General features: G+C 41.2%; 1 protein-coding gene across 12 annotated transcripts; it reads right to left on the reverse strand.

Moving 5' to 3' along the window:
* Nucleotides 1–13,626: 13,626 nt before the first annotated feature.
* NRG1 (neuregulin 1) lies at nt 13,627–958,523 on the reverse strand. Of its 12 annotated transcripts, none has more exons than XM_040325327.1 (13): nt 957,573–958,523; nt 147,553–147,739; nt 145,528–145,646; nt 73,575–73,640; nt 67,746–67,748; nt 49,450–49,564; nt 44,222–44,289; nt 40,104–40,127; nt 28,903–29,005; nt 25,346–25,466; nt 24,413–24,543; nt 20,023–20,223; nt 13,627–17,808 (listed from the first exon to the last, which is right to left on the reverse strand). In XM_040325327.1, exons 1-13 carry the CDS (start codon nt 958,480–958,482, stop codon nt 17,136–17,138), a joined length of 2,721 nt encoding a protein of 906 aa, XP_040181261.1. In that variant the 5' UTR covers nt 958,483–958,523; the 3' UTR covers nt 13,627–17,135. The 12 variants fall into 12 exon arrangements, with proteins under 12 accessions (XP_040181261.1, XP_040181262.1, XP_040181259.1 ...); XM_040325328.1 differs by lacking the exon at nt 44,222–44,289 and adding an exon at nt 43,751–43,809 and having other exon boundaries at nt 25,340–25,466; nt 957,573–958,522; XM_040325325.1 differs by having other exon boundaries at nt 25,340–25,466; nt 957,573–958,522.
* Between the last annotated feature and the right edge of the window lie 194,910 nt (nt 958,524–1,153,433).

A 1,153,433-nucleotide genomic window follows, 5' to 3' on the forward strand; every position in this document is an offset into this window, starting at 1 on the left:
GATCCATGTTGGGGAAAAAAACAGATCCTCCTGCAAACCCTTTAAGAATGTGACTGATAAACTGGGAAACATGCAGTTGTAAGCCAGCACAAATAATGAAGTATCTTGGAGCATGAACAGGAGTTTGGTTGAGTTACCAAAGGAGAAGATCCCATTGATATTGATGAAAGTGAAGAATGCACTGGTAAACAATTACATCTCAAAATTCCAATGTGTAAACTTTTTAGGCACTCTTTCTTCTGTGATACCAATGGTGATTGGTGGCTTGAACCTTTCTAGAGAGGCTTTTAGGATCAGTGGAGGTGTAGTCTCTCTGAGCTGGTTTTAGTAACATTGTCCATGAAGAATCTGTTTTGGTGGTGGGCGCAGCCACAAAACTAGAACAACCACCTAGAGATAAACGACATATACTGGATCACAACTACTGCAGCACCAGTTGACAAGACAGGGGGGCACATCTTCTAGACATCTAGATTAAGACAAATGGGGATTTAACACCCAGAGCATGTTCTGGAGCTGGGGGTAGTATGTAGGGCAGTGTACAGAGGTCAGTAGTATGTAGGGCAGTGTACAGAGGTCAGTAGTATGTAGGACAGTGTGCAGAGGTCAGTAGGATGTAGGGCAGTAAATAAAGGTCAGTAGGATTTACGACAGTATATTGAGATCATAAATATATAGGGCAGAGGTTAGTAGGATGTAGGGAAGTGTACAGAGGTCAGTAATATGTTGGGCAGTATGTAGAGATCATTAGGATATATGGCAGAGAACAGGTGTAAGCATGTCAGGGGTTAGCATGGCAGAGGACAGGATGGTCAGGAAGACATGGTGCAGGGGGTCAGGAGGGTGCGGTGCAGAAGGGGTCAGGAGTGTGCGGTGCAGAAGGGTTCAGGAGGGTAAAGTGCAGGGGAGTCAGAAATGTGCAGTGCAGGGGGTCAGGAGGGTGTGGTGCAGGGAGGTCAGAAAGACATGGTGCAGGGCAGTCAGGAAGGTGCAGAACAAGGGGTCGGGAGGGTGCAGGACAGGGGTGTCAGGAGGGTGCAGGGGGTAAAGAAGGTGCTGTGCAGAGGGTCAGGAGGGTGCAGGGGGGTCAGGAGGGTTCAGTGCAGGGAGGGTCAGGAGGGTGCAGTGCAGCGGGGTCAGGAGGGTGCGGTGCAGAGGGGTCAGGAGGATGTGGTGCAGGTCAGTCAGGAAGACATGGTGCTGGCGGTTAGGAGGGTGCGGTGTGATGAGAGCCTACCATACTATGACTGATGATCTTCACATCACTTGTTCCTGCAACTTTGTAGGAATGTGGTTAATGGGGAGGAGATCCAAGGTCCAAAATTCATTGGAGTAAGAGCTTGATTGTGTTAAGGGAAGATCCCGAACACACCCAAGCTATTCCGGAGGCAGCACCCACCCCTTTGCATACATTTGGCTGCGGGTGGGGGCTGCCTCTACAGCAAAGGATTGGCTGACCATGCACCTGATCCGTTCAGCACCTCTAGGGGAAAACACTTGTAGTTAGATTCACAAAGAGTTAGGCCGGCTTATCAGTAGATAAGCCGACCTAACTCTGAATCTACGCCGGCGTTTGTTTAAGCGTATGTTCAAACAGAGATACGCTTAAACAAAGCTAAGATAGGCCGGCTTGCGCCGTTCTATCTTAGCTTGCAATGTTTCTGATGGCCGCTAGATGGCGCTTCCATTGCGGCTGGCGTAGATTATGTAAATGAGGGGATACGCCGATTCACGAACGTACGCCAGGCCTACGCCGTCGAATTACGAAGTTTCCGTAAGGGATAGGCCGCCTAAAGTTAGAGCTATGCTCTAGTGGCCTAGCCAATGTTAAGTATGGCCGCCGTTCCCGACCGCAAAATTCGAAATGTTAACGTCGTTTGCGTATGTCATCTGCGAATCGGGATTTACGTCGTTTACGTCCACGTCAAAATCAATAGGCCCGTACGGCGTACTTAGCCGCAATGCGCACTGGGAAATGTAGTCGCCCGGTGCATGCGCAGTGTCAAAAAACGTAAAAAAAAACGTGAGGTCAAGCCTTATTTCCATACAACACGCCCCCCTCCAAGTCATTTGAATTAGGCGCCCTTACGCCCGCTCGTTTGAGGCTACGCCGCCGTAGATTAGCAGGTAAGTGGTTTGAAAATCACTACTAGCCTAACTAATTTACGGCGGTGTAGCCTAAACAGGCTAGGCTAGGCCGTCCTAAACATAAGCCTTTCTACGTGAATCTACCTAGAGGTCAGCAAGTCAGGGACCTGTTCAACTTCCCACAGTCAACCAGTAGATCGCAATCGATGGGTTTGCGACCCCGGGCCTAGAGTAAGGCATTAGCAGAAGTTATTTAAAGGTGTCTGCTCTAAAAGACATCAAATGGGCATCAAACCATCTAGTGGTAAGAGTTATAAATGCATCAAGGTCATCAAGAAAGCAAACATTCTCAAAATTATTGCGTTCCTTTTAAACAGGCCATTTTATCTTCCCAGCAAACTTCTATTTGAATCCTGACAGTAAAGACTGCCATTATGCTGGTGGTATCTTCAGCCAAGCATGTAGTGTAGATCCAAAACTTCAGCTGTCGATAGGGCTCTTTTTGGTAGGGAAGTAATCTTAACACCTCTTCTTGGCAGGGGAGTAATCTTTAGGCCCCGTACACACGTCCGAGAAACTCGACGGGCAAAACACATCGTTTTGCTCGTCGAGTTCCTTGTTCGGCTGTCAGAAAACTTGTCAAGCCAAATGTTCCCATTGCCCAACGAGGAAATAGAGAACATGCTCTCTTTTTGGCTCGACGGGTTTCCCGACGGGTTTCTCGGTGAAAAGTGTACACACGACCGGTTTTCTCGGCAGAATATGTCTCCCATCGAGTTTCTTGCTGAATTCTGCCGAGAAAACTGGTCGTGTGTACGGGGCCTAAGACCTGTGACAGACTTTTTACTGAAAGTGCTTTCAATGTTCCATATCACTCTGGGGATAGTTCTTCCAATCATGTTTTTTTTTAGGAAGTTCTCCATATTTTGGATTTAATGAAAATCCTGAAGCATTTTTTTAAAATCGCATTGTTGTTTAGGGCATTCAAGAGACTTTTTTAATACCCCTCAGTGTGAGGAAGGGGCAGCAGGCCTTCAATCAGAACAATTCCTTCCTGAATTGTTAAAACAATCCAGAAAGTCTATCTATCTTTTCCAGAAGATCTAAGGGCTCACTCTATCAACATCAAGGGCAGCTTCACTATAAATACCATTTAAAACCATAGGCAAAGTTGTAACTTGGACATCAGAAAGTACCTTTATAACCCATTATAGGAATAATACAGAGTGTCTAACTAAAGAAAAACGTTTCCATTAATTTGTGTATATTTGTCATTACAATTTTTGTCTCACTACAGCAAACTCTGTGCATGTTAGTCCCCATCATATACTGCAATGATGCTCTGGGAAAATGGAAAATGTTATACTTACCTTTCCATAATTTTTTTCCTGGTGCCTCTTTATAACTGTATGCTTGTTTCTCACCCTTAAGGTGATCATTACAAAAATAAGATACTTTGAGTAAGCTATAAACTCTATACACATTCAGTTCAGTGAGTGGAGTGGAGTCGAGACACAAACCGTCATATGCTGCAATGAAGGTGCGCCAGGATGGACAAATTTGGTGAGTATAGAACTTTCCTTTTTTTTCCTAGTAAGAATAAGTTACAAATGTAACACGTGCCAGTGAACAGGATTATAAAGAGAGGGCTTTACATATCTATAAGCTCAGGTATTTATTGATGACCTAGCTCTAAAAATGTAATTCCTGCCACTGACTCTTCATTTTCTTTTAACAATCCCACATTCGGATCCTTGAAAACCACACAGCTGGTAAACAAAAAAAACAGTTTACTGTAAAAGTTCATATATATTCAAGTATTACCTTAAGCAGAAGATAGCTCTGTGTGTGGCCAAGCATAAGGCCACATGGGCTGAGCTACTGTATGTAGGGGTTTCTTAGGGTGTGAAAGCATGTGCTTCTAGTTATCGTCAGAAATGTTTCAAATTTTGGCATGTATGCTTCTCAATTTCCTCTGTGCATGGAGGTATAAATCAATCTGTGATGAAATAACAGATTAAAGTGGTTGTAAACCCTTACACACCACTTTTAGTTAAAGGTAAGCCTATAATAAGGCTTACCTGTAGGTACCGGAAATATCTCCTGAACCTAGGAGATATTTACCATATAAGCTTTCACCAATGTCATCGCATGTGCACTGAAGAAAGGGCGCGATCGTGCCGTTTCTATAGGGCCCATGATGTAACCGTCGGCTCTGGCCACCCACAGAGCCGGTCCATGGCCGGTCCATGGCCCCAGAAGGAAGAGGGGTGAAGATGGATGTGGCTACCAGCGGGGACATTGTGGGCTTCTTTTGCAGGTAAGTGCAACATAATGGGCTAGTATGCTACGCATATTAGCCCATTATGCTTTTACTTTGCAGGGGAATAAAAAGGAAGTAAAACCCATCAGGGTTTACTTCCTCTTTAAGGCTCCATGCACACTAGCGTTTTTCATAAGCTCAAAAAAAGGTACCGTGTTTCCCCCGAAAATAAGACCGGGTCTTATAGTAATTTTGGCAAAAAGACACAGTATGGCTTATTTTTGGGGTAGGTCTTACCATATAATGTGCTGTCTTCTCTCCCTGCCTGACAGGAATCCCCACTGCGAGCTCAGATAAAATGCTTGTAAAATCCTATAATGCACTCTATTACAGTGTATAATGTACAATGTGTGAGTTTCTGTAATATAATTGTGCCAAATACCTTCATTATAGCGCCGCAATGTGCTTGTGTGACCCGCCGGGGCTCTCTTCCCCGCAATTATATTACAGAAACATACTCATTGTACATTATGTACTATTGTAATAGAGTGGATTATAGGATTTTACAAGCATTTTAAACTAGGGCTTATTTATGGAGTAGGGCTTATATTGCAGCTCTCCTGGAAAATAACGATAGGCCTTATTTTCAGGGTAGGTCTTATTTTTGGGGAAACATGGTAGGAAAAACGCTGGGTGAGAAATACTGATAATAGCATTTTTTCTACCAGCTTCTAGTAGAATTTTAGTAGATTTTAGAAGCATTTAGGAGCATTAGCATTTTATCAGCATTTTCCCACTACATGAAGACAAAAATGCTAACAGCCTAAAGTAGAGTTTATGGACACAGGATAATACTATTTAGCCTCTAATACTAATAATGCAATAATGCTAATAACAGCTTATAGGAGCTTAAAAAATGCTAGTGTGCATGGAGCCTGAGGCTCCATGCAACCTAGATTAAAAAACACCAGTGCTCTTGGCAGAAAAATACTAATGTTGAAAAAAAGGTTGTACTAGTGTTTAGGTACGTTTAATGTTTTTTTCTGACAGAAATCCCCCTTAAAAAGTTTTCTTTCCTCCTCTAAACACTGAGCTTAAAATATACTTCTAGATGCCCCAATGTGCATAGACACATACATTAGCTGCTTCTAAGGCAAAACACTAAACTCCTCTAGAAGTGTGCATGGACCCTAAATAATTGAAAGTTGTCCCAGGAGCCAGGTAGACACTAGTTAGTGGGAGATATGAGGAGCCCTCATCATTTCAGCGTCAATTGACACATACGTGACAAAGCCAAGTAAAGGGAGAACTTGGGGTATAACTATAAAGCCCCGTACACACGATCTGAATTTCTGATGGAAAAAGTCAGACAGACATTTTCCATCGGAAATTCCGACCGTGTCTATGCCCCATCGGAGTAATTCCATCGAAAATTCAGATGAATTCCATCGGAGTTTAGCTAGAGAACATGTTCTCTTTTACTCCGATGGAATATCATCGGAATTCCGATGTGATTTTGGTCAGACAACGGTCCGATCGTGTGTATGGGGCTTTAGGGACAGATGCAGATAAAGACAGATATACACAACTTCTTGTTAAGGTTTAATAGATGAATGAACTGACAGATGTGTCTAGTACAGTGAAAAGTTGCTGCAGTAACAATACAGCACAGCTGCTAAGAAAATAGCAATTTTAGAATAATGTGAATTGTTAACATTCTTGTAACATTCAATATTATTTTGAATGTCAAACATTACAAGCATGTCACTCTATATTTCTTATGGAACACTAACGGGCATGCTTTTCAGACAGAAGCACATGTGTATTATTAGTCACATTTTTAAGTGGCCAAAGTTTATCAATGAATATTTTAAACAATCTAAAAAACAGCCATGCTGCACACATACATTGCAAATCAATACCAACAGTTGTTTTATTCTATTTTTTAAAGCTTAATGTTTTATAACTGTAATGCTTGTGTTGGGGTTTCCAGTTGGATACTCTTGGAACCTTTGGATTGCACGAGGCTGAGAATTTCTTGTACAGTCATACTGTACTATGTGTTGTCTTTACAATATTATACTTTACAATAGTAGATTTTTTTTCTTGCTTGAAGTGATTGAAATAAAAAGAGATTAGGTTTGTGTGTGGCAGTTTTTCAAGGAATGAACATTTTGGAAACGCAACTATTAGGCTGGGACCCATTTACAGGAGGAAGGCTTGAAAGAAAGAAACTGAAGATGTACTTATGGACAGAAATATTTGTCTTAAGTGAGGGGAAAATGAAAAGAATAACTATAAAATGGCGAGAGTAGATAGTTGCTGGAAGAAGCAGCAAAGCAGAAGTACTATGTATAGTAAAATAGGAATGTTTGTAGTAAAAAAAGCGTAGACCGTCTGTTGTAGCCTGGCCTCCTACTCCTCTAAAGCACCACTTCGTCCCCGTATGTTGTGGAGATAGGGATATCGCAAGTATACTGATGTTTTGGCCAGGCATACACTTTAACCTGAATTGTAACGTATAAACAGCAACCTAGTACCAGTAAGCTAGAGCACAAGGTCTATTGTAAAAGTTTATTTGCAGATGGATATTGTCTTATTCACTTAAATTTCTGTATTTTAATGAGTGGATTTTTAAGACTTATTGGTTGTCCTTTTGGTTTCCAGTTACTGGCTGCCTCGGAGGCTGATTTCCACTGTAAGCTGTTCAGCTGTTTGCATTGTTTTAGCTATGAGGGGTAGTAATGACCCGTAAAGTTGGTTGAAAAGCTGTTGTGACATGTTGCTGGAGACATTTTGGAGAACCCTACTCCCTTTAATAAGCACAGTGTAATAAACGCATTGTGCAGAACAGAATAATGGGTACATAATAAACAAAAATGTCTTTTGTTTGCAAAGTATGGCAAGTTGTAAAGTGCTAGAGAAAATGGGTGGGCTGTGAAGGCTTGTAATTGAGTTGGAATTAGGTAAATATAGAACACGCATGAAGCACAGACATTAAAGCTAACCATAGACATTTCACAGTAGTAACCTGTAGCTGTCCACCTGATTTACTCACACCAGGGAGTGCTTTAATTCCAGGTAAAAAGTAATGTATTTGAGCTGACAGGATATCCTTCAATACAAAGAGGCATACAGGACTACACATGAAAAAGGTAAAAATATTTTGCAGTAAGCCCAAGTTTCAAGAATATCCCATTGAAGAACATACATATCCCCATGGAGATAATGTTATAAAAATAGAAATGCATTGACAACAAAGCCTTTGGCATTAATGATTTAATATACATTCAGTGATCCTGGAATGGAGCACAGCATGCTTGGTCCAATCATCACATCTTCCATTAGATGTATTTTTTATTTTCAAATTTGCAGTTTAGAGAAACTATGATTCCAGATGAAATTACCTTTGTGTTATCTTTTCCAGTCTTTCAATTCTAAGTCCTTTTTACCTATCTTAGTAGAAAGGTTGCAAAATGACTGGTCTCAGGAAACACATCTACAGTACATGCTGATCATAAACAGTGTCATTAACTACTAAATTCCTTAATGTAGCTTTCTATTAATATCCTAATGACACTAGTTATGTCTTTTACGTTTTTTCAAGAATGAAATTCCAAAAAGACACTGAAAGTACAGCTGCAGTGATTTAATTTAAAACACATGTGGTCATATTGTAGCAAAAAAGTTGCTATATATCAACATTTCTGGTTCTATTATTACCATTGGTAATTGCTGATTAAATGGAAAGTGGCCTTCATATTAGTTTACCCAGATACTTTTGCATAAAGTTTTATGCCACCTGTTGTATTATGAGTTTATGTGAAATCTCCATTAATAGCTGTAAAATATTGTAATTATGAATATAGTTCAACTAGCTTTGTATCTATGTAACAGAGCCACCAAAAAGGTTAGACTAAGCAGACTGCATATCATTATTTTTTGTGATAGTTCACATTTTACTTTTATCATGTTGTCAGCGTGGAGGTTAATCTTCTATAAAATGTGACGTTGTAATGACATGAAACAAATCCGTGATATATGCTCCACAGAAGATTTGTTCATCCCTAGACTATATCCTAATTTTTAGATCCCATTATTTTGAATGTGCAATAGAGTAAAAACAGTTAGGCCTCGTACACACGATAGGTTAACCAGAGGACAATGGTCTGAAGGACCGTTGTCATAGGTTAACCTATGAAGCTGACTGATGGTCCGTCGTGCCTACACACCATCAGTTAAAAAAACGATCGTGTCAGAACGCGGTGACGTAAAACACAACGACGTGCTGAAAAAAACAAAGTTCAATGTTTCCAAGCATGCATTGACTTGATTCTGAGCATGCGTGGATTTTTAACCGATGGACGTGCCTACTAACGAAATTTTTTTTCCCATCGGTTAGGATTCCATAGGTTAATTTCAAAGCAAGTTGGCTTTTTTTTAACCTAAGGTTAAATAACTTATGGGGCCTACACACGATTGGTTTGGACCGATGAAAACGGTCCATCAGACCGTTGTCCTTTGGTTAACCTATCGAGTGTACGAGGCCTTAACAGACTAGAAGCAAAGACTTTGCAGGTCAGCCTATTTCATGTGACGATAGGTTGCCTTGGTTTTTCTTAAATCTTAGCTTTGGATGTAACAGTTGAGTTCCCCTTTCTACCCACACCCCACCTACTTGATTAATGGTTATCTTCAGGAAATTGGAGAGACTGGATCCAAGTTCAACTCTCACTAAAAATATCACCATTTGCATATAACTTTGAATCTGCTTTTTTGACCTGTGACTTTTATTGAAGGTGGACAAAGATGCGACTTTAAAAGAAGGAAATTGGTAATATAGATACAACAGTGACTATGTTAATCCTTCTGTTCCCTTCAATGATTCCCTACTGCTACATTATCTGCATTTGAACCTCTACTAGAATTTACTATAGAGGCCCATACACACGATCTGATATTCCAACAACAATTGTCCGATGGACGTGTTTTGTCTCATAATCCGACCATCCGTATGCTCCCTCAGACAATTGTTGTCGGAATTTCCAACAACAAATGTTGGATGGTCATGCTCTCAAATTGTCTGACAACAAATGTGTTCCGTTGGATTATCCAATCGTGTGTACACAAATCCGTCGGACTAAAATCCAAAGTACAAACACGCAAGACTCACACGGGAAGAGTGAATTATCCATGGGAAAAGGGGCAGAAAAAAAGCAATACTCATAGGTAAGGCCTCTGTAGACTACATTTTAAATCAGTAAGAGTTTTAAACTTAAGACACTCCATCTTCACTAATGTTTGCATCCCAGAATACAATGCTAATTTGTACCATACCTCCAAAATAAAACCTGACAAATCACATTCTGTAGAAATTGTGTTCATATCATCCTCTATTTTTTATCTTTCTCAATCTACTTATGTAAAAGAATTTGTTTCTCCCTCTAGGTTTCAAGTGGATAACTACCTCAATATTACTATAAAAATAAAGTAACTAATGTACAATAATATTCTGACTAAGAAATTACATTTTGCCGCTAATTATTTTGAATTTTTTAGGGCAGGCAGAATTTAATTGGTGGCTGAGAGGACATAAGGCCAATTCTAGTACAGATGCATTGATGCACATTCTAAATTATTTTAGTACATATTTCATTATCAACAAGGACTGCGGCTATTTTACTTGAATGTGATATATATATATATAGCTGTATAATGCTCTAGCTGTATAATGCTCTAGCTGTATAATGCTCTAGTATTGTGCTTAGCTGAAGTGACCATGGAACGATGCAATTTGTATTGGTAACTAGTAATCCATATTATGTATATATTTCCAAGGTGATAGATTGTCCAGTGAAACTAGAGGGTCTCACATTCTTTTGCAGCAGCCCCTTGTCATCTCTAGCACATTTTTAACCAGAAAAATAAACAATGATTGTCACATCTATTAACCTTAAGTGGAGAAGTTAAAAAATAAAATATATAAACATCTAAATTGTGTATTTACATTCACATAACTAATGAACACTATTAAAATAATAATAAACATAAATAACGGAACTCGTTGCTTTTGAGTTATTATTAGGAAATTATCCTGTATATACATTTTAAACAGTCTTGACAACAATGTAATGCACATAGTATATGCTACATGCACAGTTATTTTACATTTTGCAGTTTTAACAATATTGACCATGCCATTGCAGGTAAAAATCTGTCTGCTTTTTCTGTTTTAGGTTGCCTCACTGCATTTTTTCATTGGAAAAAAGCCAAATGACATTGAAACTACCTTTGTGCATACACAGTCTTAGGTCATTTATAGTTCAATACTCAGTCATAGCTGTAATAGTATCATATTCACAGACTCTCTAAGAAAAATATGTAACCATTGTCTGTGCAATAGCCTTTTAAAATTTAAAGGAGTTGTAAAGGATTTTTTTCCACCTTAATGCAATCTATGCATTAAGGTGAAAAAACATCTGATGATGCCGCCCCCCCCCCCCGAGCCCCCGTTTTACTTACCTGACCCGTCAAAAGTCCCGCGCTTGGTCCCGAGGTCCTCTTCGCCGCTATTTGGCTAGAGCGGATGGATTGAGAGCAGCGCAGCCATTGGCTGGCGCTGCTGTCAATCACATCCAGTGATGCGGTGCGCCGAGGGGCGGGGCCGAGTGATACAGTGAGCGGCTATGGCCGCTCGATGTATCACAGGAGCGCGCCCGCAAGGACTCATCACCATGCGAGCTCTCTCGCATGAATGTGGTGAGTTCTTGCGGGGAGGACCAGAGACATCCGCCGAGGGACCCCAAAAGATGTGGATCAGGGCCACTCTGTGCAAAACGAACTGCACAGTGGAGGTAAGTATAACATGTTTGTTATTTTAAAGAAAAAATAAATTTACCTTTAGTAACCCTTTGAAATAAAGTTTAAAAAATGTGACAATAATAAAAAAAGGGAATTTATATTTGCATGAGGGAAGACAAATATTTATTTTACACTTTTTATGTTCAAATTAAATGAAACAATTGGGGTAATGCATTTTACTGCACATTACTGCACTGCAAATTAATGCACAAACTGTGGTGCCATTAAAGAAACTTCTACAGTAGCAGGTAATGTACCTGCACTGTACTGCAGCACAACACTGATGCCATACTTTCTGGCATACCATGGAAAAAAGGGACATGTCCATTTCTTCATGGGATAAGGTGTGCTGTCAGTCCATTCAAAATGAATCTAGTAACTTCCCTTAATGCACGATAACATTTTGTGTTAACAAACATGCATTACTACAACACGTTAGACCCAAAAGGACATTTTGAAGAGTCTTATGCCCCATACACACGATCTGAAAATTGTACGAAAAATTCCGCTTTCGAATTGATCGTACGATAATCGGATCGTTAGTACAGAGCTTTCGAGAGCTGGTCAGGAAAGTTCATCTGATATTATTCTATCAGACATGCATGGAAATTGTTTTCGTACAATGCCAGATCGTACAATTTTCATTTAATTAGTACAGCTGTCGTTCGAAAATGCAATAGAAATGCACTACAACACATTACATCACTTCCGAATTTTTATTCTGACGTACGAGAATTTTCGTGATTTTAGTGAACTCATCAGATTGGACATGAGATTAGCATGCAAAAAAAAACAGACGATCATTCGTCCAATAATTGGATCGTGTGTACCGGGCATTAATCTAACGTGATATTTTGGTAGATAATAGAACCTTTGTTAGACTCACATCACCTAAAAGAAAAAGCATTTGGACATGGAGCCAAAATCTGTCAAGTGTGTTATTTAATCTGTATGGACAGATTTTCAATAACTCTGTATGTCTAACTGCAGTTCAGTCATTCAGAAAATAATGTTTTATAGGTCTCTTAAAGAGGACCAGGCCAGTCAGGAAGATGCACAGTCCTTTCTCAGGGCCTGTCTCACCTTTTTTGTTGCTTTAGGTGGATTGTTGTATTCCGTCGTCTATAGGAATGCAAAACCCATCTTAAACAGACCAGTGCACATTAAAAGGATGTTAACTGCAGGTCAAATGCACCAGTCAGAGAATTCTGAATGGTATGAATAGCATCTCAAACTGATGCAATCAACACAGGCCCAAAGCCCACCAACACAGGTCCTTACTCACGTTGATCTCTTTTAAAAGATTGCCCTGTAGTTGTGAGTTACAAAAACACACAAAAATGACTACATGACTAGGCCCAATTACTAGATTTTTCAGACTGTGTCCTTGTAAGTGACTCCAACTTAAAGTGTTTGTTAACCCACTTTGACAACATTACACAATCCTCCTTCTACCCTAATGACAGCTGCTCCTGTCTGTGTGTTTTATAAAAAAAAGCCTTATTTACCGTACTTCATACCGGTTTTCCCACAATCACGTGACACTGACAGATGCAGCAGGCAGGGCCGAGATTCCCCCGCTGACATCAGCCAGGATGTGAGGAGGAGAGGAGAGAGAGAGCCTGCGGGTCACATGATCACAGGGAGACGCTCTAAAATTCTGTAAATAAGGCATGTTTTTCAAAAAACACAGATAGGAGCAGCTATCATTAGGGAAGAAGGATTATGTAAAATTTTAAGTGTTATGAGAGCAGCAGAAGTTGCAGGGGCAGGCACTCTCACAAGATTCGACAGGCAGGGAGGGAGGGGGGAGAGAGCACAGAGGAAGAAAGGAAGGCTGTGATGACGGAGGCACGTAGTCCTGACATAAACTGTTAGGACTAAGCATCCCTGATCCCGTGGTCAGTTTACCAAGGGGAGGACAGAAAGTGGCAGGATCAGCCAGGTATTACAGATGTTACAGGGGGCAAAAGGACACAACACAAGCACTGTGCTGTATAAAATGCTTTAAAGGAGCAGGATCCTTTTTTCTTTTTTTTTTTTGGGGGGGGGGGGGGGTGGGATAACAAATGCTTTAATGCATATCGCTGATTTATAGTTTCTGCAGGTAATGTACTGCAAGGACTAGGCAGTGCTTGGGCTTTTTGTTAGCATATATGGTATTGCCTTTAATAAATGCCATATATATATATATATATATATATATATATATATATATATATATATATATATATATATATATATATATATATATATATATATATATATGTAAAATTTCATTCTCAGAAAGGTAGTTATCCAGTCATTTGCCTTTAAGAAGAGCAAAAAAAAAACTTCTAAAAGAGAAAACAAAATGTATTCAGACAGATTTTCACGTACAAGGTGTGTACAAATTAGAAGAGATTCACAGCATGACCAGAATATTTAGGCAGAGGGAAAGCCATTTTTATTAATATCTACTGAAAATCTGAATCACGGTGGTCATTTCATTTGGTCATGTCAGTTGGCTCTCACAAAATTCTGTAGTGTATATGGTAGTACTTTATTGCATCAGCAGCTTGTTTGCAGAAAGGAATTACAACCCAAAATATATATCAACAATTGCTTATTGCTTAGTTGTTGGGATAATAAATTCTTTAGTATTTTTTCAGTACCTTTCTATCTTTAACTTTTCATTCATCAATTTTCTTTACATTCTCCTGAACAATAAATTACTTAAAATGAAAAAAGGAGAATACATTACATTCTCATAAAAAAAAAAAAAAAAAAAAAATTAAAATAATAATATAATCATGTAGGACTTTAAAAACAGTTCAAACATTTAACATAAAATTGTATGAAATATCTCTCCTAGCTTAGTGGCCTAAATATAAATAAAAGAATTTATTTTATACTAATTTAACTTTATACACATATAACCAGTAAAGGGCTAGTGACACAAAACATATAATGAACAGTAACTGCATAAGTAAAATATCTATGAATATGTATTTACACAAAAAAAAAACATAAAACATATATATTGGACCTTGTGATATGTGCCAGTTGTGTTGTTACTATAACTTTGCAGTGTTTGTTAATAAAGTACATTTTTACTATTAGCCAATATGGCCTAAAGGCAGAGGCAGGCGTTACTACTATGCATGGGATACGCTTTGAAAACTAGAGGTGCAGGTTATTCAACAAGCAAAATATTTTAATCCATATCAGTTTTGCAGAGTGTCCCACAAATGCAAGTGTAACATATTCTCTTTCGTGGCATAAAAAAACACAAAATATAAAAAGAAATGTGTAAAATAAAAAAAAAAAGCTTTTGTTTTTAGCAGATTTAAAGCAAAGCAACAGACTGACAAAAGTTATTAACAGAAAACGCAAATGTTCTTTCAAAAGCTCAGGCATTCAAAACTTTTTATTCACACCCTTACATCAAGTTTGTTCTGGTAATGTTCGCAACAATTTTAGAACCAGAGAGTGTTAACTGTGTTTTTTTCATTCAATTAGGAAGCCATTTTCTTACATTTTTAGAGGGGAGAAAAGGCTGTGTTGAAATGGCTTCTGTAATTGAGACCAGAAAGGAAATCTCTAGTGTTTAGAAGGCATTAAAAGATGTAAACTGAACAGCATCATTCCCCAAGAAATCACAGTGAAAATGGTAACTATGAAATCTATCTCATGAAACCTTTTTGTTGTATAACAGAAACAGAAGGTAACTATATACAAAACAAATGGACACACATTGAGTTCTTCTTTCCAGTATTTGTAATATATTGTTTTACATTGCATATGGAAGACCATGTTTTAAGCTGTCCCAAAAATTAGGTAGTTTAAAGGTAGAATCATGCTCAACCCATAACGTAGGAAAACTAGACGGGAAGAAAAAAAAGGACCGTTCTCATTGTAAAAGGTGCAATATTTCCAACATGGATCCAAAACTACTTAAACTACTAACAGTCACTGAGTCTTATTTAATCACTGTGTCATGCACATTCCTACCAGGTGCTCATGCAGTTTATCAGCCTGTAAAATGCAAACGTGCTTTTCAAATAAATACATTTTCTTTATATCAAACTAGGATGCCCACTTATCTTTCTAACTGGAAATGAAATTACTTCACCTTTCATATTCGTCCTACAACAAAAAATAAAAAATAAAACATCGAAATAATCCCCTTCATCAAAAGGGTATTGACTATTCTAAGTAAAAAACTTGTTAGCTCATAAATAATCTATAGTGTTCATGTGTCTTATGTAAACCCTGTATAATACACAATAAAAAATAACAATACACTTTTAAAACAATCAAAAAATGGTCAAAAATGATTGCACCTTTATTTTTTTATTTCCTTCTTAAACTTTCTGGAATATATTTTCTTGTGATATTTCTGTCTTATAGCAAACCTGTCATTAATATAAGCTTTGTCATTTAACCTTACAGTGTGATAGAAGGTACTATTACATGTTGTTGTGTGTACTGTCAGCTTCTTAAATTGACCCCGTCCCCTCAGCATCACTTCTCAATAGGTGGCAGCCTATAAAAAGAGCAAATATACATATGCTTCTAGTGGCTTGTGTATTGTAAGGCTGTCACTTTGCTGCTCCCTTGTAACTGAATGTATTTCACAGTTTGATGTGTGTAAATACCTGTTTCCCTTCATGCTGTGGTACCTCCAACTTGATCACACATTACTATAGGACATACAAGCTGTCAAGGGGAATGTGTGTGGCAGGGGTAGCAGGTATTGAACCCACCCAAGTGATTTAATACTTACAGTGCCTCGGTTGCAGCTAAGTGGTGCACTTTAAACACATTTGCAGTCTAAAAAAGTAGATATATTAAATATTTTTTTATGAGTTGTCTTCAGTTTAGAAGGGACCCTGTGGTGACAAGGCCACTTTAACACTCCAAAGCCAGGAAAATTAAGGTCAAATATTGATTTTCATATATATTGAGGTTAAGGAACACCTTCAAAGCTTTCCGTAATGCAATACAGGCACCTCTGAGACCTTTTAATGAAATTATGCAGTTCATACTGCATGCCCTCATGGTTTCCAGGTTCCTAGGTCATGCAAGAGCCATGTTTTAAGAGGCCGGTGGTATACTAAGGCCTTCTGTCACTCTGCAAGGTTAGTTTACAAAGTTTATTCTAAGCTTGCCAGTTCTGGAAAGTTTTACATGGTGGGAGGGATGTTGACTTGTGATTATTAAGGACCCAGCATTATAACTATACCAGTTGAGTTTATGATGGTAGTTTTCCACAGAAGTTACTTTTCTAATCATTTATTAGGTATGTCACAGCAGCATTTGCATTTCCAATAAGTGTTGAACATTGTGTATTTGCATTCTGTATCCTGCTTTGATTAATAGTAGCATGCTGTTCAATCTACTATTAGATCAGTGCCTTGTAAAGCAAAGCTTTAGCTGGCAAACAGCGGACATAAATTGGTTTGTATATGAATAGCAATAGAATTCCTCTTATAAAAGTAAACAGTATTTTTTTATGAGTACTGCATTACAGGGACAGATAGTCAGGAATTTACAGTACCACAAACAAACAGTTGATTGCTGTAACTCTTGCAAATCATACATTCAGTCGACACCATTAATGCAATGCACAAAAAGCCAAGAAAAAAATGAAGGATAAAGCAGTCTGCAAAAATACTGTGGGACAGCAATCACTGGGACATACAAAAACCGTTGTCAACATAACATAACATAAAGGCACCATTGATGTCTTTCTTATTTTGAAATACTGTAAAAAATTGCTACATATGGCACATAACACATTTTTACATATACTTAATTTATAAAATGTTTCCTGTTTTCTACTTGCGGAACTGTTAAAATAAAATAAATTGTTTAATTTAAGGTGGAATACTTCATATATAAAATAAAGTTTTACAGGTGAATCTATGTTTTATTTGTTTTATACAGCAATAGGGTCTTGGTTAGCTATTACACTGGACAGCCTTGCTTGTAACTCTTCTTGCGTTGAGAATCGGCTATTTGGGTTAGTCCTACTTTCTGCAAGTCGGTATGAACTGGCTGACTCTATGCTGGTCGCCAGGGGATTTTGTATACTCAGGAAAGGTGTATCCTCGCCTATTCTTTCATCTTCTGTCTCACTCTCAGATGTACTGCTCTCAGAGCTTGTGTCAGTGTCCAGTTCTAATCTATTGGAAATGTGGCCATTGGGTTTTGTTCTTTTTGCCCTCCGGCTGTTGACTAGTTTCTTTACAGGCTCCATGGCTGGCTCATACTCTTGTGTGGTTTCATATTCCTCATCCTCCACTATTCTTAAAGGACTTGGTGGCAGGCTGCTGCTATCATGAGCAGGGTTGTGATGATAGGAATTGTACTGCTGGTTATAGTGGTGATGGTGGTAATATAAGTCATATCTCTTGTCCCGTAACCTTGGAGGTGACACCAAAAGCAATGGTCTTTCTTCTTCAATAAATGGACTGACAGCCACAGAGGGAACTGATACAGCTAAACTAGATATTGGTGGAGACATCTCCAATGAAGGTGATTTCGGAGATATTGGAGTCTGGAAGTCCACTGGTGACATGCGAGCTGGAGTGGTCATTGCTGAAACATATCTAAGGCATAAAATTAATAAAATAAGTTGTTGTATCATGAAAAATCTACATTTAGGTGAAATTCATAATTATCAATTAATATATCATGTTGACTACTTTATTTCTTAATCCAGGAAATAAGGTTACTAATAAAACATACATGTTGTCTTTAAAGATATCTTGTTTTCACCAAATATGCATAGTCAAGACCAGTATTTAAGCTATCGAGGCTGAAGCCACTCCTAGGCAAAAGTCTAAATGAAGAATGACTTACTAACACTCAGCAGGAAGACATTATTATGTTGTGGCTATAATACCTTTACCTTGATTCCAGGACCTTATGAAAAAATTTGGATGCAAAATGGTAAATTAACTTCCTTCATGCTGACGATGACACAATAGGGGTTGATTTACTAAAGAGTAGCAGCTATTGTTTATGCAGCAGTATGAATGGTCACTTTAAAAAAATGGTCACTTTTCAAGTTGAACATTTACCATACTTAGTAAATAAGGTGAAATCTGTGTTCAATTTGAATACTCAATCCCATATGCCATGGACAGTGTTGAATGCTGAAGAATCTAGTGAAGGCTACAGGCGCTGGAGTGTAGCAAAGGCAGGAGACATGGAGAAGTAAGCATAATTTCAGCTGGATTTATTGGAGATAGGACTTGGTAAATCTTAACTCCAATAAATGGAGGGAATCCCTTTTCTGTTTGCAGCCTGACTCTTGCTGCATCTTTCTTTTACATTTATATACAGTATATACACTGTAAAAGGGGTGAATTCTGCACCAAAAACAATAAAAAGAAATATAAATCCCTCTATATAACAAATTAAAATAAATAACAACAGCTGCTCCTCAAAACAGTAATACTGTGAATAGTGGGAAAAAAGGGTGATAAGTGGGCGCTCTAGTACGTGCATAAAACTACTTATTGGCTTACCACAACCTGGAATAAATATACATGTACAACAATAACATTAATATAATTAAGAGATAGCAATGGTTTGCCACCAATTAAGTGATTCAGTCCGTGAATGACTAATTGAATAAAAGAGTCCCAATAGAAAGTGAAGTGCAAATTCAGCAGAAATTCTTCAATTACTCTGCACAATTATTTCCAAAATAGTAACGTGTTCCTTCACCAAGATAAGATATGTCATCTTCACCCGAAGTGCTCAGACAAAATAATGCACTTACCACATGGACATGACTACTTTACTGAAAAAGATAGTCATAAAGCTTGAGCAGGATTGTGCCTGCACACGTTGTGGAAGAGCCTGGATCTAGGATAATTGCCTCATAATTGGAATGTAGATGGAAACAGAAAACAAAAAGCGCCCATAGCGTAATAAAGTTTTAATTCAAAAACTGAATATAAAAAAGGCATCAATGCCCCATGATGACGTAAACACTACGAAACGTACGTCGGCGGCAATACCTGGTCACGTGTATACTCACGCCATCCCCGGGATGTGGAGCTATCATCAGTGGAGGGAGTGGATGCCGTGGCTGGGAAGCCTAAGCGAGCGGGATCCCCCAAGATTTTCTTATCTTACATGTCTGCAGCCCCAGTGCCAGGTCGGCACTTTTTAATGTAAGAGGCCATTTGGCTACCTTTTTTATATTCAATTTTTAAATTAAAACTTTATTAAGCTATGGGCGCTTTTTGTTTTCTGTTTCCATCTACATTCCAATTATGAGGCAATTATCCTAGATCCAGGCTCTTCTGCAACGTGTGCAGGCACAATCCTGCTCAAGCTTTATATAACTATCTTTTTCAGTAAAGTAGTCATGTCCATGTGGTAAGTGCATTATTTTGTCTGAGCACTTCGGGTGAAGATGACATATCTTATCTTGGTGAAGGAACACGTTACTATTTTGGAAATAATTGTGCAGAGTAATTGAAGAATTTCTGCTGAATTTACACTTCACTTTCTATTGGGACTCTTTTATTCAATTAGTCATTCACGGACTGAATCACTTAATTGGTGGTAAGCCATTGCTATCTCTTAATTATATAAATTTTATTGTTGTACATGTATATTTATTCCAGGTTGTGTTAAGCCAATAAGTAGTTTTATGCACGTACTAGAGCGCCCTCTTATCACCCTTTTTTCCCACAGTATATACACTATACACGTAAAACTAGTCACAGTTTTTCAAATGCTCTACTTTTGGTACGTTTTTATTCCTATAAGGGAACCTCATAAAACCCCAAAAAATGACTTACCTTTCACTGTGTGGTGAATCTCTATATGAATCGGGTGTGTCTCTAGCATGTCTAAGATAGCTGCAGTCTCTAGGACATCCAATACCATTCAATCGCCCCCTTGGTCCTGTAGGACTTGTATGTCTACTATTTTCTACTGAAGATGTCACAATCACCGAGTGACTTTCTGAAATAATGCTTTCTGACTGGCCATTACTCCAGCTATGAATAAAACAGACACACATTTTAGATAAGCACCTTTAATTTGCATACTGTAATTAAAAAGAAGGTGTCCCTCGCGCTACTAATGAGTAGATATGAATGTGCAGAGGTTAAAGCAAAATAGCTGCTAGATCTAATAGTGTTTACTGTACACATAACTGAATAAATAACTCTTAAAATAATCTTGCGCTAAAGATAACTAAACAAACAAATATGTGCAAGCTGCAAAAAATAAAGTTGCAAAAGGTGCAACAATGCACACAATGTGAAAAATGGTTCAATATTGCAATATGGATGAAATAAATGAAAATAAAGTTCTAGAGCGTCCCATGTATTTGTCAGGGGGAAAAAATCCTCCAATATCTCCAAAATCTTGATGTAAATATTCCCTTAATTGGAGTATTGAACCATGATGACTTTCCTTCACCAGTCTCCCAGAACTCTCACCTTACAGATATATTATAACAGGCACATCAACTTTTTTCAATCTTCTTTGTTATTGGATAATGGGGTTGTTCGCTACTTCTCTCCTTTCTCCCCTTCAATCTCACTATCCTGTAGGAAATAACAGGAGGAGGGGGGAGTGGGACTCCAGCCCATGCCCAGGAATAAGCAAAGAGGAGAGGAAACTCCAATAGTGTAGTGGTTTAGATAAAACTTTAATAAGCACACACGTAAAACTGGATTCTTACAATAAATAAAATGGTAGCAAGCTTGTTAGGGTAAATCTCCAGCGTGTATACGCTGTCTTACTGTTTCCCCTGCTCCTTCCGGTCTGCGGTGGCCTCAATCTCCGCAGACCGCAGACCGGAAGGAGCAGAGGGAACAGTAAGACAGTGTTTACACGCTGCAGATTTACCCTAACAAGCTTGCTACCATTTTATTTATTGTAAGAGTCCATTTTTACGTGTGTGCTTATTAAAGTTTTATCTAAACTACTACACTATTGGAGTTTCCTCTCCTCCTTGCTTATTCCTGGGCACGGGCTGGCGTTCCCCCTTCTCCTGTTATTTCCTACAGGATAGTGAGATTGAAGAGGAGAAAGGAGAGAAGTAGTGAACAACCCCATTATCTAATAACAAAGAAGATTGAAAAAAGTTGATGTGCCTGTTATAATATATATGTAAGGTGAGAGTTCTGGGAGACTGGTGAAGGATAGTCATCATGGTTCAATACTCCAATTAAGGAAATACTCACATCAAGATTTTGGAGATATTGGAGGATTTGTCCCCCTGACAAATACATGGGACGCTCTAGAACTTTATTTTCATCTATTTCATTCATATTGCAATATTGAACCATTTTCACATTGTGTGCATCGTTGCACCGTTTGCACTTTTTGCACTGTTGTCATTTTTTGCTATTCTTTGCACTTTTTTGCTTATTTGCACAGTGTCACTTTATGTATTGATCACCCTTTGATGTTGTATGATATTAATATTATTATTTTGGTGGACTAGCAAGTGTATTACACTATACACTGTATATTAGCTGTCCTGGTATACATCATATAGCACTTTATTTTTTGCAGTTTGCACATATTTGCTTGTTTACTTATCTTTAGTATATACTGTAATTACCATACTGTCAATTAAGCAAGTTGGTTACTTCATGACCTGTGAGTTTTCACATTTTTAGCCCCATTTTCCCTGTTGTGTTGTAGTCACATGCTATGCACGCCAGTGTGCGGCAGTGCCATTTTTTTGAATGGTACCACAGTGCACCTTTTTCCAATGCACTGGCATTGGAAGCACGACAATTTACAGTAATGTACTACTTTGCGATGTGGTACACTGCATGGCTAAAAATGTTTCTGTTTATTTTGGTGTATTAGACCTTGGTTGTCTTAACACAAGTTAACATGCAACATAACATGCATGTTGTGCATTAACACACCACGAAAATGTAATGGGTCTTTAACCACTTCCCGCCCAGTCAATAGACAATTGACGTCCGGGAAGTGGTTCAGTTATCCTGACTGGACGTCTATTGACGTTCAGCTGGATAACATGCCGGCGCGAGCCCGTGGGGGCGCGCAGCGGGACGATCGGTGATGCGAAGTGTCAGTCTGACACCCTGCATCTGCGACCCCGGTAAAGAGCCTCCGGTGGAGGCTCTTTACCACGTGATCAGCCGTGTCCAATCACGGCTGATCATGTTGTAAACAGGATCGGCTCTTCCTCACTCGCATCTGACAGACATGAGTAGAGGAGAGCCGGTCGGCGGCTCTCCTGACATGGGGGGTATACGCTGATTGTTTATCAGTGTAGCCCCCCATGTATGCTCACACTGGACCATCAGGGAAGCCACCAGGACCACCAGGGAAGGGGGAAACATGTGGATGGCCAGGTATGTACCCCATGGCCATCAACATGTTTAAAAAATCTTCGCAATAGATGTCAATCAGTGCCCACAAATGGGAACTGACTTGCAACATGGGCACAACATAAAAAAAAGTGATGCCCAGCAATACCACCATCAGTATCAGTGCCACCCCTCAGTGTCCATCAGTGCTACCTCTGAGTGCCCATCCATGCCCACCAGTGCCCATCTGTGCCACCTATCAGTGCCACCCATAAGTGCCGCCTATGAGTGCCCATCAGTGCTGCCTATGAGTGCCCATCAGTACCAGCGCCACCTATAAGTTCTCATCAGTGCCGCCTATCAGTGACCATCAGTGCCACCTATCAGTGACCATCATCAGTGCCACCTCATTGGTGCCACCTCATTGGTGGCACCTCATCGGTGCCCATCAGTGGCGCCTTATCAGTGCCCATAATTGAAGAAGAAAATGTACTTATTTACAAAAAAATGTAACAGAAAAAAATAAAAACTTTATTTTTTTTCCAAATTTTCTGCCTTTTTTTAGTTCTTGCGCAAAAAATAAAAATCGCATAGGTGATCAAATACCACCAAAAGAAAGCTCTATTTCTGTGAACAAAATGATAAAAATTTCATTTGGGTATAGTGTAGCACGGCCGCGCAATTGTCATTCAAATTGCGACAGCGCTGAAAGCTAAAAATTGGCTTGGGCAGGAAGGTGCATAAGTGCCTGGTATTGAAGTGGTTAACCACAAAACATGTTATATCTTACTTTGTAGCAGAATTTTAAAAATACAGTTTAAAATACCTTTGGAAAATAAAGAAAAAACAGGGATAGTAATACGATTTGTTAAATCATTGAAGCCCTTATAAGTAGGGGCTAATAATTTATACAGGCCTTTTTTCTTACCCATACACTCCACTTTGTCAATAAATCTCTTTGATTCATAGGGTTTAAATCACCCAAGAAGTAGAGACCGTTTACCTTCACTAAAATGTGAAGTTGACATCAAAATAGCTTGCACATGATTGGACGATTCAAGTGAAACAACTTCACCTTACTAAGTTTAGTGAACATTTACCTTGTTTGAGAGAACAGTCTGTAATCCTATAGTAAATTTTTTAAACTGACTGCATAAACTAGTAAACATTTTTGAGTGAAAAAGCTACACAATATATAATAAAAGTGGTTATAAAGCTTTTTTTTAATTAAAATACCAAACATGTCTATACTTACCTGCTCTGTGCAATGATTTTGCACAGAGAAGCCCAGATCCTCTTCTTCTGGGGTCCCCCGCCAGCGCTCCAGGCTCCTCCTCTTCATCGGGGTGCCCCCACGGAAAGCCACTTTCCATAGGGGCACTCTTAAGGACTAGTTTCCGAGTCCCACTGCTGCGTCCATTGACACAGACAGTGAGACTCTGTTCCGCCCCCAACTCCCGTGTCACAGAATTTAATTGACAGCAGTGGGAGCCAATGGCTCCTGCTGGTATCAATCTGTTTAATGAGGAAAGAGACTATGGCTGGAGCAGCTGCAATCGTACGCACCGCTGGATCGGATCTGACTCTGCAGCGCAGAAGATTTTTCACTCTAGGAGGGAGGGGCCAGGAGCAGTGAAGAGAGACCTGAGAAGAGGAGGATCCAGGCTGCTCTGTGCAAAACCATTGCATAGAGCAGGTAAGTATGATATGTCTGTTATTTAAAAAAATAAATAAGACTTTACAATCACTTTAAGGCTTTACAACCACTTTAATTGTTCCAAATGTGGTGTCATTCTCTTGAATTTGTTTTTCACAATTGGAAGTCTCAGGTCTATATGGTGTTTTAAAAATGTGTTCATGGATGGTGAACAGAAAGCACACAAACCTGTGGCTTGGTGTTTGCGTAACTGTCGTTGAATGGTGTGTTGTTGACGTATAATGACTTGTAGAAAACGATGTTTCTGTTTCCCGTTCTATCACGTGTTCACTGGATATAACATTTTTGGAAACATATTGCTGTATAAAATAAACAAACACAAAAAGTCATTACTTAACTGTACTTTTTGATTTACATATAAAAAGTATCTTTTAAAAAAGGAATTTATCAAATACAAGTTTTTAAATATAGAACGGGTATACAAAGATTTTTTTTTTTTTTCTAACAAAGTTCCTATAAAAAAAACTGGTCGCAATTTAACATACAACAATTGTACATGCTAAAAAATGTAAAATGCATGAGGAGCAGTATCTACTGACCACTTGCACTTTTATTACTGGGCAGCCAGTCTTCGACATTTGGGGCACCATAGTATATGGGTATAGAGCCTGGCAGGTAAAATTTTGAAGAATTTAGGCAGAAATAGGTAGGGAATGCACCTTAGGTTAACAATAGTGGTAATATTTTCTACTAGGCACATTTCTTATTTCCTTTGTTCTTCAGGTATATATCCTTAATTTTATGACGTTTTATTTTGATATGTTGCAGGCTCTAATTATTGTTTTTATTTACTTTGGTCGGATGGCTAGAATTATTTCTGTATTGTTTTGTTTTTTATATCGTAACATAGATATATTCCTTCTCTTGATACTGTCTATATTGTTTGTATCTTTTGTTATAACTGGAAAAAAATGTTTAATAAAGAATTATATTTAAAAGAAATATATTCATGTTAAATCACATGCAGGGATTGTGATCATTCACTTTTAACAATAACACTGTTATATTTTGCCTTTGTTTTGTTCCTAGTCCAACCCAAAGCTCCAGCTTATGTGCTACAGTGATAAGTATTACAGTTGCTTTACATAAACCTACATTTACCAGCTGGACATTTTCTGGTTGCGGATTTGGATGATGTGGACCATTTGCCATGTTCACCATATTGTTCCGTTCTGAGCGAAGACTTTGTCTAAGACGATCGTGCAACTTTTTTCTCTGTTTCCTAAAAGTGAGTTTAAAATGAACAGTTTAGTAATACTGGGTAGTAAACAAGGCCATTGTTTTATTTGTTAAATAAATATCACTTATAGCAGACTGCGGAGAGCTGACAAGTGTGTATTCATAACATTTCTAGCAGTTCTTTGAAGGAAAAAAAAGTCCCTGTAGTAAAAATTCTCAGAATGTAAGCCAGTATGTATGTATGAAGTATTTTATAATAGGATAATACCAGTCTTACAGTAGGCTACATGTACAAGGGTGATTTGACTTCTGAGTCTCAAAAGCGTAATTTTGAGTGCCCAGCAAGGCATAGGTACATTGTCTAGCCCTGCTGCCAGCAGCCTGTCAAAATCTATGACAGGCTGAAATATGGAGTGAATAGACATCTAGGATGTATGCGTGCAGGGGCATATGGCCCAATAGTCAGCTAGATCTACAGATTATTCTTTATCAAGTTAAACTAAACTCTTATGCAAGGACCAAGCAATACTTGCATGAGATCCTAGTTAACTTGATAATGACCCATTTGTAAATCCAACTAACTTTAAATACAGTGGGTAAAATAAGTATTGAACGCCAGTTTTCTAGGTAAATATATTTCTAAAGGTGCTATTGACATGAATTATTCACCATACGTCGGTAACAACCCATGTAATCCATACATACAAATAAACTAAAATAAACACGTCCAGAAATTAAGTTATGCGTAAAAAAAAATGGAATGACACAGGGAAAAATTATTGAATACATGACGAAAGGGAGGTGCAAAAAGGCATGGAAAGCCGAGACACCAGCTGAAATCTATCAGTAATTAGAAAGCAATCCTGCCTCTTGTCAGTGCAAATTAATGTCAGCTGGTTCAGTCTCAACTGATGGCCTATAAAAAGTCTCATTACCAAGGTGTCACACAAGAAACATTTCATGATAGGTAAAAGCAAAGAGCTCTCTCAAGACCTTCGCAACTTTACGGTTTGCAAAACATACTGATGGTATTGGTTACAGAATGCATTCTAAACTTATGAATATTATATTGAGCACTGTTGGGGCCATAATCTGGAAGTGGAAAGAACATAATTTCACCATAAACCGGCAACGAACAGGTGCTCCTCGCAAGATTTCTGACAGAGGGGTGAAAATATTTAAGAAGAGTTGTCCAAAACCAAGGACCACGTGTGGAAAGCTTCAAAAATCTGGAATTAGCTATAATGCACTCAACCGCCATGACCAGTGTACATGCTCACTTCTCCATTGCTGAAGAAAAAGCATGTTAAAGTTTGCTGCACAACATTTATACAAGCCTATGAAATACGGGGAGAATATAGTCTTGTCAGATGAGACCAAAATTGAATAATACACACCATGTTTGGAGGTCAAATGGCACATCACCACAAAAACACCATACCAACAAGTGAAGTTTGGAGGTGGGATTACTGTGGTGTGGGGTTGTTTTTCAGCATACGGTACTGGCAAACTTCATATCATTGAAGCAAGGATGAATGGAAAAATGTACCAAGACATTCTTTATAAAAATCTGATGCCATCTACCAGGATGATGAAGATGAAACGAGGGTGGATATTTCAGCAAGACAATGATGTCAAACATAAAGCCAAGGAAACTCTAAATTGGTTTTAAAGAAGGAAAATAAAGATGCTAGAATGGCAAATTCAATCACCTGACTTGAATCTAAAAGAACATCTATGGAAAGAACTAAAGTTGAGAGTTCATAGAAGAGGCCCACAGAACCGTCAAGATTTGAAGACTGTTTGTGTGGAAGAGTGGGCCAAAATAACACCTGAGCAATGCATGCAACTAGTTACTCCATACAGGAGGCGTCTTGAAGCTGTCATTACCAACACAATTAAATACATTTCAGTTAGTGTGTTCAGTACCTTTTCCCTGTGTCATTCTATTTTATTACACATAACTTAATTTCTGAACGCATTTGTTTTGTTTTCTTTGTATGCATGGATTGCATGGGTTGTTACCAACATGTGGTGAACATTGCATGTCAATAGCACCTTTAGAAATATATTTACCTAGAAAAATGGTTACATGTTCAATAGTTATTTTACCCACTGCATAGAACCCATTGCATAACACGTTGCAATGTTTAATTATTTTTTGTAAATATAGGTAACTATAGAAGCACTCATTTTGATAACATTTTACAACAAAAGGGTGACATTGTAAGTAACTGTCAGATATAAAAATCATACACATTAGATATAAAGAGATTATTTAGTGCAGTGAGGGATTGAAAAAAACACAATGGAATTGCTTTACAAAAGATTTAGAGAATGTTCACTTTGCTTAACCCCCCTGACGGTAAACCCGAGCGTGTCTCGGGGTTGGTTTTACATGTTAGGATCGGCAAACCCGAGACACGCTCGGGCTGGACGGGCTTACCTTTCGCTGGATCCACAGGCTTGGTTTACTCACCTTGTCCCTGGATCCAGCGATGCCACCCGCTGTGTGAGCGAGCGGGACCTCCTCGCTCGATTCACAGTCCCCGTGTGCCGCCGATCTCCGTTCCCTGCGACGTTACGACGCACGGGGGCGGAGAACGGCGCCAAATTCAAAAAAGTAAACAAACACATTACATACAGTATACTGTAATCTTATAGATTACAGTACTGTATGTAAAAAATACACACCCCCCTTGTCCCTAGTGGTCTGCCCAGTGTCCTACATGTACTTTTATATAATAAAAAATGTAATTTCTGCCTAAAAACTGTAGATTGTCCAAAAGTGTCCCTTTATGTCAAAAATGGTTTTAGATCAGCTAGAAAACAGCGATAATAAATTATAATCACTTGCAGAAATGTGCGATAGCGATTTGCGGGGAAATTCGTCATAAAAAAAATAAAATAATGACAGCGACAATTCTGCAACTGCAAATTTCAGTGATTTTGAGTTGATTACATTATTGAATAATTTTTATTATAATTATATTATTATTTGTTATAATTATTTATAATTATTTATTATATTATAATTTATAATTTTGTTTTAAAAAAAAAATCATACCCGGGATGCCTACAAGACTCTTGCTTGGTCAGATTTAAGTGAGTTATTTCTAAAAATTACAGGCCTACAGTATAAAACGCCAATTTCCTTGCAAAATAAATGTACCGCTTTTGGTACGTAATTCCAGACAGAATCATACCGCCAGGGAGGTTAACTTAGTTAACAAAATGAAGTTTTTTTTACCCAAACGTGCATAGAAACATATACAACTTGCTTGTACTTAATTGAAAGACTGAAATTAACGTAACTTCATTCTATTCACAAAGCTAAGAACATTTAGATTGCAAAGTGAAATTTCACTAGACTTTTAGTAAATCAAGTATATATATATCATGATTGTCGAGCATTTGAACAAACATGTTAAACCTTATTTTTGTGTTAACAAATAATATTAGATTAGATGAAGGTTTACTTTGTTTTGCAGTAGGCCACAACACACATGATGCCCACTACAAGCAGGGCAATGCAGATGCCGGTAATGGTCAGCACTCGTTTCTGGTACAATTCTTCAGCTTCTAGAAAGGTAAAAATAAAAAAAAGAACTACTCAAACGTCAAGTTCAACAAATAACAAAAGTCCCAAATAATTTTACTATATTGTCCCCATGAAATTGTTAATTTAAATGTAAGTAAAAATTAGGAAATAATCTAAATATTGGTTAAATATTTGTATTTCATAAATACAATTCTCTGGAGCCCCAAGAGTCGAGAAACAAAAAAATGCTGAGATGTGTATCTAGATAAATTCATCATAAATGTATCTACATTATAATAAGTATTTTAATTATTTACTACCCCTGACAGTGGTGCTTGTGACATAACATTTTTGTCGCAGATTATGTGAAGGCAACTTACAAAATGTTATAGATCATCTGCTTAAATGATCATATGGAAAATTTTATAATTGTGAAATATTAAGAAATGTATTAAGTACATAATAAATATGGCGTAGGTGTATGCCTGTGTTAACACTTAACTGTAAGATGACAAACTAGCTAGTAAAAGAAAAATCTAATATTTTCATCTTACATTGTTATTTTTTTATTACTTTATTGTCATTATGATTTGATATTTTTCTTATCATTATATAATAAGTTTGTTGCCTTCACTATACACTATCAAAGAAACAGACATATATACACATTTGAATTTGGCTTGCAAAAAAGTGAAAGATACAAATAAAAGCAAGAGAAGTTAAAGTATATATATATATAAAACATTTTTCAGTTATTAAGTGCACTGTATCTTAAATAAATTATTAAAATTAATATGATTTAGAAGGTACCGTATTTTCCGGCGTATAAGACGACTTTCTGGATGCAAAAAAATGCATCCAAAGTCGGGGGTCGTCTTATACGCCGGGTACAGTCTCAGTACTCACTTTTTTCCCCCAGCGCTGACAGTGTCCCATGCTGCGATCGCGATCGTGAAGGATTTCAAAGCCGTGCCTTCACTGCAGAGTGTTCTGTGATAGGATGAACAAAAATCTTCCCAGCAGCGCCTCTGTTCTTTGTTCCTCCTATCACAGATGCCTTCTCATCCTCGGACGAGATGAGAAGACGTCCGTGATAGGCGGGAAACATAACAGAGGCGCTGCTGGGAAGATTTTTGTTCATCCTATCACAGAACACTCTGCAGTGAAGGCGCGGCTTTGAAATCCTTCACGATCGCGATCGCAGCATGGGACACTGTCAGCGCTGGGGGAAAAAGTGAGTGTTATTGCACTGGGGGGGCAACAAGTTCAGGCACAGTGGGGGCAAGTGATGGCACAATGGCAATGTGAGGGGCAAGTGATGGCAATGTGGGGGCATGTAATGGCACAATGGCAATGTGGGGGCATGTAATGGCACAATGGCAATGTGGGGGCATGTAATGGCACAATGGCACAGTCTGGGCATGTAATGTAATGGCACAGTCTGGGCATGTAATGTAATGGCACAGTGAGTAATGTAATGGCACAGTCTGGGCATGTAATGTAATGGCACAGTGAGTAATGTAATGGCACAGTCTGGGCATGTAATGTAATGGCACAGTGAGGAATGTAATGTAATGGCACAGTGAGATTTGAAAAAGCCTGTTTCTGTCAGCGGTTCTGGCTCCCCCTCAGCTTCCAGAAAGACAGTAAGAAGGGGGTAGTCTTATACAGTGAGTATATCCCAAAATCAATTTTTTTCCTGGAAAATTAGGGGGTCGTCTTATACGCCGGGTCGTCTTATACGCCGGAAAATACGGTATCTTAAAAAGGAATGTACCAACCTGTGGTTTGTTTAAGTTCATAATCCCGTTACTTTTAATTTCATTAATGTTGACTACGAGTTTGAGATGAACACAGATATAATGGGCTGTTATACACATTGCCCCTTTAGTAAGACACCTTCTAAATGGATACTACATCCTGAGTAAAGAGGCAGAAAAAATGTTTAAAATGTTGATGCTGTCTTAGTATTTTTGTTTAATGAAAACCTCTCATTGCAAAAACAGAATTTATTGTCAAACATCATAAGGTGCCAGGTAGTCCATAATGTAGTCATTTAGCCCAGGTGCCCTTACAAGTAGCTTTTTCATTTCACCTTTAGCTGTAACCACTGCTGTCAGTGTGCAAAAGCCAATTTACAACCTAAGAATGTTTCTTCCTGCATTCACAGCACAATTCTAATGTTTCAGCTTCCTATTGAAATGCACTATAATGGCACTGCAAGATGTGGGAAACATTTATGGGTTCGACCTTTCAAGGTTAGTCAAATACTCAAGTCAATATATGTGTACTGACAACAAGGGCTGCTTATGCTGCATACACTTAAGCCTCGTACACACGACCGAGGAACTCGACGGGCAAAACACATCATTTTTCTCGTCAAGTTCCTTGTTAGGCTGTCGAGGAACTCGACAAGGTAAGTTTCTCCATTCCCGTCGAGGAAATAGAGAACTTGCTCTCTTTTTGTCTCATCGAGTTTCTCGACAGTTTCCTCGATGAAAATGTACACCCGACCGGTTTCCTCGGCAAAAAAATATCTCCCTGTCAAGTTTCTATCAAGTATAGAACAAGTAAAGGACTAACCAGCCAGTCATTTAGAAGTGACTTTTGATAAAGCAAGAACAAATACAAACATGTATATAGTATGTACTTGCTGCTGGCACTTTTTTCATACTGGGGAGTGTGGCTTACCCCTACCAGGACTGTGCACCATCTTGGAAGACTATGGAGGTATTACTACAACTTTTAAGATTTTTTTTGCCAAAGCATGTTATTGAAATAAATAAATTAGTGAATTGGGTCATTACAAATTCATGAAACGTTGTATCTCTAGGTAAGATAAAATCTAAAATAAATGTTATGCTAAACTTTATATGCAAAAGGATTATCAGTTATACTGCCTTCCTTTTTTTGTCTTCTACAGACAGTGCACAGAAGAACAATGATAATTTGCCCTCCCTGCCCCCACTTCCTTAAAATAATTTCAGTTTGTAGCGTAATTTTGTTAGACTGTACAAAAAGGTCAAGCATTAATCAAGGTAAAATAACCCAGCAGTGATGTGATTTCCGAGCACAGAATTTAAACGGTCAGATCAATCTTCCTTTATATCTGGAAAACACTAAGTTAATCTTTAGGCAAGTGAAGATTTTGTGCGCTGACTTACAGAAAGCTTACAAAATCAAATATGAAAGTAGTTTAAACTATTATTTGCATGCTTGACATCGGTTGATGCGTTTTTTTGCAAGTAAGCCTAATGCAAATGAATGTGTGAAAGGGTATTATGTGACACATAAAAAAGAACTGTATGCTCTTACTTTTTTTATCCTACCCACATAAATGATTCTACACTAATAAATCAGATCAAGATAACTATGTAGAAATTAGTAAATTAGTTTTGTTTATGATAATTCTGAAAAAAAATCATAAATCGTATATAAATTTATTTTACAAATAATTACACCTAACTGGACCTTTACTTTAAATCAGCTAAATACATTATTGGTGCATCAAAACAAAAGGTGTGCAAACTCATACAATTCTTTAGAAAACAGCCACAGTCTGAGTAGAAAAGCCTGTCTACTGCCAGTATACCATAGAGAAGAACCCATGGCACTCTGTATGGTGTAGTCTCTCTAGAGAGTTCGAACACATCCCCTGCTGAGTCAGAGGTTTCCAGTCAACAAGGAATGTGAACTATGCTGATTGCAGAGCTATAGGTCTAACATAACAGGGTGTGTTGGACCTCTGCAGAGAGACTGCTGCTTCAACAGAAAGAGCAATGGTCTTCTGTCTACATCATGTTAGTAAGAGACAGACATCTCTACCCAGATTGCACAAACTAAGTGTAAACACCTTTTGTTTTGATGTGCCTTCAATGTATTTAGCTGATTTAAACTGAACATTAAATTAAGCTTTAAACCATGAAGAAAACAATATGAAACCTGATGTTATGTGCCAATGGCACGATATATTAGATGTGCCTTCTGCTTCACAGTTTACTTTTATCTAGATTGTAACTGTATGGTCTTTAGTAATATTTTAAATAAATATTAACGATTGAAAGGAAAATTTATTTGCACTTACCTTATAGAAATTTTATCAGAAATATATATTAATTATAAAAAATTTAATACATCTGTAATCGATTAGCAATGCCATAACTTAAAAAAAAAAATATTTTTAGCTTTTTTCAAAAAGAGGACAGCGGTATAAAAAACATTTCTACCTTTTCTAGCCTTACCCATGAAACAACAAAATTAGATTATCAATAGGTATTATAATTGGGAGAAAATAAAGCAGTAGAAAAAAAAATTGTCTTTCAACATATTTAATTCCCATGGCCCATATTTCCTAAATAGCCTGCAGGCATTAAAATACCTTAAAGATATGTATGAAAAAGTTAGCAAAAGCGGTAAAAGTTATTCTCTTGTGTAACACTAAATTTGTATGATTCTAAAGTTTAGGAATTTAATGTGTTTAATATATGCAAAAAGGAGAAGTAGAAGGAGAGAAGTCTACATAAACTATGACATCTTAACATTGTTCTAAAGTATTATTTACACAGACTGCTATCATTTTAGTGTAAAACTTAAAGTAGGACCCCTTCTTCTTCCCCTTAAGAAAATATTTTTTAACCTTTGATGGAGCCAAATGCAACTTGCTATTATAGGCTTAGTTTGAAATGAGTTAAACAGAATTCTGATATTTTAGTGTTTCTTTCTTGCCCTTCCAAATCATAAAGGTTAAAGAAAGCTTGGCATATACTCCCAATATTTGACTTAATTGCAATATGGCTTCACCATTGGTATAATTGCTAAATACATATTAAACCTTCAACAATGTATGAAAGTGAGTTAAGCAATTTTTTAGCATGTAAGTACAATTCCTGATCAATAATATTTTAAGATACAGTGCACCTTTTAGCATGAAAATGAAGATCTTGCAAGCCAAAGTCATGATCATGAAATATACAGTTAACAGTTATGAACATTGTCAAACAAAAATGAACAGCAAAGATTATTAATAAGGTGAAAGAAGTCAGCTTTTACTAAGGGAAAGCTGCACTGATAACGAAAAATTAAATATAGAGAAAGAATTAGAGGGAGGAAAATCATGAAGGACAGGCAGAGTTAGAGTGGGATTGTACAGAGGAAAATATAAGGTTAAGGGATACAGGTTAAGGAGTCAACTGTAGGCCTGGCACAGCATGCTTGATACTGGAAAAAACAAAGTGAGGAAATGCTTGAAAAAAAGACTGAAGCAGAGTTTGAAGGGATTTCTCATACAGCATAACACCTGCACTATTTTTGGTGAGGTCTGGTTTATAACTATATCATAAACTTATGCTCAATTCACATGACTGGCATAGACGTTTTCAGGTAATCACACCTAAAGGTAAATTAAATATATTGCTCACACTCTAAACTGAAGAAAAACTGGCATGTTTGTTGAACTGATAAACCCAGTACTTCAAAATTGAATTGATCCTGCAGCTCCTTGTCAGAATTAATTTAATAAGGGATAGTTGTGAAATGATATAAAAAAGGTGTAGCATTGACTACCTATATTATCATGTATTAATATGTGTGTTCAGTAGCTCAATCAAGAGATTAATTCTGGACAACGTATACTGTGTCCAAGTATATACTATTATAGCAAAAACAAGAGTGGAACGTGGGGGACAATAGATATTTCAAGAAACCGTAGAAGCATAAGGAAGCAAGATAGGTTATTAATTTTATGTTTATCAGGTTTAATTTGGTTAGCAACATAAAACTGGGTTTTCCAATTAGGTTTTACTTTTTTTTTTTCCTCTACAATGAAATGCATAAGGCTAAATGCATGTGCTATTGTGTGACTTGAATATTACTGAATGAACAATTTTCAATGTGCTCCCCAAATTGTCATAGCAACAGGTTATTTTCAATGCTCCCTTCCCAAAAGCCAATGCTTACACTGCAAGGAAGAAAGAAAAAATGGCTAATGGCATCCTATGCCATTTGATATGGCTTGCCCATTCACCAAGCACCAGTGCTGTTACATGGAGTTAGTTACAGCTCTTCCATACCCATATTTCTACCAGCAGCTGGGAGAAGTAATAGGGGATTGAAGGAATTAAATGAAATTCTAATGAAGGGGGAGAGGGCATTAAAGCTAATCTGCTGCTTTGTACTTCATAGACGATATACATATTTTCTTTAAACTCGATAGAGCATATTAATACAAAATATCTACAAAGCATTCATCTTCATATCTAGCGGTAGAGTTGGCTGTCAAACCGGCAAACACCATTACCATTTGTTAAAGTATCCACCTAAAAATACATCTCATCACCTCCAGAGATCAGGTATGAAAAAGCTATGTTTGTGAAGCAGTAGCAATGCCATTAATGGCATTTCACCTTTTTAGCTTTGTGTGCACACTTTTTTGGAGGAGAAGACAAATGTATAAAATAATGTATATTTAAGAAGGTAATGTGGTAGTATATATACTTTGGACATAATGTATTTTTATATAGATACTTCTGGGATTGAATGGGTCATGTATGGGTGGGGGGAGGTAATGCAGATACATGTTGATTGTGGAGGATGATGCATATAGATAGGGAAGGATGATGCATTTACATGTTAATGTGTGATGTATACACATGGGAATGTACATTACCTAAATGCAAAAGATCTGTTGTTTTTACTAATTTTCATAAATCATGTTTTATTAATTTTTTATCATATCTGTTTTAAACTTTTGCTCAACTGTAGTTTTCCAGTTTTTTACTTTAAATCTGATCAGTGGTTGTATGTCAATACGTAGAAAATAAAACTTGTGAATATTTTCTACCTGGGTCACTGCTGACATCAACAGAGGTCTGTACCATGGGTGGGTATCTCTTTGAAACAAAACGTTTGTCATGTGAATACAATGTCCATAGCATGCAAATGATACAAAGGAATGTAGCTATTAAAATATGGGTCCTAAAGCCACACCCATATATCACTGTGATGCACGTCATGCATTATTTGTGCTGCCCTTAGGTGTCACAGGTTGTTTTGAATCTTAAAAATGTACCTGATATCTAGCAATTAACAACAAAACCTAAATTCTGCAACTGGAGCACTTGAAAGAAAATAGCTAAATAATTCAGTGTGCTCAAGATCAGTTTTTGTTATAAAAGATTTACATGCATAAAATTAACTAAACAGAACTACGGGATACAAAATCAAAGCTTTCATTCAGTGGTGGTAGGACTGCTGTGGTACCCAGAAACAAACGCTTGTTTTTAAAAAGATTAACAATTTATTACAAAAAAATATAACTACAAAAGTACAAAACTAGGAAGTCACGAAAGTGACAACACACACAAAATTAAAAACATTTAATAAAAACAGTGGCCATGAAACATGTCGAGGATACGTCACTATTCACATCATTATTTCGCCTCTACCTATCTGTGGAGTTTGTAAATGTGTGTCTTGTCACTTTCGTGACTTCCTAGTTTTGTACTTTTGTAATTATATTTTTTTTAATAAATTTGTTAATCTTTTTATAAATAACCGTTTGTTTCTGGGTACCGCAACAGTCCTACCACCACTGGCGATTAGGGCCCCTTTAGGAGTAGTCCCTGATATATCTCTGTCTTCCTTCTTCAATTACTATAGGATGATGGTACCCACCCCTAATGAGGCAATCCCTTTAAAGCTTTCATTCAGGCATCATTGTGGGATTTTTTGATGTGCCTTTTACCACACACAATAGCTGATTTTTCAAAATTGCACACTAATTTCTAATAATATAAGCAAATATGTAGAGCCAGATCAAGTCCAGCAGATCTCATCTCATTTTAGTTTCATGATGTGTTTACTACTTTTATGCAACATACAAAACAATTTTAAATGAATATAGAAAATAACTTGGCAATAATCGTACTGATTAATTTTTGAAGCCAACTGTCAGTTGGGAACATGGCCAGGTTATTCATCTCAAGTATGCTATTAGCAGAATTAGGATAGATTTAAAACTATAGCTGAGATATTTGGCATGTAAATTTAATTAAAATAAGATTTTGATCCCTGATTTGCTTTATTTTACTTTGGGTCAGATCTACGCTACTTCACAATTAAGGTGCCAGTAACACATACTGATTATCTAATCAATTTACTTATAAACAGCCAGTAATTCTCCTGCACTATTTCTTTATATTATGGGATGGCATAAAGCAGATGTATTGTGAGGTGCTGTATATGTGCTTTTGGGTGCCAATCAAAATAAATGACACATTGACACATGTGCAAATGTAGCCTAAAAGGCCAAATCTGTCAGATCTGGTTATATGCATCATTGGCTAAATTCCAATGAATAAACCTTGATACCAACAAATGCCTACACCCTACATAACCTATATTCCTAACTGTAAAATGTACTATGTGTGATAAAATAGAAATGATCAGCTTATGCTAGTCAAATACACAAATGGAGGAAGAATGAAAGCAGGAAAATAGTTTGTAACATGGATAGAAGAGGCAGTTACTTACAGAGAAACTGTTATCCAAGAACCCCACAAAATAACAAAGTGAACTGATCCTATTAAATTGTAACTCCCACCCCCTACATTTTCTGTGGTGCCTTGGGAACAATAAAGACACTACAGTGCAATGCTCCAATTTATGGAAGCAATTTAGACAAGAGATCCCATACCTGTATGTAAAATATGAACATAGAAGAAAATACAGTGAAATGTTCAGAAGCATAAATTATTAAGGAAGTGTGTGTGTGTGTGTATATATATATATATATATATATATATATATATATATATATATATATATATATATATATATATATATATATATATATATTATATAATTATATATATATATATATATATATATATATATAGTAAAACATATGAAAACCCTGTTTTGGTATTAGAAAAGTATGATATGATAATAGTAGATATTTTAAAAATAAAAAATAAATGTTTGTGTTTTTAAATTCTAAAGGCTGAATATTAATCTGTTTGTGGGCATTCCTTGTGCTATGTGGGCTATTACTAAAATGTAAAGATCATTATTTATAGGGAATATAGAGTGATTTTGTATATACTTTCTTTCCTTCTTTTATTATTATCCAGACTAAAAAAATTGACTTTAAATTTTTTTGGTCAGGTAAAAATAATATTACATATTATTAATTTCCATTTTTTGATCCTGATTTAGAAGCTCCACCTTGGGAGCTTTTTACTTATTTTCCAGAAGCTCATTAACACCTGTTAAAAACTGTATATGAAGATCAATAGATTAAGCAACAAATTAAATACACAACTGAATAAGTCATACAAGTGACTCATCCCTTATTGGACAGCCTCGTCCAAGATTTCAATCAGACAAAGCCAGCCAACCGGTAGGTTGCTACTGCTGTGCTGGAATTTCAGATAACCCAGAGAGCTCTAAAAGTTCTTTGCCATGTATTTCATGTTTATTTGTAAAACACAGCTGATAACATTTGGGAGGTTTTCACCCACAGCTTGAAATCTCTGGTTTACACAATGGATAAATATTAACCATATATACATTTAATGTTGTATACATCAATCAGATAGATTTGCATATTTGCTATATGAAGGCATGCCCCAGGCCTTTCCACGTAAAGTGAACTCATAATGGGGTACTTGAGACTCTGTGAGTAAGGTTTCACTACCCTCACTCACTAACCTCTGTTAATAGTGTGAATGAACCACATGTCACTTTGTGGGCAAGATTCCTGTGTTGTCATCTCACTCATTTGCTGGGAGAAAATCAACAGAAATTCAGTTTTAATAGTTACAGTGCATTATGGATGATATTCTCTGTACAATCCTCTTCACAGTTTTTGTATACTGTTTCATTTAAAGCATAATTCCACGCTAAAACTAAAATCCCTGCACCTATAGACAACCGCAATCTAACACTAACCTATCTAGTAGCCCTGTAAAAAAAAATTGTATACATACCTTTTCTGAAGCTGATCTGACCCGATCTCCAGCGGTGGAAGCTCTGCAGAGGACACGGCCGACAATGGCTGTAAAATGAATGGGAAGTGACGTTACCCATAGAGTTACTATGGGGCTACCATTGTTGGAAGTGTCCTCTGCACCCTCCTCCACAGAAAAGCCATGGCTGACAGCTTAGCATGTGAATGTTTTGGATCAGCTTCAGAAAAGGTATGTATACTGATATTTTCTTTACAGGGCATGATAGGTTAGTGTTGGATCGCAGGTGTCTATAGATGCAGGGATTTTATTTTAGCATAAAATTCCTCTTTAATTGAAATTCCTTCATTTTAACAGAAATTAAAGGCTGAGATTATAGCAAGGGAACCTCACCCCATAACTACCATTTAATAAGCCATTTACACAGAGAACTTCTACAATTTTTTTTCACTTTTTGACTGGAGGTCCAAGAGTGGGGTAACAGTAGAACCTTCATTCCATAATTCCCATACCATCATTAATTTTTTAGTAAGGCTCAGGTTAATACAAAGGCAGAAACTCTATGACCTTGCAGATGCTGCAGTGATCTGATGACCAATTTACATTTAACTACCAGGAAAAGGTGGTAGGTAAAAAAAATTGAACTATAAAGTGGTGGATGGAGGATAAGAAAGACTACCAACAAAAATGATGTATAATTATTTCAATACTATTGATGGCAAAAATGGTTCATGTGTTAATACCATTACATCGTCCTTTAAATATCCAGCAGATTCAGATTTATATGTTTTTATTTTACCCAATTTTTTCTATAATTTTTGTATTGTGATTATTAATATACAGCTGCTCAGTAAAGAATGTATGGGTACACAGTTCAATGTTCCAAACATCACCTAAGCAATTAGTAAAATATACTTGGTGTAACTATACATCATATCAGTTTAGTAAAAGTGCAAGCAAGTTCTACAGGGATTTGAATCTATTCTAATTTTAAACATTATATGGTATTTATTATGAACAGATGAATCTGAACATCTAACCCACAATTGCGTTATAGCTGTATGATCCCTTCCAAAGCATAAGGAAATTGGTTAGGAATTGAAGGAAAAAAAAGAAGGTTTTAAAGCTTTTAGGCTCTAATATCTGCAGGCTAAAAGGAATGATTGGTCCATACCCATAAATTCAATTCCAAGATGCTCTGCCAATGCAGAAAGTTGACAAAAAGAAAGAAAAGGGAAAAAGTTTCAGAAAAGAGCAATACACTGTACTCCAAAACAAATTATACATGAATACCATGGCTACTCTATGTCTGCACATTTAAACAAGACATGTGATGCATGGTAAATGGTCAATTTAAGTGTCCATGTCTGATTTTAAAGTGTAAACACAGACATTGTATATCAATATGAATAGAGGAAGAAATCTGAATGTATAAATTTTAGCTTTCGTAAATATATTCAATATTGTGTTATAAAACATTTAAAATTATTCTAAGTTATGACAATGTATCACTAGCAAAACTACCATCATTTATATATTTGCTAGTATTCAATATAAATTTATACAACTATACTGTCAGTTAACTTCAATACCCAATACTGTTTATAATTGCACTATACACCATTAATGCAAACTAGAACTATATTACACATGAGAGGCTAACCAGTTAACTTTTATATGCAAAATAATCATCCTATCTATAATAACTATTAATTATAATGAGAATAAACCATATGGTATTACAAAGGCATACGTATTATGACCATAACAATACATATAAGTTGTTTAGTAACTATGCTAACAACCAATGGAAGATGGCTGAGATATATAAACATGTACTGCAACTAATAAAGTTGAAGCCAAATGTAACAACAACAAATAAAAAATAATATAAAATGACTGATGACTTAGAACTGTTGGACTTCAATCAGTAACACTTCAAGGGAATACAGTGATTCAAATAGCATCCATCCAGATTTCTTCCAAAGACAGCCATTAATAAGAGGTTACATTGACGTTGCTAATTAGACATTAGTTGCACAAAAGCTTGGTTAGTGGCATGCCCATGCATACATATTATTGCATTTATTTAATTTTTAGGCAGGAAGTTAAGCCTGTTAGGTTAATTTTCAGAAGAAGTCATTATGCAGTTTCCATCTGAAATTAATCAATCTGAGATGATCTACATAAGTAGAGTGTGAATTGGCTGTGTGGCTTAACAAGATAACATGCTGAGAGAACATGCATTGTTTCTTTAAAATTTACTCTAGGGAACATTGAATTATTCACCACTACACTTTTATTTTTTGGTCATGGCACAGAGCTTAGCTAAGAATTTGCTTATAATGCAGTGATAAGAAATATATGTCTGCACTGCCTCTAGTAAGCAAAATAATTTTCTTCATTTTCAAAACGGCTTCAATCTGATAAGACTACAAAAACATTTCCTTCTTCCAAAAATATGTTTTTAAGCTTTATTTATCTAAATTATTGGCAGTGATTATATTGTTGATGAACTTTATTTAGGCATATGGATGTTACATTTATTTAACATTATTGCAAATGTGAATATTAATATATTGTTAAATGATTATGGTAGATTTATATGAAGATGAAAAAAATTAGTAAAGTATTGTTCATTATATATTTGATTAAACTAAATTCAGCTTCACTGGCTCTGTTTCTTTCTAGGTTTTTCTTTTGTAAGAATTTGTTTTATGTCTCATTAATTAGCCAGTAAATGAATTGTAAATGTCAATATATCTGAAATTTAAAATAAATATCCAGGAAAATGTAAACATTATGTAACAGATATTTGGTTCCAAGAATGATTCCATTACTCTAGAATTAATAAAATGCTTTCTTTTATGTAAAACATTTACAAATGATAAAGTACATCACACGTGAGGGATCTAGGTGAGCTTTAAACTTTGTTAGTCTCATTGATTTTCTGTCTGGGTTACACAGTTGAACACCAAGGACCAGATGGTGACAGATAATCAGTTCAGAAGGTAACAGCTAACAAAACTAGCCTATTATTATTTATCTTCAAAATATATCAAATTAAATAAATTAAATAAATATTATAATGATAATTTGCAATTAAGAATAGGGTTTTTAAATATATTTCTAAATATGCTTAGTGTAAAAAAAATGTTTTGTAAAATAAACATACTGTGCTCAATTATTTAAAATGCTTTTGGAATTACAGGGTGGTATTTACTGTACAAATGTAAGGCTACAGGACTGTTTTATAATTTTTTTTTTTTTTTTGCATCAGTTATGTTGTAATTGTTGCATCTGTGTAATTTGATCACATTAACTAATTTGTCATTAAAACAACTCTGCACTTGTCCTGTAACTTGTGCAATTGTTTTTGCTCTGTTGCAGTGTTTAAGTTGGCAACGAATAAGCTTACACTTCGAAGGTGCCACAGGTAAGCATTAACCTTTTTCTTTTCACCTAGCTACAGAATCACTTTACCAATATTAGATCATGTGGAAGTGCCCATGAAATTAAGATCAATTCACAAATATTTAACACAAGAATGAAGCTCTTTAATTTAGCCATGTGACTGTAACTTTCAAATCATGTTGGATTGGAACTGTCTCTTTTTTGGAAATAAGTATACTTCTGGTGTGTTCACTTTGTGAATTGAGCCTATTGCCTGTATACAACAGGCCTTGTCAGGTTTTTATAGTGAAGTGGAAAAAAGAGAAGAAGACATAAAGAAAAAAACACAGAACATGTGCATTTTTCTTTGCTGTTAATCATGCTGCATGCAGAAACACAAAATCAGGCATTCGATTCTGCCCACAATTAATTGTTAAAATGATAGAATAAGCGACCACTCCACTTATCTAGTCACATCAAGCTGCAACATAATTATTGTTACAAATTATAACGATGAGTGAGCTAGGGTTTATCCAGTTTGGGTTAAGGTGATTTTTTTTTTTTTTTGCAGATGTGCCAGCATTTCAGAAAGAAAGGAGCTAGGAGGTGATGTTAGAACATCTTTATCACTTGGGGTGGTGTTGCATAAAACATAGGAACTTCTGCGGTAATGCTGCTGTCTTAAAGGGCAATCATTATTGGTACTGATGTACCTGCAGAAGTTTGAATCTACTCAGAACTAATTAGGTGGATCTTAAAGTAATGATGTATTTGTCATCAGTTTGGAAGTCATGATGTATGTACAATCAGAGCTTAAATTAAGAATTATTTACATGTGCTTTAGAAGCTGCAATATATCTAGAAACAGTGCTGAGAGTAGTCCAGTACAAGTGCTGGAGGAAGATTTGCCTATTAATGCAGCATGATGATGAAATAGGATTAGGAAAGAACTGTTAGTTACAGGACTTTAGCTACTGTAGTTATTAATGTGATTATGTTGTTTAAGTGTAACTATATATATTTTAATGAAAGAAATAAGAATTGAATTTTGACTGTTTTCCTTAATTTATTCAGCCATATATAATTAAAAAAGAAAACCAAAATGTTAGAATTTCTACATTTGGTATCCTGCATCTTATAGTTTTCTTACCTTTGTCAAGGCTACAATCTCTTATAATATTCTATGCTAACATTACATGCATGCCCATCCACACCAGTGCATCAAAAGGATATCAAGATACCAATAATAATAATAATATCCATTATTATTATTTTTGCCATGCTACAGGCAGAGCAAACAGTACTGAGCCTAGTAGAGAACAACAAATCAAGTACTAGGTGAGATCTGAAGAGAGATTCAGCAACGAGAAAGCAGCACCGATTGAACATGCTCCTATTCAGGCAGAGACAGAAAGGAAGTAGACGTACTGTAGAAGCTGGCCATTACGTAGTTTTGGCAGCGATCACCAGTAAATTCATTTGGGCACCTGAGAGGAAAGACAAAAAAAGGTAGAGAAAACAGAGAAAAGAAAAGAGTTGAATATATGCCAGAAAGAAGAACCTTAAGTGTAAACTGATTGTTTTTGGAATGCCACCATCAAAGATCGTGTCTCAATTTTTGTACTGGCATGACTTGTAGATAATTTTTTTTACTTACTTGTGGGATTTTTATTTGAAACATGTATATAACACAAGCACAAACTGATAATTATATCAAACAATGATTGATTGATTTTAAAATGTCTTGATTGAATGGTTGATTGAACAAGTCATGTGTGCTACAAAAAAGAAAATCATCTCTGATCATTGACATCATGAAGCATAAGAGCTAATCATTTTTTTTATTTGTTGCTGCATTTGGGGGATAAAAAAGTCAAATATCAGAGTACTGGGACATACTTTCTGCTCTTATGACTCTCAGAGGATCAGTCGCAGTACATCGTGCTCCCATGAATCCTGGTTTGCACCTAAAGGGTAAAAACGTGATGAGCAAAATAAAAAAAATAAAAATAAAGGTATCCACCTGAACTTGTATTCCTGTAGGATATGTGAGAGAAGCATTCATTTTGTCAACATATTATAGTGATCATCCATGCAATCTAAAACTCAAGCTTAAACACAGTTCACAAAGATCATATATTATATACAGTAACACAAACTGGTACCTTTATAGTGACAAGAATGATATAAACAGTATGCTCAGTACCAGCACTGTATATGATACATACAAGTTTGTTCCAAGCAGCCACAACATTTACGGTCCTTGATGTACTTAAGGAGAAGAACGTTAACTTAAACAAGAGAGAATGGGGTTGATTTACTAAAGACTGTTCACTGCAAGTTCACTTGAAAGTGCAGTCATGAAGATCTATGGGGAAGATCTGAAATGAGGGGGCGCTCTGCTGATTTCTATCATCCAATCATTTGCTGGCAAAAATGCTGTTTTTTATTTCCCTTCCCTTTTTATTTCCCTCCTCAGATCTACAGCGACTGCACTTGCAGTGCACTTGTAGTGCACAGTGGATTTGCCTTTAGTAAATAACCCCCAATGTGTGCACTTCATCCACTCATCTGCAAATTGGGTGTTTTTTTTACAAAAGGCAAATCCACTTTGCACTACAAGTGCACTTGCAAGTTCAGTCGCTGTAGATCTGATGGGAAGATCTGAAATGTGTGGAAGCTCTGCTGATTTTATCATCCAATCATGTGCAAGCTAAAATTCTGTTTTTTATTTTCCTTGCATGTCCCTCTTAGATCTACAGTGACTGAACGTCCAAGTGCACTTTCAGTGCACCTACAAGTGCACTAATGCCGCGTACACACGATTGGACATTCCGACAACAAAACCGTGGATTGTTTTCCGACAGAATGTTGGTTCAAACTTCTGTTGCATACACACGGTCACACAAATATTGTCGAAAATTCCGAACGTCAAGAAAGCGGTGCCTTACAACACCCACCACGAGCCGAGAAAAATTAAGTTCAATAGCCAGTGTGGCTCTTCTGCTTGATTCCGAGCATGCATGGATTTTTGTGCATCGGAATTGCATACACGCAATCGGAATTTTCCAAAAAGAACTTTTGTTGTTGGAAAAATTGAAAACCAGCTCTCAAACATTTGTTGTTGGAAATTCCGACTTCTAGTGCAAAGTGGATTTGCCTTTTGTAAATAACCCCCTAAGTGTCTTTCTTTTAATTCTTGGACACATGACTAAGGGGTTGATTTGCTAAAGGGAAATAGTCTGTGCACTGCAAGTGCACCCACAAGTGCAGTTGCTCTAGATCTAAGAGGAACATGCAAGAAAAATAAAAAACAGCATTTTTGCTTGTACATGATTGGATGGTAGAGCTTCTCCTCATTTCAGAGCTCCCCCTCAGATCTAGAGCAACTGCACTCCAAAGTGTACTTGCCGTGCACTTGTAGTGCACAGTATATTTTTCTTTAGGAAATCAACCTATAAGTATTTGAAGTGCACTCTATTCCACTAAAGCTACACTTTTAGGAAATCATCCATTTAGGGACACAAAAAAAATAGATTTTAGATTGTATCCAAAAGCAAACAAACAGGGTAGCGTGACCAGTAAAATTGAACTTGGCATGTATGGATGCTTTGAAAAAAACTAAACTGCTCTGATTCATCATATTTTAAACTCTCTGCAAGCTCCAATACAGAAGCTGAATGTAATCTCCCAGCCTACACACAGAAAAACATGGTTGAACTTTGGCTGTATAGAAAAAAAATTCAAAACCTCTAAAACCCAACCAAGATGTTTTTTTTTTCTTTTGGACAGAGTAGAGAATGACTGAAACCCCTGTTGATGTTTTCTTTTAACATCTGTGTCCCACTGGAGAAATTTCCTTTCGCTTTCAGTCCTGTAGACCCAATGAGAAGTGAGAGGAATACTATCCAAAGCGAGTGAAATAGCATCTAAGATGTCATTAAAATGGGTGCCCCCAGTTGCATTTGTCTATATCTCTTTTGGTAATGAAAATATATGTATTTTCCTTAACTTTCAGTCCTGATGACAATGGTCACCAGTACAAATAGACTAAATCTAAATGGGACACAGGGGTTCTAATCATTCCCTATATCCAAATCAAAAAATTCTCAGTTAAGCATTTGTTAGGATCAGTTCTGAGACAATAGTTAGCACTTAAGTTATTCTCTTAAAACTGTATGACAAATAAGACAATGAGATAAAAAAAATGTTTCAAGATATTCTTCCCTCTAAGTAAAGTATATTTATGAAATATGACTAATGTAGTGTGGTACTGGAACACATTGAATACATGTTATTATCACTTGCATTAACACTTTTACAGGGTGTTCTGGCTGAAATTCAAAAGACATCACTGCTAAAACTGCAAACATCTTGAAGGTTCATTGTTTACAAAGATGCAAACTGGCCACTTGTTTGTGCTCTATTCTCTGCTCTGGTATTAGCTCCAATCTGCACTGAATATTGCCTACTAATAAAAATTCCACCTTTCTCATATAAGAATAAAAAAATTAAGCCAATGGGAAGCTTCCAGATTATAAATTCATAATTTTTATGTTTGTTTCTGTTTTTTTCACTGTCAGCCAAAAGCTTTTGAAAAACTGGGCCACTTGATATTACCTTTTTTACAATCAAGGTATTTCATTATTGGATATTATACAGACTAATATATCCAAAGCTTTATCAACATTACAGGTTTGACAGCACGATCATCAAATAAAATGCAGGGATTTAATAACAATGTGTTTTCAATGCTGTAATGTGATACAAGTGCAATATTCCATACCTGTAATATGATAAAAAAAAATAAGTTTTATAACAGTAAATCAGATTTTAGTTTATCAAAGTCAGATCAGTGAAAGCTAAATTCTGAATGGATGCTACAGTTTACATTGCATTACTCTTTGCTTTCTTGGATGCACTCGTATGCCTCTGTTCCTTCTTTTTATACTATGACTTTTGGATTAGCTCTCTTTCTTTTTGGTGACAGATGTGAGGTATAATAAAGAGACCCATTCAGGGCAAAGTGACAGTGTTTACCAAAGGCCCCCTCCACACCCCAAATCCCTGATACCCTGATCTTGCCAGTATCCTCTACTTTCCCTTCATCTGTTGCAGCTGGCAACAAAATTCACAGTGTTGGCTGGTGTTGGAGGTGATAGGAGTGGTGACATAACTTCCTCTCTCAGTGCTTGGGCTTAGTGATTAGTGGCTAGACCTAAGCACTGTCTCCTGGGAGGGGGTCACATATTCCCCAACACCTGAATGTATTGTGTGATGTCTCTGCCTGTGGCAGAAAAAAAGGAATGATGGGGAAACACTGGCAAGGTAAGTATCAGTGGGTAGGCGTTGCAAAGACATTGTAATTTTGCCCTGAATGGGTATAAAGATAACGCCTCTGTAAAAATATTATTAACCACTTCCGTACCGAGTCATAGTAAAATGACGTCGGCGGGAACCTTTCGTCCTTTAGAGTGCACGTCATATGACGTCCTTGCATTCCCGGCCGCTAGGGAGCGCGCATGCACCCCCACCGCATTTCTCGGGACCTGGTGCGCATACCTGGCGGCCGCGATGTCCGCCGGACACCCGCGATTGCCCGAAATCACGGCAGGACCATGGATCTGTGTGTGTAAACACACAGATCCATGTCCTGTCAGCGGTGAGGAGACTGATGTGTGTTCCCAGTACAGAGGAACACACATCAATCTCCTCCCCTTGTGAGTCCCCCTCCCCCTACAGTTAGAACACACTTCAGGGACCATATTTAACCCCTTCAGCACCCCCTAGTGTTAACCCCTTCCCTGCCAGTCACATTTACACAGTAATCAGTGCAGTTTTATAGCACTAATCGCTGTGTAAATGTGAATGGTCCCAAAAATGTGTCAAAAGTGTCCGATATGTCCGCCGCAATGTCACGGTCACAATAAAAATTGCAAATCGCCGCCATTACTAGTAAAAAAATAAAAATAAATAAAAATGCCAGAATTCTATTCCCTATTTTGTAGACGCTAGAACTTTTGCGCAAACCGATCAAATACGCTTATTGCGATTTTGTTACAAAAAAAATGTAGAATAATACGTATCGATCTAAACTGAGGAAAATTATTATTATTTTTTTTTTTTAATTATGATATTTATTAAATCAAAATGTAAAAGATATTGTGTTTTTTTCAAAATTGTCGCTCTTCTTTTGTTTATAGCGCAAAAAATACCACCAAAAGAAAGCTCTATTTGTGGGAAAATAGGGCGTCAATTTTGTTTGGGAGCCACATCGCACGATCACGCAATTGTCATTCAAAATGCCCTGTATGGCAGTGGTTAATAATTACAACAAAAAAAAGTATAACATCCTATCACTAAATGTAAATCCCTGAAATTGTTCAAATAACAAATATTCTAATTGGTTTACTAAAACTAGAGAGTGCACAATCTAGTGCAGCTGTGCATGATAGCCAATCAGCTTCTAACTTCAGCTTGTTTAATTAAGCTTTGACAAAACAAATTGGTTTCTATGCAGAGCTGCAGTAGATTTTGCACTCTCCAGTTTTAGTAAATCAGCCCCAATGTGTGTGTGTGTGTATGTCACACAAAAAAATGTGGATTGTATATGCACAGAAAAAATTCTAATATACAAATGTGACACTATATCACACTATATAAAAAGGACAACTGCATACATAACAACAAAGCGAAAACACTGAACAACTGACTTGTTATACAAAGTTAATAGCCAAAGCCATAAAGTTATGTGTTTATGATATATTCTTATTCAATTACCTTATGTACTAGTCTAAAAGTCTAAAAAAAAGTACAACTCTATTATGTTGAGGGGTAGTCCAAGCCTTCAACATGAATATCATGTTCTTTTTTCCATGGTATTCTCCATTATACATAGTGAGCACAATACATTTGAAAGCTATATGATATCATGATTAGCTGTAATGTCAAATAATGTTGTGGAAACCATTGTTACAATAGAAGACTATACATTTACCTAAATCTCTTACCAATGGCATAGTTTAGTATTTCTACTCTGGTTTCACAAACACAAGTCTTATGGCTAGATACTACTTTGAATAGCAACCCCATCGCAGGAAAAAGTCTTATAAGTGAAGATTTCTTACTTGCACATGTATTTTGTTGTGCCACTGCTTGTGATGCCTTTGATCACGTAGCATTCACCTCCGTTGACACAATACGTCTTCTCTTTTTCTGAACATTTGGATAAGTGACTTGTTGCTGTAATGAAAAACAAGTAAATGTTTAATGTTAACTAGTTTAATGTTACATCTAACAGTATAGATGTTATACAATACCTTAATACATGCATAATATAAAATTCAGTCATAAAGAGTAACTGGTATCAATTATGACAGATGAAAATGTGATACTAGAATATGTCCAATTTCAAATGATCATACTGGGGCATGCCCCAAAGTCTACAGTGGACATTATGTTGCATTATGGTTAATGCTGAAATGCAAACGTTGATACTCTCAAATTGTCCAAACTCACCATGACTGAGAGCTGGAATCTACCCCCACCCCCAACCACAACTTCAAACAGCCCACACAAGTTGCTCAAACCTCTGGCCAGCAGAAATCGTATTGCATATGTATGTAATGGTGACTACAAACATCTGAATTAAAATTTGTATAGTAAATACAATACACTTAAATTACCAAATTTGGTATTAGCTGTGACTGATGTTATTATTATTTGGATAATAATTGAACTTCACGTTCATCAAAAATTATAGTTCAAAAAGCATTTTTACTGCAGTAATACATTATTCCTTTTTTGGTTTGCTTTTTCTCTGTCTTTTTGATGATGTTTTTGTTGTTTAGAGTTAGAAACAAGTTCCAAGTATCTAATTCCAAACAACTGTAAAATATCTGAGTCACATGTAAACTGGATTATTAGGATCCAGGCTAGTTGAACTTCCGATATCACAGAGCTTAGCCCTGACTATTATTGCCCTTTTGAAAAAAAGCAGCTTGCGGATCAAGAGCTGATTGCTTACTATTTTCAAAGCAGTGATTATTGCAGTCCCTTGCTGATGTTAGAAAGTGAGCTATGATGGACTACAGCTGCTCCCAATTGCCATGGATGAGAACACATTGTGGTTGTCACACAAAACTGTGATACCCATATAACATGCGGAATGTTCCTCTGCTTTGACCTGACACATGTTTATACTGTCAACTGGCATTTGATAAGAAAGTAAGGGAATGTTATCTTTTTGATCTTGCATTTTGACAATCCCCAAGCAGGAAAGCAGAAATCCCATCCACTGTGCTTAACTATGGAGTTTTTCATATCAGAACCCCCAGTAATCATTTTGGCAACCTTTGACTTTGAAAACCAAATGTTAGATAAAGTAAGTAGTAGTAAGTACTGTATCTAAGTTTTTATAGAAAAAAATATGTATTGTAAATATAGACATTTAACTAGGTGTACTAAATTGTCAGTGTTGTAACTGATACATGTGCATTCTTGTGTACCAGAATACAGGATGTGCAAAGCTCACCTAGAATCTATTAAGGAACCACCATGCAAAAATGCAAACTCTAGGATGAAAAACAACAAAGACAGCCAGCCATAATTATTCATAATAAAAAAATTAATCAAACTATTCTCAGATTGTTTCCTTATAGGTGTTTTTGTCAGAGCTAAAATATCAAAAATTGCACTGGTACATAGTGGTATATATGTATATGAGCTAATATGATGATTTGTGTGTAATCATTTATACAAGCAAATTATTTAACAGTGTTCACAGTACATTTCCAAGGACAAGAGACAACACAAATGATGGGGACAAAGCAATGGTAGTTGTGAAGCTGCTGTTCACCTTTGTCTCTGCTTAAATATTTTGTTTTACCATACTGCAAAGGGATTTACAGTAGCCCATAATAAAATACAAATAAAGGCTCCCATTTGACAAGCTAAAGAATCGAACCCAGTTACTATGCGATGTGAAGCCCCAAGATGTAAACAAAAAAACTGCCTTTACCTTTTCTAACTGAGCCAAAACCAGTTGTATTTGTGTTTTATACTCTCTCCCTCTCAGAGTTCAGAGGCAACTGTCAATCCAGAAATCAGTGGGCAGGACTGGGCTTGGCCAGCTACTGATTGACCAGCTACATACTTGTCAACCAGCAGTGACAATGCCGACAGCCAGTCTGCTTAACACATTTTTTTCATCCAACATGAGTGCCCACTGAGAGTGTCAACTCTGTTCTGAATTCAAGAATAGTGCAGCATTGTTGCAACACCATCAAAGGACACTGCATTAGGTGGTATTCACTGGCAGGATCAACAAGTATTTGTGAAACTTTACAGGGGGGCTAAGAGAAAATTACGTATGTACAGATGCACATATAATTAAGTTCTACAACACATGTTTTTGAATGGAAAGTCATAGTTCTACTTTAAACTTTATATACATACATTATTACAGACATAAAAGTCTATAAGATAAAAACTGTAATTAATAAACAATATTTTGTATATTAAAGAAGTGAAAATGCAGTGTACAGTATATGGCAAATGACATCCAATTTACTTTATTCAAATACGTTCCCAGAAAAAATGATGTCCGTAACAACAGCAGCTGTGTTCAAATATTTTGCCGGATACCCTATGTGACTTCACAAAGACAAGTTAAATCGCCTTAGGGAACAGGACACGTTCATTCCATGACAATTTTTAACAAACGTCCATCACTAATTATGATGTGGAAGAACATAACTGATCCATGAAAAATGTTCTAATTCTCAAATCTTCGATGACAACATAATACTGTTTTATCTAATTTGAAACATGCTAGCAACAAAAAAAATTAGCATATAAAATCCCGTGACACAGAGTTGGTGAATGAGAAAGCACAGTTGGCTAGAGCGCATTTTTTCATATACAATGACGCGTTGCTACCATAAGCAGTAAAAAACTTTCAAGTAATTAAGAACAACTAGAAATTAATCTTGCTCTGATGTCATTTCTGCTCATGAGATAGTTTATATGTGTTACAGCATGTCTAACATCAAGCTTGGCCTTTTCACTGCCATGTTAAATAATCTATGAAATCACATTGGCTGGAACCTTGATCATAATTCTTCAAAAGGCATTATCTGCATAAGTTTGCTACAACATACTATACTGTATATATATATATATATATCTATATATATATATATATATATATATATATATATATATATATATATATATATGGCACAGTATGTCTTTGACCTATGAGAGGTAACTCAACTAGGCACCGGAAACTCAGGGCAATTCCATGCAAATAAGGTCCTGCAACTAGAATTAATTAAAGAAAAATAAAGGAATGTGAATACAAGACCACATCCATAGTAAGTACTTGGTTGGCTGACACCTAATATGAAAAAGTTGAACTATCAGGCCCCGTACACACGACCGAGTTTCTCGGCAGAATTTAGCCAGAAACTCGGTTCAGAGCTGAATTCTGCCGAGAAACCCGGCCGTGTGTACACTTTCGGCCGAGGAAGCCGACGAGGACCTCGGCGAGGAAATAGAGAACATGTTCTCTATTTCCTCGTTGTTCAATGGCAAATTTTGGCTCGCCGAGATCCTCGGCGGCTTCACAAGGAATTTGACGGGCAAAACGATGTGTTTTGCCCGTCGAGTTCCTCGGACGTGTGTACGGGGCTTAAAGGTATATTCACTATAATGGCCTGATCTTGCTCCCAGTTCAATGATTGATACACTGTTTATGCATGCATTGTCCTTTACCTGAATTTTAACTGAATTAAAGACCTTCACCCTAACTGTGAAGTTGTCCTTCCCTGTCTCCTCTCCCTCCCTATTTTATCAAAAGGATATTCCCCTTTTTTTTAAAGGGCTTTTTTTGTGCTGCAAAGCACTTCCACTCTTTTAGACTAGACTTTGTCACAGCCTTCGCCCCCCCCCCCCCCGGTGCATCTGCAGATGTGCTATAGGGCTTGTATTCCGAGAGAGTCCTGTGGTACATCTGCATGTGCATTGGGGTACTCAGTATCTGTGCATGCATGGGTTTTACTGAACACACTCAAAGACCACTAATAGGGTAATATGAATACCATGCCTGTCTTTGTGCATGTGCAGCATTTCCATCGCATGTGCGCAAATGCATTGATGGGCTCTGCTAGGACCCAAAGGCTGGGCAGAGCCATTGGATGCATCTGCGCACTCATCATAATGGTGGAACCCAGGGGGCATAGACACTTAAGGAGGTGGGCTGAAGTTCTGCTTTACCTTTTTCTAAAGCACTGTGTATCATAAATACTTGATTTTGTTTACCAAAATATAGTTGCATATCAGTGCAGCCCCTTTCTGTCTATTTGCACTACAGTGATGGCTGCATAGAATCATAGTGGATCATCCTGTGTAATGTGTGTTTCAATGGTCACTGGTACACTCATTGCAGTCCCTTGTTACATCAGGTGCACGTGGCTTCTCTATCAGAAGCCCATGTGACAGGGAGAAAAACAGGTGCGCAACTGGGATAAAATGATGGATAAAGAGATGGAGCATTATTACCCAATAACAGGAAGAGCCTGAATAAGGGCACCCATGGTAGGAATGACAAATATTGTAATAATGAGTGCTACAGATTTAAATATATTGAAATTACTTTTAAATTACATTCACATGTTAAAGCTTATATCTCATTTTAGTTATGAATATTACATCTACTTTAGGTTCATAAAGTATGCTGCATGATTAACGACAGCAAGTCCCAGTCCTACAGACAGCAGGCTGGCCTAATACTAATTATCTTTGAAAAAATTCATTCAAATTCAAGATATTAATAAATAATGTTAGTATGTATGTATCACATTTTTTTTTAGAAAAGACTTTAAATGGAAGCCACAGATGAAGAGTCGTAAGAAAATGCTGTTTGCATTTACTCTTCTTTTTCCCCTCAAAGAATGAGCACAGCACAAGCCTTAGATAACCTATCCGCAGGACAAACACTGAGTAGATAATATTGGACAATGTACTTCCTGGAAGCATGTCCAAGAGGGAGAAAACACAGATTGAAAGTGACTTTATTGTATTTAGAGATAATAGCATACCAGATATTTCAAAGTGTGGTTTCCTGATAAAATAACATGCAGGATAATATATATGTATGATAGCATATATGTTAAATTGAAGTAGGAAAAATATACCTGAAGCAGCTCTAAACATTTTTTCTAAAACAATATTCTTGTGTCATGGCATAGGCATATTGCTTACTAAGAAGCATTGAGTTTGCTTAATGCATTGGGTTTTTTTTTTTTTGCATTGGGCATACAGTAGGCCATACTGGAGGAGGGATAATAGCATCTTAAGGCTGTATCACTTTTAGAGTATCTTCATACTTGTTCAAGTTAATTAAAGCACACAAGTTTCATAATAGGGTTATAATTTTTTTTTGCCACTTGTGCCTCTCTTTGCTGGTGACAACTGCCCTCCATATACCATGTATAGGTGTCACAGGTACAGGATGTGAAAGAAAATGTTCATAATTGGTTCACAGACAGAAACAGAAATCTGCCGACGATTTGAACCTCTTCAATGCTTGCTTTAGCAAAAACATATAATTTAATTAGACAAGTAAGTTGCATTAACCTTTATCTTTTTAGGCAGACAACCCTGCATTAAGACCTCTAGTGGTCATGTGTATATATATATATATATATATATATATATATATATATATATATATATATATATATATATATATATATATATATATATATATATATAAATATATATATATATATATATATTAAGTTTGATTGTCAGACTACTACTAATTTTCCTTTTATTAGAAAAACTATCCTGCACAGGTGCAATTCAAGTTCAAACCACAGGATGTAAAACACAGCTACAATATTTCAAGTCTGGATGGACAGGTTTGACATCTGCTTTAACCAGTGACTTCTGTGAGTACAGATTAGCCAAATCATTATCGCAGGATTTCCTGAGCAAATTCTACTTCTCGGGCCAGTCACTATGCAGATACACACTGTTATTATAAAGACTGAGGCATTCTTTGGCAGGTTCAGCTTGGCAGGTATGAATGAGCTTTACAAGAATATATTTCAGAATGGGAGCCACATAATTTCCTGACATGTGACGATTAGGTAATTTGATGTTTAACATTTTAAGTTTCCAAGAAAAAAAGTATTCAGAACAGTCACTGATTAAGCAGTTGCACAAAACATCCCCACTCAAAGGGCCATGTCACAGAGTTGATCCTGACACTGACAACAACTTATCAGTATCAGAATCACTAAGAGACCATCCCTATGGAAGAGCTCTCTTAGCCAACTCTTGTTGCCCATGTGATTTCAGGCTTATTTATTTTTTAATTGCTCTTTTTTTTTTTACCTACAGGTAAGCCTATAATAAGGATAAGTAAAAATAATATTGCCTAAATAATTAAAATTAATATCTCTTAAATATGGACCATTTAGGAGATATTTACCCTGGATGCAACCAATGACATCACCGGCGCAATCGCTCTGAAGGCCCGGCATACCTTGCCAAAACTTCAAAGCTTTGTGCCGGAACTGAAGGCTTCCCTTACACTCCGGCATGCTGCAAAAAGACTGGGGCAAGATGTCAGCCCTCTCAGTGGTGACAGTGTGCCACAGGAGGGCTTTGTTCTAAGGCAAGTATTTCATAATGTGCTAGTATACGATGCAGGTTTTATTTTCTTAACCAGCCGTGGTTAACAACCGCTTTAAAATTGAGCTTGTGTGAAAAATAACGGGATCAAAATGGGTGCCCATAAATACCAATCTATGTTTGCAAACCTAGTCTCATAAAATCTCTCTGTTGGTCTTTAACCTCCCTGGCGGTGTTCCCGAGACTGACTCGGGGTTAGATTTTCCTGCTACGATTGGTAACCCCGAGTCAGTCTCGGGCTTGCCTCGCTAGATCCACAGGCACTTTTTACTTACCTTGTCCCTGGATCCAGCGATGCCACCGCGCTGTGTGAGCGAGCGGGACCTCGCTCGATTCACATAGTGCCTCAGTGTGACGCCGATCTCCGTTCCCTGCGACGTTACGACGCACGGGGACGGAGAACGGCGCCAAATTCAAAAATGTAAACAAACACTATACATACAGTATACCGTAATCTTATATATTACAGTACTGTATGTAAAAAAAACACACCCCCCCTGTCCCTAGTGGTCTGTCCTGTGTCATGCATGTCATTTTATATAATAAAAACGTTTCTTTCTCCCTGCAAACTGTAGATTGTCCATAGCAACCAAAAGTATCCCTTTATGTCAAAAATAGTTTTAGATCAGCTAAAAAACAGCGATAATAAATTATAATCACTTGCAGAATTGTGCGATAGCGATTTGTGGGGAAATTCGTCATAAAAAAAAAAAATAATGACAGCAACAATTCTGCAACTGAGCAAATTTCAGTGATTTTAATTTGATTACATTATTGAATAATTTTTATTATAATTATATTATTATTTGTTATAATTATTTATAATTATTTATTATATTATAATTTATAATTTTGTTTTTAAAAAAATGTCATACCCGTGATGCCTATTAAAATCTTGTTTGGTCAAGATTTAAGTGAGTTATTTCTAAAAATTACAGACCTACAATATAAAACGCCAAATTTCCTTGCAAATAATGGTACCGCTTTCAGCATGTTTTTTCGGAAAGAATCATACCGCCAGGGAGGTTAATGTTACTGACAAACTATTTTTCTTGCAGAGCTAACTGTGCCAATGTAAACTAAGAGGCACTGGCCAAAAACATGCAGATTCAGCAACCTGATTAAAGCTTCAGACATCTGGATCTTTAACAAATCAGAATATATTTGCATATTCCAAAAAATGTCAGAGTTTTAATTTAAAATAGGGATGGATGCATAGAATTACAACACACATATGCCATATGTGGTCAGGATAAACCCACAGGTATCATTACAATAATTTCACAATGTATAAAACTTGCACCTGCGGGAATTTTTAGGCTAAAACTACCTAGGAAAATACTGGTACTCTGTACTCCTTCAAATTTTGTTCTATATCTAACAGCAAACTTCAATATAACCTTGTTACATAATTGTTTATTGAATGCACTGTTTTTAGCTTGCTTACTGTACTTTCTGCAAGAGGATACATCTGTATTTAACTACTTGCCGTCCGCCCACCTTTTACGGCGGCAAGTCGGCTCTTGCGCAGGCCACTAGGGGCGCGTGCCGCCCCCGACTCCCGTGCGCATGCCCGGCGGGCACGATCACCGCCGGGCACACGCGATCTCTCATTACAGAGCGGGGACCGGGAGCTGTGTGTGTAAACACACAGCTCCCAGTCCTGTCAGGGGGAGAAATGTTGATGTATGATGTATACAATGTATGAACAGAAGATCAGTAATTTCCCCTAGTGAGGCCACCCCCCCTACAGTTAGAACACACCCAGGGAACATACTTAACCCCTTCCCCGCCCCTAGTGTTAACCCCTTCACTGCCAGTGGCATTTTTATAGAAATCAAATGCATTTTTATAGCACTGATCGCTATAAAAATGCCAATGGTCCCAAAAATGTGTCAAAAGTGTCCGAAGTGTCCGCCATAATGTCGCAGTACCGAAAAAAAACGCTGATCGCCGCCAATACTAGTAAAAAAAATATTAATAAAAATGCCATAAAAATACCCCCTATTTTGTAAACGCTATAACTTTTGCGCAAACCAATCAATAGACGCTTATTGTGATTTTTTTTTACGAAAAATATGTAGAAGAATACGTATCGGCCAAAAACTGAGGAAAAATTTTTTTTTTTATATATTTTTGGGGGATATTTATTATAGCAAAAAGTAAAAAATATTATTTTTTTTCAAAATTGTCGCTCTTTTTTTGTTTATAGCGCAAAAACTAAAAACTAAAAACCGCAGAGGTGATCAAATACCACCAAAAGAAAGCTCTATTTGTGTGGAAAAAAGGACGCCAATTTTGTTTGGGAGCCACGTCGCACAACCGCGCAATTGTCAGTTAAAGCGACGCAGTGCCGAATCGCAAAAAGTTCTCTGGTCTTTGGGCAGCAATATGGTCCGAGGGTTAAGTGGTTAATTTTTCTAAATCTTTCCTTAACCTCCTGGGCGGTGTTCCCGAGTCTGACTCGGGGTGAGATTTTTGGGCTAGGATCGGTAACCCCGAGTCAGACTCGGGCTCGCCTCGCTGGATGTACAGGGAGTTTTACTTACCTTGTCCCTGGATCCAGCGATGCCACCGCGCTGTGTGAGCGAGCAGGTCCTCGCTCGATTCACACAGTGCCTCCGTGTGACGCCGATCTCCGTTCCCTGCGACGTTACGACGCACGGGGACGGAGAACGGCGCCAAATTCAAAAAAGTAAACAAACACTATACATACAGTATACTGTAATCTTATAGATTACAGTACTGTATGTAAAAAAAACACACCCCCCTTGTCCCTAGTGGTCTGCCCAGTGTCATGCATGTCATTTTGTATAATAAAAACGTTTCTTTCTCCCTGCAAACTGTAGATTGTCCATAGCAACCAAAAGTGTCCCTTTATGTCAAAAATAGTTTTAGATCAGCTAAAAACCAGCGATAATAAATTATAATCACTTGCAGAATTGTGCGATAGCGATTTGTAGGGAAATTCGTCATAAAAAAAAAAAAATAATGACAGCAACAATTCTGCAACTGAGCAAATTTCAGTGATTTTGATTTGATTACATTATTGAATATTTTTTATTATAATTATATTATTATTTGTTATAATTATTTATAATTATTTATTATATTATAATTTATAATTTTGTTTTTAAAAAAATGTCATACCCGGGATGCCTATTAGAAGCTTGTTTGGTCAGATTTAAGTGAGTTATTTCTAAAAATGACAGACCTACAATATAAAACGCCAAATTTCCTTGCAAATAATGGTACCGCTTTCAGCATGTTTTTTCTGAAAGAATCATACCGCCAGGGAGGTTAATAATCACACAATAATGGAATTTGGGAGAAAATATATTTCATAGTACCACACACAAAATACAAATGTTTTTATATTTCATTGGGGCTGATTTATATTGGAAGTGCTGAAGTTTTATCTTTAGTTTCTTTTCAAATACTCAAGAGACCACTAATATTTAGAAACACTCATTAAAATATGTTGTAAATTAGGGGATATACTACTTGACAGAACTCCAGAAATAATTAGCAGTGACTAAAGATTATTCCATAATTTTTTTAATTTTTTTTTAACTAAATGGAGTTTCGTCTTTTTTTTTTAAATCTGACTTAGTAACCATGTAAAGATGAGTTAGCAGCTCACTTTTAATATAAGGACACTTACCTGTCCTGGGCGCCTGCAATGTCGGCACCTGAAGCCGATCTGTCCCTTGGCTCTCAGGTGCTGCCGTCGCCATCTTCGTTAAGGGATTTAGAAAGTGAAGCCTTGCGGCTTTACTTCCTGCTTCCCTACTGTGCTGTGCACGAGTCGCGCTGCGCGATCCCACTGGTCCCTGCTGTCTTCTGAGACCTGTGTGTTTCCTAGAAGGCAGCAGGGGGGATGAAGAAGGCACCCAGAAGTGGGAGCAAATACCTGTATTACACAGGTATCTTCTCCCTCCTCCCCCCTGAAAGATGCCAAATGTGACACCTGAGGGGGGGGAGGGGGGTCCGAAAAGCGGAAGTTCCATTTTTGGGTGGAACTCGGCTTTACCATCTGGTTCACTTGTTATTTTTTTTTGCAATCTGTTTCCACAATCCAATCCACCAGGTTTTCATCCACCTGATCTTTAACAGTTTTTTACAGTTTGTTTAAATTCATTTAATATAAAAAAAGCTAACATTCGTGTAACCTTCTCATAAACAATTTTGAGCATGGCTCTTAAAGTATTCATTCAGTATGTTGGGAAGGGTTCAATTGTTAGAGGTGTTCACACCCCTTCATTCATAGTGATTCCTGGTGTTTTGGATAAGTACTATTTAGAGAAAGATAGCAATTCTGAATTAGTTTAAATGTTGTTTAAATAAAAAAAAAAAGTTTATAGAGAATTTTCGAGGGATAAGACATATCTATTGCCTGTGTATGGCTCTTATTTGCTAATCACCAAGGTGCAATGTTATTGGACTGACTCCAGGTGGAACTGAAAGCTGATAATATTTAAAAGGTATCCTGAAGGAAGGAATCTTGTGACTCCCAGTGGCAAATCAGATGGGAGAGCTGAGGTGGTTTAGATATTTAGATATGGTTTAACCATTAAAATGTGAACATTTGTCTTAAAGCGGTGGTTCACCCTCCCCAACAACAGTACAGCACTACATTCGGCACAGCAGCGCGAGCCACAGCATGCCCGACCGCATCCCCCTACCCCCGCACCCACAGCGCCACCGCACATCCAGGACTCCGACTCCCGCGGGGAATCGGCGTGCCCATGGAGAGGGTGGGTGACCGCCGGCCCCGGCACGCCACGCCCCCCGAAGACAGCCGGAGCAGGCCCACGGCGCCCGCGCACAGGCTATGCACAGGCGCCGCGAAGAGCCAAGCCCACCCCGGCCATCCCCGGAGAGGCGCGATGCAACACGGCCGGCCGCCAACCCCCACCGGAACGCCCACCCCCCGGAACCCCCAATGCACAACAGCACAGCGAGCACCGGGACAAAAAAAGAAAAAAAAAAAAAAAAAAAAAAAGATGTGACCAAAACTATGATATATGATATAATGTAATTGAATGGACTTTAAATGTTGGGTGATTATTACATTGGATATTGGCTAGTTGTAGGGGTTGGGGGAGGGGGGAGGGGGGGAAGATAGGAATGAGTTGGTACAATGATATAGTAATAATATTAATAATTCTAATAATTGGTAGGGGGAGGGCGGGGGTAGGCCACTAAGGGATAAATCACAGCACATTATGAAGCACCCCTTTTTTTTTTCTTTTTTGGTTTGGTTGAGATTTGGGGATAAGAAATGGGAATATGTCCCTATTGGGAGATTTACCTCGAAATGGGAGGGTAGGGAGGGGTGGGGGGTGGGGGGTCTGGTAGGTGGGAGGGGGGAGATATACTATTGGGGGAGGGTGGGAGGGGGGCAATGATGTTATTGTACACTATCACAGGACACTGGACACAAGTGGGTACTAAAGGGCGTAGAGGAGACCCCCCCACCTAGCTGGTAAGAGTGAGGGGGGAGGTACACGATAGATAGATAGATGAGGGGAGGGAGGAGTAGGGGATTGTGATGTTATTTGAACACGGACACTGGAAATAATTAGGTCACATGGGGGATTAGGGGGGACCCCTCTAACTGGCTAAATGTAAATGGTAAGATAGCCCTTTTTTTTTTTTTTACACTGTGAGGAGATGGAGTCACAGGAATAGGAATAGTACTCAGAGGATGGTTAAGAAATATGGGTAATGAGAGATATGAGAGGCAGGTGGAGAGAGGAGGGGGAGGAGGAGAGGGGGAGGGGGGCGGAGGGTGATGAGAGGGGGGAGGGAGGAGAGGGGGAGGGGAAATTAGGGGAGACGAGAGGAAAAGGAGGCGTATGATTTAATGAAGATATTGGGACTTTTCCCCCTGAGGGGGTTTTCCTTTTTTTTTTTTTTTTTTTTTTTTTTTGTTTGTTGTTTGATGGGACAGAATGAATAATGCTATTAAATTGTTTATATATATATAAATAGGTGGGCTACGGACGGAGAGTCCGCTCTGACTCAGCTGCTCTCTACCCTAACCCCTCAATAGGCCAACACTCAATTATAGGTTGGGAATTGAGTGTATAAAGCAAGAAGCTTTACTGACTTGTGCGGCCAAGTAGGGGTTGGTTGTCGAGTTATTAGGGGATTTTTTTTTTTTTTTAGGGTTTTTTTTTTTTTTTTTTTTTTGTGTTTGTGTTTTTTTTTTTTTTTTTTTTTTTTTTTTTCCTTTGGGGGGGGAGGGGTTGGTATTTTTTTGGGGGGGGGTTCTCTCCCCCTTTTTTTTTTTTTTTTTTTTTTTTCTCTCTCATTCTTCGTTTCCACTTTCTCTCCCTTCCCCTCAACGTCGGAGATGGAGGGATTAAAAATAACCTCCCTGAACGCAAAGGGACTTAATGTCCCAGAAAAACGCAGGATGTTGCTGAACGATTTGCGACATTCAGAGACAGATATTGCCTACATACAGGAGACTCACTTTAGGACGGGGGGGCTCCCACTATTGCAAAATAGGTTCTTCCCTTCGGCCTACCACGCAGGGAACCAGGAAGCAAAATCCAAGGGGGTCTCTATTTTGATTTCTAATAGGATCCCATGGACATTAGAAAATTGCTATCGAGACCCAAAAGGGAGATACCTTTTTTTAAAAGGGAAGATAGGAGAAACAAAAGTGACTTTAGCTACAGTGTATGTGCCTAATGTACATCAAGATACCTTTATGAGGAAGACTCTCAAAGAATTGATGGTGTTTTCAGAAGGCAAATTGATTTTGGGGGGGGATTTTAATATCCCCCTGAATCCAAAGATAGATACCTCAAGGGGAACTTCGTCTATCACAGAGGGGGTCAGACGGGAGGTCCTACGTAGACTGTATGAAATTCAGCTGGTGGATGCATGGAGGATGTTACATGGGGAAGAGAGGGACTACACCTTTTTCTCCAATCCCCACCAGGTGTACTCCAGGATAGATCTCTTCATGATACCTCACTATCTGATCTCCTCTGTGAAGGAGGTGTCCATTGGTAGTATTACATGGTCGGATCATGCCCCAGTTAGCCTGCGTATCTCACTATCTGGCATAGGGCTTGCACAGGAGAGAAGGTGGCGTCTAAATGAAAGCCTCTTGCAGAATAGGGAAGTGAGAGAAGATGTTGCTCGGGAAATCACAGAATATTTCCAAATGAATGCTACCCCCGGGAGTAATCTAGGGATGGTGTGGGAAGCGCACAAAGCGGTGATCAGGGGGGTCCTTATCAGACATGGATCGATTCTAAAAAGGAAGCGAGAACAGCAGGTTAAAAATTTACTAACAGAGATCCAGGAATTAGAACTACAACATAAAAAGACACATACCCCTCAAACAGGCAGAGAATTGAGCCACCTGAGAAGGCAGTTGACAGAGATCCTACGCTATAAGGCCAAAGCAATAATAAAAAGGGGAAGGAAAATAAATTACGAATTTGGAGACAAGTGTAGTAAACTACTAGCTGGGAAATTGAAAGAGAAAAGTCAACAAACGTATGTCCCGCAAGTCAAGGGGAAGGAGGGACAATTAAAACGTACGCCAAAGGAGATAGTGGAGGAGTTTGGGAGATATTATTCCTCTCTATATAATTTGGCACAGCTACCAGTAGCCCCACCCAAAATAGAAGAATATCTTTCAGCAATGGACTTAGCTAGGTTACCATCAATAGCTCAGGCCAGTTTAGACACCCCCATCTCGATAGAAGAAATAGAGGCAACGTTAAAAACTATGAAGGAAGGGAAAGCCCCGGGACCGGATGGCTATACGATAAGATACTATAAAGAATTTGTAACACTACTGAGAGGGCAGTTAGCAGAGTTTCTCAATGCAGTAGGCCAGACGGCTGGGTTCCCGCCGGACGCATTACTAGCTCAAATTATAGTCATTCCCAAAGATGGGAAAGATCCGGCGGAGTGCGGCAGCTATAGGCCGATTTCATTGTTAAACTCCGATTTAAAACTCTTTACGAAGTTACTAGCAAGACGGATCCAAGTATGGTTACCCGAGCTAGTCGATATGGATCAAGTCGGATTCGTACCTACACGGGAGGCAAGAGATGGTACAATAAGGGTTCTTAATCTGGTGCAGGAGGCCACTGACGGGGACATCCCTTGCGTGTTCCTAAATACTGATGCCGAGAAGGCTTTTGATAGAGTGAGCTGGAATTTCCTGTTCTCAGTACTGAGACACGTGGGCCTGGGGGAGAATATGTTAAGGTGGATAGGAAGTGTTTATACAGACCCACGTGCCTCAGTGAGAGTTAACGGGATGTTCTCTAAAACTTTCCAAATCACAAACGGAACGCGCCAGGGATGTCCCCTGTCACCGCTACTATTTGTGCTATCTTTGGAGCCCTTATTAAATAAAATACGCCAAAATCCGGATATACAGGGTATACAGATAGGGGGGAGAAGGCATAAAATAACCGCATTTGCAGATGACTTGCTGTTTACTATATCAAACCCTCACGTATCTCTTCCCAATCTCGTCAAAGAAATCGCTAAATTCGGAGAGCTCTCCAACCTAAAAATAAACCAAGCAAAATCTGAAGCAATGAGTGTGTCAATGACACCCCAGAAACAGTCAATTATACAACAAAACTTTGGTTTTAAGTGGAAGACTGCGCTAAAATACTTGGGTACCCTGATTCCAGCAAACATAAAAGAAATTTTTAAAATAAATTTTCCACCTCTTCTTACTTCAATAAGAATGCTACTAGAGAAATGGCAACATGGATTACATTCATGGTTCGGCAGAAATAATATAGTCAAGATGAGCATCTTGCCAAAGATTACGTATTTGTTTCAAACACTGCCGATATTGATACCATCGGCCTTCCTACGGCAAATTAGTGCCCTCCTGATGAAATTCATCTGGGCAGGGAAAAAGGCAAGAATTAAGAAAGAGGTGATGAGGTTACCCAAGTGTTTTGGGGGGATGGCAGTCCCGGATATTGTCAAATATTATCAAGCGGCACATTTGACGAGATTGATAGACTGGTGTAGAAACGGACACTATAAAAGGTGGGTTGAGGTAGAACAGCAGACCTGTCCAATAGCACTAAGTAGAGCCCCTTGGTGTTATAAGTTATTGCCAAGTAAGATGAAGAAACATCCCATAATTGGCCCAACGTTGTCAATCGCAGCTAAAATATGTAAAAATCCAAAATTCTCATCGAAGTGTTCTCCCCTGTTCCCTATATTAGGGAACCCAGGCTTCATACCAGGTACAGCAGGAGCAGTTTTTAATAAATTAAAACAAAGGGGTAAAGTACAGGTATCACATTTTCTGCAAACTGGTATGTGGCCATCATTGGAGGCCCTAACAAAGAGAGGAGGGAATTATGAGTTATCCTTTTGGCAAGCATTTCAAATAAGCAACTTTTTAAGATCCCTGGGACAACCATCTAATTTTCGGCGACAACTAACAAAATTTGAACAATACTGCGACGAGGAGGAACCAATACAAAGAGTGAGCTCAAAGATGTATAGACTATTGAATTCCCCTCAGGAGGATTTTGAGTTGCCGGGACTGGGGAAATGGGAAAGAGATCTGGGGAGAAATTTCTCACAGACTCAACGTAAACACATAATTCACTTAGCACTAAACTCCTCAATATCTACGCGAATACAGGAATCCAATTATAAATTATTGTTCCAATGGTATTATACACCAGTAAGGTTACATAAATTTTCTAAAGGCTACTCAGAGTATTGTTGGAGATGTGGTGTGGAGCAGGGAACTTTGCTGCATATATTTTGGTCCTGTGCAAAAGTAAGAGATTACTGGAAGGAAGTCCAGAGAATTGTTCAAAAATTTACGGAGCACCAGATTCAGGAGGATCCAGCTTTTTTTCTGCTCCATTGCTCACAAATCCCAGTGCGAGAGTACAAAAAGATGGTGATATGTCACATGATAAATACTGCCAGAAATGGAATAACATTACAATGGAGAGACAGTAGATCACCCTCTATTGCGAGATGGCTCAATAGAGTGAGAGAGACTGGAGCTATAGAAGACCTGATCCTCTCAGCCCGGAACAAAAGGGAACAGTATGTAGAAACTTGGACAGGTTGGAATCAGTTTATGAGTACGGAAGAGGGGAAGAGATTACTGGTGGAATAGATAGGGGAGAGAAGATTCCTTTTTGGGTAGAAGTGAAAAGGGAGAGGCCGAAGGGATGAAGTAAGGGAGGATCCGTCCGTCTCCGGCGAGGTAGGGGAGGGAGAGGAGGGGAGGGGGTTGGCGGGGTTTTCTCTTTTTTTTTTTTTTTTTTTTTTTTGTTGGTTGTTGTTTTGTTGAGGATTATGTTGATTCTAGGTTTAAGGGGGGGTTAGGTGGGGTATAGGAATGGACAAGGGAACAGAGGGGAGGAAGAAGTGTGAGGTCAATACAGTGGTACTAGGAAACGGGAAAAGAAGTTACTGATAAAAGGCAGGCGGGCTTGGGAATAGAGCAAGAGGACCGGGGAGGTACTGCTTTTGGTTTATTCTTCTTAAGTTTCTGAATCCCCACCTGTTTATTTGCTAGCCCATCATAAGTGTGTAGTGATAAGAACTATATGATTATGTATCCATTGTATAAGATATGTTAACCTTCTGTGAACCTTACCATAAAAGAAAAATAAAATAAAAGATTTAAATATGAAAAAAAAAAAATGTGAACATTTGTAAAAATATAATTTCCATATAATCATAATACTTAATACATTGTATAAACCAAGCAAATGTTTTGTATTTAATCATGGTCTCGGACTGATAATGCAGTCAAGATAGGTTCAAAGTTTCCTCGTTTAGCAAACGCTCAGAAACACATGGTATCTTTCTCTGATTTCACACAGTAAAGGGTTTTGAGTGAGTTAAACTGTTATGTGCTTTGTCTTTGAGCAAATCCAGATTTAACAGGATTATTCCAGGCAAAGTGCAATCTTGGGGTCAGTCACATTTACATGTTGTTTCATGTTATTCACAAACCTTCTTTCCAGTTTTCACATGCTATGCATACAGCACTAAGTGATAAGCATTCGTTTACTTCTGTAGCAGTACACTTTTAACGACACAAATTTGCAAATCGTATATATTTAATCAATATTTAAATATACATGGTTATAGCTGTATAGATCCTTTATGGTATGTGATTTGATGGGGGGGGGGTCAATAGTTTCAATGTCAGTCAGTATCTGTATCAATCAGTAGTCTGTTTGAAATCTTGCGCAACTTCTATCAGGAAAATCTGAATTTCATAAAAGATTACTCTAATCTAAGCAAGGGGTAGTCAAACATGATCAAAACAGTTACATTATCTAGAATATGGTGGTGTAAACATGTTGCCCACTCTCTAAATAGAAGACTATCAAAGGAATTTGAATGTTGGCATGAATATACAATGGATATCACAAGCACGTCAGTTTATTGCACTCCTGCAGTCACAAACATTAATTGATGGTCGGATACCGATGTCTTTGCAGACATTTTCACCCCAATAAAAATAATGCTCTATCACCAGAAGGAGCGACATGTAGGCAGGTAATCTCAGGAAAAAATGATAGTTACTGGGCAAAGTTTTCTAACATGCCCAAATACTTTGCCTCTCAAGAGTGGCTGTTGCATTCCACTCTGCAAATATCTAATGAGTGCTGTCACATGGTCGGGAGTGAAACAGTGATAGTGCACATAACCCTGTGTAAACTTGCTCAGCAACTCAAAACTTACACAGGAGTCCTAGCTGGTTTGGCCATGGTTCCCCCAAGGGAAAGTAAGCACACACTGCTTATGGGCCCTATAAAGTGAACCTGTTCTTTTCACATTAAGAATATGATGCCAAAGGTTAATGGTGTCCTATAAAGTTTTTTTTTGTCCTTCCAAACAACACCGTTGATTACTGTCTGTGATCCTTTTTTGTTTGCACTAGCAGTTTTCAGGAGAAATAAACTGAACTTGTTTTTATCATTTTCAGAACAAGCTTTTGTAGATTTACCCCTTTCTTCTCTGTCTAAGCAGTACCGATACACAAAAAATTACCAAAATGTTAAGAAAAAAAACTGCTATGAAAACACTATCTGGTAACAAAAAACAACATACAGTGGGTAATACAAGGGAAAAGGTTGGTCAGATAGAGTAGAGAAGAATTATGATTTAAGTTTAAAGGCATTACTGAGTATTTATAAAGTTCCCATTAAGAACAAAAACATTCATGTCTTCCAAAAAGCAGTCTGATTGTGAGAAATTATGTCTCACAGACTGTCAGATCTGAACCAGGGACCTGTGTGGGATCTGGCTGTGGTTCTCTATGACACATGAAATGCTGGACAGGTCCCTGTTGAGCACTTGGAGATTCCGGCTTCATAGCTTGTCAGTGTTGAACATTGAACTCCTTGCTCCTCCCATGAACGTCCTTGCACTTCCTGTTTGACAGAATATTGTGCTCTCTCCAGCCAATATTGTTCTCCTTGCTCTCCTGTTACCATTCGTATCTTCACTACCACTTGTTACCAACTTTTGGCTTGTTCTTTAGCTATGCTTCCACTTGGTCCCAACCTGAAACCATGTGTTACTGACCTTTGGCTCGTTCCTCTACAACACTGCTGCTTATTCTTGACCTACTGCATTTTTTGCCAGACCTCGGCTTGCTCACCTTCTGATAGGACAACCCTAAGGACCGTGACCTGGCACTAACACTCTGTGTAACCCATCTCCACCATCAGGAACTAGTGAAGACTAGTTTGTGCTTTGGCCCCAGAGGTGAGCCTGTGTCATCAACCAGGGTGACCTGTTTGTATATTTATCTTGCTGGTCTGTGTGAACATTTCTAATGCTATAGCTCCTGGTCTCCCAGCCTGATCCCAGACAATTTGTTATCATCTTTTTTATGTTCTTATATAATGTACATTCACATTATTTTTATCTTGTTTCACAAGTGTAACATCCCTGGCTGCACTTGTTGTCTCCATCCTTTTTTATGAAGGGGTGCAGCTCATGGATTATCTTTCTTATCTCTTCTAGTGCTGGATTGTATGTGGCTACTTGAGGGAATCTACTTGAGGTAACTTTTAAATTTTGAATCGAGTAAGGGAGGGTTATTTTTTTTTATTTTTTTTGCCATATGGTTCCCATTGGTGATATTTTTTTTTAACTTCCTATTCCATAGGTAAAACAGAGGGAGAGATCCCCCAAAGATAGTGAATCCCTGGTTATCACTAGGGTCATCAGAAATAGTGTCCTTACTGGAAAATTTCTCCTCTATTACTGTCACAGAGGACAACCCAAAGTTTGGGATTTTCCTTTACTTTCTCTTGCGTTAACAGTAAACAGGGCAATTAGAGAGAGGGTGAATCTCCTTAACAGGTACAGCAATAAAACCTGACAGCGGTTCTAATCTTATGGGGGCATGACCGAAAAAAGGTTTGCTGATCGGCGTTTGATCAGCTCTCTCAGCAAATGGCTGAGAGCTTTAATTGGTGTCTTCTGGTGGCCATTCCTAGGTCAGAACACAATAGCTCAGTGGGGGAGATCGCTGGACTAACATTGGATAGTTAGTACAGCGGTTTCTCCTCAGTTCTTCCGCTACTTCAGTACTAAGCTTTATACTTTAAAGACAGCCTTTATGAAGGTTTCCACTAGTACTCTGACATATTTATTTATGTCTTCTCGGTCAAAGCATATCCAGTAGTATCTACTGGTCTTGCTGTGCACAATGTCTCATTTGGTGTGTTTCTTCCATATTTGCCTTGAAAACACTGGATATATTTGTTTATGACTATCACCAACTCCACTTTAATGGCATTATTTAGACTTTAAGGTCTTCCAGGGGTCATTTTCTCAAGAAAGCAAACACCAGGATACTCAGGTCATTTGCAGACGACATAGCACTGGCAGCAAAAAGAGAGGTTATGGTCATGTAATTAGTACTAATTCTTTAAACAGAAAATGGCAGATGGTAGGAGTCAAAGCTCTGGGCTTATATAATGTTTAGTATTCTAATCAGTTAAGTATAATAAGGCCATTCTGATGAATAGAATGTGCTGGTGGCCCGTATACCACTTATAAATAAATAATAGGCTTGCTCTATGTTTTTACATATCTGTGCTCTGCATATTTAAGTATTTGCGATGTATGTAATTAGTCATTATTTTAGAATGCTAAAGTTGCAATTTTAAATAGCCAGCACATTTGTTCATTTAGATCAGTTGGTAAAATAAATAAATTTACAATTACTAAAATCACCAATCCCATGCACATATACAGTAAATATATATATTTTTATTTCCATTGCACAGGTTTGGGTATTCAAAATAAAAACAATGTCACCATGTTTACCAAGGTAAATAGACATTCACTTTACAAAGTGAGTTTTCTCTACTCCTTTAGTAACTCAAACCCCATAGGATTTGATTTACTAAAGACAAATACGTTGTTTACTTTGCAAGGGGTTTTGCACTAAGTGATTTTCTCTTAGCTTAGAGAATAAGTTAAAGCTCTACTGACTCTCATTATCATCCAATCATAGGCAAGCATAAATACAGATTTTTTTTATTTTCCTTGCTTGTGATTGAATACTTTATGCAAAGTTGATTTTTACCACAATCACTAAGTTAACCTGCCTGGCGGTATTCCCGAGTCTGACTCGGGGTTAGATTTTCCTGCTGCGAGCGGTAACCCAGAGTCAGACTCGGGCTTGCCTCGCTGGATGCACAGGGAGTGTTTACTTACCTTGTCCCTGGATCCAGCGATGCCACCGCGCTGTGTGAGCGAGCGGGACCTCGCTCGATTCACACAGCGTCCTCCTGTGCCGCCGATCTCCGTTCCCTGTGACATTACGACGCACGGGGACGGAGAACGGCGCCAAATTCAAAAAAGTAAACAAACACATTACATACAGTATACTGTAATCTTATAGATTACAGTACTGTATGTAAAAAAAAACACACCCCCCTTGTCCCTAGTGGTCTGCCCAGTGCCCTGCATGTACTTTTATAAAATAAAAACGTTTCTTTCTCCCTGCAAACTGTAGATTGTCCATAGCAACCAAAAGTGTCCCTTTATGTCAAAAATAGTTTTAGATCAGCTAAAAAACAGCGATAATAAATTATAATCACTTGCAGAATTGTGCGATAGCGATTTGTGGGGAAATTCGTCATAAAAAAATAATAATAATGACAGCGACAATTCTGCAACTGAGCAAATTTCAGTGATTTTGATTTGATTACATTATTGAATAATTTTTATTATAATTATATTATTATTTGTTATAATTATTTATAATTATTTATTATATTATAATTTATAATTTTGTTTTAAAAAAAATGTCATACCCGGGATGCCTATTAGAATCTTGTTTGGTCAGATTTAAGTGAGTTATTTCTAAAAATTACAGACCTACAATATAAAACGCCAAATTTCCTTGCAAATAATGGTACCGCGTTCAGCATGTTTTTTCTGAAAGAATCATACCGCCAGGGAGGTTAAGGGAAAATTCCCTTTGCAAAGTGACCAGCCTATTTGCATTAGTAAACCAACCCTATGGCCTCTAGTCTAATATGTACAGAGCTTCAGCAATAATCTTTATGTTACATGAAAACAGGCAATCTGTTTAATGTTTCAAATTGCTGCCATATATCAGATTGTTCTAGTACATCATTATATGTTTACAGTTCAAACTAAGTCACCTCCAAACTATATTAACTGTAATCAGTGTGTGGTAGACCAGCAACTGTCTTAGCTCAATTTCATTGTAGGGGAACTGCTTTAAGTGAGCCATGAAGGTATTTAAAATTCAACAAGTTAGGCAGTTCACAGTTCACTGGAAATGTGCTAGGCCAGCATCCAAGCCTAGTATATCTTCAATCTTCTTTTTCATCTCTTCAAATCTGCTGCAGGTTGGAAATATTTCATCTCCATTTCTAATGTGAGATTGCACTGAAGTAGATCATGACTTTGTAAATAATGAGAACAAGATACAAATTCCTGCTTCAATCTAGAGACATAAATAGTTCATGGTCATGGTCTGCTGGCCACAAAGAAAAATAGTTGAAGTAACAAATTCATTAGCTTAAGTTCTGATTTTACCATTATTATATATTATAGGGGTAAGTCATCACTCACTGAGGAGTTATGAAAACAAAGAACTACTTTACTATTATTATTCTTTTCAGCACTAAACTTTTATTATTCCTTTCAACACTAAACCATGGTGCTTAACATAGATCAATGGTTTATTTAACTAACCCTAGAAAAATGACTAATATAGTTGTAATACAAACCTGGCTTCATCATTTAATCATTAGTCTTATTTGTCTTGAAGAATAACTTTCTTAAACAGCTTTGGTCTCCGGGTTCACAAAATGTACATATTTCTAATGTATGAATGCTTGTAATGAATTTATATTCTAGTGAAAAATGCTTAACATCTTTATTGGAATTTAATTATACAGCAAATTCATAAAGTATTTAAAGGTATTTTAATAGGCGGATCTGCTGTCCACAGGCTGCAAATGTAGGAAATATATGAAGGATAAATATACAATACTTATATTCTGACTGCTTGTCTCAGAGAATATTGCACTTTTCCTTATAAAACAGTGTTCAAGAAAAAACCTATTGGCCACATGGGTTGACTCCATGCTGGCAAGTGTCAATCAAGGATTGTACAATAAAAATCATAATCTGATCAGGTGAAGATATATTTCTGCATACAGATGAACCAGTTTCAGTGATTAATACTGTTTTTGAAATGGGTCCTCTTACCCTACCTGTCCATTGAGCCAAATGTACAACATTCATCTGCTGTTCAACTTTATTTTAACCAAAGAAATAAGTTAATGAATAAGGGTGATGTTAAAGCGGCATTAAACCCAGTAATATGAAAGTAGTTCATCTGTCCACCCACAGTGCCCACATCTTATAAATCTTATTTTTACATTAAAATACTGCCACTATATACCTTTTTGGCTGATCTGTATACCACGGTCATATGGTAACCTGCAGAGTTTGTCCAGAGCTGTGTGTTCAGGTGGAAGGAGATTTCCACTACAGTCTGTATACACACACACATGTGTGATGTCAATATCATGTGACCTGGCTAGCTCATGTTCTCTCACAAGGACACGTTCTCTCCAGCATAAATGACACAACTGAGCATGTGCAGGTCGGCTACCCTGCCTGTGTTAGCTGGCCTTATCCAGATACATAGTGCAGGAGGGGAGGATCTACATACAGGATCAAAGAGCCTTTTTACACAGAGCAGAGGATTAACCACATAAGTTCCACAGTGAGTATAACAAGCTTGCTATTCTGCATATACAGACTGATTTTAATGTTGTGGGTTTAGTAACACTTTAATATACAGATGTTCCAGTAAATGTTCTGGGAGTGACTCACATTTGTAGGCTTTCTTAAAAGTAACCACAACTCAAGTCTATATTCTTGGGAAATAGATTTTAGAGTTGTATAATTGTATCCCATCTTTGAAATACAGAAGCAAAATCAACACTATTTTCTGCTATTCCTTTTGTTTTCTTACATGATTCTGACTTCCTCCTCATGTTTGGCTTGCCTCTTTCTATCTCTGGCCCTTTACCTTCTTCACCTAATAAAGTAAAAAAGGGAACAAAAAAAGAATCAGAGCAGTGATAACTACAGGGTATTCTAGTCAAAAGAAAAAATCATTGGTTCCTTTTTGTTAGACCCGATCAATGCTAATTTCTCATTAATCCATCTATACCCTTTAACAATTTTTCCTGGGTTTGGTGATAACAATTTCAACTTTTAGTAAATAACCTCTTAAGTCTTCATTCTATATAAAATATTTACTATTAGGATATATGTGTTTTGTAAGGTAGTAATTAATGGGTTACACCATTGTCATAGTGGAAACTCATAAAAAGATTGAACCATTTAGGGCTAACCTAGAGGTGAAAGACAAATGATTTCACTATTTCTCAAATGCAATGGTCATTTAGGGCAACCCCAGGAGGATGCAAGCACCCTCTGCCATCAAATAGCTTGTTAGGAGATCTTTCATCTTCTTAATGAAAAGTGTGGCTTTGGTCATATTTCAGGCCTCGTACACACGACCAAGTTTCTCGGCAAAAACCAGCAAGAAACTTGCTGGGAGATATTTTTTTGCCGAGGAAACCGGTCGTGTGTACATTTTCGTCGAGGAAACCGTGGAGAAACTCGACGAGCCAAAAAGAAAGCATGTTCTCTATTTCCTTGACGGGAATGGAGAAATTTGGCTTGTCGAGTTTCTCGACGGCTTCACAAGGAACTCGACGAGCAAAACGATGTGTTTCGTCCGTCGAGTTTCTCGGTCGTGTGTACGAGGCCTGAGTGTTTGTGTATGTTGAGCAAGTTGCACAAGAAACAGTGGTGGTGTATGTGGCTACAATAAAAAAAGGGGGCTATATCTCAGTTCACTCTTCACAGGGGAACATCTCCCTTCTCAGGTCAGTTAAAGCAAAGTTCCACCCGGAAATGGAACTTCCGCTTATCCGGTTCCCCCCACCTCCGGTGTCACATTTAGCACCTTTTAGTTATGAAGGGGGGAGCAGATACCTGTTTAATACAGGTATTTGCTCCCACTTACCTCGAAAGATCGCTGCAGTATCTGTGGCGATCTTTGCCATGTCTGGCCCCTCCTCTCCCCCCCTGCTGTCTTCTGGGAGACACACAGGTCCCTGAAAACCGCAGGGACCAGTCAGAATGCGCAGCACGACTCGCGCATGCGCAGTAGGGAAACTTCAATTCCTGATTCCCTTACTTAAGAGGCCGGCGCCTCCATCTGGAGCCGAGGGGCGGGTCAGCTTCGGGTGAGGATATCGAGGGCGCCCTGGACAGGTAAGTGTTCTTTTTTTAAAGTCAGCAGCTGCAGTATTTGTAGCTGCTGACTTTTAAAAATTAATTTGCAGTCGGAACTCCGCTTTAACATAACGAAAACATAAATATTACATAACAATTACAAGAAATAAAAATGTTACATAGCATTCCTTTTTCCTAAACTCTTACATGGTATAATCATTTATCATTTGATTTTCTGATAGAAAAAAACAACATCAAGGTCAAGCTACATACAGTATACTGTGCTGAAGAAGGCAATACAAAAATAGACTTTGTCTTTATTTGGTGTATTTTATTACAATCCATTAGAGCTGACTCATGCCTTTTCCTTCCACACTAAGGGCACTGAAATCAATGTAGAAATCCTTACAAATTACTGAAGCTTAACGTGGAAATCAAGGACAATGGTAGCTGCTGATATGCGTGCAGTGATATTCACTAACTGCATACAGAGCTTTGGGACAAAATAAGATTATATTAGTTAGATTGTTTAACACACACTATATTCAAATTTGTAATCTGCCATAGTGTATGTGTTGGGGGGGATAATATTATTAGTTAAGCACTTTTGCCAGGCATTATTGGTTGGAAAATTACAATTGGTATATGCAAGATAATAATTATTTTACTATATCTAAAGCTCAGTTGCATATGTTTAGTTACTATAGCTCTGAATCTACTTTGACCATAATGAGGCCTGTGTGCCTATCCCTGCCAAAAAAAATAAAAATCTAGTGCTGAGATTTTGTATCCCAAAAAATAGAGACCTCTATACTTACAGCTGAATTCTAATTCCCTCCACTCCAGAAGTGCAATGTCTACAAGCTCCCTTGCTGGACTGACATCTTCTCCCATGCATTTTGCATGTTTAGGATGTTTGGCCATCTTCACAGGGCTGGCCTGGATTGTGTAACTCCTGCACATGCGCACAGAAGTGCATTCATGCCAGCATTGAAATATGCTGAAAATTCATATTATACAAAAGTTTGCAAATAGCAAGGTAAGAGTGCTTTATTTAATGTATGTTTCTTTTGCCATTAAACGCCTGCCTGCTTGACATTTTTACATTTAAACTATAACTAAAGGCAAAACTTTTTTTTAGCCTTGGATAGAGTGGAGATGGATTACAACACCTGTCAGTTTATATTGCTGTCTGTGCCCCCATTGAGGACGTTCCCCCTCTCTATTTATCCTATTTACCATTATCATTGACAGTAAAAATTAAAAGAAATCCCACATTTTGGGTTGTCCCCAGAAAAGTAATAGAGGGGAAATCTTCCCATGAAGACACTAGTTCTGGTAAACTGGGGGTCCCAAAGGATTTCCCTTTATTTTCATGGATTTCATCTCACTTCGTGTTTGGCTATAGGACAAAAAGTGAAGGGAAATCTTTGCAATGGGACAGTGATGGCAAAAAATATATTTTTGTTATATATTACAGGGGTTATAACCCTCCCTTACTCTATCCAAAATGGAAAAAAAAAAGTTTTGCCTATAGTTCTACTTTAAAAGTTAAGTTTCATTTTACCCAGGAACTTTTTGGTTTACCCCTATACAGTATGCTTCCCCAGGGTCAGACAAATGCTCACACTTTACATTTGGCCACATTTCCAGTGGAAGGTAGGCAAACAAAAGCAGTAAACTTTTTAAGTAGTTTTTTTTATATATAAACATGTCTCTTCCTAGCACTGAACATAATATGATGTAGCATTGTTAACTTGCCAATGTGTGAAATTGTTAAGCTACAGCTACAGTCCTGACCTACAGATCAATAAAAATAAGGCTGGCGTCTACCAGTGAATGATTTTCATTTCTAGTAGACCAGCATGACCTTGTCTACTTTCTTTTATGAAATAACGTCTATTAGTTACAATAATTTCTTATTCTCCCTTACTATAAATCTTATTTATATGGTCAATAAAATGCTTTTGATTTTACTCTAAGTTCTAGTGTCAGATCTGTTTTTAATGCCATAACAATGCAAAAACATGACAAAACAGAACTGTCATTGTTTTAAACTGAATAGACCGATGGACTGTTTTCATCGGACAAACCGATCGTGTGTGGGCCCCATCGATTTGTGAAAAAAATAGAACATGTTTTAAATTTTTCCTATGGATTAAAAACCGATAGAAAAAAACGATCGTCTGTGTGGAAGTCCATCGGTTAAAAATCCATGCACGCTCAGAATCAAGTCGACGCATGCTTGGAAGCATTGAACTTCATTTTTCTCAGCAAGTCGTAGTGTTTTACGTCACCGCGTTTTGGCACGGTTAGATTTTTGACTGATGGTGTGTAGGCAAGACTAATGAAAGTCAGCTTCATCGGATATCCAATGAAAAAATCCAATGGATTAGATTCCATCAATTATCCGATTGTGTGTACGAGGCTTAAGGGTTTTTCTATGGACCTTTTGAAATACATTTGACAAGGTTTAACGTTAAAGTGGTTGCAAACCTGAGTGATGGTTTGCACCAATATAGGTAGGTAATTTACTTCCAAAAAAAAGCAACAGGCAGTTTTAAAATTAATTTAACAACTTTTCTTTGCTGCCTATCTCCATGTCACAAAACCTTCGTTGCTGCTTTTCTGTACTCTAAATGACCCAAATAGTGGGCAGAACCAAGCCCCAGAGCCTCACAGTGGCATGCATGATATAAACGCAGTCTACTCTTTCGTGAATACCAATGACAGCATGGCTGTAGAGCCAATGTCAATCAAAGCTCCTTTAGGCTTATTTGATTTTACACTCCAAAAGTGTCAGACCTATTATCATGACATAGCTTGAATAGGTATAAAGCTAGCACTCATGTTTGAAATTTGCATCAACTAGCATTTAAATTTACGCAAGGATGTAACCTGGAAAAAGTAAGGGGCAAAGGAAAGCAATTAAAAAAATCTCAGGGGTAAATGTTTAATTATGGGGATAAAGACCCTGCGAAACTAGTTGGAAATATTTAATTTATTTATTATGTAAGCTGGGATCTAGTATATATCTCACAGTATATTATGAACCAGCCTAGCAGCCTGTCATTTTTTTCCTTCTAAAACGTTATATTTCTGGTTACTTAACAAGTGCTAAAGAATAGAGATTTTGTAAACCCCAATTTAAATCGAGCCATAACTTTTAACTGGTTGGTATGCACTACAGCTCCATATTTTTACAGCGCTGCTATCAATCTGTTATATTATAGTACATAGTAGCAGTATGAGTTTGTCTACTTATGTCTGGGTTTTTATATAAAAAAGAAACTAGCTACAATTGCATCTCAGCTGCACTGGGTTTTTTTTTTTAGTGTATTTTTGTGCGTGTACTCGAGAGAGGAGCCGGACTGCAGGAGTTGGGAGTAGGCAGGCCTCCCCCAGAGGCAATCTGCCACCTTTCTCCATGCCCCGGGTGGCAGTGGCGTGTGTGTGAGGGGGTCCTCCCACACAGCCCGCCCTACCTGCTCCGATTTGAAGCTCAACGGGACAGAGGGACTCCCTATAAGGGAATGAGAGGATTTTTCCCGCTCAACCAGCCCCGTTAGTCCTTTGCCTCTCTTTTTTAGAGACCGTGTGGTCAAAGTGTGTGCATGTTAACCCAATTTCGAGTGCGTGTAAGTGTGGTGGTTTTTGTGGAAGGGGGGTGGGCGTACTAAGCGCAGGCTTACCTCGCATAGCACACCCACCGGGAGCTGGGCTGAGATCACCAAACTCAATTCACATGTAGCCGAGACTGGGATCCGAACCCCTAGCTGCAGAGGTGAATGGCTTATCAGCGCAGTGCCAATCGCGTTGAGCCACCGCAGCTCCCTATCTCTGCACTGGGTTTTAATCCAACCCTATTCAAAGTTACAATTTTAAAAAATCTGCTTAAAACATGTAATATCACTAAAATAATTGACAACTTACTGCATGTATTCTTTTCTATGAAACTATAAAGTTGCTTAAGGACAAGATATACATTAAAGCCAAATTAATTGTCACAAAATAGCAAGCTGTTCACTTAATCTGTATATGGGTTTTTACAACTGGCCTAATTTAATGATTCAATTTTGTGCCATCAGGGTCATGGAGAAACACTCCATCAATGTCACATACAGACCAGAAGGAAGTGGACCAGTTCCATTTTTAATGATTACTTAATTAGCCTAAGTGGCTAAGGAACAAGAGTTTCATTAATGCAAAGAATCCTAGTTTACATAAGTTATAAGTAGAGGATGTACACCCGATTCACGCACTGCCTAAAACAATGCAAATTAAACCGTAAAATTATAATCAGACAAAGAGGGATGCTCGTATCTAATCTATAGAAGAGAAGAAAAAAACATGCATAAACTACAATATATTTGAATTAATCTTTTACCAATCTGACTTCAATAAAGTAGAACAACTGATCGCAGTGGGTTATTACGTACTTTGCACACCATTACTTCTGTTTACACTAGATGGCCTTCTAGAAGCCTTCTAGATTTTAGAAGTCTTCAAAAGCAGTCTGACAATTTGTAAACTGAGAACTACATTAATGTGCCCCTATTTTGAGCACCACTCAAAAATGTTGGTGGTGTCAATGGATCCTTCCAGGATGACAGCTCTGCAAGTCAGGCTTGAACTAATGAACCCAAATATGTTTAATACATGTTTAATATCATAGCGCTATGCTCAAGTTAAAATGGAAAAACATAATTATGGAACAAAAAATAAAGATTGTTAATAAGCTTTTGTCAAGCATTTTGATAATATGTTGATATGATTTTTACCTTATTTTACATAGGACTGAAACTCATCAACCACATGCTGACTGGCTGCTGATGTTCTGGATGGAATAGTACATTCCTTACATACAACACTGATTCGCTGTATACTGATAAAGAGGATTTTGACTGGGTGTTTGGTACAGATATGGAGTATCATGAGATGCAGAAACTGCTTAAAGTGAACCTAAATTTCCACTGTGCTGTTTGCTTTACAAGAGTAACCATAGGGAGTTGGCATCTTCTCTGCTTACCCACTCACTGACCCTACCTAATTTTTGAAAATGTTATAAATACTTGGTATAAATGAAGTACTTGGTACTTACAGGCATAAGAGAGCATAACAACCCTGCTGCTGCACAATGCAGCATTTCGTGGGTGTGTGTACATCTCTGTGAAACTTTCAAGAATCTTGGAAAGTCTGGTAATAGATTGGAGCAGCGGGGAAAGGTGGAAAAGCTAAGCAATGAGTGCTTATGGTCTTTCTTTTAAAGTAAACATATTTATTTGCCTTGTTTGGGAAAAATACAGGTTTACTTTGAGATCCTGATTTGCCAGTAATTCCTTTCCACTTTTTAGTAATCTAAGGGCAGAATTTAGGGTTGGTATAAATGTAAAACTAAGCTGTCCAGTCTAAATCATGTAGAGATTGGGCAGATTTTGCTTTGATACAGATGTCTTTTGATACGCAACATGCCTATAGTCAAAGTTTTAGGATGCTGATGTTAAGTATCTCTAATACCCTTTAGGAACACAGGGGAAAAAGGAAACAATTTTATAATTAGATCTGAAATTATACAATATGATGAGTGAAAGGATTTTTGTGATATTGGAAAGTGATCTGTACCAATGACAGACCTAATCACTTGGTGATATACAGTAAGTCTGAAACAACTAAAGCTGTTAGCTAATTAGTCAAAATGTTCCAATAAAATGAGCCATCAACAGACTTGTCTGACAGTCAATTTTTACTTTGATCAGTTATCTTGTGTTAGGGCAAGATCGGATGGCATTATTCAAACAATCCTCTGCTAAAAAAAAATGTTCATTAGAAGAGGGGAGCAATGGTAACAAATATATTTCTCTAGTTCTCCTAAAAGCAGACTGTTATCTCCTAGATCAGTGATGGCGAACCGTGGAACCCCAGATGTTTTGGAACTACATTTCCCTTGATGCTCAACTACACTGCATGAGCATCATGGGATGCCAAGGTTTTCCATCACTGCCCTAGATCATCTAAGAATGCATGCACTGAAAGCCCACCCCCCACCCCCCACAATACAAGTTGCCAAGTTTTTTGTCTCTTCACTTTAAAAAAAACTGCTATGCCTAGCCTTAACCACCCCCCCCCCCCAACACCATTTTCATCTAGGCAAAAATGGGGTGACCCTGCAGCCTCAGTCTCCTGGGATTCCATGTCACATATACCAAGAGGCTGCAGCAATAGGGATTCTGGCCAGTGAGTGGAGCTGTGGTCTTCATCGGAGGCTGGCTGCATAAACCCAGAAGAGGCAGTCGGCTTCTGATAACTCAATAAGACCAAGATAGTGGTGTGGGACACAGGCTGCAGCACCTGATCAGCAGACTACAGCAGGACAAAGCTAGATTTGCTGGGGAGTTAAGCATCTGAACCCAGGACAATACTTCATAAAATATCCTATTTGCAGAACTAATAGTTTGTAGAACAACAGATCTGGCCATTCCATCTAAAAATCCTGATTTTATTTTCACTGTGATTATGACAACATACTGTATATGAATATTTACTGACTTGCTTAACTGATTGCCATGCGCGCATGTTGGAATGTTCTTTTGGATATAACCTTAGGCATGGCAAGAAAAGCAAACCATTCATAAATATGCTGCCGCAGGAGAAATACTATTTCTGTAAAATGAATGGCTCTATTTAACTCTGAAAAAAAAAAACTTTAGCAATCAGAAATGCTGAAGATTGCTGACTCACAACGTGGAAAGGCACAGACTGCCTGCTAACAAGCTTATACACCTGGCTTTACTTTTCTGCTTCTAGCACTATGCAAAATAAAGAATGAAATGTTTGCTTATGATACATATCCTTAGGAAGTAATAAGGAAAATAACACAAGTATATTAGGATATCTAATGTAAAAGTAATTGCATGGAACCATCAGGGTTATATAAATGGACAGTTCAAACAGCAATAAAAATGAAGATTTAACAGTAACCCTTAGCCATTTTCAACCAATCAAATTTCATAAAAGTCAAAGCAGTGAAAGATGATCACTAACTGCTAACCTAGATTGTAAGCTCTAATGAGCAGGGCCCTCTGATTCCTCCCGTATTGAATTGTATTGTAACTGTACTGCCTGTTCTCATGTTGTAAAGGGCTGTGCAAACTGTTGGTGCCATATAAATCTTGTATAATAATAATAATAATAAATAAAAAGTCACTGTGCTTTGCATTTTACTGTCCTATTAAATAGAGCATACATGTTCTTTACTATTTGTGAAGCCATCCTGTAGATATACTAAAGCAATTACCGGTACATTTTTTCCATCTTAAGCCAGTAACTCAGCACAGGATAGGAAAAAAATCATTCATAGAGATAGATTGCTGTAGAAACACATGTAAAAGGTTGCATGGATCTTTAAGAGACTTGGGCAGCAGAAGAATTCACTCCAGGTTACTGGTATAGGAACCGCAAGCATAGAGGGTTGCCGTGAGCATCCGCTGCAAAGAATGAACTTACCTAACATCAATCATTGAAGTAAAGAAGCTCCAGAGGCAGCATATGTCTGCAGGAGTGACCACTTCACTGCAAGCCTTAGGGCCACTGTATTTATATATTGCGTTTTAACAGAAAACATAAGTGGAAGGAATGGAAGTACAAATGCAGAAATTCAGCACCCTAACATGCAGTCCACATAGGCACACGTTCAAAAAAAATGTACTGTATTTATTGGCATTTATAAAACGCACCCTAACTTTATGAGGGAAGTTTCAGGGAAAAAAACTTCCACAACCCCCTGCGTATAACACGCAAGTACAGTTTGCCCTCTATTTTCATGGTAATAAAGTGAGTGTTATATGCTAATAAATACAGTAATTACTGCTGCTCAACAAACTGAAAATCTCCATTCCAATGAAAGCACATATTTGGGAAGACACAGTCTGCTATAGTAATTACTTTACATCTATCTAAGTGGTAACATTCTTCATTTTCTGCACCTTTCTCAGAAAAATAACACATTTACTGTTTCACATAAGTTGTATGAATTATAAGAAATCCTGCTTGTGTATTGAATTAATACCTCTTGCAAGGTAAGTACTCACAATTAAAACTAGAATCTGCAAAATTCTACATTTTCTAAAAGGGGATACAGAAGAGTAAAAAATGACTGATAACTGAAGAAATGTATCCACATAATACTTCACTGTGCTAGAATTGTTTAACCCTCTGAAAAAGACCTTAAAACTCAAAACACTACACATTTTTCTTCTGAACAATACATGGTTCCAGTTTCTCAGATAAATATCTCAGATCATGCTTGACAGCAATACTAGGCAAGAAATTCACATGAAAGAAAATCATGTGCCATCACCCAGAGTGACTTTGCTTAAAGGCTGAATGAAATTGACTCACACACAATCCATTAGGCAACTGGCAGGAAGCCAACCTGCTAGTAAATAACTGCACACAGTAGATACTGAGGATAACTGCAGGAGCTAACTATGTTGTAGCATAAAATGTTATGCTACAATACAAGTTACTATACATCCGAAATTTCCACGCATGAAATATCACCCAAATGATACCTATACATCCAATTAGTGAGGCCCCATACACACCATAGAATCTATCCGCAGATAAATCCCATCAAATGGGTTTCTGCGGATAGATCCTATGGTGTGTACACGCCAACGGATATTTATCCGCAGAGAAATCTCCCCTGGGATGGATTTCCAGCAGATGGATATTTGCTGACATGCACAACAAATCCATCTGCTGGAATCCATTCCAACGGATGGATCCGCTCGTCTGTACAGACTTACCGGATCCATCCGTCCAAAGGGATTCCCCGCACGCGTCGTAATGATTTGACGCATGCGTGGAATTCCTTATATGACAGCGTCGCGCCCGTCGCCGCGTCATAATAGCGGCGACGGCGCGACACGTCATCGGCAGAGGATTTCAGCGCGGATTTCAATGCGATGGTGTGTACACGCCATCGCATAGAAATCCTCTGAAATCCTCGAGAGGATTTATCCGCGGATACGGTCCGCTGGACCGTATCTGCGGATAAATCCTCTCGTGTGTATGGGGCCTTAGTCTTTGTTGTCTCACAACACAATTCAACAAATTTACAGAAAGTAGCAGCAAATACATAGCTGAACTCTAGGCAGATATAATAGGCACACATGAATGCATCTCAGTTATTATTAATATATTATTAAAAGTATAACTACAAAAGGTAGTCATCTTGTTTTAAGGGTATCTCATTCCATATATATTACTCTCTTCCAAAAAAAACTGTTTGTTTTGGACTTTACTGGTACCAGAGAGAGGCGGTCACACAGATTATAAAATCATATATTTATTACAAATTTCTAATAAAAAAGTTACTCCCGAAATTTGTTTTTATTTATTTTGTTTTTTGTTAAAAATTGCATTCGTCCAAAAATCCGAATTAATTGGTAGAATCTGTCATTGAAGGCTTATGGTGTCTGTCGAATGTTCAAAGAAGATTCGACGGAGCAGCTAAACTGCTCGACGCCGCAATCGTACATTTCCGGTCGAATGTTCCGCCTACAAGCTATAGAAGAATTCTAATGTTGTATGACTAGTAATAATTATATTTATAAATTATTATTACTAGTCAACCAACAATAGAATTTTTCCATAGCCTATGGGCCGAGCATTTGACCGGAAATGTACGATTGCAGCTTCGTACAATTTAGCTGCTCCATCGAATCTTCTTAGAACTTTCGACAGACACCATAAGCCTTCAATGACAGATTCAACGTTTTTTATGTTTTTCGCTGGTTTGTCGAATCTTCGTCGTTCATGTTGAATTGTCTACCCCAACAGTCAGTCGACTTTCACATTCATTTCTCCAAGTGCAAACTTCTAGCTATTTTACTGCTCCTCCTCGTTGGTTACATTTAGCCAATAACATTCATCATCATCATCATCATTATTTTTATTTTACTTCCCCCACCCAATTCCAGCAGCGATCTTTTCTCTCTATGTCAAATCTTTTCTCTCTATGTCAAATCTTTTCTCTCTATAATGTCGAATCTTTTCTCTCTATGTCAAATCTTTTCTCTCTATAATGTCGAATATTTTCTCTCTATGTAGAATAAGCTTGTACTAATAGAGTTAAGGTTAGGCACATTCGACCACAGGTTCGATAGATACAGATTGTTATTGTCAGCGTCATGTTGAATCTCCTATCTATATCGAACTGTTGTCACAACGAAAATGAGAATAAAGCATTTGTTTATGTCAGATCTTTTCGGTTTTCGGATTCTGCGCTTTCATTATCTTTTGTTAAAACGATAACGAAAATACCTGAAATTCGGACGAAAATGCATCCGGACTAAAACTAATGCACATGTCTACTAAATATCACATGAAAAGGCAGAATATGTGTTCCCCTTTAAGGGTGCATTACTCACTTTCATATGGGGTCTCCTGTCAATACCTAATATTATTAAAAGTATTTTAATGCATGCAGTGCAAGGACTGGAATTTCACTTGGTATCAGCCTTTTGCTGTCATTCTATAGCAGAACTGGAGTGGGAGAGGAATAAGCACAGAAAGAGCCAATCGGTCAATCTTGTGACAAGGAGCATTCTGATAGGTGGAGGGTCAGAGTGACAGAGAAATGAGCTCATCATAGTGCTGCTTCTGCTTTCACTGTCCAAACATAGGCTGGGGCAGGACAGTCTAAGCTCACAAGAAATTGGTTGAATGATGCTGCCATCAGACTGAGGGCATCTTGATGCATTAAAAAAGATCTGCCAAGGAGTGTTTTGTATTAAACATGTTGCAACAAATGCATTTTATTTTATTTTTTTGTGATGAGCTGTTTATTTATTTCTTGTTATTTTTGCCTGCAGTTCCTCTTTAATTGCAACCACTAATTTTGTCGTTGTGTTAAAATGAATGCAATCCAGGAAAGGAGGTTAGTGCAAATCTCTCTTACTGGGACACAGACAGCAATACACATATGACAAAGGCTCTAATCCTTCCCAACTTTATAATAAATGAAAAAAAGGAGTGTTGGATGGCGTTCCACTTCAATCGTGCATCAAGTTATCTACTGCTCATCTGGAGATCTTCAGCATAAGGCAGACAGAGAACAAGCAGATATATTTATCCTGAGAAATAGGAAACACTGTGTACTTTAAATTGCACTCATGCTGCCATAAAAAGACACTATCGGAGCACAGGAATGCCAGAGAAATGCAGACATTAAAAATAATATAGTAGACTGTGATCTTATCAAGTTGCTCACAAAAAATGTTTATTTAATGACTAAAAGAAGCAAAAACCAGACTTCTGTGGTTGCGTGAAAGATTTTTTTAATATGTGTTAATCCCTCATTAGGATTCAAGATCTATTCGATTAAATATCTGCTGTAAGAGTAAATGTTTGGCAGGACCGACTTAAAAATTTAACAAACATCCCTACCAAATTGTTAGTAACCAATAGAAAATAAAATAAAATAAATAAAAAATAAATGTAGGAAATATATCCTTTTTTGGAATAGAAAATCAAGAGTGGCTATCACAGTAGATGACATATTTGTAACAACTTCTGAAACCCACTACAGAGCCTTTCATTTAATGCAGCTGAGGCAGGGGACCCCTAAATAAAAACTGTGTTGCTCCATAGCAATTAGACTCTTCCTTCTGCAATACCACTTAGTGGGGAAAAAAAAGAACTGGATGTCAATGGAAACACCATGGGGTTGATTTACTAAAACTGGAGAGTGCCAAATCTGGTGCAGCTCTGCATGGTAGCCAATCAGCTTCTAACTTCAGCTTGTTAACCACTTAAGACCCGGACCTTTAGGCAGGTAAAGGACCTGGCCAGTTTTTGCGGTTCGGCACTGCGTCGCTTTACCTGACAATTGTGCGGTCGTGCGAAGTGGCTCCCAAACAAAATTGGCGTCCTTTTTTCCCACAAATAGAGCTTTCTTTTGGTGGTATTTGATCACCTCTGCGGTTTTTATTTTTTGCGCTATAAACCAAAATAGAGTGACAATTTTGAAAAAAATGCAATATATTTTACTTTTTGCTATAATAAATATCCCCCAAAAATATATAAAAAAATATATTTTTCCTCAGTTTAGGCCGATACGTATTCTTCTACCTATTTTTGTTAAAAAAAAAACGCAATAAGCGTTTATCGATTGGTTTGCGCAAAATTTATAGCGTTTACAAAATAGGGGGTAGTTTTATTGCATTTTTATTAATTATTTTTTTCGTGACTGCGACATTATGGCGGACACATCGGACAATTTTGACACATTTTTGGGATCATTGTCATTTTCACAGCAAAAAATGCATTAAAAATGCACTGTTTACTGTGAAAATGACAATTGCAGTTTGGGAGTTAACCACAAGGGGGCGCTGAAGGAGTTAAGTGTGACCTCATCTGTGTTTCTAACTGTAGGGGGCGGGGCTAGACGTGTGACGTCATTGACCGTGTTTCCCTATATCAGGGAACACACGATCAATGACAGTGCCACAGTGAAGAACGGGGAAGCTGTGTTTACACACAGCTCTCCCCGTTCTTCAGCTCCGGGGAGCGATCGCGGCACTCCAGCGGCAATCGGGTCCACGGGTCCCGCGGCCGCGGTCACGGAGCCTGCGGGACCCCCACATGCGCCCTCGACCCACGGCTGGGCACTTAAAGGGGACATACAGGTACGTGCTTGTGCCCAGCCGTGCCATTCTGCCGACGTATATCTGCAGGAGGCGGTCCTTAAGTGGTTAAATTAAGCTTTGACAAAAAAGAAGCTGATTGGTTTCTATTCAGAGCTGCATCAGATTTAGCATTCTCCAGTTTTAGTAAATCAACCCCAATGATTCTCATTTTAGATAATTTAATGAGTATTTCTAATATAATTTTGAAAAAAATTACTAAACTTCAAAAACATTAAAAATGACAGCCACCAACTGTATTGATTTTCTTAAAGAGCAAAAAAGCATTGCCTATATAATGTGGGAAATGACCTACAAATGTATTTATGCAAATAGGATCAGTTCATATTGTAATTTTTTTTTTTTTTAAGTATATCATTTTATTGGGCTCTTTAACCACTTCCATACCACGCCAATTCTGGCACTTCACTCCTTCATGTAAAAATCATATATTTTTTGCTAGAAAATTACTCAGAACCCCCAAACATTATATATATATATATTTTTTACCAGACACCCTAGGGAATAAAGTGGCGGTCATTGCAACTTTTTAGCTCGCATGGTATTTGCGCAATAATTTTTCAAACGCCTTTTTTTGGGAAAAAACGGTTTCATGAATTAAAAAATAACAAAACAGTAAAGTTAGCCCATTTTTTTTGTATACCGTGAAAGATGATGTTACGCCGAGTAAATAGATACCTAACTTGTCACGCTTTAAAATTGCGCACACTCATTGAATGGTGCCAAACTTCGGTGCTTAAAAATCTCCATAGGCGACACTTTCATTTTTTTTACAGATGAGCTGTAGTGCTAAAGTTATTGGTCTCCCTCTAACGCACGTGGCGATACTTCACATGTGTGGTTTGACTTACGTGCACGTTCGATTCTGAGCGCGAGCTACTGAGGACAGGGGCGTTTTAATTTTTATTTTGTTTTTTACATTTTTTTTATCACTTTTAATCCTATTACAAGGAATGTAAACAAACCCTTGTAATATAAATAGTGTGTGATAGGTCCTCTTAATGGAGAGATGCGGGGTCAATAAGACCCACATCTATCCTCCAGGCTGGAAAGCATGAGATCGGGATTTTTTTTTACCGATCTCATGCTTACAGCCGCGATTGTCGCTTTGTTTACTTCCGGGTACCCAGTCATAATGTCACCGAAAATCTCTACGCTCTTCATTCGGCGTGGCCGATTCGTTCTCCGGGCCTCCGATGGCACTGTAGAGCCTGGAGAAGCACCGGATGGCGGTGGGCGGGGTTGTCCCCTCCCACCGCCTATAAGAACGATCAAGCAGTGGAACCGCCGCTATGATCATTCTTATGGTGCGCAGAATTGCCGCCTGAAAAGAAGGATATCTGAATGATGCATGTAGCTGCAGGCATCATTCAGATATCCCCCACTGAATCCAGGACATCATATGACGTCCTACGGTACGGAAGTGGTTAAAAATGTTATTGTTTTGGTAATTCACCCCTTATATATTCTGTTTATTTTTTTATTTTCACTAAAGGCTATAATTGTGCCCAACAACTAAATAGTTAAGGAAACAAAAAGCATCTCTAATCCTGATTAGGAAGGAACACAGAGAAACAGTGGTCTTTCAGGACTGCCCAGACGCAGAGTAGGATGACCTGCCAAAGGCCATAATAAAGTAACTGCACTATACTAAACACATCCCATAATTAAATAAATGTGAATAAAAGGCTTAGCTAAAAATGGCAATTAGGCAGTTCACTGATACATGGAAAGCAAATATGACATTCTGAATATTTAAAAGCCAACTACTACTAAAAACGGTATAGATAATCAATGCCGGCTTTATGGCTTTGCCCATGCATCTTGCTATATTTTAAGGGCAGGACTGTAATGAATTGTAAGTACGTACTCAAACATTTTCTTTTTTTTTCTTTTAGTATGCACATCAGACATTCAAGCTGTGTCTGCTGTTAAGTGGTGAGTCAGCAAAGACAATATAAATCTCCGGTTATTAAGGAAACTTGACAGCATCTCATTGACCTCCTGCATCACCACCAAGGATAAATGGAAGATACGTATCCCTTTTTTAACAAAGCATGTTTTCTTGATTTAAAGTTTATATAAACCCTAACAATTAATTTTCTTTTAATCCATTTTGGTCTGTTAAAGTGGAACTTTATTTTTTTTTTTTAATTGTGAACAGGCAGGTTTTTTTTAATACACAAGACTCTCTTATCCTTGAAAGTATTCTTAGCTGCCTATAAATTTGATATCTGCTGAGATGAATGAACTGGGTGGGAGCGGCATCGCCTCGGCCCAGCCAGTCAAAAACACTAAAGATTGGAACCTGGAGAAACTTGCCAGAGATGTCAGCAGCCAACCACAGAGGGCCAAATTCTCAAAAACTCTGCGTAACTTAAATTTCAGCAGTTAAGTTACACTGACTTAAAATTTCTACCTAAGTGCCTGATCGTCAAAGCACTTAGGTAGAAATTACACGCTGTGTAACTTAAGTGCCGCCGTCGTAAGGCGGTCCTCCTCTCCTGGGGGCGTTTAAAATTTAAATGAGGCGCGCTCCCGCGCCGGCCGTACTGCGCATGCGTGTGACGTCATTTTCCCGACGTGCAGCGCGCGAACGTAATTAACGCTGTGCGGCTTTGAGAATTTCGACGGGACACTAAAGTTGCGACGGGTGAAAAAAAAAGACGCGCCGGGAAAACAAATAATTATAAAAAAAATGACAGCGTCGCTCAGCATGCATTCCTGAGAGGGAGAACTCCATGCCAATTTTCAAAGAAAAAAACGGCATGGGTTCCCCCCCCAGGAGCATACCAGGCCCTTAGGTCTGGTATGGGTTGTAAGGAGACCCCCCCCCACGCCGAAAAATTGACGTAGGGGGTCCCCCTACAATCCATACCAGACCCGTATCCAAAGCACGCTACCCGGCCGGCCAGGAATGGGAGTGGGGACGAGCGAGCGCCCCCCCCCCCCTCCTGAGCCGTGCCAGGCCGCATGCCCTCAACATGGGGGGGTTGGGTGCTCTGGGGCAGGGGGGCGCACTGCGGGCCCCCCCACCCCAGAGCACCCTGTCCCCATGTCGATGAGGACAGGACCTCTTCCCGACAACCCTTGCCATTGGTTGTCGGGGTCTGCGGGCGGAGGCTTATCGGAATCTGGGAGTCCCCTCAAATAAGGGGGCCCCCAGATACCGGCCCCCCCACCCTAAGTGAATGGATATGGGGTACATCGTACCCCTATCCATTCACCTGGAGGCAAAAAGTAAAATGTAGTAAACACACAACACAAGGCTTTTTAAAATATTTTATTATTCTGCTCCGGAGGCCCCCCCTGTCTTCGTTATTAGCTCAATTACCAGGGGGGGCTTCTTCTTCCACTCTCCGGGGGTCTTCTCCGCTCTCCGGGGGTCTTCTCCGCTCTCCGGGGGGGCTTCTCCGGACTCCGGGGGGCTTCTTCCATCTTCTCCCCTCTTCCGCTCTTGACTCGGCGAACCCCGGTTCTTCTGCAGCTCTCCGGTGCCTTCTTCTTCAGCGCTGGCTGCCTGCTATGTTTGTGTGTTAGCTCGATTTCAAACAGGCAGCCGGCGCGGTCTTCTGTGACGCCAGGGTCTTCTGGTCTTCTGTTCTTCCGATGTTGCCTCGTCGCCTGTTGTCGCTGTAATGATGGAAGCGCGCCTTGCATCACATTTATATAGGCATCACCGTCCCATCATGCTCCGGTAGGTACCCACGTGGTGGGTGCCTACCCACGTGCACCCACCACGTGGGTACCTACCGGAGCATGATGGGACGGTGATGCCTATATAAATGGGATGCAAGGCGCGCTTCCATCATTACAGCGACAACAGGCGACGAGGCAACATCGGAAGAACAGAAGACCAGAAGACCCTGGCGTCACAGAAGACCGCGCCGGCTGCCTGTTTGAAATCGAGCTAACACACAAACATAGCAGGCAGCCAGCGCTGAAGAAGAAGGCACCGGAGAGCTGCAGAAGAACCGGGGTTCGCCGAGTCAAGAGCGGAAGAGGGGAGAAGATGGAAGAAGCCCCCCGGAGTCCGGAGAAGCCCCCCCGGAGAGCGGAGAAGACCCCCGGAGAGCGGAAAAGACCCCCGGAGAGCGGAGAAGACCCCCGGAGAGTGGAAGAAGAAGCCCCCCCTGGTAATTGAGCTAATAACGAAGACAGGGGGGGCCTCCGGAGCAGAATAATAAAATATTTTAAAAAGCCTTGTGTTGTGTGTTTACTACATTTTACTTTTTGCCTACAGGTGAATGGATAGGGGTACGATGTACCCCATATCCATTCACTTAGGGTGGGGGGCCGGTATCTGGGGGCCCCCTTATTTGAGGGGACTCCCAGATTCCGATAAGCCTCCGCCCGCAGACCCCGACAACCAATGGCAAGGGTTGTCGGGAAGAGGTCCTGTCCTCATCGACATGGGGACAGGGTGCTCTGGGGTGGGGGGGCCCGCAGTGCGCCCCCCTGCCCCAGAGCACCCAACCCCCCCATGTTGAGGGCACGCGGCCTGGCACGGCTCAGGAGGGGGGGGGGCGCTCGCTCGTCCCCACTCCCATTCCTGGCCGGCCGGGTAGCGTGCTTTGGATACGGGTCTGGTATGGATTGTAGGGGGACCCCCTACGTAAATTTTTCGGCGTGGGGGGGGTCTCCTTACAACCCATACCAGACCTAAGGGCCTGGTATGCTCCTGGGGGGGAACCCATGCCGGTTTTGAATTTAAAAATTGCCGTGGAGTTCTCCCTCAGGAATGCATACCAAATGCCGTCGCTGGAATGGGCCTTTACAAGGTTTGGCTAACTTTCCACATTGTAAAACCAGCCCTAATTTTGCGCCGGCAAATTCGGAACTTAGGCAGAAATCACAGTGATGAAATGCTTTGAAAATCTGCTTAAGTCCTCATTTGCATACGCAAAGCTGGATTTCAATGAGAAATGCCCCCAGTGGCGGATGCGGTACTGCATCCTAAAATCTGACCGTGTAAGTGTTTTACACATGTCAGATTTTCTGCCTAACTTTGGAAAAAGCCTTTTGAGAATCGTTTCCAAAGTTAGGCACAGAGATACGCAGGCTGAACAGCAGTTAAGTCTGCGTATCTCTTTTGAGAATTTGGCCCAGAGCTCCTGGATACCACATCTCTGGAGTGGAGGTGAGTAGTTCCACTTTAAATATAATATTAAAGGTGTTTTACTATCTGTTTGGTAAGTGAAAAAACAAACAAAAAACAATTGTTAATCCTGCTTTTCATCTGGCAAGTTTATATATTCCAGTATGTTCTGCCTCTGCAAGCTGCAAGCTGCAAGCTGTTCATTTACATTGTTTCCAGCTATCTATGTATTCTACACAACACCTCCCTATGTTATGGAGACAGTGAGGGGGGAGGTGTTCTGTAATCATGGCCTAGTGTAAGAACACTACACCTTCACATATATAGTACAGTGAGTAAACATTGTCACCCTAGGATGCAGGTGTCAAACACAAGGCCCGCTGGCCGAATCCAGCCCTCTAGGCCATTTTATGTGGCCCTTGCTCCTCTCCTGCAGCTGCCGGAGAGCTCCAGCCCTCCACTGGTCCTTACTTTCTGCTTTCAAGCAATGCATCTTCCCAGCAGCAGCATAAGGAAAGTGGGAGACTCAACTTCTAAAGGTGGGGTGGCTCTTGACATCTAATGTAAGGTGAAGGGATGCGCTGGACATGTAATCTTACAGATACAACCAGCCCTTTTGAGGGCAATCATAATGCTGATGTGGCCCACGATGAAATTGAGTTTGACATCCTTGCCCTAGGACAAGAAGTGTGTTAAAGGCAGGATCACACAGTGAAAAAAACATAAAAGAAAAGGTTTGAAAAAAATTCAGCCACCACATCCAAAAACTGGTTAGCTGCAGTATAAAAAGTTTTTTTGGGTTTAGATACTCAACATTATGACACAAAAAAGGCAGAAAACACAGGTATAAATACAAGCACAGTGAAGTAGACAGCCATACGATTCAGAGCAACTAAGCATACATTAATATTTGCAACATTATTGATTTCATTTTGCACATCCTGCCATGTATTTTCTTATTGTAGAAGCAGAAAATATGGAGCATCCATTGCTAGGAAAAACTTGATCCTTCCCCAGAGTCCAGGAGCTTGTTTGACATGATCCACCAGCTGGAGCAGCTATATGAACACTTTATTGGTCTGTGGGGAGATGCATGATGTCAGTTCCCCAGATACTACATATGTCTTTCTTTGTAAGGGGCTGATTTACTAAGGAAGTCATTTTCACCCAAGCCTTTATGCTCATCTAATACCCAATCAAAATCAGAAGAAATTTGTATTACCTAAAATAGCTGGCAACTCTGTAAGTATAAGATTGCAAGACAGGGTGTATAATCTGTAGGGCTCCCCTTGATGTGTCACATAGTCAATACCTATACATCTTTGTAAGTTTGTCTAAATGTGTCTAGCTAAACCTATTCTTATTTACTACAGTACAGATGATTTACTATGGAATATTAGAAGAAGTCACATTACCTTACAGAGTAGTAAGGTACATAACACTGGAGAACACATACCATTGGGTAAGCATCAGACACATGTAGCAAAATTTCAAAGACAGGATAGCCATCTAATAAATGTTCAGGAAAGTGGAAAGATAGCGCTAGACCCATAGGGTTATCAAAAGTGATATAAATGATCTGGTTCCCGGACAGGCTGCTTCTACAGCCAGAGGATCTCCAGTTTCCTTGACTTTTGATGTAATGTGACAAAAATGTTATCTGAAGGACCACACCACTGTTAAAAGGTCCAGATACAACTTTATTCAGATAGAGGTCAAGGGTACAGTCCAAAAAGTAGCCAATACCTTTCAAGGGTCCAAGAGTGCCCCCCCCCCTTCATCAGGGCTAGAAGGATATCAATACAATATCCCCCCATGGGGTCATATTTAAAACCAAATTTGGCTACATGGTTTAGTTGCTATATACTTAGGGTTCACTGCTATGTTACGGGTTTGCAAATTTGTGTTCAATTATTCTGCAAGCGAGTGAGCGAGAAACTTATATAGCGCAGCACATGCAAACTGAATCGCCTCAGGGTGCTTAGTATCAATTCCTTACTGTATTTTTTGCCTTCAGAATAGATGGGTCCAACAAACCAAACTTTGCTTGGTTTGCTCATCACTACTCTGGGGGCAACAGTATCTATTCAAGGCAAGATGGAAGCACCTTTTACCCAAATAAATAACTGAATTTAGTAATGGAGGAGATTTGGTTGGAGGTCTACATTTAAGCTTTTTTTTTCATACCATAAAATAGATAACATTTACCACATTAAAAATAAAAGACAAAGATTTCCTCATTAGATTACTGTCAAGTTTCAAGTAGAATGGGTATTCTAACCTATACTGTTCTCATGAATTACCGACTTGTTTGTGATGCCTAAAATTAAGAATAAAATACAAATGCACACTCAATCATGCATGAGGGTGCCAAGGAGTCCTAATATAGATGCAAAAATAGGTTGCCACACCTTCTTATTTACGTTTTATACACATTGTATAATCTGTTTGCTGTTGGTGATGTGGCTCTGTTTAAACTATTCCAAGGTTTCACTATGTTAATTGCTGTAAAACAGGATTAGAGCATTAAAATTACTAAAGATAAGCTGGTATGTACAATTAGCTCTGTTAGTGCTGTAAACTGATATTATCTTTCTTAACCGTGCAGGTGTGAAGATTGTATTTAGCGCCTAATATTGTAATAAAGTTAGCATAGGCAGCAATACAAATAGTAATCTGTATTGATGTCCTACCTAAAACTGAACTCCAGGTAGATATAAAAGACACAAATTGAGGCAGATCATTAATATCTTATATATATTTTTTTTATTAATGCAGTGTAGGTACATACAATTGGCTTGATATCAGCCTTTTGCAATTCCCTGTACAGCAGAGTTTAGAGAGGGTAAGGAGATTAAAGGTGCCATGCAATACAAGGAGCATGCTGATAGAAGGCGAGAGACGAATGACAGAAAAATGCGATCATCAGTGTGCTACTACTCTTTTCACAGTCCAATCACAAGGACATCAGTTGAACCTGCCTGCACAATCTGTATTGGCATGGCCACTTACAGTCTACATATGAAGCGCATGTGACAGAGTGACAACACGGGAGAGCACTGGGAGACAGGGACAGAGAGTACGTTTCCACTATAGAAGCACCTGAATGAGGGCCTTGTTCTGGTGACAAATTTAGAATTTACCCTCAATTTCAGTCACAGTGACAATATTCACCACCAGCACAAATACAGAGGCTGAAACTACCTAGCATGGGAACAGATAGCATTTTTGACATTTGTTCTGTTCCATCGATACACAATCCAAAACTAAAAACTAAAAAATAATGTTTTTGGCTAGACGCTTTAGCGCTTATATCAGATTTTAGTGATATGGTATACATACTTTAATAAAATATGCAAAATTAAAAAGCAACAGATGTACAGCTCATATATTGCTGGGATATTTGTTATTTGTTTGGAGCAAGTTATTATATAACACAAAGTATATTTTAAATAAGAGGAAGAATTAAAATAATGGAGGATCACAGAGAAACAAACACCACCTAGGATTCTACATGTCAATGCATACATGAAAAAGTTTATTTTTCGTTCAACTTAAAAGGGAAAAAATATATTCTTAACGTGTGCTGCAAATGTAAAAAAAAAATGTACAAGTTAGCAGCTGTAAGCAGTAAAATAAGATGCAATTGAGTGTAAGAAATCGTGTAATTACTGTATGTCTAGGGAAGAAGTCAGCACTGCAATAAAAGGCAAACAGTCTGTAAATCCGTTTTTAGCTCATGATGTATGGCTTGATAACATTCCAGTTATGTTCGGTGTAAGGAGAAATGCTGTATCAAATACGCACCATCACCTACACATAGAAGAGACAGTTATCTGGCAGACATGGTAAGTACTCATGACAATGTTGCCACAATTACCGTATATACTCGAGAATAAGCCGACCCAAATATAAGCCAAGGCACCTAATTTTACCACAAAAAAATGGTAAAACTTATTGACTCGAGTATAAGCCTAGGGTGCCTGCATGCCTCGCTGTGTCCATGTGCATGCCTTACTGTGTCCATGCCTCACTGTGTCCATGCCTCACTGTGCCAATGTCTCACTGTGCCCATGCCTCACTGTGCCCATGCCTCACTGTGTCCATGACTAGACTGACCTTTAACATGGGAGTCTACGAAAGGGGTGCCGGCTTAGAAAAATACAGTGCTCCCCAGCCGTGGGTGCCCCAGACAACAAACTTTTCACAATTGTAGAGGAGAAATGGGGCTACATGTGTACCAAGTTCTGGATCCAGGGGACCTACTACCGGCCAGTACCGGGTCCCCAAATTTACCGTAGAAATGGCCATTTAACATGGGAGTCTAAAGAAGGGGTGCCTGGCTTTGAAAAATCAGTGCTCCCCAGCCTTAGGTTCCCCAGACAACAAACTTTGCACACTTGTAGAGGAAGAGTGGGGCTACATGGGGTCCAGGGGACTTACGGCCAGCTGGTACCAGGTCCACAATGTCCGGGAGATCAGGCGCAAAAAGGTGACTCGAGTACAAGCCGGGGGGGGGGGGGTTATTTTCAGCAAAAAAAATGTGCTGAAAAACTAGGCTTATACCTGAGTATATACAGTAATTGCTTTGGATTAAATGTTTTAATTTTGCCCACCAAAAAACAATTAGATTCTCCCTTTGATTCCTATACTGTACTTTTCAATAAAAGAAAGAATACCGGGCCAAATTCTCAAAAGAGATACGCAGACTTAACTGCTGTTCAGCCTGCGTATCTCTGTGCCTAACTTTGGAAACGATTCTCAAAAGGCTTTTTCCAAAGTTAGGCAGAAAATCTGACATGTGTAAGACACTTACACGGTCAGATTTTAGGATGCAGTACCGCATCCGCCACTGGGGGCATTTCTCATTGAAATCCAGCTTTGCGTATGCAAATGAGGACTTAAGCAGATTTTCAAAGCATTTCAGCACTTTGATTTCTGCCTAAGTTCCGAATTTGCCGGCGCAAAATTAGGGCTGGTTTTACAATGTGGAAAGTTAGCCAAACCTTGTAAAGGCCCATTCCAGCGACGACATTTGGTATGCATTCCTGAGGGAGAACTCCACGGCAATTTTTAAATTCAAAACCGGCATGGGTTCCCCCCCAGGAGCATACCAGGCCCTTAGGTCTGGTATGGGTTGTAAGGAGACCCCCCCCACGCCGAAAAATCGACGTAGGGGGTCCCCCTACAATCCATACCAGACCCGTATCCAAAGCACGCTACCCGGCCGGCCAGGAATGGGAGTGGGGACGAGCGAGCGTCCCCCCCCCTCCTGAGCCGTGCCAGGCCGCGTGCCCTCAACATGGGGGGGTTGGGTGCTCTGGGGCAGGGGGGCGCACTGCGGGCCCCCCCACCCCAGAGCACCCTGTCCCCATGTCGATGAGGACAGGACCTCTTCCCGACAACCCTTGCCATTGGTTGTCGGGGTCTGCGGGCGGAGGCTTATCGGAATCTGGGAGTCCCCTCAAATAAGGGGGCCCTCAGATACCGGCCCCCCACCCTAAGTGAATGGATATGGGGTACATCGTACCCCTATCCATTCACCTGTAGGCAAAAAGTAAAATGTAGTAAACACACAACACAAGGCTTTTTAAAATATTTTATTATTCTGCTCCGGAGGCACCCCCCTGTCTTCGTTATTAGCTCAATTACCAGGGGGGGCTTCTTCTTCCACTCTCCGGGGGTCTTCTCCGCTCTCCGGGGGTCTTCTCTGCAGAGGCGTCTCTAGGGGGGGGCCAGAGGGGGCCCTGACCCCCCCAACATTATGCTGTGCCCCACCATGTGCCCCCCCAAAAAAAAAAAAATTTTTTTTTTTTTTGCTTTTTTTTTTTTTTTTTTTCGGGCCGCCGCTGGAGTAACAGTCTCTCCTGAGAGGGAGAGCGTTCCCAGTCAGCTCTGCGGGGCATTCCTCCCCCTCCCTCTGCTCGCTGACACTGCATAATGCGAGCGTTCACACAACCACAGCCGCCCGATCTGCTCCTTCCCCTGCATCCTCATTGGCACGGAGAAGAGCGAGTTGCAGAAAGGACTCCATGAGCACTGTGGGGGAGGGGGGCCCAAGCCTTCATCTCAGTTACTGAAAAAACAGACTGATTTCTCCCGTCCTTAGGACAGGAGAACCAGCCTGTAAATTCCGAGAGTGGTGACTGCAAGCTGAGCCAAGTGTCAGTCTATGACACTCTTTTACAGCCCAGCGAGTCTAGCCACCCCCCCACTCTCCTCACATATGAGCAGGGAGGAATAAAGCTCCTCCTCCTTCTCCTTTCAGTCCCGCCCACACTATCTCGGTGTGCTGTATCTGAAGAGAGGGGATGTGTGTTCAGGAAATATGAAAATCAGCAGCATGTGTGTGAATGATGCCTGAGATTCTAGCCTGGACCGTGGGTATGTGTGTGCACTGCAGACTGCAGTACACTGTAATCACTGAACTGCATTATCTCCATCCCTTCTCTCCCCCATCTGTCTCCCTCCCCCTCACCTGTTCTTTCAAGACATTCACAATTTACTTTCTGTAACGGTCACCACCGTTTACGATATTCCAATCCATCGCCCCATGACAGGTTATCCGACAGACATCAGACACGACCCATTTCATTTCCCAGAATAAACGAGACAAAACAAGCTCTGGTACTGGCTCCAAAATGAATGAATGAATCCTTTAATGGTAACTTAGCTTTGTTATATACAGTACAAGCATGTTACAGTTAATCACAGGGACAAAGACACACTCCACCCACACATCACACATTACACATTATTTTAGATAATAACATTCCGATGAGTTAATTACTACTTATTATCCAGACGGTCTGGCTCCGCATTTAGAGGGGTTAATTACTACAGCTTGACACATTCACATTCCACATCTTAACAGTGTCATTAGCATACACAATGAACAGGTCTTAGGAGAAGACCTAATTAGCACAATGGACACAAAACAGTATTAGCATCACACAAAGGAATGTCTAGGAGCAGACTCAATTAACACCTCAAAAGCATGTGTCCCCCCCATTGAATGAAAACACTCTATTGACCTGTCGGAGTCAGACTTTAACAACTTGTAATATTTCAAGATATCCTGCAATACATGAATTATCAGTAATGTCCCATCTCATGTAATTTATAATTATCATTTCTCAGTCACCCTATGCCCAAAAGGGCATAGTGACGCTGGCACAGGAGTAAACCCCATCCTTCAAAAGTCTCTGGGTGTCACGGGCCATTCTGTTACACTTTCACTTTCAGTTAGGCAGGTAATATACAATGCAATTTTTTTTCCTACATCCACAGATTGCAGGAAAGAAACTTGCATGATTCCCCCATCAACACAAACAGTGCTGACGGGAATATCCCTCCTGCCCAGGAATTGTATTCTATACAGCAACCACTGGTGATAATCATAAGAGAATCTGCTCATTAATGGTTCAAATCTCAGGCAGTTCCTGCTGAACCAGCTGAGATTTAAAATGTCTATGGATGGTCTTAGCTCTTAGGCAGCCCATACATTGATCACTATTTTTCATTCAACTATTAGGTTGAATAAAAAAAAAAAAGAAATGATCCAATTCCCCCATCTACACATTATAGGTGGATGGGGGAATCGTCCCAGTGTGGACCAGTGCTGGAACAACCAGAGTTACTGTCCTGTCCCGGCTATTCACAGCACTGGTCTCTGTCTCCATGGCAGCGGCGGCAGGACATTGGAACCCAGAGCTGGTTACTTTATGGGGCTGATGTACAGGAGGGCCAGCACAATTTGTTGTTAGAGATGGGCTGGGCATGTTCAAAATTCCACATGCCAGAGCCTGCCAGGAAGCCCACACTGCACAGCGCTAATCACAGGCAGTGAGACATTTCTCGGTCCGCAGCTGCACAGATCAGGAAATGTCTCACTGCCTGTGATTAGCGATGTGGAGTGTCGGCTTCCTGGCGGGATCGGGCATGTGGGATTTCAAACACACCCGAGCCCATCTCTATTGGTTGTAGACAGTTGAGCTCCCTGCAGGTTGCTTAGCAGCAGTGGACCCTTCTCTGACATGCTGATCGTGATGCAATCCAGGTGATGCTCTTAGTCAAATCCTAGTGTTAAATATCAGAGATTTTATTGATCAAAGCCCACAATTTACAGGCATAGAGCCCACACGGCTGCGGAACATACGTTTGATTATATATATATATATGTGGTTGTACTCTTGATGCTAATAAATATTGTGTTTATTAGATCTGACTGGGAGCATCACCTGGATCACATGCCGATCAGCATGTCAACAGAGAAGGTTATACAGCATTACTGCTGCTAGGTGACCAGCTGGGGGCTCAGTTCTCTATAACCAATAGTGCCAGCCTTCCCCTGCATGCACCCATAATGTCACCAGCACTAGGACCTAATAGACTGCCGCCGCTGCCAAGGAGACAGATGCCAGACCAGCTCTGTAAATAGCAGGGACAGGACAGCTGGGGAACCCCACAGTGGCAGAACACCAGGGCCCGGTGGCAAGACAACCTTTGCAACCCTGAAAGTTCTCCCACTGCTTTGGACCCTTATATTTTCTTGGTGTGCTGGTGACATATATCTCTTGTTTTCTGCCACCCTGGGGGGCCCCAGTATAGTAGGAAGGGAGCTCACGACAGAACATGTAAAAGGGCCCGTTGTGGGATCGTAGTAAAGGGCCCCAGGAGATTTTATATATATATACTGTATATATATAAAATTGCATTTTATAGTTGGCCCCCCTACTTTTTTCCCTGTCCCCCCATGTGCCCCCCCTAAATATGAAAGCTGGAGACGCCACTGCTTCTCTGCTCTCCGGGGGGGCTTCTCCGCTCTCCGGGGGTCTTCTTCCATCTTCTCCCCTCTTCCGCTCTTGACTCGGCGAACCCCGGTTCTTCTGCAGCTCTCCGGTGCCTTCTTCTTCAGCGCCTTCTTCTTCTCGTCGCCTGTTGTCGCTGTAATGATGGAAGCGCGCCTTGCATCCCATTTATATAGGCATCACCGTCCCATCATGCTCCGGTAGGTACCCACGTGGTGGGTGCACGTGGGCATGGAGTTCTCCCTCTCAGGAATGCATGCTGAGCGACGCTGTCATTTTTTTTTAAAATTAATTGTTTTCCCGGCGCGTCTTTTTTTTTCACCCGTCGCAACTTTAGTGTCCCGTCGAAATTCTCAAAGCCGACCGGCGTTAATTACGTTCGCGCGCTGCACGTCGGGAAAATGACGTCACACGCATGCGCAGTACGGCCGGCGCGGGAGCGCGCCTCATTTAAATTTTAAACGCCCCCAGGAGAGGAGGACCGCCTTACGACGGCGGCACTTAAGTTACACAGCGTGTAATTTCTACCTAAGTGCTTTGACGATCAGGCACTTAGGTAGAAATTTTAAGTCAGTGTAACTTAACTGCTGAAATTTAAGTTACGCACAGTTTTTGAGAATTTGGCCCACCATTTGTAACTTTGGGCAAAGCAAACAATTCTTCACCCTGACACCTTAATAAATCAATCACAAAACGTTGTCCAGAGTAAAGCCTAGTACAACCGGGCCAAATGTCGGGCAGAATTGGCAAGTTCAATAGAAACCAGCGACATTCAGCCCGTGTGTACTGAAGTCAGTCCGACAGAGGGCGGCCGTTTGGTCAGCGTCTGTTGAAGGGGCATAAACAAAAAAGGTCTGTCGATCGGCTTCCATATTCTGGCGGGGGGATTCCACTGTCAGAACACAACAGAACAGCAGGGGAGATCACTGTACTAAATTTGTCTCTTCCTGAGCTGTCAGTTTTTTTTAAGTTCGGCCCTACTGAGTTGAACAGAAAAGGCTGCATTCACACTTCAGCTGTCATTTTGCAGGCTTTCATGTATTTGTTTCATTTCATTTGTACAGGTGTTTCTGAGGGTGTCTGATACTTGACCATGTTTTATTATTATTATTAATATTATGTTTAACCAATGAAATGCTAGTTACAAAAAAATAAGAAAGGGATTCTTTCAAAATGTTTGTGTATTTTTAAGCATTTTTTCAGGGGATCCCTTTGGTGCCCCTCTGGGTGGCACAAATTCTTGAATCTTGTAGCTTAAAATAAGCTAATGTACTTTTCTGAGCTACAAGTGACCCTACACTCAGGTGTGAAGAGGCACAATCTGTAAGCCATAGGATTTTGCATAGAATACAATGTAAATTCAAGTTTTCAAGTTTGGGTATACCAAACTTTGGTTGCTAGCAGCCACAAGTGTTGTTACAGTGCAGATTCACTACACTAGGCAGAGGATTTTGCATGCTGAGTGTTTTTGGAGCTTTGAGCTACAAAACACTCAGGTTTAAATAGGGCTTAAATCATATACTAGTCAATCAAAGTCTGCAATGCAGTAAAAAAGGAAATGATTACATAATGAAAGTATATACAATATACCATCATGCTGAATAACAATAGATTTGAAACAAATGCTCACACTCATGCAGGTTCTGCAAGCCACAATGAGCTAATAAAGTTGTTATTTGCAATTGCTGTATATAGCTAAGGGCAGAAAAGTTCCATAATAACACATTTGCTACCAGATATACTGGAAAATGAGAGCGGTCAAAATTTGAAACAACATTCTGCCAAAAATTAAAACAAAAGAAGAAAAAGGATACGTATTTAATGGATAAATGTAAAGCCTTGTACACACGACCGAGGAACTCGACGGGCGAAACACATCGTTTTCCTCGTCGAGTTCCTTGTTAGGCTGTCGAGGAACTCGACAAGACAAGTTTCTCCATTCCCGTCGAGGAAAAATAAGACATGCTCTTTTTTTGGCTCGACGGGATCCTCGACAGTTTCCTCGTCGAAAAATGTACACACAACCGGTTTCCTCGGCAAAAAAAAAATCCCAGCTAGTTGCTGTTTTTTGCCGAGAAACTCGGTCGTGTGTACGAGGCCTAAGACTTAGCTATCTGAAGCATTTGTTGTTAAATGTTACTAGACCTTCCTACCTTCCTCCACACATCAGATATTTTTTGGTTCCTTTTTAGTTTATTAAAAAAAAAAAAAAAAAAATGGACTGCATCTCAAAGAATCCTATCTGTTAAAACAAAGTAAATGAAAACGCCATATGGTATAGTTTTTGGACAACAAGGGCCACAAAAATAAAGGATAAGATACTGCTACTGGAGTGTGATATGCAACAACAAGGTATTCTAATGCCTCAGTCACACCTGAATGTTTTGTAGCTCAAAGCTCCAAAAAGCTCAACATACAAAAATCCCATGGTTTTCTATTGTGCCTGTTCACACCTGAGCATATTGTTACTTGAAGCTTGAAAAAGAACACAAGCTTCTTTGAGCTACAAGCTCTTTCTTGGCCTCAACAGAATTCAATGGGAGCATTTAAACAAATGCACGAAAAACATGCAAAAATGCATGCATTGCACATTTTTCCCCCTAGAAACTAGCTTTCCAATGGCTTAAAGTAATAAAAAAAACACTCAAGCCTCAAAAACTTGCAAAAACATTAAAAAAAGTACTGACCAAAGAAAACTTACAAAAGACCAAAGACCCTTAGCTCAAGTGCGAATGAAAGGAGACACTTATTTGCTAAAAATAGAGAAAGGCTACATTTAACATCTCTGATGATCACATGATCATATTAGGATAAAAACCTATTCCAATAAATTAGTTTCCTGTATGTGCATCCAAACGTATTACATATTTTAGTCATGTAAGAAATGCTTATTTTTTAATCTACATGATTAAATGCCAGTCTTTTGTGGCTCTAGATTTGAGTAATTACATTTCCAGGAGAGTATAATAAATCTTTATATAACTATACTGCTTGTCATTCTACTAGTCAACATTACATGTATATTGCAAGATGATAACATGGAAATCTGTATGCAACTCAGATGTGTCTGCATTTTGTGTCCTTGTTTTGTCCTGATGTGTGCTATCTATAGAAGACAAAACAAGGAACCATCAATTCGTGGCATTCACTGACACATATAATATTTCATAACACACACACACATACTTGCTTTGCTATTCATAATGCAAGAAATGCCTAATGCTGGGAACATCCTTTTAGGCAGTTGCAAAATTTCTGATTGCCATAAATTTGCCGGAAAATGTGGAAACATTTTATTTTCTGTTTCCGCTGTTTTTTAGGATGTTTAGCCTAGCTAATATAATGGGGTTGATTTACTAAAGGCAAATAGACTGTGCACTTTGCAAAGTACAGTCCCCTATGGAGATTTTTAAGGGTAAAAGTTTGTCGCCATTCCACGAGCGGGCACAATTTTGAAGCGTGACATGTTGGGTATCAATTTACTTGATGCAACATTATCTTTCACAATATAAAAAAAATTGGTCTAACTTTATTGTTGTCTTATTTTGTAATTCAAAAAAGTGTATTTTTTTCACAAAAAGTGCGCTTTTAAGACCGCTGCGTAAATATGGTGTGACAGAGAGTATTGCAATGACTGCCATTTTGTTCTCTAGGGTGTTAGAAAAAATAATTTATAATGTTTGGCGGCTCTAAGTAAATGATGTCATCTGCACATGCGCTGTGATGCTCCCATGTGCATGCGCAAGAGTGACATCACGCAACTCCGGCCAGCCCCGGAAGGAAGAGGAGCAAAGATGGATGCGGTCTCCAGCAGGGACAGCGCAGGCTTCGTTTACAGGTAAGTGCCACATATTGGGCTAGGATGTGATGCATACTAGCCCATTAGGCTTTTACTTTGCAGGGAACCCCTCTTTAAGAGTGTATCTTGGTAATGGGTGTAGAATAAAGGTTGTAGCTTAATCATAATGGAGAATAAACCCAGCAAAGATTTACTACTGTATTTCTTTGGACATTATCTGTGGGTATAGGTAAAAAATCATTGAAATTAGGGAAGATGTACTTTCTTATGTTCTCTGCATTCTGCTTGGGAAGAAGTTCCTCACTTCCTGGCTTAGTGACAGTCATTGCCAAGACAGGAAGTGGGGAGAAAGTATTATTATTATGCAGGATTTATATAGCGCCAACAGTTTAAGCAGCACTTACCAATATAAAGGGGGACAGTACAATACAGAAGGAGTAGGAGGGACCTTATCATGGAGCTTACAATCTAAAGGGAGGGGGAGGTGGTACAAAAGGTAATAGCTTCAGGGGATTATATGATGGAGGTGACTCAAGTACAGTTCTTAGGAGGAGGTGGAGTAAGCTACCCTGAATAAGTGAGTTTTCAAGGATCTCCTAAAGGTGGACAGGGTAGGAAGTGACCGGACATACTGGGGCAGTGAGTTTGAGAGGATGGGAGAGGCTCTGGAGAAGTCCTGGAGGCGAGCATTCTCCTAGAGAAGTCCTGGAGGTGAGAAATCTCCCCAATGGAGACAAAGACAGCAATAACAAAATTGTCTAACTTGTCTATTCCAAAAAAAAATGATAAAAAATAAAAAAATTAAAAATATTAATTGCAAAAAACACTATTTATTATATTAAGAAAAAATACAATCTTACTATCCACTGGTAGTAATAGCTGTAGATGTTGCAGTAATAGTAGTGGAATAAATTCTCACAGTTTCATTGCTCTTTGACCTAACAAATGACTTGGAGCAAATTGGTTGAAATGTGTAGTCATAGCGCTTGTTTTCATAAGTAAGAGTCATCATGCTTATTCCATCTACAGTATTTTTACTATGTCAGGGAACAATATTTACACAGAGAAGCATGCTTTTTTTTTAATCATCCATGAACGACTGTAGAGGTGGATGTCAATGGTCCATAAATTACCAAATGAAGAAATAATTAAATGAATCATGCAGGTTAAAGTGCTTGATTAAAACCATCACATTAATTTTACTAACTGTTAATTGTATTGTCTTCTGAGTTTGGGATGGGTGGGCTCTGAATTTTGTGCTTTATAACTTTTAGACAATCACATGTAAGCATTCATACCTAAATTTTCCGAACAAATATAATTTCTATGACCTCGAGGGAGTACACTAGATATTTTATCTGATTAATGATGCAGCCGATGGGACTTGGGAGGCAAATCTTCTAACCTTTGTTAAAGAAGATCTGTTTATACATGTACAATGTATTGAAGAGCCATTTCGAAGAGTTCATCAACACATAAACAAGTAAAATGCTATATGGACACTTTTTGAGCACAATATTATATGTCTTGCACAGCTTTCAGTCTAAAAATTTAAACAGAGGCCTAGATGCCATTCTATGCTTCTTTTTAAACAGTACTGACCATACAGTATCTAGGCACATAATGCAGATTGATTCATTCCCTTATATACACATCAATGCACAAAGGTATTTAGGTAGTAATAGGCATACAGCTTAGACCTACAGTGGTGCACAATGAAAGAAATAAGAAAAATAATATGCCCATAACTTAAAATTATTGAACTTGAACTTTTTTTTTTAATTTCCTCATGAACATGTGCTGTACCGGCCTCAAAACACGTGTGTGAATGAGCTCTAAACCATGTTTCAGCTTAGAAATATCCACTGTGTGTTTATCCTAGACAGCTGACCCTGCCAAGATTCTGCTCTCACTTTTTCTCTTCCTGTGTTGTCAACTTTCAGAATGAATTTCTCTACAAAGCTTATAGATGCAGAGGTGATCAAGATCTTAATTTAAAACAAAACTTTGTTTATACTTGGATAGAGTGGTATGGGTTAAAACCATTTCCAGATGTTTTATTGCTGCTTGGATCCCTGTTGTCCTGATCATCAGAAATGGAAAAAAAGGTTAATTTCAAAAAGTTGCCACAAGAAAAGGAAATTAGGGAAACTCCTTTAATGGGGAGACTTGTCCCCAAGAAAACTGTGCATTCTAATAGCAAAAAAAAAGTGATTTTAAACATCCGTTCCTACACAAATAATTTGCTTTAGATACTCAAAAAAAAAAACTCAATCTACTTGGAAAAATAAATCCCCAGTGAAATGCATTGTACTTATGATATAATAATAATAATAATAATTTACACTGTCTAGTAGCCACTTATCACCTGCCATATTAAACTGATGGAAAGTTAACGCTTGGTACAAACACGCAGTTGTCTTCTGAACAGACATCCAGCTGTCTACTAGGAAACAGGTAGTTAATCATAAGGGAACAGAACTAATTAAAGCCTGAAACTTGTAACAGAAGGGAGGCAGGGCCTTCAATGGCTTTGTTGACAACAAGCACCTAATAAATCAGTGGCAAAGGGCACCAGGATTCAAAGAATGCTTGTATCTGTTATGTACCACAGTACACACAGGTCACACATCATAATACAAAGAACATATGTGGAAGGCATAGAAACAGAGTACAATGTATAAATATATCATATATGTATAAAATCCAACAAAAAATGTGTAATGTTACAAGCAAATGGTTGAAAATCACAGAGTAATTTATTGAACCTGTTATAATGTAACAATATTGCTATACTCAATACAGCTTCAGGCTTTAGGGGGAAAAAAATTATATAGGTAGTGTAATATATTTGGCTGTTCACTATGCATACAGCAATGTACATGAAGTATGTGGTAGGCTTTAACAGCCAATCAACTTTGTTTCTGGTTTCTATAAACTAATATATAGTGACATGTCATTTGATGCTTTGGGTTACTGAACTTTAAAGTGGTATTAACCCCCCCAAATAAATAAATATATATTATATTGCAGCTTACCAATTCCTAGATGTGCTGGCTACATTATTTTTTTTATTATGGCCCTTTCACACAGGCGGACCGTATGTCCGCTTTTTCATCCAGCCGTGTACGGATGAAAAAGGGACATACATTGGCCCTTATGAGATCGTGGGTGTCAGCGGATGAACATCCGCTGACTCTCGATCTCGCCCGGTTCCGCATTCCTCCGATTCTGCAGACTAAGGAAAACCCAAATTTTTCCATCTGTCTGCGGATCGGATGAACACAGACAGACGGTCCATGTTCATCCGATCCCCCCATAGAGGAGAGCGGATAAAAGACAGGGCGGTCCCTGCACAGTTTGCGGGGACCACCCTGTCATCCGCCGGTTCAGCGGGGATCAACGGAGCGATTCCCGCTGAGCAAGCGGAGGTTCACAGGGCGGATCATTACTGATCCGCCCTGTGTGAAAGGGCCCTTAGGCTTCTTTTTCTTTATATTCACCTGTTGGCCTGGCCAGTAAGTCCCAGTTTAATTCATTAGTCAAGTCCACCTTATTCTACTAGTACATCTTACACTACCCTCCCCCCAGAGTGACAATGCTGTTGTCCAAAGGTGTCTGTCTCCAAAGCTCTTTCATCCTGAGTGGAGGCAAACTAAGAAGGGAAGTGTTATTGGCTACCTCCCATCCGCTGCCCCTTTTGAGGAGGCGGGGGAGCGTGTACCTGGTTTTAAAAGGCACCCGATCCCACTTCCGACTAAGTCCACTGAAATGGGGTCCCCTTCCCCCACAGCTGGCTCATTCACAGAGTGCAGCGTGCTTTACTCATGTGCAGTAGGGTACCCTTGGTCTTCACTAGTAGGGATGGCGGCGGCAGCACCCGATAGCCAACTGAAAAATCATCTCGGTTAAAGACATCGCTGAATTCCTGGACAGGTAAGTGTATTTGTATTTGTAGCTGCTGACTCTTACTTTTTTTTCTGCAGGAGCCTGGAGCTCCTCTTTAAGGACTGGCAAGCTGTAATATATACATTTTTGTTTTTGCGTTTAGATACACTTTAACCACATCAATACTGGGCACATTCGCCCCCTTGCTTCCCAGGCCAATTTTCAGCTTTCATCGCTCTCGCATTTAACGCTGTACCCAAATGAAATTTTTATCATTTTGTTCACACAAATAGAGCTTTCTTTTGGTGGTATTTATTCATGACTTTTTTTTTTTCCGATATAAGCGAAAAAAGAGCGGAAATTTGGAAAAAATATATATTTTCTTTATTCTATTTTAAAAGAAATCCAATAAAATCGAATTTTGGCATAAATTTAAGCCAAAATGTATTCTGTTACATGTCTTTGGTAAAAAAAAATCTGTTACGTGTATAATAATTGCTTCGTGTGATCACAGACATATGTATGCAGGTGATCATGTACAGATGTGCGCAGGTGATCACGGACATACAGTATGTGTGTAGCTGATCATTGGGACATATGATTTTACTGTTACATATGTAGGGGAAAGGTGTTTTTACTATGTGGGGACATGTGTGGGGACATGTGTTTTGGGGACATCGTGTGGGGACATGTGTGTTTTACATTGTGCGTTACTAGGCTGGTGATCAGTGTGTAAAAAAACAGCTCATATACACTGATCACCAGCCAGCTGCAGCGATCCGCTCTCTTCTCCTCACTGACAACTAATGTGTGAGGGGAGGTGAGCCGATAGCCTTGCAATCGGCTCTCTGTTTACATCACATGATGGCTGTGATTGGACACGGGCGTCATGTGAGCAGGAGGGCCAATCACAGAGTCCTCCTGCCGATCTGAGATGCGCCGTGTCCGGATGACATGAGCACATCAGGATCGCGCCGCTGCGCCAGGCCCGTGCGCATGATCCCCCTCCTTCTGAGGGATGTTTCTTAACGTCCACTCAGAAGGAGAGAGCGCCCACCCGGCCGTACACATGCAGTGGCCGGGTGGGAAGTGGTTAAACATTATCAGTGTTAGGCTCGGTTCACACTTGTGCGATGTAGGAACCAGCGCGATTCCTGTGCGGGTTCTCGCATTGCACCTGATTAGGCGGCGATTCATACTGACATCTGTGAACCGCTGCGGGTGTCAATGTAAAGTCACCCGCAGTGCGAACTGTGAATTGGTGCAGGAATGGGATTGCATAGGTGTCCGATTGCATCCGATTCCAGTACGAACAAAAAAAAGTGTTCTGCACTATTCTGGTGCGAATGCAATTCAATTTTAGCCATACAGTTTGTGTGCTCTGCACAGCAATGCGGTTCGAATCACATGGGTAGACTGATCGTACAAATGTGAACCAGCGCATTGAGGCACGTGTGTAAGACTGCGCTGTTGTTTTACAAGCATTTTAATAAATAAATAAATAACCCAGCCTTACAACTTGATTACTTTAGTCTTTTCATGCTAGAAAATAAAATGTGCTGCACAACATTTTTTTTTTACAGTTTTTCCCTAGCAAACAATACTGTCATCTCTCTCAGTGTTCATATGGATAGGACTGCTGAACTGAGAGGAGACGCTCACATGACAGGTGTACTTTAACACATGAAACAGCTCTCTGAGGACAATAAGCCAGTGTCTGCCTCTGATTGGCTGAGAGGGGCCAGCCCCCATTAGCTGAGCACTGGAGGAAAACCGGGCAGCGGGCCAACTCAGGGAGAAAGGCTCTAGTTCTTTCATGCTGACAATGAGAATAATATTTACTATACATCTTTTTACTTTGGTACCTGCAAAGCATTATGACTGCAAAATATTGTAGAGTGTAAGCAATGTATCCAGTGCTGCATGGTGTGCTTTTAAAGAGGTTCAAAGTAACTATAAGTGTTTCATTCACTAAACGTGGCCACTCTCCTATTCAGATAGCCAACCATGATCCTTTATTGTGATTAAGGCCTCATTCACATGACTGATTAAGGCTCTACACCGCCAAGAATCAGCATGTAGGTGTGGCAGAGATCAAGGAGGGGTTTGGGATTAGCTGAGGCTGGCAGGCACTGCTGCTGTTCGCATGTAAACAACTATCTGCATGTGATTAGGGGCAGATGAGTAGCCCTGGACACTAGGGGGCAGATTTTAGAAAGATCGGCGTAATTTTCGGCGGGCGTAGCGCATCTCATATGCGCTACGCCGCCGTAACTTAGAGAGGCGAGTACCGTATTCAGAAAGAACTTGCGCTCTAAGTTACGGCGGCGTAGTGTAAATGGGCCGGCGTAAGCCCGTCTAATTCAAATGATCAAGGCAGTGGGCGCATTGTATTACAATGAGCCTTGACCTCATGTAAATGAGGGGCCGAAAGAAAGGCGCATACTCAGAGTCACGTCGCAAATACTCCCTAAGATACGTCGGCTCAATGCTTTGTCGACCTGAACGTAACCTACGCCCATCCCCATTCACGTACGACTTACGCAAACGACGTAAAATACGACGCTGTTTCGACGTTTCCGACGTCCATACCTTAACATGACTTACCCCTGCCTTATTGAGGGGTAAACTTACGCCGGACATACGCCTTATGTAAACGGCGTAGCTAAATCCGACGGGCGCAAGTACGTTTCTGAATCAGCGTATCTTGCTCATTTGCATATTCGACGCGTAAATCAACGGAAGCGCCCCTAGCGGCCAGCGTAAATATGCACCTAAGATACGACGGCGTAAGAGACTTACGACAGTCGTATCTTGGACAAATTCTGGCGTATCTGATTCTTTGAATCAGGCGCATAGATACGACGCCTCATATTCGAACTTACGACGGCGTATCTGGAGATACGCCGTCGTAAATCCTTTGTGAATCCAGGCCAAAGGGGTTAATTTTTCTAAAAGTTAAGCTAAATGCAAAATCTGGTGCAGATCTGCATAGAAACCAATCAGCTTCCAGGTTTGAAGTTAGGAGCTGATTGGCTACCAAGCACAGCTGCACCATATTTCCAATTGATACCACATGTGTTGCATAATTCGCTACTTTAATCAATGATGAAGCAATTGCTTGTGATGGTTCATCCTAACTAGATTATTTACAAATGGATACATAGAGGTCCACCTTAAAGCAGTTTACGCTATGTTCACATTATTTACCCAATCAATCACAAATCTTTTTTTTTTTTCATTTCCCTTACACAGGATTACATATTTAAAATGACCACAGCTTCATCTTACTTGCTAAGAGAACAAAGTGAACATGCGTTACTTCCTACTGTGTTCATCTCCATGACATTCGAGTGTGCTATTTTGAGAGGTGTGCCTGCTGCAATTAACTGTATGTAAGCTATTAAAGGAGAAGTACAGCCAAAACTTGTTTGGCTGTACTTTTCCTGTGGATTACAGGAGTGCAGGTCATTCTGCAGTCCTGTGACCTATTTTCAGCAGACAGCAGGCTAAAGAACGCTGTCTGTTGAGATCACAAAACCTGTTCAGGCTCATGAAATATTGCGACCATATGGTCAGGATCTGCCCACATGCCTGGACCAGCACCCCAGCCCAGCCTCTCAGCAATCCGCAGAGAGGCTGAGCCGGCCGCTCCCGCCCCCTCCACAGGCCAGCATGCCAGTGAGTGTGTGGGAAGGGGGGCAGAGAAGAGAGCAGTGACTGACAGTCACCAGCTCTCTGCTCAGGGAGCTGTGAGAACTGAGCAATCGGCAGTGTTTCATCCCTTGGTTCTCAGTCTTGGAGCCAGCGGGGCACAGATCTAGGTACAGTACAGTAAGTATGATTCTACAATAAAACAAAACCCATACTTCTCTTTTAACTCTTTGTTAAACTGATGGCAAAATAACCATTATCTTTAAATGATGACTGATAGTGTACATTATAGCCCTTATTTTTGACATTTGTTGTTAGTAGCCATTTCCACAGTTGTAGTGTTAACCTCCATTCACACCTAGTAAGCACGTGTACATGTGTTTGTTTTAGCATTGATATGTGTGAATATACAGTAGTTGTTGCTTTGTTAAGTGTTTTGCAAGCCTTTGTGCAAGTCTTTGTGCAAGTGTATGTATGCAAGCTTTTGGGTAGGAGGAGAGGCTAAACAGAACAGAGAACAGTTGTTCAGATGCAAAAACTCATGCAAAAAATGCTTGGGTCTTGTCATTTACAGGTTCTTCCATTCAAGTCTATAGGGCCAAAAACACTTGGTACAGCCAGCTACTATAAAAAGCTCATGTGACTTTTTGAGCTTAGTGAGTGTAGTGATGTGAACAGTCTGTATTGAAAAGAATGAGGTTCCTATTATTGCTGAGCGTTGTCACATGTAGGCTTAGGCCCAAAAACATATGCAAAAACTCTCAGATGCGAAAGGGGGCTTAATGCATGGATCTGAAATATACTTACATACATGGTTCAGGATCATGGTGTACTAATTTATTAACGTAAATCACCTAACCCCATGGTTATAACAATCTGTCAGTTGAGAAAAAATTCTCTTGTCTTACAGAAGCAGAATAGATTTACTTATTTGATACTTTATCGCAGCCTTTCTCAACAAGAATTCTGTAAAAGGTTGCAAGCGGGGTGAGGGGGAGTTGAAGAAAGAAGTTGCTGTAATCGTTGTGAAATCTTCAAGTGTATTGATCTAAAAGTACCTATATATTTTCACTGCCAACGTCACAGGGAAGACCCAGCAAATCTCTCCTCCCATCCAATGAAATGTGCCCTTTCTCCAATTGACTTCCAAAATAAAAGCACATTTTTTCTACTGGTTACACCACTCCAGACCTGCACCTCATGTAGTCTCTGTAGGCGTCTAGGGTGCTCGCTTATTTCCACTCGTAACTTAAACATACATGGATAAGAGCTACACTGCAAGTATCTCTTCCATTTAAAGATCTTTTATTGAGTCATCAGTGGTATAGCTGCTTCTATAGTGTCCCTTACAGAAGGATCACCTTTCAGTGAACTGCATCAAGAAAAGGCGATCCTTGGGCAAGGGACACCATGGAAGCATATGTACCACTGATGATTCGATAAAGGCTCTTTATAAGTAAGAGATTTTTGGCGTGCAGCTTTTATCCATCTATGTGTAATAGGGCATTCTGACTACCATTGTAATAGTACATTCCTTCTACTCACTACCAATGTACCAATGATCATCTAATACCTTAAGCCCACCTTAACCAAACGCAATTCTCTACGCCAAACTATAATCTTAAACCTAGCTTTAACTTGAACCCTTACATTAATGGCTTAGTTTACCCCTCTTTTTTTTTTTAGAACATCTTTATCCAGTCCAAAAAGTAGCAGTGCTTAATCCTAACATTCCTATGCCAAATGCCCAATCCAACTACAGTGGAACCTCGGATTGCGAGTAACGCGGTTAACGATCATTTCACAATTTTCAAATTTTTTGGGTTTGCGAGTGTTGTCTCGCAAAACGAGCAGGATTCAAGCCAAAGTGGTGTGCAATACCACGTTTGGCCTGAGGTTTGGGAGCAGCTGATCGGCGCCTTTCGGAGTCATTCGGAAATGCTCAGAAAATCTCGGAAATACTTTGTTCACTAGCCTTTCCGAGGTTTTCAGAGTTCAGCCGAGGTGTCCTCTGGCCTTTCTGAGTGATTCCGAGGCTCTCCGGTGCCCCCCACCTCTGGCCGCATGCGCTATTGCATGCCATTGAAGTCAATGCGGAAACAAATTATTTTCATTTCCATTGACTTCAATGGGGAAACTCCCTTTGATATGCGAGTACTTTGAATTACGAACATTCTCCTGGAACGGATTATGCTCGTAATCCAAAGTTCCACTGTACTTCATAATGTAAGCAGTGCAGCCAAGTCTGCCAAGAGGGACCCGCAGCTTGTTAACTATGCTCCTGAAACTTGCTGGCTAAGTTTCTATGAAAAGTCTGCTGTAGTTGTGAATATGTTTTAAAAAGCCCCACTCCATTAAATAAATAAAGCAAACAATGAGTATTAGCCCCCCCCCAAAAAAAATAGAAGAATCCACTGAATCCACTGTATAGCTGTAGGCCTTGTGGCTGTCATCCTGACCCTGGCTTGTCTTCCACAATGAAGAAACAAACACGCACCAAGGGAATTCTTTAAAAGTCTAAACTTATTCTATATGGTGTCCCAGGACAGGAACACACTAATTGTTGAAGCCATTTTCAGGATTGCCTTGGAGCCTGCATCTTTAAATCTCAGTCAACAATGGCAGCTGTCATATTTCTATTCTCATGAGCTTCCTTTAAATGCATTTTGTTGTTGTGTACCATTATCTGTCTATTTAATACATGGGAGAAAATATTTAAACCTTATATTTATCCCCAAAAAAAAATGATTTTTAAAATAACTGTTTGTTTAAATGCTTTTGAAATAGTCCTATATATGAACATTACTATCATTAAACCATTGGGATGAAAATAGTTCAGGAGTAAATTGAGCTATTCATGTTTTTTTTTAACAGAATGCCTACAGTAAGTTATGCCCCAGAGGTTGACCGCTGAGCATGGCCGTGATCACCCATGCAAAACCCACATGCGTGTGCTCAAGACTATATGAATAAGTCAGCTACATTTTCTCAGGAAGAGAGTATAAACATCTCAGAACATCACTTTGGAAAGTCAGACCCTAATGGAATATATATATATACGATACTCTAGCAAAATTTTTAATAATATATTATCATTTGTCTGCTGCAGGAACAGAACATAATAAATGCCCTTTCCCATATTTGTCACAATGGAAAATCTGAGTCACTGCGGATACAATACACCATCCACGGACAATGATGCCTCTCATATGCATTGTTCTAACTATTGCTACTTATGTATTAAGACCAGCTGTCTCACCTAATCAATATTGATTTTGCATTGAATTTCTGAAACAAAAACCTTCCTAGTTTATTTTGCCTACAATGCAAGACAAATGGTTGTCTCTAAAGCTCTCATTTGTACTCAGGAAAAATATGATGGCTTGTGTTATTATATTATATACATGCTTTTAACTAGCCTATGCTAATTTTGAATAGCTGGACAGTAAATTGTATAACTAGAATGATTTTTAACCTATCATGTGATTACAGAAATGCTATCAAGGATATGGAAGCTTAACCATTGTATCATTAAGGTCAATGCTTTTAAAGGGAACTAAGCTGACATGGGAACCAGACACTCCCATATATTGGCAAAGGAAGTGCTTTAGGAAAGCAATATCAGACTTCTTTGTCTGTTCATCTTCTTTAATGGGTAAAAACTCTATTGTCCAGTCGGTAGTCAGTGGCTTTTTGTCTTGTACTGTTTATTATTGAAATGGTCCCAATGAGCATGCACCAAGAAAATAATTCAGTTCATCAATAATCTTAAATCAAGTCTTGTGCCAAGTATCCACAACTTTTTTTTAGGGAAAAAAGAGAACAAAAAGCACAAACACTATAGTGTAGACAACAGGAAGCTCAGCTATGACTTGCAATGTTTTTCTCTGCATTCCACTCAGCTTATTAATAATGCACACAGAAGCATTAGGCAGACAGGAAAAAAAAAACAGAAAGTACATTGAGATATTATATTTAATCTGCTCATTGAGGTGCATAGCACCGGCCTCAAAATTGCTAGCGCATTGCACAAAGCAGAACTGTGTAATAGCTCAAAAAAGCAAAGCCATCAAATGTGTTCATCAGCTTTCACCTCTCATACCTTGTTTGAATTCATTTTCAGTTTCCTACCCATCTCCCTCCCCCAGTTGCAACGATAAAGTAAAACCAATTATACATTACCGGGCTATGACCTTGAAAGATATATTTACAAAGGACCTGCTAACTATATACAGATACATCCAGTATATAGCAGCAGCACAAGTATGCATATAGGAGTGCTTTGTGAAAACGTTGTCAGTTCATAGTTTTTGTAAAGCCACGTGCTTTATTTTATATTGCACTTTGTTAATGACAAGGCTGAAAGAAATGTACAATATGCAGTAGGCCCGCACACAATAACCAATCATCTTTCATTGGTCTTACCCTTGAATCCCGAAGAAAGGCAAAAGATGATTGGCTCGTATAGGCCTACTACACTTTGCACGTGTGCATTACTCTTTATACTGTCTAATTAAACAAGACTGATGTAGCGGATGTTTAACAAGTGAACTGGATTGCACTGTAATCTTGTAAAAAAAAATGTTATCTTGCAAAGCAGGCTAGCGGTACATCATTGCTCACAAAAATATGATATATTTGCTTTTGCACAATGGCAATCAATAACACTTAACACATATGGCTCCTATTTTTTGTTAAGCACAACAGGCATTTTTTAGTAGTCAAACTGAAACAACGGGAAAACTATTATATAAACCAAGCAATGATGTTTGCATGAGAAAACAAAAGCAATTTGTCAATTTTGTTGCCAGCTTTTAAATGGAATTGAGACTACAACAAGCATCCAAGAAGGATAGATGCTGCCCTTGAAATTCAGGCCTTGACAAAATGGAACCAAACGGAATACCAAAATGGCTTATTAGCTTGTTCCTTGGCATCGTGACTGTAGGAATGACAAGTCAAGAGCATTTGCCCCCTTCTAAAGAATGTCAGATGTTATTAGGTTCACTTACTACCAACCTTTATTTTGCTAAACTGACTCCCATTAAGAAAATCTGATTGGCTGCTATAGGTATCGGTGGTTTGCACCTTATCATCACTCTCTGTACAGCCTGTTGAATGCTACAAATGTTATTGCACACAAATGAAATGTAAGCCTTAGTAACACACAAGAGTGATGTCAACACTGAACAGTACGTAGGCCTGGGACATTTACAAGCACAATTCGGGAGTTATTAACTTAATCAGATGGTGAGAGATTACAAGTAGAAGATGCAGCCTTTTTTTTTTATGAATGTTCATCTCCAGCACTTCCAAAGATTAAAACTTCCCACATCATTTTTACTGCAATATTAATCAGCAGCTACACGTAAAGTCTGTTACAAAATTAATGACCCCCCTGGTGGCTTTAAAGGCTAGAGATAGGGAGCCGTTTGCTGAATTACAGGAAGCCAGGAAAAGGGTACCATTTATCTTGATGGCTGGAGACAAAAAATAGGGCCCTGTGCTCTAAGTGGTGTTTTTTTTTTTTTTTCACGTTATAACCCAGTTGACGATGATGCACTTTTTTGCACTGGTATCTAGTTTGTACTAAGGCTTTTCATAGTAGATTATTTTCAGTGGCATGCAAAATTCTTTTATATGACTTATGTTGAATTACACAATATCAATTCAATAGTAAACATACTTACATAATTAAGTAGTGGTGATACACAAAGTAGAAAAAGGTAGAATGGCTTATCTAATATATTAGTCAGTTCATATGTTTATTACAAAGATAATCATGAATAACTGAACGGCAAGGGTGTGAAAATTGCAGTAATCCTTCACACCCAATCAGGTTTAATCTAGCATCAAGTCAAGGCAGTTGGCCTAATTTTAGATGAACTCAGATTGGTTGATATGTGGTACTCCATGCTGTACATTGTGCTGGGAGGTATGCTGCTACTGCTTTCATCCTTTTGTAAATGCAAACTGCCTGGCTGGGTAGCTTATCCAATGACCTTGGTTCTTTCAGTGACCTAAAACAGTATGCAGATCACTCGCTCTGACCTGACACTGGGGTTGATTTACTTAAACTGGAGAGTGCAAAACCTGGTGCAGTTCTGCACAGAAACAAATCACTTCCAGGTTTTTTAGCTCCTCGAGTTTAGCAATCTGAAGTTAGAAGATGATTGGCTGCCACGCACAGCTGCACCAGATTTCAGCCTCTCTAGTTTTAGTAAACTAACCCCTCTGACTTGCTGCATGCTGGTTTTGGGTCAGTGATTTAAAAAGCATTGAAGCCAAAGACAGCCAAGAAACTATCATTTTCAGAATAAGGTCAACAACAACCACCTGCATTTTATTTTACTGCACATGATTCTTTTAAATGCACACAATAATGTGGTTTTCCATTTTTTTATACAACAGTTAACCATAAATGTCTACAGCCTTTAGCAAAGAAATCTTCTGAGACATTTAAAATTGAAGCATTAGCTGAAGCTATACTTACCTTTTTTTATAGTGACTGCGGTACTAGATTCTGAAACTCCTAAAGTGTTTATTGTAGAAGGCTGATATATTTTTTCCACTGAAGTAACTTTTGGTGAATTATTATCAGTAGTTATTGACTGAAAAGTAGGCTCTGTAGGCACGAGGGATGATCCAACTTCCACTGAAACCTGGATATTAGTTTTAGTAGTAGGAATAAGGAAAGGCAGCGTATATACAGAAGGTAGCATTGTATTTGGTGCAGAGTTAGCATATATGATACGATCTCCGTCTATCCTCACGGGATCCAAATGTGTCGGGGAGTCATATTCGAATATTTTGTCTACAAACACCCACTTAAGGCCAGCGATACAAAGACAGAGACTTATCAGACAAGCCAGTATGGGAAGGATACAGATCTTTTCTGAGTTAAGGCAGATTCTCAGCCTGTCTGCCTCCAGGCACACACAGCAGGTAATAGCAAGGCCTGCTATCCCTTGGGTAGTTCCATCCTCAGCTTGAGTCTCTGGCACGCTTCCTTCATCTTGAAGTTCAGCGGAGGGGGGGTGTGAGCTCTGCTCAAAGCACTGATTCTGAAAACCTTCTGCAGTATCCCCAGACATCTTAAAGGCATAAATCTCAATCACCTTGCCTCAGTGAAGTATAGATTTGCACATGGTCCATTACCAGAACAAGAGGGGCATAGAGTAAAAAACTATGTAGCATGTTATATTGTAAATCAATAGAGTCTAAGTAGAAGAAGATCATTACCAGGAAAGCAAAGAAAATAGAATTCTTTAGTCAAAGAAGGTGGTGGATATTGAAACATTTCATGCTCTTCTTTGCCATGATAGTGCCCGACGTTTATGCTTCTCGATCCCTGACTTGTTAGTTAGTTAGGTAAGCCAATAGCCAAGAGTGAATTGCTGTGTTCTCACCTGGAGCATAGGGTGGTGGTGCCTGCTTGGTAGAATACAGCTGTCATGAGGCAGCAACCACAAGAAAAGCAGTAGGACCGGCAAGAGGAGCAGCAGCAGCAGATGAGGCAGCAGTGACAGCAGCAATATCATCCTGTTGTGTTAAAGCTACGAGTGAAAGAGGCTGAATCATTACAGAGCAGCAGGTGCTTGTTCTGGGAGCATGACGGCACACAGTATTATCACAGGCTGTGACTTGACAGGAAGGACAGTGAGAGCTGGTTGGTTACTCCCTTCTCTTCTTTTGCTTAGTCGTCTTCAGCATCCTTGTTCTGGCTTTCCCTTTTGTAAAACAAGACGTTCTTTTTTTTTTCTTTCCCTATCCACTTTACCAGTCACGTACCTTATCACTTAGATTCTCCTTTCTCTTCTCGTCTCCCCCACCCACTGCAGGGCTGGTCTGAATAAAATCTGTGCATCCAGCAACACAGTACTAACAGTGACTTCCTACTTTATCCAATTAGAAGGAATGAAGGCCATCAAATCAAAGAGGAGACAGCAGGCAGCATTTATGATCTTTCTTTCACTCTCCTTCGGCTTCTTTTTTTTTTTTTTCACCCTTCTTCTACTGTTTGGTTAGGGAAAGGCGCAGCAATCGATTATAGCAATCTTGCCAGGCTACAATGGGGAGGAGATGGGAGATGGTAGCCGTAGAGGCAGGACCCAAAGCCTGCAGGTCTGATATTCGAATCCTCCCTAGAGAGGCACTTTTTTTCTAACTGCTGTTTCCTCCAGCCTGCTACTCCTGTAAGTTTATCTCTCGGTGAAACAGAAATGTGGGAGACTGAAATAGTGCAATCCATTTTCTGACATTAGCTCTTTTTTTTAAAAAGCACCCATGATGTACGATATAATTCATTAAATTAATTAGTCGCAGTATGTGCTAGTAATTCATTTAATCGCCAAATCACACACAGAAAGCTAAGTAAACTTAGTCTCATTAAACCAGAAGGGATTAAACAAATTCTGTTAAACTTAATTACAGAGGACAAAAAGGTGTGAATATTTAAATACACGTTACTGTAGGTCTGCAGATGATAATGATATCTAGGTTAAAGCTGTCACCATTGAAACGTCTGAGGCAGCAGGCAGGAGATTCTTTTTGTTTAAATTCTGCAGGCTAATAGGTGTGGCACTGATATTGCCAAATCATGTTGCAATGCTGGAATATTTAGGTAGACTTCTTTTTCAAGGAACTTAGACTCATATCTATGATACCAGATAAGCCACTACAGCTCTGCAATATATATATATATATATAAATGAATAAAGACTATTAATAATATGTTAATAAAATGTGCAAGGAATGCTGGAGTTGTTGCATTGCAGCAATTACTTTTCAGCCCATGCTGGCGCAGGCATTTTAATGATTGGGCCCATGAACAAGTCCCTGCTCCCCGACACGTATGCCTCATAAAACCTAAAGAGGCACTGTCAGCTTGCCAAGGGACACCTCCGACCTTACCAGTGATCCCTCATCACTCGCTTCTCTTATACAATTCTCCCAATACAGTTACAAAACCTGGACTTCTGTTTCTGTGTATGACCTGCTCTCATGCGACAGTCCTCGAGTTTAGCAGCCAATCAGTTAGGCCAAAGCTTTGTCACATGAATAGGGGTTTAGGGTCACAGACACTGCTCATTCTAATAGAGGATTAATAGGAGAAAGGATGAGTGAGGGATCGTGGGTGAGTATGTGGGTATCAGGAAGGGCCTTTCCAGAGACAATCTCACTTTCTCTTAAAGCAATAGTAAAGCCCCGTTTGTGATTTATACCTGCAGGTAGGCCTATAATAATGCTTACCTGTAGGTAAGACGAACACCGAAATACATCACAGGTGATATCATTTGCTGCTCAGTGATTGCAGTATTCTAGTCTGCATCTCCCCAAGGTAATACATTAAATCTTGCCTATTAGTGGGCCCTGAGGACAGGGTTGATGACCCCTGGTTTAGGAGATATTCACCCTGAATGCAGCCACTGACGTCACCGGCGATTGGGCTCTGAAGGTCGGGCATGCCGTACTGGACCTTCAGAGCTCCGAGGGCTCCTGTGCGCACAGCTAGCTAGCGCACTGGAGTGATGTCTTCATGGCTTCAGCCACTCACAGCCCGGAGACCGCGCCCCCGAAAGAATACTAGCACATTATACAATTGTCTTACCTTACAGGTGTTTTTTTTTGTTGTTTTTTTATTCTGCAATTGTTTACTACCGCTTTAAAATAAATAAGACAAATGCAGTTCCTTTTGTTTTTAAAATGGTAGTTCCCTAGCTGCTCCTGTCCCTTGCTCCACTTGACCACATCACTTACCCTATACCTGTTGGGGATCAGTGATTTAGAGGGGTAGATATACTAAACAAATATATTGTTCATTTAGGAAAATGAAGGTTCACCTAATACATAAGGTGAAGCTGTGTCTACATCAATCATCCAATCAGGTGCAAGCAAAAATCCCTGACACAATTGAGTATTCAAAGAGAAATCAACTTTCATTATTTACTAAGGTAAGTGGAAACGGACTTGATAAGTCAACAGCCTTCTGTAATATGCAGTAGCATCCTGAGCAATAGCAGCCTACAGTACATACTTTTTTTTATGACAGAACTCTTTTCATAACTTTAATTTGACTAAGAATATCAGATTCAATGTCTTGCATTCAAGACTTGTGCACGTGCTGGTATTCCAACTGTGCAATTCAAATAAAATATACCAACAAAATATACCATCAAAATGCTGAAGCAATAAATGCTGCTGATTTGCACTAGCTTATATTTAGGCACTGAGAACTGTCCCTGGCCATACATGGGTAATTTTTTTCCTTCAACCGGTGGAACACAATAGTGCAGTGGTGAGGATTCTCTCATCCACACAATCAAGGTGGATTGAAGAATCCTCCCCGCTGCACTATTGTGTTCTGACAGTGGGGAGACTCCCCTGCTGTCAGAATACACAAATCAGTACTTCAGCCATTGGCTGCAGCTGCTGATCGGACAGCCTTTATTTGACAGGGTGGTTGAACAGAAGTCTACTTCTGTTCAACTACAGGGGTCACAAATGGATCAAAATGTGGACAGTCCCCGATGAACCAGACAAATTTCATTTCAATCCATCTATAGCCACCTTGCAAAAATAAATTGGCCAAAGCACAAGTTCACTTTTAGACCTCAATTTATTAAAGCATACTGTACTTCTTATTAAAAAAGTGAGAACATTCAAATAGTGCCTGCACTAACCTCCACATAAATAATACAGCCTCTTCTGCAACCACCTAGACATAGCAAGCAGTTGACCCTTGCAGTGTATTTTTTGTTTTGAGCATGGAGTTCTATTTTAAGTCAAGAAGCAATATGTGAAACCACTTTTTATTGCTCTGAGTATAATAAACGACTAAATTCTAAAGCTTATGGTTTCCCTACGCACTATGTACTATGTCAGGAATGTAACTAATGTGTACAAACACATGTACTTGCTCTGATATGTCTGAAACTCCCATGACATCACTGACATTTAGACTACCTAAGTCAATGGGTTAATGTTTGCCAGGGAAAAATTACCTCTACTATTTCCTAATAAACCTACAGCTTAAATGGCAAAGAAGAAAGTACCAAATTTTCACAACACTGTTATCCTCTTATGTAAACCAGTCAATACAAACAAATATTACGCTAGAAACAGTGGCTTGCAAGAGACATAAAGTAACTGCAGGTTTAGGTTTTATGTATATTTAGCCATCATATCATTAGAAGATCGGTTGTTTTCTTTTGTGCTGCATAAAGCCTGACTACAAAAGTAAAAAATACATATGCATAAATCATGCTCCTGTGCCACACTGAGACACTTGCAGTTTCTTTACATTCGCAGAGTAGAGATGGGGCAATCCTCCTTATTACTGTCACAAAACACAGTGCCTGGTGACTAAGCGACCTATCAAGAGGCCTGAGTATTGTCAAATGGGGGGGGGGAGGGGGGCTTAAAGAATTTGTTACCCAAACACTTTGTATTCCTGATATGTGCCATCTGAACCATGTACTTGTATGAGAAAGTCTCCTGTTCTCTTTGTATTGCTCCCTTTGTGTGAAATCCCTGGTGATCCTGAGCCAGTCCCTCTGCCTTTCTAGAAAAAACTGACCACACTAAGCAGGAGAGCACACCATGTTCAGTTCTCTAGCTGTGCTGGGAACTTAGGATCAGACTTGTGCTGACACGCCCCCACTGCACAGCCATTCACTAAGAAGCTCAGTGTGCTGCTGCTTCTCCTATGCAGCTGAGAACGGAGGGAATGTGATCCATTATAAAAAAGGGGAAAAAAGTATGTATAATGTTTTTTTTATATCTATACAAAAATGTTTCACCTTTCATTTCTATTTTTAACAGAATGGTTTGTATTTTTCAAGGTGATTGTTTACAATCACTGTAAGAGAACTGTGACTTTGAGAAAGTCATTATTTGCATAGCTAGTTTTAGAGGCTCCTTGAAGTGTTTGGGCAAGGTTCTACAGCAAGACACGTATGCTGTCACCTACACGATCCTGCTGTTTATTGTGTAATTTGTTCATATGTTAATTTTAGACAGATGCATATATTCTTTCAGTCTTATGGCAATAGGGGAGGAGATGCCAAACTGCCTTGGTTAGCCAAGACATTCCCCTTTTTGTGCTCAGTATCTAATCTCCAAACCCTTAGCCCCCAGCTGATTTAAAGGTAACACTCTGAAGAAAAGTTTACCAAAACGTTGTCGTCAATGACGGGTAGGTGAGTGAAATTTGTCAAAAAAGGGTCTCCATTTAATGTATTCTGAACACAAGTGAAGGCTACCTATATGTTAAACCAGCGGTATTAAAAATGCTTATGATGTAATTTACATCTTTCTAGATGCTGAGTGTTACATTCCACAGACCAGCTGCAGTGCACAGTGTTCACATCTAGCATAGGCACTGTAAAGGAAAAACCACCCGTTAACACAGTCTGACTTACAAATTAATACACCCACATAAATTTCACATCCTTTTCACATGGGACTGAAATAGACACTGGTGTTATTACCACCTGTAGGTAGAAAATCTCTGCACTAAACAAGTGGAATTCAAAAGAAAAACCTGACATTAGACCATGAATATCAGAAGATTTGGATCCATTTTAACACGACTGCCCACCCACGATGCTAAAGAAAACTGAAGGAATGTGTTGGAATGAAGGAAAGCAATTACAATCTGAATTACATAGTTACATTTAAAGCATGTTATAGAATAAAAGCCATTCTTAAAGTGTATCTGTGGTCAAAAATAAAAATCCAGTATGTAATGAGAAATTTAGTTCCCGTGTGTTATAGTTGCATAGTCGTTCAAAATACAATGCTCTCCAAGTTGCAAAACAACATTCCCACGGTAACAACTTCCTTCATTGCCTTGGCACAAAATAGCCATTCCCTGTGAATGGGCGCAGCTATGTCTCCCACTGAGGAGTGCTTTGCACTGGAACGAAAACTGAACATGAGAATGTTGTATGAGTCAAGACGTTAAGGTGCAATATTATTTATAACCCCCCCCTTAAGATTGCCCAATCTGAAGAAGCACAGTGAAAAAGAAATCACACCTCCTTCTTTGACATCATCAGTAGTGGCCACGTGTGAAATGTAGCATTCACAACACATATGGCCTTCTCATGATGCGACCAGCAAGGCATCGCAAATAACAGAGGTAAAATAGTGGTTTATAGACAAGAATTCAACATTAAGAGTCATTTGTGAATATAAGGTAGGTATATTTATGATGTAATCATACAGTGGTTTGATAGGTACCATTGTCCTGATTTCCCATCAGCAAACCTCATATTTTGACGTTAGATCTTCTTTGATGCAATGCACAGCTGAATGTAGACCAACACCAGTAAAACTCCTACTAGATTATTTAATAACAAATTCCAAAGACCAATTGCATTCATCCCCATCAACCATTCCGAATCATATTGCATTGTTGGTCCAAATTTTTCACCCTAATGATACTGATGCCAAAGTTATTTGTATTCAAAAAACTAAATTCAATAGCTCAAAACCAATAGGATTTCAGTCTCACTACTACAAATTGAAATTGGTTTGTAGGGTTTCTAGGTACTCCGCTATGTGTGTCATTATTGCTCACAAAACTGCCGTACTGAAAAAGTCTATATGGATATTATATTAGCATATTTCTTTAAAGTAGGATATCTAAAATATTAAAGGGTAATGGTGATGTTATTTTATCAATTGGGTTGAGAACTGACTTGTAAACTGAAGTTGCCAATAAAGAATAAGAAAACATGTTCAGTATTTCTAAAAAGTAGATATATATTCGTAACTTTGCTTTCATGTACTGTATTTATTGGCATATAACACTCACTTTATTACCCTGAAAATAGAGGGTAAACTGTGCCTGCGTGTTATTCGCAGGGGGCTGTGTACAATGTTTTTCCCTGAAACCTCCCTCTTAGGCCCCGTACACACGACCGAGTTTCTCGGCAGAATTCAGCCAGAAACTCGGTCAGAGCTGGATTCTGCCGAGAAACTCGGTCGTGTGTACACTTTTCAGCGAGGAACCCATCTAGGAACTCGTCGGGCCGAAAAGAGAACATGTTCTCTATTTCCTCGTTGTTCAATGAGGAAAGTCGGCCCGCCGAGCTCCTCGGCGGCTTCCACACTGAACTCGACGAGGAACTCGATGTGTTTGGCACGTCGAGTTCCTCGGTCGTGTGTACGGGGCCTGAAAGTTAGGGTGCGTGTTATACGCCTGTGCGTGTTATATGTCGATAAATACGATAATACTAAAATATATGTCCAGGGCTCTCTGTAAAGTGTTCTAAGCAATTTTCACCTTGGCAATTTTGCTTTTGTTGGTTTTGACATTTTTTGAGGGTATCATTACTATCAGGTTTTGCTAGGATTGATGCAGCTAGAGAAAGAGTAGCTCAAACTTTATGCAAGCAATACAAGGTACAGTGTGAAAACATTTTAAGGGCTCATCTTAATATTAGGCATTCAGTGGTGGTTTGTTCAGTCTCTTACAATATGCCTAAAGCATTTTCCAGCTTCTAGGGGTGTGTTTAGAATGCACTTAAAAAGCCATCAGAATGTCATAAGAAAGTATCCCAAATGCTGGAATGTGCGCAATCAATTATGAGTGGCCATCGGCAATGGAACACTGGCCTATTATAAACCACTTGAATGTGCATAGTCCCAGTTGCTTGCAATTCAGACTGGTGCAATAATAGGTTGGCAGCCTGGCAAGCCTGCTTGAAAAATAGTGCAGAATTGGTAATAATTTGAAAAGTACATTACGGTTTCAGAAGTAAAGCCTTTCATATTTGCAGTCTCAGCTGATGTACGTTTTCTTGGGCAGAATTTTGTCAGACCTGGCACCAAAGATGCCTTCATAGCTTCAATAAATATATCCCTGCAGTATGCTGTATCTGTTGTTTGACAAAGCTAATGCCTCTTTTTAATTCCAAGGAACATTCACATTGGAAACTAAACATTGTTATGCAACTTGATAATAAAACAATGATTTGAGTCTCACTTAATAGACATTGAGGTACTTCTCAGCCAGTATGCAGTGTTTGTTTGTTTTTTAACAAGAAACTGACAGGATGTCATTAATTACAAATAGTTTTTATGTACTATACGGTTCCTAGTGCATGTTACTGTTATAAATCACTGTTATTGATATTGATAACAGTAGTTAATCATGGATGCGGCAGAATATAAATTGACAGGGGTTTTAAAAATATCCTACTTAAAATGAAAAAAAAAAAAAAAAGTTTTGGCTTTACATAACACTTTGGAAAACCAAACTAGGTAGGCTGGTAAGAAAATACCACCTGTGCATAATGCCTTTAATGTGGTTGATTTGGTTAAGTGAAGCAAGACAGTCAGGCAACTAGCATTTGCACAACAAGAAGTCACCAATTTGTGTACCTCTTTGGAAAGATCTACTTTCAGTGTGCTTAATGTAAGATGATCCAGCAATCACTATATAACCAGTCATTGTAAAAAGATACTGAAATTTAACTACTCCATGTTCACATTGCCCAACTGCCCAAGCAGTGCCCAACAAATGACAAATACAACCATACAAATCTGAATAAAATTCTGGATTAGCTATGTTTTGCCTCCTAACCAAAAGAACATAAGAGGTAACGTTAGATAAAGAATGAACATTATAAAAATATATAATGTTCCAATACACAGCAATACATTTATAGCCAAGGGCCTGCATTGTAATATAATACACTGATATTGCAGGTTTTTCAGGAAATTGCACAGTAACCACACACCAGGCCCAAGAGTTGCATAAGACCATATCACAGCATATACTACAGGCAACTATAAATCAGATAACAGTAATGTATTAATATTCCAACTGCAATTATAAAATGTGTTGACCTCAGCAAAATAAGTATGATAGATTTCATCCAATTTACTAGTCAAGGCGATGAAAGCATAACGTGCATAGATAAAAAAAAGTGTCTGTAGGGAAAAAAAAAAAAAAATTTATGAAGAAATAAGTTCTCCTTGGAACTAATAAGTGGCTAGGGCCCAAAGAAACAAACAAACTTTTATAAAGGATAAAAATCACTTGCTGAATGCTTTCATCCGAAATATACATTTATTTAGTTACTCCCGAAATTCGTTTTTATTTATTTTGTTTCGTTAAAAAATGCATTCGTCCGAAAATCCGAATTAATTAAGGTGGAATCTGTCATTGAAGGCTTATGGTGTCTGTCGAATGTCCTAAGAAGATTCGACGGAGCAGCTAAACTGTACGACACCACAATTGTACATTTCCGGTCGAATGTTCCGCCTACAAGCTATAGAAGAATTCTAATGTTGTATGACACTAGTAATAATTATATTTATAAATTATTACTACTAGTCAACCAATATTCAAATTCTTCTATAGTCCAGAAATGTATAATTGCGGCGTTGTACAGTTTAGCTGCTTGTTGAATCTTCTTAAAACTTTCGACAGACACCATAAGGCCCCATACACACGAGAGAATTTATCCGCGAATACGGTCCAGCGGACCGTTTCCACGGATAAATCCTCTCGAGGATTTCCACGGATTTCTATGCGATGGAGTGTACACACCATCGCATTGAAATCCGCGCCGAAATCCTCTGGCGATGACGTGACGCGCCGTCGCCGCGATTATGACGCGGCGACCTGCGCGACGCTGTCATATAAGGAATTCCACGCATGCGTCGAATCATTACGACGCATGCGGGGGATCCCTTCGGACGGATGGATCCGGTGAGTCTATACAGACCAGCGGATCCATCCGTTGGGATGGATTCCAGCAGATGGATTTGCTTGGCATGTCAGCAAATATTCGATCTGCTGGAATCCATCCCAGGGGAGAAATATCCACGGAAACAGATCCGCTGGCGTGTACACACCATAGGATCTATCCGCTGAAACCCATCTGCTGGGATTTTTCAGCGGATGGATTCTATGGTGTGTACGGGGCCTAAGCCTTCAATGACAGATTCGACGTTTGTATGTTTTTCGCTGCTTCGTCGAATCTTCGTCGTTCATGTCGAATGGTCTACCCCAACACTGTCTCTATAATGTCTAATCTTTCCTCTCTATGTAGAATAATCTTCGACTAATAGAGTTAAGGTTGGGCACATTCGATCACAGGTTCGATAGACACAGATTGATATTGTCAGCGTCATGTCGAATCTCCTATCTATATCAAACTTCTGTAGCAACGAAAACGAAAATAAAGCATTTTTTTATGTCGGATCTTTTGGATTTCGAATTCTGCACGTTCGTTTTTGTTTGTTAAAACGATAACCAAAATACCCGAAATTCGGACGAAAACTTATGCACATGTCTACTTGCCACTGACATTTGTGGAACTGACACTTAAAGGGGTTGATTTAATACAGGCATATAGACTGTGCACTTTGCAAAGTGCATTTGCACTTTGCAAATGCAGGTGCTCCACAGCTACGTAAATGAGAAGAAGCTCTGCTGACTTCCATCATCCAATCATGTGCAAGCAAAAATGCTGTTTTTGTCTTTTTTTCCTTGCACATGATTGGGTATTTTTTTGCAAAGCAAAGCTTTACTTCATTTACTATGTCCTGAAGCAACTGCACTTGCAGAGTGCAACTGCACTTTGCAAAGTGCACAGTCTATTTGCGTTTAGTGAATCAACCCCAACTGGAAATACTTTTTTTCCTTCCTGTACTCTGCTAAAAACGTTTTTGTATTATTTCTGTTTCTTTTGGAGGTTTACCCCCACTTTATATGTGTAGAAACTGTTTATCTATGTAACAAAGCATTTAATTTGCATCAGGGGTTCAAAACCTTTTTCACAAAATAAAAAAAAAGCTTTGGATGGACATAGACTTTAATTATGGGAGATTTAGGGAGGCAACGAGAGATAGGGATCTTGACCCACTGCTGTTGACTTCCTGCACTCTGTCCAGATGAGATCCTGTCCTGGACAACTATGACACGATACATCATTTGGGGATATTTAGGGGCAGGGTGTACAAACAGATAGATATCTCTTCATTAATGATGGGTAGGAGATATCTGCTTATAACTATGTGAGATGTGTAAATACAGATGTGCATGTGCAAATGAACTTAAAACCTTCATGTGTGATAAAAAAGCAAGTGCAACAGCCTGAGGCATTTGGTAAGCCCCTCTAGTTCTTTAGAAACGACCAATTATCACAATCAATGGGATCGGATTGTTAATGTGCAGTGCAAGGTGAAAGGATACAGAAGCTTTCCATTATTTCAAAGGGTCAAATGTCATTCATACAAAAAATAACACATTTCTAGGTCTGGATGATATACCAGGAATTTCGTTTTTTTGTATTCCTTATTCTAATTTATCTTGTTTTATATATCAAATGTAACATTGCTGAGTATATTTAGTCGCATGTACGAAAAAATATTGTTTATCTTTTTCCCCAAAAATATTTTTTTCTACATGTGACTCTGCAATATTACATTTGATAAAAGAAGCAATAGATAAATCAGATTAACACATGAAAAAGAAAAGGAATTTGTATTTTTACTCTGTTATTACTCCAAATACCAGAAATAAATATTACTAGATATTTCTTATACCACAATACATACTGATCGTTTCTATAGCCTTCAATAAAAAAAATTCTAATCAGCCTGCAAGCTCATGTAGTTACAGGAAGTGGGATGCATAATTTAAATAGCTGCAGAGGCTATCTTACTTACTACTGCAGTGGCGAGATCCAGCTATTGGCAGTAGGAATCTTGCCAGTGCATTAGGAGATGGAATAGTGCAGAATTATGCCAAAAAATAGGACAGTAATAACAGTTATTAAAACAAAAAAAACAAAAAAAACTCTCACCTGCAGTATATGCCAGCACAATGCAGTTAAATGTGCAAGTCATTGTTAAGTATAAATCATTCTAAAAGCTGATAATTAATATGGGCAGTAAAATGTGTCATTTTTATGTGTGGGCAAGGGGCATATGAGAATGCAAAAATATATATATTATAAAGATACTGCTACAGTTCCCATGGCTGGTAAGGTGAAGGCTCTCACGCACCCTACACCCATACTACTGAATCAAACGCACAGCATGTGTCAGGTCCTTAGATTTAAATGAGAAGCAATGATGCTGTGGGGCGTTGCATGACGATGCTGACATCCTTACTCTGGATTACATTCCTAAATGCACAACATATAACTGTATACTAGCATTAATAGGTAATAACATCAGGGGTAGTTGATCCAGGGAATAGCCAATAGCCTCCTAGAGGATCAGGAAGGATTTTTTCCCCCCTACTAGAGAAAATTGGATAATTAATTATTAGATTTTTATTTATTTTTTGCTTTCCTCTCTGAATCAACTGTGGGTAGAGGCCTGTGTATATCAAAGTTTTCTTTTTTTCCTACTGGTTGAACTACATGGACTACATGGTGTCTTTTTTAACCCGACTAATGTAAATATGTACTCTGGATAACAATATTCTTTACAAAGGTATTCAAAGGACAAAAGGTGCTACTCTGGCAAATCAACTGAATTGCTATGTGGCTACTTCCTGGGCACATATCACCTATAATAAGTGATTTAAAGTGTTACTAAGTAAAATCAATCTGTATATGCAGTAAAGCATGCTTGTTATACTCACTGTGGAACCTAAAGCCTCGTACACACGATCAGTCCATCCAATGAGAACGGTCTGAAGGACCGTTGTCATAGGTTAACCGATGAAGCTGACTGATGGTCCGTCGTGCCTACACACCATCGGTTAGAAAACCGATCGTGTCAGAACGTGGTGAAGTAAAACACAACGACGTGCTGAAAAAAACGAAGTTCAATGCTTCCAAGCATGCGTCGACTTGATTCTGAGCATGCATGGATTTTTAACCGATGGTTGTGCCTACTAACGATCGTTTTTTCCCAACGGTTAGGAATCCATAGGTTAATTTAAAAAGCAAGTTGGCTTTTTTTTAACCTATGGTTAAAAAAATCTATTTGGACCGATGAAAACGGTCCATCAGACCGTTGTCCTCTGGTTAACCTATCATGTGTACGAGGCCTAAGGGTTAATCCTCTGCATTGTGTTATGCCGCGTACACACAATCAGAAAATCCGACAAGAAAACCGTGGATTTTTTTCAGACGGAATTCCGGCTCAAACTTGTGTTGCATACACACGGTCACACCAAATTCCACCTGTCAAGAACGCTGTGACGTACAACACTACGACGAGCCAAGAAAAATGAAGTTCAATGCTTCCAAGCATGTGTCAACTTAATTCCGAGCATGCATAGGATTTTTCTCCGTCGGAATTGCATACAGATGATCGGGATTTCCGTCAAGAACTTTTCCCGTCGAAAATTTTGAGAACCAGCTCTCAATTTTTTCTTGGCAGAAATTCCGACAGAAAAAATTCAGATGAAGCCTACACACAGTTGGAAATTCCCACCAAAAGCTCACATCGGGACTTTTCCTGTTGGAATTTCCGATCGTGTGTACGCGGCATAAGAAGGCTGTTTTATCCTGTATGCACAGATCCTCCCTTTCTTGAATCTTCCCCAAAACATGTCCGGATAATACAGGATTAGTGGACTCAGTCTGCACATGCTCAGTTTGGTGTGTAATGCTAAAGAGTTTATTTATTTATTTATCTTGGGAGAGTGCATGTGATTAGCACAGGGCCAATCAGCACTTTCCAGACAGAGAGTCAGAGGTCCTGCATCCTGCATAGGACAGCCAGTGCAGTATGAAAACTCCTCCTACACGCTTTAACCAGGAATAACAAGGATGTATTTCTGGACAGCCGCACTCTTGAACAATAGTTGCCTTTATTAAAATTGGGACAGCACTACAAGCCACAGCAAACAAAACTTGGACAGCTGACGCATTTCACACTATATCTAGTGTTTAGTCTTTAACCAGGCACTGATAGAAGTCACAAGACTGCTATATACTGCTGATAAGAAAAGATATTTAGCAGTTTATATTTATTAAAACCATTGCATTTCCATGTTCTATGTACTGTGGGAGACCAGATATAGTGAATGCAGGGTCGTGGGTTTAGTAACACGTTATGCTTGAAGTGACTTGGTAAAGTGCAGGTATTCATTCAAGCTGACTGAATATACAATGCAGATCAAACTTGTTTGCTTTTCAAAATTGTAATTGTAAGCATAAATGCACAATCTAGTTTTCTTTAGGTATTTTTTACTTATAATTACCAAAAAATATATATATGATTTTTTTTTTAAACAGCTAATATACAGTATATTATAGTGCACTAAACTGGCTATAAAAATAAAATTCATCCTGTTCTGCATTTGTTCAGGCACATGGGCAGAAATGTGCAGGTTTCAAAATGATTAGTCGAGATACCGTAAGTAAAGCTGCATAATCATTTAACCTGCTGAATGCATGTCTTATAACAAGTCCTGCTTTGCTTCATTCATTACCACAGCACACAGATTAGAGAGAACAGTGGCAGCAAATAGAGGCAGGGCTGCATACAAACGATAACACAGATGTGCTAATTATACTCCTGCATTAGAAAATTGAACCTGCCAAGTCCATGAAATGAATGAGGAAACATGTTTTACACTGACACTAAGTGGTCACGTTCATTGGCAAGTATCAGCTTGCTCCCCCCCCCTCCTGTTATCTAAGTAAAATGGGTATGCCGACAGGAAGAGAAGTAGCCACAAATCTGCAGGTGGCTCCATGTGCCCCAAGTGGCCATCAATAAAAGTCAACGTTTTGAGGACTATTGTTCAGCAGATCCTTTGTAGAAATGTTTCAGCACCACGCTGATGAACAGCGCCCTGCTGACCTAGATATCTTGTTACTATTACTTGATAGAACTATTAATGGGGAGGGGATGGATTTTATTCTTCGAACATTGACTGCTGCACAATTGTGCCTGACCATGTAGGATGAGTCTTCCTTTTATGAAAGCCTGATGAACTACAGCATATAAAGTACACTAAAAACAATGGGGTTGATTTACTAAAACTAAAGGGGCAGATCCACAGAGATCTGCACCCGCGCAGCGTATCAGAGATACGCTACGCCGCCGTATCTAACCTGGATTTAGTTCGAATCCTGGAAGATTTTGCGCCGAGTTACGACGGCGTAGTCTATCTCTGGCGGCGGAATTCAAATCGGCGATTAGGGGGCGTGTTTCATTTAAATGAAGCGCGTCCCCGCGCCGAATGAACTGCGCATGCTCCGTTTCTAAATTTCCCGCCGTGCATTGCGCTAAATGATGTCGCAACGACGTCATTTTTTTAAAACTTCGACGTGAATTACGTCCATCCCGATTCACGAACGACTTACGAAAAAAAAATAAAAAATTCAAAATAAACGCGGGAATGACGGCCATACTTAGCATGGCAGGTCTAACTATATGTGACGAAATACCAGCTTTAACTATACGCCGGAAAAAGCCGACTAGAGATGCCGTAAAAAAATGCGCTGGCCGCTTGTACGTTCGTGGATTGACGGAAATAGCTAATTTGCATACCCGACGTGGAAAACTACGTGAGCGCCACCCAGCGGACGCCAAAGTATTGCATCTTAGATCCAAAAGCGTACGAGGACGTATACCTGTCGGATCTAACCCAGATGCCGTTGTATCTTGGTTTGAGGATTCAAACCAAAGATACGACGCGGGTGATTTGAAATTAGGCCGGCGTATCAGTAGCCGGCGTACTCGCTCTGTGGATCTGCCCAAGAGAGCGCAAAATCTGGTGCAGCTGTGCATGGTAGCCAATCAGCTTCTAACTTCTGCTTGTTCAATTAAGCTTTGACAAAGTAAAAAAAAATTTAAGCTGATTCGTTTTCATACAGAGCTGCACTGTATTTTGCGTTCTCCGGTTTTGGGAACTCAACGCCAATGTGTCACAATAAGCTATACCTATAGAAAGCAGAATACAGTGCCTTGAAAAAGTATTCATACCCCTTGAAAGTTTACACATTTGTTACAACCAAAAATATTATTTTCTTTTTTGGGGGGGATTTTATGTGATAGACCAAAAATTTATGTGACAAAGTGGCACATAAATGTAAAGTAGAAGGAAAATGATAAATGGTTTTCAATTTTTTTTACAAATAAATATGTGAAAAGTGTGGCGTGCATTTGTATTCATTGTCCTGCTGGAAGGTGAACCTCCGCCCCAGTCTCAAGTCTCAAGTCTATAGCAGACTCTAAAGCTGCGTACACACGATGGAATTTTTAGTCGGATATTCCGATGAAGCTGACTTCCATCAGTCTTGCATACACACTGTCAGACTAAATTCCGACCGTCCAAAACGCGGTGACGTAAAACACTACGAAGAGCCGAGAAAAATGAAGTTCAATGCTTCCAAGAATGCGTCGACTTGATTCTGAGCATGCGTGGGTTTTTTCTCCATCGGAGTTGCACACAGACCATAGGAATTTCATATCGTTTTTTTTTCCATCGGAAAAAAATAAAACATGTTCTATTTCTAAACACAGACGGAAAAAAAAAATGTATCGGAAATTCCGATTGTGTGTACGCGGCATAACAGGTTTTCTTCTAAGATGGCCCTGTATTTGGCTTCATCCATCTTCCCATCAACTCTGACCAGCTTCCCTGTCCCTGCTGAAGAAAAGCATGCAACCTCCATATTTCACGGTGGTGATGGTGTGTTCAGGGTGATGTGCAGTGTTAGTTTTCTGCCGCATTTTGAATTTTGGCCAAAAAGTTCATATTTGGTCTCATCTCACCAGAGCACCTTCTTCCACATGTTTGCCGAGTCCCCCACATGGTTTCTCACAAACTGCAAACCAGACTTCTTATGGTTTTCTTTCAACAATGGCTTTCTTCTTGCCACTCTTTCATAAAGACCAGATTTGTGGAGTGCACGGCTAATAGTTGTCCTGTGGACAGATTCTCCCACCTGAGCTGTGGATCTCTGCAGCTCCTCCAGAGTTACCATGGGCCTCTTGGCTGCTTCTCTGATAAATGCTCTCCTTGCCCGGCCTGTCAGTTTAGATGGACGGCCATGTCTTGGTAGGTTTCCAGTTGTGCCATGCTCTTTGCATTTTCGGATGATGGATTGAACAGTACTCCATAAGATGTTCAAAGCTTGGGATGTTTTTTATAACCTAACCCTGCTTTAAACTTCTCCACAACTTTATCCCTGACCTGTCTGGTGGGTTCCTTGGTCTTCATGATGCTGTTTGTTTACTAAAGGCTTCACAGAACAGCTGTATTTATCCTGAGATTAAATTACACACAGGTGGACTCTATTTACGTGATTGGTCTATCACATAAAATCCCAATAAAATACATTTACATTTTTGGTTGTAACATGACAAAATGTGGAAAATTGTAAGGTGTACAAATACTTTTTCAAGACACTGTATATCGTATGGTAAGATTGCATCTGGCATATTTCTAAAAATGGGTAACCTGTTTGAAAATGCCTACAGTATGTGCTTTAAATGATGAAGCCTACATCAACATGCAAAAGTGCTGGACAATAAATAAAGATTATTAATAACTCTAGCTTTTTGTAGTTTTAGGGATAAGTTCACATGGGCTTTAAATTTTAAAAGCCTTTGACATGCATTAACACTCCTATAGGGTTTATGAGCATTTTGGACATTCAGGTCGCATCTAGCTGTGCTCCTTAAATGTCCTATGAATTCTCTTTTTTTAATTATTATTAAATGTATGTGGTTGCAAAGTGCCAATGCCTGACAATGTCGGCAGGTAGTGTTATTTTTGCCTGACCACAACCTATGGCAAAGCTAAGGCTGCCATTTGTATACCTTCATTCACTTCCTGTTTTAAAAATTGTGAGTGGCATTGATAGGCGGTTGGGAAGCAAAACATGACTTAAAGTGGTTGTAAACCTCAGACATATGAACAAAGCATAGCCTTCTACAGTGAGTACTTTTCACAATTAAAAGCACTGAGTGTCATTTCTGTCTGCTGTGTTGCAAGAGTTCCTGACACCAAGAGAAAAAAGGTGACATGGGAGGGATCGCCAGCTGATTGAGAGCCTCAGCTCTGTTTGTGTGTACTGTGTGAAAGGGGGAGGGGGTGTCACTTCCCTCCAATCAGCTCTCAGAGCTATCCTTACTGAGCTCTGCAGAGTGTGACTTTAGCTCTCTGCCCCCTTTTTTTTTTAAGTCTTATGCCGCGTACACACGATCGGTTAAACCGATGAGAATGGTCTGATGGACCGTTTTCATTGGTCAAAACCGATCGTGTGTGGGCGCCATCGGTTATTTAACCATCGGTTAAAAAAAGGCAACTTGTTTTAAAATTAACCGATGGATTCCTAACCGATAAGACAAACCCGATCGTTAGTAGGCACGACCATCGGTTAAAAATCCATGATTCTCAGGATCAAGTCGACGCATGCTTGGAAGCATTGAACTTAGTTTTTTTCAGCACGTCATTGTGTTTTACGTCACCGCGTTCTGACACGATCGTTTTTTTAACCGATGGTGTGTAGGCACGACGGACCATCAGTCAGCCTCATCGGTTAATCGATAAAACCGATCGATCGGTCCGTTCTCATCGGATTGACTGATCGTGTGTACGTGGCATTAGACAAGCTTATAAATTCAGCACTTTGAATGGATGTAGAGAAGACTGCAGATAGACAGGTACAACTTATGTAGGAGGATTTATTTCATCTCTGTATATAACCTGAGGATAATTAATGGTTTACAACTACTTTAACTGCCAATTTTCATAACCTGTGTGAATGAAGTCTAATGCCTTGTACACATTACTAGTTTTTTTCGTACAACCCGCTGGGCTCAAGTCGGAGCTGCTGTACTAACAATCTGATGTTAGTAAAGCGATCTCTCCTGCTGAGCTATTGTGTTCTGACAGGGGGACAGCCCCCCGCCAAAACACTCAAGTCAGCGCTCTGAGGCCCCGTACACACGTTCGAGAAACTCGACGAGCAAAACACATCGTTTTGCTCGTCGAGTTCCTTGTGAAGCCGCCGAGGATCTCATGTTCTCTATTTGGCCCGACGAGATCCTCGTCGGTTTCCTCTGCCAAAAGTGTACACACGACCGGTTTCCTCTGCAGAATACGGCTCCGATTGAGTTTCTGGCTGAATTCTGCCGAGAAACTCGGTCGTGTGTACGGGGCCTCAGAAATTGACTGAGAGCGCTGATCGGGAGCTGGTCGGCAGACCATTTTTGGTCAGGAGCCTTTGACAGAAGTCGGCTTTTGTCGGACTGTCTGCTGTACACACAGGCCGAATGTCGGCCGGTTTCTATAGATTTACCAACAGGAGGAAATTGAGTTATCTTTCCTTGTGCAAATGTTTCAGAAACATATTTAGGTACTATTAAAAATCGTCTACATTATCACTGAATCTGTTACTAAAACTGACCTGTGTTTCCATTCACAAGACAATTACTAAAAAGGGAAATGCGAGTTACTACATTGCATTTTTTCAGGCTGTCTATGCTTACTTAGGAGTCTTTACTGTCTGTACTGTGGTGACACTGATTGTAATGCATTAGGAGTCTTATCATCTCATTTTCCTGATTGGTTTCAGAAATGCTTGTGTCTCGTCAAGGTCACATTGTAGATGATGCTGCAGTTTGGCAAGTCTCTGGTTACTCAGCAGCATCACCAGGTCCAAGGAGCTTTGTGCATAATAAATTACATTCTATCTTGAGAGTGAGCCAGATTAAAAACAAAAATCATTTTCAGTATATAGTAGCTAAATGTCTATAATGTAATAAAAACCTCTGTATAAGAATGCATGGGGTTTTTGAGCACTGAGATTAAACAAATGTAAAAAAAAAAAAGCCTGGATAGAGGTTTTAGGCAACATACAAAAACACCCCAAGCAGATTGCTAGTCTTATTTTATAATGTAATAATAACTGGTTTTACTGCTCCCTACACTCCACCACAGCTGTCCACAACAATGTTAGGGTCTTGCTACTAGTAAAGCTGTCCATAGACAATGAGGTTGAACGTGCAAGCACAAACCAATTGCCCTTAGGCATTTACCGTATGAAAGTTAGCACTTGTCTTAACTTGACCAGCTGTTCAAGTTTATGTCTATGGAGAAAAGCAGGAAAAGCATGCTACAGACATAGTGTCAGTCTTATCTGAAAAATATATGCGTGGTGCTACCCCAGTCTTCCAGACAGACAAGCAGCTCCTCCCACTGCTTAGTTTTCTGAAACTGGTTAAATAGAAAGGGAAGTACTTTCTTAAAGTGGAACTAACGTTCCCCTGTTGTTTGCTGCATGTCTCTTCTGCACAGGGGCGGACTGACCATTTGGGCACTCGGGCACTGCCCGAGGTCCCCATGATACTAGGGGGCCCCATCAGGGTAGCCAGCCTCAGTAAAACGGGGACAGTATGTAAAAATATGTGTTTTTTTTTTAAATCCCAAGATTATAGCTGCCCCACCTCTCCAGTACCTTTTCAGTGTGTGTATGTATACTGTGTATGTATGCTGTATGTGTGTGTGTGTATACTGTGTGGGACCATAATCTATTGCCTGTGGGCCCCATAGTCTCCTATTGCCCGGGGGCCCCATAATCTCCTATTGCCCGGGGGCCCCATAATCTCCTATTGCCCGGGGGGCCCCATGAGTTGTCAGTCTGCCCCTGCTTCTGCAATAAAACTGCAATAAAACTATACTTGCCTGTTTGCAGCGTCCCCGGCATGTAAACTGAGCTGCACATGAGCTGCAGGAAGGGTTTCACTAGGGTGTTAGAAAAAATATATATAATGTTTGGGGGTTTTAAGTAATTTTCTAGCAAAAAAAATTGTTTTAGTCTTGTAAACGCTGAATCTGAAAAACAGGCTTGGGGCTTAAGTGGTTAATATCAGTAACAGCCATATGACAATCATGCAATTTCTTTTTTGAACTTTTAGTAGCTTTTAAAAGCTTGGCAGAATATTTTGCTGTATATAATCAGGTGTAGTAGAGGTGTAGTAGAGGGAGTAGTGTTAAAGCATTTCCCCTTTATACCTCATAGCTTCTTCCCATTGACATGGTGTTTACTTCTGTACCTTTGTGAGTATGCATTTTTTTAGCTTTATTGTTTTTCATTAAAACACCTTTGTACTCGGGCAATGCATCAGGTGTTTGCACCTTCCCCTTTTTTGTTTCTGTAGTTCTACATTGGATACCCCTATTCCAGGAGGGCTGCATACACCAAGCATTAGGCCATGTATGTGATGTGTCACCTGTACCATCCCTCTGAGGAGGACCAATGAGCGCTGGGAGTGTTTGTTTTAATTTCCAGGTGTAGTAGAGCCTGACTTCCCATGCTAAGTTCTAGAATTGCATAACTAAGTACTCCAGACTTAAACACTGCACATTGAATATTGCAGCAGCTGTGTAATAAATCTCATTGTAAGTTGAAGACCTGGATGCGTGGAAATGAAACATAGACGAGGCCTAGTTATCCATCTTGATAATATCAAGACGGAGGGCAGCCTGCCCATTGGTACATCACATCATATTTTCTTAATTTAGGTCTTTAGAAACAAAAAATAAGGAATTACCATGCCACGTCACATGTTGAATGTACTTATTTATAACACTAAACGTACAGAGAACTGTGTGGCCCAAATGGTTTTTGGTTATGAGAGGACAAAATGAAAGGAAGTTGAGGGGCAGACAATTGCCTTATATTATGGTTTGGGTTTTTTCTAATGAAATAAGCACAGAAGAGGCCTTGTATTGTATTGCCCAGCCATTGCCTGTCAGGCAATCTTCTAAGGTCACTTTGGTACTCCAAGAAAAAGAAAAATGACTTCCTCTCCCTATCATCTACTAGGTGCTTAATGTTGACCTCGGCAGCTCTTACTAATGATTGCAGGAAGGGTTTCACTTACTGGAGATGTGTTCTCTCCTTCACTGAATCAGGAAAGGAAATATTTTCTCACAGACATACAGAGAAGACAAATCAATAATCTTTTTGTTTCTAATAGCCAGTGGAAGCAATGATCTGGCAACCGGTATGCTGATATTAGTGAGGTCTTCATGCATGCAGGTTTAAGCACCATCATTAATTACATACGAGAATGCAAATTCTGTAAATACTGAGCCATGTGGAAAACTTGTATTAATAACGTGGAAGGAAATAAATTAATCTGCCACTGATCTACAACATAACTGTTAGCTGTATACGTTAAAACAATGTCTGAACAGCATGTAACCAAATCATGTTGTGTAAGACAGCACTGCAGTGCCTCTTACAGCCCTATCTTTATACGTCCAAACAAATCTGCCATCTTCTGGGCAGATATAAATTTTCTTGAGCATCTCTCTCAGCATTCTGTACAGTCATATTACTGCCAACTATCCCTAATGTCCAAAAACAGTCCCCTTTTTCAAAGTTTAATACTGGAATTCTTTTTTAGGCTAATCTGTTTTTCTAATAAATCTTAATGTTAAAAGTTACTGTTAAAAATTATTTTCCAGGCCACACTAATTTGCTATTAACAAATTTTGCTAATGCCTACAATAATATTTTAAAACAGGTTATGCAATATTTATTAATTTACAGACAAATATAACATAAGGTGGTAAGTGCAACTATGCAAAATCTTTTACAAGTACAACTGTAGGAAACTTTAAAGTTATCCTTTGAACCTGCATTGCAAGGGTTAACTGATCATTCGGTCTAGGGAAGAGAAGAAGCTTCCCTGGGCAGGGCCGTCTTATTAGCATCATGGGCCCCTGGGCAAAGTAATGCTCTGGGGCCCCTACAATGATGACAGTGCAGGTAAACAGACATCAAGTAGGTAGGAGGCAGACTGCCTCCCCTTTGCACCTATCACTCTCAGTGCCATCACGGGGCCCCCAAATTCAGGGCAGCATGGGCTCAAGGACCAGCTGCTTTGGGGAAAGTGCAGGGGCCCCCCATGTAGCTGGTAAGATAGCACAGGGGGCTAATGCTCCTTTGCAGCAGTCTGTGATTGCTTGTGTCCCAAGGGTTGCAGGTTAGATCCCGGCGGGGTCCACTCAGCCTTTCATCCTTCCGAGGTTGGTAAAATGAGTACCATTGAGTTGGGTAATAATGACAACCATTATCAGCGCTTAGACACAGCGGCATTGCTGTTATTGGCGCTATATAAGTGTAAGTATTATTATTATGTAGCTGGGGCCCCTGGACAGTGCCCAGGTGTACCCTCTCATTAATACAGCCCTGTCCCTGGGCTCCGGTAGTGGCCTGTCCTTGAGCGTTCTCATGTCCCTAGACCTGCATTGGTCTTTATAGCGTTAGACCGCTGCGGCGTGGGGGAAAAGACGCTGTGGGCACCGGTCTAGCAGCACGAAAAAGCAGAGGATCGGGTAAATCCATTTTTGTTTCTGTTTCACCCAGGCCTAAATGAGTAATTAACCCTTGCAGTGCAGGTACATTTCCACTGCAAGGGATATTTTTTAATGGCTTTCCCAGAGTTGTGCTATAATAAATCATTTAATAAATGACAAAGCATTCCTTTGGGAGAGCAAAGCTCCTCCAGTCTTTATCCTTTATAATGAGGCTGCTAAGCAGCCACAAAATGATTCTTCACTGAGAATCACTATAGTCTTGCTGGACCGTACAATGACTGTAGATTCCCACAGTCAAGTTTCACTACGCTGATTAGCTAGTTCATTTATTTAGTAGGAGCTGCAGTAGTTCTTACTTTACAAATGAGCTAATTAGCCTTGACAGCATGGAAATAAGAATTACCTATGAATCCAGTTTTGTTCGGCTATATTCAGAATAAAGAATTATTCAGTAGCTTCTTACCAACCATACTGTAAAGCCTCGTACACACGACCGGGTTTCTCTGCAAAAAACAGCAAGAAAACTGCTTCTTGCCAAGATTTCTGTTCGTGTGTACGAGGAATTCAGGTTTCTCGTCTGGAAATCTGGCCAGAATCTTGACGAGAAAAAAAGAGAACCTGCTCGAAATGACTTTGATGCATCCACGGTAGCTTCCGCGGCATAGGCAGGGTGAAGCAAGATGGCGGCAACGGCATCGAATGTGACAAGCGCATGCTCGTCGTACGCGATGATGTCACTGCGTTCTTTCCTTTTGAAATGAAAGTCAGTACACTCGGGCGGCAAGAGTTTCTTGCCAAGAATCTCGTCAGGGAAAACGACTGTTTTTTCCTGACGAGATTCTCGGTCGTGTGTACGAGGCCTAAGAATTACCCACGAATCCAGTTTTCTTTGGCTATATTCAGAATACAGACTCAATTAGTAGCTAATAACCAACCATACTTCAAAGATTAAGACCCCTTTCACACTGGGGCCACGCCACGTCAACAGTAAAATGCTGCTAGTTTTAGCTGCGATTTACCGTTGTTTTTGCCATCTCTTCTCGGCTGCTAGTGGGGCGCTTTTAAACCCCGCTAGTGGCTGAACAAAGGGATAAAAGCGCCAGTGTTGCATTAATTTCAATGGGTAGGGCAATTTGGGAGCGGTGTATACACTCTGGCTTTCACACTGGGGAGGCTAGGGAGGCTTGAGAGGCGCTTTTCAGGTGCTTTACAGGCCCTATTTTTTTTAGCTAAAACGCCTGAAAAGCACCTTCAGTGTTCAGGGGTCTTAAGCTAACTAAATTTTTTTCACCCATTTTAAAAGACTAAAATGTTTTTATTATTACCGGGATTTTTAGCATTTCTCTGTATTTTAGCATTTCTCTGGAATTGCAGTACCTTTCATGGTGTGCAACCTTTCCACTGAGCTATGCTTCAAAATGGTCTGCAGGGGAGCAATAAGGGAAACAAATCTGTCAAATACATGTCAGCAGTTTCTGGCCACGGTGTCCTCCTCGGCCAGTACCTTAATAGAGGTAAAGTGGTGGGACATAGGGAAGTGGACTTACTAAAGTTGTTGAGAATCTTCATTCAATAAAATGAATGCTGCTGTCAGACTTATACACCTTTCAGAAACCACTCAGTGTCTGCTACCCCTCTCTGCCAATCCCTCTATTGGCTGCTTCTCACCCAAAAAATGTAATTCAAAATACTAACAATAACTTACAAAGCCATCCACAACTTGGCCCCCCAGCTACTTGCAGGTGAATGGGTAGGGGTACGATGTACCCCATACTCATTCACTTAGACATCGTCGCGGCGACGGCGCGGCCACGTCACCGCGTATCGTGTCCACGCGGATTTCTGTCTGATGGTGTGTACAACCATCAGACAGAAATCTTTCAGCGGACATGTCCGCTGAAAACGGTCCGCCGGACCGTTTTCAGCGGACAGTCCGTCCGTGTGTATGAGGCCTTACAGTTACTTAGGTAAGGACCTCACTACATACTATATGTGACACTGCATGTAAAAGCTTATGACCAAAGCACAGGAAACTAGTTTAAAGTTATTCCACTCTATAATATCCTGTACTTGTGCTGTTTCCTGTATTGGGTTTACGACTAAATGTGGCCATCAAACACAGTTGAGAACAAAGTGTAGCAATCAAATACAACCTATTATATTTCAGTCTAATATAATCAGATCAGCAAAGGAAGAATTGCTATGGGACATTGTGGGCTATTGCACTTTGCTGTTTGCATTACTAAATAAAACTGTATATGTTTTTGTATTGACAATTGGCTATAGCACATCCGAAAAATATGTTTTATTTGATTAGCACCACATATTCTGTAAAACAAGCAACATGTTTTTTTCTGAAAACTCATCAAATCAGTGTGTATTATATCATTACATATGTGAAGCCTTCATATAAAAAATATTAAATATATTTTCTTACGTTGTGTTATGGTGACGTTGACTCTCATGCTGTCATTTCCCAGCTGGTTTGACACGATACATTTATATTCTCCAGCATCAGCATCTGACGCTGATGTAATATGGAGCTCTGAGGATTTTCTGTGGAATCCAAAATTTTACATTAATTTGCCATGAAAAAATCTTATAATAATATAGCAGATAAAGTAAGGGATACACATAATTTCACACATTTCATATACCCTAAATCATTCTTTGTGTATGATTTATTGATAACAGTATCTCCAATTCATATGTGGGTAATGAAGGTTAATAAAATATGAACAGGAACAGATGCCAGACATGGTTGGTAAATTAGTGCATATGCCTGAAAATAATCTTTTAGTTGTGTAAAAAGGGCCAAGTCTGATCCAGTTATTTGACCAATGTAAATTAGTTGACTAGAATAGACTGTCAAATGTACAGTGGCCTTGATGCAGCAAAATATGTCACCGGACCACAGATACATTATTAGCAATACGACTATCTCTGTACATTGAAGCTGTGAAAAGCTAACATTTCTAATATGGCGGTGGAGATGATGATAGGAGGGGTAGATAATGAAAAAGCACACCATAAGTACTGCTTTGTAGGAGAGCATGTTGCATTAATTTCCTTTGGACCTATTGCTTTTACAGGGAAAAAGGACATTTTTAAATGTGTGAATAAGACAACGATAACAAAATCTTGCACCAGTTTCTGTGCAAAGTTTTGAAGATTGATCCCATACTGTGCCAATTTCATTTTTTTCCACTTCATGTTTAAAAAAAAACAGAAAGTAGGCACTTTTTGATTGAACATATTCTGTAATTAATTTTGCTTAAAGGGGTTGTAAAGTGAGAAATTCAGACAAAGAAAACTCAGAAAAAATTTTTTTAGAAGGGAAATTTAAAGCGGGGGTTCTCCCTAAAAAAAAACATTTTTCTAGCATGTCATTCAGCATAGTAGCGTGAGCTACAGTATGCCTTTATATTTTTTTTGGCGCCGTACTCACTGTTTAATCGCGTAGTAAAGTTTCAGGGGAATGGGCGTTCCTATGCAGAGGGCTCGTGATTGACGGCCGGCTATGGCGCGTCACGCTTGACGGAAATAGCCGAAATAGGAGTTTGCTCTTCACGGCGCCTGCGCAGTCAGCTCCGATGTCTGTGCGCAGGCGCCGTATAGCGCCGCGAAGAGCCGAGACCTACTCCGGCTATTTCCGTGAAGCGTGACGCGCCATAGCCGGCCGTCAATCACGAGCCCTCTGCATAGGAACGCCCATTCCCCGCGGGGAGTCTGAAACTTTACTACGCGATTAAACAGTGAGTACGGCGGCAAAAAAAAATATAAAGGCATACTGTAGCTTGCGCTACTATGCTGAATGACATGCTAGAAAGTTGTTTTTTAGGGTGAAACACCGCTTTAAGGAAAAGTTAAGTGAACCTACAATGCACTACCTTAAAGTAACTTATTTAGAAACAAAAAAACCTTTACAACCCCTTTAAAGTTTAGAAACTAGAGCTGTGTATCCACAATAATGGTCAATGAGAAGAAATGGCAGCTGTGCATAAATGATAATATAGCATCCCATGTTAATATGTAGGTGTTATGTTCGCAATTAGGTTCCAACAAGATCTTTTTAACAGTCTTGGAAACTAATGTAAGGTTTAGAATTCCTGGACAGAAAAGCATCTACATAAACATTTCAGACATTAAAATATGACACACTTGACATAATTCTTGTAGATGTGCTTGTAGATTTGTACTTGGGTACAAAACAGGCCCACTAAAAAATACATCAACTCTTATTGTGAAAAGATGTTGTTTTATTGCTTCCAGTGAAATAATACTTAGAACACTTTCTGTCCAAGGAATATAACAGTATCCTGCCATTATGTAGCACTTAGATCATTCATTACACTTCATTATCACTTTTATTTCATGTCGACACTGTGAAGAGTCCAAACATCTCAGTATTATCTCCCCATATACTCAACAAGAGAAAAGAAAGAAACACAAGTAAACTTACTTTTTCTTCCGTATCTTGATATTGACTGGCTTGCTCTCTGCTTTATTTTTTCCTCCAATTTCTTTATCTTCTTTGAACCACTTAAATTTCAGACCCGGCTGATCTGATACCACTTCACACTTGAGTACTAGCTTTTCTCCTTCCGTTACAGTTTGACTTTTTATCTCTTTTAGTCTTGGAGGTGAAGCTGTGAATGTGAAAAAACAGACTGAATCAATATCATGGAAAGGAGTTAAACAGAAATACAACTATAATTACATAGACCGCATTCTAAGCAGCTCATTTTCTGTTTCAAATAAATACGCATATAAATATTTCTAGCTACTCATTAGGCGTAAGTATATTTATTGCCTATAAAAGACCATTCAAAACCACTGGACATAAATAAAACCGATACACTGTCTGGTAATGCCAGGTTTTAGGATTACCTAAAGCTAGCTCTTTCACCGGAATCAAAGAGAATGACAGGTTCTATCTCTATCTCTATGTATAGAGATCTGGGATTCTTAACAGATTTAATCTGTTTGCTACACTGACAGATTAAAGAAAGAGATCATAATCATCAATGTGATTATCCGCACAGCCATAACACAGTGACTACCAATCATAATAAGCCTGTATCATATGCCTATACAGTCATTATCATCTTATACTGTATCTCCGGATAAGAAGCTCACAACCACATTTTTATATCCATCTCACTGAAAGACTAAACTCAGAAATAACAAACCAATGTACAAACGTTATATTATTTCACGATTCGACCCGCACAAGTAAACTGTCGCTTTTCATTTACAGTTGGTAGTAATGAGTGAATAAGCATAATAATATGTATACTAACTATACATCAGAATATATGACGCCAAAAAAGACAAAAGGCACTACAAGTATGGTACCCTCACATGATACTGTATTCCAGAACATATGTGGCTGCCAGTGCCGAAAACTAAAACTATCCAAAGTATAACATAGTATAATATACGTAGCAGTCACCCAACAATGTAACAGAAATGGAAGAATGTAAAGAGTGTTTGAATATTCCGTTGCAAGCTGATTGGCCTAATTTTTGAAAACAGACTGGAAGAGCTTGAGAACACATTCTTCTCCTGATTGTAATGAACATTTTGCATCTCAATGGCTGATTGGCTGATCAACCCAACTCTCTGCAACTTTGCCACATACAGAATGAAGAATTATTATCTATATTGATGGGTATGTCAAGTATTGTTTCTAGTTGAATGGGGCTCTTTTAGAGGGACTTACCTTCACTTACTGTAAATCTCTCTGAAGCCCTGTACACACACTTTCTATCGGTGTAAAAAAATAGAACATGTTTTAAATGTTTCCTATGGATAAAAAAACGATAGAACAATCCGATCGTCTGTATGGAACTCCATCGGTCAAAAATCCATGCATGCTGAGAATCAAGTCGACGCATGCTTGGAAGCATTGGACTTCATTTTTTTCGGCTCGTCGTAGTGTTGTACGTCACCGCATTTGGACACGATCGCATTTTTGACTGATTGTGTGTAGGCAAGACTGATGAAAGTCAGCTTCATCGGATATCCAATGAAAAAATCCATCGTATTAGATTCTATCAGATATCCGATCGTGTGTACAGGGCTTAACAGAGCCCCAGATAGTAGTGAAATCATACAAGGATTCTACTCCTTCCCAACTCCATACAAAAGTAAGAAAAAAAGCTACAGGTAACCTTCAACTGTGTGAATGGTCCAAGTGTTCCAATAGAAGCCAAAGACCACTACTGTGCAATGATATACAGTTATGAATGCGTGGAACACCCATGTATGCAGTCTAAAGATGACTGTTAACATGGGAATAGCAAAAAGTGTTTTAGAAAAGAAACTGAATCAGTTCTGTAACCGCATTGGTTGTTAGTTTACATGATATAGGTTCAGCCCCAAGGTATAAACTGATGTCTGCTTAAATAAAACCTATGTTTAACATTTGTAACTGAAATAGCTGTTCAGACGGGACCGAGCACATTGCAGATCTAAGAAATCCATAGCATAATACTATTTTATTGCGTGTATACCTTTAGTTTCCATTAGGGAGAATTAAAAAAAAGGAAGAGGAAAACCTCAGCATAATGTGATCTGCTGTTGGCCATCATTTCAGAGACAGACAGGAGAAAAATTCTTGGTCAGTGGTAATTCAGTGTGATTTGTATCCTTTTACGGAAATGCTGCCTCTAGGGAAAAAGTGCCTCCTATACAGCTAGTTTTCTTGTCTGCATTTTTTTTTTTAAACAATGACATTATCAAAAGAGAATAAGCTTTGGAACTCACTGCTATATCTACTTTCTAAGCTTACAAAGAGGAATGTTGTGATAATGTTATAGTTAAATATGACTGACACACCTAGGAGGGATTCCTGTTGAGTGCCAATCAGGTTCCCTGCTAACCTTCCCTGGGCTCCACTGTAAGGCCTCGTACACACGGCCGAGTTTCTCGGCAAAAACCAGCAAGAAGCTTGCTGGGTTTTTTTTTTTGCCGAGGAAACCGGTCGTGTGTACACTTTTCGACGAGGAAACCGACGATCTCATCGGGCCAAAAAGAGAACATGTTCTCTATTTCCTTGACAGCAATGGGAAAATTTGGCTCGCCGAGATCCTCGGCGGCTTCACAAGGAACTCGACGAGCAAAACAATGTGTTTTGCCCGTCGAGTTTCTCGGCCGTGTGTACGAGGCCTAAGACGTGCACAAAGGCTTGTGAAAGCACTTCATTATTCATAATAACTATGCCTAAATAAACGCCTAGTTGGATAGCCTCTTATAGATAGCAAACAATTCAAGATGCTTCTACTAGTGTAAGACTGAAAGAAGAATTCTTAAATCCAAATCATAACCATATTTAAAAGAAAAGTATGACAAAAGCTTGTTTGGTCATACTTGTGGGTCACAGGAAAGCAGTTACTTGTGTTCATAACTTGTGTTTTTTACACAGGATCTGTCTGCCAGCATGATCCCACACATAAACATCAGTAAATTATGATGTCCATGTGCAAGAGGCCTTAAACTTTTTTCCATCATATTTAGGATATGTTCCAGATTGCAATTATGTGAGCACTATTAGTTTAAACAGAATCTGGTACTGTGACAATGGTATACTATAAAATGCATTAAGTCACGAGGCATAATTCCAAATTCAGATTTCTGTACAAGTAACCCATCACCTTCTCAAGCAGAACACACTTGCTCAATGGGAAGATCGATCCCAAGGACAAGACAGGAACCCACAATTTGTGCTGAAAAGACAATTTGCCAAATCAAAGGGTGTCTGTAGGAAGACCTCCAGTGTCACCATGGCACTATTAACTTCTGTATAAACAAAAGCTATTGGAATTTTACCATAAGGGTTAGTTTACACTTGCTTCAAACCCTGGCTTTGGCTACGCTTTGTTTCTCTGAACGCCAATCAAATCTCCTGTCACTAAATAAAATGGTTAGCTAACAGTCCTGTTTACACCTGCTTTTGCTTGGTGCTTTGATGAGGCTTCGGTGGGGCTTCAGTAGGGCTTCAATGAGGCTTTGGTTGGGCTTCAGTGGGGCTTCAAGCGAGCTTTGCCATAGATTTCTATGGAGGCTTTGAAGATGCTTTGAAGCACCACTGAAGCTACATGGGGTATCATTTTTGAAGCGAAGCCGAAGCAAAGCAAAGCAAAAGCAAGGTGTAAACAGGACTATAAGCCAATCATCTTATTTGGTGACAGGAGCTTTCACTAGCGTTCAGTGAGCTTTAACAAAGCCTGTCCGAAGCCTTGTTGAAGCCGAAGCGTAAATGAGCCCTAATTCAAAACACAATTTTTTTTATATTACTACAAAAAAGAGACTTTAACTAGGTGGTCACCTATGTCACTCATAACAGTTTATATATTTATGGCAACTAAAAGATAACAAAAGCCAAGTATTTGTTATTTTCAAGCATCAGCTAGTATGTCCTAATAACTAACTTTGGTCATTGGTGAGCCATGGGAATTATGAGAGAAGAATAGCACATCAAACACTACTTCAAACTCTGTTTTATAATTACAGGTGACACAACTGTTTTGCCATATGTATTTTTAGAAAGTAACTTGGGTTTAACTAAACAAATTAAATAAACTGTTTTCTAACAAGAGCTTTTGTAATTACTGAACACAGGTTAACATTTTTACCTCTTTTGCCCTGTACACACGTGCAGTAAAGTTCCCGTCAGAAATCCTGAGGGGAAAGCCGAGAACCTGCTAGGTCAGTCTTTCCCCCTACACACGAGAGGTTTTCCCGACAGGGAATCCTGGCCGTGTGTATGCTCCATCGCAGTTTTTCCCATAGGAAAACTGCCAAAAACTGCCGGGGCAAAAGGTCGCCGGTTTTCCTGGCGGGAAAAAAGAGTGCTGGTTCTCTTTTTTTGTCCGGTGTTTTTTGGGCAGTTTTCCCATCGGAAAAGCTGCAAGGAGCATACGCACGGCCGGGATTCCCAGCCAAAAGCTCTCCTTGCAGTGTTCCCATCGGGAAAACCGGCCGTGTGTACGAGGCTTTACTCAAGTAACTGAAATCCTCCATACACTGGCACTTCAGGGTTTTTTTTTTCAACATCTGTGTTGCAATGTTCCATTGCAGAGATTTCCCTTCACTTTCTGTCCCTTAACCAAACTGGAAGTAGGAGGAAATCTCTGCAAATTAAGGGAATTCCTTGGGGACCCCCAATGTCCCCATTGGAAGATTTCCCCATTATCACTTTTCTGGGGACAGCCCAAAATATAGGATTTTCTTTTACTTTCACTTTCAATGACAATGGTAAGTGGGACAAATAGGGTGAATCTCCTTAACGGGGACACAGAAAGCAATAAAAACCTGCAAAGCTTTGCACTCTGTCCAAAACTTGAAAAAAAAAATAACGTTTTGACTTTGGATATAATTTAAGTATAGAAAGGGGCATTTTTTATTTTATAATAGTAATGCCGCGTATACACAATGTTTTTCACGATGTGAAAAATTTCTTTTTTTTTATGTCATTAAAAACGATCGTGTGTGGGCTCCAGAGTTTTTCACGTTGTAGTTTTTAACGTAAAAAATGGTCGTGTGCAGGCTTTAACGAAGTGAAAAAAACGCGCATGCACAGAAACAAGTTATGAGACGGGAGCGCTCGTTCTGGTAAAACTAGCGTTCGTAATGGAGATGGCACATTCATCACGCTGTAACAGACTGAAAAGCGCAAATCGTCTCTCACCAAACTTTTACTAACACAAAATCAGCAAAAGCAGCCCCAAGGGTGGCACCATCCAAATGGTACTTCCCCTTTATAGTGCTGTTGTATGTGTTGTACGTCACCGTGCTTTGCTAGAGCATTTTTTTTCACGATCGTGTGTAGGCAAGGCAGGCTTAACAAGAATCGGGTTGAAAAAAACTTTGTTTTTTCTAGACCATTAAAAATGGTTGTGTGTACGCAGCATAAGAGTTTCTACTTTCTGAAACTGCATGGAGATTATGTTGTGAAGCTATTCTACAAAAAGATGCTGCTTAGCAGATCTTTTTCTTAAAGTTATCATGTACAAGGATGTTTAACCCTCCTATCCCAGCTGCCCCATGGGCATATAGAGTAACAGTTGTTAACACTTACTTGATCTGAAAAAACAGCTGTCCTAGGCTTACCTACAGATAGCTCTTGTGACCCACTGGTAGTAAAAGCCAAGAGTATGGGTTTCTTCAGGACAGGTATATAAATCACATAGTCATTTTTACTGGGTGCTCAGGCAGTATAAGTATAAGTATATAAAGTCTTAAAGAAGATTGTCAGGTGTGAATATTTTTTTACATTAGTCCACCCTGAACCAATGTAACTATGTATATACTTTACCTAGCCGATGTTACTGGAAGATAAAAATCACTGAAGCAGACACCCACTACTTGCTTCTGGGACCTGTCCTGAGCGGCTGCCCTTGCAGCATTGTAAATACACAAGGTCAGCTGTTGGGCATGGGCACCATATCGAGAATGCTTTGCATTTCCTAAATGAATGCAAAGCATTCTGTGATTGGATGAGGTGGAAAGCATGACGTTGCCACCCACCTGGTGAGGTGGTTGGCGACCTCATGCTTTCCACCTCATCCAATCATTTAGGAAATGCAAAGCATTCTCGATCAATCAAAGAACGCTTTGCAGCCATTGAGATAATGCAAAGTCATCTCTGAAAGGTGCCTGTGCCAAGTAGGCAATCTCCTGTGGTCAGAAAGCAGCAGGACAGCCATTCAGCACAAGTCCTGAAAGCTAGTGACGATCACTGGTGTGGTAGTATCTACTACAGTGATTTCCAGCTTCAAGAAGGATTTCACAAGTATGGTATATGTATAATTATATTAGTCCAAGCTGGACCAATGTAACTATGTAAAAATATCCATACCTGGAATTCTACTGTAAAGATGCAAGTAATATCACTAGATGTTCCAACTTTGGTATAACTAAGATTAGTTAAGGTGCAATGTATCAACCTTTTTTTTTTATACATTTGTATACACGGTCATACCACACATGTCATTTACGATGTATATTCAGCTGTTAGTACGTGTGATAATATCCTTGTTTCGTCAAAGATGGAAACATTTCAGAATGTAATAATATATAAACATCTTTGCCTGTGCATTATTAACACCTCGGTAAGTGAAAATGCAAATGTTGGGAGGTGTTATTACTAGTAAGCCAGGTGAAATGTTACTATTGCTCAAGTCTGACACAACTCCTGTTATTCTTTTTAACCAATCCTTTGGTTACCAATGCCTCTTACTAAAATCATAAAGAGGGCATATGACACTCTGATCTTTTTCTTGCTTTGGGCTTAGCATCTTGTATGTCTAACACGATGGATTTGTGTCAAATTAACATTAGTATGCTTGTACTGTCACTGCTCCTAATTGCAGTTCAGTTAGGGCAGGGATAGACAACCTTGGGCCCCCCAGCAGTTGAGGTACTACATTTCCCACGAGGCATTTCAAGGCTGGTAGTTACAATTACTCCCAGAGGCATGATGGGACGTGTAGTTCTGCAACAGCTGGAGGGCCCCAGGTTGCCTACACCTGAGTTAGGGTATGCAATAACCACAAATCACTACAGTGATTGTAATCTATATAACCGTAATGTGCAGAAAACGAGACATAGGGGATAATCCAATTTTTAGCTCACCTCGTTTCCACAAATACACATTCAGATACATAATACATACATTGCTACTTGACTTTCTACATAATCATAACATTTCCTGTAAAGTAATCAATAAAGTTTACTCTCAGCATCTATGTAATAATTTCGTTCTGGAAGTTCTGCAAAATTTCTCAGCAGGGGAACAAACTTGGCAAAGGCATTTATTTATGTAGCTTTAAGGGGTTTTATATCTCTAACATCAGTGCACATCAGCGGAAAGCAGATTTGATCAAGTGATAAAAGGTCAAGTTTAGCTGTCAAACTGTACATCAAAGAATTCAGTATAAGGCATGCCTGACTGCTGCTTCCCCTGTTCAAATGCTAAGTGCATAGACCTGAAAGGCATGCTATATAACACATAAATTCAGCATGTATGACACTCACAAAGTGTGAAACGTAAACTCAATGAGCTTTTAATCTTGAAGTCTCTTGTAAAAAAAAAAAAAAGGTAAAGCAGCTGTCTCTTTCTTTTGATTATGTACTATTTCATGACACAAAAAGTTGAAAGCAAAGGAGGACTTGTTTCAATGCTGTGCTGCAGGCACTAAAAATCCTACGTGACAACTAACAAAGAAAGAGCATGCAACAGAAACAAACCCAATGTAAAATTTCTGTCGAGCCAAAAATCATCAGAAAACTTGCAAACTATGTTAATGAGGACTGGTACTATGGAAGCCCTGCAATCAGAGGCCAAAGACTAGTCAACAGTATTTCCGGGAAGGCTCCCTGCAGCTGATCTTTCCTCTACTACTAACCTAGTTGCACATAACTCTTATTACGACTATTACTTTTTAATGCCAAAAAAGGCTATAGGCAACTCCAAACTCTCCCTGATTTTGAGGGACTGTCCCTGATTTGGAACAAAGTCCCTCTGCTTTTGTTTCTTCCTTATTTGTCCCTCATCTTGGTCTGATCTATATAGTTATATATAAAATGCACTCTTTATCTTTCAAAAAGTGTCTCCCAGTTCTAAGTCTTTAATACAATTTCTACATTTCTACATTTGTAAATTCCAAAGGCCAATACAAAAACACTTGTTGATTTAACCAATCTTTTTTTGTATAGTTCTCCTTTAAGGGGGCGTGGCAGGGGGTGTACCTTATGCTTACAAACTTTTGCTAATAGGTGCCCCTCATTCCAATTTCAGAAAGTTGGAAGGTATGCTAAAGCAATTCAATGGAAATTACACGACTCTCCTAGCCTGGCATATGGGCAGCACAGTGGCTAAGTAGTAAGCACTTCCACCTGGCAGTGCTAGGTTTGCTGGTTTAAATGCCAACCACGCCACTACCTGCCTGGAGTTTGCATATTATCCCTGTGTCTGTGTGGGCCACCTACCGCACTCCAAAGACATGCTGGTAGGTTAATTGGCTTCTGTCTAAATTGGCCCTGGTATGTGTATGAATGTGAGTTAGAGACCTTAGATTTAAGCTTCTTGAGGGCGGGGACTGATGTGAATGTACGATATATAAGTAAAGCACTGTGTAAATTGATGGCGCTATTTAAGTACCTGTAAATAAATAAATAAAATATATATGAGGCTTGAAGATGCCCCATAAATAATAAAAAAAAAACTTGGGTCTACCTAGCTGGAATTGCAGTCCACGCTACTGCTTAATTAACTTGTTAAACTACTTATGAATATATAGGAGTGGAAGCCTAAATGGTGTCTGAATTTTAGCTGATAAACCTTTATCATAGATTGATTTGTGATGATATATGTGATTGTTTAATGCTTTAGTGTATAGAACTACAGCATTAAGTGGACATGAGTTAAAGTGGTTGTAAACCTCAGACATGAAATATGAACAAGGCATATCCCTCTATTGTATAATTTCTGTGTCGAGTAGGAGCACTAAGTGTCATTTCTGATAATTTTTTCTGACACCAAGAGAAAAATGGTGACAGGGAAGGGAAATTTAGCTAATAAACAGCCTCAGATCTGTTCATGTGTGCTGTATGAAGGAGGGTCCCTTCCCTCCAATCAGCTCTCTTCACTGAGCACTGCAAAGTGTAACTTTAGTTCTCCGCCCCCTTTTTTTGACAGCTCACACAAGCTGGGCTTTGAACAGTTGTAGAAAGAAAAAGACGGCAGATAAACAGGTACAGCCTATGTAGGAGAATGTATTTAATCTCTGTGTATCACCTGAGATTAGTCACTTCACTGGGTATATGGAAGGGTTTACAACCACTTTAAATGTGATGTCTTCTTTATCAACATGTGCTGTACAAATTTTCTTATACTCATGTAAAACAATAAAACGTTCTTTAAAAAAGAATTCTATTCTGCACTGAGTGACGTTGGCCATTTTGGAAGAGGCGGGGCCTTGATTCCTATGGGCCTATTTCTACTTGCTTTGCCTTGTGTTGAGGGCATCCATTTCAGATACATTTGAGAAGACATCATTCACAATTCATTGACAGGTGCATTAGACCCACAGTTGACCTCCTTCTGACCTGCTGCAAGCAGGTTTTGCTTTCCCATAGATATATATTGTATGGTAATGCAAAACCTGCCCGAAGCAAAACAAAAACACAGGTCTTTAGATTAGAACTTCCCCCTCTTAAAGTGGAGCTCCACCCAAAAGGGGAAGCTTCACTTGTTCGCACCCCCCTCCACTGCAACATTTGGCACTTTCTGGGGGGAATGGGTACCTGGTTTTGACAGGTATCCGCTCCCATTTCCAGGTAAGATTGCTGCAACGCTCAACAAGGATTTTCGACCCCTCCTTCTCCCCCCGCTGCCTTCTGGGAAACACACAGGTCCCAGAAGACAGCGGGACCATTCAGAAAGTGCAGCACAGGAAGGGGAAGTGAGTCAGACGGACTTTTTCCATTGGAAATTCCGACCGTGTGTATGCCCCATTGGAGAAGTTCCATCGGAAACTCCAATTAATTCCATCGGAGATTACATAGAGAACATGTTCTCTTTTCCTCCAATGGAATTCCGTCGGAATTCCGATGTGAATTTGGTCGGACAAAAGTCCGATCGTGTGTACGGGGCATTAGAGGAAAAGTTTAGTATAGCAGGCACTTGAAAACTATTAGCATACTAGTATAGCTTTATTGTATGGCCACACAGTATTTTTTTTCAATATAACACATTTTTTTTATTGAAGTATTGACATGCACACAATACAAAAATGTCTATTTTTCAACACAGAATGTGCAATCAGAAAAAAGATTTGTGGCACCAATAGCAATACAGTTTGAAATTCAACTTTTAACTGAACTCTTTTAGGCAGGTTATTATTATATTGTACAGGATTTTTATAGCGCCAACAGGTTACAAGTACATCCTTCCAGCTGTAGTTTGTCAGCCTTGTACAGTTGCTCACAAGAAAAAATCCCAAGGACTGAGAACCCTAATTTCTAGATGAGACCTTACAAACAAAATACACCAAAGTTTACCTCAGGAGACAATACATAATTTTATACTTGGAGTAGCCTATATAGGACTGGTTGCGGAGAAGCAAGCCTAGGGGTTTCTTTCAAGCCTATCCTGCCATATATTCAAAAATGTCTTTGGTGACCTATGGCCAGCGCTGTTTGTGTGCCATATATAAAGGTCTCAACAGTGCTATCAGCATGGCTGGTTGATATGTTTTTGTGTCTAATGTATCAAGGTGATATGCTGAAGGATCTTGAAGTATGGCCATACAGTGGGTGACAATGCTTACCCGATGCATTATATCTGCGAAGAAGCAGCATTGTCACCCAAAGATCAGAAGTGTGTGTTGGACTACCAAGCACCTTTTCCTTTCTTCATCTCTATTACATTGGAGGAATATGGTTTGTTGTTCATGGAAGATTAACATTGCTTGATACATAAGTTCAGTGCATAGAAATGTCTGATTGCTTTTGACGGCACTCAAAGTTGAGGCAAGAGCATATCCCAGTATCCCAGAACATGGGGTGCAGGCTTGTCCTAATACCAATCAAGGGGGTTAGTAAATGTAAAGAGGAAAGGATCACCGCTACTCCCGACCAGCCCCGATAAATAAACATTAAAGAACGGCCTCAGCCTACTACAGGTTTCCACCACAACTCCACATGTGGTTTGGTGGAGACATGTAGCCTTTTGCCTCGTACACACGACCAGTTTTCCCATCAGGAAAACTGCCATGACAGCTTTTGGCCGTGAAAAAAAGCCGTGTGTATGCTCCACGGCCGTTTTCCCGACAGGAAAACCGCAGGGAATCCCGGCGGGAAAAATGAGAACATGAAATCTCTTTTTTCCTGCCGCAATTCCTGGCGGTCTTTTTCCCAGCAGTTTTCCTATGGGAAACACTGCGGTGGAGCATACACACTGCCAGGTTTCCTGGCCAAAGCTATCATGGCATTTTTCCTGCCAGGAAAACCGGCCGTGTGTAAGGCCCCGTACACACGACCAGTTTCCTCGGCAGAATTCAGCTTCCGACCGAGTTTCTGGCTGAATTCTGCCGAGGAAACTGGTCGTGTGTACACTTTCGGCCGAGGAAGCCGACGAGGAGCTCGGCGAGGAAATAGAGAACATGTTCTCTATTTCCTCGTTGTTCTATGGGAGCTCTCGTCCCGCCGAGCTCCTCGGCAGCTTCAGGGCTGAACTGGCCGAGGAACTCGATGTGTTTGGCACGTCGAGTTCCTCGGCCGTGTGTACGAGGCTTCAGGGAAAATCTGCCGAGCCGATTCTCGGCTTTCCCCTCGGGTTTCCCGGCAGTAAAAAGTCCGCTAGGAAACCCGTACGTGTGTGGCTGCTATTTATCGCTTTTTTACCAGGACTGGTCAGGAGTAGCGGCAATCCTTTCCTCTTTATATTCAGGGCACAGAAAGTTACAAACACACTGGATTTCCAAAAATCTAAAAAAAATACATGAAAAAGGAAAACTAATGCATTCACAACTAAAAACTAGTAAACCACACTTTATTTTATTTTTGTTTCAGGGTTATATACTCTTTAGTCTAACCACTCTGCTAAACCTTGGTTTATTTCATTGGTCACTCCCCACACGCCGTATTAGCATTATATACTATTAATACACTACACTATATACAATCATTTCACACATTTTCTTGGAAACTAGCTGTCATATAATTTCAGATACCACATAGTTTAATGTATTTTTATATATAAAAAAAAAAGTTTAGATATATTGTATGTTCTATTACTAGCTTAGATGGTAAATAAAGAATTAATGGGTTATTGGCTGCTTGTGTGTTTTCTTTATTAAGTTCCGTGTACTAAATCAATTAAAATGATCTTCCTGGATGCTCGCCCTAGATAAAAGGGTAAGCATTTAGAGGTATTGATTTTTTGCTTGTATTAAATGGAGCCGTAGATGATATATTACAAAAGCTCAGCTACTTATTCTTTTGATGTGCTACTTTTGCAAAGAGAATGTACACTAGGACGACAAATTTAAGGCAGTGCTTTATATTTAAAGGCCCAAAGCCTGAATAGGCATGGACGGATCCATCTTGATTCATATTCCTGGAACAACAAAACACGACCAGATGACTAATTTTAACTATAAACATCTATATGGTTGCTCAGAAGGTCCTCTAACATCTCTAACAATACCAATAAATTCTCTGTTGTGGTTTACAAGCCAATAACTTCAACAGATGTAAAATAAAATGGACTGTATTATTTGACCTATTGCTCTAAATGTCCCATTGTTGATGGTATAACTGGTATTTCTGTAAGAATGTGCGACTTTGAGTACCTTACCATACAGTCATTTACACACAGATGTTTAAAATACTAATGCTATTAGTACATATCTTTCACCAACTCTAACAAATGATCTCACCAACTCTAACAAATGATCTGAGACCCGATTGCTCTCAAATATTAATGCTACTTCCTTCCTCCCAAGAGTAATGCCGCATACACACGATCGGAAATTCCGACAAGAAAACCGTGGATTTTTTTCTGACGTAATTTTGGCTCAAACTTGTGTTGCATACACACGGTCACACAAAATTCCCACCATCAAGAACACAGTGACGTACAACACTACAACGAGCCGAGAAAAATTAAGATTTCGAGCATGCATCAAATTGATTCCGAGCATGGGCGTTTTTTTGCACGTTGGAACTGCATACAGATGATCGGAATTTCAGACAAGAACTTTTTACATCAGAAAATTGGAGAACCAGCTCTCCAATTTTTGCGATGGGGCCTACACACGGTCGGAATTTCTGACCAAAAGCTCACATTGAATTCTTCTTGACGGAAATTTTCGATCGTGTGTACGTGGCATTAGTTCACTAAATTAAGGACATACTGGGAATTTGCTGCTTCTAAACACTTATTTCTATAAAAGGAACTCCAGCGGCAAAGCATTTTTTGGTTTTAGATTGGTATGAGATGGGAAAGAACCTGAGTAAGGTTTTTTTTATGGCTTGCCCTTATTGGAGAGATGTCTTCTCTTTTCATGCCCTGGTGACACAACAGGGGAGTAAGGGAACACTTCCTAATGGAGACAGACAACAACAGAAAGGACCTGACAAAGGTTCTATTCCTTCACCGCTCTACTACAAAAGGGTACTATGCCCCCACTGGAGAGACTTCCCATAACTTCTTGACCAAGAGGCATGGCAGGAAGAGAGAGAGTAATTTCCAACAAGGACACAAAATACAACAACTGGATACATTTTCTTATTCTTCCCCACTGTCCAAAGCATAAAAGCGAAGGGAGTGGAGTTCCATGTCAAGGCCACCTTCAATAAACCCTACGGAGACCTCAGGCTTCTTCTGGTAAGCTACCAGATCCGAAATGAGTTGATATAATGGCAACCTATTTCCAGATCAACACCTGTAGCATTCACAAGTCCACATATAAAGATATATATAGACACAATAGTTCCTCTACATAAAGACTACTTGGATCTGAAAAATTCTTTTAAACGGGAATGAAAAGGCAGAAATCAAACAATGGGCCTTGTGAGTCAAGTGAAAAAAAAAAGATAAGTAAAGATATTTATTTTTACACTACAGTTGGCTAGTCAAGAACATAGTATATCATCAAACGCTAGAAACATGTTGAGAAATATTCGCTCTGACACATTTACATCCAAGGCAACAAAAAGACTGTTGATCTATGCAAGGGAAGCATGAATGACTAATATTACGTCTGTTACATTTATGTACTTTTATGTCATCGCCTCAAAAAGTGCTTCACACTCCATTTTCATTCAATAGTTAATGACTTTTTGCCATCTGCAGGTTTCCATTTGCAAACTCTGCCATTTATGACCCATTGATATTGTCAAAGTTCACGCTCCTACTTTGGAATCTCTTTTGCTGCTTTTTTGTTCTAGTAACTTAAGGAATCGTCAGATTAAATGTAGATTTAATGACTGTGGTCAACATAAGGCCCCTTTCACACTTATGGGACCTGTTGTACCCCTTGTTTTCCAATGAGTACCGTACTGTAAGTGTCAAATGTCCGGTGACGAGACAGCTGTAGTACACTGATCATAGAAGGTTGCACATTCCCCCATACCATGAGGCTTATTATGGGGGCACTTACTCAGCAGAGAGGAACTAGAAGCGCTGGTGGGGGACCAGAAAAGAGGAGGATCAGAGCTGCTCTGTGCAGAACCAACTGTACAAAGCGGGTATTTATATTTAAATACAAAAATATTTGAACCGTTACAATCACTTTGAGTGACTAGTATATTTAACACTATAACACCCATACCCTCAAATGTATTCATTCTCTAAATACTACACTCAACATTTACCTATTGATTGCCAATAATCAATAACTACTTCAAGTAAAAGCAGAAATTATCCTTCTGGTTTATTGCAGGGCTGTGACCATGGGGTTGATTTACTAATGAGGTAAGCTGCACCGATGTAAGTATCAATAAAGATCATACCTGGAATCCAGCTTTAGACTAGGTTCAGACTATTGCAGGAACCAGCACGATTCCAGTGCCTGTTCCCGCATTGCTCATCTCCTGCCTTCTGCGAACCACTGTGGGTGTCAATACATTGTTAATGACACCCCCAGATCGGTTCAAAGATCGCAGTGCTAACTCTGAACTTGCACAGGAATTGGATCGCATAGATGAGAACACCCATGCGATCCGATTTCAGTGCGGGGGAAAAAGTCCCCGCACTTTTTTCCTGCAAATTTAATGCAAGTTCACCCATACAACTACATGGCTGAGCTCCCATCTCACAGACATCGCATGCGTTCGGCACCTGTAGTGCGGTTGCAAATCACAAGCAATGTCTAAGATCGTGCTTGTGTGAACCTGGGCTTAAGGACACATTCAAAATGACTGAGCTGCCTTACCACACATGTGGGGGGACCATGAAAACGCATGCATTATATTGTGTGCATAGGTGTGAATAGAGTCTAAGGCAGGCCATAGATGGTTCGAATATTGGCCGGTTCAGCAGGAACCAGCCAAGATTTGAACTTGTGTGGGCAGGCTGAATGTACCAAGTTGATTGATCGATAATTTCGTGTTTGGTGAGCATTGATTTCAAGCATGCGTGTTTGAACTTTCGATTTTGTGTGATGGATTTGTGTACTGACCATCAGAAAATCTGACAACAGACCGTTGTCCACCAAAAATTTACTAGCATGTCATCCATTTGTTGGCCGAAAGTTGGACTACAATTGTCAAAAGGAGCATACTAACGGTAAGATTTTAGGACAACAATCTGTCAACAATCTGATCGTATTTACGAGGCTTTAGTGTAGCCTTCCTGTACAGTAATACCTCGGATTGCGAGTAACGCAGTTAATGAGCATTTCGCAATATGAGCTATGACTTTTTTTAAATTCTGACTTGGTTTGCAAGCGTTGTCTCGCAAAACGAGCAATTCAAGCCTCTGCGGTGTGCAGTACCGCATTTTTCCAGAGGTGGCGGGCACCGGTGACAGAGTGTCTCCGAACCTCTCTGAGCCGTTTTCTGACTGTTTCCGGCGCCCTGTCACCTCTGGCCACATACAGTACTGCATACAATAGTTCTATTGACTCCTATGGGGAAACTCGCTTTGATATGCAAGTGTTTGGATTACAAGCATTCTCCTGGAACGGATTATGCTCGTAATACAAGGTTCCTCTGTACCTTTTAAGATTTTATTTACTAGCGACGCAGTGCAGAAGGCCACTAATCAGCTTTCATTTATTCATCTTACTATATGGATGCTATAGTGTATAACTATACTATAGGGTACAACATTCACACCTTTGCAACACATCTACTGGAATCTCCAATACATATTTTCTATCCCGGCCAAAGAGATGTCTTGTATTGCGCCAATGGAAAGAGAAACCCAACTACAAACCACATCTTAGAAAAGTTGGCGCAGGCGAAAGCTAATTTTGTCCCTGTTAACTAGAAACGGAAAACACAAACAACACATGTGTTTTATTATTATGTTTTATAGCTTTCTACTGTTCAAAGTGCACAGTTATTAGATTTGTAATGGTAGCTTTCTACAATTATGCTTGTCTTTACGTTTAAGCCTATTAAAACAAGGCTTTAATCAATGCTGAAAATGATGCTGTCATGTACAGATTGAAATGCCTTGGAAGAAGACAAAAAAAAAAGGCCTCATACATACTGGACAAACTCCCTTAGAATGGCGCGCTTGCTAGTGAAATCAAATCAGTCTCATATGTCCACAAACTGTGAGGCTGCAAGACACTCGGATGACTTTCACAAAATGTTGTGAAAGACCATCTGGGACTAATGACTCCGGGATATGTACATGTGGCATAATTAGGCAAATTGGGTCTTTATGCCAAAACGAATTGAATGTGATGCAATAAGTTATGCAGCAAAATGTATTCATTGTAACTTTGCATGCTGGAAAAGCATACCTCTATGTAACAAAATACAAGCTTTCCTTAGGCTATATAAGAAAATTGTGAGCAAAAATCATTAGTCATAGTTTAGGAAGATCATTGACATACCCACACAGCCTCTTTCTATAAAGAAAGTAAAAACAAAACGTATTTTAGATTGCAAAGTTTTATATTTGGTAGGCATTCCAATGGCCATACTATCCCTGAACGGAAAGCCAGATTTATCCTAAGGGAAACTGTCTTCCCATGCCCGAAAAATTATTTATCCACCATTTAGATGTAAAAAGGGCCTGTGCCAATAATAAGAAACCTGTCATAGAGAATAGTAGACAAGATACATATATTCCGCTGCAGACACTAATCCCCATCCCGCCACTAATCAAAGGAACTGCTTTCCTGTAGTCGTCGGCCACTCCAAAAAAGGCCTCACGGCCTCAAAAGCCTCCAATCGATTTATTGATCCATCCAGTAAACAGAACACGCCATGTAGTGCACAAACCACATAATGCATTTCACTTGGTTACTCTATAAGTAAGCTCCTAACCAAGTGAAACGCGTGAGCTGCTTGTGCTCTAGATGGAGTGGTCTATTTACCAAATTGATTTGATAATTTGGCAAGTAGTCCCCTTTCTGTCTTTTGGAGCTTTTCCGCTGCCTTGGACAATGTCCTGTTTCCCTATCGATTTGGGACAACCTACAGCCATTATGCATCCAACAATGAATTCTTGTTTGCATCTGGCTCAGTTAGAGAACGTTGCCTTCTGCAGTTATGAAGAGCTTTCCAACATTAAAGGGGTTGTAAAGGTAAAAAAATAAATCCCTAAATAGCTTCCTTCACTTACCTCATCCTTCCATTTTGCTTTTAAATGTCCTTATTTCTTCTGAGAAATCCTCACTTCCTGTTCTTCTGTCTGTAACTACACACCGTAATGCAAGGCTTTACGAGCAGGAGAGTCAGGACGCCCACTAACACACAGGTTCTTTTCTCTATCTGCAAAGTAGAGAGTGTCCTGACCCTCCTTGCCCCCCCCCCCTAAAAAAAAGGCTTTCTCCACACCAGGGAGAAAGCCTTGCATTACTGTGTGGAGTTAGAGACAGAAGAACAGGAAGTGAGGATTTCTCAGAAGAAATAAGGACATTTAAAAGCAAAATTGAAGGATGAGGTAAGTGAAGGAGGGCTGCACTAAGGTAAAGGAAGCTATTTAGGGAAAACTATTTTTACCTTTACAACACCTTTAATTAAAAGTGGTCCTGCAGTACCAGAAAAAAAGCACCAGGTACAACCTGGTAGCTTATAAATTTAGAGGTAGAGTTCCCTAGAGAGCTATGTCAGATAACTCAATCCTATCTAATCGATGAGCTACTAATGCATTCACATTGTAGCCATGCTCACATAAGAATTGTTTCAGATTTACCTTAATCTGAGTTTTCTGTAACCAGTTGAATCCACATTACACAGAGATCACCTCAAAGGGTCAGTATGGACGTATTTTAGGAAACCAATGCCGTATATCATCCTCTGTCTCTGCTTTCAGAACCACCAATCACAGTCAAACTGGTATGGTAGATTTGAATTTCATTTGTTGCTGAGGATGTCAATCGCCTGGTTTGTACTGGAGAGCCATATCACGGATCACATGAGATGGTTTTGGATTGAGGCAAGTGAAAACATGCAACCATTACTCTTCAGCTGATCTGTACCTATTCACGAAAGAACTAGTAATCACAGTAAAAACAGAAGGTCCCCATGAACATCCCAAAAGCAGAGGCATGATGGGGCACTGTCTTGTTTGAGCAATATATGACAGTGAGAATTGTATTAGCTTTAGGCAAACATTTATCTTTTTTTTCTTAGGAAATATCCATGCATCCAATTATTCCAAAGAAAGATATATTGTCATGCCATGCAGAAAAGGTGGTATGACTGAGTCTGTAGCTCTCAGTGTCATTATTACTTGTGTGTACATTATGTTACACTGTTGCGTTTTGACACATGCATTACAACATGCTTATGTGGCAAACTTCCCCATACTAAAACAGTGCTTATTCCCATATATGTGCTGCAGTGCTATGCGTTTTTCAAAATACATGTTCATTTTAATCTGCATTTTTGTGGGAGGCCCAAAGAAGATGCATTTTGACGCATTGGCAACAAATATTAACAAGCCTTGGACAATATGTGGGGTAAGACACCACTGAAAACCGACCAAGTGCTTCAGATGTGAATACGGCTGTGCATGGCCTCAGCTAATGCTGAGTCGGAGCAGCTCTGGGTGAGTCCATACACAGCCATGTTCACATCTGAAGCACTGGGTCAGTTTTGAGTGGCGTCTCAGGCCTCGTACACATGACCGTTTTCCTTGACAGAATCCATCAAGAAACTTGGTGGCAGAGCTTTTTTGCAGAGGAAAACGGTCGTGTGTATGCTTTTCATCGAGAAAACTGTCGAGGAACTCGACGAGGAAAAAAGAGAACAAGTTCTCTTTTTCCTCGAGGGGAGTCTCAATTTCCTCGTCGTGTTCCTCGTCGGGCTGGTTTTCGACGAGAAACATGTTCGTGTGTATGCTTAGAAACCCGCGCATGCGCAGAATAAAGTATGAGACGGGAGCGCACCTTCGGTAAAAGTAGCGTTTGTAATGGAGATAGCACATTTGTCACGCTGTAACAGACTTAAAAGTGCAAATTGTCTCTTACCAAACTTTTAGTTAACACACAGTAACATGAGATTAGCAAAAGAAGCCCCAAGGGTTGTGCCAGTGGAATCGAACTTCCCCTGCTGTTGAATGTGTTGTACGTCACCGCGTTTGAGAACGAGGAGATTTGGTCTTGACTGTGTGTACGCAAAGAAAGCTTGTCGAGTTTCTCGACAAGCCTAACAAGGAACTCGTCGAGGAAAACGATTTGTCTTTTCCGACGAGTTCCTCGGTCGTGTGTACGAGGCCTTACTCATACATCCACGCTACTGAATTAGTGCCTGATGCCTGTTCCTACATTCTGAATACCGGTAGGGACATCTGTTATCCTCGAGCTTTGAGCGGCGCTCTAAGCCTACACGTGTTTGAATCCTTGGACAATAGCGATTAACTTGATCCACTCCAAATCCTTCATTTAAAGGCACATTGGAAATATGCATCACATCCATTAATATAACAAGCCAACACAACAAAGGAACACACGCTAATGCGTGACAAGACACCTGCCTAATGCTACAAAAAAGCACCTTTACTTGCACGCATAGATGTAAATGGGCCAAATTCTCCTATCCATATGTACATAATTAAGCCAAAATTTCCCTGTAAAGTAGATAAGTAACTACAGAATGACATTTAGCAGTCATATATTAGGATATGCAATAGACATGTGCTAGCATTTTGAATATTGCTCTTTCCTGTTAGGCCATATGCTTCCATTTTTGTCCACTGGTACTGAAACATTTTTCCAAAAGTGAATGCAGGAATATATTGTTGCAAACATAACCACCCAAGATGAGAACAAAATCTTCAGGGACAAGAGGAGGACAAAAAAAAGTGGAAAGCCAACATGATACCGAGCTCTACCCAATTCAGGAAACCTGAAATCCTAGAGTTCTCCTTTATAATATTGCTATATAAATAAATGGGTTACTTGGTTACTTCATCATACTACATAGTTGTTGGCAAATCTAAAGGAGATTATACAGACATTGTACAACCAAATAAAGTATCTATCACCAGAATAAGACTAATGGCGCGTACACAAGACTGTTTTTTCCATCGGAATAAACTCAGGCGGTTTTTGCTAACGGAATTCCGCTCAAGCTGTCTTGCATACACACGGTCACACCAAATTCCGACTGCCAAAAAGGCAGCGACAATCATCACTACGACGAGCTGAGAAAATGTAAGTTCAATGCTTCCAAGCATGCGTTGAATTGTTTCCGAGCATGCGTGTTTTTTCTCAGTCGGAATTCCATACAGACAAATGGAATTTCCATCGGAAAAAAAGAGAACATGTTCTTTTTCTAAGTCCGTCGGAATTTCCGATGGAAAAAGTCAGATGGGGCATACACACGGCCGGAATATCCGATAAAAAAATTCCGTCTGACTTTTTCCTAAGAGGATTGGGCAATAATAGTGCCTAGGGGTGTCCTCGCAATGCCAGCCCTGGTATCCATGGAATGCTAGAAAATGGGTATGAAGGCAGTCAGGCTCTATCATTATCTTTATTTAATATATATGCTTTTTAAATAAATACTGTATTTATTGGAATATAACACTCACCTTTTTTACCATGAAAATAGAGGTTAAACTGTGCCTGCGTGTTATACGCAGGGGGCTGCGGAAAGTTTTTTCCCTGAAACTTCCCTCTTAAAGTTAGGGTGTGTGTTATACACCTGTGTGTGTTATACGCCGATAAATATGGTATATAGAAGAGTTTGATAGATTTTTTTGTAATATCTAATCGCATTTTAGCTTTTAGTTGCAGACCCATCTTAGGCCCCGTACACACGGTCGGTTTGGTCCGATGAGAATGAACCGAAGTTCATTTTCATCGGACCAAACCGACCGTGTGTATAGGCTATCGGTCTGTTTTCCTTCCGTCCAAAATTTTAAAACATGCTTCAAAACCGAACCGATGGACCGCTGCCCCATCAGACCAAACTGATGGTTAGTACACAAAAGCATCGGTTAAAAACCCGTGCATGCTCAGAATCAAGTCGACGCATGCTTGGAAGCATTGAACTTAGTTTTTTTTCAGCACGTCGTGTGTTTTACGTCACCGCGTTCTGACCAGATTGGATTTTGAACTGATGGTGTGTACACACATCACACCATCAGGCCACTTCAGCGGTGAACCGATGAAAACGGTCCGTCGGACCATTCTCATCGGTTTTGTCCAACCGTGTGTACGGGGCCTTAGAGGGAAGACTCAAGAGCTGAACCCCCCAAAATCCATTGGTTTACAGAACATGTTTTATAATTTAAAAGGGTTTTAATTGAATTAAATAATATAATTGATTTAATAAAAGATCCAGCGTGACTCTCACTGATTATCTGTTTCTCTAGAAATTAAGAAGATTAAAAGGCCTCTACCGTCTTGGAATGGTTCTAAAGTTGCTGGTAAAAACAGGGGGGGGGGGTCCATGGCTTGGCTTATCTTCCCCACTCAAGTAGAAAACCCTTCATCAAAATGAATCTACACCTTAAATAGAAGACATTGTAGGGTACAAGCAATGTTGATTGCTCATTTAATAATGTTTGAACTTTTGCTCTCCTCCCTTAACCAGTTACGTAATGTTGTCTGGCAATGTTTAGTTCCAGGTTTTGTCACAAATAAATATCAAAACCTAAGGGAAAATCGTGACACTGATTAACAAAGTTGAAAAACTCCCAAGCCAATGAAGTATTATTTTTGAAGCTCCACTGACACGTTCAAGGCAGCCTATGACCCTGTTAGAATTCTCAATGTGCTTTGCTTTCTCACAGGCCTTCTGTTGATTGCAACTCTATCCAGAATCTGTGCCATCCAGCTGCTCCGAAATTTCACAGCACCCCTCCCTGAGGACAATTGATCTTAGAATTTTCTGAATGCCTATGACGCTACGAAATAAAAAAAAAAAAAAAATGGCTGAAAATCACAGATCGTGTTACTGTACATGAACACTTCCTGGTCTAAGTAGCTCTAAGATGTAATGATATAACTGAGATTACATCACTAATCAAAAGAGAAAACGTCTTATACTTTCTATTATTGATTGTCACTATGGATGTTGATTTTCTTTTTCAATAACTGTCAAAATGTAGCTGTGATTTATAATCTGGGTCTAACAACTGGTGGCCCACAGGATGTTACGACTCAAAAGACTTGTGTATGGCCTACAGCCCTCCTGAGATTTTGATAGCTTTTAGTATACTGCATTAAAACACATAAAAAAGATTTACTCTGCTATCCTAGTCAATCGGGTGCTTGGAAACATCTCCTGCTAAAGCATTTTTTAGATGTACATACACAACACTATACTGTTATTCACGCGTCCTTAAAAATGTAAGGCAACCCACTTATGTTAAAGAATCAAAGCCGTGTTTACCTGTCAACAGGCACTGCGAATATGTATATATATATATATATATATATATATATATATATATATATATATATATATATATGCAAGAACAATTATTGCATAGAGCTATCAAGAATACAAAGGCAACTGATGACATGTAAATGGTACTCCATGCCAAAGTTACAACACTAGTACGTAGTAAAATAAAGGCTGCCTTCACTGTAATATTGCTGCACCTTAAAGCGTATTAAAGCTCATATCAAGCCAACATTTTAAAAAATATAGGGCCAAATTCTCAAAAACTGTGCGTAACTTAAATTTCAGCAGTTAAGTTACACTGACTTAAAATTTCTACCTAAGTACCTGATCGTCAAAGCACTTAGGTAGAAATTACACGCAGTGTAACTTAAGTGCCGCCGTCGTAAGGCGGTCCTCCTCTCCTGGGGGCGTTTAAAATTTAAATGAGGCGCGCTCCCGCGCCGGCCGTACTGCGCATGCGTGTGACGTCATTTTCCCGACGTGCAGCGCGCGAACGTAATTAACGCCGGTCGGCTTTGAGAATTTCGACGGGACACTAAAGTTGCGACGGGTGAAAAAAAAAGACGCGCCGGGAAAACAAATAATTATAAAAAAAAATGACAGCGTCGCTCAGCATGCATTCCTGAGAGGGTGAACTCCATGCCAATTTTCAAAGAAAAAACCGGCATGGGTTCCCCCCCAGGAGCATACCAGGCCCTTAGGTCTGGTATGGGTTGTAAGGAGACCCCCCCACGCCGAAAAATTGACGTAGGGGGTCCCCCTACAATCCATACCAGACCCGTATCCAAAGCACGCTACCCGGCCGGCCAGGAATGGGAGTGGGGACGAGCGAGCGTCCCCCCCCCTCCTGAGCCGTGCCAGGCCGCATGCCCTCAACATGGGGGGGTTGGGTGCTCTGGGGCAGGGGGGCGCACTGCGGGCCCCCCCACCCCAGAGCACCCTGTCCCCATGTTGATGAGGACAGGACCTCTTCCCGACAACCCTTGCCATTGGTTGTCGGGGTCTGCGGGCGGAGGCTTATCGGAATCTGGGAGTCCCCTTTAATAAGGGGGCCCCCAGATACCGGCCCCCCACCCTAAGTGAATGGATATGGGGTACATCGTACCCCTATCCATTCACCTGGAGGCAAAAAGTAAAATGTAGTAAACACACAACACAAGGCTTTTTAAAATATTTTATTATTCTGCTCCGGATGCCCCCCCTGTCTTCGTTATTAGCTCTATTTCCAGGGGGGGCTTCTTCTTCCGCTCTCCGGGGGTCTTCTCCGCTCTCCGGGGGTCTTCTCCGCTCTCCGGGGGGGCTTCTCCGCTCTCCGGGGGGGCTTCTCCGGACTCCGGGGGGCTTCTTCCATCTTCTCCCCTCTTCCGCTCTTGACTCGGCGAACCCCGGTTCTTCTGCAGCTCTCCGGTGCCTTCTTCTTCAGCGCTGGCTGCCTGCTATGTTTGTGTGTTAGCTCGATTTCAAACAGGCAGCCGGCGCGGTCTTCTGTGGCGTCAGGGTCTTCTGGTCTTCTGTTCTTCCGATGTTGCCTCGTCGCCGGTTGTCGCTGTAATGATGGAAGCGCGCCTTGCATCCCATTTATATAGGCATCACCATCCCATCATGCTCCGGTAGGTACCCACGTGGTGGGTGCCTACCCACGTGCACCCACCACGTGGGTACCTGCCGGAGCATGATGGGACGGTGATGCCTATATAAATGGGATGCAAGGCGCGCTTCCATCATTACAGCGACAACAGGCGACGAGGCAACATCGGAAGAACAGAAGACCAGAAGACCCTGACGCCACAGAAGACCGCGCCGGCTGCCTGTTTGAAATCGAGCTAACACACAAACATAGCAGGCAGCCAGCGCTGAAGAAGAAGGCACCGGAGAGCTGCAGAAGAACCGGGGTTCGCCGAGTCAAGAGCGGAAGAGGGGAGAAGATGGAAGAAGCCCCCCGGAGTCCGGAGAAGCCCCCCCGGAGAGCGGAGAAGCCCCCCGGAGAGCGGAGAAGACCCCCGGAGAGCGGAAGAAGAAGCCCCCCCTGGAAATAGAGCTAATAACGAAGACAGGGGGGCATCCGGAGCAGAATAATAAAATATTTTAAAAAGCCTTGTGTTGTGTGTTTACTACATTTTACTTTTTGCCTCCAGGTGAATGGATAGGGGTACGATGTACCCCATATCCATTCACTTAGGGTGGGGGGCCGGTATCTGGGGGCCCCCTTATTAAAGGGGACTCCCAGATTCCGATAAGCCTCCGCCCGCAGACCCCGACAACCAATGGCAAGGGTTGTCGGGAAGAGGTCCTGTCCTCATCAACATGGGGACAGGGTGCTCTGGGGTGGGGGGGCCCGCAGTGCGCCCCCCTGCCCCAGAGCACCCAACCCCCCCATGTTGAGGGCATGCGGCCTGGCACGGCTCAGGAGGGGGGGGGACGCTCGCTCGTCCCCACTCCCATTCCTGGCCGGCCGGGTAGCGTGCTTTGGATACGGGTCTGGTATGGATTGTAGGGGGACCCCCTACGTCAATTTTTCGGCGTGGGGGGGTCTCCTTACAACCCATACCAGACCTAAGGGCCTGGTATGCTCCTGGGGGGGAACCCATGCCGGTTTTGAATTTAAAAATTGCCGTGGAGTTCTCCCTCAGGAATGCATACCAAATGCCGTCGCTGAAATGGGCCTTTACAAGGTTTGGCTAACTTTCCACATTGTAAACCCAGCCCTAATTTTGCGCCGGCAAATTCGGAACTTAGGCAGAAATCAAAGTGCTGAAATGCTTTGAAAATCTACTTAAGTCCTCATTTGCATACGCAAAGCTGGATTTCAATGAGAAATGCCCCCAGTGGCGGATGCGGTACTGCATCCTAAAATCTGACCGTGTAAGTGTCTTACACATGCCGGATTTTCTGCCTAACTTTGGAAAAAGCCTTTTGAGAATCGTTTCCAAAGTTAGGCACAGAGATACGCAGGCTGAACAGCAGTTAAGTCTGCGTATCTCTTTTGAGAATTTGGCCCATATAGTCTATACAAATCCACAATATATTTACATTACGCCCATGTTTTATGTATTTAAAGGGGTTGTAAAGGTTTGTTTTTTATTTTCTAAATAGGTTCCTTTAAGCTAGTGCATTGTTGGTTCACTTACCTTTTCCTTCAATTTTCCTTCTAAATGTTTTTTTTTCTTTGTCCGAAATTCTCACTTCCTGTTTCTCCTTAGTAAGCTTGCCCCTATCATCTGGCTGGGGGTTAGTCAGCCAGAACAGCTTACTGAGGAGGAACAGGAAGTGAGAAATTCAGACAAAGAAAACAAAGAAAAAAAACATTTAGAAGGGAAATTGAAGGAAAAAGGTAAGTGAACCAACAATGCACTAGCTTAAAGGAACCTATTTGGAAAATAAAAAACAAACCTTTACAACCCCTTTAAACATGCTGCAAGTACAGGAAAATGACTGCCAATATTCCAGATTTTTAGTGCAAACCTAACTTCTATTTTGACATGACAACACAGTCAAATTTTTACTCTGAATTTCATTCTGTTGTCAGCCCTGCCTACTTAATTTCTGATAAATTAGAAAGAACATAAGATTTTTGGTAAATGAACCTCCATGGTGGGTATCAGGATATCAGGAGATCAGTGAACACACGTTTGCTGATGTCCCCAGGTAGAATGACCCCAGAAGCACTCTGAGCACTTCTAGATTCAAAGCTGTGCACGCAAATTCAGGAGCAAACACATATGTTTATGATCATATATATGATCATCATCTCAGTTTAGAGAAATGTCTCTCTTCGATAGAAAACTGGATGATTAAGAGTTATCTTAAACTCAATAGTTCCAAAACAGAACTTCTTATGTTTCACGCCAGCCGAAAGAGTCAACTGGCAACAACCTGGACACCGCCGCCCATTCTGGGCCAAATCATCACCCCTAGCTCCAAAGTCAAAAGTCTAGGAGTCATTTTTGACACCTTCATGACAATGGACGCACAAATAGGGTCAGTAGTCAGCGGATCGCACCATTTGTTGCGCCTACTACGCAGACTTATTCCATTTATCCCCAAAGAAGACGTAGCAGTCGTGGTGGGAACAATCGTGAATTCCAGACTGGACTATGCAAATGCCCTTTACCTCGGACTCCCAAAGGACCAAATCGCTCGTCTGCAGGTCGTACAAAATACGGCCGCCAGACTGGTGACTGGGAAAAAAAAATGGGAATCAATCTCACCTTCGCTGAGAACCCTTCACTGGTTGCCAGTAAAAGACAGAATTGCATTTAAAGCACTCTGTCTGACACATAAGTGCATCCATGGGAAGGCTCCGCAATATCTTTGCGACAAGATAGAACCTCACAATTCTAATCGCGTTCTGCGATCCACTGACCAAAATCTGGTCAAGGTTCCAAAAACCAAATACAAGTCCAAAGGAGAAAGAAGGTTTGCTTTTCAAGGTCCGAGACTATGGAACGCTTTGCCAACCAGCGTTCGGTTGGAGGAAAACCACCTGACTTTCAGAAGACAGATTAAAACTCTGCTCTTTTGATGTCATGAGACACGAAACATCAAGCGCCCAGAGGCGATTCAGTTCGCATGTGCCGCGCTATATACGTTTTTCATTCATTCATTCATTCATATGAAAATGACAACTGCACCACACATATTAGGTAACGCTGCACATGCTGGACAATGAGCAATAATTCTAGGGCCATCATTCACTGTTACCTCTAAACCAGTGGTCTCCAAACTGCAGCCTAGAGGTCCTTCTCTTTCCTTTATCTGGCCCTTGGGACACTATTCCATCCTCTGATATGAGACACTATTCTGCCACCTGACATTAACAATGGGGCACTATTCCTCCTAATGATACCAATGATGGGGCACTATTCCTCCCAATGATACCAATGATGGGGCACTATTCCTCATAATAATACCAATGATGAGGCACTATTCTCCCCAATAATACCAATGACGGGGCACTATTTCTTCCAATGATACCAACAATGGGGTACTGTTTCTCTCCCTAATACCAAATGTGCTGATGCTTCCACTGATGCAAGGAACATTTTCACTCCCACTGGCCACAGTCAGGCCCTCCTAAAGTCTGAAGGACAATAAACTGGCCCTTTGTTTAGAAAGTTTGGAAACCCCTCCTCTTGTCCCTGAAGATTTTGTTCTCATCTTGGGTGGTTATGTTTGCAACAATATATTCCGCGTTGATTTCCGCGTAGAATATGCAAATGAGCTAGATACGCCGATTCAGAAACGTACGTGCGCCTGGCGCATTGATTTACGTAATTTACGTAAGGCTTTTTTCTGCGTAAAGTTACCCCTGCTATATGAGGCGTAGCCAATGTTAAGTATGGACGTCGGAACAGCGTAGAATTTTGCGCAGTTTACGTCGTTTGCGTAAGTCGTACGCGAATAGGGCTGTGCGTAAGTTACGTTCACGTCTAAAGCATTGACTATTTGCGGCGTAATTTGGAGCATGCGCACTGGGATACTTTCACGGACGGCGCAAGCGCCGTTCGTTAGGAGCGTCAATTACGTGGGGTCACAAGTCATTAGCATACAACACGCCCACTACATGCCTACTTTGAATTAGGCGGGCTTACGCCGGACCAGTTAAACAACGCCGCGGTAACTTAGAGCGCAAGTTCTTTCTGAATACGGGACCTCTAAGTTACGACGGCGTAGTGTATCTGAGATATGCTACGCCTGCCAAAACTTACGCAATTCTATCTGAATCTGGCCCATAATGTTTTTTGGGTTTGAAGTAATCCTCAAGCCTAAAAAATTTTATTTTACTGTGTGCACAAAATTAAAAAAAATAGATAAACGGCTGAAAGGACCATTTACCATTTGTATGGCAATTTTTTTTTTGAAGGTTCACCCTTGGATCTTGATACTTACTATTAAGATATGCTAGGGATCTGCCGATAACTTTGGATAGGGGAATGTACTTACAACTGTATAGGGCTAAGGATCTGCTTACAAGTGAAAGTGAATTTTATCAGGTTGTTTCCAGTTAGCAGCGTGGATATCTGTGTGGTCCAAAGCTCAGCTGCTTTAGTTATTCAGCTGGGCAGAGAGAATAGAAAAAAATTGTGTTCTGGCTTATCCAGTAACAGTGTTTCTTCTCTATCTATACTTTGCTAAATAATTCAGACAGCTAAGCGCCAGTCCAGCCAAACATCCAGTCTGTCGAACAGAAGAAAGTTGTGCTGAAGCACATAGTCTTGGGGTGCACTGCTCCAGCAGCCGATCTTTGGCTCCGAGGCCACCTTGGTCATTAACAGCTTGTTGGGAAACAATTAACGTGATATTAAACTCTCAGGGGGTTTTAAAGCACTTTCAGCAGCTGATTAAATCTCTTAGGCCTCGTACACACGACCGTTTTCCTCGGCAGAATCCATCAAGAAACTTGGTGGGAGAGATTTTTTGCCGAGTAAACCGGTCGTGTATACATTTTTCATCGAGGAAACTGTCGAGGAACTCGTCGAGCCATAAAAAGAGCATGTTCTCTTTTTCCTCGACGGGAATGGAGAAAATTGGCTCGTCGAGTTCCTCGACAAGCCTTACAATAACTCGACGAGGAAAACGATGTGTTTCGCCCGCCGAGTTCCTCGGTCGTGTGTACAAGGCCTGAGTATGCTGCTTCTTCATACTTTAGTCTTTGTCCATGTTCCTGTTAGGCAGGTACCCTGATTGCTGTCCCAGGTTTCCTGTTTTAGGGTGGCTCCTTTCTCTTGCAGCATTCTATGAAGCCACCCTTTCATACAGGGACTAGACTTGTGTTTTCCTGCACTGTGTCCATCAATAGGAACACACAGGCACATAGTCAAGACACTCCCCTGCTCCTCCTCCTTTCTCCAAGCTAAAAGACTGAATTGAGACTGTACTGTCCACTGTTAACGCTTTCCAGTGAAAACTGGAACTTCAAGAAAGTAGCAATGAGAGAGCAGGAGCCAGAAGCTTGGAAAATAATTTTAACAAACAGATTTCTGGGTAATGTTTATTTTATTATGCTCAATGTGTTTAACCACTCAAGCCCCGGAAGGATTCACCCACATCCCGACCAGGCCATTTTTTGTGATAAGGCACTGTGTCACCTTAACTGACAATTGCGAGGCCGTGCAATGCTGTACACAAATAAAAGGAATGCACTTTTTTTTATCCTGGCCGTGTGTATGCTCCACCTGAGTGTTTCCCATAGGGAAACTGCCAGGAAAAAGACCGCCGGGAATGGCGGCAGGAAAAATGAGAACATGTTCTAATTTTTCCTGCCACGATTCCTGGCGGGTTTCCTGACGGGAAAACTGCCATGGAGCATACACACGGACAGTTTTCCCGGCCAAAAGCTATTCGGGAAAACTGTTCGTGTGTACGAGGCATTTGAGTTTAATATTACTTTAACTTCATCATGAGCCAAAATCTATAGAGCCTTGGGGTTTAATATCATAGGTGAAGAAAGAGAAGAGGTTAGCCTTCTTAAGCAACAATTTCCTGTATGACTGAATTTAAGAGAAAACTTTGCAATGTCACATTTATTGGCTCATAAAGGGAACATGGAAAGTACAGAAATGAACAGCATCTGTAATTCAATTGACATTGTTCAAATTGCTCTATACTTGACAAATGATAAGATCTGATTGTTTGCTGTGGATAATCTTAACATAACAGCAGGGAGAAAATGCAAACTTAATCCTGTATCTGCTAAACATGGCTATCTAAGTGTCCATACACCTACCAAAAGCTAGACGGCATTTATATGGTGTGCATATATAAGCACGGTAGAGTTACTGGCTGTGTTACAAATGCTGTGTGGGTGTGATTAACATCAATTCTTATTCAGCAGATCCCAAATATGCAGTATTACTAGATTTTGCTGCACTGCAGTAAGTCGGCACTGTACATGAGCCACACCACTATGTGCTATCATACTGCTGATAATGCAGCAAGCCAACACAGAAGTTCCCTGTTCACGTCACGGCTGCTGCTTCTCAGTAACACTGCATTGCAAAGCACATCACTCCGTTCAGTCATCAGCTAACAAATGGAAGAAATTTTCCATTGCTGTCAATACACTAATCAAGTGGTGCAACAGAAACAAGCTGTGATAGTAAGGCACTATGGGTTTGATTTACCAAAACTGAAGAGTGCAAAATCTGGTGCAGCTCTACATGGTAGCCAATCAGCTTTTAACTTCAGCTTGTTCAATTAAGCTTCGGCATTAAAATCTGGAAACTGATTGGTTTCTATGCAGAGCTGCACCAGATTTTGCACTCTACAATTTTAGTAAATCAACCCCTATGGGTAGATTTATATGTGCATCTAAATGTCCCTTTACTCGAAATCCCGATCTGCTAGAGAGGCTATAAGAAAGCAATGTGACTGACGCCTTCTCATCGCCTGTTTTAACCACAGTTCTGCCAAAAAACATGGAACAATGTGCGTGGTTGCAGGGCGTTTGTGGCACTTCGCCATTTGCTAGAGTGTGTAGGGTTCAGGGAGAATGCTGCTCACCAATCGCTATATGTCTGGTAAACTTTGCACAAAGCATCGTGACCATGGCATGTGAACACCTCCATCTGCTGCCTTTTGCAGCTTAAAGGTGGGGGAAGCAAAAATGCACAGTTGACCCCCCCCCCCTCCTCCTCCTCGACCACAACGTCAAAAAGAAGCCTAAAAGTGGTAAACTAAACACAATAATGTTAATGTAGAGGGAGCATAATGGTATTGTTACATTGGGTGTTGAGTCACGTGACCCCGAGCCACCCCCATCAAATCATTCCCTGCATCTATTACCTTTTGTACCACCACCACCTCCCTTTAGAATGTAAGCTCTACGAGCAGGGCCCTTCTGTCCCTTCTGTATTGAACTGTACTGTAATTGTGCTGTCCCCCATCTACATTGTAAAGCGCTGCGCAAACTGTTGGCACTATATAAATAGTGTATAATAATAATAATATTAATAATTATCCACTTCTTCACTTGGTCGTACACATAGGATTATCACAACATACTAATAGTATGGCTGTATGAAGCCTCAGCAAGCCTGTCTGGGAAATTACAAAGCTTCTTCCATGGAAGTAGATAACTCAGCATGGGCCTCATTCCATTTCAAAGGTCCCTGTGACTACTAGGATTCTGCAACTGCTTATAGCAAGCCCTTTCGGCAAATGCCACAGTTACCAAGCTACCATTATACAAGCGATAATATAGGTTTAGCAAGAGTTTGGGTAGGTTTTGGGGGAGTCAAAAGGGTTTGATCTGCTGCCTTAATTTCCATTATGTCGTAGACAGCCGATAGGGAATTTCAATTCACAGCAGAGGCTACTGCTTCCCTGAACTTATGGTCTTCATAGGAAAGACTTAATGATGGACAGTGTAGTCTCAGGCCAATTTGTTAGCTTGAAGAAATGAGGGGGCGGTGAGGGGTGGTAAGGAGGAAGGAGGCTATGCCTCCCCATTGATACATTCAGTGTAGGAGGACACAACTTTATTTCCTGCATGCAAGGGCGCCCCCATAGGATGCTGCAGGAAAAAAGGAGCCACCCTAAAACAGGAAACCTGGGGCAATGGTCATGGCACCAGCTTAAACTAAAGCATTGACAAAGTTTAAAAGATATTGAAGCTGTATACTTAGTAAGCTTAACATGCTTATAAAAACTGATAATGATTTTAAATGCCCAATTAACAAAACTTCAGATGAAACAAAACATTAGCCTTGCAGTGGGGCTCCCCGTGCACTGCACCAGACTTCTCATTTATGCCAAGGGTACCCAGAAAGCGTACTTTTCCTTACCTAATCCCTTGCTCCTGCAGGCTCTCTTCAATGCTACCAGGCCCCTTGGCCTCATTTCCCTTACACTCTGGCAGTCGCAGGCACTGTGAGATCATCGAGTACAATGCAGGGCCAATATACCTGCATTGGGTGAGGGTGCCAAGGAACCACCCACAGACCAAGCCTAAGGTAAAAAAAATTAGCACCACCAACTGCTGGAGCAAGGGATTAGGTACCGAATGTGCATGTGTCTCATAGGCAAAAAATGTGCATTTAAAGCTTGCAGTACGGGGGTAATCCAATTGCAAAATAGGAGTTTTTTTGTTTTTCCTGGAGACAGGCTTTAAAAGGGAATGGTATGCTAATTGTTATCTTAGGCAAGCTAGACAGTCATTTCTATGAATGAAAGCTTAGCTATTAATGTGGATACAAGTTTTATTGGAAGATTTATTGAAGACTATTAAGCTGTGTTTGCAGACATAATAAAGAATTGTATATTAAAGCATCAAAGTAATACATTTTAATGGTTTTAACTGATACACCACTAGATGATGTTGTCAGAACCTCAGTAAAATGTATAAAGTATTACAGGACGGAGCTATGGGAATCACCAAATATAACAATATCACATTTTTGTTTTCTGTTCTTGCAGCAGGGAGGTATGGGGGTTGCCATACATGTTTCTATAAATCATTGATTTCTATTTTGATCAATCACTTCTCATAGGAATAATCAATCTATAGCCAAAATCTCCAACCACGTCACTTTCGGATACCCTCCAGCAGCTATAATTGTAGATTTCGATGAGTTGGCTGTTTTGACAGAACACTGGCAGTGTATACACTACGGCACATGGCGAGTTGGCTGTTTTCACAGAACACCGGGTAAGGAGGAAAAAAGTTGTCGCCGCCTTGGAGGCGCCAAGGTTGTTGATTAGTAACGGGCAGACAAGCAATGTCCACTCATTATATTGTGTACCGTAGTGTATACGCTGCCGGTGTTCTGTTAAATCAGCCAAGTCATCCAAATGTCCAATTACTGATGCTGGAGAGTCACCGGAAGTGACGTAGTTGAACAAAGCGAGTTGGAGTTTTCGGCAGAACACCCACCAGCACACGTATGGAAGTGGATTTTAATCAACAGTTAAGCCGCCAGTCACTGCACGATCGCCATTAGAAATGGCACTCTAAGTGCACCTGCGCCCTTGTCTGCGGGCGGCGATCAGTGCCTGTCTTTTTGCAAATATCTCCTAAGCCATGTAGGTTTAGGAAATATTTCTTGCACCTACAGGTAAGCCTTAATCTAGGCTTACCTGTAGGTAAAAGTGGTCTGTAAGGGTTTACAACCACTTTAAAGTATAACTAAAAGCAAAACTTTTTTTTGTTTGTTTTGGATAGAGTGGAGATTGATTAGAACGTGTTTGCCATTATCAGTGAAAGTGAAAGTAAAAGAAAATCCAACATGTTAGGCTGTCCCCAGAAAAGTAATACAGGGGGACATCTTCAAATGGGGGCACTAGTTATGGTGACCTGGAGGTCCCCAGAGTATTCCCTTCATTTGCAGGGATTCCCTCTCACTTCATGTTTGGCCATGGAACAGGAAGTGAAGGAAAATGTCCGTAATAGGACACAAATGTTGAAACAAAATCTGACAGGGGTTATAACCCTTCCTTGCTCTATCCAAAACTAAAATATTTTTTTTTTCCCGATAGCTTTACTTTAAGATACGCTCAAAATTTAAGTGTAAGTTATTGAACACATCTCTGTTTCCACCATGTAATCTCAGAATTTCAGATTGATTGAAATATGACTGAATTCACAAACAATTGATTTATAAATTTCCACCCTGGGCGATTGACTCTGCCCGATTCCAATCTAAACCTATGGGAAGAGAAGTTATGCCTATTCGATTTTTTTTTTTTTTTTGCAGATTACATTTTTTCATTGAATCATGCATTGATCGGATAACAAAATGGTGCATGACCACCATAAGTGTCCGATCTTTAGATGCAAAGAGTGCAGAGTCCGTCCTTAAAAATAATCAGTTGTCATCATCATCAATTGACAAGTCAAACCTTTCAAAAAATTCCTCTTCCAAAAACAATGATGGGGGCATATTGTATGGCAGGAAAGAAATTCCTGCTTGCTGCGATGTTACCGACACAGACTTATCACAGACACACATTGACACGTCGCGATTGTATAAACGGATGCTGGACGTTCAAGAAGAGGATGTCAGACTTTGGATAGACAAATCTCTAAGGAGTTTGCAGACTGATAAGTTCAGTGATCTTGAAGTACACACGCTGAATTGAGTAGCACAGCAGGAAAAAAAATCACCTTCTACAAACATTACATAACGTGCAAGAACAAAATAGTTTCTAAGCATAATAAGGTCTGTTTTAAGATAACCGAAGTACAGTTTGTTCCAGGTCATTTAATATCCAGAAACAGTAAAATTCCAAACACTGGTTTAATCAAGTGTAGGGCTGGTTTAAAGTGACCACGGATAGCACACCTTGTATAAGAAGAGGCTCTTGACTTCTCTTTTTTGGCGGCCCCTGTTGAAATGACGCTGCTTCACTTCACTGCGTAAAATCCACATTAAAAGGGGTTGAAAAGGTACAATTTTTTTTCTCTAAATAGCTTCCTTTACCTTAGTGCAGTCCTCCTTCACTTACCATCAATTTACGCAGCACTTTACATATGTATTATTCCTCGTACACACGATCGTAATTTCCAATTACTTTTTCCATCGAAAATTCCAACCATGTGTATGCCCATCAGAGTTTTTCCATCGGACATATTGAGGAATTCCATCGGAGTTTACATAGAGAACATGTTCTCTTTTCCTCCGATGGAATTCTGTCGGAATTCCGATGTGAGTTTGGTCGGGCAACAGCCTGATCGTGTGTACAAGGCATTATACATTCACATCAGTGCCTGCCCTCAAGGAGCTTACAATCTATGGTCCCTAACTCACATTCATACACATACCAGGGCCAATTACCCTACCAGCGTGTCTTTGGAGTGTGGGAGGAAACTGGAGTACCTGGGGCGAAAGCCGTGCAGGCACAGGAAAAACATACAAACTCCAGGCAGGTAGTGCCATGTTTGGGATTCAAACCGACGACCGAAATGTTAACCACTTTATTGGTTTATACTAAAAAACATCAGGGCCTCAGTTAAAATAAGAACCTTAAATTAATTTAAAATAGATCTTCCCGCGTGAATCTCTGTAGGGAAGCTAATTGCTGGATCAGGATGGTTACTGGCCAGCAGTATACGTATGAGAAATCAAGATAACGACTTCTTGATCTTGATCTTATTAGTATTTTATGTTAACCGAAGCCCTAATAAAGGGGGGGGGGGGTTCAAACCCCAGAAACACATTAGCTGATTTTTAGTATAAATCAATAAATACATTTTGACTCTTTTATCCTTTAGTCTGGCGCTCCTTCTATTGGCGCACACTTTAAAATGGTTGCAAACCCTTTTTAACAACTTTACGCTAAAGGTAAGCCTATATTAAGGCTTACCTGTAGCTACCCAGGATATCTCTTAAACCTGCACGGTTTAGGAGATATCCCATGTCCCCTGCATGTGCTGATGTCATCGTCACATGCGCACTGGGGCAAACTGGAGCAATGGCACCTATGTACCGATGCTCCAGTCTATGTGCCGTTACCAGCGGCTCCCGCACGCGGAGCCGCGATACCCAGAAGTAACTCCGGGACGACATTTCGGCGGCCAGAGAGGGGGGCGTAAACCGCTGCGGGGGCTTCTATTTGAGGTAAGTAATACATAATGAGCTAGTATGCTATGCATACTAGCCTGTTATGCCTTTGTCTTGCAGGGTTTTTTAGTATTTTTTCAGAGGGTTTACTTCCTCTTCAAGGCTAAACATCAGGCAAACAGCTAATTAAATATACACTATATTGTCAAAAGTATTGGGGTGCCTGCCTTTAGACTCACACAAACTTTATTGGCATCCCAGTCTTAGTTTGTAGGGTTCAATATTGAGTTGGCCCACCCTTTGCACCTATAACAGCTTCATCTCTTCTGGGAAGGCTGTCCACATGCTTTAGGAGTGTATCTATGGGAATGTTTAACCATTCTTCCAGAAGCGCATTTGTGAGGTCAGGCACTGATGTTAGACGACAAGGCCTGGCTCACAGTCTCCACTCTAATTCATCTGAAAGGTGTTCTATCTGGTTGAGGTTTAGGACTCTGTGCAGGCCAGTTAATTTCCTTCATCCCAAACTCACTCATCCATATCTTTATGGACCTTGCTTTGTGCACTGGTGTGCAGTCATGTTGGAAAAGGAAGTGGCCATTCCCAAACTGTTCCCACAAAGTTCTGAATTTGGACCTAGAGAGTTAGTGGGTCTATTAAGACTCCTACAGGGACTCAGAGTATCTTGGATTTGGATTTGGGCAGGACGCGACCTGGTATTATTACACCAGAAGGACCTGAGCGCTTTTACTCCCTATCCCTCTGGGCTTGAGGCACGCTCAGACGCAACCCTATCTCTATATATTCCTTCAGCCAGGAAAGGTCTATATCCACGAAATGACTTGGTTCATGTAAAAAGAACCACGATTGTGGCCCCTGATGACGGTCTATTACCAGAAACACGTCGGGCATTTATGAATCATCAACCAGGAGAGTTTTTGTCTATCTGCCACTTTTTGTGGCATATGTGCTGTTTTATTGTTGTGTTCTTGTATATATGTTTTTTTTATATGCACATTGGGTGCTTGTTGCGTGTAATATTATCAAGTGCCATTGTGTGTACTCATTTCTAATATTTTTTTTTTATATTTCAACACTTTGTTTGGCCTTTAAAGTCCCACCCAGGGGGAGATACTCTCTTTTTTGTTTCCACAAAGTTGGGAACATGAAATTGTCAAAAATATCTTGGTATGCTGACGCCTTAAGAGTTCCCTTCACTGGAACAAAGGGGCCAAGCCCAACCCCTGAAAAACAAACCCACACCATAATCCCTCCTCCACCAAATGATTTGGACCAGTGCACAAAGCAAGGTCTATAAAGACATAGATGAGTGAGTTTGGGGTGGAGGAACCTGACTGGCCTGCACAGAGTCCTGACCTCAACCCGATAGAATACCTTTGGGATGAATTAGAGCGGGGACTGTGAGCCAAGTCTTCATACTGCCACTTCTGCATTCAGGAAAAAAAGTTGTACGCACATGGTTACTGCATCTGCATCTACGGCTCTTCAGTCGTGGGAAAAAGCTGAGTTTTCATGCTCGGCATATTTAATGCCTATATACATTTATATGCATTAGCCCTTACAATGCAACAATAGAGCTCTCAAGCATCCCAGAGACCTCATTATATCCCTCATGTTCATATGGAGGCTTACGATTATATTTCCCTTGCACTTCAAATATATCTAGAGGCTCTTGCACTGGTCATGCCATCCCCAGGTTAAGTTTAATAATATTCTTTACACCTTGAACTCATAATTCTGGAAAATTAAAATAATAATAGTAAGATAATGCTGCATGTCTAAGTAAGCAACTCCATGAGTAAATTGACTCTGGCATGTGTAAATTGACTTTTAAAAGGTTAGTGCCTGGCAGCGGTACTTCACATATTCCGGAAGGAATGTAAATATATTGACACAGTTGTAGCCGTAACCAGACCTCCCTTAGCACACATATATGTAGTTCTGCAAGTGTCCATAATTGATAAATTAGGGTGACGCAGACCTTGTACGTGTATAATCTGCAATTGTTGCTACAGGTGTTGTGCCAATGACATGTTACTGCAATTTTTAAACATTTAGAAACATGCACAAATTTCATGAAAGGTTGTGGGACCCGGAAAAAAGGTTAATTGATATTGGCAAGTAGCTTTCAGCTCTGGGAGATCTCGCTGAGAACTGCTATTCTCTGGGGTAGAGCTCCAGGCTCGGAGAGCAATGCCTAAGGCCACCATTCTCATGAACCTTCCTTGTAACCCTAAAGAGACACTAAGCAATATTCTTATTCTCCAAACATCATCTGTACCCAGTCATGTGCACTGCTCTATGCACACTAGAAATCCTACAGTCCATCTCTAGAGGGAGAAAGAGAGGGAGGTTGCATTCCTACATAAAGTGGGACAATGGAGAATGAACCAAGTTGGATCACAGCAAAAAAAAAATATTTGGAGATTTAGAGGACGCCGAAAGCAACAGATTTTTGGGGGAAAATGGGAGTGAGTTCCTGGCTTTGACAGTTACCTGCTCCCACTTCCGCTCGGAACGCCTAGGAAGTTCTCTTCCCACAGTCTTCTAGGAGCTGTCAAAGACTGCAAAACCATTTACAATGTGCAGTGGGCAGCAGGCTGTAAAGCCGCAGCTGTCACAGCCAGGTGTTCACAGGTAAAGTGTCGGGGGCTGAAGACGGTCCTTGCCCCCCCCCCGGGTGAGCGCAGCGCTGGATCCTGAGACAGGTAAGTGTCTGTTTATGTAAAGTCAGCAGCTACAGTTTTTGTAGCTACTGCCTTAATTTTCTTAGGCGCCTTCAAAAAAAAATTAAAGTCAGCAGCTAAAAATACTGTAACTGTTGACTTTTAATATTAGAACACTTACCTGTCCATGAATCCAGCAGTCTCTTCAACCAAAACGATTTTTCAGTTGGCTCTCGGGTGCTGCCGCTGCCATTTTGTCTAAGGCTGCATTCACATTCTAACGCCGTGTACGCAGCGTATTTTGCCGCGATTTGTTTACTTTTTTTTTTACAGATAATTTCCATTGATATCTATGCCCGAACGCCAATGCCGCCTGAAAAAAAGGGTCCGGGACTTGTTTTCAGGCGGCAGGCGTACAGCGTTTCGGCGTTCGGCGTGAGATGTGAACCATCTCATAGACATCAATGGAAATTCGCCCCTCCAGCGGCACGAGCGTCGCGCTTCAGGCGTATGTACGCCGAGGTGTGAATGCAGCCTTAGGGAAACTGGCAGTAAAGCCTTGTGGCAGTTCCCTACTACGCTTTGTGAATGGCCGGAGGCGGGTAAAGGAGGAGGAAGGCTGAACTTCCGGGCAAAGTGAGACAAGTGGGAGTGTGTACCTGTCAAAACCAGGTACCTGCTCCTCCCTCCTGCAAGGTTCCAAATGTGGCAGCGGAGGGGGGAGGTTGCAAACAAGCCAAACTTTTCTCTTTTGGGTAGAGCTCGACTTTAAATACGACTGGAGTGCCGCTTTAACATACTTGAGAAGAATTTTTAGTTTAAAACTTTAACAATAATATGAACTAATTAATTTTGGTAACAATAGGGTCTTGTTACATGCGTAACTTTGCAGCAGTGATCTGTAGAACCTGCAGATCATTCTAGTTGGTTACAGGGTTGTGACTGTAGCTGGCTACAATACACATTGCTGCTAACAGCTCCCCTGTTTAACATTAGCAGTAGGGATGAGCTTCGAGTTCGAGTCGAACTCGTGTTCGACTCGAACATTGCCTGTTCGCCTGTTCGACGAACAATGAACAATTAGGGGTGTTCGCGGCAAATTCGAAAAGCCGCGGAACACCCTGTTAAAGTCTATGGGAGAAATCTAAAGTGTTAATTTTAAAGGCTTATTATATGCAAGTTATTGTCCTAAAAAGTGTTTGGGGACCTGGGTTCTGTCCCAGGGGACATGTATCAATGCAAAAAAAAGTTTTAAAAACAGCCGTTTTTTCGGGAGCAGTGAATTTAATAATGATAAAAGTGAAACAACAAAAGTGAAATATTACTTTAAATTTCGTACCTGGGGGGGTGTAAAGTTAGCATGTGAAATATTGCATGTTTCCCGTACATAGAACTGTCACTGCACAAAGTTTAATTTCTGAAAGGAAAAAAAGTCTTTTAAAACTGGACTTGCGGCTCTAATGAATTGTCGGCTCTGGCAATTCAGAGAGAATTCATTCATTAAAAAAAAAAAAAAAGTATGGGGGTCCCCCCAAATTCCATTACCAGGCCCTTCAGGTCTGGAATGGATATTAAGGGGAACCCTGCCGTCAATTAAAAAAAAAATGACGTGGGGTTCCCCCCAAATATCCATTCCAGACCCTTCAGGTCTGGTGTGGATTTTAAGGGGAACTCCACCCCAAATTTAAAAAAAAATGGCGTGGAGTTCCCCCAAATATTCACACCAGACCCCTTATCTGAGCACGTTAACCTGGCTGGCCGCAGAAAAGGGGGGGGGACAGAGTGTGCCCCCCCTCTCCTGAACTGTACCAGGCCACATGCGCTCAACATGGGGAGGATGTCCCCATGTTGATGGGGACAAGGGCCTCATCCCCACAACCTTTGCCCGGTGGTTGTGGGGGTCTGCGGGCGGGGGGCTTATCAGAATCTGGAAGACCCCTTTAACAAAGGGGACCCCCAGATCCTGGCCTCCCCCCTATGTGAATTGGTAATGGGGTACATTGTACACCTACCATTTCACGAAGGAAGTGTAAATAGTTGGAAAAAAAACACACACACACCGTAGAAAAAAGTCCTTTATTAATAAAAAATATTTAAAAAAAACAGCGGTGGTAATCTACTCGGTCCCAGCTCCCTGCTCCAACGTTGTCTGTATCCAGCGACGGTTGATCTCCGGTCCAGCGATGAGAAGATCCATCCATCCAGAGCGCAGCCACGCCGACCTCCTCTCTCCGCTGGACACAGCCCTTGCTGGGCTTCCCTAGTGACGTCAGAGGGGGCGGGGTCACGTGACAGGTGGCCCCGCCTCCCCTATATAAGAAATGTCAAAGCTGTGTCCAGCGGAGAGAGGAGGTCGGCGTGGCTGCGCTCTGGATGGATGGATCTTCTCATCGCTGGACCGGAGATCAACCGTCGCTGGATACAGACAACGTTGGAGCTGGGACCGAGTAGATTACCACCGCTGGATTTTTTTATTAATAAAGGACTTTTTTCTACGGTGTGTGTGTGTTTTTTCCAACTATTTACACTTCCAGTTGTTTGTCAAACACCCTCTGAAAAATTATTCACGCATATTGCTTTTCAGAGGGTAACACAAGTATAAGCACACCGTGGAGGTTATTTACGGAAGGCAAATCCACTTTGCACTGAAATCTGAGGGGTAGATCTGAAATGAGGGGAAGCTCTGCTGATTTTATTATCCAATCATGTACAAGATAAAGTGCTGTTTTTTTTTTATTTCGTTGCATGTCCCCCTCGGATCTACAGTGACTGCACTTCCAAGTGCACTTTGCACTTGTAGTTTATACTTGTAGTGTAAAGTGGATTTGCCTTTAGTAAATAACCCCCACGTCTTTTTCGCCTTTGACTTACCCAAACAGTATTACAAAGATTAAAGCTGACATATCTTCAGCTATTCAGAACAACTAAACACAGCATTCTAACGGTCAGAGTGCAAAGAATAGGGGGGGGGGGGGGGTGTAAAAAATGCATATTTCTCACTGCCGCAGACAGATCACTGCATTTTGCACAGTTTTGTTGCTGTCTATGCACTCTTGTACTAAGCATCCTATTGGTTTCAAATAGAAACCCTTACCTATTACCTAAAACCAAAATATAAATAGTAAAAGAGGCCAAAGAGCTCACTTTTACTGTGTCATTTTTCCTTTCGGCACCAAAGGATTTAACACTTTGAAATCACACTAATCAGCGTGTTTTCAAAGTTGTTATGCTGCAATTACTCATGGTGCATTTCAATATACTTAAGGTGCTAAAAAAATAGCTTCTCTCCCACATATCAGCGCATAAAGATCAACAGCTGTCTGAAGTGAGCAGCTGCATGTGCTAGCTGTGAAATGAAAAAGTTCTGGGAACTCCGAGAAACTTTCCTGCATCATCAATTCCATGTGAAGGTACGAAAGCTCTGGGGTCAAAGAAAAAAAGTTGTAGTGTGACATAATATCTAGGAGTTCTGAGATACTAGGCCTGATTTACTAAAATAAATAACCAGAGCAAGAAGACGTCATTGCAGCATACTTGTATCCAGTGGCGGCTGGTGCTCAAAATGTTTTGGGGGGCGCAAACAAACGAAAAAAAAAAGCAATTGCAGCCTCACTGTGACCATCAAATGCAGCTACTGTGCCCATCAATTGCAATCACTGTGCGCATTAAAGGCAGCCACTGTGCCCATCAAATGCAGCCACTGTGCCCATCAAATGCAGCCACTGTGCCCATCAAATGCAGCCACTGTGCCATCAATTGTCACCACTGTGCCATCAATTGTCGCTAATGTGCCATCAATTGTCGCCACTGTGCCACCAATTGTCGCCACTGTGCCATGCCATCAAATGCAGCCACTGTGCCATCAAATGTTACCACTGTGCCATCAATTGTCACCACTGTGCCCAGCAATTGGCACTACTATGCCATGCCATCAAACGCAGCCACTGTGCCATCAATTGTCACCACTGTGCCATCAATTGTCACCACTATGCCCAGCAATTTTCACCACTGTGCCCATCAATTGTCGCCACTGTGCCCAGCAATTGTCGCCACTGTGCCATCAATTGTCACCACTGTGCCATCAATTGTCGCCACTGTCCCCAGCAATTGTCGCCCCTGTGCCCAGCAATTGTAGCCACTGTGCCCATCAATTGTAGCCACTGTGCCCAGCAATTGTAGCCACTGTGCCCAGCAATTGTAGCCACTGTGCCCATCAATTTTCGCCACTGTGCCCATCAATTTTCGCCACTGTGCCCAGCAATATTGTAGCCACTGTGCCCAGCAATTGTCACCACTGTGCCATCAATTGTCGCCACTGTGCCCAGCAATTGTCGCCACTGCGCTTGAAAGATTGAGGATGCGAGGTATGGAGGACATCAGAGGATTGAATATGTCAACTAAAGCACCAGCCAGTAGCATACAAAGACATTGGAGACAATAGTGCTATTCCAATCTTGTGGCAATGCTTGGGGGAAGGTTCTTTTCTGATTTCCCCATAAATTTCCCATTCACAAGCCAGCTCCATATAGACGTAGTTTGGTACAGAGAAATACCCTATTGAAAACCTTTAAGGTGAAGTGACCTCACAAAGACTTTTTTGGCTGAATGTGTACAAATTTCCACAGGCATACTCCAAAATCTTGTGGAAAGACACCCCAGTAGAGTGAAGGCTATTATAGCTGCAAAGCAAGGTGGCAATGCCATATGAATGACTACAGTTTTGGAATGTGGTGTCCAACAAGCTGATGTTGGCCTAACAGCCAGGCCTTCACAATTTTTTGGCCATGTAGCGCACCTGCTTATTCACCAGATATTGGATTGTCATATTCAGGGGTATGCTGCCAATAGGGCAAAGTGAGGCGATTGCCTCAGGTGGCACTTGATAGAAAGTAAAAACTGAGGCCTTACTGTCTATAGTACTGAGCTGCAGTGAGGATGAAGTGTTCGGTATAGACTCTATACCAAGCACTTCATCCTCACAGTTCAGTAGCACAGTATAAGCAGGTTGCTAGGAAGCTGGTGGCGGAACTACAGCATCATTGGTTGCTAGGATACTGGTGGCAGAACTACAGTATCATTGGTGCTAGGATGCTGGTGGCAGAACTACAGCATCATCGGTTGCTAGGATGCTGGTGGCTGAACTACAGCATCATTGGTGCTAGGATGCTGGTGGCTGAACTACAGCATTCTTGGTTGCTAGGATGCTGGTGGCTGAACTACAGCATCATTGGTGCTAGGATGCTGGTGGCTGAACTACAGCATTCTTGGTTGCTAGGATGCTGGTGGCTGAACTACAGCATCATTGGTGCTAGGATGCTGGTGGTGGAACTACAGCATCATTGGTTGCTAGGATGCTGGTGGCTGAACTACAGCATCATTGGTTGCGAAGCAAGCTGCCAACTTGATAGGGGCGACAAAAATGGGCACCTCAAGCGTATATTTAACCTAGGCATGCAATACAGTTAGATAATGTCTCAAAACTTTGAAAACTTATCTTAGGATTTTGTTTTACCTGACCCCTGGGCCACCATACATATAAATAAACTTGGCAAATTGTTTTAATAATGGCTAGGAGATTTAAGATTTGATCAACACTGAAGGACCTATGTATAAAGTAGTCAATGTGACATTCACTAATCTGTCACTGATGGTGAATCAACCACTGTCATTTAAAAGACATATACCATGAAGAATTATCTGCAGTGAGTGTCAGATTGACTGGTAAATAAATGCGCTCCTTAGCGTTCAATCCTAAAGCATCATTAGCACATATTTGAAAGTTCCCTTTATGGAGTGGATCTATGCACACATGTGATGTAATGAACACCTATATTGCTTTTCTAGTCTGGAAAATAATAGGAGTTTCCACTAAAAAGCATGATTCATGCTACAGAGGAGAAACTAGTAAAGTCAACATACTCAACCACATCACACGATGCAGAACTTCTTTTTTATGATTGCAGGAATGTGATAAGCTGGAATATTCCCAGATGAATATTAAAATGTACTTTTGTACTGTGAGGCAAAATCTGGGAATGAGCTTCCAGAGATGGCATGGGTCCATGCTGTCAGTGTGGGCTGGAATAGCAAGTCCTTCTCTAGATGCTCTAAGGATGCCAATAATTAAATGTCACACTATAATTTCAATTAGATGACCTCAGCATTTTTAAGATGTGCATTATTGGATTGTATTTAGAGGTCAGCTCCCCCCAAAAATAGTTTTGGCACCACCCCCTCCCTCATGTCCAAAATTAGGGTGTCACTCTCTCTGAGCTAGACTCCAAACTTAAAGGGGTTGTAAAGGTTTGTCTTTTATTTTCTAAATAGGTTCCTTTAAGCTAGTGCATTGTTGGTTCACTTACCGTTTCCTTCTATTTCCCTTTTAAATGTTTTTTTTCTTTGTTTGAATTTCTCACTTCCTGTTTCTCCTCAGTAAGCTTTCCACCATCATCCGAGCGGTGGAAAGTCAGTCAGAACAGATTACTGAACACCTTACTAAGGAGGAACAGGAAGTGAGAAATTCAGACAAAGAAAACAAAGAAAAACTTTTTTTAGAAGGGAAATGGAAGGAAAAGGTAAGTGAACCAACAATGCACTAGCTTAAAGTAACCTATTTAGAAAATAAAAAACAAACCTTTACAACCCCTTTAAATGTATTGTATATTATGGATATAAAATGTAAAGAAAAAGCCCTTTTAAAATGCATTATTATGCATACAAGCGCCACTTTGAAGCTGAACTTCTGGAAGTTATAAAAGACACAAATGAATGCATAAATTAATGAGCCAGCTTTCTAGTAACCAAAGTGAGGCTGCAAAAATAGGATGGGGCATTGGGTGAAGAAGCGTTGGGGTGGTGGTAATGTTTTTTTTTTTTTTTAAAGAAGTGTAAGTACCTAATTTGACTTCAGCCTCTGCAGTCCCTATACAGCAGAGCTCAGATTGGAGGAGGGAGAAGCAGTATAATCAGTTGTGTTGTAGTGCAAAAAGCCTGGGAGAGACAGGAGTAACAAAAAAGAAGAGTCCCTTGATATCCTTTCACTGTCCAGGACAGTGTGGAGAAGACCTGTAAGTACTGTATTACTATAACTGCAGAGAAAAGTCTCCTGTTCTGCCAAATAGGACTGTGTTATGTGGTAGAGCTGTATAAATCCCAGGGCTGAATGGATATAAATACAAATTCTTTGACAGGTAAAACAGCTCCCATATATTTTCACTTAAAGCCATGTGACACCAGTGGTGAATCTACCCCAAAAGTTAATTTTTTTTCTGGTGAAGCTATATAGTTGTATTTCAGTACCTCATTACATAACTCTGCCATTTTTGGGACGCTAATTAGTTCCATATATTACATAAAATCACCTGTCCTGGGAGTAGGTCTTGGAAAAACGATTACAACTACCAACGTTTTCTTTTCTTAAGCCGCCCATAGATGGACCAAATTGAGGCCTCTCAGCAGGAACAGGCTGAATTTTGATCTATCTATTGGCAGGTTGGTTGTAATAAAGTCCATGCATCAATTGACTTCAGTACAGCCAGGCAGTTGGGTTTTTTCTTTTGAAAAATATAGCCACCAGCAATAATCTTTGTATTCTGATGGCGGGGGAAACCTTCCACTGTCAGAATACAATAGCATAGTGGGATGGATTCACAGTCAGATTTGAGTGGGGAATCGATGGTTGAAAATTGGGTTTCCTCTGGGTACTCTGAACCATGGTTAAAGGAAAGAACATTGGGTTTCCTCTGGGTACTCCGACCCATGGTTGAAGGAAAGAAAATTGGTTGAAGGAAAGAAAATTGGGTTTCCTCTGGGTACTCCGACCCATGGTTGAAGGAAAGAAAATTGGGTTTCCTCTGGGTACTCCGACCCATGGTTAAGGAAAGAAAATTGGGTTTCCTCTGGGTACTCCAAACCATGGTTGAAGGAAAGAAAATTGGGTTTCCTCTGGGTACTCTGACCCATGGTTGAAGGAAAGAAAATTGGGTTTCCTCTGGGTACTCCGACCCATGGTTGAAGGAAAGAAAATTGGGTTTCCTCTGGGTACTCCGACCAATCGTTGAAGGAAAGAAAATTGGGTTTCCTCTGGGTACTCCGACCCATGGTTGAAGGAAAGAAAATTGGGTTTCCTCTGGGTACTCTGACCAATTGTTGAAGGAAAGAAAATTGGGTTTCCTCTGGGTATTCTGACCCATGGTTGAAGGAAAGAAAATTGGGTTTCCTCTGGGTACTCTGACCCATGGTTGAAGGAAAGAAAATTGAGTTTCCTCTGGGTTATCCGTTTTCCTCCCACAGTCCAAAGACATGCTTGTAAGTTTAATTGGATCCTATCTAAATTGGCCCTAGTGTATAAGGCCTGGTTCACACCTATGCATTCTTTGTGCTTTTTGCATTTTGCAGATTTGCACTACAGTCCATTTAACATGGTTTTCTTATAGAACACGTTCTGTAGTGCAAATCTGCAAAATGCAAAAAGCACTAAAAATGCATAGGTGTGAATCCAGGCATTTGTGCGTTTTACGTTTTGCAGAAACAGACTACAGTCCAATTAACATGGTTTTCTATGGATGTAGTTCATATCTGTGCATTTTATGGAAAGGGCCAGGGACTTTATTCTGTTTTTTCGTTCCGTAGACTTCAATGGATCAAAAACGTGTATTAAAAAACGCAAAATGCACCTGGAATATGCAAGCTGCAAAATGCATAGGTGTGAACCAGGCTTTAATGTGAGTTGGGGATCGTAGATTGTAAGGTTGTTGAGGGTAGGAACTGATGTGAATGTACAATATATATGTAAATCGACGGCGCTAGAAAGAAAGAAAGTTGCATAATGTATGCCTGCCTTAGTCTTTTCCATTGTTCTAAATGTTTTATTTTGTCGAAACCCTTTCTATTTATTTATATATATATATATATATATATATATATATATATATATATATATATATATATATGTAAGTTATACAACGTGGTAGAAGATCTGCATTTGCAAATTTATAAGACATGGGAAAACTTTGGTCAGCAAGATTGAGCTGCCTTCTGCTATATGTGACCTAAGTCACATCTACAGAAGTGATGTCAAGAAATAAAACACTTCCACATAATCTTCTGCCAGGCAGTCACTTCATTGACCAAAGAACAACCCACAAGGGGTGAAGATCACACATGTGCAGTGTTTTACATTTGTTGGAGTAACTGAGCCTTGGAGACCATGATAAGCTATTCAGAGCACCGTAAGCTATGAATGCATCTCATTATATGTGCTCTTCAGAGATATAAGCTTTATCCTCTTTCCAATTAAACAATACTAAATGTGTAAATCCTATATGGCAATAAAAAAAATATGAGGGATAAGGGAAGTGTCGTATGGCCCAAATGTATACTCCAAACAGCTTGAACAGCTCACACGTAATACTGACACATGGTTTGTTTTCCTGTACCATAACGGAACATGATAAAGTATCAGCGTTGTTAAAGCTGTAGTCAATCCTGTTCCTTTTGGAATGCTAACAAAACATCAGATTGGTAACACGTTTTGGCCTTTGCAGCCCTTTTGGACTATCTCTTATAATTTTATTTTATTTTATTTTTTCGAGTTTAGGCCAATTTTACACACCTTCGTTCAATATTGACTAAGATCCACCCATCAAAATCATAAAAAAAAAATGGGTTACAGAATGAAATATCAACAAAATATATCATTAATTTAAAGACTTTAAATGTACCAAAGAGTAAGAATTTTTTATTATTATTATTTATTTATAGGTTACAGAATGGATGGTGAATACAAAAAAGCAACGTGCAAAAATGACCCTTCGTCACAACGTAGTTACCATCAATCTGATACCAATGAGTGCGGCAAAATTAGCTACTAAATAGTACAATAAAATCTCCCTAGCCAGTGTCCTCCCTTGTAAAGAATCTTCCACAACAAATAAAATCATATGGCCACAGGGGTTTATGGCAGCTAAAGTAAAGTAAACAGCAACTTGTTTATTGCTGCGTGGCTAGTTCTGGCATGACTTGGAACTAGGCGCGTAATTCCTACAAGGGGTTTTTTTTTTTTCAGTGAAACAGATTTGGGCGAGTATTCACAAACCTTTTTGCAAGTTAGATGGGCTTCAAGGGAAATTCTGCTTTTACGGCAAAAATATAGCAAATAATAAAAAATAAAGCATTCACAATTGCAACATAAGTCATATTGTAAATTAAAGAAGATTGAGAGAAAAAAAAAATTAAAAGTCAGCAGCTATAAATACTGTAGCTGCTGACTTTTAACTAAAGGACATTTACCTGTCCAAGGATCCAGCACCATCCTCACCTGAGTCAGTTCTTTGCCGGTTTCAAGCCCCTGGAACAAACATGTTTACAAAGGGAAGTCAGCCTTGGGGCTTCAGACTCCTTGGGGCTTCCCAATGCATATGCAAAAGCCACTCTATGCTTTGAGAATGGTCCCACAGCCTTCTTGGACCTGTGATGTGTCCCAGAAGGCTGCAGGCAAAGAGAGGATGGGCCAAACATCTGCTTGGATTGATTCTGTGATCTGAGCAGAAGTGGGAGCTGGTACTCGAGTATCAGGTGTAGTTCTGCTTTATTGTTCTTAAAAATTACCTGTTCATTTCGCTCTGCTGTAATTTACTGTAAAATTCAATGCAATACGGCAACCTGGGGGTTCTGTACACACTTGGTGTACAAAATTTCCTGCTTGCGTGATTGGATTCTAGAAGTCTGGGCTAAGATACAAGTCAAACTTTAGGCATCCTCTACAAAAAAAAAAAAAAAAAAATTTGATGAGATACTCCCTAAGGTGTACTTACTTTTAAAGGGATGCTGACACTGCAACCTTTCTAATCAGAACACTGAACATGTTCCAGTTGATTAATATACCAGTCACCCCCTGTCAGAATCTGTATGTACAGGACATGGTCAAACAAACAGCTACAGTACTTCTTCAGAACAGAAACGGGTAGGAATCTGAAGCAAAGTTTGCTAAAATCCTTGCAATATACATGTATTACTCAACAAAGTTTTTTGCTGTACAAATATCACACTGGCTAATTTGCTAAATCACTGCAAATAACACAAAAAATATTCAAGTGGTATTTAAATAATTTCCAAATCCTCAAATCGTATGTAAAAGACAATGTGCAAAAGGTTACTGTACAGGTTTTTTCCTTAAAATGCAGCTAGCTTCTCTTTGGCAGCAAATCTGAGATTGCATCAAGTGTTTGTATAGAAGAGCTGAAAATCAAGCCATTTGATGAGGAGATAAGATAAGGTTTCCAGTGAAAAAATACCAATTAAACAGGTAAAATAACTCAGCAAGCTAATCCTTTAATGTAATAGTGCTAAAATATAGCAAAAAAAAAAAAATTGCTAAAACTGTATATCTGTCCGTCTGTTATCAGCGACAGCCAATATGGGTGCCAAACATATGCAGAGGTTTCTGTGCTCAACTGAGTCTTTCAAGCACAGAGTCAGAGCTATCAAAGACAGCTCTCAGTCTGCACTAATGTTCGAGAACCACCGGGATCAGCTCCTAGACATATGACCACTGTGACAGCCAATTACATGATTAGGCAGACCTTTCCCCCCCCTGGGCATACAAGCCCAGTTAAAGGGAGGTGAAGGTGAGCCGGAATGGGATGAAGAAACAAGGGGGGGGGGAGTCGATATCGTCTGATTATCGGTGCGACCGATATTCACTTTTCGAACTTACACATTTTACCGATATTGCTTTAAGGGGCTCCAGCGCCCCCCCACCCCAGGCCAAACGCGTTACTGCACACTGAAGCAGGGATCAACCCAGTACCATTCTTTAGAGCGGATGGTTAATTTTCTTGTAATAACAACCGATGCAACTCAGCAGTCACTTGGCTGTTATTACAAGCAGCAAGAGGGAACGTCCCCCCGTCCCGCCACCTTCCGTTGCTCCGCGGGGGTCTCCCATCCCACCGGGAGGCCAGAGCGACCAGCTGGCACGACAGAGACATGAAAAAAGCCAGATCGGCTTTGTTCAGGTCTCGGATCTAGTAACCCGGAAGCATGTCATGACATCACTTCCGGATTACTGGCATCCTAAAGGCGCCAGTTTTAAAAAAATAGAAAGTATTCAAAAATGCCGTTCTTGGCGTTTTGAAATTTTTCAAGTGCAGAGGAGAGGTTTGGGGTCTTATAGACCCCCGACCCCTCCATAAAGAGTACCTGCCACCGCCTATTACTGTCACAAGGAATGTTAACAAATACAAAAAATAAAATAAAAGGATAGTGTAAAAATAAAAAGTTTAAATCTACAGAATATCGGCACCTAAATATCGGGAGCCGAAAAATCAGTAAAGGCCCTGAAAAAATGATATTGGTCGACCTTTAAGCTATAGTACAGTATGTGGCGTCAACGCAAGTTGTGATCTTGAAGGACACAGCAGCAATAACACAGCAAAGGTAACTGTTGTATGCACACCTAATATTATAAAAAACTGCTTGAAATTCTGCTTTCAGTAAGGCAAGTATTGCTAAGCTTAAAGCCCAACTCCAAGAATTTGAAAAAAATCTGCCCATGCAGTGGGACCCCCTAGCACTGCAATGGTTAAATGCTCTTTATATCTACAGGTAGAGAAATAGGCAGAATTAGTTGCCTTAACCCCCCTGTTCTGGCCGGTATCAATCAATGCTACCCTCTTCTCACTGAAGCTGATATTTTCACATACAATGCAGGGCTACTAGCCCTGCACTGTACGCGGTGGAGGCGAGTGTGCCATGTAGCTGTGAGGGGACTCTGCTGAAGTGCGGAATAAGGCAAGTATTTTATTTTTCACTTATTCCAACACCCCTAGACGTAACAAGCATTTAACCCTTGCAGTGATGGGGGGGACTAGAAGGGTAGGTTTTTGTTTCCAATTCCTGGAGCTTTAACAATCCTACGATAAATTGCCAAATACATATCCCGCAACCACAAATCATCGTTTCGTCTATTGGTCCAGTCAAGCTGCTAAAATATTTCTGGTTCTCATAGCCACAGAGCATCATTGTTCTTGGCACAAAATGATTAAATAATCTGTCACTTTGTATTCTTTAAGAGTGAACAAAACAGCGTTTAGAGAAATGAGTCATATTTGTCAAAGTGACATGCAGTCCAGTAATCAAAACTGTAAGCTGTAGAAGAAATCTGGAAAAAGTGACAGTATGGTCACTCTTCAGTGTATGCCATGACCATAACACAATATGCACCATAGAATTGTAAAGTAAAGCCAAAAATTACTCTGCTGGTGTCCTAGGAGGCAAGCCAAAAATATCAATCAACTTTTTTTTTTGTGAAAATTTTATTTAGCATAGTAGCTTCATGATGTCATGTGGAGAGCCTGCTGTCGCTTTCCAGCAATTTGTAATACTAGCTCTCAGTTTTTCCACCACCTGTACTTGCAGCCTCCTTAAGTACCTTATGGAATGAAGATACAAAAGTTATGGAGCTAGGACAAGCAAGATAAAACTGATTCGTTCCACATCATTTGTAAGTGGGAAATAGAGTTCCTCTCCAGGGATTCCGTCTTAAGCTATAGAACCCAGCAACCTAATCACCAAAGTGTTCCTGCTAACATTTCATTCTTTAACAAGCTCTGAAGAACAACGCATTAGAAAAATGTCCTTTCTATTCCCTCCATACATCTGTTTTATACAGCATTTATAGACCTACAGAAGCCAGAAATCTAAATTTGAAAGAAGATTTTGGAGATTTGATTTTATGAAACTTAGCCACAAGATGGCAGCGGTCAACAAACTTTAATAGACAAATCTTTCAGCAAACCTATTACTTTGGCTCAAGTAAGTAGACCATATAAAGCCCCAAGATCAGAACGTCTATAGCAGTAGCTGTCAACTTACTTGATATAAGGAGGCTTAAGTGTGGCCCCTGACATCACCAAAGAGTCACACATAATATTAAGTATATGGATTGCATCAAAAACCTGTCAGAGGTGGCAGACATACAACTGGAGATGATCAGAGGCTACAGGCATGCTACAAGAGATGGTCAGAGGCTACAGGCATGCTACAAGAGATGGCCAGAGACTACAGGCATGCTACAAGAGATGGCCAGAGACTACAGGCATGCTACAAGAGATGGTGAGAGGCTACAGGCATGCTACAAGAGATGGTCAGGCTACAGGCATGCTACAAGAGATGTTAGAGACTACAGGCATGCTAAAAGAGATGGTCAGAGGCTACAGGCATGCTACAAGAGATGGCCAGAGACTACAGGCATGCTACAAGAGATGTTAGAGACTCAGGCATGCTACAAGAGATGGTCAGAGGCTACAGGCATGCTACAAGAGATGTTAGAGACTACAGGCATGCTACAAGACATGGTCAGAGGCTACAGGCATGCTGCAAGAGATGGCCAAAGACTACAGGCATGCTACAAGAGATGGTTAGAAACTACAGGCATGCTACAAGAGATGGTTAGAAACTACAGGCATGCTACAAGAGATGGTTAGAGACTACAGGCATGTTACAAGAGATGGTCAGAGACTACAGGCATGCTACAAGAGATGGTCAGAGACTACAGGCATGCTTCAGGAGATGATTGGGGACCACGTCATACTTCAAGAGATGGTTGGGGACTACGGCATGCTTTAAGAGATAGTTGAGGACTATTGGTGTGCTTCAAGAGATGATTGGGGGCTACAGGAGTGCTTCAAGACATGGTTGGGGACTAGAGGCATGCTTCAAAAGATGCTTGAGGACTACGGGTGATTGGAGGCTACAGGGGTGCTTCAAGAGATGGTTGGGGACTACATGGCATGCTTCAAGAGATGATTTGAGAATGGAGTTCATAAACAGAGTCGCATGGGACTCTACAATTACAGGGCAATGAAAGAACACTACTGCTGTCTGGAGGGGCCCCGGGTCTCAAGTTGGGCACTGCGGATCTAAGGTCTCAGCAAATCACAGTACAAACCAATTCAGAGAGTATAGAAAAAACACAAGGATATCAAGGGATAACCATTCTCAGCAGCATACAGTATATGTATCATAAAAGGAATATTGCTCTGAATTTTGTTAAAGCAGAACTCCAGCCTAAGGCCCCGTACACACGGCCGAGGAACTCGACGTGCCAAACACATCGAGTTCCTCGGCCAGTTCAGCCCTGAAGCCGCCGAGGAGCTCGGCGGGCCGAGAGCTCCCATAGAACAACGAGGAAATAGAGAACATGTTCTCTATTTCCTCGTCGAGCTCCTCGTCGGCTTCCTCGGCCGAAAGTGTACACACGGCCGGGTTTCTCGGCAGAATTCAGCCAGAAACTCGGTCGGAAGCTGAATTCTGCCGAGGAAACTGGTCGTGTGTACGGGGCCTTAGCTTAAACAAGTCTAGAATAGGACACTGTCCTGTTCTCCACAATGCATATATAATCTTATGGGAAGATTTTTTTGCTCAAATGAAATCTGGTGATAGGGACTCTTTAAAGTCAACCTGTCATAAGAGAAACATGGCTGCTTTTCCTGACCTCTCCTTCTGGCTGTCATACCGGCCCTCTTACTCCCATACTTTCGGAGTTACTGACTTAGAACAAGCATGCAGATAAAGACATTCTGACATTTTCTAACATTCCTGATCTGCATATTTGTTCCGCGTCAGTGATTTGGAAGTATTGAAGCATTGGGTCAAGATAACAGTAAGGCAACCAACATTTATTTAGAAGCAGGTCAGCAATGATAGCTTCCATATTTCCCTTATGATAGGTTTACTTTAAATGAAGTGTGAGCATAGTCTGGTAACATGTAACAAGTGGTCAGTAATCCTTTTTCACCACTGAAAAATTAAATCAGAAGGGTTTCTATGCTCAGCTACATGCCATCATTAAAGTGGAATACGGATATACACATATACATGGAAAATGGTGACACTTACTGTAATGCTTCTTTTTTTATTCTCTTTGTAAATACGCATTAAAAAGCCTATTACAACTGCTTGGCTCACCGATACTTTTATCAACAGGCGTTACCAGTTAAATGCTTGAAAGGACTTTTCTTAATTAGACAGCAGCAATTTTACTTTGAAACCTGTTAGATGTTTCCTTTAAACCTTGATGCTATTTTTATGTTTTATGACCTGTAATGAGGGGGTGGATGTTTCCCATTGTGTCCAATGCACATCACTGTGGAGCTACCAGGAAGATGAGGGCCAACAAGTTCTAAAACCTAACAGTAAACCAAATGTCTGAATTTTATATTTTGCTACACATCAGGTTTCATTGTGGAATGCATTTATGACCAATAAAACACTATATTTGATGCAACATCTAACGTAAATGTCATAATTTACTAGTCCGGTTGGCAGCATTTGCAGGCACAATACCATAGGAAACAGCTGAATATTAGATGATTTAGGTCATATACCGATGAGAAGATATGGGTCTATTGGCAGCATTTTTACAAGCTCATTTATTAATTAATCATTTTCCTTTACTAAAGCTGGCCATAGGCCTCATTCACAAACAGTATTGTACACCTGTGCGGGGTCATCTTTACTCACATAAGGATGTACAGGTTTTCGTTTGTCAATGTATAAAACCTTGTTCCCACTGGAAATGCAATGTCATATACCCATGCAAGGCCATGTTTACCCACATAGGGATGCAAAGGTGTTCCGTGCATGTCTATTGAGACACAGCGACTGCACAGACACTATGTGGAATCAAAGTAACCAATCAGCTTCTAACTTCAGCTTGTTCAATTAAGCTTTGACAATAAAACCTAGAAGCTAATTGGTTACTATGCACAGCTGCACCAGATTCTATGTGCACCAGTTTAAGTAAATCTCCCCATATGTGTCCATGCACACATAGAAGTTAAGAGGCATGCGTGTTTAGAGGCAAAACAAAAAAAAAAACATGACTTGCACATTTAGATGAGAAGAGTTCCAGCAGAAAAAAAAAAAAAAACATGCATAAATACGTCTACAAACATCTACGGCCCCTTTCACACGGACGGACCTGAACACCGCTCGATGGAGCGTCGGATGGAGCGTCGGATCTCAGCGGAGATATGTCCGCTGACACCCGACCCGATCCGCTAAAAACAGACGTATGGGGATACGTCCCCATCCCCATCCATCCATTCATGTGGGAGTGATTGCATTGTAAACTTGAAAAAAACGGAAAATTGTATACTCACCTTCCGTAATTTTCCTTTCCTGACGCATCTTCATGGCAGCACACACTGGGTTGTGACTCCGCCCCCACAACCTGTGACGGATCGGATCGGGTAAGATCTGATGAAAACAGACATGCTGTCCGTTTTCTTCAGATCGCTCCTTAGGAGACAGCGGCGCCCGACAAGCCCCTCCCTGCTCAGTGAGCAGAGAGGAGCTTGTCATCCGTCGGCTCAGCGGAGATCTGTGGACAGATTTCCCGCTGAGCTGGCGGGAGTAGGCGGACTCAACGGAGTCCGCCTAGTGTGAAAGGACCCTAAGTGTTAGGCACGTGTTAGCGCTTGAACAAAAAAAATGTAAAAAATATTATGGCCAATGAAATAAAATAAATAATATCACAAAGGCAGAAAATATATCACACCATAGAGAGATAAGTAGAGTTGCTACCACCTATATGTGCAATCCTTATACACATGAAAAACAATCAACCAGATAAAAGTGAAGCACTCCACTCCAGAAACATTAAAATAGATATAAGACAACAATATACAATAATGCAGGTCCTAAATAAAGGCCCAAAGGTCACACATGTGAAATATGAAGTGATTAAGTAGAAATCCCATACACAGTTCAATTAAAATCTTTTAGCAATCTTGAATTCACAAATTTAGGTAACTCCACGCTACAAATGTAAAAGTAAATACGAAACGGCAAAATAATACAATAATGCAAATACAAACGAGTCCTAAATAGAGTCCCAAATGTCACACATGTGAAATATGAAGTGACTAAGTGAAAGTCCCATATGCAGTCCAATTTCAATCTTTAAGCAGATCTTGATCTGGCAAATAATCCGTGAACTTCAGCAATTCTTCAGTGTATACAAACGTGTGCAAAACCCTGGACAACAGTGACCCCCACCGCTTAGACCGAGGAGACATCTTCACTGTGAGCGATGGTGTCACTGTTGTCTTGATTAAATCAATTACAAATATGAGTATTAAAACATCTGCATGACAGCCTGGCAAATGAAATTTTCTGAAAAAAAGACAACAGAACTAGCAATCGTACACATTTCTCTCACGACAACGTTCCTTGTTCACAACTGCTAGTGTGTGCGACATTTGTTTCAGTTCTATTGGCCCCAACTTGACTTCTGTACAACCATGCTGTTGGGTTCTTCCCGATCGATCTGTGCCACAGGCTATAGCCGGCATTGCTGATCAGTATATTCTAATGGTGGGAAGGTCTCCCAACTGTCTGAGTACAATAGCTCTGCAGGAGTGATTCCCACATCCGCATTTGAGTGTTTTTTTCCGTTCAATCCATTGGTTGAATAAAAACAATGATTATTTTATTGAAAGAAACATGTGCATTGCCAAGAGCCACCGTCCAAATGTCTGCACCAACAGGCTTTTCTTTTCCTTTAGGTCCTGCACATGACATTCAGTCAGCTATTCTTGTTTTTGCTGTGCGTTCTCGGTAATTCTTTGACGCAAGATACACACCGTAATGCCAAAAGGCTTAATGAATAACAGAGAAACCTGAGAAATGTCTTCTTTTGGACATTTATACCACAAGATTAACAAGTTCATTGGGTTCATCATTTGCTGAAACCTCTCAGAAGGCAAGCAACACAAGGAAAACAAACAACCAACACAGCCGTGATGTGGGGGCCTCATCCCTACCTGACCCTGCGAAACGGAGAACTTCTACAGAGTTAAGTGATAAGAACAAGCTGTTTGTGCTTCCATCACCTTGTACGTGAAGGGTGGTCTGCTAAGGACTACACAAGCTTCCATTATTCTATCTGGCCAATGTGCAATTTGATCAAAATAACTGAATCTGCATATAACCGAATAGCCATAACTTCCCTTCTGATTGATTTAAACTCAGTTTTGAACTAATTTAACTGATCGTCCAGGGTGGAAAATTATTCTTCACTTTGCATCAATTGGCAAAACTGAGATCATATCCTAAAAGGAGAAGCTATACTTATTTACACCCCCCACATACATTTGGCACTTGGGGGGGGGGGGCTGGTACCTGATTTTGACAGGTAATCGCTCCGACTTCTGGTGAGATCGCTGTGGTGATCCGAGCAGAAGTATGGGCCCTTCCTCCTACCCCTGCAGCCCCCTGGGACACATCACAGGTCCCGAAAGACTGCGGGACCTGTCACAAAGTGCAGCGTGAGAAACCGGCTTTAAAGCCACAAGGCTTCACTGCCAGTTTCCATTAGTCAAGATGCCAGCGCTTGGACCCAAAGCTGATTAAAGGATAGGCTTGGGTGAGGACAAAACTGGATCCTTAGTCAGGTAATTTTCCTTATATTAAAAATCAGCAGCTCCAGTATTTGTAGCTGCTGACTTTTAATTTTTTGGGGGGAGAATGGAGCTCCTCTTTAACTATTGATTAAAATCCATTTGACTGTATGTGGCATATCATTTAAATGGGTTGTTGACTATCGGAAAATAAATTGATCATTTATCAAAGCGTGTATAGCCACCATAAAATAAACATTCAGCATTCGGATTTTTTATGCACCCGGTAAAGGCTAGTATGTATTAGTATGATGTTGCGAAAACTTGACAAGCCGGTTGGAGAAAAGTCTATCATTAGTTTCATATATTTTTTTTTTTCATTTTCCTGGCACATGATTGGGTATTTTTCAGAATGATGTGTTGGTATGTTGTCCACTCATTTACTGACCAACGATCATCCTGTAAATTCCTATTCTCAGTATCTGATTCCTTTATTTTGGCTAATGGCCAAAAGTTCAGTAACTCTGTCTGGGGGCCATGGATTTTCTAAGGAATGAAAAGGATTTTATGATCACACAATAAAACTGTAGCTTCCAAAGAGAAGATAAGCCGATCCATGCCCAGCTTTTAAATTGCTGGAAAACAAATCCTTCCACAAGTTAGGGAAAGCACAAAAACAATGCAATTAGAATGGATTCTGTATCTGTCTCCCTTGTGTTCAGTAAGCAGGTCATTGTCCACTGGAATGCCAGCCCTGGAGGCTTCAACTCATGTTTTGTCCTGAATTCAGAGCCGACAAGATCTGAGATCATTCTGATAAGCCATTGAAAATGTGCAGTTGGCTTCCCTCAAGGAAGTGATATCTTGAATGGAGAAGGAAAAGTAAAGATTGTAGTGTAACACGCATGCTAGAAAAGGACAACTATGGGTCGTTTCCCAAACTGAAAAGTGTTTAAGGTCAACAAACTCTTATATGCAGGTTTTTAGTTCCACAGCTGATTGAATAAGCACCTAGAAATTCAGCTTCGTAGATCTGTAGATTTATCAAGATCATTTTAATTTTCCTGTCTGAATTTTACAATGCGGCTGGATTCGTTTTTTATATGTTAGAGGCCACTTAGGCAATTAGATTTATAGAAATATGTTATTCCACAATTTCCTTATTTTATAGTATTTTAGCTTTACTTACTAGATGTTTTGTATAATTGATGGAGTGTGTGATTGATCTTTGTTATTCTAGGGTAAGTCTTAGATTGGAAGATCTTGTAGGTCTTTGACAGGATTGCCTTTGTGCTGATTGATATATACCCCCATGCAGACAACATTATTTTGGGTAAATACACAGTGCAGGAGGATTTCGTACCTTTCTTATGAGAAAGTCAAATGCCGTACAATGCATTTGTTGGTTTAGGTCTTCTACCTGGTCCATTTGCCAGCTAAAGTTGATTCCTTAAACAAAATTGTGCATTGTATAGCAAAAACTTAATAAGAATTTTAATCAAATATATACACAGATACTCATTTACTTTACTCATTGCCCAAGTAATGTCTTGTGTTCTCTATTACCTTATAGGACCCATAAATGCCCCAATAAATAGGTGCTCACTTACAAAGATAAGCAACGTACTTGCTTCACCCTTCTTTGCTACAACATTTTCTCCAAGCGATAAAAACTGAAAAATGTTGATGTTGCTGCAAACTCAAAATAATAAGGAAAATTAGAATGACTAAAGCCCTGTACACACGATCGGTTTGTACAATGAAAACAGACCGATGGACTGTTTTCATTGGACAAACCAATCATGTGTGGTCCCCATCGGTTTTTTTTTCCATCTGTGAAAAAAATAAAATATGTTTTACATTTTTCCTATGGATAAAAAAACAATAGAAAAAAAACGATCGTCTGTGTGGAAGTCCATCGGTCAAAAATCTACGCATGCTCAGAATCAAGTCAACGCATGCTCGGAAGCATTGAACTTCATTTTTCTCAGCACGTCGTAGTGTTTTACGTCACCACGTTTTGGCACGGTCAGATTTTTGACTGATTGTGTGTAGGCAAGACTGATGAAAGTCAGCTTCATCGGATATCCGACGAAAAAATCTATCGGATTAGATTCCATCAGATATCCGATCGTGTGTACAGGGCTTTAGTAAAAAATTGCCAAAATTAGGTGAAATTATGTCAGTTCCTCTCTAGCTTTCCTCTATTTAATCTAATTTATTTTTTAAAAATGGTATAAAGTCCTATTAATTAGTACGTGTTCTGATTAATTATTGAATCAAGATAACCACCTCTATCCAAAAAAAACAGGAAAACAATAAAACTGACCAATCGAATACTGGAGACACTTTTTCTGGCTGTATAGTGTGGTAAAGTCTTCAACAGAGAGTACACTATAAACAAGGTTCCATAAGCTTACATTGTGCAAGCAACAATGATGGGCAGTAACTCATGGTAAGCAATCACTTATAGGTACTGTATATTGTAAACTGTTAGCATGTGATTGATTGCCAAGGATTACAGTACTGCGCTACAACATCAGCCGATGAATCAAGAAGACAACATAGCTCTAAAGTAAATCCTGTCAGATTCTATTAAGTGATTCAGTTGCTGTAGATGCTGCAAAAAGTTGCATAAACATGTGTGACTATAATAAATAGAATGATCATATGGTCAACACAAGACCATTGCCTTATTTCATTTGTCAAAAGCTCCAGCAGCCTTTCTCAACTTTTTTAAGACCGAGGAACCCTTGAGATAACTTGGTCTCAGGGAACCCTTGCTGTATCTACAGATACCTGTTTATAAGTGGGATAGTCAGTGTGAAGATTTCTCCTTATATTTGTGGTCCGTGGGAAGAATCTCTCTTAAAATAGCTAAAAGAATCATTAGGGTCTATGGGAACTCATCTGAGAGGTTGAAATTTCTGATTGATCAAGGAACCCCTAGCAACCTCTGGAGGAAGTCCACAACACAAAGTATGCACCCAATGAGGTGCAATATCCCTCCAGGTTCTCGCCCCGGCTCACCACCGTAACTGGATGTGCAGAAGAAAACAAGTGGACGCGCACTGGAACAAGAAGTTTGCTTGACAGGAATCTTTATTGTCGAATGCCAACTTCTTGTTCCAGTGTGCAGACATGTTCTTTCTTCTACGCAACCTCTGGAGGAACCCAAGGGTTCTACGAAACCCTCGCTAAGACAGGCTGGACTACAGTCCCCTTTAGCTCTGCCTCCTCCGGCTATTGCAGGAGAAATTCACTCGGAAATGATAAGACCCTTTGTAATTAGGGTTGCACCAATACTGTTTTTTACCAGCGGTACGAGTACCAATACTTTTGGTCAAGTACTCGTCGATACAGAGAACCGATACCTTTGCAGTGCGATTCGAGCCCATACACAATTAATGGGCTCAAATCACACTAAAAAGAATTACAATGCAGTGCAATTCCTGTCCAAAACGCATGCGATTTCCCACACAGCTCCTGTGTGAACCCTGGCTGAAGTCACTATGACAAATTCTGGGTTCACACAGGAGCGGTGGGGGAAACCTGCATGTGATTCAGACAGCAATCGCATATCGCATTCCAGTTCAAATCACATGCGATTCTTTACAATTTTTCTCAACTTTCTTAAATTACACCGCAAAGGTATCAGTACTCGGTATCGGAGCATTTGCTTAGCAAGGCTTAGTATCAGCACCAATGCCAATATTGGTATAGGTGCAAGCCTACTTATAATGCTTCTGGCAGGAGGGCAGAAATAAAGACGGAAGCACAAAAAATCTTTCTAACAGACTCCAAGAGGGATAAAAAAAGCCGCTGTAGGTGATTCAACTAATTTCCTTCTTTGTAGCCAGGGTGCGTCAGTGAAAATGATTAAGTTAAATAGCGTCACCACAATCAGAAACATTCCAGAAATTTTAGACGATGACACGAGATTCAGTGAAACGAAAGAATCGTATTCCCAGAGGCGCTTTACAGCTTGGCAGGTACGTCTGAACACATCATGGACTGCAGCCTGGCACAAACCTCACGAACATAACACATTCTCCACCAATCATCCAATAAATAAATGCCAGCTTTTTTTTCCTAGTGTTTCCTTTTCAATAAATAGCCAAAATACCTGCATAGCAATAAGGAAACAACTAAAGCAAAAACATTATGCAAATGTAAACTCATAACATATAAATGGTTAATGGTAAGGTAGGGACAAAGCTTTAAGAACGGGGACTGTTCTTGCAAATTCGACACAGTTGGGAACTGCAGAACATGAAGCTCTGTCTCTCTTATTAAGAAAAGAGGATTACAACGCAGGGTTGCCTCAGTCTGTCTCAGTAAACCTCTCCCTTTAAGGGATAACGTTTTTTTTTTGGAGCTTATAAATCCATCACTCAATAAGTAGCAAGAGTGTTTAAAGACTGATCTAAACGCAAATCACATTGCATGAAGCACTACAACCAAAAAAGTGAACCCAACATAGAACAAAATCAGGTGATCTGTTCTCCAGTTCAAGTTTTTACTGTCAAATGCATTGTACTTCACCCATCTTCATGTGTATTTTACTGAGAACGTGGTCATAAACATATTCTAATGTCAATTTAACGTTTTTTTTTTTTTACGCCATCTGTGTCCCATTGTGGAGATTTCCCTTCACTTCCTGTGCCATAGCCAACCAGGAAGTGAGAGGAAATCCCTCCAAATTAAGGGAATCCCTACACATGAACTAGTGTCCACCTCTATTACTTTTCTAGAAGAAGCCGGCACTCCAAATTCTTAGTTAATGGTTTATTAGGTACACATAAAAGGTTACAAGGGTCTACTTTTCTAGGGAATTTGGGATTTTCTTTTACTTTCACTTTCAAGTAGAGAGGGTGAATCTCTAAGGCCGTGTACACACGGTCGTTCCAAACCGATGAGAATGGTCCAACGGGCCATTTCCATTGGTTCACCGCTGAAGTGGCCTGATGGTCTGATGTGCGTACACACCATCGTTCCAAAAACCGATCGGGTCAGAACGCGATGACGTCAAACACACGACGTGCTGAATAAAACAAAGTTCAATGCTTCCAAGCATGCGTCGACTTGATTCTGAGCATGCGCGGGTTTTGAACCGATGCTTTCTGTACTAACCATCGGTTTGGACCGATCGGGCAGCGGGCCATCGGTTCGATTTTGAAGCATGTTTTAAAATTTTGGACCGAAGGACAACAGACCGATGGGCTATACACACGGTCGGTTTGGACCGATGAAACTGAACCTCGGTCCATTCTCATCGGTTTTGTCCGACCGTGTGTACGCGGCCTTAGGTGACACAGACAGCAATAAAAACCTGACAGGAGTTCTAATCCCTCTCCATTCTATCCAAAAAAAAAAAAAACACTTTTGATTTTAGTTACAGGGTCAAACACACTGGATCTCACACAAATTACTCATTCACATGAGTGTATACATCCGTACCTCTGTGCAAAGGTTTGTGTTTATGTGCCTGGGGAATGACAGGTGCTGTCAAAATTTATGACACACCGAGAGGCGCAGCGGCTGTATGGATCTTAACGCACATGCCACTGTTTACATCCATACTGGAAAGACGCACAACTCCAGATGTAAGAGCTGTGCGTCTGTCCCTGTATGAAAACACTGGCATGAGCGTTAAGATCCATGCGGCAGCTGCATCTCCCAAGCGTGTGTGCGATTTTAACAGGCTGACTTCACGGAACGCCTGTCATTCTCCCGGGCACATAAACACAAACCTCCACACAGAGATACGGGTCTGTGCATGGAGCAAAGTCTGTGTGGTAACCCATAGAACCCAGTAAAATATAATATTAGGCCTGGTTTACACCTGAGGGATTTGAAGTGATTTTCTTAAAGTGACTTCAGGGTTCAGATTGTAACCTATGGTGCTCTTCACATCTGAGTCTAGTGAAGCTTGTCACTCAAAGCTCGAAAAAGTACATGAGCTTCTGTGGGGCCGAGGCACATCTTTTTGTCTACAGTATATATATATATATATATATGTGGGTGCAGGTCCCTGAACGCAAACAGTGTGCATTTGGGGACCCACACCCGCATGGATGTCAAATTGGGAGCATCAGCTGTGTCCGTGCAGCATTGACATGAATGGGACTACCTGCACGGGATGCACAGAGCGCCTGTACATCCCCGTTCGGGCAAGCATGGTACACAGTGTGGGCAAGGCCTTAAACCTACATTCGCACCTATGCATTTTGTAGTTCAAATCTAAAAAACGAGCCGCAAGCCAAATCCCCTGCGTTTCAATTGGCCCTGTTGACATTTGAGTGCTCATCGTTCATTTGAAGATCCAAAAGGTACATGAATTATTATTTTTGGCCCCTTTGACTTCAATGTAAGTGGGTGAAAAAAACACAGAAAATGTGCATTACGTATGTTTTTTAGGCTCTTCCAAAATAAAAGGGTTAATGGGTTTAAAAACGCATGATAATGGGCAAATAAAAGTTTTGGTACAGCACTTCAATTCTAAAAATGCTTGAAAAAAACATGCACAAAAGAAAAACTCAATATAACCTACATACGCTGCGCTCAATTGTGAATGAGGGCTTAGCCTGGTTGAATAAGCATGTGAGAGAAATTATGTAACTATAATTCGCCAGAAAACATAATTCGGCTATCATTTTGTACTTAATGTTGCATTTGCCAGCACAATCTAAAAAAGTTGTATATGCGTATTCATATGTAGGTCAGCTGTCAGTTCCCTACTGAAATAACATTACATTAATTTCCATCAATATCATATAGGCTTTTCCTACAGACAAACAAGGTATCCATTTGGACTTTCTCCACATATAAAGGAACAAAGGAAAGCTTTATTGTACAGACATCTCATCTTTCAATTGCTAACATTCTACAAGTTGTTCTTGGCTACAAAAAACTTGTTAATCATGATGGATCTGATTTTTTAACACAGATATGTGCTGCCCCTTCTGGCTCAGGTTAACCAGAGGTGGAAAGGCACTCAGGTAAGACACTGCACATGTAAGTCTCCTATGTCATGTCAGCAGCCACATGGTGGCCATATAATATGCAATTTTCCTTCATAATGTGACAAAACAGAAACACACAAGGTGTAGACAATGAGTTTGAAATTGTGAACAAGTGACATTCTCTGTAATCTGCTCAGCACTTCTCACTGATCACAGAGTGGCCAGATGTTCCACAACCTGGGGTAGCAGAACAGGCACACTCAGTAGGAGAATTCAGTAGGTGGTCTAGGGGAGGGGAGACCTGTGGCAATCAGTAGGAGAACTGGGGCACTCAAAAGGAAACCTGAGGTAGTAGACCTGGGGCATGCACTAGGAAACCTGGGACAGTCAGTAGAAAACCTGGGGCACTCAGTAGGAAAACAGGAAAAAGAGGACCTGGGCTAGGAGACCAGGAAAATTCAGTAGGAGACCTAGGGCACCTAGTAGAAGACACAGGCCAATAAGAAGGAAACCTTAGATAAGAGACCTAGGGCACTCAGTAGAAGACCTAGGGCAATCAGTAGAAGACATTGGGCAACCAGAAGGAGACCAAGGGTAAGACACCTAAGCACTCAGTAGAAGAACTTGTGTAATCAGTAGAAGACCTGAGGCACTCAATAAAAGACTTGGGGAACTCAGTAGGAGAGCCGTGTTGCTCAGAAGGAGACCTGGGGCACTCAGTAAAAGACCTGGGGTGGGATATTTGCAGCAACTTGTAAAAGACCTAGGGCAACCAGTAGAAGACCTAAGGTGGGTTACCTGGGGCACTCAGTAGAAAACCTGGGGTTGGATACTGGCGGGAACTAGTAAAAGGTCTAGGCCAGCCAGTAGAGGACCTTGGGTGGGATACCTGGGACACAGTAGAAGACCTAGGGTGGGATATCTGTGGCAATTAGTGAAATACCTTGGGCACTCAGTAGAAGACCTGGGGTGGGATACCTGAGGCACTCAGAAAAAGACCTGGGTTTGGATACCAGCAGCAACTAGTAAAATACCTGAGGCAACCAGAAGACCTGCGGTGGGATACCTTGGGCACTCAGTAGAAGACCTGGGGTGGGATACTGGTGGCAACTAGTAAAAGATCTGGGGCAATCAGTAGAAGACCTGGGGTGGGATACCTGCAGCAATTAATAAACTACCTGGGGAACTCATTAGAAGACCTGGGGTGGGATACTGGTGGCAAATAGTAAAAGACATGGTAGTAGAAGACCTGAGGTGGGATAGCTGGGGCACTCAGTAAAGATCTAGGGTGGAATACCTGAGGCAACTAGCAAAAGACTTGGGCAATCAGTAGAGGACCTGAGGTGGGATACCTGAGGCAATCAGTAGAAGACTTGGGGTGGGATACCTGAGGCAATCAGTAGAAGACTTGGGGTGGGATACCTAAGGGAATCAGTAGAAGACTTGAGGTGGGATACCTGAGGCAATCAGTAGAAGACCTGAGGTGGGATACCTGAGGCAATTGGTAGAAGACCTGAGGTGGGATACCTGAGGCAATCAGTAGAAGACTTGGGGTGGGATACCTGAGGCAATCAGTAGAAGATTTGGGGTGGGATACCTGAGGCAATCAGTAGAAGACCTGAGGTGGGATACCTGAGGCAATCGGTAGAAGACCTGAGGTGGGATACCTGAGGCAATCGGTAGAAGACCTGAGGCAATCAGTAGAAGACCTGAGGTGGGATACCTGAGGCAATCGGTAGAAGACCTGAGGTAGGATACCTGAAGCAATCAGTAGAAGACCTGGGTAAGATACCAGTGGAAACTAGTAAAAGACATAGGGCAACTAGTAAAAGACCTGGGGCAACCAGTAGAAGACCTGAGGTGGGATACCAGTGGCAACATGTAAAATATCTGGGCAATCAGAAAACCATTGCTGGGATACCTGCAGAAACTAGTAAAATATCTGCGCAATCAGTAAAGATCTAGGGTAGAATACTTGGCAATCCGTATAGGATATCTGAGGCAACTAGTAAAAGACCTGGGCAGTCAGGAGAAGACTTAGGGTGGGATACCTGAGGCAATCAGTAGAAGACCTGAGGTGGGATACCTGAGGCAACTAGTAAAAGACCTGGGCAGTCAGGAGAAGACTTAGGGTGGGATACCTGAGGCAATCAGTAGAAGACCTGAGGTGGGATACCTGAGGCAACTAGTAAAAGACCTGGGCAGTCAGGAGAAGACATGGGTGGGATACCTGAGGCAATCAGTAGAAGACCTGAGGTGGGATACCTGAGGCAATCAGTAGAAGACCTGAGGTGGGATACCTGAGGCAACTAATAAAAGACCTGGGCAGTCAGGAGAAGACTTAGGGTGGGATACCTGAGGCAATCAGTAGAAGACCTGAGGTGGGATACCTGAGGCAACTAGTAAAAGACCCGGGCAATCATTACAGAGTTTTGGTAGCATTTGTCACTCAGTAAGAGCCCCGGGACACGTGCCCTGTGTACCAGAGTCTTGCAATAGCCGTACCCAGCACGGGTGACTCCAGGCACGTCTAATGTCATACGGTGACAGCTGCAGGTAATGCTCATGACGTCAGCGGCATGCTCAGTGGGTCTTTCCGCCGCTGGGAAATGCTGAAATGACGGCGGCGGCGGCTCTTTGCAGGGAATCCCCTCCGCCTATACTCATATGTGACCACTGGAGGGCAGCTTAGGAAAGCAGATGGAGCCCGGTGACCGTGGTTAGCCGGCAGCCCGTTGATGTAAAGCGAGGAGCTGTCAGTAATGATCCCGGAGGAAAGCATGGATCGGGAGAAGTGCCCGATCAGTAAATGAGATCGGTGTGATCGGTAAATGAGATCCCTGACACTACACGTACAGCCCAGCCTGTCATCACCGCTGATAAGAGGAGATCACTCACTTGGAATGTCATCAGTACGAGGGGGTTCCTTCTTATCCTTCTTGTCCTTCTTGTCCTTTTTGCCTTTGCCCTTTTTCCCCTTTGGCTCCTTAGCCTCCTTCTTTTTCTCGGCCATGTCCAGAGATCGGATCCCTGTAGGTGGTAAGGTGTGATGTATCCAATCCAGAGTGGGTCTTGTGGAGGGTCGCTGTGCCACACTTCTGTCCTCAGATCCACCAATCACAAGTTATGGGGACAGAGCCAAACACTCATCCAGATCGTGTACAAAGCTGATGATCAGGTTAATAAATAAAAAATAAAAAGTGTATTAAAGGTAAAAAAAACAAAAAAAGAATAAAAATAATAATAAAAAATCCTTTTGCATGCAATGTTTAGTCCCTTGCACTGGTCCCAGGGTTGGAAGCTTCTCACTCAGAGTGGAGGAAACTTTCTCTCTCCCATTCCTGGGAGTTTGCAGGAGTTTTTGTAGTCAGCACCCACCTACACTGGAACGTATGTCACTGGACGGCCCCTAGGTGGAGCTATGCTAATTCACAGCTGGGGACACCTAGTGCCTCCTGATCAGAGCACAGCTCATAGACATGTACTGACAACACTGCTCACTGCTGGCCTCACACCACTCTGCACATTACACATGATCACTGATCTCCTATCAGTGATCATTATATTACTATCCCATACATGTACTGACACCACTCTGCACACTACACATGATCACTGATCTCCCATGGTCATACATTGTATTACTATCCCATACATGTACTGATACCAATCTGCACACTACACATGATCACTGATCTCCCATGGTCATACATTGTATTATTATCCCATACATGTACTGACACCACTCTGCACATTACACATGATCACTGATCTCCCATGGTCATACATTGTATTATTATCCCATACATGTACTGACACCACTCTGCACATTACACATGATCACTGATCTCCCATGGTCCTACATTGTATTATTATCCCATACATGTACTGACACCACTCTGCACATTACACATGATCACTGATCTCCCATGGTCATACATTGTATTACTATCCCATACATGTACTGATACCAATCTGCACACTACACATGATCACTGATCTCCCATGGTCATACATTATATTACTATCCCTTACATGTACTGACACTACACATGATCACTGATCTCCCATGGTCATACATTGTATTACTATCCCATACATGTACTGACACCACTCTGCACATTACACATGATCACTGATCTCCCATGGTCATACATTGTATTACTATCCCATACATGTACTGACACCACTCTGCACATTACACATGATCACTGATCTCCCATGGTCCTACATTGTATTACTATCCCATACATGTACTGACACCACTCTGCACACTACACATGATCACTGATCTCCCATGGTCCTACATTGTATTATTATCCCATACATGTACTGACACCACTCTGCACATTACACATGATCACTGATCTCCCATGGTCATACATTGTATTACTATCCCATACATGTACTGATACCAATCTGCACACTACACATGATCACTGATCTCCCATGGTCATACATTGTATTACTATCCCATACATGTACTGACACCACTCTGCACATTACACATGATCACTGATCTCCCATGGTCATACATTGTATTACTATCCCATACATGTACTGACACCACTCTGCACATTACACATGATGATCACTGATCTCCCATGGTCATACATTATATTACTATCCCTTACATGTACTGACACTACACATGATCACTGATCTCCCATGGTCATACATTGTATTACTATCCCATACATGTACTGACACCACTCTGAACACAGCACATGATCACTGATCTCCCATGGTCATACATTGTATTACTATCCCATACATGTACTGACACCACTCTGCACATTACACATGATCACTGATCTCCCATGGTCATACATTGTATTACTATCCCATACATGTACTGATACCAATCTGCACACTACACATGATCACTGATCTCCCATGGTCATACATTGTATTACTATCCCATACATGTACTGACACCACTCTGCACATTACACATGATCACTGATCTCCCATGGTCATACATTGTATTACTATCCCATACATGTACTGACACCACTCTGCACACTACACATGATCACTGATCTCCCATGGTCATACATTGTATTACTATCCCATACATGTACTGACACCACTCTGCACATTACACATGATCACTGATCTCCCATGGTCATACATTGTATTACTATCCCATACATGTACTGACACCACTCTGCACATTACACAGGATCACTGATCTCCCATGGTCATACATTATATTACTATCCCATACATGTACTGACACCACTCTGCACATCACACATGATCACTGATCTCCCATGGTCATACATTGTATTACTATCCCATACATGTACTGACAACACTCTGCATACTACACGTGATCACTGATCTCCCATGGTCATACAATGTATTACTATCCCATACATGTACTGACACCACACATGATCACTGATCTCCCATGGTCATACAATGTATTACTATCCCATACATGTACTGACAACACTCTGCATACTACACATGATCACTGATCTCCCATGGTCATACATTGTATTACTATCCCATACATGTACTGACACCACTCTGCACATTACACATGATCACTGATCTCCCATTGTATTACTATCCCATACATGTACTGACACCACTCTGCACATTACACATGATCACTGATCTCCCATTGTATTACTATCCCATACATGTACTGACAACACTCTGCATACTACACATGATCACTGATCTCCCATGGTCATACATTATATTACTATCCCATACATGTACTGACACCACTCTGCACACAGCACATGATCACTGATCTCCCATGGTCATACATTGTATTACTATCCCATACATGTACTGACACCACTCTGCACATTACACAGGATCACTGATCTCCCATGGTCATACATTATATTACTATCCCATACATGTACTGACACCACTCTGCACATTACACATGATCACTGATCTCCCATGGTCATACATTGTATTACTATCCCATACATGTACTGACACCACTCTGCACATTACACATGATCACTGATCTCCCATGGTCATACATTATATTACTATCCCATACATGTACTGACACCACTCTGCACATTACACATGATCACTGATCTCCCATGGTCATACATTATATTACTATCCCATACATGTACTGACACCACTCTGCACACAGCACATGATCACTGATCTCCCATGGTCATACATTGTATTACTATCCCATACATGTACTGACACCACTCTGCACATTACACATGATCACTGATCTCCCATGGTCATACATTATATTACTATCCCATACATGTACTGACACCACTCTGCACATTACACATGATCACTGATCTCCCATGGTCATACATTGTATTACTATCCCATACATGTACTGACACCACTCTGCACATTACACATGATCACTGATCTCCCATGTTCATACATTGTATTACTATCCCATACATGTACTGACACCACTCTGCACATTACACATGATCACTGATCTCCCATGGTCATACATTGTATTACTATCCCATACATGTACTGACACCACTCTGCACATTACACATGATCACTGATCTCCCATGGTCATACATTGTATTACTATCCCATACATGTACTGACACCACTCTGCACATTACACATGATCACTGATCTCCCATGGTCATACATTGTATTACTATCCCATACATGTACTGACACCACTCTGCACATTACACATGATCACTGATCTCCCATGGTCATACATTGTATTACTATCCCATACATGTACTGACACCACTCTGCACATTACACAGGATCACTGATCTCCCATGTTCATACATTGTATTACTATCCCATACATGTACTGACACCACTCTGCACATTACACATGATCACTGATCTCCCATGGTCATACATTGTATTACTATCCCATACATGTACTGACACCACTCTGCACATTACACATGATCACTGATCTCCCATGGTCATACATTATATTACTATCCCATACATGTACTGACACCACTCTGCACATTACACATGATCACTGATCTCCCATGGTCATACATTGTATTACTATCCCATACATGTACTGACACCACTCTGCACATTACACATGATCACTGATCTCCCATGGTCATACATTGTATTACTATCCCATACATGTACTGACACCACTCTGCACATTACACAGGATCACTGATCTCCCATGTTCATACATTGTATTACTATCCCATACATGTACTGACACCACTCTGCACATTACACATGATCACTGATCTCCCATGGTCATACATTATATAACTATCCCATTACTATCCCATATGCAAGCAGTCATGGTGACCACATACACTTTGATTTATTTATTTTATCCAATCGATGTGTGATCCAATCTGTGAACAGCCATCACTTTCTTCGATCAGACAGGGTGGAATATTATCAATAGTTTTGTAGTAGCACTGTGGATACAATCGTATTTCGATCACATTATAGCACACGATCACTAATTATTAATCGAAATCCACTGCCCCATGTTATCCACATTGACTGAATTGGTTGTCACCTATAGATTGATTATTCCTATTGGTAGAGATCAAAAGGAAGACTAAAAATCAAAGCATGTATGGCTACCATAAGACTCCATTTGGATTGGATTCAATCAAACTGAGTCGATCAGGCAGGGTGGAATATTATCAATCGTTTTGTAGTAGCACTTTGCATACAATCGTATTTCAATCAGATTATGACAAGCGATCAATAAGTATTGATCAAAATCCACTTCTCCATGTGTGCCACATTGACTGAATGGGTTGTCATCTATAGATTGATTATTATCGAAAGAGATCGATCGGGAAAAAGGAATCAATCGTTTGTCAAAGCGTGTATGGCCACAATAAGACTCAATTTAGCTTGGATTCAATCTGAGTCGATCAGGCAGGGTGGAAAGTTGCAGCGATTAGCAGCACTGATGCTTGTTCAATAATTCGATCCTATTTTGATCAATCTGATTATGAGATCAAGCAGTGAAAACAGATATACAGTCAATCATTTTCAATCGTATTTTCCACTATCAAGTGAAATCCACTTTCCCATGTGTGTCATATCGATCAAATGGGTTGTCACCTATAGACTGATTATTCCTATCGGAAATGATCGATCGGAGAAGAAAGTAATCATTTGTCAGTGTGTATGGTGACCATAATATTCCATTTAGATTGGACTCAATCAAACTGAGTCGATCGGGCAGAATTGGAAAGTTGCAGCGATTAGCACCACTGATGCTTGTCCATTAATTAGATCCTTTTTCGATCAATCCGATTATGAGATCACACAGGGAAAACAGACATACGATCAATCATTTTCGATCGTATTTTCCACTATCAAGTGAAATCCACTTCCCCATGTCTGTCATATCGATCGAATGGGTTGTCACCTATAGATTGATTATTCCTATTGGAAGAGATCGATCAGGATAATAAATCAGTCATTTGCCAAAGCATGTATGGCGACCATAAGACTCCATTTAGATTGGATTAGATCAAACTGAGTAAATCAGGCAGGGTGGAAGATTATCGATCGTTTTGTATGCGCAGCTGTTTATCAAACACACATTTTCAGGAAAAAATAAATATTTTAATGAGTTTTAGTAAACACAAACCAAATATAATTTTTGGTAAAACATAAAAGACGATGTTATGCCAAGTAAAGAGATACCAAACATGTCACAGTCATGCTTTAAAATAATGTACAACTGTAGAATGGCGCCAAACGACAGTACCCAAAAATCTCCATAGGCGATGCTTTATAAGCCTTTACAGGTTACCAGTCTAGAGCTACACAGGAGGTCTGGTGCCAGAATTATTGCTCTTGCTCTGACATGTGTGGGGATCAGTGGTGGTGCGTCCATAGTGGGCGCAGGAGCGCCGCCCCCTCTCTCCTGCACCGTCACTCAACAATACATAGATTCATACATTGCATGAATCTATGTATTGTCGCCGCTGCCGTCCACTATTCAGGTGGCCCCCTGTTGAGTGATGGCCATCTGAATAACAGCGGTGGGTGTGTTTTGGAAGTGTCTATCAGAGCCAGCAGCTCTGATAGGCTTCCCGATAACAGCCTGTGGGCTCTAATCGGCTTCCAAGCGGTTAACCAGAGGGCGCACAAGGTGTGCGTTCCCTGGTTAACACTGACACGCGTCTCAGCCAATTAGGTTTACAGGGTCTGGTTACCGGTCACCTGATTGGCTGAAGCGACATCGAGGGCGGGAGAAGACACAGAGGGATCGTGGAGGATAGCTGACCCGAGAAAGGTAAGTGCCGGGTGGGGGGTCAATCTGGTGGTATTTTGGGGCAATCTGGCGGCATTTTATGGAGCAAACTGGCGGCATTTTATGGGGCAAACTGGCAACATTTTACGAGGGGCAAACTGGCCGCAATTGATGGGCACAGTGGCGACAATTGATGGGCACAGTGGCGACAATTGATGGCACAGTGGCTGCGCTTGATGGCACAGTGGCGACAATTGATGGGCACAGTGGCGACAATTGATGGGCACAGTGGCGACAATTGATGGCACAGTGGCTGCGCTTGATGGCACAGTGGCGACAATTGATGGCACAGTGGCTGCGTTTGATGGCACAGTGGCTGCGTTTGATGGAACAGTGGCGACAATTGATGGCACAGTGGCTGCGTTTGATTGCACAGTAGCTGCGTTTGATGGCACAGTGGTGACAATTAATGGCACAGTGGCTGCGTTTGATGGCACAGTGGCTGCGTTTGATGGCACAGTTGCTGCATTTGATGGGCACAGTGACAACAATTGATGGCACACTGGCTGCGTGTGATGGCACAGTGGCTGTGCTTGATGGCACAGTGGCTGTGCTTGATGGCACAGTGGCTGTGCTTGATGGCACAGTGGCGACAATTAATGGCACAGTGGCTGCGTTTGATGGCACAATGGCGACAATTGATGGCACAGTGGCGATAATTGATGGCACAGTGGTGACAATTGATGGCACAGTGGCTGTGTTTGATGGCACAGTGGTAACAATTGATGGGCACAGCGAGGCTGAAATTTATGTTTTTTTTTTTGTTTGTTTGCACCCCCCCAAATATTTTGAGCACCAGCTGCCACTGGTGGTGATACCTCATATGTGAGGTGCGAACATTGCCTAAATATGCACGTAGAACCTACATGCGTGTTCGCATTGGTGCATGAGCCCAGAGGATGGGGCGTTTTACTTTTTTTTCTTTTTAACTTGTACCTTAATTTTTTTTTGCTGCAACTTTTATTGCTATCACAAGGGATGAACAACATCCCTTGTGATAGCATGGGCCATCACAGGTCCTCTTTACGAAGAGATCCTGGGTCTGTTGTTAGACCCCATATCTCTCTTCTGTCCTCCCAACCATCTGAACAAACTGAGATTGGTGTGATAGGACACTTGTTCAATCTGATAACAGCTTTGTTTAAATAAGACTGAAACCAGAAGTGATAAAATTCTTGTTGCTTCAAGTGTCTGACATCACAGAGAATCGCTGGCTGAAAAAAAAATAGACATGATCCTGGTATAACCACTTCAACCTTAGGTCATTTATAAATGGCCTAAGAAGGAAAAAAAAAACAAGCGGTGTGAAACATTGTAACAACACGGCCCCTTCACAACATAAACATGTGGCATGGGCTTGTCTGGATGAGCCCTTAACCCCTTGCTGACTGCACAGTAGTCATCATTTCTGCCAGCCAGTCATATGATGTCCTCCTGTGATCACTGTGTCACTAGGACATAGCTGATCACAGAGCGGGGTAAAGGGCAAATCACAGTGGCCTTTTACCACATGATCAGCAGTGTCCAATCACAGCTGATCACAATGTAAACACAAGCCAGTTATCGGCTGTCGGTAATCGAGAGCCAATAACTGGTTTGCAATATGCCTTGTACACACAATCAAAATTTTCGATGGAAAAAGTCTGACTGACTTTTTCCATCGGATATTCCGATCGTGTGTAGCCCCATCTGAGTTTTTTCATCGGAAATTCCAATGAATTCCATCAGAGTTTAGATATAGAACATGTTCTATTTTTCTGGCTTCATCCGACCGACGTAAGTCTCCTACGCTGTCGTATCTTGGGTGCATATTTACGCTGGCCGCTAGGGGCGCTTCCATTGCTTTACGCGTTGAATATGTAAATGACCTAGATACGCCGATTCACGAACGTACTTATGCCCGTCGCAGTAAGCTACGCCGTTTACGTAAGGCGTACGTCCGGCGTATAGTTATCCCTCATAAAGCAGGGGTAAGTCATGTAGGGTATGGACGTCAGAACAGCCGTCGGATTTTACGTCGTTTGCGTAAGTCGTACATGAATGGGGCTGGGCGTAGGTTACGTTCACATCGAAAGCATTGAGCCGCCGTATCTTAGGGAGTATATGCGACGTGATTCTGAGCATGCGTGCGCATGCGCCGTTCGTTCGGAAATTCATTTACATGGGGTCACGGCTAATTTTAATACAACACGCCCACTACCTTCGTAATTTGAATTAGGCGGGCTTACGCCGACCCATTTACGCTACTCCAACGTAACTTAGGGAACAAGTGCTTTGTGAATACTGGCCTTGCCTCTCTATGTTATGTTGGCGTAGTGCATATGAGATGCGCAATGCCCGCACAAAAATACACCGCTGTCTCTGAATCCTGGCCTTTGTGTGGTGGAAAACTAACACTGCACATCACCCTGAACACACCATCCTCACCGTGAAACATGGTGGTGGCAGCATCATGTGGGGATGCTTTTCTTCAGCAGGGTCAGGGAAGCTGGTCAGAGTTGATGGGAAGATGGATGAAGCCAAATACAGGGCAATTTTAAAAGAAAACCTGTTAGAGTCTGCAAAAGAATTGAGACTGGGGCAGAGGTTCATCTTCCAGCAGGACAAGGGCCCTAAACATACAGCCAGAGCTACAATAAAATGGTTTAGATCAAAGCTTATTCATGTGTTAGAATGGCCCAGTCAAAGTCCAGACCTAAATCCAATTGAGAATCTGTGGCAAGACTTGAAAATTGCTGCTTGCTGACGCTCTCCATCCATTCTGACAGAGCTTGAGCTATTTTGAAAAGAATAGAAGAATGGGCAAACATGTCACTCTCTAGATGTGCAAAGCTGGTAGAGACATCCCCCAAAAAGATTTTCGGCTGTAATTGTAGCGAAAGGTGGTTCTACATCTACAAAGTATTGACTATTATTATTTATTTGTAAAAAAAAAATTGAAAACCATTTATCATTTTCCTTCCACTTCACAATGGAGTCCCAGTCAGTCCCTGGTGGAGTGATATATGCACACTGCCTCTCACATGCTTGCTGTAGGAGAACTTGGTTATTGGGAAGCAGGTACAGCAAAACCTTGGTTTGAGAGTAACTTGGTTTGAGAGTTACAAGACAAGCAAAATATTTTAATACATTTTGCCTTGATATAGAAGCAATGTCTTGATATAAGAGTAACGTCATGTCACAACTGAGTATACAAGAGAAGAAAGGCACCTCTAAGTGTAGCAATATGGTTACATTTAACCACTTCAGATCCGCGCTATTGACAAAAGACGTCAACAGCGCGGCTCTCAAGTGCCGGGTGGACGTCTTTGGACGTCTTTTCAAAAGCATTACCCGCGCGCGCCACTGGGTGGCGCGCAGCGGGTAAACACTGTCGCGGCGCATCGATGAAGAGCCGATGCGTGTACCTGGCGGCCGCGATGTCCGCCGGGTACACGCGATCGGCGGTGACACAGCAGGTGACAGCAGGGATGTGGAGCTCTGTGTGTAAACACAGAGCTCCACGTGCTGTCAGAGGAGAGGAGACCGATCTGTGTCCCTTGTACATAGGGACACAGCATCGGTCACCTCCCCCAGTCAGTCCCCTCCCCCCACACAGTTAGAACACACCCAGGGAATACATTTAACCCCTTCCTCACCCCCTAGTGTTAACCCCTTCCCTGCCAGTCACATTTATACAGTAATTAGTGCATTTTTATAGCACTGATCGCTGTATAAATGTGAATGGTCCCAAATTTGTGTCAAAAGTGTCCGATATGTCCGACGCAATATCGCAGTCCCAATAAAAATCTCAGATCGCCGCCATTACTAGTAAAAAATAATAAAAAATAATAATAATTATGTCCCCTATTTTGTAGGCACTATAACTTTTGCGCAAACCAGTCGCTTATTGCAATTTTTTTCTTCCAAAAATACGTAGAAAAATACGTATCGGCCTTAACTGAGAACATTTGAAAAAAAAAATGGGATATTTATTATAGCAACAAGTAAAAAATATATATATTTTTTTTAAATTCTCGCTCTTTTTTTGTTTATAGCGCAAAAAATAAAAACCGCAGAGGTGATCAAATACCACCAAAATAAAGCTCTATTTGTGGGGAAAAAAGGACGTCAATTTTGTTTGGGAGCCACGTCGCACGACCGCGCAAATGTCAGTTAAAGCGACGCAGTGCCGGAAGCTGAAATTTCGCCTGGGAACGAAGGGGGTTTATGTGCCCAGTAATCAAGTGGTTAATGAAGGTACAACATTTAGAAACTTATTGCTACACTTAGAGGTGCCTCTCTTCTCTTTTATATCCTGATATACAAGTGCTTTGGATTACACGCATGTTTCTGGAACGAATTATGCTTGCAGACCAAGGTTGTACGTTCTTCCACTGGACAAGGTCCGTGTTATCTAACTCCTTCTGCTGCTCTAACTCTGCTTTATCTCACCAAACGATTGCTACATACATGCCTGGTAATCCCTCTCCTTCCTCACAGAGCTCTCTCCACTGCCATTGACTCGCTCCCTCCTGCTGGACACTACACCTCTGTCTACACTTCTAGTGCGCAGTAATTTCAACGCTTTCACACAATATGTCCGATCTCCCCGCACTGATTACATTATGTATTTTCTTCTGTTATGGGCTCTCCCCTCCATAAATGTACACTACAAACATCACTGCAGCCTCAGATCTCTTCACAAGTCCACACTCCACACATGTCTGTCTTGCACCCTTTCCATCCCAGCTCACTTTTTATCTCTGCCAATTGTCCTGTTGCCTAAAACGTTTTCTGCAACTCTTCAAGCTGCCCATAGATAAGTGTTTTTTTTTCCTTCAGCCAGCAGTCTGAATGAAGAACAGATTCCCTCATCCACGCAATGTCCGCACCAGCACATTGTATTCTGACATCAAGGCCTGGCAATATCAGAATACACTTATCATCAGCTGCACTTAAAATGGTAGTAAGCTCTCATTTTTTTTTATCTACAGGTATCTACATAAAGCTTACCTGGAGGAAAATTATATTGGCCAGATTCAGAGAGAGTTACACTGGCGTATCAGTAGATACGCCGACGTAACTCTGAATCTGCGCCGTCGTAAGTTGAAGTGTATTCTCAAACTGAGATACACTTAAACCTAGCTAAGATACGACAGCCTGCGCCGTCGTATCTTAGGGTGCAATATTTAGGCTGGCCGCTAGGTGGCGCTTCAGTTGAGTTCGGCATAGAATATGTAAATGACTAGATACGCCTATTCACGAACGTACGTGTGCCCGTCGCAGTAAAGATATGCCGTTTACGTAAGGCGTTTTCAGGCGTAAAGTTATTCCATCAAATAGCTGGACTAGTCAATGTTAAGTATGGCCGTCGTTCTCGTGTCGAAATTTGAAAATTTTATGTCGTTAGCGTAAGTCGTCCGTGAATAGGGCTGGACGTAATTTACGTTCACGTCGAAACCAAAACGTCCTTGCGGCGTACTTTGGAGCAATGCACACTGGGATATGTACACGGACGGCGCATGCGTAAAAAACGTCAATCACGTCGGGTCACCCCCCATTAACATAAAACACGCCCCCTCATCCTAATTTGAATTAGGCGCGCTTACGCCGGCTCCATTTACGCTACGCCGCCGTAAGTTAGGAGGCAAGTACTTTGTGAATACAGTATTTGCCTCTCGGACTTAAGGCGGCGTAGCGTAAATACGATACCCTACGCCGCCTTAAAGTTGCGGCGCTGTCTCTGAATCCAGCTATATATCTCCTAAACATGCACCATTTAGGAGATATTCTATCAAGCAGCAGACAGTGATATCAGAGCGCGTGCACTGGTCATATGTGTGCCACAGACAAGACATCATTGCGGCTCGGCCGATCAAGTGGCCGCAGCCCACGAGCACAGAAGGAAGACCAGGGGAAGATGGAAGTCTCTGTAGCGTGGACAACATACCACTGGAGGGCTTCATTTTAAGGTAGGTCCCTCATAATGTGTTAGTATGCAGCGCATACTAGCATATTATACATTTGCCTTGCAGGGGGAAACACATGATTGCCGCAAAGTAGGTCAGCATTTTCAGGGTTAACATACCACTCCCTCAATGCCTGTCGAAACCAGCAATGACAGCTGCACATCTCAGCAAGCCTTTACAGCACCCTTTAAGCCCCTCTTCCTCCCTCAGAGCCCCCCTACATCCCTTTAGTTCCCTGCACCAACTCATTCCTAACTGGAGAACGTGTTTCCTCATTCCCTTTCTCTATCTCAAAAGTGAGACATCAGGGGTCTGTTTAAACCCCTGATATTTCACCAAAGACTCCCCAACAGCATTGTGAAAAACATGTAATATGTTATAAGTAAAAGCCACACCCAATAAGTATCATATTTCATTGCTCCCAACTGTCCCTCATTCCTCCTCATTTGTCGATCATTTTAGTCAGATCTATATAGATGTATAAAAAAGGCACGTTTTATCTATCAAAAAGTGTTTTCTAGCACTAAACCTTTCATCTGATTTCTAAATTGCCTCATTTGTAAATTCCAAAATCCAATTTAAAAGAAATAGTAGTGGTTAAAAAAAGCACTTGTGGGTTCAACTAATATTGTTTTTTATACAATTCTCTTTTAAGGGGGCGTGGCCAGGGGTGTGTCCTATGCCTGCATACTTTTGCTGACAGGTGTCCCTCATGCTCATCTCAAAAAGTTGGGAGGTATGTATTTTAGCCCCACCCACTGTTTGCCAAGGTCACCATCTCCCTTATAAGGGCCCTATGTCATTACTTTGCCCAGAGGCCTATGATGATATGAAAGTGGTTGTATACCCCTTTAGCACATTTTCACCTACAGGTAAGCCTTATTATATTAATTAATTAATATCTCTTAAACATGTACAGTTTAGGAGATATTCACCTTGCATGCAGCCGCTGATGTCATTGGCGCAAGCGCTCTGAAGGTCCGGCGGACCCTGCTGGAAAATCAGAGCTCCTTGCTGGAAAGAAGACTCCGGGGAGTGACGTCATCGCGGCTCCGGCCACTCACAGCACTGGAGCCGTGAACCCAGCAGAATGTGGTGCATACTAGCTCATTATGCCTTTGCCTTATATTTTTTTTTTTTTCCTTTTGGGTATACAACCAATTTAAGATGGCACTGACATCTCAGCACAATAAAAAGCACACCCAGTTTTTACTGCAGTACGCTGCACACGCCTCACTTTCTTGTTCTTGCTCAGGGCCCAACATATGGTTCTGCACACAGGCCCAATTACTTTCAAAATCACTATTAACACATATTTTACTTCGGGATAGAATGCTGAATGCTACACGTTTCAGTGCAGCGTGCTGCATTCCACACCCTACTCTCCCAACCAACCCTCCCCCTAAAGTTGGTGGCATATTCACCCTGACATGACCTTGCCCCGCTATGGGCACCAAACTGAGTTTTTGCCCCGGGTGACAGAATTTCTAGCTTTGCCACTGGTTTGTAATGCAAGTCTTTATGATTCAATGTGATCAGGGGTGCGGCAAGGGTGAGCCCTTTATTAAAACATTTTATGCTAAAAGGAGTTCCTTGATGTGATCTGATAAAGTTGGAAAGTGCGCTCTTAAAAGGTGATTAGCACGACAGTTCCTGGATTTCTTTCAACACACCTTTCCTTAAGGGCCCATTCACACCAAGTGCACTGGGCTTCCCAGTACAGTCCCGATGCTTACACAAGAAAAATGTCTTTATGTCCGATGTGTTTGGTTCACATCATTGCACTGCAGTGCTGTACACTTAAAAAAATAGAACATGCTGTATTTTAGTCACAGCGCCATGTGGCAACGCACTACCCTGCATCACAATGCGCTGGGGTGAATAAACATGAATGTCATTTTATTACTATGGCCGCCGCTGTATCACGGGAGCGCGCTCGCAAAAGCTTTCCACCATGCGAGCTCAATCGCATGAAGGTAGAAAGCTTTTGCGAGGAGGAGCCGAGACAGCCGCCGAGGGACCCCCAGAAGACAGGATTCGGGTCCACTCTGTGCAAAACGAGCTGCACAGTGGAGGTAAGTATAACATGTTTGTTATTTAAAAAAAAAAAAAAATCTGCCTTTAGTGTTCCTTTAACTCCAGTGATACTATGGGCCAGATTCACGTAGGAGAGCGTATATTTCTGCGGGCGTAGCGTATCCTATTTACGCTACGCCTCCGCAAATTAGCCAGGCAAGTGCTGTATTCACAAAGCACTTGCTCTGTAAGTTGCGGCGGCGTAGCAAAAATTGGCCAGCGTAAGCCCGTGTAATTCAAATGTGGACGAGGTGGGCGTGTTTTATTAAAATGAGCCGTGACCCCATGCAAATGAAGCGCCGATCGTACGGCGCATGCGCGCGCATTCTCAGTATCACGTCAAATTGACTCCCTAAGATACGCCGGCTCAATGCCTGTGATGTGAACGTAACCTACGCACATCCCCATTCACGTACAACTTAAGTAAACGACGTAAAAAGATACGCTTGTTCCGACGTCCATACTTTGCATTGGCTGCGCCTCATTTAGCAGGGGTAACTTTACACCGGACGTAAGCCGTAAAACGTAAACGGCGTAGCAGGCACAAGTACGTTCGTAAATCGGTGTATCTACCTAATTTACATATTCGACGCGTAAATCTACGGAAGCGCCCCTTGCGGCCAGCGTAAATATGCACCCAAGATACGACGGCGTAGGAGGCTTACGCCGCTCGTATCTTGGCCAAATTAATGCGTAACTGATTCTAAGAATCAGGCACATAGATACGACGGCTCACATTCGGACTTACGACGGCGTACGTGGAGATACGCCGTCGTAAGTCCTTTGTGAATCTGGCCCTTTGACTTTAAACAGTGAATTTGGACCAAGCTGGACCAAATTAATTATTTCCTTTACTAATCAATGCAGTGGCTGTCATTGTTGTATAAACTTTAAGTAGGTGGGTCAGCCTGGTCCAAACAAATAGGTAGATTCAGGTACGGCCGTGCAATCTTAAGACGGCGTAGCCTAGCGTGTTTACACTACGCCGCCTTAAGTAAGAGAGGCAAGTACATGATTCTCAAAGCACCTACCTCCTTACTTAGGGCGGCGTAGTGTAATCGCGGCGGGCGTAAGGGCGCCTAATTTAAATTGGTTGGAGGGGGGCGTGTTGTATGGAAATGAGGCTTGACCTCATGTTTTTTGACGTTTTTTGACATTTTTTGCTACTGCGCATGCGCCGGGCGCCTACATTTCCCAGTGCGCATTGCGGCTAAGTACGCCGTACGGGCCTATTGATTTAGACGTGGACGTAAACGACGTAACTCCCGATTCGCGGACGACTTACGCAAACGACGTAAAAAAATCGAACCTTGCGGCGGGAACGGCGGCCATACTTTAACATTGTTATTCCACTTCATAGGTGGAATAACTTTAGGCCGCCTAAGGCCTTACGGAAACGACGTAATTCGACTGCAGCGGCTACTGATAAGCCGGCCTAACTTTCTGAATCTACCTAAAACTATTTAAAGTCATGGGGCCAGATTCACAAAAGAGATACGATGGAGTATCTCAGATACACCATCGTATCTCGGATTTTTACTAGTCCTATCTATGCACCTGATTCATAGAATCAGATACGCATAGATAGGGCTGAGATCCGACAGTGTCACACTGTGTTACACTGTCGGATCTTTTTTTTGATTTAAAAATGGCGCCGGGGGCGTTCCCGCTGATTTACACTGAATAATATGTAAATCAGCGAGATACGCGAAATTCACGACCGTACGCGGACCCGACGCGGTGTTCTTACGTCGTTTCCGTAGCGCGGTACCCGTCGTATACTTACCCATGCTAAAAGCAGGGGTAAGTATTGTTAAGTATGGCCGTCGTTCCCGCGTCGATTTTGAAATTCCCTACGTCGTTTGCGTACGCCGATTCACGAACACGCGCGTCGCAAGTCCCGCTCACGTAGCAACCACTGACGTCCTATTGACGTCAGTGGGAGCAATCACGCCGGGAAATTCCCCGGACGACGCATGCGTATTTAAATCGGCGCGGGAGCGCGCCTGATTTAAATATGACACTCCCCTAGCCGCGGAATTTGAATTCCGCTGGGGGAGTTAGGATCCGCCGTCGCAAGTTTGGAGGTAAGTGTTTTGTGAATTTGACACTTTCCTCACAAACTTGCGAGGGCGGATCTTAATTCACATAGGTTACACGGATCTAAAGATCCGCTAACCTTTGTGAATCTGGCCCATAATATTCCTGGAGTTAGGCTTTAATGGGTAAAATACAGGGACAGTGGGAGTATAGCGATCTCCGATGAGGGTAGTATATACCTAAAAGACATTAAAGTTTGGTTTGAAATAACTAAAGCTGTATGAAGCTCATTGGAACAAATACATTACAATTATGATTATAATTATCATACTTTTTTGTCATGATTTTCACTGCAGAGTCTTTTGCCCTGTACACACGATCGGTTCGTCTGATGAAAACGAACCGATGGATTTTTTCATCAGATATCCGATGAAGCTGACTTTCATCAGTCTTGCCTACACACCATCGGTTAAAAATCCGATCGTGTCCAACGCGATGACGTAAAACACAATGACGTGCAGAGAAAAATGAAGTTCAATGCTTCGAGCATGCGTCGACTTGATTCTAAGCATGCGTGGATTTTTGACCGATGGATTTCCCCACAGACGATTTTTTTCTATCGTTTTTTTAACCATACCAAAATTTTAAAACAGGTTCTATTTTTTTTCACCGATGGGAAAAAAACTGATGGGGCCCACATCCGTTCGTCCGATGATAACAGTCCATCGGTCCGTTTTCATCAGACGAACCGATCGTGTGTACAGGGCATTAGGATTTTCATAAAATGATGCTAGTCATTAACAATTTTGAGAAAGTTACAATTTAAAAATGGTCCATTGTTGCCTATTGCATAATTTTATTTTAAAACGTTTACTGTATTAGTACAAAAGGCAATAATGAGGTTGTCTATTCACCAGTCTCACATGCTAGATAACCGCTTTCTGCCCACGCTATAGCTGAAAGACAGCTATAACGTGGGCCTCCAGTTCTGGGAGAATGTCCATGGACGTCATCTCACGTATGAGCTTTTACACACCCCCTGGGACATGCATCAGGTGCGCACTGTGACCGTTGTGACCTTTGGACACAGCTGACCACAGAGCGGGGTAAAGGGTCAATCACAGCGGCCCTTTACCATCTGATCAGCAGGGTACAATCACAGCTGGTCACATGTAAACTGACTTGCCAGTTATCGACTCTCCTTTGCTCACAGGAGGAAAGGAGAGCTGATTTGACAGGGCACAGTGGATACAGTGGGCCAGATTCAGATAGATTAGCGGATCTTTAGATCCACGTAATCTATCTGATTTACGATCCGCCGGCGCAATTTTGAGAGGCTAGTGCAGTATTCACAAAGCACTTACCTCGAAACTTGCACCGGCGGATCGTAACTCCCCCGGCGGAATTCAAATTCCGCGGCTAGGGGGAGTGTAGTATTTAAATCAGGCGCGTCCCCGCGCCGATTTAAATGCGCATGCGCCGCCGGCTAAATTTCCCGGCGTGCATTGCTCACACTGACGTCGCTAGGACGTCATTGTTTTCAGCGTGAGTGTAACCTGCGTCGGGCCGAATTCTGAATCGACGTACGCAAACGACGTTAAAATGTAAAACTCGGCGCGGGAACGGCGGCCATACTAAACAAAGGAAACGCTGCAGTTACCCCTGCTATAGCAGGGGTAACTATCCGCCGGAAAAAGCCGAACGCAAACGATGTGAAAAAAAAGCGACGGGCAGGCGTTCGTTACTGAATTGGCGGTTCTCCTCATTTGCATATCCGACGCGTAAAAAACCGAGGCGACACCTAGGCCGGCGGGAGATTGCAGCCTAAGATCCGACGGTGTAAGTCACTTACACCAGTCGGATCTAAGGGAGATCTATGCGGAACTGATTCTTATGAATCAGTCGCATAGATCCGACCGTCGGATCTCAGAGATACGACGGCGGATCAGGAGATACGCCGTCGTATCTCTTGATGAATCTGGCCCACTGTTTACACTGATAATCAGGGCACTGATAATCATTATCAGTGCAGTTTGACAGTGTCCATCGGTGCAAATTATCAGTGTCCATCAGTGTCACCTATCAGTGCTCATCAGTGCCACCTATCAGTGATACTTCATCAGTGCAGCCACGCCAGTGCCGATCAGTGCAGCCTCATCAGTGCACATAAGTGCATCAGTGACCATCTGTGCAGCTTATTAGTGTCCATAAGTGCTGCCTCATCAATACCCATAAGTTCATCCTCAGCAGTGCAGGTTCATCAGTGCATATAAGTGCACATAAGTGTAGCCTCATCAGTGCCTATCAGCGTAGCCTCATCAGTGCACATCAGTGCAGCTTCAGCAGTGCCCATGTTGGATTTCTCATTACTTTCTATCAAACATGGAGAGGGCAATTACCAAGGAGAGACACGGTGAGCAATAGCACCTAACCCTTCCTTACTCTATCAAGAACAAAAAAAAGGTTTTGCTATACATACGTTTTAAGCAATTCATCTTTGCACTTATCAAGCAGATCTAACAAAAATGATTCAAATGATATAGTTTACAGACCAAAAAGAAGCAAGTAAGAGAAGCTCATTAAATACACTTTTATGTGACAACAACCCAATCCTATTGTAATCTGAATGTGGCAATGTTCTTCCGCAGGCTTATTTCATCAAGAAGCCTTCAGCCCTTTAAGTGATCATAGATAACATTGATAACATAGTCATCACATGATCCAAACCTACCCTGACTGGTTCCTGATCATCAATGAGTAGAAGTCCGTGACAAATTGAATTGAGAACTATGCAAAGTGTCAGCAGGTGGCTGTCAAGGGGAAGATGTTAAGAAATCCCCACAGGGGGCATCATGCTAGGGGGCATTCATGTATATAGTGCAAGTGGGAAAGGGTTAAATATAAGCATTAGACATTTCATGGGTTCTCTTCAATACACAATTCTGAAATGTTTGCTACATACTGGTAAAGCTCAAGGTACAACATCCGTTTACTTTACTAAGAAACAACACAGTACGAGTCTTGGGAATAAGGTGTCATATTTAATTTGTCTGACAAGTGAATTTTCATTTTAACCAAACCGTAGGATGGATCAACACGACATTCAGAGACTGATATTATAAAGTCACCAGGAAGCGATGATAAAAAAAAGGATTAACAAATCACTTCAGTAAAAATGTATCATTTCCTTAAGGTGGAACTTCAGGCAAAAGTGAAATACATAGCTGACATGTTTATACAGTATATGTTATATATATATATATGTTGTGAATAAACATTATATGGTTTAAGGGGAGACAATGATATTGTTTACTAACTCTCTTTTTATCTGAAAAAGTTTATATATTTTTTTTTTAACAAGCTTTGTTTGTATATTATTAGGTGGATTCAGGTATGCGGGCGCATAGTTGCGGCGGCGTAGCGTTTGGCATTTACACTACGCCGCCGTAAGTTAGCGAGGCAAGTACATGATTCACAAAGTACTTGTCTGCTAAGTTACGGCGGCGTAGCGTAAATCGGGCGGGCGTAAGCGCGCATAATTTAAATTCGGCTGAGGGGGGGGGGGGTTTATGCTAATGGATGGTGACCTTACGTGATTGACGTAATTTAAGAAAGGCGCATACGCTGTCCGCCTACATATCCCAGTGTGCATTGCGGCAAAGTACACCGCACGGGCCTATTGGTTTCGACGTGGACGTAAATGACGTAAAACCCTATTCACGGACGACTTACGCAAACGACGTTAAATACGTAAACGGCGTATCTGTACTGCGTCGGCCGGGCGTACGTTCGTGAATAGGCGTATCTAGTGATTTACATATTCTACGCCGACCGCAATGGAAGCGCCACCTAGCGGTCAGCCTAAAAATTACACTTTAGGATACGACGGTGTAAGACACTTACGCCGCTCGTATCTGAGCCTAATTTAAGCGTATCTGGTTACCAGAATACGCTTAAATTTGCATCTGCGCAGATTCAGACTTAGGCTGGCGTATCAGTAGATAAGTCTTTCTGAATCTAGCTATATGACTACCTTGACATATTTCCTAGCAACGCATACTGTGTATATTGCTAAATATATTACATTGCATCATAAAAGCGTAAATGTATTGACCACAACATTTACAGCAATGGGTTCCTAACCTTTAACATAATTTGAAAGCTTACAACCAACTTTAGGTACATGTACGTCGTCCAGCCTGTTCTGGGTAAGGGGCACTTGCATGCTAAAGCAGGATTTTGTCACCAGGTCCCAGCCAACGATTTATGGAGGAGACCTATTGATTGTCTGTAGCCAATCATAGCACAGAGCCCTTTGTACACAGGTCAGCAATCTGGCTGTTAGTAAAAGCAGCATAAAATTCCACACATTACACTTGTTAGGCACACCCGTTAAACCCTAATGCCGCATACACACGATCGGTTTGTCTGATGAAAGCGGTCTGATGGACCGTTTTCATCAGATGAACCGATCGTGTGTGGGCCCCATCGGTTTTTTATCCATCGGTGAAAAAACTAGGAACTTGTTTTAAAATGATCTGATGGATAAAAAAAAACGATAGAAAAAAAAAACATTGTCTGTGGGCACGTCCATCGGTTAAAAATCCACGCATGCTCAGAATCAAGTCGACGCATGCTCGGAAGCATTGAACTTCATTTTTCTCAGCATGTCGTTGTGTTTTACGTCACCACGTTCTGACACAATCGTTTTTTTAACTGATGGTGTGTAGGCGCGACGAACCATCCGTCAGCTTCATCGGATAACTAATGAAAAAATCCATCAGACCGTTTTCATCGGATGAACCGATCGTGTGTACAGGGCATTAGTTTCCCCTTGATGGTAACCCATTCAAAGCTAGTGTCATTAATACAGTGTACAGTATTATATCTGACCACTGTAGTAGTGTCACTATTGATGCCAGTTAGTCAGTTAGTGTATCTCTCAGCAAGGGTTTGTTAGCGCCAGATTGTCCACCACACTATCACAGTCCCACTGAAAGTCGCTAATCACCACCATTACCAGTATGTCGTCATGGCTGCATACATTCCAGTATATGTACTGTATACCATCGTTTGTAGACGCTATAACTTTCACACAAACCAAATTATATACCCTTTTTTTTTAATTAACCAAAGACATTTTTTAGAATACATTTTGGCCTAAATGTATGGAGAAATTTGAGATTTTGGCCCAGATCCACGAAGCAGTTACGTCGGCGTATGTATTGATATGCCGCGTAACTTCTAGGATGCTCCGGCGTATCTTTGTTTTGTATCCACAAAACAAGATACGCCTAAAGCTGGGCTAGATCCTACTGACGTACGTCTTAGTACGCTGTCGGATCTAAGGTGCATATTTACGCTGGCCGCTAGGTGGCGCTTCCGTTAATTTCCGCGTCGAGTATGCAAATGAGCTAGATACGCCAATCCACAAACGTACGTCCGCCCGTCGCATTTTTTTACGTCATTTACGTAGGGCTTTTTTCGGCGTAATGTTACCCCTGCTCTATGAGGCGTACGCAATGTTAAGTATGGACGTCGGGCCAGCGTAGAATTTTCCGTCGTGTACGGCGTTTGCGTAAAACATTTGCGAATAGGGCTTTTGCGTAAATTACGTTCACGTCGTCTAGGCATTGAGCGGGCGTAATTTTATTTGAAAATTTGACGTGATACTGAGCATGCGCGCGCATGCGCCGTACGAAAAAAGCGTCATTTACGTGGGGGTCAAGCTTATTTTACATAAAACACGCCCCCCTGTTCATCATTTGAATTCCGTGCCCTTACGCCGGGAGATTTACGCTACGCCGCCGTAATTTTAGAGGCAAGTGCTTTGTGAATACAGCACTTGCCTCTCAAAGTAGCGGCGGCGTAGCGTAACTACGATACGCTACGCCTGCCTAAAATTACGCCGCCCTACGTGGATCTGGGCCTTTATTTTTATTTATTTGTTATTGGATATGTTTTATAACAGAAAGAAGAAAATATTTTTTTTTTTCAGAATTGTTTTTTAAATCTTTATATAATAAAAGATAAAAAAAAAAAAAAACACAGTGGTTTCAGAAAAAGAAAGCTCTTTTTGTGTGAAAAAATATATTTAAAAAATATATCAATTTAAATTGCGTACAATGTTGCATGACGCCAGTTAAAGTAGCGCAGTGTTGAATAGCAAAAAGTGCCCTGGTCATGAAGGGGGTAAAACCTTTCAGAAGTCAAATGGTTTAAGTGAGAAAGGATTAGAATTTTCACCAAGCTTTTGTTTTTTAATTATTTATTGCCTGTGTCCTTGCTGGGGAGATTTCCCCTTAATTCTCATATGATCAGCAGTTAAGGAAGTTGATAAAAGTTCTACCCAGCATGGGCACAGATATAAATGAAAAAAAAAAAGACGTGGCATCAAACTTTTCCCACTTGAAAGAGTTTGGCTGCAGTTTCATTACTGTGGCGTGTAGACATGTGCGTTCCCGTTCGTAACGAATGGATTTTCGTACAAATTTGTTAGTTTTCGTACATTCGTATCAATTCGAACATCCGAAAAGCTGAAAGAACCAAAATACGAAATTTACGGAATTACGAATAAGCAAAATAATGAACAAGCGAAAATACGAATGTATGATTGGACAATCTTACTAAAATACGAAACACCGAAAAAGCAAAAGAACGAAAATGACATCTATAACGAACGATTTGCATTCCGTATTTTAAATCCTTTGTCTGTTCGTATTTTCATTCGTATGTTCGTATTTTCATTTGTGTGTTTTGTAAATCTGTTTCGTTGTCTGTTCGTAAATTTGTGTACTTGTATCATTCTTTTGAATGGGCAATGAACAGTGTAGTTAGTGAGTGATTACTTAATATCTTAGCCAATATGCTTATCTTTTTTGTGCTGAGTCACATTGTACAGTGTAAAGCCTCGTACACACGATCGGACTTCAAACAAACTTTCCGTGGATTTTTGTCTGAAGGGAGTTGGCCGGACTTTTGAAACCGAAAAATTTTGTCCAATAGAGCGTATACACAGTCGGATTTTTTGGAAAACGCTAATTTTGACGTTTGTTGGCAAAAAGTCAGACTGTGTGTACGGGGCTTAAGAGAAAGTATATCTTAATATGGATTAGCCGTGTGTTGCTATGTATTTACGAAAGTAAAAAATTATGAATCCATTAAACGAAAATTATTATCTAACAAAATTACGAATTTCAAATCAACGAAAATAAATTAGACAGAATTACGAATCATTCAGTATAAACTAAAATAAAACTGTTACGAAAATACGAACGGGTCCGAATAGGAAAACTTGCGTCTTACGAAATACGAACGTGTCCGAATAGGAAAACTTGAGTCTTACGAAAATACGAACGGGTCCGAATAGGAAAACTTGCGTCTTACGAAATACGAACGGGTCCGAATAGGAAAACTTGCGTCTTACGAAATACGAACGGGTCCGAATAGGAAAACTTGAGTCTTACGAAATTATGAATCTTTACGAATCTACGGAACGAGACGAAACTTTTTGTTGTGCAGACGAAACGGAACAAAAAAATACGAAAATGTTTGTTGTGCACATATCTAGTGGCGTGTTCTTGTTTGTCAGAATTCTAGCCAAAGTATTGCTTATTTCAGTTTGATCATTAAATCATGTTTTTTCCAGCAGATCCCTACACTGTCCTAGGGGACATTGTAGAAGCACCATGTGGACATGAATAATAACATTACAATTAGGGTTGTCCCGATACCACTTTTTTAGGACCGAGTACAAGTACCGATACTTTTTTTCAAGTAGTCGCCGATACCGAATACCGATACTTTTTTTAAATGTGTCCCCAAATGCAGCCATGTCCCCCCCATATGCAGCCATGTCCCCCACATATGCAGCCATGTCCCTCACATATGCAGCCATGTCCCTCACATATGCAGCCATGTCCCTCACATATGCAGCCATGTCCCTCTAGCCATGTCCCTCACATATGCAGCCATGTCCCTCTAGCCATGTCCCTCACATATGCAGCAATGTCCCTCTAGCCATGTCCCTCACATATGCAGCCATGTCCCTCACATATGCAGCCATGTCCCTCACATATGCAGCAATGTCCCTCTAGCCATGTCCCTCGATGCGGCGGCAGCGACGGGGGGGGGAAGGGGGGGGAAAGTATTCTATTTAGGTATCGGGGGTATTTGCGCGAGTACGAGTACTCCCGCAAATACTCGGTATCGGTCCCGATACCGATACTGGTATCGGTATCTGGACAACCCTAATTACAATAATGAAAAACAAATTCAAACTAAAAAACGTATGTCATACTGTATATTTAAACATATACTGTATGCTATGGTCATTGTTGGCTTGTGTGTTGTTGAATTTCAGTTTGAAGAATTTGACATTTTTTATTTAAACCTTTCAATATGGGAAGAACAGTTGCCAATCTCATAGGGACGAGAGATGAGACCACTCCAAGACCCAGTGCCAAGAGGATGCTTCTGGCTGAAGACATTTTAAGGAAAACTATACATTTGTTTTATTTGTTAGAATAATTCATTAAAACTCCACCATGTGACCACTGTCAACAGGACAGAATTAAGGTAAAAATCTAGACATTTCAGTTGTCTCCTGAAGAAGATTAGAAGGCAAATCTCCCAATGAGGAAACTTGTCCTGGTGACAACTATGGATGAAATGATTTCTCAGTTTGAAGATATTTTCTTTCATTTCCTAATGTACAGGTATCTACATACAGGAAGTGGCGGTTAATTACCCTGGTGGGACAGTTAAAATGCAAAAAAAAAGTTTGGGCTTTAAATACACTTTTATTGCAATGTGTATTATTACTGCAGCATGGACATTAATCACAGCTGTTCTCCCCTGGCAAACAACATTCTACCAAGTTAAACTGTAATTAAAAAAAAAAATGCTGAGAGGTAGGATTTTTATGACAGAAGATTCTATTGATCCTTGCATGTTGCACATGCTCAGTACATCGTACATTTAAGGCCTCGTACACACGACGGGACATGTCCGATGAAAACGGTCCGCGGACCGTTTTCATCGGACATGTCCGCTGGCGGATTTTGGTCTGATGGCTGTACACACCATCAGACCAAATTTCCCGCAGACAGCGAACGCGGTGACGTGGCCGCGCCGTAGCCGCGACGTTGACGCAGCGACGTGCGTGACCCTGGAAGGTCCATGCTTCCGCGCATGCGTCAAATCACTTTGACGTATGCGAGGGCTTTCGGCCGAGCGAACATGTCCGGTGAGTCGTACAGACGACCGAACATGTCCGACGGACAGGCTTCCAGCGGACACGTTTCTTAGCATGCTAAGAAACATTTGTCCTCTGGAAACCTGTCCGATTCGCCAGAAAATTGTCCGGTCGGCCGTACAGACGACCGAACATGTCCGCGGAAACTGGTTCGCGGACCAGTTTCAGCAGACATGTTCGGTCTTGTGTACGAGGCCTTAGTCATCGCTTTGTGCCATAAAGACCCCACTAGCATGGCAGAATATGTGTTGTTTAACCCTAACAAACTATTGCATTGTATAACTTTCGTGTCCTTCTGTAATTGGCCGACCCAAGGGGGCTGACCCGAGGGTGGTTCCCTAATGATGAATGTATAAGTATTGTCTGTAACCAATAAACCATTGTAACCTTCAGTCACCATAATCCTGTGTGGGTCTCGGTTATCTGATGCGCATCAAAGGTTTTTCCACATACCCAATTGTCCAACCCGGGTACAGAGGAACTCCACTAACCTTACAGGGACTCCCATGAGTATGCACAGACAGGACTGACATTTTCACGGCCTGTCTAAAAAGCCAGAACCTGCAAGGGAGACTGGGAGAAGATAGGATTGCTTCCCAAGTAAGTGTGCCATAATGTGCAAGCACATTAGGGCTAAAAGCTGCTAGGGCCCAATAGAACAAAAATGGCAGAGGTTTAATTCAGGTTTAAAGTGTTACTAAATCCACAACAGTAAAATCAGTCTGTATATGAAGTAAAGCATGCTTGTTATACTCACTGTGGAACCTAAGGGGTTAATCCTCTGCATTGTGAAAAAAGGCTGTTTGATCCTGTCTTCTCTGATCCTTCCCTCCTTTCACTGTCCCCTCATAATTTCTTGATAACACGCAGTCTATGGAGTCAGGCTGCACATGCTCAGTTTGGTGTGTTTTGCTAGAGAGTTTTTTTTTCTTGGGAGAGTGCATGTGATCAGCACAGGGCCAATCAGCACTGTCCAGACAGAGGGCCAGGGGTCTCACAGGACAGCCAGAAAACTCCTCCTACAAGCTTTAACCAGTGCTTGGCTGGGCACTGATAGAAGTCACAAGACTGCTATAACTGCTGATTAGAAAAAGTATTGTGCAGTATATATTTACTATATTAATTGCATTTCCATGTTCTGTGTACTGTGGGAGACCCGATATTGTAAATGCAGGGTTCTGGGTTTAGTAACACTTTAAGTAAGCAATCTGATTTACATACACTCTGTAGGAGATGAGACCCATTCTTGGTATTATGAAATGTGACTCCTGTCAAACAAAGTTTTTGTCTTTTCTTGGGAATCCCCTGTAATATGCCTATGAATAGCCTAAAATACATATGTTGGCATATTGTTCCACACAATTGGCAGTCATCAAAGAATGCTTTGTATAAAAGATTTTAACCAGATGCTAACTGTAAAGACCTAATGATAGATGTTTTTCTTGTTTAAAGTTGAAAACTTTAAAGAAATCCTGGGCCAGATCCTCAAAAGAGATACTCCGACTTAAGTGCTGTTCAGTCTGTGTGTAACTTTGGAAACGATCCTCAAAAGGCTTTTTCCAAAGTTACACAGAAGATCCGGCATGTGTAATTGATTTACACTGCCTAATTTTAGGATGCAGTACCGCATCCGCCGCTGGGGGCATTTCGAGTCGAAATGCCGTTGCTAGTATGCAAATTAGCACTTAAGGCGATCCACAAAGCTTTCTAGCTTCTTTTTTGCGCCGTAAGTGTTATTTTGCAAGTGTAAAATTAGGGCTCGTTTTACAAAGTGTAAAGTTAGTCACACCTTGTAAAGGCCCATTGCAGCGACGGCATTTGGTATGCTTTCCCGAGGGAGAACTCCACGGCAATTTGTAAAAAACAAAACCGGCATGGGTTCCCCCCCAGGAGCATACCAGGCCCTTAGGTCTGGTATGGGTTGTAAGGGGACCCCCCCTACGCCGAAAAATTGACGTAGGGGGTCCCCTACAATCCATACCAGACCCGTATCCAAAGCACGCTACCCCGCCGGCCAGGAAGGGAGTGGGGACGAGCGAGCGCCCCCCCCCCCTCCTGAGCCGTGCCAGGCCGCGTGCCCTCAACATGGGGGGGTTGGGTGCTCTGGGGCAGGGGGGCGCACTGCGGGCCCCCCCACCCCAGAGCACCCTGTCCCCATGTTGATGAGGACAGGACCTCTTCCCGACAACCCTTGCCATTGGTTGTCGGGGTCTGCGGGCGGAGGCTTATCGGAATCTGGGAGTCCCCTTTAATAAGGGGGCCCCCAGATACCGGCCCCCCACCCTAAGTGAATGGATATGGGGTACATCGTACCCCTATCCATTCACCTGGAGGCAAAAAGTAAAAGTTAATAAACACACAACACAAGGCTTTTTAAAATATTTTATTATTCTGCTCCGGATGCCCCCCCTGTCTTCGTTATTAGCTCAATTACCAGGGGGGGCTTCTTCTTCCGCTCTCCGGGGGGCTTCTCCGGACTCCGGGGGGGCTTCTCCGGACTCCGGGGGGCTTCTTCCATCTTCTCCCCTCTTCCGCTCTTGACTCGGCGAACCCCGGTTCTTCTACAGCTCTCCGGTGCCTTCTTCTTCAGCGCTGGCTGCCTGCTATGTTTGTGTGTTAGCTCGATTTCAAACAGGCAGCCGGCGCGGTCTTCTGTGACGCCAGGGTCTTCTGGTCTTCTCCCCTCTTCCGATGTTGCCTCGTCGCCTGTTGTCGCTGTAATGATGGAAGCGCGCCTTGCATCCCATTTATATAGGCATCACCGTCCCATCATGCTCCGGTAGGTACCCACGTGGTGGGTGCACGTGGGTAGGCACCCACCACGTGGGTACCTGCCGGAGCATGATGGGACGGTGATGCCTATATAAATGTGATGCAAGGCGCGCTTCCATCATTACAGCGACAACCGGCGACGAGACAACATCGGAAGAACAGAAGACCAGAAGACCCTGACGCCACAGAAGACCGCGCCAGCTGCCTGTTTGAAATCGAGCTAACACACAAACATAGCAGGCAGCCAGCGCTGAAGAAGAAGGCACCGGAGAGCTGCAGAAGAACCGGGGTTCGCCGAGTCAAGAGCGGAAGAGGGGAGAAGATGGAAGAAGCCCCCCGGAGTCCGGAGAAGCCCCCCCGGAGTCCGGAGAAGCCCCCCCGGAGAGCGGAAGACCCCCGGAGAGTGGAAGAAGACCCCCGGAGAGCGGAAGAAGAAGCCCCCCCTGGTAATTGAGCTAATAACGAAGACAGGGGGGGCGTCCGGAGCAGAATAATAAACTATTTTAAAAAGCCTTGTGTTGTGTGTTTATTAACTTTTACTTTTTGCCTCCAGGTGAATGGATAGGGGTACGATGTACCCCATATCCATTCACTTAGGGTGGGGGGCCGGTATCTGGGGGCCCCCTTATTAAAGGGGACTCCCAGATTCCGATAAGCCTCCGCCCGCAGACCCCGACAACCAATGGCAAGGGTTGTCGGGAAGAGGTCCTGTCCTCATCAACATGGGGACAGGGTGCTCTGGGGTGGGGGGGCCCGCAGTGCGCCCCCCTGCCCCAGAGCACCCAACCCCCCCATGTTGAGGGCACGCGGCCTGGCACGGCTCAGGAGGGGGGGGGGGGCGCTCGCTCGTCCCCACCCCCTTCCTGGCCGGCCGGGTAGCGTGCTTTGGATACGGGTCTGGTATGGATTGTAGGGGGACCCCCTACGTCAATTTTTCGGCGTGGGGGGGTCTCCTTACAACCCATGCCAGACCTAAGGACCTGGTATGCTCCTGGGGGGGAACCCATGCCGATTTTTTCTTTGAAAATTGGCATGGAGTTCTCCCTCAGGAATGCATGCCGCTGTCATTTTTTTTTTCCCCGACGCAACTTTAAGCCGTCGCGATCCTCAAAACTCGGCGTAACGTAACTTCGCGCATGCGCAGTACGGCCGACGCGCATGCGCAGTACGGCCGGCGCGGGAGCGCGCCTCATTTAAATGGGACTCGCCCCATTTGAATAGGAACGCCTTGCGCCGGCGGAATTTTAGTTACACAGCCTGAATTTTCTAGATAAGTGCTTTGTGGATCAGGCACTTAGGTAGAAACTTTAAGCCAGTGTAACTTAAATTGGATTTTTTAAGTTACGTCAGGTTTTTGTGGATCTGGCCCCCTATTCTCAGTGGAATGCCACTGTCATCTCCTTCTGATACTCTTAGGGGCAGATTCACCAAAGAGATACGACAGCGTATCTCCTGATACGCCGTCGTATCTCTGTGTTAGGGCTGTCCTAACTATGCGACTGATTCATAGAATCAGTTACGCATAGCTAGCCCTAAGATCCGACAGGTGTAATTGAATTACACTGTCGGATCTTAAGGATGCAATTCTAGGCTGGGCCGCTAGGTGGCGAGGCCATTGCGGCCGGCGTAGAATATGCAAATGAATATTTACGGCGATCCCCGAACGTCCAAACGGCCCGTCGATCTAACTGTACGTCGTTTCCGTCGAGTTGCGTCGCGTAAAATTAGGGCTGAGCCCTAGTTGTCCTAAGCCATGTTAAGTATGGCCGTCGTTCCCGCAACGAAATTTAAAAATCAACGTCGTTTGCGTAAGACGTCCGTGAATGGCGCTGGACGCCATTTACGTTAACGTCTAAGCAAATTACGTCGGTACGACGTCATTTAGCGCAATGCACGTTAGGTAATTTACCCGATGGAGCATGCGCAGTACGCTCGGCGCGGGAACGTGCCTAATTTAAATGGTGCCCGCCCCATTTGAATTGGGCGGGCTTGCGCTGAGCGTATTTACGATACACCGCCGCAAGTTTACAGGTAAGTGTTCTGAGAATCAGGCCCTTACGCTGTAAACCTGCGGAGGTGTAACGTAAATCACATACGTTAAGCTGCCCAGGAGCAACGTAATTATATGTGAATCTGGCCCTTAGTTCCCTGGATGTCATGAAGACTGACCTGGAATAGATTTGCAGGTCAATAGTTCTGATTCCTGGGGAAGCAGCATTTTCAGAAAGAAAATTACACCACTCCTTGACAACGCCCCACTGCAATTTCAAAGAATTAATCCACTGGGTGGGAAACAACTTACTGTTGGGGTTCACCTAGACTAGGTAGTCACGGAGATCCTTTCCCGCCATTCCGATGTAGGCTGTATCCGTCTCCACTTTAGCCACTAGTGCATATTGCACCAACAGGACAGGAGATTGTAACGGAGATACTAAGTATGGTAGAGTTTACAAAATTCTGTTCTCCTTGGTGAACTGCAGTGAGTCACATACCAACAACTAATTATTATGAATGTTGGTTTTGCTAGGAGTAGTCATTTGCACATTTAGGACTTGGGAAGATCTCACGGGGTAAAATGTATATTGTTAATTATATTAACACATATGAAGCATTGACATTCACACGTGTATTGCATATTTAGGGTCTGAGCCTTCTTAACCACTTCAGCTCTGGAAGATTTTACCCCCTTCATGACAAGGCCATTTTTTGCTAACCAGCACTGTGCTACTTTAACTGGAGGTTGCGTGGTAATGCAATGCTATACGCAAACAAAATTTTATATAAACGATATTTAAATATCAAAAGTATTGGAGTGCTTGCCTTTACACACACATGCATTTTAATGGCATCTCAGTCTTAGTCCATAGGGCCCAATAATGAGTTTTCCCATTCTTTAACGCTATAACAGCTTCAACTCTTCTGGGAAGGCCGTCCACAAGGTTTTGGTGTGTCTATGGGAATGTTTGCCCATTCTTCCAGAAGCGCATTTGTGAGGTCAGGCACTGATGTTGAACGAGAAGGCCTGGCACACAGTCCCCACTCTAATTCATCCCAAAGGTGTTCTATCAGGTTGAGGTCAGGTCTCTGTGCAGGCCAATCGAGTTCCTCCACCCCAAACTCACTTATCCATGCAAGCCAGGCCTTCTTGTCCAACATCAGTGCCTGACCTCACAAATGTGCATCTCAAAGAATGGACAAACACTCCCATAGACACACTCCTAAACCTTGTGGACAGCCTGCCCAGAAGAGTTAAAGCTGTTATAGCCGCAAAAGGTGGGCCAACTCAATATTGAACCCTACGGAGGAAGAATGGGATGTCATTAAAGTTCATGTGCGTGTAAAGGCAGGCGGACCCATTACTTTTAACAATATAGTGTACAATAAATCATTGGCTGGAAATCACTGATCAGCATGTGCTGAAGCCAGTGACAATTTCAACAGGGAGCCAAGCGCATAAGTAAACCAAGGAGCCAAAGTAATTATAAAAGTCACACTGGACCGCTGCTACTGCACTCAGATGACCAAACAAAAAAACAGACAAAAACAACAGATATGGGAAGCGCAGATCCACCTTCTGGCTCTGCGCTTCCCAATTCTGTTGTTGAAGCCAGTGACAGCATGCGCACCCTCTACTCGGAAATGCAGAATCACATATAAACGTGATTCTGCACACTCAGCCCACACTGTAGCAGTAAACCTACAGTGTGCGGTCATCAAGTGGTTCATTAAAGTATCCAATGCAGTTTTTGCTTATGGTTGACCTCTGTTTGCTGGTTAGAGAAGCACTGTGCAGGCTGACCCCAACATTCTATTCTGAAACCTCTCACACTGTTACCAGCCGTGCCATATTTATAAGGGGGGAATAGGGGAATGGGCCCCCCTCGATATAAAAATAATATAAAACAGTATAAAAATGATATAAAATAATAAAAAATAATAAAATAATATAACATATATAATATTAAAACATTCCATTTTTTTTATTAAATGTATCTTAGGAAGTAAAATGTTTTACTCTGGATTGTATAATTTTTAACGTAAGCAAACCACACATAGAATGCTTACGTTTTTATGGAAGGTGGCCTATAAATGCATGTGAGTGCACATATGTGACCTCAGAATGATGTTGTGTCATGCATTTGAAAATGTGTGACTGTCATTGAGAATGTAAACCAACCCTGAGTATGAGGGGCCCACCAAACTTGAAGTTCTCCGGGCCCCCCCAAGGTCTAAATCTGGCCCTGGTTACCAGCCTATCCTTCTTGCATCTCCAGCAGCAGTGTCCACTAATTACAAACTAAAGTTATTATATAAGAATTTTGTACTCTCCTTATTCAGATAATTAAAAAGCACATCATTGGTTGCAGGCCATATACTGTATATGAAATCCTAAATAATATCTCCCCTCCTTTGCACTGAGAATAAGCATTGCCTTTCTATTTCTTAGCCCTTGGGACATATAGCCAATATATGATCATCGGCACCAACAGAAGATGTTGAAGATGGGAAAAATTGCATAACACTGGTCCGCCTTCTTTTTGGGGAACTGCTTTGAGTCATATTATTATTATTATACATGATTTATATAGCGCCAACTGTTTGCGCAGCATGAGGGCAGACAGTACAGGTACAATACAGGAGGAATTAGAGGGCCCTGTTTACAATGTGCTTACAATCTAGGAGACACTGACAACTAATAATTACGATTGTCCAGACTGCAAGGACAACTCATTTGCATAGCTAGGATTTGGCAGATCTCTGGTATGTTGTACATTCAATATGGTCATGCACATATATGCGGCTTTTCTGAGTGAATCTTTTATTACTACAAATTCATAAAGACAAGTAGCCATGTAAATTAAGTACATACTGTATAATTTTGCAAGTATAAAATAAGGCCTACCTTTTACATGTCTACTTTTAAGTAAACAATCTCTTCACCAATTAATTTTAAAAATTAAAATATAATTTATTCTGAATATTGAAAGAAAGAGAAAGATCTTAAAAGTGGAATGTTTTAGTTTCAGCTACTGTTCTGATTTATTTTCCTCAACAAAGCAGTTATATATTGTATCACTTTCTCACTCTTACAATGGGTGCAGAGACTCAAATTTGTGTCTTGTACACTAGAATTCCACATTTCAAACACAAAACACACATTTGTCTACATCTCAGGTGCCCCACAATGTTTTCATTAACCATCTTGATATCCAGATATATGGCAACAGCTGCAAATGTGAATTTGCCATGTGCCCTGTCATGATGTGTCCTTGATGTTCAGTGATGGCCTTGATTTCACTTCCAACTTTTGCAATAGTCTTTCTCTGGTATCTATCATTTTTGTAAAAAAAAGAATAAAGTAATAAATAAATGTCTGATCATAAATGTTTAAGACAGAATTAAAGTTATGTAGCAATTAAAAATATGCAGTCCTTTATCATGATTATCCAATCAGCCTGCTAAATGTTTGTAAAAAATATTTGTGTATTTTGGAATCTTAGTTGAGAAATAGTTGAGAATGAGATTAGATATTATAAATGAAAATAGCTCAAATGGAAAAATATCTTAAAAGAACTTTAAAAACAGATTATGCTAATAGCAATGATTCAGTGTTCACAAATATCTGGATAGTTTCTCCATCTTCAGTTGGATTTCAGAGTTTACCATAAAAAGCATTGTGGTGGTACAGTGGGGATCGAAAGTTTGGGCACCCCAGGTAAAAAATGTGTATTAATGTGCATAACAAATCCAAGGAAAGATGAAAAAATCCCCAAAAGGCATCAAATTACAGATTAGACATTTGTATAACATGTCAAAAAAAGTTAGATTTTATTTCCATCATTTACACTTTCAAAATGACAGAAAACAAAAAAATGGCGTCTGCAAAAGTTTGGGCACCCTGCAGAGTTAATATCTTGTACTGCCCCTTTTGGCAAGTATCACAGCTTGTAAATGCTTTTTGTAGCCAGCCAAGGGTCTTTCAATTCTTGTTTGAGGTATCTTTGCCCATTCTTCCTTACAAAAGTCTTCCAGTTCTTTGAGATTTCTGGGCTGTCTGTCACGCACTGCTCTTTTAAGGTCTACCCGTAGATTTTCAATTATGTTGAGGTCAGGAGATTGTGAAGGCCATGGCAAAACCTTCAGTTTACGCCTCTTGATGTAATCCCCTGTGGATTTTGAGGTGTGTTTAGGATCATTATCCATTTGTAGAAGCAATCCTCTCTTTAACTTCAGCTTTTTAACAGATGGCATCAAGTTACCATCCAAAATTTGCCGACATTTTATTGAATCCATTTTTCCTTCTACTCGTGAAATGTTCCCTGTGCCACTGGCTGCAATACAACCCCAAAGCATGATTGATCCACCCCCATGCTTAACAGTTGGACAGAGGTTCTTTTCGTTAAATTCTGTGCCCTTTCTTTTCCAAACATACCTTTGCTCATTCCGGCCAAAAAGTTCTATTTTAACCTCATCGGTCCACAGAACTTGTTTCCAAAATGCATCAGGCTTGTCTATTTGTTCGTTTGCAAAGTTCAAACGCTGATTTTTGTGGTGAGGACGTAGAAGAGGTTTTCTTCTGATGACTCTTCCATGAAGACCATATTTGTACAAGTATCTCTTTATAGTGGAATAGTGTACCACAACTCCAGTGTCTGCCAGATCTTTCTGGAGGGATCGTGCAGTCAAACGTAGGTTTTGAATTGCATTTCTCACAATCCTGCGAGCTGTTCTGTCTGATATTTTTCTTGGTCTTCCAGATCTTGCTTTACCTTCCACTGTTCCTGATGACTGCCATTTCTTAATTACATTCCGAACTGAGGATATTGACATCTGAAAATGCTTTTCTATCTTCTTATAGCCTTCTCCAGCTTTGTGAGCATCAACTATTTTCAGTTTCAGGTTTCTAGACCAGGGTTTCTCAACTCCAGTCCTCAAGGCGCCCCAACAGGTCATGTTTTCAGGCTTTCCATTATTTTGTACAGGTGATTTGATCAGTTTCACTGCCTTGTAATTACCACAGCTGTATCATCTGAGGGAAATCCTGAAAACATGACCTGCTGGGGCGCCTTGAGGACTGGAGTTGAGAAACACTGTTCTAGACAACTGCTTTGAAGAACCAATAGTGCTGATTGTTGGGGCAAGGTGAGATGACTCTGGGCATTTAAAACCTTTGAGATTGACATCACCTGGTCTTCCCAGACGATGATTGAGAACAATTCATGACACTGGCAGGTCTCAGCTTTGCAAAGGGGGCAGTGCATGCTATAAATTCTGCAGGGTGCCCAAACTTTTGCAGACGCCATTTTTATTTTTTGTAATTTTGAAAGTGTAAATGATAGAAATAAAATCTAACTTTTTTTGACATATTATAAGAATGTCTAATCTGTAATTTGATGCCTTTTGGAGATTTTTCCATCTTTCCTTGGCTTCATTATGCACATTAATACAAATTTTTACCTAGGTGCCCAAACTTTCGATCCCCACTGTACCACATGGAAGTAATGCTTTCAGAATCATATGCCAATATTTTTCAATAAAACACTCCCGTAAAGTGAAATATATTGAACCCACTCCATGCAATCTCAAAAAGCCCATGAAGCCATCCATAAACCCACACCATCCATGTTGGTGAAGCTATTCTCTTATGACCATGATGACCTTCGATAGGTTTGGAAGGAAGAAGAATATCATCCTCTCCACAAAACTTAAGCATGAATTGTAAAATTACAAATGTTGAGGATTATTCAGTAGTGCAATTGAGAAAGCCTTGACTGCATTAATGTAATGCTTAGAGAAATATTCAGATTTTATATTACTTTAGTCAGACAGATAGTTCCCAAACCTGTCCTTAGACCTTCCCAAAAGAGCTTTGTAGATTTTTACCTGGCTCTTTTTTACTTACAGCATATTAAAATTACTGTTTGAATAGTTCACTAAGAATGATATTTTATTTTGCAGCTTATGAATAATAATTATTTTTAAGACAGGAATGCTGGAAATTTTGGCACACAGATTGTTAGCACCACTAGCTTTTATTATTTATGTCATATACTCTTTATACCCAGAATTCTGTTATCACATCAAAAAAGGTCATGAGGACTAAGAACTTGAGTGCTAAAATATATAAAATGTGTGTTCCTGGGTTTAGATATTCTTTAACCTCAATTTATATCACAAACCTAATACCTACTACCTTTTTCAATAAGGCATCATGATAATTTACGTGATCCGATAGATCTTCTACCTGTGAGTGCCGGCATAGTACTGGCCAGACATTATTTAGCAGGACCAGTGGTACTCGCCAGCGGAGTGTATCCTCTGATTTCTTAGGTAAGTAACAATTGACACCAATTGTCTTTTTAGCTGTATGTTGTGCCCCATACACACGTGCGGGATTTCCGATGGGAAACCTGCTCCCGACAGGAAAACTGCGATGGAGCTTTGGTCGTAAATCCCAGCTGTGTGTATGCTCCATCGCAGTTTTTCCCATAGGAAAACTGGCAAAACCATTTTTGGGCAGTTTTCCCGTCGGAAAAAATGGCAGTGTGTAGGAGGCTAGCTGGTTCTCTTTTTTTGTCAGGCGGTTTTGCGGCAAGGATTCACGGCCTCGCAGTTTTCCTGTCGGGAAAACCGTCCGTGTGTACGAGGCTTAAGAGGGGATTTCCCCACTGTCCTCCAATTTAAGGTGCATTTTTCTCACTGATCTCCAAAGTAACAGGGCATTCTTACTATTGATCTTCAATGTAACAGGACATTCTTCTCACTGGCCTACAATATAAGAGCAGCATTGCACTAACCAGCATAAACCAAGCACCAAGTTTAAAATTAAAAAGGTAAATTTCGCTCTTTGTTTATTTTATTATATAGACAACTTACCAGTCAAGAGGAGAGGAGAAGCGCTTTTACTTATCTGATCTTCCACTCTGCCAGCAGATGGAGGTCCCACACGCACCACCGGTGGATTATCTCTCGACATCACATTCACCACAGTGCTATGGACCAATGAGGAGAAGGGTAGAATATGCAGCGAGGACCAGTTTATCAGTGGTGAAGAGCGGAGGATCAGGTAAGAGAACTTTTTTTTCTGTGTCCCCTAGATCCAAACATGTAGTTTCCCAGAGTTGGGCCTGAAACTAAACCCTTAACCTAACCCTTAATGCTAACAATAAATATCAGGTGAAATGTATACTTTTACAACAAGAAATAATATGTGGTTGCATCGATAAATACCATCACAGTGACAGTAGTGGAGAAAATGCTATCACAGTAAATAAAACCTTTGGCTCCTTTTTGCAGTGTCATAAATTATCAGCATCAATTATGTGTTGTGAAATTTATATTCTTTTTGCTAAGAATATAATTTTTTTCACTCTCTTTAAAGAAGAAATTAATTCTGGAAGCCGCACCCAAAAAAAGCACTACACATCATTATTGCCAATGATCTGTAGTGGGATGATCGTTCCACATTACTGACATACCATGCCATTCTTTTGCTCTGTGTCTACAGTATGTGTGGATGTGTCCACCTTGGTAAAGACAGGACTTTGCATCCTTATGTCATACCTTCTAGCAAGCAGAAAAATAGGCACCACAGTAGTGACAGTGCCATATCTCACTTCAAATCTTCTAAGATCTCTGAGACACCAGTACCTTAGATCTCACACTGCAAACATACAATTTGGAGGCTGTAGGTACCCTGGTGCCTAGGCACACTCATATATTGCAGACAAAAAAGTAAATTTCGCTTAAAGTGGAGGTTCACCCAAAAAAAAAAAATTTTTAACATTAGATTGAGGCTAATTTTACTAAGCAGAATCGGGTGTTTATTTTTTAAACCAATGCAGTACTTACCGTTTTAGAGATCATTGTTCTCCCGCAGCTTCCGGGTATGGGCTGCGGGACTGGGCGCTCCTATTTGATTGACAGCCTTTCGACGGTCGCATACAGCGCGTCACGAGTTCCCGAAAGTAGCCGAACGTCAGTGCGCAGGCGCCGTATAGAGCCGCACCGACGTTCGGCTTCTTTCGGCAACTGGTGACGTGCTGTATGCGACCTTCGGAAGCCTGTCAATCAAATAGGAACGCCCAGTCCCGAAGATCATACCCGGAAGCCACGGAGAACATCAATCTCTAAAACGGTAAGTACTGCATTGGTTTAAAAAAAAAAACACCCGATTCTGCTTAGTAAAATTAGCCTCAATCTAATGTTAAAAAAAAATTTCGGGTGAACTCCCACTTTAAGCCTAGTACACATGGGCCGAATGTCGGCCGGCTCAATAGAAACTGGGTGGCATTTGCCCATGTGTATGGCAGCCAGTCCGACAGAAGCCGACCATTCGAAGGCCATAAGCTTTGTCTAAGGCTCTTGGCCAAAAAAGGTCTACTGACCGGCTCCCAATCAGTGCTCTGGGGGCTCTGGAGGCCGCACCCCTACCTTGATACAAAAGCTCAGCAGGGGAGATCGCTGTACTAACTGAGCTGTCAGTTTTTTTTTTTCATTCAACCCAGCAAAAAAAGTCTTAAGGCATAATTAACATTTTTAGATTTTCCTTTACGTTTTGAGTTCAGATCCATGGTTGCGTTTAACTGAAGTGACATTACTTTTTAATAAGCATATGTATACATGATACATTTATCTGTTTTTGGATATTAATTCAGGTTTCTCAACCAGGGGTCTGTGGAACCTAGGGTTGCTAGGGGTTCTTTGAGCAATGAGACATTTCTGCCTCTCAGATAAATTACCATTGGTCCTCTTAGCTATGTATAAGGGGGTCATTCTTCTCAGTAACCACAAGTGTGAGGAGCATTCTTCCCAATGACCATCACACTATTGTATAATGAGTGGTATATAGTCATTTTTAGCAGGGGTTCCCTGAGATTGAAAAGTTATTTCAAGGGTTTCTCTGCTTTGGAAAAGGATGAGAAGGACTGTATTATTTGTTAATTGCTATTTACAGTTTGCCAGTTCAGAATTCAATTTATTTTATTGTTTCTACTCTTTCCAAAGAAACATGATTATGATTTTGGATGCTGTACATTGGTTTATTTGAAAGTTATATTATGGATATGTATTCTTCATGGAGAGTGAGGTACTGATTAAAGGTTTTTCTCTGCTGTCTCACTTCAAAAATTAAGAAAAGTATTTTATTGTTGTTATTATTCTTATTTTCATCATTATATATACGGTAGCTTTTCATTACCCACTTCCGATTACTTTAATACCTTTTCACTGCACAATGTCTTAATGTTGCCTAAGGCACTGCTTATGAAAAATGTTTATATTTTTGGAAATGAGGACTGATATGTATGGGAAATTAAAGGCGTGCACAGCTGCTTGTCATTGTTACAAAGTAAGCAAGAGATTAAGGTGTCTGAATATTGTTCAACAATAAATGTTCTCATTACTTAACTATTTCCAGGATTACTATTGGGCTGAATTGCTAAATGCAAATAGACTGTGCACTTTGTAAGTGCAGCTGCACTAATTTCCTTCAGAGCCTAATCAATATGGCAAAGCTTCACTTTGTAATGAAAACCCAATCAGGTGCAGGGAATTAAAAAAAAAAAAAACATAATTTTTGCTTGAACATGATTGGATATTGGTAATCAGCAGAGCTTCACTACATTCGCTAAGGTTTAGAATGCAATTGCCTTTAGTAAATCAACTCCTGTGTCTACACCTTTTATGCTAGCTTCCTGCATTTGAAGCTCTTTAATGTTTTTTCTAATAGTCAAACAAAATTGTTAAGCTTTGTTTTTTAACATAGCATTTATTTTTTTTATTTTATTTTTTTAACATAACAACGTGATTGTTGTGACTATTTTTGTAATGAGCATGGGCAATCTGAAGTTGTTATCTAGGCCATATGGTAAATCAGATTGTGTAAAAGGAATGGTATCGTTATAATCATGATAAGGATAAATATGCACCTGGGACTTAATATGCAAGTTAAAAAAGTCTGGATAAATTGTTGGTCTGTTCAAAGAAACATAGCTTCAGGTCTTATTCTGTATACAGAAGTTGGTAACATTGGGCTTAAAATATAATATTATTTGTCACCAACATTATTTGCGTTGGTGATACTTAAAGGAGATTAGAATAACATTAGTAAATAACTTCACTCTTTGGGGATGGAGTAGAGGGGGGCAGATGTGCTCTAATAAAATCAAGGGTACAGTGGAACCTCGGCTTAAAGTGGAGGTTCACCCTAAAAACTAATTTTTAACATTAGACTAAGCATAGTAAGGGCATTTACTTTTGGCAGGTCTTTTTTTTTTTCTCCGTACATACCTTTATATTCTGATTTGGTCCAGGGCTTCCGCGTTCTGATGACTTCGGGACTGGGCGTTCCTATCCTTGCCTCAGGGCTCCGATAACTGCGGGACTGGGCGTTCCTATCCTTCGGTTCGATGATTGACGGCTTGTGAAACAGGTCCCCTGTCGCACAACGCGCGTCACCAGATTTCCGGAAATAGCAAGGCTGCGAGTTGGCACTGTACGGCGCCTGCACAGTCAGCTCTACATGGCGGGCGCAGGCGCCGTATAGTGCCGACTCGCAGCTCGGCTATTTCCGGAAATCTGGTGACGCGCGTTTTGCGACAGGGGACCTGTTTCACAAACCGAAGGATAGGAACGCCCAGTCCCGCAGTCATCGGAACCCGAAAGCCCTGGACAAAATCAGAATATAAAGGTATGTACGGAGAAAAAAAAAAAAGACCTGCCGAAAGTAAATGCCTTTACTATGCTTAGTATGCTAAATGTACTGTTAAAAAAAAATGTTTTGGGTGAACCCACGCTTTAAGAGTAACTTGGTTTGAGAGCGTTTTGATTTGTGAGCAACTTTTTTTTTTAAATTCTGACTCGGTTTTCGCGAGTGTTGACTCGCAAGACGAGCAGAATTCAAGCTAAATAGGCCTGCAGTACCTCATTTGGCCTGAGGTACAGGGGTGCAGGAGCTGAGAAATGCTGAACATTGGCCTGCACTACAGGGCGCAGGTCACGAGCCTAAGTGTCCTCGGGCCTGTTTGGCCGTTTTCGGCACTCTCTGGCGTCCTCCCCCCCACCTCTGGCCGCATTCGGTATTGCATCTGGTCTGGTATGGATTTTGGGGGGACCCCACAGCCTTTTTTTATTTCGCCATTGGGTTACCTTAAAATCTATACCAGATCCAAAGGATTGCCGAAAATAGTATTGTATTTTTTTTTTCTTTTTACAGGCAGACTAAGGGGACCCCCAGGCACTATATTTAAAGAGACTTTTCATTTTTATTGTTTCACTTTAAAGTGGATGTAAACCCAATTTTTTTTTTTTTATGTCACAATGTAGAGTATACGATTTCCTATTACTGTGCCCAGTCTTGACACACAGAGTTAATCCAGCTCTGAGCAATCCTCTTTTATTGTTCAGTGAAAATTAACAGACTTCCAGATAAAACCCTGTCTAAATACAAAGTCCATTCCTCTCTCCTTGCTTTGAGTGACAGGTTATTTACATATCTAGCTTGGACATGTTTATCATATGTTATGTTATGTTTATCATAATATGAGGTGATCCACAGTATAAAAAGTGAGAAATCCACCCCTCCCCCAAATAACACATCCTGGTAATATACAATGACCCGTGGATAACCGTATATATGTACGTTGCCCTTTAAGCCCAGCCATGTGGTCGCACAGGCGCGTACATGCGACCCGGTCCGAAGCTCCGTGACCACGGCCGCGGGACTCGCAGACCCGATCAGTCCCCGGAGCTGAAGAACGGGGAGAGCTGTGTGTTCCCTTATATATGTTTTTTTATATATTTTTGGGGGATATTTATTAAAGCAAAAAGTAAAAAATATTGAATTTTTTTAAAATTGTCGCTCTATTTTTGTTTATAGCGCAAAAAATAAAAACCGCAGAGGTGATCAAAGACCACTAAAAGAAAGCTCTATTTGTGGGGAAAAAAGGACGCCAATTTTGTTTGGGAGCCACGTCGCACGACCGCGCAATCGTCAGTTAAAGCGACGCAGTGCCGAATCACAAAAACTGTCCGGGTCCTTTAGCTGCCTAAAGGTCCGGGTCTTAAGTGGTTAAGCGTCATTAAAATCACTGCTCCTGTAAAAATTATATTAAAACAAAAATTGAATTGATAAATGTCCCCCTGGGCAGTACCCGGCTCCCATATCGTTTTTTATAGCCAATAACTTTCATATAAGCCTTCAAGGGTTTGCGGTCCAAACAAGAGTTGTCATGGGAACAACTATCATCCCTATTGGATGATTTTGCATTGTTTCCTGCTCTGGTAACAGATCCAAATGTATGAACTTGACAAAGGCTCCAGTACATACTAATCCATAAAAAAAAAGGCACTTACTTTAAGACTTATGCGAGTTAAACTAAAATTAATTATATGATCTTGACTTCCCAAATTCAAAAAACCTCAGAAACACTTGCAGCATTATTTGTACCTGTGTCCAATGATTTTATCACTTCTTTGAGTTCACGTGTGTCTTAAAGTGGCCCTGTCAAATAACATATTTTGTAAAATAAACTATTTGCAGGAAAAGCCCCTATCTTCATAAAAACACACCAACAAACACAAAAGGAATATAAAATAACAGTAAGTATAAATGCAATGCCATTCTTTTTATGTAATGTGACACCTGTTTTCATGAGAAAGTTCAGTCCTTGGCAAAAAGCCAGGTTTCAGCATTGACGGAAAAGGAACTTAATACATTAAGTACCTGAATTTCTATTTGTTTTCTGTTCATAAAAATATTCTTAAGTATGGTTTTCCTCTTAGGAAATCTATGAAAAATGTTAAATATGCTTGTGTATGTATGTAAGCATAACAAAATACAGTACCGGTATGTAGGTATTTGTAGGTAGCGACAATGGTGTCTGAAATATGCGCTGCTATGTTAACCTGAAACTTATACCATGGCTTGTGACCAAGCATACCTACACAAGTTAAAAATAGTCAAATATTTAGAAACAAGGAGTAAAAAAAAAAAAAGAAAGAAAGACTAGAAAAAAAGTAGAAATCAAAGCTCCAATTTTTTTGGAAATAAATATTAACTGTAAATGTTATATGTCGGATCCCAATTCATCCTCTCTCAGTTGCCAGCTCTGTATGAGCAGGAATTATATTATTTGTCCTGAGCCATTTTTTTGACTATCTACATCTTTAACCACTTTTGCGCTATAAACCAAAATAGAGCGACAATTTTGAAAAAAATTCAATATTTTTTACTTTTTGCTAAAATAAATATGCCAAAAAATATATAAAATTAATTTTTTTCCTCAGTTTAGGCTGATACGTATTCTTCTACATATTTTTGGTAAAAAACAAATCACAATAAGCGTTTATTGATTGGTTTGCGCAAAAGTTATAGCGTCTACAAAATAGGGGATAGTTTTATGCATTTTTATTAATATTTTTTTTTTATTACTAGTAATGGCGGCAATCAGCGTTTTTTTATCATGACAGCATTATTATGGCAGATACATCGGACTCTTTTGACACCATTTTGGGACCATTGTCATTTTTACAGCGATCAGTGCTATAAAAATGCACTGATTACTGTAAAAATTACACTGTCAGTGAAAGGGTTAACCTGTAGGGGGTGCTGAAGGGGTTAAGTGTGTCCTAGGGAGTGATTCTAACTATTAGGTGACATGGTCCGATGACAGGGAACAGACAATGGGGATATGTTGTGTTTACACTGCATCTCCCCGTTCTTCAGCTGTGACCCGATCGCGAGACACTAGCGGACATCGAGTCCACGGGTCTCGCGGGCACAGTCACGGAGCTCACGCGCGCGATCACGCGGCAGCAAATTAAAGGGGATGTACCTGTACACCCATTGCCCAGCCGTGCCATTCTGTCAACGTAAAAAAGGTGTGCGGCGGTCCTTAAGCAGTTACAGAACACAGTGGGTTTGTGGCAAATCTGGAAATTTTCAAAAGTGAGAACCCAATGGGCCACTGGGTGTCCAGGCTGCAGCAATGGCCAGAGCTTGCCCAGTATGGACTGGAGCTTCAGTGAGGGCCTTCACTGCAGCAAGTTTTGTTGCAAAGCCACAACACCATGTTTCTGCAGTTAGTCCACCAAAAATATCTAATGTTTGCTTCAGAGTACATCCTGCTAGGTGCCTCGGAGCTTATATTCTATTCCAATGTTCTGGCACTGTAAAGGTGCAACGCAATGGGGTTTATTTACTAAAGCTGGAGAGTGCAAAATCACTTCTGCATAGAAACCAATCATCTTCTAACCTCAGCTTGTTCAGTTAAGCTTTGGCAATAAAACCTGAAAGCTGATTGTTTTCTATGCAGAAGTGAGCCGGATTTTGCACTCTCCAACTTTTGTAAATAAACCCCATTATTTTCACAGCTCAACCGCAGCTGAAACATTTGTATTGTTTGCTGCAAATCCAACATTGCACCTTAGAGATTGCGGCCTTTTCTCGTGTTCTGGTACCGTAAAGGTGCAGCACAATGTTTTTGCAGCTCTATCACAGCTACAACACATCTAATGTTTACTAAAGGATAAATGCTGCATTGTGTCTTGGCGTTTGTGGCCTACTCAAAAATATTTGTTGCTATTGTGTCTCATATTGAATTGTTTTTTCAATATGTAGCCTGCCTCTTATATTTAACCCTCTTAATTCCTCTTAACCAGTTAAGCCCCGGACCAATATGCAGCCTAAAGACCCAAGGTGTTTTTACAGTTCGGGACTGCGTCGTTTTAACAGACAATTGCGCGGTCGTGCGACGTGGCTCCCAAACAAAATTGGCGTCCTTTTTCCCCCCACAAATAGAGCTTTCTTTTGGTGGTATTTGATCACATCTGCGGTTTTTAGTTTTTGCGCTATAAACAAAAATAGAGCGACAATTTTGAAGAAAATGCAATATTTTTTACTTTTTGCTGTAATAAATATCCCCCAAAAACATATATAAAAACATTTTTTTCCCTCAGTTTAGGCCGATACGTATTCTTCTACCTATTTTTAGTAAAAAAAATCGCAATAAGCGTTTATCGATTGGTTTGCGCAAAATTTATAGTGTTTACAAAATAGGGGATAGTTTTATTGCATTTTTATTAATTTTTTTTTTTTTACTACTAATGGCGGCGATCAGCAATTTTTTTCGTGACTGCGACATTATGGCGGACACTTCGGGCCCCCCGCTCGCCCCCGACTCCTGTGCGTGTGCCCGGCGGGCGCGATCGCCGCCGGGCACACGCGATCGCTCGGTACAGAGCGGGGAACGGGAGCTGTGTGTGTAAACACACAGCTCTCGTTCCTGTCAGCAGGGGAAATGCTGATCTTTGGTTCATACAATGTATGAACCGAGGATCAGTGTTCCCCTAGTGAGGCCACCCCCCCCCCACAGTAAGAACACACCCAGGCATACTTAACCCCTTCCCCGCCCCCTAGTGTTAACCCCTTCACTGCCAGTGGCATTTTTATAGTAATCCAATGCATTTTTATAGCACTGATCGCTATAAAAATGCCAATGGTCCCAAAAATGTGTCAAAAATGTCCGAAGTGTCCGCCATAATGTCGCAATACCGAAAAAAAAATTGCTGATCGCCGCCATTACTAGTAAAAAAAAATATTAATAAAAATGCCATAAAAATACCCCCTATTTTGTAAACGCTATAACTTTTGCGCAAACCAATCAATAAACGCTTATTGCGATTTTTTTTTACGAAAAATATGTAGAAGAATACGTATCGGCCTAAACTGAGGAAAAAAAATGTTTTTTTATATATTTTTGGGGGATATTTATTACAGTAAAAAATATTCATTTTTTTCAAAATTGTCGTTCTATTTTTGTTTATAGCGCAAAAAATAAAAAACGCAGAGGTGATCAAATACCACCAAAAGAAAGCTCTATTTGTGGGAAAAAAAGGACGCCAATTTTGTTTGGGAGCCACGTCGCACGACCGCGCAATTGTCTGTTAAAGCGACGCAGTCCCGAATCGCAAAAAGTACTCTGGTCTTTGGGCAGCAATATGGTCCGGGGGGTAAGTGGTTAACCTCTTTAGGACCGCTCGCCCACATTGTATTGTGGACTAGCGGCTCCTACAGGCACAGAGACATACCTGTATGTTGCTGGTCACTTCCGGGTACAGGGCTTTGTACAGAGGGACTAATCTCTTTATTTCTTCTCCCTGCTAAGCAGGAAGAAGGAACAAATATATTTTTTAATAAAAAGCAGCACGTAAAACATAAATTAAGACCTGTTAGGCACACACTTAACAACTTGATTACCTCCATATGTTAACCCTTTCCAGCCAGTGTCATTGGTACAGTGACAGTGTATAGTACTATCACTTTTCACTGTATTAGTGTCACTGGTGATGTTAGTGTCAGTTAGCTAGATTCCACCCAGTATCAGTTAGTGTCAGGCCTCGTACACACGACCAGTTTCCTCGGCAGAATTCAGCTTCCGACCGAGTTTCTGGCTGAATTCTGCCGAGGAAACTGGTCGTGTGTACACTTTCGGCCGAGGAAGCCGACGAGGAGCTCGACGAGGAAATAGAGAACATGTTCTCTATTTCCTCGTTGTTCTATGGGAGCTCTCGTCCCGCCGAGCTCCTCGGCGGCTTCAGTGCTGAACTGGCCGAGGAACTCGATGTGTTTGGCACGTCGAGTTCCTCGGCCGTGTGTACGGGGCCTCAGATTGGCTGCCGCACAGGTTTACTATAAGCTAACCACCATTACTGCTATAAAAATAAATATATACATATATATATATTCTAGTATATATATCATAGCTCCCATTCCCACACAGTTAGAACACACTGAGGGAACACACAGCTAACACCTTGATCGCCCCCTAGTGTTAACCCCTTCCCTGCCAGTGACATTTACAAAAGTAATCAGTGCATATTTAGAGCACTGATCGCTGTATAATTGTCAATGGTCCCAAAAAAGTGGCAAAAGTGGCCAATCTGTCAGTCACAATGTCGCAGTATTGCTATAAATTGTAAAAAATAATAATAAAAATACCATAAAAATGACATATATTTTTCCCATAGTTTGTAGAACTTTCGCGCAAACCAACCAATATATGCTTATTGCGATTTATTTAACCAAAAATATGTAGAAGAATATATATTGACCTAAACTGATGAAGAACTGTGTTTTAGAGAAAAAAATTGTGAATATTTATTATAGCAAAAAGTAAAAAAATAATATATATTTTTTTTACAAAATTGTCGCTATTTTTTTTATAGTGCAAAAAGTAAAAACCGCAGAGGTGATCAAATACCACCAAAAGAAAGCTCTATTTGTGGGGGAAAAAAGCATTGTATGATCACACAATTGTCAGTTAAAGGAACGCAGTGTCAAATTGAAAAAAGTGCTCTGGTCAGAAAAGGGGTAAAATCTCCCGGGGCTGAAGTGGTTAAAGTCGTACACCTCAGTTAGGCCAGGGTATTGACCATTAGCTAAACTCTCATAAATCCCAAACTCTAAGATCTCATACCTATTCTATAATTTTAACTATAGTGAAATGACCTTCCTAAAAGTCACTACACTAATATAGAAGAAGATAACGCTAATGTTGCGTACACACGCTTGGAATTTCCGACAACAAATGCTCGTTTTGTAGGCTCCATCTGACATTTTCTGTCGGAATTTCCGACAACAAAAATTTGAGAGCTGGTTCTCAAATTTTCCGACAACAAAATTTGTTCTCCTAAATTCCGAACGGGTGTAGACATTTCCGACGCACAAAATTCCACGCATGCTCTGAATCAACTAGCGTTCATATTGAGGATAGCACATTCGTCACACTGTAGCGGACTGAAAAGCATGAGGCTGAAAAGCGCGAATCGTCTCTCACCAAACTTCTACTAGAACGACTGGTATTGAACTTCCCTTTAATAGTGCCGTTGTACGTCTTGTACGTCACTGCGTTCTTGGCATTTGTGTGACCGTGTGTATGCAAGACAAGTTTGAGCCAACATTCTTTGGAAAAAAATCCACGATTTTGTTGTACGATCGTCTGTACGTGGCATTAGACAATAAGCATGCCATAGATTACAAGGTACAGGCACATAAACCTCTTAGAAGAAAGACAAATATGTGGTGTCTAGCGATCATTATTTCATTCTGCTAAATAATTTAATTGTTTTTGGGTTGTGAAACCTTGTCATATGGAAATCTAGATGTATCCAAGACAGTTGGTATTAAGTGTGCGTCCACTAAGCATAATAAAATACTCCAGTGCACCTACAACACCCCCCACAGACCCATTGATTGGGTGAAGTTAGCTCTGCAACACCCTCTCCAAGAAAACATGGCTGCACCAGCAGCCTTAAGCTTTCGCCTACCAACGGAAACTGTTAACAATTCCTGAATTCTGCAATATTAGCCTTAATCCAAGTAATCATAACTCTGTACAGTACCAAAACCAGGAACCGGACTACACTAAAGTATTTTACACTTTAAAATAATTTTATTTTACTGTTGCTTATTTCTGTTTTTGTATTATCTTTTCTGTAAATATTTCTTCCACCTATTTTCTTTTCTTTATAATGAATATGATATTTAAACATTGTTAAGCTGAAGCTCTGAATACTCTAACTAGAAATTAAAACCCATGCCTCCTTAAATAAGCTGATATAGTTTAAAGTCTGTTGCCTTCCTGTCAGGGCATTGCAGTGAGTGATGCAGACATTTTTTAAAGGTCAAAATCCCAACATAGGATCAGGGGCGGATCCAGGGGGGGGGGGCAACGTGGAAATTGCCCCCCTCCCCAAAAAAAAAAATATCACTGACTGACTGCAAGTCTCACTCTCTCCCACACCAGTATCGTCATCTGAACAGCAGCCCTGAGAGAGAGACTCTGCAATTGTCATAACGCCGCGGCTGCGCTGGACCAGGATGGAGGAGGTGGGTGAAGCCACACCGCTGGCTCGACCTATAGTTTTCCCTGCACTCAGTCTGGTTGCTAACTCCTGGGCCGCCTGGCGTCTAGTAATCAGTGACGTCAGTCACATCGAAGCAGCTGAGGAGGAGGAGAGCCCCCAGCATTCAAAGCGCAGCGGAAGTTCTCCGGTCCTGAGCTCAGTGTTGGCTCCACCCACCTCCTCCCATCTTCTCCACACTGCAGGTTGCAGGCAGCGCGGCGTGTACACAGGAGGAAGAAGAAGCAGTGAACACTCACTGACATCTGATGCTGCCCTGCCTGCAAACAGTGCAATAATCGGGACACTGCTCACCTCCCATGTTCGTCCTGCATGGGAGCCCCTCCCCCCACCAGAGCACCAAACAATTTTATTAAAAGTGAGTTAAAAAATTCATCAATGTGTAAAAGTACAAAATACATGTGTGCCACTATTTATGAGGAAAAAAAAGTGCTGCAGCTGCCCTTTTAGTCTTGTTCAGTGTTAACTCATGCAGCTCCGGAAAGTTTTACCCCTCACATGTTCATGACCAGGCCATTTTTTGCGATACTGCGCTGCATTACTTTAACTGACTGACAATTGCGCGGTCGTGCGGCATTGTAAAATTGATGTTCTTTTTCCCCACAAATAGAGCTTTCTTTTGTTGGTATTTAATTACCTCTATTTAGATAAACAAAAAAAAGCGACAATTTAAAAAAAAAAGCAATAATTTTTTATTTTTGCTATTAAAAACATTCTTCATTAATTTAGGCCAATATTTATTCTGCTACATATTTTCGGTAAAAAAAAAAAAACAATAAACATATATTGATTGGTTTGCACAAAAGTTATAGCGCATACAAAATAGGGGATATAGTTACAGCGTTTTTATTTATTTTTTACTAGTAATGGCAGCGATCAGTGATTGTTACGGGACTGTAAGATTGCGGCGGACAAATTGGGCACCTAACTGACACTTTTTTGGGGACCAGTGACACTAATACAGTGATGAGTGCTGAAAATATGCACTGTCACTGTACTAATGACACTGGCTGGGAAGGGGTTAACATCAGGGGCGATCAAAGGGTTAACTATCCCTAGGGGGTGCTTTCTAACTGTGTGGGGGATGGATTCACTAGATGAAAAGAGTGATGCGTGTTCCTGGTTAGCAGAAACAAAATATCACTCTGTTCATCTCTGACAGAGCAGCGGTCTGCATTTTTTACATCGGCAGAACGCTGTTCTATCTATGGGGAGCGATCGCCTTATGTTTTGGCAGTGCCCCTCCCGAGACTAGACTCTGGATCCGCCACTGCATGGGATGCTATGAATGGTGTGTGCTTCCATTAAAATTCCCAGTGGCTACCATGTGGGTGTAACTGCTTAGTTGACCTGCCATAGTGATGTTCACCTGCTGGCACTTAAGTTGTTGTTCTGCAGCTGGAAAATCTCTGCATGGGGAGGCTGAAATTGTGCAATTGCCACAGCTGGTAAAGTTAAAGGTGATGCTAAGACCCCTTTCACACTGAGGAGTTTTTCAGGCAGTACAGCGCTAAAAATAGCGCTGCTATACCACCTGAAAAACTCCTGCACTGCCTACTCAATGTGAAAGCCCGAGGGCTTTCACACTGAGGCGATGCGCTGGCGAGAGACAAAAAAATCTCCTGTCAGCAGCATCTTTGGAGCGGTGAGAGGAGCGGCATGTATACCGCTCCTTCCCATTTAAAACAATGGGAACCGCGGCAATACCGCCCACAATGCGCCTCTGCAGAGGCGCATTGCGGGCGGTATTAACCGTTTATCGGCTGCTAGCGGGGGTTAATACCGCCCCGATAGCGGCCGAATCACGTGGCAAATCCGACGGTATTGCACCGCTAAAAATAGCGGCGATATACCGTCGGATTTGCCATGGGATTCGGCCGCTTGAAAGGGGCCTTACTGCTTTTAAAGGGGTTGTAAAGGTAAAAAGTTTTTTTCCTAAATAGCTTCCTTTACCTTAGTGCAGTCCTCCTTCACTTACCTCATCCTTCCATTTTGCTTTTAAATGTCCTTATTTCTTCTGAGAAATCCTCACTTCCTGTTCTTCTGTCTGTAACTCCACACAGTAATACGAGGCTTTATCCCTGGTGTGGAGTGTCGTGGTCGCCCCCTCCCTTGGACTACAGGAGATTTAGGGATTTTTTTTTTTTACCTTTACAACCCCTTTAATAAAGCCTGTTTTCATTGATTACCTTATTTTATACCCTGTGATATCATGACTGGGTCTCTGTGTTTCTCTAAGCAAATGCCATTGTATATAGTTTCCTGATAACATTATGGAACCCTCCCTAAGTACTCCTCTGAAGAGACCTCAGCCCTGATGCAAGCATTAGACTGACTCTCTGGAGAGGTTATGCAAATATCAAAATGATGGGTGGATGTCAGTCTGTAGGATAGAGTGTTTCTAAGCAGGAGTGGGCATTCCTAACATGCTGGTGATTGACGTTTTGACAAAAAACGAGCTCCCCCCCATCGCGTAAGCCGCGTCACGATTGGCGAAAGGAGCCGAACGGCGATGCGCAGGCGCAGTATAGCGCCGACTCGCCCTTCGGCTCCTTTCGCCAATCGTAACGCAGCTTACGCGACGGGGGGAGCTCATTTTTTGTCAAAACGTCAATCACAAGCATGTTAGGAACGCCCACTCCCGCGGGACTCGCAACCTGGAAGCCACGGGTGAATTAGCTGTACCAAGGTATGTACAGCATCAAAAAAAACTAATAGGCATAATCGTATTGTAATGTGGGGGGCCAGTGTAATAAGAGAAAGTCGTTTTTAGGGTGAACCTCCCCTTTAAGTCTTAAAATATAGAAGGCCTGCAACAAAATCAAAGTCTATCAAAAGCCTGACTCACATGTATATGTTTATGCGATCCTTAGATAGGATGTACACATCAGTTCACAGAGCTGACCCATGGAAGGCTTTCTGCATTCTCATTTGTGTGGGTGAACGTTCCTTGACCGTACAATCATGTACCAAGTTGAGTAATCCGTAAACATATTTTTATCTGAAATTTATTAGAGTAAACAAAATACACAATTGTCTCTAGACTATATAAATGTTTTTTTTTTGTTTTTTTTTTACACTTCAATTTATATGTTCAAGGCTGGGTTTTATGATGTTACACGATATGCCTCATAACCTGCCATATGTTGCATGTCATGATAGTTTTTAATAACAAAAGATTTTGATTTGGTTTAGAAGAGTATTTTTATACTTCACATACAGTATATATCCTGTGGATTCAGGCATTATTCTCCTATAACAATGTCTCCGTTTATCACACATCTTAAGTACACATAAATTCTTTTTTTTTTTTTTTTACACACTTTCTTGAAATGCTTTTAGTAGAACGAACATGTTGGAACACTAATGCAATATACAGCAGATTCAGTCGACTTGTCCTGTGATAGGCTTTCACTTTGCTTTGAAATGCTTGCTTTCCAGAAGAGGTCACTACTATGCAAGAAGGGAATTCACTGCCGCTGATATAGTAAAACCATTCAACCATCTTCAGTGCTTTGATATTAACCCCTTTTTACATTTCTTAGAAGGTGTTTTTTTATTTTCTATGGCCATAAAAAATGATTGTTTTCGACAGAATAACTAGTTTTAGAGTTATCTAGAGAGGACATATATTACTTTTTACGCAGTGCTTTACACATTTATTACACATTTAAAACTCTGCAAGAAAAGGGCATAATGAGCGAGTATGCATAGCATACTCGCTCATTATGAATCACTTACCTGAGATCGAAGTCCCAGTAGCCGCCCCCATTGATACCCGAGTTACTTCCGGGTATCGCAGGGCTGTGATTGGCCAGAGCCGCGATGAGGTCACTCCCGCACATGCGTGCGTGTCAGAGAAGCTAGTGGACCAGACTGTGTGACTGCAAAGAGGAGACCCAAAGCGTATATATATATAGGTAAAATATAATAATTTATTAACAAAAGGGAATAACACACAACCACCTCCAACAGAACACAGTGCAATAAATAAACCAATAAACAGTGACCAAAAGATACTAAAGACAATATGTACAGTGATGGGAGATACTGTAATCGTAAACAGGCCAGGCCAAGGTCATACACAGGGAGATCAGAAGATAGATGAGGACGGGGCATGAGCAGGAACAGGGAGATGATGGATGGATGTGCTGCAAAGCAGGGATCCAGGTAACAAGGTGACAGGTATCCAAGGCAATGGGGAAGCAGGAATGGCAAGTCCAGGATGGGTTAGGAATAGGGATCAGGTCGGATGGGATCAGAAAGATGCAGGCTCAAAGTCGGGATCACAGGCTCAAGGTCAGGGAGAGAGATACCAAGGCGAGGTGTACTTGCACTCATCGGTAGTCGTCCGCTTCATACTGCCAGGATCCATCACTGGTGGAGACCAGATGATATAACACCAGCAGGGAGAAGTTCTCCTGACAGTTCCAAACTGCCAGGAGACACCTACTGGTGAACCACAGTACTGCGAGCCAAATAATAATAAATATTACCAGTGGATGGAACCTTTCCTGACAGCGCGGGAGCCGTCAGTGACTGCACGATCACCCTCACTAATGGCACGCTCAGTGCGCCTGCGCCGTTGTCTATGGCGCGCATGCGCCGTAGACATCGGTGCAGTCTTTTCTGCAAATATCTCCTAAACCGTGTAGGTTTAGGAGACATTTGTTGCACCTACAGGTAAGCCTTAATCTAGGCTTACCTGTAGGTTAAAGTCCAAATATATATTGCAAACCAAACCATAGTATGCCAAAACAGTTATTCCCACATGTGTGCCAGTGCTTCAGTGACGTCCACCACCTTTCAAATATTGCGCTCTCCTCCAACTTTGACCTTTTTTCCCATGTCAGACTGTGCTTTCCCCTACTTTGGGGCATCAGACATGGACTCAAAAGAAAAATACAGAGGCTGCCACTATTGACTGTCTTCATAAAAGCTACCAAAGAAACATGTTTTGAAGCTGGCTAAGCATATTTTTTTTAAAAAAACAGACCTGACAATCAGATTTCAGTTTACTGTACTAGCAACAAAAAATATATATTTATATATATTTATTAAAAATAAGATTTCTTATAGGTTGTTATAGGATGCTATATATTGCACATTACCTACTGTATGTTCTTTGAAGTTTCATTTGAGACCAACAATGTTAGAAAATAAAGAGGAATCCCAGGAAGCAAGTACAAACATTCAGTAATAACGATGAGTTTATTGAGCAAGATTCAATTCACCCAGTACTCATCAAATGCAGCAGAAAGTTAGGTGAATCCAAACTATGCATCAAATGTGCAATGGAGTCAACAAAAGGCAAACTATGATTGATTCTGGCCATTGGTAGAGCTACCAGGCAAGCTAATGTACAAGTCATGGTAAGTAAGGCACAACCAAGAGTGCCTATGCTAATGGCAAAGAAAAGTACAGCAAGGAGAGGGTCCTCTTCATACAGCTTCAAGGGCAAATGTTTGAAACTACAGATTTAAAAGAGAATAAGTGCACTCCTGTGACCCAGAAAAAAAGTATGGCCAAGCATGGCTAAAGCCCGCTGTCTGCTGACATCACATAGCCGGTCCTGGCTCTGCAGGGATCCTGACTTTAAGGCTGGAATCCACCCAGATGCCTAATTGGCAGATGGTTCAGCTTCTCAGCACGCCACTGAGAGCCTAAGCCAACTGCTCCCACCCCCTCCCTATATCGACACTCCATTGAACACTGGAGGGGCAGAGCAGAGAGCTCCTCTTTAACCCCTAAGGGAAAAATGTTTATATCAAATAACACTGTGAGTGGAAAAACGCATTGGTGACCTCTAGTGGTGAGGAAGTGTTAAAGTAACTAGTTAACAGTACCAGAAATACCCTCTACATGGAACACACTGAAATACAATGCACAAAAAATTAACAACCAGGTCATTAAAAAAAATGGTCATTAAATGAGGAGCCACAAGTAATCAATATTTTAAGCATTCTTAACTGCTGTACTGTACTGCATTTTGAAAAAAAGGTCTAAACACAAAACTCCAGCTCAATAATGTTATTTTAATTTGCATAAGTACAGAATACAAACAAAAATTCTGTACTGTACAATACAATGATTTACAGCATGTTGTTCAGGGGGGGAGAGCTGGTCGTAAGTCTGAGTAGTCATTAAACAGGTAAGTTGTTAAACGAGGAGTATCTTTAATTATAAGCATAGTCATAGTCATTAAACCCATAATTAATGATCATGTGATCACAGCTTCAGTGCTGGCATACTTTTCTCTGCAGGTTTTATTTTTATCAGTGATCCCTCCCCAGTCTTCACTCTGACTGCAGCTTTGGAGAGCCAAAATTTAAAGCATGGATTGACGTCCCCTCTGACTCTCTCCCAGTTCTAAGTTGCAAATTGGCAGCTCTCTGAATTAACTTTTGACATGCTGATCAATGCACTCAGTTGTAGCTGTTTTCTATTGACTGTAACATAAATGAACTTTTTACGGTCCTCAGTTTGACCTTTTGCTGTAGGATCAGTCTTGTAGGTTAAACCTTTAAACCTTATCTTAAATGTGCCAAAATTTCTGCTTTTTTGTTTTTTTTTGGCTTCACTTGGACTGAACCCATTTGCTACTCCATTCTCTTCTGCGGTACCTAACATCAGGTATTAGGTACCACCACCTACAGCGACAGTGAAGGAACACCTGTACAGAAAAGGAATGAAGGGACTGATACATCAAACCTTGCTAAGTACAGTACATGACTCAAAGAGAACCAATTAACGCTAGCCTCACAAACTTTGCTGATCCCCTAAGAAGAATAGAGACCGGAGATCCACCTTTAAATTAAAGGTATGGCCAAAGATTTTTTTGGTTTGGACAGCTGCACTACTATAGAAATCACCTTTATTTAGAAAATCGCTAAACAGGGAAAAAGCATCAAGGAAATTACAGCAGAGGAGCAGAATGACCCACTGACATGTTTCCCGCTACACTAGTGCTTACTCATAGCAGTCTCAACCACTGCTGTCAGAAACAGTCATATAACATAGTCATAGTCAGTATCCCATCTACTGGTGAAACCAACAATCAAGAGAAGCACCCACCCACAAAAGTTGCACATGTATGTGTTAGAAAAAAAAAATTAGCTGATATATAGTGCATAAGATAGAATCTCCAGTTTTTCCTATGTCTGGGAAGACTGGTTTAAAATTCGTAACTCTGCAGAGTATCATAACCTCGTACAGAATGTGTGATGAATGGGAATCTGCAGCGTAGTTCGGTGTAGCGCCGGGTATGTGGTACAGTTAGTTTATTCCTTTACCAAAATAAAATAGACGGAGAGGGTAGATGGTGGTTCCCCCACCCACTCTTCAGACATTTGCATTAAGACGATTTTTCAGCTCTGCCTCCCCTCCCCCGCCCCTTTTTTTTTTTCTTTCCTCCTCTTCTACCCCTCTGGCCCCCCTCTTCTTCCCTCTTTTTTCCCCTGTATAAGTGACTTTAACAAGTAGGGGTGATGTGGGGATGAGTCTGCCTTTGGTCAACCCCTCCGCCCATCCTCGCTGGAGTACGCGGATCCTTGGAGAGAGATACGATTTTTTTTATATGAGTATATTTTTCATTTACCTTTTTTTTCCTTCTTTTTCTTTTTTTTTGCTTCCTCTTTTTTGTTAGAGGACCTGAAAGCACTGGGGTATCATCATAGTGTTTGCTGAAACTGTTGTTTGGGCCTCACCAAGAATACGTCATATGTAACTGTATCTTAAGTGGAACCAGAGCTCCTTGGTCTTTATGTTTTGTTATTATTTCTGTCGATGTTTTGACGATATCTGTTAAAATATTTTTCCTCAATAAAATCTTTATGGAAAAAAAATATATATAATATGAAAAATATATATATATATATACAGAGCTTGTTTTCTCAGAAAATAGGTGCAGGAACTCAACCACGACCCTGTTCAGATTTCAAAAACAGTAGAATGGTCTTTAAGGGGCATTAAATACCAGGATTGCATTACATACAGAGTGCAGAGTTCAGGGGGGTTACACACAGAGTGCAGAGCTGTCACTTGTAAACACAGAAACCAGACTTCTGTGTTTACAAGTGATTGTGGTGAGCAGGCACCAATGGGTCTGAGCCAGAGGTGGTGGAACTGAGTTCCCCCAAGTTCCCCCAGAAAAAAAGCCCTGTATATATATATATATATATATATATATATATATCTGAGTGATCAGCAGTCATGTGGTCAGTCTCAGAGAAGGTGGAAAAAGCTACAGCATCACAATGATGTTGGTGCAGAATTGAGGTTAATATGGATGTTTGTTCCACACATTTCTCTTTTAAGTCAATAGTCCAAAATCTCGGTATCCCAGCTGTACAAGAACTCGTTTTGTTATTTAGATGTTTAGATCTTCAGTCATTTGACTGTATTAAGAGACCTACAAATGTTTACATCCACAAACCAGATAAAGGCATTAAACCAGGGAACAATGTAAACCTGATACTTTAGCGCTCAGATATTGATATCCTTTAAGGGGGCTTCCTCCTCCTCTTAGGAGAGGTGGGTGTGGGTTTGGAAATGGTTCCAAATGAAAGGAGGTTGAGGCGGAGGCATTAGTTGTTGCTGTGAGGGGGCAAGTCCCCTGAAATGTGTCAGCTGGTTTGTCATCCACACTGCTCCACGAGGTCAGAAGGATGACTTCTGGATTCTGTCAGTTGATACGCTATAAATCCTATTTGGTTTTTGAGTATATTTTGTATTATTTAATACTTTAATGAAGCACTGGAGGTAATTCACTGGGCATTTGCACCCTTTTTGTTTTTTTGTAGTTAGATAAAGGCATTAATCTGATTTAAAAGAGATTAGAGCAAACTGAAGCCCTGAAGTAATTGACAGGAATTAAACTTCTTGAGCTTAAAAGGAAGACCCACATCTACCACATCTTAGCTATCTAGTAACTGCACATGGTGTGAACCCATTTATAACAAAATTGCCCTATAATAACCAAGAGGGGGTTCAAAGTATAAGGGAAACAAAAAAAAAGTCTCCTTCCATGTTTCTGCTTCTTTACAAAGTTCATGAAAGGTTTAGCCAGAGTTAAGAATGATAGAAGCTTCTCAGTTATCAACTTAGCTACCTAGTAACTGCACATAGTGTGAGCCCAGTTATTCATTTCCCTCCCTAGCCCTCCAATAACAAGAAAAGAAAACATAACCCTTAAATACAGAATCTCTAGAAACATTGGGGTTGATTTACTAAAACTAGAGAGTGCAAAATCTGGTGAAGCTGTGCATGGTAGCCAATCAGCTTCTAACTTCAGTTTATTCAATTAAGCTTTGACAAAAAATAATGGCAGCCGATTGGTTTCTATGCAGAGCTTCACCGGGTTTTGCACTTTCCAGTTTAAGTAAATCACCACCATTGTCTCCATGAGAAAGACACGTGTTACACCCACTACCAGCAGCAATGTGAAGAAAGGAGAAAAGGTCCCAACTCCTACTGTCTCATTCATGACAAACCACATCCTCTCAGAAAGTGTTGTGTATTCAAAGGAAAGCCCTGTTAAGAACACAAAGAGTTTTTAAGGAATCATGACATTTGCTTCAGATGTTGCTTATCCACAGGGCACTTTGCCAGAGGCTGCAATGCTACAGTTAAGTGCTCAGTATGTGACAGTGACAGGCATGTATCAGCCTTACACAGAGGCTCCTTTAAACAAAATTCTATATCCACTGAAGATCTTACACCTATGTCAGATCATATGGCTGGGAGAGCCACGAGTGGCCACCTCCAATGATCAAATCTAAATATGGTTACCTCACAAAGGAATTTTACAGCCAGCCAGTGCTAAAATATGTCTGTATAAAGTTTTCTCAGAGACAACTAGAGAAGGCTGCCAAATTGTATGCTATTTTAGATGGCCAAACCAGTCATACATTTGCCATTTCACAGTTCTTTGACACGTTCAATGTCAGTACTGTCCTACACCCTGCACACATGCGCTGACCCAGTGGAACTACAGGAAGAATTAACCCTGCTGGAGAAATCTGTTTTTTTTTTCAGATATGAAGGGAAATAGAAAATTTCATCTTTCTACACTTATCAAGTGCAATCAAATACAGCAAAACCTTGGTTTGCGAGCATAATTCGTTTCAGAAACATGCTTGTAATCCAAAGCACTTGTATATCAAAGCATTTTTTTACAGGGTATAAAAGAGAAGAAAGGCACCTCTAAGTGTAGCAATAAGTTGCAAAATGTTGAAAGAAACGTCATGGGTTCCCCACCATTCCTCCCACTGTAATGCCGGGTGTGCGAGGCGGCGGCCATTTATATAGGCCTCTTATGACGTCACAGTCCTAGCATGCTCCGTGGGTCCCGTGGGCCTCTCTATGGAGCGTTGGATGTCAGCGGTGACGTGTCCGCTGACATCTGATCCGATCCGCTAAAATCAGACGAATTTTGATACGTCGCCATACGTCCATGGTGGATCGGATAGGGTGAGATCTGATGAAAACGGACATGCTGTCCATTTTTGTCCGATCTCTCCATAGGAGACAGCGGCGCTCGACAAGCCTCTCCCCGCTTAGTGAACAGAGAGGGACCTCTCATCCGCCGGCTCAGTGGAGATCAACGGAGAGATCTCCCGCTCAGCTGGCGGACCGCTGAAAGCGGATCTGCCCCATGTAGAAGGGGCCTAAGGGTGGGATATAACTCCTTTCAGATATTATTTTCATCATCTGTGTCCCATTGCGAAGATTTCCCTTTACTTCCTGTCCCATAGCCAAAAAAAAAGTGAGAGGTAATCCCTGCAAATAAATGGAATTTCTTGAGAACCCCCAGGTCACCAGAACTAGTGTCCACATTGGAAGATTTTCCCTCTATTACTTTTTTGGTTACAACCAAAAATTTGTGATTTTCTTTTACTTTTTCACTTCCAATGATAATGGTAAATTGGACAAATAGAGGGGGTGAATCTCCCTAATGGGTGCACAGGCAGCAATAAAAACTGGTATTCTAATTCCCTCTCCACTCCATCCAAAACTAAAAAAAAAACAGTTTTCCTTCATTTACATTTTAAAGAAGAGTATTGTCAGAAGACATTTTCAAATCCTCCAGAGTATGTTGCGTGCAGAGCACTTGTCCCCATTCAAATCCATGCTGTGGATTTGAAATAAAATGATTATTTTATTACAGTCGGTGCTGGCTGTAACTCCACCTCCCAAAGTAGAAAAAAAGGGGGTTCCTATTGGGGGGTACAGCCAGCACTCAGCCCTGCCACCTATCCATCAGCACTGTATCTCCTCACCTCTCCAAGTGCTTCTTAGTGCAGACTAGACATGTGCAGACTGGAATATTTCGTTTCGTTTTTTCGTTTTCGTTTGGAAAATAAATGTATTTAGTTACTCCCGAAAATCGTTTTGATTTATTTCGTTTTTCGTTGGGGAATAGCTTTCGTCCGAAAATCCAATGATACTTGGTTTCTGTCGAATGGTCAAAAGAATATTCGACGGAACGTCGAATCTTTGTTGGTTTCTGTCTAATGGTCAAAAAATATTCAACGGAACGTCGAATCTTTACGCCGCATCGCACATTTCCGTTCGAATATTCCGCCTACAAGAATTCTAATGTTGTATGACTAGTAATAATGTCGAATCTATTCTTTATAATGTCGAATCTATTTTCTCATAAATCGAAATCTATTCTCTGTAATGTCGAATCTATTATTTCTATAGTGTCGAATCTTTTCTCTATAATGTCGAATCTCTCTATATCGAATTTTTACCACAACGAAAACGAAAATAAAGCATTTTTTATGTCGGATCTTTCGGTTTTCGTTTCTTGCACTTTCGTTATCGTTTGTTAAAACGATAACGAAAAAACCCGATCTTCGATCGAAAATGCATTCTAACGAAAACAAATGCACATGTCTAGTGCAGACACAGCCCTGACTCGGCAGCTATACAGGGAAGAAAATCAGAAACTGTCAGCCTGTCTTGTTGGGAATTCACAATAAACAAAATCTGATAACAGCAGAAATTAAGTACTACACTTGTTTGAGAGAGACTAATGTAGTATCTTGTGTGGACTCTTGTCAGCTTGTGTTTTTGTGAATAAAAGCACTGCCGGTTTTCACTCTCTGCTATGGGTAGCAGGTCTGGGCTGAGTCTGCAATAAGAAGTACCAAGAGATGAGGAGGCAAATAGAGCTGCATGTTTTATCCGACAGCTTAGGAGAAGGGGGGAATGGATTTGTGCTGGCTCTGTGTACACTGACATCAGTCAGAATTCTTACTTCCTTTGTTTTCAGATAACAGTGCTGGGATCCAACAATGTTGCTCAGCAACCCCTGCATGGGCCTAAATGGGGACAAGTGCTACCCCCCAGGGGGTTTAATAAACTTTTGGTCTTCTGGAGAGACTTCTTTAAGGCTTTCAGGCAACTGTTTGTTATGCACTGAATAGTTGATGTTTCTGTCGGTTAAACAAAGAATCTAGTGGGCCTAATTGAGTATAGACAAAAGATCAATGTCTGTTTGATAAGTGTGTGCATACCTATGTGCCTGGCAGGTCAAAGTAAAAGAGTCCTACGGTTATTGTTAAAGCAATTTCTCACTGCCTCAAGTCTATGGCTGCTTGTAGACCCCATAAACATATATACAAAAAGCACTTTCAGAAACTTCTAAACAAACTACCTGCGTATAGCCAAATGGCCTTCTTTCTCATAACAATTACATCTAAACTTGTCCTTTAATTGCCCGAAAGACTAAGATCAAGAAAATAAATATTACCATAATAAATTGCACTAAATCTATAAACATAGTTTTAATGGTAATTGGACTGAATTAAATCAATATTATCACTATCAGTCATGCACTATCTAAATATACATAAATAACAGGTTTTTCTTCACTTTTGTTAAAAAGCAGATACATTTTACAACTCAGATGATGATCAGCCAGCGCTTAACAAAAATAAATGGTTTTATGACGCAAAGCTGTAATATTTGTTATAATTTGCAATGATAAATTTTCATAACATTCACTTTTATATGTCTGCTTATCAAGTTTATCATAACCATCACATGATATAAACGCTAGTAAAACTGCTGCAAACGCATGAAATAAAGCTTTACATGAATATTTCATTTAAAACTAAAAGCAGTATGGTTCAGATTAAAATTGTTCAAATATTTAAGATACATTCTTATATTTTTACTATATACCTTTAAGCATTTTAAATACACTTGATCAGGACACATCTTAAATCATCTATTAAACCACACAGTGTAACATCCTTTTGCCATGCTGTATTTTTCTTAATATCAGTATTCATTGCATTTAATTACTATATTATTTTTTAAAGTAAACTTAACATTAATTTATTAATGAATTAATGCATTGGTTGGCGGAACTCTGGACAAACATCTAGATAAACTAATAAAACATATATAAGGGAATTGATATAGTTTTTTGACCAACTAATGCCGCGTACAAACGGTCGTTTTTTGTGATGAAAAAAAAAACATTTTTAAAAACGTCATTTAAAATGACCGTGTGTGGGGAAAACGTCGTTTTATGTCTTAGGGAATAAAATGGTGACATATTTTCACCCCCAGCCTGCTGATTGGACAATGAAGGAGCAGCAGCAAACTGGTAGTATCATCTGTATGCTCATTTTGCCTCCCAATGAAAATGGGAACTTGTTTTTTCTATATATAGTAATAAGAGTGGCGCTAGTCTGCACATTAACCAAACGATCACCAATCACCATTTTATGTTCAGATTCCCTTTTTACAGGTCACAGCAAGTCATGGGGAAGATAAAGCAGAAGGAAGTGTAAAAACATCTCACAGGCTGCTTAAAAAAATCTGGTATCGACTCACATTTGAAGAGTGCCTACCCAGCACTAGGGAGTAACACGCTCAGCTGATATTAGCCGCTCCGGACCTTTCATAGACTGCGAGTGCAAGTTGGCATAGGCAATGTCATCAGCGTCCTTGCCTTGCTTTACGTCCGTTTCGTCGTGTGATGTCTTCAAGGAGCGTCAGGAACCCAAGAGCCCTTTGATGACACTTTCACTTATTCAAATCAAACTCAGGCTACTGAGCTCTCTGTTTAGCAAGAGTCTTATACTGGCTAGAAAAGCTAGCATAGGAAAGATTTGAAGATCAAACAAGTGAAAGCAGTCACTAAACTCCAAATGGCGTTCCTAAATGCAAATAGTATAACTTGATTTGACACCAAGGATTTTGATACAAGAAATACCCAACTGCCACCTGAGGGAATCAGGAAGGAATCTGTTTTTTGGATCATGCTTTATTGTGTTTTTTGCCCTCTTATTGACCAACCGTGAGTATAGGATTGTATATATGGAAGTGTGTTATTTATTTTTATTTTTTTAATGGTGAAACTAAATAAACCTGGGGTCTTTTTCAACCTGCCTAACTATGTAACTATATCTCTTTAAAATAAAGTTGCCCCACAATAACACCTCTTTTCAGTGTCAGGAGGAGTGCACTTCTTAAATTATAAGCCATTTAATATCTTTATTTGCTTCCTGTATCCCCAGTCACAGTCAAACTTCCAACACAGATGCAGATCTAATTGGAAGCTGTGAGACACTTTTTTAATCTGCCATAAGCAATCTTTCTGTATGTGAGAGGCAGTAGAGAGGCTGCAGTGGGTGTTCCAGCATCACAAGTAAGCACTTTTAATGATGATTAGATTACTAACCAAGGGACTAAAATGAACTGGCGAACTACAGCAACACCTTGTTTAAAAAAATAATAATTGCATGCTTTTGAAGGTTTGGAGGACATAATGGTTTTGCAGATCCTCCCGTCAACTGAAGCCAGGCTTTTTTGCTAATCTTTAAACAAGCCATCGCAGTGTCAATTACTGCAGATATAGAGTCAAGTTAAAGGGAATTTAACATGTATATAATATGTTTTAGTTAAATTAAAGTGGTTGTAAAGCCTAATTTTTTAAATGATATAAAAAAAATGCTATACTTATCTGCTCTGTGCAATGGTTTTACAGAGAACGGTCCTATACCTCTTCTGCAGTCCCGTACCCGCACTCATGGCTCCTGTCTTCCTGTGTGTGCCCCCATAGCAAGCCATGTGCTACAGGGGCACATGTGTGGGCATGCTCTAAAAACTCTTATGCCTCGTACACACAACCATTTTTCTCGGCAGGAAAAAAAAGGAAAATTTTCCTGACGTGATTGCTCTCCATCCTGACTTGCATAAAAAACATCCGACCAAAGCACGGTGACATACAACACGTACGACGGGACTATAAAGAGGAAGTTCCTTTCAAATGGCGCCACCCTTTGGGCTGCATACTTGATTCTGAGCATGCACGTTTTTTTTCCCTCGAAAAAGCATACGTACCACTGTTTTTCGTGACGAGAAAAACGCTGACGGGAAACACGACGAGAAAAAAAGAGCTGGTTTTAATTTTTTTGCTGGCAGTTTTTTCGTCGAGAAAACTGCTAGGGAGCATACACACGACTGGTTTTCACGACCAATATAAAAAACAGTCGTGAAAAACGGTCGTGTGTACAAGGCATTAGACTTTAGAACCCCTTTTAAGATCAAATCTGCATAGTTAAAGCGGAGGTTCACCCTAAAAACTATTTTCTAACATTACATTGAGCTGACTCTAGACAATGACAGTATGCCGTTTTTTTTTTTTTTTGCTGTACATACCTCGTACAGCTATTTTCTTCCCTGGCTTCCGGGTAGTGAATCCCGTGGGCGTTCCTATCCAGCAGGTGATTGACGTGATGACAAAAACTACCTCCCCTGTCGCATATGGAGCGTTGCGAGTTGCCGAAAGAAGCCGAACGGCGAGTCGGCGCTATAGGGTGCCTGCGCACCGCCGTTCAGCTTCTTTCGGCAACTCGTGACACTCCTTATGCGACGGGGGGAGGTAGTTTTTGTCATCACGTCAATCACCTGCTGGATAGGAACGCCCACTCCCGCGTGATTCACTACCCGGAAGTCATGGGGAAAAATAGCTGTACGAAGGTATGTACAGCAAAAAAAACGGCATACTGTCATTGTTGCAAGCGAGCACAATGTAAAGGTAGAAAAATGTTTTAGGGTGAACCTCCGCTTTAACTGCAGGTAAATAGTCAACATGATCACATGATGCCTGAGGCTTTCCATTTACTCAGTCACTCTCTTTGATTTTGTTGTGTCTTTCATGATCATGCTATTTAGTTCCATATCTAAATTTAGTTCTTTCATTTTAAAACTAGGTCTGATGGAGAGATGACTAGGACAGCTTTTGTCCAGTACTGCCATGTACATCTATTATCGACCATTAAACCATATGTTTATGACTTAAAGCAGAACTCCAGGTTTCAGTGAATTTTAAATAGTTTGTTTGGACCAAGCTGACCCAAATGAACTGTTTACTTCACTAAAAGATGTAGCAGATGTATGAGCTGTAAAAACTATATGTAGCCTCAGGTATATACAGTATATATATAAAAAAAAAAACATTTTGTGCTGTGGTGTGCTGCAACACGTGCTTTGGAGTGCCATTTAGAACAAATGAAACAGCAGTGCACCAATGTACATAACATGTGTTGCAGTAATGCACTTAACTTAACAGTGCAAATTGGCCCTTAAAGTGGAGGTTCCCCTAAAAATAAACTTTTAACATTGCATTTATGAGATTAATGACTATTAGAATCGGCTGTTTTTTATAAAAAAATACGTCCGTACATACCGTTTCCTATATGTGTTCTCACCGCCGCTTCCGGGTATGATGGTCGGGACTGGGCGTTCCTACTTGATTGACAGGCATCCGACCGACGCATACAGCGCGTCACGAGATGCCGAAAGAAGCCGAACGTCGGCGCGGCTCTATACGGCGCCTGCGCACCGACGTTCGGCTACTTTCGGAAAATCGTGACGCGATAGATGCGACCGTCGGAAGCCTGTCAATCAAGTAGGAACGCCCAGTGCCGAAGACCATACCCGGAAGCGGCGGAGAAGATGTATCTCTAAAACGGTAAGTACTGCTTCGTTTTTAAAAAAACTAGCCGATTCCCCTAGACAAAATGAGCATCAATCTAATCTTAAATTTTTTTTTGAGGGGGAACTACCGCTTTAATGTTAGTTGCAAATTAACAGTTCTTTGCTTTTTTAATAGTGTGTGTTTTCTTTTGAATTTATGATCTTTTTTTTTTTAATAACCATATTTCCTTGCAAGGTATATAATTTTCTGTGGAAGTGATGTAATGCTATTAATGTTAGAAGACTGTTTTTTCTTTTAAACGTGCTCATTCTGAATATGAGGTACAACAGAATACATGTGAAGACAAATGACATCTAGCTATAAATATCTTATGAGAGACAATAAAATATGAAATATGAATATGGAACATATTTTGTTTTGTTTGAGTTTACAAAGTAACACTTAAAATGAAACACCAAAAAATTGAAATGTTTTTTATATGTTCATATACATTATTTATTTATCCCCCTTTATGATCAGGCCATTTTTGCGATACGGCACTGCGTTACTTTAACTGACAATTGTGTGGCCATGCAACGCTGTACATAAATTAAAGTTATGTCTCTTTTTCCCACAAATAGAGCGCACGAGTGGCTTGTTCTGAAGGATGTCATATGACTTTCTAGCCAGAACATAAGAGCCACTGCTCGGCTGACATTTTGCAATAGGCCGAGCGGAATGTGGTTAACCACTTCCGGACAGCCGCAAGCCGATATACATTGGCTGTTTGAAGGGATATCTTTGTCATGGCAGCAGCTAGCCGGCATAACCCCATAATCCTCCTTTTCAGCCGGCGGTCCGGTTTCCGATAATGGTGGTCTCTACGGCAGATTCGCCACAAGATCACCTTTATCGGTGGCGGGAGAGGGCCCCCCTCCCACCGCTCCCCTGCGCCCTCCACCGCTTACTGGAGCCGTCAGCAGCAGCGGAGGCGATCGGGTCCTCTCTGTTGCTGGGTATGGATTCGAGTAAGGGGAAGATGGCCCCCACCCGTCTCCATACCATATCAGGGCAGAAGCGGCGTCAAAACGTTACTTTCGCCCATAGCTCTTAAAGGGCTAATTTTATTTTACATTTTTTTATTATTGCATTTTAGTGTAAATATGAGATCTAAGGGCCAGATTCACAAAAGAGATACGACGGCGTATCTCCTGATACGCCGTCATATCTCTGTTTCTAATTATGCGACTGATTCATAGAATCAGTTACGCATAGATAGGCAGAAGATCCGACAGGTGTAATGGACTTACACTGTCGGATCTTAGGATGCAGTACCGCGGCCGCCGCTGGGGGGAGTTTGCGTCGTAAACCAGCATCGGGTATGCAAATTAGGAGTTACGGCGATCCACAAAGATTTTTCCCGTCGTTACGTCGTCGCGAGTGTTAGATTTCCGTCGCAAAGATAGGGCACCTTTAACATGGTGTAAAAGTACTCCACCATGTTAAAGTATGCCTGTCTTTCCCGCTTCGCTTTTGAATTTTTTTTAAATCTTTTATTTTTCCCGGCGGAAATCTTTTTTCACGTCGCGATTCACAAAACGTTGGCGCGTCGTAATTTCGCGCAAAGCACGTCGGGAAATTTGCGACGGGAGCATGCGCAGTACGTCCGGTGCGGGAGCGCGCCTAATTTGAATGGTACCCGCCCCATTTGAATTGGACCGCCTTGCGCCGGACCTGTTTACGATACACCGCCGCAAATTTCCAGGTAAGTGCTTTGTGGATCGGGCACTAAATCGGAAAAATTGCGGCGGTGTAACGTAAACCGGTTACGTAAACTTGCGCCCGCTGTATGTGAATCTGGCCCTAAGGTCTTTTTGACCCCAGATCTTATATTTAAGAGGTCCTGTCATGCTTTCTTTCTATTACAGGGGATTTACATTCCTTGTAATAGGAATAAAAGTGACACCATTTTTAAAAAAAAAATTAAATGCGCCCTGTCCCACCGAGCTTGCGTGCAGAAGGGAACGCATATGTGAGCAGCGCCTGCATATGCAAACGGTTTTCAAACCACACATGTGAGGTATCGCCGCGATCAAAAGAGCGAGAGCAATACTTATAGCCCTAGACCTCCTCTGTAAGGCAACACATGCAACCTGTAGACATTTTTAAATGTCGCCTATAGAGATTTTTAAGGGTAAAAGTTTGTCGCCATTCCACAAGCGGACACAATTTTGAAGCGTGACATGTTGGGTATCAATTTACTTGGCATAACATTATCTTTCACAATATAAAAAAAAATGGGCTAACTTTACTGTTGTCTTATTTTTTTATTTAAAAAAGTGTATTTTTTCCAAAAAAAGTGCGCTTGTAAGACTGCTGCCCAAATACGGTGTGACATAAAGTATTGCAACAGCCACCATTTTTTTCTCTAGGGTTTTAGAAAAAAAATTATAATGTTTGGGGTTTCTAAGTAATTTTCTAGCAAAAAAAATGTTTTTAACTTGTATACAAATATCAGAAAGGGGCTCGGTCTTTAAGTGGTTAAATAGCAGGCTTGCGGAATGCCAAAAGACTGTACTTTGTATTACAGAACAATACAAATTTCATGTACAGCGTATACTGGCAGGTCATAAACGGCAGTGTAATTGTTTTTTCCATTGTACAATTGGCTTGGCTTACAAATGGATGCAGGACCCCAATCTTATTCATTTCAGTATGAAACTGACTTAATTAGGTAGTTTCAGAGGTTACATAGTTAGTCAGGTTGAAAAAAGTCCATTTAGTTAAAAAAAAAAACATACAATCCCATATACACAATACTATACCCACAGCTGATCCAGAGGAAGACGAAAAACCCCAGCAGAGCATGATCCAATTTGCTGAAGCAGGGGAAAAAAATCCTTCCTGATCCCCCGAGAGGCAATCTGACTTTTTCCCTGGATCAACTTCAGCTATAAATTTTAGTACCCAGTTATATTATGTATGTAGCGCCCTGCTCCTGTTGACCAGGCGCTATTTTCTAAATTTAGTGGGATATCTGAACTGTATTCAGTTCAGATACAATGTCTTTACGGGCGGATGCCATTCTTTTCGCTCTCTCTCACCTCGTGGCCACTCTGGCCTAAGTTATGTGACAGCTCCTCTTCTGCTTCGGGGCCTGCTGGCCCGAGGCTTCGTTACTGGAGGTAGGCCCAGAAGCTATTTGGGGCCTACTGGTTTGAGGGTGGTCCTGTGCTGTCTGCCCTGCGGGAAGAAGCCAAGCAATTGAAGGAATTAGGGGAGGACTCATCTTGGAGAGGACACAGCGGAAAGGCTGGTATCTCGAGAGGAACCTGATGCCTCAATTGGAGGATGCATCCTAACCAATCCACCTCACAGTATTGCCGGGTCGGCTTAAAGGACTTCCTTATACTGTGCAGTTGTGTTTGCTTTGGGAAATTCTGATTACTGAATCCTGTGGCAAAAGATCGTTCAACAGTTACTATCACTACCAAGTTTGTGGCAGAGACTTATTTTCTTTTTAGTCCGAGCATCATCTCGGCTGCTAGGCTGGTGAGAGGGGCCTATCCGGGTGAGCAAGATCCAGTGACAGCAAGTGTACCTGTCCCCAGGATCTCAAGTTCTTCAGTGATCTGCGCAAGGTACCTGAATTCCCCTAATCCTCCATCCCTCTTCTGCTAACGTGTTTAATAAAAAGCATTGAAAAGACTCAGTGACTGGCCACCGTGTTCTATGTAACTTCTTAACTCTAGACTTTGAGCTAACATGGTGAACAGTGGGGTAGTGGCAGACCCAAAAACTAACCAGCAGCTCCTACGGGGTAGTGCTACATGTACACCTAGGAAAGAATCCAGGCCAGAACCACCTCTGCCGGGAGTCTATTCCACATTTTCACAGCTCTAACTTCGAAGAAACCTTTCCATATTTGGAGATTAAATCTCTTTTCTTCTAGAGGTAAAGAGTGCCCCCTTGTCCTCTGTGATGACCTTTAATAACACTTTAATGTTTTAACTTTAAATGGCTACAGTTAGACACTTCAGAAACATGTATGCCTATACTATTACTAAAGAGACACCTCAAAAAGAAGTAATAAGAATGTAGGGATTTTGTTATTCAATAAGTGCTAATAATTCCAAATGATCCTACCAGAAATTCAGTGATGTCCTACATATGTATTCTGCAGTGTTCTCCCAAGTGTCAAAAGATAAAAAATAAGAAAACAAATACAGCCAGCATATCTTTTAACAAGTGATCTATATGTCTTTTAGTTACACTTTAAAGTGGAGTTCCACCCAAGAATGGAACTTCCACTTTTCGGAATCCTGTGTAATCCGGGAATTTACTCCCACTTCTGGGCATAGATCGCTGCTGTACCAGCAGCGATCTACGCCATGTCTGGCCCCTCCTCTGTCCCCCCGCTGTCTTCTGGGAGACACACAGGTCCCAAAAGACAGCAGGGACCAGTGGGACCGTGCAGCGTGACTCACGCAGGCGTAGTAGGGAACCAGGTAGTGAAGCCACAAGGCTTCACTTCCTGATTCCCTTCCCGAAGATGGCGGCGCCTCCAGCCGAGGGACAGATCAGTTTCAGGTGCCGACATTGCAGGCGACCTGGACAGGTAAGTGTCCATATTTTAAAAGTCAGCAGCTGCTGACTTAAAAAAAAAATTTGGGCGGAACTCCGCTTTAAGTCTTTGTTCTGTATTTTGCAGCACTGCTGATGGCTCAGTTCTTAGTGCTCCCTGAGAAGAGAGCTGGTGACTGTCAGTCAACAGCTCTCTCCTCTGCCCTCCCACGCTCACTCTTGCACTGAGCTGTGGAGGGGGCGGGAGCATCAGGCTCAGTCTCTCAGCGGCTCACTGAAAGGCCCAGGGATCCAGGTGGTCCCCTACCATATGGTTGCAATCTTTCCCCAGCCTGGACCGGCTTTGTGACCATGGGCGTCCGCTCCATAGGGAATGGGGGGTCGTTTGCCCCCCCTGAAATTGCCAGGGAGAGCCAGGAGCAGGGCCGAACTGGCGCTGGGGACAATTTAAGCGGTGACTGCAGCGCTCCCCTCCCCTCTAGTTGTCCCTTATTAAAAAGTGCCTGTCCCTCTTCTGGAATCAAATCCATTTGTCCCTCATTTCGAAAGGTTCCTCTTTTAGACCTGAAATAAATATACTGTCAATATAGTGTAGTGTTTTAGTCAAGGGAAAGAGGTGCTGTGTAATGTGAAGGGGTCCAGTGATGCAGAGTGCTGTGTAATGTAAAGGGGTCCAGTGATGTAGAGTGCTGTCTAATGTAAAGGGGTCCAGTGATGCAGGGTGCTGTGTAATGTAAAGGGGTCCAGAGCTGTGAGGTGCTGTGTAATTAAAGGGGTCCAGAGGTGCAGTTGTGGAGAGGGGGTACACAGTAGTGACAAAGAGATATTGAAAGATGCAGGGGACACAGTGGGGTGTTTTTACATTTTAACGTGGGGGGGCATTTTTAACCCCCGCTAGCGGTCAAAGAAAGGGTAAAATGCGTCTGTATCGCCGCTGCCGAAGCCCCCCCTCTGAAAAAATGTCAGCGTATGCCCATGTTTGTGACGTTAGCTGATAGCGGGCTTCGGCCCGCTGTCTGCTGAAAACGGGTCACAGAAGTGCAGAATGAACTGCACTCCTGTAATCCAAGCTTTGGCTGTACTTCTGCTTTAAAGCTGAGCGCTAGGCAAATATAAAATAACAAATAAATGAAAGGTGGTAAGGTCCATGCTAACAAGAGAAAGAAACAGAGTTAGCAAATGGATGACTTTCTTAGTGTAGTGCTTCTCTATCATTGTCCATTCAGCACACTAGGGGTATATTATTGGCCAAGTTGTCTTTCCACTTCCAAGGCCAAGGACCAGGCTAAACTCTCAGTTTGTGGATTACCAAACTGGCGGCACAAGACTACAGATCCTTTTGACGGTTGAACTGTGTATTTACTGCAGCTGCTTGCCTTAATTTTAGTAGCGTTTAGTAAAATTGATTTTAATTTATGTTAATGACAGGCCTTTTAAAAATGCAATTTATGCTGACTCCGTCATAAATTAATCTTGCAGGCATCCTTCTGAAAATACTAGATTTTTGGTTGTGTCTGATTTAAGTATGTTTTGGTCTTGGTCCCAGAACAAGCAAGCTGTAAATGAGTGTCAGAAAACTATCAGAACTATTTATCTCTATACTTAGCATTCAAGTCAAAGCTTTACAATGACAGCCAGGAAACTAACAATCTAAAAGGAGCATTCAGTAATGACAGCCTAATCTTTCATGACAGTGTCCCTTTAAAGGCAATGAGAGAAATAGAAAGGCTGCTATTGCCATCTTTTTCTGAAAAGGCTATTTGCCTTGCTGTCTCTGTACTTTCAAGCACACAGATCTCAAAACTGAGAGTGAAAAAAAAAAAATCTAATCTCTATGCATCCTCCCGACAGCTTTCCTTTAAGCAGATGGGGAGGTTGAAGAGAAGATTGCCTAATTAGACTACTTTAGTAAACCAACGTTTTCTCCTTTTTCCTCATGCTTTTAATAATTAAAAAAAGCACAACAGTAAAAAGATCATTTTGAAAACTGGGAACTGATCAAATCATTTTTGTAAAGTGTTCCTGCTGAGATGTACAGTATGTGACTCACAGATATAAAAAAAAAGCGAAAATCAGTGTAATGCGTATCAAGCAATTCTTCTGGCATGCAAAACTGACTACACCACTACAAATAAAAAGAATACGCTTGATATGAAGTGAAAGAAATGTCTCCAAATCCATTAAAAAATTCTACATAGAACTTCTTTTTTTTTTTTTTTAAGAAGTGTTAAAAGCACCCAAAAGAAAGGTATTTCCACTTTCTATAATATTTTGCAAGTCATATCTGTATTTATTAAGCATTCCTCCTTGTTGCGGTGGGAGCAGGACCTGGGGTCCAACTATTAAGATTCACAATTGTTTAAAACGATTCACTACAACGCTAGGACAGCCAAGTGCATTAACTACTGGCAAGTATCTCAATAGATACATAGATAGGGGCAGATCCACAAAGAGAGTACGCCGGCGTATCTAGTGATACGTCGGCGTACTTTCAAATTTCCCGCGTCGTATCTTTGTTTTGAATCCTCAAAACAAGATACAACGGCATCTGGGTTAGATCCGACAGGCGTACGTCTTCGTACGCCTTCGGATCTTAGATGCAATTCTTCGGCGTCCGCTGGGTGGCGTTCCCGTTATATTCCACGTAGAGTATGCAAATTAGCTATTTCCGACGATCCACGAACGTACGAGCGGCCGTCGCATTCTTTTACGTAGTTTCCGTTCGGCTTTTTTCGGCGTATAGTTAAAGCTGCTATTTGGTGGTGTACGCAATGTTAAATATGGCTGTCGTTCCCGCGTCGAATTTGAATTTTTTTTATTTTGTTTGCGTAAGTCGTCCGTGAATGGGGCTGGACGTAATTTACGTCCACGTCAAAACAATGACGTCCTTGCGACGTCATTTAGCGTAATGCACGGCGGGAAATTTAGGGATGGCGCATGCGCAGTTCATTCGGCGCGGGGACGCGCTTCATTTAAATGAAACACGCCCCCTACTCGCCGATTTGAATTACGCGCCATTACGCCGCGAGAGATACACTACGCCGCCGTAACTTACGGCGCAAATGATTTCTGAAAACAAAGCTATTAAAAGTAAGTTACAGCGGCGTAGCGTATCTCACATACGCTGCGCCCATGCAATTGTATGTGAATCTGCCCCATAGTGTTTAACCCCTGTCCACCTGGCAAAGTTCTCCAACCTCAATGATCACCTATGCTGGCGTGGCTGTCACCAATTTCCTAAAACCTGGTGCCCTTTGATCTCCTTGCAGAATCCCGGCTTTCTTTAGACTCTGGTACACTGAACCCTACACGTCATCTTTATTAATGCATATTTTGGTTATGATTCTTCTATTTTTATCTGATCTCTATCTAAGTTCTCACAAATGGTAATATAATTGGTTTTACCTGCAACTTCCATACTAAGTGGTTATTGCATTGTTAAATATATGACACTCAACTATGCATCTTTCATAATATATACAGTATATGTTTTCTTTCTATAATCTTATTATAGCGTTGTATGCATATTTTGTACTGCTTAATATAAAAACCAATAAAAATTATGTTGGGGGAAAAGTGTTAGGCCCCGTACACACGACCAGTTTCCTCGGCAGAATTCAGCTTCCGACCGAGTTTCTGGCTGAATTCTGCCGAGAAACCCGGCCGTGTGTACACTTTCGGCCGAGGAAGCCGACGAGGACCTCGGCGAGGAAATAGAGAACATGTTCTCTATTTCCTCGTTGTTCTATGGGAGAACTCGGCCCGCCGAGGTCCTCGGCGGCTCCAGGACTGAACTGGCCGAGGAACTCGATGTGTTTGGCACGTCGAGTTCCTCGGCCGTGTGTACGGGGCCTGACAAGCAGAACCAAACTCTTTCAATCAACATTAACTATTTTAGTCCTTATGCTGGTAGAATTTATAAATAGATAGGAAGGTATATTATATTTACATGTTTTAATTATTATTATTTTTTACATTTCTTCAGGTTGCTGGCCTAGGCCAAAAAGATGTCATCCTTCATGTTCATTTTTTTTCTTTTACATTTCTTCAGTTGCTTTCTGGTTTCTGACTTAGGCCAAAAAGATGGCATACATCCCATTAACCTTCATGTGCATCTTTTTTCTTTTACATTTCTTCAGTTGCTTTCTGGTTTCTGGCTTAGGCCAAAAAGATGGCATACATCCCATTAACCTTCATGTGCATCTTTTTTCCTTTACATTTCTTTAGTTGCTTTCTGGTTTTTGGTCAAGGCCAAAATGATGGCATACATCCCATTAGCCTTCATGTGCATCTTTTTTATTTTACATTTCTTTACTTGCTTTCTGGTTGCTGGCCTAGGCCAAGATGATGGCATACGTCCCATTAGCCTTCATTTGCATATTTTTTCCTTTACATTTCTTTAGTTGCTTTCTGGTTTTTGGTCAAGGCCAAAATGATGGCATACATCCCATTAGCCTTCATGTGCATCTTTGCATCTTTTCATAAATGCCACATAAATCATCTGCCCTTACTCAAGATGATCGCAGATAGAAATGCTAGGGTGTGTTTTTAAAGTGATTTCTCAGTAAAATAAAGCATGGAGACATGGATGGATGTGTGAGGTTGTTTTGAATATTAAAAATTATTTAAATAGCGTTTTCAGTTTGTGGTGCTCAGATACAGTTTAGTTACACTTCAATTGTGTAAGATTGAAAATCACAAGGACCGCCTTTTTTGATGCATAGTTTTTACCTTTTTTTTATCTTTCGTTTTTTTTCTTGGATATAACCAGAAAAGGACCCACTGTGTGATCCAACCTCATTACTCTGATCTTTATGTGTGCCTATGTTGCTGTGTGTGTGTATCGTTAATAGGGCTTATTTTGTCGCTATGTTTGTATTTTCCTTTTTATTACTTGGAAAGTAAATTTTTTAATTTAATACAAATAATTAAAACAGAAAAACTCCACGAGGGGAAAGGCTAGCAACAAAAAATGTGCCACAACATATAAATTTTACTGCAAATTATAAAAATGTCTAGATTTTCACTGTAATCATTTAGGATGGAATTCTTCCTTTAAAAAAACAAAGGGTACATTTCGTATTATAAATTATCACTGCTAACATTATGCAGAAATTCCAACTTGCAATTCATTCCATAAATCTTTCAACTGTTTATCTCAAGCTTGGAAATACAGAAAGCAATGTCATAATGTAAAGGTCATTAACACTATGGTGATCTTGGATTTGTTTGTATTTTAATTCAAATGAGTGCAACACATCATAAGCCAGTCAAAAAATGTCAACTGTCAAATTATTTATATTATAAATAATTTATTACATTTAAAAATATGCTGAGATTTAGTCATGTTTCATGGATACTCTTGATAATTCTTATAAATGTAAGAACGAAAGTTTTCTGCTTTAGCATTCAGTCATACAGAAATGTAAATCTATGCTCGGTGGATGTTGTTCTGAACAATGTAACCGAAGGAGGCACTTTTTGTTACCTTACCTATGACTACCAAGAACTTGATTTTCTGATTGCCTTTCCGAAATGAGTATACAAAAACAGCTTTTCTTCCAATGACATTCACACTTCCTGATTACACACAGTATCTAAACAGAGGGATTCTAAGGTTAAATCATACACACAGGGGATTTTGACAACAGTGTGGGTTAGTGACAGCTTTGACTTTTTGTATTCCTTTCCGCTGAAGCTTCAACATTGGAAATGTTTGTATATATGTGTTTGTATATACACACGAATGAACAGGATCTGACAACATTTGATTTGTCACAGACTTTATGGACTCCTACTGGGAAAGTCCAAGAAAATGTCAAGATGTGGGAATGTAAAGTACTGATGTTTATTATTTTTGAGCTTTTGGGTCGCTCAAAAGGCAACTGGGAGTCACGGTAACAGGCAGGAAACTGACACACCACTTGGTATGAATGTGGGAGGATGTAAGTAGCCTTACGAGAAAACATATTTTCCACCGAAAACAGCTGTAGATTAAGGGAAATATGTATATGGCAATACGTGTTACGTACATAGCAATAAACTATGTAATATATAAGAAACAGGATAGTAAATTAATTCTTTGTAGTAAGTTTTTTTTATGCATATAAAACGCTTTGAAAAAAATAACAATAAAAGATTAGAACAACCAAAATTACTACAGTTTTTTTGAAGACACTCACAAGTGGAATAACCTGCTAATGTTTTTAGATGTTGGTTGATGTAGATCATAATAGTTATGTCCTGCCGAACTTCTAATGATTGTAAAGTCTTGTTTTTTTTTTTCTATAAAAATAACAAACATGTTATACTTACCTGCTCTGTTGCAGTGGATTTGCACAGAGCAGCCCGGATACTCCTCCTCTCGGGTGCCTCTTCAATGCTCCTGACCCCTCCCTCCTGTAGAGAGCCCCCACAGCAAGCATATTGTTATGGGGGCACCCGCGCCAAGGGACAGCTCCCTGTGTCCATTAAAACACGGAGCCGTGCATTAGGGGTCTGCTACACAGAAAAGCTTTTTTACCTTCATGGATAGAATGCATGAAGGTTAAAAACCTTTGACTCTCCCTCCTGATTGGCTAGCCAACTGTGATTGACAGCAGCAGTAGCCAATGGCGACGTTGCGGTGTCTCTGCTGTGTCTCAGCCAATCAAGAGGGAGAGCCCCAGAAGGCCTAGACACTCGTAAGCATTGCTGGACAGAGATGGGGCTCAAGTAAATATTAGGGGGCTGCTGCACACAGAAGGCTTTTTATCCTTTTATCCTTACCTTCATGCATTCTATCTATGAAGGTAAAAAGCTTCTCGGTGTAGCAGCCCCCCTAATACTTATATACAAGAACCCACAAGGGGAACAAAGGAGGGAATTGGGACTATACAGTACCCAGGAGGTAATGCCAATGAGTAGAAATAACATTTTTAAAAATATTAAAATTGTATTCAGATCAATATTGAAAGGCCTCTAAAAAGGCAAACAGGTTTCTGAATAGATTATTAAAATATATAAACTATAAAGAGTCACACAGTAATACCAGAGTTGACAAAATACTGAACAATATCCAGATAAGTATTAAATGAAAATGAGAAAAGCGGACATATAAAGGACACCAACACGTTTCAACAGAATATGTCTTCTTCAGGGGATAAATGTCCACTTTAAAGAGATCACTGTAAAAAATACATGCACACACATAAGAATATCCCAACATTCATCAAAAAAAAAAAAAAAAATATTACAGCAAGCCACAGTAAGTAGTACTCACATATGATATATACAGCCCTCAAAATTTAACTCACCTGCTCGCATTTGAGAGTAAATTTTGAGGGCTGGCGAGTGTGGGCTGCCTGGCAGCAGGGGGGGGCGAGCAAGCAGAGGAGAGTCGCGCTGCCGCCTGTTTGTTATAAGTGCTAAAAAAAAAATTTGGGGGGAAAAAAGTGTCAAACTAAAATAAATAAAGTAAAATGAACAATAATTTTTTAAAGCTCCCCTGTCCCTGTGTGCTTGCATGCAGAAGCGAACGCATATTTAAGTCCCGCCCACATATGAAAACGGTGTTCAAACCACACATTTGAGGTATCGAACGTTAGAGCGAGAGAAATAATTTTTGCCCTAGACCTCCTCTGTAACTGAAATGTAACATTTTAAAGTGTCGCCTATGGGGATTTTTAAGTAGCAAAGTTTGGCGCCATTCCACGAGCGTGTGCAATTTTGAAGCATGACATGTTAGGTATCTGTTTACTCTGCATAACTTAATTTTTCACATTATGCAAAAACATTGGGCTAACTTTACTGTTTTGCTTAAATCAGTGTAAAAAAAAAAAAAAACGTGTTAAAAAAATTACTGCGAAAATACCGTGTGAGATAAAAAGTTGCAACGACTCCCATTGTATTCTCTAGGGTCTTTGCTAAAAAAAACATAGATACTGTTTGGGGGTTCTATGTAATTTTCTAGAAAATAAATGATGATTTTTACATGTAGGAGAGAAATGGCAGAATTAGCCTGGGTGGCAAATGGTTAAGGACCACATTGTTGTGCCAGAGCAGCTGACACCTGATGAAGGTGTTTTGGCACTGGTATGTGCTGCCACAGTTATTCTATGTGCAAATGATCCTGGTGTAGGAGAGGGGAGTATGCATGTTAGGATGTATAATATTAATTTCACGGAAGGTTAGTGTGGATTAAGGGCCAGATCCACAAAAGGGATACGACGGCGTAACTGCTGTTACGCCGTCGTATCCCTGTTTCTAACTATGGAACTGATCCACAGAATCAGTTTTCCATAGTTAGGCAGAAGATCCGGCATGTGTAAGGGACTTACACTGCCGGATCTTAGGATGCAGTACCGCATCCGCCGCTGGCGGCATTTCGTGTCGGGTATGCAAATTAGCACTTACGGAGATCCACGAAGCTTTTCAGCTTCGTTTTTTCTCCGTAAGTTTTAGTTTGCAAACGCAAAATTAGGGCTGCTTTTACAAAGTGTAAACTGTTTACACCATGTAAAAGCAGACCTTTCTGTCCAGCGACGCGATTTTTTTTAAATTTTGAATTATTTTTTTTTCGCGCCATATCTTTTTTTTTTTTGACGCAACTTTATTGACCCGTCGCAATCCACAAAGCTCGGCGTAACGTAATTTCGCGCTATGCACGTTGGGAAAATGACGTCACAAGCATGCGCAGTACGGCCGGCGCGGGGGCGCTCCTAATTTAAATGGGAATCGCCCCCATGAAAATAGGAACGCCTTGCGCCGGTGAAATTTAAGTTACACAGCTATAGCAATTACTGATATATAAAATGCATTTATTTTATTACATTGAATTTATTTTTGAATTCATAAAACACTCTAATTCTATTTGTAAATAACTTTACCATTCCATCACAAATGGGAAAATAACACACAATTAGGACATTCTATCTGCTGCAACACTGGTTGTTTTGGATCTATCACTACTTAGAATCTTCCCAAATTGTATTTATGTTTGCTTATAAACTATGTAGCAGATTGGAAGTGCCACAGAACAAAAAAAACGAACAAAACAAAAACAAAACAGAACAAAATACTAGGGCTGTTACTGATCAAAATTTTTCTGTTCGATTAATGTTTTTTTTTTTTTTATTGATTAATCGACTAATTTTGATTAATTATAACGCACATACAGATCCAACTACTTTTAGCTGATCTCCTTGGAGATAAAATTGATGTAGCTACATAAACTGTAAAAATGGTGCGAGTAATACCAAACGGTACCAAAAGCAGTCATAAAAACATGTAGCATGTAGCCAAGTATGATACTGGTATAAAAATGTGTACAGCAATACCACTGCTGAATCCAGATGATGAGAGGTTAACATCAGTCCGCCGCCGGTGTCCGTGACGTTACTGGATCTCTGACAGAACTCCCTGAAGGCCCAGAAGCCGGCGAAGAGGTGAGCACCAATCAAAAGAATTTTAATTGATCAAAAAGATTTTGATCGATCAAAAATTTTTTAAGATTAATCGATTAATTAAAAGTTATTTTCCACAGCCCTACAAAATACATATCGCAAGTAATTACAAAGTTACTTTCAATCGGTAGTCCATATCTGAAATGTGGATCATTTTTCTGGAACCCAGAAGACAGGACTACAGCACTATAAATAATATTTCTGTGAAAATAGTGCATTTAAAAAAAAAGTGAGATTTCTCATCTTGCAGAAGAATGAATGAGAGGGGATTTGGAGTTGAAAATGACAGCAAACATACCTGCCCTGGAGATAAAAAGTCTGTGGAGTATTTCAGCTTGTCCAATATACTAAATCCTGAAATAATAGTTTGGTTGAACCCTTACATGCAATGGTCTGCATGAATCTACTTCCATCTGCAATCTGTAGATTAAAGTTCTCCTGCACAATGCCTGGCTGTTTGCTCTAGCTGTGAGATTGCGCTGTCACTGACAGCTTCTGGAGTCTACTACAAATTGCGAGCCAACCAACACAGTTTCTAAAAGCTTTATTGTTCATTCAATAGTTAAATGTGCTTTGTGCACTGGTGCATAGCCATGTTGGAACAGGAATGGGCAATCCCTAAACTGTTCCCACAAAGTTAGGAGTATGAAATTGTACATAATGGGCCAGATTCACAAACGAGATACGACGGCGTATCTACTGATACGCCGTCGTATCTCTGTTTCTAACTATGCGACTGATTCATAGAATCAGTTACGCATAGCTAGCCCTAAGATCCGACAGGTGTAATTGAATTACACTGTCGGATCTTAAGGATGCAATTCTAGGCCAGCCGCTAGGTGGCGAGGCCATTGCGGCCGGCGTAGAATATGCAAATGAATACTTACGGCGATCCCCGAACGTCCGAATGGCCCGTCGATCTAACTCTACGTCGTTTCCGTCGAGTTACGCCGCGTAAAAATAGGGCTGAGCCCTAGTTGTCTTAAGCCACGTTAAGTATGGCCGTCGTTCCCGCGACGAAATTTAGAAATCAACGTCGTTTGCGTAAGACGTCCGTGAATGGCGCTGGACGCCATTTACGTTAACGTCTAAGCAAATGACGTCGGTGCGACGTCAGTTAGCGCAATGCACGTCGGGTAATTTACCCGACGGAGCATGCGCAGTACGTCCGGCGCGGGAGCGCGCCTAATTTAAATGGGACTCGCCCCATTCGATTGGGCCCGCCTTGCGCCAGATGGATTTAGGATACACTGCCGCAAATTTTCAGGTAAGTGCTTTGTGGATCGGGCACTAACTTGGGAAATTTGCGGCGGTGTAACTTAAATCGTTTAAGTTACGTTGCGCCCGGGCTACGTGAATCTGGCCCTATGTCTTGGTATGCTGAAGCCTTTAGGCCCCGTACTCACGACCAAACATGTCTGCTGAAACTGGTCCGCGGACCAGTTTCAGCGGACATGTTCGTTCGTGTGTAGGCAGTAACAGACAGGATTCCAGCAAACAATCGTCGGCCAGACCGTTTTCCAACGAACAACTGTTTCCTGGTCTTGCTTTAAAACAGTCTGCTGGAATCGTGTCCGTCAGACATGTTCGGTCGTCTGTACACAAAAGCAGCGTACAAAAACCCCGCGCATGCTCAGTCCAAATGAGGAGACGGGAGCGCTCGTTCAGGTAAAACTCGCGTTTGTTTGGGATATGGCACATTCGTCATTAGAAACCTTTTATTCTAGCAAGAGAACAATGTCTTAAAAAGGCGCACTAAACCACATTTTCTAGCCTCGTTTTATTAATTCTTCTCTTGCTAGAATAACCCCGTTCTCTTGCTGATGCAATTTCAATAGAGTTGTCCCATACTGAAATGTCACATTTCTTGCTTGTGATGTAATCCTTTAATAATGTTTTCTATGCCAGACGTGTGTTTTGGTTGGTGGTCCTCCATAATTTATATTAGTCATTTTTGTAAAGGAATGTGCATATTTTTTATTTTTTTTGTTGTTTCTAGTTATGTCACCATTTAGCAATTTTTTTTTAACAGGTTTTTTTCTTGGTGTTTTTTTTTTTTTTTTTTTTGTGTGTTTCATTTGAGAATATTAAACCATGTTGGCACACCAAATGTCCCCCCCCCCCAAGGAGTGTGTCCTTTGTAAATTACCCATTGTATATTTATTAAAGGTTTGCTGCCTAATAATCCCCACAGTATAACAAACAATAGACATGTTTTCAAATGAAAGCAAAAAGCCTTTTATTCAGGCAAATGTCATCACAAAAAATAAAAAGAACGGCAGCACTAGAATAGATAGCAAACTATATGCAAACTTGCATTTCCAACATGGTGAAGGATAAACTTCCAAGCCTCAGGAGCCAAAACAAAAAATATGAAGCAGCAGCACACAAACAAAGGAACCCAAACTGTGGTAGTCCAAACAAGATGTCCTTTATGTGGAAGGAAATGGAAGGCAGAAAATCAACGTTTCCTCCTCTTTCCAGCCTTCCCTCCAGGCAGCCTTCCAGCGGATCTAACACGGGGTCTTGCAGGTGGGGTCGATGTGGCAGCAGGAGGATGGTGTTCCGCAAGCCGGGCCGGGTCACATAGCCCAGTCTCTGGGGTCAGCAGGCCCCTCTGCATCCACCAAAGGACCTGGTTCATCAGGGCCTTTGCCAGTCTTCTCTGGTCCTCCTCCCCTTCATTTAAATCGTGGGCCAATGAGGCACTGAAGGCCTCTGGGGGGTTGAGGGGGGCCCTCATGATGGCGCTTGCCTCCTGTATCATGCGGAGGCTTGCCTCCTCCACAGGCCTCAACTGCCTCCTTCGGCCTGATGGCCTCACCTGGGGGGGAGAAGACTGGCTGGTGGTGGTTCTCCTGGCCGGGGGGACCTGCTGCAGGCCACTGGGCCCAGCCTCCTCCTGGCTGCCACTGACCCCGGCCTCCTCCTGGCTGCCACTGACCCCGGCCTCCTCCTGGCTGACAGACACCTGAGGATCTGCCACCTCCTGGCTGATCTCTTCTTCCTGTGTGTAAAAAAAAGTACATTTTTTACAATTTCGCTAAATAAAACCACACTCATTTTCATGTTTTTCGTTTAGTATTTTCTGTTCATTATTACTTGAATACACTCTACTTCTGACCCCTGCAGTTGTCATCTCTGACACCTATTTGTCTGTACACCTTTTTTTTTGCTTTTTCCCAGCTTGGCTTTTCTTTTACAATATCAAATCATTAATCCACCAAGAATTATTTACGCCAGAAATATAGAGGAAACTACTATACCTCCTCATCGAAGGGTGGCAGATCTGCATCTCTGTCAGCCAGGCCCTCTTCCTCCGACTCTGCAGGGCTGTGATCATCTGGGGAAGGTCCGCTGGAAGGTAGCATGGAGGAAAGGTTGGAAGAAAGACTCGACATCGTTTTCCTGCCTTCCATTTCGTCCCGCAAAAAAGCCATCTGTTTATAATACCACAGTTTGGGTTCCTTTGCTTGTCTTGCTGCTGCTCCCGATTTTTTGCTTTTATTAGCTTTGTATGCTCTCCTGTATGTGCTTCTGAGGTTGGCAAGTTTATCCTTCACCATGTTGGCAGTGCATCCTGGCACCCAAGTTTGCATATAGTTTGCTAGCTCTTCTAGTGCTGCCGCTCGTACATCTTTATTACAATATAACGAGTGCTTGGAATTCCACAGGATGGGCGTCTCCTGATATTTTTGGAGTAAGGCCTCTATAGCTTCCTTGGTTTGTAGTTGGTCCATTTAAGTTTTAGAAAAATTATATTTCTTTTTGAGTCTAGATTCAAAAAACATAAACCAAAGAAAAATAAATATTCCAAAGGATCAGCGTTGACCTTGATATAATATGTGTCTTCAAATTTATTACCTATATCTAATTACAAACACAGTCTCTCTTGTTTAGACAATGATTGGCAGCTCGGCCGCATTGCTTGTACCAAACATTGATTTGCTAGATGCAGAGCCATTGTTAACATTGCAGTAAATATTTTTAATATATAAAAATAAACAATGCTTACAAATGACAGTATTCATCTAGGCACTCTTTCATGTGTAAATCTCATGCCCCTGACAATGGATGACATAAAAGACACTTCCTAATGACCTCTGTACAACCAACACTTGAACAATACTTTGCCTGATCTGAATACACCATTCAAAAACTTGTCAATGAGGTACAGCATTGTTCACATCTCTATTTTGTGAGGTGTCCAAAAGCATTTGGATACCAAAATAACATTGTGGTACCCCATAGACAGAATAGCTTAAAAAGGGTGCAACCAACAGCCCAAACCCCCATCCCATGTGTCTACATTTTCCAGGCCTCTGCTGATCCCATTTTTAATTTCCTTACCTTCCTGTCTCTCGCTCCTCGTTTCTCACGCTCGCCTAATTACCGCGTAAGATGCGTAATCACGGCGTGCACCTTTTAAACACTCCGCGTATTTATTAAACCCCGCCCTCGTCACCTTTGCTAGGCCCTTGATCAATGATTTTAGGAAATATGGCATTAACTGTGTATGTTCTGGATGCGCTCGAAGATTCTCCGCGTAACCGACGTAAACACGTTGTTTGCATTCTCTACACTCCGCGTATGTATTAAACGCCGCCCTCTTCTCCGCCCATGGCGTAAGAATTCATCTTTTCCACGCCCATAATCTCTGTGGGAAAGGAAAGATGGCGATGTCACACGAGCGGGCACGATGCTCTCATGCCACAAGTGAAGGGACAGAGGCAGGGACGTCCCGATCAAGGCCAAGAAGATACAAAGCCACTAATATGCGGTTCCAGGAAATGGTGGAGTTAGTTTACATCATGCGAAAGAAGGACTATGATGGTGAATTAGGGCCATACAAGACCCCTAACCGCCGAAAGGCACATATTATGGACAAGGTGGCGAGGAGAATGCAGAGGATGTTTGGGATCACCAGGTCCAAGGAACAGCTGAGGAAACGCTGGTCAGACTTAAAATTGAGGGAGCCACATCAGATGAAGAAGATCCCTAAAATTCTGCGTAAAAGTAAGTAAATATATATTGGGGTTGGGGGGGGGGGGGTGGGTGATTGTCTGCAATAATGTGTTGGCATGTATATTTCACCATCTGCCTCCTTGGCCTGCTTGTAATTTTAAAGACATGTTGTCATTTATTTTTTATGACATAAATACCTACATATTTACAAATAGTGTTCTTAGTAAACCCGTAACATCACATAGTTTCTCAGAAAGGCTCGGTTATTCCAGGAACAACACACCTGGACATGGCTCACTGGCCAAAAACTTTGTTTGTAAACATTGTGTAAAAGCTAGTTCTAAAAAATAAAATTAGGAGAATGGGAAAGGCAAACAGGATTCATTCTAAAAACAGTGGTAAGAAAGCAGATGTTTTCACATCTGCAATGCATAGCACCTGTGTCTGCCCAAATCAAAAATGGGTTTTGGTAGGGTCTCCCAGAAATACTGTTTAGGGGGGACATCCATGTGTGTCACTTTGCTAAAAAGGGGCAGGATCAGAGCTTGCCATAGAAGTAATTCCAAAATGTAGGTTTGGTGAAAGATAAAAGTAACTAAATGAAAGCCTCTTCTAAGCAATGTGTGCGATTTATGCTCTCAAATATCTGTGTGCTGATGAGTCTACATTTTTTTTTTTTAATTTCAGGGGAAAGAAGTCGCCAGCATTTGGAGGAGGCAGAGAGGGCCAGACAAGGCCAAAATCTGCCATCTCAACATGTGGAGGAGGAGGAGGATGTGGAAGGAGAAGAGGATGTGGAAGGAGAAGAGGATGTGGAAGGAGAAGAGGATGTGGAAGGAGAAGAGGATGTGGAAGGAGAGGAGGAAGGAAGAAAGGATGAAGGAAGAGAGGAGGAAGAAGTAATTTTGGACTTAGAATTTCTAGCAGATGAAGGGCAAGTGGCGGAAGAACAATTTGGCGAATTGAAAGAAGGTGGATTGATGGATGAAGGAGGAGTCGAAGATGATGGGGAAGTGGTGGAAGAAGGAGGAGTGATAGAAGATGATGGGGAGGTGGTGGAAGAAGGAGGAGTGATAGAAGATGTCGAAGAGGTGGAAAGGAGAAGCCCATCAGGTCAGTGTCACCCTAGCTTGATTAAAAAAAACATATGTAGATAGGCCTCAAAGAAAAATAATGTTGTAAATGCCATTTTTTTTATTTTTAGGGGAGGAGGATGGTGTGCCAATATTTTCACGTGCAAGTGCTGCTATAATTATTCAACAGGTAATGGAGTGCAGCACTGAAATGCACAATATGCGTGAAAGGATGGTTGTCATGGAAGAGAATTTAACAAATGTCCTTTTGGAATGCAGCACGGAAATGGACAATATGCGGCAAAGAATGATGGTCATCGAATCTAATTTTAAAAACATTATTGACATGATGGGCCGTGTCAAAGACTGAAACACCCCACGCCCATCCCCCGCCCCCACAAACATTTTTACTGTTTTAATAATGAATACGCCAAAATTTGAAGATACACACACAGTGTGCCAACATGTGCTATCTGCCATCACAGAATATCTAGTGTCTGTGCTTTGTGGGTCCAACCCCTTCCTCCATCCTCAAGCAGTTGAGAGGAAGGGTTTGCTCCCACAGAACACAGACATTGATCACCCATGATGTCAGATAGCACATGTGGCCATTTGTCTGTTGAACCAATGACATTTGGCGAGTTTGCACTGAATGTGTGTATCTTCAAATTTTGGCGTGTTCCAGTGTGAAAGCACACCATGACTGACTGCTGTTGTGAGTTTTTATATTTTTTTATTTGTATTTTGTTACTTTTTGACCATGTTGAACATTTTTGGATACTATAAAGTTTAGACCATAAAGAATAAACAACGCCAAAAAATTAAAAAGATATATATATAGAATTATAAATCTCTCTAATCACTGAATTTAGTGAAGTCGAGATTTGAGTCCTAAATCTCAAAAACAAATTTTCTTATTGAAAAACACCACAAAAACAAAAAAAATTTTTTGAAAAAAATATTGGTTTTTGTGCCTAAAAAATATGCATAAAATACAAAATACTAAGGCGGTAAACACCCCACCAAAAATATTCTATATATATATATATATATATATGTAAACAATAAATCTAACTATATTTGATAAACAAAAATGTGAACTTGTTAAAAAATGTATAATCTGCATAATATTTTTGGTTGAATTACCTGAAAAAAAAAAAAAAAAAAAAATTTTTTTTTTGTAGACTCCTAAGTACAAAAGCAGGGAGTAATGAAAAAAATCTAAAATAATTTTTGGGGTCATGAACAAGCAAAAATTAATAAAATTGACCTCCAAATTTACAAATGGAGTTGCTTCTTATTTCTAGACTCAATACCCTGTTTGTAGATGAGTGAATACTGTGCAAAATGTGGTTATTTACTAAAAGTGGAGAAATCAATTATGCATTAAAATTGAAGAAGTTAGTTAGAGAACCAGGAAGACAGATAAAAAGAGAAAAAGCATTAATGACAAACAACTGTATAAAGTCCAATGGTCTAATTATTTATTAGTTGTGAGAATATTCCTTTCTTTAGGGGCCGAATTAGAAAGAAATATGATCTGGCATAGCAATGGCCCCCCGACCCATGAAGTACTCAACATATTTGTCGCGTACCTCACGAGCTGATTGGGGGGCCAAGCCAGCGCGACCAGTGTCCAGCCCGGGAAGGGGATCTGAGGGTAGTCTTGCCTCAGAACCGATGTCGGGTAGGTACGTCTGGGAGTGCCTGCGTAAAAAGTTGTGCAAAATGCAGCAGGCAAATACAACGGTGTCCAATTTATATTCCGCCAGATGTATCGATGTCCTGAACAGGCGGAACCGGTTGGTGAGTATCCCAAAGGCATTCTCGACTACCCTCCGAGCCCTGGCCAACCGAAAATTAAACACACTCCTCTCTGAGGTGAGGGTCCTCTGGGGAAAAGGCCGCATGAGGTGAGGACCAAGCCCGAAAGCCTCGTCCGCTAGGAACACAAACGGAAGTCCTTCCACATTCTCTTCATCTGGTGGCAATGCCAGACCACCAGCTTGGAGACGATCATAGAAATCAGTCCGTGCGAACACTCCCCCATCAGACATCCGGCCGTTCTTCCCCACGTCCACATATAGAAACTCATACTGTGCCGACACCACCGCCATCAACACAATACTATGATAACCCTTGTAATTATAATAGTAGGACCCCGAGTGGGGTGGGGGCACAATGCGGACGTGTTTCCCATCTATTGCTCCACCGCAGTTTGGAAAATCCCACCGCTGGGCAAATTGGGAAGCCACAGACTGCCATTCCTGTGGTGTGGAGGGTAGCTGTGGGGACAAACAAAAAAAGAGATTTAGTACTTTGGAATAAAAACATCCTACAAGCATCCTTGTGACACTTCAAAGTATTAAAATTGCATTTGAAAAATGTGCATGGAGAATTTGGGAAATTAAATATATAGGGCCACTTCATTAAGAGACTCCACAGCCCTCTGATGGGGACAATTAAAGTTTGAAGGGGGGGGGGACACAAAAACCAAAAAGTCCGGTTTTAAAAAATGACAAGGTGGGTTTGTCCCTAGGATAGCATGCTGGACAGGTTAATATTGGGTAAGGGACAAATATGCAGGTAGGTCAAGAATAAAACATGTAAAGCTTATATCAACATGCATAGGGAGAAAAGGGAACGTTAGTTAAACACACAGCATATCTGGGAAATGAAAAAAAAAGTTAGTTAGCAACATTATTACAGCCAGGAAACTTACCTTAATATACTCCTCATGCATAACTTTGATGATGGCAGCACACGTGTCCGGTATGATGACCCCAAGCGCCTGCGGAGAGATGCCTGTCGAGAACTTGAGGTCCTGCAGGCTCCTCCCAGTCGCCAGGTACCGCAACGTGGCAATAAGCCTCTGCTCGGCCGTGATGGCTTGGCGCATCACAGTGTCCTGCCTCGTGATATAGGGGGACAGAAGTTCCAGCAGACTGTTGAATACGGGGTCCGTCATGCGGAGAAAATTCCTAAAGTCATTAGGATTATTCTCCTGGAGTTCCCTAAGCAGAGGCATATGTGAGAACTGGTCACGCTGGCGCAACCAATTCTTGGTCCAGAAACGCCTCCGCCCCCTGTTTCTGGCCAAAGTACTGGAAAAATGAACATATCCAGCAGCCATCCCATAAACAGCACCAACTCGCGAAAATTGACGCTGCTGCTCCATCATGGCTTCAAACCGGCCGGCTGGTCAGTCAAGAACACACTGAAACAGAAAGCACTCGCAAATCCAGCACTACCTGCGACAAACGCGTGACAAACAGATACGAGCGCACAGGATGCAACTGCTAAAGCAGAAACAACCTGCTAGCCTATAGCCGAATGACAACTACGTTACCGCAAGCACACGCACTGAACCCGTGAATACACGCTGTCAAAGCCTGGAGACCGAGAAGCGCGAATCAGCTCTAACCAAACCTTCACTAACACGAGCAAACCCGTAACTAGCAAAAGAGGAACAGAGGGCGGCGCCATTAAGTTTGGTCTTCCCCTTTATAGTGACGTCGTACGTAGTTTACATGCACGCGTTCCGGTACGACGGTAATTTGGTCCGCTGGTGTGTACACGCCAGCGGAACCAAACAGAAATCAGCCTTGTACGCCGGAAACTGTCGGGCAGACAGTTTCCAGCGCACAGATCCGGTCGTGAGTACAAGGCCTTAGAGTTCCCTTCACTGGAACTAAGGGGCCAAATCCAACCCCTGAAAAATAACCCCACACCATAATCTCCCCTCCACCAAAATGATTTGAACCAATGCACAAAGCAAGGTCCATAAAGACATGGATGAGTGAGTTTGGGGTGGAGGAACTTGACTGGTCTGCACTTTCAAGTGCAGTCGCTGTAGATCTGAGGGGGGTATGCAAGGAAAAATAAAAACAGCATTTTAGCTTGCACATGATTGGATGATAAAATCAGCAGAGCTTCCCCTCATTTCAGATCATCCCCTCAGATCTACAGCGACTGCACTTCCAACTGCACTTTCAGTGCACTTGTAGTGCAAAGTGGATTTGCCTTTTGTAAATAACACCCATAGGGCCTGATTTACTATGCTCTGTGCGCTGCGCTGGTTCATGCGTTAATTAGTACTCCGGGTGGAGGCTTAATTGGGCGCATGAACCAGCGTAGCAGCCGGCGCATTGAAACTAATATGTAAAGCCGCGCCGAACTCCCTATAGAAGTCTATGGGAGAAATCAAAAGTGTTCATTTTAAAGGCTAATCTGCAAGTTTTGTCCTAAAAAGTGTTTGGGGACCTCAGTCCTGCCCCAGGGAACATGTATCAATGCTTTTTTTATTTTTTAAAACGGCCGTTTTTTCGGGAGCAGTGAAATTAATAATTCTTAAAGTGAAACAATAAAAGTGAAATATTCCTTTAAATTTCGTACCTAGGGGGGGTGTAATGTCAGCATGTGAAATAGCGCATTTTTCCCGCACTTAGAACTCCCCCTGCACAAAATGACATTCAGAAGGAAAAAAGTCATTTAAAAATTCACACGCGGCTATAATGAATTGTCGGCTCTGACAATTCTAAAGGGATTCATTCATAAAACAAACAAAAAAATGTGTAGGGGTTCCCCCAAATTAAATTACCAGGCCCTTCAGGTCTGGAATGGATATTAAGGGGAACCCCGCCGTAAAAACCAAAAAAAAAAAAGACGTGCGGTTCCCGGCAAATATCCATTCCAGACCCTTCAGGTCTGGTGTGGATTTTAAGGGGAACTCCACCCCAAATTGAAAAAAAAATGGCGTGGAGTCCCCTAAAAATCCACACCAGACCCTTATCCGAGCACGTTGACCTGGCCGGCCGCAGAAAAGAGGGGGGGACAGAGTGCGGCCCCCCCTCTCTCCTGAACCGCACCAGGCCACATGCCCTCAACATGGGGAGGATGTCCCCATGTTGATGGGGACAAGGGTCTCATCCCCACAACCCTTGCCCGGTGGTTGTGGGGGTATGCGGGCGGGAGGTTTATCAGAATCTGGAAGACCCCTTTAACAAAGGGGACCCCCAGATCCTGACCCCCCCCCTATGTGAAATGGTAATGGGGTACATTGTACCTCTACCATTTCACCCCAAAAAAAATGTCAAAGTGTTAAAAATGACAGTAGCCGGTTTTTGACAAATCTTTTAATAAAATCTTCTTTTCTTCTTTCCTTCGGGTTTCTTCCGCTGCTTCTTTCTTCTCGTCCACATCTTGCCCGACGTGTTCTTCTATCTTCTCCGTCCGTCCTTCAGCCTTCTGGTCCCGCATCTTGCCCGTTGTCTTGTCCTGTCTCCTCCTCGTCCCCATCTTGGGTCTTCTGCGGTGTTCTTCTCGTCCCCGGACCCAGCGTTTGAATTTGATTTGGCCGCCGTTTTCCCGCTCCTGGGACCCGCCCCCCTCTGACGCCACAAGTAAACTCCTTAGAAGGTCATGTGCGTCAGAGGGGGGCGGGGTCGCAGAGCGTCACACAGCGGGGGAATTCAATTTCAATCGCGCCGCCCGGAGAAGAAGTTCCCGCCGTGTCACACTCATGTGACCCCGCCCCCCTCTGACGCCACAAGTAAACTCCTTAGAAGGTCATGTGCGTCAGAGGGGGCGGGGTCGCAGAGCGTCACACAGCGGGGGAATTCAATTTCAATCGCGCCGCCCGGAGAAGAAGTTCCCGCCGTGTCACACTCATGTGACCCCGCCCCCCTCTGACGCACATGACCTTCTAAGGAGTTTACTTGTGGCGTCAGAGGGGGGCGGGTCCCAGGAGCGGGAAAACGGCGGCCAAATCAAATTCAAACGCTGGGTCCGGGGACGAGAAGAACACCGCAGAAGACCCAAGATGCGGACGAGGAGGAGACAGGACAAGACAACGGGCAAGATGCGGGACCAGAAGGCTGAAGGACGGACGGAGAAGATAGAAGAACACGTCGGGCAAGATGTGGACGAGAAGAAAGAAGCAGCGGAAGAAACCCGAAGGAAAGAAGAAAAGAAGATTTTATTAAAAGATTTGTCAAAAACCGGCTACTGTCATTTTTAACACTTTGACATTTTTTTTGGGGTGAAATGGTAGAGGTACAATGTACCCCATTACCATTTCACATAGGGGGGGGGGCAGGATCTGGGGGTCCCCTTTGTTAAAGGGGTCTTCCAGATTCTGATAAGCCCCCCGCCCGCATACCCCCACAACCACCGGGCAAGGGTTGTGGGGATGAGACCCTTGTCCCCATCAACATGGGGACATCCTCCCCATGTTGAGGGCATGTGGCCTGGTGCGGTTCAGGAGAGGGGGGGGGGCCGCACTCTGTCCCCCCCTCTTTTCTGCGGCCGGCCAGGTCAACGTGCTCGGATAAGGGTCTGGTGTGGATTTTTAGGGGGACTCCACGCCATTTTTTTTTTCAATTTGGGGTGGAGTTCCCCTTAAAATCCACACCAGACCTGAAGGGTCTGGTATGGATATTTGGGGGGACCCCACGCCATTTTTTGGGGGGGTTTTACGGCGGGGTTCCCCTTAATATCCATTCCAGACCTGAAGGGCCTGGTAATTTAATTTGGAGGGACCCCCTTTTTTTTTTTTTTTTTTTAATGAGCAATGACTCTATTCTTTATAGCCATGAGTACTTTAACCACTTGCCCACCGGGTTAATTCTGGCACTTCTCTCCTTCATGTGAAAATCACAATTTTTTGGCTAGAAAATTAATCAGAACCCCCAAACATTATATATTTTTTTTTAGCAGACATCCTAGGGAATAAAATGGCAGTCATTGCAATACTTTTTGTCACACCGTATTTGCGCAGCGGTCTTACAAGCGCACTTTTTTTGGATAAAAATCACTTTTTTGAATTAAAAAATAAGACAACAATACATTTTGCCCAATTTTTTTATATATTGTGAAAGATAATGTTACGCCGAGTAAAATGATACCCAACATGTCACGCTTAAAAATTGCGCCCGCTCGTGGCATGGCATCAAACTTTTACCCTTTAAAAATCTCGATAGGCGACGTTTAAAAAATTCTACAGGTTGCATTTTTTGAGTTGCAGAGTAGGTCTAGGGCTAGAATTATTGCTCTCACTCTAACGATCGCGGCGATACCTCACTTGTGTGGTTTGAATACCGTTTTCATATGCGGGCGCTACTCGCGTATGCGTTTGCTTCTGTGCGCGAGCTCGTCGGGACGGGGCGCTTTAAAAAATTTTTTTGGGGTTTTCTTATTTATTTTTATTTAGTTTTATAATGTTTTACACTGAAATAAAAAAATAAAAAAAAAATGATCAGTTTTCTTCCTATTACAAGGAATGTAAACATCCCTTGTAATAGGACTAGTGTGTGACAGGTCCTCTTTATGGAGAGAGGCGGGGTCAATAAGGCTGGAAAGCATGGTATTGAAAAAAAAAAATAAAAGTTCTCATGCTTTCAGCTGCAATCATGTTCGTTCACCACAGTGGTGTAGTGTATAGCACTTTGACCTAGCAGCAAAAGAGTCGTTGGTTCGAATCCCGCCCGTGACAGCATCTGCATGGAGTTTGCATGTTCTCCCTGTGCCTGCGTGGGTTTCCTCCCACAATATAAAAACACGCTGTAAATCGGTTCCGGTCTAAATAAGCCCTAATATGCAGTAGTATATTTAGGTTTGGTTCTGCCCTAGGCCTGACTACATATCTGCACCTCCTAATAGAAAAATGACCCACCCCTTCCTGTCAAGGTCACACCCTGTTTTTGTATAACCCCGCCCAGTAATTTTCAGGGGACCCACACACTAGTTCTGGGGGGGGGCACTGGATTCCCTTAACCACTTCCATACCAGGCACTTACGCACCTTCCCGCCAAGCCAATTTTCAGCTTTCAACACTGTCGCACTTTGAATGGCAATTGCGCGGTCATACAACACTGTACCCAAACAAAATTGGCGTCCTTTTTTCCCCACAAATAGAGCTTTCTTTTGTTGTTATTTGATCACCTCTGCGTTTTTTTTTTTTGCGCAACAACTAAAAAAAGACTGCAAATTTTGAAACAAAAAAAAGTTTTTATTTTTTTAGGTTAATTTTTTTGTAAATAAGTTTTTCTCTTTCAATTACGGGCACTGATATGGCGGCACTGATGGGCACCGATGAGATGGCACTGATGGACATCGATGAGGTAGTACTGACGGCACAGATGAGGTGGCATTGATTGGCGGCGCTGCTATGCGGCACTGATGGGCACTCATAGGCGGCACTGATGGGCACTCATGGGCGGCACAGATGGGCGGCACTTATGGGTGGCACTGATGGATACTTATGGGTGGCACAGGTGGGCACTGATAGGTGGGCACTGTGCATGGATGGGCACTGTGGGGTGGCACTGATGGACACTGTGGGGTGGCACTGATTTTCCCAGTCAGTGCCCATTTGTGGGCACTGATTGGCATCTTTTTTCTTATTTTTTATTGCTTTTTGTTTTTTTGTTCTATATTTTTTTTGTTTTTGCACACCCTGGTGGTCCAGGGTGGGCATCCCTGGTGGTCCAGTGTGGTGATCCGAGGGGGGGCTGCGCTGATAAACAATCAGCGCGAACGCCCCCTGTCAGGAGAGCCACCGATCGGCTCTCCTATACTCGCGTCTGTCAGACGCGAGTGAGGAAGAGCCATCGATGGCTCTTCCTGTTTACATCGTGATCAGCCGTGATTGGACACGGCTGATCACGTGGTAAAGAGTCTCCGTCTCCGTGAGAGACTCTTTACTGAGATCAGACTGACACCCCGCATCACCGATCGCCGCACTGCGTGCCCCCACAGGCGCGTGCGGCATGAAATCCTGCAGGACGTCCTGTCAGGATTGTGTAACCACTTCCCGGACGTAAATCGGCCATAGGCTGGGCGGGAAGTGGTTACTTTGCATAGTTTTTCTCTCACTTCCTGTTTGGCTATGGGGCAGGAAGTGAAGGCAAATCTCCCCAATTGGACACAGATAATACAAAATAAACTGACAGGGCCTATAACACTCCCTCACTCTATCCAAAATTAAAGAAAATAAAACTTGTTGATTATAGTTCTTGTCAGGGGCGGACTGACCATTGAGTCACTCGGGCACTGCCCAAGGGCCCCATGCCACTAGGGGGCCCCATCCGGGTTGCCAGGCTCAGTAAAACCAGGGACAGTATGTAAAAATCTGTGTTTTTTTTAGATCTGTCCCTGATATGTCCGAAAATGACATGCTTTTAATGTGAATATCCCAAGATTTTAGCTGCCCGCCTCTGCACTACCTCCTGGCGTGGTGGTCATCTGTAAGCCAGAGGGGCCCCATAATCTTCTTTTGCCCAGGGGCCACATGAGTTGTCAGTCCGCCCCTGGTTCTAGTTTAAGCACAAATTTCATAGAGTTTTATTGAGAGCCCCAAAAAATATAACCATGCCAATAGGCCAGGATAGAGCGTTGCTAATATGTAGGAATGTGTGCGTTAGAGCACCCCACCCAATGTTAACTAAAAAATTATTAATTTGCAAATAAGTATTATCTGCTCATTTTTTGGGGATGTCTGCACCCCTGATAGTGACAACATTTGTGAGGTGTCTTCACCCTTTCTAATTCATTCACTTCCTGTCACATAGCCAAACAGGAAGTGAGGGTAAAACCTTACTAATATCTTTTCTTGGGGACACAGAGATCAAGCTAAATAGTTTCCCATTATGTAAATTGCACTCTAGCATTTTGCTGTGTACACCCCAAATTATTAGGGATCTTGGACTTTGGGGTCCATTGACTAAAGGCAAATCCACTTTGCACTACAAGTGCAAAGCAAGGAAGAAAGAAAACAAAACAACTTTGCTTCTACAGGATTGGATGTTAAAACCATCAGTGCTTCCTCTCTGATTTTCAGCAACTATGCTTGTACTGCAGAGTGGCTTTGCCTTTACTAAACCCCAAACTAAATAATCATTTGGGGCAGGGATCCTCAAACTACGGCCCTCCAGCTGTTTAGAACTACACATCCCATGAGGCCTTGTAATGCACTGACATTCACAGACATGACTAGGCATGATGGGAATTGTAGTTCCTGAACAACTGGAGGGCCGTAGTTTGAAGACCCATGATTTGGGGTGTACACAGCAGTGCTGGAGTGCAATTTGCTTAATGGGGACACTAGTTAAGATTGACCTGTGTCCCCAAGAAAAGACACTGGTAGGGTTTTAACCTCACTTCCTGTTCAGCTGTGTGACAGGAAGTGAAGCCAATTTTAAGAAAAGGGACACAAAGCTCAACACAAAAATAAAAAAACACAAAGCAGGGGTTCTAACACTCACTTGGCTTCCCTCAAACACCCACAATTTGAATAGGATTGCCTTGCGCTAGATTTAAGCACAGTGCTGTAAATCAGCACGTCAAGCCTGTCCACCACAGGCCATGTTTGCAGGTTTTCCTTCATCTTGCACATGTGCTTTAAAATACAGTCTGGACAGCAATTCTTGATAAGAGAAATCCCCAAAACATGTCCTGTCGGGGGTACTTGAGGGCTGAGGACCACTGCAGAATAAATAAAATACTTACCAGTTTTTGTCTTTAAAGTCAGGGAGAATAAACATGGCAAACATTTCATGATTACACACCAGGAAAGAAGCTTAGACAAAAATCACACATAATTTGTTAGACCCAAACCTAGTTCAGCTGCAGCTGTCAACATATGTAGCATGAAAAAGTAACAAAAGACAAACTTAACAATTTTAAAGTAATTTTTATTGGTCAACAAAACAAGGAAAGCAAAAAAAGACAAACAAACAAAAATACATTTCAAAATTCTAAATAACCATAGCTTTACACATTTTTCATAAAATAAGGCCACATAGACAAATACATCAAAGTGATCATCATTTAAAAATAAACCAAAACCATTGGCAAAATAAAACAAAACCCATGCAACAAACCACATTTGTGTTTAGCAACATCATTTCTGCCAGCCTGCCCCTTCTGAGGGCAGCTGAGGACTGATCGATCCAAGCTTTTTATAACAGTGCTAGTAATGAAGCAATTGAAATCACATGACCAAATTGCAGTCTCTAGTTTGGGTGAGCTTGTAATTGGGCACACCTGCAATTAATCCAAACCACGCTCTATGAGCATCCAATGAGTGTTTTTCACCTTTTAAAAAGAAAGGATATTTTTTTTCTAAGTGTTTGAGCATGCTCAGTTCATCACACATGTAGGAACCAAGCTGCAATGGAATGAGAGCTTTTTTTTTTTTGTTTCCCCTGATCTGATGCTTTCCAGCCTGAAGGGGAGGTGTTAAAGACAGAAGTAAACACGCACATTTAATAATCTATTTGTGGGAAAAAAAAGGTTGCCAATTTTGTTTGGGAGCCACGTCGCACGACTGCGCAATTGTCAGTTAAAGCGACGCCGTGCCGAATCACAAAAACTTGCCCGGTCATTGACCAGAAATATGGTCCGGGCTCAAGTGGTTAAAAATTAACAAAACACAAAAGTGAGCCCAATTTTTGGGGATAATGTGAAAGATGATGTTACACTGAGTAAATAGATACCTTACATGTCACGCTTTACTATTGGAAACACTCCTGCAATGGGGCCAAAATGAATTCCGTGAATATCCCCATAGGCGACCTTTTTCTTTTTTTTCCAGGTTACCAGTTTATAGTTACAAAGAAGGTCTAGTGGTAAAAGTATTGCTCTCGCTCTAACGCACGCGTCAATACCTCACATGTGTGGTTTGAACGATGTTTATATATGTGGGCGGGACTTGCGTAAGTCCCGCCCACATATGTAAAAATTAGTTTTACTTTTTGCTATAATAAATATCCCCAAAAATATATATTGAAAAAACTAAAAAACCCCTCAGTTTAGGCCGATACGTATTCTACATCTTTTTGGTTCCAAAAAATCGCAAATAGCGTTTAGTGTTTGGTTTTTGCAAAAGTTATAGCGTCTACAAATTTATTTTTTTTGTTGTTTTAACTAGTTATTGGGGCGATCAGCGATTTTTATCGGTACTGCGACATTATGGCGGACACATCGAACACTTTTTTGGAACCATTGGCATTTTTCTAGCGATCAGTGCTGTAAAAAATGCATTGCTTACTCAAAAAATGCCACTGGCAGGGAAGGGGTTAACACTAGGTGCGAGGGAGGGGTTAAATATGTTCCCTGGGTGTGTTCTAACTGTAGGGGGGGGGGACTGACATGTGTAAATGACAGATCGCTGTTCATGAAGGGGAACTCCAGACCCCCCCAAAAAAAAAATAAGGTGGGTTCCCTCCAGGTGCATACCAGGCTCTTAGGCTTGGTCTGGAACATAAGGGGTTAAACCCGCGCAAAAAAAAATAGCGTGGGGGTCACCCCCAAGATCCAAACCAAGCACTTATCCCAGGCACGCAGTCTGGTCAGACAGGAATGGGGGTGGGGACGAGCGAGCGCCCCCCTCCCTCCTGAGCCATACCAGACCACATGCCCTCAACATGGGGGAGTGTGTGCTGTGGGGGAGGGGGGCACCCTCCCCCCACCCCAAAGCACTCTTGCCCCCATGTCGATAGGGACAAGAGCCTCTTCCCGACAACCCTGGCCGTTGGTTGTCGGGGTATGCGGGCGGAGAGCTTATCAGAATCTGAGAGACCCCTTTAATAAAGGGGTCCCCAGATTCCGGCCCCCCACCCTATGTGAATGAGTATGGGGTACATCGTACCTCTACCCATTCACATGGGGGAAATGTAAAGTAAAATAAAACACCACACAGAATAAAATATTTTATTAATCTGCTCCGGAGCCCCCCCTTTCTTCTTTAGCTCTCTTAGAAGGGGGGGTTTCTTCTCTCCCGATCTTCCGCCGGGACCCTGGGCTTCGGTGATTTCTGCCGGGGGAGGGCGCCATCCCTCGGTCCTCTCCGGAGCCTTCCGCCGGATGCCCCCACCCCATTTAAGCTCTTTTTCATTAGGGAGGGGCATCCGGACTTCGGGGTCTTCTGCCGGGGGATGGCGCCTATCCCCCGGTCTTTCCGGTGCCTTCCGCCAGGGTTCCGGTCTTCTGCCGGGGGTGCGCCAACTCCCCGGTCTTTTCTCTGCTCCCTCTTCTGCCTGGCTCCCCCGCGGAGCCAGGGCTTTCTTCCGTCTTCTTTCTTCTCTCTTCCTTCTTCTGCCTGTCTCCTCCGGGAGCACAGGGCTTGTCTCCGCTGTCTTCTTCCTTCTCTTCCATTCGATGTTGACACGACGAGGTTCCGCGCTGACATGCCGTGTCAGCGGCGGGCATGGACTTATATAGGGTAATGCCACCATGTGACCTCAACCCATGTGACATCACATTCCCTGGGCATGATGGGAATGTGATGTCACATGGGTTGAGGTCACATGGTGGCATTGCCCTATATAAGTCCATGCCCACTGCTCAGACGGCATTCCAGCGCCGGACCTCGTCGTGTCAACATCCAATGGAAGAGAAGCAAGAAGACAGCGGAGACAAGCCCTGGGCTCCCGGAGGAGACAGGCAGAAGAAGGAAGAGAGAAGAAAGAAGACGGAAGAAAGCCCTGGCTCCGCGGGGGAGCCAGGCAGAAGAGGGAGCAGAGAAGACAGAAGAGAAAAGACCTGCGAGTTGGCGCACCCCCGGCAGAAGACCAGGAAGACCGGAACCCTGGCGGAAGGCACCGGAAAGACCGGGGGATAGGCGCCATCCCCCGGCAGAAGACCCCGAAGTCCGGATGCCCCTCCCTAATGAAAAAGAGCTTAAATGGGGTGGGGGCATCCGGCGGAAGGCTCCGGAGAGGACCGAGGGATGGCGCCCTCCCCCGGCAGAAATCACCGAAGCCCAGGGTCCCGGCGGAAGATCGGGAGAGAAGAAACCCCCCCTTCTAAGAGAGCTAAAGAAGAAAGGGGGGGCTCCGGAGCAGATTAATAAAATATTTTATTCTGTGTGGTGTTTTATTTTACTTTACATTTCCCCCATGTGAATGGGTAGAGGTACGATGTACCCCATACTCATTCACATAGGGTGGGGGGCCGGCATCTGGGGGCCCCCTTATTAAAGGGAGCTCGCAGATTCCGATTAGCCCCGCCCGCATACCCCGACAACCAATGGCAAGGGTTGTTGGGAAGAGGCTCTTGTCCCTATCGACATGGGGGCAAGAGTGCTGTGGGGTGGGGGGGCAGTGCCCCCCTCCCCCACAGCACACACTCCCCCATGTTGAGGGCATGCGGTCTGGTACGGCTCAGGAGGGAGGGGGGCGCTCGCTCGTCCCCTCCCCCATTCCTGTCCGGGCCAGACTGCATGCTTGGGATGAGGGCTCGGCGCGGGTTTAACCCCTCACGTTCCGGACCAAGCCTAAGAGCCTAATGTAGCCCTGAAGGGGGACCCGCGCCGATTTCAAGTTTGAAATTTGGCGCCGAGTTCCCCTTCAGGGCTGAAAACAGCTCGGAGATTCCCGTGCGCCGCGTCACGCAGCGCAATCACGGGTACGCCGCTTGGTATTTACCAAGATTTTCACGGCGTACTGACAAGGCGCACGGGAATCCCTGACTTTTCTCTCTGCGCATGCCCAGTATGCAAATGAACCTCCCGAGGTTCAGGCGCACTGTGCAAGCGTACGGGGATCTGTTTTCAAAAAACACTTTCCCTTTCAATTCGGCCCGCCAAACACTTTAAAACACATGTCACTTCACTTCCCCTGCATCCCCCCACCTCCCCCCCTAATAAACTCCCGCCCAAACCCCCGCAATTTACAGTTTAATGTGCCGTGCGCCAGGTCTGTACTGGTGCACAATGCACCCTCTCCTGGGCGCACGGAGCACATTAGTAACTAGGGAAATACACTGCACTAGCAGCGTATTTCTTTAGTAAATGGCCAAACGGCTGCTACTCCTGCTTTTACTCCATGAGTCATGGAGTAAAGGCTTGGTAAATCAGGCCCATAGTGTATGTATGCAGTCTTTGTTTGTTCATGAAATAAATTGCAAAGAATTCCCAGAGCACTATGGATTAACTAATGAGACAACAGTTTGCCTTGCAGTTGGTTTTGTCTGATTGAGATTTCAGACTGAGCCGTTACTGGGATAAGTCATTCAGTTATGTGTTTAAATTGCAGTTTAAGAGCCTTAGAACTTTGTAAACCTCAAACTGTTTACAACAGACTTCTAAACAGTAGGTAAATTGCATGTAAAAAGGAAACAAAAGGTTCACCTGATGGCTAAAACAAAATAAAAAATAAAAATACAACACTTTAATATTAAAAAAGCATCTCTTATATAAAATATGAAATATTTAAAATTTGCTTTACAGACAAAAAAATAAATAAATATAAAAAAGGTTTATAATAAAATCTATAAAAAACATATATAAATAAAATCTCTTTCTTTTAATATTTAGGAATATATCAAATAATTATCTGAACTAAATATTAGCACAGAGGATTATGCCAATCTTATGAACATTAGCAGGTTCTAGAAATGCCAAATGTAATCCAGACAAGGTATATGGGTGCTTGCTATGGACATTGCTATTGTCACTTTAGGAACACTTCAGAAGTATGTGTGTGGCCTATGTAAGAACAAGGGGCCAGATTCATGTACAAATACGTTACGCTACGGCGGCGTAACGTATCCCATTTAGGGTTACACCGCCGCAGGTTTACATCGTAAGTGCCTGATTCACAAAGCTCTTACCTGTAAACTTGCGGCGGTGTAACGTAAATCCGCTCGGCGCAAGCCCGCCTAATTCAAATGGAGCGGGCACCATTTAAATAAGGCGCGTTCCCGCGCCGAACGTACTGAGAATGCTCCGTCCGTCAAATTACCCAACGTGCATTGCGCTAAATGACGTCGCAAGGACGTCATTGGTTTCGACGTTAACGTAAATGGCGTCCAGCGCCATTCACGGACGACTTACGCAAATGACGTGAATTTTAAAATTTCAACGCGGGAACGACGGCCATACTTAACATGGGTTACACCACCTAGAGGGCAGCCTTAGTTTTACGCGGCGTATCTCGACGGAAACAAAGTGAATTTAGAGCGAGGGGTAAAGCGTACGTTCGTGAATCGCCGTAACTAGTCATTTGCATATTCTACGCCGACCGCAATGGAATCGCCACCTAGCGGCCGGCCTAGAATTGCATCCTAAGATCCGACGGTGTAAGTCAATTACACCTGTCGGATCTTAGGGCTAGCTATGTGTAACTGATTCTATGAATCAGCCGCATAGTTACAACGGGCGGATCACAGAGATACGACGGCATATCAGGAGATACGCCGTCGTATCCCTTTTGTGAATCTGGCCCAAGATTCCTAGCCGAATGCCTTGCAACTCTCTAGCCCCTGGGAAAAAAAATCAGTCTTCAAAGTGATAGACATTTTGCTGTAAGGCAATTCTGTTCTAGTCTCAGTGATTTCCAAACCTACAGAAGAAAACAGACTACGATCCTGTCACTTCTAATCTGTAACCTGCAATAGTTATTGTTAATGCAATGGATAACAGTGTGACTAAAGTCTTGTATAATGATAATGTCATTATTATCATCATTATTATTGTTGTTTCTTATTGCTGCACTTATTATTTTTATTACTATTAGCAGTAGTAGAATTGCGCACCCTAGAACCAGAGAGTAAATAGTAAGTATAACAACAATTTAAAAACATATAACTGATTCACTAAACCAATGAATACTTGTATTAAACAGTGCTTGATTGTGTATTCTTAGTTAGGTCTTTTGTTCCTATAGTACAAGATAAAGATTCGCAAGAGGTTGTCCAATGTACATCTTTGCATTAGGTATTTAAGTTTTATTTTTTTTGAGTGACGTTTACCGTATTTATCGGCGTATACCACGCACTTTTTTGCCCTTAAAATCAGGGCAAAATAGTGGTTGTGCGATATACGCCAATACCCGCTTCTCGCACCGTGTTTGAACCACTGCGCCGACATATACCGAGCGCAGTACACTCGGGTATACTCGAGCAGGCTCGGCTCCTCTCGCGGTCACGTCCTGTGCGTCCTGTACGTCCTTTACGCGAGAGGAGCCGAGCCTGCCCGAGTATACCCGAGTGTACTGCGCTCGGTATATGTCGGCGGAGTGGTTCAAACACAGCGCGGGAAGCAAGGATCGGCTGAAGAACACAGCGTGGAGGACACAACGATGGCCACAGAAGAACGCCGGACCGGACAAGGCCGCCGATGGACGCTGGGCAAGACACCGGCGAGGGGCATCCAAACTGTAAGTATTTTTTTTTTTCAGGAATTTTTCTTCTAGGTTGGGGGTGCGCGCTATATGCCGGGGCGTGTTATAGGAAGATAAATACGATATTTATTCTGAGACTCATTTCACATGCAGAACTACAACTATCCTGCCTATGTTAAAAATGCACAGCAATGTGTTTTAGGCCCCTTTCACACTGGGGCGTTTTTCGAGCGTTATTCAATCGTTTTTCGAGCGTTATTTGAGCATTTTTCGAGCATTATTCAAGCATCATCTGCAATCCCAATGTGCTGGTAAAGCACCGCTAAGACCCTAAAGTTTTAGGGCATTTTTGCAGTGCCTCAGTGTGAAAGGGTAAGGCGTTTTTACAGCGCTTTCAATTCATTTCAATGGAGATGGGCGTTTTTGGAGCATTTTTTTTCAGCGCCCAAAAGCTGCTCCAAAGATGCTGCTTGCAGGACTTTTCTTAACGCCCCACCAGTGCAACGCCTCAGTGTGAAAGAGTAAGGCGTTTTTACAGCGCTTTCAATTAATTTCAATGGAGAGGGGCGTTTTTGGAGTGTTTTTTTCAGCGCCCTAAGCCCCCTTTCACACTGGGGCGGGAGGCGCAGTGGCCGCATAGCGCCGCTAAAAATAGCGGCGCTATACCGTCGGATTTGCCGCGGGATTTGGCCGACAGCGGTGCGTTATTAACCCCCGCTAGCGGCCGATAAAGGGTTAATACCACCCGCAATGCTCCTCTGCAGAGGCGCATTGCGGGCGGTATTACTGCGGTTTCCCATTGTTTTAAATGTGAAGGAGCGGTGAAGGAGCGGTATACATACCGCTCCTCTCACCGCTCCAAAGATGCTGCTTGCAGGAGATTTTTTTCTCTCCTGCCAACGCATCGCCTCAGCGTGAAAGCCCTCCGGCTTTCACATTGAGGTTGCTGGGCAGGAGTTTTTCAGGCGGTATAGCAGCGCTATTTTTAGTGTTGTACCACCTGAAAAACTCCTCAGTGTGAAAGGGGTCAAAAGCTGCTAAAAAGAGCCTGCTTGCAGGACTCAGTGTGAAAGGGTCAATTGAGATGCATGGAGAGCATTTTATGAGCGTTTTAATAGCGCCATTTTTAACGCTAAAACGCTGTAAAAACGCTTTAGTGTGAAAGGGGTCTTACAGATGCGCTCTGTGCTTCAGTGGCTTTACAACTCTGAACAGAGCACAATACAAATGAATATCACATGACCACCACGGCTCCTTCAACCATGGAGCTCTTTCTCCCATGAGAATTTCCCATGGCTTCTCTGGCTACACAGAATGGCACACACTTTAGGAATGGACTGTAAAATTCTGGCGCCGGCAATGTGTAAAGTGAAATTAGTTCTAACTGAGATAGCATTATCTACTGTGATCAATCAGCATGGCTGATAATATAGCAATGATTAGTGTTGCTCATAATATAGCAATGATTAGAAACTGCTTTTCTCTTTAATGTTGGAGTGCTTGCCTGTAAGGAGAGAATGTTTTTTCAAGTACTTATAAGCAGGATGGATATTTTTGAAAAAAATCAAACAAAAAATAGATTTTTTTTATTTAAATCGTTTTTTTTTATTTTTATTTTTATTTTAATATTATTTTTTATTTTTTTTTTAGTTTATTTTTAACTAAAGATAGTTTTCTATTTAGGATACATTAATAATTTAGTTTATTCAGCATGAAATGGAGCTTAGTTATGTAGCATTAGACTGTATATTCTGCAATATTTACATTTCTGGTAAACTCATTCAATGAATCCAAGCTCTGCAAGCTGAGATAACATGCACTACATTGATGCATTCATACAATTTCACAGTAACCATGAGATAATCCAATGTTCATGAATATTCCTTTGTCCCATTGTTTAGCAAATCTATGTACACTATAAACTGTATGATTGAAATAGGTTCTGATATCACTGCTTTACTAACCTGACAGCTTGTTATTCTGAATAGGAAACCTTCATTTTGTTTGCAAATATTAAAGATTCTAATTACCAGCAAGAATAAGTCCTTACATTTCAAGAGCACCTATCATTTCAGATCCATCATGGCAGCGCCTGTTAGCGGGCATCCACTCCCCTACTTCCGCCACATCCCTCACCTTGTTGTATCACCCATTAAAGTTAATGGGACTGTCAATGAGTCAACAACGGGTCAGAAGAGGAGCCACTGCGAGACAGAGTTGACAGTTACTCTTTAAAAATATGATTTAAATTGAGCCTTTTTACTAGTGATTTAAATCATGAAATCATGGAGATATATAAAACAAATAAAAGTGCAACTCTGGCTGCAATACTCACTTCATCTTAAGAGTTGTCTCCCATAGAATAACTTTTTATCACTAGATGTCCTCAAGGTTAAGATAAAATTAAATACTATCAGGGGGCCTCTAGGTGGAGAAACATTGAGGGGGTCACAAAGCTGAGCTTTAAAGTGGATGTAAACCCACTCTCCTTCTTTCTAAACTACTGCCATAGTGCTGATCTATAGTGATATACATGCCTCCTGCGTGTATCCTTACCTGTCAAATGTTTCCCCTCTGTCTGTTATAAGAACTGAAAAACTGCAGATTCTGTGGGTGGGTCTGTTGTCTGGAGCTCGGTGGGTGGAGTCATGATGTCAGTAGACACCCCGCTCTCCTCTACACTCCCTTTGTCAACATGCATTTTGTCCTATGTATTCATTACATTAAATTCTGCTATGATCACTAACATCCAGTCAAAATCCAGAAAAGTAACCACATGACTTCAGAAAAGGAGTGGGGGTGGCAATTAAAAAATAATGCCTGTCTCCAGGCTAGTGCATGAGATATGTAAATAACCTGTCATTCACATCAAGGGGGCGGAACGGACTAAGGTTTTCCTCTGTAAGTCCGTTTTATTTCACTGAACAATAAAAGAGGATTTCTCAGAGCTGGATTAACTCTGTGTGGCAAGACTGGGCACAGAGAATAGACAATCTTATATTCTACAATGTGACCAAAACATTACATCCACTTTAAGATCTGCTTTATCAGCGATATCAGCCTGACAAATTCAGGTGGTTCACTTTCTTGGAGTTGTCCCTTCAACAATGTTTTTGGTATCACAATGGTGATTAAGAAATACTGTGCATCCCACCATGTGCTTTAAAAAAATGATTGCATTCAATACCTCTAATATTAAATTGAATGGTACTATAGATTCATATATGTGATTAAACGCTTTTATAGATGTATGTCTTCATAATGGGGTTTTAAATATTAATCATTAAACTTCTTATGTAGCTGCATGATTCATTTGGCAATGCCAGAATCCATAAGGCATAACAGGAAATACAATGTTGTGTTCTCTAATAGAAGAAAATCTTTCATGCAATATGTCATATAATATAACATGTCCAAACTATTACAGCTAAAGATAAGCAAATCAAATGACTTGGGCAGAGATATGATTCTCTGCTAGACACAACACCTGGTCTATTATTTTCTTTTTAAAAAACTATTTTTAAATTAGAAATGTATACCCCCTTCCTAGAGATACTAGTGAGGTTCACCAGGCATATATACTAGTGAATGGGCACTCCCTTACTATTATAATTAGTCTGGTGTCTCTAAAGGAAAATGCCTATAAAAATAGCTTGGGTTTCCTTTGACAAAAATCTGTTTAATTGTAAAATTGTAAGATTTTAAGCTCTGTTTCACCTCCAGTGCCCCCAAGTACAGTGTAGTAAGTGAAGGGCTGTGCACAATACAATACATAAGCCTGGCAACTTTAGGCGGTACTGTAAGTTTATTACTCTCAGCTTCCTAGACCTATTTACTATTATTAATTTACATGATGTATATAGCGCCAACAGTTTATGCAGCACTTTACAATGTAGAGGGGGGCAGCACAATTGCAGTACAGTTCAATACAGAAGGTACAGGAGGGCCCTGCTCTTAGAGCTTACATCCTAAAGGAAGGGGGTGGTGGTACAAAAGGTAATAGCTGCAGAGAATGATTTGATTGGGGTGGCTTGGGGACAGTTGTTGGGTGGGTGAGGGATACACTTCCCTGAATAAATGAATTCAGGGATCTCCTAAATGTGGACAGGGTAGGGGCTGGGAGAGGTTCTGGAGAAGTCCTGAAGGGGAGCATGGGAGGATGTAACAAGGGCGCTAAAGAGCAGGAAGTCCTGGGAGGAGCGGAGGAGACGATTTGGGCGATATCTGCAGATGAGGTTGGTGATGTAGAAAAGGGCAATGTTGTGGATGGCCTTGTATGTTGTGGTTAGCATTTAGAATTTTACACGGTGGGGTAGGGGAAGCCAATGAAGGGATTGGCAGAGAGGAGCAGCAGTTACGGATCGGTTAGTGAGGTGTATTAGTCTAGCAGCAGAATTCATAATAGACTGAAGGGAGGATAGTCTGCTAAGGGTAGGCCATTAGGAAGAGAGTTGCAGTAGTCAAGGTGGGAAATAATCAAGGAGTGAATAAGTTGCTTTGTGGTGTCATTAGTCAGGAAGGGTCGAATTCTCAAAATGTTGCAGAGGTTAAGGCGGCAGGATTTAGCCAGTGATTGAATATGGGGGCTAAAGGAGAGGTCAGAGTCAAGGATAACCCCCAGCACCCTGGCATGTGTGGAGGGACCAATGGTTGCGTTGTTATTAATGGTAAAGTCATGGGGGGGACGGGGACGTGAAGGAGGAAATCTAACAAGCTCAGTTTTAGAAAGATTGTGTTTGAGGAAGTGGTGTGACATCCATACCATTTTCACATTAAACAGAGTAAAAAGAAAAAAAAAACATGTCAAATGCTCATACTTCAATTTATTACAATTTATAAAAAATAGTCCCTGTCATGCATCCATGGATAAACTATATCAGAATGAGGAATGAATCTATGCGACCTACCACAAAGTCCAAAGCAAAGAACTTGAATTAGTCAAATCCTGGAGGAAAAGGATGAGTGTGGCAACCTCTCATTATCCCATACTTTAGGACTGAAAGGTTAATTTTCATGATAATTATGCATTTTTCAGCTGCAATATAAATTGCTATTTAGTCGATCTAAAGACCACATTATTGTCTCACCTGTCCTACATTAAAAAATATGTTGATTCTGCGTAGAAGAGAAAGAAAAAACTGCTGTAATAATTGATAACAGAATATCTAAGAAAATCGAACTCTAAAATATAAAAGTGTAAGAAAATTATAGACCATATAAAACGTTTATGACTAACTTTAAAATTCCCATAAATATATGTATACTAAAAGATATTTTCAAGGCATAGACTGATGTGATATGACAATACAGCTCCAATTTTAAAAGCTTAGTTTTATTTGTTTAAGGAAACGTTCAAATATGTGCGGAATGCTAGGACAAGTTCGAACAAAGATACTTCCTAAGTGTGCCATGAAACCTTTCATGGTTTTTCATAGGTTTCATAGGTTTTAAGAAGCATTGGAAAAGTCACCTTAGATCCAATCTGAAATATTGCAAAGGCTGAGCCATTAGTGGGAATATATATATATATATATATATATATATATATATATATATATATATATATATATATATATATATATATATATATATATATATATATATTCAAATTTCACATAATTTTTGCAATGAACTCAAGTTCATAGCCCTTAACGTTTGTATATATAACCTAAATTACAGTCAATACATATTTGTCTTTTAGAATTGCATAAACTATTAACTCTTCCTTTTCCATTTTTAGGTGTATTTGGTTAATCACTGGAAAACAGAAGAACGTTTGATAATAAAACATTTTTAGATCAGATTTTAAGAAAACATACATTAAAAACACAAAGGGAATATCTTAAAAAATGATCTCTGATTAATCTAATCTCTATCGCACACTTTCCAAAATTGTCTTTGTTATAGGATTTTGTTAATTAGCAAATACTGTATTCTTCTGCTTTCTGTCATGTGTCAGACCATTAAAATGTAAGTGCATGTTTAACCACTTTAGCTCTCTTACCTACGTGCCTCCTATGAGTCAGAGCAATTTTTACATCTCTGCTACTGTCTGGCAAATAACTTTATTGCTACTTGTGATTTCGCATTGTAACAAATATTGGCCCAGATTCTCGTAGATGGGCGTAAAACTGTGCGGGCGTAACATATCTGATTTACGTTACGCCGCTGCAAGTTTTACAGGCAAGTGCTTAATTCACAAAGAACTTGCCTTTTAAAGTTGGGGCGGCATAGCGTAAATCACCTGGCGCAAGCCCGCCTAATTCAAATTAGCCGGGTTTGGGGCGTGGAGCATGGGGAAAACGACGGAGGCGACACCTAGCGGCAAAAAAAAAATTGCATTTAAGATCCGACAGCGTAAGAGCCTTACGCCTATCGGATCTAATGGATATCTATGCGTAACTGATTCTAAGAATCAGTCGCATAGATACGACGGCCCAGATTAGGACTTACGACGGCGTACATTGCGTTGCGCCGTCGTAAGCCCTTTGAGAATCTGGGCCAATATGTTTTAAAGTATAAATAAGATTTTGTTTTGGCAACATTGTCTTTCAAAAATGAGTGTGTTTTCCATATAATCGAATGACAAAAATACACAAGAAATAAAAAGGCAGAGGCTGCATGGGACCCAGAAGTAAAGAAAGATCACTGTAGTAGCAGTGCCCACTTTTGTGATTTTCAGCTCCACGTGGATTGGCCAGGTATGACTCATTAGCTCACAAAAGTGAGTACACCCCCACATTTTTGTAAATATTTTATTATATCTTTTCACATGACAAAACTGAAGAAACTACACTTTCTACAATGTATAGTATTAAGTTTACAGCTTGCATAACAGTGTAAATTTGCTGTCCCCTCAGAAAAATTTAACACACAGCCATTAATGTCTGTGAAAATGTCCAACTTGGGCCCAAAGTGTCAATATTTTTTGTGGCCACCATTATTTAACAGCACTGACTTAACCCTATTGGGCATGGAGTTAACCAGAGCTTCACAGGTTGCCACTGGAGTCCACTGGAGTCCTCTTCCATTCCTCCATGACGACATCACAGAGCTGGTGGATGTTAGAGACCTTACGCTCCTCCACCTTCCGTTTGAGGATGCCCCACAGATGCTCAATAGGGTTTAGGTCTGGAGACATGCTTGGCCAGTCCATAAAATTTACCCTCAGTTTCTTTAGCAAGGCAGTGGTCGTCTTGCTTCTGGGATGACAGCCATGCACACCAATTTGATGCAGTGTGCAGTGTATGGTCTGAGCACTGACAGGCTGACCCCCTTCCCCCTCAACCTCTGCAGCAATGCTGGCAGCACTCATAAGTCTATTTCCCAAAGACAACCTCTGTATATGACTCTGAGCACTTCCATTCAACTTCTTTGATCGACCATGGCGAGGCCTGTTCTGAGTGGAACCTGTCCTGTTAAACCGCTGTATGGTCATGGCCACCATGCTGCAGCTCAGTTTCAGGGTCTTGGAAATATTCTTATAGCCTAGGTCATCTTTATGTAGTGCAATCATTAATTTTTTCAGATCCTCAGAGAGTTCTTTGCCATGAGGTGCCAGTGACCAGTATGAGAGAGTGAGATCGATAACACCATATGTAACGCACCTGCTCCCCATTCCCACCTGAGACCTTGTAACACTAACGAGTCACATGGCACCGGGGAGGGAAAATGGCTAACTGGGCCCAATTTGGACATTTTCACTTAGGGGTGTACACCCTTTTTTTGCCAGTGGTTTAGACATCAATGGCTGTGTATTGAATTATTTTGAGGGGACAACAAACTTACACTGTTATACAAGCTGTACACTCACTACTTTACATTGTAGCAAAATGTCATTTCAGCAGTGTTGTCACAAGAAAAGATATAATACATTTTTACAAAAATGTGGGGGGAGTGCTCACTTTTGTGAGATACTGTGCTTACATTAGTCCTGCTTGGAAATATATAAGCATGCATGTACCTATGCAAAAATATGCATACCTAAACCAGCCTTTGAAGAAACTGGTGCTATGTCCTATCATCTTATCGACAGCTATCCCAGAGCTAAAGCAATATAATACTTGTCCATTTGTAGCCTGCCGGTTGACAATGCAGAATGACCTAGTTGCTCTTATGCTTGCTGCCTTCTTTGACCTCTCCCTAGACCTGATCACTTTCTTGCCTGATGCCTGCCATGACTCCTGTCTGGTTCTGGCTATGCTCTGCTGCCTACTTCAACCCCCGCATGGACCTGATTACTTTTCTGCCTACTCCCCGCCTACTTCCTGCCAAGAGTTCTGCCTTACCTGACCATTCTCTTGTCTCGGCACAGTAGCCCTTCTGTACCAGCCCTCTCCTTGGTGGGGTGTTCCTGAGGGCTGTAACCTGGGGCCAGTTTGCAACAAATAGAATAAGGACTATGAAGTTTCCCAGTCGTTCCCCACCATCAGGCGCTCTGGTAAATACCAATTGCCATTTAAATGCTGAGTCTTGGGTGAACCTGTGTCACCTGCCATGGGACACAGCATTCAATACTTCCAGAGGAGTCGGATACTAGTGACATTTGCAGCTATTTAGGAGGGTGAAGTTTGGGGTCATGGCCCACTAGAAAGGTATTCTTTTTTTTCTTTTACAGGGTGCTTTTAATTCAGTTTTTTACCCCTAAACAACTCCAACCTATCTCTCTTTCCCCTTCTCTCATAATATGTCCTTATGTTTATTTTTATATACTCTAAGCCACTGCTGTCTCTGTAGTTGTTCTTTAATTTAGGGCTGCTAGCTGGTGGACCTGGATCAACCAGGAGCAGGGCTTTTTTTCTCAGACAATAGGTGCAGGAACTCCCCTTTTCCGAGTCACTTGTTTTCTCCTCCGCTTCCCACCTCCGAGCAACGTCCCTTGGTTACATCCCCTACCCACCTCCCAGTACCGCCCTTTTAGACAATACAGAACCAAGTATCATTTTGTTGTGCTAAGTAATTTGTATGGAATTCAGTTTCCCCTTCAGGCAGCAACACTAGATCCCCCTAACAATGTACCACCCACAACAAACCCCCCCCCCCCCAGCAACAATAGATTCCCGGCAGCATCAACAGATCTCCACACAGCCAGCATTAATAGACTCTCTGGCTCTCTGGCAGCCATCAACAATAGACCCATCCCCCAACAGTAGATCTCCTTCAGCAACAATAGACCCCCCTTCAAAAATAGATCCCCTCCAGCTAGAATAGAACCGCCAGCAGTGAGCATCAATACCCTGCAGCACACCCCAGTACCCTTTGACATTACATACAGTCAGTCCAGGAGGTGCCGGAACTGCGTTCCCCCGCGTTCCCGCTGAAAAAAAGCCCTGACCAGGAGTAAGAACTAACATATTGTATTTATTCATGTTGTAACATTCTCTCAAAAAAGTGCAGTTGCTCCATAAACATCTTACAGTTGATATGTGTTACTGACAATGAAAACCTGCCAAATCCTGTGCAGAATGGACATGTTGGATGTTAAAAATTGGAACAATGTATATAAAATCCCAGGATTCACCTTTTGCCTTTGCATAAAAACAAGTTAATTTTGACATATTCCATGTACATTTATTTTGGCATATGACACAATAATTTGTGATCTGTATCAGCTTTCAGTAGTGTTTGATTTATTGACTATATTCACTACACGATGTTAAAATAATCTTATGAGTCTAACCTAGGTCATTGAATTTTTTATTTATAAAGAAAGGACATTTTGTTAACAATGAAACCCTTGCATTTTACAAGCTTTTCTAATGCAGAGAACAGAGGCAAAGGATGAATAATGTCTATGTTAAAAGAACACCTCACTTAAAGTATGTTTAACCACTTAAGACCCGGACCATTATGCAGGTCAAGCACCTTGCCCCTTTTTGCGATTCGACACTGCGTCGCTTTAACTGACAATTGCGCGGTCGCGCGGCGTGGCTCCCAAACAAAATTGGCGTCCTTTTTTCCCCACAAATAGAGCTTGCTTTTGGTGGTATTTGATCACCTCTGCGGTTTTTATTTTTGGGCTATAAACAAAAATAGAGCGACCATTTTGAAAAAAATGCAATTTTTTTTTTACTTTTTGCTATAATAAATATCCCCAAAAAATATATAATTTTTTTTTCCCTCGGTTTAGGCCAATACGTATTCTACCTATTATTGGTAAAAATCAGCGTTTATCGATTGGTTTGCGCAAAATTTATAGCGTTTACAAAATAGGAGATAGTTTTATGGCATTTTTATAAATAATTTTTTTTTACTACTAATGGCAGCGACCAGCGATTTTTTTTGTGATTGCGACATTATGGCGGACACATTTCTCCCTTTATCTATCTTGTAATGTTATACTGTATTTCTACACCAAAATGATTTTCAAAGATTAGACAAAAAGCTACCAACATAAAAATTGCATTAAAACATAACATTTATGTATTCAGACAGCTGTCAGCAGTGGCTGTCTGAATACTCAATCAGTGACTGCATCTGATTGGTTGCAGTCACTGTTTGGCTGACAATATTTCACAGCCTCCTTCAATTTGTTTACTGGAAATTTTTTACTGGAAATTTGTCAAGACAGATGCTGCCAATAGGGTTACCCATGACATGATCATGAGTAGGAAATTTGAGCCATGTATGGTAAACTTTAAGCCTACAACTTTTGTAAATTAGGAACTAGTACGTGTGCGCATATAATATATTACAAGTCTCTAAACTACCAAGTGACTAAATCATACGCAAAGGAAAATCTTTATGTCACCATTCTTACATGCTTCACGTTGAAAAGTTCCAGTTCAGAAACTGGTAACATTTTTATATGCTGTATTGCAAAAGTACGTATAAAAGCCAGATGTTCGGTCATATACAGTATCAGACAGACAACTGCAGTATGCTGAACTCCATGTATTACGCAAAAATTTGAATGACGTGCAAACTTTTTGATGGTATATGACATTTCAAGTGTGTTTTCACAATAGAGAGTTTGAATGATAAGCAGTATTAAACTACTGTAAAAAAAAAAAGAATATGAACTCTTTAGCTTTCTGTTGAGTTATTCCTGTAGCTACAGTACTGTTCCATACTCACACACAGGTCTATGTATGCAAACTTATACTTAAAGTGGAAGTAAACCCATCGATTTAACACTTTAAAAAAAATTACATACCCGACACGTGCCGGAAATGTTACTATCACATTGGTTGTGCTCTCAACTGAACTGTCAAACCAGTCAATGGCTGGTGTCATAATTGATCACATGCGCAGCATCATGGCAGTTGAAGATCAAACAGAGGCCAAGATGGCAGCTTCCTTGGCTGAAAACGATAGGAGGGTTTACTTCCAGTTCCACTCGTTTTGTTTTCCATTTGTATCCCAGTGGGGATATTCACCTTCACTGTCTGTTCTGTAGACCAGTGGCTCTCAACCTCAGTCCTCAAGTACCCCCAACGTGCTATGTTTTGGGGAACTTTCCCTACCTTAAAATACCTCTTATTAATACCATGTCAGTGATATTGATTTAAAGCAGCTGTGCAAAGTAAAGAAAAACATGAAAACATGGCCCATTGGGGGTACTTGAGGACTGAGTTTTAGAAACACTGCTGTAGACAGCAGGAAATGAGAGAAAATCTTTCCGATGTGAGGGAATAGCCATCTAAGGCCTCGTACAGACGACCGAACATGTCTGCTGAAACTGGTCCGCTGACCAGTTTCAGCAGACATGTTCGGTCGTGTGTACGGCCGACCGGACAGGTTTCCAGCGGACATTTGTCCACCCGACCGTTTTCGAGCGGACAAATGTTTCTTAGCATGCTAAGAAACATGTCCGCTGCAATCCTGTCCGTCGGACATGTTCGGTCGTCTGTACAGACTCACCGTACATGTCCGAGCGGCCGCCATCCCTCGCATGCGTCGAATCACTTCGACGCATGCGTGGAAGCATTGAACTTCCAGGGCCGCGCACGTCGCCGCGTCATCATCGCGGCGACGGCTCGGCCTCATCACCGCCTATCGTGTACGCGCGGATTTCTGTATGATGGTGTGTACAACCATCATACAGAAATCTCCGGCCGGACATGTCCGCTGAAAACTGTCCGGTCGTCTGTACGAGGCCTTAGACAATTGTCACTGGAAAAAAAGTGTTCCTATTGGAAGATTTTCTCTCTATTCCCGTTTTAGTGACTGACTAAAATTTGGGTTTCTCTCTCACTTTTAGTTCCAAGACAAATTGGGTGAGTTTTTTTTCTCAAATGGGGCACTGACAGCCATAAAAACCTGAGAGGGGTTGTAATCCCTCACTGCTCTATCAAAAGCGAAAAACAAAATTTTGGCTTTAGGTACACTTTATACTTGCCTACTATAAGTAACAGAGCACTTTGCACAGATGATGGTGCCTTGGCACTCTTCCTGCTTCTAGCTTCAAAGCAGCTTGTCAAGAGTTTTGCTTTATCGTAAGCATGCTTGGTCCTCTCATGCTTCTACTTGCCATACTATGGTCATTATCTGGGGTTTGGGTCTAGTATCAGTAGGAGCTACTCATTGATGTTTGTGCCACCACTATCATGCAGCCTAATTGTAGAGTAAGTGCTATTGAAATGTAACTGTCTTTCTTGCCTTTCCTAATGGTGATCTGTTTTGTAGCTGCAACCAACAATACACCAACCCACCAATGGCAACAAGCAGTCATCAGTCATCAGTGTACTTAGTTTAAAATATATTTGTCTCAAAAATAAAAGAGAAAAGGTATAATTTCTCAAAAATAAAAGACGGTTAAAAGATACCCCAAAACCACAAACAAAACGAAAAATCCTAGTTCCTCAAGTACCATCAAGTGGATAACAGTATTCTTCGATTTTTGGTGACCATGGATTCTGTAGTAGCAGTCTACTGTTATGGATGAATCCTCTGATCCCATGGGAATGGTTAAAGGTACCTTAAAGAACTGAGTAATGAGGTCTCCATGCAATGTCCAAAAGTGGCTACACCGCTACTCTATAGATACGGTGGAGGAGTAAGTATAGCCACCCTAGGACAGAAGTTGTGTTACTTGACAAATCACCAGGTACAACTAAAAGGGAAATATGCCTGAAAATAGAAAAGTACAATAGCCACTTCATCTAAAGACTGCGAGCTGTGGTTTATTCGATTTTAGTTCTTGGGTTTATATACACTAAAATCAGGAATTATCTTTAATCATTTCTTTAGTAGTAAACAGCAAGGCTTGCCTAGCATTTTATACCTGAAAAAAACACACACAATACTTCTATACTGACATCTTGTTGCATGGTAATTTTTTCTTACCTGCTCTGATGGGCCAACAGCATTGATTTCTTATTTACAGCCATCTGCTAAGTGGAACCAGTGGGTTCAACAAAAGGATGGATACATCCTCTGCAATGGCCACCAAAAGCAAAGCAATTTTTGTGTAAATCAAAAAATTATCTTATATACTCAGCTAGATGACAAGATTGACAACTGGAAAGGAATTTGGGGGGGGGGGGGGTGTTAGCAAAGTTGTCTAGAGTAGAGAATGAGGTGTCCACATCATTAAAGGAGAAGTACAGCCAAAGCTAATTTGGCTGTACTTCTCTAGTGGATCACAGGAGTGCAATTCATCCTGCACACCTGTGACCCATTTTCAGCTGACGGGCTGAAGCCCACTGTCGGCTGACATCACAGATCGGGTCCAGGCTCATACAAAATTGCGACAATGAAGTCTTGATCTGCCCATATGCCTGGACCGACACCTGGCTCAGTCTCTCAGTGAGCCACTGAGAGCCTGAGCCAGCCGCTCCCGACCACTCCACAGCCCAGCCACCAGTGAGCGAGAGTACGAAAAACAAATGCTCCTGCGCTCTAAATGTTGCTGTGGGTAAACTTGAGAAGTGGGGGAACTCTCCGTAAACCACACCACTGCATCGGCTGTGCTGCCACTCTCAACAGGTCAGAGAGAACCCAGGCGTATTCTGAAGGGAAAAAAGAACAGAGGGTGCACCAGCCTTGCGCATTACCCTAGTATCATAAAATGTATTTATTATAATAGTATTAGGCCCCGTACACACGACCGAGTTTCCCGGCAGAATTCAGCCAGAAACTCGGTTCAGAGCTGAATTCTGCCGAGAAACCCGGCCGTGTGTACACTTTCGGCCGAGGAAGCCGACGAGGACCTCGGCGAGGAAATAGAGAACATGTTCTCTATTTCCTCGTTGTTCTATGGGAGAACTCGGCCCGCCGAGCTCCTCGGCGGCTCCAGGACTGAACACGCCGAGGAACTCGATGTGTTTGGCACGTCAAGTTCCTCGGCCGTGTGTACGGGGCTTTATACTCACAAACACAATGATAAAATCAACCACAAAATAAATGTCCATCCAAGGTCCCATCCTCCAGGGATCCGCTGGCCAGTGGAACCAGAGTGGCATGATCAAAGTCCAAAATTTGCTGATGCGTATCCGGATCCCTGGAGGATAGGACCTTGGATGGACTTCATTAATTTTGTGTTTGATTTTATCATTGTGTTTGTGAGTATAATATTTTTAGAATAAATACATTTTATGATATAAGGGTAATGCTCAAGGCTGGTGCGCCCTCTGTCCTTATTTCCTCCGGTGAGCGAGGAGGGAACAGAGCAGAGAGATGGTGACTGACAGTCACCAGCTCTTTGCTTAGGGAGCCCTGAGAACCGAGCGATCAGCGGTCTTTGATCACTCGGTTCTTAGTGTTACAGCCGGCGGGGGACAGATGCAAAAAAATTTAATAAAAGATCATACTTCTCTTTTATCTTGATTGAAGCAGAAAGTACAGCCAGAATAATGCATTGCTACCCACAAAAAAAGTCTTCTGGATACCAGTATCATCCTGGAATGCAAATTTTGCTAAGAATTATCTGGCATACATGATTTCAATTCAATAACCTCCGTTTCTGCTTAGCAGATATTTAAGAAATGAATGCAATATATGTATGTGTAGCATAATATCTACGATTAAAGCAACTGTAAACTGAATGCTTACAAACTCATGCTGACATACAGTGAGCTCTTAACTTTAGTTCTTAAATATGCTAATCCTTACAGAGACTTGTCTCAAGCGACTGTTCGTGGCTTGCACTGAATTACTACTTTGCATTTATTTTCCTCACAATTCCATGGTTCTTTATATTTATACTGCTAGCACTACAAAGGATAAAATATTGTGCACGGAACTGGAATCCATCGTATTAGTTTGTTGCTGCTTGCTTTTCACTTTTTTTTCAAGACATGTTAAAACCTGAACGTGGTTTTCCTCATTCTCACTGTATCTGGGACTACAAGAAAAGTTAACTACATGACAGCTTGCATGTGTTATGTTCCTACAAAGATTCTGAATACAGAAACACACAAAGTACTGAAGGTCAAGCATATCTTTCCTTTGGTGGTGAAACTACAATGCAAAAGTTAAAAGTATAAAAGAAAATAAGGTTTTATTTGTATGTACATGCGTGTGTTAATGTTATAAATGTGGATCAGATCTAATTTTCACACAAAGCACACTAGCAGAGCCCAGGGCACTTGTATGCCATGATCATCTTAGGGTGGGAAAATTGTCAGCAATCGAAAATATTTGTATCTAATCCTACTACAGAGGGTTGGAATATTGCCTGGAGATTTCCACTTGTCTGCCTGTCAAGACAGGAGAAATAAGGTTATTTTACTTTCATACCTAAGGAATCTGTGAACCAATACTAAACGTCATCATTACTTAGGCTACCCATGCATAGGTAGATATTTCACTGAGAGTAGATGATTGGCCCATATGTGTCCAGATCACCATCTTTATAAAGAGCAAAGGGAATTATCGCTAAACAATGACACGTTTTTCTATATGTTGGTAAATATATGTGGGCAGGAACAAGCCTATGACATCTGTAGATCCTCAAAATGGATTATGAGCCTTGTGGCCATTTAATTCACAACACAGAAAAGGTAGTTGCACCAGGCCCACCAAACTCATGTAAAATTATGGACTTTGAGGACCCATATCTCACAAGGTAAAGAGAGCTGCAAGCACAAATTAATAAAGGCAAGGGAAAGAGACAAAGGTGAGGCTGTACTAAGAAAGAAATGGGCAGCCTCCTGGCCCAGGCTCCTGCCCCCCCCCCCCCATATACCTCTTACCACCAAATGGTGCTTAGCCTGGCAGTTATGACTTGAATCTACTTTGCCTCTATTACTTTACTTCGTACCTGTTATATCTTGCTTTTCCTTCTGATATGTTTAGTTGGTTATTGGTGAATGTATATATATGCTTACTGTCAGGGGCGGACTGACAACTCATGGGGCCCCCGGGCAATAGAAGATTATGGGGCCCCTCTGGCTTACAGATGGCCACCACGCCAGGAGGCAGTGCAGAGGCAGGGCAGCTAAAATCTTGGGATATTCACAATAAAAGCATGTCAGTTTCGGACATATCAGGGACAGATCTAAAAAAAACACAGATTTTTACATACTGTCCCTGGTTTTACTGAGCCTGGCAACCCTGATGGGGCCCCCTAGTGGCATGGGGCCCTCGGGCAGTGCCCGAGTGACTCAATGGTCAGTCCGCCCCTGCTTACTGTAATGTCATGTCATGTTCGGCAATTTCTGCCGTGTTTCTTTTGTTCTGTGTTTTACCCTTTAACAAAAGAACACATGATTGTTAACAAAAAAAAAGAGGTGGTGGAGAAAAAACATAAACGTGTTTTGCCTGGCTTTGCCTCTATCTCCCACAACCTCTCCCTTCTCCACTTTTTCAAGCTAATCGCCATTACCAAAAAAAAATTTGTATTGCACAGCCAATGCTTGTTTTCTGAACCATTAATATCTCCCTATGGCAGTGATGGCGAACCTTGGCACTTAAGATGTTGAGCATCATGGGAAGTGGCATTCCAAAACATCTGGAGTGCCAAGGTTCGCCATCCCTGCCCTATGAAGTCTAATCAAACAAGAAGCCTGAAATTTTCATTTGCTCTATATGCTTCCTAAACACTTATGTTACTAATAAAAAAGATGAAACACAACACTGTCATGGCTGTAGATAAATACGGTGTTTACCAAATGTGAAGTTTCAGTTTGTACTAATGCACTGGAGAAATACACAAGATTACTGCCACTCACACAAGAAAAATGTTAAAATAATTTTAGGAAGTTTTCCATATTTGCCAAATATTGGGGCAGTAAAGCTGAACCATTCCTGATCCTGTTACTTAACTGCTCCATAAGTAGTACGCATGCTGTGGGGTAGACAGTGGTTTCTGCCATCAAAGAATTAAAGAGGTAAATTCCATCAGGCCACAGTCCATTTAAATGTATATCTAAAACCACACTCATAAGCACTAGTCAGAAAAACATACTGTAATTATTTTTTTTTTAAAGTAGTTGTAAATGTTCAATTTTTATAAAACAAAAATAACAAACATGCCTATACTTACCTTCTATGTGCAATGGTTTTGCACAGAGCAACCCCGATCCTCTTCTTCTGGGGTCTCCCACTGGTACTCTAGGCCCCTCCCCTTCATTGGGCACCCCCTGGAAACCCATGCGGGCTTGCTCCTGAGTTCCACTGCTGTGTCCATTGACACAGACAGCGGGACTCGTTCCCGGTCCCCGCGTCACAGCATTTAATTGGCTCCTAGCGCTATCAATCTGTCCAATGAGGACAGCAGCTGGAGCTGCTGCGTTTGTATCACCGGATGAGGCTTAAGTAAGAAAAAGGGGTGTCTGAGGGGGAGCTGCAGCACAGAAGGTTTTTCTGCATTAAGGTGAAAACCCTTTAGGATTTACAACCATTTTAATATATAAATACAGTAAAGGCAACATAGGGTAACATTTAACCTAAATCATCAATTTACAATTCAAAATATATCATCCTTGGAATACAAAGTGGCTGCAGAAGATAGAGAGCTATAAAATGGGTTTCTATCTGGATTTCACTCTGAATTAAAGTAAAATAAAATAAAATAATTAAATGCATAAATACTACAATTAACATCTTTTTGAAGCAGCAATGATAGTAAAGCCTCGTACACACGACCGGTTTTCCCGGCAGGAAAACTGCCAGGAGAGCATTTGGCCGGGAATCCCGGCCGTGTGTATGCTCCCTAGCAGTTTTCCCAAAAGGAAAACTGCCCGGGAAAAATAAAGAACCTGCTCTCTATTTTCCCGTCTGGATTCCCGGCAGAGGGCCAGATTCACAGAGGAGATACAACGGCGTATCTCCTGATACACCATTGTATCTCCTGTCGTATCTATGCGGCTGATTCATAGAATCAGTTCCGCATAGATAGCCCTAAGATCCGACAGGTGTAATTGACTTACACCGTCGGATCTTAGGATGCAATACTTCGGCCGCCGCTGGGGCGAGGTGGCGTCGTATTCCAGCGTCAGGTATGCAAATTAGCAGTTACGGCGATCCACAAAGGTTTTTCCCGTCGTTACGTCGGCGCAAGTCTTTTTTTCCCGTCGCAAAGTTAGGTGTGCTTTAACATGGTGTAAAATTACCCCACCATGTTAAAGTATGCCCGTCGTTCCCGCGTCGCTTTTGACTTTTTTTTTTTCCGGCGTAAGTACGTTACGCACGTCGCGATTCACAAACACGTCGGCCCGCCGTAAGTTCGCGCAAAGCACGTCGGGAAAATTGCGAACGGAGCATGCGCAGAACGTCCGGCGCGGGAGCACGCCTAATTTAAATGGTACCCGCCCCATTTGAATTGGGCGGGCTTGCGCCGGACGACTTTACGTTACACCGCCGCAAGTTTCCAGGTAAGTGCTTTGAGGATCAGGCACTTACACTGAAAACTTGCGGCGGTGTAACGTAAACGGGTTACGTTACATGGCCGCAAATTTTCGTGAATCTGGCCCAGAGTGTTTCCTGCCGAGAAAACCGGTCGTTTGTATGCCTACCTGTTTCATGCTAAACCTGTGCATGCTCGATAAGAGTTTGACGCATGCACGGTAGCATACAAGTTCTTCTTTTGAATGGCCGTCTGTATGCACGGCAAGCTTGCCAGGAATCCCGTCAGGAAAACTGAATTTTTTTCCTGATGGGATTCCCGGCCGTGTGTATAGGGCTTAAGATATAAATAATTTTGTATTATTCGTATATCTTGGGAGATCTCATCTATAGTTCACTAAATTGCAGCAAGACCTTATAGATGTTAAGGAAACCAGTTTGATGTAAAAAGGAATATCTGGTGGCTGATAACACATTTAATTAAATGCTGAGTGGGCATGTAATTGCTACACATGTAAAAGCCTTTACTTTTTTTTTTTACAACTTGCACAGTAAGTACTATATTAAAATATATAGAGGCCTTCCCCTTCACACTTACGTTTTCACACCATGCTCCATTTAGCAATCCTCCTTTGATACCTATGTGTCTTCACAATGTACCATGAATAATACCAGCCATTAATAAAGTCAATAATGCATATCCCATCATGGCTTCTGAATGACTTTGGCGTCAGTCATAGGTTAAAATAGACAGATACCAGTTTTAAGCTATTGAAATGCTTTCAAAAGCATAAGGCACAAAAATAGCATGTTCCGGTTTCTAAAGTTCTAATTAATGTATAAACACCACGTACATGGAGTGCAGGTATAGACAAGCAAAAAAGTCAAAGGAGTCTGCCTTTATACTGTAAATAAATGCAACCTAAATACACTAAATACAGAGAAAAATTATTGTATTATTGTAATGCAATAGATTTTATTTTTCCCATTTTCAGTTTCCTCATTATTTATATTAATGTTTTGTTGTGCATTAGTAGATTAAATAGTCTAGACTGCTAATCTGGCCAGTAAAAGGACACATTTGGACAGCAGTGCTGTCGGGGGAGGGGGGGGGGTGTTAGATGGACTAGCAGATTTAAATGTAGTAACATATTGAAGCCAAGCTCCAGTTAATGCTTTAAAATCAATTACAGCAATCAATTTTTTATCCTTTTGAGATAATTTTTTTTTACATAAATAAAAGTGGATCATGTTATACACCCCTGCCAGTGTTAAATGTTTTTTCACATCTCTGCAATTGCAAGAAAGCTTGCTCTGTTGAAAGACAACAGACTTATGCCGCGTACACACGACCATTTTTCGGGTTGTAAAAAAATTACGTTTTTTTTATGTCATTAAAAACGATCGTGTGTGGGCTTCAGAGCATTTTTCAGGTTCTGAATAACGGGCAAAAAAAATTCGAACATGCTCTCATTTTTAACGACGTTTTTACAGTTTTTCCGGTTGTAAAAAATGATCGTGTGTGGGCTTTAACGATGTGAAAAATCGATGCTCAGAAGCAAGTTATAAGACGGCAGCGCTCGTTCTGGTAAAACTATTGTTCGTAATGGAGTAAGCACATTCATCATACTGTAACAGACAGAAAAGCGTGAATCGTCTTTTACGAACACAAAATCAGCTAAAGCAGCTCCAAGGGTGGCGTCATCCGAATGGAACTTCCCCTTTACAGTGCCGTCGTACGTGTTGTACGTCACCGCGCTTTGCTAGAGCATTTTTTTTTCACGATCGTGTGTAGGCAAGGCCGTTTTAATGATCGGGTTGAAAAAAACATTGTTTTTTCTACAGCCTGAAAAACGTAATTTTTTACAACCCGCAAAACGGTCGTGTGTACGCGGCATTAGACCCCTTTCACACTGAGGAGCGCTTTTGCGTTAAAAAAATTAATGAATGCTTTCACACTGGGGCAATAAGCTGGAAAAAAGGAAAATTGCGCTAATCGAATATAAATTAAGTGAATAAATGGGAAGGCTGCAATAGCGTGAACTAACACAAAACAAATATAAAAAGAAAGAAAAATTGCGCCAACCAGTAGTACAATAATATAAACAGTGAAGTCCTTTGTGTCTTCTACACGTGAAACACAGAAAAAATGTGCACCATATAAGTGCATAAATCGTGAACAAATTGTTAAAAAGATCCAATAACAAAGTCCATAAACGAAATTTTCAACCCAGGCAGCACCCAGTGTGAAGATAATTGACAGTCGTGACCCGCCACCATATGGACTGAGGCTTACCACAAGGTAATTTGATAACAGCGTTATTCAAATAACTGTAGGATACTTCTAAACATCGGATAATAGCCAGGAATACACCAGGTCACGGTCCCTTTAAGAAGTCCACGATGGGGTGCAGCAGCGTATAATAGCGATTTACGTCCTCATAGCTGTTTTTCTTCTTTGAGTATACATTACTCTGCCTGGATATTAATATGCATCGTGAGCCATCAACTGATGGTCTGGCCACTCACAGGTTAATCTCCTGGCTGAGCGTTTGATGGGACTGCCGCTTGTCAGTTGTCAGCGCTGCTGGGAGAACTAGAGGGCAGTGTAGTGAAAAAAATCCTGCATGTAACATCTTTGGAGCATGTTTGAAGAGCAAAAAAAAATGCCCCCAAAAATGACCCTCTCTATTGAAATGAATGGGAAGTGCCAGAAAAGCTCCTCAAAAAATGCCTCTAAAGCACATCAAAAGCACTTCAAAAGCACCTAAAAAAATGCCCCACTGTGTTTTTGGTGCAGTATTTGAGTCTGTCCTGTCTTTTAACCACGTCAGCCTCAAAACAAGGCAGTTTTTTTGCCATACGGCACTGCGTCACTTTAACTGATAATTGCATGGTCGTGTGTCACTGTACCCAAACAAAATTGAAGTCCCTTCTTTCCCACAAATAGAGCTTTCTTTTGGTGGTATTTGATCACCTCTGCGGTTTTTATTTTTTGCGCTATAAATAAAAAAACGAGTGACAATTTTGAAAAGAATAAAACATTTTACTTACTGCTTTAAAACATTTCCAAAAAAATAAATAAATAAATAATATATTCATCAGTGTAGGCCAATATGTATTCTGCTACATATTTTGGGTAAACTAGGGGATAGATTTATGGCATTTTTATTATTATAATTTTTTTACTAGTAATGGCGGTGATTAGAGATTTTTTTGCGGCACTACTACATTGCGGGGGGGGACACCTAACTGAAATTTTTTACACTTTTTTGGGAACCACTGACATTATTATAGTAATCAGTGCTAAAAATATGCACTGTTATTGTACTAATGACACTGGCAGGGAAGGGGTTAACATCAGGGGCGATCACGGGGTTGAATGTGTCCCCTGTTTGTGTTTTCTAACTGTATGGGGGACTGTGTGATCTCCCCTGTCAGAACGGGGATCTGCCTTGTTTATACAGGCAGATCCCCATTCTGTCACTGCGGGGAACGATCGTGGGTGGCTGGTGGACATCGAGTCCGCCGGCCCCGCTGATTGGGTCCCTCCCTCGCCACTGGGAGCAGAGCACGCGCGCACCCACAAAATTGGGTTTAAGAGGCGATGTACAGCTACAGCGATTTGTAGGAAAGAGCCAACCTGCCACAGAAAAATGACAACGGCTGGTCGGCAAGCGGTTAAAAATTGCACTGCAAACGCCTGAAAAGCACCTGAAAAGTGCCTCAAAAGCACTTAGCGTTTTACTAACATTTTTGAAGCAGACCAATGTGAAAGGGGCCTAACTGGCATAAACACTAAATAAAAATAAAAGAAAGAAAGCCTAAAAACGGAAACTACTAATACCATCACATATAAGAATTGATAAGTTACAATATAATAATGTTTGATTTTGGGTTTAACACTGCTTTAAACACTATTTCTCATTGTATAGCTTGCATCTACAGTATATACGGTATTTACATGGGAGACAATTTCAGGCATCCAACAGAAATCCTAATATACACATGGCAGTACCGTATCATGAACATTAAAAAGCATGAAATACCATGTATGCACAAAACTAAAGTTCATTTAGCACGGTACTACCTTTTTGACTTGACAAGTTTGAACTGCAAAGGACCTCTCATTAAATCTATTTATAAAATAAAATCATTCGGCTGGAGGAAGCAATTGTGCGTGCGCAATGGAAAAGGGTAGGATTTTCCCACACATACCACCTACACAAGTCTTGGCTGAGTAGGTGGGGTCTCCCTTTCCATATCAACAAAACTTAATCTATACTGCTCTTTTCTGCATCACTCTAAAGGTGAACATTGCTTACAAGTTTGGGCAAGCTACTCTCTCTGAGGTGATGTTTAAGTTCAATTATGTTCATATGCACGCACACAAAAGCACACACTGGTGGGATGGTTTCTGTATGTGGGTGTGAGATGAAACCTGTACTAGGTTATTGATTTTCATGTTTTAAGATTATTTCACAGATATGCAGAAGCTTCTAACTGAATTGTCAAATTTAACATGCAATCCAAATAAACATCTTTGCAGTTTCATATGAAATTAAACCTATTAAATGAGAGGTTTCTGTGTGTTTTAGCATTTATCCTAAACACACACATATATTGTATCAAAAGTATTGCATCTACTCTTAAAGCGGAGTTCCAGTTAATTTTGTGTTTATTTAAAGTCAGCAGCTACAAAAAGTGTAGCTGCTCACTTTTAATAAACACACACCCACTTGTCCCACGGTCCAGTGTTGCACTCACCCCAGCTATTTTCACCCTGTGTCTTACCTTGGCAGCGCTGCATCTTTACTATGGGCACCCAGCTGTGACATCTTGCGGCTTGGCAACCGGGTGCCCACTGCGCTCTTTGACTGATGCAAAAGTCTTCTAGGACCTGTCGTGTGTCCCAGAAGACTTCGGGAAGGGGGAGGAAGAACGTCCGCTTCCGATCGCCTATGATGACCAGAATGAAAGTGGGAGCAGGTACCCGCTCTCCCCTCCTCCCCAAAAGCTCAGTTTCACAAACAGGAGTCGGGATAGAGGCCTTGAAGTGGAAGTTCCACTTTTGGGTGGATAAACAATCTATTAATTACTGTGCAATAATCAAAAATTCATATGTGTAAAAATTTCCATAAATGCCACTATCAGCAAGAAAAGTGCAATGTGCTCTGTGCCTCCTGCTGTCACTGGTTTGTAAGGACGTTTTATGCCTCATACACATTATTAGCTGGATTCAGGAAGAAGTGCCTAACGTTAGGCAGGCGTAGCGTATCTCATATACGCTACGCCGCCGTAAGTTAGAGAGGCAAGTGCTGTATATACAAAGCACTTGCGTCCTAAGTTACGGCGGCGTAGCGTAAATGTGCCGGCGTAAGCGCGCCTAATTCAAATTGTGAAGAGGTGGGCGTGTTTTATACAAATAAAGCATGACCCCACGTAAATGACGGTTTGAACAAACATGGACGTATCCCAGTGCGCATGCTCAAAATTACGCCGCAAAGACTTATTGGTTTCGACGTGAGCGTAAATTACGCCCAGCCCCATTCACGGACGACTTACGCAAACAACGTAAAAATTAAAAAATTTGACGTGGTTCCGACGTCCATACTTAACATTTGGTGGAATATCTTTAGGCCTGAAAACTCCTTACGTAAACGGCGTATCTTTACTGCGACGGGCAAGCGTACTTTCGTGAATAGGTGTATCTTGCTGATTTTACGCATTCTAGGCGTAAATCAGCGTACACGCCCCTATCGGCCGGCGGAAATAGACAGCTAAGATACGACGGTGCCGGAGGTCGTATCTTAGCTAGATTTAAGTGTATCTCAATTTGAGAATACACTTAAATATACGACGGTGCAGATTCAGAGTTACGACGACGTATCTACTGATACGCCAGCGTAACTCTACCTGAATCTGGCTACATAGGTTTTTCCGTTAAACCCAATGGCTGACTTGCATCGGACAGACCGACATACACAAGGCCCGAATGTTGGATAATGTCTCCCAACATTCTGCTCGGGTGTACCCAGCATTAGTCTTAGTGATTTTACAAATGGTAGAAAGGCTTTCCACATGTTTAAGAGGATGACTGCTGTCAGAACACTATTGCTGCAGGTTTTCTAATCTGTCTTATCAATGCTTCCTGGTTGCTAGTGGAAGTCTGCCTGCCATAGCAAACCAGTTACTATAAACGGGACAGTTATACAGCAATAAGATTTGCTATGCCCTTGCGTTGTATTGATCAATTTAGATAAGCACAGCCCAATGCAATAGGCATAAACAAGCCCTTACAGCCTACTTTTCTTTGCCAGTAAGGTGGGGAGGTGGCAGGAGTAAACATTGGCCGTTCTGATGAACGCTTATACATTAGTCTGTTCAGCCAGAGTCATGCATTATATATAGAAATAGTATTTCTACCACTTCTATTTATGACATCTTCCTGCTGTCCATGGTTTGTAAGGAAGCAATAGATGTTTTCACCCATGGCCTCTCTAGGAACCACTGATGTCATGGGAAATGCCCACTTCTTTTAAGAACAGGGGCAGGTATAGCAATCACATCAGTGTCCAAATATGGTCACTGGTCATATCTGGGCAATGACTTTGACCAAAGATGGTCATGGTGGCCATCTTTGATCAATGGTGTCACCACTATCCTCACCCCATGTCTTATATGGCTGATGACAGTTCAACAAGCTGTTATTCAGCCAATGACACCATCCAGCTGGTTGTCTGTGTTGGGTCATTGTTTTTTTTTTATTCACCAAGTCGCCGGGTGGCAGGCCTTATTATTGACGATACATTTACAACCAGAGACTTTTGGGGATTTCAATTTTTTTAAAAAAAGGACAGTTTTTTGTATAAATAAATAAATAAATTAAATAAAAAATTAAATTTTTTTTTAATTAAAAAAAAATGGGAGGAGGGCCAACCGGGCCTGTAAGGGGCCCTGGGGTCCATCGGGCCCCTTACAGGTGTAATGCAATTAAAAATAAAAAAAAAACGGGAGGGGGGCCAGCCGGGCCCGTGGGGACCATCGGGCCCCTTACAGGTGTAATGCCTGTACCCCCCTGATGGAGTCCCTGATGACTACTATTAGTGCTCTGGCTTCCAAGACTTCTAGTAAGTACCATTTATGATGGGGTTTAATTACAAGATTTTTTGGTATTTGCAGACCTCCTAAGTACTATTTATGCATTCAAGCCTGATCTGTCTTAAAGTACTAGTGAACTCCATATTGTTTACTTGTACCTACAAGTAAGCCTAAAATAAGGCTCACCTGTAGGTACAGTAAATATCTCCTATACGTGCACCATTTAGGAGATATTTACTATAGTAGCAGCCGGGGACTTCACCAGCATATGCGCATTGTGCTTTCAATGGACGGTACATCGCGACTGCACAAGCAAAGTGATCGTGGCTCAGTCATTCAACCAGACGAAGCCCGCAAACCTGGAAGGAAAACCAGGTGAAGATGGAAGCCCTGTCAGCAGTGACATTGCACCGCTGGAGGGCTTCGTTCTAAGGTAAGTCTTTCATAATGTGTTAGTATGTGATGCATACTAGCACATTATGCTCTTAATTTGCAGGGAGAAGATTTTTTTCCTTTCTTTTTTCTAGTTTACTACCGCTTTAGGATGATTATTCTCTAGTGTGTTCAATCTCGTGTGACTTTTAAAAGATGTCATCCCTTTTGGCAGCACAAACATCAACATTCAAAATTAAATGCCTTGCCACAGACTTGTGAAATTTTTAAAAAACTAGGGTGGCACTGTGCTCAGTATGAATCTCTATTCTCCCTACTCATTTTGGGGGCGGGGAGGAGGGGGCATTAGACTTCACTAACCTCACAGTATTCATAAGCACTTCCTTTCCTTGATTCAAAAAATGTACCTAGCTTGGATACAGCTCCTTGGCACAGTGCCCTGTCACTTTCCACTCTAGTTACCACAATAAAACTGTGACAATGTAATGTATTTTTCTAACAAAGACATAATGGGGCTGATTTACTAAAAAGACAAATAGACTGTGCACTTTGCAAGTGCAGCTTCACTCAAATGCTGACTTCCATCATCCAATCATGTGCAAGTAAAAATGCTGCATGTGATTCTTTCTAAAGTGAAGTTTTACCTAATTTTCTAAGCTCTGGAGCTCCTGCACTTGCAGATTGCACAGTTTTTAGTAAACAAGTAGTAAAATACACCAAAAAACAAAACTATCTCTATGAGGAATGCACTGGATATGCATTACAAATTGAAGTGAAATACAACACTGATTTTTTAAAACACAGGATAATCATCCATCATCACTTACAGTGTTAATAAACCCACAACAGTGAAATTATTCTGTATATGCAGTACAGCATGCCTGTTATACACTCCACGGAGCCTAAGGGGTTAATACTCCACATTGTGTAAAAAGCTGTTTGATCCTGTATGCACATATCCTCCCCTTCTTGCATTGCCCCAAAACATGTTCCGATAAGACAGAGTTACTGGAGTCAGGCTGCACATGCTCAGTTTGGTGTGTATTGCTAGAGAGTTTTTAATTTTGTTGGGAGAGTGCATGAGGCCAATCAGCACTGTCCAGACAAAGAGTCAGGGGTCCTACATCCTGTTAGGACAGCCAGGCAGTCGGAAACTCCTCCTATAAGATTTATACAGGCACTCATAGAACTCACACGACTGCTATACACTGCTGATGAGAAAAAGGTATTTAGCAGTTTATATTTACTAAAATAATTGCATTTCCATGTTCTGTGTACCAGGGGATACCAGATATAGTGAATGCAGAGCCCTGGGTTTAGTAACACTTTAATTCCTTAAGGATCCACTTAAGGACCGCCTAACGCCAATATACGTCGGCAGAATGGCACGGCTGGGCTCTTACAGGCGACATACAGGTACGTGCCTGTGCCCAGCCGTGACATTCTGCCGCCATCGGTCCGAAGCTCCGTGACCGCGCCCACGGGACCCGTGGACCTGATCGCCACAGGTGTCCCGCGATCGGTCACAGGAGCTGAAGAACGGGGAGAGGTGAGTGTAAACACACCTTCCCCGTTCTTCTCTGTGGCAGTGACACTGATTGTCTGTTCCCTGTTATAGGGAACGTCGATCAGTGACATCACACCTACAGCCACACCCCCTACAGTAAGAATCACTCCCTTAGGGCCCACCTTAGCACCCCCTAGTGGTTAACCCCTTCACTGCCATTGTCATTTTCACAGTAATCAGTGCATTTTTATATCACTTTTCGCTGTGAAAATGTCAATGGTCCCAAAAATGTGTCAAAAGTGTCCGATGTGTCCGCCATAATGTCGCAGTCTCAAAAAAATTCGCTGATCGCCACCATTACTAGTAAAACATTTTTTAATAAAAATGCCATAAAACTATCCCCTATTTTGTAAACGCTATAACTTTTGCACAAACCAATCAATAAACGCTTATTGTGATTTTTTTACCAAAAATATGTAGAAGAATACATATTGGCCTAAACTGAGAAAACATCTTTTTTTTTACATATTTTTGGGGGATATTAAAGCGGGAGTTCACCCGAAAACATTTTTTTAACATTAGTTTGAGGCTAATTAAGGGGAGCAGAAACTGGTATTTTTTTTAAAATCAATGCCGTACTTACCGTTTTCGAGATAGATGTTCTCCCGCCGCTTCCGGGTATGATCTTCGGGATAGGGCATTCCTATTTGATTGACAGCCTTCCGACGGTCGCATACAGCGCGTCACCAGTTGCCGAAAGAAGCCGAACGTCGGTACGGCTCTATACCGCGCCTGCGCACCGACATTCGGCTACTTTCGGAAACTCGTGACGCGCTGTATGTGATGGTCGGAAGGCTGTCAATCAAATAGGAACGCCCAGTCCCGCAGCCCATACCCGGAAGCGGCGGGAGAACATCTATCTCGAAAACGGTAAGTACGGCATTGATTTAAAAAAAAATACCCATTTCTGCTCCCCTTAAATAGCCTCAATCTAATGTTAACAATTTATTTTTTGGGTGAACCTCCACTTTAATTACAGCAAAAAGTAAAAAATATTGAATTTATTGAAACGCAGAGGTGATCAAATACCACCAAAAGAAAGCTCTATTTGTGGGGCGCCAATTTTGTTTGGGAGCCACGCTGCACGGCCGCGCAATTGTCAATTAAAGCGACGCAGTGCTGTATCGAAAAAAGGGGCAAGGTCCTTAACCTGCATAATGGTCCGGGTCTTAAGTGGTTAAATAACAAACTGGGAAAGGGCAGTGGTTGTATGCCTCACTTAACCACATCAGTACAGGGAACTTAAACCCCCTTCCTGCCCAAGCAATTTTTCAGCTTTCAGAGCTGTCGCATTTTGAATGACAATTGTGTGGTCATACAACACTGTACCCAAAACATTTTTTTATATATTTTTTCTTCCACAAATAGAGCTTTCTTTTGGTGGTATTGGTATTTGATCACCTCTGTGGTTTTTATTTATTGCGCTATAAACAAAAGAAGAGTGACAAGTTTGAAAAAACACAATATTTTTAACCTTTTTGCTATAATAAATATATAGATCTGCGATTTCTATCGTGACTGCAATATTGCGGCAGACATATCAGACACCTTTGACACTATTTTGGGACCATCACATTTATACAGCAATCCATGCTATAAAAATGCACTGATTACTGTATAAATGTGACTGGCAGGGAAGGGGTTAACACAAGGGGCGATCAAGGGGTTAAATGTGTATCCTAGGGAGTGATTCTAACTGTAGGGGGAGGGGACTCACAAGGGGAGGAGACCGATTGGTGTTCCTCTGAATGAATGAATGAATGAATGACTTGTATAGCGCAACGCATGCGAACTGAATCGCCTCTGGGCGCTTTTTCCAGCCAGTATCTGCTTGGCTGGTGCGGTCGTTTTTACCCCGTAGGATCATGACACGCTAGGGACACACAGTCATACACACATATATATACATATATACTGGGCCAATTTGGACGAGATCCAATTTACCTACCAGCATGTCTTTGGAGTGTGGGAGGAAACCGGAGTACCCGGAGGAAACCCACGCAGACACAGGGAGAACATGCAAACTCCAGGCAGATGGTGTCGTGGTTGGGATTCGAACCAGCGAACCTTTTGCTGCTAGGCGAAAGTGCTACTCACTGCACCACTGTGCTGCCTGTACTGGGAACACACCATCGGTCTCCTCTCACCTGACAAGATGTGGATCTGTGTGTTTACACACACAGATCCACGGTCCTGCTCTGTTACCAGGCAATCGCAGGTGCCTGGCGGACATCGCGGCCGCCGGGTACGCGCATCGGCTCCCGAGTGGTCAGGGAAGCTGTGGACGTCATATGACGCCCGCCCAGAACGAGAGTCGCACCCCTCAGCCGTCATTTGACAGTGGGTGGGCGGCAAGTGGTTAAAGTTTAAATCCAGCCAAAACTTCTTTGTGTGATCTTAGATCGACATAGAGACTGCTAGACTCTCTGGCATGTTTTTATTGCTGTATATTGCTCTATTTGGGGGATTTTCCCCCAGCTTCTTGTCTTAGTAACACATATGTCACTGCTACAGGATTGTGAAAATCTTTTGGTTCAGTTTAGCAATGATAGGTTTATTATCCCATACATTTGTGGGTTTTTACTGGGAACACTTGATTATAAGGGCCCTTTATCTTTTGTACAAAATGATGTCGGCTGCTTTGAACTTGTTCTCTAGTCTTACAAGCCACTGAAGGACTAATCAGCAAGCACCAAGTTTGAAAATAATTTTGTTTCATATAAAGTTGCTTCATATTTAAGTGGCAGTTGTTAAGAGATCACCATTCATTAGTTATTTTTCTATATTTTCAACTGGAGTAGTTTTTCAGAGGGCAGTGGGGATGCAAGCGAACATTAAAAAGGGCTGTAGTTTCACAGTAAAAAAGCATTATAAGAATCAACCATTTATGTGTTATAACTAAATCAGAGTATTAATTTCATAAAATGTTACTACTTTGTAAAAAAAAAAATCTTGACTTTCAGTGGATACAGTTTCACATTAGTCAAATTGTAATGTAAAGGTAACAACAAATAACTAATCTGCAGTCACTTTAACAATATCACAACCAAATATGTTTATTTAATCTCTCAATACTGCATCAAACATTCCTACAGAAAGGTATTTCCATATGTCTTAAACAAAATTAAAATCAGAATGTGGTTATCATTGGGTTAGACTGATTATACTTTCATCACATGGTCCATAAGAATGGTTTGGCCACTGAACCACCACCATCTGAACTGATCACCAAATGATTTTCTAATGGCTTAAAGTTTGGGGAATTTCATTTTAACAATCATAACTGTGATCTGCTTGGTTGTAGACCACAGTACACCCTCATTTGACTTAATATTGAACCTTGATAGGGAGACAGAGGTGAAAACTCCATTAATGGAACATCACTATCATATCCTCTCAGGCCCTGTACACACGCTCGAACATGTCCGATGAAAACGGTCCGCGGACCGTTTTTATCGGACATGTCTGCTAGGAGATTTTGGTCTGATGGTTGTACACACCATCAAACCAAAATCCCCGCGGACAGACAGCGCGGTGACGTGGCGGTGACGTTGACGCCACCACGTCCGCAAACCAGGAAGTAAAATGCTTCCACGCATGCGTCGAATCCATTCGGCGCATGCGGGAGATTTCGGTCCGCTGGTTAAGCGTACTAACCAGCGGACATGTCGGACAGACGGGTTTCCAGCAGATAAGTTTTAAAGCATGCTTTAAAACTTTTGTCTGCTGGAAACCTGTCTGCTAGGCTGTACACACAGTAGGATCTGTCCGCTGAAACTGGTCTGTGGACCAGTTTCAACAGACATGTTCGATCGTGTGTACAGGGCCTCAAAGAAGAAGCCTATCAATGGCTACCCAAACCAGAAAAAATGGCTTTGAGCTGAAGAGTCATTTGTAACCAAACTCTAGCCTTTTTTAGTATGGATGGGGACAAGTTAAAAAAAAATCTCTCAGTTATTAATTTTAATCTGTAAGGCCTCGTACACACGACCGTTTTCCTCGACAGAATCCATCAAGAAACTTGGTGGCCGAGATTTTTTGCAGAGGAAACCGGTCGTGTGTACGTTTTTCATCGAGGAAACTGTCGAGGAACTCGACGAGGAAAAAAGAGAACAAGTTCTCTTTTTCCTCAACGGGACTCTCAAATTCCTCGTTGTGTTCCTCGTCGGGCTGGTTTTCGACGAGAAACACGATCGTGTGTATGCTAAGAAACCCACGCATGCTCAGAATAAAGTATGAGACAGGAGCGCACCTTCGGTAAAAGTAGCGTTTGTAATGGAGATAGCATATTTCTCACGCTGTAACAGTCTGAAAAGTGCAAATGGTCTCTCACCAAACTTTTACTAACACGCAGTAACATGAGATTAGCAAAAGCAGCCCCAAGGGTTGTGCCAGTGGAATCGAACTTCCCCTGCCGTTGTATGTGTTGTACGTCACCGCGTTTGAGAACGAGGAGATTTGGTCTTGACCGTGTGTACGCAAAGAAAGCTTGTCGAGTTTCTCGACAAGCCTAACAAGGAACTCGTCGAGGAAAACGATGTGTCTTTTCTGACAAGTTCCTCGGTCGTGTGTACGAGGCCTTAGTTTTAGGGCCTGTCTACTCACTAACTTAGAGTGGTCAGTGGGCAACGGTCTTTTTTGGCTGCACTGAGCCTTGAGTGAGGGAGTGGTGTGATGCGCATTTCAGCTCATTACTGTGTTTCCTTGTTTTTCAACTTTATTTGAAGTGCAAAAAGTGACACTTTATTCATGACATCATATAGCAGCACAATGCTTTATGCTGCTGTGTAGTAACATACAGTATGGTTCCATCCAATGTGCTGCATTTTATTGCAGCTCACTGGGCTGCACCAATTGTTTTCTATGTGTCCTAGCACTGACTGACATTCTTCCAGTGTGTAAAAATGCTAGTAACCACATTAGTAAATGAGCCCTTAAATTAGGGAGATTCTCCCCTACTTCCTATCTTTGTGAAACCCATATAAGGAATTATGGGTGCAAGGGTCACTGGCACAGGCAGGCATAGCATTCTAAAAAAAACATTGCAAAAAGTATAAGGCTGGGTTCACACTTATGCAAATTAGATGCAAGTTTCCCCAATTTGCAGGACAGGAGATTGTGACTGGCTCTCAATGGTACCGGTTCACACATCTCCGGGCCGGCTGCGGAGCACATTGCCCAGGCCTCCTGTGCATCTTTTGTTCAGTTTCAGGTCTGAAAAATTTGGGCCTGATTCGTCCCTGAAATGGTGAACAGGGAGTCAACAGACCACATCCGTATTAGGCGTGAACCCAGTTTCAAGCCTTCTCCACTCTAAACAAGTAACATTTTTGCTTCGGTCCTTAACCCATCTGGACAGATTGCCCATTATTTATTTAGTCCCAATAAAAAAATCGCAGATCGCCGCCATTACTAGTAAAAAAAAAAATTAATAATAATAATAATAATTCTGTCCCATGTTTTGTAAGCGCTTATTGCGATTTTTTTTTTTTTTTTTACCAAACATATGTAGAAGAATACGTATCGACCTAAACTGAGAATTATTATTTTTTTTTTAAATTGGGCTATTTATTATAGCAAGTAAAAAATATTGATTTTTTTTTTCAAAATTGTTGCTTTTTTTGTTTATAGCGCAAAAAATAAAAACCGCAAAGGTGATCCAATACCACCAAAAGAAAGCTCTATTTGTGGGGAAAAAAAGGGCATCAATTTTGTTTGGGAGCCACGTCGCATGACCACGCAATTGTCAGTTAAAGCGACGCAGTGCCGGAAGCTGAAATTTCACCTGGGCAGGAGGGGGGTATATGTGCCCAGTAAGCAAGTGGTTAAGGGAGACGTCCCCAATAACTGACAATGAAAGTCAAACAGAGGCTGTAGTCCTTCTCCTCTCCATCCAAAACGAAATAAAATATTTTGTATGGAGTTGGGCTTTAAATGATAAGTGTAAAGAACACTTATCCCTTCTTCCTAGAACTCTGGTCTTAAGTATCCCACCCTCCCTTACCTATAGAAGTCTATAAGTGAGCCAACTACAAAAGGCATGTTAATATTATAGGTGGGTAGGATGCAGGTAAGAAAATATCTGTCTTAGGATGAGTTGCCTTAGGTCATGGGGGCTAGGCAGGATGGCTAAGTTAACATTTTGAGAAAGTGTACTTATCATTTAAAAATGAAACTATGCTGGAAGTCTTTTATCTCAAGCATTATCAACATTGTTAACTATTTTTGGTTAATTCAATTTTACAACTGGAGTAGTATTTCAACTATTGCAATAAAATTCTCCTAAGAAAACAGCATTGAGAAAGTACAAAATAGAATAGGGTAAGAACAACAAAGATAATACCCCCATGCGTATTCTGATTGCACAAATCAGCAGTAAACATAGACTTTCCTTTTAATGAACTTCCCATCCACTTCATCCTTTCAATGGCTTAGCAATTGTACATTTCCCAGTGTCACAAGTTAACTCCACAGGTTCCAACTTTCAGATAAGATTCTACATAACAACCAAACAAAATGTTTTTTTCAAAATAACAAAAGACTTGGTTGAATGCCTTGGTGCACAATAATAGACGACAGAAGTCATCAATCTTCCTGAATAAATCTGCAGGTCAACCAATTGCTTAGCCAGCTGCCTAATCAATTGTCCCTTGAAATTGGGCAGGATTGAAACTAGAGATTCTTTTACATATCCTATCTAAAGATCATTTATAAGACCTGGGATATCTGATTCTAAGGGATTGTAAAAGCAAGCAAAGCGGAATGGTATAATTGATTCATTGATTGAAGAAAATAATTTTCTTCAAATAAAAAAAAAAAAAAAAGATTGATAGCATTTTTCTGGGTTTATTTAGTGGATTTATTTTGTTCCTTTCTATGTATCCCCATTCAACTAAACATAAAAGTGTTACAAGAACAAAAAGTGTTTAGGTTTTTGGGGCTAGACAGGAATTATCATGATGATTCAAAACTTACTGAATAAAACTTTTGTTAAAGTAAAACACCGGGGATTAATTTGCTAAAGGGATAGAGACTGTTTCAAATTGAATGTTCACTGAGCTTAGTAAATCAGATGAATATTCTAGCGAAAGATGTCGAGAATCACGTTTTTGTACAGTAGTTATACCTAATTCTTCAATATTTTTTGGTCTGATAATGCTATTTTAAATTAAAGATTGTTATATCTTTTTTAACAGATCTATTAACAAAAAAACGTGTTACTTTTACTATACATTTTATAGTTTTTCATTGTTTTAGGCACCTTAAAAGTCCCCTTATTCCAATTGTAATTGTATTCAATTAAATTGGGATAAGGTGCCTTGCTCCACCTATCCTTGGCTGATTCACTTTACTTCTTCAGATAAAGATGTGTTACATTGTTACATAGTTATTCTGGTTGAAAAAAGACACGAGTCTATGGAGTTCAACCAATAAAAGGAAAAAATATATATTATACAAACCTATATACACAATCCTATACCCACAGTTGATCCAGAGGAAGGCAAAAAAAACAGCAAAGCATGATCCAGCAGGGGAAAGAACTCCTTCCTGATCCATTAGGATCCCTTAACCACTTGCTTACTGGGCACATAAACCCCCTTCGTTCCCAGGCGAAATCTCAGCGTCCGGCACTGCGTTGCTTTAACTGACAATTGCGCGGTCGTGCGACGTGGCTCCCAAACAAAATTGGCGTCCTTTTTTCCCCACAAATAGAGCTTTCTTTTGGTGGTATTTGATCACCTCTGCGGTTTTTATTTTTTGCGCTATAAACAAAAAAAGAGCAACAATTTAAAAAATATATATATTTTTTTTACTTGTTGCTATAATAAATATCCCAATTTTTTTTAAAAAAACTATTTTTTTTCTCAGTTAAGGCCGATACGTATTTTTCGACGTATTTTTGTAAAAAAAAAAAATAAAAATCGCAATAAGCGACTGGTTTGCGCAAAAGTTATAGCGCCTACAAAACGGGGAACAGAATTATGATTTTTTTTATTATTTTTTTTTTTTACTAGTAATGGCGGCGATCTGCGATTTTTATTGGGACTGGGATATTGCGGCGGACGTATCGGACACTTTTGACACAAATTTGGCGCCATTCACATTTATACAGCGATCAGTGCTATAAAAATGCACGAATTACTGTATAAATGTGACTGGCAGTGAAGGGGTTAACACTAGGGGTGAGGAAGGGGTTAACTGTGTAGCCTGGGTGTGTTATAACTGTGTGGGGGGAGGGGGGTGACTGGGGGAGGGGACCGATGCTGTGTCTCTATGTACAAGAGACACAGATCGGTCTCCTCTCCTCTGACAGCACGTGGAGCTCTGTGTTTACACACAGAGCTCCACGTCCCTGCTGTCACCTGCCGTGTCACCGACGATCGCGTGTACCTGGCGGACATCGCGGCCGCCAGGTACACGCATCGGGTCTTCGGCGATGCGTCGGGACAGTTTTTACCCGCTGCGCGCCACCCAGTGGCGCGCGCGGGTAATGCACATACAAGGCCGTTTTTAAACGGCCACTTGGCACTTGAGAGCCGCGCTGCGGACGTATTTCGTCTATAGCGCGGATCTCAAGTGGTTAAATCAACTAGCCTTGTCAATCCCTGTTATTGTAATTTTCACTGAATGGGTATTTGTACTGGACACCTTGGGCCTGATCCTCAAAAGGGATACACCGGCGTATCTACTAATACGCCGTCGTATCCCTGTTTCTATCTATGGAACTGATCCACAGAATCAGTTTCACATAGATAGGGAGAAGATCCGACATGTGTAAGGGACTTACACTGTCGGATCTTAGGATGCAGTACCGCAGTCGCCGTTGGGGGTATTTCTCGTCGAAATGCCGCTCCGGGTATGCAAATTAGCACTTACGGAGATCCACAAAGCTTTTACGCTTCGTTTTTTCTCCGTAAGTATTAGTTTGCCGTCGCAAAATTAGGGCTGCTTTTACAAAGTGTAAAGTTAGTACACCATGTAAAAGTAGACCCTTCTTTCCCGCGACGCTGTTAAATTTCTTTTTAAAAAAAAAAAAATCCTGCCGCATCTTTTTTTTTCCCGACGCAACTTTTTTTACCCGGCGCGATTCACAAAACTCGGCGTAGCGTAAAACCGCGCAAAGCACGTCGGGAAAATCGGGTCGGGAGCATGCGCAGTACGTCCGGCGCGGGAGCGCGCCTAATTTAAATGGGACTCGCCCCATTAGATTAAGGAACGCCTTGCGCCGGACGGATTTAAGTTACACCGCTCAAAATTTCTAGGTAAGTGCTTTGTGGATCGGGCACTTAGGTAGAGATTTTGCGGCAGTGTAACTTAAATGTGAAAAATTACGTTGCGCCGGGTTTTTGTGGATTAGGCCCCTTGATATTAAATAAGCAGTCATTTTTCAATTATAGTGAACTGAATTATGATTTTCTCAAATTAAGGAAAAGTCTGTACACAATTTTTATCCATAAACATTATAATTTATCTTCATATATATATATATATATATATATATATATATATATATATATATATATATATATATATATATATATTGGTATAACTTTGAGTATCATACCACTTGAAATTACATCCAGTACCAGCACAGGAATGATTATGATATTTGAAAATGAAGAATTGTATCTTATACAGAAGCAAAACATCACCGGTTTGTTAAACAATGTCCGCATTCTATTTATACCATATATTTTTTAAACCAACATTTTTTTCCTGCCAAAAATACATTACCACTATTATAGTTGTCTCACGGTATGAACATTTTTCTAAATATGTTGATGTTACAAGAGATAAAATTGAGAAGTTTACACTGCACACTTTGCGTGCCACTCATTCTATGTGTTCAGGTAATGATAGCAATAGCAACCAGAAACAATCCAGTACACTTCAATAAAAAATAATAATGTTGCATTCATATATCAATATCATGCAGCCTGTGTGGGACTCATGAAATATGCTTTTTATTTTCTTAATTTAAATAGTTTTCTTTTTTTCTTAATTTCTTTATTGCATGTCTTTGAACCTCTATTTACAGTATTTCATTTTTGATCGTGTCTTGTCAAGAGGGAATATAGAAATGCTGTTTGGAAAAAAGCTAATCATATCTACCGTTGGAAATTCAAACAAGTAAGTTAAAAACACATTTTGACATCTCCTATAAATCAATGTGGCCCTTAATCAGGCCCCAGGGACCTCTACAATCCCAAATCCACTATTGTATGCATTATGAATCACCTATAAATTCAGTTAGGTTTGAGATTTTCCCCTGGTGATAGACTATATAACACTTACAATGGAGTAAATAAGAAAAATCTGAAAATACCCATAAAAATGTATTTATTGACTGTTTAAGGCACATCCATGCACACTTTTTTCAAAACGTTCTTTGTATACAATAGCAGTGCATTTTTTTCTGGTCTTAATTAGAATACTTGAAGGACTTGAAGGCCAATCTGTGTAAAAATAATGACACTGGATGGAGCATCAAAAAAAGTAAAGTGATGTGTGGCAATCATTGACTTACTAGCAGAGGGCTCTAGTCAAGTCAGTATTTACCATAATGATGTATATCACTAGCGTACAGGACAGCAAAGTTAGGAAGCACAATTAAGCCTGAAAACTTACAAACTGTATTTTTTTATATATTGTTTTTTTTTGGCCACCTTTGGGCATTTGTGACTGAATTTGCTGTATTTACTGAAGAAATAAAAAGATACAAACTGTAAGGAAATGGGTGAAACCCAGGAATCCAAATAGGTCCCTGTGGTGAATTGTAGCATGGATGTTTATGGCTCTCCCCTAGCCTAAAATCCATAATAGCTTTCCAGAATTAAATTTGGTTGAGGATTCAAAGCATTGTTCATATGTCTATGATTAAAAAAAAGTTTGGCATTTTTTTTTTAAGAATCATATTTACCTAGGTGGATGCATTATTGGTCCAATGCTGCATCTGTCCCCCGCTGGTTCTAAGACCGAGAACCAAGCCCTCAAACACCACCACCACCAAACACCACCACGGGGAAGCAGAGACTAGTGGCTCACTGAGAGGCAGATCCTGACCATATTTTCGCAATCTTTCCCCAGCCTGGACCATGTCTGCAATGTCAGCAGACAGCGGTCACTGAAGTATAGAACAAACTGTACTCCTGTGATTCACAGGAGAAGTACAACCAAATAAGCTTTGGCTGTACTTCTCCTTTAACCACTTAAGAACCGCCGCACGACGATATACGTCGTCAGAATGGCACGACTTGGCACAGGGACGTATATATACGTCCCCTTTAAGAGCTTAACCGTGGCTTAACTGGCGGCGCACTCGTGACCCAGTCCGAAGCTCTGTGACTGCGGCTGTGGGATACCCGCGGACCCGATCGCCGCGGGTGTCCCGCGATTGGGTCACAGGAGCTGAAGAACGGGGGGAGGTGTGTGTAAACAAACCTTCCCTGTTCTTCTCTGTGGCAATGTCAGTGATCGTCTGTTCCCTGATATAGGGAACGACGATCACTGACGTCACACGTCCAGTCCAGCCCCCCTACAGTTAGAAACACGCATGAGGTCACACTTAACCCCTACAGCGCCCCCTAGTGGTTAACCCTTTTACTGCCATTGTAATTTTCACAGTAATCAGTGCATTTTTATAGCACCTTTTGCTGTGAAAATGACAATGGTCCCAAAAATGTGTCAAAGGTGTCCGATGGGTCCGCCATAATGTCGCAGTCATGAAAACAATCGCTGATCGCTGCCATTAGTAGTAACAAAAAAATATGAATACAAATGCCATAAAACGATCCCCTATTTTGTTAACGCTAATAAATTTGGCGCAAACCAATCGATAAACGCTTATTGCGATTTTTTTTACCAAAAATAGGTAGAAGAATACGTATTGGCCTAAACTGAGGAAAACATTTTTTTTATATCTTTTTTGGGGATATTTATTATAGCAAAAAGTAAAAAATATTGAATTTTTTTCAAAATTGTTGCTCTATTTTTGTTTATAGCGCAAAAAATAAAAACCGCAGAGCTGATTAAATACCACCAAAAGGAAGCTCTATTTGTGGGAAAAAAAGGACACCAATTTTGTTTGGGAGCCAAGTCGCACGACCGCGCAATTGTCAGTTAAAGAGACGCAGTGCCGAATCGCAAAAAGGGGCAAGGTCATTAACCTGCATATTGGTCCGGGTCTTAACCAGTTAAGAAGCAATGAGTGTAAGGGGTGGCTTTTCCACAGTAAAGTGGCTATCAGAGTACTAGATTTTCAATGAAAAGGGAAGTAGGGAAGGAAAAATAATGGAGGAAGGGGAAAAGGGGTAGGTTTGGGCTCAACAGAGGAAGGAAGAAAAAGCGGGTAAAAGAGGGTAAAAGCAAGAGGGAAGAAGAATAAGAATAAAAAAAAGATGGTAAATAATGAAAATTCCCTTGTAAACTGAACTGTCTATTTGCCTTTAGTAAGCCAACTCTTATGTTTTATTTAGTTAAAGTAGAGAAAATATGTTTTTCATGATCATGCTATAGTTTGTTTAGTGCCCATAAAAATATGTGTAAGGACTACAGTGGTCTAGTCAAATTTGTGTGATATAATATCCAAGAGTAGTGCACTACCATAGAGAAAGGAACTCAAGTGATAACACATGCTTAAAGGAGAAGTACAGTCAAAGAAGTTTTTTCTGCTCCCTGGTGGCCTGTTTTCAGCAGACAGCGGGCTGAAGCTCGCTGTTGGCTGACATCACAGAGCTGGTTCAGACTGGGGAAAGATCGTGACAATATAGTCAGGATCTGCCCACAACCCTGGACAGGCACTTGGCTCAGACTCTCAGTGAGCCACTAAGAGCCTGAGCCAGCCGCTCCTGCCCCCTCCACAGCCCAGTGCTCCAGTGAGTGTGGGGGTGACAGAGCAAAGAGCCGATGACTGACAGTCACCAGCTCTCTGCTCATGGAGCTCTGAGAACCGAGCGATAAGCGGTGTTTGATCACTTGGTTCTGAGTCTTAAAGCATGCAGGGGACAGATGCAGCATTCTTAAAAAATAAAAATGCCAAACTTCTCTTTTAAACCTTATTAATCTAAGGTCCTTTATTGAATACTTTTACATACCTGATCTATATAAGTCAACACTTATATGTGTTGTCCTAAAGGGTCTAAACTTTTTTTTTAAAACAGGTATCAAACTTTAAAAATTAGTTTACAGAATGATCAAAGCTGAACAAATTCCTCTACTGAGATTTACTTAAAGCGGAGTTCCGCTGAAAAAAATATATTAAAAGTCGACAGCTACAAAAAGTGTAGCTGCTGACTTTTAATAATCAGACACTTACCTGTCCCTCGATGTGGGTGTACAGCCCCGCTCCTCTTACCCTCCTCTCCACGGCACCGGCAGTCTTACTGTGGCCCCCCAGCTGTGGCATCACAGCTGGGTCCGCACTGTGCATGCACGAGCTTCGCTGCACGCTGTCAATGGCTGTGCAATCTTCTGGGACCAGTGACATGTCCCAGAAGATTGGATGGTGGGAGGTGAACTACCTTCCAGTGCCGCGGAGCCTTATAAGGAAGTGGAAGCTGGATGCCTCTAAAAATAAGGTATCGGCTCCCATCCCCCCCCCCAAAAAAAATGACAACTTATGCTCACAAGACAGATCATATTTACTTAATTTGGCCATACTCCAGAAACTGTTAATGATTTTGTTTTTCAGCACTGAACCTGAGTGTCCGGATGCTAATTGCCATGGTCGTCTTTACTGTATTGCAATATTTTTCTAAGTTCTGGGTACATACTATTGGTTGTGTATTTCCTCACACAACCAATATTACTCCCTGTTATGCAGCGCCTTGCTCAGACAAGATGACGATAATGGTGATGAAGATTATGGCTAATTTCTATAAAAAAAAAAACATATATATAAAATCATCTATCAAAGAACTTGTAAGACTGTTCAGACAATTCTATGATTCACATATCTGCACAATACATAGACAAATAGGTGGCAAATCTGTTTCCTAGTTCCCCAATGCACCTTTGTCTCCAGCTTAATTATGAGACAATAAATTAAATCATTAGCTCAGTGCAATAATAAGAAGACCCAACAAAGCTCTAAAGTGGCTCCAGGAAGCATTAATGAACTTCATGGCTATGAACCATGGCAGAGATGTGTTAATTACAAGAACAAACAACCAGACATGCATATCTTTGATAGTTAGAACACTTTGGGCCAGATTCAGGTAGAATCGCGGCGGTGTAACGTATCGTAGATACGTTACACCGCCGCAATTTTTCATCGCAAGTGCCTGATTCACAAAGCACTTGCGATGAAAACTACGCCGGCGGCCTCCGGCGTAAGCCCGCGTAATTTAAATGGGCGTGTGCCATTTAAATAAGGCACGCTCCCGCACCGGACCTACTGCGCATGCTCCGTTTCGTAACTCCCGCCGTGCTTTGCGCGAAGTGACGTCATTTTTTCGAACGGCGACGCGCCTAGCGTAATTCCGTATTCCCGGACGGCTTACGCAAATGACGTTAATTTTTAAATTTCGACGCGGGAACGACAGCCATACTTTATACAGCAATACGATTGCTGTGTAAAGTTAAGGCACCCAAAACGACGACTAACTTTGCGATGGGAAACTAGACTATCGGCGACATAGCGAATGCGAAAATCCGTCGTGGATCGCCGTAACTCCTAATTTGCATACCCGACGCTGGTTTACGACGCAAATTCCCCCCCAGCGGCGGCCGCGGTACTGCATCCTAAGATCCGACAGTGTAAAACAATTACACCTGTCGGATCTTAGGGCTATCTATGCGTAACTGATTCTATGAATCAGTCGCATAGATACTCTGAGAGATACGACGGAGTATCTGAGATACTCCGTCGTATCTCCTTTGTGAATCTGGCCCTTTATGTTTATGTAATGTGTGTATTTAGCCATTTTCCTACAGCTTTTTTCAAAGCTACTGCTTTTCTGTAAGTTATCACAAATGTAAGCAAATTATCTGTTACTAGCAGGAGCAAGCTAATTTGAAAGGACACTAATATATGAACAATTTTATAGTTCAGAGATTAGTGTATCATATCTGCATGTCTATTTTAATGAAAATACATCCTACTGATACATTTATTTTATTTATATAAATATGTGATATGTACAATGCCTGCTTAGTCTCTGCTGCCAGCTGTTCTTTGCTAAGCCCTTAAAGCTCTAAGCTCAAAAATTAAGATTTACTATATTATCTGGAACATCTGGAAACATTATTTGTGCCTAAGTTGTACTCAGTGGTGCCAACCTACCAGATTGAAATTTACTGGCATGACACCCAAAATTTACTGGCACAGACAAATTTTTACTGCCATTTTACAAAAATTACAAAACTACAGTTTTAAGTGTAAATGTCAGTATTTCGGCTACAAACAAATGGGATTTAAGGTAGCTATTAAGGTAAAGAAAAAACATATTTCCGTTATTTTTGATATAATAATAGTCCATGAGTTTTTGTTACTTATCCCTAACTGGAGAGATTTCCCCTTAATTTCTGTTCCATAACCACCACAAAAAGTGAGAGGAAATCCCTGGTAGTCACTAGGATCACCAGAATTTATGTCACCAATTCTAAAAACCTCTTGTCTCCATAACCTCCTGTTTCCATCCCTCCATCACACCATCCCTCCATCACCTTCTGTCTCCATCACACCTTCCCTCAATCACCTCCTGCCTCCATCACCTCCTCCCTCTATCCCTCAATCACCTGCTGCCACCATCACATCCTGCCACCATCAGCTCATATCACCATTAGCTCATGTCACCATCAGCTCCTGCCATCATCAGCTCCTGTCACCATCAGCTCCTGTCACCATCAGATCCTGTCACCATCAGCTCCTGTCACCATCAGATCCTGTCACCATCAGATCCTCTCACCATCAGATCCTGTCACCATCAGGTCCTGCCCCCATCACCTCCTGTCACCATCAGCTCCTGTCACCATCAGATCCTGTCACCATCAGCTCCTGTCATCATCAGGTCCTGCCCCCATCACCGCCTATCACCATCAGCTCCTGTCACCATCAGCTCCTGTCATCATCAGGTCCTGCCCCCATCAGCTCCTGTCACCATCAGCTCCTGTCACCATCAGGTCTTTCCCCAATCACCTCCTGTCACCATCAGCTCCTGTCACCATCAGATCCTGTCACCATCAGCTCCTGTCACCATCAGATCCTGTCACCATCAGATCCTGTCACCATCAGGTCCTGCCCCCATCACCGCCTGTCACCATCAGCTCCTGTCACCCTCAGATCCTCTCACCATCAGATCCTGTCACCATCAGGTCCTGCCCCCATCACCTCCTGTCACCATCAGCTCCTGTCACCATCAGATCCTCTCACCATCAGCTTCTGTCACCATCAGCTCCTGCCCCCATCAGCTCCTGTCAGGGATATTTATGGACTGCCCGTAAATATACAGGCGGTTGGCAACACTGGTTGTACTATAAAATAGGAAATAAAGGGGCACCAGGAATAGAGGGGTAGTGGCTGCTAGTACCGCAGACTCACACAGACTATTACCCAGTAGGAATGTGTATCAATGGACTTTCTCGGTACTGATAACATGAGTCGGTATAGTAAAAAATTACATTTATTATACATAAAAACATACAATGTTCCGTATATAAAACAAAGCTAGGACTAACAACCCCGCAAGGAGATACAGAGATGATATTACAAACGGGAGGAGCCGTGAGGTATCAGCAGTTGTGGGGAGGAGTCCTAGAAGAACCTCTACCTGTTTCGCGGGGAACCGCTTCTTCAGGAGGTATAGTCTGTGCAATAGATGATACAATGTCAAAAACTAGCAACACATAAAACATCGAAATAACAATTAAAAAATATTAGGGAGAACAAGGTTTTCATAATAGACCACAAAACCGCTTACCCGGAGTCAAGGACCGTAGTGCAAGGTCAAGGACCGTAGTGCATATATTGCTGACCAGCAATATATGCACTACGGTCCTTGACTCCGGGTAAGCGGTTTTGTGGTCTATTATGCAAACCTTGTTCTCCCTAATATTTTCTAATTGTTATTTCGATGTTTTATGTGTTGCTAGTTTTTGACATTGTATCATCTATTGCACAGACTATACCTCCTGAAAAAGCGGTTCGCCGCGAAACCGGTAGAGGTTCTTCTAGGACTCCTCCCCACAACTGCTGATACCTCACGGCTCCTCCCATTTGTAATATCATCTCTGTATCTCCCTGCGGAGTTGTTAGTCCTAGCTTTGTTTTATATACGGAACATTGTATGTTTTTATGTATAATAAATGTAATTTTTTACTATACCGACTCAAGTTATCAGTACCGAGAAAGTCCATTGATACACATTCCTACTGGGTAATAGTCTGTGTGAGTCTGCGGTACTAGCAGCCGCTACCCCTCTATTCCTGGTGCCCCTTTATTTCCTAACTAATTTCGGATGATGGTACATTTTATTGTTTTTCCTAATTAAATCAATCTGAGGCTATACTCAAATTCGTTGTACTATAAAAGACTTACATTTTGTCTCAAATTCCTCTTCAAATTGGTGTACTTTTGCTTTTGCTGTGCTGTGCCTTATGTTTGTAGATATGCATCATGAGATCATTTAAAGTGGAACTTTACTATCCCAATCAACATTGAATATATTTAATCCTTATGCGGCTAGCATTAGTAAATAGATAGTAAGGTATAATATATTTCCTTGTATAATTTGTTCTTAATTTTTTTACATCCCTGGAGTCTTCAGGAGAGAGGGAGGGAATCCAGGAAGTAAATGCTACATGAATAATTTGCCCTTACTCAAGATGGCCATGGGCAGAAATGTTAGTGGGGTGTTTTTCAAAGTGATTTCTCAACAAAATAAAGCATATAGACATGAATGGATGAGGCAGTTTGCTCTGAATATTAAAAATTAATGAAATAGTGTTTTTTTTGGTTTGTGGTGCTTAGATGCAGTGAAGATCCCTTTTAAGGCAATGCTGCCTCTGACTGCTAGTATTGTTGCATTTGAAGCTAGGTTTGGTGATGTCATAACTGTTCAGTCCACTGTTTTCCTTGCTGGAGAGAAAGCCGCCCACAGTTCAAGGATCTGAGAAAGCAAAGCCCCCACTTCTCTATCAGGATGGCTGCATCCTGTCAGAAAAAAAAAACATGTTTCTTTCTCTAAGTGGGCCTCAGATAGGTGCCATGGATAAAATAAAATATAAATTGTTTCAAAAGTATATTACAAAAGTATAAGTATTTTTAATATATATATATTTTTTATAGGAAACCTATAAAGATAGAAACATTGGAACTGGTATTGCTTACTTTTTAAAGTTACATACCCTAAAACGGCCATCCTGAGCTTATTTTACTATCTTGTTATTCTCTGGAATGTATGCTAAGGGGGAGAAGTGGCCAGACTTTTCAGATTTCACTGATTGCATGCTTCTGGTTAGATGCTTAGTAGGCACTTAAAGTGTATGTAGAGCCAAAACATCAGGTTTTTGTTGCTGTTTATATATGTTTTCCCATAGAGTAGATTCACCCTCTCTTTTTGTCTTGATGACCATTGTTACTGAGACAGAAAGTGATGTCCATTCAAAATTTTTGGAGCTGTCATCAAAACAGAATGTAAATCATCAAATGGGACACATGTTCCAGTGATAGCTATCTAAGAGGAGAATTCTATTCACTTTGTTGAGATATCATCTTGCTTACTTCTGTATCTCCAGGGTAGGAAGTGAAGGAGAATAGCCTCAAAGGGACACAAAAAAAGCCAACTTACAGAAGACCTTTGCCTTTTCTACTCTTTCCAAATCTAGAGAAAATAAGTTTTAGTCAGAATTAGAATTACAGTTCAAGTGACTGTGCCCTTATTTTAATGTACTATTTTAGGCATTTTTTTTTTTTGCATTTTTTTTTTTTTTACATATATTCCAGGAATCTAATGCCATATACACACGACCATTTTTCGGGTTGTAAAAAATGTTTTTAATGGTCTAGAAAAACAACGTTTTTTTTCAACCCGATCATTAAAACGGCCTTGCCTACACACGATCGTGAAAAAAAAAATGCTCTAGCAAAACGCGGTGACGTACAACACGTACGACGCCACTATAAAGGGGAAGTTCCATTTGGATGGCGCCACCCTTGGGGCTGCTTTTGCTGATTTCGTGTTAGTAAAAGACGATTCGCGCTTTTCAGTCTGTTACAGCGTGATGAATGTGCTTACTCCATTACGAATGCTAGTTTTACCAGGACGAGCGCTCCCGTCTCATAACTTGCTTCTGAGCATGCACGTTTTTTTCACGTAGTTAAATCCCACACACTACCATTTTTTACAACGTTAAAAACGGCAACGTTAAAAACGTCGTAAAAAATTAGAGCAGGTTCGAAATTTTTAATGCCCATTTTTGACATTAAAAAAAACTTCATTTTTTACAACCCGAAAAACGATCGTGTGTACGCGGCATGACTCTTATTTTATGTTGTCTTCAGTGATTAACTTACCAAATGCTAGAGTAAAGTGTAACAACTACAAAATTACATGATCATAAAATTCACAAGCACTTTTCTCTAAGAAAAAAGAATGTGATCAGTTTTAAATTATTGTTCTTATATTTAAGTACTTCTTCAATTTTTTCCTTATTTTCCTTTTTCTCTACGACTGATTGAGCCGAGAGTTTAAATAGACTTTTTACAGAGTAAGCATTTTTATACACCGTCCTTGACTTGTCCTTCTAGAACTGTTTCAATACCATCAAACTTGATGTCAAAGATCTTGCTCTATTCAGGTAAATTGATATCACTGTGAAGGACAATTTTTGATGGGAAGGTGAGAGATTCAAACACTTTAGAATATTTTTCCATTCATAGAGTAGAATATGTGAAAGCAGATAATTTAAGCTGCCTATAGTACCTATATGAATATTTGATTAATATGACAGAATTTGTATATTTCTTTCAAGACATATGATAACTTGAACTTGAAACTTATAGACCTAGATGAAGGTCTGTAGTTCAATATGTATGCAGAAAAGAGAATGATCAAATGTTGACGAATGTTAATATGGTTTCATGGATATGTGGATGTTAACCACTTCAGCCCCAGAAGAATTGGCTGCCCAATGAGCGGCCATTCTTTGCGATTCGGCACTGCATCGCTTTAACTGACAATTGCGCGGTCGTGCCATGCTGCACCCAAACAACATTTACGTTCTTTTTTTCCCACAAATAAAGGTTTCTTTTGGTGGTATTTGATCATCTCTGCAATTACATTTTTTTGCGCTATAAACAAAAAATAGCGTCAATTTTGAAAAAACAATATTTTGTACTTTTTGCTATAATAAATATCCCCAATTTTTTTTTTTTTTTAAAGCAATTTTTTTTTCAGTTTAGGCCGATATGTACTCTGCTACATATTTTTGGTAATAAAAATCACAATAAGCATAAGACATGTGCATTCATTTTCATCCGAATGCATTTTCGTACGAATTTCAGGTAAACGAAAACCGAAATATCCGACGTAAACAAATGCTTTATTTTCGTTTTCGTTGCGGTCGAATGTGCCGAACCTTAACTCTATTAGTCAAATATTATTCTACATAAAGAGAAAAGATTCGACATAGAGAGAAAAGATTCGACATAGAGAGAAAAGATTCGACATAGAGAGACATGAAGATTCGACGAAGTAGCTTAAAACATACGATCGCAGCAAGCGGACATTTATGATGAAATGCTCTGCCCATAGGCTTTAGAAGAATTCTAATGTTGGTTGACTAGTAATAATAATTAATAAATATAATTATTATTAGTCATAGAACATTAGAATTCTTCTATAGCTTGTAGGCGGAACATTCGACGGGAAATGTACGATTGCGGCATTGTACAGTTTCGTTGCTCCATCAAATCTTTTTTTTTTTTTTAAAGATTCTGTCAAATCTTTTTTTTTTTTTTAAAGATCCGTTGAATCTTCTTAGAACATTCGACAGACACCCTAAGCCTTCAATGACAGATTTGACCTGTTGGGTATGCATGCAGTGGCACCACACTGGAACCAACTGACCAGGGGAAGGAAAAGTAAAACATTTGAAATGTGAAAAAGTAAAAATGATGATGAAGAAAAAAGATAAATAGAAAAAAATGAAAATTTTGAAATAAGTAAAATAAAAAAAAATGAAGAATGAAAGAAAAAATCACTGTTTCATAAGTATCTATACAGAAAATGGATGCTACTCTCTTTGTCCGAATTGTTGCCATTCGGTGTCTAACAGATGTTGAATATATGTTCCTATTGTTTTTAGACTATAAGCTTCACTACACTGCATATCGGACTACCCCTGAAGGAGTAAAAGTCACTACGAAACGCGTAGGGATTTGCGAATGCAATCAGTACCTATTGTACACATCAATTATTTTATATGAATTTTTGTTGTCTATTATCATGTGATGACTCAGCATTCAATGTTTTTATACAAAGATTCTTTATATGCAATTTATATATTTTTCTACTATTAAACTTTATAACTTTTAACCATTGTTTCACAATCTGTGCCTCTAAAGTCCAACCCCTAAGGAAAAATCTGTATTCCCTTTACAAAGAAACATGGAAGCTGATTGGTTTCTATGCAGAGCTTTGCCAGATTTTGCACTCTCCAGTTTTAGTAAATCAACCCCTGTAATACAGGAGGTGTGTTACGGGCCAGATCACCAGGTAAAAGCAGAGGGAAAACCTATAAAAATGAATGCAGCTGCCACATGTAATAATTAGTAAACTGAAATACATTGCAGTTTTGGCCAGTGGTACAAGGTATGGCTAACACGTTTTTAGGACCATGCCCCTTTTTTTCAGAACTGCCTGTGACGACTAGAACTCCTGGTATGATCTCAACTGCATACTTACATTGGTCCAGCTTTGACCAATGTAAGTATGCATATCTCATATTTGATGGACTGCTGTAGAAGCTGACAATCACTGTAGCAGTCAGCACTTTTAAAGTGATAGCCACAATCTTCAGGGGCCCGTACTGAGCAGTAGGGATGAGCCGAACACCCCCCCGTTCATTTCGCACCAGAACCTTCGAACGGACCGAACGTTCGCGCAAACTTTTAGAACCCCATTGAAGTCTATGGGACTCGAACGTTCGAATTCAAAAGTGCTAATTTTAAAGGCCAATATGCAAGTTATTGTCGTAAAACGGTTTTGAGAACCCGGGCCTTGCCCCTGGGAACATGTATCAGTGGAAAAAAGTTTTAAAAACGGTTGTTTTTTCTGGAGCAGTGATTTTAATGATGCTTAAAGTGAAAAAATGTTTTGAAAAATTCCTTTAAATATCGTACCTGCTGGGTGTTACTATAAGAAAAAAATCATTTAAAACTGTTTGCGGCTTTAGTGTAATGTCTGCAATATGGATGAAAATCATTGAGAAAAATAGAATGGGTTTCCCCGCCCCCTCCCCCCAGGTCATTACCAGCCCCTTTGGCCCTATATACTTTGAACAGCGGTATACAGGTGGTGCAAACAAGACAGGGACTGTAGGTTTGTTGTTAAATAGAATCTGTTTGTAATTTTGAACTGGTACTTTTTTAAAGTGTAGATCCAGCCAAAAAATCTATTTTTTAAGCTTTTTGGAAAACATAGAAAGGGGTTATCACCCCTGTAACATTTGTTTTGCTGTCTGTGCGTATCTGTTCAGAAGATTGCACCTCCCTTTCTGTCCCAATGACAATAGATTTTTTGAAAATTAGTTTTTTTTGGTGACCCTCGGCCTCCTGACTGTGTTTTAAAGGTTCAACTTCACATCTATGCGATGCATCAGAGTATGTGCCTTGCTGCAGAACAGCCTATTGATTTGAGAATGAACTGCCTGCCACCCCTAAATAGCACCAAAGTGCTTGGCCTTTTTTTTGCCGCTGCACCAAAATGTATGGTGCTTTTGTTAGCATGCATTTTTATTTTTGTGATTTTTTTTTATTTACACACATTGGGCTAGATTCACATAGAACCACGTATATTTCCGATTTACGTTACGCCTCCGCAACTTAGACGGGCAAGTGCTGTATTCTCAAAGCACTTGCTCCATAAGTTGCGGCGGCGTAGCGTAAATCGGCCGGCGTAAGCCCGCCTAATTCAAATTTGGATCAGGGGGGGCGTGTTTTATGTAAATGTACTGTGACCCGACGTGATTGAGGTTTTTCCTAAACGGCGCATGCGCCGTCCGTGGAATTTCCCAGTGTGCATTGCTCAAAAGTACGCCGCAAGGACGTCATTGGTTTCGACGTGAACGTACATGACGTCCATCCCCATTCACGGACGACTTACGCAAACAACGTAACTTTTTTAAATTTCGACACAGGAACAGCGGCCATACTTAACATTGTTACGCCGCACTTACGCCACCATATAGCAGGGGTAACTATACGCTGGGAAAAGCCTAACGTAAACAGAGTAACTTTACTGCGTCGGCTGGGCGTACGTTCGGGAATTCGCGTATCTAGCTAATTTGCATACTCAACGCGGAATTCGACGGAAGCGTCACCTAGCGGCCAGCGTAAATATGCAGTTACGATCTGACGGCGTACGAGACTTACGCCTGTCGGATCTAACAGATATCTATGCGTAACTGATTCTAAGAATCAGGCGCATAGATACGACGGCGCAACGCAGAGATACGACAGCGTATCTGGAGATCTGTCGTCGTATTTCCACAGAGAATCTGGCCCATTATATATATAATATATATATATAATGTGTGTGTAAATAAAATAAAAAAAAAATCACAAAAATGCATGCTAACAAAAGCACCATGCATTTTTTTGAGAATCGTGAGAGAATCGTGATCTTCATTCTAAGCAAAAGAATCGTGATTCTAATTTTTCCCAGATTCATGCAGCTCTACTGCCTTTAGGAATTAATATGAGAAACACCAGCAAATCTATTGACGTAGCTTTAGGTGCACACTGTACAGAGGACAAAGACAGTACACCACGTGAAAATACTGCAGCTAACACAATCACCTGCCTGCCTGTCAGTAAACTAGGAAGAGCCGATCTAGCTAAACTCAATACAGTGTATAAATATATATACAACACCTGGGATGCATATATATCCTCTACACACTGTAACTCTAACTGACTAGCCTGCCTGCCTGCCTGCTCTATCTAATTCCAAAAAATGACACTCTTTCTCTCTCTGTCTCTCTCTGTAAACCACCAACACACTACATAAGGCCGACTTCCAGGCAGCATTATATAGTGTGGGGCGTGTACTAAACCCCCTGAGCCATAATTGGCCAAAGCTACCCTGGCTTTGGCCAATTATGGCTCTCCGTTTTTTGCAAGCTGTGATTGGCCAAGCATGCGGGTCATAGTGCATGCTTGGCCAATCATCAGCCAGCAATGCACTGCGATGCCACAGTGAATAATGGGCCGTGACACGCCACTCGAATTTGACAAGAACAGCTCAAAACGTTCGTAATTCGACGAACGATCGAACATACGATGTTCGCGTCAAACGTGAGTTCAACTCGAATACGAAGCTCATCCCTACTGAGCAGCTGCCCCAGTGCACGTTGTCCATAAGGGGGTCTCTCACTAGGAACTGCCGCCCTTTACAGAACGCCTTGTATTTTTTAATCAGATACACAGCTGTCTCTGATGTCACAGCCCCTCATTAACACCTCATCCAGTGGCGGCCGTTCATTAGGGGCTCAGGAGCGCCGCCCCCCTAATCCATGTCCCCAGCCCCTAATCTACATGCAGGGTGCCGGATGCATGGATTGCAATGGTTTTCTCTTTTTTTTCCGAACGAGCCGATAGCTTTAATTGGCTTCAAAAAAGGGTGGGCTTGGGGTGCAGAGCACTGCACCCAGTTGTGTGACATTAGTGAATTAATATATGCTAAAGTCTTCCTGTTTCTCCTCCCGGACAATCAGGAAGCGTCTCGAGACCCCATTGACCGATAGTCCTAAGACCCCTTGGGCTGGGAGTCTGAAGGCACGATTGCTTGGGAGGAGAAGCGACGGCCGGGACATGGAGGAGACAGAGGGGGAAGCTGCCATCAGAGTGGTGACCTGCATGGGGTAAGTGCAGGGCTGATGCAGGGCCTGGTGGGGCAGAGGGTGAGCGAGCCTGTGACCGGGGGTGGGGAGTGTGGGAATGGTGTGCGGTGGTGGGCTCGAGCGACAGGGGGGTGTTTTAGTGTGGGGTGGCGGGCTGGAGCTACAAGGGGGGGGTGTCTGTGGTCAGGTCTGTCTGCCGCCCCCCCGACCTATGGAGCACCAGCTGCCACTGATCTCATCATATGGTGGTGATAAAAATCCTTGTATGCTTGTATTTGTAGATACCCCATTTACAGCCCATTGCACCCTTACAAAAATGCAAAAATAAACTTTGTTTCAGTGTTCCTGTTGACGCCAAATAATTTTGCCAAAATGGAAACATTTTCTCGGAGTCTACAACTTTGTTTTTACATTTTAGAGAAATTATAATTCTTAATTTTGCTTAAACCTTTTCATATGAAATGTAAAAAAATAACACATTACTTATAAAACAGATCTAAGTATTGTGTAGTAATAAAAAAAAAAGCAAACAACAAGAACAAACAGGGACACACATTGTATAGTGAACTATACAACGGGGGGGCTTGGTTAATATTCCAAATTGTTTACTTCAAAATGGAGTACATAGTTCAAATAATGTTGTACACACTGCTCTATACTCTAATAAGAAACCGCTCTGCTCCCTAATAAGAAACATTACTAATCTTAAAACTAGAATGGAAAGTAATATGAAAATACTAAATACATCAATATAGCATCAAAAATAAATTGTCAATGTTCTCCATAGATGCAGCTGTCTTTTGAGTCACTCTTTTATTAAGCAACCTCTCAGGATAAATAATATAAACAAGCTGAATTGTTCTGAATAAATGAGTTTTTGTCTGCTGCCTGTAAAGTTATAATTGCAATAAAGATAGCCTTTGAGAAGCAGTCACTCACTTCCCTGTTCGCCCCTATGATGCACAGTGAAAGCATTCTCTTTACTGTAAATATATTTTTTCAACCCATAATCTGTACAAATTGCAAATGAAAAAAAACATAAATTGAGCAGACTGACATCCCTACTGATTCCGATGCCCTTTGTAACATCAAAGAAATTGCTATGTCTGTTAATAACATCGCTCTGGCCTAAAAAATAAGGCATCAGTAAAGGGGAAAAAAAAGAGTGTTGATGCCAAACCCACCATGTATTAACGTCACAGAGCTTCAGCATTTCAAGTGTGTAATCAGCTGTCACCAAATAAAACCAGCAATGAATCTTCAATGTTATAAAAAGGACAAGTTAGTTCCTGTCACTGAAATGTTGTTAATAATTACTCCAACATATCAAACAAAAGCCTTTTCAAGAGATGATTTTCTTCCCCCCCTTTTTTTTTGTTTCAGTCTCACAGACCCCTGGGAGAGTATGGTGAGAGATAGAGGCAAATCATCACATGAGGATTGGTTTGGTGGTAGTGTCAAATGTGATGTCTACTGTAAAACTGTGAACATGGCGTTTGATATTATTACTATTCAACAGACATTGTGCTTTTTAGGATATAAGCCTTGTTTTTATTTTTGCTTGATTTATTTTTGAAAGCGATGAATAGATTTAAAGGAGTGCTAATCATGAGACCACTTATAAAGTACAAAGCCTATTTTAATTTTGAAGAATTTATGCTTGTAGCAACAAATTTATTTTTCCACTTCTAAATTTTTAACCAATGGACAAATAGGTCAGTTTTATCTAATGTAGCATTTATTCTTCTCAACGCTGTTTGTGTTTACAAAAACTAAAAAAAAAAAATAGCATGCCACCACCATCACCTCAAAACAAATGTGTTATTGACTGTTCAGCCTTTTAAGAATGTGCGCTGGTATCATAGTTGTAGAGGATTTATTTTATAAGCTCTGCAATGGATTTATCCACTATTAAAGGCGTGAACGTGCATACACTGCTAATTGCTCTGACTGTGATGTGTATTAAATACATTTATTTTAAAACAGTGGAATAATAAATAAATAAGTAAGACCCGGTTCACACTGGGGCGACACGACAGGCAGCTCAACCACCTGACGTGTCGCGTCCCATTCGATGCAATGGAACCTTTCTAATAGGAGCGATGCAAGTTGCTCCGACTTAGAAAAAGGTTCCTGTACGACTTTGGGGGCGGCTCGGGGCGACCTGCATTGACTTCTATACAGAAGTCGTTTTGCAAATCGCCTCTGAAGTCGTCCTCAGGACGACTTGCAGAGTCGCCCCCGAAGTCGTGCCGCTGCTGTGTGAACCGACTCTAAAGGTTTTGTTTGTGGTTTCGATAAAACTGGGCAACAATTGAGCAATATAAGAGGAACCGGTTATAATGGAAAACCACTTCCGTGAGAAAAAAAGGTGACACGCTGGGTTTAGTCTTGTAAGCATAAGCATATAGTCATCTTTGCTCATAGGATATTAGTGAGAAAGTCTATGTGCCTTATAGTGGGAAAAGGTGATAAGTCAATATCTGGATTATGTAATATCTGAGCATTATCTTCAGTCTGTGAACTGCCCAGGGCTTTTTTTCTCAAACAATAGGTGCTGGAAGTGAACCACGTCCCCACAAAACCCCTCCCCTACCAATACCCTCCAAATGCCATCAAATAGTGGGTGTGTTCAGTCAAAATTCACGAAAACAGTATGAGGGTATTAAAGGGGCATTAAATACCAGGATTGCATTACGTAGAGAGAGCAGAGCTGTCACTTGTAAACACAGAAACCAGACTTCTGTGTTTACAAGTGATTGTGATGAGTAGGCACCAAATGGTCTGAGCCAGAGGTGGTGGAACTGAGTTCCACCACGTTCGCCCTGAAAAAAAGCCCTGGAACTGTCTAATGTGATTCAAACCCCAAAAGATCTGTTATTACAACGTACAACTCTTTCTGAGAGATTATGAAACACAGGTCTCACAGAAGCCCTTAAAGGGGTTGTAAAGGTTTGTTTTTGATTTTCTAAATAGGTTCCTTTAAGCTAGTGAATTGTTGGTTCACTAACCTTTTCTTTCGATTCCTTCTAAATGTTTTTTTTCTTTGTCTGAATTTCTCACTTCCTGTTCCTCCTCAGTAAGCTGTTCTGGCTAACTAACGGCTCGGATGATGGGGACAAGCTTACTGAGGAGAAACAGGAAGTGAGAAATTCAGACAAAGAAAAAAAAAATTTGAAGGAAAAGGTAAGTGAACCAACAATGCACTAGCTTAAAGGAACCTATTTAGAAAATAAAAAACAAACCTTTACAACCCCTTTAAAAGGATTTTTGTGGATTCAGATACCTCTGTAAAGCGTAAGGCATGGGATGCGTCTTGTCTTTTTTTGGGTTAAGTGTTCATAATTTGCAGTAATTGGTACTTCTGGTGTGTCATAACAGTTAAGCCTTGTACACATGACCGAGAAACATCGTTTTGCTCGTCGAGTTCCTTGTTAGGCTGTCGAGGATCTCGGCGAGCCAAATTTCTCCATTGTCGTTGAGGAAAAAGAAGACATGCTCTCTTTTTGGCTCGACGAGATCCTCGACAGTTTCCTTGTCGAAAAGTGTACACACGACCGGTTTGCTCGGCAAAAAAAAAAACAGCAACTAGCCCTTTCCCCCAGTTTTGGTCAAATCTCATGTGTCAAATAGGGGGAATGTTTTATATTTGTTTCTAATAAATTCTCAGCGGTTCTGTGCTTGGGAATAAAGTGTGTATATAGTGTATTTTAGCAAAAAGAAAAAGCATTTGACAAGAACAGAATGGAACCCAGTGACCACCAAAGTAGAATTTGTCATTCAATGTACGGCTTTCAAACTACCATGATTCAGCTGGGCCTTTATTTAGATAAATCTTGCAACACATATATTGAGAATATCTCAAGTAAGCCATAGAAATCAGCCAGGTTACTTTAGTCTTGTATACAGGCTAGTGAAAAAGTACTTTGATAGCTTGGATTAGTACATTATGCACGTTATAAATAATGTAAATATAGTATGCATAATACTCAAAGTAAAATTTAGTTTTGCATAAAGCGATTGAAAAATTGACATGAAAAGATCTAACTAATAAACAGGAGTGGGTTTCATGAAGTTGTTTCAGTATGTAAATGTCTGGGTTAATTGTCAAGATTTATGCAACATGATCACTGATCAGACAACAGCAAAAGCTGGTAAACACAAACAGATATCTAGCCAGCTAAATAATTAACTGGGTCTTTAGATCTGATTTTGGAAGGTCATTATACTCTCTGACTGGACCTGTCAGCTCATGATTAATGCTCTTTGTTATATATATTGTGTGTCTAGATCAAGTGTATCACCGTAATAGTTTGATAGACTGAACCAATCTTCCCTAACAATTCACATTAAGAACCATTCACCATTTCAGACTAATCAGATAGACAGTGCATCCTGACTCAGGCTGACTTGTAAACCTTTACATACACCTTTGTGAAAGAATCAGTCATACCATAGTTGCGCTGCACATAACTGGTGAAAAGGATCCAGCAGGTCCATCTACTACAGGCTGCAGAAAACTACAGAAGAGGGGGATACAAGTAGGGTTTCCACTTTCTATAAGCCAAACCCGAACACTTTAGTGGCACACAGCAAAAAAAAAATCGTTTTAGTATACACTATAGGATTTTAACAGACCTGGGACACCTTTGGACACTTCAAAGAGCACAGTGCCTTTCTGCCAAGCCCTGTTGCAAGCCACATTCCTGTCTGGGTTTCAAGTGGACTGAAACCCGGACACATGATTCAAAACCTGGACTGTCCAGGTGAATCCCGGAGAGGTGGCAACCCTAGATACAAGACCAGCTACACTGCACAAGGAGATAGCAGCAGTGACCAGTCTTTATTACAGGAGGCCCCTACACAAAGGCAAACATTTCAGTTTGCATAACTGCACAGATATGAAAGTAATATATAAAGCACACCAAAGTTTATTTCTGCGCCCAGGAGTCATAGAAATTATCAAAGTCTGCATTCATAACATATGGCCCTGTATGCAAGTACCACTCAATTGTGCAAACATTTGTTGCATATTTTAGCCTGTCATTGATTTTGACAGGCTGGTTGTATGCCCCATATGTGACCCTTGGTTTCTGAAATCTTTATTACATTGTATCTGCAAATGCATCTGAGTGCATGAGCTCTAAATGAGTAGAGAAAAGCAATTCATTTAGTTGATGAAACAAAGCTGTATCATAGCCATCGCATTCACTTTCCAATGTGAACATTTTCTACTCCCGAAGCAAGTGAACCTCATTTATTTCCATCGTCTAAGTATGCAAAACAACATAAAATAGCATAGACCTGCAGTTGTTTTACATACAATAACTATTAACTATAGATTGACACTGTTAAAATGTTATTAAAAGCTAATTTTTTTCCAAAAAATAACAAACATGTTATACTTACCTGCCCTGTGGAATGGTTTTCCACAGAACAGCCCCAATCCTCCTCTTTTTGGGTCCCCCACTGGCGCTCGTGGTCCTTCCCTCCTGCTGAGTGCCCCCACAACAAGGAGCCTGCTATGGGTTTACCTGAGCAGACTTGCTCCAAAGCTGCTGCTGTGCCTGTCCATTCACACACAGAGCATGCTTTGTCCCCACCCCCTCTCTCTCCTCATTGGATCATTGGTTGTGATTGACAGCAGTAGGAGCCAATAAGGAGGGAAAGTCCCTGGAGAACTAAGGGTTTCGTGACATTGTTGGATCACGATGGGGCTCAGATAAATATAAGGGAGCTGCTGCATCTTGTGCCTTTACAACCACGTTAAGCTCTTTCTGGTGGTGGAAAACTAAAAAAATAGCTTTTTGGTTTAGACCTTAATGGCTGTGTGTTGAATTATTTTGTGAGGACAGCAAATGTACACTGTTATACAAGCTGTACATTTACTACTTTACATTGTAACAAAGTGTCATTTCTTCAGTGTTGTCGCATGAAAAGATATAATAAAATATTTACAAAAATGTGAGTGGTGTACACACTTTTGTGGGATAGTGTAAATGTGCCCAGGTCAGATTTCTTGAATGGGGTTTACAACCACTTGAATTACTATACAGTACTTTGTGAATCTTTTTAGTGTATTTACATCATTCACTTTTTTTTATTTACCAAAGTATGTTCACTTTATTTTCACGTTGGAATTGTATTGTTGACAATACGGACATACTATATATATATATATATATATATATATATATATATATATATATATATATATATATATACATATATATATATACATATATATATATATATATCTATCTATATATATATATATATATATATATATATATATATATATATACTGTAGATATATATATATATATATATATATATATATATATATACTGTATATATATATATATATATATATATATATATATATATATATATATATATATATAAACAACCAATCAGAAATAAAGAAATACTATATCAAAAATATTTAGCTTAATTATAGTATTCAGCATAGATATTATTCCATTTACATTACAATGTCCAGGTATATGAAAATGGGACAACATAGGACAATGCCATAACTGTTTATAACAGTTAACTTTTTTTTACAAGGTGTCAGTCTTTAAAAAAAACGATGCTGCAACTTTTCATTCAGCTCTGGTGGAGTTATATCTAGTAGCACAAGGACGGCTCTCAGCCGGAGCCTTTTTAATAAGCTATAAACGTCCCTCCTCATCAGTCGAATCTGTCCAACTGGTTGTTAGGGTTTTATAGCAAAATAAAAAATAGCAATGTGCCGATTTACAGGACTTGCAAGCAAAGCAGGTAGAAAAAGAGAAGAATATGTACAGTTTTATGCTAATGATTTTATTGTAGGCAAAAAAAACCACTTCTCAGTGTGGGGTATCACTTCAATAGCCATACGCTGTTATAGCTATTTGGGCTTAATACTCATAAAGAAAGCGTGACTAACATACTGCTGAATTATATTTTATCTTGTTGGTTCTTCTTTTTCTACATAAAACAATGGTCTATAATTAATTTGCATTCTATGCATTAAAGGAGAAGTATGGGTTTGGCTTTTAACTCATATTCATGCTTATCTAGGTGGATGCAGCATTGGCCCGATGCTGCATCTGTCCCCCGGCATCCCTGCACTGAGAACCGAGCCATCGAACACCGCCGGTTCTCTTGACTCCCCCAAGAGGAGAGCTGCTGACTGTTAATCAGTAGCTCTCCTGCTTTGCTCCTGCACGCTCATTGGAGTGCTGAGCTGTGTAGGGGCGGGGAGCGGTCGTCTCAACGTCTTAGCAGCCCGCTGAGAGGCTAAGACTGCCATCAGTCCAGGCCCTTGGCGGATCCAAAATTCTGAAGTTGGGATGACGTGGTTCCTGGACGAATCTTGGTGACGTCAGCAGAGAACAGACTTCAGACTGCTCTCTGTTGAAAACAGGTCACAGGAGTGCAAAACGAATTGTACTCCTGTGACCCATAGGAGAAGCCCAGCCAAACGAGATCAGGCTGGATTTCTCTTTTAACCACTTCATTACTGGGCACTTAAACCCCCTTCCTGCCCAGACCAATTACATACAATGCTGTACCCAAATTATATTTTTATAATTTTTTTCCCCACAAATAGAGCTTTCTTTTGGTGGTATTTGATCACCTCTGCGGTTTTTATTTTTTGCGCTATATACAAAAAAAGAAAATTTTGAAAAAAATAACTACATTTTTTACTTTTTGTTATAATAATATCCCAATTAAAAAAAAAAAAAATTCCCCTCAGTTTAGGCCGATACGTATTCTTCTACATATTTATTGTAAAAAACATTGCAATAAGCGTATATTGATTGGTTTGCGCAAAAGTTATAGCGCCTACAAAATAGGGGATAGATTTATGATTTTTTTTTTTTTTTACTAGTAATGGCGGCGATCTGCATTTTTTTTTTGTCAGGCCTGCGATATTGCAGCGGACATACACTTTTGACACTATTTTGGGACCATTCACATTTACACAGCGAACAGTGCTAAAAATACATTGATTACTGTATAAATGTGACTGGCAGTGAAGGGGTAAACTGTTGGGGCGAGGAAGGGGTTAAATGTGTAAACTGGGAGTGATTCTAGCTGTGTGTGGAGGGGGACTGACTGGGGGAGGTAACCAATGCTGTTTACCTATGTACAAGGGACACATTATCGGTCTCCTCTCTCCCTGACAGAACGTGGAGCTCTGTGTTTACACACAGAGCTCCACGTCCCTGCTGTCATCGCCGATCGCGGGAACCTGGCAGACATCGCGGCCGCCAGGCACGCGCATCGGCTTCTCAGCGATGCGCCGGGCACAGTGTTTCCCCGCTGCGCGCCCCCAGCGGCTCGCGCGGGTAATTTATATAGCAGGACGTCCAGGGACGTCCACCCGGCACTTGAGAGCCGCGCTGTGGACGTCTTTCGTCTATAGCACGGGTCTCAAGTGGTTAAGGTAAAAAACCTTCTGGGTGAAGTTTTCCCCCTAGCCCCCCCCCCTTAAACTTACCTGAGCCCTATCTCGATCCAGCGATGTGTATGAGACCAGCGGCTCCCCCGTGTCTCTCTCTTCTCATTAGCTAACACAGCAATGGGAGCCATTGGCAAAAGATTTTCAACTGACTTTTGTCAAGGGAGAAAATGCTCAGGCTGAACAGTGACTGCATCTAATCAGATGTAGGCAATGTTCAGGTACAAACAATCTCCTGCACTCAGGAGTTTAGTCACTTAGTGATATAACCAGAGCCTTCTAATGGTGTATGGAATGTCTAAAGACTTGCTGCAATCCTCAGAACAATGGGTATTCTTGAGGCTGAAACATATAGAAAGAAAAGGAGGGCGCATCGACCTTGTGCATTACCAATGGAAACGTTTATTTATAAAATGATAAAAATACTACTCACAAACAAGCTTTAAAATATGGCTTATCAAATCCTCCGGCAATAGTGATTAGTATCTCTAGACGCCTGCAACCTGGACCAGATAATCGGAGGAACCAGACGGCATCAAATACAGCTTACGCGTTGCGAGGGCGAACCCTTTTCTGTGGCTCTGAGGATAATCCATATTTTAAAGCTCGTTTGTCAGTAGTATTTTTATCATTTTATGAATAAACTTTTTCATTGGTAATGCACAAGGTCAGCAATGTTCAGGTATTCTGGCAACTGTGGGTGCCATCTGTCCGAATACAATAGCCATCACTGAAAATGCGTTCATTCATGCTGTTTACTATGGAAGAGGAAATCGAGTGATCTAAAAGGCTAAGTTTGTTATTTTTTTTATTATTCTGTTTTCTATGTTACACATTACACGTTACACCCGTATTTAGGATATAACCTGTAACATGTTCAGCATGCACCCCTCTCCCCTCTACCCCCCCCCTCATGACAGCGGGTGGGGGATTTTCTCCACAAACCCACTGTCACAATTTGAAAACAACTCAGCCATGTGGCCGCATCGTTTATTCACAGTTTCCTGTGAATTAATAAAATACAAGTACCATCAACTATTGTGGCTGGTCACCGCTGTTTTGAGATGTTGATGCTGGATTATTTGTTTTTACATGTTTTTTTATTGTTCTTGGATCTTTTAATAAATCACACTGCACCATGGTCCTGTCTGCTGACACTATTTGTGAGCTTTGTAAAATAACTATTTTTGTGAGCAGCAAGAAGGTTAGGGATCATGGTTGGTTGTATGTGGCATCCTTGTGTTTTGGCTGGGTAAGAGAGTGTGGCTGTTGGATTCCACTGCACTTTAATGAGTGCTGTTGATTCAAAGTTCTGGTAAAGCCCTGTACAGATGCTTGCTTTTCTCGTCGGTAAAAAGTCCGCTTAGAAAACCGAGAGGAAAACTGCCATGGAGCTTTGGCCGGGAATCCCAAGTATGCTCTATCGGCACTGCCTCGCAATGTTTCCCATTGGTAAGTAGTAGATCTGGTGGAAAAAAAACATCGGGAATCCCGACAAGAAAATAGAGAGCAGGTTGGAAAAACTGATGGGAAAACTGAGAGGAAGCATACACATGTCCGGTTTTCCCAGCCAAAAGCTCTCCTGGCAGTTTTCCTGCCGGGAAAACCGGTCGTGTGTACGAGGCTTAAGTGTGAAGTTCACTCACTGGCATGGTGTGGCACAGGTTGATTATTTTATGATGGAAGATATCATATCCAGAAGTTGTTCATTTCACTTTTAGGCACTGCAATCCATTCTTTATTAAAAACCAGCTCAATAGCTCTGGTTATGTGGCTTCCACACAGGAAGGCCATAGTGGGCGCCCAACAATCGCTCAAACCATAAAAATACAGAAAGGGGAGCCAGACCATAACCGCAATAAACAGTCCAAGATAATTTAAATTGTTGGTAAAACGTAATTTAAAAACAGCCAATGAGTTTTGGGATCAACACCGCTCCTCTTTCATCAGGGCTCAACACAAGATGAATGTTGGATGGACTAATTTTACAGTTTAAGATTTTTTGCCTGTACTCACTGTATAAGATGCCCCCCCCCCCTTCCGAGGCTTCCAACGCTTCATATTTCTTCTTTCTGGAGCAATATTATTTTTCCTTCTTGCTGGAGCCAATCACAGCGAGCGATGTATTCTATTAATGAATACAAAGCCTGCTTGGATTGGCAGAGGCTGTAACATCATCTGCCCACGACTCTCTGACTCTCAAAGCTAATCCGAGCAGGCTACTGTATGTAGCCTGCTCAGATTGGCAGAGGTTGTTACTCCAATCCAAGCAGGCTCTGTATTCATTTGAATACATTGCTCACCGGGATTGGCTAAGCGGTATATACTGTATGTAGCCAAAGCTACATACAGTATAACCGCACATCCAGCAGGCATCCGAGCAGCTGACCCGGCGTATAAGACGACCCCTGCTTTTTGGTCAGTTTTTTTTGTGTTTTTTTTTGTGTAAAAGGTAGTCTTATACGCCAGCAAATACAGTATATAGGAACTAATAATAAACTTTCCAAATGGAGTAACAACTTCACAGCAGTCTCTGAGCAGCAATGGAGAAATACAAATCTGTCAGGAGTTCTAATCTTCCCTTACTCTACAAAGATTGTTGTTATTTCTGTATCTGTGGCTGTTAAAGTGTTCCCCTCTCTTCTTTTAGGCAATTAAGTGCTTGAACATGACAAACAGTATTTGTCGCATTCATGTACTTAAAGGGGTTGTAAAGGTTTGTTTTTTTATTTTCTAAATAGGTTCCTTTAAGCTAGTGCATTGTTGGTTCACTTACCCTTTCCTTCGATTTCCCTTCTAAAAAAATGTTTTTCTTTGTCTGAATTTCTCACTTCCTGTTTCTCCTCAGTAACCTTGCCCCCATCACCCGAGCGGTGTTTTGTCAGCCAGAACAGCTTACTGAACAGCTTACCGAGGAGGAACAGGAAGTGAGAAATTCAGGTAAAGAAAACAAAGAAAAAATACATTTAAAAGGGAAATCGAAGGAAAAGGTAAGTGAACCAACAATGCACTAGCTTAAAGGAACCTATTTAGAAAATAAAAAACGAACCTTTACAACCCCTTTAATTGGCTAATGGACTTATAACAGCACAACACCTTGTTTATGTTGAATTTGGGTATTCAGATATCAGTGTGTGCTACTGTTATTACTACATTACTATATAGTCATTTTTATTAATGTTTGTTTTTATTATTATTTTTTACACAGTTCTATTTTAATTTTTGATTCCCCTCTCTTCCTGTCAGGTAAAAATGTTGTTAGCAGGACAGGAAGTGAGGGGAAATCTCTCTAGCAAAGCCAACAGAGCCTATTCCATCCTCTGGAATTTACAATCCCAATCTGTCCAGCTATCTCCAAATCTGTGTCCACTTTTAGATGATCCCTGAAAACTCATCTCTTCAGGGGGGCCTATCCAGCCTTCAGCTAACAACCAAATCTTCTACTTCTCCCATCAGTTCATCCCTCACAGTTACTAACTTTTGTTTCACTAGCCCCTTCCTATTAGGCTGTAAGCTCGCAAGAGCAGGGCCCCCCTAACCCTCTGATATTGCATTTTATTGTTGCAGTATTGTCTCCCTTTCTATTGTAAAGCTCTGTGCAAACTGTTGGGACTGCATAAACCCTGTACAATAATAATAATAATAATAATAATAAAAATAATGACAGATGATTTAACCTTCCTCCATTCCACCCAAAACTAAAAAAACTTTGAGCATACCCTTTAAATATGTTTACTTGCGCCACATGATAAATATGGTTTGGAATGGAAGAATACATAAAAATGTATGAATAGTATTTGACAATATTATTAGTGAAAAAAAAAATAGCCTACTAAGTTTGACATGCTGTTAATTTTTGCTTCTGAAGATTCTATGAAAAAAAAACATCAAACTGTCCGCTGAAAGCCTCCTTCTCACCATATGGTTCTGCCCAATAGTTTGGGGACAATTAATGTGCTCTCTGTCATGTAAACAGTTTAAATAAATCTCGATAAACATCCAAGGTTAAAACTAAACTTGCATTAGCTATGCTCCTGTGGGTTATTAGCGACAATACAGAAATGTTTACCAGTCCGGCAGTGTCGTTTATATAAAAGCCCCCCACACAGTTACCTCGTGTGCAGTGATTAATTGCTGGTTTATGTAGAACACTGGAAACATGGAAACCTGTTTTTTTCACAAACGTTTAATACGTCCTCCAGACTAAGCTGCAAAATTTTGTGCGTTGGTGAAAAAATGTAACGGCTGCATACATCCTGCTTCTTACGCCATGCCGAATCACTTTCCTGTGTGCTCTTATAAACAGGAAACAAATATTAGATGAAATATCAATGAACTTTTTCCATGCCATATTTCTTTAAAAAGAAGGTTTTGTGTAGGATGTTGAAGCTTAAGAGAAATTTTCTGTTAAGCGCATTATTTTGCCTTCATAAAATAGAGATTAGCAAAGAAGCAAGAAAACCTTTAAAGTATATGCAAACACGAAATAGCTGACATTTTGTTTGCCAGTGCACTGTGTATCTTTTTAAAAAGACTTGTTTTTATGTTTTTTTCTAATCCCTTTTGGAAGTGGTGGTGGACTGGGAAATGCATCAAGGAATATGAGTGTTGAAATTTATCCAAATTTAACGTATTTATCGACGTATAACACTCGCCGGAGTATAACACGCACCCTGGGCCAGATTCACGAATAATTACGCCGACGTAACGTATCCCCTTTACGTTATGCCGCTGCAAGTTTTCGGCGTGAGTGCTTGATTCACAATATGTTTTCTGGGGGTCAATCCACAGGACATCTGGAGGCGCAAATGAAATATTGTGGGGCAGAGTTTGAGATTACCTGAGCTGCTAATTCTTTTATTTTGCTTACTGTCTTAATTGGGCTTTAAAGCCTAAACAAGCTTAATTGGGCTTTAAAGCCTAAACAAGATTTTAGTAATTGGGTTTACGTATAAATTAAGTGTACAGAAATTCTGTAAATTAAGGAGTGCCTAAATTCATTAACACTAAATCAAGAGCGACTCCAGGAACTTAAATGGGAGGTACAGCCATAGCTCGTTTGACTGTACTTCTCCTGTATTTCACAGGAGTGTTCTGTACCCCTGTGCCTCTATTTCAGCAGACAGTTGGTTGAAGCCCGCTGTCAGCTGACATCACAGAACTGGTCCAGGCTCGGGCAAGATTGCGACAATGGAGTCAGGATCTGCCCACATGCCTGGACCAGCAGCCAGCTCCGCCTTTACGTGGAGCTGTGAGAACCAAGTGATCATCAGTATTTGATCATTCGGTACTCAGTGTTAGAGGCGCCAGGGGACAGATGCAGCATCAGACCGATGATGAATCCACCTAGGTAAGTATGATTCTAGAGAAAAAAACAAAAAAAAATACATCTCTTTTAATATGTACAATCTGAATGAAAGAAAATAAAGGGGAAGACATTACTGAAACCTTTAAATACATCAAAGGGGTGAATAAGGTTCAGGAGTGTAGTTTTTTCAATATCAAAAAACAAAATCAAGAACACGGGACCATGACCTCAAACTAACTGAAGGGAAGTTCAAAACTATTTTTAAAAAGACTACATTTACTGAAAGGGTAGTTGTTGCTTGGAAAAAAATTGCAGCAGAGGTAGTTAGCCAGTCAACAATAAATGACTTCAAACATGCTTGGGACAAACATAGATCTTTAAAGAAAAACAAAACAACAAAAAACAAAACAAAATGGAAATCACTTTTCTATGTTACCAATCTTCATTTTATCAATATATATTATCTTTATGCCAAAATACAAGGTCCCCACTATGGTATAGTATTGTAACAGACATATTCATTAAGACTTAGGCCCCCTACACACGGACGGATAATCCCCTGAAAACGGTCCCCCAGACTGTTTTCAGCGGACATGTCCGCCCGGAGATTTCTGTCTGATGACATCAGACAGAAATCCGCGCGTAAACAATACGCGGGCCGTGGCCGCGCCGTCGCCACGACGATGATGCGGCGATGTGCGCGGCCCTGGAAGTTCAATGCTTCCACGCATGCGTCGAATCAGTACGATGCATGCGAGGGATGGTGGTCGGTCGGACGTGTCTGGTGAGTCTGTACAGACGACCAAACACGTCCGACGGACAGGTTTCCAGCGGACAGATTTCTTAGCATGCTAAGAAATTTTTATCCGCTAGAAACTGTCCGATCCGCGGGACAATTGTTCGCTCGGGCCTACACACGACCGGATCTGTCCGCTGGAACTGGTCCAGCGGAACAGTTTCAGCGGATCGTTCCGGTCGTGTGTACGGGGCCTAAGGGATGTTCTAAACCCTGATCTTTGGGTCTTCTCATGATACACCAACATCTCCAATATGATTGTATAAAAATGAGGCACAGAAATGCATCATTATAATACAGTCATTATGCCTTGGAAAATACTTCTCTGCTGCTATATACATAATTACTGAGAGCATTTAAAGTGTTACTAAACCCAGGGCCCTGCATTCACTATAGCTGGTCTTCCACAGCACACAGAACATGAAAATGCAATTACCCGTATTTATCGGCGTATAACACGCACAGGCGTATAACAAGCACCCTAACTTTAAGAGGGAAGTTTCAGGGAAAAAACTTTCCAAAACTCCCTGTGTATAACACACAGGCACAGTTTACCCTCTATTTTCAAAATAAGTGTTATACGCCAATAAATACAGTATTTTACTAAATATAAACTGGTAAATACCTTTTCGCATCAGCAGTTGTAGCAGTCTTGTGACTTCTATTGTTTTCCAGCCAAACACTGGTTAAAGCTCGTAGGAGGAGTATTCTGACTGACCTATAAGACTTCAAGAGCCCCGACCCTCTGTCTGGACAGTGCTGATTGGCCCTGTGCTGATCACATGCACTCTCCTAAGAAAAAAAAAACCTCTCTAACAATACACAGCAAACTGAGCATGTGCAGCCTGACTCTATGGCTCTGTGTTATCAGGAAATTATCAGGGGACAATTGGAGGAAGGGAGAATCTGTGCATAGAGGATCAAGCAGCCTTTTTACACAATGCGGAGGATTAACCCCTTAGGTTCCACAGTGAATATAACAAGCATGCTTTACTACACATACAGACTGATTTTACTTTTGTTGGTTTAGTTACACTTTAACTCCTTTCTGCTAGACTTTACAAACACCAAGATGTGCATCATGAAGGAGTCCTACTATGGGAAACATGAAGATGGATTTCCCATTAGTTTCTGTCTCTGTAAAAATCAGAGACAAATGGAGAGAGTCCATAGAAAGGGACACAGGCAGCAATAGAACCTTGACACGGTTCGTTTTCCCAATTCTTTCCCACTAAATCCAAAAAACAAAACAATATTTTTTACATGTGAATTAAAAAATTACCTTACCTTTGAAATAATATGGTTTAGGCAGAGATAAGACACATGCCAGCACCCCTTCCAACAAAGCAGTGTAACATTGGTACCTAGTGTTTCTCTAGTGTTCTGATGTAATGTACAGGCAAGATAGCTATGTGGCTTACTCTAGCTATATAGCTCAAGTGTAGCAAACATTAAAAAGTTTATCTGTGCTTTTTCAATTAATGCGACTGGTTCAGAGATGCTGCCTCCCTAAAGTGCTCTCAGCTGCATTTGCTTTGTTGCTTTCATAGTTGCATATATATAGTCATGTACAATGCAGAGTTAATAGTCTTGCATTGTAGATTATGATGTTGAGAGCCCACCCATAGAGTGAAGCTTCAGGTAGAAGAAAACAACACTAGAGCCAGACACACTGAGGGATAGGGTAACAAATTATCCCTGCACCCCTAGTCTAAATGAGATGTACCATGTCATGAAGGCAAACATAGATTTTGTGCAATTCCTCAGCTTTTAATATTCCAAATGGCAATGCCCATATACAACTAGGTCATTCCTACAAGGTCCCAGTGGATGTATACTTCCCAATGTCACATTGTGTAAAAGCAATAACATATCGCCTTGATGGATGTAGCCTCTTGAGCATTCTAATACAACACAACTCAGAGTGCTCAAAGGCACAAACACATTACAATTCATAGGTAACTACTGGGATCCAAGCAGGGTAGACAATTAGAAATATGACTAGGACAGAAAAATAAAGGATTTGTTTAGATGATAGCTTTTAATAGTATTCTTATTAATAATATTATTCAACATTTTTTTCATAGTTGCTATAAATTGGAAAAGTAGGTAGATATCAACATTTATCAGTTCCATGGAAATCTTTGTGGAAAAAAACAATGCAATTGCTATGTATTACATATTTGTTCTTACATTTAAGAAAAATGTAAACCCATTAAAAACCTGTGCTATATTATATATAGATATCAGCTGTACAGGATCAGTAACTAGTAGGTGCAAGACCACCAACACATTTTTTTAACTTTTATCACACACTCAATAAAAGGATTTATTTTCAATTTAGTGGATAGAATATGTAAAGCTAAAATTTATGTAGCAGAGAAGCGCAAGAACTTCTGTTGATTTTTTTTATATATGTGTCCCCCCCCATTGGATAGACTTTCCTTTACGTATTGCCCCATTACACTAGGACAAGAAATGAGAAGATAAAAACTTAGGGCCAGATCCTCAAAAGGGATACGCCGGCGTATCTACTGATACGCCGTCGTATCCCTGTTTCTATCTTTGGAACTGATCCACAGAATCAGTTTCCAAGAGATAGACAAAAGATCCAGCATGTGTAAGAGACTTACATACACTGCCGAATCTTAGGATGCAGTACCGCATCCGCCGCTGGGGGCATTTTGCGTCGAAATGCCGCCTCGGGTATGCAAATTAGCACTTACGGAGATCCACAAAGCTTTTCAGCTTCGTTTTTTCTCCGTAAGTTTTAAGTTGCATGTGTAAAATTAGGGCTGCTTTTACAAAGTGTAAACTGTTTACACCTTGTAAAAGCAGACCCTTCTGTCCAGCGACGCGTTTTTTTTTGGTTTTAAAAAAAAAATTTCCCGCTGTATCTTTTTTTTTTCCCGACGCAACTTTATTGACCCAACGCGATCCACAAAGCTTGGCGTAACGTAATTTCGCGCTATGCACGTCGGGAAAATGACGTCACGAGCATGCGCAGTACGGCCGGCGCGGGAGTGTGCCTAATTTAAATGGGAATCGCCCCCATTTGAAGAGGAACACCTTGCGCCGGCGGAATTTAAGTTACACAGCCGAAAATTTCTAGGTAAGTGCTTTGTGGATCGGGCACTTAGGTAGAAATTTTAAGACAGTGTAACTTAAATGGGAATTTTTACGTTACGCCGGCTCTTTGTGGATCTGGCCCTTAATAGATATGCTTACCCTTTACCCTTTTCCCTTTTCCTAAATATCTGTCCTTCTGTTGCTGTCACATCAAATAGATAACCATTACCCCTTTTCCTTGACAGGCAGCTAAAGTAAATCTCCCCAAGGAGTACAAAGGAATAAAAAGCTGACCAAAGTGCCCACCCCTCTACATGTTTGGCTGCAGTTAGACTGAAGGTTAAGGGTCAGTGTCAAGTTAAGTGTTAAGAGTAATATCACATGGTTGGGTTAAGGGTTGGGTGTAAAAAGTAAGGTTAAATTAGTGAGTATGAGTGATAGCAAGGTTAAATGTCAGACTAGAGGATAAGGGAAGATTGGGGGTTAGAGAGTTTGGGGGTCACTTATTTTTACATGTGTTTACTGTACTGGAGTCCCCACAATAAGAACTCTGGAATTTGTTTCTCAACATCAAAAACGATACTGCCTTTGTGTACTCATCAATGATGAGTGATTTGGGCCATTGGACATGCATTGGACATTAAAAAAAGTCTCTCATAGGTTAAAAATAAGTCAGAAATTCACATCCCTTTATTAAACCATGTCCTAGAGTATTGAAGGATAACTAAAAACTCAGTTTAAAAAAAAACAAAAAAACAAACATGTCATACTTACCTCCTCTGTGTAGTTGGTTATGCACAGAGTGACCCCATTCCTCCTCTTCTGGGGTCCTCCTGTGGCGCTCCTAGACACTCCTCTTCTCGAATGCCCCATTGGAGAAGCGCTCTCCCTCGGGGCATCCGTGTGGGTGTGCTCTTTTGTCCTGCTGCTGCGTCCCTTAACACAGACAGCAGGACTCGGCTCCGCCCCCAGGTCCCGCATCATTGGATTTGATTGACAGCAGCGGGAGCCAATAGCTGCGCTGCTATCAGTCTATCCAAACAGGACCAGAGACACCAGCTGGAGCAGGTGCGCCTGACCCCGGCGCCGGAACGGTCAGACTCAGGTAAGTAAAAGGGGGCTCTGGGGGGCTGGTGCATCACAAGAGGTTTTACAACCCTTTTAACTAATGGTATTCATCTAATAGATTCAATCTTTGTGCTGTATGATCACTTACAGCATATAAAAATTTCTGATTGCACAGAGAAAGAAAAAACTGAAAAACTGCATACAGTGATAGATATAGCTGCTGAACTGATCAAACACAGCAAGTCATTTTTGACATATACAACTGAGTGAATAGAGACAGATCAGAGCTAAATAGTCTAATCGTTACTATAATCAGTGAGTGTAAGGGGCATCTTTAGATCCCAGGTTAGGAAAAAAGGAAGTTAAAAATAAATAAAGGCAGGTGAAATCTACACATGCCAATGCTTTTACAGATGTTGGATGTGTCCTTAGGCTATCATTATACACTAAATAGACCCTACGTTTTGCTTACCGGTAATCCGTATTTAGAGATTATGCTATAGCTTACCTCTCATTCTGATAATGATAGTTACCTGGCTCTTACACTTATTTATTGACATCAATACTTTTCTGAGTCCCAGGCCTAGAAGAAAGATTAGCAGTTTTGACATTCTCTTATGCATGCTTGTCAGTGACTCAAATTATTGGCAGGCAGATAACACTTATTATTAGGGGAGAGTCATGTTAGAGCAGTGGTCATCAACCCTGTCCTCAGGGTCCACTAACAGGCCAGGTTTGCAAGATAACGCAAATACATCACAGGTGATATCATTTGCTGCTCAGTGATTGCAGTATTCTAGTCTGCATCTCCCCAAGGGAATGCATAAAACTTGGGGTTGATGACCACTGTGTTAGAGGGTCCATGCACACTGGCTTAAAAATCACTGCTTCTACAGGAATTTTGTGTTTTGCCTGTAGAAGCAGCTCAATGTTACCCTCTGTGTCCATGCACTTTAGGATGATTACAGGCAGACTTTGAGCTCAACATTTAGTGGCAGGAAAAAAAACTTCTGGATCGCATTTCTGATTGGAGCTCACTGACAGAAAAAATGCAAAACTCTAATAAACTTGTCTAAACACTCTATATGCGTGTTTTTTCCTGCCAATGGAGCTGGCATTATTTTAAGTCCAGTGTGTATGGAGCCTAACTGTAATTTTCTAACAAACTGCAAGCTAAATACACAGGGGAAATAAATACAAATGAGCTGTATCACCATCTAAATGATTTGTAAGTCTTACCACCTAGTCCTGCAAAAAAAAAAACCTAGAGTTGGATTATTCATGCCCTTTATATCGGTCTGGAATTCCGCTTCAGCTTCCAATTAATGAGAATTGTGTAAAAGAAGTCTACTAATAGTGCATATTACTGAACAAAACAATCCTTGTACAGTAATCTGATTTGTAGTCCGAAACAACTGCTAACAACTTCTGGACCTTAGGCTTATGATCTATGTGCAAAAAAAAACCTTCCTCTTAAGACCCTTCACCTAATAAGTGCTGTTTCAGGGGCAGGTTGGGCTGTATAATGTGGCCTTTCCCTTTACACATATGCGGCCTCCCCCTAGGCATTGTTTGTTGCAGTTGCATCAATAATGGAAGTATGATAGTGACATATTGACCCCATGTAAACACTAATAATAGGTAATCTTTAGAATCATTAGAAAAAGTGGACCTTTGGTCTGAGAAACATGTAGAGTTGTATACTTTCTTTTCCCATTTTATGGCTCAAATCTTCAATAAGGGGCAATTAGAAATTGGAATCATAGCTTTCTGATTAATAGGATGCAGCAAAACAAATTTGGGGGTTTGGGTATACATTCTGGGCATGCTTTAAATTGATTATGATGATTGTTAATTGATTAGTACAATGGTTGATTATTTACTTCCTATTATCCAGGCCAACTTTGAATGAGAAACTTTCAAACCACAGAGGAAATAGCCTAAAAAATATTATTGTGCCCCAATTGCACCATACTAATGAACAGTTTCACCATTTAAGCAGCTATGCAAAGTTTTTTTAAAATAAACCCTTAAGTGACTATAACCCATATGTGATATATTTTACTAATTACAAGTAATATAATTGTTATTTGTTACAATGTAAGCAGCTCTTAATAGCAAATCAAAGGCTTGTCCTTTGATCTGCCAATATATCAACCCTAGCAAACCTGTAAGCAAGTATTGTACTAGTTTAACCTATCAGTAAAAATATTTGTGGGTGATTTTTACTTTTCATTTTTTTACATACATGTCTTACATTTTTATATTTATAGAAAAACATGAATACTAAATAATACATTAACAATATTAAAATTCATAATAATAATATTTGCAAGTCAGTACTACCAGTAGAAATCATTGTTTGTCCCAAACAAAACAATATATACATTAGGTAATAACAAAGTTAGTGGATACTTAATAGGCCCATAGTTATAATACAAAATGTAATCTGGTAAATAGGGACACATAGATATTGGCACTCATGTAGTTAACATCATTTATTTATTAAACTGTGCAGAAAAGATATTGCTCACCTTGATATTTTCAAGAATTGCTTGATAAATGTTAGAACGAATGGTTTAATTGTGCCAGCCTATATTTATATTAGTATCTTTAAATTACTATATACTGCTTCATTTCACTATCAGTGTTGTTTATGTAAAGGAAAAATAATGTTAAACACTCTTGTTTAAATTTTCATTTTTCTGCCAAGTGTGAAGGTAAGTAGTCTGTTATATAGCACTGTGTGCTTCTATTCAGAATTTGTTATAAACATATTTCACACATTACAGTATATATAATTTCTTGCTGTCTACTGTGTGCCTCAATTTCTCATGGGAAATTGCCAGAGATTAACTGAAATGTATTGCCGAGTTACTGTAGTGTACACAGCTAAAGGTGACACTGTGCAGTCAATGTACCCAAGTCAACAAGTTGCTTTGTAACAAATTGTACAACGTACGATGTGCGTTCCAGGCAAGCTATATGACACATTCATGGCAATGTTTCAAAATCATTGATCTGTAAGCCATTGTAAAAAGGTTATTTTTCTTGTATCCCTTAAAAAACTATTAATGTTTTATTTCATACATTAACAAGTTAACTGTATGACAGCCCATGCAAGATGTGTCCCTACTGGTATAGTGGTTCACTGGGAATTAAGATCTATATTGCCTCAACATTTTGATTAATAACATTAACAAACCCTTGCCCATCTCAAGCACAGTATAGAACAAATATAAACCATAGTGGCAATAAATAACTGGGCAGGCAATCCAAAATGCAATTCCACCATTATATAGGAAGCTAGAATTCTATTAAAAAAAACAACTTCAAGTAATCAGTATAATCAGTAAATTATCATCTGGAAAACAATTGGTAGGGTTTAAGCATCAACTGCAGTATTAATGGGATTATCAGAATGGCCAGTATGTTCTTGATGCACTGCCACTACAACCCATAGGAATGGATACCAGAAATTGATATGGTGTGTGTTTTGGTGCAAGGCTAGTGGAGTTGACTAGGAGGAAAATGCCACAGCACCAGCTTGCGCAACCGTTAAGATCTAAAAATACATATAAAGTTGTACACTCATATGAAAAAAATATATATATTTTCTCTACAGCTTTAATGACATTACTTACCAGTAAAAAAGTATACCCCACATTGTGCAGGCAGCTGGATCCTGTAGAAATCTTCTAAACTTAATGTGTAGTGATGGTTAATAGCTTTGGGTCTTTGGGCAAAGGTGCAGTCTGATGGGGTCCAGCCCCTCCTCTTTACTCCTCCATTGAGTTTTTTTTTTCATTGTTTAAACAATCGCTGATTAGCAAGAGGGCCATCTCATTCATCTGAATTTCCCTCATTCAGATATCATGCTAAATTTAGTGTAAACAATGAAGGAACTTTTCTCAACGCCTGAGAATTCTGCTCAAAGACCCAGGAAGAGGACAGGGCATCCCTAAAGAGAAGATTTCTACAGGATCCAGCTGCCTGCACAACATAGGTCATATTTCATTAGCGTTACTGTAAGTAGTGTGAGTAGAGCTGCAGAAAATATTTTTTTAGCTAAACTTCAGCTTCAAAAGGATCTAACCTTTTCAGGTTGAACATAATACCACGTTTTTTCACAACAGTGCATAAAAAGTTTCTAAACTAGCTTTTTATTTGTATTTTTACAGTTAGGTGCTCTAATAATCAATTATGGTAATTATTTTTGGATTTGTTTTCTGCTATGAAGAAATAGCTGTCTTTTTTACTATGCCCTTGCAGGACTGATTCACGGAAGGGAGGGTCTGTATAATTAAAACCATTTGGTACACATTCAGTCTTTTAAAGAGGAAAGTTGCAGTGTCTGCATTAACTTGGATGCATTTAGCCCGAAGTTCCTATTGCAGAGGATGCCTAAAATATATCCTACCCTAGACTTCGAGGAAAGTCAGTGAGCCAATCACACAATCATGAAAATACATTTCTGGAGGTGTTTATTACACCAACAGTGTCCAAGATGTCCCCAGCTTGCCATATTGCATTGCGTTTTCCAGAATTTTGCAGCCAGGTGCCAAAGGAGCCCCTGAAATGGGGACACCCACATCATGGGGCACTTCTCAAGCTGATGATTCACTCCATTGCATTGAGGGATGCTGTAAAAGTTAATATTGGCTCTGACTTTTGTAAATGACCTTGCATACTATAAAACACCTGTTCTTCCAGGGTTCCCCTGCTCCTGACCTCCCTAACTATGCACTTCTCGTATTTGCTCCCTTTAAGTATGCCAAATATACAATTGACAACATTTTATTATATCTGCCCAATCAGTGTGAAAAAAAATACTTATGATCATGTTAGAAATTCAGAGGTGTTGCATGTCCTGTGCACACTTCCTGCATTATCTCAGAAAGTGTAATTAGTCCTGCCAGTTCCTAATTACAGAAGAGTTTTTCCTTATGGAAGATGTGAGGCAAGGAGGAAGAATTCAGTGGTTTAGCAAGAAAAAAGTGGGCAGGGCCAACACTATTCGAAGCACAATTTTTTTGTAAAATTAAGAATAAGAAATTAAAAATTTGATCGTATTTCTAGAAGAACAAAAGGGATTACGTGTAGAACTATAGGCAAAACTTACAGCAAGATTTTTTTCATTGAAGAGATTTCCCTTTACTTCCTGTCCCATAGCCAAAAGAGGAAGTGAGAAGAAACCCCTGCAAATTAAGGAAATTCCTTGAGGACCCCCAGGTCACCAGAACTATTATCCCCATAGAAAGATTTCCCCTCTATTGCTTTTTTGGGGACAACCTAACATTTGGGATATTCTTTTGCTTTTACTTCCAATGATAATAATAAATACAAATAGGATAGGGTGAGAGCCGGATCACACTGGGGTGACTCGTCAGGCGACTCAGCCGCCTGACAAGTCACGTCCCATTCTATTCAATAGAACCATTCTAATAGGAGCGACACAAGTCGCTCCGACTTAGAAAAAGGTTCTTGTACGACTTTGGGGGCGACTTGCATTGACTTCTATACAGAAGTCATTTTGCAAGTCGCCTCTAAAGTCGTCTTCAGGACGCCTTGCCGAGTCGCCCCTGAAGTCGTGCCGCCCCAGTGTGAACCGGATCTTATTCTTATTCTCCCTAATGGGGGCACAGACAGCAATAAAAACAGACAAGCGTTCTAATCCCGCTCCAGTCTATCCAAAACTAAAAAGAAAAAAAAATGTTTTGTCTTTAGTTATACTTTAAAGAGATAAAAAAATGGGGAATATGCATATACTGTATTGCTAAGATGTACTACTTATTTATTTTTTTATTGCCCTGACATACACTTTAGGGGGCAAAATGTTATTGGGACACTGGCTGACAGCAGCGAGACATACCACGACATTGGCGCTCAACACAAATCCCATCAATTAAGGAGTGGGTCAGTGGGATGGATCACATAGAGAAGATGGAATCTCTGTTATCACATGAACTAGATACATATGAGGAGCACCTCCGGATTTGGGTCTCCTGGAGGACATACAGAGAAACAATATCCATTATTCCCTCCCCTTTCTTTCTTACTTTTTTTTTTCTTTTCTCTCTTTTCCCCCGTATTGTTCTGTTCTGTCTTGTTTTGTTTCTTACTGTTGTTGTATTCGGTTGCATTATGTTTTGTTTTGTTTTTGCCCTGTAGATCCTGTTTTTTTTTCTATATTATACAGTTGTTTTTGAATTATAAATAGAAACTATATCCAAAATTGACTTGACGAGACGATTGTATTACTTATATGAACTCACCAATGTTTGTACTATATTCTACAGTGCTATAATTTAATAATTTAATAAAATTAGAATGAACTAAAATGTTATTGGTAATCAAAATCTTCTATAATTTAGAGCTAAGCAAAACAAAGTCTTTGTTTAAACCTGGTAACATGTGTAGGATAACTTCACTATTTGCATGCATTATGGGATACAGGATTATGTTATAAGCATTACTGATGCACATGACTAAAACGGACAAAAATTGACATGCCTTTTACACAGTGGCTGTGGAGGATAAAGGGCCGTGGTTGGGGATAGATAAGGCTTATGCCTTTCCTAGAGTTTAAATAGCACATTAATATAGTTTACACATAATATTAATTTAATAGCTTTATATATATATATATATATATATATATATATATATATATATATATAGTTATGGAATGTTTGAGGTTGGGATTTTTCAAATAATAAACATAACAAGTCTGTGGCATTATATCTAAAAATATAAAAAGTGAAAGTGTTAATTCATAGTAATAAACAATACAAACAACCTCTGTTAAATACAGTAAATGTGCTAAAATATATAAAGTGAAAGTGTTAATGCATAGTAATAAACAATACAAACACCCTCTGCTAAATAAATGTGCTAAATTATAGAAAGTGAAAGTGTTAATGCAAATAAATGTGGTTTTTGAGAATTTATACCCTATTTGAGGGCATTTACACAAATAAAATAAGCAAAAACATCTTTGTAGTTGAGAACTTGCGTGCTCCGACTTTCTGAATTTTTGAACTTTATGGTTCCTGACAATGGATTCCACATTTCTATATACAACGTATACAATTAAGCCTGAGTTCTGTAGTCCTCTTCATATAAAAAATGATGGATTTAGAATGGTATAGCACAAGGCTTTGAGGAAATGGTAGCGGGAAGAACTGGGGAATATATCATAATAGCTATGCAATGCAGCTGAGAAATGAAAAGAATGAATGAAGCAATAATACAGATCTTCATTTATGAGTAGTATTTATGGAAGATATTAATATTGTTTTAGTAGTTTATCTTTTACATTTTCTCAAATCCATGCTTCAGTTATATTGCTTTGAGTACTATAGTTCAAAGATACATATAAACATCCGGCAAAAATTCAGTTGTGCTTTTAAGAACGTTTTCTATACTGATGTAATAACAGATAAAAAGCCAGGAAGAGAAACAGATTGAAAGGTAAGAACCAGAGTGGTGTAGTTTAAAATTGACTCTTAAAAATGTCTAGCCATGTGGATATATTTGGGCAGATAAATAGATAAGAAAGGTCAATAGGTGGGTCAATGGGTGGAGGATCTCTGCAGCTCTGTTTAGCCTTTATCATAGACTGCCCATCTAAACAAGTATTGTGAACAAAGAACATGCCTACATTTCGGTCTGTATGGTGTGTTTCTACTGATACTAACCTTCGGTTGCAAACCGATCTAAGCAGGGCTGTGCAATAAAGAGGATATAAACACAAATCACCTTGGATGTCAGAAAGGCAAGAGCACCAAAATCATTTTGTCCTGCAAAGTCTGAAAAGATATGGCTATAAAAGTGCTCCTATCTCATCTCCCGGGGAAAGTGTGAATGCTACATATCCTTGTTGAATGACCATATTGCAAACAAGGTATTTAAGATTTTGAAAGATTTGTTGAATGTACTATATGTTATGCTAGTATTTTAAGAAAGCACTTAGGGCAGTGGTGGTCATCTAAGTTGATATAGAGGGCTACACTTGAAAGGGATATACATAATATTTAGTGAAAAAAAAAGTAATACTATAGAAAGCTGTCACAGACTGTTTAAAGGGTAACTCCACTTTTGTGGTAGAAAAATATAGCAAATAAAGAAAAAATAATATAGGGCCAGATCCACATAGGGAGTATGCCGGCGTATCTACTGATACGCCGGCTTACTTTCAAATTACTCACGTTGTATCTTTAGTTTGAATCCTCAAACCAAGATACGACGGCTTCTGGGTTTGATCCGACAGGCGTACGGCTTTGTACGCCTTCGGATTGTAGGTGCATTACTTCGGCGCCCGCTGGGTGGAGTTTGTGTCTTTTTCCGCGTCGGGTATGCAAACAAGCTTTTTCCGACGATCCACGAACGTACGCGCGGCCGTCGCATTCTCTTACGTCGTCTCTAGTCGGCTATTTCCGGCGTATAGTTAAAGCTGCTATTTTGCGGCGTATAGATAAACTTGCCATGTTAAAGTATGGCCGTCGTTCCCACGTCGAAATTTGAATTTTTATTTTGCGTAAGTCGTCCGTGAATAGGGATGGACGTAAGTCACGTCTAAGTTAAAAAAATTACGTTGTTGCAACGTCATTTTGCGCAAAGCACGGCGGGAAATTTCGAAACGGAGCATGCGCAGTTCAATCGGCGCGGGGACGCACTTCATTTAAATGAATCACGCCCCCTACCCACGAATTTGAATTCCGCCGCCAGAAATACACTACGCCGCCGTAACTTACGGCGTGAAATCTTTGAGGATTTGAAAGTACGCCAGGTAAGGTACGGCGGCGTAGCGTATCTGATATGCGGCGCAAGTGTAAATGTCTGGATCTGGCCCATAATGTATACAATTGTGACACAAGTCATATTGTAATTGAATGTTATTAAAAATTACCTATCCTTTTCAATCTGCAGCCACTGTAATTTTCTGAAAATGCAATGCAATATGGCTACCTGGAGGTGTTCTGTACACCGAATGTATACAGAATGCCCCCCAAAAACATAATTTCCTGCTTGTGTGATTGGCTCACTGATTTTCCCTAAGATTTCTGGCATTCCGTGCAACAAAAATGTTATTTTTGGTGAGATACACCCAATACGAAATCATGTCTCAAGGGATGCAGGCCCTGCAATTTACCTTATTAGTGCCCTACAGGAACTGCAACTGATTGATAATTATGAAACCACTCCCTGCGGCTCACAGCAATGTTCTCTATTTCAGGGACGAATCAGGCAAAATTGTTTGCTGGATTCGGACCTGAAACAGACCAGAAGATGCACAGGACCGATCTGCAACCATCCCAGAGCTGTGTGACCGGCTCAATTGAGAGCCATCACAGTCTCTTGAAATGCACTACTGTGAACCCAGCCTCACTCTTTAACTTCTTGGAGCCTGGGCCATTGTAAAATGACGGCCACAAGGTGGCTCTACAATGCCGGGAGGATGTCTATTGACGTCTTTGGCTCCTCCGGCCACTAAGGGGGGCACAAGTGCCTGCCTGCCACGTCACTGAGATGCCGATGCGCATGCCTGGCGGCCGCGATGTCCGCCAGGTACCCGCGATCGCCCGTTACACAGCCAAGGACATGGATCTGTGTGTGTAAACACACAGATCCACGTCCTGTCAGGGAGAGGAGACCGATGGTGTGTCCCTTGTATATAGGGACACAGATCGGTCACCTCCCCCAGTCAGTCCCCTCCCCCCACAGTAAAAATCACTCCTAGGGAACACATTTAACTCCTTCCTCGCCCCTAGTGTTAACCCCTTCCCTGCCAGTCACATTTATACAGTAATCAGTGCATATTTATAGCACTGTTCGCTGTATAAATGTGAATGGTCCTAAAAAATGTGTCAAAAGTGTCAGATGTGTCTGCCATAATATCGCAGTCCTGACAAAAATCGCAGATAATCGCCATTACAAGTAAAAAAATATATATATAAAAAAAAAATGTCATAATTCTATCCTCTATTTTTTAGGTGCTATAACTTTTGCGCAAACCAATCACTATACGCTTATTGCGATTTTTTTCCAAAAATATGTAGAAGAATACGTATCAACCTAAACTGAGAAAAACAATTGTTTTAAAAAAAAATTGAATATTTATTATAGCAAAAAGTAACACATTTTCTCAAATTTGACTTTCTTTTTTTGTTTATAGCGCAAAAAATAAAAACAGCAGAGGTGATCAAATACCACCAAAAGAAAGCTCTATTTGTGGGGAAAAAAGAACGTTTTCGACCGTGCAATTTTCATTCAAAGCGTGCCAGTTGCGAAAGCTGAAATTGCGCCTGGGCAGGAAGGGGGGATATGTGCCCAGTAAGCAAGTGGTTAAAGTCCAGCCTGTGCGACAACAACATCTCTTTCCATAGATACCATAGCGAAGTGAGTGTGGACACAAAGACTGAGATTTACTAAAAAAGGTGCACCTAAAATCTGGTGCAGCTGTGCATTGTAGCAAATCAGCTTCTAATTTCAGCTTGTTCAATTAAGCTTTGACACTAAAACCTGGATGCTGATTGGTTTCTATGCTGAGTTGCACCAGAGTTTGCACTCTCCAGCTTTAGTAAGTAGCCCCCAAAGGGACAGGAAGTGTGTTATTAACAGCACTAGCGGGGAAAATAATGGAGGGAAAAAGATTGAATAAAGAAAACAAATACAGCGACCACATCTAAGGACTGGTAAGATGCAATATAATAACAATTAAAAATGTAGTTCCACTTTTGCAGCCAATTTGGATTAATACTTTTTTTATACTTATTACAGGTTTGCAAAGTGTAATAAAAAATTAAATAGAAATAACAATTTCTTCTTACATTTTACTTGCTCTTTTCTAAAAGCTTTAAAGTTGGGAGTTGGTATATTAAGGTTTGCCATACATAACCCTGTCTGTACAATGCTGGCAGATTTCATTATCAGTTGTAAATTATATTTGAACACTGTTCTAACAAAGGATTAAAGATTTACAAGCTGGGCTTCTGCATTCTGTGTTAATGAGGGGAAAATTGGTGTGCCCCTCTTTGTGCCCCTCTTTGTCAGTGGGGACAGACTGAGTTTCCTCTCATTTGAAACTGTTCAGAGGTGCTTGCAGTCCATCCAAAGGTCTGCTCCAAACAAACACCAAGAAAGGTAAGATTTTTTTAAAATAATTTTAGGTATGCTGTGTGAATGCAAACACATAAGAAACATTAATAGTGTGGGATTTCTAAAATTAGACTGCAAAAATTAGCCCCCAGTCACACTGGTATGACTTCAGGTACGACATGCGATTTACAAATCATGCCTGAAGTAGCCTCTAACGATTTGGGAAGTAGTTCATGCATTACTTTTTCAGGACTTTAGCAAGATTTCACTGCCATAGACTATATGGTAAATCGTGCTGCAAATCGTACCAGTGTCTATATCAGCACTACTTGAGCCTGAAAGAATTTAAATATTAACCCTTTTCTAGTTAAAGGGGTTGTAAAGGTAAAAAAAATTCCCTAAATAGCTTCCTTTACCTTAGTGCAGTCCTCCTTCACTTACCTCATCCTTCCATTTTTCTTTTAAATGTCCTTATTTCTTCTGAGAAATCCTCACTTCCTGTTCTTCTGTCTGTAACTCCACACAGTAATGCAACACTTTCTCCCTGGTGTGGAGAGAGACTCTTGAGGGGGGAGGGGGCGAGCAGGAGGGTAAGGACGCTCTCTACTTTGCAGGCAGAGAAAGGAGCTGTGTTTTAGTGAGCGTCCTGACTCTCCTGCTCGCCCCCTCCCCCTGAAGGGAGAGGGCGAGGACGACACTCCACACCAGGGAGAAAGCCTTGCATTACTGTGTGTAGTTACAGACAGAAGAACAGGAAGTGAGGATTTCTCAGAAGAAATAAGGACATTTAAAACAAAATGGAACGATGAGGTAAGTGAAGGAGGACTGCACTAAGGTAAAGGAAGCTATTTAGGGATTTTTTTTTTTTACCTTTACAACCCCTTTAAACTTATGTTCATAACATCACTGTTCCATATTGTGACATTGACAGCCCCTCTTACTGAAGTAGCACTTAAGTTGTATCAAATCCTTACAAATCTCACAGAAGTAGTGCTGAAGTAGTGGTTATAGTCGGGCTTTAAATTGCACCAGTGACCGCAGGCTTAAAGTGTAATTGTACCCTCCAACACACTTATCTATAATCTTTAGTCATAGTGACCTAAACTATGCAAACATATTGATTCATCATCAGAACATATTTCACTAGTGGGTCTTTCTAAAATGTCTTTGCATATATTTTTTAAAATAATTAAAAGGCCATTAAAACTGATAGTAAAACAACAGAAGATGCTCCACGTAGAATGAAAGAGTAATACATTTGGGATGCAGAAGTTGGTCTCAACTAATTCTAAGTATTACTTAATACTTGCTACAATTACATAGCTTAAAAGAATATGCTTTGTAATGAATTGTAATAATACATTACAACATTGAAAATCTGTCACTTCCAATCTGTATCAAGTAAAATAGATCTTATGAAATCCAATGTATGCTGAAGCATTTGATATTTGTGTACATTCAACCTAATATCTATGAAGGGAAAATATCATGTTTTTGCACATAGTTTTTTCATTTATTATGTTCAACCAAGTGGTGCCACATGGCTAAAAGCAGAGGGCATATGTGAAAAGTCTCTGCAGTGTGTAACATTCAACTCACATCTCTGACTGGTATAGTCTGCACAAATTTGAAATGAATCTATGCTAAGAATATGCACACATATTTATATAATCTAAACCAGTGGTTCTCAAACCTGTCCTCAAGTACCCCCAACTGGACAAGTTTTGTAAATTTATCCTAGATAAAATCACTGTCCAAAATACCAAGCCATTGACTCAATTTAAAGCACCTGTGCAAGATAATGGAAAACCTGCAAGCACGTTCTGTTGGGGGGTACTTGAGGACAGGGTTAAGAACCACTGATCTAAACAAGCAGTAAAATCACTTTAAATAACCCCTTATTCACCTATGTAGCTATAAGCACTGTGAAGAAATTATTTTCAAAGTTCATTACAGACCCAGAGATATCAGTGTTTTTTCTAAGAGCAGAATCTTGGAAGCCTGGGGCCATCTAATGTAAACAGCCAACAGGTATTTTTTATGCTATTGCAAGATGAATGAAAACAAACTTCAGAGTCTGTGTTGTTATCGTTGAGTATTTTTTTGCATTAATTACTTCACAGTGCATGCTGCTAGAGAAGTGAGTGAGGGTTTGTGTAAAGCTCATAGTTAAATGTCTATAATCTAGATCAGTATTTCTCAACTCCAGTCCTCAAGGCGCCCCAAGAGGTCATGTTTTCAGGATTTCCCTGAGATGAAACGGCAGTGGTAATTACTAAGGCAGTGAAACTGATCAAATCACCTGTGCAAAATAATGGAAAGCCTGAAAACACAACCTAGCAGGGAAGTCTAAATGAGAAATCATAACCAAGCTGTAACGTAAGTCAGTGTGATGAAGGGCGGTGCCTGGTGACATGACAGAAGAAGCGGTAACACATTTCGGAGCGAATCAGCTCCTTGTCAAACTGCTCCGAAACATGTTACCACTTCTGTGACATCACCAGGCCCCGACGTCCTTCATGTGTTCCACTCCAGCACTGGCTTGTATTCCAGCCTGGTTGTGATTTCTCCCTTAGACTTCCCTGCTCGTCTGTCAGCCCAGTAGAGCCACTCTGATTCACACGCAGCCACACAGCCACCCTCCATCACAGGAGACACAGTAGCTGTATTTAGTCCATGGCGGATCTGCTTGCCATTCCTACCATCGAGCAGCCACAGTTCCATCCAGTTGAAGTGGGATATATAGAGTCTACCAAGCCACCCCTGGACTATTGGCCTTCTGGAACAGATGTACAGACTGCGATAATTTGCCCAATTTCTCTTCCATCCTGTGAGTGCTATATTAATTGTTTTTAGTGTTAATTTAATAAAAAGCTACACTTAGACTGCAACACCTTTGTTTTTACAATGTATGGAGGAGATACAATATCCTGAGAAGAAGCGCAGCAGCCCTCACTATAGTGGACTTTTAATTTGTATTTCCTTCACCATATAGACTTTATGGCTTTTGTGGGGTTTTTTCCCACCCTCTGTTTGAGCTATTGAGATTTTTTTCTCCTAATGTACTGACTGCCTAGCTCATTTCCTGAGACCCTAAAAATGCCAGGACAGTACAGATATCCTCCAAATTATCCCAAAAATATCCCCCTTTTTGGAAAGTAGGCAGTTCAAGGTATCTAGTAAGAGGAATGTTGATATTTTTTAAGTTAAATATTTTGTCACAATTTTTTGAAAATATGAATTGCTTTCATTCATGACTCATTGTTTATTATTGTAATGCTGTGATTGGCCCACAGCTATCACAAGGTACCGGGTGCTGTGATTGGCCCAGGTAACACGTGATCACTGGTGACCAATCACAGATCATACACAGTAGTAAACAATGATGTAATGAATAGATTCCATTCATGACTCTTGCTTAGTACATGGCATGATCCACTGTGTCCATCGTGTCACTGTGCACCCCAAGGGACTTCAAGGGTACCTGGGGGAGCTGCCACCCAGCAGTTAATGTACTGTAGGTATTTCAGCATAGGATGTAGGCATGGCAGCATTGGATACAGTGTGTACAGTTTCCTTTTTTCTTCACCGCCTCTTCCCTTTATCTTCTTGCCTCTCTTCCAGTGGTGCGTAGCTAGGCAAGCATTCCTTTGCTTCGTAAGAAACTGCCCAATGAACACCCCATAAAAACCCCCACATAGGCAGCATAATTGAATGTGCCAATGGGAAATGTAGTCTTCCCTATGTGATATGGAGAGATAAAAATTGACATGCATTCCTGCATTAGATCCTCCCACCAATGCTGGAGGATATGAAATTAAATCTGCACAGAATGATGAGATCACAGCAAAGGAATAAAGCATATCTCAAAAGTTAAGTGTCTTTATAAAAGGAAAAAAAAAAAACAGTGATTAATATTAGGAGATGTATAGCAATGCTTCTGTGAGTGGACAGATGGATGCTGTAGTTGGGCTTTAACAGAGAATTTGAAGTTTGTATGATATCTGCATGCTATTAAATTGAGAGTAGTTTTTACAAAAAAATATAGCTAAACAGTTGTGCAAATATCATGCAACATAAAAAATGTATTATTTTATTATATAGACCCTTAGGATATTGTTTGGAGGGATTGAAATCAATTGTCAAAAATGCATCTTTAACATTTGTGTGAAAAATGAAAAAAAAAAAAAAAACAAAGGTCCAGAAGTGAAAGGGCTAAATCATAAACGTACTAAAGTGTTTGGCTAGTTTAAGGGTTAGAATGCATGGGTGTCAGACACAGAAGCAAATCAAAGTCAGGATGCTTTTAGATGTGTTTACTGAAAAATGACTCGTAATGGAGATCATTTATTGAGAAAGGAAAAACCAAACAACACAATTTGTGGCAAAAGCAACACACACACACCAAGTGAACACTGCCACATATGATCCAATCTAAAATTCAAACACCATATTCCATATCTCTGAAATTGTTTTACATATGCACATCAGAAGCAAAGCACTAATACCCATGGACATGCACTCTCCCTTATGTAAGAATGTGTGTAGTATACAAAAGGAGTATGTTTCAATCCTGTTTATGTTTTGCTCTGTAATCTGTTGTTTTTATTTTCAGTGTGTGTGGGTGAAGGATATACAGATGTGTGCACAAACAGCATGCGTTTACAAATCTGCCTTCATTTCTGTTTCGTTGAAGGAGCCATATCGGATAAAACTAGAGCTACAAGATGGCTAAGGAAGTATTATTTTTCCTGAACTACTGACTAACTTGCTTGGTTTTGCTTTTAAACATCTTTATTTTTATTTATGCGGCATCAATATATTTAAAAGAGCTTTTCTGAAAAAAATATATATTTTACTAGACTTATCATTTCAAGGGCCAAATCAACTATCTTGGGTGAACTACCATCTCTTGAGAAACTCATTGGGGTTGATATACTAATGAAGCAAAATCTGTTCAATTTGCAAAGTGTATATTAGCTTAGCTTAATAAAAAATGTTAGGCTGTGTTCACTTGAAATGCTCATTTATGTGCAAGGAAAATAAAAAGAACAGGATTTTTGCTTTTATTTGCTTGGAAGTGAACACATCGTTCACTAAACTAAGTGAACATTCACATTGCAAATTTAACATTCACTTTACAGAGTGAATATGTTATTTTCCTATAGTTAGTATGTTTGTACTGTATAGTGCACTAGGCTTGTGATCTTGGCCCCTGCCCATCTGGGATCACATTCTGTGATTGCAAATGCAAATGTAAACATAAATTCTTGTTTGTAGTGACAATGCAACAAGGTGCTAGTAACTTAAAACCAGGCGTATTTTCTGATCCTAGTTCCAAACCCACCTGAGCTATCCTACCGGGAAGCTGTTACTGCAGACCATAAATTATAAGTGACTGAGGCATTCCCCACCCCACAGTTGCAAGTATACACACCACTTGCATACATGCAGCCATGGGGCAGAGAATGCCTCAGCTGTTTATGGTTGGTTTATGCAGTGACAGCTTCCCAGCGGGATAGCTAAGGTGGATTTGGACTAGGATCCAAACACGTCTGAGCTTATCCCTTCTTGAGACTAGCATTAGCAAACATACAAAGAAATAGAACCGCTGCTCCAGGTGTATGATGATAACCTGAGGTGGAATGTCTTGTAGAGTGCCAGCCCCGGCCCGCTTCCGTGGGAAACTTGTAACAAAAGAAATGGCTGCACATCCAGGAATTTCGATTGCCTTTTATTGTTCAAAGTGATAACACCAAAGACACCAACATGAGGTCACATAGATGCGTTTCACACAAACATTTTGTGCTTAATCATTAAGCACAAGATGTTTGTGTGAAACGCGTCGACGTTACCTCGTCTTGGTGTCTTTGATGTTATCACTTTGAACAGCAAAATGCAATCGGAATTCCTGGATGTGCAGCCTTTTCTTACAAGCAAACACAGCTTAGTGTAAATAGGATAAATAAATATGCCCTACTCTGTTCTGATTCAAATAACTTAACCCAACCTTCAGATTCCTACCTTTTTCCTTCTATGTATCCGTCCTGAAACTAGTCATCCTGAAATTCCGCAAGTTTCTTTCCTCAGTTCCTGTCCTAGTAGCGTCTGAGGAGGAGCACAAGTTGGAATATATTATTAATGTTAGGTTGCTCCTGGGCAAACTCCAATATTCAGTTTATTGGAAAGGCCTAAATAAAGGTCATGGGTCTCTCAAGATTATCTTCATTTCTCCCTGTTTGCAAAAAACTTTGTGTTGTTTTTTTTTCTCTCCATCAGCAGTTTTCCACAAAGTTGCCCCGCCCCCTCAAATGGGGGACCCTAAAGGGGAGTGTGCATTAGGGAGCCTGTTAATAAACCTCAGTATTTAGCTGTATTCAGGAAAACAGAAAACAGAATTAGCCCATGTCTCCAGCCGTTGTTAGACCCTGTGGTCCTGCATTTCTACTTCTCTGGTTGCAGACCTCTACTTGTATTTGACTAGGCTTGCTTGCTGCCCACCTTGACCTTTGGGCTGTTCTTGCTTCTGAATATGCTTGTATAACCTTGTACCATGCTCTGTCCAGTCCGTCCAGTAAAGTCCATCACCCAGTGCTTTTGTGACATTGATCCTTTCAAAGGTTTAAAAACCCTATAACATGTATATAGCACAGGAGGCACAGGAGGCACAGAGGACCCACATTCTATTATTGTTCATATGACAATTCGGTTCCAAGTTAAAATACTTGCAAATGGGTTTAGAATACTAAACCTGCAATAAACCCTGTATTTATTTGGCATTAGGCTGCTATAACCATACAGTATTTTCTTTGCTGAATGAATTCACAGATTTTTTTGCTCAAAGCCTAATTGAACCCTTAGGCCCCGTACACAAAATACAATCGGGTCAGAACGCGGTGACATCAAACACACGACATGCTGAATAAAACGAAGTTCAATGCTTCCAAGCATGCGTCGACTTGATTCTGAGCATGCGCGGGTTTTGAACCAATGCTTTTCTGTACTAACCATCGGTTTGGTCCGATGGGGCACCGATAGCCTATACACACGGTCGGTTTGGTCCGATGAAAATGAACTTCGGTTCATTCTCATCGGACCAAACCGACCGTGTGTACGGGGCCTAACTGTAGGTCAGCTAAATACATTCCATGCATACAAAAATAAGTTATTAAATGTCTTACAGATCATTCTCCCTTTTCCCTGCCAGCACCTGCATAGAAGGACCTTTGCTCCCTGTGTGTAAGCAGTAGTTCCATTGCAAAGGCCTGACATGTACACTACTAAGTCTGAACTATAGCTCTGCAATAGCAAAGCTATTGTTTTCCATTGATTTTGACTCAGTAGGACCTCTGCAACTAAATACTACTTCCCCACCGAAAGCAAGGGCCCCCCTCCACAGCTTCCTGGCAGAACACAAGCCTTTCTATTCAAACTGTGGCTGATTTTCAGTAAAGAAAATATGTCATACATCTTTTGTGTTGATGTACCTGGAATGTTTTTAGCTAATTTAATTGGAAAGTTCCACAGTTATTTCATTACTGGTTTCTCAATGACAGTTAAACTCCATATTACATGGTTGTACAACATCAAATGTTCACACTGTCCATTGGGTAATGCTTGGTACCTCCATTCAGGGCAGACACCAAGCTGAATTATTTTCTTGATTGTCTGGTCAACATTTGCTCCCTAGAGATCACACAAATACATATAAGTATTTCCTGGCTTTTAGCTTTTGTGTTGTAAAGGTTTGTTTTTTAGTTTCTAAATAGGTTCCTTTAAGCTAGTGCATTGTTGGTTCACTTACCTTTTCCTTCGATTTCCCTTCTAAATGTTTTTTTCCTTTGTTTTCTTTGTCTGAATTTCTCACTTCCTGTTCCTCCTCAGTAAGGTGTTCAGTAAGCTGTTTCAAATGACTTTCCACCGCTCAGATGATGGTGGAAAGCTTACTGGGTAGAAACAGGGAGTGAGAAATTCAGACAAGGAAAAAAAACATTTAGAAGGGAAATCGAAGGAAAAGGTAAGTGAACCAGCTTAAAGGAACCAATTTTGAAAATAAAAGACAAACCTTTACAACCCTTTTAATCCTCTTTGACCCGATTATAAAATTGTAGTGAACAAAAGGTGCATTAGACTGGTTGGTAATTTGTAAAATCAAAGTAAATACAAATGTAATCTACGTGAATTGGTAACAAAATAGCAGTTTGATTTATGTATGACTTAAACACTTTGGTTAGCCTTTAGAATGATATTCTTTATGTGATAGTGTTACAAAATATATAAGTAGTCTACCTATCATCTGGTTTTAAGAAAATATAATCAAGCAATCCAGAAAAGTGTAATTATATTTATCAAGTTTGATTTTGTAAGACTTGCTTCCTTTAATGACCCACTATATGGAGCAAAGTCTATTTTAAACAAAATTTTACTAAATCATAAAAATAAATCCACAAATTTAAAATGTACAATCATATACTAGTTAGTTTGTCTTTTTGCTCCCCATACCCTGCTTCACTGAGGCTATTGTTTTCATATCCATAGCCTTGATGAGCACTAATAATCCTAAAATTTAAATAAATGGCTTTAGAAATTTAGATCATCATATCATTCAGTAGATATGGATATAAAATAGTGTGGTGGTACATAAAGATCTGCATGGCACACTCTTCTTTCTTCGATTTCTGAAGAAAGTGTGACTATCCTGATTCTTTCTGTCCTAGGAAAGCACAAATATTCTCCATGGGAGAGAACTGGAATACATGTATTAATACTATCTGGCCAACCATTTCTGAAATGTATAAAGCTCTGCCATACAACACTGTCCTCTCTAGCAGGGAAGTGGACATGTTTTCTCCCTGATGGTTCACTATCACTTGACCCCAATGTGTTGGCAGTGAAAGGAGAAGCAATAAACTGATGAGCTCATCTCTCCACTCTCTCCCATTCAGTATGCCCCTTGCACTGCCAAACAACCAGTTAGATCCTTGTTCTGCTTCTCCCTCCCCCATTCTAAGCTCTGCTACTGCAAGAGGCTAATATCAAGTCAAATTCAGGTCCTTACACTGCTTGAATTATAAAAAACTAAGATTATAAATGAATATAGAGCTGCATTTATACATGTCTTTTATATCTATTTGGAGATAATTTTTTGAGGAAAATAACAATAGGCACAATTCTACAAACCCTTAAAAGAAATCTGTTTTTTAGCAGTCTTAGTAGAAGCATGTAACTCATATTTGTTACCACAGAAGTAAGTCTAAAACTTCAAAAAAACTTACGGCCCATGCATGTGCCAACGCTTACAAAGCAAATATTATGTGACTAATTAATGACTCTTTTGAAATGGTTGTGGCATTTCTTAGAAAATGAGCAGAATCAATATGTGCTGCTTAAAGGATTATCCCTCTAAATGTACAGTTTAAAAAATTACTAGCGTGTTTACAGTCTTTCCAGATGTGCAGGATGAACAGATGGGTAGCCTTATATGTTTTCTATGCCTGATAATAAAATGACCTCACGGTCTATTTAGAGAACTCGAGCTGCTATACTTTGGCTGTTTATAGCACAGTTAACATAGTGACAGGCAAACCCAGGCAGTTCAAAGAAAAGATAAAATGAACAAGTGGATAAATAATGGCCAAACCTTGTTAAGAAATTTTACTGTGACTGTTGTATGGCTAATGTAAATACAGATGACCTTTATATTTGTTTAACTTTTTGTCACTCACAGGAAACAGCAGACCCTTGTTGGGGTGAAGCAGAATCTTCCACTAATTTGTACAGACATGGATAAATTAGTCAGTACTCTTACGCAAAAAAAGAAGAACCCTTGTTTTCCTCTGGAATAACTTGAAACCGACATGGCATCCACCATTATATATCCCATATTAACTGCTTCCGGACCGCCCCATGGCAGTTTTACTACTACAGGGTGGCACCTGTGCACTGGATCGTGTATATATACTTGATCTGATGCTTCTGGGTAGGGCCACGCTGTCATCATGCACAGCAGAAGCTAATCAGTGTTTGCCGGGTACTCAATATCTGCTGGCACCCGCCAATCGGCAGAGAGAGACAGAACTGCAATCTGTCTATGTAAAAAAGGCAGATTGTCATTCTGAAGTGGGGGAGGGATTGAATTTGTGTCCCTGGAACAAATTCCATCTCTTCCCCTAGTAAAAGCACCTCACACAGTTCACATAAACACTGGTTAGACACACATTTACCCTTTGATCTTCCCCTGAGGTTTACCCCTTCCCAGCCAGTGTCATTAATACAGTGACAGTGCAAATTTTTAGAAATGGTCACTGTATTAGTGTCACTGGTTCCCAAAAAGTGTCAAAAGTGTCAGTTAGTGTCAGAATGTCCACCACAATATTGAAATCCCTCTATAAGTCGCTGATCGCTGCCATTACTATTAAAAAATAAATAAAACATATTCCAATATTTGTGCAAACAAATTAATATATTCTTACTGGCGTTTTTTTTTTTTAACAAAAATATGTAGCAGAATACATATTGGCCTAAATTTATGAAGAAATTAGATTTTTGAAAAAAATAAATATTGGGTAAATATTGGATATCTTTTATAGCAGAAAGTAAAACATATATTTTTTTTTAATTGTTGGCTTTTTTTTAAGAAAACAAAACGCAGAGGTGATCAAATACCACCAAAAGAATGCTCTATTTGTGAGAAAAAATTACATACATTTTATTTGGGTACAGTGCCACACACTCGCACAATTGTCAGTTAAAGTAATGCAGTGCCATATTGCAAAAAATGATCTGGTCATGAAGAAGGGAAAATCTTCTGGAAGTCAAGTGGTTAATAAAGATCTGACTTTGATTTAAATTTTTGATTCAACAGAATATTTTAAATAATAAAACAAATCAAAATTGGCATAGACAAAAGTGATTCGTCCATTAACCTGATATTTTGATGCAAAACCTTTAATGGCAATCACGGTAAAGAACCAATTTCAGTAGCATCTAATGAGGCTTCTTTGACCGGCAGCAGGCTGTTTGGCCCTCCTTTCTTAAATAAACTGCTCCAGGTATCTCAGATTTAAAGAGTGCCTTCGGACTTCATGTTCCAACACTTTCCATATATGTTTGGATTCAGTCAGGGCTCATAGAAGGCTACTACAGAATAGTCATGTTTTGTATTTAGCCTTCTCAGGTGCATTTAGAGTTGTGTTTGCAGTCATTATCCTATTGGAAGAGCCAGGGACTTAGCATTCTGACACTGGACAGTATATGTTGTTCCAGAATTTCTTTAAAGTCTTGAGATTTAAATGCATCCTACACAGATTCAATCCAGAAAAACAATACGTGCTCCAAACAGTGATCATACCCAATTATAAAAGAGTGTTGTGGTGAAATGGTACAACAAAATCATGAGCCCTAATGCAAGATATCACCATCACAAAAAAAAATTACGATGTGTTATTGTTACCAAAAAAGCAATGTTTTTAGGCATGAAGGAACTCTTCCTCAGACAACAGTGACTGTCAGTCTGATGAAATCTGCTTTCTCTGGTCCACGTTCAGCAGGCTGCACCAAACAGCAGAATGACTACTTTTCTCAATTCAAATAGACTGACTGATTACAGGATTTAAGGACTGTGATACTATTTACAGAAAACAGCTTGAAATATCATTTCATAATTTATTCTTTTGATATCAGCAAATTGGTCCAAGCCATTTAGCATTACATTTTAGAATAATCAATAATTTATCTCTTTTCACACTTGTTTTTCTCAATGCATGCAGGTATACATAAGACAATTCTATTTTTGTTTTAGTTTTCAAGAGGAAGGAATCATTATTTTAAAGAGCTATAAGGGTACCAACATTTTAATGTACTAACATTTTTAATACCTGCACATTGACCTCCTTCAAACTACTGGTAGCCAACATGTCAATAACACAAAGATCAGTTTATAAGGGCATGAAAGGGATTCTTCAAAGGATACTAAAACTAAATACAAACTGGAATGAGCAACCATTACATTTTATGTAAAGGCAAAACCTTTTTTTTTTAGTTCTTTGTTTTTTGTTGCTTTTTCTGCTTTATCCTCAATGGATCAAAAAAACTTGACAATGGTACTAACCCTTTTCCACGCTATCCAAAACAAAAACAATGTTTTTGGCTATTGGAAAATCAATGTGAGCAACCTAAACATGCATACCACATAAATCAGGTGGAATAATAAAAAACAAAAATGCCAACTAAACTTATAGTACAATGATCACATATCTACAATGTTAACCTAAAGGTTGCATAGGCGTACAGGACATATAAAACATGTCTAATTATTGGTGACATATATGGTGAACTAGTGTGTATTTTGCCATTGACGGAGACACTTTTACTATGCAGCATGGGCAGGAAGTTTGTGTAGTGTTTAGTCATTTCTCCAGTATACTTGAAACTGTTTAGGATGCTCTAGACTCTTTCTCAATGTCATTGCTCTGTTGATCAAAGCTTCCGTGTTCAAATTTACTGGAAGTATGTAGTGCGTTTAATTAATCTTATTACTGCATAATGTATGATGAAGAGGATGTGGGGGTGTTCCATAACTTGTATTTGCTTGCTAGCCAAGAATCACCTCTGCTTGAATATTTATGTCTTTAACTGAAAACTGTATTGCTGAAATGGTAAATTTAATATTTTAAAAACTAATATCTACATAAATAAAAAAGATATGTTGACTAGTTTATGTTTGTCATCTAGAACGTTGGGTTTCCCTATGCATTCCATAAATGCTCTTTACAATGTACATAATAATAATAATAATAATAATAATAATAATAATAATAATACAGTACTTTGTCCTTAGCCCTCATGCAAGCAGTAGGCTGACTTTTGAGAAGAATCATATACATATCAAAATGTCTTGATGGATTGATATCAGTCTGGAGTTCCTAGACAGACTGCAGTTGCATGCAAATCTCTCTCATTAAAACCCACATGTGATACTGAGCTTACATAATTGAACGCTGCAATTTCATGGCTGAAAGAGGCATGCCGGTGACAGTAAGGGAAGAAAGAGCTAGATCAGGGGTAGGCAACCTCGGCCCTCAATGAGACTTGCAAGACCCTAACAATCACAGACATGACTTCTAGAGGCAGAGACATGATGGGATTTTCAGTTTCACCACAGCTGGAGGGCCGAGGTTGCCTACCCCTGAGCTAGATGATGCTGGACATCCCTCAGACAAGAAAATTAGGTGGATTCTATCTGACTTGCTGCAGCTTTTAATGTACGCTATGAGAAATTGGAGCAAGCAATTTCAGTACAGAACGCCAGACTTTAAAACACTGCAAGACTGAATGTACAGCTGGAGTTCTGCTGTAAGTGTGTGTGTTTGTGAAAAGATGTATGTATGCTTGTATGACAATAGGTCTTTCCCAGATTTTCTGCATCTTGGTCCCAATGATGTTAAACAATGTCCTATGAGTACAGTGTCACCATTATTTGAGTTATTACACATGCACAGTAAATGCACAGTAACTCTATAAGAAATTCATTACAGTGAATGGAGGCCATGAGTGGGCGGGCTGGATAGAGAAAAAGGATAACTAGATAGATCGATAGATACAGTTGTATTCAAAAATATTCAACCCCCACTGAAATTGATTGTTTTGGCCAATTTGACATTGATTTTGATCATTCAGTCATCCTGCTTACAATTAAATCAAAGAGGCACGTGTAGGTCAGACAAATATAACATAACATTTATAATGAAATAACCACAAATGTCTTTTCTGTGCTCACATCATTATCAGTTTTATTCAACCCCCCAAGTGACATTCAATCTTAGTACTTAGTACAACATCCTTTTACAGTTATAACAGCTTTTAAACATGAAGCATAGCTTGACACAAGTGTCTTGCAGCGATCTACGGGTATCTTCGCCCATTCGTCATGGGCAAAAGCCTCCAGTTCAGTCACATTCTTAGGCTTGCGCACTGCAACTGCTTTCTTTAAGTCCCACCAGAGGTTCTCAATCTGATTTAAGTCTGGTGACTGCGATGGCCACTCCAAAATGTTCCAGCCTTTACTCTGCAACCATGCTCTAGTGGAGTTGGAGGTATGCTTGGGATCATTGTCCTGTTGAAAGGTCCAACGTCTCCCAAGCCTCAGGTTTGTGACGGACTGCATCACATTCAATATCTCCTGGTACTGAAGAGAATTCATGGTACCTTGCAGACGCTGAAGCTTCCCTGTACCTGCAGAAGCAAAACAGCCCCAAAGCATGATTGACCCCCCGCCATGCTTCACAGTAGGCAAGGTGTTCTTTTCATCATAGGCCTTGTTCTTCCTCCTCCAAACATAGCGTTGATCCATGGGCCCAAACAGTTCTAATTTTGTTTCATCAGTCCACAGAACACAATCCCAAAACTTCTGTGGTTTGTCCACATGACTTTTGGCATACTGCAGTCGACTCTTCTTATTCTTTGGAGACAGCAAGGGGGTGCGCCTGGGAGTTCTGGCATGGAGGCAGTGTGCGCCGTATTGTCTGAGCAGAAACTTCAGTACCCACATCTGCCAAATATTTTCTCAGTTCCTCAGCAGTCACACGGGGACTTTTCTCCACTCTACGCTTCAGGTAGCGCACAGCAGTCGAAGTCAGCATCTTCTTTCTTCCACGACCAGGTAGCGTTTCAACAGTGCCCTTTGCCTTGAATTTGCGAATAATGCTTCCTATGGTGTCTCTTGGTATGTTTAACATCTTTGCAATCTTCTTATAGCCATTGCCCTTCCTGTGAAGAGTAATCACCTCTTCTCTTGTCTTCCTGGACCATTCTCTTGACTTCACCATGTTTGTAACCACACCAGTAAATGTCTAGAAGGAGCTGAGTATCACAGTCATTTTAAAGCTGCCTAATTGGTGCTTATTAGGCTGTATTGCTGCTCCTTGACATCCACAGGTGTTTTCAATACCTGATTGAATACACTTCAATGAACCTCTGTTCTTCAGAGTGGTAGTCTTTAAGGGGTTGAATAATTGTGTAAATGAAGAATTCACAAAAGAAACATTTACTACTGTATTACAAAACCAATTGATGTAATTTTAGTTGCATATGGTTCTTTAAGAAGTCCTTGTAGGATTTCATTCTGAATACAATTACAAATGTACACTAAATTCCCTAAAACCCTTTACAGCATTGGGGGGGTTGAATAATTTTGAACACAACTGTACATACTGTAGGTAGTGTGACAGGAAGTCAGGTAAATCTGTGGGTGTTGTCACAGACGGGACATACATTTCTGCCTTGTTTAGACAATACACCAATTGTCATTAGGCGTCAGATGCAAATGTAGCCAGAAAAGGCTAAAGGCCGTTGGAAGACTCCAGCTGTTCAGAATGAGGCAATTAAGGCCTCTATAAGTAGTCCAGAGGATTACCACTAGATTGCTGCATCCTGAGTCTTTGTGAGTAGGGAGAGCAGTGCCAGAAAGTCTTCTGAGAAGGTGAGGAGAGGATTGATTTTTCTGTGTGATAAAAATCAAAAGACCCAAGTGGCCAGGGTTTATTTTATGTTTGATTTTGTTTATGCTGTTTGGATGCTTGCACTTGTTTCCAGCAAGATGGACGAATGAACCAAAATCGTTGTTTTCAACCGTTTTCGACTGCCTGTCTGTATAAATTCAGTGTGTAGTGAACCCATCCAAGGGGTCACACACCAAACTAACCCCTTACACATGGTGGAGTGCCGCGGGCAGTTAAAGTAAACCCAAAATGGAGGAGATACTGAAACAGCTGGCTATAGCAAATGCAAATCAATAGCAGACGAATGCAGGTTTGCAGCGGAGCCTGGCAGCTCAACAACAGGTTTACCAAGAGAGAATGGCAGCTCAACAACAGGCACACGCAGCTCAACAACAGGCTCACCAAGAGAGCATGGCAGCTCAACAACAGGTTCACCAAGAGAGCCTTGCAGCTGACCGAGAGACGACAGTCTCTTTTTGCAACCACATGCACTGCAGTAAAGGAAAATGAGAAACCTTTATATAGAATGTGCTTAGATGGTAAACATGTTGTGGTATTGTTGGATTCAGGTAGCCTGGTCACCTTAGTGAAAAGTGATCTAGTGGTGAGAAAAACCTTACATCCGAGGAAAATGGCTGTAGTTTGTGTACATGGGGACACTCGAGAATATCCGGTGACTACGGTTTCCTTTGAAACCTCCCTCGGTAACTTGTGTAACTTGTGTCACCAGGTGGGTTTAGTTCCCAAACTGCCACATCACGCCATTGTGGGAAGGGATTTCCCAAAATTCTGGGAACTCAGGGACTGCCCAGATTCCCCAGTAGGTGGTTCTTCTGAGTCTGAACCATCTACTCCAGAAACCTATAACTGTGAGGATTCTCCTGAGTTTCCATTCTCGGTATTAGCAGGGGAAACACCAGTCCCTAGGGAGGAGCCTGCTACCTCAGAAGAGGAACAGCGGCCATATGGTTTGATGACCTCGAGGTGCACCGAGAAAATTTTGACGAGAGGGTTGCCCTCCCTTACTTCATTATTTAAAGGGACCTGTTATATCGAGTGTCACAGAGGATAGAGGACACCATTGAGCAACTGGTAGTGCCTAAACCGTACCGCAAGATGGTTTTGGAACTGGCCCATGGGCACATTCTTGGGGGACATTTGGGAGCGGAAAAAACCCGGGAGAGGATCACCCAGAGGTTTTATTGGCCTGTGATCACTAAAGAAGTGGAATTGTACTGCTCTTCCTGTCCAGTGTGTCAGATTACTGCACCCATGCCACATTTCCACAGTCCGTTGGTACCCCTGCCCATTATCGAGGTCCCTTTTGAGAGGATCGCCATGGACTTGGTTGGCCCCTTACTGAAGTCCACTAGAGGGCACCAGCACATCTTGGTAATAATGGACTATGCCACCCGGTACCCAGAAGCGATTCCTCTCCGAAACACCTCTGCTAAAACCATTGCCAAAGAGTTGTTTCAGGTTTTCAGCCGTGTGGGTCTTCCTAAGGAAGTCCTAACTGACCAGGGCACCCCGTTTATGTCTAGGGTGACCAAAGAACTTTGTAAGCTCCTGAAAGTGACCCAATTACATACATCAGTATATCACCCTCAGACCGACCGGTTAGTGGAAAGGTTTAATAAAACCTTAAAACAAATGTTGAGGAAGGTGGTGGATAAAGATGGAAAGAATTGGGATTATCTGCTCCCTTATCTGATGTTTACAATAAGAGAGGTTCCCCAATCGTCCACAGGGTTCTCTCCGTTTGAGCTACTGTATGGGAGGCACCCCCGGGGGCCTACTGGACATTGCCAGGGAAACATGGGAGAGTGAGAGTTCCCCTCATCGAAGTGTGATTGAACATGTGGCCCAAATGCAAGACAGAATTGCCCAAGTGATGACGATTGTGAAGGAACATTTGGCCCAAGCCCAATTGGCTCAACAAAGGATTTACAATCGTGGGGCCCAGGTCCGTTCCTTTGCACCTGGTGATAGGGTGTTGGTGTTGGTCCCCACGGTTGAAAGTAAATTCCTAGCCAAATGGCAGGGTCCATATGAAGTGTTGGAAAAAATGGGAGTGGTGAATTATAAAATTAGCCAACCGGGAAGACGAAAACCTGAGCAGCTCTATCACGTGAACTTGCTGAAACCATGGAAGGATAGAGAGTCCTTGGTCGCTAAGACTACCCGATTTTCTGCTCCATTTAACCTGGCTGTCCCTGAAGTTGGGATAGCGGAGACTCTATCCAAAACTCAGAAACAGGAGGTTAAAGAATTTGTGCTCCGTAATAAGGAGACGTTTTCAGACCTGCCAGGTTGGGTCTCCGGAGTTGAACATGACATTATCACCACACCAGGGGATAAGGTCAAGTTGAAGCCTTATAGAATTCCAGAAGCCCGGCGAGAGGCAATTCGCCAGAAAGTAAAACAAATGCTTGAGCTGGGGGTGATAGAAGAGTCAAATAGTGATTGGTCAAGTCCCATTGTCTTAGTGCCCAAACCAGATGGAAGTTGGCGGTTTTGTAATGACTTTCGCCGCCTGAATCAAATCACTAAGTTTGACACCTATCCCATGCCCCGCATAGATGAACTGATTTATCGCCTAGGCACTGCCCGGTACATGACAACGTTAGACCTGACCAAGGGTTATTGGCAAAATCCTCTCTCAGAATCGGCCAGGGAAAAAACAGCATTTGTAACTCCAGACGGATCTTTCCAATATCGGAGGATGCCTTTTGGGTTACAAAATGCTCCTGCCACATTCCAACGCACCATGGATAAGACCCTTTGGCCTCATCGAGCCTATGCTGCGGCATACCCCGATGACATTGTCATCCACAGTGAGGATTGGGAATCACACTTGCCAAAAGTTCAGGCTGTGTTGGATTCCATCTGGAAAGCCGGGTTTACAGCCAATCCAAAAAATTTTACCCTTGGCTAGAAGAGGCGAAGTATCTGGGGTATACCATTGGAAGAGGTCTAATCAAGCCCCAAATAAACAAAGTTGAGGCTATTCAGGATTGGCCACGTCCCACCAACAAGAAACAGGTTTGTGCATTTTTGGGGATCGCGGGCTACTATCGCCGCTTTATCCCCCATTTTGCCTCACAGGCTGTTCCCCTGACCAATTTGACCAAAGGGAAGGAGTCTGTAATGACCAAATGGACTCCCGAAGCAGAAACAGCTTTTCAGGCTTTAAAACAGGCCTTATGTAGTCAACCAGTTTTAAATTCGCCTGATTTTTCACGGACTTTGTGGTTCAGACAGATGCGTCAAATGTAGGCTTAGGAGCTGTACTGTCCCAGATTATCAAAGGGGAGGAACACCCTGTTATGTACCCCAGCCGAAAGTTGAAGGCCCATGAAGAGAATTATGCCACCATTGAGAAAGAATGTTTGGCGGTGAAATGGGCTTTGGATTCTCTCCGGTACTACCTCATGGGTAGACAGTTTGAACTGGTGATGGATCATGCCCCATTGAAGTGGATGGCACAGAACAAAGAGATCAATAGGAGAATAAATAGGTGGTTCCTGGCCCTCCAGGAATTTAGTTTTGTGGTAACGCATCGCCCCGGTGCTAAAATGGGGAATGCAGATGGGTTGTCCCGAGTGCATGTCTGCCTGGCAACCTGTGTCCCAACCCTAGGGTTGAAACAAGAGGGGGGGGGGTATGTGACAGGAAGTCAGGTAAATCTGTGGGTGTTGTCACAGACGGGACATACATTTCTGCCTTGTTTAGACAATACACCAACTGTTATTGGGCGTCGGCTGCAAATGTAGCCAGAAAAGGTTAAAGGCCGTTGGAAGTAGTCCAGAGGATTACCACTAGATTGCTGCATCCTGAGTCTTTGTGAGTAAGGAGAGCAGTGCCAGAAAGTCTTCTGAGAAGGTGAGGAGTGATTGATTTTTCTGTGTGATAAAAATCAAAAGATTATTGTTTTTCTGCTGTATGACCAGCAATGTCTGCCCAGCACTAGGCTGTGCCAGACTCCATAGATAGGTTTCTGTGTGGTGAAGATAGACGGCCCAAGTGGCCAGGGTTTATTTTATGTTTGATTTTGTTTATGCTGTTTGGATGCTTGCACTTGTTTCCAGCAAGATGGACGAATAAACCAAAATCTTTGTTTTCAACCGTCTTCGACTGCCTGTCTGTATAAATACAGGCCCAGATTCTCAAAGGACTTACGACGGTGCAGCGCCATGTACGCCGTCGTAAGTCCTAATCTGGCCCGTCGTATCTATGCGACTGATTCTTAGAATCAGTTACGCATAGATATCCATTAGATCCGACAGGCGTAAGTCTCTTACGTCGTCGGATCTAAACTGCAATTTTTTTTGCCTGCTAGGTGTCGCTTCTGTCGATTTCCGCGTCGAGTATGCAAATTAGCTAGCTACGCAAATTCCCGAACGTACGCGCGGCTGACGCAGTACATTTACGACGTTTACGTTAGGCTTTTCCCGGCGTAATGTTGCCCCTGCTTTATGAGGCGCAGCCAATGTTAAGTATGGCCGTCGTTCCCGTGTCGAAATTTTAAAAAGTTACGTCGTTTGCGTAAGTCGTCCGTGAATGGGGCTGGACGTCATTTACGTTCACGTCGAAACCAATGACGTCCTTGCGACGTCATTTGGAGCAATGCACACTGGGATATTTTACGGACAGCGCATGCACAGTTCGTTTGGCGCGGGGACGCGCTTCATTTAAATGATACACGCCCCCGCCGAATTTGAATTCCGCCGGGTGATTTACGCTACGCCGCCGCAACTTTACAGGCAAGTGCTTTGTGAATAAAGCACTTGCCTGAAGAACTTGCGGCGGCGTAACGTAAATCGGATACGTTACGCCGCCGCAGAGATACGCCCAATGTACCTGAATCTGGCCCTCAGTGTGTAGTGAACCCATCCAAGGGTTCACACACCCCGCTACCGAGCTAACCCCTTACAATAGATAGATTTTTACCAGAAATCACTATCTATCTGCTGAAACACTTCATAGTCAATTGATGTTTACATTTGAAATATCTGACATTTATTGGGGAAATTATTGAAATACTGCCCCAAGGTTCATTATTCTACTGGTGCAGATACTCATTTAACATTCTTTAATTTTAAAACCGTGCTTAAATGAGACGATTATTAATATCACATTAAAATTAATCATTACATTAATAATAATTATTACTTAACACTATTATATCATAATATAGTTTTTTTTTAAAACATGATATAAAAAAGGGATATCTGCACCAGAAAAAGACTATACATTTTCTGCTTTGGTTTGTGTCGTTAAATACATGTGATTAGCTTGAAATACACTTAAAGTCAATAGTGAAATATACATTTAAAAGTATAAATTAAAAATATATTTTGTTGAACTTTTAACTACTAAAAGATAACCTTGTCATACTACATAATCTGGTTGGTGACAATGTTATTTGCTGCTGCAGCTTCCTGTGTTATCTGCCTGTTCCATGGGTTATGTAGAGCATCAATACCGTGTTGGCATCTTGCCTGTGCTCTTCCCCTTCTATAAATTGTCTTTTCATCCAGCTTTCAGGGCCTGAACTGGATGGAAAGTGATTGTAACAGCTGACTTTTAATAAACCACATAATTACCAGCAGTGGCGGCTGGTGTTTTTTTTTTAAGGGGGTGTAGCAAACAGCCACCCCCCAGTTGGTCGGCGGCCCCCTGTCACTTACCCCATTGGTTGCAGGCAGGTGACGGGCAGTGGCTGGGTTTCAGGCTCCTACAGGCAATAGGAAGGTTGCAGGCTCCTATTGGTGGCAGGCAGAGGGCTCCTATGGAAGGTGGGCAGCGACTCCTGTGTCCTCTCTGCATCAGGGCGGCTTCCGCCATGCGGGTCCCCCTCCTCCTCCTAGGCATCCAAAAGGATCACCTGTCCTTTAGGTCAATCAGGTTATGGGTCCCAAGACCCGCTTTCTAAATGGCCAGTAGGATGATCGGTGTGGCAATAGTGAATATTCATTTGCTATTGTCACACAACTGGGTGGGGGGCACAATGCTCTGCGCCCCGAGCCCACCCTTTATTGAAGCCTATTAGAGCTTCAAAATCACCCCCCCCCCCGCCATTGGAGTTCATGTGTCTGGCACCCTGTATGTAGATCCGGGGGCTGAATGCATGGATAGGGGGGTGGCGCCCGTGCGCCCCTAATGGATGGGCCTCTGCTGCTTACCAGCCCAAGAAGTGCAGAGCTACCTTCTGAGAACCCAAAAACTTCACAACTCGTTAGGATACCCGCTGTCATCTTAGATTTCGGAACTGGAATGTCACCTTCTAATGACTCAAGCCCCATACACACTATCAGTTTTCCTGCAGGTTTTTCTCTTCAGATTTACCAAAACCATGTAGTGGAAGGGCCGGCCTGATTGCATACAAATTGAAACTCTTGAGGTTTGACCTCATATTAGATGGTTTTGGTAAACCTGAAGAGAAAAACCTGCAGGAAAACTGATAGTGTGTATGGGGCTTCACACTACTACTCCCTATTGCACATACAGGAAACACAGACTGCACCGGAGACTGTTGCTGTATCATCCTGGGACATGTCACATGTATCCCAAGAGGCTGCAGGCAGGGGGGTTAGACAGTCAGGGAGGGAAAGTTATCATTATTTAGGTGAGGAATAGTAAAATGAAAGCAAACACCTTTTGGAAGAGGTACTTTGATGCTTAAAGAAAAAAAAATTAACATTTGTCAGACATAAATCCTAACTTAACATGTTTAATACAAACCTAAAAATCTTTATGTGGAATGTAATTGTGACAATATAGATAAGCAAGCCTTAAAAAAGGAAAACCATAACAAAAGCTCAAAATTCATACTCACTGTATATACACTATAAGCTATAGCCATATAAACTGAGTTACAACCAGTCTCTGTACCAAGCGAACCTTGCTGTGAAATACATCTGTATGACATTTTGGTGTGCTGTTTTCACACTGGCGGTAACGTATATCAACCTCTGAGATCGTTCCACAGTGGATTGCTTTTGAAAGAGAGGTATAGGAGCAAATGGCAGACATTCAGGAGTTGCCACTGCCACCTTCTGATCCCTTTTTTTTTTATTGTCGAACTACAATCTTACATTGCTGGACAGAACCACAGCTGCACACCAAGGATCTGGCTTGCGGTTGCAGTGTAGCCCTATTGACCTCAATGGGTAAAGTTGACAGTCAGTACCACCTTTGTATTTTGCAAACTTTGTGCAAGTATCTTTGTACATTTTTTTTTCCTGGGCTGAACAAGGGAAGGAGAGCAGTTCTAAATTAGGAGAGAAGGTTACAGACATAAAGGTGTTGCATGTTTACAGGCACACTCATTGAAGTCTATGGAGCCTAACACGCTGGAATATAAAAAAAAAACTTTTTTGAGCATAGACCATTGAGTGCAGGGTGACTGAGCATAGAACTGTACACAGAAACAAATAAAACAAATAAGATTCTGCATGTTGAGCTTAGTCAAGCATGGGGAACAATCTGAAAAACACTCAAGTGTGAATGGGGGCTTACTGAAAAACTTAGCTACTTTACTGATAATGAAATTGTTGCCTGGTATATAACAAAACAAAGAGATACAAAAAAAAAAGAAACTATTGGTGCTAGCTATGGAATAAACATCAGCAACTTATCAATACAATCAAAATGCTTGTTGGGAAAAATTTTAAATAATGCAAAATCTTTAATTAGGAAAACCCTAACAATAACGGCAAATGGTAAATACTTAGGTAATAAGTTGTGCTTACATTTGGAGACTGCATCAATGTATGTCAGCTAAAGTTTTACCATCCATACGTGGTCAGGTTCTACTAAAAGGACAACTTATGTATAGTTTTCCTTTAAAGTATATTTTTGTAATATTTTTTATTGTTTCTATTATGCCGCGTACACACGATCATTTTTCCGCTTGTAAAAAAATACGTTTTTCAGGCTCTAGAAAAACCGAAGTTTTTTTCAACTTGATCATTAAAACAGCCTTGCCTACACACGATCGTGAACAAAAAAATGCTCTAGCAAAGCATGGTGACGTACAACACGTACGACGGCACTATAAAGGGGAAGTTCCATTCTCATGGTTAGTGTTTGGCTGAAACCATTTATTATCAATCAACTGTGTTTACTCTTTTTACATCCTAATGGCAACAGAAACTACCCAAATGACCTTGATCAAAATGTTACATACCCTGGTGATTTTGGCCTGATAACATGGATACAAGTTGACACAAAGGGGTTTGAATGGCTATTAAAGGTAACCATCCTCACCTGTGATCTGTTTGCTTGTAATTAGTGTGTGTGTAAAAGGGTCAATGAGTTTCTGGACTCCTGACAGATCCTTGCATCTTCCATCCAGTGTTGCATTGACATTTCTGCATTTTGAGTCATGGGGAAAGCAAAATAATTGTCAAAGGATCTGCAGGAAAGGGTTGTCGAACTTTATAAAACAGGAAAGGGATATAAAAAGATATCCAAGGAATTCAAAATGCCAATCAGCAGTGTTCAAACTCTAATCAAGAAGTGGAAAATGAGGGGTTTTGTTGCAACCAAACCACAGTCAGGTAGACCAACTAAAATTTCAGACACAACTGCTGGGTTGCAAAGAAAAACCCACAAATAACTTCAGGTGAAATACAGGACTCTCTGAAAACATGTGGTGTGGCTGTTTCAAGATGCACAATAAGGAGGAACTGGAAGAAAGATGGGCTGCATGGTCAAGTCACTAGAAGAAAGCCATTACCGTGCAAATGCCACAAAGTATCCCACTTACAATATGCCAAACAGCACAGAGACAAGCCTCAAACCTTCTGGCACAAAGTCATTTGGAGTGATAAGAATTTAGCTTTTTGGCCACAACCATAAACACTACATTTGGTCTATGATGAAAGGTATGGAGGGGGATCGATGATGTTTTGGGGATGTGTGAGCTACAAAGGCACAGGACATTTGGTCAAACTTGTTGGCAAGATGAATACAGTATTTTATCAAAAAATACTGGAGGAACATTTGCATTCATCAGCCAGGAAGCTGCGCATGGGACGTACTTGGACATTCCAACATTACAATGATCCAAAACACAAGGCCAAGTCGATCTGTCATTGGCTACAGCAGAATAAAGTGAAGGTTCTGGAGTGGCCATCTCAGTCTCATTGAGCCACTCTGGGGAGATCTCAAATGTGCAGTTCATGCAAGACAGCCCAAGAATTTACAGGAACTGGAGGCTTTTTGCCAAGAGGAATGGGCAGCTTTACCATCTGAGAAGATAAAGAGGCTCATCCACAAATACCATAAAAGACTTCAAGCTGTCATTGATGTTAAAGGGGGCAATAAACGGTATTAAGATTCTGTTGCCATTATGATTTAAAAAGTGTAAACACAGTTGCATGATAATAAATGGCTTCAGCCAAACACTAACCATGAGTGAAAGAAACATTTTTGTGTTATCATTCATATACTCAGAAAAATTGCCAAGAAATCATAAATTCTGCCAGGGTATGTAAACTTATGAGCACAACTGTATATATTAATTTCAAATGAAAGAAGACTTATAACTCAGTTTGGGTTTATGCTCTCATCACAATGCTTTAAGAGCAACACATAACCGTGCTAATATTTATTTTATATTATATATTAAAGCCAGAAAGATTGTTTTATTAAAACTTTATGTTTTTTCTCAGCTATTCAAGATAATTTTTCTTTACTTGCAAAACAAACGTTTCACTTTGCCTCCCACACAAGTTGTTTTGTGTAGATAGTTAAGTATGGCATCTTGAGGCTTAGGGAATACAAAGACGACAATAAGCAGAGCACTGACAAATAGTAAATGCCATAGCTGGAAGGAATGATTGCTATTAAAAGGTGAAAAACATGCCGATTCTTGTCAATTGTTGATCTTGAGAACCACTGCAATGCAAGAGACTAGCCATTATTTATGACCAACACCCACAGAGTCACCCAATCACTGTGTGTTCAAAGATAAAAAAGAAAAAAAAAGACCTAAATTGTAAATATAAGCTGATTTGTAGAGGGAAACTCTGCTGATCAGATCATAAACTTAATTTTATCACCTCTTGAACCTTTTGGATTAAAAGCAGGATATTACTACTGTATGCTTATGTGCTCTATTCCTCGTTCTATGTAGCAGAATTAGAGTTAGGTAAGAAACTGAGTTTGCAGGAGTAGACATGGGAAAACTCAGTTTGCACTGATCTCTATGTGTAAAGAGCCAATAAAAGGACCAATAAACCTTAAACAGACATAAAAATGAGTTTGTATTCAATTATTTCTTTAAGTGAAACTTAACTTGGGGTCGGGGATTCTGTAAGTTTGTACACTCCAATGCTGCCACTGCCATGTTATTATCCTCTTCTTGTGGGTCTTGTGTGTTTTTGTTAGGTGGCTTGTCGTGAAATGCATACACTGCCACTGGCAAAATCCTTCTGAAAAAGTTTAGTTGCTATACTTTAACTGAGTTGCTGGTTTTGATACATCCTTGATCACTGATCGAGGAAAAGTAGGTAATCAGAGATCCTCATGTGCAAAATAGTTCTAGGCCTGGGACTTAAAGCATGGAAGCTAGTAGGTCATCTTGGCAGCCAGGCAGAAAAAAGGTTAAAAATGGCAGACAACGTGTTTCATTCAGTACCGGTTTGCTTTAAAAAGCAACTAACCTGAAACAAAAATCTACATCTACATACAATGAGAACTCATTGTCACATAGTTGTGTGTCTATATATACAGGCTTTTTAACAATACCAAGATGAATACCTAAATGATGTGTTTTATATATTACTAAATTATTTATAAAAAAAAATGGTAAAAAATGTTGCATGATTTCCATGTTATGCAAGGTAAGATACCTTACCTTGCATAACATGGAAATCATGTAACTTTTTACTATTTTTGATACTTTACTTCTGCAGCAATCCCTCTCTTTTTTCTTTACATATGGCCTGTGGGAAGGTATGATTGATACACACTGAGGCCCCATACACACCATAGAATCTATCCGCAGATAAATCCCATCAAATGGGTTTCTGCGGATAGATCCTATGGTGTGTACACTCCGTCGGATATCTATCCGCAGATAAATCTCCCCTGGAATGGATTTCCAGCAGATAAATATTTGTCGACATGCACAGAATATCTATCTGCTGGAATCCATTCCAACGGATGGATCCGCTCGTCTGTACAGACTTACCGGATCCATCCGTCCAAAGGGATTCCCCGCACGCGCCGTAATGAATAGACGCATGCGTGGAATTCCTTATATGACAGTGTCGCGCCCGTCGCCGCGTCATAATAGCGGCGACGGCGCGACACGTCATCGGCAGAGGATTTCAGCGCGGATTTCAATGCGATGGTGTGTACACGCCATCGCATTGAAATCCTCTGAAATCTTAGAGAGGATTTATCCGCGGATACGGTCCGCTGAACCGTATCTGCGGATAAATTCTATCGTGTGTATGGGGCCTTAGAAAGGGAACTTTCAGTACAATTTCAAGTGCACTGTGCACTTGTAGTGCAAAGTGGATTTGCCTTTAGTAAATAACCCCAAGTATCCTGCTTACAATATGGCACAAAGTCATTTGGAGTGATGAGACCAAAATTTAGCTTTTTTTGGCCACAACCATAAACGCTACATTTGGAGAGGAGTCAACAAGGCCTATGGTGAAAGTTACACCATTCCTACTGTGAAACACGGAGGTAGATCGCTGATGTTTTGGGGATGTGTGAGCTACAAAGGCACAGGAAATTCAGTCACAATTGATGGCAAGATGAATGCAGCATGTTATTAAAAAATACTGGAGGAACATTTGCATTCATCAGCCAGGAAGTTGCGCATGGGACGTACTTGGACATTCCAACATGACAATGATCCAAAACACAAGGCCAAGTCGACCTGTCATTGGCTACAGCAGAATAAAGTGAAAGTTCTGGAGTGGCCATCTCATTCTCCTGACCTCAATATCATTGAGCCACTCTGGGGAGATCTCAAATGTGCAGTTCATGCAAGACAGCCCAAGAATTTACAGGAACTGGAGGCGTTTTGCCAAGAGGAATTGGCAGCTTTACCATCTGAGAAGATAAAGAACCTCATCCAAAAATACCACAAAAGACTTCAAACTGTCATTGATGTTATAGGGGGCAATACACAGTGTTAAGAACTGTGGTATGTAAACTTTTGATCAGGGTCGTTTGGGTAGTTTCTGTTGTGATTATGATTTAAAAAGATTAAACACAGTTGATTGATGATAATAAATGGCTTCAGTCAAACACTAACCATGAGTGAGAGAAAAGTGTTTGTGTTATCATGCATATTCTCTGAAAAACTGCCAAGAAATCATAAATTCTGCCAGGGTATATACACTTATGAGCGCAACTGTATATACATCATTTAGGTATAAATAGTTTATAGAAATACGAACTCTTCAATCATTGACGCATGGTATATTGTATAATTTTAATGGACCCTGCACCTTTTGTTTATGTTATGTTCTATACTACTGTCCTTCTCAATACTGTGATATTCTGTGTTATGTAGCTTTGTACCCTATATTAACAGTCTAGTATTAAGTTCATAAATGAACAGTCTATATCCTTCATGTTTGGCTATTGAAATTATGTGTATTCCATATAACTTTTATGATTGGCGGCTGTGTAGGTACTTTAGACATCCATGCACTTTTCTAGCAGGCACAATCTTACATTTTTCCTCTGTTTCTTTTCTGTCCCATGGGTGGCAATGCGATTTTATGCTTTTCTGGTAACCACGGATGCAATCCCGGCACGCGTGGGCCGGCGCGACCATTTTTTGGAAAATGATTTGGTGGTTTTGATTTTCCACCATAATCCCTCTGGATTTGGCCGGCAGTAGTTTTGCGGAAATTTTTCCCGTGTTTTTGGGTACATGTATGTTTTTTTCCATCACTGGCCTCTCTGTTTACCATCTTGTCCCATCATTACAATCTCAACTACCATCTATCCTGTTGTATGCTCGATACAGACACTGGATCTATGGAAGAATGGCCTGCCCTATTCCATCCTCTGTTTGTCCTTTTATCCCGCGATGTTTTGTGCTATGGTAAAAAAAGCCGCGCATGCGTGCTGGTGGGAACACGACGCATGACGTCACTCCTCCCAGGTTTCTATTTTGGTTCTGGGTAGGGGGTGACGCGGTGCGCCGTGCACTCGGAGGACCGCATCATCCAGTCACTGGCGAGATATGGCATTGATTGCACACACACGCCAGCTGGGGGATTGATTTGTTTTGAAAGACTGCCCTTATTTAAGGGATGTGTCTTTGCCGGACTATTCAGCAGTGATACTGATGAGGAGTGCAGACACGAGTTGTCTCCTGAATAAGGTAATCTGAGGACCTCCACTTTATGCCTTCTCTGTGGGAATCTGTGCGGGCTTTGGCTGTATGCGTTATATATATACGCATATATATACGTAGCACGCCAAGCCTATATCCTTCCTCTCTGTATACAGATTTTGAGGATGCCCTACCAATTGGACTGCCAAGGTAGCGGAGTCACCTTTGGGACCTTTGAATTCCTTCCTACCCTATGTACAACATTCGGTGGTGCTGGTCGATTGGTGACCCCAGGAAGAGAGCTCTCTCCTCTGGTCAATACTTCTGGAGTTAATTTATGCTGACATTCACCATCATGCAGTGATTCATCTCTTCTTTTATTATACATGCTGACTTAGAGGTAAATAACAAATAAATAATTAATACGAAAATAGTAAACAATTAAATCATACCAACCTGAAATTGAATTGTGTATATATACTGATCCAATTTGTTTTGTTTTGCAACATTGTTGGTGATGTCTATTATAGATGAGGTTTATTCCTCTCTTTTAGATAATATTCATCCATTTTAACGGTTTTGACTTATTATAATAATTTATAGTTCTACAATTATTAGACACATCTATATGTATTTTTATTTATAGATTTTATACATTCCTCCTTCATTGCCCTGGATATATGTGCTATATGTGCACCGCATACTAGCTCATTATGAAATACTTACCTTAGAACGAGGCGTCAGTAACTCACCTGGTCCACGCTGAGGTAGCGGACATGTTGCATTGGCATGTCTTCCAGGTATCGCAGCTCCAGTGCTGTGAACGGCTGGTGCCACGATGTCGTCATGCGCGTGAGAGACTTCTTTCCGGCAAGGTCCGGTGACTGCCGGGGTTTTAAGCCGAGAATCCCCTGTGCGCATGCGCCGCTGCAGTCAGCAGCTCATTGCAAGGGGAATATCTCCTAAACCATACAGGTTTAGGAGTTTTTTTTTTTACCTACAGGTAAGCCTTATTATAGGCTTACCTGTAGGTAAATATTTTAAAAATTACTATACAACCGCTTTAAACTCAGGTCAAATTTGGGTACTCTGCATTGCTATATTGCTTATATTTGAAAAACACATTTGATGATGTTTCCATTAATAAAGAGCTGCCTTCATTTGTGCTTTTTTTCTGCCTAGAGTTCAGCTTTAAGTACATGCATGCAATTTGTAAGTGTAATGCAGTCACTGTATTTATGATCTCTCACAGACATCACAATATTCCTTCTGACAATGTATTTACTGATTAACGGAACTCTGCAGACTCTGATGTAAGAGCAGGTCTCCAGATTGTTATATAAAGGGGGGGGGGACTATGGTGTAAAGGGGAAACTCTGTGGACTATTTCAGGATGTTAGTAAAAAATTTGCTATGTCAGTAAAGTCCCCATGTTTTTTTCAGTAAAATTCAGTTCATGGGGAGGTTAGCAACACTGCTTGGAAGTAGACATGACAATTAAGCATATTATGCATAAACTGGTTAAAGATGTAGCCTTTATTTTATTGATAGATATATTTTTCATCCATAGCAACATTTTTAGGTGCTGAACTATTCTAATGGAAAAAAAAAATTGCCTTAAAATTAAACATTATGCACTCAATGTAAAAAAAAATGAACAGATTTTTACAGACTCAAATTATCTCTTGTATCTAAACTTGTACTAGCTCACACTTTCCTCAAAACTATGTTTAACTTCCAATTAGGCAACAAATCACCGAAAAGATCTTCTTTCTCATATAGAGGAAAGCTTTGAACTCAGGTAATGTGCCTGCATATACTCTACATTCTGTACTACACCTACACTATCTCCTGAGCTTCCCAGGAAATAGTTATCCTGATTGTCATTGCTAGCTTGTACATTGTTTATCCTAAACACTATTGACTTCATTATTCAATGTCATCTTTAAGCTGCGTAAAAGTTATTCCTGCCACGTTAAAGTAAAATGTTATGGAAATAAATGCATCTGATTTCATTGTCTATTTATGGAAGGGTTCTATGATTGAATAACAGCTTTTTGGAAACTGGAATAATAATTTGTATACTGTAAGCTTAATTCAGTGAGGACATGTTAACAGTCATGGGGCTATGCAAAGTGCATTAACCCAGAGAAGACAATCACAAATTTTATCACAACTGACCTTGCTACTGTTATTATTAGTATGGTGTGAGGCCCTCCCACTGTGAAAATGGTTGTAGGAAGGACACAGGGTTCCCATGTATGCAGAGTGCAGGATTCAAGGGTATAGATATGAACAGACAACACAGTTTTTATAGCTTTCTCACAATTTTAGTATTCCTGGATTGGTCTCTGCACTTTGGAGATTTAAAAATGTTTTGGGAGGAAAGAAATCTCCAACTCAGTGTCCAAGCTTTTCTGAAACAAATTTGTAGGTCCAGGTGCACACAGCCCTTATATTGACAGGTTTGGCCATAGCTAAGGGTTCCCTTTTGGAGACAGGTATGTGCTCTGGTTAGGAGACAGCGGTGCTCTACTCAAGAGACAGCCCTCCATGCTGTAAGGGACATTCCATGTCCACAGGACTGGGTGAGTCAAAGTGGCTAAGCAAGTCTGGGACAGCTGGGTCAACTAGGCAAGTACAGGGGACTGAAGGAATATGGAGGTCTCAAAGGAATGAGAGAACCCTGGTTGCCGGGAGATACCCTATTGAGAGGTGAGGGAGTGGGCCCCTGCAGCAGGGTGCTGTAACTACAGGCTGATGGAGCCAGGAGAGCTCAGAAAGCCAGAAGAGCTGGCTAAGATGATCTGAGGAACCAGCAAAAGAGTAGAGACGCTGCTGAAGACGGAGCCAGGTTGCTTGAAATTTTTCATTATATGTTTTGCTGGTGAAAATCCTTTTTTGTTTTGTTTTGACTTTTTTTAGATTTTGTTTAATAAAAGTGGGCTGTTAAGACTTATGTAGCGCCCCCTTTACTTTCAGAAAGGGCACTACGCTAAAGTTAGTGGGAGAATGAGAGAGATAAGTTGCTCTCATTCTTAATTTGTTAAATTTGGCTGTCGCCAAATCTGGATTGTTCTGTGGGTCAGTCTGCGTTCTGGGGATGCGGTTCCATCCACGTCCAGGCGGAGCCGCTTCTTCTCAGCAGCCAATTGGGGGAGTTTTCCCTTGCGGGGCATGCTGGGGAGGAGTATTTCTGTGGCGGAGGCCGTTGTTCTGGGTTCTTCGTGGGTTCCTTGTTCCACCTTTAGGGTGTGAGCACATCGCGGGCCCCACCACTATGGCCTCCCTGGCCTGGGGTCGCGCGATACGTGGAGTTCTTGACTCTGGGCCCTCCTGGCCTGGAGCAACTGATGCTACCAATGGGCCCCAGTGACTTACTGGGTCCCCACTTCACTGAGAAGATCCCAAGCTGTATGCTGTTCGATGGGGGATCGGCTTGAGGAGAACCCGGAGGCAGGTTATCCAAAGGGGCTTGAACGAGTTGCTGTTCAACTCAAATCTTGCACTAGGCCTGTGGCAGAGGCCCCGATTTTCAATCAGAGCCAAGTTTGTGACAGAGACTTGTTCCTCCCAGCAACCTTAAGTGGCACCCAGGCTGCCAGGCCTGTGGCAGGGGTCTGTCTGGAGTCACTTTACCCACTCTGGCTGTAATGGTGACATATTGATGCAACTACAGAATAGCAGGATTGCTTTTCTTCATCCAAAGCCTGATACCGCAAAGTTCCTTTATTTCATCAACCTTTCCTGTCTACCTCAAGTTGATGTTGGTCATGTTGGGCCGAGAAATAAAGCATTCAGAAAACCTTATCTGCTGATTGGACATTCAATTTCTGCTCTACTTACTACCTTCACCCCTAGACATCACATAGAGGTAACTTAATACACTGATCCCAAAACAATCAGCGGCTCCTGAGGGGGTAGCGCTACACTTAAAATTACAGTTCGGTCTGGCGTGGACTCACTACCAATGCTAATCACCCCAAATATCAATGGGTTACAGCACTTTATATATTCTCATTACTGTTTATAGAATCCTATTAAACCTGACCAATAACACATGTTTCTTTATGCAGCTTTTGCCATCATGCCAATAAACAACTTTTGCTTTTTTTGTAGGTAGCATCATTTAGGAAAGCCATGTTCTGCGTGCATTTCCCACACTACAATGCAATTTGGTGAAGCATGTTTTTCAAAAGTAGTGCATGCACTACTTTCTGTGCGTTACGGTGTGATTTTAGGCTAAAAATCGCACTGCAGAGGAACATGGGTCACATAGGGACACAAAATGGAGGTCATAAACATAATGATGATAATGATGAAACCCAGGATAGTGCACAAGCATAGGGTCTAGTGTACAATGCAACACATAACTTAGTCATTATAATAAACTTGTTGATATTACTATTGTATTCACCTATATTTACATATGCCGGACATATATCTTCTACAAGCCTCTAATTAGATAGTCATCATTATTATTGTTGTTAATAATAGTTGAGGAAGGTTCCGATCACCTCTTCTCATGTATGTAGGATATAGCTAGGTGATCCGAGCCTTCCTCGATTTATATTCGATTAATAATTTAATCTTCTAATCATTTGCACATTTCCTCTAAAGCTAAACCCTGGAATCAGCATATTTTTGTCTAAATACAAGAGTCATGTGTATACTTACTTGGATTTTGGGTTGCTTTTTGCAATTTTTCCAGATCTGTGCAGCAATCCATTGTGAAATGTTGTGTTTGTGCAGGAGCTTACTGTAATAAAGACCACTCACTGCTTCTGTCTCCTTGTGCAGGGTCTTGTCTCCACCCCTCCTGTAATTTTTTGCAGGCAGCCTGTAGTGGGTGTACCTGCTGTGCCCCTCCCAGCTATGCTCTGTGAACATGCTATGTACATCACAGTGATGATGTCATTGCTATTTTTTCAAGGTAATAACTGAGTTTACATTTGGTGCACATAAAGTGGATTTATATTCTTTGTGGCTATTGAAGAAATAAATTAAATAAGCATTAGTGTCCCCCTTTAAAACAACTTTTATCTATCTCTATGATTGCTTCAGTCTACTAGAAGAGTCTTTATTTAGATAAACATTTAAAGAAAAAAAAATAAGACAAAAACACTTAAATTTCCTATAAAAACAGTCACTTCAGATGTTACTCTATGCAAAATTTCAATGATCCCTTGTGAGGTATAGTTCCTATATCACAAGGAGATCTCAAGGTCCACATTGGTCAAGGTAGCATTTGACTACAGGGCTGTAAATAACTTAAAATCATATTACAGTATATATTGTGTTTTGAGCTTCAGGATCCTTAAACGTAAGTAGAGGCATGTGTGTATACATATACTTTAAAGACTGTTGAGCAATATGGTGTATTTCAAAACCAATTGCTTGTGAGGCATGAATGATAAAGATGAAAGTCATAAAGGTGAGGGTACCAGCAGATAGGAGGAGGAAGAACCAGGGTCGGGGTAAGATAAAAAAAAGCAGGCATACAAAACATCAGCTATCGAGTTTTTTATGATACAACATATCATAATCTCAGTGTTGTGTGGTATCGTATTTGATTTCTCTTCACTACAACAGAAAACAATGCTTTAATATCCACGTTTTCAAGATAGTTTAATATACAGATTTTTAGATTCTCTCTCGAATGTCACATCACTCTTGCTAAACAACTAAAAAGATGGAACCAGAAAAGACAACTTTTTAGATTGTACTGTTTTCAATCATCTCAGCAGATGAATAGATTTATATTAGGAAAACTAAGCAGCAAAACACAATCACCGTGCTGCATTACCAAACAGGAAGAACCTCATGGATCTAGAAAAGTATGACAATTTCCACACATATACAACATACATACATAATTTAAAACTCTAAATTGGTGTAAACTAAATAACATACAGTTCATGGAATGTACTGTACACATTCTACGTTGTACAATTAATGGACCGCCTTGCAGTCTACACTGCAGTTAGACAATACAGCCTGCTCTAGGGCGAACCTCAGCCTGTGATTGGACAATGAAGGATCAGCAGCATACTGATTGAGTTATCCCCTTACTGTAATCATATTCTCGGTATAAAACTTACAGCAATTGAGCTCTGATTTTCATAATGACTGTGTACTGGCTTTTAATGATCACATCACAACTAGATTAAAATGTTTTCCGTAAATATATTATGTATGTGTATATATAGTGGGGATAAGACTCAGCATAGAGGAAACAACCATCCAGTTCTTAAATAAGACAGGCTGTTTATTTCTGAAAAATGAAAAATAAAGCATAGGCATCCAGCTGCAAAGTAAATGCGTAAATAACAAAACAAGCTTCTGCTCATCTGAGGCCTCGTACACACGACCGTTTTCCTCGGCAGAATCCATCAAGAAACTTGGTGGGAGAGATTTTTCCTCGACAAGCCTAACAAGAACTCGACGAGAAAAACAATGTGTTTTGCCCGCCGAGTTCCTCGGTCGTGTGTACAAGGCCTGAGCCTTATTTAGGCCATGTTCTGAACAAGGTTCTTGTTCCATGTGATGTACCTCTTTGGGTATTGAATCAGTCAACGAAAAGGCACTTATAGCACTGGTCGTAGTCTAAGGCCCCTTTCACATGTATGGATCCCGTGAGGATTCGTACGTGTCTTATCCACTTGCTCAGCGGGGATTGATTAGTTGATCCTCGCTGAGCCAGCAGATGACAGAGCGGTCCCCGCACACTGTGCAGGGACCACCCTGTCAGATCTCCGCTCTCCCCTATAGGGGGTTCAGATGAACATGGACCGTCTGTCCGTGTTCACCCAATCCGCTTTGCAAACGGATGGAAAAATAGGATTTTCCTCTGTCTGCAGAATCAGAGCATAGCGGACACCGATGAGATCCGGGGGTCAGCGTATGTTCATCCGCTGACACCCGCTATCTCATAGGAATTAATGTGTGTCCCTTTTTCATCTGAAATTGATAAAGAGACTTAGAACTCTTGGCATCATACAAAATAGTATGCCATCTGGTGATCACACACTTAAAGCTGGACTTTTGGATAAGCAGAAATTGTCTAAATACAAAGGTCATGTGTATTCTTAATTGAATCTTGGTGTGCTTTGTGTATTTTTCAGATCTGTGCAATAATTCAGCATAAAACGTTACCTTTGTACAGAAGCTTGGAATCTTTTAATCCAATGAACGTGTTTTGATAATAATTGATAATTATACTTAGGGGAGGTTTAAAGTGGTTGTAAACACTCAGAAAAAAAACCCTACAAGACAAAGGCATAATGAGCTAGTATGCATAGCATACTAGCTCATTATGAATTACTTTCCTGAGATCGAAGTCCCTTCAGTGGTCCTCGTCCCCCCCCTCCGGCGGCACATCTCTCCCGGAGGTCACTGCTGGGTATCGCGGCTCTGGCGCTGTGATTGGCCAGAGCCACAATGACGTTGCACTCGTGCCGCAGGTAATGGCACACGGACTGAAGCAACGGCACGTAGGTACAGTTTTCCCCAGTGCGCATGTGCTGATGACATCGGCGCGTGCAGGGAACAGGGGATATCTCTTAAACTGTGCTGGTTTAGGATATATCCTGGGTAGCTACAGGAAAGCCTTAAAGGGGTTGTAAAGGTAAATTGTTGGTTCCCTAAATAGCTTCCTTTACCCTAGTGCAGTCCTCCTTCACTTACCTCATCCTTCTCGATTTTTGCTTTTAAATGTCCTTATTTCTTCTGAGAAATCCTCACTTCCTGTTCTTCTGTCTGTAACTACACACAGTAATGCGAGGCTTTCTCCCTGGTGTGGAGAAAGCCTCTTGAGGGGGGAGGGGGCGAGCAGGAGTATCAGGACTCCCACTAACACACAGCTTCTTTCTCTATCTGCAAAGTAGCCACTTCCCGACCGCCGCATGTATATGTACGTCCACAGAATGGCACGTACAGGCATATGGGCGTACATGTACGTCCCCGCCTTTCCGATCGGGACCCCCCCGCTACATGCGGCGGTCGGATACCCACGGGAAGTGATCCGGGACGAGGGCCCGGCTATTCGTTTCTAGCCGCCCCCTCGCGATCGCTCCCCAGAGCTGAAGAACGGGGAGAGCCGTGTGTAAACACGGCTTCCCCGTGCTACACTGTGGCGGCAGCATCGATCGAGTGATCCCTTTTATAGGGAGACTCGATCGATGACGTCAGACCTACAGCCACACCCCCCTTCAGTTGTAAACACACACTAGGTGAACCCTAACTCCTACAGTGTCCCCCTGTGGTTAACTCCCAAACTGCAACTGTCATTTTCACAATAAACAATGCAATTTAAATGCATTTTTTGCTGTGAAAATGACAATGGTCCCAAAAATGTGTCAAAATTGTCCGAAGTGTCCGCTATAATGTCGCAATCACGAAGAAAATCGCTGATTGCCGCCATTAGTAGTAAAAAAAAAATAATAATAAAACTATCCCCTATTTTGTAAACGCTATAAATTTTGCGCAAACCAATCGATAAACGCTTATTGCGATTTTTTTTACCAAAAATAGGTAGAAGAATACATATCGGCCTAAACTGAGGGAAAAAAATGTATATATGTTTTTGGGGGATATTTATTACAGCAAAAAGTAAAAAATATTGCATTTTTTTCAAAATTGTCGCTCTATTTTTGTTTATAACGCAAAAAATAAAAACCGCAGAGGTGATCAAATACCACCAAAAGAAAGCTCTATTTGTGGAGAAAAAAGGACGCCAATTTCGTTTGGGAGCCACGTCTCAATTGTCAGTTAAAGCGACGCAGTGCCGAATTGTAAAAACGCCTTTGGGCATTTAGCAGCATATTGGTCCGGGGCTTAAGTGGTTAAAGAGCGTCCTGACTCTCCTGCTCGCCCCCTCCCCCCTCAAGAGGCTTTCTCCACACCAGGGAGAAAGTGTTGCATTACTGTGTGGAGTTACAGACAGAAGAACAGGAAGTGAGGATTTCTCAGAAGAAATAAGGGCAGTTAAATGCAAAATCGAAGGATGAGGTAAGTAAAGGAGGACTGCACTAAGGTAAAGGAAGCTATTTAGGGAAAACAAATATATAATCTTTGTGGCTAATGCGTAATATATTTAAATGAAAGCTTTTATGCCTGGAGTTTGTCTTTAAGTTTGCATACATATAGTTTAGTGATGGTTCCCTTGTCACTATTCACATTTAGACTTTAATCTAAACTCTAAATGAATATAAAAGACATGTAATAAATGTATATTTTTATATAAATAAGTACCTGAATTTGACTTGATATAAGAACTTTTGCATTCCCTGTACAGCAGAGCACAGAGTAGGAGATGAAGAGGCTGCACAAGGAGCCAATCAGTTCATGTGTTCACAAGAAGCATGCTGATATTAAAAGCATTCCAACAAAAAAGTTGAACTCAAGGACGTCCTAAGCTATTGAAAAATACTGTTCATTTTTAAATCAGTAAGACTGAGAAGATTTTGTGGTCGAAAAGAAGTATTGAACTGAACAACTCCAGAGTGAAGGGGAGTATTGCAACAAAATCTCCTTTTTTTTTTTTTTAATGGGCTACGATTTTATTTTATTTGTTATTAACTTGAGTTCTGCTTTAAATATTTTCTTTTGACCAAAATTACAATAGAATATCCCCACTTTACTGCAGACACTAATGGGAAGGGATTCAGACAGGCATCTGAAATTTGCAATGTTTCTTATTTAGAATTCAGAAAACAGAGTGATACGAGGAAAAGTAATCAGTTTGATTCTAGTCTTCCCCCCGAATGAGTACGTTGGGCCAGATTGCCTTTCCAACTATTATGACAGCTGAGACTTTGAGTGCAAAAGTGCTGATGGGTATATTAATTAAATACTTAAGTACCTATAAGCTTTCTTTTTCCTAATTCAGCTTTATGCAGGCATTCAACTCCTCTTTTGCTTGAATAAAATGTATGGTAATCCCACTCTCAGGAGCAAAGGAAGCCACTTAGACAGGTAATTGAGATCCACAACATTGTTGGTGTTAACCTTGCAATAAAGGAAAGAGGTGGGACACACAGTCACTGCAATATCATATAATAGCTGGAAGTATCCCAGTTTCAAAGCATTATTTCGAGTAAATCAGCTTAACGGATAGTTCGGTGAACACCCAATTTATATCTTTACTTCCACAGCTCAACTAACAAACAAAAGGCTCAAAACAGTTATACATTATCTGGCCTCCCACACTGAGGTAGTGCGAGGCACAAGATACTGTGAAAGCTGTAAGATTAAGTAAATATACACATACCTATATTCCATATACAGTGTAATGTTATGTAATGTGTAATATGATTTATTTAATCATTTAAATTGTTAATGTTCACTTTATGTTTTTTTCCTACCCTCGGTTACTCTTTGCAAAACTGTTTTCATTTTTCCTATTGGGTTGCACTGGTTTATTATAAGGGTATTACATAAGAAACGTGCAGCCATACATTTAGTGCTCTTAGCACTTGTCATAGTCTATCAGCCTGGAGAGGACTAGTGGCAGCACAGATCAGAATTAATCTTGTGTCAGAAATGACAAATGAGATGTTATGCAGAATATGCAATTTATGAGTGCAGAAAAAACTTCTAGGGTCTCAGCTAAGTTACTTATTAGTGGCCGTTTCTTTTTTTCTTTTTTTTTTTTACTCTAGCAATTGTTTTGCATGGTTTGGTGATATTAGTGCTCAACATATTTTAGCAGGTGTAATTTACTTTTTTACAGGACACACAAAATCCTTGTCACTTGCATGGTTAGAAACTGCACATAATAGGGCAATGAGCAGTTAATGTACAGTACATTAGACTCTGTAAGGCCTCGTACAGACGACCGGATCTATCCGCTGGGATTGATCCGCGGATCAGTTCCAGCAGATAGATCCGGTCGTTTGTACGTCCGAGCAGACATTTCCCGGCGGATCAAAATCCAGCCGACGGATTCCCAGCGGATAAAAATTTCTTAGCATGCTAAGAAATCTATCCACTGGAATCCAGTCCAGCGGACTGATCCGGTCGTCTGTACAGACTCACCGGATCAGTCCGTCCGCTCCCCTCCCTCGCATGCGTCGTAATGATTCGGCGCATGTGTGGAAGTATTTACCTTCCAGCGTCGCACACGTCACCGCGTCATCGTCGTGGCGATGGCGCAACACGTCACCGCGGATGTATTCCGCGCGGATTTCGATCTGATAGTGTGTACAGCCATCAGATCCAAATCCGCCAGAGGATATCCTCTCGTGTGTACAGGGCCTTAGAAGCATATATTTGCACTTTCAGCTCTTTCACACAGACAGCAGAAATAGGTGGTTGAGCTGTGGTTTTACCACCTCCATGCTGCCCAATTAAATTATACTATTGCCGCTGTACAGGTCTATACACATGCGAGTGTGATGCATTGCTTCATGGCCATGGCAATTCTAACTTGGCTGGCAGAGTTTGACAGGCGGTACTGCCTGGGTTCCTTGTAAAATAAGGCTGCCGACCCAGACACTAGTCTTGCAGCGGGGGAGATGGCAACAATGATCTGCATTATCTGCCAAATCATTTCTACATTTTCCTTCAGAATATGATTATGAATAAAAATACCTAAGGAAAAATGTATCAATCACTTTACTTGCACCTCGTGTTTTTCACCTGCATAAGATGTGCATCATATTATGATCATCATCACCATCATCAAATAGCATCATGGTATGGCGTAATTTGTTGCCCTGTACACACGGCCTATAATAGATAGGCTCAATGGACATTAGGCTCCATACACACTAGCTTAAAAGAATGCTCCTAGAAGCAGCTTATGAGCTTTTTTTTTCTGCTTCTAGAAACAAATAGTATTATCCTATGTGGTAATGCACACTATTTTAGTTTAGCAGCATTTTTGAAGCTTCAGCTTCTGGGAGCAGAAAAAAATAATTTTTGGGGAATTTTTGGGAGAAATTTGCCAGCAGAAACGCTCCTAACAGCTGATAACTGCTGATAAAAGCTGGCATAAAAAGGCAATTATGAGCATTTTTCTTCCAGCGCTTTTCTGGGATTTATTTTTTTAGCTCATAGTGTGCACGGAGCTTAAAGGAGTTGTAAAGGTAAATGTTTTTTAGGATGCATTAAGGTAAAAAAACATCCGACAATAACGCCCCCCCCCCCTGAACCCCTGTTTTCCTTACCTGAGCCCTCTAAAAAAGTCCAGCGCTCGCCCCCGTCATCCTCCTCCTTTCTGAGCCTGTCCGTTGATTGGCCATAGGCTTGCGCTGCTGTCAATCACATCCAATGATGCTGTGCGCCGGGGGCGGGGCCGAGTGATACAGTGAGCGGCAATAACTACAGGGAGCGCGCCCAGCAGGAACTCAACCCCATGCGAGCTCGCTCGCATAAAGGTGTTGAGTTCTTGCAGATAGGAGCCGAGACAGCCACCTAGGGACCCCAGAAGACCAGGTTCGGGACACTCTGTGGAAAACGAGCTGCACAATGGAGGCAAATATAACATGTTTGTTATTTTAAAAAAAATTGTCTTTACAACCCCTTTAAAGGAGTTGTAAAGGCAGAAGGATTTTTATCATAATGCATTCTATGCATTAAGATAAAAAGCCTTCTGTGTGCAGCAGCCTCCCAAACACCCTCTAATACTTATTTGAGCACCATCCAGTGATGTCCACAAGTCCCTCGGCCATACGGGACTCTCCCTCCTGATTGGCTGAGACACAGGAGCGGCGCCATTGGCTCCCATGGCTGACAATCAAAGTCAGTAAACCAATCAGGAGAGAGAGAGGAGGCAGGGTCAAATGGCAGCTCTACATTTGTAATGTAACAGGAAATAACCAGATATGCATTGGATACCGCATAACCCAGAACGAGAAGATGCTAATCCCTTTAGCAAATATGGGACAAGCTAGCTGAAGCAATACATGGACTTTTTTTAAATATATTTTTCCAGTTACTTCCTGCTTTCCATGCATAGGCAAATTATGTCATACACCTCAGGAATCTTCAGGAAGGGAGGAGGGGTTTTCTCAGCTAAGCACACCCCCCATCTGCATGCCTAAGCTAAGGGAAGATGGATTCCAGAAGGTAACTGCTTATTGATGAATCATTTGCCCTTACACAAGATGGCCACGACTATAAATGTTAGGTGGGTGGTTTTCAACGTGATTTCTCAGCAAAATAAAGCACATGGATGGATAGGTGAGTTTGCTTTGAATTGTAAACATTAATGAAATCACACTTTTGGTTTGTGGTGCTCAGATGCAGTGTAGTTCTGCTTTAAATTTCATGGTACAAAGCGATTATCACCATGCGATGTTTGATAGTGGCTTTCATGTTATTTCAGATTTCAGTTATCTGTTTATTAGTATTAAATTCAGTTACCATTCTTAAAATTGATAATTGATGAGCAGCTGTGCATGGTAGCCAGTTAGCTTGAAAATTCCAACCTGTTCATCTAAGCTTTGACAAAAAACCTGGAAGCTGATTGGCTTCATTGCAGAGCTGCACCAGATTTTTCACGCTCCAGGTTTAGTATATCAAGCCCATTGTGTTCACAGGTATGACAATAAATGCAGTTAAAATACATTTTAATAACATTTAAAAATACACACAATAAAATACAGTATACTAGAAATGATTAGGATATTTTGATCATGTTGTTTCATTGGACCACATGTTTAAAATTCCACTATATATTACAGGATATTTAATATGTAATGTAAAAAAGAAGGATCTGAACAACTTCTGAATCGCTATTGTGCCACGCAGGCTGGGATGCAAACACTAGCTATTTCCACAACAGGAGTCATTGGTTGCTAATCTATACCAGCACATATATCACAAATCAAAGTTCCAGTATAAACAAAATTTAGTCTTATAAAAAAAATCACAAAAGGAATCAGATTATTCTTTAATTTAAAAAACATCCCAAAAGTATTCACAGCTCTTCACTTTTTCCACATTTTGTTATGTTATAGCTTTATTCCAAAATGAATTAAACTCAGTATTTTCGTCAAAATTCTACAAACAATACCCCATAATGACAACATCAAAGAAGTTTGTTTGAAATCTTTGCAAATGTATTAAAAACAAAAACATGTACTTAAAGCGGGGGTTCACCCTGTTAAAAAAAAAAAAATGTTTTTTTTTATTAGACCATTACATTCGGCATCGTAGCGCGAGCTACGGTATGCCGGTCTTACATTTTTTATCCCCGTACTCACTGTGCTATGGCTCATTGAAGATTCCGGGGAATGGGCGTTCCTATGGTGAGAGAAGGTGATTGACGGCCGGCCCTGGCACGTCACGCTTCTCCGGAAATAGCCGAAATAGGCTTGGCTATTCACGGCGCCTGCGCATAGCCTGTGCGCACGCGCCGTGAAGAGCCGAGACCTACTCCGGCTGTCTTCGGGGAGCGTGACGTGCCAGAGCCGGCCGTCAATCATCCTCCCTCCCCATAGGCACGCCCATTCCCCGCGGGAGTCGGATTCTTCAATGAGCGATAGCACAGTGAGTACGGGGATTACAAATTTAAGACCGGCATACCGTAGCTCGCGCTACGATGCCGAATGTAATGGTCTAATGATGTGAAGGAGGGTGAACCACCGCTTTAAGTATTCACAGCCTTTGCCACGACACTCAAAATTTAGCTGAGGTGTATCTTGTTTCCACTGATCATCTTTGAGATGTTTCTTCAACTTGATTGGAGTCCATATGTGGTAAATTCAGTTGATTGGATAATTTGGAAAGGCACACACCTGTGTATATAAGGTCCCACAGTTAACAGTTAGCCTAACATCAATAGTATGCAAGCTCTTGGAGGAGGTGATAAGGGACTATATACAAGATTTTAGTAATGAAAATGCTATCATTAGCAGTAATCAGCATGGATTTATGAAAAATTGTTTTTGCCAAACAAATCTATTAACTTTCTATGAGGAGGTGAGTTGCCATCTAGATGAAGGAAGGCCCGTAGATGTTGTATATCTGAATTTTGCAAAGGCATTTGATACAGTTCCCCACAAACACTTACTATACAAGGTAAGGTCTGTTGGCATGGACCAAAGGGTGAGTACCTGGATTGAAAACTGTCTACAAGGGCGGGTTCAGAAGGTAGTCATAAATGGGGAGTACTTGGAATGGTCCAATGTGGAAAGTGGGGTCCCCAGGGTTTTATCCTGGGACCAATCATATTTAATTTATTCATAAATGACCTGGAGGATGGGATAAACAGCTCAATCCCAGTATTTGCGGACAATACCAAGCTAAGCCGGACAATAACTTCTCCACAGGATGTGGTACCCTTGCAAGAAGATCTGAACAAATTAATGGGGTGGGCAACTACGTGGCAAATGAGGTTTAAGGTAGACAAATGTAAAATAATGCATTTAGGTGGCAAAAACATGAATGCAATCTACTCATTAGGGGGAGTACCTCTGGGGGAATCTATGATGGAAAAGGACCTGGGGGTTCTTTTAGATGATAGGCTCAGCAATCGCATGCAATGCCAAGCTGCTGCAAGCAAAGCCAATAGAATATTGACATGCATTAAAAAGGGAAATAACTCCAGAGATAAAACGATAATTCTCCCACACTACAAGACTCTGGTTCGGTTGCACCTTGAGTATGTCGTCCAGTCCTCAGGAAGAATGTACTGGAAATGGAGAGAGTACAGAGAAGGGCAACAAAGCTAACAAATGGACTTCAGGATATTAGTTATGAGGAAAGATTGCAAGCACTGAACTTATTCTCTCTGGAGAAGAGACGCTTGAGAGGGGATATGATTTCAATGTACAAATACCATACTGGTCACCCTACAATAGGGATAAAACTTTTCAGCAAAAGGGCATTTAAAAAGACTTGCGGCTATTCACTTAAAGTAGATGAAAAGTGATTTAACCGGAAACTGCATTGAGGGATTTTATGGTAAGAGAGGTAAGAATGTGGAATTCTCTTCCACAAGCAGTGGTTTCAGCAGGGAGCATAAATGCAAAGATTTCAAACAAACTTCTGTCATGTTGTCATTATGGGGTATTGTTTGTAGAATTTTGAGGAAAAATATGAATTTAATCTATTTTGGAATAAGTCTGCAACTTAACAAAAATGGAAAAAGTCAAGCGCAGTGAATACTTTCCGGAAGCACTGTATGTAAAGAGCAGTCAGTCAAGAAATTCAAAAATCAGACAACCAAGAGTTTCCCTATCTCCTTGTTAATCAAAACAACAAAAGCTAAAAAAAGAAAACAATACAATAGAAAAGTGCTATTAACAAAAATAATGAGAAAAATAGGTTTAAGGAACTAAAAAAAAAAAAATTCACAAACTTTAAAATGTAAAAAGTAGGGTTGTCCCGATACCGATACTAGTATCGGTATCGGGACCGATTCCGAGTTTTTTCGGCGGTAGTCAGACGCCGATACCCCGCCCCGATACACAAATAGAATACTTAACCCCCCCCCCGCGCCGCGCCGCGCCGCCGCCGTCGCCGACGACCGCCGCCACCGGAGCCGCAATTCGCCGCTGCGATCCGCCGCCGTTACGCCACTGACTGTGTAATACGGGCGGGAACATTACAGCTTTGAATAGCTGTAATGATTTGCGCCACGCATAGACACTCCCCCTTGCTCGGGTGAACTGTCCAATCCCGAGCGAGGGGGAGTGTCTATACACGCAGCGTGGCGCCAATCATTACAAAGCTATTCAAAGCTGTAATGCGCCCGCCCCACATCACAGCTCTTTCGTCCTTACAGCGCTGGTATCAGAGGCAAAGGGATGACATCATCTCTCTGCGTCCACACCGCATAACAGCTCTTCCACCCTCAAAGCACTGGGAATGAATGAGACGCTGAGAGCTCATTGGCCGAGATCGGCTATCCCACGGGGAGGGATACAAGCAGCGCAAGTCCATTCTGCAGGGTATGTGCATTGTGGTAAGTTGGCAGGGTTTTGCAAGTTTCCGGGAGCTATTAGTGTGCAGCAACTTGAGGAAGAGTGTTGAGATGCCGGGGGTGAGAGAAATGTCTGCAGGGAGGTGCGAGGCCAGTTCTGGTGCTGTGTGTGTGTTTCACTTTCTCAGTGCATAGTAGTGGTCTCTGCAGTGCTGGAGCAATGCATTAGGGCTTGTTCACACTATATACTTTCAACCCATCTGCACCCCTCTCCTGCACATACCACCCACACCCATTCACTCCGTGCCCCCCTTCTGAACATACCACCCACCCCCATTCACTCTGTGCCCCCCTTCTGCACATACCACCCACCCCCATTCACTCTGTGCCCCCCTTCTGCACATATCACCCACCCCCATTCACTCCGTGCCCCCCTCCTGCACGTACCGCCCACTGCCATACAATCTGTGCCCCTCTCCTGCACATACCACCCACCGCCATACACTCTGTGCCCCCTCCTGTACATACCACCCACCGCCATACTCTCTTTCTTTCCCCCTCCCTGCCAGCCTATTTGCTTGTATTATACTATGGCTATTTCTCACCAACCAACAGTATTCCCCATCCCGCACCAGTCCCATTGACATCCATCTATTCCCCTCCCCCCATGCCAGCACAAATCCTCCTCCTTTTTTATCCCTATACAGACCAGGATCCCCCAGTTTCACTCCAGTTCTCCTCTACCCATCACTCATCTCATATTCACTCCCCCTTTTTACCCCCTCCTTCTCCCCTAACCCATTGTTCCCAGTCCCATCCCCACCCCCATTTGTTCAGGAAGGACCCTGAGGCAGAGCATCTTACTACTGCTGCTTGTGTGGGTGTGATGTGTACTGTGCCAATCCTTGCTGACCCTCCTCTCCTATTCATCCCATGTGATTGGTGCAATACACATCCCACCCACACAAGCAGCAGCAGTAGTAATAAGATGTTCCACCCTGGGGTTCTTCCTTAACCCCTGCAAAGGATGTGACATTTGAGTAGGGCCTCATGTCTATAATTTTTGCCTAAGGCCTCACAAAACCTAGAAGTGTCAACACCAGCTGTTGCTCCGATAAATTGCCCGTGAAAAATCGCTTACCCCCGTGCACGCCCCCAACCCAAACCCCCCCGGGCCTTGACACAATTTTCATGGCTGGATGGGGGGGAGACAATGGCTGGATGGGGGGGAGACAATGGCTGGATGGGGGGGAGACAATGGCTGGATGGGGGGAGACAATGGCTGGATGGGGGGATACATGGCTGCATCTGTGGGGGGACATCGCTGCATTTGGGGACACATTTTAAAAAAAGTATCGGTATTCGGTATCGGCGACTACTTGAAAAAAAGTATCGGTACTTGTACTCAGTCCTAAAAAAGTGGTATCGGGACAACCCTAGTTTACTAATAAACTCCATAGTACATTATTTCTCCTTAAAGTGCCAGTGTTATACACAGAAACAAAATAAAAATCTCACATGAAAATTATACAAATTGAAACACAGAAGGTGCCCAGGTGCAAAATAATTAAGTATTTGAAGCCTATAAACAATTACTGATGATAGGAGGAATTTTAAAGCCTACATAGCCTGTAAATGATTCCTCATTATAGATAGGAAACATTTAAAATCTATTGTAAAAGCTTAAGTTGCTGCAAAGGTTTTTTTTTTATAATATACATATTGGGCCGGAATCAGAAAAGAGATACGACGTATCTCCTGATACGCCGTCGTATCTCTGAGTGGGGTCGGTCGTATCTATGCGCCTGATTCAGAGAATCAGTTACGCATAGATATCCCTAAGATCCGACAGGTGTAAGTGTCTTACACCGTCGTATCTTAGGCTGCAATTTCAGGCTGGCCGCTAGGTGGCACTTCCGTATGTTTATGCAAGGAATATGCTAATTAGGTAGATACGACGATTCAGAAACCTACGTCCCGCCGGCGCATTTTTTTACGTCGTTTACGTTCGGCTTTTTTCGCCGTATAATTACCCCTGCTATATGAGGCGTAGCTAATGTTACGTATGGCCGTCGTTCCCGCGCCGAGTTTTACAATTTTTACGTCGTTTGCGTAAGTCGTTCGCGAATACGGCTTTACGTCATTTACGTTCACGTCGAATCCAATACGTCCTTGCGGCATAATTTGGAGCAATGCACACTGGGATATTTTACGGACGGCGCATGCGCCGTTCAAAAAATACGTCAAAAATGCGGGGTCAACTACAATTTAAATAAAACACTCCCCCTACATCCCCATTTGAATTACGCGGCCTTACGCCACAACACATACGTTACACCGCCGTAAATAAGGGCAATACAGAACTTGCGCCCAAAGTTACAGCGCCGTAACGTATCTCAGATACGTTCTCAGATACGTTACGCCAGGCGGATAGATACACCAATGTATCTGAATCCAGCCCATTGTGGTTACTTGCTCTGTGCAATGGTTTTGCATAGAGCAGCCTGATTCTTCTCTTCCTGGGTCCCCTCTCTCTGCACTCTCGACCCCTCTTCTCCATGTGTCACCATAGGAAGCTTGTTCCTATGGTGACACATGTGTGGACTCAACCCAAGCTGGTTGTGTGTGTATATTGACATACACAGTGTGGCTCTGCCCCCTTGCCACCTGCTCCCACCTGCTCCCTCCTCACTGGAATTGATTGACAGCAGCAGGAGCCAATTGCTCCCACTACTGCCTCCACGTCCAGTGAGGAGAGAAAGAAAGGAGAGAGTGCTGGATCGAGATTGGGCTCAGAAAAGTATTTAGGGTGGTGGAGGCAGCAGAACATAGAATTGTTGTTTAACTTAATGTAAAGAATGCATTAAGGAAAAAAAAAAAAAAATGTAAGCCTTTACAATCACTTTAACCCCTTCGCACCAATGGGTAAAACAAATGTTAATACCAAAGCACAACTTTGACATGTGTTAGTAATGTCATTAGAACTACTTTGTGCATCCACATGGATTTTACTTCACTTTTTAGAATATATTGGGTTTTCTTTTGGTGGTAAATGGTAATGGATATTTCCTGATTTTGTTTTTATTATCAAATGAAAACTGACCCAAAATAATTTAGCTGTATGTTTTTAGCTGTATAGTTGTTACTGTCATAACCTTACACCGAGGAACAACCCATAATAAATTCTCGTGCTCTAAAAAATTGCAGCGATACCACACATGTGTATGTTAATTTTTTGTACAGCTTAGAAACAATAGTGCACGTTCTACTTTTTTTTATCCTACCTAAAACACCCTGATACTAACTGACACTGATACCAATTTAAACAAATGTTTTTTTAACTACTTGGCAACCAGTCCATAGCCGAATGATGGCTACAGGGCGATTGCTTAACTCTGGGAGGGCGTACATTGACGTCCTCCCAGAATCGTGCTCCCGGGAATGTTTGTGACGGATCATGGCAAATGGTCGCTGATAGCGCCCGTTTACCGCGTGATCGCTCCGTCAAATGACCGTTGACCCTTACTTGACCCAAACAATAACTCTGGCACTGACCTAGACCAAACCTTGATCTAGGTATTTTTTATTTATTTATTTACACACATGTATCTTGCCTTTCCTTTCCCTTCACAGAGAGAGGAACACAGGGGCGGGCTTCACAGTGATTGATCACTGTGATAACCAATCATAGGCTACCACAGTGATCAGGTGACCTGGAACTGGGAGTTCCGCAGGACCCAGGTCTCCTATTGAGACCCCAGTCACTGTGCTGGGAGTGTGGCGATTTCCCAGCACAAAGGCAGATACACATGTACGGAAAAAAGTCCTGTCCAGTAAGGCCACATATATAGGTACTGTTAAGGATTAAGGTCCAGAGCAAGTGGGTTCCGGCCAGTACAATGCAATGTGCTTTAAACTGCATTCAGACCCTCCCTTCCTCATCATGATACCTCATTCATACATTAATGCAAAATCTGGTGCAGCTGTGCATAGTAGGCAATCAGATTATAACCTTAGCTTGTTCAATTCAGCTTTGACAAGACAAAACCTGGAAGCTGCTTGGTTTGCAGAGCTGCACCAGATTTTGCCTTCTCCAATTTTAGTAAATCAACTCCCATGCAGGGTATAGATTAGTCAGGAATTCATTGAGCCTAGTTCACACTAGATGTGGTGCGAAGTCACAGTAAATTCAGCACTGCATCTAAATCACATCCTGTCCATGCAAGCCGATTGTGGCGTGTATATTAAGTTAACAACACCCCGCAATCGGTTTACAAATTGCAGCGTGATTTGCAAAATCGGATCGCTTAGGTGGGGTCCTGCACCAATTGGGTGCGAATGCGGTGTGATTTGAGCCATACAAATCCAGAGTATGGCTGGAGACAACGCATGTATTTCACACAGGAATTTGCTGCAACTATTGTGTGAATTACAGGCATACCCCACTTTTAAGTACACAATGGGGTTTATTTACTAAAGCTGGAAAGCACAAAATCAGGCTCCCTTCTGCACAGAAACCAATGAGATTCCAGTTTTTTTTTACCAGGCTTAATTGAACAAGCTGGAGTTAGAAGCTCATTGGTTTCTATGCAGAAGTGAGCCTGATTTTGTAAATAAACCTCATTGTGTACTTAATTGTGGGGTATGTATGTATATGTAGTGTCTGAACCACAGTAGTGTGAACCCAGGCGGAAACTTTTCATGCTTCATTTAAACGTTTGTCACTTTTCAACATTAGAAATCTTTAATTATAACACTTTTTTATATATTATTGTGTAATTTTATACATGCAGAGTATTTCCTTTTCGTATCTTCAGGACCCAGGTTATCTGATCCATGTGTTTAATCGAGCCAAGTTATAAAATTTTGAAAGACTTGTATATTTTTATTGTGAATATTTGTATACATTTAAAAAATAATATTTGTTTATTACTGGGACTCTGATCCAGGATGGTATGTGCTGGTGTGGCAACTGTGTGGGAGCTATGCTTTGCAAATTAAAAAACATTCGATTGGAATAAAAGCAACTAAAATTTAAATTACAACATTTCATAAAATTATATTAAAAAAACTTAGCAATTAAAAAAAACAACATGATTGCATTTAACGATATATTCTAAAAAATTAACATACACCAGTGGTAAAAAAAAATCACCTTTTATCCTCAAATTGCAAACAATAAACTACATACACATTCTTTTGGTACTTTTTTCCTTGGTATTCTTCCCACAAAACCGTACCTCCATTGGTGTAGCTGGAAGGATGAAAACTTGGGGTTAAGCTGCAGCTGAGCATGCTTCTTCTGTCTCCTGCTGGCCTTACCTCTTCTGAAAATGGCTATTAAATAATCAGAGGAGACGGGGCTAGCATGAGACAGAGGGAACCTCCGAGCTGAAGTGACCCCAAACATCAGCTGCACTGGGTGAGGTAGGGAATGCTTTACAGTGTAATGTTACAATGATGTCTTCTGATCTGGTATGCTCCCAATCAACATATGCTCATTTGCATGTTTATACAACACATTTCACAGGGTAACATATAATCATGCACTCAACAATCTCATCATAAAACATGTGAAATTCTGCATTTTCTGGAATTATAGATCATTTCATTATTGCTTAGTCTTACCATATTTTGCAATGCCATGTTAGCAAGTATGTAATTCTTGTTCTGCTTTTGGTAGCAAATTTTGGAGGGTTGAAACCTAATGCACATGTGTAATGATGTGCAGAGGGTGCCACTTAATGTGAAAAGTCGGTATGCATATGTGGCTTTCACCAAAAAGTTGACATGCAGACAAAATTTGAACTTGTGATAAATCTGAAAGTTTTTTTTTATTTTTTTGTATTTAGTACATTGCACAAATACAATACAGGTTCCAACAATGACACACCAGAGATACATGTATAGTGTTACAATGCTAGTGTTAAATATAGTATTTATGTAAGGCCTGACATTTTAAACAGAAGTAATGGACTTCAGGGTGACATGTAACGCAAAGCAGTTGTCAGGCCAGATACCATGTACAGGCACAATAGTAAGAAGCAAGAGTAACAACCCTGATCATCGCTATCAAAGTATCACAGTTGACGGGAGTTATTGTACTCTCTGACTGGAAATCCTACTCTACGACATTACAATAAATGTGCATGGTTCCACACAATGCATTATTTTTCACAGTTTGAACTGACGTAAATTAACAAAAACAAAGTGAGGAACTCTCTTGCTCCCTTTACAAGGGGGTCAAAAAAGGAAAGAGGACAGAAACGGGTAAAAAAACTATGAAAAAAGTGGGTGTAGGAAGAGGGATAGAGGCATTAAAATCAAAAGGGAAATAGAGGGATTGGAGGGGCAGAGGAGTCTCTGACGACAACGTTGTCCTATTTTTAAATCAGTTTGTTTTGTACAATCTATTTTGCTACTCTTTGATTCATTTAATTGTTGTAATATTAATTTTTGTAATTAATAAAGTATTTTTGTATTCATCCAAAGTGTTTTGGTATACCCACTTGAGAGAACTTTATTCTCTCCTTCTGTTTTTGTCTGTTCCATCTGCACCTAATACCTCTCCCACAGGGGTGACTGTTCTACTGAGGGCTAATCGAGATAGAAGTAAATATCAGTATACTGAGACGTGCAAGTAAAAGCTGTCCATGGCGATCAGGTATATCTAAATTGATCCTCTTTTCCATGAAGAGATGCTGTCAATCTCTCCATCATTCTGATTTAGTCAAGTCTGGTTTAAAGTTAGGGGGGTAGTGAGCTTCCACAGGTCGGAAATACATGCCCGGGCAGCATTTAGCAAATGAACTGTCACAGACTTTTTGTAATGGCATATGGGTGCTGGAGATATCCCAAGGGGTCCATGCCGAGGCCGACTGATGTCAGTCATTTGACTATGTTACCCACCCCAGTCCAGAACTGGGGAAAAGTTTTTGTGTTTGTGTTAGGGAGGGTATATATTGTTGCTATACAAAAAATTAGGCAGGAATGATATTGCCCCCAGTTAAAGGATAAGTTAACCTTTTAACTTTTTTATACAAGTTCAAATGGAGTGATTAGCTCAGACATAGACTACGTCCATGTCTGAAATAACCACGCCAATTTAACTTGTATACAAGTCGTTTTTATCCTACCTCCATGTCTAAACTAACCACGCCAAATAAACTTGTATACAAGATGGTATTATCCCACGTCTGAACTTACCACGCCAACTGAACTTATATACAAGGCGTTTTTATCCTGGGAACTACCATTTTAACCGCTCCTTATTGGTCATGTCTGAGGAACACCGGGGGTTTGTTTGGCCAGCCATATTATCTTGCTTCTCAGGTCTAACCACTGAGGGATTCGCTTTGAGTGCTGGATCATTATTTAAAAGTTGTCTAGACTCCTATAACGTGGAGTCTAGAGATCTGGTAAGCTCACATCCTGTTTATTATCACTGTGGAGGTGTACCAGGAGGATATTTATCCAAACAATCACATTTCTTTGGATATAACTTCAATGGACTTTCCTTTCATCTGTCACTATGCACTTTAGTGTTCAAGCACTATATGGACTATATTTTTAGTTTACTTTGAACTTCATTTATTAAGCACTGCAATTTTTATTGAGTACCTTTCTGTAATTTGCATCACAGTTTTTTACACTACCAACATTGGATGTGGCTCTAGGAAGTACCATAAATAGAGGGGAATAACAAACTACAATATTTTTTAATTTTTTTTTAAATAAGTAAATAATTAGCTGTCAAAAGTAATTAACTGATACTGTTTTTTGTGCAAGCCTTGGCACCCAATACCTACCACTACCAGGACTTTAGGAAAGTATCGATTTCCTCTATGTGTGGCTTTAGACAGGTAAGTTTGGACTTCCTACTCACATGCTCATTCTGTGTAAATTTTTCATGGACCTATCATGCACAGGTTATCAGTAAAACAAAAACCAGACACTAGTATTTCACATAGTAATGGATGCTTACAATCACAATAAACCCATTTAGAAATGAATCAAAGCAAATAAATGACAACAGTGCAAACTCTCATTTTAATATGCTATTCTAGGAGACACAATACCATCTTTAATCTGACTAATCTGATGGTTTAAACATAGGCAGATATTGTAGAAAATTAGACTGTAGGTAGAAAAGCCTTAAAGGGGTTGTAAAGGTTTGTCTTTTATTTTCTAAATAGGTTCCTTAAAAGGAGTTGTAAAGGAAAATGTTTTTTCACCTTAATGCAATCTATGCATTAAGGTGAAAAAACACCTGATTCTGATGACCCCCCCCCCCCCCCAGCCCCCGTTATACTTACCTGACCCCTCGAAAGTCCCGTGCGGTCCTGATATCCTCTTCGCCGCTCAGCCTGGCCTCTGATTGGCTAGAGCGGATGGATTGAGAGCAGCGCAGCCAGTGACGCGGCGCAGAGGGGCGGGGCCGAGTGATACAGTGAGCGGCTATGGCCACTCGCTGTATCACGGGAGCGCGCCCGCAATTAGTGACCACCATGCGAGCTCTTGCATGACTGTGGTGACTAATTGCAGGGAAGACCAGAGACAGCTGCCGAGGGACCCCAGAAGACATGGAACGGGGGCACTCTGTGCAAAACGAACTGCACAGTGGAGGTAAGTATAACATGTTTGTTATTTAAAAAAATGTCTTTGTTTGAATTTCTCACTTCCTGTTTCTCCTCAGTAAGTTTTGCACCATCATCCGAGTGGTGGAACGTCATTTAGAACAGCTTACTGAACAGCTTACTGAGGAGGAACAGGAAGTATGAAATTCAGACAAAGAAAAAAAAACATTTAAAAGGAAAAGGTAAGTGAACCAACAATGCACTAGCTTAAAGTAACCTATTTAGAAAATAAAAAATTAACCTTTACAACCCCTTTAAACATAAACTTTAATAGGCATACTGGGCGGGTAAATTTTAAAACCTACATACACTGTAAACCCCATTTCTGTAAAAGCTGTCTTTAAATACACACTTTCTCATGTCAGCTCCAGAAGGTGCATTATGACTCAATGTGTTGAAATGTATTAACCCTAAAATTAGCTGATCTGTTGGCCTTTTGTGTATGGAAGTATTAGCGAATCCCAATAACAGATGGTATCTGTGGCCTGGAGGGGGATGGCTTCTGACATCAGATTGTAGTTGCTAAATGGCAACATCCTACACCCAAGTTTATTGAAAGTGTACAGCGTTGGTGTTCAAAAAAAAAACTAAACTGGTATTTAAAATTCCTCAGAGATATGGATTTCACTGTAATTTTAAAAAGTAAACTTGTGTAGGCTTTATACAAATATTTAAAATAGGCTACATGCTTAATTTTTTTAAATACATACAAAATAAAGGTTACCAGCAGCTGAGTAAGCATATTACTATATAATGCAGTAACATAGTGACACCTATGGTCTGAAAAAAACATGGAGTCAAAGCAAAAAAGCTCAAAGACCTAAATATTTCTATTACTTGTCACAATAGTCTGAGGCCCCGTACACGCGACCAAGTTTCTCGGCAGAATTCAGCCAGAAACTCGGTTCAGAGCTGAATTCTGCCGAGAAACCCGGCCGTGTGTACACTTTCGGCCGAGGAAGCCGACGAGGACCTCGGCGAGGAAATAGAGAACATGTTCTCTATTTCCTCGTTGTTCAATGGGAAATTTCAGCTCGCCGAGGTCCTCGGCGGCTTCACAAGGAACTCGACGGACAAAACGATGTGTTTTGCCCGTCGAGTTCCTCGGTCGTGTGTACGCGGCCTCAGATACATGTGTATTTTTTACTTCCTTGTAAAATTGAATTTTGGTAACTTTTCAGCATAATGCATGTTTACACTAACAATTATGCTATGCAAGTAACTAAAAAGAAAAGAAAAAAAAAAACATACATTGTGACTAATTTACTATTACTGCTGCAACTTTGCCAGGGCTGAGCTACTTTGTGGACATCTAAATGGATGTGCATTTAGGACGCTTCAGATGGTTGTTGATAAATTATCGTGGAAGCTCAATGTAGGAATACAGGATTAATGACATCAGTTCGGATTGTGCCTGCCTTTTACAAATATCTGCCACCTAGGTAGTGGTGGTCTGCTTTTTAAAACTGAGTTTGTAAGCAGACTGCTTTCTTCATAGCAGAATATCGTTAGCTATGTAATTAGTAAATTGGTATACATCCTATTTGTGCAAATTACAGTACTTTTTAGTTAGAATACATTATTAACAAGCGTGAATCCAAAAGAGTGCTGACTAAAATACAGAATAGTGGTCCCATAGTTCCAGATTTTGTCATTGAAATTCTCTTCACTTTTTGAATATCAGTGTTACTTACCATATAAGAATTGTTATACCATTGCGATTATAATGTATATTATTTTAATACAATGTTTACAATTATAATGTTGCTCTATATCCCTTTGGAATTTTTTTAAAGTGATACTATAGGTTCACGTTTTAAAAAATAAAAATAACAAACATATCATACTTACATCCACTGTGCAGTTCGTTTTGCACAGAGTGGCCCGAACATCCTCTTCTGGGGTCCCACGGCGGCTCCCGCACTCCTCCCCACAATAGATAACCCTCTCTGGGAAGCTCTCTCCTGAGGGGGTTACCTTATGTACGCGCACCCATGTCATACACTCGGCGTACATAGCCGCCGAGTGTATGACTCCCGGTGTCTGCATCACTGGATTTGATTGACAGCAGCGGGAGCCAATGGCTGCTATCAATCTATCCAATGAAGAGCCGTTAAACCGTGGGGAGAACGATGCAGGATCGCGCTCACAGAAGTTCGGGGCTCAGGTAAGTAAAATGGGGCTCAGGGGTGCCAGATAGTGCAAGGTGTTTTTTCACCTTAATGCACAGGCTGCATTAAGGTGAAAAAACACAAGGCTTTTCAACCCCTTTAAAGCAGAAGTACAGGTAAAGCTCGTTAGGCTTTACTTCTCCTTTCGATCACACAAGTGCAGTTAGTTCTGCACACCTGTGACCCGTTTTCAGCAGACGTCACAGAGACGGTTCAGGCTCTGGCAAGATTGCAACCATATGGCGGGGATCTGCCCACATGCCTGGAACGGCACCTGGCTCAGCCTCTCAATGAACAACCAAGAGCCCAAGTTGGCCGCTCCCATCTCCTCCACAGGCCAGTGCACAAGTGAGATGCGGGGGGGGGGGGGAGGGTCAGAGCAGAGAGCCGGTATATAACAGTCACTAGCTCTCTGCTCAGGGAGCTGTGAGAACCGAGCGATCGGCGGTGTTTGATCGCTCAGTTCTCAGTGTTAGAGCCAGCGGGGGACAGATGCAGCATCGGAACAAGGTAAGTATGAGTAAAAAAAAAAGATTCCCATACTTCTCTTTTACTAATTCCCAAACATTGAGTTTTTTGTGGAAATTATGGTGAATAGGCACGCACCCCCCCCCCCCCCTTACGCACACACACACACACACAATTTAGGCTGTTACTCTGTATTGTAATTCTTTATTGGAAACTACTGTACAACCTGATGATACAAAGCTATAAAAATCTATGTATAAATTGGAATCTTTGCTTCCAGAGCACTTCTGATTTCTTTAAAATTCACATATATAACAATGTAAACAATGTCTTCATGTGCTGAATCTCCACACAGCCAGTTCACATAATTTCTGTGAATATTTTACAAAATGATACCTAAAGCAGCTGGTGCTGAATAACCCCTGCAAGTAAAAATGCTTAAAGCATGGGAACGCAACTTATCCCTCAAATGTCCAAAGTGTCAAAATAAATCATATTTAGATAAAAAAAGACAGGCTGGATACACAATCCAAATCTGTGCCCAACTTTTTGGGTTATATTCATAACTGGTATTTTTTAGTGTTGTGGTTTATGTGTTATTTTTTTTAAAAAATACTTATATTATCCTTGTGTGTATTTTTTTTATATTTATGTGTATTTTTTTTTTTTTAAGATGACATTAATAATTTACCTAATTGTATGGCCTGCTTTTTAAAGGAGTGCAGTCTTTTCTTCTACTTGATGAGATTCCTTTCAATTCTGCATGACTGTGCAGGAAAGCTAGTCAATTGACTTGGACTTTTTACATCCCCAGGCTATCCTGTGGTTTGGTTTATGTTCTAACAGTGGAAGGAAGCATGCATCAGATACTGTGTGCCATGGTATGGGAGTGCTTGGCCTGGAGGCTGTAAAAAGCAATGACTAGTCACCTACATCCCTGAAGCAACTCAGACACTATGAACAGATGGTGTTGCCAGTCAATGGGCCAGAAAAGTATCTGAAGTGGATTATCAAGATGATATGGATGACAGGCAACCCGGTAAGCAACAAAAACAGGACATCTTTTACCTTTTTAATTGTTTTTTGTTATCGCTCTTGTCATGACCTTATTGAATTTTACTTATTTTTCGGATACCCTGGGTTGTCACAGTCTCTTTGTGGCCTCTGGCACAGGAGCATCTTCCCATTGATGTGGCATCAACACATACTCACAAGGACACTGGTTGCCCTCCTGGCATAATTCTTAGTTTTTCACATTTTGTGAGTCAAGTTGATATTGCTGAACAATAGATCCTCACAAAAAAACTTTGCCTGATTTACAGCATCAGCAGCATCAGCACTCTGGAGGAGAATACAGCCATATTCATGATGCCATGTTTAGCTTTTTCTTGTATCCCTAAAACTAAATCAAGGTGTTCTTTGCTTTGTCTGTGAACCATCTTCAATCTTACCATTACACAGCTTTAGAACAAGCCATATTTAAAGTGTTTACCTAGCTATTTTCTTTTTTTTTTTGTTGTGGGGGGGGGGGGTAGAGTGTGGAAGACTTAGTACCACTGGCTTTTATTTTTTTACAATATTGTCCAATTGTTAATTAAATACAAATTGTTAGTAAAGAATAACTGACAGCTGGGATTTTTACATCTGGCTGCAAATGAAAGTAGTCCAGTGCCACTTTCATGCCCCCTGGTAATGGGCAGCCCCACCATGTATCTCAGGCTCTGCTTGCCAATATGCGGGCACGGAACTGGCATATCGTGTGCTGCTGGGTAAAGGGGAGGAAGAAGAGCAGATACATGTTCCCTCTCCTCCCTTTCTTGTTGCTTACCCGCACCTCACACCTCTCCTGCAGCTGCAGGAGAGCTCCAGCCCTCCTTTGGTCCTACTCCAGACCCTTACTTTCTGCTTTCAAGAAATACATCCAACTTCTTCCCAGCAGCAGCATAAGGAAAGGGGGTGCATTGTGATGTAAGGGAGATTGGGGGACTCAACTTCTGATGGTGGGGTGGCTCTTGACATCTAATGTAGAGGGGAGGGAATGCGCTGGACATCCAATCTTACAGATACAACCGGCCCTTTTGATAATGCTGAAGCGGCCCACAATGAAATTGAGTTTGACACCCCTGCTCTAGTGTGTCTGTTTTCAGAAAATACAGTATTTTCCGGTGTATAAGACAACTTTTTGGATGCAAAAAAAATGCATCCAAAGTCGGGGGTCGTCTTATACGACGGTGACAGTCTCCGTCTGCTGCGAGCGTTCATGATTTAAAAGATGCTCCTTCTCCTCAGCGTGTCCTGTGATAGGCGGAACACAAATCTTCCCAGCAGCGCCTTTCGTTTCTGTGTTTCTCCTATCACAGATGCCTTCTCATCCTCGGACGAGAGGACGTCCGTGATAGGCGGAACACATAACAGAGGCGCTGCTGGGAAAATTTGTGTTCCGCCTATCACAGGACAGTCTGAGGAGAAGGAGCGGCTTTCAAATCATGGACGCTCGCAGCAGACGGAGACTGTCACCGGCCTGGAAGTCAAATCAGCAAAACGTGAGTGATGGCACTGTTGGCACAGTGGGGGAAAGTGATGGCACAGTGGGGGGGAAAGTAGTGGCACAGTGAAGGGAAGTGATGGCACAGTGGGGGCAAGTGATGGCACAGTGGGGGCAAGTGATGTAATGGCACAGTGAGGCATGTAATGTAATGGCACAGTGAGATTTGAAAAAAGCCTGTTTCTGTCAGCGGTTCTGGCTACCCCTCAGCTAGGACACAAGTCATATTTTTAGCATTATCTGCAACAAAAATTACATTTTGGGTGAGATACATTCAAAGCGTTAATCGTTTCTATAGGGATGCAGATAATGTAACTTTCCTCATCAGAACACTGCAAGTGCCTCAGCAAATTAATAATAAAAGAGTCATTTGACAAACTGTCCACCAATGATGGTATGTTGTATAGTCTGCCAATGAGTAAGATATTGTGGAAATGCATATGGCTAAACCGTTCCGTTTAGAAAACAAGTCGAAAAAATTACATGCGCTAGCTACAACACCTCAAATGCACATATTTGCCAGCCCCCAATAGATTGTCAATTACATCCAAATTTTTATTGAAGAAAGATCCCATCACAGAAAACATAGTGCAATGTTTCGGAGCCAGGCAGGACCCCTTCGTCAGGCATGTGATGCCAACACCTCGACACCTTACCAATAAGGAACAGCCTGAAACATACCACACACACCATCTGTACCAGTAAGACATTTACAATTATTCAGTGCATACTTCCACCGCACAAGCAAATGTATGTGGGATTCCAAATTTACTATTGGCTTGCATGTCACCAATAGTGGTTCCTTGCACCTATTTATTTCTCAAATTTCACCGGCAATTTTTTTCTTTATATACAAAATATATGTGCCACCCCTATGGTAACTCAGAGTAATTATGTCTTCATATAGCTCACAGACATATGAGCACATATATGACAACAAAGACTCTCCCCCATAACCCGAAACAAGAATTATGGTATATATACCACAGTAGGGGCACAAGATTCTGTTTAATTGTATGTTTTTTTTTTGATGGACTTTTAAAGTGTACTAAGCCTCTCAAGATCATGCTGTGGCACACCCCTTCTTGCTTGCTTATTCCCTATTAACTAAGTGTGATGAGCAACCTTAAAGCGGGGGTTCCGCAGGTTTAATTTTTTTTTTTTAAAGGTTTCTGGCGCTCTTACCTTGTGTAGGTAATCGCTCATCTGTCCCAGTCTTTCATCCCGCTGCAGTGGTAATCACGAGAAAATTATATTTTATAAAATTCTAAGATGGACATACCATCTTTACTGTGGGCACTGTGAAGCCCAGCTCGTTCTTCTTCCGGGATGCGGCGAATGCTGACACGCTGGCGAAGTCACATGACCCGCCTGACGTTACGTGACCCGCGAGATATCGCGGGATTTCGACACAGCGCGTCTCCTGGGATTCTCAGGAGATGCTCCCAGGAGACAAAGCGCTGATGGGGGATTTTGGAAAACCACGCCCATTCCCGCGGGGAATAGTGAGTGACAGCTCACAAAAGGGCCTTGTTTCAAGGTAAGGAGGCAGGTTAAAAAAAAAACAAAAAAAACAAATACATAGTGTACTATGGCTGAAGTTTTTAATAAACAGAACTTGTAAATTAGGGTGAACCTCCGCTTTAATGGCTAAAAGAGATATAAGGATAGTAGGAAGGGGCAGGTGATACAATAGGACCATGAGAGGTCTGATTTCTGTTTCTGTAATAGAGTACCCTTAGCTACCAGGACAAAAAATGGGCATGCAGGCCCCAGGAGGTGCTACTACTGTCATCCTGCTATTGATTTATTATTTCATTAAAGTGTGGTTTAACCACTTGCCGACCATATACTGTAAATATACTGTGCTGGATCACCCACCGATGCTTCAGGTGCCGAGACAGAACGGCGGTCTGCCTATGTAAATAAGGCAGATCGCCGTTCTGTCAGTATAGAAGACATGGATCCTGTGTTTCTGCTAAGCAGGAGCACCGATCCATGCCTTCTTCTAGTATAAGCATCTCCCCCACAGTAGTGAAGCACTGATCAGGCACATATTTAACCCTTTGATTGGCCCTTATGTTAACCCCTTCCCTGCCAGTGTCATTAGTACAGTGACAGTGGATATTTTTTTAGCACTGATCACTGTATTTGTGTCGCTAGTCCCCAAAAAGTGTCAAAGGTGTCAGTTAGTGTCTTGACTATCTCAATGCCCCTATAAGTCACTGATCGTCGCCATTACTAGTTGAAAAAAAAAAAGAATACAAATACCCCATAGTTTATAGACGCTATAACTTTTGCGAAAACCAATTAATTTTCCATGTTGTAAAGCGCTGCACAAACTGTTGGCACTATATAAATCATGTATAATAATAATAATATATGCTTATTGGGATTTTTTTTACAAAAAAGTATTTCCTAACTGGACACTAGACAATTTAAAACCATATTTATGAATCCAGGGAAAATGACTATACAGCTAAAAGCAGTGTTAAAATTGTTTTGTGTTTTTGTTTTTTATCCCAGAAAGTCACTTTAACAGAAAATGTAATACCTAAATGGTATACTATATTTTTTTACAAAAAAGTATTTCCTAACTGGACACTAGACAAGACAAACCAAGGGGAAATTAATAAATAAAGACAAAAAAATGTAAAATAATAATAAATCAATAAAAATAAATAAAGACAAAATCAATAAAGCTCAAATACGTTTTAATCATTGCTGTTCTTAAACTTTACTACTGTTTATTTACACCTATATGCAACAAATAGGGAGAATCATAGCCACTGTGTGCAAGCTTTTGTGTCATGATCACATTTAACTGAACAATGTTTTTATAGCTGAAACCCATTTATCTCACCTGGTTCATGAGCACACTAGTCAGACATCTCACAATGCTATTTATGCCAGAAAAGCAATAATGATATCCAGAAATTGCCACTGGGCAATGAGATATATAACCCAGTAATAAAAGCTATTACATGTTTATGCCTGCTTAAACTGTTGATATATTTGACCAAGTTTAATGAAGCAAGTAAGGTTAAAAAACCTTTGTTAAATAGCTGCCCGACGACTGTGGAAAATTAAAACGCATAAAACAATGCCATCAGTTCATTGATCAGTCACAGCCCCTGTATGGTCCACTTACAAGAGAAATAAAAGCCAGCCACAATGTCTTAGGCCCCGTACACACGAGGAGACATGTCCGATGAAAACGTTCCACGGACTGTTTTTTATCGGACATGTCTCCTGGGAGCTTTTGGTCTGATGTGTGTACACACCATCAGACCAAAATCCCCGCGGACAGAGAACGCGGTGGCGTAGAAGACACCGGCGTTCTCAAACACGGAAGTGCAATGCTTTCACGCATGTGTCGAATCAATTCGACGCATTCGCGGGATTTCGGGACGCTGGTTACACGTCATAACCAGCGGACATGTCCTAATAGGTGTACTAACCATCGGACATGTCCGACGGACATGTTTCCAGCGGACAAGTTTCTTAGCTTGCTAAGAAACTTTTGTCCACTGGAAACCTGTCCGCTAGGCCGTACACACGTTCGGACATGTCCGCGGAAACTGGTCCGCGGACCAGTTTCAGCAGACATGTTCGACCGCGTGTACGCCGCCTTATACAATCCTGTCCTGAAACATGTAATGAGCAAATCAGAAACCAAGAATTCATGGAAAAGTATATTCTGCATCCAAGACAGCCATCCATATTGAACATTGACATAGAGTTATTATACTCTACCAGCTGATGTATCATAATAGGTGAAAACAGGCATTTCAAAACCTAAACTTCAATCAGCTACTGATGATAAACAAAAAGCAAATAAACTGATTTTTAATGATGCCTATTCATTGTATAGTTATTTTTCGAGTGTGGGAAAGAGAGTCAACAAATGTCATAGGGTAGCCTATACTGTATGTGGCAAATGGATCGGCAAGTTTGGAAGATCACACCAATCGTTTGGCATTTTGGCTAATCTGCTCTCAAAACATTTCCCCCCCAAGGATGCATTCTATGGAAACATGTCATAAAGCAAAGCTTGTTAGACAGAACAAATCCATGCCAATATGGCATAATAACTATTTATGTATTAACCACTTCAATACAGGGCATTTTCACCCCCTTCCTGCCCAGACAAATTTTTAGTTTTCAACGCTGTCGCAATTTGAATGACAATTGTGCAGTCATGCAACACTGTACCGAAATACATTTTTTATGATTTATTAAAACAATAGAAGAGTGACAGGTTTGAAAAAAAAACACAATATTGTTTACTTTTTGCTTTAATAAATATCCCAATTTAAAAAAAATAATAATAATTTTTTCCTCAGTTTAGGCCGATATGTATTCATTTACATATTTTTGGTAAAAAAAATCACAATAAGTGTATATTGATGGGTTTGCGCAAAAGTTATAGCGTCTACAAAATTGGGGATAGATTTATGGCATTTTTTTTTTACTAGTAATGGTGCAGATCTGCGATTATTATAGTGACTGTGACATTGCGGCGGACATATCGGACACTTATAATACTATTTTTGGGCCATTCACATTTATACAGCGACCAGTTCTATAAAAATGCACTGATTACAGTGTAAATGTCACTGGCAGGGAAGGGGTTAACACTAGGGGTGATCAAGGGGTTAAATGTGTTACCTAGGGAGTGATTCTAACTGTAGGGGGAGGGGACTGACTGGGGGAGGTGACCGATCGGTGTTCCTCTGTACAAGGAACACCCAGTCGGTCTCCTCTCACCTGACAGGACGTGGATCTCTGTGTTTACACCTGCTTAATTACCGGCAATCGCGGGTGCCTGGCCGACATCACGGCCAACCTTCACGTGCAACGGCTCCCGAGTGACGCGGCGGGAAGCCCAGGACGTCATATGACACCCGCCCAGGATGGGAGATCCCTCCTGCGGATGTCATATGTCTATGGGCGGGTAGAGAAGTGGTTAAACACATGCTGCATTTATCATATCGCTGAAAGAAGTGTGTATTTATGAATCATCACATTGTTGGACAATTTTCTTTTGTGGGTGGTACTGCATCGGAATCAATAGAAAACAAACTTCTATTACATTTTACAAACCAGCATGTCTTCTTCAAAATACTTTCTTTGTTAGAGTCATTGGTGCCTTACCTATGATGAAACATTTGTTTTATTACGTCAGTGGCATAACGATGCGTGAAATGGTAAAATAACTTTTGTATGAATCAGATATAGGTTCCTGCACTATAAACACTATTAGCCACAATCATTTTCCATACACTTTTAGGCCTCTATTAAACAGACGTTTGAGCAGCGGTTTCACCACCCCACCAGTCTTTATACAGCCACCTGTAAAACGTGTTCATTCAATTCATAAGGGCCATCCTGAAACTACGTTTCAAAAGCTTTGCTCATGGTTGTAGCACTTCATTTATATTGCTATTCAGCAAAAAAAATAAAAAAGATGCTGAGGGATGCAACAGGATTGTCTAAAAGCAGCCATATACAGTAACTGCGCCCTGAAAGGCAACACCCCTACAGAGATTTAGGTGAGCATATAGCCTTACTGCCTGGAAAACGGTGCTTATACAGCCAGACTGTACTGGACCCCAACCCTCTTTTTTTACTACAACCCAAAAAACAATGATCTAGTATTACTAAATTTACACTCTTGCCAAAATTGTTCAGATCAGATGACATTCTACCTGAAACTTTTTGACCCCTGACCTTCTTTGTCAGAAAAAAAGGACCACCTACTATGAAAAAATCTGTAGCAGATCTCCAAAGATCAAATGTTTAATTCTCCTTCCAGTATATGATCCTTTTTAAAGGTGATATGATAATTGTCTTTGGCTTAGAAGGTAAATGCCTTCTATCCTTTAATCCTCATGACTCTTCACTCTGGAATCATCACCTAAAATTTGATGTTCAGGTGACTTGTTTAAAAGACAACTATATCCGTGAAAGATTAGATACGTTTTCGGTAGTTATGGAAAAGGATTCAGCGCACAAAAGAGTTTTTAGAGGTTTTTAACCTAGCTAACCCTTTTAGCTTATATGTTTAGGTTCATAAGTCCATAGTGTCTGAACAACAATGTACTTCTAAGAAATGCATATTAGTCTGGTGAGATTGTCATCTCTAGCCATGGCTTTTACTTAGACAAACCCATCAATTTCAGTTCATAATTTAAAGTGATTGTAAACTGTCACCTTGCTAAGGCAGAACATGTGTGTATAGATATAAAAGACACATACCTGTTACTTTTTTTTTTTTTTATAGGTGATCACATTCCCTCTGTTCTCAGCGTAATGAGAGCTGGGGAATGAGAAAAAGCAGCACACTGAGCTTCCCAGTTAAAGGCTGTCCAGGGTGGGGGGGGGGGATGTCAGGACAAGTCTGATCATTAAAGGAGAGCAGGCTGAGTTCCCAGCACAGCTAGAGAACTGGCCACAGTGTGTTCTCCTGCTTAGTGTGATCAGTTTTTTTTAATAGGAAAGCAGAGGGACTGGCAGGAACACCAGGAATTTTGCACAAAAAAAGCAATACTTTTTTATATGTTTTTAAGTACATGGTACAGCAGGCACATATCAGGGATATAAACTGTTGGGTTTACATATTCTTCCCAACCATGTCACGCAGATATACTGCGGCACAATGGTGAAATCCCGTACGGGTACGTCTTACCCTTTTTCGGCCACCAAAGGGTGCGTGCGCACTGCCTGCTGCACGGCGGGGGAACCGATGCATGTGGCCTGGCAGCACATACGCCGCTGGCCATGCGCAATCATTTTCACGAGCGCTAAACACACACATCCCTGTGATGTTAGAGGAGCCATATTGTTTGTTCCTACTAAGTAGGAAAAATTATATGTCTCCTCTCCTAGTCAATCCTATCCCTATACAGTTAGAGCACCCTGAGGGAACACACAATTAACCCCTTGATCGCCCTCCTAGTGTTAACCCCTTCCCCGCCAGAGACATGTGCACAGTAATCAGTGCACAGACAGTAAAACAAACGTTACAGGGGTGTTAACCCTTCCCTATGCTATCCAAAAAGCTTAAAAATATTATTTTGGGCCGGAGCTACTCTTAAAAAATTTACCTGTTCCGACTTACAAACAGATTCAACTTAAGAACAAACCCACAGACCCGATCTTGTTTGTAACCCCGGGACCGCCTGTATATTGGCCTAAACTGATGAAAAAAAAATTGGGGATATTTATTATAGCAAAAAATTATTAAAATTAAATAATTATTATTATTTGCAAAAAAATAAAAAACACAGAGGTGATCAAATACCACCAAAATAAAGCTCTATTTGTTTGAAAAAAAGGACGCAAATTTAGTTTGGGTGTAGCGTCGAACGGCCACACAATTGTCAGTTAAAGCGACGTAGTGTCATATTGTAAAAAGTGCTCTGGCCAGGAAGGGGGTAAAATCTTCCAGGGCTGAAGTGGTTATGATTTATTAGATGTAAATGGCTACCAATGTTCAGATAAGATTCTGCCTTGTAGTAGGTACTAAGGCTGACCATACACAGTTTGAATCTCAGCCAGTTCAGCAGGAACTGGCTGAGATTCAAACCATTAATGGGCAGGCTGAATATACCAAGTTGAGCGGTCACTCATCTTGGGTACAACCAGCCTGCTGGATTCACTTCCGATTATCACAAGCGGCTGCTACAGCTTCTAGCGATAATCACTGTCTTCTCCCAGCGGGGACGGCTTCCCCCACACGCCTCCCCTTTATTAGCTAAACAAAACTCAAACAAGCAGGGCTGCTATATATTTCCTCCTACATAGATATCATCCAGTTAACTTTGTACAAAATGTGGTATTTTAATACCAGTGTAATTTCCTGGAATGATTTGCCATGCAGTCCTAAGGCTTTTAACACCTGTCAGCATCCATTTGTGCATCTAGGACATTAACACATTGATTTTAACAGCCTGTAAACAGAAAAGATAATGAAAATATAACGATGAACATTTAAGAATACTTGGAAATGAAAAGTTACTTTCTTAATGGTGAAAAGGAGTCGAAATCTAAATAATTTTGAAGAGCCTAAAGTACCACATTTCCAAGATAAATAATTCAAGGGCCTTCAAAATGCGAGTCCCCTCTTTGTAGCAGCTGAGGGTTTGTGCAGCACAGAACATGATATTCACTGCATCTGAGCAATTAAGAATTTCTCTGAAGTGGTATGGCTATGCCCCATTAATATGTGCTGTGCTGGAATAAAATCTAAATCTAACATCTGCATCAGTTTTATGTATTTACAGCCGTACACTTTAAGGTCATCATGACACTAAGCAACCAAAATAGGCACCATCCACTAGTAGAACTTCATGATATTTGGGGCTACATTTTAAGTCTAATGCTTTCATTTATATTAGATAAAGGTAAAAGCAGATGCATGCCCTTTAACAGTCCTTTTAAATACTCTCTAACCCGGCAAAACCTAGTTTATGGTAGCTTGTCAAGCTGTTACAACAGGGGGATTTACAGTAAATGTAAAATTAGGAAAAAACTTTAGGCACATGTGGAAAAATGCCAATACATGCAGTTATGTAATCTTAAAAAAAAAAAAAAAAAACTATTTTTAAATGCAACTAATAAAAATATCCAAATTTGACTTGACGCGTGACGGGACAGGATGGGGGGTTATTTACTAAGACTGGAGAGTACACAATCTGTGCATAGAAACCAATCAGCTTCCAGGTTTTATTGTCAAAGCTTAATTGAACAAGCTTTCATTTAGAAACTGATTGGTTACCATGCACAGCTACACCAGATTCTGACTGATCTATACCTAATGTAATCCCCTCCCTATACAGCAACCATCAGACTAAAAGAGGGAGAGGTCAACCTGCACATGCTCAGTTGTGCATTTTATGCTTGAGAGAATAATTACTTGTTGATCAGAGCTAGCCAGGTCACATGATATTGGCATCACACACGTGGGCGTGTATACAGGCTGTAGTGGAAATTTCCTCCTACCTGAACTCTCAGCACTGGAGAAACTGTGTTTATCACTGACTGTAGAATACAGATCATCCAAAAAGGTATAGAGTGGCAATAGTTTTTGTTTTCAAAATTCTTTATTTATACACAACAATGAGCGTCACCGCCCGGATCACAGTTAGAGTACAAAACATAGTGCCAATTCTAGGTACACAAATGAACAGAATACCAATCACACATACAATGTCAGTAAATTTGTGCAGTCAAGGATCCGCGGATTCGCCCACATTTTCCTATTTTCCGAGAAGTAGCAAGAGCGAAAAGAAGAAAGTTAGCAAGCAATAGCGGCTCCCAGGCCGTGGCCTGGGGAGCTAAGAGGAAGAGACACCCCGTGGGCAGACAACCCATTCGGGGGGCCTAGGAAAGGGAGAAGGGGGGGAAGAGGAAGAAAAGGGGGGGGGTAACCCGCGAGCATGGGTCCACGCGTTTTAAGCGATCCCAGTCTCATTTAACTTGGTTCGGTCTGTCTATCACTGCTTCAAAGAGGGAATCAGTCTATCCTTCGTTTCTAGGTCTGGTCTCTAAGGCTCTGTCCCTCATCTGAATAAATGTAGATATTCCACCACTGCCATGTGGCCTTGTTGGCTTCCTGTCTGTCCTGGCTTGAGAGAATCAAATCCTCCATCCTACTAATGTCGTCCACCCTCCGTAACCACATTGCAACAGTCGGCGGGCACTGTAGGCGGGCACTGTAGGGGGGGGGAGATTAACAATTTTTATATTACTGGGTTTAATAACACTTTAAGTAGAAATCACTGAACACCACATGTCAAAGCAATCAATAGTTACAGAAGTAAAGGCAGCTGAAATGGATATTATTTTAGGTGTTCTGGAATTATGCATCTTTTGTTCAATTTATATTGGCCAAAACCATGACAGGTCTACTTTAAGGTGGTTTGTAACTAAAGGCAGAAAAGAGACAAGTCATGAAGGATTCAGAATCCTTGTTATTAATTTCACAATTCCAAGATTTTAGGCAGCTTTCAAAGAGCAAAGATACGGCACGTCTCATGCAATGCGCAGGACTGGAGGGGCTAATATGACATCTCTTGCAATCACACAGAGAAGATCAAATGTGGCAGATCTGGGCACCATTGTTATGAGGCAGATGACAAAGCAAACACATCCCTTGGTGTATAATGAATATATTATCTCCCTTTATAACTTGGTGTTTTGCGTATTTTAGCTGACATTATTATATTGCATTACAGTATTTTACATACTACTGTATTGCTTAACCGACAGATGAGAGTTAGCCAGATAACTTTGTATGATTTACATGTGGGATGTAAAGCTTCTTTTCAAATAAAATGAATTCACATGCAGCCACTCCTGTTAAGCATTGAGGCTAGGTAGCATAAAATGAAATACAGAACATCAATAAACGTCATAGTAAAACCCTTCCAGTACCTAAAGTACTGTACATTCTTTTTTTATGGAATTACCCTTTAGGTGAAAGTAAAGATATTTCTTACTTAAACTGTATTTTTACTTTTGCAGCCAAATTGGGATAACACTTATATTATATTTGTTACATGTTCTCATTCACATAGAATAACTTAAAAACATTTTAAAAATGATGCTTATCATTCGTTCTATTCGTATATCATAGTCCTCCTCTGATAACTCTGATAGTACTGAAAAATCCTACCAAGTTCTCTTTGTATATGAGGGCCTGGGAAGCTTTGTTAGTCATAAATTGGAAATTTTCATTTTGCAAAGGTAATTTTCAGTTAGTTTAGTGAATGAGGTCGGAGTAGTGGACCTGGCATTAATTATCCAATCACGTGCAATCCTTATTCTTTTACAATTTTTCTTGCACATATGAGTTTGGGTTGCAAAGTGAATTTTCAGTTTGACTCTGCTTGTTCTTTAAGTAAAGAGAAAATTCACCTTGAAAGGTAACATGCTCTACTCTTAATAAATCAGGGCCACTGTCACTAAAAATAAGAAAAGTTAAAGAGGGGGTTCACCCTAATAAAACAATTTTTTTTTCTAGAATTAAATTAGGCATAGTAGCGCGAGCTACAGTATGCCTGTATTTATTTTTTTAGCCCCGTACTCACTGTGCAATCGTATAGATAATATTCCGACTCCCCGCGGAGAATGGGCGTTCCTATCCAGAGGGAGCATGATTGACGGCCGGCTATGGCGCGTCACGCTTCTCCGGAAATAGCCGAAATAGGACTTGGCGCTTCACGGCGCCTGCGCATAGTCTGTGCGCAGGCGCCGTGAAGAGCCAAGACCTACTCCGGCTATCTTTGGGGAGCGTGATGTGCCATAACCGGCCGTCAATCATCCTCCCTCTGGATAGGAACGCCCATTCCCCGCGGGGAGTCGGAATCTTATCTATACGATTGCACAGTGAGTACGGGGCTAAAAAAATAAATACAGGCATACTGTAGCTCGCGCTACTATGCCTAATTTAATGCTAAAATGTTGGTAATGAGGGTGAACCCTGCTTTAAATAGATTAACTAAGTAGTCTCACATAACTTTCATAACTCTTCTTTTACAATTTAAAAAATAATAATATACGATACGCCGACGTAGCGCAGAGAGGCAAGCACCGAATTCACAAGCAAATGATGGGCCGAGTGCCATACAAGTACTTAAAACGAACGGCGCATGCGCCGTCCCATGGACGTATCCCAGTGCGCATGCTCAGAATCACGTCGGAACTACTCCCTATGATACGACGGATCATTGCCTACGACGTGAACATAACCTACGCCCAGCCCTATTCACGTACTACGTAAGCGACGTAAAATACGACGGCTGTGTTCCCTGGTCCATACCTTAGCATGAGTTGTGCCTCATATATGGGGAATAATTTTACGCCGGACGTACGACTTACGCAAACCGCGTATATTATTCGCTGGGCGCAAGTACGTTCGTGAATCGGCGTATCTCCCTCATTTGCATATGTGCATAGAAAATCAATGGGAGCGGCAAATTTGCGCCCACGATACAACGGCGTAGGCAAGTTACGTCGGACGTAGTTAGCCTATTTTTAGGCGTATCTTAGATTGTGGGCACGGCGCACAGATACGACGGCGCATAGTTACACTTACGCGGCGTATCTCGAGATACGTCGGCGTAAGTGCTTTGTGAATCCGGGCCATAGTCTGTGTTTTATTTATTGACAGATATTAGCTGATATTCTTACATATAACAGATGTTTATACATTTGACAATATTTGCATATAATTTGAAAAATGTCAGAACAAATCATAGTAACTTAAATTATGTGATTGTTTTATGTGACTTGCAGGAGAATTAGCACAGTATATGCCATTCAACCTGCAATACCCTGCACTTTAAACTGTATCTTGTATTGAATTTATTTGTTATAAATGGTCTTCTGTAGAAAATGATGTGCAACACACTGGAAAATCATTTTGATCAATATTACCTAATAATATCAGTGATCATGTCACACTTGCCTATGAGTAATTTGCCTGAGTAATTAGCTAGTCGATGGCCAATATTAATAGAATAATATACTATAATGTTGCATTGATTACAACAAATACTACATTTTGACCTGTGCACATATAACCAATACAAGAAAAAAAAAACATTGTGCAGTGCATATTCTAATTAGGACAAAGGGGTTGAGTTACTAAAGGCAAATAGACTGTGCACTTTGCAAGTGCAGTTGCACTCTGCAAGGGACTAAGGGCCAGATTCACGTAGAATCGCGGCGGCGTAACGTATCGTAGATACGTTACACCGCCGCAAGTTTTCATCGCAAGTGCCTGATTCACAAAGCACTTGCGATGAAAACTACGCCCTCGGCCTCCGGCTCAAGGCGGGCCAATTCAAATGGGCGTGTGCCATTTAAATTAGGCGCGCTCATGCGCCGGACCTACTGCGCATGCTCCGTTTCCTAACTCCCACCGTGCTTTGCGCGCCGTGACGTCATTTTTTCGAACGGCGACGCGCGTACCGTACTTCCGTATTCCCGGACGTGTTACGCAAACAACGTTAAATTTTAAATTTCGACGCAGGAACGACGGCCATACTTTAGACAGCAATACGATTGCTGACTAAAGTTAGGGCACCTGAAACGACGACTAACTTTGCGACGGGAAACTAGACTAGCAGCGACGTAGCGAACGCGAAAATCCGTCGGGGATCCGCCGTAACTCCTAATTTGCATACCCGACGCTGGTTTACGACGCAAACTCCCCCCAGCGGCAGCCTGTCGGATCTTAGGGATATCTATGCGTAACTGATTCTATGAATCAGTCGCATTGATAGAAACAGGGATACGACGGCGTATCAGGAGAAACGCCGTCGTATCTCTTTTGTGAATCTGGCCCTTTGTTCCAGAGTTTAGGAAATGAGGTGAAGCTGCATGTTACGAAGAATACCCAATTGCATGCAAGATAAATAAAAAAGACAACCCCCTCCCCCCCAAAAAAACAGCCTTTTTGCAAGTGATTAGATAATGGAATTCAGCAGAGCTTCCCCAAACATACTAAACTATGGAGCAAATTCCCTTGCAGAGTGCAACTGCACTTACAAAGTGCACAATTTATTTGCCTTTAGTAAATCAACCCCAATAAATGCTATTTCACTTTTGTTTTTTATTAAGCAGTAGTAAGCTCCAGGACAGTCATCTAAAACAAGCACCCATCTAGTGAAGTCTAAAAAGTCCAAACTCTGTCCTGCTTGCTTGTTACAGGTCAGAAACTCACAAGGTAATAAATTCTGGATCAGGAAGCCAGTACTACAGTCTGTACCTTTAAAAAATGCAAACTGGTTATGGCAACTTCCCTTTGTGTTCATTTTATCGCTAACACAAAACCTAACCCATAGAATTAGCCACTAACACCTAACAAGCTAAAACCTAACCCAAAAATGTACCATAAAAGGTAAACTAAACCCCTGTCCCTAACACTAAGTAAGCCTAGTCGCAGCCTAATACTAATACTATTTTAACCTCTACAATAGTAAAATTAAAGTGGTTCTAAAATATTAAGGTTTTTTACCTTAATGCATTCTATGTATTATGGTGAAAAACCTTCTGTGCTGCAGCTGCCCCCCCAGACTCCATCTTTTCCTTACCTGAGCCCATACAATCCAGCAAGGTGCGCAGCGGCTCCCGCTGCTGTCTCTCTCCTCATTGGACAGATTGATAGCAGCGGTAGCGATTGGCTCCTGATGCTGTCAATCAAATTTGGTGACACAGGAGTCCCACTGTCTGTGTCAATGGACGAAGCAGCAGGACTTGGGAGTGAGCACGCATGGGTGACCACAGGGAAATCGGCTTACCCAGCGGGCACCTGATAAAGAGGAGGGGCCTGGAGTGCCAGCAGGGAACCTCAGAAGAGGAGGATCAGGGCTGTTTTGTGCAAAACCACTGCACAGAGCAAGTAAGTATAGGCATGTTTGTTATTTTTATCAAAAAACTAAACTTTATAACCACTTTAAGTTATATGGTACCAGTGCTATCAGTTTTGAAAGATCACTGTGACACAACACAGCGGCAAGATACTATCACTATTAAATTCCAATCTCCCTATGGGGAAACTTATTACTCTATTAAATGAGGGGAATTAACCCTCTAACACTCATTAATCTGCATAGCCCCTTACTAACCACGGAAATTCTATGATATGGAGCTTTCGATTGTTGATGTAGTTTTTCTTCTCTACAAATGATCACCAACTAGACCATGTTCAATCTTTAAAATAAACAATTACAATTTCAAGCTGGCCACACAAGCATCAGTTTGGCCATAATTTTCAATTTTTTTCAACAAACTAAAATGTTATACATATTTTTTGAAGATATGTTAATACAGGGTTGTTTTTAAGGGGTGTTTTCTATTAGTTTTGCCTTATACTGAGTTTTTAGAATTATAACATTTTCCCCACAAAGGGAAAATAAAAGAAAATGTCTATTTTTAAATAGTTTCTGACATTTACAATTATTATAACATGAAAACAAGGCCACACCTATCTGCAAATGGCAAACTTTCCTATTTCTAAATAGGTTATACAATTTCTGAGAGTATTCTTTTGATTTTGACAAATGCACAGTGCCATATCAAAATGCTACACATCATATTGTACTCTGTATAGTGAAAAAATACCACCTTAGCCACTTAAACAGGTCGGACATACTCTTTTATTAAATCAGTCAAATACGCCACAAAGTAGCTTTAGGTCTGATTTGTAAATTGCATTCTAGCAATCAGTGGCGTCACTAGGGTTGGTGTCACCCGGTTCGGTAAAACATGGTGTCACCCCCCCTCTGTCTAGGCTGTCCAGCACCAAGTAGGCAGCGCACGGGCACGGGGTGCACCCCAAACCAGCCCCTGTAAATGATAGTATAGGGCAGTATAGTGGCAGGTTAGAGTAGTATAGAGTGGTATAGTGGCAGGTTGGTGTAGTGGGGTGGTATAGGACAGGTTAAGGTGGTATAGGGCATGTTGGGGTGATATAGGGTAGTGTGGGGTTTTATAGGGCAAGTTAGGGTTGCATAGGGCAGGTTGGGGTGGTATAGGGCAAGTTAGGGTGGCATAGGGCAGGTTGGGGTGGTATAGGGCAAGTTAGGGTGGTACAGGGCAGGTTTGGGTGGTATAGTGCAAGTTAGGGTGGCATCGGGCAAGTTGGGATGGCATGGGAAAGGTTGGGGTGGTACAGGGCAAGTTAGGGTGGCATTGGGCAGGTTGGGGTGGTATAGGGCAAGTTATGGTGGCATAGGGCAGATTGGGGTGGTACAGGGCAAGTTAGGGTGGCACAGAGCAAGTTGGGGTGGCATGGGAAAGTTTGGGGTGGTACAGGGCAGGCTGGGGTGGTACAGGGCAGGCTGTGGTGGCACAGGGCAGGCTGGGGTGATACAGGGCAGGCTGGGGTGGTACAGGGCAGGCTGGGTGATCCAGGACAGGCTGGGTGGTACTGGGCAGGCTGGGGTGGCACAGAGCAGGCTGGGGTGGTACAGGGCCGGCTGGGTGATACAGGGCAGGCTGGGGTGGTACTGGGCAGGCTGGGGTGGCACAGAGCAGGCTGGGGTGGCACAGAGCAGGCTGGGGTGGTACAGGGCAGGCTGGGGTGGTATAGGGCTGTTTGGGGTGGTACAGGACAGGCTGGGGTGGTACAGGGCAGGCTGGGTGATACAGGGCAGGCTGGGGTGGTACAGGGCAGGCTGGGGTGGTACAGGGCAGGCTGGGTGATCCAGGACAGGCTGGGTGGTACTGGGCAGGCTGGGGTGGCACAGAGCAGGCTGGGGTGGTACAGGGCCGGCTGGGTGATACAGGGCAGGCTGGGGTGGTACTGGGCAGGCTGGGGTGGCACAGAGCAGGCTGGGGTGGCACAGAGCAGGCTGGGGTGGTACAGGGCAGGCTGGGGTGGTATAGGGCTGTTTGGGGTGGTACAGGACAGGCTGGGGTGGTACAGGGCAGGCTGGGTGATACAGGGCAGGCTGGGGTGGTACAGGGCAGGCTGGGGTGGCACAGAGCAGGCTGGGGTGGTACAGGGCAGGCTGGGATTGCACAGGGCAGGCTGGGCATGTCAGCTAAAAAATAAAAAAAAATGGGATGGTGTCACCCTTCTAGCGGCGCTTCTGCTAGCAATTGTACAAAGATTATGAGAATACTTCATATGTTTTAAGAATAAAAAAAAATGCAAGCAGTTTTTAACAGCACCAAGAAATCGATTATATGTGCCTAAAATTGATTAAAGAAATTTAAGGAAAACTAACTTTGATTGAAGGGTCTAACAGTCTAGGCCAGTGATGGAGAACCTTGGCAACCCAGATGTTTTGGAAATCCTTTTTCATTGATGCTCAATTTCAACATGCATGAGCATCATGGGAAATGTAGTTCCAAAACATCTGGGGTGCCAATTTTCCCCATCACTGGTCTAGGCTTTTATAACATTGACTTTCAGCTTTGTTCTGAAATTCTAAATGTGCTATATTGCTCCAAAGTAAAACGTTGTACATACTGACATTATATAAATTATCATCAACATCTGTGATGCAGGCCTTATAACACAACACTTTTTGGTGCAATAGCGCAACCTATCCAGTTGGATTGCTGAAAGATTTGTTCAACACACACATTGTTCAACACACACTGTAGCAATGTAACCACTTTCAATATCAAATATGTATTGGGAAAAGTAAACAAGGAGCAAAAGTGGTTCTTTTAGAATTAAGCATTTTTGCGATCTGTCACCTTAGAAATAAGCAAAGCTCATTTGATCGCTTTCATATTTGATTCTAACAATGGTCGAAAGCCATCAAAATGGTAGTGAATAAGATTGATAGTTATCAGATTTGCTCAAAATGTATTATTTACATGAAAAATTGTATGGTCACCATTATTAATTTTTGTGAGATGTTTCATGCTACAATCATTTTGGGGGAAATAACAAATTCCTAGCTTCAGGGGCGCAGCCCCCTAATCTCTATGCATCTGACCCTAATCTCCATGTGGGGTTACCCGACACATAGAGTTCTTTTTTTTTTGTAAAGCACATGATTAGAGCCGGAGGCGGCAAAAATGTTGGGCTCTGGGCACAGAGCACTGCGCCCTGAGCCCACCCACTTGTGACAACAGTGCATCAATGTTCGCTATTGTCGTTCTGCTTCTCCTCCCAATCAGGACAGGAAGCGGGTCCTGGGACTGGATTAGCCAGGAGGAGAAGTCACCAGATTGAGAGCTGGGAGAAAGCCACCCGTGACCTGAATGGAATAAGTGCGGGGCTAGGGGCCTTGCAAATGGGGCTGGCGAGTGGGCGGAGGGGGTTTGTTTGCTTCCCCCCAAAAATGGAGCACCAGCCACCACTAAAATGAGGAATAGAGAAACTGCCCTAAAATAAGAAACATACAATATATAGTAGTTTAGAAAATACTAGGATTTAGTAAAAGGTCTATTATCACTGGCATATAATATTTCTGTTCAGCCATTTACTTCATGTACAAGCTTAGTTGTGTTGAAAGCAACTCAGTTTGAGCATTTTGAAACATTGTCTTGTCTTTGAAAAAGGGAAGTAGAAACATTATTTTAACGTGGTTTGCTACAGATTTTTTGTAAAATGCCAGACCAAAAAGGTTACACTCATATATTCCTTTTTTTTATTTACAGTGCATTAAAATGTACTATGTGTAATTTTATAGGTTGCAATCATAAAGGTCAGTATACTCAAAACAAATATTTATAGGTGGATTCTTGTGTGCTAAGTCACTTATTGGTTTCTTATATTGCTTGAGGACCCCACCGGCTCTAGTGTAATCTAATATAGAGAATGGGACCCTTTATAATAGTTTTAGCAGGTAAGCCTTGGAATTCAAGGACAGAGTACTCAAAATGGAGGCAATAAAGAGTAGTTGCATACGTTTACTCACTAGCATCTACCAACTAATGAAATATTTTATGGGTGGATTGGCCTTTCAACTACCATTTAAAACAGGGGTAGGCAACCTGGGGCCCTCCAGCTGTTGCAGAACTACATTTCCCATAAGGCATTGCAAGGCTGGCAGTTACAATTACGGTGGGATGGGACTTGTAGTAGTCAAAACTTGTATTCTATAGTTTTGAATAGAGTAGAGAGGGATTAGAACACGTGTCAGTTTTTATCACTGTCTGTGACCCCGTTAAGGAGATCCCCCTCTCTATTTGTCCTGTTTACCATTATCATTGAAAGTAAAAGTAAAAGAAAATCCAACATTTTGGGTTGTAATAGAGGAGAAATCTTCCAATGGGGACACTAGTTCTGGTGACATTGGGGTTGCCAAGGAATTCCGTTAATTTGCAGGGTATTCGTCGGCTACAGGACAGGAAGTGAAGCATTTCTGCAATGGGAAACAGATGGGGAAAAAATAATCTGACAGGGATTATAACCCTCCTTTGCTCTATCCAATATGAAAAAAAAAGTTTATATAGTTCTACTTTAACCACTTGCCGACCTCCTCATGTAAATATACGTCAGCAGAATGGCACGGACAGGCACATGCACGTACCTATACGTCCTCTGCTTGAAGCGGGTGGGGGGTCCGATCGGGACCCCCCCGGGAAATGCGGCGGTCGGCAAGCCTTGGGGAGCGATCCGGGACGACGGCGCGGCTATTCGTTTATAGCCGCTCCGTCGCGATCGCTCCCCGGAGCTGAAGAACGGGGAGAGTCGTGTGTAAACACGGCTTCCCCGTGCTTCACTATGGCGGCGCATCGATCGAGTGATCCCTTTTATTAGGGAGACTCGATCGATGATGTCAGTCCTACAGCCACACCCCCCTACAGTTGTAAACACACACACACTGAACCCTAAATGTTACAGCGCCCCCTGTGTTTAACTCCCAAACTGCAACTGTCATTTTCACAATAAAATGCATTTTTTGCTGTGAAAATTACAATTGTCCCAAAAATGTGTCAAAATTGTCCGAAGTGTCCGCCATAATGTCGCAGTCACGAAAAAAATTGCTGATCGCCGCCATTAGTAGTAAAAAAAATAAAAAATAAAAATGCAATAAAACTATCCCCTATTTTGTAAACGCTATAAATTTTGCGCAAACCAACCGATAAACGATTATTGCGATTTTTTTTACCAAAAATAGGTAGAAGAATACGTATCGGCCTAAACTGAGGAAAAAAAATGTATATATGTTTTTGGGGGATATTTATTATAGCAAACAGTAAAAAATATTGAATTTTTTTCAAAATTGTCGCTCTATTTTTGTTTATAGCGCAAAAAAATAAAAACCGCAGAGGTGATCAAATACCACCAAAAGAAAGCTCTATTTGTGGGGAAAAAAGGACGCCAATTTTGTTCGTGAGCCACGTCGCACGACCGCGCAATTGTCTGTTAAAGCGACGCAGTCCCAAACTGTAAAAACCCCTTGGGTCTTTAGGCAGCATATTGGTCCGGGGCTTAAGTGGTTAAGTTAGGAGAAGTTAGTTATGAACACAGGTTACTATAACACAATTAAATGAAAAAGTTAACATGTAGTAACTTAGTGAAACTGCTCATCATTCTATTTTGTATTCTAAGCTGCACCTGGAAGTCTGCAGAGGTTTCATCTGAGTTTCTTACCACCTGCATTGAATAATCTCTTGTTCTAAAAATTCCTTGTGTCATGTAACTTGTTCATGTAGCCTAAAGGTATTTACAGTTCCACCTCTTTCCTTACTTTGTGTACAAAAGTAAATGTTTTGATTTTTTTAATCACTGGCCACCCGTTATTAGTGAGTTAACTACTGTCTACCATTAACAGTATCCATTTCCTTCCTGAGTTCAGATCTCTAGAATAATTTTCTCTCACCTTGTTCTGGGATCCCATACATTTCATTTCATCTACCTTATCCTTTTACCTTTTCTCATTTGATAGCAAGTCCTCACATTTTTTCTATACTAAGTATATACTGTAACCTTGCCGATTCACAGCTCAGAGCTTATTTGTGAAGGGGCCAGTGAACCACTTATATACATTTTTCCAGTGCTCCCTCGCTGTTTTTTCTCTGTTACCGCAAGAAACAATACCTCCTTCTATGTGACATTGCTGGAGTCTAGCAGGGATTGCTAGTCCCAAGCACTGTCACATGACAGAGGAAGTGACGTCACTGCTTCCCCTACTGTGCGCCATCAGCCAACACTGCATCACCAGCCAACACTGGAGATTTCAATGCCAGCTGCAACAGAGAAAGAAGCTATGGGGGAGCACTGAGTATCTGTGGGTGAGGTGGAACACCATGGAAAACAAATTGTAACTTTGCCCTCAATAGAGAAGGTGACAGTTTCCCTTTAAAAACAAGCGTTCACGAGATGAGCCATGGCAATTAAGTTTGTAGATATTACTTTCTTTCTTTTACCAGATTCCTGACCTGGTGGCTCTAAGCCCCAGTGAGATCCACTTCCCACCAGTAGTCTTCTTCTTTATCTCCTTATATAATGCAGTTCCCTGAGTACCTAACTTGCTATTTTTTTATATTTTTCAATGAATGGCAATGGCTAGTGGTTTTTAAATCTGTGATGCAATGTGATATTTTGATGATGTTCTGAAATGTTACAAAATATAATGTGTTGTTATGGTAATAAGGCCCCTTTCACACAGGCTTTCCGATCAGGTCCGCCTGACAGTTTTTTACAAAGGTAAATACATAATAACGGGATAACTCCACATATACCTCTAGTATCTCTAGCTAACTACCTCTAAAGCTGTGTACACATGATCGGTTTGTCCGATGAAAACAGACCGATGGACTGTTTTCATCGGACAAACCGATCGTGTGTGGGCCTTTTTTCCATGGGTGAAAAAAAATAGAACATGTTTTAAATTTTTCCTATGGATAAAAAACTGATAACAAAATCTGATCGTCTGTGTGGAACTCCATCTGAGAAAAATCCACGCATGCTCAGAATCTAGTCGATGTTTTTTTTCGGCTGTGTTGTACGTCACCGCGTTTTGGCACGGTCGGATTTTTGACTGATGGTGTGTAGGCAAGACTGATAAAAGTCAGCTTCATCGGATATCCGATGAAAAAATCCATCGGATTAGATTCCATCAGATATCCAATCGTGTGTGCAGGGCTTAAATGTCAACATTGTATAATAAAGCACACAAATATACTCAAATACAATGTGCCAACTGCATAATGATTATTGCATAATTCCAATTGGTCCGCTTCACAGACATAACAGTAAACAAGAGGTGGCTGTAAATCTTAACGTATTTCACTATTCGCTTCATCAGGAAAATTAAGGTTGTTTAGATTGCACAAAGAATCTCAATCATTCTTTTAATCCAATATACAAAATAAAAAAAACACGACATGTGCATAACGAAAAAATGTGTTTAATTTAAATTTGTTAATCTAGTTATTTAGTTTCGTTAAATTTGGTTGATTCGTTCAATCCGTATTCGGGATTCATATTGGAATTCATTTTATGTCTTTTTTCAAATTTTCTTCAAACCTACATTTTTTTTTTTCGATTTGAAATGTTCAAATCAATACATTTTGAATCGGCCGAATGGAAAAGTTAGGATTTTTTTTCGATTCGAGTGTGGCAAAGTGAACAAACAGAAGAAAAATCTTCATCAAATGATTACAATGACTCTTTAAATCACCTTTGGCTTAACTAAAACAGCATTATTTCGAAATGGTACGCTAATAACACACACACAGTCATTGATTTCAGAAACATGTTTACAGTTAAAATTCGAATTTCGGAAATTCGGACAAAAATAGTTTTGTTATTCGGATCATTCGGTAATATTTGTTTATACTGTAATTCGGGTATTCGGATATATCCGAATCTCAGAATAATGAAAAATGTGTCCAGATATTTATTTTATGAACCGCACATGACTAAAAAATAAATAAAGACATCAACACTGGTGGATGAGACTGGAGAACTACCGCTGGAAAAAATCAGTTTGAAGCAACTTTGGTGTTGCAAACATGCGTGAGACTTTGTTGGGAAAGGTAGTTTAACAGTGAAATAATAGGAAAAATGAGAAGTGAGATAATAAGATAAAATGAAATAAGCAGACATATGGACACTGCATTCAGAAAGTAGTGCGTAGTGGATTGGTGTGTGGTTCATTATGGCATCTGTACCTAACATTTGTCTCTAAATTCCCCACTATGTTTCTGTCGTATTTCTCTAAACTCCTAAGTAAAAACACGAGTGAGACATTGTTGGCAAAGGTAGTTTAAAAGTGGAAGTAAGAAAACAGCAGGGCAATGGCACTGCATTTATTGTCAGGTAGTGTTTCAGTAAGTGGTGACGGGGAAAGGAGGTATGGCTAATCCCGTCTTCTGTACCTACATTGATCTTTGAACTTCCCATTATGTTTCTGTTGAATTTCTCTAATTTCCTGGATGCTTTTTTTGACACGGCAAATCATTTTAAATGAAAACATATGCTAAATAATGACTACTTGACTTTTTTTTAAAGCATATTTATAAAATATACATTAAAATAACCTCCTCTTAGAACTCAAATCACACATCACAAATCTTAGAAGACAATCAGGATGGGGAAAAGGAGAAGAAAGCCCAAGAGAATTGAGAAAATTGGAAACAATTTGTTGTTGCTGCCCAAAATTAGAACTTTATTCTGTTCTCATTTTGCCATTACTTAGCACAGTTTTAGAAAGAGAAAAGAAAAAAATGCTTTCTCCTTGCATTTTTTTTTCAACATTTTACTTTCTCTACGTATGGACTAAATGTAATTTAGCTGTCAATCCATTCGGCTACGCCCACATCAAACTTGCATTGACTCATGTGAAAAGCTTATTCTGTACCATACTTGTACTGATAAGCAAGTAGGAACTTGAAAAATATCATTCATAATTCACAAAATGGTGAACTGAAGCCTAAATAACACATATTTTACTCAAAGTGCAGATTTTACATCTAAATCATACACTCTTGATCCCTTTTGTAACATATATTTTTTTCTATATATATGCTTTTGTTTAGGTTAAATGTAAGCCTGATAGTGTTTGCATATTTGAACTTGTTCTTTTACAAAAATAGGTGATTTTTTTGAGCTTTGAGGTCTCTTTCTTTTACAGAGTATACAGCACAAAGCAATGCAGATTAACACAATTTTGCAACAACAAATGACACAGATTCTTGGGAAAGATACTCAAGAGACGCATAAACAAATAAGAAAAGGATTTGTCAGATGCAAGCTAAATATTTATTGAACACAGATCCTTATTTGCAAATAACCAGAATGCAAAACCTGATATTGCACCACAAAGTTGTCAACACAGGTCACTATCATCAATTGCACGCTACGCACACTCACCTTCAGCGTTATTAGCTAGTAACTAGTTATTTAAGCAATGGGGCCTGTTGAATCAGAACATTCAATTTTTATTTAATCAGATAGGCCTTTGCACTTTACATTCACATGGTAATATGTGTGGCCTCCTTAAAGCAGAACTTCAAACAAAAATAACAAGATAAAAATAAATAACTCACTAAAAAGCAAACAAAAAAAGAACAGCTTTGCTGCAATATTAACCTTCAAACCAAACAATGTCCCCTCAATATTTTTCCTGCCACTAGATGTCCTCAGTCTGACAACCATTATCATTTTTCAACACACTTCCTCTGAACCAAGGGGATCCTGTGACTGGACAGGGACATCAGAAGCAGCAAAGCAATGAGCTCATCTCTCAGTCATTCTGCTTTCTCTTCTTACCAACATGCTTCATGTCATCACATGAACTGATCGACTCTTTGTATTGCTTCTGCCCCTAACACTTCAGCTTTGCTGTACAGAGACTGCAAGAGAATGACCTGATACCAGGTCAAATTTAGTACTTACGCTGGTTGCATTTAACCTGTTGCCGATCATTTAATGCATAAAGGAAGTCCACCTTCTAAGATGGATGCATAAGGTCCCAGCTCCACTCTGCTGCTTGTTGCATCGGCCCATATGCAAGCCCTATAACATCCCCTGCTCCCGCAAGAGTGCCAGCCGACATCGGGAACACCGACAGATGTACCGCAGATGAAGAGAGGAGCCACAGCTTCAGAAACTCTCCAGTTTTTTTATCCTGATCAGAAGAGAACTACAACAAAATGGCAGCTGGAGTCATCCTCTCACAGCCGAGGGTGGACCTCTAGTGGTGGCTACTTTCATCTTCCCTCAGGGAGATAATGAGACTGAGGGAAGTGCAGTACATGGGGAGGTAACACTTCCTAGATCCCCTGACACTTGCAGCCCAGTTAAATGCTGTCCAAGGCGGGACTCTGGTACAGATGAAACAGAGGGCCTTTGCATGGAGGTAGGTGAACCCTCCTCATTAGAAAAGTGCACATCTGACCCTATAGCCTCATTTCCCACCATGGGGCAACCCATGTTGGGTTGTCCTGGGTGGAAAGAACGGCAGCCTACAAAATGATGGTGCTCCCTCAAATTCTATATATATTTGGGCCTTACATATCCCACTAAAACAAACGTATTTGAAAATGCTAAACTCTCTTATGAAAAAATGTATATATCAAGGCAAGAGGGCTCGCTGCCCCCATACATATTTAATACATAGATCAGTTGGAGGCATGGGAATGGTTGACATACAAAACTACCACATGGCTGTCCACTCAGATCATTTAAAACACTGGTTTACACCGTACGATGAGTTGAGGGTCCACTCCATCCGGTAAGAGTACCTTATCTGTTTACATTTCGGAGATTGCATCTTTTAGATATATACTGCCCAAGTCCACCTGAGGGGAAACAGCCTTTCTACCACCCATACGGTGTATGGACTATCCTTCATATTGAATGGACTATATGTATCACTTATTTTGTATGCACAAGTTTATTTGTTTGACATCCTATGATTAATGGTTGATTGCACCAGTTCACGGATTTTTGTGCACTATATATATTTATACCCACTTACGCTTGTGGGGGTTTTCGTATTGGAGGAGTAGATGTGCTCCTGTCTATTCACAGTTGTATTCGATTACTACTGTACATTTTTCTGTTAGTAACAAGATCCTCTACACAGGCGGATCTTATTGGCGCTGCACTTGTTTTCTATAATAACTCCTATGAATTCTGCTTTAGCACTACTCAAATTAGGTATTGAACAATTTCCCACCCAATTTAGGGGGATAGTAGCCAACATACTACTAGCAGCTAAACTAATCCTCACTAGATACTGTAAAAGAGACCTGGCTCCCAATCCGTCAAAGGTTACACAACAACATTATCTGTATGAAAAATCTTTGATTCCTCATTTAAGTTCCTTCCGTACTTTCAAATATCTCTGGGGACTGTGGGCTTCCTGGTATACGCATTAGGACCCAGGATTCCCTAGGCCTCATTTCAATGCCTTCAATGCCTTAATGCTTCTCTTTATGTAACTGCATTACTAATGTTGTTGATATACTTGTTTAGTGCCTTATACCTATGTTTGTACTTCACATCAATGCATCTTTTATTCTACACTGCCCTGTTGGTAGAGCTAATTGTTTTCTAAATATTTCATAATACTCTTGATGGCTGAGAGGGCATTAAGGGGTTAAGAAAGACACTTAATGATATATTAATAATTACAAAGTTGCATTCATTTGCATCTTATATATTACTTCAGATTAAAGTAAACGATTGCAAACCTATTCATGACCAGACTTTAAGGGTTCCAATTAGCTTACAACACAGTGCTCACAACAGATAAAAGTAGTGGCACAATATTTCCCACAAGCTATTTCCACAAATTGTGGAGTAAATGGTTGTTAAGCCTTTTGTGCCTTCAAGAACATCCAATCATATGCAAGCAAATACATGAACATCATTTGGTATTCTTCGCAAAGTACATTTTCACTATTTTCACTAAGAGAAAATTCCCTTACAAACTGTAAATTCACCTTCTTATTTAAAACCTTGGGGAAAAAAATATTTTGAAAATACTAGCAGTTCCTGCTGTACTGCTACAAAAATATAGAGCCATAACAGAGGAAATCTGGCCCTGGCCATTATCTCCAATATTCAATCATTGTCAGGTAATCTAACAGTATGTTTTTGTATATCTACACATTAATGGAGATAGAAGCTAACATTTTCCACTTGCATCAGCTGTCAGTTTGTAACGGGTGGGGCAGGTACAAAAAACAGACACAGATCTCTTCATTATATACACTTTTTTTCCCCTCTATACCTAATATTTCTGTTATCTGCTTTTGCCAGAATACAAGCTAATTGTAGAACATTTACAGTAAGTTTAATGTCTGGCTCATCCACATTTGCAGATCTTCCAGCTGTAAAGGTTCACTGTAGGGATATTCATCCTTTTAAAATATTTGCAGAACTTTATAGAAACGTTCAAAAGTAACAAAAAAAACTGTTGATTCTGTCAGGAGTGACAACATTGCCTCTACTGCGCTGAATTCTAAATAGTGTTGTCAGCCGTGATTTCTCATTTGCTGGACTATAGAACAACTCACCACTGTGTTATAGAAATGAGGAGAGAGATGGGTTGTACTGTAGATCAGTGGAGGGAACTGGGCATGTATGAGAACATTACTTGGAATTTCAGTGCAGCAAATGCACCACAGTTAGCTTCCTCCAGGAAGTTCGAGTGGAAATGGTTAAGTCCCACACTTTTTGGTTACTCTATTTTTTCATGTCATATAGGGATATTACAGGGTTGATACAGGGTCATACAGGTTATTACTATATGTCCATGGTAGCTACTCCACACTGACATAGATGATTTATTTGTTACAAACAATGTTCTGGGAATGTATACTTTATTTTGAAACAGTAAAATCGAAAAAATCAAGAGGTTTATCTGTACTTGCAGTGTATTTGAAGAGAGAAACAATGGTAAGATGTTAATGTATTGTTAAGATGTACTGTGTAAATTTTCTTTATTCTACCCAGACCTACATTTTCATGTCTGTGAATGTTATGAAGTTATAGAGATGCCCATTGTTCCCCTTGTGATTATGCATCGACAGAAACTGTGGTTAGGAAAGATGATAGAAAAAATCTTCAGTGTAGAATCAAATTCTACATAGTTTAATCTCTTCAAATTCTGTTTCTGACTGTTATACATTTATGTTCTTATTAAAGCAGTTTAATGTGAATAACACCCTGGAGGCTATTCTTGCCAAAAGGAATCAGTGATTCCCCACTTCTTTCAATCATTTCAGTCATTAAGGGAGGCTTGAATGTCTTTTTGAAATGTCACTCAAAATGGCTAATCCACTGACTGACAGACTAGATATTAAAGCAAACCTGTACTAAGGAATATGTTGGCTGTCATTGATGGGACAAGTATTCAGATAAGGAAGTCCAACTTCCATTCTAATCTGCCTACTCTTTCTTGGATAGTGTCCCACCAAGTATTGCATCATAGAAAGTTAGCAATGACAGCTTCCTTACTATTAAAATATAATAAATTGTTTTAATGATTTGTTCAAAGTCACACTTATAAAAATCTTATTTGAACTCAGTACTTATTAGCAAAAATAGAGAAAATACAACACATCATTCACAAATGAAAACATCTAAGCATTCATAGACCCATTGCATCAAGTCATCTTTTCTAATAAAATGTATGTTATATCACTTTAAAACAAACAATTACCATAGTCGAGCTTTTGTTCATATTTACTAGACATGTGCATTCATTTTCGTCCGAATGCATTTTTCGTCCATATTTCAGGTATTTTCGTTATCGGTTTAACAAACGAAAACAAACACGCAAAATCCAAAATCCGAAAGATCCGACATAAAAAAATGCTTTATTTTCGTTTTTGTTGCTACAACAGTTCGATATAGGTGTTTTACGTCACCACGTTCTGACACGATCGGGTTTTTTAACCTATGGTGTGTAGGCACATCAGACCATCAGTCAGCTTCATCGGGTTAATCGATGACAACGGTCCTTCGGACCGTTGTCATCGGATGGACTGATCGTGTGTATGAGGCCTAACTCAGCCCAGGAAACAAATATGGTACTTAAAGCCTGAAAAATGCACCCACAAATACACCCTACTTACTCTCTGCTCAGGTGAAAATGCAGTCTAATTGCAGGCACAAAATGTTTTTGTGCCTGAAAAACTCATCACCTTCCCAAGAACTGCCCTCCTCTCCTCTTCCAGTCCTGGAGAAAAACACCTGAGGCTTTGATACATGTGCAAAAACACAAGCACAAAGCTTATACAAGTAAACAAGGATGGACACAGCCTTAATCTTGACATAGTGGGATTAACCTATCTATCTTTAGGAGTTACTAGGCAGAAGTGTTAACTTCAAAGCAGAACCTCCCCGCCCAGGGTGTGGTCCCACTGACTATATCCCCTCAGCCTGCACCAAACAATTCAGTTTTTTCTGCCTAGTCCAAGGAGAAGACATGGCTCTCTTCAGGCCCATGGCTTGGAGGCTTTTAGTTTGGATTAATTTTTTGTATTTTTGTATTTATTTATTTATATCTGGGATTGTTTATGGACTCCTCAGAGGCAAAGGTTTGCTTCCCTGTGGAAAAGTTGCAGACCCTTCGGGCTGCAGTGCGGTAGTTGACATTCCAGAAGGGTCGTCACTCCGCTTTTGCATGCAAGTCCGAGTGCTACAGAAGGAAATTCTGTCCAAATTGGACAAGTGCCCATCATCCCTGGATTATCTTATCAGGATTAGCCACTTAGTCAGGGCCTCCCTTGTTGGTGGCTGACCTCACCGGCACTTCTGTCCGGGAAGTCGTTCCCTCATTTCACTGGATAGTCATCACGACGGACGCCAGCCTTACCGGTGGGGGAGTCTGGGGGTTTCAGTCGACCCAGGGTCGCTGGTCTCCAGAGGATTCCCATTTGCCTATCAAGGTCTTGGAGCTTCGGGTGATCAGGCTGTGCCTCTCCACAAGGTCTCAGAGGCTACGAGGGCATCCAGTCAGGATCCAGTCTGACAACGCCATGGCGGTGGCAAATGTCAACCATCAAGGAGGAACAAGTAGCTCGGCTGCAGCGTCAGAAGTCGCTCACATCCTAAGGTGGGCAGAAAGGAGCATACCGGCACTGTCGGCCATATACATTCCGGGTGTGGAAGACTGGTAGGCAGACTACCTGTGTCGCCAGATGCTCCTTTGCCCAAGAGGGGGCACGCCAGACATAGATCTCCTGGCGTCTCGACGCAATCGGAAGGTATTGAGGTTTGTGGCCAGGTCAAGTGACCCATGGGCGGACGCGACAGATGTGCTAGTGGCGCCGTGGAGTCAGTACCGGCTAATCTATGACTTCCCTCCTCTAAAGCTCCTGCCTCTTCTGCTGCGCAGAGTGGAGGCAGAGGGGATTCCTATGATCCTAATTGCTCCGGATTGGCCTTGGCGTCCTTGGTACGCCGATCTAGTGCGGCTAGTAGCAGACGTCCCTTGGTGTCTACCGCTGAGAGAGGACCTGCTGTCACAAGTTTCCATACTGCATCCTGCTTTACAGTCACTAGCTTAACGCCATGGCTATTGAAAGCCAGGTACTAAGAGACTGGGGCCTGTCGGATTCTGTGATTCCTACCATGAGGAAGGCTAGGAAGTTATACTCTAGGAGGATTTATTATCGCACTTGGAGAGCTTACTTAACCCTTTGCGAGGAAATTAAGTGGAATCCTCGGACTCATATAGTGTCCAGAGTCCTGCTGTTCTTACACCAAAAAGCTTGATTAAGCACAATTAAGGGGCAGATATCTGCCCTGGCTGTTTTCTTTCAGTGACCCCTGGCGACTTGTGAGAACATTTGTACAGGGGGTTCGGCATGCGGCCCCTCTGGTCCGTCCTCCACTACCTCCGTGGGGATTTGAATAGCAGACGCACCTTGGCATCTACTGCTACGAGAGGACCTGCTGTCACAAGGTCCCATAGGTCATCCTGCCTTACAGTCAATGGCTATAACGCCATGACCTCTAGGTGCCTCAGAACCACCGTTTGAGAACATTATGGAAGTTCCCTTGTTGACACTTTCTCAGAAAGTGGTCCTTTTGGTGGCTGTTAGGTCAGTTAAGATGGGTTCTGAGCTGGCAGCCTTGTCATGAAAGGCTCCCTATTGATCTTCCACAAGGATAAGGTGGTGCTGCATCCGCAGCCTTTTTTCTTCCTAAGGTCATTTCGACCTTCCATCTCAAGGAAGACATTGTACTGCCATACTTGTGTCCTCATCCGTCGAATCCCAAGGAGACGACGTGGCATCCCTTGGACATTGTCCGAGCTCCGAGAATATACTTGTCTGTTACGGCTCCGTTCCGGAGTTCAGACTCACTGTTTGTTTCGGTGGCTGGTCCCAAGAAGGGCCCAGCGGTCTCATCGGCCACCATTTCGAGGTGGACCCGACAGATCCTGATCAGGCTTACGCCATAAAGGGTCGGGCGCCTCCCTATCACGATGCATTCGACTAGGGCAATGGTGCCTCTTGGGGTTTCTGACATCTAGTGTCTGTTTCCCAGGTATGTATGTCGCCCGTTCACACTTTCACTAAACTTTACAAGTTGATGTGAGTGCATCTTCGGATGCTTCTTCGGCCGCAAAGTTTTGCATGGGGCTGTTTAGAGTTACAACTCCTCAGTTGAGGAGCTCTGTTTTGGGGTGAAGTTTATTTTTATGCTGTTCCCACCCCTCATTTTGACACTGCTTTGGGATGTCCCACTATGTCAAGATTAAGGCTGTGTCCATCCATGAACAAAAGAGAAAATAGGATTTTATGCTCACCGTAAAATCTCTTTCTCTGAGTTCATGGATTGTCCATCCATGAACTCAGCACCCACCCCTCTTTGTCTGTACTGCTTGCTATGAACTGAATCGTTTGGTGCAGGCTGAGGGGATATAGTCAGTGGGACCGCACCCTGGGCGGGGCGGTTGGGCTTTGAAGCTAGCACTCCTGCCTAGTCACTTCTAAAGATATATGGGTTAATCCCACTATGTCAAGATTAAGGCTGTGTCCATCCATGAACTCAGAGAAAGAGATTTTCCGGTGAGCATAAAATCCTATTTTCCCAGCACACTTATCGGCTAGCCTGCAAAACAAGCAAATTAACCTTGCAGGGTTTTGCAAAAAAAAAAGTTTTTCTTTTATTATAAGACAAAGTCCAGTGTGACTGTCCCAACACCAATGGTTGCTTCAGTGATTAGATACTCTTAAGCCCTGTACACACGATTGGTTCGTGTGATGGAATCTAATCCAATGGATTTTTTCATCGGATATCCGATGAAACTGACTTTCATCAGTCTTGCCTACACACCATCGGTTAAAAATCCGATCGTGTCCAACAAGTTGACGTAAAACACTACGACGTGCTGAGAAAAATTATGTTCAACGCTTCCGAGCATGCGTCGACTTGATTCTGAGCATGCATGGATTTTTGACCGATGGATTTCCACACAGACGATCGTTTTTTTCTATCGGTTTTTTAACCATAACATTTTTTTAAAACAGGTTCTATTTTTTTCACTGATGGATAAAAAAACGATGGGGCCCACACACCATAAAGTCCGTTTTCTTCAGACGAACCGATCGTGTGTACAGGGCTTAAATCTTCACCACTAGTGCTCAAATAGTGGAGGTGTTTGACCCCCTTTTTTTTGCACATACAAATGTATGTTTTTATACATGAACCGTTAGACAGGGTCAATTTGGTTGTTTTGCAGGCTGGCTGGGAAATGTTCTGGGAAATCTTTGTTTGCTTGTGATGTGCATTGCCCTTCCATATGCACCTTACTGCAAAGGCTAGTTAAAGGTGAGGGTGGTTGCCATTTTTTGTACAATGCTTATACGACACTTATAAAACACCTGTAAAATGCACAAAAAATACTTCAAAATCACTGGGAATATGCTCTGCTAATGTATGAAAGCAGACTTATATTAGCTACAAATTGCCAATTAGTGCACAAAATAAGATAAATTATACAAAAAGCTAAACTAATCTAATACCGCCTTGTGGAATCTATGCAGCCTCAGAAATCAACTGTGTGATTAAAGTCTGCAATAGGTGAATACATTATTGTATGCCTTAAAGCAAAACTCCAGTCAAAAACTTTAAGACAAAAAAAATGGATAGCCAATAGTTAAAAAACTATTTTTGCCACATTTACCTCTAAAGAACAACATCATTCAACCCACAGTGAATGGTGCACAGTAATGAGTTCATTTCTCTGTCACTCTGCCTTGTTTTCCTATCAACATGCTTCTAGTCAGCAAATATATTTAATGGTATATCAATTATTACAGAGCTTCATTTATTTGTGTATTTTAAACCCGTCTACGGTTCTGCTTCAAATTTGGAAAATGCTTGTTTCTTCATAGCATGCAAAATGTGATTTTTGAGGAACTTGCCCATTACCTCTGATACAGAAAACTCGCCACATATACATGACCTCCAGGTTATAGGCAGGTCATGTAACACTAGAAAGATCCAACTGTCAATCCATGGACACATGAATTTATCCCATGAATGAATTCTTTCACTTAAAATGTCTTAAGTATCAGAGTATGACAATCAGAGCTGTCTCCTAGATGCCCCTCAAGCATCCATCTTCACCCAAAATAAAGCACAGTGCAAAAATCTGTTCAAATCCCAAAATAATATCTTATAGGTATAGCAACATTTTTTTTTTAAACCTAATACATATACATAGAGACTTAAATGTGTTGAGCATAGTTACCATTTTATCAATGGAAATCTGAATCTTTTTACAATCCACTATGAATGGAACTGAATGTGGTGAGCACTTTTGGTGTTCCCATGCAATCCAATTGCACAGTATGATAAAGTTACCCTACGCGTTTCAACTCTGAAAAGCCTTTGCCAGGGGGTTTGGACTTTTATTTTATCTGGATGAAACAGGGAAAGGTTGGCACCTCTGTCAATTTTTAATTTCCAACATCATTCCCATAAAGTAGATTTATTATTATTTTAGATTATTTTACTTAGGAAGTAAAGGGAAGTCTCCCAAACAGCAAATATCTCTCAAACTATGACACAAAAACAAAAAGACTAGGGAATTCTAAAAGTTGGTTCTCCCTGTCTTAGTGACAACTGCACACCGTATTTCTTATATGAGCATCAGAGGAAAATATTTTTAAAGCAGTCACAAAAAGTAAAAAAAAAACTCTTTCCAACACTTGCAAAAACTAGAAAAAGAAATTGACTGCAGTCAATTTAAAAAGAGTAAAGTTTATTTTTAACTTGGAGTCAATTTAACCAGTTCCCGACCCCCGCATGTACATATACGTCCACAATATGGCACGTACAGGCACATGGGCGTACACGTACGTCCTCGCCTATTAGCGGGTGGGGGGTCCGATCGGGACCCCCCCCGCTACATGCGGAGGTCGGGTCCGCTCGGGGAGCGATCCGGGACCACGGCGCGGCTATTTGTTTATAGCCGCTCCGTCGCGATCGCTCCCCGGAGCTGAAGAACGGGGAGAGCCGTGTGTAAACACGGCTTCCCCGTCCTTCACTATGGCGGCGCATCGATCGCGTCATTCCCTTTATAGGGAAGACACGATCGATGACGTCATTCCTACAGCCACACCCCCAAACAGTTGTAAACACATACTAGGTGCACCCTAACTCCTACAGCGCCACCTGTGGTTAACTCCCAAACTGCAACTGTCATTTTCACAATAAAGAATGCAATTTAAATGCATTTTTTGCTGTGAAAATGACAATGGTCCCAAAAATGTGTCAAAATTGTCCGAAGTGTCCGCCATAATGTCGCAGTCACGAAAAAAATTGCTGATCGCCGCCATTAGTAGTAAAAAAAAAAAAATTTATAAAAATGCAATAAAACTATCCCCTATTTTGTAAACACTATAAATTTTGCGCAAACCAATCGATAAACGCTTATTGCGATTTTTTTTACTAAAAATAGGTAGAAGAATACGTATCGGCCTAAACTGAGGAAAAAAAATGTTTTTATATATGTTTTTGGGGGATATTTATTACAGCAAAAAGTAAAAAATATTGCTTTTTTTTCAAAATTGTCGCTCTATTTTTGTTTATAGCGCAAAAACTAAAAACCGCAGATGTGATCAAATACCACCAAAAGAAAGCTCTATTTGTGGGGAAAAAAGGACGTCAATTTTGTTTGGGAGCCACGTCGCACGACCGCGCAATTGTCTGTTAAAGCGACGCAGTCCCGAACTGTAAAAACACCTTGGGTCTTTAGGCTGCATATTGGTCCGGGGCTTAAGTGGTTAATAGGAAATGAAAAAAAAATGGCTGCATAGGCTGGCAACATTAAAATATGAAGCATACAACTACCCTAAATTTGACTGGTGTAATTGCATTGCTGGTAATGTAAAGGGACCAAAAAGTATACATTTATTGTAGAATCCTTTTATGGGACAGTTCATTGAAGCATCAAACAGAAATGATGCTCCATAGCATCTGGCAATCTAAAATAATGTAAGACTTATTACACGTGACCATAACAGTAATAGCACCAAGAATTGTTAATGCTGGCAATATCCAATTTTCTTAAGGGATTTTTGTCCCTGTGTGGTGCTAATTGGACAATGCTTTAAAGTGGTTGTAAAGGCAGAAAGTTTTTTATTTTAATACATTCTATTCATTAAGATAAAAATCCTTCTGTGTGTAGCAGCCTCTCGCGATGTCCACAAGTGTCTCAGCCTTTAGAAAATTCCCTTTCTGATTGGCTGAGATGCATCAGTGGTGCAACTGGGTCCCGCTTCTGTCAATTAAAGTCAGCTAGCCAATCAGGGGCGAGAGGGGGTGGGGTGCCGGGTTGGGCTCCATGTCTAAATGGATACAGGAAGCTGTGACTGAGCTCAGATACCCCATAACAAGATGCTTGCTATGGGGGCACTCAACAGGAGAGAGGGTCGAGGAGCACAGAAGAGGAGGATCTGGGCTGTTCTATGCAAATCCACTTCAACAGAGCAGGTAAGTATACAATTTTTGTTATTTTCTAGGAAAAAAAATAGACTTTACAATAACTTTAAGAGTTTTTTTTTACTTTCCTCTGGATTAACTGTGGATATATGGTTTTATATATGAAGGTTTTCATATAGAGGTTTATTTATTCATTTATTTTTCTGTTTGGTGAACTGGGTGGACTTGCTTGTTTCCTAAACCTGACTAACTGTGTAACTATGTAACAGGAATTATTTAAATATAGGCTCCAAAAAACAAGCACATACTGGAAAGGCCAAGACGCCCACTTTTCGGAAAATAAATATTCCCCAGCTGAAGGTCAACACTGTGAGGAAATATTCTCCAGAAAACACTACAAAAGAAAGTATTTGAAACCAGCTTTATGCAATTGCATTACAAAATGTATATCTACAGCCTAGAGGTACTGTATGCAGGCAGAGATAAGGGATCACTTATCTGTACAGGCATTGCAGGCAGGACATCTTGTCTTGATGGCATTATTGAATTTGTTACCAAAGTTCTTAGGAGGAAAGAAATGACAATTTGCTCTTAGTTACTTATGACCATCTTTTCGGAGAGTGCATACTAACCTGGGAAACATGATTAGCATCAACATATTTCCACCAGACCACCTCATACTGTTGTCTTCATTGGAAATCTTACCAATATGATGTAAGGTCATCCATGTTTCCATGCAAGTCGGGCATATACTTTTTTTTTTAAGCCCACATACCAGAACGTGTCCAAAATAAAGCATTAACAGGTAATAGAATGTTCCTGGTGGATGACTGTTGCCCTTAGATGCACCCGAGACAAACAGTTGTCAGAAGCCATGGTACATCAGGCATTAGGTACATAGGTAGCATGCATTACCTATTGAATTAAACCGATTAAAACGGACTGAAGTCCAGTTTCATCGGTCCAAACCGACCGTGTGTACGGCCCATCAGACTTTTGTCCTTCAGACCAAAGTTTTAGAACTTGCTTTAAAATCGAATAGATGGACGGCTGACCATCGGTCAAAACCGATGGTTAGTACACAAAAGCATCGGTTTAAAACCCGCGCATGCTCAGAATCAAGTCGACGCATGCTTGGAAGCATTGGACTTCTTTTTTTTCAGCACGTCGTGTGTTTTACGTCACTGCGTTCTGACCCGATCGGTTTTTGAACTGATGGTGTGTACGCACATCAGACTATCAGTCTGCTTCAGCGGTGAACCGATGAAAATGGTCCGTCGGACCATTCTCATCGGATGGACCGGTCATGTGTACGCGGCCTAAGTGTAGCAATAAGTTGCTAAATATTGTACCTTCATTAAATGTAAACATATTGCTACACTTATGCCTCGTACACAAGATCAAAATTTCCAATGGAAAAAGTCAGACGGAATGTTTTCATTGGATATTCCGACCGTGTGTATGCCCCATCGGACTTTTAGAAAGAGAACATGTTTTTTCCAATGGAAAAATTTGACGCATGCTCGGAAGCATTGAACTTCATTTTTCTAGGCTCGCCGTAGTGTTGTACGGAAAAACCAGTCGGAGTTGATTCCGATGGAAACTTTGATTGTGTGTACAGGGCATTAGAGGCTCCTCTCTCCTTTTTTATACTCAGTTGTGACATGAGGCTACTCTTATATTAAGACATTGCTTGTATATCAAGGCAAAATGTATTAAAACTTTTTGCTTGTCTTGCAAAACGCTAACCAAGTTACTCTCAAACCAAGGTTTTACTGTATTTGACATTTCCACGTTCTAAAGACCTAGGCCCAGATTCTCGTAGAATGGAGTAAATTTGGGCGGGCGTAACGTATCTCATTTACGTTACACCGCCGCAAGTTTTTCATGCAAGTGCTTTATTCACAAAGCACTTGCGTGTAAAGTTGCGGCGGCGTAGCGTAAATCACCCGGCGTAAGCCCGCCTAATTCAAATTAGGCGGGTAGGGGGCGTGTTTCATTTAAATGAAGCGCGTCCCCGCGTCGAACGAACTGCGCATGCGCCGTCCCTAAATTATCCCGGCGTGCATTGCTCTAAATGACGTCGCAAGGACATCATTGGTTTCGACGTGAACGTAAATGGCGTCCAGCCCCATTCACGGACGACTTACGCAAACAACGTAAATTTATAAATTTCGACGCGGGAACGACGGCCATACTTAACATTGGTTGCGCCTCATAGACCCAGGGGCAACTTTACGCTGGGAAAAGCCTAACGTAAACGTCGTAACTTTACTGCGTCGGCCGCGCGTACGTTCGGAAAATTCGCGTACATAGGTAATTTGCATACTCGACGGGAAAAACAACGAGGCGACACCTAGCGGACAAAAAAAAATTGCATTTAAGATCCGACGGCGTAAGAGCCTTACGCCTGTCGGATCTAATGGATATCTATGCGTAACTGATTCTAAGAATCAGTCGCATAGATACGACGGCCCAGATTAGGACTTATGACGGCGTACATAGCGTTGCGCCGTCGTAAGCCCTTTGAGAATCTTTGGGCCCTAGCTTATTTCTGCTTTTGGACCACATTAAATTTAACAACCCCTCCAAAAAATATTTAATATACACTTTCATTTATGGAAATACAGGCACGTTGTAATGCCAACAGTGAGTTTGTGTACAAGAGAGAGCAGGGAAAACTTAGCAATGATCCAGCTTTCTGTCTGCTGAAACTCATCCCAAACTTCCAAAAAAAACTTACCAGCAGCTAAAAATCATCTGCTTTAGAAGGAGAAAGTAAACAACCTCAATTTTGCACTTAAACACACACTTTAACACCTGAAAGTAATTGAACTGCAGCTGCCTCTGAAGTAGAGCGCAAGGCCTAGTTGTCAAAATGACAGCTGGGTCTTGCCAATAATAGCGGCTAAACAGCGGTGTGTAAGGACCAGTGTGTGCGTCCTACAATGGAATTACTTCAATTAAGTCTTTTAGAGTGTATATCCTACAATTAAGGACCAGAAATGTCTGTAGGTTAGAATTTTAAATATTCTACTTCTGTGTTGGTTGTCTAGTTTGTATGACAATGCAGCAAATGTATGCAGCAAGTTAAGTCAATTGCTAATGTGCATAGATGTCTGGGGTCAGTGGTTTACAAAATATTGAATTCACAGGATCAAACCACCATTTCAAAATGGAGATCTGCAGTGATATCTATATGTGATATATTTTTCATATGATAGCTTTCCTTTTAAAGAATTTTCATATGAGAGATCTGCTTGCTTTGTAGCAGAACGTAAGGAGACTATTTAATATAAAGTTTTGCAATATTAATCAAGAATTATCCAGCTCAGTATTTAGCTCTGGAATCTATACAGGTAACAGGTACAGATTTATAAAATGTGTAATAAACAAAAGGGTAGTCACACATGGCTCAATTTTTTTTCCATTCAGTCCACAGTATGATCAATAGAAAAAAATGATTCCCCATTTATGTAAACATTGTGTGCTATTGTATGCAGCACCCACCACTGCCTGAATGATAGGGTACAGTCACTGCTTGGCAAATAATTTTCCACCTTGCTCAGTTAATCTCTGATTTGACTTTCGTTAAGCTGGATGGTGCTTGCGGGTCATCCATAGCTTGAATTTTGGTAAAATTTTAGCTGTCTATGAACAGCTTAAAGTTAATGTAAACCGGATTCATGTAATTTGAGCTGGGCACTTGTATCTGCAGAGTTCTCTTATCTCTCTTCAAAGCACTAAGTCATGTGGCTTTCTCCTGCTCTGTTCTTATGTTATCAGCATGATACTTCTGACAAGTTCTCTGGCACAGGAGATAAAAGCAGGCAGAATTTTGTGTCGGGGGAGGTTGCTATAGATAGATTAGCAGAGAGCTTGCTGTGTCACAGGACAGCTCTGTAAGTCTCTGCCTATGTGGAGGGGGGTGTGTGATTTTCCTCCAGTCTTGGCTCCATTCCCCCTCTAGTGGGACTATCTTTCACTGTCTCTCCACCTTGGGTACTGTACCCTCCTCAACCAAGCAGGGCAGCTTGAGGATTCTTTGCTAGACCCCAAACAGGTCCTGGCCTACTCAGCACAAGCCACTGCACACACCTTCCCAGGTTGCATCCTGGGAAGCGAGAAAGCTCACCAGGCCACTTTCCAAACATTCATAAACCCCCACCCCTCCAGCATTCATCATTGGCTATGAACCTCCTAGCGGTTAACAGAGGGGGCATAAATACTTATAACTTAAACCTGTTACAGCTCCCTTGTCTTTTGTTCCAAGTGTCAGTGACATCTAGAACAGCAACAACCCTGAACTTAGAGGAGAGCCAAGTAAATAACTATAAATTGGCCTAGGTAAACTACCACCTGGGGGGAAATAAAATGTGGCTAATCACCTTAGCATACAGCCAGGGTGGCTACATCATGAAAGGGTTTCTGAAATTGCTTAAATGAGAACTGTGTCAGGTTTAGGAGCTCACTTGCTATTATAAAAAAAACATTGTATACTAAAACATAGTTAGTAAAATAGGACATTGTGGCTCCCAAAACAACGATTGGAATAGACAGCTGTTATCATTAATTCTGCCCTCGAGTCCCCAAAATATGTTTTTGTCATGGGGCTTTTTTCAAGTAAATTTTTTATTAGAAAGTTTATCATGGGTACAATAAAAAAAATGATATTACAGTCTTGGCATAGGAGAATAAGCACACAAAAGATCAGGTAATCTAAATATTTGAAAAAATTAGTCCCCATGGAAAAGGCCAAATGTAACAGGTGTAACAATAAGTAAGAAAATAATAGTCAACACTCTCAGATAACTATCTGGTCAACAATTCATCTGGAACAATAATCTTTTGAATCACCAGTCAGTATATACAGTAGTACAGGAAGTAGTGTATTTAGGTTTTGTGCTGCCCTAGGCCTGACTAAACTCGTGCACCTCCTAATTTAAATATGACCACCCCTTCCTGTCAAAGCCACACCTTTGACACCTTAAGACCTGCCCTGACATTTTTGAGTGGGGACACTAGTTCTGAGGGGCAATGGATTGCCCTTAATTTGAATAGATTTTCTCTCACTTCCTGTTAGGCTATGGGGCAGGAAATGAAGGGAAATCTCTGCAATGGGACAGGGATGGTAAAAAATAAACTGAAAGGGGCCATAACCCTCCCTTATCTATCTAAAATGAAACCAAAATGTTGCCTATAGTTCTACTTTAAGCACAACTTTCTGATCATTTTATGGAGAGGACTTTGCTGCACCATTGGCAAGGTATAACCACGCCAATGGTGCAGCAGAAAACATAATGCACAGTTAGGAAGGTTTGTTTTTCAGGATGATAGGAAAGTCAACATTAGAAGCTGTGCCCCCCCCCCCTCGCACAGTTGCGGAATGCCAGTCTCCCGCAGTGCGGCCGCTTTATGGGGCGCTAGACTAATTTGCCTCTCAGCCCAGTCCACCCCATAAGACTTGCGCTACACCAACAGTGTAGCGCAAGACGGCAGGGATTCTTTCCGTGCTGCCCCCCCCTGCAAAGTGCTGCCCTAGGCCTGGGCCTTGACGGCCTAGGCCAGGATACAGCGTTGAGTACAGGGATATGCAATTAACGGACCTCCAAGTCACATGAGGCATAGCAAGACTCTGACAGCCACAAGCATGACACCCAGAGGAAGAGGCATGATGGGACTTGTAGTTTTGCAACATCTGGCGGTCTGCTAATTGCATATACCTGCATTAGCAAAAGCCTGTAGCTATAAGGTAATGGACTACTGGACAAAGCCTATGATTCTGGTCTGTTTCAAGGGGTACTGTAGCCCGAAACAACAAACAGATAAAATGAGTAAAAAGAAAGTAAACCAAAAGAAGCAGGGGGAGTATATTGAACTAGGAAAAGTTGTAGCATAAGAGAAAAAGGGGAGGGGGGTATGATTTAAATGTCTTAAATATGAACCTCAAATGGGTCCAAGGTCCCCAAATCCATGCATAGGTATTTTACAAGATTGTGGATCAAGTGAATTATGGGGCTTTTTAACAAGCTGGTATTATCATACTTGCAGTTTTCATTGTTACAAATGCACAAAATAAACGCCACTGTCCGCTCCACACAGACCCAAGCAGCAATCATAGTTTCCAGAATTATCAACCTGCATTGCAGAACAGAAACATTATATTTTTGTGTTTGATGACATTCCTCTGTGCAGTGTTGAATAAGCACAAAGTACACCGTTGGCTCTCGTTCTAAACACGTGTCAACCTGTTTGCAAAGGTAAACTTCAGACTAAAGACTACACAGAAAGGGAAACACTAATAGAATTATTGACAGAGGCTCACAGTGCCTGCTTTTCCAAAACATGTGTACAGTTAAGATAATGAACAAGGAATATCAAAGCCTGGATGAATGTGCTGCCATGGCTCCCTGTTCTGGCTTTCAAAACTCTCTTCAAATCTACAAATATGAAACCAGATTAACTGAACTCAGAGAAAGCTTTTATCTTTTAAAATGCAAATCAATGGCTTCCAGGGTACAGAAAAAGTCTACCACTCAAACTAGACTGCTGAACAGAAAGTAGCACATAATATTACTTTCGGACACATTCCAGAAGCACGAGACATATTCCAGAGGCAATTATGTCTTCAGCAGTTCAATTTGTATGTAGATTCTTGGTGGAGGCATTAGTATGTATCTTTTGCATAATAAGGTCAGAATAGTAAGAGTAAAAAAAAAATGTCCTACTGTTTTCTTTAACGTGATATTAAAGTTTTGTTTAAAAAAAAACAAATATGTAATACTTACCTGCTCTGTGCAGTTGGTTTTGTACAAAGCAGCTCAGATCCTTCTCTTTTCGGGTCCCTCGTGGGCGCTCCTGGTCCCTCCCTCTTGCCGAGTGCCCATACAGCAAGCTGCTTGCTAGGGGGGGCAACAAAACCAAGCTGCTGCTTTGTGTGTCCATTCAGACATGGGGCAGCGACTCAGCCTTTGATTGACAGCAGCAGGAGCCAATGGCGAGACTCACGTGCAACATTGCTAAATCGAAATGGGGTTCAGGTAAGTATTAGGGAGCTGAGGGGGGCTTCTGCATACAGAGGTTTTTTTTTATCTTAATGCATAGAATGCTTTAAGATAATAAGCCTTCTGACTTTAGAGCCACTTTAATTTTAACTCACTGGAACTAAGGGGCCAAGCCCAGCCCCTGAAAAACAACCTCACACCATAATCTGCCCTCCACCCATAGGCGTGCGCACATGGTGTGCCAGGTGTACCTGTGCACACCCTAATCACCCCGTGTGGTGCAGATTCCCCTGATCCTTTAGACCAGTGTTTCTCAACTCCAGTCCTCGAGGCGCCCCAACAGGTCATGTTTTCAGGATTTCCCTCAGATGAAATGGTTGTGGTAATTACCAAGGCAGTGAAACTGATCAAATCACCTGTGCAAAGTAATGGAAAGCCTGAAAACATGACCTGTTGGTGCGCCTTGAGGACTGGAGTTGAGAAACACTGCTTTAGACCCCTGATATTTCACCAAAGCTCCTAAAAAAATTGCAAAAAACTAAATAAATAATAAAAAAAAATTAAAAAATAATAAAACAATCTAAATAAAAACTACTGACACTGCCCTACTGTCACCAATCTCTGACCTTATGACACCGTCCACTGCTCTACTGACACCGCATATGTGTTTGAGCTTTGGGGTGCACACCCTAATGTAATAGGCTGGGCACACCTATTCCTCCACCAACTGATTTGGACCAGTGCATGAAGCAAGGTCCATAAAGACATGGATGAGCGAGTTTGGGGTGGAAGAACTGAGTCCTGACCTCAACCTGAACACCTTTGGGATGAATAAGAGCAGAGAATGTGAGCCAGGCCTTCTCGTCCAACATCAGTGCCTGACCTCACAAATGCACTTTTGGAAGAATGGTCAAACATTCCCATAGACACACTCCTAAACCTTGTGGACAGCCTTCCCAGAAGATTTGAAGCTGTTATTATTAAAAAAAAACTTAATTAAATTACATTAAAAGAATGTAATGTTAAAAGTTTTATTTTTTAGGTGAACCTCCGCTACACCATTGCCAGGTCACCAGGCAGGTTGTGTTACATAGCCAGCCTGTGTAAATTTTAGCATTGCATGCACAAAAATAAGTTCCCATATATGCATTCATGTGTTTGGAGTTCTGCGTTAGTTCTGTTTATCAGCTGCAAAACTCAACAGATACTCCCAAATGTAGAGTGCAAAGTTGTTATAACAAGACGCTGACGGAAACAGATACAGATTTGATTACCCTGGGAAACCCTTTGTAAAAACAATGGCATCTCAAGCAAACAAATAATACAAAAAAATGTATAAATCAAAAAATAAAATCTACAAGTAGCAAGGATCTGCCAGTCAGATTTCCAGATTAGAATCTGAAATTGTATATTGTGCCGTGGGAAACATAATTTATCTTCCTGACTCCGATTACATACATAAACATATATAGACTATCTGTTATTTGCTGTTCTAACATGCATTTTCTAGGTGTACCTCTTACTTTCAACACTGGTGAATCGTACTAGCTAATGAAAGTTGTGATCTGTTTCTGAAGAAATTCTGTGCAATGATGAGAGCCTGGATGCCAAAGAAGGGGGAAGCAGATCAGCCGACTCCATAACTTAGCGATGAATCACAGTTTTTATGAATGAAAACACATCAGTAGCATGTCATTATTAGGCATACCCCAACGCTCCAACGCTATCAAAAATTAAATGAATCAGTTTTCATTCATCCTGTAGAAGAGAAAAGTCAATTGTTTTCTAAAAGTCATAATGTCAGGGGATTTTATCTATTTTTTTAATTCCATGAAACTCTATTTAGAACATTTTGCAGATAAAATTTATATTTTGCAAAGACCAAGTAAGAAGAAATAAAAAGATAAAATAAACATTCGATGTCTCTCTGCAATGCATGCATGCTTCCTTATGTTTTGCATTTTTAAAACAATGCAAGCGCAGAAAAATTACCTGTTGTTCTGCCAAAGCTGCTACCTTCTTGTCTGAGCTGATAACATGTCTCTTCCACAATGAAATCCGAGGCAGGGATGTTGTCGGCAGTGTTAATTTTGGCAGCAAATTTCGATTTAGTTTTAGTCTTAGGCCTCGTACACATGATAGGTTAACCAGTGGACAACGGTCAGATGGACCGTTTTTATCGGTCAAAACCGATCGTGTGTGGGCCCCATAGGTTATTTAACCATCGGTTAAAAAAAAGCCAACTTGCTTTAACTTTAACCGATGGATTCCTAACCGTTGGGAAAAAAATGATCGTTAGTAGTCACGACCATCGGTTAAAAATCCATGCATGCTCAGAATCAAGTCGACGCATGCTTGGAAGCATTGAACTTTGTTTTTTTCAGCACGTCGTTGTGTTTATGTCACCGCATTCTGACACAATCGTTTTTTTTAACCGATGGTGTGTAGGCACAACGAACCATCAGTCAGCTTATTCGGTTAACTGATGAAAGCGGTCCATCAGACCGTTCTCATCGGATGGACTGATCGTGTGTACGAGGCTTTAGTCTTAGGACTTAAATGGCATTTTAGTTTTCGGCACCTTTCACACGGACGGCTGTTTGGCCGCAGTTGAAAGCATGTAAATGTTCTGTGAAAATCTGCATTTGTACATTGCGATTACCTGCGTTTACGTGCGGGTACATGCGGATGCATTTAGCTGCGGTAGTCATTCCTAAAGCAACCCTTTTGATTCTTCGTCTATTCAAAGTCCAGAACTTATAAATCTTTTGTGAGCTGTCAGAAAAAAGAGGGAGAAGAGCTGAAATTACACTCTGCATGGCTCAGTGAGGAGAGCTCTAAGGGCTGATTGGAGGGAGGGGACACACCCTCCTTCACACAGCCTCCTTCAAGCATGCTTCAATTTTATGTGTCATTTTTCAAAACGTCGTTTTTTGTTTCACAGAAATTGACCATGTGTAGCAAAAAATTACGTTTAAAACTACGTTTTTTAACCCGCGCATGCCCAGAAGCTAGTTATGAAGCGAGCTTCAATGGAAAAAAGTGGTGAACGTAACCTTGCTTTGCTAGAGCATTGTGAAAAAACGATGGTGTGTAGGCAACTTCGTCTTTGAAAATTGATGTTTCAAAAACGTCGTTTTTTACTTCACAGAAAATGTCGTTTTTTTTTCATCACATAAAGTGATGGTGTGTATGCGGCATGAGGTTTACAACCACTTTAAGTTATAAGCAACAATGCACCTCTCAATCATCTGGCTGTGGTCCCCACGCAGCAAACACAGCAGCCATAGTGACACAAGACCACACAACTTGTGTGTCAAGTTTGTGGTTCAGGATGAGGAAATCAACACTATTCTTACAAGATTTTTCTTTAACATAAAAACTTATATCTCTCCTTCACATTATGAGCATGCCTGGACTGTATTGTAGCAGCTTTTCATTTGCTTGGGGTGGATGACAAGCGTAATGACACCTTGCCACTTTTTGGCAGATGTTAGAGTCAATTAACCTTGTAAAACCTTGGAAATAAATAAGAAAAAAAAATTGGCGGGTGGCAATTTAAATCTTTGATAACTTCATGTTCTATGGCTGCCGCTGCTATTCCAGGCTTCTAGCTGTTCTGGATAGCATGTTCCCTGTTGCATGTTATGATTCTAAACCCTGTAATCACATATGTCACTTCTGTATTCTGTAGTGACATAGGGTTTAGCAGGAGGAAATCCAGCACAGAGCAGGCAGATATGCTATCAGGCACACCCGGTGTCTGATAGGAGCAGCGCTCGTAGCTCATGAAAGGAGAGAAAATTGTATTTGTCACCCACCAGAAAGGTAAGTACTCCTATTCTTCTTTTACATGGTTATTCAGCTCTAAAAACAGTTGACAATAAGGATCACTTAAAAGGGTAACTACTTGCAACTGACCCTTATGATAGCAGTGTATCTTTGTATTTATCTTATTTCGGCATTTTGTGTATCACACAGCTCAACATGCTTAGAAGAAGACTGGAGTACCAAGTTTCGGTAAGGCTGACAGTGTATCATTAAAAATATTTTATTAGGAAACATGCCTTTTGGCATTCAAGCGATGGTAATTGGTATGGAAATAGGTTTGTTATAAATAGCTGCCATAAAGATATTTGGATAGATTAGGTTCCTTAATAATCAAGATAACTGCCCTACTTTCTAAATGAACTGATATGTTGAAATGTAAAAGTACAAATTCATAATTTTTTATAATTATGAGGTTATAAGGCAGGGTAGTGAAATCAATATCATATACTGTACATTACTAACGTTCTTTCATTGTATAGTCAAAACCATCACAACGACCCACCACCCGCCACTACTCCCAATGCAAATGATAGAGCATTAGGGAATGTTTACATTCCAACAGCACCTTGAATTCTGGGTGACATTGACAATAGGATCCGCACTGGCGTGTTTACAATTTTAAACAGAATCCGGCAAGCTTTTGTTGTTTAGAGAAGTTAGTGATACACCCTTAAATTATAGATACATGTATATATATATATATATATATATATATATATATATATATATATATATATAAAATATAAATATCTATACAGGGAGTGCAGAATTATTAGGCAAATAAGTATTTTGACCACATCATCCTCTTTATGCATGTTGTCTTACTCCAAGCTGTATAGGCTCGAAATCCTACTACCAATTAAGCATATTAGGTGATGTGCATCTCTGTAATGAGAAGGGGTGTGGTCTAATGACATCAACACCCTATATCAGGTGTGCATAATTATTAGGCAACTTCCTTTCCTTTGGCAAAATGGGTCAAAAGAAGGACTTGACAGGCTCAGAAAAGTCAAAAATAGTGAGAAATCTTGCAGAGGGATGCAGCACTCTTAAAATTGCAAAGCTTCTGAAGCGTGATCATCGAACAATCAAGCGTTTCATTCAAAATAGTCAACAGGGTCGCAAGAAGCGTGTGGAAAAACCAAGGCGCAAAATAACTGCCCATGAACTGAGAAAAGCCAAGATGCCACTTGCCACCAGTTTGGCCATATTTCAGAGCTGCAACATCACTGGAGTGCCCAAAAGCACAAGGTGTGCAATACTCAGAGACATGGCCAAGGTAAGAAAGGCTGAAAGACGACCACCACTGAACAAGACACACAAGCTGAAACGTCAAGACTGGGCCAAGAAATATCTCAAGACTGATTTTTCTAAGGTTTTATGGACTGATGAAATGAGAGTGAGTCTTGATGGGCCAGATGGATGGGCCCGTGGCTGGATTGGTAAAGGGCAGAGAGCTCCAGTCCTACTCAGACGCCAGCAAGGTGGAGGTGGAGTACTGGTTTGGGCTGGTATCATCAAAGATGAGCTTGTGGGGCGTTTTCGGGTTGAGGATGGAGTCAAGCTCAACTCCCAGTCCTACTGCCAGTTTCTGGAAGACACCTTCTTCAAGCAGTGGTACAGGAAGAAGTCTGCATCCTTCAAGAAAAACATGATTTTCATGCAGGACAATGCTCCATCACACGCGTCCAAGTACTCCACAGCGTGGCTGGCAAGAAAGGGTATAAAAGAAGAAAAACTAATGACATGGCCTCCTTGTTCACCTGATCTGAACCCCATTGAGAACCTGTGGTCCATCATCAAATGTGAGATTTACAAGGAGGGAAAACAGTACACCTCTCTAAACAGTGTCTGGGAGGCTGTGGTTGCTGCTGCACGCAATGTTGATGGTGAACAGATCAAAACACTGACAGAATCCATGGATGGCAGGCTTTTGAGTGTCCATGCAAAGAAAGGTGGCTATATTGGTCACTTATTTGTTTTTGTTTTGTTTTTGAATGTCAGAAATGTATATTTGTGAATGTTGAGATGTTATATTGGTTTCACTGGTAAAAATAAATAATTGAAATGGGTATATATATATTTTTTTGTTAAGTTGCCTAATAATTATGCACAGTAATAGTCACCTGCACACAAAGATATCCCCCTAAAATAGCTAAAACTAAAAACAAACTAAAAACTACTTCCAAAAATATTCAGCTTTGATATTAATGAGTTTTTTGGGTTCATTGAGAACATGGTTGTTGTTCAATAATAAAATTAATCCTCAAAAATACAACTTGCCTAATAATTCTGCACTCCCTGTATATATACACACAGGGCTTGACAAATTTGCTTGGAATCTAGGAGCCAGCTAAAAAAGTTTGGAGCCAGGAACGCACCCCGTCCCGCCGAGCTTGCGTGCAGCAGTGAACGCATACGTGAGTAGCGCCCGCATATGAAAGCGGTGTTCAAACCACACATGTGAGGTATTGCCGTGATTGGTAGAACGAGAGCAATAATTCTAGCCATAGACCTCTTCTGTAAATCAAAACATGCAACCTGTAGAATTTTTTAAATCTCGCCTATGGAGATTTTAAGGGGTAAAACTTTGTCGCCATTCCACGAGCGGACGCAATTTTGAAGCGTGACATGTTGGTTATCAATATACTCGGTGTAACATTATCTTTCACAATATAAAATAAATTGGGCTAACTTTACTGGTGTCTTATTTTGTAAATTAAAAAAAGTGTATTTTTTCCCAACAAAGTGCGCTTGTAGGACCGCTGCGCAAATAGAAACAGAAAGTATTACAATGACCGCCATTTTGTTCTCTAGGGTGTTAGAAGAAAAATATATATATATATATATATATATATATATATATATATATATATATATATATACATATATATAATGTTTGCGGGTTCTAACTTCTAAGTAAAGGAAAGGAGATGGAAACAGGCAGGGAAGCTCCATTAGCATTGCTGGTTGTCTTGTCATACTAACGGCCACCACAAGAGGGCACCAGATTCCAGAAGGAACCATAGGACTGCAGAAGGCCGCAAAGCCGCGGCCTCAATTACCGCCCGCCATGGCCCGACGCGATCGCGAGGGGGGTGCGCACGGAGACAGGGAACCCCAGCTGTGCCCCCCAGGTGCCAGGTCATTAGGATGGGTGGGTGAAAAACTGTGGGAAAACTGTCCAAATATGACCAGATTGCCTGTGTGCTGAACTGCAAACATGCTGGTTTCAGATCAAACCTCACCTCGTGTTCAACCTGAACCTGAAGCTCATCCACAAAGAAACATCTTCTAAAATTGCAAGATACCCTCCCAATATTCGAAGGGTACATGCTTGCTGTTTCCACCTTTCCTGGCTACCCAGGCTGCAATAAGAAATATTTAGGAGGAACCCACACTTCTGTTTTTGTTTTACAAAAAGTTGTACTGTCCCCTTTCTTAACCACTTGCCGTCGCCGCACCGTCATAATACGTCCACAAGGTGGCTCTCCTAGGCGAGATCACGTATTATGACGTCCTGCCCTTTAGCCGCCACTAGGGGCGCACGCGCGCCGCCGGAGGCGCGCGCGCGCCCCCCGCTCGCCCCCGACTCCCGTGTGTGTGCCCGGCGGGCGCGATCGCCGCCGGGCACACGCGATCGCTCGGTACAGAGCGGGGAACGGGAGCTGTGTGTGTAAACACACAGCTCTCGTTCCTGTCAGCGGGGGAAATGCTGATTTTCTGTTCATACAATGTATGAACAGAAGATCAGTGTTTCCCCTAGTGAGGCCACCCCCCCCCCACAGTAAGAACACACCCAGGCATACTTAACCCCTTCCCCGCCCCCTAGTGTTAACCCCTTCACTGCCAGTGGCATTTTTATAGTAATCTAATGCATTTTTATAGCACTGATCGCTATAAAAATGCCAATGGTCCCAAAAATGTGTCAAAAATGTCCGAAGTGTCCGCCATAATGTCGCAATACCGAAAAAAAAATCGCTGATCGCCGCCATTACTAGTAAAAAAAATATTAATAAAAATGCCATAAAAATACCCCCTATTTTGTAAACGCTATAACTTTTGCGCAAACCAATCAATAAACGCTTATTGCGATTTTTTTTTACGAAAAATATGTAGAAGAATACGTATCGGCCTAAACTGAGGAAAAAAAATGTTTTTTTATATATTTTTGGGGGATATTTATTACAGCAAAAAGTAAAAAATATTCATTTTTTTCAAAATTGTCGTTCTATTTTTGTTTATAGCGCAAAAAATAAAAAACGCAGAGGTGATCAAATACCACCAAAAGAAAGCTCTATTTGTGGGAAAAAAAGAACGCCAATTTTGTTTGGGAGCCACGTCGCACGACCGCGCAATTGTCTGTTAAAGCGACGCAGTCCCGAATCGCAAAAAGTACTCTGGTCTTTGGGCAGCAATATGGTCCGGGGGGTAAGTGGTTAAAACCAGATGAATATGGCCTGGGATCCCAGGAGAGGGATTGTAGTGAAAATGTACCCCCCTTCTCAACCATACTAAGCCACAAGCCCTTCCCCTTGCAGGGCACCTTGTTCCTGTATTGACAAGGGTCCCATTCCCACATCTTGTTCCCCAAAAGGAAGTGTCTGTGGTGGGACCACACAAATGGTTGCCCCCCCCCCCCCCTTCCGAACCAGTGTTAACCATTCTCAAAAAAGTAAAATGTAAAAATAAAAACACCCACATCAAATAATAAGTACGGTTTTTATCGCCGTATAACACGCACCCTAACTGTAATGCTGCGTACACACGATAGGTTAGTCTGATAAAAACGGTCTGATGGACCGTTTTCATCACACCAAACCGATCGTGTGTGGGCCCCATCGGTTATTTATCCATAGGTTAAAAAAATAGGAACTTGTTTTAAAATTATCTGATGGATAAAAAACATATAGAAAAAAACGATCGTCTGTAGGTACGTCCATTGGTTAAAAATCTACGCATGCTCACAATCAAGTCGACGCATGCTTGGAAGCATTGAACTTCCTTTTTTTCAGCACGTCCTTGTGTTTTACGTCACCGCGTTCTGACACGATCGTTTTTTTAACTGATGGTGTGTAGGCAAGACTGATCATCAGTCAGCTTCATCGGATAACTGATGGAAAAATCCATCAGACCGTTTTCATCAGACTAACCTATCGTGTGTACAGGGCATAAGAGAGAAGTTTCAGGAAAAAAACTTTCCACAGCCCCCTGCATATAACACGCAGGCACAGTTTACCCTCTATTTTCAGTGTAAAAAAGTGAGTGTTATACGCCAATAAATACGGTACTTTATTTAATAAAACAAAAAAAACAATATATAATGTCCTATGAAGTAAATACAATATCAATCATGTCCTCCAGTAGATCCACGTAAATCACGTGTGATGCCCAACAATGTTAACCCGCCGTCACGACAACCCACTGCACCTGACAATCTTCACCTGCCGCTACTCCCTTTGCAAATCATAGATTTCACCAGTGACCATATGTACACAGGTTGATGGGGATCCTGGGTGATGCTATTGATCAAATATGGTCACAACAAGCAAACAGAATCAAGGAGGGACCTACCGTGTTTCCCCGAAAATAAGACGTACTCCGAAAATAAGCCGTAGCGGGATTTTGACGCAAGATCGAAATATAAGACATCCCCCCAAAAATAAGACGTAGCGATGGCGTGTCGAATCCCCGAAAATAAGACGTAGTGATGGTGTGTCGTATTTCTGGAGGAAAAATAAATATAAGATGGTGTCTTATTTTCGGGGAAACGCGGTAGCTGATTTTTGCTGGATTCGCGAAACCACTTACGAACCCAACCTTTCCCAGTTCACTTATCCCTATGAGAATAATTAGAAAACGTTATTTATAGTACATATTTTTAAATCAGTGGATGTGACATTCACCAAACATTCACTGCAGGTGAATAAATCACTTTAATGTAAAAATGTACACCAGGAAGATTCACCTGCAGTGAAAGTTTGGTGAATGTCACATTCACTGTTTTATAAACCTTCACTATATTATAAATATACCACTGAGTGTTTTTTCCCCTTTTTTAGTTTTTTTTGTGTATATTGTCTATTTAAATTCTTTATTACATGTACTTTATATATTTCCTATTACCAACAAACATGTTGGAAGTTTGTGATGGAGAGAGTTTTAGAAATGTTGGCTTGATTTTGCAGAGGTAAAAATTTCGGAGCCTATATCATAGTTTAGGATAAGTTCATTTCGATATATACATATAAATGTTTTAGGAAAACTACCCCAGAGATTTGTGGCTTGCTAAAACTTGTTTGACTCCCGTGTGAATGCCAACTAAATTAATTACTCCCTACAAAAAGGAGACAAACACGCAATGCAGCAAATGTGAACTGAGACTGTTTTTTTTTTTTACCTTTTTTACAGTCTAAAAATAGCAATTTCTGTAACTTAGTCTGTATTAAAAGGGAATGTATAAACCTTATTTATTTCAATATATTTATACATGTGATTGTAATCAGGTTACTGTAAATATTTTTGCAATGTAAATGCTCCAAAAGCCTTGCTTATACAATGTATAGACTTATACTGTAGCTAAACGTGCTTAAAGCGGACCTTCAGTAATTTTTTCATCTTTCCATCTATTCCATCTATTAAATCTTCTGCCCTTGTTGTTTTAACTTTGGATAGTAAAACATTTTTTTTCTGCCAGTAAACACCTTATACAGCCCACTTGCTGTATCTTTTCTGGTTAAAAGCTTAGGCACAGCTCTCTCTGTCACTCTTGGGAGGGGTGATGAGTCATAAGAGGGACAATGGGAGCTGCAGAGCTGGAGGTGTGCCTCTGTGTGTCTGTGTAAATCCAGGAAGTGAACAGGCAGCAGCTTCAGCTGCCCACAGTTAAAATGGTTGCAGCCAGACTTAGTGGAGGGAGATTTCTGCAGCATACTTGGCAAGTACAGAATCTCTGGCTTCAAGAAGCAATTGCGCCTGTGTAACCATAGTTACACAGCGCAATTGCTTACTTGCCCCGGCGTAACGAATGCTCCTGATTCAGGAACCTCGTTACGCCGTCTGCAGCCTAAGATATGCGCGGCATAAGGCTCTTAGGCCCGCATATCTTAGGCTGCATTCTTGCGATGGCCGCTAGGTGGCGTTCCCGTTGTGCTCAGCGTATAGTATGCAAATTGCATACTAACGCCGATTCACAACGTTACGCGAGCCCTGCGTACGCAGTTTACGTTGTTTCCGTACGGCGTCTTTCGCGTAAGGCTGCCCCTGCTATTAGCAGGGGCAGCCAATGTTACGTATACCCGTCGTTCCCGCGTCGCGAAATTTCAAATTTACATAGTTTGCGTAAGTGATTCGTGAATGGCGCTGGACGCCATTCACGTTCACTTTGAAGCAAATGACGTCCTTGCGACGTCATTTGCCGCAATGCACGTCCGGAAAGTTTCCCGACGGAGCATGCGCTCTACGATCGGCGCGGGAACGCGCCTAATTTAAATGATTCCCGCCCCCTACGGGATCATTTAAATTGCGCACGCTTACGCCGGGCATTTTGCCGGCGCGCCCACGCAATTACATTCACAGTATGCCGTTTTTTTTTTTTGCTGTACATTCCTTCGTACAGCTATTTTCTTCCCTGGCTTCCGGGTCGGGACTCCCGCGGGAGTGGGCGTTCCTATCCAGCAGGTGATTGACGTGATGACAAAAACGATGTCCCCCGTCGCATAAGGAGCGGCACGAGTTGCCGAAAGAAGCCGAACGTCGGTGCGCAGGCGCCGTATAGCGCCAACTCGCCGTTCGGGTTCTTTCGGCAACTTGTGACGCTCCTTATGCGACGGGGTGAGGTCGTTTTTGTCATCACGTCAATCACCTGCTGGATAGGAACGCCCACTCCTGCAGGAGTCCCGACCCGGATGCCGGGGAAGAAAATAGCTGTACGAGGTATGTACAGCAAAAAAAAAAAACGGCATACTGTGAATGTAGAGAGTGAGCTGGATGTAATGTTAGAAAATCGTTTTTAGGGTGAACCCCCGCTTTAATGCATAGAATGCATTAAGGTGAAAAACCTAGAGAGTTTACAACCCCTTTAATGTTTATGGCTGCCCAGGGGCTCTGGGCTTCAGCAAAATGGCAACCTCCAGCAAGAAGAAACAGGAGCAATGCTGGAGGCATTTTACAGTACACAATAATTTTGATAGCATAATTATTAAACGAGATACAGCCAAAGCTTGCTTGACAGACCCTGACCAACTGCTGTATGTAAACAAACTGGTGGTTTTGACCTCCCACCCCAACCTCACTGCAATAAACAGCAGTGACTGACAAGGTCACTTAAATGACAATTTAAGGAAGAAAATTAGCGAGCTATGGCAACACATCAAATATTAGTTTTCTTAGTAGCATACAGTATTTTGACTGAATTAAAGCAATTTATAGAGGAAATACAAATGTCATACACTCTAATGCTACAATGTAAAATAACTTTGAACCTGAATTATACATTTTTTATGTTGAATCTGTTTTATTGAGTTTCAATCATTTGTAAAACATATCGACTAAACATAGGCCAGGAATAACATACAGGGAGTGCAGAATTATTAGGCAAATAAGTATTTTGACCACATCATCCTCTTTATGCATGTTGTCTTACTCCAAGCTGTATAGGCTCGAAATCCTACTACCAATTAAGCATATTAGGTGATGTGCATCTCTGTAATGAGAAGGGGTGTGGTCTAATGACATCAACACCCTATATCAGGTGTGCATAATTATTAGGCAACTTCCTTTCCTTTGGCAAAATGGGTCAAAAGAAGGACTTGACAGGCTCAGAAAAGTCAAAAATAGTGAGAAATCTTGCAGAGGGATGCAGCACTCTTAAAATTGCAAAGCTTCTGAAGCGTGATCATCGAACAATCAAGCGTTTCATTCAAAATAGTCAACAGGGTCGCAAGAAGCGTGTGGAAAAACCAAGGCGCAAAATAACTGCCCATGAACTGAGAAAAGCCAAGATGCCACTTGCCACCAGTTTGGCCATATTTCAGAGCTGCAACATCACTGGAGTGCCCAAAAGCACAAGGTGTGCAATACTCAGAGACATGGCCAAGGTAAGAAAGGCTGAAAGACGACCACCACTGAACAAGACACACAAGCTGAAACGTCAAGACTGGGCCAAGAAATATCTCAAGACTGATTTTTCTAAGGTTTTATGGACTGATGAAATGAGAGTGAGTCTTGATGGGCCAGATGGATGGGCCCGTGGCTGGATTGGTAAAGGGCAGAGAGCTCCAGTCCTACTCAGACGCCAGCAAGGTGGAGGTGGAGTACTGGTTTGGGCTGGTATCATCAAAGATGAGCTTGTGGGGCGTTTTCGGGTTGAGGATGGAGTCAAGCTCAACTCCCAGTCCTACTGCCAGTTTCTGGAAGACACCTTCTTCAAGCAGTGGTACAGGAAGAAGTCTGCATCCTTCAAGAAAAACATGATTTTCATGCAGGACAATGCTCCATCACACGCGTCCAAGTACTCCACAGCGTGGCTGGCAAGAAAGGGTATAAAAGAAGAAAAACTAATGACATGGCCTCCTTGTTCACCTGATCTGAACCCCATTGAGAACCTGTGGTCCATCATCAAATGTGAGATTTACAAGGAGGGAAAACAGTACACCTCTCTAAACAGTGTCTGGGAGGCTGTGGTTGCTGCTGCACGCAATGTTGATGGTGAACAGATCAAAACACTGACAGAATCCATGGATGGCAGGCTTTTGAGTGTCCATGCAAAGAAAGGTGGCTATATTGGTCACTTATTTGTTTTTGTTTTGTTTTTGAATGTCAGAAATGTATATTTGTGAATGTTGAGATGTTATATTGGTTTCACTGGTAAAAATAAATAATTGAAATGGGTATATATATATTTTTTTGTTAAGTTGCCTAATAATTATGCACAGTAATAGTCACCTGCACACAAAGATATCCCCCTAAAATAGCTAAAACTAAAAACAAACTAAAAACTACTTCCAAAAATATTCAGCTTTGATATTAATGAGTTTTTTGGGTTCATTGAGAACATGGTTGTTGTTCAATAATAAAATTAATCCTCAAAAATACAACTTGCCTAATAATTCTGCACTCCCTGTATGTCCATTGAGTGTACAAGTCTACATTAGGATCAGAAGGACACTAAAAAAACATGTATCACATATGCATAGTCCGATAGATATCCTTAACCTCCCTGGCGGTAATCCCGAGTCTGGTGTAATAGAGAACTCTGCGCTGCTAATTAAGAAATGGAGCTGCAAACACAGCTAATAGAAAAAAAGCAGATATAAATGTGTTGGTAAAGGTGTAGCGTTAGGTGAATATAATAAATAATGAAATAATTATATACAAGAGTTACGTATGTGATAAATAACAAATATCAAATAATCAAACGGTTGTTCAAGTGCAGTCACAAAATATTGCAACAAAAGAACATAAATTAAACCAAATAATAAATGTCCACATGAATCTGAGTGGGACAAAACATCCACCACGTGTCACAAGTGTAGTTGAAGTTCAAACGTTGAAGTGATGATGCATATATCTACTGAAAGTGACTTCATAAGTGCGATAAAATGACCCTCCACCGATAAGGATGTAGGCTTACCAGAAAATGTGGACTCAAAGAAATGTATATTTCATGAGTCAAAAAAAGCTTGTAACCAATAAGAACATCATGGAAATCTCTTTAGGGGACAAGGGATCAACCAATAGCTCTTCAACATAGATGCATTCGCCCAGGTGATGAGTATGCACTGGCCCAAATGGCTCACAGTTTGCCCTCAGGTATGGTATCAACAATGAAAAGATGTGGAGAAGAAGAGAAGAGGCAACATAGCGTGATACCGTAAAGGAAACAAATGTTTTAATAAGCAATTGCACTTACATGAAAATGGAAGTTAAAATCGCATGTAATAAAATGTAGATAAGGCGGCAATGGAGTCTTCCCGAGGTAATCCCGAGTCTGGCTCGGGGTGGAAATCCAGTACCATTAGCAGTATCCCCGAGCCAGACTCAGGATCGCATCGCAGTATCCAGGCAGAGGTTACTTACCTTGTCCCCTGGATCCTGCGATGTCTCCCTGCTGTGTGATCGAGCTGTGTTCTCCTCGCTTGATTCACACACTGCCCCGATCGCCGGGCGAGCTCCGTTCCCTGCGACGTTACGACGCACGGGGGGGGGGGGAGATCGGCGCCAAATTCAAAAAAGTAAATACACACAATACATACAGTATACTGTAATCTTACAGATTACAGTACTGTATAAAATAATTACACGTCCCCTTTGTCCCTAGTGGTCTGTCCAGTGCCCTACATGCACTTTTATACTATAAAAACTGCTCTTTCTGCCTGGAAACTGGAGATTGTCCATAGCAACCAAAAAGTGTCACTTTATGTCAAAAGTGCTTTTAGACCAGCTAGAAAACAGCGATAATAAATTATAATCACTTGCAGAATTGAGTGATAGCGATTTGTGGGGAAATTTGTCATAAAATAATAAAAGTAATGACAGCGACAATTCTGCAACTGAACAAATTTCAGTATTTTTGATTTGATTACATTATTGAATCATTTTTATTATAATTACATTATTATTTGTTATAATTATTTATAGTTATTTATTAAATTATAATTTATGATTTTGTGTTTCAAACTTTATCATACCCGGGATGTCTACTAGACTCTTGTTTGGACAGATTTAAGTGAGTTATTCCTAAGAATTACAGGCCTACAATATAAAACGCCAAATTTCCATGCAAAATAATTGTACCGCTTTCAGCACCTAAAATCTGAAAGAATCATACCGTCAGGGAGGTTAAGTGAGTTATTCCTAAGAATTACAGGCCTACAATATAAAACGCCAAATTTCCATGCAAAATAATGGTACCACTTTCAGCACCTAAAATCTGAAAGAATCATACCGCCAGGGAGGTTAATGAACATAGAAATAAGTGAAATAAACCAAGCAATGGTAAATCAAGTAACCAGTAGACACATGGCAATCATTTAGACAATAAAAGTGAATTGAATGATTAAGGCTCACGCCGAAACGCGTCAGCTGTTTTCTTTTTAATGCTCATATGTAGCCAATACATTTATGTAACAAGGACTTTGAAGTTGCTCTTCTCTCTTATAAAAGGGAATTGAATATTTGAGATAAATCCACGATTAATTGCTGGATTATAAATCATAATGCGTGATCATTTTGCCTCATTCTATCGCAGCGTAGGGCCTCCCATAAACTCTTGTTATTATTATGACAACATAAACATAACCTACACTGTGCACATTAACGTCAAACAAATGGTAGGCACATCAAAAAGATGAATACATGTATTACCATTAAATTAACAGTCCCTTGTTCACAGCAAAAAGCCAAGGTGTGTCTGTGCTCTGAGGATATATTGCTGTTTAGCACACATGCTGTTTCTATGACTAAACAGGTACACACTGATAACATGCCCCAGGCAGCACATATTCCCATAATGAAGCTAGGTAATTCACATCATTCTGATATCACAGGCTGCTTGGATGTCTCTGTATAGCTGCTCTCATGCAACCCAGATGCCTACTGGTAGACACTCTATTTAAGGCCTATATAGGACTCAACCACACGTTGGTACCTACATTTCTAGTGCACATATAAACATCAATTCAGCATACTGTATATTCTCTACAATATTGGATTCATTTATAATAATGATTTATCTTTTCCTGCGTGTACATGCAAGGGGAACTGGGAGGCATTGCAGGTCATGAATGAGAGTACAGTACGTTTGTCTATCTTTGTGATCTGGTTTGTGGCCACATGTCTGTCTGAAAACAAAGATTGACAGCAAGCACAAATGCATGAATGAGTTTTGCTAGTGACGTAATAAAATATATCAAAAAGTTTATTCTGTGTTGTCCTTGGTCTCAAACCAACCTACACAATGTGCCAACCTAAGCAAATACCTTGATTACATACATACAGGCTATACATTCTTGCAACATACAGGCCATGTTATTCCATTTAGTTCAATAAATTCCCAATAACAAACTCCTGTACATATATTTGAATTGCATGCAACTGAGCTAATAATCACATGAATAAAACTGTTGAGATATATAGGCTTTCTGTCAAAAATAGAGTAATGAGACAAGGTTATTACATTCAGCTAAATGAAAAAAAAAATAAAAACATATTATGCTCCATATATTAACTAACAAATATTGAAATATTGAAAATTGGGCAGATATGGTAATGAATTACATTATGTTCTGCTCAGTGCATTACTGTGTTTTTATAACCTTTAAAGGATGTGGTGTATTATTAATTTAAACCTAAATGGATATGTGTCTGGATCAAGTTCCTCTTAACAGTTCTAATATTTTTTCCTAAGATATAAATTAGCTAAAATACAGCAAGGGCCACCAACTGGCTTATGACAATTTGTATAAGAATTTATTTTAACAAATATATTTTAATTATGATAAGCCCAGGCCCCCCTCTCTCCTGATTGGGTAACTGACTTTGATTGACAGCAGTGGGAGCCAATGGCGTCGCTGCTGTGTCTCAGTCAATCAGGAGGGAGAGTCACGGATGGCTGAGGGACTGGTGGACATCGCTTAATAGAGAGGGGGCTTAGGTAAGTAGTGGGGGTGCTGTGGCAGCTGCTGCACAGAGAAGGCTTTTTAACCAAATGCATACAATGCATTAAGGTAAAAAACCTTCTGTCTTTAAAACCACTTTAAGGATACCCATCAACAATTTTTTGAGCCTTTAGTACAGGGGTGTCAAACTCAATTTCATTGCAGGCTGCATCAGCATTATGGTTGCCCTCCAAGGGCCAGTTGCATTTGCAGGACAATATAAATGTTTCCATGGCTACTTTTCTCAGAGTATAGGTTCAGGAACTCAAGCACACCCCCCCCCCTCCTCCAAACTGCAGTGAATGGTGGGTGTGGCAAAATTATATTAATAGGAAGATCGTAAAGGGACAACAGATACCAGGAGTGCATTATATGTGGAGTTCAGGGATGCACTATTTACAGAGTGCTGAGTTCAGGGGTGCACTAAGTACAGAGTGCAGGGTTGAGGATTGTGTGACACACAGAGTGCAGATTTTAGGGGTGTGTTATGCATTTTTGTAACAAGGACTTTGTTATGCTTTGCCTCTCCCTTTCACTTGCAGGGAGATCATTGGTTGGTATCTGTGAACCTGGGCACAGATGGACAAACCCAAATGCAATATTCCCCGAGTACACGTTCCTAAAAATGGTTGTTCAGTAATGATGGGTGCTGTAATGACCAAAGGCTGCAAAACGTAGACAATCAGAGTGAAGAAATGTCATCAGTACACCAAGGATTCTTCAAAAGGGTCCAAGGCTTTAATTTCAAGGTCACATGTACACATACAGCAAATGCACATGCAGCTTACCACGTGATGCCCCATCCCACACTGCACCTGAATTTGCATCTCCCTTGTCCCTGACATGAGTCCAGAGCAGGCAGGGATCTGTGAGAGCTGTGGAGAGGAAAGATGCTGTAATGTGCCCTGCTGTGCCCATTAATGTGCCCTGCTTTACCCCATAATGTGCCCTGCTGCCCCCCCCCATGAAATGTGTCCTACTGTGCCACATAAAGTGCCCTGCTGCCACCTATAATGTCCCTGACATGAGTCCAGAGCAGGCAGGGATCTGTGAGAGCTGTGGAGAGGAAAGATGCTGTAATGTGCCCTGCTGTGCCCCATAATGTGCCCTGCTGTGCCCCATAATGTGCCCTGGTTTTCCCCATAACGTGCCCTGCTTTGCCACCCCCCTGTAATGTGCACTGGTGTGCCCCACAATGGGCCCTGCTGCTCCCCATGTAGTGTGCCCTCCTGACCCTCTGTGCTCTGACCTGCTGACTTTGCCATGCCCCCCCCCCCCTGAAATGCTTTGCTGGCCCCTGTGTACTGTGGAAATGTTTTTTGGCACATTTTGGAAATGTACCATAGTTGCAGTATAATACAAGTTTATTTTTCTTTATTTTCTTAACTTATTAAACATTTATGTTCAACATAGTGTAGAAACAGTGCAATATGTAGGCTTTGTGCACGTGTGGCTTGAGTGTGGGCAGGGACACAAGGGGTCCCACAATCTTTTATTGCCCGGGGGTCCCATGAGTTGTCAGTCCGCCCCTGGTAAACACAGAAGGCTTCAGTGACAGTGGTGAGCGGGTAGCAGAGGGTGAGAGCTGGGGGTGCTTATACTAGAATGTAGTTGTAATGACAGTGTCGTAGTATCAGTAAATGGACCGAAGCTCCAAATAAACACAATTTGTGAATATATATTTAAGAGTCAGACCCCTCACCGGTAGACAATATATTTATGTTTGATGATAATAACAATAATGCCAAACCATTTGTGCAGGTCAAAGGTCAAAATGTTTGGAAGATGAGACATGAAAAACCCACAAAATAACAGTGCATTGTTTATGTCTTTCATGACTCAAGATACTAACAAAGTGCATATCTAATGGCTACAAACCATTAATATTACAGATTACATTTCTGTAAAAGAGAATCGCGTTGTTATGTTAGCTGGCATAGGAAAAGTTACCGGTAAGTTAAATTATGCTCTACCGTTTTCGGTGCAACTATTCCTAAACAGGTCAGTCCACCCAAAACTGATATTTCAGGTAGTAGATGTTAGAAAGTCAAACCACTTGACAGTTTCTTATACCTCTATTGGACTCTGTTGGTGAAATCCGCACACAGAGTGTCTCATTCTCTTTGTTACACTTTTTAAAATGTAAGGGTTTCCATGATAAGCTACAAAAATTGGGCAGGGACACCCACGATTCCCAAGTGTACAGGAACAGAATAAGGAACTAATGATCCATGGCAGGGGGATCTCAGGCCCCGTACACACGTCCGAGAAACTCGACGGGCAAAACACATTGTTTTGCTCGTCGAGTTCTTTGTGAAGCGGCCGAGGATCTTGGCGAGCCAAGTTTTCTCATTGACTAACGAGGAAATAGAGAACATGTTCTCTATTTGGCTCGACGAGTTCCTCGTCGGTTTCCTCGGCCAAAAGTGTACACACGACCGGGTTTCTCGGCAGAATACGGCTCCGATCGAGTTTCTGGCTGAATTCTGCCGAGAAACTCGGTCGTGTGTACGGGGCCTAACTGTTTGGAGTATTCAAACATATAAAAACCCAAAGGCTGGCTCAACCCACCACGATCCATCTATAACCTTGTTTGGGCCAATTAACCCATCATAGATTATGTTCTGTTTATTCATTATTTTAGTTTATTAAAAATTTGTGGAGCTTTATGTTAAATATCATAGAATAAAGGTGTTTCTTTGCCACTACTGTTATATGATCCTCAAAATTCATAGATGCATGACATCTAAGTAATGGTGACATTATTGCTGAACCTTATCTGACAGTGAAAGCCTGAAGATCCAGAATTGATCTAAGCTCTATGCTTTATTTTTGAAATGCCAATCACTCTGTAAGGAATAGTGGTTTTGGTGTTTATATTCACATTACAGAGGATTTGTAAGCTGACACTTTAGTCATTGTCATAAAGTAGAAGGTTATTGATTATCCCTAAAAATTTACCATGGTTTGGAGATATAGAACTATTTTAAGTGCCTAAAGGATGATTTATGCAGAGAGTAATTCAAGGTAACAAGTTAAATAATATTGTAGACGGTTATTAATGCTATCCAGAAAGAAGTGCCTCAGTGCTAGTTAGAAAGCCAATTTCATTTACCCTAATTCAACTTTCATATAATTTCCTATGGCCACATTTCACAGGGCTGTCAGAATGTTTCTTGATGGGGCTGCAGCCTCTTGCATGTAAGGCCTGCCATAAATGGAGAAATGTTATTTCCTGCAACCAGAAATTAACTTGATTCCTCCATCAACACAGATTGTGTTGATGAAGGAATTCCTCCTGCCAGATCATTGTCCTCTCCCGGTGAGGGGGGTGGGGTAGAGAAAAGGAAGCTGCCCCCGTGTGGAGAAGACAGTGATTATCGCTAGCAACTATAGCAGCAATCCCAAGAGAATATGGCAGGCTAGTTGTATCCAAGTTGATAGACCGATCAACTTAGTACATTCAGCCTGCCCATTAATGGTTCAAATCTTGCTGAACTGACCGAGATTCGAACTGTGTATGGCCCGTCTAAAGCAACCTACCTATTAAACAATTCTTCCAAGGTCTGCTGGGCACAGCATTACCTTCTATTCAAAAGTGTCCTGTTTCTTTATGTGTACTCACCAAAATCTCCATTCATTCCCATTTAGATATTATAGAAATCCTTTTGGGAATGAGAAGAAATTGTGAAGAAGCAGAACCCAGAACTGCCACTCAAACTGCACTTCAATTAGGCCCCTTTGACACTGGGCGCAGGAGGTGCTCTGGCAGTATAGCGGCGCGATTTTTAGCGCCGATATACCGTCGTAATTACCACGATATTCGGCCGCTAGCGGTGCAGTTTTAACCCCCGCTAGCAGGCAAAAAAGGGTTAATACTGCCGGCAATGCGCCTCTGCAGAGGCTCATTGCCGGTGGTATTACCGCGGTTTCCCATTGATTCCAATAGGAAGGAGCCACGTAGGAGCAGTAAACACCCCGCTCCTTCACCGCTCCAAAGATGCGGCTAGCAGGACTTTTGGAGCGGTCCTGCTAGTGCACCGCTTCAGTGTGATAGCTTTCGGGCTTTCACACTGAAGACTGCAGGGCATGATTTTTTCAGGCGGTATAGCAGCGCTATTTTTAGTGCTAAACGTGTCGGTGTGAAAGGGGCCTTACTAAACAGGTAAACAACTAATTGTACTGTATACAGTCATGAACTAATCAAGAAGTTTGGAGTCAAAAATGTTACCTTCCAGTTACTGAACACTGCAGTTTAGGAGTGATCATCTGGGAAAGCAGAGTTGTCTTTGCTGTACAAATCTGTCTTCTTGTGCACACATACTATCAAAGACAGATGATCATAATGTGCCTGGGTACTATAGAGAAATGCAGGGTCCAAATATTTAAAAATGAAAATAAGCGGTGCATACCTTTTGAATCAGAGTTTCTCAGGACAAAAAGGCAAATATCATGTCTTTGAACAATTATAATATGACTAATGTACCTAATAAAGTATGTTATGAAACAAGCTTTCTATGACCAATATACTGGGATTTACTCCAGAAACTATTGAGTCACTCTATATGACAAAGCATTTTCTACTCCCCCACAAGATACTCTTTAACTGCAGACATAGTCACTTGTGTAATAGGTTAAGGTAATACTAGGTGGCATCATCATGATCATAAGCAGTTGTTCTGATTTTTTTGAGATACTTCCTGTTTAAATTAATATTGAAAGTGGACCTGGAGGTCACCTACAAGTCTGAATGAATGCAATTCTGACACGTAACAATAACGAGGAAAAGGATCATTTACATCAGCCCTATTTTTAATAAAAAAAACAGTCCTTGAATCCTGGTCAAATGACCCCGGCTAGACCTGAGAGGTGAAATCTGTGAAGCCTCGTACATTCGACCGAGGAACTCGACGGGCGAAACACATCGTTTTCCTCGTCGAGTTCCTTGTCAGGCTGTCGAGGAACTTGACTTGGCAAGTTTCTCCATTCCCGTCGAGGAAATAGAGAACTTGCTCTCTTTTTGGCTCGTCGAGTTTCTCGACAGTTTCCTCGACGAAAATATACACACGACCGGTTTCCTCTGCAAAAAAATATCTCCCAGCAAGTTTCTTGCTGCTTTTTGCCGAGAAACTCGGTCGTGTGTACGAGGCCTGAGAATGATTTCATAAGCCTGTAGGTAGAGGGAAGCATCTCCTTAGAAAAAGGCATTGTGAAGCCTCGTACACACGACCGAGAAACTCGACGGGCGAAACACATCGTTTTCCTCATCGAGTTCCTTGCTAGGCTGTCGAGGAACTCGACAAGCCAATTTTCTCCATTCCCGTCAAGGAAATAGAGAACATGCTCTCTTTTTGGCTTGTCGAGTTTCTCGACAGTTTCCTCGGCAAAAAAAATTCTCCCAGCAAGTTTCTTGCTGGTTTTTGCTGGGAAACTCGGTTGTGTGTACGAGGCCTGAGGTGTGCGGTACAAGGATCTCTCTGAGAGGTAGCGATTACTTGCCATACTCAAGAAGACGTGCACATAGCACAAAAAAAAGTATTGGTGAAACTGAAATATATCTTATGCTTAGTTCCCTATAACTCATACAGTCAAAGAACTCTCAATATACATTAACTTGTATATAAACCTATAAATCAAATCAATGTATTTAAAGTTATGCCTTTGAAGCCAGGACAAAAAGTTCTGTTAGGTTGTTCAAAACTCATAATTTGTTAATTGCACGTAAAATTACATGGAAACATGAAAGCAGTTCAATAATTAGATATTTTCACTGAGTTTGTAAGCAAGAGATTAATCTTAATCTTACATTAACCTTACATTGTGCAATTTTCTTTCCTTCAATCACTGGTTGATTGAATGAAAATGGCTTAAATCTGTCTGGCTGACTGTGTTGAAGGGGGGATCCTTCCCACTATTGTATTCTTCCAGCGGTAGGTTTCCCAACTTTCAGAATGCAGTGATCACTGCTGGCAGCTATAGCCATCGGCAGTGACCAAACAAAAATAAAATAAAAAATGACAGGCTAATTGTACTGAAGTCACTAAAACCAGCCTGCCCATCAATGAATCAAAATTGAGCAGGTTCCTGCTGAACCAGTTGAATTTTGATCTGTCTATGGCTGGCTTTAGTGTGGCCATTTCAAAAATGTAACAGCACTGGTCAGATATATAATAGCGCCAAGAGTTGCGAGTTACCTGGAGCTGTAGGTAAACAGTCACATTTAAATACAGGGGGCCGGATTCAGAAAAGAGATACGACGGCGTATCTCCTGATACGCCGTCGTATCTCTGAGTCCGGCCGTCGTATCTATGTGCCTGATTCATAGAATCAGGTTACGCATAGATATCCCTAAGATCCGACAAGTGTAAGTGTCTTACACCGTTGTATCTTAGGCTGCAATCTCACGATGGCCGCTAGGTGGCACTTCCGTTTGTTTACGCAAGGAATATGCTAATTAGTAGTTACGTCGATTCAGAAATGAACGACCACCTTGCACTTTTTTTTTACATCGTTTGCGTTCGGCTTTTTCCAGCGTAAAGTTACCCCTTGCTATATGGGGTGTATGTTCGGCCTATCCTATGTTAAGTATGGCCGTTGTTCCCGCGCCGAGTTTTAAAATTTTACGTTGTTTGCGTAAGTCGTTCGCGAATACGGCTGGACGTAATTTACATTCATGTCGAAAGCAATGACGTCCTTGCGACGTCATTTGGAGCAATGCACACTGAGAGATTTTATGGACGGCGCATGCGCCGTTCAAGTAAAACGTAAAAAACGTGGGGTCAAGGGAAATTTAAATAAAACACGCCCCCTACATCCCCGTTTGAATAACGCAGCCTTACGCCACAACACATACGTTACGCCGCCGTAACTAAGGGTGCAAGTTCTTTCTGAATAAAGAACTTGCACCCAAACTTAGAGCGGCGTAACGTATCGGAGATACTGTTATTAAATGCTTGATTTTTTTAGGTCACGTTAAAAATAATATGGATTTGTGTAATGCCTAATATGCTATGCATAATTAAACTTTCTACATTGTTAAATAAATTCACTTTGATATTTAACAGATAAAGAGCATATAACAAAGACATGATTTATTATAACTTATGCACTGTGTTAGTTTCTTCAGTTGTAAGCACACACATGAGACTAATATACATAGTAATATATATATATATATATATTATATATAGTCTTTAGACAGTATTTTTTGCACGCATGGGAAAAAAACAAAACAATAAAATTGAGAATTTTATTGTCCTATCATGCTCTAAGAAAACACATGTGGGTTGGCTGGTTGATACTTGGTAAAGCTGAACACCAGGCAGATATAAAATCACAATGTAATTTAGATATCTGTTCATTAGAAAATATTACAATGTAATCCTACCTAAAACCCATATCGGTAAATGAACTTGTCTTGCTTTATTCTCTTCTAACCCCCTGCAAGGCAGCATTGAGATCAAAAGATGAAACTTTAGCATAAACCCCCTGCAAGGCAGCATTGAGATTGGAAGATGAACAATTAGCACTAAACCCCCTGCAAGGCAGCATTGAGATTGGAAGATGCAAATTTAGCACTAAACCCCCTGCAAGGCAGCATTGAGATTGGAGGAAGAAACTTTAGCACTAAACCCCCCCTAGAGTCAGTTTGCCAATCAGGAAAAAGAGGGGGGGCAAACCGTAGCTCTGTGTCTGAATAGACACACAGAGCTGCAGCTGGGCTTAAGTGCCCCCATAGCAAGCTGCTTGCTGTAGGGGCACTCGACAGGTGGGAGGGACCAGGAGATCCAGCCAGGGACTCGAGAAGGGGAGGATCTGGGCCGCTCTGTGCAAAACCAACTGCACAGAGGAGGTAAGTATTACATGTTTGTAATTTTTATAGGACAAAAAAAACAAGATTTTACAATTACGGTACTTTAAGACCTACTGTATTTGCTGGCATATAAGACTACCTTTTACACTTAAATAAACTGGCTGCTCGGATGCCTACTGGATGTGCGGTAATACTGTATGTAGCTTTGGCTACATACAGTATATACCGCTAAGCCAATCCCGGTGAGCGATGTATTCAAATGAATACAGAGCCTGCTCGAATTGGGGTAACAACCTCTGCCAATCCGAGTGCCTACATACAGATTGGCTTTGAGAGTCAGAGAGGTGTGGGCTGATGATGTTACAGCCTCTGCCAATCCAAGCAGGCTTTATATTCATTAATAGAATACATCGCTCACCGTGATTGGTTCCATCTCCAGCAAGAATGAAGAAGATTATGGCTCCAGAAGAAAGAAATATGAAGCATCGGAATGGGGGTCGTCTTATATGGTGAGTACAGGCAAAAAAATCGTAAAAAAACGTAAAATTAGGGGGTCGTCTTGTACGCCTGGTCGCCTTATACGCCGGCAAATACGGTAATAATATAGCTTTATATTTATTAAATTATTAAAGTGCATTACACCAGCATTGTAAATGGAGATGTGAGGGAAGTAAAAACACAAGCAGAAAAAAAAGAGAAAAAGTATAATAATTTATTCAAGATTACTGAACTATGTAGTATTAAAACTGTAACTGCACAGCCTTGTATATTACACCCAAATATAAATATTGATATTTGGTTTTCTATCAAGCAAACTTAAACATTATTGATTTAAAAAAAATACAAATTAAATAATTTTTTCTATGTGCATATACAGTACATACAAGCATACCCATACAATATATTGTGCATGAACTTGTTTTCACAACTATATCTAGTAGTCACATTCAACTGGGCTTGTTTGCATTACATAACAAATTACATTACATACAAATAAACACAAATCCAGTTCAATGTGACTAACTACTTCTAGATATATAATTTCATGGATAGATAAGAAACTTCACAAACATATTTCCAGAACCATGCTGCCCCTTTCGCACTTGAAAAACCAGGCCCCAGATAGACTCAAACAGCCATCAGGCATATAGAGATTCCCTCCTCTAAAATTACTTTAATTCTGCCCTAAAGACATGAACATGAAAATGTCTATTTATATCTTTTTATCAATGTACATTTACATTATGGCAACACAGAGACTTAACACATGTCTACAGTACCTGTGTCGCTGACTTTTAAAATAAGGCAAGCACGAGGGGCTATACAAAACTGTGCATGTGTAGCAGCAAACTCTTCATCTCAGCAAGTTCAGGCAGACGAGAGAAACACACCTTGATTGGAAGAACAAAAGCATGACAATAGTGCTTTCGTATCACTCATTCGGTCAAGTTAGGGCAGAGCACAGGAGATAGGTATGACCTGTCTGTTATAACATGCCTTGGTCCTTTTAAACTGCAACTATTAGAAAGTTCATCCAATACACTGAATTAGCCCGAAACTAAAACCTACGCATTTTTAACAGACTTGAACACAAGGCAATGAATTTCCCTTGCAAAACATTTAAATAAACAGCCACCAATGTTTAGGAAGGATGTTCTCATGATATCAGCTTTTAATTTATTATTATAATTAAATGGATTATTATAGGAACATAGAAACATAGAACAGTGATGGCAGAAAAATACCAAGCAGTCAGTTGTGTCTGCCAGGACAATAACTAATTACTTTATTTATCGGCGTATAACACGCACAGGCGTATAACACGCACCCTAACTTTAAGAGGGAAGTTTCAGGAAAAAAACTTTCCACAGCCTCTGCGTATAACACGCAGGCACAGTTTACCCTCTATTTTCAGGGTAAAAAAGTGAGTGTTATACGCCAATAAATACAGTAACTATAGTATAGTTCGTTTTTTCGCATTCTGGGTATTGTGGGAAAGGGTTAATTAGTGCCAGTGTAACAGTGGTCACTGAAAGATAAAGTGCGTGGACAGCTATATAAATATTGTTAGATTCAGGGCATGTTAGAAACTTAGATTCTTTTTTACTGTTATTCATGCACCTCTAGGTACATTGGCCAATTGACATCTGAAATCTGTGAATTTTTGAAGGCCATACATGGGTCGAATTCCAAACAAATTTTCTTTTGAAAATCCGAAAAGTTGTGCATTTTATGATCCGATGATGCTACCACTGATTTCAAAATTCGACTAGCCAAGCCTTTAAATTTTACCTCATGTTCCTACAGAAAATAATTTTAGTGGCCAGGAATCTTCTTTTCTTTCCAGGTCACAACTTGCACATTTCTTTTTCAATTATATTTCTTGCACGATCCCCCATCAATGATTAGAAATTCATTTGTTTTTTTCAAACAATTCCCAACATGCCCAATCACTCAAATTAGTTAAGATTTTCAAAAGTAAATTTATTTGGAATTCGACTCATGTATGGCCGGCTTAACACTCTCAGTCACAGCTTGCTATGCTGTTAGAACGTTAAACTATGTTGCACCTGTAAATCAGGAGAGCACAACCATGCACAATTTTCTGCTGGCCATACACGGGTCGAATTTCTAAAGATCTTTCTTTCGAAAATCTTATCTAAGATTTTTTGTTCATATTTCGCACCGTTAGTGGGCTGCAGCAACAGCCGATTTTCATGCGGCTGTCGAATTTTAAAAATTCAACATATTCGATATTTTTTGAAAAAAAAACGAACGATTTTTTAATCTACGATGGGAGAATGTAATCAAATAAGAAATGCGCATGTGCTAGAAAAGAAAATTCCTGGAAAGAAACAAAGGTTCCCGGAAAGAAACAAAGGTTCCCGGAAAGAAAGAAGATTCACAGGCAAGACATTTTTTTTCTGTAGGAACATGAGGTGAAATTAAAGGTTTGGTCGGTCAAATTTCGAAATCAATGGTGGCACCATCGGATCACAAAACGCACATATTTTCTGATTTTCAAAAGAAAGTTCTTTCGAAATTCGACCCGTGTATGGCCAGCATTAGTCTTGGAAATGCCCTTTCTTCAATCATATACTTTTATTCTTTTTTTTTCATAATTCAACAACAATACAAAACATAAAAGCATTTCCCACAGATAACCCCCACCTATACACACCTAACAAAAAAAAAAACACACACTTCCATGTTTGCGCCTACCAGACTACGCCTCAATTTTTACTCAAGGCCCTTCATCTTGTTAAGGAAATGCCCTTTCAATGACAGGCGCATGTCTTGGACTAACAATCAGGAATAAGTATGTCTGGTTCCTAATGTTGTGATCACCATGACAGCAAATCACAGTGAACACTGAGGCCCCGTACACATGTCCGAGAAACTTGACAGGCAAAACACATCTTTTTGCTCATCGAGTTCCTTGTGAAGCTGCCGAGGATCTTGGCGAGCTGAAATTTCCCATTGAACAACGAGGAAATAGAGAACATGTTCTCTATTTGGCCCGACGAGATCCTCGTCGGCTTCCTCGGCCAAAAGTGTACACACGACTGGGTTTCTCGGCAGAATCCAGCTCCGATGGAGTTTCTGGCTGAATTCTGCCGAGAAACTCGGTCGTGTGTACGGGGCCTGAAAGTGTGTGTGTGTGTGTGCACAGAGAAAGGTATACAATGTTAGAAATCATTACAGTTACAAAAAGTTGCAACGTTTTTAACACCTTTATTTGTCATAACCTGTCAAACCATTAGGCTTTTGTTGTCGTTAAAATATGAAAAAAAAATGGTAACAAAGCCAAGTACATGATAACATTCCCACAGATTCCCTCTAGAAGCTTGTGGAAATACTTTCTAGAAGTGTAGAGGCAACTCCATATTAATTCCCATGATTTTAGTGTGGAGGGTACCACAAGCTTACATAGACGTGATCATCATGTTTCCATGTTTGGTTTGGTCATATAGTAGATGATGCTCTCAGTCAGGACAGGATTTACAGTTCCTGGTCCCCTCCCACCCCATTGGTTAGCCAAGATTAGTTGTTTTAGAAGCACAAGGCAACCCAAGCTGGGGGTTACCACTTTGTTTTAGAAACAACATCTGTAATGTGTTTAATAAACAGACCCTCCTTCCAGGAACTGAGATTAACAGCACATTTTGCTTGTGATTCAGAACTCACTACAGGTTCAACAAGAACTAGAAGGCATGATTCACAGAGGGATCAGCATACAATACAGCCACTCATTCATCAGCAGTAAATTTGTGAAGTGAATTCAATTCAAGAATAGTTTATGGTGCTATTATGACACAATGAGTTTGATTTACAAAAGGAGTATAGCATGTTCACTTTGCAAAGTGAATTATTATTTCACAAGGGAACTTACACTTAGCTACAGTATGATTGTGGTGAAAATTCACTTTGCAAAGAATACCCAATCGCATGCAAGGAAAATTAAAAACACAATTTTTTTTGCTTGCACTGGATGGTTGAAGTCAGCACAGTCACCTCATTCACTATTTTGCTATAGGGCACTTGGAAAAAAATGAGGAGGAGCTCTGACGGGAGACCCAAAAAGAGGGGGATCAGGGCTGCTCTGTGCAAAACCATTGCATAGAGCAGTTAGAATAACATGTTTGTTATATGAAAAAAATATATATCTTTAATATCACTTTAAGGCCAAGCTGCTTTTACCAACCATATTGCAATTATTTAGTGAAAGATTAAATCTCAAGACTTAAGCACTGGTATCTTTTGATGCAGGAAATTATGGTCTTCAGCATAAAGAAACCCCATGCAGATGAAGTAAATATGCATCAACAGGTTAGGTTAGTATATGGGTAGGTTAATAATATGCTTAGGGTTACGGGGAGGGTTAGTGTTAGACCAGGGGTTCCCAACATTTTAAAGAGTGAGGGCCACTTAAGCAACTTGGTAACTGGTCGCGAGCCACAATGAGTGGATGTCCAGTCTGCATATGCAAAGCAGCCAATGACACAGCCCAATCTACTCTATGGGTCCTCCGATCCAATCTACCCAGACAGAAGGGAACAGATCGCATTCTGTTTTTTTTTTAGTGGATCAGATTGGAGGTAGGTGGTTGTAAACCGCTCTATAGAGGTGAATGGAGGGTCTGCTTGGGTCTGCTTTTGGTGAGGTCCCCCTTTAACATCTATACAAGACCCTTATCTAGGATAAGGATCTGGTATACATGAAGGGCTTCCCCATTCATTTGTTTACAAATATTAGGAAGCAGTCCAGAAGCTGTAATTTAAATTGTACAGATGCACCACTTTACAGGTATATTCTTGGCATCCCACAGGCATGTTATTTGAAGAAATTTAGCATTTTTATTGTTTATTGTCCATTTAAGCATTATTAAAATCACTGCATCCCACTAAATTGAATTTTTATAAAAAAAAAAAATTCCCCTTGTAGTGTACTGTATATATACTGGAATTGTTATTTATTTTGTTTTTGTATACTGGTAATGGTGGTGATCAGTGACTTATATAATAATGTGCCCTGTCACCATACTAATGTCACTGGGCAGAAAAGGGGTTAACATATTGGCAATCAAAATGTTAACTGTGTGCCTAGTAAAGTGTTTACTAGACCCCTTTCACACTGAGGTTGGGGGTGGCGGCGGCGGTGGTAAAGCAGCGCTATTTTTAGCGGCGCTTTACCGTCGTTTTTGTGGAGGTATTCGGCCACTAGCAGGGTGCTTTTAACCCCCTCTAGCAGCCGAAAAACGGTTAAAACCACGGCGGTTTAGCCGCGCTACCCATTCATTTGAATGGGCAGGAACGGTGGAAGAGCTACTTGCAGGAGTTTTTTTAACGTCCTGCCAGCGCATCGCCTCAGTGTGAAATTCCTCGGGCTTTCACACTGAGACTGCAGGGGGGTCTTTTTCAAGGGCTATACAGGTGCTATTTTTAGCCCAAAAACGCCTGAAAAAAGTTTTTAAAGTACATCTCATTAAAAAAAATATATATATTTTCTACATTGGACTACAGTACATAAAACTACAAGAACTTTTACAGTTGTTTAGCTATAGTACTACTTGGTAAACAACTGATTAAAAAGCTTTTAATGCTATGTTACTGCATTCAATTGTGAGTAGCTGATTTTTATTTGTAGTAAAAAAAACACCTGCCTTCATTACATATGCAATCTCTGATCAAAAAACAACAGCAGAAGAATTTTACAAGCATATTATATGCCTGTTGGCATACATAGTTGGCAAAACAACCTTGCATGAGAAACAGCATTAACATTTTGTATATAATTAGGTCTGTCTGCTTTATAGCAATCTGAAAACAATCAGTTTATACTATTTGGACATCTGTTTATGATCTTGGTCAAACCAGATTACTTTGCCTGCCTGAGGTAACACAGATTAGAACGTCTCCAGCGCAGTCACCCATGGTGCCAGTCAAATTTTAAACACAAAAGCTGGGTACATATCAAGGTGGCAAGAGAAAATAAAATTAAAGGGAGGAATGAAATCAAATAATTAATTTTCCTCTTTTTTTTGTGTTTTTATATAAGATTTTGGAAATGCAACAACAACATAATAATAATGATAATAATAACACTAACAACAGCATAGTTAACAATTGAAGCATATTACAACACATACAACAATAATATAATAGAGAGTGATTAATCACCAGTAAACATAGCTTTTGCCAAATCTGGGTCTGTCTGTGTGTGACTGTCCTGTCCAATACTGTAGCTGTTTTTTGTACCCTATACTGTGGTGCAGTATATGTAATGTAAATGAGATGCTATACAGGTGATGATGAAGAATATAATGGGGTTGATTTACTAAAGGTAAATAAATTGTGCACTTTACAAGTGCAGTTGCTCCAAAGCTTAGTAAATGAGGTAAAGCTCTGCTAACTTCCGTCACCCAGTCATGTGCAAGCAAATGTGCTGTTTTTTTTAATTTTTCTTGCATGTGAATGGATATTCTTTGTAAAGTGTAGCTTTACATCATTAACGAAGCTTGGAGCAACTGGACTAGCAAAGTGCACAGTCTATTTGATTTTAGTAAATCAACTCCAATGATGTTAGTGATGATGGTGATATTCCATGGTCTCCAAATTTGCCCAAAAGCAGCCGGATTGGGTGACTACCATCTAACAGCAGGTAAAGATACATGATGGGAGGACGGAATCCCATTAGGAGACCTTCTACATATTAGATACCTAGTGTCTGGTACCACATCCTATAGAAATTGTATACAAAAGAAAAACCTAGCAAAAGAATCAAGGACTTTGAAGGTACCACCTACACAATAAAAAGTCAATCTTTTATTCTAAAGATTTTAAAAAGACATTTATAACATTAAAAACACAAAATGCTGCTTGTCAATATTGTAAGTACATAGAGTTATATTGTGTATCATCATTCATCATCCCCGCCAAAATAAGACAACAGTAAAATTAGCCCAATTTTTATTTTTATTTTTTTTATTTTTACACTGTTTTGAAAAAAAAAAATTGGGTCACTTTCATTCCTATTACAAGGAATGTAAACATCCCTTGGAATAGAAAAAGGCATGACAGGTCCTCTTAAATATGAGATCTGGGGTCAAAAACCTGCCTAAAACTTTTGTACAGTACTGAAAATATAGGGGTAAATTCAGAAAGAAGTTACGCTGGCGTATCTATTGATATGCCGCGTAACTTCTAGGATGCTCCGGCGTATCTTTTTTCTGTATTCGGAAAACAAGATACGCCGGAATTTGGCTAAGATCCGGCGTATCTTAGTTGCATATTTATGCTGGCCGCTAGGTGGCGCTTTCGTCGATTTACGTGAGGAATATGCAAATTAGGTAGATACGCCGATTCAGAAACGTATGTCCGCCCGGCGCATTTTTTTACGTTGTTTACGTTAGGCTCTTTCCGGCGTAAAGTTACCCCTGCTATATGAGGTGTATCCTATGTTAAGTATGAACGTCGGTGCCAGCGTCATTTCGCGTCGATTACGTCATTTGCGTAAGTCGTTCACGAATAGGGCTGTGCATAATTTACGTTCACGTCGAAAGCATTGTCTTTTTGCGTGTAAATTTGGAGCATGCGAACTGCGTTACGTTCACGGACGGCGCATGCACCGTTAGTCAAAAACGTCAATTACGTGGGGTCGGCCTTTATTACCATACAACACGCCCACTACATGGATAATTTGAATTACGCGGGCTTACGCCGGACCACATACGCTACGCCGCCTTAACTTAGGGCGCAGGTTCTTTATGAATACAGAACCTGCCTCACTAAGTTACGGCGGCGTAGCGTATCTGAGATACGATACGCCCGCAGAAATGTACGCCGGGCTATTTGAATCTACCCCATAGTGTGTGTATGTATATGTTCTGTATAAGCCCTTAATGCCTCTGCCTAGTCCAGTAAAGTCATACATGTGCATAATCTTACATACCAGAAAAGTGCCACTAAAAATCTCCATTGGAGACGATTCAGAATAGGTGCAGTGCCTGGTTGCATTGCATATTTAAGTCAAGCTTGCTATTAGTTTGAAGCTGCTGTAAAGATGAATTACCCTGAAGTAGTTAGAAGTTCCCTTGCTCAATTTAATTAAAATTTGCCTCTGGCCGAGATAAAGATTTGCACCTGTTTTTTTTTTTTTCAAAACTAGAAATCACTTTTTTTTTTTGGTTCAATATTATTTTATTAGTTTATATAAGCATTACAGGGATTTACCAAATACAAAACAGGTATATATAAGGAGACCATCTACATATACTTCCAGGGTACAGTATATACCGTATTTATCAGCGTATACCGCGCACTTTTTTGCCCTGAAAATCAGGGCAAAATCGTGGGTGCACGATGTACGCCGATACCCGCTTCCCGCGCCGAGTTTGAACCACTGCGCCGGCATATACCGAGCGCAGAACACTCGGGTATAGTCGCGGTCACGTCCTGTGCGTCCTGTACGTCCTTTACGCGAGAGGAGCCGAGCCTGCCCGACTATACCCGAGTGTACTGCGCTCGGTATATGCCGGCGCAGTGGTTCAAACTCAGCGCGGGAAGCGGGGATCGAGCGGGGAGTACACCACGATGGCCACAGGGCGCAGCTCTAGCTGCAGCGAGGAAGTGTCTAACCACATCCTCCTTCGCTTTCTTTAAGGATCCTGGAATCATAGTTAAGAGAGCCACTCTGGGTGATGCGAGGATAGTTGTATCCACTAGTTTACCATATAAATCAAAGATATGTTTTCAAAACTTTCTCACCGGACAGCCCCACCAGATGTGGATTGTATTTCCCTTTGAATCATGACAACGCCAACAGATATCAGATATATCCTGGTTAAATTTATGGAGGGTAGAGGGGCACCTATACCATCTACTCACCAATTTGTATCCCTTTTCTTGAGTTTTTGTAGCTGTTGATATTTTATGAGTCAAAGTAAAGATTTTTTGCCAATCCGATCAAGTTAAAGTCTGGAGGTCTTTTTCCCATTTCCGTGTATATGGGGGAAGCTCTGAATTGATTGATATAAAAAGAAAAGAGTATAATGCAGAGACCGAGTGTGATAGTGGCTCCTCCTGCAAAAGCAGAGATTCAAAGCAGTTGGTTTAGCATAAATATCTTGTTTTGATGGAATAGATTGTATATAATATAAAGCTTGATGCCTCTGTAGCCACTGCGTGGGATTATAAGAGAGCATCGTAGAGATACCCCTTAGATTCCACTTTCAGGAAAAGCATTTCCACAGAATAAGGTTGGTAGTCCCTTTGGCATCTGCTAACTGAACCGCTGCTGTGCCATCTCTGCATTTGCAGCCTCCAGACTGACACCAGCCTTTTGCCATCTGATGCCTAAGGCCATCCATACATGGTTCATATATTGGCCGGTTCAGCAGGAACAGGCTAAGATTTGAATCGTTTATGGACAGGCTGATTGTAGCAAGTCGATAAATCAATCAACTTGGGTACAACCAGCCTGCAAGATTCTCTTGCAATTATCGCTAGCGGCTGCTATAGCTGCCAGTGATAATCACTGTATTCTCCCGGCAGGGATGGCTTCCCCCTCTGGAAGAAAACAATGGCCCAGCAGGAGGGATTCCCACACACAACCTCTATTATATGTTTTTCAAATATGTAATTCAAAAAAATATATATATACTGTAGACCAGTATAAACCAGTATAGACCAGTATAAACCAGTGTAGACTGTGTAGATTGTGGAGGCAACCAGGTGAGGAGTACAAAGACAAGTGTGTCTTGCCTACAGTCAAGCATGGTGGTGGAAGTGTCATGGAAGTGTCATGGTCTGGGGCTGCATGAGTGCTGCTGGCACTGGGGAGCTACAGTTCATTGAGAGAACCATGAATGCCAACATGTACTGTGACATACTATAGCAGAGCATGATCCCCTCCCTTTGGAGACTGGGCCGCAGGGCAGTATTCCAACATGATAACGACCCCAAACACACCTCCAAGACAATCATTGCCTTGCTAAAGAAGCTGAGGGTAAAGGTGATGGACTGGCCAAGCATGTCTCCATATCCTATTAAGCATCTGTGGGACATCCTCAAACCGAAGATGGAGAAGCGCAAGGTCTCTAACATCCACCAGCTCTGTGATGTCATCATGGAGGAGTGGAAAAGGACTCCAGTGGCAGAGCTGTGAAGCTCTGATGAACTCCATGCCCAAGCAGGTTAAGGCAGTGCTGGAAAGTAATGGTGGCCACACAAAATATTGACACTTTGGGCCCAATTTGGACATTATCACTTAGGTGTGTACTCGCGTTTGTTGCCAGCGGTTTAGACATTGTTGAGTTATTTTGAGGGGGACAGCAAATTTACACTGTTATACAAGCTGTACACTCACTACTTTACATTGTAGCCAAGTGTAATTTTTTTCAGTGTTGTCACATAAAAAGATATAATAAAATATTTACAAAAATGTAAGGGGCGTACTCACTTTTGTGAGATACTGTGTGTGTGTGTGTGTATATATATATATATATATATATATATATATATATATATACACACACACATATATATACACATTTAGTAAATCTTTGCATTAAGGCAACCTATTCAAATGAATGGGCTACCAACGCACCAGAACAAACCCCCAAAAAATGGACATGCAGCATTTGTTTTTGGGCAGCACTATGCATAATGCATGTGCGTCAGAAGTGAATTGGTTTAGAGTGTTGGGGTATTCACAATGAATGGCACCACAATGTGCTAAAACGTGATTTACACATGCGTTGTGGTAATGAGCATGCTAACACAATGCACTGCAACCGAGACATTATTTATTCCTACAGACCTGATCATATCCATAGAAAACTGGTCAGATTGAAGAGTAATTTGCTTTTGTGGTTTTACAATAACATACAGTACTCTATAATATGTTTGCTAACACGCAATAATTCATCAAATCATTTTTTACAAGCTAATATATTCAGACTTGTGTAAATAAAAGAACAGGATGTGAATAAACCTAGTTCTTAATTTCTTACACACCTCGGAAAGGTAATGCTATTTGCCTGTGGCAGAATAATCAAATTTTTTTCCCTAGTTACCACTTAGTTGTAGTTACATGGTTGTGTTGTGCAATGACAAAGCTGTCAATGCCAAGGTGTCTACTGTTTTATCATTAACGATCAGCCCGTGTAAAGATTTCAACACGTAAACCTGATTTTTGAAACAATATTCATGCGGACCATTTTTGTTGCTTTTTTTATTTTTTTCAGTACATTTATCATTTTAAATCATCATTTATCATTATAATTAATAATTTATATAGTGCCAACAGTTTACAAAGCACTTTACAAAATAAAGAGAGACAGTATACCGTATTTATCGGCGTATAACATGCACAGGCGTATAACACGCACCCTAACTTTAAGAGGGAAGTTTCAGGAAAAAAAATTTACACAGCCCCCTGCGTATAACACGCAGGCACAGTTTACACTCTATTTTCAGGGTAAAAAAGTGAGTGTTATACGCCAATAAATACAGTAATTACAATGCAATTCAAGACAAGAGGGTGAGGATGGCTCTGCTCTTGAGAGCTTACAATTTAAAGCAGGTGTGCCCAACCAGTGGCCCGGGTGCCACATCTGGTCCGCGGAGCCTTCTGATGTGGCCTACGACCTCCTGCTCTGGGATGGAATAAAATAGAATAGAATATTTTTATTAAAGGTAAGTTTATTACTAAAATCACAGTGTATATATGGGCATATCTGTTCTGCAGTGGTTACTGGGCTGCTTTCAAACTGATCCACAGGTGCACCTGTGGGTTACCTGCACTAGACTTCTATTACCTGCGAGTTTGGTTTGCTGAGAGTAGAGTGAGCTCTATAGAGCCGAGTGGGCTGCCATCCACCCACTCCACTCATTGTGGCCCGTGACCAGTTACTAAGTCGCTTAAATGGCCCCTGCTGTTCAAAAGGTTGGGCACCCCTGATTTAAGGGGAAGGGATAAAAAAAGGTACGGGGGGGGGGGGGCGGGTGAGTTGTTCAAGAAAGAAAAATGTAGTTGTTAGCTAGAGGTTGGATGGGCTTCTCTCAAGTGATGAGTTTTCAGCGATCGCCTAAAGGTAGACATAGTAGATAGCTGGACAGGCTAGAGTAGGGAGTCCCAGAAGATGTGGGAGGCTCCAGAGATGTCCTGGTGAATATGGGAGGAGGCAACGAGGAGCTAGAGAGCAGAAGGCCTTGGGAGGTGTGAGGAGATTGCATAGGTGTGCACAGCCTATTGCATTAGGGTGTGCACATCAAAGCTCATACACACATGAATGTGTGTGTATGTATATATATATATATATATATATACACATACAGCCTTCCTTGTGGTGCTCTGCCCCCCCCAGCAAATCATCTCCCTGCCTACAGATTTAGAGTGAGAGAGAAATGTTTTTACACTTCTCCTTTAAGCAGAGTCGCTCAGTGGGAGATTTTTCTCATCTCCGCACTGGCACACAGAGCAATAATGCTAATGCAATCAGGGGTGATTAGGGTGTGCCCAAACACACCCGGCACACACTATGGGAGGATAGTACAGTTGATATTTTAAGATGAGGTAGGTGATCTAGTTCAGGGAAGAGTTGCGGGTGACTTTGTAAGTTGTTAGTAGTATTTTGAATTTTATTTGTTGGGTGATTGTAAGTGTAAGAGAATGGTAGACAGGGGTGACATACACTGAGTGGTCAGTAAGGTAGGTGAGTCTGGAAGCAGCATTCAGGACAGACTGAAGGGGGGATGGTCTGTGTAGAGCAGGTGTGCCCAATCAGTGGCCCGCAGAGCCCTTTGATGTGGCCCACGACCTCCTGTCTGGGATGGAATAAAACAGAATAGAATACTGTTATTAGGTAAGTTTATTACTAAACACACAGTGTATATATGGGCATATCTGTTCTCAGTGGTTACTTGGTTGCTTTCAAACTAATCCACAGGTGCAGAGAAGAGCACCTGTGGGTTACCTGCACTGAGCCATAGACTTCTATTACCTGCGAGTTTGGTGTGCTGAGAGCAGAGTGGGCTCTATAGAGCCGAGTGGGATGCCATCCACCCGCTCCGCTCATTGTGGCCCGTGACCGGTTACCAAGTCCCTTAGGTGGCCTTTGCTCTTCAAAAGTTTGGGCACCCCTGGTGTAGAGGTAGGTCATTTAAAATAGTTGAGACAAGAGATAATTAGTGAATGATTTTGAAGAACTGAATTGAAGAATGGGAAATCTAGGTTTGCCATGAATACAACTCAGTCTAGCAAAAGCTTAAAGCGGAGGTTCACCCTCAATAGAGAATGTATTTGATTAAGACCGCCACACTAAGTACATTTAAAATCCGCTATTATTTTTTTTTTAAACGATTACAGTACCTTTATTCTGCTTGGAATACCAGGCACTTCCGGGTATCCCTCCCGCGGGAGTGGGCGTGTCATTAATTTCATAAGCGCCCCAGTGTTTTCTGGGACTCGATCGCAAAGTCTCCTGGGAGCACAGCGTCATGCTTCCCAGGAGACGAGTCATTAGGCACATTCAGTCAGCACACTCGCCATCAACACTGCCCATCCCGGAAGTATTTGCTTTGTGGGCTTCACAGTGCCCACAAGCAAGATGGATCACTACAGGACAGATTTTTATAAATACTTCTTTACGGCCGAATCTCGATGCTTAGGGCTAGAAAAATAAGACACGTGAGTACAATGCTAATTGTATTAAGAGCGGTAGATGCAACTAAAAAAAAAAAACGTTTTCCAGCGGAACCCCCGCTTTAAGACCAACAAGTGTGCTTTATAATAACAGGGTAAATGGAAGATTTGATCCGTAAACCAAAAATCACACATTTCCTTTCCCACTAGCTTTACAGAATATCCTTCATTGGCTACGTACAAATAATCAGTAGGATAACTTTGTTCATAATCTTGTAGTTAAGAGAGGAAAGAAAGGTGTAACAATGTATCATTATTGTACATTTTCTCTCTAGCATTTGAGTTACAGGAAGAAAGATATAGAATTTCGAGGTTGGAAAATCTTTTTTTTTTGCACAAGAGAGCATTACTGCAATTTCTGAACAATCTCAGAGTCTGTTTTGAAGCTCAAACAGAGGTCTTGCCTGCTGCACCTTTTGGTGAGCGCACATCTTTTCCTTTACTGCAGACTGCTAACAGGGTTGCGAAGAGCCTTTGAGTCCTGTGTAGATTGGATTACTTCAGTTACTAAACTGTACAGGTTACAGAAGCCATGGCTGGAATTTTTCTGAACTGCTGATGGACAAAAACATTTTTTTTTGCAATGTCATTATTGTTTGAGATTTTATTTAATTCATTTGATTGTGATAAATGTTTCTAATATTTAGTGCTTGTTTCTTTTCTTTTCTTTTTTTCTTTTTGTTTTGCTCTCTACTATCTTTGGTCTAGAATCTGTACGCTGTTGGAAATTTACGACATGAACGTAAATTACGCCCAGCCCCATTCACGGACGACTTACGCAAACTACGTAAAAATTTAAAAATTCAACGCTGTTCCGACGTCCATACTTAACATTGGCTGCGCCATCTTTTTGGTGGAATATTTTTAGGGCTGAAAACGCCTTACGTAAACGGCGTATCTTTACTGCGACGGGCAAGCGTACATTCGTGAATAGGCGTATGTCGCTGGTTTACGCATTCTAGGCGTAAATCAGCGTACATGCCCCTATCGGCCAGCGTAAACAGACAGCTAAGGTACGACGGCACAGGCAGTCGTATCTTAGCTACATTTAAGCGTATCTCAATTTGAGAATACACTTAAATATACAACAGCGCAGATTCTGAGTTACGACGGCGTATCTACTCATACGCCGTCGTATCCTTATGTGAATCTGGCTATTATACTGTAACTTCAAATTAGGCTGGAGCTGTTTAGCTTCCTTATTATTGCTAAATTCATTTTTTAAGGAGTGTTACTTACTTTTTATAAATTTGGAAAAAATAATAACCAAACAGACTGACTAAATTAAGTATAATTGTCAATGATAAGTAAAGGAAACCCATATTTCTATATAGGTAGTTTTACTTACACTTGAATGCTTACACAACTGCACCCCCTATAGTTGAACTGATGTATAGCTATACAGGGGATACCCATAAATGCTGTTAATGGTTGGTTAATATTTATAATACTAAGAACACGTCAGGGGTTAGGTTTAATGCAACTCAAACGTACCTATGGAAAATGCCTGTCAGACATTCCTTTTCTCTTGTAGATCTCTTATGAAGCGTGACAAGTAGGAACTGTTGTAACAGTTTGGATTCTTTGTTTTCGCTTGCTTTGAACAGACACAAATGTCTTTTGTTAATTTGTGCTTCCTCTGGAAGTCCAAACATCCACATAAAGGTGTCTCCTTGTGTCAACACATCATCTACTCTGATCTGTTCTCATAGCCAGAAACATAACAACACCACCAAGACATGAAATGTTTTTCATTGTTTTTATAATAGGAAGTCAGCACGTAAATACAGAAAAACACATAAGACTGCATTGCATTGCATACAGATAAATGTAACCAGGAAATCTGTGCTTAAAAAATAAATACAACTCAACTTATTATGGTTGCACTTCATGGTGATTACAAATATTATATTATATAATTATTATATTATTATTATATTTTTATTACCGTATTTATCGGCGTATACCGCGCACTATTTTGCCCTGAAAATCAGGGCAAAATCGTGGGTGCGCGATATACGCCGATACCCGCTTTCCCGCACCGAGTTTGAATACTGCGCCGACATATACCGAGCGCAGTACACTCGTGTATAGTCGGGCAGTCTCGGCTACACTCGCGCTCACGTCCTGTACGTCCAGGACGTCAGCGCGAGCATTGCGACTATACGCGAGTTTACTGCGCTCGGTATATGCCGGCGCAGTATTCAAACTCGGCGTGGGAAAGCGGGAAACGAGCGAGGAGGACGCCGCAGAAGGACACCGAACCCGACCAAGAGGACAACCGAAGCCGCAGACGGACGCCGGACCCGACGAGGTCGCCGATGGACGCCGTGCAAGACACCAAACTGTAAGTACAAAAATCTTTTTTTCACAGGAATTTCGGGGCAACTTTAGGGGTCCGCGCTATACGCGGGAGCGCACTATACCCCAATAAATACGGTATATATATTTTTTTTAAAGAAACATTGGGTTAGTATGTTAAATAAATTAGTATATTCTAAAAATGTATATATATATATTTTTAATTACTGATTAAAAGTGTTACTAAACCCAGGACCCTGCATTCACTATATCGGGTCTCCCACAGTATACAGAACATGGAAATGCAATTATTTTAGTAAATATAAACTGCTAAATACATTTTCTCATTAGCAGAATATAGCAGTCTTGTGATTTCTATCAGTTCCTGGTGAAGCTTGTAGGCGGAGTTTTCATACTGCACTGAGCTGTCGGGCTGCAGGGCTCCTGACCCTCTGTCTGCACAGAGCCGATTGGCCCTGTGCTGATCACATGCACTCTCCTAAGAAAAAAAAAACCTCTCTAGTAATACACACCAAACTGAGCACGTGCAGCTTGACTCCAAAGGCTCTATCTTATTCGGACTTGTCCAGGGGGACAGTGAAAACATGGAAAAAGTGGAAATAGATGGACAGCCGCACTCCAAAGGAAAGGTCTTTATTCATAAAAACTGGACATGCAAATCCAAAAATACAGTCACATAAGGGGACAGCCGACGCGTTTCACACACAGTTAGTGCTTAGTCATGGCTAATGTACAATTAAAACATAATAAAATATATATGGTATATGCACCAACCATGTGACCATCCTCCACCAATCATGAAAATGAACCAATGGAAGAAAAGGTCACCCAATCTAAATTAGTGATGGAGATCACATGTGAGCACACAGCAACATTGGAATGCAAACATAGATACAAATGTTCAAACAACATCACTTTCAAAAACATATTTATAGTGTGTATGTGTACATTTCCTCAACCCAGACCATCAATGTGGGCAAAGAGGTTGATTTCTATCAGTTCCTGGTGAAGCTTGTAGGAGGAGTTTTCATACTGCACTGAGCTGTCAGGCTGCAGGGCTCCTGACCCTCTGTCTGCACAGAGCCGATTGGCCCTGTGCTGATCACATGCACTCTCCTAAGAAAAAAAAAACCTCTCTAGTAATACACACCAAACTGAGCATGTGCAGCTTGACTCCAAAGGCTCTATCTTATTCGGACTTGTCCAGGGGGACACTGCAGGGAGGGGAGGATATGTGCATACAAGATCAAACAGCTATTTTACGCAATGCAGAGGATTAACCCCTTAGGTTCCACAGTAAGTATAACAAGCATGCTTTACTGCATATACAGATTGATTTTGCTGTTGTGGGTTTAGTAACACTTTAAGTGGAATAACAGCAATAGTAGCACCGATAGACGCTACATATAGGTTTATGGCCCCGAGGACCTCAATGACTGTTCTCCTTTATTTCATGAATGTGAATATCATCAAGTCAGAAGAATTTTAATGTGTAATGTTAAAAAAATAAATTAAAGCATGAGGTAGGTGTTAATAAATAGGTAATAGTTGGATCCTGTCTTATATCCTGCTTAGAGTCCCAGGGGGGTTTCGATAGTATTTATATGTTGCAGAATTGTCGCTGTCGTAATTTTCAGTGTCTGATGACGAATTTCACCACGAATCACCATTGCTCAATTCTGCAAGTGTTCTAATTTACTATCACTGTTTTCTAGCTGGTCTAAAACCACTTTTGACATAAAGAGACACTTTTTGGTTGCCATGGACAATATCAAGTTTCCAGGTAGAAAGAACAGTATATATCAGGGGTAGGCAACATGTGGCACTCCAGCTGTTGCAGAACTACAATTGTAACTACCAAACTGCCATCCCCACCATGCCTCTGGGAGTAATTGTAACTGCCAACCTTGCAATGCCTCATAGGAAATGTAGTTCCACAACAGCTGGAGCTACAAAGGTTGCCTACCCCTGGTATATATAATATAAAAGTGCAGGCAGGGCATTGGACAAAGCACTAGGGACAAAAGGGAGGTGAAATGATTTGATATAGTATGTGTTCAGTATTTTTCACTATTTTGAATTTGTCACTGGGCTCTGCCCCTGTGCGTTGCGATGCTCGCAGGGAACGGAGACCCCTTTCTCACTGGGGCCATGGTCATGTCAGTGCTAAAGCGCCGCTCATTTTAGCAGCTAGCGGGGAGCTTTTAACCCCAAAGAAGGGGTTAAATACGCCTGTGTTGCAGCACTTCGGAAGCGCTGCCCACGCGTTGTCATCCCAGAAGACATAGGGGTGGATTTACTTAGGGCAAATAGACGGTGCACTTTTTTTCCCCAGAACTTAGTGGTTGTGGTAAAGCTTCACTTTGTAAAGAATACCCAAGAATACCCAATCAGGTGCAAGGAAAAGAAAAAAAAACAGTGTTTTTCCGTTGAAAATGATTGGATGATGGAAATTCACCACTAAACTCTGAAAAAAAAAAGGGGGTGTAACTGCACTTCCAAAGTGCTCAGTCTATTTGCCTTTAGTAAATCCACCCCAAAGTGTCACCAGGTAAAAAATGAAAGGGAAAAAAGGCTATGAGAAAATGAATATAGCCACTGCGTTCTTAAGGACTCATGTTGATAGGCAGTCTCTTCAAATGTTGTTTTTGCTCTTTAAATGCAAATGCATGTGTTTAAATGGCAAGCACAGCGTTTGACAAAAAAGGTAGCATATGATCTGCTTTTCCTGCTTTTTAAATGCACTTCAAAAAGACATGCTGTGTCCAAAGAAATGTAGTGCAATGTAATGCAGGTCAAACAAAGCCTATGTGTACTGCCCAATTAAAGTCAGTCAGATTTTGCTGACCTACATTGCGCATGCACACCAAACATATCAAATACAAAAAAAACACGTCTGTTGACAAGACCTATTAAATAAGTGCTAAATCCTCACCCCCTCTGCATTCTGCTGGCATTAATGAAGTGTACTGTAGGGGGCGCTGGTAACCAACTCTCCTGTCCCTGCACAGCCAGGCAACATGCATTTCTCCACTTATAGCCAGACACAAGAATTCAGTCCTGTAACTTGTATTTTCCTATTAGGGGATACAACTTGAATAGGGTAAAGAGATTTATGGTATGCCCAGTTGATGATGAACACAGCAAAACTTGAGGGACAATCTTCCTTTCACTCCTGAACTGCTTCCTTCTGTACAAGCTCACAGTCTTAGATAAGTTAATAACAAGAGTCCATTACAGACTAAGGGCCCTTCTGGAAAGCAGCACAAACTTAAGTTAACTGCTTGCAGCATTGTTTCCCCTCTCCCTGCAGATCTGATTCAGGTACTGCTTGAGAATTCAGCAAAGAATGTTGACGAATTTAGTAGCAAAAGCCCTTTGTGGGCTAGGAACGCTCTGGACCCTATTTGGAAGTTGGAACAGTTCATTGCACAATACATGCAGGAGTCCCTCCTCTCTTCTGAAGGACTGCTCCGTGTCCCAGCTCCTCAACAAACTACATACAGTACATCTCTCCTCTCCCCTGTAGAACTGCTCCCAGCTCCACAGCCTACAGCCACCAGCAGCCCTCCTGGCTGCTCTGGAGATCTCTCAGGACAAGGATAAAGGTTTAACCACAACGCCCCTCGAAAGCTTGCTATGTGTGGCAGTCTTTCCCCTTGTGTAACCCTGGGTGTGCTGATGTACTCACTGCCCTCTCCTTGCCCCCAATGCTCCTAGGTGGTAGTCAATCACATGGCACTGTTGAAGAGATCCTTACTGAGCCAGTCCGAGCCTCCAGCCTGTGGGCCCCCTCTAGACCTAGAGGGCCCCTTAAGATCACCGACAGACCCTTCAGCACTCCATCTTCCACACAACTCCCCTTGTCAGCCATACTTAATGGCTGGTTTAACCCCCTGGCAGGCCCACTGCCTGGAGATTGGCCAAGCTCCCCTGAGTATGCAGATCAACCCACCTAGCCTCCACCCTCCAGTTTCCAGAACATTTTCCAACTTTCCAGAACCAGGGGGAGGGACCAGAGACCTGCCTGCATGAGTCATCTAGCCCTTAACTTAAGTAAGCCCTGACCTAGATTTCATGACTCAGACTTAGCCCTGAGCCAAACTATGTTTTGCCTACTCTAACACCAGTAGCACACTAGAGGGTGCTACAGAAGTTTGAATCAATAAGAGGAAAAAGGAAACCGGCCTTGAATACCTGCAATCCTTAAATCATCTAAGAATAGGGATTTTGGCAAAACCGCTTTATACCTCCTGTGCCATAATATTGGTTCATAAATGTAATTAGCAGCCTTACTGACCAGTGATGAGAAGCAGGAGCTTACGGCAAAACCGCTTTATACCTCCTGTGCCATAATATTGGTTCATAAATGTAATTAGCAGCCTTACTGACCAGTGATGAGAAGCAGGAGCTTACGGGTGTGTGTGTGTCCTATTATTGATTTTCTAGATTAAGTTGATTTTTGCATATACTGTATGATGTGGGTTTGCAGCTCCTTAGTTCTGAAAATAACAGAAAAATTCTGGGTGTCTGCATTCATATTTGGATGGCGGTTCATATTATTATTATGACATTTTACTGTATATTATTATGCTTGACAGAATTTAGTAATTATATAACGTATATACACATGGTACATTTATCTTCATGTTCTACTTTTTAGCTCCATCATTTTGCCTATTTCCTTGAAGAATTTCAAGCGAGTGATGACATTCCTCACTCATCTTTAGAAATCAGATATGCAAAATATAGCCAGAGGTCCTTTGCTGACCAAAGCAGAAACTGTCATTGGAAGACATGTTGATCTGTCTAACGGGGCTCCAGTGAATGGAAAATTTAAGGTATTAAAGAAGATACTTGTCTCTATCTTATACTGGTAAAAGATGTATTTTGAGATGAAAAATCAGTTAGGAAGGGGAAAAGTATGTTGTGCCTTGTACACGCAATGGAAATTCCAATGGAAAAAGTCAGATGGAATTTTTTCATCAGATATTCCGACCGTGTGTGTGCCCCATTGGAATTTTTTTCTGTCGGAATTTAGAAAGAGAAAAAATGATATTGTAAATTCTGTTCGTCTGTAGGGAACTCCGACGGAGAAAAAAACATGCATGTTCAGAATCAAGTCGACGCATTGAACTTTATTTTTCTCGGCTTGTCGTAGTGTTGTACGTCACTGCGTTCTTGATGGTCTGAATTTGGTGTGACAGTGTGTATGCAAGACAGCTTGAATGGAATTCCGTGGGAAAAATCAGTCGGAGTTTATCCCGATGTAAAATCCGATCGTGTGTACAAGGCATTACACAGTTAGATTATGCTTTAAAGGTAAAAATATATGTACGTAAAGTAAAAACTAGTAGTGGTTTGAGGAAGCAGATAAACATATAAGTGAAGATAAGTAAGACATACTGTACAGCAAATTGAAACACAAAAGATAGTGCAACATGCAGCCATGAGAGATGCCCCGTACACACGACCGAGTTTCTCGGCAGAATTCAGCCAGCGAGCTGTATTCTGCCGAGAAAACCGGTCGTGTGTACACTTTCGGCCGAGGAAACCGACGAGGATCTCGTCGGGCCAAATAGAGAACATGTTCTCTATTTCCTCGTTAGTCAACGGGGAAACTTGGCTCGCCGAGATCCTCGGCGGCTTCACAAGGAACTCGACGAGCAAAACGATGTGTTTTGCCCGTCGAGTTTCTCGGCCGTGTGTACGGGCCAGAGGCTTTCCACAACAAACCCTTCCCTAGGACTGCACAATGTCATATATTAAGGATGCCAAAGACAACTTGAATCTAGCCATAGTGGGCCCTGTTGGCAATACCCAACTCAACAAAAGTACATTTTTCAATTGACTTTTCTCAAAGGAGCCAAGTAGAAAAATGTTGGTCAATCACTGCCTGCATTCAATCAGAAACAGGCAATGTTTGGGTATTCAGACAGTTGCTGACTGCTAGTATACCTAATTGGCAGGGGAGAGGCCTCCATCCAAGCTGTTTAGCTTGGATAAAGGAATCCATTTTATTTCTAAATATTTACATGTATGGTTACTAGCTGGAACTGGCATGGTAGACATACACATGTGGGATGAATAGACGTCGATATCTGAGATCCTCCGAAATGTGTAGAGTAACAGCCGATGGAACCTATTCTATCATTCTGTCTCTTGAGACCTGCTGCCTCTCTGGCCATGAACAAGCAGTGTTTCACTGTGGGATTCTGACATAACTTCTTTCCAGGCAGTCCTATGTACTTTGGGGGAGTCTGCATACAGGAGAACCTTGCAGCATCAAATCAGAGAGGAGAAACACTTGGTGAATGACTACTCCTTGCAGTAAATTGCTCTTGAGTTTTTCTAGAAACAGTGGATACATTGTTTAAACTACATTATACTCTAGGCTGGAACTGTTATGTCAATCAGTATACATTGCAATTTATTCACATCTGAAAGGATACAAAATTTTAGTGAGCGCAGGAACCTCATTGTGGTTTATTTTTCAATATACAGTAAAACCTTGGATTGCGAGCACAGTTCGTTCCAGAAACATGCTTGTAATCCAAAGCACTTGTATATCAAAGTGAATTTTCCCATAAGAAATAATGGAAACTCAAATGATTTGTTCCACAACCTTTTATTCATAAGTCCTTCGGTTTATAGTCCATATAAAAAAGATTATAGCAATGGGTTGTGTAACTATAAAATGTCCATCTACAAATGGAAGCCTCCACAAGGGGATTAGAAGAAAAATCTAGGAGAAGCTACAGAGTATAAAAGAGAAGAGAGGCGCCTCTAAGTGTAGCAATACAGTTACATTTAATGAAGGTAGAACATTTAGCAACTCACATGGTTGATGAATAAAAGAGGTGCATCCGGGGTAAAGCGGTCCACATAGATCATACTCCGCACCGCTGGCTCTCACCGCTGTCTGCAATCGTGACCGGGAATACTACCCTGCAGTAGAGCGATCTGAAAACGAGGCTTGAAGAACTAGTGGAGCACAGCCTGGAATGGATGATGTAGATGGCAGTGTGGAGATTAGTCCATGTAAACAGCTTTACCCCGGATGCCTGTATTCTTAGACGTGCCTGCTTTAATCATCAGCCATGTGACTTGCTAAATGTTTTACCTTCATTAAATGTAACCATATTGCTACACTTAGGCACTTCTATTCTGTTTTTTACTCAGTTGTGACATGACGCTACTTGTATATTAAGTCAAAATGTATTAAAAAATGTAGCTTGTCTTGCAAAACGCTCTCAAACCAAGTTACTCTCAAACCAAGGTTTTACTGTATCTATTTGCCTGTAAGCCATGTTTGTTTATGATCTACTTAAAGGCGGTTAGGTATTGCTCCTGTGTCTGGCTGCTAATACCCTGGAACACAATTTTATATATCATCATTCCTGTGTTTGTATTTGGTTCCTGAGAAAAAGTACCGACTGTTCCAACTGAGTTGGCAGAGGCAAAAGTAAACCCTGATACCCAAGCCAATCAGTCATATTTGTGTGAGTGAGTGAGTAACTTGTATAGCGCAGCAAATGCGAACTTAATCGCCTCAAGGCGCTTGGAATCCAGCGTTGTACCGGTGTTTCAGAAGAGGTGGGTCTTTAGTTTTTTTCCTAAATGCCCGATGGTTTTCCTCTAAGCGTATGGTGATGGGTAGAGCATTCCAGAGCCGTGGTCCTTGGACCAAAAATCTACGTTCTCCCTTCGATTTGTAGCGGGATTTAGGAATTTGGAGAAGGTTTTGGTTGGTTGACCGGAGCACGCGCTTGGTGACGTAGGGTTTTATTTTCTCGCTTAAGTATTGGGGAGCCTTCCCCTGTATACATTTCTGGGTGAGGCAGAGCGTCTTTAATGTCACCCTGTCCTGTACGGACAGCCAGTGGAGGGACCTCAAGACTGGGGAGACTGATTCCCACGGCTTTTTACCTGTTACCAGTCTGGCTGCCGTGTTCTGGACGACTTGTAGACGTGCCATCTGGTATTTTGGTAGTCCCAAGTAGAGGGAGTTTGCGTAGTCGAGTCATGAGTTGATGATTGTTCCAACCACTACTGCTGTGTCCTCTTTGAAGGGGATGAGTCTACGTAGCATGCGGAGCAGATGATGAGAACCGCTGACGACTGATCCTATTTGTGCATCCATCGTCATGTCTGAGTCAAAGATGACTCCTAGACTTTTGATTTTATTGCTTGGCGCGATGGTTTGTCCGAGGATGGTGGGTGGTGTCCATGTGGTCCTAGAAATGGATTTCTTATTTGCGTGAAGGATGAGTAGTTCTGTTTTGGATCCATTGAGTTTGAGGGAGCTTTCGGTCATCCAATTGTTGATCAGTGTGAGGCACTTTCCAAGTTCATGAAATTGGTCTTTTTTGTTGGTGATTCGAAGGTATCAGAAGACATTGATTCAAACATTGTATTCAGCAACTGCAACAAGCAGATGCAATCACGGGTTACTTGGGTAAGGAAGCGTGACTTATATCATGTGCTAGTTTAACCTATAATGTATAAATATGAATTTGTTTTAAATTTTCATATTTCCAATAATGTAAACCATTAAAAACAATATGGTCTAATTATACATGAGCAGGCAGTTTTACAGTTAAATTATTCTGACACTTCTCTCCGACTGTACATGTAATTTTTATTTAATTTTTTAGCTAGAAAATTACTTAGAACTGCCAAACATTATGGTCCAGATCCTCAAAAGGGATACGATGGCGTATCTACTGATACGCCGTCGTATTCCTGTTTCTATCTTTGGAACTGATCCACAGAATCAGTTTCCAAAAGATAGGCAGAAGATCCGACATGTGTAAGGGACTTACACTGCCGGATCTTAGGATGCAATACCGCATCCGCCGCTGGGGGCATTTCGTGTCGAAATGCCGCTTCGGGTATGCAAATTAGCACTTACGGAGATCCACGAAGCTTTTATGCTTCGTTTTTTCTCCGTAAGTATTAAGTTGCATGTGTAAAATTAGGGCTGCTTTTACAAAGTGTAAACTGTTTACACCTTGTAAAAGTAGACCCTTCTTACCCGCGACGCTGTTTTTTTTTTTTTTTTTTTTTTCCCGCCATATCTTTTTTTTTTTTCGACGCAATTTTTTTGACCCGGCGCGATTCACGAAGCTCGGCGTAACGTAATTTTGCGCTATGCACGTCGGGAAAATAATGTCACGAGCATGCGCAGTACGTCCGGCGCGGGAGCGCGCCTAATTTAAATGGGACTTGCCCCCATTTGAATAGGAACGCCTTGCGCCGGCGGAATTTAAGTTACACACCCGAAAATTTCTAGGTAAGTGCTTTGTGGATCGGGCACTTAGGTAGAAATTTTGCGGCAGTGTAACTTAAATCAGAATATTTAAGTTACGGCGGCTCTTTGTGGATCTGGCCCTAAATGTTTTATTGAAGCAAAGGCCCTAGAGAATAAAATGGTGGGTGTTGCAATTTTACACATTAATGAATTATAGTGAACACAAACACAATATACCGGTAATTCAAATTTTTTGGTAAAATATAAAAGATGTTACCTTGAGTAAATAGATACCAAACATGTTATGCCTTAAAATTGTGAATGCTCATGGAATGACAACAAACTATGGTACTTGAATTATCCATAGGTGACACTTAACCACTTCAGCCCCGAAGGATTTTGCTGCCAAATGACCGGGCCATTTTTTGCGAATCGGCACTGCGTCGCTTTAACTGACAATTGCGCGGTCATGCAACGTTGCACCCAAATTGACGTCCTTTTTTTCTCACACATAGAGCTTTCTTTTGGTGGTATTTGATCACATCTGCGGTTTTTATTTTTTGCGCTATAAACGAAAAAATAATGAAATTTTTGAGAAAAAAAAAGCATTATTTTTTACTTTTTGCTATAATAAATATCCCCCAAAAATATATATATTGTTTTCCCTCAGTTTAGGCCGATATGTATAGTTCTACATACTTTTGGTAAAAAATATCACAATAAGCGCAAAAGTTATAGCATCTACAAAATAGGGGAAAGATTTATGGCATTTTTTTATTAATAATTTTTTTTATTAGAAATGGCGGCGATCTGCGATTTTTATCATGACTGAGACATTATGGCGGACTCATCAGACACTTTGATGCTATTTTGGGACCATTGTCATTTATACAGCGATCAGTGCTATAAAAATGCACTGATTACTGTGTAAATGACACTGGCAGGGAAGAGGTTAACCGCTAGGGGGCGAGGAAGGGGTTAGGTGTGTCCTAGGGAGTGATTCTAACTGTGTGGGTGCTGGGCTACATGTGACACGACAGTGATCCCTGCTCCTGATGACAGGGAGCAGAAGATCAGTGTCCTGTCACTAGCCATAAAAGGGAAATGCCTTGTTTACAATAGGGATCTCCCCGTTCTGGCGCTCTGTGACACGATCGCAGGACACCGGCGGACAGCCGTGCCATTCTGCCGACATATAAGTGCAGGAGGCGGTCGGCAAGAGGTTAAAAAGCCTTTGCAGGTTACCAGTTTGGATTTACACAGAAGGTCTGGTGCTGGAATTATTGCTCTCACTCTGACGTGGTGATACCTCACATGTGTAGTGTGATCACTGTTTAAATAGACAGATTTTATACATAAATGGCAGGTATCAGACAACAGAGATAAGCTTAAGCAGGTCTTATTACTTCAACATTCTTAAAGAATATCTAAACCTAAAGCTGGGTATCCACTAACAGAATTGTGAATAAAAAAGCTTGCAAAAATTCTCAATACTTTTAAATGTGTTTTTTGTCCAATGCCAACATGTTTAATCACTGCAATTGAAAACAAATAATGAGTTGACCCCGCTAATGATTAGAAAAAGAAACTAATATTCTTATGCCGCGTACACACAACCATTTTTAATGGTCTAGAAAAAACGATGTTTTTTTCAGCCCGATTATTGTTAAACCGGCCTTGCCTACACACGATCGTGAAAACAAAATTGCTCTAGCAAAGCGCGGTGACGTACAACACGTACGACGGCACTATAAAGGGGAAGTTCCGTTCGGATGGCACCACCCTTTGGGCTGCTTTTGCTGATTTTGTGTTAGTAAAAGTTTGGTGAGAGATGATTTGCGCTTTTCAGTCTTCGTGCTTTTCAGTCCGTTACAGCGTGACGAATGTGCTATCTCCATTACGAACGCTAGTTTTACCAGAATGAGCGCACTCGTCTCATAACTTGCTTCTGAGAATGTGGGTTTTTTTCATGTCGTTAAAGCCCACACACGATAATTTTTTTACGATGTTAAAAACGACAATGTTAAAAATTAGAGCATTTTTAATGGCCATTTTTTACGTCGTGAAAAATGCTCTGGAGCCTACACACGTTTGTTTTTAACCACTTAAGGACCGCCTCCTGCACATATAAGTCGACAGAATGGCACGGCTGGGCACAAGCCCGTACCTGTACGTCCTCTTTAAGTGGGTCCGAAGCTCCGTGACCGCGGCTGCAGGACCCGATCCCCGCTGGAGTCCTGCGATCGCTCCCCAGAGCTGAAGAACGAGGAGAGCTGTGTGTAAACACAGCTTCCCCATTCTTAACTGTGGCGCTGTCATTGATCGTGTGTTCTCTGATATAGGGAAACACAATCAATGACGTCACACGTCCATCCCCTACCCCTACAGTTAGAAACACATATGAGGTCACACTTAACCCCTTCAGCGCCCCCTAGTGGTTAACTCCCAAACTGCAATTGTCATTTTCACAGTAAACAATGGGCCAAATCCTCAGAAAACTAGCTTAACTTAACTTTTCCGAGTTAAGTTACACGGCCTTAAAATTTTTACCTAAGTGCCCGATCCACAAAGCACTTACCTAGAAATTTCAGGCCGTGTAACTTAAGTGCTTCCGTCGCAAGGCGGTCCTCCTCTCCGGGGGCGATTACAATTTAAATGAGGCGCGCTCCCGCGCCGGCCGTACTGCGCATGCGTGTGACGTCATTTTCCCGACGTGCATCGCGAAAAATTACGTTACGTCAGGCTTTGTGGATTGCGACGGGACAATAAAGTTGTGTCGGGTAAAAAAAAAGTTACGCGCCGGGAAAAAAAATTCAAAATTAAAAAAAAATCGCGGCGATCGAAAAAAAGTTCTGTTTTTACAAGGTGTTACTAGTTTACACTTTGTAAAAGCAGAACTAATTTTACGTATGCAAAACTTAACTTACGCAGAAAACACAAAGCTAAAAAGCTTTGTGGATCTGCCTAAGTACTCATTTGCATACGCAAAGCCGCATTTCGACTCGAAATGCCCCCAGCGGCGGATGCGGTACTGCATCCTAAGATCTGACAGTGTAAGTGTCTTACAGATGTCAGATCTTCTGCCTATCTTAGGAAAAATCCTTTTGAGGATCAGATCCAAAGATAGGCACAGGGATACGCAGGCTGAACAGCAGTTCCGCCTGTGTATCTCCTTTGAGGATTTGGCCCAATGCATTTATATAGCATTTTTTGCTGTGAAAATGACAATTGTCCCAAAAATGTGTCAAAATTTTCCGATGTGTCCGCCATAATGTCGCGGTCGTGAAAAAAATCGCTGATCACCGCTATTAGTAGTAAAAAAAAATTATTAATAAAAATGCAATAAAACTATCCCCTATTTTGTAAACACTATACATTTTGCGCAAACCAATCGATAAACGCTTATTGTGATTTTTTTTTACCAAAAATAGGTAGAAGAATACGTATTGGCCTAAACTGAGGAAAAAATTAGTTTTTTTATATATTTTTGGGGGATATTTATTATAGCAAAAAGGAAAAAATATTGAATTTTTTTCAAAATTGACGCTCTATTTTTGTTTATAGCGCAAAAAATTAAAACCACAGAGGTGATCAAATACCACCAAAAGAAAGCTCTATTTGTGGGAAAAAAAGGACGCCAATTTTGTTTGGGAGCCACGAATTGCAAAAACTGGCCATTTTGCATTTTGGTCCAGGTCTTAAGTGGTTAATGACATAAAAAAAAACGGTCATGTGTACGTGGCATTACAATGGGCCAAATCCTCCAAAAAACTGCCTAACTTAACTTTCAGCAGTTAAGTTACACAGGCGTTAAATTTCTACCTAAGTGCCCGATCCACAAAGCACTTACCTAGAAATTACACGCCGTGTAACTTAAGTGCCTCCGTCGCAAGGCGGTCGTCTGATCGAGGGGGCGATTCCTATTTAAATGAGGCGCGCTCCCGCGCCGGACGTTTGGCGCATGCGTACTTTACGTCGGGCTTTGTGGATTGCGACGGGACAATAAAGTTGCGTCGGGTAAAAAAAAAGTTACGCGCCGGGAAAAAAAATCGAAATGTAAAAAAAAACGCGGCGATCGAAAAAAAGGTTTGTTTTTACAAGGTCTAAACAGTTTAGGCCTTGTAAAAGCATCCCTAATTTTACGCATGCAAAACGTAACTTACGCAGAAAACACAAAGCTAAAAAGCTTTGTGGATCTGCCTAAGTACTCATTTGCATACGCAAAGCGGCATTTCGACTCGAAATGCCCCCAGCGGCGGATGCGGTACTGCATCCTAAAGTCCGACAGTGTAAGTCTATTACAGATGTCGGATCTTCTGCCTATCTTTGGAAAAATCCTTCTGAGGATCGTTTCCAAAGATAGGCACAGGGATACGCAGGCTGAACAGCAGTTCCGCCTGCATATCTCCTTTGAAGATTTGGCCCTACGATCTTACAATGAAAAATGTCGAATGAACTTCTATGAGTGTATACCTAGCTTAAGGCTGGACTTAAAACATGTCTGATATGGCTCATCTCTATAACCTGGTAGATTGATGAGATTACTAGTTTACACAAGAAAGATAAGGGTCTGTGTCAATAGGCTTTTGTTTATTTCAAGCAGGTTTTCCATTTTCATACAAGTGTATGGGAATGCAAAATGCTTGAAGCAGGCCAGGAGGTCAGCTGCGGGTCAAATGCATACCCCCCAACCGTCCCGGATTCCGCGGGATCCTCCCGGAATTCTAACTGTGTCCCGGACTAAACTAGATTCCCGCAAAACAGGGCCCCGGGTGCGACATTACGGGGGCCTCCATGTTTGATTTTCCCCGCCATGTTTTGGTGTCCGTAGCCTGAGCTGTGATTGGGCGTATTGGCGTCATGTGCGTCGTGGGGCTGGCCTGTCTGCGAACGTCTAGAATGGCCGCCTCCGTACAAGACAGCTATACGCCGAATCACAGTCCGACCATGGTGGTGGAAGGGGGTCCCCGGCCAACCCCCCGCTCAACAACGCTGATGCCCCCCCCCCGGTTAACAACTTTGGATTCCCGCCCCCCCCCCGCTCAACAAGATGTCCCGCATGGGACGTATTAAATGTTGGGAGGTATGCAAATGCACCTGTCAATAAATTGTGAATGATCTCAAAAGCAACTCAACCTGATGTCAAACTGGTGCCATCAACCCAAGTCCAAATCCTGTGGACAGGTCCTAGTATTTTCTTATCAGATCAAAGGAAGGGGAAAAAAATGTGTGCAAGACCAACATGTATTTTCTGTACTTGCTGAACATGATCTGAGAATAATAAAACTAATGTAAATACCAGATCTAAGGACTGGTAAGCTGCAATATTTCACATTTTTGTTCTTGGCGTTATCTTTTTTGACCTGCCAAGGAGGAGTAGCTAAAACACACATATCTGCTAAACTTAAAACGTACATGTGTAGCTGGCAGGTAGAGGACTAGACATACCAATAAAAATACTTTTTCCTAGAAAGAATTTTACTACATAAATGGGTAGTCCCTGATCACTAGGAGATACTCCAGCATGCATGTTATAAATCTTAAAGATAATGTTTTTTTTTTTAATGTGCTGAGTTTTGTGTTATACACGGTACGTACTTCTTTGATGTACAGACCTAAGGCGTGCAGCACATTTGCAAGCCAGTACTAATACCTGTCTATGAATGACGTTAGTGCTGACAGGAACGCCTAACACTTAAGTGAATCAAGCTGTGGTGTTTAGATATGGTGGTATCCAAGAATGTTGTGGTTAAGGATTATAAACTTGAGTAATCTGATACCGGAAGCCATACATAGGTAAAGGTATTGAAAACTTCAAACCTGAGATACAGCAGTGCCAATGATTCAGTGAGCCAAAAGGATCCTGACATCAGCAGCTTTAGAAGAAAAAAAATAAGAGTTGAGATTAAAATATTTTACTTTCTATAGGGCACTGCAAAGTTGCTGTAAATATGTCAGCAATTATTAATGTCCTATAAAATAGATATTTACATTTTACATGCAGCTGGAAATGGCCGGAGTATCCCGAGAATGTAAAAATAATATTGGAAATCTGCCGTTTAGGGCCCTGGAGATCTATCTATCTATCTATCTATCTATCTACCTACCTACCTACCTACCTACCTACCTACCTATCTATCTATCTACCTACCTACCTACCTATCTATCTATCTATCTATCTATCTATCTATCTATCTATCTATCTATCTATCTATCTACCTACCTACCTACCTACCTACCTACCTATCTACCTACCTACCTATCTATCTATCTATCTATCTATCTATCTATCTATCTATCTATCTATCTATCTATCTATTTATCTATCTATCTATCTATCTATCTATCTATCTATCTATATATCTATCTATCTAATCTATGGGCCGGATTCAGATACATTGCATTATCTGTCGGCGCGGCGTAACGTATCTCAGATACGGTACGCCACCGTAACTTAGGGCGCAAGTTCCGTATGCAGAAAGAACTTTCGCCCTTAGTTACGGCAGCGTAACGTATGTGTTTCGGCGTAAGCCCGCTATATTCAAATGGGGATGATGTGGGCGTGTTTTATGTAAATTCACTGTGACCCCACGTATTTGACGTATTTTCCGAATGGCGCATGCGCCGTTCGTGAAAAAATCCCAGTGCACATGCTCGAAATTCCGCCGCAAGTCGTCATTGCTTTAGACGTGAACATAACTTACGTACAGCCCTATTCGCGAAAGACTTACGCAAACGACGTAAAATGTTCAAAACTGGACGCGGAAACGACATTGGCTACGCCTCATATAGCAGGGGTAACTTTACGCCCTAAAAAGCCTAACGTAAACGACGTAAAAAAATGCGCCGGACGGACGTACGTTTCTGAATCGGCGTATCTACCTAATTAGCATATTCATTGCGTAACTATTTCGGAAGCGCCACCTAGCGGCCAGCGTAAATATGCAGCCTAAGATACGACGGTGTAAGACACTTACGCCGGTCGGATCTTAGGGAAATCTATGCGTAACTGATTCTCTGAATCAGTCGCATAGTTACGACCACGCACACTCAGAGATACGACTGCGTATCCGGAGATACGCTGTCGTATCTCCTTTCTGAATCTGGCCCTATCTCTCTATCTATCTATCTATCTATCTATCTATCTATCTATCTATCTATCTATCTATCTACCTACCTACCTATCTATCTATCTATCTATCTATCTATCTATCTATCTATCTATCTATCTACCTACCTACCTATCTATCTATCTATCTATCTATCTATCTATCTATCTACCTATCTATCTATCTATCTATCTATCTATCTATCTATCTATCTATCTATCTATCTATCTATCTATCTATCTATCTATCTACCTATCTATCTATCTATCTATCTATCTATCTATCTATCTATCTATCTATCTATCTATCTATCTATTAATCTCTCTCTCTCTCTATATATATATATATGTATATTAATGTTCATATATTGTTTCATATTTTTAATTAAGAAACTATTTGGATCAACCAATTTTTTAAAGAAATAATTACTTTAGGCATGTTCAGACTTTGTAAAAAGGAAACATTGCAAATTAATCACACAAGTGTCACTCAAAAAGAACATTTTAATTCTGGGTAGGCTTAAGGCTCAGATTAACAATATTTAATATCGTTTTTATATCTGGAGTAAATAAGGTGTATTTTGCAACAGAAAAGGGAGCGCTGAAATTTGTAATTCTCGTTTATATATAATGTATGGTGGCCTGAATTTATGGGAGGAGCCCAGGGGGTACTTAAGCAGCCCGCTTTCCCATCGCTCCTCATCGGTTCCAGTGCGTGATACCCTCCCCCCCTTCCCTTTTTCAAGGCACTTCTCAGCTCACCCTTCTCCATAATTACCCATTACTTATCTTGGGTATGCCCCCTTTTCTTGGCATACCGACCAGATCACCAAGGCACACTGCAGGTCTATTTATGTTGTCAATCTTGTCACGTGTTTATGTGATCCATATCTATCTCAGGGCCACAACCATATATATCTATATATATACAGATATATATTATTACTATTATTATTATTATTATTATTATTATTAAGGTACTTATATAGCGCTGTCAATTTACGTAGCGCTTTACATATACATTATACATTCACATCGGTCCCTACCCTCAAGGAGCTTATAATCTAAGGTAAGTAACTTTCATTCATATACTAGGGCCAATTTTAGACAGAATCCAATTAACCTATCAGCATGTCTTTGGAGAGTGGGAGGAAACCGGAGGAAACACACGCAGGCACAGGGAGAACATGCAAACTCCAGGCAGGTAGTGTCGTGGTCAGGATTCGAACCAGCAACCCTTTCTTACTGCTAGGTGAGAGTACTACCCACTACACCACTGTGATATCTATATATATATACTGTATCTAGTGTATATATTACACAGACCACATGACTTGCTGAAGCTGTTTACATATATGCCACTGGGGGGGGATCAGTAGAGAAGTTATACATTTAAGAATACAGTAAAACCTTGGATTGTGAGCATAATTCATTCCAGAAACATGCTTGTAATCCACAGCACTTGTATATCAAAGCAAATTTCCCCATAAGAAATAATGGAAACTCAGATGATTTGTTCAACAATCATTTATTTATAGGTCCTTCAGTTTATAGTCCATATAAAAAGATTATAGCAATGTGACCAAGCTGTGTAACCATAAAATGTCCATCCACAAATGGAAGCTTCCACAAGGGGATTAGAAGCAAAATCCAGCAGGAGCTACATAGTATAAAAGAGAATAGGCGCCTCTAAGCTTAGCAATATGTTGCTTAATGTTGTACCTCCATTAAATATAACCATATTGCTACACTTAGAGGTGCCTTTCTTCTCTTTTATGCCGGGTACACACCATCACTTTATGTGATGAAAAAAAACGACGTTTTGAAAAACGTGAATTAAAATGACCGTGTGTGGGGGAAAACATTGTTTTATGTCTTGTGAAAAACGACAAAAAAAATTGAAGCATGCTTCAATTTTTTGTGTCGTTTTTCAAAACGTTGTTTTTTGTGTCACAAAAAATCACCGTGTGTAGGCTAAAACGACGCTTAAAACTACGTTTTAAACCCGCGCTTGCTCAGAAGCAAGTTATGAACCAAGCTTCAATGGAAAAGAGTGCTGAACGTAACCACGCTTTGCTAGAGCATTTTGAAAAAACGATGGTGTGTAGGCAACGTCATTTTTAAAAATTGAAGTTTCAAAAACGTTGTTTTTTTACTTCACAAAAAATGGCGTTTTTTTCCATCACATAAAGTGATGGTGTGTATGCGGCATTATACTCAGTTGTGACATGACGCTACTTGTATATCAAGACATCACTTGTATATCAAGTCAAAATGTATTTTAAAATGTAGCTTGTCTTGCAAAACGCTCTCAAACCAAGGTTTTACTGTATTGAAAATAAAGCAATTTCATTGTTTCTCTTTAGAAGGAAATCATTAGCAAAACTGCCAATTATGCATAGATGAGTAGCAAGGAATTCCTTTTAGAAGTTTAACTTCAACAATTTGAGGGGTATTCTTTCCAAATACATATGCTTTGCAGAGTCACCAGCTTTGGCCAATCTGCGTTGTTAAAGCGGAGAATTACCCAAAAGTGAACCTCCGCTTTTCGGACCCCTCTCCCCCTCCGGTGTGACATTTGCCACCTTTCAGGGGGGAGGGGTGCAGATACCTGTACAATACAGGTATTTGCACCACTTCCATGTATAGACTCCCGCGGGAGTCCTGCCCCTTCGCGTCACCCCCCGTTGTGTTCTGGGAAACACACAGCTCCCAGAACACAGTGGGGACCAGTGAGGACGGCGCAGCGCGACTCGCAAATGCGCAGTAGGGAACCGGGCAGTGAAGCCTCAGCGCTTCACTTCCCAATTCCCTCACCGAGGATGGCGGCGGGTGAAGCCGAGAGCCGAGCGGTAGCTCGGCTTCGGCTGCCGATGTCACTGGAGACCTGGACAAGTAAGTGTCCATATTTTAAAGTCCGCAGCTGCAGCATTTGTAGCTGCTGGCTTTTAAAAAAAAAATCCGGTGAACCTCCGCTTTAAGGAAGTGACTTGAGTTATTATTACAATTCACTGTCATTACAAACTGTAGACACGTAACTGTACAACATCATCGTGTCCTGTTGTTAAAACATTTACAGACTAATGATTCCTTGAAATAACTGTATAGTATATTCAAAGCAGGGGTCAAGTCCTGGGGAAAAAAGTGTGGGAACTTCCACCCAAGATCCACTCCCCCACCAAAAAAAAAAAAATGATACGCTCATATGCATAATTACTAAAGTGCATGTTTTTTTTTTTTAAGCAAGTTCTTTCTAAATCCTGCGATAACTCGCAGCAGACCTCCAGATCTCCTCGAAACAATGACAAAAGCTCCCAGGAGACATTGCGGCATCGAGGAAGTGACGGAATACCCGCACACTACCTGATGAATCCATATACACGAAGCGGCCAGTAACATAAAAGATTACTAAGGTTCGACTGCCCCTGACAGTGACTCGAGCTGGGCAATCGCCGCTCAGTGAAGGATTGGCTCAGGTGGCTCAGCTGCTCTAGTCCTGCAAAGGGAACTGCGTTCCTGCTGTAAAAAAAGTGCAGGAACTCCGTTCCCACGCGTTCCCGCAGGACTTGAGCCCTGATTCAAAGTATATTTGGAATAAATGTAATTTCTTTATATTTTTCATATCTCAATAGAAAAAAGGGTACTTGTTGCCAGTGGTAGGAGCTGGAGAACGATTTAGGGACAAGCTGACCGTATTGGATTTTGCTGGCTAGTAAAAATGTTTTTTTCTGTTTTATTTTAGAGTGTAAGGCCCCATACACACGGGAGGATTTATCCGCGGATACGGTCCAGCGGACCGTTTCCACGGATAAATCCTCTCGAGGATTTCCGCGGATTTCTATGCGATGGAGTGTACACACCATCGCATTGAAATCCGCGCCGAAATCCTCTGGCGATGACGTGTCGCGCCGTCGCCGCGATTATGACGCGGCGACGTGCGCGACGCTGTCATATAAGGAATTCCACGCATGTGTCGAATCATTACGACGCATGCGGGGGATCCCTTCGGACGGATGGATCCGGTGAGTCTATACAGACCAGCGGATCCATCCGTTGGGATGGATTCCAGCAGATAGATTTGTTTGGCATGTCAGCAAATATTCGATCTGCTGGAATCCATCCCAGGGGAGATATATCCGCGGAAACAGATCCGCTGGAGTGTACACACCATAGGATCTATCCGCTGAAACCCATTTGCTGGGATTTTTCAGCGGATGGATTCTATCGTGTGTACGGGGCCTTATCTATGCAACAAATAAAACCAGTAAATCACTAATTTTATCCAACAAATGCATCTGTATGAGTTTGACGTTTTCTTTTTCTGTTTGTTATATAACTTATCAGACTGAATCTAATTGCTTGCTCTTACCACTTACACCAAGATGTGTTCCCTGTATACATTGCAAGGCTTTATTTTCAAATAGCACAAAATAATCATTTTATAAACGTATGCTTGGCATATTTTAAATGTTTATTTTCTTTTCTTACAAAAAAATGATGATCTAAAGTGATTGTGACAGGATGCTTCATTGGGAGTTACTGCAGAGGGTTCGGTGTCTAGAAACAAAGGTCTGTATTATGTCAAGTTGAGAAAATACAGTTGAGAAATAAAGAAAATAAAGTAACAATGCGCAAATAGGAAATATGAATATAACCAATCATGTGTTATAATGCATGTAGCAAAAATGATTGTACATACATAAATTGTGTTTTGTTTACATACAAATAGGAAATATTTATAAAACATGAGGTGTGAAAAAGTTTATAAATGAATGTGAATGATATTGTTATCATGAGCATCATGAACTTCAGGCCAACAGCTAAATACATGAATGAGATACATATACTAGCGCAGTTTATCTGCCAAAGGATTTGTATTTTTGTCTGTCAAGTCCTGAGAGTTATACAGCCCTGGAGGAGAAGACCTCCAGAGGAGAAAAGCAATTGTTTCCTCTGCTGCAGTTCAGACCTCACACACACCCTGTGACTAGAAAGTGAGTAGAGAAGCAAAAGACCAGTGGCATACCAATGGGGGGGCCAGGGGTGCGGTCAGCCTAGGGTGATACACATTGGGGGGTGTCAGGCTGGCGCCAACTAGCAGTGTCAGGCATGCCCAGACTGGCCTCCGGGCACACCGGGCACTTGCCTGGTGGGCGGGGTTAAAATCCTTAAAAAAGTTTGGCGCACGCCAAATTTGGTAATGCAGGCTGGGCTCAGGCAGGCTCATCAAGCAGAACTCAGGCTTAACAAGGCTTGGGACTCAGGAGTCACAGCGTGGGCTGCTCTACCATTGGGCTAACTGACCTTCCTACACACTGGGGCCTGTACTGGGTAAGCCACGAATCATACAGCAGAGTGTTTAGCAGCCTTGCCCTGGACCCTGTCACACTGAGCTTGAAAAATAACATTTATGACATGGACTTGGTTGGGGGCAGAAAAATAACATGTATATGTACAAAAAAAAAAGTTTAAATCAGAATTGATCAAAAGGTGTTCCTCTTCCCTGTGAAACCTAATAATTCAGCGAAAGATTATAGGGATCTTTTGTGAGAGGCAGCCTGGAATGGTAATCTCTGACTATTTCTTCACAGTCTCTGACCATCTCCTGTATCATGTCCGCAGTCTCTGAACATCTCTTGTATCAAAATGTAAAATTTGAGGGGGTGCCAGATATTGGATCCGCCCCAGGTGCCAAATTCCGTAGGTACGAGACTGAAGTTAATCAATCCCTCTGCTACCCTGTCCTCATATCAGCTTGAATGAAGCTAATTATGCTGCTGAAGAAGCAAGTGGCAGAATCGGACTGCACAAATCTAAATCTTAATTGCACAGATCCGTCCAAGGACACTACAAAAACATCATTGCAACACAGTTTTTTGCCATTGAGACTTCATGGTAACATCTGTTCAGTTCCCTCATGGCTCCTTGCTAGTAAAACAAGCCTCAAACGGGCAGGGATTGTAGGTGACGTCATCGACCAATAATGATAACAAACACATTGGTGAATGATGTCATGCAACAGAGCCAAGAATCTTTGAAAGGAATAGTGACAGGGCAGCATTGTTCTGGCAGCAAATGTCCCAAATGATGATTGATGCTAGATCTACATCTTTGGATGACATGATTAATGTTGTAATTACATCATAGGGTATTATTTTATTTATTTATTTATTTTTTTTGGGGGGGGGGGGGGCGGTTAATAAATAACTTTTGCCATGGTATCTGTTTATTTACTATTTATCATTTTTGGGAATGATTAACACAGGGTATCTCTTACCTTTTGCTGCCAGGATTGTACGGACTTGACAGCGGAGGGTTTTACACACAATCTGGTGGCTGCGCTGCCGCCTGATTTCTCACACAAACCTTTGGTACAGGCGCCCCCCACACACACGCACACCTCTTGCCTTGTTTTCAGGGCTTCACTTGCCAATCTGCAGGCCCGGAAACCGACAGAGTGGGTGCCGGAAGTTGGGGGGAGGAGAAGAGCAGACACACATCCACTTCTTTTTGTGACCCGGAAAGTGCCATCTATGACGTCACTTCCGGGTCAGCCTATCGGTGTCCCGGCTATATTAGCTGGGAAGGAATGTTTTGCAGTGTGATCTGCATTGCAAAACATTCAGTGGAGCCCAGAGGAGACATGCAGGGTCTTTTAGACCCTACATGTCTCATTAAAGAGAACCAGTCATCTAAAAAACATCACTTAGGCCTCGTACACACGGACGGACTGTCCGATGAAAACGGTCCGCCGGACCGTTTTCATCGGACATGTCCGCTGCCGGATTTCTGTCTGATGGTTGTACACACCATCAAACAGAAATCCGCGCAGACACGATACGCGGTGACGTGGCCCTGGAAGGTCAATGCTTCCACGCATGCGTCGAATCACTTTGACGCATGCAAGGGCTTTCGGCCGAGCGGACATGTCCGGTGAGTCTGTACAGACGACCGAACATGTCCGACGGACAGGCTTCCAGTGGACATGTTTCTTAGCATGCTAAGAAACATTTGTCCGCTGGAAACCTGTCCGATCTTTCCCGGAAAATTGTCCGGTCGGACGTACAGACGACCGAACATGTCCGCTGAAACTGGTCCGCGGACCAGTTTCAGCAGACATGTTCGGTCGTGTGTACGGGGCCATAGGGGACTTTTTGTCCCCTATGCAATGAAAAAAAAAGTTAATGTGTAAAAAAAATAACATACACCCCCCCCCCAAATTTTTTTGCGGCCCCCCCTACACTTTCACAGATATGCACGTACAGGGGCACTTACGCGTGAAAACATTCGTTGCGATACACATTACATATGGCTGGGCACGCCGGAGTGATGGCAATAATTCTAGCACCAGACCTCCTCTGTAACACTAAACTGATAACTATAGGGGGCTTTTGAAGTGTCGTCTATAGAAAATTTATCGTACTGAAGTTTGTTGCCATTTTACGGGCGCATGCTAATTTAAGGTTTGGCATGTTGGATATCTATTTACTCTGCGCAACCTTGTCTTTTACATTTTAACAAAAATGTGGGCAATTTATTACGTTTGGCCTAAAATTCATTTTAGCTATTTTTTTTGCGGTTATATAGTGTCACATAAAAAAATTAGAACTGCCACTATTTTTTTGCTTCTAGGGTGTCTGTGTTCAGAAATATATATAATGTTTGGAGGTTTTACATCATCTTTATCTTTTTTTAAATGTGTGCAAATAAAGACAAAAACGTCTCTGGCAGCGAAAAAGGTTAAATGTGAGGGGAGGCGAATTTCTGACTCCCCATATGCCTTTTGTGGGGACAGAATGTGGGAATGAAACCCTTGTCCCTATCATGAAGATGGTGACAAGATGTCTTGCAAGGGGGGCTTTGCCACCTCCTTTGCAAGGTACTCTCCTGCTACGCTTTGCTGGTTTTGTCTTCCACAATCTGAAAACAGACTGGTAGTTTAAATGGCGCATGTAAAAATGGATTCCACTTATGTATGAGACTGTCAGCTATTTTGAGACTGGGACTACCGCTAATAATTCTGTGGTAAAACATTATGGAAAATGTTGCATTTATATATATATATGACATAAACGTTAGTGAATGCAGACAGTTGGATCACACAAAATGAGATTTTGCAGCATTTTTTTTATTGTATAATCTCCATTTAAAATCTCCATTACCTAGTTTGACACTTTATTACTGTGTTTTAGTCTCATTAAAAGGTGTTAGATGCTGCCTGTGTGCTGACATCAATTTACATTATCCTATGCTTATACAAAGTGACTCTTCTCCCAGCAGTATCGCAGCAGGAGCAGAAGGCAGGTTGGAAGAGCAGTTAATTGTGGAGGAGGGCTGGGAGTGAAGTACAGAGCAGGAAAATGTCATTTTTACCCTGTTGTTACCATTGCATTTGTAAGACCTAGATTTTCAAAGGTAACAGGCAAACGTTATATATATATATATATATATATATATATATATATATATATATATATATATATATATATATATATAGATATATATAGATATATATAGATATATATAGATATATCTATATATATATATATATATATAGATCTATCTATCTATATATATATATATATATATACACATATATATATATATATATATATATATATATATATATATATATATATATATATATATATATATAGATCTATATATATATATAAATATATACACATATATACCGTATATGTAATCATTACACCAAATCGTTATGAATTTAGAATCGCTATTAATAATTATGGTATTCCAAATTATAAACTCTTAAAATCACAAAATGTTTTAATGAAAAAAAAAAAAAAATATATATATATATATATATATATATATATATATATATATATATATATATATATATATATATATATATATATATATATATATATATATATATATATATATATATATATATATATATATATATATATATATTATTTTAGCTTTTTTTGGACAATGACTTTGATATGATTTTGTGTAGTGGTCCTTTCAAGCAGCAAATGTAGGAAATTAAAAGTCAAACTATGATCCTACAGAAAATCCATCACAACAAATGTCATGAGCAGACGTCTCCAATTCACGCAAAGTAGCTTGTGGCAGAGGCTTTTTGATCTATTATGTATTGCAAACTTATGTGACTGTCGTCATCTTCACTCAATGTCAGCTGTAGTTTGTTTATAAAATGTTTGCAGGATTGCATCAATATGCAAACAAACTGCCATATTAAGCATCTATTGACTTTCAAATAAATATTTTCATTTGTCATTTATGCTAACTTAAAGGGGAGTTCCATCCACAATTTCACTTTTTAAATATAAATACCCCTGTAATACACAAGCTTAATGTAGTCTAGTAAAGTTAGTCTGTAAACTAAGGTCTGTTTTGTTAGGTTGTTAGAGCATTTAGTTAGTTTATAATCTAGAAATAGACCGTGGCCATCTTAAGTGTGGGCATCATGAAGCCAGACTGTATGACTTCCTGGATTTCAGCCTTGCAGATCTTGCACATGCTCAGTGCTGCACAAGCGATGTAATAGGTTTCAGTCAGGTTTCCATAGCAACGGGAGTGTCAGAGGAAGTTGCCGCCCCTTCTCTATGCAAATAGGCTATTTGCAAGGACTACTGGGATACATGATGCCTATCCCAGAAACCCTTGCGAATAGCCTTGTGACTTAATAGCCTAGGCTAATAAGGAGGAGGAAGTAATGAAGGACTACAAAATAAAGGTATTTACAAGCAACAAAATAAATAAAAATTGTCCATTCTGAACACTATGAGATTAGAGCATGCAGCACAGACAAACATAAAAAAATGGGTGGAACTCCACTTTAAAACTGAAACTTTTTTTTTTTTTGTGAATTTAAGAGATTTGCGAACTTCGTGAATGTAAAACATTTTGGCCAAATAGTTTGAAGGTTATAAGGAACCAGGATAACAAACTACTATCTACTGTATAATACACTGCAATGTCTTTGCCCTGGTCAGAAAAATATAATTTGAAGGAGAGGACAAACCCTGCCCCCCTTCTATAAAACGGTGGGCATTTATACACATTTTTAGTGGGAGCTAACAGTTCTGTTAAAGAAAAGATACAATTTATTATTCATCTATTTATTCTGGTATTGGTAACTGTCCCAAATAGCAGTTCCTAGATTCCTGTATCTTTTCAGCCCTGCAAATAAAAAACAAGATTTAGCCCCTATTGATTTCAATGGGTTTTACCACAAAGCTCAAAAACTTTGAGAAAGATTTTCACAGACCAAACCCAGGCAGATCCTCTCATCCTTAATACCGTGTTAAAAAAAAAAAAAAAGCTACGATTACGTAAACAGTATCCTAAAAGAAATCATCCAGGACTTTTCCAGAACCTCTCGCATCTTCTGGAAATCCCTACCCCAATATGTCTGGCCAGCTCCTACCCTGTCTGCCTTAAGGCTGGATTCACACCTATGCATTTTTAGTGCTTTTTGCATTTTGCAGATTTGTACTACAGTCCATTTACCATGGTTTTCTATGGAACACGTTCTGTAGTTCAAGTCTGCAAAATGCAAAAAGCACAAAAAAATGCATAGGTGTAAATCCAGCCTAAGTCAATACTTGAAAACTCATTTATTCAGGAAAGCCTACCTCACCTCCACCTAAAAAGCCATACTTGAGACACCTCCACCAGATCATTCCCCGCAACTATTACCTTTTGTAGTATCTCCCCCTCCCGTTAGATTGTAAGCTCCATGAGCAGGGCCCTCCTATTTCTTCTGTATAGAACTGTGTTGAAATTGTACTGTCCCCCTTATATTGTAAAGCGCTGTGCAAACTGTTGATCCTGTATAATAATAATAATATTATATTTTCCAAAGTCTTCAAAAGCATTGTTCTGAATGTAGCTGGTTGGTTTGTTTTTGCAGTGTTGCCTAACCTACACATCTGAATGTTTGATCATCACATGAGCACCTCAAATGTTAATATATTGTTTGTTACATCTGTCAGCAGAGGACAATACTAACAAAAGAAAAAATAAGCAGCTGGTGTAACCGTAAAATTGGTAATGTTGTTTGAAAAGGTGTATACTAGATGGTGCCAAGGTTTCCTAAATATTTTAAATAATCATATTAAGGTGAAGTCGGCCAGTTTATGTGGTAAAAAGCATTTGGTACCCACATATTTCATATTCCTTTTATGTGGCTGCTGTGCCATGCACGTGTGTGAGAAAGTATTGTGTTCTCTTTGTATTGCTTCCTTTATATGAAATCCTTGATATTGCAGCCAGGCCCTCTGCTTTCCTATTAAAAACTGACCACACTAGGCAGGATAACTCATCCAACCTGCTCTCCTCCAATGACGAGACTTGTCCTGGCATGCCCCCCCCCCCCACAGCCATTCACTGAATAGATCAGTGTGCTGCTGCTTTTCCTCCCCCTAGCTCTTCTGCGGCTGAGAACAGAGGGAATGTGATCACTTATAAAAAAGGGGAACAATTTAGTTATAGGGCCAGATTCACAAAGAGATGCAACGGTGTATCTCCTGATACATCGTCGTATCTCTGAGTTCCGTCGGTCGTATCTATGCGCCTGATTCATAGAATCAGTTACGCATAGATATGCCTAAGATCCGACAGGTGTAAGTGACTTACACCGTCGGATCTTAGGCTGCAATTCCAGGCCGGCCGCTAGGTGGCGATTCCGTGTCTTTTACGCGTCGAATATGCTAATAAGCATTTACGGCGATTCTGAAACGAACGACCGCCCGGCGCTTTTTTTTTACGTCGTTTGCGTTCGGCTTTTTCCGGCGTATAGTTACCCCTGGGTCTATGAGGCGCAGCCAATGTTAAGTATGGCCGTCGTTCCCGCGACAAAATTTGAATTTTTTACGTTTTTTGCGTAAGTCGTTCGCGAATACGGATGGACGTAATTTACGTAAACGTCGAAACCAATTACGTCCTTGCGACGTCATTTGAAGCAATGCACGCTGGGTAAATTTCCGAATGGCGCATGCGCTGTTCGATCGGCGCGGGGACGCACCTGATTTGAATAGTACACTCCCCCTAGCCGCGGAATTTGAATTCCGCCGGGGGATTTACGATACGCCGCCGCAAGTTTTGAGGTAAGTGCTTTGTGAATTAACCACTTGCCTCAAAAACTTGCAGCGGCGGATCTTAAATCAGATCTAAAGATCCGCTAACCTATGTGAATCTTGCCCATAATGTTTTTTATACAAAAATGTTTTGCATTTCATTTTGATTTTAAACTGAATGGGTTGTTTTACAAGGTGATCACTTTAAGCCTTTAACCGGTTGTTAACCACATGTGCATTGGGGCTGGGTTCACTGGAAATCTTTATGAGAAATAAGGGGAGACCATGTTTGGTTTTCCCCTGCCAGGTCTACTAACCAAGCTGTTGTAGTCAGTGTATGTGTGTTTGCCACTTTCACATGGGCTTTCTTATCGGGTCCGCCAGGTGGACCTGATCGGAAGCACCATGCAGCCCTATGGACAGTCAGGTGTAAATGGACTTGTGTTTGTTTACATACGAGTCTGTCCAGGTCCATTTTTTTCAGACATAAATGTGACAGATCAGAGGTAGCCTGATGTAAACGGACACTGGAGTCCGTTTACACTTGGCCACCCATAGAGCTTTCACAGGTCCACCCATGTCCACTTGGCACAGACTGATGTAAAAAAAACTGCCATCCATCCTGTTTGGCTCCGATACAGCATGGGATTTGCTCATGGGTCTCCTGCTGAGCAGAGAAAACTGTGCTGTGTAAAAGGAGCCTGTTTCTCGACTACTGCCATTCCCAAAAAGAAAAATTACTCGGAAGAAGGGACTTGCTCAGGACATGGGCTAAGTAAAGTTGAGCAGAAGCTTGTTTGGCTATTTATGCATTTACTTTGTGTTTGGCTCAGTAGTGTATTTAGGTTTTGTGCTGCCCTAGGCCTGACTAAACTCGTTCACCCTCTAATTTAAATATGACCCACCCCTGTCAAGGCCACACCCCTTCCTGTTTAAGAATCACCCTGACATTTTCGAGTGGTGACACTAGTTCTTAGGGCCTGGAAGGAGGGGGGGGGGGGCAATGGATTACCTTAATTTGCATAGCTTTCCTCTCACTTCCTGTTTGGCTATGGGGCAGGAAGTTAATGGAAATCTCTGCAATGGGTCAGGGATGGTAAAAAAATAAACTGACAGAGGCTATAACCCTCCCTTACTCTATCCAAAATGAAAAAAAAAAAATGCTGCCTATAGTTTTACTTTAAGCACAAATTTTGGATAATTTTATGGAGAGGATTAAGAAGATATAACCATGCCAATGGTGCAGCAGAAAACATATAGCACAGTAAGGAAGGTTTGTGGTCCAGGCTAATAGGACAGTCGAAATTAGAAGCAGCTTGAATTACACTGAAGCCTCGTACACACGACCGAGAAACTCGACGGGCGAAACACATCGTTTTGCTCGTCGAGTTCCTTGAGAAGCCGTCGAGAAACTCGACAAGCCAATTTTCTCCATTCCCGTCAAGGAAATAGAGAACATGCTTTCTTTTTGGCTCGTCGAGTTTCTCGACAGTTTCCTCAACGAAAATGTACACACGACCGGTTTTCTCGGCAAAAAAATATCTCCCAGCAAGTTTCTTGTTGTTTTTTGCAGAGAAACTCGGTCGTGTGTACGAGGCCTAACAGTGTAGCACAAGCCGGTGGGGACTCTTTCCGTGCTTCCCCCCTGCAAAGCGCTGCCCTAGGCCTGGGCCTTGTTGGCCTAGGCCAGGATACAGCATTGGTTTGGGTGCCTGTATATTATGTTTGTTTCATTCTGCTGGAATAAACAGCCTATATTTAAGAGCTGGACATTTGTTGTTACTTCTATTATATCATACAATACTGTTATTTGTAGCACTAGGGCTTTTGAATTCCTCTCTGATCAATAAACAAGCGCGGTGTAGACTGATCCCAAGCAAATCTATAATGAACTGCATGATAATAAAGCGGCAGCTACAGGAGCACCAGGTGTTAGAGATTACTGCATGCATCTTCAGTTTTAGTCAAGATTTACCGAAAGCGCAAAAAAAATAGAGTGCTTTGTTACACATAAACCAGCTTTTATTAGAAATTAACTCTTTCTACAACTTTCCACCCATCACCATTGTTCAGTGAGGCCTCACCGACAATTAGCAGCCAACAGGCTACCATAAAGAGCCTACTATTTATTTTACTGATTTATTTTTTGGTTGCAGGAAATAATTTTTTTGCTTTTTTGATTTTTTTTGTTGTTGATTTTTATAAAACACCTTCACCGTTCTTCACAGTGGCAGTGTCATTGATCGTCTGTTCCATGATATAGGGAAAGACGATCAATGACATCACACGTCCAGCCCCGCCCCCCTACAGCTAGAAACACATATGAGGTCACACTTAACCCCTACAGCGCCCCCTGGTGGTTAACTCCCAAACTGCAATTGTCATTTTCACAGTAATCAATGCATTTTTATAGCACTTTTTGCTTTGGTCCCAAAAATGTGTCAAAATTGTCCGATGTGTCCGCCATAATGTCGCAGCCACGAAAAAAATCGCTGATCGCCGCCATTAGTAGTAAAAAAAAAATATTAATAAAAATGCCATAAAACTATCCCCTATTTTGTAAACGCTATAAATTTTGCGTAAACCAATCGTTAAACGCTTATTGCGATTTTTTTTACGAAAAATAGGTTTAAGAATACGTATCGGCCTAAACTGATCATTTATATATATATATATATATATATATATATATATATATATATATATATATATATACAGGGCTTTTTTTCTGGGGGAACTTGGGGGAACTCAGTTCCACTAACTTTGGCTCAGACCCTTTGGTGCCGGCTCACCACAATCACTTGTAAACACAGAAGTCTGGTTTCTGTGTTTGCAAGTGACAGCTCTGCAGTCTGTGTGTAACCCCCTGAACTCTGTACCCTGTATGTAATGCAATCCTGGTATTTAATGCCCCTTTAAGACCCTTCTACTGTTTATGAAATCTGAACGGGATTGTGGTTGAGTTCCTGCACCTATTTTCTGAGAAAAAAGCTCTGTATATATATATATATATATATATATATATATATATATATATATATATATATATATATATATATATATATGTGTTTTTTGGGGATATTTATTATAGCAAAAAGTAAAAAATATTGCATTTTTTTCAAAATTGGCGCTCTATTTTTGTTTATAGCGCAAAAAATAAAAACCCCAGAGGTGATCAAATACCACCAAAAGAAAGCCCTATTTGTGGAAAAAAAAGGACGCCAATTTTGTTTGGGAGCCACGTCGCATGACCGCGCAATTGTCAGTTAAATCGACGCAGTGCCGAATCGCAAAAAGGGGCAAGGTCCTTAACCTGCATATTGGTCCGGGTCTTAAGTGGTTAACACTCTGAAAATCCTTATTATAAATAACTAAAGAAGTCAGAAAAGCTTTTAACCTCTTAGGGATAGAGGCAATTTAAGCAGAGCAGTTATAATATTCACATTCATATAATATTCACATTTTAGTGGCAAATTGAAGGACGTTACCAGTACAAAGTATGTGACGCAATTGAGCAGTTGCCTGTCAGTGAGAAATGTACGCCTGGTTGGTGTACTGGTCTTGGTAGCACTGCATTAGTGAAAGTTTACATGTTCCAGTAATGCTTTTACTTCTCCGCAACAGCTGTTACCCAACAACTACAGTTAAATAATGCCAAGAAACATTAAATGGATGAAAACTGACATATTATTGAAAATCGCGGTCTGGCAATAGTGTGGGGAATCATTGCATGCTATTATAGCAAAAACAGCCATTTGCACGGATAAACATATAAATTAAGAATGTGAATGCTAGCCAAATACTATAATCTGTGTTTAAATAAATGTACTATATACATCTTTAGTAGAAGCAAAAAATAAAAGGAATGAAAATGCCAAGTTTATTGCAGCTTGTAAAAACTTTAGCACAGATTCATGGAGTTATCATTTCCAAATCCTTTGGGATGTACCAACAAAGCCATAATAATATTTAACACTTTGCTTAATAGAATCAGCAGAGGACAGTAACATTTGATTTTTGACAAATTCTGGGGTTAACTTGTTTTTCAGTACACATATTTTTCTAGAATCATAAAATGATGCCGTTAAAATGTTTAGTTTAAAGCAAAGTTTTCAGATAATTTAAAGGACTGCCCAAATGGTAATATTTATATGTAACCAAAAACGACAATGCAATATATTAAAGTGTACACATTCTTAGATGTAGTAGTGTAATTATTATTTTTTTACCTGGTGATTCTGCAAATAACACACTTGCTGTCCTAGGGTGACAATGCTCACTCACTGTATTGTATCTATGGAGGAGCGGCATTGCCACCCTAGGACAAGAAGTTTTTTAGGGCTACAGAACACCTTGGGCCAGATTCTCGTACAGCGGCGTAATTTTGTGCGGGCGTAACGTATCCGCTTTACGTTACGCCTCCGCAACTTAGACGGGCAAGTGCTGTATTCTCAAAGCACTTGCAACTAAGTTGCGGCGGCGTAGTGTAAATCGGTCGGCGTAAGTTGGCCTAATTCAAATTTGGATCAGGGGGGCGTGTTTTATGTAAATGTACTGTGACCCGACGTGATTGACGTTTTTCCCGAACGGCGCATGCGCCGTCCGTGGAATTTCCCAGTGTGCATTGCTCCAAAGTACGCCCCAAGGACGTCATTGGTTTCGACGTGAATGTAAATGACGTCCAGCCCCATTCACGGACGACTTACGAAAACGCACGTAACTTTTTCAAATTTCGACACGGGAACGACGGCCATACTTAACATTGGTACGCCGCAGTTATGCCTCATATAGCAGGGGCAACATTACGCCGGGAAAAGCCTAACGTAAACGGCGTATCTTTTCTGCGTTGGCCGCTCGTACATTCAGGAATTCGCGTATCTAGCTAATTTACATATTTCTACACGTAAATCAGCTTACACGCCCCTAGCGGCCAGCGTAAAAAAACAGTCAGGCCCCGTACACACGACCGAGTTTCTCGGCAGAATTCAGCCAGAAACTCAGTCGGAGCTGTATTCTGCCGAGAAACCCGGCCGTGTCTACACTTTCGGCCGAGGAAGCCGACGAGGATCTCGGCGAGGAATTAGAGAACATGGGAAATTTCGGCTCCCCGAGATCCTCGGCGGCTTCACAAGGAACTCGACGAGCAAAACTATGTGTTTTGCCTGTCGAGTTCCTCGGACGTGTGTACTGGGCCTTAGGCTCCGACGGCGTAAGAGACTTACGCCAGTCGGATGTAATAGAAATCTATGCGTAACTGATTCTAAGAATCAGGCGCATAGATACGACGGCTCGGATTCAGACTTACGACGGCGTACATGGCGCTACGCCGTCGTAAGTCCTCTGAGAATCTGGGCCCTTATGTTTTCTTCCTCTTCATAATACGGGAGGTAAGGGTTCTATAGTCCTAAGACTAATGCCGCGTACACACGACCGTTTTTCATGTCATGGAAAAAAACTATGTTTTTCTCGACGTGATTCTTGTTAACCCTGCCTTGCATACACGCGATCGTGATAAAAAATGCTCGACCAAAGGGCGGTGACGTACAACACGTACGACGGCACTATAAAGGGGAAGTTCCATTCAAATGGTGCCACCCTTTGGGCTGATCATGCAAATTTCCCTTCTCATAACTTGCTTCTGAGCATGCGTGTTTTTTCCCCCGTTGTTAAAGTCTACACACGATCGTTTTTCACGACAAGAAAAATGACGATGTGAAAAACGACGAGAAAAAATAGAGCATGTTCTAAATTTTTAATAGTCGAGAAAAATGCTCTGGAGCCTACACACGATCCTTTTTAATGACCAATTAAAAAAATTGCATTTTTCTCGTCATGAAAAACAGTCATGTGTACGCGGCATAAGTCTAGAAGCTGTTATTTGCATTTTATTTTCTGATCCTCAAAGCTAAATAGTGGTATTCTATGTGTCCATGCACATTACATTACGCTATTAGCATTTTTTGACCTTCAGCATCTAGGACAGGGGTGTCAAACTCAATATTATGGTGGGCCACATCAGCATTACGATTGCCCTCAAAAGGGCCGGTTGTATCTGTAAGATTAGATGTCCAGCGCATCCCCTCCCCTTACATTAAATGTCAAGAGCCCCCCCACCATCATAAGTTGAGTCCCCCACTCTCCCTTACATCACAGTGCACCCCCTTTCCTTATGCTGCTGCTGGGAAGAAGCTGGATGCATTGCTTGAAAACAGAAGGAGGAGGACCAGAGGAGGGCTGAAGTTCTCCGTCAGCTGCAGAAAAGATGGGAGGGCCACATGAAATGGCCTGGAGGGCCAGATTCGGCCCACAGGCCTTGTGTTTGACACCCGTGGTCTAGGATCATAAAAAAAAAATTGGAGAGTTTTTAGGAGCGTTATTTCAGCTAAAAAAACGCTGAATGCTCCTAACTACTCCCAAATGCTCCTAACTGCTTTTAAATGCTACTAAAATGCTCGAAACAGCTTTTTTTTTTGCTATTTCTTTTCTATATGTACTCCAAAAACGCTAATAAAATGCTACTAAATCACCCTAAAAGCTTTTAAAAGCTGCTAAAATGCTACTAGAAGCTGGAACAAAAATGCTATTATGAGCATTTACCTGTTGTTAACCAAATATGCACTGGGGCTAGGTTCACTGGAAATCTTTATAAGAAATATGGGGCGGACCATGGACCAGGGGAGACCATATTTGGTATTCCCCTGGCAGGTCTACTAACCAAGCTGTAGTCAGTGGGGCAGATCCACAAAAGAATTACGCCGGCGTATCTATTGATGCGCCGGGGTAATTTTAAATTTCCCCCGTCGTATCTTTGTTTTGTATCTACAAAACAAGATACGACGGCATCTGGGATCGATCCGACAGGCGTACGTCTTAGTACGCCGTCGGATCTTAGATGCAATTTTTCGGCGGCCGCTAGGTGGCGTTTCCGTCGAATTCCGCGTTGAGTATGCAAATTAGCTAGTTACGGCGATCCACGTAAAGTTAAAGCTACTGTTATGAGGCGTACTCAATGTTAAGTATGGCCATCGTTCCCGCCTCGCATTTTAAATTTTTTACGTTGTTTGCGTAAGTCGTTCGCGAATAGTGATTTGCGTAGAATGACGTCACCGTCTTAAACGTTGGCTTGTTCTGGTTTCATTTCAAGCATGCGCACTGGGATACCCCCACGGATGGCGCATGCGCAGTTAAAAAAAAACGTTGTTTACATCAGGTCACAACGTATTTACATAAAACACGCCCCCATCACAGAGATTTGAATGCCGCGCCATTATGCCGCCAAAGATACACTACGCCGCCGTAACTTACGGCGCGGATTCTTTGTGGAATTGAAAAAAAAAAGTAAGTTACGGCGGCGTTGTGTATCTTAGATACGCTACGCCCGGCGGATAAATGCGCCACTGTACGTGGATCTGCCCCTGTGTGTGTGTGCCACTGTCACATGGGCTTTCCTATCCGGTCCGCCTGCCAGATTTGCTCATTGGCCCCTTGCTGAGCAGAGCAAGCTCTGCTCTGTGTAAAAGGAGCCTGTTTCTGGACTACTGCCATTCCCCCAAAAAAAATTACTTGGAAGAAGGGACTTGCTCAGGACATAGGTAAAGTAAAGTTGAGCAGAAGCTTGTTTTGCTATGTATGCATTTACTTTGTGTTTGGGTGCCTGTATTTTATTTGTATTTATGTTTTTTTGTTTATTGCTCAAAAAATAAAAAATGCAGTGGTGATGAAATACCACCAAAAGAAAGCTCTATTTGTGGGAAAAAAATGACATAAATGTAATTTATTTACAGTGTTGCAGTACCGCACATTTGTCAGTTAAACTAACGCAGTGGCGCATCAAAAAAAATTGCCTGGTCATGAAGGTAAATCTTCCTGAGGTTGTGGTTGAGCAGTTACATAAACTTTAAAGAATTCTTCGACACTTAAATATCAAGACCTTTGCTGAATTAATGAATAAGGTTTTTTTTTGTTTTTGTTTTTTTTAAAGGGGTTCGATTTTTGTTTCTTGACAAAATAAAATTATGCAAGAACTACCAAACTGTGATATAGAATTATGTATATATTTTTTCTATTATTGTTACAGTTTTTATCTAGCTAGAGCGACTCCTGAATATATCATCAAATGTACTAACTTGACAATAATAGATGCAATAAAGTCACTGCTTTTGTTGAGTTTCAGTTATGTGAGAGTTTACATCACAATAAGAACTACATGTTTATTTGTTTCCTGGCAGCTATTTAGGCAATTAGGATGTGGAGGGATAATAAAGGAAGGAGTGGCAGGGTCTATCAACATCTAAGATCCTTGGCATGATGTGGTTAAGCTACAAACCTAGCATTATTATAAACAAAGGTTGGAAGGGTACAACGTTTTTTAGGGTCCCTGATAACAAAAACTCTAATGCCGCGTACACACAATCGGTCGATCCGATGAGAACGGTCTGATTGACTGTTTTCATCGGTAAACCGATGAAGCTGACTGATGGTCCATCGCGCCTACACACCATCGGTTAAAAAAACGATTGTGTCAGAACGCGGTGACGTAAAACACAACGAAGTGCTGAAAAAAACAAAGTTCAATGCTTCCAAGCATGCGTCGACTTGATTCTGAGCATGCATGGATTTTTAACCGATGGTCGTGCCCACAGACGATCGTTTTTTTTTTTTCTATCGGTTATGTATCCATCGGTTAAATTTAAAACAAGTTGGCTTTTTTTAACCTATGGATAAATAACCGATGGGGCCCACACACGATCGGTTTGGTCCGATGAAAACAGTCCATCAGACCGTTCTCATCGGTTTGACCGATCGTGTGTATGCGGCATACGTATTGCAACTGCTACCTTTAACAATTTCAATTTTAAAAACGGCCAGGGATAAATCTATAGGTTAAGTCACATACAAAACTAATTTAACTCCTGCATTATTCATATACCATTTAACATGCTCAGAACAGTTGCATCAATCGTGATTTGTGAAAATAATTTGTCCTTTATACATTATATTATTACAATCATAATAAGTTGCTTTACTTTACAAGAAGTAGACTCAGATGGGGGGGTTCGCGCTGATTGTTTATCAGCGCAGCCCCCCCTCGGATGCCCACACTGGACCACCAGGAAAGCCGCCAGGACCACCAGGGAAGGGGGCAACATTAAAAAAAAACAATAAAAAAAATGAGCACAATATGGGCACTGACTGGAAACATGAGCACTGACTGGCACAAATTAGTAAATAAACAAGTGATGCCCAGCAATGCCATCAGTGCCACCTCTCAGTACCCATCCATGCCCAGTGCCCACCTATCAGTGCCCATCTGTGCCACCCATAAGTACCCATCAGTGCCGCCCATGAGTGCCCATCAGTGCTGCCTATGAGTGCCCATCAGTGCCGCCTATGAGTGCCCATCAGTGCCGCATACCAGCGCCGCCTATCAGTGCCCATCAGTGCCGCCTATCAGTGCCCATCAGTGCCGCCTCATCGGTGCCCATCAGTGCCACCTCATCGGTGCCCATTAGTGCCGCCATATCAGTGCCCGTAATTGAAGAAGAAAACTTACTTATTTACAAAAAAATTAACAGAAAAAAATAAAAACTTTATTTTTTTCAAAAATTTCTGTCTTTTTTTAGTTGTTGCGCAAAAAATAAAAATCACAGAGGTGATAAAATGCCACCAAAAGAAAGCTTTATTTGTGGGAACAAAATGATAAAAAAATTGTTTGGGTACAGTGTAGCATGACCGACCAATTGTCATTCAAAGTGCGACAGCACTGAAAGCTGAAAACTGGCTTGGGCGTAAGGTGCGTAAGTGCCTGGTATGGAAGTGGTTAAAAAGAAAACTAAAAGTTTAAAAGATTGATCATAGCTCTTAAGTATTTGGAACCGTGGAACTATAATTAGGCACAATAATGTATTAGTTTAGTGAAGCTGTAATTTTTACTTATTCTGTGGTTTATTAGATAATGACAACCCGATAAGAGCATAATACATTTCTCGAGAAACAGATGTTCACGGAAATCTAAATATTTAGGTAAAAATATAACACAAAACATGACCATACACATATATTTAAGACCAGTATTTATAGAAAACCTAATCATGCATTCGCAGTATTTTTCTAAAAGGTTTCTTCCAAGAACAATTTCCACGCCTCTTAAAACCTTTTATATTGCACGAAAAAATAAGTGCATTTGTCTTGTGGAATATTTTCACTATTGGCGAAATCTTAAAAAATGTATATATTATGGCCCAAAGCCATACTTTGCACTATATAAACATAATGTTGATATAATTAATATCAAACTTCTGAAAAATTAAACACGGTATCTTCAAGTATAACTATACCTTAAGGGTAGATTTAGATATGCGTCTCAATCTCTCAGCCACGGCATGTAATAACTCTGGTCCACTACCTATTGCAGCTTAAGAGGTGAGGTTGGTGAATAGCAACAACGCGGCTCAACCACGTATTTATGCTGACCTCCAACCTCAAGTCTAAAAGAGTCCTTTAAATGTACATTCAGACATTTATTTTTATTTTGGTAAAATATTAGAACCCCCTGTTCGGTTTGTACTGCTGTTTGGGGCTTCTTTAACCACTTCCCGCCCAAGGACGTCATATGACGAACTGGACTTTAAGTGGTTAAATCTGAATGATGCCTGCAACTGCAGAATAAATTGTCCGGCAGCGGCTGTTTACCATAGAGAATACCGCGGAACCAGATGGTCCCCAGTAATCTCGAACCTTCGGAGGTCGGGCGCAACGTTATGACGTCACATTAGACCTTGGCAGATGTAAACTGCCGTTTCTTCAACTGGGAAGCTGAGAGCATTTTTGGTTTTTCAGGCTTTCCAGCCCATAGGTGAGATTTGGGGACTTATAGATCTCGCTTTAAAGAGAACCTGTCATGCCCTATTGCTATTACAAGGGATGTTTACATTCCTTATAATAGGAATAAAAAAAAAAAAAATTTAAAGGGAAAGTGTAAAAATAAAAATAAATAAAAGTAAAATAAACAGACCACACATGTGAGCTATCGCCACGAATGTTAGAGCAAGAACAATAATTCTAGCCTAAGACCTCCTCTGTAACTCTAAACAGGTAACCTGTAAAACAAATTAAAACGTCGCCTATGTAGGTTTTAATGTACCGAAGTTTGGCGATATTCCAGGAGTGTGCACAATTTTAAAGTGTGACAAGTTAGGTATCTATTTACTTAGCATAACATCATCTTTCACATTATACACATAATACAGGCTAATTTTAGTGTTTTGTTTTTTTAATTTAATGAAAAATGTCAAAAAAAAAAAGTTTGAAAAAATTCCTGCGCAAATAACGTGTGACATAAAGAGTTGCAATGACCGCCATTTTATTCCCTAGAGTTTTTGCTAAAAAAAAAAAGACAAAAAGAGACAGTGTGTACACCGAAGCCACAGGGCAGCTTGCCATAACCACTGACGCTTGTCCTTCTCCACTACACCTTTTACCTGGAACCCATATTCTTATCAGATGGACTTTTCCTGATAGACTCAGGCCCCGTACACACGACCGAGTTTCTCGGCAGAATTCAGCCAGAAACTCGGTCGGAGCTGTATTCTGCCGAGAAACCCGGCCGTGTCTACACTTTCGGCCGAGGAAGCCGACGAGGATCTCGGCGAGGAAATAGAGAACATGTTCTCTATTTCCTCGTTGTTCAATGGGAAATTTCGGCTCGCCGAGATCCTCGGCGGCTTCACAAGGAACTCGACGAGCAAAACGATGTGTTTTGCCCGTCGAGTTCCTCGGACGTGTACGGGGCCTAAGATATGCCCAAGCCTGGATCACTGAAGAAAACCACGCTGTGCTCAGCCATCCCACTCCATCCTGCACGGATCTGATGTGGTGCCAGCTTTACAGGACTTGCTGTGACTTGCAGTCCCACTTTCATCTCTTCAGCCCAGCAACGGGATTTGAATGCAACTTACTGTTCTCCATGTGAGTTGTTGTTGTTTATTAAATTATTCTTATGATATATACTCAGAGGCGCCCCTTTTCTTGTTTTTTTCCTAGTATGCTGGAACTGGCTTTTGGTTGTTTTGGTGGCTGCCCTGACTGATACCCTGCCATATAGTTCTATGTGTGCATATATATGTGTATATACACACCTTCTTACCTTTGCCCTTGGACTATTGGGTACTATTACTTGAGGTTCCTGTGCTTTGCGCCTTTTTTACTTGTTTAGTGGAGGACACCATATGACAAGTAAGTCTGCCAAATGTATTAATATGCTGTGCATACTAGCACATTATGGCATAACCCACCTGGGGGGCACAAAAAAGGTAAGAAAATGATAGCGGACTTTACTTTCGCTTTAACATATTTTACTTGTTTTCTGTTTCAAGTTTTCACAAGGGTATGCCAAATACAGTTTTAAATATTAATTATTTGTTTGTCAATCCTGTGCAGTTAGCAGTGTTAATGAACAACTGCTGAGATAAAAATAATTACTAGCAGCTTCCATCTGGAAAGTGCTGAGTGTTGACAACATTTGAGCTGTTTATTGGATACAGACAACTGTAGCAAATCAACTCAGGAACCTTTGATGTTCATCAGGCCATTTCGTAAATGATGTGCATGCTCACAGGATGTGAGCACACATGTTTTTATGCACATTAGCATCAAAAAATATATGATATTGCTGAACGGTTTGATAGTCAATGATGGCCATGAGCTTTAAATCATCACAAGAAACCATGCTCCATTTCCAAGCCACTGCTATTGTACTTTGTACATTAGTATTTTACAATCATTTTATTTTTGATACCACAATTTAGTGCAGCATTAACTTGTTACAACGATGCAATCATAAAGAAGGACTAAAGACTTTCAAATGCATGTTTTTTTTTTTTTTTTTATTTGTTAAATAAAGCCCCATGTTATTTGTCTTGATGTTGCATGATACAAATAGCATTTTCTAGATGTAATACATATATCAATCGACAGTAAAAGATGGCAGATAAAACATTCTGAGCCTTCCCATTACCTGCATTTTATATTTCCTTACATATTTATAGTTCTTCTTTTTTTTATATTGGAACAAGTCCAAATTAGAGAAAGCGAAAACAAAAAAAAAATGTTGTTCAGAGAACTCTGATCCAAATATGGTATTCCCTATTAAAATGTTTTTATTTTTTTATTTTTTTATACATAAACATGTTCCCCCCAGACCACTCCAATCATCGCTCTCAGCCATTGGATCGGGAGACAATTGGCAGAACCTTTTTGGTCATGCCCCTTCAGGGCTCAAGTCCTGCGGGAACGCGTGGGAACGGAGTTCCTGCACTTTTTTCACAGCAGGAACGCATTTCCCTTTGCAGGACTAGAGCAGCCGAGAGCAGCCGAGCCGCCTGAGCCGATCCTTCACTAAGCGGCGATGCCCAGCTCGAGTCATTGTTAAGGGCAGACGAACCTTAGTAATCCTTTATGTTATTGGCCGCTTCCTGTATATGGATTTATCAGGTAGTGTGCTGGTATTCCGTCACTTCCTCGATGGCGCAGTGTCTCCTGGGAGATTTTGTCATTGTTCCCAGGAGACATTGCGGAGGTCTGCCGCGAGTAATCGTGGGATTTAGAAAGAACTTGCTTAAGGTTCTTTCTAAATCCTGCGATAACTCGCGGCAGACCTCCGCAATGTCTCCTGGGAACAATGACAAAAGCTCCCAGGGGACATTGCGGCATCAAAGAAGTGACGGAATACCCGTACACTACACGATGAATCCATATACAGAAAGCGGCCAGTAACATAAAAGATTACTAAGGTACAGTGGATCGAAAAACAAAAACATGTGGTTTAGTAATTATGCATATGAGCGTATCTTTTTTTTTTTTTTCTGGTGGGGGAGTTGATCTTGGGTGGGAGTTCCCACACTTTTTTCCCCAGGACTTGACCCCTGTGCCCCTTCAACAGAAGCTGAAAGGCCAACTTCTGTCGGACTGAATGCAGTACACATGGGCCGAATGTCAATAGAACCCGGAAGATGCTGCTTGAAATTCGGCCCATGTGCACTAGGCTTTAGAGTTCAACACAGCCAAAGCAACAGCGGACTGTAAGAACTAAACTAAGACTGTAAAACCTGAAACTAAGAACCTTAAATTGACTTTTATGTAACACAAATATTTTGCACCCTCAAATGAAATGTATATTATGCAAATTAAATAGTAAAAAAGTTATGACATTAGCAAGATGTAGGGAAGGGGGAGGAGTTGTTAAGGGCTTCTCCAAAGTGTTGCCCTATGACGCCAATAGTGTTAAGGACTATCACGGTACCCAGGGATTAGCAAGATGTGAAGAAAAGAGATGTATACTTATTTAAAGTACTCTGTCTATAAATCCAGCCATCAATTCCACCTAAAAACTGTACTTGGGTGACCTCCATCAGATCATCCACTGCAGCTATTACATTTTTTACCATCTCCCCCTCCTTTTAGCCTATAAACTCCATGAGTAGGGCCCTCCTATTCCTTCTGTATTGAAATGTATTGTAATTGTACTGTCCCCCCTTTAATGGTAAAGTGCTGTACAAACTGTTTTGCTATATAAATCCTTATAATAATATTATTAATCAGTCTGCAGGAGTTTTATAATTATATTTTTGTTTCAAATTAATTGCATCTATATATATATTGGTGGTTTGTATTCTGTCTGCAGTTAGCTGTGAATCATGTGCCCATTTTGTATACTTTGTCTTTAAGCTCAATGAACCAAGTACATCATCACATAAAGTCCCTGTAATCTTTCTACTGCATTTAACCGCTAGTTAAACCACTGGAAAAACACACCACAAGTTACCAAGCCATTGATCTTAACAGCAGCCCATCATGCTAAATGGTTATATGATCACAAACCAAAGGCTAAGCTTCATGGATAAAGCTGCTCCGCTTTCTTCAGTCATGGAAGAATTGCTGTCATAAAAGAAGAACAAAGACTTATAGACGCACACTCCAATAAATGGAAGTGAACAATACATGGAATTTACAGCATGGTTACCAAATGAAATCTCTACCAAATGAATGACAGTTGTTGCAAAGTGACATTACATTATGACTGCTAGTTAGTGTCTACCTTTTTCATTACATGGCCGGGTAACATCTAACAGATGCAAAGATGGTGCTCCATCAGTTCAAAACTAAATAAATATATGTTTTAATATAATAAATATAGTGGTTTCCAAAATAATGTTTTGCGATAGCCTACTTTTTTTCACTTAAGAGAATTTTATCAAACTCTAGTTTTCTTTAAGATAATCTTTTTGGCACTATTTTGCTCAGATTCAACAGATTTCAAAAGCATTTATAGCCCAAATCCATTCTTAGCACCCCACTTCTCCATTCACCACCACCATTCTCTGGAGCCCCCCCTCCTACTCTTTTTTTTATATACTTTTATATACTTACATACAGTATTTTCAGATGTCTTTAGGCCAGTTACATAACATGCTCAGTCCTAAGCCTCGTACACATGCTCGGTTTTCTCGGCAAGAACCAGCAAGAAAATTGCTGGCAGAGCTTTCTTGCCGAGTAAACCGAGCGTGTGTATGAGGCTTTCAGGTTTCTCATGAAGACAACTGCCCAGAATCTAGACGAGAAAAATAGAGAACATGTTCTCTATTTTCTCGTCGTGAGATTCTCGGCAGTGTTTTCCTGCGGAGAAACCCAAGAGTGTGTATACTTACCTGTCGCCGTGGAAACCTGCGCATGCTCAAAATGACTTTGACGCATGCGCGGTAGCTTCCTAGGCATAGGTACGGTGCAGCAAGAAGGCGGCGATGGCATCGAATATGACGTCACCACGTTCTTGCCATTCAAAAGAATGGCGGTTCTTTTGAATGGAGTGTGTGTACACTCGGCCGGCAAGACATTCTTGCCAAGAATCTCGACAGGAAAAACAATTATTTTTTTCCTGACGAGATTCTGGCCAATGTGTACAGGGCTTTTTTCCTCTGCCTCTTCTCTGGCCTGAGGTGGTCGCTGACTTGATGATGACACTGTTTTCTTCAATACATTATAAATGTAGGGTACTGTGGTGCTGCTCACATAATGCCTTGAATACAAAGTAAGTCTGCAGCCATATCTCCAGAAGCTGGGTGTCATTCACTCCTGAAGACAGGGAGAACATGAAAACTCCAACATTTTGAACACTGCCTGGGAGCTGGGCTTCAGAATGTACAAATAATGCCATAGGTATGCTTCAAGTGATAAAAAATCCGAATGAAAACAAACCATATAATATGTAGACCTCAGCCTCATGCTTTTGGATCTTCTTTTTAATTTCTTGCTGGTCTGATTTCCAGTTGTCTGTAGAAAGCCCTCCTTCACCTGATCCAGACTTTGAGTGGCTTTATCCCATTACATGGACCCATGAATCCACCTTTGTGGGTGGGCTCCTGGGTTGGCTCACGTGTGGACACGTTTCCTTAGGACCACAGAAATTCACAGCCCCAGCAGCGAGTCATGCCTCTGCTTATCCCTCCAGCTTCTGACTGTCAGCAGCTGCAGCCTGCACCATCCCTGCTGTACTGTGCCTATGGAGAACAGAGGGAGTTGCTACCTAGGTTCTTTCCTACCTTGAAGTTCAGGGAGGTGGCTCCAAAGACCTGGGGTTGGAGGTGAGCAGAGAGGATAATTGCATGTCTGGGTACAGATATAAGGAAATTGTGGTACTGTATAATTTTGCACTGCTTGACACTACCCATTATTTAAAAAAACAGGATTTAATGCTCCTCTAACACCCTTACAACCAGGCCCGGATTTACTCCTTTCGCCGCCCCAAGACTGTAAGTCCCCCAACCCGTGCCCATCATTGCTGCCTCACCGTGCCCATCATTGCTGCCTCACCATAATTGCAGTCTTACCGTGCCCTCATTGCAGCCTCACCATCACTGCCGCCTTACTGTGCCCTCATCGCAGCCTCCCCCACCATCATTGCTGCCTTACTGTGCCCTCATTACAGCCCCCCTCACCATCATTACAGCCCCCCTCACCATCATTACAGCCTCCCTCACCATAACTATAGCCCCCCTTACCATCGTTGCAGCCCCCCTCACCATCATTGCAGCCTTACTGTGCCAAATAATGTAGTCTCACCAGTCAGTGTGTGCATTATGCACATCAGGTATCTCCCGCTCCTGCTGTGTCATGGAGTTTACTGTGAAAAGTTTGGGCGCGCTGTGATAAAAGTCCCGCCCTCCTGCTAGACCAGCTTGTGTGATAGACAGAATACTACCTCTATCACACAAGCTGGTCTAGGAGGAATGCGGGACTTTTATCACAGCATGCCTAAACTTTTCACAGTGAGCTCCGTGACACAGTAGTCTCCCGCTGTGTGTTACAACCCGCGCCGCCCCTGCACCCACTGCTGCCCCGAGGCCTGGCCTTGGTGGCCTTGTCGGGAATCCGGCCCTGCTTACACCTACTGTATTGTATAAAAAAAATAAAGATAAGTCAATTCTATTTTGTGGAGCGCCATTTATAAACCGCACTGCAGAAATCACACAGGGGTGGCCCATGCACCCTTTCAATGCCTGTGATCAAGCTGTCATGAGGCAGCACAGATAGCAGGCAAAATTCACAGAGCCAGGAGGCTCTGTGCATAGCCAATCACAGTGATCACTAAAGTAAAATCATCATGTGTTTACATTTAAGAGCTCTCCCCTTCCTCTCACAATTGAAGGCAGAAGGAATATTACAACCTGATCAAAAGATAAATGGAAGGAGAGAAGGAGAAAGGAAGTAGCAACAGAGGAAGGCTTGTTATTCAAGGTTGTGGAGATGGTGGGGGGATTAAAGTGTCACTGACCACTAATGATATTATAATAATTTTATAAAGGTGTGTGGGGAGGCTTAAACTGGCACTGACTGCCAGTGACAGGAGGGAGTAAAATGCCACTGGCCACTAATAAAAGGGGTAAACTCTGAGGTGTTTGTACTATTCTGGAATTGTGATAGACAGTCATAACAGTAGTATTTTTAAATAGTAAGGCCTCATTCATGCATGTGTTGACTATGAAGAATGAAGAAATGCTCATTATTGTGCCTATAGCATGACATGTTTTTGTTGTAGTTTTGAAATGTTGAAAATTCATCAAGAATGCTTGTTAAATGCCCATGAAAGTGTCTTTCGAGTGGGAAGTGTTTAAGGGTGAAGTGATGTAGAGGAACGGATCTACTTTGAGGCCTGGTTAGGTTGCGGCTTGATAGTAGGCATTTTTGTGAATTCCCTGCAAGATGGATTTATATACATTGATCTCTTTGACATTTGACATCTCTTTGACATCCATCTCAATTTTGCTGACACAAAAAGCTTTGGTGTTCCACACAGCCGCTCTGTGCAAACAGGAAGTGGCTGGAGCTACTCTGTCCTATTTCTCAAGGCTAGTACTCAACTGGTTAAATGGCTTGTAATAAGAAGAATTCCTTCAACCAAACCTGTCCTTCGTCATTGCCAATAGCATATCTATCTATCTATCTATCTATCTATCTATCTATCTATCTATCTATCTATCTATCTATCTATCTATCTATCTATCTACTGTATCTATCTATCTCATTTCCCTCCAAAAATGTTTTAACTTTATTGTCTGAGATAAAGAAAACAACTAAAGGGAGATCATATACCGTAAGGCAGCCTATAGATGGATCAGTTTTTCCGTTCAACCTCTAGGTTGAACAAAAAAAATGCACCTGATTCCTTCATTCATACATGGTGGATGGAACAATCCTCCCCGCTGAGCTATTGTATTTTGACAGTGGAGAGATTTCCAACCATCCATCTCCTCTTACCATTTCGTCCCCCAAGGTTCTGTCCTTGGACCTCTGCTATTCTCGAGCTACATGTCCTCCCTGGGTCAGCTGATAGCCTCCAATGGCCTTCACTACCATTTATATGTTGATGACCCCTAAATTTATCTCTCTGCCCCTCAGTAGACATGTGCATTCATTTTAGTCCGAATGCATTTTTGGCCGAATTTCAGGTATTTTCGTTATTGTTTTTAAAAACGAAAACGAATGCTTTATTTTCATTTTCGTTGGTCGAATGTGCCTAACCTTAACTCTATTAGTCAAAGATTATTCTACATAGAGAGAAAAGATTTGACAATATAGAGAGAAAAGATTCGACATTATAGAGAGAAAAGATTCGACATTATAGAGAGAAAAGATTGCTGCTGGAATTAGGTGGGAGAAGTAAAATAAAAATAATGATGATGATGAATGTTATTGACTGATTGTAACCAAAGAGGAGGAGCAGTAAAATAGTTAGAACTAACTTGACAATTCAACATGAACGACGAAGATTCGTCAAAGCATCGAAAAACATACAAATGCTGAATCTGTCATTGAAGGCTTAGGCCTCGTACACACGGCCGAGGAACTCGACGTGCCAAACACATCGAGTTCCTCGGCCAGTTCAGCACTGAAGCCGCCGAGGAGCTCGGCGGGGCGAGAGCTCCCATAGAACAACGAGGAAATAGAGAACATGTTCTCTATTTCCTCGCCGAGCTCCTCGTCGGCTTCCTCGGCCGAAAGTGTACACACGGCCGGGTTTCTCGGCAGAATTCAGCCAGAAACTCGGTCGGAAGCTGAATTCTGCCGAGGAAACTGGTCGTGTGTACGGGGCCTTATGGTGTCTGTTAATAGTTCTAAGAAGATTTGACGGAGCAGCTAAACTGTACGACGCTGCAATCATACATTTCCAGTCAAATGCTCGGCCCATAGGCTATAGAAAAATTCTAATGTTGGTTGACTAGTAATAATAATTAATAAATATAATTATTACTTGTCATACAACATTAGAATTCTACTATAGCTTGTAGGCGGAGCATTCGACTGGAAAATCTTCTTTGAACATTCGACAGACACCAAAGCCTTCAATGACAGATTCAACCTTAATTTGTTTGGATTTTCGGACGAATGCAATTTCCAACGAATAAATAAAAAAGAATTTTCGGGAGTAACTAAATAAATACATTTTTCGGTCGAAAACTAAATTCCGAAACAAAATATTTCAGTGTGCACATGTCTACCCCTCAGCTCACCCCATCAATCTCCTCATGCATCACTGATTTACTAACAGATATAACAGATTGGATGTCAAACCTAAAACGGAGCTCTTAATATTTCCTCCCCATGTGCCCCTTCCCCTAACTTCTCTATCAAGATCAATGGCACATCTATCAGTCTGTCCCTACATGCTAGGGTGCTAGGGTTAACCTTAGACTCTGAACTGTCCTTTCAGGCCCACATCCAATCCCTGTCCAAATCAAGCCAACATTTCCAGAATACGCCCATTTTTTTAACTAATGACACCACCAAGCTTTTAATTCACTCCCTGGTTATCTCTTGCCTCGACTACTGCAACTCCCTCCTCATTGAATTACCTTTATATAGACTGTCCCCTCTTCAGTCCATCATGAATGCCGCTGCAAAACTCACCCACCTTACCAACCACTCAGTGGCCTCCACCCCTCTCTGCCAATTCCTCCACTGGCTTCCACTTGCCCAATGAATAAAATTCAAAGTACTAACAATAATTTACAAAGCCATCCACAACTCGGCCCCCCAGCTACATCACTAACCTAGTTCCAAAATATCAACCAAGCCGCTCTCTTCTGTCCTCTCAAGACCTCCTGCTCCCTTGTCACCTTCTCCCACGCTTGCTTCCAGGATTTCTTCAGAGCTTTTCCCATCCATTGGAATGCCCTACCCCAATCTGTCTGACTGTCCCTAATCTAACCTAACCTAACCTATCCATCTTTAGACGATCCCTAAAAACTCTTCTCTTTAAAGAAGCCTATCCTGTTTCTAACTAACACTATTTTAATTTCTCCATCAGCTCATTCCCCACAGCTATTACCTTTTGTATCAATTGACCCTCCCTTTTTAGATTTCAAGCTTTATTGAGCAGGGCCCTCTGATTTCTCTTGTACCAAATTGTAATGTAACTGTGATGTCTGCCTTTATTTTGTTAAGCTCTGCGCAAACTGTTGGTGCTATATAAATCCTGTATAATAGTAATAACCTTCCTGCCCATGCAGAACTGGCTAAATTTTGATACATGTACAGTGCATTAAAAAAGTATCAATACCCCTTGAAATTTTCCACATTTTGTCATGTTACAACCAAAAATTTAAATGTACTTTATTGGGATTTTATGTGATAGACCAACACAAAATGGCACACAATTGTAAAGTAGAAGGAAAATAATAAATGGTTTTCAATTTTTTTACAAATAAATATATGAAAAGTGTGGCGTGCATTTGTATTCGGCCCCCTTTACTCTGATACCCCTAACTAAAATCTAGTGTACACGGCATGAGTGTGGCAGAAAACTAACACTGCACATCACCCTAAACACACCATTCCTAACGTGAAACATGGTGGTGGCAGCATCATGTTTTGGGGATGCTTTTCTTCAGCTGGGACAGGGAAGATGGTTAGAGTTGATGGAATGATGAATTGAGCTACAGACAGGGTAATCTTATAAGAAAACCTGATAGAGTCTGCAAAAGACTTGAGACTGGGGTGGAGGTTTACCATCCGGCAGGACAACGACCCTAAACATACAGCTAGCGCTACAATGGAATGGTTTAGATCAAAGAATATTAATGTGTTAGAATAGCCCAGTCAAAGTCCAGACCTAAATCCAATTGAGAATCTATGGCATTAACATTGCTGTTCACAGATGCTCTCCATCCAATCTGACAGAGCTTGAGCTATTTTGCAAAGAAGAATGGGCAAAAATGTCACTCTCTGTATGTGCAAAGCTGGTAGAGACATCCCCAAAAAGACTTGCAACTGTAATTGCAGCAAAAGGTGGTTCTACAAGTATTGACCTAGGGGAGTTAAATACAAATGCACCCCACACTTTTCACATATTTATTTGTAAAAAATGTTGAAAACCATTTATCATTTTCCTTCCACTTCACAATCATGTGCCACTTTGTGTTGGTCTATCACATACAATCCCAATAAAATACATGTATGTTTTTGGTTGTAACATGAAAAAAAATGGAAAATTTCAAGGGGTATAAATACTTTTTCAAGGCACTATATAGCCAGCTTAAACCCTATATGAAAAATGCAAACATTTGTAATAGCAGACATTTATAAATGTGAAAGCCACAGGAGAAATTGTTTTCAGATAAACTTTATACAGTAATAATTGAAAATTAAATATATTATGGCTTTTCTTTTGCATAACACGGACATTTCTCCAAGTTTTAGGCAACATTTGTATGTATAATCTTTACTTTGTTTTAATAGTGAACAGAAATGAATTTGGACAACTCTGCTGAGTGGACATTATATTCTTGCCCGATGCAGTTAGGAGAACAACACAGATTTCCCTTTGCATGCATGAACAATTATTTTCTATGTTTAACTACAGAATCAGTTGATACTGTTTCCATCTGTACCCTAACACATCTCATCTTTTTTCAAAATAATGAAAGCAGATTTTTTTTACGGGTATATTATTTAGAATTCGCATGTTCGGCAGCCGTGCCAACTTTACATTTGCAAAACACTATATAAATCATGTTTTAGCCAACAGCAGCGATAGGAAGCAGATGGTGTGCAACGTCAAAAAGTAAAAGATTTTTAATTAAGTGAGTAGTTTACTGTACACAGAAATAACAAACAGAAAAATATCACTTGAAAAATAACAACTAACTGTTAAAAATAAGGAACATAACACAGAAATAAACTCTTCACCATATAAAATCATTTAGTAGATTTAAAGAGGAACTCAAAGAAGTGAATATATAATTGAAAAAATTAACAGGTAGCAAAGGATTTTTATTCCGTTTAGCCAATTTTGTAATTCATAAACCTCAATAACACGCTACATATCATTTTTAAGAACAGGTTTCCTGATGGTGACAAGTGTAAGGCTGGCCGGAGGAGGAGCCTGTGTTTGTGGGAGGAGTCTGAGAGGACTACTTAAGCCTCCTGCCCTGTCGGGTCTGGGTTGCCGCCGCTTTCTCCAGCAACTCATCCATCAGGTATCCAGCACTGCAACTCCTGCCAGTTGTCCTTTTTTTCACTCACCCTCTCACTTACCCATACCAAGTATGGGTAGGCCAGGGGTTGGGGGGCATTTCACTGAGCTACTTCTCTGGTGTCCGTTTTGTAGTATTTTGATCTTCTCGGCCATCATTTGCGAGGGCTCCTTGGGCCAGCCCTTGCTCCCTTTCCCCCACGTATCCTCTCGTTCACTAGCAGTTAATTTTTATGTCTGGGTTGTGTCGGGCATCAGGCTCATTCCATTCTCTCACGGGACGTTTGTTGGGTTCTGGGTTACGTCGCAGGTTCCATGGGGAGTTCCTTCTCATCACTAACTCGAGTTGGTGGGTTGCTCCTGTCATAGCGGAATACTTACCGGATACATATACTGTTCCCATCCGGGCGCATGCTACTCCACTTGTCAGATTGTTACCTTCCCTTCTTCACCTACATTTGTGTCTTTTTGCCCTCTTTTCAGGCATACCAACCAGCTAGGCCAAGGCCTTGGTTGATTAGGGTTATCGCATTTCAAACTTAAAGACTCTGACTACAAGTGTAAGGCAGGCTGGAGGCCAGCCTGTGTTTGTGGGAGGAGTCTGAGAGGGCTACTTAAGCCTCCTCCCCCTGTCGGGTCTGGGTTGCCGTTGCTTTCTGGGTTCCCACCCACCCGTTTTCCCCAGATTTCATGCATACTCATACTAATTGTATTTTTCTTATTCTTACATTCAGGGTATGCCCTCTTTTCAGGCATACCGACCATCTAGGCCAAGGCACACCTCAGGCCTTGGTTGATTAGGGTTATCGCATTTCAAACTTAAAGACTCTGACTACAATGGCAGAATATACTAAGGCAATGAGCAGCTGCATGCCCATTTACAGTGTCCACTGGAAACTCAGAAGGACAAAACGTTGCCACCCTTTACAAAAATTGACTTTGCAAGCACCTTAATTGTGGAAACATCATTTATTATTTTAATGAATGCTGTAGATTAAAAATAATGACAATTATATTTTCATATTACATTAACATATCAACGATTATATGAGATTTCAGTGATGGGGTTTACAGTAACTATATTTTAAAGTATAGTGTGTAAAAGTTGAATAATGTCACTGACTGGAATCTCTCTTTCGTAGTATGGGTTCTCCAAAGAGATAGCACAGCTGAAGATGTTTGCATTTCAACTTTCTCCCTCTAAATGAAACTTTAGAAGAAAACATCTGTACATGAATAGGAGACAGTAAGAGACAGATGGGTGAGTCAGTGCTCTCTGTGTACAAATTTCAGCTTTCACTATTGAGCTCTGTAAACAGGCTTTTCTCTGTGAAAATTCATAACACAAAATTTGCAACATTTTACACACAAATTCCTGTTCTGTAAGGAGAGGAGAGACAGATTGTGTGTTCCTTCTAGCTAGGAACAACGATCTGTCATCTCCTCTAGTCAGTCCCATCCCCGTACAGTTAGAACAGACGAGGGAACACAGTTAACCCCTTGAACGCCCGCTAGTGTTAACCTCTTCCCTGCCAGTGACATTTACACAGTAATCAGTGCATTTTTATAGCACTGATCGCTGTATAATTGTCAATAGTCCCAAAAATATGTCACAGTCCCGAAAAAAATCGCTGATCACCGCCATTACTAGTAAAAAATAATAATAGTAATAAAAATTCCATAAATCTTTCCCCTATTTTGTGGACGCTATAACTGTTGCACAAACCAATCAATATACGCTTATTGCGATTTTTATTACCAAAAATATGTAGAAGGCGTTTTCAGGCGTAAAGTTAGTCGAACAAAAAGCTGGCCTAGTCAATGTTAATTATGACCGTCGTTCCCGCGTCGAATTTTGAAAATTTTACGTTGTTTGCGTAAGTCGTCCGTGAATGGGGCTGGACCTAATTTACGTTCACGTCGAAACCAATACGTCCTTGCGGCGTACTTTGGAACAATGCACACTGGGATATGTCCACGGACGGCGCATGCACCGTTTGTTAAAAACGTCAATCACGTCGGGTCATGGTTTATTTACATAAAACACGCCCACCTCTTCACAATTTGAATTAGGCGCGCTTACACCGGCCCATTTACGCTATGCCGCCGTAACTTAGGAGGCAAGTGCTTTGTGAATACAGCACTTGCCTCTCTGACTTACGGCGGCATAGCGTAAATACGATATGCTACGCCGGCTCAAAAATACAGCAGACTGTGTTCTCATAATTTACGCACTTTTTTTTGTTTATAGTGCAAAAAATAAAAACTGCAGAGATGATCAAATACCACCAAAAGAAAGCTCTAAGTGTCAGAAAAAGTACATTTTATTTGGGTACAGCATCGCACGCGCAATTGTCAGTTAAAGCAACGCAGTGCCGAATCACAAAAAATGGCCCGGTCATTGAGCAGCCAAATCTTAAAAAGGTTAAAAAAAAAATAAAAAAAATGTATCATTCACACCGGACCATTATAGATAAAGACAATAAATCAAACAACTAAAAATTCTCTTTCGTCTTGCTCTAGCAGTATATGCTAGTTGCACACATGAAGTTAAGCTCACCCTGGGATTTTATACTGTCAGTTTGCTTAGTACTAGCATTCTGATAATACCACCTTAACATAATGGGGGTTGATTTACTAAAACTGGAGAATGCAAAATCTGGTGCAGCTCTGCATGAAGCCAGTTGAACAAGCTAAAGTTAGAAGCTGATTGGCTACCATGCACAGCTGCACCAGATGTTGCACTCGTAAATCAACCCCTGTGAGCATTTAGTGAAAACAGCTATACAGTATCGCTATAGCTGTTATAACTAAAGGCTTAATAATCATCATAAGTGCCTGTGTCATCGGATTTTTATTCATATCATAACTTCTTCTCTACCCATGCAAATCTATGAGAATGCAAAAGCAGCTCAAAGTAGGTCAACTGCAGGTCAGAGGAAGGTAAACTACAGACCAAATGTACCTGTCAATAAATTCTGAACGATCGCTAAAGCGTCTCAAACTGATGTCACACAAGCCCAAACCCCATCGATACAACCTCTGAATCGTATTTTCTGTGTCAGTGTTGGGTCTTAATCATTTTTTAATGGTATCGATATTTATTGGTCTTGTTTTAGGTATAGCAGGCCTTTAAAGCAACAATCATAAAACAAGCCTAATGCCGCGTTCACACGATCGTTTTTCATGAGAAAAATGCAATTTTTTTAATTGGTTGTGAAAAACGGTCGTATGTAGGCTCCATAGCATTTTTCTCGACGCAAAAAATGGGCATTAAAAATTTAGAACTTGCTCTATTTTTTCTCGTTGTTTTTCACGTCGTTGTTTTTCTGGTCGTGAAAAACGGTCGTGTGTAGGCTTTAACCACGGGGAAAAAAAGCGAGCATGCTCAGAAGCAAGTTATGAGAAGAAACATTTGCATAATCAGCCCAAAGGGTGGCGCCATTCAAATGGAACTTCCCCTTTATAGTGCCATCATACGTGTTGTACGTGACCGCGCTTTGCTCGAGCATTTTTTATCATGATAGTGTGTATGAAAAAGGCAGGCTTGAGAGGAATCACGTTGAGAAAAACTTTTTTCCATGACATGAATAACGGTCGTGTGTACGCGGCATTAAACTTCCCTCGACACTGATATAATTTGTTTACATTCAGGATTTTTTTTTTGCAAAATATTTTTAACGGGTTTCAAAAAAATAAAGTGATTGCAAAACATCATGTGAAGGCTTCAGAAATGTAGGATTATTTTTTTTAAAAAAGAGTTGCAAAATAAAGTTTTTGCTTGACTGCAATTTTCCTGATTTTGTCACGAAATCTGTCATAGTTTCCAATTTCTGCAGTTTGATATAGGAAACTGTGATGTCAAAGTAAGGTGAAAATGAAAAATATCTAGACTGGAGAAACAAAATGGTAAAATAGCTAAATGTGGAAAACTGGAAACCTTGGGGAAATATACTTTTCCAGCTTCTGTCAAATCAAAATAACGTTTGTTTAAGGTTTAGTTTGATGTCAATTAATACTGATATTTTTGTCAAGAACAAAATGGTACAAACTATTTAGAGAAATCAAATTCATTTTTTTCTTATTAAAAAATGTGAATTTGGTTATGGAATCATCAGTGGCATTCTATTAGAAATTATTATGTATATAACAAAATAGAAAATATTAATTATGGCCGTTTATAATTGGGTTCCCATTCACCCTGTTGTAGTGCGATATTGTGCTTGTTCCTGCAATGCGCATTATAAACATTGGCTTAATGTTGAGCCACTTATTCTGGATAGCAATCCAATGCACAAGCCAATGAAAGGTAACTTTGTACATTGTGGTGTGCTGTTTCCCCAAAAATGGTGCATGTCTGATTTTAAGTGCAGTCCAGTGGGTCGCCACACTATTCAAATGAATGAGCTGATTTAACGCAATCTATGTTAACGCATTTTCATTATTGCAATGCACCAGACAGATGTAATAGTGCCCTTAGAGAGTGGCTGCTCAACTATTTCAAATTATAGGGGAAAGCTCAAACACATAATTTACAAAGGTTTACAAAAAAGTGGTTGAGTTTTAGCAAAAGAAAACTGGGCAGGGCTGACACCACCCACACAAAAATGCTGATGTTGTCAGCACACAGCAAGATATAAGAGCTGAATGATTTCTGGCAGATCAATAGGCATTGTTCTATATGTCCAGGGTCCTTAAAAGGGAACACAGGGGAATATGCATGTATTGTAATATGCAATACATATTTAAAAAAAGTATTCAGCATTTGAAAAAATCCACATAAATTCATAAAATAAAATAAATAAATAAAATAAATGATATACTAGGCAAATGGCAAATAGACACTGGGGGTTATTTATGAAAAGAAAATCAAGTGTGCACTACAAGTGCAAACTACAAGCGCAAAGTGCACTTGAAATTGCACTTAAAGTGCACTTGGAAGTGCAGTCGCTGTAAATCTGAGGGGTAGATCTGAAATGAGGGGAAGATCTGCTGATTTTATAATCCAATCATGTGCAAGCTAAAATGCTGTTTTTTATTTTCCTTGTATGTCCCCCTCGGATCTACAGCGACTGCACTTCCAGGGGCACTTTCAGTGCAATTTCAAGAGCTTTCATTTGTAGTGCAAAGTGGATTTGCCTTTAGTAAATAACCCCCTTTGCACGTTGCAAGTGCAGTTGAACTCACTTTCCAGGTTCTATCATCCAATCATATGCAAGCAAAAATGTGGTTTCTTTATTTTCCTTGCACCTGGTTGGCTATTCTTTATACAGTGAAGTTTCACCACATTCATTAAGCTTTGGGGAAAATGAATGCAACTGTACTTGCAAAGTGCACAGTCTTTAGTAAATCCACTCCCATGACTTACGCTTATCATGTTTTACACCATGGACATCAAAGCTATACTAAATAATGAGATACTCCCTAGATAATAGCTGCAACACTGACACCTAGAGGCTGTAAGAAGGCATTTCATTGTATCTAGGCAATATTTCATATGTTTAATATTATTTAAAGTTTCTCAAAAAGTTATTGAGAATTCTGGATCATGCTGACATCTGTTGCTCAAAAAACAGGGACATTTTCATTTCTAAAGTAAAGAACACAGTCAATGATGCATTGACTAGTAAGCTCTTACTTGCACTTTAAGGCAAGTCATACATGGAGCAAATTACTTTCCTGCAACCATGGAGCTATTGTCTTCTCCCGGCAGGGGGGGGGGGAGCACTCTCCCTCCAGGAGAAAACAGTGACAGCTATAGCAGCCGCTAGCCATATTCGGAGGTAAGATCCGGCATGCTGGTCGTACCCAAGTTAATTGACTTGTACATTCAGCCTGCCCATACACGGTTCAAATCTCGTCCGGTTCCTGCTGTCCTGCCTAAGGCCTCGTACACACGTCCGAGGAACTCGACGGGCAAAACATATCGTTTTGCTCGTCGAGTTCCTTGTGAAGCCGCCGAGGATCTCGGTGAGCCGAAATTTCCCATTGAACAACGAGGAAATAGAGAACATATTCTCTATTTCCTCGCCGAGATCCTTGTCAGCTTCCTCGGCCAAAAGTGTACACCTGCCCGGGTTTCTCGGCAGAATTCAGCTCCGATCGAGTTTCTGGCTGAATTCTGCCGAGAAACTCGGTCGTGTGTACGGGGCCTTACACTTTAACTACACCAGGTAGAATTTTTTGTGGAATAGTAGTAGGTGTGGCTTGGAGCATAACCACACCGTTAAGGCACTAAGGACATTCCAGATCACACTGTTGATGATTTAACCAAGGAAATTGGACTCAATCAAAAATATTGATTTTAGAAACAGCATTTAAATAAGCCTTTGACTTTCAACAGTTTAACTCTATAGACGTTATTATGTTAATTAACAAAAAATATAGTCTTATAGATTTTGGGTACTGTGGTATTTTTTACTCACTGTACTGCTTACATTAGAATATACCAATAACATTATGCTTCTCAACCTTGTAGTCTATAGGTGACCGCTGTTGCTAAAGTCTACAGCTTGTGTACATCTATACCGCTTGCCGTAATGTGTTATATTGTGTACTTTCAGGTTCTCCTAAGCTTGGCAAAAAATATCATTTTTTCTTTCAGGTTACTAAGCACATACATATTGTGAACACACTGGCACGAGAACGATGGAAAGCAAAAACCTAGCATAATAAACAAAACATAATAAACATTCATAAGACCAAAAACATATGGTTATGGTTTGCACATGCCTTGGCCAACGCTTACAACAAGTACAGTGCAGACATATCTGATCTGTGAACTATAGTGACTACAGAAGAGAAAATGTAAAATTTGCTTGGCAGGTAATTGACCTGATTCACCCCTGTGATCGAGATCCAGGATTTAAATCAACCACGATGTATGCATTCCCCACTAAAATGGAGTGATGTTTCTTTTATGATAAAACAGAGAATTCTTTGGTTCCTATACCCCCTCAAACACACATGCACCACCATCTGAGCTGAATAAACATGTATAATTGGGCCAGATAGAAATAGCTGGGGAAGTGTTTGTTGAGATTATTGTGATAAATTATTATTTTCTGTCTGCATAGCAATAGTACCATCATCATCTTTAACAGGCTACTGTGGCTGCAGATGGTGAAAAATTCAGCTCAATACTGGAAATTCTTTAAACTATCCAGTATATGCTTTTCTCAAGGAGAATTCAAATCTTGGATCAAACAGGGAGGCTAATGAGGAAAAATTAAACAGTATGACTTGTACGACTTGGACTTTAAAGTTCAACGTTGGTGCAACTTTGATGCAGCTTTGGATGGGTGCAACTTGGATACAACTTTGACTTTTACCAGTGATAATGGGCAACTTCTGCACACAAGTTGCATTGTATAACATGCTGGTACGACTTCTAGGCAATGTCTGAGGGTTAACATTGAAGTCTTTGGCCCTCAAGCTGCATGAAAGTTGGACCAAAATAAATCATTAACTACTCTGAAGTTGCTGCAACTTTAGGTCACATATACAGTATATGAATGGGTATTGTTGGAAAACATGGGGAAAGACTTGTCATTAGGGTTAATATGGAAGTCTTTGGCCCTCAAGCTGCATGAAAGTTGGACCAAAGTAGAGCATTAACTACTGTGAAGTTGCTGCAACTTTAGGTTGCCCATATATGAATGGGTATCGTTGGAAAACATGGGGTAAAACTTGTCATGCAACTTTGGTGTCCAACATTGAATGACAAGTCGCACAAGTGCGAATGAAGCCTAAATAAAGCTTATATAGATCTACGTGGCATGCTAAAGCAAAGCATGGTATTCCTATGTCAACATCGCATTTAGCAGAGTTTTATCCATTTTTAGATGTGGTGCAGACCAGATCTAATATTCTAGAGGGAACGTTCTGAAACAGATTTAAAGTGGCTCTAAAGGCTAAAGGTTTTTACATTTATGAAGGTGCAAATTTATTCAGTATGCAGCTCCCCCCACAGCCCCCCCAATACGTACCTGAGCCCAAATGTAATCCAGCAAAGTGCATTAGAGAGGCTGCTCTCCTGGGTCTCTGCCTCTGCCATTGGCTCCTGTTGCTGTCATTCACAGCTCACAGTCAGTAAGGAGGGAATGGGGGTGGGGCCAAGCCCTATTCTGTGTGTCTTATGGACAAAGAGAGAAGGGCTCAGGAGCAAGCATGCACAGGTGCCCTCATAGCAAGAAGCACCGTGCTTTGGGGCACTCAGAGAGGAGGAGGGGCAAGGAACACTGGTGGGGGACCTGAGTAGAGGCGGACCAGGCTGCTCTGTGCTAAATCATTGTAAGTATAACATGTTGTTATTTTTTTTAATAAAAAAAAAAACGTTCATATCACTTTAATATTGTAAGTTCAGTAAATGCTGTAAACTACATATGCTACTAAGAAACACATGTTCATCCTTGCAATAATATATTATGAACAAAGCAAAATTATTCAAAAATAGCTTTATAAAAAATCCATGCAAAGTTTCCAAATATAAAATGTAAAAAAATATATCATATGCAGTTCCCAAGGCTAACACAAAAAAATACAGTCTGTTTCAGCAACAGTGGGGTTTCATGGCTGAAATAAAGAGTCTTATCTTTGTGCTTAAGCTTTGTAAATTGAGCCTATTTTGTGGTTAAAGACTTTGTAGCGAATGATATACTACACTGCAGAGGCTCTCTAAATGGCCCTTGGAGTATGGGTATGTCCTGTCATGTAAAAATTGAACATGAAGGGTGTTAATTACGGTTGATTTAATAAGGTGTATGATATATAACAAATGCAAGCCACTTTTCCTGATGCACCTGGTCTTTTTTATTAATGATGCCTGCAGTTAAGCCCTGTCCGGGAGGTACTGAAGACCCATAACTCACTTATTTGTGACAAATGATGCATGGATAAAAGCACCAGGTTAACATAGGGGCTTTATGTTCAACCAACAGCTAAAACAGACTTCCACCTTTTGACTTCTTTTGTAAATGTAAAAAAAGAGAGAGAATGATTGTCTCTTCTCTTGATCTCAGTAAAGGTTCAGATATGGTGATTTTAGCACTTGCACTCATGCAATAATACAGGAATGTGGTGTGTAACATATTGAAGTATATTCTCATTTTCTCATGCAAACTGGGCAGTGTGCAGACTCCTTCATGTGCTAAAATGTCAGCAAGACAACTGGTAACGAAGGAGAGATTTCCTGGAGGGTGGTCTTTGATTCACCTAGACAAGATGGTTTTCATTTTCAATGGTAATCAGGGGTATCTTGCATTATTAAATTAAGCAATGTAATAAATACTTGAATAAAAGCAATATATACAGAGCTTGGTTGCTACTAGTTTTTACATCCACCATATCACCCTGCTGCCAGACCTCCATATATCATCTCAGAGACAATGAACAGTCATTGCATTGTTTTGTTTTTGTTTATTGGGGGATATAACTTGGTTGGGAAAAGGGGATATGGGATGCCCATAGAACAGTTGCTTTGCCATCATATTTAGTGAACATTGGTAAATTGGTTTGGCCTTGAAGAACTGATGTACATCCCCTCACCAGATGTGATGCAATCATGTGACCTAGTACCGCCTCTAGGTCACGCGATTGCATCACATCCGGTCGCTCTCTTTGCTCGCCGTCGGTGGTGGAATGCATTCCAGTTACCACTCTGATCGCGGGCCTATATCCATCCTTTTACATGCAAAACAGCCTCAGTGCCGGAATAAGGCACTTTTAAATGTAAGCAGACATTTGGCCCTTCTGTTTTTATACTTTATTTTTTAATAAAGGGGATTACACTATTGCGGCTCATCTTTCACACATATCCTTGCTTGAGAATCTCTAATCAAGGAGAGGTACGGACCCATTGTACGGTCTCCACCATTACAGCAAGCATAATCATGTTAAAGCACAACTGACCTTTTTTAACAATTAGGTCAACACCATCTGGTAAGCGGACATCTATTTACAGAGCACTTTTGGTGACAACCTAGTCAGTGAAGGTGGCAATTATATCATCCTTAATATTGGAAGGAATGTCCTCTATTTATTGGACTCTTTACAATCCTTAATACATGGTGTGGATATAATTTTGATCACGTTGGCACATTGCTGTTAAAATAATATTGTAGCAACAGTGTACTGCATATACGTCTAAACAATTCAGACAGATGGTGTTAGCATATTAATATGGGTATGGTTTAGAGCACTGTATCTATGTATATTGCTTAACAACATAATATATTCCACATTGAACAATACCAATTGAGCAATTACTTGATTTACAATAGAACCACTTTTTGTTTCACTATATTATGGTTTAGTGCCCCCTATATTTGTATTTGCTGTGTGGTTACTAGGCCAGAGGCCTGCAGTACCTCTCCACGGAGGCCTAGTCATTTAACACCTTGTACTGGTTGGTGGACTACTGACCCTAGCTAGCCCGACTTGCAAATCCTGCTCCCTTAGGCCGCATCGATTTGACACAATCCCCACAGTCTCTTCTCTGTTCCAGGACTCCTCATTTATGACCGTGTAAAAATGAGGACTTCATCCATGACCGTGTAAGGATGAAGTTCCCTCCCAGCTCTCCTGGGCTCCTCTGCGATCGGCGCACCCCCCCCCCAGATGGGGGTCGTCCTGCTACTGCCTAGTACTCCATTCTCCACTTGTCCCGGCCGACAACTCCCCCCCCCCCAGTAAGCTGTTACCTCAGAACATTACAGCTTTAGTTTCAATAGCTGTGTGTTCCCCAGCGCACTCCATCATATACAGCCCCTTGTCCAGGGAACTTTGATAGACAGATTGTCCAGTTCCGCCACGTCCCCTCTCTCTCCTGATTGGCTAACTGCCTTTGACTGTGTCTCAGCCAATCAGGAGACACCAGAGCCAATCTGGAGACACACTCAGCCCTAACTCTAGGATAGAGTTAGGGCTGCATTATATAGAGTGGTTATGAGATCTCAGTGTCGGGACCACACATCATCATGAGGAGGGGGTCTTGAGTACCAGACACTTTCTCCCCCTTTTTTCTGGTCACGGTGACCACTAAGCCTTATTTTACTCCTTTTGCCATATGGCAAATAGGATTAACAACGTCCAGTGAGTAGGAATTTCTACCGTATCCTGCACTGATGTACTATTGGAAATCTTTTTTGTTTATTCTGTCTACTGTATGACATACATCAACCACTACAGTCTATTAATACTAGGATGATCCTATACACCTAAAAGAACTTTTCACATGGAATGTCACAATTATTTGTCCACGGAGAATTGATTTATTTATTTGATTGTTAGTTATATGAAATGCACTCAATCCCCAATTCATTCTTACTTTTCAATTTTTTTTCCCGATTGTATTTCACTTATATGCACTAGTTCATCATCTGATTATTTTATTCGGATAGTTTCGATTAACTTAGCAATGTTTTCTTCACACTGAGGCCTCGTACACACGACCGAACATGTCTGCTGAAACTGGTCCGCAGACCAGTTTCAGCGGACAGATCCGACCGTGTGTACAGCCTAGCAGACAGGTTTCCAGCAGACAAAAGTTTTAAAGCAGGCTTTAAAACTTGTCGGCTGGAAACCCGTCTGTCCGACATGTCCGCTGGTTAGTACACCTAACCAGCGGACAGAAATCTCCTGCATGCGTCGAATGGATTTGACGCATGCGTGGAAGTATTTTACTTCCTGGTTTGCGGATGTGGCGGCGTCAACGTCACCGCGCTGTCTGTCCGCGGGGATTTCGGTTTGATGGTGTGTACAACCATCAGACCGAAATCTCCGAGCGGACATGTCCGATGAAAACTGTCCGCGGACCGTTTTCATCGGACATGTCCCCTCGTCTGTACGGGGCCTGAGTCACTCCAGTGGATCACTTAACACATGTTAGCCTATTTGTACAGGCACACAAAAATGTTTAGAGGCAGGGGTGTTTAGACCCAGAAAAAAAAATTGACTGCGCACTTTGAAAAGTGCAGTTGCTCCACAGCTTGGTGAATGAACTGATTTTCATCATGCAATCACGTGCAAGCAAAAATACATTTTTTTTTATTTCCTTGCATGTGATTGGGTATTTATTGCAAAGTGAAGCTTTACCTCATTTACTAAGCTCTGGGACAACTGCACTTGCAAAGTGCACAGTCTATTTGCCTTTAATAAATAAACCCCATAGTGTCATGGTTGGGGTTCAAACTGATGACCCTTATACTTGCAATGCAGAAGTGCTGCTTATCGCAAAGCCACTGTGCTGTCCATTCCCTGATTGGGCTAAAGAAGAGAATTCAATGGCACTTCTTACATGAGTTCAGAATGAATAAAAAAAAAAAAAAAAGGAGTCCAGAAGATGGAAACCTACAGATCTGTGTTCTACACAGACTTATATGCTTCTTACAACACTAATATTTCCCAGAAAAACAGATCTAGCGAGTTCTAGTGTGCAGGAAAAGTATAACAAACTAGAGAATGCCATGTATCTATTAACGTGAGAATCTCAAAGCAACCAATAAGTAAATACATTTGTTTGCAACCAAAATATTATGATGTAGAGCCCACAGCTGCGATTCAGATGTGGCAGCTGTTGCCAAAAATATTCGCACAAGCAATGTCAAGAGAAATAAATATGCTCATTTCGTTATAACTCAGCCTTACCGTTATGAACTTACAGAAAGCTTCAAAAGCCCCTCAAGTAGGAGGCACTTTGAGAAATAAGTATTTCTGGCATTATGTCTGCGTCAGAGTACTCATAGTTACTTATAGTCGGTAATCTAGTCCTTTATAGTTTTTGAAGAGAAATGATTGAGGACTTCATATTTTACATAAATAGGTCTTGTAGTCCCTCCTCACCTTTTTTCTGTGTAACTTCTAAAATTGTGTCTAGCTCTTTATTAGCATTCATTTCCCTCCGCCCTTTGACACCTCAGCCTGGTTAACAATGTATTGTTTTTTCACTTTTATTAGAAATATAAATCAAAGCCTATTTACACAACTATAAAAAAAATACGCAAAATCTGTATGGGGTATCGCTTAAGCTGGGCAACAATCAGTTCAGCAGGGAACAGCCAAATTTTGATACATCTATGGCCATTTCTGCTAGAAAGAAGTTGATTTATCAGCGTTGGAGATGTTTTATTTAATCAAAGCATGCAGCCAATCTGCAGCACTCAAATGCATTTACGTCCAAATTTCGAGTATTTTCGTTATCGTTTTAACAAACGAAAACAAACAAACGGGCAGAATCCGAAAATCCAAAAGATCCTACATAAAAAAATGCTTTATTTTCATTTTCTTTGCTACAGTTCGATATAGATAGGATATTCGACATGACGCTGACAATAGCAATCTATGTCTATCGAATCTGTGGTTGAATGTGCCTAACCTTAACTCTAATGCTGCGTACACACGACCGATTCTTGTAAAGCCTGCCTTGCCTACACACAATCGTGAAAAAAAAATGCTTGAGCAAAGCGCAGTGACGTACAACACGTACGACGGCACTATAAAGGGGAAGTACCATTCGAATGGCACCACCCTTGGGGCTGCTTTTGCTGATTTGGTGTTAGTAAAAGTTTGGTGAGAGACGATTCACGCTTTTCAGTCTGTTACAGCGTGATGAATGTGCTATCTCCATTACGAATGCTAGTTTTACCAAAACAAGTGCTTCCGTCTTATAACTTGCTTCTGAGCATGCACGTTTTTTTCACGTCGTTAAAGCCTACACACGACCATTTTTTACGACGTGAAAAATGACAACGTGAAAAACGACACGAAAATTTACAGCATGTTCTAAATTTTTAATGCCCATTTTTAACGTCACGAAAAATGCTCTGGAGCCTACACACGATCATGTTTAATGACATAAAAAAAATTTCATTTTTCACATCGTGAAAAACGCTTGTGTGTACGCGGCATAATAGTCCAAGGTTATTCTACATAGAGAGAAAATATTCAACATTATAGAGACAGTGTTGGGGTAGACCATTCGACATGAATGACGAGGATTCGACAAAGCAGAGAAAAACATACAAACGTTGAATCTGTCATTGAAGGCTTATGGTGTCTGTTGAAAGTTCTCAGGCCTCGTACACACGTCCGAGGAACTCGACGGGCAAAACACATCGTTTTGCTCGTCGAGTTCCTTGTGAAGCCGCCGAGGATCTCGGCGAGCCGAAATTTCCCATTGAACAATGAGGAAATAGAGAACATGTATTTCCTCGCCGAGATCCTCGTCGGCTTCCTCGGCCGAAAGTGTACACCCGCCCGGGTTTCTCGGCAGAATACAGCTCCGATCGAGTTTCTGGCTGAATTCTGCCGAGAAACTCGGTCGTGTGTACGGGGCCTCAGAAGATTCGACAAGCAGCTAAACTGTACATCACCGTAATCATACATTTTCGGTCAAATGCTCTGCCCATAGTCTATAGAAGAATGTTAGTTGACTAGTAATAATAATTTATACATATAATTATTACTAGTGTCATACAACATTAGAATTTTTCTATAGCTTGTAGGTGGAACATTCGACCGGAAATGTACGATTGCGGCGTCGTACAGTTTAGCTGCTCCATCTAAGTGTCTTAGAACATTCGACAGACACTATAAGCCTTCAATTGACAGATTCGACCTTAATTTATTCGGATTTTCGGACGAATGCATTTTATAATGAAACAAAATAAATAAAAACGAATTTCAGGGAGTAACTAAATAAATTCATTTTTCGGACGAAAACGAAATTCTGAAACAAAATATTTCAGTGTGCACAAGTCTAGTGTTTTCCAACAGTGGAGGAGGATTCCTTCATCCACTTCAAATATGTGACTGGGGGAATGCATTTGTTTTTTGATCAGCTGGGTAGCTGAACAAAAGGTACATCTATAGTCAGCTTAACCCAATAAACCCCATCATAAGTACAATGACAATACGAAGATCATATTGTCTGCAAAACTGTAAATTCATTAATTTGATTGTAATTATTTACAACTGAATAGGCATGCGTAATTTGCAGGTAGTTAGGTGAACCCAGATGGAAGTCCCCAAACCCCAAACATAGTTTTTTTTCTTGTAAATTTATTTTTATTGTTTTATGCATATCACGTTACAAAAATGCCTCACCATGCAGGGCGGAACTCAACACTGAGGCCTCTACACACGACCGAGGAACTCGTCGGAAAAGACACATCGTTTTCCTCGACAAGTTCCTTGTTAGGCTTGTCGAGGAACTCAACAAGCTTGCTTTGCGTACACACTGTCAAGACAAAATATCCTCGTTCTCAAACGCGGTGACGTACAACACATACAATGGCAGGGGAAGTTCGATTCCACTGGCACAACCCTTGGGGCTGCTTTTGCTAATCTCATGTTACTGCGTGTTAAGTAAAAGTTTGGTAAGAGACGATTTGCAAAAATGTGTTATCTCCATTACAAATGCTACTTTTACTCCCGTCTCATACTATATTCTAAACATGCAAGGGTTTCTTAGCATACACATGCCCAACGAGGAACACGACGAGGAAATTGAGACTCCCGTCGAGGAAAAAGAGAACGTGTTCTCTTTTTTCTCGTCGAGTTCCTCGACAGTTTCCTCGATGAAAAACGTACACACGACCGTTTTCCTCGGGAAAAAAGCTCTCCCACCAAGTTTCTTGATGGATTCTGTTGAGTTTCTCGGTCGTGTATACGAGGCCTAAGGCTTAATGTACACAGGACGTTTTACAACCTCTCCTGAACGATTTAACAAGACAGACGTCTAAAAATGTCAGTTTTGCTGCATTTACATTTGCGTTCAGAAGCGTTTTTTTTTTAAATAGTAAAAAATTCAAAAGACCTGTAAACGAAACCCGGCTAAACGCGAGTTACCGGTTACAGGTGTTTGGCGTTTTAAATGCCTCTGAAATGCTTTACAAAAAATGCTTCCACACTCAACTGCCTAGAAATGACAATAAATGACCCTGTGTACATGTACTAATAAGATAACATAGACGTTCAGGGGCAGGTTTAGGGGCAGCTGAAAAAAACGCCCAACTGCTCCTAAACATCCGTTTACCAGCAGCAGTGTACATGAAGCCTAAAAGATACAAGTAAAAACTATCCAAAGCATCCCCCCCCCCCATTCCAGGCTCAACACCCTGCAGGCAACTCCATCCTTCCAGATGTAAGTCCCCCTGAAGCGGTAGAAGTAACCAAGTAAAATTTTATACAGAAAATCAATTTCAGCCTCCGAGATAATAAGGCAATTTGGCAAAAAATCACACATACATACACCTGTTATGCAATGATCAGATCTGAATTAGACCCCAGTTTTGAGAAAGAGGTTTCCAGAGCAGGGTATAACCATATCCTTCACCTCCCAGCTAGCCTCTACCCAAGCACCAATACCACCTTAGGCGACAGAAACAGAACTTTCTAACCTGATTTTCCTGACTTTATCAAACTTTTGGTGGTATTTGATCACCAACATACCCCCCCAAAAATGTGGCCAAAATGTTTCTCTTACATGGCTTTGATAAAAAAAATATCCCAATAAGTGTATATTGATTGGTTTGCATTAACGTTATAGTGCTTACAAACTGTGGTATATATACTGGAATTTTTTTATTTATTTTTTGTTATACTACTAATGACAGTGGTCAACGACTTATAACAGGACTGCGATATTGCAGCGGTCAATCTGAAACTAACTGACGCTGGGGGGAACTGACTAACTGCCACTAAAATGTAAATATGGAATCACAGTAAGAGCTGGCCAGGGGGTGCACATGCACGCGCCCTAAATCCGGAAGCAGGCAGCGGCATACCAGTACGTTGCTTTGCCTACAGTGGCTGCCCTTCCATAGTACAATGCAGGTGGGGGGGGCTTTTAGTGGCATAAGAATGTAGCACATGACCAACAATCAAAATACTGGATATACCTAAAAATAATAACCAATAGGTGCGCAATCTTTTCACCAATAAAAATCAATATCAAACCGACACAGTAAATATAAAATCAAACATAATCTAACCGTTTTGTATATGTGTACAGAATAACACAACCTAAAAAATTATGTGACATGAAAATAAAAGATATGTGAACAATGGTAAATGATAACACCAAAGAAAGAAACCCTTTAAGACATTAGGAGATGTTAAAGCTGAATTCCAGGAATTCAACATTTTTGTAAAAAGTAAAGTCACACTATGGGGTTAATTTACTAAAACTGAAGAGTTTTATTGTCAAAGCTTAATTGAACAAGCTGAAGTTAGAAGCTGATTGGATACCATGCACAGCTGCACCAGATTTCACACTCTCCAGTTTAAAGAAAATCAGTCCCTAGTTAAGTCCAAGGAGCTGCATGACATCTCTTGGGCTTATTTCTATTACCGTATTTACATTTGACAGGTTGATTGCTCTGCTGGAGAGACACTCTGGGATCTGAGAGGAAAGACGCATATAGAGCAGCTATGCCCACCCCTCTCCTCTGTTGCCCATCCAGAGAAGCCTTTGTAATTTGTGAGTGTGTTTACATAATGCCAAGGCTTCTGTGAACAGGAATTGGGAGCGGAGGGGTGAGCATAGCAGCTGCAGCAACTCTCCTAAAGATGCATAGCCCAGAAGGATCAATGTCAGGCTCCCGAAACTACAGCAGTAACTGTCTACTGGGAGTACTATAAACCTGTCAAATATAAATAATAGAGCTAAGCCCAGGAGGTGTCATGTACCTTGGTGGGCTTAACTCATAGTGTGCCTTATTTTTTACAAAGGATCTGAATTCCTGCAATTCAGCTTTAACTGAAAAATGCCAAGTTTCCTCTTGAATTAATGTATCAAACACAACATGTAGTGCTTCCAAAGTGCCAGACCACCCAATGTGCAAGCTTCTAACCACATTTCAATGATCTCAATATGAAAAAGAGATCAACCATGCTTGGAAAATGAGAGGGTAGCACTAGTCATTAGACCAAACTCCAGATTCCACTCCTCAGATTAGAGATGTTACAACCCATCCAATAAAATAAACCCATTGTTTCAATGGTCATAAGAAGGAACACATAGAAACCACATAGAGTAGTGTCATTAAAACTCCTTACTTTATGTGTAAAAAGAAATACTCACAAAAATCTCAGAGACAAAACATGTAACAGTGCATGGGTTCATTTCTCCTCTCTGCCTGCACAACCACCTCAATTGCAGGGATCTGTGAAGTAATAAACTCCAAGTCCGGTCTTCCACCTTGCCAGATAGACTTGTAGTTCTCAATGAAACTATGAGGCCCCGTACACACGACGGAGTTTCTCGTCAGAATTCAGCCAGAAACTTGATCGGAGCCGTATTCTGCCGAGAAACCCGGTCTTCTGTACACTTTCGGCCGAGGAAACCGACGAGGATCTTGTCGGGCCAAATAGAGAACATGTTCTCTATTTCCTCGTTAGTCAATGAGGAAACTTGGCTCGCCAAGATCCTCGGCGGCTTCACAAGGAACTCGACGAGCAAAACGATGTGTTTTGCCCGTCGAGTTTCTCGGACGTGTGTACGGGGCCTGAGACTGTGATCAGGACGTTCATAGTCCATTCACACTTCCTGGCAGCCAATAGAGAGGTATGGGCACAGAGTTGTAGGAAGAGTTGACAGGAGCCTGACATTGCACCTGTGATCCACTAATCGCTGGGGGCAATGCTCTGCAGGCTTATGTGAAAAAATAATAAGTGCCCATTTTTATCCTATAAAAATATATGTATTTATTTAATTTTTTTAAAGGCGAATTTAGCTTTCAATAAACACTGTAGATTTAATGTTTTCTTTGAAAAAAAAATTAAAATTTACATTAACATGTTAAAGCTTACCAGTGTGAACCAGGCCTTAAAGTAGACAATTCCCAGTGAGGAGGAGAAGTAGGTTGCCTAACCTATACAAATTTTCAACTGTAACCTAGTGAACTTGATTAATTGTTAACTAAATATTTACAGTCATTTATAGTAACAAATCAAAATATTTCCAAGATGGGGAGGACTTTCCTTAGAGAAAAGATACGTTATATAAATGAATTGGGAAACATTGTTATCGGCTGCACTGTTTGTTCCTGATAGATATGGATGATAGTATAGGTAGAAAAAAGCAGAAGATGAAAATGAAAGAGTTCGGAAAACTCTTTTAGACATTAATCTAACATATAGGAGTTTACTAAAATGTAGATCCCAAGTTAAGGTTTAGGTAAACCTAATCACAATATTCTTATATAAGCTTTAATTTGGTGTATAGCACAGGCTATTACCCTGGGGCATATTACGTCACTCAGGCATCGCTGTGTTTGCTGCTCCATAGACTTTGATGTCTGTCTCCTCTACTGAGGGCTGCTAATATAATAGTATTTTGATGCAGGTTTGGCATACCTGGCTAACACTGCATATCTATGTGTTTCTGACATACCCTCCTTGGTCTGCCCCGGAATTAATGTTCCATTTGAATCCATTAGAATTGGCTTTTTTGTACCTGCGGTGCCTTTTATGGTCGATATTGTAGGCTGAGCGAATTTCTTTTTGGATTTTCGGAGACTCCTCTACTACATTTGAAACCTCCTTTTATTATTCTCTTGATATATCTATACACGACTTGGAATATTCTGAGACAATGAAATATATCTTTACATTGTCAAATCTCTTCTGCTCGTCCTGAGGAAGCCTAACGGCAAAACGCGTAGACGAAGTCCAGAGGATATTGTTTATATCATATATCCTATATGGTTTTCTATTTTTTTCTTTTGTTAATTTTCTATTTTTGTAATAAAATTTATATTTTTGATATTCCAGTCTTGCCTCCAAAATCCGACCAACCGTTCTTCGAGTAACTGTTCTTTTTTGTCTTCAAGCTTTAATGTAAAGGGCCTTTTTCCATTATTTTAAATGTGCATTCTGACCATTTTGTAAAAAGGGGTCAAACATCTCTGGTGAGTTGCCATCTTTCCATTGAGCACTAATGGTGGAAGAACTTGAAGTTTCAATTCAGAGCTATTTTGTTTTGGTGTTGGGATTACTATCACATACAGACTATAATTTTGCTTTTTTCAACCATATATAGATCTATGCAATGTGTAATTGATTATTTATTTGTTCTCACACACTTGAACACGAATAAGCGCCTGAGGAAGCCTAACGGCAAAACGCGTAGACGAAGTCCAGAGGATATTGTTTATATCATATATCCTATATGGTTTTCTATTTTTTTCTTTTGTTAATTTTCTATTTTTGTAATAAAATTTATATTTTTGATATTCTTGCCTCCAAAATCCGACCATCAATTACCGTTCTTCGAGTAACTGTTCTTTTTTGTCTTCAAGCTTTAATGTAAAGGGCCTTTTTCCATTATTTTTAAATCTACAGCTTTCATTCATACCTGGTGATCTTCCCATGAGGGTCTTTGGTTCACTTAGTTCCTATTATATGGTGACAGTGTTTTGTCCATGTCTCCCATTTGATCTTCTGTGTTGTCACTTTGTCACACAGGATTTAATAAGGACTACAGAAGCTTTTTAGACACACAATAGGCAGGCATTGGTTGCTGTTGTCACCATCAGGAACCCTATACTGAGAATTTCCATGCAGCCATTAGCATGTAGACAGGACGTTGCCCCAAAGAACAAAAGATTAGCAGTTCAATAGACGCAACAAAGGATGAAAAAAATGTGAAAAAAATATTTTAAATGTGTATGATACACAGGACTTTAGCAAACTAAAGTAAAACTAAACTAAAGGCAAACTAAAGGTAATTCACTTAGCATTTACATCTTTAAAATTATATATATATATATATAGTACTCAAGCAAGAATATATAGCATTTATATTCATGCTGCAATGCTTGGTTGTTGCATAGAAAAATAGAACAAATATCCAAATTTTCACATGTGGGCAGCAAATGAAAAACTCATGAAAATTAACAATGTCAACTTTCCTTGAATTGCTAACCTTGCGAAACCCATTAAAGATTTTATGGTAAAGTCAAAAAAAGATCAGCTACACTCTATTTTATTTTATAATGTTTGAACAACAGAACTCCATATACATTTTTAAAACTCCAACCAATTCTATTAAATAAAAAAGTGTGTTTAAAAACATGCCTTCAATACTCTCCATTACTGCCCTGACACGTTACATGCAATTTTTGTGCTGATTTCGATTATGAACAGAATTCTACCTCAATAGCATAACCATGGTTTTTATTTAAAGTAGAACTACGGATAACAATTACATTTACTGTATGATAAAGTCTGTCAGTAGCATTACAAGCGCAGTCTTTGTTTTGTACAGAGTCCCCCTGTATAATAGTTGTGTTACCTGTTTATTCTGCCAGTAAGTCTTTTTTTTCACCTTCCTTTAACTAACCGAGCTGCCCAGCAAAAGTGGCAATTAAAAGGTTGATACAAATCATTAAACACTGACAGGGGTGCCTACAATTGCCAGCTTTTATTTACCTTTTTTCCTGTTTTACCCCTGTATTTTAAGATGCAGCTGGTAAGAGAGTCGTGGCTATGACTGTAAAGTGCCTACCTTCCTCCTCTCTCTTTGCCCATTCACAAAAAGCCTTGTAATTTTTTTCAAAATACAAGGTGTTCTATGAATGGAAAAAGATGGATCATATTGCATGTATTCCCCTCCTCTCCCCTCTGCCCTCCTCCTTCTGTGAAGAAAATACAAGGCTGTGAGTGGTGTTCATTGTGGTGTGCCAGCGGCAAAGAAAGCACTCAGAGGCCGAGGTGGATGAGATTGATATATTCATTAAATCCCAACAATGTACAATCAGATTAGGCGCTTATTTGTGTTCATGTGTGTGACAACAAATGAATGATCAATTTAACATTGCAAAGTAAATCACATGGGTAACATAAAAACCATACAAATTCATAAAAAGTACATAGATCTATATATGGTTGAAAAAAGCAAGTTTATTGTTAGTATGTTATAGTAATCCCAACACCAAAACAAAAAAGCTCTGAATTGAAACTTCTTCCACCATGAGTGCTCAATGGGAAGATGGCAACTCACCAGAGGTGTTTGACCCCTTTTTACAGGATGGTAAAATGTGCATTTGGAATACCAATTGATTCCACTGTCAGCACCACTCCACTCCAATGGCCCCTCGATATTTGGATATGGTAATAAAAATTACTCTAGAAGAGACATTGATAAAAAGTCTCATAGCGTACAGTAGTATATTTATTTGAATGTTTTAAAAGCAGTAACAAAATAGATTGCACTCACATATTAAAGTGCCTGGCACTAGTTAAAAGGGTGTGTGCGGATATGACTTTGTTTCCGGCTGTGGCGTGCTGTACACATCTCGCTCTGGATGCTGAAGCCTGTGTAGGGTATCAAAACGGGATCAGGAAGTGACGGACCCTTCGCTTCGACATACGTTACGCCGTGCTTAGCATCTTCAGACTTTCTGAAGACGCACGGCGAAACGTATGTCAAAGCAGAGAGTCCGTAAAAAAATAGAACAAATATAAGAATTTTCACACGTGGGCAGCAAATGAAAAACTCATGAACATTAACAATGTCAACTTTTCTTGAATTGCTAACCTTGCGAAACCCATTAAAGATTTTATGGTAAAGTTAAAAAAAGATCAGCTACACTCTATTATATTTTATAATGTTTGAACACCCGAACTCCATAGACTTCCTGAAGACGCTAAGCACGGAGAAACGTACGTCAAAGCAGAGGGTCTGTCACTTCTGGGTCCCGTTTCATACCCCATACAGGCTTCAGCATCCAGAGCGAGACATGAACAGCACGCCACCGCCGGAAATCAAGCCATATCTGCACACATCCTTTTACCTAGTGCCAGGCCAGCCACTTTAATATGTGCGTGCAATCTATTTTGTTACTGCTTTTAAAACATTCAAATAAACTTTTTATCCTTGTGGAGTCATTTTTCCTATCATAGCCAAATATCGAAGGGCCATTAGAGTGGCCATTAGAGTGGAGTAGTGCTGACAGTGGAATCAATTGGTATTCCAATTCTAAATGTGCATTCTGACCATTTTGTAAAAAGGGGTCAAACATCTCTGGTGAGTTGCCATCTTTCCATTGAGCACTAATGGTGGAAGAACTTGAAGTTTCAATTCAGAGCTATTTTGTTTTGGTGTTGGGATTACTATCACATACGGACTATAATTTTGCTTTTTTTAACCATATATAGATCTATGCAATGTGTAATTGATTATTTATTTGTTCTCACACACTTGAACACAAATAAGTGCCTAAACTTTTATTTTATTCACTTATGCCATTGGTGATTTCATCACCTCAAAAGGGGCAGCTATTATTTGTTACAATTCCCAAACACAGGGTGGCAATTCTAGTTTATTCATTCGCTAATGTACAATCAGACCCTGTGGGTAAGCACAGTAACTAGAGCCAATTACAATAGTAGCAGAGGATCATACTCTTAAAAAGATGCTTCCTCAGCGAGGAGGAGGAGGAATGCAGCCTGGCCGTTTGGACTGTCCCTGATAGATGAGAAACCTGTCCCTACACTAGCCACTCACACAAAATAAACCAAACCCAGGAGCCAGTGTCTTAAATAGACACTGCTCTAAACCAAGGTGGCCACCAAGGTCACATGAGGCACCAGCATCTAATCAGACAGCTGTCCCCCTGGTGACTGCAGGAAGTCATGGAGGAATCAAGTTCCTCATGACTTCCTTCCCGATTCTGCAATGCTGCTTTAGTCAAGCGCCACCTACAGTGGGGAGTACATACTGCACCTGCCTACAAGGCTTTTTGTGAATGAGCAAGAGGGAAGGAGGGGACAAAAATGCAACCTAAAGCGGAGTTCCACCCAAATCTACAACTATATCTTATCGCATTCAGTAAATTGCATAGATATTCCAATGTCACTCCAATCATTTTTTTGCTATTTAAATACCTTATTATTTATGTTTTAAGGGTTACTTCCAGTCTATCACTCCCACGGGAGCAGACATGTATCCTGCATTCCCCGGCGCCGCAATGTCTCATGGAAGCCAAGTGTTATGCTTCCCAAAAGACAGTGCGGAACGCCACCCAGCGAAATCTCGCGTGATTTAGAAACACGACGATGACGCCCGTTGTGATGGCAACCCTCAGTGTTGACTGAGCATACGTGGGATCGAGCGGTTGATAATGGAAAATAAGCATTCACTGCATCCTAGAAATAGGTGCTTGTGAGCTTCACTTGCCCACAAGCAAAATGGAAACGGCCTTCTGCACTATAAAACTTATCCTTGCGAACGATATCGGACAGCGGATGTTTTTGTAAACCTAAACAATGAGTATTCATTTGTAATGGGGTAAATAATTTAATGGACAAAAAAAAAAAAGAATCGCCGCGGGACCTCCACTTTAAGCCTTTTTTTCTGCTGTAGCTGCATTTTCATTCCCACAGCACCTGAAAACCTAAATTTGTGTGTACAAGCTAGCTGTCACCAAGGTAGTATTTTCATACTATGCAGCAGCCATCCACACAAAGTATACATAATATAAAGCCATGTACACACGATCGGATATCTGATGGAATCTAATCCGATTGATTTTTTCGGCGGATATCCGATGGAGCTGACTTTCATCAGTCTTGCATACACACTATCAGACTAAATTCCGACCGTGGCAAAACGCAGTGACGTACAAAGCTACAACGAGCTGAAAAAAAAATGAAGTTCAATGCTTCCGAGCATGCGTCGACTTGATTCTGAGCGTGTGGATTTTTCTCCGATGGAGTTCTACACAGACGATCGGATTTTTCTATTGTTTTTTTATCCATAGGAAAAATGTTCTATTTTTTAACACTGATAGAAAAAACACCAATGGGGCCCACACACGATCGGTTTCTCCGATGAAAACAGTCCATCAGTCTGTGTACCCATCGTGTGTACACAGACACGATTAGTGCTGTCTTAATAAGCTAGTACAGGATATAGAGTATTTTTTTTCAGTTCAGCTTTGAAAGTGTTAGCTCAAGTTAGGCTTTATGTTGTAAGTCAAGTATGTAAAGTTCATCCAAACCTAGTAGACCATCTAATATTAACCTCTCCACAGTTTGAAAATGCTGCTATCCATGAGTGGCTACATTGCTTCTCCACAGATACAGTGCAGTGAGTAAGTGTAGCCTCTCTAAAACAGAAAGTGTGAATAAAGAAAATAAATTCTAAGAAAGAAAACGGAGGCAGCCACCATATCCAAGGATTAGTAATCTGCAATATATTACATTTTTGCTTTTGTGTGTATACACTGTACACTTTAAGGGTTCTTGCAGTCTTCTGCTATGTATGCTTTATACATTGTAAAATATTACAATTTCTGACTCCTGGTGTTTTAAGAGATACGGTATCCTCAGTGCGCCTTTAGAAGTGTACTTAGCTGTACATCTATTGAAGTTTAATCACTTATATCCACTGAAGTACCTAATTTCTTATTTTACAGCTCAGCTGAAAATCCATTAGACATTAGTAGGTGTAGTATATGCATTAGGGACACTGGTGCTGTCGATGTTCTCAAAGCCCAGGCTTCATTTCTCTCTTTGATGCTTCACTTAACTGCTGTCAGTCACTTAGAATATTCATGGGCAGGGTGGGGCTGTGACTAAATCTAAGAGGGTGTTGGAGGGCAAAGAGAGATATTCATTTCCTTAGGCCCCGTACACACGGCCGAGGAACTCGACGTGCCAAACACATCGAGTTCCTCGGCCAGTTCAGCACTGAAGCCGCCGAGGAGCTCGGCGGGGCGAGAGCTCCCATAGAACAACGAGGAAATAGAGAACATGTTCTCTATTTCCTCGCCGAGCTCCTCGTCGGCTTCCTCGGCCGAAAGTGTACACACGACCAGTTTCCTCGGCAGAATTCAGCCAGAAACTCGGTCGGAAGCTGAATTCTGCCGAGGAAACTGGTCGTGTGTACGGGGCCTAACTCTTAGCTAGAAAATAGCGTTCTTCTTTCTAGATAGTCATGAAGGGGTTATATTGGAATGATGTGTTCCCTCTGTGATTAGAAGCAGAAACAAAAAGATTTGCTGTAAATATGCCATTTGTCCTGAATAAACAAAAGCAATGCCTTCCCGTTTCATGCCAATACACTTTCATAATGCTAAAGTAAGCAATAACAAACAAGCTCCATGAGTTTCACATTTTCGAGCAATGCTTATGAAACCCAGTTATATTCGTACATGGCAGATTATAGAACCCTTGCAGAAATATAGATAGATCTGTAGATATATGGATAGATAGATAGACAGATAGATAAATAGATAGATCGAGATAGATAGATAGATAGACAGACAGACAGACAGACAGACAGACAGACAGACAGACAGACAGATAGATAGATAGATAGATAGATAGATAGATAGATAGATAGATAGATAGATAAACAGAATAACCAATAAGGGTTGCACAACACTAGCGTGCAAGCTTGGGACGGGGTGGTTCACTTAATAGCAACAAAAACAAAATTCCCTGGGGCCCTTTTCAGTATTACTTATTTGGGCCATTGAAAAGTTAAAGATATAAAGTTCTTTATAACTCGAAGTCACTAGCAGTGTAATTATATTTCTTTTGTAGCTCATAAACTGCTCTTTGTCTGGCGAGAGAATTGAAATCAAAATGACCACTCAAAACAAAAAAAATAAAAAATGACCACTCAAAACAACAAAAATATAAAATGACCATTCAAAACAAGATCTAGTAAAACATAATAGGAAACTTTTGTTTTCTTTTCATTTGTGTAGACTGCATGGTATTGGCATCTGTATTTGTATCGGTATTTGTGTAGACTGCATGGTATTGGCATCTGTGCAGACAGCTACCGATACTGTGTAGCTTTGTGAAAAGTGTATTTAGTTTTATTTTTATTTTTTTCAGCTACTATAGAGTCTCTTACAAAAAAAATAAAGTTTTATTTGAAATGAACGGCTATCATGAAAACAGTCTGCAAACAACCAAACATGAATACAATAAATGGATATATTCCCTGTAAAACCTAGTACACAACAAAAGTTTGTCCTCGTTCAACCCAGCAGGGCTGAACAAAAAAAAAACTTTGGCTCAATAGGAGCTGATGTACTAACTATCTGACGTTAGTACAGCGATCTCCCCTGCTGTTCTATTGTGTTCTAATAGGGGGGCAGGGCCCCCACCAGAACACTCAGGTCAGTGCTCTCAGCCATTGTCTGAGATTGCTGATTGGGAGGCGATTTGCAGACCTTTTTTTGTTCATGACCTTCGACAGCTTTTGTCTGATAGACTACAGTAAACACGGGCCGAATGTCAGCTGGTTTCTATTGCCACCAGGCATTCGTGAGGTTAGGATGCATTCTTGTACTTATTTTGGACCTTTGTTATAGAAAATCTTATTTTACTATGAGTACATTAGAAATCTGTTTATATACCTGACATTTGTTTGTGACTACTGTAGATCTTGTGTTAACCAATAAATCTTTTTTCATTTTATGTCATCAAAACCAGTGTCACACCTCATTTAAAGTCCCAAGGGCAAACATTTCTGTATTTGTATGATAAAGTCAGTGATGGCTGAAACATAAGAATGTACCAGCTATGGTAGCATCTAACTATTTCAAGTTAAAGCGGAGGTTCACACAAAAAGTGAACCTCTGCTTTTTGGATCTCTCCCCCCCTCCGGTGTCACATTTGACACATTTCAGGGGGGAGGGGGTGCAGATACCTGTCTGAGACAGGTATTTGCACCACTCCCGGGTTCGGATCCCCGTGGGGAATCAAGCCTGGCACGTCACCCCCCCCCCCCCCCCCCCGCTGTCTTCTGGGAAACACTGTTCCCAGGAGAGCGGGAACCAGTGATGGCACGCCGCGATCCTCGCGCATACGCAGTAGGGAATCGGGCAGTGAAGCCGCAAGGCTTCACTTCCTGATTCCCTCACCGAGGATGGCGGCGGAAGCAGCCGAGGACCAAGCGATTGCTCAGCCTCGGCTGGCTGACATCGCAGGCGCGCTGGACAGGTAAGTGTCCATTTTTTAAAAGTCAGCAGCTGCTGTATTTGTAGCTGCTGGCTTTTAAAAAAAAATTTGGCCGAACCTCCGCTTTAATGCTTAACTCCAGCCATCTTTCTATGGCACATACTACAAATGCTCTGACTGCCACACAGCAGTTCCTTCCTGGACCACAATACAGTTCTCTCTTGCTGCCCCTTAGTGCCGGTTCACAGAGGAGCAACACGACTTCCAGCTCGACTTTGCGAGACAACTTCAGCGCGACGTGGAGCGACTTACAACGCAACTTCAAGACACCTCCAGGACAGGCAACTTTGCCTGTGGCCAATCAAACAATAACCAGCTCTGTTGGAGGGAGGGGTTTGCCTGAGAAAACTATTTTCTCTTCCTATAAAGTTACTTCAGTTAAGACAGTGATCCCACTTTGGAGGCGACTTTTTTTTTAAATCAATGGGTATAAGTTGCCTAGAGGTCGCCTTGAAGCAGTACAGGAACCTTTTCTGAAGTCGGAGCGACTTCAGTAGTGTGCATTAAGACGGCTCTCATTTACTTCAATGTAATTTCTCATGTCGCGCGACTTGGGGCGACACAAGTCGGATCCCAAGTCTCAGTAGTGTAAATGGGCACTAACTACAGCCTGGAGGTGCTTTTAGCTTCAAGGTGAGGCAAAAATGCACCATACTACATTACCCTGAAGTTAAGGGTATGTCTGGGTATACAAGTAAACAGCTAGAAGGATCTTTGGACGGGCACCAAGAGAGGCAGCTGGAGGAGTTGAAGGGCTGGCACCACATGTGGATGACTAGAGATGCATCGCCCAGCCACCTCTGCCTCATCAGATCAGCCTCTATGAGCTACAGAGGGCAGTAAACAGGGAAACCTACATTCCACAGGCATGTCCAATGCCTGACAATGACAATTTAAGGGGCACGCCACTACACTAACCCCCATCTTCAATTGTCTTTCATTTTGAGGACTAGCTTTTGTGACAAAATCACTCTGTCCCTCTTTCCTCCTAAGGCTGCATTCACACCTGAGCGTAGGTTGTTCGCTCTTTTTTCCCGGCGTTTTTTTCCGCGCGTATTCATGCCTATTTGCGCATTTGCATACAACGTCGTCCGACGTTTTTGTACTTCGACGTTTTTTATTTTAGTCAATAGGAAAAATGATCATCTTTTCATCACTTGTTGCTATGTCAGTAGATTTTTTTTATCTTCTGCCTGGGTGAAATGTTCTATTGATTAAAGCGACGAAACGCCCGTAGCAAACGCTCGTTGTCGCGCTAGTCGCTTGAATCGAGCGTTTCCATTACTTTCTATGGGAAATAGAAACACTCAAAAATGCCCAAACCGCCCGATACGCGCAACAAAAAAGGGTCCGGAACTTGTTTGTTCATGTGTTTGGCATCAGGCGGCTTGGAGTGGAGATGTGAACCATCTCCATAGGGAATAATGTATTTTTTCCCCTCTAGTGTTTTTGAGCATCGCGCTTCAGGCGACAAAACGCTCAGGTGTGAATGCAGCCTTAGTTGTCCCTCTTTCTGGTTTAAGGTACATAAAAAATTGTATGCAAATCCATGAAAAATTTACCAAAAAATGTTCATTACACTAACCTTTCATCCAACCTCTAAAATATAGCATGTGTTATTTTGGAAAGCCAGTACTAAGGAAAAGTAGAAGTGTAAATACCTATTATCGAAGTATAATAACATTTATAATGTATTTTGCTTAATTACATGGAAACTGGTGTTTGATTATGTAGTTTCATGCTTCGGAAGGTTTAATTCGCCATGCTGTTATCTTTGTTTACGCTCATTAGGGCTGATAACCGTGAATGCTTTCCAGTGCACTTGTGTACATTTATTGTGTGCAGTGTTCACTATTTGTGTTGGATCCTGTAAGGTTCGCACCTTTTTGCCCCCATACGAAATTTGAATTAGCACTGTACAAAGCTGAACGGTCCTTGTTTTTTTTTTTTTTTTCAGAGAATGAAGCCTGTATGGACAGATGCTGTTTTTACCGGGATCGGTTACACCCTGTCAACTTTTGGTCATGCTGTGCCTACAGGTTTCTAAAAAATAAATACAGTCAGTAAAAGCATACTGTATGTTTTTTCTAATTTCCAAATACCCATCTACATTGAATTTTTAATGGTATCTGGCATGCCTACTCTTTATTTAAAGAAGAACTCTAGGCAAGCTACTATTTATACAATTCTATACAACGCATTTTGTTATTGTGAGTAAATGTATTTTTACATACAAGGTAGCATAAGTGCCCTTATCTGTTTTGATATCCAGCTCCCATCCCCTCCTGCACAGAAGCACAATCTGAAATGGGAGCTGCACTATGAGCCAGTGAGGCTCTATTGCATGCAAATATGTCAGCAGAAAACGAGCTGACAGGATAGAAAGACAAACTGATTACCTAGCAGTGTGTTGCTGCTCTTTCTTTGCCCAATCAAAAGGGTGTAGGCAGGCATGTGATATCATTGTATTCTTTAGCACCAATAGAAATTGATGACACCCTTTTAGCTGTGGTGCCTGGAACAGGTGTATAAATTACAAATCCTTTAGAACACAGGTCCACGGGCCAAATCCGCCCATCTAGGCCTTTTCATGTGGCCCTCGCACCTCTCCTGCAGCTGCAGGAGAGCTCCAGCCCTCCTCTGGTCCTCCTTCAGACCCTGTACTTTCTGCTTTTAAGCAATGCATCCAGCTTCTTCCTAGTAGCAGCATAAGAAAAGGGGGGTGAACTGTGATCTAAGGGAGAGTGGGGGACTCAACTTCTGATAGTGGGGTGGCTCTTGACATCCAATGTAAGGGGAGGGGATGTGCTGGACATCTAATCTTACAGATACAACCGGCCCTTTTGAGGGCAATCATAATGCTGATGTGGCCCACGATGAAATTGAGTTTGACACCCCTGCTTTAGAAGATAAAATAGTTCAATTGAGCATTTAGATGCTTGCTTGGAATTTGGCTTGACAGTGTTTGTAAAGGCTGAAGGTTTAAAGGCTGAAGGTGAAAAACCTTCTCAGTGTGGCAGCCCCCCCCCCCCAAATACGTACCCGAGCTTGATCTTCCTCCAGTGATGTCCATGAGGGCCTCAGCTCTCCAGGGACTCTCCCTCCTCATTGGCAAAGACAGCAGTGGAAGCCATTGGCTGTCAATCACAGCCAGTGAGCCAATAAGGAGAGAGAGGGGTGGGGCCGAGCCACGGCTCTGTGTGTGAATGGATACGCAGAGCCAAGGCTCAGGAGCGAGCATGATTGGGTGTCCCTATTGCAAGCGGTTTGCTCTGGGAGCACTAGGCAGAAGGGTAGAGCCAGGAGTACCGGTAGGGGACCCGTGAAGAGGAGGGTCAAAAACACTGCACAGAGCAGGTAAGTATGCCATGTTTGACTTTAACTTTAATAACTTTTTGCAGATGCCTCTGGGGGCGTCAGGCATTTCTTTTTCCTGACTTTAAATTCCCATGCATGTTATCCTATGTGTCCATGCACAAGTAGGCTTTTAGCAACGTTTAGTGGCAGGGGCTTTTAGAGGCAGAGAAAACCCCACTGCCAGTGCAAAGAGTATTCTTTAAAATGATCTTAAAAATGAATTTAGGACGCAAAGTTGTACAATGCCATTGCATAGTTATATTATGACACATCTAAATAATACCTTTATAGCAATGTGACTTCCCCCTATTCTCTATACTGACATGATAGAACCTGATGGATACCTGAATCAGAATCACTAAGATGTAACTGACTCATAAATATACACTTTCAAAAACTTGTTCAAGCATACATTATGATTCCAGGTTTTTATTGCTATAGACTTCCTTTTCATAGGAAATGATTAATAATAAAAGCTTGTCATCGTATGCAATTGACGTAAAGGGGTCAATTTACTAATGGAGTAGAGATTTCACTTCAATCATCCAATCATGTGCAGGTAAAAATCCTGTATTTTTAATTTACCCTTGTATGCGACTGATTATTCCAGATAAACAGAGCCTCCCTTCATTTACTAAGTTAAAGGGTTTGTAAAGGTAATTTTTTTTCCTAAATAGCTTCCTTTACCTTAGTGCAGTCGTCCTTCACTTACCTCATCCTTCGATTTTGCTTTTAACCACTTCCCGACGGCCGTACGACTTTGTACGGCCGCAGGGTGGCTCTACATCTCTGACTGGCCGTGTTTTTACGGCCTGCACGCGCTGAGATGCCGATGCGAGTGCCTGGCGGCCACGATGTCCGCCAGGGACTCGCGATTGGCGGCTACAGGGACAAGACGTGGAGCTCTGTGTGTAAACACAGAGCTCCACGTCCTGTCAGGGGAGAGAGGAGACCGATCTGTGTCCCTTGTACATAGGGACACAGCATCGGTCACCTCCCCCAGTCACCCCCCTTCCCCCACAGTTAGTAACACAATTCAGGGTACACATTAACCCCTTCCTCACCCCCTAGTGTTAACCCCTTCAATGCCAGTCACATTTATACAGTAATTAGTGCATATTTATTGCACAGATCGCTGTATAAATGTGAATGGCGCCAAAAATGTGTCAAAAGTGTCCGATGTCTCCGCCATAATGTCGCAGTCATGAAAAAAAATGCTGATCGCCGCCATTAGTAGTAAAAAAAAATAATAAAAAATAATAATTCTGTCCCCTATTTTGTAAGCGCAATAACTTTTGCGCAAACCAGACGCTTCTTGCGATTTTTTTTTTTTTTAACAAAAATATGTAGAATAATACGTATCGCCTAGACTGAGAAAAAAAATGTTTTTTTTTTAAAAATTGGGCAATTTATTATAGTAACAAGTAAAAAATATTGTTTTTTTTTCAAAATTGTCGCTCTATGTTTATAGCGCAAAAAATAAAAACCGCAGAGGTGATCAAATACCACCAAAAGAAAGCTCTATTTGGGGGGAAAAAAGGACGTCAATTTTGTTTGGGAGCCACGTCGCATGACCGCGCAATTGTCAGTTAAAACGACGCAGTGCCCGAAGCTGAAATTTCACCTGGTCAGGAAGGGGTATATGTGCCCAGTAAGGAAGTGGTTAAATGTCCTTATTTCTTCTGAGAAATCCTCACTTCCTGTTCTTCTGTCTGTTACTCCACACAGTAATGCAAGGCTTTCTCCCTGGTGTGTAGTGTTGTGCTCGCCCCCTCCCTTGGACTACAGAAGAGTCAGGACGCCCACTAACACACAGCTCCTTTCTCTATCTGCAACGTAGGTAGCAAATCCTACACCCTGCCATGTTGTTATTTTTATATTTTAATATCTACTGTGACCCCCTTGACTGCATAGGCTGTTTCTTTGGAAGAGAAGAGCCTTTAAGGTCTCTATCTCACACACATACAGATAGGGCCAAGTTGGACATTTAATGTATCAACATGTCTTTTGGAGTTTGGAAGATTTTAATATATATAGTGTAGAAGGGGGATACCAAACAGGCAGTCCCGAGTTGTAAACATCAGGACTTATACTTACAAACGGGAGGAGACAACAGGAAGTGAGAGGAAATCTACCCCTAGGAAGGGAAATTCACTCCGGTAAGAGTTATTATGGGAAAAAGGTGTCTGAACTAAAACTTTATCACCAATCCTTGTTTCTACAATGACCCAAAATGTTTTAAATCCAATCACAGGGACAGAAAGTGAGGTGAAATCTTCTGAACAGGGGCACAGACAGCAAAACAAATGTTACATACTCTTCCCTATACTATCCTAAAAAATGTTTTGGGCTGGAGTTAGGCTTAACAAATTTACCTGTTGCAGAAATCTCCCTCAACTCAGTCTGGCTGCAACCTTTTTAATGCCTTGTACACACGACCAGTTTTCTCATCGGGAAAACTGCCATGACAGCATTTGGCTGGGAAAACTGTCCGTGTGTATGCTCCATGGCAGTTTTCCTGTAAGGAAACCCGCCGGGAATCCCGGCGGGAAAAATGAGAACATGATCTCTTTTTTCCTGCCGCGATTCCCGGCGGTCTTTTTCCCAGCAATTTTCCAATGGGAAACACTGCGGTTGAGCATACACATGGCCGGGATTCCTGACCAAAGCTCTCATGGCAGCTTTCCTACCAGGAAAACTGGCCATGTGTAGGGGGAAAAGCTGCCGAGCCGGTTCTCGGCTTTCCCCTTCGGTTTACCGGCGGTAAAAAGTCAGCTGGGAAACCCATAAGTGTGTACGAGGCATAACTGTGGGCAGCTGAAGCTTCTGCCTGTTCACTTCCTGGATTTACACAGACACACAGAGGCACACCTCCAGCTCTGCAGCTCTCATTGGCCCTCTTATGACTCACCCCGCTCCCTTCCTGGTAAACTCTCACGAGAGAGAAAGCTGTGCATGATGTAATAGGCCTAGGCTAATTACCAGACAAGGAACAGGAAGTGGGCTGTATAAGGTATTTACTGGCAGAAAAAAAAATGTTTTACTATCCAAAGTTAAAACAACAAGGGCAGAAGATTTAATAGATGGAAACATGAAAAAAATGACTGAAGTTCTGCTTTAAGAACAAACCTACAGAACCTTGTATGTGGCTTGGGTACTGCCTGTATTAGCCCATGAGCTCTGGTTCACACTGGGCTACAGCTGAACTCGCACAATTTCACTCCCGCTGGTCAGTCCCGATTTCAGCCACAATTTCAGAGACATCTGTGCAGGTTTCTGCACAAATGTCAATGTAAATCGCAGGCCAAAATCACAAAAAGTAGTACAGAAATTGGTGCAGCGCCAATGTCAAATCATACCAATGTGAACCAGGGTGGAAGGAGGTACAGACGTATGTAGAATAGGAAGCATGCAGGCATGCAGCAGGTGCACTCATCCGGACTTGCAACAGGGAGAATTTCCAATGTGGTTTTATTCTATTATGTCAACAACATTTGGGCAGGGCAAGATGGGATGCAGCCTGCCGAAACGTTGGCTTTATGTGTTGCAAGCCCAACTGCTGCCTGCTTCACAATATATATGTCTGTTTGTTTATATATACATATATTACAGCAGCACGATTCTGGCTAAAATGAGAATCACATTTTTTTTGCTTAGAAGATAAATCACAATTCTCGCTGCGTAACATCATCTTTCTCATTAAAACAAAAAAAATTGGGCTAATTTTACTCTTTAGTTGTTTTATTTTTATTCATTGAAGTGTATTTTTTACCCAAAAATTGCATTTGAAAGACCGCTGGGCAAATACAGTGTGGCATAAAATATTGCAGCAATTGTCATTTTATTCCCTGGGGTCTCTGTTAAAATATATATATAATGTTTGGGGATTCCAAGTAATTTTCTAGCAAAAAATATTGATTTTAACTTAAGAAACAAGTGTCATAAAATGATTTAGGGGTTTAATTTCATGCATTTAGGCCCGGTTCACACTTGTGCGATGCCAGACATCGCATGTAATTTGCATGTAATCCGCAGCGCACTGTTGTTCACATTCCATGCAATGTCTGTGCAGTGTGATATCAGCACATTTGGTTCAAAGACGCACAGGATGCACAGAATCGGATCGCATGTGTGTTCACACATATGCGATCCGATTCATGTCCGAACTGTCAGTTCGCAAGCTGAAATGGGGGTGTCGTTAAGATACAATGACACTCCCCAGCAGTTTGCATATGGCAGTGTAAACTGCCGTGCGTGTGTTGGGTGCGATGCGGGAACCCGCAGTGGATTCACTGTGTTCTCACATCGCACAAGTGTGAACCGGGCCTTACAGAAGTTTGATCTAAGAAGGAAGCATTAGTTACAATGTTTCCTGTTAAAAACTTGGCAGACTGCCCGAATCTTCAATTTTAACAGCTGAGTAAGCACATAAGTCTCTCCACTTTTTATATGAAAGAATTGTCAAACTCTGCATTGGCGATCATTGGGGGGGGTTGAATCAAGATCACGATTTTTTAACGATTAATTATGCATACATATTTATATATATATATATATATATATATATATATATATATATATACATATTAGGGTTGTGGAAATTAAAAATTAATTCCTCGATTAATCGTACATTTTTTTGATCGCTCAAAACTAGTGGTGCCACGGATCGTAAATGATCCGTGATCTGAACGGGTTACCATATGCGGATCGGCACACCACGTGATCCGCGGAGCTCCGCTGCTGCCTCGGCTTGACAAAGGAGCGCGACTGCCTTGTCATCGCAGTATGCCCGCTCAGGAAACGTGTCGCACGCCAGTGACGTCACTGCCCTCGGACTGCTGCAAATTCTCCATCCTTCAGCCTAGCTTTGAAGTTCCCCCACCACTGCCGGCTTCAACACCTCACAGCGGTAAGGATGTCTTCACACAGCACAGTGCTCCAGCAGGAAAAGGAATAGTGACTGACCTGATGACTTCTAAGGATTTTTGTACAATGCCTATTTGAACTCTACCAAATGTGAGTTTCCTGTACTTATCTACTTATTAAATTGTTTTAAATGTCTACACTTAGAGGCACCTCTTTCCTTGCTTTTTTGCCTCGGCCATAGGAAAGGCCGCAGCTTCGGCCTAGCTCCTGGAGCGGTGGCCATCTTGGTCCACTCGGCAGCTGCCTAGGTGAGCCTAGAGCAGTGCACTGACGTCATCACCCAGCCTCAACTGCTCGTGTTCGGCCGGCTTCTCTGGTATGACTAAGCAAGCACTAATCTTCCTATACAGTGGGGGAGATGTGGACCATATTACAGTGGGGAGATGTCTGTGGATATTACAGTGGGGGAGATGTCTGTGGATATTACAGTGGGGAGATTGTGGATATTACAGTGGGGGAGATGTCTGTGAATATTACTGTGGGGGAGATGTCTGTGAATATTACTGTGGGGGAGATGTCTGTGAATATTACTGTGGGGGAGATGTCTGTGGATATTACAGTGGGGACTATATATGTTGGTTATCCGAAAAATGTATGTGTTATAATTAATCGAAATTAGTCGGTTAATCAGTAACAGCCCTAATATATATATATATATATATATATATTTATATATATTTATATATATGTGTGTGTGTATATATATATATATATATATATACACACATATATATATATATATATATATATATATATATATACAGTCATGGCCGAAACTGTTGGCACCCCAGACATTTTTCCAGAAAATCAAGTATTTCTCACAGAAAAGTATTACAGTAACACATGTTTTGCTATACACATGTGTATTCCCTTTGTGTGTATTGGAACAAAACAAAAAAGAGAGGCAAAATGAAAATTGGACATAACGTCACAAAAAACGTAAAAAATGGTCTGGTCAAAATTCTTGGCACCCTTAACTCAATATTTGGTTGCACACCCGTTGGAAAAATAACTGAAATCAGTAGCTTCCTAAAATCATCAATTAGCTTCTTACACCTCTCACCCGGAATTTTGGACCACTCTTCCGTTGCAAACTGCTCCAGGTCTCTCTTATTGGAAGGGCGCCTTTTCCCAACAGCAATTTTAAGATCTCTCCACAGGTGTTCAATTGGATTTAGATCTGGACTCATTGCTGGCCACTTTAGAACTCTCCAGCGCTTTGTTGCCATCCATTTCTGGGTGCTTTTTGATGTATGTTTGGGGTCATTGTCCTGCTGGAAGATCTCGGACGCAAACCCAGCTTTCTGACACTGGGCTCTACAGTGTGCCCCAAAATCTTTTGGTAATCCTCAGATTTCATGCTTCCTTGCACACATTCAAGGCACCCAGTGCCAGAGGCAGCACAAAAACCCCAAAACATCATTGAACCTCCACCATATTTCACTGTGGGTACTGTGTTCTTTTCTTTGTAGGCCTCATTCCGTTTTCGGTAAACAGTAGAATGATGTGCTTTACCAAAAAGCTCTATCTTGGTCTCATCTGTCCACAAGACGTTTTCCCAGAAGGATTTTGGCTTATCAAGTACATTTTGGCAAACTGTAGTCTTGCTTTTTAATGTCTCTGTGTCAGCAGTGGGGTCCTCCTGGGTCTCCTGCCATAGCGTTTCATTTCATTTCAATCTCGACGCATTGTTTACGCTGACACTGATGCTTCCTGAGCCTGCAGGACAGCTTGAATTTCTTTGGAACTTTTTTGGGGCTGCTTATTCACTATCCGTACTATCCTGCGTTGCAACCTTTCATTTTTCTCTTCCGTCCACGCCCAGAGAGATTAGCTACAGTGCCATGGGTTGCAAATTTCTTGATAATGTTGCGCACTGTGGACAAAGGCAAATTTAGATCTCTGGAGATGGACTTGTAACCTTGAGATTGTTGATATTTTTCCTCAATTTTGGTTCTCAAGTCCTCAGACAGTACTCTTCTCCTCTTTCTGTTGTCCATGCTTAGTGTGGCACACACAGACACACAATGCTAAATGAACTTCTCTCCTTTTTATCTGATTTCAGGTGTGATTTTTATATTGCCCACACCTGTTACTTGCCCCAGGTGAGTTTAACCTCTTGACCACTGGGCACTTAAACCCCCTTCCTAACCAGACCAATTTTCAGCTTTCGGTGCTCTCACAATTTGAATGACAATAACTCAGTCATACAACATTGTGCCCATCTGAAATTTTTGTCCTTTTTTTCCCCACAAATAGAGCTTTCTTTTGGTGGTATTTGATCACCTCTGGGTTTTTTATTTTTTGCGCTATAAAAGAAAAAACACTGAAAATTCTGTAAAAATAAAAAAATTCTTGTTTCTGTCATATTAGCAGGTATTGCGGAGTATTGGGGGTATTGCAGAGTATTGCAGAGTATTGGGGGTATTGCAGAGTATTGGGGGTATTGCAGAGTATGGGGGGTATTGCAGAGTATGGGTGGTATTGCAGAGTATGGGGGGTATTGCAGAGCATTGGTGTTATTGCAGAGTATTGGTGTTATTGCAGAGTATTGGTGTTATTGCAGAGTATTGCACAGGGAGGGATGGCTGGATCTGTGACTGCATTTGTCACAGATCCAGCCCACAGCAGCTGCTGCTGCTTCCGCTCTCCCCCCTCTCCTCTCACACTGTACCGATCGGTACAGAGAGGAGAGGGAGGAACCGGCGTCATGACATGACGCCGGTTTGTTTACAAGTGATCGCTCCCTCATTTGACAGAGCGATCACGTGGTAAACGGCCGCTATCAGCTGCAATTTACCGCGATCTGTGATGTGCCGGGTCTTCTAGACCCGGCGCTCACAGATGATTCCGGGAGCGCGCCCCAGGGGGCGCGCGAGTGAAGGATTCTGGGAGGACGTCCCAGGGACGTCCTCCCAGAATAACTCCACCGCGCTGTAGACGTCTTTTGTCTATAGTGCGGTGGGGAAGTGGTTAAAGGAGCATCACATGCTTGAAACTATTTTATTTATCCACAATTTTGAAAGGGTGCCAAGAATTTTGACCGGCCCATTTTTGGAGTTTTGTGTGACATTATTGCCAATTTCATGTGTTACATGTGTTACTGCAATACTTTTCTGTGAGAAATACTTGATTTTTTTAAAAAAATTATGGGGTGCCAACAATTTCGGCCATGACTGTATATATATATATATATATATATATATATATTAGTGCTGTCAAGCGATTAAAATTTCTAATCGCGATTAATCGCATTAATGTCATAGTTAACTCACGAATAATCGCGCGATTAAGGAGGTTCACCCTTTAAAACATTTTTTTTTTTGTCAGCACGTACCTCTTAATCCCGATTTTCACCTGACGGCAATACCGCGGGAGTGGGCGTTCCCAAGCACTGCCTGTGATTGACAGGCTTCCGAACGGCGCATACTGCGCGTCACAGGTTGCCGACAGAACCCGAACGTCGGTGCGCATGCGCCGTATAGAGCCGCACCGGCGTTCGGGTTTTTCCGGCAACCTGTGACCTGGAAGCCTGTCAATCACAGGCAGTGCTTGGGAACGCCCACTCCCGCGGGATCGCCGTCAGGTGAAAATCGGGATTAAGAGGTACGTGCTGACAAAAAAAAAGTGTTTTAAAGGGTGAACCTCCTTAATCGCGCGATAAAAAAATTGACGGCGTTAAAATGGGTTTGTGTTAACGCCGTTAATAACGCGTTTAACTGACAGCACTAATATATATATATATATTTATATATATATATATATATATATATATATATATATATATATACTGTATTTATTGGCGTATAACACTCACTTTTTTACCCTGAAAATAGAGGGTAAACTATGCCTGCGTGTTATACGCTCTTAAAGTTAGGGTGCATGTTATATGCCTGTGCGTGTTATACGCCGATAAATACGGTGTATATATATATATATATATATATATATATATATATATATATATATACATATATATATATATATTAGAATATATAGAAATCCTAGCATTATCCAATACTAGCTACTTTTCAGTGCCATGAGAATATAATACTATAACATGCTGGCTAATTATATCTGTGGCTGCTTTATAATAGATCCCTAAACTAATTGTTGTTTTTTACATTTAAAAATTTCTAGTTTTGTTACATTCAATGACACCAAAAAAAAAACACCATTAAGGCAATTTATTTTGCTGGGGAATGCATTAGAAAATGAAATTAAAGTAAACATCTCCTCCAAGCACATGCCAAACAATTTATGGCGCTGTTTTCTCTTGGAACAGTTTTTGCTTTTTCAATCTGACATCTGATATGCTAGTGCTGTTGTCACTTTCTCTTGGCAGTGGCTTCTGTAGATGGAAATATGCATAAGTAGCTGTAATGAAACAGCAGTTATGCAAGGGACCATGTGGACTCTGAAGCGCCACTGTGTTAAACATCACCTAGGCTCCGCTGTCTTTTTATGCCATACTGTATAATTGCTTTGTAGCAACAGGGGTCTACGGGAAATCTAAATTGGCAACAGGGGCCCTATTAGATTGTCCTGAGTATTCATTTTGTAACATGTCAGATCTCAAGGTGAACTCCCGCAAATAACTATGGTTTACTAATTTTATTCAGAAAATGCAAAACACATTCATCAAATATGCACGCATTTGAAACAGGATACAGAAGGGATAATCAGGTGTTTTCCTACATGTACTACATCTAAGGAAAAAAAAAAAAAAAGTGCAACATTTTCCTTTAGATCTGATTATGTTTTGCAAACATGCAAATCAGCATATGGGGATCTTCCAGTAGACGGTTCTTTCAAGCTCTAATAAAAGCTTAAAAATCCAATTATACAGTCTAAAAAAAAAAAAAAGGCAATAGGAGCTAAAAATATCCAAGTGTTTGAGTCAGCACAGCAGGGAATGGTTTATAGAGCAATCATTCATTGTGAAACGGACCTCCTCAGTACATCGGTGGCATCTCTGGACCATTAGAATAATCAGCTTTCAATGTTTTAACTGCCGCTAATGCTTTCTACTTAATTATCATTTTTTTTTTTTTTTATATATATATAGTTGCTAGACCACGCATTGCAAAGGCACTTCTATTTATAGCCTGAACTTAAAGCACTGTGAATTCAGTTTGACCTTAACTGCGCTACTAATAAACATGCATTTGTGCCACATTCATTCTTTCAAAACAAGCATGCCAGCTATTACATTTTCATTTCTTTCAGGTCACTTCCAGGAATATTACGATGGAATTAGAAAAAAAAAAACAGAAGCTAATTCAGGAGAGATGGTTCCATTACATAATAAAATCTATTTTTATGCTATTTGCTTCCCAAAGCTGCATGTACTTCTAGAATCCATTTAACCCAGACGATACTTTGTGTTCCAAGTATATCTACTTAAGATATAAGATTAAATCACTTTAAAAGAACTGCAGCACTGCAAAATGGTTTAGAGGTGATCATCGTATTCCTCATAATTAACATCTATTATCGTTTCTTTCCGTTCACAACAAGTGAGGTGGTATTATCGGGGAGAAATATTGTCAAGCACATGTGTAACTAAAATCGTTCTCCATTAAAAACCACTTCAGCCCTGGAAAGGTTTTACCCCCTTAATGACCAGGACATTTTTGTTGCGATAAGGCACTGCTTTATAGACATGTGCATTTGTTTTCGTCCGAATGCATTTTCGTCCGAAGTTTTAACAAACGAAAACGAACGTGTAGAATCCGAAATCCAAAAGATCCGACATAAAAAAATGCTTTATTTTCATTGCTACAACAGTTCGATATAGATAGCAGATTCGACATGACGCTGACAATAGCAATCTGTGTCTATCGATGCAAAAAAGAAAAGAGGATGCGCCAATCTAAGTGCAGCAGGATAGAAAGTTTAATAAAAATGTGTATAACACACAGCCAAATGGCTACTCACAAAACATAGAAGATACAAGGCATATAAGCTGTTCAGGTCCGGTGTCACTACGGGTGCCCAGCGATCCCTGGTCCCAAACAACATTCGACCGGAAATGTACGATTCGTTGTACAGTTTAGCAGCTCCGTCGAATCTTCTTAGAACATTCGACAGACACCATAAGCCTTCAATGACAGATTCGACCTTAATTAATTCGGATTTTCGGACGAATGCATTTTTTAACAAAACAAAATAAATAAAAACGAATTTCGCGAGTAACTAAATAAATATATTTTTCGGACGAAAACAAAATTCCGAAACAAAATATTTCAGTGTGCACATGTCTACTGCGTTACTTTAACTGACAGTTACACGGTTGTGCGACACTGTACTCAGATAAAATTGATGTCCTTTTTTTCCCACAAAGAGAGCTTTCTTTTGGTGGTATTTGATCACCTCGCTAAAACCTAAAAAATTTACAATTTAAAATAATATATATATTTTTTACTTTCTCCTCCCTTCTAGATTGGAAGCTCTAACGAGCAGGGCCCTCTGATCTCTCCTGTATTGAATTCTATTGTAATTGTACTGTCTTCCCCGGTGTTGTAAAAAGCTGCACAACCTGTTGGCGCTATATAAATCCTGTATAATAATAATAATAATAATAATAATAATAATAATAATAATAACTTTCTCATATAAAACATATCCATGGAAAAAAAATAAAAAAATCTGATTTCTTCATCAATTTAGGCCAATGTGTATTCTGCTACATATTTTTTGAGAAAAAAAATCCCAATAAGCGTATATTAATTGGTTTGCACAAAAATTATCGTGTCTACAAAGGGATATATTTATTGCATTTTTATTTATTTGTTTTTTTACTAGTAATGGCGGCGATCATTGATTTTTAGCAAGGCTGCCACATTGCGGCAGACAATTCTGACACCTAACTGACACTTTTTTGGGGACTCAGTGACATTATTACAGTAATCAGTACTTAAAATATGCACTGTTACTGTACTAATGACACTGACAGGGAAGGGGTTAACACCAGGGGTGATCAAAGGGTTAAGTGTGTCCCTAGGGGATGTTTTCTAACTGTGTGGGGGATAGACTAATTGGGTGAACACAGAGATCTGTGTTCCTGCTTATGCATGAGATACCGTGGGCTCTCGCGCGCACCTGCTGCACGCCGGGGGAGCGTGCACGGGGGTCCCGTGGACTCGATGTCCACCGGCCACCCGTGATTGCTATACAGAGAGGCAGATCAGTTAAAGTAACACGTATTGCAAAAAATGTGGTTAAAAAGAAAAAGCCAAAGAAGGTGTAAGGCCATAAGTAATAATTGTATTGGTGATACCCTGCAGCCAGAATTAACCATGAGGGCAGGTTTACACCACAATTTCCACATTCTGGATCCATTTCTGCATGCAAGTTTTTGATACATTGCGGTGCGTTTCTTATGCATTCCAGTGCGTTTTTCCCCCTCTCTTTTTTTTTATTTTTTATATCAATTGAGGACATTCCAGTGCACTTTTGATGTGTTTTGATATGTTCCATACTGCAGCATGTTCTACTTTTTTTTACTACACTGGAACATACTGCACTGGTATGAATACATGTCAAGCACTGTCCATTTATTGTTGATGCAGAATAAAAAGCGCACTGGACTTTATGTGGTGTGAACCAGTCCTCAAAGTCTACTTACTGTATAAACAAAATCATTTTTTTTCAGCTAAAAAAAGGTTTGCCTATCTGAAAGTAGTAAGTGTATGGTTTTATTATGTAGTGTGCCCGGAGTTACACTTTAACAAAGCAGACGATTATAGAAAGAATTATTACTGCTTCTTTATTATTTATGAGAATATGCTTGAAAAAAGCTTTATTTAGGCACTGTTTACTGCCTCATAAAATCCACTAAATATTGTGACCTAAAGGGTGCATAATTTTCATCAGTTAATGGGTCTGTTAGGAAGTAGCAGACATCTGAAAGGATCAGATATTGCCTCCTTATATCAAGTCCATTTATCTTGCATAGCACTATAGTAAAGAGCTCTCTACATGAAAGAATGGTTTAGTAATTTAATTTATAATACAAGCTTGACTCATGGGCATGAAGCAGCAATTCTGCTGCAGAAGTGATTTTTGTTCCAGGCATATATCAAGAAAAAGATTAAGAGACGTATTTATCATCAGAAAGCATAGTGTCATTGTATATATTGTAGGCTGGATCACCAATGCAACTTTTATTTTAGCAGCCAAGATATAAAGACATAGCATTGTACATTTTCAACAGGCTATTTCTTTTTCTTTACAGACCTACATTCATGAGTAGTTCTCTAATGAAAGTCTTCGTATGCGTTACCCAATGATATGAATTTATTCATTATGTGAATTATGAATTCGATGAATTTAAAAATCCACTGTGCTAAAGGCTAAATACTACTTAAACACTGATGTTACACACAATTGCTACGCAAGCCATTTGGTCAGTTAAAGTTATTAAAGCTGAACTCCAGCCAGAAACACTTTAAATTTAAAGCGGAGGTTCCGCCAAATTTTTTATTTCAAAAGCTTGCAGCTACAAATACTGCAGCTGCTGACTTTTAAAATATGGACACTTACCTGTCCAGCACGCCCGCGATGTAGGCAGCCCGAGGACGAGCGATATCTCATCCCTCGGCTGCACCCGCTGCCATCCTCGGTGAGGGAATCGGGAAGTGAAGTGTTGCGGCTTCACTGCCCATTTCCCTACTGCGCATGTGCGAGTAGTGCGCCGCACCATCACTGGTCCCCGCTCTCTCCTGAAAACAGTGTGTTTCCCAGAAGATAGCGGGGGGTGCGGGTAGGGGCGTGACTGCCGTAATAGTGTATTCCCGAAAGTGGGTGCAAATACCTGTCTTAGATGGGTATCTGCACCTCCCTGAAAGGTGCCAAATTTGACATCGGAGGGGGGGAGGGTTCAGAAAAGCGGAAGTTCAATTTTTGGGTGGAATACCACTTTAAATAATTCTTCAATAGCCTTCAATAGGGGGGTGCGGGTAGGGGCGTGACTGCCGTAATAGTGTATTCCCGGAAGTGGGTGAAAATACCTGTCTTATATGGGTATCTGCACCACCACTTTAAATAATTCTTCAATAGCCATAAAGGATATAAATCCACTTTGTGTTCACCAAATGCCCTTGCACACCCAGATATTATCCTGCAAATGTAGGGGTGACATCATCACTGCGCTATGCATAGACTGTGCAATAAGCAGAGCTGTGGGAGGGGCCTAACAGGCTCCATCCACTATAAGCTGCTTGTAGAAAACTACAGTAGGGGCGGAGACAAGACCAGCATCTCTACACAAGGAGAGAGAGCAGCAATGGAACTTTATTACAAGAAAGTTTCACAATAGATTACTGCACAGATTTGGAAAAAATACACAAAGCACACCAGGATTCAAGAAATAGTACACATCACTTATGAATTTGGCCAATTTTAGCTTATCTTGGAATTCAGCTTCAAAAACCTCCTAACTATTTCTGTTTCTAGATACTATTCCAGCTTTCAGCTAGCTTCCAAAAATTCTAACATTGTTTTCTTGCAATAATGTAGCGTACAGAATGTTTTGCTTCTGGTGGGACACATTGTAAGACCCTTACACATGTAAAGAGACTATACATTAGGATACTTTCCCCTGAATTGCTCTCTGGCTTCTGGACCATTTGGAACCATCTCGGTGTCTGCATATGTAATCCATATATTTTGAGGTATACTAAGGCCCCTTTCACACCTGTCCGCTTTTTCATCCATCTGTTTACGGATGAAAAAGGGACATACATTAACCACTTAAGCCCCGGACCTTTAGGCAGCTTAATGCCCAGGCCAGGTTTTGCGATTCGGCACTGCGTCGCTTTAACAGACAATTGCGCGGTCGTGCGACGTGGCTCCCAAACAAAATTGGCGTCCTTTTTTCCCCACAAATAGAGCTTTCTTTTGGTGGTATTTGATCACCTCTGCGGTTTTTATTTTTTGCGCTATAAACAAAAATAAAGCGACAATTTCGAAAAAAATGCAATATTTTTACTTTTTGTTATAATAAATATCCCCCAAAAACATATATAAAAAAACATTTTTCCCTCAGTTTAGGCCGATACGTATTCTTCAACCTATTTTTAGTAAAAAAAATCGCAATAAGCGTTTATCGATTGGTTTGCGCAAAATTTATAGCGTTTACAAAATAGGAGATAGTTTTATTGCATTTATATGCATTTTTTTTTTATACTACTAATGGCGGCGATCAGCGATTTTTTTCATGACTGCGACATTATGGCGGACACTGCGGACAATTTTGACACATTTTTGGGACCATTGTCATTTTCACAGCAAAAAATGCATTTAAATTGCATTGTTTATTGTGAAAATGACAGTTGAAGTTTGGGAGTTACCCACAGGGGGCGCTGTAGGAGTTAGGGTACATCTAGTGTGTGTTTACAACTGTAGGGGGGTGTGGCTGTAGGACTGACGTCATCGATCGAGTCTCCCTTATATAAGGGATCACTCGATCGATACGCCGCCACAGTGAAGCACGGGGAAGCCGTGTTTACACACGGCTCTCCCCGTTCTTCAGCTCCGGGGAACGATCGCGATGGAGCGGCTATAAACACATAGCCGCGCCGTCGTCCCGGATCGCTCCCCGAGGGAACCCGACCGCCGCATGTAGCGGGGGGGGGGTCGCGATCGGACCCCCCACCCGCTAGAAGGCAGGGACGTACATGTACGCCCATTTGCCTGTACGTGCCATTCTGTGGACGTACATATACATGCGGCGGTCGGGAAGTGGTTAAGAAAAAAACAATTTTTTTAGATGCCTTCAAAGTGTTGTTGCTAGGTAGAATAGTTAATCTTCCCACTTCCTGCACCTAGGTGCTTAAGCTTCCTAACCTACACTGCACAGACCCCTGGGAATGTAGTGGGTGTAACTTTCCAGGAGTCTGTGCACTCCCCAGTCTCGAAGAATCATGTGACTTGGACAGTACAGGTGCTGAAACCTGATCTGAAACCTATTACACAGCACTGAGCATGTGCGAGATCTGCTAGGCTGAAATCCAGGAAGTCATACAGTCTGGCTTCATGATGCCCACACTTAAGATGGCCCCAGTCAGTTTCTATTTTATAAAGTGTCTAAATGCTGTAACAACCTAACAAAACGGACCTTAGTTTACAGACTAACTTTACTAGAATACATTAAGCTTGTGTATTACAGGGGTATTTATATTTAAAAAGTGAAATTGTGGCCGGAACTCCGCTTTAATGCATCCAATGCAAAAACAACTCGCTGTCACAGGCCCCCAAGCCCAACCATTTTACTTACCTGAGCTCATTCACCTGCTCTGCCGGTCCCCCAGCGCCCTCTTCTCCATGGAGTCTCAGTGTTGATTGGATAGATTGATAGCAGCACAGCCATTGGCTCCTGCTGCTGTCAATCAAATCCAATGACGTGGCCGCCAGGGGGCGGGACCGAGTCATACACTCTGCGTCTATGGACGCTGACTGTATCACACGAGAGCATGCCCGCAAGGTAACTCCCTCGGGAGAGAGCTTCCCAGAGGGGGTTAGCTATTGTGGGGAGGAGCTGAGACCCGAGGGACCCCAGAACAGCAGGATCGGGGGCCACTCTGTGCAAAACGAACTGCACAGTGGAGGTAAGTATGACATTTGTTATTTAAACAAAATAAAAATGAACCTTTACAACCTTCCACTTTTTTTACATGTAAAGAGATGCCGATCAAGCAGTTTTTATTTAGTCTTATTCCAACATGGATAGTGATTACTTAGCAGTCAGCTAAGTAGAAATGCTTGCAAGACTTTAAGACCATGAATATTATGTTCCAAACAGAAAATGCTATCCTTGAGAGATGTTTTTTTCCCTCTACAAAACTGGAGAGTGCTTCAATTTCGACTAAGGAATTATTACAGTAGTTTAAAGAAACCTGAATAAGGTAACAATTTTTGCATTAAAGAATTATGAAAAATTAGCTGCTAAAGGAAGGACTGGAAAAAAAGGCGGATTTACAAAAAAATCGCTGTTTTTAGTTTGTCATTTGATTATAATTACATGGTTTTTAAAGTTTTACTCCTTTGTGGCTGATTCTCTAAACTTATAAAAGGAAAATGTGATCTATAGAGTTGTTGCCAATAAAGAAATCTTAAACAACATTTCTCAATGATGGCTATGGGTAAAACCCCCACTCTTTTCTATGCTATGAGGAAGGCTTAGGCCGAAACGCGTTAGCTTTAGGTGGATTGTACACTGCTATTGTGCCAAATAAAATTCTTATAAAAAGAAGCTTTGGGTTGCTGGCATTATCTTCTATTATGGACCTACTCTTTTATGGTTTTAATAAATGTAATGAATGAGTTGTGTCCACACATATTTTAGGGGAAGATTATTCTGCTGTTGGTTATAGATAGAATAAAATGCAAATGTCATTGGTTTGCCAAAATGTTTTATGTTTTAAGAATTTGTCTTTGATTTAGCACAATTAGTCCAAGTTTCCACTGGCATTTAAAGCTGGTGTTTGAGCTGCGTTAAAAACACCCCTCAAACACCTATGCACGTGATACAATAGATAGCATACAGTGCTATTCACACTGTCAAAACATGAAGCAATAGCGTTGCTTCAAAATTGAAGCCTTGAGTTAGGAGGAGTTTAAAGCCTTACAACGCCTCCCATTCAAGTCTATGGTAACGCTTTGCAAATGCTCTGGCAGGCAGCTGCAGTGCGGTTGCGAGTTCATTTATTGTAATGGAATAGGCATTTGTGGAGCAATTTTAAAGCGCCTTAACGCTCATCAAACACTTTAAAACTGGCCCATAGGACATTTGGGGAGCATTTTTAACACGTCATTAACGCTTTTTAAAGTATAACGCCCACACTAAAGCTCATTAACGCCCATACTAACGCTATAAGAGTCTTTGTTAAGAGTTAGAAATGTAGACAAGTGTAAACAAGCCTTTAGAGGGAACCAATTAAAGGCTTGTGTGGACAGACTTTGGGTGTGTCTATGGCAGTAGTTTGACATGAGTTTGAGATGCTTTTGAGATCATTCAGAATTAATTGACAGGTACATTTGACCTACAGCTGACCTTCCGACCTCCATCTGGCATCCTTCAAATGAGCTGTGCGTTTCCATAGACTTGAATAGGACTGCAAGCCCATCTGATGCAAACAAAAGGCAGTTGACTGTTTTGTTTTGTATCTTTTAAGGTTACTTTGCAGTAAAGCAAGGAAGCATAAAAACATTAATAGAGAAAAAACAGAAAAATACCGCTCTAAAAAAAACTAAAATAACATAAGCTGCAACAACTAAGTGTTATACACACAAAAATAGTACAAAGAAAAGAATGGAGTTGCGCTGTGAACAAATAACAAAGCTAAGCTAACACAGTGAAATTGAAGGGACCATATGTGAATAGAGTGGCCCTTACCACAAAGGCCACTAAAATATTGTCCAAAGTTGGGCCTACACAAAGGCCACTAAAAATATTGTCCAAAGTATGTGAAACAAAATCAATTGTGAAGCAAAGTTCAATTATGAAAACAAAATATAAGCCGAAAACACTTGAAGTTAATTGAACAAAACCAAATCTTGTGTAGTAAATGATGAAGACAGTCCTGATGATAGGAAGTCCTATATGTATTGGTGACTGAATAACCACCACCAAAGATAACACCTTAAAAGGATGGAGGCTTACCAGACGGCAAGCAAGACTCGCTTGCGGCTGTAAACCCCAGCCAGGGCCTTTATGTAGTCAACACCAGTTGAAGATGGATAAGGAAACCCTCCAGGCGGATCAACAGCAGGTTGTGTGTATCCAGAAAATAAAATTCATATGGTGAAGTATGTCAAAACAGCATGTGCAATTAAGTAGGTTGTGACTGTATATTAAGTAGGTTGTGACTGTATATACACCATCACCAGATCACCTCATAAAATGAAGGCTTACCAGAAGTAAGATTGGGATCAGCTTATGGCTAAAAAACCCTAGCCAGGGCCTTGATGGCACTCAGCTGCTGACTTGGGTGTCCTATAGATCCTCCAGATATCCCATCAACGGCAGTTATCAGAATATAAATAGTGCCATCAGGGGTACTATTTAAAATAAGGAAACCTCTCAACATATTCACCTACTTTTGATAAGAGCTGAGCTTATTTGTATCACAGTTGGCCCAAAAGGTAAGTGAAATGGGGATAGCAACTCACCTACTTTATTGTGTATACAGGTAATTTCTACCCCTTTCCTGGTTAATTGGTAAAGACCATTTAGGGTAACATGGCGGATCCTCTTATTAAAAAATAAACAGCTGTTGACACTCCATGAGCTCCCCCACCTCTCTATATATATTAGTCAGTGTCATTGGTAAATTCCCAGTGTTCCCAAGTATGAGGAAGCATGTGATCTCCCCAGGCCTAAACACTTTTAGTTGATGAGAAGGAGGAAAAAGACAAACCTGTTTATGAGACAACAGCATCTGACTTGGAGCGTACACAGGGTTAAAAGGTCTCCCAATTCTGACAGGGGAATGGAGCAGTGGGTGAGATCTCATAAAAGGTAAATTTTTGTTAAATGGAACTGTGTTTCTCTACAATGTGTCTAGGGTGTAGTGTTATGCTGCTATTATAGGCCTTGTTCACAAGGGCATACTTAAATGTAAGCCCGTTTCAGGGCTTTGTTTTGCCCACATGGAATGCAGAGGTGTTCCATGCAGGAAGTCCCATTCATGTCAACCTGGACACAGCAGCTGCATGGACACCAGTCACTGCTCCCATTGTGAGATCTGTGTGGGTTTTGCGCGTGTGCGGGGTTTCCAAACTCACAGAGGTTGATTTACTAAAACTGAAGAAAAACTGTGCATGTTAGCCAATCAACTTCTAACTTCAGTTCAATTAAGCTTTGACAAAAAAAAAATGGAAATTTTGCACTCTCCGGATTTAATAAATCAGCCCTACAATGTCTGTGTTTCGGGAAACTGCACCCACATCCATACAAATGTCAAATTGGAAGTAGTGGTCAATGTAATGTCAATGTAGCCACTACGTCGTAGCTGTTATGAATGGGACTACCTTGACGGAGATGCACGGATCACCTGTGCGGACCGTGCAAGCACAGCATGGCCCTTACAGGTATGTTTAAGTATTTTCCTGTGAACAAGATCTCAGGCAGAAATAACTAGCGGGGTTCTACAGTTGTTCTTTTTTTGGTATATGGTGAATTACCACAAATGACATGCTATAAGGTTTATATATATGGCTTTTATGGTCAATACTGGTTTATAATAATAAATATAAGTCTGCGCATAAAGCTATACCAACTACCATTGAGCTAATGGTATGGATGTGCAACATAAAATAAAATAAAAAACTAAAATACAGTAGATCAAAGCAATGTAGATCTGACTTGTTTTATACAATTAAATGATCTTGAAAAACCTCTTCAATGCTCTTACATTGGCATCTAAAAAATGGAATGCGTAATGCCTCTAGTATAATACATGTTGTTATGCTACAGGGGTTGGAGGGATCAAGCTGATAAAGTAAATGGAATATGACAGGAAATGCATTTCAACACAAAATATTGTGTTGTTTTCTGACTGTTGTACTAAAATTAGAAACAAATGTACCTGGGTTTAAAAATAGCACAAAGAAAGAAAATGAAGATCCACTTTGTATAACAGCCATTCAAGGAGGTTTGTGAAAAAAGCTGAATGCGCTAGCGCATTCATGCCATTCAAGTGGCTGTAAAATGGTGAATTACAAGTCATTATGGTATAGTATGTTGCAGATTGACAGCATTTAATACATTTTATGTATAACTTTCTGTTCTAGCTTGCCATAAATATGCCTTAAAGTACTCTACTTAATTAAACGCTGAAATTGTCCCAGGAAATACAAGTAGGTCTTATTTTAATTTAGAGAAATCAATCTGACTTGTCTGTCTGTCCCTTCTACGTAAGATTAAATTGCTGAAATCAATACACTTAAAGAACATTCTCCAGGAAAACTTTTTATAATCTTTTAAGAAGTAATGTTTTTAAAGAGAAACTCTACTTTAAATATTTATTCACTTTTGAGTGGGGTGGAGCAGACTTTGATTCTTATTGATCTCTGCAGCAAGCTGACTCTTCTCTGAAAAAAAAACATTCTGCATATACTCTTCTAGGGGACTGGCAACACCAGCAATAGGCCATAAAGCCTTGGGCCTAATAAGCTTGTAAATACTACTCTGATAGACACTGAATTTAATAAGCATTCATATAATAATTTTTTGCCAATGACATTGGAGCAAAACTGATTGCAGCAGGCTAGCTCGGTAACCCTTTTGTTTCATATATTCCCTTATGCCTCGTACACACGATCGGTTTTCCCCGACGGGAAAACTGTCAGGTTTTCTTTTGGTTGGGAAAACCGGCCATGTGTATGCTCCCTAGTAGTTTTCCCGACAGAAAAACTGCAGGGAAAAAAATTAGAACATGTTCTATTTTTTCCCGTCACGAATCGCAAATTCCGACCGTCAAGAACGCTGTGACGTAAAACACTTCGACGAACCATAGGAAAATGAAGTTCAATGCTTCTGAGCTTGCGTCGACTTGATTCTGAGCATGTGTGTTTTTTTCTCCGTCGGAGTTCCATACAGACAAACAGAATTTCCGATAATTTTTTTCCGTCGGAAAAAAAGAGATTCTCTTTCTGAGTCCGTCAGAATTTCCAAAGGAAAAACTCAGACTTTTTTCATCGGAAATTCGTGTGTACAAGGCTTGAGAGAGCAGGGCCCTCTGATCCCTCCTGTATTGATTTGTACTGTGACTGTACTGTCTTCCCTGATGTAAAGCGCTGCACAAACTGTTGGCGCTATATAAATCCTGTTTAATAATAATAATAGTCTAACCCAAATAATTGGTGGCTTAAAACTTTTTAGCAGTAGTCCGAGAAAAAGTATACAGAGGTAAGACTAATACACTAGTGTAAAACCACATCCACCTTCTCAATACTGATTCATACTTAACAGATTCATGGGAAGTTGCACTCTAATGGCAAATGCTTTATGCTTTATTTACTAAGACATGCTTTGATTGTTGGTAAATCCATAGTACTTCTGTATTACTACCAGTTGCAATCTTATTTCCTGTTAATCAGGCAAACCTTAGTTACCGTATTTTCCGGCGTATAAGACGACCCGGTGTATAAGACGACCCCCTAATTTTCCAGGAAAAAATTGGGTTTTGGGATATACTCACTGTATAAGACTACCCCCTTCCTACTAGTCTTTCTGGAAGCTGAGGGGTAGCCAGAACCGCTGACAGAAACAGGCTTTTTCAAATCTCACTGTGCCATTACATTACATTCCTCACTGTGCCATTACATTACTTGCCCCTCACTGTGCCATCACTTGCCCCTCACTGTGCCATCACTTGCCCCTCACTGTGCTATTACATTACATGCCCCGACTGTGTCATTACATTACATTCCTCACTGTGCCACTGTGCCATTACATTACATTACATGCCCCCACATTGCCATCACTTGCCCATCACTTGCCTCTCACTGTGTCATCACTTGCCCCCACTGTGCCATTACATTACATGCCCCCCACATTGCCATCACTTGCCCCTAACTTGCCTCTCACTGTGTCATCACTTGCCCCCACTGTGCCTGAACTTGTGGCCCCCCCAGTGCAGTAACCGCAAACACTCACTTCTGTTTTCCAGCGGTGACAGTCTCCCATGCTACGAGCACGAGCGTCGAATAATTTCAAAGCCGCGCCTTCTCTTCAGAGTGTTCTGTGATAGGCGGAATACAAATCTTCCCAGCAGTGCCTCTGTTCTGTTTTCCGCCTATCACGGACGTCTTCTCATCTCGTCCGAGGATGAGAAGGCATCTGTGATAGGAGGAACACAGAACAGAGGCGCTGCTGGGAAGATTTGTGTTCCTCCTATCACAGAACACTCTGAAGAGAACGTGCGGCTTTAAAATCATTGACGCTCGTGCTCGTAGCATGGGAGACTGTCACAGCTGGAAAAAAAAAGTGAGTACTGAGCCCGTACCCGGCGTATAAGACGACCCCCGACTTTGGATGCATGTTTTTGCATCCAGAAAGTCATCTTATACGCCGGAAAATACGGTACATTGTTGCAAGTCATTTAGCAAAGATTTACCATAAAGCAATCCAGAGGTTAATAAACTTTTTGGTGAACTAATGTCACTAAAAGTTTAAAGCGCAGGAGGCTGGTACAAGCAAACATGACATGTTATTTGTTCTCTGTCAGGCATGTATGGGCATTCTAAAACCATTTGTTTCACTGGTATGTAGAACTGGAAGTTCCAAAGACAAGTCCAAACGTAGGTGTCACTTCCTTCTGCTAATCTTTCTGCGTGTTATCATATCATGTTAAGCAGAATGGGCTCTCTGGCAAAACGCTTATTTTTTCCAGGTCACTCTACCCTTATGCAAATAGGTATTTACAAGTACATCCTGTCATGCAAGCAGCATTAAATTTCTTCGCAATCGCTACTAAGAAAGCAGAGTGCCTATTGTACTCTGTTCTTAAAAACAATTTATGTTTTATGTTCTTGAAAGTGCATTTAAATTGTTCATTTGTTTTACTTTTTTTTTTTTTTGTCAAAGGCGTGTTTGTATTAGGGCTTTCAACAAATACACAGTAAAAAGGGAAAAGCCGTTCTCACATATTAGTTGGATGGTCTGATGTTAAGATACCTTAGCAGTTTAGCACAGAGAAAAGTACTTTTGCTCTAACAAATCTTTACGTGCATACTTGTATACAGGTGTTCCCAAAATAACACAAAAGGAAGCATTGCCCATTAGGGTCCATTCACACCAGATGTGTTGGCACATTTTAGTTAATGCATTCCAATGCAAGGATCTGTGAAAAAAAGGGTTTGTGAAAAGGAGCAGTTCCCACAGGCATGTTTCACTGATATGTGCTGCAAATGAAGCAAGCCTGCTTTTTTTTTTTTGTGCAACATCATTCAGTAAAACCTTGGTTTGAGAGCATTTTGCAAGACAAGCAAAATGTTTTAATACATTTTGCCTTGATATACAAGCGATGTCTTGATATAAGAGTAGCGTCATGTCACAACTGAGTATAAAAAAGAAGAGAGGAGCCTCTAAGTGTAGCAATATGGTTACATTTAATGAAGGTACAACATTTAGAAACTTATTGCTACACTTAGGCCTCGTACACACTACCGAGTTTCTCGGCAAAAATCAGCAAGAAACTTGCTGGGAGATATTTTTTTGCCGAGGAAACCGGTCGTGTGTACATTTTCGTCAAGGAAACTGTCGAGCCAAAAAGAGAATATGTTCTCTATTTCCTTGACGGGAATGGAGAAAATTGGCTTGTCGAGTTTCTCGACGGCTTCACAAGGAACTCAACGAGCAAAACGATGTGTTTCGCCCGTCGAGTTTCTCGGTCGTGTGTACGAGGCTTTAGAGGTGCCTCTCTTCACTTTTATACCTTGTAAAAAAATGCTTTGATATACAAGTGCTTTAGATTTCAAGCATGTTTCTGAAACTAATTATGCTAGCAAACCAAGGTTTTACTGTACAATGCATGGTTAACGTATGCCAGTGCAGCACAACGTGCATCAATGCACAGAACACAATGGTATTTATTTACTAAAGCTGGAAAGTGCAAAATCTGGCTGACTTCTGCATAGAAACCAATGAGCTTCTAGGTTTTATTACCATAGCTTAGTTGAACAAGCTGGGGTTGGAAGCTCGTTGGTTTCTATGCAGAACTGAGCCTGATTTTGCACTTTCCGGCTTTAGTAAATAAACCCCATTGTGTACCTAAAAGTGGGCTATGCCTGTATACCCTTTGCATCTTCCAGGAAAAGAAAAAAAAATGTGCATGTTAAAATGCAACACAGCATGCCAACACAAATACATTCACCTGTGCTCAATGCACATGTCGCTGTGTGAATGGAACATAACTAATGTTTGCTTCTTGCACCATAAAGCTTGGCTAATATAGGTGACAATGGGGGTTATTTACTAAATCTGCAAGAGGCAAAAGCTGGTGCAGCTCTACATAGAAACCAATCAGCTTCCAGGTTTTATTGTCAAAGCTTAATTCAAGAAGCTGAAGTTAGAAACTGATTGGCTACCATGCACAGCTGCACCAGATTCTGAGTGCATCAGTTTTAGTAAATACCCCCCAATGTCACTTTAGCTTATGTTTTCTGTAAGTCAGCTCCAATATCTGATGTGAAAGCTAAAAAACTGGGAAAACACCAAACACAGCCGATCAAACATTAAGAAGACAGCATCAACATGTGAATGATATTTGGTTGGCTGTATTTTTTGACAGACTTGTCCCTCAATTTCCAAAAGAAGATACCTGGGAGTCCTGAAGGCTTGGTATTCTTTTCGATTTTTTTAAATCACACAATATCATGTAGCGTGTGAGCCAAAAGGGGCTCCCATTTTTGTCTTATCTTTACATGAATTTGTGGAAGATAAGGTTTTTTTGAGCCCTCTACAGTTGGTTTCCAGTACCCATGCCAGGGTTCTCACTTACCTGAACCAGATCGTGTTTGGATGCTTGGAGGATCTTTTATGATTGCCATACCCACGGTTTACTAGGATCTTCAGTATTGGAGTAGTCGGTGGCCGATGAACATCTGGTCTTCCTGCCCTTTCCTGGGTTGACGACATCTGAAGCCTCGTACACACGGCCGAGGAACTCGACGTGCCAAACACATCGAGTTCCTCGGCCAGTTCAGCACTGAAGCCGCCGAGGAGCTAGGCGGGGCGAGAGCTCCCATAGAACAACGAGGAAATAGAGAACATGTTCTCTATTTCCTCGCCGAGCTCCTCGTCGGCTTCCTCGGCCGAAAGTGTACACACGGCCGGGTTTCTCGGCAGAATTCAGCCAGAAACTCGGTCGGAAGCTGAATTCTGCCGAGGAAACTGGTCGTGTGTACGGGGCCTGACTGGCTAGGAGGAAGACTCCATTTTCTTCTGGACTTCCGGTGACATCTCTGTGGGACATTCCAAGCTCGATTGATCCACTGTCGTATGACATTTGGGTCCAACGGTTGCGGTAAGAGCATATGTATTCCACCTCATATTTGAAGATTTATGTTGGGAAGTTCCTCACTATCTCATGACATCTTCATTGTTTTATCATTTATGGACACTACATTACGTTTTTGTTTATATTGTTCACTTTATTGATTTGAATTTCACATTTTGTTGTCGTGCAATTTTTGCCATTACATCCTTTGTGTCACAATATATGGCCACACCCCATTAGGTGTATACAGCCATTGCCTTTTGGCTCACATGTAGCCCTACATTACCATCCACATTTGTCTGAGTTTTGTCACATTCTTGTGTAGCCGCTTCACTCCCGTTCAGGGTTCATTCTTTGTTACACTTATTTTTGTTTTTAGGTAGCGCACATATTTTTTCCTTTACACAATATCATACCTAAAGCATTTGTTTGCACCTACTGTTGAGAACTAAACTGTTTTGACTGAATATGGCACTGTTTCATGCAAGCCGGTCAAAAAGTTTAAAAAGTCAAATTTATCCCTATCCCCTTCCCTGTCTCCAGAGCCTCTTTGTTGGTTCTTCAATGTAATAGACAGTCTCACTAACCAGTGGGGAAGCTCAAAAGGCAAAAGAGAACAGGACCAAGCTGGACTCCTAATGCCCCGTACACACGATCAGGCTTTTGCCCGGCCAAACTCAAATTGGAATTCTGACGGAATTCCATCAGAGTAAAAGAGAACATGTCTAAACTCTAAAGGAATTCCTTGGAAAATATCCAATGGAAAAGCTCTGATGGGGCATACACACGGTCAGAATTTCCGATGGAAAAAGTCTGTCGGACTTTTTCCATCGGAAATTCCGATTGTGTGTACGGGGCTTTAGAATACCTAAGATTTGCATATAAACACAACAGCCTGTTTCTCTTGTTGTCTGTTTCAATGTATTTTTCTATTTTATTTACAAGGTAATCTCTGCTTATGTTTTTTTAATCATATGTTCACATCAGATAATTATCTAGACACATGCTCTACAAGGTGAGATCTAATTTATATTTTTAGTGTTTAAATCGATGCTTAGTAATCTGTTCATTGGCAATTATGCTCATCACAAGCAGGATCACCTTCTAAATGATTCCACTGTTTTCAAGCTGTCACTACAATATTTATACAGTTTTCAGCCAAATTTTGAAGCTGAAAAACACAGGGGGACACTTCAGAGGGAAAGGGCAAGGGAAGCAAATGCCAAGTTGAAGCATCTTGCTTGGCTGCCAGATCCTGTTATCCTGCACAACCCCCTGCACGCCTGACACCTCTCTGGGAGACACTACACAGGCTGATTTTAGGATTTTCTGAGATGTTTCTGCTAATGCAACTCTACCAACTCCTTCTCTATCAACAAAAAAACCCTGCAGCCAAACCTGCTTTAAAGGATGTTTATTCTGCACTGCAGCTATGCAATATCTCTCTGGCCAACCTCATTGCACATATACATGGTATGAGAGCTGACATACTTTTTGAGATAAAATTTACAAAGTCAAAATTATGTAAAAGCTTCTTCCAAAACAGAAGATCTTAAAAATAGGGTATCTTATCTTGCAATGTTCATTGTCTAAAATGACCTGGAGGGCAGTGTTTCAATGTTTGGCATATTAAAAACCTGATGTGATCTGTTTGCAAGAGACTCATCTGACCACTGATAACCTTTCGGAAGAGGCAAAATATTCAATATGCTCTCATCATTTTTCCTATTCTAGTCAGCATCTTTACTGATCACAGCATCATGTTAGGTGGCAGACGAGTCCAGGTAGACACCCAGGACAGGTACTACGTTTTTTACTTTAATATTATGAAAGAGAATATGACATAGCCAATAGCGAAATCCTTTATCCTTTTACCACTGAGTATCTTAAAACTCTGGCACAATTTTTGGTGCATACATTCCATCTTTAATAACTATGTTCACTTGAAATATATACAGCCTCAAACCAATCACTGTCTGGCTTTATTAACTCACTGGGAATTGGACTTGACAGGTCTCTGGTGCATATTTCACCCTGATGACAGGGAGTATTCCTGCCAAATAAACACATAAAAACATAGAACTCTTTGTCAACAACTGACTCAATCTTTTACACTTCAGGGTTAAGCTCTGGTAATGAAGGCAAGGGGCATCTCTGAGCACTCACCAATGGGGTGACCTTTCAAACCAAATGGAAGGGACCTTATTGGAAAATTAACCCCTTCTGGCTCTCCCTGCTTACCTCTCATCCTCAAATTCAATCCTATCTAATCCCCTTTAACCAAATTACAGAGTTTACCTCCTTACAGGGGATGGTTTGGAACACTCTGAAGGCTTTCTTTAGAGGTTTTCCTATCAAGGCGGTGAGCACCATTAGGCCTGGCAATAGGTGGAGGGAAAGGAAGGCCTGTTAACATGTTCTTAATACAGAAGCTGCTCACCTCTTAAAACCCACCCCAGTACTGCTTCTGTGTACTGTACCTGACACTACAAGCTACTTTAGCTAACCTTTTTTTTTCTAAAAACACACATACTTTTCTGACAGGGAAACTACAGGTAGACTGTTGGCACAGCCCATCATCAGCAGGAAAAATAAAAATATAGCTAGTGGTGTAACAGTTGGTCCCGTGCTTTGGACTTATGGGGACTTTTTATAAATGGTTGTACTGCTTCTAAAGCTTGTTTTTCCCTCAAGAAACTGGAGGGCTTTCTGGGCATGTTTGCCTTCTCTTTCCTGATCTGGCTGATAGCAATCTTTTATATTCCCTCTAATGATAATTGAGTGGCTGTCTCTGGTTTCCCCAATAGAAAAAAACCTGCATCGATGGCCTACTGATCAAAATGTATAAACAATATCAAGAGGAAGTCCTGCCTATTCTGTTAGAAACCTGTTATGAAGCTCTGCAATGTGGGTTTTTGTTAACGATTATGATAGATGCCATTATTGTGGTTCCTCTAGAAGAAGAATACAAATCCCTGTATAACTGATTCCTATAGGCTAATCTCATTGTTAAATGGCAATGGCAAAATTCTTACTAAAGTGTTGGCCCAGCACTTTCAGATAATACACAGTGATTAAGTTGGGTCTATGCCTGCTAAATCTACACCAATATACATAGCAGAGTTTTTCCCAATATACACACTTCCACTGATTACATGGGTAAGAGTGCCTTACTGGCTCTCGATGTGACCAAGACATTTGACAGCATTGAATGGCACTATATTTAGGGGTACATAACACATTTGTATTCAGTCCTACCTATTAGAAATGGGTACAACTACTATGTGCTTATCCCCAGGCCTGTGTTAGTGTTTATGATTTTTACTAGTCTAGCCTCTCTTTACAGAGGGGCACTGGCAGGAATTCCCCCTGTCCACGTTCATGTTCACCCTGGTAATTGAGCCATTGTCTTCTCTCACTAGGCATGCTTAAAAGAAGGGGTGCTTTGTTTTAAGAACACAAAGGGACAAGATTGAATTGTATGCCAATCCCCAATGCTATGTCCATTTAGAAGAGGAGAGCCTAAGATTGGCATGGTTTCAATGTTAGAAACAATGTCCTAAGACCATTTGAACTAATACAACCCAGAATCTGAAACTAAGTAAAAAAAATCATTCTATCAATATCTACAACCAGTCTTACAAACCCAGGCTAAAACTGAAGTTTTCAAAACTGACTCTATCCCACTACTTGTAACTCTGGTTTCTGACACTAATAACAATACTAATGCTAATAAGTTCCCTTAAAGTGTATTTCCATTTTTGTAGTGGAAGAAGGTGCCATGGCTAAATGTAAGCAATTCTCTGCTGCTCAGCACAATCTGTCCCAACAACTGGGCTGGGCACTGGCTAAAGGTCGGACTTTTTGCCAACAAACTTCAAAATGAGCAAGTTTTCAAAATAATCCGACCGTGTGTATGCTCCATCGGACAAACTTTTTCGGTTTTCATCGGACAAAAGTTCGCTCTGCAAACAGACAAACTTTTCGGCAACAAAAGTCCGATGGTGCCTAGTCCGACCGTGTGTACAGCAAGCCGTCAGACTTTTGTACAAAGTACAAATACGCATGCCCAGAACCAATGTTAAAATCAACCAACAATAGCAGAAGTTGACCAAAGGGTGGCGGTAAAGAGCAGAAAAGAGCAGAAAAACCACGTGATGTTGGCAAAGTTTTAGGAAAGTTTGCAGAAAAGTCAGAGCGTGTGTATGCTATGGGTGTGTCTGGCCAACTCCCTTCGGACAAAAATCCAAGGAAAAGTTTGTTTGAAATCCGATCGTGTGTATGAGGCTTTAGTCCAGTTCTCATTGACATAAAATAAAGACACCCAGCTGCTAAACCTTTAAAGTTTTCGTAAGACAGAGAGTGATCAAATTTAGTACAACTGATGAGATATTTGCCTCCAGACAGAGTTTCAGTTATGGTAAACACAACTTCCTAGTCCCCTTTATAACAAATGAGAACTAAGTAGATATTTTCTTAGCTGGAAAAAAAGAACATCCAAAAGGTAAGCTACAATTGTTACATTTGTTTAAAGTTTTTCTATGTGAATGTCACTAATAAAGCAGGTGTTATCCCAATTTGGCTGCAAAAGTAGAAATACCCTTTAACATAGTAAATACTAGTATGAACAAGATACAGTTACCATTTTAAAGCAGAAATTAAAAAGAAACAATACTATGCTGCCTAAAATGTCTCTATCACGGTCATTGACACACCTGTTTATTCTACATAGGACACATTGTACAGGGGATAGAGGGGTATCACTATGTGCATCAGCGTACAAAAGTGCCATATTGTTACTATTGGATGACATGTTAATTCTAATTGCAATAGGTGTAAAAGTTGTGGGAGAGATGAAGTAGATTTTAATAATCTCTTATGGAGATGTCTAAACGTTTCTGCTACTGTAATGAAGTATACCCTACGTTAAATACAGTATCTGGCCTTTCTTTAGAGTGTAACGTCCTGGCAGGTATGCGTGGATATTCTGATACTTCCATTTTGGATCAATACTGTACAGATACTGTTAGTAGAGCACTTCCTTGCCCAAAAATGATTCTCTATAAAATGGATTTACCCAACTCGTCCTACAATAGATACATTGTTTAGAGTGTTGCATTACACTCACTTATTGGAAAATTTGACAGGCTGGGTTCACACTGGTATGACACGACTGTTGTACGACTGTCATCCTACTCTGCCCTGCTACATAAGTCCTACATTGGTCCTACTTGGTTCTACTTCCATCCGACTTGAATAACCAAGATAAGATTTTGCTCTGACAATAATAAAGACATAGATAGTCTTATATCCAATCAAAACAATCCCAGTGTGAGATAATTTCCCTTTACTGCTGCTGTTATCATGTTAGATGTCACAAGTCAGATGGTTAGGACAAGGATCCGACTTTGATCCGACTTCAATAATATTCAATGGGCTGAATTAGGACCAAAGTAGTGCAGGAACCTTTTTCAAAGTCGGACTGACTTGTGTTGGACCAGTTAAGACGGCTCTCAAAGAGAATCACTGATTTACACACATCATGCGACATGTTCTCCCAAAGTCGGAGAGTATGATGTTGTACAAATGTGAACAAAGCCAAACAGATAGGGGCTGTCCATTGAAATTTCCGAAATTATGGTCACTATGGATTAGAATTTAGAATAACTTCATAGTGTTGTGCCCCTCCCCCACTGCTATCCCTATTCTGTTCACTAGCCTGTACCACATACCCCTGGTTCTGCCTGGTTTGGGCAAGATTGAAGGGTGTGGAAAATAGAGACATGGTATATGATTTCTCTTTGACAGCTACAATTCACATTGACTGTTGTCAATGTTCACATTGAATGTTGACTATTCACATTGACTGTTGGCTATTCACATTGACTGTTGTCTTTGAATTTTGACCATGTACAGTCACGCTAATGATGAGATGCTAATATAAATCAAGTATTAGCACCATTATTAATTCATTAATCTGACATTGTAACAACTTATTCAAGAAATATACCACATTAAATTAATATACAAAACAGATTAGTCAGCTTTTTTGCAATATTTGATAATGTAAGCATTGTTAAAATTAATATTTTCATTATTAAAATAATATGAAAAACGATTTATTTTTTAAAGCTTTGGCTTTTATAACACATAAAATAGATGTGTATGATACTTAACAACATTATACTATGCCATTGTATTCCATATCCAATTAGGCTGAATAATCAGAATTTAGGTTATTGTGCCCTTTGAAAAGAGAGAAAGAAGGCGAGAGACACAATGTTAAGCTAAATTGACAAATAGTATTTTTCTCACTTTCCTCCCACACAGAGCACTGCATTCTTATGTGGTTTAAACATAATTTACCTAGTAGCAGTTATTCAGATTTATTAGAACGAGGAGCCAGCCCCTCCTTGCTGTGTTTGTTTCCGCAGATAGATTCTATTCTCTACAGTGAAGCACAGTTGGCAGATTATTAGCTTTTTCGCTGACCTGCATAAATTGAGTTATTGGCCCTATCTGACTGAGGCAAAAAGGGAGGTGGAACAAAAGGTTAAAGCTCTACAGTATGAATGTACAGAGTATATAGATGAAGGCATTCCTCTTTAGACGAATGCTCCAAGGGTGTGCTGTAAAGCTGAAGGAACAAGGATCGGGGAAATGATTAGACAACACTGAAGTGATCTAGGAAGTAGTCATTTGAGTATACTCTATCCATGTTGGCAGAAAATTCTCATCCAAGGATCAGCATGTTGCTCCTAAAAAATCTTTAATTTATATGCCTTGACATACACATTTCCTTGTGACTATAGGTGTATACTGACCATATCACACATTTATTGTTTAATATTTTGCACCTTAAAGTGCATTAAGATGCAAAACCTTCTGTGTGCAGCAGCCCCCCAGCCTCCCCCCAATACTTACCTAAGCTCCATCTAGATCCAGCAATGTTGCAGCAGTATCTCTGCAGCCCAGGACTCCCCTCCTCATTGGCTGAGACAGCAGCGCCATGGGCTCCTGCTGCTTCTATCAATCAAAGTCAGTCAGGCAATGAGAAGAGAAAGGGTGTGTGGTCGGACTGCAGCTCCGTGTCTGAATGGACACAGCTAGCTGTGGCTCGGCTCAGGTGTCCCCATAGCAAGCTGATTGCTGTGAGGGCACTCGGCAGGAGGGAGGGGCCAGGAGCACAGAAGAGGGACCCATTACACAAAGCAGGTAATTATGTTATTTTTAACTACCATATTTTTCGGCGTATAAGACGACCTTTTGGGCTTAAAAACTTGCATCAAAACCCGGGGTTCGTCTTATACGCCGCTACCAGACCTCGGGCATCCATTATTCAAAAGCCACGCCTCCTCCTTGTGGTGTTCCGTGATAGGTGGAACACTTAGTTTCCTAGCAGAGCCTCTGTTCAGTGTTCCGCCTATCATGGATGTCTTCTCATCCTCGGCTTCAGATGAGAGGACCTCCTTGATAGACGAAACACAGGCGCCTATCACGGAACAGCATGAGGAGGAGGCGCGGCTTTTGAATAATGGACGCCCGCAGTACAGGACTAAAGGTATGGCACAGTGAGGAATTTTGACGGCAGAGTGAGTCATGGGGTGGCAGAGTGAGTCATGGGGTGGCAGAGTGAGGCATGGGATGGCACAGTGAGGCATGTTAATGGCACAGTGAGGCATGTTGATGGCACAGTGAGGCATGTAATGGGCACAGTGCGATTTGAAAAAGCTGAATAAAGCCTGTTTTTTTTACTTCTCACATTCTTTTTTGTGAATGACTATGGGTACTGTGTACTCATTTCTCATTTACGCGGGGTGGGGGGTGTTAACTTGGGTCCCCCATATCTGCAGACCCCTACAACCCCCGGTCCAGGATTGTGGGGAAGAGGCCTTTGTCCTCACCAAAACATGGGGACAAATTGCTCTTTGCCAGGGGGGAACCCTGGTCAAGTACACTCTACATGCTTAGAGCACAGGGCACAGATAAGGGTCTGGTACAGGACCCCACTCTGTCTTATTCAGATTTTTGAGCAGAGTCCCCCTTGACTTCCATACCAAACCCTATCAAGAATAAGGGTCTGGCATGTTTTTTTCGGGGGAACCCCACACAACTTTTCCGTGTGTGTGTGTAGGGTCCTCCATTAACATCTATATCTGATATATCTATATCTAACATCTAATAAAGATGAAGGGAATCCCCAGCTCTTTGTTTACAAACAGAAGTAAGCAGCCGGGAGCTGTCATTTACTAGTAATTTAAATTACCATTTTTGTGAGGGCTGTATACATCGTACAGGTGTGTCACTTCACAGACAAGTTAAGGGCATTGCCCGGGAATGTTATTTAACCACTTCAGCCCTGGAAGGATTTACCTCCTTAATGACCAGGCCATTTTTTGCGATACAGCACTGCGTTAATTTATCTGAAATTTGCTTGGCCATGCAATGTTGTACCCAAACACAATTGATGTCCTTTTTTTCCCACAATTAGAGCTTTCTTTTGGTGGTATTTGGTCACATATGCGGTTTTTATTTTTTGCGCTATACGCAAAAAAAGACCAACAATTTAAAAAAAAAAAAACAATATTTTTGACTTTCTGCTATAATACATATCCAAAAAAATGATATAAAAAAATGTGATTTGCGTAACCGAGCTACCTTGCCGCAGTACATATGTGGCGGGTGGTCTGCAAGTGGTTAAAGGAATTCTCCATTTTTAATGTTGCTCTTTAAGCATAATAATAAAATTGCTGCTTTCCCTGCCAAACAGAAATTTTACCAACTTTTTTTTTTTTTGCTTTGGCAGTGCAGTGCCTATTAGCCTGAAAAAGGCTAGTTTTTAATATTTGACTCACATTAACTTCGATGGGGATCAGATTTGGCACCCAAACATCAGTAATGTTGGTGAACCCTCCCTGAACCTGCATTCGAGTCATCACTAGTTCTCATTTTTTACAGGTCATGGTATAGCTCAGGGCTCAAAATTTCAAGTCCTGAGCTACTAGCCAGGCCTCAAGAGTTACTCGCCACCAGTTTCCCTACCTAATTCATACACTGCCCTGCGCCTAATTGCACCCGTAAACACGCCCTCGTAGATTATCTCATGGAATGACAATGTTTTATGCAGAATCAAGTTACAAAATTAAATATTACCAACAACAACTTTAACAAAATGGGACAGGGCACTGGGGTCAGACAAGAGGGACAGGGCACTGGGGGCAAACCAGAGGGACAGGGCACTGGGGGCAGACCAGAGGGACAGGGCAATGGGGGCAGACCAGAGGGACAGGGCACTGGGGGCAGACCAGAGGGACAGGGCACTAGAACTGGGTCTCTTCCCCATTCTCTTGCTGTCTCCTCTGCAACTCCCATCCATCCTCTCTCTGTCTCTCCCATTCATCTCATCAGAAGCCTGTGTGTGCGGCTCCACGCTTGCATGTCCCCACTTCCCCCTTTTATTCAGGCTGGCAGAGAGGAGAGAAGCTGCAGCACAGCGGGAGGGAGTACAATCCAGCGCTGAGATCCACACAACTGCACAGCCATTGACACCATAGCACAGCACACACTGACAGCGCACAGCACACATTGAGACCAGTCTGGTCACAGTGCTCAGGCTAAACTGTTGAACACTTACATAGAGCACAAGGAGAAGAAAACTTCACAAACTAGAAGGCTGCCGCTCTCATGTCAGTTAAATCGACGCAGTGCCGAATCGCAAAAAGTGGTCTGGTCTTTAACCAGCCAAATGGTCCAGGGCTTAAGTGGTTAATAAATAATGTTCATATGAAATTATTACCTTGGGTAAAGCCAGGAATATAATTCACAGGGCAAATCTTTTGCTCACAACAGAGTAACACAGTTAGCAGCTAAAGTGAAGCTACTGCTAGTGTCCATATTTGAAATATACAATACTGTTGACACAATGCTTTTAAAACTTTAGGACATCATGTCAAAAATGTGCTGAGAGGGCAGTAAGGCCGGGTTCACACCTATGCATTTTTTAGTGTGTTTTCAGTTTTGCAGAAACACACTACAGTCCATTTAACATGGTCTCCTATGTGTCAAGTTCACATCTGTGCATTTTATGGAAAGGGCCAGGGACCAGCAGGTTGTGTTTTTGGTTCCATAGACTTCAATGTGTCAAAAACGTGTATTGAAAAATGCAACCTGCACCTGGAATATGCATCAACTGCAACCTGCATAGGTATGAACCAGGTCTTAGACCACAAAAACTCAGCAGCCTGCAGTGATGTCTGCAGGTTTGGCACCTGCTGAGAAGGACAGAAGCTGTGAACAAGACCTGAGACTGCTATTTCTGTACCCTGTAGTCTGTTAAGTATTTTCCTTCTTCTTACCAATGCAGTTTTGGTGCTTTTTGCATTTTGAAGATTTGCACTACAGACTGTGTTCCATAGGAAACCATGTTAAAGGAGTTCTCTGACCTAAAACTTTTAACCCCCGCTGTGCCCGGGCTGTAAAAAAATAGAAAATAAACTTTCACTTACCTGCCTACGATCCCCCGTTGTTCCGATATCGCCGTCCCGTTCTCCGGTCCCGGTCTCTTCCGCTTCCTGTGTGTCGGTGACTCATAGTGCGCTCAGCCTATCAGCGGCCGCGACGGGACATTGCTGCGGCCGCTGATAGGCTGAGCGCACTATGAGTCACCGACACACAGGAAGCGGAAGGGGCCCGGGACCGGAGAACGGGACGGCGATATCGGAACAACGGGGGATCGTAGGCAGGTAAGTGAAAGTTTATTTTCTATTTTTTTACAGCCCGGGCACAGCGGGGGTTAAAAGTTTTAGGTCAGAGAACTCCTTTAAATGGACTGTAGTGCAAATCTGCAAAATGCAAAAAGCACAAAAAATGCATAGGTGTGAACCAGGCCTTAAACGTGGGAAAAAAAACACTCCCTGCAAGGTAAAAGCATAATGTGCTAGAATGCTGACACCGCTGCAGTGGTTTCCATCTTTCCCCAGTCTGGGTTCACCGGGTGCGTCTGCTTGAATGGTCAATGACATCACTCCTGCGCATGCATCAAGGCCACGAGACAGATCTAAAGGATCTACACAAGCAAAAGTGATATTTATGAAGAACATATACCAGACCTCTATCATAGATGATTGTCTTATGCGGTTAGTAAGTTTGACCCCACAAAAAAGGAAACCTTGGATCTTGGATAGTAAAACCTGAAGAGCTGTCATCAAACTTTTCCATTCAGTGTTTGCCTAACCTATCTGATTCCATCCAGTGTTATTTCAGACCATGGATCTAACCATTGGTTACTTTGGCCTTTTGATCTGTCATTGACTTAGTCTATATTGGACTTCTCCCCCTTCATGTGTTTCTTGGAGCCATACACACACACACACACACACACACACGAGAACACGTATTTATAAGTGAACTGGCCACCCATTTACAACTGTATTTGGAAGCACCTTTTTGAACCCATACGTTCCATATTAAGGGGTTCATATATCACTTTTTCAGGCCACTACACCATCTAACAGGCTTATATGTGAATGATGTATGGGTGAGAATAAATTGCCTGTCTACCCTACTGCAAAGACCAATGCCGCGTAAAATCCACCTAAAATCTGATGGAATTTTTTGTTGAAATTCTGTTCAAGCTGACTTGCATACACACTGTCAGACCAAATTCCGATCGTCCAAAACACGGTGACGTAAAACACTACAACGAGCCGAGAAAAATGAAGTTCAATGCTTCCTAGCACGCGTTGACTTTATTCTGAGCATGCGTGGGTTTTTTTTTCCATCGGAGTTGCACACAGACGATAGGAATTTCCTATCGTTTTTTTTTTTCCATCGGAAAAAAATAAAACATGTTTTATTTCTAAACACCAATGGAAAAAAAGGCCCGATGAGGCCCACACACGGTCGGAATTTCCAATGAAAAAATTCCATCTGACTTTTTTTATCGGAAATTACGATCGTGTGTACGTGGCATTAGCGTTCTTGTGTAATCAGCAAATGCAAACGCCATCTCCACACAAATCAGATCACATGAGTAACTTGCAGTTTTCCTTCTTTCAGATGCACCTCTCTAGCCTTAAGGTGTAAAAAGAAATGGATAGTTAGGTCAATAGTGTTTTGTGCACCGTAGGATAGAATACTGATCCAAAGATTGAACCAGGTTACCCACAATTATAATTACACCACTAAAAAATCCAGTAAATGATCTATGCCTGCAGGCTTCATCAATAGCTGAAATACCACTTTTGCAATACAGCGCAAAAGAAGGGTTTTTCACAGCCCCTAACTACTGTGCTATAGAATGACACATAATATATTGTCAGGCTGATGAACCTAGGCTTGCATAGTAAATGTTCCACAGCCATATATCACATAGTAGCTACTTTCAACCTACATTAACCTGAAAAATCCAATAAAGTAGCCTGGCTGTCCTCCTTGTGGTTTTAATCCTGGTGCATTTTAATTTAATTAGCTTTGAATTCCATTTAATTGAGCTTTTCAGAAAACTGACCATGGACAGGCTGTCATTGACCTCTTAACTACAGCATCATCTCTGAGGCTCCAGCAAGAATGAATGACATCAAATATTGCAGTTAATTGTAAGTAGCCTACCTATATCTCTTAGGGAGACCTTTCAATTTGACCCTAGTGACAATATAATTTATAAGAACTGCGGCTGATATAGAAACCTTTGCTAAGGCTTAAACTAATTGACCTAAAAGTACTATCATGATGTGTTGTCTCCTGGGGATGACATTATTGCATCTGTTAAGCCGCCTGCTGGTTTCACAGGAATAGAGAGAAATTTCAACGCAGGACCAAAAATGAAATACATTATTTTAACATCTATCATGCAGATCAACAATGATCAATTTCAGCTGGGAAAAAAGGCAGTAAAATGAATAGCTTTAAACTCAGAAGTGGGTTTATAGCTGGTTAAGCCAGGATTATCTATAATTATGGAGATCACGTTATATTTAATATTATAGTATAAGAAATAATATTATAGTACCCTATTAAAAAATAGCCCAATGACTTTTAAAGATTCTAAGCCATTGAGTTTATTGCTACTAGGTTACAATAATATAATCCATCCAGCTTAACTGTATATCATATTTCCTTTATTGGCTATTGCCATATTATCAATGAGCTATTGTATGTTTTTGACACAGTAGGGAGTGTAGTGTGCAACATGTAAGCTTAACAACGCACAAGATGAATAATCATGTTCATGTCAATTCCTACAGAGGTATTACCACCAAGGGAAGCAGCCACATCTTTCCACCTGACAGCTGTTTGCATTTTATTGTACGTTTATGGTATAATAAAATATGATGAATTGGATAGCTCAGGAGGTGGATTGCTGCAAATTCAGCTATTCCTACCATGCAGATATTCTTTAAGAATACCTTTTAAAATATTGGATGTTCCTGTAAAGCTTTGCCCTCAGATTAACTTTTACAGATCATTGTAATATACAGTGCTGCAATATGCAAGATACAGTTTCTATTAGTTACTATTAGCCAGATTCAGAAAGACTGGCTTAACTTTGAGGCGGCGTAGCGTATCGCATATACGCTACGCCGCCGTAAGTCAGAGAGGCAAGTGCTGTATTCACAAAACACTTGCCTCCTAAGTTACGGCGGCGTAGCGTAAATGGGCCGGCGTAAGCGCGCCTAATTCAAATGAGGAACAGGGGGGCGTGTTTTATGTTAATGACTCGTGACCCGACGTGATTGACGTTTTTAACGAACGGCGCATGCGCCGTCCGTGGACATATCCCAGTTTTCATTGCTCCAAAGTACGCCGCAAGGACGTATTGGTTTCGACGTGAACGTAAATTACGTCCAGCCCCATTCACGGACGACTTACGCAAACGACGTAAAAAAAATAAAAAATTTGACGCGGGAACGACGTCCATACTTAACATTGGCTAGGCCAGCTTTTTGCTCGACTAACTTTAAGCCGGAAAACGCCTTACGTAAACGGCATATCTTTATTGCGACGGGCAAACGTACGTTCGTGAATAGGTGTATCTTGCTGATTTACGCATTCTAGGCGTAAATCAGCGTTCACGCCCCTAGCGGACGGCGGAACTAGACAGCTAAGATACGACAGCGCAGGCAGTCGTATCTTAGCTACATTTAAGTGTATCTCAATTTGAGAATACACCTAAATGTACGACGGCTTAGATTCAGAGTTACGACGACGTATCTACTGTTCCCCCGGCGTAAACGTCTCTGAATCTGGCTATATATATTTAATCATATGGCTATCAGCTTACCTAAAGCATAGTAAAAGATGCATGTCATGAGTATCACTTAAAAAAAGTACCATAGCTGAAGGAAGTTTATTATAACTATTTTAACTAAAAAGTACAATATTAGTAGTGGAATTACTACGCGATTAACACAGTACTGCAATAGGAGAGCAGTTAGCAACACATAAGCAACTTTGCATTTTAACATGCATGTGTATATGGGGGAAATACTGATTGCCCAATGGCATTTTCCTAAGCTGAGACCTCTGCTGTCCCAGTCAAAATGAACTTTAGTGTTCAGTAATCCGCAGTGATATGTGGTTAGTTACCCTCATATAATAAAGGAAGGCCTCTAGATTCCAATAAAGTAGAAATATTTGCCAGCACACCATGGAACGACGTAAATAGCGTCCAAACGGATGTTTTATTGCATGATCACAACACAAAGAAAGTGCAACGTTTCGGAGCCACGTAGGGCCCCTTCATCAGGCATGTGATGCCAATAAAGTTCCTGCCCACAGACCCCCACAACCACCAGGCCAGAGTTGTGGGGAAGAGGCCCTTGTCCTCAGCAGCATGGGAACAAGATGCTTTGTTGGGGGTTTCCCTACTTGCAAGGAACCCCCATGTTGAGGGAATGTGACCTAGTATATTTTAGAAAGGAGGCACACACTTGTTTACCTCCTTTCCTGGTCTGCCACACTACATGCTTAGGTAAGAGTCTGGTATACATTCAAACTTCTTTCCTTGATTTTTGTGTGGGATGCATACACAAATCTATACCATAGTGGTGCACAGATGCACCACTTCACAGTCAGGGTAAGGGCAACCCTCAGGCATGTTATTTCAAGATATTTAAAATGTTTAATGTTTCACTTTAAGCATTACTAAAATTGCTGCTCCAACCCAAACAGAATATTTAAAATAAATGTTTTGCTTTAGCACATGGTCCCCTGGGCAGTGCCCAGCTCCCAATGCTATATTTAATTGTCAATCCCATAAAAAAAATGCCCATTACAGTTTTTTTAACATTCGGCTCCTATTGACTTCAATGGGGTTTGCATGCAGAACCCGAATTTTAGCAACGTTCGCCAAGCACCTTGTAAGCACCTTTGGGGAAGTGACTGATATGAATGTACAATATATGGAAAGAGATGTGTAAATTCTAAATAGTCAATGCTATATACAGTAAATACCTGTAATGAAAAATTAATGTTGGATGCATTCCTAAATGCACAAAATATAAGTGGCTAATAACATTTATAGGCTATAGTAGCAGAGATGATTGATCTTTGGGATGATTGACTCCCCTAATGGCCCGTACACACGATCAGAATATCGTACGTAAACTGTCGTCCGAGGAAGAATCGAACGATAGTCGGATCGTTAGTACAGAGCTTTCTAGGGCCGATCACGACAATTCATCCAATATTATTAGATCGGACAAGCACGAAAATTTTCTTCGTAAGATACCAGATCATACGATTTTAGTTTAGTCATTATAGTTGTCGTCCGAAAACACAATAAAAATACATTACAACACATGACATCACTTCCGATTTTTTTTTCTGTTGTAGAAAAAATTTCGTGATTTTAGTAACCTATTCAATTTCTACTTGCGAAAGCGGAAAAAGTCGGACAATTAGATTTTTTTGGATTGTGTGTACGGGCCATACGACAGGGGTGTTACACTCAATTTCATTGTGCGCCACATCAGCATTATGGTTGTCCTAAAAGGGCCAGTTGTACTATATCAATTTACGCAGGGCTTTTTTTCTCAGAGAATAGGTGCAGAAACTCAACCACGCCCCCCATGAACCATGCCGAACAGTGGGTGTGGCCAAATTGCACTAATTGTAGGAGGATCTTAAAGGGACAATAAATACCAGGAGTACAGTATGTGCAAAGTTCAGGGATTCGCTACATACAGAGTGCAGTGTTGAGGAGTGTGCTACATACAGAGATCAGGGTTTATGGTTTCGCTATGCACAGTGTGCAGGAATCAGCTCTCTTTCAGAGGCTGTTCACCCCCCCCCCCCCCAGGGTGCAAGGGCCACATAAAATGGTAATGATTCAGTCTGCAGGCCTTCTGTTTGACACATGTGCCTTAAAGGAGTTGTGAAGGCAGAAGGTTTTTTATTCTAATGCATGGATAAAAAACCTTCCGTGTGTAGCAGCCTCCCCAGTACCCCCTAATTACTTACCTGAGCCTCATCTCTCTCCAGCGATCTCCAGAAAGTGCCTTAGCTGTCTGGGGCTCTCCTCCTGATTGGCTGGTGCCATTGGCTCCTCGGCTGTCAATCAAAGTCAGTTAGCCAATCAAAAGAGATAGGGGCAGGCCGTGTCAGGGCTCCATGTCTGAATGGACAGACAAAGCTGTGACTCAGCTCGGATGCCCCCATAGCAATCTGCTTGCTGTGGGGGCACTCAATAGGATGGAGGGGCCAGGAGCAGCAAAGAGGGACAAAAGAAAAGGAGGATCTGGGCTGCTCTGTGCAAAACCAACTGCACGTAGGAGGTAAGTATGAGTTGTTTGTTATTTTATTTTATTTTTTAAACAAGACTTTATAATCACTTTAAGGGGTCAGGAAGGAATTGTTTTCCCCTGTTGGAGCAAACTGAACCATACTTTTGTTTTGCCATCATCTGGGTCAACTGTAGGAGGTTCTGGTTGCTAATTATTGATTCATTTTCTTTGTTGGGTCATTTTTCAAACTATGTAATTATTTGTAGATTTTTTATTTTTTTTAGAGTGGTCACCATAGCAAGGGGGTGAGGGTAAATACATTTATGACGTTTAATGAAAGCTTTATAAAGGGAATGAATCCTTTCAAATTCTGGTTCCTTGAGATACATTCTACACCATCTCTGAACTTTTATACTGATGACAAAAACACAGTTTCAGATCTAACAGAAACATACATATTATAATGGTAGTAGGTTTTAAAAGCAAAAAAGCAAAACAAAACACTCTTTAGTTTTCATTGTAGAAGCACCATAAGTCAGTGACCATTTAATTGCAGCAATTTCTATTGTGTGTATCCCATATGACATAGAGTAGAAAAGTAATGGCTTATTTATCCTCCTTGGTATAAACTGAGCCTGTTTGGGCAACATTCCAATATCATATTGATCTGTATCAACCACTTGTCTTCCAAATGAGTGTCCTTCATGGGCGGCCCTATTAATGCAATAGCAACAGTCAGACAGAAGGCTAAACACAGAGGCTTATAGTTAACATTGCATGCAGCCAAGCTTCTGCTGACAAGTAACGTTTTGTATTACACACTGCTGAAGTCAACAGTCAGTGCACTCTGTTCTCATTATTTGCATGATTGGACACGGCAGCTGACTAAATCGGGTTGCGACTATTAGAAAATCCCTTGATTAGGATATAGTAGGGCCATTTTCTGCTGTGGCACCAATAATTCATTTTTTCACCTCCATTATACAAAGGCTGAGTGTGGTAAAGTAATGAAGTGCCTCCCACTGAACTGTTTGCTACAGGCCTGCTAATTCCCATAAACAACATTTGTTTATATTAGTGCTAATGTTTAAGGACACAAGATCTGTTTTAGGCATGATATGCACATCTCTGCTAAGTTACAATATAATGTTAGAATGTTGGCAGCTTGTTGTGTTGGTGGCATTAAAGCATATTAAAAAGGCAAAAGATTTTTTTTTTAATTGCATAGAAAAGGGTTAGACCTTCCATCTGGATTTTAAATTTGTCCCAAAAACAAGAGCTAAAGCAGTATTAAACACAAAAACAAAATTGTAGCATATTGAATCTTACCAATACTTAGATGCGGTAGCTGCATTAAAGTGTTACTATACTCACAACAGTAAAATCAGTCCGTATATTCAGTAAAGCATGCTTGTTATAGTCACTGTGGAACCTAAGGGGTTAATGCTAACAAGGCTGCTTGATCCTGTCTTCTCTGATCCTCCCTTTCTTCCACGGTGCCCAAACGTTCTCCTGATAGAACAGAGCCTGATGCCGCGTACACACGATCATTTTTCGGGTTGTAAAAACTTTGTTTTTCAGGCTCTAGAAAAAACGAAAGTTCTTTTCAACTTGATCATTAAAACGGCCTTGCCTACACACGATCGTGAAAAAAAATGCTCTAGCTAAGCGCAGATTAATTAAAGGGGTAATACGCTTCCCTAGCTAGGGGTAGGGTGGGGAGATGGGGGGGGAAAGACTAGACCTACGGCTAGGAGACAAGATAGGCATCAGGTATCCTCGGCTATGCAAGCCAGGAATATGGTCAGTAATGGATGGAATTTTGTTGTCTTTTTCTTTCTTTGGTTTGCATGTACTGTATGCCGTAATATTGTTATCTGTGTAAACATCTGCTTGCTGTACCAAGTTATTTTAAAATCAAATAAAAAACAATTAAACAAGCTAAGCGCGGTGACGTACAACACATACGACGGCACTATAAAGGGGAAGTTCCATGCGGATGACGCCACCCATTGAGCTGCTTTAGCTAATTTTGTGTTAGTAAAAGACGATTCACGTTTTTCTGTCTGTTAGAGCGTGATGAACGTGCTTACTCCATTACGAACTGTAGTTTTACCAGAACTAGCGCTCCCGTCTCATAACTTGCTTCTGAGCATGCGCAGATTTTTCACGTCGTTAAAGCCCACACACGACCATTTTTTACAACCCGAAAAACGACAACGTTAAAAACATTGTGAAAAAATAGAGCATGTTCGAAAAAAAATTCAGAACCCGAAAAATGCTCTGAAACCCACACATGATCGTTTTTAATGACATTAAAAAAAACTTCATTTTTTACAACCCGAAAAATGATTGTGTGTACGCGGCATTAGGGATAAGTGGCACATGCTCAGTTTGGCATGTATCGATAGAGAGTTTATTCTTGGGAGAGTGCATGTAATTAGCACAGGGCCAATCAGCACTGTTCAGACAGAGGGTCAGGGGGTCATGCAGCCTTATAGGACAATCAGGAGAGAATAACAACTCCTCCTGCAAACTTTAACCAGACATTGGTAGAATTCACAAGACTGATATACACTGCTGATGATAAAAGGTATTTACCAGTTTATATTTACAAAAAAAAATCCATGTTCTGTGTACTGTGGGAGACCAGATATAGGGAATGCAGGATCCTGGGTTTAGTAACATTATAATTTCTTTTTTTAGATTTTTTTCCCTTTATTTTCATCTGGTGATCTAGCCAGTAAGTTTGTTTAGACAGACTATTTACCACTGATGGTTGTGCTTACAATGATCAGCTATACATTAAAATATACTGTAGAAACTGCTTATATGTGAGCTACCCTCCCCCCAGATTGTCAATTCTGCTGTCCAAGGGTCGCTCCAATACTACTCCATCCAGAATGGGGCCATTGTAAGACAGGAAGCATGTTACTGGCTGGCTTACCAAGTCAAAATAGAGAAAAAAAAACACATAAAAATAAACGCAGCAACCATATTGATAGTGATTGTAAACCCTTACATATACCTAGTTAAGTGATTGCAGCCCTCTGTTTTTTTTTTTTTTTCAAAATGCAGAATTTTATCTGCTTGTGTGAGCTGTTAGAAAGCAGAGGGTGTCTTGGATCGCTTCAAGAGCTTGGTAACCTAGTCTATAGAGGTCCCCAGGCGTATTCTGACCTTCTACATCCCACTAGAACGACACTTAGGGCCTGAAATGAAAGGTGGCTAGGCACAGATTTCTACGTCCCAACAGGTGGTCCCCCGTTAGCTCTTTTTGGGGTAATCCCAATCTCCAAAATTTTCATTCCCTACTCGACCCTCAAGTTTGGACCAGGTGCGGAGTCAAAACTCTGAAAGATATTTTCTCTGCAGGGGCTCTGCTTCCCTTCTCTGCACTCAGGGTTACATTCAAATTGTCGGGTTGGATATAATTCTGGTACTTACAAATGCAGCCTGAGCACAGTTCCCTGTCTCCCTGAGTCTTTATATGGATCCCATTGAAGAACTTCCAGCTCAGGAATCTATATCGAAACCGTTGTCTGCTCTTTACCTGGCCTTGCTAAGTGTAGACTCCCCTTAGACGGAAAGGCTATGGGATCTATGGAAAGCTGACCTTCCTGAACTGTATAGGGAGGACTGGGAGGACTTTTAGAAGATAGAAGCAATGTTATTTCCTCACGGGACAAGTTTATTCAAGTAAAGTTCTTACACAGAGTTTACTTTACCCTCCAGAGACTTCACAGAATCTACCCTCGGAGGTCACAAGAATGCCCTAGATGTGGTGAAAGTGTTGGCACACATTTACATATGTTTTGGAGTTGTCCAACGGTAGCTCGGTTTTGAAGAGAAGTGGTTGAACTTATTATCCATCGTCTTCAGCTGACTCTCCCAATATCTCCGGAACTTGTATTGTTGGGAATTCAGGATGATGAGCAGAGGCCTAGATGCACTAAACTGTTGATATCTTATTTGTTATATTATGCCAAGAGGGACATAATTCTCAAGAGGAAAGCCTGTTCCCCTCCCTCTGTGGGTTCTTGGGAGAAATCTATTAATGCTGTGTACAAATTGACTTACATTAACAGAAATTGCTCTAGAAAGTTTGACAATGTATTACGGCTTAGGCAGAGGGGTTCCTCCCCCTGATGCCTTGGTCTTGCTGCTGGTTTGGCTACGATACCTTTCTTGTCTACTCTAATTGGAGGAATGGCTTGGGCACCGCTTCCCTTATGAGTTTGTACCTTTAGTTCTATATATAACTGTTTCAATAAGGTGGACTTTGAGTCCTTAATAATGTCTATGTGTGATGTATTTTTTGATAATGTCCATGCTTCTGGTCTTGTACCATGCCTCTGTTTCAATAAAAAGGAACTATGTGTTTTCTAAAAAAAAGAAAACAGGGGATGGCGATCTGAAATAACATCTGAACATCTTAATGAGAAGAGAGCTGATTGGAGGGTAAGGGACCCCCCCCCCCCCAATCACCTTCACACAGCACACACGAACAGAGCTGAGGCTGACAATCACAGACTGCATGCTGGAGCTTCCTCCACTGTCACCTATTTATCTCTTGGTGTCAGGAAAACTTATCAGAAGTGACTCATGCAGATAGTAGAGGAATAAGGCAGCAGTGAGAAATGACACTTAGGTCTTTGGATTGAGATCGTGAAGTACACACTATAAAGGGATATTGTTAGGAAAGGCACATTCCTGTACGCAGGCCCAGAACAATAAGGAGCTCTGTCTGCGGCCAAAATGCAGGTGTGCATGTGCACGCACGTCCACACAGGCGCCAGGCAGGCTATTAAAGTTGCCCTATTGCCTTAAGTCATTGCGGTTTGGTCAATTGCATTCCCTGGGAATCTGCTACACATTCCTGTGTTGACTCTGCTACTGACCACCCCTGAACACCGCCTGCACTGACCCCTGTCTTGTCTTTGGGTTACGTGTCTGCCTGCTCCTTCTGCTTATTTGCTCGTCTACCTGCTGTTACTGACCCTGGCCTGACTCCCGACTATTCCCCTGCCTGCTGTCTATGCCTGACCTGCCTGCTTGTTGCTAACCTGGACTGCCGGACCCTGCTTATGAACTTCATCCATCTGAGTCTGCTGATTTGAGCCAGTCTGCTGCTCCAGTCCTTCTGCTAGTTAGCATCTGGTCTGTCTTCCCTGCTGTTCCTGGACACACAGCCTACTCATCAGCATCTGTCAAAGGAAGACCAATCAGACACTTGTGCCCACTCTGTGCTCTGGTGCTGGTGGCAGCTGGACATAAAGATGAGTGAAAGAAAGATGGCCACCACTTTCTCTATGCCCTAGGAGGACTGGAGTGACGTCATGACATCATTTCTGATTCCAGCCACTTGTAAATAAGGCCATTTTTTTAAAGCAAAAGATCAAAAAACATTTTTTATTTATTTTTTCCTTTTCATTTTAAGGCCAGCGGAGCGATTTGGGGTCTTTTTTTTAAAGGGACAGTGTAAAAAAAACAATGTAATAAAATAAATGATATAAATAAATAAATAAATGTTTAAAGAGTGCAGTGGTGAACACATACGTAGGTCTTACCCACATATGTAAACAGTGTTTGCACCACACATGTGAGTCTAAACGAGAGCAATAATTCTAGCACTAGACCTCCTGTGTAACTCTGTAACCTGTAGAATTTTCTTTCCCCGGAAGTGGGAGCAGATACCTGGATTTGACAGGTATCTGCTCCCCCCTCCCCCCTGAAAGGTGCCAAATGTGGCACTGGAGGGGGAGAGGAATCCGATCAGAGCAAGTTCCATTGATGGGTTGAACTCCACTTTAATACTTTATCTCTCTTCCTTTCAACAGCCACTACCTTTATTTCTTGTCCTGTTGTCACGGTCTGTGACCGGAATAGGGAATAAGGCGAGATCCTTTCACAGACAGAAAATTTACAAAAATATTTATTCTTTCCAAGATCACCCAAAACAAAACAAATTGGCTGGAGGTGGATTTTAAGTACTACCTTGGTAAATAGCATAATTTAAAATGAAAAATTAAACAATATATATATTTTATATATATATATATATATATATATATATATATATATATATATATATATATATATATATATATATAAACATTCCAAATCATTATACTTAATTAGGTGTACAGTGTTTTGTGATAATCTGAGTCATTGTATTTCTGAGTGGCCTTAAATAACCAACTCAGCAATAAGGTGTTCCCTATTAAAAAATACCTGCAATCATGGAAAAGCAAATAATTGATCCCTTTTTTAGAAGATATCTTCGGGGAAATTTATGAAAACTGCTGCAGAGAAAAAAATGGTAATCAAGGGCATAATCAGGCTAATCCTTCATCGGTGATGAACAATCAGTAATAAAGCCCTATCTTTTCTTGTGGTCCTTTACAAATAATAAAAATATCAGGAAAGTGTTGAACAAGTTACACAATGCAAAAGAAAAGTTCCAAAGTCTAGTACACAGAGCAATAACAAGAAATTATTGGAGGGTGTTTTATGCTTGAACGATATAGACTCCAAGCATACTAGAAAATGATGGTCACTGCAGACTTTTATCACTTTACAATGTTGTAGTAGAATACAACTTTCTTTTTTTATCATGGGAAAACATATGATCCCTGTTTTTGTTTTATTACTCTGTCCTTTGTGGAGAGATGTCTCATAAGGCTCTAACCAGATGACCACCTGTTAGTTCCTGTCAGATATAGTCTATAATCTTTGTCTGCAGTGCATTCTCCATTGTGCTTCCCCACAAATACCGATTTATCAGTGTTTATAGCTATGTTTTATGCCTTGGTACATTCTATTTCTCCCTCCTACTATACACTAGTTAAACCAGCCCTTGCATACTGCTTTCTGCTACCACAAGCTTTCTAGTTACTTTTATTTTTTTCCCCTTTTTTGTGCCCCCCCCCCCATAAAGTTAGAAGACATATTGTGGTATGTGATGCTCTCTCACTTTTAAAAGAGAAGTATAGCCAAACCTCGTTTGACTGTACTCCTCCTGTGGATCACAAGAGTGCAGTTCATTCTGCACTCATGTGACCCGTTTTCAGCAGACAGCGGGCTGATGTACGCTGATGTCACAGAGCCAGTCCAGGCTCTGGCAAGACCGCAAAACTGGGTCAGGATCCACCAATATGACTGGACCGGCACCCGGCTTAGCCCCTCAAGGAGCCGCTGTGAGCCTGAGCCGGCTGCTCCCATCCCTCCACAGCCCAGCGATCCAATGAGTGAGGAGGGGGTAGCACAGAGAGTGGTGACTGACAGCAGGGCTCTGCTCAGGGAGCTGTGAAAACTGAGCGATAGGCGGTAGTAGATCACTAATTTACGTGTTTCCGTGTTAGAGTATGAATCTGCAAAAATCCCAAACCCCATACTTCTTTTAAGAAATTCTCAGAAAACATCCTACCTACTGCCACAATGCTACGCCTATTGCAAATAAGAGGTCCAAATGAGAGTTTCCTGGTTCTGCTGGGATGTAAACAACAGTGCTGGGGGATCATCTGTGATGTTATTGATCAAATATGGTCATGACCAAATATTGGCAATTACAGTATCCAGGATTCCTAGCAATGTTATTTACATTTCAGTAGTGCCAGGGATTTCCCTTTCCATTGTTAGTGAAATCTGACCACACTCACTTTTTTAAATGCAGTTTGGAGGGTTTGTGTAGGGGATTTTTATTTATTTTTTTGAGACGTCATGGTTGAGTTCCTGCACCTATTTTCTGAGAAAAAAAGCCCTGATCTAAACTATTATATAACTTCATAATATACTGGCTGAAATGGGTCAAACCAGCACCTGCATATTGCAGAACAATGTAGAGTACATATCCGCCAGGAGCAGTACATGGTTTTATATACAAGATACTGCAAAGGACATTTCATAACAGCATGTAGAATGCAGAAATCAGCAGGTCTTTGTCATTGTATGAGATCTGCAAGATGCACAGGGGCTTTACACACTGGATGGCTTTGGTCCCACAGACTTGGCAGAGACCCACAGCATGTCTGCCAATGCATAAGATGTCAGGGGCCAAGATGGTGGCCGGGGAACACAGCAACACAGAAAACCACTGGGACAACACTAGACTCAATGGACTAGTAAGTATGCATTTTTTATTTACACGGAGGAACAATTTAAAGAGAATAAAAAAAATAGCTAGTTTGGGGTGAAGTTCCTCTTCGCAGGTGCAAAAAAATTGAATTTATTATTTTTTGTTGCAGGAGCCTGTAAAGAATTGCGCCAGTAAAATGTCACAACGCCCTTAAAAAATTCAACTTCCCTTGCAAAGTGATCAGCCCATTTGCCTTTAGTAAATTAACCTTTATATTTGTGCCTATGTTTTAGAGGTATATTTCCTATTTAAGGCTTAAGGATACAAGTAGAAAGCTTACAATTCATCACAGGTCAAATATGCATAATTATATTAAATGATGTGCACAGAAATAAATTACCAAAAAGGCCGACGGTCATAAGGAGCATCAAAATAAAGGTTGCCTATGGGGGCAACAAAATCCCCTATGAGCCTAACTGAAATCTGGTCCTGTTTAGAGCCTGATATAAGCCACACATCAAAGATAACAAATCACATTCCAACAGCACTCTTTCCTGATTTTTTTTAAATTTTCATTTAGATTTTTAAAACCCGTATAGCAAAATGTCAAGTTCAATGCAATTTTTGAGGATTATTTTTGTCTGCAAAGTCATTCTTTTTATACATAAAATACCGCGTCAATGGCTTCCATATGAATGCATTTTTCCATTGGCTAATAACAACCTATAATCATTTTAAGCCAAACAATCTTCTTCCTAAATGTGTACAGATGCAAATTGTAACCTGACATTTATTTGTTAATGTCCTTTGCTCACTTTACAGTTTTCTGTCAATGATGAATCTCTAAACAGTCTTTCTTAAATGGTAAAGATTTTATAATTTATAGATCATGTAAAGTCCATTAATAAAGCATCATTCTGTGCATGTACTACTACATGAACCTACTTATTTATTTATTTATTATTTTATTTATTTTAAAGAAAGAGGTTGCTAAAGGAAAATGCAATTTAGAATGCTTTTTTTGTTCTCCTAAATATCTAATAGAGCAAATCACAAGTATATGTCCCACTAGAGTTAAATATTTCAGAAATACTGGCTTTGGTAGGAAAAGCTGGTTTATGTACAAAGTAAAATATAACATGATTACTTGGGCTCATTTTTTCTTTTTTTAATAAACTGGAAAAATAAATGTATCTGTGTTGTCCATACATTTTAAGATTAATCTAGTTCATCTTCAAAGTGGAAACAACCATCTTTAAAGTAAATGCAGTCTTCTCTATACTGGATAACACAAGGTTTAAACAGAAATCATTTGGAAGGAAAAAGGGAATTTGGTAAATTTTATTTTATTCATGTTGCTTTTTATATAATTTATTTTACATTATTTGCATATTTGTTCATTTTACAAGTACAGAGTGGTTTTATGATTCTGACGCATTTCACACTGAAACTAGTGCTTAGTCACAGCTATGAGTAAGCACTAGTTTCAGTGCGAAACGCGTCAGCAGTCAGGTTTTATTTTGCTGTGACTTGTAGTGCTGTCCTTCTTTTAATAAAAGGCTACAATTTGTTCAGAGTGAGGCTGTCCAGAGACGATCTTTGTTCCTGCTTTGCTAAGTGCATTGCCTGCACCTGAGTTGTCTGCAACGGAGGATATTCATCTGGGTTCCCACCTGGAGCGGCTATTCCCTTTTCCCCTGCATTTGCAGCACACCAAGGGTTATTTAACCTCTCTGTTTTCAGCTGTGTGTGTCCTGAATACATTTTAGATTAATTGACTTCATTAGAGCTTGAAAACTTCATCAATTGCACTATTCACTGACTGCCACTGAATCATTCACATGCAATAATTAATATTTACATGGGAAAAAAATAATATTTAGCATGTTTAGCACTGTCACACATTATGGTCAGACTAACCCATGAATACATTCTGTATGTCCCAGTGTGTATGTGAAAAAAATGGTGGTAATTACTAATGTATATATTGTAAAAACTCAGTCAGAAAGTCTATTTAATTTACAATAAATCTGAGGTGTATAACTGAGATGCTTTCAGATTGACTTGTATGGGGAAATAAAACCAATTTAGGGAGATATATGGTAAAAGCAACAATGATACAACTCTCAGGAAACTCAAACAAGGGTGGCAGTAAGGCCCGGTTCACACTGATGTGCTGTGAATTTGGTCATTTTTTTTCCATTCTGAGGTGCGAATTTTACCGTGAATTTACCATGATTTTAACTCGAATTTCAGGAGTGGGACATAGCTGCGATTAATGTTCTAGCCAATGAAATCATAGTGTAAAAAAAAAAGGTGTTAACTTCCTGTTTTTTGTGGAGAATCGTGTGGTGGAATTTTACATATGTAAACCATCATTGCAATTCAAGAACGATTTACACTGAAGTCTATGGAGACTAAATTCGCAACGCAAGTCGGACAAGACCCTTTATTTTATCGCAACGCATTCGTAGAGGAATCGCAACGCATGTATGTGAACGACCGCCATTGAAACAATGATTGTAGGGATGAAATGCAAATTCAAAGTGTTTTTGACGCATCGCATTCGTTATGAACTCGCACAAGTGTGAACCGTACCTAAATCAGTATGAGATTCCTCATGTCTGCCTGCAACTTCCTGCATTGTTTCCCAAAAGATATTTCATTGGGCTTGAAAAAAATAAATAAAAAAATCTCTGACACACGTTGTGTTATAACAAATATAAAAAGGCATGAATAAACAGTTACAGCTGCATAGCTATGATGATGTAACACTTTAAATCCTAGACTGAAATATTTGAAGCTGTAGATGCAGAGAGTTGGGGAACGTAGCTGTCAGCACCAAATGGCTGTCTGCCAAAAACCACTGTGACCTAAAATAGCCATTGGCATTGGGGTGTGACCCTTTCTTTTATATTTGCTACCTGCCAATTAGGTTTTAAGTGTCCTGACTCATGTTGTAAATGTTGCCTTTAATATAGACACAGCCTTTCCTTTTATTAATGATGAAGGATTATTTATATGCAAATGTGGCACTGCTTTGCTCTTGTACCTGGAGCCTGCACCAATAGTGTCATTGGGCCCTGGTCCCTGGTGCATGTGAATCTACTGTCCAGGAGTAACAACTTTGTTGATTAGCGTTGAGCACAGGGGCGGACTGAGCATTTGGGCTCTCGGGCACTGCCCGAGGGTCCCATGCCACTAGGGGGCCCCATCAGGGTTGTCCCTGAAATGTCCCTTACTGCCATCCTTTTGGTATAAAAATCCCAAGATTATAGCTGTCCTGCCTCTCTAGAACCTTCTAAGTGTGTGTATGTATACTGTGTGTGTGTGCATGTATGTATATATATATATATATATATATATATGTATATGTATACTGTGTGTGGGCATATTGTGTGTATACTGTCCGGCCCCATAATCTCCTATTGCCCGGGGGCCCCATGAGTTGTCAGTCCGTCCCTGGTTGAGCATCAACAATTTGCCTTCCTGTTGGCATCACAAGCTGAAGGTGGGCAGTTTAGAAGCTCCAAACGTAAGATACAGGTCCCTGCTTCCTACATTTTAGGACCTGAAATATTTGATCTCAATTTCACCTTAGCCAGGAATACAGCAGCACCACCACACATGATAAGGAAGTTATTTTGGCGTGTAGAAAGAAGAGAAACTGACGTGAAGTAGGTGAGAGTGAGGTTATATGACCCTTCTCAGTGAAGTTGAGTTTAAGGGGGTATAAGCAAGCTTATATTTTATGAAAGTGCAATATAGTATATTCATTAATAAATAAGAAGCTGTTGAGCCATGTGGGAGGGATTGAATCCTCCTGGGGAGGATATATGGCCATGTTGGGGAAGATATACAGTAACAGTATTTCATGGGGCTAAAAGGAGAAATTGGTTCTGCTGAAGGAGATTTTATGTTTTTTTCAGTAGTGGTTCTGAAGAAAATGTGGTATCTGCCACTATTAAGCCATGTCCTTTTAAAACTATCACCACAGTTTTCTACAGAGTGCTCTATGTGCTTCAAGATGGGATTTCAGGACCCTAACAACATCCATGGTAATACGTTAAAGCAATCCAAAGCGTGAAAGTGCAAAGTTAGTAAAGACCTTAGTTTTACACAATAAATGATACCATTTGTGGTACAGTATACAAATACTTTAAAATCAATATTGACAACCCTTTTGATCTCTTGGACATTTGTAAATGTAGGAAAGAGCTGTGGCTCCTCTTTTGAACCTCTATGACACTATAGGGCTTTGATGCTGGTGAGAAGATCCAGGGCTCATGGCAGGGGAATAGGTATCCCCAAAACAAGATAATCAGTAAAGAGGAGTTTTAAGACATTGCCCCTAGAAAGGCAACTACACAACTTCTTTACAAGGTTGCTTTACTTCACTTTTTTGCATGCATAGTAAAACCCCCTGGTAACTTTAAATCCCCCTTTCAATACAAAAAATAAAGTGACAATTCCATTATTTGCTAAGCTAAATTGCTAAAAAAAAAAGGAAAAGAAAAAGGGGGACTTTAACTAACAGGCCAAGATAAAGGACAAGGTCCTAATAGTTTCAATGTGTGAGTCTCAAGTTTTTTTATCGTTTGTCATGAAGTAAGCAATGATATTTGAGGGGTAATTTTGCACTATATCAGTTACACCTTTTGATATATATTCAGTTCTACTAATCATAGGCCATGTTTCATTAGGCTTAGGGAGAAAAACACAAAACTAGAATAATTGCTAGGATAACAGTAATTTTAGGAGCTGGTATGAACAGTATGTTATTTTATGCATTGTTGGAGCTAAGGACAACAACACTATTTTCCTTAGCTCCAATAATGCATAAAATAACTTACTGTTCATACCAGTTCCTAAAATTACAGTTATCCTAGTAAAATATTTGGGTATTATCACCACACCAAAGCTAAAAAATAAGCTACTGAGTTAAACTGGATGTAAACCCTCACATATCCCCAGTGGAGTGAACAGCCTGAGAAAATACACAGGGATGAAACAAATCTCCCTATATACGTTTTACATGTATATCTGCTGTCTTCAGCTTTATATATTGTTTATCTTGTTAGTAGATTTTCTCTTCCTGTTCAACACTGCAGGTGAAGTCTGGGCATACAGCCAAGACAGGTGATTGGAGGAAGGACACACACCCCCTTTCCTCATAGGTAGAGAATTTCAGATTTGTTTGTTAATTAGTTCAGGGCTCTGTCAATAAATTTATAGCATCCTCCCCAACACAAAACTCTGGCTGCTTCTACCAAAGTTGACAGAGAACTTGTCAGGAGTTATCAGGCTGATAACAGAAGAATGGAGCAGGAGACAGCTACAGGACAGATAACAAAACACTGCACATATATGTGCCCAGCTCAAATTTCATGAATCAGGTTTACACCCACTTTAACCACTTGCCGACTGGCTCACGCCTATATACGTTGGCAGAATGGCTCTGCTGGGCAAAACCCTGTATGGGTGCATTTTACCCTTTAAGAGTCGCCAGGCTACCTGCGATTGTGGGCACGATTTATGTGTGTAAACACACAAATCCCTGTCCTGTCAGAGGAGAGGAGACATAATGGTTGTTCCTACTAAGAAATATGTCTCCCACCTCCAGTCAGTCCTATCCCCATACAGTTAACACTAACTTGGGAACACATTTAACCCCTTGATCGCCCCCTAGTGTTAACCCCTTCCCTGTCAGTGACATTTATACAGTAATCGGTGGCTATTTTTAGCTCCGATCGCTAGTATAAGTGTCAATGGTCCCTACTCTGGTCAGAAAGGGGGTAAAATCTTCTGGGGCTGAAGTGGTTAACCTCCCTGGTGGTATGATTCTTTCAGATTTTTGGTGCTGAAAGCGGTACGATTGTTTTGCATGGAAATTTGGCGTTTTATATTGTAGGCCTGTAATTCTTAGGAATAACTCATTATATCTGTCCAAACAAGAGTCTAGTAGACATCCCTGGTATGATAAAGTTTGATAAAGTTTCAAACACAAAATCATAAATTATAATATAATAAATAACTATAAATAATTATAACAAATAATAATATTATAATAATAATAATAATAATAATAATAATAATAATAATAATAATAATAAAAAAAATTCAATAATGTAATCAAATCAAAAACACTGAAATTTGCAGAATTGTCGCTGTCATTACTTTCAGTGTTTGATGACGAATTTACCCACAAATCACTATCGCTTGTTTTCTAGCTGGTCTAAAACCACTTTTGACATTAAGGGACACTTTTTGGTTGCTATGGACAATCTACAGTTTCCAGGCAGAAAAAAATGTATTTTTAATATAAAAGTGCATGCAGGTTACTGGGCAGACCACTAGGGACAAAGGGGGTGTGTAATTTTATACAGAACTGTAATCTGTAAGATTACAGTGTACTGTATGTGTACTGTGTTTTTACTTTTTTGAATTTGGCACCGATCTCCGCCCCTGTGCATCGTTACGTCGCAGGGAATGGAGCTCGGTGGCACTCGGGCACTGTGTGAATCGAGCGAGGAGACAGCTCACTCACACAACGGGGAGACATCGCAGGATCCAGGGGACAAGGTAAGTAACTCCCTGCCTGGATACTGTGATGCGATCCCGAGTCTGGCTCGGGGTTACCGCTATTAGTACTGAAATTCCACCCCGAGCCAGACTCGGGAATACCACTAGGGAGGTTAAAGGGGTTGTAAAGGTAAATGTTTTTTCACCTTAATGCATTCTATTCATTAAGGTGAAAAAACATCCGATGGTACCGCCCCCCCCAACCCCCGTTTTACTTACCTAACCCCTTTGAAAGTCCTGCACGCGTCCATGTGATGGTCTTCGGTTCCCAGCCTGGCCAATGATTGGCTAGGCTGGACAAATTGATAGCAGCGCAGCCATTGGCTGGCGCTGCTGTCAATCACAGAGGATGACGCGGCACGCCGGGGGGCGGGGCCGAGTGATACAGTGCCCGCCGCTGTATCACGGAAGCGCGCTCGCAAAAGCTTTCCACCATGCAAGCGCGCATGAAGGTAGAAAGCTTTTGCGAGGAGGAGCCGAGACAGCCGCCGAGGGACCCCAGAAGACCGGATTCGGGGACACTCTGTGCAAAACTAGCTGCACAGTGGAGATAAGTATAACATGTTTGTTATTTTAATAAAAAATTCTGCCTTTAGTGACCCTTTAAGTATCATTTCAATTAGGGTTGTCCCGATACCACTTTTTTAGGACCGAGTACAAGTACCGATACTTTTTTTCAAGTAGTCGCCGATACCGAATACCGATACTTTTTTTAAATGTGTCCCCAAATGCAGCCATGTCCCCCCCATATGCAGCCATGTCCCCCACATATGCAGCCATGTCCCTCACATATGCAGCCATGTCCCTCTAGCCATGTCCCTCACATATGCAGCCATGTCCCTCTAGCCATGTCCCTCACATATGCAGCCATGTCCCTCACATATGCAGCCATGTCCCTCTAGCCATGTCCCTCACATATACAGCCATGTCCCTCTAGCCATGTCCCTCACATATGCAGCAATGTCCCTCTAGCCATGTCCCTCACATATGCAGCAATGTCCCTCTAGCCATGTCCCTCACATATGCAGCAATGTCCCTCTAGCCATGTCCCTCACATATGCAGCAATGTCCCTCTAGCCATGTCCCTCACATATGCAGCAATGTCCCTCTAGCCATGTCCCTCACATATGCAGCCATGTCCCTCTAGCCATGTCCCTCACATATGCAGCAATGTCCCTCTAGCCATGTCCCTCACATATGCAGCAATGTCCCTCTAGCCATGTCCCTCGATGCGGCGGCGCGATGCAGCGGCAGGGGGGGGGGGAGGGGGGGAAGTATTCTATTTAGGTATCGGGGGTATTTGCTCGAGTACGAGTACTCCCGCAAATACTCGGTATCGGTCCCGATACCGATACTGGTATCGTTATCTGGACAACCCTAATTTCAATACCATGCTTTTACTAGTTTTATAAATTCTCAACAATACTAAGTTATGTAAAAGCATATAGCATCCCCAAAATAAAAAAATTATTAAAAAAGAGCATCAATAAAAATCATTAAAATAAAATAAGTAATGTTTCATTCATTTCAAAGTACATTTACAAACAATCATGCAATAATGACACATTGAGACACGCTGTTTAATTTCAGACTTGGCATCAAAGGGATCTTGACAAAAGTACCTGATACAGTCATGTACACAAACATTGAACATCTGGACACCAGTTAGCATAAATCACGCTATCTTTTCTACACTATAAAGCCACAACAGAAGTAAAGAAGCACGACCGACAACAAAAAAGGTTTCTAAAACTCCTGTAGGTGAACCAGTACAAACAGTTTAATTTTGAATTATTGCAACCTCAAAGCAATTGTTGATTAAATATGTGTTGTTATTTTAACTATTTTGTGATCATGTCAAACCAGGAAGCTCTGACATTGAGGCCCCGTACACACGACCGAACATGTCCGATGAAACTGGTCCGCGGACCAGTTTCATCGGACATGTTCGGTCGTGTGTACGGCCTATCGGACCGTTTTCCAGGGGACAAAAGTTTCTTAGCATGCTTAGAAACTTGTCCGCTGGAAACCCGTCCGTCGGACATGTCCGCTGGTTAGTACGTCTAACCAGCGGACCGAAATCGCGCGAATGCATCGAATTGATTCGACGCATGTGTGGAAGCATTGCACTTCCGTGTTTGAGAACGTCGGTGTCTTCTACGTCACCGCATTCTCTGTCCGCAGGGATTTTGGTCTGATGGTGTGTACACACATCAGACCAAAAGCTCCCAGGAGACATGTCCGATGAAAACGGTCCACGGACCGTTTTCATCGGACATGTCTCCTCGTGTGTACAGGGCCTGAGAAATCTGCTGCAGAAGTCTGAAGGGAAACCAACAATTTTGAGAGTGTCGATTTTCTCGGTCATTTCACTGCTAGGATGAGGTTTGGGGTCACCACTACCATGGATTTGCAGTAGATCAAGTGGGTTCGACACCTGTAGTCCCAGTGAACTAAAGCAAATATTCACCAGAGCATATTCTGTGTAACCATAATGCACTGACTATACTTTGAATTTAGGTCAGCTGGCTTAGAAATACCAATAATGCCTCATGCACACTGGACGTTTTTGAACCTTTTTTCAGCTGCTGTTTTTGGCTTCAGATGGCTTCAGACCAAAACTAGTAGGTTCTTAGAGGAGTTTTTCAGCTGCAAAAGCGCTCTAACGTAAAGAAAAACGCCTAAAAACACTGAAAAATGCTGATAAATAATTTAAAAACATGGCTCACTAGCATTTTTTTGTTTTATGTTTTTGATCCCATTAAAAGAAAAAAAAAAACACTTAAAGACGCTAACGCTGAATAATGCTATAAAACGATGTTGCAAAAATGCTGAAAAACATTGAAAAACTGACTTCTAAGCTACTGGCATTTTTATAACGCTATTATAACATCCAGTGTGCATGAGGTCTAATAGATGAGGCGGGGAGGGGGAGAAGCAGTCATGTTGACATTGTGTTTTAGCTGTGATAGGGAAAGCATAGGGGATGCTGCTGACAAAATTCATAAGGAGAGATTAGTGTTATGTAGAAACTGTTAGTTTTGTTAAAGTAGGTGTGAATGCTTACTGAGTATCATGTAGGTAGCAATATGTGCATCTTTGAGAATTGGGGGGTGGAGCATCCTTTGTTACATCTCAGGGCTACTTTACAGCCTGTCCATGTTTACATTTACTGCAGGGGTAATAGGCAGCATGTGTTTTTTTACAGGCATATTTTCTAATTGTTACTGGTTGCAATTTTATTTCTTCATAGGCCTTTTCATTAGAGGTTGACAGCAGTAGGCAATGTGAAACAGCACAGAAGATTCTAGTTTCCTTTTAGGGAGCATGTGATTTACAGGCAGGGGAGTGTGGGAGACAGGGGCAGAGTGTTGTCAACACACAACACAAAGTGCCCAAACAAGGACTTTTATATCGGTATTACCAGCTGTAATTTTAGAGAAAGCTAAAGATTAAAACAAAAAGACTGTCCAAGTGATATTACCATGTTAAAGCTTATATGAGATTTTAGTGATTTGGTTTACATCTACTAAAACAAACTATGCTTGAGTTCTTTGAATTGCAGTACTGGAGGAATTGGGTTAATATAAAAGAAGTTGAAGTGGCAGGCATCTTTGCCAAGCTTGCATTCAAAAGATGGGCATAGGGGTAATTTGGGGACATTTTCTTCTGTTCCAGAAACTGTGGGAAAGGAAAATCTTCTCTGGGAATGTTCTCACTGGATACACTGGATACAGTGGGATAGGTGTTGGCAAGTGCTATTTTACGTTTAGACACACCGGAAACTGTTTTTTAGCCTTGGGCGCGCCTGCACTTTCCGATTCAAGTCTGACGGCGCATTTCCTTCTCACTCCAATGTTTTTATATGGATGCAAAATTCTTGGATGTCTATGCATAATCATATGGTCAATAGAAACTTTGATGAACTGTATAACTGAATGACTTGTTGTCTGTTGTTACAATATACATACTGCTGTGTATATTTGTCATTTATTAATTATACACGCTCTTTCGTCCTGTGTTCAACCACCCAACCCCGAAGAAGAGAACTTTTTTTGTTAAACTCAAAATGCGTTGGGTCCTATATAAATTGTTGCATCTCCTATTTGTCATATGACAAAACTTTTTTGTCTCCTATTTGTCATATGAATAAACTTTTTTCTACTTTATTATACTTCTGACTCCCAGAGTACTATTGTCCTCTAAAGTCCCATTTAGAGGAACCCCCCCTTCCCGTAGAAAATGTGGTCAGCAAGGACTGAAAGGGGAATGAAATGAGTCTCTCACCAAATGTGGTCAACAATTTCTTAGGTGCTCAAAACCTTCTGGAACGTCTTTTCACTGCGTATGAGTCAGGGTCGCTATGTTATTTTCTTTACCCTGTCATGTTATGCCATAAAACTTATTACAGGGATCAAATTCTTCTGTAGCCTCCTCTGTAACCGAGCACAGCTTTCACTTGTGGTTGGCTAACATATTTAAGCTGCTGTCCTTGCTCATGTCTGTTTGCCCTGTGCAGGAACAATCTTACAAAAACACAGAACACATAGAAGATGGAGGAGGTACATGAGTAGGAAAAGAAGAAGGGGAAAATGAGAAAAAGTTGGTGCTGGTGGAGGAATAAGAGTAATGCTCACCACCTACTTATCATCTCTACCTTTCCTTTTAATCTTGCATGTCTTTTTAGTGTGTGTTTGTTTTTGATGGTCTTGATTTAGATCGGGCAGCCTATGGCTGTAGGATTCTACACTTAATTTTTCCTTCTGCCTGTTCTCCACCCTGGTTATAGGATTCCCCCTTTGCTGCTGTTGGCCATTCCCCTGCATTGTAGAAGGATGGGCAGTCCATGGCTTAGGTTTAAATGTGCTGCTATGCCTCCAATGCCTTAACTATAATGAAATAAATACAGTATATTAAAATAATACAACTAATTATTGAGTGCCCGGTTGAAGAAAAAGTCCATGTTCTCCACTCATAGATAGTTTGATGGAGCTGACTGAATATAGATATTGGGGGGAGGGGGGACCCAACTGGGTTAATAATAAAGATGATCAGATACAGTAGATAACATAGAATGAAATTAAATAAAATAGAACAGAATATAATAGAAACAGGTAAAAGAGAGCTAAAGTACAAAAGACAAGGATATAATTTTTCATGCAACCACTCCAACAGGGTACTTATACAATTTAGCTGGACCTAGCCATAGCTAGTTCTAAGGGTTCTGGCAGGAATAGCCAAGGAAGGATAAAGAGGGTGCATCAGAAGTGTCAGATTCTTTCAAACAAAATAAACTATAATATTTTGGGGTACTATTTCTGTCAGTCAAGCTACCCAATTTTTGTATATCAATTAACTTTAAAGCAGATTGGGGTACTGCAGATGTCTGTAATTCATTAACCAACAATATGTTGTCGCCAATAATGTCCGATGCTTGTTCTAAAATGTAATGTAATGTTAAGGTATCCCTAAACCTGATATTTAAAACATTTTCCATGTTGCCCTTGAAGCTGCATGAGGAGGACCTGTAGTTTTAACTAGAAACTGTGAAAATACATGACACCTAAGGCCCTGTACACACGACCGAGTTTCTCGGCAGAATTCAGCCAGAAACTCGATCGGAGCTGGATTCTACCGAGAAACCCGGTCGTGTGTACAACATGTTCTCTATTTCCTCGTTGTTCAATGAGGAAAGTCGGCCCGCCGAGATCCTCGGCGGCTTCAACACTGAACTCGACGAGGAACTCGATGTGTTTAGCACGTCGAGTTCCTCGGACGTGTGTACGGGGCCTAACCGTTAACAAAAATTTGGAAAATGCTGACTTTTAAGGGTTATAAAAATGAAACTAAACTCCGGAAGTTGTGCCCAAAAAAGGCAGGCAGAGGGCAACAGGAAAGTGTCTAGTATTGTGTGTAGGCTCCCTGCAGCTGATCTTTTTCGCAATACTTACTTACGATGCCTTATTCTACACTGTGTCTCTTGTGTCTGGAAACAGTCATCTTGGTAGGGGCAGATGTTTGCTTCCTCATGTCAGAGCCTCCAGCAAGGAGAACATAACCAAATCTCATTCCAAAATCTCACTCCAAATTCCAGAGACTAGTAGGCAGAAGAAGCAGTGCCTTAATCTCACACTGTAGATATACCACTAGGATGCAGTAGGCTCAGGAATGCCTAGGCACATTCACATACTAAAATGTGGTCTGCTTTTTTTCCTGGTGAACCTCAAGCAAAAGGTTCATTTTTCTTCATACTGCTTTGGCACAATTATCACTTCTAGATGTTTCTCATATAAAAGTACATCTTAAATCTTCAGTTTTTAAGTTCAAGTCCACTTTAAGTGCAATGTGCCGAATGGCAAAAACCTCAATAAAGATAAAACAGATGATTTCAAGACTGACATAGAAAGATAGACTCCCAGATAACTACGTAAAGCATGTGCCCCATAAACTAAGTGTTGTGTAACAGAGTGAAGCTCCGTTTACCACAGTTTATTCCTGTGATGCAAACGTGGGTTTTCATTGACATCACATGAGATAAGTTGTATATAAACAGTATTTTTCTATGTAAATAGAATCCACAAATATCAGCATGACTGCTTTATCATGATTCACTGCTTAAAGTGAATATTATATTAAGCCACAGGATTTTTAGGGCTTGTATTAAAAAATATTGAGTAAGGGTATCTTAATGACTGGCTTACAAACTACAACACAAACAATACATTTAAAAGTTACATCTGATTTTTAAAATTGACCTTTGTAGATGTAATCTACATCTGAAACAAAATTAGGTTATTTGCTTTGTTCTACAAAATAGTATAGAACGATACAACTACAAACTGAATACATTATAAAAACGTAATGAATACAAGTAGGGCAAACAAAGGGGCACACTTAAACTTGAACTATTAAGATAACCAATATCCAAATAGCCATACAAATTGTTACCAAGCATATATAATTTCACAATTGCATCCACAGTTAAAATATTAATGCATTGTTCTGGCTGAATCAGCATTTAAAATTTACTTTTAGGTGGATCCCCACACCCAGCCTCTTATAATATTCCTCCTATAGGAGTGTAGAAAGAAAAACTAAAACTAAAAAAATCAATATTTATTGCAAAATTCAGTGCCAGCTGAACTTATTAAAGTGCAGTAAAGCAAAGACATTACTGCACTTTAATAAGTTCTCATCCATCCCAATCCTATAAATTAAAAACATATCCATAAAGCAAAAGTAAGGAGTCACAGCTGTCTTCTGGCTTGATGGGAGAGGTCCTGGGTGCTTCAATTTTTGCCCTCTGGATGGGACAGTCTTGGAGTCATACTAAAAAGCTGCTCACAATCCTGACACCAACGCGTTTCTGGCTTCTCTATACCTACAAGCAGAGACAGCCACTTGCTGATCAAAAACACCAAAGTGAATTTTCACCAGCCCTTTATGCAGTAGCCATGCTTTAGATGGTGTCTTTAATAATGATCAGCGACATCATATGCAACAACATACAGTATAAAGACATACTTATTATTACTGTATATTTTTAGCTGCATACATTTACTTAAAGAAAAAAATCTGCAGGACCAAGCAGAATGGAATTTGTGTTCTACAAGATACGGCAAATGCACTCTACAGTCATCCCCTGTTCACACAGTTCACACGGTGTCTGATAACAATTACATAACAGCAGTACTTACACAAATATGTTTTCAGAATGAAAGAGAACCTGGCTCAAAAGTACTTGCAATGCAATTCATGAAGCTGCAGGAACAAAACGTGAGATCACTAAGAACATGGTTTTAAAGCACTAGTCTTGGAATCAAGAAAATGTTTTGTAAAGACGGTGTGCAAATAAAATAACAGATTTTAAGAGGCTGTTCTGACTCATGCTCTATTTACACATTTCTGTCTTGTTAAATGGCACAATACCCCGACTAAAACTATTTGACACCCACATACTGCATTCTTTTCCTGTGTTAGAACCTGTATGCAGATTACATCTGTCATGTTCCCGATACTCATCAAGTCTGAGGTTGCCACAATATTTAATAAATAATTTAATCTTAAATTGCATAATTTTGTATTGCACACATATTGCGCATACTGTATATGCAGCTGTGTAGACCCCCAATGCTACATGAGCACACACACAAATAGCTATATATATATATATATATATATATATATATATATATATATATATATATATATATATATATATATATATATATATATATATATATATATATAGTTAGATCTCTATCTATCTATCTATCTATCTATCTATCTATCTATCTATCTATCTATCTATCTATCTATCTATATATACAGTACAGACCAAAAGTTTGGACACACCTTCTCATTCAAAGAGTTTTCTTTATTTTCATGACTATGAAAATTGTAGATTCACACTGAAGGCATCAAAACTATGAAGTAACACATGTGGAATTATACATAACAAAAAAGTGTGAAACAACTGAAAATATATTTCATATTCTAGGTTCTTCAAAGTAGCCACCTTTTGCAGCAGACACATCTCTAGAACTGTTAAGAGGAGACTATGTGACTCAGGCCTTCATGGTAGAATATCTGCTAGGAAACCACTGCTAAAGAAAGGCAACAAGCAGACGAGACTTGTTTGGGCTAAAGAACACAAGGAATGGACATTAGACCAGTGGAAATCTGTGCTTTGGTCTGATGAGTCCAAACTTGAGATCTTTGGTTCCAGCCCCCGTGTCTTTGTGCGACGCAGAAAAGGTGAGCGGATGGACCCTACATGCCTGGTTCCCACCGTGAAGCATGGAGGAGGAGGTGTGATGGTGTGGGGGTGCTTTACTGGTGACACTGTTGGGGATTTAATCAAAATTGAAGGCATACTGAACCAGCATGGCTACCACAGCATCTTGCAGCGGCATGCTATTCCATCCGGTTTGCGTTTAGTTGGACCATCATTTATTTTTCAACAGGACAATGACCCCAAACACACCTCCAGGCTGTGTAAGAAGGAGAGTGATGGGGTGCTGAGCCAGGTGACTACCTCTTGAAGCTCATCAAGAGAATGCCAAGAGTGTGCAAAGCAGTAATCAAAGCAAAAGGTGGCTACTTTGAAGAACCTAGAATATGAAATATATTTTCAGTTGTTTCACACTTTTTTGTTATGTATAATTCCACATGTGTTCATTCATAGTTTTGATGCCTTCAGTGTGAATCTACAATTTTCATAGTCATGAAAATAAAGAAAACTCTTTGAATGAGAAGGTGTGTCCAAACTTTTGGTCTGTACTGTATATATATATATATATATATATATATATATATATACACACACACACACACACACAATTAGATCCATATACAGTATATTTGGACACAGGCACAATTTTGGATTTTTTCAAGGCATTTACCAAAACATGTTCAAGCTATTATTATTATTATTATTATTATTATTATTATTATTATTATTATTATTATTAAGGTACTTATATAGAAAATCCCAGTAGAACAGCAGTTTTTTTTAAATACTCAGATTAGTCCGCCTGGCACCAACAACCATGCCATGTTCTGAGGTTCGGTTTAAACTTCAGCAAGTTGTCTTCAACATGTCTAGATGCCTAAATGCACTGAGTTGCAGCCATGTGATTGGCTGATTAGCAATTCGTGTTACCAAGCAATTGAACAGGTGTACCTATACTAATATTTGAATGTACTGTACCTATACCTAATAAAGTGGCCGGTGAGTGTATGTAGTATACATGTATACTTCGTTGCCATTCAAGAATTTGGTATCTATGAAGATATTTGCATCAAGTATGTACATACTTTCCATAATATATTAGAGGTCAAAGTAAAGACCTTTTAATTCATATAAAAGTATATTTTATGCCAGGAATAGGGCTTAATCTAAATTTTTCAGTACGTTTCTAACATTTTTTTACACAGTACATATCATATAATTTATATATTTATAAATTGTCATCATTTAAAAAGATTCAATGACTGATATTTAGAATGCCTTTGAAGTAAACGGTGGTGCATTTTCACTGCTTTTCCTGCTTCCAATCGAATGGAATAATATTGGCCAATATAATTGATTACCTTCACAAACGATAGATCCAGCTTTCTTAAATGAGAAGTATAGCCGAAGCTTTTTTTGGCTCTACTTCTCCTATGGATCACAAGAGTGCAGTTTGTTCTGATCTCATGTGACCCATTTTCAGCTGACAGCGGGCTAGAGTTTGCTATCAGCTGACATCATTGAACTGGTCTTGGCTCTTAAAGAGGAAGTAACGCCTTGGGTGGAAAAAAAACACCTTGAAAGACAAAGGCATTATACTAGCTCATTATGAATTACTTACCTGAGATCAAAGCCCCCGCATCGGTCCTCGTTCCCCTCCTCCGTCGCCGATATCTCTCTCGAACTTCCGGTATCGCGGCTCCGGCACTGTGACTGGCCGGAGCCGTGATGACGTCACTCCCGCGCATGCATGCGAGAGCCGCAATTAACAGCATGATCGCTGTTAGAAGCGGCACATCGGTGCCTGTGTTTTGCAAATATCTCCTAAACCGTGTAGGTTTAGGAGATATTTCTTGTACCTATCTGTAAACCTTAATCTAGGCTTACCTGTAGGTTTTTTGCTATAAAAAGTGATCTGTAAGGGTTTACAACCACTTTAAAAGACAAAGATCCACCCAGATGCCTGGACCGGCAGCTGGCTCAGGCTCTCAGATGCTCCCACACCCTCCACAGCCCAATGCTCCAGTGAGAGCAGGAGGGGCAGAGCAGAAAGTTGGTGACGGTCACCAGGTCTCTGCAGCGTGAATAATCATTGGTCTTTGATCGGGCAGTTCTTGGTCTTAGAGCCAGCTGGGGATAGATGCATCATTGGCCTGATGCTGCATCTATCTAGGTTAATATAACTTATTTTTAACTAAACCCATATTTCTCTTTTACTGTAAGTATGACCTGGTCATGTGTTTGTATTAATCTGTGCTTTGGTCCTTGGCCACCAATTATATGGCACTGTCTAAAAGAGGGAAACCCTGCAGTATATTGAGCTGAATGAGCTACTGTCTCTGAGGAACACAACTTTCAGAGTGTGATGTAAGCCATTATACTCTTATACTGTTATTTTGGCAGAAACTACCAGGACAAGTACACATGTATTATTTTTTTGTGAAAAATGCTTTTATACATTTGGAAAAGCTTGTACTTTACCTTGATAATATAAAAAGATATTGAAGGAAAAATGTTCAGTGAGTCAAACTACACCAGCTATTTTAGAGCCACTTGCTCATAGTGATGTCCATCTACTAAAGGAGCTGTCTGTCTGTGTAATTATAACAAGTAATGTCATTGAGACAAAACAAGAAAGGGCAAACAACAAGAGGAACCATTGGAAACACTTTTGATAACAACACTGAATCATTACAACAAACTAAATTAGCAGAATGAGCTCATTTTCCTCATCCTGTTTCATCAACCATTTGTCTTTATAACATATTCCCTAAACAGAATAGTGATGTCAAGGTATAGTTTTCAGTATTTATCTGATCAACTTTCTCTTAAACTTTCCTACTATCCAAAAGATCCAAGAATAGAAACAATCCATTTGCCATGATTCATTGCGTTATCAAACTAGGGTCCATGCCACTCTTCCTGCCTCTATTGTACAATGACATATAAACATCACAGGAATTGGATCAGTTAATAACATTGCAGTTCAAGCAAATGTATTCCATTATATCAGAAATCTATATTTAGTCCCAGGCTTTAGAGGCTAATTATAAACCCAATGATAGGAAACTGTCTAAAAATACAATTCTGAATATCCTGTATGCACATATATTATATTTTGTCTCAGCTATGTCATGTGCATGTCTGCTAATTAGGTAGCAACAGTGTTGCATATAATATAAAATTGCCAGTTATGGCCTTTTAAGTAGGGGTGGGTGAATTTAATGTAATTCAATTTAGGCAGTCCCCTTTATTTAACCACTTCCTTACCGCGTCATTGTGAAATGACGGCGGCAGGAACCCCTCCTCGATCCAGGAGGACGTCATATGACGTCCTGGGCTTTCCGGGTGGATATCTGAATGATGCCTGCAGCTAGAGGCATCATTCAGATATCCTTCTCTCCTGCCGGCGATTCTGCACAACGTAAGAATGATCATAGCGGCGATTCCGCCGCTAGATCGTTCTTACAGGCGGCGGGAGGGGATATCCCCCCCTCCCGCCGCAATCCGGTGCTTCTCCGGGCTCTCCCGTGCCATCGGGGGCCCGGAGAACGAATCGTCCGGCGCTGGCAGGAAGCATAGAGATGACTGGTGACCAGATGGTCACCAGTCATCTCTATGACCGTCGGAGGACCCGGGCGCGATGTGATGACGTCACGCCCAGGTCCCCGTAAGTAAACAAAGCCACAATTGCGGCTGCTAAGCAACCGTAAGCATGAGATCGGTGAATTTTTTTTCACCGATTTCATGCTTTCCAGCCTGGAGGAGAGATGTGCGGTCTTATTGACCCCGCATCTCTCCATAAAGAGGACCTGTCACACACATTCCTATTACAAGGGATGTTTACATTCCTTGTAATAGGAATAAAAGTGATAATAAAAAAAAGAAAATTAAAAAAAAAGTGTAAAAAAATAAATAAATATGTAAAAAAAAAAAAAGAAATAAAAAATATTTTTTTTAACGCCCCTCGTGTGCGTGTGCGCAGAAGCGAACGCACACGCAAGTCCCGCCGACATATGTAAACGCCGTTAAAACCACATATGTGAGGTATCGCCGCGTGCGTTAGAGTGCCAGCAACAATTCTAGCACTAGATCTCCTCTGTAAATCTAAACTGGTAACCTGTAAAAAATTTCAAAGCATTGCCTATGGAGATTTTTAAGTACCGAAGTTTGGCGCCATTCCATGAGTGTGCGCAATTTTAAAGCGTGACATGTTAGATATCTATTTACTCGGTGTAACATCATCTTTCATATTTTACAAAAAAATTGGGCTAACTTTACTGTTTTGTTATTTTTTTAATTCATGAAACAATTTTTTTCCAAAAAAAAGGCGTTTGAAAAATTATTGCGCAAATGGCGTGCAAGATAAGACGTTTCAATGACCGTCGTTTTATTCCTTAGGGTGTCTGCTAAAAAAACATATATAATGTTTGGGGGTTCTGTGTAATTTTATAGCAAAAAAAATATGATTTGTACATGTAGGAAAGAAGTGCCAGAATAGGACTGGTATGGATGTGTGTATAACTGCCCTGTATGGAAGTGGTTAAAGCCTTGATTTAGTTAAAAAAAAAATCAGCACAAGGTACAATACTTAGCTTTATGCTGCCTGTATTTCCCTGATCACCCCCTCCCAAAAAAGGCACTTAAAAGAGAAGTTTGAAAGAAGTTTGAAAAAAAAAACACTTATACCCACCTAGATGAATGCAGCATTGATCCGGTTCCCCGCAGACTCTGCACTGAGAACTGAGTGATCAAAGACCCCTGTTTGAAGAACTGAGTGATCAAAGAGCTGTAGTCTCTGTCTCTCTGCTCTGCCCCAGTGCGCCCCAGTGCGCTCACTGGACCAATGGGCTGCTGAGAGGCTGAGCCAGCTGTCCTTCCAGGCATCTGGGCAGATCCCAATCATATGGTTGGGATCTTTATAGAGTCTGGATCAGCTTAGTGACAATGAACCTTCCACATCACACTTCATAACAATGAGTTAGCACAGCCTTTGCAAAATTCTGAATAAGTTGTTGAGGACAATTGTTAAACATAAGCATATCCTCATTGAAGTCATTCACACAACTTCTTCCAAGGAATGAAATATACCATAACTAGGAAGTATTTCATACGTACAATGCATCCATTTTACCCACTTTTAGATTTCACAAATCTTTTAATGGGCATCAGTCATTCTTCTATTTAATCGAATTCTATCTAATTCTGTTCTAGTTCCAGCAAGGTGATATGTCCAAGGGTTGGCAGTTTGTAAGTGCCTTCCTTTGATTCACTTTTGAAAGTTAAATTACAACCACAGGGTTTTCATTTCATACAGTGGAACCTTGGATTACGAGCATAATCCAGAGCATAATCTGTTCCAGGAGAATGCTCGTAATCCAAAGCACTCGCATATCAAAGCGAGTTTCCCCATAGAAATCAATGGAAACAAAAATAATTAGTTCCGCATTGACTTCTATGGCATGCAATACCACATGTGGCCAGAGGTGGGGGGGGCGCCGGAAAACCTTGGAAAGGCTCGGGGACAGCTCAGCTGAACTCGGAAAACATCGGAAAGGGTCGGGAACTGAGTATTTCCAAGTTTTTTTGAGTATTTCCGGACAGCTCCGATCGGCTCTGATCAGCTCTGGCGCCCCCCCCCCCCCCCAACTCAAGCCAAATGCTGTAATGCACACCGCTGTGAATTGAATCCTGCTTGTTTTGCAAGACAACTGTCGCAAACCGAGTCAGGATTTTTTTTAAAACAGAGCTCGTATTGCTAAACGCTCATTAACCACGTTATTCGCAATCCGAGGTTTCACTGTACACTTGCACGACTGTTAACTGTAGGCTTCATTAATTTAATATCTGCAGCTTTATATATTAAGTGAAGTCCTGTTAGCATGTTGTCTGCAATATAGCTTAAATGGCTCCTAGTGCTGCCCTAACGTTCCCAATGTAAGCAATGCTCTGCAGGAGGTGGCAGTGGCTCATATCAAGACAGATTCAGGTATGTATGCTAGTTGTTAGCAAAAATGCATCCAATTATTTTTAAAAGAATACACAGCTGTATTAAATGTAAAAATATGGTACTACAGCGCTAATTAAATATCAAATTATAGAGCATTTAACAAAATTACCAAATAATAAACGCAGCAAAAAAGTAATGTAAGTCAAACAAAAATGGTACAATGTATATATATGTTAATTCGCGCTGAATATTAACTTAGAAAATGCAAATCGTGCTAATAAGTGATTAAAAAGAAACTATCAAGTGTCAAATTAATAGGCAAAAACGATACAAATAAAGTCCAATTGCATAAATATACACCAGTGGTTTTCAATGAAACAACACCCAGATCAGTGTGATGATTAAAGGAAGGTGTGATGTGATCTCACACAACGTGCTCCTGCTTCACAAGTAGATACGCCTCTTCCACATTAACCACAGCTCATGGAAAACAAAAAAGAGATACTCTCATAGCGCAGCTGAGTGTAAAACAATACAAAGAGGATAGATGGTCTCTAACAATGGCACACTCACGAATCCACCGATTAAAAGCCGCATATAGCAACAATACACCGATCCTTCATTAAGCCGCTCAGCTCATATGATGTTTCCTCTCCTCATTCGAATCCTAGATCGAATCCTAGATCCGTCCCGCTCGTAACTCCTCCCCCACGCGTTACGTCAATAGTCACTTGACTTAGTCATGGGTCACTCCCTGTCCGCTCTACGCTGGTATTATTTATAGTCAGCATAGGAATCAGGCAGAGACGGGATTGGTAGTGAGGGAGTGTTAGACATCTTACATCATTGCAAGCATAAACGAAGGATCATACACTGTTCATTAACATAGTGCATGTAGGCAATTTAATACAAAGAATAATAATTATTATAGTAATTAAAAACATCATTTAAAATCTTAGTGGCGTTATTAAACTGAGGATATGCTTATATGCATAGCAGCCTCTAGTGGCCACAGTAAATACAGCACTTAAAAACTCCAACATATGCTGCACTACATCAATCAATGAGCAGATATAATTACAATATAAAATATCTATAAAGTACATTTGTATATACTATTATAAATAACAACATACCATTTAAAATAAAATATTCTAAAATTAAAATATTTTGTAAAAAGAGGAATATATGTAAAAATAAACAATATATAAAAATATATATATAAAAAATCATCACGTTAAAAAACTTGTACATACTTAATAGTCAGAGATGAAACAATTGAGGTCAAATTCAATATTTAACCCATTGGGCGACAATGATCTCATCTCATGAATCCATTTTGATTCAGTTTGACTCAATGTCCGTACCATGTGGCTCCCCCTCCAATGTGGGTTGTATTTAGCGATAGCCCAAAATTTTAATTCTTTGGGGTCCCTATGGTGGCACAGGTCAAAGTGTCGTGACACATTATGTTTAGGGAAGCCCTTTTCAATATTTTGCACATGCTCCCTAAGACGTTTCCACAAGGGCCTTTTTGTGCGGCCAATATATTGAAGGGAGCATGAGCATTGTAAAGCATACACTACTCCCTCCATTCTACATGTTATTAGATCTTTAATTTGGTATTCTTTTTGTGTAACATTGGACACAAAACTGGAGCATTTATGTCCATTGAAATTGGTCTTTTTGCAAGCAAAGCACCTTTTACAAGGAAAGAAACCTTTTCCTTGGAAGAAGGTTAGAGTATTGGATTTGGTGGGAGGATCAGGTATATTCTTTGCCACCAAGTCCCTCAGGGAAGGGGCACGTCTATATATTATTCTGGGCATACTAGGCAGTATACATTGTAGTTGTTTATCAGCCTGTAATATAGACCAATGCCTTTTGAAGATGGTTTCCAGTTGTTTATGTTGTACGTTATAATTTAAAATAATTGGTACTTGATCATCCATAGCTTTATTTTTTATCCTATCTTCTATTAATGTCTCTCTGGGTATTTCTAACACATTTTGGATTTGTGTCTGTATGAAACTATCGTCGTATCCTTTGTTCACAAACTTTTCCCCAATCATTTTAGCTTGCTCCAAAAAAGTCTGTGGGTCGGTACAATTCCTGCGGATTCTGACCAATTGGCCTTTCGGGATGTTTATTAGCCATGGGTCATGGTGGCAGCTATCAACCGGTATATAGCTATTCCGTTTGACCGGTTTGAAATACGTTTTTGTGGTAATCAAATCTGCTTCAAGTGTAATTTCTAAATCCAGAAATTGTATAGTTTTTTCATCAATAGTATATGTAAGTACAATATTTTTCTGGTTTAAATTTAATTTGTTAAAAAATTGGATTAAAGATTCAGTATCACCCCTCCATATAAGAATACAATCATCAATAAATCTCTTGTAGAGTATTAGTTGATCCGGTAGGTCCTCGTAGATAGCTGTTTCCTCCCACTCTGCCATGAAGACATTGGCAACACTAGGTGCGTATTTGGCCCCCATGCCAATGCCATTCAATTGCCGATAGTACTTCTGTCTGTGCCAAAAATAGTTGTGTTGTAGGCCGAATGCCAAACATCTTAACACAAACCTATTTTGCTTAGACACAAGTGACCCAAATTTCGTTAGTGCCCATTTTGATGCTTGAATCGCCTCTATATGGTTAATAACCGTGTAGAGCGAGGACACATCGGCAGTTGCTAGTAGGTAATTCTCCGATCTATCGACTTTCACAGTGTCCAAAATCTGAATCAGATGTTTCGTGTCCCTTAGATAAGCCCTTGTTTGTGGGACTAATGGTTGGATGAATTTATCTACATACTGTCCCAATCTGGAATTTATAGATTGGATCCCATTAATAATGGGTCTACCTGGGGGTCTGAGTGGGTCCTTATGGATCTTGGGGATTGTATATATTATGGGTACCCTACAGTTATCTGGGACAAGGTACTTTTGTTCTCTTTTATGTAGTACTCCTTTGTCCCTTCCTCTTTGTATCAGATCGATTAACTCATCCTTGTATTCACAGGTAGGGTTTCCCCTAAGTTTAATATACGTGTTTGAATCTTCTAGTTGACCTTCCAATTCTTCATAATAATATTCTTTTGAAAGTACCACTATAGCTCCTCCTTTGTCCGCAGGTCTAATAATGACCTGTTTATTTTCCTCAAGTTCCTTGATTCCTTTATGTATACTTTTGGAATCAGGAACTTTTTTAGTTTTAAGTTTCTCCAGGTCTCTAAGTACCAACTTATTGAAAACTTCGACGTGTTCATTATTGTGAACCTGAGGATTAAAAAGAGACTTATTCCTCAATTGGCTATGCTGGACTCTACCCAAAAGGGTTTGATCCTGTACCCCTTTAATAGGTTGGTTCATCATGTATTTTTTGATGTTTAACTTCCTGGTATATTTTTGTATGTCCACATAGACATCGAATTTGCTTAAATTTCGTTTTGGAGCAAACTTGAGTCCTTTATCCAAAGTTAGAAGTTCTGAACGTGTTAGTTCGATACCACTAATATTATAGATACCTTCCCCTACTATACCCTTCTTCTTTTGGACCTTGTGTCCGCCTCTGCATCCTCTCTTTCGTTGGGGCTTCGCGTATGTGTCATCTGTTCGTATCGTGGAGGAGTTCTGTCGCTCCGGCGATACTCTAAAAAAGAACGTGAATCATTTTCCTCTCTGTGATTGCCCAATGGCTCATATCTATTATGCATTGGGATGGGACTTCTTCTATTCTCATACTGATGATAGTCCCTGGGAGTTGAGCTCCCTTGATGGTGTTGTTGGGGCGGTACTCTAGGTTGTTGCTGGGGATAATTATCCCTAATATCCCTAACCTCTTGAGTATGGTATTGGTAATCCTGTTGGTATCCATATTGATACCCCCCCTGCTGATCAGGTCGATTTTGTGGAGGTTTTGGCTGTTTTTGGTTGTTCTTATTTTTCCAAAAGGGTTTTTTGGGAGATTTGGACCTTGGTTTTTGATTATTCTTATTCCCCCACCAGGGTTTGATTCCTATGCTGACTATAAATAATACCAGCGTAGAGCGGACAGGGAGTGACCCATGACTAAGTCAAGTGACTATTGACGTAACGCGTGGGGGAGGAGTTACGAGCGGGACGGATCTAGGATTCGATCTAGGATTCGAATGAGGAGAGGAAACATCATATGAGCTGAGCGGCTTAATGAAGGATCGGTGTATTGTTGCTATATGCGGCTTTTAATCGGTGGATTCGTGAGTGTGCCATTGTTAGAGACCATCTATCCTCTTTGTATTGTTTTACACTCAGCTGCGCTATGAGAGTATCTCTTTTTTGTTTTCCATGAGCTGTGGTTAATGTGGAAGAGGCGTATCTACTTGTGAAGCAGGAGCACGTTGTGTGAGATCACATCACACCTTCCTTTAATCATCACACTGATCTGGGTGTTGTTTCATTGAAAACCACTGGTGTATATTTATGCAATTGGACTTTATTTGTATCGTTTTTGCCTATTAATTTGACACTTGATAGTTTCTTTTTAATCACTTATTAGCACGATTTGCATTTTCTAAGTTAATATTCAGCGCGAATTAACATATATATACATTGTACCATTTTTGTTTGACTTACATTACTTTTTTGCTGCGTTTATTATTTGGTAATTTTGTTAAATGCTCTATAATTTGATATTTAATTAGCGCTGTAGTACCATATTTTTACATTTTTTTCACTGGTCACCTATCACTACTTAGCAGCAATTATGGATATATTCAAATTTATGGAAAATCGCACAGTTGATTTAAAAGATGTATTCACCACCAAACCTGTCTCTGAAGTGGGTGATCTTGACACCACTTTTAGAAAGTTTGGCCATTTAATGGAAAAGAAGGTTAGCGTATGGTGGGATGTAACCACCCATGAACAATACATTAAAGAGGGTATTGTACCCCGGAGACTTAGATGGGATGTACCAATAAATGATGGTCTCCTTGACCCAGATTCAATAGAAGAATGGTATAAGTTTTTTAATGAAAAAGGGATTGAAGTATTGCAATTTTTAATTAAACGGAAACAAAGAAAAATTGCTACGATCAATAAACAAATTGCTGATTGCAAGGTGTTTTTAGATGGTCATAAGGATAGCCCTTCATTTATAACGCTCACTGCCCAATTAAATAAAGTATTGGAGCAAAAGGATCTTGAGATTAAACAGCGCAAAAAAAGAAAATACCTTAGGGATACTAATGATTATCAACAGCACCAAACCTTCAAATGGCAAATCAACCTTAAGGATGGAAATAGGGGTTCAGTTTCGTCCTCCCCAGAGAGGGAGGTACGTATAATATCCCCCAGGAGAGAGATGAGATATAGATCTCCTGAACCCACTGGCAATAATGGAGGTGATTATGGCAGATCTTATAGGGATAATCCAAATGGTTATTATCCGAATAACCAAGCAAGATCATCAAGAAGTGACCATAATGAACCCAGGACCCCCAAACCCTGGTGGGGGAATAAGAATAATCAAAAACCAAGGTCCAAATCTCCCAAAAAACCCTTTTGGAAAAATAAGAACAACCAAAAACAGCCAAAACCTCCACAAAATCGACCTGATCAGCAGGGGGGGTATCAATATGGATACCAACAGGATTACCAATACCATACTCAAGAGGTTAGGGATATTAGGGATAATTATCCCCAGCAACAACCTAGAGTACCGCCCCAACAACACCATCAAGGGAGCTCAACTCCCAGGGACTATCATCAGTATGAGAATAGAAGAAGTCCCATCCCAATGCATAATAGATATGAGCCATTGGGCAATCACAGAGAGGAAAATGATTCACGTTCTTTTTTAGAGTATCGCCGGAGCGACAGAACTCCTCCACGATACGAACAGATGACACATACGCGAAGCCCCAACGAAAGAGAGGATGCAGAGGCGGACACAAGGTCCAAAAGAAGAAGGGTATAGTAGGGGAAGGTATCTATAATATTAGTGGTATCGAACTAACACGTTCAGAACTTCTAACTTTGGATAAAGGACTCAAGTTTGCTCCAAAACGAAATTTAAGCAAATTCGATGTCTATGTGGACATACAAAAATATACCAGGAAGTTAAACATCAAAAAATACATGATGAACCAACCTATTAAAGGGGTACAGGATCAAACCCTTTTGGGTAGAGTCCAGCATAGCCAATTGAGGAATAAGTCTCTTTTTAATCCTCAGGTTCACAATAATGAACACGTCGAAGTTTTCAATAAGTTGGTACTTAGAGACCTGGAGAAACTTAAAACTAAAAAAGTTCCTGATTCCAAAAGTATACATAAAGGAATCAAGGAACTTGAGGAAAATAAACAGGTCATTATTAGACCTGCGGACAAAGGAGGAGCTATAGTGGTACTTTCAAAAGAATATTATTATGAAGAATTGGAAGGTCAACTAGAAGATTCAAACACGTATATTAAACTTAGGGGAAACCCTACCTGTGAATACAAGGATGAGTTAATCGATCTGATACAAAGAGGAAGGGACAAAGGAGTACTACATAAAAGAGAACAAAAGTACCTTGTCCCAGATAACTGTAGGGTACCCATAATATATACAATCCCCAAGATCCATAAGGACCCACTCAGACCCCCAGGTAGACCCATTATTAATGGGATCCAATCTATAAATTCCAGATTGGGACAGTATGTAGATAAATTCATCCAACCATTAGTCCCACAAACAAGGGCTTATCTAAGGGACACGAAACATCTGATTCAGATTTTGGACACTGTGAAAGTCGATAGATCGGAGAATTACCTACTAGCAACTGCCGATGTGTCCTCGCTCTACACGGTTATTAACCATATAGAGGCGATTCAAGCATCAAAATGGGCACTAACGAAATTTGGGTCACTTGTGTCTAAGCAAAATAGGTTTGTGTTAAGATGTTTGGCATTCGGCCTACAACACAACTATTTTTGGCACAGACAGAAGTACTATCGGCAATTGAATGGCATTGGCATGGGGGCCAAATACGCACCTAGTGTTGCCAATGTCTTCATGGCAGAGTGGGAGGAAACAGCTATCTACGAGGACCTACCGGATCAACTAATACTCTACAAGAGATTTATTGATGATTGTATTCTTATATGGAGGGGTGATACTGAATCTTTAATCCAATTTTTTAACAAATTAAATTTAAACCAGAAAAATATTGTACTTACATATACTATTGATGAAAAAACTATACAATTTCTGGATTTAGAAATTACACTTGAAGCAGATTTGATTACCACAAAAACGTATTTCAAACCGGTCGAACGGAATAGCTATATACCGGTTGATAGCTGCCACCATGACCCATGGCTAATAAACATCCCGAAAGGCCAATTGGTCAGAATCCGCAGGAATTGTACCGACCCACAGACTTTTTTGGAGCAAGCTAAAATGATTGGGGAAAAGTTTGTGAACAAAGGATACGACGATAGTTTCATACAGACACAAATCCAAAATGTGTTAGAAATACCCAGAGAGACATTAATAGAAGATAGGATAAAAAATAAAGCTATGGATGATCAAGTACCAATTATTTTAAATTATAACGTACAACATAAACAACTGGAAACCATCTTCAAAAGGCATTGGTCTATATTACAGGCTGATAAACAACTACAATGTATACTGCCTAGTATGCCCAGAATAATATATAGACGTGCCCCTTCCCTGAGGGACTTGGTGGCAAAGAATATACCTGATCCTCCCACCAAATCCAATACTCTAACCTTCTTCCAAGGAAAAGGTTTCTTTCCTTGTAAAAGGTGCTTTGCTTGCAAAAAGACCAATTTCAATGGACATAAATGCTCCAGTTTTGTGTCCAATGTTACACAAAAAGAATACCAAATTAAAGATCTAATAACATGTAGAACGGAGGGAGTAGTGTATGCTTTACAATGCTCATGCTCCCTTCAATATATTGGCCGCACAAAAAGGCCCTTGTGGAAACGTCTTAGGGAGCATGTGCAAAATATTGAAAAGGGCTTCCCTAAACATAATGTGTCACGACACTTTGACCTGTGCCACCATAGGGACCCCAAAGAATTAAAATTTTGGGCTATCGCTAAATACAACCCACATTGGAGGGGGAGCCACATGGTACGGACATTGAGTCAAACTGAATCAAAATGGATTCATGAGATGAGATCATTGTCGCCCAATGGGTTAAATATTGAATTTGACCTCAATTGTTTCATCTCTGACTATTAAGTATGTACAAGTTTTTTAACGTGATGATTTTTTATATATATATTTTTATATATTGTTTATTTTTACATATATTCCTCTTTTTACAAAATATTTTAATTTTAGAATATTTTATTTTAAATGGTATGTTGTTATTTATAATAGTATATACAAATGTACTTTATAGATATTTTATATTGTAATTATATCTGCTCATTGATTGATGTAGTGCAGCATATGTTGGAGTTTTTAAGTGCTGTATTTACTGTGGCCACTAGAGGCTGCTATGCATATAAGCATATCCTCAGTTTAATAACGCCACTAAGATTTTAAATGATGTTTTTAATTACTATAATAATTATTATTCTTTGTATTAAATTGCCTACATGCACTATGTTAATGAACAGTGTATGATCCTTCGTTTATGCTTGCAATGATGTAAGATGTCTAACACTCCCTCACTACCAATCCCGTCTCTGCCTGATTCCTATGCTGACTATAAATAATACCAGCGTAGAGCGGACAGGGAGTGACCCATGACTAAGTCAAGTGACTATTGACGTAACGCGTGGGGGAGGAGTTACGAGCGGGACGGATCTAGGATTCGATCTAGGATTCGAATGAGGAGAGGAAACATCATATGAGCTGAGCGGCTTAATGAAGGATCGGTGTATTGTTGCTATATGCGGCTTTTAATCGGTGGATTCGTGAGTGTGCCATTGTTAGAGACCATCTATCCTCTTTGTATTGTTTTACACTCAGCTGCGCTATGAGAGTATCTCTTTTTTGTTTTCCATGAGCTGTGGTTAATGTGGAAGAGGCGTATCTACTTGTGAAGCAGGAGCACGTTGTGTGAGATCACATCACACCTTCCTTTAATCATCACACTGATCTGGGTGTTGTTTCATTGAAAACCACTGGTGTATATTTATGCAATTGGACTTTATTTGTATCGTTTTTGCCTATTAATTTGACACTTGATAGTTTCTTTTTAATCACTTATTAGCACGATTTGCATTTTCTAAGTTAATATTCAGCGCGAATTAACATATATATACAGCTGTATTAAATGATGTCATTTATATCTAACAAGAGTTCAGCTTTAAGCGACACAATTTTATTTGTGTCTAGCGCCTTTACATAACAAAATGTGCATCAATGATTTGTAAAAACATGCACTTATGTAATTTTTCCTTAGGAAAACAAATCCATAATGGCAATATTCATTACAAAAAGCAATGCAATATTCCATTACAAATCTGCTGAGTAGGTGTATTGATGCTCGCTATTTATTGATCGGTAAAGATGAAGAGTATTCACTTTCACTTTCTTGTGAAAACTGAAGCCGCACAACACAGTCATTGGACTATGTGTTATTTTACAACAAATAAATGTGTCAGTGATTTTAGTTTTTTTTTTTTTACTTAACCTCCCTGGCAGTATGTCAGATTTTAGGTGCTGAAAGTGGTACCATTATTTTGCATAGAAATTTGGCGTTTTATATTGTAGGCCTATAATTCTTAGGAATAACTCACTTAAATCTGTCCAAACAAGAGTCTAGTAGACATCCTGGGTATGATAAAGTTTGAAAAACAAAATCATAAATTATAATATAATAAATAACTATAGATAATTATAACAAATATAAATGTAATTGTAATAAAAATTTGTCAATAACGTAATCAAATCAAAAACACTGACATTTGCTCAGTTGCAGAATTGCCGCTGTAATTGCTTTTATTGTTTGATGACGAATTTCCCCACAAATCGCTATCGCTTAGTTCTGCGAATGATTCTAATTTATTATCGCTGTTTTCCAGCTGGTCTAAAACCACTTTTGATGTAAAGGGACACTTTTTGGTTGCTATGGACAATCTCCAGTCTCCAGTTTCCAGGCAGAAAGAACAGTTTTTATTATATAAAAGTGCATGTAGGACACTAGACAGACCACTAGGGACAAAGGGGGTGTGTATTTATTTCATACAGTACTGTAATCTATAAGATTATAGTATACTGTATGTATTGTGTGTATTTACTCATTTGGCGCCGATCTCCGCCCCCCGTGCGTCGTAACATCGCAGGGAACGGAGCTCGGCGGCACACGGACACTGTGAATCGAGCTAGGAGGACACAGCTCGATCACACAACGGGGAAGCATCGCAGGATCCAGGGACAAGGTAAGTAAACTCTGCCTGTGGACACTGCGAGGCGATTCCGAGTCTGGCTCGGGTTTACCGCTTTTGGTGCTGAAATTCCACCCCCAAGCCAGAATCGGGAATACCGCTGAGGGGGTTAAAAATGTTAAAAGGGTAGAACTGAACTGTAGAGAGATGTATAATACACAAATTAATGCAGCTCTGTATTTATTATTACATCCTTAGACCCCACACACACTATTAGATTTTCTGCAGATGTATGTCTTCAGATTTACCAAAACCATAAAATATGAGGTCAAACCTTAAGAGTTTCAATTTGTATCCAATCAGGCAGGCCCTTGCACTGCGTGGTTTTGGTAAATCTGAGGACAAAAATCTGCAGAAAATCTAATAGTGTGTATGGGGTCTTAATTTTTTTTTTCTAAAGCAAGCGGTTTACCTACTGATTTTCTCTTGATAGTCCCTGTGCAACAGAGCTCAGAGAAGGAGAAGCAATACAAGGAACCAAACAAGTATGTTGTGGCATGGGGGCATGCCGATTAAAAGAGACACTAGTGCAAACATCAGGGATGCTCCCGCCGGCTCAGTGGGAGATCTCTCCTGAGACGGCGGATGACAAGTCCCTCTCTGCTCACTGAGCCAGAAGGGGCTTGTGCAGCGCCATTGTCTCCTATGGGGAGATCTGATGAAAACAGCATGTCCGTTTTCATCAGATCCCACCTGATCCGATCTGCCATGGATGGATGGGGATGTTTGCACTAAAAATATGATGTTGTGTGCTAACAACATATGCCGTCACATTTAAGCTAGCCATACATAGATCAAATTTGGTTGCTTCAGCATGGACCCGCCAAATTTCAATCAGTTTGTGGCAAACTGGCAACCCCCTCTTGGTATATCTAATGAACATATTGGAATTTTCTCTTGAACAGCAACTGCAGCCAATAAGCTGCAGCCACTGAGCAGTGTGTTCTGACAGCAGTGGGTGATGCTCTGGCAATGTTCCGGCAAGGGGGATCGACCTTGATTGGGTGCCGCTGGATGAATTAACAAAAAACTAAAAGGGTATGGGCAGCTTTACACTTGGCCCTGTTTTAGTAAATCTACTTTTCCCACATATTCTCTTTAATTTAAAATAAAAAAACATGGTATCAGCGGAAATTTGGACATTTTTAGTAATGTTTAGTGTCTATCTTAAAAGAGAAGTATGGGTTTCTTTTTAGTTGAGATTCATACTTACCTAGGTGGATGTGGCATCAGTCTGATGCTGCATCTGTCCCCCGCTGCCTCTGTTTTCAGAGCTCTGTGAGCAGAGAGCTGTAGACTGTCAGTCACCGCTCTCTGCTCTTCCCCCTCCTCGCTCATTGGAGCACTGAACTGTGGGGGGGGGCAGAGCGGGGCCGTCTCAGGCTCTCAGCGGCTTGCTGAGAGGCTGAAGCCTCGTACACACGACCGAGGAACTCGACGGGCGAAACACATCGTTTTCCTCGTCGAGTTCCTTGTTAGGCTGTCGAGGAACTCGACAAGGCAAGTTTCCCCATTCCAGTCGAGGAAATAGAAAACTTGCTCTCTTTTTGGCTAGTCAAGTTTCTTGACACTTTCCTCGATGAAAATGTACACACGACCGGTTTCCTTGGCAAAAAATATCTCCCAGCAAGTTTCTTGCTGGTTTTTGCCGAGAAACTCGGTCGTGTACGAGGCCTGAGATGGGTGTTAGCCCCCATTCACATCTAGGCGTTTTAACGCCTGTAGTGCTACGCCGCTGCCGCCGGAGGGATGAAAACACATGTCCCTCTATGGAGATGGTTCACATCTCCACGCTGAACGCCGGACGCCTGAAAAAAGGTCCCGGACCTTTTTTTCAGGCGGCTTTCGGCGTTCGGCTAGGAGATGGGAACCATTTCCATAGAGGGGGTCAATCTGGGGCACATCTAGACGGACAATACCGGCGCAAATCGCGGTACAAAACGCCGCTATTTGTACCGCGATTTGCGGCGACAAAACGCCGCAAATTTGTCTGCCTAGGTGTGAATGGAGCCTTAGTCCAGGCACCTGGCAGAGCCAGACTTTATTGTCACGATGACGCAGTGACAGGACTGATTTCTGTGACATCAGCAGACAGCAGACTTCAGCCCGCTCTTTGCTAAAAACGGGTCACAGGAGTGCAAAAAAGAATTGCACTCCTTTGACCCATAGGAGAAGCCCAGCCGAATGAGCTTTCTCCTTTAGTTTCAAAAACAGGATACTGGCTAGAAAATCTATTTCAATAAAACAAGAAAAGGAAAAATCTGTTAGTGAGCAAATTCACTGTACCATATTGTGCTTTGCTGAATACCGAGATGAAAAGAAGCGGAAGTAAATAAATGATTGGGTTACTTGCCCTTCAGTATAAAAACCAAGATAAAAAAATTAATTCTTGTAATTTAATCTTATATTACCAGCCTTTTCCAACAAAACAGGTTCTTGAACGTAAGGTAAAATTTTATCAATGCTCTATTTTATAGTAAAGTTTACTTTATCACTACAGTATGTTGCAAGACCATTCTGTCACAGCAAGTCTTAGCTGGTTTGCCCTTTCTGAACACAAAGACAACTAGTTAGTCAGAGCAGCTGATACCTTGAGACATTTGCTGTACTATGTGCAGGTGTTAAAAAAAATTAAAGCTTAACTCTTTTAAGAACTACTGCATTTTTGTGGTGAAGTGAATATTAGTAACAGTAGATTAAATGAACAATTTTAGGTATTGTCAGGCCCCGTACACACGACCGAGTTTCTCGGCAGAATTCAGCCAGAAACTCAGTCGGAGCTGGATTCTGCCGAGAAACTCGGTCGTGTGTACACTTTTCAGCGAGGAAGCCGACGAGGAACTCGTCGGGCCGAAAAGAGAACATGTTCTCTTTTTCCTCGTTGCCTTGTCATAACTATTTTTATTTATAAGCCATCCATCTCGCAATGTTCATATAAAAAAGTAGTAAGTACAATGCAGAGACACTGCTCTCGCCACTTTTAAAAATAAATATTTAGCTAGCCTTCTTCTAAAGACTGAAGTAATATTGTACAGAGCTGACTTATACTAGAGGCAGACTAGGACAAATGGTAATCTTTTTGGAATAAAAGTTCACTCTACATAAGTGAAACAGGTTTCATTAGACAAAATAAAAAAGTGAACCATTTCTTCAAAGTTATCAGTACAATCTTTGTGCTTTGTACAGTTAGGCCTCTTCTACACAGGCGAAATCCGTCACTACGGAGTCCACCAGCTCCCGCCGGCTCAGCGGGAGATCTCTCCTGAGCCAGCGGATGACAAGTCCCTCTCTGCTTAATGAGCGGGAAGGGGCTTGTGCAGCGCCGTTGTCTCCTATGGGGAGATCTGATGAAAACATCATGTCTGTTTTCATCAGATCTCAACCGATCCGATCCACCATGGACGGATGGGGACATATCGCCATCCGATTGATCTTGGCGGATCGGTGCAGTTGTCAGCGGACATGTCTGTGCTGACATCCGACGCTCCATAGGACTGCATGGAGCGGCCGTTCAGGTCCACTGTCAAAACTGACAGGCGGTCCTGAATGGTCCGATCGTGTGAAAGGGGCCTTACAGAGAAATCTTCAAATATTTGCCTGTTGCAAGGTTACATATGTTACATAAGACGACCCCCGACTTTGGATGCATTTTTTTGCATCCAAAAAGTCATCTTATACGCCTGAAAATACGGTAATAATAAACTTACCTGCATTTAACATGACCTGGGACCCCAGGATCAAATATATATCTTCTGTAGATTGAGACCAGATTGGACCCTTTTTCCCAACCATTGTAATCCCCTTGCCCCTTCCTTTCTGACTTTTGCCTTCTCTTCTTACAGTGGGTGACTGCGATATTGTGTCAATCTCGCTCCCTTTCTCGGCGAGATTGAGCACCTACGAGCCCCATCGCGGGAGCCAGCGCCGAGCTGGCTTGCCGCGATAGAGACAAAGCCGTCATAGAAGCGACGGGAGATCCGACTTTGATTCCCGCCAATTCTACACGTGTGCGGCGTTTGGTATGAATCCTGAGGGGGAAGTCCCCGCCGGATTTTAACTAAAAATCCGGCATGGCCGGCTGGGTAGCGTGCTTTGGATACGGGTCTGGTATGGTTCGGCGTAGGGGGGTCTCCTTACAACCCATACCAGACCTAAGGGCCCGGTATGCTCCCGAGGGGGAACCCATGCCGGATTTTTAGTTAAAATCCGGCAGGGACTTCCCCCTCAGGATTCATACCAAACGCCGCACACGTGTAGAATTGGCGGGAATCCAAGTCGGATCTCCCGTCGCTTCTATGACGCGCTTGCTGGGATGTGCTTTTACTATTCCAGTGAGTGCGAGATGTCGGCACCCTGTCGCCGAGAATCAGCGCGATGCCGTTGTGCTAAAAACACATTCTCGGGGGCAGGCACTGTATGTTCTGCATAATCGCCACTTAATGAACATTAGTGTTTACATTAGGTTGGTGCGCTATATGGGTGAACGAAGTAAGAGAGCACGGTTAACGTCTTAACAGGTTAAGCTATTATTAGGCCTTATTAAACTCTTGCTGGCTTTAAGATAGCACTGAACATTACATAATCTGAGATGTTGCTTGAACTACTCTTGATTTAAGTCCTACGTATCGTAAGTAGGGGTTATTGATGATAGGCATGCATATTACCAGTTTTTCTTTTTTTGGGCCGTTCATTATGCAATGACTACTTTTGTTTATCTATGTGACAGTTTTTATTCTATGAAAAATATATTTTTTCTATTGTACTGCTCAAAAACATAACCACTTTGAAATATAAAAAAAGCATACCTGAACCCAGCAAAAAAAGCATTGTGGGAGCAGACTTGGTGAGCTGCCAGAAGACAGATATTTGCTTACTCTCCTATTACTTATTCACATTTGCGTAAAGAATAGGTGATTACTTTGCAATAATAAAGTGTTCCTAACATGTTGCAATGCAAATTAATAGTCCATTACTTACAGTACATTTGTGGAGTGTTATAGCAAGGATTTTTATTTTTTATATATTTTTTCCTCCACTCCAAAACAGACATTCAGAGGGTTTTAAAACATCCCCCAACACCTTAGAAGCATCTAAAATGCATCTGAAACACAAATATTATAGGTGTTTCAGAGTCATTTGAGTCCTAACGCCCATGTGAACTTAAACTAAAACCCAGTGCACCCTGGAGATGTCATCATCATATACATTGGGAAAACATACTGTAGATAATTTGAACCTGTAATAAGGTCTTTGCAGTACTAAGACCTGTTAAGATAAATCTCTGATGAAATCCAGACATACATAGCTATTGTGTTGTTTAGCAAAATAATTAATTCTGAATAATGTAAAAACAACATCATCTTTTTATCCTGAATGCTACTTTGACTTGTACCCAACACTTTATTCTCTTTGATCATAATGTCTTTAATTTTACATTTTATGTATCAGAGAAAAATGATAACCTTTCCATATGAATTGAGCAGTGTTTGTAGTTCATCTAAGACTTTTCCCCAGAATCCATAGCTAGATGCATGCTCTAATATGTGCATCAAAGTCAGCGCACAAATGAACTGTACAATGTCAATACATTTCTGTGAGTCTTACTGATTTAACAAGAACAACTTGAGAGTTTATTATTAAGTTTTCCTCCAGGCACTAGGCTCCCAGTATATTTCCACATTAATTTTCTTTCCTATTACTATTAGCTGTTTGATAATGCATAGCACAGTTCCAAAGCTTGACAGATTTAAACTGATCCACTTGAAGCTTGCATTTTATTTCAGTTGCTTTATTTGTCATTCGTTTGACTTCAGTTGTGGTGAAGAACTGACAAACTTGTTACTTTCAGATAAAGCAAGCATTTGAGCATTCCTGCCAGGAAAGGAAGATTAAAAATATTGTAGAGATATACATAGATTTACAAATTTTCTTTTTTATAAGCTAAGGAACTTCGAAGGACATCACATAAATGAACAATTTAGAGTTGTTAGGGTTCTGTGAGAAGAATAAGCTGCCTAAGTCCTACACTAATTTGGTGCAGATGCTTTTGTTCGTGTGTTCACCATCCACCAGTCCTACTTTTCCAATGTAACTCCAGCTCTCCTTACTTACAGCTCTGCCAATCTCCGTTCCCTGCGACGTTACGACGCACGGGGGCGGAGAACGGCGCCAAATTAAAAAAGTAAACAAACACATTACATACAGTATACTGTAATCTTATAGATTACAGTACTGTACGTAAAAAATACACACACCCCTTGTCCCTAGTGGTCTGTCCAGTGCCCTACATGTTCTTTTGTATAATAAAAACTGTTCTTTCTGCCTGCAAACTGTAGATTGTCCATAGCAACCAAAAGTGTCCCTTTATGTCAAAAATGGTTTTAGAGCAGCTAGAAAACAGCGATAATAAATTATAATCACTTGCAGAATTGAGCGATAGTGATTTGTGGGAAAATTCGTCATAAAAAAATAAAAGTAATGACAGCGACAATTCTGCAACTGAGAACATTTCAGTGATTTTGAGTTGATTACATTATTAAATAATTTTTATTATAATTATATTATTATTTGTTATAATTATTTATAATTATTTATTATATTATAATTTATAATTTTGTTTTTAAAAAAATGTCATACCCGGGATGCCTACTAGACTCTTGTTTGGTCAGATTTAAGTGAGTTATTCCTAAGAATTATAGGCCTACAGTAAAAAACGCCAAATTTCCTCGCAAAATAATTGTACCGCTTTTAGCACCTAAAATCAGAAATAATCATACCGCCAGGGAGGTTAAAAGAGAGGCAGAATACCATTAACATAATAACAACCAAAAGTTGCCACACAGTATACAAACTGGATGATGGCACTCCTATATAAACTTGCAAATATTTATTGTGTTTCAAATCAATGCAACAAAGACAGGAAAACAGATCCCTCTAGTCAAACTTTGTTGTTCCATCTGGAACCAAAGTAATTTATAAAATGTTTTACTTGTGACTTTGCAACTGCTGCTTTCCTTTATTAATGAATAAAGAGTAGGGCTATGCTGTGACTCAGATATCCCAGATAATCACAGATTATACTAGGAAAAGAGTTGTCACTGTGACACAAGCTTTCTGCTGATTATACACTGAGAAATGTGTAATCTCCAGGACTGAGCTGTCTATCAGTTTAGCCAAGTCCTGCACAGGACTTGTGTAATCTCCAGGACTGAGCTATCAGTTTAGCCAAGTCCTGCACTGGGTAGGAGATAGACAATATAATGTGGAGACAGAAGATCATCCCACCCCAGCTGCATAGCTTCCCCAGTACAACACCCGAGAAGGGTGCATCTCCTGACTCCTTAGTCAAGCCTTGACCCGATTTACATTTTTTTTCCATAACTGTCAGAACCTCACTATGGATCCATGTTTAGTGCATGTGTATCAACAGTGGCAGACATAGGCAGCCTTGGTAAAATCTTGATTCACAGATAAAAACAGTGGAGTCTTGTATCTGGGAGTCTGGAAGTGGTTTTGCACAGGGTAGCCCAGATCCTTCTCTTCCCAGGTCCCATGCAGGCGCTCCTGGCCCCTCCCTCCTGCAGAGTGCCCCCACAGCAAGCAGCTTGCTACGGTGCACCCGAGGTGAGCCTCTGCTCTGTGTGTCCATTCAGATGTGGAGACATGGCTAAGCCCCACTCCCTCGCTCTCCTCATCGGCTCACTGACTTTGATTGACAGCAGCAGGAGGCAATGGTGCCCATTGCTATGTCTCAGTCAATCAGGATGGAGAGAGCCAGACAGCCGAGTCTCTTGCACAACATTGGTGGATTGAGATGGGCCTCAGGTAAGTATTGGGGGGCAAAGGGGGGCTGCTGAACACAGAAGGTGTTTTATCTCAATGCATGGAATGCATTAAGATGAAAACCTTCTGTCTTTAGAACCATTTATTATCAAGAAGCATGATTAAATTGTCATCCTTTGATAAAGTGACGTGGACAGTCACGATACGCGTGAGGACAGAGAGCCGTGGTGACATCACTTCCTGCAGATTATACTGTAATCATTCTCCTAAATGTGAATGTTTTACCTATTATTAAAAGTTGTTTTGGGGAAATACTACACTATGGAGTGCCTTCTATGTTTTATTTGAGCATTTGAACCAGGAAATGGGACAGCAATGATAAGAGAGCAGGGATCGTTTCAAAGGGATATCACAGAAAGGCTTATTTTAAGCCTATTAAGGTGAGAGACTGGGGGAAATGTTTGGCACCAGCACTGGATGAAAAGCACTTTGCACTTTATTGGTTATCACTACTACTTTGAGAGGATTGCCTCCATTTGCACTTTTCTGGAGTTTATTGCACATTGCTGCGGACTGTGTGGTTTTCAGAAAATTTCCGGCACAAGGACATGCATTTTTTGCACCTATTTTTTGGGAACTGTTATTTTGCACTAAGATTGTGCTTTTTTGTTGCACTTTATTCTATTTTTATTTAAAAAAAAAATGTTTTCAATTATTATATTTTTTTAAAAGATTATTGTATATCATTCACTTTGTCTACACCGACATTTTACACAGGATATTTTTTTGCACCGGATTGTTGCACTTCTTTTTATCATTTATTGTTACACTTATGATGCACATACTTTGAAGATTGATTCACAGTTGTTCTATTCTATTCGCTAATATTTTTTTTTCACTATCTAAGATGGATATTAGCTCTTATATTTAGTATGTTTACCCTTTAGTAAGCGCCCACCTTACCCCCTCCATTTTCTAGTATGATTAAATTGTTGCTCTAGTTATCAGGGATTCCAAGCCTTAATAGTGTAAAGAAAGTGCTGGCCATGGCTATTTCAATCTCATCAGATGAAGATGAGAAAGTAGTATCGAACAAGTTGTTATTTAAGTTCTTTCCACTGCTGCACATGATTTTTATTGGTTTAGATTGAAGTTATTCATTAATCATGCAGAAGTTAGAGATTTTGATACAGATGGCATGAATGTTTATGTCTAAGGAATGTACTTGCAAAAAAAGGCTTGTTCAGAAATACCAAGAAATTGATGCTCATGTCTATTAATGAAACAAACAGCTCTACAAATATTTTCTAGTATAAGTTTACGGATTTTTTTTTCTCCTTTGGTAATGCAAATATCATTACTCTGACATATTTAGGTTATCTTATGACAGATCATTTCCTAAACGTCAGAAGTTATAATATCACAACACAGATAACAATAAAAATCTTTATAATATATTTCTCATACTAAACTCTGTAGAATGAGTAGCACCTGACATCCCTATTTTAAAATATCAAGTTTGTAATAACCTATAATCCGGCTCAATGTCAACTGTGAGTAGTAAATTCAGCTGAAGAGACACTGAAGATGAACTGCATATCGTCTGTAACATACAAGATAGTGCACTTCTTATGGCAGATATGAGAAGTTAACTTAAAGTTCCATGACTGTGTAAAAGCTCTGAACTTGTGATGCCCTGCTTTTATACAGCCATGGACCTTCTCATTAGTCATTACCTAATATCTTTTTAGACTACTGTGGGGGCAATTTGCCATGTGTGTCACCTCTTTGTAGCAGTTGTCATACTTTACAAATCCCTAGATAACAAAAAGATTCTGCATATTTACAGAAAACATTTTTTAGGGGAAGATAGTTTTTATCCACGAAACACGTCGGGCATGTCTTGATAAATTTTGTGTTTTATATAGATGGTCTATTAGATTTTATGATTTATTATTATACCACTCTTTTTGAAAGTTACATAGAACATGGAGATGATGTTTTATGCTACAACACACAGTTTACTTTAATGTTATGATCTATTTTTAGGACAACAGTCTTTAATATATATTTTTTGTACGTTTATTAATTGTTGTAATTCAATATGAGTTTGTTACTGTCTAGAAAATAAATACATATTTTTTTTACTAATAACAAATTTTTTGGCCATTAATGAACATGCCTCATTTAAAGTTCCAACGTGCTACTGTTTTATAATAAGTTAGAAAACTGGTGAAAAATTATGCATAGCTGAAATATTAAATGTGACAAAAAATATTTTAAACAGTTTTCAGGATATAACAAAAAAAGGTTGTCACAATGTGGTTGACGTCCAATGTGCTTTGTACGCTGCTTGTTTCTCCTTGTCTGTTTTTTTATTAAAGACATTATTTGTTTAAAAAAAAAAAAAAAGATGGTAAACATTCGAATTTGCAGATTTTATGTCCCATGATTTCCTGGCATCCTGAAATGCCTGCAGATCAGACAGATATATAGGGAAATATTTAGCAGAATCAAGAATCAAAAAGTGATTCTCTTGCTACAATCATTCCTGGTTTAGGTGTTTATTTATGTATTTAAAACTATGTTTGCAAAAAGATAACTGGTTTTCCAAGTTAATGATTTTGTAGTTTTGCTGATTCTCTCTTCTTCCAACAAACATCTATCAATGCATAATGTTCACTAGAAAAGGTGAACAGCTTCCTCTTTGCTAACAGATACTTCTCAAGAGCTCTTAAGGTAGATCTTTAATTACTGAAACAAGCTAAACACTGCACATATTTCAAGCAGCCATAAAGGTCTCACTAACTGCTTGAGTAAGGCACATTAAGTTTTATTACCCCTGATGTTAACTCATGGCTGTTGGAAATGAGATGTCCAGTTACAAATAATCAACCTAAACAATGCTTCCTAACATCTAAAGCGTGTGATTATATATATATATATATATATATATATATATATATATATATATATATATATATATATATATATATATATATTGTTTATATATATATATATATATATATATATATATTTATTTATTTTATTTATTTCAGGTACTTATATAGCGCCATCAATTTACGCAGCACTTTACATATACATTGCACATTCACATCAGTCCCTACCCTCAAGGAGCTTACAGTATATATATATTTTATATATATATATATATATATATATATATATATATATATATATATATATATATATATATATATATATATAATAGACAGTAAATACAGTATATATATATATATATATATATATATATATATATATATATACACACATACATTTACAAATATCCTGTGTAAGGAGGGACATAACTATTTTTCTCAAGACCTCAGTGCTTTAGATTTGCCAAGTCATCAATGCATGATACATGAATGTCATAGTCTCATGCCGACCCGCATTTCTATTATATTTTTTTATTTTTGTAATTCAGTGCACTAAATAGTTTAGAATATCTGGGAAGTAATGTGTCAACTTCAAAGGAGCATTATTGTAAACTTGTGCTGAACCGAAGCAGGCATCAGTATCCTAATGGAAGTTAAAATATTCTCATCTGCATTTTAGCATTTTTTGGCAATGTGGATCATACTGAGAGTAAGACATCAACAATATGTGGTCATGTGTAATGGCTTTTTTAATAGATCTCATTGCATGAGAAATTCCATTAGTTCATAGGCATCGTTTTTTTCACACTATTGTATTATGATTGCTTTTGAAACAAAATACGTTCTTCAGACTAGGTACAGTGAAAGTTTGAATCTAGAATTAAAGTATACCTAAAACCCCAAAAATATATAATAAATGGCAGCTTGCCAGTCCTTAGATGAGGTGGCTGCATTTGTTTTATTTTTTTCTGCCTCTATCACGCAGTCCTAGAATAATAACACTCATTTACTTTACTGTTACTTAGGACAACAGAAATAGGACCGGAACTACTGGGAGCTCCCCCTTTCTTTTGCCCATAACATAGATAGTCTTCAAAACAATATAACTGATTAGGAGTGCAGCACAGGCAGATAGATAGCACAGGACACCGTAAGTTTACAGGATTTCTGGCAAGATGAACAGTACAGAAACGAGTTAAACATAATGGGGCAGATCCTCGTACAGCGGCGCATTTATCTAAGATACACTACGCCGCCGTAACTTACTTTTTTTTTCAAATCCTGAAAGAATCCGCCCCGTAAGTTACGGCGGCGTAGTGTATCTTTGCCGGCGTAATGGCGCCTAATTCAAATGAATGTAATGGGGGTGTGTTTTATGTAAATATGTCGTGACCCGACGTAAACAACGTTTTTTTTTAACTGCGCATGAGCCGTCCGTGGGGGTATCCCAGTGCGCATGCTCGAAATTAACCCAGAACAAGCCAATGCTTCCGACGGTGAAGTCATTCTACGCAAATCCCTATTCGCGAACGACTTACACAAACGACGTAAAAAATGCAAAATTCTACGCGGGAACGACGGCCATACTTAACATTGAGTACGCCTCATAACAGCAGCTTTAACTATACGCCGGAAAAAGCCGAACGAAAACGGCGTAAAAAAATGTGCCGGATGGATGTACGTTCGTGGATCGCCGTAAATAGCTAATTTGCATACTCAATGCGGATTTAGACTAAAACGCCACCTAGCGGCCGCCGAAAAATTGCATCTAAGATCCGACGGCGTACTAAGACGTACGCTTTTCGGATCGATCCCAGAAGCTGTCGTATCTTGTTTTGTGGATACAAAACAAAGATACGACGCAGGAAATTTAAAATTACGCCGGCGTATCAAGAGATACGCTGCTGTAATGCTTTTGTGGATCTGCCCCAATGTTTTTAATGATATATGTATTAGACCAAAAGGGAGCAAACTAGACAAGTTTATTGTTAAAGGATCATCCTATATTAAATTGTATTGTACTTTCGGCCCCCATGTTGTAAAAACGCTGTGCAAACTTTTGGCCCTATATAAATTCTGTATAATAATAATAATAATAATAATAATAAAAGGAGAAGTACAGCCAAAGATTGCTTGACTGTACTTCTCCTGTGGATCACAGGAGTGCAATTCACTCTGCACTCCTGTGACCCGGTTTTAGCAGACAATGAGCTGAAGTCCACTGTCTGCTGACATCACAGAGCCAGTCCAGGCTCAGGCAAGATCACAACACTGGAGTTGGGATCTACCAGGTGCCTGGACCAGCACCCAGCTCAGCCTCTCAGTGAACCGTTGAGAGCCTGAGCTGGCCACCCCCGCCCCCTCTACAGCCCAGTGCTCCAGTGAGCGAGGAGGGGGCAGAGAGTGGTGACTGACAGTCAACAGCTCTTTGCTCAGGGAGATGTGAGAACTGAGCGACCTGCAGTGATTGATCGCTCGGTTCTCAGTGTTAGAGCCGGATGCAGCATCGGACTAATGCTGGATCCACCTAGGTCAGTATAAATCTGCAAAAACCCCATACGTCTCTTTTAAGGTTTACATACTCCTTATGGATTCTTTCATAACACATTGCTTTGCTTATTGAAAGAACAACATCTTCAGTATTATATATATATATATATATATATATATATATATATATATATATATATATATATATATATATATATTTTAATCATATGACTGCATGGCATTTGAACTATGGCCAGAAGGCTTTGAAAGAACAGTAAGAGCCATTCCTGATGATGTTGATGTGACGAAACACGTAGGAAAGAGCTCAGACCAAAGTTCATCCCTTTGATCTAAAACAACAAAATGTTACAATGTTTCTCTTTAATTGACCTCCATGATGTTGTGATAAACTTGGCAGGCTGCCTGTTTTGTTTTTTACAGCTGTCGGCTTGAGAAGAGAACTATCTGCACTAAATCAAGGCAATGCTGTGTTAAGATCAGAAGGGGAGGGTGAAATCGAGATTGCGATTAATAATTAATTGTGCAGCTCTACCCTATATTTAGTACTAATGATTAATTGTACTGTTATTTTTTAATATCTGTTCTTGACTATTGAAATTGAGAATCTATCTCTCTCTCTCTCTCTCTCTCTCTCTCTCTCTCTCTCTCTCTCTATATATATATATATATATATATATATATATATATATATATATATATATATAAAGAAGATTGTTTACATCCACATAGAATAAAAATAATAAAAAATGCTATCGTTTAGGACCACACCCCCTTTGTCAGATTATAAAAACAAGTGATATATAAATAAAGTGATATAACGCAAAATAGCAAAGCAATCAATAACTCTGCAAAATAGAAATTACTTACAAAGTATCAAACACGTCTTAAAAAAACATATTATGTCTGGAATATACACTCACCGGCCACTTTTTTAGGAACACCTGTTCAATTGCTTGGTAACACAAATTGCTAATCAGCCAATCACATGGCAGCAACTCAATTGCTTGGTAACATAAATTGCTAATCAGCCAATCACATGTCAGGAAGATAAACAAGAGGTTGTTTGTAAGATGTTAATATGCATAAGAATTTTTGTATTGTATATGGATGATTTCTTAATAAAGACTAAAATAATAATAAAAAAAATTTGGTGAAAACGGCTTGCTGATGTTCAAACCGAGAATCAGAAAGGGGAAGAAAGGGGATTTAGGTGATTTTGAAAGTGGCATGGTTCTTGGTGCCAGACAGACTGGTCTGAGTATTTCAAAAACTGCTGATCTACTGGGATTTTCACGCACAACCATCTCTAGGGTTTACAGAGAATGTTCCACAGCCTACCTGAGTATTGTTGCTGACCATATATCCATCTCTTTATGACTACAGGATAATGCACCATGTCACAAAACTCAAATCATCTCACCACTGGTTTCATGAACATGACAATGAGATCACTGTACTCCAATGGCCTCCACAGTCATCAGGTCTCAATCCAATAGAGCACCTTTGGGATGTGGCAGAACAGGAGATTCGCTTCATGGATGAGCGGCCTGAGAAATCTGCAGCAACTCCGTGATGCTATCATATCAATTTGAACCTCATAAAACCTGTTAAGGAATATAGGATACTTGCACCAATGATAAAGCTGTTATATTTCAGAAATGTGCATTTACCAAAGATGTGTTTGATATTTTGTAATTATTTCTGTTTTTCCAGTTAAATTAAACATAATAACATATATATATGTGTAGCGCCGGGTTACTTTTAAGTACCGGTGCTGACAAAATTTAAGGGGTAATCAGAGTGTACAGACTCTGATTCTGATTTAAATTCTACAGAAAAGGGTCTCTGTTTCAGCTGGGCTGTGCTGTGGGCTCATTCTGTTGTTCCTGGGGTGCTATACCACCCCGGGGCAACGGGTGGCGCCAGTGGAGTCCAGGCTGGGGTGTCTCGTGCCAGCAGCCAATCGGGAGGGATTTTCTCTCGCGGGGCATGCTGGGAGAGGGTACTTCTGGAACAGACGCCATTGAGGCAGGGTTCTTTCCCGGGTGTGGCACCCACCTTCAGGGTGACCATACATCACGGCTCCCTGGTGAGATGGCCTAACAGGCTGGGGTGCACGTGCCACGCGGTGTTCCTGGTTCCGGGACCATGTTGGCCCGGAACATTTAAAGCTGTGGCTGGGCCCCAGTGACCGACTGGGTCCCCAATTCTAAGAAGATGCCAAGCAAGATAGCTGTTCGGTGGGGAGTCCGCCTGAGGAGAGCCAAGAGAGGCTGGCGATCCAAAAGGGCCTCGACAATCCATCGGGGATCAAGGTGAACGGACACTGAAAGGTTGGATGTTAGCCACCTGTCAGTCGATAACCTAATTGAAAACTACCTGAAGCTGATCCAGGCACTAATACTACCCAGGAGGACTGTCTCCATGATCTAAGTTCTAGGGAGGGTCTGTGGCAGAGATCTTTTCCCTCAGTTCCGAGTGATACCCTGGCTGCCAGGTCGGTGTGAGAGGCCTGTCCAGGTACACTATACCCACTCCAGCTGGAGTGGCGACGAAAGTAAAGTGTTGTTGGAAGCAAGACTGTTTCCATACTGTTATGCCTGAATCTGCTATTTCTTCTCCTCATACATCTTTATCCTCTACCTCAAGTTTTACTGTTTTACCTTGTTGGGTAAATAAAAGCACAAGAAAAAGACACCTGCTGTGTGGACATACCATTGCTTGGCTCTCATCAACTACCCTAGACGGCGGAGTCACAGAGGTAACATGCCACCCAATCTATAAACAGCGGCTCCTTCGGGGGTGAGGGCTACATATATATATACAGTGGGTGACCGCGATATTGTGTCAATCTCGCTCACTTTCTCGGCGAGATTGACCACCTGCAAGCCCCATCGCGGGAGCCAGCGATAGAGACAAAGCCGTCATAGAAGCGACGGGAGATCCGACTTGGATTCTCGCCAATTCTAGCGTCGGCATTTGGTATGCATTCCTGAGAGGGAGAACTCCACGCCAAATTTAAAATAAAAAAACGGCATGGGTCCCCCCCCAGGAGCATACCAGGCCCTTGGGTCTGGTATGGGTTGTAGGGAGACCCCCTACGCCGAAAAACCGACATAGGGGGTCCCCCTACAATCCATACCAGACCCATATCCAAAGCACGCTACCCGGCCGGCCAGCAAGGGAGTGGGGACGAGCGAGCGCCCCCCCCCCCTCCTGAGCCGTACCAGGCACCCTGCCCCCATGTTGATGAGGACAGGGCCCCTTCCCGACAACCCTGGCCGTTGGTTGTCGGGGTATGCGGGCGGGAGGCTTATCGGAATCTGGGAGCCCCCTTTAATAAGGGGGCCCCCAGATACCGGCCCCCCACCCAAAGTGAATGAGTATGGGGTACATCGTACCCCTACCCATTCACCTGCAAGCAAAGTGGTATAAACACAAATAAACAACACAGGGTATTAAAATATTTTATTAGTCTGCTCCGGAGGCCCCCCTGTCTTCTTTAGCTCTTTCAGCAGGGGGGCTTCTTCTTCCGCTCTCCGGGGGGTCTTCTCCGCTTTCCGGGGGTCTTCTCCTGCTCTCTGGGGGTCTTCTCCGCTTTCCGGGGGTCTTCTCCTGCTCTCCGGGGGTCTTCTCCGCTCTCCGGGGGGTCTTCTCCGCTCTGGGGGGTCTTCTTCTATCTTCGCCACTCTCCGCTCTTGACTCGGCGCACCCCGGTTCTTCCTCCCGCTGTCCGGTGCCTTCTCCTTCAGGGCTGGCCGCCGCTAGTATAACGGCGGCCAGTCCGCTGTTCTGTGACGTCTTCTTCTCTTCTTCTGCCTTCTCCCGGTGTTTTCCGTCGCCTCTTCTCGCTGCAATGATAGGTGCGCGGCTTGCATCTGACTTATATAGGCCTCACAGTCCCATCATGCTCCGGTATCTACCCACGTGGGTAGGTACCACGTGGGTAGGTACCCACGTGGGTAAGTACCGGAGCATGATGGGACTGTGAGGCCTATATAAGTCCGATGCAAGCCGCGCACCTGTCATTGCAGCGAGAAGTGGCGTCGGGTCAACATCGGGAGAAGGCAGAAGAAGAGAAGAAGAAGAAGACGTCACAGAACAGCGGACTGCCGCCGTTATACTAGCGGCGGCCAGCCCTGAAGGAGAAGGCACCGGACAGCGGGAGGAAGAACCGGGGTGCGCCGAGTCAAGAGCGGAGAGCGGCGAAGATAGAAGAAGACCCCCCAGAGCAGAGAAGACCCCCCGGAGAGTGGATAAAGACCCCCGGAGAGCAGGAGAAGACCCCCGGAATCACTCCAAATTAATTTGTGCTAGAAGGTTTGAGGCTTGTCTCTGTGCTGTTTGGCATATTGTAAGTGAGATACTTTGTGGCATTTGCGTAGTAATGGCTTTCTTCTAGCAACTCGACCATGCAGCCCATCTTTCTTCAAGTGCCTCCTTATTGTGCATCTTAAAACAGCCACACCACATGTTTTCAGAGAGTCCTGTATTTCACCTGAAGTTATTTGTGGGCTTTTCTCTGCATTTCCGAACAATTTTCCTTGCAATTGTAGCTACCTGACCGTGGTTTGGATTCAACAGAACCCCTCATTTTCAACTTTTCGATTAGAGTTTGAACACTGCTGATTGGTATTTTAAATTCCTTAGATATCTTTTTATATCCCTTTCCTGTTTTATACAGTTCAACTACCTTTACCTGCAGATCCTTTGACAATTCCTTTGCCTTCCCCATGACTCAGAATCCAGAAACGTCAGTACAGCACTGGATGAAAAATGCAATGGACTGTCAGAAGTCCAGAAACGCATTGACCTTTTATACACACACACTAATTACAAGAAAACAAGAAAACATAGATGAGGACCTTAAATAGCCATTCAAACCCCTTTGTGTCAACTTGTGTACATGTTATCAGGCCAAAATCACTGAGGTATGTAAACTTTTGATCAGGGTCATTTAGAGTCGGTTCACACACAGGCGGCATGACTTTGGGGGCGACTCGGCAAGGCGATCTCAAGGCAACTTGAGAGGCAACTTGCAAAATGACTTCTGTATTGAAGTCAATGCAAGTTGCCCCGAGTCGCCCCCAAAGTCGTACAGGAACCTTTTTCTAAGTTGGAGTGACTTGCGTTGCTCCTATTAGAACGGTTCTATTGACTACTGCGGACCGCGACTTGTCAGGCGGCTGAGTCGCCTGACAGGTCGCCCCTGTGTGAACTGGCTCTTAGGTAGTTTCTGTTGCAATTATGATTTCAAAAGAGTAAACACAGATGATTGATAATAAATGGCTTCAGCGAAACACTAACCATGAGTGAGAGAAAAGTTTTTGTTATCATTCATATTCTCAAAAAATGGGCAAGAAATCATAAATTCTGCCAGGGTATGTAAACTTATGAGCACAACTGTGTGATTACATTTTCTGGAAACATTAGAAAGATAGAGTTCCTGTAAATGTTGCTTTGCTGCTTCTCTGCACAAAATATAGAAAGCCAGGAATCACAGATTGCTGCAATCATTCAGTGCACAGTGCTGCAGCAGGTCTTTGCTGTGAGAAATGCATAATTTATTACTTGGCACACTCTCTATATGTTTTAGCCTCGTGTATATTATGACTGTGGTTTGTCTACAGACACCGCACATGCAACAGTAATCATATTTTCTGTAGTATACCGATACAGCTAGTAATGAATATTTATTGGCCTTTTGGGAAAATGTCTATGTTGAAAAGCATCTTAAAACAGCACCACAGCATGCTTGTATATGTAATGGAAAAACAGTTCACTTTCCCCCTAGCAAAATTGATTATATATTGATAAATGCAGTGTATCGATTTTGTGCTACTAATAACCTTAGCCAGAAATAAAACTACTTTGTCTCTAGCTTCCCTAGATCTAAAGATCAACTGTAATTTAATTTTAAATTTAAATAACACCTGAAAAAAGACTGAGCTCATTTACTTTATCATTTGACTGCCTAAGATATTTTTAACTAATCTATTGATTTCACTTTTTGCTGCAAGTGGATCCATTAACTGTATTAGCAAGAACTATAATGATACCTTCACAATAACTGCCATACCTGGGAGCTACAGGTGTTGTGTACACAGGATTTCACTGTACACAAGTGTATGCAGCCCAATATGCAGACATGCATTACATGTACAACTGTGCAATTAATTTAAACATGAAGCTGCAGCTCCCAGGCACAAAAACAAAGCCATATTGCATGCTTTATAACAGTGTAAATGTGCTGTCCCCTCAAAATAACTCAACACACGCCATTAAACTAAGTGAAAAGGTCCAAATTGGGCCCAATTAGCCATTTGCCCTACCCATTGTCATGTGACTCATTAGTGTTACAAGTTCTCAAGTGTGAATGGTGAGCAGGTATGTTAAATTTGGTGTTACTGCTCAATCTCTCATACTGGTCACTGTAAGTTTAACATGGCACCTCATGGCAAATAACTGAAAAAAATAATTGTTGCTCTACATAAGAAGATTGCCAAGACCCTGAAATTGAGCTGCAGCACTGTGTCCAAGACCATACATTGGTTTGACAGAACAGGTTCCACTCAGAACAGGCCTTGCCATGGTCAACCAAAGATGTTGAGTGCATGTGCTCAGCGTCATATCCAGAGATTGTATTTAGGAAATAGACGTATGAGTGCTGCCAGCATTGCTGCAGAGGTTGAATGGGGTGGGGTGTCAACCTGTCAGTGCTCAGACCATGCACTGCACACTGCACCAAATTGGTCTGCATGGCTGTTGTCCCAGAAGGAAGCCTCTTCTAAAGATGATGCACAAGAAAACCCACAAACAGTTTGCTGAAGACAAGCCAACTAAGGACATGGATTACTGGAACCATGTCCTGTGGTCTGATGAGACCAAGATAAACCTATTTGGTTCAGATGGTGTCAAGTGTATGTGGCGGCAACCAGGTGAGGAGCACAAAGACAAGTGTATCTTGCCTATAGTCAAGCATGGTGGTGAGAGTGGTATGGTCTGGGGCTGCATGAGTGTTGAGGAGCTACAGTTAATTGAGGGAACCATGAATGTCAACATGTACTGTGACATACTGAAGCAGAGCATGATCCCCTCCCTTTGAAAACAGGGCCGCAAGGCATTATTCCAACATGATAACGAACCCAAACACACCATCAAGACGACCACTATCTTGCTAAAGAAGCCGAGGGTAAAGGTGATGGACTGGCCAAGCATGTCTCCAGACCAAAACCCTATTCAGCATCTGTGGGGCATCCTCAAACGGAAAGTGGAGGAGCGCAAGGTCTCTAACATCCACTAGCTCTGTGATTTCGTCATGGAAAAGGACTTCAGTGGCAACCTGTGAATCTCTGGTGAACTCCATGCCCAAGAGGGTTAAGGCAGTGCTGGAAAAAAGTGGTAGCCACACAAAATATTGACACGTTTAGCCCAATTTGGACATTTTCACTTAGGGGTGTACTCACTTTTGTTTCCAACGATTTAGACCTTAATGGCTGTGTCTTGAGTTATTTTGAGGTGACAGCAAATTTACACTGTTATACAAGCTGTACACTCACTACTTTACATTGTAGCAAAGTGTAATTTGTTCAGTGTTGTCACATGAAAAGATATAATAAAATATTTACAAAAATGTGGGGTGTGTACTCACTTTTGTGAGATACTGTATATGTTAGGAATAAAAATAAACCAAAAGTTGCAGCTCCCGTAAAATGGGCATGAACTTGTATCTTCAAGATAGCTGTCTCTTTCCATATGACAGGTTTGCCAGATTCAGATGATAAACCTTTATTCCTTTACTCATCTGTAAAGACCCATCTATTCTCATCATGACAAACGTGTGACATTTCTTTCTTTTGAGGTCATTCAGCTTCCTTAGAAACCATAACAAATACTAGACAGCACATTCTATAGCTGAATTATCTCATTCGATCCTTTTTTCTTAAAATCTAAAAATAGATAGAAGCTAAAAGGAACATTAATAACTTTCGTAATAAAAGGTAATTTGCAGCACTGAGCTCAGTCTGACCATCCTGTGGCCAAAGATAGAAGCTGGTTGGTTGCTATGTACAGCTGCTCCAGATTGTTTTACTCCAGTCTTCCCTCTGTATAATTTAAAATCTTTTAAAACTACTATAGAGTTCAGACTAAATAAACTGTATGGCATAAAGTTCCTTAAGAGTCCTGTGCCATGAACAGCGCAGGAGTGATGTCATTGCGGCTCGTCCAATCAAAGGACTGGAGCCCGCAACCTGGAACGAAGACCGGGTGAAGATGAAGCCCGATCAGGGGTGACACCGCAACGCTGGATGGCTTAATTTTAAGGTATGTTTGACATAATGTGCTAGAATGCAATGCATACTAGTACACCTTAACTTTGTCTTGCAGGTTTAGATTTTTTTCAAAAAGCCAGCGGTTTACTACCACTTTAAAGAGGAAGTAAACCCTGATGGGTTTTAATTCCTCTTTTGCTCACTGCAAAGCCTGCAAATGAAAAGAAAATTAGGCTAGTATGCATTGCATACTAGCCCATTATGTGACACTTACCTGCAAAAGAATACAGCGATGTCCCCTGTGTAGACAACGTCCATCTTCTGGCCCCTCTTCCTTCCAGGCCGCGGACTCCGGCTCTGTGATTCGCCGGAGCGCACAGGAGCCGCCATTAACGGCACAGGCTAGGGAAGAAACGGCACAGAGTTTTGTTTCTTTCCCGCGCATTTTCGGCAGGCTACAAGTGAAATATCTCCTAAACGGGTTTCTTCGATGCTTGTATATGTATATACTCCATGTCATGATGTTTTGTATCAACTTTATTTATTCTTTTTATCATGTGCCATTTATTGGCTGAGCTTATATGCTACATTATCCATGCAATTACTTTTGTTACTCAGTGGCAAACTGTTACCACCTCATTTAAAGTCCCATGGGCGACTCCTTTTTGTATATATATATTAGGGATGGAGGTGTATTACTGGTGACTTCAGACCTTTTAATCTGTTTGTATCTCCTAAACGGCGCATGTTTAGGAGATATTTCCACTACCTAGAGGTAAGCCTTATTCGAGGCTTACCTATAAGTAGAAGTCCAAAAAAAGGGCTTACAACCACTTTAACCCTTGCTACAGAACAAAGTACTAAAAAAAAAAAACATACCACAAACTTGATTGCATTACAGTAATAAATTAAGAAGGTTCTACTAGGCTTTAAAGGCACCCTGTATTTAGGCTATAGTAAATGTTACAAAACATGTGCAAAGTAAGAGTGGTCATGTTGTGAGCGTTTTCCTTGAAACTGACATTGTATAACATACTGATAATGGTAAAAAAATAAATAGGAAATAGTTCCCTTAATCATACTGTATGGGGAGTTTTTTAAATGTTTCTTTTTTCAGTAATCCAAAAATAAGGCTATTTAAAAGGGAAAATTTAAGAGCAAAATGTGTAAAAGATTAGTCAATAGAGCAGCTAGAAATGAGAATCCTTAAAATGAAAATATCGTTTGCTTACAGTGCAAGATGTCAGAAAGCACCTTCATGCTTCGTGATCACCAGTACACCCAGGCACACTACTCCACTGAACTAAGAAAGACAGAATTATCAATCAAGGCTTAACATTTTGACTTTGCTGTATTTTAAAGTTATTGGTCCATGCAAAATACACAATTTCATTTTGCACATTAAATAGCTGTCAATATAAAAACCCAGGTTGGTGGGATGTGAATATTTGGTGATTCAGAAAACGCTTTTTAACTTTTTTTCCCCCCACTAAATAAATCTGAGCAGCAAGGGCAGCTAGTACACCTCGACAGTGCTTGAAAGTAATGCAGACTGATCTAATCCTAACTTGTTAACACAGCTATTTAACCTGTCCTTCTGCTTAAAGAAAACTTTAAAAATGAACTGTGGCCAGGCTACATATTCTTAACAAGCAGTAAGTAAACTTTCAAACAAACTCTCACGGATGTCTGTAGCTGCAGACACTGAAGAGCAGTTCATTATCAAATTTTACAGCAAAAGCGCTGAGATCATTTAAAGTGTATGGCCAGCCAAAACTTTATTACATTGTTTTTGTTAGAATGGGGAATTGTTGTTAGGTTTTACTATTATCTGGGTCTCTGTTAGTGAGATGTATCCTCACTTCCTGTCTTGCTTTCATTTTACCAGGCAGGAAGTGTGGGGAACTCTGCAAAAGCAGCAGAGGTGGAAAAAAGCATGATTCCAGCGCCGGTTCCTGCATCGCATCTCTGAGGGTGTCAATAGCATGTAATGACCCCCTCATAGCGGTTGACAGATCGCAAAGAGAACTGTGGATTCTGATTGCATGGGTAAGATAAAAAAGTCCCTGCACCTTTTTTTTATATGAATCCAATGCGAGTTCAGCCATACAACTGTATGCCTGACCTCACAAGTGCGCTTCTGGAAGAATGCTCAAACATTCCCATAGACACACTCCTAAACCTTGTGGACAGCCTTCCCAGAAGGGTTAAATCTGTTATACTGTGGGTACGGAAAGTATTCCGACCCCCTTAAATTTTCCACTCTTTGTTATATTGCATCCATTTGCTAAAATCATTTAAGTTATTTTTTTTCCTCATTAATGTTCACACAGCACCCCATATTGACAGACAAACACAGAATTGTTGAAATTTTTGCAGATTTATTAAAAAAGAAAATCTGAAATTTCACATGGTCCTAAGTATTCAGACCCTTTGATCAGTATTTAGTAGAAGCACCCTTTTGATCTAATACTGCCATGAGTCTTTTTGGGAAAGATGCAACAAGTTTTTCACACCTGGATTTGGGGATCCTCTGCTAATCCTCCTTGCAGATCCTCTCCAGTTCTGTCAGGTTGGATGGTAAAGGTTGGTGGACAGCCATTTTTAGGTCTCTCCAGAGATACTCATTTGGGTTTAAGTCAGGGCTCTGGCTGGGCCATTCAAGAACAGTCACAAAGTTGTTGTGAAGCCACTCCTTCGTTATTTTAGCTGTGTGCTTAGGGTCATTGTCTTGTTGGAAGGTAAACCTTCGGCCAAGTCTGGGGTTCTAAGCACTCTGGAAAAGGTTTTTCTCCGGGATATCCCTGTACTTGGCAGCATTCATCTTTTACCTTAATTGCAACCAGTCGTCCTGTCCCTGCAGCTGAAAAACACCCCCACAGCATGATGCTGCCACCACCATGCTTCACTGCTGGGACTCTATTGGACAGGTGATGAGCAGTGCCTGGTTTTCTCCACACATACCGCTTAGAATTAAGGCCAAAACGTTCTATCTTGGTCTCATCAGACCAGAGAATCTTATTTCTCACCATCTTGGAGTCCTTCAGGTGTTTTTCTAGCAAACTCCATGCAGGCTTTCATGTGTCTTGCACTGAGGAGAGACTTCTGTCAGGCCACTCTGCCATAAAGCCCCGACTGGTGGAGGGCTGCAGTGATGGTTGACTTTATACAACTTTATTCCATCTCCCGACTGCATCTCTGGAGTTCAGCCACAGTAATCTTTGGGTTCTTCTTTACCTCTCTCACCAAGGCTCTTCTCCCCCGATAGCTCAGTTTGGCTGGACGGCCAGCTCTAGGAAGGGTTTCTGGTTGTCCCAAACGTCTTCCATTTAAGGATTATGGTTCTTAGGAACCTTAAGTGCAGCAGAAAAGTTTTTGTAACCTTGGCCAGATCTGTGCCTTGCAACAATTCTGTCTCTGAGCACTTCAGGCAGTTCCTTTGACCTCCATGATTCTCATTTGCTCTGACATGCACTGTGAGCTGTAAGGTCTTCTATAGACAGGTGTGTGGCTTTCCTAATCAAGTCCAATCAGTATAATCAAACACAGCTGGACTCAAATGACGGTGTAGAACAGGGATATGCAATTAGCGGACCTCCAGCTGTTGCAGAACTACAAGTCACATGAGGCATAGCAAGACTCTGACAGCCACAAGCTTGTCACCCAGAGGCAGAGGCATGATGGGACTTGTAGTTTTGCAACAGCTGGAGGTCCGCTAATTGCATATCCCTGGTGTAGAACCATCTCAAGGATGATCAGAAGAAATGGACAGCACCTGAGTTAAATATATGAGTGTCACAACAAAGGGTCTGTGATATTTCAGTTTTTATTTTTTAATACATCTGCAAAAATATCAACAATTCTGTGTTTTTCTGTCAATATGGGGTGCTGTGTGTACATTAATGAGGAAAAAATACATTTAAATGAGTTTAGCAAATGGCTACAATATAACAAAGAGTAAAAAATTTAAGGGGGTCTGAATACTTTCCGTACCCACTATAAATGCAAAGGGTGGGCAACTCAATAGTGAACCTTACAGACGAAGACTGAGATGCAATTAAAGTTTGTGTGCATGTAAAGACAGGTGTCCCAATACTTTTGGTAATATAGTGTATATAAAACACATTACCTCTCATTTATATCTTAAACTGAATGGGTTGTTTTGCAAGGTGAGGGTTTACATATATATATTTTTATTGCTTTTGACAAAACATTCATAAACTACTGAACACTACATTTCCTTTGATTTATTATTTTTAAATACAAAATGTACAATATGACAAGTATTCAGAAAACATTATGTTGGTTTCTGCGATCACGAGCTTAGTTTTTAGTCCCAGGCAGGAGAGACCAACAGTGGATGCAGTAAGAGCTCATGCTATACGTCAACAGTCTCTTCTAACCTTTTGAACTGATCAACCATAGATAGCAAGATCGTGGTAGCACTTGCCTAACTTTCCCGCCAGGAAATATAGATATATGTGCCCCCCCACCCCCACCCAGTGTGAAAATATTATGTCATCACTAGTGAATATTATAAAAATTATAGCTCAACGCCTCTCTGAAACGTTTCTGTACTTAAAGCAAATGTAATTCTGCCCATCAATTAAAATTAGTTTGAAGCAAAAATTCTTTATTATGTTATGAAAGATTTAGAACTCTTAAAGCTAGGGCATAAAGGTTATATATAATTTACCACTAGCTACATGCCTTTCTAATGTTCAAATCCAAATCAGGGAATACTGAATGTTCGTTTTGTGTTTTTATGTCAGTCTGCCAGCATAGACGGTTGGTTACCAAATGGGGCTGTTGCCAGGTTAGGAAACAGCTGAAGCAGGTGTTATAAATTATTTCAGGCATGCCTACCTCCCTCTAGGGTGAAAGGTTTTCTCAACATATTATCCAGCTAAGGATCTGGGTGGCAAAAATGATCACACAGTTATTGCCCATCCAAATGCAAACCATGCTAATATGATTGTTCTGCTAAGTGTAGACCACCATGATTTTGTAAACAGCAATGTTATGGAAGTAAAGAAGCAAATTAATAAACTATTTTAGAACATATGTTCCCATCAGTGGCTGCTGTTTGCTTTTGTCGATTTAAATAATACAAACTTTAATAGTTGTATAATTTGTATTATTTACAGTATATCAATTATTGCAATGATGTAATAAATGGTCAGCAACATACCATCACATGTCCCTATTTTGTAACATCCACTGTGGATAAAACTGCAATCTGATGGGGGGATTTTAGTTCATCCAGTTACACTGTGTATCTATTATAAAATATCCTATTCAACCAAATCACAAGATGCTTAAAGTGATTGTAAACTCTCTCTCTCAAAAAAAAAAAAGAAAAAAAATCTGCACGACAAAGGCATAATGAGCTAGTATGCATCGCATACCAGCTCATTATGAAATACTTACCTAAGATCAAAGCTGCTGCAGCGGTCCCCGCACTCGCTGTGACCGGCGATATGTCTCCCGGAGTTATTTCCTTACTTAGTATCTCTCTCTCTCCTTGCAGAGAAAAATATGTGTAAATAAATAAATAATAATATTAATACAAAAAAAAAAAAAAAAAAAACCTAGATCAAGGGTTGATCTAGGTCAGTGCCAGAGTTAGTATTTGGGTCAAGGTCAGGGTCGAAGGTCAAGGTCAGTGTGTTTTAGGTTGGTTAAAGAAAAAAAGAAGCAAAATGGGCACTATTGATTTTGGGCTGTACTACAATCAACACCTAACCTACACATATGTGGCATCACTGCGATCGACAGGAGCAGGAAAATTTATTTTGGGCTGTTATTTGGTGGAAGATTTTAGATTTAGATTTCCTTTACCCTTATGCTGCGTACACACGATCGGAATTTCCGATGAAAAAAGTCAGATGGACTTTTTTCATCGGAAATTCTGATCGTGTGTGGGCCCCTTTAGACTTTTCATCAGTGTTTAGAAATAGAACACGTTGTATTTTTTTTTCCGATGCAAAAAAAATTATCTGAAATTCCTATTGTCTGTGTGCAACGATAACAGAGAAAAAATCCACGCATGCTCAGAATCAAGTCGACGCATGTTTGGAAGCATTGAACTTCATTTTTCTCAGCTTGTTGTAGTGTTTTACGTCACCGCGTTTTGGACGGTCGGAAATTTAGTCTGACAGTGTGTATGTAAGACTGATGGAAGTCAACTTTATCGGAATTCCGACAGAGTAAAATCCGATGGAATTTTCCATCAAACAATTCTTTTTTTTTAAAGGTAAATTCCATCAAACAATTCTGATCGTGTGTACACGGCATAAGACGCCAAGTGGTTAATTAGAAAAGCAGATGGATTTAAATAAAGTAAATAATAAAAAAATATATAAACGAATACTATTCAATGTAAATGTATTCATTCATAATAGAATTTATAGAAGTCAGGAAAGTTGTAGATACCTTTCCCAATATGGGCTATATTCTCTGCAGGGTTCCAGTAGGGGGGCTACCCCACTTGTTGATTACCTTGTTCGTGCTCTGTATCCACTTGGGATCCGCCTGCCGTCAATTGACGGCTACAGTGCGGATCCCAATCTCCAAACTGCCGTCAATTGACGTCCGCCCCTTAGGGCGGTCCCCGCGCGCGCTCCAGAGCGCGCTGCGGGGAAAATCTGTGTTGGCCGTGTCCCTCGGACACAGCCAATTACAGATCGCCGCGAACGGCCAATCAGAGTGGCCGTTCGCGATGCGATCTGTGCGGCCAATGAGAGATGATCTCATATGTAAACATATGAGATCATCTCTCATTGCCGTTTTACACAGAGACAGCGGTGCTGTCTCTGGAGAGGAGACGGATCTGTGTCTCTTGTACATAGGGACACAGATCGGTCTCCTCCCCCAGTCACCCCCCCTCCACCTACAGTTAGAACACTATATAGGACACACATTTAACCCCTTCCTCACCCCCTAGTGTTAACCCCTTCAATGCCAGTCACATTTATACTGTAATTAGTGCATATTTATAGCACTGATCGCAGTATAAATGTGAATGGCGCCAAAAATGTGTCCGATGTGTCCGCCATAACGCCGCAGTCCCATTAAAAATCGCAGATCGCCGCCATTTCTAGTAAAAAAAAATAATTAAAAAATAATAATTCTGTCCCCTATTTTGTAAGCACTATAACTTTTGCGCAAACCAGTCGCTTATTGCGATTTTTTTTTTTTTTTTTTACCAAAAATATGTAGAAGAATACGTATCGGCCTAAACTGAGAAAAAAAAATGTTTTGTTTTTTTTTTAAATTGGGATATTTATTATAGCAAGAAGTAAAAAATATTGTATTTTTTTCAAAATTGTCTCACTTTTTTGTTTATAGCGCAAAAAATAAAAACCGCACAGGCGATCAAATACCACCAAAAGAAAGCTCTACTTGTGGGGAAAAAAGGACGTCAATTTTGTTTGGGAGCCACGTCGCACGACCGCGCAATTGTTAGTTAAAGCGATGCAGTGCCGAAAGCTGAAATTTCACCTGGGCAGGAGGGGGGTATATGTGCCCAGTAAGCAAGTGGTTACTAAGGCCCGGATTCACGTAGAAGCACGCATCTTTGTGCTGGCGTAACGTATCCTATTTACGTTACGCCTCCACAACTTTGACAGGCAAGTGCAGTATTCTCAAACCAAAGTTGCGGCGGCGTAGCGTAAATATGCAACTTAGATACGACGGCGTAAGAGACTTACGCCGGTCGGATCTAATACAAATCTATGCGTAACTGCTTCTAAGAATCAGGCGCATAGATACGACGCCTCAAACTCAGAGTTACGACGGCGTATCTGGAGATACGCCGGCGTAACTCGTACGAGAATCTGGGCCTAAGTACCTGTGTTGTCCTCCTCCACCTGATAGGTGTTTCCAAAAGCTTATCTTTGGTGATATACCTTTGACATAGCTGTATGTTACTGTGATATGCTCTTGGTATTTTCTGCAATCCTGTGAATTTATAAAATAAAGTTCTTATGAATAAATATATATATATATATATATATATATATATATATATATATATATATATATATATATATATATATATATAAAATGAAGAGCAGATATTCTTATCTGTTCTCTGTTAAATTGTGCTTCTGTATGCACACCATCCCAATGGTAACAATTGGGCTGCAGTGTGTAGCCAGCTGAGCCCCATGAAGCTCCTGCTGCTTAATGGAGCAGCGACAGCTTCGTGATTGGTGGAAAACCGGTCACGTGACTTTGGCTGGTCACTTGACCCAGCTCCCCTCCTGACTTTTTTTTTCTTTCTTCATTCTCATTTGTATGTGTTTCACTGGATTTGGACAACCAAAGCCAGCAGCGCACATTTGCTAAGCACACCACTATGTTTTATGTGTAAATGCGTAGTTTTTTAATTGTGTGTGAGCGCATATGCTGCATTCTAATAAGTACTGTGCACAGTAATACTAGGGTTTTTTAGCTAGACAAGTTACGGAATTAAACAGGTATATTTTTGTGACATATATAACAGATGTACAATATTCCTTTTAAAAATACAAACACTGTCACACATCAGAGATTTACTAAAATAAATTGAAAAGGTACACGATTTAAAAGTTAATCTAAGAATACTTATTGCATATGCTAAATAAAATAATACATCACTGACACATTCCTAATAACATCTGTAGTTACCCATATCATTAAGACAATTTAGCCTGAGGACCTATCAATGTTTCCTTTTGATAGGACTATTCACAAGTTTATGAAGAGTAATTGTATTGGTTACATGGGAATATTTATTCTCAAGCACCGTGTAGAACGGTGTTACTCAACCTTTTTTCAGTCAAGGCATCCCTTTAGAATTGGAGGTCTGGCGTCTAAGCGCACATGCTTTTTTTGCACGCAAAATAAGTCCTGCAATGTTATTTAAAATCACACTGTACCACCAAGCATTTTAGCAGGCGAAAATGCACACGCATTTGGTAAATGCATAGGGGTCCATTAAGCATTAATGGCACTTGTGCATGTCTACAAGAGACAGTACATTGTTGTGCTATGTAGGAAAATGCATGATTTTGCACTTGCTGTGAAATGTAGTTTGTGAGGGAGATACCCCCCCCCCCCAAGTCCCCCTCACTAGCAAAAATCCCCCCTCCCCTCCCAAATCACCCCATCAACCCTTGTAGCATAAATTGTGTTCCTCCTTCCCCCTTCAAATTCCCCCTCTTAGCACTAAACCTCATCCCCCTACATCCCTCTAATCACTACAGGAGTAGTGACAGCAGAAGAGAGGAGGAGAAATCCAGGGGAGGTGTGGGCTGTGCTATCACCCTACTCCCTCTTGTCTTCAGCAGTCTGGGGGAGAGATGGGGAGCAGTAATAAAATCCTGTAAACTCCAATTTGTGAGTGCTTGGTGTTAACTCCTGTGCACAGATAAGAGGGAGAGAGCACAGCCTCCACCTCTTCCCAGCTTTCTACTCCTCTCTGTTGCTATCTTTACTCATGTCAGCAACCCATAAGGCTGTGTCCTTAGCAACTGATGGTGTCATTAGTTGGTAGGATACGGGCGGGCAGCCTGAAAAGCATTCTAGGTAGCAGACAAGAATACAGATAGCAGCAAAGAAGAGGAGAGAGTCAGGAGGAGGGCTGCGGGCTATGAATTCTCCCTCCTGTCTGTAAACAGGAGTTAGCATATAGCAAGCGTTTTGTCCTTTTGCAGCAGCACCCATGAGGGCTCTTTGCGGCATCCCAGGGTGCCACAGCACCCTGGCTGAGAAACACTAGTGTAGCTGCACCAAGTGTGCACTCTGAACCACTTGCCCTTTAAGCTAAGCTTTATAGTTTACAGGAATCTAGTACCAAGAAGTATAGATTCTGCCATTGCAGACCTCCCCTTCTAAAAAGACTTGTTCAATGCCCCTGGCTGTTTACTACGATTCAGTGGCTTTAGTGTTGAGCCACCAACCAGAACCAGTGTGCAGATTGGAAACAAATTTCTGTGCTTGTTTCAGGTTGCTCACCCTGACTAAGGTCAGGTAGAACCAGGAAATTAGTATTTGAGGTGAAGGTCAATACTGATAGCTTTTATGTTCCTCTTAGTACAAGTTTCCTGCTACAGCTCCTTACATGACATTAAGATCACCCTTCCTTTAACAATAGGGAATTGCAGTAGGTGGGAGGGAATAAACTATCAAATAAAGTCAAGAATTCAGCTCTATTGGGGTCCCATCCCATTTGCAGTTTGAGAGAAACTATGTGGTGGACACAGCAAACATGTGGAATAAGGTGCTCTGGTCAGATGAGACCAAAATTTAACTGTTTGGTCTAAAAGCAAAACGCTATGTGCAGCACAAAACACTGGACATCACCCTGAACACAGCACTTTTTTCAGCAGGGACAAGGAAGCTGGTCAGAGTTGATGGTAAGGTGGATGGAGCCAAATACAGGGCAATCTTAGAAGAAAACATTTTATGCCACGTACACATAATCGGAAATTCCAACAAGAAAATCTTGTTTTTTTTACGACACAGTGACGTACAACACTACCACGAGCCAAGAAAAATTAAGTTCAATGATTCTGAGCATGCGTCAAATTGATTCAGAGCAAGCGTGTTTTTTTTTTTTCGTGTCGGAATTGCATACAGACGATTGGAATTTCCTACAAGAAGTTTTCCTGTCGAAAATTTGAGAACCAGCTCTCAAATGTTTGCTGTCGGAAGTTCCGACAGAAAAAGTCTGATGGGGCCTACACGGTCAGAATTTTCGACCAAAAGCTCCTATCGAACTTTTATTGTTGTAAATTCCTATCGTGTGTACTCAGCATAAGAGTTTGCAAAAGACTTGGGACTGGAGTGGAGGTTCACCTTCCAGCAAGACAACAGCCCCAAATATACAGCCAGAGATACAATGGAATTGTTTAAATCAAAGCATCTTCATGTGTTAGAATAGCTCAGTCAAAGTTCAGACCTAAATCCAATTGAGAATCTGTGGCAAGACTTGAAAATTGCTGTTCACAGACGCTCTCCATCCAGTCTGACAGAGCTTGAGCAATTTTGCAAAGAAGAATGGGCAAAAATTTCACTCTCTAGATGTGCAAAGCTGGTAGGGACATCCCCAAAAAGACTTGCAGCTGTAATTGCAGTGAAAAGGTGGTTCTATAAAGTATTACTCAGGGGGGCTGAATACTAATGCAAAATTTTGAAAACCATTTATAATGTTCCTTCCACTTCAGGGGAATGAGTACTTTTTCAAGGCACTGTATTTCCTCTTTTTCTGTGTTCAGCTTACACTTTCTAGATACTACTGTTTTAAAATCATGACTTCAATATAACTTTGCTTTTCTTGACTACATTAACTATTAAAATCTGAAGATTTTTTATCAGAACATTTCGTTTTGTTAAGTCAGTATTGTGTTTAAACCACCAGGAAAAACTGTTATCAAATGACCCAGAAAACAGTGCTTATATAACTATATGTCACTTCCACTCTGCCCCTGGTGGTCTAAGCCAACCATGTCTATGAAAATGCCCCTGGTGGTATGCCAAATGTCTACAAAAATGCCATCACGGCCAAATTCTGACAGACTTAAGCCCTGTACACACAATCGGTTTGTCGTGTGTGGGCCCTATTGTTTTCTTTCCCATCGGTGAAAAAAAATAGAACCTGTTTTAAATTTTTCCTATGGATAAAAAAACGATAGAAAAAAACGATCGTCTGTGGGGAAGTCCATCGGTCAAAAATCCATGCATGCTCAGAATCAAGTTGACGCATGCTCGGAAGCATTGAACTTCATCTTTCTCAGCACGTCGTAGTGTTTTACATCACCGTGTTGGACACGATCGGATTTTTGACTGATGGTGTGTAGGCAAGACTGATGAAAGTCAGCTTCATCGGATATCCGACGAAAAAATCCATCGGATTATTTTCCATCAGACATCTGATCGTGTGTACAGGGCATTAGTCTGTAAAATCATTTAACTGCTTTGTTCGCTTCAGTCGTTTTTTAACTCCTAAGCCCACTTTAATTACTGAGGGCCAAAGCTTTTTTTTTTATGTTATGCAATATCTGTAAGGTCTCGAACAAACCACTGGTTTGCATACCCCTTTATATGGATTATGCATCTCCATGATGTGATATTAACTTTTGGTATTTGTGTAGTTCTTTTTGAAGGTGTTTCAAATTACAAACTTTTTTTTCACAGCTATCTGTCTGGACCAGATCCCAAAAGTTATCCACGGGAATCAGAGCAGTTTTCCCCTACAGGAGAAAGCCAGCTAATGAGCACATATGAATTGCGCGCCACAATGAAAAAACGCTCCCTTCATGTTGTAAGCGTTGCCAGGATTCGATTTCTTCCGACTGATTGCCTAATACTTTTTTAAGCAAAATGTTGAATTTTTGGGGAAGCCAAGCCAACAAGCTTACAATTCATACTTGAGCTAATGCATAAGCGTCCACACTTCACCATCTGTCAACATATACATTTAGAGCTCTTTTAAAATCACTTTTCAGTAACTAACTTGTTGATTTATGTGATAGGAATTTTAACAGCTTGTCTTTATTATGGGAGTTGAGATTCATGTTTGCCACTACCATGAATTCCTGCTTGTTCAAGGGTCATGGACCTGGCAAAATAATTCAGGAATTCACCTTAGTGAAAGTACTTCCTTTTTTGCACAGCTATGCATTCCTTTTAAAGTAATGAAATCATTTTTCAGTTCAGCTAGTATACTTGCCTTTTTACACTGTAACCATATAAAATGATTGTATCTATGATTCCTATAAAAGACCTAGTGTAGTCATTTCCACACACATTCTACTCACTCCCAGCAACCTGCAAGTGAGGGTTTCAGCATCAAGATCGTATGTGCCTATGCTATGGCAGTATTCACCCCCTGCTCCCGGTAAGGCACCTTTAAAAACTCCTGCCAATAAAGCTCCAAATAACTGGATTCTGCTTCTTTTTCAAAATATATTCCTTCATGTAAAATATTATGCACGTTTTGTAAATCAAGGACTATCTGACTATTAAGACAATTGGGAATATGTGTGGCTCCTAAAAGTTGTGATATATGCATGACAAAATTACTATTCACTAGTTTTACAATGACAACATAATGTTCCAATCCAGTCAAATATTTTCAGTTTTACCTTTATCCTATTTTTCATCTACAGCTCTCTTCATTAAAAGCACCATGTTCTGTGAATATGTGAAATGTTTTTTTAAACCAAATCTGTGCATTGATAATTCCTAAAACGTATTGCTGCAAACTCAAAAAGTTATTATCCAGCTTGTTATTTCTGTCTTTAGTATGGCAAATACTTTGCAATGAAATAAGATGTAAATTTGCAGTTATTTTAAAACATGAAAGTAATGAACACTTTAGTTGAGGTTATGCTGATATCCATGGGAGGCAAAAAGGGGCACTTAAAATATGGGCATATATTTCCACCTTCAGCAACATGTTACACCTGTATATAGGATTGCTAAGCACCTCAATCCTCATCCAACTCATCCCCACCCCTTCCCATGACAGTGGGGGGAGGGGTTCCACAAAAACTTACATTTATTATTTTTTTCTTAGTAGCTGGCACCTGATCCTGGCCAGGTCCAGGCATCTTGTCCCAGATTGGCTGTCAGTATGGATGAGGTTTACATCTGCAGTCATGCAGAGTTTGAACAAAACTCCTTATATTTGCAACCTGCAGACTAGGTGAACTAAATGGCCAGATCTGGCTTGTTCGTCTGTGTGAATCTCTGGCTACTCTTCATTTAGTGACAATAGTAATTCATTTAGTGGCGATAGGTAACTGACTGTGCTGTCTGCAATCAATAATGTTGTGCAGGCTAGCTCCCTGTGTCCATTGGTTGTTAGGATGCCAGTAGTCACATGGTCATTGGTTGAGCACCTTTACAACCTGCACAAAAAGAAAAAAGCATGGGATAAACCCAAAATTCATACCAGGCCCTCATCTAAGACAAATTGTAAGTCCTGGCTCACACTGGTGCGCTTTGCAATGCGATTTGACATGTCAAATTGCATTTCAAATCGGCGGCATTTGCAGTCCTAATCAGTGCAATGCTGCATCTGCGGCACTGCACCAATTTCAAAAAGTAGTTTAAGTACTACTTTTTGCGATTTCAGGCTGTGATTTACATTGACATCTGTGCAGAAACCTGCACAGATGTCTCTGAAATCGCGGCCGAAATCAAGGCTGACAAGCGGGAGTAAAATTGTGCGAGTTCAGCTGAACTTGCACGGCTTCAATCCCGCAGCCCAGTGTGAACCTGTGCCAAGATCCATATCAGGCCCTTTCCCACCATGCATGCAGCCTGGCTGCCAGCAAATAACCAAAGAGGGAGCAGTGAGTTTGTAAGTGCCTACCATGCAAGGGTGGCCATCCCAGCAAAGCACTTTGTCCCACATCCCTGGCCCAGTAGATATGGGGGCTATTATAATTATGGGGCTTCCATCAGATATTCACCCCCACATGAAAGTTATTGAAAGACTTCAAACGTATGGTGTTTATTTCAATAGTAACTTTAATTTTTTATTTTTTTGGGGACTAACCTTACACATTCATGTGTGGGGGTATCTGGAGACCACCTTATTTTAAAGGGGTATTCATTGCCTATCAGCTCTGAAAATAGATAGGACTGTTTTTTAAGATTCACCTCTCACTGACTTCAAAGAAACCTGTATTAAACTTTAAAGATTAAAGATTTGTGTTGGATATATTCAAATGTGTCCTTGAATCAAGCCCAAAAAACATTTACCCATCACTAGTTGTCAGGTCTCAAAGTTTCCCCCTTAAAAGGAATGCTGACAGATGAGCCAGGGCAGAAAATCTAAAATCATATTTGACATTACATCCATGGGTACCATGCTCAGAAGAGTGCTGAAAAGTCAGTCAAGGCAGAACATCTCTAACCAGATTGGTTATCAGGTCATCAGTTCCCCTGCTCAGAAGAGGACTTACAGTTCAAGTTCAAGAGCAAGTAGCTAGATTGGTTGTTGCCTTTTTTTTAACAGTTATACCACTATAACGGACTAGGGATAACCTAAGTGTTTGGTCCAAATGTAAATTTATAACATTTGCAACTTGTGGTGTGGAAGTGAGAGCTTTGGACTGCCAATTGTTCCTAAGGAAGCAGCAGGTGCTGTATTTTTACCAAACAATGACCCCAGCCCTTTTACTTACACTGGAATGCACAGCCATGTAGGAAAAATGGGCAGTGATGGGAGGGGTTACATCATTGACTAAATATGGCCACCTAGTGTCACCACTATCCCTACCCCTTTCCTTATATAGCTGATGACAGCTTGGGAGCTGTCATTTGGCTAGTGATACCATTGGGATTGTTTGTTACATACAAGTTTATTCTTTTTTTTTATTATTGATTTTATTTTTGTGATTGCGTTATATACTTTCTGCCCTTTTTTATTGGACATTTTGTTATATATATTTTTGACATTGTTCGGGAATTTGTTTGGGACCTTGTTTGGGACTTATTCATTACTGATTATATTCAGTAATGAATAAGCACAAGAGTGGGAAACACGTCTACTGATATTCCGTGAATTGTGAGTGCATGTCATGCTTCATCTTTTAATGGATTTACAATAAAGGAGTTTTTATTTCTGGAAGTGCCGCCGCTTTTTTTGCTTTTCCCATATGTAGCTGGCTGCAGACCAGGAAGGCACCCAAGCTTTTACAGCAGCCTCGTATCTCACAGGCTGCCTTTTGAGCGGTGTGACCCAGCAGATTCTTCAATCAGCTTTGAGTGCAGGCGCCAACATCATCACTAAGGGAAACCAACAGTAAAGCCAAACTGTGCATGTGCGTTGCCGTGCTGCATTTTGATATTGGCCCTCCAGTCTCCTGGGACCTGTGATGTGTCCCAGTAGTCTGCGAGGTAAGGAGGGGGCGAATTGTGGAAGTACCTGATTTCCAAATCGGGTACCTGCTCCCCCCAAAAAATAATTTGCCAAATGTAAAGGAGGAGGGTGGGGAGGGGAAGCGCAACTTTCTCTTTTGGGTGAAGTTCTGCTTTAAGCGTTTAAAATATCACTGCTCCTGGCTGAATGGAATTTAAAAAAAAAATGTTTGCATTGGTATATTTTCCTGTGCTGCCCCCAGCCCCCCCATACAATTTTTTGGGCATCCCTTTAACTATTAAATATCACATGCGGCTGTTGAAGCTGCTTAGAGAATTACAGCTAAAACCTGATTGCTATAAGAAAAAAAAAATATTTGTTTTGCCCTTGCTTTCATAAATGATAATCATTCATCATATATGTATAAGTAGTACACACACGTATTTTGCTACTTGTTTTGTTTCAAACACATAGGAAGGAACCAGCTGTTGTTTGCAAGATAAAGGAAATTGAACTGCAGTACTCCAGCAACCATCAGTCATTACCAAATGAAATCATCATGTATTATAACGACACAGTCCAGAGAAATGTCAAGCTCAACAAATCGACAAACAGAAATCAAAACTATTCATGTACCACTGTCCATTCATATAGCTATATCAAAGTTACTGTAAAGTAATATATGTCTCATGCAAACAACTTAGTCAAGCAAAAACAATATACTGCCTGTAGGGGGAATTAAGATGTGGGCAGCTGGAAAACTAAAATCAAGCTTCAGGAGATTATTATTTTGAGCCACAGCTTGGGGAAGTTACTACAGACAAACGTCCAAGTGTCTACTTCAGACAGATCACTAATGTGCCTTTATCTACTTTTCTAAACTGATAAGAAATGGTACCATGGTGATCAGATGGCAACAATCTGAAATAAAACATAGTCCATGGACTATTTTGCCATTGAGGCAATTATTATTTTTATGATATTGCCAGTAAAACATGTTTTTGTTAAAAAAAGATAAAACTCCTAACAGAATGACATTTAGTTTACTAAAGCACTGTGTCATAAACAATCCAACTTTTTTTTTTTTTTATGAAACTATTTTTCATCTTTTTTCTTCCACGTAATCTCCACTGGAATCCTGTATGACATGATGACAACACAAGGGAGCAACAAAGCATTGTCACACTTTTATAAGAAGGACCTGATCAATAGATATGTGCATTCCCGTTCGTACGAATGTTATTTTCATACGAAAATGTTCATTTTCGTACCCGCAGAATAATGTGTACATACGAAAAAATTAAAGCACCAAAATACGAAAACGACGGGATTACGAATGAGCCGCATAACGAACAAACGCAAATACGAACAAACGATCTGACGAAAAATACGACAAAACGAAAACGGCAAAAGAACTAAAATTACATCTATAACAAAAGATTTGCATTCTGTATCCTGTTTGAATCCCCTCTCTGCTCGTATCCTCAGCCGTATGTTCACACAACATCCACAACAAAAGATTTGCATTCTGTATCCTGTTTGAATCCCCTCTCTGCTCGTATCCTCAGACGTATGTTCACACGACATCCACAACAAACGGTTTGCACTCTGTATCTTGTTTGAATCCCTTCTCTGTTCGCACCCTCAGTCGTATGCTCACACGACATCCACAACAAAAGACCCGCACCCTGTATTTTGAATTCCTTTTTTCTGTTCGTATTTTGGATTCAACAGAATGCAAATCTTTTGCCACAGATGTCACACGAACACATGACCGAAAACACCAAAGGAAAAAGGACCCAAAACACAGAATGCAAATCCCTTGCCACAGATGTAATTTTCGTTTTTTTGAATGGGCAGTGAGTGTAGTTAGTAAAGCAGCTTCTGTTTTGTGCTGAGTAGTACAGTAAAGCCAAATAAACTTTTCTGTGGATTTTCATCTGAAGGGAGATCAGTTGGCCAGACTTTTGAACCCAAAAATGGTTTTCTGATGGAGTTTAAAAACGAACAAATTTTCTGAGAACGAATGGAAAACGATCGTTTTTATGTTTGTTGTTAAAAAAGTCTGACCAAGTGTATGGGGCTTAACAATCGTTAATATGGATGAGCCGCGTGTTGAAAGTGCCGCGAATCCCGCGATATATTTACGAAAGTACAAAATGACGAAAATCCTTTTTCTGTTCGTATCTTCAGTCGCATGCCCACATGACATCAGGGCCGGACTGGCCTACCGGGATCCCGGGAAAATTCCCGGTAGGCCGCCTGCATTCAGTGCCCTGAGGCTGCTTTTGTCTCGCTTACAGCTAACACAGCGGCGGGCTGCGGCCGCCATCGCCACAGCCGCGGCCATCGCACTTTATAAATTATGCAGGGAGGGATAGATTGCCGTGTCGCCGTGTCATCACTGTCATGCATGTCAGGAAAAGAAGCGACTGGCCGGCGGGTTGCGGCCGCCACACTTTCCTTTTCATCGGATCCTACGCCTGCGGAGGAATCAGCGTGATCATGTCACCCTTGCGGGGAGGAGCCGAGCAGGAGAACGTCAGAACGCTGTGGTTCTTCTGTTCTATCTCCCCTTCCAACTTCCATCTGCCTGTGCGGCGCCAGCCCCGCCCACTATGTCTGTCTGCAGGGAGGTCACAAGTGAGGGCACAGGAGGAGTGAATGGCGTCGGCCGCCCTCGGAGTTGGAGCACAGGAACTCAGGTCAGGTGAACACATAAATTGCAAATTACAGTATAATGAACCATTGCACGGAGCAGCCCCCCCCCGGGCCCCCCCTCTCCTCTCTCTGTCAGTGTCACCTACTTTTGCTGCCCCTGAATATTGTAATTTTATAACAATCTCTCCCTCTCTCTCACCAGGCATTGCATGGTGCCCCCCTCCCCCTCTACATGGTGCCCCCCCCTCTGTCGCTTTTGCTACCCCTGCAAATTGTAATCTGTACAATAATCTCGGGAGGAGGGGGGGTGGGTAGGTGCACCATGCAATGGTGAGAGAGAGATTATTATGCAGATTACAATTTGCAGGGGTAGCAAAGGTGACAGAGAGAGGGGGGGGGGTGCACCATGCTATGGTGAGAGTCTCTCAGACTCTCACCATAGCATGGTTCACCCCCCCCCCCTCTGTCACCTTTGCTACCCCCCTCTCTCGCCGTTGCACACTCTCTCTCACCGTTGCACTCTCACTCTCTCTCTCTCTCTCTCTCACCGTTGCACTCTCACACTCTCTCTCTCTCACCGTTGCACTCTCTCACCGTTGCACTCTCACTCTCTCTCTCTCACCGTTGCACTCTCACTCTCTCTCTCTCACCGTTGCACTCTCACTCTCTCTCTCTCACCGTTGCACTCTCTCTCTCACTGTTGCACTCTCTCTCTCTCTCTCTCTCAACGTTGCACTCTCACTCTCTCTCTCTCACCGTTGCACTCTCTCTCTCTCTCACCGTTGCACTCTCTCTCACTGTTGCTCTCTCTCTCACCGTTGCACTCTCTCACTGTTGCTCTCTCTCTCACCGTTGCACTCTCTCTCTCTCTCACTGTTGCTCTCTCTCACCGTTGCACTCTCTCACTCTCACCATTGCACTCTCTCACTCTCTCTCACCGTTGCACTCTCTCACTCTCTCACTGTTGCACTCTCTCACCGTTGCTCTCTCTCTCACCGTTGCACTCTCACTCTCTCTCTCTCTCTCTCTCACTGTTGCACTCTCTCACTCTCTCTCACCGTTGCACTCTCTCACTCTCTCACTGTTGCACTCTCTCACCGTTGCTCTCTCTCTCACCGTTGCACTCTCACTCTCTCTCTCTCTCTCTCACTGTTGCACTCTCTCACTCTCTCTCACCGTTGCACTCTCTCACCGTTGCACTCTCACGCTCCCACTCACCGTTGCACGCTCCCACTCACCGTTGCACGCTCCCACTCACCGTTGCACGCTCCCACTCACCGTTGCACGCTCCCACTCACCGTTGCACGCTCCCCCTTACCGTTGCACCCTCTCTCTCACTGTTGCACTCCCTCTCTCTCACCGTTGCACACCCTCTCTCCCACCGGTGCGCACCCTCTCTCTCACCACTGCGCACCCTCTCTCTCACCGCTGCGCACCCTCTCTCTCACCGCTGCGCACCCTCTCTCTCACCGCTGCGCACCCTCTCTCTCACCGCTGCGCACCCTCTCTCTCTCACCGCTGCGCACCCTCTCTCTCACCGCTGCGCACCCTCTCTCTCACCGTTGAGCACCCTCTCTCTCACCGTTGAGCACCATCTCTCTCACTGTTGAGCACCCTCTCTCTCACCGTTGAGCACCCTCTCTCTCACTGTTGCACCCCCCTTTCTCTCTCACCATGGCACCCCTCTTTCTCTCTCTCACCATGGCACCCCGGCCCCTCTTGCTCTCTCATGGATTTATTTTTAAATAAAAATGTGCATTTATAATTTGTTTTGGCCTGCAGAGCATTGCACCTCCCTTTCTCTCTCACCATTGCAGCCCCTCTTTGGCTCTCTCTCGTGGATTTCTTTTTTTTTTTTTAAATCAAACTTTTTTTTTCAGGTAAAAATTTGTGTTTATAATTGTTTTGGCCTACAGAGCAATGCACCCTCTCTCTCACCATTGCAGTCCCCTTTCTGTCTGTCTCTCTCGTGGATTTTTTATTCATTTTTTATTTTTCAGGTAAAAATAAATGTGCATTTATAGTTGTTTTGGCCTGCAGAGCATTGCATCTCTCTCTCTCTCTCTCTCTCTCTCTCTCTCTCTCTCTCTCTCTCATATTGTTGCACCCCCCTCTCTCTCTCTGACGTTATGCTGTGGGGCTGGTATAATAATGTTATGGGGCTGGTATGAAATTATTTCCAGGGCTGGTTTTCATTCCCAGTCCGGCCCTGCATGACATCCACAACAAATTGTCATAGATGTCACATGAACACACGACCGAAAACACGAACAGAAAAAGGAATCCAAAACACAGAATGCAAATCATTGACGAAAATTCACGAAAATTATTGTCTAACAAGTAACGAACATGAATTAAACAGAATAATGAACCATCCCGCATGTACGAAAATAAAACGGTAACGAAAATACGAAATGATCGGAATACGAAAAAATCTTGTCGTACGAAAAACGAACGGCAACAAACAGGAAAACGGGCGTCTTACGAAAAACGGAAACAAACCTACGGAAAGATACGAAACAGAACAAAAAAATACGAAATTTTTTTCTGTGCACATGTCTACTGATCAAGTCACCAGGTATCACTGAATTGAGAGCTACAGCTTTAAAAATTGTAACCACTTGCTGACCGCTCAGTGTCATATATATATATAATACTGCACTTCTGCCTGCAGGGAGCAAAAGCACCACCCGCAGGCACTCCTGCTGTGATTATTGAAAGCAGAAGCCAATCTGCTGGTGTCAGGCACTCGATGTCTGCTGGCACCCTCCGATCGCCGGGCAGAGACACAGAACGGAGCTCTGCCTATGTAAACAAGGCAGAGTTCAGTTCTGAGGGGGGAGGGATGGAGAGGTGGAACACAGCAGCCAGACTGATAACGGGAAAAAGCCCTGGGAATCAATCACCCCCATCCCTGAGGACCCTCCATTGGCTAGCCGTAAAGGATCGGGTTACATTCAAGGCCCTCTGCTTCACTCACAAATGTACACAAGGAATCACCCCTCAATATTTATGCGAGGGAATAAAATACTACAACCTCAATCGCGTTCTTCGATCAACCAACCAAAACCTACTCCAAATCCCTAAGTCCCGCTACAAGTCTAAAGGAGAACGAAGATTCGCAGTCCAAGGACCACGGCTATGGAAAGCTCTACCAACTGACATCCGTATGGAAGAAAATCATCGGGCCTTCAGAAAAAACGTAAGACCCACCTCTTCTGAAGGATAACAAGAGAAAGGGGAAGACCGCTCCAGGTGGGTGTGTTGAACAATCAGCAACTGTTCAGGAGATCAAGGGTGCCGGCAATGCACAAAGCAATTAGTAGAGGAAAAAAGGATGGACAGCCGCACTTCAAAAAAGGTTGTCTTTAATGTAAAAATGGGAAAATGCACTACAAAAACAAGCAGAAAACGGGAATAACAGCCTACGCGTTTTACACTACTAATCAGTGCTTAATCATGGCTACAGCTCTTCTGAAGGATCAGGACGACAATGGATACAAAGCACCTTGAGGCGATTCAGTTCGCTTTTGTAGCGCTATACAAGTTATTCCCCTAATAAAAGCAGCACACATAGTAAACACAAGCACTGGCTAGGCACACAGTTAACCCTTCGATCTCCCTAAATGTTCAACTCCTTCCCAGCCATTGTCATTAGTTCAGTGACAGTGCATATTTTAAGCACTGATCACTGTATTAGTGTCACTGGTTCCTGCAAACTGTCAAAAGTATCAGTTAGTGTCCGATTGTCCACTGCAATATTGCGGTTCCGCTATAAGTCTCTGGTCATCGCCTTCACTAGTATAAAAAATATATATAAATAAAAATTCCAGAATATATCCCATGTTCACGTAAACCAAGCAATATAAGCTTATTGGGCTTTTTTTTTTACCAAAAACATGTAGCAGAATTCCTACTGGTCTAAATTTATGAAGAAATTAGATTTTTTTTATTTTTATAGCAGAAAGTAAAAATTATATTTTTTGGTTTTTCATATTTCATATTTTTTTTTACAGTGCAACAAATAAAAAATGCAGTGGTGATCAAACTACCAAAAGAAATCTCCATTTGTGGGGATACAAATTTCATAAATTGTATTTGGGTACAGCACTGCATAACCGCGCAATTGTCAGTTAAAATAATGCAGGGGCACAAAAAGGGGCTAGGTCATGAATCTACCGGAGGTCAATTGGTTAAAAAATGGGATTTGAAGGGATGCTGGAGACATGTCTACAAAAATGTCTGAATTCGCATAGGCATAATGAACAGGGAAATCTGTGCAAAGAACACAGATGTCAAACACAAGGCCTGCGGGAGAGCTCCAGCCCTCCTTTTCCAGACCCTTACTTTCTGCTTTCAAGCAATGCATCCAGCTTTTTCCCAGCAGCAGCATCATAAGGTAAGGGTGGTGCACTGTGATGTAAGGGAGAGAGGGGACTCAACTTCTGTTGGTGGGGTGACATCTAATGTAAGGGGAGGGGATGCGCTGGACATCTAATCTTACAGATACAACCGGCCCTTTTGAGGGCAATCATAATGCTGATGTGGCCCACAATGAAATTAAGTTTGACACCCTTGGTGAAGAGCAAAGGTGATATGCAATAATCCATAGCAGCCAATCAGATAACACTCCTTAACCACTTAAGGACCGCCTCCTGCACATTTATGTCGGCAGAATGGCACGGCTGGGCACAAGCACGTACATGTACGTCCTCTTTAAGTGCCCAGCCGTGGGCCGCGGCACGCTCCCGCAACCCGGTCCGAAGCTCCGTGACCACTGGAGTCCCGCGATCGTTCCCCGGAGCCGAAGAATGGGGAGAGCTGTGTGTAAACACAGCTTCCCGTTCTTCACTGTGGCGCTGTCATCGATCGTGTGTTCCCTTTTCTAGGGAAACACAATCGATAACGTCACACTTACAGCCACACCCCCCTACAGTTAGAAACACAAATGAGGTCACACATAACCCCTTCAGCGCCCCCTTGTGGTTAACTCCCAAACTGCAATTGTAATTTTCACAGTAAAAAATGCATTTTAAATGCATTTTTTGCTGTGAAAATGACAATGGTCCCAAAAATGTGTCAAAATTGTCTGAAGTGTCTGCTATAATGTCGCAGTCACGAAAATTTTTTTGTAAACACTATAAATTTAGTGCAAACCAACCGATAAAAGCTTATTGTGATTTTTATACCAAAAATGGGTAGAAGAATACGTATCGGCCTAAACCGAGGAAAAAAATGTTTTTTATATCTTTTTGGGGGATATTTATTATAGCAAAAAGTAAAAAACATTGAATTTTTTTCAAAATTGCCGCTCTATTTTTGTTTATAGCGCAAAAAATAAAAACCGCAGAGGTGATCAAATACCACCAAACGAAAGCTCTATTTGTGGGGAAAAAAGGACGCCAATTTTGTTTGAGAGCCACGTCGCACGACCGCGCAATTGTCAGTTAAAGCGACGCAGTGCCGAAACGCAAAAACTGCCCGGGTCCTTTAGCTGCCAAAAGGTCCGGGTCTTAAGTGGTTAACTGGCTACAGAAAACTGAAAATTGGTTGTTATAGGCCACTACCCTTCTTCATCATCACTGCTCTGTGCACTACCTAGGTCCTTTCTTCCCAAATATTAATAATAATAATAATAATAATAATAATAATAATAAAATACTGAACATTTGCATTGTATACAAAGATATCCTTTTAAAAGCATGAATGAGCTAGAAAGAATAAAGATGGTTGTTTTGCCATTCTTTCTTACAATATCAAGTTGGTCACAAAGGCGAAGTTACAATACATATGGTAGATAAAAGGAAAATATATAAAACATTTTGAAAAAGAGCACTGTGCAGTTGATTATTCAGCTCTGTTCTCTTCATGTCAACCCTTGTCCACTTCACAGTACTCCACCATTTCACAGACATGCAGCGTGTGCATTGCTGCCAGGAATCTAGATATGATTAATCTCCTGGATCCCTGCAGATATACTGGATGACATACCAGGAATTGGCAGCTTGTTTTCTAAAAGTTATTTCACTGCTATGCTGCTGTACATTAAACATTTACACGGTCATTGGCTATGAGTGTTAAATAATTTAAAGCATTTTCTAAGCTTTTCCACAGGAGTAATGGAGCAAATGGTGTAAGCAGTAAAATGATTCTATTTAAAGTACGATTGGCAAACAAAATCCTTAGAATGAAGGTTGAGCCTAAATCATTTTATGTTACTTTTTAAGCTGAAATTAAATCTCATACATTTTACAGATACGTTGAGAATTTAACGTCAATTTATTAGAAAGGAGACAGTAGGCTTTAAACAGTATTTTCAAGTTTTTAATCGGTCATCCCACAATTCTAATTTGTAAGCACACAGTCCTGGTATTCATCTTTTTGAAAATATTTAAAGATCACTGTGTAAATGGATACAACATACAGCAATGTTACCAGTCTCCAGGTTGTGATTTTCAGACAAATAAAGCTGCATGGCTTGTTCTGTTTTATGAGAAATTTAGTTTTATAGTCAATTTGCGCTATAGATGACACTTATGTTGCCTAAAGGATCAGCAAAGTCATCAGTAATATTTCAGCAAGTGGAGTAGATGTCAGTTACCTATTAGCCGCTAATATCTGCTAAGGAGTCCAGGGCAAGACCAGTACTCCACTTCTCCTACCACCGGGTCTTAGGCCCTATACACACGATCGGTTTGTCCTATGAAAACCGACCGATGGACGTTTTTTATCGGACAAACTGATCGTGTGTGGGCCCCATCGATTTGTTTTTCTTCGGTGAAAAAAAATAGAACATGTTTAAAATGTTTCCTATGGATAAAAAAACAATAGAAAAAAACAATCGTCTGTGTGGAAGTCCATCGGTCAAAAATCCATGCATGCTCAGAATCAAGTCGACGCATGCTCTGATGCATTGCACTTCATTTTTCTCAGCATGTCGTAGTGTTTTACGTCACCGCGTTTTGGCACGGTCAGATTTTTGGACTGATGGTGTGTGGGCAAGACTGATGATAGTCAGCTTCATCAGATATCCGACAAAAAAAATCCATCGGATTAGATTCCATCAGATCGTGTGTACGAGGCTTAAGAGCCGGTTCACACTGGAGCGACTCGTCAGGCGACTCAGCCGCCTGACAAGTCGTGTCCCCTTCTATTCAATAGGACCGTTCTAATAGGAGCGACGCAAGTCGCTCCGACTTAGAAAAAGGTTCTTGTACGACTTTGGGGGCGACTCGGGGCGACTTGCATTGACTTCTATACAGAAGTCATTTTGCAAGTCGCCTCTGAAGTTGTCTTCAGGTCACCTTGCCGAGTCGCCCCCAAAGTCGTGCCGCCCCAGTGTGAACCGGGTCTAACTCTCTTATTGAACTTTTATTTTATATTACAGAAGGGAGATTGTTTTTGTTGCAATAGAAGCCCCCCCCTTCTGAATATATATATATATATATATATATATATATATATTTCAGGCATTGGCAGGTGTGTATGTGTCACCTATATTTTCCACATGCCCATAGTGGTGAGATGCTCCAACTTTTTGTTTTGTATGAATCCTAATAAGTTGTTTTCTAGTTCCTGGAGCCTTTGTAGACCTGGTAGTCAGATCTCATTATTAGTCGCAGCTGTCCACAGGCATTTATATATGTGAACTGACTGATGCTCAGGACTCTCTCATTCTCTCTTTTTATCTGTGAAGCCTGCTGCAGGGTGAAAAGGCTGAGCACTGACAGAACACTAAAAGTACTGCCTGTCTGTTTGGTAATGCCATTGGTCAGCACCTTGTTAGTAAGGAACTGAACTGAATTTAGTCATTTTTAGCTCAGACAAGCAGATGTTTTATATTAAATGTACATGCACAATGACAATATGTGTTTGTCTTTTCTTTTTTGTAAACATTCCATATTTCCAAAAAGAAAGTTGGGATTGGATACAATGTGTCAGGTTGGAGGACTAGTGATGCCACCAAGCTGGGTGGGATAATCTGTGGGACTGTGAAATGGGAGTCCTTCTCCCAGCGATCGTGGAGGGGAATAGAGAGAGAGACGCCCAGATGTTTCGAGCACAGCGCACGCAGGGAACACAGAGATAACAGTTTTCATTTCAATTGCCTTGTTCCCCACTGCTCGCTGTCAGATACAGCCCCTCCTCCTGGTACCGGGACTTTGATAGACAGATCACACGTTCAATCCTGGTGATGGATGATCTGACAATCAAAGTTCCCCGGCCAGGGGGCGGGGCTGTATATGACGTTGAGCGGCGGGAACACGGCAATTGAAATGAAAGCTGTTATCGCTGTGTTCCCTGCGCTGCGTGCTGATCATCGTCACGGCTCTCCTGTTCCTCTCCTTTCCTCCCCTGCACAGGTAGGCTGAATGGTGGGCACAAGGCTGCATCATGGTGGACACTGGGCACAAGGCTGCATTTGGAGGGCACAAGGCTGCATCATGGTGGGCACTGGGCACAAGGCTGCATTGTGGGCACAAACCTGCATAGTGTGCATTGGGCACAAGGCTGCATGGTGGGAACAAGACTGCATGGTGTGCACTGGGCACAAGGCTGCATGATGTGTACTGGACACAAGGCTGCATGGTGTGCACTGGACACAAGGCTAATGGTTTACATAGCTCACAGCATCATGGGTCAGGTAGAGGGCCCCTTAGCAAAATTTTGCTTAGGGCCCCAGGGAGGTCAGGATCGGAACTGGATTAGAGTGTTAAAAGAACAGACACACAGTACTTTGTATCTTGATAAAACAGAGGGGACCTAAGTTATTTATGATTCTGACTTTAAAACCACTTTAACCCTTACTGAGGAAGCCTTGGAGGAAAAGGGTATTTAAAGCTGCTGTGGAAGGTGCTCAGAGCCTGTGTTATGAACTATATGTGACCTTGTATGCTCTGTAAGGTCCATCAGGAAAGGAGAGGGCACACACGCAATTCATAGTGGTGGTGAAATCACATTGAAAAGTGGAAGTGACAAGCTGTTCATTTTTTAATTCAATTCATTTCAATTCATTTTTTATCATACGGATGATATTTGAACTTTTGGGGAAATATTGAGTGACACTGGACCATTGATATAATCAATATTTGTCCCTATAATGGGAATTGTGCTAAATTTCTATCCACTGATGTATACATTTTTTTTTTAATATATCTGATATTGAAGGTATATTTTTATGTTATTATTTTTTTTAGCAGCTTTTACCATTTTGTGTGAACATATTGAAATATATCTTAGGATGATTTGCATTAGTTTATAGGAAGGTGGGAATACATACATTTTTGGAACACTTTGATTTAGGTGATAGAAAAGTGTTCCACTAAGGTTTAGAATGACTTTTTTTTTGTACTAACAGTTTTTGTTTAAAAACATAAATAAATATAGTCAATGAGAAATTTGGCTTTATTGCCTATACCAAAAAGAAATACCAAAAAAGAAAATTGGTTGATATGGTCTTGCAAAAACATTGACAACATTTTCTAGTAGATATTGTTTGTCCTCTGGAACAAAACGGCAAGTTTTAAAGAAGAGCAATTATGAGAAAGCATGAAGGCTAATGTTGCTGCGCTTTCCTTATTAAAAAACAATTTGCCCAGCTGTCATATTCACATTTTTTTTTATGCTTTCACTCACAAAAATGTAGATAAGGAGTTATGATTTTTCTCACATTTACTGAAATTACATATTAATTTGGCTTTCGTAATACAGAAGGGATGATTTACTAATATATGAACTTTTCTAAAGTTTTCTCCTAGGCAAAATTTATATTTTAACAGATTTGTGTGTTTCTTAGGCATTAAATTTATTTTAATCTGACACGACATAATCTCTATCTTCACACAAATAAATATGACCAGTAACAAATGAGACAAACATTCCAGAAATATCTTTGCATCTATCATACTTGTCAGAACCCTTCAGTTGCTCAGCATATTTCCACTCCATGGCATTTGTCAGCATTTTAGGTTGTGTAACAGAGCTGTTCATTTTATTTGAACCATTCAGCAATGGACAATGCTGAAAGCTTATTTTTTCATCAATTTTTGCTTGGATAATATTTTGCCAATGTTAAATTTTTTGGTATAAATTGTTTGTCACCCCAAAATTTACTAAGCACTTACTAAACAATTATAACTGCAACATTTCTGATTACTAAGCAATTATAACTGATTACTTTCTGTCCCAGAAGTGAAAGAAAATCTCTACAAAGGGTGAGTAATTCCCATTTTAGACATCTGTTATCGGAACAGGTGTCTCAAATTGAAGATTTACCCTCACATTGAGTTGAGGTCACATCTCTAAAATTTGGCCACCAAGAAAAATAGAAAAGGTGATCTACCTAGTGGAGACACAGATATCAAAACATGGCAAAGTTTATTATCTATTCAAAACTAAAAAAGTTATGACAAGTTTTAGGCCCTTTTTTTTGGTCCAGTAACTTTTAGCTAGATTCAGGTAGCCCCGCGCAACTTTAAGGCGGCATATCGTATCGTATTTACGCTACGCCGCCTTAAGTCAGAGAGGCAAGTACTGTATTCTCAAAGTACTTGCCTCCTAACTTACGGGGGCGTAGCGTAAATGCGGCGGGCGCAAGCGCGCCTAATTCAAAATAGGCTGAGGGGGCGTGTTTTATGATAATTTGCTTTGACCTGACCTGATTGACGTTTTTTTGGAACGGCGCATGCGCCGTCCACCTACATTTCCCAGTGTTCATTGCAGCTAAGTACGCCGCCCGGTCCTATTGATTTCGACGTGGACGACTTACGCAAACGACGTAAAATTTTCGAATTTCAAAGCGGGAACGGCAGCCATACTTTAACATTGGCTACGCCACATAGGGGGCATGTTTATCTTTAGGCGGCCTATCTCTTATGGAAACGGCGTATCTGTACTGCGTCGGCCAGGCGTACGTTCGTGAATAGGCGTATCTAGTGATTTACATATTCTACGCCGACCGCAATGGAAGCGCCACCTAGCGGCCAGACTAAATATTGCACCCTAAGATAGGACGGCGCAAGCCGTCGTATCTTAGATAGGTTTAAGTGTATCTCTGTTTGAGAATACACTTAAACTTAGGTCAGCGCAGATTCAGAGTTAGGTCGGCGTATCTACTGATACACCGACCTAACTCTATGTGAATCTAGCTATTTGTGTAAAGTGCCATAGCAACCAAGCAAAATACACTGTTTATGACCCTGCCTGTTTGTACTGAGACTTGCACATGTATAGTGCATTGAAAAAGTAGTCACACCCCTTGAAATTTTCCACCTTTTGCCATGTTAAAGCAAAAAAACATAAATGTGTTTTATTGAGATTTTTTTGTGATAGACCAACACAAAGTGGCACATAATTGTGAAGTGGAAAGAAAATTATAAATGGTTTTCCATGACAAAATGTGGAAAATTTCAAGGAGTATGAATACTTTTTCAAGGCACTGTACTTTTGCACTTTGAACCACCTTGTTAAAGTGAAGCTTTCAGAGAAGAAATTCATCTATTAAGTTTAAAATGCAAACACCTCTCTGTAATGATACCTTTAGCTGCCTCCAGCACTTGTTGTTATGCTCACATGTTAGATTTTTTGATCTGCAAACCTTCTAAACTTTCTGATAGTGCTGATGCTTACTGGATCCCTTGTGCCTTCCATACACATTCCCATTGACTCACTGGTATGACGGGTTGCTTCATGGGCCAATGGGAATATGCAGGGAGCTAGATGGGAGGAACAATTAACATTAAAAACAATACTTGTATTTATTGTAATGATTTCTTGGACATATCATATAATGCAGTGGTCATCAACCCTATCCTCAGAGCTCAATAACAGGCCAGGTTTGCAAGATAACTGAAATACATCACAGGTGATATCATTTGTTGCTTAGTGTTTGCAGTATTCTAGTGTGCATCTCCCCAAGGTAATACATAAAACCTGGCCTGTTAGTGGGCCCTGAGTACTGGGTTGATGACTACTGATATAATGTACAGGTTTGCGCACCATATTTAAAGTGATATTAAACCCTTATTTTTAAAATCACCACTTTATTTAAATGCATTTTAATAACACAATTATTGTATACTAAAGTACTTCTCTAGTAAATGTTTAAGTTAACTAGACTTAACAGCTTTGTGTTTCAATGCAGCACATCCCCCTAAATGTGGCCAGGGAGCAAGCACTCTCTCTCTCTCTCCCTCTCTCTACTCGATCCCTGCCAACGGGACTAGTTGCTATATATTTTATATATATGTATATATACATACACACACACAGTATATGTAATACTATTACTGGACTCTTAGAAAGGGCCAACCTTTCACAAGATCTTTCCCTAATGTCTGTGTGCAAGGCCAAGGTCAGAGTGTAAAGCAGCCCTAACCTGATTCTTTTTATTTTAAGGAAAAAATTACTCGACTCCCCCCCATCCACACTCAAGTAGACTTCCCTGCTGTCAGAATACACTGATCAGCACTGCTCGCTATAGCCAGCTGTTCTTATTGTGTAGATATTTTCCAAGAAGCTGGTTGTAGGGAAGTCATTTGGTAGATCGACTTCTACACAACCAACCTGCCCATACATGGATCGAAATTCGGCCAGTCCCTGCTAAACTGGCCAAATTTCGATCCATATATATCCAGCTTTAGCAGGACAGCGTATGTGTAGAAAAACAGCAATGCAAGTGATCTTCCAGAAATGTGCATAGTAGTGCTACATGAAGTACATATGGAATAAGACAATAACAGGTGGACAGAAGGATGTACAACAATGTATAAGTAGTCAAATCCTTCTGTACGTTTTCATTAAACATAGATTTTTAGTCTCACTTTGAATTATTAAACCATATCAGCACATAAATAATGATGCTAAACAATACCTCTAATAAACCCCAGTGTATATTTCCCATCAACCTCCACTGCTCCAGGTGCCAGTCTTCTCCTTGACCCGCTCAACACATACATAAATTCAACAAACCGGAGTTGCAGGCTGACAAAGTCCATCATGAAACAATGGGTATAATTACAGCCTCAAGTCAGTCCCCTTCTATTGGCCCTTTGATGCGCTTTACCCTGATAGAGCTTAATCAATGTGTTACTCCAGTTTGATGCATTTTTGCTTATCAGTCCAGGAATTGTACATTATAAAAAAGAATACTGTGCCATGCATTATGTCTGCAATTATAATAATGTAAGTAAATGTAAATGTCAATAAATTAACTTTGTTTGGAGCATAATTTAATTAGGGCGCTATAGACTTGGCACCGCGGTTTCTTCAGGTTAGTAAACAAGTTGTACCTCACAGTAACAGAAGCAGATTTTTATGATTGTACTGCCAATTGTTCCATGTCATGAACTATATGTATATTGATGGAACTGTGACCTCCTTTGATTGTGAAACCTTCAGCTGGACAGCATATAACATGCGCCCGAGGCAGCCTGAATTAAGTTGCAGCTGTACTGTACGCAATGAGTGATGACAAATTTCTGGGCTCTTGTTCTAATTGTAATGTAGTTGGTAATGAAAAGACAAGTAAATGCATGAAGCTGACCTATCACGCAACAACAGCCTGTAGTGCCGCCAACACTGTTAGATATTATCACATCATCTTCCTGGTATCAGATTAACTGCATTTTTTACTCATTATTGATAACAGTGGTTTAATAAGTGTTTTCATGATATTACCACATACAGTATGTTGACATGTTATGGTTTCAAGCACAAATCTTGCATATTTGCATGATGTAGTTCATTATGTTTTTGCTGAAGGAATGGTAGAAAAAATAATTTTATGCAGCTCACATGTAACTGTAGGATAGAAAAAATGAATTTAGCTATTATTCTGCACATTAAACTTTTGCATCCCATTTAGGCCCCTTTCACACTGCCATGACTTGAAAGTCGAGTGAAACTTGAGGTCTATGGACCTCAACTCGCATAAAAGTCAGACCAAAGGAGTACAGGAACTACTTTGAAGTCTGTGCGACTTGAAGTTGCACAGATATGAATTGTACTTATTGGAAATCATAGGGTAAGACTTGTAATGCGACTTTGCAGTCCCAAGTTGCAGGATAAGTCGCACAAGTGTGAAAGGGGCCTTAAAAACCGATTTCAATTCATATATTAGCAGATTTAGATAAAGTGTTATAATAAATTAGAAACTGAACTTTATATAAGCAGTTACAGACGCTGTGTCTCCCCACAGGGATGAAGTCCCAAGGTAGGGGGCGAGCATGCAGACTAACCCCCAGCCAGAACAGCTCGGATGATGGGGGCAAGCTTACTGAGGAGAAACAGTAAGTGAGAAATTCAGACAAAGAAAAATAAATTTAGAAGGGAAATAGAAGGAAAAGATACCGTATTTTCCGGCGTATAAGACGACTTTCTGGATGCAAAAAAATGCATCCAAAGTCGGGGGTCGTCTTATACGCCGGTGACAGTCTCTGTGCTGCGAGAGTCCATGATTCAAAAGCCGCTTCATCTTCTCAGACTGTCCTGTGATAGGCGGAACACAAATTTTCCCAGCAACGACTCTGTTCTGTGTTCCTCCTATCACAGATGCCTTCTCATTCTCGGACGAGAGGATGTCCGTGATAGGCGGAACACAGAACAGAGGCGCTGCTGGGAAAATTTGTGTTCCGCCTATCACAGGACAGTCTGAAAAGAAGGCGCGGCTTTTAAATCATGGACACTCGCAGCACGGAGACTGTCATCGGTTTGTCAGAATCAACAAAACGTGAGTGATGGCACTGTTGGCACAGTGGGGGAAAGTGATGGCACAGTGGGGGGAAAGTGATGGCACAGTGGGGGCAAGTGATGCCATGTGGGGGAAAGTGATGGCACAGTGGGGGCAAGTGATGGCACAGTGATGGCACATAATATGCATTTGCACAAATAAAGCTTTCTTTTGGTGGTATTTAATCACTGCTGTGAATAAATACCACCAAAAGAAAGCTTTATTTGTGCAAATGCATATTATATCCAGTCAGCAAGTAAAACACTAGGCTCTTTTTCACAGTTCACCTGGCTACCATAACTGCCTGAGGTTTTAACAAGCAGAAAAATACTACTGGGCTCTCTATTTAGAAAACCCATAGAGCTCTGGAAAGCCTTTGTCATGCTATATTTATTTACAGTGAATAAAATAACATTTACCTAAAGCCAAAAGAGCTTCCCTTTAATAAAATTATTATTATTTCATAATTAAAATGATCATGGGCCAACCCGACATTGAAATGAGGCTTCTAGGCTGAGTAGGTAATATTGCACAATGGTTTAATGATATTCAAACAATTAGGAAATGACTTTCCTTAGGCATAAAAGAAATTACTAAGTTATATCATTTCTTACCAGTTCCCACTAGGAGCATGAGGATAAGGTCCGTTATTAATATAAACCATCTGGTAAAGGTATTCTACAATCAATGAGGTGTATTACTTATAATATACATTTGGAGGATATGGCTAACTAGTTATGAATTGTTACTAGACAATATATTTTAAAACGTACTGTATTTCCAAAACATTGTTTTGTCTCTTCATTGTAACCTTAAAGTATACTGGTTTCCAGATTTTATTTATGTTTGCCATCTGAAACATTTGTACTTGATGCTGCCTGCATGTTTTACACTATACAATTTTATCTAGGATTTCTACTTCAAACAATCAACAACATTACACCAGGACATTAGGGGAGATCCTCTAATGTTACAAATTGTTGTAATGTCAGGATGTAAGGCCCCGTACACACGACCAGTTTCCTCGGCAGAATTCAGCTTCCGACCGAGTTTCTGGCTGAATTCTGCCGAGAAACCCGGCCGTGTGTACACTTTCGGCCGAGGAAGCCGACGAGGACCTCGGCGAGGAAATAGAGAACATGTTCTCTATTTCCTCGTTGTTCTATGGGAGAACTCGGCCCGCCGAGGTCCTCGGCGGCTCCAGGACTGAACTGGCCGAGGAACTCGATGTGTTTGGCACGTCGAGTTCCTCGGCCGTGTGTACGGGGCCTAATGCTACACATGCCAGGGTGCTGGGTGTAATCCTTGACTCTGACCTCTCCTTCAGCCCCCATATCCAATCACTGGCTAAATCCTGCCGCCTCTGCAACATCTCCAGAATTCGACCCTTCCTGACTAATGACACCACAAAGCAACTTATTCAATCCCTTCACTGGCTTCCCCACCCCAGCGTGTAAAATTCAAAATGCTAACCATAAAATACAAGGCCATTCACAACATCGCCCCCATCTACATCACCAACCTCATCTGTAGATATTGCCCAAATTGTCCCCTCCGCTCCTCCCAGAACCTCCTGCTCTCTAGCTTCTTTGTTACCTCCTCCAGAGCCTCTCCAATCCTCTGGAACGCCCTGCCACGGTATGTCCAATCAGCCCCTACCCTGTCAACCTTTAGAAGATCCCTGAAAACTCATTTATTCAGGGAAGCCTATCCCACTCCCACCTAACAACTGTCCCCAAGGCACCCCAATCAAATCGTTCTCTGCAGCTATTACCTTTTGTACCACCACTCCCTCCATTTAGAATGTTAGTTATACGAGCAGGGCCCTCCTGTACCTGTATTGAACTGTACTTTAATTGTGCTGTCCCTCGCTAGATTGTAAAGCGCTGTGTAAACTGTTGGCACTATATAAATTGTGTATAATAATAGTAATAATAATAATTGTTCTGGTGACAGCTGGCTAAAAAGAGATTTTTCTTGTTTTGGAGAGAGCTTCTCCTTTTTACTGCTGTGTCTCTAGCCATGCATTTTAAGATTCAGCTAAAGCAAAATTCCAGCCTCAAACTGACTAGTCTTAAAAATGACCCCCCCCCCCAATTCTAACACCTATGCTGACTAACCTGTGTAAAAAGATGTATTCTCGACTCTGGTCCAGTCACTTGAACCCCTGTGTCAGGCAGCAGCCCCTGCAGGGATAAGTAGAGAGTGATTGACAATGGCTGGTAATGCCTAGGAGTGGTGACGTTAATGCATAGGCTCCCATGTCCCAGCCACTGTTGGCAGCCCCTTCCCTCCCGCTGTGCCAGCTTACACAGGAGAGCCGGATCATGTGACCAGACCAGGGCGTGAAAATTTCTTCATCAATTTAGGCCAAAATGTATTCTACTACATATTTTTGGTAAAAAATCCCATTAAGCGTATATTGATTGGTTTGCGCAAAAGTTATAGTGTCTACTAACTATGGAATATTTTTATTCAATGCATTCCCTACTGACAGAATTGTGATCTGCCTTGTTTATCACAGTTCTGGCTCTCTGCCTAATGATCAATAGGTGCTGGCAGACATTGAGACCGCGGTACACGCAGATCAGCTCTCGCTGTGTCTAATCACAGCAGGAGCGTGTCACCGGTGGCGCACATGTGCGCCCCCAGACCCAGAGATGTCAGATCATAGCAGCCACAGTATATGTTAAGATTAGTTAAATTTAGGCTGGAATTCTACTTTAATTCTCACACATTAAAACTTGTGAAGCTGTACCTTTTTAGAGTCACTTTTAGATTCTGAAATGCACTAGCTAATATTTAACAAAATGCACAGTGTTCACTAAGCAAAATCATTTTAGTGCATCCAAGGAACAATAAGCTACAAATACAGGCAGTTCCAGCAAGGCAAAGCTCAATGTGAAAAGGGAAGTAACCGTGAACAACCAATGAGCATTATACTGCAGTAAACAGGTTGCTATAATTTGCAATAATCTACATCTGAATGGAATCATGGATGGCGTTGATCTTGTTTTTTTGTTTTTTGTTTTTTTTAATGGCACATGCCTTAACGAAAAATGCATTTAAAAAAACAAAACCTTACCAGTAATGCAGCCTGGGAGATCAGGAAAGCGATCCCTAAGCAAAAATGCTTCCTGAATCATATAAAGGTATATGTCACCTGGCACCTGCTATCAACTGAACTGGAATTCCCTGAGCACCAAAGTCCTTGCCCATTATTACCATATTTTATACTTTATCATCAGGCTATGCCATTGTTAGTGTACATCAATTCTTGGCTCTTATCTTGATCCTTACTTGAGACCCATGTGTCTTTAAAAGCCCAACTCCGGGGAAAGTAAATATCCTCCCTTGTAGAGGAGATACCTCTGTACCGCAGGGGTTGACTGCTTGTTCCTGTCTGAGGGTTAGAAAAAGCAATTTTACTTCTGATCAGAATTCTGCTCTTCCAGAAGAAGGTGCTCCTGTATGCTCCGGCAGTGGACTGTTTTTTGGCGTTCTTAGGTCCAATCCAGGACTTTTGTCAGAGGACAGTAGACCCAGAGCAAAGGGTACAAGAGGCTGCAGGGCCTGATATGTCAGAGCAGAGCAGCCTGTGGAAGTGAAGGATCAGGTAAGTAAAACTGTTTTCCTAGGTCCCCTTAGATTCAAAAGAGCAGTTAATCCCCACAGTGCAAGCCCCACTGCATGGGAGGACTTTTTCCTGGAGCTCAGCTTTAATACACCATTTTTTTTTTGCCTTTTTTGTTTTTTTACCTTAGCATTCTATCATTATCTACCCAGTCCCTGCTCTATATATTTAAATAACATTCAAACCCTACAATGCACTTTGTTTTTTCCTAAACTGTAAAAAAAACAACGTCTCCAGCAAGAAGGAATAATTGATTATAAACAGAGAATGGTCACGTGAGCATTTCATTTGCTATTCATGAAGAAGATGGTTAACCACAAGCTGTTAAAATGTGATTTAAATAAGTGTGTGTGTCTAATCAAAAGAAGCTTAACATGGCAAAAAAAACTGAGCTAAAGCAAAAGTGTTATCTTTCTCTTATTTAAATCACTTCAACAGAGATTTACAGAGAAGGAAATCATTTAAATGCATTCACTGTTGGAATGACTTGCAAAACCTCATCATATTTAACTCTTAATGAAAGGGTTAGCTATATATTTATGTCATATTATGCAAGTTTACTTTAATACTGTATGAACTGTTTAATGAGAAATTATAGGTTGGGTAAATTTTATTTTCATTTCTAAGCTTAATGTTTTGAAACTGACATTTTATATTAGTTATTATTTCTAATGATTCTTTATTTTACAGATAACTGATAATACAGAATACACCCATAATTCAGATCTGTTTCCTATATAAAGAGCACAGCAAAAGTTGTTGGCTTTCAGAGTCTCATTCACTATCTAAAAGTTTGCACTAAGTTGTAAAGTTCAATGGAGACAGAAGGATGAGTTACCAGCACATAGCTGTGAATTAGAGATGAGGTACAGGGGTCTAGTATGGATTTTGAGAGGGAATCCCATGCAAAAAAAACAAAACAAGAAAAGATGTGTGGGGTCCACTCCAAAAACCATACCAAACCCTCATCCAGAGCTGTATTCTCAAAGCACTTGCTCCGCAAGTTGCGGTGGCGTAGCATAAATCGTCCGGCGTAAGCCCGCCTAATTCAATTTTCGATCGGGGGGGGGGTGTTTTATGTAAATCTTCTGTGACCAGACGTGATTGACGTTTTTCACGAACGGCGCATGCGCCGTCCGTGGAAATCTCCCAGTGTGCATTGCTCCTAATACGCCGCAAGGACGTATTGGTTTTGACGTGAACGTAAATTACGTCCAGCCCCATTCACGGACGAGTTACGCAAACAACGTAAAATTTTCAAATTTAGTCGGGGGAACGACGGCCATACTTAACATTGCTACGCCGCACTTACGCCACCATATAGCAGAGGCAACTTTACGCCGGGAAAAGCCTAACATAAATGGCGTAACTGTACTGCATCGGCCGGGCGTACGTTCGTGAATTCGCGTATCTAGCTAATTTGCATACTCGTGTAGAATTCGACAGAGGGGCCACCTAGCGGCCAGCGTAAATATGCAGTTACGATACGACAGTGTAACACAGTTACGCTAGTCGGATCTACTGGAAATCTATGCGTAACTGATTCTAAGAATCAGGCGCATAGATACGAACGGCCGGACGCAGAGATACGATGGCGTATCTGGAGATACGCCGTCGTATCTCCTCTAAGAATCTGGCCCGAAAAAATTAACTGATTCCTTTTAAAAATGATTAAAAATAGATAAAAATCAATCATATAATGTACCTGCAGTTTCTAGTTTCGTTTTTGCATGATGTTTCCTGCTTCTGTGATGTACAGAGACACAGCCAATACAGGGCAGTGATAGTTTGTAAAACGAAACTGATTGGTGTTGAGGGGTTTTAGACATACAGTAATCACACCTCCTTGATTAGTGACCACAGAGAGAAAGCTCCCATGACTTTTTTCATTAGGAAACAGATAACCAGGAAGTGTTCAGAACAGAGAAGGATTAGAGCAAACACGAACAATGAGGACATGAAACCAGGACTGCAGTAAGGTAAAGGAAGCTATTTAGCTAAAAAAAAAAAAATTCCTTTAGTGACCCTTTAAATCTGCACATGTACACCAAAGCCAAGACAGATTTTATCACACCACTCCCTATCTCCTGATAGCTCCCTAGTGGGATACCCTAGGATACAAAAAGTATCCATAAGGCCAGTCAATTTACACAAACCAGCATGCCATTGAATGACATGACACTCAGCCAGTATTGGGAAAGATGTCCCTCACATTGCATCAGCAACGGGACTGGTGATGTATGTCCCCTATATATAGGTCTCCTGCCCACCAACACCCGCACCGGCATGGGATGTCATCGGGCCCGGCTCCGCAATAGGCTTGAGAAAGCATGCACAGTGTCCAGACACCGGGCTCGGATTGGGAAAGGACAATGAAGTCCCTCCCCAAACCAGGGCTACTCCAGAAGGCCCACAGGGAGGAGCCACAAAACATGATTATCATGCACTGCCACTCCCCACTGCAGGGCCGCATATCCGCTGGGAAAAAAACCTAGCGGAACCCCCTCATTGCAGACACATCAGAAAAGGGCAAAAAGTAGCTTGATGTCTGCCTTGCCTAATAGCTCGAGGCAGAATCAGGGTAGGGGGTAAGTATATTTTCTTACTTTGTATACACATATAGGGCCAGATTCACAGCAGAAATACGCCGGCGTATCTACTGATACGCCGGCGTATTTTCAAATTTGCCGCGTTGTATCTTGATTTGGAATCCTCAAACCAAGATACAACGGCTTTTGGCATAGATCCGACAGGCGTACGGCTTCGTACGCCTTCGGATCGTAGGTGTAATTCTCCGGCGGCCGCTGGGTGGAGTTTGCGTAGTTTTCCAGCGTCGGGTATGCAAATTAGCTGTTTACGGCGATCCACGAAGGTACGCGCGTTTGTCGCATTCTCTTACGTCGGCTTTTCCCGTCGTAATGTTAAGAGTGCTATTTAGATGTTATAAAATTACACCATCCATGTTAAAGTATGGCCGTCGTCCCCGCGTCGAATTTTAATTTTTTTTTTTTGCGTAAGACGTCCGGGAATACGAAAGTACTTTACGCACGTCGCCGTTTAAAAAAAACGTTGGGGCGCCGTAATTTCGTGCAAAGCACGGCGGGAAATTTCCAAACGGAGCATGCGCAGAACGTTCGGCGCGGGAACGCGCCTAATTTAAATGGTACACGCCCCATTTGAATTAGGCAGGCTTGCGCCGGACGGCTTTACACTACGCCGCCGAAAGTTTACACGCAAGTGCTTTGTGAATCAAGCACTTACGCTGCAAACTTGCGGCGGCGAAACGTAAACAGGATACGATACGCCGCCGTAAATCTACATGAATCTGGCCCATATTTTTTTACAGCTTTAGTGCCATGATTTGACATGGAGGGGAGGCACTATGTAAAAAAAGTGGGCTTTTCCTGCATGCCCCGCTCTAAGCTTATTTAGCCTGCAAGTTCACATATCATTTCATGAACTGTCAACCCTGGTTGGTCCTTTCCTTGTGGAGTTATTTACTGCTTCTCAAAAATAATAGGTACCAGCCAACAAGTTTCTTTGATGTGACTTGCTCAATAATTTATGATTGCCTCCACAGATACCATAGGCATACTGCATTCACATGGCATTTGGGTTTGCAGCAAGAACTGAACCCCAAATTTAAATGTTTATGGTACAAAAAAAAACTGGAAATCCACACAAAATGCCTACTGACCATGCTCTTAAATGACCTTTGGCTCAAATTCTAGCTGTTATACATTCTTTGATTTGCTATACAAACAGCAATTGCCAACTAGGAAAGTAAACACGTATTCAATTCCTAATTCACATAAAGTCCTTTATCCATCAGTTAATGAAAAAGCACAAATTACAGTAATTAAACAATGACAGACTAATGTTTAAATGAGATAATTCAAGGACAAACCAATATAATTAAAGTCTATGCATACTTTTATTGCAAAAAAAAAAAAACTTTCACTTTTTATTCTATTATAAAAAGGAATAGCAATTCTGTGGATACAATATGTATAAATAAATATTTTGTAGAACTTTGCAGGACATTTGCACATATTTACGTGACTTGGATGCCATAGAAACATCAGGTCTCCTGTTCCATCTCAGGGACCCTTCTGGTATCAAAACATCCATTACTGCAATATTCTACACTACTGTTTATTCCTGATAGAATCTTAGCATTTCTGTCTCGTTTGAGCTGAAGCCCTACATACAATGTCAACAAGATAATGTTGCCCTACATCTGGCTCAAAGAGTTGTGCACTGAAAATAATGTATAACATTGCTCTTTGGTTATTTATATCAGTATATACAGAAAACATTTTTGTATAATCACAGAATGCCCCATTTTCCTAAATTAAACTGACTATCACCAAGACCCTGTTCGCTACCTGGAAGGGATACAAGTTTACGTATGCATGGGGATCTCCCTTGTCAACCATTCTAAGGTCACCAGCCTCCATCTCTCCCTGATAAATATAAAATTGGCATAAAATTGTCAGTGAACTCTTTTTTGTTGCATATAAATTATCAGCAATCACAATACCAAGTCAAGGGAACAGTCTTGGGAAAATGTGACTGCAATAGGCAATACTCATAATTGAGACAGAAAATCATACCAAACTTAACTTCGTAATTTACGCTTAACATGCTTCTAGATTATACTGTTCTGGTTGTTAATTGATCATTTAAGTGTTGAAGAAAGTCCCCAGTTGATAAGAGAGTATACAAAAAATTGCATATAGATTTTGTATCTATATTTTACTTGGCTTCACTGGGTACAGATGCACAAAAAATGTGTGCAAGATTTGTGTTGCTCCAGTTGCTAGCCACTAGTAGTAGTCTGACGGCTCTGTGGCCAACCACTGCATATTTTTTACTGAAGTATTTTTTTGCATATTTTTTACTGAAGTGCATAAAGGAGGAGCCTTCCCTGGACCTTTATTGACCCATTTTGTTAAAATGCTGGTTTCCTATCAGATATGCTGACCCACTAGCTTCAATACTTCCTAAGTCAGTATCATAGAGCAAGTATGCAAAAATATTAAAACTAATGCTGCGTACATACATTTTTTTAATGTCATTAAAAACGATCGTGTGTGGGCTCCAGAGCATTTTTCACAAAGTAAAAAATGGCCTATAAAATTTAGAACATGCTCTAAATTTTCACGTCGTTCTTAACGTTGTTGTTTTTTTAATTCTTTATTTACTCACAGCAAAGACGTTGTTGTTTTTAACGTCGTAAAAAATAGTCGTGTGTGGGCTTTAATGACGTGATGCTCAGAAGCAAGTTATGAGATGGGAGCACTCGTTCTGGTAAAACTAGCATCCGTAATGGAGATAGCACATTCATCACGCTGTAACAGAATGAAAAGGGTGAATCGTCTCTCACCAAACTTTTACTAGCACAAAATCAGCAAAAGCAGCCCCAAGGGTAGCGCCATCCGAATGGAACTTCCCCTTTATAGTGCCGTCGTACGCGTTGTACATCATTGCGCTTTGCTAGAGCATTTTTTTGCACAATCGTGTGTAGGCAAGGCCGGCTTAACAATAATCGGGTTGAAAAAAAATTTGTTTTTTCTAGACCATTAAAAATGGTCGTGTGTACGCGGCATAACACATTCCAGAAATCTTTATCTCTTTATTCTTGTTCTGTGACTCAACACAAGCCAGAAGGTTTAGAAAAACAGCCATAACATTAGCATTTTAGAAGCAGAAGACAGCCACGACAGCTTTGACGTTTCTCTTGTCACAGGCTTTCAATTGAAGTCTAATTGTACCTTCCCCAGAAATTGATTGCTTAGTTTCAGCTGTCACCAGGGGGCATGCTGGTCCATGACAAAAAGATTTCTGCTCAAACACAGACAGCAGCTGGCCCTCTCTGCAGTCTCCTGCCCAGCCTGGACTTTACATCAACTTAGATTACTTAGTAGTTAGAACAAAACTTAACAATTTTCTTTGGAATGGTCAATAGTTCTTTAAGGGAAGTGTATTTTTTTTTTTTACTAAATATCAGTAATACCTGCATGTTAACAATCAGGAAAAGGAGTACTTTTGAGAAATATTGCAAGTTTGTTAGCACTGCCCCGTTTGTATACAAGGATCAAAAACGGTTATAACATATTTTCACTTGTTGAAAGACTATACATTTCAACAGAAATCCTCCTATAAAAATATATGTGCATTTGTTGTATATTATGCATGTTATTAACCTGTAAAATTGTCCCATCTGTAAAAATAAAAAGACCTTAGGCCTCGTACACACGACCGAGTTTCTCAGCAAAAAACAGCAAGAAACTTGCTGGGAGATATTTTTTTGCCGAGGAAACCGGTCCTGTGTACATTTTCGTCGAGGAAACTGTCGAGAAACTCGACGAGCGAAAAAGAGAGCATGTTCTCTATTTCCTTGACAGGAATAGAGAAAATTGGCTTGTCAAGAATATGTGCTGTTCTCTGGAATAGCGCAAAATAAGGATTCCTATCAGCGGTAATATGAGAGCTTATGAGCGTTTCATAGTCAGGGAGAACGTCCATGTTTTAACCACTTCCTTACTGGGCACTTAAACCCCCTTCCTGCCCAGACCAATTTTCAGCTTTCAGCAATTGCACGGTCATACAACACTGTACCCAAATTATATTTTTCTAATTTTTCCCACAAATAGAGCTTTCTTTTGGTGGTATTTGATCACCTCTGCAGTTTTTATTTTTTGCGCTATAAACAAAAAAAGACAGAAAATTTTGAAAAAAACACAATATTTTTTTACTTTTTGTTATAATAATATCCCATTTAAAAGAAAAAATCGCAAAAAGGGGTATATAGATTGGTTTGCGCATAAGTTATAGCGCCTTTACACACAGAGCTCCTCGTCCTTGCTCTGTCACTGCCGATCGCGGGTACCTGGCGGATATCGCGGCCACCAGGCATGCGCATCGGCATCACGTGACTTGCCGGGCACAGTTTTTTTCCCGCAGCGCGCCCTCGGTGGCACGCGGGGGGGAATGTAAACAGCAGGACATCCAGGGACGTCCACCCGGCAGGTGAGAGCTGCGCTGTATATGTCTTTCGTCTATAGCACGGCTCTCAAGTGGTTAAAGCCATACGGCTTTGTTTGCTAAAAGCATACACGCTTTCCCTTCCCGGACTAGCCCATAAGACTTTAGCCATTATTGTATTCATTCATGTATTGTATTGTATGTATTTAAATAACCCTGTTGTAAGGGATATCCTTGTATGGTCATTTTCCTGTAAATGTCATCTTCCTTAGTGGAGCTCACATTGCTTTTACATCACTTCCTGTTAACTTCTTCTTGTGATGGCGACATCACTTCCTGCAGGGATTTTAATAAAAAGGATCGAGGCTGACTGGGCTGGGCAGTCATGCTGGGATGCTGAGATGATGAGGACAGTCTGGTGATGTCTGTTGATTTGGATGAATGGGAAATTGAATGATTGGTAAGTGAATATTTAGCTGAGATGCATTATATCATTAAAGCGGGGGTTCACCCTATAAACCCAAAAAAAAAAATTGTTTTCTTCTACCATAAAATCAGGCATTGTAGCGCGAGCTACAGTATGCCTGTCCCGATTTTTTTATCCCCGTACTCACCGTGTACTCGTACATCGAAGATACCGACTCCCCTCGGGGAATGGGCGTGCCTATGGAGACGGAGGATGATTGACGGCCGGCTCTGGCGCGCCACGCTTCTCCGGAAATAGCCGAAATAGGCTTGGCTCTTCACGGCGCCTGCGCATAGCCTGTGCGCAGGCGCCGTGAAGAGCCGAGACCTACTCCGGCTGTCTTCGGGGAGAGTGACGTGCCAGGGCCGGCCGTCAATCATCCTCCCTCTCCATAGGCACGCCCATTCCCCGCGGGAGCTGAAATCTATAATGTACGAGTACACAGTGAGTACGGGGGTAAAAAAATCGGGACAGGCATACTGTAGCTCGCGCTACAATGCCTGTCTCGATGGTAAAATCGTGTCACTGAGGGTGAACCACCGCTTTAAGACGATGTGTGTGCTTATTTAGCACAAGGAGAAATGGCTGTGTGCTCTGCATACAACCTATTTTTCCATGACATATAATGCCTGCAAAACCCAACACAACCTCTTCAGAATCGTCCTAGCTGTCCAACTCACCCCCTTGCACATGCACACTGCAAATTGCATTAATTTTGATGCAGCCTTTAGTGCTCTCCAGCCCCCCTCTCTCAGGGGGGGGCTGAGAGAGGGGGGCTGGAGATGGCCTGTTTATGGCCTTTCCAATAAAATTATCGGATTCTACAGTGTATGTGTGGTGCATTAGCCAAACAGGAAGATTTTGAAGAACACCAGACAGGTCACAAAACAAAATCAAGACCTTTTAGGTGATATTAGCAATATGATTGTCATCTTTATAACTTAAAATATAAAACAAAAGTATTTTGTCACGTGCTAATGAAGATGTAATAAAATGTTGAAGACTAAAAACATGCTATACGGTATATCATGTTGTGGCCAAACCAAGTCAAATCCATAATACATCTAAAAGTTCGAAGGTTATCATTTTTAATGCAGTTATGCCCCTCTAAATCATTGCCATAACTTGGAAATGTATATCTGTTAGCAAATTTTCCACATCTACTGTATCATTAGACTTGACTAATATTTATACCGTAGTTAATTCACACTAAATGAATTCACACTAAAATAACACTTAATTGCAGAAGCTACAGTTTTTTTTTTCTACTTGCCAAACCAAATAGAGACCTGGCACAAAACTGCCATCAGTAAAGTCGGAATTCTTAACCTGTATATTTGTTCTGCATCAGTGACACATTCTGTAATGAATAAAAGACAAGGATGACTATCCAGACCCTTATGACATAAAAAAAAAAACAAGACAGCAATGGCAGCTTCCATGTTTCTGTCCTGACAGGTTCTCATAAATGAAAAGACAAATAGCTTACGTTTCTTGGCCTTCCAAAACATCTAAGTTTTTTGTTCAATATTTTGGCAGTTAGTGCTTTACATCTGTGTGCACTTGAGCCTTTAAGTGTCTGCAGCTTTTTCATAGCAACAAATGTATCACAAATCTTGAGAACACTGAGCAAAAGCACTTCAATCAATACCTATAGAGCACCACTGAAAATTCACTGGCAGAAATAAAAAAAGAAAAGCAAAAAAACTATGCTAAAGTAATAGTTAGGAATTAAATGTTCTAGTTAACTGCCACTTATCCAAGGAGAGCATGAGCTTGTATAGGGTGCATGAGCTGCTTTATGAAAACATGGATCAGAAATTAGAGGTTCCGTAATACTGAAAACAATAAAGAAACAGATGGAGAGAAAGTAAGTATCTTAGCAGATGTACATATGTAGAACATATCTTCAGTTTTTTCTGTTCCCACTGGACTACCTAACTTGGCGTGTTTCTTAATCCTTGTTTTTAGCAAACTTGGAGGATAAAGAATAAAATACCCACAGCGTTGTTCTGACAATTTCTGAATTGTTTATCTTGTTTACTTCTATTGCAAGTCCCTTTCCTACTATGGTATAAGAGAGTGTTGGTATAAATAGAATGCCCCATTATATTGTATAAGAGCGTTACTGGCAGGATCACCAGGTGAAAAGAAAAAGGACAAAAAAAAAAAAGATACAAATAATAAAATAAACATTTTATACTTACCAGCTCTATGCAGTGGTTTTGCACAAAGCAGCCCAGATCCTCCTCTTCTCGGGTCCCTCTTTGGTGCTCCTGGCCCCTCCCTCCTGTCAGATGCCCCCTTAGCAAGAAGGTTGCTATGGGGGCACCCGAGCAGTGTCACAGCTCCCTGTGTCCATTCAAACACGGAGCTGCGGCCTGGCTCTGCTCCCTCTTTCTCCTGATTGGCTGCGTCTCAGCCAATCAGGAGGGAGAGTCTCGAACGGCTGGGACACTCGTGGACATCGCTGGATAGAGATGGGGCTCAGGTAAGTATTGGGGGGCAGAGGGCAGCTGCTGCACACAACAGGCTTTTTATCTTAATGCATAAAATGCATTAAGATAAAAAAACGTTTGACTTTACAAGTCCTTTAATATAATCTTGTTGGTTGTTTGGGGATTTTTATTGCAGCCAGGTATAGCAATGCCTGATCGGTTGCTTACAGTAATCCCTAGCTACTTTAACTATAAACATTTTACTATGGTAATTAAATTTTAGTATATAATGCTAACTTGCGCAATATTAGCATCAATTGTAAAAAATGTAGTGCTGATATATGTGTACATTTAGTAAACAATTGCCATTGGCTGTGCTTTCCAGACCTTGCACCATCTCAAAATAACATATTTGTCCATACATTAATAAGAACTGCAGCGTGTTAATTCCCACAGCAACTCTAGTATTGGTCATTCTCAGTTATTTATGAAATATTTCAGGTCTGTGAAAAACTATATGCAATTTTCTAAAGGTGCCAAAGGCATTCAACATTTTTAGAAGGCTTGGGAATCCATTGTAATTTCAAACAGAAATAAGAGTTCCCTAGGAATTGCATTACTATGTTTTTAAATGTTCTGTAGCTAAACTTTTTATTAGCTTTCTTTATGCTGAAGTCATCATAGTTTTTTATGAAAGCAGTAGAGAATGTTCACTTGGAAAAATGAAAGTTCACTGAGCTTAGTAAAGGTTAAGCTTGTAGGAGGAATTTTCCTTCTCCTCTGACTGTCCTCTGAGGCTGCATGGCCCCTGACCCTCTCTCTGGAAAGTGCTGACTGGCCCTGTGCTGATTACATGCACCCTTCCACAAAAAAAAAAAAAACAACTCTCTAGCACTACACACCAAACTAAACATGTGCAGAGTGCCCCCTAGGGCTCTGTGCTATCAGTAAAAAGAAAAAATGTATCTTGTGCCAAATGTGCAATTAAACAAAGAATAAAACTAAATATGAGCGGCACCTCAAAAAAACAGTGGATACCACTGCTGAAAAGTGGATTCAAAAAACGGGTGAGTGCGTTAATAGCTATTAAATAAATGTAATAACTATAATCCAAAATAAATTAATAAAAAAAAGAATAAAAAGTGAAAAACCAGCCTACCTAATATAACCTAAATATCACAAAAAAAAACACGTTAACATCTAGTCCCCAACGTGACAGGTGCCTAATAGTTAAACTTGATAATTAGTGGTCATTAGGTGAAAAATAAATGAATATATAGACAATATTCCATAAATAATCACAATAACATAGATTAAATAAATTCATGTGCTGCTATGAGCCCATAGAACTGTAGTGTACTGCAAGATCCACAACAAGTGCCATGAACATCCAGTGAAATAATATCCAGTGATAGAAGCTGTTAATGGTCCACCTTCACCGACGCTAATAAGGACACCCACAAAAGTGCTCAAAAGATGGCAGCTTACCACAAGTAGTTGACCCTTTTACTGAAAAAAAGTAGTCAAATGTGCTTCATAGCAAGTTGGACTTTGCTATTAACAGACGAATAAGCAGATAATGGAACAATCTCTTAGCCCATGGAGACTCAGGACGGCATATGCAAATCCTGTTTATTATACTTAAAAATTTTCAAATAAAAAGCCAAATTAGCTATGACTAAGCATTGATATCCAATGTGAAACGCGTCAGCTGTTTTTCCCACTGTGTGCTGATACCTGTAGTGCATTTTTCCTTCACCCAATAAAGGGCACGTCTTTTTAAGCATTTGGAGTGCGGCTGTCCATATTTTCCTTCCTTTGCACATCCTGTGCATTGCCGGCACCCATTGGTTCCTAAATGGACATTGATTATTCTAGTGTGCTCACCTGGAACCGCAGCTTCCCTACCTGTCTAAAAAGCCAAATGGCTGCTTACTTTAGAAGTGCCCAAGGCCCGGCACTGAGGCTGGATGGCATAGAATCAAATTGGTGGAAAAGGTCCCGACTCGTGTGCGCTGGCGTGCGTTCCACCCTGCAACGCAGTGAGCCAAAGGAAACCGGAGGTCCCATTGGGGACAGTAAAAGAAGGAGAGGATCAGAAAAGACAGGATTAAACAGCCTTTTTACACAATGTCGGGGATTAACCCCTAAGGTTCCACAGTGAGTATAACCAGCACTCACGCTTTACTGCATATACAGACTGATTTTTACTGTTGTAGGTTTAGTAGCACGTTAAGCATGTATAGGGGGATTAAAACAACCAATGGGATTCTATTTTGCACATGATCGGATGGTTTCAGTGACCAAAGCTTCTTTTTAAGGTAAGTGAACACTCATTTCTCTAAGTGAACATTCTCTATATTTATCCAGATAAGTAATATAAAATTCTAATGAAAAAAAAAAAAGTAACACAAGAAATATAGCAGCAAAGAAATATATAGAAAGACAATCAAAGGGTAATAAAAAAAAAAAAAGTGACATGCTTGTGCTGAAATATAAAACATGGGGTCCAGACACATACATGTAGAAATTTACCAGTAATCTCTCCCTGAGAGCAAATTTACAAATAATACACATCAATTTTACTTGTTTAGAACCCCACTTCAGTCTGCAGGAACTTTGCCCTCATGCTGGGGCATAAGAGGGAGTTCCGTGCAGGATAAATAAACGTTTTTCAGTGTTCACAGTGCAGACCTCAATATGTGCAACAATATTTTTACAGCCATACTGTATGTGCAATCTTTATGTCATCAGTGCAATAAACAAAGATTTCTTTTTTCTTGTATCCATAAATCATCAAATAAATAAAGTGCTTAAAACAGTTTATAGTCTGTTATTCTTATGCAAATCAAAATTCCTCCAAATCAAATGTGTCAAACTTTAACCACTTGTCTCCTATTTATAAACGGTATGGTAGACAAGAGGTTAAAGCAAGCTCATGGCTGCAGCCATGTTGGTAACAACTTTAACACGTGGTGAAGGGCTTTCAGATAAAGGTAATCCCTTTTATGAGGCTCTGAAAATGGGTCTTCCCACCACTACCAGGGGCACCCATGGTGGTTCCCAGGTTTTTTTTGTTCCTCTGGGACTGTGAGAAAAAGATCATACAGTTAGTGCAGGAGATGGTCAATTTGTGACTAATGACCCCAGAAGCAACTAGTATTACGTAGACATGTGCACACTGAAATATTTTTTTTCGTAATTTAGTTTTCGTTCGAAAAATACATTTCTTTAGTTACTCCCGTACTTTGTTTTTATTTATTTTGTTTTTCGTAAAAAAAATGCATTCGTCCGAAAATCCAAATTAAGGTTGAATGTTCTAAAAAAAAAAGAAGATTCGACAGAATCGTAAAAAAAAAAAATTGACTCATGTCTCTCTATGTCGAATCTTCATGTCTCTCTATTTCGAATCTTCATGTCTCTCTATGTCGAATCTTCATGTCTCTCTATGTCAAATCTTCATGTCTCTCTATATGTCGAATCTGTCATTGAAGGCTTATGGAGTCTGTCGAATGTTTTAAGAAAAATAAAAAGATTCGACAGAATCTTAAAAAAAAAAAAAAAAAAAAAAAATTCGACTCTTCATGTCTCTCAATGTCGAATCTTCATGTCTCTCTGTGTCAAATCTTTTCTCTCTATGTCGAATCTTTTCTCTCTATGTGGAATAATATTGGACTAATAGAGTTAAGGTTAGGCACATTCGACCGCAACGAAAACGAAAATAAAGAATTTGTTTATGTCGGATCTTTCGGTTTTCGTCTTCTGTGCTTTCGTTATCGTTTGTTAAAACGATAACGAAAATACCTAAAATTCGGATGAAAATGCATTCGGACGAAAATGAATGCACATCGCGGTCCAAGGACCCAGACTATGGAACGCTCTACCAACCAGTATCCGGCTGGAGGTAAACCACCTGGCATTCAGGAGAAAGATCAAAACCCATCTCTTCTGAGGGCCCAGGGAATGGACACCAAGCGCCCAGAGGCGATTCAGTTCGCATGTGCTGCGCTATACAAGTTTCTCACTCACTCACTCACTCACATGTCTAGTATTACGTCACTTCCAGGGTCAAAGCTGTCAATCCTAGGGTAGTCTCCATAAAAACCACCCGTCACGTGCCCAATGCTATCACATCCCTCGTGATCACAATAAAGTGAAAGCGATAATTCTAGAGCCAAAATTCAGGGCTAACGCTAAACTAAATCTGTAAAAAGATTTTAAAATGTCCCCTGTGGAGAGTTTTGCATACCATCGTTTTTTTTTTTTGTACTTTAGGGCATGACTTGTTTACTGCCTTTTTACTAAACAAAATCTCACCTTTTATGTTTTTAATATATTTATTTTTATAAACAAAGTAATACAAAGAAAAAATAAACACTCTTATATACAGTTATGCTCTCCTTATTACCCATAGCGACAAGAATATATATAACCTTCCTTACTGGTAATACTGAGAGAACACACAAAAAAAAAAAAGTAAATTCCCCTCCCACATTCCCTCTCTATATACTCGTACATAGACTTAACTCCATTTAGTTAAGTCTATGTACGAAAATTTCACCTTTTATACCTTACCAAAAAGTGGGAATAATATTGTGTTTCTTTGCACTAAAATACATTTTAGTGACTTTCTTTCTTAAAATATGCTCTTGATAAATTGCTGCGCAGATATTGTGCAACATACAAATTGCAACTATCACCATTGTATTCACCAGGGTCTTTGCTTTCCGAAAATATTGATTTTTTGGGCAATCTAAAGTAATTTCTAGTAAAAAAAATTAACAGTTGCCCCAGTAGTCAAGTGGTTGGTAATCAGTGCTTCCTATCTACCTTCTATAGAAAGATTCTCACTTTTTTAGATACCGTATTTCCCGGCGTACAAGGCGAAAGGGGCGTATAAGACGTCCCCCTAATTTTACAGCTAAAATTTTGGTTTTGGGATATACTCGCCGTATAAGATGACCCCCTTTCTACTGTCTGGAAGCTGAGGGGTAGCCGGAACAACTGCTGACAGGAATCTCACTGTGCCATTGCATACCTCACTGTGCCATTACATGCCTCACTGTGCCATTGCATGCCTCACTGTGCCATTACATACCTCACTGTGCCATTACATACCGCGACGATCCCATACCTTATCCCTGTAATGCAGAGTCAGTCAGACTGCGGGCATCCATTATTTCAAAAGCTGCGCCTCCTCCTCCTCGTGCTGTTCCTTGATAGGTGGAACACTCAGTTTTCGCAGCGCCTGTGTTCGGCATTCCGCCTATTACAGATGTCCTCTTGTCCGAGGCCGAGGATGAGAAGACATCCGTGATAGGTGGGAACACCGAACAGAGGCTCTGCAGGGAAACTGAGTGTTCCGCCTATCATGAAACAGCACGAGGAGGAGGCGCGGCTTTTGAATCATGGATGCCCGCAGTCTGACTGAGACAGGTACCGGAGTATAAGACAACCCCCAAGTTTTGAGGCAAGTTTTAAAGTACAAAAGGTTGTCTTATACGCTGGAAAATATAGTAGATATTTTATTTAAAAACCGTTAGGTTGGATTCACACCTATGCATTTTTTGTGCTTTTTGCATTTTGCAGATTTGCACTATAGTCCATTTAACATGGTTTCCTATGGAACATGTTCTGTAGTGCAAATCTGCAAAATGCAATAAGCACTAAAAAAACATAGATGCGAATCCAGCCTTAAACAGGCTTTTTCTACTATTGGAAACAATGCTCAGTACCAACATTTACCCAAAGGAAAGTTCTAAAGAATAGCATGTCACACAGCATAGTGCTTCTCTGCTTAATTTAAAGGAAGAATTTACTTTATTTAAAGGGATACTAAAGTTTGTTTTTTGTTTTTTCCTTTTAAAATAATAAACATGTCATACTTATCTGTGCAGTGGTTTTGCACAGAGTAGCCCAGATCCTCCTCTTTTCGGGTCCCTCTCTGACGCTTCTGGCCCCTCACCCCTGCCGAGTGCCCCCACAGCAAGCAGTTTGCTCTGGGGGCACCTGAGCCGAGCCGCTGCTCTGTGTGTTCATTCAGACACCGAGCCGTGACCTAGCTCTGCCCCGTCTTTCCTCATTGGCTCACTGGCTTTAATTGACAGCAGTGGGAGCCAATGCCGATCCGATGCTGTATCAGCCAATTAGTAGAGAGAGTCCCAGCCAGCTGAGTCTCTCCTGTAAAATTGCTGGATCGGAGGAGGCTCAGGTAAGTACTAGGGGGGCTTAATGCATAGATTACATTAGGATAAAAAACCTTCTGCCATTTGAACAAATTTAAAGGATGAAATAACTCAATTTACAATTTTCTGTGCATTCCACATGTGCACAGTAAGCAAGACTCAAGCTTAGTACATTCGGCCCATGTGTACTGGGGTCAGTCCCACAGAAGCAAGCCAAAGGGGCTGGCTTTTCAGCCAATGGCTGAGAGAGCTGACTGGAGTGTTCTGGCAAGGGGGGCCTCCCTCTGTCAGAACACAATAGCACAACAGGGGAGATTGCTGTACTAACGTTGAATAGTTAGTTTAGTGGCTTCTCCAAAGCTGTCATGTTTTTTTCCTTTAGCCCTGCATTGAATAAAAAAAAACTACTAGGCCCAGATTCAAGAAGCTATTGCGCCCGCGCAACCTCAATAGCTGTTTTGCTCCCGCGTAGCGAATGCCCCTGATTCAGGAACATCGCTACGCGGACTGCAGCCTAGGATATGACAGACATAATCCTCCTTATGCCTTCATATCTCAGGCTGCATTCTTGCGTTGGCCGCTAGGGGGCGCAGCCATTGTGATCGGCGTATAGTATGCAAATTGCATACTACCACCGATTCACAAAAGTTGCGCGGGCCCTGCGCACGCAAGGTACGGAGTTTCCGTACGCCGACTTTAGCGTAAGGCTGCTCCTGCTAATAGTAGGAGCAGCCAATGCTAAAGTATAGCCGCCCTTCCCGCTCGTGAAATTTAAATTTCACGTCGTTTACGTAAGTGATTCGTGAATGGCGCTGGACGCCATTCACGTTCACTTAGAAGCAAATGACGTCCTTGCGACGTCATTTGCCGCAATGCACGTCGGGAAAGTTTCCCGACGGAGCATGCGCTGTTCGCTCGGCGCGGGAGCGCGCCTAATTTAAATGATTCCCGCCCCCGGCGGGATCATTTACATTAGGCGCCCTTACGCAGGGCTAATTAGCATAGCGCCCGCGCAATTTACAGAGCTACTGCTCCGTGAATCGCGGGCAAATCAAAATATTTGCGTGGGCGCAGAGCAAAAATCGTTGCCCTTTGCCCACGCAAATATTGCGCGGATCTACCTGAATCTGGGCCCTAGTGTGTAAGGGGCTTTAGGGCCGTTTCACACCTAACACAGTGGGAAGCACTTAGCTGCAGTTGGATGCATTTTGGACTGCACTCCAACTACATAGACAGTCCATAATCAAGGTAATCCTAGGGACATAGTTTACATTATTGCATTGCAGTGCATTCAAAAAAGGTAGAGCATGCTGCATTTTTCTCCCCCTGCAAAAAATGCATGCAAACACAGTGCAATGCATTACAGTGCACATAGAAGCCCAGGGCAAGAAAGAAGTGACCTCACAGGACAAATGCAGATAGAAAAACACATGTCAGCCGCGTGTAAATACGCATCAACTGCATGTAAAACACACATCAACTGCATGTAAAACACACATCAACTGCATGTAAAACACACATCAAATGCATGTATGCGCGCACGGAAAAAACATGCAGATGTGCAGTTCCTAGTATGAATGGGCCCCTAGCACAATCCATTGGGCTCAGGAACACTTTTGGTATGTTAATCCCAAATATGCTATGGCTCCTCCTAGCTTGATGGCCTTGTTCCAAACTCATCTCTACCCGTTACATCGCTAGACTTCATCAAGGGCATCCACATGCCTATAGAATGTGCTAAGGGGTCACAATTTTTCTTTAAAGTGGACAGATTAGCAACTTCCTGCCATGTCACAATATACAGCAACACTATAATTAAAAAAAAAAGTCTATCTTTTTACAAAGAAAAAAAAAAAAGCAAGAGGCAGCACTTCCTCAGTCTTCTCTTACCCAGTGACCAGATTGTACTATAGTAACTTTGTAAGAACCAAAATTACTTAATATGAAATTTTTGTACAAAGCCAGGAACTGCACAGGCAATATGTAAATGGTAACCTTAATAACATTCCTGGCCAAAGATGGTGCCAACCTACTGGACAGTAAAGCTGTGATTATATTGCTACCCGCAAGTGTTACACTAACACAACATTGCTTAGTATGCATACACTAAACATGTAATAAAGCAAATGGTTTACTAAAGGAGTTGAGAATCTTCACATGAAATATTGTGTGAATATTCTTTTCAATCATCCAGTAATTTGCATAAAAATTATATAAGCAGGAATTAGCTTTTTAAGCTCCCTGGTGGCAATCCCGAGTGTGGCTCGGGGTGAATTTTCATTATCAAAAGCGGTAACCCAGATCCCCACTCGGGGTTGCATTGCGGTATCCTGGGAAAGTTAACTTCCTTGTCCCCACTATCCTCCCACTGTGTCCGCGGGCTGTGTCCTTCGCTCTATGTGCTGTGTGCTGGGCTCCGTTCCCTGCAAGCATCGAGACGCACAGAGACAGAGCCTGGTGCCAAATTCAAAAAGTGCAAAAGACAAAACACATATAGTACAGTGTACTCTGCAAGATTACATTACTGTATCAAATCATTTCACCTCCCTTTTGTCCCTAATGCTTTGTCCAGTGCCCTCCATGTAGTTTTATATTTTTTTTCTGCCTGGAAACTTGAGATTATCCGTGGCAACCAAAAATTGTCCCTTTACGTCAAAAGCGGTTTTAGACCAGCTAGAAAACAGCGGTAGTTAATTAGAATCACTTGCAGAATTGAGCGATAGTGATTTGTGGGGAAATTCGTCATCAGACACTGTAAGTGATAACAGCGACAATTCTGCAATTGTGAATGGGTGATGGTGACGCGCTGTGAGGCTAAAAATAAAACAAGGGGATAATACAAAAACCCACCGGCTGGGTAAATAAACCCTTGGTGCAACAATAAATAAATGGGGGTGAGAGTGAATCAAAATATATAGCAAAATATAACAACAATGTATCAAAATATATAGCAAACTATAGCAATAATGTGAACTGGTGCAATGGTATAGGTATACAAACAAGCATATAAATGAGTGGAATGCAATGAGAAGTCCACTAAGAACACAAAAATGTGAAAAAACAACACACGTGTAGATGAAGTACAATAAAGTCTATTTAGATAGAGATTCCAGGAGAAAGCCAATAAATCCAGTGTTTAAGGAGGGCAAACTTCAGTGCAGACACCTCTTGTGGTACTAAATGCTCACCTCAGAGCTATAGCACGGATAGCCCAAAGTACCACAGGTGTATCCTCAAAGCTGCAGCAAAACTGATATATAGATGTGAAGGAACTCCACATCAAATTGGTATAAAACAAAGAAAAAAATATTCTGCAATTAAATTTCAGCGTTTTTGATTTGATCACATTATTGAATACATTTTATTATTATTATTATTATTATTATTTGTTATAATTATTTATAGTTATTTATTATATTATAATTAATGATGTTGTGTTTCAAACTTTATCATACCCAGGATGTCTACTAGACTCTTGTTTGGACAGATTTAAGTTATTTACAAATCTACTATATAAAACACCAAATTTCCATGCAAAACAAAACAAAAATCTGACATAATCATATTGCCAGGGAGGTTAAATAATTGGAAATTTAATTGAATATTCACACATTTTTTTGTGTCAAGATTTATAACCCCTTTAGTTGATCAGCCACAATATATCTGATGCTAGATCCACTCTAAATATGGTGAAAACTTTACTTTTAGTTTTTCTTTACTTATCTATATTTTCTATAATATTTGTAGAAAATGTGAAATAAATATATAAACTTTTTTGTAAATGACTGCATAGGATTCCTCTATCAAAATCTTACTTGTGCCCAGGCATTTCCTCTCTATTGAACAATTATTCACTCCCCGAGTCCATTAATTACTACCAGAGTTATGGCTTTGATGAAATGTATGCTAGCTAAAATTCTTCAAGTTATAAAATGTCCATCAACCGTGTTCATGCTCATTTTTACACACAGCGGCTCTCCTACAGCAGAAGTAATCTGGAGAAGTGGTGATATAATTGCCTTTTGAGGCTTGATCAAGAAATTGCAGACGGCTGTCTTTGTGCAAACTGCACCTTTTCATTCTGTCAACAAAGTGTGTAAAAGGTGCTGAATATCCCTGTCAAAAATGTGCTAACAATATAATCCATAAAATATAGAAATACATTTTACGTATTGTTTTCATTTTTTAAGCAGCTAGGTGGAAACGTCCAGAGATCTCTATTTCCTCTGGGAAAACAATTAAAACTGTATGAATTTACTCCCCTCTAGAGTGAAAACTTTAGAACTACAGGCCAAATTTTGGTGAGAACGGTGTCATATAGTAAGGACACTGCTTCACCAAACCATATTAAAACTAAAATGAAATGAGCCACTGCATAACTGTATATATAACGCGTCATAAAAACAAAAAGTACATTTTTTGGGGAAGATTTAAATAAATATATACTATATATTGGATGCCAAACAGCATAGCTACACTGGGCAGTATTTATAGATCATGCACATACAAATATTGCATACGTTTTATACTATGAAATGTATATTTAACTTTAAAAATGATTCAATGTTGATATTTGATCAATTGTTTTAACCACAACACAAATGTCTTCTGAATAAATGCCATACTGAAACTCATTGTTATCACCAGTCAGCAGCTAGCCTAATGCCGCGTACACACCATCACTTTATGTGATGAAAAAAAAAACGATTAAACAATTAAAATGACCGTGTGTTGGGGAAAACGTTGTTTTATGTCTTGTGAAAAACGACAAAAAAAAATTGAAGCATGCTTCAATTTTTTATGCCGTTTTTCAAAACGTTGTTTTTTGTGTCAATTAAAATGATAGTTTGTGGGCAGAACGACGTTTAAAACAATGTTTTTAAACCCGCGCATGCTCAGAAGCAAGTTATGAAGCTAGCTTCAATGGAAAAGAGTGCTGAACGTAACCGCGCTTTGCTAGAGCATTTTGAAAAAACGTCGTTTTTGAAAATGAACTTTCAAAATGTCGTTTTATTTCATGATTTAAAACGTCATTTTTTTTTCATCACATAAAGTGATGGTGTGTACGCGGCATAAGTTTCAAAAGTGATAATGTGTATATTGCTGTTAAAAAAAAAAAAAAAGATAGCAACTTCTTGGATTATGTATGAAAAATTGAACAAATGTTGGGTTCTTGTCTATACCAGTCAGATGCCTGCACCAGTTGGATTGAAAAGAAAGTAGTTTGTTTTCAATAAGAAATTGAAGCTTATGTTTCTTGAGGTTTGGAAATCCCCCTTATTCATTAGGCATTTCAAATTCCTGAAAAAAATAATAATAAATAAATGGTCTTCCATTTCACAATGAAAGCTACTTTACTTTAGAAGGACTTTCTAATTAATCCTTAAAATTTTCCAAGTTTTCTTCTATTTACGAGTTTAGGCAAGGTCCCTATCATTTGAGAAATCCTTTCTCTACTGACCCCTTTATTAGGCTTCCTAACGAGTGCAATATCGAGCAAATAAATAACTTTCAATTCCAGCACCACCTCCTACCTGATAAAAGCATCCTACATGTGGCTCCAAAATTTTGCTGTATAAATGTTATCAAAAAATTGCTTCCGACAATTATCTGGGTATGCTGGTGACAATGTTTCCTTCTGGATGATTCTAGCAAGGCACCATCCATCAATGTCACTGCAGCACCCCTACAATTGATGGTCATAGGAGCTGTTTGAAGTACATCTGACTCTTTACCTTTGAAGTATGGAAGTGAAAGGAAGAACACATAAATCCCCTAATGCCCCGTACACACCATCACTTTATGTGATGTAAAAAAAACGACACTTTCTGTGAAGTAAAAAATGACGTTTTTGAAACTTCAATTTTCAAAGACGAAGTTGCCTACACACCATCGTTTTTCTCACAATGTTCTAGCAAAGCGAGGTTACGTTCACCACGTTTTTCCATTGAAGCTCGCTTCATAAGTAGCTTCTGGGCATGCGTGGATGAAAAAACGTCGTTTTAAACGACGTTTTTGCTACACACGGTCAATTTCTGTGAAGTAAAAGTTGACGTTTTGAAAAACGACACATAAAATTGAAGCATGCTTCAATTTTTTTTGGTCGTTTTTTAGAAGACATAAAACGACGTTTTCCCCCACACACGGTCAATTAAAGTGACGTTTTGAAAAACTTCATTTTTTTTCATCACATAAAGTGATGGTGTGTACGCGGCATAAGAGTTGCAGCAGTGTGAAACAGGCTAGAATTGAAGGAAGGCCAGCAAACAAACCTGAAAGCAATCAAGTGAGATAGGAAAACATACAGTAGACACTTCTGTATCACAGACAGAGGATAGCAAAAATGCTCACTCATTTCCCAGACCTTTTTCTGATAGACGCAAGTTCAGAATAAAATAAAAGCTTCCTCAACCTCAAAAGTCACAATTTAATAAAAAAATGGTTGATATATATATATATATATATATATATATATATAATTACCTAATTAGGTTGAAATAGGATACAAGTCCATCCAGTTCAGCCAATATAAACTGTAATAAGCATAATGAACAGATAGAAAACCTCCATCTACAAAATCCTCTACACTGATCCCTGAAAGTCAATCAAACAATCCCTCAATCAACAGTCTCTGGTGTTAAATAAATGTTAGTATCCAGTTATATTTTGTGCATTTAGGAATGCATCTACCTCTTTTTTTTTAATTGACTGAGCTGTCCAGAACTGATTTTTGAGGGTGCCTCTTTCATATTTTCACAGCTCTTAGTGTGAAGAAGCCTTTCTATAAGTGGAGGTTAAATCTTTTTTCCTTCAGACATAAGGAGTGCCCTCTTGTTTTCTGTAGTGACTTTAGGAATATAAATTAGCTTAATTCCAGCATCAGCACAGATAGTGTTGAGGCAGGAATCCATCCTGCCAGGCCATTGTGTTCTCCCTGCAGGAGGGGGGCAAGGGCGGGTGGGGGAAGCTGAGACCCCACTGGGAGAAAAGCACCCGCTAGCGATAAATGCAAGAGAATTTGGCAGGCAGATTACTTGGTACATTCAGCCTGTCCATTAACGGTTCGAATTTTGGGCGGTTCCTTCTGAACCGGCCAATATTCGAACCATGTATGCCTGGCCTTATAGTAAGTAACTCTACACCAAGATCACTATATTGACCACTTATGTATTAAAACATGTGCAAACACACACACACACATACATACCCATATCCATCTAACAGCAGAATAGTAAAGCTAAATCTACTCAGCTTTACTGTGAAAATCATACTGTACCTAAACAGTTAGGCCCCTTTCACACTGGGGCGTTTTTCGAGCGTTATTCAAGCGGTTTTCGAGCGTTATTAGAGCGTTATTCAAGCGTTTTTCGAGTGTTATTGCAGCGTTATTCAAGCGAAGCCTCATCTGCAATCCCAATGTGCTGGTAGAGCACCGCTAAGACCCTAAAGTTTTAGGGCGTTTTTGCAGTGCCTCGGTGTGAAAGGGTAAGGCGTTTTTACAGCGCTTTTCAATTCATATAAATGGAGAGGGGCGTTTTTTTCAGCGCTCAAAAGCTGCTCCAAAGATGCTGCTTGCAGGACTTTTCTTAACGCCCCACCAGTTCAACGCCTCAGTGTGAAAGGGTAAGGCGTTTTTACAATGCTTTCAATTCATTTCAATGGAGAGGGGCGTTTTTGGAGCGTTTTTTGCAGCGCTCAAAAGCTGCTCCAAAGATGCTGCTTGCAGGACTCAGTGTGAAAGGGTCTATTGAGATGCATGGAGAGTGTTTTATGAGCGTTTTAAGAGCGCTATTTTTAAAGCTAAAACTCTGTAAAAACGCTTCAGTGTGAAAGGGGTCTTATGCAGCCCCAAGGTTGTAGATGGCCTTCAAATGAGACAAATGGCCTTTGGTGAATATCAAACTTTTTTTTTAATAAGAATTAGAAAGGGGTTTCAAATCATCTGTGTAGCCTCTCTCCATAAAGAAAAGCCCATTCTACCTCTGAAAAAACAAGAGTCTTAGTTAAAAAGGCAAAGACAGTCGATAGCAGAGGGACTCTTAAGCCCCATACACACCATCAGTTTTCCTGATGGTTTTCTCTTCAGGTTTACCAAAACCATCTAATATGAGGTCAAACCTCAAGAGTTTCAATTTGTATGCAATTAGGCAGGTTCTTGCACTACATGGTTTTGGTAAACCTGATGAGAAAACCGTCAGGAAAACTGATAGTGTGTATGGGGCTTAAATCATAATATACATTTATAATGTTGAGAAGAGAGAGCAGATGTCTCTTATATAAAGTCAATATAAAAGTTTGTGTTTCTATTTAATTCAATGCAGCTATTAAACTGATCAGCAACGATAGCACTGAGAAGACCATATATTTGGCTTTATATGGAATATTTTTTTTCCTAAAGGTTTAATCTGTAAATGAAGTAAAACATTATTACTACTGGCATCTTCCTTCAACCCAGTCCATTAACATCAAAGTAATGAGAGACACAATGTTCTAGGCTTAAACTTCACATCTGCCAGCTATTTTAGTGTTTAGTTTTACATGTGTCACTTTCTTTCTTTTCAGTCATAATCGGGGAAAAAAGCAGTAAGTTCACAGAGAAAGCTGAAAGGGAAGACATTTTCTGTGTTCCGAAGTAAAGAGTTTCAAGCCTTTTTTCTTGTTTACTGAGCTGATCATGGTCAACACCAGGTGGCATATCATAGCAATACATGCAGCTGAACAAGTTGTTGAACCAAATCTTTTCATACAAGTCAGTTTAAACAAAATTATAGGCTAAACATATGTTTAAGGTTGTCACTAAAATTTCACCCAAGTAATTAATGTTATCCAGGGCTTTCCAGCTCTGGTCCTATTGGCTACATACAGGCTAAGATTTTAGGCCTGCCTTTCAGTGCTCACATTTCATTAAAGGGTTCAATACACACATGCATTGAATGATTTTTGTGGCTTAGATGGCTGTGAACATATTTTCTTGTGTATGTTTATGATGTGACATTTCTGCTTTTCCTTTCAAATGTATCTGTAATGTTTTATGCTGACCTAATCATCTAAATTACTCAAACCCCAGTCTGCTGTTTACTTATCTGAGCGTGACAATCGCTGCCTATTGTGATGTTTACATCCTTTGGCTAAAGCCTCGTTCACTCGTCACTCCCTACTCTACTTGATATTATTCAGCACTTTGGGAACTTTTCTGGCTTCCAGGTAAACTGGGACAAAGCCCTGTTGTTTATGCTAGACCAATCCACCCCAATTACATTACCACCCTGATGTCCATTACAGATTGTACATACCTTTCACTATCTAAGTATTGAGATACAGCGGCCTATCTCCTCATACATCAAAATTTATTTAGATCCACTCATTAATAGAATGAGGAATATGCTTTAGACCTGGGCCAATCTTCACCTGACGCTGTTGGAGCAAAAGACACATCACAATTACCTATTTTGAAGGGGGGGATTGGCGCTCCTTTGGCTTCAAATTTATTATGTGGCCTTACAGCTGGCCCATGCACATTGGTGGTTCTATCCCGAGGAGAACAATGCGGCAACAGCATTGGAGGCAGCCAACCTCACTTCCTATTGTCTCTCCACTAGGGGAATGGAGGGTATGAAAGTTCTCTCTATGACCCTACGGATATTCAAACTTTCAAAGCTACTGTCGTCCAGTACGCATATTACGTATTCCCCTAATGCCCCCTTATGGGGTAACCAAAGTCTACCAGAATTCTTCCACAGAACAGATGGTGGATTCTGGTTCAAGGGGGGGGGGGGGTGAGATTGATTTCCCACCTATTTATAGTGAACGTTTTTCGATCCTTTGCCAAATTTTGCAGGGACTATGGCCTTCCTCCTACGGCCTATTTCCAATATCTGCAAATACGCCATACTGCCACGACACAGTTTGGCCTTCGAAACATAGATATCCAACCCTCCCCACTTGAACGCTTATTGACTGACCTGTCTCACACTAAACTTGCATCTATGTACTACAAAACTCTCCTTCCTACTATGACAACTAGAAATAATAAATGGCGCTCTGACATACCACAGCTGATGGAGGATATTTGACAGGAAGTGCTTCCCCTCCAGGTATCATCTGTTATCTCTTCCAGTGATAAAGTCATTCAAACCAAATTATTATACAGGTCCGACTTTACCCCTTGTTTACTCCAAAGACTAAAGAGACTACCCTCCACAATACATGTTTACCATGTGGCATGGCTGATGGTACATTTTTCCACTTAATGTGGGAGTGCCCTCCGATTAGGAAATTCTGGTCGGGGGGTCACAGCCCTTATCAGCTCCCTCACTCAGTTGCCTAACATTTGTAATCCCCTGAGATGCCTGCTAGGATAAATAGACGATGAAGATACATCTAAGAATGTACAAACCTTTCTAAGAATTATCCTGTTTATGTAAAGAAAACAATAACTGTGCATTGGAAATCTCAATTCTCACCTACTATAGCCTTCTCACTCATTTGAGTCAATCATGCTATACCTTTATCCAAATTGACGTATGAGACTAGAGGATGCCAAAAAAAGTTTCATAAGATCTGGAATCTATGGGTCAGTTAAGATTGCACTATACCACCTGCTCCTTGAGTTCTCTGAAAATGTTAGTTGACTTCTAATCATCATACTGGAATTTAGAAGGTAACAATGAAACACTTCTACTAATCTGTACTCACATGTAACTGCTCCTCATTGCAGAGTGAGCACTGTTTGCTCCTTATACCTTTAAAAAAAGGCCTCGTTCACACCAAGCATATTAAAGTGTACACCCATGGAGGGCGGTGGTTACCAGCGCTGGGGCAGTGGTGTGTTTGCGGTCATGCACCTATACCTGCACAGATGTCAGATTGCAAGCAGCGTCTTTGTCCATGCAACCACTGTGTCCCAATGGACATCAATAGGACTGCATGCATGGAAATGCACAGAACACTTGTCAACCCCCATATGGGTAAAAATGGTCATCCATGGGAGTAGCTTTAGTAAGCCATGTGTAAACAAAGATTAAATCCTCATCACTGGGTAAAATTAGCTTCATATCTTTCTGTGAGCTGTTTTGTGAGACTAGAGACACTTTTGAAACAGCCCCACAGAAGTCTATAAGGGCAAATGACACAGGTACAGCCCTCAAAAAGTACGAGGAAACTGTTGAGGATCTCGTCGAGCCAAAAAGAGAGCATGTCTTCTTTTTCCTCGACAGGAATGGAGAAATTTGGCTCGCCAAGATCCTCGACAGCCTAACAAGGAACTCGACAAGCAAAACAATGTGTTTCGCCCGTCGAGTTTATCGGTCGTGTACACAAGGCTTGAGGATCAGCTCCAATCCTCACCCATGCTCTGCCTGAAAGTTCCAGATACCCATTTTTATTCAGGTATCTTTGGCTAGACTAAATGCAATGACCTGAAATGGAGTTGCCAGGAAAATCTGTGGTTTTCTTGGGCTGTCTCCAAAGCTTTTTTTCCAGTGTGCCTGTCTTCTCTTAACTGCTTGCCTACCGCCGGCCGTCATATGGCAGCCGGACGGTGCAGCTCTCGGTCTGGGCAGACGTCATATGACGTCCTCGCCTTCCCGTGCGCTCCCACCGCGTCACTGGGAACACGATGCGTGTGTCCGACGGCCACGATGTCCACCATCCGAACACACAGATCCACGTCCTGTCAGGTGAGAGGAGACCGATGGTGTGTTCCTTGTACAGAGGAACACTGATCGGTCTCCTCCCCTTGTGAGTCCTCTTCTCCTACAGTTAGAATCACTCCCTAGGACACATATTTAACCCCTTGATTGCCCCCTAGTGTTAATCCCTTCCCTGACAGTCACATTTATACAGTAATCAATGCATTTTATAGCACGGATGGCTGTATAAATGTGAATGGTCCCAAAATAGTGTCAAAAGTGTCTGATATATCTGCAATATCGCAGTCATGATAAAAATTGCAGATCTCCGCCATTACCAGTAAAAAAAAAATAGTAAAAATGCTATAAATCTATCCCCTATTTTGTAGACGCTATAACTTTTTTGCAAACCAATCAATATACGCTTATTGTGCTTTTTTTTACCAAAAATATGTAGAAGAATACATATCGGCCTAAACTGAGGAAAAAATTTGTTAAAAAAAAAATGGGATATTTATTATAGCAAAAAGTTAAAAATATTGTTTTTTTTTTAAAACTTGTCACTCTTTTTTTGTTTATAGCGCAAGAAATAAAAACCGCAGAGGTGATCAAATACCGCCAAAAGAAAACTCTATTTGTGAGGGAAAAATTATAAAAAAATTATTTGGGTACAGCGTTGCATGACCGCGCAATTGTCATTCAAATTGTGACAGCGTTGAAGGCTAAAAATGGCTTGGGTAGGAAGGAGGTGAAAGTGCCCTGTATTGAGATGGTTAAAGGGGTTGTAAAGTCAGAAGGTTGATTGGCTTAGACACAGCAGCGTGCCATTGGCTCTCGCTGCTGTAAATCAAGGTCAGTTAGCCAATCAGGAGCAAGAGGTGGCAGGGCAGCTATGTGCCTGAATGGACACACGGAGCTGCAGATCAGCTTGGGTACCCCCAGAGCAAGCTGCTTGCGCTGGGGGCACTCAACAGGAGGGAGGGTCCAGGGGCACAGAAGAAGGACCAGAAAAGAGGAGGATCTGGGCTGCTCTGTGCAAATCCAATGCAACAGAGCAGGTAAGTATAACATGTTTGTTGTTTTTATAGGAAAAAAAACAGGACTTTACAATCACTTTAAGCCTTTTTTTATGAAAAAAAAACCCACAGTCAGTGTGTAACATGCAACCAATGCATGACTATCCCTTGCATCAGTTGAGGCATAACCTATATACACATACATAATTTTTCAGTAAGCACAACATAAGCTCATTATTCCCATTTGAAAAAAGGTTACTCAAAAGGAACATTTATGTAAGGGCCCCTTTACACCCCAGTGTTGAGCGATGCAACACACGTTGCCATGTATTGAAGTTCTTTGTCTTAAACAGCCAATTCAAAATGAATAGGCTCAAATGCATCACAACACATACGAAAATGGGGCAGGCTGCATATTCCCACAATGTAACACACAGGACGCTGTGCACTGTACTGCCTTTACAGGCATTTTTAAGGTGTGTTGGGGTGAATGAATGATACAACAATGCAGCAATACTCACAACATACGTTACTGAGTGTTGCGGCAATGCATTGGCCATAATACACAGTAAACTATTTATATTCAGTTTTATAACTCTTTCTGGCCTGCTCCTGTAAGCTTTGACTTTGACTATATGCACAATAAGCTTGGTTATGGCCAAGGGGATGTTTGCACAGCTTTAGTAAATTTACATGTGCACAGTGCCCTGCCAATGATGAGCAAATGAATGCACATTACATTTACTTTTAATACAACTAAAAACCTTCCATGAGGTTGATGACCTGGCATGCAATCCTACAATATATTAGCAAGAAAAGCCATTTGACGGAGACAGAGGGGAAGATTGCAAGGTTTTATAGTGTATCTGTCATTCGCTTTTACACTTTACATGAATCATTAAGCCAAAAGCGAGCATAAGAAATATCTCTTTCTTGCCATGAATAAAAAAATGACCCAGCTCTCGGCGTGGTCACATGGTCCCTAGCATTACTGCAGAAAATCAATTGTTTTTTCAAAAAAAAGTTGAAAATCTGACAATGAATGTCAATTAACAGCTCAACAAGAATTTGTGTTACACATTAATACAAATTGATAACTGTTTACATTAAGTTGGTTGGTTTCTAAAGTATTTAAAAAAAAAAAGTCATAAGTCATTCTTGTTTACTCACATGAATGACTTATGACTTTTTGATCATAGTTATCACATTTTTTTGTCAAGACTTTTCAGTTTTCATTATTGAGAAAAATATTTTATTATAATTTTTTCTCTTTTTTTTTATCACTGGATTTTTTTTGATTCATTCCCTTTATTACGGGATACACACCACCATTATATTTGTTAGCGCAACTCCACCTTTTTCCTCAGTTATTTATTATAATATAATTTATAATTTTGTGTTTCAAACTTTTTCATACCCGTGATGTCTACTAGACTCTTGTTTGGACAGATTTAAGCGAGTTATTCTTAAGAATTACAGGCCTACCATATAAAACGCCAAATTTCCATGCAAAACAATTGTACCGCTTTCAGCACCAAAAATCTGAAAGAATCATACCGCCAGGGAGGTTAACCACTTCAGCCCCAGAAGATTTTACCCCCTTCCTGACCAGAGCACTTTTTACAATTTGGCACTGCGTCGCTTAAACTGACAATTGCGTGGTCATGCTGTTATTAGTTATTACTAAGAATTACTAAGAATTACAGGCCTAAAATATAAATGCCAAATTTCTATGCAAAACAATTGTACCGCTTTAAGACGCAAAAATCGGACATAATCATACCGTCAGGGTGGTTAAATATTACACCAATGAAACCACAAGTACAAGAGGCACAATTCAAGCTGAGAGAATATTAAAAAAGAGATAGAATGTTGGGCCTTATCATAATGTCACAGTACCACATTTAGCTATAGTACCTTTTACTAATAATCAGTAGATATGTGCATTCCCATTCGTACGAATGTTATTTTCGTACGAAAATGTTCATTTTCGTACCAGCGCAGAATAATGTGTACATACGAAAAAATTTAAGCACCAAAATACGAAAACGACGGGATTACGAATGAGTCGCATAACGAACAACCACAAATACGAACGAACGATCCGACGAAAATACGACAAAACGAAAACGGCAAAAGAACGAATATGACATCTAGAACAAAAGACTTGCATTCTGTATTTTGTTTGAATCCTTGTTCTGTTCGTATTTTGATTTTCAGTCGTATGTTCATATGACATCTAACAAAAGATTTTCATTCTGTATTTTGTTTGAATCCTTTTTCTGTTTGTATGTTCATATGACATCTTATAACAAAAGATTTGTATTCTGTATTCTGAATTCCTTTTTTCTGTTCGTAATTTGGTTTCAAAATACAGAATGCAAATCTTTTGTTATAAGATGTCATTTTCGTTTTTTTGAATGGACAGTGAGTGTAGTTAGTTAGTGAAGCAGCTTCTCTTTTGTGCTGAGTACAGTACAGGCATACCCCACTTTTAAGTACACAATGGGACCAGAGCATGTATGTAAAATGAAAATGTACTTAAAGTGAAACAATACCTTTTTTCACTTCTAGGGTGTAGTGGGGGGTCAGGAGCTGTAGTGGGGGTGTCAGGAGCTGTAGTGGGGGTGTCAGGAGCACACTGGAACAGGGTGGGGTATGCTCTCGGAGCTTCAGCTCCTTCTGCTGCGGCTGCAAAATGTCTGTAAAGTACTTATAAGGCACTTTACATACACTCGCAGGTATGTCCTTACTCGCGAGTGTATGTAAAGTGAGTGTACTTAAAGCGGGGTATGCCTGTAGTACAGTAAAGCCAAATAAACTTTTCTGTGGATTTTCGTCTGAAGGGAGAGATCAGTTGGCCAGACTTTTGAACCTGGAACCCAAAAATGGTTTTCTGATGGAGTTTAAAAACGAACGAACGTTCGGTAAAACGATCGTTTTTATGTTTGTTGTTAAAAAAGTCTGACCAAGTGTATGGGGCTTAACAATAGTTAATATGGATGAGCCGCGTGTTGAAAGTGCCGCGAATCCCGCAATATATTTACGAAAGTACAAAATGACGAAAATTCACGAAAATTATTGTCTAACAAGTAACGAACATGAATTAAACAGAATAACGAACCATCCCGCATGTACGAAAATAAAACGGTAACCAAAATACGAAACGATCGGAATACGAAAAAATTGCGTCGTACGAAAAACGAACAGGAACGAACAGGAAAACGGGCGTCTTACGAAAAATGAACGGGAACGAACCTATGGAACGATACGAAACGGAACAAAAAAAAACGAATTTTTTTTCTGTGCACATGTCTAATAATCAGTCAATTATTAATGTAAGAACAAACTTGCAGATTGGAAAATTTCTGCACATGAATTATTAGTACTAGTATTAGTACAGTGAATTTAATTTTTTATTTATTTTTTGGTTATTTTGCGTTAGTGCTGCCTATCACAATATTTTGTTGAACTGCATGATTTTGAAGTTTATTTGGAACTTTATAAGAAGAAACACGATGTTAATTTTATCAAATATGTTTGTAAGGCAAAAAAGACACACTTATTTCCGACAACAAATGTTCGAAATACAAAAAGGACACAGTCTGAAAAACTGCTAACCATGCGCATGATTTTTTTGCCTCAACTGAAGTTTTCCTGTACTTAAGAAATAAGTAACAAGGAAAAAAATTGCATCCCAGGACAATTAGCTAACGTAAAACAGAGCATCTGCAGAGTACAGCCTACACTCTGGGTTATTATTGTCAATGGATTGCACTGCAAAGCATGGATTTATGAGAGGAGAAATCAAAAACAGATAACATTTTTTTTAAGGTGATATAAAAATAAATTCTCTCTTAAAAATCAAACAATGTTATTTGGTCATAAAGTAGATTGTGAGATAAAAGTTTATTACTATTATGAAACCTTTCATGTTCCGATGTTAGAATTTGTTTGATCAATTCTTGGCTAGCAAACGTCATTAATGGAAACTGTATTGAAAGGATAGTAATTAAGCGAAGCACATGACCTGGAAATATTCAATCAATTATTTTTTTCACATACTGTAAGTCAATAGCCCCTTTCTTTTTTTCAGTACCATAATCAATGTTTACAACTCATGCTCTTTTACCAATGTGAGTGAAAAACAAGTGTGTGTATATATATATATATATATATATATATATATATATATATGTATATATATATATATATTTATGTTTTTATATATATATATATATATATATATATATATATATATATTTGGTCTGTACTGTTTAATTATATATATATATATATATATATGTATATATATATATATATATATATATATATATATATATATATATATATATATATATAGAGGACCCTCTGATTCCTCCTGTATTAAATTGTATTGTAACTGCGCGGTCTGCCCTCATGTTGTAAAGCGCTGCGCAATCTGTTGGTGCCATATAAATCCTGTATAATAATAATAATAATATTATATATATATACAGTATATATATATATATATATATATATATATATATATATATATATATATATACTGTGTATACAGACATACACACGTATACAGACAATAGGTACTGGCTTACATATGCAGTCTCTGATTCCTAAATACTTTGCTGCTGTGTCTGAAAAATGCAGAAATTTTATTTACATGAACATTGTATGCTACATTCAAGACATGCTCCTGGAGATAACCATTTTTTCAAACCCTGAATGGCTGGTGTCATAGTTAAAGTGGATGTAAACCCGATTCATGAAATTTGAGCTGGGCACATATATCTGCAGTATTTTGTTATCTCTTTTCAATGAGCTAAGTCTTATAGCTCTCTTCTGAACGGTTCCTCTGTTATCAGCCTGAGAACTCCTGACATATTTTTTGCCTTTTTAGAAAAAAGCAGCCAGAATCTTTTGTCAAAGGAGGTTTCTAAAATAGAGTAGCAGAGAGCAGCTCATATTACAAAACAGCTCTGAGGCCTGGTACACATGACCGAGAATCTCGTCGTAAAAGAAACATTGTTTTCCTCGACGAGTTCCTTGGCAGGCTTGTCGAGAATCTTGTCAAGCTTTCTTTGCGTACACACTGTCAAGATAAAACGTACAACACGTATGACGGCACTATAAAGGGGAAGTTTGATTCCACTGGCGCCACCCTTGGGGCTGCTTTTGCTAATCTCATGTTACTGCGTGTTAAGTAAAAGTTTGGTGAGAGATGATTCACGCTTTTCAGTCTGTTACAGCGTGATGAATGTGCTATCTCCATTACGAACGCTACTTTTACCGAAGGTGTGCTCCCATCTCATACTTTATTCTGAGCATGCGCGGGTTTTTAAACATACACACAAACGTGTTTCTCGTTGTAAACCAGCCCGACGAGAAACACGACGAGGAAAAAGAGAACTTGGCGAAAAACATACACACGACTGTTTTCCTCGTCAAAAAAGCTCTGCCACCAAGTTTCTTGATGGATTTTGTCGAGGAAAACTGTCGTGTGTACGAGGCCTATAAATCTCTGCCTATGATGAGAGGGGGTGTGTGCCTTTCCTCCAATCAGCAATGTTGGCTATCTTAGCTGTATGCCCAGACATCACACTCTGTGTTAACCAGGAAGAGAAAATCTCCTAACAGGATTTCAACTTTCTAAACAGTATATAAATGTGAAGACAGCAGATATACATATAACACCTATGTAGGAATATTTGGTTAATCTCTGTGTATCATCTGAGGCTGTTCACTTCACTGGGTGTATGGAGGGTTTACATCCACTTTAATCACATATGCAGCAACCTGGCAATTGTAGACCTTAACAGAGGCTAAGATGGAGCCATTTTCAGCTGCAAAGATAGAACAATTGAGACAGCATAACAGCATAATTATAGAGGCTAATCTACATATTTATCTATTTAATATAATAGAAAGTATAGAAGCACAATTATGTAAAAATGTGAAAGCTATCTAAAAATACTTTAAGATAAACACTTTGGGCTAGATTCACGTAGCCTTTACATCGGCGTATCTATTGATACGCCGCGTAAGTTAGAAGTTGCGCCGTCGTATCTATGCGTGCTATTCTGGGAGCTAGATACGCCTGAATTTCAGCTTCCTCCGACCTACGTAAGTGTTAGTATCTAGGGTGCATATTTACGCTAGCCGCTAGGGGCGCTTCCGTAGATTTACACGTAGAATATGTAAATGACCTAGATACGCAGATTCACGAATGTACTTGCGCCCGCTACGCCGTTTACGTAAGGCTTACGTCCGGCGTAAAGTTATCCCTGCTATATGAGGCGCTGCCAATGTTAGGGCTCTTTCACACGTCAGTTCAGTTTTTTAGATCAGTTTTTTTTTTTCATCAGTTGATCCGTTTTTCCATCAGTTTTTTGTCCGTTTTTTGTCAGTTTTTCATCAGTTTTTCCATCCGTTTTTTTTTGGGGGGCTTTTTACATACAGTGCCTGCCGCCGAGAATGTGTTTTTAGCACGACGGCATCACGCTGATTCTCGGCGACAGGGTGCCGACATCTCGCACTCGTTGGAATAGTAAAAGCACATTCCAGCAAGCACGTCATAGAAGCGACGGGAGATCCGACTTGGATTCCCGCCAATTCTACACGTGTGCGGCGTTTGGTATGAATCCTGAGGGGAAAGTCCCCGCCGGATTTTAAATAAAAATCCGACATGGGTTCCCCCCTCGGGAGCATACCGGGCCCTTAGGTCTGGTATGGGTTGTAAGGAGACCCCCCCTTACGCCGAAAAAATGGCGTAGGGGGTCCCCCTACAATCCATAACAGACCCGTATCCAAAGCACGCTACCCGGCTGGCCAGGAAAGGAGTGGGGACGAGCGAGCGCCCCCCCTCCCGAGCCGTACCGGGCTGCATGCCCTCAACATGGGGGGGTTGGGTGCTCTGGGGCAGGGGGGGCGCACTGCGGCCCCCCACCCCAGAGCACCCTGTCCCCATGTTGATGAGGACAGGACCCCTTCCCGACAACCCTGGCCGTTGGTTGTCGGGGTATGCGGGCGGGAGGCTTATCGGAATCTGGGAGCCCCCTTTAATAAGGGGGCCCCCAGATACCGGCCCCCCACCCTAAGTGAATGGATATGGGGTACATCGTACCCCTACCCATTCACCTGGAGGCAAAAAGTTAAAGTTAATAAACACGACACAAGGGTTTTTAAAATAATTTATTAGTCTGCTCCGGAGGCCCCCCCTGTCTTCTTTATTAGCTCTTTCACCAGGGGGGGCTTCTTCTTTGACGTCTTCGGGTGGGGGCCGCTCTTCTTCGCCGCCGTCTGGTTCTCTTCCACCGCTGGGGGGGGGTCGCTTTTATAAAAGCGCCCCCCCCTCGGGTTTCCTCCGACGTCTTCGGCGGGGGGTGGTGTGCTTCTTCTTCCGCTATCCGGGGGTCTTCTCCGCTCTCCGGGGGTCTTCTTCTATGTTTGCCGCTCTCCGCTGTTGACTCGGCGCACCCCGGTTCTTCCTCCCGCTGTCCGGTGCCTTCTCCTTCAGCGCTGAACGTCTTCTTCTTCCGTGCTGTGACGTCGTCTTCTTCTTCTCTTCTCCCGATGTTGACACATCGCCTCTTCTCGCTGCAATGACAGGTGCGCGGCTTGCATCTGAGTTATATAGGCTTCACAGTCCCATCATGCTCCGGTACCTACCCACGTGGGTAGGTATTACATGGGTAGGTACGGAGCATGATGGGACTGTGAGGCCTATATAAGTAAGATGCAAGCCGCGCACCCGTCATTGCAGCGAGAAGAGGCGACGTGTTAACATCGGGAGAAGAGAAGAAGAAGAAGACGACGTCACAGCACGGAAGAAGAAGACGTTCAGCGCTGAAGGAGAAGGCACCGGACAGCGGGAGGAAGAACCGGGGTGCGCCGAGTCAACAGCGGAGAGCGGCAAACATAGAAGACCCTCGGAGAGCAGAGAAGACCCATGGATAGCGGAAGAAGAAGCACACCACCCCCCGTCGAAGACGCCGGGGGGGGGGGGCGCTTTTATAAAAGCGACCCCCCCGGCGGTTGAAGAGAACCAGATGGCGGCGAAGAAGAGCGGCCCCCACCCGAAGACGTCAAAGAAGAAGCCCCCCCCCGGTGAAAGAGCTAATAAAGAAGACAGGGGGGGCCTCCGGAGCAGACTAATAAATTATTTTAAAAACCCTTGTGTCGTGTTTATTAACTTTAACTTTTTGCCTCCAGGTGAATGGGTAGGGGTACGATGTACCCCATATCCATTCACTTAGGGTGGGGGGGCCGGTATCTGGGGGCCCCCTTATTAAAGGGGGCTCCCAGATTCCGATAAGCCTCCCGCCCGCATACCCTGACAACCAACGGCCAGGGTTGTCGGGAAGGGGCCCTGTCCTCATCAACATGGGGACAGGGTGCTCTGGGGTGGGGGGGGGGGGCCGCAGTGCGCCCCCCCTGCCCCAGAGCACACAACCCCCCCATGTTGAGGGCATGCAGCCCGGTACGGCTCAGGAGGGGGGGGCGCTCGCTCGTCCCCACTCCTTTCCTGGCCGGCCGGGTAGCGTGCTTTGGATACGGGTCTGGTATGGATTGTAGGGGGACCCCCTACGCTGTTTTTTTTTTTCGGCGTAGGGGGCGTCTCCTTACAACCCATACCAGACCTAAGGGCCCGGTATGCTCCCGAGGGGGGAACCCATGCCGGATTTTTATTTAAAATCCGGTGGGGACTTCCCCCTCAGGATTCATACCAAACGCCGCACACGGCGTTAGCGGATCGGATGGCAAACGGATCATCCGTTTTTCGTCCGTTCCGTTTTTTTGACGGAAGAAAAATAGTGTTTTCTTCCGTCCAAAAAAACGGAACTTAACGCAGACGGATGCTAACGGACGTTAGCGGATGCTCATCCGCTAACGGACGTTAACCCATAGGGAAGCATTGTGGTCCGTTAACGGACGTCCAAAAAACGGACGAACGGAACGGACGTGTGAAAGAGCCCTTAAGGTATGGACGTCGGAACAGCCGTCGAATTTTACGTCGTTTACGTAAGTGGTATGTGAATGGGGCTGTGTGTAGGTTACGTTCACGTCGAAAGCATTGAGCCGACGTTTCTTAGGGAGTATTTGCGACGTGATTCTGAGCATGCGCGCGCAGAACAGCCATTCATTTACATGGGGTCACGGCTAATTTAAATGAGGCACGCCCCCTACCTGCCTATTTTGAATTAAGCGGGCTTACGCCGGCCTAATTAGACTATGCCGGCGCAACGTACAGCGCGGGATCTTTCAGAATCCTGTTCTGGGCTCCGTGATTTACGTCGGCGTAGCGCATATGAGATGCGCTACGCCGGCCAAAAAGTACACCGCTGTACCTGAATCTAGCCCATAAAATTTAACTCAATACATGTGCCGACTGAAAGAAAAAAAAATACTTTCCCTTTAAAGTATGCAATGTCTTTACATATTTTCTACTGTTTTAAGAACTAAAAAAATAGATCAGGTATACTTAAAATATTGGTTACTTAGGGCCAGATTCACAAAAGAGATACGACGGCGTATCTCCTGATACGCCGTCGTACCTGTATCTCTGTTTCTATCTATGCGACTGATTCATAGAATCAGTTACGCATAGATATCCATAAGATCCGACAGGTGTAATTGTTTTACACTGTCGGATCTTAGGATGCAGTACCGCGGCCGCCGCTGGGGGGAGTTTGCGTCGTAAACCAGCGTCGGATATGCAAATTAGGAGTTACGGCAATTCACGACGGATTTTCGCGTTCGCTACGTCGCCGCTAGTCTAGTTTCCCGTCGCAAAGTTAGTCGTTATTTGACCTGCCTTAACTTTACACAGCAATCGTATTGCTGTATAAAGTATGGCCGTCGTTCCCGCGTCGAAATTTAAAAATGAACGTCGTTTGAGTAAGCCGTCCGGGAATACGGAATTACGCTACGCGCGTCGCCGTTCGAAAAAATGACGTCACTGCGCGCAAAGCACAACGGGAATTGCGAAACGGAGCATGCGCAGTAGGTCCGGCGCAGGAGCGCGCCTAATTTAAATGGCACACGCCCATTTGAATTGGCCCGCCTTGCGCCGGACGTATTTACGATACACCGCCGCAAGTTTCCAGGTAAGTGCTTTGTGAATCGGGCACTAAAACTGGAAACTTGCGGCGGTGTATCGTAAACGGGTTACGTTACACCGGCGCTATTGTACGTGAATCTGGCCCTTAATTTTTACAATTCCAGCCAGCAGGTGGAGCTCTACAATTTTTGTACACGTTTACTAGGTTGTCCTTAACTGCTTTACTGGGAAAAAAAACTGTTTACCGCACCCCATACTAGGGCTCCAATTTATACCCAACTGAGCTGTAACTTATTTTTTCCTTCGAGTGCCTGCTCTGATCCCACAGGGCCATATGAAGAGAGAGACTCTCCTCTTTAAGACCTCTGTTTAGAAAGACCCATAATGTGCCGTGAATCGTGTACCACAGTTACAAATGTATCATTTGCAAAATAAAACTTTTTTTTTTATATTGGTAAAATAAAAAGATATAAAATATCAGTTTAAAAAAAACCTACCAAACTTTAGTTTTATATTATATTTTATATTTGTTTTAATATAACATAAATATATAAAAAAATTCAAAATGACTCTTTGGTCTTCTTTGGACATTCATCACACCAATATATTTCCAAAGTTCTCCTTCCATTAAAGATGCAAGTTATTTTTCTCAATAACAAACATAAAACTGTTTTAGAATTATCAGCTCTTAATATTTCAACCTTGGCATATTCTGTGCAGACAGATTGAAAGGAGCACTTTAGACCAGTTAAATGTGAGCATTGTTCCAGGCCTATTGTTTATCACATAATGTACCATTCAAAGTCATGACTTTAGCCAATGACACTGTCAGTGATATGTGGAGAAAAACGTTTCAAGTCATTAGTGAGAGGACAGCTAAACTGTCAGCTCTAAACAAGAATCTGTTTTCAGCAAATCATCATATGTTTTATGCCTCCACTTGTCTCATAATTACACTGCCAAATATGCACGCTGCAATCGATGTGCATTTATATATCTTTTGTATTGCACTCTATTTATTCATCTGTTCTGGATAGCAGAGATAGAATACTAGTCTTCTCTTGTAAACACATTGACAAAATGACTATGCTGTTTAAAATAAACTAATAAAAATTACAGAACTAAGGGGTATAAATATTAGGCAAAACTTGAGTTTTTTTAATCGTGAGATATAGCAATAAATGCATATCTAAACCCAAGAATATTAAATCGGTATTAAACGCAAAATCAAAAATGAATAGTATATATACCAATCATTAGATGTGGTCACTGCATCATTTTTCGTTTCTTTTGCCGCGTACACACGACCGTTATTCATGTCATAGAAAAAAATGACGTTTTTCTCAACGTGATTCCTCACAAGTATGCCTTGCATACACACAATCATGCTAAAAAATGCTATAGTAGAGCGGTGACGTACAACACGTACGCCGGCACTATAAAGGGGAAGTTCCATTCGAATGGTGCCACCCTTTGGGCTGATTATGCTAATTTCCCGTCTCATAACTTGCTTCTGGGCATGCACGTTTTTCCACCCTCGTTAAAGCGTACAAACACGACCGTTTTTCAGGACGAGAAAAATGACGACGTGAAAAAAGACGAGAACAAATAGAGCAGGTTCTACATTTTATAATGCCCATTTTCTCATCAAGAAAAATGCTCTGGAGCCTACACACGATCGTTTTTCACGACCAATTAAAAAAATGGCATTTTTCTCGTCATGAAAAACAGTCGCGTGTACACGGCATTTGGCTTTTTTTCCCCCTCTGTTTTAACCTGGTGATCTGGCCAGTAACACACCTCCTGAATTAAAGAGACACAACTCTGGAGGAATGAGAACATGAGGCACAGCAGCATTGCCAGTCTGGGGGAGGGTAGTGTTAAATGTACTAGCAGATTTAGACCCACTAAAGCCCTGTACACACGATCAGATTTCTGATGGACTCAAATCCGATGGATTTTTTCGGCGGATATCCGATGAAGCTGACTTTTATCAGTCTTGCCTACACACTATCAGACTAAATTCCGACCGTGCCAAAACGCAGTGACGTAAAACACTACGACGAGCCGAAAAAAATGAAGTTCAATGCTTCCGAGCATGCGTCAACTTGATTCTGAGTATGCATGGATTTTTCTCCGATGGTTCCACACAGAGGATCGGAATTTCCTATAGTTTTTTTATCCATAGGAAAAATGTAAAACATGTTCTATTTTTCTACACCGATGGAAAAAAGACCGATGGGGCCCACACACGATCAGTTTGTCCGATGAAAACAGTCCATCGGTCTTTTTTCATCAGACAAACCGATCGTGTGTACACGGCTTAACAAACTGAAGCCAACCCCCAGCTAATACTTTATAATCAGTTACAGCAAAAAAAATGTTTCCTTTGATAAAATTTTACATGAATAAAAGCCAATCATTATAAGCACTCCTGTCAGTGGTAAATAGTTTTCTCAACACTCTTAAATGATACATTTACAGAAGAGCCTTTTCTGTTGAAAAATAACAGACTTATGCCTTGTACACACGATCGGATATTCCGATGAAAAAAGTCAGACTGAATTTGTGTATGCCCCATCAGACTTTTTTCCATTGCAGTTTAGAAATAGAACATGTTTTATTTTTTTCCGATGGAAATTCCGATCGTCTGTGTGGAACTCCGACGGAGAAAAAATCACGCATGCTCAGAATCAAGTCGACGCCTGCTCAGAAGCATTGAACTTACATTTTTCTCGGCTCGTCGTAGTGTTTTACGTCACCGCGTTTTTGGCGGTCGGAATTTGGTCTGACAGTGTGTATGAAAGACAGCTGGAACGGAATTCAGACGGAAAATTCCATCGGACTTTATCCCATCGGAAATTCCGAACGTGTGAACAGGGCATTACTGGCTGGATTACCTGATGAAAATAAAGGAAAGAAAGTCAAAAAAATAATACAAATCCAGCTAAAACATCTAAGAAATGGTAAGCTGCAATATAATAAAAGTTTGCTTTTGGGTTTAATATTGCGCTAATGTAATGCAGTTAAAGGCATAACTTCACCCAAAGGGCAAAGTTCCGCTATTCTTCACATCCCACCCCCTCTGCCACATAAAAAAAAAATTGGGGGGGGGGGTACTCACTCCCAATTCTGCTTGGGTCACCTAGGCAATTAAGTTTTTGTAGCTGTTGGCTTTTAATCTTTGCTCATGTGACTGAAGTGCCACTTTAATAGTCCTTAGATGTGGTGGCTGCAGAAGGTTTTTCCTGTAACTTTTTTTTACATAGTGATCCTGCCAGTTACACACTTCCCGTTCTAGGGCAACAATGCTCACACGTCGTACTGTATCGATTAGAGTGCAGGGTTGTTAACATAGAACAGGACTACAGAACACCTCCATCTCTCTTCTACCCTACCATGGAACTAATCACACAGATATAACAATAGATTTTCAGTAGTAGTATGTTCAACAGACGAAAAAGTAGCAGATAGTAGAAGGTAAAGATTCCAGGCAAACTGCTAAGTATAAAAGTTAATACATACAGCATTACTTTTTCTGATTTAAAGAGGAACTGCAGTCTGCACCCATAGTTTTTAATTAAGCATTTAATAAACCCAAAAGCAAACTTTTATTATATTGCAGCTTACCATTTCTTAGATGTTTTAGCAGCCACCCATTCAGTTCACAGTATGGCTGGGGGCAGAGACTGGAGGTCCGCTGATTGGTAAGGATTGTGAGGTGGGAGGGGCTGGAGGAGACCCCATCTCCTGATTTCAGCATAGGTGTCACTGCTACGAGACACCACAAAGTCAGAGACACACTGGGTAACACTACCTGTGATTATAGTTGCCATTAAAAGTCCCCACTACAGTTCTCAGATCAGCAGATGACCTTAATCAAGAGCAGCTAAGTTGGCTGATCAGAACTCCCCCAGCATTGCCACTCATCCCATTCCCCCCTCAACCTAGGAGTAAGAGAAGGAATTAAAATAGAGAATACATGGAAGGGAGAGGAAAGGAGGGGGTGGAAGAAAGAAAAAGGGTGAGAAAGAATAAGAGAAAAAACAAGAAAGACGGCTAGAGAGAGCGATGGGGGGGGGGAAACAAGAAATTAGGATAGCGAGAGATAAAAGGGAAAAAGAGGAGAACAAAGAGAAAGAGTGGTATATCCTAAAATGTACCATATGAGGTTTTAATACTGTATTATTGGAGGGGACTCAGGGAGCGCTAAATTTCCGTGGGTTAGGGGCGCAAATTACTTGTCTTGCCTTGGGTGCTGACAAGCCACGCTACGAAAATAATTTTACTGTTGGGGGTCCCCACAACTGGGGAAATTTTATTAAGGGGTCACGGCACTAAAAGGTTGAGAACCACTGATATATGGACTATGAAAAATCTAGAAAGAGGATTATGGAACCCGGGAATAAAAGTTGAGGTGTCCTTCAATCATGGTGCAATTTGTTTTCCTTTGTTATTGTATGGCAAAATTTCATTTTTCAAAGTATAATTACAAATAAATGATGTGCTCACTATTTAGCTGGAAAGGGCATTAACGAATGGTGATATCACCTGAACATATTGTATATTCAGACCATTCCAGATAAGCCACAAGTACAATAGCAGAAAAAAGACACAATGAGCATATCTGACATAATAAATAGCAGCACAGAATGAATACTGTGTTTTGCCAAGCAAAACATTATTAGGTGCAATCCGAATAAAAAGTTCTCCTGTAATAACAGAGCTCAGCTGACAATAAGTTGTAATTGCCTAGCTACTGCTGGGTGCTCACTGAATTGTGGAGATGCTCAGGATATCAATACCTCAGAGTAAAATGGACAGTGATACACTTGGGCTTCAAGCTAATGTTGGTGATTTAACAATGCAGAATTTCCCTGTGGAGCATCTTTTGTCTGCAAGACATTGGAGAAAAAAAATCTATCCGGCGTGAACTTCATGTCTGCATTTTTAGTTTAATTTTCAAATATAGATTTCCTAGTTAGAAACCATACATTAATTTGTGTCAACTTTGCCTCACGGGGGGGGGATTGAGATATGCAAGTGAATCCTAAAAGATGTATATTCTCATACCTCCCAACTTTTTGAGATGGGAATGAGGAACATCTATCAGCTAAAGTATGCAGGCATAGGACACACCCATTGCCACGCCCCCTTAAAGGATAATTGTACAAAAAAACAAGATTGGTTAAACCCACAAGTGCTTTTTTTTTACCACTACTATTCCTTTATATTGGCTTTTGGAATTTACAAGTGTAGCACTACCCCCGAAGGAGCTGCTGGTTTTAGATTTGGACCTGCTGTTACCTTACTGTTCCATACGCTCGCTTCAGGGGTTGTCCTTAAAGAGTTATCCATAAGAATGTATGCACCAAACACAAAGTCTCTTTCAAGGGTTTTATTAAGCAAAGTTCTCCAACAGAGGGGTAGAGGGACAGGAAAAGACTCAGGTAATTTTTACTCCACACTGGATTTCAGCAACCACCAGATAGGCCTACTCTCACTGGCCTAGCAGCCGGCGCAAAGCTGGTCAAAGTCTCTACCACAGACTTGATAAGTATCAGGCCGTCCCACGATCTTCTGCCACAAGATTGTGTAACCAACTGCACACTCAATATAGTTCCAACAAAAGTTACACAACTCATGGTGCCAAGAATCTTTCAGCCGGACCGGCAGCACAGTGAGGCATAGTGAGGAAAATCCACCAGGGTACGTCCATCAATTGAATCCCACTGGTTCAGCATCCTTCTGTAGATAAGGTAGCGAAGGACCATCCCTGGATCAGTAGGCCCCAGAAACTCCTGGGCCTACTCTCAGTTGCTAGGCCTCAGGCCAGCCGGCCAGAGGCTACGAAAAAGCTCAACATCCCTGAGGCGAGGAGGGCCATCAGGTCGGGATTGGAAGACCAACCCCGCTAAACGGCGTCTGTCCCTTAAGTACCCCTCCCCAGAATGCACAGCTGGTTGACCACGCCCCCTGAGCCACTTCTGAGAGAGAGGTACCCAATACATCCAGCATGTTGCCTTTCCAACCGAGAGCTGCGGTGACAGCGACACCCACCGTCAGGGGGAAACTTGTGCAACCCAGCTAAACTGAACCGAACCAGCAATTTAGAATAATTATTCTAGTGCTCAGGCAACTATAATTTAACACATAGTGTCTACTCAATGGGAGCATGGCGTTACTCAAAAACAGCAATTTAGAAATCAGATGAAAGGTTTAGCACTGGGAAACACTTTTTGATAGATAAAAAGTGCATTTTATATACAACTATACAGATCAGACCAAAATGAGGGAGGAATGAGGGACAGAGGGACATTGCTCCAAATCAGGGACAAAAATCAGGGACAGTTGGGAGCTATGATATTCTTGCTGTTTCAACTCAAGGTCTGTGAGACTTCCTCTCTATATGAATATATTTTGATGACCATCTTCTACTTCTGGAAGAAGTCTCAAACCCTGACTCCAGGGCTTCCAGCACACTGCAATGATTAAGTGTTCTCTTATGTCTAGGGGACAAGAAATGCAGTTTATCTTACCTGATACGCCACTCCCTGCAGCAGAAGGCACTCCCCTATGCGTGGACTGTTCCTTGGTGTCCTCCTGATGTCCAACACAGAGCTATGGGAACTGGTCTTTTTAACAAAGAGACTGTGGGACTGGAAGTTTAGGTGAGTAAACTGCTTTACTAAGTCCCCTTCACGTAAACATACATTTAAAGTGACTTAAAGTATAACCTCTGAGGTAGTAATACATAAGTAAAAAATAAAAGGTACCATCATCCAGGAATTTTGATAAAGAAAAAGATTGGATCTAAGGTCCCCAAACCAGAGAACCAAGAAGGGATGGGCCGTTTGGACTATTGCGGTACTGGTAAAACTCAATGAAAAAAATATACAATTGAAATATAAACAATATAATTTTATTAAATCAGAAATACAATAGAAAATTAAAAATGGTGACGACCATACATAGCACCAATACAATGATCCCGGGAAGGGAAAATTAATGGCTCGAAGGTCACGACATTGAGCTTAACTAGTTTCGCGGCACAGGCCGCTTCGTCAGAAGCATGTCTACAATAAAATTGAAAGAACAAACAATTAACACATAACAAATTATCAAATTATACATTGGGGAACAAGGGCTCAGCTGCTTACCCGAAAGGAACCCGCAGGAGAAAACGGCGGGGATCACCATATAGCGTCCCACATAGCGGCCAGGAGGCAGGCAAATGAGAGGATATCTACTAACCAACAATCGAAAATATAAAAATAAAATGGTAGTTAGTGTCGAGGGCCCTGATCTTGGAAAAATGGAACGAGGGGGGGGGGTGTTGTGATTAGGAGGGTATGCGTGACCACACGTGATACAATGGTAAGTGATAAAAAAGTGGTGTGAATGGGGTGATGTGCATGATGTGGATAGTGAGGGGCAATGAGGAAAAAAGGGGGAAGAAGAAAGTGGGCAGGGGGGACTAGATAGGGACCATAGCTAGGAAGGGGGTCTGGGGAGGGGGGGACAGAGGGAGGGGGAAGGAGCGGAAGGAAGTGAAGGGGGGGATGAAAAGCTGGGAGGGGGGGGGTTTGGGAGGAAAGGAGAAGGGGAGGGAAAATGGGGGAGGAAGGGAGGAAAGTGGGGGAAGAAAAAGGGGGAAAAAAGGGAAAGAGGGGGCAAGGGGAGTGGAGGAAGGGGGGGAGAAAAAAGGCTATTTATGTGTACCTGAGGTATAAAATTGAGGATGGTGCATGGGGAGTGCTCCAATACTGTGAAGCCCAGCTGGGTATGCATTGGGACCACATGTTGGCTTGTGGTCCCAACATGTGGTCCCAATGCATACCCAGCTGGGCTTCACAGTATTGGAGCACTCCCCATGCACCATCCTCAATTTTATACCTCAGGTACACATAAATAGCCTTTTTTCTCCCCCCCTTCCTCCACTCCCCTTGCCCCCTCTTTCCCTTTTTTCCCCCTTTTTCTTCCCCCACTTTCCTCCCTTCCTCCCCCATTTTCCCTCCCCTTCTCCTTTCCTCCCAAACCCCCCCCTCCCAGCTTTTCATCCCCCCCTTCACTTCCTTCCGCTCCTTCCCCCTCCCTCTGTCCCCCCCTCCCCAGCCCCCCTTCCTAGCTATGGTCCCTATCTAGTCCCCCCTGCCCACTTTCTTCTTCCCCCTTTTTTCCTCATTGCCCCTCACTATCCACATCTTGCACATCACCCCATTCACACCACTTTTTTATCACTTACCATTGTATCACGTGTGGTCACGCATACCCTCCTAATCACAACACCCCCCCCCCCCCCTCGTTCCATTCTTCCAAGATCAGGGCCCTCGACACTAACTACCATTTTATTTTTATATTTTCGATTGTTGGTTAGTAGATATCCTCTCATTTGCCTGCCTCCTGGCCGCTATGTGGGACGCTATATGGTGATCCCCGCCGTTTTCTCCTGCGGGTTCCTTTCGGGTAAGCAGCTGAGCCCTTGTTCCCCAATGTATAATTTGATAATTTGTTATGTGTTAATTGTTTGTTCTTTCAATTTTATTGTAGACATGCTTCTGACGAAGCGGCCTGTGCCGCGAAACTAGTTAAGCTCAATGTCGTGACCTTCGAGCCATTAATTTTCCCTTCCCGGGATCATTGTATTGGTGCTATGTATGGTCGTCACCATTTTTAATTTTTTATTGTATTTCTGATTTAATAAAATTATATTGTTTATATTTCAATTGTATATTTTTTTCATTGAGTTTTAACAGTACCGCAATAGTCCAAACGGCCCATCCCTTCTTGGTTCTCTGGTTTGGGGACCTTAGATCCAATCTTTTTCTTTATCATACATTTAAAGTGGATCTATACCCATTCATTTGACTTGGCTTAGCTGCATCCCACCCTCCCTCCGATGCACATACAGTATATTAGGTTCTTTTTTCTTTTCTTACTTATTTTTATTACGTTTTGGCCTGCCCCCTCATCCTTTGTCATTCACCTATGTGACATTTATATCCAAGGAGCAACTGGGAACCCATTGTCTGCACCAGAACCTGGAAGAGCTGGCACAACCTCCCAATGACATCACAAAGGAACATGCAGAGAAGTGGATCTCAGCAAAACAACGCTGGGTGCTCTGGGTGGGTGAGTATCTCAACTGTGGCCATCTCAGCATCAGGTAAGTGGGGGAGAAAAAAAAACATTGATAGGGGGTCAGGTGAAATTCCTCTTAACAGACTCCAAAGAGATGATTTTAAGTTTCTCCAAATATCAGCTTTAAATGGAGGTTTTATGTGCAGGTAGTGAGAATCCACACTACATTTCGGATTTGAAACTCACCTCAGCCAGTCAGCTTTTTTTGCATTTTCAGCATATAAAAAAAATTATAAGTTTGTCGCAGATTCTTACCTGTTTTTGTTCTAAAGAAAAGCAGTTTGCTTGTTTATGCCGATATGTAGAGTGAATCTAAATGGGAGTGACATTATTAACTAGTTTATGCACTCGTAGTTTTCTAATGAGGAATGCGGAAGTATTATGTTCGCTTTAGAAGTAATTAATACTTTGGGAGTATCTCACCCAAAAAAAAATTTTGTTGCAGAGGATGCCAAAAATCTGACTTTCTTTGTGCAGACTTCTGTTAAAAATCAGTGAGCCATTTACACATTTCTAGGCCGGCATTCCATACACCATCTGTGTACAGAACACCTCCAGGTAGCCATATATATAACATTCAATCTGATGGCTTGTATAGCAATTGCAGATGGTATTTTTTTTCATTTGCTTTTTTTTTCCACAAAAGTGGAGTTACGCTTTAACCCCTCCCCGCCCATGCTATAGTCGAAAAACAGCTACAGTGCAGGTTTAATTTGGCGGGAGGGCGTACATGGACATCTTTCCATGATTGCCCTGCCCACGTGCCCCCCTGCAGCAAACGGGTGGTGCGCTCTGTTATCACTGAGTCCTTTGTACTCAGCTGATCAAAGATCAGGGTAAAGAGCCAATCACAGCGGCCCTTTACTACATGATCAGCTGTGTTCAATGACAGCTGACCAATTAAATAATTTCAATGACGGTTATCCGCTTTTCTTTCCTCATGCTGACAGCTTAAAGAGAGAAAAAGAGCTGATCACTGGCTTGTGTTAAAGGGACATCAGCACTGATAATCAGGGCATTGATTATCAGTGTCCTGATTATCAGTGTAGTCCTAACAGTGCCCACCAGTGCTGCCAATGAGTGCCCACTAGTGCTGCCAATCAGTGCCTCCTCATCAGTGTTTCCTATCAGTGCCCACCAGTGCCACCTATCAATGCCCATCAGCGCCACCTATCAGTGTCTATCAGTGCTGCCTATCAGTGTAGCCTCATCAGCGCCCATCAGTGCTGCCTATTAGTGCCACCTCATCAGTGCCCATCAGTGCAGCCTCATCAGCGCACATCAGCGAAGGAGAAAAATCACCTGTTTGCAAAATTAAAATCAAACTATGAAAAAAAATAGTTTTTTTTTTTTAAATGTTCGGTCTTTTTCTGTTTGTTTAACAAAAAAATAAAAACCCCAGTGGTGATTAAATACCACCAAAAGAAAGCTCTATTTGTGTGGAAAAAAAATAGTAAAATGGGCATGGCCTGGCAATTGTGATTTAAATTGTGACATCGCTGAAAGATGAAAATTGGCCTGGGCAGAAAGGGGGTAAAAATGCCAAGTAGGCAAGTGGTTAAACATGTGTAACTGCAGGGAAGAGTCATATGAAGGCATCTGCCTCCTCTATCAAGAAAAATCACCACAGTGACAAAAATGCCTTTGATCACTCCAGGTTCTCCGGCACACTGCTTTTTTTAAAGCATGGCTATTCTTTTGGCTTATGTTATCAACTTTACGTTTCGCTACGGTTTGTTAACATATTACTGTGCCATTAAAAATGCTGGCACTTTAGGAAAAAATATCTTAGAGTTAGCAAGCCTTTCTAAGAATGTAAAAATCAAAAACAGATCAGCACGCCTTCAATATTTTAGTAGGTGAGGCCTGATATAAATGCTTGAAATGTTTGATGGGAAATTATTTTGCTTTGCTAGTTGTTATGAGAGATCTGGCTAAAGCTGTCTATAGTTTTATGAAATGTGTATACACAATAATTTCACTGCTACAAGTACATTTTGACATTGCACACTAGCAAAAAAGCTTGGACAAACATAATAAATAATATGTACAGTGCAGCCATGGTTCAGTGCTTTGACTTCAGATCCCAAATATGCCAAAATAGTGAACCAATACAGCTCTACCTTAATGGCTTAATACCCTAATAAAATAAGAAAATGTAACCTATTGCTATTTCAGTGCATTAAAACAGCTAAATAGCATTTTATTTAAACTGTTGCATTGTGGATGATTTAATTTAAGAGATAACATGATATATAATAACTTAGATGGAAGGAGGCCAGCAGATTTTGCTGTTACCTCCTTTAAGATGCAGCAATCAAAATCTTTTCGGCAGGGACACATCTATCTTTTTAACCGCCTCCGGCAAACTATAAAATCTACACATGTACTCTGCCTTTGCACTGCATAATACATGACTCTTCAACACTGCAATATGTTTGAAGCACCTCACCTCCGAAACAGACAACTGAGACTTGCATTGTGTTACATATGGTACCAGCATATGTATATGTATAAAGTTTAGAATTATACAGTATAAAAATACAATGCTTTCTTTATATATATATATATATATATATATATATATATATATATATTATTTTATTTATATATATATATATATATATATATATATATATATATATGTATATATTTATATATATATATATATATTATATATAATTTTATATATATTTTTTTTATATATTAATAAAAAAAAAAATATATATATATATATATATATATAAATAAAGCATTGTATTTTTATACTGTATAATTCTAAACTTTATACATATACATATGCTGGTACCATATGTAACACAATGCAAGGCTCAGTTGTCTATATATATATATATATATATATATATATATATATGCAAGGCTCAGTTGTCTATATATATATATATATATGGGAGTGAGAGCCCCTGTCTTGATGAAAATGTGTGTAAAATGGAAACAGGACTCTCAAAGAGGCAGTTCGAAAAGTTCCAGCAAAAGATTGGTGAGCAGAGAAAACTATGCTTTAAGTTTTCTCTGGATTATGGAAGTCTGGATTGGGGCTGGAAACTTGAAGACTTCAAAGAGCATTGGGAGGAATGGAGTCTTCAGTCATGTGTCCGGGTTTTCCAGAAGCTCTGCAGGTTGTCCAGGTGCACACACCCAGTATGAGGCTGGGTTCACACTTGTCCGACAAACGGTCCTACATTGGGAGCCTCATGTAGCATGACGTGTGAAAATCAATGTTTCCCTATGAGAGCTGTCTTAACTGGTCCTACACAAGTCGGTCCGACTTTGAAAATGCTCCCTGTACTACTTTTGGTCCTACATTGATCCTACTTCAACCCATTGAATATCATTGAAGTCGGACCAAAGTCGTATCCTGTTCATGAAAGTAGGATGGATGTAGGACCAATGTAGGATAAATGTAGGACCAATGTAGCAGAGCAAAGTAGGATGAAAGTAGTGTAGTAGTGTGAACCCAGCCTCAGGCAGAGCTGAGCATAGCACAGTGTGTGTATGGGATAGGAGTCGGTGGTGGAGCAGTTATTGCAGACAGGAGTGAGATGTGCTACTGGTTAAGAACTCAGGCAATATCCTTGAGACGGCACTCCATGTGAGAGAGGTTCCAGGTTGGTGGACTGACAGAGTTGGGCCAGCTGAGAAGGTCGGGGAGACTATAGCTGTGACAACTGGAAGAGAGAGTCTGGGGGACCAGAGGGGGTCGTGAGTCTTGGAGGAGTGTGGAAGCCTGGAGTGTCAGGAGAGCCCCTTCCGAGAGGCCAGGAGTGGGCCTGTGCAGCAAGGAACTGCATCCAAGGCTGCGTGAGCCTTAAGAGCTAGGTGGATTGGCATTTTCACTTGTTATTTTTGGGAGACGAACCCCTGTGTGTGCAACCAAATGCATATATGAACTTTCCTTTTTGTTACTTTCAATAAAAGTGGGCTACCACGCCCTTAAACCTTAGTTCCTGTTGGCTGTGAACTCACTTAAAATGCATCTATCACTGAGCTAGACATCCCCAATGTCACAATATATATATATATATATATATATATATATGTATATATATATATATATATATATATATATATACACATACATACATAGGCCCAGATTCACAAAGGACTTACGACGGCGCAGCACCATGTACGCCATCGTAAGTCCTAATCTGGGCCGTCGTATCTATGCGACTGATTCTAAGGCCCCATACACACGATAGAATCCATCCGCTGAAAAATCCCAGCGAATGGGTTTCAGCGGATAGATCCTATGGTGTGTACACTCCAGCGGATCTGTTTCCGCGGATATTTATCCCCTGGGATGGATTTCCAGCGGATAAATATTTGATGACATGCTATCAAATCTATCCGCTGGAATCCATCCCAACGGATGGATCCGCTGGTCTGTACAGACTCACCGGATCCATCCGTCCAAAGGGATCCCCCGCATGCGTTGTAATGATTCGACGCATGCGTGGAATTCCTTATATGACAGCGTCGCGCACGTCGCCGCGTCATAATCGCGGCGATGGCGCGACATGTCATCGCCAGAGGATTTCGGCGCGGATTTCGATTCGATGGTGAGTACACTCCATCGCATGGAAATCCGCGCAAATCCTCTGGACCGTATCCGCGGATAAATCCTCTCGTGTGTATGGGGCCTTAGAATCAGTTACGCATAGATATCCATTCGATCCGACAGGCGTAGGTGGCGCTAGGTGGCGCTTCCGTCTAATTCCCCATCGAGTTTGCAAATTAGCTAAATACGCGAATTCCCGAACGTACGCGCGGCCGACGCAGTAAAGTTACGACGGCTTTTCCCGGCGTAAAGTTGCCCCTGCTATATGAGGCGCAGCCAATGTTAAGTATGGTCGTCGTTCCCGCGTCAAAATTTTAAAAAGTTACGTCGTTTGTGTAAGTCGTCCGTGAATGGGGCTGGACGTCATTTACGTTCAAGTCGAAACCAATGACGTCCTTGCGATATATGCAATATCTGTGGCCTTATTCAGCCCACAGTGCCACTGGTAGGTTTCATTACCCTGATGCCACCTTGGGATCCTATGTGGTCCCCCCCCCCCTTCTTGATTCATTATCATGGATTCTCCCTGGGAGGTTATATGTGGCTTCATACACATGCCTCAGCTTGGGCTCCTGTTCCCGGGGGCCCCCTACACGCAAGATATTACTTGCATCCAAGTAGGTCCTTCCAACATATGCGCGCCCCCCCGGTCGCCTTACGGGACCCTGTGTGGTGACGCCCGCCTCGCTCACATGTGGGTTTTTTTCTAGACATGCTTCTGATGAAGCGGCGTAAGCCGCAAAACTAGTCAAGTTATTGTCATGACTCTCAACCCACTGTTCTTCTCCCCCTCCTGGGGATTTTTATACTGGAGTTGTGTTGGTCGTTAATTTTTTAATGTTCACTCCTTGTTGTGTTCCTACTGATTTTGTAATCAATAAAAATGTTTTTTATATTTTTATATTTGTGTTTGTACAATTTATATCCATACTACCAGTACCGCGATAGTCCAACAATGGCCCCACATCCCCCCCTTTTTTGGATCTCTGGTCTGGGGACCCTAGAGCCAATTTTCTTATATCTAAATTCTGGATGATGGTACGCAATTTTTCAAGTATTTATTTGATTTTTACCTTCAGAGGTTCTATTTCAAAATGAAGGACAAATGATGAGGAAAGAAGGACAGAGGGACACTGTTCCAAATCAGGGACAGTCCCTCGAAATCAGTGACAGTTGGGAGTTATGTTATTCACACCAGAGCATTTTTTTGTGAGATTTCCAAAACGCAACAATGCTCACGCTGAAAAATCCAATTATTCTCAATAAGCTCATTCACAGCTGAGCACTGGGTTGCTTGTTGCCTGTAGCATGAAGCTTAACAAAGTACAAAAAACGTCCTTTTGTTTGCTGAAGCCTGATAGCATCATTTTGGCCTAGGCCTAGGCAAAGTCACTTGACCGCAGCTCAAGGACTGCTTTTTAATGATAATTTGTGGAGCTTTTTTCAGATATGATACTGTTGCTGTAAATTGTGTCAAGAATGTATTCATGCAGACCAGTAAAGTTACTGAAAGGCCCACTTTATATAATCATTTCTATTGATTTACAGTAGCATTTTACAATAATGCAACTAACCGCATGCTGTAAGAAGCACTGCAGTCTTCTTGCTGCCCCCCACATGCAGAAAGCCTGATGTTTAAAAAAAAAAACAGTACTAAGATGTTTCTCACCAAATGATTTAAACTATTTTTTTTTTTTAAGTTTTAAAGGTGATTAAGAAAATAGATGTTATTGGCACACACTTTGAGAAGTACCCACTGACCCTGTTATATGGGCTGTAAAAATTTGGTTGCAGTTGATTATACAGAACTCACAATATGAAAATCGGACGGAAATATCTGTACGATGAGCTGTCTGACGATTTTCTGGTCGTTAGTACAATGCTTTCGACGTCCGATTTTGCTTTTTCGTCACAAAAAAAAGCTGGATGTTCAGACTATAACATTTTTGTCAGATGTGATCTCAACGTCTGATTTTTGTTTCATTAGTACGATTTTCGTATGAAAAAAAATCGTAAGAGCAAGACTACGCATGTTCGGAAATGAAAGAATACATACAAAACTATTCAACATATGACGTCATTTCTGACGCTGTATTCTGTAGTACGAACATTTTCATAACCTCCTCACTTTCTACATGAGACTAGCATACCACAAAAAACTGATGTCAGAAAATCTAAGCGTGTCTATGAGGCTTTTGTTTAAACGGAGTCAACTTTCTGATTTTAGCACAGTGGTGTCGTTTACTTGACAGCATTAGTAGATAACGAATTGCTTTCACCTGGAATTGCTCTTTAATATGCAATTGTTTATAATTCATTGTTCTAAAGGAGCTAAAAACAGATGACACTTTTGCATATTCCTTGATCCGGAAGGGCTGCTGATTCACAAAGCAAATTAAGTAAATAATATTGTTGTATAATATTGTTTCATCCTTTATTTTCTAGCTTTAAAGGGTTATTAAAGAGGTTCATAACAGCCACGATTCTTCTTTTACAACTAAACACTATTGTATTCCAAGGTTTGCTATAAACAGCTCTGTGTTGTAAATTTTGTCACATTGTCCTCAGGTCCTGGCTTCAAATAAAGAAAACTGAGTTAAATAACATTTAATTTGACAACTAAACCAGAGCCAAATCTTAGTACGTTGTCCAGCTTTGATATTTCAGCTGAATCCTCTCATTTATCACCATTTATAACTCTAATTTGACAGCATTATTTGACTGCTTCTAAATAGGCAATTATATTTTGTTACAGTATCCTGGGTGTGTTTTCATTTATAACTGCAAGAAAATTCCCCAAGAATTGTTTTTTTTTTCATAATCCTCACAGGCCGAAGCATATTTGGTTCTAGCAGATGGTCCTATGGTATCATTTAGGTATACAAAAGGCAAAATTTTCATTTTATAATTAATTCAAGGATACTTTGTATTGCAAAAATCAGTATAGTCTTCTATATTGTTCTTCTTTTTGCCTTTCAAGCACATAAGCATCATAAGGCTACATTGACACTGGCACGTCTTTTGATTCCTGCAGCAGTTGTGAGCGGCTAAGGTGTGACCGCTGGCCTTGTCTATGTCTACTATGACAGTTTGTCGGTAGCCACAGCTATTCGCATCTGTCCGCACAGCCAGCGATTACCTGCACCGATCACTGCTGGATGCACGCAAAGTATGCTAATGCTTTTTAAGGAGTTACAGTTATGCCTTTTACACACAATAGGAATTTCCAATAGAAAAAGTCTGACTAACTTTTTCCATCGGATATTCCTATCGTATGTAGCCCCTTCAGATTTTTTTCATTGGAAATTCCGATAAATTCCATCGGAGTTTAGATATAGAACATGTTCTATTTTTCTCCGATGGAATTCCGATGTGATTTGGCCAGGCAAAAGCCTGATCATGTGTACGCGGCATAACAGTTTTTTTTTTTCTTTTGAGATAAAGGTTTAACATAAATGAGTAAAAGCTGATCATTACAGGCACCCCTATCAGTGGTAAATGGGTTCTCTCTACACTCTAAGGCTGCTTTCACACTGGGGCGAGCGGGCATTGATGGTAAAACGCTGCTAGTTTTAGCAGTGCTTTACCATAGTTTTAGCATCGCTTTACCATTGTTTTAGCGGCGCTATTTGGTCGCTAGTGGGGCACTTTTAACCCCCTGCTAGCGACCGAATAAAGGGTTAAATGTACCCGTGTATCACCGCTGCAGCAATGCCCATTCACTTCAATGTGGAGAAACGGTGTATACACCGCTACTCCACCGCTCCAAAAATGCTGCTTACAGGACTTTTTTTAATGTCCTGCCAGCGCAGTGCCCCAGTGTGAAATCACACAGGCTTTCACACTGGGACTGCAGGGGTGGTGTTTTTCAGGCGCTTTAGAGTTGCTATTTTTAGCCCAAAAGCGCCTAAAAAACACCCCAGTGTGAAAGGGATCTAACTGACACTTTTTCTGGAAAACTTGGTCTGTTAGGCCCCTTTCACACTGGGGTGGTGGGTGTGTCGGCGGTATTTTTAGCGGCGCTTTACTGTAAATTTTGTAGCACTATTCGGCCGCTAGCAGGGCGCATTTAACCGAAAAAGGGTTAAAACTGCAGCGGCGCTTTGCCGGCGGGATAGCCATTCATTTCAATGGGAAGGAGCGGTGGAGGAACGGTATACACACATTCACCGCTCCAAAGATTCTGCTAGCAGGACTTTTTTTTAGCTTCCTGCCTTTCACACTGGAGTGTGAGGAGCAGCTCTTTCACGGCGCTTTGCAGGCACTATTTTTAGCGTTATAGCGCCTGCAAAGTGCCTCAGTGTGAAAGGGGTATTAAAGGCACCTGAAAAAAAAAACAGACTCAGTGGCCAGATCACCAGGTGAAAATAAAGGAAAGGAACCTACAAAAAGAAAATGAATGCAGCAACTACATCAAAGAATTGGTAAGCTGCAACACATTACATTTTTGCTTTTTGGTTTAGACATGCTTGAAATTTGAAGCGATATACACTACTGAAATACAAGTGTTTGATGTTTCATAAAACCAAGCATTTGCTGTTCATTGGAATGCACACTCATTTTAATGCAATACTCACCTATGGTAGAATAATTTCAGTGTATTTAGGACCCAGCTCATTGGGCAATACAATTGGTCACGATCATGAACAATTTTCTGACTATGGCTCTTCTAGCTGAGGCACTTAGGTCTATAGGACATATTTCAATATTGGTTATATATGACATTAGGCAACTATACCTATTATAATATTATATACATATTGTATGTGTATTTGCTTTTCGTGGACATGTTGGTCTTATGCAGATTTTAAAAGGTATGAAAAAAAGTAATATTTCACTGACAAGTTTTATTATGATTTAAATGGATCCATCCTTTTGCTTATCCAAATAGACTCAAAATTCAATATGTGTTTATTTTATAGTCTACTGGTGAAGCAACATACCATTCCTTGCTTTTCCAATTCTTGTGTCTGTTGAAAACTTCACAAAAAATTTTAGAAAAAATACAACTGTTGGTTAAAAACAGAAAACAGTGGAAACAATACAAATTTGTTTTAGAGTATTTAGAGAGAATAACAAGACCCTGTAAAAGATTAATGGCCTGGGTGCAAGAAATGTGATTGATCAGGAGCCTTTAACTTTTGTGTATGATCATAGGGGTTGATTTGCTAAAAGAGCAAAGTGATCATGCACTATGCCTACTAAATTAGGTGTAGCTGTGTTCACTTTGAATATCAAAGCAGGTGCAAGTGGAATTAAAAAAAAAAATGAAATATTGCTTGCACATGTTTAGGCGACTGAACTGTGCAAAGCTTCATCTCATTTACTAAGCCACAACTTTGCCATGCTAACAACCTATACTCCATTAGTAAATCAACCCGCATGGTCTGATCTGTTTTTGCTGTTCAATAACAGTAATAATTGTTTTCAATACCTAGCATACATGGCTGATTACCCATCTGATGTTTTAGAGAGGCGAGACAAAAGTATTTTTCAGAATGGCCTTAATAAAATGCGAACAGTGACCTCTTTCCTCAATAAAAGATTTTGTAAAGCACACAATGTGATTTGATTTTGTGCTTTACTTGGAACAAAATGTATATTTAATATACTCAGAAGCCTTCGTGACTTAATGATTATCTGATTGTTTACTGTAGCCTGAAAAATAGTTCTGTCTCCCTATCCAGCACCTTTGCTTACTGTACTTAGTTAATTGAGGGGGGTTTTTTTCTGGCCTTTTTCATGGCTAAAAGACAATCTATTGTTGAAAAAATACATGGGGAGCCAGATGTTTCCATGGGGGACATGTATAAATGCACAAAATATTTTGAAAAAATAATGATCAGTGGAAAGAGTCTTTTCTTTTTAAACTCTTGTTATCGCAAAATATGTAAATACAGTATTACAAAACAAGGTGATTCTCTGAATTGACTATATAGGATACAGCAACGAAACGCAAAATAATAAAGCATACTGTCTCACAACCGTAAAGCAAGCGAACATTTGGTAGATCAGACATGACAACACCTGGCATCAGTGGCTACATACATAATCATACACTTGGCTATAGCAAAATCAATAGCAAGTACATTTTCCAGGAAAAAGAGAGTTCTAATAGCATACCATGGTATTCTGTACAGTCACAGTGGAGGAGCGCCAACATTGCAAATTTTATTGTATTTTTTGGGGCAACCTCTATGCTCAAATATTAGTTTCTCATGAGGAACAATTTGATTGACTGAATGTATCCAATGGTGCACTGAGGCAGGAGTAGGCTGGATCCATTGATCTTGATGATTTCTGTCAAGGGATACTGTTTTTAAAAGTAATGGTATGATTTGAAAGGATTCAGAGTGTTAATGTGGTTATTTACATTTCATTTAATTGTCAGTAAAAAGAGATACTAATGCATCCCTCTAAATATTCCCCCAGAAGGGGACACATAACTAGGGATCCCCCTATTCTAAAGGATGTCCTCCAGAGTCCAAAAGGGTCCCCTATATAACCTCATATCTATTTTGAGAGACAGGATGTGGGGAAGAGGCCCATGGTCCATTGGAAAAATATTATTTGCTGCCCCTCTTGCAACGTATACCCCAATATTGACGGACATGTGGTCTGGTATGGCGTAGGAAAAGGGGATCACATGCTCGCTTCCCTCCCTTTCCTGATCACCCATGTTGCATGCCTAGGGACTGGTTAGGATTTTAGGGGGAACCCAGCACTCTTTATTTTTCAGATTTTTTTGTTCATGTGTACTTGCCCTTGAAAAAAAATGAAAAAATAAACACTCCCTCCTAGGAGAATGAGCAAAGAGGTTCATGGGTACCCCTTATTACTCATTCATAAAGAAAAATGAGAATGTAAATAAACACACCAACATCATGAAAACATCCTTTGATAGCATTACTGTAAAAAAAAATTAAACAATGTCACCCTGATAGAAAGTCATCACCATATTTGGTTTGAGATCACCAGTTTGTTGTTTATCTTACAGCAGATACTGGGATTGTGCAGTAATAGTTGTGAGGTAGTGGTGGAAAAACATTGTCAGGGGTGGAGTGGATTGTCATGATTAGCGATGGATCTACACTGCAGAACTTTTTTTTATAGTGTAGGTGTCTTTATTTGCTTTTAACTTTGTGGGAATGAGTAAGGGGTATCAATGTACCCCTGTACATATTTTCTTGGGGGGTGGACACCTGGGGACCCAGATATCCACCCCCCACAAACCACCATATCCCTTTTGGGCATTGAATGTGGGGAAGAGGACTTTATCTCTCAGCATTGGGACAGGATGTCTTGCAAGGGACGGATGCTTGACCAAAACCCCTTGCAGCGTACCCCTCAATGTTGACGGGCATGTGGTCTGGAATGTGGCCTGGTATAGTACAGAAAGAGGTGCTCCATACTTGCTATCCCCCTTTCCTGGCTACTTAGACTGCATGCTGATAATGGCTTGCTTGAAATTTAAAGTCATGCCATTTTTTATTTTTTCCTAAATTACAGTATACAATAATTAATGTGGGCAAATAGCATCGGATTCCCCTTCCAACCATGCTCTTATCAAGGCATGTGTCCATGAGTCTTGGCTGATTACTTTACAAACAGCAGCCAAGAATTTGAGTGGGCAAACTGGCCAAATATGGTCTGTTTGTTGGGTGGTTACAACCCAAACCCTTATCTGTAGTAATTAGACAAGAACTACATAAAAGAACACAATAATACCAGTGTTTGCTGTTTCAGTGTTATGCTAAGAAATGTAATAAAATGTGCCGAAAATGCCTATATAGTATCTTCTAGACAGACTGGAGTAAAATAATAAAATATAACGGGCCTCTAAATCTGATGATGAAGAAACATGAAGTCAATTAAATAGCACTTACTTTACAATGCCTTTCGCATGTCACAATTAAAATACAGATAATAGTGGCTCTGTGTAGATATATATATATATATATATATATATATATATATATATATATATTTATATAGCAAGATTATCCCTTACTGGCAAAGCTGTAACATGGTACACAGAAAAGATTAACCCCCCTAGAAGGGGAACATCCTATAACCCAATAATTATAACAGATCCAGCCAACTGATAATACAGGTCCTGAAGCTACGCCATTGGAAAAAATAACATTTAATCAATATTAGCTGCTTTTCCAGGCTTCAAGGTTAATGCCACTGTAATGATGACCTATCTCTTGTGCTTTTTTTTTATAATTTCTTTCCCACATGCTGTTTCCCAGCACAATTAAAAAAAAAAAAAAAAAAGAAATAATGACTGCATTATTTCAGGCTTGAGGCAGATGAGTCGGGAAAAAAAGACTGTTTAAATGGTATCAAAAATGCAATATGAATTGATTTTGAATAGGTGACGTTGTTTCTATGTAACTGACAACACAGTGACACGTAGTTCGAAAGTGATTTTTCTGGTGGTGATTTAGCACACAAATGCAAACAAAATCAGACCATACTGTGTTATACATCTAAAAACACACTATTGTATTGTGACACATTCAAATATCACAGAGATAGAAGAACCTCATACAAATTATAGTGTAATTACTGGGCTGAAATAATGAGGTTGATTTACCAAAGGCAAATAGGCTGTTCACCTTGCAAGGTACCGGTAATTTTCCTATAGCTTAGTGACATTGTTGAAAGTTTACTTTGCAAAGCAATCTTATGCAAAAAAAATAAAAATAATTCTTGCACATAATTGGGTGGTTGAAGTCAGTAACGCTTCACCTTCTTTGGTTAAGCTAAAGGAAAATTTGTTGGCAAAGTAAAACTATTATCCTTTAGTAAATCAAGCCCATTGTCTCATCTGATTTCATCCTATTTATGCACATCCTAAAATGACTGGTAAACTTGCCTTTTTCCCATACAAAAATGTTATAAAATCTATAGTTGCAATACAGGCCATTTTGTAATTTATTATTTTTCAAAATTACCTTCCCATGTTAATATGCATGCCAATGATTTTCTAAAACTACCCAATAATTTAAATTCTGCTTCTCTGCCATATGGCATTCTGTAAAATGCTTTTGTAGAGACTGCGGACCTCTAATTTTCTGCTTGTGTTATTTGCTCACAACTTTTTCTTAAAAGTCAGCACAAGTGTTGGAAGTCAAATTAGGGGAATCCCCTGCAATTGATAGTTAATTTTCAGAAAAATCTTATAAATCTCTTTGTGACTAGAGGAATGTGTATAATCCTTTTCTCATTACACCACTGATATTGCTTGGGTGGCAGATCATGCCTTTTAGAAGTGTGTTTGAGAAAGCTTAGAAAGGCAAACAATGTTCTAGTTCAAAATACAGAAACACGGCTATAAAGGCGCCTAAAATTATTTCAATGTATATTGTTCATTTTCATGGACAACATGTAAAAAGTCAATTATTTGTATGCATGATAAACTGTCAAAAAAAAAATTCCAGAAGGAAAAACACTGCGCTAGATAGATAAGTAGGTAATAAACCCCAATGATATGTGATAAATTAATAATTAGCTGCCAGTACCAAAAAAAATTGTGATACAAAAAATTCCTAAAACATGTATAAAATACAGTACAGCGCTCAAAAAACAAATGAAGAAGATCTAAAATAAATTGATCTTAAATAGACAATATTGAATAGTGAATGAGAAATGCTTCTCACACTGGCAAATTCATATAAAAAAGTGACACAAAAAAGCATATGTGAATATAGAAGAGTCCCACTATGTAGAATATATGAAAAAAACATATGAAAAATAAGTCCTTGCAGGATAAGTGACTCCTTGAGGGGTAAATCCGAATAGACACCCAAAGAGAAAAGTTGAAGGATAGAGAAAACTTCATCCACCAGGAAGGCACCCAAAAGTGGTATTGTGGTCTCCTTACCCTGTCAGTGTGACCACCATTACAGTGATCTCAGCGCACCTGAGGATTTTAGGTCTCCCTCTTGACCCTCTGTGGGATGTGTGAGGTGGTGTCTATGGTCTTGGATGATCTGGAAATAAAAAGGAAGAAGACCATAGCACATAGCTTCCAACTGTCCCTGATTTTGAGGGACTGTCCCTGATTTGGAACAATGTCCCTCATATCTCCTCATTTATCCCTCATTTTGGTCTGATCTGTATAGTTGTATATAAAATGCACTTTTTATCTATCAAAAAGTGTTTCCCAGTGCTAAACCTTTCTTCTGATTTCTAAATTGCAGCATTTGTAAATTCCAAAAGAAAATATAAAGGAATAGTAGTGGTTAAAAAAAGGCACTTGTGGGTTTAACTCATCTTGTTTTTTTGTACAATTCTCCTTTAAGAGGGTGTGACAACTGTGTGTCCTATGCCTGCATACTTTTGCTGATAGGTGTCCCTCATTCCCATCTCAAAAAGTTGGAAGGTATGATAGCATAATACCGCAAAGATGAGTTTAATAGGCAAAATACTAAACTGTCAGATTCACCCAGTCTTGCTAGGAGATTGAGATGGCTGGATTCCAGCAAGCAGTACCCATGGCCCTTTAGTTAACAGCATTTTTTCTTGTTTAATATTTTTATTGAGTTTTGCATAAGAAAACATGTTACAAATGCAGTATAAAGAATGCAAATATGGGATAAAGATCATAACAATAATGACTGAAATATCGGTAGAGTTTGGTGCTCAAATGCATGTTCATATTTATCAGATAAATACAGAAAAAACGCAAATGTCAGGTATAAGGGACTAAGGAAAATAATAAAAAAAAAGGAATATACCCTATATCAGGCTTAGCGTGCCTCCGGACCACCCATCCACCCCTAATGGGTTTAAACTGTGGATGGGAGGGGGCACTTGAGAGGAAAGATAAATAAATAAAATATGAGAAACCTAAAGTCCCAAGAAGATAAGTATAGTTATCGTGACATACGAGAAAAAGAGCATAAATCTCCTGTGCGTTGTTTCTGAAATACCTGAACTGACCCTAAAAAAATGGGTCGTATTAATAAAGGAATCTATTAGGTAAATAGTCCAAACTCTAAATTATATATGCAGACAATTGTAGAAAAAACAAGAGAGAAAAAAATCCCAAATTTACTTGTTGATGAATAATAAGCAGAGAAAAAAAAATAAGGAAATTGCTAAGAAAAGAAGAAAGAGAGGAAGAAGTGAGAAAGAAGAAGGGAAGATAAGAGTAGGATTCTCTCCTGAAGGTGGCCCGACCCCAGCCCCAAGAAAATGTAAAAAAAAAAAGAACACACTAAGAAAAACAAAATAAACGACGCAAAAAAAAAGGGAAAATTAAGAAATTATTAGCAAGGCATCAACAAAGATTGATCAAAATCGGAAGGTAGGTAGGTAATGATTAACCCACGGTTGGCAAATTTTATAGAAATTTTTGATAGTATCATTCTCAATAGCCAACATTTTGTGAAAGACAAGGGCTCTATTCATTCGGTGTTTAGCCTCAGCCACAACAAGCGTTTGAGATTTCCATGCCTTAGCTATGGTTTGTTTAGCCAAAGTTGTCAGATATACAAGTAGCTGGAATTGAGTCCGAGTGAGTTCAGGGGGCTTAAGGTTTAACAGTGCTACGGCAGGGTCGGCGATATCGAGATTTCCAGGGCAGTAGAGGCCATATTGAATATTTTAATCCAAAACGTTTGAGCTATTCGACATTCCCACCAGATGTGTAAGTGAGTACCTGGAGATGTGCAGCCATGAAAACAAGTATCTGGATAAGTAGGGAGAAATTTAGCTATTTTTGCTGGTACCATATACCAGCGTGTTAAGACTTTGAAGTTCTTTGCAGAATATTTTATCTAAGTCCTGTGACCATTTATTAGTATATAAGGGTAAAGTATCTGTGAGAGGGGAATTAAGATGTTTATAAAGAAGTGAGATCAGACCTCTAGTATGAGGGTCGCTTTTGCAGATCCATTCGAACTGTGATAATTGGTTGAGTATTGAACCCGTCTCGATGATTGGCGTATAGAAATTTTTAATCTGTAGATACCGAAAAAATTTGTTACTGGGTAAACCATGAATATCACACAGAGCAGGGAATGTAAGGATGTTATTAGTAGAAGCTATATCATATAGGCAAACTAATTTCTTAGTGGTCCAGGCTGAAAAGAATCGTGGAAACTTCCATGCAGGATAAAAAGCTGGGTGTCTAATAAATGATAGTAAGGGGTTATGTGAGGATTGTAATTTATGGGAATTCCTAAACTTGTCCCAGATGTTCATGGAATGCTTCGTAATAGGATTAGATATATGAGCTCTGGCGCGTGGGAATAACCATAGCAAATTGGCCACTGATATTGGATCTATGTCTATGGATTCTATTGCAACCCATAGAGGAGATTCAAATGTCGCATGGTACTTGGACACTTGTGCTATTTGCGCTGCTTGATATATGAAGTAAAGTTAGGAAGGCCTAGTCCACCTTTAGATTTATCGAGAAAAAGTGAAGCTTTGGAAATACGTGGTTTTGTATTACCCCATATAAAGGACATAACTCTTTGTTGAAGAAGTCTCAAAAAATAAGATGGAATTTGGATGGGAAGTACCCTAAAAAGATAAAGGAATTTCGATAAAATAGACATTTTCACAGCATTAATTCTACCAAACCAAGATAGAGGAAGTGAAGACCAATTTTAGTTAACAGCATTTTTAATAAATCTATAGAGTTCAGTGCTCTAGAGCTGTACAGATAACTTGGCCAGTTTGCTGAAAATACAGGTTACATACAAATAACAATACTGTGGGGCTCTAGCGCTACTGCCCCAAAAACAACCACCTCCCCCCATTACACACACTAGTACAGTAATTATTAAAGTTGCCCTAGATGGAACGATGTAGCTGTTCAAGTCATCCTAACAAAGCCCTTTTCCTAATATACAGTCCAAGTGAACATTCGTGATCTTTCAGTTAAAGTGATTGTAAAGTCTTCGCTTTTTTTCAATAAAAATAACAAACATTTATACTTACCTGCCCTGTCTAGTGGATTTGCACAGAGCAGCCCAGTTCCTCTTCTTCTCGGGTTTCTCTTTGGTGCTTCTGGCCCCTTCCTCCTGTCAAGTGCCCCCACAGCAAGCAGCTTGCTATGGAAGCACCCAAGCCGAGCAACAGCTCCATGTGTCCATTCAAACACGGAGCAGCGGCTCGGCCCGACTCCCCTCCACTGATTAGCTGACTGACTTTGATTGACAGCAGTGGGAGCCAATGGTACTACCAATCAGGAGAGAGAGTCTCAGATGGTAGAGGGACTTGTGGACATTGCTGGACAGAGATGAGGCTCAGGTAAGTATTAGGAGGTGATGGGGCGGCTGCTGCACACAGAAGGCTTTTTATCTTAATGCATAGAATGCATTAAAATAAAAAAACTTCTGACTTTACAACTCCTTTAAATGTTATTGCAGCTCCAACCTCAGCACTACAAGACTTTGGGAAAGGCCCCATTTTGCGGACGTTGGTGTAATAACCCATCTGAACTGATATTGTAGGTAAAGAAATGGGACACAAGTCTACTAAGCTGTAGGCGGTGAAATATTTCAAGTAGAGGCAATTGAAGGACATTTAGTTTGCTAAAGCACCTTGGGTATTGATTTACTAAAACCGGGGAGTGTTAGATCTTTTGCAGCTGTGCATAGCAGTCAATCAGCTTCTAACTTCAGCTTGTTTAATCAAGCTTTGACAAAAAAAACGTTAAAACGTTTAAAAAAAAAAATATGTGTTTTTTCACATGTTTTATTTTTTTTTGTTACATCTCATCTGTCTGTTACCCCTTCAGTTTGTTTGCATCTATATGCCGCACATATTGTACATATACTCTAGCAATGGCTGAATTACATTTCTTAGGGCAAGTTTCTAGAAGGTGACAACAGTGGACCATGCCTGTCTCCATCAGAAGCCTGTGTGTCAGGTTGACAATGTAGAACAGTGTTTTTCAACCTTTTTTCAGTCAAGGCACCCTTTACAATTCTGCACAATCTTAAGGCACCCCATTATAAAATGTAAAAAACTAAACTACTATTTTTTCATAACATAGAAACATCCACACATGAAGGACACCCAACATTAGAGGTGATTTATTCTTCCAAAGGGAATACACCCTTGTACACGGGTAATGATTAGAAATTCAATAGTTCTCTTCTCCTTCAGTTTTACTCCCTCACTCAGCTAATGTGACCCCAGTGCTGATGTAGAGGTGCAGGGTAGGGGCAAACAAGGATGCTGTGTAGGCACACAACGTCATCTTTATCAACCAATGACATCATTGGTTGTTAGAACACCAGTGGCCAGAAGGTTGTAATGGTTCACAATAAAAACCTAATACTTGGTGTAACTATAAACGGCAGGCTTGATCCCCCTTCTGACTTGTATAAAAATGTTGGGCAATTTCTAGTTTTTTTGCCAAGGCACCCCTGAAGACACCTAAAAAGCACCCCAGGGTGCCTGGTCACCCTGGTTAAAAGGGGCTGATGTAAAAGCACAACCTAGAAGACAGGGACAAATCATTGTTACCCTATAACAGGAAGTGCTTAAATAAGGACTTCATGGCAGGATCATTCGGTATTATTTACATTAAGGCTGCAGATGTAAAAATATTGAAAATAACCTTTGGAATTACATTAACATGCTTAAGCTTATATGAGATTTTAGTAACAAGGTTTAAATATTTTTAACTTGGTGCTCCAAATATTACTTTTGACACTACCACTTTAAAATCCTATGATTACGGGTGTATTTTGTGGCATCATAACACCACAGAAGCTCATGGTCTATCTGTCTTCATGCAGGTCTGTATACCAGGCCCTTCTCTTCAATGGAATCAGTCTGGCATGTCTAAATGCATCTTTTAAAAAGTGCTTTGAAAACATTGTCAAAGACATTACTATACAGATGCCAAGATGCATTATTTTATTGATCACAGCATATTTGCTAGACCAAGCTCTTTTTTTTTTTTAAATTGAGCTCGCCTTCTAAAACCTACTTCTGTATTACTGTTGCAACTAAAAACTGTAACTGCAATAATTTAACATATATTGAGAGCTTAATTCTCCAAACTCTTACCTGAATAATTCAAGCCACTTAATTCAGTTAAATGGTGCTTACATTGATTGAATCAAAATAAAAAGCAGCAGTGTGCAACAGTCAACGCAACATAAAGCAATGCAATCAATAGAAATAGAACCTGCCCGGAATATTAAAAAAAATCATATATAAATTAATGTTGTGTATAAAATTGCTATTTTATAAGAGTGATTGTTTTTTTCCTTTCTTTTCATCTGCGTTAACAAAGGATGCATAAGATAAGTGCAAGTATTCTAAACATGTTTTAAAGGAAACCTGTCTGGAAAATAATATGAGCATTGCTGCTACTGACTTGCTTGGAAGTTGTAGGTTCAGGACTGCCATCTTTATCCCAGTGACTAGCTAGTTACTACCAAAAAGAAGGTACAGCGCTGATGTGAATGAAACAAATTGTGAGTGAACAATACAATTATGAAAAATAATCAGTGACTGAATAAAAAAATTAGATATTGATAAAAATAATTCATAAAAATATCCAAAAGTGAATGTACTGATCCTTCACCAATCAAGAATTAAGTATAAGTGACAAACATAGCAAATGTAAATCGGTGAAAAAAAGAGTCCAATGATAAAAAAAGCAAAATTCTTATTTCTTTATCTTCCACCAAGTATGACACCCGTGTGATGGTATTCCAATCTGCTTACCAGAATGACTGACCGTGATTGCGGTCAGATAAAGCCCAGAGATCTTTTAGAGTCCTCTCAAGTGGACTAAATGGCAACAGGTTATACAGATCATCTACTGCTCCAAAGCTCCAGAGGGAATAGGGATACGCTCATATATTCAAAAAGAAGAAGAAACGAGAAAAAGCTCCATGGTGAAGTACTGTATGTAAGGTTGGTTTATTGAGGGAATGATAACACTTACAATTCAGATGATATAGACAGGCTTGTCACAAATCCCAGCGCGTGCAACGCGAACTGACAATCGAATCCTAGGTAGCTGTGTTCAGTGTGTATAGCTCTCTCCGTACAAGCGATGACAAGGTACGCTTTAGGCCACTCCTACGTACGTTTCGTCGTAAGACGTCGTCGGGGATGGACCAATAGCGCGCCGGCCAACGCTAGAGCACTATATAGTGTCCGGCCGCCATTTTGGTTGTGGGCGAACGCTAAGGGCAAGCGGAAATAGCTGTATACACACTAGAAAGGAACTGATGGAGAATCGAATCAAGATGCAGATGACTGCCATCTTGTGGAAAAATAGGGGAAGAGTCTTACCACACACTGAAACACAGCATATAGGAAACGAATGGGACATAGTGTGCAAAATGGACTAGACAAATAGAAGTCCATTAATACAAAGAACATAAAAAACCTGAATATCTTGATGTAACAGTATAAAATCAATGATAATATCTTTAATTGAATAAAATTAATTAAATTAATTAATTAAAACATTAATATGTCTCAATTATTATAATATATAAAATATTAAAAAATATTATAAAAATATTATAAAAATACGGTAAAAAATGGAAAAGCTATGTATTACTGAGAAAACAATTTATATCCCACTCTACATTCAACCCAAAGGGGACAAAACTTTTCATATTAAAAATCCATTGAGTTTCACATTTGGATATAGACCGTACTTTATTTGTTCCTCTCCAGGGAGCATTAAGTTTTTCGATAGGAAGAAATAGAGATCCTGCAATCTGTTTATTGTGATATTTGGCGTAATGTTTAGACAGATTGTGTTTAGAAAATCCTCGCCCTACGTTTCCAACATGTTCTTCCAATCTGACATGTAATGCCCGTTTTGTACGTCCTATATATTGTTTAGAACAAGGGCATTGTATAAGATAGACTACATGATCACTAGTACAAGTGATAAATGAGTCTATACTATATGTCCTTTTGGTCTGAGTGGACTGAAAAGACAAGAGCTTACGTCCGCGGAAGGAATTTATTTTACAAATGTTGCACTTTCTGCAAGGGTAGAAACCTTTCATGTCTTGGAAAAACCCTATTGTGTTTGGTGGGTCAATTACATTCGGGGCAACTTTTAAACGCAATGGGGGTGCTCCTCTAAAGATGACAACTGGTTGATCCGGAATAACTGCCCCCAGAATGCGATCATTTTTTAAAATCTTCCAATGTTTCTTTAAGATTTTTTTAACAGAGAAGTGCTGATTGGAGTAACCGGTTACTGTCCAGGAAAAAACAGCTGTACCAGGGAGCTGCGGTGGCTCAACGCGATTGGCACTGCGCTGACAAGCCATTCACCTCTGCAGCTAGGGGTTCGGATCCCGGTCTCGGCTTCATGTGAATTGAGTTTGGTGGTCTCAGCCCGGCTCCCGGTGGGTGTGCTATGCAAGGTAAGCCTGTGCTTAGTACGCCCACCCCCTCCCACAAAAACCACCACACTTACACACACACTCTAAATTGTGTTAACACACGCACATTGACCACGCGGTCTCTAAAGAGAGGCGAAGGACTAATGGGGCTGGTTGAGCGGGCTAATCCTCTCACTCCCTTATAGGGAGTCCCTCTGCCCCGTTGGGCTTCAAAGCGGAGCAGGTAGGGCGGGCTGTGTGGGAGGACCCCCTCACACACCCGCCATTGCCACTCGGGGCATGGAGAAAGGTGGCAGATTGCCTCTGGGGGAGGCCTGCCTACTCCCAACTCCTGCAGTCCAGCTCCTCTCTCAAGCACACGCACAAAATACACTTTAAAAAAAAAAAAAAAAAAAAAAAAAAACAGCTGTACAACAAGGCATTCTTTTCCAAAGGCAGATATGCTGCTCACTTTAGCTTAGGATAGGTGCTAGTAAGTGCAATTAATTTAAAACACAATTATTGATTCAAGAAAAATCAGTGCAATGGTATAAACAGTGTACAATAAGAAAACGCACAGTAAAATCCACCAAATAAACAAAAAAAGTGAAGAAAAAAAATAGTTCAGACGCTGGTGACCACAAACTGTGAGACAATTCAAGCAATACGTCCTCTTCACGCAAATACCACCAGTACTCACATGCCTCGTACACACAAGCGGGATTATAACCGACGGGAAAAAATCCATCAGAAATCCAGAGGGGAAAACCGAGAGCCTGCTCTCTACTTTTCCCCCGTACAGACGATCGGTTTTCCAATCGGGAAAACTCAGATGCAAGCTTTTCCTCGGGAATCCCGACCATGTGTATACTCCATCTGAGTTTTTCTAGCGGGAAAGCTGCCAAAAACCACCGGTTTTCTCATACATACGGCCGGGTTTTCCGATGGAAAAAAGTCAGTCGGGAATCCCGGATGGGAAAAAAGAGAACCTGTTCTCTTTTTTTGTCCGGTGTTTTTTGGCAGTTTTCCCTTTGGAAAAACTGCGAGGGAGCATACACACGGCGGGGTTTTCCAGGCCAAAAGCTCTCCTTATAGTTTTCCCGTCGGAAAACCCGCTTGTGTGTATGGGGCAACACACTCAGATAATAGGATCACAAAGAAACAAGATCAACTGTGCTTAAAGTAGAACAGGCAAAACTTTTTTTTAATCTTCATCTGTTTCCTATTGTGGAGATTTCCCTTCCTGTCCCTTAGCCAAACAGGAAGTGAGAGGAAACCTCAGCAAATTAAGGGAATTCCTTGGGGACCCCCTGGGTACCAGAACTAGTGTCCCCATTGGAAGATTTCCCCCCTATTACTTTTTTGGTCCCAATCCCAAATTTGGGATTTGCTTTTACTTTCACTTTTAATGTTAATAGTAAACAGGACAAATAGCGTGAATCTCCTTAATGGGGGCACAGGCAGCAAAAAAAACTGATAAGCATTCAAATCCCTCTGCACCCTATCTACAACAAAAAAAAATATTGCCTTTAGTTATACTTTAACTGCAATACAGCCACACAACACCAAGAGCAACTCCATCCACTATGGCTCCATACAGATGTCATATGAGGCACATGAGGCAAATAATAGATAGAGGGCAAAGTCTTGTACTGGATAAAAACATGTCAAATCTATTAAGTTGTTGCACTCATATGAAAGACAGGTAAACTCATGATGTACAAGAACAAAAATGGCATTCCATAAGAATACGTGATGACCTCACATGCCTAATCTCCGCCCAACGCATTTCCACTTTACAGTCATCGTCAGGGAAGAAGATACTGCTGTTCGCTTTGCAAGAGAATTTTCTCTTAAGCCGAGTAAACTGTTTGTGTGTACGAGGCTTTGAGGTTTCTCGTCTGGAAATCTGCCCAGAATCTCAACGAGAAAAATAGAGATCCTCTCTATTTTCTCATCGAGATTCTTGTCGGCCTGTTTCCCGACGAGAAACCTGAGCGTCTGTATACTTACCTGTCGCCGTGGAAACCCGCGCATGCTCGAAATGACTTTGACGCATGCACGGTAGCTTCCTAGGCATAGGTAGGGTGCAGCAAGATGACTGGGAGGGCATCGAATGTGACGAGCGCATGCTCGTCGTACGCGATGACGTCACCGCATTCTTGCCTTTCAAGAGAACCGCGGTTCTTTTGAAAGGAGAGTCTGCACACTCGGGCAGCAAGAGATTCTTGCCAAGAATCTCGTGAGGAAAAACAACGTTTTCTTCCTGACGAGATTCTGGCCTGTGTGTACAAGGCTTCAGCTTAGCAAATGAGGTGAAGCTCTGTTGATTTCCATGATTCAAGGGCTCATTAACCCAAGCACACTCTGAAAAGTGTTGTGTGTTGGATCACATTTCAGAGGGCAGCAGAGCACAGACTGCCAGGAATTCAGGGGGCAATACTGCTGCTTTCTGATTGCCTTTTGTTTTGTTTCTTGCAAAGTATGGATATGTATGCATATGTGCATATGTTTAAACTCAGCCTCAAAGGGAGTCACAGTATCTTCTTTTTTACAAACATACACTTTGCAAAGTGGTTATTTGTTTTGCTATGTGTAACTCCTCTACTCCTTTAGTAAATCTACTCCTATTTCCCGGTTTTCCCTTTCAGTGGATGTCCCTATGCCACCTTTAAGACTAAGGCTTGATTCACACCTATGCATTTTTAGTGCTTTTTGCATTTTGCAGATTTGCTCTACAGAACATGTTCCATAGGAAACCATGTTAAATGGGCTGTAGTGCAAATCTGCAAAATGCAAAAAGCACTAAAAATGCATAGGTATGAATCAGGCCTTTAAGCGGAGCTCCAGTCTCCTAAGCAATCTTTTAATAAAAGCACCCCCGTAATTCTTAGTAAAATCTGTAATTTCTTACATGATCCTGTCAGACAGGCAGCGGCCATCGAAGATATGGGCATCTGAAGCCCACTCCTGTGTATTTCCAGGATTCCATGCTGCTGGCTACCCAGCATGCACCTCCCGATCTCGCGGGATCTCGTAAGGGCACTGCGTGGTGCACATTGTTGATTACAGGTTGTAAGAATCATTCCACCACTGACTTTTATGCCCAAAGAAAAAAAAAAAAATCTTTTGAAAGCCTGGGTTTCAAGTATTATTGTGTCATTTGTAAATTATATCACTTTAACTGAAAATTTCTTATAATGAAATTATTTGAAAGCTAACATTGCATTGTCAGAAGTTAAAACAATTTGTCAAAATTAAATCTCATTCAGCTTGTTCTTTACTACCGGTGATGCTTGTAGATGCTGCCTTATGCATTCTGATATACACCCGTCCTTAGTTTGTTATTCTGTGGACATAAGGTGTTACTATGGTAACACCTGTTGCCTTAGTGAATGGAAGCAGTTGTTTCAACTTTTCTTGAAGGCAAATTCTCAGTTGCGTTATCTATGAAAACAGCCACAGGATAGAAAATATAGGGTATGGCCAAAAAAACAATGCGTGTATACCTGCAGATTCAACAGGACTGATCTATAATCCATAAAACAATTGTCATTTAATCAATTAGTGTGCATATCTGTTGCAGGTAAATTTCATTTTTAGTGATTAATCTTTACTTTAAAACAATAAAAAAAATTGCATGAATTTGAACATAGACACCTGCTAGGAGGATCCGATCACAAAAGCAATACAATAGGTTCAATTTACAGAGCTAACACACCGGGACAAGTATACATATTTAAAAATAAAAGTGAGTTATTTCCAGTCTATTTAGATTTGAAAATTAAAAGTCTTGGCTAAATTAGAGAGTACTAACCTTGTGGGTAGCTTGGTGAATTCAGCCTAATGCCTAAAGTCCTGCTTACTTTTTTTTGGATGGATATTAAATATCCTGATTTATTCTATACATTTTAAAAAGTGACAGCTTAAAGCGGAGCTCCACCCAAAAGGGGAAGCTCCACTTGTTTGCACCCTCCCGCCCTCCACTACCACATTTGGCACTTTTTGGGGGGAATGGGCACCTGCTTTTACCGGCCCCCACTGGGTAAGATCACAGCGACAATCCCTGAGTATTTCCGGCCCCTCCTCCCCCCGTTGCCTTCTGGGGCACACATGTTGCAAACCTTTTTATTTTTTATAATAAACTGTACATGATTTAGAATTTAAATAATAAAAACTTTATACTTATCTTCTCTGTGCAATGGTTTTGCACAGAGCAGCCCCAATCCTCCTCTTCTGCATTCTCGGCCATCGCTGTCCACTCCCCCTCTTTATCTAGTGCTCCTATTGTGCTTCCTATGGGGGCACTCATGCAGGCTCAATCATGAGCTGGGTTGTGTGCGTCTATAGACACAGACAGTGTGGCTCATCACAGAATTTGATTGACAGCAGCAGGAGCCAATGGCTCCCACTGCTATTAATCTGCCCCATGAGGAGGAAGAGAGCAGAGAGAGATACTGCTCTTGGGCACAGTGCTGGAGCAAGATTTGGCTCAGGTAAGTATAGGGGGGGGGGGGGGGCTGGGGATCCTAAATTTTTAATTTAATGCCAAAAATAAATGAAGATAAACATCCTTAAGCCTTTAGAACTACTTTATTTATTTTGTTATGCAATGCTGTTATGTTCCCTGGTCTTTATAGAGCTTTCAAATGACAAAAAGCCAAGTCAATGATTCTGGATCCATGAAATTCTATGTTCACATTTCTCTGTGCATTGGACTGTGATTATTGGTGTCTCTCCAAGGGGCATAATTAGGTTTAAAAGTCAATAGTTATGACTCTAGGTTTGGACACAGTACTTGAACACCAGGGATTTTGCACCTCCCTTTATAACTGTACGGACAACTCTTTATTCCTCACTGAAGACTATAGCTCAGAATTTACTGCAATGGAAAGAGGAATCTGATCAGGTTCCTCACAAGATTCTGTGCTAGTAATTGAATACCTAATATCCAAATTATTTTTAGCATTGGTATAAATCTTAAATGTGTTTTAATGTTTATTACATTCATTACTATGACCTTTCCCAAATAGTTTAAAGGCATAGAAGGAAAAAAAATGTAAGTGGGGGTAGTGGCGCTGCCTAACCAGGACACAATAGCTATGGGGACCTGCAAAGGGTTAACCGTGCTGTGTCCTAAGCTTAATTAAGTGATAATCCCTCACCATCCGTGTGAATAGATACCAGGGACCAAATGTGCACCTGTATACCTAGATACTGGGGCGCCTAAATGTCTATTCAGTATTTTTCATAAAGAGTGAGATCTCTGGTCATACCTCCTTATGAGAATATGGTGAATAAATAGAATGAAAATAAAATAAATATGACAGCCAAAGCTGCTGACTAGTGCCTCAAGTGGTTGAAACAATATATAAGTTATGGTCATACAGGGCCGTTGATAGGGGGGGACCACCAGCCCTCCTGTAGGGGGCCCGGGCACACAGGGGGCCCGGACAGCAGGAGGATCGGTGGAGCAGAGAATAAAGAATGACAGCGTCTCACACCCAGCAACTCAAAGCCGGTTTCTCTCCATCTCGCTCTCACGGCTTTCAGCTGCTAGGTGAGAGACACAGGGCTGGATTAAGGGGATGCTGGAGTGGGTTGTTATGCCCCCCCCTGGCTGGCCGCTGCTGAGATGCTTCCCCCGCCCCCTCTGCGCCCGCACTCACATCTGGAATGAGGAGACGGCAGCTTGGAGCCTGGAGCGGTGAGAGAAGAAGTGCCAGCAGAAGTGTGCTGTGTTTTGTTCTCCCCTCCTGTCAGAAGAGTGCTGGTCTTTACAGTACATGAGACCGGATCGCTCTTACTGTAGATCGCATGGCACTGTACACACACCGCCCCTATCCACATTTGTTGCTGCTGGAAGGTGAGCACTGAGCAGCCTTTGGAGGAGATGGGGGTGCTGTGTGTGTGTGTGTACAGTGCAATGCAATCTACAGTAAGAGCGATCCGGTCTCATGTACTATAAAGACCAGCACTCTTCTGACAGGAGGGGAGAACAAAACACAGCACATCTCTTCATGGTTGTGTTGGCATTGGCAAATGTAATGGGGATTTGGGGAGGGCGATATGTGTGAGGAGAAAGAATGGTGGGATATGTGCTGAGAGGAGAGATTGGGGGGGGGGGCAGGGGGGTAATTTAGAGGGTGTTGTGCTAGGAAGGGGATTTTTGTTTGGAAATTTGTGCACGGGGGCCCCATCAGGTAGGCTTACGGGGCCCCGTGATTTCTATAAGCGGCCCTGTGGTCATATATATGTGCACATGTATCAAGTAAGTATATAAAGCAAAGATATATCAAAAATGTCTATAAAAAGCAGGAAATGTGTAAACAAAGTAAAAAATAATAAGTGAAAGTCCAATCACAGGTGTATATAAAGTCCCATAAATGACACTTTTGGGATTCCTTTGTCAATATCCAAAAGCCAGTGAAAAAGTCTCACAATGCAAATTAATAGTGAAACACAGCAAGTGATCTTGAGGTGAATACAGGTGCTCTTGAAGCGTTAGCGGTGCTCCCCCACATGGGTCCCCACTCACCAGATCCAATCACCCCTGCAGGGGTATAGTGTGTATAGGATAAAACTCCTGGATCTCCACTCCTCTGTTCCTCCACTTGCCAGATTGGTTGTTTGTGAAAGAGGAAGTATCTTGATCACTTAATTAAGCTTAGGACACAGCACGGTTAACCCTTTGCAGGTCCCTGTAGCTATTGTGTCGCGGTTAGGCAGCGCCACTACCCCCACTTACCTTTTTTTTTCCTTCTATCACAGGTTCCCCTTTGGGGAATTTAATAGGGGGGGCACCAGCCTTTTTCATACAAACATCCTATAGTTTAAAGGCATAGTTCACCTAAAAAAACTGCCTATACAAGTAAGAGGTGCCTGTAGACTAAAACAAACTGTGAAGCTTTGAAGTTGAATAATGCCCTTGATATAGGTGTAGACCAGGGGTGTCCAAACTTTTTCGAAAGAGGGCCAGATTTGATGAAGTGAATGTGCGTGAGGGCCGACCATTTTGCCTGACATTCTTTGAACCATTAAAATTCGGTGTGTTCGTCCGAGCACTAATACACTGCCCGACAAGAATTTTCCTACCTTTGTGGCTGTGTGTGGTGAATATATATATCTCCTCTTTGGACCCCAACTAATCTCAGAGCTCCGCTCAGGGTAAAGATGAGCTCAGGTTGTAAAAAATATATTTTTTCTTCTTTATCCCCATAGAAATCTGGGGCCAGATTCAGATAGGTGAGCGGATCTTTAGATCCGCGTAACCTATTTTATTTACGTTACGCCGCCGCAAGTTTTTGAGTTTCTGAATAAAGCACTTGCCTGTAAACTTGCGGCGGCGTATCGTAAACCCCCCGGCGGAATTCAAATTCCACGGGTAGGGGGCGTGTAAAATTTAAATCAGGCGCGTCCCCGCGCCAAACGAACTGCGCATGCGCCGTCCGTAAAATTTCCCAGCGTGCATTGCTCTAAATGACGTCGCTAGGACGTCATTGGTTTCGACGTGAACGTAAATTACGTCCATCCGTATTCGCGAACGACTTACGCAAACGACGTAAAAAATTCAAAACTCGGCGCGGGAACGACGGCCATACTTAACATAGGATACGCCGCACATAACCCTCATATAGCAGGGGTAACTATACGCCGGAAAAAGCCGAACGGAAACGACGTAAAAAAAAGCGATGGGCGGTCGTTCGTTTCTGAATCGGCGTTACTCCTCATTTGCATATTCCTCGCGTATACAAACGGAAGCGCCACCTAGTGGCCAGCTTGAGATTGCAGCCTAAGATTCGACGGTGTAAGTCACTTACACCTGTCGGATCTTAGGGATATCTATGCGTAACCTGATTCTATGAATCAGGCGCATAGATACGACGGTCGGACTCAGAGATATGACGGTGTATCAGGAGATACGCCGGCGTATCTCTTTTCTGAATCCGGCCCCTGGACTTTATCTCTTCTGTGGCGCCCAAGCTCCAATCAAGGCAAGGATAAGCTTTTTTTTTTTTTTAAATTCTTATATATATTTAAATATTCGCTTTATGTCCATTACAATAGTAAACTTATCTTATCCCCAGAGAAATTGTCGAGTGCCTCTCACTGCAAGGATGACCTCAGGCAAAACTGTTAGGATGCTGGCAGCACGCAGCGCCGCAGCCAATCACAGGCACCAAGACAGAGCTCTGTAGCTGTGGACCGTGAAATGACTCAGTGTCTGTTATTGGCGATACAAAGGAAGGAAAAGGTAAGTGAACCAACAATGCACTAGCTTAAAGGAACCTATTTAGAAAATAAAAAACCAACCTTTACAACCCCTTTAAGCCTAAAAAATAAAATGAATGCAGCCACTACATTAAATGGTAAGCTGCAATACATTACATTGTTTTTTGGGGGCTTTAATACCGCCTTATTTATATGACTATGTGATATATAGTTTACGCAGTCATAATCCAGGCAGACTAAACAATGCTCCAAGATTTGCCTTCACAAGTTTAGGAGCCACTAAACCAAACATGCCAGTCATTAAACTAATGCTATTTACCCCACTGAGGTTTGATACACTGAAATGTTTATTATTGCCTAGAGACGATCTGTCAATCCACCACAGCCTGGTCAATAATGATCCCTACAGAACGAGCTAATAAAAGGCAGTCAAACAGCAAAAGCAGCGACAACATGTTAATTAGTTAAAGATGATCAGTTTACCCATATAAACACTGCTGAAAAGCCATGTAGTCCGCTTTGCAGAAGCTGCATGACAGATGCAGCTAAGACATTAGCCTTTTTCTCTTGGGGAAATAATATCAAATGAGATTTGGCAGAGAGGCTGAAAAGGAAATCACATAAACACAATGCTGATCACAACAGGGAAGCTACAAGCAAAAGAATAGAAATAAAAGACATCCCTATGGTGTCATTACTGCTCTGAAATACATCTAATTTGTGCAATATGCCCATTATATTCATTAATGGTGTAGAAACCTGGCCTTAATCACACAATAAAACATTAGAACAGACAAGACATAGTTACTTTACTAGGTTGAAGAAAGTCATACGTTTGTTAAGATCAAAAAAAAAAAACTTTGGATATGTAGAGTATACCCAGAAAGGCAAAACATAAAAAGCATGCTCCAATTTGCCTCAACGGAGAAGTAAATCTTTTTGTGACAACCTTTGTAACAGATTCTTCATATACCCTTGTTGTATTGGGAAGGTGTTTTAATCTGCCATATCTGATTGATCTACAGTGCCTTCAAAAAGTATTCATACCCCTTAACATTTTCCACATTTTGTCATGTTACAACCAAAAACATAAATGTATTTTATTGGGATTTTATGTGAAAGACCAACACAAAGTGGTACATAATTGTGAAGTGGAAGGAAAATTATAAATGGTTTTCAACATTTTTTACAAATAAATATCTAAAAAGTGTGGGTGCATTTGTATTTAGCCCCCCTGAGTCAATACTTTGTAGAAACACCTTTCGCTGCGATTACAGCTGCAAGTCTTTTTGGAGATGTCTCTACCAGTATTGCACATCTACTGTAGAGAGCGCCCATTCTTCTTTGCAAAATAGCTCAAACTCTGTCGGATTGGAAGGAGAGCGTCTGTGAACAGCAATTTTCAAGTCTTGCCACAGATTCTCAATTGGATTTAGGTTCTGGACTTTGATTGGGCCATTCTAACACATGAATATACTTTGATCCAAACCATTCCATTGTAGCTCTGGCTGTATGTTTAAGGTTGTTGTCCTGCTGGTGAACTTCCATCTCAGTCTCAAGTCTTTCACAGATTTTCTTCTAAGATTGCCCTGTATTTGGCTCCATCTATCTTCCCTCAACTCTGACCAGCTTCCCTGTCCCTGCTCAAGAAAAGCATCCCCACATGATGCTGCCACCACCATGTTTCACGGTGGGGACTGTATGTTCAGGGTGATGTGCAGTGTTAGTTTTTCGCCACACATAGCATTTTGCTTTTAGGCCAAGAAGTTACAATTTGGTCTCATCTGACCGGTGCACCTTCTTCTACATGTTTGCTGTGTCTTCCACATGGCTTCTCACAAAAATGCAAATGGGACTTATGTTTTTTTTTTCAACAATGGCTTTCTTCTTGCCATACTTCTATAAAGGCCAGATTTGTGGAGTACATGACTAATAGTTGTCCTATAAACAGATTCTCCCACCTGAGCTGTGGATTTCTGCAGCTCCTCCAGTTACCATAGGCCTCTTGGCTACTTGTCTGATTACTGCTCTCCTTGCCCGGCTTGTAAGTTTAGATGGACAGCCATGTCTTGGTAGGTTTGCAGTTGTGCCATACTCTTTCCATTTTTGGATGATTAGATTGAACAGTGCTGCGTGAGATGTTTAAAGCTTGGAATATTGTTTTATAACCTAACTCTGCTTTAAACTTGCCCACAACGTTATCCCTGACCTGTCTGGTGTGTGTATTGGCCTTTGTGATGCTGTTTGTTTACTAAGGTTCTCTAACAAACCTCCAAGGGCTTCACAAAACTGCTGTATTTATATTGAGATCAAATTACACACAGGTGGACTCTTTTTAATAAGGTAACTTCTGATGGCAATTGGTTCCACTAGATTTTAGTTAGGGGTATTGGTGTAAAGGGGGGCTGAATACTAATGCGCGCCACACTTTTTGAAAACCATTTACTGACTGTCCATTCAGAAAGGGACTGATCTTCAATGGGGGGAGGGGGCGGGGGAGGGCGGAGAAGGACAGGGGGCACTGGATGAGCACACAGAGGAGCACACAGAGGAGGACAAAGATAGAGACTGGAGGAGGACACAGAGGAGGACCAGAGTGGGACCGGAGGAGGACACGGGGGGGAACTGGGGGAGCACATGGAGGACACAAAGGGGGACCAGAGGCTTACCAGAGGAGGACACAGGGGACAGTCATGAGCGATCGGTGTGGCGGCAGGGAGTTACAATTACCAATCACCCTGTGTGGCTTTCAATAGCAGCCGAGGGAGAATGGGTGCAAATGCTCGGTATTGACACCAATACCGATACTAGTGTGAGTATCGGTGCAAGCCTACTTATAACCCTGTAAGGTTTATTTTTGCCATCTGTGTCCCATTGAGAGATTTCGAGAATTGGATGTCATTGATGTGTGGCATAGGAAGACTTTCCATTTACTCTGAGCCATTGTAAGAGGCGGGAGGAGCTCCCTCGTGAATCAGAACTCCCAGTAGTGGATGTCATAGGACTTGCACCCCCTCCAACAGAGCCTGAGTGAAGCAGGTCTTGTGTCCCATTGGGAGATTTACCTACACTTCCTGTCCCACAGCCAAAACGAGAAGTGACACCAGAACCAGTGTTCCCATTGGAAGATTTCCCCTCTATTACTATTCTGGGGACAACCCGATATTTGTGATTTTCTTTTACTTTTACTTTTAATGATGATGGCAAACAGGAAAAATAGAGAGGGTGAATCTCACCAATGGGGACACAGACAGCAATATAAACTGACAGGTATTCTAATTCCTCTCACTTCTATCTAAAACTTAAAAAAAAAAAAAAATGGCTTTAGTTATCCTTTAGGGGATGCCTAAGTTTAGTTGTTCAGTCCTCTTAGAAAAGCAGCAAGCCAATCACTCAATAAGAAAAGTAGGTTTCTGAGGGAGTTCTATATGGAGATATGTAAATATTACTTTAATGTTTAGCAATCTCGTAAACTGAATTAAGTGGAATGCTGATGCCAGTGAAGGAGACCAAGGCCTCTGGTGTCCTCAGTTTCTTACCTCAGCTCTGTAAGACCCCTGATGCTTCACAGAAGAGGACCTGTCACTGCATGTTTACTTTCACTAAGGGTTTTATACGCTGTGTGTTTCGATTTCAGCTGTGAAAATCAGATGTTCTAATGCTCTAATTAACTAATGGAAGCATTATAAGTGGTTGAAAATAAAAACTGGTCCTTTAAGTACTGTTATTAAAATCTATAGACAGAAAAAAACACAAGTGCTGCAACTGTCACTAGCCTCTTTAGATCTAAGTAATTATTGCTTTAGTAATAAAATACTTGTGATTTTCTTTAACAAATTATTTTTGGGAAAAATATAATGATTTTACAGTCAACACTATAATTTTTAGGAGTACAATTACCATTAGTGGAGTGCATTGGCCAGGGTCCATTAGAGGAGCTTATTGAGCAGGGGCCATTAGTGGAGTTCACTGATCAAGGATCACAAGTGGAGTGCATTATGTCTACCACACACATATTTATATTTAAAAGCTGTTAATTTTTTTCTTCAACATTCTAAATGCTAAATTTTAAAATGATAAAAAAAAACTGTTCCTGGATTGCTCCATAGCAAAAATTATCCATAGTCTAAAATCCACTGAATACCAAACTCATTTGTTCGCAAACACAGTTAAAATTAAATAAAAAAATTCTTCAAATTAATTGATGAACAGGGCTTGTACTGGATTCCTGACAAGTGTAGCTCAACATACAGGGCCGATCCGCCCTATAGGCTCACTATGCAAGCCGCTTAGGGCCCCCCAAATTACTAGAGGCCCCTCCTGGTGAGAAGTCATTTTCAGCCCCTCACCCCGCTTCTCAACTCGCTGGCTGTATGGGAGAAGAGGTAAGAAGTCAGCCCCCCCCCGCTTCTCACTTTAATGTAAGATGTAATTTCCGATAGCAAAACAACCCCTCCCCCCGCTTACCAAATTTAATGTGACATGTAATTTTGCTTAGGGCCCCAGGGAGGTCAGGATCGGCACTGTCAACATACTGTCATAAACTGTGGGAAATGTCCTTACCTCGAGCTGATCCAGGACATTAAAATACAATCCTTACCCCATCTCAGCTGGTTTCCCTGAAGGTGGAGGGGTTTTCCATTAGAGACCCCTTCAGTGGAGTCTGGACTTACCTGCAAGCCCCCAAGTCATCTAACAGGAACACGCAGAGAGATTGGTGCCAGGAAAGCAGAAACTGGACAGTAGAGGACTGGGCTATAGTGAACTACACTATAGCAAGTTGGACTGTGGTGTACTGGACTATAAAAGACAGGACTGGAGTGGACTAGAAGACTGGACTAAAGCAGACTGGACAGCAGTGGAGTACACTGTAGCAGATTGGACATGGCTAAACTGAAGCAACCTGGCTCTAAATGTATTACAAACTGGAAACCAGGCCCCAGATGCACTTGGAAGTGGTGCAGATGGGACACACCGAGCATTACACATAAATGTTAATGGCTGTGGGAGATGGAGGAGTCACTGCCTGGTGCAGGGAAGGTAAGTCACTGTGACATTGTCAGTGGGAGGCTCTGGCATCAAAGTAACCACCTGCTGCAATCTTAGTATTATAATGAAAACAGCTGCATACATTTAGGTGGGCATAAACCTTAAAGCTACTATAAGAAAATCGGGCAAACACTTTCGTCCAAAGAATTTTCGTACAATTTTCGCATAGTGTGTACACAACTTTTGACAGCCGATTCCGAATTTTCGTACAAAAATTCTCGTAGTTCCCCAAAAAAATTCTTGTACACGAACAGAACTAACGATTTTAGTTTAATGTGTACGGTTTTCGTATGATTTTCGTACAAGAAAAATCTGAAAAGAAAGACTGCACACGATCAGAAACAATAAACAACAAAAAAAAAAGCTTTTGTCGTATGAGAAAAACATTGAGGTAAGCAAACAAGCAGAAATGAAGACTTCTGAGGGCATTTAGTACTCCAATGCCATACTATATTATTTAAAGGCTTTTTTTTCTAAATTCCAGCTCCCTTATGTACCAATATAGCATTAATGTACTTATTTTGCAAAAATAAAACAGCTTTCCAAAAATTCTACACCTGCTTACCTAACTCTCTTCAAAGCTGTTTAAACACACACTGCTCGATTACTTCTGCCTTACTTCCTGGTCAGACTTTAGGTCACGACACAGGAAGAAGTTGACCAGCTGAGGGTAGATGATGCAGGTGTTCCATCAGATAAGGCGACCCGTCAAAACTTGTAACGGAAGTGACGTTCCGTCATGGCCATCTTGGTACACCCCACATTCAGCCGCAGTAAGCCTACAGTCTAAAGTCGCCAAACAGACATATTTTTTACACCCACCAAAGTCTTGCATTTCACACTTATTTTTTACCACTTAACTGAGCTTATATCGTGTTTACAGTTTTATCATATAACATAAATTGCAGATTGAATTTGGAATGTACTTGTTACTGATAATAAATTACAAAATGGCTTGTGTGACAAATATACTGTATATGTTATATTCATTTTCACAAAAGTTGGCGTTACTCTTTAAATCATTCAAATAATTTTAAGAGGTAGAAATTACCTCACTTTTTCTGTTGTATAATAGCTACACCATAGATTTTTTTCAAGTTCTGGATTAGCGCTCATTGTGAGAATACAAATAAAGCAACATAAAATATATGTAAAAGTTCAGGAGTTCACTGCATACTTCCTATAAAATTCAATGCAAGGTTGGATGATTTGCTTTGGCATTTGATCTAGTTACAGGTCACTTCCCAGACACTACTTAACTCGCTCAATACTGTGACATGTACCAATGGTCCAAACTGCAGGTGAACTGATTCCGAATGCTTGCTGAACTAAGACAAATGGGAACAGAGTATCATTAGATGTTTTCGTTCACAATGAAGCTGCAAAATGTTTCCAATCCATTTACATCCGAGTTATCAGATTCCCTTAAGTATTTTACTCTTCTAGCTAACTGACAGCGATGATTATAGTGCAATGCACTTCTGCATGACCCATCAAGCTGGTCCACAACTGGGAGCATTTGTTTACCGATAATGCATGGTTGAAGTAGTGTATGATTAAGATATACAGTAACTATTCAAAATGTTTCCATTCCTAGCTAAAACATGACTGCCCCCCCCAGTAGCTCAGTGCTCTGTCCTATTAGACCACCCAGATGAATAACTTTCATACAGTCCTAATGCCATCTACAGCAATATAGTCTTCCCACCTTTCTAGTATGGTCAGCATTAGGGACCAATGCCAAGAAAATTAGCAATGTTGTATTTGAGGATTTTTTTTGCCCATGTCATTGAAAGAGAAAGGATAAGGGCTTACCCTCTCAGAATTTTTATGCTTATCAGAACATCAAAGGGATATTCAGCCTCCAACCTGTTTTGTTAACCAGCCTGGTGTGGGCAGGTTCTTCACTTGTTTAAAGTGATTTTATATGCTATTTCTGTTTTAAATATCAAACATTTTATACTTGCCTGCTCTGTGCAGTGGTTTTGCACAGAGCAGCCCAGGTCCACGTCTTCTTGGGTCCCCCGCCATTGCTCCTGGCTCATCTTCTTCTCAGTATGCTACCATAGGAAGCCACTTCCCATGGTGGCACACCTTCAGGTTAGATCTCAAGCCATGCTGTCTATGTCCATTGACACAGACAGTATGTCTCATCCCCAGTCTCCACTCCCTCGTTACAGAATTTGATTGACAGCAGCGGCAGCCAATGGCTCCCACTGCTATCAATCTGACTCATTCTGTGAGCAATCTGCCTAAATCTGTAAGAAGAAAGAAAGCAGAGAGAGCCACTGCTCCCTGGCATGGCGCTGGATTGAGAATGGGCTCAGGTAAGTTTACAGGGGAAGGTGGTGGGGGGGGTGGAGCTGTACACAGAAGGGGCCAGATTCAGGTAGATCGGCGCATCTTTGTGCCGGCGTAGTGCATCTCATATGCGCTACGCCGACATAACTCTGAGAGGCAAGAGCAGTATTCACAAAGCACTCGCTCCCTACGTTGCACCAGCGTAACGTAAATTGGCCGGCGTAAGCCCGCCTAATTCAAAGTAGGAAGGTAGTGGGCGTGATACATTTAAATTAACCATGACCCCATGCAAATGAAGGGCCGAACGAACGGCGCATGCGCCGTCCCGTGGACGCTTCCCAGTGCGCATGCTCAGAATCACGTCGGATCGAACGCCTAAGATACGTCGAATCACTGAACGTAACCTGCGCCCAGCCCTATTCACGTAGTACTACGTAAACGACGTAAAATACGACGGCTGTTAAGTCGTCCATACCTTTGCATGGGATGCGCCTCCTATAGGTGGAATAACTTTACGCCGGACGTACGCCTTACGTAAACGGCGTATACTACTGCGACGGGCGCAAGTACGTTCGTGAATTGGCGTATCTAGGTCATTTACATATTCGACACGTAAATCAATGGAAGCGCTCCTTGCGGCCAGCGTAAATATGCGCCCAAGATACGACAGCGTAGGAGACTTACGTCGGTCGTATGAAGCCAAAATTCAGGCGTATCTTGTTTGCTGAATAAGGCGCATATATATACAATGGCATCCGTGGACTTACGTGGTGTATCATTAGATACGTCGGCGTAAGTCTTTCTGAATCCGGGCCAAGGTATTTTACGTTAACCACTTGAGCTCTGGAAGATTTTACCCCCTTCATGACTTTAACTGGTAGTTTTACGGTCATGCAATGCTGTACCCAAACAAAATGTTAATAATTTTTTTTCATACAAATAGAGCTTTCTTTTGGTGGTATTTGATTACTGTTTTTTTTTTTTTTTTGCAATATAAATAAAAAAAGACAGAAAAAATGTTTAAAATTTATTTTTCTTCCTGCTATAAAACATATCCAATAATAAAAGCAAAAAAAAAATGGTTTGCGTAAAAGGTATAGTGCCTACAAATTATGGTATACATACTGGAATTTTTTTTTCTTACTTTTATTTTATACCACTAATGGCGGTGATCAGCAACTTATAATGGTACTGTGTTAGGGCAGTGGCCAATCTGACACTGACACTGGTGGGAAATGACTAACTTTCACTGACATCACCAGTGACATTAATAAGTGGTCAGTGATAATACTACACACTGTCACTGTACTAATGACACTGGTTGAGAAGGGGTTAACATCTAGGGTGATCAAGGGGTTAAATATGTGCTTAACTATGTGTAATGTGTGTAAAGTGTACTGCTTTCTACCAAAGATCTCTCAGTTTGCAAAGCAGGCATACGAAACTGACAAATCATCTTTTTTGCACTGAGCTCTGTGTTGTTTACCAACACAGAATTGTGTACAATCAGGGCTGTGATTGTACACAGTTGTTCAGCAGGTCCTAGCTGTGAATTATTGGGCGAGACTTGCTGACAGGTTCTCGCTGTGTACAATCACAATGGGAGCAGGGCGGGGAGCACACATGCACGTGCCCTAAACCTGGAAGTAGGCAGTGACATATGGGTACATTGCAGTGCCTATAGTGGCTGCTCGCCGCCTCCCTTTAAAATGTAAGCTCTACGAGCAGGGCCCTCCTGTACCTTATGTATTGAACGGTACTGTAATTGTGCTGCCCCCCCCCCCCTCTACATTGTAAAGAGCTGTGTAAACTGTTGGAGCTATATAAATCATGAATAATAATATTGCAGGCGGGTTGTCACCAAGTGGTTAATGCATAGAATGAATTAAAGCGGAGTTCCAACCAAAAGTGGAACTCCCGCTTAAACCACTCCTCGCCTCCTTACATGTCACATTTGGCATGTAATTTTTTTGGGGGGGGGAGTGGGGGCTTCAGTAGGAGTGGGACTTCCGACCCACTTCCTCCTTCGGCCCAGGGACCGCTTAGGTGACTCGCCATATCGCCTTAGGCGGCCCCTTCCTGTAGGTGATCACCTGGGACACGTGACAGGTCCCAGGCGATCGCCTGTCCACTCAGGGAGCACAGCACCACTCGCGCATGCGCAGTGAGTGCCCGGCCGTGAAGCCGAAAGCTGTCACGGCCGGGTGCCCACAGTTAGAATGGAGGCGCCGGCGGAGATGGGGGGAGACGAGCGAAGATCCGGGCGGCCGCATCGCTGGACAGTGGAACAGGTAAGTGTATGTTTATTAAAAGCCAGCAGCTACACTTTTTGTAGCTGCTGACTTTTAATAAACATGAAAAAGGCTGAAACTCCACCTTTAAGGTGAAAAAAACATCTACCTTTACAACCACTTTAAGCAGCATCTTAATTGATGGGCAGTGTACCACTGGCATATATGTGAGGTGTCAATCTAGTTACCTGTTGAACCAGACAGGCCTAGGCACATTCTCTTGGCATTACCTCACTCCCACTACCACAGCAGCAACTGCTTCCATTGGAAAGATGCCTAAAAGCAAGCTATCCTAATTTCCGGACAACAAACACCTGTTTCTCATTAGCCGTTTTAAACTGGGACCACCAGGAAACCCACCTTCTGTGCACATCTCCCACAATGCACTGTGTGTGTTTGCCTACCCTCGGTTGCATTGTACAAAAGTACCATGAGATTCAGTTGCAGTGCATTTTTTAAAGTAGTGCATGCACTACTTCTGGTGTGGTTCAGTGTGATTCAGCCCCTTCAAAATGAATGGGCTCAAATCGCACCGGACTGCAACTCACGTGAATCGGACAGGAACACACAGTGCGTTTCTATGCGATTCCTGGTATAAACTGTCCCTCGGCCTTTAGACACCCATACTGGTTCTGCCAGTGTCCTTTACCACCTTAATCAGATGTACTGGCTATCAAATATGTAAAAGGCTGTCATACGTTGGCATTCAAATATTTTTAAAATGTATTTTAGCATGTGGAAATCATTTGTGTGTAGGGTAGGTGTTACTTATAAGCCTGTGTTTCCCCTGTATCTGTGCTTAAGGTGATTATAACTACATTAGCGCACTTGCAACAACACAACTGAGTACTATGTATGATACTTTTTATATTTGCAATACCATTTCCATTTTCTGGAATAGTTTTTGGGGAGTTCCCTTCTCCGTTTTGGCAGTACATTCCCTCCCTGTATTTTGTTCCTTTCCTGTATCTGTGAAATATATATTTAGCTCACTCATTAATGTGTTTTCAAATCCCATTTCCAATTACAGTTTTTATCCAATAATATGTAATATCACATAGTAGCTTTGTAGCTTTGATGTGTATTAAAGAAAGTTGTCCAATTTTCATCTGTATGATACTCATTTGTCATTCTATTGCTTTTAAATGAATGACACTTCCAAATACATATGCGCTAGTAGCTATGATTGATGAGGAGGCTTGCAATATTAAACTAACCTATGAAAGCCGTCAATTTTAAAATATAAAACTAATTTTTATATTTTATTCTTTAAAGTAAACAACATAATTCACATACCACATGCATAAAAACAGTTGAAAGCACTGTAAACATGTTTTAATTATTAAAGGGTCAGTAAAGGAATTTTTTTTTTAGCTAAATAGCTTCCTTTACCTTACTGCAGTCCTGGTTTCATGTCCTCATTGTTCGTTTTTGCTTTGATGTTGCTGTAATTCCTCTCTGTTCTGGACACTTCCTGGTTGTCTGTTTCCTGATCACCACAGTACTGGGAGATTTCTCACTGTGGTGACTAATCAGGGAGGTGTGATTACTGTGTGTAAAACGAAACTGGATTGGTGCTAAGGAGTTTTAGACAAAGTATAACTGCCCTCTATTGGCTCACTGCCCTCTATTGGCTCTCTGTACATCAGAGAACCAGGAAACAACATGCAAAAACGAAACTAAACTACAGGCACATTATATGATTGTTTTTTTATCTATGTTTAATCATTTTTAAAAGGAATCAGTTAACTATTATGTCTCTATACCCTGTAAACAGTCATTTCAGCTAAAAAAAAATGTTTCCTTTAATGACCCTTTAACCTCCCTGGTGGTATGATTCTGTCTGGAATTACGTACCAAAAGCGGTACATTTATTTTGCAAGGAAATTTGGCGTTTTATACTGTAGGCCTGTAATTTTTAGAAATAACTCACTTAAATCTGACCAAGCAAGAGTCTTGTAGGCATCCCGGGTATGATTTTTTTTTTAAAACAAAATTATAAATTATAATATAATAAATAATTATAAATAATTATAACAAATAATAATATAATTATAATAAAAATTATTCAATAATGTAATCAACTCAAAATCACTGAAATTTGCTCAGTTGCAGAATTGTCGCTGTCATTATTTATTTATTTATTTTTTTATGACGAATTTCCCCACAAATCGCTATCGCACAATTCTGCAAGTGATTATAATTTATTATCGCTGTTTTCTAGCTGATCTAAAACCATTTTTGACATAAAGGGACACTTTTGGACAATCTACAGTTTTTAGGCAGAAATGACATTTTTTATTATATAAAAGTACATGCAGGACACTGGACAGACCACTAGGGACAAGGGGGGTGTGTATTTTTTACATACAGTACTGTAATCTATAAGATTACAGTATACTGTATGTAAAGTGTTTGTTTACTTTTTTGAATTTGGCGCCGTTCTCCGCTCCCGTGCGTCGTAACGTCGCAGGGAACGGAGATCGGCGTCACACGGGGACTGTGAATCGAGCGAGGAGGTCCCGCTCGCTCACACAGCGGGATGGCATCGCTGGATCCAGGGACAAGGTGAGTAATTTGCCCGTGGATCCAGCAAAAGGTAAGCCGCGCCGCTGCACGTCCACCCCGAGCGTGACTCGGGTATACCGATTTTAGCATTGAAAACCAACCCCGAGTCACGCTCGGGTTTACCGTCAGGGGGGTTAAGACCACTGAAGGTGTGAAAGTTACAGTTGGTAGCTAGTAGTCAGTTGGTGATCATCATACTTTAGCTTGAAGGAGTCCAACAAAAAAATCATGGTTGGTTGCTATGGGTTACTGCAGTTTGCACACAGTAATAAATACAACTGACTCTTGTCTAGCTTCACAATGAGAAAGATAACCCAGTTAAATACAAGTGCCACAGTAACTGCCATTTTACTTTGACAGATAGTTCTGATGATGAAGCTGAAATAAATTGTATGGAAGGCAAAAGCATCTGCAGGGACAATCATAAACCTTTGCTATGGGGTATTAACAGACCTAGCAAAGCATGAAAAAGAGAGATCTCTGCTCATGGCTATTTCGTTTTGTCATGACCTTAGCTCTATAAAGCTTAATTGTGACCTATCGATGTAGTCAAGTGCAGCTAGTTTGTCGCTTCTCATTGTGACACGCATCAACTCCAGTGTTGCATACATCAGCAAAAACACCAGATCTCAGCGTCATCAGTACATTACGTAGGTTATGTAAGTGTCATTTATGATTAATCTAAATATGTAGCTTTCTTTCACAGTACAAATTGTAGAAGCATATGTTTGTTTTATCAAGTTTAGAATCCATTTGCAACATATAAACAATATAAACAGGAGGGAATGCCAAAACTATATATACAGTATATATATATATATATATATATATATATATATATATATATATATATATATATATATATATATATAATAAACATACTGGCAGCATTATTATTTGGTAAAAACCCTAGTGACATTATAATGTGAATAAGGTTACAGCACAAATGTCCTTTATTAGGAAAATATAACAAAGTTACATAAAGATCTGTTGTCCAAAACAGTGGACAACAGATCAATCAGTGTAAATCAATACAGTAAAACCTTGGTTTGAGAGTAACTTGGTTTAAGAGTGATTTGTAAGACAAGCAAAATTTTTAAATACATTTAATATACAAGCGATGTCTTGATATACAAGTAGCGTCATTTCACAACTGAGTATAAAAGAGAAAAGAGGCGCCTCTAATTGTAGCAATATGGTTACATTTAATGAATGTACAACCTTTAGCAACATATTGCTGCACTTAGAGGGGCCTCTCTTCTCTTTTATAATCTGTAGCTCCTGCTGGATTTTGCTTCTAATCCCATTGTGGAGGCTTCCAATTGTGGATGGATCTTTTATGGTTACACAACCTGGTCACATTGCTATAATCTTTTTATATGGACTATAAACTCAAGGATTTCCTCTTGCTTAGGTCTGTACTGAGCTACTGTTCTTCAGTTACAGAGCTGGGCGATGTATAAATGGACTTCAAGTGCTTAACATACTTGTGTTCTATTGAGAACTAAAGTCCCAACTGGTTGCAGATTGGACTTTTTCTCTGTAAATTAAGCTGAGACTGAGACAAATTCAAATATGACTCTACATGGTGGGGAGAAGAACCCCTGGATTTTGTAGTTGGGAGGGTTGTGATTTCTGACCATATTTATTGTTGTACCCTGAATATGGGTGTAACATGAAACATGTCAGAAAGATGTGTTTAGCCTTTAATTTATTAATTTAACGATCAGAGAATGTCAATGATATGTTCACTAATGTATCATCATTAAGTATGTGTAAATAAGTTTGAGAAGTCAAGGCCAAAAATTTTTTTTTAGACTAATGCCGAGTACACACGACCTTTTTTCGGGATGTAAAAAATATAATTTTTAATGGTCTAGAAAAAAACAAAGTTTTCAACCCGTTTGATAAACCGTCCTTGCCTACACACGGTCGTGAAAAAAAAAATGCTGTAGCAAAGTGCGGTGACATACAATACAGACGACGGCAGTATAAAGGGGAAGTTCCGTTCGGATGGCGCCACCCTTGGGGCTGCTTTTGCTGATTTTGTGTTAGTAAAAGACGATTCGCGCTTTTCAGGCCTCGTACACACGACGGTTTTCCTCGACAGAATCCATCAAGAAACTTGGTGGCAGAGCTTTTTTGCAGAGGAAAACGGTCGTGTGTATGTTTTTCATCGAGAAAACTGTCGTGGAACTCTTTTTCCTCGTCGGGAGTCTCAATTTCCTCGTCGTGTTACCCGTCGGGCTGGTTTTCGATGAGAAACACGTTCGTGTGTATGCTTAGAAACCCGCACATGCTCAGAAGGGTGGCGCCAGTGGAATCAAACTTCCCCTTTATAGTGCCGTCGTACGTGTTTTACGTCACCGCGTTTGAGGACGACGAGATTTTGTCTTGACAGTGTGTACACAAAGAAAGCTTGTCAAGATTCTTAACAAGCCTAACAAGGAACTCGCCGAGGAAAATGATGTTTCATTTACGACGAGTTCCTCGGTCGTGTGTACGAGGCCTCAGTCTGTTACAGCGTGATGAATTTGCTATCTCCATTACGAATGTTAGTTTTACCAGAACGAGCACTCCCGTCTTATAACTTGCTTCTGAGCATGCGCCTTTTTTTTATGTCGTTAAAGCCCACACACGACCATTTTTAACTACGTTAAAAACTACGTGAAAATTTAGAGCATGTTCTACATTTTTAATGGCCATTTTTTACGTTGTGAAAAATTCTCTGGAGCCCACACACAATTGTTTTTAATGACATAAAAAAAACTCATTTTTTACAACCCGAAAAAGTCGCGTGTATGCGTCATTAGGCCCCGTTCATACAGAAGGACCAATTGGGTCTGCCTGTTGGTTTTTAAGACGGACCCAATCAGCAATCCTTTGCTCTCTATGGAGCGGTGGATGACAATGGATCTGATCCTGTCCACTAAAAACAGACACATGGGGATTGGATGACAGTTGGATGGAATGAGACAGGCTGTCCATTTCCATCTGACAGCCCATAGAGGAAAGTAGGCTTTGTCAGTGTCTGCTCTGCATCAGCAGAGCTGAGTAGACACAGACGTGTCATCCGCTCATCTGCTCAGCGGGATCAGCGGAGAGACACCACCAGTGTGAAAGGGGCCTAATTGAGGTTGATTTACTAAGGTCCCTTTTAGACAGGTGGACTCCGGCAGCAAATCCACCTACTCCCAGTGGGGAATCTGTCTCCACTGATCCCTGCAGAGCAGGTGGATGACAGGTACGTGTCTGCTTCTCTTATAAAGAGTGGGCGGTCAGATGGAAATTTACTGCCTGTCCATTTCCATCTGACTGTCATACAATCCAATCCGCCAGATGGATGGGGAATGGATCCCCTTTTGTCTGTTTTTAGCAGACAAGATTGGATCAGATGTTGGCGGGTGTCAATGAACGTTGAGAGCAATGAATGGTCCGATCTGGTCTGCCTAAAAAACTGACAGGCGGACCCTATCAGTCTGTCCGTGTAAATGGGGCCTAAAGGGATTTTTACTTTGCAAGGGAATTCTCCCTTAGCTGGTGAATATGCTGAAAATTCACTTTGCATAGAATATTCAATTACGTGCAAGGAAAATGTAAAAAATGTCTTTTTCTTTGCACAGAATTGGATGATGCGTGTCAGCAGAACTACAACTCATTCACTAAGATAAAAATTCCCTTGGAAAAGTACAAAAATGATTTAAAGTTTAGTAAATCGACCGCAAGGAGTAATGTGATATCACAATGTAACAAGGTCAGTCCTCCATTGTGCTAAATCCTCAAACTACGGCCCTCCAGCTGTTGTAGAACTACAAATCCCATGAGGCATTGTAACACACTGACATTCACAGACATGACTAAGCATGATGGGAATTGTAGTACCTGAACAACTGGAGGCCCGTAGTTTAAAGACCCATGTGCTAAATGATGCAACCCTAGGCTAATATTGTGCGGTCTTTTCACAAACCCAGGCCTGCACATATTCCAAAATGCTTTCTGTCTGCAAATCAATATCAGAAGCTGGTTCTAACATATGGATAATAATTGCTATCATTGAGTCTACTTGCTATCTGTAACATTTAAAAAAAATGGTAAAGTCACAATAAAAGGCACAGTGCATTTTCCATTGACCTGAGCAGACTCATGCTTGTGTTATTGTGTACAGGTATATATAGTCCACTAGGATTAAGAACACAAGACAGAACATAATCAAAAGAACATGTCTTCATTTGTTTCCACAAAACAACTCCAGGTTCTCAGAGAGTATTTTTTGTAACGTGTTTATAGCCTGTTTCAGTATGAAAAACAAGTCTCTAAGCAACAATGGTCTGGAATACATGGGCTACAAAACCGAACAACAAGTAAAACTAAGACAGAGATACTTGGGAGAAAATAGAGGAGGAAAGCTTAGTGTGTTTACGATGAAAAAATAAACTTGGTAAGCAGCAGATGTAAAAGAAAAATGCAGCATGGACTTTAGAGCTTTGTAAAGTTTTCCCACATAGAACTTGGAGAATAATGAGTGTCAATGCAAGCTATGTATTAATAAAAATATTATATAAATTTGTCCTCAGTACAGATAAACTTTACTGCCAAAAAAACTACCGTACATATAAGATTGATGTATAACTTTTACTGTCCCTGCTTGTTTTTTTTAAGATGGAGATGTCTACTGTGTAATTCTCCAGCAATGATTTTTTTTAACATGCCTCTTAATCACCTTTGGGTCTATGTAATAAAGTTTTCATCCCAAATTCACACATTTTTGTAAGTGACTTTTTTTTTTACGGGGAATGGATACGTTGTTTTTTTGCTATTTGGGTTTCATTCCCCTGGTGTGTGGAACTATCTTCAATTTCTGTCTTTTCTGATTTACTAAAACTGGAGAGTGCAATATCTGGTGCAGCCAATCAATTTCTAACTTTAGCTTGTTCATTTAAGCATTGACAAAAAAAAACCCCAAAAAAACAGAAAGCTGATTGGTTTCTATGTACAACGTCATCAGATTTTGCACTCTCCAGTTTTAGTAAATCAATCGCATAGTTGTAAGTAAGAGGAAAATTCTCACCTTTTAGGTTACTGGAATGTGGATCCCCTCTTGAAGATTTACACTTGCATCCCGTTACAAAGACAACCTTAGGCCGCGTACACACGGCCGAGAAACTCGACGGGCAAAACACATAGTTTTGCTCGTCGAGTTCCTTGTGAAGCCGCTGAGGATCTCGGCGAGCCAAATGTTCCCAATGCCATCAAGGAAATAGAGAACATGTTCTCTTTTTGGCCCGACGAGATCCTCGTCGGTTTCCTCGTCGAAAAGTGTACACACGACCGGTTTCCTCGGCAAAAAAAAAAAAAACCCAGCAAGCTTCTTGCTGGTTTTTGTCGAGAAACTCGGCCGTGTGTACGAGGCCTGAGAGTTCTGAAATGTCTTGACTTTCCATCCTAGTGACAATGGTTATTAGGACATTTAGAAGAGTGGGGGGATCTCCTCAGTGGGAAAACCTGACATAGGCTCTAACATTCACCCATCTATCCAAAATTTTAAAAAATATTTTTAGAGATACACCTCAAGGTTTTTTTCTTAGCCATCCTGCAGCCTACCACCATACAAGCTTTCTCCTATAGCTACACAGATATATATGTTCACAAATGTTTGTGTTAGACATAACATCATTTATTACAATCCTCAGGTACATTTCTGTGGCTGTGAAAAAGTAGAAATTTTCGTTTTAAACAAGAAACCCATCCAATTGGTAGAGAATGTTTTCTCAGAATTGTTGGCAAAGATTGAAAAGGAAATATCGCTGAATGTTTGCAAACCATGTTGCTTTGATAGCAAAAAAAAGCTTCCATGTTTCCAGATACAGCTGCCAAGCAGTGAGAGGGAGACCGAAGGCAAATCAGTTCTGCTGCGCTCTCTCTTTAAGTCTGGTGCACACTAATATATATATATATATTTTTTAATGTGTAACGATCCGACGTTAGAACAGCGATCTTCCCTTCTGACCGGGAGATGCCCCTGCCAAAACACTCTGGTCAGCGCTCTCAGCCATTGGCTGAGAGCGCTGATCGGGAATGGGATGGCTGCAGGTTTTCCAGCATGATCGCCAGAAAAGGCCTGCTTCTGTCGGACCGGCTGCCATACACACAGGCCAACTGTATTGAACCAGCCGATGTCTCCCAACATTCGGCCCATGTGTACGGGGCTTTAGAAAACCCAAAATGGTCTAAATCAACAGTGCATCTTTTATCAACTAGGTAAGGACCTTGTACATCCTAGATTCAGACACGCTTTTAGTTGCTGGGCAGCTCCTTAAAGCAGAACAAACGCTTCTCAAAAAAGGGGCTTAAATATACTTAAATATACTATACTTAACTAAGTTCAGATGGAGTTTTACAGTTTTACAGTTTTCATATGTCTGTTGATCCTGCTTGGGAAGTGTAAGTTGTGCCTATATGTACTACACCATTATCGGAAGCTGTTGAAGCAGGTGTGTTTATAAGCACTGATTCATAAGCCTATATAGATTGCCAATCAGTAGCCTGTTGCGTCTAGCCCTTCCTGCTGTTTTCTGGATTGACAGCACTGCCTCCGCTACTAAAATATCGCTACTGTGAGCTGTAGTGGCAGGGGAGGGCATGAGACACAAATGAGTATAAAGACCTGTACACACGGGCCAGAATCTACAGACACTCCATTTAAAAGAACCGCAGTTCTTTTGAATGGCAAGAACGCGGTGACGTCATTGCGTACGACGAGCATGCGCTCGTCACATTCGATGCAGTCGCCGCCATCTTGCTGCACCCTACCTATGCCTAGGAAGCTACCGAGCATGCGTCAAAGTCATTTCGAGCATACGCGGGTTTCCACAGCGACAGGTAAGTATACACACTCTCGTGTTTCTCGGCAGGAAAACACTGCCGAGAATCCCAACGAGAAAATAGAGAGCAGGTTCTCTATTTTTCTCGTCGAGATTTTCGGCAGTTTTCTTGACGAGAAACCTGAAAGCCTTGTACACACATACGGTTTATACTCGGCAAGAAAGCTCTGACAGCAGTTTTCTTGCTGGTTTCTTGCTGGTTCTTGTGGTCTGGTTAATTTCATTATTTTTTCCTAGCAATAGCTAGAATGTATTACTTAGTAAATAACGTAGTCATAACTTTTGTTCCCCAAAAAAATGTTGCTTTAATGATAAAAGGGACACATTACATAATAAAACGACCCTTGTTATTTTGAAGATGTCTGAGGGGAAAAAGAAAGTGTAGGTGGAGGGGGGGGCTCGTGATAGCCTGTGGAATAGGGATGGCTTGCGGTTGTTGCATAGAGGGCAATTGTGACGATCAGGGAGCTCTTTGGATGTCAGTTGAGGGATGTATGCCCGGTGCAGGATTTTACATTCTTGTTCCCGCCAGAACTCATTTGTGACAAATGCATACCGTGTTTCCCCCGAAAATAAGCCTGGGTCTTATATAAATTTTGGAAACAAAAGACCCAATAGGGCTTATTTTCGGGGTATTGAAAGAAGGAACTAATAAATTGGGCTTTAAGGGCACACAATACCAAAAGATGTAGAAAACTAGAAATTTATTTAGTATGAAATATCATAAAAAGTGGAATGACATAAAATCAAAAGAGAATAGGTCAGCAACTAATACCACAACTGTGATTACAACACTATACAATCATATCATATATAGGCTTCATTTAGAAAGCACAGTTACAGGTACAATGTTGAGTTGCATATCCAGTGTAGTATTCCAAGATTTGGTGAAGAGCTTGCTCTACATGTTACGCGCGTTAGCGCTTCCTCAGGAGCATAAGATATTGCATCTACTGAAACATATATACAAGAAAACAATGAGTTCACAAGTATACATATATAAAATGGAGTTTCTTATATACAGTAAAAATATATACACAATACAGTAAATAAAGGAGAACCAAAAACAGTTTATAAAACTAAAAAGATTATTTATGTCTATCAGCACGAGTGCGGCGCAGCAGGGGGGGTAGCGGTGCGTCACCCAAAGCCCACGTAGATCAGGAGGAGAAAGGGAGAGGAGGAAAAAAGGGGGGGGCAGTGTCATAGGAAATTATGTAATTGAATGGGGAAGGGAAAAAAGAAAGAAGGAAGAGATATAAATATGTTGAATATGTAGCAGCAAAACATGACTTACAAGAATAGGTCGCATTGGGGGTAACCAAGCGATAATAGCGTGTTAGCCCCACAATGGCTGGGCGGACAAGCTATATCAAGCCAGCCAAACGTGGGGAAATAATCTGTAAATAATAAAGAATTGGGCTTTAAACATAGATAAGTATATTGTTTCTCTGGGACACAATAGGGGAAAAGGAGGGGGAAGGGGAGAGGGGGGGGAGGGTTTGACCAAAAAGTAGGAGAGGGAGAGACATTAATAAAGAGCAGCCACCACCAACATGGATAAAGGCTTACTCACCAAAAACACTGATTTGTAAGCATACAAGTGTTCGGACAGTCAAGTGCTGGTAGGCACTGGAAATTCGAATCCAGGGATCATTAGCATGCGGTTGTTTCAAAATTTCACAGAGCTGGGCTGAACAGGATATATATTAACATATCATAGGGCAATCCAAGAGATCCTGGGTATATAAACCCAGAGATATTGTATAGGATTCCCAGAACTAGTTCCTATAAGGAAACAAATAACACCAGGGTAAGTCCTAAACAAAGAGGAAGATACCATGGGTAAAGAATATTATTGCAGCCCTAATATTGGAGTCTGTAGCAATTCAGTGTACCTGCAGCCTGATCAGCAAGGTGAAAACCGCATGTGTCCCCAGGATAGCGATGACGCCGATAAATTGTAAGGTCAGTTGTGTCCGTTTTTATATATCACCCTACCTGGTTGTTGATAAGTTGGATCAGCTGGATCGGCGTAGCCCGTCGCACCCGTGATGACGTCATCATCGATCGCTCATCACATGACCGGCTCAAAGCTTGGAATTGGTGGATGGTGGGGGCGGTGATGGGGGCGGATGCAACAAGCATCCCATCCAATCAGAGGCCTGGGAAAACGAGTGGAAGGGCAGGATACCGCCTCACGGTCTGGAGATGGATATGCAACATAAGATTGAGATGTGCCGCACAGTGTCACACAGTACACATCGACGGATCAGCAAGAGATCCGCCCAGAGGGGCGGGCATATCGTCGGGGCCCACCAATAAGCAATCCTGCAGGGGAAAAGAATGGGAGAGGAACTCCATAGTTGACAGGGAACATGCACATAAAATACAGGATTCCCTAGTCGGCTTGGTGGATCTTTATCCATTTGGTAGTGTCAATGGGAAATGAGAAAAATTGACGGAAGCTAGCAGTTTAAGTAGAGAAATAAGAAACATAGGTTAAAGGGGACACAACACAGCCCAATGCTGCACCGCACTAGCCCGGCAGACATTATAATTATGAATACACATAATGCATAATCCCTGATGTCAGGGATGCTGCACTGAATAAAGATTTAAAACATTCATCTCAATCATGAACAAAGAAGAATTAAAAAGTTTCTCATATTTCAAAAGTAATAGCTGGAGAATATACAATTTTCAATTTATTTGACACCGGTCAGGTATTCATTATACTAACATATCAGACAATTATATATAACTGTGCATACTCTTTTTGGCCAGTCACTATTCATTGGTCTATTTTTAAGGGGTCATACGTGTATATAGATTTGTTGGTCTAAAACTCACAGTGTAGTTGTTTTTGGGGGGGGGGGGGAAAGGGGGGGAGGGGGGGGGGGGAAAAGGGGGAGAGGGGGCGACTACACCGGAGTGAGTGAAGTGGGGAATAAGGAGGATTTATTGAGACAGATTGTACACCTATAGTATAATATGTTATTTGGGTCTGAGTGTATATCGTATAGAGGTGAGGTGATATTAGAGTAAAAAAGGGAAAAGGAAAAAGAAAAAGAACTATTGTGAGTTGGATAATATAAGTGTAAAAAAATATTTTGTGTGATAATAACGGTATTTTCGGGGTAGGTCTTAATATATTCGCTTTCTCCCTGTCTGTCAGGAATCCACAGTTTGAACAAACTTAAAATGCCCAAATTCTTTCTTTTACAGCAGTAGCAAACAATACAGAATATGGCCCAAGTATTAACAAAGTCATTGCTATATTAATGGACCCATAGCTAAAATGTGAAAATCGCACTGGATGTTAAATGGTTAAATATGTTTTTGTAAAATAAAAACTAAATTTTATATATATATATATATATATATATATATATATATATATATATATATATATATATGTGTATATATATATATATATATATATATATATATATATATATATATATATATATATATATATATATATGAAACAACAGGTTTCATAAGTATAATCCTAAAAATACAAGAACAAAAAAAGTCCCAAAACTAGTTCCTTTATGTTAGTAAGTAAGCCCAAGTAAAAGAAACATTTTAATATCTTAATGCATTTTATCAGTTACTATAGATCAGCATTTTCCAGACTAACTATTGCAAGATAGCAAGACTAGTTTTATCTACAATCCTGCTAATAGGGACATGGTTAAGGACATAAAGAAAGTAAAAATCTAACACTTGCTGTACTAAGAGAAGCTGATACAAATAAACAATTTAAGCCGGTTTGAATAAATACAGCAGTAGCATGCTTTTGTGAAGAACATCTCACACCCTGGGTGTTAAACACCAAACTGATGTTCAGTAAAAGAAAAAATCTTGCCATGGTAACATCAGTATCTCAGTGCACTTATGGTCCTCAGAGATTTTCCCTACAGCAACATGTAAACACTCTCTCAGCCAGCCACCCTTTATTCGTGAAACATTTTCTCTCAGCAGAAAGAATCTCTAATAAAAAACAAAATGGTCATGACTAAAACCATAAATCAGCTCAATATTTGATATTTTTAAGCTGTCTGTATTCTTGTTGTTTTTGCTCGGTTTGGTAACTAAAGGCTTTACAAAAGATATTGCAAAATCATGACTCGGTGATACAGTAAAACTAAAAGACATCTCAACCTACATCCAAGTGAAACAAAAGCGTTAATTTACTAAACAAAAAAAAAATGTTCACTTTGTAAGACCCCTTTCACACGCTTTTCAGGCATTTTAGCGCTAAAAATAGCGCCTGTAAAGCACCTCTCATGCCTCCCTGGTGTGAAAGCCCGAGTGCATTTTCACTGAGGTGGTGCAGTAGCAGTATGGGAAAAAAAGGCCTGCATGCAGCATCTTTAGGGCGACCTGACCATTGAAATTAATAGGCAGCGCTGTCGAAGCACAATACGGGCGTATTTAACCCTTTCTTCGGCCGCTAGCCGGGGTTAAAAGCACCCCACTAGCAGCCGTAAAGCGCAGCTAAAACAATGGTATAGCGTCCCCGTCCAGTGTGAAGGTAACCTAAGGGAAGATGCACCATGTTTCCTCAGAGCTTAGTAAATGAGATAAAAATGTGCATGCAAAGATTCCATCTTTTTATATCCCCTGTACACGAAGTTCTTTCTAAAGTAAAATTTTACCACTTCCTCTTAAAAATATATATATTTTTGCCTTTTTTTATAAATATGTGTTCTTATATCCAGTCAGCAGGTGTGCTCTACTGCCTGATGATAAATGAAGTTGCTTACAAAGCCCGGCTCCAGATAACACATGGGAACACAAATAAATGAGTCAGTGTAATGATTCCTCCCTCTTTTCTCTCTTCAAAGTTTCTGTCAGACAAAAGGAACTGCTACAGCTACTGCTGTTATGTCTCTTATATAAGCCACCTTGCTCTGGGAATATTTTGTCATGTATTGAAGTCATTCTAAAGGTACAGTTTTTTTCTTACCTTAATGCATTATATGCATTGAGTTGAAAAACCATTTGCAAGTCCCACCCCAAAAAAAAAATAATCTTACCTGAGCTCACTGTCAATCACTGCCATTGACGGGGGAGTGGGCTGAGCCACTCTCTGTGAGTCAATGGACACAGAGACCAGGCTCAGGAGCGATTATGCATGAGTGCCCCCATAGCCAGCGCCTAACTATTGGGGCACTCGGCAGGAGTGAGGAGCCAGGAGCGATGACGAGGGACCCCAGAAGTGGAGGAGGGGCTGCAGGTAAGTATAATATGATTGTTATTTTAAAAAAATTACCTTTAGAATCACATTAAAGGATTATTTGTCAAACAAGGATTATACACATATGATGGGAAAATTGCATATTACATTTCCTTGTTAATATTGTGGCTCACTAATGAATTCTAAGCCTCCAACCAAACCTCCTGGTTAAGGAGGACATATAAGGACATAAACATGGCTTTACCTTATACCAATGTTTTTGTTAACTGACCAGGATATGGTTACGCCCACTCTCTTATTTTGCTCTAGAGGGGGATGGGTTGGCTATTTCTCTATATAACATATACACAGCTTGTAATACCGGTCTCATCTCCAGAGCTGAATCATGCAAGCTGTGACAGCCCAAATCAGGACAGGGGCTTTTGGATAGGCTCCTACCCACTGAATATGGCTTATGGCCCATAGAGAGAGCAGATCATTTTCCAATGATGAACAGCAATGTGATGAATGCTGAGAGCGAGGCTTGAATTAATTCTCTGAATAAGGACAATAAAGCTTCCCTTCTGGAGTGGATGGAAATATGTAATATTTATTTTGTACAGGTAAATGGTCAGAGGAAATATGGTGGCCCTCCTGCAGACTGAGTGGGAGAGGCTCCTTCAAATGGGACAGAAAGATTTATCAACAATATCCCTCAAGAAATCTAAAAGATAAATAAATTCCAGTATCAGACTGCTGGAACATTTTATGAGTTGGTCTAATAGACTGTTGTAGACGGGTACCGACCAGCCTGAGGTGGGGTGGGAATCGCTGTTTATGTCATGTGCATCTCTCCAGTTTTTTGCCTCCTAGGTATGAATTCCCATTGTTATGTGAGTAAATGGAGTCACCTACTGTTTCTGTCTGTTGGCTAATTTGGAGGTTCTTGTGATGAGATTAGCCTTTTGTGTCAACTTTAGCTCGTTATCTAACCCTTGTGTGATGTTTTGGGTAAATATATGTATGTGGTGACTGGCCTACATTTGAAGTGTATAAAAACCTGTATTTCTGTCATTCCTTTGCTTCTGCTTCAACATCTTGCCTGTGTACGATGCTTGGGGTAAAGGTCTGGTATTATCTCTCGGTCTACTGGAAGGGTTTGGGGGGCAGGAGGCACTGTTTGGCCAAAGCACCCAAGCTTGGTGCCAGGCGTTTCATCACACAAGTACCTAGTCTGATTACCTGGCCACGCCTTTATGGGGGACGCCATGACAAAACAGCATCTTTAGTTAAGCATTCTTGCTATATTTTCTTTATCTGTATCTGTCATTACTTTTAATAAATGTTATACTTAAGTATTTGTGTGATCTCTCTTTACACATATTGAATACAACCCCAAACACGTAATCTATCCTGTGACCATAATACAACAACATATACATACAAAAAAAAAAAAAAAAGTTTAAAAATCAATGCACTTTTATGAAGAAAAAAGCAGAATTTTCAGAATGACTGAAAGTGTCACTGGTAATGCTAATAAACTGGGCAAGAAATGCTATATAGGAAGTAAATGAACAGCATACAAGCTTAGGATGAAAAAGTTCAGCTATAGTTTCTTTTGTGCTCAGGCCCCAAATCTTATGCAATATTTAGCTTCACTTAAATATTCTCTACAGGAGAGTAAAAGATTGACGGCTTACTATGTCATTGCTGAATTCTCGTGACTGAATCTTGATAGTCTGCATTGAATTTGAAAAAGAGCTTGCCGGCAAGGAAAAGATAAGGTGGGAAGTGGAAGCTTATACATAACACATTCCACAGCAGCTCTGCTTGCCCTGCACCTCTAATCTTTAATCATGCTGTCAGTCACACTTGCATTTGTCCTTAGAGAGCTCCTCCTTCTTAACACCAGGCAAACAAATAATTCATTGCTGCACTGTACAGTCTTAATTGTGGCTAGTTAGATGCTACTGCTCAGTCTTTACCATAGCTAAGTCTATACCTGGACAGATGCAGCCATCCAAGCTAGTCAGGTGTGCATGGCACTTGTCCCGAAGTCAGACACAACGCTGTTGCAATGATGTGGTAAGAATTAATGGCTAGAAATCTAGATCATGCAACAGATGAAGGGCACGAGCCCTTGGTGCATGGGCTTAGTGACATCACAACTAATGACTCATGTACATCACATCTGCAGCAAATAGAGCTGCCATTTACTGGTGAAGGAAGTGCAAAGAATGAATTTATTTGCGTACTTATTTTGGCGAAACATGGCTTATGGAACTATAATAAAAAAGTTCAAATGCTCTTGAAAACTGCCCAAAAACCGCGGGACAAAAAAAGTGAACCTGATTTACCGGTGTCCTTTTTCCCGTCAGAAAAACTCCGATGGAGCATGCACACGGCCGGGATTCCTGGCAAAAAGCTCTCATCTAAGTGTTCCCATCGGAAAACCCGCTCGCGTGTATGGTTCTCGATTTTCCCATTGGGATTTCCGACGGACCGCGATCCATCGGGAATCCCGGCCGTGTGTACAGGGCATAACAAATTGTTTCAGACAGGTAGAGGATGAAATTAGGGGGTTACTGCTGGCATCTATTCCAAAAGTATGTTAAAGCAGAACTTTAGCCAACTATACCATAAAAAAATGAAAAGCCCGGTAAAGAATCAAACAAATTTAAAATAAAATCTTTTTTGCTGCAATATTCAGCTTCGATCAAATGAATTCTGCCACAATATTTTTTATTGCCACTAGATGTCCTCAGTCTGATTGCCAGCATCAAAAGCCACTACCTTTGAGCTCAGCCGCATCGACTTGCCCCACCCTTTGACAGGCCAATGAAATTAAATGAGAATCAGCACAGTGATGAGCTCATCTCTCTGTTACTCTGCTTCCTCCTTCTATTAGCATGCTTGTGAGAACTGTTTGGCTCTTTGCAATATGTCTCTCTCTCAAGCCTCATACACACTATCAGTTTTCCTGATGGTTTTCTCTTCAGGTTTACCAAAACCATCTAATATGAGGTCAAACCTTAAGCGTTTCAATTTGAATGCAATCAGGCAGGCCCTTGTACTACATGGTTTTGGTAAACCTGAAGAGAAAACCATCAGGAAAACTGATAGTGTGTATGGGGCTTCACACTACTTCCTTGCTGATATCAGGTCCAATTTGTGTACTGCTTGCATTTAAAAATACATGTGATGTATTAATGTTTACAGAGCTGCATTTATTTGTGTCTTTTATATCTGCGTAAAGTTCAGCATTATTAAAAAATATATAGATGTGATATCATTAAAGCTGAGCTCTACCCAAAAGGGGAAGTTCTGCTTTAAGGCCAGATATAAGAGAAGACTTTGGAGATCCTAAGGAAAGTGGGGTCTCTGTTGTAACTGTGAACTCTGAGGACTCTCATGTCCTCAGTCAAAATTTCTGATGGCTGCTCTGTTCACCACACACTGTGCCGACGTTCCTCAACCCACTGCAGGATTGAATGATGTTAGCTGGAGACAAAGCGGTCACATGAAGAAGAGGTATCCAGCCAATGAGGTGCCATGCAAGCCGTGTTGCATGCAACATCATTTCCTCCCAGCTCCCCAGTCAGTCTGCACATGGAGCCAACAATGGCAAGAAGGGGAGAAGGCATTCCTGTACAGGCTGCATTTGCTGCCTTTATTTTTTTTGGTGGGGGGTGCTTGCTAGTAGCTGGTCTTGCCTAGGGCGCAAAATAGTCTAGCACCGGCCCTGCCTCCCTACACCAAAAGCCATAAAAACATGGTTATAGATTGAGAGATTGTTGACAAAAACAAATGGCATATGCCTGCATGCCCAACAGGCCTCTGTGTCGATGGGTTGGACAGAAAAAGCACTGGCAGCCTAAGTGCCTGTCATTCCTTTCTAAATTCCTTAGTTGCTATTTTCAGATTTTTTTTCCCTCTGTTTTAGAAAGGTCAGTAGTTGGCAGGTAGTGTTACTTATTTATAACAAGATAAGTATCTGCAGTTCTATATATAATTGAGCAGGTTATCTCCCTTTATGCAAGGTGATTGGAAACCGACTGCATTGCAGACCTAACTGTTAAAATGTTCATAATCACTAGCAGTGTGATTTATGAAGTCTGTTTAATTCTTATCCCAAGATCACTGTTTCCTTCACAGTGTGGTACTGTATGTGAAAAGGATAAAGAAGGGAAGTTTCCCTGACATGAAAGGCAAGGTACTGCTGCAAAGGAAGAACCAAACCTTTGACTCATCTTAGTCAGTTGAATAGGCACACTTCTGCTAGTACAGTACATTTCTTAGACAATTTTATACATTCTATAGCCATGCAGGGATCTAAAATAAGAAGACATTACGGCACAAGTTGAAACATAGTGCTACTATTTCCCTTGACAAATGGAAAGCAGTAATAACCTAGCTTTTCATTTGAAGTAGCACTCCAGAATCAGTATAAATCAATTACACAGAAAACAGATTAATTAAATTAGATACAAAATGTATCGTTGGTAATCATAAACAAAAGGTCTTGAAACCTGTAAACAGAAATATGCTTTAAAGTGGTATTAAACCCCAAACCAAGAAATTTAATATACAATGGCCTGGATTCACATAGCACTTACGCCGACGTATCTACAGATACGCCGCGTAAGTGTAAATGTGCGCCATCGTATCTATGCGCCGTGCCCATAGAACTAGATACGCCTGAAAATAGGCTTCCTCCGACCGACGTAACTTTCCTACGTCGGCGTATCTTGGGCGCATATTTACGCTGGCCGCCTCATTGCAAATATGCAAATGAGTGAGATATGCCGATTCACAAACGTACTTGTGCCCGGCGCATTCATATACGCGGTTTACGTAAGTCGTACGTCCGGCGTAAAGTTAAGCCTCATAAAGCAGGTGCAAGTCATGTTAAGGTATGGACCAGGGAACAGCCGTCGTATTTTACGTCGTTTACGTAGTAGTATGTGAAAAGGCTGGGCGTAGGTTATGTTCACATGGTAGGCAGTGATTCGACGTATCTTAGGGAGTATTTCCGACGTGATTCTGAGCATGCGCACTGGGATGCTTCCACGGGACGGCGCATGCGCCGTTCGTTCGGCCCATCATTTGCATGGGGTCACGCTTCATTTAAATGGATCACGCCCACTTTCACCTACTTTGAATTAGGCTGGCTTATGCCAAAGAATTTACGTTATGCTGGCGCAACGTTGGGAGCAAGTGCTTTGTGAATACTCTGCTTGCCTCTCTGTGTTACGTCGGTGTAGCGCATATGAGATGCGATACGCCGGCAGAAATATGTGCCGATGTATCTGAATCCGGCCCATTGTACCTAACCAATCATTAGATGTGATGGCAACGTTTGTTTTCTTTTTTTTCTTTTTGCTTATTGCAGGTACCTATATAGTGCCTTCAATTTATGCAGCACTTTACATATATAGTGTCGATTATTTTTCTTTTTTTTTTCATCTGTTTTCGCAGGCTTTTTTCGTCTATTGATCATTCTAATAAGCCTAATATGTTGCACTGAGTTACAGTACCCCACCCCCATCAACCAACCATCCAACTACAATACTGTTATTATCTGCTGAAGCTCAAACAGTTGGGGGAACAGCAAATCTCAGATAATTACGATTTATCCCTAGTTTTCCAATAACCAGATGAAAAGTATAAGCTAATGTGAAGTTACAGTGCTGCTTGTTTTAGCGGCACTTTATGGCTGTTTAAGCAGTGCTTTTCAGACACTAGCGGGGTGCTTTTACCCTGCTAGCGGCCAAAGAAGGTGTTAATAATGGCCATGTTGCGGCGCTTACGGATTGCCTTTCATGCGAAAGCGCTGCCTATTCATTGCAATGAGCAGGGTGTTTTGGGAGTGCTGTATACACCGCTCCCGCACCACCCCAAAGATGCTACTTGCAGGACTTTTTCTAATGTCCCACAAGCGCTCCGCCCCAGTGTAAAGCTCTCAATCTTTCTCATTCGGGTGGCATGGGAGGTAGCTTCCAGGCACTTTTTCTAACGCTAAAATGCCTGAAAACTGCCTCAGTGTGAAAGGGGTCTTTAGATAAAAAACCTTTTGACTTTACAATTCTTTTGTGGTATGCTCTATGGGGTAAATTTACTAAAACTGTTTCACTCAATATCTGGCGCAGCTGTGCATTGTAGCTAATCAGCTTCTAACTTTAGCTTGTTCAATTAAGCTTTGGCAATAAAACCTGGAAGCTGATTGGTTTCTTTGCAGATCTGCACCAGATTTTGCACTCTCCAGTTTTAGTAAATAACCCCCTATGTATTATCTTGAACCATGTCTCCCTCTATATCTCATAATGCTATCATTTGACTTACTAGCCAGCATTTTTAAAGAATTTTACAAGGAAGATGAGATTCTATAAAGCGGTGCCTTTTTTCCTAGGGGGATTATGAAAGTTTTATTTAGTGGTAGATACAGTATCAAAAAGAGTATTGAACTGAAAAGTTCTAGATCTGAATGCCAGAAGTTCCCATTACATTCAGTAGGATGTAACGTTGTTATATTCCATATGAAGTTCAGTGAATAGGAGAGGTTTGTGGTTTTCTCTGTGAAGAAGGTTTTTATTTTTACTTGTTATTCAATGAATGTTTAATATTTCTGACCCTCAAGGAACATGGGGTCTACCCCAATGGGCAAGAGACATGAGAACACAACATTTTTAGTTACTATCGATTAGCAAAGTGACAATGCCAGGATCCTCCAACAAACATTTACAAGTAGACAAATGAGGTAAACATTAAGAAGATTAACATTAAAGCAATTTTAAAATGTAAGCATTTAAAATGTTTATTCTTTTACTGTAGTCATGCACTATACTTTGGGCAAGCCATTTCATTTTCAAAACAGCGTATGCTAAATCAGTGCATCAATACAATCTGAATTTTGATACAATATTATAATTCCTTCTACATCTCTTAGTAAATTCACATTTACAAAGAGGTGGGTTTCATTAGCAGTTTTGTAATTGATCGCAAAAACCGAAAAATACTAATCTCCATGCAACATAATTATAAAATGCATTCTAGATCCATTAGGACCAGTTTCATTTTGAGGTTTGGGATTATCACTAAATATTTTTTCAAGAAAATGTTTGGAAACCACCTTTGAGAATAAACCTTGATTGTTCAGTGCACTTGTATAATATGATTGGTAATTTTGTTCATTGTGAGTTTAATTAAGCTCTATCCGATGTTGGAGATAAGAAGATGATGATGTTAGAAATGCCTCCCATGTGCCAGCAATACATTTTAGAATACTTTGGCTCATTTATAATCCAATTAGTTCCAATTGATTTTGGCTTTTGCAGTTATGCAACAGAAGAGAACATATAATTAAAACCCAAAAAAGTGACAGAAGTTTCATACAGTTTAGCAGATGGAAACATTTAATAATATGTTAGTGCAAGCAAATATAACTAGTCCTTTAAACATACAAGCATATCTTGGAGGGAATAAAGATATATTGTAGATGTGTAAAACAATATAATGCATTCTTAATTATATAATGATCAATTCCCACATCCATTTTGCCACTAGGGGAAAGGACACAGAGGCCTCCAGTGACAAAACAGAAGGCACAAAAACATAGACGAAACAAAATAGGGTCCCCTGGTAGCAAAACTTTCCAGGCAGCATAGTAGAAAAACACACCACTTTACTCTGAGAGATTGACTAAAGTTATGCTGTTTTTTCACTGGAAGCAGGCAGTTTTTTTTATTGCAGAAGATATAGAATAGCAGTCTAATATGCATGCACAGGAGTGACATCATCCCATAAGAAGCAAAAACTGGCACACAGAAGAAAATGCCGGCGCTGGCGAGGGACGGGACCGCTGGAGAAAAAATAAGCATTTGCTTCCTTCAGTTCAACTTGAAGATCTGCATGCCACTTACACTATTGCCAACAGTTTTTTGGCCCACTGTGCTGGAGCATGGCACAATCTATACCATCACATAAATAAGCGACAAAGTAATGACACCAGTCCAGATTTATAAATAACCACAACAATTTTCATGTTTGCAGTATATTCCTAAATGTTTCCATTGTATTTTACCTACATTTTTCCATTCACTTCACTGGCCTTTCTCACTTTTTCTCATCTTGGTAGTTGCCTGTTACAAAAGATTATGAATAGCACAGCTCACATCAACCACAGGAAAGTCCAATCCACATCATCTGAGAAATTTGTAAGGAATGTAAACTTTGCTGAAGGTAATTTAAAACAACGTGTATACAGTGGTGCAGGAACTGGGATTACAGGTGTTGTGATGGAAGATACTAAAATTCCTATTTTGTGTTAAGCTAATTCTTTTATTAGATCCACTGAAATGTTTTCTCTTCTTATATTCTTTTAATTTCTTTTATATTCTTATATTGTTTTTATATTCATTATCTATATATCTATGCATGTGTGAAAAATATATATCACAATAGTGTTTATTTTCCTTAAGGCCCCATACACACGATAGAATCCATCCGCTGAAAAATCCCAGCAAATGGGTTTCAGCGGATAGATCCTATGGTGTGTACACTCCAGCGGATCTGTTTCCGCGGATATTTCTCCCCTGGGATGGATTCCAGCAGATCGAATATTTGCTGACATGCTAAACAAATCTATCTGCTGGAATCCATCCCAACGGATGGATCCGCTGGTCTGTATAGACTCACCGGATCCATCCGTCCGAAGGGATCCCCTGCATGCATCGTAACGATTCAACGCATGCGTGGAATTCCTTATATGACAGCGTTGCGCACGTCGCCGCGTCATAATCGCGGCGACGGCGCGACACGTCATCGCCAGAGGATTTCGGTGCGGATTTCAATGCGATGGTGAGTACACTCCATCGCAGAGAAATCCGCTGAAATCCTCGAGAGGATTTATCCGCGGAAACGGTCCGCTGGACCGTATTCGCGGATAAATCCTCTCGTGTGTATGGGGCCTTAGAGTTTATGTCAGATATAATGTTTTAAAAGTTACAACTCAGCATTGGAGAAGAGACAAAGAGCTATTCAATTGCCACCCCCCTTGCTCCTCTCATTCCAAAACCCCCCTCCTTGTTTCACTGAAGGAACCAAATATGGAAAAACCCTTGCAGAGTTGAGAATGGAACCCTGTACATGGACATTCCACAATGGACTTACACAAGGCATTTGTGCTAATTAAAGGCTTTTGAAACGTGTGCAGTACAGATGTCACAGGGGGCGTGTAATAAGGGACTAAATTATATGAACTGGCCAATGTGTATGCATATGTTTGTGATGTCATATTGTTAATAAAGGGAGCCGCACGGGTTCCACCTCTTCCTCTTTCGCACTGGGACACAAGCGAGCAGACTGTTTTTTCCTTGCTCTCACAATTTGATTCAGCACGTAGAACAGGCTTCCCTGATTTGAGTCAGGGCCTCATCTTCATCAGTGTCACAACTACAACCCCCCCTGCTCTAACAGAGCATGCAGGACCAACTTTCCACTTTGTTGCATCACTGTTGGCATGCACCCATCATAGTCAATACCCATTTTAAGGGTCACAAATGTTTTTATTTCTCTTACTGGCACAAACTGTATCTCTCTTTATAAAGGTTTGCAGTCAACCTCTAAATAGCTAGCAGATAAAGCTCCCTTCCTGGCAAATTTTTTAATCCAGCACTCAAAAAACAGATGAACTGTCATATCTGTGTTTAAAAAAAAAGTCCTAGTGGTGCAGCCATTGTTTTCCTTTGTTGGCTGGTGGTCTGCATTGCACCCTGCTGCCACTCAGCTGTGGAATCTAGATGCCCTAAAGTAGGCACAACAAATCCAAGCAGTTACACATCTAGACCTAATGTTGTTGATGGGTCTGCTCCTTCTATGAGGAGATGCCCACGCAAACCCAATTGATTAGTTAGCAGAGAGGGCTGCTATATAAGTAGTGCAGAAAACTGCAGTCATGATTAGCAAGAGCTGTTTGGGTTGTTTGGGTTGTAACACGCTCCTCAAAACTTGCACTTTTTTGAATATTTACAGTTGCTGCACTTCTTAAAATGATCTAAACTTTTGGAAAATAATTAACCAATAAATTGTACTACGCAGAATTTTCTACACATTTTAAACTGCTGCCCAGGACCTAATTCTGTTCTTTTTAAAGAGAGTCTGGGGTTTAGCTTAAGTGATTTCAAGGTTTTAAGAAAGCGTATATATGTTTTTTTTTTGTTTGTTTTTTTACTTTTCTAGCTATTTGACTATGAAAGGAGTATACAAATGTGATCTATATGTGGTCTTCCATAAAACCTTTAAACTTTATTTATATATTTTTTTTATACATACCGTAATACTATTAAATATGTACATAAAGATTAATTATAGGGTATCTTTATAGATCTTTCTAACAATGAGCAGAACATTAAGAAACCAGATTTTGTTAAATACATTTATATCATACTATAGGTATACATTTTAAAAGATGTATAGAAGTTTAATAGATCAGAAAATCAAAAATAGCCTCATGAAAAAAATTACGGCCAATGAGTTTAACACAATTTTTTGAAAAGATGTCTATAAAGTGCTTATTCCTAGAAGAAACAAACAATTCCTTTTGGAGACTTTCTGCAAAGTATGCAAGGGATTGTGGTCAGTGAGGCACTTTGTAGCATTCTAATGCACTGGTATCTTATGGATTCCTTGTGGGCTGCTTCTTGGTTTTACCAGCCGCATCCCCTCCCTGTTCTCCCCCTCCCCTTACCGACTCTTATTTATTCTTGTGTTTTTCTATTTTCAAGGAGTTTTTTATCTACTGCCTTTACCTTTCCACTATGTTTTATTTATATTTAATCCTTTCCCTATACAATTACCTGTTGAGCGTTACAGTAAAACCTTGGATTGCGAGCATAATTTGTTCCAGAAACATGCTTGTAATCCAAAGCACTTGTATATCAAAGCATTTTTTTACAGGGTATAAAAAAATAAGAGAGGCACCTCTAAGTTTAGCAATGAGTTGGAAATGTTGTACCTTCATTAAATGTAACCATATGCTACACTTAGAGGTGCCTTTCTTCTCTTTTATACTCAGTTGTGACATGACGCTACTCTTATATCAAGACATCGCTTGTATATCAAGGCAACATTTATTAAAACATTTTGCTCATCCTTGCAAAACGCTCTCAAACCAAGTTACTCTTAAACCAAGGTTTTACTGTATAATACTTTAGGTTTAGTAATCTTGTGCTATGGCTTGTATACTATGCCAAGTTATGGTGCTACTGTCGCCTTTGCTTTGCAGATATGGTATCTTTGTGAACTTGCAGTGTCTATATTTTTTACACTGCAACGTAAAAACTCTTTTAAATCTTTAAAACCTATTGAAATGGAAAAGGTGATATTGAAATTGAAAAGAGTTTGTCATGAAAATCAGTTCTAAAGGTAGCTCTGTATCACTGATAATCATCAGACACAGCTAGAATCTCAGTCCAATCAATCCAATGCAAAAAGCATACAACTAAATGTCACTTTTATATCTTAAGGTGAACCTGCGGTAAGGTTGCATAAAGCAATTTTTAATACAATCCTCTCATTTTCTATGTTTTTGGTGACTTTTGTAAATGCTCATATTTTCATATGGCAAGGCACTCCCATCCATACACATGTGGCAGTACTTAGGCATAGCTGTAGATCACTTAGTCACTTGTCTGACTTCATGACAGGTAAACTTATAGGTGTCTTGAGGACTTCCTTACATTATTCTTATTAGTGTCAGAAAATATACTTTATAAACAGCAGATGTCTGATAAGAACAAGCCTCCTAATAGTTGTAAAATTCTAAATGTTATGATGATAAACATTCTGCAATATAATAAAAAAAAGATTGAATTCAATCACGAAACGTAGCAAAGTTGCGTAGGTCTAACAAATATTGTCAATAATCTGTTCCTGTAGCTTATAAATTGCTAGTAAAAACAATAAACTGCAAATTATACTATTTTATCTTCTTTAAGAAAAATCCGCTATAATCTTCTTTATAGTAGAAAGAGCTGTAGCACTGGCTAAAACTAATCTTTCCCTCCAACAAAGCAATCCCAGGATAATACTGATAGGATAAAATCTGTCTACAAGCACAAAATGAAAAACATAGCCAAAGCTTAAAATATGATTATTACAAAGATTAGTCAACAAAATATTTCTGTCTCGCAAAACAAACAACAGAAATAGAAGCTACATTTCTACTGCCCTAAATATTAACTAAAAATGTGTCACCTTACGTAAACTGCCAATATGGAAGTAAGAGTTTTATTAGTTAAAACAAGTCAAAGCAGGCCATAAATCAATGACAGAAATGTATTTCCCCCTGAATGTGACACCACATGCACACTTAGTTACTCTGTTGAAAGTAAGTATGTAACCCCTATGCACTGTCATTGTTGTGTTGTGTATGCATTTATGGAAGTATTATACTAATTTTGCTCCATTCCCAGCTACATTAGGGTTTGACGAAGCATTAAATACTGCAAAACACATTGGTACCTACAACACTTATCCTGCAAATATCGCCATGTCTCTGTATCAATTTGTGATGAATAATTATGGATACATAAATGCATTAAATGTATAGTCACAAATAGGAATTGGCAGGAATTAATGCTTTTTTTTAGGTATGGGAATAGTGTTTTTTATATTTTATATGTATATGCGCCCTGCTCTCTCCCAGCACAGTCACTGGTGGGGACAGGAAAGCTCCCAATGCATACTTGACAGTCAATCACAGCAGTCACATGACCTCAATGCCCAATTTGTCTACTGGCATCTAAAAGCACTTAAAGGGCTGGTAGGTGTTGGTGGGAAAAGGTTAACCTATGGATCAATAACGTTTTTGAAAATGTTATATTGAGGTCACATACTCTCTTTTTGTTCTTGGGTTTATGTTGAGAACCTTTAAAGTCCTTTTTTTGTTTCCCATGCTGTTCCATTTGTACAATTAGGATGTCGTGCTTAATATATTAGGTTGTGCTCCTCATGTGCTGTTTCTAGGCCCTGGAAAAAAAAATATTCTAATTAAGCGTCAGAGGGATATAGTACTATGTATATGTGGATATCTGTGTGCAGAATGTTTCATTGATTAGTGATTTGTTATTTTTTTATTATTGTTTTAATTCTTTCAACCAACATTTCAGAATAATGTTGGTATGTGCATTCCATGCTGCATAGAAACAGAAGGCACAAATACCAGATAATTTGCATGGAAAACTAGGAATACACCATGTACACTGTAAATCAGTGAACAGTTAGCTAATCTAATGGTTTATGATTGCTATTGTTAAATTTTTTGGAAAATCAGTCCATTGCTTATAATCTCTAACAAATGCCGAAAAAGCTGACCTACTTTTTGTTACAACAGCCTCAAGTGTTTGATGCCTGCACAGTTCTACTGGTAATAGGTGGGTGTAAATGAACTCCAAAATGTCACATAATGTGAAACTTTGATATTGTTTAGGCTTTCTGTGAAAAATGTGTTCTATAGTTTAGCAGGTCTGAAATTGGCAGAAAAAAAGTTTGTCTACCCATGTTTTGCATACTCCAATAGTGATATCTACCGCCATAATCCCTAGCTCTGTTAGTATCTGTAAAGGATAATGTTGTGTTTGTTCCAAGCAGGTTCGGTTCTGAGCCTGGAAATCGGCTGTCATTTCTGGGCCAATGAGGGGCAGATGAGGGATTCCCCAACCGCAGTTGATGTACAGAAAAGGGCAGGGATGCTTGTGATATCTGTGACCTAAACGTGACTTTTTAGGAGGTTACGATGTTGCAATTTAATACCTGGTGGTGAGGAGATTTAGACCCCTTTTACACTGAGGCAGTTTTCAGGCATTTTAACGCTAGAAATAGCGCCTGAAAACTGCCTCCCATTCATTATAATGGTTGCTTACACACCCGGGTCATGCGCTTGTAGGACGTTCAGAAAAGTCCTGCAAGCAGCATCTTTAGGGCGGTTTGGGAGTACAATCAATGGGCAACGCTTCCAAAGTGCCTGAAAAGCGATTTGAAAGTGCTGCAACATGGGAATTTGTAACACCTTTTTGGGGTTTAAAGTGCCCCACTAGCGGCCGAAAAGGGACGCAAAAGCACCACTTAAACAGCGGTAAACTGCAGCTAAAACGAGCAGCGCTTTACCGCTAACGGCTGGCGCTTTCAGTGTGAAAGCACACTTAAGCTGAAATGTATTAATTTTTTCTTGGTTATAGGTTCAGTAATATTACTTACCTCTATTGTATCCTGTCAATTCATCCAAGTCTCTCCTATTCACAGAACGTGCATTCTGTGAAAACAATGCCAACATAGGTGTACGCAGACCATGGCATTAGGGTGTGCACTTCAAAGCTCAAACACACGTGTGTAATATATATCAGTAGAGCAGTGTACAGTGTCAGTAGGGAAGAGATTGATGTCAGTAGTTTATTTTTATTATTTTTTTAATCATAACTTTTTTTAATCATTTTTCAATTTTATTTAATACGATATTATTAGTTTTTTTATTTTTTATATACAATTTTTTAGGAGCTCCATTGGGGGGTTTGGTGAGATATCAGATGTCTAAACAGACCCCTGATATCTCACTTTTAATACAGAGATTCCCCAGTCCCTTCTTCTGCAGCCTAACAGCAGGGGGAATCTGTGCAGCACAGCATGATTAGAGTGTGCCCAGGCACACCTGGCACACCCTGTGTGCACGCCTATGAATGCCAACAGATGTTTTTGAATTGAGAAGAGGATATAAAGGAGTTGCCAGAAGGCAGGACTTCTTCAATGTACTTCTTGTGTTAGTTAGAACTTAGAAAGTTAACCCCTGCAGCACCAGAAGTTCAGTGCTGTGAATAGGACCTGTTATCACTGCAGGGAACATTTCTACACTAAGGTGCAATCAACAGGTTTAAGGGATACATTTCATTCGAGGTGAGTAATGTTACTAAACCTATATCCCGAAAAATAGTTTTAGCTGCTTCGCCGCTCTGAATGGATGTATCAGTACGTGCCTTCAGAACATGCACCTTGGGCAAGCCTCGAGATTGCGCAGCTGCGCGATCCTGTGATTGCTGTGTTTCTCGGATAGAGCACATCACAGATTGGGACATGGACACTGTGATTGATTCTCCTGATCACATGATGGCTGTGTCCAATCACAGCCTTTACACAGTGTACACAGAGACACATGTCCCTGTGTTGGCTCTTCCTGCTGAGCTCGATGAGCAGCCTTGACAGTTCTCTCTGTAACTGATGATTTTATTGTTCACTGTTCAGTTCCACAAAGATCACACAGACTGCAGCCATTTCTACACAGTACACCAAGCACCACTATCCCTGTCCAAATGTCCCATCAACATCTGTACCAGTGCACAAAACATCTGTCACAGTGTACTAAGTGTCCAAATTAACATATATCACAGTGTACTAGTTCACAAAAACATCCACAATTGTGTCTGTGAACCTAGTGGATTATCACCATATGTCACAGTATACAAGGTCACAAAAACATCTGTCACCATGTGCCAGTGACCCACCTTTAAAAAAAAATTTTTTATATAACATAAATAAATAAATGTAAGTACCCCTATTCCCCCATGCTCACATGCAAAGGCGAACACACACATTTGTCCCGTATGCTTACGTAAATGGCGATCGCACCACATAATTAAGGTATCGCAGTGAACGTCAGAGCAAGAGAAATAATTCTAGCACTAGATCTGCTCTCTAAATCTAAACTGGTAATCTGTAAAGGCTTATAAAGCATAGCCTATGGAGATTTTTAAATACCGAAGTTTGGCGCCATTTCACAAGTGTGCAAAATTTTAAAGCATGACATGTTTGGTATCTATTTACTTGGCGCAGCACCATTTTTTATATTTTACCAAAAAAATATGTATTATATTGTGTTTGTGGGCATTAAGATTCATTACACTGTATTTTTGCGTTAGTGCGTAAAATTGTGTTTGAAAACTGCTGTGCAAATACAGTGTGTGAAAACTTTAAAAGCCACCATGTTATTATGTAGCCTCTGCTATAAAATATAAATAATGTTTGGGGGTTCTGAGTAATTTTCTAGCAGAAATACATATTTTTACTTTTAAAAATGTCAGAAGAATGACATAGTTCACACCAGTGCGGTCAGTTACTGTGCGTTCCAGTTCCAGAAAAAAAAAGTAAAACATGCTGCATTTTTTCAGCACTGAACTGTACTGGAACACGATAAAATGCATTAAAAATGCACCAGAATGCACAACTCAATTTAAAGTAAGAGAAAAATAGAGGGGGGAAATACATTAGAAAGCATCAAAAATACACCAGACACACATCAAAACTGTGCATGCATAAATGCATCCCAAATGCATCTGGACTGCGTTTCTTTGCTGTAAACTGGCCCTGAAGGTGCTACTTGGATGTTGGGTCTTTCTATGCAGTTAGGCTGTGAACAAGTCTCACATATGTTGTATTGCCATACTCAGGAGGAATACCAGGATGTGTTTTGTGGTGTAGTAAAGTATGCCTATGCCTTGTGTGAGAAATAATTGATATGGCATTTTTGTTAAAAAAAAACACACATTTTATATTTATATAATTTTGTTTTTCCAAAGAATTGTGAGAAAAAAATTGCAACTTCAAAAAACTCATCATGCCTCTTACTAAATACCTTGGACTGTCTAATTTCCAAAAAGGGGTAATTGTACTGTCTTCGCATGTTAGGTACATGTCAGTACATCAGGTGTGATCTATTTCCAATGATTGGTACCATAGCTTGTAGACTCTGTAATGCTGGTACAGGCTAATACAGGTCTAATTTCGAAATAACTTTCTTTAGAAAATATTATCTAAGAATTTTCGTACGTATTTCACACCATTAGTGGGCTGCAGCAACAGCCGATTTTTGTGCGGCCATTGAATTTGAATAATCCAACATGTTGGATATATTTTTTAAAAACTAACAATTTTCTAATCAATGATGGGAGAATCGTGCGAGGAATGTAATTGAAAAAGAAATGCGCATGTGCAAGAAAAGAAAATTCCCGGAAAGAAAAGAAGATTCCCAGAAAGAAAAGAAGGTTCCCGGAAAGAAAAGAAGGTTCCCGGAAAGAAAAGAAGGTCCCTGGAAAGAAAAGAAGATTCCCAGACACGAAAATTATTTTCTGTAGGAACATGAGGTGAAATTGAAGGTTCAGTCAGTCGAATTTCGAAATCAATGGTGGTACCATCGGATCACAAAACGCACACATTTTCGGATTTTCAGAAGAAAGTTATTTCGAAATTCGACCCGTGTATGGCGAGCATAACTTTCACACAGACCAAAACATATGCACTGATTTGGGTTATTTTTACGAAAGATTTATGAAGAAAAAAATGTTATTTGCAAATATGTATAACAGAAACTAAGAAAAACAATAAAACATGTTTTTTTTTTTGTCTGTCTTTTTTCATTTCAAAAGTGCAAAAAAATAAATAAAAAAACCCAGTGGTGATCAAATGCCACCAAAAGAAATATCTATTTGTCTAAAAAAAAATCACAGGGGTACAGTGTTGCATGATTAGTAATTAAAGCAATTAAAAAGTACGACAGCACCGAAAGCTGAAAATTGGCCTGGGCAGGAAAGTGCCCAATAGTGAGGTGGTTAACTAAACTTCAACTATAAGGCCCCTTTCACAAGTGGCGGATCAGTAATGATCCGCCCCGTGAACCTCCGCTTGCTCAGCGGGGATCGCTCCGTTGATCCCCGCTGAGCCGGCTGATGACAGGGCGGTCCCCGCACACTGTGCGGGGACCGCCCTGTCTTTTCTCCGCTCTCCCCTATGGAGGGATCGGATGAACACGGACCGTCTGTCGGTGTTCACCCGATCCGCCAGACGGTAGGAAAAGTAGGTTTTTCCTCCGTCACACTTTAGTGGATCGGAGCGGGTCGAATGTCAGCGGGCATGTCACGGCTGACATCCGCGGCTCCATAGAGGAGCACGGAGCCCCCGTTCAGGTCCGCCTAAAAAACTGGCAGCAAGCTGATGACATCACCTCATCGTAGGCAAATTAAATGACAGGTGTCAAGGTCTGCTTTATAATGATGAAGTCATACAGCTGTTATTTATTTAATTGTTTTTATTACTGTCACATGTCTGTTAATAATCATGCAGACTATTATTCCTAAAAGGTCCACTTTAAAGTGTTACTTGGATATATCTTGTGATTTCCCTGTTTAAACAATAGCATTATTTTTCAATTGAGTCTTTGTTTAAAGAAGAACTCCAGTAAGAGGCTGCTTTACTAACAGCCTCTAGATGTGCATATGGTGACATGGCAAGGATTTCTATTGTTTTACTCATACATGTCATCTTCTCCTCGACAACTTAAACATTTTTCTCTGTGCACATCTGTTCATGTCTTGTCTAAGCAGTACTGAAAGGGGTCAGCTGACATGTTGCCTTTGGAGTTGCATTGTGCACAGCAGCAGTCAGCAGTATTAACAGATGTAGACTAATCCCACTGATTGGCTGTGCGGTGAGTCATCCTCGCCGAGCTGTGTGAATGACGAGTTGGTGTTTGATACTGAACTCATTATGAAATAGGTATCAGAATCTCTTAAAGCAGAAACAGGCATTTATCAATGCAAATGACTGCCATGTACCAAAGCACTTGTAATCAATTCCTTTTTTGCATTATATTTAGCAATGCTTAACAAGAACCTGCTATCAGTAAATTCAGTACTTGTCTGTTGCTAATGCAAAAGCACCTGAACCTAAAACTCTCCATTAAATCTGATGATGATATACACTGCACCAATAACAGCATAATACCTAAAGTGGTACTAAAGCTTTGTTTTTTTACATAACAAACATATCATACTTACCTCCACTGTGCAGTTCGTTTTGCACAGAGTGGCCCCAATCGTCCTCTTCTGGGGTCCCACGGCAGCTCTCGCGGCTCCTCCTCGCAAGAGTTAACCCTCTCTGGGAAGCTCCTTCCTGAGTGGGTTAGCTTGCGGACGTGCCTCCGTGCCATACAATCGGTGTCCATAGCCGCCGATTGTATGACTCGGCCCTGCCCCCTGGTGGTCACGTCATTGGATTTCACTGACAGCAGCAGGAGCCAATGGCTGCGCTGCTATCAATCTATCCAATGAACAGCCGACAAGACCTGGGGAAAGCAACGCCGGGATCGAGCCCACAGAAATTCGGGGCTCAGGTAAGTAAAACGGGGGCTGGGGGGGGCCAGTGACTGCAAGGTGTTTTTTTTTCTTCACCTTAATGCATATGATGCATAAAGGTGAACAAACATAAAGGTTTACAGCCCCTTTAAAGTGTTGCTAAACCCACAACGATAAAATCAGTCTGTATATGCAGTAAAGCATGCTTGTTATGCACACTGTGGAACCCAAGGGGTAAATCCTCTGCATTGTGTATAAAGGCTGTTTTATCCTGATATTTAGAGAGCCAAGGGATGGGCTGCACATGCTCAGTTTGGTGTGTACTGCTAGCGAGTTTTTTTTTTCTTGGGGGGTTGCATGTGATCAGCACAGGGCCAATCAGCACTGTCATGTCCAGACAGAGGATCAAGGGAGAATGAAAACACCTCCTACAAACTTTACTAGTAACTACCGTATTTATTGGGGTATAGCGCGCTCCCGCGTATAGCGCGCACCCCTAAAGTTGGCCAGAAATTCCTGTCGGGTCCAGCGTCTGTCTGCGGCTTCGGGTGTCCTCTTTGTCGGGTCCGGCGTCCTTCTGCGGCGTCCTCCTCGCTTGTTTCCCGCGCCGAGTTTGAATACTGCGCCGGCATATACCGAGCACAGTACACTCGGGCAGGCTCGGCTACTGTCGCGCTCACGTCCTGTACGTCCAGGGCGTGAGCGCGGAAGGAGCCGAGACTGGCCGACTATACACGAGTGTACTGCGCTCGGTATATGCCGGCGCAGTATTCAAACTCAGCGCGGGAAAGCGGGTATCGGCGTATATCGCGCACCCACGATTTTTCAGGGCAAAAAAGTGCGCGGTATACGCCGATAAATACGGTAATACAAGTCACAAGACTGCTTTATACTGCTGATGGGAAAGGGTATTTAGCAGTTTATATTTACAAAAATAATTGCATTTCCATGTTCTGCGTACTGTGGGAGACCCGATATTGTGAATGCAGGTTCTGTGTTTAGTACCACTTTAAGCAAATGGTAAAAAAAACAAAAAAAAAAACAAGCAAAGTCCTGACCTCAACCCGATAGAACACCTTTGGGATAAATTAGAGCAGAGACTGTGAGCCAGGCCTTCTTGTCTAACATCGGTGCCTGACCTCACAAATGCGTATATGAAGGTGTGAGTCCTGGAAAATATACAAAACACTGCCGACATCCCTATACTATATAGAGAGAAATGTGCAACTAGTACACTTGGGGTTGCCCCATGGAACTTTTAAGGCAGAAAAAGTATTTAAAAAGAATACAAATGCCCTTCTGGAAGAATGGTCAAACATTCCCGTAGACACTCCTAAACCTTGTGGACAGCCTTCCCAGAAGAGATGAAGCTGTTATAGCTGCAAATGGTGGGCCAACTCAATATTGAACCCTACGGACTAAGACTGGGATGCCATTAAAGTTCATGTGCGTGTAAAGGTGTCCCAATACTTTTGACAATAGTGTATTTTAACCACTTCCCTACCGGCCCATAGTAAAATGACGTCCACAAAGAACCTCTGCCGTTCAGAGTGGACGTCATATGACGTCCTGGGCTTTGTGGGGGGGATATCTGAATGATGCCTGCAGCTAGAGGCATCATTCAGATATCCTTCTCTTGTGCCGCCGATTCTGCACAACGTAAGAATGATCATAGCGGCGGTTCCGCCGCTAGATCGTTCTTACAGGCGGCAGGAGGGGACATCCCCCCCCTCCCGCCGCCATCCGGTGCTTCTCCGGGCTCTCCCGTGCCATCGGGGGCCCGGAGAACGAATCGTCCGGCGCTCGCAGGAAGCATAGAGATGACTGGTGACTAGATGGTCACCAGTCATCTCTATGACCGTCGGAGGACCCGGGCGTGATGTGATGACGTCACGCCCGGGTCCCCGTAAGTAAACAAAGCCGCAATTGCGGCTGCTAAGCAACGGTAAACATGAGATCGGTGAATTTTTTTTCACAGATTTCATGCTTTCAGGCCTGGAGGAGAGATGTGGGATCTTATTGACCCCCCCCCATCTCTCCATAAAGAGTACCTGTCACACACATTCCTATTACAAGGGATGTTTACATTCCTTGTAATAGGAATAAAAGTGATAATAAAAAAAATGAAATAAAATAAAAAAGTGTAAAAAAAGAAATAAATATGTAAAAAAAAAAAAAAGAAATACATTTTTTTTTTTAACGCCCTTGTCCCCAGTAGCTTGCGCGCAGAAGCGAACGCACACGCAAGTCCCGCCGACATATGTAAACGCCGTTTAAACCACATATGTGACAGCAACAATTGTAGCACTAGATCTCCTCTGTAAATCTAAACTGGTAACCTGTAAAACATTTCAAAGCGTTGCCTATGGAGATTTTTAAGTACCGAAGTTTGGCGCCATTCCATGAGTGTGCGCAATTTTAAAGCGTGACATGTTAGGTATCTATTTACTCGGTGTAACATAATCTTTCATATTTTACAAAAAAATTGGGCTAACTTTACTGTTTTGTTATTTTTTTAATTCATGAAACAATTTTTTTCCCCAAAAAAGGCGTTTGAAAAATTATTGCGCAAATACCGTGCAGAATAAAAGGTTTCAATGACCGTCGTTTTATTCCCTAGGGTGTCTGCTAAAAAACATATATAATGTTTGGGGTTCTGCGTAATTTTCTAGCAAAAAAATGATGATTTGTACATGTAAGAGAGAAGTGCCAGAATAGGCCCGGTATGGAGGTGTGTATAAAAGCCCTGTATGGAAGAGGTTAAGTATACATAGGGTAAGTATATAGAATTTTCAAATAGTATTAACCTCTTGTAATCCCCAGTTCAGTAGAACTTGACCATAGGAATGGAAGGCTAGGAGCCAGCCATGTGCTGCAGTTCATGTCTTGAAAAGGAAGAGACATAGAAAGAAAACCAACCAACACAGGAAAAGCATGCTGTAAGCACAGTTCTGCAATTTTCTCATATCCCTCTTCAAATCAAAACAACAGATATTCTAAGTCCGATGCCAGCCAAAAGTGAAGGTTATTTGAATGTATGAATCACCTTCAGGAAATATATAGCATATCTATAATTGAAAAACAAAGCCATTAATGATCTTAGCAAAGACAACAAATATGTCTGACATGTTTATAGGGAAGCTGGAGAGAAATAATGGAGCACTGAAAGGAAAATAAAGAAGTTATTTGATGAGGCTGCTTATGGCAAATGCCCACTTAATAAATAAAGACAAACTTGTTTCAGCCTTCAAGTGAAAACCACAAATGTTCGCTTAGCAGAGCTCTAAATAACGCTCTGATGGCTACGGTAATGAATGAGCTGGACCATGTCCAATGCACCTTTTATTTATAACAGTGGCACATATTCATAAAAATAGAGAACAGAAGAGCTAATATTTTATTGGCACCAATTTGTATAGATATTTCATACAGTCAAAATGTACACTGTAATTGTATGCTATGCTCTACAGCACAGGTGTCAAACACAAGGCCCGTGGGCCGAATCCGGCCCTCCAGGCCATTTCATGTGGCCCTCGCACCTCCTCTGGTCCTACGCTAGACCCTTAGGCCGCGTACACACGATCAGTCCAAACTGATGAAAACGGACTGAAGTTCAGTTTCATCGGTCCAAACCTACCGTGTGTATGGCCCATCAGACTTTTGTCCTTCAGACCAAAGTTTTAAAACTTGCTTTAAAATCGGACTGATGGACTGATGACCGATCGGTCAAAACCGATGGTTAGTACGCAAAAGCATCGGTTCAAAACCCGCGCATGCTCAGAATCAAGTCGACGCATGCTTGGAAGCATTGAACTTCGTTTTTTTAGCACGTCGTTGTGTTTTACGTCACCGCGTTGGACTCAATCGGATTTTGAACTGATGGTGTGTAGGCACATCAGACAATCAGTCCATCAGACTTCAGCCTTCAGTCCGTTTTCATCAGTTTGGACTGATTGTGTGTACAAGGCCTTACTTTCTGCTTTCAAGCAATGCATCCAGCTTCTTCCCAACAGGAGTATAAGGAAAGGGGGGTGCACTGTGATGTAAGGGAGAGTGGGGGACTCAACTTCTGATGGTGCGGTGGCTCTTGACATCTAATGTAAGGGGAGGGGATGCACTGGACATCTAATCTTACACATACAACCGGCCCTTTTGAGGGCAATCATAATGCTGATGCGGCCCAGGATGAAATTGAGTTTGACACCCCTGCTCTACAGGGTGCCTATATATTGGTGAGGTTGCTGACCATTAGTGCAGGACTCACAAATAGTTCCCTCTCTATCACTGGCTCATCTCTGCATTATCAAGAAAGGTAACTAGAACGTTTCCAAAATCCATGACACAGATGAAATAGTGCTTGAGTAATCCAGGGATGAGCAACCTTGAGAGTTTTATTTTTCCTTAAATTTTGACAAAAAAAATATTTCTTGTTAACAAATATAGCCACTTGTTAACCACATTTCATTTTGTTACATTAAAAAATGAACCAATACACAAATACAAGTAAAACCACCAATACAGAGAACTGTGTTATATAAAATTAGCTACTTTAATTATACCCCCCCCCCCCCCCCCCCAAAATACCTTCAAAATAAAGGGAAGCACTGCAGATTATGCAACATAACGAGCAAAAGTAAAGGCTTGTACACACAATCGGATTCTCAGACGGGAATTGTGTGATGACAGGCTGTTGTCGGAAAATCCGACCATTTGTATGCTCCATCGGACGATTGTTGTTGAATTTTCTGCCAGCAAATGTTGGATAGCATGCTTTAAACAAACAACAAATGTGTTTTGTCGGATTATCTGATCGTGTGTACAGAATTTCTTCGGAAAAAAATCCAAAGTACAAACACGCATGCTCAGAAGCAATGCTAACCATAACACAACATTAGCAGAAGTTGCCCAAAGGGTGGCGCTAAAGAGCTGAAAAAACATGTAGTTTCATGTTTGTTGGCCGACAATTCTTTGCCTTTTGTATGCAAGACAAGTTCATGGCCAACGCCCTTCAGACAAAAGTCCTACGCTTTGTCCGTGGAAAATCTGATCGTGTGTACCAGGCTTAAGAGTTCCAGTTTCAGTTTCACTCTGAAATCAATCTTACAGATATCAATCTACTAATTCCTAGTCTATACACTCATTCATCGATAGGTTGGTTTAAGTTTAAAGAAAGTGTGATTTTTCCCATTCAAACTAAAGCAACAGGTTTATTTCAACCCTCCACCTGTCAACAGCATATTGTACTTACCTTTCCTTCTCTTCCCTGCCACTCTATTTGAAGCCATAGGAAATACCTGGTACTTCTGAGTTTGGAAGAGTATGTAACTCACCAACCATGTGACAGCATCAGGCCAATTAGCATTGCTATAGGGGAGTGCATTAACCTTGTAAAAGTTGCCATTCCTTACTGCTGAATGGAGCTGCAGGGATCAGAAAGAAGCTGAGAACATGATACTGGGGAAGCCTTGATTAACTGTAAAGTTAACAAATCGGCAATGGGCATTTTAAAGAATCTGTATGGCTGCTCCAGGCTCTGAGTCTACTGTTAAAACTGTCCATTCACAAAGATTTTTTTTCATATAAACCCGACATTCTTGTAATAAGATTGTTTAATGTCTGTTTTTAGCACTTAGCTCATACTGGAGAAATAACTGCCTTACAGCCTGTCACTCATCTTGTCTTTGGGAGAAAATACCAGCAAAAAAAAGTACTACCTGAAAACTGAGCAGACATTCCGCTGTTAACAGTTATTACTGGAGCTGTCCCCATTGGGAGGTTTCCCCTTATGTCCTATTTATATGCAACAGTCACATTTTGCTTTTCCCCTTCCCCTCACTTCCTGGCATATGGCAGAATTTTGGAGAAATCATCACAAAATTCTACCTTTTTATTGTCAAAGTATTATAAGCACCCATAAAATGAAAGATAAAACCCAAAACTTTATTGCATTGATTTAAAACATTACATACTGATGCACATGCTTCCCTTGCATATAAGGCACCTCTGCCCACCAGGTGTTTATCATATTCACCATAAAACACAGAGACAAGATTTACATATCTCTTATTTGTATGTTTAACAGTGGCTTCACACTGGTCTGGAGCAGTCCCACTGTGTGTTGGGCACAGTACAGCTAACCTGCGGATTTTGTGCATGTTAGATGCGCTTTCCCATAGACTTCTAAGGCCTCGTACACATGACCGAGAAACTTGATGGGCGAAACACATCGTTTTGCTCGTCCAGTTCCTTGTGAAGCCGTCGAGAAACTCGACAAGCCAATTTTCTCCATTCCCGTCAAGGAAATAGATAACATGCTTTATTTTTGGCTCGTCGAGTTTCTCGACAGTTTCCTCGACGAAAATGTACACACGACCGGTTTCCTCGGCAAAAAAATATCTCCCAGCAAGTTTCTTGCTGGTTTTTGCCGAGAAACTCGGTCGCGTGTACGAGGCCTACGACTTCTTTGATGATGCAGTTTCGGTGCGGTTTCAGAAAGTGCACCAAAGATTCAAAACCGCAGGTTCTTTATAGAAGCCTAAACTCTAAAGCCATGGGTTAGCTGCTCTTTAGAAGAAGCGCTGCAGAGCAATGTGAAGCCACCCTAAAGCTAATCTCTGGGCTTGTGTAATAAATACCCTTGGAGTGCCCAATCCCCCCTTTGCAATGCATGGATTTCAAAGCTTGTTTTGTCCAAGAGATTATAGATAAGTCAAATTGTTACCCTATCCCCCGGCATCCGACATTCTTCTCTGCTTTACAACACACCCAGACTGCAGGCGGATTCTTGGCATCTTTTCAAAAAAAGCAAGACTTCTGTATGGACTACAAGTGGTCATGCAATGAATAGAAGGGGCTTCGTGATACAGTGTGATTAAAGTTTGTAGGACCATTGAATAAGGTAAATATTTTTTACTTAAAAGGCGGTAAAACATCGAGTATATAAATTCAGCCAGTTTAGCAGGGACTAGCCAAATTTTAATCTATGTATGGGCAGACTGGTTGTTCAAAAGTTGATCTATTGTATGGGTAAACTTTACTGGTGCCCAGAGTGGAGCTTTAACCCTCCTCATTCACAAATCAAAATGGGGCCAATTAAAGACAAATAAGAGTAATGCAGCGTACAGACGATTGGACATTTCAACAACAAAACCGTGGATACATTTTCCGACAGATGTTGGCTCTAACTTGTCTTGCATACACAAGGTCATACAAATGTTGTCGGAAATTCCGAACGTAAAGAACACGGTGACGTACAACACGTACGACGGCACTAGAAATACCAGTTCAATACCAGTCATGTTAGTAGAAGTTTGGTGAGAGACGATTCGGCCTTTCAGCCTCAAACTTTTCAGTCTGTTACAGCGTGATGAATGTGCTATCTCCATTGCGAACGCTAGTTTTACCAGACCGAGCGCTTCCGTCTCGTAGCTTGACATGTGCGTCGGAATTGTCCACACACGATCGGAATTTACGAAAACGGATTTTGTTGTCGGAAAACTTGAGAACTAGCTCTCAAATTTTTGTTGTCAGAAATTCCGACAGAAAATGTCCGATGGGGCCTACACACGGTCGGAATTTCCGACCAAAAGCTCCCATCGAACATTTGTTGTCGGAAATTCCGAGCGTGTGTACGCGGCATTAGAGGATCGGTGAAGGGAAGGCCCGGAACAGTCTGTTTACACAATAAAAAATCTGTTTCAAAAATGTTAACATTTCCAAGCAAAAAGCAAATGTAGTTTGGATAATTATTACTGGACCAGATGTCCCCATTGAGAGATGTCCCTTTATGTTATGTTCCGGTTTGAACAGACAAATATCTCCTGCTGATTACTCTACAAGGAGTGAGGCTGTCATCACGGAGCAACAGACAACAATTCCTCAGTCCTCAGTTAATCCAGAACTAAAAGAACTAAGCTAGCAACAATCTTTCTCTACAGTGAAGCAATGATTATGTGCAAACTCACAATTCTGCTACACAAACGGGTATAAAAAAAAATCGAGGACTAGAAATGCATATGACTTAATCATTTTGCTAGCCATTATGATGGCTGTAATTTCTGCTTTAATAATGTTGTAAGTGTCTGAGGCCTCGTACACACGACAGAGTTTCTCGGCAGAATTCACCGAGAAACTCGGTCAAAACCCGGATTCTGCCGAGAAACTCTGTCGTCTGTACAGTTTTGGCTCGATGGAGCCGCCGAGGAACTCGACGAGAAAATAGAGAACATGTTCTCTATTTTCTCGTTGTCCGCGTTGTTCTATGGGAGAAGGCGGCCCGCCGAGCTCCTCGGCGGCTTCATCCCAAAACTCGACGAGGAACTCGACGTGCCAAGCACGTCGAGTTCCTCTGTCGTGTGTACGGGGCCTGAGAGTTTGAATAGACATGCTGTGCCTCTTCCCCCCTTTTTTATAACCTGAACAGGGCATGCTGCACTTATATTTTAAGTTTGTGTATATGTAGACTACCAAAAGCTATGTGCCAAGATCAAGCATATGGCCATATATTTAATGACTCCACTTGCTGTCCTCATACATTGTCACACTACCACTCAGTGAAGTTATTTTATTTTACAGCAGAGCCAACAGGAAAAGGCCTGTCCAGCCACTAACTCTTGTATTCACAGAAGGCATTAGGGATACCTGATATTGGGTCTCTGCAAGAAAGGCAAATCCAGAAGCAGAACAGCCATTTCTCTTGTGTGTTCTACAATAATATGTCAGTAACACGGGAATACACAATGGCAATGCAGTCTCAGGCCTCGTATACACGACCAAGTTTCTCGGCAAAAATCAGCAAGAAACTTGCTGGGAGATATTTCTTTGCCGAGGAAACCGGTCGTGTGTACATTTTCGTCGAAGAAACTGTCCAGAAACTCGACGAGCCAAAAAGAAAGCATGTTCTCTATTTCCTTGACGGGAATGGAGAAAATTGGCTTGTCGAGTTTCTCGATGGCTTCACAAGGAACTCGACGAGCAAAACGATGTGTTTCGCCCGTCGAGTTTCTTGGTCGTGTGTACAAGGCCTTAGAGTGCATAATTGTGTAAAAAGCAATTTCTACAATTACTCATTCCAATGGGCAGCGCTTCCGATGCGCCTGAAAAGCGATTCAGAAGCACTGCAACACAGGCACTTTTTACCACTTCTTAACCCCTTCTTGGGGGTTAAAAGCGACTCGCTAACGGCAAAAAAGCACAGCTTAAAAAGCGGTAAAGCGCTGCTAAAACTAGCTTTAACGCTAACTGACCCGCCGCCCCAGTGGGAAAGTAGCCTAAATTAACACTTTTCTACAGATGTCATAGAAACAGAATAGATTTTGAGTAAAACCAATGGTTTATAGGTAACTGATTTCTGAAGAATCCCTGTACACTGTCAGAAATGTTGAACTAGTATATTTTTACAAAATACTGTTACTTGGCTTCCACCACAATATGCAAAGTGCAAAAGACAGCAGAAAGTTTTTCCAAATGTACTGTATGTTGCCATTATCACAAAATATGAACCCCCTTTAGAATCACAAGAAGCTTTTTTTAAAAGAGAAGTATGGGTTTGGGGTTTTTCCCCCCATCATACTTACCTAGGTGGATGCAGCATCGGTCCGATACCGCATCTGACTGATTCCTTTGACGTCAGCAGAGAGCGGAATTCAGTCTGTTCTCTTCTGAAAACGGGTCACAGGAGTGCAAAACAAATTGCACTCCTGTGACCCATAGGAGAAGTCCAGCTAAACGTGCTTAGGCTGGACTTCTCCTTTAAGCATCAGGAAGAGACGAAAATTACGATTTCAGGAAGTCCTGCTCCTGTTGATGCAAGAGCTTTTGTTCTAAAAGCAAATTTTATTTTAAAAGTAATTTTTTTCTCTGTATTCCACAAAGTTATCCTTGATGTGTTTATTAGTAAATTGGCTTCATTTTATGCCACATAAAATCAGAATATTATTGTTGAGCTGAAGGAAAATTTGAGAATTTCAAAGGTGTGAACTTAAGTTAGAGAAGTTTATGTTTTTTTTTTTTTTTTTTTTTTTTTTTTTTTTCTATCTATTTCACGTCAGACTCTGCTCACATTTAGCAGCGAGACTAGCACACGGTTCGACCGCCCATAACATCTCTCTTGTGGCTTCGCATCATTCGTGAGATTTATTTATTTGTTTAAGTTCCTTTTCTTCTGTATAATTTTAAACTTGGCAAAATCCATTAATTTTCCTTTTACTAATTAACCAGTCTGGCTGCGTTGCTTACTGTTGTGACATGACTAGCCCTTTTTTTTTTTTTTTTTTTTTTTTTTTTTTTTTCCTTTCCCCCCTTCCTCCCTCCCCTTCCCCTTCCCTCCCCCCCCCCTTATCCTCCCCCCTTTCCCCCCTCTCCCTAGATCTGTGTGCCACGCTGTCTTCTCTTAGGTTTCTCATCTATCTGCTTCTGTCATTCCCTGGGCAAACTTTTCTGAAGATTTAAACACTTTCCATTTTTCCCAGACCACCCTGTATTTGTCTTCGCCGCCTGTCTCTCTACAGGCAAGATACTCCATTTCTTCTATATATTCCACCCTTTCTATCCACTCTTTAATTGATGGCCTCTTTGGGTGTAGCCAGTTCTTTGGGATCAGGGCCTTTGCTGCATTTAGGAGCACTGGGACCAATGTTGTTCCGTATTGTTTTTTTGTTTTTTCAGTTCCGTGAAACATACAGGTCAGCGGGCTGCAAGGAATCCTCTCCCCCGTTATTTCTACGATATATTCCAAAATTTCTTTCCAGTATTCCTGGACTCTCGGGCAGTCCCACCATATATGCATAGTTGTTCCTTTTTGCTTACAATTTCTCCAACATAGCTCTGAGTTATTTGGGTGGATCTTACTCATTCTCGATGGGGTCAAGTGCCATCGGACCATACATTTGTAGTTTACTTCAATGGTAGTGTTGTCCGATGCATGATTGTATACTGCGCCTATCATTTGTTGTTTATCAATCCTTTTACCCAAATCTTTTTCCCATTTTTCTAAAAAGGGGAGCGTTTCCTGGGACTCAAGCTCCGTTAGTATCCCATATGCCTTTGATATACCGTGTGTCAGGGGCTTATCCATATTGCAAATTTTTTCTATTGGGTGTAGTGTCTTGTCTTCCCTAATTGGTTGTGGTAATGTGCTCACAAAGTGTTTTAACTGCATGTACTCCCATTCACTCATCATGTGATCCCCTTCTCCTATCTTTATATCTTGTCTTAGTTTAATTTTCCCCCGTGTAACAATATCTTTTAATTTTTTCTCCCCCATTAACTTTCCAAAACGTGTTCCTTTACCTGGTGGAAAAAAATGTGTGCCTACTAAAGGGATCAATGGCGAGTTGTACTCCCATTTTTCCCGTCTATATATTGTGTCCCATATTCTAAGTACGTTCCTTGTTATACTATGCGTATTTGTGCCTAATTCCCTCATTTTGGGTGGTATCCATATGTTTCTTTTTAATTGTGTGCTACTTAATATTTCTTCCATTCGTACCCATTTTTTTTTTGTGTATATATTTGACCATTCCACCAACCTAGCTAAATTAACAGCAGAGTAATATCTTTTTATATCAGGAAGCCCCAGTCCCCCTCCTTTTTTTTTCATACTCAACAATGAGTAACTTAGTCTAGCCTTTTTACCTGTCCATATGTATTTCAGGATTACTGTTTTGATTACTTTAAAAAAACTTTGTGGTATTTTTATTGGGAGCATTTGAAGTTTATATGTAATCTTTGGTAATATCATCATTTTAAACGCATTGATCTTACCTATCCAAGAAATATGTTTTTTTGCAAGATTTTTCAGGTCTTGGTTAATTTCATTAATTAGGGGGACAAAGTTAACCGAGTATAGTTTTTCAAATCTTGATGTAATTTTTATTCCTAAATACGTTATAGCTTCTTTTTCCCATGTAAAAGGGAACTCTTTCTGTAGTTCTTCGGCTTCTTTTTTGTCTATCCCCAAGTCTAAAATAACTGTTTTTATCGGGTTTATTTTAAAATTTGAAAGTTCCCCGTATCTTTTTATTTCCTTTATGATGTTGGGGAGGGACTCCCTGGGTTTGGTCAAATATAGGAGTATGTCGTCTGCGTATGCCGCCACCTTGTGTTCTTCCTCTCCCACTCTCACCCCCCCTATATCCGGGTTTTCCCGAATTTTTGCTAACAATGGTTCCAGGGCTATTACATATAGGAGAGGTGAGAGCGGGCACCCCTGTCTGGTTCCATTTTTCATTTCGAACACAGACGACATACCCCCGTTGACCTTCACCCTTGCCGTCGGGTGACTGTATAGATTCATTACCCATTTCATGAACCTTGGTCCCAGGCCTATATTTTGTAGGGTTTCCATCATAAACCCCCAGTCGACTCTGTCAAATGCTTTTTCAGCATCTAAAGACATGAGTACGACTGGGGGTTTCTTTTTTGGCTCATTTTGCAATAACAGCAGGGTCCTTATGCTATTATCTCTCCCCTCTCTGCCTGTTACGAAACCTACCTGATCTGTGTTTATTAATTGCGGCATTAGACTTTTTATCCTAGTTGCTAATATTTTCGCGTATACCTTCAAGTCTGCATTTAGAAGCGCGATTGGTCGGTAGTTGGAGCACAAGGTTCCATCCTTTCCTGTTTTAGGGATAATAGTAATATTTGCCAAGAGGGATTCTTTTCTTATTTCCTCTTCCTCTCCTATTTTATTAAAATAATTACACATCTCTGGGACCAGGAGTTCTTTAAATTTTTTGTAGTATATAATCGGCAAGCCATCAGGGCCTGGGCTCTTACCACACGGTGCTTCCTGGAAAGCTCCATATATCTCATCTTGAGTTATTGGAGCCTCCAGGGAATCAAAATCGTTTTGAGAGATTTTAGATAATTTCACTTCTTCTAAGTACTCCCTAATTTTCTTTTTTCTAATATTTTCCTGCTCTAGAGTCTCATTTATTCTTATTGCGTATAATGAACTATAGAAAGTCCGAAAGGACTCCGCAATTTCAGACGTCCTATATTTCATCTGACCGTCTTGGTTTTTTATTTTTTCTATATAGTTTTTCTTTTTTTTTTCCCTGGATATTCTCGCTAAATATTTCCCTGGTTTATTCCCCAATTTATACCTCTCTTTTCTGACGTTTTTGAATATATCCCTTGTTTCAACCTTCATTAAGTCTCTAAGCTGGGCCCTCTTTGCAATAATTTCTTGATATATTTCATTTTCCCCTCGCTCTTTATGCGTTTGCTCCAGTTCAAATAACTCCGTTGTTAGTTTCTCCATGTTTAGTTTTCTTATTTTTTTTTTCCCTGCTCCTATCGAGATTAGTTTCCCTCTAATGTATGCCTTATGGGCCTCCCAAATAGTGGCTACCCTTACTTCAGGTGTATTGTTAAGAGTGAAATATTGCTCCAAATCAGTTCTCACAATGTTATTTACCTCGCTGTCCTCTAAAAGTTCTTCGTTTAAGTTCCATGATCCTTTTCTTTGCTCTATCTCTTTGAATCTAATTTTTACTATTACCGGAGCATGATCTGAGATTGTAGTTACCCCTATCGAGGTTTTAACTACCTCTTCCAGTAACTCGTGGTCTACCATTATATAATCCAGTCTTGAATATGTGCCGTGCACAGAAGAGTAATAGGTATAATCCCTTTTATTTGGATATGTTATCCTCCAAGGATCTATTAAACAGTAACTGTGGATTTTTTTCCCTAATATTCTTAGCTGTTTAATATTTCGTCTCTGTGCCCCGGACGTACTATCTAGTTGATAGTCCATTGAAAGGTTAAAGTCTCCTGCGAGTATTACATGTCCAAGTTTAAAATCCATTAAAGCATTCAAGATCCCCCTTAGGTATTTATGTGGTTGGCTGTTTGGGCAATATATGTTTGCTAGCGTGTATTTTTTCCCTTGGAGTATTCCTTTTAAAAACAAATAGCGGCCTTCAGGGTCCACTTTCCTGTCTTCTACTGTGAAGGAGATGTTCTTCCCTATTCCTATGGCGACCCCCTTGGCTCTCTTCTTTGGAGAATCCCCGTAGTACCAGGTGGGAACTGCCCGAGAATACAATCTAGCACTAGAATCCAAAGTTATGTGCGTCTCTTGCAAAAAAACTATTTCCGCTGAATACCTTTCAACCTCTCTTAATACCATATGCCTTTTTTCCGGGCAGTTGAGACCTCTTACATTATATGTTAAAAAATTTATATTTGTCATCTTTTTCTCTTTTTTTTTTTTTTCCCTGGTGCTTTTCTCGAGTGCATTTGTTTTCCCTTATTGCATGACACACAGATCTGGGCCCCTTTTCCTAATCTTCCCCTCCCCTCCCCTCCCCGAACCCCTTCTCCCACCCTCCCTCTCCTCCTCCCCCCGCCACCCCCCCCCCCACTCATACCTTACCCCTGTGATCTTCGTATGGGGCTTTCTCATCCCCCCCCCCCCTAACCTCTGGTTGGTCTTTGACCCTTTGGTCATTTTGGAGCTTTTCTTATTTGGCGCTCCAGGCGCTCTTTTGCTCCTCCGGCTGAGGTGGAATTCTATGTTGGCCCGGTCTCCTATCTCCCACGCATGGGAAACAGGTGAAGGAGTACTCTCCAGGTCCTCCCTCTCCCCAGCCCTGCTCCCGTTGTTTACTATATTTGTGCCTCCCTATCCCCCCCTCCCCCACCCCACTCCCCCCCCCCATTCCCCCCTCCTTCCACCGTCGCTTCAACATTGTTAATCTTTTTTAGATGGTATTGGAATGTCCAGTCGCTGACAAAACTCTGGAACTTCCTCTAAGAACCTCAACCTTGCAGAGATACCGTTTTTCCTGCCTATCAGGCAGGCTGGGAATCCCCAGTTATATTGTATATCATGTTCCTGTAGGATTCCTAGCAGAGGTTTTAAGCTTCTTCTTCTTTTTAACGTCTCTTGTGACAGGTCTTGGTATATTTGAATAATATGTTGGTCGTATTCTAATGGCGACTTCCCTCTCAGTTTTCTCCATAGTTGATTTTTCTCTTCCCAGCTTTCAAATCGAACAATAATGTCCCTTGGGTAATCCTGTACTCTCTCTCTGGGGCGTCGTATCCTGTGTGCTCGTTCTATTTTAAGTGGAGAAGTTATTTCTCTCTCTAATATTGGATTACAGACTTTCCTTATTATTTCTGAGAGATCCTCGTCTTGTGTTGTTTCTGGGATTCCTCGTATCCTTATGTTCTTCCTTCTATCCCTGTTTTCTTGATCTTCTAATTTATAAGCCTGTTCTCGCTGATTTGTTTTTAATGCTTTTATTTCATCCTCTAGTTTTTTAACTGAGGTTACATTATGATCGACTTTTTTTTCCACTTCTTCCACTCTTTCCAGTATATACCCCATGTTTCTCTCCATTTTTTCCATTTGCGATTTGAGTGATCTTTCTAGTGCCGCGAACATTCCTTCCATTTCCCTTTTTGTTGGCAGACGTGTCATGTCCTGCGTTTCGTCCTTATTTCTTTGTTCAAGGTCTATTTCTTTATCTTTATCTATTTCTCTATCTTGATCTATTCTAATCTCTAGGAGTGACTCTGAGAGTGTTTCTGGGTCCGCCAAAGTGTTAGCGACCCCCTTTTTCTTTTCCTTTTTTTTCTCCTTCTCCACTTGCGCTCCTCTGGTGGTTATTGATTTTTCTGTATGCTGATTGTCTCCGTTTGTCCCATGGGTCACAAATTTGTACATTGGGCCTGGACTTTGACTTAAGCGGGGGGCCTTTGGGATTGCCCCACCTCTCACTCCTTTTCCCCTTGTGGTCATCCTTCACCCCCTCTCAGTCCTCAATAGTCCTGAATTTCTACCCGTGCTTCTTGCCGCGTCTATATTATAGCTGCCCACCTCACCGAGATTTTATATGTATGTTATATGTATGTTTTTTTTTTTTTGTTTTTTTTTTTGTTTTTTTTAGGAAGTCCGTTTTGCGGTTATGGGGGGTATATAGTACCTATGGCAGGGCCTTTTGAAGTTTCTTGTATCAATATTTACTATTTAATGTTATTATAGTATTTCTTCCTCTTTAGCTATATATTACAGATATTCAATGCGCCTAACGCATATTCTGACCCCCTCCTTCTGTCATTTTCCAATGCCCACCAATCTTAAGGTCTTCTTTATACCGGTTTCAGGGCTTAATGGTGTGATAATTTACAGAAATGCTTATACTTTTGCTCTAGTGTCCACCAGTTTCAGTCACGTTCTCTGCCCAGTCATCTGTATATTATATCTTATGGGTTCTAGATTTTCTTTTAGACAGAGTTCAATATGTATTACGTATGTTTTGCTGAGAAGAGAAAAAAAAAAAAAAAAAAAAAAATCCCTCCCTGTATTATGATTGATCCCACTAGAGAGGGAAAAAAAAATATCCAGGGGATGCTGCCTAGAAAGACCACAAGAGAGACAAATGCCGGCTTCTTACAGACACATCAAGTTCAGTAAGCTTATTTCCCGTTCTGTTATGTCAGTCACTTCTAGTTACCGTTCTTTTTGGAAACATAGTCCGTTGGTATATATATTCGTTTCACCCCTTTTTTTTAAGTTTTAACACCTCCTTTTGCGGGTTCTCAGAGCTCTGTAGTATAATGAATTATACTATGTGTTATACTTTCTCCATTATATCTTCCTCTTTTAGTCCCGTTCTTTACCAACTCATATGTATACTATAGATACCAGAATGTGAGAAAGATCCATGTGTGTTCCACATATGTTGTAAAATATAAATAGTCACACTGTAATTAATCCCAAGTGGAAAGAGGGTGAAAAGCAAGGGGGGAGCCACCACAAGACAATAAGATTACCGGCATCTTTGCAAACACCGTGAGTGACGTTGATAGACTCTCATCCCATACATCACATCATTACCTGTCTTCAACATCAGTCCCATCCAATTGCCAATTCCTCTGAAAAATGTCCCATTAATATATAAGTTTTTTTTTTTTTTTCACTTAGTTCTTAGTTCATAGTTCATAAAAGGACGTTGTACTCACCACTCTGATGGATGCTATAAGCTCACCAATGTACTCACCCGTCTGGGAGTTTTCAAACAGGGAAAAAAAAAAAAAAAAAAAAATAGGAGCTGCTGCAATATATTTCATTTGTTTCTGGTCTTCTGGTCTTACTGTTGATGGTGTTTGTGGGGCCAGATACAGACTCGAGCTTCTCTAATTTTGATTTTTACTTGAGCTGCAGAGCTGCCTGGTGTTGCGTCTCCCCTTCCCTCATGCTGCTTAGAGCGGCGCTGCTCACCTTAACAGTACGGTTGCCCGCACGCACGCTCTGGAGGACAGGGGGGACACAGCACAACCTGATACCACGGGGGGGGGGGGCTCCGGCCCCCACTCACCTCTGCACTCCCCCCACTCTGCACGCCCAAGCCATCTCCGAGCGCCGTCCTCTCGTCGCTACTCGCCGACGCCGCCGACGCCCAGCCAGGGGAGCCGGGGAAGCCGCGCTGCTCACGTGTTTACAGGTGACCAATCGGGCCGACCTGGTCGAGGGGGGGTGAAGATCCGATCCAGGGACTCCAATCCGGGGGGGGAGAGGGGGATGATCTAACGAAGGGAGCGAGGGATCCGGCTCCTAAACATCTCCGGTCTCAGAGATCAGAGCAGGGCTGGAGAGCGGGCGCTCCGTCTAGCTGCTCCTCCACACTGACCGCGCCATCTCCAGACTCCTCCCTCGAAGCTCTCTGAGAGAAGTTTATGTTAAAGCAGTAAAATGTATTTTCAAGAAATACTATTTGTATCTGCACTGTCCCCTGCAATTTCTGAGAAACAACATTCTTCTCAGTATGAAAACACCAAGAAATGTACGGTCTTACCGTGGCCATACTGCTGATTTAGCAAAAAATTTGGGACATTTATAAAGCACAGCTTGTGTTTTGAAAATGTGCTTAGCAAGTAAAGCCTCGTTCATTTTTATAAATATGAAAAAAGGGTCAGCCTCTCCAATCAATCACTGGAGTCTCCATACCATGGCCTGCATTTAATGAGTTAGGCCCCTTTCACACATGCGGACCATTTGTCCATTGACGGATGAAAAATGGACATCAAACATCTCTATGGAAAAATTTATGTAAATGGGTGATCATCTATGTACATTCGTTTACATCTACTTCTGTCAAAATCTATTTTTTGAAACGGATCAAATCACTTAGAAACTATGAAATTATGTAAACAGATAAATGGTCAATTTTTTGCATGGAAAATGGCTACGGGACTTGAGTGGTAAAAACTAATATAAAAATGGATGAAAAACTGATGAAAAATTTATGTAAACTTCATCCGTTGTTTTCATTGAAAAAATGTGACTGAACTGATAAAACGAACGGTCCGCGCGTTTGAAAGGGGCATGACTCTCAAAATGTAAGGTAAACACTGTGGTCAGCAACAGAGAGCAGAAAGTGATATCCTTTCTCACCATTTATATAGGCCCCATACAGGTTTATAAGTTTAAAGCAGTGTTTCTCAACCTTTTTTAAGTTAATGTGCTACGGTGACACCCTTGCTGATGGAGAGGCAGGGAAGGGGGCAAACAAGGATGCTGTAAAGGAGTCTAATGTCCTCCTTATCAAATCGATAACATTAACCTCCCTGGCGGTATGATTCTGTCTGGAATTACGTACCAAAAGCGGTACATTTATTTTGCAAGGAAATTGGCGTTTTATACTGTAGGCCTGTAATTTTTAGAAATAACTCACTTAAATCTGACCAAGCAAGAGTCTTGTAGGCATCCCGGGTATGATTTTTTTTTTTTAAAACAAAATTATAAATTATAATATAATAAATAATTATAAATAATTATAACAAATAATAATATAATTATAATAAAAATTATTCAATAATGTAATCAACTCAAAATCACTGAAATTTGCAGTTGCAGAATTGTCGCTGTCATTATTTTATTTTTTTTATGACGAATTTCCCCGCAAATCGCTATCGCACAATTCTGCAAGTGATTATAATTTATTATCGCTGTTTTCTAGCTGATCTAAAACCATTTTTGACATAAAGGGACACTTTTGGACAATCTACAGTTTTTAGGCAGAAATGACATTTTTTATTATATAAAAGTACATGCAGGGCACTGGGCAGACCACTAGGGACAAGGGGGGGGTGTATTTTTTACATACAGTACTGTAATCTATAAGATTACAGTATACTGTATGTAATGTGTTTGTTTACTTTTTTGAATTTGGCGCCGTTCTCCGTCCCCGTGCGTCGTAACGTCGCAGGGAACGGAGATCGGCGTCACACGGGGACTGTGAATCGAGCGAGGAGGTCCCGCTCGCTCACACAGCGGGTGGCATCGCTGGATCCAGGGACAAGGTGAGTAAACCAAGCCTGTGGATCCAGCGAAAGGTAAGCCCGTCCAGCCCGAGCGCGACTCGGGTTTGCCGATCCTAACATGAAAAACCAACCCCGAGTCGCGCTCGGGTTTACCGTCAGGGGGGTTAAGGCTACTTTCAAACCGAGGCTTTGGGGGGGGGGGGTCGGCGGTAAAGCGGCGCTATATTTAGCGCCTCTTTACCGTCTTTTTTTGCGGCACTTTTTGGCGGCTAGAGGGGCGCTTTTAACCCCCACTAGCGGCCGAAAAATGGTCAAAATCGCCTGCAAAGCACCGCTTTGCCAGCGGTTCGGCAGCGCTGCCCATTGATTTCAATGGGCAGGGGCGCTTTAGGAGCGGTGCATACACCGCTCCTACAGCTCTGCAAAGATGCGGCATTGCAAGACCTTTTTTTTACCGTCTTGCCAGCGCACCGCTCCAGTGTGAAAGCCCTCAGGATTTCACATTGGAGTAAAAGGAGAGGCTCTTTACTGGCGCTATGAAGGCACCATTTTTAGCACAATAGCACCTGTAAATCCTCTCAGTGTGAAAGCAGCCTAATAGTTGTAAGGATGCCAGTGGCTAGAAGGTTGCAATGGTGCACAATGAAAATCTGTGGCTTTCTGTAACTAAAAGGCAGGCTTGTTAAACTTGCTGGCATTAGGCATTTTGCCAAAGCCCCCCAGAAGAAACCTTAAGGTCTTGGCACCCTGAATGAAAAATGTTGCTCTAAAGCATCTGAGATGCAGAAATGTCCAAACACGATTTCTGTGTGGTTTCCACTCTTTCAATACAACTTACTGCAGGCAGATCTCAATCATGCAAAACTATATTAAACATGGGCCAAATGTCAGGAGACATTGCCCGTTTAATAAAACCCAGCCGACATTCGACCCGTGTGTATGTCAGTAGGTTTGACAAAAGCTGCCATTTGGCCGGCTTCTGTCGAAATAAACGGGCACTGGAAAAAAGGCAGTCGACCGGTTCCCGGGCAGTGCTCTTAGCCAATAGCAGGGCACTGGTCAGAGTGTTCTGGCAGAGGGGCCATCCCTTTGTCAGAACACAATAGCTTGGATCATTAGTAAAGAGGCTCCAACCAAAACTGTCAGTTTTTTTTCCGAACAAAAATAAACTGTTAGGCCTTGTACACACGACCGTTTTCTTCGACAAAATCCATTAAGAAACTTGGTGGCAGAGCATTTTTGCAGAGGAAAACGGTCGTGTGTATGTTTTTCGTCGAGAGAACTGTCGTGGAACTCGACGAGAAAAAAAGAGAACAAGTTCTCTTTTTCCTAGTCGGGAGTTTCAATTTCCTCGTCTTGTTTCTCGTCGGGCTGGTTTACGACGAGAAACACGTTTGTGTGTATGCTTAGAAACCTGCGCATGCTCAGAATAAAGTATGAGATGGGAGCGCACCTTCGGTAAAAGTAGCGTTCGTAATGGAGATAGCACATTTGTCACGCTGTAACAGACTGAAAAGCGTGAATCGTCTCTCACCAAACTTTTACTGAACACGCAGTAACATGATATTAGCAAAAGCAGCCCCAAGGGTGGCGCCAGTGGAATCAAACTTCCCCTTTATAGTGCCGTCGTACGTGTTGTACGTCACCGCGTTTGAGAACAACAAGATTTTGTCTTGACAGTGTGTACGCAAAGAAAGCTTGTCAAGATTCTCGACAAGCCTAACAAGGAACTCGTTAAAACATCTTTACATATTTTTTACTTTTTTGACTGTTTCTGGTATCCTTCTTTAGCAGTATATGGAGAAAGCAAACTTTTACAGCAAATGTATCTTGATAAGAAAATAGCTAAAACCAACACAAACTGCAATGGATCTTCAGGATTCTACTCACGATGGACGAAGGAGAGATCAATGTTTTATTAAATTTTAGCTGATCTCTATTTATATCTTTTCATCACTTAAAGTAACTGATCTGCATAGTGGCACATTTATCATAGAAGATAACAGTTCACAAATCACAAACTGAGCCAGATTGCATCAGATTTTTAAAGAGTTTTCTTTTTATGACAATATTCTCGCCACCTCTTGCTTTTTCTCTTTTTTTATTATTCACATTCACATACAACTGTGTGCCCTTGTAGTTGCCAAGCAGACAGTTTTAAAGAGTTTTATTGTGTTTCATTGATGAAGCACTATAATCTAACAAGATAGCTTTGTATACTGTGCTGAGTTGTCACAGAACAGAGCAGTGGGGAGGATCAATAAATGTTAATCACAAAAATCTAGATGTGGATAGAAAACTGCAGTCCTCAAATTGCTGTAGGTGTGACCTTAAAACCACATAGGAGACAAACCAAAACCATAGATCATGGTCATATAACATCTGAAAAATAAGAAAATACATTATGATGCCATATCTTGATGTAATACTAATATATATATATATATATATATATATATATATATATATATATATATATATATATATATATATATATATATATATATTATATATACATACATACATACACATATATACTCATACATAGATATTAGGTGGAATGTTTGGGCTGGTTTCTCCCTGCTTAGTGTGGTGCTGGGGGTCCTGGGTTCCTGGGACCCTGATGAGTTTCTTACCCACCTCAATTTTTTAATTGCTGTCAAAGCATTACTGGTGGTTATTGCCCCTTCAACTTTTGTGTTGCTGTTTACGCTCTTGGGGGTTGGGGTAGTCAAATGCCAGTCCATCACTCACAATAAGTACAGGTATTTACATTTTAGTTTAGAACAAGGGGTCTCCAAACTTCCTGTACAAAGGGCCAGTTTACTGTCCTTCAGACTTAAGGGAGGCCGAGCTGTGGCCATTGGGAGTAGAAAAGCTCCCAAAGTCAATGGGAATACACTCCTGTCAGTGTTAAATGGTTTGTCTAATTTGCTGAAAAACTTTGCTGGTCAACTTGGTCTGTTAAAGGAAGCTGAAAAAGAACAGACTTACTAGCCAGATAAAGGGAAAAAAGTTAAAATGAAAGCCACCACATACAGTATAAGAATTGAAACGCGCTAATATATTAATTACATTGGGGTGGGGGTAATAACAAGTGGTGCTTTGCAGGCGATTTTAACACTTTAAGGAAGCTCTAACAATCACTTTATAAATGTACATATATAAAATTTTACATACCATCTTATACATAAGCCAACAAATCTTTTCAGTTAGGTAGCAATGTGTAAGATCCAACAAGCTTTCCACGTTTTTAATTAATTTTCCACTTCAAAGTGCATAGAAGAAAAGCAAGGACGGATGAATATTGAAATGCTGTGCTACTGAGATGAAGTAGAGAGTGGTCCTCAGCCTTCCTTATATGTTGGAAAAATGGTCAGTGTGGTCAGTGAACGCCTTCAAATCTTTTTCCTTGGCCTTTAGTCTTCGTAGAGGAAGCAGCCTAGGGAGGTAATGTCTCCCTTCACCCTCCTCATTTTCTTTTCTTGTCAGCATGTAGCTATGTGTACTTCCCTGAAAACCAGAAAAAAATATTCTGGCTCTATATAGACCTACACCATTTGAAAACATTTGATTCCCTAAACTCCTCAAAGAGACTTGGTGCATTGGTGGCACTGCAATAATCAAATTGCTCTAAGAGACAGTGCATTAGAGCTCATGTAATTAGGGACTGCATTATGGCAATGATTTGTACACCATAAGGTGCATATAATTAAAAATTATGATATCATTGTTGGACAGCAAAACAAACTAGCAAAATGTTTGTTTTGCAAGCACTGTATGCAATAAAAAAAAGTAATAATAATTAAAATCCCAAAAATGTGAGAATAGAACCTCACTTTTAGTGTTATAGTCATTGTTATACTCAATGCAAGTTTATAAGGTAGCACTGGCCTGTAAAGCTGCTGTACTAGGTTGCCTTCCATCAATACATAATAGTGTATATAAACCTATATTTTTTTACATTCTGTCTGTATGTAAACACTGTAATACATGTTCTCTTTTTTATTCCCAATAAGGAGAACGTTTCAAACTGTTTTCATCATCTCTTGTTATAGTAATGAAAAATGAACTGGGAATGTGGTAATCTTTTATAGCAAACCATTCAAATCAGTAATTATGGGATTCATTTAATGGATGACTTGTTTTAAATCTGTATACACGGCACTAAAATGCAAGTAATATAAAGACTACTGACTAAGTGCATTCTATCCGTGTTATCCAAAATCACAGAAGCATATGTTGAGAATATAGAGCAGGACATAATCATTTGTGTATCCTTAAATAATGACTTGTGTATGTATATATATAGATTGAGGCCTTTTTACTTCATATGAAATACATTCCACTGGAATACATACAAGAGCGGAGGTGGTGTTTCAAGGCTTTTTGGTACCCAACATGAACATACCAAAGTGGTCCTATCCAAGCTTAGATGGATAGAGCTTGCATGTGTCTCACATACACGTGTACGTGTAGAAATCACACGTTCAGGTCCGCCTGTCAGTTTTGACGGTCCTATGGAGCGTCGGATGTCAGTGGAGACATGTCCGCTGACATTCGACCGATCCGATCCACCAAAATCAGACGTATGGCGATACGTCCCCCCATCTGTCCATGGCAGATCGGATCGGGTAAGATCTGATGAAAACGGACATGCTGTCCATTTTCATCAGATCGCTCCATAGGAAACAGCGGTGCTGCACAAGCCCCTCCCTGCCACAAGCCCCTCCCCGCTCAGTGAGCAGAGAGGGGCTTGTCATCCACCGGCTCAGCGGAGATCAGCAGACAGATCTCCCGCTGAGCTGGCGGGAGCTGGCAGACTCCATAGCGACGGAGTCTTCCTAGTGTAAAAGGAGCCTTAAGTGCATTTTTTTTCGATAAAAACGAAACAAGATGTAGAAAAGAGGGGGATTTCGCAACATGGTGAAAACATGGTGAAGCTCAGTGAGCTACAGCTAGGTGTTCAACAGGGTAGCTAAAATTTGTTCTTCTGCCTGGGAACTCAGGGAGCTTAAAACCTGCAAATGTTTTACTGCCAATTACTGATTTTATAATTGTTGTATTGTGGTGCTACAAAAACAACATTTTAAAAGTTAAAATATTATATACAGGTTTGAACTTCTTTACTCGCCAGAGAGATGCTGGCATAACCAATCAGCGGCAGAGAATCTAGCAAGTCCAGTCTCAGCACCAGGTGGCATCTCCTTGGTGGCAGTGCACCTGCCACTTTCCTGCCTCCTCCAGCCATTGATGGTGGGCTGGGCATGGCTTGACAGTCAGCAGATGGGTGGGGGTACTACAGATAGAGGGCAGTTCAGGGTACAGATGCACCAATTTTTTTATCAGTCACAGCTGTTTGTGTCATTGACCTCGCTGAGCAGCCAAAATCTATCCAAAGGGATGGGAGCTGAAAGGGAGTGAGGCCGGTAGGTGTAGGATACGCAGACCGCAGTGCTGTCATATCAACCGTCCTGTGTATGACCAGGCACCTGTTACAGTGGGGATGTTTCCACATCCCCATTTACTGCATACTGTGTTGCCCCATACTCCTGTAGTTCAGACAGATTATGTGCATACTATACATAACTGAAAGTAGTCTGGAGCCTTTCTTGTGTAGTGAGAAATTGTCATCCTTCCTGTGTGACTCACTTTCTACACTGTATACACAAATAGATAATTGTATTTATTTCAAAGTTTTATGCATTGTAATGCATTAGTGCATTTAAAAGTAATCAGATTATATTATAACTAATATTAAAAAAAAAACATTATCCACAAAACAGTGCTGTTGAAATACTAATAGAAATGCCACTGCTACTGAACAAAAGTAGACCCATCCACCAAAAACGGTCTACATAAACTAATACAAAGCCATAATCAATGTGATCCCCATTCTTTTACAAACTCCTTTCTCCTGCCTCTGTTTAGTAGAAACCCCTGTCTTTCCTCACTAGGACACTAGAAAGATTTCCATCAGTAAGTTCCAACAGTCAAAACAGTTGATTATACAGCAAAAGAGAAAGGTGTTCAAAAAAGAATCTCACACGATCCCTATTGTTAAATAGCATTGCAGACAATTCATGTGCCACGTCAAAGACATTAAGGAATTGTTATCAATATTGTTTAACCACTGAGATCTCATAAGTTTTATTTATCTTTTTATATTGTTTGTTTTATTATACCTTAAAGGGGTGGTTCCCCCTAAAAAAAAATTCTAACAATACATTCGGAAGACTGCTTACACTGCGGGTAGGCTGGCTTTTTTTTTTTTTTTTCGTACATACCTCGATATCGCCGTTTCATCCCTCGGCTTCCGGGTATGAGTCTTGTGTGGCTGGGCGTTACTAGTTGATTGATGTTCCTCCGACCGACGCATACTTGACGTCACGACTTTCCGAAAGAAGCCGAACGTCGCTGCGCAGGCGTCGTATAGAGCCGACTCTATACGGTGCCTGCGCAATGACGTTCGGCTTCTGTCGGAAAGTCGTGACGCGCAGTATGCGCCAGTCGGAGGAACGTCAATCAACTAGGTCCAGCAAGACTCATACCTGGAAGCCGAGGGATGAAACGGCAATATCGAAGTATGTACGGAAAAAAAAAAGCCAGCCTACCCGCAGTGTAAGCAATTTTTTTTAGCGGGAACCACCCCTTTAACTCTTTTGACTGTTGCATTTCAATGCTGAGGATCTGTGCGGTGTCTTGGTGAGATAAGGCACAGACCAGCAGCTTTTGCTGTCTGGTTGGCTTAAAGTGTACCTAAACTGTAAAGCTGTTTTCACACTGGGGCGCGGGCGGTAAAGCGCCACTATTTTTAGCGTCGCTTTACTATTGTTTTTGCGGAGGTATTCGGCCGCTAGAGGGGCACTTTGAACCCCCACTAGCGTCCGAAAAAAGTTAAAACCAGTAGTGGTGCTTTTCCGGCGGTTTGGCCACGCTGCCCATTCATTTCAATGGACTAGAGCGGTGTATACACTGCTCCTTCACCGCTCCAAAGATGCTGCTTGCAGGAGTTGTCTTACTGTCCTGCCAGCGCATCGCCTCAGTGTGGGTTTTTCAGGCGCTTTACAGGTGCTATTTTTAGCCCAAAAGCACCTGAAAATGCCCCAGTGTGAAAGGGGTCTAAGGCCCTTTGAACACGGGGTGAGCTCCCTTGGACTTTGTCTACTCAGTGGAGAATCTGATCCCTGATCACTGAGCAGGCGGATGGCTGGTCCATGTCCGCTCCGCTTTTGCAGAGTGGACACAGTCTGTTCTCCTCGAATGTCCATTTACTGCCATCCGATCTGATCTGCCAGATGGATGGAGAATTGATCTCCATCCATCTGTTTTTAGCAGATAAGATTGGATGTCAGCGGGTGTAAATGGACATGTCTGTTTATACCCACTGCTCTATAGAGGAGACTGGAGTACGATCAGTTATGCCTGAAAAACTTAAAGGCCTACCAGATCGGTCTGTTAGTGTGAAAGGGGCCTAAAAGTGAAGATCTGCTATGTTACAAGTGCACATCTAAGTTACTCAGCAGTGCCCAAAAAATATTACTTTTTGTCTTGAATTTCTCCTGAAAACAGTAGAGGAATTCCTGTACCATAGGCACTTCTGTGCTTAACGTATTATATCTGTATATCTGTTGTGTGAAAACTGAGTGCTCCTCATCGTTCTTGCTGGAAAAAAATCTGCATCTGTCTGCTTCTGTTTCACTTCCAGTCCACCTTTCTAGTTATAAAAATTAACATTGACTGGAGGGCAGCTCTGACACGAGGAAGAGAAGCCTTGCCTTGACCAAGATGGCTACCTCCACATAGGTGCACAGTGCAATACCAATAGCTACCAATAGAAAAGATGAGCTGCATGGGGCCTTTTGTTTTTTACCACAGCTTCCACAGATCAGGTCTTCTTTAAGAAAGAAGTAGAAAATCAAATAATAATAAATAAATGATAAAAATAATAAATGATAACCTTTATGTAAGTTTAGGTGGTAATAGACTTTTGGAGAGCGCCAGTATGTAGATTTATTCACAGAGGTAAAAGGTACTCAATACTGGAGAGACATGATAGATTCTCTGGATAGATCGGAGAAGTAGTAAAAACTGTGTATTTAAAGATTTCTCACAGTATTTATTAAAAAATTATTATAAATAATAACTGCTTAGAGGAAATACCTCTTTTAGAATCATAAACACATGATTTTTGTACCATAAAGCAGGTGGCTATACGCTCATGCAAAACCCTATTCTCAACCGCGCTGACATCAGACAATATCCACTGATTAAAAAAAGGTTATCTTCCATTTTCAATAATATGCATGACCATCAATGACATGAAATGTGCTGATACATTTTTTTTATAAAGGATTTAATAACCCTTTACTTGCTTTAAAAAACCTGCCTGAGACAATCTACTCCTCATCCTTCACACTCCACCCCTTGAAATTCATACATCCCTATCCTGTTACAGTGGGGGGGTATTTGATCCCCTGCTGATTTTGTACATTAACCCACTGACAAAGAAATCGTCAGTCTATAATTTTAATGGAAGGTTTATTTTAACAGTGAGAGACAGAATAACAACACAAATATCCAGAAAAACGCATTTCAAAAAAGTTATGAATTGATTTGCATTATAATGAGTATAAATAAGTATTTGATCCCCTAGCACGATTTCTGGCTCCAAGGTGTCTTCTATACAAGTAATGAGCTGAGATTATGACCACTCTCTTAAAGGGAGTGCTCATAATCTCAGTTTATTACCTGTATAAAAGACACCTGTCCACAGAAGCAATCAATCAAATTCCAACCCCACCACCATGACCAAGACCAAAGAGCTGTCCAAGGATGTCAGGAACAAATATGTAGACCTACACAAGGCTGGAATGGGCTTCAAGACCACCGCCAAGCAGCTTGGTGAGAGGGTGACAACAGTTGGTGCGATTATTCGCAAATGGAAGAAACAAAAAATAACTGTCAATCTCCCTCGATCTGGGGCTCCATGCAGGATCGCACCTTGCGCGATCATAGCGACAATTCGTTCGAGGGCTGATTACCCTTCATTTAATCGCCTGCTATAAAAGCCGGGTGCCAGGACTATCAGGCACTCAGAAATGTAGGTGTATCTTTGTTTACTTGTGGATGGAATAAACATTTTAAACGTCATTGCGCAATGAGGATTTTTTCCTGCTTTTGCCATTCCAATCAATTCCTATGAGGCACATCTCAACCTAAAGACGCCATCCCAAAGGATTTGTTATTGGGGGTATCCCCACATGCTTACAAGACCATACTAGCGATAGGTGGTCAACACCCAGGGGTGAGTGTACATCTATGTGGGGCACCCAGTCTGAGCACCATTTTATAGGAGACGTCTAATGAGCACGAACACCTTATGGGACTTTTTTACGATCTTTTTAACTGTTTGACAAGACTGTATGTAATGTATTGATCAGCATATGATCTGTCCAGTATTCATATTTGACTAATATCTAGCGCCACCTTTTTTTAAGGATCTCACCTCGTGGAGTTTCAATGATTATGTAATCATACAAAATCAGCAGGGGATCAAATACGTTTTTCCCTCGTGTAACGTTTTTTTTTTAAGAAGAAAAAATTCTATATTTATTTTTGTGTGAATTTTAATCTGTGTCTGATATGACTTTTGTTTCAGGCCTTTTATACCAATTTTCAAAGACGCAGAAACAAATAGTCCAGGAAAACAATGATATTTCAAAACTTTTTTTTTACATATTTCTGAGCAGTGACATACTGAAGAATATAATTTAAAAAATGAGAGCAAAAAAATACATATAAATAGTTTCTATTATTTATTTCATGCTGTAATTCAAGAAGTTTCACAGAGTCTGGTGTTTTCAATGTTTTCTAGACAGCCATACAACTCTTGGGAGAAGTGCCTCTGTCATCAAATCTTTGGGGGATTCTTATTTAGCTTGCCTACATCACTATAGATAAAGAAAAACAAAACAAGATAGCAAAGTAATTTCTAAGTTGATACAAACAAGGATTCTTTCGAAATGGGTTATCTGCAGAATAAAGTAAATACTTTGTAACCTTATGAAGGGACTATAATAAGATAAAAAAGACTACACATACAGCGCCTACAAAAAGTATTCATACCCTTAACATTTTCATGTTACAACCTAAAATGTAAATGTATTTTATTGGGATTTTATATGATAGGCCAACACAAAGTGGCACATAATTCTGAAGTAGAAGGAACATAATAAATGTTTTTCACAGAAAAGTATGGCGTGCATTTGTATTCAGCCCCCTTTACTCTGATACCCTCAACTAAAATCTAGCAGAACCAATTGCCTTCAGAGGTTACCTAATTAGTAAATAGATTCCACCTGTGTGTAATTTATACTCAGTATAAATACAGCTGCTCTGTGAAGCCCTCAATGGTTTGTTAGAGAACGTAATTGAACAAACAACATCATGAAGGCCAAGGAACACACCAGATCAGGCACTGCTCAATCCATTATCTGAAAATAGAAAGAGTATGGCACAACTGCAAACCAACCAAGACATGACCATCCACAAACCGGGCAAGGATAGCATTGATCAGAAAAGCAACCAAGAGACCCATGGTAACTCTAAAGGAGCTGCAGAGATCCACAGCTCAGGTGGGAGAATCTGTGCACAGGACAACTATTAGTTGTGCACTCCACAAATCTGTCCTTTATGGAAGTGTGGCAAGAAGAAAGCTATTGTTGAAAGAAGGCTATAAGAAGTCCCATTTGCAGTTTGCGAGAAGCCCTGTGGAGGACACAGCAAAAACATGTGAAAGAAGGTGCTCTGGTCAGATGAGACCAAAATAATTGGTCAAAAAAGCAAAATGCTATGTGTGGTGGAAAACTAAAAATGTGCATCACCCTGAACACACCACCCCCGGGAAACATGGTGGTGGCAGAGCCATTTTGTGGGGATGTTTTTCATTTGCAGGGACAGGGAAGCTGGTCAGAGTTGATAGGAAGATGGATGGAGCCAAGTATAGGGTAATCCTAGAAGAAACCCTGTTATAGTCTGCAAAAGACTTGAGACTGGGGCGGAGGTTCACCTTCCAGCAGGACAACGACCCTAAACATACAGCCAGAGTTACAATGGAATGGTTTAGATCAAAGCATATTCATATTCTTTCTAACTAACATATTAACATGTAAGTCCCAACACTTCCTTAAACTAAATCCATGCGTGTAATATTTCCCCCACCTGTGCCCTCCTCACTGATTTTCCATAAAGATCAATATTACAACTATTAGTTGCTCCCCTCACACTAGCTGTAATCCTAGACCCTGACCTGTCCTTTCAGACACAAATCTAATCACTGTCAAAAGCTTAAAGACTTTACCACTGTAACATCTCTAAAATGTGCCCCTTTTTAACGAATGAAACCACCAAGCTACTCATTCACTCCCTTATTTTCTTGATTATTGCAACCCCCTTCTCTTAGGCCTACCTTTACACAGGCTATCTCTCCTGGTGAATCTATCCTGAATGCTGCTACCAGACTCATCTACCCTACCAACTACTCAGTGTCTGCCACCCCTCTCTTCCAATCCTTCCACTGGCCTTTTGACTGCCCAGAGAAATACACTCAAAATACTAACAACAACATACAAAGCCATTCACAACTCTGCCTGAGCTTCATCTCCAATCTTGTCTCAAAATATCACCCAAATCGCCCTCCACTAATCTCAAGACCTCCTGTTCTCTGGCTCCCTTTTCTCCTCCTCCCATTTTCATCTCCAGGGCTTCTACCATTCTCTGGAACTCTGTACCTCAATCTGTCCGGCTATCTCCTACTCTGGCCACTGTTAGGTGATCCCTAAAAACTCATCCCTTCAGGGAAGCCTATCCCACCTCCATCTAACAACTGAACTTATAATTCTTCCATGAGCTTATCCCTCACAGTTTTTAGCTTTTGTACAACTTGTCCCTCACTATTAAAGGGATACCCTACTTTTAAGTACACAATGAAGTGTGTAGATTGTAAGCTCTTGTCATTGTCTTGTAAGTGTACTGTAAGGCCTTGTACACACGATAGGTTAACCAGAGGACAACGGTCTGAAGGACCGTTTTCATCGGTCAAAACCGATCGTGTGTGGGCCCCATAGGTTATTTAACCATCGGTTAAAAAAAAGCCAACTTGCTTTAAAATTGACATATGGTTTCCTAACCGATAGGTCAAAACCGATTGTTAGTAGGCACGACCATCAGTTAAAAATCCACGCATGCTCAGAATCAAGTCGACGCATGCTTGGAAGCATTGAACTTTGTTTTTTTCAGCACGTCGTTGTGTTTTACGTCACCGCGTTCTGACACGATCGGTTATTTAACCTATGGTGTGTAGGCGTGACGGACCATCAGTCAGCTTCATCGGTTAACCTATGACAACAGTCCTTCAGACCGTTGTCCTCTGGTTAACCTATCGTGTGTACGAGGCTTAACCTTTCATATTGTAAGGTTCTGCACAAACTATTGGTGCTACATAAATTCAATAGGACAATAATAATAAAGGGGTGCAATATTCTTCTGTCGAAATCAGGGGTCTCCAAACTTTCTAAAAAAAAGGGCCAGTTTACTGTCCTTGAGACTTTAGGGGGGCCCGATTGTGACCAGTGGGAGTAAAACGTGCCCCAATGTCACTAGGAGTAGATAATGCCCCTTCATTGTTTTTACTGGGGGTAATGAGTGAGTGAGTGAGTGAGTGAGTGAGTGAGTGAGAAACTTATATAGCGCTGCACGTGCGAACTAAATCGCCTCTGGGCGCTCGTTTGTCCATTTCTCCTTTGAACTCAAAAGAGATGGGTTTTGATCATTCTCCTAAAGGTCAAGTGATTCTCCTCCAACCGAATGCTGGTTGGTAAAGCGTTCCATAGTCTGGGGCCCTGGAGCGCAAATCTTCGTTCTCCCTTGGACTTGTATCTGGTTTTTGGTATTTGGAGAAGATTTTGATTGGTGGATCGCAGAATGCGATTGTTGTTGTGAGCTTTTAGTTTTCCACATAAATATTGGGGGGCATTTCCTTGAACACATTTATGCGTCAGACAGAGTGCTTTGAAAGTAATTCTGTCTTTTACTGGTAACCAATGAAGGGTTCTCAGTAAAGGAGAGATTGATTCCCAAGGTTTTTTCCCAGTCACCAGTCTAGCAGCCATATTTTGAACGACTTGCAGAAGGGTGATTTGGTACTTTGGGAGTCCGAGGTAGAGGGCATTTGCATAGTCCAGCCTGGAGTTAACAATTGTTCCCACCATGACTGCAATGTCCTCTTTAGGAATAAATGGAATAAGTCTGCGTAGTAGGCGCAGCAGATGGTGTGACCCGCTGACCCTATTTGTGCATCCATTGTCATGTAGGTGTCGAAGATGACTCCGAGACTTTTGACTTTGGTGCTAGGGGTGATGATTTGGCCCAAAATAGTGCCCCATTGTTGGTATCAGTGGGAGGAATAGTTCCCTATTCTTGGTATCAGTGGGAGGAATCAGACCCAATCATTGAATGTTTGTGGGAGGACTAGTGCCCCATCGTTGGTGTCTGTGGGAGGAATAGAAACCCATCATTAGTGAGAGGAATAGTGCCTCATCACTTGTGTGTGTGTAGGAGGAATGGTGCCCCATCATTGGTGTCAGTTATGGAAGGAATAGTGCTGTAGTTTGGGGGCCACTGGTCTAAAAAAAAGGAATTTTCTTACTGTGTATTTTACAAAATATAGGCATGTGTTTAGCAGGTGTAACGAGAATCTGCTGATCATGCGCCTACTGTTTCTATGTTAAAGGGACAGGAATTACATCTTCCACAGCAAATTTCCTTCTTCCCTAAAGTTGACATAAAGGCAAAAACAATGGGAAATAAAGATTTAACATAAGATAACAAGTATTTCATGAGAACAAAAAGGCATCAATAGGTTAAGGAAGCATAAAAATGAAATTTCTTGAACACCAGCTTTTATCGAGAGAATGCGATATACCTGGAGTGTATAGGAACAGATGGTATTTATTCAAGCAAGGTAAATGCTTGGAAGTACTAGTAACATTAATAACAATCTTGTTTGAATTTTACTCCTGCTTTGCACACAACAAAAAATGTACATAACAATAAATACACCTGTATTATTTCAAAAACTGATATCTTCTCTTCTCAGATCATCACAGTACAAAAAAAAACTTTTATAAAATCTTACGCTCATTTAAATATTTACTGTGGTTGTAAACTGCCTGAAGCCTCGTACACACGACCGAGTTTCTCGGCAAAAACCAGCAAGAAACTTGCTGTTTTTTTTTTTTTGCCGAGGAAACCGGTCGTGTATACATTTTTCGACGAAGAAACTGTCGAGGAACTCGACGAGCCAAAAAGAGAGCATGTTCTCCTTTTCCTTGACGGGAATGGAGAAAATTGGCACGTCGAGTTCCTCGACAGCCTAACAAGGAACTTGACGAGCAAAACGATGTGTTTTTGCCCGTCGAGATCCTCGGTCGTGTGTATGAGGCCTGAAGCCCCATACACACTATCAGTTTTCCTGTTGGTTTTCTCTTCAGGTTTACCAAAACCATGTAGTACAAGGGCCTGCCTGATTGCATTCAAATTGAAACGCTTAAGGTTTGACCTCATATTAGATGGTTTTGGTAAACCTGAAGAGAAAACCATCAGGAAAACTGATAGTGTGTATGGGGCTTTACAGGGAAAAGGGATTTTCAGCTTCAATAGAAAACCTTCAACTGTTTCCGCTCACATACCCACAGCCCCCCCTCCCATAGATAACAGGGGATCCTTTTAACACGTTGAGGTAGACTAACATCTAACATCTGACAGCTCAGACGCAATAGTGTCCTTACAACACTGCTATATGTGAAAGGCATGTCACAACAGAAAAAACTCAGGAGCTAGAAGGAAGGACCAGCTGACACTCCAAAAAATATATAAATCCTCTTTTACACTTTTATGACCAAAGGTCATCGATACCTAGATACCCGGCCCATATTTCTTAGCATCAGCATGAGTGGCTTCATTTTACAGTGACTCTATTACTAATTTGTATGCCTAAACAATTTTCAGGTGTTTTTTTAGGCTTTTATTTTGTATGCTATGTATTATTATTATTTATTAATTATTAATGACCCTGCTTTTTTTTTTTAATTAAATGCACCAAAAAGTTAAACAAATACAGTTTTCACCTTTTTTTGCCTTACTTAAAACATTTTTATTACAGTATACATGACAGTATAAAACAGGGGGCACCCCGGGCACCGCCTGTATATAGCTGACATATTATTCACATGACCGGGAAGCACTGTGATGGGTTCCTGATCGTTAGTGAGGTACATCTGGAACTGAGAGTAAGCAGCCATACAAAGTATTGTGTGCTGTTTCTCAAAAGGGGGGCTTTTGTTACTACATACATATGTAGTGTATATTCAGCATAAGACATTGTGCTGGGGACATTGTGCATTAGGGAAAGACAATCACTGATGTCACACGTCCAGCCCCGCCCCCCTACAGTTAGAAACACATATGAGGTCACACTTAACCCCTACAGTGCCCCCTAGTGGTTAACTCCTAAACTGTAATTGTCTTTTTCACAGTAAACAGTGCAATTTTATAGCACTTTTTGCTGTGAAAATGACAATGGTCCCAAAAATGTGTCAAAATTGTCCGATGTGTTCGCCATAATGTCAGAGTCGCAAAAAAATTCGCTGATCGCCGCCATTAGTAGTAAAAAAAAATTATTAATAAAAATGCAATAAAACGATCCCCTATTTTGTAAACGCTATAAATTTAGTGCAAATCAATCGATAAAGGCTTATTGCGTTTTTTTTTACCAAAAATAGGTAGAAGAATACGTATCGGCCTAAACTGAGGAAAAAAAGTATTTTTATATATTTTTGGGGGACATTTATTATAGCAAAAAGTAAAAAATATTGAATTTTTTTCATAATTTACGCTCTATTTTTGTTTATAGCGCACAAAATAAAAACCGCAGAGGTGATCAAATACCACCAAAAGAAAGCTCTATTTGTGGGAAAAAAAGGACCCCAATTTTGTTTGGGAGCCACGTCGCACGACCGCGCAATTGTCAGTTAAAGCGACGCAGTGCCGAATCGCAAAAAGGGGCAAGGTCCTTAACCTGCATAATGGTCCGGGTCTTAAGTGGTTAAACTTCAATGTGACAATGAATAAATGATTTTATATTTTGACCACGGATAAACTTTAAATAACAGATATTATGTTATGAAAGTTTTCATCCTATAGGAAAGAAAAAGAAAATAGAAGGGAATAAAATAATTTTTTATAAATTCCTGGTGGCTGTGCAAGAAGTTCTTAAATTAAGCTTGCATGAAGTACACACGTTATATTTAACTGAAAGCTATTTTTAACAGCAAGTTCTCACTTTCTTTGAAGATTGATTGCATATGTAAAAAAGAACAAAGGGATTGCTTTACTAAAACTGGAGAATGCAAAATCAGGTGCAGCGCTGCATAGAAACCAATCAGCTTTGAGATTTTTTGTCAAAGCTTAATTGAACAAGCTGAAGTTAGAAGCTGATTGGCTGCCATGCACAACTGCATCAAATTTAGCAATTTCCAGTTTTAGTAAATCAACCCCAAAGTGTCGGGCACCCCACCCCCCTATCAGATATACAGAACAATAGCACAGCAAGAGAGATAACTGTACTAACATTGGATCGTAAGTACAACGCTGACAGTCACCAGAGTTTGTCAGTCACCAGAACTAGTGGTGTGTACTAGACTTTACAATGTACACTAGCCATGGGTTTAAATACTCAGCAAGAATCAAGCTATTGCACTCCCGTTAGGAGCAAGATTTGGACTTACCATGACTCCAAAGTACAAAGTATGTAAGGGCAGGGTCTTTTAAGCACACTATAGACTTGATACAGGAAGATGTTATTGTATTTTCAAGTCTTTATGTAGGGCTGTGAAAGAGTTAAAGGTGTTGTAAATATATATATATATATACTTTTTTAAATAACAAACATGTTATACTTACCTCCACTGTGCAGCTCGTTTTGCACAGTGTGGCCCCGATCCACATCTTCTGGGGTCCCTCGGCGGCTGTCTCTGGTCCTCCCTGCAAGAACTTTCATGTGAGCGAGCTCGCATGGTGGTAAGTTCTTGCGGGCGCGCTCCCATGATACAGCCGGTGGCTATAGCCGCTCGCGCCCCCGGCGCGCCGCGTCATTGGATGTGATTGACAGCAGCGCGAGCCAATGGCTGCGCTGCTTTTAATCCATCCCCTCTAGCCAATCAATGACCAGGCTAAGAGGCGAAGAGGACATTGGGGGCGAGCGCCACAGGTGAACGGGCTCAGGTAAGTAAAACGGGGGGCTGGGGGTGCCTGTATTAAGGATGCATTACGGTGAAAAAACATGTACCTTTAGTGTCCCTTTAAACCAGAGGTTTTTTTTTCTTTAATGCACTGATGGTCACAGTCATAATTAAAAGGGCCCTAAACAGATTGGACTGGTTTATATATCTTATAAAAATTCTTCCACTGGCACAAGAGATTAAAAAAAATAAGGGTGCAATGTTAAAGCTCTTTACAGTCTAAAAAAAAAAACATAACACACAGTAAAAAGGGGAATGGGCATAAAAGAGAGGCAAAGCTTTATTTTGTACAGAATGTGCCATGGGTGATATAAGGTAGAGTAAAAACTTGGGGCCAGATTCACGTACTTGCGCTGCGGCGTAACGTATCCCCTTTACGTTACACCGCCGCAAGTTTTCATCGTAAGTGCTCGATTCACAAAGCACTTGCGTGTAAACTTGCGGCGGCGTAGCGTAAAGCCGTCCGGCGCAAGCCCGCCTAGTTCAAATGGGGCGTGTACCATTTAAATTAGGCGCGTTCCCGTGCCGGACGTACTGCACATGCTCCGTTTTGAAATTTCCTGCCGTGCTTTGCGCGAAATGACGTTGCCCCGATGTAATTTTTTGAACGGCGACGTGCGTTATGTCCTTTTGTATTCCCGGACGACTTACGCAAAAAAAAAAAATTGAAATTCAACGCGGGAACGACGGCCATACTTTAACATGGGCTGTCTATTGTTACACCACCTAAATAGCAGCCGTAACTTTGCAACGCGAAAAGCCGACTAGCGACGACGTAAGAGAATGCGACGAACGCGCGTACCTTCGTGGATCGCCATAAACAGCAAATTAGCATACCCAACGCGGAAAACAACGCAATCTCCACCCAGCGGGCCCCCGAAGTATTGCATCCTAAGATCCGAAGGCATACAAAGCCGTACGCCTGTCGGATCTTAGCCAAATGCCGTCGTATCTTTGTTTGTGAATTACAAATAAAGATACGACGCGGCAAATTTGAAAGTACGCCGGAGTATCAGCAGATACTCCGGCGTACTTCTTCTCTGAATCTGGCGCTTGGTTGCCTGGCCTGACCTAGCCTGGCCTGGTCTCTTCCGCTGCAACCCTTCTTGGTATCCCCTATTGACTGGTACCTTTTTTTTAACTGTCTTGATAACATAATCATCCTCAGCCTTTAGGAAAGTTTGCAGCAAAGAAATTCACAAATAATTTAAAGAGCATTAGAAGAACAACTATGTCCTCATTTATGTTGACAGGTAATTCATTATATTCTGGGTGATTTTTATTTTGCAACACATTCTCTATTCAACAAAAAGACTGCATTCTTTAACTATTATACGGCAAGGAATTTGAATTATAGTTTGACTTGTACACAATTGCCCTGATCATTTGGGTACAAAGAGCTTGAGAAATCAATATGTGTTATGCAAGATCACTGTGAATACCATTTATAACTGTACCTTGAGTATTGACAGCTCTCGAGTAAGCAAGATCATAGATCACTTTCACAGTATATTTAAATTCCCTTTCAATTAGTCTATTCCTTAGAGAACGTACATATTTCTTCAAAACTAGGAAATACCTGTCATAGCTAAGCAATATCCCTCATCCGAATGGCATGTTCAACACTGCCTCGAAATATACAAATATGATAATAACCTACGTTCTAATTTAATTTTGTTGTCATAAGTGCTGTTACACAATTACTTTTTATTTATGTATGTTTTTACGTCATAATATACAAGACTACATGAAGAAAATAACATCTGAGAGAGGAAGAGAGAGAGAGAGAGAGAGAGAGTCAATGTGTTTGTATATGCATATACAATATGCGCTTAAATCTATCTGTCTGTCTATCTATCTATGTTTTTATTTATAATTATTTAAGAATACTATTTATATTAGCCTACCGTATTAGCTTTAACTGAAATACAAATCTTTACCTATTTATCTATCTATTATGTTTTTATTTATAATTATTTAAGAATACTATTTATATTAGCCTACCATATTAGGTTTAACTGCAATCCAAATCTTTATCTATCTATCTATCTATCTATCTATCTATCTATCTATCTATCTATCTATCTATGTTTTTATTTATAATTATTTAAGAATACAATTTATATTAGCCTACCGTATTAGGTTTAACTGAAATACAAATCTTTACCTATTTATCTATCTATTATGTTTTTATTTATGATTATTTAAAACTATTATTTATATTAGCCTACCATAATAGGTTTAACTGCAATCCAAATCTTCATCTATCTATCTATCTATCTATCTATCTATCTATCTATCTATCTATGTTTTTATTTAAAATTATTTATGAATACTATTTATATTAGCTTACCTTATTAGGTTTAACTGTGATCCAAATCTTTATCTATCTATGTTTTTATTTATAATTATTTAAGATTACTATTTATATTAGCTTACCTTATTAGGTTTAACTCTGATCCAAATCTTTATCTGTCTATGTTTTTATTTATTAACTACTTCCCGCCTGGTCAATAGCAAATTGACGTCCGGGAAGTGGTTGTGTTATCCTGACTGGACGTCTATTGATGTCCAGCAGAATAACAGGCTAACAGGCGCCGCGGTGTCAGTGCCAGCTATGAGTACCCATCAGTGCCGCCTATGAATGCCCATCAGTGCCGCCTATGAGTACCCATCAGTGCCGCATACCAGTGAAACCTATCCACCTATCAGTGCCCATCAGTGCCGCCTTATCAGTGCCCGTCAGTGCCACCTTATCAGTGCCCATCAGTGCAGCCATATCAGTGCCCGTCAGTGCTGCCTTATCAGTGCCCGTCATTAAAGAAGAAAAGGTACTTATTTACAAAATAAATTAACAGAAACAAAAGAAAAACTTTTTTTTTTCAAAATGTTCGCTCTTTTTTTATTTGTTGCACAAAAAATTTAAATCGCAGGGGTGATAAAATATCACCAAAAGAAAGCGCTATTTGTGGTAAAAAATTATAAAATATTTGTTTGAGTACAGTGTAGCATGACCGCACAATTGTCATTCAAATTGCGACAGCTCTGAACGCTGAAAATGTAGATGTAGTCATTTTCAACAGGGGTTCCCTGAGACCAGACAGTTATTTCAAGGGTTCCTCTGTATTGAGAAGGTTGAGAAAGGCTGGTCTCCTCTAGTTTCTATATACAGCAGGGGTGCCCAATCTTTTGAAGAGCGAGGGCCACTTAAGCGACTTGGTAACCGGTCGCGGGCCACAATAAGTGGAGTGGGTGGATGGCATGTCCATGTCTGCTCTGCTATACTCCTTTTTTTTTTTTGCGGATCGGATTGGAGGTAGGACACAAGTTGGTTTATGTCTGCCACTACTTAGAGGTGAATGAAGGGTCCAATTGGTCGGACCCCCCTTTCACACTGATGTACTGTGGTTTACTCGTACTGCAGGTGCAACGCAGTGTACCTTTGGCTTTCCTGCACTTTGCAATAGACTTCTATTATATTCTGCAGGTTTGGTGCATTTTCAGAAAGCTCACTAAACTCGCAGGTAATAACAGAAGTCTATGGCTCAGTGCAGGTAACCCACAGGTAAAATGCTCTGTATCTCCAGATCAGTTTGAAAGCAGCCCAGTAACCACTGCAGAACAGATATGCCCATATATACACTGTGATTTTAGTAATAAACTGACCTTTAATAACATTATTCTATTCTATTCCATCCCAGAGCAGGAGGTCGCGGGCCACATCAGAGGGCTCCCCTGATCTACTGTATCTACCTATTTGTCCACCTATATCATGATTAGAAAGTTGGGGTGTGAAAATATTGATCACTATACTCCAATCTATCTATCTATGTATCTTTATGTAAAAAAAAAAACAAAGACACTGTTTTACAGTATTAGATTTTACTGTGATAGAAGCCTTGGAGGCAAACTCATTTTCCCACCAATGCCCGACTACAAAGCTAATTAACAAAGTGTGGCAGACCACGAAAGCTTTGCTGGGATATACTGGGGTAACTGAGTTTGTTCCCCTGTGGAACAACAAGAATTTAACAGAACTTAAAGATATAGAAATATCTCAAATCTGGGAGAACCAGGGAATAACACGGCTATTACATATGCATATTACATATATCATTAAAACGTTTTCGGAATTAAGAGATGATTTTAGTATACCAAATAATTTTTTTTTTTAATATTTACAGATTAGGCATGCCCTCCAGACCCAGTTTAAGGTCCATCCGATGGTTAGGACTCAAACTCCCGCTCTCCTTAAAATTATTCAAACAAATATTACGAAAAGGTCAAATCTCTGTATTATATGATAAATTGGGAGCTAAAGCCATAAGTCAAACTGGTGTTTCTAAGTGCCGAGAAAGATGGGAAAGAGACATTGGGTTGATAACCTCAGAGCAGTAGAATGAGATTCTACACAGCGGGGCATTGGTGTCAATAGCTCCAGCACAGAGATTATCCCACTTATTTCTACTGCACCGGGTTTATTATACCCCTAAAAGAATGTTTGCACTAGGTTGGAATCAGAGTGATGAATGCCCCAGGTGCAAGGCAACAGGGGACCTGGTTCATATGTTCTGGAGATGCCCTAAGCTCTTTAGATATTGGACAGAGGTGATAAATGGACTCAACAACATTTTCAAGACCTCTTTAGAGCCAGAGGCTAGAACCTGCCTGTTAGGGAGCATGGAAGATCATAGAGTCCCCACAGGCGCTATGGAAAGTGTGCTGAGGTGCCTATTCCAAGCTCGGAAGTTAATTGCACAGAGATGGCAAGCGCATGTTCCTCCATCTGTTGAGAATTGGTCTGAAACAGTCAACGCTTCGATCTGGTGCGAGAGGGTGGCCTTTATTAAACAGGGAAATTAGAATAAATTCACAAGAATGTGGGGGCCTTGGTTGAGGGAAATGTGATTCCCTTTGTAGAGATAGCTTCTATACGGAGCTCTTAACCCCCTACACCCTGGATGCCGATAATTTTCCCTACAATTAGGGACTAACTATAAGGAGGAATTAATTTCCCCCTCTTTTCTTTTGTTCTGGTTTGGCTTTGCTCCTCCTGCTTTTTGTTTGTTTTTTCTTCTCCTTTTCTCTTTTAACTTCCTCTCTTTATGTTTAATTAAGGATAACTTAGATTAAGATACCTGCTCCTATTTTGGGGCAGTAAAAATAATAATATGTCACAATATTTATAGGGGGGGAGGGGATATGTTAATTCACTGTATGTATACAATGTATGTTTAATCACATTTATGAATATAACTGCATTAGATAATTCAAATTACTTGTATGTAATTATACAATTTTTTTAAAAAAGAAAAGAAACTGGAAAACAATAAAGAGAAATTAAGATAAAAAAAAAAAAGATTTTACTGTGACCCAATCTAAGACCTATCAACCTATAAATGCTTACTTTCCTCATATAAATTAGTACATTTAACAAAAGTAATCAAGGATTGCCAAGTTCATTGCAACTTTTAAAATATTCGCTTCTTAAAATATCTATGCCTGTTCAGTTTTTAGAGATGGAACTGATTTGTACAAAACCCACTGAACCCATTTCTATGGCTGTAATTTCTTCTAGATCTTTCTTAAAAATTGCATGCATCTCATTTTATATTCTGTGTATCATGTAGTCCTACTGCCTGCTGTCAACCATTGTGACATGATGAATAAACATTGTGTTTATTTCACTGTTTTAACAAGCTTTGTATTAACGTAAAATGAAAGATTTCTTCAGAAAAATAGAACAGACAGCTGACAAACAACACATTCTTTTTGACAAAATACAGTATTTACCATAAACAGGATATTATACAATGGAGCACTCATTTGAGCATTTCTGAAGTATTTCAGAGGGATATAACTAATAAAATTATAATGAGTAATTCTACAAGCAATCTCCAAATATCTATATTCTAGCTAGATTTATTAATACAGTAATAGTCATAGCTGAAGAGTTAGATATACCGGTACATGGCTGTTCCCTTTTCTGCAAGAATTATTATTTGACATTAAGTTGTCTTTATTATTTAGAGCTGAAGTATAGATTAGTGGTGGCTGGTGGTATATGTTTTTAAGGGCATCGGCAAACAATCCACCTGCCGCCACCCTCCCAGACGGTCTGCTGGGTCACAGGCACCTCCCCGGTTGGTCCGTCTGTCACCAGCCCTGCACTTACCCCATCTAGGTCAGGGGCAGCTCTTCCTCTGGGCGGCGGCTTCACTTTGCCTCTACTCCTCCTGGTGCTTCCTTGCGTCTCCTCCCTCAACCTCCTCAGTGGCCCATGGGATCACTTCTCCTCTCTCCTCAATTGGGTGACAGGTCTCAGGAACAGCTTGCTGACTGGCCAGGAGGAGAATCAGGGAGACAATAGCAAATATTAATTTGCTATTGTCATACAACAGGGTGGGCTCTGCACCCTGGTTGTAGATTAGGGGGTCGGACGCACGGGTTAGGGGGGTGGCAACCCTGCCCCCCCATATGGACGGTCCGCCACTGATATAGATAAGCCCTGTCTCCATGAAGTACATATCTAGTCTCTACATCAGGCTTTCTCAACCAGGATTCTGTGGAACCCTAGGGTTCATCTAGAGGTTGTTAGTGGTTTCTTGAGCAAGAAGCAATTTCTGCCTCTTACATAAGTTCCAACTGATTTCAATGGTGTTTTTAGCTATATGTAAGGAGGAAATCTTCCCATTGACCACAAATGTAGGAAGCACCCTTACCACTGACAATTACACTAATTTAGAGTGATATGTAGCTACAGTATATTTTAGCAAGGGTTCAATGATACTAGAAAGTTATTTCAAGGGTTCCTCCATGTTAGGAAACAAAAGGTTAGAAAGACTGCTCTTCATTGTCATAACAGGCCCCATGTAAGTGAAAGAAAGAAAATGCAGAGTTGTGGCTCATAACAACAACTGGGTTCACTAGAATTGGTTCCTTGATTTCCACCGTGAAACTGACACTTCTGAGTCGATCTCGGTGGTCCTCTGCAGGTCTTACTGGTTCTTTCTGACCTCTGAGTACCAAATTATACCACTTAAGCCCCTACTGTCTTTAAGAGTAACACAAAGTGAATGTGTACAATTTTATTTTCCTAGCCCTAAACAGCACTTAGTAGTGGAGATACTAAGGGATTGATTAACTAAAGGCAAACGGACAGTTGCCCTCCGCAAGTGCAGTTGCTCCAGAGCTTAGTCAATGAGGCAAGGCTTCTCTTTGCAAAAAGTACCCAATCACATACAAGGAAAGTAAAATAAAAATAGCATCTTTGCTTGCATATGATTGGATGACGGAACTTAGCAGACTTTCTGTTCATTTACTAAGAAGCTCTGAAGCAACCTAAGGCTCCATGCACACTGGGCTTGAAAAAAATGCCAGTTGCTTTGGTAGAATAATACGCTCATATAGAGCATTTTTGTACAGATTTTAGATGAGTTTAGCGTTTTTTTCTGCCAGAAAGCTCCCATTAAAAATGCGAACCAGAAGGTTTTTTATTTCTGCCTCTTAACGCTAAGCGCAAAATATGCCTCTAATTATTCTAATGTGCATGGACACATGGAATAACATTGAGCTACTTCTACAGGCAAAACACACTGAACCGAATAAACAACTCTCCCATCTTGTGGTACACTAATCAAGAATTTGTGTTATATTAACAGACAAGGATCTTGATACTAGATATGTGCATTCCCGTTCGTATGAATGTTATTTTCGTACGAAAATTTTCATTTTCGTACCCGCAGAATAATGTGTACATACGAAAAAATTAAAGCACCAAAATACAAAAACGACAGGATTACGAATGAGCCGCATAACGAACAACCGCAAATACGAACGAACAATCTGACGAAAATACGACAAAAGAACGACAAAAGAACGAAAATTACATCTATAACAAAATATTTGCATTCTGTATCCTGTTTGAATCCCCTCTCTGCTCGTATCCTCAGCCTCATGTCCACATGACACCTACAACAAAAGATTTGCATTCTGTATTTTGTTTGAATCCCCTCTCTGTTCGTATCCTCAGCCGTATGTTCACACGACATCCACAACAAAAGATTTGCATTCTGTAGCCTGTTTGAATCCCCTCTCTGCTCGTATCCTCAGCCGTATGTTCACACGACATCCACAACAAAAGATTTGCACTCTGTATCTTGTTTGAATCCCTTCTCTGTTCGCACCCTCAGTCGTATGCTCATATGACATCCACAACAAAAGACCCGCACTCTGCATTTTGTTTGAATCCTTTCCCTGTCCGCATCCCCAGTCGCATGCTCACACGACATCCACAACAAAAGATTTGCATTCTGTATCCTGTTTGAATCCCCTCTCTGCTCGTATCCTCAGCCGTATGTTCACACGACATCCACAACAAAAGATTTGCACTCTGTATCTTGTTTGAATCCCTTCTCTGTTCGCACCCTCAGTCGTATGCTCATATGACATCCACAACAAAAGACCCGCACTCTGCATTTTGTTTGAATCCTTTCCCTGTCCGCATCCCCAGTCGCATGCTCACATGACATCCACAACAAAAGATTTGCATTCTGTATCCTGTTTGAATCCCCTCTCTGCTCGTATCCTCAGCCGTATGTTCACACGACATCCACAACAAAAGATTTGCACTCTGTATTTTGTTTGAATCCCTTCTCTGTTCGCACCCTCAGTCGTATGCTCATATGACATCCACAACAAAAGACCCGCACCCTGTATTTTGAATTCCTTTTTTCTGTTCGTATTTTGGATTCAACAGAATGCAAATCTTTTGCCACAGATGTCACACGAACACACGACCGAAAACACCAAAAGAAAAAGGACCCAAAACACAGAATGCAAATCCCTTGCCACAGATGTAATTTTCGTTTTTTTGAATGGGCAGTGAGTGTAGTTAGTAAAGCAGCTTCTCTTTTGTGCTGAGTAGTACAGTAAAGCCAAATAAACTTTTCTGTGGATTTTCATCTGAAGGGAGATCAGTTGGCCAGACTTTTGAACCCAAAAATGGTTTTCTGATGGAGTTTAAAAACGAACAAATTTTCTGAGAACGAACGGAAAACGATCGTTTTTATGTTTGTTGTTAAAAAAGTCTGACCAAGTGTATGGGGCTTAACAATCGTTAATATGGATGAGCCGCGTGTTGAAAGTGCCGCGAATCCCGCGATATATTTACGAAAGTACAAAATGACGAAAATCCTTTTTCTGTTTGTATCTTCAGTCGCATGCCCACATGACATCCACAACAAATTGTCATAGATGTCACACGAACACACGACCGAAAACACGAACAGAAAAAGGAATCCAAAACACAGAATGCAAATCATTGACGAAAATTCACAAAAATTATTGTCTAACAAGTAACGAACATGAATTAAACAGAATAACGAACCATCCCGCATGTACGAAAATAAAACGGTAACGAAAATACGAAACGATCGGAATACGAAAAAATCTCATCGTACGAAAAACGAACGGGAACGAACAGGAAAACGGGTGTCTTACGAAAAACGAACGGAAACGAACCTACGGAACGATACGAAACAGAACAAAAAAAAACATGTGCACATGTCTACTTGATACTGTGCCACAGTACTAGGGTGATCTATCTAAAGATACCTGAATTATCTGGAGATTTGCAACATAGCAAAGTGTTAAGATGTGGGCCACTTTACACGGTTGCTTTACTTTATTTGGAGCCCATAGTGACTTGTCCTTAGACAGGCATTGAGGCTGCCATTGCTTATTCCTAATCTGCAATGGAGGCTTTCATTCCATGTGTATTCTACAAATGCTAGTTTCTTGGTCATCAAAAAGAAGAAAAAACATATTTTTTTACCCTTTTTGATTGGACAATTTGTGTTTCTTGCCTAAAACAAGCATACAAATAAGGATCACTAACTTTTGTTCCAGGTCAGTGACTAGCATCTTTATAAAAAAACTATTTGGCCTGTGTATTGACCAGACTACTAGTATCAATCTTCAGAAGGGCAATGACAATGGCTGCTCATTTTGTCTCTCTGGGAATGTTTTTTTAAAATGATCAAAAATGTAATGCCTTACAATGTAGATAAAGATACAGCTTAAAAACTTGCCCTTTAAATTTAGAAGTGTAAATGGGCTTAACCTCCCTGGCGGTATGATTCTTTCAGATTTTAGGTGCTTAAAGCGGTTCAATTATTTTGCATGGAAAATTGGCATTTTATATTGTAGGCCTGTAATTCTTAGGAATAACTCACTTAAATCTGTCCAAACAAGAGTCGTAGTAGACATCCCGGGTATGATAAAGTTTGAAACACAAAATCATAAATTATAATATAATAAATAACTATGAATAATTATAACAAATAATAATAAAAATGTATCAATAATGTAATCAAATAAAAAACACTGAAATTTGCTCAGTTGCAGAATTGTCGCTGTCAATACTTTCAGTGTTTGATGACGAATTTCCCCACAAATCGCTATCGCTCAATTATACAAGTGATTCTAGATTATTATCGCTGTTTTCTAACTGGTCTAAAACCACTTTTGACATAAAGGAAAACTTTTTGGTTGTTATGGACAATGTCCAGTTTCCAGGTAGAAAACACAGTATTTATAATATAAAAGTGCATGCAGAACACTGGACAGACCACTAGGGACAAAGGGGTTGTGTAATTGTTTTATACAGTACTGTAATCTGTAAGATTACAAGGTAAGTAACCTCTGCCTGGATACTGCGATGCAATCCCGAGTCTGGCTCGGGGATACCGCTAATGGTACTGGATTTCCACCCCGAGCCAGACTCTGGAATACCGCCAGGAAGGTTAAGGACTTTTAAACCCCACAAAAGTTCACTTTATTAAATGAACTATTTAGATAAAGTAGTCCACTCTTCTAATACACAAGTTGATTTAGGGCAGCACTGTATTTTGTGACTTTATTAAAGAGGATCTTCACTGCATCTGAGCACCACAAACCAAAAACACTATTTAAATCATTTTTAATTTTCAAAGCAAACTTCCCCCATCATTCTTTGTCTATACACATATATATATATATATATATATATATATATATATATATATATATATATATATATATATATATATATATTAATATGTAAATATATATATATATATAGTAGGGCTGTGCGTTAAACGCGATATTAACGGCGTTAACGCAAACCAATGTTAACGCCGTCAATATTTTTATCGCACGATTAACACGGGAGCGCTCGGGGTGGACGTGCAGAGTGTGCAGCGGCGCGGCGCGGCTTACCTTCTCGCTGGATTCACAGGCAAGTTACTCACCTTGTCCCTGGATCCAGCGATGCCACCCCGCTGTGTGATCGGCGATGCCACCCCGCTGTGTGATTGAGCGGGTCCTCCTCGCTTGGCGGGTCCTCCTCGCTCGGCGGGTCCTCCTCGCTTGATTCACAGTGTCTGTGTGCCGCCGATCTCCGTTCCCTGCGACGTTACGACACACGGGAGCGGAGATCGGCGCCAAATTCAAAAAAGTAAACAAACACAATACACACAGTATACTGTAATCTTATAGATTACAGTACTGTATGTAAAAAATACACACCCCCCCTTGTCCCTGGTGGTCTGCCCAGTGTCCTACATGTACATTTTTTTAAAATAAAAACTATTCTTTCTGCCTGAAAACTGTAGATTGTCCAACAGTGTCCCTTTATGTCAAAAATGGTTTTAGATCAGCTAGAAAACAGCGATCATAAATTATAATCACTTGCAGAATTGTGCGATATTTGTGGGGAAATTCGTCATAAATTAGATAGATTAATCGTGAGTTAACTATGACATTAATGCGATTAATCGCGATTAAAAATTTTAATCGTTTGACAGCACTAATTGATAGATATAGATATATATATCTATATCTATATAGATATATATATATAGTTTTTGAAATCTGTCTAAGAAAAGCTATAACTATTGTAGAGATCCAATTTTATTTGTATGTTTATCTCTAGTATAGTGTACTGATGCTCATTAGGCATTATATTTAATGAATTACAATTTGTTTGTGGAAAATTTCTTGTAGGTAGATTATCTTGGCATAATTGGGATACCACTAGTCTATTCCAGCGGTTTATTGTCCAGAACGTTACTGTCTGTTTTGGTTTACAGACAGAAATCAATCAGTATCCCTCCTTATAACTAACTGAAACTAGTTCCATTCCACTGCACAGAGAGAGGCTGCTAGGCAGCTCTATTGATTACATGGCAAAGCATGCTGGGGGATTATTTAAAACTGCAGCAACACACACAGCTAGAGGCCATATGGATTTTACTGTGCCTTTAATACAAAGCTTGCTCTGTTTTCTTATTTACTCCAAAATCTCCTGCTGCTGCAGTAAGTGATACGATCTGGCGGGAGCAATTGCAGCGAGTAGCCTGCAGAGGGACTTTTTATTCTTTAACTTAGGTTAAGGTTATTTGCTAAACTGAGGCCTCGTACACACGACCGAGTTTCTCGGCAAAAAACAGCAAGAACCTTGCTGGGAGATATTTTTTTGCCGAGGAAACCGGTCGTGTGTACATTTTCGTCGAGGAAACTGTCGAGAACCTCGTCGAGCCAAAAAGAGAGCAAGTTCTCTATTTCCTTGACGGGAGTCAGATTTGGCTTGTCGAGATCCTCGACGGGCTGGTTTTCGTCGAGAAACTCGAATGTCTGTATGCTAAGAAACCCGCGCTTGCTCAGAATAAAGTATGAGACGGGAGTAAAAGTAGCATTTGTAATGGAGATAACACATTTTTAAATCTGTAACAGACTGAAAAGTGCAAATCGTCTCTTACCAAACTTTTATTTAACACGCAAACACATGAAATTAGCAAAAGCAGCCCCAAGAGTTTAGCCAGTGGAATCGAACTTCCCCTGCCGTTGTATGTGTTGTATGTCACCGCGTTTGAGAACGAGGAGATTTTGGCTTGACTGTGTGTACGCAAAGCAAGCTTGTCGAGTTCCTCGATGTGTTTCGCCCGTCGAGTTTCTCTGTCGTGTGTACGAGGCCTAAGGCTAAAAACTAGTAGGTAGATTCAGGTAGAGTTAGGCAGACTTATCAGTAGATAAGTCGACCTAACTCAGAATCTACGCCGACCTATGTTTAAGCGTATGCTCAAACAGAGATATGCTTAAACATATCTAAGATACGACGGCTTGCGTCGTTCTATCTTAGATTGCAATATTTTGGATGGCCGCTAGGTGGCGCTTCCATTGCGGTCGGCATAGAATATGTAAATGAGTTGATATGCCGATTCACGAACCTACACCCGGCCGCCGCAGTCGATTTACGCCGTTTCCGTAAGACATTAGCAGGCCTAAAGTTATTCCATCTATTAGGTGGAATAATAATGTTAAAGTATTGGTCGTATGCAATTCACTGACCTGTCAATATCCTTTCATTACACAGAATTAAAATAAGGTTTATTTTATATCTTCATCCAGAATCCCTGTATATTATCCCTTTCATGACTAAGCCGAGTAAACGGGAAGTGACGTTGTGACGTTGCTTCCATGTTTGCAGAGACAAGACTGGAACAAAGCCGTTTCCGGCTTCATGCCAGTCTGTCCCTAGCTGCCGAAAATGGCGGATCGAGGATCAGGTCTCCCGGTGGGACGGGAGGCCCGGGAAGAGCGGCGGATGGCGGCGGGAGGGGGGATGTCCACTACCGCTCCTCCAGGATAACAACCAAGTGGCTTTTAGCTATCGGTTGTTATACCAGTAAAGACGTTCACTCTAAAAAACTGTACCCGGAGGATGCCTGCAGCTGTGGGCATCATCCCAGTATAACCCCCTATATCCGCATATATGCGTACCCTCAGCGGGAAGGGGTTAAAGTTATGAAATGTTTAAATGATATACTTTTTAATTGCAGAAGAATGATTGAATGAGATAATAATAATAAAAAAAGGTAAGATTGTTAAAATAATAACATTACTAAGTTTGTCTCTTAAATGTACATATTATCAATCGTATGTACTATAATGAGATTATAATGCATTTTCCACTGATTACAGATATGGTGTATAACACTGTCACAATAGCAGATGCAAGACCAAATTCATTTAACTGACAAGTGTTGCTAATTCACTGTACAAGTGCTGTGAAAGGCATATGTTTTGCATGGAAAAAACACTTTACAGGATTTTAGATGCTGTTACTATGCTGATAGTTGTGGACTGAAAGACAAGTCAGGTCAGCTTAATGTCAAATGAATGGTCCTCATTTGAGCTGAAGTTCTGACTAGACTCTCGATTGCAAGGCATTAAAACAATGTCATTTGAGCTTTATCTACTGTAAGTGATGTAAGTTTGATCATTACTAAAGTGCAGTTGTTAGTAAGTCTAGTAACAATTGTTGTCTTTTGTCTACTGCAGTCCCATTTACAGTATATGATAAATAATTATAAAATGCAGGGATTATTATTATCGTATTAATACAAATAAAAGCTAACTATAGTCACCAAAGATTATGATGATTAACTGTCACTTTACCAAAGCTAAAGATGACCCAATTAGGTGAATCAGCAATTTTCTAATTATTGATTGCCCAAAATATTTCCATGCAGATCTGCAGGAAATTACACAATTCAGAAATCCATGCAACTGTATACACGGTTCGAATTTCGAAAGAATTTTCTTTCTTAAATCGTATCAAAGAATTTTTGTACGAATTTCGCACCGTTAGTGGGCTGCAGCAACATCCAATTTTCGTGCGGCAAACAAATTTGAGAAATCCGACATGTTGGAAATTTTTTGAAAAACAAACGATTTTCTCATCGATGATGGGAGAATCCTGCGAGAAATGTAATAATAAAAAAATGCGCATGTGCAAGAAAAGAATATTCCCCGAGAGAAAAGAATATTCCCAGAGAGAAACAAATATTACCGGAGAGAAACGAATATTCCCGGCAACATGAAGGTTTGGTCGGCCGAATTTCGAAAATCAATGGTGGCACCATCGGATCACAAAGAAAACAAACTTTCTGATTTTGAAAAGAAAATTTGTTCGAAATTCATGTATGGCCTGCTTTAGGGCTTTTTCACACGGAGCGGATCCGTATTGATCCGCTCCGTTAGCCCGTTTGGCTCAGCGGGGATTCCTCCGTTAATCCCCGCTGAGCTGTCGGCGGACAAGGCGCTCCCCGCACACAGTGCAGAGACCGCCCTGTCTCTCCTCCGCTCTCCCCTATGGGGAATCGGATGAATACGGACCGTCAGACGGAAGAAAAATAGGGTTTTCTTCCGTCTGAAAAAACGGATCCTGACGGAGGCGGGTGATTACGGACGTTAGCGGATGCTCCATCCGCTAACGGCCGTGATCCCATAGGGAACCATTGTAAGTCCGTAAACGGACTTATGAAAAGCGGACCGTTCGTCCGCTGGTGTGAAAGAGCCCTTAGAGGCTTTACTTCACTAAAGCTGCAGGGTGCAAAACCTGGTGCAGCTGTGCATGGTAGCCAATTAGCCTCCAACTTCAGCTTGTTCACTTAAGCTTTGACAAAAAAAAAACTGGAAGCTGATTGGTTTCTATGCAGAGCTGCACCAGATTTTCCAAACTCCAGTTTTAGTAAATTAAACCTCTCTGCTGCTTTGCACCACCTTCCCAGCACACTGCTGTATGCACATCATTGGGCAGCTCCTTCAAATTAATAGGCTACCCTACTGCAGCACATATTTAATGCACCACAACAAAATAGACACCAAACTAAACAAAACAGACTCAAAATAGTTGATTTACTAAGACAGTAGAGGATTCAATTAGCTCACAGAAGCTGTGTCCACTTCAATTATTATATCCTATGCAACTACAGATTCTTTTAAAAGTCTGTTGTGGAATTTGGTAAATGGTAATTTTTAATTTGCATTTATCAGTTTACTCATGCTCATAACCATGTTAATATTAGGATATTATAAAATTATGATTTATTAAATGTTCCTGAAGTTTTAATGGATATGTGCTACCTCACTTTGGTCAGCTACAGTGGGGAAAATAATTATTTGATCCCCTGCAGATTTTGTTAATTTGTCCACTTACAAAGAAATGAACGGTCTATAATTTTTATCATAGGTGTATTTTAAATGATGAGTTGCAGTTCGATTAGTAAAATAAATATTTGATCCCCAAGCAAAACGTGATTTATTACTTTGTGGAGAAACCCTTGTTGGCAAGCACAGAGGTAAGACGTTTCTTATAGTTGGTTACCAGGTTTGCACACATCTCAGGAGGGATTTTGGTCCACTCTTTACAGATCTTCTCTAAATCCATAAGGTTTCTTAGCTGTAGCTTGGGAACTCGAAGTTTCAGCTCCCTTCATAAATTTTCTATAGGATTAAGGTTTGGAGACTGGCTTGGCCAATCCATGGCCTTAATGTGCTTCTTCTTGAGCCACTTTTTTGTTGCCTTGGCGGTATGTTTTGGATCATTGTCATGCTGGAAGACCCATCCACGATCCATCTTCAGTGTTCTGGCTGAGAAAAGAAGGTTCTTATCCAAGATTTTACAATACATGGCCCCATCCATTGACCCTTTAATGAAGCAAAGTCAGTCCATACCTTTAGCAGAGAAACAGCCCCAAAGCATAATGTTTCCACCTCCATGCTTGACTGTAGGGATGGTGTTCTTAGGGTCATAGTCAACATTTTTCTATCTCCAAACACAGCGAGTCCCCCTCCTCAAGAAGGCACATGTACAATCATGTCAATGAACATCTAAATGAATCAGAGAAGGATTGGAAGAAGGTGCTGTGGTCAAATAAGATCACAATTTAGTCTTTTGGCATTAACTCAACTCGCTGTGTTTGGTAGATAAAAAATGCTGACTATGACCCTAAGAACACCATCCCTACAGTCAAGCACGGAGGTAGAAACATTATGCTTTGGGGCTGTTTCTCTGCTAAAGATACAGGCCGACTTTGCTGCATTGAGGGGCCAATGAACAGGGCCACGTTTTGTGTAAAATCTTGTATAAGAATCTTCTTCCCTCAGCCAGAAAACTAAAGATGGGTCGGGGATGGGTCTTCCAGCATGACAATGACCCAAAACATCCTGTCAAGGCAACAAAGGAGTGACTTAAGAGAAAGCACATTAAGGTCATGAAGTCTCCAGACCTTAATCCTAGAGACAATTTATGAAGGGGGCTGAAACTCCAAGTTGCCAAGAGACAGTCAAGGAAACTCAAGGATTTGGAGAAGATCTGTAAAGAAGAGTGGAACAAAATCCCTCCTAAGATGTGTGCAAACCTGGTCACACCAACTACAAGAAATGTCTTTCCTCAGTGCTTGCCAACAAGGGTTTCTCCACCAAGTACTATGTCATGTTTTGCTTGGGGATTTACTCACTGAACTGCAACTTAATTTATAGCATTTGATTTAATGTGTTTTACATATACACCTATGATAAAAATTATAGACCCTTTATTTCTTTGTAAGTGGGCAAATGTACAAAATCTGCAGGGGATCAGATAATTATTTCCCCCACTGCATTATTATGGGAGTTCAGCGACACTGTATATTGAGTCTCCTTTTTGCAGAGAATTTTCATAGCACACAGATTCTGATAATGTGGCAATAGTACTTCTATTATTAATTGACTGCAATAATTGCAGCAACAACACTGTTCTGTTCTTGAGTTGTGCAGAACCTTGCCTCTAGTAAATCTGGGGCAAAATGTAGGTTTAATTAAGTTAGAGTGTGACTATGCGGTGACAGAAATTGACGTCAGAGCCCTGGCAATAAGTGGCATTAAGCATGATCCCGGTAGTGTGGTGAGATGCAGCTAGTGGCATGTGTATGTGGCTAGAGCCTGACTACATGATAAAGATCTCTAATGATTTTTTACTTGTTTGTGAGTATCATTTTAAGCGGTTTGTTGTATAATAAAAAAAATGTAACTGGATTACGCTATGAGGATTGTTTGTTCCTCTATGTTTGAGTCACAGTTCTAGTGAAGACTGTCAGAGTGAGGAACGTGGACCAGAAGCGATAATTACACTGTGGTTGGATTAACAGGTGTTTTGTCCGATCTGTAAAAGGAAAGGCAAATATTATGTGGTGAGTGCGGTGACAAGAGGGGAGTGTGTCTCACTTATGCACAGTGGTGATAATAGCCATTTCAAGTGGATATGAAGCAACAGTTTATGGACTTTTTTCCAGTTATCTGGTTTATGGACTCTTTTTAAGCACATGATTATCATTGGAGTATGAAGTGATAGAGTGCTGCTAGAGTAATCCTCAATATTAATTCTTTGTTATAGCCAATTAAAATTACAGCTTTACATTTAACTGATTTAGGACTAGGCTAACCTGCTCTGATCATCCCTGGAGTAAAGTCCTTATCTTTTTGATGATTCTCCCTCATATTCCGATCACAGGTGTTTTTTCTGGAGTTAAGATTTAATGTGAACATTTGCTTCCCCAAGAAAATACCTGGTACTTCCAGGTATAAAGAGAACACAGAACATGTACCCTGCCTTTCCACAATGCAGCACTTGGTGATGGAGTGGCCAAGCCAAGAACTGTCACAGTGTAGAGGAAACATGTACACATTAGCAAGTCAAAACATGAGTACCCCAGGGATGAAGGGTGGACAGTAGATCAGAGAAATACTCCAGTGTGAACAAGGTTGAGGTTCACTTTAAACCACATGTGTCAAACAAAACGCCTGCAGGCTGAATCTGGCCCACCAGGTCATATTGTGTGGACTTCATACCTCTTCTCCAGTTACAGCACCTCTCTCTGCTCTCATCTTGTCTCAGCAGTCGGCAGTAGAGAGGAGGACAGAACTCCTCCACCAGATCCCGTGCTTCTCTGTGCAGCTGCAGAGAGGCTTATCCCCCCCATCTCAGCAGTCAGCAGAGTGGATGACAGAAGTCTTCCTACAGATCCTGTGCCTCTCTGTGCAGCCACAGCACCCCCTTGTGTCCGCCTCCCCCGGTCTCAGCATTCAGCAGACTCCGACAGCTCACTCCAGCCCTCCTCTGGTTCTCCTCCTGACTCTGCACTTACTGCTTCCCATCTCTGTCCCCAGCTTCTTCCCAGCAGCAGTAGAAGGTAAGAGTGATGTGCTGGTATGTAAGGGAGGGTGGGGCACTCTTGACTTCTGATGATAGGGGGGCTCTTGACATATGAAGTAAGGGAGGTGGAGTGCTCTTGATATCTGCTTATAATTACTAAAATCAGTAATAATCAAATGCAGTGTCATTTATTTAATAAGAGTAGACATATTTATATAGCCTTACAAATATAACTAGCCCATGATGAAGCTGGGATGTCAAACTCACAAACCCACTGCAAAAATAGGTTTCATTTTAAACCAGGACAAACTCTTATGCAAAGTGAAATATTCATAAGGAACAACAGCAAATATTTTCTGACATGCCAAAAATAACCAATGTACTAACTTTGTTTTGTTTTCGCCATTGTTTTCTTTCTGCACTGTACCAATACCGCTGCTGCGCGGCCAGTGCTGTAAACTGTAATTTACATGCAGCACAGCAGAAAATCTGAAATAACATTTTTTTTGCTGTGAGAAATGCTCTGAATCACATTGTATAGATTTGGAATATCCAGAGGAAAATAGGATGTATCGTTACCTTGGCATGAAAAATTACAGAGCTTTAAAACAGATTCAGATACAGCATCACTTCACTACTGGCCTTTATCTTAATTCCATGCTTCCAGGGGTCGGCTGAACTAAATGTATAGCAATTTCAAGTCCATTTACTGGGACTCTTTGACCCTGCTGTTTACACTTTTAGTCTTTGTGTCATTTAGCGTTGTTCCTGATAGTCGTTAGACTATTTAGACTTGTCCAAAGGGAGTTATACTATGAGAAAGTATACAATGGCCCAAGGTCCCATGGAGGCTATTAGATAGCAATAGCTGTTTAAAAGTACAGATGCAATGCATGACTACGGTTTGCAAATGCAGATGTCTCCCGACAAAATAAAGTGGCAATCACTGTTTTATTTCTTACCTAGACAGATAGACAGGGTACCATTAGAAGCCAAATTACAGTTTGTATTTGAAAATAAAATAGAAAATAGAAGTCATTTTTAGGTATTATATCTATAATGTTAAGATTGAAAATTTGAATCTTTTAAAAAAAAAAATCCAATGTAGCCAGTAAGCATTAAGCCCCGTACACAGGATCGGAATTTCCGATGGAAAAAGTCCGACTGACTTTTTCCATTGGAAATTCCGACCGTGTGTATGCCCCATTGCAGTTATTCCATCGGAAATTCCAATGAATTCCATTGGAGTTTAGATAGAGAACATGTTCTCTTTTACTTAGATGGAATTCCGTCCGTCGGAATTCCATGTGATTTTGGTCGGACAAAGGTCCGATCGCGTGTACGGGCCATTAGAGTTCATCGTGATACCTCAAAGTTACGCTTATTTACATTTCACATTCAATTTACAATCCAAAGGTAATTGTATTTCTTGGATTTACCAGGTTGAAGATAGATTTATTTTATACTGGCTACACTAAGATACAGCAATACTGCCTGATTATATCACTGGACCCAAGTATTTCATCATTTAGAAATGACCGCGTAAAGTGTTTCTGACCGATAACAAAAACCTACAGGGCCTACAATAGTATTTACAGCTTATGTTATGACAGCACACATACAGATCTGAGCGCTCAGTGGATTCTCTTTTAGAAAACTCTAGTTGTTTGTATGATAACAGTCAGCAATTTAAGTTACAATTTTAAACTTGTATTTCTGGGTACTTCTTCCATCATGCTCAATCAGTGATGCAATGCCACAAATAAATAGAAAATCTCTAAGTCTCATGATCATTGTAGTCTGTTGAATGAGCCTTTTGTATTGTCCTAGCAACCAGTTTCAACTGTTCATTTTCTTTAGAAACATCAAGCGAGAGGGCTTCCAATGACAGCACATGCAATGCTTATAATTATGAGGTTACCATTGTGACAACAAAAATAAAAACATCTAAGCTAAAGCCCAAATATGGTGCACAACACTAGAAAATCCTACTGAATTTCAATATTTATGTCACCATACAAACACATGGCAACCCTTACAATGAAACCACTTGGTGGACAAGCATACTAATGTAAAAATATTTATACAAAAAAGTTGGGAAAGGATTTTAACTCTATGAAAACCCCATGATTTTACCAGCTGTATAACCAGTAGGTAATATAATTATATTAATATAATGCTTACCAGAGGCACTCTAAGACATAAGGATGTTTGCTATGTACGTATGATCCAACTACAATGTTTACGCTGAAATATTTATCTATGGACATTTAAATTTGATTTGCCAAACATGCATATTTTTGAATTTGTGGGATGGAAAGAACAAAGCAAGATAACATCCCTGTCCCCAGATTATTTTGTGAAAGAACAACAGTGATTGGCAGAAACAAAAACCCCACAGCTATTCTCTATTTTCAAAATCAGTCATCCAAGATTTTTATGGAGATCGGAGGAGTAATAGCAACACTGGCCAAAATTGTCCAGAAGAAGCAATAATCACCTTGTGTCTACAGGGGCCTTAAAGTGGATGTAAACCCTCCATACACCCAGAGAAGTGAACAGCCTCAGATGATACACAGAGATTAACCACATCTCCCTACATAGGTTTTATATGTATATCTGCTGTCTTCACATTTATATACTGTTCAGAAAGTTAAGATCATGTTAGCAAATTTTCTCTTCCTGTTTAACACAGTGTGATGTCTGGGTATACAGCCAAGATAGCTAACATTGCTGATTGGAGGAAAGGCACACACCCCCTCTCATCATAGGCAGAGACTCTCAGGCCTCGTACACATGACCCAGTTTCTCGGCAAAAACCAGCAAGAAACTTGCTGGGAGATATTTTTTTTGCCGAGGAAACCGGTCGTGTGTACATTTTCGTCGAGGAAACTGTCGAGAAGTGCGACGAGCCAAAAAGAGAGCAAGTTCTCGATTTCCTCGATGGGAATGGAGAAACTTGCCTTGTCGAGTTCCTGGACAGCCTGACAAGGAACTCGACGAAGAAAACGATGTATTTCGCCCGTCGAGTTCCTCGGTCGTGTGTACGAGGCTTGAGAGTTGTTTTGTAACAGGGCCAGCTGCCTGCTAATCCATTTTAGCAACCTCCCCGGACAGAAATGTCAGGCTGCTTTTGTCTGATGTGTCCGAGAATTTGTCAGGAGTTATCAGGCTGATAACAGAGCAACGGGTCAGGAGAGAGCTACGGGACTTAGCTCTTTGAAGAGAGATAACAAAATACTGCAGATATATGTGCCCAGCTCGAATTTCATGAATCTGGTTTACATCCACTTTAATGTACAGATATATCTTTAACAGCCCGTATAAACCCAAAGTATATAAAAGAATGTACATAGCATGCAAAAAGCCAAATACATCAAACTAAATTCCCCAAACTATATAAAATTATTTTTCAGTGAATTACCATACCGGAAAACAATGTATCTGTTTATTCAGCAAAATAAATGTTTGCATGCTTTTATTATCACAGTTAATAGTTAACTAAATTCAGATATCATTTGTTTAAAGAATAAAAAATATTTTGTGCTGTACACTATATTTTGGGTGTCTATGATCTATTCCTTCAATTATTATTTAATAATATATTTTACCTATTGATCTAAAGTTGTAAAATAACTAACAATTTTGTTTTTAAAATATATAAATAAAACAATTATTTATGAATGGCATGAAGTTGATATACTATATACTTTTTGTGGTGTGTGTGTAGGAAACAGACGGCATGTCATACGGTTTTAATGTGATGACACACAGCTGTAAGTCTTACACGGCGCAGAAAAGGCTGGTGGTAATGCTTTTACTTGTTTGTAAATTATAGCATAGGTTTTCTTTAATTCAATACTTCATGACATTCCTGCCAGAGTACCGTATTACAACTTCGAAAACACAAAACGGATACATTAATTTAATCCACTCAACCTATTTGTCAGGCTTTCTATTTTACTATTCTTTTGTTCCTTTCTCACCTACATGTTCAATCTTAATGATTTGTTTTTTTCCACTTTTGTGATGCTGAAAAACGTCTATTCCTTCAACACCAGTCTCAGGCCTCGTACACACAACCGAGGAACTCGGCGGGCGAAACACATTGTTTTCCTTGTCGAGTTCCTTCTTAGGCTGTCGAGGAACTCGACAAGCCAATTTTCTCCATTCCCATAGAGGAAAAAGAGAACATGCTCTCTTTTTGGCTCGTCGAGTTCCTCGACAGTTTCCTCGCTGAAAAATGTACACACGACCGGTTTCCTTGGCAAAAAAAATCTCCCACCAAGTTTCTTGGTGGATTCTGCTGAGGAAACTGGTCGTGTGTACGAGGCCTCAGACCTCGTACACACGACCGAATTTCTCTGCAAAAACCAGCAAGAAACTTGCTGGGATTTTTTTTTTGCCGAGGAAACTGGTCGTGTTTACAATTTCCGACGAGGAAACTGTCGAGGATCCCAACGAGCCAAAAAGAGAGCATGTTCTCTTTTTCCTTGACGGGAATAGAGAAACTTGCCTTGTCGAGTTCCTCTACAGCCTAACAAGGAACTCGACGAGGAAAACGATGTGTTTCGCCCGCCGAGTTCCTCGGTCGTGTGTACGAGGCTTCAGGGTATTTTCTCACCAGCATCTATGACTGGTAAATGTCCAGTTAAAAGTCTTATCCATAGTGATCGAGAAAGTCTTCAGACTTCAAACTGACATAATTGAAAGAAAGCTTTGCTTTACCCTGTTTACAGGGTCCAGGTATTTTCAGCTAGTACACATATATAATAGAGACTGCTAAAGCACATACTGGAATTAAATATTTTTTTTTCCTCCCCTATATACTTTTCACTGACTACGTTAGCAGTTCTGACAGCCACTACAGTAATAATTGCAGGACCTTTAATAAACTATGTAATCATATAAACATACACCGATGTATGAAACAATGTATTATTACTATTATTATTATTAGAAAATAAAAAAAAATACATATTTTCAGTATATATATACAACATTGTTTATGAATGGCATGAAGTTGATATACTATATACTTTTTTGATGAGATTACTATATTATTATTGTTGTGTCATTTTTATTATTATTTTTATTTTGATAATAATAATAATAATAATAATAATAATAATAATAATAATAATAATAATAATAAACTGCTTCATACATCTGTGCATGATTATATGATTACATAGTTGATTTTTACTCAAGCTTTTGATATTATTACTTAAGCTTATCTAAAATATTATCACTAAGTCCTTTCATGCCCAATGATTTGGGCAACAAATTATGCAGGCCAAGTCACTTAATATTAGCTCCACCCTGCATAGTAAATTCACACCTATTTCAATGTTTTGAACTAATTGTAGGTAACATTTAATAGTAAAAAAAAAATAAAGTTAAAATTGTCAGAAAAAAAAATGCTTTATGTTATGTGGTGTGAATCAATATTCAAGACTCTTTAAATTGCCTCCTCATTTGGAATAAGAGCTAATAATTCCATACGCAGCATTAGCATACCAACTAAGGAACATCAAGCACATGTCATTAAAAACTACAGGGCCCTAGTGCACAATCTGAACAGAGACTTCTAATTCTGTGAAGTTCCTTCATTTTTTTTTTTTTTTTAAGAATAAGGATGGCATTGCTTCTTCCAGAATCTAAATGATTTTTCAATGCTAAGATATCAGAATAGCAGAGAATTGATATGTAACCTCTGAGGGTGTGAAAAGTTAACACAGAATAGCAGAGAAGAAATGACATGTAATATGTATATATACAGTATATATTACCCACAACTGGCAAACATTGCCTCTGATTCTTAGGCCGCATATCCCTATGAGCTCATGGGCTGTTTTAACTTCTGAAACTGCCCACTCCCTGCGAATACACGGTTGCTTATTAAGCCCTAGATCAGGGGTGTCAAGCTGGTGGACCTCCAGCTATTGCATAACTGCAAGTCCAATCATGCTTTCGCCTGTGGGAGTCATGCTTGTAACTGTCAGCCTTGCAGTGCCCCATGGGACTTGTAGTTCTGCAACGGTTGGAGGGCCGCCAGTTTTACACCTGTGCCGTAGATCATGGGTGCTCAACCTGTGGCCCTTCAGCTGTTGTGGAGCTACGAGTCCCATGAGGCATCGCAACCTGTTGACAGTTACAAGCATGACTCCCAAAGGCAGAGGCATGATGGCAGTTGTAGTTCTGCAACAGCTGGCAGGCCGCCAGTTTGACACCTGTGCCGTAGATCATGGGTGCTCAATCTGTGGCCTTCCAGCTGTTGCAGAACTACAAGTCCCATGATGCATTGCAACCTGTTGACAGTTACAAGCATGACTCCCAAAGGCAGAGGTGTGATGGCAGTTGTAGTTCTGCAACAGCGGGAGGGCCACAAATTGAGCATCCATGCCCTATATCAGGGGTAGGCAACCTGTGGCACTCCAGCTGTTGCAGAACTATAATTGTAACTGCCAAACTTCCAACCCCATCATGCCTCTGGGAGTAATTGTAACTGCCAACCTTGCAATGCCTCATGGGAAATTTAGTTCCACAACAGCTGGAGCGCCAAAGGTTGCCTACCCCTGCCCTAGATCAAGCCCTTACATGACGCCTACCCCTGCCCTAGATCAAGCCCTTACATGACATTGGTTAAGGTAGACTTGCATTTGCCGACAGACATATTCAAAGCCACTAAAAAAATATAATAAAATCTGCCTGCTACAGCAAGAGCACCATGTAAACAATGAGATATCAGCAATCAAATATTATCTCCACTGCAGAAATAAGATGTCATCGAAAGACAAACTAACAGCATAGCAATTTCCATAACATAGCCAAGCTTACTTTTGAATGTAAATCACTCCAAACATTAAAGATTCCAATGTAAACAACTGCTGAATCATGTCTCTATACATTGAAATAGCAGAGTCATGTTATGTCTTCAATATTAACACTATACACAGGTTTTTTTTTTTTATTTCTCAAATATTAACACTATACAGTACACTTTTTTTTTTTTTATGGATGTGCATTGCATTGGCAGGCATCTAGACACATCCTATATCCTAAGCATTGTGTTGTAAAGCTCATACAACTGCAATCAATTCATATGGCCTTTTACTGTAGTGTGCACGTCTATTTCACAGGTCAGTAAAACATAAAACACACAACATATGCCACCATATAAAATCCGCATCTACTACATGGCAATGTTAGCTTTGAAGTTAGCTATTTAAAAAACAAGGTCTCGGGAGAGTATTTGAAATCAGCCAGAGCTGGGGATTCCCAACTCACATCCACACTTCAGCACCACACCAGCTGAACAGCTCCCTCCAGCTCATTGGCCAATGCAGGAGCAAGCTCAGAGCTGCAATTCCATCCAGACAATAACAGCACAGCATTTTAAACCTACAAACTACTGTTTTTGTCTACATTGTAATTGCTTTAAAGTAAGGTAAACCTTATTCATCACAAGGCAGCAAAATAAAAACACAACTGTTGATTGTCACATAGTACCAGCAAGAATAAGAAATTTGGTACTGGTACAATGCAATGGGGAGAAAAAAAACAATTGAGCATGCACTATGCATTGTATAATACACTATGCAAAAGCAAACATAAAAGTATAATAAACACATACATATTGTTTATAAAATAGAGACAGTTCTCAAAGCCACATTTACAAGTTTAAAGATGATAACAAGGTATAAGCTTTCCAAAACAAAGCTTTAAAGGCAAAACTTTTTTGTTTTCCATTTTGGATAGAGTAAGGAAGGGTTACAAAGACTTTGTTGCCATCTGGGTCCCATTGGAGAGAATCTCCCTTCACTTCCTGTCCTATAGCCACAACAGGAAGTGAAATCAAATCCCTCCAATACTTGGAAGTTTCCCCCCTCTGGTGACTCAAAATGTGTCTTTTTCTTTCACCTTTGCGATAATTGTCATCAAGAGGGTGACTCTTCCTAAAGAAGCCAAAGACAGCAATAAAACCTGAAAAGTCTTCCAATTCCTCTCCCCTCTATCTAAAGTTCATAAAAAGTTGTGCCTTCTGTTATACTTTAGAACCTTGTTAGAAGTACGCAACCATACCTAAAAACTTTAAAAAGTGCCAATTCCACCAGAAATGTCACCACAACAACAGGACCACAAACATTCTATAGTGAAAGACAAGGCCTTCAGCTTTCTGCTACACCTCTACGCATCTTCCTAGTGAGCTTCTCCAATGCTTTCTGCTATTGTAGCCAACGCTTGGACATCCAACAATACGTTTGACTTAGAAAAGCGCTTTAAACTCAAACAAAGCCCACTTTCAAACACCACTAGCTAACGACAGAAGACTAAATCCAAAGGTTTCATTACCTAGCAGGAGGTGATTTACTACAGGTCAATCAACTGTTCACTTTGCAAGGGAAGTTACACTTTGCAGGGGAAGTTACACTTTGCAAGGGAAGTTACACTTTGCAAGGGAAGTCACACTTCGCAAGGGAAGTTACACTTTGCAAAGGAAGTTACACTTTGCAAGGGAATTTATACCTTGCAAGGGAAGTTACACTTTGCAAGGGAAGTTACACTTTGCAAAGAAAGTTACACTTTGCAAAGGAAGTTACACTTTGCAAGGGAAGTTACACTTTGCAAAGGAAGTTACACTTTGCAAGAGAAGTTACACTTTGCAAGGGAATTTATACCAGAGGTAAGGATCTGATGACTTCCATCTTTTACTCATGTGCAAGCAAAAAAAAATGCTGTTTTTGCGTTTTCCTTAAACGCGATTGGGTATCCTTTGCAAAGTGAATCTTAGCTTCGAGCAAATTTCCTTGCAATGTGCAACTTCCCTTGCAAAACGAACAGCCTACTTCATTTTAGTAAATGAACCCATGTGAATCAAAGCAGCCCAGACACATATGGGGTGGATTTATTGAAGACACACAGGCTGTTCACTTTCAACAACTTTCTCACAACTCCAACAGTGCCCATTTTCAAACACCACTAGCTAATAACAGAAGGCGCAATCCAACAGTTCCATTACCTAGAAGGTGTTGATTTACTACAGGCCAATAAACTGTTCACTTTGCAAGGGAAGTTGCACTTTTCAAGTGAATTCTACCCAGAGGTAAAGCTCTGCTGACTTCCATCTTCCAATCATGTGCAAGCACAAATACCGTTTTTGTATTTTCCTTGAACGTGATTGAGGATCCTTTGCAAAGTGAAACTTCACCATTCACTAAGCTGCAAGCAAATTCTCTTGCACTTTGCAACTTCCCTTGCCTACTTAGTTTGTTATTAGTAACTTAGTAAGTTTAGTAAATCAACCCATGTGAATCAAAGCAGCCCAGACACGTAGGGGGTTGGCTTACTAAAGATAAATGGGCTGTTCACTTTTAAAGGGAAGTTGCCATTCACAATGTAAATCTTCCCTTAGCTTGGTGAACGTGGTGAAATGTGACACAAAAATACCCAATCACGTGCAAGATTTAAAAAAAAAAAAAAAAAAATTGGTATTTTGTTGGCACACAATTGCAAGATGGAAGTTGGTTTTTGCTAAATTCCCTTGCAAAAGTGCAACTTTCCTTGCGTTTGGTACATCAACCCCAGTTGTCCATATGGAAGCCTGGGCGCATTCCTTTAGCAAAAGTGCAACTTCCCTTAGTAAATGCGCCCCAGTGATCCATGTGGACGTCTGGGGAGCCTTTTTGTTGCAAAAGTGCAACTTCCCTTGCCTTTAGTATATCAACTGATTCATGTAGAAGTCTGGGGAGCCTTTTAGTTGTAAAAGTGCAACTTCACTTGCCTTAAGTAAATCAACCTCAGTGATCCATGTGGACGTCTGGGAAGCCTTTTTGTTGCAAAAGTGCAACTTCCTTTGCCTTTAGTAAATCAGCCCCAGTGGTCCATGTGGAAGCCTGAGGAGCATTCCCTTGCAAAGGTGCAACTTCCTTTGCCTTTAGTAAATTAACCCCAGTTATCCATGTGGAAGCCTGAGGAGCATTCCCTTGCAAAAGTGCAACTTTCCTTATCCGTAAGTAAATCATCCTCAGTGTTCCATTTGGAGGTCTGGGGAGGCTTTTTGTTGTAAAAGTGCAACTTTCCTTGCCTTTAGTAAATCAACCCCAGTGGTCCATGTGGAAGCCTGAGGAGCATTCCTTTGCAAAAGTGCAACTTTCCTTGCCTTTAGTAAATCAGCCCCAGTGATCCATGTGGAAGCCTGAGGAGCATTCCCTTGCAAAGGTGCAACTTCCTTTGCCTTTAGTAAATTAACCCCAGTGGTCCATGTGGAAGCCTGAGGAGCATTCCCTTGCAAAAGTGCAACTTTCCTTATCCATTAATAAATCATCCTCAGTGTTCCATTTGGAGGTCTGGGGAGGCTTTTTGTTGTAAAAGGGCAACTTCCCTTGCCTTTAGTAAATCATCCTCAGTGTTCCATTTGGAGGTCTGGGGAGGCTTTTTGTTGTAAAAGTGCAACTTCCCTTGCCTTTAGTAAATCATCCTCAGTGTTCCATTTGGAGGTCTGGGGAGGCTTTTTGTTGTAAAAGGGCAACTTCCCTTGCCTTTTGTAAATCAACCCCAGTGGTCCATGTGGATGTCTAGGGAGCCTTCCTTTTTCAAAAGTGCAACAGTCCCTTACCTTAAGTAAATCAACCCCAGTGATCCATGTGGAAGCCTTCGGAGTATTCTCTTTGCCAAAGTGCAACTTATTTTGCCTTTAGTAAATAAACCTCAGTGGCCCAAAGCAGCCCTGGCACCTTGCCAACACCCAAAGGAACTTTTTCCCATACTTTGGTAAAGGTTTTTTATCATTATCATCAGCAACACATCAAAAGCCAAGTGCAATAAACTAAAGGGATTGGGCAGGAGGCAGCGACTTACCACAACCTCTGCAGAGCACCCTGCCAACATCTTTCTTGAGGCTCCTGCCAGTCTCCAGGGGTGGGTAGGAAGCCCTGAAGACCGAGGTGGCGTTGGTGGGATCCATGAAGAAGATGTACCTAGTGTCTTCCTTCAGCTTCAGACAGCCGGAGCCGAAATCCCCCTGCACGGTGATCAAAGAGTCCTTGTCCAAGCCGGCCGACTTGACCGGCCAGACCTGATGCACCTTGACCAGGTAGGTGTGGAGAGGGGCAGGCGAGGCTGCTGCTGAGGAGTCGGTAGATCCGGTGAGGGCGATGGTGGCGATGGTGGTGAGGCTGGCCGCAGAAGCCGCGATCCAAGCGGTCGCCTGTTGGGTGACTTGGGGCTCCGTGTAAGCCTCCAGCTGTTGCCCTTTGGCTCTCGTCACCAGGTCGTGTTGGTCAGGTAGGTGCTTCCTCTTACCTTGCTGCTGCACTTTGCCCTCTAGGACCACTCGGGAGCGCTGAGCCAGTTCCTGTACCGAGCCGGCGCCGGGGGACGTATAACACACGGCCGGGGACACTCCAGCCCCGGCACCGCCGGCACCTGCTGCTGCAACGAGCACCACTGCAGCGGGGAGAGGAGGAGCCGGGGAATGAGGAGTAGACGCTGCAGCACCAGAGGCACCAGCGCTACCGGGAGCGCCGCTCACTGCAGCACCTCCCGCACCTCCAGCAGCAGAAGAAGACGACGAGGATGACGAGGAAGCCGTCACCGCGGCAGAAGTCCACAGGAAAAACAGCAGGGCACCGTAACAGCAACCCCAGCAACAGGAGTAGCCGCCACCTGCCAAGCCGGAGCCCCCGGCGCCCGGTAACAAGCAAGGTGCGAGACCGGCGGCGGCCAGAGACGTGCTAGACGAAGAAGACGACGTGTATTGCAATCTCATGGTAAGCTCTCTTCTCCTTGGCTTTCAGCTTTTTCTTTCTTTGGTTAGGGTTGTTTTTTTTTTTTGGAGGTGCCCCCCCTCCCCCCACCCCCCGTGTTCCTGGGAAGAGGAAGGATGCCTATGGGGGGAAGGATTGCTGCTTTAGGTAGGTAGCAGAGGTTATGTCTTGGCGCAGCAACAAGAGGTTGGTGGGGCGGAGGTTTTGCAGGACCCAGTAGACTATAGAGGTGGTGATGAGGAGAAGGAAGGGGGGGTGGTAAAAAAAATAAATAAAAAAAAATTCCAACAAAAAAAATATATAGTGGTTAAAAAAATAAATAAATAGCTTTCAAGCTTTTTGAAGGGAGAGAGGATGCTGTAGCCAAGTCCTGGTGTGTCTGCATGGAGGAGGAGAGGTAAGCTTCTGGAGATGAATGCTTTATAGAGAGCAAACCTCCTGTGTGGAGTGAGGGAGATGCTGCGGCTGAGGATGCTGCTACAGACTGACACACACACACACACACACACACACACACACACACACAGGGGAAAGAGGAGGAGTTCAATATTGCTTCCCCATGCCATGTGTAGTTCCACCGCTGTTTACATTTGGGATTTCACATCTTTTCTGTCACGCTTTCACCCCCTCTATATCCCCCTTAAATTTCACGATAGGAATTTTTCTTCTCTAAATCGATAGTAAACGTCGTTATCATTTTTTTTTTTTTTAGGGACTTAACGTCGCTGTCGTTAATTTTTATTCTTTAAGGGATCGTCACTATCGTTTTGTTTTTTTAGGGACCCCCCCAAGCGAGTTATATGTTGAGGTGCTAGTATGCGCTGAGGGCTGGTTTACATCCGATGCGGTAGGATCAGTACCAGGACAAGGTCATCTAGAGCCCAGGGTGAACATGCCAACCTGACAAAGCGACGTACCTGACAAAGCGGTGTACCACCCAAAAATGGAACTACCGCTTTTTCGGAATCCCCCTCCGGTGTCACATTTGGCATCTTTCAGGGGGAGGAGGGAGCAGATATTTGTGTAATCCAGGTATTTGCTCCCTATGCCACATTTGGCGCCTTTTCCGCCCCCCCCCCCCCCCCCGCTGTCTTTTGTGAGACACACAGGTCCCAGAAGCCAGCAGGGACCAGTGGGGTCGCGCAGAGCGACTTGATCATGCGCAGTAGGGAACCAGGAAGTGAAGCCACAAGGCTTCACTTCCTGATTCCCTTAATGAAGATGGCGGCTCCTCCACCCGAGAGACGAGGGATAGATCGGCTTCGGGTGACAATATCGCGGGCGCCCGGGACAGGTAAGTGTCCATATATTAAAAGTCAGCAGCTGCAGTATTTGTAGCTGCTGACTTTTAACCCCCCTGGCGGTATTCCCGAGTCTGACTCGGGGTTAAATTTTTCAGCTACAATCGGTAACCCAGAGTCAGACTCGGGCTCGCCTCGCTGGATCCACAGGCAGTGTTTACTTACCTTGTCCCTGGATCCAGCGATGCCACCGCGCTGTGTGAGCAAGCGGGACCTCGCTCGATTCACACAGTGCCTCTGTGTGCCGCCGATCTCCGTTCCCTGCGACGTTACGACGCACGGGGGCGAAGAACGGCGCCAAATTCAAAAAAGTAAACAAACACCTTACATACAGTATACTGTAATCTTATAGATTACAGTACTGTATGTAAAAAATACACCCCCCCCTTGTCCCTAGTGGTCTGCCCAGTGCCCTACATGTACTTTTATATAATAAAAACTGTTCTTTCTCCCTGCAAACTGTAGATTGTCCATAGCAACCAAAAGTGTCTTTTTATGTCAAAAATGGTTTTAGAGCAGCTAGAAAACAGCGATAATAAATTATAATCACTTGCAGAATTGTGCGATAGCAATTTGTGGGAAAATTCGTCATAAAAAAATAAAAGTAATGACAGCGACAATTCTGCAACTGAGCAAATTTCAGTGATTTTGATTTGATTACATTATTGAATAATTTTTATTATAATTATATTATTATTTGTTATAATTATTTATAATCATTTATTATATTATAATTTATAATTTTGTTTTTAAAAAAATTTCATACCCGGGATGCCTACTAGTCTCTTGTTTGGTCAGATCTAAGTGAGTTATTCCTAAAAAATACAGACCTACAGTATACAACACCAAATTTCCATGCAAATAATTGTACCGCTTCAGCACCTTTTTTCTGAAATAATCATACCGCCAGGGAGGTTAATATATATTTTTTGTAAATAAAAAATGTTTTTTTTGCTGAAATGACTGTTTACAGGGTATAGAGACATAATAGTTAACTGATTCCTTTTAAAAACAATAAAAAATAGATAAAAATCAATTATATAATGTACCTGTAGTTTCTAGTTTTGTTTTTGCATGTTGTTTCCTGCCTCTGCTGTACAGAGCATACAGAGCAAATACAGGGCAGTGATGGTTTGGAAAACGAAACTGATTGGTGCTGAGGGGTTTTAGACACACAGTAATCACACCTCCTTGATTAGTGACCACAGAGAGAAAGCTCCCAGTACTGTGGTTATCAGGAAACAGACAACCAGGAAGTGTGAAGATCAGAGAAGAATTACAGCAACTTGAGAGCAAAAACGAACAACGAGGACATGAAAACAGCACTGCATTAAGGTAAAGGAAGCTAATAAGATAATAAAAAAAAATCCTTTACAAACCCTTTAAAGAGGAATTAAACCCTGATGGGTTTTACCTCCTCTTTATTTCCCTGCAAAGTTAACGCAAAAGGGGCTACTATGCATCTCATAGTAGCCTATTATGTGTCACTTACCTGAACTCGAAGCCTGCAATGTCCCCGATTTCCCTGCTGGCTGGAAGCGTCCATCTTCAGCCCTCTTCCTTCCGGCTCTGGCTGGAGTGGCGTCTCTCCCGAAAATGCGCCGCCAGTCACAGCATGACCCCCTCTAGAAACAGAACAGCATTCCCTTTCTAAAGTGCACATACGCTAAATACATCGGCACATGCGCATAAGACGACAGCGTTCGGGGACATTGTAAATATCTCCTAAATCGTGGAGGTTTAGGAGATATTTCCAGCACCTACAGGTAAAAGGCGAAAGTGGTTGTACACAGTGTACAACCACTTTAAAGTGGTTGTAAACCCTCCCACACAACTTTGCTGCTTTGTAATCCTCATAAAAAATAAAAACACTATTAATTGCTGCTGGCAAATGTCTCCTTACCTGTTTAGTTTTGCTGCAATCCGTCCTGTTAGGTTTACTGACGCACTCCAAAAAACCTTGATGGTTGTCTTTATTTAAAAAAGGAAAAATGCACTACAAGTCACAGCACACAACACGGGAGTAAAACATCTGACGCGTTTCGCACTATAAATTAGTGCTTAACCCCCTTAGCGGTAAACCCGAGCGTGACTCGGGGTGGATTTTTTATGCTAAGAACGGTATCCCAGAGTCACGCTCGGGGTGGATGTGCAGAGTGTGCAGCGGCGCGGCTTACCTTTCGCAGCATCCACAGACAAGTTACTCACCTTGTCCCTGGATCCTGCGATGTCTCCCCGCTGTGTGAGCGAGCGGGACCTCCTCGCTCGATTCACAGTGTCCCCGTGTGCCGCGGATCTCCGTTCCCTGCGACGTTACGACGCACGGGGGCGGAGAACGGCGCCAAATTCAAAAAAGTAAACAAACACTATACATACAGTATACTGTAATCTTATAGATTACAGTACTGTATGTAAAAAATACACATCCCCTTGTCCCTAGTGGTCTGTCCAGTGCCCTACATGTACTTTTATATAATAAAAACTGTTCTTTCTGCCTGAAAACTGTAGATTGTCCAAAAGTGTCCCTTTATGTCAAAAATGGTTTTAGATCAGCTAGAAAACAGCGATAATAAATTATAATCACTTGCAGAATTGAGCGATAGCGATTTGTGGGGAAATACGTCATAAAAAAATAAAAGTAATGACAGCAACAATTCTGCAACTGAGCAAATTTCAGTGATTTTGAGTTGATTACATTATTGAATAATTTTTATTATAATTATATTATTATTTGTTATAATTATTTATAATTATTTATTATATTATAATTTATGATTTTGTTTTTAAAAAAAATCATACCCGGGATGCCTACAAGACTCTTGTTTGGTCAGATTTAAGTGAGTTATTCCTAAGAATTACAGGCCTACAGTAGAAAACGCCAAATTTCCTCGCAAAATAATTGTACCGCTTTTGGTACGTAATTCCAGACAGAATCATACCGACAGGGAGGTTAATCATAGCTTTTTCCATTTGTTGCCTTGTGCATTGCCAGCACCCTTGATCTTCTGAGACCATACTGATCATCCTAACACAATCCACCTGGAGCGGTAACTTTCTTTCTTTCACTGTGAGGTTTACTGACGTCACTGGCGCATGCGCTTCCCTTCCCCTCATTCACGGCACACTGTGTGCGGTCCGTCCATTGACAGGGTGCCGTGAATGGGATTTCCTCTCCCAGTGGCACAGCGCTGACTGCCCTCTCCTCGCGAGACTACAGAGTTTCTCCTGCATCCTGGATCACGTGACGTCACATGGGGAGTAAACCTACTGCATCTGAGAGTGCAATCAGGAGAGGAGAGCTGGAGCAGGACTGATAGGCATGCATATACCAAGAACGGGTATAAATAAAAGCACAAAAACAATGTAATATGCTGGGTATGAGTGGCGGTCCAGTAATGTTAGATCGCGCATGCACGATATTATGGCGAGAAACAGGAAAGGGCGGAAATTATATTCTCTACACTGACTCAAGATGACAGTACTAAAGATGGCGCCGCCTTATCCTGAAAGACAAAAAATGTTAAAGTTTGAAAATAAAGTAAGTAATAGGCTATTCTGACTTGATTAGACCATGTAATGCTTGCTAAAAGGTAAGGAAATTGAAAAAGATGAAAAGCACCATAGGGACTGCAGAATTTACTACCTCTTTAACCTCCCTGGCGGTAATCCTGAGTGTGGCTTGGGGTTAAATTTCAGTACCATTAGCAGTAACCCCGAACCATACTCGGGATTGCATTGCAGTATCCTGGTAATGTAATTTACTTTGTCCCCTGGATCCTGCAATGTCCTCCTGCTGTGTCCCCAGCCCGATTCAGCACTGTTCTAGGCTCCGTTCCCTGCGACCATCGCAACGCATGGGGTGGAGCTTGGCGGCAAATTCAAAAAGTGCAAAAAACAGAACACATACAGTACACTGTAATCATACAGATTACCTTACTGTATAAAATCATTTCACCTCCCTTTTGTCCCTAATGCTTTGTCCAGTGCCCTCCATGCAGTTTTATGTTATATATACTGTTTTTTCTGTCTGGAAACTTGAGATTGTCCGTAGCAACCAAAAAGCTTCCCTTTACATCAAAACCAGCTAGAAAACAGCAATAATAAATTAGAATCACTTGCAGAATTGAGCGATAGTGATTTGTGGGGAAATTTGTCATCAGACACTGAAAGTGACAACAGCGACAATTCTGCGACTGAGCAAATTTCAGTGGTTTTGTTTTGATTACATTATTGAATATTTTTATTATTATAATAATAATAATAATAATAATAATATTATTTTTGATAATTATTTATAGTTATTTATTATATTATAATTTATGATTTTGTGTTTCAAACTTCATGGGGATGTCTACTAGACTCTTGTTTGGACAGATTTAAGTGAGTTATTTCTAAGAATTACAGGCCTACAATATAAAACGCCAAATTTCCATGCGAAACAATGTACCGCTTTCAGCACCAAAAATCTGACATAATCATACCGCCAGGGAGGTTAAAGCGGTAGTAAACTCAAATATTTCTGCCCTAAATTTCAAATAATGAAATTAATTTGGTTATTTTGATGCAATGGGCCGCATAGGGAGAGTATATAAAATGCTCCTTACTTAAATAAACATTACTTTTTGGACAGCTCCTTTTCGTTTGCAGCCGCCACCATAGTGACTGTTGTGTTCCATGTCCAATACGTGTCATATTTCCACTCTGAAGCCCCGTACACACGGCCGAGGAACTCGACGTGCCAAACACATCGAGTTCCTCGGCGTGTTCAGTCCTGGAGCCGCCGAGGATCTCGGCGGGCCGAGTTCTCCCATAGAACAACGAGGAAATAGAGAACATGTTCTCTATTTCCTCGCCGAGGTCCTCGTCGGCTTCCTCGGCCGAAAGTGTACACACGGCCGGGTTTCTCGGCAGAATTCATCTCTGAACCGAGTTTCTGGCTGAATTCTGCCGAGAAACTCGGTCGTGTGTACGGGGCCTTAGACTGGGTGTGTTGGGTGCATTGGTGGTAAAGCGGCGCTAGTTTTAGCAACACTTTACCGGCGGTTTTTGGCTGCTTGCGGGGCTCTTTTAACCCCACTAGCGGCCGAAGAAAGGGTTAAATCGGCGTGTTGCGGTGCTGCCGAAGCGCTTTGCAGGCGCTTCAGCAGCGCTGCCCATTAATTTTAATAGGCAGGGGCGGTGGAGGAGCAGTGTATGCCCTGCTCCCAAACTGCCCCAAAGACGCTGTTTTTCACCTTAGGCCTCATGTACACTGCTGCTGTTAAACGCGCCTTCAGAGGCAGTTGGACGCTTTTTTCAGCCGCCCCTAAACACATTCAATGTTATCTTATGTGACCATGTACACAGTCTTGTTTACAGTAGTTTTTAGGCAGTTGCTTTTAACAGCGTTTCTTTGAAAGCAAAAAAATGAGTTCAGACGCTGAGATTTCCACGTTTCAGACGCTAAACGCGGCTAAACGCGCTACGGCGTTTAGCCGCATTTGCGTTTATAGGCGCTTTTTGTTTTTGCCCATTTACATTTTTTTTTTTTTTTTATAAATGCTTCTAAACGCAAACGTGGCAAAATCCTGTAAATGCGGCAAAACGGGTGGTTTAAACGTGGATTACTATCTATCAAGTTTAATCGTTTAGAAGCAGGTGTAAAAACGTCCCGTGTACATGGAGCCTTAATGCATAGAATGAATAAGAGTGAAAAACCTTAAAGTGTAAGTAAAGTAATTTTTTTGACTTGTACCTACTGATAAGCCTACAGGTAAGCCTTATTAAGGCTTACCTATAGGTACAGTGAATATCTCCTAAACTTGTGCGGTTTAGGGCATATTCACACTACATGCAGCCAGTGATGTCACCAGCGCATGCGCTCTGAAGGGACATCATTCCTGTGCCATCCCTTCAGAGCTCTGTGTCGCAGTACATGACTTCTGTGTGCATACATGGGAGTGATGTCATCACGGTGCGGACAATCAGACAGTCAGAGGACACAAACCCAGAAGGAAAGCCTGATGAAGATGTAAGCGCTTTCAGGTGGTGACAGTGCGCCGCTAGAAAGCTTCGTAAATAAGGTAAGTGTTTCAAAATGTGCGAATATGCAATGCATACTAGCACATTATGCAATTGTCTTACCGGGTAAAAAAAATGCGGTTTACTACCACTTAAAGGCTTTAGAACCACTTTGAAGGCAAATAGACTGTGCACTTTGCAACATGCAGTAAATGAGCAGAAGCTCTGTCCATCATACAATCAGTTTTTTTTATTATTTACTTTGCACGTGATTGTGTATTCTTGGCAAAGTGAAGCCTTACTTCATTTACTAAGCTCTGGAGAAACTGCACTTGCAAAGTGCACAGTCTATTTGCTTTTAGAAAAAAAAAAACACAGAGCGGGCTCCTCCCCGCCCCCTGCTCCCTTGTCACTGGCTCTGATTGACAGCAGCAGGAGCCAATGGCTCCCACTGCCGCATCTTAGCCAATTGGGAGCAAGAGACTCTCATGCACATCACTGGATCAAGATCGACCTCAGGTATGTATTTAGGTGGGGGGGCTGCTGGGAAGCTGCATGCACACGTTTTTTTCAAGGTAAAAAACCTTCTGTCTTTACAAACACTTTAAAGAATGTTCACATTTTTGGAACATGTTACACCAGTATTTAGGATGTACAAAGTAAGATGTTTCAACACAGCTCACCCACTCTCCCCCTTATGCTCCTGTAATGACAGCGGATGGGGGTTCCTCCACCGACAGCTACTGTCAGGCCAAGTACACATGACCGTTTTCCTAAACAGAATCCATCAAGAAACTTGGTGGCAGAGCTTTTTTGCAGAGGAAAACGGTCGTGTGTATGTTTTTCGTCGTGGAACTCGACGAGAAAAAAAGAGAACAAGTTCTCTTTTTTCTCGTCGGGAGTCTCAATTTCTTTGCCGTGTTTCTTGTCGGGCTGAGCGCATGCTCAGAATAAAGTATGAGACGGGAACGCACCTTCGGTAAAAGTAGCGTTCGTAATGGAGATAGCACATTTGTCACGCTTTAACAGGCTGAAAAGCGCAAATCGTCTCTTACCAAACTTTTACTTAAAGCGGGGGTTCCGCGGGCAAACTTTTTTTTTTTTTTTTTCGCATTTAAGGGGGTTTACCAATACTAAGGTACACTAACTTGGTTAGTCCCTGCAAGTATCCGCTGTCCGTTTTCCTCGTAAAGAAGGAGTTTTAAAATCCATTCCCGGGAGTTTCCATTTTGCTTGTGGGCATTGTGAAGCCCACAATCAATCATTTCCTGGAAGCGGTGAATGCTCAGCTCCCAGCATTCACCGATTATTCTCGCGCATAGCGCCATAAACTAAAAGGTTGCCATCACAACGGGCAGCGTCATTAAAAGTTCACAACCCGTTGTGATGGTATGCACAAATCTAAATACACATGACACGGCCCAGTACGGGGATAGAGCTGCAGCACTGTGCTCCCAGAAAGTCCCACATTGCATTGCGGCGCCAGGAAAAGACTTGGAAACGCCTACTCCCGCGGGAGGGGAATCCCAGAAGACACTGTATGAAAGGCAAATACAAGGTATTTACATATGGAAAAAAAAATGTTGTGCCCTTTTGATGATGTACATATTGCAGCGGTTGTGCTACATTATAGTTGTGATTTTGGGTGAACCTCTGCTTTAACACGCAGTAACATGAGATTAGCAAAAGCAGCCCCAAGGGTTGTGCCAGTGGAATCGAACTTCCCCTTTATAGTGCCGTTGTACGTCACCGCGTTTGAGAATGACGAGATTTTGTCTTGACAGTGTGTACGCAAATAAAGCTTGTCAAGATTCTCGACAAGCCTGACAAGGAACTCGTGGAGGAAAACAATGTTTCTTTTACGACGATTTCCTCGGTCGTGTGTACGAGGCCTCAGATTTAAAATCAGCAATGATCTGATCTGTGAATGAATAAACTACAAGTCCCTCCTGCCACCATGGCAGATGGACTTGTAGTTTCAATGGACTGCGAGAGTGTTGATCAATGTGCTTGTACCCCATTGACACCTCCCACAGCTCTGAAACTGACAGCCCACACAGACACAGAGCTCTAAACAGTGTCTGCAGGGGCCTTGCATTGCATCTTCAATCCACTGATCCAATGCTTATAGGCTTCTGTGAAAAAAATGCACATATGTATTTTTTTTTTTACAAAGGTTAACCTAGCCTTTAAGGATCAGTAAACTGCAACGTATTACATTTTGGCTTTTGATACACTTTAAAATGGAACTAAATTCCCCAAAAAGAGTAGACAAAACTGTTCAGCAATAGTGGAAGTTGGAAGGTTGAAAGACAAACAATTTGACACTGACAGGGGTGCTGACAATGGTCATTATTATTAAAGTGGTTGTAAACCCACTCTTGTCATTTGAACCTACAGGTAAGCCTAGATTAAGGCTTACCTGTAGGTGCAAGAAATATCTCCTTAACCTACAGGGTTAAGGAGATATTTTCACAGAAACTGGCACCGCTGTCTACGGCACACTGAGCGGTGCCGTTTTTGTGAATGGCATTAACTGGGTTAATACCGTGTTTTCGCGCATGCGCGGGAGTGACGTCACCGCTCCGGCCAATCACAGCGCCGGAGCGGCGAAAACAAGGAGAAAGCTCCAGGGAACATGGCGGCAGCGGTGGATGGGACCGAGGCGAACTTCGGGGGCTTTGTTCTCAGGTAAGTGACACATAATGAGCTAGTATGCTGTGCATACTAGCTCATTATGACTTTCTCTTACAGGTGTATTTAAAAGAAAAAACGAGGATTCACTTCCTCTTTAATTAATATCATGTAAAACTATTATCCTAAAGGAAAAAAAATGAATGTCTCTGGTCCCCAAAAAGTGTAATTTGGGGTAAGATTTGTCCACCGCAGCGTCACAGTGTCGCAGATTGCCGCCATTACCAGTAAAATTAATGGGGGAAAAAGTCCCTAAATCTATACCATAGTTTGTAGACGTGATAATATATGCGCAAACCAATCAATATCTGCCTATTGCGATTTTTTTATTTTTTTTTACCAAAAATATGAGAAGAATACATATTGGTCTAAACTGATGAATACATTAGTTTTTATATATTTATATATATATATATATATATATATATATATATATATATATATATATATTTGGGATATGTATTATAGCAGAAAGTAAAAAAAAATTTTTTTTTTAATTTTTTTTCAAAATTGTCGCTCTTTTTTTGTTTATAGCACAAAAAATTAAAACCGCAGAGGTGATCAAATACCAAAATAAAGCTCTATTTGTAGGAAAAAAAAGAATGTAAATTTTGTTTGGGTACAATGTCGCACCTTTGCGCAATTGTCAGTTAAAGCAACAAACAACAAACAAAAAACTGCTTGTGTTGCAACTGTACATACTATATTATTTATTTATTTTTTTGCAAAAAAAATTCCCTGAGAAAATGGAGTTACCCTTTTGGCTGGTCATACACTATCTATACGATCTGATTGTACAAGCTCCATTAGATCATTATCATAGACCGGATTTTTTTTTTTTTTATACCTTAAAGTGAAAACGAAAGCCTTAACCACTTCAGCGCCGGACGATTTTGCTGGTCAATGACCAGGCCACTTTTTGCGATTCGGCACTGCGTCGCTTTAACTGACAATTGCGCGGTCGTGCGACGTGGCTCCCAAACAAAATTGCCGTCCTTTTTCCCCACAAATATAGCTTTCTTTTGGTGGTATTTGATCACCTCTGCAGTTTTTATTTTTTGCGCTGTAAACAAAAATAGAGCTGTAATAAATATCCCTCAAAAATATATAAAAAAATTATTTTTTTCCTCAGTTTAGGCCGATACGTATTCTTTCACATATTTTTCATAAAAAAAAAATCGCAATATGCGTTTATTGATTGGTTTGCGCAAAAGTTAAAGCGTCTACAAAATAGGGGATAGTTTTATGGCATTTTTATTAATATTTTTTTTTTTTACTAGTAATAGTTACATAGTTAGTCAGGTTGAAAAAAGACACAAGTCCATCCAGTTCAACCACAAAAAATTAAAAAAACTAAATAAAAAACACAGTAAAATCCTATACACCCAACTCCATACCCACAGTTGATCCAGAGGAAGGCAAAAAACCCCAGCGGAGCATGATCCAATTTGCTACAGCAGGGGAAAAAATTCCTTCCTGATCCCCCGAGAGGCAATCGGATTTACCCTGGATCAACTATACCTACAAATCTTAGTACTCAGTTATATTCTGTACATTTAGGAAAGAATCCAGACCTTTCTTAAAGCAATCTACTGAGCTGGCCAGAACCACCTCTGGAGGGAGTCTGTTCCACATTTTCACAGCTCTTACTGTGAAGAAACCTTTCCGTATTTGGAGGTGAAATCTCTTTTCCTCTAGACGTAAAGAGTGCCCCCTTGTCCTCAGTGTTGACCGTAAAGTGAATAACTCAACACCAAGTTCACTGTATGGACCTCTTATATATTTGTACATGTTGATCATATCCCCCCTAATTCTCCTCTTCTCAAGAGTGAATAAATTTAGTTCTTCTATTCTTTCCTCATAGCTGAGCTCCTCCATGCCTCTTATCAGTTTGGTTGCCCTTCTCTGCACTTTCTCCAGTTCTCTGATGTCCTTTTTGAGAACTGGTGCCCAAAACTGAACTGCATATTCCAGATGAGGTCTTACTAATGATTTGTACAGGGGCAAAATTATATCTCTGTCTCTGGAGTCCATACCTCTCTTAATACAAGAAAGGACTTTGCTCGCTTTGGAAACCGCAGCTTGGCATTGCATGCCATTATTGAGCTTATGATCAACTAAAACCCCCAGATCCTTCTCCACTACAGATCCCCCCAGTTGTACTCCCCCTAGTATGTATGATGCATGCATATTCTTAGCCCCCAAGTGCATAACTTTACATTTATCTACATTAAACCTCATCTGCCACTTAGTCGCCCAATTAGACAGAGCATTGAGGTCGGCTTGTAAATTGGAGACATCCTGCAAGGACGTTATTCCACTGCATAGCTTGGTGTCATCTGCAAAGACAGAAATGATGGCGGCGATCTGCGATTTTTATCGGTACTGCGACCTTATGGCGGACACTTTTGACACATTTTTGGGACCATTGGCATTTTTATAGCGATCAGTGCTATAAAAATGCATTTATTACTGTAAAAATGTCACTGGCAGGGAAGGGGTTAACACTAGGGGGCGAGGAAGGAGTTAAAGTAGAGGTTCACCCAAAAAATCAATTTTTAACATTAGATTGAGGCTAATTACGGGAAGCATAATCGGGTGTTTTGTTTAAAATCAATGCAGTACTTACCGTTTTAGAGATAGATGTTCTCCGTGGCTTCCGGGTATGGGCTGTGGGACTGGGCGTTCCTATTTGATTGACAGCCTTCCGACCGTCGCATACAGCCCGTCACCACTTTCCGAAAGTAGTCGAACGTCGGTGTGCAGGCGCCGTATAGAGTCGCACCAACGTTCGGCAACTCGTGACGCGCTGTATGCAACCGTCGGAAGGCTGTCAATCAAATAGGATCGCCCAGTCCCGAAGACCATACCCGGAAGCCGCGGAGAACATCTATCTCTAAAACGGTAAGTACTGCATTGATTTAAACAAAACACCCAATTCTGCTTCCCGTAATTAGCCTCAATCTAATGTTAAAAAGAAAATTCCTGGTGAACTCCCGCTTTAAGTATGTTCCCTAGGTGTGTTCTAACTGAAGGGGGGTGGTACTGACTAGAGGAAATGACAGATTGCTGTTCATACATTGTATGAACAGACGATCCGTCATCCTCTCCCTGACAGGACCGGGAGCTGTGTGTTCACACACACAGCTCCTGGTTCTTGCTCTGTAACGAGCGATCGTGGATGCCTGGCGGTGATCACGCCCGCCGGGCATGTGCGTCGGCGCCAGGGGCAAGCAGGGGGCGCGCGCCCCTAGTGGCTGAAATGCAAAATCACGTAATATATTACGTGATTTGGTGCAGCCGAGCCGACCTGCCGCCGTAAAACTACGCTGGGCGGTCGGCAAGCTGTTAATTAAAGAAGAGACATAGAATCTCTCTTCAGTAATGTGCTAGGATGACTGAACCTCTGCACGTGCACTGGAGTTACTCCATCCCACTCTGGCCAATCAAGACGGCTGAAGACTGATAGCCAGAGAGAAGATGTCAGCACCAGCGAAGGACCGCACAGGTGTCGGACCATTGGGACAAGGTAAGTATTGTTGACTTTAGTTCCAATTTAAGCTGGCCATACCCTCTAAAACCTCACTGTACAGGCTCATTTAGATCTACTATCAAGTATGTAGTCTAAGGGTCTGCTTGATTGAATACAAATTTAGGTTTATCCTTATATTATATCGTTTGGAAATAAAGAAGATTGTATGTAGATTGTACAATCTGATTGTATAGTGTATAACCAGCTTTATGAAGACAGTTTGTTGTCTTCTAGAATAGTGTCATCATTTCTTTTGTTTTGTTTTTTGTGATCAGCCAAAAAAATCTGAAATGGTATAAACTGCATCTTATCCACAGTTTCAGGTGCTATATATTAATATATAGTATCAAAGCTTGTGCTTTTATGGGCAATCCTTATGGTTAATGTGATCCTATAACAGAGACATGCATAAATTCACAGACAGCTGACTGCAATGTCACACAATTTCTTCCACTGTGCAATTGCCTTAGGGCCATGTCACCCAATCCGTTTTGTAGCAACTATAGAACTGCCATCCTTAGTGTTTTTGTTGCTAGGAAATATTGGATTGAAGTCATTGAAGGGTCTGTGTCGCAGTGATTACAGCAATTATTAGTTTGTTCCATGTATTTGGGGCTCCCACAGCTGTTTACTGCACTAACACCCTGATGTAGGATCTGCTTTGAGCTGGCTATACAATGTTGAATTCTGCAGAAACTCGAGCAGTGTATGCTGGCACAGCTCCGTTCATCCTTTGTTCAATCAACTTTTGTCGAAGGAGCCTGTTGGAAAATTGTTAGCCCCCACTCTGGATGAAGGAGCACAGGGGACATCTTTGGACAGCGGCATTGTCAGTCTGGGAGGAGGGAAGTGTTATGCCCTGTACACACGATCGGATATCTGATGGAATCAAATCCAATGGATTTTTTCATTGGATATCCAATGAAGCCGACTTTCATCAGTCTTGCCTACACACCATCGGTTAAAAATCCGATCGTGTCCAACACGGTGACGTAAAACACTACAACGTACTGAGAAAAATGAAGTTTTTCATTTCTTCTGAGCATGCGTCGACTCGATTCTGAGCATGCGTGGATTTTTGACCGATGAATTTCCACACAGACGATCGTTTTTTTTTCTATCGGTTTTTTAACCATAAGAAACATTTAAAACAGGTTCTATTTTTTTTCACCGATGGATAAAAAACCGATGGGGCCCACACACGATCGGTTCGTCCGATGAAAACGGTCCATTGGTCCGTTTTCATCAGATGAACCAATCGTGTGTACAGGGCTTTAGATGAGCAGATTTAGATGCACTAACACATTGAAGCCAAACTCCAGTTCATACTTTATAAGCATTTACGGTACTTTGTTTTCTTTTGGGATAAAGGTTTTATATAAATAATAAGAACTTATCATTGTATACGTCCCTGCCTGTGTTAAATGGTTTGTCTCAACCCTGCGGGAGACTTTGTTCTTTTGGTAAAACAACAGATTTACTGGCCTGATCACCAGGTGAAAATAAAACAAAAGTTTTAAAAAGAAAACTGATGCAGCCATCAGATTCAATAATTGGTAAGCTTCAATATAATAAATGTTTGCTTTTTGGGTTTAACCACTTTACCTTCTGAAGATTTACCTCCCTTCATAACCAGGCCATTTGTTTTCTATATGGCACTGCATTGCTTTAACTGACAACTGTGCATTCATGCAATGCTGTACCCAAATAAAATGTATGACTTCCTATTCCCCACAAATAGAGCTTTCCTTTGGTGTTATTTGATCACCTCTGCATTTTTAATGTTTGTGCTATAAATAAAATACCAAGAAATTTGAAAAAAATAAAAGATATATATTTATAACTTTCTGCTATAAAACATATCCAATAAAAAAATGTAAAAAAATAAATGTCTTCATTAATTCAGGCCAAGATGTATTCTGCTACATATTTTTGGTATAAAAAAAATCCCAATAAGCCTATATTGATTGATTTAAACAAACAAACGTTATTGCATCTACAGTACAAACTATGGTATATATTTATGATTTTTTTTTATATTAGTAATGGCGGTGATCAGTGACTTACAGCTGGAATACGATATTGTGGCAAACAATCATTGGATACTAACTGACACTTTTGACACTTTACGGGAACCAACGACACTTAGACCCCTTTCACACTTGAGCATTTTGCAGGTGCTATAGCATTAAAAATAGCGCCTGCAAAATGCCCTTAAACAGCTGCACCAGAAGGAGCGGTGTGTTTACCGCTCCTCCACCACTGCTGCCCATTGAAATCAATGTGACAGTGCGGCTATACCGCTGGCAATGCTCTGCTGCAGCAGGGCATTGCGGGTGGTTTTAACTCTTTCTCGGCCTCTAGTCGAAATGTGCCGCAAATCCGCCCATAGCGTTGATGGTAAAAATGGCGGCGTTTTACCACCGACGCCCGAGCCAATCCTTCACTAAGCGGCGACGCCCAGCTCGAGTCACTGTCGGGGGCAGGCGAACCTTAGTAATCCTTTATGTTACTGGCAGCTTCCTGTATATGGATTCATCGGGTAGTGTGCGGGTATTCCGTCACTTCCTCGATGCCGCAATGTCTCCTGGGAGCTTTTGTCATTGTTCCCAGGAGACATTCCAGAGGTCTGCCACAAGTTATTGTGGGATTTAGAAAGAACTTGCTTAAAAAAACATGCGGTATAGTAATTATGCATATGAGCGAATATTTTTTTTTTGGTAGGGGAGTGGATCTTGGGTGGGAGTTCCCACACTTTTTTCCCCAGGACTTGACCCCTGGCTGCAATGCTACTAAAATACAGATGATTCTGTTGCTATTTCCAAATGTTGCAGATTTCAAATGCTCATTGAAAAATCTGGCATTTCTGCAACTCAGAGTTCTCATTGATTGCATTTGTTTTTGTTTCTTTTGTTTTTTTTTCTGTGACATAGGCTTTAGTGTAATTTGTATTTATTACATGTCACTTGAATTGTGTTCATTTTAGGCTATATGTAAAGGGAAAAAGGAAGCTGCTATAGGGAAATTTAGAAATGTTAAGGGTGCATAAACAGTACAAAGTACCCTTTTTTATGAAATTCTTCCTGAGAAAAGGCAGTTCACTTCCTGGTAAGTGAGGGTGCCTAGGCAGTCCTGTGCCTTTAGCTGTATAGCCCTATATCTGTAATATATGTTTAACCACTTGCTTACTGGGCACATATACCCCCTTACTGCCCAGGCAAAATTTCAGCTTTCGGCACTGTTACGCTTTAAAAAAAATTGCGCGGTCGTGCGACAAGGCTCCCAAACAAAATTGATGTCCTTTTTTTCCCACAAATAGCGCTTTCTTTTGGTGGTATTTGATCACCTCTGTGGTTTTTATTTTTTGTGCTATAAACAAAAAAAGAGTGACAATTTTGAAAAAAAAACACAATATTTTTTACTTTTTGCTATAATAAATATCCCAATTTAAAAAAATATATATATATTTTTTTCTCAGTTTAGGCTGATACGTATTCTACATATTTTTTGGGGGAAAAAACGCAATAAGCGTATAGTGATTGGTTTGCGCAAAAGTTATAGCGGCTACAAAATAGGGGATAGAATTGCGACATTGCGGTAGACAAATCTGACCCCAAGTGACACTTTTTAGGGGTCGTGACATTTTTACAGTGATCAGTGCTAAAAAAAAATGCACTGATCAATGTTTAAATTACACTGGCAGGAAAGGGGTTAACACTAGGGGCAATCAAGGGGTTAATTGTATTCCCTTGGTGTGTTCTAACTGTAGGAGGGATGGGCTTACTGGGATAACACAGAGATCTCTATTCCTGATCACTAGGAACAGCAGATCTCAGTATTTCACCCTCTCTATTTGTCCTGTTTATCATTAAAGTATACCAAAAATCCAACATTTTGAGTAGACCCCAGAAAAGTATAAGGGGGGGAATGTTCCAATGGACTCACTAGTTATGGTGACCTGGGAGTCCCCGAACAATTGCCTTAATTTGCAGGGATTTCCACTCCCTTCCTGTTTTGGCTATGGGACTGAAAGTGGGAAATCTCCCCAATGGGACAAAGTTGACAAAAAAAAAAAAACCTTTGACTAGAGTTATTAATGCTCCCTTACTCTATCCAAAAGAAAAAAAAAAGTTTTGTCTATACTTCTACTTTAAGTCTCTGAAACCTCTCATAATAGGAGAAAAACAAACTGCAAAAAGACCACAGGCAATACTGGTGACTAGTCTTTTGCCCTCTGCCTTTCCCTTTTTTGGGGACAGCTCCCACCTCAGCTGACCTTTTACAAACATCGGGTTGAGGTTTAGGTGGGCCAACTGACCAAATCTGTTCATTTTGTTTAAAGTGGAGGTTCACCCGATTTTCTAACTTTAGCTTAAATAATAGTCGCCTGGATGTATACTACAGATTTGCGGTTAAAAAAATTCTAAAAAAATGTGATACCTTATTTAGCTGTCCTGAAGCAGGCACTTCCTGGTTATAGCTGTGCGGGACTAGGAGTGTCGCGATCGCCGCAATGAATTGTGAGATTGATCACGAGGGTCTAGCATCGATGACGAGAACAATAATCCTTTCATTACCAAGAGACAAACTCTCTCGAGATTTGCTGGTCACAGCGGGTGCACTGTGCGCATGCACAGTAGGGAACCAGAAAGTGATTCCCTTACCGAAGATGGCGGGAACAGATCGGCTTTGGCTGCGGACATCGTGGGCACGCTGGACAGGTAAATGTCCATATATTAAAAGTCAGCAGCTGCTGTATTTGTAGCTACTGGCTTTTAATGTTTTTTCTTTTAGTGGGAACTGCGCTTTAAGTAGCATTGCACTAAGGCAGGCCATTTGTTTTGAATGGGCTGCCAGCATACCTTAAAGGGGCTGTTTGCTTTTAAATGTCCTTATTTCTTCTGAGAAATCTTCACTTCCTGTTCTTCTGTCTGTAAATCCACACAGTAATGCAAGGCTTTCTCCCTGGTGTGGAGTGTCGTGCTCGCCCCTCCTTTAGACTACGGGAGAGTCAGGATGCCCACTAACACAGCTCCTTTCTCTATCTGCAACGTAGAGAGCGTCCTGACTCTCCTGTAGTCCAAGGGAGGACTGCACTAAGGTAAAGGAAGCTATTTAGGAAAAACAATTGTATCTTTACAACCCCTTTAAGGAGGTCCAACCCCCCAAAAAAATGTATAAGTCAGCAGCTGCAAATATTGTAGCTGCTGACTTTTAATATTAGGGCACTTACCCGTCCAGGGAGCCTGCGATGTCGGCACCCCAGTCGATCTTCGGATCGACTCCCGGGTGCTGCTGTCGCCAATCCTGGTAAGGGAAACCGGTAGTGAAGCCTTTCGCCTTTACTGCTTGTTTCCCACTGCACATGCGCGAAGCGCACTGCACTTCCCAAATGGCCTGGTGGCAGGGGGAAGGACGAGGTGAGACGAACTTCCGGTAGATCGATCCATGGCCCGTCTCCCGGAAGTGGTGGAAGGTGACCTGTCATAAACGGGTCCCACGTTCGCACCACCCCACTGAAAGGTGCCGAATGTGACACCGGTGGGGGGGAAGCATATAAGTGGAAGTTACACTTTTGTGTGGAACTCCGCTTTAACGTATAAAAAAATGCTGCAATATTTTGGCAAGCACAGCACACTTCAACGCATGCTATATGCATTGTGGTGTACTGTAGGTGTGTTGGCCGCTACTGTGCAAGTGCAATGGGGGTGCCCTTTTCAATATACCTGATATATTTGGGTTGATTTACTACAGAAAAATAGGCTATTAACTTTGCAAGGGGATTTTTCCTTAGCTTCGAAGCTCTGCTGACTTTAATTATCCAATCATATGCTGGAAAAATACATTTTTTTATTTTCCTTGCACATGATTGAGTATGATTTGCAAAGTGAATTTTCACTACATTCACTAAGCTAGGCAAAGTGAAAATCACCCATGCAAACTGAACTTTGCCTTATTTATTTATTTATTTCAGATGCTTATATAGCACCATCAATTTACACAACTCTTTTACATATACATTGTACATTCACATCAGTCTCTGCCCTTAAAGTGGATGTAACCCCAATTCATTAAATTTGAGCTGGGCACATATATCTGCAGTATTTTGTTATCTCTCTTCAAAGAGCTAAGTCCCGTAGCTCTCTCCTGAACCTTTCCTCTGTTATCAGCCTGATAACTCCTGACAAATTCTCCAACACATGAGATAAAAGCAGCCTGACATTTCTATAAATGGGTCTTGCTATAAAAATTGCATAAAACACAGGGCAACTAATGCTGTGAATGCCAATATAACAGTGAACCACTGTCCCGATAATATGGAACTATGAATTAAACTGGGCTAATGGAATGGACTTTAGACGGTACAGGTAGATATAGTAAAAATACTATGGGTATATTTATTCATAAAAATAGAAAATATGCACAAAAAAAGAAATGATATACAAAACTTTGTGAACACAACGATACAGTATCGGCATATTTATCACAGTACATACATAGGAAATATTACATAAAAGTTTATACTAGTACATGTATGTTAATGAAACAAAACCATACAGCACCAGAAATTATATTAAAACTTTTAGGGCCGGATTCACAAAGGGGATACGACGGCGTATCTCCTGATACGCCGTCGTATCCCTGTTTCTATCTATGCGACTGATTCATAGAATCAGTTACGCATAGATATCCATAAGATCAGACAGGTGTAATTGTTTTACATTGTCGGATCTTAGGATGCAGTACCGCGGCCGCCGCTGGGGGGAGTTCGCGTCGTAAACCAGCATCGGGTATGCAAATTAGGAGTTACGGCGATCCACGACGGATTTTCGCGTTCGATACGTCGCCGCTAGTCTAGTTTCCCGTCGCAAATTTAGTCGTCGTTTTGGGTGCCCTAACTTTAGTCAGCAATCGTATTGTATTGGATATGCGGAATGATGGAGGTAGCTTTTACTCAACATGTTTCGGATTCAAAAACGCTTCATCAGGAGCATAACGATCTAATGATACACAATAGAATATGACACAAACAAAAAAACTTCAAAGAAATTTTAATTAATACAATATTAACACATATCAGCAAAACATAAAAACAGATATGTAAAGAGAACTGCTGGAAAGTTGTAAGTTGTGTACAGCCAACCAATGAAACCTCCCACAACAAGAAAAAAGACAAAAGGGGAGATCATCGCCCCTATCACTCGGCTCTTAAGTGCTGCTGCTGCCATTTTCGATAAGGGAATCAGGAAATGACGCCTTGGGGCTTCACTTCCTGGTTCCCTACTGCGCATGCGTGACTCGCGCTGTGCAATGCCACTGGTCCCTGCTGTCTTCTGGGACATGTGTGTCTCTCAGAAGACAGCGGGGGGGCGCCGGACGTGGCGTAGACTCCCGCAGATAATGCGGGGGTCTATGCCTGGAAGTGGGTGCAATTACCTGGATTAGACAGGTATCTGCACCCCCCTCCCCCTAAAAGGTGCCAAATGTGACACCGGAGGGGGGGGGAGGAATCGGTTTCATTTTTGTGTGGACCTCCGCTTTAACCCAATTTTTCCCTTAAATCTAAGGCCCCTTTCACACTGGGGCGGGAGGTGCGGTGGCGGTATAGCGCCACTAAAAATAGCGGCGCTATACTGTCGGAATTGCCGCGGGATTCGGCCACTAGCGGTGCGGTATTAACCCCCGCTAGCGGCCGATAAAGGGTTAATACCACGGTAAAGGGGTATTACCGCGGTTTCCCATTGTCTTAAATGGGAAGGAGCGGTATACATACCACTCCTCTGACCGCTCCAAAGATGCTGCTAGCAGGAAAAAAAAATTCTCTCCTGCCAGCGCATCGCCTCAGTGTGAACGCCATCAGGCTTTCACAGTGAGAAGGCTGGGCAGGAGTTTTTCAGGCGGTATTTAGGCGCTATTTTAGCCTGGAAAAACTCCTCAGTGTGAAAGGGGTCTAAGTCTGATGTGAAATGTATGCGATCCTGGCTATAAATTGTGTATTAGCATCATAATAAATGCTGTCAGAAGAAAAAAATATTTTCACACCAAATGTAGCATTTCCAATATTCCATTCTGTTATTTTTCTGTTTAGTTAAGTTGTGTAGTGTAGGCCCTTAGCGTACACAACTGAGACTTTTTTTATTACAAATGATGCGCATACACCTATGTTCTCTGTCTACGTATATACTATAACATGCTACACATTCATCTGTGTACTCATAAGGGATTAGACAGCAGATATCTGGAACACCAGTGTCAAATGTTCCACCTGGTTTTATAGGGCTTTTCTGGACAAGCTCCAAATGAATGTGTTAAGTAGAGCAGGATCTTATCATACCTGAGGGATGTGGGATTTGTGATGCATCTGACAGTACTGTAATGAGTGGATTTATAAAAAAAAAAATATGTTTCTTAATTTTTGAATCTTTAAGCCATTAAATATCCAACTAATAATCTTTGCAACATTTGGTTTTACTTGCATTTGTTTATAATATAAAATAGCATACATTCACATATTTTTCAAAACAGCAGAGAAAATATCATTTCATTTGAGTGAAAAATATAAATTGAGTTATTATAGCAATATTTACCTTAAAGTATTTTTCATATAACTCATATTTTAAAAAGCAAGCACATACAGTTTGATTATTGTATTAACCACTTCATTACTGGGCACTTAAACCCCCTTCGTGTCCAGACCAATTTTCAGCTTTCAGCGCGCGGGTAATGTAAACAATAGGACGTCTAAAGACGTCCACTCGGCACTTCAGGTCTGCGCTACAGACGTCTTTTGACGATAGCGCGGATCCGTAGTGGTTAAGTATAGAGGTTTATACATTTGACGCCAAAGCTGGTCATTGTGTCGGATCCCCTACTCGTCAGGAGTCAATTGCCAATCAGCTGCAGCCGCTTATCAGTGTATTCTGACAGTGGTGGTTGCTGCTGTCAGAATGCAATAAGGTTGATTTACTAAAGGCAAATAGACTGTGCACTCTGCAAGTTGTCCCAGAGCTTAATAAATGATCAGAAGCTCTGCTGACTTCCCTCATCCAATCATGTGCAAGCAAAAATGCAGTTTTTTTTATTTCCCTTGCATGTGATTGGGTACTCTTTGCAAAGTGAAGCTTTATCTTATTTACTCAGAGTGCAGTTGCACTTTGCAAAGTGCATAGTCTGTTTGCCTTTAGTAGATACACCCCAATGTGCCAACAGGTGGAATTCCTCCATCTATCTAATTTGTGTGGCTGAACGAAAAAAATAAATGAGCTCTTAGTGAATAACAATAGTTGAGGAAAAATAATATCATCAACATGAAGAGTGAATTGTTTTTGGTATACGCATTGATTTACTGAAGGACGATCAATTTTTAAAGTAAATGCTGTGTTTGCTGTAACCCCTTTAATATCAGACACTTTTACCCCCTTCCTGCCCAGGCCAACTTTCAGCGCTGTCACACTTTGAATGACAGTTGTGCGGTCATGCATTGCTGTACAGGTGACATTTTTATATATTTTTTTACACAAATAGAGCGTTCGTTCTGGATTTTATCACCGCTGGGTGTTTTATTTTTTGCAAAATAAATGATGAAAGGACGAAAATGTAAAATAAAACAAGTTTTTCTTTGTTTCTGTTATAACATTTTGCAAATAAATAATCTTTCTTCATAAATATAGGTCCAAACTTCTACATTTATTTGGTGAAAATAACCCAAATCAGTGTATATTATTTAGTCTGTAGGAAAGTTATACAATCCACAAACTATGGTATATATATCTGAAAATTGATCAATCCTGATGTACTAAAGGTTTATCTCATTTCTTGAGGCCTAAAAATGCCAGGACAGTACAAATATCCCCCTAAAGACCCCTTTTTGGAAGTAGACAGTAGAAAGTAGACAAGGCATTTATTAAAAGGTGTGGCAAGTTTTTTTAAGTACGTTTTTGTCACAATTGTTAAAAAAAAAAAAAACATTTTTAATATTTTTTTTTTAACCGCTCTAGGTCGGTTTCCACATGTATCACCTCCACTGCACGCTAGAAGGTGCTGGCCCTGTTCGTCACAGGGTTAGCTATAATTAAGCGATGACGTTGGAGTGAAACACTTTAGCTGGAGCTATGTTCCCTTGTATGTAGTGTAGAGAGTCTTTCTTGAATATGTCTGAATAAAGTTGATTTTATTGGATGTGCGGCCGACCAGATTCTTCTCTTCTACTACCAAAAAAAAAAGATTTTTTCTGCAAACTTTCCCAACATCACATGGTTTTTCTGCTCTTTACTGCCACCCTTTGGTCAACTTCTGTTGTTGGTTGATTTTAACATTCTGGGTTCTGGGCATGCGTATTTGTACTTCAGACAAAAGTCCGATGGATTTCTGTACACATGATAGGACTTTGCACCATAGGACTTTTGTTGCCGAAAAGTTTGTCCGTTTGCAGAGCGAACTTTTGTCCGATGAAAACCGTAAAAGTTTGTCCGGTGGAGCGTACACACGGATTTTTTTGAAAAACTTCCAATTTTTAAGTTTATTGTCAAAAAGTCTGACCGTGTGTATGGGGCTTAACAGAGATGGTGAGATCTTTCCAATGTAAAAAGAAGATGAAGGCAATGTCAGGTGGAATACTGAGGTTGATTTACTAAAACTGGAGCGTGTCAAAGCTTAATTGAACAAGCTGAAATGAACCTCCCTGGCGGTATGATTAATTCAGATTTTAGGTGCTGAAAGCGGTACCATTATTTTGCATGGAAATTTGGTGTTTTATATTGTAGGCCTGTAATTCTTAGTAATAACTCACTTAAATCTGCCCAAACAAGAGTCTAGTAGACATCCCGGGTATGATAAAGTTTGAAACACAAAATCATAAATTATAATACAATAAATAAATATAAATAATTATAACAAATAATATAATAATAATAATAACAATTATTACTTTACATTTTTTTATGACGAATTTCCCCACAAATCACTATCGCTCAATTCTGCAAGTGATTATAATTTATTATCAGTGTTTTCTAGCTGCTCTAAAATCACTTTTGACATAAAGGGACACTTTTGTTTGCTATGGACAATCTCCAGTTTCCACGCAGAAAGAACAGTTTTTATTATATAAAAGTACATGTAGGACACTGGGCAGACCAAGGGACAAGGGGGGGTGTATTTTTTACATACAGTACTGTAATCTGTAAGATTACAGTATACTGTATGTAAAGTGTTTATTTACTTTTTTAAATTTGGCGTCGATCTCCGCCCCGTGCGTCGTAACATCGCAGGGAACAGAGCTGGGCGGCACTCAGAACTGTGTGTATCAAGCGAGGAGAGAGCTCGATCACACAGCGGGGAGGCATCGCAGGATCCAGGGACAAGGTAAGTAACTTGTGCCTGTGGACTCTGCGAGGCGATCCCGAGTCTGGCTCGGGGTTACCCCTTTTGGTCCTGAAATTCCACCCCGAGCCAGACTCGGGAATACCGCCAGGGGGGTTAAAAGCTGATGCGCAGTTCTACCAGGGTTTGCACTCTCCAGTTTTAGTAAATCAATCCCACTGTGACCACTTATAGAGGTTCATAATACATGTGCTACACAATACTTAGTAAACATGGCCTTAACATGAATGTATGTGGTGCTTGGTACACTTGAGGCGATACCTCCATTTTTGTTTAAAATATTGATATAATAAATTTAATTTGGAAGCAAATTGGTTTGTAATTTAATATTATGGAAAATTATGTTTGCAAAGACTATGATTTTCCAAACTGCCATGCAAACATAGCACCTGTTTTTGGGGTACATTGAAAACCATATTTTCTGCTCATGTGAGGCTTATTTTTCCCAGAGATCTTTTCAGAGCTTAACCACTTCCATACCGGGCCTATTTTGGCACTTTTCTCCTACATGCAAAAATCATATTTGTTTTGCTAGAAAATTACTCAGAACCCCCAAACACTATATATGTTTTTTAAGCAGACACCCTAGGGAATAAAATGACGGTCATTGCAACTTTTTATCTTGCACGGTATTTGCGCAATAATTTCTCAAACGTTTCATGAATTAAAAAATAACAAAACAGTAAAGCTAGCCCAATTTTTTTGTATGATGTGAAAGATGAAGTTACGCCGAGTAAATAGATACCTAACATGTCACGCTTTAAAATTGCACACACTCATGGAATGGCACCAAACTTCAGTACTTAAAAATCTCCATAGGCATCGCTTATTTATTTATTTATTTTTACAGGTTACCGGTTTGGAGTTACAGAGGAGGTCTAGTGCTAGAATTGTTGCTGGCGCTCTAACGCACGCAGCGATACCTCAAATGTGTGGTTTGAACGGCGTTTACATATGTGGGCGGGACTTACGTGTGTGTGTTCGCTTCTCAGCACGAGCTACCGGGGATAGGGGCGTTTAAAAAAAAAAAAATTCTTTTATTTTTTTATTTTACTTAATTTTATTTTTACACTTTTTTACGCTTTTTTTTTTTAGCACTTTTATTCCTATTACAAGGAATGTAAACATCCCTTGTAATAGGAATGGTTTGTAACAGGTACTCTTTATGGAGAGATGCGGGGTCAATACCACCCCACATCTCTCCTCCAGGCTGGAAAGCATGGGATCGTGAAAAGAATTCACGGATCTCATGCTTACAGCCTAGGGTTGCCACCTGTCCGGGATTCACCCATTGCCTGAAACCCGGACACATTTTTCAGACCAGACTATGGCTTTCCGGCAGGGTTACTGGCTGCAGGGGCCGGAAATATAAAACCCAGCAGCCTCAGATACACCTGGATGAGAGGTGCTAACTGCCAAGGGGTGAGTGAGCTCACCATCCATCCCTGTCTGTGACTGAAGTCCCCCCCCTTCTCTCTCCTGCCTCTGAGTGAGTACACTAAGGTAAATCAGGGTTCTCAGAGCACCCCTTACATCAGAGTTCCCCTTTACACCAGAGGCCACAGTGTTCTCCCTTATATCAGAGTCCTCTCCGTACATCAGAGTTCTCAGTGTCTACCCTTAATTTAGGGTTCCCAGAGCATCCCTTATGTCAGAGTTCCCAGAGTTCTCGCTTACATCAGAGTCTGCAGAGTCCCCCCTTACAGTGAAAGGGAACTCTGCGAGTTCAGATGTCAAAGGGGGACTCTGCGGACCAGGGGCGGACTGACAACTCATGGGGCCCCCGGGCAATAGAAGATTATGGGGCCCCTGGACTTGCAGATGGCAACCACGCCACATCAAAAGCATGTTGGTTTCGGACATATCAGGGACAGATGTAAAACAAAACATAGATTTTTACATACTGTCCCTGGTTTTACTGAGCCTGGCAAACCTGATGAGGTCCCCTAGTGGCATGGGGCCCTCGGGCAGTGCCCGAGTGACTCAATGGTAAGTCCGCCCCTGCTGTGAACTCTGATGTAAAGGGGGACTCTGTTGTAAAGGGGGACTCTGTGGACTCTGATGTAAAGGGGGACTCTGTGGACTCTGATGTAAAGGGGGACTCTGTGGACTCTGATGTAAAGGGGGACTCTGTGGACTCTGGTGTAAAGGTGGACTCTGATGTAAAGGGGGACTCTTGTTATTATCTTCATATGATTAGAAATGTTATATAATAGCAAAATATATGTATAGTTTATACTATTAAAAAAAATAGCTGTGGGCCGCTAAAGTGTCCGGGTTTGACTTGAAGAAAAGGTGGCAACCCTATTACAGCCGCGATTGCGGCTTTGTTTACATTCCGGTACCCGGTCGTGACGTCATAACATCGCGCCCAGGCCTCCGACGATCATAGAGATGACTGGTGACCATCTGGTCACCAGTCATCCCTATGCATCCCATCCGGCGCCGGCAGATCGTTTCTCCGGGTCTCCGATGGCACTGGAGAGCCCGGATAAGCATTGGATGCCAGCGGAACTGGCGCTATGATCGTTCTTATGGTGCACAGGATCAGCTGCAGGCATCTTTCATATATCCCCACTGAAAGTCCAGGACGTCATATGACGTCCTTGGGCGGGAAGTGGTTAAAGTAACTTTTGCAGTTAAAGAGAAAGTGCAGTCTGCTCACATAATTTGTAATAAAAACATCTTTGCTATTCTGAAGCTTCCCTCCAACCACTTTGCATATTATTTTATATATACTGTAAATCTGTACTTGTCAAATATGCTGCAGAAATCTACTTCCACTAAGTCCGGCTGGAGCCATTTTAACTGTGGGCAGCTGAAGCTACTGCCTGTTCACTTCCTGGATTTACACAGAGGCACACCTCCAGCTCTGCAGATTTCATTGACCCTCTTATGACTGACCCCTTCCCTTCCTGGCAAACACTCATGAGAGTGAGAGAGAGATGTGCATGATGTCATAAACCATGACTATTTTCCAGAAAAGAAAAAGGAAGTGGGCTGTATAAGGTATTTACTGGCAGAAAAAAAATGTTTTACTATCCAAAATTAAAACAACAAGGGCAGAGGATTTCATAGATGGAAACATGAAAAAATGACTGAAGGTCCGCTTTAAGGTTTACACTGCGCCTTTGATCTTCAGCGATCTGCAAGGAAAATATCTGCATAGGTACTGAAAATACAAATGTTCTCTTTTGACAACACTCGGACTGATGAAGGGATTATAGAAGGAAGACCCTTCCGCTCATCAGTTAGTATGTGGAACTTCCTGAAATTGCCAGTCTTAATCTTGCAATCTGTCCTGGAGAGGATTGAATGTTTCTCATAAAGAGCGAAAGAGATTACTTGTCTTGTCTGTTATTTCCTTTGATTTTAAAGCTGAACATCAGTCACAACAACTTTAAATATATTCTTCAATCACAATAAAGGCAAAAAATCCATTTTGTGTGCAGCAAATGTCTTTGTTAAAACCCTGTTATTACCTTGTAAAAAATAGCAGTGACATCATCACTGTGCTATTCATAGCCTGTGCAGAGAACAGAGCTATGGGAGGGCTCTTGCACAAACCAATGTCAATATTCCCATTGCACATGTTCCTGGAGTTGGATACAGAGACTGGAAACATTACAGATCAACACCAAGGATTTTCAAATAACATCCAAAGATTGTATTTAAAGTGATCACATCACAGTGGAACAGTACAATGTTTCAGGACCATGTAGAGTCCTGCACAAATGTAACATTTCAAACTGTGTTATTGCACATATCTGGAAAAAATACACAAAGTACACACATGCCTCTGGTATTCCAGTGACAGTTGTTTATCCTGGAATTCAGTGCTAAATTATTATATTAATCATTTAAAGGGGAACTTTTGTTCTTTATAACCACTTGAGACCCGCGCTATTGACAAAAGACGTCAACAGAGCGGGTCTCAGGTGCCAACTGGACGTCTTTGGACGTCATTTCAAGTGCATTACCCGCGCGCGCCTCTGGGGGGCGCGCAGCGGGTAAACACTGTCCCGGTGCATCGCTGGGGAGCCGATGCGTGTACCTGGCGGCCGCGATGTCCGCCGGGTACACGCGATAGTCGGTAACACAGCAGGTACGTGGAGCTCTGTGTGTAAACACAGGGCTCCACGTGCTGTCAGAGGAGAGGAGACCGATCTGTGTCCCTTGTACATAGGGACACAGCATCGGTCACCTCCCCCAGTCACCCCCCTCCCCCACACAGTTAGAACACACCCAGGATACACATTTAACCCCTTCCTCACCCCCTAGTGTTAACCCCTTCACTGCCAGTCACATTTATACAGTAATTAGTGCATTTTTATAGCACTGATCGCTGTATAAATGTGAATGGTCCCAAATTTGTGTCAAAAGTGTCCGATACGTCCGTCGCAATATCGCAGTCCCAATAAAAATCGCAAATCGCCGCCATTACTAGTAAAAAAAAAATCATAAAAAAAAAATCATAATTCTGTCCCCTATTTTGTAGGCGCTATAACTTTTGCGCAGACCAGTCGCTTATTGCGATTTTTTTTTACAAAAATACGTCGAAAAATACGTATCGGCCTTAACTGAGAAAAAAAATAGTTTTTTGTTTTTTTTAAATTGGGATATTTATTATAGCAACAAGTAAAAAAAATATATATTTTTTTTAATTGACGCTCTTTTTTTGTTTATAGCGCAAAAGATAAAAACCGCAGAGGTGATCAAATATCACCAAAATAAAGCTCTATTTGTGGGAAAAAAAGGACGTCAATTTTGTTTGTGAGCCACGTCGCACGACCGCGCAAATGTCAGTTAAAGCGACGCAGTGCCGGAAGCTGAAATTTCGCCTGGGCACGAAGGGGGTTTATGTGCCCAGTAAGCAAGTGGATAAAGGATCAAGGATACTCCAAAGAAGAGCACTACTGTCACGCTTACCCCTAGTGCAGGTGGTCATTCACTATAGCCACTGTGTTCTTCACCTAAAGTAGCCCCCTTTCTCATAAGGCCTACTGGTTCCAGGGTTGCCAACCTCCTGCAAATTTTTTTACTGACAGAACATGGACAATTTACTGACAGAGCACACGTTTTTACTGACAACTTGAAAAAAATTACAGAACTTCTATTAGAAATTACATCAATCAATATTTAAAGTGGTTGTAAACCCTTTACAACCACTTTAACCTACAGGTAAGCCTAGATATAGGCCTAGTACACACGATAGGATTTATCCGCGGATACGGTCCTCCGGACTGTTTCCGCGGATAAATCCTCTGAGGATTTTGATCCGATGGAGTGTACACACCATCGGATCGAAATCCGCGCCGAATTCCCATCGCTATGACGTGTCATATAAGGAATTCCACGCATGCGTCGAATCATTACGACGCATGCGAGGGATGGGTTCGGACGGATCGATCCGGTGAGTCTGTACAGACCACCGGATCGATCCGCTGGAGCCGATTCCAGCGGATAGATTTCTTAGCATGTTAGGAAATTTGTATCCGCTGGAAATCGGTCGGCCCGAAATATATCCGCGGATAAATATCCGCTGGATCGTACACACCAGCGGATCTATCCGCTGAAGCCGATCCGCGGAACAATTTCAGCGGATCGATCCTCTCGGGCCTTGGTGTCCAATTTGTCTGCTGCAATATCGCAGTCCCACTATAACAGTAGGCGGGTCATAAAGGGACATTAAATACTGTACCAGGGGTGTGCGTTAAGTACAGAGTGCAGGTGTGTGCTACATACAGAGTGCAGGGTTCAAGTGTGTGCTACATACAGATTGCAGGGTTCAATTGTGTGCTACATACAGAGTGCAGGGTTCAAGTGTGTGCTACATACAGATTGCAGGGTTCAATTGTGCGCTACATACAGAGTGCAGGGTTCAAGTGTGTGCTACCTACAGATTGCAGATTTCAGGGGTGCGCTGTATACAGAGTGCAGGGTTCAAGTGTGTGCTACATACAGATTGCAGGTTTCAGGGGTGCGCTGCATACAGAGTGCAGGGTTCAGGGTTAAGCTACATACAGAGTGCAGGGTTCAGGGATGCACTGCATGCAGGGTTCAGGTGTGCACTGTATACGGATTGCAGAGTACAGGGGGCGCCTTTTCCGCCACATACAACATTTTATCTTGGAAACAAATAAAATAAAATGTTGTTTTCTCCTTCACTGACGGGCACTGATGAGTCGGCACTGATAAGGTGGCACTGATGGGCACTGATGAGGAGGCACTAATATGTACAATTGATGGGCACTGATAGGCAGCACTGATGGGCACCAATAGGTGGCACTGATATGCAGCACTGATGGGAACTAACAGGTGGCATTGATAGGCACTGACAGGTGACACTGATGGGCACTGACCGGTGGCACTGATGGGCACTGATAGGCAGAACTGATTGGCACTGACAGGTGGCATTGATGGACACTAATAGATGGCACTGATAGGCAGCACTGATTGGGCAGGTAATGACAGGCGTTAATGCTGGGCACTGTGATGGACACTGATTGGCATTATGGTGGGCGCTGATTTGCACTGTGGTGGGCACTGATTGGCATTTTATTGGGCACTGGCAGGGGGTTATGATGGGGCACTGACTGGGCATCGATTGGCAGCTTATAGGTACATTTGATGGGGGCTGTGCTGATAGACAATGTGCTGATTATCAGCACAGACCCCCCCTCTGACAGGGAGAGCCGCCGATCGACTCTCCCTGTCAGCGCGAACCGAGGAATGCCGTTTACTGGCACTTCCTGGTTCACGCGATGATCAGCTCTGATTAGTTACAGATGATCATGTAGTAAGAAGCCTCTGTCAGAGGCTTCTTATCACGATCGGAGACTGACACGCCGCACTCATGTTCGCCGCGCTGTGCACACCTGGGGGCGTGCGCTGGCATAACAGAAACACTTCCCGGACGACAATATGCTATAGGCTGGGTGGGAAGTGGTTACAGGAATATTTCATTTTTATTGTTTCACTTCAAGCATTATTAAAATCACTGCTCCTGAAAAAAATGGTCCTTTTAAAAACTTTCTTTTGCATTGATACATGTCCCCTGGGGCAGTACCCAGGTCCCCAAACACTTTTTATGACAATAACTTGCATATAAGCCTTTAATATGAGCACTTTTTTCATGTTCATGTCCCATAGACTTTAACAGGATTTGCATGTTTGCGCAATACTTTTAGCAGTTTTTATCTTAGGTTATCAACAGGGGGAATCCAAACTAGCAGGTAGGACAGACAAACAGGGAGCTTGGAGCACATTACAACCACTTTCACAAGCATGAGAATGCAGGCTTGGCTGGCTTAAATCAGTTTTGTCTCAACCCAGAGAATGACTACATTAAATCACATTGCAGATTGGCAGACAGACAGGGAGAATTCATCACAGCCAAAACCAGAATGCTGGAATAAGAGCAGCAGCTGTTGTGGAACAGGAGCGTTACACGTTCCTGACAACCACACTGATGAATAAAACCCCACAATTGTTTATTTTTTCATAAAAGGACAATGCATGTTGGGGACTTTTAGGGTACTTTGCTCATCATATCTCCAGGCTGACTGCGAAAAGTAGAAATAAATCGGTTAAATAGGCATAGTAGAATTAAATAGGTTAAATGCAACAACTAGTTTCATAGCCTACGGTTTTAATAGCAAATCATTGCTAACATTTCCAAATCATTTAATCTATTTGAATGCATCATTGTGACACTTTTTCTTCTGCTTTTCCTTGATCCTGTTTGAAGCACAAGATAAGTGGCCCTTCAGTGTAAGAAAACTGCCTAAACAAAGACAGTCGTAACCTGTACTCTGATTATAGATTACAGTTTGTACAGAAAGAATAATCTATGTCTAAATCAGGTACCTCCTACCTACACACTTTTAATGAGTCAGTCTATCTAAAAGGTATGTTTTAGGCTTCATGTACACAGGACGTTTGAAAATCTCTTCTGAACATTGTAACTTGACAGCTAGTAGACGACATTAAAAAACGTCCGCCACATTTACATGCTGCATCTAGGGGCGTTAATGAACATTTTCGTTTACAATCATCTTCAATGGGAAATCTTTTCTGACCATGGAAAAATAGAGAGCCTCTCGGTCTCTCTCGCTCTAAAAACCTATCAACGAAAACGCTGATAAAAGCGAGTTACCACGTTTTGTCGTTTACAAGCACACATGTTCTAAAAGCATTTTTTTGCTTTAAAAAAAATGCTTCGAAACTCAACTGCCTAGAAACGAATTCCAGATTCTGCTCTTGTCTACCTGGGAGTTATGGGTGTTCCAGTTCACATTTTTATGTTCTAGCATACGAAATTAAAATAAATAGAAAATCTAAAAGGCTGAGCACTAAAATCTACTTAACATTTCTGAGTGGAAGTCTAACAAACATAGCCTGTTAGATTAACCCTTCCAGTCAACCGTACGCAAATATGCGTTCTCGGCTTGAAGGGGTTATATCGGGATGATCACCCCGGTAACGTTTTTTTTTAGAGCCAGCGGTTGGCTTTCTAGTGATAACTGATGCGGCTAAAAAATGCTTGGCTGTTATCCCAAGAAGGGAGAGGGGAAGTCCCCCCTCCCGCCACCTTCTGCCGCTCTCTCGGGCTCCCCTGTCCCACCGAAAGGTCCGAGCAACCAGCCGACACGTCCGCTGGCTGGCCGATGACCCAAATGAAGCCGGAATTGGCTTAGATCGGTTCGCCGATCTAGTAACCTGGAAGCGATCATGACACCACTTCTGCTTTACTTGGCTGCCAATGGCGCCGATTTGAAAAAATCCCTAGTATTCGAAAACAAAGATTTAGGCATTTTGAATACTTTAAAGTGCACAGGAGGGATCTGGGGTCTTAAAGACCCCAGACCCCTCCATAAAGAGTACCTGTCACTGACTATTAGTCCAGGTTCACACTGGGTACGATTTGGTACGATTTGAGATGCGATTTCACATGTCAAATCGCATCTCAAATCGGTGGCATTTGCCGGCAATTGTCGGCAATGGCACTGTCCTAATCGGTGCAACGCCGCATCTGCGGCGCTGCACCGATTTCAAAAAGTAGTTCCTGTACTACTTTTTGCGATTTCGGGCCGCGATTTTCATTGAACCCTGCACAGATGTCTCTTAAATTGCGGCCAAAATTGCTGCAAAACCGCAGCCGCAAAATCGCGGTAAAATCGCGATTTTACCACGATTTTGAATTCGCAGCAGTGTGAACCTAGCCTTAGCCCAGGTTCACACTGGGTACGATCACACTGGGTACGAACCTGCACAGATGTCTCTTAAATCACGGCCGAAATCGAGACTGCCGGCGGGAGTGAAATCGTGCGATAATCAGCAATACAAATTATCAGAATTTTTTTTTTTAAACAGTGTAAAAATAAAAAAAATATATTTTTTCTAATTTAAAGCGCCCCATTCCTCTGTGCGTAGAAGCAAAAGTTGCGCCCGCAATTGTAAATGTGAGGTATAACCACAATCATTAGTGCAAAAGCAACAGTTCTAGCACAGGACCCCCTCTGTAACTCTAAACTGGTAACTTGTATACATTTTTATAGCGTCGCCTATGGAGATTTTTAAGTACCATATTTGTCGTCATTCCGCGAGTGTGCAGAATTTTGAACCGTGACATGTAAGGTATCTGTTAATTCGGCATAACATCATCTTTCACATTATACAAAAACATTGGGCTAACTTTACTGTTTATTTATTTTTTTAATTCATGAAAATTATGTTTCAAAGACCGCTGCACAAATACCGTGACACATAAAATATTGCAACAATCACCATTTTATTTTTATGCTCTAGGGTCTCTGCTAAATATATATATATATATATATATATATATATATATATATATATATATATATATATATATATATATATATATATAATGTTTGGGGGTTCTAAGTAATTTTGTAGCTAAAAATATCAGAAAAAGGCTTAGGCATGAAAGGGTTAAATAAAACATACTCTCTCCTAACCTGCAAAAAAAAAATCATATTTTCTTAGGCTTTAGTTTACATAAAGAGACCTGAAAGTAATATTTTTACTTAAAGTGGATATAAACCCTCACATATACCCAGTGAAGTGAACAGCCTCAGATGATACACAGAGATGAAACAAATATCCAAACATAGGTTTTACATATCTGCTGCCTTCAGCTTGCTATTTTATTTAGAATTCTTACATCGTGTTAGAATTCTTACTTCCTCATTCTGCACTGTGAGTGAAGTTTTGGCTAACACTGGGAGACAGCTGATTGAAGTAAAGACAAACACCCCCCCTTCACATAGGCAGAGACTTGCAGAGCTGTGCTGTGACAAGACAAGCTCTCTGCTATTCTATTTATAGCAACTTCCCACAACACACATGTCCAGCTGCTTTTATCTCCCATCTCTGAGAACTTGTCAGAAGTTATCATTCTGATTATAGAGAAACGAAACAGCATGAACACACGGGACTCAGTGCTTTGGAGAGAGATAAGAAAACACTACAGATATATGTGCATAGGTCAGATTTCATGAATCGGGTTTACATCCACTTTAAACCTGGCCCAGTGATTCAGATCAGAAGTGTGGATTTTATTGATCAGTCCACTTTAGCCAGAACGATGGTTATACATTTGAAATATGTAAATCGTGTATATTTTTTTCTTATTTAACCACTTACCGACCGCCTAACGCATATTGACTGTGGCAGGTTGGCTCTATACCTGTACATCATTTCGTGCAATAGCCACTGGGTGTTGCGTCTGCACTGCTGGAGGCACAATCGCGCGATGATTGGACACAGGGGATGTCAATGCATATTTTTAGCACTGATCACTGTATTAGGGTCACTGGTCCCCCAAAAAAGTGTCAAAAGTGTCAGGTGTCTGATTTGTCCGCCGCAATGTCACAGTCCTATTAAAAACTGCTGATCACCGCTATTACTAGTAAAAAAAAAAAAAAAAATCCATAAAAATATCCTATCATTTGTAGATGCTGTAACTTTCGCACAAAGCAATTAATATACGCTTATTAGGATTTTTTTTTACCAAAAATATGTAGCTGAATACATATTGGCCTAAATTGATGAAGAAATTTGACTTTTTAAATGTTTTTATTGGATGTGTTTTAAACCAGAAAGTAAATATATATATGTATTAATATTGTCGTTTTTTTTTATAGTGCAAAAAAAAAAAACAGCAACAAAAGAAATCTCTATTTGTGGGGGAAAAAAGGACATCAATTGTATTTAACTACAGCATCGCACGGCCGCGCAATTGTCAGTTAAAGTAAATGCAGTGTAGTATGGCCTGGTCATTAAGGGGTTAAACCTTCTGGTGCTGAAGTGGATAAATAAAAAAATCCTCAAAGGCAGAGTTTAAAACAATAGATTGTTTAAGCATATAAAATAAGCAAATGACTGGTAGTTGGCACATGGTATGAGGAAAAATACTGTAAATATGCTTATTGTTGACAGTGATTGAAAATATTTTAAGTTACGCTGTCAGGAAGCAAAAAGGAGGATGACGTTATAGAGCAAAGCAGCAATTATCTGACTCCAAGGACATATATTAGTTCTGGGACAGTAACCTCACCTTTAACTTCACTGAAGTTGAAAAAGGTCACCTTCATTTCCAAGAAACTAGCATGCAATCTGAAAGTCAGAGAAGACAGCTTCTACCAAAGGCTTCTCTCACTTTCATTCTGTTTCTTGGTAGAAACCTTTTAGTAAAATAAGCTATGGCAGTATAAAGCAATTTGCATAAGGTGAAAGACTACATTTTTCATCAAAGTAATGGCATTGCCAAATATAGTTATTTGGTGGCACAAGTAGTTTTCTTTTGTCACTGGAAGCATTTCAACCGAGTCCAATGACAACAAAATTCACAAACTGTTCCAAAATAAGCATTTAAGGATTTGCATCCTTTCTTTCTTTTTTTTTTTTCCTTCTATAGGTAGGTGTCAAAATTGAAAAAGCCTGAAGTAAGTGTGTGTGTGCGTGTATGTATGTGCATCAGGGACAGACTGACCATGTGGACACTTGGGCACTGCCTGAGGGCCTGGGGTCACTAGGGGGCCCCCTTAGGGTTGCCAGCCTCAGTAAAACCAGGGCCAGTTTGAAAAAATCTGTGTATTTCTACATTTGTCCCTGAAATGAATGACACTGACATGCTAAAGGCCTGAAACAGCCAGACGGCAAGAATGAAAGCCAGGAGGCTAAAGTGTTGTGTATTCAAGATACAGTAATGGTGGAACCCCCTGCGAGAGCTACTGATGTATTTATGAACTTTTTGTGCTTTTAAATAAAAGTGGGCTACCAGGCCCTTAAAAATTCAGTTCTGGACTGGCGTACTCACTAAAAAACGCACCTACCGCTGGAGTCTGATCACCCCAATCTTACAATATATATTACATATATATATATATTATATAATACACACATATTTTGAATATGTCTGTGTGTGCAGTAAATGCCCAGGTGCTCATCCATACAAATCCAGAACACGTATACAGGCACTAATGGGTGATTTCCGCAGGAACATTTAAAATTCAAGACCAATCAAACTTCCCAAAGTTTAAATTGATTATGTAAGCTTATTTAATAATGTTCTTTGTATATATGTTTTTTCCCTTTCTTTGTGCATTTGATCATTATTTGTGTACTTGCTTTAAAAAAAAAAAATCCCCAAGCCAAGGTACGTGTTAACGGACGAGTGTCAAATACCTTCTCTATTAAAATCGGACCACGCCAAGGATGGCCCTTATCCCCCATATTATTTATCCTCACTCTCAAACCCCTCCTACGCAAGATACGCAATAACATAAATATCCATGGAATTACTATAGCTAATAAGCAATATAAAATGGCCGCTTTTGCAGATGATATCTTACTATTCCTCTCTGAACCACATATATCCCTGCCAAACCTCCTCAAGACTTCCATTTGTTTCAGTATATAGCCCACTTCAAGATCAATTTCACAAAATCACACAACATAACACTTAGGGAATCACAAGTCCTAAAATGTAAACAAAACTTCCCATTTTCATGGAAATCAGACAGTATAACTTACCTAGGAATCCAAATGCCCATAAAATTATCTGATCGCTACTCTCTAAATTACCTACCACTCCTTAAGATTATAAGGGAGGATCTTACAAAATGTAACAAAGCACAATTCTCCTGGTTCGGCATACTTTACCTACTCCAAACGATACCTATCAAACTCCCCAACAGCTTTATACAATCACTTTAAAAAGTATGTAGAACCTACCTATGGAATCCAAAGCGCCCCAGAATTACAGTAGATACACCAAGATAGTTAAACCTAAAACCAAAGGAGGAATAGGTTTCCCAGACATACAACATTATTATTGGTATCATGGCACACCCATCACCAGGTGAAAGACTGGGTAATACTGGAAAACTCTTTCTCCACTCTCCCCGTTTGCTGCGTTCCTTGGATCCGCCGCAACCTCACACCAAAAGACCTCACAGAATACCCTACTATAGGTCCCTCTTTGGACTGTTTCACCGAGGTCTGCCAGAAACTTAAACTCTCAAAGACTCCAGGACCCTTAACAACATTATAAATCAACCCTGAATTCCCCCCAGGGATGGCCCTTCATCCACTATCCAGTAAACAACAAGATATTAGAATTTGCTTACATCATCTTCTTCAAGAGGGCAAACTACATACCCAGGATCATATGAACACACTCTTGGCTGAACAAAATCTAAGCTTTCTAGAATACTGGCAAATAAAGTACCACGTAAACACTATTCAACACAAAACAGATTTGTCTGAAGCTTTAACCCCATTTGAAAACTTGTGCCTAAGTCAAACGTCTTAACGTCATGTTATTTCCAAGATCGACAACATGCTCTGGGACAATACCCAAGCTGATGAGGGGATAGCATGCAAGGTCTGGGCCCAAGACTCATCATGTGAAAACATAAACGGCATATACACAAGGGCTCCATAAATGTCTCTTTACAAATTACAAAATTGTTTCCCGTTGGTACCACACCACAATTATTATGCATAAATTCTATGCATCCAACAATTCTTACTCCACCACCAAGATTCCAATGACATACCTTACCATAAATCCTTAGCCATGATGTTAGTTAACGCAGCTGAAATGTGCATACCTATTCTATGCCACCCCCAAAGTCCCCTCCTTATCAGACTGGTATAAACGGATAAATAAAATCTCAGAGGTGGAGGAACTCATCTCAATCTCCCCAACCTGCATAAATTTGCAACTCTATGGGCTTGCTGGACCCATTTTCAATCTTCCAAAGAATATCTAAAAACACTGAACCTTCCTCGGCCTAAACTACCCTTAACATAACATTGATTCTAAGATAACTCCCACATTTTAGGACGCTCATCCTGATCCACGCATACCAGCCTGCCATGCTGACACGACACATACCTCAAACGTCAAACATTCACTTCACTTTTTATATATCCCACTCCTTTTTTTGTCTTTAAAACTAACCACCCCCTCTTAATCCCTTAAACAAGATCAGACATAATTTCACTGGGTGTGCTGGTCACACATATACACGTACAAGTAGACAATCTTTCCGCATTACCCACTTTTCCAACTGCCATAAACGAATCAGACCACATAATCGGTATGTATCTTATCAGATGAGGAGTAATAAAAGCAACAAAACCTCCCACGCCGTCTCACTCCCTACTATTGAAACTAGTTTTATTTCCTGGTTAAAATCTTTATAATACAACTCACTGTTACTGATGCAATCTATTATTTTTCTTTGTGTCATACTTGTCGCGTGTACTTGTTAATACAATCTGACCTTGTTTCTGTGAATATAACACAACTTTATGATGTTCTTCTACTTTTTTCTCCATTTTCAATAAAAAGTTTGGAACAAAGAAAAAAATTTCCGCTGTTGTGTTTTTCTTCCTGTAAGAAATGTAAGAAGGCTAATTATAAGCCTTTTTCTTTACAAGAGCCCTCAGGCGCAGGTTAAAAATGTAAAAACCACCATAATTTCACTTTCTCTATTCATTCTAAAGCATTTTATGATAATGATGGGATTGTGCGGACAAAATCTTGGACATTGCATTTGCTTTTTCTGTTTCAATAATTTTTATTAAAATTGTAAACAAAATAATAGTACAAATGAATAAGAGCCGGTTCACACAGGGGCAACACGACTTCCAGCACGACTTTGGGAGGCAACTTGGACACGACTTAAATATGAATCATCAGGCAACTTACAAGGCAACTTCAAGTTGCCTCCAGGACAGTACAAGGCAACTTCAAGTTGCCTCCAGGACAGTACAAGGCAACTTCAAGTCGCCTCCAGGACAGTACAAGGCAACTTCAAGTCGCCTCCAGGACAGGAGGCTTTCCAGTGGCCAATCAAACAACAATCAGCTCTGTGGGAGGGAGGGGGGAGGGAGGGGTTTGCCTGAGAAATGTATGTTATCTTCCTGTATTGTTGCTTCAGTTAAGACAGTGATCAGACTTCTGAGGCAACTTCCATTAAAATCAATGGGTACAAGTTGCCTAGAAGTCAGATTGAAGTAGTACAGGAACCTTTTCTGAAGTCGGAGCGACTTCAGTAGTGTGTATTAAGACGGCTCCCAATCACTTCCATTCATTTTCTCAAACACACGACTTGGGACGACTTGGGACAACTTCCAATCGGATCCCAGGTCGCCCCTGTGTGAACCGGCTTTAACAAGACCAGCAAGAAGAGATATCCACCATGACAAGTCAATATAGCACATCTAGCACATTGTCAATAAAAATAGTGGACAGAATTCCACAGAGATTGAGCATTGGTCTTAAGACATTGAGGATCAGCATTCCCCATACATTTTACATGTAGAACTAGATAGGAAAAAGAGAAATAGAAAAGAGCAAAAAGGAAAGAAAGTGGAAGCAGAATAAAGTAAAAGAAAGAAGCGTAGACATGTGCAATTTGTTTTGGTCCGAATATCAATTCTGATAAATTTTTCGCTATTTGTTTCATTTCGTATATTTGTTTTCTAGTGAATACCAAATTTTCTGAACGATTTGAATTCTTTGTAAAGAATAGCTAGTAGTTAGGGAGCAGGTCAGGAAGCCGACCACCGTGTCTTTAACAACCGATGAAAGGAAAGGGGGAATGAGCGAGCATTCCCCCAACATGGAGGGTGCTATGGGGCAGTGGGGAGCTCTGCCCCCCAAAGAATCTTCCACACAACTTTGGCTCAGTGGTTGTGGGGTTGACTTATTGGACTCTGGAGGCCCACTTTAATAAGAAGTCCCCCAAATCATGCCCCCCCTGTGAATAAGTAGGGGTACATAGTACCCCTACTCATTCACCATAAAAAGTGCAGTGTAAAAAAAGACAGCAGGCAGTCCAAGTCCTTTATTAAAGAACGAAAAATAAATGTCCCCCGAAGTAGATCCAATGTCAATCACAATAAACACTGGTCAACGACTCCAAAAAAAGAACTCTGAACCCGATGCAGCCTCTAGCCGTCTGACAGTTCTTAAAGAGGTAGTAAACCCTCTTTAAAAAAATACCCTGCAAGGCAAAGGCATAATGAGCTAGTATGCATATCATACCAACTCATTATGAAGTACTTACCTGAGATCGAAGCCCCTGCAGTGGTGCTTGGTCACCTCCTCCCATCGGCACAATCTCTGCACTAATCACTTCCGCATATAGCGGCTCTGGCATTGTGACTGGCCGGAGCCAGGATGACATCACTCCCACGCATGCACACGGGTACTGCCACTAACGGCATGATCGCCATTAGTAACAGCACGCTCAGTGCGCCTGCCCTCTGTTGTCTATGGCGCATGCGCCGTAGACATCTGTGTATTTCTTTTGCAAATATCTCCTAAATCGTGTAGGTTTAGGAGATATTTGTTGCACCTACACGTAAGTCTTAGGCCGCGTACACACGATCGGTTAAACCGATGAGAATGGTCTGATGGACCGTTTTCATCGGTCCAAACCGATCGTGTGTGGGCGCCATCAGTTATTTAACCATCGGTTAAAAAAAAGCCAACTTGTTTTAAATTTAACCAATGGATTCCTAACCGATGGGAAAAAAACGATCGTTAGTAGGCACAACCATTGAAAGCATTGAACGTCGTTTTTTTCAGCACGTTGTTGTGTTTTACGTCACCGCGTTCTGACACGATCGTTTTTTTAACCGATGGTGTGTAGGCGTGACGGACCATCAGTCAGCTCCATCGGTCCGTTCTCATCGGATGGACCGATCGCGTGTACAGGACTTTAGGGTTTACAACCACTTTAAATAACTAAAGAGCAGGGTTACCCAATGACATGAAAGGTTGACCCTGCCCCTTGTGACATCATTGACCGGGGCATGCTGAGTCAATGATGTCACAAGGAGGGTGGGGTCACATGGTGATGTCACTGAATTGCCCCACCCCTTAGTTATTTAAGAACTGTCAGGGGAGTTCATTGAGTGCAGAGCTCTTTGGGGGGGCGGTTAAAGGATCACTGTGTTGAGTTATTGCGGGCGTGCTCCCGTGATACAGCGGCGGCCATAGCCGCTGGCTGTATCACTCGGCCCCGCCCCCCGACGCGCTGCGTCATTGGATGTGATTGACAGCAGCGACAGCCAATGGCTACGCTGCTTTCAATCCATCCACTGTAGCCAATCAAGAGCCAGGCTCAATGGCGAAGAGGATGTCGAGGGCGAGCGCGGGACTTTCGAGGGGTCAGGTAAGTATAACAGGGGGCTGGGAGGACCGGTATTGTCGGATGATTTTTCACCTTAATGCAAAAAAAAAGGAATGAAGGTGAAAAAGATTTTACCTTTACAACCCCTTTAATCATGATTGATGTAGAATTTAATTTGGAGGGACATTTATTTATTATTTAATAAAGCACTGCTTCCTGTAATTTTTTTTACACTGCGCTTTTACCCCTACTCATTCACATGGGGGGGACAGGGATCTGGGAGCCCTCTTGGTAAGGGGGGCTTCCAGATTCCGATAAATCACCCACTGCACCCCCACAATCACCGGGCCAGGGTTGTGGGGAATGGCCCTTGTCCCCATCAATATGGGGACAAGGTGATTTGGGGGGGAAAGCCCCCCAGCCCCAAAGCACCCCTCATGTTGAGGGTATGTGACCTGGTATGGTTCAGCAGGGGGCGTTAACTCGTCCCCCCCTTTCCTGGCCTGCCAGGTTGCATGCTCGGATAAGGGTCTAGTATGGACTTTTGGGGGGAACTCATGCAGTTTTTTTAAATGGGCATGGTTGTTAGGGACGCTAGGGGCTGCCCACTTCTTAACAACCATCTATTCTGTTTTTTGAGAATACAAAAGGAATGCCGAAGATACGAAACAAATTCTGGAATTTCAGAATAATTTAGTTTTTTAAGCATTGTTTATTCAGAAAAGCATTAAAAAATGTAAGAAAAAACAGCCTGGGGTCCCCCTCCCAAACCATACTAGGCCCTTCAGATCTGGTATGGATTTTAAGGGGACCCCACTCCAACATTTTTTTTAAATGTTGTGGGGTCCCCCCAAAATCCATACTATACACTTAACTGGGCATGCAGCCCAGCAGGTCAGGAAGGGGAGAACGAGGGAGCACCCCCCTCCAGAATCATGGCCACATGCTCTCAACCTTTGAAAAGGGGGTCCCCAGATCCCACTCCCACATGTGAATAAGTGTGGGGTTCATAGTAACCCTACTGATTCACCAAAATGTGCTCAAAGGGTTCATTAAAACACACCAGTTGTCCTTTATTTTTAAAAAAACTTCAACCCAAACGAAAAAATAAAAACAGGGATACAATGGAATGTCAGGTAAACACAGGGGTGTGGTTACTCAGTTACATAACCGGATGACTCCACCCCCATGTCTAGGTATTAGGGGTGCAACGGATCAAAAAACTCACGGATCGGATCGATCCTCGGATCAGGAGTCACGGATCGGATCATTTTCGGATCAGCAAAAAAAAAAAAAAAGGGTCCGTTTTTATATATATATATATAATAAAATAATATATTTTTTTTTTTTGGACCAATTAAAAAAAGGAACCTTTTTTTTTTTTTTTTTTTTGCTGATCCGAAAAAAGAGCACAATAGCAATTCACAGGGGTGGATTAAAGAGGAAGCAGGTGAGGCTGTTTGGGATTTAAAGTACAATCTTGATGTTTTTACAGCAAAATATATATATATATATATATATATATATATATATATATATATATATATATATATATATATATATATATATATTTTACTGTAAAAACATCAAGATTGTACTTTAAGTCCCAAACAGCCTCACCTGCTTCCTCTTTAATCCACCCCTGTGAATTGCTATTGTGCTCTTTTTTCCCCCCCCCTCCTCTCACACCAGTGCTTCACTGCTACGGTAACATCCCATTCAGCTTGCTAGAGCCCAGTGCACAGCGTGACACGCCTCCCCGGGGAGGCGGGGAGGCGTGTCACGCTGGGCTCTGGCAAGCAGACTGGCCGCCGCTCCGGAGCTAGGCCGAAGCCGGGGACTTTCCTAGGCCTAGGCTCCGGAGCGCTCCGCGGATCGCGGGGTGTGCCGATCCGAACGGGGTGGCCCGTTCGGATCACGGATCGGTGACGATCCGTTACACCCCTACTAGGTATCATTGGTGAGATTGACAGATAAACACGGGTTACCCCGCCCCATAATGACACTCGTCCAAATGAGAAGTAGATATGGGGCAAGTCACCTGGTAACCCCCACACCTATGTTTACCAGTCATACAGTTGTGTTCGGCAGGTAAAGGTTTTTTGTTTTGTTTGTTTTTTTGGGAGAATTTTTTTTTTTAAACTGGTGTTGTGTTTTTATTAACCTTGAAGTGAGGTGCCCAGTGCCGCTGCAGTTATTGGTGACAGCGGGTGGGCAGAACACTTGCAGCCGAGGGGGGAGTAGTTAAGGGAGGGGTGGGTAGGTAAGCCGGTCGGCAGACGAGGGGGCAGAGAGATGACATCATCTCTCACCGCTGGCCCTGCATCACTGCAGTTCTGCCCTCAATGTGCAGCCACAGGCACCAGAGAGATTACATCATCACTCTGCTGCCTGCCTTCACTCAGGGACACAGCAAGTGACCATACGCAATGTGTGGTACGTGAAGTGGCAAGTGACAATCCGCAATGTGTGGCAGGTGACGTGACAAGTGACAATACGCAATGTGTGGCAGGTGACGTGACAAGTGACAATCCACAACGTGTGGCAGGTGACTTTGTGGCAAGTGACAATCGGCAACGTGTGGCAGGTGACGTGGCAACTGGCAAGTTACAATACGCAACGTGTGGAAGGGGATGTCGTGGCAAGTGACAATCGGCAGCATGTGGCAGGTGACGTGGCAAGGGACAGTCCGCAACGTGTGGCAGGTGACAGGGCAAATGACAATCCGCAACATGTGGCAGGTGTCCTTGTGGCAAGTGACAATCCGCAACGTGTGACAGGTGACGTGGCAAGGGACAATCCACAACATGTGGAAGGTGACGTGGCAAGGGCCAATCTGCAACGTGTGGCAGGTGACAATCCGCATCTGGTGGTGGAGTCCGAATCAAAACTAAGTACAAACACACATCACAAGTTGTATGATACAGCCCTAGAGGGACTTGCCTTGGGCAGCCCTAATTAGCCACTTACAGACCGGACGGATTTCCCCCCTTAATGACCAGGCCTTTTTTGCGATACGGCACTGCGTCGCTTTAACTGAAAATTGCGCGGTCGTGCGCCTCTGTACAGAAATGAAATTGATGTCCCTTTTTTCCCACAAATAGAGATTTGTTTTGGTGGTATTTGATCACCTCTGCGGATTTTATTTATTGCGCTATAACCACTTAAGGACCGCCTCCTGCACATATACGTCGGCAGAATGGCACGGCTGGGCACATGTACGTACAGGTACGTCCTGTACTAGTACCCAGCCGCGGGTCGCGGGCGCACGCCCGCAGCACGCTCCCGCGACCCGGTCCGAAGCTCCGGGACCCGAATGCCGCTGGAGTCCAGCGATCGGTCCCCGGGGCTGAAGAGCGGGGAGAGCCGTGTGTAAACACGGCTTCCCCGTTCTTCACTGTGACGGCAGCATCGATCGTGTCATCCCTTTTATAGGGGGACACAATCGATGATGTCACACCTACAGCCACACCCCCCTACAGTTGTAAACACACTTCAGGTCACACATAACCCCATCAGCGCCCCCTTGTGGTTAACTCCCAAACTGCAATTGTAATTTTCACAATAAACAATGCATTTTAAATGCATTTTTTGCTGTGAAAATGACAATGGTCCCAAAAATGTGTCAAAATTGTCCGAAGTGTCCGCCATAATGTCGCAGTCATGAAAAAAATCGCTGATCGCCGCCATTAGTAGTAAAAAAAAAAAATTAACAAAAATGCAATAAAACTATCCCCTATTTTGTAAACCAACCGATAAATGCTTATTGCAATTTTTTTTACCAAAAATAGGTAGAAGAATACGTATCGGCCTAAACTGAGGAAATTTGTTTTTATTTTATATATTTTGGGGGATATTTATTATAGCAAAAAGTAAAAAATATTGATTTTTTTTCAAAATTGTCGCTCTATTTTTGTTTATAGCGCAAAAAATAAAAACCGCAGAGGTGATCAAATACCACCAAAAGAAAGCTCTATTTGTGGGAAAAAAGGACGCCAATTTTGTTTGGGAGCCACGTTGCACGACCGCGCAATTGTCAGTTAAAGCGACGCAGTGCCAAATCGCAAAAAGGGGCAAGGTCCTTTAGCTGCATTTTGGTCCGGGTCTTAAGTGGATAAACAAAAAAAGAGTGGCAATCTTGAAAAAAATACAATATGTTTTAATTTTTGCTATTATAAATATCCCCCCAAAAAATAAACAAATCAGTTTAGGCCAATATGTATTCTTCTACGTATTTTTTGTAAAAAAAAATGCAATTAGCGCACATTGATTAAACTGACTGGGACTGACTGAAGGGGGAGAGAGATCTCTGTTCCTAATCACTAGGAACAGCAGATCTGTCTCACCTCCCCTGTCAGAATGGTGATCTGTCTGTTTACATTGACAGATCCCCTTTCTGGCTCTCTGGAGCGATCGCAGGTGGCCGGCAGACATTGCGTCCACCAGTCACGCACAGGACCCTTTATACTCCTATATACATGTAAAGAGCCATGACACCTCCTTTTATACTCCTATATACATATATAGAGCCATGACAGGTCCTCTTTATTCTATAAACATGTGTAGAGCCATGACAGGTCCTTGTTATATTCCTTTACATGTATAGAGCCATGACAGGTTCTCTTTCTACCCCTATATACATGTATAGAGCCATGACAGGTCCTCTTTATACTCCTATATATGTGTATAGAGCCATAACAGGTCCTCTCTACACTTCTATGTACATGTAAACAGTCATGACAGGTCCTCTTTATACTCTTATATACATGTATAGTGCCATGACAGGTCCTCTTTATACTCCTATACATGTAGACCACCATGATAAGTCCTCTTTTTATATTCCTAAATACATGTATAGAGCCTTGACAGGTCCTTTTATACTCCTATATACATGTATAGAGCCATGATAGGTCCTCTATATATTCCTATATACATGTATAGATTCATGACATGTCCACTTTATACTCCTATATACATGTATTGAGCCATGACAGGTCCTCTTTATACTCCTGTATACATGTATAGAGCTTGGCAGATCCTCTTTATACTCCTACATACATGTATAGAGCCATGACAGGTCCTCTTTATACTCCTTTACACATGTATAGAGCCTTGACAGGTCCTCTATATATTCCTATATACATGTATTGAACCATGACAGGTCCACTTTATACTCCTATATACATGTATTGAACCATGACAGGTCCTCTTTATACTCCTACATACATGTATAGAGCCATGAAAGGTCCTCTTTATACTTCTGTATACATGTATAGAGCCAAGACCGGTCCTCTTTATACTCATGTACACGGACCAATACATGTATAGAGCCATGACAGGTACACTTTATACTTCTACATACATGTATAGAGCCATGACAGGTCCTCCATATACTCCTTTATACATGTATAGAGCCATGACAGATCTTCTTTGTACTCATATACATGTATAGAACCATGACAGGTCCTCTTTATACTCTTAAATACATGTATAGAGCCATAACAGGTCCTCTATATACTCCTACATACATGTATAGAGCCATGGGAGGTCCTCTTTGCACTCATATATACATGTATAGAGCCATGACATGTCCTCTTTATACTCCTATATACATGTATAAAGCCATGACAGGTCCTCTTTATACTCCTATATACATGTATAGAGCCATAACAGGTCCTCTATATACTCCTATATACATGTATAGGGCCATGACAGGTCCTCTTTATACTCCTATATACATGTATAGAGCCATGACAGGTCCTCTTTATACTCGTGTATACATGTATAGAGCCATGACAGGTCCTCTTTATTCTCCTACATACATGTATATGGCCATGATAGGTCCTCTTTTTACTTCTAAATACATGTATAGAGCCCTGAGAGGTTATTTTTCTATCCCTATATACATGTATAGAGCCATGACAAGTCCTCTTTATACTCCTACATACATGTATAGAGCCATGACAGGTCCTCTTCATACTCCTATATACATGTAGACTGCCAAGACCGGTCTCCTTTAGTTATTATGATATAAAATAATGAATGTGGGGGCCTTTTGGTGGGCGTGATTTTTTTTGTGGGGGGATGACGACGACAGCATTTCATTCTTGGTCCCAGGCAACACAATGTCTTAGTCCGGCCCTGCATGCAGGACAGGGATGTAGGACCATTGTAAGAGAGATGTGGTTGGAAAAAAATACTGATCCAGGGGACCAAGAGCCGGCACTGGATATAAAGACAGAAAAACCAGAGCAGAGAAGAGGAACAAATAAGGACAGCCAGTCTGAGCTCTTCAGGTGACAGAGGGAAGTGTTATTCAGACTTATTCAACGAAAGGACTCACGTCCCATTCAAAATTGAGTCCCGGGGAATACGAGTCTGGAGATGGAAAATCCAAAACACTTCCCTCCGACACCACAACCGAAAAGCATCCCCTCCCCATTTAGGGACCCTGATCTTATCAATAACCTAACCTAAAAGCCGCCTCCCCCCCATTGCATGTGTTAAAGTGTCTTGCCACATTTGTGGATGTTTTTTTTTCCACACTATACAGATGTTCCTGGAAGCAGTCACGGAGATGCCTACCTGGTTGTCCTACCCACATACTGGACTCTACACAGGTACAAGTAATAATATTTACAGTACTACATACCTGGTGTAACAAATAAAGAAAGAGTGAATATTAAATTTCTTCCGGTTTGTGGTAGAGAAAAACTTGTTTCCTCCATGAATGTGGTTACAACATGAGCACTCCCTTGATTCAAAGGGTTCCTTATAAAAGAAACTGGGGGATAAATAGTGACCCAGCATGGGGGCTCTACATGAAACCATATTCATCCCATCCCACCAAATATCAGCACACGTTTCATCTGAATGTAGTATGGGCAGGTGTCTATTGAAAATTCTCTTAATTTTGTTGAGCTCATTACTGTAGAGCGTGGAGAGGGTGAGTTTATTTTGTTGTTTATTCCTATAGGGGTCTCTTTTCCCTAAAATTTCCCCTCTACTCCTTCGTTTGGCTAGGAACAAAGCCCTGTCCAACATCCATCTGGGGTATCCCAAATCAAAACATTCATCATCACTACAGATGCGTCTACTCACAGGAATTGACCAAAGGAGATACCCCTGATGGTGTGCCTCGGATGACCTGTTTGGGCAAATAGGAGGGAATTACCCAATAGGAGTTTTCTATGTAGTGTTGAAGACACCTTTCCATCACCTCCAGTTAGGTGAACATCCAGGTACCTCACCTCTTTGTCATTCGCGTATCCAGTGCACTAATACGTGTCAACATACTGCAGTAAACGTGCACTAATGCATGTCAATATACTGCAGTAAACATGCACTAATGCACGTCAATATACTGCAGTAAACGTGCACTAATGCACACCTATATACTGCAGTAAACGTGCACTAATGCATGTCAATATACTGCAGTAAACATGCACTAATGCACGCCAATATACTGCAGTAAACGTGCACTAATGCACGTCAATATACTGCAGTAAACGTGCACTAATGCAAGCCAATATACTGCAGTAAACGTGCACTAATGCACGTCAATATACTGCAGTAAACGTGCACTAATGCACACCTATATACTGCAGTAAACGTGCACTAATGCACGTCAATATACTGCAGTAAACGTGCACTAATGCAAGCCAATATACTGCAGTAAACGTGCACTAATGCATGTCAATATACTGCAGTAAACGTGCACTAATGCACGTCAATATACTGCAGTAAACGTGCACTAATGCAAGCCAATATACTGCAGTAAACGTGCACTAATGCATGTCAATATACTGCAGTAAACGTGCACTAATGCAAGCCAATATACTGCAGTAAACGTGCACTAATGCATGTCAATATACTGCAGTAAACGTGCACTAATGCACGTCAATATACTGCAGTAAACATGTACTAATGCATGTCAATATACTGCAGTAAACGTGCACTAATGCACGTCAATATACTGCAGTAAACGTGCACTAATTCATGTCAATATACTGCAGTAAACGTGCACTAATGCACGTTAATATACTGCAGTAAACGTGCACTAATTCATGTCAATATACTGCAGTAAATGTGCACTAATGCACGTCAATATACTGCAGTAAACATGCACTAATGCACGTCAATATACTGCAGTAAACATGCACTAATTCATACCAATATACTGCAGTAAATGTGCACTAACGCACCTCAATATACTGCAGTTAACCTGCCCTGAAATACTAAACTGACACTAAACTAAAAATGAATGGTTGCGCTACACTCACACTGTACTATCACTATATTCACACTAATCGAACACTAAAGTAAAAATGAATAGTTGCACTACACTCACACTGCAATGTGGGGCACTCGGCTGGCCGAACAATTGGTCGAAATGCCCCGACAATTTGGGTGTTAGTCTATAGTTCATATAAAAAGATGATAGGTTGTGTAACCATAAAATGTCCATCCACAAATGGAAGCCTCCACAAGGGGATTAGAAGCAATATCCAGCAGGAGCTACAGAGTTACAAAGAGAATAGAGGCGTCTATGGTTACATTTAATGAAGGTACAACATTTATCAACTCACATGGTTGATGATTAAAGAGGCACATCTAAGTATGCAGGGATCCGGGGTAAAGCGATCCACATAGTCCATCCTCCTCACCACCGGCTCTCACCGATGTCAGTCTGCAATTGTGACCGGGAAGACTACCATGCAGTAGAGCGATCTGAAAGTGAGGCTTGAACCACTTGTGGAAGGGATGACATCAATGGCGGTGTGGAGGACAGTTTTACCCCGGATGCCTGAATACTTAGATGTGCCTGTTTTAATCATAAATCATGTGAGTTGCTAAATGTTGTACCTTCATTAAATGTAACCATATTGCTACGCTTACAGGCGCCTCTCTTCTCTTCTCTTTTATACTCTGTTGTGACATGACGCCACTCTTATATCAAGACTGTATATCAAGTCAAAATTTAATAAAAAAATTAGCTTGTCTTGAACCTGGATATGAAATTGTTAGCTAAAATTTTGGCATATAGACTGAATATCATTATCGGTAAACTAATACACCCTGACCAAACGGGTTTTATGCCCAAACGTCAGGCGGGTGACAATATCAGAAGAGCGCTTTTACTAACACATGCAGCCAAAACGAGAAGTAATCCTACTTGTTTTTTATCTTTAGATATGCGTAAAGCTTTCGAATCAGTATCATGGCCATATATGAACTATATTTTACAAAAATGGGGTTTTGGAAATAACTTTCTATTATGGATTTCTGCTTTATACAACATACCGAAAGCGTATATTAAGTATATGGGCTACAGATCATCTACAATTGATATAAAAAGAGGTACAACACAGGGTTGCCCCCTGTCCCCTTTGATTTTCGCTCTTTTCATAGAACCATTGGCAATACTGATTAGAACTAACCCTAATATTAAAGGTTTAGAATTAGGTGGTCATCACCATAAAATCTGTCTCTTTGCGGACGATATACTTATTTTTCTAACTCATCCCCACGTCTCAGCCCCAAACCTACTAGAAATTTTAGGAAAATTCTCTCATATTTCAGGGCTATATATCAACCACTCTAAATCCAATGCACTCAACATATCCTTATCGCAAACCGAACTACATAGAGCTCAAGCATCCTTACCATTCAACTGGGTCACACACTACATCCCATATTTGGGTATCCAACTCACACCCTCAATCTTAGACCTGTTTAAAGCGAATTATTTGCCACTATTGAAACAAGTCACAAGTTTAATGAAAAATTGGTCTTCACTTCCTCTATCTTGGTTTGGTAGAATTAATGCTGTGAAAATGTCTATTTTATCGAATTCCTTTATCTTTTTAGGGTACTTCCCATCCAAATTCCATCTTATTTTTTTGAGACTTCTTCAACAAAGAGTTATGTCCAGTGGCGTACTAAGTGGGGGGCGGCGGGCGGGCCGCACCGGGTGCCACACACTGGGGGGTGTCAGGCCGGCGCCCCCCCCCCGTGACTGAAGCGGTGACAGCGCTAGCGCCGTGGACTCTAGGTGACTTTAGGCTGCACCATCCATCCCCTCCTCTCACGGCCACGGGCTGTGAGCAGTCCTGGTACTTGTCCTCGGCACTTGACCTGACGTCACACAGCCGAGTGAAGCCACCTCCCCCTCCTCTCTGTTTATGTGTACAGTGGGGGAGGGACCCTCTGTCCATGTGCCGTCGCTGCTCTGATCTGAGGTACTGAATGGGGAGGGGTGGTTCACTGAGGGTGGTTTTCACTGAGGGGGGGTTTGCACTGGTGGGGTTCACTGAGGGGGTTTTCACTGGGGGGGGGGAGTTTGCACTGGGGGGGTTGCACTAAGGGGGGGTTTGCACTGAGGGGGGGTTTGCACTAAGGGGGGGGGGGTTTGCACTGAGGGGGGTGTTTTTCCTTGGGGGGTTTGCACTGAGGGGGGTGTTTTGCACTGGGGGTTTGCACTAAGGGGGGAGGGTTTGCACTGAGGGTGTCTGCACTGAAGGGGGGTGTGAACTGAAGGGGGTCTGTGTAACATGCAGGGGGTCCAGAGCTGTAGAGACTGTATAATGAAAAGGGGTCCAGAGGTGCAGGGGGCTGTGTAATGTAAAAGGGTCCAGAGGTGCAGGGGTATGTGAGATGTAAAGGGGTCCAGAGGTGCAGGGTGCTGTGTAATGTAAAGGGGTGCAGGGGGCTGTGTATTGTAAAGGGGGCAGGGGACTTTGTAATGTAAGGGGGTGCAGGGGGCTGTGTAATGTAAAGGGGTCCAGAGGTGCAGGGTGCTGTGTAATGTAAAGGTGTGCAGGGTGCTGTGTAATGTAAAGCGGTGCAGAGGTGCAGGATGCTGCGTAATGCAAAGGTGTGCAGAGGTGCAGGGGGCTGTGTAATGTAAAGGGGTCCAGAGTGCTGTGTAATGTAAAGAGTTCCAGAGGTGCAGGGGCTGTGTAATGTAAAGGGGTGCAGGGGGCTGTGTAATGTAAAGGGTTCCAGAGGTGCAGGGTGCTGTGTAATGTAAAGGGGTGCAGGGTGCTGTGTAATGTAAAGGGGTGCAGGGGGGCTGTCTAATGCAAAGGGGTCCAGAGGGATTTGTGATGTGAAGGGGTGCGGAGTTCTGTGTAATGTAAAGGGGTGCAGTTATGTGTAATGTAAAGGGGTGCAGGGTGCTGTGTAATGAAAAGGGATGCAGAGGTGCAGGATGCTGTGTAATGTAAAGGGGTGCAGAGGTGCAGGGGGCTGTGTAATGTAAAGGGTTCCAGAGTGCTGTGTAATGTAAAGGGGTCCATAGGTGCAGGGTGCTGTGTAATGTAAAGGGGAGCAGGGGGATGTGTAATGTAAAGGGGCGCAGGGGGCTGTGTAATGTAAAGGGGTCCAGAGGTGCAGGGTGTTGTGTAATGTACAGGGGTGCAGAGTGCTGTGTAATGTAAAGGGGTGCAGGGGGCTGTGTAATGTAAAGGGGTCCAGAGGGCTGTGTGATGTAAAGGGGTGCAGAGTTCTGTGTAATGTAAAGGGGTGCAGAGTTCTGTGTAATGTAAAGGGTGCAGGGTGTTGTGTAATGTAAAGGGGTGCAGAGGTGCAGAATGCTGTGTAATGTAAAGGGGTCCAGAGGTGGAATTGTGGAGTGGGGGTATACACAGTAGTAACAAAGAGATATTGAAGGATGCAGGGGGCACAGTGGGGTGTTTTTTACATTTTAATGTGGGGGTTGCCAGATATTGGATCCGCCCCGGGTGCCAAATGCTCTAGGTACGCCCATGGTTATGTCCTTTATATGGGGTAATACTAAACCATGTATTTCCAAAGCTTCACTTTTTCTCGATAAATCTAAAGGTGGACTAGGCCTTCCTAACTTTACTTCATATATCATGCAGCGCAAATAGCACAATTGTCCAAGTACCATGCGACATTTGAATCTCCTCTATGGGTTGCAATAGAATCCATAGACATAGATCCAATATCAGTGGCCAATTTGCTATGGTTATCCCCACGCGCCAGAGCTCATATGTCTAATCCTATTACGAAGCACTCCATTAACATCTGGGACAAGTTTAGGAATTCCCATAAATTACAATCCTCACATAACCCCTTACTATCATTTATTAGACACCCAGCTTTTTATCCTGCATGGAAGTTTCCACGATCCTTTGCAGCCTGGACCACTAAGAAATTCGTTTGCCTATATGATATAGCTTCTACTAATAACATCATTACATTCCCTGCTCTGTGTGATATTCATGGTTTACCCAGTAATGAACTTTTTCGGTATCTACAGATTAAAAATTTCTATACGCCAATCATTAAGACGGGTTCAATACTCAACCAATTCTTTATAAACATCTTAATTCCCCTCTCACAGATACTTTACCCTTATACATGTGCGTCTGCTCCATAGGGCAAGGGGGGGCGTTTGACCCCCCTGGGATCGTAAAAGAGTGTCACTGCCATGATCAGTCATGTCTGCAGTCTGTCAGTGTGTTACAATACATTCACTCCGCTCCCGCTGAGCTGGCTGAGAACGGCATCTCGGGTGGCCGGCATGGCCGGATTCAGTACTGCAGCGATGAGCTCGGTTCAGGGCTGACAGTCTGTGTGTCTGAGTTCAGCCCAGCCCCTCCCTCCTCCACACAAAGCTCTATCAGAGGCTGGGTGCCTGGATCTGCTCTCTCTTTCCCCGCCCACACTTCTGTCAGAACGTGTGTTGTCTGTGAAGAGGATATATGGGGGCGGGAAAGTTAAAACAGAGCAGTCTGCACGGTCACCCTTCCACAGGCTTAGAAAAAAAAGTGAGCCTCCTGGGACTGTCCATTGCCACCAAGTAAGTGACAAGTGAGCTTCTCCTCCCTCACTTCCTGCCCTCTCCCCCCCCCCTCTGCACAGTACTAGGCTAGCAGCCTGTTATTACTAGCACTGCAGCCTGTGACAGTTTCTTGCCCTCCTATGTTTTTTGATGTGGGTTCACGCACATGTATGCTGCAGTTTGGTCACAATGCTGGTGTACTGGCACTGTCTTGCTGCATGTTACCCCCAGTCCCATAGACGTCTATTAGGTTGTACATTTTTGCTGCATGTTCTGAAAGTGCACATAAAGTCCTGCATGCTGCATCTTTGGTGCAATTCCAGAAAATGCAGCAATGTGTAATGTAAAGGGGTCCAGAGGTGCAGGGTGCTGTGTAATGTAAAGGGGTCCAGTGATGCAGGGTGCTGTGTAATGTAAAGGGGTCCAGTGATGCAGGGTGCTGTGTAATGTAAAGGGGTCCAGTGATGCAGGGTGCTGTGTAATGTAAAGGGGTCCAGAGCTGTGGGGTGCTGTGTAATGTAAAGGGGTACAGAGGTGCAGTTGTGGAGAGGGGGTACACAGTAGTGACAAAGAGATATTGAAAGATGCAGGAGGCACAGTGGGGTGTTTTTACATTTTAAAGTGGGGGGGCACTTTTAACCCCCGCTAGCGGTTAAAAAATGCGACTGTGTGTCGCCGCTGCCGAAGCGCCCCCCCCCCCTGAAAAAATTTCAGCGGACGCCCATGCCCTTATATACTAATAAATGGTCACAGGACTTAGATAAAATATTCTGCAAAGAGGACTGGGATAATATTTGGTTGACCACTATGCACTCATCCCCAAATTGCTATGCACTGGAAACGAACATCAAAGTCTTAACACGCTGGTATAAGGTACCAGCAAAAAATAGCAAAATTTCTCCCTACTTATCCAGATATTTGTTTTCGTGGCTGCACATCTCCAGGTACTCACTTACACATCTGGTGGGAATGTCGAATAGCTCAAACGTTTTGGATAAAAATATTCAATATGGCCTCTACTACCCTGGAAATCTCGATATCGCCCGACCCTGCCGTAGCACTGTTAAACCTTAAGCCCCCTGAACTCATTCGGACTCAATTCCAGCTATTTGTATATCTGACAACTTTGGCTAAACAAACCATAGCTAAGGCATGGAAATCTCAAACGCTCGTTGTGGCTGAGGCTAAACACCGAATGAATAGAGCCCTTGTCTTTCACAAAATGTCGGCTATTGAGAATGATACTATTAAAAATTTCTATAAAATTTGGCAACCGTGGGTTAATCATTACCTACCTTCTGATTTTGATCAATCTTTGTTGATGCCTTGCTAATAATTTTTAAACTTTTCCTTTTTTTTGGTACCATTTATTTTATTTTCCTTATTGTTTTCTTTTTTTTCTTGGGGCTGGGGTTGGGCCACCTTTGGGAGAGAATCCTACTCTTATCTTCCCTTCTTTCCTCTTCTTCTTTCTCACTTCTTCCTCTCTTTCTTCTTTTCTTAGCAATTTCCTTTTTTTTTTTCTGTTTATTATTCATCAACAAGTAAATTTGGGATTTTTTCTCTCTTGTTTTTTCTACAATTGTCTGCATATATAATTTAGAGTTTGGACTATTTACCTAATAGATTCCTTTATTAATACGACCCATTTTTTTTAGGGTCAGTTCAGGTATTTCAGAAACAATGCACAGGAAATGTTTTCTCCTTTTCTTGTATGTCACGATAACTATATTTATCTTCTTGGTACTTTTCTTTCTCTTTCTCATATTTTATTTAATTATCTTTCCTCTCACGTGCCCCCTCCCATACACAGTTTGAACCCATTATGGGTGAATGGGTGGATCGGTTCATCCGATGAAAACGGTTTGATGGATTTTTCCATCAGTTATCCGATGAAGCTGACTTTCATCAGTCTTGCCTACACACCATCAGTTAAAAAAGCGATCGTATCAGAACGCGGTGACGTAAAACACAACAACGTGCTGAGAAAAATGAAGTTCAATGCTTCCAAGCATGCGTCGACTTGATTCTGAGCATGCGTGGATTTTTAACCGATGGACGTGCCCACAGACGATCGTTTTTTTCTATCGGTTTTTTAACCATCAGATAATTTTAAAACAAGTTCCTAGTTTTTTCGCCGATGGATAAAAAAAAGATGGGGCCCACGAACCGATCGTGTGTATGTGGCATCAGCCTGATATAAGGTATAGTCCTATTTTTTATTATTTTCTTTAGTCCCTTATAACTGACATTTGCTTTTTTTTCCGGTATTTATCTGATAAATATGAACATGCATTTGAGCACCAAACTCTACCGATATTTCAGTCATTATTGTTATGATCTTTATCCCATATTTGCATTCTTTATACTGCATTTGTAACTTGTTTTCTTATGCAAAGCTCAATAAAAATATTAAACAAGAAAAATGTTTTATGCACATTCATGTGATCATGGCAGCAGTGCAGTTCCGTATAATAAACTTGGTAGCAATTAGCACTTGCAATACCGTGGAAACGCTGATTAGCACGGGTTCTGAATTTAAAAACGCATGTTCGGCGCTAATAACGCCCTGTTTATTCGCATGTTCGCCAAGTTGAAGGCTTAATTGGGTGTGGGTGTTTAGGTGGGGCCTAATTCTGTTGGGGGGGGGGGGTTGGTGGGCTAGATTCTGCTTCCATATGCCTGCAAATCAACCTCCTTCTTTCAAATATAAAAACTTATCATCCTGCTTTATATCTGAAACCTGCAATGTCAAGCATTTGACTGCATAACCTGACATCGGATAACTGTGATTCATATCAATATGGTCTATCTATCTATCTATCTATCTATCTATCTATCTATCTATCTATCTATCTATCTATCTATCTATCTATCTATCTATCTATCTATCTATCTATACATTGTATAGATGTATCCATTGTATACATCTCCTTTTTTCAAGGTCATGTTATATGATTTATAGATGTAAAAAAATGGGAGCAAGGGTGATTTGAAAAATAGTTAATTATATGTGGCATGCGATGCCATTCCATTTTAGCATGTTTTCATGTAAAAGGCATGAGACGATGGACTGATTAAATTTGGGCTGACAGTTGTGATTTGTGTAAAGGTAGCTGGTGACTTTGATAAAATAACTGGTGCAGCACACCATTTTGCTCATGAATTAGCTAAATTGTGGAAAGAAACAATATCAACGTTTTAATTTTCCTATATTACATTACCTTTCATTAATTAAAACAATGTTTAGAGCTCTGAATTACATTGTTATTTAAAAAAAAATATTTTGCGACTAAAACTGTTTTTTTTTTTTTTACAGTGATAGGGATGTGGCAGTAGATGGTAGCAGAGGGCATTAGTGATAGTTTCACAAAGCTTGTTTGGTTAGGAAAGGAATCCCTTGCAGTAAATAACAAAGAGAAGATGCAATTGCTGCAGAGGGGAATTTTCAAATTTTACAGTGTTCCTTGGGTTTCTGAAAATTTGATGCAAGTAGGCTGATTTACTAAAAGAGTTGAGAAGACTCACTCAAGTTATCCAGTCATGTAAAAAAAAAAAAATATGTAAACAGCAATTTTCTTTTCAAATGATTGGTTAATTGAAGTGGATCATCATTCAATTTATTGTGTGAACATTCTAATTCCTTTAGTAAATTAGCCTCTGTATGTGAACTGACACAGTTATTAATCATGACCTTGCTTTGGCAGCAAAAACAGTACTTGATAGCTGCCATAGATAGTGACATATAAACTCATGAGTCTGGTGTATTTAAAGGAAACAAGTCATTAAAGAAATATGGAAGATCCCACTACTGACCTCTGCTTATAAAAAACTATTTGAAAAAAGGGAAAAAAGTGCGCTTACCAATAAATTAAATACAATAGTGAACCAGCTGCTAACTCAAAAATGTTATACTAACATAAAATCTTATACAAAAAATGTGGAGTAGCGCTTAGAAAATAATAGTTGAAGGCCTCCGGTTGACAAAAGGCTGATGTGAAATGTCAATCAAGATATTAAAGTGTATGTGATCAAAGTCAATTAATCAAATAATCAATAGTCCAAGTGAAAGGAAAAAACAGGAAAAAACAGGAGCGTGACGCCCCGGGCGGTGAATAAGATCTGGCTCCAATATGGATAAAATGCAACTTGCTGACCCTTACCACAAACGAAGGTCCCAACGGACCTAGTCAGGCTGGAATCGCTGAGTGTATTGAAGAAAAGGACTAGTCAGTGTAGAAGGTCCCTCCCGAGGTCATAAATCCATAATAAAGCAACCAGAAAAAAAAGAAAACTCATATAGTGTAAATCTGTGTTAAAAATATACACCTAAGTGTATCACCCTGTGACTGGCAACAGACAGTGTGAACGTAAAACCACCACCAGTATACACACTGACCCTTACCAGAGCATAGGATCCATCAGGATCAGTCAAAGCATAGGGAACATACACAGTGAGCAGCAATGGAGTATCTCGGCCGATGTTGGAGCAGAAGATGCAGTAAATCCAAAATATAAGGGGAGGAAAGAGAACTCACATGGCGTGATATCGTACAGATATTTATTAAAAGAAATAGTATCACTTACAGTTGGGTACAGAAATGTCAGCAGAGAGAAAAAGCCGGCCGGCGTAACAAAACAAATCCTCAGTTTGCGGTGACGTCAGCACGTCGCCTCCCTTTTTTGTATAAAAAACTATTAGTCTGGCTCTCATATTGATTCTTTGGCCTTAAGAAATTGATGCATTGAGTCACTGACCTGGATCAAGCATGAATATAGGGTTTTATGGCTATTCTCCTATGCTATGCTCATTTGCTGCAAGGCACAAAAAGTTTAAGCGGTATTAAATCAAAAACCAAAAATATTATATATTTCACCTTACCAATCATTAGATGTGATAGCTGCTTTTTCCTGGGCGTCCTACGGCGGCACACAATGGGTTAAGCTTTCCATCTAACCCCTAAAGGAAGAAAACTTAAACAAGCAGTGAGACAAGTTAAATCAATTAATCAATTAATCAAGCACAGCAAGTCCACCTGTCCTGAAGCTATAAACCTCCCCCAAGAACACACACAGACGTATTTTTTTCTTTCTTCTTACCACAGATGAAGAAGACGTGAGGCAAGTGCTCACACCCGGTGCTTCTGGGTTGCTGAGCTTAGGGGCGGCTGTATACCGGGTGCTATCCTCGGTCCCTCGGCCTGCACCCCCACATCCCCTGGTCCGGCAATAAAGGACGTTGTTTTCCTGAGGAGGCCGCCATGTATTCCCCGCTCAGCGGCTGAATGGATACCGGGGATGTTTGCGCTCCATAGGCCGGAAGTCGCCGCAGAGGACCGCGCAGACCTATGACGCACTTCCGGGAGTTCCGGAATTCGCGTCTAGGACCGGAGGAAACGGTAAGCGCCGATGGCGAATTAAGTCCTCGTTTTTGGATAGCGATTGCTGACCGTCAGCTTGCATGAATATGGTGTACAGTATAGGCGGCTGGGGTCCGGAGATCCCAGTGCTCTGCCGCGTCACTTCCGGTCCGGGTCCCTGGCTTATTTCTGACCGGCGGGATCTGCAAATGGCTGCACTCAGCCTAGGCAGCAGATCCCTTGGCCGGTCAGAGGTAGGAGGCATGGTCCTTATTTTTTACTTATTTTATACTTAAAATCTGCAGCAGCATATTATTTAAGTGGCAACTTATGCAACAAATGTGAAAAACGCATCTTGTTTGAATCAATCTGATAATGCTAGTTCTTTCCTGTCATGGTTTAAGGGAGAAATGTGTAACACATTCAAAGAAATTAAAGACTCTCTGGTGCCCAAAAAGGAAGTACCAGAGATATATCCCCTGCTGCATCTAACTCCTCATCTGGGGAACGTAGTGCCTCCTCATCCAATCCGGAAGTTGTTTTTGATGATTTGGATGACCACTTGTACTTGTTACCCAAAGATAAGATTCCCAAGTTACTGTCTGCGGTAATGAATACTATAGAATCTTCCAAAGATGTATCGGCTAGACTAAAGAAGGATCAGCTATATTATTTTCCTCAGATCCCAGATATGAGATTCCCTTCTCATCCCATTCTGAGTGACTGGTTCAAAAAGGTCTGGGCCAATCCTGACAGAAAATCTGATGCGGGGGCCCGCTTTAAATCCTCTTATAGGCTGGACTCCCAATTTTCATCTGAGTGGGAAAATCCACCTAAGCTGGATCTGGCGGCTGCCCAGATGGTTAAAAAGTCTCTGTTTCCCTCAGAAGAATCCTCCAGATTGTCCAACCCTTTAGAGCGCAAGGCAGATAGCTTGGCTAAAAAGAATTACCTAGCGGCGGCTTCCACCTCAAAAATTGCGGCTTCCTCAGTTCCGGTAGCCAGAGCCCTAAGGATCTGGCTGAGGAAGGGGTGTCTTGAGACTCTTTGTTGAAAGGAGTTGACATGATGAAGTCGGCCGCAGAGTTTTTATGTGATGCTCCTGTGGATGTTCTAAAATTTTCGTCCAGATCCCTCGCCTTGTCCAATGCGACCAGGAGGGCGCTTTGGATAAGGGAATGGTCGGGTGACATATGATCAAAGTCAGTTTTGTTAACATGCCTTTCCATCCTTTATCCATGTTTGGCCCTCATCTGAAAGATATTCTCAAATCTTACAATGAGGAGAAAGATGCTGCCATTCCCTTAGAGAGGAAAAGGTTGAGTAAGCCGGTTTACGGGAGTTCCAGATACTCCCCAAAAAGGAACTATTCCTTTCGGGGCAGAAGGTCCTACTATAAAAAAAAAAGGCAAGATTCAGCGACAGCCAAGAAGCAGCCTTTCAATAAGCCCAAAGAAGCCTGACGCCATCAGCGCCTCTCCTCCAGTGGGAGGCAGGCTGAGGTTTTTTTTCTCAGATCTGGCAAAAGACGTTGTCGGACTCCTGGGTAACGGACATCGTCTCAAAAGGGTACTCTCTAGAGCTGGGGTCTTTTCCACCACAGAGGTTCATGCTCAACAAGCCCTCCAACCCAGTAGTTCTAGAGTTGGTGGAAGATTTCATAAGAAAGCACGCTCTAGAAAAGGTTCCAGATCAAGAAAGATTCCAAGGTCTCTACTCCCCGATATTTCCAGTACCCTAAGCCTCAGGAGGAGGGAGGCTAGTAATAGACCAGTCTTACCTAAATCAGTTTTTGTCAAACGCAAATGCAGAATGGAATCAATTTGGTCTGCCATTGCGAACATAGAAGAAGGAGACTTCCTAGCGTCAGTCGACCTTCAGGACGCATACCTGCACGTCCCTATTCTCAGGGCACACAGGAAATATCTACGGGTCGTTCTCCTCTTCAATCTCCAGATTCTCCATTTTCAGTTCACATGCCTGCCATTTGGCATTACCTCTGCACCTCGAGTTTTTACGAAAGTGGTGGTGGTCCTGACTGCAGCCCTGCGGCTACAGGGGATATGTGTGACACCCTATCTAGACGACTGGCTAGTCAGAGCTCTCTCAGAGGCCATGTTGAAACAACATCTTCACAAGACTCTACAAATGCTGGACGCCCACGGTTTCATAGTAAACGTAAAAACGTCTTCTCTGAACCCTACTCCAGTCATTCCCTACCTCGGGTTCACAATAGACACCCTTCAAATGAAGTTGTTCCTTTCAGATCAGAGGGCTACCAATCTTCAACAGGCGGTACAAGATCTCTTGCAAATCGATCACTGCTCAGTGAGGAAGGCAATGAGAGTACTGGGAATGATGACATCATCCTTGGAAGCTGTTCCTTGGGCCAGGGCTCATTTCAGAGTGCTACAGGACTGCATTTTGACCCAATGGGACAAGAGCCCAGACTCTTTGCAGAGAACTATCAACATTTCTCTGGCAGTGAAGCAGGATCTCCGTTGGTGGATGCACCCACAACATTTCCTGCAGGGCAGATCCCTCAAGGCTCCGTCTCAGACGGTCCTCACCTCGGATGCCTCAGGCTTAGCCTGGGGTGCCCATGTGGAGGATCATTGGGTACAAGAAGCCTGGTCGCAAAGGGAGCTTCTAATGTCTTCGAACTTGAAAGAGCTCACGGCAATCAGGAAAGCGCTCGTCCATTTCAAATCCAAAGTTCTCCACAAGCCGGTTCAGGTACAATCAGACAACTTAGCTGCAGTATTCTACCTGAACAAACAGGGGGGAACACAAAGCCCTTCCATGCAGAAGGAGTGTGCCCGCATCATGCTCTGGGCGGAGGAAAACCTCCTTTCTCTAACGGCCATCCACATCAGAGGAGTGGACAATGTGAGAGCGGATTGGCTCAGCAGGAATCCGATCGGCCCGGGAGACTGGGAGCTGAACCCTCTGGTCTTCAGGAAGATCACCTCCAGGTGGGGTCTGCCAGATTTGGATGCGATGGCCAACTCTCAGAACAGGAAGCTTCCCCAGTTCTGCTCCCTATCCAGAGTGGGAATCCACTAGCGATAGACGCTCTGTCGATAAGCTGGAGGAAGTTTTTCGTCTATATCTTTCCCCCGATTCCACTGATCCCGAAAGTGCTGCAGAAAATTCGGGACGAGGAGGTGAGAGCAATAGCAATCCTGCCATTTTGGCCCAGGGGGGCATGGTTCCCGCTAGCCTTGAATATGGCAAAGGATCAGGTCTGGAAGTTACGCATCCACAGGACCTTCTTCTCCAATCGGAGATGCTCCACCCAGACCTCGAGAAACTCCAGCTGGCGGCATGGAATTTGAACTCAAAGCCTTGACGGCTCAAGGCCTATCTCAGGAGGTTATTGCTACCCTTCTAGCCTCTAGGAAGCCTGCTACCTTAAAAGTCTACAGTAGAGTGTGGACCCTCTACTCGGCCTGGTGCGCCAGGAATTCATCTTCTCCTGAGCAAGTGGCATCTCTCTTGCAGTTCTTACAAGAGGGCTTCCAAAAGGGTCTGAAGCCGAACACTCTGAGGGTCCAGTTGACCGCCATTAACTCCTGCCTGAACGGAATATTTTCAAAAACACCTCTCGTCAGCAGGTTTTTCAGAGCAATTATTAAATTACGACCATCCTTCCATAAGCCATTACCAGCTTGGGGCTTACCTTTAGTGCTAAAAAGGCTAACATCACCTCCCTTCGAGCCTCTGGAGAGTTCATCCTTAAGGTTCCTCACTTTCAAATGTATCTTTCTGGTAGCAATTACATCCGCCAGAAGAATAAGTGAGCTTCAGGCCCTCTCATCCAAAGAACCCTATCTCAGGTTTCTATCGGATGCAGTTATTCTAAGGACTATGCCGGGTTTCCTTCCCAAAGTCTCCACGTCCACGAATATTAATCAGGAAATTGTGTTGCCTGTGTTTGAAGATGTTTCTGAGGATGACCTACACCATCTTGGACGTAAAAAGAACCATCTCTACCTACTTACAGAGAACCTCGGGGTTCAGACAGTCCGAGGCACTGTTCCTACAGTTCCAAGGGCCAAACAAGGGGAAAAAGCGAGTAAGTCATCGCTAGCAAGATGGATAAGGGATATCATCAAGCACTGTTATTTTCTAGAAGACAAAGAATCCCCTCTTCTCTTAAGAGCTCACTCCACAAGGTCTACAGCTACGTCCTGGGCTGAGAGGTATCATGTTCCAATGGACCAGATCTGTAAGGCAGCTACATGGGCTTCACCGAACACGTTCATAAAACACTACAGAATCGATGTAGTTTCGTCCGAGGGATCGGCCTTTGGCTTGAGAGTGCTTCAAGGTGCCATAAACCATTGATGTCCCTCCCTTTCTTTCTTGCACTGCTTTGCAAATCCCATTGTGTGCCGCCGTAGGACGCCCAGGTATAGGAAAATGTATTCTTACCTGAAATTTTCTTTTCCTGTAGTCCGTAGGCGGCACAAGTTTACCCTCCCATTAAAATTACTCTATTGCTGCATAAGATACGTCTGTGTGTGTTCTTGGGGGAGGTTTATAGCTTCAGGTGGACTTGCTGTGCTTGATTAATTGATTAATTGATTTAACTTGTCTCACTGCTTGTTTAAGTTTTCTTCCTTTAGGGGTTAGATGGAAAGCTTAACCCATTGTGTGCCGCCTACGGACTACAGGAAAAGAAAATTTCAGGTAAGAATACATTTTCCTATTATTTTTTCCCCCTCTATTTTCACCTGGTGATCCAGCCTGTGACACACCTCCTGTATTACTGTAAAGTGACTTAGTGACTCAGATTTAAATAACGCTAACAAATTGAAGCCAAACTCCAGATAATACTTTATAAGCAGTTACAGCAAACTTTTCTTTTTTTAAGAATACCAATGCTGAAAGTAATATATAATTTGCCACTGAAGATCCTATTTATTTGGTCTTGCTTTTCCAAAGCATTTAATACAGCGTTGGTGCTCAATTTTTCAATGTTTTCAACCAAAAGTCATATAAATTCCACTAAAGCTTCACACATTTTTTAATTAATTCAATCACTTTAGTATTGGGCATTGTCACCCCCTTCTTGCCCAGACCAATTTTCATCTTTCAGCGCTGTCGCACCTTGAATGACAATTGCCCGGTCATGCAAAACTGTACCCATATTAATATTTATTTTTCACAAAATAGAGCTTTCTCTTAGTGGTATTTAATCACCACTAGATTTTTTGTTTTTTGCTAAATAAACAAAAGAATACAGAAAATGTTGAAAAAAAAAAACCACCATGTTTTTCTTTGTCTCTGTTAATTTTTTTTTGCAAATAAATAATCTTTCTCCATAAATGTATGCCAAAATGTATACTGCTGCATTTCTTTAACCACTACAGATCCGCGCTATAGACAAAAGACGTCTGCAGCGCGGACCTGAAGTGCCGAGTGGACGTCTTTAGAAGTCCTATTGTTTGCATTACCCGCGCGCACCGCTGGGGGGCGCGCAGCGGGTAAACACTGTCCCGGCGCATCGTTGGGAAGCCGATGTGTGTACCTGGCGGCCGCGATGTCCGCGGGGTACACGCGATCGGCGGGAACACAGCAGGGACGTGGAGCTCTGTGTGTAAACACAGAGCTCCACGTGCTGTCAGAGGAGAGGAGACCGATCTGTGTCCCTTGTACATAGGGACACAGCATCGGTCACCTCCCCCAGTCACCCCGCTCCCCCCACACAGTTAGAACACACCCAGGGACAAAAAGAGGGGGAGGGGGGATAACATATAAGCACTCACATTAGCCCACATCTGAAATAGTAGTTCAAAAAGGAGATTGTACTACACTGGGTAGTGACATGGCGGACTTTCAAAGGCAATCACAGGGACATTTAAAGTGATATAAAAATATATATTTAATTACAAAAATACAAATATACAAATAAATTTCAATAAATGTTGAGAAAAATACATAAATACATATTGAGCAATATATTTATCTCGCCGACGCGTTTCGCCTTGCGGCTTCTTCGGGACGAGCTTTGAGATTTTATGACAAGAAGATATTGCTACTTGTATACGTCAATAGGTTGGTGGCCATCCACATCCATCAAGAATCATTGGAATCACAGGTAAAGAGGTACCAAGTGATGCGTTGGTAAGCCCAATGGGAGGAGAAAAGAATCTCCTAATGATGTAAAGGGGCCACAGCGAGAGTAGATTGCTGATTCTGAAAATAAAAAACAGAAGAGCAAAACCGGGACCAGCAAGGCAGGGGGCAGGTGGAAGGTGCCTGGAGGAAAAATAGATTCCTGATACAGGACAGCCACACTGCACTGTCCAGCAAAGGACAGACCGGAGGGTTTAGGAGCCTTGCAGCCTGAGAGGTGTAGTATGTCCCGGGGGGGTAGCGGAGCACAGGCTGCTACCCCCCCGGGACATACTACACCTCTCAGGCTGCAAGGCTCCTAAACCCTCCGGTCTGTCCTTTGCTGGACAGTGCAGTGTGGCTGTCCTGTATCAGGAATCTATTTTTCCTCCAGGCACCTTCCACCTGCCCCCTGCCTTGCTGGTCCCGGTTTTGCTCTTCTGTTTTTTATTTTCAGAATCAGCAATCTACTCTCGCTGTGGACCCTTTACATCATTAGGAGATTCTTTTCTCCTCCCATTGGGCTTACCAACGCATCACTTGGTACCTCTTTACCTGTGATTCCAATGATTCTTGATGGATGTGGATGGCCACCAACCTATTGACGTATACAAGTAGCAATATCTTCTTGTCATAAAATCTCAAAGCTCGTCCCGAAGAAGCCGCAAGGCGAAACGCGTCAGAGAGATAAATATATTGCTCAATATGTATTTATGTATTTTTCTCAACATTTATTGAAATTTATTTGTATATTTGTATTTTTGTAATTAAATATATATTTTTATATCACTTTAAATGTCCCTGTGATTGCCTTTGAAAGTCCGCCATGTCACTACCCAGTGTAGTACAATCTCCTTTTTGAACACACCCAGGGAATACATATTAACCCCTTCCTCACCCCCTAGTGTTAAGCCCTTCCCTACCAGTCACATTTATACAGTAATTAGTGCATTTTTATAGCACTGATCGCTGTATAAATGTGAATGGTCCCAAAATTGTGTCAAAAGTGTCCGATATGTCCGCGGCAATATCGCAATATCGCAGGCCTGACAAAAAAAAATCGCAGATCGCCGCCATTACTAGTAAAAAATAAAAAATAAAAAATAAATCATAAATCTATTCCCTATTTTGTAGGCGCTATAACTTTTGTGCAAACTAATCAATAAGCGCTTATTGCGATTTTTTTAAACAAAAATATGTAGAAGAATACGTATAGGCCTAAACCGAGGAAAACATTATTTTTTTTTTTTTAAATGGGATATTATTATAACAAAAAGTAAAAAATATTGTGTTTTTTTTCAAAATTTTCTGTCTTTTTCTGTTTATAGCGCAAAAAGTAAAAATCGCAGAGATAATCAAATACCACCAAAAGAAAGCTCTATGTGTGGGGAACAAATGATGAAAATATAATTTGGGTACAGTGTTGTATGACTGCGCAATTGTCATTCAAAATGCGTCAGCGCTGAAAGCTGAAAATTGGTCTGGACACGAAGGGGGTTTAAGTGCCCAGTAATGAAGTGGTTAATGAAAATAACCCAAATCAGTGTACAAAACTATAGTATATACTGTATTTATTGGCGTATAACACTCACCTTTTTACCCTGAAAATAAAGGGGAAACTGTGACTGCGTGTTATACGCCGGGGGCTGTGGAATGTTTTTTTTTCCTGAAACTTCCCTCTTAAAGTTAGGGTACGTGTTATACACCTCTGCGTGTTATACGCCAATAAATACGGTATATCTGAAAATCGATCTGATGGCCTAACTCATTTGTTGAGACGCAGAAATGACAGGACAGTACAAATATCCCCCAAATGCCCCCTTTTTTGAAAGTAGGCAGTCCAAGGTATAATAGTAAGAGGCAAGGTGAGGTTTTTTTTACCCACTAAGATTGCTTATTACAGTGAAATTCACTGTTATAAGCAACCTTTTTTTTTCTGAATGAAATCTATTCATTCACTGTTTACTATTGTGATTAGCTGTACAGATAGTACAGATGGGCTGTGATGTACCATGTGATCACTATGACCAATCACACAAAAGTACACAATAAATGGCATGAATGGAAGCCATCCATTGTGTCCAATTTTCATATGATTAGCTGTGATTGGTCACAATGATCACATGGTACTGGTAGCGAGTCGCTACACTGATCTGTCATTGGACACAGCGGGTCACAAATCATGCCGCAGCAAGGCCCGTGGCCGTGCGCGAGGTTCATTTTTGGGAGAAAGTCATATGGCATCCACCCAAAATGGTTAATCTCCCTGCAAGCCATCATTTTACTATAGATCAGAGGGGAAGGAAGATGTATGAATGTTTGGGTGAAAATTGTGCGAATTTTTTAATTAAGTGTTCATGTCAAAATATCTAAAATTACTGTGACTTAAAGTGGTTCTAAAGACAAAAACATTTTTTTCCTTGAAAGTTTTCAATGCATTAAGGTAAAGAACTCCACACTACTTGTTCCTCCCAATCCCTAAATATGTACCTGGCCCCTCCCAGGATTCAAAGTTGTCCCATCTGCAGTAGCATTGTTCTCTCTCTTCCTGATCTCACAGGAGGCTCTGTCTATGGGTGCACACAGCCTGGTACATACAGTAAAGAATTCACACGTGTGCCCCCATAGCCAGGGCCGCCATCAGGAATTATGGGGCCCCCTTACACAGCTTCAGGAATGGGCCCCCTGGAGCAGAGAACCAGGGGGGGTGCTGCCGCCTGAAATTGAGAAGCGGGGGGGGGGTTACTGCCAAGAAATGAGAAGTGGGGGGGGGGGCCTTTACAAAAAAAAGAAAAATATATATAAAATAAGGGGGGTAGCCACCCGGGGCCCTGGGGACCTCTGGGCCCTTTAATAAAAAGAAAGAAAAATATATATTTTTTTAAAAAGGGGGGTTGCCATCTTGGGCCCTGCGGACCTCTGGGCCCTTTAATAAAAAAAATATATTTATATATATATATATATATATATATATATATATATATATATATATATATGAAAAAAAATTATAAAAAGAAATTACAAAAAAAGGGGGGTTTCCATCCGGGACCTCTGGGCCCTTTAATAAAAATTAAAAAAAGAAACCTCTGGGCCCTTTAATAAAAATAAAAAAAATATATAAAAAAAATAATATAAACCTTTATAAAAAAAAGGGGGGGGTTGCCATTCAGGCCCCTGGGGACCTCTGGGCCCTTTAATAACAAAAAAATATAAACAAAAAAATTAACATTTATGAAAAAAATAAAAAAAGGGGGTTTGCCACATGGGGCCCTGGGGACCTCTGAACCCTTTAATAAAAGAAAAAAATAAATATATATATATAAAAAAAAAATAATAAAAAAAAAAAATAATAAAAAAAAAATTACAAAAATTATAAAAAAGGGGGGTTGCCATCCGGGGCCCTGGGGACCTCTGGGCCCTTTATTAATATTAATAATAATAATAATAATAATAATAATAATAATAATAATATTATATATATATAAAATAAAAGAAATAAAAAAAATATAAAAAAATATTTTTTTTTATAAGAAAATTATTTTTTTTTTTATAAAAAAAAGATGGGGGTCGTAATCCGGGGCCCTGGGGATCTCCAGGCCCATGGGGACCTCCGTACCCCTAAAAAAAAAATGGCCCTTAATTAAAAAATAAAAAATTCATTAAAACATATTAAAAAAAAAAAATATTTTTTATAAAAAAAAAATAAAAAAAAGGGCGGTTGTCATCTGGGGCCCTGGGGACCCCTGGACCCCTAAAAAAATCTCTGGGCCCTTTAATAAAAATAAAAAAAAAGAAACCTTTGGGCCCTTTAAAAAAAACAAAAAAAACAAAAAAAATACATTTATAAAAAAAAAAGGGGGGTTGCCATCCAGGGCCCTGTGGACCTCTGGGCCCTTTAATAACAAAAAATATATAAAAAAAATATAAACAAAAAAATAAACATTTATGAAAAAAAAAAGGGGGGGGGTTTGCCACATGGGGCCCTGGGGACCTCTGAGACCTCTGAGCCCTTTAATAAAAATTAGAAAAAGAAACCTCTGGGCCCTTTAATAATAAAAAAAAAAAATATATATATATATATATATATATATATATATATATATATATATAAACATTATATAAAAAAAAGGGGGGTGTAGACATATAGGGCCCTGGGGACCTCTGGGCCGTTTAATAACAAAAAAATATAAACAAAAAAATAAACATTTATGAAAAAATAAAATAAGGGGATTTGCCACATGGGGACCTCTGAGCCCTTTAATGAATATATATATATATATATATATATATATATATATATATATATATATATATATATATAAAAATATATAATTTTTTTTAAATTATATAAAAAAGGGAGGGTTGCCATCTGGGGCCCTGGGGACCTCTGGGCCCTTTAATAATAATATATATATATATATATATATAAAATAAATAAAAAAATATATAAAAAAAAGTTTATATATTTTAAAAAAAAAATATTTTTTTTATATAAAATAAAGATATTTAAAACAAAATGTTTTTTTTTATAAAAAAAAAATGGGAGTTGTAATCCGGTGTCCTGTAATCCGGGGTACGGAGGACCCCTAAAAAAAAAATTGGCCCTTAATTAAAAATAAAATAAAAATATATAAAAAAAAATATATATTTTTATTAAAAAAAAAGGGGGGTTGACATATGGGGCCCTGGGGGCCTCCGGGCCCCTGGGGACCTCCGGACCCCTGAAAAAAAAGGTAAAGCGGGTTGCCATCCGGGCCCCTTACAGGTGTACTGCCTGTACCCCCCTGATGGTTGCTATGGGTGAACATGCAGAAGAGGAGATGCACACAGCTTCGGCAGGGCAGTACAGAGAAGGAGGTAGGAACTGCTCTGTGCAACACCATTGCACAAAGCAGGTACAGTGGGGATCGAAAGTTTGGGCACCCCAGGTAAAAATTTGTATTATTGTGCATAACAAAGCCAAGGAAAGATGGAAAAATCTCCATAAGGCATCAAATTACAGATTAGACATTCTTATAATATGTCGAAAAAAAGTTAGATTTTATTTCCATCATTTACACTTTCAAAATTACAGAAAACAAAAAAATGGCGCCTGCAAAAGTTTGGGCACCCTGCAGAGTTAATATCTTGTACTGCCCCCTTTGGCAAGTATCACAGCTTGTAAACGCTTTTTGTAGCCAGCCAAGAGTCTTTCAATTCTTGTTTGAGGTATCTTTGCCCATTCTTCCTTACAAAAGTCTTCCAGTTCCTTGAGATTTCTGGGCTGTCTGTCACCACTGCTCTTTTAAGGTCCATCCATAGATTTTTAATTATCTTGAGGTCAGGAGATTGTGAAGGCCATGGCAAAACCTTCAGTTTACGCCTCTTGATGTAATCCCCCGTGGATTTTGAGGTGTGTTTAAGATCATTATCCATTTGTAGAAGCCATCCTCTCTTTAACTTCAGCTTTTTCACAGATGGCATCAAGTTACCATCCAAAATTTGCTGAAATTTTATTGAATCCATTTTTCCTTCTACTCGTGAAATGTTCCCTGTGCCACTGGCTGCAATTCAGCCCCAAAGCATGATTGATCCACCCCCATGCTTCACAGTTGGACAGAGGTTCTTTTCATTAAATTCTGTGCCCTTTCTTCATGGATCATGGATAATACCACTTTTCATGGGCGGATGCACGTAAATCTATAAAACAAAACATAAGAAGACCAGTATGATCCACTGTTGTACCTCTCAACGGGGAGTGCATGTAAAAAAAAAAAAGGTAGAGAGTTAATAATCCTTATAAGTACTTGCATCTTAATAAGTCTGAAAAATGGGGAATGAGGAGTCAGAGGTTGCCCAAATTGTCTGTACCGGGAGCCGTGGAAGAGACCTGCAGAAGAGGGACAAACATTGGTAGCAACCAGCCAATCACTGTCTGGTATAGAGCAAATCTTGGATGTAATAAAAACACTTAAAAATACATGGTAGGTGGTGAACTCAAGATAATTTAATGAGTAGAGGTGTCTGAGGCCTCGTACACACTACCGTTTTCCTCAACAAAATCCATCAAGAAACTTGGTGGCAGAGCTTTTTTGCCAAGGAAAACGGTTGTGTGTATGTTTTTCGTCGAGAAAACTGTCGTGGATCTCGACGAGAAAAAAAGAGAACAAGTTCTCTTTTTTTCTCGTCGGGAGTCTCAATTTCCTCGTCGTGTTTCTCGTCGGGCTGGTTTACGACGAGAAAGATGTTCGTGTGTATGCTTAGAAACCCGCGCATGCTCAGAATAAAGTATGAGATGGGAGCGCACCTTCGGTAAAAGTAGCGTTCGTAATGGAGATAGCACATTTGTCACGCTGTAACAGACTGAAAAGCACGAATCGTCTCTTACCAAACTTTTACTAACACGCGGTAACACGAGATTAGCAAAAGCAGCCCCATGTGATTTGATAGTTTCAAATCACATGACAAGTTGCACCCTATTGTCCACAATGGAAGGGGTCAAATCGGTTCAACTCCGACTCCATCGGAGTCCCACCAGTTTTAAAAGTAGTTCTTGCACTACTTTTTGCAAGTTCAGATAGGACTTGCATAGACATCTGTGCATGAAATCACTGATGTCTTACAAGTAGCACCTGAAGTGGTACTACTTTGAAACCGCGCTACTTCAGTTGAAGTAGCACGATTTCAATGTTGTGTTCAATGTGACCAGGGCCTTAGTTATACTTGAAAGACTGGGGAATAGGATGGAATGAGGAAAAATATGTTGACTTTTGAAAAGTTTGCAACTGCCAAATATTTGGCAAATACACAAGCAAGAAAACAAATATAAGTATTTTATTGGATTAGAGGCGATATCTGAAAAAATGGCTGTAAAGATGCAACTTTAGAGAAATACAGTATGTGGCGGCATTACTCAGTATAATAGAAAGAAGAACATTCAGCCTAGTGCAAATCTAACATCAGTGGAAAAACTATTTTGTAAGTGTTTTAGAGAAGTAAAGAAAATTGTTCAGTAATACATGTTATCTTGGCCAAAGATGAAGGATTCCGGGAAGAAGCCGGTTTATGGCTTTTCAGGTGTTTACTGAAGCTGACAGAGTCTAAAAAAGACAAAAAAAAAAAACTGAATGCTGCACTGAGAGACACACTTGTTTGTGGATTAACAGTGAATCTATACAAAAGGCTGGTAAAAGAGCAAATGGCTTTGCTAAAGGAATGAACAGTACTACTAAAGATACTTTATAACTGTAGAACAAATGTAAAGATGAAATGATAGACAGCTTTGTACTACACAGAGTTGGCACGCGTCAAAAGAAAATACAGAATACACAGAAACTGGAACAACTACAGCTATAAAAAAATATTTATTAATGATTCAACTTACAGATATAAAATGCTTATTGCGTGAAATGTAGTTAGAAAGGTAAAATGGCGGTTGACTGCATATACATTGAAAACACATGAGAATAAATATGTATTAAGAAAAATGCACAGACACAATTTCACAAAGCTGATCCTGCACCTTTAAAGGTGAATAGCAAATTGGATTGTCTATAATTAGATGACAGGCTTTTAAAAGTATTTAGAGGCAGTTTTGTCAGGTTTTTTGGGGCTGTGTTTAATCCAAAGAAAGATCACACAAATACTTCAAAGTATACCATTTAGACCCCTTTCACACTGAACCGTTTTTACAGAGTTTTAGCCTTAAAAATAGCGCTATTAAAACACTCATGAAATGCTCTCCATGCATCTCAATGAACCCTTTTACACTGAGTCCTGCAAGCAGCATCTTTGGAGCAGCTTTTGGGCGCTGAAAAAAACGCTCCAAAAACACCCCTCTCCATTGAAATGAATTGAAAGCGCTGTAAAAACACCTTGCCCTTTCACACTGAGGTGTTGCACTGGCGGAGCGTTGCGAAAAGTCCTGCAAGCAGCATCTTTGGAGTAGCTTTTGGGCGCTGAAAAAAACGCTCCAAAAACGCCCCTCTCCATTGAAATGAATGAATGAATGAATGAAAACTTATATAGCGCAACACATGCGAACTTAATCGCCTCTGGGCGCTTGTTGTTCCTGTCTCCTTTGGTATCAAAAGAGATGAGTCTTGATCTTTCTCCTGAACGTCAAGTGGTTCTCCTCCAACCGAATGCTGGTTGGTAAAGCGTTCCATAGTCTAGGCCCTTGGACCGCGAATCTCCTTTCTCCTTTGGACTTGTAGTTGGCTTTCGGTATCTGGAGGAGATTTTGATTGGTGGATCGCAGAACGCGATTGGGATTATGAGCTTTTATTTTTTCGCATAGATAATGGGGAGCATTCCCATAGATACATCTATGCGTTAGACAGAGTGCTTTAAAAGTGATTCTGTCTTTTACTGGTAACCAGTGAAGGGTTCCCAGTGAAGGTGAGATTGATTCCCAAGGTTTTTTCCCAGTCACAAGTCTAGCGGCCGTATTTTGAACGACTTGTAGATGAGCGATTTGGTACTTGGGGAGTCCGAGGTAAAGGGCATTTGCATAGTCCAATCTTGAGTTTACAATAGCTCCCACCACGACCGCTATGTCTTCCTTGGGAATAAAAGGAGTAAGTCTGCGTAGTAGGCGCAGCAGATGGTGACTACTGACCCTATTTGTGCATCCATTGTCATGTAGGAGTCAAAGATGACCCCAAGACTTTTGACTTTGGCGCTAGGGGTGATGATTTTGCCCAGAATTGGCGGGGGGGTCCAAGTTGTTGCAGGTTGATTCATACGTTTGGCGTGAAACAGGAGAAGTTCTGTTTTCGCTCCGTTGAGTTTAAGATAACTCTTTGTCATCCAGTCCTCTATCAAAGAGAGGCATGTCTCTAGATTGAGGTGGTGATCCTTTTTATTGCAAATGCGGAAATATAGTTGCGTGTCGTCTGCATATGAGTGGTAGAGCAGTTTTTGACTGCTAATAATCTCAAAAAGAGGGCGAAGATAGATGTTGAATAACACCGGCGACAGAGGCGATCCTTGAGGGACTCCGCACGATAATGTGCGTTTCTCAGAAGTGAAAGGTCCTAACTTCACTATTTGGGGTTTTCCAAAAAAGAGGAGAACTAAGATAAATCGCCTTCTGCGACTCTGGCTACTTCAGCTAGCCGAGTCAATAAAAGCTTGTGGTCTACTGTGTCGAAGGCAGCGCTTAGGTCCAACAGAACCAGAAGACAAGATTCTCCTTCGTCTGCAGCCTCGAGAGCATTGTCCCATTTTTTGAGCAATGCGGTTTCTGTCCCGTGTCCAGGTCGGAATCCCGATTGAAATGGATCAAGTAGGTTGTGGGTATCTAGATGCTGTTGCAGCTGTTGTACCACTACTTTTTCCATTACCTTTGAGAGTACATTTAGGCCTGTTATTGGACGACGGTGGAGTGGGTCCTTGGGGTCCAGGTTGGGTTTCTTCAAGATGGGTCGAATTATACCCTCCTTCAACTGGGAGGGCACTATGCCTTCCCTGAAGGATTGGTTGATAAGCTGCGTGATAGGAGGTGCCAGGACGTCGGCGCATTCCTTCAGCAGTTTAGTGGGGATGATATCATTTGGCGCGGTGCTGTTACACAGAGTACCGATGATATTTTTTGTGGCATGGATAGAGATAGGTTCCAGCGTGAACTTACCTGGTTGTGGTGAATTACTGCAGGTATTGTGTAAATCATTACGGGGAGGGTTGAGGGGGGAATTATTTTGCTGAATGCTTTGTCCGATCCCCTCGATTTTATTAATGAAGTAATCCGACAATTCACTGCAAAATTCTTGCGAGTCCGAATTGGGGGCTTCAAGACATCCTGGAGCCGCATCAAACGGCTGAAGAAACACTGGATTCCATAAACACAGCCCTATTACAGTCAGCTGACTTAATAGCGCCGAAACGTAAAACCCGCATCCGGAAAAATAACTCCAGCTGGTTCAACAACCAACTGGCATTACTGAAGCAAGAGCGCAGAAGGGCGGAAGCCGCCTGGAAAAGAAGCTCTTCAGATGAGAACCTCACCATCTACAAAGCAACAACAAGAAAATACCACAAAGAAATCTTCAAAGCCAAGAAAAACTATTTTTCCGAGGCTATCAACAGCGCCCTGAATCGCCCACGCGAACTCTTCAAGAAATGAATTGAAAGCGCTGTAAAAACGCCTTACCCTTTCACACTGAGGCACTGCAAAAACGCCCTAAAATGTTAGGGTTTTAGCGGTGCTTTACCAGCATTTTTTCGGTTGCTGGCAGTGTGAGAGAGCTCTGAAAGCACTCGGGCTTTCACATTGGGATTGCAGATGAGGCTTCGCTCGAATAACGCTCGAAAAACGCTTCAGTGTGAAAGGGGCATAATTAAAAGTATTGACGGATAGATATAATATTAGAAAGTATAACAAGAATACTTAATTAAAGATTTGGTTTCTGCCATGGAGTCCCCCTGCTTTTCATACAGCATGGCCAGGTAATCAGACAGGTGCGTGCCAAAGGGCAACTCTGTTACGGGATTAGCTTATTCCAGTTTGGGCTGTGGTAGATACAGGCTAGTATGTGAGTAAATGACCAATCAAAGTTGTTTGGACAGTGATATCACCTTTTAAGGGGGATAGTAGGCGCAGTCATCCTGCATTCCTCAAGCTTTATATCAGTAAGGTAAAACAATACATATGACCTTATATGGCTCCTGGACCAAGAATTGGAGGGTTAGAATTCATTAGTGAGCAACAATATGAACCAACAATAATAAGGAAATATAAAATAAAGATTTTGGCACTAGCATTGTGCCATTATAAAATGTTTCCCGCTTGTGTGTGACAGTTTAGAAAAAGTCTGCTGTGAAGTACTGGCTGGTAGTATTGTGGACATTGTACAGTATATGTGTTACCTTGGTTTCTCATTTACATATGGAGAGAACAAACTTTTTGTTTACTTAGATTCTTAATTCTTAAAGGGGTGTTCCAGGCTTTTTTTTATGTTTATTAAAAGTCAGCAGCCACAAAAAGTGTAGCTGCTGGCTTTTAATAAACATACACTTATCTGTTCCTCGGTCCAGCGACTTGCCACTGGGGCTTCGTTCCGGTCCCCCCCTTCACCGCCGGCGCCTCCACAGCCACAGCTTTCGGCTTCACGGCCGGGCACCCACTGCGCATGCGTGAACGGCACATCGCTCCCTGATTGGACAGGCGATCGCCTGGGACCTGTCAAGTGTCCCAGGTGATCGCCTACAGGAAGGGGCCACTAAAAGGCGATATGATGTATCGCCTTAGTGGTCCCTGGGCGGAAGGAGGAAGTGGGACAGGAAGTCCCACTCCTCCTGAAGCCCCCCCCCAAGAAAATGACATGCCAAATGTGGCATGTAAGGGGGCGAGGAATGGATTAAGCGGAAGTTCCACTTTTGGGTGGAACTCCGCTTTAAGTTCTGTCTGGAAGCTTTGGGTGGCAAAAGCATTTATTCCTAGGTCCACGTCTTTGATGGTTACCATACCTTATGATTAGTCTCAGTGGTGCACAGGCCTTTTTTGTATGTAGGCTGACAGATGCTTAGGGCTCTCTTTCTCTCAGGCCTCGTACACACGACCGAACATGTCTGCTGAAACTGGTCCGCAGTTTCCCACCGTGTGTAGGGCCTACCGGACCGGATTCCTGGGCTAACGCATGCTAAGAAACTTGTCCGCTGGAACCATGTCCGTCGGACATGTCCGATGGTCAGTATGACTCATCGGACATGTCCGCTGGTTATGACGTATAACCAGCGGCCCGAAATCCTGCGCATGCGTCGAATTGATTCGACGCATGCGTGGAGCATTGAACTTCCGCGTCAGAGAACGTCGGTGTCGTATACGTCACCGTGTTCTCTGTCCGCAGGGATTTTGGTCTGATGGTGTGTACACACATCAGACCAAAACATCCCAGCACACATGTCCGATGAAAACGGTCCGCGGACCGTTTTCATCGGACATGTCTGGCCGTGTGTACAAGGCCTCACTGTTGTAAGTGCCTGCTGCTGGGTCAAAAGGCTGACTGCTGAGCGAACAGTGAGTTTTGTTAGTGGCTAGGATGAGCAAATGCTTTGTTTATTATATGCTATTGATTTACTGTAAACCCCCCCTTCAATAAAACAGTGTATTCTTGCTTAATAAAAGTGTAGGACAGATCTGCCCAAAGTCCTGCACATCAGTTAGCTTACATATATAAGAGACTTGGGGACAGCTGAGACTATTTCATGAGATCTAGCTACCAGTTAAGATGTGCACCTAAGAATAGAGATTGTATCCCACCCAAAGTTCACAAAAGCATTTTGGTTCCAGGACCCAGGACGGTACTTATTAACATTAAGAGGAATTTTTTTTTCCACCATATCAGACACCAACCTTGGAGCCTCTCACTTTGTGTAGGTGAGAAACTCAGGTGACACATATACACCACACCATCCTCAGTCCTGACAGTTCATCCTTACAGTTAGTACACAGATACAAAGATTTATAAAGATAGGCCCGGATTCAGGAAACACTTACGCCGACGTATCTCTATATACGCTGCGTAAGTGCACTAATGCGTCGTCGTATCTATGCGCCTGATTCTTAATGCAAGATACGCCTCAAATGTTGCTTCATCCGACCGACGTAAATTTCCTACGCCGTCGGAGCCTGGGCGCATATTTACGCTGGCCGCAAGGGGCGCTTCCATTGACTTACGCGTCGAATATGTAAATGACCTAGATACGTCGATTCACGAACGTACTTGCGCCCGTCGCAGTAATATACGCCGTTTACGTAAGGCGTACATCCGGCGTAAAGTTATTTCACCATAAAGGAGGCGCAACCCATGCAAAGGTATGGACGACGGAACAGCCGTCGTATTTTACGTCGTTTACGTAGTACTATGTGAATAGGGCTTGGCGTAGGTTACGTTCAGTGATTCGACGTATCTTAGGCGTTCGTTCCGATGTGATTCTGAGAATGCGCACTGGGAAGCATCCACGGGACGGCGCATGCGCCGTTCGTTCGGCCCTTCATTTGCATGGGGTCACGGTTCATTTAAATGTATCACGCCCATTTCCTTCCTATATTGAATTAGGCGGGCTTACGCCGCCCAATTTACGTTACGCCGGCCTAACGTTGGAAGCGAGTGCTTTGTGAATACTGTTCTTGCCTCTCTATGTTACGTAGGTGTAGTGCATATGAGATGCGCTACGCCGGTATAAAGATGCGCCATCTACGTGAATCTGGCCCATAGTATTTGGCATGCGCCTGCCACAAAAGACACAGCAAAGAGTTAGAGATTTTACAAGTGTACTATAGATCAGTGGTCTCCAAAATGCAGCCCGAAGGCCAGATGTGGCCTTTTGGTTGCCTTTATCTGGCCCTCGGGGCACTATTCTGCCAACTGACACCAATGATGAGGCACCATTCCCCCTACGGACAACGTCTATAGGGCAATATTTATTTAAATTAAATCAATAATGATACCACAGAATTTTCTACACCCGCAAGCCACAGTCCGGCCCCCCTTAAGCCTAAAGGCAGTAAATTAGTCCTTTGCTTAGAAGGTTTGGCAACCCCTGCTCTATAATTATATAATTGCGCAATTGCTACTAAGAGATAGCTAGATCCCACATTGTAATAATGTTCACTTCAATGAAAGCAGTCCATGGTGGGAGATGTAATATCCCTGGTTAGGCATCTCCAAAAACACAGAGGGGCCATTTAAGGGCATTTTAGATTCACAGAGATGAAAAATAGAGCACCACACAAACTACTGAGTGTTAAATCATAATTGTAGTTTCTTTATATACTATAATGCAACACAATTCTCAGGTTTCCAAGTGCCTCCTTCTGAAGGTCTATTTATGTTGGTTGGAGGAAACGAGCATAAGTGGGCTCCTTGTAATTAAAGAACAGGTTTATGCAGACTGCAATACCTGATAAGGGGGCACTTGAAAGCCTTTCATATTAGTGCATAAACAAAGAAAAAATAAACATTCTATTTGGCTGATCTTACTTTGTGAAAATTCTGCTGAAATTTGCAGGTTTTTCAGGAAGATTTGCCAATAGGGGAAATGTAATGCGTTCATAGGGTGATTTTGTAAGAAGTTTAAGAACTTTTAATGGCTCTTGAACATTTTCCTTAGGCCCCATACACACGGGAGTATTTATCCGCGGATACGGTCCAGCGGACCGTTTCCGCGGATAAATCCTCTCGAGGATTTCAGCAGATTTTAATGCGATGGAGTGTACTCACCATCGCATTGAAATCCGCGCCGAAGGGCCCAGGGGGAGGGGGGCCAGTGGTCCTTGGATTCCACCCCTATCTTTAATTACATGTTTGATATTGACACTTACAAGGGCTTTATCTCCTACAGCTACACAATGCTTCTTAACCTTTTTCATAGGGACTTTCCTATTAAGGTGGTGGAACGGTGGAAGCGTGATGTTGGCGCCTTCGAGGAGGAGCAGTGGGAGGAGGCCTTACAGGCTGTTCCCCTGTGTACTCTTAATGTGGCTCAGCGGGTCTCGCAACTGTATATCCTTTTGCGGGTGCATTATACCCCAGCTAGATTGGCTCGCATGGGGGTGAGGGCAGATGCCGATTGTACCAGATGCAGTAGGGATCATGGAGATTTGATCCATCTCCTTTGGAGGTGCCCGAAGCTCCATCTTTATTGGTCACAGGTCCTGGATACCCTTACTAGAGTCTTTCAGACAACTATCCCTGCTGATCCTAAACATTGTTGGGCATACTTGATGCGCTGCCGCTGGAGGATGTATGTAAACAAGCTGTGGCGAGGGCTCTCTTCCAGGCCCGAAAGCTGATCTTGAGGCACTGGAAATCCACGGAGCCCCCTGCTCTGCAGGAATGGATCACCCAAATGGGTGACACGCTCCGCTTAGAGAAGTCGATTTACCAGCGCAGGGGGGCGAGAGGTAAATTTGATAGCATGTGGGCCCCATGGTTGAATGTCCCTGGACTAGCCCCAGTGGATCTGGTTTATGACCGATTGTTTTAGGCTTTAAGACGGTTACTTTTGCCTTGTTTCTTACGGTGGGAGTGGGGGGTGTAACCCTTGCAACTAAGAGTGGTTCTCCAATGTTTTTTCTTTGTTTTTATTTTATTTCTCCCGGTCTGTTATATATATATGCTGTGTTGCTTTTATGTATGCTGAACCTTGCAGTCTTTTTGGTCTGTATATACCCTTTTTGCTCTGAATCATGTATGTGTGTTTACTTTTTGTGCTCAATAAACACGTTTTGTTTGATTAAAAAAAAAGAAATCCGCGCCGAAATCCTCTGGCGATGACGTGTCGCGCCGTCGCCGCGATTATGACGCGGCGACGTGCGCGACGCTGTCATATAAGAAACTCCACGCATGCGTTGAATCATTGCGACGCATGCGGGGGATCCCTTCGGACGGATGGATTCAGTGAGTCTGTACAGACCAGCGGATCCATCCGTTGGGATGGATTCCAGCAGATGGATTTGTTCTGCATGTCAGCGAATATCCGATCTGCTGGAATCCATCCCAGGGGAGATATATCCGCGGATAAAGATCCGCGATCTATCCGCTGAAACCCATTTGCTGGGTTTTACATGCGGATGGATTCTATGGTGTGTATGGGGCCTAAGTATTCTGTGTATTGTTTGGGGGGGGGGGGGGGATGCTTTTTTTGTCTTTTTTTTTCTAGACAATACTTTTAGTGTCAGATGATTTCCAATTTAAGTGGCACTCCGGCAATACATTTTTTTGAATGTTTTGCTTTCTGAAAAAAATGTTGGTACTTATGATAGACCCCCTTCAAACTGAACACAAATCAAATCTTGTAATGACTGTCTCATTAAGAAATCTTGAGAAATATGAAATTAACTTTTCATGGTACCGTCTGATGACATTGACAAAATGGATAGTATTAAAAACAAAACATTTTATTGCTACTATTATACATGTTTAAACAATCAATAGATATAGGATTACATAAAAATACAATACATGAAAATAGAAGTTGGAATCCATCTAGATGGTTCCTACACCCCCACCAGGGGAGCCACATTTGATTGAGAAGCTGCTCAAGAAGTAATGTAGGTGTAGGTCGTCAGGCTCTCAACTTGTTTCACAGTTGCCCACTTCTTCAGGAGATTAAAGGAGGAAAATGCACTAAAATGCAAATAAAGACACATGAATATTCATATATGGTTGCATAGCAGATGCATTAAGTATATTTTGTACATATATTTGTATATATTGCTTAAAAGGGTTGTAAAGGTAAAAAATAATAATAATTGTATTAGCTTTCTTTACCTTAGTGCAATCCTCCTTCACTTACCTCATCCTTCGATTTTGCTTTTAAATGTCCTTATTTCTTCTGAGAAATCCTCACTTCCTGTTCTTTTGTCTGTAACTCCACACAGTAATGCGAGGCTTTCTCCCTCGTGTGGAGTGTCGTGCTTGCCCTCTCCCTTGAGGGGGCGAGCAGGAGAGTCAGAAACGCCCACTAACACACAACTCCTTTCTCTATCTACAACGTAGAGAGCGTCCTGACTCTCCTGCTTTAACTATGTTTTAACTTTCCTACACAAAGTGAAGGGAAATCTCCCTAATCAGACACAGATGGCAAATAGAAACCTGACAAGTTTCCCTTACTCTATCCATAATGAAAACAATTGTTTTACCTCAAAGGGGTTGTAAAGGAATTTTTTCATAATAAGCATCCTTTACCTGCAGACATTCCTCTTTTCACTTCCTCATTGTTCGTTTTTGCTCAGAAGTTGCTCTATTTTTTCTCTGTTCTGTTCACTTCCTGCTTGTCTGATTTTACTGACCACCGTGATGGGAGGCTTTACTGCTGTGGTCAGTAACGTGCTCACCCCCTCCTGGGAACTACATCTGTGCGGCAGGACGCTCTCTACGTGTTAGAGACTTCAAGGAGGTGTGAATTACTGGGCATGCCGCAATTCATACTGGGAAATGTAGTTTTTTTTTTTGTGTATTTTTGTGCGTGTACTCGAGAGAGGAGCCGGACTGCAGGAGTTGGGAGTAGGCAGGCCTCCCCCAGAGGCAATCTGCCACCTTTCTCCATGCCCTGGGTGGCAATGGCGGGTGTGTGAGGGGGTCCTCCCACATAGCCCGCCCTACCTGCTCCGCTTTGAAGCCCAACGGGGCAGAGGGACTCCCTATAAGGGAGTGAGAGGATCTAGCCCGCCTAACCAGCCCCGTTAGTCCTTCGCCTCTCTTTTTAGAGACCGCGTGTTCAAAGTGCGTGCATGTTAACCCAATTTTCGAGTGCGTGTAAGTGTGGTGTTTTTTTTTGTGGTAGGGGGGTGGGCGTACTAAGCGCAGGCTTACCTTGCATAGCACACCCACCGGGAGCTGGGCTGAGACCACCAAACTCAATTCACATGTAGCCGAGACCGGGATCCAAACCCCTAGCTGCAGAGGTGAATGGCTTGTCAGCGCAGTGCCAATCGCGTTGAGCCACCGCAGCTCCCAGGAAATGTAGTTCTTACATGAACGAGCGATGCAAACCAGGAAGTGAATGAAAGAACAGAAACTAGAACGCTGGAGGTGATATAGATGAAGGAATTTAATAGGTATTTACTTGTTTTTTAACAGAATCATTACACTATTCTGTCTGTCTACCTTGTAGACATTAATTTTAGGCAAAAAAATGTTTTCCTTTACAACTCCTTTAAGTTCTTTTTTTAGCGCGTACTTGTCACAAATGTAGAAGAACGTATGACAGCTGTTCCGACATTGGCGAGACATTTATGCTGTCATGCCTGGACATGCAAGAGATACATAAAGCATCTTATAATGCAAGCAAAAAGCAAACTTGAAACAAATATATGTATATATATATATATATGAGGCAAAATTGCAAAAACAGCGACATTATTTAGACCTCGTCACATTTCAGCCATTTCCCTGGCTTCCTCCTTGATCCTGTGCTGCTGCAGTTCAGTGTAAGCATGGGGGATATCTGAAGACCTAATCTTCTTCTTCAAATGTTCCAAAATTTGTACACATTTTGGCCTTTTCTCTTCCACCAAAAACTGCAATTATAAGTATTTTTCAAGGCTTTGACAAATAGCACTTTTTATTTGTGTTTACTTGATACTCTGGTATAAGGCTATTAAAAAAAAAAAAAAAAGGCTTACCCCTACGGGCAATGTTTATGCTCAGAAGTGATATTAAAGTTGGAATACATGGTAAAAACACTTGTAAAGGTCCTTAAAATTGCAGAGTCATTTTCTGTAGCCTAAACAGGTTCATCTGCTTTTATTAGTGAGTCAATCTATATTTCGGAAGTAGAGAAAATAGGCATGTGTGCAACTGAATGACATTTCGATTACCATGAACCTTTTTGTGAATGACCTTAAAAGCATTCCTAGAATCCTGTTCAAAGGATAATCTGCCAATGTTAGCAGAGGTCATGCTGGAAGTCAAGACTTGCTTAAAAGCTTCTTTAAGAAATGTGCTTCATTCAGTTTCTCAAATATACACCTAGTTACGAAACTAGCTGTTATACACTGACTAAATGCGCATTACCTTTTTATCAACTTTAAGCCCAAAAGTATTATTTTCCACATCAGAACACTTTTTCTACTCCTTCAATAGGCTGTAAGTTGCTTTAGAAAGTTTACATGTTGTGAAGCTTTCTGGCGTTTTCATCCACAATACAACTAAAATTGACATAATACCTACGTACAATAGAGGCAGCTTTTAACGTGCCATCAGGGTATTGTGGATTTACAAAAAATAAGTAATGCATCAAACAAAGATGGGGCACACTTCATTGAAAGTAACCTATTTTTAGAGTGTAAATATAAATTGTTTTTTGGCCATGCTTCAGCTTTAAAGGGGTTGTAAAGGTTTGTTTTTTATTTTCTAAATAGGTTCCTTTAAGCTAGTGCATTGTTGGTTCACTTACCCTTTCTTTCGATTTCCCTTCTAAATGTTTTTTTTTCTTTGTTTTCTTTGTCTGAATTTCTCACTTCCTGTTCCTCCTGAGTAAGCTGTTCCGTAAGCTGTTCAGTAAGCTGTTCTAAATGACTTTCCACCGCTCGGATGATGGTGGAAAGCTTACTGAGGAGAAACAGGAAGTGAGAAATTCAAACAAAGAAAAAAAGCATTTAGAAGGGAGATCAAAGGAAAGGGTAAGTGAACCAACAATGCACTAGCTTAAAGGAACCTATTTAGAAAACAAAAGATGAACCTTTACAACCCATTTAACTTTCAGACACATGGCCTTGCATTATATGGGGACTGGAGGACCTCAATTATGAGGAATGACTACAAGCGCTAAATGTATTCTTCCTGGAGATGAGACGCTTGAGATATGATAGCGATTTACAAATATCTCAACGGTGATCCCAGCGCAAGTATGAAACTTTTCAGTCTCAGGTAGTGTAAGAGGACACAGGACCACATGATGAGCAGGTTTTTCACAGTGAGGGCGGTAGGATGTGGAACTCTCTTCCATAATCAATGGTGTCAGCAGGAAGTATGGATAGTTTTAAAAGACTCTTGGACAGGCATCTTAGCGAAAACAATATACGGGATATGGGAAATGATTTTTCTATTCACACACATCTACACAAGTTGAACTGGATGGACTGTTGTCTTTTTTCAACCTTACCAACTATGTAACTATGTAACATTCTCATTAACCCCCCTGGCGGTATTCCCGAGTCTGACTCGGGGTAAGATTTCATTACCAAAAGCGGTATCCCCGAGCCAGACTCGGGATCGCCTCGCAGCAGCCACAGGCAAAGTTACTTACCTTGTCCCTGGATCCTGCGATGCATCCCCGCTGTGTGAGCGAGCGGCGTCCTCGCTCGATTCACACAGTGTCCCCGTGTGCCGCTGATCTCCATTCCCTGCGACGTTACGACGCACGGGGGCGGAGAACGGCGCCAAATTCAAAAAAGTAAATAAACACATTACATACAGTATACTGTAATCTTATAGATAACAGTACTGTATCAACAAAAAAAACACCCCCCTTGTCCCTAGTGGTCTGCCCAGTGCCCTACATGTACTTTTATATAATAAAAACTGTTCTTTCTGCCTGAAAACTGTAGATTGTCCATAGCAACCAACAATGTCTCTTTATGTCAAAAGTGGTTTTAGAGCAGCTAGAAAACAGCGATAATAAATTATAATCACTTGCAGAATTAAGTGATAGCGATTTATGGGGAAATTCATCATAAAAACAAAAAGTAATGACAGCGACAATTCTGCAACTGAGCAAATTTCAGTGTTTTTGATTTGATTACATTATTGAATAATTTTTATTATAATTATATTATTATTTGTTATAATTATTTATAGTTATTTAATATATTATAATTTATGATTTTGTTTTTCAAACTTTATCATACCCGAGATGTCTACTAGACTCTTGTTGGGACAGATTTAAGTGAGTTTTTCCTAAGAATTACAGGCCTACAATGTAAAACGCCAAATTTCCTTGCAAAATAATGGTACCGCTTTCAACACCTAAAACCAGAAAGAATCATACCGCCAGGGAGGTTAAGGACACTTTGATATGATGCAGAATTCCTAGCTGACCCAATGACTGCAAGCTGCCCAGGTCCCGGAGCAGCAAAGAAACCCCAAACCATAATATATCTGGCACCATGCTTCACAGTTGGTATGATATTCTACTTCTGAAATACTGTCTCCAGTTTGTACCAAACATCATTTTTGGGGTTTTCTGAGACTTCTTTTAGCATTGGACTAAAATTGCAATTGACTAAATTAGCAGTCATTTGAAGTCTGTACCACATATTATTTTCCTTACAGTGGTATGATTACTTTCAAATAATTTGACAGTCCTTTTAAATCCATTTCCAGATGTATAGGCATTCATGGTTTTTATTGTGAGGGCCTTAGGCCTCGTACAAACGATAGGATAGCCAGAGGACAACGGTCTGAAGGACCGTTTTCATCAGTTCAAACCGATCGTGTGTAGGCCCCATAGGTTATTTAACCTTCGGTCAAAAAAATGAGAACTTGCTTTAAAATGTAACCGATGGACTGGTAACCGATAGGTCAAAACCGATCGTTAGTATGCAAAAGCATCCGTTAAAAACCCGCGTATGCTCAGAATCAAGTCGACACATGCTTGGAAGCATTGAACTTAGTTTTTTGTGTTTTATGTCACTGATTTCTGACACGATCATTTTTTTAACTGATGGTGTGTACGCACGACGGACCATCAGTCAGCTTCATAGGTTAACCTAAGACAGCGGTCCTTCAGACCGTTGTCCTCTGGCTATCCTATCGTGTGTACAAGGCCTTAGAGAGCTTTTTTGATCTTGGCTAGGGTTGAGCGAACCCGAACTGTAAAGTTCGGGTTCGGTACGGACTTTGGTTTTTTTTGTATCTGGACCCGAACCCGGACATTTTGCTGAAAGTTCGGGTTCGGTGTTCGGCAATGTAATGGTGCGCTGCAGGGCAGCCAATCACCATTTGTTTTACTTGTTTTACCTAGAAGCCATCACAGCCATGTCTACTATTGGCATGGCTGTGATTGGCCAGTGCAGCATGTGACCCAGCATGTGACCCAGCCTCTATATAAGCTAGAGGCACATAGCACAGCTCGTCACTCTGCTTTAGCTAGGGTAGGGAAAGGCTGCTGCTAATCTGAGGGAGAGATTTAGATAGGACTATCCTGCTTCAGAAATCTACACCAGCACTGTTTCTTTCTGTTAGATACTCTGCATTAGATAGTTTATGGCAAGGTTCCTGGTTCACAAATCATATTGCAGCTGCACTGCATCTGTTCCTGTGAGATACTCTGCATATTGCAGCAGCACTGCATTTCTTTCTGTGAGATACTCTGCATATTGCACCAGCACTGCATTTCTTTCTGTGAGATACTCTGCATATTGCACCAGCACTGCATTTCTTTCTGTGAGATACTCTGCATTAGATAGTTTAGGGCAAGGTTCCTGCTTGTTCTTATAGGGAGAGGATTATATAGGAGTCAGTCCTGGTTCACAAATTAAATTGCAGCTGCACTGCATCTGTTCCTGTGAGATACTCTGCAAATTGCACCAGCACTGCATTTCTTTCTGTGAGATACTCTGCATTAGATAGTTTAGGGCAAGGTTCCTGTTTGTTCTTATAGGGAGAGAATTATATAGGAGTCAGTCCTGGTTCACAAATAAAATTGCAGCTGCACTGCATCTGTTCCTGTGAGATACTCTGCATATTGCACCAGCACTGCATTTCTTTCTGTGAGATACTCTGCATTAGATGGTTTAGGGCAAGGTTCCTGCTTGTTCTTATAGGGAGAGAATTATATGGGAGTCAGTGCTGGTTCACACATCAAATTTCAGCAGCACTGCATCTCTTCCTGTGAGATACTCTGCATATTGCACCAGCACTGCATTTCTTTCCGTGAGATACTCTGCATTAGATATTTTAGGGCAAGGTTCCTGCTTGTTCTTATAGGGAGAGAATTATATAGGAGTCAGTCCTGGTTCACAAATCAAATTGCAGCTGCACTGCATCTGTTCCTGTGAGATACTCTGCATATTGCACCAGCACTGCATTTCTTTCTGTGAGATACTCTGCATTAGATAGTTTAGGGCAAGGTTCCTGCTTGTTCTTATAGGGAGAGAATTATATAGGAGTCAGTCCTGGTTCACAAATCAAATTGCAGCTGCACTGCATCTGTTCCTGTGAGATACTCTGCATATTGCAGCAGCACTGCATTTCTTTCTGTGAGATACTCTGCATATTGCACCAGCACTGCATTTCTTTCTGTGAGTTACTCTGCATTAGATAGTTTAGGGCAAGGTTCCTGCTTGTTCTTATAGGAAGAGAATTATGTAGGAGTCAGTCCTGGTTCACAAATCAAATTGCAGCTGCACTGCATCTGTTCCTGTGAGATACTCGGCATATTGCAGCAGCACTGCATTTCTTTCTGTGAGATCCTCTGCATGTTGCACCAGCACTGCATTTCTTTCTGTGAGATACTCTGCATTAGATAGTTTAGGGCAAGGTTCCTGCTTGTTCTTATAGGGAGAGAATTATATTGCCATGCTCTTCCCGGCATTTTGCTGCCATTTGCAGCCCTCTAGCCAACCCTAACCCTAACCCTATCTTGGCATGATGACACCATACACATCAGCAAAGCAAAGAGAACACAAGATCCTAAATATTTGAGTTTTGAATAAGACAGGTTCCACCTGAATATTCCCTAATGGGGTTCTATGTATTGAAACCTAACATGGCACAGCTCATTCTAATTTCATGGATTTGAAGTTTTGGGAAATTTAGGTGTGTTCTTGTCCTTTCCACATGACAAACCTGTATTTTCATTACTTTGTTCACCCAAAGTAATGTTTTGTTTTCTGTTTTTAACCATTTTACTTTAATGGATATATTAATGTATACACGCTTAACAAAATACTTCCTCCTGGTGTTTAAAATTTGATATAGATACTAAGATCATTGTGTTTATTGTGTTATGTCATATGCATGGGATACCTTCAGCTGTCATTGTGCCCTTGCTGGGTGTCCTGTGCATCCCTATAGCTTTAGGAAGGGACGGGCTCCCTCCAGGCACCCTTTCCTTAATCTTTCCAACTGCTATATATATGTGCTCCTACTTGGGAAGGAGCACATATGTTTGTAAATGTGTGCGACTAAACCCCTTGTTTTTTACTGTGAACTGTTAGACAGGGTTCATTTGATTTTGTTGCAGGCTAGCTGGTGAGCTGTGAAATTTTGCTTAAGTTTGATGTGTGTTGCTCTTCCATGTGCTCCTTACTGCAAAGGCTAGTTATAGGTTGGGGCCATTTGTCTATTTTAAGGCTTTCCTCTATGTAGAGTGAATGTCTCCTAAATTTGCATTGTTTAGGAGATATTCACACTTGAAGCAGCCAATGATGTCATTGGTGCGCTGTCAATTCAGAGCACTGTGCCATGGCCATGACTCCCTGTGCACATGTACGGAAATGCAGTCCAACCATTCAAACGGTCAGAGAGTGCAAACCACCTGGAAGAAAGACCAGATGAAGATGAAAGCACCATCAGCAGTGATAGCGCACTGCTGGAAGGCTTTGTTTTAAACACTTCAACCCCGGAAGGATTTACCCACTTCCTGACCAGGCCATTTTTTTTATACTGCACTGCGTCGCTTTAACTGACAATTGTGCGGTCCTGTGATGCTGTACCCAAACAAAATGTACGTCCTTTTTTCCCACAAATAGAACTTTCTTTTGGTGGTATTTGATCACCTCTTCTATTTTTTGCGCTATAAACAAAAAAAGAGTGACAATTTAGATTTTTTTTTTCAACTTTCTGCTATAATACATATACAAAACATATATATATATATATATATATATATATATATATATATATATATATATATATATAAACTAATTTATTCATCAGTTTAAGCCAATATATATTCTACATATTTTTGGATAAAAAAAGTATATTGATTGGTTTGTGAAAAAGTTATCACGTCTACAAATTATGGGATCGATTTTTGAACTTTTATTTATTTTTATTGTTTTTACTGGTAATGGCGGCAATCTGCAATTTTTAGCGGGACCGGTGACATTATTACAGTGATCAGTGCTGTAAAAATGCACTGATCAATGTATAAATGACACTGTCAATGAAGGGGTTTACACTAGGGGGCGATCAAGGGGTTAACTGTGTTCCCTGGGTGTGTTCTAACTGTAGGAGGGATGGACTTCCTGGAAAACTACAGAAATCGCTGTTCCTGAAACTAAGTAGTTCTCCATCATGTCCCCTGTCAGAATGGTGATCCACCTTGGTTACAGAGGCATATCACCTGCCTCTGTATACCACGATCGTGGGTTAACAGCAGACATTGAGTCTGCTGGATCCGTGGGAGTGATGCGGGCGCTATATCACATGCACAGACCAACATGCACCTAAGATGATTTGTGCTATCCAGCCATCTTGCCGTAGTATAACTGCGGTGGGTGGTCGCGAAGTGGTTAAGGTATGGCCTAAACTACCCAGGGGCCGACTTTTTTTTTTATTCAAGAAGTTTACTACTGCTTTAAAGGTTTGCAATCACTAAAAATTGTATATATAAATATCTATCTATCTATATATATATATTACTGTGCAAATGTGTTAGGCAAGTGTGAGAAAATTATGTAAATTAAGAATGTTTTTTTTTTAGAAATAGAAGTATTAATAGTTTATTTTAATAATTAACACCATGGAAATTAAACAGGAGAAAATCCAAATCAAATCAATATTTGGTGTGACCACCCTTTCCCTTAAAAACAGCATCAATTCTTAATACACTTGCAGGTGGGTTGTTCCAAACATCTTGGAGAACTAGCCACAGATCTTCTGTTGATGTAGGCTGCCTCAAATCCTTCTGTGTCTTCATATGATCCCAGGCATACTCAATATTGTTAAGATTGGGGGTATGTGGGAGTCAAACTATCAGTACCAGGACTCCTTGTTCCTTACACTGAAATTGCTCTTAATGGTATTGACTGTATGTCTGGGGTTGTCCTTCTGCAGAATAAATTTGGGGCCAATCACAAGCCTCCCTGATGGTATGGCATAATGAATATTTATCTGCCTGTATCACTGATCCTGACCAAATCTCCAACTCCATTTGCAGAAATGCAGTCCTAAACTTTCATGGAACCTCCACCATGCTTTGCTATTGCCTGCTTGCTTTTAATATTGTACCACTCTCTAGCCCTTCACAAGTAAACTGAATTTTGCTACAGCCAAATATTTCTAATTTGGACTCATCAGTCCAGAGCGCCTGCAGGCATTTTTCTGCATCCCATTTTTCTGAAACAGTTGAGTTGCTTAGACTTGTTTTTATATCCTGTGCACAAAAACATAGGAACTGGGGTGCAGAAAAATGGCAGCAGATGCTCTGTAATAAAAGTAAATACACCTAAAGTATGCTTGAAATGTCTGGTCCGCCATGAAAACAGGACACTCACCCCCCCCCCCCCCCAAAATAGAAATGCAAATAAATACACACACACCATAAAAATGTCCATTAATTAAAACTACATTAATGTCTCCCAATGTAAATTTATCATCAATCACATTGTCCAGGGATGTGGTTCCAGTCTCAACCACAATGAATCACTGCCATTATGATCTTGCCTGGCAGGCTTGTTTTTGTCAACAAACAAGCTGAGGATGCTGGCTGACGTCATTGACTAAATATGGTCACATACTATGTGATCTAGAATGTCCCAATGGGTTTATGGATTTCTCTTCAACAGGGCATATTGTAATACCCGAGTGCTTCTTTTTATCAGTAAGAAGAACCCTACACAGCAAATATACATTTTGAGATATGTTTAATACACATTTTTTGAACCACTTCAGGTCTGACACCTATACACCACCTATATGGACCAATTTTTTTATTTCTGCTATAGGCCTATTGGTTTGGAATAACTTTGTCATTACTTAAAGGTCAACCACTTTTGTGGGGAAAAAATAGCAAATAAAGAAAAAATAATATAGCGTATTCAATTGCGACACAAGTCATGTTGTAATTGAATGGTATTAAAAATGACCTTTCCTTTTCAATCTGCATCTGCTGTAATTTTCTGAAAATGCATTATGGCAACATGGAGGTGTTCTGTACACAGAATGTGTGCTGACCACTCCCCAGAAACACAATTTCCTGCTTGTGTGATTGGCTCACTGATTTTCCCAGAAGTCTGCACTAGGATACAAGTCAGATTTCAGACACCCCCGACAACAAAAATTTATTTTTTGGTGAGATGCTCCCAATAGGAACATGTCTAAAGGGATGCAGCTTTCCTCATTAGTGCTCTGCAGCTGCCACAGCTGACTGATAATTATGAAACCACTCCCCGCACAGAGGCACAGAGGAACAAACAGGGATTTCATCAGAATAACAAAAGGTAGGAATCTACAACAAAGGTTGTTATAATCCCTGCAATGTACATAGAACACCCAGGGGGAATGTTTTTTTCTCAAAAAAAGTGGAGTTACATTTTAAAGTAGAACAGCACTGTATCTGAGTACCACGATTCAAATTGCTATTTAATGCATTTTTTTTTAAATTTACAGCTCACTCATCCATCCAAGTGTCAGGGCCCTGGACTTCTTGCTGAGCAACCTGGGGTGCTGGACAGCACCCTGTCTGATCCATTAGACAACCCTGCATTGTGCCTTAACTTCTGCTGAACCTTGAACTCTTTGCTACTTCCACAAACTTTATTTAAGCCATGTCTCAGCACTTCCTGTTTGCCAGATTACTGTGCTCTACAGCCAGTATGTCACTCTTGTCTTCCCCATCCATGTTTTTCTACTACTCGTTATCAACCCTTGGCTTGTTCCTCAACTACGCTCTGCCTGACCCCAACCTGCAACTACTCATTACTGAACTTTCGTTTGTTTACTGACTACACTTGTTTACTAACTATGTTCGGTTTGATCCCTACCTGCTTATCCGCTGCTAGACCTCAGCTTGCTAACCTCTTGGTCGGGTGATCCTGAGGACTGCGACCTGGTACTAAACATGCAGCACAATCCATCTCCACCATCAGGAACTTTGGTGAACACTGGTTAGTACTTAGAGACTATGCACCTCAGATGAGCATGTGTCATCTGCCAGGGCAACTGCCTGTGTACCTATCCTGCTGGTCAGTGGTAGTCGTGCAACTGCTTTAGCAACTGGTCTTCGAGCTTGACCCCTGATCATGACACCATGTCTTCACGCTTTATTTTACTGAAAAATCACTTTGAAAAACACCTCCTTAGCATTTTTTCATGTGACCATCTTGAGTAAGGGCAGATGATTAATGTAGCATTTTCTTCCTGCAATCTATCTGCCCTTAGCTCAGGCATGCAGGCAGGAGGGTGTGTTTAGCTGAGAAACCCCCTCTATTTACTAATAGTAGCAGCATAAGGATTCAAAATAGGCAATGTTGGTTGAGAGAGTGAAGTTCCTTTTAAGATATCAAACTAATACATATATATTTAAGGACAGGCACAACTTTTTTTTGGTAATATTGTCTTGCAAAAGTTCTTATTTTAATACAAATGTTGGACAAAAAAAGTAACAAAATGTAAAAAATAAATAAATTCTACTTTGATTAGTATTCTTATTGTAAATAAAAGGTATATATTTTAGTCTACCATTTGTCTCATTTAACCACTTGAGGACCCCTTCATGCCGATATACGTCAGCAGAGCGGCGATCGGGTCACAGGAGCTGAAGAACGGGGAGAGGTGAGTGTAAACAAACCGTACCCGATCTTCTCTGTGGCTTGTCACTGATCGTCTGTTCCCTGTCATAGGGAACGACGATCAGTGACGTCACTCGTCCAGCCATGCCCCCCTACAGTAGGAAACACAGGACAGGACACACTTATCCCCTTTAGCGCCCCCTAGTGGTTAACCCCTTCACTGCCATTGTTATTTTCACAGTAATCAGTGCATTTGTATAGCACTTTTCGCTGTGAAAATGACAATGGTCCCAAAAATGTGTCAAAAGTGTCCGATGTGTCCACCATAATGTGGCAGTCACAAAAAAAAAATCGATGATCGCTGCCATTACTAGTAAAAAAAAAAATATTAATAAAAATGCCATAAAACTATTCCCTATTTTGTAGATGCTATAACATTTACGCAAACCAATCAATAAATGCTTATTGCGATTTTTTTACCAAAAATATGTAGAAGAATACGTATCGGGATATTTATTATAGCAAAAAGTAAAAAATATATATATTTTTTTAAATTGTCGCTCTATTTTTGTTTATAGCGCAAAAAAAAAACCGCAGAGGTGATCAAAAACCACCAAAAGAAAGCTCTATTTGTGGGAAAAAAAGGACGCCAATTTTGTTTGGGAACCACGTCTCACGACTGCGCAATTGTCAATTAAAGCGACGCAGTGCCGAATCGCAAAAAGGGGCCAGGTCCTTTACCTGCATAATGGTCCGGGTCTTAAGTGGTTAAAATTACTCTAAAATTAAAATTCTGGAACAAAGCATTGCAAAGTCATATAAAAGGTTGTTTTTTCAATTTTTCACTATAATGCGACAAAAAATTGACAAACTAATTTAACAATAAATGAAAAAAAGTTGGAATATCAATGATTAAAAATAATGAAATAATAAAAAAAAAAATCAGAAGGAAAAAAAATTGTGGGGGAGGGAGAAGGAGTTAATTAGGACTAATGAGGGTAAACTTTTTCTTGAAGGGTTATATCGGAACCCGTAATTATTTAAAAAAAAATGTTTTACCTGTTAGCTGCTTTATCTGACATCATAGGTAAATACTCATTCATTTGATCTGCAGATGCAAGAAACAGAGTAGATACAAAAGTAACATCTGAGTAACATCCCTGTCTCACATCTGAACAGTGGCCCGGATTCAGGTAGATTTGCCCCTTATTTGAGGAGGCGCAGGGCAGCGTTTTTGCCCTGCGCCCACGCAAATTTACTGCGCTACCCGCGATTCACGGAGCAGTAGCTCCGTAAATTGCGCGTGCGCTGTGTAAACTTGCCCTGCGTAAGGGCGCCTAATGTAAATGATCCCGTAGGGGGCGGGAATCATTTAAATTAGGCACCCTCCCGCGCCGAGCGTAGAGCACATGCTCCATCGGGAAACGTTCCCGACATGCATTGCGGCAAATGACGTCGCAAGGACGTCATTTGCTTCAAAGTGAACGTGAATGGCGTCCAGCGCCATTCACAAATCACTTACGCAAATTACGTAAAAATTTGAACGTCGCGACGCGGGAACGACGGGTATACTTTAGCATTGGCTGCCCCTGCTATTAGAAGGGGCAGCCTTACGCTAAACACGCCGTACGGAAACAACGTAAATTGCGTACGCAGGGCTCGCGCAACATTGTGAATCGGTGTTAGTATGCATTTTGCATACTATACACTGAGCACAATGGGAGCGCCCCCTAGCGGTCATTGCTAGAATGCAGCCTAAGATATGCGGGGCATAAGAGCCTTATGCCACGCAGATTTTAGGCTGCAGTCGGCGTTACGATGTTCCTGAATCAGGAGCATTCGTAACGTCGGGGCAAGTAAGCAATTGCGCTGTGTAACCTATGGTTACACAGGCGCAATTGCTACTTGAATCCGGGCCAGTGTTTATAAACACTGAGTCGGTCCATTTGTTTTTTTTCACAGCAGCAGTGGGAATTTGTAAGCTAGGAATTGACAACAAGTATAAGAGGGAATTCATCAAGGGTGCAGAAGGACACTACATACCACACACACACACCCTGTATATTTTGACTATGACTATGTTTTTTGGGGTGTGTGTAGTACATCCAAGATCCTCAGCTGGTTAATGTCCAATAATGAAATGTGGCACTTGCCAATTGTTCTGCCTCCCTGCATGTTATGTTTAATATTGGCCAAGATAATCTGACTTTAAAGTAGGAGCTTTATAATCAACATTTTCTCTTTTGAGGTTTGAGTACTGGAGCTGTTGTTGGTCCTGATGAGTTTTCTGGTAAAGCCGATAATATTTTTATCCATCTAAACCCAACAGGCTATGTTCCTTCAACCTGTAACATATCTGAAATAAAAGGGATAATATTAAACATAGGTTAAACAAATATTATGTACTGTGGATCTCCCTACTTCAAATGATTTAGAAGTGATTTGTTATTTTCTGGCAGGGATACATTTTACACTAAGATGTAGGATTATACAAGATAAAGTGTGGCATCTGCAGTCCTTGTAGTTCATTAAACACAGGCACATACAAACACAACGTTGGCAGCTGCTGCTTGCCTGTCCGTAGCAAGTTATTAATTATAACACCCCAAGGGGGATTTTTCCTTTTAAAAATATTACTTCATTCTTTTGCTGGGATTTTTTGACAATTTACATGATCAATCCCATTGATTATGTACTTTCTGCTTTATTTTTGGAATACCTATTTTTTAAATCATCTTTAACATTTACTATAAGTATTACAGGTGTTCCAAAATACTACTTGCCAGGAAAAACAGTCAGATAGCATGGGGGAGCATAGCTTGAAGCATCACTTATAAATGTTAGGTGAATACCTGTGATCTTTTAAAATTACCTGCTGGCTAGATGGAGTTGGTTTTAGTTGTGCTTGATTATTTGATAAAAAAATAAATGCTGTACTGTTTATGTTCACAGCCTAGTGCACTTGTCCCTGACCTTTTTCTGACAATGAAAAAAAAAAACGAGAATTTATAATTGCCGCATAACCCAGTTTAGCAAAAATGACAACTTGGTTGTTGAGCAGAGAATGAAAGAGTTCAAATTGGTTTTAGCAGTTTGGATGGAAACAGCTTAAAGGATAAGTTTACCTTTTTTAGAAAAATAATAAATGCTTATATTTTTGCAGAAGAAATTTTGTGTTTATTTTTTTCCTGCAGGAGCCTGAAAGCATTGAACCCATGATCAGTGGTACAAGGTCAGCATTCTGCAGCCCTGCAGCTTTCAGAACGTACCTCCATATGGGCTGAAAGCTGCAGGGCTTGTGAATGAACAACAATGGGTTCCGGAGTCCAGAGGCTTCAAAGGGTCTTGGGTGAGATGAAGCCTTTAAAGGGGTTGTAAAGGTACAATTTTTTTCCCTAAATAGCTTCCTTTACCTTACTGCAGTCCTCCTTCATTTACCTCATCCTTCCATTTTGCTTTTAAATGTCCTTATTTCTTCTGAGAAATCCTCACTTCCTGTTCTTCTGTCTGTAACTCCACCCAGTAATGCAAGGCTTTCTCCCTGGTGTGGAGTGTCGTGCTCGCCCTCTCCCTTGGACTACAGGCAGGGCAGGACTTAGGGTGGTGGGGGCCCCTGGGCTTGAGTGTTGATTGAGGGGCCCCCTGGAGCTGAGAAGCGGGGGGAGGGTCAAAGTTGTTGAGCGGGGGGGGTCTAATCTCGGGAGGGGCACTGCCAAAATTTCTGCAGGCAATTTGTAGGGGCAATGGTTGGTGTTGGCGCTTCAATCATCACGGCATCGTGGTTAATATGGTGTCAGGATGATTGAAGCACATTATTTCAATTATTACTGTGTGGGAGCAGCCAGGTGGAGGGGGGACAGGGGGGGTTGCAGCCAGGTGGAGGGAAGGAAAAGATGGTTGCAGCCAGGTGAAGGGAAGGAAAAGGTGGCTGCAGCCAGGTGGAGGGAAGGAAAAGGTGGTTGCAGCCAGGTGGAGGGAAGGAAAAGGTGGTTGCAGCCAGGTGGTGGGAAGGACAGGGTGGTTGCAGCCAGGTGGAGGGGAGGACAGGGTGGTTGCAGCCAGGTGGAGGGGAGGACAGGGTGGTTGCAGCCAGGTGGAGGGAAGGAAAAGGTGGTTGCAGCCAGGTAGAGGGGAGGAAAGGGGGGTTGCAGCCAGGTGGCGGGAAGGACAGTGAGTTGCAGCCAGGTGGAAGGGAGGACAGGGTGGTTGCAGCCAGGTGGAGGGGAAGCAAGGGGGGTTGCAGCCAGGTAGAGGGGAGGACAGGGGGTTTCAGCCAGGTGGAAGGGAGGACAGTGAGTTGCAGCCAGGTGAAGGAGAGGACAGAGGGGTTGCAGCCAGGTGAAAGGGAGGACAGGGGGGTTGCAGCCAGGTGGAAGGTAGGACAGAGGGGTTGCAGCCAGGTGGAAGGGAGGACAGGGGGGTTGCAGCCAGGTGGAAGGGAGGATAGGGGTTTGCAGCCAGGTGGAAGGGAGGACAGGGGGTTGCAGCCAGGTGGAAGGGAGGACAGGGGGGTTGCAGCCAGGTGGAAGGGAGGATAGGGGGGTTGCAGCCAGGTGGAAGGGAGGACAGGAGGGTTGCAGCCAGGTGGAAGGGAGGACAGGGGGTTGCAGCCAGGTGGAACGGAGGACAGGTGAGTTGCAGCCAGGTGGAAGGGAGGACAGAGGGGTTGCAGCCAGGTGGAAGGGAGGACAGGGGGGTTGCAGCCAGGTGGAAGGGAGGACAGAGGGGTTGCAGCCAGGTGAAAGGGAGGACAGGGGGGTTGCAGCCAGGTGAAGGGGAGGACAGGAGGGTTGCAGCCAGGTGGAAGGGAGGACAGGGGGGTTGCAGCCAGGTGGAAGGGAGGACAGGTGAGTTGCAGCCAGGTGGAAGGGAGGACAGAGGGGTTGCAGCCAGGTGGAAGGGAGGACAGGGGGGTTGCAGCCAGGTGGAAGGGAGGACAGAGGGGTTGCAGCCAGGTGAAAGGGAGGACAGGGGGGTTGCAGCCAGGTGGAAGGGAGGATAGGGGGTTGCAGCCAGGTGGAAGGGAGGACAGGGTGTTGCAGCCAGGTGGAAGGGAGGACAGGGGGGTTGAAGCCAGGTGGAAGGGAGGACAGGGGGGTTGCAGCCAGGTGGAAGGGAGGACAGGAGGGTTGCAGCCAGGTGGAAGGGAGGACAGGGGGGTTGCAGCCAGGTGGAAGGGAGGACAGGTGAGTTGCAGCCAGGTGGAAGGGAGGACAGAGGGGTTGCAGCCAGGTGGAAGGGAGGACAGGGGGTTGCAGCCAGGTGGAAGGGAGGACAGAGGGGTTGCAGCCAGGTGAAAGGGAGGACAGGGGGTTGCAGCCAGGTGGAAGGGAGGACAGGAGGGTTGCAGCCAGGTGGAAGGGAGGACAGGGGGGTTGCAGCCAGGTGGAAGGGAGGACAGGTGAGTTGCAGCTAGGTGGAAGGGAGGACAGGGGGGTTGCAGCCAGGTGGAAGGGAGGACAGAGGGGTTGCAGCCAGGTGAAAGGGAGGACAGGGGGGTTGCAGCCAGGTGAAGGGGAGGACAGGGGGGTTGCAGCCAGGTGGTGGGGAGGACAAGGGGTTGCAGCCAGGTGGAAGGGAGGACAGGGGGGTTGCAGCCAGGTGGAAGGGAGGACAGAGGGGTTGCAGCCAGGTGAAAGGGAGGACAGGGGGGTTGCAGCCAGGTGGTGGGGAGGACAAGGGGTTGCAGCCAGGTGGAAGGGAGGACAGGGAGGTTGCAGCCAGGTGGTGGGGAGGACAGGGGGGTTGCAGCCAGGTGGTGGGGAGATAAGTTCTTACCTTGGATGATAATAATGGAATCACTGGCTTCCTCCACCCTACAGCCTTGTGGTCCCTCTTCTTCTCTCTTTCCCCCTCCTGCTTGGCATGTTGGGGAAGCAAACAGTTCAGGCCGAGAAAAAGTTTGGCCCGAACATCGCCTGTTCAGGTGTTTGCTGAACATCCACATTTTTGGGGTCTCGCAGTGCAGCAGGCGTCGTGATTGATGAAATAAAATGTACCCCATACTTATTCAAATGGTAATGGTCGGGATCTGGGGGCACAAATGGGGGGTGTTTGGCCCATCTCTATTCAATGGCGTTACAGTAGTTTAGAGCTTCACCCTCCCCAAGAGTCCGTGAAGCTTCAAGTGGTGCTGCAAAAGAGAGCCAGGAGGGTGTCATTTATTTTGATGTTTGAAGTGAGGGTAACCATTTTGTTTTCTTGAATTTTGACTTTCTTCTTAAATAAAAGTGTGACAACCGGCCCTGAAAAACATTTCCCAGGAGAATTGAACATACTAGAAAACACTAAACCTTGAGCAATACCCCCAACATATGACACTCTCTAGACTCCCCTCCACCTGACATTTCAAATACATCCAGGAGTCCCACTTGCTATGTGCTTTCACCCCGCTAATCCTTGGCCATAACTGTTGCGACTGACCGCCAGCATGGGTGCCTCTGTCAAGATACAGTTTCCTCCACTCTGGAACCAGGTATTATAGCTGTACATTTCCTTGAAAAAGTATTTATACCCCTTGCAATTTTCCTCATTTTGTCATTTTACAACCAAAAAACATAACAGAAGCTATTTAGGAAAAAAGAAATTACCTTTACAACCCCTTTAAGTTTCCACCACACATAGCATTTTGCTTTTAGGCCAAAAGGTAGAATTTTGGTCTCATCTGACCAGAGCACATTCTTCCACATAATGGACAAAAAATGTAGCGCTAAAGATACAATGTAAGATACCAGGTGAGGCACCAACATTAATTAGTGCATGTGCACATATCAGATGACATTTAAATAGTCAAAAATAAAGTTCCATATAAAAAAAGAACATAACCAAGTCTCTAATAAGAACTTGAAGTGAACATCAATTGAGCAATTGGTGAAGGGTGTGGGGTGGACTGATGTCCGATGATTGAAAGAACAAACAGGTGATCAGGTTGTCTGCAGAAATCTGTGAAAATCGCAATCACATCAGATATATGGTAGGTGTAAATACGCTTACCAGATAAGTTGGACTCTGATACTATACAGCAAAAGAGTCAAAAGGGCGTTGTGGTCATTTGAAAACCAGGACCACTGCAACCGGGTGGAGGATGGAAGTTGTAGTTGAGACTCCAACTGGCATGGGCACCGGGAACCAGCGATGTTCAAACGGCGTGCTGTAGAACCGCAACAGATTCCGGATGAAATCCTTAGACCGTGTATCCAGGAGTACAAACAATGGACTTGGCTAAAGCTCCAGTCAGACCATGGGATGAAGTTAAAAAATAAAAGAAAGGGGGCTCCAATAGCGCAGGTCAATAAAACCAATATGAGGTTTATTCAATAAAAGTCATACATGTAAAAATTACATAAAAAAGTGATCACGTGGTGAAGCAATATGGGGTGCTCAATGGCATTACCCGACGCGTTTCGGCCACAGAAGCCTTCACCCTGCCCCTGTTGAAGGCTCCTGTGGCCGAAACGCGCCGGGTAATGCCATTGAGCACCCCATATTGCTTCACCACGTGATCACTTTTTTATGTCATTGTGATTTTCACAGATTTCTGCAGACAACCTGATCACCTGTTTGTTCTTTCAATCATCGGACATCAGTCCACCCCACACCCTTCACCAATTGCTTAATTGATGTTCACTTCAAGTTCTTATTAGAGACTTGGTTATGTTCTTTTTTTATATGGAACTTTATTTTGGACTATTTAAATGTCATCTGATATGTGCACATGCACTAATTAATGTTGGTGCCTCACCTGGTATCTTACATTGTATCTTTAGCGCTACATTTTTTGTCCATTATCTTTAAGCTTTGTTTGTTTGTATGTAGCAGCTTATTTTTTGTTTAAAGTTGGTGCAGTTTTTTCTTTATTTTACATTCTTCCACATGTTTGCTGTGTCTCCACATGACTTCTCGTCCAACTGCAAAATGTGACTTCTTATGGCTTTCTTTCAACAATAGCTTGCTTCTGGAAAATCTTCCATAAAGGCCAGTTTTTTGGAGTGCACAACTAATAGTTGTCCTGTAGACAGATTCTCCCACCAGAGCTGTGGATCTCTGCAGCTCCTCCAGAGTGTAATAGTCGCCATGCGTAATGCGTTCCACACTGAAGAGCAGCACGGCGACCAGGCAATGACGTCATCGCCCGCAATGCAATGCAATCATCTGCATTCGGGACACCTGCTGCTTGAGTATAAACAGAACGGGGTGTATGATACACGCTGTTCTATTATTGTCAGCCGTAGCTCAGTCATGCTACAATTCTATTGCCAGCGCTCTCCACGCTACAGATTAACCTTATCAATACCCCCAACATATCACACTCCCTAGACTCCCCTCCACCTGACATTTCAAATACATCCAGGAGTCCCACTTGCTATGTGCTTTCACCCCGCTAATCCTTGGCCATAACTGTTGCGACTGACCGCCTGGAACCCAGCCTGGGTGCCTCTGTCAAGATACAGCTTCCTCCACTCTGGAACCAGGTATTATAGCTGTACATTTCCTTGAAAAAGTATTTATACTCCTTGCAATTTTCCTAATTTTGTCATTTTACAACCAAAAAACGTATCGGAAGCTATTTAGGAAAAAAAACTTTACAACCCCTTTAAGTTTCCACCACACATAGCATTTTGCTTTTAGGCCAAAAGGTAACATTTTGGTCTCATCTGACCAAAGCACATTCTTCCACATGTTTGCTGTGTCTCCACATGACTTCTTGTCCAACTGCAAAATGTGACTTCTTATGGCTTTCTTTCAACAATAGCTTGCTTCTTGACAATCTTCCATAAAGGCCAGTTTTTTGGAGTGCACAACTAATAGTTGTCCTGTAGACAGATTCTCCCACCAGAGCTGTGGATCTCTGCAGCTCCTCCAGAGTGTAATAGGTGCCTGGCGCCGTAATGCGTTCCACGCTGGAGAGCAGCACGGCGACCACGCAATGACGTATGGCCCGCAATGCAATGCAATCATCTGCATTCGGGGAACCTGCTGCTTGAGTATAAACAGAACAGAATGTATGATACACGCCATTCTATTATTGTCAGCCGTAGCTCAGTCATGCTACAATTCTATTGCCAGCGCTCTCCACGCTACAGATTAACCTTATCAATACCCCCAACATATCACACTCCCTAGACTCCCCTCCACCTGACATTTCAAATACATCCAGGAGTCCCACTTGCTATGTGCTTTCACCCCGCTAATCCTTGGCCATAACTGTTGCGACTGACCGCATGGCACCCAGCCTGGGTGCCTCTGTCAAGATACAGCTTCCTCCACTCTGGAACCAGGTATTATAGCTGTACATTTCCTTGAAAAAGTATTTATACCCCTTGCAATTTTCCTCATTTTGTCATTTTACAACCAAAAAACATAACGGAAGCTATTTAGGAAAAAAAAATTACCTTTACAACCCCTTTAAGTTTCCACCACAGATAGCATTTTGCTTTTAGGCCAAAAGGTAAAATTTTGGTCTCATCTGACCAAAACACATTCTTCCACATGTTTGCTGTGTCTCCACATGACTTCTCGTCCAACTGCAAAATGTGACTTCTTATGGCTTTCTTTCAACAATAGCTTGCTTCTTGACAATCTTCCATAAAGGCCATTTTTTTGGAGTGCACAACTAATAGTTGTCCTGTAGACAGATTCTCCCACCAGAGCTGTGGATCTCTGCAGCTCCTCCAGAGTGTAATAGGCACCTGGCGCCGTAATGCGTTCCACGCTGGAGAGCAGCATGGTGACCACGCAATGACGTCATCGCCCGCAATGCAATGCAATCATCTGCATTCGGGACACCTGCTGCTTGAGTATAAACAGAACAGGGTGTATGATACACGCCATTCTATTATTGTCAGCCGTAGCTCAGTCATGCTACAATTCTATTGCCAGCGCTCTCCACGCTACAAATCAACCTTTATCAGGAATCTCCATGCCAAAATAGCCATCATGCTATCTGCCTCCAGATAACCATTCCTGCTGGCACCCTAAGAGGAATTCCTTGCTGACACCCTACACTATGGAATCCCTTGTCTCAAGCCCTGCAAACGGATAAGTGGTACATCCTTTACTTGTAGTGCTTTAGGAAGATCTGCTGCACATATTGGAAGGTAAATGCTATTTAACATTGGCTTGTAAACTATCATCTTAACTTGGGACTCATTGTTGTGCCTTGGCTGTTTGCTGTGGAAACATCTTAAAGGAACATATACTTCCAATAAGCTGAGCTATATATGCTTCTCTTATGCAAATACTAGTTGCTACCACTATTCATACTAACTATGTGCTTGACATAAGTTCTTATTTGTTAAAGGGCCCTTGCCCCAACTTGCCGAACATGTTCGCTCTAACTTTTCTATGCTAAGGGTTGGAGGTAATACATGTCTACTCCCTTAGTAGCCTAATGCACTACTGAATGTTTAAGTGATATGATGTAGAGAACCCCCAAACTCCTGTTTGTGTGGAGTGATGCCTGGGGTCCAATACTGATAATCATTTGCATACAGTTGTGCATTGAAATCTCCTAGTGAATCGTATCTTTTAACGCTAGGCTCTGGTCGCATGTTGCAATGCGATCACCCCTAGAAGCTCAACGCATTCCTTTATGTGAGAGAGAGATGGTGTAGAGAACCCCTAAACTCCTGTTTGTGTGGAGTGACGCCTGGAGTCCAATACTGAATTCTCACATAGAGAAGTGCATTGAAATTCCTTGCTAGCCGCAGTTGTGGTTCACTCCCGTTCACCAGATCTGTTACAGAATAATAGAACCTCATCATGAACCCAGCGGAACTTGCAAACGATGTTGTCACCCTTACTCAAAAGGTAGATGCTCTTGCTCAAACTGTACAAAATCTACAAGCAGAAAATCAGGCCTGCTCCTTTTTCTGGTGATCGAAAGACCTATAGAGAATTCATTAATGCATGTAAATTAATGTTTGAACTTCGCCCGCGCACCTTCCCCAATGATAGGATTAAGGTTCTTACCCTTATATCCTATTTAACTGGAGAACCTTGTGCTTGGGCAAATACCTACCTAGAAAAAGAGGATCCAATTTTAAATTCTTGACCACAATTTTTAGCAACTATGTCATTGCTATATGATGACTTTAATAAACAACTCACTGCTGAAAATGCGATCAGGAACCTCAAATAAGGTAGACGACCAGTTGAGGACTTCATAGCGGAATTTCAGAGATGGGCCATTGAAACTGAGTGGAATGATGTCACACTGCATAACCAATTTCGCCTCGGCCTTTCCGAACCACTCAAGGATGAGTTGGCTAGAGCAGATCTCCCTCGTACTCTTAATGACATCATACAACGTTCGATCACCATAGATTGTAGATTAAGAGAGAGACGAGCTGAACGTCAATCAAGTCCAATAACATCTCTCTCTATGCCTCAAAAATGTAGTTTCATCCCTTTTGATGAAAAAATGGAAATTGGAACCACGCGTGCCCCACTTACCTCATCTAAGAGAGTCCGTCGTCGCTCATTGAATCTTTGCCTTTATTGTGCCTCATCGGACCATGCCATTTCTTCTTGCCCTCTTGTAAAAAAAGAAAAAGGACGAACGTAAGCCAATCCACCTTTGCAAATTGACTCGTTCTGTTTCCAAACATGCTTCATATATTTTTTTACTTCTTATTTTACAGTGGGATCAAGTTAGAATTTCTGTTAAGGCTATGTTGGATACAGGCGCATGTGGTAACTTCATCGATTCAGGCCTTGTCTCTTCAAAAAAAATTCCACACTTGAAGAAATCATCCCCCCTTTCTGTGAGTTTTATTGATGGAACAACCTCTGCATCTGGGCCTATCCTACACCAAACTCAACCTTTATTGACAACTTGTGGCGATAATCACAGTGAATTTTTGACCTATGATGTTATTCTGTCTCCTCTCTTCCCTGTTGTTTTGGGCTTACCATGGCTTAAATTGCATATGCCCACTTTTCTCTGGGATCAAGCTACCGTACTTCTGCATTCATCTTACTGTAAAAAGACTTGTTATCGAGTTGCTCCACTACTCCACCTTGCCTTGCAACAAATACCATCTCAGTACCTTGAATTTTCTGATGAGTTCAGTGAGAAGAATGCGGAGACATTACCTCCTCATAGGATATATGACTGTCCCATTGAATTACTGCCAGGTACCCCTATACCTACGGGAAGGATTTATTCTCTTTCCCAACCTGAACTCCAACATTTAAAGAAATATTTACAGGATAATCTAAAAAAGGGTTTCATTAAACCTTCGACTTCTCCTGCTAGTGCTGGTATGTTCTTTGTTACAAACAAAGATTGTAGTCTCAGACCTATCATAGACTATCGAGCCTTGAATAAAGTCACAGTGAAGAATCAGTATCCTCTTCCACTCATTCCTGAACTGATTGAAAGACTACAGGCTTCTACCATATTTACTAAACTCGATCTTAAAGGTGCTTATAATTTGATTCGTATTAAGTCAGGTGATGAATGGAAGACTGTTTCCGCACACGTTATGGACTTTTCTAATATACCATTATGCCCTTTGGTTTGTGTAATGCTCCAGCAACCTTCCAAAGCTTTGTGAATGATATTTTCAGAGACCTCCTCGACATATGCGTAGTTGTATACTTGTGTGGAGTGACGCTTGGGGTCCAATACTGATAATCATTTGCATACAGTTGTGCATTGGAATCTCCTAGTGAATCATATCTTTTAACGCTAGGCTCTGGTCGCATGTTGTAATGCGATCACCCTAGATCACCGCTCAACGCATTCCTTTATGTGAGAGAGAGATGATGTAGAGAACCCCCAAACTCCTGTTTGTGTGGAGTGACGCCTGGGGTCCAATACTGAATTCTCACATAGAGAAGTGCATTGAAATTCCTTGCTAGCTGCATTTGTGGTTCACTCCTGTTCACCAGAGCTGTTACACAGAGTTACTATGGACCTCTTGGCTGCTTCTCTGATTAACCACGTCATTTGATGTCCAGCAGCATAAACAAAACTATATGTGTAGCGCTTAGACAATGGTAATCGTGATGAAAAACATTATAAAAATTATTAAATGTGAATATATATATAACATAGATCAATGAACGCAACAGTGTGAATTCAAATATACGTCAATTGTGTATCAACTGACAAAATGAAGTACATTTGTGATAAAGTCCATATATGTTGAGAATCCACTTAATAAATAAATGGAGAATGTCCCATGGATCAATGTTCACCACAATGAAAATTCAAATGTGCATCAATAATGTATCAACTGTCAAGATAGTGAATATATAATAATATATAATATAGTCCATACACATTCAGGATCCACCAAGTGAATAAGGTGAGGAGTATTAGGACATCAAATAAGTGACTTCTTCCATGCGTAGTGTTCCCACCACCGGAAAAAATGCAGGCTTACCAGATCACATGGACTTAAGGGGACGTATGTCTCCGAAAGTCAAGAAAGGCTTGTAATGACTAGTGTCATAAACGATCAGTTGAAGGATCTCAAATTAACCGGTCATCATAGCCCCCACTGGATAGATGGATGAAATAAAGCCAGACCCAAACTGGAAAATGAAGTCCCTGGGCTGGTTTTCTCAGAAGATATCAGTGGTATGAAGGGATGAAAGAGAAAAGTGGCCCATAGCGTATTCTTGCTTTGGATAAGTAAAAATGTATTGCAGCTATCACACTTACATTTAACTGAGATATAACACGCTTGAATACAAGTGGGGCGGCAGTGGAGTCCTCCCGATGCGTTTCATGTCCCAGAAAAAGTGTTGTGACACGAAACGCGTTGGGAGGACTCCACTGCCGCCCCACTTGTATACAAGCGTGTTATATCTCAGCCCGGGGACTTCATTTTCCAGTTTGGGTCTGGCTTTATTTCATCCATCTATCCAGTGGGGGCTATGATGACCGGTTAATTTGAGATCCTTCAACTGATCGTTTATGACACTAGTCATTACAAGCCTTTCTTGACTTTCGGAGACATACGTCCCCTTAAGTCCATGTGATCTGGTAAGCCTGCATTTTTTCCGGTGGTGGGAACACTACGCATGGAAGAAGTCACTTATTTGATGTCTTGATACTCCTCACCTTATTCACTTGGTGGATCCTGAATGTATATGGACTATATTATATATTCACTATCTTGGCAGTTGATACATTATTGATGCACATTTGAATTTTCATTGTGGTGAACATTGATCCATGGGACATTCTCCATTTATTTATTAGGTGGATTCTCAACATATATGGACTTTATCACAAATTTATTTCATTTTGTCAGTTGATACACAATTGACGTATATTTGAATTCACACTGTTGCGTTCATTGATCTATGTTATATATATTCACATTTAATAATTTTTATAATGTTTTTCATCACGATTACCATTGTCTAAGCTCTACACATATATTTTCGTTTGTCTTTTTGCTATTTTCAAATCAGCTGTGTTAGCAGCTATCACGTTTATTGACAGCGCAGGGTACCCACACTCATGTCCAGCAACATAACATGCTGACACGCGATTGCTAGTGCGGTGTGTCAGTCTGACATGCCGCATCTCCGATCATGATAAGGAGCCTCTGTCAGAGGCTTCTTACAATATGATCAGCTGTGACCAATTACAGCTGATCATCACGTGGACCAGGAAGTGCCAATAAATGGCATTTCTCATTTCGCGCTGACGTCTTCGCCCATAGGACGGGTGTCTGCCTGCCGGCCGGCTGTTTGTTCTTATACGTGATTTTATTCAGATGCTTTTGTAAGTATATCTGATTCTTTTTACATTAAACTCTGTGCATACAATATTATGCTATGGGAGTATTTCTTCCCTCGGTACTGTACGAGCTACCTGCTGTGAGTGAGGTGATCGTTTCCACTCGATTATTTCCATCCACCCTCCAGCTGTCAAAATTGAAGAGATCGATTTTGGATCCGTTCGGATTTCCCGCGTCCATCTTCCTAACGACCTATTCCAGTCCAGAGTGTGTTTGACTTCTAGGCCTATTTAGCCTGTGTTCTGGTAAGCAGGCTTGTACTTCTGGTGAAGAGACACGCGTGATATTGTTGCCATTATAGGCTTTTCTTCACGTCTCTGTTATTGTGGAATCACTTTTGTTTAAAGCATATCAGGACTTTCTTTTTCCTTTTTGCTGCCATTTAGTTGTTGGCAATTGGACTTTTATATCATCTACTATAAAATCATATGGGTACATTTACACTTATGCACTATTAGCCAGATTCACAAATAGTTACGCTGGCGTATCAGTAACTCTGAATCTGCGCCGTCGTAAGTTTAAGTGTATTCTCAAACTGAGATACACTTAAACCTAGCTAAGATACGACAACCTGCGCCGTCGTATCTTAGGGTGCAATATTTAGGCTGGCCGCTTGGTGGCGCTTCCGTTGAGTTTGGCGTAGAATTTTACGTCGTTTGCGTAAGTCGTCCGTGAATAGGGCTGGATGTAATTTCCGTTCACGTCGAAACCAATACGTCCTTGCGGCGTACTTTGGAGCAATGCACACTGGGATATGTACACGGACGGCGCATGCGCCGTCCGTAAAAAACGTCAATCACGTCGGGTCATCCCCCATTAACATAAAACACGCCCCTTCATCCTCATTTGAATTAGGCACGCTTACGCCGGCCCCATTTACGCTACGCCGCCCTAAGTTAGGAGGCAAGTACTTTGGGCCAAATCCTCAAAGATCCTGCCTAACTTATCTTTTCCCATTTAAGTTACACTGCCTTAAAATTTCTACCTAAGTGCCCGATCCACAAAGCACTTACCTTGAAATTTCAGGCCGTGTAACTTAAATTCTCCCGGCGCAAGGCGTTCCTCTTCTCCAGGGGGCGATTACAATTTAAATGAGGCGCGCTCCCGCGCCGGACGTACTGCGCATGCCCGTGACGTCATTTTTCCCGACGTGCATCGCGTGTTTTTACGATACGCCGAGTTTTGAGGATCGCGCCGGGTTAAAAAATTGCGACGGGTTAAAAAAAAGATACGGCGGAAAAAAAAATCAAATTAAAAAAAAAATCGCGGCGATCGAAAAAAAGGTCTGTTTTTACAAGGTGTAAACAGTTTACACCTTGTAAAAGCAGCCCTAATTTTACGTATGCAAACGTAAACTTACGCAGAAAAAACAAAGCTGAAAAGCTTTGTGGATCTCCGTAAGTCCTCATTTGCATACGCAAAGCGGCATTTCAATGCGAAATGCCCCCAGCGGCGGATGCGGTACTGCATCCTAAGATCTGACAGTGTAAGTGTCTTACAGATGTCAGATCTTCTGCCTATCTTTGGAAAACTGCTTCTGAGGATCAGTTCCAAAGATAGGCACAGGGATACGCTGGCTGAACAGCAGTTCCGCCTGCGTATCCCTTTTGAGGATTTGGCCCCTTGTGAATACAGGGCCAAATCCACAAAGACCCGGCGTAACGGCGAAATTCTAATTTAAGTTACACTGCCTTAAAATTTCTACCTAAGTGCCCGATCCACAAAGCACTTACCTTGAAATTTCAGGCCGTGTAACTTAAATTCTCCCGGCGCAAGGCGGTCCTCTTCTCCAGGGGGCGATTACAATTTAAATGAGGCGCGCTCCCGCGCCGGACGTACTGCGCATGCCCGTGACGTCATTTTTCCCGACGTGCATCGCGTGTTTTTACGATACGCCGAGTTTTGAGGATCGCGCCGGGTTAAAAAATTGCGACGGGTTAAAAAAAAGATACGGCGGAAAAAAAAATCAAATTAAAAAAAAAATCGCGGCGATCGAAAAAAAGGTCTGTTTTTACAAGGTGTAAACAGTTTACACCTTGTAAAAGCAGCCCTAATTTTACGTATGCAAACGTAAACTTACGCAGAAAAAACAAAGCTGAAAAGCTTTGTGGATCTCCGTAAGTCCTCATTTGCATACGCAAAGCGGCATTTCAATGCGAAATGCCCCCAGCGGCGGATGCGGTACTGCATCCTAAGATCTGACAGTGTAAGTGTCTTACAGATGTCAGATCTTCTGCCTATCTTTGGAAAACTGCTTCTGAGGATCAGTTCCAAAGATAGGCACAGGGATACGCTGGCTGAACAGCAGTTCCGCCTGCGTATCCCTTTTGAGGATTTGGCCCCTTGTGAATACAGGGCCAAATCCACAAAGACCCGGCGTAACGGCGAAATTCTAATTTAAGTTACACTGCCTTAAAATTTCTACCTAAGTGCCCGATCCACAAAGCACTTACCTAGAAATTTCTGGCCGTGTAACTTAAATTCCGCCGGCGCAAGGCGTTCCTCATTTCATGGGGGCGAATTCCCATTTAAATGAGGCGCGCTCCCGCGCCGGCCGTACTGCGCATGCTCGTGACGTAATTTTCCCGACGTGCATAGCGCGAAATTACGTTACACCGGGCTTTGTGGATTGCGACGGGTCAATAAAGTTGCGTCAGGAAAAAAAAAAGATACGGCGCGAAAAAAAATATTCAAATTCGAAAAAAAAACGCGTCGCTAGACAGAAGGGTCTGCTTTTACATGGTGTACTAACTTTACACCATGTAAAAGCAGCCCTAATTTTGCATATGCAACTTAATACTTACGGAGAAAAAACGAAGCAGAAAAGCTTTGTGGATCTCCGTAAGTGCTAATTTGCATACCCGAGGCGGCATTTCGACACAAAATGCCCCCAGCGGCGGATGCGGAACTGCATCCTAAGATCCGGCAGTGTAATTCAATTACACATGCCGGATCTTCTCCCTAACTATGGAAAACTGATTCTGTGGATCAGTTCCATAGTTAGGACCAGGGATACGACGGAGTAACAGCAGTTACTCCGTCGTATCTCTTTTGAGGATTTGGCCCACAGTACTTGCCTCTCTGACTTAAGGCGGCGTAGCGTAAATACGATACGCTACGCCGCCTTAAAGATATGCGCCCCTACCTGAATCTGGCTATTAGTGTGGTATTTATATTGTTTATATTTAAGATAATTTCCACAGTTTTTATTTTCATGTTGGTTTACAGCGCAGTTTCTGTATTTTCTTTTGCTTAATCATTTGTGTTGTCGCACAATATTTTACTGCTGCTTTATATTCATAATATTGCATTTACTGCTATGTTAGATGCATTTTCAGTATTTCACTTATTTGTATTGTGTTTAGTCACCATTAGGGAGCACAGTATTTTCTCTTTTTTTCTGTTTTATCCTTTGAATAGATGGTCCTGCTGGCTCGACAAAAGTCGATTACTTAATTGATTATTATTATTATTATTATTATTATTATACAGGATTTATATAGCGCCAACAGTTTGTGCAGCGCTTAACAAAATTAAGGTAGACATTACAGTTACATTACAATTTGATCCAAGAGGAATCAGAGAGCCCTGCTCATTAGAGCTTAGAGTCTAAGAGGGAGGGTTAATTGATACAAAATGTAATAGCTGTGGGGGGTGAGCTTATGGAGAAAGTAAAATAGTGCATTAGTTAGAAGCAGGATAGGCTTCTTTAAAGAGAAGGGTTTTCGGGGATCGTCTAAAGATGGATAGATTAGGGGACAGTCAGACTGATTGGGGTAGGGAGCTCCAAAGGTTGGGAGAAGTTCTGGAGAAATCCTGGAGGTGAGCATGGGAGTATGTGACAAGGGAGCAGGAGGTCTTGGGAGGACCGAAGAGAGTCGCTTGGTTGGCATTTTGAGACTAGGTTAGTGATGTAGCTGGGGGAAAAGTTGTGGATGGTTTTGTAAATTATTGTTAGTAATTTGAATTGTATTTGTTGGGTGAGTGGAAGCCAGTGGAGGGATTGGCAGAGAGGAGTGGAGGACACTGAATGGTTGGTAAGGTGGATGAGTCTTGCAGCAGCATTCATTATGAACTGAAGGGGGATAGTGGAAGGTGATCCAATGAGGAATTGCAGTAGTCGAGGCGAGAGATAACCAGGGGGTGAATTGGAAGCTTGCTTGGTTAACTCGGATCCACAGCTCAGATGGGAGAATCTGTCCACAGGACAACTATGAGTTGTGCACTCCACAAATCTGGCCTTTATAAAAGAGTGGCAAGAAGAAAGCCATTGTTGAAAGAAAGCCATACAAAGTCCTGTTTGCAGTTTGCGAGAAGCCATGTGGGGGACACAGCAAACATGTGGAAGAAGATGCTCTGGTCAGATGAGACCAAAATTGAACTTTTTGGCCTAAAAGCAGAACGCTATGTGTGTAGCATAAACTTATCACTGCACATCATCCTGAAACCCCCTATCACATACAATCCCAATAAAATAAATTTACTATTTTGGTTGTAACATGAAAAATTTGTGGTCTATATCTGCCTGTCTTGTGTCTATGTGTCGGTATGTGTGTGTCTGTGTGCATGTTTTTGTGGTCTGTATCCACTTGTGGTATTTGTGTGTGTTTGCGCATGTGCGTGAGTGTATAAAAGTATATTTTCTCTGATGTGAATTAATCCCATTTTTCCATTTTGTGTGGGAGAGAGCAATGATTGCTACAGGAATCATCCTGGGAAACAGGAGAAGAAAACTGTAAAGTCCTATAGCATATACTGTACATTGTAAATGCAAAGATTTTCTTATCACCAATAAAAGGTTTGCAGTGTGCCATTGCATCTCCATCCTTGCACTAGCCTGCTAAAGTAATGTTGGAAGATTACAGTGGCAGATATATCTATATATGAGAGAAAGTTCATACACTTGGCTTGTTTTCTTTGTTTTACAGGGACATCTGCACTCTTTACAGAGCTGTGATGAATTAATGAAAAAGAAGAGTCATATTTTGCAAGCACCATAACTTTCAGAATAGGATAACATCAAATTTATGCTTCTGTTAAAAAAATGCTATAAATATAAGTTGTTAACAGGATTTATAGTTTATCTGCGAAGCCCTTTTCACTATGGAACTTTGTGTTTATTTTCTTACTAATAAAGACAATATTCTTATGTCATGCACTTTGTCTAGTTTACAGATTTAAAAGTATTGCATATGATGGTGGCCCATATAGTATACATAAATGCATAAGGAGTCATTTACATTTAAAGAACCTACAACTTGTGTAATTATACCACAAACACGTATGACACTATCAAGTTATCATTAAACAAGTGCCTTGAAAAAGTATTGATACCCCTTGAAATTTTCCACATTTTGTCATGTTACAACCAAAAATGTAAATGTATTGGGATTTTCTGTGATGGACTAACACAAAGTGGCACATAATTGTGAAGTGGAAGGAAAATGATAAATGGTTTTCATTTTTTTTTTTACAAATAAATATCGGAAAAGCATGGCTTGCATTTGTATTCAGCCCCCTTTACTCTGATTACCCCTAACTAAAAACAAGTAATTGCCTTCAGAAGTCACCTATCGTATTTATCGGCATATACCGCGCACTTTCTTCCCCTTAAAATCAGGGGAAAATCGTGGGTGCGCGATATTCGCCGATACTGTTGCAGCGGTGTTTGTTTTTTTAATTAGGCGCCGAGCGCCGTAGCCTAGAGCCGAGCCGAGTGTACTGCGCACTCGGCAAGGCTCGGCTACGCTCGGCTCCGCCCACAGCCAGGCGAGAGGAGCCGAGAGGAGCTGAACAAACAGGAAATCCGGCTCCTCTCGGCTTGGCGCCTAATTCAAAAACGAACACCGCCGCAACCCCGGGCAACGTGCAGATGGAGGACTGGACGGACCCCGCAGATGGACACCTGGACGAACCCCACGAGGAAGCCACAGACGGACACCTGGACGGACACCGCGAGGAAGGCTGGACCGACCCCGCGCACGGCCGCAAACGGACGCCAGACCAAACAAGGCCGCCGATGAACGCCGGGCAAGACACCAAAACTGTAAGTAATTCATTTTTTTTCCCCAGGAATTTCCCTTCTAGATTAGGGGTGTGCGCTATACGCCGGTGCACGATATAGGCAGATAAATACAGTAATTAGTAAATAAGCCCTCTTCTTTTTGTATCGATATTGGGAATGGAGGCCCATAGATGGCCCATTTTTGGCACATATACTCCTGTGTCAGATATGTTTCCTTTGTATGTTACTACATTCCCACAATATTGTGGGTCCATACATGGGTTAGGGCGTTTCCTCTAGGAAATACATTTTTTTGATTTGCTTAACTCAGTATTTCTGGAAACTCTTTGATTTACCATAATTATCTAATCTATACATTCCCTGCAAGGTCCAATATCTCTCGGGGTATTGACTGTCACTGTATGGCAGGGGTGTGAAACTCAATTTCATCGTGGGCCGCATCAGCATTATGATTGCCCTCAAAAGGGCCAGTTGTATCTGTAAAATTAGATGTCCAGCGCATCCCCTCCCCTTTACATTAGATGTCAAGAGCCACCCCAACATCAGAAGTTGAGTCCCCCAGCTCTCTCTTACATCACAGTGTACCCCCCTTTTCTTATGCTGCTGCTGGGAAGAAGCTGGATGCATAGCTTGAAAGCAGAAAGTAAGGGTCTGGAGGAGGACCAGAGGAGGGCTGGAGCTCTCCTGCAGCTGCAGGAGAGGTGCGAGGGCCACATGAAATGGCCTGGAGGGCCAGATTCGGTTTGCAGGCCTTGTGTTTGACACCTGTGCTGTATGGTGTGGCTGCGGTTTCTCTGGCAGATTGGGAGCTGCAATCCACACCTGGGGTCCTCCCCCTCCCTCCATGTCATTTGGCTGAGGGCTCGGGCGGACACTAGATCGTCCTCGTGGTAACCGTGCTCTGTGCATATCCATCCGCGGCTATATGGGGAAGGTCTTTGGCGCCAAACATTAGGCAGTCTTCACTCAGGTGCTGGCGTCTCCCCTTTCTCCCATTGGTCTGCGTGGCGTTAGCGGTACACTATTGGCCAGCGTGGAGTATATAACTCCCCATCATGGGAACAGATTTGCTTTTTTCTTTGGCACTTTTGGACAACTGCACCAAGGTCTCTTATACAGAGACTGCAGGTAACTTTATTGGTAGTTTGTTTCTGTTTTATGCTTCACATTTTCCCAATCTGCTGTTCAGTGTGTGACCACCTATGTAATACCCTTTCATCATGTGTAAACCTTTTCATATTTGGACATTATATTCAATATGTCACTTTAGTGATAACCACCGGCCAAGCTTACCAAATGGTTTTTCCTACATGTATTACCCCCCTACTCCTCATTTTGTAGGACCATATAGAACCTTTCCCTTATCAGACATCCAAACTATCTTCTTAATACTAATATAAGTTTTCTATTTATTTTCATATTTATTTTCAGATGCTTGGGTCGAATAATCCCACATTACCATGGATTGTCTGGTGGTAACCGTTCTTTCAGTTACACCTTCTAGCACACTTCCTTCTTTCCATTCCCTGGTGCTATGGCTTTGTGTGCCACCTCAGCTTCCATGCTAGATGATGACCAAGACCCACCTTCAATGATTGTTGCCACGCTCGAGACTCATGGTTAGCCTGTAAGTATGGGTGGATGTCATATCACTCCCCCTCAATAATTATGCATCATTTCACCTGGTCTGACTCATTGTTTATACCCTTTAGACACCCTGGTCGCATCCGCTCCTGATGAGTGGTAAAAAAACACGAAACGCGTTGAGATATCTATGCCACAACAATCCGTTTTTTACTCAGAGTAACATCAAGATTTTCATGGATATGCAATAGTCTGGCAGCTTACCTGTTTCCATCTGTTCATTAGAGGCCTGACCCTGTTCTGGTTCCCTTTTTATCACTTCCTCTTCCTGCATGGCCCCACCCAGGCCATACCAGGAAGTCTATATTAACTGTTGCACTACAGGTCTGCAGTGCTGTTCAACAGTGTTGCTTGCTTAAGTTCCTGTCTGCAGTGTGCCACCATTGTCTTCCTGTGTACCGTTTTTGGCTTGTCCCTGACTTCTCCTGTTTGCCTGTGCCCCTGACCTTTTGCCTGTCTCTCGGTTACCCTTGTCTGCCTGTTGCCCTGACCTCGGCCTACCCATCACTACCGTTTGTCCTGCCTGCTGCTTCCCCTCTCTCCCTGCTGTTCGCAGACTTTCTCCATCCAATCTGACAGAGCTTGAGCTATTTTGCTAAGAAGAATGGGCAAAAAATGTCACTCTCTAGATGTGTAAAGCTGATAGAGACATACCCAAAAAGACTTGCAGATGTAATTGCAGCGAAAGGTGGTTCTACAAAGTATTGACTCACGGAGGCTGAATCCAAATGCACGCCACACTTTTCATATATTTATTTGTAAAACATTTTGAAAAACATTTATTATTTTTCTTCCACTTCACAATTATGTGCCACTTTGTGTTGGTGTATCACATAAAATACCAATAAAATACATTTACTGTACGTTTTTGGTTGTAACAAGACAAAATGTGGAACATTTCTAGTTTTATGAATACTTTTTCAAGGCACTGTACATCTTCAAACCAAAGGATGAGCAAAGCCTGGACTTGTTTTTGTGGTTGGGGGGGCTGGGCTGCATTTTTTTTACCACCCCTCAACTGCTCGCTCCCCCTTTAGCCGGGAAGGCAGTGGACAAGGGTGAATATATGCTTTGGCTGCAAAGCTTTTCTTCATGGCCACGGTAGGAATTATATCCCATGTTGCGTTCAGGTAGTAGTGCAAGTGAATGGGATTGCACAAGACACAATTAGGGTGTTAAAAAGGGCAGAGAGGAAGAGATACAATGCCCTCTCAACACCTGTCAAATGCTCTCCAAAGAGCGATCTGAGTGCACACTGCTCTTCAGAGAGCAAAGTAAGTGTAAATGACTGCAAAATACTAGTTCAACAACAGGAAAAATGAAATTTAAAACTGCAATAACATACCAAGTTCACCATGTAAGCAAACAAAATCTGCCAAAAATCTAAAATATTTTTTTTATGCATATAGAGGTGCTCTTTGAAATGCAATTATTCATATATTTAAATTGTAGGTCAAGTCAAAAAATGATTTTTTTTATAGTTTTTGACAGAGTGGGCAAGGCTTAGAACCCCTGTCAGGTTACTACTGCTCTTCAGGGCTCCGATAGAAAGATTTGCCCTATCTGAATTCACCAGATAAGAAATGGGAGAACATTGGCAACAGGGACAGAGACAGAAATAAAAATCTAACAAAAATGATAAATGGAAGTGTCACACCACTGCTAAAAGGTCAAGATATTACGTTATTCCAATAAAGATCAAGGGAACCATCCAAAACCAAGGTGATTTGGGATTCCAAAAATACCCCATTTCTACAGGGCTTAATTAAAAAAAAATTAATGATGCTGCTGTCCAAAGGTGCCCCCCTCTAGACTTCATCTAGAGAGGAAGCACTAATACAAGAGGTGTGTTACATAGTTACATAGTTAGTAAGGTTGAAAAAAGACACAAGTCTATCTAGTTCAACCATAAAAAATAAATATTTTTTTTTAAAAATATGGTACACTCTACAAACAAACGAGGCACGTCCTCTGTACGCGATGACGTCAGCACGCCAACCTCCCAAAAGGTTGACGTGCCTCGTTTGTTTGTTTGCCGGCCGGCTACATTTTATCTCTGCTGCATTGAATCTTTTTAACTGTAAGTGCTCTACTTTTTTTATTAATTAAACCTTGATGGTATTTCACTATGAGAGTTTGCATATCTTTCATGGTTCCTGGTTACCTGACCTCTGGATCAAAATGACCTGCCTGACAAGCGTCTTCCTGCTGTAGATCGTTACACACTGACATGCAAAACTGATCCTTTGAGGGTCGCTTATCTTTGGTAAGGGTCAGTGTGTTCGTTTGGTGGTGGGACCCCAGCTTTACTGCACAGTGTCTGTCAACTTTAGCCACTGGGAGTTAGTCTGTGTCTGCTTATCATCCGTTTTTGCACTATTTTTGTTTTTCTTTTTTTTCCCTTTATTTTTCACTGGGCTGAGTCTACGGAAGTAGGAACCCCTGTACCGCTCCACATAGGACCGCTCCACATATTTGTGGCTACAGTATGGATGGCTCTTCTTGATCCTCTGGGATCTATACTTCTGGTAAGGGTCAAGCCTGAATTCTTTCACTTGGATATTGTCCCAACTTTAAACCACAGATTTGGATTCACTTCCTAGTGTTTTTGGACTTTTTTTGGGGACTTTCTTCAATTATATAATATATATATTTTTTATTGATTTGTTTATGAACACACATTGAGATTTTATATTCTACATTTTGGTTTTTGATTGAGCTGACTCTGGCTCAGCGCTTTTTTCATTTTTATTTATATATGGTCACTCATTTATTATTATTTTTAGCGCAACTCCCACTTTTCAACTATAAATGTTATTACCCAGCAGTGTTGCCAACCTACCAGATTGAAATTTACTGGCACGACACCGGAAATTTACTGGCGCAGCCACGTTTTTACTGGCATTTTACTAAATTACATTCTTAGGTGCAAATTTCAGTATTTAGGCTACAAACAAGTACGCTAAGCAAATAGCAATGTGATTTAAGGTAGATATTAAGGTAAAAAAACATATTTTTTTTATTTTCGATATAATAAGTGCAAATTATTTAGTCACAACACCCCTTGCCTCCATCCCCCTCTGCCACCAACACCCCCTGCCTTCACCCCCCTCAGCGGTGCCACAATCTCCCCCTGCCTCCAATCTCCCTCTGCCTCCAATCTCCCCCAGGCCCCTTGCCTTCAATCACCCCCTACCTCCATCGTCCGCTGCCTCCATCGTCCGCTGCAGTGCCACCAACAACCCCGGTCTCCATCCCCCACCCTCTGCGGTGCCACCATCCCCCTCTGCATTTCCACCATCACCCCCTGCCTCCAATCACCCTCTGCCTCCAATGCCCCCTGTCTCCATCCCCCTCTGCAGTGCCACCGCAGCCACCATCACCCCCTGCCTCCAATCATCCCCTGCCTCCAATCTCCATGCGCAGTTCCAAGCCAAACCAATCTCAGCTATTTTTACTGGCAACTATGGAAATTTACGAACAGGGGGAAAAGGTGCCCGTTTTTACGGACTGTCCGTAAAAATACGGACGGTTGGCAACACTGGTACCCAGTTATATTATGTACATTTAGGAAAGAATCCAGGCAATCTACTAAGCTATCCAGAACCACCTCTGGAGGGAGTCTATTACACATTTACACAGCTCTTACTATAAAGAAACCTTTCCGTATTTGGAGATGAAATCTCTTTTCCGCTAGATGTAAAGAGTGCCCCCTTGTCCTCAGTGTTGACCGTAAAGTAAATAACCCAACACCAAGTTCACTATATGGACCCCTTATATATTTGTACATGTTGATCATATCACCTCTTAATCTCCTCTTCTCAAGAGTGAATACATTTAGTTCCAAAGTGGTACTACAGCGCTACTAATAAATAATTCAAGGAAAAATGTGTATAACAAATGAATAAATAATACAGCTGCAAACACAAGGGTGTACTAAAACCAAACGTGAATAAAGAAAAAATAGGTGCTGCGCTAATATTAACTAGTTATAACATACAATTTTCATGGGCTGCCCATGAATAAGTCACGTGTCCTGTGACGATACGCGTGGGGGAGGAGCCTAAGTGACGCGATTGATGGGAGATTCGTCCCAGTGAGGAGATCGCAGCACTGAGCGGCGTTTCTGACTCTACAGCTGAGCCTGATTAACCAGAAGTGTATCGTGAGTGCAATCGCCGTATTGCAGTAACCTTTTTTATTTCTCTCATACGTTATTTGCACCATATTTGTTTTCTTTCTCTCCTCTCTATGAGCGGTACTTGTCCTGAAGGAAGAAAAATCCTAGGGGGAGAAGCTTGCATTTATTGAATTGTTTACTACAGGACTCCTTTTCACAGGATTGTGTTTGTCTTTTTTTCTCCATAGTGATTGTGCAGTGTTCCTTCCATGGAAGTTTTATGCTGACCTTTTTTTTTTGGGACTGGTATAATTTTTTGCACTAGCATTTTTTCACTCCTTCAAATGTATTAATTTTATTAATGTTTATTTGCACTTTGATGCCCTTTAATTATTTGGGGATCTCTTATGCACTATTGTATGTTATAACTAGTTAATATTAGCGCAGCACCTAATACATTTAGTTCCTCTAATCTTTCCTCATAGCTGAGCTCCTCCATGCCTCTTATCAATTTGATTGCTCTTCTCTGCACTTTCTCCAGTTTCCCAATATCCTTTTTAAGAACTGGAGCCCAAAACTAAACTGCATATTCCAGATGAGGTCTTACTAATGATTTGTACAGGGGCAAAATTATATTTCTCTCTTTGGAGTCCATACCTCTCTTAATACAAGAAAGGACTTTGCTCGCTTTAGCAGCTTGGCATTGCATGTTATTATTGAGCTTATGATCTACCAAAACCCCCAGATCCTTCTCCACTATGGATTCCACTGGTTGTACTTCCCCTAGCATGTATGATGCATGCATATTCTTAGCCCCCAAGTGCATAACTTTGCATTTATCAACATTAAACCTCATCTGCCACATAGTCACCCAATTAGACAGAGCATTGAGGTCGGCTTGTCAATTGGAGACATCCTGTAAAGACATTATTCCACTGCATAGCTTGGTGTCATCTGCAAAGACAGAAATGTTACTTTTGATCCCAGACCCAATATTATTTATAAATATATAAAAAAGTAAGGATCCCAACACTGAACCTTGGGGTACACCACTGATAACCTTGGACCATCCAGAGTAAGAATCATTAACCACTACTCTCTGAATTTGGTCTTTTAACCAGTTTTCTATCCATTTACAAACTGATATATCCAATCCTGTAGACCTTACCTTACACATGAGCCGTGTGTGCGAAACTGTATCGAACGCTTTTGCAAAATCCAAGCATACCACGTCCACTGCCATGCCTCTGTCCAAGGTTTTACTTACCTCTTCATAAAAATAATCCAGGTTTGTCTGACTTCTGTCTTCTGTCTTTCATGAATCCATGCTGTCTGTTGCTTAAAATGTTTTTTTTTTCCCAGCAAGAACTTGTCTATGTGGTATTTTATTAATCTCTCCAGTATCTCCAGTATCTTCCCAACTATAGAAGTTAAACTAACAGGTCTATAGTTATTTGGTAAAGACTTTGTTCCCTTTTGAAATATAGGCACCACGTTCGCCCTGCGCCAATTCAGTGGTACTATTCCTGTCATTAATGAGTCCCTAAAAATGAGATACAATGGCTTTGAAATTACAGAGCTAAATTCTTTTAGGATCCGTGGGTGGATGTCATTAGGTTCAGGTGCTTTATCCACCTTTATTCTGTCTAAATATTTCTGGACCATATCACTTTTGAGCCATTGTGGATCATTTGAGGCTGTGTCAATACCACCCCCATTATGGACATGAGCTCCCCCATGCTCCTTTGTATACACAGAGCTGAAGAAAGTATTTAATAAATTAGCCTTCTCTTTGTCCCCAGTCACCCACTCTAGATTATTATGTAAAGGGCCTACATGCTCAGACCTGACCTTTTTACTATTAATATATTTGAAGAAGTGTTACTGGCCAGATAACCAGTAGAAAACAAAGGGAGCAAAAGCCTAAAAAAAAAACAAATGCAGCCACCACATCTAAGATGTGGTAAGTTGCAATATATTCCATTTTTGATTTAATTCCACCCAATACGACCCTGTGGCTACAAAAAAAACATGAGATAAATAGCATTTATAAGGAGACATTTTAAACTTTGTTTATGTCAAGTAGTGAGTAAAGTTCAAACTCTCTACAAAATTATGGGAACTGCTGGTAAACTAACCTTAACTCAGAGGTGTAACTAGAACCTTCAGGGCCCCGATGCAAGAAAGCATGAAGGGCCTCCGACCCCCTGGCCTGGGCCCTTCCCTCTGAGCCTGGAACCCTTCCCACTGACCCCAGGACCCTTTACTTCCATCACAGGGCCCTTTATTACGTTCTTTGCCATCTTGAGGCAGAGGCCAGTAGGGCGGCAGCCGAGAACAGTAGTTTAAAAAAAAAACCATATAATTTTATTCTCTATTATTTTTAACAATTTTTTAGGATCCCCCTTGGGGGGCTTTGGTGAAATACTGGGGGTCTTAACAGACCTCTAATGTGTCACCTCTGAGATGGAGAAAGTAACATGGATCCCAGGCTGGTGCAAGGATATTTATCTACATAGCCGAATATTTAGACTAGGAGGGGGGCAGCGTTATGGAGGAGAACAATATGATGGGGGGCACTGTGACAGGAGACGGGCAGGATGATGGGGGCAGTGTGATAGTAGGAGGGAAGTATGACGGGCAGTGTGATAGGAGGGGGGAAGTGTGATGAAAGAGGGAGAGTATAATAATGGCAGTGTGACATGGATGGCAGTGTGACAGGAAGGGGACAGTATGATGGGAGCACTGTGAGAGGAGGGAGGCAGTATGATGGGGGCACTCCCTATCCCCACATCTTTTCCCCCCTCAGGGGGCGAAGGCCCCATGATTCCTAACAGCGGCCCTGTGAGTGAGTGCACAAGTTTGAATGTGAGTTGATTCCTGTGTCTTGCCCACACTAAGGCAGAGCGTTGCAGCACCTGTCTCTACTTTGCCTTCTCCCCAAGCCCCCCAACACAATGGAAGGAAGGAAGGAGAATGGCACTACAGTAGAGCAGCTTCGCTCTGCCCTCAAACTCTGTCTCGAAACAGCTCTCAGTAAGTCTTAAAGGGGTCTTTAGGGGAAGGGGACACTGATGGGGGGTTCACTGATCTAATAGAGGTCTCTAAGGGGGTGCTGATATAAGGGGACTCTGAGCTAATGGGGGTCCTCTATGGGAGACCCCTAAATTATGGAGGGGTAACACTGACCCATATTTTATGAAGGGGGTGACACTGACCCATGTGTTATGGGGGGTAAAACTGACCAATAAAGCGTGCTGCATTATTGCTCTCCTTAGTGCACCTAAAGGTGTTCCAGGTCTTTCAAATCCTATAGTGTATACTACAAAATATTGCCATGCACCGCTGAAGTGTTCGGGTTTGGCTTGCATAAAAGGTGGAAACCCTAGGTGGAGTATCCACTTGGCCACTCTAGCCTCACACCCGCAGCATCAAGAGAAGCCTGTGACAGCAGCTTGACCAGCTACAGTAAGTTTAAGATTCTGTTCTGCGGGGGAAAGGAGAGCAGCTGTGGGCATAAGACAGGGAAGGTTAAAGAGCTGGAACTCCAGCTGCACTGGAAGGAAAGGAGAGATTTCTCTTGGGGTGTCTGTAAACTGGCGTAGCATCCCCTGAACTTTGTCCAATAGCACATGTCTGAACTCTGCACCCTGTGCATAGGGAATGCCTGTACTCTGCACTCAACATAGTGCACTTCTGAACTCTACACCCTGCACGCAGCTCATGCCTGAACATAGCACACACATGCTTTCTTTACCCTGTAACTAGCTCACTCCTGAATTGTGAACCCTGTGTGTAGTGCTTATCTGTACTCTTTGCATAGCACACACCTGAAATTTGCATTCTGTGCATAGTGCACACCTGAACTCTGCACTCGCGCACTTCTGAACACCTGCAGCTTGCACATAGCTCACATCAGAACTCTTTACATAGCGCCCTCTTGAACTTTGCACCCTGCACGTAGCTCACGTCTGAACTCTGTATGATATCTGCTCACTCCTAAACTGTGCACTCTGTGTGTAGCGCACACCTGAACTCTGTAAACTACATAGCGCACTTCTGAATGATAGAACTTTGTACATAGCACACGCTTGAACTCTGCACCCTGTACCTAGCTTACTCCTGAACTCTGCACTCTGTGCTGGCGCACTCCTGAACAGTACACTCTGTATGTAGCATTCTTCTGAACCCTGCACACTGTACATAGTGCACTCCTGAGCCTTGCACTCTGTACAAAAAAAGTTAATCCCCCTCATCCCACCACACCCACTTTTTGTTGCGATCTCCCTGGTAGGGGGCCCCAGTGTATCACTTTGCCCAGGGGTCCATGATACTTTTAAGACCACCCTGGCTCTGTGTGCAGATGGGGAAGATCTCCCACTGATGGTTCGGCTTATAAGAGAAGTGTGGAAGCACGCGTGTGTGTGCGTATATATATATATATATATATATATATATATATATATATATATATATATACACACACAAAGTACTTCCTCTTATACAGTAATGATGCTTTTTCTGTCTCCCAAATGTCCCCCGTTCTGCCAATAAATGCATATTGACAATCTTTTGTCACTATTAGGTAAGCAGCCCTGGAAAATTAAATGCAGCAGCTGCTGGAGTACAAGCATATAGACATGAAGTGGCTGCTAAGAGGCTTCAAGAGAACAGAAACAGTGAAATGAAGCAATGGATATAAACTGGTAAAAATAATATTTCATGGAAAAAGACCACGACAATCATTATGATGTACAGTGCTTCTAGAAAACAAAATATCATTCAGATAGGGTTTACATCTACTTTAAGAAAAAGTCATGTTTTCTAAAGAAGGTGCAAAAGTTTAGATGTGAAAGAATATTAACTGTCTGTTTCTATATCACAAAACATTGTTCTAGTGATACAGTAATCAGTTAACTGAAGGAACGAATTCCGTGTAATGTATAAGGACTGTAAAGGATTATCATTTGGGTTTAATAGAGGCTGTTCACCTAGCAAACGTGTATGTTTACTTTGCAAAGTGAATGTTAAAGAATATGGAGAAGCTTTGCTCCCTAATCATGTGTAATGGAAATGGGGAAAAAAAAAAACATTTACTGGCACATGATTGGGTATACAAAGTGAATGCAGCTTCACCCAACTTTACAATGTAAACATACACTTTGCAAAGTGAACACCCTATATCCTTTTAGTAAATCAACCCTATTGTTTGGTAGCAAGGCCAAGGACAAATCAGTTTAACCTCCCAACAAAGAAGCTGTGTCCTGGCACAACAGACCTTGCTTACCCATACATGTTTGTGGCTAAGGAGGATGCTTGAGTTGAGGACTGTTAATTATGGCTTTACTTACATAGGGATTTTAATACAAAAAATTATTTTAACTAGAGACTAATTAGACCAAAGTCCATGATGGAGGCTGGGTTCACACTTTTGCGAATTTTATGCAGATATCCCCGCATGCAATTCGCATGACAGGAGAGTGTGACCGTCTCTCAATGGAACCCGTCCACACATCTCCAAGGTGGACGCAGAGCACACAGCAGAAGTGTCCTGTGCGTCTTTGGCTCAGTTTCAGGTCCGAATTCAGCTAAAAATTCAGACATAATTTGGTCGTGAAATGGTGAACAGGGATGCACCGGAGCCAGAATGCAATGTTCACAGTTATCATCATAATGATATGCAACTTGTTCTAAAGGGAATATTTCCAAAATATATAAATATCTGCAAAAAATAGACGAGCCACAAACGCTAAAATATATCCAAAATTGGGAAAGAGATCTAGATGTCCCAAGGGGAAAAACGACTATAGGAAGAATCCTGAATCTAGCTCACACTTCGGCGGTCGATGTAAGAACCGCTGAGATGAACTTCAAATGCCTGACGGGATGGTATGCCCCCCCAGATAAAATCTGTAAATTTAGAGAAGGGGAGTCAGAGGAATGTTGGAGAGGCTGTGGGTTAAGGGGAACAATGGCCCACCTGTGGTGGGACTGTCCGAAAATTAAAATCTTTTGGAAAAAAATTCTGACCCTGATAAAAGCCATAACAAAAAAAGAAGTAGAAGACAATCCATGGGTAGTCCTTTTTCATGTGGTTAGTCTGAAGTGGCAAAAAAAAAATAAAAAAAAATGATATGCAACTTCATAGAAAACTTCATACAGGAGCCATGTCGTTAACCCAGCCTGCGCAGCTCACAATAAAATACTGCTAATGCCTCATAAACACACGCTCGCTTTTCCCGGCAGGAAAACTGCAATGAGAGCTTTTGGCTGGGAATCCCGGCCGTGTGTATGCTCCATCAAAGTTTTCTCGACAGGAAAACTGCGGGGGGAAAAAAAGAACACGTCTTCTTTTTTCCCGCCGTTATTCCCGGCTGACTTTTTCCGTCAGGAAAACTGGTCATGTGTATGCTTCTCCGAGGGGGAAAAAAAACTTGCATTCTCAGAATCAAGTATAAGACGTTCGTTCTGGTAAAACTAGTCTTCGCAATGGGGATAGCACATTCGTCACGCTGTAACGAACTGAAAAGCACGAAGACTGTAGAGCGCAAATTGCCTCTCACCAAAATTTTACTAACACGAGGATCAGCAAAAGCAGCCCAAAGGGTGGCACCGTTTGAATGGAACTTCCCCTTTACAGTCCCATCGTACATGGTGTACATCACCACGCTCTGGACAGGATGTATTTGACCTGAACGTGTGTATGCAAGGCAGACTTGAGAGGAATCCCGTCTGGAAAAACTTCATTTTTTTTCCTGACGAGAAAAACGGTCGTGTGTACAGGGCATAAGAATGGCATTCTTTGTAGTATTCAAGACTACTGTAGAAGAGGCAAAAAGGAAAATGTAATTTCCTATCCTATCCTGACTAGAACCTCCCACATTTGGGAAAAGCTTAAAGGCTTAGGGGTCTACAATTAGGTTAACAGGGAAGAGTAACTTTGCAGTGTTAGTTTGGGGGTTGGCGTATATATTAAAGAGGTTAGTGGTTGATTGTTAGGATAACTAAAGGTTCCTTTTTTATTTATTTTTAAAAACAAACATCTCATACTTACCTCCTCTGTGCAGTTGGTTTTGCACAGAGTGGCCCCGATCCTCCTCTTCTGGGGTCCCTCAGCGGTGCTCCTGGCTCCTCCTCTTCACAAGTGGCCCAAAGGAGAATTGCTCTTCCACAGGGTACTCGTGTGGACGTGCCCCTGTGTCTTGCTGCTGCGTACATTGACACAGACAGCAGGACTTGGCTATACCCCCCGGATTTCCAGTGTTATTGGATTTGATTGACAGCAGTGGGAGCCAATGGCTGCGCTGCTATCAATCTATCGAATCAGGACCTGAGACACCGGCTGGAGCAGGTTAGCTCGTCCCCAGCGCAGAAATGATCGGCTTAGGTAAGTTACATAGTTACATAGTTAGTCAGGTTGAAAAAAGTCCATCCAGTTCAACCATAAATTAAATTAAATAAAAAATATCGTACGCTCCAATATACCCAATTCTATACCCACAGTTGATCCAGAGGAAGGCGAAAAATCCCAGCAGAGCATGATCCAATTCGCTACAGCAGGGAAAAATTCCTTCCTGATCCCCCAAAAGGCAATCGTATTTTCCCTGGATCAACTTTATCTATAAATGTTAGTACCCAGTTATATTATGTACATTTAGGAAAGTATCCAGTAAGCAAAAGGGGGGCTCTGGGGGGCTGGTGCACTACAAGAGGTTTTTCACCTCAATGCATAGAATGCATTGAGGTGAAAAACTGCGAGGGTTTACAACCCCTTTAAGCAATAGTTGCTTGTCAAGGTCTACATTAGGAAAAGGTTCAGTGTTAAGACTAGCGAGAGGTAAATGTTATGAGTAAGATTGATAAAAAGTGCTAGAGGTAATTAGCCACTTCACTTCCATAGACCATAGAAAAACATCCTGGATCGAAGTGGTTATAACTAGCGTATAGCTACTGCTGCAGCTAGTTTGGTATAATTTTTCACAGTGATTAGTCTTTAGTAAAACTCATCTGAGCAGCTCTACAGTCAACTGATCATTTTTGCTTACCTCCCGCCCATGGCAGTTCCAAGGGTTTTCCCATTTTTCCAGGGAGCCCAGGACTATGGTGAACAGATGGGATAGCTAAATACAGATCTCTGTGACTTAGGCCGCGTACACACGATCGGTTAAACCGATGAGAACGGTCTGATGGAGAGTTTTCATCGGTCCGAACCGATCGTGTGTGGGCCCCATCGGTTATTTATCCATAGGTTTAAAAAAAGCAATCTTGTTTTAAATTTAACCGATGGATACCTAACCGATAGAAAAAAAACGATCGTTTGTAGGCACGACCATTGGTTAAAAATCCACGCATGCTCAGAATCAAGTCGACGCATGCTTGGAAGCATTGAACTTCGTTTTTTTCAGCACGTCGTTGTGTTTTACGTCACCGGGTTCTGACACGATCGTTTTTTTAACCGATGGTGTGTAGGCACGACTGACTATCAGTCAGCTTCATCGGTTGACCGATGAAAACGGTCCATCAGACCGTTTTCATCGGATGGACCGATCGTGTGTACAGGGGCTTAATAAACCCAGAAATTACAATCATTTAGTAACTTCCGGTTTTTAGAGCTGTCATTCCCTGGTTGCTACAATCAGGAAAGCAGCTAATCAAGCACAATCTGTGCTTAACCTCTTGACCACTGGGCACTTAAACCCCCTTCCTGACCAGACCAATTTTCAGCTTTCGGTGCTCTCACAATTTGAATGACAATTACTCCGTCATACAACATTGTACCCATTTGAAATTTTTGTCCTTTTTTTCACACAAATAGAGCTTTCTTTTGGTGGTATTAGATCACCTCTGGGTTTTTTATTTTTTGCGCTATAAAAGAAAAACGACCGAAAATTCTGTAAAAAACAAACAAACAAACTTGTTTCTGTCATATTCACAGGTTATTTCTCACACACAGCATATGCATACCACGAATGACACCCCAAAACACATTCTGCTATTCCTCCCGAGTATGGCGATACCCCATGTGTGCAACTTTTACACGGCGTGGCCACATACAGAGGCCCAACATGCAGGGAGCGCCATCAGGCGTTCTGGAGCACCCAGGCCAATTCTGACATTTCTCTCCTACATGGAAAAATCACAATTTATTTGCTAGAAAACTACATAGAACCCCAAAACATTATATATGCGGAGTATTGGGGTATTGCGGAGTATTTGGGTATTGCAGAGTATTGGGGTATTGGGGGTATTGCAGAGTATTGGGGTATTGCGGAGTATTGCAGAGTATTTGGGTATTGCAGAGTATCGCGCAGGGTATTGCAGAGTATTGCGCAGGGTATTGCAGAGTATCGAGGTATTGCAGAGTATGGGGGTATTGCAGAGTATGGGGTATTGCAGAGTATGGGGTATTGCAGAGTATCGGGGTATGGCAGAGTATCGGGGTATGGCAGAGTATCGGGGTATGGCAGAGTATCGAGGTATTGCAGAGTATGGGGTATGGCAGAGTATCGGGGTATGGCAGAGTATCGGGGTATGGCAGAGTATCGGGGTATGGCAGAGTATCGGGGTATGGCAGAGTATCGGGTATGGCAGAGTATCGAGGTATGGCAGAGTATCGGGGTATGGCAGAGTATCGGGGTATGGCAGAGTATCGGGGTATGGCAGAGTATCGGGGTATGGCAGAGTATGGGGTATTGCAGAGTATGCAGAGTATGGGGTATTGCAGAGTATGGGGTATGGCAGAGTATGCAGAGTATGGGGTATTGCAGAGTATGGGGTATGGCAGAGTATGCAGAGTATGGGGTATGGCAGAGTATGGGGTATGGCAGAGTATGGGGTATGGCAGAGTATGGGGTATGGCAGAGTATGGGGTATTGCAGAGTATGGGGTATTGCAGAGTATGGGGTATGGCAGAGTATGCAGAGTATGGGGTATTGCAGAGTATGGGGTATTGCAGAGTATGGGGTATTGCAGAGTATGGGGTATGGCAGAGTATTGCGCAGGGATAGCTGAGCTGGGAGGGATGGCTGGATCTGTGACTGCAGTTGTCACAGATCCAGCCACAGCACTGCTGACACCCCGCGCTCCCCCCCCCCTCCTCTCGCACTGTACCGAACGGTACAGAGAGGAGAGGGAGGAACCGGCGTCATCAAATGACGCCGGTTTGTTTACAAGTGATCGCTCCGTCATTTGACGGAGCGATCACGTGGTAAACAGCCGCGATTCGCTGCAATTTACTGTGATCCGTGATGCGCCGGGTCTTCTAGACCCGGCGAGCACGGACACTTCCGCGAGCGCGCCCCAGGGGACGCGCAAACGCGGAAGTGCACGAGGACGTCCCAGGGACGTCCTGTCACAATAACTCGACCGCGCTGTAGCAGTATTTCTGCTATGGCGCGGTCGGCAAAAGGTTAATTAGCTGCTTTGGAGGGCAGGGGAGACATTGGGGGTCTAGTAGACCCCTGGTGTTTCCATAAAGAGGACCTGTTGCCTGCCTAATGCTATCATATAAATGGTTTGTTTTCAAAACATTTCAAAACATGTTAAAAAATGTATTTGAATAAATAAAGATAATAAAAAAAAAAAATTAAAACACCCCATCTGCCCCATGCATACACGCAAATACAAATGTGGGCCTTAGGTCCTGCACATGTAAGTAAACAGTGATTGTAGCACAGGTGAGGTATTGAAAAATAAAAAGGTGGTACTCCCACACTATCGCTTTAAATATGGTGTAATAACTAACTGCTGCAAGCCCTGGTTAACTGATCCGTGACTAATGGGGTGTAATGTCTAATATAGTGATGGTGATGCACTGTCAAGTGCCAAAAAATATATAAATAAAATGATGAAGTTAAAATATGAAATGCTTTGTGCTTCTGGAAATCAGGATACAAAAATCATAAACACATAGTAAAAGTATAAATATAAATATGCATACACACTGTGAGTGGTAACTGGTAAACAAATCAATATCTATATACAAAGTCACCACAGCTAAAGTACATTCATTTAAAGTAACTGATGTGAATAAAAAGAATGCATATAAGTCCAAGTGCAGAAATGCTTAATCTGATGTGACACAATCAACTAGGTGATCTATTTCTTCCCTGTTCCACACAGTGAATTTAGGTGACTGGTGTCTTTCCTTTCAGTTGCTGTGACACCTCAGGCCGCGTACACACGGTCGGACAAAACCGATGAGAATGGACCGAGGTTTAGTTTCATCGGTCCAAACCAACTGTGTGTATAGCCCATCGGTCTGTTGTCCTTCGGTCCAAAATTTTAAAACATGCTTCAAAATCGAACCAACGGCCCGCTGCCCGATCGGTCCAAACCAATGGTTAGTACAGAAAGCATCGGTTCAAAACCCACGCATGCTCAGAATCAAGTCGACGCATGCTTGGAAGCATTGAACTTCGTTTGACGTCACCACGTTCTGACCCGATCGGTTTTTGGAACAATGGTGTGTACGCACATCAGACCATCAGGCCACTTCAGCGGTGAACCGATGGAAATGGCCCGTTGGACCATTCTCATCGGTTTGGAACGACCGTGTGTAGGTGGCCTCAGTGTTCTCAAGCCTCTCACCTTACTGCTGTAAGGCTACAGCATTGAATAGATGTCTCTCTCTGGGGTCCGTGCATTTCCATCTGCCTCTAGGGGCTCTTCCAAGTTTAGCCCGGTTTATGAAACTGTAATGTAGATAATGCCTCCTCTGTGGTGATCTTGGGGGTCCTGCTTGATATCCTCTGTGGTGATGGTGTGTAAGGCCCCGAACACACGGTCGGAACGAACCAATGAGAATGAACCGAAGTTCAGTTTCATCGGACCAAACCGACCGTGTATATAGGCCATCGGTCTGTTTTCCTTCGGTCCAAAATTTTAAAACATGCTTCAAAACCGAACCGATGGACCGCTGCCCCATCGGACCAAACCGATGGTTAGTACAGAAAAGCATCGGTTCAAAACCCGCGCATGCTCAGAATCAAGTCGACGCATGCTTGGAAGCATTGAACTTCGTTTTATTCAGCACGTCGTGTGTTTGACGTCACCGCGTTCTGACCCGATCAGATTTTGGACTGACGGTGTGTACGCATATCAGGCCGTACGGCCACTTCAAAGGTTAACCGATGAAAATGGTCTGACGGACCAGTCACATCGGTTTGGTCCGACCGTGTGTACAAGGCCTAAGGAAGAAATTCCCAATAGTGTGATAAAGTTCTGCAAATTGTATTAATAAAAAACAACTAGTGGTACTCACTTTTTACAACATTAATTCAAACATATACTCCACGGGCAGCGAGCTTGTAATCACGAGTTACTTCCGGTGAGCCTGTCGCTCAATCCCGACGTGTAGCGTCACGCCCACGTGACTTCATCAGGGTAGCAAGGGGAATGCTAAAAGCCTTGTCGCAAAATAATCTGCACTAAAAACTAATGTATCAGATATCAGAAACTACATGAAATATGAGCAAATATGTGTCCATGTACATACAGCATATATTTAGAAAAACAACACATGTTCAAAGATTGCTAAAAAAATGACTATAGCTCCCCTCTCAGTCTGTAATAGAGCAGCATTATTATGTAACCAGGCACACGATAAACAAAGTGCTGCATCCAAGTACTGGAATGTGATATAAAGGATTCAGCACCTGCACAGCATTCTTCTGTATTATTATACTTGTGCAGGTATTCTTTGTCTGATTTCCTCATCAACCTCAAATAGCTTATGGGTATATAGTAGATCAAAGCAGTATCCTTACCGTGCCATAATCTCATAATGCTTATACTTTTGTTATGTAACCAGTGTCAACTTTTGTATCAATCCTTTTCCAAACCGAAAACCCTCCCACCAACTAAACACACACCAAAATACATACAGCTATGTGTAAAACAACTACTAGATGTATTTTGTGTAGTGTACTTGTATTGGCTTTGAGAAATATGTGAGTACAACTCCTATCTGAGTCTGGTGAATCCCTTAAAAGCCTGTGACACAGTGAATAAAACACATGTAAATAATGGCCCAGATTCAGTAAGCAATTGCGCCTGCGTAACCATAGTTACGCAGCGCAATTGCTGACTTGCGCTGGCGTAACGAGTTCTCCTGATTCAGAGAACTCGTTACGCCGACTGCAGCCTAAAATCTGCGTGGCATAAGGCTCTTATGCCACGCAGATTTTAGGCTGCATTCTTGCGTTGACCGCTAGGGGGCGCTCCCATTGTGATCAGCGTATAGTATGCAAATTGCATACTAACACCGATTCACAATTGTTGCGCGGGCCCTGCGTACGCAAGTTACGTTGTTTCCGTACGGCGTGCTTAGCGTAAGGCTGCTCCTGCTAATAGCAGGCGCAGCCAATGCTAAGGATACCCGTCGTTCCCGCGTCGCGAAATTTGAAATTTACGTCGTTTGCGTAAGTGATTCGTGAATGCCGCTGGATGCCATTCACGTTCACTTTGAAGCAAATGACGTCCTTGCGACGTCATTTGCCGCAATGCACCTCGGGAAAGCTTCCCGACGGAGCATGCGCTCTACGCTCGGCGTGGGAGCGCGCCTAATTCAAATGATTCCCGCCCCCGGCGGGATCATTTACATTGCGTGCGCTTACCCCGGGCAATTTTGCCGGCGCGCCCTCGCAATTTACGGAGCTACTGCTCCGTGAATCGAGGGCAACGCCAAATATTTGCGGGGGCGCAGGGCAAAATCGTTGCCCTGCGCCTCCGCAAATAGAGCGCAAATGTACCTGAATCTGGGCCATTGTAAACAATTTACCTTCCAATGTAATACAGTAGTGACGATGTACTGTCTCTTTAAGATTCAGATTATATAATAGTTATGATATTAGGAATTGTCTTAAAGAAGGATCTTTTCTCAATCAATTCACTTATCCAACAGATGCTACTATAAGACAATTGTCTAGTTTATGCTCTGTATGTAGCCTACAGTCTCTCGTTGACTATGTAACACAGTCTACCATTCTACCTCCTGATGGAATGAACAGATAACTAAAGATATGTTAGTGCTGTGTTGTAGCAAAGTAATGCAATACTAGGAATCTGATAGACAGTCACTGTGGGACAACAACCCTGCTTGTGGGGACTATGTGGCACTTAAAACCCAGAAGTCAGCTCTCCTCAGTCCTCTTAGACAGGCAGAAAAACAGGTATGATCTGATCTATCTCCACTGTGCTATTCTTTCAGCACTGAAACAACAGGAATATGATTAGAAGAACCCAGCAGTATATCTCTCTGGAGTCTTTCCCAGCTGCCTGCTTCCAGAATGTTTTCTTATCAAGACTTCTTCGTACCAGACTGTGAGCAGGAGCCCTGGTATCCTGGGTGGACGTCGTCCCAGAACGTCCTCCCAGGATCGCACCTTGCACGAGCCCCATGGGCCACAATCCAACCAAATTTTTCCCCATGCTGTTTCCACCAGACACAGCAGATGACAGATCAGTGTAGCGACCCGCTGCTGGTACCATGTAATTGCTGTGACCAATTACAGCAAATCACAGCAGATCAAATGACAATTGCACACAATAAATGGCTTTGATTAATGCCATTCATTGTGTACTATTGTGCTGATCTCTGTGATTGGTCACAGTGATCACATGTGCATAGAGGGATAATCACAGCCCATCTGTACCATGTGATTAGCTGTGGCCAATCACAGCTAGTCACAATAGTAAACACGACGGCTCGGATTCAGAAAGGAGTTACGACGGCGTATCTCCAGATACGCCATTGTAACTCTGAGTGTGAGGCGTCGCATCTCTGCGCCTGATTCATAGAATCAGATACGCCTCACTGTTGCCTAGATACGAGCGGTGTAAGTCTCCTATGCCGTCGTATCTTGGGGTGCATATTTACGCTGGCCGCTAGGGGCGCTTCCGTAGATTTACAAGTAGAATATGCAAATGAGCTAGATACGCCGATTCAGAAACGTACGTGCGCCCGGCGCATTGATTTACGTCGTTTACGTGAGGCTTTTTTCGGCGTAAAGTTACCCCTGCTATATGAGGCGTAGCCAATGTTAAGTATGGACGTCGGGACATCGAATTTCACGTCGCTTACGTCGTTTGCGTAAGTCGACCGTGAATGGGGCTGGGCCTAGGTTACGTTCACATCGACTAAGCATTGAGCGGGCGTAATTTACTTTGAAAATTCAAAATGATACTAAGCATGCGCGCGCATGCGCCATTCGTTAAGCGCGTCATTTATGTGGGGTCACAAATCATTTACATACAACACGCCCCCTACCAGCCTAGTTTGAATTAGGCGGGCTTACGTCGGCCCATTTACACTGTGCCGCCGTAACTTAGAGCGCAAGTTGTTTCTGAATACGGGACCTGCCGCTCTAAGTTACGGCGACGTAGGGCCAGATTCACAAAGGTTAGCGGATCTTTAGATCCGTGTAACCTATGTGTTTTAAGATCCGCCCTCGCAAGTTTGTGAGGAAAGTGTCAAATTCACAACACACTTACCTCCAAACTTGCGACGGCGGATCCTAACTCCCCCGGCGGAATTCTAATTCCGCGGCTGGGGGAGTGTACTATTTAAATCAGGCGCGCTCCCACGCCGATTTAAATACGCATGCGCCGTCCGGGGAATTTCCCGGCGTGCATTGCTCCCACTGACGTCCATAGGACGTCAGTGGTTGCGACGTGAGCGGGACTTGCGACGCGCGTGTTCGTGAATCGGCATACGCAAACGACGTAGGAAATTTCAAATTCGACGCGGGAACGCCGGCCATACTTAACAATACTTACCCCTGCTTTTAGCAGGGGTAATTATACGACGGGTACCGCGCTACGGAAACGACGTAAGAACACAGCGTCGGGTCCGCGTACGTTCGTGAATTTCGCGTATCTCGCTGATTTACATATTATTCAGTGTAAATCAGCAGGAACGCCCCCGGCGCCATTTTTAAATCCAAAAAAAGATCCGACAGTGTAACACAGTGTGACACTGTCGGATCTCAGCCCTATCTATGCGTAACTGGTTCTATGAATCAGGTGCATAGATAGGACCAGTAAAAATCAGAGATACGATGGTGTATCTGTAGACACAATAGGTAGCACAGCATATTTTACTGGGTGGCTACATTTTCAAATAGTTGACTAGTTACTAAAAACTATGATGAATTTGGCAACTCAAATGTTTTGTAGTTTGAGATCAGAGTATTATAATATAATCTTTGCACTGGATTTTTTTTTTAACGATTACTAACGTTATTAATTTTAATATCCCAGACTATCACAGAAATGTTAAATAAAGTTGGTAAAATGATTCTGCTGATTGACTTTAATGAGCCCCAGACCCATTTTATATGACATTTTATCCCTTTATTCAAATTCACTTTTTAATTATTTAGAATACTTTTTGTGTAAAATTATATGTTCAATGTGTGGTTCATTGGTATACATCAAAGATTGATTCTAACCATGTGAAAAATCAATTGCATTGTACTCTTTCTCAGGGCAACATGAACATAATTGCCAAGCCTTTGTTCAGAGCCATTCATATGTAAAGTATAGAAGTGTCCCCAGCCATAATACTATGTATACTGAAATCAGAAGCAACAAACTGGAAATGTTACAGAAAGCTACCAGAAGCAATGTCATCAACTTGACCTTTATTACAATGTTCAACTTCAACAACAATAAATCCTATCATTTCTAGATATATGTACATCTATGTACGGGGACAAAATGGTCATCAAAATCATTTTTGTTGATCTATCAAGACTAATGCCGCGTACACATGACCGTTTTTCACGACGTGAAAAATGGCCATTAAAAATTTAGAACATGCTCTAATTTTTCACGTAGTTTTTAACGTTGTAATTTTTAGGCCAGGTTCACACCTATGCGAATTGAGTGCGGCTTAAACCGCATCTAATTCGCAGGACATTTCAAAATACATTGTTTTCAATGAGGCTGGTTCACATATGTGCGATGCATCCGCACTGCGTATTGCCTCCAAACCGCGTGCGGTTTTTATGTCTTGCGGTGCGGTTCAGGTGCGAATTCAGTCCCATTATCTTCTATGGGTACGCAGCTGAATTCGCAGATCTGTTAATTTCTCTTCAGTATTTGTCTCATTCAGTTCAATACACTTCCCACTCCCCCTCCCCTCTCCCAGGTCTCCAAATTCACACCTGATCTGCAACTAAAATGCAGTTGATCTGCAGAACACCTTATAGAGAAATTCGCAAAGACAACAGAGCTCCAAAACGCAACGCACTAGTGTGATTCTGGCCTCAACGTCGTAAAAAATGGTCGTGTGTGGGCTTTAACGACGTGAAAGAAACGTGCATGCTCAGAAGCAAGTTATGAGACGGGAGCGCTCGTTCTGGTAAAACAAGCGTTCATAATGGAGATAGCACATTCATCACGCTGTAACAGACTGAAAATCGCGAATCGTCTTTTACTAACACGAAATCAGCAAAAGCAGTGCCATCCGAATGGAACTTCCCCTTTAAAGTGCCGTCGTACGTGTTGTACGTCACCGCGCTTTGCTAGAGCATTTTCTTTTCACGATCGTGTGTAGGCAAGGCCGGTTTAACAATAATCGGGTTGAAAAAAACGTTGTTTTTTCTAGACCATTAAAAATGGTCATGTGTACGCGGCATAAGATTTTCCACCTATTAACCACTTGGGATCCGCGCTATGGACGAAAGACGTCCACAGCGCGGCTCTCTCGGGGAAACAACGTGCCCGGCGCATTGCTCGGAAGCCGATGCGTGTGCCTGGCGGCCGTGATGTCCGCCAGACACCCGCGATCGTCGGTGACACATCAGGACGTGGAGCTCTGTGTGTAAACACAGAGCTCTATGTGCTGTCAGGGAGAGAGGAGACCGATCTGTGTCCCTTTACATAGGGACACAGCATCGGTCACCTCCCCCAGTCAGTCCCTTCCCCCCACACAGTAAGAACACACCCAGGGAATACATTTAACCCCTTCCTCACCCCCTAGTGTTAACCCCTTCACTGCCAGTCACATTTATACAGTAATTAGTGCATTTTTATAGCACTGATCGCTGTATAAATGTGAATGGTCCCTAAATTGTGTTAAAAGTGTCCGATACGACCGCCGCAATATTGCAGGCCTGACAAAAAAAAACGCAAATCGCCACCATTACTAGTAAAAAAAAAAATCATAAATCTATCCCCTATTTTGTAGGTGCTATAACTTTTGCGCAAGAAAGGAGACACAAAGCAGCGCCTTCTGAGCGTAGCAAGTTTATTTAATATTGGAAATGTATTTAAAACATATAGATAACCTACTCACATGTCTGATGTAGGTAAAAGCATAGTCAATTGTAAAGGGTTCATCCGCGGGGGTCCCGGAGAAGACGAGATGTCCTCATGCTGGCATGCAGTGTCCTGTCCGTACTGCAGCGGCGATGGGAACCGAAAGCGCCCTCGGAACTGAAGTGCGCGGTACAGGTCTCCACTGTGTGCTGCTGTTGCTGCCGACTTCACATCCGGGCGCGGGAGGTGCACGCGTTCGAGGCTTTCAAGTCTCTTCTTCAGGCATAGTGGTGGCCATCTTTCCGGAGCGCAATATAAATGAAGGAAAGACCGCCCTGAATACTCCAATTGGCCAGATCTTGATTACGGAACATCTAATGCCCCCCACGAGACTTATATACAGGGATCCCGTTAAAAAATGGAATAAAATACATTTATATAAAAATATCAATTAATTAGAGCCACAAGCAGCGGGGGTTTGCCTAAATAATCATAAAGATGGAAGCTCTATACGCATACAGTAATAGTGTCTAATAAAATCAACTCAATAGCAAGTGAATATACCTGAACAAGAATTATGGGTAGATAATAATAAACATGTAATCATAATAACCCATTATTATCTACCCATAATTCTTGTTCAGGTATATTCACTTGCTATTGAGTTGATTTTATTAGACACTATTACTGTATGCGTATAGAGCTTCCATCTTTATGATTATTTAGGCAAACCCCCGCTGCTTGTGGCTCTAATTAATTGATATTTTTATATAAATGTATTTTATTCCATTTTTTAACGGGATCCCTGTATATAAGTCTCGTGGGGGGCATTAGATGTTCCGTAATCAAGATCTGGCCAATTGGAGTATTCAGGGCGGTCTTTCCTTCATTTATATTGCGCTCCGGAAAGATGGCCACCACTATGCCTGAAGAAGAGACTTGAAAGCCTCGTACGCGTGCACCTCCCGCGCCCGGATGTGAAGTCGGCAGCAACAGCAGCACACAGTGGAGACCTGTACCGCGCACTTCAGTTCCGAGGGCGCTTTCGGTTCCCATCGCCGCTGCAGTACGGACAGGACACTGCATGCCAGCATGAGGACATCTCGTCTTCTCCGGGACCCCCGCGGATGAACCCTTTACAATTGACTATGCTTTTACCTACATCAGACATGTGAGTAGGTTATCTATATGTTTTAAATACATTTCCAATATTAAATACACTTGCTACGCTCAGAAGGCGCTGCTTTGTGTCTCCTTTCTTGTTGTTTTACAGATTGCTTCATCTGTCAGCTGGCAGCCGTCTAAGCAAGGCATCTTTTGGTTATTTAGTGCTGTGGACATTTTATTGATGGACTATAGTAATTCCATATGAGCACTATATTTTCACTTTTGGATACTCTCAAAAATTTGTTTGGAGTTCTATTGTTCCCATCTGTCATTCTTTGTTTATCGTCTACAGAGACATCTATAGGGAGTGCGCTTGATACTATGTTTTTTTGTGTTATAACTTTTGCGCAAACCAATCAATATACGCTTATTGCGATTTTTTTTAATAAAAATATGTAGAAGAATACGTATCGGCCTAAAACGAGGGAAATTTTTATTTTTTTTTAAAAAAAATTGGGATATTATTATAACAAAAAGTAAAAAATATTGTGTTTTTTTTTTCCAAATTTTCTGTTTTTTTTTTTGTTTATAGCGCAAAAAATAAAAATCGCAGAGGTGATCAAATACCACCAAAAGAAAGCTCTATTTGTGGGAAAAAAATGATAAAAATATAATTTGGGTACAGTGTTGTATGACCGCGCAATGGTCATTCAAAATGCGTCAGCGCTGAAAGCTAAAAATTGGTCTGGGCACGAAGGGGGTTTAAGTGCCCAGTAATGAAGTGGTTAAGTGGGTAGGCTTTTCTTTCATCTTTACACCATTATCTTATTTTACTATTTAATTCCAATTGTTTTGTGTTGATTTTGTCTGGAGTTTTTAAGGTGTTTTACATAGCAACCACATTACAACTCTCTGACTTTTCAGAGCAGTTAAAATATAAGGATGAGTTTGAATAAAAAGGAAGGAAGAATAAAGTGACACTAAATAGCCTTATTCTCCAAAAAAATCCATCCACATCCACTACTATAGGTGTGCACCCCAAAGCTCAAACACACATGTGTTTCCACTCGCCTACTAGCATTTTGCGAGTGGAAAATTGTTTCTGGTGAGGAGATGGGAGTGGGGGGGGGGGAGCGCGGGTACTGACAGCATGCGGGGATTGATTGGGAGCCGTTCATTGATCACCCTGGGGAAGAGAAAAGCCGCAGACTTACAGAGCTGATAACTAGCTGTTACAGCTGACTTTACATTGCAATTGCCTCCGCTCTGCTCTTGGTTACACACAGCCCTGCCTCCTGACCCCGCGCCTGTATCATATAGACAAAAAAAGTCCCAGCATTGGACTGCCATTCTGTCAATCTGATACAGGCACTGGGTCAGGAGGCGGGGCTGTGTGTAACCACAAGCGGAGCGGTGGCAATTGCAATGTAAACTCAGCTGTAACAGCGGGCTAACGGCTCTGTAATCCCGCAGCTTTTCTCTTCCCCGGGGTGATCCATGGGAGAACGGCTTCTGATCAATCCCTGCATGCCGGCGGTACCCGTGCTCCCCCCCACTCCCAGCTCCTCTTCCCCTGTGACGATCCTCTGCACAGGTGAGCAGACGCTACAATGGTGGGCACAGTGAGGAAAGGCTGCAATTGTGGGCACAGTTACTAAAGGCTGCAATGGTGGGCACAGTGAGCAAAGGCTGCAATGGTGGGCACAGTGAGCAGAGGCCACAATGGTGGGCACAGTGGGCAGAGGCCGCAATGGTGGGCACAGTGAGCAGAGGCTACAATGATGGGCACAGGTGTGGCTGCACTAATAAAGTTTGTAACTTAATTCTGCATAAAACATGTAAGTGTCATTTCATGAGATAATTTATGAGGGCGTGTTTAGGGGCTGAATTAGGGGTGGTGCAGGGCAGGGATTGGTTGGGTCAACTGGTGGCGAGTAACCCTTAAGGCCTGGCTAGTAGCTCAGGACTTGAAATGATATATATATATATATATATATATATATATATATATATATGTGTATATATATATATATATATGTATATATATATATATATATATATATATATATATGTATGTATATATATATATATATATGTATATATATATATATATATATATATATATACTCGAGTATAAGCCGACCCGAATATATGCCGAGGCACCTAATTTTACCACAAAAAACTGGGAAAACCTATTGACTCGAGTATAAGCTTAGGGTGTCCATCTGCATGCCTCACTTTGCCTCACTGTGTCCATGTGCATGCCTCACTGTGTCCATGCCTCACTGTGTCCATGCCTCACTGTGTCCATGCCTCACTGTGTCCATGCCTCACTGTGTCCATGCCTCACTGTGCCCATGCCTCACTGTGTCCATGACTAGACTGACGTTTAACATGGGAGTCTATGAAAGGGGTGCCCGGATTTGAAAAATCGGCGCTCCCCAGCCGTAGGTCCCACGGACAACAAACTTTACACGCTTGTAGAGGAAACATGTGTGCCAAGTTTGGGGTCCAGGGGACCTACGGCCGGCCGGTACCGGGTCCCCAAAATCCAAGCGATCAGGCGCAAAAAAGGTCATTTGAGTATAAGCCAAGGGGGCATTTTCAGCACAATTTTTTTTTTCTAAAAAACTTTGCTTATACTCGAGTATATACGGTATATATATATAGATATATATATATATATATATATATATATATATATATATATATGGCAATGGACAGTGTTGATAGAGCAGTGGACGGTGTCAGTAGTTTATTTTTTTTTATATTTTTTTTTTTACTTTTTTTATGTATTTTTTTATTATTTATTATTGTTTTTTATTATTGTTTTTTACAAAAACAATTCGGAGCCCCGGATGTCTCACTTTTGAAACAGAGAAAGGGGCTAAGGACAGAGATTCCCCAGTCCTTTTTTCTGCAGTCAAGTAGTAGGGGGACTCTGCCCAGCACAGGATTATTATGTTGTGCCCAGGCACACCTGGCACATCTGGCACACCCTGTGCGCAAGCCTATGTCCACTACTTAATGACTTAATAATCAATTTGTAATAGGGCTGTTACTGATTAAAATGTTCGTGTTCGATTAATCGTTTTTTTTAAATCAATTAATCGACTAATTTTGATTAATTATAATGCACATACATTTTTCAGATCACCACCATATATAGTCCCCACTGTAATAGCCACAGACATCTCCCCCACTGTAATATCCACAATCACCCCCACTGTAATATCCACAGACATCTCCCCACTGTAATATCCACAGACATCTCCCCCGCTGTAATATCCACAGACATCTCCCCACTGTAATATCCACAGACATCTCCCCCACTGTAATATCCACATACATGTCCCCCACTGTAATATCCACAATCACCCCCACTGTAATATCCACAGACATCCCCCCACTGTAATATCCACAGACATCTCCCCACTGTAATATCCACATACATCTCCCCCACTGTAATATCCACAGACATCTCCCCAATGTAATATCCACAGACATCTCCCCCACTGTAATATCCACAGACATATGCCCCACTGTAATCCACAGACATCTCCCCACTGTAATATCCACAGACATCTCCCCATTGTAATCCACAGACATCTCCCCACTGTAATATCCACAGACATCTCCCCACTGTAATATCCACAGACATCTCCCCCACTGTAATATCCACAGACATCTCCCCCACTGTAATATCCACAATCTCCCCCACTGTAATATCCACAGGCATCTCCCCACTATAATATCCACAGACATCTCCCCACTGTAATATCCACAATCACCCCCACTGTAATATCCACAATCACCCCCACTGTAATATCCACAGACATCTCCCCCACTGTAATCCACAGACATCTCCCCCACTGTAATCCACAGACATCTCCCCGCTGTAATATGGTCCACATCTCCCCCACTGTATAGGAAGATTAGTGCTTGCTTAGTCTTACCAGAGAAGCCGGCCGAACACGAGCAGTTGAGGCCGGGTGATGACGTCAGCGCGCCGCTCTAGGCTCACCTAGGCCAACATGCTGCATTTTTAAAAAATTGTTTTAAACAATGCTGTTTTTCGGGTTGTAAAAAATTATCGTGTCGGCTAAAACGACGTTAAAAACTCGCACATGCTCAGAAGCAAGTTATGAGACGGGTGCGCTCGTTCTGGTAAAACTACCGTTCATAATGAAGTAAGCAAATTCATCACGCTGTAACAGACAGAAAAGCGTGAATCGTCTTTTACTAACAGGAAATCAGCTGAAGCAGCCCCAAGGGTGGCGTCATCCGCATGGAACTTCCCCTTTAGAGTGCCGTCGTACGTGTTGTACATCACGCGCTTTGCTAGAGCATTGTTTTAAAACGTTAGTGTGTGGGCAACTTCATTTTAATGATGAAGTTGGAAAAACAATGTTTTTTCTACATGCCCAAAAACTTTTTTTTTTTTTTCATGCCAAAAAATGATCGTGTGTACGCGGCACAACTCTCAGGCGGAGTGTGAAAGCAGCCTTATACTTGTAGGTATGCATTTCTAAACTACTGAGACACCTAGTGGTTATCTGTAGAACTTACATTGTTATTTTGAATAAACTGTTTTAATGTGTGTCTGCACACTGTACAGAGGTACATTTTCATTTTACTAAAGGAATGTAATATAAGTCTCATGCATGTAGAAATGAGTTTGTTACTAGCTCAGCCACATGTTTTAACCTTAGTTTGGAACTAAGAGCATGTCTGGGACCAAAACACCAATTCACCTGCAATAAACTAATATTACACCTGCGTTTGTTTGAGATAACTCAGTAAGGATATTTTGGCAGTCATGGGAAAATAAAGCATTAGGTTCTAGAATTTACGTGAAATTTGCTATTCTGCATCTGCAGAGAAATTACCGTTTTTGTACTTACATACCTACATCCATCTGCTTTACTGATCTACCTTGAGTGGAGTTGATGTTTAAAGATTGCAACTATACAAAAGGGAACAGGTCCAAACAACTTGCCAAGATTGTGTAGTCAATGCAGGAGATACGAGGCCTCAGTCACTTAGTTCTAGAATGATGTCAAATCTTTAAAATCATCTGTTTCTCTAGAGAAGATAACAAGCCAATTACATACGGCAATACTTTATCTCTGTCTACATGCAGGTGTGCATGCACGCTTTGTCATAAGCAAAGAAATGTCTTGGCAAGTAATGCACATTTATCAATCAATTCTGGGATGGTGTAATGTAAACACTATAAACACTATAAAATATTTAGTATACAGTAATTATTTTATCACACATACAACTAGAAATGTTTTGGCAGTTATCCTGGTCAATGTAACCATTTTCTCATTGACTAGCTACACAGACCAAGTTCATATTTCCGCTATGACAACATCTAGTGACTGACCATCTTTATTTCATGTGCAGACAGGATGCATCTGGAGTATGTTCAGTGGAAGACTAGACAAAACAAATGTCCATAGTTAAAAGCATCATCTCTTTTCCCATAAAGTTTATCTTTGGGACATAGTGCGGCTTCTATGATCTTATTATACTAAGTATCTCATCTATAGTAAAAAAAAGAATCATTTATTTTGGCTGATAAAATTATAGGAGCTTGAGGAGGTTTAATAGTTTGAAAGTAAATCATTGTGTGTACCTATCTGCAGTTGCCAGACTGCTTAGGTTCTGAACTGAAATGCCTTCAGTCCATAAAGATCAACAGAAAGCTCTAATGGTGGGAAAAAAAGGACATACATTTTGTTTGGGTAAAATTGTCAGTTAAAGTGACGCAGTGCCAAATCGCAAAAAATGGCCTGCTCAATAAATGAGTTGTAAACCCTTGTGTTTTTTCACCTTAATGCATCCTAGGTGCATTAAGGTGAAAAAACTTCTGGCCCTGTCCAGCCCCCCCAGCCCCCCGTTATACTCACCCGAGCCAGTTTGTTCCCTCGGCGTCCGTTGTCTCGACTCTTAGTTGGATAGATTGAAAGCAGCAAAGCTGTCAATCAAATCCAATAATGCGGGTACCGGGGGGGCAGAGCTGAGTGAATACACGCAGAAGGACTCGGGAGCACACCCGCACGGGTGTCCGCCAAGAAGAGCGCTTCTCCAATGTGGACACTTGTTGCGGGGAGGAGCTACAAGCGCCGCCAGGGGACCCCAGAAGAGGAGGATCGGGGCCACTCTGTGCAAAACAAACTGCACAGTGGAGGTAAGGGTGCATTCACACCACGATTTTATCATCCTACTTGTTCTCACGATTTTAGGTTTAAAATCGTACAAATCTGTATGGCAAAACGTATCCATTCACTTCCATTCATTAATGTAGGTCCCCAAGTGCATCCGATTTGATCCGCATCCGTTTTGATACGATTTAAAATCGCATCAAAAATCGTGTTTGACCACGATTTTTGGTCCTGATTTGAAATCGTATTGAAATCGTGTCCGATTTTCGTATTAAAAGCGTGTCCGATTTTTTTTATATTGTGGTCAATCTAAATCGTATGTAATCGGATGACTGATCCGATTACATACGATTTTGCGGTCCGAATATCGGATGTAAAAATCGTGATGTGAACCTAGCCTAAGTATGACATGTTTGTTATTTTTTAAACAAGTATTTATAATCCCTTTTAAGGGGCAAATCCTTCCAGGGCTGAAGTGGTTAAGGTGAAAAACCAATAGGCTTTACAACTCCTTTAAGATAAAAGGTTTGGAAACAAGTTATAGTTCTTTATCTTTATCAGCATTAAGGGTGGGTTCACACTATAGTGATTGCATGTGATTCACACTGCGCTGCTGTGCAGATCACATGCGATGTCTGTGCAATGCGAATTCAGCGATAGAGATTGTATGGCTGAATTCGCATTGCATTCGGACCAAAATGGTGCCAGACCTTTTTTTGGTCCGCACTGTGTTCACACCCATGCAATCTGATTACTGCACCATTTCACAGTTGCGAACAGATCTGGGGGTGTCATTACCTTTGTATCGACACCCGCAGTGGTTTGCAGAAGGTAGGGTGAACTGCCGGTGATTCAGTTGCGATGCGGGAACCTGCACAGGATTCGCACACGTGTGAACCCAGCCTAAAGCTGAACCCCAGGCAGGTATAAAAGGAACAAATAATACATCTCTTTATTAACCACTTAAGGACCGCCTAACGCCGATGTACGTCGGCAGAATAGCACGGCTGGGCACATCAACGTATATGTACGTTGATCTTTAAGCCCAGCCATGGGTCGCGGGCGCGCGCAAACGGCGGGCGCGCTCCCGCGACCCGCTCCGAAGCTCCGTGACCGGGACCTGCGGACCCGATCGCCGCTGGAGTCCCGCGATCGGTCCCCGGAGCTGAAGAACGGGGAGAGCTGTGTGTAAATACGGCTTCTCCGTTCTTCACTGTGGCGGTGTCATCGATCGTGTGATGTCTTTTATAGGGATCCACAATCGATGACATCACACCTACAGCCACACCCCCCTACAGTTGTAAACACACATTAGGTGAAACATAACCCCTTCCGCGCTCCCTGTGGTTAACTCCAAACTGCAACTGTCATTTCCACAGTAAACAATGCATTTTAAATGCATTTTTTGCTGTGAGAATGACAATGGTCCCAAAAATTTGTCAAAATTGTCCGAAGTGTCCGCCATAATGTCGCAGTCATGAAAAAAATCGATGATCGCCGTCATTAGTAGTAAAAAAATGTTTTTTTTATAAAAATGCAATAAAACTATCCCCTATTTTGTAAACGCTATACATTTTGCGCAAACCAACCGATAAACGCTTATTGCGATTTTTTTCTACCAAAAATAGGTAGAAGAATACGTATCGGCCTAAACTGAGGAAAAAAAAAAACGTTTTTTTTATATATATTTTTGGGTGATATTTATTATAGCAAAAAGTAAAATAATATTGAATTTTTTTCAAAATTGTCGCTCTATTTTTGTTTATAGCGCAAAAAATAAAAACCACAGAGGTGATCAAATACCACCAAAAGAAAGCTCTATTTGTGGGAAAAAAAGGTGCCAATTTTGTTTGTCTGTTAAAGCGACGCAGTGCCGAATCGCAAAACCTGGCCTGGTCCTTTAGCTGCATTTTGGTCCAGGTCTTAAGTGGTTAATCAATCAATAAAACATAAATATATATATATATATATATATATATATATATATATATATTTTTTTTTTTTTTTCTCTTTATTTCGTTTCAAAGAACTACAGTTGTGCTCATAAGTTTACATACCCTGGCAGAATTTATGATTTCTTGGCCATTTTTCAGTGAATATGAATGATAACACAAAAAACTTTTCTTTCACTCATGGTTAGTGTTTGGCTAAAGCCATTTATTATCAATCAACCGTGTTTATTCTTTTTAATTCATAATGACAACAGAAAATACCAAATTATCCTGATCCAAAGTTTACATACCCCAATTCTTAATACCATGTCCACGGCAGATTCACCGCAAGATCACTTTTATCGGAGGCGGAAAAGGGGCCCCCCAACCCTCCCGGTGCTCTCTGGTGCCCTCTGACGCTTACCGGAGCTGTCGGTAGCAGTGAAGGTGATTGTGTCCTCTCCCTGGCTTGGTATGGAGACGAGTAAGGGGAATATGGCCCCCACCCATCTCCATACCATTGCAGGGCGGAAGCGATGTAAAAACGTTACTTACGCCCATAGCTCTTAAGGAGACACTTTTTTTTATTGCATTTTTGTGTAAATATGAGATCTGAGGTCTTTTTGACCCCATATCTCATATTTAAGAGGTACTGTCATGCTTTTTTTCTATTACAAGGGATGTTTACATTTTTGTTTTTAAAAGAACAGGGTAAAAAAATAAAAATAAAAGGTAAAATAAGAAAAAACCTACATTTTTAAACGCGCCCTTTCCCGCCAAGCTCGCGTGCAGAAGCAAACGTGAGTAGCGCCCGCATATGAAAACCACACATGTGAGGTATCGCCATGATTGGTAGAGCGAGAGCAATAATTCTAGCCCTAGACCTCCTCAGCAACCTGTAGAATTTTTTAAGCGTCGCCTATGGAGGTTTTTAAGGGTGAAAGTTTGTCGTCATTCCACGAGCGGGCGCAATTTTGAAGCATGACAAGTTGGGTATCAATTTACTCTGCATAACATTACCTTTCACAATATAGAAAAAAGTTGGGCTAACTTTACTGTTGTCTTATTTTTTTAATTCAAAAAAGAGTATTTTTTCCAAAAAAGGTGCGCTTGTAAGACCACTGCGCAAATACGGTGTGACAGAAAACATTGCAAAGACCGCATTTTATTCTCTAGGGTGTTAGAAAAAAATATATATAATGTTTGGGGATTCTTAGTAATTTTTTTAGCAAAGTTTTTAACTTGTAAACACCAAATCTCAGAAAGAGGCTTGGTCCTTAAGTGGTTAACATTAATGACAGCTTGAAGTCTTTTGTGGTACTTGTGGATGAGGCTCTTTATATTCTCAGATGGTAAAGCTGCCCATTCCTCTTGGCAAAAAGCCTCCAGTTCCTGCAATTTCTTGGGCTGTCTTGCATGAACTGCACGTTTGAGATCTCCCCAGAGTGGCTCAATGATATTGAGGTCAGGAGATAAAGATGGCCACTCCAGAACCTTCACTTTGATCTGCTGTAGCCAATCCAATGACAGGTGGACTTGGCCTTGTGTTTGGATCATTGTCATGTTGAAATTTCCAAGTACGCCCCATGCTCAGCCTTCTGGCTGATGAATGCAAATGTTCCTCCCAGTATTTTTGATAACATACTGCATTCATCTTTCCATCAATTTTGACCAACTTTCCTGTGTTCTCCCACTCTCCTCTCTTGCTCCTCCTGTGCCTCCTGGTCAGGTGACCTCTGTGGGTTGTAAGAGGTTCCCGTCCACACCCAAACCCAGGCCCAAGGTCTCCCCCCAGAATGGGGAGCGCCCTCCAAGGCCCCGACAGCCTAAGGCCCCGTACACACGACCGGATCGATCCGCTGAAACTGGTCCGCCGGACCAGTTCCAGCGGACAGATCCGGTCGTGTGTAGGCCCGAGCGGACAATTGTCCGGCGGATCGGACAGTTTCCAGCGGATAAAAATATCTTAGCATGCTAAGAAATCTGTCCGCTGGAAACCTGTCCGTCGGACATGTTCGGTCGTCTGTACAGACTCACCGGACACGTCCGACCGACCGCCATCCCTCGCATGCGTCGTACTGATTTGACGCATGCGTGGAAGCATTGAACTTCCAGGGCCGCCCACGTCGCAGTGTCATCATCGCGGCAACGGCGCGCCCACGCCCCGCGTATTGTTTACGAGCGGATTTCTGTCTGATGGTGTGTACAACCATCAGACAGAGATCTACGGGCGGACATGTCCGCTAAAAAAAGGTCCGGCGGACCGTTTTCAGCGGATTATCCGTCCGTGTGTACAGGGCCTAACACTTTATCTTCATATTCCACTCAATCAACTCCACCCCAGCTGGGCTGACTCTAGGTATGTAAGGAGGCCTGCCCTTGCTAATCCAGACTGGGGATTGGACAGGTCTCCTCAGAACACCCCAGGCAGCTCCACCTCCCTTCTCCATTTTGCTTTTCAGAAAACACCAGAACATTTTGGAAAGAAGTGGGAGGTCCTGGTGATGCTACCTGTGAGTCACCCAGCACTACCCTGAGCCTGCCCCAGCCCACATCAAAACACATACCAGCCAAGCCCAGAAATGTACCTACTCTCACAAACATGCACTATTGTTCTAGCACACTAGAGGGTGCTACACAAACATTGTCAAAGAAAAGGTAGAAGTCCATGTCAGGAAGAAATGATAAACTAAAATTAGTTGCAACAAGTAGAAAGGAATTTGATCGATGAGCTAAGTACAACCTAATGTTAAACATAAGAGTAGATCTAAATACACATTAGCTTCCTGGTTGTTCAGGATGCAATAATCTTTGATCAGTCTAGCTGAGTGCTCTGTTTGCAATTTAAACTCTACTGATAGGCTAGATGTGCAGCTGCAGCATAACAACATTACAGTATTTAAAATTCTCCAGTAGATGTTGGGGGTGTTCACCTAAAAAAAAGCAGGTTTGAACATTTCCAGAAGACTGAAGGAGGTACACAGCTGCTGGCTGATAGCTCCATTTAGAATTTGATGGATTGCTTCACCTAGCCTTCTTTTCTCTTCCCTAGAACTAAAAGACAAATATATGATTTGTTCCTTATGTCTTACTTCCTCTATTTCCTTAGAGGCCCTTGTGTGTAGGACCCTTCTTTCTTGTTTCCTTGTCTCTTATATATAAGGTAATCCTTGTAGATGTCTGTTCCATATAACTCAAGAGATTAACCGCTTCAGCCCTGGACCATTTTGGTGGTCAAAGGCCACTTTTTGCGATCCGTACTGCGTCGCTTTAACTTACAATTGCGTGTTTGTGCGACGTGGCTCACAAACAAAATGTATGTCCTTTTTTCCCCACAAATAGAGATGGTATTTGATCACCTCTGCTGTTTTAAATTTTTGCGCTATAAACAAAAGAAGAGCGACCATTTTGAAAAAAATTCAACATTTTTTAACTTGTTGCTATAATAAATATCCCCCAAAAATATATATAAAAAACGTAAAGTTATAGTGTCTATAAAATAGGGGACTGTTTATGGCATTTTTATTAATACTACGACATTATGGTGGACACATCGGATGCTTTTGACACCATTTTGGGACCATTGTAATTTTTACAGCGATCAGTGCTATAAAAATGCACTGATTACTGTAAAAATTACACTGGCAAGGGGTTAACCACTAGGTGGCGCTGCAGGAGTTAAGTGTTCCCTAGGAAGTGATTCTTACTGTTAGGGGGCATGGCTACATGTGACAAGTCACTGATGACCGTTCCCGATGACGGGGAACGGTCATCAGTGACAGTGTCACTAGGCAGAATAGGGGAATGCCTTGTTTACAAAGGCATTCCCCTGTTCTGCCCTTGCCAACCGCAATCGCGGGACTCCCGGGAACATCGAGTTCCCGGGACCCGCGGCTGTACTCGTGAGGCACGCGCCCCCTACCTATAAATGTTAGTACCCAGTCATATTATGTACATTTAGGAAAGAATCGAGACCTTTTTCAAAGCAATCTACTCTACAGCTCTTACTGTGAAGAAACCTTTCCGTATTTGGAGATTAAAGGGCAGATCCACGTACCTCCGCGCATCTTTCCGCCAGGCGCAGCGTATCTAAGATACACTACGCCGCCGTAACTTTTTTTTTTTTTTTTTTTTTTTTTATTTCCTCTAGGCGCTTTTTGCAGCTACTGTAGTGTCTTCCTGGCTGGTGCGGTCATTTACCCTGTTGGATCTCGACATGCTTGGGACACACAGTCATACACACATATATACATACAGTATATACTAGGGGTGCGCATCTTCAGTGGCCTCACGATTCGATTCGATTACGATTATCATGTCAGCGATTCGATTCGATTCGATTCCGCGATGCATCACGATGCATCACGATTAGAAAGATGGAGGAGTCTGGAGATAGGGAAGAATGAATTCAAGAATAGGAAAAGAAGGATGGAGTAGTCCGGAGTTGGGAACTAAAGGATGGAAGAGTCCAGGGATAGAACTGAAGGATTGAGGGGTCAAGGGATAAGAACTGAAAGATGGTGAAATCCATGGAGATAGAATGGAAGAATCCGGTGATAGGGAAATAGGAATCCATGAATAAGGAAAAAAGGATGGAAGAATCAGAGGATAGGAATGGAAGGCTGGAAGAGTCCAAGAATATTATTAGATGAAAGAGTCTGGGGGGGGGGGGGGGTGATAGGAACTGAAGGATGGAGGGGTAGGTCCAGAGATCATTTTGTTATTATAGAATTATTGTTTAGGGTTTAGGGTGTGGGTTGGAGCCTGTGAATGGAGGTGAGTTGGGTGAGGGCTATGCGGTGGCCATTGGTTTGAATAGGGAGGTGGAGGAGGAATGGGCTGGGAGCCATATCCGTCTGATGTGTAGTTTGAGTGATCAGGAGTAGTTTGTGACATATATAAAAGGTGGGGGGGGGGAAGTTGGGTGAAAGATAGTGGGACCTGCGGGGGGAGGAAGGGGCTGTGAAGGACATAAGGCAGTTTGGCAGCCAGCTAGGGAACATGCTGTCATATCTGCATTAAAGACAAAATAAAGTTGCCGCTGTATGATTAGTTGGCAGCTAGCACAAGGTAGTGAATATACAACTTTAAATAGACCATAAAACAAAAAAAGTGTGCAGTGCTTTGCGGTGATAAATGTACAAAAGAGTCTTATTAAGTAGTGAACAAATATAATCCTGAAATATATTTATATATAAATCTGATCTGATTGAAAGAAATCTTCTGTGTATTCAAAGTAATTCCAGTGCTGAGTGTGCTCTGCTGTGTTTAAATCATTCCTGATTTCTGGTGAATGATTTAAACACAGCAGAGCACACTCAGCACTGGATTTACTTTGAATACACAGAAGATTTCTTTCAATCAGATCAGATTTATATATAAATATATTTCAGGACTATATTTGTTCACTACTTAATAAGACTCTTTTGTACATTTATCACCGCAAAGCACTGCTCACTTTTTGTTTGTATTGCCCTATCTACATTATGGATGCAGTCTGCCTCCCCTCTTACCATGTCAGTCCTTTCAGTGTCCTCCTCACGGCCCCCTCACCTGGCTCTACTGCTGTTCTGGCTCTACCACTGTTCTGGCTCTCCTGCAGCTCCGCTTCATCCTCCTCCATCACACCTCCGGCTGGATACGCCGCGACCGGGACCAAAAGCACTGATGGCTCGGCTCGGCTCCACTCTCCTCCTCGGAGCTCCGTGCTCCATAAGCTGGCCGCCGGCACTCTTGTCAGCAGCAGGGACAGCTCCAGCCACAGCACTCCATGTTCCAGCCAACCTGCACACCGCGTGGGCTCCTCACTTCCGCATTACGCTGCCTGGAATCACTTGCTATTGGCTGATGAGAGGAGAGGGAAGGGGATTGATAGAAGGCCTCCTCTCCTCGCAGCACAGGGGGATAACGTCATCGGGAGGCGGGAAAAAACGGCATGTAACCTTCGGCTCCGCAGGGCATGGTGCGGCTGCACGGCGCGAGGATGACGTCATCCTCCATAATCGATTACTTAAAGTGACAGCATCGATGCAGCATCGTGGCCCATCTAATCTCGATGCATCGATGCAACGATTAAATTCAACACCCCTAGTATATACTGGGCCAATTTGGACAGGATCCAATTAACCTACCAGCATGTCTTTGGGGTTTATAGACAAGTAGGTAGTTTCACAAAGAGTTAGGCCGGCTTATCAGTAGATAAGCCGACCTAACTCAGAATCTACGCCGACTTATGTTTAAGTGTATTCTCATTCAGAGATACACTTAAACATATCTAAGATACGACGACTTGCGCCGTCCTATCTTAGGTTGCAATATTTCGGATGGCCGCTAGGTGGCGCTTCCATTGCAGGGGGCGTAGAATATGCAAATTAGTAGATACGCCGATTCACGAACGTACGCCCGGCCGACGCAGTACTTTTACGCCGTTTACGTAAGAGATAGGCAGCGTAAAGTTAGAGCTAGGCCCTAGTTGGAATAGTAATGTTAAGTATGGCCGCCGTTCCCGCGTCGAAATTCAAATTTTTTACGTCGTTTGCGCAAGTCATACGTGAATCGGGATTTACGTCGTTTACGTCCACGTCGAAATCAATAGGCCTAACTTACGGCGGCGTATGCCTAAACACGCTAAGCTACGCCGCCGCAAGTTTAAACCATTGTACCTGAATTTACCTAAAGCATTGCAAAGTGGTCTCCGTAAAGATGACTGCTGCACTTCTCCATTCTGAATATTTAGTTTAGCCCTGGCCACACTTAAGAAGGATAATACAGCAGCAACAAAAGAAGAAAGCCTTGGTTACACCTTTATTGGGGAACCCTTCCTCCACCTAGGCAAAAATGAAGTATGCAATAGCTGGCACCCTCCTGGGATACCCACATTGCACATCCCAGGATGTCTTAGGATACTCTACTGTACATCATCAGAAGGCTAGCTATCTCTTCCATGTCCTTGAAGCAGATCCCCTGATAAGGCACCATGATGGCACTTTTTTACAACTTTTTAAACATTGATATGTAATCTTGTTTGGGGGTTAAAGAGACACTATCACCTTATACTCATTTTACCTGTTCTCCTCTGCTCTTTGCTCCTCTACAAAATACCCACTTCCAGGTATAGAGGAACGTGTCATCTGTTTCCCTGTGTATGTGCCCAAGCCTAGCAGACAATCTCACTGAATTGTCACATGACTGGAGAGTGGCATCACTATTCCCAGATGATGGTGGGTGATGATGGGGGTAAGCTTACTGAGGAGAAACAGGAAGTGAGAAATGCAGACAAAGGGAAAAAAAACATTTAGAAGGATAATCGAAGGAAAAGGTAAGTAAACCAACAATGCACTAGCTTAAAGCAACCTATTTAGAAAATGAAAACAAACCCTTACAACCCCTTTAACCCAAATATCTTATAATGCATTTTTTGCATGGATTCACCTCAAAGATATGCTATTTTCATGCTGCTTTTTACTTGTGATGTATATGAACTTTATTTCCCTTAAAACTGGAGTAAAAAGAGCTATCAACTCATTGTAACTTGAGAGCTCTACACTGACATTTTAAGTTACCAAAGAGCAACGCTGTATCCTGGCCTAGACCAACAAGGCCCAGGCCTAGGGCAGCACTTTGCAGGGGGGCAGCACAGAAAGAGTCTGCGCCAGCTTGTGCTACACTGTTAGTGTAACGTAAGCTGCTTCTAATTTTGATTGTCCCCTCAGCCTGGACCGCAAACCTTCCATACTGTGCTATATGCTTTTTGTTGTACCATTGGCATTGTTATATCTTCTTAGTCCTCTCCATAAAATTATCAGAATGTTTTGCCTAAAGTAGAACTGTGGGCAACACTTTTTTTTTTTATTTTGTATAGGGAGTAAGGGGGGGTTATAGCCCCTGACAGTTTTTTTTTTACCATTCTTGTCCCATTGCAGAGATTTCCCTTCACTTCCTGCCCCATAGCCAAACAGGAAGTAAGAGGAAATCTATGCAAATTAAGGGAATCCATTGCCCCCCCCAGGCCCTAAGAACTAGTGTCCCCACTTGAAAATGTCAGGGTGGGTCTTAAACAAAGGGGTGCGGCCTCGACAGTAAGGGGTGGGCAATATTTAAATTAGGGGGTGCACGAGTTTAGTCAGGCCTAGGGCAGCACAAAACCTAAATACACTACTGCCAAAGAGTACATAGAGAAAAGTAACCATGCATTCTCTTTTTGAGAACAAAAATAGCAGTAGATAGTACTATGGAGAATTCACTGATAAAAGCTAACTAAATGTAACAAACATATTCTATATACTGATGCAGTGAATACTTAAAGCGAGTGTTCACCCAAAAAAAAATTTTTAACATTACATTCAGGCGAGTTGTTAGAATGACAATCGGGTGTTTTTTTTTTAAATCGTTGCCGTACATACCGTTTTATATACGGTATATATGTTCACCGTGGCTTCCGGGTATAATCTGCGGGACTGGGCATTCCTAATTGATTGACATGCCGAAAGAAGCCGAACGTCGGTGCGCAGGCGCCTTATAGAGCCGACTCGCCGTTCGGCTTCTTTCGGCAACTTGTGACGCACTGTATGTGACCTAATCAATTAGGAACGCCCAGTCCCGCAGATTATACCCGGAAGCCACGGTGAACATATATATATAAAACGGTATGTACGGCAACGATTTAAAAAAAAAAACACCTGATTGTCATTCTAACAACTCGCCTGAATGTAATGTTAAAATTTTTTTTTTGGGTGAACCCCCGCTTTAATAAAGGTCAATGCCTGAGATAAATCAACACATTCTTGGCAACTGTTTGGTGAATTTTTGAGATCAACAAAACATCAAACACCTCTCAAATGTTCAGAACATTTTAACTTTGTTCAGCTTTAAACGGTTTCCTCCCACACTCCAAAGACACGCTGGTAGGTTAATTAGATCCTGTCTAAGTTGTGTACTGTATAAATGTGAGTTAGTAGCCACCATAGATTGTAAGCTCCTTGAGGGCAGGGACTGATGTGAATGTACAATATATACGATTATACGTAAATCGCTTCATAAATTGATGGCGCTATATACGTACCTATACCAATAATTATGGACACATCTGCTCCAGTTAGAAAATAACATACCTCTAGTCCATGAAAAACAAAGGATCTGTGTAGACAAAACTGGTAATATAGGCTGGTGGCATTTGGGTGTATCCTAAAGCACGATGAGGTGCTGCAAGGCTGAAATGTTCGAAAACTAGCCAATTTTGGAAATATTAATAAAATAAAAAAACACAGTGGATGCTATGGACACACAGAAACATGCACTGAATACATTTCTTTCAACAATTTTATCTTGTAACAACAGGTGCTGAAAAGTCAAATTGTCCCTAAGGCCTTGTACACAGAGAGGATTTCCGCTGGAAACGGTCCGCCGGACCGTTTCCAGCGGATAAATCCTCTTGCGGATTTTGATCTGATGGCTGTACACACCATCAGATCAAAATCCCTGCGGAATACATCCGCGGTGACGTGGCCGCGCCGTCGCCGCGACGATGACGCGGCGACGTGCGCGACCCTGGAAGGTAAATACTTCCACGCATGCGTCGAATCATTACGACGCATGCGAGGGATGGGATCGGACGGACTTATCCGGTGAGTCTGTACAGACGACCGGATAAGTCCGGCGGACAGGATTCCAGCGGATAGATTTCTTAGCATGCTAAGAAATTTTTATCCGCTGAAAATCCAACGGCTGGATTTTTATCCGCCTGAAAATGTCCGCTAGGCCGTACACACGAACGGATCTATCTGCTGGAACTGATCCGCGGATCAATCCCAGCGGATCGATCCGGTCGTGTGTACGGGGCCTTAGACAAAAACAAGCGTCAAAATAAATTGACAACCCCAATAGACTAAGGGGCAGATCCACAAAGATATTACGCCGGCGTATCTCTTGATACGCCGCGTAATTTAAAATTTTGCGTGTCGTATCTTTGTATCCTCAAAATAAGATACGACGGCATCTCGGCTAGATCCGACAGGCGTACGTCTTAGTACGCCGTCGGATCTAAGCTGCAATTTTTCGGCGGTCGCTAGGTGGCGTTTCCGTCGAATTACGCGTCGAGTATGCAAATCAGCTAGTTACGGCGATCCACGAACGTACGACCGGCCGGCGCATTTTTTTACGTCGTTTGCGCTCGGCTTTTTCCGACGTATAGTTAAAGCTGCTGTTATGAGGCGTACTCAATGTTAAGTATGGCCGTCGTTCCCGCGTACAATTTTCAATTTATTCCGTCGTTTGCGTAAGTCGTTCGCGTATAGGGATTTGCGTAGAATGACGTCACCGCCGTGAGCATTGGCATGTTCCGGGTTAATTTCGAGCATGCGCACTGGGATACCCCCACGGACGGTGCATGCGCAGTTAAAAAAAAACGTTGTTTACGTTGGGTCACGACGTATTAACATAAAACACGCCCCCATTACATCCATTTGAATTCCGCGCCATTACGCCGCCAAAGATACACTAAGCCGCCGTAACTTACGGCGCAAATTCTTTGAGGATTAGAAAAAAAAGAATAAAGTTACGGCAGCATAGTGTATCTTAGATACGCTGCGCCCGGCGCAGAGGTACGTGGATCTGCCCCTATATTGTCGAAATCGATAATTACCATACAAATAATAGAACCATCTCAATTTTATTTTTTAAATTGACCCTTATATGCAAATCATATTATTCTATTCATTTTAAAGATAACTTGTAAAGAATACTAGCTGGAAGTATAATATTGTAAAAAAAGAACATTACATGTTCGAAAAATAAAATGTAAGTGTTGCATAACTGTATAATGGAATCCAATGAAACACAGGTTACATCTCACTGGGGGCTATATATATTAAAATACTAGAGCATAAAATCTCCTATAGCTTACAGAGGTCCAGCAATCTACTCCTAATACATCCCTAAGGTTCCATAAAACTTTCAGTGCCCCCAAACACAAAACTTGGCCTGCAGTGAGCCTTTGAACAAAACAATTGAATTTTGATTTTAGCTGGAAACTGTGTAGTGGGATATTGCATTTCATAACTTTTCTTTGTTTTTAATAAATGGTGTAGATGATGTATATTCAGAATCAAAAAATGACATACAGGATCATATGTAATCTTACTTCATCCAATTTTACTCAAGAATAGAAATCAAGCTCTGTTTCTATAAAGTACATTATTTTGTTTCCTGACATCATTAGCACATTCTCATAATACAGCAGCTCCTTATTCTGCCAGAAAAACATTGACTGTGATCTATGGTACAGTTTGTATAGTGTATAATAACGATACTTTAATATTTCCACTTTAAAAATATTTTTTTAAGAGAAGGATAGCTTTTATTCAGTACAACTGCACATCTTAAAAAAATGGATACGGTGCCCTGTAGAGTACAGTAGATGTGGTCCATGCCACTTCTGGCCCTGATAAGTAAAACCTATAAATCAGTGGTCATTCAGGGGGTGGATTATGGACACAGCTGGTGGGGCAGGCACAGCAGAGATTGGATAGATCATAAGGAGGTGGGGCAAAATCATTGGCCTATTCAGCAAACTGGAGAAATGTGGATAATTATTGCGCTAACCAACAAATATAAAGTGAAAAAGTGATGAAGTGAAAATTAAAGCAGCTCCATGTGACAAAAATTCAAAGTAGGAAGGTAGGTAAAATGTAGCGCTAAACGTAATATACCATGATTGTGTATACAAGTATATAAAAATAACAATAAAGATAATGATTGGTCCAATAGAAATCAATCTCCCAACATACACATCAAGTCCCATTAAGTGAATCAATCCTTGTGAAACAAAGTCCGTCACAGACAAGTAGTTATTCCCAGGTAGATATTGATGAGACCTGCAGGTGTGTGGAACATCTATAGTGAAATGTCATCCAAAATGATAAGAATATTTGCCCTTACCGGATAAGGTGGACCTGAGTGTCAGCGACATAGAGTCAGAAAGGCATGGATATCCAGATCAGCAAGTCAATCAAACAGTCAAAGAAGCCTGAGGATCTCCAAAGGTGACTCAGATTAATCTGGTGGGTGACTGCGAGGCTGGAAGGCTGATGACCAAACAGGAAACCCGAAAGGACTCACATCCAAGAGGGTATGTAGAGAAAAAAGGAAGCCTCCAATGGTATAGGTCAAAAAGATGGGTTTTTATTTACAAAAACCAATAGACATAGGATAAAATAGTGATCACTGAATAAAATCAATGTGGGGAGCGGTGAACAAAGTCCGACCCATTTCAGCCTAATAGGACTTCTACTGGGGCATCTAACGATGTTTGGTCATCAGCCTTCCAGCCTCGCAGTCCCCCACCAGATTAATCTGAGTCGCCTTTGGAGATCCTCTGGGCTTCTTCGACTGTTTGATTGACTCGCTGATCTGGATATCCATGCCTTTCAGACTCTGTCGTTGACACTCGGGTCCACCTTATCCGGTAAGAGTAAAAATTCTTATCATTTTGGATGACATTTCACCATAGATGTTCCACACACCTGCTGGTCTCATCAATATCTACCTGGGAATAACTACTTGTCTGTGACGGACTTTGTTTCACAAGGATTGATTCACTTCATGGGACTTGATGTGTATGATTGATTTATATTGGACCAATCATTATCTTTTTTCTTATTTTTTTATACTTTATATACGCTACATTTTACCTACCTATTTTAGCAAACTGTGCTGTTCACACAGGTGCGATGTGAGAACCTGTGTGAATCCAGTGCGGGTTCTCGCATCGCACCTGACTAGCAGGCGGTTCACATTGCTATATGCGAACCACTGCAGGTGTCAAAACAAAGATAATGAAACCCCCAGATTTGTTTGCATATTGCAGTGTGAACTGTCAGTTTGGACAGGAATTGGATTGCAAACACCCATGCGATCTGATTCTGGTGCGGACCAAAAAAAGGGTCCTGCATGACATTGGTCCGATTGGGTTTACACCCTTAATGGGTCCTGCACTAATTCAGGATCTTTTTTTATGTAACTTAGAGCCAAACCTTTCATTGTTTAAGTCCTTATGAATCTGTGATTCATTGTTTTTGTGTGTACTATTTTATACTCTTTTATTTTCCTGATGGTTCTCACCATTTTAGAAGTTTAACAACAACTTAGTATATATTTTAACAGTATATATATTTTGCATCATTGGTGGTTGGCATGGCATTTTTGAAAGTATTGAGGCAATTTCGCATAGATCCAAGGGGTGCCAGGGATGAGACTATTTCTTCTGACTACTTTATTTCTTGGTTTGTCATTTGAGAGATAAAAGTGATTTCAGTAGAGGCTAGCCATGTAACTTTAAAGGAGGTGTCTTAAAGCTGAATTCCAGCTTAGAACAATGTAACTATGCATGTGTCATACCTGGCTAATCCCTGAGGAAGCTATAAAGCGTTGTAGCAGGTACCACTATTCCAGTGGTTGGCACTGCCTTCATTTGTTGAGACTGCGTTTCATTTGTTTGGCACAGGCACCATTCAGAGAACACTTTACATTTTTCTCAATGACTGCAAAGTGTTCTCTGATTGGACGAAGTAGAGAGTAATTTTCATTCAGAAAATGCAAAGTGTTCTCTGAATGACACGCTATCCAACTAAAGACTACTTGTGTTCACTAAGCAGCAGGGCAGCTATTCAGCATGTGACAACATTGAAGAAATTACACTTTGCTACACTGTAGTCAGTGTACAGCATGTATACAGTGTAAATTTGCTGTCCCCTCAAAATAACTTAACACATGGCCATTAATGGCTAAACTGCTGGCAAGAAATGTTCAAAATTGGGTCCAAAGTGTCAATATTTTTTGTGGCCACCATTATTTCAGACACTGCAATAGCCCTCTTGGGCATGGAGTTCACTAAAGCTTCACAGGCTGCCACTGGAGTCCTCTTCCACTCCTCAATGATGACATCATTAAGCTGGTGGATGTTAGAGACCTTGCACTCCTCCACCTTTCTGTTTGAAGATGCCCCACAGATGCTCAATAGGGTTTAGCTCTCCAGTGCTGGCAGCACTTATTCAGCCCAAGACCATGATACCCCCACCATCATGCTTGACTGTAGGCAAGACACACTTATCTTTGAACTCCTCACCTGGTTGCCGCAACACACTCTTGACACCATCTGAACCAAATAAGTTTATCTTGGTCTCATCAGACCACAGGACATGGTTCTAGTAATTCATGTCCTTAGTCTGCTTGTCTTCAGCAAACTGTTTGCAGGCTTTCTTCTGCATCATCTTTAGAAGAGGCTTCCTTCTGGGACAACAGCCATGCAGACCAATTTGTTTTCCAATGTAAGGCATATAGTCTGAGCACTCACAGGCTGACCTTCCACCCATTCAACATGCACTCTTTGGTCGACCACAGCTCAGTTTCAGGGTCTTGGCAATCTCCATATAGCCTATGCCATCATTATGTAGAACAACGATTATTTTATTCAGATCCTCAAAGTTCTTTGCCATGAGGTGTAATGTTGAACTTCCAGTGACCAGTATGAGACAGTGAGAGCAAAAACACCAAATTTTACACACCTGCTCTCCATTCACACCTGAGACCTTGTAACACTAACAGTCATATGACATCGGGGGGGGGGGGGATTGCTAATTGGGCCCAATTTAGACACACTGCATGCCAATTTGGGCTGAATTCGGACCTTAAAACGGACCAAAAGACTCACAGGGCTCCAGTGCAAATTCGCACCGGAGCTGCATCGGAGATATGTGAACCGGCTCCATAGAGAGCTGGTCACATTCTCCTGTTATTGTGAATTAATTTAAAATAGTGTGAACCCGGTCTTAGACATTAGTGTTTTGAGTTATTTTGAGGGGACAGCAAATTTACACGGTTATACAAGCTGTACACTCACTACTTTACATTGTAGCAAAGTGTCATTTCTTCAGTGTTGTCACATGAAAATATATAATAAAATATTTACAAAAATGTTAGGTGTGTACTCACGTTTGTGAGATACTGTAACTGTGAAAAAATAACTATACCTGAAATTCAGCTTTATATGCACCCCCCCCCCCCCCCCCCACATTAAATTCATTTGTAAAATGGTATCTTTATAATTAAAGTAAAAAAATAAGAGTTTTAACATCAGTTTAAAAACATAAAAACTTTTTATTTTATTTTTTAAATCAATCCAACATCATTAGGACCCATTCTGATCTATGCATAGCATATGGTAACTTATATACTGCAGCACCCATGTTGGAATGCACCAGAACACATAATTATGCTTCAGAAAAAAATGTGCATGTCCTATTTTGCTATTTTGTGGTGCATTGGTAAAAGATTCAAATGGATGCGAGAGATGACATCAATAAGGGAGCTAGGGAGCAAGTGGAATCCTTATGGGTGGAGCTACGGACCTCCTATCACAATTTTGATTAGCAGCAAGGATGGGAAGTGTTATCATAATGGGGGATTTTTATTATCCAGACATAGACTGGGTGGAAGGAACCACGCATTCGTCTAAGGCTCACCAGTTCCAAAATGTCTTGCAGGACAATTTCATGGGTCAGATGGTAGACACACCAACTAGAAACAAAGCTTTACTAGATCTACTGATTACCAACAATACAGACCTGATCACGAATGTGGGGCAATATAGGAAACGGCGATCACAGCTCAATTGGCTTCAGTATAAATCACACAAATTGGAAACATAAGGGGAATACAAAGAGACTGAATTTCAAAAGAGCCAATTTCCCTAAACTACGAACCTTGCTAGAAAATATAAATTGGGATAAAATATTAGGAACAAAGAACACGGAGGAGAGATGAGTTTGCTTTAAGAGCATATTAAATATGGGCATTAGAAAGTGCATCCCATTGGGAAATAAATTTAAAAGGGACGAACAGAAGTCCTGGGTGTGTAAAGGGGAAAACTAAAGCGCTAGTCAATACTCTCAACGTGAGGAATAAAATAGTAAAACAATGATGTGAGTAAATTAATAAATGCAGCTCGAATCTAAAATGTACTAACGACAAAGAATAAATTGAATAAGGTGAAGTGATGAGCGCAAAAAATAAGTGAATGGTGAATATACAAACAATAATAAATATAAATGAGATCCCCAATAAAGGGGAATAAGCCAATAAGTGAATGAATTACGTTCTAAATAAAGATAGCATGATCACTCAAATCACTGAGGCAGTGATAAACAAACAATAAAGCAAAGTGTCCTGTGTTGTAAAAATGAAGAAGGAAAAATAAATGTCCCAAAGTGATCAACAATAAACTTGTGCATCCAAATAAAGGTGGTTAAACATATATGTCCCAAAGTGATCGACAATAAACTTGTGCATCCAAATAAAGGTGTTTAAACACGATCCCACCGGCAGCTGGGCTCACGGAGCGCTTACCTTCCTAATGTGTAAAACCAGCGTGTGGATACTCAGATGGAGACTTTAAGAACTTCCCTCTGCTCGGATGAGCTAATAGGATCCTCTGTGTTGTTGCCTGGAGAACGTCCGCCCTCACTGTGTGTGGTCCGGGGCTACACCAAAATGGAGGCTCCGTACCCGGAGCGTGCACAGGCAATCAACGAGATGTAAAAAAGAGGAAAAGAAAGGGGGCTCCAAATGGTGAAATACTTCTCGGCAAACAATAATTTATTGGTCCAAATAGTAAAAATGCTCAACATGAGCTTTAAAAATCAAACGTTAAAACAGCAAGTATCGAATGTGCGGACGGGACATCACGTCACTTCCGGTCACGTCTAAACAGGGCCTTACGCGTTACGTCACGTGACTTCATCAGAGGCTGGGGATTGGCTAGACGGAATCTCTTTAAATGGGCCAATAAACGGAAGTCAATAGCGGCCATTTTTAAAGATGGAATGACCATCGAATCTATCGCGGCCATCTTGCATGTGGGAAACATATAGATGGCAGGCAAACAGATCAATTAAAACCAAGTATTGGCAAGCAAAATAATGTGGAGACGTCTTAATCCTCATATTAACATAATAACCTATATGAGGAATACATCCTTATAGTAATATATATTAAAATATTCTAAGTTTAATGGATATATTAAAATAATATAAAACAAGGATTATGAATAAAATTAATTACAAAAATGGTTATAAAATTGCGTTGTAATTAAAATAGGTATGGACCATATAATGGATTGCACGGATCAATTGCTTAAACCCCATGATGATTGAATTTATATTCACGTGGGGGCTAGCTAGATAGCGTCAATGGGAGGGATTTACAGGGAACTAGAAGACTAGACCAACAATGATGCTAAATCCCATCCTTTACAATAAAATGCATAAAAGTTAAAAATTACTTATAAAACAGTTGACATCAAAGTCCACATTCAATCCATCAGGCACTAATGTATGTAAGGTGTGTATCCATTGGGATTCCTTTTGGCTGATAGTTCTAACTAAATGTGCCCCTCTCCATGGTTTTTTGAACTTATCAATCGCCCAAAAGGATAAATCACGTGGATTCTTGTTGTGGAACTTCTCAAAATGTCTACTGACATTGTGTTTGTCAGAACCCTTCAAAATATTCTTGATGTGTTCTTTAATGCGGACCATTAATGGCCTTTTAGTTCTGCCTACATATTGTAAATTACATGTACACTGCAATACGTACACCACACCCTCAGTATGGCAACTAATAAAATCTTTTATAGGGTGCATTACATTGGTGTGTGTACCCAAAAATTCCGTTCTCTTTAATTGAGGACCCCTTGCGTGCAAACATGCAAAACAATATTTGCACAGAAAGAAGCCCTTTTTATTAAAAAACGTGTACCCACTCCTAGGAGGAGGGTCAATCACGTTTTTAACCAGCATGTCTCGAACAGTCGGAGCTCTTTTATAAATGATATTCGGTCGAGCAGGCAGACAGAAGATTCTGCCTGCTCGACCGAATATCATTTATAAAAGAGCTCATGTTGAGCATTTTTACTATTTGGACCAATAAATTATTGTTTGCCGAGAAGTATTTCACCATTTGGAGCCCCCTTTCTTTTCCTCTTTTTTACATCTCGTTGATTGCCTGTGCACGCTCCGGGTACGGAGCCTCCATTTTGGTGTAGCCCCGGACCACACACAGTGAGGGCGGACGTTCTCCAGGCAACAACACAGAGGATCCTATTAGCTCATCCGAGCAGAGGGAAGTTCTTAAAGTCTCCATCTGAGTATCCACACGCTGGTTTTACACATTAGGAAGGTAAGCGCTCCGTGAGCCCAGCTGCCGGTGGGATCGTGTTTAAACACCTTTATTTGGATGCACAAGTTTATTGTCGATCACTTTGGGACATATATGTTTAACCACCTTTATTTGGATGCACAAGTTTATTGTTGATCACTTTGGGACATTTATTTTTCCTTCTTCATTTTTACAACACAGGACACTTTGCTTTATTGTTTGTTTATCACTGCCTCAGTGATTTGAGTGATCATGCTATCTTTATTTAGAACGTAATTCATTCACTTATTGGCTTATTCCCCTTTATTGGGGATCTCATTTATATTTATTATTGTTTGTATATTCACCATTCACTTATTTTTTGCGCTCATCACTTCACCTTATAGAAGTCCTGGGTGGCTTAACTCCAATGTAAAAATGCATATAAAAGCAAAGGAGAAGGCCTTCAAAAAATACAAGGCTGAGGGGTCATCATCAGCATTCAGACTTTGCAAAGAATGCAACAAGAAATGTAAGGGTGCAATTAAGATAGAACATGAAAGACATAGCGGAGGAGAGCAAAAATAAATCCCAAGAAATTCTTTAAGTATATACATAGTATGGACTATATTGGCCCTATAAAGAATGAGGAAGGACATCTGATTACAAAGGATGGGAAGATGGCAAAGGTATTGAATTTCTTCTTCTTCTCAGTTTTCAGAGGGAATCGAGGGGCTCCAGTAACCAAAACTGCAGTGTTTATCCTTATGACACATCACAGGAAGCACCCTCATGGCTAACAGAGGACAGAATTAGAAATAGACTTGGGAAACTTAACATTAATAAATCACCGGGACCATATGGCTTGCACATGAGGGTACTTAGGGAACTCAGCCAAGTAATTGCCAGGCCATTGTTCCTAATTTTTACTGACTACTGACTGGAATGGTACCAGCTGATTGGAGAAAAGCCAATGTAGCAACAATATTTAAAAAAGGGCTAAAATACATCCCTGGGACCAGTTAGCCTAACATCAATAGTATGCAAGCTCTTGGAGGGGATGATAAGGGACTATATACAAGATTTTAGTAATGGAAACTGTATCATTAGCAGTACTCAGCATGGATTCATGAAGAATCGTTCTTGCCAAAGCAATTTTAACCTTCTATTAAGGAGGTGAGCTGCCATCTAGATAAAGGAAGGCCCGTAGAAGTGGTGTATCCGGATTTTGCAAAAGCATTTGACACAATTACCCATAAACGTTTACTGTACAAAGTAAGGTCCGTTGGCATGGACCATAGGGTAAGTACATGGATTGAAAACTGGCTACAAGGGCGAGTTCAGAGGGTGGTGATAAATATAGAATGCTCGGAATGGTCAGAGGTGGGAAGTGGGGTCCCCCAGAGTTCTGTGCTGGGACCAATCCTATTTAATTTGTTCATAAACAACCTGGAGGATAGGGTAAAGAGTTCAATCTTTGTATTTGCAGACGATACTAAGCTAAGCAGGGCAATAACTTCTCTGCAGGATGTGGAAACTTTGCAAAAAGATCTGAACAAATTTATGGGGTGGGCAACTACATGGCAAATGAGGTTTATTGTAGAACATTTTTAAATAATTAATTTGGGTGGAAAAAATAATAATGCAATCTACTCACTAGGGGGAGAACCTCTGGGGGGTTTAAGGATGGAAAAGGACCTTGGGGTCCAATTAGATGATAGGCTCAGTAATGGCATGCAATGCCAAGCTGTTGATAACAAAGCAAGCAGAATATTGGCATGCATTAAAGAGTTGATTAACTCCAAAGATAAAACAATAATTCTCCTGCTCTACAAGACCATGGTCTGGCCTCACCTAGAGTATGCTGTCCTGTTCTGGGTACCAGTCCTCCGGAAGGATGTACTGGAAATGGAGCGAGTACAAAGAAGGGCAACAAAGCTAATAAAGGGTCTGGAGGATTTTAGCTATGAAGAAAGGCTGCGAGCACTGAACTTTTTCTCTCTGGAGAAGAGACGCTTGAGAGGGGATATGATTTCAATTTACAAATACCATACTGGTGACTTCACAATAGGGATAAAACTTTTTTTGCGGAAGAGGGTTTAATAAGACACGTGGCCACTCATTAAAATTAGAAGAAAAGAGGTTTGACCTTAAACTGCGTAGAGGCTTCTTTACTGTAAGAGTGACAAGGATGTAAAATTCCCTTCCACAGGTGGTGGTTTAAGCCGGGGGCATTGATAGTTTCCAAAAAACTATTAGATAAGCACTTAAACGACCGAAACATACAGGGATATACAATGTAATACTGTCAAATAATCACACACATAGGTTGGACTTGATGGACCTGTGTCTTTTTTCAACCTCACCTACTATGTAACTATGTAACACGTAGACTAGGGAGACAATACCCACATTCAGTGCAGATTATTTATCTGAGTCAGACTTTAATATACATTTTATTACAACAGAATGTGTGGTTTTCTTAGTCAGATTTTCAAATATAAATGTATAAAGCATAAAAATTCCAGCCTGTGCAGTACAAAGCAAAAACCACAAAGAAGGTTTTCGCAATTAAGAAATCATCTTTAATATCTGATCAGTGCTTGCAGTTGCAGTGTTTAAGATCTGCTTTATTTAGTATGGCCTGCTGTTAAAAAGAAAAGCAAAGGCAAAAAGTAAACCTCTTGCAATATGTTGCAAGTACTGGAATTAATTCGCAATGCCTGACCTACATTCTGTACCTCGGGCTTAGTTCAGCAGTTTACATTTTACTAATATTTCCAGCGAAGCTCTCTACTTTTCCTTTTCTGTTGCTTTTAAGTAATATTACATGTGCAGATTCCCCATGCTTTGCCACATTTTAATGAATTAGAACATCTTCAATTTAGATGTTTTAATTCGGGCTTTACTGTCCTACGGTCTTGTTTTGTTTATAGACTTGTAGACATAAATCCAAAGCAGAGGTTTAGGATAGAAAATCAAAGGAAGGATTTAGCAAACATATGTGCACAAAGAGAAGACATCTTTGATGGCAAATAATTCCTAGTTTAGTTAAAATATCAGCAAAAAAAAGCATTAAAGGAGGTCTTAAGACTAAATCAAAGTGGATGATAAAAAAACGAATAATAAATAAATAAATATGTATATACAATATATATATATATATATATATATATATATATATATATATATATACACACACACACACAGTATCTCTCTCTCTCTGTCTATATATATATATATATATATATATATATATATATATATATATACATATATATATATATATATATATATATATATATATATATATACACAGATAGATAGATAGATAGATAGATAGATAGATAGATAGATAGATAGATAGATAGATAGATATAGATAGATATATTGTATTGATCATTCATTTATATTGCCAGTCTTTTAAGAATAATGGTATTTAACAAAAGAAAAAAAAAATGCAGTCTTTATTTAGCCTAACAGAGCATTTTTTTCAAGGGGGAAATCAGGTATGGAAGTAACATGTCTGTAATTTGCAAACAAAAATAATGTCAAGCTAATGTGAGTGTCACTTTAAGAACATATTGCAGAACACATGCAAAGCCAAAGCTTGGAGGAGATGACTTTAACAAGTTATGTGAACAGGCTCTTCATTCTTTTTATTTTTTTTTAATGGCTTTCTGCTTGATTCAGAGCCTTAAAGCAAATTGATAACAATGCAAATTGCTGTGCTTTATACATGTGTAGCTTTTTTTTAAAATAATAATATGTTCATTGTAAGGCCATGCTTCTGCTATTTAAGTGGGCCCCAAATTGTGGTAAGGAGCTACAGTAATAGAAAAGGCCCAATGAACAAGAAAGTAATTTATCATAATAAGAGGCAGGGCAAACATCATGCTCTGTATTTCAAAAGCAATACCTAGCTTTGCAGCCTTATAAGACTGAATCATCAATGAAATTGTACTTTTTCTCATTATAAAGACAACGGTTTAATAGAAATTACTTACACTTTCTAAATTGCATCAACTCTGTTTATTAGGTAAGCTTCTATTAGGCTCCATGCACACTAGCATTTTTTACTTTCAATAAGTTTTTATTAAATATTTCATATAGGAATACAGTCATCATATATACTTTTCAAAAATAGATATGGCACCTAGGATCATCACATAGCCGAATGCTAATAAATCTTGTAACGTTTAATACAATTAAATAAAATAATTCTTTGAGGAAAAAACAGAAGAAGTAGTGACTGTCTGGTAGGCTAAATAAAGTAGTAAAATTAACTACCCTCATGACCTAAGAAGGTCATTCTAAGTAAACTGTGGCTCGGATTCGAGGGCAACGCGGAGACCAGGCCCTCAGCACCCCGTATGGGATCCTGCTGTGCTAAGGGAAAGGTCCCTGACCCCCGTCCCTCGCCATCCCCCCCCGCACCACTCTCACTAGTGCGGGCGAGTGGAGTGCAGCGGGATGCGAAAAACCCACTATGAAATTCCCCCACTAGCATTTTTTAAGCTCCTAGAAGCTGTTATTGGCATTTTTTCTGCTCTTAAAATCTAAATAGTGGGCTAGATTCAGCATTGATTTACGCCGGCGTATCCATAGATACGCCACGTAAATTCAAAGCTGCGCCTGCGTATCTTCTTTCTGTATTCAGAAAGCAAGATACGCCGACATTAGCCTAAGATCCGACTGGCGTAAGTCTCTTACGCCGTCGTATCTTAGGGTGCATTCTCACGCTGGCCGCTAGGTGGTGCTTCCGTTATTTTCGGCGTAGAGTATGCAAATTACCTAGATACGCCGATTCACAAATGTACGTGCGCCCGGCGGTAGTTTTTTTACGTCGTTTGCGTAAGGCTTTGTCGGCGTAACGTTGCTCCTGCTTCTATGAGGCGCACGCAATGTTAAGTATGGACGTCGTTCCCGCTTCGATTTTTGAAATTTTTACGTCGTTTGCGTAAGTCGTTCGCGAATAGGGCTGAAAGTAATTTATGTTCACGTCAAAACCAATACGTCGTTGCGGCGTACTTGGGAGCAATGCACACTGGGATATGTACACGGACGGCGCATGTGCCGTTCGTACAAAATGTCAATCACGTCAGGTCATCATAGATTAACATAAAACACGCCCCCCCTTCCACATTTGAATTACGCGCGCTTACGCCGGCCCCATTTACGCTACGCCGCCGCAACTTACGGAGCAAGTGCTTTGTGAATACTGCACTTGCTCCTGTAAGTTGCGGCGGCGTAGCGTAAATACGATACGCTGCACAGCCGTAACTATGCGCGCCCCTACCTGAATCTAGCCCAGTGTGTATACCCCATGGGAGTTTTTCTGTAGGAAATTCCGACGGACTTAGAAAGAGAACATGTTCTCTTTTTTACCGCCGGAAAAAATTCTATCGGAAATTCCGTTCGTCTGTATGGAATTCCGACGGAGAAAAAAAACACGCATGCTCGGAAACAATTTGACGCATGCTCAGAAGCATTGAACTTCATTTTTCTAGGCTCGTCGTAGTGTTGTACCTCACCGCGTTTTCGATGGTCGGAATTTGGTGTGTCTGTGTGTATGCAAGAAAGCTTGAGCAGAATTCCGTCGAAAAAACCCGTTGGAGTTTATTCCGACGGGAAACCCGATCATGTGTATGAGGCATTATCCTATGTGTCCATTTAGGCTATTGGTGTTGTTTGCACTTCAGCATCTAGGAGTAGAGATGTCCCGAACTATTCGTCGGCGAATATGCGATGTTCGGTCCGCCCCCTATTCGTCATCATTGAGCAAACTTTGACCCTGTACCTCACAGTCAGCAGACACATTCCAGCCAATCAGCAGCATACCCTCCCTCCCAGACCCTCCCATCTACAGGACAGCATCCATTTTAGATTCATTCAGAAGCTTCAGTCTTAGTGAGAGGAGGGACAGTGTAGCTGCTGCTAGTTTAATAGGGAAATCGATAGCTAGGCCAGTGTATTCAGTGTCAACTCCAGCCCTGAAAGACTCATCTGATTTCTGCTGTAAGGACAACAATTTTGACTGTAATAGAAAAGCAGTCAGTTGCCTGCCAGTGTGTGTCAGGCTCACAGCGTATACTGTGCCCACTTTCCCAGTGCCACCACTCATATCTGGTGTCACAGTAGATTACATTTAAAAAAGAAATACAAATTTGACTGTAATAGAATAGCAGTCAATTGCCTGCCAGCGTGTGTGTCAGACTCACAGCGTATACTGTGCCCACTTGCCCAGTGCCACCACTCATATCTGGTGTCACAGTAGATTACATTAAAAAAAATATTATTTTTTGGACTGTAATAGAATAGCAGTTAGTTGTCTGCAAGCTTGTGTGTCAGGCCTACAGCGTCTACTCTGCCAACTTCTGCCAGTGCACAGTGCCACTCATATCTGGTGTGACAGTAGCTTGCACGCATAGTGGGGAGTTTGCGGTTGTGCAAATGGACTGTTTGCGGTTGTTTGCGGTGCGTTAAACGGGGAGTTTCGTCTGTCAGAGTTTGGTCTGTTACTGTGAAGCGGGCGTAACCCTTACACTACCTGATCGATACAACATCATACCTGATGTTTTTAAAGCACGTTATTCCAAACAATTTAGGAATGTTAGGTGATTTATGCCCATAGGTGTGCGCAGCCTATTGGATTAGGGTGTGCACCCCGAAGCTCAAACACACAGTACCGATTGCTCATTGTGTTCACTCAAAAAGGGAAGGTGCCAGTAAATCACATATTTACCGGGCCCCTTCCCCACTCATCCTTAAACATCCCCCTCTGTGTGCACGCAGCAGCAGACGGTGGGGGAGGAGAGGAGGGAAGCTGGAAGCACTGTGAGGGGGAAGGGGGGTGTCCAGGGCAGTAGGGGAAATCTGTGCTGTACAGGGTGATAAGGGTGTGCCTGGGCACACCTGGCACACCCTGTGCGCACGCCTATGTTTATGCCCTTTATGGATTAAAACTAGGGTTGTCCAGATACCGATACCAGTATCGGTATCGGGACCGATACCGAGTATTTGCGGGAGTACTCGTACTCGTGCAAATACCCCCGATACCTAAATAGAATACTTTCCCCCCCCTTCCCCCCCCCCGCCGCTGCCGCCGCATCACGCCGCCGCATCGAGGGACATGGCTAGAGGGACATTGCTGCATATGTGAGGGACATGGCTAGAGGGACATTTGCTGCATATGTGAGGGACATGGCTAGAGGGACATGGCTGCATATGTGGGGGACATGGCTGCATATGTGGGGGACATGGCTGCATATGTGGGGGACATGGCTGCATATGTGGGGGACATGGCTGCATATGTGGGGACACATTTAAAAAAAGTATCGGTATTCGGTATCGGTGACTACTTGAAAAAAAGTATCGGTACTTGTACTCGGTCCTAAAAAAGTGGTATCGGGACAACCCTAATTAAAACCCAACTCTGCGTCAACTACGTAATTTTCCATGGGAGTTTTGCCATGGATCCCCCTCCGGCATGCCACAGTTCAGGTGTTGGTCCCCTTGAAACAACTTTTCCATCACTATTGTGGCCAGAAAGAGTCTCTGTGGGTTTTAAAATTCGCCTGCCTATTGAAGTCTATGGCGGTTCGCCCGGTTGTGAACATTTGCGGAAATTCGCGTTCGCTGTTCGCGAACGGAACATTTTTATGTTCGCGACATCTCTATCTAGGAGCAGAAAAAAAATGTTTTTGTAGAGTTTCTTGTAGCATTTTTCCATTATAAATATTCCCAAATGCTGCTAAACCCTCATAAACGCTATGTTTTTTTAGCTTTTTTTTTTTTTTTTAAGGAACTGCAAAAACACGAATAAAACGCAATGCTCCTAAACACTCCTACAATGCTTCTACAAAAAGCTATTACCAGTGGGTTTTTTTTCCAGCGTTTTTTCCAGAATTTTTCTTACTTAAAAAAACGCTTGTGTGCATGGAGCCATAGGCTGTAAGTTTCAGACATAACATTCTAAAACACATATTTTTCCATGTAACACAAGTTCTTACTTCACAGGGGATACGTAAAGAATAGGGATGAGCTTCGAGTTCGAGTCGAACTCATGTTCGACTCGAACATTGCCTGTTCGGCGAACAACGAACAATTTGGGGTGTTCGCGGCAAATTTGAAAAGCCGCGGAACACCCTGTTAAAGTCTATGGGAGAAATCTAAAGTGCTCATTTTAAATGCTAATATGCAAGTTATTGTCCTAAAAAGTGTTTGGGGACCTGGGTCCTGTCCCAGGGGACATGTATCAATGCAAAAAAAGTTTTAAAAATGGCTGTTTTTTAGGGAGCAGTGAATTTAATAATGCTAAAAGTGAAACAATAGAAGTGAAATATTCCTTTAAATTTCGTACCTATGGGGGGTGTAAGGTTAGCATGTGAAATAGCGCGTTTCCCGTACTTAGAACTGTCTCTGCACAAAGTGTCATTTCTGAAAGAAAAAAAGACATTTAAAACTGACTTGCGGCTCTAATGAATTGTCGGCTCTGGCAATTCAGAGCGAATTCATTCATAAAATAAAAATAAAAAATAGCGTTGGGTTCCCCTCAAATTCAATTAACAGGCCCTTCAGGTCTGGAATGGATATTAAGGGGAACCCCGCCGTCAATTTTAAAAAAAATTACATGGGGTTCCCCCCAAATATCCATTCCAGACCCTTCAGGTCTGGTGTGGATTTTAAGGGGAACTCCACCCCAAATAAAATAAAATGGCGTGGAGTTCCCCCAAAAATCCACACCAGACCCCTTATCCGAGCACGTTAACCTGGCCGGCCGCAGAAAAGAGGGGGGGACAGAGTGCGGGCCCCCCCCTCTCCTGATACATGTGAAACCCAGGTCCCCAAACACCTTTTAGGACAATAACTTGCATATTAGCCTTTCAAATTAGCACTTTAGATTTCAAACGTTCGAGTCCCATAGACTTTAATTGGGTTCTAAAGTTCACACGAACGTTTGGTGTGTTCGCAAGTTCTGGTGCGAACCTAACAGGGGGGTGTTCGGCTCATCCCTAGTAAAGAACATCAGAAAATTATCATTGTTTTAGCTAACAGTCTTTCTTTTAGACATGGCACTGTGAATATTCACAAAGTATTCAGCAGATCAAATGTACTTTAGGTCAGTTTTTGGTATTCATCTTTAGTTTCCCAAAATCCCTATACTACTATTTTTCTACATATTTTAGTCTAAAAATACATATTAAATAAAAAAAATTATGAATTAGGACATACGGGGCCAGATCCACAAAAGAGATACGACGGAGTAACTGCTGTTACTCCATCGTATCCCTTGTCCTAACTTTGGAACTGATCCACAGAAGCAGTTTTCCAAAGTTAGGCAGAAGATCCGGCATGTGTAATTGAATTACACTGCCGAATCTTAGGATGCAGTACCGCATCCGCCGCTGGGGGCATTTCGAGTCGAAATGCCGCTTCTAGTATGCAAATTAGCACTTAAGGCGTTCCACAAAGCTTTTCAGCCTCGTTTTTTTGCCGTAAGTTTTAGTTTGCAAGTGTAAAACTAGGGCTGGTGTTACAAAGTGTAAACTAGTAACACCATGTAAAAGCCCATTCCAGCGACGGCATTTGGTATTCATTCCCGAGGGAGAACTCCACGGCAATTTGTAAAAACAAAACCGGCATGGGTTCCCCCCCAGGAGCATACCAGGCCCTTAGGTCTGGTATGGGTTGTAAGGAGACCCCCCTACGCCGAAAAATCGACGTAGGGGGTCCCCCTACGTATCCGTATCCAAAGCACGCTACCCGGCCGGTCAGGAAAGGGAGTGGGGACGAGCGAGCGCCCCCCCCCCCTCCTGAGCCGTGCCAGGCCGCATGCCCTCAACATGGGGGGGTTGGGTGCTCTGGGGCAGGGGGGCGCACTGCGGGCCCCCCCACCCCAGAGCACCCTGTCCCCATGTTGATGAGGACAGGACCTCTTCCCGACAACCCTTGCCGTTGGTTGTCGGGGTCTGCGGGCGGGGGCTTATCGGAATCTGGGAGTCCCCTCAAATAAGGGGGCCCCCAGATACCGGCCCCCCACCCTAAGTGAATGGATATGGGGTACATCGTACCCCTACCCATTCACCTGGAGGCAAAAAATAAAAGTTAGTAAACACACAACACAAGGGTTTTTAAAATAATTTATTATTCTGCTCCGGAGGCCCCCCCTGTCTTCTTTATTAGCTCTATTACCAGGGGGGGCTTCTTCTTCCACTCTCCGGGGGTCTTCTTCCACTCTCCGGGGGTCTTCTTCCACTCTCCGGGGGGGTTTCTTCTTCCGCTCTCCGGGGGGGGCTTCTCCGCTCTCCGGGGGTCTTCTTCTATCTTCGCCGCTCTCCGCTGTTGACTCGGCGAACCCCGGTTCTTCTGCAGATGTCCGGTGCCTTCTTCTTCAGCGCTGGCTGCCTGCTATCTTTGTGTGTTAGCTCAATTAGTAACAGGCAGCCAGCGCGGTCTTCTGTGACGTCAGGTTCTTCTCTTCCCTTCTTCCGATGTTGACTCGTCGCCTCTTGTCGCTGTAATGATGGAAGCGCGCCTTGCATCCCATTTATATAGGCATCACCGTCCCATCATGCTCTGGCAGGTACCCACGTGGTGGGTGCCTACCCACGTGCACCCACCACGTGGGTACCTGCCGGAGCATGATGGGACTGTGATGCCTATATAAATGGGATGCAAGGCGCGCTTCCATCATTACAGTGACAAGATGCGACGAGTCAACATCGGAAGAGGGGAGAAGAACAGAAGAGAAGAACATGACGTCACAGAAGACCGCGATGGCTGCCTGCTAGTAGTTGAGCTAACACACAAAGATAGCAGGCAGCCAGCGCTGAAGAAGAAGGCACCGGACAGCTGCAGAAGAACCGGGGTTCGCCGAGTCAACAGCGGAGAGCGGCGAAGATAGAAGAAGACCCCCGGAGAGCGGAAGAAGAAACCCCCCCCGGAGAGTGGAAGAAGACCCCCGGAGAGTGGAAGAAGAAGCCCCCCCTGGTAATAGAGCTAATAAAGAAGACAGGGGGGCCTCCGGAGCAGAATAATAAATTATTTTAAAAACCCTTGTGTTGTGTGTTTACTAACTTTTACTTTTTGCCTCCAGGTGAATGGGTAGGGGTACGATGTACCCCATATCCATTCACTTAGGGTGGGGGGCCGGTATCTGGGGGCCCCCTTATTTGAGGGGACTCCCAGATTCCGATAAGCCCCCGCCCGCAGACCCCGACAACCAACGGCAAGGGTTGTCGGGAAGAGGTCCTGTCCTCATCAACATGGGGACAGGGTGCTCTGGGGTGGGGGGGCCCGCAGTGCGCCCCCCTGCCCCAGAGCACCCAACCCCCCCATGTTGAGGGCATGCGGCCTGGCACGGCTCAGGAGGGGGGGGCGCTCGCTCGTCCCCACTCCTTTCCTGACCGGCCGGGTAGCGTGCTTTGGATACGGGTCTGGTATGGATTGTAGGGGGACCCCCTACGTCGATTTTTCGGCGTAGGGGGGGTCTCCTTACAACCCATACCAGACCTAAGGGCCTGGTATGCTCCTGGGGGGTGAACCCATGCCGGTTTTTTCTTTGAAAATTGGCATGGAGTTCTCCCTCAGGAATGCATGCCGAGCGACGCTGTCAATTTTTTTTTTTTTTTCCCGACGCAACTTTTTTAAGCCGGCGCGATCCACAAAACTCGGCGTAAGGTAACTTCGCGCATGCGCAGTACGGCCGGCGCGGGAGCGCGCCTCATTTAAATGGGACTCGCCCCATTTGAATTGGAACGCCTTGCGCCGGCGGAATTTTAGTTACACGGCCTGAAATTTCTAGATAAGTGCTTTGTGGATCGGGCACTTAGGTAGAAATTTTAAGGCAGTGTAACTTAAATGGGATTTTTTAAGTTGCGCCAGGTTTTTGTGGATCTGGCCCACGGTGTTTAACACATCTTATTACATTTTTTTTCATAGCAATTTAAATATGAGATGTTAACAAATTTTAATTTTTTCATGATTTTTCAAAATGCTTGCTGAAAAAGAAATGTGCATTAGTCCAGTAAGACCACGTGCTTGCTTCTGAGAAAAGGTAAGAATTAAAAATAATGGGAACATACTGTAAATATATATATTTATGTAAAAAGAACACTCCATGTGGCTGGCACTTACCAAAATCAGCATGTTTTTGTTGTGAAGCTAATGGGTGTCCTTATGGACTCTACATATACATTGCAGTAGATTTAGGAGATCTTTGGTACTATCTATACTCTTTGAAATGGTGGGGGTTAATGGAGACACCACATGGAGGCTTCCAAGCTCACATTCATGTGGCAAATAGGGCATCAGCTTGGGTCAATTTGGCACAGGCCACTAAACACGGTCCAGTTACATTTATGACTTTTGTTTTTTTCTTTATTAAAAAGAAGGGGATCATACTTCAATTGTAGGTCACAGGAGTGCAAGTACTTTTCCTCTCCTTTGATCCTAAATCAGCTGAGAGTGGGCCTGATGTAGCAGGGCTCTGGAAGGTGTCTGGAAGCTGCCCCTGCCTCTCTAGCTGTGCCTGCCCCCTCTCTCGAGCCAGAGCTAGCTGTGCCTGCCCCCTCTCCTGCCAAGCACTAAAGAAACACAGTCACTACTGTCCTCTCTGAGCAAACCAAAAACTGAGTGATCAGTAGTTATATGATTGCTCAGTTCTTGGTTTTAAAGCTGATGTGGGACTGCTGCAGCATCACACTGATGCTGCAACATAGAGGTGAGTATGAATGTTTATTTTATTAACCACTTGCCGACCACCCGTCATTGTTTGACGGCGGCAGTATGGCTCCCCTGCATGAATCGCCGTAGCTGTATGGCGGACGCTTTAAGGGGACATCTGCCGCGTCACTTGGGAGCCGATGCGCTCACTTGGGAACGTGATCGCTCCTGACAGCCAGAACATGGATTGGTGTGTGTAAACACACAAATCTCGGTTCTGTCAGGGGAATAGAGACAGATTGTGTGTTCCTAGTGTAGTGATGTGATCATTTCTTTGCCCATTTACCAAGTGTATACTCTTGTTATGCAGTGTTTGTTTGCCCTTTTTAAATATGGTTGCTATGCTCTCTCTCTCTCACCAAGGATGAGGTCATCAAGAAGAGCAGAGGATGGCAAGGGGTTTTGTGGGTAAGTGGGTGGAGAGAGAGAGACATGTGGAGAAGAGAACAATGAATTCCTGCTAAGAGAACACAGGGGGCCAGATTCATCAATAGATACGCCGGCGGATCTCCTGATCCGCCGTCGTATCTGTGAGACGCGACGGTCGGATCTGTGAGATCCCACGGTCGGAGCTATGCGACTGATTCATAAGAATCAGTTCCGCATAGATCTCCCTTAGATCCGACTGGTGTAAGTGACTTACACCAGTCGAATCTTAGGCTGTAATCTCCCGCCGGCCACTAAGTGTCGTCGCTTTTTTTTACACGTTGCATATGCGAATGAGGAGAACCGCCGATTCACGTCCGTACGCCCGCCCGTCGCTCTTTTTCAACGTCATTTGCGTTCGGCTTTTTCCGGCGGATAGCTACACCTGCTAATATGAGGGGTAGCTAATGTTAAGTATGGCCGGAGTTCCCGCGCCGATTTTTAAATTGTTTACGTCGTTTGCGTAAGTCGATCGGGAATCCCGATGGCCGCAATTGACGTACCCGCCGCTAACAATGACGTCCTAGCGACGTCATTTGGAGCATGCGCACTGGGCTTTTTCGCCGGCGGAGCATGCGCAGTTAAATCGGCACGGGAACGCGCCTGATTTAAATTGTACACTCCCCCTAGCCGCGGAATCCGCTGAGCTACATGAATCCGGCCCAGGCTGCGTAAGTGCTGCTGCTGCAGATTCATCTCACTGAGACATACATAGAGACTGTTAATGATTTCATGTTCCTGTTTGGAAAATACTTTATGTTGGAGGGTTCACTGAATGTTATTTCTTCAATACATGGACTTTCAAATACAATGCTGTGTGGATTACTGTCTATGTGGAGATATATTTCTCAATTGGGATTCCACTTGCTTTTTACAAGCCCCAATTGAGTGGAGGCACTGTGCTTGTTAGAGATCCTGTCCTGATCACAAAGATTAAAGCGGGAGTTCACCCTTAAAAAAAAATTTAAGATTAGATTCATGCTCATTTTGTCTAGGGGAATCGGCTAGTTTTTTTAAAAACGAAGCAGTACTTACCGTTTTAGAGAGCGATCTTCTCCGCCGCTTCCGGGTATGGTCTTCGGGACTGGGCGTTCCTTCTTGATTGACAGTCTTCCGACAGGCTTCCGACGGTCGCATCTATCACGTCACGAGTAGCCGAAAGAAGCCGACGTTCGGCTACTTTCGGAAAATCGTGACGCGATACATGCGACAGTCGGAAGCCTGTCGGAAGACTGTCAATCAAGAAGGAACACCCAGTCCCGCAGCCTATACCCGGAAGCGGCGGAGAAGATGTATCTCTAAAACGGTAAGTACGGCTTCGATTTAAAAAAAAACTACCCGATTCCCCTTGACAAAATGAGCATGAATCTAATCTTAAAAATTGTCATTTCCGGGTGAACCTCCACTTTAATAAAGACTCTGCTCCTCAATACTATACAGGTGGTGCCATCATATCTCAGTAGCCGCAGAGAGAGAAAAGAATAGTGCCACATTTGGAGGCACTGCTGAGATAAATATCTTGGATTAGGACATTAAAGCGGGGGTTCACCCTATAAAATAAATTTTTTTTTTTTTCTTCTAGCCTAAAATTCGGCATTGTAGCGCGAGCTACAGTATGCCGGTCTTAATTTTTTTATCGCCGTACTCACAGTGTAATCGTACATAGTAGATTCCGGGGAATGGGCGTTCCAATCCAGACGGAAGGTGATTGACGGCCGGCTCTGGCGCGTCACGCTTCTCCGGAAATAGCCGAAATAGGCTTGGCTCTTCACGGCGCCTGCGCATAGTCTGTGCGCAGGCGCCGTGAAGAGCCGAGACCTACTCCGGCTGTCTTCGGGGAGCGTGACGTGCCAGAGCCGGCCGTCAATCACCTTCCGTCTGGATTGGAACGCCCATTCCCCGGAATCTACTATGTACGATTACACTGTGAGTACGGCGATAAAAAAATTAAGACCGGCATACTGTAGCTCGCGCTACAATGCCGAATTGTATGGTAAAATGTTGTTCTGCAGGGTGAACCACCGCTTTAAGGAACGGCCATGTCACTGTTATCAACAGAAGCTGTGAGGCAGTGTGCACTGGAAAGGGGACTTCCACCTAAAAGGACATTTGTGTGTACCTATCACTATGAGCACCCATAGATTGCAGGAGGCTCTACAAGCAAATGAAACCTTGCAGTCTGCTTCTCTTGTGCAAAAAAGAGAGGAGGGTGAGAGTTATGAACTGTATACTCATTATCTGTCTCGATGAGGTGGATTTAAATCCAGTTAAAGGGCCCTTTTGCATATATCCAAAGGGGGCTGAGGTAATTGGTTGTGCTGTAGTATTTCCAGTAATCTCACCTCCAGTAAGGCGGAAGTTACCAGCCCTGCCTGTAAAGTGTGAACCATTGAAGACAACTGCTTCATCAGGAGAAACTCTAATGTTCACTGCTACAGCCAGTAAGCAGGAAACAAATATTGAGCACCTGCTGCTAAAAGTCACTGAAGTCATTGCTCAGAATTTACATGCTGATTCTTATCACAAATTAAAGGCTTTTTCATGGGTGCTCCCTGTCCCCGCTGGTGAAGAAAGCTTTGAGGTGTGGAAAGATTTTGCACAAGTGATAGAGGAATGGACCTGCTCAGAGGAAAAGAAAAAACAGTGCATCATGGAAAGTTTAAGACCACCAGCTACACTAGTATTTATGAACAGTAATTTGTCTCCTCCCCCAGTCAGTCCTATCCCCCCACAGTTAGAACACACTCAGGAAACACATGTAACCCTTTTAATCGCCCCCTAGTGCTAACTCCTTTCCTGCCAGTGACATTTACACAGTAATGAGGGGCTATTTATAGCTCTGATCGCTGTATAAATGTCAGTGGTCCCAAAAAAGTGTCAAAAGTGTCCAATCTGTCCACTGCAGTGTCACAGTCCCATTAAAAATTGCAGATCTTCTCCATTACTAGTATATAAAAAAAGAATAATGCCATAAATATATCCCCTATTTTGTAGACGCTATGGCCCGGATTCACAAAGGAGTTACGACGGCGTATCTCCACATACTCCGTCGTAAATCCGAATGCGGGCCGTCGCAACTCGGCGCCTGCTTCATAGAATCAGATACGCCTCACAGTTGCCTAGATACGAGCGGCGTAAGTCTCCTACGCCATCGTATCTTAGGGTGCATATTTACGCTGGCCGCTAGGTGGCGCTTCCGTAGATTTCCACATAGAATATGCAAAATAGCTAGATACGCAGATTCACAAACGTACGTGCACCCGGCGTATCAAGATACGTCGCTTACGTAAGACATACGCCGGCGAAAAGTTACCCCTCATAAAGCAGGGGTAAGTCATGTTAGGTATGTCGGAAACGTACGAACAGCGTCGTATTTTACGTCGTTTGCGTAAGTCGTCCGTGAATGGGGCTGGGCGTAGGTTGCGTTCACGTCGACTAAGCATTGAGCGGGCGCAATTTACTTTGAAAATTCGACGTGATACTGTGCATGCGCGCGCATGCGCAGTTCGTAAAAAGCGTAATTTACGTGGGGTCATGATTAGTTTACATAAAACACTCCCACCTCTTCCTCATTTGATTTAGGCGCGCTTACGCCGGCACATTTACGCTACGCCGCCGTAACTTAGGACGCAAGTGCTTTGTGAATACTGCACCTTTCTCTCTAAGTTGCGGCGGCGTAGCGTAATTATGATACGCTACGCCCGCTTAAAGTTACGCCGCCCTACGTGAATCTGGGCCTATAACTTTTGTGCAAACCAATCAATATACGCCTATTGCAATTTTTTTTTTACCAAAAGTATGTAGAAGAATACATATTAGCCTATACTGATGAAGGAATTTTTTTTTTTTGGTGGGGGGATATTTTTTATAGTAAAATGTACAAAATATTGTGTTTTTTTCAAAATTGTCATTTCTGTTTTTGTTTATAGCGCAAAAAATAAAAAACACAGAGGTGATCAAATACCACCAAAATAAAGCTCTACAGGTGAAACTCGAAAGATTAGAATACCGTGCAAAAGTTCATTTATTTCACTAATGCAACTTAAAAGGTGAAACTAATATATAAGGTAGACACATTACATGTAAAGCAAGATAGTTCAAGCCGTGATTTGTCATAATTGTGAAGATTATGGCTTACAGCTCATGAAAACCCCAAATCCACAATCTCAGAAAATTTGAATATTACATGCAATCAATAAAACAAGGATTGTATATATTGTAATATCGGACCTCTGAAATGTCCAGAAAAAAATGTGAATGTTTGGCTCTGCAGCTCCAACAAAATGGCCGTGGCGCCACCGCAATATCTTTCCCCTTGTGTTCAGTGGAGAGGGGAGAGGGTTCAATATGTGCAGCCAATGAATCAGCTTTTCTCATCACAATTCTGAAGCCGGGGATAGCTGCATGGATAGGCCCCTCCCCTCTCCACTGAACACACCACGCTGCTCGTGGAGTTTGTTTTGCTCTGCCCTTGTCCCTCTTGGTGTCCCTCTTGGCCAGCGATGTAACCTTTTATGTACAGGGGGTAGTAACTTGTATAGGGGGGTTACTATGTATGTACAGGGGGTAACTATGTACAGGGGGGTAACTAAGTACAGGGGGGTTACTATGTATGTACGGGGGTAACTAAGTACAGGGGAGTAACTATGTACAAGGGGGGTTACTATGTATGTACGGAGGGTAACTATGTACAAGGGGGGTTACTATGTACAGGGGGGTAACTTTGAATTTACGGGGGCTCACTAAGTACAGGTGGCTAACTTGGCTAACTATGTACAGGGGTAACTATGTATGTACAGGGGGGTAACTAAGTACAGGGGGGTTACTATGTACAGGGGGGTAACTATGTACTGGGGGGGTTACTATATACAGGGGGTAACTATGGCTCTGCTTGGGACACTGAGGTAAGGATGGTCTCTGCTGGTGACACCTGATGTAAGGACGGACTCTGCTGGGGGCACCTGATGTAGGGACGGACTCTGCTGGGGGCACCTGATGTAAGGACAGACTCTGCTGGGGGCACCTGATGTAAGGACGGACTCTGCTGGGGGCATCTGATGGCATCTGGTGGCAGGTGACATACTTAGGGGTCCCACTGATTCAGCATTATGGTGATTGAAGCGCCAACACCAGGTGTTTGGAGTATCTTTATCTGCTGATTGTTAAACTCTTGAATATACATATTTCTATTGTGGTGTAGGAACTGGGCCTGCTGTCCGTCCATCCCTCTTTCCTTCTCTCCCTCTCCCTCATTCATCTCAGACTCTAACCACACCCCTTCCGAGCCGTGCCCATTTAAGCCACACCCACTAATTCACGTAAACCATGCCCATTATTCGCAGCTGAACGCTTTGCGCGGCACATTTTCCTGTTAGGCTATGCTACGCCTACAAACGAATGCCCCACACCCTAATTATAGCAAGGCTCCACTTACTTGCAATAAAGTGTCCTTAATTATTTTTTTGCAATGTTGGCAATGTACTCAGTACTTGGTGTGGGCCCCTTTTGCAACAATTACTGCCTCAATGCGGCGTAGCATGGAAGCTATCAGCCTATGGCACTGCTGAGGTGTTATGGAAGACCAGGATGCTTCAATAGCGGCCTTCAGTTCCTCTGCATTGTTTGGTCTCATGTCTCTCATCTTTCTCTTGGCAATGCCCCATAGATTTTCTATGGGGTTCATGTCAGGCGAGTTTGCAGTCCAATCAAGCACAGTAATCAGGTTTTGGTGCCTTTGGCAGTGTGGGCAGGTACCAAGTACTGCTAGAAAATGAAGTCAGCATACCCATAGTGATCGTCTGTGGAAGGAAGCATGAAGTGCTCCAAAATCTACTGGTAGACGGCTGTGGTGACCCTGGACTTAATGAAGCACAGTGGACCAACACTAGCAGATGACATGGCTCCCTAAATCAACACAGACTGTGGAAACGTCACACTGGACTTCAAGCATCTTGCAGTGTGTGCCTCTCCATTCTTCCTCCATACTCAGGGTCCTTGGTTTCCAAATGAGATGCAAAATTTGCTCTCATCAGAAAAGAGGACTTTGGACCACTGAGCAACAGACCGGGTCTGTTTTTCTTTAGCTAAGGTAAAATGTTTCTGACATTGTTTGTTGTTCATGAGTGGCTTGACAAGAGGAATATGACATTTGAACCCTCATGTCCAGAATCCGTCTGTGTGGTGGCTCTTGATGCACTGACTCCAGCCTCAGTCCCCAACACTTCTGAATGGCCTTTTCCTGACAATCCTCTCCAGGCTGTGGTCATCCCTGCTGCTTGTGCACCTTTTTCTTCCACACTTTTCCCTTCCAGATAACTTTCTATTAATGTGCTTTGATACAGCACTTTGGGAATGTCCAACTTCTTTTGAAATTACCTTTTGAGGTTTTCCTTCCTTATGGAGGGTGTCAATGATGGTTTTCTACACAACTGTCAGATCAGCAGTCTTCCCCATGATTGTGATTCCTACTGAACCAGACTGAGAGACCATTTAAAGGCTCAGGAAACCTTTGCAAGCATTATGGCTTAATTAGCTGATTAGCGTGGGACACTTTGAGCCTAGAATATTGCACCTTTTCACAATATTCTAATTTTCGGAGATTGTGGATTTGGGGTTTTCATGAGCTGCAAGCCAAAATCATCACAATTATGACAAATTATGGCTTGAACTATCTTGCTTTGCATGTAATGAGTCTATCTCATATATTAGTTTCACCTTTTAAGTTGCATTAGTAAAATAAAGGAACTTTTGCACAATAGCACGACTGCACAATTGTCAGTTAAAGCGACACAGTGCCGTAGCGCAAAAAATGGCCTGGTCAGGAAGGGGGGAAATTCTTTCGGGGCTGAAGAGGTTAAAGTGGATGTAAACCCTCCGTACACCCAGTGAAGGGAACAGCCTCATATGATACACAGTGATGAAACCAATCTCCCTACATTAGGTTTTACATTTATATCTGCTGTCTTCACATGTATATACTGTTTAGAAAGTTGACAGTGTGTTAGGAGATTTTCTTTTCCTGGTTAACACAGAGTGTGATGTCTGGGCATACAGCCAAAAATTGGTGATTGGAGGAAAGGCACACACCCCCTCTCATCATAGGCAGTGACTCTCAGAGGTGTTTTTTAATAGGACCTGCTCTCTGCTAATCTATTTTAGCAACCTCCCAAGACAGAAGATTCAGTCTGCTTTTGTCTAAAAAGTCTAATGCACACGACCGTTTTTCGGGTTGTAAAAAATTACGTTTTTTTTAATGTCATTAAAAACGATCCTGTGTGGGCTCCAGAGCATTTTTCGCAATCTAAAAAATAGCCATTAAAAATTTAGAACATGCTTTAATTTTTTTTGTCGTTTTTAACGTTGTTTTTTACGTCGTAAAAAATGGTCGTGTGTGGGCTTTAACGACGCAAAAAAAAAACCACGCATGCTCAGAAGCAAGTTATGAGACGGGAGCGCTCGATCTGGTAAAACTAGCGTTCGTAATGGAGTAAGCACATTCATCACGGTGTAATGCCCTATACACACGATCGGTCTTTTCCTATCGATTAGTTAACCATCAGATCATTTTAAAACAAGTTCCTAGTTTTTTAACCGATGGATAAAAAAACTATGGGGCCCACACACGATCGGTTAATCTGATGAAAACGGACCGTTTTCATCAGACAAACCGATCGTGTGTACGCGGCATAACAGACTGAAAAGCGCAAATCGTCTTTTACAAACACAAAATCAGCTAAAGCAGCCCAAAGGGTGGCGCCATCCGCATGGAACTTCCCCTTTATAGTGTCGTCATACGTGTTGTACATCACCGCGCTTTGCTAGAGCATTTTTTTTTCACGATCGTGTGTAGGCAAGGCCGTTTTAATGATCGGGTTGAAAAAAACGTTGTTTTTTCTAGACCCTTAAAAACTTAATTTTTTACAACACGAAAAACGGTCATGTGTACACGGCATAAGAATTTGTCAGGAGTTATCAGGCTGATAACAGAGGAACTGTTCAGGAGAAAGCTACGGGACCTAGCTCATTGAAGATAGATAACAATACTAAAGATATATGTGCCCAGCTCAAATTTCATGAATCAGGTTTACATCCACTTTAAGTACAGTAGGTGAACCCGATTTTGTGTCAATCTCGCTCTCTTTCTCAGCGAGATTGAGCACCTACGAGCCCCATCGCGGGAGCCAGCGCCGAGCTGGCTTGCCGCGATGGATACAGAGCCGTCATAGAAGCGACGGGAGATCCGACTTGGATTCCCGCCAATTCTACACGTGTGCGGCGTTTGTTATGAATCCTGAAGGGGAAGTCCCCGCCGGATTTTAAATAAAAATCCGGCATGGGTCCCCCCTCAGGAGCATACCGGGCCCTTAGGTCTGTTATGGGTTGTAAGGAGAGCCCCCCTACGCCGGAAAAAACGGCGTAGGGGGTCCCCCTACAATCCATACCAGACCCGTATCCAAAGCACGCTACCCGGCCAGCCAGGAAGGGAGTGGGGACGAGCGAGCGCCCCCCCCCCCTCCTGAGCCGTACCAGGCTGCATGCCCTCAACATGGGGGGGTTGGGTGCTCTGGGGCAGGGGGGCGCACTGCGGCCCCCCCCCCACCTCAGAGCACCCTGTCCCCATGTTGATGAGGACAGGGCCCCTTCCCGACAACCCTGGCCGTTGGTTGTCGGGGTATGCGGGCGGGAGGCTTATCGGAATCTGGGAGCCCCCTTTAATAAGGGGGCCCCCAGATACCGGCCCCCCCACCCTAAGTGAATGAGTATGGGGTACATCGTACCCCTACCCATTCACCTGCAAGAAAAGTGGTAAAAACACAAATAAACCACACAGTGTATTAAAATATTTTATTTTTCTGCTCCGGAGGCCGCCCCCTGTCTTCTTTATTAGCTCTTTTACCAGGGGGGGCTTCTTCTTTGACGTCTTCGGGTGGGGGGGGGGCCGCAGTGCGCCCCCCTGCCCCAGAGCACCCAACCCCCCCATGTTGAGGGCATGCAGCCTGGTACGGCTCAGGAGGGGGGGGGCGCTCGCTCGTCCCCACTCCCTTCCTGGCTGGCCGGGTAGCGTGCTTTGGATACGGGTCTGGTATGGATTGTAGGGGGACCCCCTACGCCGTTTTTTCCGGCGTAGGGGGGCTCTCCTTACAACCCATAACAGACCTAAGGGCCCGGTATGCTCCTGAGGGGGGACCCATGCCGGATTTTTATTTAAAATCCGGCGGGGACTTCCCCTTCAGGATTCATAACAAACGCCGCACACGTGTAGAATTGGCGGGAATCCAAGTCGGATCTCCCGTCGCTTCTATGACGCGCTTGCTGGAATGTGCTGTCACTATTCCAGTGAGTGTGAGATGTCGGCGAGATCTCGGCACCCTGTCGCCGAGTAATCAGCGCGACGCTGTCGTGCTAAAAGCACAATATCACAAACACCTACTGTATCTCAAACTTCAACTTTAAGTCACTGCATTGATGACTTTGCAGTATCCTCAGGCTTTCACACTCATTTCAAACCTGTTTATTGTTTGTTACTCTAATGTAAGCCATCTTGATGCTCTAAGCATGTCCAGAGTGGTACCCAAAGACAAGTGAGTGGTGCGCAACCTTCCCTTATAACACCCAAGATTAGTATTGTCTGTACCATTGTATACCATTAGCCAGATTCAGAGAGAGTTACGCTGGCGTATCAGTAGATACGCCGTCGTAACTCTGAATCTGCTCCGTCGTAAATTTAAGTGTATTCTCAAATTGAGATACACTTAAATCTAGCTAAGATACGACCGCGGGCGCCGTCGTATCTTAGCTGTCTATTTAGGCCGGCCGATAGGGGCGTGTACGCTGATTTACGCCTAGAATGCGTAAATCAGCGAGATACGCCTATTCACGAACGTACGCCTGGCCGTCGCAGTTTACATAAGGCGTTTTCAGGCCTAAAGATATTCCACCAAAAAGATGGCGCAGCCAATGTTAAGTATAGACGTCGGACCCGCGTCGGATTTTAAAATTTTTACGTCGTTTGCGTAAGTCGTCCGTGAATGGGGCTGGGCGTAATTTACGTTCACGTCGAAACCAATAAGTCTTTGTGGCGTAATTTGGAGCATGCGCACTGGGATATGTCCACAGACGGCGCATGCGCCGTTCGTTAAAAATGTCAATCACGTCGGGTCACGATTCATTAGCATAAAACACGCCCACCTCTTCACAATTTGAATTAGGCGCGCTTAGGCCGGCACATTTACGCTACGCCGCCGTACCTTAGGACGCAAGTGCTTTGTGAATACAGCACTTGCCTCTCTAACTTACGGCGGCGTAGCGTATATGCGATACGCTACGCCTGCCTAACGTTAGGCACCTTTACGTGAATCCAGCTACATCTGTGTGTCTGATGTTAAAGCAGCTTATATTGAAATGAAGACAAAAGCACAGCAATATGAGTTGCGACACACAATGGAAAAAAAAATGACAGTTCTTTATCAACAAGAAGCTTGATAAGTAATTTTCCTCTTTTTATACCTGCAAGCCATGTCTAGTCTATTACATTTCACAAAAATGTATCGAATAAGTACTCTTGCTCATATTCTTTCTAGTTTTTGTACATAAAGCCATCATAATATGTTTACTTGAGAAAAAAAAAAACAATTTCAAGCTAGAGAACATTTTTCCAGGATAAAATCAAATATCTTTAACAACGCTAACTAAAAATGGCAAAGAATAAGGAGGAATCACAACTTCTTACACGATAAGGATGCCAAAGAAGCCTTCAAAGAGGCACTTAGCACGAGGTCATACATCAAGTCACTAGAACTGTCTCTTATTTAAAGGGGGACGGTCCTCATTCTATTTGAATCGTTATAAAAAATGCTCTATTTAACTATCAAAAGTGTTATATCTTAGTAAAGACCTGTGTCAATGAGCTTTAATCTATAAATGCAGAGTGCTTTTGATATCAGTATGACTTTCAGTTAATTGCTTCAGCTGCTTTTTTCATTTCTACAGACTTGGGATATAAAGGAGTTCTGAAGTGAACAAAAGTCCATCATCACCGGCCCTAAACCTTTCATCTTTCACATTTTTGCATCTGTTGTTTTGAAAAGCTAGTATAAAAGGGAAGTAGCTGTGGGGAAAAAAAAGCACTTGTGAGTTTATTCATTAATTTTATGTGTATTAATTCTGACTAGGGGCATGGCAGGGGCCTGTCCTATGCCAACATAAAGCGTCCTTCATGACTAGTGTAGTCCAGATATGACACAATAACCTTCGACCGTTGAGACCCCATGTACTCCACCCCTTAATTGTCCCCCACTTACTATATAGTAAAGAGACCACACCTTTGCTTTGGAGTAAACTGGCCACAACAGCCTATTTTATTAAAACATAAATTGCAATAAAAACTCCAACTTAAATGAAACAGTAAATATCCAACATCAATGACATACAATAAACCCCCACTCTGTTGGTCCTTTCTGGCAGCACACCCATTCTCCACCATTTTACCATATACCAGATGAACAATGCACTGCGAGCAAACATTAAACTTTTAGGCCTCCAGTCCGTGTAGTACGCTCGGAGACAACCCCCGCCCGCAGTGCAAACGTTACAGTATCCCAACTAACCTTTCGCTGGGATACACTTTAAGGGGCCCATCATATTGGTGAGCCCCCCACCCCCGTTTTCACACGTTTTCTACTGCCACCATAAAGGACCAACAGAACTAACCGCCAACCCAGCTGTCGTGACGACCGTCCAACACCGTACCTGCAAAAGAAAAAACACCGGCAACAACTGGTAATGCAATAAGGGAGGGAGGGTGGGAAAAGCTGCTTCCTCGTTGCTCTCCTGACTGCAAGTGCCCGCCTGGCCCCGCCCCACCCTTTATAGGGTAACTCCCCTGACACCAGCAGCCAATCCTGCTCCTCCTCTGAACTTGATCCTTCTAACTCCCCCGCCCCTCTCTACACCAATCCTACTCTTCCTACCTCCAACCCCCTTAGCTTAACCCTTCCTGTGTCACTAGACACTCTGTCATGCCCGGCCCTCTGCTAGTCTTTGCTGTCTTTTGCTCCGGGCCTCCCTTGACTAGTGTAGTCCAGATATGACACAATAACCTTCGACCGTTGAGACCCCATGTACTCCACCCCTTAATTGTCCCCCACTTACTATATAGTAAAGAGACCACACCTTTGCTTTGGAGTAAACTGGCCACAACAGCCTATTTTATTAAAACATAAATTGCAATAAAAACTCCAACTTAAATGAAACAGTAAATATCCAACATCAATGACATACAATAAACCCCCACTCTGTTGGTCCTTTCTGGCAGCACACCCATTCTCCACCATTTTACCATATACCAGATGAACAATGCACTGCGAGCAAACATTAAACTTTTAGGCCTCCAGTCCGTGTAGTACGCTCGGAGACAACCCCCGCCCGCAGTGCAAACGTTACAGTATCCCAACTAACCTTTCGCTGGGATACACTTTAAGGGGCCCATCATATTGATGAGCCCCCCACCCCCGTTTTCACACGTTTTCTACTGCCACCATAAAGGACCAACAGAACTAACCGCCACAGCCCGAAAGGATGACACCTCCACCTTTAAGGGCCCCCACCCAACCTCAACGCTCTCTGGATCCCTTCTTGAATCCCCATCGACCACAGCGCAATCCCCACATCCGTCAGATGGACCCCGTCCCTCCTCAGATACATGCCTACATTAGTCTCCAATTCCTGGTGGCGTACCACTAGCCCCCCAAGGCGTGCCAAAAATTTACCCACCACCCGGTTAACCCGAGTCCTGGCTCTGTTGAGCCTTGTAACTGACCGAGCCTTGCGCCACTGTGTGCGGGCGACAATTTCCGACCACACCAGCACCGTCCCCGGAAAGGCCGCTCGCAGCCGCTCAAAGTCCGCTTTGATGTCCGTAATCAGAGCCCTGATTTTTCGCACACCAAAATCATTCCCCCCCGCGTGTATAACCAGAACATCGGGGGGCCTGTCCAGTCGGGCGTACCTCTCGACCTCTGGTAGCACCCTACCCCACATCATCCCAGGTATCCCCAACCACCTCAAAACCGCTTCCTTCCTGGAAATACCCAGCTGCCTGCCTTCCGGCTTCTCATCAGCCCTTCTTGCCCCCCAGCAAACGTACGAATGTCCGAAAATCCAGACGAGGCGTGTAGTCCCTCCATCTGAAATGAAATAAACAATCCACAATGCTCACCAACGAACACCAACCCTAGCAAAAGCCCCCCCCTTTTTCATCACTCCCTTCCCCATTAACCAACCACCAACTGAGGCCGCACGTATGACCGGAACCTCCGTGATTCCCACCTCCCGATCTTCCGTACTGCCGCCTCGTTCATCCCGCACCTGGCAGCTTCGGTAGCCGCCCCGATACGGAAGGAGTGAGACGAAAACTCGGACTTGTCCAAGCCCATTTCTTGTAAGCAACTGCGAAAAACCGCCACAAATTGGAACTTTGACAAGAAAGACCCATCTTCGTGCCTAAGCAACGGCCCGCCCCCTTCCGGCCTGACCCCCAAAAATGCCTTGACCGATGCCACCGGACATACTCTGGCCCCCGGCAGGGAAAAAAGAACCACGTCCACCCCCCTGCCCCTCTGGTCGGTTTTTGATCTGCGCAATCGAATACCCACCTTATCCTCCGATATCCACACATCCTCCCTCATCAGCCCCCCAGCCCTCATGCGAGAAGGGCTAACCAATTCACTGATGCGGAACGCGCCGTAAAATGCCAGCGAGAAAGCCGCCGCGAATAACAGGCATTCATACTGCCCCGTGCACACCCCGTCCAAGGCCCCCCTGATACCTACCAAATTGGCAAAAGAGACCGGCCTCCTGGCATCCTGCACCTTACGACCTTTCCTGTAGCCCTTCACTGCCTGTCTGACCCAGAAGTCCTTGGTCCAATCCACCCCCCCCATCAGTTTAAAAAAGAACGCTAAACCCGCCAACTTTTTCTCAATGGAGGACACGGACACGCCTAGCTCCATGTTCCTGGATACAAAATAAATTACCTGCAACCGCTCCTCTGGCCCCCCGCTCACGACCCCAGCTTCGGCACCCAACTCCAACCATTCCTTCCATACCTTGGCGTAGGCCGACCATGTGGCCGTGCTAACGGACCGCTTAATCCACGAGGCGGCTAATCCAGCGCCAGCTCCCAAATCCAGCCTGGGCACGGGACCCCGACAGCCTCCGCGGCCGGGGCCAGCTCTCTGAACTTGTCCCACTGAAAACGAGACAATGAATCAGCCAGCGTGTTCTCGACGCCCGGGATATGCACGGCATAAATGAAAATGTTCAGTTGCAAACACCTCAACACTAAATGCCGCATGAGCCGAATGACCGGTTGTGACGACGCGGACATGCGGTTCACTACCTGAACCACTCCCATGTTGTCACAGTTCAGCCGGAGTTTTAGGTTGCTGCAGGCCTCCCCCCAAAGCTCAATGGCCAACACCACCGGAAAAAGTTCCAGCAGCACCAGGTTCCGGAGAAAGCCTGCCTCCACC

This window comes from Rana temporaria, chromosome 1, assembly GCF_905171775.1.
Source record: "Rana temporaria chromosome 1, aRanTem1.1, whole genome shotgun sequence".
Classification (NCBI taxonomy): domain Eukaryota; kingdom Metazoa; phylum Chordata; class Amphibia; order Anura; family Ranidae; genus Rana; species Rana temporaria.

Coding starts and splice junctions, on each gene's coding strand:
- NRG1 (XM_040325325.1), bottom strand. CDS start 958,482: ATGAGATTGCAATACACGTCGTCTTCTTCGTCTAGCACGTCTCTGGCC. Junction 24,544..25,339: donor AAAATGTCCAGCTGGTAAAT/GTAGGTTTATGT, acceptor TATTTTATACAG/CAATATGTTTCCAAAAATGT. Junction 20,224..24,412: donor ACGCAAACACCAAGCCACAG/GTTTGTGTGCTT, acceptor TTTTATTCATAG/CTGGAGTAATGGCCAGTCAG.